The sequence below is a fragment of the Serinus canaria genome, chromosome 3 (assembly GCF_022539315.1).
Source record: "Serinus canaria isolate serCan28SL12 chromosome 3, serCan2020, whole genome shotgun sequence".
Lineage (NCBI taxonomy): Eukaryota > Metazoa > Chordata > Aves > Passeriformes > Fringillidae > Serinus > Serinus canaria.
In genome coordinates this window covers 105,165,884-106,307,698 of record NC_066316.1, presented here as the reverse complement: position 1 = coordinate 106,307,698, position 1,141,815 = coordinate 105,165,884, and the positions used below count along the sequence as shown (strand labels likewise).

At 40.5% G+C, this 1,141,815-nt stretch overlaps 13 protein-coding genes across 31 annotated transcripts; 7 read left to right on the top strand and 6 right to left on the bottom strand.

Annotated features, from left to right (window-relative positions):
• The first annotated feature begins 12,166 nt into the window (after positions 1-12,166).
• On the top strand, positions 12,167-17,031 carry MRPL19 (mitochondrial ribosomal protein L19). Its single transcript, XM_030236037.2, has 6 exons — positions 12,167-12,272; positions 12,486-12,597; positions 14,199-14,317; positions 14,852-14,986; positions 15,749-15,930; positions 16,685-17,031. Exons 1-6 carry the CDS (start codon positions 12,215-12,217, stop codon positions 16,898-16,900), a joined length of 822 nt encoding a protein of 273 aa, XP_030091897.1. The 5' UTR covers positions 12,167-12,214; the 3' UTR covers positions 16,901-17,031.
• A 390-nt stretch (positions 17,032-17,421) lies between these two features.
• Positions 17,422-34,863, bottom strand: GCFC2 (GC-rich sequence DNA-binding factor 2). Of its 2 annotated transcripts, none has more exons than XM_050972522.1 (18): positions 34,448-34,863; positions 33,212-33,319; positions 31,611-31,775; positions 30,877-31,095; positions 29,837-29,916; positions 28,796-28,911; positions 26,855-27,041; positions 26,253-26,376; positions 24,865-24,943; positions 23,506-23,618; positions 22,564-22,763; positions 21,997-22,147; positions 21,599-21,720; positions 20,379-20,455; positions 20,135-20,201; positions 19,265-19,411; positions 18,803-18,927; positions 17,422-18,483 (listed from the first exon to the last, which is right to left on the bottom strand). In XM_050972522.1, exons 1-18 carry the CDS (start codon positions 34,779-34,781, stop codon positions 18,369-18,371), a joined length of 2,529 nt encoding a protein of 842 aa, XP_050828479.1. In that variant the 5' UTR covers positions 34,782-34,863; the 3' UTR covers positions 17,422-18,368. The 2 variants fall into 2 exon arrangements, with proteins under 2 accessions (XP_050828479.1, XP_030091896.1); XM_030236036.2 differs by having other exon boundaries at positions 31,611-31,772.
• Positions 34,864-43,181: 8,318 nt separating this feature from the next.
• Positions 43,182-123,377, top strand: ITSN2 (intersectin 2). 3 transcript variants are annotated; one of them, XM_018921390.3, is made up of 39 exons: positions 43,182-43,321; positions 56,183-56,246; positions 74,265-74,357; positions 75,978-76,041; positions 77,494-77,657; positions 78,930-79,127; positions 79,441-79,537; positions 81,277-81,401; positions 82,629-82,692; positions 84,837-84,974; positions 85,065-85,150; positions 86,144-86,406; positions 87,067-87,216; positions 87,443-87,583; positions 88,386-88,473; positions 89,110-89,249; positions 91,906-92,042; positions 93,187-93,632; positions 94,825-94,946; positions 96,674-96,849; positions 97,122-97,266; positions 97,680-97,885; positions 98,727-98,791; positions 99,481-99,647; positions 99,929-99,974; positions 100,161-100,282; positions 101,078-101,174; positions 101,990-102,181; positions 114,783-114,904; positions 115,756-115,862; positions 116,470-116,653; positions 117,240-117,338; positions 117,491-117,658; positions 118,493-118,705; positions 119,431-119,552; positions 120,086-120,168; positions 120,314-120,397; positions 120,694-120,867; positions 121,897-123,377. In XM_018921390.3, the coding sequence occupies exons 2-39, from the start codon at positions 56,216-56,218 to the stop codon at positions 122,052-122,054; spliced, it is 5,277 nt and encodes a 1,758-aa protein (XP_018776935.2). In that variant the 5' UTR covers positions 43,182-43,321; positions 56,183-56,215; the 3' UTR covers positions 122,055-123,377. The 3 variants fall into 3 exon arrangements, with proteins under 3 accessions (XP_018776935.2, XP_050829070.1, XP_050829069.1); XM_050973112.1 differs by lacking the exon at positions 43,182-43,321 and adding an exon at positions 43,516-43,640; XM_050973113.1 differs by lacking the exons at positions 114,783-114,904; positions 115,756-115,862; positions 116,470-116,653; ... (6 more) ...; positions 120,694-120,867; positions 121,897-123,377 and adding an exon at positions 106,859-110,488.
• Positions 123,378-123,523: 146 nt separating this feature from the next.
• On the bottom strand, positions 123,524-132,978 carry FAM228B (family with sequence similarity 228 member B). 5 transcript variants are annotated; one of them, XM_050973114.1, is made up of 6 exons: positions 132,299-132,978; positions 129,418-129,522; positions 127,355-127,426; positions 126,500-126,697; positions 124,375-124,452; positions 123,524-123,989 (listed from the first exon to the last, which is right to left on the bottom strand). In XM_050973114.1, exons 2-6 carry the CDS (start codon positions 129,508-129,510, stop codon positions 123,963-123,965), a joined length of 468 nt encoding a protein of 155 aa, XP_050829071.1. In that variant the 5' UTR covers positions 129,511-129,522; positions 132,299-132,978; the 3' UTR covers positions 123,524-123,962. The 5 variants fall into 5 exon arrangements, with proteins under 5 accessions (XP_050829071.1, XP_018776953.1, XP_018776951.1 ...); XM_018921408.3 differs by having other exon boundaries at positions 124,365-124,452; positions 132,825-132,978; XM_018921406.3 differs by having other exon boundaries at positions 132,825-132,978.
• Positions 132,979-141,726: 8,748 nt separating this feature from the next.
• TP53I3 (tumor protein p53 inducible protein 3) lies at positions 141,727-148,125 on the top strand. Of its 2 annotated transcripts, XM_018921349.3 has the most exons (7): positions 141,730-141,870; positions 143,300-143,415; positions 143,577-143,719; positions 144,402-144,669; positions 145,899-146,111; positions 146,864-147,060; positions 147,786-148,125. In XM_018921349.3, exons 3-7 carry the CDS (start codon positions 143,582-143,584, stop codon positions 147,990-147,992), a joined length of 1,023 nt encoding a protein of 340 aa, XP_018776894.1. In that variant the 5' UTR covers positions 141,730-141,870; positions 143,300-143,415; positions 143,577-143,581; the 3' UTR covers positions 147,993-148,125. The 2 variants fall into 2 exon arrangements, with proteins under 2 accessions (XP_009093982.1, XP_018776894.1); XM_009095734.4 differs by lacking the exon at positions 143,300-143,415 and having other exon boundaries at positions 141,727-141,870.
• Positions 148,126-148,327: 202 nt separating this feature from the next.
• On the top strand, positions 148,328-152,603 carry SF3B6 (splicing factor 3b subunit 6). The gene is made up of 4 exons (XM_009095724.4): positions 148,328-148,589; positions 148,825-148,943; positions 150,795-150,933; positions 151,436-152,603. Exons 1-4 carry the CDS (start codon positions 148,560-148,562, stop codon positions 151,523-151,525), a joined length of 378 nt encoding a protein of 125 aa, XP_009093972.1. The 5' UTR covers positions 148,328-148,559; the 3' UTR covers positions 151,526-152,603.
• A 4,357-nt stretch (positions 152,604-156,960) lies between these two features.
• FKBP1B (FKBP prolyl isomerase 1B) lies at positions 156,961-200,150 on the bottom strand. Its single transcript, XM_030236561.2, has 4 exons — positions 200,042-200,150; positions 196,690-196,737; positions 160,259-160,371; positions 156,961-157,663 (listed from the first exon to the last, which is right to left on the bottom strand). The coding sequence occupies exons 1-4, from the start codon at positions 200,076-200,078 to the stop codon at positions 157,535-157,537; spliced, it is 327 nt and encodes a 108-aa protein (XP_030092421.1). The 5' UTR covers positions 200,079-200,150; the 3' UTR covers positions 156,961-157,534.
• A 13,425-nt stretch (positions 200,151-213,575) lies between these two features.
• Positions 213,576-227,438, top strand: LOC103820935 (WD repeat and coiled-coil-containing protein-like). Its single transcript, XM_009095714.3, has 3 exons — positions 213,576-215,492; positions 224,194-224,314; positions 227,272-227,438. Exons 1-3 carry the CDS (start codon positions 213,576-213,578, stop codon positions 227,436-227,438), a joined length of 2,205 nt encoding a protein of 734 aa, XP_009093962.2.
• Positions 227,439-238,151: 10,713 nt separating this feature from the next.
• On the top strand, positions 238,152-246,257 carry LOC103820924 (WD repeat and coiled-coil-containing protein). The gene is made up of 5 exons (XM_030236488.2): positions 238,152-238,260; positions 238,600-238,717; positions 240,460-242,329; positions 243,757-243,874; positions 245,658-246,257. Exons 3-5 carry the CDS (start codon positions 240,479-240,481, stop codon positions 245,927-245,929), a joined length of 2,241 nt encoding a protein of 746 aa, XP_030092348.2. The 5' UTR covers positions 238,152-238,260; positions 238,600-238,717; positions 240,460-240,478; the 3' UTR covers positions 245,930-246,257.
• Positions 246,258-251,868: 5,611 nt separating this feature from the next.
• MFSD2B (MFSD2 lysolipid transporter B, sphingolipid) lies at positions 251,869-297,893 on the bottom strand. Of its 2 annotated transcripts, XM_009095693.4 has the most exons (14): positions 297,060-297,888; positions 291,660-291,776; positions 287,469-287,593; positions 284,244-284,367; positions 283,028-283,106; positions 272,440-272,609; positions 268,149-268,239; positions 267,933-268,054; positions 265,518-265,601; positions 264,124-264,204; positions 258,406-258,515; positions 256,727-256,870; positions 254,745-254,921; positions 251,869-253,749 (listed from the first exon to the last, which is right to left on the bottom strand). In XM_009095693.4, exons 1-14 carry the CDS (start codon positions 297,099-297,101, stop codon positions 253,692-253,694), a joined length of 1,524 nt encoding a protein of 507 aa, XP_009093941.2. In that variant the 5' UTR covers positions 297,102-297,888; the 3' UTR covers positions 251,869-253,691. The 2 variants fall into 2 exon arrangements, with proteins under 2 accessions (XP_009093941.2, XP_050828449.1); XM_050972492.1 differs by lacking the exon at positions 264,124-264,204 and having other exon boundaries at positions 297,060-297,893.
• Positions 297,894-298,239: 346 nt separating this feature from the next.
• Positions 298,240-319,587, bottom strand: UBXN2A (UBX domain protein 2A). 5 transcript variants are annotated; one of them, XM_050972494.1, is made up of 7 exons: positions 319,445-319,587; positions 313,924-313,977; positions 312,376-312,511; positions 310,446-310,555; positions 308,737-308,877; positions 303,858-304,022; positions 298,240-301,065 (listed from the first exon to the last, which is right to left on the bottom strand). In XM_050972494.1, exons 2-7 carry the CDS (start codon positions 313,962-313,964, stop codon positions 300,777-300,779), a joined length of 882 nt encoding a protein of 293 aa, XP_050828451.1. In that variant the 5' UTR covers positions 313,965-313,977; positions 319,445-319,587; the 3' UTR covers positions 298,240-300,776. The 5 variants fall into 5 exon arrangements, with proteins under 5 accessions (XP_050828451.1, XP_050828450.1, XP_018776834.2 ...); XM_050972493.1 differs by lacking the exon at positions 319,445-319,587 and adding an exon at positions 317,682-317,826 and having other exon boundaries at positions 312,418-312,511; XM_018921289.3 differs by lacking the exon at positions 319,445-319,587 and adding an exon at positions 317,682-317,825.
• A 5,315-nt stretch (positions 319,588-324,902) lies between these two features.
• Positions 324,903-399,796, top strand: ATAD2B (ATPase family AAA domain containing 2B). 6 transcript variants are annotated; one of them, XM_030235836.2, is made up of 29 exons: positions 325,273-325,955; positions 341,052-341,206; positions 342,657-342,703; positions 343,717-343,870; positions 345,949-346,051; positions 346,574-346,682; positions 347,837-347,953; positions 348,985-349,060; positions 350,832-350,930; positions 351,845-351,956; positions 352,386-352,501; positions 353,288-353,462; positions 354,221-354,309; positions 355,078-355,237; positions 356,073-356,163; positions 361,948-362,259; positions 365,937-366,069; positions 367,970-368,156; positions 368,826-369,011; positions 369,667-369,802; positions 370,114-370,310; positions 372,869-373,028; positions 376,210-376,332; positions 380,403-380,540; positions 391,403-391,873; positions 391,955-392,098; positions 393,675-393,802; positions 394,978-395,106; positions 396,472-399,796. In XM_030235836.2, the coding sequence occupies exons 1-29, from the start codon at positions 325,800-325,802 to the stop codon at positions 396,511-396,513; spliced, it is 4,245 nt and encodes a 1,414-aa protein (XP_030091696.1). In that variant the 5' UTR covers positions 325,273-325,799; the 3' UTR covers positions 396,514-399,796. The 6 variants fall into 6 exon arrangements, with proteins under 6 accessions (XP_050828448.1, XP_030091695.1, XP_030091696.1 ...); XM_050972491.1 differs by lacking the exon at positions 325,273-325,955 and adding an exon at positions 324,903-324,956 and having other exon boundaries at positions 391,403-392,098; XM_030235835.2 differs by having other exon boundaries at positions 325,271-325,955; positions 370,114-370,295; positions 391,403-392,098.
• Positions 399,797-407,618: 7,822 nt separating this feature from the next.
• On the bottom strand, positions 407,619-795,358 carry KLHL29 (kelch like family member 29). Its single transcript, XM_018921262.3, has 14 exons — positions 795,236-795,358; positions 728,976-729,082; positions 647,544-647,849; positions 545,138-545,279; positions 543,853-544,401; positions 478,929-479,067; positions 463,845-464,044; positions 456,928-457,187; positions 444,164-444,362; positions 441,242-441,424; positions 438,304-438,484; positions 429,621-429,814; positions 421,420-421,564; positions 407,619-409,947 (listed from the first exon to the last, which is right to left on the bottom strand). Exons 3-14 carry the CDS (start codon positions 647,802-647,804, stop codon positions 409,764-409,766), a joined length of 2,637 nt encoding a protein of 878 aa, XP_018776807.2. The 5' UTR covers positions 647,805-647,849; positions 728,976-729,082; positions 795,236-795,358; the 3' UTR covers positions 407,619-409,763.
• Between the last annotated feature and the right edge of the window lie 346,457 nt (positions 795,359-1,141,815).

Here is a 1,141,815-nt window from a genome sequence, read left to right as displayed (position 1 = left end):
TGGGGCTGCCAAGGGTGGCAGCCATGGGGCCAGGCTCAAATACAGCTGCTGAACAAAGCTGCAGCACCCATCCAGCCAAAATAACCTCAGTGGAAACATCCACGGAAAACCACAAGTAGTTTTTACTCCTCTGTCCTGTTCACCAACAAGAAATTAAGTGGAGCTCTCCAAAAACATTGATTTGAGAGCTAAAAACAAGAGTAAGAAACTTCATCGCAAAGCGCTCCAGGGTTTTTTCAGAGTTGAGTGAACTTGTTTCTTATTCTGAAATTTCTAAGAATGTTTCAGCTGTTCTCAGATGAATATCAGACTGGCTTCCTGATTACATGTGAAAGACATTTTCAAGAGTGCTGCCATGAATACCAGAGTAATTTTTTCCGCCAGAAGTCTGTCCTGGATGGTCTGTATACTAGAAGCATACCCCAAGAGGAGCAGTAAGTCCCGTGGCCCTGTTTGCCTTGTGCCCATACAGCCACTTGCTCAAGTTCCAAACAGCCACACAGAAGAGGAGAGCAGAGTGGTAAATCTGGAGTTTGAGCTCAAATCCTGCCCATGACCACGGGAACAAGAGGCTGTTCTGGCCTGATCTGCACCTAAGCACCTCCTTCCCACAACATCTCTGCACACCCTGAGGGTCTCCCGTGAAGCTGCAGATGAGTCTCGAGGACAGTGGTGACTCTGGGCTGCCCTAACAGCTCAGACACAGCCTGAGATCCAACAGGCTCTGTAAAATTCAGCCCCAGTCCCTTCTCTCTGCAGACAATTTTGCCCCCTTACTTTTTTTGCAGAGGGCTGCTTAAGCAAGATAAAAAACCAGGAACTTCTACAAGCTGCCTTGCTCTTTATTTCACCTGATACTTTTAATCCCACCTGCCAAACCTCTCTGACGCATGCTTTTCCAGGGTTGACCTAAGTTTTAAAGAGAAAATACCAGGAGATTTGACTCCTGGCATCTATGTATAATTCTTGTCTCACCTATTCTGCTACCCTTGCCAAGAGGAAGATTCACTACTGCTGTTTTACATGCATGAGATAACCATACCCATTACCAGATTATCAGTCAAAGCTCCTTATGAGCAAGACAAAGAAACAATAGGACCCCTGGAAATTTATCAGCCTCAGGAAAACCGAAACACTATTTGCTGAAAAGAGCCCACCCTGTTAGCAGGTGTTGATTTTACTGATTAAAGGGTAATTAGGTTTGGCTGACTCAGTACATGGGGAGGAAAAAAGAAAACTTCTTGTGACAAAGGGTTTAAGGCTAAACATGGGCAGTGTGCTTGAGCAGCCCTTAAGGTTAATGTGAATAAAGTCAAACCAAAGGGGAGGGTGTTGTCATCTGAAGGCATTTTTTTAAAGTAAGTCTGTACAGATGCCTTCCAAAAGGAAAGAAGAAAGCAACTCTTGCCAAAAAGAACAAGAGAAAAAAAGAAAAGGAAAAATTTGCCTTTGAGAAACAGACAGTTCAGTTAAAGCCCATCTCCATAATGCCCTTATTCCCTGGGGCATGTGGAAACATCAGCTGTGTTTGCAAGGCAAAGAGACCACCTGTGCCAGCACAGCACAGATAAAGGATGTCTGTCATGGACAGTCTCATGGGGTAAACATGAATCATGGCAACACCAAAATGGAACTTTACTTTTAGGAGTAACAGCCCTTGAAATACATCCATGCCTTCAAATACGTCTCTGGGGATAGGTAATAACACATCTAATGATATACATTCTCTTGGATCCCTTGCCCCCAAAGCCACCCAGAAGTGGGAAGAGGCCAGTACCGATGCAGTCCAGCATTACATCTTAACTTGGAGGAATGGTATTTGCTCTCTTTTCCTCCACAGATTAACTGTGGAGAAGTCTCACTAAGTCTAAGATGCTTAACAACTGTACCTCAGTCCTCCTTTTATACTATGTTACTTAAGTGCTTTTTTCTCTCCTCCCATGCTCCTCTCTTATAGATCCTCTCCTTCTCCTGCTGCACATAAAACTGTAATATCTGAAACATGCATGTAAATTCCCAAAATACAGTTAAGTACAACTGCAACTGGGTAAACTGAGGCAGTGAGAAAGGAAGTAATTTGTCATTCAGTTTTTTGACCCCAGCATTATCCAGTTCATAAATGGTAATCAGGAATGGACCCTGTTAGGATGATTCCCAATTTAATGCTGTTTGTGCTGATCTTGCTTCCTTCCAGGGCTGATTTTTGGTAATGCTTTCCTACTTTTACTGACCCAGCACCATTAACCTCTTCCTTGCTGATTAAACCATCAACAGCCAAAGGCTGGTCAGTAGAAGAGCTGGACCAGGAATAGATCTCAGCTAGAGAGCCAGATGTAGGATTTAAGTCCTGTTTGTTTACACAGATGTATGCAGATTTATTAGTACAAATTTTCTGAAACTACTTTTTCTTTCTAACCCTAATAACATTACTCACTTACTGTTTTTTCCCATAAGGTCTCATAGCACTCTCCAAAAGGCCCTGCTGCATTCTGCCATTTCACACATGGACAAAGAACAGTCATATGTTTAAGGTCAATACTTTTTCAATGTCAGCCAGGGGAAATTGACAGAGATAAGAAAATATTAAATACTTTTTAAGTCCAGCCAGAGCTCTTTCCACTTGGCCACATTCCTTCTAAATGAATGTAAATTAATAATAAAGTATATGTGCATTTATACCTACAGAAAGAAATGTAAACTGGGTGGTCAGAGCTTCAACATAAAATAGCAAAGTTTTCCCAGCAGAGTACAGTTCTTTGTTCCCTCTTTTTTTCTTACTCTTTCTCCTAAGAGTGTATTATGGAAACAGATGGGGTTACTCATGGAAGTAACTGTTTGCTTTCATCAATTTGAAGGCAGAGGACTTCACATAATGCAGTTTTGCAATACAACACCAAGTATCTCACAAGTAAAATCCATATTCAATGCTAAACAACAGCTGTGCAGAATATTCAAAGTGAAAAGCCTTTGAAGTTTTCACATTTTGTGTCACTCAATCACTTCAGTTTACAAAACGAACATAAAACCTGGAGGACTTTGCTCCATACTGGGAAAGATTTCAAGTGGGGGTAGTGCTTCAACCAAATTCTGTGTAGTGTAAAAGGCCCAAGTGATGCACTTACCCCACTGAAACATTGGGAAACACTGAACAAAGTGGTGCAAAATCCTCCAATGCATGAAAATGTCAAAAGTAAAATATTTGAAGACTACAAAGTGATCCACAACAAAGCTGAAAACTTTCTCCTCATGCCTCACCAAGTAACTGGTGTTGAAACCTCTCTCAGCTGGCATTCTCTTTATTCTAATGATTCCATATTCTGTGTCAGAGGGTACTGTGTAATCTGGTAATTTTTCTGGGATCAGCATATCCAGTTGGGTTTAGTTGGTACCTTGTGCACAGGACGTTAATCCTTGTATTAGAACTACAGGAATTTGGAGTCATCTTGATCTTTGTACAACAGTGCAAGTAACAAAAATGTTTAGAGACAAGTTTCACTGAGACCTTCAGGACCTTCACTGTCTTCTCATACCTGTAAAGTGAAACAGTTCTCCACTTGACCTGACTCATAAAAACTAACAGTTTTTCTGGGTAGATTTCTCCATTAATTGGATGATGCTAGGTTTTGGCTTTACTGTTTTCCACCACTATCTTTCCATTAGTATATTCAATAGCTCTCTGGGAGTGCTTCTTAGATGAGAGGCTGAATTTGACACTTGAGGATACCTATCTCTGACCTCGTTGGTCTTGGCCTTGAACAGCAGAAACATACCAGCTGGTTCAATGTGAGCAGCAGTTTTTCCTATTATCTCACCTATGATAATCAAGGGAGAATTGTCTCAATCTTACTGCTATGTAGGCATGAGTCACTTCAGGTTACAGACCCCTTTTAATCTGGATCTCCACTAGGTTCTTCCCTTTCGGTTTTCCTGTTTTACTACCAACCTTCACAAATAATTTACATTGTCCTTAATTTCCACAGGAACCAGAATTGTTTCTCAGATTAACTTGCCTAGAAGTTCTCTGCCAGTCCTGTGGGAGTAATATCCTATAATGTTATTTGACTTTAAAAAAGGAATAATCTCAACTTTCATCCTTAAAATGATACAATGAGAATTTATCACAAGCCTCTGTACTCCACTCTGAGGGCAGGCAAAGGCAGTAGATTGTAGGATAACAAAAGAATCCTTCAGCATTCCCCAGGTTCTTCTGTCCCTCATGGACACATATCCTCTACACACAGCCCATCCTCATGGAAACTACTGTTATAACTTACACTGGAAAAGCCATTTTTGTTGCCAGAGACCTTTCCCACAAAAAGCATTGTTTCCAAACATTGTTATGAAGTCATTTCATAAAATCCACCTTTATATTAATAGTCTGAACCACATAAGGGTCGGAACACAAGCACTGCCGCTCACATTTGGGACTAGTCCTTGGTTCACTTTTGATCCAGGCCACCTGGCATCCAGAATATTTCTGAGCATGGTTGGGAGTTGGCAAGAACTTTGGCCATTCCCAATAGGCAGGAGGGAATCGTGGTTTGGAGTATGATAGCATGACCACAAACAGATGAAGTGTCCTAAGAGACCCAACAGTGTTCAAGAGTTTGTAATATCCTTGATAAAGACACAGTGGCATGGGCTGAGAACTGAAAAAACAACCCCAGAGCAGACTGTCTGCCAGTGCTGCAGCATCTTCTCCCTCTGCTACTCTGGCAAGCCTGATTAGAGCTGCCCGGGAATGACAGGGCATCCTGCAGTCTCCTGACTCCAGCACAGCTACAGCCCAGGTTGCTATGAGTTTGTGCTCCCACCTGTTTACAGTGATCAGCAGGACAGATCATTCCCTCAGGAGCATTTAGCACAGAGAGAAGTCAATGAAAAAACCTTATTGGCTTCCCTGGTTCCAACATAACTCGGACAGATCAGCTTTCACCTCAGATTATCATTGCCTTGGAGCAGAGGGTATTTCCCTTGGTTTTGAACAGACAGCAAATTACACAAAAAACCTCTGGCTCACAGATCACAAACTGGTAAAAAATCAAAGGGAATCAGAGGAAATAACTTTTCTGCCGAATGGGGATAATTAATCCCAAGTGTAATTTCACTGGCATCAGTGCAAATTCAACAATGGACTACATCTACCATTTGCAAGAAGAACAGGTTTGTGTTCTCCTTTCACATGTACTTAAACATACATTTTCCTTTCCTCTTTTAAATCTTTTCCATTCGAGAGGGCTGTTCAAGTGTAACCATATGCTTTCACATGCATTTTAGTACTCAAGCCAAAAATATCACCAGGTATTTTTTTTCACAGTGGTCCGAAGTGACTATCCAGTGACAAAGTCCAGGTGTGCTGGGCAGTGCAGACAGCACTGGACTATGTCAACTAAAACAACCCAAGGAATTTACAAGGGCATTGAAGTCCAAGACAGTCAAATCTCCACACTCTGTAGCCACAACACCATCATTAGTGAACTCCAGTTAACTTGATCCTAGGGCAAGAGATGTTTCGCACTGCAGAAAGCTCATACTGAAATTTGGCTGCAGTCATTGTCTCTGGCCACCTGGCTCACACATCGCTGATACCTAATGTGGTAACGCTGCTCACCAGACCAGCCAGAAAGGATGCAGAGGAAGGAAGGAAACTTTACAGGTTTTTACAACTTTTTTACAAGAGATTTGAAAATGTCAGAGTTCACCAGGCTGGGCATTGCCTGGACTGACAGCAGTGTTGTATGCAGAGCTGTGTGTGTATGGGCGTAGCTTAGTGGTTGCGTGCATCCAGAGACTACATAAAATAAGTATAAAAAATGGCTTTTCTAACAAAAGTAACTTGCCTCAGAAACACCTCAGCAGAGGAAAAAAGAGACCAGAGCCCACTTAGATTGCAAAACATTTTCAGTTTTTGCTGGACTATCCCCTTGTGAAGACCAACCAAGCCAGCATCACCCTCCCAGCCTTACCCTGCCCAACACTGGTGCTGTGCTCTGCCCTGTCCTGCCCTTATCCCCTGGGTGCTGTTTCATGCAGAGCCCTTCCCTGGTCATTCTCAATCTCAGGTATTGTTGTCCATGGAGAATCTCTTACATTTATTACTACACAGCAGGCAATTTCTTGCTTCACTTGCTAACCCTGTCTTGGACATGCATAACTAATCAAATTCCCTTTTCCTTTTCCACAGTGAATGATAAAACAAGTTTTTTTCAGTTCACTGAATCTATCCCAACACAGCACCCCAGCTCATCTCCACCTAATGCTCCTTCTGTAAAATGAACCTCCTGACAGTAGAGGAAGAGCAGCTTTGTTCATTAAAAGGAGTCTGATTTGAGGCAGTTTGGTTTTTACCCAAAGAAGATTGCCACAAATGGTGCTGTGAATAACCAGGAGAGCTGTGAGTTTCTTCAGCTGGTTTAGGAAGCCAGTGTCCAGAGCTGCTGCTTCTTCTGTGGTGAAAGAGGCAGAGACTCAAAGCTTGTAAAGCCCAGTTCTCAGGTGAAAGCCCTCCTGTGAGTCCAGAGGGAAGCAAAGTGAGACAGAAAACAAAGCAGCAGTTTCTCTCTCCCACCTATCTCCACACAATAGTACTGAACACAGCTGAGCCAGTGCAATGGAAAACAATGTTATGATTTCTAAAGGGCTTTTGCAACAAAGGATATAAGAGACATTTTCTCTTCAGGTTAGTCACTAGTCACTCAAAAACGAAGAGCAGAAGTTGTCTTTGTTAAAAATAATGAGAAGCCATGACTTTGAGCAATTTGATCATAAATTTTTCACTTGCTTTTCCTCCAGCACACAGAGGTTGAGACAGTAGACATAATTTATTATGACAAACCACCAGCATTAATGCATTAATCAAGAAAAACAAATGGTCCCTCTTGAAATCTCCTGCCCACCTAGAGAGAATAATACGGTTATAAATAGAGAAAGAACAAATATTGACTCTATGAAATGTAAAGGTACCTGGGAGTTCACCCATCAGTCTTTTGATTATACTTGCCTTTCAAGATAAATGGGATTTCTTTTATAATTCATTTCAATTGGGTTTTTTAGCATCTCAGGAATATAGGAGGTCTCTTAAGGTTCCCAACTGTTTCTGAAGGACAGGACCTCAAATTTCTGGAATGAGATACTCCCAACCCAAGACATATCTTCCAGTTTGAGATAAGTACTAAAGGAACTGCCTGGACTTGTCAATGAGTTATTTATTTAATGGTGTTTCTGGGGCAGCTTTCTATAAAATGGCTCCCTCTACCATTCAGACTATCATTCAGCCTCCATCATTCAGACTACAGAAGCTTGGAGGCAAGGACACCCCTTGGCGTCTGGACACATACAGGACTCAAGAAGACCCAAGAATTTAGTGCCTAAGGGAAAGACCTCTGGCATAATTTCCTGAACTTAACCTTACTTTGTCACACTCTTCATAACTCTCCAAACTCATAACATCTCACTCTTTTAACCTCTAAGCAATTATATATCTGTCTTCTACACAGTTTATTGGATTACTGGAGTAATTTCAACATTGTCTTCCATATTAGACACAATTCCTCTTTAAAATTTCTTACTAAATCAGAAAATTAGTAGAATCATGTGTTTTATAAATGCTGAGGTCAGTCAGTGTTTATGACCCTTCTGTAACCTGTAAGGGTACCATGCATCCCAGAGGAAACTGAATTCTGAGCAGAGGGATAATCAAGAGGAGTGGGGACATAATCAAGAGCAAAAGACAAGAAAAATAACAAAGCCACACAGCTCAAATTCTCAATGATCTGAAAACATCACAGATTCCAAGAGGAATTTAAAGACACTTCTGACTCTGAACATAGAGCCAGTGTCTATTGGGGCACTGGCAAAGCTACCAACAAACCAGATCACATTTCATATATCCCCTGCACCCTGAGAGAAATCACTGGCACACAGTTTTTTTCTTCTCCCATACAGGTTATACAATAACAATTTACCCTCCAGGGCTGGAATGTAACAAAGGGAAAAGGGAATGGAAGAGCATAGGTGTGCATGAACATAGTAGTGATGTGCCATGGAAGCCATGCCTGCTGCCAGAGGCCCTCTGGAAGCCTCAGGCTCAGAGGAGCAGATGTGAGCACTTTCCCAGCACTGCACAGAGGGAAGAACATGCACTGGCCTGGCAGGGTTAACTGCATGTGGCTCCAGCAGGATGTATGCTCCAAAACAACCAAGGCTCCAAAACAACCGAGGCCCAGGGCTGTTTTGACAGAAGGAGCGCAAGATTTTCCAGTCCATCGCTTTCCTGAGCTCAGTGCTGGAATGCTGTGTCTGAAGAACAGCTCTCCCTCTCCTCTTTGCTTGCTCTACAGTAAGGAAAAAATGAAATTGTGGATGCTTGATGGCCACCTTAATGAGCAGCTGCTCTATCCAGAAGGGTCTGGCACCTGAGGTCATTTTAAGCGACATTTTGGGATTTCTTTGATTATTTTCAGCTAGGTCAACTCACTTTAAGTTAACCAATAACTCATGTCTCATTAAAGAGAAGCTTCCAGAAAGACTAGAACTTAAATCAGATTGTTTCAAGGTTCTAATAAAATCCACTATATTCAAACCTTTCCAGAGTAGTTTATAGGGCTGCTTCAAGATAATCAGGACACAGAGGAATCCAGGCAGAGTCTTGTGTCTCTGCTGACACAGTTTGCAAGAGAGTCTGAAGGATTCAGATACCTCTGGACAGTCTGAAAGGAGATATGTCTGCTCCACCAGCCACTGCTAGGGCTACAGCAGCTATGAATAGCTTGACAGGTTTAAAAGGGTACAATTTATCTAGAAGATGAGGTGGAGATGCCCTCCATGAGCCAGCCCCATTTCTTTTGTAATTTGGGGACATCCAGCTGCCTCTTCTCAACGCCTAAGGGACAACAGACCAGATCTCCAGAGCAGCTTAGCCCCTCACAGATATCTCTTTTTCTTTAGAAACACAGTAATAATAACAGCAGGTGTTACCACTTTTGGCTGTGTTTCCTATAAAAAGACATCCATGTTCCCTTGAGCAACATGAAAATTCACTCCCTTCTTCTCACCCTCAGACAGGCCACAGACAGCTGTGCTGGGGCTGCTGCAAAGTGGCTTCAGGTGTTCAGAAGAAATCTCTAGGATCTCAGCCTGCAATGCAGACTGTTTTGGAAGGTGATACTGACAGCCCTGACCCTGGTGGTGCTGGGACTGAAGCACTGCATTCCTGGGGACACGAGCAGGTTAAATCCAGGTAAGCAGGTCAGCTCAGGCCAGTACAATCTGTACACCAGAAATGTGCACCCCTCCTTTACCTTGCAAATGCAGCATATGGTCTGAGAAGGTCTATTCTTCAGTCTTTGTTACAACAAAGCTGAGTTAAAGCAAAGAAATCAGAAATTAATGGCTCAGAGTGACAAAGAATATAGGGAGCAAAACACAAGGTTTCCTTCCTTAAATGTTGGCCTTTTTTCCTCTAATGAGAAGGACCATGTTCAGTGAAATCTTTAGCAAGGAAGTGCAAAGAGGGATCAGTTGTACTGCTGACCTGGGAGAGAATCTCTTGACTTGATTGATAAATCTGCAAAGACACATCAAGGAAGGAAGGCACTGAAATGCTGATGTCAAAAAGAGATTTGGGTTTGAAATAGGCTGGAGGTGGCAGTTTGTCCAGCTGGATAACTGAGGGTGTTTGGGGTGACTGTGAGTGCTGCTAAACTGCCATGTTCAGTTTTGAAACAAATACCTCAATAAGGGTGTTGAAATAAGGGAGGAGACTTCAAAGACACTAACATGAAGGATGGCATTCAGTGGAAGATCTTGGCCATGTTCTAATTCCACAGACGAGAGAGGGTCAGGCTAAGCACTATTTACTACCTGTCCTGCTTTTCTTCCCAAAGAAAGTCAGATTTGAGTAGTAAGGAACTATAAGTGAGCAACCCCAGGATTGGACAGATGGGACTAGAAATATGTTCAACTCAGTCAGAATTAATTCAGAGAAGTACCAAAGTCTGTTTCATCACAGAATAAGCTGAGTTGGAAGGGACCCTCAAGGATCATCAAGCCTACCATGTGCCTAAGAGCATTGTCCAAACACTTCTTGAACTCTGTCAGGCTGGTGTTGTGACCACTTCCCTGGGGACAATCTTGTTTCAGTGTCCAAGCACCCTCTGGGTGAAAAACCTTTTTTTAATATCCAACCTAAACCTTCCCTGGCACAGCTTCAGGCCATTCCCGCAGGTCTTGTCACTGGTTGGCACAGAGAAGTGATCATTCTCTGCCTCTCCTGTCTCCACCAGAAGTTGTAACTGCAGTGAGGTCTCCCCTCAGTCTCTTTCCCAGGCTGTACAAGCTAAGTGCCCTCGGCCACTCCTCATGGGGCTTCCCCCCAAGGCCCTTCACCATCTTCATTGCCCTCCTTTGTTATATCCCCTGAGAATATTGATGTCTTTCATTTATGAACTTCACCTTATCCCAGTGATAGTAAAGTGATCCATATTCTCACAGATTTTGTTATGTAGGCAAGAAGAGTAGCAAGGCAGCCCTTCTCCTCCTCTGTCTGATGTGACAGAATGAAGAAACTCAAGAGGAGTGTCTTGCCCCTGTATTTTAAACTCAAGAAAGCTGTTCCTGAAAAAAGAGACCCAACAATACATGCATGCCAGGGTGCTTCCACAACTCACACAGGAATTGGGAAATACAAAGGGGCAAGTTTCTGGGCCCTGTAGGGCACCTCAAGGGAAGTGAAGTTCCCTGAGCATCAAAGTGTTTTTGTTAGCCTGCAATCCACAGTGGTCAGTCAGGGAGTTAAAAGTGGCTCCCTGACACTGAAACATCCAATTCTCTTCTTTAAAGACAGTTGTGAGCTACAAATCTGCAGTTTCCCAAGTCACAGCCCACACATCTCCTTACAGCTATTTTGTTATCTCCTTGATTACCATTATGTTATTGGAATTACCCCGACATGATAATTCCTCACCCCCTGAAAAATATTATTCTAGGTTTTTAATAGTGCTCACATCAGGGATAAGAAAATAAAAGATTAAACTTGAGGAGTGGTGTGCTTAGTACTGGTGGAGATTATTTTGTATTTTAAGGGTCAGAGTGCCCTCTTCTGTCCCATCCATGTCCTGCTGATTAACTCGCTGTTAACCAGCAGATTACAGAAACCTGTGACTTGTCTTCTGCACACCTTATCGTCTGATGAAGCACAGTTAAGGAGCCAAGCACCAAGTATCACAAAGTAGGAAATTACTCGTGTTAATGTGGAGGCTTGGGCAGTCATCTGCAACCAATAAAAGGGGTTGGGGGAACGTCACAGGCAACGTGATGGATCTAATTAGTTCATGAGGTCAGAGATATTTTGATGTGAATCTCTGCAAAGTTTAAAGTGTGAGGTGTTATTTATAGATCTGCATTTAGAATTCACCTTCCTCCTGCCTCTGTAGGCACTAATTGAATCCAGACTGATGGCCAAGAAAACATGACATAAACATATTAAAGATACCTCAACAATAGTTTTGCATATAATAATTTCTAAACTACTTGGTGAAAATCACTGGAACTGGGAGATATCTGAATTATGGACCGAGATAACAATGGCCTCGAAAAAAATTTTTAGTTGAGTATTTTTATCGTGAAGACACACAGAAGTGTGTTTCTGGAAAACATACCACCACTTTCATGTGGCAAAGCCAGAATTCATAACCTCTGGTGAATTCATGACCTCTGTGATGTCCAAGGAGGGACTACGAGTGTGTCTGTGCTGAGTAGCGATGATGCCGGGGATGCACTGGGAGCTCCAGCTCCTCATCCCAGGGACAGCCCTGCCCCTCTCCCCTGCTTTGGGGCCTCCTGCCACACCCGAATCGCCCTGAGGGATGGAGGTGAAAGGGACCGCTTTGTTTCTCTTCATCTTTAAATCACAGAACGGGTTGGCTTGGGACCGTCTTTAACATCCCTTCCAGCCCCTGCCCTGGGGCAGGGACGCCTCCCCTAAACCAGCCCCATCCAACCCGGCCTGGAACACTTCCAGAGATGAGAAGCCCACGGCGTCTCCGGCCAGCCCATCCCAACTCCTCCCCACCCTCACAGCGAGGAGCTCCTTCCCGGGATCCCGCCCAAGCCTGCTCCAGTTTGGCACCGCCCTGTGAGGCGGCGCCGCCTCCGCGCTCCGTCCCAACGAGCTCTGTCCCCCCGCGCTCGCCGTAGCGGCCGCGTCGCAGCTGCCATGGCGGCCGCCTGTGGGAGGCTGGTGCCGAGGGGCGCCGCCATCGCCCTGCCCGCCCGTGAGCACCGCCTGGGCCCTCACCCTCACCCCCGAGCCTCCCCCGATCCTCCCCGCTGCCCCGAGCTCTCCTTCTGCCCTCCCTGGCACACAGAGCGGGGGGGAGGAGGCTCCTGGCCTGGCGGGCGGGTTGTGGTGCCATGCCCTGCTTTAGTGGGGGGAGAGGTTAAACTTGAAATCACGGGTGTTTTAAACACTGTGTTGTATTTTACAGGGTGTTTTTCTTTATCGGGGTATCGAGTGAGCAGCGATGGAAAGCCACCGAAATTCCAGCCGCCTCCGAAGCCCGTCATTATCGACAGGAAGACGCAGAAGGAGGAGAGCAGGTGAGAGTGTCCCACTGCTCACCTGAGCTGGCAGAGCCTCACCGGGCTGTGCTCAGGCTGCTCACTGTATGAGCACTTACTTAAAGCGTCAAGGCGTTACTACAACAACAAAAACCCAAATAATAGCAAAGACCATTTGTGTTGGAATATGTTCAAAACACCATAAAATACTGATTGTAGATTTTCTGAAAGCAATGAAGCATGAAAAAAAAATTGTAGAGCAGTAAATGCTTCTGCAAATTTGGGGATAATGTGGGAGATTATGTCTGTTAAAGGCATCTCTTTAACGTGACAGGGACACAGGTCCTGTGTCTGCTTTTGCCTTGGACCTCAAGGCTGGTTGTGCATCACTGTTTGTGACATGGGCCTGATGGCCCTGGTAACGTTCATGAGATGTCTTCATTCTGGGTATTTTTGATGTCACCTCAACCCATTTCATGGAATCACAGAATGGTTTGGGTTGGAAGGGACCTAAAGATCATCTTACTCCAAACCCCTCTGCCATGGGCAGGGACACCTCCCACTAGAGCAGCTTGCTCCAAGTCCCATCCAGCCTGTTCATGAATCCCCAGGATTGGAGCATCCACAATCTCCCTGGGTTTCAAACCCAATTTGCACTGCTTTAAATGACCCAGAGGTTCAAAGTGCAGTGCTGTGTCTAGGGGAAGAGTGGTGACACTATACTGTTCATCTTCCCCCTCCAAAAACCTCACTTTGAAGATCATGAGTAGGTTTGCTGTTGTTTGCTGCCTGTGGGCAGCAGCACCAGCCAGAACTTCTGCTGCTCCCACAGCCCTATAAGGTTTGTAGGGCAAATTTGCATTTGTCCTCCTCTATGTGGGGCACTTCTCTCCTGAACAGATCCAGGACTTTTAAGATGCATCTGTACAACTGAACTGAGTCCACCTTCATCCATCTGCTCTGAGGGCAAGGTGGTCTTGCCATCCAAACCTGAGGGAGCACATCGAAATATCTCTTGGAAATGGTTCTCAGCTCAAGCCAGTCCATTTCAGGCACTCAGCTCAGCAGTCAATAACTGAGGTCCAGGCCATGGGGAAATTCTTTGGCATGGTTTAATTTTTTAGTAGCAAAAAAAAAATAGTTTTACTAGTCTGTTTTAGCTTCTGTAAGACAAAAAGACAAAAGGACATTTATGTGGTGTGTCCTGTAGAATCAGTTTGTGAAAACTGTAATAGATTCTTCCATATCTGTTATTAAAGTCAACAAAGTGTTTTGTCATGGGGATTACAATTAGACCATGAAATAACCTGTTTCTAAGCTTTGACAGCACTAATTGAACTGGCCTCTTTCAGTCAGCTCCTCTGAGACCAACATGTATTACTGGTTTGGGAAAAAAGCTGTTTAAAAGAACAACAACAAGAAAAGACATAAAAACCCAAAATCAAAATCAAAACCCCACAAAAATTCCTTTTTGATATAAAAAAACAATAATTAAGTAAAATTGGTGACTTCAGAGACTACATTTCATATCTCTGAAAAGGCAACAGCTGGTAATTCTTCGGCCAAATACTTGGAATTGTCTTATGGTTTTTATGCAAATACTTTCTTTCATACTTCTAAAAGTTTGGCTTTTCTTTCAGGTTCCTGAGCCCTGAATTTATACCTCCCAGAGGGAGAAAAGATCCTCTTAAATACTACATAGAAAGAAAGGATATGATACAGAGAAGAAAAGTGTTCAACATCCCAGAATTCTATGTTGGTCAGTGTCAGCACTAAAACTTTGGTAATTCTGGCAGTATTTTATATTGTGTGGGGTGTTAGAAAGTGTGGTCATATGTAAAATGGCATAAAACATTTTAGGTGTGTTAGATCAACTGGATGTGTTTCTATACATAACACTTAGTATTTTAATCTCATATTTAAACCTGATTCATTGAAAGAGTTATCCTAATGTGTTCCTTATGTGGGAATTTTTCAATCTTGGCACTTGAGCATATGGTTTACCAGTAGAGGTAAAGAAAAAAAAATACATTTGATTAATTATATTCAATTTGGATAGGGAAGAGCAGAAAAATAAAGGTGAAGATTAACAGTTGTAGTTAACCTGAACTCTGTTAATTCAGGTCACGTTAGCAGCTTTTTCTGGTTCTGGCAGTTTTGATGGGAAGCAAAAGTATTTTCAAAATACACCTGAATAGATGCACTTTGCCTGATTCTTCCCACATTTTGGCACATATTAACTGTTTATTAACATCTTATATTAACATATTAATTTGAATCCATTTTTTGGCAGGCAGTATACTCGCCGTGACGACTGCGAATCCCCTCGCCAGTGACAAATCCAGCCGCTTTGTGGGGATCTGCATCCAGAGGGGAGGGACAGGGCTCGGTGCCACCTTTGTCCTCCGCAATGTCATTGAAGACCAAGGTGGGGTTTCAGCGGTGGTAATTATGCTGCAAGTGTTCAGCAAAAAATGTGTTATGTTGTAGAAGTTTAGTTTATGGGGAGGAAAACAGCAGATTAAAGTGAAAGTATGAGTCTGCCTGTTACAGTACTGTGCAAGTTTAAAACTGTACACAGAAATACTGATGTCCTCTGTACTTGAAAGGCATGGAACTGCACAGTAATTTTTAGATGTTCTGTGATGGTTGTGCTTGTATCTGAGCCTGGGTTGTGTGTTGCCATGTAAACACCAGCCCAGTTTGAGCACTGTGTGTTTTCATGAACAAGGGATGTAGGTGGGAACTGTTTTAATAAGCAACAGATTAGAAGAGTTTTATCACAGGTTCGTATTCTGGATTAGGACAAAATCAGGGGCAGTGCAAATATGGAGATCTGAGGGCAAATATGAAAGGGGTGGGTGTCTCTTCATACGCACTACACCTACACTGAGATGCATAATTAACAGCCATTGTAACCAAAAGGAAATAAAGTTGAAAACCCAAGCTCATCTTCCTTAAATTTGAGCCATTCAAGTCTCTTATACAGAATGGCTTCAAAGATGTGATTTACTAAGAAATGTGCAGACACAGTGCACAAGTACAGTCACAAGTGCACACAGCACTGCAGTGCTCTGAGTTCTAAAAAGCAGTTTGCAATGATACAGAAATGTGTAACTGAAGCAATACTGCTTGGGTGTTAGTATTTCTCCTGAACTTGGTGCATTAAACCAGGCTTTCTGTCTCTAAGGGGTTGAAATCTGTTACGAACTGTACAGCCCTCGCATCCAGGCCATCGAGGTGCTGAAGCTGGAGAAGAGGCTGGATGAGAACCTGATGTACCTGCGGGACGCCCTCCCCGAGTACAGCACTGTCGATGTCAATATGAAACCTGTGCCTCGCATGGACCATGAGGAAATTCCTGTGAACAAGGTAGGAGCCAGGGGGAAAGCACAGGATTATTTACAGCCTCCATTTATGACTTATCCTGGCAGGCTGGAGCAGCTCTTTGCTGTATCAGTTACCAGGATAACAAAAGCAGATAAAAATCAGGTAAGTCTTTGTGACACTTCTCTAATGAAAGAATGGTGAGAATGTAAACATCTACCATCCTCTGGAGTTCATTTTGAAGACATGCAAAGAGAAGTAGCCTCCACATTTCTCTGCAGAACTGTGCAGAAGGGAAGGCTTTTCTTACAGGAATGTTTTTGTTAATGTAGTTACTGATTCAGGAGTGGTTAGTGTCAGGAAACAAGGTAAGAAAGATGGATAAGTCACCTAAAATCTGCATCTCAGGGAAGATCCAGAAACCATCAGACCCTGCCAGAGTGTTGTGTAGAAACTCAGTATGGCAATTCCTCCCTTTCCCTCTTGTGCTACTTTTATTTTTTTCTTCAAAAGGAGCAAAACTAGAAAAGATGAGTTAGCTTCAGTTTGTGTTTCAATTAAGGACTCTGTGATAAATCAAGACAGTGTTAATTTAAATTTTTTACAAGATAGTATGATAACAATCATAATATCATAGTAGTTACTAAACAACACACTGACAGATTGGTCAGTTTTCTCTTACTTTTGTCCTGTTAGAGCAGCAATTGTGACCTTTTGCTAAAGATCACAATCAAAAATCTAATTTCTTAGTACCTTTTTATTGTTTTGGGTTTTTAAAATTTTTAATCTTTCATTCTAGGTGCAGGTACGAATGAAACCAAAACCATGGTCAAAACGGTGGGAAAGACCCAAATACAATATAAAGGGAATCAAGTTTGAGCTACCAGAACATAAAATGCAAGCAGCACAGAAATGGAGCCAGCCATGGCTGGAGTTTGACATGCTGAGGGAATATGATACTTCAAAAATAGAGGAAAAGATTCGGAAAGAACTGAGTAAAGAACTTGGAAAATAATGGTTTTTGCAGTCTAGAATTCCTGAGAAAATTAACATTTTTAGTTTACTGTATGGATGATCAGTTGTCAAGTTTTGTATATACATGGGCAAAGCAACAATAAAGTTAACCTTTCCAGATTTCAGCATGAACAGATTTCTGTGGCTCAAGTGTCCACTGCCCTCTCAACGCCTACAAATCATTACAAGGAATCTTTCTTCCAGAAACAAACATCTACAGAGCTAAATTGTGACAGAACATCAAGAACATTTTTGTTATAGGCTGGTGCTAGAGACGAGCTGGGATGAGGCAAAGCAGAACAAGAGAAAAGCAATGAGATCATGAGCTTGTGGTGATTGCTGATCAGCAGTTGCATTTTTGTTGGCATTCTGAGAGGGAAAACAGCAGAAATTGATTATTAGAAAGTGGCATTTGCAACATATATCCTGAAGCTCCTGTAGGTTAGTGGAGCTGGAAGCGCTTTTTTTTCATACAACTTAATAACATTTTGTCAAACATTAACTGAGCTGTAAGAGTCATCACCACAGTGAAATATTTTATTTTCAAAAAAAAACCCAAATTATTTTTAATCTTTTGTCTGTAATATTGATCAAACCTATTTACAATTAAAATATTTTACAAAAATATATTTTTAACTTAAAAAATAAAAAAAGATGGCATAAGGATTAAGTCTACAAGAGTTAAATTCTATTCCCAGAAGATTTTGGAGAAATAGTCACAAACATATAGATTCTGTGATGCATTACAGTTTTTACAATGAAACATCCCTGTTATTCTGTAAAAATATTTATTACAAATATACAAAATTACAAAACATTAGAAATAATATCCTAATAAGGATGTGAAGAAGTGAAGTTCTGTAGAGCTTACTGGGAAGGAAAGGGAGATTTCTAAAACTCCAGTTACTAGAAAGTAACTTGTTCTGTTCTCATCATCACAGAGTCTGTGATGAAAATCCTGATTCCTTACCTGCACACTGACCCCCCCCTTGTTTCTGTATCAGGGGCATCATGAATCCTTTTCACTAGGAATGGCTGAACAATAACACCACCACAAATCACTGTGGACCACAAGTCAGAAGAGCTCAGTGACTGCTGAGTCAGAATGGCATTTGGTAATTAATACTGAAAATAACCTCTCCAGTTGTCTACTGGCTAGCAGTGATGAAGTTCACAGATACTTTCTGTCTGCAAGATTCCTTCCAAGAAGGATACAGCACTAATGCACTGTCACACATTTTAGAATGCCTGAACCATTGCTTTGCAACTGCAACTTCTAAATATTCCCTAAGCTAGGAGTAGATGGCAGTAAAAGACATTTTGAAAAAACACCTCATGTATTTAACACCAAGATAGTGATTACCACTACCTCTGAGTAGGCAGGATCCACTAATTAAATTTCATATTAGAACTGGTTCACTGTGAATATCAGGCTTGTTTCAGTAATGTAAGCATTCCTTCAAAGGTTTCTATTTCCCAATCATTGCTTTAAGGTGTTCAAGTTTATGCTCTTCAATGAAGTCTTCTACAATATGCAAAGCTCCAATTCTCACCAGCAGGAGAAGAACTTCTTTTGTTTTATCACTATTTAAGAATAAGAAAAAGAATTTAAAAAAATATAGCAGCACTTTTATTAACCCATCTAAAGTATAATTTTTGTTTCCTGACCTTGGCTACACTGATCATTAAAGCACCCAATGCCAACCACCTCAAACTCTCACAGTAAACAAGGACTGCTCAAGTGCTCCTTCACATTAGACTCCATATTTTCTTTTAGATATATATATATATATATACATGACATGAGCATACTTTAAAGTGTCAAATATATGGTATTTAAGGAATTTTAACACAAAGTATTTGGGGAACCATTTGAATCTCAAGGACAGCCTCATCACATTACCTGTGGTTGTCCTTGTGTAGCTCACGGGCACATTGCAGCAAGTGCTGGCTGAAGTTCAGTAATTCAGGGAGAGTTGATCCACCCTTGAGATCCTGGAACCATCTTTCTGGGAGGCATGCAACCACCTGTTAACATAGCATTTGGAAAAAGTTTAACAAGCATTTCAATATAAACAAGTCACATCACTTCTGACAGGATCCTTCTGGCAGGTTCAGGTGGGTTTTTTTCCTTCAAACCAACATTGATTATCTCTCTAAGTGGTTATGCTTAAGAACCCACAGACCAGAATTTGCTCTAAAATGCTCTTATGCAGCAAGGTTGTTAAAAGAAAAAAAACAAAATAAAATTTTAAATGTTTACATTTTCTTTTTTTTAAATATTCCATCTTCAGTTTTGTCCCCTCTTCATGAAAAACAAAAGGCTTTGAGCATACACCCTCTTCCACTGAATGTTATCTTTTACCTTATTACACTTTTCAATACTGTCCAGCCCTAGTGGTGTGTTCAGGATGTTCAGCAGAAGGTAACGATTCAGCAGCTTGCTCAGGCCCAAATCACGGACCTTGTCTTCCTGGACAATCCCATCCCAAAGCACAACATTGGAGAGCAGCTGCAGTAATGAGGAAACAAAGAATCTGTAGAGCTGCTGGCTGTAAATGTACTAAAACTCTTACAAATTTCATAAAAGAAAAACATAGAAAGGTAATATGTGCATCCAATGCAAGTCCTCAAACTCTAGGATTTACAGTCTTCAAACTCCTGGTCAGTTAGCCACTAATAAACTGCACAGAGTAAATAACCTAATTAACTTTACAAGGGCATCTCTCTGTATGCATAGATATACCTGTATATGCATATACATGACCTCGCAAGGGGGGGAAGACTATTTTAGCCTTCCAGGGGGTTTAACAAATTGCTAAGTCAACTAAGCAAACTGTCAGAGAAGCAAAGACAGAAGTGAAAAACTTACATCAACTGCTCAGGACAAGACTACACAGAGCCCCTCATGACATGATGATGTTACAGTTTGTGGCATCACAAAGATTTTTTTGTAGTTCATGTCACTATTATAAGGCACTGAGGGTTTTTTCTGTTGCCTCTATCACTATAAATCCTTACAACTGTCATTTTTGAGCATGGTGTAAAGCTGTGTTTGTGAAGATAAAATACCTTGTGGTTAAGCTACCTGAAAATTAACCTGCCCTGAGCCAAGGAGCAGGACAAGCAACACGAATAGCAGGAAAACTGAAATATGGTCTGGGATGTTAATGTTTCCAGTGAAATGAATTTCAGAGAGGATAAACAGAACAAAATCCAGCACTATTTTCTCTACCTTAAGAGCTGACCAAAACCGTCTTTCTTGAAATTTTGAACGTAGTGATGATTTGTCCTCCACAGTGCTGGTCATGGGTAGAAAAAGTTAAAATAAAGATTATTTTTTGTTGGATTTAAAAGAAGATAAACAGACAGCTGATCTCTCAGACATGCATGTCTACAGTATTTCATCTACATCTGTAAGGGAGAAAGGCAGAGGAACTAAAAAAAATACAAACTGAAGAGTCAGAGGGTTAGCTTACCTTTTAGGATACAGAGGAATAAAGACATCTTCCTCAACAGATTTCTTTATTCTTAGGACAACCGTGTTCATCAAATCCTATTAAAAAAAATTATTAATGTGTCCTCAGAAGAAAGACTTCATATTCAATTTGTATTTAGTTCATCCAGAGGTCTCATATCTTAGAGATAAGTGCAGCTTCCATTTGTATAAAATGCACATTGAGACCCCGAATAGAAAATAGAAACAGCAGACAAATCACAGCTGTAATTATCTACAGGCTTAGCCTAGAGGGTTTTGCTATATCCCTAAGCTATATGCCTAGGTGAGGCCTGGTTTTGCACATTAATCTGCAAGGCAGCAAGAAAACTGTACAGATTAAGACCAAAGAAAGTTATACACATGGGTTGTCCACTAAAAGATGTTAAATTCTATGTTAAAAAAAAAAAAAAATCACCATAGCTAGGATAGTCTGTATTTTTGAGCAATGTTTTCAGGTGCCATAGATTGCCACCTACCTTTCTTTTAAGCCTATTTATTTATTTTAAATTCTTGCTAAGATCAGTTGTATCACTTGACTTTAAGCCATGGTTTCAAAACAGCAAACTTTGGAAAGCATAAACATTTTCTTTAAAATATTTATTTTCATACTCAGGGGCCAAACATCCATTTCACCACTTAATCCATCCCATTTTCACTAGATAAACTTTCTGATTTACATCAGAATAAAGCCAGAATCAGGCTAAGAATGGCTTCCTAGAGTGACTGTGTATGTAGAAGTAATTATTAAAGGATTGCTAGATTACATAGTAGTTTTCCTCCTCACCAATTAACCAACCTTTGGGGATTCTCAAATTTTAAAATTCTAGGCCTAATTTATAAATAAAAGCTTAAGGGATGCACCACTGAAGCATTACTAGCATATAAAGCTCAAATTTGCAAAGATAATTAAATGCAAATCATTGTTATTGCAGTGAAGGAAGATTAAATCTACAAACAGATTCTGGATAGATACAGGCAGGATTTTTCTATGAACAGTAGCTGATTTCTGCCTCATTATCTTCAACAAGGAGAGAATCATAGAGCTGGAAGTTTAATTGTTAAATCATCTTAATATAAAGTGGCAAAACAAAAAAGTAATCAGAACCAAACAGCTTCAGGAGAAGGTTCTCAGTGCCCACAGGAACACACACAAAATACACAGTGGGTGAAGCTCCCCTTTCTCAGTACCACAGCTTTTACCTCTCTTGCTCTGCTGGACTCATTTTTGGAAAGGATTTGTTTTCCAAAGATGTTATTGCAAAGCTGTACAAGGTTCTTTGTTTGTGAAGTAGATAAAGGATCCCACACACTCTTCACAAATGCTGAAAAAAAAAAATAGGAACTTATTTAATTCATAATATGCAAGTTATTTATCCACCCTAGTTTCAAGCCATTACAATGTAACAGAAGTAAACAAATAAAAAGCTCAGCCTCTCACAATAATTTTGAAGAGGACACCTCAGCCCCACTCTGTGGAACTACACAATCATTACATCTTGGAGCACTGTGATATCACCAACATTATTTGATATTATTATTTTTATTTAAGGTTTGATGGCGTAACTGCAGTGAAGGTTTTCAATACAATCTCAGCATACCTGTAATTTTGGGAAGAACAGTTTTTTCAATCACTCTAGGCAAAACTTCTTTATCATGATCATCATCTCTTTTTGATTCAGATACATTTTCTGCACCACTGAATTCTTCTATAGCTCTGAACCAGGGCATCTGTTCCAACTCTGTAAAATTCTGCAGAAAGATGAATCCTATTAGTTGTTCAGCTGGTCAACATTAAGAGAAAAGCTCTATCCAGTAACACCCAAAGTCACACTTAATTTCAGCTCTACCCTCATCACTGAATGGGCCAAAACAACAAAATTAGATTTAAAGCCATAATTTAATGGGTGGGATTCTTCAAGTGTCTTCAAAGAACCCAGGAGAATTGTTTTTACAGGAGGTGTGGCAAAAGGGGCTGGAGGTGTGGTAAAAGGGGCAGGAAGTAAAACTGAAGCATTCCACAACATGCTTCAGTTTTTGAGATAACACAGCAGCTTTCTTAATTACTAATTCACTGTGCTAGGTATAGGAAAAAATTATTTTTTATATAAATACATCATACACACAAACATACAATTTTGAACAAAAATGTCAGCTGATGCACCCACCTCAAGAGGATTCCAACTTATTAACTGAACTCTGATCAATGGGTTTAATAGCTTAGGCAGGCAGAAACTGATGTAAGCATCACAGTAAGAGTCAGGAAACTTCTCTTTCCATTCCTGGAATTTCAACAGGATTTTTCTGATGTCACAAAAATCTGCATGTACATCTTCAAAGATTTTCCTACTATCCTCTAAAACGTTATCTATGGATAATATTTATTGGGAATAAAAAGAAATAATCACAGAACTTATTGAGGCATGAGCTGAAGGGTTTATGCATCTATAGGACATAAAAGATATTTTTATGAGAAATGCATTTGTTATTTATCTTTGACACACTTGACATTGAAATGGTTTAAAAGCAGCTCCCACAAAAACCCAGTTTTAGAGGAAAATAGTGTCAGAAGACCAAGGAAAGGCAAGTTTCTTCAAGATCTATTTCACAGATTTATATAACCACTGTAATTCAAACTTTGTTCTCAAATGATAAAAATTCAGGCATGAAAACCCTTCTGCTGTTATGTTAAGTAAAGTTATTATACCTTTCCCTCCTCCTCTTCATCCATTCACTTAAGATAATTAAAACACCACCTTTAATTCACACCCCAGCTTCAGGAAATAAATTGACTGTACAAAACATGTTGCAGCACTGCACTGAGTACTGCCAGATCAGCTTTGGCATAATCTGACAGAGCTAACCTCTAGTTTAAAAAGCCATGTAGAATGCTGCCACCACATAACTGACACCACAAGAAATCTACAACCATTCATCCATTCCTCCCAAATCATTAGTCAGAACTGCCTGGGTGCATTTTTTTCTACAGTGTGCAAATAAAAAGATGGAACTCAAATGAAGTATTCCTCTACTTTTCCTTAAAAAAAAAAATCATTAAAGAAATATCAACAATATCTTGTTCTAGAACACATTAGGACTGTCTCACCAACCTTTGCTCTTCTGGAACTCGTCCACCTCTGTGGGAGTCAGCTCCTCATCACTGGACAAGCCCTCGTGGTGATCTCCTTCTCCTGAGTGCTCCCTCGCCTGCCGCCTGCAGGCCCTGCATTTGGGAATGAACTCAGATGAGTTATCCTCTCCTGTGTGTGCAGGAGACAGCTTAAAAAATAATCCAACTTCAAAAAATGTACTTAAAACAAGTCGTGAGAACAACAGCCCGAGGAGAGGAACAATGGGGGAGCAACAGTGAGTACAGAACCAAAAGGACTCAAACTGTGGAAAAAGGAGAGCATTTGAGAACTGTCATCCAAGAGCTTAGAGCAACATCTCTGACCTCCCCTTTGAGCCATGCAATAACCTTCCCTTCACCTCATCACCACTGATGAGGCTAACAACTAATCCCACCTGGAACACTAAGCATCTGCTGTTGAACTGGATCCTGTCTGACAGTTTAGTGTGTATTTACTGAGCTCTCACTGTCCTGCCAGTCCTGGATCTTGTTCAACAACCCACAGGAAAAAGGTGATAGCACCCATGTGCCAGTGGGGTTCCAAAAACTATTGCCATGGCATCAAGAGAAACAGGCTGCAAAATCAATGGCTTGAATTTCTACCAGAGGAAAATGATAAATAATATGGAAGTGATATTGCATAAATACTTTTAAACAGTTATTCATATCCATTAGCATTATAAGTTAACTGCTTTGAGAGGAAGTTTTTATTATTATACCACTTTTCCTCCAGTAAAATTTCAAGATACTTGCTGCTTCAAAGTATAGTTATAACTTGAGGTACCACTTCAACTATAAAACTTTCAAAGCTTTCAAATAATATGAAAAAAAATTGGTACCAATCTGTGAACAGTGTAGCATCAAAAATGTAGCATCTGTCTCACCTACATGGATAGCAGACCTGGGGCTACAGGTTGATTTGCTTCACTCACCATCGCCTCTCCAGCAGAAACAATTCTGCCCAATTTTGCTATTTATAAATATAAATAGCAAATATATAAATATTTATACATAATATAAAATATATTTCTGTAAAGGTTAATAATATTATTAATTAAAATAGGAAGAAAACAGCTCCCCTCATAATTTTGTGTCACTTAAGACTTTTTAATTTAAAACATCCAGCTCTATTAGCATTCAGGTTCAAATCAATATGAAGAGAATGACATTAAAGCATAGATGGCTTCCATGTACTTCAAGTTTTGGAGAGCAAATACTGAAATATTTTTAATGTAATCTCATTTCATAATCCTACAGGTTTACATATTCTGCAGGAATGACAGGAAGTCAGTGCACAGCACATTTATAAGAGTTAAGTGCACCTCTGTGTAAGAGTTACCTTCGATGCTCACACATTTCCAGAACCTGTGTCTTCTCACCACCTTCCAATGTGCTTTTCACTGGTTTGTCATTCCCACCTAAAAGACAGAAACAGTCAAAAATAAAGTGGTACATTTTTAAAGTTCCTGTTTTATTTTCAAACAGGAAACAAACAATCTCCTTCTATTGTTTTGAAGGTTTTTTTAAATTTGGAAAATAGCCAACAAAAGAACAAACCTAATCAAAACTCCAATAGTGTCCAGAGTAAGTCAGAGTGAATTTCTTGTAACACTAATAACTGGCTGATGTGCAAAACATGCCAAAGAGAAAGGGTGTACTACTACTGTACTATAGTATACTACTGAAGTACTATACTGTAAGAAAAAACAGTCTTTACACTATATTAAATACAATTAGGAACATAAAAAAACAATGCTATGTGCTGCTAAACATGCAAGTGCAGTCTCATTTCTAATGAGCTGGATGTAAAATAATTTTAATAGCAATTCTTACTATGGCATTACCCTTTTCTCCTTAAACCAGTTGTCAGTTTGCCACCCCATTTTACAAAACCATCCAGACTGCTACTTTCTCTCATCAGCAGTTTATCCCCTCCAGTGAGAAGACTGAACCCATATGATTAAGTATTTACCAGGATACAGTGCATCTGCCCTCCATCTGTTCCCAGCAGCTCCAAGCAGATTGCTCTCAGCTTTGCCTGAACAGTTTTAAAGGGTTTTGGAGGTCTAGTTTGTTTGGGTTTTTTAAATGGCAGCAGCTAGAGATTCACACAGCATATAAACAATACCTTAGTGAGGATAGAAAGCATGAGCTGAGAAAACTATACTAATTTTTCCTACAGTGACTGAAACACAGTTTTCTTTTAGATAAAACCCTTACACAGAGTAGCTTCTCTCTTCATGCTCTGCCACATGGGTGAGCAGAGCATGAAGAGGGTGAGGGTGTCACCTCCTGGTTTGAAATCTCCAGTCTGGGCACACACATAGCCTAACAGGCACGCTCAGGTAAAAGTGATATTGCCAATTACACACTCAGCTTTTTCAGATATTCATAGAATTCAATAATAAGCAAGCTTTCTCCAACTTGAAACCTACTGGAAAACTGACTCTATTTTTCTTTTTAAATATTGATGGGAGATTGAACAATTTAAAATTGACAAGGTACTTGGCCACCTCATATTCAGAGAAATTAAGCCAGAGAAAAACAGTGTCATGGGCATTACTGAGATAAGAATTTCAAAAGAGGTACAGTGGAACACACCTACTGACAATGGGAAGGGGAAAGGGGATCAAAGGTGAAAATTAAAATCTTAACCCAAAAATGAACTGTATTTCTGCTCAAAGACAGAAGTTATTTTCTCACTGAAAATTTGAACTTGGTACTAACTTGTCAGATGCTGAATATAAGCAGATTCATTTTTCAGCTCCTCCTGTCTTCGCTTCGATACTCTCACAGCTCGTTGCTGAAGAAGAGCATGCACAGCCCATTCCAGCTGATTAATGTCCTTCAGCTGCAATACAGCAAACACCAAACAGGCTTTGATTTACATCTCACAAGAATGAACAAAAACCAGTTTCCATGGGTTTTTTGTATGGCTATGAAATCAGAACAGAAGTATCATAGATTGACAAGTTCCTAGTCATGGAGTTTTCAGGCTGAAAACACAAACTATATGCCAGTTACACATCAATGACTAAGACTTCATAGACTTCATACAAAAGGGTTCACCAGGACACCACTGGTGTCCCTTGTTTTATTGCAGTTTGCTTTTGAGGCACTAGCTACTGAAGAAAATGTATTCACTAACTAACATTTATTCTCTTTAAAACTACCTGAAGAAGTTCACAACTGCAAAGTAACACAAAATTAAAATTAAATTAAATTGGATTCTGATAGAACTGATTTTTAACTGGGTGGTATCCCTCATTTTTCACTGACAGAATACACATCTTAAAAAAAAAAAAAACAAACAACACAATAATACATACTTTTTCATTCAAACAGTTTATCAAGTTTTCTACATATGTTTTCATGGTCCTGTAGAATTTGTAATTCAGAGGTGCATCTGAAGACTTCTCCAACTCCTGGACAGACATCTTTGAGCTCTCAATATCCTCCATATATTTTTCATACTCTCTCTGGTGGGCACGGTGCACATCCTGTAAGGATGTTATCCTAAAAGAGAGAAACCCAGACAATCAGAATTATTGCCAGCTTAACAGCTGATGCACTCCAAAACATTTCTCCCATTATAATCACATCCAACATCTTTGCCTGTGCTAATAATAGCACTTGAATTTGACCTGAGCAGCACTGAAAGATTTACCCATGCCAACATTTACAAGGTAGGAACAAACATCATGCTTTGGCAACCCAAATGTCATTTATATGGTGCTAGTTTTGAAAGCACCACAGGTATTTTACCTGGACTCCTCAATACACCACACTTCCCAAAAACATAAAATTCAAAATTACATGGTATCACATTATTAAATAGATTCTACCCAATGTAATCTGGTAAAAACTACAGCTCACATCAGCATGTCCATACCAGTTAATAAAAGCTGCATGGACAGAAGTACCTGTAGCATTTACAATGTGCTCACTATTAAATACAAACCAACTGACAACTCTTACCATTGTGTGATAAAACACCAAAAACTTCTACAGCTGTCTCTAGTAGACAGGGAGCACACAAACATTTACATATACTACAACTCTGCTTCCTCTCTTTTTTACCCTTCCCTCCTTACATATCCCAAGTGTTTGCTCAGTTTGAGCAGGTCTGTAACAAAACAAAAGCACAGACCACAATTTATTTCACTTCCCTGAACTAAACACTTCCCAAAAAAAAAAATGAACTAAGCTATTGTGTTCTACTGTGCTACAAATTAAAAAGAAAAAAATATTAATTTATTTCAGCACTTAATATGTTAAAAACATCTACAAACAAAACAGGTTTGTATCTACAACAAACAGGTTCCCCCACCCCTTCTTGCATTTCCCAGACAAGTTTCCCACTCTTGACAGCTATATTCTTATGTTCTCTTATTGATTCTGTACATAAATTCCTGCTTCAGTTAACTCAATTCCTTCAGGTGATTAAAGCTACGAAAGCATACAATTCCACAAAAATATTTAGTCCAACTTAGTTTCACTTCTCTAAACAAATGTGGCAGTGATGGTCTGTACAAACCAAAGATTACACAGAGAGAGCTTGGTGCAAGTTCACAGCACAATTTATGTCTCACTTGTATTAAGTTACTTGTCTAAACTTATCTGAACAGCTGCTTCCCAGTGCTGGGAGGGATGACAGGGGATGGCTTACCTTGGGATGCCTGACCCCAGCTGTCCTTCCCACACACCCTCTAGGAGGTTCCCATGTCCAACCCAGGACACCTCAGCTGCCCACACAGCAGCTGAGCTGCTCAAGAGAAGTCACAGCCTGGCACAGAACTAAAGAAAAAGATCCAGGTATGTTCTGAATAGGCTGTAGAGAACTTGGGCTGCTTTAGGAAATACTGGGCTATTTTTGCAGCTGTATAAGAACTATCAGAAGAACTACTAAAAGAAGGAGGATTGGGAGTGCCAGCTCCACCTGCCCCCAGTGAAGTTCTGTTTGCTGGACAAATGTAACATCGAGCCAAGGCTCCTGTCAAGAACCACCAGTAACCATAAAAAGCTGCTGCCAAATAAATGAATTTACTTTCTAAAGTTCAAGATGATAGAAACACTCTTGAAAGTCCAAATGCTCCCATGAAACAAAGTATTGTCACACAAAGTAAAAAATTTGTAGTACTCCATTAGACATCATTACTCTGGTTAACAACCCAAATACAGCTCAACGCTCTAGAAAACAGAGTAAGACTTCAAAGCTGTTGCCTCATTCTGTGACAAAAACTCAGAAAACTCATAAGTTAAGGAGTTACCTTTCAGTCAGTCTCTTCTTCACAATTTCCAAATTCACAGGTGGTAGCGAAACAGAGGTATCAAACTTGGCTTTGGTTGGTTGATATTTATGCACAGAACCATCATCACCAATGTCCTACAAAAATTAAGTGTCAATTTTTAATATAACATTTACACAATTTCTCCCCTTGCAACTCTACAGATCAACAAAACATATCATTTGAATACTAGACATCTGATACAAAGACATATATTTCAATCACAAAAAAATCTAGACAAAACCCAATCAATTCAAGCATTAAATCCATAACTAACAAGGTCTACAGCTATAAATTGCTGCTGTTCCCTGAAGAGTAGAATTAACTTTTCCATAAGCAAGTGGAGTATGAGGACTAAGATCATACTGGATTTGAACTTATTCTCAATAAGATGCAACTTTCTCTCATTCCTCTACTCCCCAAATTGGAAAAACTTCTACAGCTGTCAATTCTGACTTTAATAAAGAGCTGGATATTCAGATACTCCTAAGCTGGATCCAGAGTCAGTGATCCAAGCCAGAACTAAAACTTCCAGCACATCAGAATATAGTTTGCTTTTGCCAATTACTTACTGGGGAAAAGACAGCATTTTGCTGAACTGTGAAGAGAGCTCCCAGATTGTTACTCAACAGAAATTTAGCAGAATAAAATAATAATTTTTGCTTTGCAACTTTGCAACATTTGTATCATTTGCATTTTCTTCCTTTCAAGATCCCTTGCACAGCAGCAAAAAGAATCAGAGTTCAGAATTTTCTTCTCTGCTTCCTGTGATCTCTTATTAAAACAGGCATCTGCCTCTGGGGTTGACACCACCACACTGCTTCTCAACAGCCAGACAGAGATTACAGATTTTCATTATCATCTTCCCGTATTTCTAATCATCTTTCCCTGAAGAATCAGGGAATAACTTCCTAAAATCCTCCTTAATGAGAGGGCAAAACAGAGATAACAAGAGTACTCCAGACAAGCTGTCTTGACTGTAAGCAAAAAGTAACTTCCAATGGTTAGGAAAGCATCTGTCACCTGAGAGAGTTTAACAGCTTTCTTTATTTGCTGCTCTTCCCACTTGGCTTCATCATCACTTGATGCATCACCCAGAGACTCTGGAAGGTAAAACAACTGTTATTAGATGTAACTATACCCTTAATTTTTTCCCCTCCATCTAAAGCAAAAATGGGTCTCCCAGCCAACACTGAGAAGTGATACACACAAAAAACATATGAAAAACCTGCAGATGGAGGACTGCAAAACTGAAAGGCAAGGAAGGCTTGGAAAAGGCTACTGGGATTTGGAGGATTCACAGTAACATTCATTCAATCAACTGTTTCTCAGAAAACTACTACTGCAGTAGGAAGCACAAAAACATCTTGTTTTTATTTCTCAAAACAAAGTTTACATGCATAATACATGTAAACAAGAGTGTAAGTATAGACCAAGACATGACACCCAACAAACCCTTGAGCATTCCAGAACATACACTTAACTACAGATACAAAAACATCTCATTAACATTAATTTGAATTAATCTATGGGCAGATTCTGCTCATAGATATGCATTTCTTATAGCCCTTATTCAAATACATAAGTAAACCTGTGTTTCATAAACAACATTATAAGCATAGTGTTATAAACAGCACTATAAGCAGCTCTAAGGAATAAAAACAATGGAAAAGCCAATTATGTTTTGCATGCAGTAGGTCTGTTTGCTTCTGAAGAGCTGGAATGCTGGTTTGTTTGTTTGTTTTTCATTTTTCAAATTTATAATGTCAGTGCAGGAAGAGCACTTAGAAGACCAGACCAGAAGCAGGAGGCAGGACTTAGAGTAACTTCATAGTAAATGTGCCTCTTACAAGGCCAAAAATAATTTTGCACGTTTCTCAAAGTATCCTGCACCACCACCAGTGAGAGCTAAACCAGGTTTATGACCCATATAAACCTCAAGTACCAACTGCACAGCCTTTTTCCAAGAGCCCTGAAGAGCAAAGCCTCACTCCTTACTGGACAAGTCCCACGTGGCTCCAGAGACTAAAAGAAAGCCTCTGGGAGAAACACCACAAACTCACCCATGTCTTCAGTCATCCTCTGCCTAAGAGTTTTCATTTTAGGAGCAAAATCAAGATTCTTTGTTTCAGACTCATCTTCACTCTCCAAATCACTGCTTCCTCTTCTCTGAGGGACCTGAGGACTGTTTGAAACATCCAGGGCAAGATAATCAGCCTCTGTCCTGGCTAAGTGACACTTCCTCCGAGCAGCCTCAATGTGAGCTGCACTGGGGATATTGCCTGCATCAAAGAGAGAGAAAATCTAAGGAAAAGAGCAAAAGAAACACTCTGTATCTAATGCCAATCATCACAACTGTTCAGCACTACTGAACAACTCTGGATACAGAACACAAGATGGTTTTCTACAATGGTTGCCATGTAGAATATAAGGAGATGAAAAAAAGTGGCTCTCACCCTCTAAGTGAGGTTTTATTTTCACCTCATGAAGGGAATTGTGCATCACTTAAGAGGAATTTTCTTCTGCCTTTTGTCTATAACCAGGGCTCATAATTTCTGCTCCATTCCCAAAATTAGCACAGAAAGACAGCAAATATTTGCAACTAAAAACGTGGGGGAACCAACCACTACTCTTCCAGAAGGGTAGCCCTGACTCAGGATAAATACATGCCCATACCTTAGGTGGTTTAAGCTCAGCGGGACTCATCTCACCTAACCTGTCATGTACTTCAAACACAAAATGTTCTAAAATAACTTTCTTGGAAAAAAATAAAACCAAAAAAACACAGGGAACTAACCTGGTGATAAATCCTTCCTCCTCTGTGGAGAGCTGGATTCATTTTCAGAATCTGAGCTGTTGTAATCCTCATTCAGTGAAGAATAAGTTTCATCCTCATTGTCCTCATCCTCTTCATGAGTCTCTTTGGTGTTACCAACTCCAGGCTCCAACTGATAGATTTCTTCTTTATAAGGGAAAAAAGTATGATCCATTATTTCAGTTTCAGCTGCTGGAATATGATGTGCCATAACTGGTTACCAGAAATTATTTACACCTTGCTGCAGCAAAGACTGGTCACTTGTCTATCTCCACCTGCTCTCATCAAAACATGTCAAATTGTAACATTCCAAGAGAGTCATTTACAAGCCAATTCTTGTATTGAATAAAAGCATCTTTGATGCTTCCCGTAGAAAGACTGTGAGTCCTTCTGAGACACAGAGTGTATTTACATGCACAAAAGCAATGAGATCAGCTCTCAGATAACAACTAATTAATATTCTGATTGCTCACAGCATATTTGGATTCTTGACTTGAAAAACTGCCTTTAGAAAGAACTTTTAAGCATTAACAATGAGGGAGCTCTTAGTTAAACTATAAACATTTATATCTATCTTGTTTCCAGTTATTATCAAATTCTTTAAAAATATTGATTTCTCTTCATCTGCCACTGCACTTTCAGTAAATCATCAGATTACTGAACAACAAAATGTACCACTTTTTAAAAGACTACAATATGCTTTTTCAAGAAGTTATTAAGAAGATTTACTATCTCAGCTGAATCACAACCTCAAAGGGAATTATTGCCCAGTCTCAATCTAATTTACTTTTATCTAACATTAGCAAATATGGCATATCTGTGAATTGACAGAGGTGTCAAAAGGGGAATACATAAAGAGAACTTTTAGATGCATTTGTTTCTAAAACACACAAACTCCAAATAATCCAATGGGAGAGTTACCACAGAATGGTTTGGGTTGGAAGGCACCTTAAAGATCATCTAGTTCCAATTCCCCTGCCATGGGCAGGGACATCTTCCACCAGACCAGGTGCTCAGAGCCCCATCCAACCTGGCCTGAAACACTTCCAGGGATGGGGAGCCCAGCCTCTCTGGGCAACTGACTGTATTTCAATGAAACCAGGGATACTAGCAGAATAATCAAGGCTGTTGACTGAATTCAATTAAAATACTTAAATGCTGTAAGAGCAAACAATTTATTAAAGTTCACATTAAGTTTCATCAGACAAAATGCTACTAAGGTCAATGCCAATACTCAGATCAAACAGCAATCTGACAGCAATAAGCAGTGGATACCTGGCCAAAGTTTGAAAGACATGATGCTGAGGTATAAACTTATCAAAACTTTGTTAACTTTGGTGTAGTAAATGGTTCTGCATAATCAGGTTTTCTCAAGAACAGCCTCCAAGTTCTAATAAACTTTTACCAAGGTCAAATTGAAAATAATTTCAGCACAAATACATTACAATTATAAACCTGTAAACTAACATTGTAAGTTCTGGGTAATTCTGGGTTCAATTAACAAGCAAAAAACATCTAAGAGCAGTATTTTTATATCACTCTTCATGTACTTCATAAAATATTTAACTAAGAAAGGTACTTACTTTTGCTTTCTTCAGCTTCTGTCTGTGCAGGCAGTAAGCTTTCCTTCTTTTTAATTCTAAAGGTTACTTCGTTGAAGGATGGCTTTTTAATTTTAAAAAGCTCTTCATCTAACAAATAAAACAAAGTGATTCTGAGTAACATCCATAAAGCCAACAATATACACACACATAAATGTATGTACTGCACACAAAAGTGTATGTAAACTCCATGTGTGCACAGCATAACTTCTCAATCACAGAATCAATTAGGTTGGAAAGGATCTCTGAGATCAAGTCCAAGCTATGACCAAACACCAACATGCCAACAAGACCATGGCACTAAGGGCTATCTATGTCCAGTCTTTCAGTTCTGGCTGGATCAATCCTAAATATTACTGTGGCTTTATCACTCATGATCTATCACCTCTTAGGTAAAAACTGCAGCTCAGCCTCCTTTACAGAGCAACACTGCACTGCTGAAATGCAGGGTCTCTCTGAAGCTTGTCCCCACCAAAGTGGCTATGTCTTCTCATCAACCACAACAAAAAAAGTTTCATTTATTCAAGCTTGTTCATCATAAGCTTGTTTAGTCATGGAACCATACAGTACTTGTTTCTCTGCTTTTCTCCAGTTCTAAGAAGATTTCAAATGCTTTCCAGCTGAAAGAATGTGGATATAAGTAATTGTCAAAGTACTTTTCACAGAATCACAGAATTGTCAGGGTTGAAAGGGAACTCTTGAGATCCCCTTGGCCAATCCCCCTGCCAGGGCAGGATCACCTGGAACAGGTAAGACAGGAATGTATCCAGGTGGGTTTGGAATTCCTCCAGAGAGGCAGACTGCACGCCCTCCCTCGGCAGCTGTTCCAGTACTCTGCCACCTTTGATGTAAAAAAGTCCTTCCTCGTGTTGAGGTGGAACTTACTATGTTTTAGTTTATGGCCACTGTTCCTCATCCTATTGCTGGCCATCACCGAACAGAGGCCGGCACCCTTCTCTCGCACCCGCGTTCGAGATATTTAGACGGACTGATGAGACCAGCTCTCTGTCTTCTCCAGACTAACAAGGCCCAGCCCAGGTTTTAGTACGGGTTTACCACGCAAACCCTCCCGAGCCTTCCCCTGACACAGAACGGCTGGGTGTGTTTACAGCGAGAGGCAGGAGGGGCTCGCTGAGGCGGCAGCGCAGGGCAGAGCCCCTCCGCTCCCGGAGCCCCGGGCCGTGCTCTGCGGGATACGCACACTCGATCCATCCTCACCTTCCCGCTCCTCCTCGCCGCCGAAACTCAGCAGCTCCTTCCCGGCCCGGCCCGGCCCCGCTGCGGCCTCGGCTCGGCGCTGCCCCGGGCCCGGGCCCGCCCCGGCTCTGCGCGCCCGCCTGCGGGGGCTGCGGGCCGGCTCCTCCGCGGGCAGCGGCCCCTCCGCGCCGGGACCGCCCTCGGCCTCCGCTTCCCGCTCCGAGGGCGAGCTGGCACCGGAGTCCGGGGAGGGGGCTGCGGCCGGGGACGGCTGTGCCTCCGGCTCGCCCTCGCTGCTGCCGCTGGAGGCTGCGCGCCGCCGGCCGCGGAAGTTGCGCGGGGGACGGCGGAACATCGCTGCCGGGAGCCGCTGCCGCGAGCGCCGCGACCCCAACGTGGGGCCCGGCGCGCACGCGCGGCGACCCCGGCGCGCCCCGCCCGCGGCTGGGCGGGAGCTTGGGAGGGACGGAGGGGCAGAAATGGAAGGTGTAAAAAAAACCGCAAAAGGCGTTTTTTTGGTGATTCATTGATGCCTAAAAATGCAACTTGTTTGACAAATCGTGAGCCCCTCAGTGCAGGGGCTGCCGTGCTGGGTGAGCGCTCCCCCTCTTCTGCAGTACCATCGAAAGCTTGTGGAGTTCTGGTATTATAAAATATAATTTATAAATAATATATGATAATACATTATTTCAACATGCAAAAGTTATATGGCGATAATTACTAATGAATATTTATAAACTTTTGTGATTACTATGTATTACGATAATGAATAGTAAATTGAAACGTAATTGCTAATGCCTTACTACACATAAATAAAATAGCTGTTTTAGAATTAGTAGTAACACACCCTAAAAACAAATAAATACACTTTTTAAGGCCAGGTTGGAGGGAGCTCTGAGCAACTGTCTAGTGGAAGGTGTCCCTGCCCATGGAAGGGGTGTTGGAATTAGATGATCTTTAAGGTCCCTTCCAACACAAGCCATTCTATGATTATTATAAATGTAAAACTGACTCTGTAGCTTGTTGTCAAAAAGTAATCACACTTTTTTTTTCTTTTCCTCAGGCTGAGCTCACAGAAGGAGCCAGGCAGGTGTCAGTGGGAGGGGAGGGGAACATATGGCTGGGAACAGAAGGAAGGTGGGAATGTGACAAGTTATGACAAATTGGTTTGCTTGGAGAGGAGTTGCACTGTAGCTTGTACCAGCCTTTGATTTCTGCCGTGCTGACTTGAGCTGTGTGTTATTTACTCTGTGGAAAGAAAGTGCATCCCACTCCAAATGAAACCATGAAACCAGGCAGAGCAAGTCCTTCAAGTAAGGCTTTGTGTCCCAAGAGAAGAATCCAAGAATAGCAAATGTTTGAAATGTTCTTGCTCAAATTGCTCCACCTTTCTGTTCTTCATCTGTAAGATGAGGATACTAATATTAACTTGCCTCAGGAATCTTGTGAAGAAAAAGCTGCATTTGTGAAGCACCAGTTACAGTAAGAATAACATAAAAACCCAAGAGAAAATCAACTAAAACATTTTTTTATTCAGCACTGCTTCTGAATGATTATTAACTAAAACCCAAGGCTACTTAGTGAATAAGGAAGATTATGAAAATTTTAACAATTCAAGAAGCACAATTCACCTTGCAGCATTATTAATTTTCTGCACTGAAAAAGGGTGGGGGACTGGTGGAAAAATAAAGTACTTATGCAAATGCTGAAATTAAACCTGTGCATGGATTTTGTTTAAATTCACTTATTGCAGGCTCTGATTCAGAACTGCCTTATTGCTGTGGAATTGGTATGGACTTCCATGGATAGTTTCTCTGACTGAAAGGTCAAGTTAAGAATAGTCTGGAGATGCACAGGTGTATTGAGTTGTTCCATTGCAACCTGGGCAAAGCAAAGTTTGCAGATGTAGATTTACCTGAAATAATGCCCATAAGTTTCCTGTTTCTCATTTACCACTCCAGGACTGATGAAGGCTTCATCACGCCAAGCAAAGATGGGAGTTTTACCAGGAACCTTTAACATCTCTATAATAATGACAGAGCTTCTTTGCCTGGCTGTGTCTCTGTATTTAAGTGTTTCTTTTTAATCTGATTTTAAATCTCGTCAGTCTAGTGAGCACTACTCAGGCAGAACTGAGCTGGCTCCTTGTAAGACAAAATGGGCCAGGACCTCAGCATGGCAGAAACAGGGGAACAGCTCTTGTGCTCTTTGTCTTTCCAGCAGGCTGAAACTGCAAACTGAATGTTTGCAATTGTCCCTCCAGTTAATTTGCTCACTAAGTGCCAAGATACTGATCAATCCATGATGATCCCAGTTCAGAAGAGGAAAAGCAAATTCAGCCTCAGCCACACAGCACAGTATTTCTTGGAAGCACTGCCAATGCCAAGTGCTGATGGATTTATCTTGTTAGGCATTAAAAGCCCTTTTCCTGACACTGCTGACACAGAACAGAAGGATAATTTTGCCTTAAACTATTTAGCCATGAAGGTTAAACTTAATAGACAGGTGAGGATTTATTTGTCACAAATATTAGAATCATTTGTTCTTAAGTGTTTTAGTGACTGCAGCCAAAATTCCTCTGGGAAATGAATTTTCAGAAAGACTTGGAGTAGATCAGTGAAGTAGATCAGCAAATTGTTATAGATTTCCCTTTCCAAAGCAAGAAGCAGGATAAAAGCAAAACAAACCTTGCATGAAAATTCAAGTGAAGCATTAATGGCTGATAGCATGATCTCTTTTCACACTCCATTGATTTCAGCTCTGGCTTGAACTCTGTTAAACTTTAATGTTAACGTAAGTTACAAAGTGACTTGCTCTGACAGACTTACCTCTGGTCAAAAACAACTTTCGACTGAAAAAAAAGCCCCTAAACCTAAGAGATCAACTCTATTTTGGGGAAACACTGCAAAATTAGATCTAACCCCCTGAATGCAACAAGTTTGCCACTGATTCGAGGTGCAGCACAACCTTATTACTTGCAGCTGGTGGAAGAATTTGCCTTTGCTTCCGTTTTTAATGGAAAAGTCCAGCAGAATGTCAGGCAGATGGGGGCAGCAGCACCTCAAACTCTCAGAATTACACCAGGCAAGCAAGAGCTGCAGTCGGGGAAATTTCTGTGTCCCATCAACACAGAGCTTTTGTGTAGACTTCCATAAGCCATCTTAAAATCACAGTGATCTCTTTGCCCTTTCAATGAATCCCTGTTTTTATTAATTATGTTATTAATCATAAACTCACTTTACTGTTTTACACTCTTTTGTCTATCTTTATCATAGCAGGTACTTGTTTTATAGCATGCCTGCACCTTTCCAGAAATCCATGAATCTGAAAAAATTTCCTTTTCACAGACAACTCATTAAACATTCTGAAATCTGAGAAGATTTATTTCAAAATTTCCACAATATTTATGTTATTCATCCCTTAAAAGCAACGTGTAATTCCAGAGAACCTCACAAAATTCAGTACACGAGAGGTACACTACTCAAAAGCAGTACTGGTCCTCAGAACCCAACAGTATGTATGAAATAACAGGTTTTTAGAACCTAAAAGTGAAAGATGTGGGGGAAAACCCCATATTTGTAGCAAATGCAGTAGGGATCCCAGACAATTTGGATCAGAGTGGCTTCTTGGCTTGCATCAAAACCTGAGTGCAGAGAAACAAATATGTCAGAAATGAACCTGCAACTCTGTCTTACCAAGGTGTTATTTACTAATTGTGGCATCAGGATTGTAAAATTGCAACAAATAACCTTGCTTAACCCCATTACTCTGCTATTGTCAGCACTTGGCACTTGTGAAATTCCTGTGTGCTTGAGCGTTTCTGCCCGCCTGCACTGCAGCTAGGGATAGCAAGTAAAACCCTTGTGTCTGCTCAGCAGTTGGCAAAGTTTTATTTGCAATAATTCAGTCTGCATGAGTCAGCACTGCCTCCCTTCACAACATGGTCTGGCCTGTCTGGAAAGCTGCTTTCTCTATGGTTACATAGATGTTCTGTAAATCTCAAAATAATTTCAGTGCAGTAGGCAAAGAAGCCTTTGCCACACTGAACAATTACAGTCCAGCTCCCCATCCACTACTAAATAATATCAGTGCTTGGCAGGGAACAAAGTTGGGACATTAGTATTTTATTTCATACAGCTATGAAGTAATAGAAAATCCTGCAAAATGAACACAGTAGCCATTTGTTATTTTAAAACCTGTGTGGGCTTCTGGTTCAGAAACCAAACCAACACCTCTAGAAGTTCTATTTTTGATGCAGTGTGTGCTTTGTGTCTTCTACGCCTTTCTGATAAATTGTTACTCAGAATCTATATCAGAAATGCACTACTTTTGTTCTGTTAGGTGTGGAAAGCAAATATTAACCTGTCTTTTTGTTTATCCTATTCTGATTTTTTGCCTCCATTTTTAAATAAAGATGCGGGTTAAAAGACAGTATCTAGCATTTACTCAAAAGGAGGAAAGCAATTGGCACTGCTGTAAATATGGAACCACCAGCAGCACTGAGTGAGGGCTCCTTGCTTCTGTGTTTGCTGGAGAGAAAAAAGAGGAGGTGGAAAAGAAAATGTAGCATGAATAAGAGAGTTGAATCTAATAAAGGGGTCAGAGGTGTCACTCATCAGGTAGGTGTGGTTGTTCCTAAGTAGTTCTTTATAGCTGGGACAACAAGCTGTACTGTCCAAATGAGGAAATGCCACTCACTAGGAAGCAAAATTAAACAGGTCACTACAGGAGGAATGTGTGCAGGTTGCTATTGAGCAATTACTGCTTTTTGACCACTCAGAAATAGTTGTTGCTTTATATCCCTTGATTTCTGACCAGTGTACAAAGCATGGCTTATTCTTGCAGTAACTGATTTCTGGTGTACATTTGGTCCTGGTTTAACTTTATGTATTTTAAACATACATTTACAGGAAAATGCCTGTCATCAAGCTTAGACACCCCCTGGTCAGAGGGCTTGGACAGGGAGAATAAAGCATTCACTTCTGGTGTGTTTTCCTACTGCAGAGCAAAGAAAAAAAAGCAATATTCTGGGGTAAACTAAGAGCAGAGAAGAAGTCATGTTACCTTTTGCCACTCACTTCAGGCTAAGCAATTTTATTCTTTTTTTTTTTTTTTTCCTGTCAGTGGAGATATTTCCTTATTACTCTAAAAATAGGAAATTTGCTTGTAACAGGAAACTGAGACAGAGTACAGATGATCAAAAAGTAAAGCCTTAATGTGAAAATTGAGTTGCTAGTAATAGGAATAGTTTCTCCATCTTCATTATATCTTGTTAGGCTTTACTTTTTGTGTGTTGCTTTTGGCTCAGACATGACAAGGACCTCATAGAACCATAGGATGGGTTGAGTATGACCTCAAAGATCATCTAGCTCCAATCTCCCTGCCACAGGCAGGGACACCTCCCACTAGGAGCCCAGGATAATAAATGATACCATAACAATCCTAGAGGATGAAACATTGCTTATAGTAAATCCTACTTATTTTCTGCTCTTCCCAAACTTTTCATCTTAATTGGTCTCCTCTGAGTAGCTTTGTGCTGCAACCCTGCCCCTATATCTGGAACAAGCCTCTATCTTATCATACCTTTGGTTTCTCCTCCTTTCATCTCCCTTTTCTATTATCAGTTATTATTAAACAATTTCTCTTACTTTAATGGCTTTTTGAAACAAAGTCATTCCTGCAGTTTTAAGTTTCTTTGCCACTGTCTACTCATTGCTGGAAGGGTACTGACACCAGAAGGGACTTTTATTTCACCTGGTATTTTACATCAGACCCCCAAAAAAGCACTTGTAAAAAGCACTTTTTCCAAGCCCTGAGATGCCCAAAGGCAGTATCTGCAACAGTGCCTGTAGAAACTCCACCTTCAAAAAAGTAGTGTTTTTCTTTTGAACCTGCTTCAAGCAGGTTTGTTTCTGAGTGGAAACAAAATTCATTCTCCATTTTAAAGATGTAATACTAGTTTGTGCCTTGTAAATTACTAATAAAACATCTCTGTAAGAGCCTTGGGTTGAGTCTGAGTTCAGCTTTACTTCAAGGATGCATTTTTTATAGCTGACACTAAACATTGTATGTTTACATACTCTGCTTCCAAGGAACAGTGATTTGAGGGGCTGCTGCATTCAAATGTGTCTGCACTACAGATTGTGAGTCCTTCTCCTCTTCCTGATAATTAATTGATCTTACAGATATTTATTCTTCTAGTATTTCTGATCAGCCCCAGTTCATTGTGATAAGGTAGATGCATTGAATTTGTGTAGAATCTGAACACATAAAGTTTAAATGTACTGATTTTTTATACCAGATTATCTTGCTAGGGAGTCAGCTGAATTTTTAATTCCCTACAACTCCTCCCTCCCCAGGCAACAGGTCAAAAGAGGTGATTCTAAGACCCCACTGGGTGTCCAGCTCTGGGGTTTTTAGCACAAGAAAGATGTGGTCCTGTTCAAGTGGGTCTAGTTTGGGCCATGAAGATGCTCAGAAGGCTGGAGCACCTCTGGTAAGAAGCAAGGCTGAGCCAGTTGGGATTGTTCAGCCCAAAGAAGAAAAGCTCCAGGGAGACCTTATTGTGGCCTTTCTGTACTTAAAGGGGCCTGAGAGAGAGATGGGAAGAGGTATTTTCAGTGGGCCTGTTTCAGTGGGAGAAGGGGTAATGTTTTTAAAATGAAAGAGGGTCGATTTAGATTAGATATAATGAAGAATTTTTTTTTTTTTTTTTTTTTTTTTTTTTTTTTTTACAATGAAGGGAGTTAAACAGTATCAGGGAAGTTGTTAAAGCTTTGTCTCTGCAAACATTCAAGACCAGGTTGGTCAGGGCTCAGAGAAACCTGATCTAGTTGAATATATATCTGCTTTATTGCAAGGGGTTTGGATTAGATGACCCTTAAAGGTCCTTTCCAACTCAAACTATGCTACCATTCTGTGATTTTCCTGGCTTCTGTTTTGTCTCAAAGGAGGTATTAGGCAAGGTGTGTAGTTACCCCAACTGAGGTACACTGCTGCTCCCTATAGGGATCTCACATCTAATAAAGCAGAGGGGTCATTCCCCATCTGTCATATTTACAGAATCAAATATCCCAACATCCTTTATGCAATTCCTGCTTTATGTACTTTGTCACCTCTAAGCCAGTGGTTAAGCACAGACATGGCCCAAGTTTATTGCGTGTGGAATGTGGCAGTAACATCAATTAGAGAAGAAAGGAACCATGAGGTTCTTTGAAAAGTCACCTAGTTCAATGTTCAGGGCACCATCAACTGTATTTACCAAACTCCTCCAACATCTGTCTAACCTGTTCTTAGAGGCTTTCCTTCACAGATTTTAACATCCTTATCCTTATTCCCAATCCTTAACTACTGTAATGAGTAACGTGATTGATTTTGTCTTACAAGAAGAAACATGCTTATCTGGTTTATTGTTATCTTAATCCTCTCTAAAATGGTGTTTCTGTAAACTGTTATGTCTGGTGCAAGCACTCGTCTTCAGTCCAGAGCAGGCTGGAGGTGTTGCCAACACAACAAAGTCACATTTAGAACTGTATCACTATAATGTGTACTAAACAGATTAAAGGCTGTGCATTAAGAGGTGTTATAAAGTAATTCAAGTGAAAAATGTCAGATGAGAGACTTTTTAATTGGGCTTCAGAGAAGCCTGTTCTTGACCAAGGGCTGCTTTGTTATCCCAAATAATTATTTGGAATTATATGAAGCACTGCTTATGAAATCTGCAGATGACTTCAAAACAGCCCAGGGCCACCTGGGCCCCTTGAATGACACATGTATTAATCCACCTACACAGCAAATATCTGTGCATCAAAGCTGAGATTGCTGTCTGTTCACGGGATAAAAATACAAAGCATGTTTTTGGGCTGGGTGTGAGGGAGAATGCCGTATCTTCAAAAGCAGTGAATCAGATGAGGGCTGAGGAGGTCACAAGGGGTAAATGCATGAATGCTGCCAGCGCAATGTGGCAGCTGCAGCAGCAAATGCCGACATCAGGTGTGTAAGCACAAATCCTGCCAGTGCTAAGTGCTAGGATGTGGCCACAGCCATTGCCATGGCACGGGAACGTGACTCTTCTGGAATCACCGTGAATGATAAAAGGTGTAACCAACTGGAAAGGCTCATTAGGAACCCAGAAGAATGAGTCAGTGGAAAAATCTGGGCTGTACGAAGGTGACAGGTAATTATCTAGCCAGCAAAGGCATAGCAGGAAGGCCCTGTAATCGTCTGCACGGCGAGATCCCCTCCCTGGAGAAGGAAAACGGTTGATGGTTAAAAATTATGGCATTTTCGACGTGTTGCCTTCCTGCAGGATTCTTTAATTTTTGGAAAGATAAACCCCTGAAACCCTAGGCGTTTCAGTCCCCGAGCAGTGCCTGCCCTGAGCCCAGTTTAGCAGCTGGTGCAGCCCCTCCGTGCCGGTGTGGGGTTCCTTCCCATGGCCAACCACCAAGGGTGCTCTTACCTGCTCCCAGGTGAAAAAATTATCTTAATCTGGGAGCTTTACCCGTGCAGAAGAGAGGCCACGGCTTTCCAGCTTCTAGTAGAGACAGGACTGGGATACAGCCAGAAAGCTAAAGCAAAGGTAACCTATAGAGCAGATGAGGAGGCAGCGGGAGTGAGAGCTGTTACCGTATAGCAAAGGCACCGACAGGCTCCGTGCCGACATCCCCGGACCGCGGCACTGTTTGGTGGGCCCGGCCCAGACCCAGGGGTGCGCTCCCGGGCACATCGCCCCCTCCATGGGGCTCCGACAGCCCCGTCCCGTCAGCGGCGGAGCCTGGCCTCGGGCAGCGCCCGCCCCCGCTTCCGCCCCCGCCGCCATGTTGTGGGGCCGAGCGCCGCGGGAGGCGCAGGGGCCGCGGCCCGGCGGAGTCGCCGCTCGGGGCAGCGCAACAGGTACTGGGGGGCGCGGGCGGGAGCGTTGCGGGCTTCACTGCCTTGAGCCACTTTACTAGTCTTTTATTCTTTAGCTGAGTCTGGGCTCTTCCCCCCCCCCCTTTTTTTTTTTTTTTTTTTTTGGTGTTTTTTTTTTTTTTTTTTTTTTTTTTTTTTTTTTTTTTTGCGGGGGTGGGGGTTGGGGTGCTGTCTGGGGCTTTGGTTCCATTGCCGGCGCTGCCGCTGCTCGCCCGCGCTCCCTCAGCGCGCTGCGAGCGGAGCGATCGCGGTGCCCGTGCCCAGAGAGCTCCCGGAGCGCCCGGGGGAGCGCCCTGCTGAGGTGAGGTGACTCGGACGCGTTTGTAGAGCCCCGTTCCTTGTGGTGATGGTGATTTTGTTCCGTCAGGTTAGCTGTGAAAACGGGGGGTTTGGAGAAACCGAGCTGGTTTCTGCAGTTAAAGTTTGCAAACTGCTCTATCTGTAAATAGACTGGCTTTTCTCGGTCTCGACTTCTCACCGCGGCATGTCGTAATTCAGAGAATAAAATGAGGCTGAGGTACGTGATTCGGTTTCCTAAACGTTAAGGTACCATTTTGAATACAGTAAATGGTTTTCGGGCCAGCTGGAGCTTTGACATCTGTCATATCGCAGAACTCGAAAGCGATCTACTTTAAGATAGTGCTTTAAGATAGTGCCTGCGTTCTCTGAAGTTATTCTTGCAGCGGTTCTCTTAAACATCAGTCGGAAATTCCCCATCTAAAACACGGGAATGAGAAGTCTCAAGCTTCTTTGCCCTTGTGTCCAGGCTGTCCTACCTTGTACGTCCCTCTTTTGGGAAAATGATGGATTTTGGACTCGTTTGCTGTTGCTGCTGGCCTGTGGTGGCCGGACTGCGCACAGGAAGGCTCGGGGCTGTGTGAAGCAGAATGGGCTGTGGGTATCATCGGCGCTGCATAAATTGCTGCTTGCTCTCAAGAACTTTTAATAATTCATCTGAAATTCGCTTGTAACAAACATCTATATCCGCTGATGTGAAAGTGACATGTAGAAGTAATAAGCCCTAGGAACTAGTTGGATGAATAGCTGCCTGGGCTTCGTTTTGCTCCCAAACCTTGTTCATTTTTGTTACCTTGTTTCCATTCTACCTCCCCTGTTTTGTTTGTGTGTATTTTTTTAGTCTGACTCATCTGGGAGGGGCATTCACACCACCATACCTCTGAGTATTTAGAGAAACCCTAATTCAGACTCTGGGCTCCTTGTGATGTGAAGAGAGCTGTGTGATGCCTGCAGACATGGATTTAGGCTGCTCCGTGCTCTCTGTTGAACAGAATTTTTTGTTAGATTAACCTCCTAACTCAGGTGCCTAAATTAGATCAAGTGAATATGCTTATCCTTTTAATTACCATCCTGAGGGAATTGCATTTACTTTTTTTCTCCTCCATCTGTATGAGATCTGGGGTACAGGATGAATCCCTGGTGGAGTTGTAGCTGTCGCTGTAATAGAAACCAAGAGGATGATGCTCTCATAGCAGTAATAATAACAAAATGGGGTAGCTATCATTAAAATAATCATAAAAATAATGGGGTTATCTACCATAGGTGCTAGTCAAAGCACCAAAGCTTTATGGGTGCTTATTTTTTTAACCATTCTTGTAGACAGTATGAGATAGATCAAGGTAAAAGTGAGGGTGGATGATTTTGAACTGTGTTTTTGAGAAGGCTTTATTTATTGAGACTCAGGTATAACAGTGATTTGTACCACAGTGGTACTTACAGTAAAGCTTTTTACAGATATTTCTGTTGTAGTCTTTAATGTTGAAAAGTGAATTAATTTCATGGCATAGGAAAGTAGCAGCTATGAAAAATGAAGCTAAGTCTGTAGGTGATAGAATTTCTTCAATGAGCTGCTTGTCAGGAGCTGGTGAGGAAAATGAGGCAGCATTTGGAAAGTGAAAGGTGATGTGCATGCTTTGCTTGGGGTGTTATCAGAAAACCTTCACAGCCTTTGAGAATAGGCATCTCTCAGGAAAATACTGTGGATTTAGTTCCTGAAAGGCAGTGTAGTCCAGATTAGTTCTGTCACAAATTGAGACAGATGTCTCTGGTCTGAGAGATAACCTGTTAGTTAAAAGTCTGCAAGTAAATTATCTGCTGTTGCCTCAAAAGATTTAATATGATCAGCATGCAAAATATGTGAAAAAAGCATTTAATGGGATTTTTCTTCTAAAGGCCAGAGCTGTTCTCTGTGCCTTTTTAAAAGCTGGTTCAAAAATCGGACATCTTTATTTGTAATGTTAATTTCTGGCCTATTTTCACTTGAAAGGAAATACCTCCACTATGTCAGTTTTTAAAAGGCTTTTAACTGCTTCCATTTGTTTTTATTTACCTCAAATGTAGTTACAGAACAATATTGTTTTGAAGGGACTTCTGGAGATCTTCTGGTCCAATCCTATGACAAGCATGGCCAGGTCAGGTCGCTCAGAGCCATGTCTCGTTGTGTTGGGATTATCTCTGAGGGTGGAGATCCCAAAAACCCACTAGACAGCCCTCTACAGTTTGGTACCTACCCTGACTCAAACTACATCCCATCCCCTTGCCCAGGCTGCCGGTGAAGACATTAAATACTGGTCATGGTGTCATCTCCTGGGGAGCATCCCTAGTTCCAACCAGATGGATTTGGGACTACTGACCACAGCCCTTGGAGTCTGCTGGTCAGGCAGGTTTTCCATCCACTTTACAGTCACCTTTTTCAAATAGTTTGGCTGTAAGGACACTGTGGGAGACGTTGTTAAAAGCCTTTGTAGTGTCAAAACAAGCTACTGTGCCCTTGTTCAAAAGGCAAATAATCTGAAAGATGAGATTTGTCAGGTGTGGTTGGTCCTTAATAGCCACATGCCATTTCCCTCACCTTTTTCTTCTTCAAGCATCTGTAGGTAGGTTGTACAATGATTTGCTCCATAATCTTTCTAGGGACTGAAGTGAGACTTAGCTGCCTTCTGTTTGCCTTTTTCCAGTCACCAGGATCCTTGACCAGTCACCAAGACCCTCCAAAAATAACAGCTTGGTCTTACTGTGACATTAGCCAGTGTTCCTGGCAGCACTGGGGCTGTGATTTGTTCCATGTGTACATGTATGCAAATGCTCTATTTACATGTTGTCAAGTTATTTTGACTTTCAAAAGCTGCTTTCAGTCCAGTGCAATGTTAAATCTCTTGGTAAAGGATATTGGATGATGTATCCTGCCATGTTTTTAAGTTTTGGGGTGAACCTTGATGTAGTTGTTCTGTGAAAGTCATGAGAGCAGTAGTTGGCTGACAGAGTTTGGGATGTTGCTTGGATTGGAAGGTTCATGATTGGGAAAGTCAGTAACCCTTCTTAGGCTTTTTTGTCTTAAGTGATGATTGGTGATTATAAAGATAACAAAGACAGAGTTGTGCTAATTGTAGAGTCCTCTTCATTTTATGAGGGACTGACCTATTTCAAGCACTATCACTTGTCAGGAAAACAATACAAAGTATACTTTGAGGTTCAGAGGTTGAGCCTAGATATGGGGTGAAGAAGGGTAGTTACTGTATTATTCTTACCTTTAAAAACATACTATCACTCTTGAACTTCACCTTTTAAAATTGCATTTTTCTTGTGTGCCCTGGTTGGTGATAGATGACACATCAGACTATTTTGAAGGGAAATGCTCATGTTAGAGTTCCTGGTTGGATTTCTGGAAGGGCCAGGCAGCTGTTTTAAGTGATCCTGAAATTTTCAAATGCTTAGTTGCAAATATTGCTGGTAGCTGAATTCCCTCTGGTATTCTGTGTATGACTCCTGATCAATACACAACTGGAAGATTTATGTCTATGTGTAAGTTCAAGTTCCTTCCAGTGACAGACCAATGTAAGCCAAAATTTTAAGCCAGCTGTGAGCAGTGAAGCCTTGTTTTCTGTGGCATTAGCTGTCTGAGTTTGATCAGATGTGAGCCTGTGTTGAATTTTTTCTTGTGGTCAGTATATTTAGAGCAGCTTTCAGCCATGTGGATCCTCTGGTGTCTAATATAGGCACTCAAACATACAGCAGTCTTTCTGTCCCTTGAGGGTACTAAATTTGGTTGTACCTTCTCAGTCTGGTTGCCTGCTTTTTATGAATATTATATTCAGTTAAGATCATTGCAAAGGACCCTTCTGTTAAGCTTGGTTCATGTTGGGTGATGGGGTTCATCAAAGTAGTTTACTCATGTCTCATACTCTGAGAAAGGCAAGCTAAGAATTCAGGCATCCTGGTTGCTTGGTTACTATAATGCTACTGCTTTCATTAATTCACTTGTCTGTCAGGATGGTGGTTTTTGGTTTTTTGTTTTTTGGGTTTTTTTTTTTTTAATTCTCAGATTTATTTAAGGATAAGTCTTTAGAAAACAAAAAGGAGACTATTTCATGAGGAGTTCTTTATTCTTCTTACTTCCATCTATACACTGTTTTATTGCCCTTTGCAAGATGATACAGGGACTGTAGTAACTAACTTGTTTTTCTGGTATTGTTATGCCATCAGCACCAAATGTTGTAAAGGTGAGGATTAGGTCACATAAAAATTATACAGTAAAAATGGATCTGGTGAAATGTCATTTTTCTTCAAATTAAGAGTATTTAGAACTTTGTCATTATAGGGACAGAGCCTGCCCATGTTGGTTACTTGGATTCTAGAGTTAAAAAAATGGATTGAACATTAATATATAGGTGAGCACAGTGTTGTGTAACTCTTCAGAACAACACATGAAATTCAAATGATGTAACATGATGACAGTAACAGCACAAAGCATTGGAATTACCTAATAGAGGACAAGTACCTGAGAACTATTTTTAAACATTTTGGCAGTTACAGATAGTTGAAAAGGCATGGTTGATCCAGAAAAGTCACAGCTTCCGTGGAACAGTGATTCTGAGAGCAGCCAGTTTGACTTTGAGACACTTTGATACAGGATGTTGCTGCTTCAGAAGTAGCAGATGATAATTCTGAGCTGGCTCTACTAGTGAAAATGTTCAAGGCTGATGCAAGTGGAGCTTGTGAAATGCTGTGGCATCAGTCATGAGCAGTATCTGCAGTTAGTGATTCAACAGCATACACATGAAGTAAGGGAAGAATAGGAAATGGGAGTTAACTTGTCTTTGTTTCTAAAAATATTACAATCTGAATGTGAAAAAAAATTACCTATTATGGCTATACTAATAAATGTATCCAAAAATCAGAGCACATTCAAGTAATACTTTGGTCTTATCTTTCAAGGGTCAAGAATTTTACTAATCAAAAGCTAAAACTTTCTAGCTTTTTCCACTACATTTTTATGACTTTAAGGTAGGACAAGTGTCTTTCTAACTGAGATATATTTGCTCCTTTTACATGATATTGAGAAGTTTGTTTAACATGGGTGATTAGATAATTGATTCCCTAAGATCATGAAATCCAATTTGATGGTCAAAACATTATTACTGTGTGCTCTAGAGCTCTGTGCTAAAGGTTTAAGAGACCACATTTCAGCTGGATGATTTGAAATGCTGTTCTTGATAATATGAGCCTGGATGTGACTTGTGCATGGGAGTGGGGTCAGGCAGGAGTCTTCAGCTGGGGCAGGTGGAAGATGCTGTGCCACACTGCCTGTGTCCTGGGTCCAGCTCAGAACCAGTGTGCTGGTCCCAGAGTCCCTGTGCTGGGGGGGAATCTCCATTACACCCACGCTTTTCAGTGTCACTTTGGGGAATGCATTTTTACCCATCCATTATCCAACTAAAATACTCCTACCTAGTTATTTTTTCCTGTTTTGACTGCCATATGCTAATCTTTGTTACTTCTCCCACGAGGTTTCCCTGTTTTTTGATTCATCAGAGATAAACACCATTTCTGTGCTTTAAAGGCTTCTTGTGGCCTTTCTCCTCTCTGCTTGTCATCTCATTCAATTTTGAGAAGTTAAACCTGATGGTTTTGTGCACCTATCCAGCTTGAAAGCAGATACCTAAACTGTCAATCCAGTCTCACTGAATGTTTTACTTTCATTAGTCTTACAGATACTCAAAGATTGTTCTCTGCTTAGCACAGAAGAGTGTTCACGTATCTTTTGTTTCATGCTTTGCTATAGCAGCCCATTAGATGTTCTGTATATTTTGCACTGTTATCTGTGTCTGAAAGCTGAGCACCAAGTTAAACAGCATCTCTTCTATCATAAGAAGAAAATAATGTTAGGAATTCTTCTGTTAGTTTTTTTTCTCTGTTAGCATTTTGCTTGTGCTTCTGATGGAAGGACAGGAGTGGGCTCAAAATACTCTTCTAGGGTGGCAAGAGTTTAAATTAATAAGCTTAAAACTAGGCTTATGCTCTCATGTTTCCATTCATGGTTGAAGTAAGAAAACAAGGAAAAGAAGACAACTCATCAAATACTTTCATCTTGCCCAAGTCCACATTGACATAAATTAGGAGTTACAGTGTGAAATGGAGAACTGCAAGTTTCAAGGTGTGTGGACCTCATCAAACAGCAATTAAGGGTGCTTGCACAAAGCTCACAAAATATTACATGTGAGAATTGATGTGTTTTAAAACAGAATCTAAAAAAAAGGCATATGGAGTGTGGAGTCATGTGAATTGGAAAGTAGGAAGCATAAAAAAACCCAAAAAACCACAAGAGTATTTTAAGTTACCACCCCTTGAGGAGCAAGCATATCTCACTCAGCTCTCAGGAAAGGTTACATTATGCAGCCTAGAGTTGCTTCATGGAGGTAGAAGCTCAGAGCCTTAAAAAAAAAAAAATCATATAAATGGTCTACCCTCTACTTCTTGGTTTTTTTTTTTTTTCATTTCCTTTCTAAACAAAGCGAGCAGAGGTGGTGATGTCTGTCTGGGATCAGGTGAGTGAATGTGTTCTCCTAGGGTGTGACAGAGCTGGGTTCAACTCCCATCTTTTTCTGAGGAAGTTTGTCTCCTGGCAGAAGGGCCAGGGAATTAAATAGTGAGCTTCCTGAAGAAGAATTCTCATTCTCTCCCTCAGAACAATTTCTTCCTTGCAAAGAGGGTTTGAAGCTGGAGGGTCAGACAGAGAGGGACCTGCAGGTCTCTGCCTTAATGTAGAGAATTAAAAATAAAATGGGAGAAATCTTCTCCTAGAAAGGAGGAAGGAAAGATCAGTTTTAATCTCCAGAAACAGAGGAGAGAGCTGAACTGTGTCTTGATACTTTGAATGGGTGCTTTCACAGCTGAGCAGCTGTGTAAGAAAAAGAGTAAGCCCAGCAATACTGACCACACAATTCTTTTTTTTGAACAGAAAGAGAGATCTTTGTATTTTAGATGGTCAGTAAGTTCAGAAAGCATGTTAGTCAAGCAAGGTGGGCAGAAAGGTATTTGTCAGAAAAATACTTTTTGTGTTCTGTCTGGATCATGGAATCACTGGGTTGGAAGAGACCTTCAAGATCATAGAGTCCAACTCAGCCCTAAGACTTCAACTGAACCATGTCACCCAGTGCCACATCCAGTCTTTTTTAAAATATTTCCAGGGATGGTGACTCCACCGCCTCCCTAGGCAGACCATTCCAGAACTTTATCACTCTTTCCATAAAAAACTTTTCTCTAATATCCAACTTATATTTCCCTTGGTGCAGCTTGGGACTGTGTTCTCTGGTTCTGTCAATTGCTGCCTGGAGAAAGAGACCAACCCCCACCTGACCACAGCCACCCTTCAGGAAGTTGTAGAGAGTGATAAGGTCACCCCTGAGTCTCCTTTTCTCCAGGCTGAACACCCCCAGCTCCCTCAGTTGTCTCTCACAGGGTTTGTGTTCCCAGCCCCTCACCAGCCTCGTATCCCCCTCTGGACGCGCTCACTGTTGGGTAGGAAGTTTCTCTTTCACAATGAACAAGGAAGGGATTTCATACCATAGGGTTAAGAAGCAAAATGTTTAATGCCTCTTTTTTTTTTTAATATCAAAATATTAACTGAGGCTCTCAGTACTGTTATCTCCAGTAGCAGGGGGAGCAGGAAGAGCCAGCAATGTGCTACCCACAGTCAACTCCTCCGTTTTGTCACTGATGTCATTCATCTGTTATCAGAGTGGGTGGACTTTGTAAGCTGGCCACAGTGCATTTTGAAAAGGCCATGTGGCTGTGTATAACTGTACTGTATAAAGGAGATAAATGATTGGCCTGCCACAATGTTGAGATGTTTTTCTTTTCTTTTTTTTTTTTATCAGTAAACTCTCATACCAGTAGGTCTTGAACAAAAAGACAAAGAGAAGTTACAGTCTGTGCTGCTTCATAATGCCTTTCTAATGCTTCTTATTCTCCATTTTCAAGAGAGTAGTCCAAAAAAAGTAGCAAACAACTACATGGGCTATTACAGTGTCACTGCTTTGCGAATATAATGAGTTGTCTTTGTGTTGTCCAGATCTACAGGTGTTGCAAAGAGTAAATCAGGTAACTAGTGCTGCAGTCTCTGTCCTTGCTAATTGGCTCTTGCAGCAAAATTCTGCAATATATCTTCTCCTGCCACAGAGAGAAGGAAGAGTAATAGTGTGACCACACATGCTGCTTCCATGGGATTTGCTTTCTTCCAGACAGAGCCTGGTGCACCAGACCTTCATTCCTACTAAAGCTATGTGGCTGTGGTTCTTCTGAGAAATGTTCTGGAAAAAAAAAATTGATTCAAGTATAAATATTAACAAAGATTGTGGTAAAGCTACCCCTTCATAAAATGGCAATGTGCCTATGATAGGGAAAACAAAAAGCTTTTTTCCTTTCTCCTGCAGTCTGCCCAGCTCTAATGTTTTCTAATGCTTTCAGCATGGTCCTGACATGCCCCCTGCTTCTTGCAATCTCCTCATTTCTTTCCTCCACTTGTATCAACTATAATGAACACTGAGAGAGAGAACAGAAATTGCAGTCTGGCAGGTCAGTTTGTGAAAGCAATTAGTGCTTTAAAGATTTGGGCTAGTCAGATGGCTTGTTTACAAGAACTTGCTGTTCAAATGTGAGATCCAAGTTTTCCTGTTTTCACCCTACATGGCAGCAGAACTTAATGTCATCTACAGTGTTTGTAAGGATGTTTGATTCTTTTGTTACACCATGGATTTCATACTGTCTGCCATGGTTTCTTACAACTGATGACTGAGTTCATCAGGCACAACTTGTAGAGTATTTTGCAGAAAAAACTTTCTGTGAAATGCTCTGGTGGCAGTGTCTATAATTTCATCCATATAATCTGTTTGGGACATTGGTTATAGTATTTTCTTGATTCTTATTTTCTTTCTTCAGTGAACATTTCTGTATGACGTGTAAAAAGGGTCCTTGGATGTGTACAGCTTTCACCCCCACTAATGAGTAAAAGTTACCAGAATCTACCTAAAAAAAAATCTGTCTAAAAGTGAGAATATTTTGCTGTGATTTCCCTTGGAAAATAAATGGTTCACACTTGTGTCCTAAAGGCTTAAGGTGCTTTTACACCTTTGTAATCTTTATAGATGGTGACTGCAGCAACTTTATTTACAATTTGCAAAAACAAGCTGCTTTTAGCTTTGATATATGCATAATCTCCAAGCCTTTGGAATGTGCTGGAAAAATGCAGAAGACAGAATACTTGTTGAGGGCAAGCTCCATTCATTGGGAAGGATTGTTTTCCGAGACTTTAGAAAAATGTGCATAGATTTCAAGTTTACTGGACTGTTTCCTCCTTCTTTAAAAAAATAGAGGGGAAGTTATACTGCAGCAATACTTTTAGTCTTCCTTTTTTCACTTCTTGGTACAATTGAGAAGCTGTCACTGTAGAAGTATCTGTTCTTGGTGTAGTCCTGGTGTCTGAATGATGTGGATCTGTGCAAAGGAATAAGACTGTGTTCCCAGTGCTGGTGAGATACAAAATCCTGCAAAAGTCCCATTTATGATTTTTGGTTGCTTTTGTAAGGTCATGGTTTTCTCTGTTTGTAAGGGTTACTATAGGAGGGTTTGGTTCCCTTCAAGTTTAGTGTTTATTTAAAATACAGCAAGGTCTACATATAGACATAATAGTGCGGCAACAGAGCTAAATCATGATTTAATCATATCACACTGCTGTAATGTACTCTCAGTACAGACCCATTGGGCAGTTCCCTGGTTTTGCACCTTGGGGGTTGGTTCATCCATAATGCAATGCCCAGCACAGATTTAGCAGGCTGGTTCAGCCCAGAGTTGGGGAATTTTCAGGTACACTGAAAAATCCCATGTTGATAATTTGGGTAGGAATGCTTATTATTTTTGCTGATGAAGATGAACCAGCAGCATGTGTCCTCCACAGATGCCGGGCCTTCATAAATAGGAATGACCTTCACCAAGCAAAAGTGATGTCAAAGTCCTCAGAAGTTTTCAGTTGAAATTTATTTTAAAATGTGGTATAGCTGTGACTCTAGGGACATTAAAATGAGGAGAAGGGGTTTCCCCATTTACTGTGCATGAAGCTGCCTGGGTTGCTTCTCCCACTCATGTGCTCAGCAGTGGAGGATTTTGAAAGCTCAGTCTACACAAGCCATTTCAGCAAAACCAAGGCTAAATGCTACTGTATAACTGTGAGTTGTATGAAATATTTTAAAAGTAAATCCTAAGATTTGGGGCTGTAAGAGTTAATCAGTTTACTATCAAGACCTGTATTGTCTGATTGATTATTATCTGACTTGTGTTGTGAGGCCTCTCCTCAAGTACTGTGTCCAGATTTTGTCCCACAGTGTAAGTATATAAAAGTACCAGAATATGTCCAAAGGACGGAAACAAGGATGGTGAAAGGACTAGAGGGCAAGACTTTTGAGGAACAGCTGAGGATGTGAGGTTTGTCCAGCTTGGAGAAGAGACTGAGGTGGTGACCACATTGCTGACTACCCCTTCCTCATGATGGGAGCAGCAAGGGAACTGCTGGTCTCTTCTGGTGGCAGGACACAAGGGAATGGTTTAAAGCCATATCAGAGCACATTGAGATGGGATATAAGGAAAAGTTCTCCACAGAGGGGGCAAACATGCACAGGAAGCTCCCCTGGGAAGGGGTCATGGGCCCAGCTGGTGTTCATGAAGTGTTTGGCCAGTGGTCTTTAGATAGGCAGCTTAACTTTTATGGTGTCCTGCATGGAGTCTGAAGTTGGACTCAATGATCCTCTTGTGTCCCTTCCAACTTGGATAGTCTATGTTTTTGTGATTACTCATTAAAAAAAAAAAAAAAAAAGCTGCCTGAAATTTATAGAATAAGGTGAGTTGGAGGAAAGATCAAATATGTAGCCCTTAACCAGCAAGATTAAATCTGGAACAAGTCACATGGAGATAGTCAGTCTGCTGATTCTGGGGGTGTTCTCCAGCATCCTGCTTTGTGTCATGGTTTCAGGTTCTGTTTTAGATCTCCTTGACAGAACAGCTTTTGCAGAGAAATGTGCTGTAGAAATGTTTTACAACATTGGCAGCACTTTTCAGGAAGGCTCTTTATAGATCTCAAGTGTCTCTTGGTAGGCTGCTTGGTAGGTCCATGTCTTGGAACAGGTCCATGCTTCCTTTTTCGTCTTTCTGTGGTTGATACCTTGTGTCATTGTGAGAGATCATTTGGACTCACCAACCACACCATTTACTTTCTTTAAGTACATATGTATACGTGTGTGTATAGCCAAAAAAATGTGTATATATATAGTTCACATCACCATTATTATACAGAGGAAGAATTGTTAACAACTGATCCCAGACCTTTTTAATTTTATTGAAGAAATGTGCAGTAGATACAAAAAAATGCTTTCCTGTCCTCAGGTGGAACTGGAGTGCTTTCCAGTTGTGTGATTTTTGTGCTGAGATGTGCAGGAGTTTCTTTGCAGGAAGGGAGTATGGGGGATGTGATATTTCTGTACTTAGTATTAAAATATGTGCCTGTATTAAGGTGAAGGGTTTTTTTGTGTATGTGTGTGGGTAGGAGGTTTGGTGTCTGAAAAGGGGGTGATCAAGATGTGATTCATGTTTCTTTTAATTAAAATAAATATTTCATTTTTCTAGCTTCGCCCTGTTCAATAGTTCTTCCACACAGAACGCAGTGATAATGATGTATAAATTTCAGTATTTAAGTAAAATTATGTCTTCCAAAGCACAGGCTCACTTCGTTTTCTTAGTTCTATATTTGTAAAGCAGTGAATTGTTCATGCTTTTCCCTTGGATAATTATTTGTGACTATTTTGCAGTTCTAAAGAATTCTTTATACAGGTACTCTTGAAAGAATCCACACTAGAAAAAAAAATCTTAGTACTCTGAGATTTATCATGAAAGTAAATTCTGTTCAGACCCCATTTAAATGCTGCTTTTGAGTGTTTATGCAGTAGCTCAGGAGAAGGAATAACTTCATTGTGTTGTTTCTGCAAAACTGGCTGATGACAGATTTTTATTGGGACAAGCCCTTTCTTCAGAATACATCACGTAAGAGTGTTTTCTTTGTTAATAGTGCGTGGAGTGTTGGAGTGGATAAATTTGAATAACAATTGGTTTTCCGCTTCGCTCAGCAGCAGCTTTCGCTTACGGAGCTGAGACCTGAAGTTTTTTTAAAATGAAACCCACAATATTTCCCGGGGAGCGCTGGCAGGGATGTGCTGGGGCTCTCCATGCGTCCCAGCCAGCCGGGAACTGTTTGTGCGCATCGCTCCCAACAGTTGGTACTGTTTTCCTTTAAGAACTGCCACGAGGTTCAGGACCGCACTGCATACCCTAGACAGAAAAAAAAAAAAAAAAAAAAAAGAGCAAGAAAAGATCCTGCCCCCCCCCCCCGGGTGTGATGCCGCTGGTTGAGCAGCCCCGGCCGGGCATTGTTCGCCGTCGGAAGCGGGGCCGGGGCCCGGCTCTGCCCTTGCTGCATTATTAATGCGCGATGTTTTCATGTTGCAGATGGCTGAGGGCTAGCGGGGCTCAGTCGGGACCATGATGGCTCAGTTTCCCGCAGCCGTGAATGGTGAGTAGCTCCGCCGTGCTCAGGCAGGGCTGGAGGTTTGGGGTTTGTTGTTTGTTTGTGGTTTTTGGTCGCTTTGCTGCAGATGCGATCTCTATCCGTAGGCTGGGAGGGGACAGCATCGCTGCAGTGTCATTTGGGCTGTGATGGCAATCCCGGGGCATTTCCAGAGCTGAGGAATGTGCGAGTTGTGGTGGAGCCTGCCTGGCTTCAGGCAGGGAATATGCTAAGTAATAGTTGATTAAACTTGCATACCTTTTCTGTTATGTAATTCAGCACAAAGTGTGCTCCATTATGGTCCATTACCCTGTGTATTTTAAACAAAATATTTGAACGTGTCACGCAGTTTGTGACATTGATGAAAACAATCAGCCCTTTTCCAAAAAAGAAAAAAAAAAAAAAGAGCATTTTCCTCTTGACTGTGCTCTTTCTCTTTGCACTGCAGAAACTTTTAAATTTGTTTCTTGGTGATTTCCTTTCAAAGACATGAGAGTTGGAACCTTAAAATTGTTCCTCTGTATGTGTATGGGATGGAACTTTTATTTTTAGAGGAGGCTTATTTGTGAAGGCACCATTTGCAAAGACCTGAAAGATATTTGGCATTTGCATGTTGTTATTTACAGAGCTAGCTAAAGTGAAAATGCAAGTGTAGAAACAATGTTTTGTACTTCAGATACTCCCGATAAGGAGTTTTTCTCCTGATACAAATAGAAACATAGATACACGAATGAGTATTTTGTTTGTGAAGGTTACTGCAGGACTGGGAGATCTTTAACTAATTTAGAAAATTGTCACTGAGATAAATTGGGAAAGGGTTTTTGGGTTGTTTTTATTCCCCCCAGAACAGCATTCAGATTTCAAATTAAACTTCTTATTAAACCTACAAACCTGTTTCATGTAAGTGTAATGCAAAAAAAATCTGTGTAATCAATGTTTTTGGGTTTTTTTATACAGTCAGCTGCTTTTACACCTTTGACACAAAGTCAAAAAGACACAAAGTCTTTTTCCAGACTTTGTTTCACAGACCTTACAATAAAAGCCAAGTAAAAGGAGTCAATAAATACTAAGAGAAACCCCAAATAATTTTTTTCACTTGATTTGACATAATGGATTTTTTTTTTTAATTTTTGCCATATGGTTTTTGCTTCTTAATTTAAAATAAACAGTCAGAAGCTCTCTTTGGAGAAGATACAGCTTTATGTTCTTGGCTATCTCTGTGGCTGATGTATGCATAAGTTATTTGATGTCTTTTAGTTTTGGCTTTTTATTCCTTGGTTCTCTTGGAGGATTGCAAGTGTGCTGTCAGTGCTGACCACATACACTGCTCTCAGAAGCCTTAGTTTGGGAGAATATCCTTGATATGAAATCCCTTGGGCAATACTGTCTGCCACTCTCAAAAGAAATGGTGTCAGGGGATGCTGCCTTTCCCCTCTCAGAATTTTACTGTGTTGGAAGGCACAGTAGGAGGGTGAGCATGGGGAAGAGAGATACAAGGCAATAATTAAACTGTTGCTCCTCACAGAGTAGTTTGGATGATTGTGTCAGCTGTGTGTAGTCTTGCACTCATATTTCTTATCAGAACTGGTGAAATTTCAAACAAGTCAGGTGTTTTAAACAATAGTTTTAATGTGATTTATAGGTAAATACGGAGCAACCTTTGCTGTTGAAGTTGTTCTCTAATCTTTGTTCCTCTTCCCTGCTACTTACACTTACAAGCACTGCTGTAGTGGTTGCATTCAAAGTAGTTCACCTGCATTTGCCACTCATTGAAGGAAACCTCTAATTATGTAGTTAGACCTTGGTAGTGACATGAAGAATGAGGTGATGTGTGAGGCAACCAAGCCATTAGGCACTGCTGCAGCCTGGGAGCACTGGCTGCCTGCCTCACCTTTGTGCTAGCACTGCCCTTTTTCTATGCTGCTGGGGGAAATAGTGGGCTCCTTCTGTGGGGAAAAAACCTCTTATTCTTACCAAGGTACAATATACTTAACTTTTAGTTCATGAGTAGTGTAATGCATGAAGTAGTTTCCATTTCTGGGTTGGTTTTGGTGCTCAGTGTCACAGAAAAGTGAGGGGATGGTATGGAGCAGATGTGTGTACAAGTGTGTGATTGTGTGACACAGCCTAGAGCTGCAGGGTTCACAGCACAATACTCAGCCTCAAACAAATACAAGTGGGAGATGCTGCAACACTTTATTTACCAGCCAAAGCAGAGAAAGCAGCTCTGCACAGGATCCTGAGAAGGAAGGGGAATGAGCTGTGTGTGTAGCTCCTGTGGAGAGACTCAGCTTCATTGAGGCACCTTCAGAATTTACCTTGGCCAAGCAGGGTCCTGAGCCTATCCAGCCTCAGTGTGTCCTGGTGGCCACTGTGCTGTGCTGGGAGCTGGCCACGTGTAAACCTTGTGTGCTCTGGGGGCACCTGCTATTGATAAACCTCTCTTTAAAGTCATGAAAGGACACAGTGCCCAGAAAGGAGCTCCCTTTGCTCTCCATTGCTGTCCAAGGTGACCTTTGTGGGTGCCTTAGCAACAAGCTGAAATTCAAAGAGGAAAACCAGGACTAAAGAGTGGGTGTTGATTTTTCTGGAACTCAGCACAGACCCTCTGGTTTTTACAAATCTATATTCCATGCAAAATGTGAAGGTTATGGTGACATTTTATATGAACAGGCAAGGCTGAGCAATGTGTTTCTTAAACAGCAGCAGATGGATAAGAGACATTTATCTATGTGGAGTCCAGTTCTATCAAAGAGCCACTCCAGGCATTTCCTTCTCCCCAGTCAGCAAACAAGCTTGAGGATACCCTACTGAGAGCTTAGTTCTATCCTGTAACTGCTTGAATACTGGTCATTATTCTTGTGAAAATGATAATACAAACCCAGTTTATAGGAGTTGATTCTTCTTACAAACAGTTCTCCATCTGAACAAAGCTTGCTTAGGAATCCATCCCAAGTCTTGCGAAAGCTTTTGGAAATGGCATTTTCTTACACTAAATAACAACTTCAGCAATTGTGTTTCTAAAGAAAGAGTTAATATACTAACTCCAAAAGACACTTAAAAGGATAAAGGCTTTAATAGGTTAAAATGTACTTCCATCTAATTTGTCTCAGTGATTGCTGCCTTTGTCACTGCAAGAAGTAACCTTCACTGCCATGGGATGCGTTCTTTCCAGCTGGAGAGGAGTTGCAAGATGTTTCTTTTCCAACTCTCCTTCCTTCTTCTGTAGGCTAGATTTGTTCAGGGTTTGATATCCATGCTGATGGATCTTGGTTTTGGAGCGATTTAATCTTAAGAGACCACCTAAACAAGGAAAACAGTATTTGCTGATCTGTATCTTTCACATTGTTTACTTAAGTACCATTGGAATTTTTGGGCTGTGCTTTTTTTTTTTTTTTGTTTATGTTTTTATTTGCCATTTCTGTTCCCTTCTACCACCTGTTTCCTTTCGATATAAATTTTCTGTGGTCCAGCAGGAAGATCTCTGATAAACTGAGGGGTAGAAAGTACACGCTTCCAAACCTTCATAAGTAAAACTGGATTTTGTGCTGCTGTGAATTTTGTGTCTTCACACTTAGGTTGGAGACTTAGTGTTGGAGACTAAAGCAGACATGGAGGGGGTCTGTGAGGTCCTGGTTCCCTGATGTCAAGGGCAAAACACTCACCAACAGGTTCTGCTGCACCTTTTCTTTAGAAAAGTCAGTCTCAAGCTTTGCAGTCTGAATGTTTTTGTATTAGGATCAACCCTGGTCATCAGAGTTCAATTAAAAGCTGCTTGAGTGCAACCTGACTCTTCACCTTGTGTGCACTGTAGATATGGAAACTGTAGACTTGAATGTCAACAAGTGTAGATAAAGACACAAAGCTGAATTAGACCTTGCAAAACAAGTATCAGAACTTGTTCTCCCATCTAAAAGTAGGAAAGGGAAAGAAATTGTAAGGCAAGACCAAATATTTTCTCTGTCTTTATTTATGAATTAAAGCTTCCTCTCGGTGAGGGCAGTGGTATCAGTCGATATGGAGAAAAATTCATATGCTCAAGTCAGAGGGGTGTTTATCTTCCACTGCCACACCCTGCAAAAAATTGGATTTCCAGTGTGTCTGCCATATTATATGTTTTCTTTAATCTTGTAAGTCAGAAATAGTGCTGTAGAGTTTCACAATACAAGGTGTCTTATTTATAGTTAATAGTGAGCATAATATGAACATGTGAACATGGAGGATGTTAGAGGAGATCTTAGAAGGAAAAAATAGTTAGACATGGAGGTATATGTTAAATAGAGTAAATGGAAATAGGTTTTAACAAGGGAGGATTGCACTTTGTGCCTTCTTCAGTACCTGAGTTTTGTAGAAAACATGTAACAGATCCCCTGGTTGGATTTGATTAGAGAAATAAATGGCTAAAAAGGAAAGAAAATGCAAGCTTTAGACCAGAATATTGTAAGCATGTTATTTTTTTTGGATTTTATCATGATGGCAATTTTAATGGTTATTTATGGCAATATCAACAATAAAAAGAAAATTTATGCTGGTTAAATTAGAAGATTACAAACTCTGGAGTAATTTTCTAGCCAGAATTACGCAGTATGGGCTGCATATCGTTGATTAAATTTCATCACATTTCTGCTGTGCTGACTTCAAATAACTTTTTAGCCAAACCATTATGGGCTAGAAGAATTTCTGCTGTGTGCTGGCTGTGACTAACGAGGAAGACAACCGGATGTGTTGGAGGATCACTTAGTAATTATGTGATTTGGGGAAAGGAAATGCATCCTAAAATGTGGTGGTTGAAATAAGGAGTGCTGTGTGCTATTGCTTCAGGCCCTGGTGAGACATGCTGTGGGTTAGAGGGTAGAATTTGGGTTATCTGCTTAAGAGGGGGAAAAAGAACCAAGGGAATGAAATAGATACAGAGCTGGGCTTCAGTGTAATTAATTAAGTGGTGAGAAAGAATAAAGAGATTGCCTTCTTTAACCTGCCCAAATAAAAGCTTACTGTTTTGTTTGGGGTTTTAATTTTAATTTCATCGCATTTCCTACTCAGTAAATAAATGTACTCTTTATTTTTTCATACAAGGAAGAACAACATTAAGGAAGGAAACCAACTTGTCTTTGAGTACAGTGTTAGCACAGGGGTAAATAGAGATGAAGCAGCTGTTGATGTAGTTGGTCTGGAAATGGGAATGGTTCTGTCAGCAGTGACATTCTGGACCATGATCAAGGAGGAAATCTGATTGCCTTAAGGCAGAACTTGCATTTTAGGAAGGAATTAATGTATTAGAGTTTCTTGGAGAAGCAGCAGACTGCACATGGTAACCTTGGAAGTCCCTTCCAATCTGGTACTCTTAAAATGTAATGAAGAATTAGATAATAATGAAGATTAGTGTTAGATCTTGAGCTGTTAACTTACTTTAGGCCTATAGTTTTGTTTTGCTAAGATTTCATTTTGTTAGTATCATGTGTTAGCTTTTATAAGGTAAGTTTTCACTGAGTGGGAAACCCAGGATGGTTTTTATCTGGAATACTAATACTATAATGTAAGCTGCTTTATTCATTTTGGATGTCAGAGAGACTTCCTGGTGTTTTTTCTTCAAAGCACATAAAACTCTAAACAAAAAACACAAGAAGATCTACAAATACTTTCCTAAAATGGAGCCGAAGGCTGAAGGCTTAGCTGAGAAGACTCAAAAACATAAATCTAAAACATAGCCAAGTTTCAAATTGCTTTGACTGTTAAAAGGTTCATTTCCTTGAAGGTTTAACTCCCAAGTTTGTGAAATACATTACTCTGATAAGCCACTTCATGTGGTTGTTGCAATTTAGGGCTGATGAGCATTGTGTGAAGTGGCACCATCTTAACAGCTACTAAATTCCAGATCATTTGTGATCATCATTTTGAGCAGGCCACAGACAATACTAATCAGTATTGGCAGAATGAGTTCAGGTTTAGCCCACTAATTATAATGGCAAGAACAAACACATTTTTCAGGCATTGTGGTCTGTCAGATATATTTATATAATGCCTATTACTTTAATTAGGAATCTTGTGTGTTCAGGCTTTCCTGTGAACTGCATCAGTTCTTTGGGACATCTGTTGTTTTTCTGACAATGGGACAGTAGCTTTAAATCATCTCTGAGAGAGCTGCAAGGGGTGAAACCCTGGAAAGCTGAAAGTAAGTCAGTGTCCATGGGACTAGCATTCATCCTGGCTATCTTCAGAGAAGATGTTTTAATAAGCTAAAAACATTTGTGTTTTAGTTGGATGTGAAGTTCTCTGTATGCAAGTCTCAAGAACAGGTAGGATGAAATGAATATCAAGAACTTTTGCTGCTCTTTTACTTCGTCTTACTGAGTAATTTGCTTAAAAGTTTATCTATGTACATATAAATAAGAGGTGGTATATTCTAAATTATGCACTGACATTTTCCCCATAAATTCTTCTCATAACCATGATTTTGCATTGAACCATGATCTCTGCAGAACAGCTGTTTCTGTAGGAAACAGATCTTTCCTGAAAAGTCCTGGTTTCACTGCTGTGAAGCTCTGCACCTGTCACAGTGTGTGTTGATACTTGTATAATTGTACTGAAAAGGGTACATTTATTTTTTCTTACCAGCTACAAGTGAAATTTGTTGTGAAACAAATGATAGTGCTTTCATAGGTCTGTGTCTCATAGGAAATCTTCAGGATTGGGAAAATAAAATTTACAGGTGTGAGTTAGTGTAGAAACTGTTTCTGATGGAGATGATGTGGGTTGGAAGGCCAGCAGAGTCTCTCCTCCTATTTCTCATGTTCTCTGTATTCAGATTGGATTAAGAAATACACAGACAGTCCTTTTTAACCTTGCCTGAAGATAACATTCACTAAGCTCCCTTTTCTGGAAGCGATCCACTCTGTAGCTGCCAGAATCTGTTACACAGAAGGAATTAAACACAAAGTAAGGATATCTATGAAAAAGGTGGCCACAGAGAGATTGAGTGCTCTCTCCTGTGCTAAGTGAGACTAAATGGATGAGAGTTGTGTAGTTTAATTTAGACACAGCTACAGGTAGTTTAGGTGTTTTTTCAGAGACAGCTAAAAACCTGTAAAGCCATAACAATATAGAAAATGCTAACAAGGGAAGGAATATTCATTGTATTTTTTCATAGCTGCAAAGCAACATGATACCTAGTGAAATGATTGAATTTAAGGCTAACAGAAGAAAATGGGTTTGTTTGTTGAATTGGTAGTTTGTTTAACACAGTGAACACCTCACAACTCATTTTTAGGACTCACTGTCTTTAAGATCTTTTGAAAAAACGTGGAATTAAAACTTGAGGAGAAAAGATCTGTGCCATGGCTATTAAATGGTTGCTGCCTTTTTTTTTCTTTTCCTTTCCCTTTGGGGGCTTTTATGGCTCAAGAAGCTTGCTAAATCCGTGGTTTCTGGCAACTGAGAAACTGTAACAACTGTAATACCCAGGGAAGAATTCTGTTCCAAATTCTGGCCCATAAATGTCCCTATGAGCCTGCTGGCAATGCCAGGATTAGGGACTGTGATATAAACTGATATATATAACTGATATGATATAAACTGATACCAATGGTTGTATGAACATAAATTAAACAGTTTTAAATTTATTACATTTCAAATCAAGCCCCCATTTGTGCTAGCACAGTAATATTGTATATGTGCTGGATGTAGTTGGCAGGTTCTGCTAATTAGTAATTTATCCTTCTAAGGAGAACTGTTTGAGCAAACTCGCTTATTCTTGCTTCTGTTTCCTTTGTGTTTCTTCCAGTCTTTTTTCTTTCTGCCAGGACTAGAAGTTACAAAGAGGAGGGTAACAAGAGTGATTAAAGATACAGAACAGCTTCCATGTGTGAATTAATTGAATTGATTAGGACATTTCAGCTTGGAAATGGTAGAAAATACAGATGTCACCTTCCCAAGGTCATCCATTATTTTTCAGGCAAGGGAATGGTATTTATTCTCTGATAACACAAGGATTATCCAGTATCAGATAAGTACCATAGATCTCAGTCGTACAGAGCACTTTGCACTGTGTCAAATAAACAATGAAAGCTGTAGGAAGCTGTGGATGACAAAAGGTCTTGGATTCCTTAAATTATTAGAGATGGGTGGATTTTCCTTCTAGTAATGAGGCAGTTCTCTGGTTCAGGAGCTGCACTGGGGCTGAGGAGACATCCTGGAGCAGCACCACCACATGCTTGGCTCACACTGTCACTCTGTGCTGGGATATCAGCTGGGGGAATATTCAGTCTCTGCTGGAAGGACTGTTACTGTGTTTTGTTTCCTGAATTATCTCCTGTTTTTATTTTATTCCAAGATCATTCAGGAAATGCCTCTTCATTTTTTTTCTTTTCTCCCACCCTTCCTGTGTAATTTTTGGGGGTTATTTTTTTTTGTCTGTTTTCCTCTTCTCTTTCAAGTCTGTCCCAGTTCTCCACTGCAAATATGACCCATCAGCCTTCCTCCTGGTCCCAGACTTCCTCCTCAAGTCTGAGAACCCAGAAATGTGGTTTTTACTCTGATGAAGGTAGTGATGAGAACTACAAAAATTACTGGAAAGGGCCTAATATTCCTGAAATAGAATTCTGTTCTGATTTTTTCAGTGTATGTCTTTGTGGGAGAATAATTTCCTTTACCACACCTAATTTCAAGGTTCACTTTGCATCCTCTTCCCTGGTATTTTTACTGCCTGCATTTCTCCTGGTGCAGAAAGATTTATTGGCTGCCACAAATGGAAACTCACCTGAATCTTATTAGTTTTGCTGCACTCCACAGAGATTTGCTAGACAATAATTAAACAAATTGTTCTTTTGTAAATTTTTAATTAAGTCATAGGGTTGATTTGTGAATGCTGGTGAGCAGCAGCAGCATAAAACATCAGTTTCCAGGATTAGAAATGTTTGGATTAAGCTCTGGTGATCTTTTTCCACAAACATGGTAACTAAAAATTTTTGTTTTTTTCCTGGAAGGCTTTGATACAATACAGGTTGATGAGTTTACTTGAAAAAGCTTCTGACTTGTCCTTACCTGAAGGGTAAGCATGGCTTCAATCTTCTCTGTCAGGCTGGGAAGGAAGGCCATGGATTTTGTCAGCTGGAAGTTTGCTCTCCTTAAAAACAAATAGAGGCAGGGCTTTAAGCTGGAGAATTTAGCAAAGTATGATTATATTATGCCATGATAATATTGCTTACTTGACCTTTTCATACCTTCCATTGGTCACTCTTGTTGGCGTGACTTTTCTCTTCTTTCCATTTCTAAAATCCATCCAAAAGTATGAATTGCAGGTTTAGGAAAATGACCATTCCCATGTGCTGGGCACTGGAGAGGATGTGCCTCAAATCCTGTGTGCAGTTCTGGCCCCTCAGCTCAGGAAGGACATTGAGAGGCTGGAGTGTGTCCAGGGAAGGGAATGGAGCTGGGGAAGGGTCTGGAGCACAGGTCTGAGGAGGAGCAGCTGAGGGAGCTGGGAAAGAGGCTCAGCCTGGAGAAAAGGATGCTCAGGAGGGACCTTCTGGCTCTGCACAGCTCCCTGACAGGAGGGGACAGCCAGGTGGGGTCAGGCTCTGTTCACAAGTAACAAATGACAGGACAAGGCAAAGTGGCTTCAAGTTGTACCAGGGGAGATTTAGATTGAATACTGGAAAAAATTTCTTTCCTGAAAGGGTTGTCAAGCATTAGACAGGCTGCCCAGGGCAGTGCTATAGTCATCATCCATGTGGGCATTTAAAAGACATATAAATGTGGCACTGAGGGACTTGGTTTAGTGCTGGGCTTGGCAGTGCTGGGTTGATGGCTGGGCTCCATGATCTTAAAGGTGTTTTCCAACCTAAATGATTCTGTGGTTCTGTGATTCTGGGCACAGACAGAGCTGTCATTGGCTAGAAGAATGGGCTTGGTTCATGTGCTGCATCAGTGTAACTCAGCAACTACAACTGGTTTCGCTGCCATTGTTTCTCCAGAATTAGGCAGAAAATAATTTTATAGTAATTGCTGGTATTGATTCTAAATCTGGCAAAGGCTTAGATTAAGCCCAGCTCTGTGTGCCAACATCTTCATGTAAGGAAAGGCAAAGTTAATTAGCTTTTAAGAACAAAACGTGAGTTTACCAGCATTGCATATTGGAGTGATTGCAGTTTTTTGATGAGATGTAGGAAGCTTGCTTCATTAAAACTTTAAAAACCCACTATGGAATGAATTGTTAAAAACTTTACAGAAAACTAGTGTAAAGGGTAGCATATTAATTTGCAGCTCAGAATACTGTCAAGTTTATACACATTTCTAGCACACATTTCCTGATGTACTTTTACATTAGTGGACCATTAACAAAACTTTACTTTTTTTTTTGTTTGTTTGTTTGTTTTTCAGTATTATTCTTCCTTGGTGTGGGTTTTCTTTGTTGCTGTGGTTTTCTGTTTGGGTTTTTTTTGTTTTGCTTTGTTTTTTGGGTTTTTTTTTGGTTTTTTATTGCTTCAGTGGAATTGGCAGTAATTTAATTAAAAATGATCTTCTGAAAATGGATAGCCTTAATGAGCTGAAAGATTCTACGATATTTATAAAGTATAGAAATACAATCCTGCTATTATAAACTGATAGTTTAAGTGCTTTGGAATAGCCAAGTGTGCTGTAGAGTTCAGAAAAGAATTGGATCTATACTGTTAGCATGGATTACACTATTATGTATCTCTAAATTGTTTTAGGGATTATACTCCTCCTGAAAGCATGGATTATGTTTCTGCATTGGGATCACTGCATGGCACAGAGTGTTCTGTTTTCTGATGTTCCTCCTTTATGGATGGATTTTGTGTATCAGTGTGGGGGCTGCCAGTGACAAGATCTCCAGGCAGAATTCTGCACCGTATCTCACAGGAGCAAGTGGATAGTTTAAACAAGCTCAATATTTGATTTCAGTGAACTGCCCAACCTTAGAGTTCCCAGTATAGCAAATATCTGGAAATTCTGTACATAATGTAAAGAATAATAATTGTACTCTAAAATGCAACGTGGCTGCTGTTGCTTTGTCCACATTTCTGTAAGTTTGCTCTACAATTAAACAGCCTTTTCTTGGTCAAATCTTGTAGCCTTGCACGTGCCTGACACTATTTAACAACCTGTCTGCAGGTACCAGCTGTGCAAAAGGTGCTTGAAAAAATCTTTAAAAATTCTCTTGGCTTCAATGGGCACAATTCTTGTAAATTTAGTGAAATTACAAAATTGAAGGAGAATCATGTTTAACATGTTTTAGCTACAAGTTTTTCCTTTTAACTATGTGCACACAAAAAGAAGTTGCTGAAGTTACAGTTAAGCACAGAAATAGATACCCTTTTCCTCTGGCTGCTGCCTTGGTGTTGCTTAATAAAAATGAGAGCCTCCATGGAGCATTTCTGGTAGGATGAGTAATTGGGGATTAATGTATGTATTGTGAAAGAAGATTGCATGTGGCTCCTGTGATGGCCTGAGATTGTGGAACCTGGGAAGAGCAGGTGCAAACCTCAAGGAAGAGCAGATGATGCTTTGGGATGGACCCAAATCCTCCACAGCAGCAGTTCATACCCATTAGCACACCTAAATAAGGGTAGATGCTGATTATTAGTCATTTTTCTCCTATTAGAGATATAGAATCAACAGTGAAGGAGGGAAGCAAATATTGGAAATAGCAATAATACTGATAAAGAATCTCAAATTCAGACTAATGGTAAAATGTTCTGTGTATTTTCAGACTCCTGGAGTGTTTACTCACCACTGAGGAAAAATTAGAAGCCTGATTCAACATCTCAATTGGGAGTGTTAAATCAAATCTATGACAAATGCCTCTGTGGTAAATTTATCTGCGAACACAGAAAGACTGGAATTACTAGATTAATCCCAATATGTCCTAGACCAGACAACTCTCTGGAGGCTCCTAATAGGAGACTGTAATGTAATTGCTGGTTGCATTAAGGAAAACCCCTTCTTATACAGCTTGAGGCACGTTGCTGCTTGTCTGTGCTGAAATTTCCCAGTCTTTAAACACAGGGATAAATATTTATTTAAGGTCATTATGAAGCTTCATGCTAGTTTTTTTGATGGTTACAGAGGTGGTGATATAATCCTCATGACTTACATGTACAAGGAATGCTCTTTCAATTTAGGTTTATCATCTCTGGAGTTAATTAACTTGGTAAGTCATAGGAGCATAGTTTTTATTAGAGAAAAATGAGCAATCCCTGTGAGTGAGAAACAAAGATATTCTGGAGAATGTGAGAAATGTCTTATGGTTTTTCCTTATCAGTAATCCTGCTGTTCTCACTATAGCTACCTCTTGCCTATGGGCAGGACTAACCAGTAGCAGAGGTCTTAACAGAGCATTTTCAAATCTATCTACTTTTCTTCTAGGGCTGAACTTTCTTTTCTCCCCTTTCTTTCAGTGGTGATTTACTGTTTTAAGCAAAGAACAGTGCTTGTTTCCCTTTTGATGTTGGCAGCCCATCAAAGCAAGTCCTTTATTTTATTCAGAAGGTTATCTGTCTGATGCAGTGCTGTAAAGACATTTCTAGAGCTTTCCTGAAATGCTGCGATCCTGGCATAAGTCGACCTCCCTACTATCACCTCAAGAGGTGTCTTGTATTTAAAACAAACTTAACGAAACTGAAGATATCAAATCAACAGCATAGCCACTGGTTTCCAGCAATAGAAAACTGTGAGGGCTGCCATATGGAATTACAGAAATACCTGTTACATGAAAGTGAGGGCAGTCTGTATTTTGTCATCTTCAGAGAAGTCTTGAGAGTGAAGTTCGAAGTGTGTTTAGCTTTGGGTATTTGGGTCTTTGTCATCCCACATGGGCAGAGTGCACATGTGACATTGAACTCTTGAATGTGTTGTGGAGTTTTGGAGTGGGCAAATAAAGAACCTTTCACTGTTGGCTTTCTGTTTTGGAATAGGGAATCTGTGGAGACATATCTGGATGTGAAGTCTGGGTTTCCAATCTTGGATATTGAGAACAATTGCCAGTGCTAACATTTATTCAGTCTTCTCTGAAAGTACCAGCCTTCACTAGGAAAGAAAGAAAATTTGGCCTCAGTCTTTTAGAAGTCGTAGTAAGATAGACTTGTAGTTTTTCATAAGCAGAAAGAGTAGGTGAAGACAGTAGTTACTCTGTTCTAGGCAAAGTCTTTGTGGGGAAAATCTCTCAAGTTGAGCATTTCTTGAGTTTTGATTCCAGGGTAGTCGAATACAGTGTTGGCTTCATGTATGAAGTTGTAAGATTCTAAAGTAACCTGTTTTGAAGAATAATGAATTAATGAGATATCTTCTTGTCAGAGAGATTGTACTGTTCTCCCCCTCCAAAATTTCATCAGCTAGAGTTCAGAAAAATTATTTAAATGTCAAAAATGTCCAGGAAATTTAAGTTGAGTCAGAAAAGTAATGTACTATTCATTGTCAGCAGCAAAGCCTCTCATGAGAGCATGCAGTAGCAACCGTATTTTGATTTCTGTTGGGGAACTGATCTGTAAAATCTGATTTTACACATTGTAGCTCACTGCTGCTTGGGCAGCCAGAGGTTCAGCACTGCTCCATCAAGGAGATTCCTGCCTCTTGCTCATCCTGTGGTCAGAGAAGGCTGTGAGGAGTAGACCCTGCAGTTTGGTTTGTGATTCATGCAGGACTTGCCATGAGTGAGGACTGGGGCCATATGGATGGAAGAACAGCAGTTTCTCAATGCAGAATTCATTGGGTCTGGTTTACAGGCAAGACGTTTCTCAACCCTAGAACTGAAGGTGTGTTAGTGCAAAAAATGGCTGAGTTAAGCCAGATCAGTTTAGATGATACATCTTGGGTGGCAGATGTGACTCCTCCTGCAGTTCTGCCTTTCCCAGGAAAGGAGTATCTTCCCTTGATCACAGCTCAGCATGCCCAGGACGTGGTTGTGTGTAAATCAGGCAGTGTAACTTTTCTCAGCAGTTACTGAGTGTCCATTTTTACCACTTGTGAAGAAGTTTTGGGAAGCAAACACAGTATTTGTGAGGATTGTAGCATGATTTGATGGTGATGGCGCAGGAGAACCGAGTTTCAGACTGGTTTTGGCTGAGTTTTTGTGATGGTCTTGGTTGTACTATATAGGTAAACACAATTACTTTGGAGAATGGTGCTGTGATGTGCTTTGTGGAATTGCCAAGACCTTGTGAGTCCCATTGTTGAAAGTGTTTATTTCAGATAGACTGGTATGGTATTTTCACATAGTATTTTAAGAAATCCTCATATGAGCTTTTCTGTACACAAATTTTACTTTTCTTAATTGTGTCACCAAGGGCACCATCAAAAGAGCTGTGAACACCTGGTTAAGTTAAATACAATCATTCACAGTGCTTTAGCCTTCCCTCTTTTGCTGTGCTCTTTATCTTGTTTCTGTGGCATATGGGGTGGGAGTTGAAAAAAACCATGAATCCTTTAAATAATTAAAGGGGGGTTTGACTGCATTCGCTGTGGATCCTTACTAGAAGCAATGGTTGTTTTTTTTTTTTTGGTTTTTTTTTTTTTTTTTTACACAAATACGTTAATTGTCCAACAATTATTAACCTCTATTCAGAAAACAATGACCTGTTCTAGTTCAGGCTGCAGATGGCAGACACTCTCTCAAGTGAACTTGGATAAAACTTAATTTTCTGGTCCTTCGTTCAGTTATAGCCAAGCACTAAAATTTCACTGGGAGGGGTGTGCTGTCTTAAAAGTGTGCTGTTCTCTAGATCCTAATTCCTGCTGTGAATATTTATATTTTTAAAAATCTATGTTTTTATACATTGTAATTTAAGACTTACTATGTTTTCTTCCATGCCTATAAAGAAACCATCAGAGAGCATGTCTTTATGGAATTAATCACCAAAAAAGTAAAGCTCTCAGTCTTTGTCCCTAGGGAAAGGGAGAATCTGAAATTTTTCTTACTGTTGAAAATAAATTATCAGCAGGTTGATGTTTTCAGTTCCCTGAAACATTCCCACAATATGCTTTTGATGGTGTTTGTAGTTATCACTATTCCATGACAGCTGCTTGCACTGACTCACTAGGATTGTGGAAGGCTGTAGAAGCACTGGTTAATAGAATAATGTGGTTTTAGTCAAAGATTTCTTTTTTAGAATGAAATTTATACTTGATAGAAACTTGGGGTTGTTCAACCTGAAAAAGGCTCCAGAGAGATCTTTCTGTGGCTGTTTAGCACTTAAAGGAGGCCTGTAAAAAAGGTGGGGACAAACACAGTAGCAGGACCTGTTGAGATAGGAGAAGGGGTGATGGTTTTAAATAAAAAAATTGCAGATTTCAAGTAGATGTAATGTAGAATTTTCCTACAAGAGTGGTGGGGCCCTGGCATGGGCTGCCCCATCCCTGGGAGTGTTCCCAGGCCAGGCTGGATGAGGCTCTGAGCAACCTGGGCTGGTGAAAGATGTTCCTGCTACGTGCAGGGCAGTTGGACTGAATCATAGAGTCACAGGCATGGAACAGAAAGGACCTTAAAGATGTAGATCCAGAGGTAAAAGTGTGCAAAATATCAAGTGTGCAAAAAATAGCAATGTTCTTGCATGTCTTAAGGAAGGCAAAAATGAGAATGAAGGGTAAATGTGGATCCTGAATCACTTGTTGAATGGGATTTTAATCATCATCCAGCTACAGGTATGAATTTGGGGATTTGCTGACATGCAAGGTTTTAGCATTTGAGACAGTGCTGTGTCATATGCTGGATTTCATAGTTGGAGAGGAAATATAATTTACCAGATAGTAAAACAACTCTTGAATACAGAAATAGGTGAGATTTTCAAGATCAATTGCCATTTTCTTGCTTAATCTGTGACAAATAATTAAGAAACTCTGCATATATGAACAAAAGTTGCCTTACAATGTAAATTGTATTCTCTGGAGGGGCCGTGGTGATGGTCATAACTCCAGTCAAGAAATTGTTACTCTGTTTTTTTCACTTGGTAGCCACTGACCATGTGAATATATTGTGGTGGTCCTAATCATTCTGTCATTGGTGTTAAAAAGCTGAGGAGTGTTGCAGCTACCTTCTTCAAAAGATGTTCGAAGAGGGGTATGTAATAGAAGGAAAATGTAATGTTGATAAAATTTTGTTTTCCAAAAATGAAAAAGTAGTCAATTTCTCTGAAGTTACTGCTGGCAGCTTTAGGAGCATTTTTTCATCTGGTTGAGATAATTTCTATAATCACAACCACATCTTAGGAATTTCCCATTTCTAGCTTAAAATTAGCACTTTAAAGAAATCTAAGTGCTGCTCTAATTTTTGCCTTAGGGGTGTAAGTTGTCCTCGTTAGTGTCTTGCAGTAATGCTTACAGTGCCCATTGACTTCTAGGCACCTGATTCAGATTTACTTCACTTTATTATCAGAATCTAATCTAGATTTATTAATGCTCATTTAATTAGAAGAAAAAAAAGGTGTGTTCTTGAAGTGCAATTTCACATGTAACTAGTAAAAAGACTCTTTCATTAAGGCCACACTAAAAGAAAAAATTGGCATATCCTCAAAAGAGAGAAGCAAAACTCCAAATTCAAGTGTGTAGAGATTGTACCCTAATGCCCACCTATCTTTTCTGTCATACATCTCCCCAGTGAATTTCTGTTTTGTTTTGGTCTTTTTAACTATTTTATTTCTCTACTAAGGGAGCAAGGATAAAGAATTAAATCAGTACACATACAAGGAGAAATACATTTTTAACAGGACCTTTTTAAGAGAAAAAATTAATACTGTTTTTGAAAATGTATTTTTTTATGTAGCTAAACAAAGGTGAGAGATGATTAACACTGTTACTGTGTCTGTATTGGCAAGTATATCAGCTCACAGTCCCTTCACTTTGCTGTTACACATTGAAAAACAGTGCAAAAACCTCTTTAAATTTTGGAGACTCAGAGCTTTTTGAAATAAGGTTTATGTAGGAAGAGGAAGTCTTTTATGCTAACTTTTTTTTTTCCCAAGTACTGTGGCTTTTAAAGCAAGTTGTTAATATCATATTAGAAGAATTATTTATTCCCTTGACTGTCTTTCAGGGAGCAATACAAACACTTGAGCAGATTAACAGTTCTTTGGAAGTAGTAATACTCAGCAGAATGTAATTTTAGAAGTTTTTTAAATATAATAACCTTTTAATGCTGTTTTGAGTGGTTCCATTCAGAATTTTGGCTAATTCTTGCATTCATTGATTCAAAAAATTAAATATTTGTCAAGAACTTTCCGACTAAAACTTCCTTTTACTTAAAAAACAAACCAAATTATTTCTGGCAAGCTGCTTTTCCTGCAAAGGATGCACACCCTGACCTTTATGCAGCAGGTTGCAGCATTTCTTAAAGTCTCTCTGGTTCTGCCTGGTATTACCAGCACTGTAAACACACTTGTTCCCTGTAACTTCTCATTCCTACTCTTAGGCTGTAATATTTTATTCTTCATGAAGTATTGAAAAATGTGAAGTGGACATTGCATGCTGTTTAAAACAAAAAACCAAACAGCCTAAAATGTCACTTCTTTGTCAGACAAAACCAAATTATTTTTGTTAGTAGTCCCTATTTGCTTTTTAGAGTGCTGGCAAGACAAGTGTAAGCCTTGAGGGTGTTAACCCCGTGCATGGGAACCTGGGTGACACTGAATGCCATTTGTTCATCAGAGAGCCAGGGGAGGGTTTGGCTCACACAAGGAATGGTGAGGCACATCCTGCCTGGGCTGCAAACAATCAGCAGCCACAGGAAACTGCTCTGCACCAGCTCTGAAGGACGACAGAGTTTGTTTGAAAGCCAGGGTGAAGCAGTCTGGCTGGGGCATTGTCTCAGCTGGGCTTGCACATCTGGGAAGCAGGTTTGTGTTGCATAAGGTCCTTGCCAAGCTGGTAGGAGCTGGGTGTGTCCACATCTAATTTGTCTCTTGAGAAATCCAAGCTTTTTTTTTTTTTTTGCAAGTGACGTGCTTTATTTTTGTAAGTTTTCAGTCTATTTGGTTGTTCATTGGTTTTATGTTGATTTGTTTTGGTTTTTTTTTCCAGGAGGGCCAAACATATGGGCCATCACCTCCGAAGAGCGGGCCAAGCACGACAAGCAGTTCGATAGCCTTAAACCCACGGGGGGTTTCATTACAGGTTGGTCTGCATTACACATTAACTTCTGTGTACACATACCTATCTCTGCAGAACAGTTTGAGACCTGCATCCTATTTCTAGCCTTTTGTTGTATGACTAATAACCATGTTCTTCAGGCAAACAGCCACAGGTTATTAGTAAACTTAACAAGCTTTACTCTCAAGTCTGGCACGGGAATGCTGTTCTGTTTAACCCTCTCACTTCTGCAGCCACCAGCTGTGCGCTGCCATTCTGTCTAGTTTCAGAAACCAGAGAATATCAGGTGAAATCTGTGCTCACATGGGAGGCTGCCAGGGAGCACCTCCAGTAGCTGTTCTGGCAGATGACATCAGACACAGCAGAAGTGTCTCTCATGTGAGGAGAGAATGCTGTGCTGTTTGTTAGACATCTTTGTTTGGCAGGAGCAGGCAGGGAGAGGGATGCTGACAGCTTGTCCTTGTTAGCAACTGCTTGAAATTTGGGCCATTGGGCCTTCAGCAGGGACTGGGTGAACTAATGGCATTTTGCAGGGACCTGCTGTCAGTTCCAGTTGCATTCAGCTGTGTCTCCTCTGAAACAACTGGGTCATGTTGCTATGCACTTTAGAATTTGGAGGTTTTAAATCTAAAATCTGCTTTTGATATCAAGAAAGACCTAATTTCATTGGCAAAGATGTCTTAATTTAAGAATACCCAATTCTTGGTGGGTGGCTGGGCACTAAAGACCAGCCCTGGCAGCTCCTACCTGCCCAGCTATCCAGTAATGCCCTGTCTGGTTCCTCCACTGGCCCTGCTTTTCCTCTTTTGGAGCTGGAAAGGACTGAGGAGAGAGTGGAAATTGTTTGGAACATGCTAAGTGGCACCTAAGTCCTGCTTTGGCCAAACAGCACTGGGAGGTTGGTGTTTGCCTCCACCTGGAAACTGTGCAGTGCCAGGAGCTACCCTCAGGCCACATCTGGGCTCTTACCTGCATCTGCAGGCTTTGTTATTTATTTGGCAAATGCTTGAAATAAAACTTGTGTATGAATATAAGAGAGAGCTGAAAGAGTAACTTGAAGTCTTAGTTTTAAGCATCTGTAATTCACCCAGATGTAGGCATAAACACCACTGTCCCTGTTCTGTATGTGTACCAGCTGATGTGGAACTTGCTAAGGGGTTGCACATAAGTTCCCATTCCCTTCCTGAAATACTGAAATCGTGGGTGTTCTCTGACAGAAAAGAATATTATTTAGAACATGGTGTTTTCCTAGTTTTTCTAGAGACACAGTACTGGGTAAAGTTAGATGGGATAGAGAAGAAAAGAAACAGCATTCTCATCCTTTCCTGCATAAGTAATTGGGGCAGGACTAAATTTTCATTCATTTTTTAATCCATGCATCTTTTAAGATGTTGGCAGCCATTGATTTGTGGCCTGCTAAAGTTTTTATAGTATCTGAAATCACTTCTCAGAGCAAAGACTGGGAATTATGTAATACATGGGTGTCTGACAATCACTGTCACCTGTGTGAAAAAAGTCCCTCGAAAGCTTGGCATCCAGCATGGAGGTTTCTTTCAAAAACCTAATCCCCCCAAGAGCATGCTGACCTCTTCAAAAATCTGTCTCTGGTATAAAAGTCTGTGTTTTTTTCTTTGTTTATCACAGGTGATCAAGCACGTACCTTTTTCTTGCAATCAGGTCTGCCATCTTCAATCCTTGCTCAAATATGGTAAGGTATTCTTTATTGTTTGTTTTTTCTGAGACAGCAGATTCATAGTATTCAAATGCTGCCTTTGCTGTGTTGTGTTTCTCAGAGGCTTTTAGGTAGAAAGTGTTGTCTGAGTTATTGTTTTAATTTTATTAAATATAGAGGAAGGTTTCAGCCCATATGTGTACCAAAAATTAATTAAAACTCAGTAATTTTTACATCTTTCTTATGGTATTATTTCAAACTGGATCATGCTGAATGTAGCGTTTTTAAACTTTATTAAGGGCTTGACATACACATAAAGTAGAAGACAAGAAAAAATCTAAAGACACAAAAAAAGTAGAAGGACATTTGTGATATGTGGGATACCAAGCAATGCTGTAATACAGGAACTGGAAAAAGTGCTGTTCCTTGCAGCACATATGTGGTGAATGCAACACTTGAAATGTTTTCTTCCCTGTAACCCCTCAGTCCTCACTAGAATCCTGTGCTTAGTTTGGGGTGTGTGTGCTAAAAGACATGTACTTTGGCTCATAATAATTAAGAACAACTTTAAGAAAAAGTGTTAAAGAAAATAACTAAATGCAAGTTAGTTTTTCCTTCAGCCACATAGTATCATAGAGTTGTTAAGGTTAGAAAAGTGTTATAGGCTCATCAAGTCCAACCAGCATCACCACTGTGTTCACCATTAAACCTCAGTCTAGAAAAGAGGGGCAAGGAAATTTTTCTGTGGAGTTTTGTACTGAGCAGTAACAGAATCAAAGGAAAAATGAAGCTTAACATTAGTCTGATTTTTTTCCTCCTCATTTTATTTACGGTCTTGTGCTTGGTCCTTGCATGTTCAAGTGTTAATAAAATTTCATATTATCTGTCTGACCAGAAATGCTGAGGTTATGTATGTGCTGTTGCCTATATTTCCTGTTGTATTTATTTATAGAACTGTCAGAAGGAAGACAGTGTGAATATCAGGCTCAGAAAACCTCACCGCTGGGAGGTTAATTCACCACTGTGAATTAATTAAGTTCTCAGAGCAGTGTATGGTACCTTTAGGAGGTTTCTGCATCCTCCTGTATCTTGTTCCAGATTCTTGCATTAATTCCTTACCTTCCTAAGGATTAATTTAAAATAATTATTCTGGCTGGGAGCATAAAGAAAAGCATAGCAAGAGGCTTGCAGCGGAGGCAACAAGTGTATCCGCTGGGCAGGAGACTTCTGCTTTCCCAAAAGCTTTCCTGCTTTCTTGGGAATTGGATGTTTAATATATAGCAACCTCAGAACTGAACTCTGCAGAAGTGGGTACTCAAACTTCTCAAAGGTAAGAAAGTTATCCAAAGTTGAAAATTTACTTTGCAGTAAGTTTCTTGTTTTCCTGTGCAAAAACAGTAAATAAATCTAGTGGAAAGCCTCTCACAGGTCAAAAATGTTATATTTCTGTTTCTTTTCTAATTCTATTTTATTTTGGTTTTTTTTAAGGACACTTTCAGACCTGAACAAGGATGGAAAAATGGATCAACTGGAGTTCTCTATAGCTATGAAACTCATCAAGCTGAAATTGCAAGGGCAGCACTTGCCTTCAGTTCTCCCTCCTGTCATGAAACAAACTCCAGTGTTTTCACCACTAATGTCAGCTCGCTTTGGTACTTATGAATATATAATTACTTAGTGTTCAGAGGTAAAAAACCCCCACAGTTAATTGCAGTCAGATAAAAGCATTAATCTGACCATGAAAGTTTAGTGAATCAGTGTGAAAGAAGAAAATAGGATATTCTGATTTAGGAAATTCAACAGGTCACTTTCTTGATATTTTTGAAAATTTCATTCTTTGAAGACTTTTAATAAAGAAAAACATTTATTCAATTTTGACAAGAAGGCCACTCACATCTGCCATCTGCCTTGCAAGCTCTTATTTTGTACTGGTGGTCTTTTTTTCCTTCCTCCTACTCAGTCACCTATTTGTATGTGGGGGTTTAAAGTTAAATTTAGTCAAAGGTCAGAGTTTTGGTAGAACAGCTGTTTTACATATTTTTTCAAAGTGAATCAGACTGTTTTGGTTATATGATTAACTGAATAGATTTACTTTGACTCTTTTTTTGGTTTTTTTATAGTTTTTGGGTGCTCAGTGCATGCTTGTTATTGTGTTATTTTATAGCACAAAATATCCACAATGACTTGAGCTGGATTACAAAATATGTGCACACTTCTACATTGAAATTGAATGTGTGCACATATTAATTACATCCATGATTTAAAATGTCTGTCCATCACCAAATCTCGTGTGTTTGGGTACAAGGGCATGCATTTATAGAGAGCTGTGGTTGGCGTACAGTTACCTCTATAACTTTCCATCATCTCACCAGCACTGTTTTCTTCCTCAAGGTGCAGCCAGTAATTCAAGTGCCCTAATTTGCCTCAGGCAGCTGCCTCTAGAAACCCTTTGCTAAGCATGGGTCCCTAATAAGGACTTTTTACCCCTGTGGATTCTTCCAAGGCTGATACTTGGAAGAGACTTAGTTCAGAAACAGCAGCAGCTTTTCCCTGTGGAGGATTGTCACAGCTTTTGAGGTTGTAATTCTCTCTCAGGAGCCAGGCTTGCTGAAGAAATAGGTATAGCTGCAATTATAGAAAACCAGATCGTACTCTGTTGTGAAAATAGTAGCTAAGACTACCTTGAGAATGAATTTGCTTGTCAAAATTTTTCTTTTTAAATTCCTGTTCTTCAGTGTATTTTCTCCTGTGAGCTGTCTTGCCTAAATTTAGAGAAAAAGTAAATATTGTACATGAGCATCTAATTTAACTCATTGTAATCCAGACACCAGTTGCTTTGTGTAGTTTCTGCCCCACATAAGGGACCCAGTTTCTTGCTGAAGCCTCTGCAACGTTAAAGCCTGAATTGTTGGATTTTGCTCTAGGAATGGGTAGTATGCCAAATCTGTCCATGCCCACGTCTGTGTCTGCGATCGCACCGTTGGCTCCCATGGCTCTGACCTCCATGACTTCCATTCCTCCTCTGGTTATCTCTGCTCCCCTGGTGCCTTCTGTCAGTACCTCCTCATTGCCAAATGGAACATCCAGCCTTCTGCAGCCTTTGTCTGTTCCTTTCTCCTCAAGTAAGTATAGTACAGTCCAGTGCTTGCTCTCAGAATTGTGAATCTTATTTTCACAATGGCTAATTTCAGACAGAAATGCTAACACATGCATGAGAGTTTAAAAAAAAAATAACCAAAATACTCCAGAAAACCCTCCAAATTATTTTTCTTCCAAGTTCACATTTGTTAATTCTGTTCTAACTAGTTAATCATAACAACAAGACGCTGATTAGCTTTTCTTACTTCTATCAAAGTGAATGTTGATTGTGAAGCATTATCTTACACGCAGTTGCTTTACAGTTCTGGGTTAATTTTTTGTTTCTTCTTGTTCCAGCACTGCCTCATACTGGTTCTTTAGGCCCCATGGCAGGAGGATTTGGTGGATCCAATATGCAGAAGGCACAGTCACTAATTGATTTAGGATCTAGCAGGTATGGAAGTTAAGTTTAAAATTGTTGTATCTTACACTAAAGTAGTATACCTTCCAAAACTTACAGAGCATTTCTGTTCCCCAAGTACATTTGTTAAAAATTAGTCAATCTAATATGACCTGTCAATTATAAAAACAGATTTTGTTTTTATATGCACAGGAAGTAATTTTCAGTAATTTGACAAAATATCCAAAGTAGGTGAGGAGGTCAGATGAGCAGTGCCAAAAAGAAGGGAATGTACCTCATTAGTAAATAGAAACAAACCTTGCTAAGTGGTTATAAAAGTAATGTTTGTGCATTATGTGCTCATTCATTATAGAGGGCACCCTGTCATCAGCAGGCATGTAAGAATAGGATTTGTTATTGTCATGGTTTGACAATATTCATACAATATTTATGTATGAATTTGCTTTATGAATAATAGAAGATCATGGATCTTTATAATCAGCTGCTCTGGTTCACTGATTTTAGAGCTTTGCCATAGAGGGACTTACACATAGTAAGGACTTATCTGATTGGGCATCAGACACCCCAGTCATCTGATTGGGGTGTCTCCTAGGATGGTCCTGAGGGCACCACCACCCCAGGTCAGTTCCATGAGTAACTCAGAGGCTCTTGCACCTCCTTGCTGCCTGTTCAGGGCATGTGGGGTGCATGATCTCTGCTCCTCACACACCTGATGTCAGCAGATGTCCTGTAAGGTGACTATAGGCATGGCATGTGCCTGGAACCATCTTTTTTTTTTTGGTTGGCTGTCTTTTTTGGATTTGAAAGCTTTCTGTTGCTGGTGCTGTACAAAGGAGCCCTTCTCCAGTGTTATTGTTGGCAGCATTGTCACCATCATGTTGTCTCATTCCATGCAGGACATGTCAATCCAGCATTGTGCTGGAGAGGCTTTGTTTCTGTCAGCATTCTCAATTGCCTTGGACAGCACTTCAGAGTGTTTAGTTGTTTTTACTTGACAGAGCAGGAGATGACCTTAAACAAGGCAGGCTGGATTCAGCTCTCCTGAGTTTGTCTGATTTTCTGAGATGGGACTCTGAAAATGCTGGGAGTTTAGATGGAAGTTTGATGTATATATCTGCACCCTCCATCAGCACTATTCTGTAGAAACTGACTGAGTTGGAAAAGCTCCACTCAGCATGTCATTGTCACAGAAAGAAGAGGTAGAGCTGGAATAGGTGATTAAAGCAGCTTTAGAAGCTGCTTTTGGTTATGAGTTCATCAGATCCATTTTTATTCTCGTGTTTATTCATTTACATGCCTCTTAAAGTTGCTTAAACAATGACCCAACACTCTAGTGGGGGTCATTGTTTAAGCAACTTTAAGAGGCATAGTGGAGGTGTTTTCTTGTGGTTTCCTCTACTATTATTCTGCAGTGGTAGAAGGATCAATTATGTGCATTAGTGCCTGTGATACCAAAGGAAAATTATTTTCTGATCCACATGTTGTTTCCTTACAAATATATCCCTACTTTGGCTGTAAAATTACATATTTGTAATGAAATTATTTATAGCAAGTTAGCAGAGGTAAAACTTTATGGAAGTTGTTTCATGTTACTGGAAGATTCTGTGTATCTTCTGTTCCAATGCCTCTTTTTTAAACCAAGTGATTTAGAGTTATTTCTTTATCTCTTTTTCTCTTTTGGTTTTCTTTTAATATTTGGTTGGTTGGTTTGGTTTGTTTTTTTTGCTTTGTTTTGTTTTGAAATTATATTGCAGTTCAAATTCTTCCTCTAGTGCATCACTAGCTGGGAATTCACCAAAGATTACATCCTCAGACTGGGCAGTTCCTCAGGCCTCCAGATTAAAATACAGACAGAAGTTTAACAGTCTTGATAAAAGCATGAGTGGATATTTATCAGGTGAGTATGACTTTTGGTATGGACTGGGAAAACCAGAGTGTTTCCTGCCTCTGAACATCACAGGCTGAGGGATGGAATCCCAGCTTGGGATTTGACTTGCATGTGAAATAAAAGCTGAAATGTTGGTGTTCAGACCTGTGCAGGTGAGAGTGGATTTCAGCCACCCAAGGAATGGAAATAACTGTCAATTCATTGACTTGGGCTTTGTGTTAGACCTGGAGGAGCCAAACACACTGGGGAAAGTACAGCAGCTGTGGCAGGGAAGAGGAGAAGCCTGGAGTGGTGGGATCTGACTAGAGGAGCCTGAGAACCACAAGGCTGTGGAGTTCAGCTCTGTAAAGTCAGCAGGGATTTTTCAAATATCATTTTTTGGACTGAGACTCTTTCTTGTGACAATGGGGGACATTCACCATCATTTTTATGCCATATGCTCCTGTATCAGTCAATGCTGAGATACTTGGGCTTTATCTTTTGAAAGAAAGCAGCTTGGGAAAGAAACTGCAGAACTTCAGCCATTGCTTGGAATTTTTCCAAAGTAATTTAGGAGAGTCCTTATTGATTTCCAGTGACATCTGTGCTGAGCCACAGCATTATGGTGGCTTCAAAAGACTTCATACCAAGTTAATACAAGAGGAGAGTTTTGCAAAAGTTGTTAGAAAATGGGATTCCTCAGTGCAGTGCAGTGAGTAGAGAGTGCTCAGAGAGCAGTCAGGAGGTGCAAAGTCACTATGTGTGTTTTGTGTGTCTGCATTAGATTTCCCATTTTGAATGAGCCCTCTGCCTCAGTTCTTGCCTACAAAAGAGCAGGACAATTCTTCTCTAAGGAAAAGGTCAGTCAGTTTTGGACTGAAGGTTTCCTCCACCCGCCTAGAAATGTATCAGATTCTTTGCTAGCAAGGAAAGCTCTCCAGGTGATAGATCAAGGTTTAGGCAAACAGTCAGCTGTGCTTTTGTGACAGATGTGGGGATTACCATAAATATCCATTTTTCATGTCATCTTTTCTGTTAGGTGCTCTGGGTGGAAAAAGGTACAGGAGAATTCTTACATCTTCATTGTGTTCAGGTTATAATGCCTGTTGTTAAGCTTGGAAGTAAAACCAACTGATGAAAATGGATTAGATTAATATTAAAAATAAACATGCCCCAGTTCATGACCCACTTTTTGCCTCATGTGAACCTTTGAATGAAGTGTTTATTTTAATAAAAATCTTTAACACTTTCACTAAGGATTTCAAGCAAGGAATGCCCTTCTGCAATCAAATCTTTCGCAGACTCAGCTGGCTACTATTTGGTGAGTTTAGTTACTGATGCAATGTCTTCATGGTGTTAAGAGAAGAAATGTACTTTATTAAATAAATGATAAAGAGAGATACCACAGTCCTAAAATCATAAACACAAACTCAGCTGCTAGTTAAACTAAGTATGTTCACTAGTTACATTTCTAAAAGACACCTTGAGATAATTCAGTTTTTCATTCTTTGTGTGTGTTTGTTAAACTCTGTGTAATAGAAGAGATGCTAACTTCAATTAGCATCTGATCCGGGGATGCTCTTGTTGAGCTGAGCTGAGGGCTTGTTCCTTTCAAAAGTAGGGTTCTGAAATCTAGGTTGTTAGTTTTAAAGTATGGAGGAAGATTAAAAATTAAGTAACCCTTCAGCTTTTTTGAGTTTTACTGCAGTTTCCATAAAGATAGTTGCATATTACATGTTTATTAAGACTTGTCTTTATTGTGCTGATGAAAGTGGTGAGAGTTGTCTGAAGGCTTGAATGATCTTTTCTGTTAGACATGGCAGTTTAGGTTACACCTTCAGACATAACTCAGATGTTATACATGAAATTTAGTGGCCCAGCAGAATTCACAACAGCTTTACATCTCCTCTTGAGTTCCCTTTCTTCTTCCTCTGTCCCAGGACAGTCATTTGCAAAGATCAGTGTGTTTGGTTTCATGCTGTGAAGATAAACGTGGGCTGTGGGGTTGTGTTGCTCCTCTCTGGAGTCTGGGGGGATATATCAGGTGTGCAGTGGCTCTTTTCCTTCTGGGTGAGTATCCTGAAGGTATCAGTAGCCAATGCAAGGAGCTCTGTCTTCCCCTGCAGAAAGAAATAACAGCCCAAATTTCAGTTTTATCTCAAGACATTACCAATATTTCTGCTGGGTGCTTGTTAATGGTAATTACTGAAATAGTGGTGCTGTTACATGTGACTAGTGCTGTTGTGTGAACATAACAAAATATCATCATCTCCTGCTTTTGTTTTTCACTGTGGTGTGTGTGTGATAGGGAGGGGTTTTTTTGGTGTTTGGTTTGTTTCTTTTTGTTTTTCATAGTTTTTTTTTTTAATTGCTTTTTTAATGAACTGTGTTTTTACTAAGCATTTTGCTTTTTTGCAGTCTAAGGACACATTTCAGCAATTCTTTCTCCATAGACAGTTCTTTGAGAGAGACTCCTGCTTTCTTGCCTTTCAATGGTTTCACACAAACACACAAACCCCACCAGCCCCCCAGTTTGTGGGAAACATTTTGTAGTCTCATGTGGTTTCCTGCTCCTTAGAGGGGGTAGGTTATCCTTTTCCTGCCCACTGCAAGTTACTCTGCACCAGCTCATGCCTTCCCTGCACTGTCAAGGAGACACAACGGGAAAAAAGAATTCTATGCAGAGCTTCCTCTGTAGAGTTTGATGTAATTTTATGTAATGTTTTCTTTAGCTTTAAAAAAATAATTGAAAAAGTGGTTTCTAGCATTTTGAGCTAGTTAAGAACAGTCCTGGTTTCACTTTCCAGCTCTTCTATTTGTGATGCAATAAAGCAAGAGATACTTGTTAGTTTCAGTGTTTTATGGAAAAACTTAGGAGAATTGGATTTGTTCAGGCTGGAGAAGAGAACGTTTCAGTGAAGCTGAAAATAAAGTTTCACCTGAAAATAGCCTACAAGAAAGATGGAGAGAGTTTATTTACAAGGGCTTGTAGAGACAGGACAAGGGGGAATGGCTTAAAACTGAAAGAGAGCAGGTTCAGATTGGATATTAGGAAGAAATTCTGTACTGTAAGGATGGTGAGGCTCTGGAACAGGCTGCCCAGAGAAGCTGTGGATTCCCCGTCTCTGGAAGTGTTCATAACCAAGTTGGATAGAGCTTTGAGCAACCTGGGCTGGTGGAAGGTGTCCCTGCCCATGGCAGGGGGGTGGAACTGGATGATCTTTAAGGTCCCTTCCAACCCAAACCACTCCATGATTCCATGATCTGAATAACAGTACATGATTAAACCAAATAATATCTCCCTTCATCAATTATTTATGTTATTAATTTTAAGCATTTTACCAAAACATTCCACAGGAATTGTCAGTTTTAAAAATTGTTTTTCCACAGTGTCTTGTTTCAGCTGTAATTTGTGAGTGGTTGTGGTGTTTGGTTCTAATTGGTGCTGCTGCTGAACCCCTGCAGGTCCCTGGCTGACATAGATGGAGATGGGCAGCTGAAGGCTGATGAGTTTGTGTTGGCCATGCACCTCACAGACATGGCCAAAGCTGGGCAGCCACTGCCCCTGACTCTGCCCCTTGAGCTGGTGCCACCTTCTTTCAGGTAATCACTGAGGGCAGTGAAATATAATGTATTTAACACAGCTGTGCTGTTTCTCTAACAATGGTGGGGTGGGATTGTTTTCTCCTCCAGGAGTGGAAAATATACTGAAAATATAAATGGAACTCTGCCATCTTACCAGCCTGTGCAAGAGGAGGAGCCACAGAAAAAACAGCCAGGTAATAAATAGGGTTCATGTTCTTAATGTATGGGGCTGGTTTTGAAGGGCACTGAAACCTTTAGAAAGTGGAAGGAAGAATCCAGTCCATGGAGAGCTTCATTTCAGGAGCTAGATCCCTTTTAACTGGGATGGTAGGAAGGTTGTTAAGTGGATGTAGCCAGCAGCAAGGCAGTGACAGGGGCTATTTTTAGCTGTAGGAAAGGAAAAGTGTGCTGATTAATAATGTATTCTGGAAAAGAAACCCTTCATGGCCAGACACTGCTGTGCTACTGCAAAATTACTTTCATTTGAAAGTTCCTGGCATTACTGGCCATTCTGAAAGCAGGGGGGGTCCAGTGTAGTTCAGTTCTGTGCAAACTGGAAGCAGTTTGGACATAACATAAATTCTGTTACTGACAATGTTACAGGGACACTGCAAGACAGGACTTGCCTCTGTTTTTGGAAGGGTGGTTGCTGGGGCCTAAACCATTCCTTTGTGTCTCTTTTTATCTTTGTGTGCAGTAATTGAGCTTGATCCTGTTTTGGTTATTCATAGTTTTAGCTCCAGGAACTCTTACAGGGAGCACCCTTAAAAACTAAGCTCTTTATCCATGTGTTAATGTTTCCTGCACATTGGAAAACCTTTCTAACAGCAGACAGTTTTCTCCCAGCTTATAAAAGCTGTTCTTTTGTGTTTTCCTCTAGCATTCTTTCGTCTTTCATTCTTTAGAGTGAGAGGCTTTCCTGTAACATTCAAGTCATTTTTGTGGTCATTTTTGAACTGGAACTTCTTTCTTTCCCCCTCCCCGCTCCATTGGAATATACTTAGGAAAATTTAGAGGTATTTTTGAAGAGAAAAATAATACTTTAACAAATGGAAGATGCTTACATCATCCGTGACTGAACAACCTGAGCCTGCCAAGGAGTTTCTATCTTTAGTGGCATAACTGAGGTCCTTGTTTGAGAGCAGTGTTTTGCACAGGGCAGAAATAACGACCTTTCCTTCTTTTAGTGACATTTGAGGACAAAAGGAAAGCCAACTATGAGAGGGGAAATATGGAGCTGGAAAAACGCCGCCAGGTCCTGCTGGAGCAGCAGCAGAGAGAGGCTGAAAGGAAGGCTCAGAAGGAACGGGAAGAGCAGGAGCGAAGAGAGAGGGAGCGCCAGGAGCAGGAACGGAAGAGGCAGCTGGAAATGGAAAGGCAGCTGGAGAGACAACGAGAGCTGGAGAGACAAAGGGAAGAAGAAAGGAGGAAAGAAATAGAAAGGCGGGAGGTTGTTTTCTTCACATTGCTCTTTCATGCTCCAAGGAATGTGTGTGTGCATACAGCATCCAGGGCTTGAGTGCTGCCTTTGGCTCTGTCTCCTGGCCTGGCTGATGCCAGGTCGTCTTGGAGAGAGAATACCACATGTTATAAATATTGGTAGAGGTTAAAGGTTTTCAGATACTTCATAGGACAGATGAGATTTTCTTGGGCATATTTCTTGCATTTTTGCAAAAATTTGTATTCCGAACAAGACTCTACTGAATTCATAATTGATAACATTTTGACAGCCGAGCTTGAGACAAATTTGCTTCTACTTGGTGTCTCAGTGCATGCATCACACTTCCATATTTTATGTAGTTCTGTGAAATACTCAAAGGAGGTTACAAGCAGTATCTGTCAATGTGCTGGTTTGTGGGCAATATTCCAAGCTGCAAAGGCTTTCTGAATTATGAAGCTTTTTGTTCATCCAGAGTCAGGAGTGTGGCACGAAGAATCTTGTAGGATCACTTCCTGCATTCTTTGATGCTGAAGTGTATAAGAGCACTTTAGAGAAGACATTATGTGGTGCTGCTGCTGTGCTGTTTAGAAATAGAGCACATTATATTAAATCATGCTCTCTGAGTTCTGCATCTCCACTGTAATTTAAGGTAATGCAACTTTTCCTCAGGCAGCAAAGCAGGAGCTCGAGCGCCAGCGACGGCTGGAATGGGAGAGAATCCGTCGCCAAGAGCTTCTCAATCAGCGTAACAGGGAGCAAGAAGAAATTGTCAAGTTGACCTCTAAAAAGAAGAGCCTTAATCTTGAATTAGAAGCCCTGGTAAGACAGGAATTTCACCACATATGCTGAAATACAGTATTTTAAATTATACAAATATTATACCTGCATTAATGGCCCACTCGGAGTTCCATTCTGTTTTGGGTGAGGAATCTAAAGCAGATATTTTAGGTTTTTTTAGAGAACTGGTTGTGAACTAACCTGCCCACAGGCTTAGCACAGGGATTTTTGTCATGTGTGGTATAATCTGTGTCTGCATTCTTTCCAGACTGACAAACATCAGCAGATCTCAGGCAGGTTGCAGGATATTCGTAGCAAAAAGCAAATGCGAAAAACTGAGCTGGAGGCTTTGGATAGGAAATATGACCAAGGGATCATGGAAGTCAAGCAACTACAGCAACAGCTGGAGGTGTGTACCTTTGTTAAACTTATGGTTTTCTTTTACCATATTCTGTGTTTCCCTAATGCTGTTGATAATGTATCTCCATAGGGAAGAATATGCAGTCAGTTAGATTGCAATGGAGAGAGGAAATAGGCAAGACTGTCAGCATTGCAGAGGCTTTTTGTTTTGTCTGTGGTGTTAAACAAATGATTATATGTATTAAAATGAGCTGAGAGTTCAGTAGCAGTTGTAAAAACCTCAGCTATTCTTTTGTGGACTGATAGTAGAGACTTCTCTTTAATTTTGAATTCTTCTATGGCTCCAGACTCAGATTTTTTTGAGAAATGTTGTTCTATGTTCAGACCAAGTTGGTGTTTAGGTTGAATTACCCTGCTGCTCCTTTATCTTTTTTTTCTCTATTTGAGTAACAAGACATTAATATTTCTAATCACTTGACTACCATAAATTATCTTCTGCTGTATTTTCATGTGATGTTTCTGCTCGTCAGGGAAGCTTCTGTTCATGTTGTTACTGTTTTATGCTAGGCTTGGTGCAGTCACCTTAACTGGTCTTGTGATAATATTTACACTTCTAGCATGTTTGTTAAATATTTTTCCATCTGTGTTAATGGTTTGGGGTCAAAAGCTTTCAATTGTAATATTATTTCTATTAAGAGTATGGAAACAATTTTTTTCTTTATCCAGTAATAATAAGTTGCATCCCTGTTTCAGTAACATGAGTTGAAGCTATGTTTGAAAAGTCTCTCAGTTTTACTTAATGATTGATAAACAATATTAAAATTTTGTTATGTTCTCTTCAACATCTACAGGATTATCAGAATAAACTAATCTATTTGGTTCCTGAAAAGCAGTTGTTAAATGAAAGGATAAAAAATGCTCAACTTGAAAACACTCCGAGTAAGTGCCTGCCCATGAGTTCTATTCTTGATTGCCTTGCTGAGTTCTCATCCTTTGTAATCAAGGCTGAAGGGTACAGAGGTGTTAATAACACCTTCAGTTCTACATCTTCCCAGTTTAGTGCCATTGTCTCATCTGCATTCCATTATCTCCTTCATGTTCCAAATAAGGGACAAACAAACACATTTTGGCAAGAAAGCACAGATTTTGCTTAAAACTTTGTTTATACAGGCTATGTAGCTCACAGATACTGTCACAATTTGTCCTTTTTTTGGTAGTCTAAACTCAGGGGAGTTAATTTTTGTAAAGTTTACATTGGTCTTTATTTCAAATTACACTGGAAGTCTCTGTTTAGAGAAACTTGGTATGAATTGGTCTGATATTAAAAAAAACCCCAACAACTTGCAAATTATTCTGTCTGTATTGCATGTAATGCCTGTGTGCCTTAGTTCAGTGTTGGGGATATTTCTTCCTTGTGCTGTATATCAATAGAAAGGTAAATCAAGGAATTTTTGTGAGGAAAGAGGTTTGGATTGTGTATACAATAGGAAAATAACAAACAGTTATTATAATCTGGGGGGAAAATTGAAAAAACCCCAGAAACATGTGTAAAATTGCATGTCTTTCCTTATGCAGGTACAGGAGTCGATTCAGTGCACAAGAAGTCCCAAGAAAAAGAAGAATTATGCCAAAGACTTAAGGAACAACTAGATGCCCTTGAGAAGGAAACTGCTTCTAAACTTGCTGAAATGGATGAGTTTAACAGTCAGCTTAAGGTACTTGCATTATCTAAATATCCTACACTTGTGAGCACTGTATTTTATTTCTCCATCCAGTCATAAATATTGGTGCCACTTTCACCTGGCTTCCACCAACTTCAGTGTCAAATAAGAATTATCAAAAGTCTTGGAGTAAATAACACAATACAAATGCAAGCATATTGCTAATGTACTAAAATATGAGTCTCTTGCTAACTACTGCTTTGCATGACTCAGCTATTTCTCCCTCTCACCTTTTGCCTTCTAGAAGTCATTTTGATTTAGAATTAAAATTTCTCAGGCCCTTGCACATTCTGTTCTTACAGTATGAGGTCATATTTGCTGCTATTTTTGAATTGTGTACTGAACACTTGACTTTTGTTGATAGACCTGTGTTGTTTCACAGCACACTGTGCAAGGTCTGGTGGCAGATTTGGGTACAAGCCTAAAAGTAACTGTAGGCCACTTATTTGTTAATATTTGTTAATTTCTTGTAAGCTAAGAACTGTTGATCACTGGCTCTGAATTTTTGTTTCTGAGGCAACTCTTGGCCTGCCTAAAAGCTCAGGCAGCTCTCACAGGGTAGCACACATCCGTGTAACCTTATTTGCCAGCTTGCTCCGAGTGGCACTTGGGAAAACTTTTTCCTTATGTAATGGATTGATGCTGGGCCAGCACAATTGCTCAGCACTCTCCAATAAAAAAAAGGCCACAAAAATTTATAAATGTGTAAGGAGTTAATTTTCTTTTTAAAAGTGGCTTCATGCAATGGCCATTTTCAGTTACTTGTTTATTGCATGGCTTGCTGTGTTCAGTGGCTGCATCCACAGTTCAGTCTTCCCTAAAATATGTTTTTCAAAATACAGTGCAAAGATTAATTGGCTTTTTATCTGCCTTATCTTACAGTGTGAGAATATGGATGATTCTGTTCTTCAGTGCCTTTTGTCTCTGCTAAGCTGTCTCAACAACCTCTTCCTCTTACTTAAGGTTATTTTCTAATCTTTGGCTTTTTTGTTTTTTAATTATTTCGCAATTTCTCTCTGCTTACCCTTTCTGTTTGGATGTACAACTTCTATTAAATACATTTTCCCAAAAGAAAATCTGTAGGCTGCTTTTCTTTCTGCTAGCTTTTACATCTTCTTTAAGACTTAACATCCTTACCTGCTTAGAAATCCAAACTGTGGAATACTGAGAGCAAAATTCTGACTTCTAATTTTTTTCATTTCTTAATGGTCTGTTCTCTAAGTTGTTTCACCCAAACATTTTTCTTGTTAGTTAAGGTAACATGAACCAAAAAAGCAGTCTGAGATGGAAACAGTGTCTTCTCCCATTTTTCCATCTCTTGCTCCAAACCTGTAACCGTCCATCCTAAGCTGTGAGTCAGGTGTGCAAGTTCTTGTCCAGGGTGCAGAATATGGTCTGGCAAACCTCCAGATTAACCCAGTACTAAAACCTACTTGCTATCTTTCAAGACTACTTTTGTCTGCTGAGGTCAGAAATAATTTTAGAATAATGTATGAAGAAAAAAACCCAACAGAATTACCTAACAGAGCTTTTCATTTTGCTTTGCATGAGGGTTTTTCTGTCCTTAAAGGCAGAGAATTTTTCCATTGTAAGTTCATTTCCATAGTGTTCCCGAAATTCTGGGCAAATTAAGAAGTTCCCAGCTGAATATATTTGAGAAAAAAATTGTAGTCAATTGCTTGATTTAGTTTGTTGCTACAGAGACTTCCAATGACACAGCAATCTAGATTGCACCATATGTCTTAGGCAACATGATTCTTGGTAGAGGTGCATATTGTAGAGGGAATGCTTCATTCTTAATTGCTTTATTTGTATTTATGAGATCAGATGCAAAAAGTCAGGGTTTACCCTTGAATTGCTGTTGTACCTGTTGTATATCAGCAGGATTTTCCTAAGCAAAAAGACTGAACTTAGAGGTGTTTTGCAACAAGGTGAAGTACAGGATGAAGTAAATTCTATTACTGATTTTTTTTTTTTTTTGTCTGTAAATTTAATTATCAAAAAGATTCATGCTGATTTTTTGCTTGGAAGAAAAGACTGTTACCAGAGGGAAGTGGGGTAGGAATTGAAGGATTCAGAAAGAAAAAGACTAAAACTGAAAAGGTTACAAGGAAAAGCCCAGTCAGAGTTAATGTCTTTTAGCACTGTGTGAAACCACAGCTTAGACTACTGGGTACATTTCTGAAGTTTTTCTGGTTTAAACATGGGACTGATCACTCAGGAAACATCAAGGGTGAGCACGCTACTGCAGGATACTTTCTCAGGTTGTGGTACAGTGTTGGATTTCAGCTGAAATCTGCCTCCTTGTAGTTACCCAGAATACAATTCACTGCCCTCAGTAATGTTGTGTTTCAACACTCAGTTCTGTATCTTCCCCTCTCCTCTGCTGTATTTGGCATTTCCAGCAGGTGTAGGACTGGAAGGGCTCTTTGAAAGCCCAAATTATATCACTGACTTTGCAAACCTGCCATCTCCTTTTATACTTTCAATTATTTGACTTTCTTTGCAGTGACCTCCAAGGACTATTAATAACTTAATACTATTTTGGCCATTTGTATTAAAACTTGGTTGAAAAAGCATTAAATGCCTGGATGCTTTTCTCAAAGATTGGCTTTATTCCCTTTTAAGTATTCCATTGTTCCCTCCCTAGGACCTGAGGGAAAGTTACAGCACACAGCAATTAGCCTTGGAGCAGCTCCACAGGATCAAACAGGACAAAATAAGAGAGGTACAAAAAAGAAGAGCTGAGCTGGCACAGAAGAAGCGACTGGAAGATGAGGCTGCAAGGTAGTTATGGCTGAGGGTGTCAGTGCTACAGTTCTTAGAACAAAACAAGGCTGTTAGGACTTTTAAGATAAGATCTATGTTTTTAATGTAAAAATACATCCTATTAGTTGCCTTAGAGGAAGCATTTTATGTGGAGTACCACTTGTGTAAGAGGGTTTGGATTTGAGATTTTCAATTATTTATATTTTATTTGACTAAAGAAGCAGAGCTGTAACCTTGTATTGTGGGTGATTCATGAGCTTTGCTCATCACAGTGTTTTTCTGCCTGTGATGAAATTTCATAACATTGTGACAGTCTAAGAGAGCCATGTGCCACATGTGTGGTGATGGCCTGTTAATTTTTTGGTTGGATGCAACTGAATGATGGAGTAACAGCATCACTGCACAGCTCCTACTGCATCCTGTCACATGCTTGGAAACACTAAAATGCCCGTCAGAGGAGTGGATGTCCCACAGGAAATGGATGAAAAGGTCTCATCTAGACATTTTTAAGAAGATGGCCCAAAGGGTTAGGTCCTTTCTCTTCAGAAGAAAGGTCTTGACAGCTAAAATATTGTGTTGAATTGGATATTAACTTCTTCAGGCAGCTGAGGCACAGGATAACATCTGAACAGTTACAGAGAACACAGTCAGGTTTCCAGATCCTGTCTGCTGCAGTGTGGTCCTGGCAGGGATAAGCACATTGGATAGATTACAACTGCTGAAGGCAAAAATACCAAGCTGCCAAGATCAGTATGCAAAGGCTATTTTTATCTATGTACCTGAGTGGAATTAATCTCTTTGGAAATCATTGTTTCCAGTCAGGAGATTTGGGTACTGCCTTGCTGGAGAGCTTAAATCCAGCTTGGTTCAATTATCAGATCAGTTCTTGTTCATCAGAATGCAGGTGGGTCGAAGTGCTTGTGAAGGCACTGCACAGGTGATGGACTAAAATTACTGAATTTAATAAATTTGTTATTTTTTTGTGGAACACTCTGGCACTCATGTTAAGCCATGGTCTGTGGTATAGCTGATGACCCTGAGAGCAGAGTGATCAATGTCAAAAACTCAGTTTTGCTGACAAGTGTCACTGATTACTGTAGGAACACAGTCTCATTCATTTTTATGTGGATGTTCTCTTACCTCTCTCATCCCTTACTTCCAGGAAGGCAAAACGGGAGAAGGAGAACCGATGGCAGGAAAATATCCGAAGGGAAGAGGAAGAGAAAAAGAAGCGACTGGAGGAAGAACGAATGCAGGAAAAAGTCCAAGAAAAGCTGAAAGCTGAAGAAGCAGCTGCCATGATGAGGGAAAGGGAAAACAAACAACAGCTTCTTGCAGAGGAGGAGAAAAATAGACAAGCCACGATCTCGAGGGAGGTGGAACAACAAAGGCAGAGGCAACTGGAAGAAGATAAAAGAAAGCAAGAACAAATAGCAAAAGAAGCTGAGGAGAGGCACAAGCAGAATGGGGAGATAAAAAAGATAAAAGAAGCAACTAACTCTCAAGAGGTGGAGAAACACACTTCTAAAATAAACATAAATGAAAAGTTTGCAGATCTGTTGAAGCCAACAGAGGGGAAAAGTCTTAAGCCACCCTGGAAAAATGAAGGTAATCTCAAAATGGTTAGCCTTTTGTAAGGCTAACCTACTTTCCTGAGTGTTGTTTCACTCTTCAGGTGTACTATTAATGATGTGACCCAATGGCAGACTTCTTGCCTAAGTTACAATTAAAAAGAACCCAAATCAGCAATGTTTCCTGTCTTTGTCAGTTATAAATGATCCTCTAAACTAAAGTTATTTCTGTCAGTTTCAGCACCTATGACTCTCATGACAAATCTTCCAGTGATCATGGTCAACAAATAGCAGTTGCTGGGAACAGTCATATTTTAGGTTTTCCCTAGGGCTTGCACTTTCTTTCATTAAAATAGAATGCTAATATGGAGGGGGTTTGTTCATTGATGAAAGATGGGCAGGTAATGTTCAAAGTGTTCTTAACAGTGAAATGTAGTTTATTTTTGCATTACCCAATGACTCAAATGAAAAAAAACCAAAAACCTGAATGACTGGACCTAACTAGTTGTGTGACTTGGAAAAATAGTGCTTTAACAATATTTTCACTAAAGGCACATTTGATTTCATCCTTCATTAGTTCTTGTCAGTTTTTATTAGCCACTTTTCTCACTGAGTTCAGCAAGGATCAAATTAGAACAAGGCTGAAAGATATTTGCACACCTCAGCTAAACCTTGTAAAACATTCCCTGTTTGCAACACCAGTCACTGACTTGAAGAACAAAGATGTAAAGAAAATAGAAATAGTGATATTTTGCTATTAGAGGTTTCTAAATAAGATCTTCTCAACATGCTGCTGAACACTTATTGTTGCAACAGTGGGATCTTTTCAACTTGAAACATTACAGTGGTGTTAAATGGGGCTTTGTTAAAGCACTGGCTTAGCCAGAGCAGTGTGGCAAGGAAAGAGGAGAAGATTAAAATGTCATTTTGAATGATGTCTAGCAGAAGATGTCCCTGCCCATGGCAGGGGTCTGGAACTAAATGACCTTTAAGGTCCCTTCCAGCCCAACCCATTCTGTGTTTTTGTGATTTCTTGCACTGCAGAAGTCAATGTGTTTTGTTGTCTCAGTTACATTTCCATGATGGGTGTGTAAAACTGATGCCCTGGTGATCTCCTCTGATACCTGCACTGTGTCAGGGGCAAGAACCTGTTGCTTAGAGTGATGGGGCTCCAGCTGAGGGCTTGTCTCAGCTGTGTCAGAGTGGTAACTGGTTCTCTTACCTTCCAGGCAAGGCAACTGGTGCTGCAGAGTCAAGGAATTCCATTGCCTTGGTACATTACAGAGCTTTGTATCCATTTGAGGCAAGGAACCATGATGAGATGAGCTTTAATACTGGAGATGTAATTCAGGTAAGATTGGCTATTCACATTTAACTTGCAAAAATTAGCCTTTTTCTCTAGCCTTGAGATGCACAAAGTCTTAAGGGTCAAAAGAATTGTGTTGATGTATTGTAAGGTTTACTCAAAATTTAAACTGGATTGCTGCTTTATGTTTTTCTAAACAGGTGAAATTAGGATTAGTTCAACCAAAATATTTATCTGAGTTTTACACATCCTAGATATGTATGATCTCTTTAAATATAAGAACAGTGAATGCTAAGCACAAACTTTCTAAAATTAGGAGATCAGATACAATGTAGTTGTTGCAGCTCATTGCACGTGTACAAATTGGCTTCTGAGTGTTTGCTTGAAATATGAGCATACTTAATAGACACATGAATTATTCATTGATGGCATTTGAATTAAAATCAAATTAGTTATATAACAAGTAGATGTGAGAGGTTCTTTTGAATCTTAATGCTATTTCCAGTGTATTCTTAACAGACATTTCTGCCTGAGCAACCTGGTCTAGTGGAAGGTGTCCCTGCCTTTGGCGGGCGGAGCCAGGTGATCTTTAAGATGCCTTTCACCCCAAACCATCCTGTGAATCTGTGATTCTTTGAGTGTTCCCTTTATCAGTCCTCCCTCAGGCAGACACTTAGAGTAATTTGTTCTGTGTCCATTTATTGTAGCACTTTTTGGAATTTGCTGTCTATAATTTTACAGCAGGACCATAAGATTGGAAATGCCTTGTGGCTTCTCAGTTGAAGTCTGTGTTATTTCATGTGTATTAGTTATTAGCACTTGTTTGAAAATCTTTGCCTGCAGGTGGATGTGTGAAAGCTGATTTACCACCGTGGTAATACAGTTTCTAATGTATAAGTATGTGTGGTTGCTCCTCATTCAGACTGTAAGTAATACAAGTAGGCGATAAGGAAGAATTTGTAAAGCAATGTGGTACAAAATATTAAAACACTTGACTAAATTAGCTTTCAGTTTGACAGTGTTAAAGCATTTATTTGCATTTTCATATCAGTGAGCCATGGAAGAGGGAACAAGAGAAGTAGGTTTTGCTTTGACTTCCTTCTCAGCAGTAATTGTATCATTCAGCTGCTGATAACTGATTTCAGAAATAGGCTAACAGCTGCCACCTCCTCCTCCTCTGGCATCCCAAACCCCAGCTAAACTAACCAGCTGATAGTGTTTGATTGGCTGCTAATTTTTAGCCAATTTTCACTAACTGGCTAATTTGCAGCATAATGGAAGCTTCAGGATTGCTGTGAATGTTTAAGGATGCTCTATACTTAATCGCACAGTAAATAACAGAATTTTTGAATGTGTTTTGGAAGCAGTCAGCTGACAGAGTTAATTATATCTGTGAGCAGAACAGCAGCAGTTGTTTCCTGCTCTGCTGGGCTCACCAGCCCCTTCCTCTTGGCTGCACATTCAGCAGAATCTAGCACAATGCACTGGCATTTTTGGCAGGACCGGGTGGCTCAGAGGCACTGCATGACCCCCATGTGCATGTCTGTGGCCTGTCTGAAGCAGTGTAGGGTCCCTGTGTCTGAAACCAGTGCAGCTGCATCATCACAGGGCAAAATCAGCTCAGTTCTGCCAGGGCAGAGTGAAAATGCTGATCCTGGTGTAGGCACTGCCCCTGTTCAGGTCAGAGAACCAGCAGGTGCTGACACACCAGGTACCCTGTTTGTTCCATGCTGCTAATTCTCTTTCCTTTGTATTTCTCCTCCTGTCCATAGGTTGATGAAAAGACTGTGGGAGAGCCTGGTTGGCTTTATGGGAGTTTTCAAGGACATTTTGGTTGGTTTCCGTGCAATTATGTAGAAAAAATACCAGAAGGAGAAAAAGCTTTATCTCCTAAGAAAGCCTTACTTCCTCCTACAGTATCTTTATCTACTACCTCAGCTGCTTCAGAGTGAGTTGTTGTTATGTTTGTGTTTAAATTGCTTTTTCTAAATTTAGCTGGCACATAATGTGCTGTATAGTTTTGCTTGGTTTTAAAATATAAAGGCAGAAAACTTACTGAAGAACTTTCTTAAATGTCTTGGCTTGGAAAGTGTAAGTATTTGATAGTTTGCATTGTATAGAGTATCAGTTTTATAGATGCTGGAAAAAAAGTTCTCTGCTTGAGGTACTTTGTAAATAAAAGTTCTAATTTGATAAATATGCCTTGTGTTCAATTTGCAGACCACTTTCACCAAGTAAATCTGCAGAAGAATCTGATTACCAAAACATCCCCTTTTCCAGCCTGAATGTTAACACAGCCTGGCAGCAGAAATCAGCTTTTACTCGTACTGTGTCCCCTGGATCTGTTTCACCTGTTCATGGACAGGTACCTTGTGCAGAACTTGATCTATTTCAGATTGATCTTAATGAAAATTATTTAAGGGAAAACCAGAACACCATACAACTTTGCTAGTGCTGGGTGCACTGAACAGGCTGGAGGCTCAAGAAGCTCATCTAAATATTCTACTAATGTTCATTGATATAATTCCAAATATTTCCAGGGACTACTGAGCAAGAACACTCATCTTTCATAATTCTAAAATCATTTTCACCTATAATTAGACACAAAAGATATTTCTAACAAATAAGAAACTGAGTTGCATGCATGCATTGATGTAAACAAAGTTATTCAGCCATCACTTAGGAATGAATTTGCTTAACCTTCAATAAAATATACAGCAGTGTTTGTTTTTAACAGCTGAGGCAGTGTGGTCAACCAACATCACTTCTGTCTTACAGGGGCAGCCTGTAGAGAACCTAAAAGCACAAGCACTTTGTTCTTGGACTGCAAAAAAAGATAACCACTTGAATTTTTCAAAGAATGACATCATCACTGTCCTGGAGCAGCAGGAGAACTGGTGGTTTGGAGAGGTACATGGAGGAAGGGGTTGGTTTCCAAAGTCCTATGTCAAGCTCTTACCTGGGAGTGAAACCAAGAAAGAGGAGTAAGTGTGACTTCTGTTGTTGTTTTATTCATCAATTAGCAAAAAGAGGTGGTTTAGAGTGCAAAATTCTTGCAGTCCTTTAGTGTGCAGAACATAAATGCCATTTAGAATTTACACTGTGTCCTTTTGGGCTTTTATTATTTCATTCTAGCAAGCCAAGTAATGTTGAGCTCACTGCTGTGTAACTACTGACAGTCTTGCTAGGCTGAGTGCTGTGAAACATCAGTGGTGTTTGATTATTCATCAAGTGCCAGACTTTCTGTTCATTACTAAGTCTCCTCTCTTGCAGTGCAGTTGCATTCTTCCTCTAAAGGTGCCAATTTTTAAGTGATCCAATACTAATTGTAAGGTCTGCACAGAGCAGTAGTGTGTTTTTCTTCATTTGAAAGGGTTATTATGCCTGTTCTAGTGCTCCAGGGTACCTGTTCAGGTAAAGTCTGGTTACTGCTGGGATGGCTGCACCACTGAGTGTAAATTTTGCTAAAAATTTACATGCTCATGTATTTTGCTAAAATTTCATAGAATTTTGCTAGAATTTCATAGAAATTCTTTAGAATAAGAGAATTTATTAAAAATCTTTAATTTACTTCTTTTGAATAACATAATTTGTGAATGTATCTCTTCCCTTTTATCACATTGTATTTTTAAGTGGTGTGCTCTTGGGTACTATAAATATATTAAGTATCAGTAGTACTTGGCACTGTTTGATAGTCAGGGAAGTCTTTGTAGTTAATTCAGCTCTGGCATAACCAAAGTGATCTTGGTCTCATGTGAATTGAGAGATTTGCTCTTGATCAGCCTCTTGGTAACACAAAGCTTTTTTTTTTCCTTCTTTCTGCAGACCAGAAGCTATTTATGCAGCTGTAAACAAAAGGCCTTATACCCAGAGTTACACAGCAGGAGAGGGTAAGAGAGCATGAAAAATGCCAACTAATGCTACAGTCTGGTTCTGCTTAATGACTTGTAAATATAGTTCAGTTTGTGAGGAGTTTCTGAGCAGCACTTTGAGTGCTTGTCCAAAACACACAGTGCAAGTATTCAGCTGTTGATACAAAAGTTTTAAAACAGGAACTAAAATAGATTCTAAAATAAGAAGGTTGTAAGTAATTAATGTTGAGCATAGGCCTAGGTTCTCTTATTAAGATTTCTGCTCGAGCATGAATATATTTTTGAAAACCCATAAGCAGAGTTCTCTTCCTGCTGTTCTCTACTGTGTTATGCTGTTCTGTAAAGACATGGGAAAAAAATTTTCATCTCCTGAATGTGAATCATTCTCTTACAGTCAGTAAGGAGCAGAGAAAACAAGTATTACACTGGAAATTCTTCTCCAGTATCTCCACGCTTCCCTGATTATATTTTAATTGCAGCTGTGTTTTTTCATTACAAAGTTGTGTACCTGTAAGAGTAAATGTGAGTTCAGCCAAGCAGGTGGACAGGTCAGTTCACAGACTTGTGAAGGTTTGATCCCTGTTATGAACACACTGTTATGATCCCTGTTGTGCACACACTGGAGACTACTGATACCCTTTATCTGCACTTGGGGTTGCTCTGTGCCCCTCTGAAGCTGTGCTCTCCCCTGTGTGCTCCCTGCACAGAGTACATTGCCCTGTATCCCTACTCGAGCTCCGAGCCCGGTGACCTGACGTTCATGGAAGGTGAGGAGATCCTGGTGACCCAGAAGGAAGGAGAGTGGTGGACCGGGAGCATCGATACCAGAACTGGAATCTTCCCTTCCAATTACGTCAGACCAAAAGATCCAGACGTGAGTTCAGAGTCTGAGAATTAACAATTCTCAATGTATCTTCTCTCCATTTTATTCTTACACAGGGATTTTGAGCAGAGGTTAATATGCTTGACAGAAAATAAAATCCTTAGTAGTTTGAGTGCTAAATCAGAGCTGTAGCCAGTGTCACACTGCCTCTCTCTCTGTACAGGATGGTGTTCTGTTAAATATGGGTTTAAAGTCAAATCTCCATGTGCTTTTAGTGTAAACTGTACTGGTTTTATTGCACATTAAAGGTGGTTGTTGTTTTGTCTTTGTAGGCTTCTAGCTATGCTGGCAAAACTGGAACAATAAATAAGAAACCCGGTAAGTGTATGATAACTGTGTAACACTTAAGGCTGTTTCTTAAGTAGCTCTGAGCATTTAGGTTCATAACAGTGTTTTAATGGTGGCTGATGTTCTTAGCTGCAAGTTGTGTACCAGGATATTTCTGTAGATCCAGCTCTTACTGCAGTGAGAAAATAACAAATGCAATTACTGCTTTCTTTCCAGAAATTGCTCAGGTTACTACTGCCTATGCAGCATCAGGAACTGAACAGCTCAGTCTTGCTCCAGGACAGCTGATACTTATTCTGAAGAAAAATGCCAGTGGATGGTGGCAAGGAGAGTTGCAGGTAGTGATTCAAGGAGGAATAATTGTGACCTCATGAATGGCTAGGAGTTGTTCTCAGGTTTAAATCAAAAAAAACAACTAAGCATGGAGTTATATAAAAGCTGGGCAGAAAGTTAGCCTGTATAAACCAAAGGGGAAGAAAAGCTGTGTGGTGGATTTTTTTTTGTTTGTTAGATTGGTTGGTTGGCTTTTTTAAACCTTGGGTTGCTGGGGGTTTTATGTTGTTTTTAGAGTCGATTTTCTTGGTCACATAAAATAGTAAAACTGTCGATTAACAGGCGGGAGGAGGAAGAGATGAGTTGACAGTTACTTAATTGGTTAGGATTTAATTGGTGAAACATTAAACTGTGAAGTTATTCTAATGAAAGAACAGGTGGGTTTGGAAGCTAGAGTTGGAGTTTCTCTAATGCAAAAGTGCTGTTCCCACTTCTCTCCTTTCCCCACCTAGATTTAAGAAGAATGTCCTGTTAAAGTGCCCTTGACCTCATTAGAAACTCTGGATATGATGCATAGGTGGAATATTCATAGAACAAATTTTCAGCCCTACATTTGAGTTGTACTCTGAAAGCTCACTTAAAAATTTTGGATGAACATATTAGGGTGCAGCTTTATGTGAATTGCATTGTTTTATGCTTTAGCCAGCTTTTTGTCTTTTGAGATTCATTCAGTAGCTGTTTAAAAGCCTGACTTCTTGTCTTTTGTTGGGAAAAATCTGTGACATATCTGTTGCAATTTTTTCCAGTCTATGGACTATTCAGTTTTTCAGTTGTGTAATAACCATTATAAACATTTACAGGCAAGAGGGAAAAAGAGACAGAAGGGATGGTTCCCTGCCAGCCATGTGAAGCTGCTGGGTCCAAGCAGTGAAAGAACCACATCAGCTGCTCCTGCAGGTGAAAAAAAGAGACTTTGTATTTCATTTAGAACTTTATTTCAAATGTTCGTGTATCTGTGAAGGTCAGGCATCCATCTTCTGGGCTTTTTAATTTTGATGATTGCTCTGAAGAGCCATACTCTTCTCTTTTGGAAACCCCATGTTTCCAAGTGCTAGCAAAAATCTTAGAGCTAGCAAACATTGGCAAACCACATGGAATTACATACACTGCTCCTTACAAAGAGAGAGACTAAGCAAATTTTCAGGTTATTTCTAGGTTATTCCATTTGAATGGTTGGGTATAAATAAGGTTATTTCACAGAAAATGAGCTTTTTTGCTTCTGTGTGCTTAAATTATGCTGTTCTCTACAGCTATGAGTTGCTTATACAACAATTTCCTGGGTTTTACTGGGCAAAACTTCCCTGTGACTAAAGCAGCAACTCATGATTAGCTAATGCATGTTTCCTCTTCCTCTGGCACATTTTCCCCACAAGTGTCTGCAATAAGATAATCAAACTCATTGTCTTTTCAGCCAGTAGAAGAGAGAAGGATACTTGATTGCATTTTAAAGTGTTTGGAAGGCCAGTAGATGCAGTCCATTCATTATAAAAGTTCACAGATATATAAAGTGGAAGTAAGAATTACTGGCTGGTTCAGTTTTAAAGAAGTAAAAGAAAAGGGAAGGCAATTCTGTATCAAGATAAAATCATGTGGCATTTTTCTCATGCAACAGTGCATGTGAGATGGTTGCTTCTTTCCTGTGGTTTTGTAAAACACTGAGAAAACAGTTTTAACACTGGTATAACTCCATTCTGCTCTTCTTGCCTTCCCAGTGTGCCAGGTGATAGCCATGTATGATTACACAGCCAACAACGAGGACGAGCTCACTTTCTCCAAGGGGCAGCTGATTAATGTGCTGAACAAGGATGATGCTGACTGGTGGCAAGGAGAAATCAATGGTGTGACAGGTCTCTTCCCCTCAAACTATGTGAAGATGACCACAGATTCCGATCCAAGTCAGCAGTGTAAGCAACCTCTATTTTGATTAATTTTGTTACTTCATTTCAAAGGTGTATTGCTGTTCTTCTTTGTGTTTGGAATTTGGAGTTCCAGGTATCAGCTGAATTGATTAGTACTTCAAGTACTCTTTCTTTAAATACTTTATTATAGTACAAGGTGCTTTAAATCCTTTTTCAGTTAACCTACAAACAACCAGCACATTACCAACCAGCCAGTGTAGCATAGCAAGAGTGCTGTAGGGTGTGCTAAAAATACTGGATTGGGTAGGAGTTCTCCTTCCAACAAGATGCTGATAATTAACATGGACTGGGAAGCAGTGCAGGCACACTGCAGTTTCAAGAACTTGCTCAAGTTTTGTGAAATAAGGAAAAGTGCTGTGGTAATTTTAACACATATATCAGTTAAGTAAAAATAGGAATAAAAGGATAGGAAGAAGATTTTGGCTTTAGCACGTGGTCTGCCCATATATGTCAGGACATAGGCTGAGGTGAAAATTACCAGCAGCAGGCTGAGAACTGGATCCTAAACTGTACACCTGACAGTCAACATCTTCTCTGCCTTTTTAGCACATAAACACAGTAAAGGTTTCTGGTGTCCCCTACACACACCCTGGTTTTTTTCCCCTGTCCCCAGAGAAAATCCTCCTCCCAGAGAAATTTAGCACAATTTTTACTCTCTCAGCTTTTCATCCTGTGATTAAACCAACTTTTACATCAGCCCAGTGGGTTTGGGAGCACACCATGATGCCAGAGTTGCTCCTTTGACACAACAGGCCTTGTCCCTTCACTTGCTGTTTTCCTCTAGACAATGTTTGCAGTTCTCTTGGAGTTCCCAGCTGAAAATCTGGCTGATCCTCACTCTTGTTAGTCTATAGATACTGTAGGATCAGTCTGCACTTCATTAATCACATAGTTGTGTTCTTACAGAAAAATTCACAAACTCATAATGAAGGTACAGCATGGGCTGGAAAGTTAAAATATTTTCCCTGGGTAACTTGTTATAGTTCCTGGGCAAAAGAGAGTGTGCACCATTCTTCAGGTTTTCTTTTTAGCTAAATTACTTCTGAGCTCATATTTTTGCTAACACATTGTTCTGGTTTTGGTTTTTTTGGTTTTTTTTAATGCCTCTGGCCAATGTGGTTGGGCTGTCAGAAACTTCTGGATTTAGATTGAACTTAACATTCTTTGATTAGACATAGCTAAATCATTAAAATGGTCCTTTGAAAACTTTAAAACTTAGGAATTTTCAAAAATTATAGAGGTAACAGCTTGTCACACCAGGTGTGTTGTTTCAAGTTACATTGTTGAATGTGACAAATGCAAGGTCATCACATAAACCACTGATTTTCAGCAAAAGTCATGCTAAGACCATGCTGTAATTGGAAACTTTCTGGATGATGAGTAAGTTTTTCTCATTGTTTGCTGGTACATCATTAAGTTTTCCCTCAGATTTCAGTGATGAGAAATAAGAGTATTTCCATCCACATCAAACTGGCTTTTGACAAAGGTTAATGATGTGCAAATGTGCACCAGGTCATCTGTACCTGGCCATTAAACTTTTCTCTAATCACTACTCTATGAAGCAGTTCTACAAAATCCACCTACTGGTGAACAAAGAGTACGTTGAATTTATTCTCATTTTTTTAAATTCTCTCAGGATTTCAAATAAGCTAAGTTGCACACTAATTTTGTGCTGGGCTTTGCCACTCTTTTATGATATAGGCATTTGGAAACTTAAGGAAAAATCCTACCTCAAGCCCAGAGCCTGCACAAACCGAGCATGGCTCAGTAGCTCAGTAGTTCAAACACCATTTCCCAGATTTCAGCTGGGCTGCTGCTGCTGCTGGTCAGTTGTGTGAGCAGTAAGCCACTGCTCTGTACCTCTTCTGTAACCAGAAGAATGTTTAAATGTGTCCTGAATGAACTTCCAAACTTCCTTGGGTTTCCTTACAATATTTTTGGCTCTTGTTTAAATACAGTAGAGAAACTGTCACGAGTATTCTTGTGAAATCACCAAGGAATTGTCCCTCAGAAATGTTGATGTGGCCCTCTACAGAACAGCTTTGTGATATGAGAGAATATATTTTTAAAAATGCATTGTTGCATTTCAAGGAACTGCTCATCTGAGCATTATAATGCCTCTGTTTAATAATAGCAGTTTCCCCTGCTGTTTTTTTAGAACAAATGTGATGGTGTTGTAAAGGGAGCAGGCAAATTTGGTTTACTCAGATAGGTTTGTGGCTTAGGAAAATTGTAGTTTTTTGCCAGATTTAAAGACCTTTGTATCTGGAGTCTTTTCTGGGAGTCATTAGTTGTAGCTGTAATGGCAAATTTCCCAAGCAAAGAAAGCTCAGAGAGATGTCCCTTCCCTTAAATTGCTGACATAGCTCTGTGAACAAAACAAGATCACTCTTCCTCTTGGTGTAGCTGCACATCCTGGCATAGGACGTGCAAGGAAAGAAAAAGAAAAACAGAATTACTTCAGGGTGTTGTAGGTTTGTTTGTCTCTTAAACACGTGGTGATTGCAGAACACAGGACAGCTGGGTCATGCTCCTGGCGACTCTGGTCATGGTTAGACTTGCTCCTGTTTTAATGACAGTTTTAATAGGCTTTTTTATAATGTTTGCACAAAAGCCATCATAAATAATAAATATACTCAGCAGGTTTCAAAATAGGTTTAAAATAAATCTTTGAGTGTTTGCATAACTGTGCAGGGTCAGATCTTGTGTGTTGCCAGTACCTGTCTAGTGCCAGGTTCTCTTCCCATCCTTTCCAAAGTGTGTGTAAGGGGGGTAGGCATGGTGCTCTTACCACTTCACAGTTCTTCCCAGTGGCCTGGTCTGCAGATAATTTTATTTTGGCCAGTCTTCATCTGCTTTGCACTTGGAAACTTGTTCTCTAATTATTTGTTGGCTTTTTCAATGAGGTACCTTTCCAAGTTCGTCATCCATGGAACCAGTGTGAACTGAGTGATTTTGTTTTCTTTAGTTGAGATTTTCTTCCCTCAGGTAAATCTCAAACATTAAATGTCAAGAATCAGGTCTTTCCTGTGTTACCAGGATCTGGCAAGGACACATCTACCAGGTTCTCTTCCCATTCCTCCCAAGGGATGTTTAAGGTGGGGTAGGCAGGAGAGAAGTGTACAGAGGGAAGACAGCTGCTCCAGCTGTGTCTGCATACTTGGTTGCTAGATGTCTTCTGGTGTTAGAGATCAGTCCATCCCTCAGAGATGTTCTTGCTCAGGGCTGGGCAGCTCAGCCAGGTGGACACACCTGTGCTCCATGTGCAGAAGGGCTTCTGGTTCATCCAGAGGTGTCTCATCCCATGAGACTCTCAGAGCTGAATGTTGTGCCAGTTCTTTCTGCTCTAATCTACGTGTAGTGCCTGTTTGCTGTTCACTCTTTCTGCTTTCCCTTTCCATAGCCCACACTGCTGCAGTTCCTCACACATCAGACTTACTCCTTCAGGTGCTCAGCCTGAGCTCCAGGTTGTTGTTTGTAGCAACATCTCTAGAGCTACCTCATTTTTGTCTTCCCCAAACCTTACTTGTAGATGAGACATGTTGGAGACATGAGGCAAGTCCTGCAACAAGGATCTGTATTTCCAGAAGTTGATTTCCATGCACAAAAGATCTTCAGTAATTCCTGTCCTCACTGTCAGGTGGATGAAGCTGACTCACTTTCAGGGATGTTCATAGTGAAAAAAAGAACTTCTGAACTGAGGTGCTCATGGCTGGTGCGTTTCTGTGTCTGTATGGACAGCACATTTGGAAGTTCTCCAGTTCTTGCCAAGTAACTTCTCTTTGTGTGGAGTAACAGTTCATGGTAGCAGTGGCTTTGAGGTGTTGCCTGTTGCAGTTCCTCATTGATATTTTAACACATGAGGATTAATGATTTATTCTGATTTTACTCAACAGCTCCAGAATTTTACCTCTTTTAGCAAAGATCAAATATGAAATCAGTCCCTTACTTCATAGTGGCACAGTGACTTTGTATTTCTAAAACGATTTGGTGAATGTCAGTCAGGCTTGATAACACCTCCAGGTGTAATCCTGGGGTCTGGAATAGTCTCTGGATTGCCCGCAAGGTGTGTCCCTCTTCAGACCATGTAGTCCTTGGATTCTGAGGGATGTGGTACCTCCTGTTCCATGGACACATAAGACTAGAGGCAAGGTTTTAATTTCTTCCAGGCTCAAACAGAATTGAACAGGTTAATATGTGTGTGCTGATATGAACAAATTCCAACGAGATTTTTCTTTACAAGTTTACTTTTTATCTGATTTTCTAATGTCCCAGTAGAAGTTTCTCAAGAGAGATTGTGGTTTTGTTGAAATGTCAGGAAATTTTGCCATTGCCTTTAAAAAAACCCTTAGGGCTTGACCTTGTGTTGAAGTCTACATGACAGAAGTTTTCCTTAGGAAGAAACTTTTTGTTCAAATGAATGAGCTGCAAGGGTTTTCAGAGTCAGCCATGGCTGGTCATAAGTCCTTAAATTTGTGTGTTTATAAATAAGAAGCTGCAAGGGTGGAAGCTTGTGATGTCTGTTTTCAGAAAGTGGAATGTTCATCATTCCTTTCTGACCTTTTTGGTGTTGTTCTGTCTTTGTCCGTAGAATTCATATGTTTCACTCTTCAAATTTATGTTCATTTTATCCTTCTTTTTTTTTTGTTTGTTTTTTTTTAGGACCCAATGTTGTCTTCCAGTGTGAAAGCACCTCAGAGACCCACTATCCAAGTTTGACTAGCGTGGAGGCAGGGTGGCCAGCCCTACTCACGTGTCTGACACAATCCTTTTGCTTCGTTTGAATGTTAGATCCAACCAAGAAATTAGGTTTTCGTGGGTTTTCTTCTAATCTGCAGTTTCAGTGGATTTGTAAAAGCAGAAAGGATAGTGGGTCTTTGTGTGGCTTTCACTGCTGTTCATTCTTGTTTCCTTTAGTATTTCCTTTGGGATTGATAATCGTAGTCATTAGCATGCATTTCAAGTATTGTTTGCATGGTGGGATTGCAGACACACAAAGACCCACTATTTGCACAGTTTATCTGAGATGTTTGGAATGGGCACTTGTGTTCTTTTAATGTTATGTACATATTTTGCAGAATTAAAATGTTCATTGATTGTTGTTCTAATGGACTTGATTTAATGTCTTACATACTGAGCTTTTAAAATTGGGGGCCTTCAATGGCTCATCCAGATACAAACCCTACCTGTCTGCTGCTGATAGTCACTGTGATTACAATCATGCTACAGGATCTAAGGGTTAGGTCTGGTGCACTCCATCCAGCCTTTTCACACTTTTTAACAGGGAAAAGAACTATTAGGTGTAGAGTGGAGGATATTTTAATGTTTTTTCTTCCTTCACAGTAGTACTATGGCAGGAATTCAGGTTGTTTTGGCTCAACCCATTTTATCCCTAAACAGCCTCCTTCCTCTAAATTCTGATCATTCATATTTGCTTTCAGTTTTGGCAAATGTGCTTAGTTGCTGCAGTAAGTACTTGCACAGCTCCTGTGTGACCAGGCCCTTCCCCTGCCCCTTCTTTTCATTAAATAGTTCATGGTACTGAATTGTTTGTCTCTGGCTGTGGTCTGCAGTGACATTTAAAGTACTGTCTGAAAGCTGCTGCTCTTCCTCCTGGCAAACAGAGCAGCAGCCTAATGCAGAGATAACCTCACGGAAGAGGTGTTGCCAGGAGAGAGACACTAAGAGAACCTGGAGTGAGGGTAGAGCATTTGCATTTGGGTTTAGGATGGAACTGTGCTCCTCAGCCCACAGTCCTGGCCTGGTGGAAATGCAGTGCAGTATGAGCTGCCCTTGGCTTACTATAATGTTTGGAGGGAAGGAGGAACTTGTAACCTTGATTTCCCTTTTAAATAAAAGGATTAATTTGATTCTAGACTACTTCTCTGATTAAATAGTTCTCTGCTCTTGTAACAACAAGAGAGATCTCTAGATACAGTATTTAATTTAGTTGGTTTCCTGAACTTGGTTATGAAACAGCAAAGGTCACTTATGCAATCAGAAATGTTTACAAAACAAGCTGTTTGTTTACTATATAGACACATATATATATATATAGATGAATGTTGTGAAGGTACTATCAGGAAAAGGTTAATCCAGTTGCAGAGATTTAAAAGCCTTTCTCCAAAATCCAATGTTATGTATTTAAATCCTTGATCAAATAATGTATATGGTGCCCTTTAGTTCAGAGATGTATCTTCTGTGCAATATAGTCTATTCCATGTGCCTACAGAAAACTACAAATGGGCTTTTAATATGGATGTATTTTGTCTGAACCAGTATTTTGTTATAGAATGAAATCATGTTGTTGTAGGCAAATAACGTGCTAGATGATCCTTTGAGTATTTCAGATTACTTGATTTCCTTTTGAAACCATGTTTTAAGTGTTTCTACTAAAATACACTGCTCACCTAGAATTGCCTTCTCTGAATTCTCTCTTGGAAATTCTATTTAATACAGGCTGAAATGTATTGTGCTGCACCAGTGGCATTGAGCAGTCAGGTACTGTAGGCTAAGATTTAGGTGATCTTCTAAATTATGTAATTTCTAAAAGGCAAAAAGTCACTGTTCATCTGTGTGAATTAAGCCACACTGACAATCAATGTTCAGTCAGTTTTCCTTGTATACCGGATTACTGCTAATTGTGTTTGAAATATTAAAAACAACTTCCCATCCTCATGAGGTATTTGAGGAATTTTCCAAAACAAAGTGGCATTCTACTAATTTTTAATTTTTTTTTTTTAACTGATACAGTTGAAGATTACAGTACTGTTGGCAAAGTTTTACACAGGTAGCCCTGTGTTGTTGTGTAGGTGTGAGCACTGATAATTATGGAAACCTCTGCCTCAAAGTCTGAACTGAAAAGTATTGAAGTGAAGCAATTGTGCTTTCACAGCTATCTTTTCATGTTTCAATATTACCTGAGTATACTCTAAATTCTCTTAAGTGTAATAATAAATATAATAATAAAAATACACCTTAATAATGCTGATTGAGAGGGACATAGTCCCTGCCTTCAGTATTCATCTGTATTGCAAAAGTCTGCCCAGCACAGCTTCAGCACAGTTGCCTGAGAGCTCTGCTGTCCTGCACAGTGGTGCAGAAAGAGCTGGATACACACATCAGATCATCCAAAGGAAAGACTATGCCAAGGATGTATTTACAGCAGGATTCTTTAAAAATAATATTCTGTATCAATGAAGCAGTGTGGCTATTGGAAGTTGCATTTAAATCAGACTTTACATTTAAAAATGCTACTTTTTCTCTAGTTGAGTGCAATCCACCCCTCTGTTGATAAAAGACCATAGAGTTGAGTTCAGCTGGCCATCCCAGCCATCAAGTAAAATCGCCCTTATCTGGGTGAAAAAGGAGGTTGGCTGTGGAGCTAAGGGCAAGGTGGAAAACTGAGTCCTTTGTTGAACTCATGGTTCCCAGGCAAGAGCTGAGAGTCTAATTGTTGCTGAGAGCTACACCAGGTTAAAAAGTAAAACTGAAGCCAACATGGAAAGTAAAATATGCTGTTTGCTGTTGCCTGCAGTGTGGTACTTGCTAAATGTTGTTTCCTGTGGGCCAGCAGAGAATAGGGGCCCTGGTGTCACAGGGGGTGAGAACCAAACAGTGCTGTAAATGCACAAGAACGGGTACCAAAATGCTATTTCTGTAACTGTCTGGTTTGCATAATGGACTAACAAACTACAGAAGCCTGGTTTGACACAGGCTTAGTTCCTGATCCAGAGCTGGATCCATGCAGGAAGGCCTTGTGCCACCACTGGGACCAGAGGCAGGGCTGGGTGTGTGAGGAGCCCGTGGTGGTGAGTGCTGGGAGCACCCAAAGCTCTGTCTCCACGCGGTTGATGGTGCAGTCAGGAGCAGAAGACACAAAGCTCCATCAGAGAGTTGCACACTAATAACTGAAACTTCTCCCTCTGGTCACTGAACATTTCTGCCATCTCAGAGCTTTGTCAGATTGTATCCCTGTGTGATTCTCCTGGGCAGGGTTGGAACACCTGTAAATCTGCTGGTAGGAATGCCAACACTCCTTGGCCTGCAGCAGGAGCTGCTGCAGGATTGTGCTACTTCAGTGTAATGAACCCATAAAACTGCTGTGTTCTGGTGTGTGCTGCCTTAAAGTCCCTCCTTGTCCTTCCCAAGCTTGAGTGTCACATGTGGGATGGTTGTTGAGACATGCAAATGCAGGCTGTGCTTAGCATGAGGCAATTGTTCACCTTGGATTTGAACAAAGTTGTAAGATAACTATGCAAATGTATTTTATTAAAGGGACACATAAAAGGATCCAGCTTGTCTGTTGTGGTTTTTTGTCCATCTGGGGAGGATTTTTTTTCCCAGCTGAATAGCTTGGAATGAGAATTGTGTCAACTGTGATGGAGTGACTTGATTTTGCTTTTTACCACTTGAAAATTGATTCATACATTTCCTCTGTTGTAGCACAGTATCCTGTGTTTACTGATTAGGAGAGATTGGATAAAAGTTTTTATTATTTCTCCCAGGGCCTGATGGAAACTGCCTTTTCCACAGTAGCAGATTTCTTGTGTTCATTTCTTTCATTGGTTTCAGAGGCTGCTGGTGGCTCCAGGAGTGACAGGAGTGTGTTGGCCTTGTGTGTGGCTGTGCTGGTGTCCCCTGATGCCATCAGCTGCCCTCTGGCTGTACTGAGGGGACTGTGCTAATGCACCATGGTCCTTAAGGGGACTCTTGGCCTTTTATAGCAGGCTGGGAAAATGGAGGCAGGAGAAAGACTCCCAACCTTTACCTGCTTTTCCCAGCCATGTCAGCTGGCTTCAGAGTCAATCAATCAATCAAAACAAATAAACAACCCCTTCAAAAAAAATAAAAAATCCAACCCTAAACAAACCAAGGTATTTCCTTTAAAAAAGCAGTTTATATAGAATCATAAAGGTTGGAAAAGACCTTTAAAATCATCAAATCCAGTCATTAACACAGCACCAATAAACCACATCCTAAAGTGCCATATCAATATGTTTTGTAATACTTCCAGAGATGATGGCTCCACCACTTCCCTGGGCAGCTTTATAACCCCTTCCATGAAGAAATTTTTCCTAATATCAAATCTAAACCTCTTCTCTATCCCTAAATAGAGTTCACTGGTCACCCAAAGCAGTTAGTGCCTCTGGTGTAGCTACATCCTTCCAGATGAGTGCCTGAGCTCCTCTTGGAGGGTTGAGATGTCTTTTCAGAGCTGTAACTTTTAATGGCTTTTTCCCCCTGTCCATTGAGTGGGAAAGTCTGTTGGGAAAATAGTGATATATGTTATTTATCTGTCTTTCACTGGAGGATTTCCTTTCTTAAAAACGTTCCCTCTCCCAAAAAGTCAGTAATTGGGAAGGTTTTCCCCCCCAGCCCCCCATGTTTTTCAGGGCTTTGAATCCCCTACAGAAGAGAGCATCTTTTCACTGTGAAACTCAGTAGTTTTTCATGCAGGGGTAGTTATGTTAGTAGGAAAAAATGCTCCTTGTTCAGGTATATTTGGAAAGTATAATTTTAAACACAACTTCAGAGACTGGGATTTCCTGTTTATAAATTGTCCAGGTTGTTTTACCCTGGCAGCTGCTTCCTCAGCTCAGAGAGTAGGATTTAGCCCAGAGGGCACCACAGTCAGTGTAGGCATCTCTCTATTGCTGTGCCCTGAGTTTTCAAGGTTCCAGGCACCCCCTGGTCACTCTGGTGAGTGTTCTGGAGAGGGAGCTGGGCAGGCTGTGCCCTAGGCTGGCTGAAAGCCTGGCACTGCCTGCTCTTGGTGGGAGAGGCAGGCTGGCTTCCCCTCCAGGGAACAGGTATCCTTCTTGGTAAGCAGAGCAGGTGAGGAGCTGCAATTCCTTGCTGTAGACACTCCTGGAAATCCCACTGCTCTTCCTGTGCTGCCTTGGGAGCTTGGGATGAAGCTTCACCAGAGGGAAGCCAAGCCAAGAGATTTCTGCTGCCAAACAAGGCAGTTTTACTGCGTCTGTGCACATTCCTGGCTGTTAAACCAGCAGAAAACTGCTTTCTTTTACTCCCCTTGGGATTTGTTTGCTGCCAGCATGTGAGCAGGGAGTCAGATAAGTGCCAGAAATGATGCAAGGAAAGGAGGGAACAGCAATGTGGGAGGAGAAGGGGTAGAGATGTAGCTCCACCCTTTCATCATCATTGGTTGCTGTGGCCATGTAGGAGAAACATTGGCAAATGCACGTGTTAGGCTGGTTTATTCTCCTTTTATTTTTTTGTTTTTCCCTTCAGATTCAAGTGCCTGAATTCACTGTCTAAAATAAAATGTGGGGCTTGCATAATGTGTTTTTATGCCAGTATCATCAGAACTATCAAAATTAGAAATGTTTTCACTAGTAAACACTAGTGTTTAAATAAAATTATATAAAATTCTAAATATAAAGTTGCATTCATCCCAGAAGCTGACAGTCCAAACACAAGGTTAGCACGGGAGCCAGTTAATGTAACCGAATTTTTGCATCTGATAACAAATTTATAAACCAAATCTATTTTAAAGCATAAAAAGGACCCATTTCTCCCAAGCTTGGCCCCAACTTTCAGTGGTCAGCATGAGACAGACCCAAATCCCAGCATGTGGGTTGTTCCAGCAGCTGGGACAAGCCAACAGGATTCAATCCACCCCTTCTTCTGTCACAGGAGTGCACCTTGCAGTAGGAAAGGGAGCCACTGGCCAAAGCTGATACTTCCAAATATGGACAGTTAATGTCTGGTTACTGTGCAAGCCCTTGGATGGTCCTGAAATTTCATGTCTTAGTAACCAGGTGGGTTTCACCTCAGTCCTGTACAGACTGAAGAGTGACACAAGAATCCAGAAGTAGCACATTGGCCACAGACTGTCTCAATGGACGAAGACATCAAAATTTGCAGGAATCACTTTTATCTGTAACTTCATTCCTTTTTCTCATCTAATTTTGGCCTGGTTGTAGCTTTGGGGATAACTAAGGCCAGAAGGAGTATTCTTTGTGATCAAAAGAGCCGCAATCCCTCATCTCTTCTTAAAAAGTAGTGTTCTTTCAAACCTTGTCAGAAAGCTTAAGATCTGTGATCCTCCTTAGGGTGCAAAACAGAACTGAAAAGTCCTGATTTTCAATCTAGCTCTTGTCTTTGCTGCTGTTTTACTTCTTTGTGTTGTTCAAAGGGTTTCCCTGTTATGGTGTCCTAAAATTTCATTTTTCAAGAGTTTCTCTTCTGCTGACAGTTGCTCTTTCAGAGCACCTTGATGCTGGTGTAGCTGGAACCTCAGGAACCTGTGAGGTTCCCATTAGGCCACTGTCACATCAAGTCCAGCCTAATGTTTAGTGTTTCTTTGTTTCTTTCCCTCAAGTTTATTACTAACTCAACTTCCCATGAGCAGATTTATACCTTGGCAGTGAAGAGTCACATCCTTGTGTGCCAGGAGTGTCAGGGTGACAAGGGAGACACAGCCCGTCCTGCTGTAGGTCATTGTGCCTTTCACAACTCCTGTGAACCTTCATGAAGTATTGTTCCTCTAGAACTGCTGGATCAAAGTGAGTCCCTGCGATGTCCTTTCTGCTGTCCTGCCAAACCCAGAGTTCACCTGGTACTGCAGTCTGATGCCATCACACCCAGGGATAGATGGATGTTCTCAAACACTCTGTAATTGTTCCTTCTTTTTCCGTTTTCCCCACCCTGCTGCTTTGCAATATTCTGCTGTGATGGCTGACAGAGGGATCAGATTGACTTTCTGTGCTCTCCTTTACCCAGCTAAACACATTCACCACTCTGATTTTACCAGTTTTTGGTTTGGTTTTGGTTCAAAGTTTGAACACTGTTGTCTTGTTTACTAACATCCAGTAGAGATAGAGTCGTGTGAAGCTGCAGGGTTTGCATGTTTTGACAGAAACTTGGGGTTTGTGACATTGACTGTCAGAGTGTTCCTGTGCATGATTTTGATTCTTCATCCTTGATGCATGAAAATAATTCAATATATTTCCAGCTCATTTTGGGGAAAAAAAAAAAAGGTGTGCAGTTACACAACTACAATGTTGTGTTACAGCTTTACAAATTTGTAGTGGAGGTTTGTATCATCAGTTAATAACTAAGGCAGAGAACTTCAGCAATGGGATGGGGATTAAAAGTGCAATGTCCTAAGTCAGGATCAGCCACATTTTCTATAACTTCATCTCACAAAAGACAATGTAGAATCATAGCATCATTAAGGTTGGAAAAGACCTTTAAGATCATAAAGTCCAAAAAGACATTGCTCAAGGTAAGAGAAAAGCACAGTTTCAAATCAGTGTGGCAGAAGAGATGAGAAAAGTCATGAGACAAACAGAGTGGCAAGAAGTCAGGAACTCTTATTCTGTATCACAGTACAAGGGTGTTCAAATAAATAAAAAGGTGATAGAGTGAAAAGTGACACAAAGAAGGGAGGGGGTCGATTGCTACATCGCTTGATTTTGAAACCCACTGCTGCTGCAGAGAGGGTTTACCAATGCCTGTATAGTCTGAGCCATAGACTGCTGAATACTGGTGCAGTTTTGTTAATTTATCAGATTTAATGCCTTGAGTGGGATCTGAACTCCTGACTTACTTCCTGCAGGGTGTGCTGATCTCCAGAGCCTTGACACCATGCAGCCCATGGAAAGGAAAAGGCAGGGCTACATTCATGAGCTCATTCAGACAGAAGAAAGGTACATGGACGACCTGCAGCTCGTCATAGAGGTGAGATGTCTTGGATGTGAAAGTGCATTTGGAAAAAGAGCACCTCTATACTGAGTAATAACAATAAAGGGATTCTTGTGAATTGTGAGATGATGGAGGAAGAAAGGTGTGTGGGCACCTCCCTTTCCAGTGTATGATATGTGGTTGCTCACCAGGCAAAGGCACCACTTTGTGAAACCCATCAGCTTACAAAGACCTTCCTGTTTTCCAAATCCTGTTCTTAGGTGTTCTGGCTCAGTAAAAAGATGATGGGCTGGGGCCAGAGCTGCACAGAGCTGTAGAACACCATAAAAGCTTTTCATGTGCCTTCTCCACAGTCTTATTTTTGGAAGCAAGACCACCTCCCTCAGCAGGACAGGGACAGGCCAGCATTAAGTGCTCTTGGGAGTCCAACTTGACCTCTCAGTACAGAACAATGGTGTGGTGAAGTGTGGCAGATGTTAAATAGTTGAGTCACAAGGGTGCTCTGCTCCCCAGAGATGAGGTGTTGAGGGCCCCTGAGAGCAGCTGTGGTTCTGCACACAGGGTGACCCTGAGTGCTCTGGGTCAGGGGAGAGGAGCAGTGCCTGAGTGTAATTTGTGCAGTGACTGACCCTGAAATCACAGGAATGCTCTTCTGCTGAGCTGCCAGCCTGCAGGTCCCAGTGCTTGTCCTCACTTTGCAAGTGCTGGTGCCAGTGTCAGAATGGGGTCACACACTCAGGGGAAACAGCTGTCACAAGTGCTAGTAAGAAATTGCTGTTAACTGCTGAGAAATTAGACACTGAGCATTCAAAAAAAGTCACAGCTGGCCTATGCAAGAGGCTGAGCTGTTTCTATTTTCTGAAGAATTGCTCATTTTTTGGCTGCAGGTTTTCCAGAAACCAATGGCTGATTCAGGCTGTCTCACAGAAGGAGAAATGGGGCTGATCTTTGTTAACTGGAAGGAACTCATCATGTCAAATACAAAGTTACTGAAGTGAGTACTTACCTGCAGGCTTATATTTTCCTTTTCATTATTCTGTCATTCTTTCCTCAGGAAGTTTGCTGGGTTTACAGTCAATATTCTGTCCTTGCTGATTATTTCCTGTGGATGCTTGCATTCAGAACAGCTGAAAGCAGTCAGACTGCTTCAAAAGGAGTATAATAAGAGGGAGAAATCAAAAGCAAGAACAGATGTACATTTGCTGTAATATCTTAGAAACAAGCTCTACACAAAAGTAGGTAGCTTTTCTTCCCAGTTTTCTGCAAAGCAACCTTTTATTCTCTAAAAATAATCTTTAGAAAGATACAGTGGCTAGTAATTCACTGAATAGGATGCTGGCTGAATGTAGAGATTGATGCTGATTGTCCCAAAAACCGCAAAGGAGAGTCCCAGTCCCCCAGACCCCATCAGGGAGATTGTTCGGCTCAGGGTGTTGTGTCAGGATGACTTCCTGGGGTTTCAGGCAGGACCGTGTCACCTCCTGGAAATGCCTGTGCTGTGTAAGGAAATTCACCTGCCAGGTTTGTGTCCTTTCAGAGGTGGATCTGTAAGGTTGTGACTTGGCAGCAAAGTTGGATGTTGATCTCTTTCCTGTCCGCAGAGCCTTGCGGGTGCGTAAGAAGACGGGAGGCGAGAAGATGCCGGTGCAGATGATCGGGGACATCCTGGCAGCAGAGCTGTCCCACATGCAGGCCTACATCCGCTTCTGCAGCTGCCAGCTCAACGGAGCGGCCCTGCTGCAGCAGAAAACTGACGAAGATGCTGATTTCAAAGACTACTTAAAGGTATCTGATTCAGTGGCTTTTGTGCCCTCTCCTTTCCTCAGTGACAGGAGCCCGTCTAACCAGATTCAACCACATCAAAATAGTAAGAGTAAAATCCTGCAAAAATAGCGAAGAGGCTTCCAAGGTGTATTTACATGGTGACCATTGGTGACCATGGCTAACACTGTGTGTGCTCTTTATTTATAACTCTGTTTTTCTCTCTAGCTAATCTACTTAGGCCATAAAAGGAAAATTGCCAGAACAGTTGACATCAGGCATTTGTTTCTTTCATTGCTTTTTTTTTTTTCAACCTGAGTGGAGCCTGTGGTGTCAAAATAAAAGCTGGTACAGTTTTGAATGTAAGGATTCTGCATGAACAATGACCCTGTGATTTATGCTGGCAAAGCCTCTGGGAGCAATGATACTGCCAGCTTTCCTGTTTGTTCTAGATACAAATAGTGTCTGCTTACTGAAAAAATCTAAGATCTCTTGGAATTCCTGGAAAAATGAATCTGCTCAGAGAATTTCCAGTATTCAGTGCCAGTGATGCAACTGTTTTCTGATGACTGATGCAATGTCTCTGCTAAATCTCTGGGTTGTACCACAGAAACTTGCCCTGGACCCTCGCTGCAAAGGAATGCCCCTCTCCAGCTTCCTCCTGAAACCTATGCAAAGGATAACGCGCTACCCCCTGCTCATAAAGAGTGTGAGTACCCCAAGTACAGTTTTGTAGGTGAAGGCTTTGAGTTTGATCTCCATAGCAAAAGCCAAGATAAAGGCTTGTCCCTTTATGGGGATTTCTCTGACAGGCTTACCTCTGTTTTTACCTTGCTTTCTCCCCTCTTTGATCCACACCAGATTCTAGAGAACACTGCAGAGAACCACCCAGATCACAGTAACCTCCGGCTCGCCCTGGAGCGTGCAGAGGAGTTGTGCTCCCAGGTGAATGAGGGTGTGCGTGAGAAGGAGAACTCGGACAGGCTGGAATGGATCCAGGCCCATGTCCAGTGTGAAGGCCTTGCTGAGGTACCTACACTGATGCTCTGCAGGGCTGGGGCTTTTCAGGGTCATTTCAGCAAGGCTGGGGAGGGAATGGGAGTCCTTGCTGACATCCCTTATTGGAATATGATCCACTGCTGAGGCAGGGAAGCTTTTATTGAAATCTACTCACAGCCATAACATGATGAACCATTGTTTTTGCATGGCTGTAGTGGCAGAGAAATATTCATTTATCAGCTTAAAACCTGGTGCCATTTAGACTATTAAACAGACAGAAATAACTCTTCTCTCTGAACTCATGATCATGCTGCCACTGGGCTAAGTCTTGTTATTATGGAGGATTTCACTTAGTGTGTTTCCCAGGGTTTTCCTTCAAGCAGGCAGGGAACAGCAGCCCTCAGTGCCAGATCCTCAAGGATATGTGGTGTTCAGGCTCAGCCTTCAGGACAGCCTTCACACTGAGGTGTGTGTGACAGTTCTCCACTGCACAAGGAACCAGGACTTGACAGACCCAGAAGGTCTGTCCTGCTCCATCACCTAATCACCTGTAAGAGGTGACCTGACTGCAGCTTGTGCAGCCTCTTCTTAAACACAGCTTCTGGACAACACAGAAGGGGCCATGCAGTAAATGCCTCCATCTGGTCATCTCTTTGTGTGTTTTTGGTAAAGCTTAAATCTCCTCTGATGTGGGAGTTGTGCTGTGGCCATGGCTGATCACAGAACAGGTCCCTTTATTTAGAATGAAATTCAAAGAAAAGAGAAGAGCATTTTCAGCCGCTTGGTCAATCTCCACAGTGAAGAGGAGCAGGAACTGATGTCTGTACAGATTTGCTGCTGCTAATGGGTTTTGTCTCTTCCCAGCAACCTGTGTTCAACTCCCTCACAAACTGCTTGGGACCACGGAAGCTCCTGCACAGTGGGAAGCTGTACAAGGCTAAAAGCAGCAAGGAGCTGTATGGATTCCTTTTCAATGACTTCCTGCTGCTCACCTACATGGTTAAACAGTTTGTGTCTTCTGGATCCGATAAACTGTTCAGCCCTAAATCCACCTCCCAGTTCAAAATGTACAAAATGGTGAGTGAGTCAAGGTGCTCCAAGTGTTGGTACAGTGGGTCCTGGCTTCTGATGAGGAATGCTGCTCTCCCACTGGGATTAGCTGTGTGGCCTCTTTTGCTGTCACAAGTGCACATTCTGGCAAACAACTTGCACAACTGATGTTGGCTTAGTACTTGGAAAAGGACAGAATTCTGCATCTTGGTTTAACTAACACTTCCATCCACGCTGGGGAGAAGGGGCAGAAGTGGCATCATGCCTGAACAACTGAGTGGGATGTTCAGAAGCAGGAGCCTTGACTTCAGTTTGCACAGGTTCCTGCATCCACAAGAAAATTCCTGTCCTTCAGGAAACAGTAGAAGATGCAAAATTTTAGTCTCTGTGCCCACACAGTGTGTGTTCTCAAGATTCTGAAACTGAAGACATAAGCTTAAGTATCAGGGCTGCTTTCCCACAGAGAACTTGAGAGATTCCTGGATTTCCAAGCTCCACACTGCAGCTCTGCTTGCAAACTCCTTCCCCTTTCACAAAGCTCTTTGCCTAGGAAAGCAGAATGGGGTGAATTGCCAGAGAAATTTTTCTCTCAGCCCTTTCTTGCATCCTTTACATAGTGATCTCATTGTTTTTCCTGTGTCCTAAGACTTCCATTTTCCCCACAGTAAAACAGTGTATTTAAACATGCATATAGAGTTTCTGCCTATTGTCACAGGGTGATGCTGCCACAGTGACATTTGCTTTTCTTTCAGCCGGTTTTCCTTAATGAAGTCCTTGTGAAGCTGCCCACAGACCCTTCAAGTGATGAGCCAGTTTTTCACATATCACACATTGACAGAGTTTACACACTTAAAACTGACAACATTAATGAGCGGTGAGTAGTGAAAATGCAAATCTGAGTTTAAACTTGTTCATTGATCTGCAGGATCTGTTTTCAGTGAGCTGACACAGGGACTCTGAGCTCAGGAGCAGAGCTGTCTCTTGGTCAGGAAATAATCTCACTTGACTCTCATCTGAAAGAGAAGTTTTCTCTGATTTTGTTCTGCTTCTGCAGCAGCTCTTGCAGTGGCATCCAGCCACATCTGCTGCTCCTTGATATTTCAGTTGTACCAAAGAACAGTTAGGGTTCCAAAATCCAGCATCCCATAGGGCTCTTCCCTAGTCCTGAGCAGTCTTTAATGCAACCCAGCAGTCTTTAATAAAAGACAGCTCCATGTCCATTTATTGAGGCTGATTTGGAATGTGGCATAAGATTAAGTCAAAAAACTCCCACCTTAGTCCATGAACTACTTGATTTGTGATGGCTCTAAAATTTAGGGAGGAGAGAATGGGGAAAGAGTGGGGCAGAGTCACTGAAGATTTTGCTGCCTGTGGGATGACCCTGACTGTAGGGATTGCTCTCTGCAGGACTGCCTGGGTCCAGAAAATCAAAGCGGCGTCAGAGCAATATATTGAAACGGAGAAGAGGAAGCGTGAAAAGGCTTATCAAGGTACCTGCAGATTTCTGCATTTCCCTCTATCCACCTGGATACAGGGGCAGGCCTTTTCCTGGAGGATGCCAGTGTCTCCTTCAGATCTATTGCCGGTCCTTACAGTTCGAACCAATCTGTTTATTTCTGATCTCTTTGTTCCCAGCTCGTTCACAGAAAACCTCAGGAATAGGACGCTTGATGGTGCAAGTGATTGAAGCAACAGAACTAAAGGCCTGTAAGCCCAATGGTAAGTGAGGGAAACAGTCTCAGAGCACTTTTATTCCTGTAACATTTGGAAAGGCTTGCTGAGAGAGAGGAGTTGGTCATTTGGGAATCCCTGTGGTTTGTCTATAGTTTCTATATGAAATAGTCATTCTTTAGTTTCAGAGGACAGAGTGAAGAACCAGCTCTGTGCTGCTCTGGGACATAGGTTTGCCTGATCCACATCATCTGGCAGCAGCATTGATGTGTGTCCAGGCAGGCTGCAGATGGAGGGGCAGGTTCTGCACTGCAGAGGGGTTTCACTCCCTGTTCTGTGCTTAGGGAAGAGCAACCCGTACTGTGAGATCAGCATGGGCTCACAGAGCTACACTACCAGGACCCTGCAGGACACCCTGAACCCCAAGTGGAACTTCAACTGCCAGTTCTTCATCAAGGATCTGTATCAGGATGTCCTGTGTATCACCATGTTTGACAGGGATCAGTTCTCACCTGATGGTAAGTGTGAGTATTTAGGCCTGTAGGTCTGACTGCTGCCTGAGAAGTGTTGGGTAAAAACAATGCCTCAGTACTCAGGAGGTTCAACAGCATTCCAGAGCCAGTAACTCCAGGCAGTCAGACCTGATCCCAGTCTGCCTTCTGTATCAGACACAGAATCATTTTCTTGTCAGACTGAGGAGACAGATAAGTTGAAAGCAGAAGTTCTACTCATAATAGGTGCTCAAAAATAAGGTCCTGGGTTATATTTTCACAGCAACAGCTTGATCAGCTTTCTTGTTGCTTGGAAACTGAGCACGTTTTTGGCAGTCAGTTGCTTCTCATATTCTCTGAAAGGTTAAGTGCTTTTTCAGGGCTCTGACACACAGTCAATTATTGCACATTTGCAGGGAACTGCCTTGACCTGAGATGCCTTGTGTGTAACTATAGCTCAGTCTTTTCTCCTGTGAGTTAATGTGAGTTTGGCTGGACAGCTGAGTCTTGTTTTTCAGTCCATGGTGAACCTTTTAACGCGCACACACACACACACAAAGATGTCATGTAAGAGATAGTCACACAGAAAGTTTATGATTTCTGAACAGGACTGTAAACCTACTAGTAGAGGTAATTGTTGAAGATCATTCTAGTAAAAAGTATGCTATATAGGCATAATTATAAGTTGGCTGAGCCTAAATAGTTGATTTTTTTACTGTCTTTGAGCACCTCAGCTGATTTGTAAACAAGTTCCATCACCTAACTCTGACCAGCCAGCTCTGAAACTGAAGAACACTTGAAATTGTGCTTCTGAAAGGGTATTTTCTAAGAGTATTTTTAAAGCCCTTAGCTCAAACTGTGACATCTTCTAAAAAGACCCCTTTTTGTCACTGCTGGCTGGTTTACACAGGGCTGGGGTCCAATCCAACTGGAAGCCTGGGAGCAGTGCTCTGGAACTGAGCACATACCCCACAGCATTGCATTAACCTGCCTCACTCAGATTTTCTATGGTCAATATCTTTGCCTAATGAAATTTCTAATTCATTTGCCCAACAGATTTTTTGGGTCGTACTGAAGTCCCAGTAGCAAAAATCAGAACAGAACAAGAGAGCAAAGGCCCCACAACTAAACACTTACTGCTGCATGAGGTTCCGACAGGAGAAGTGTGGGTGCGCTTTGACCTGCAGCTCTTTGATCAGAAAACACTCCTCTAAGAACTCTTTCTTTTTAATTTATGAAGGACAACTGAAGCTAACAGCCTGAACATCTTTTGGTAAAAGATTCCTTGTCCCATGCTGGTTATTAAGCAAGAATTCCAGCTGCTTCTGTATTTCCTCTTAGTTTCTGGTTGCGCTTAATTCCTTGCAGTGTTCCCAGTTGTTGTTGATCTATGCAAACACAAATGTTACTGTAAATACAGTACTATAGCTCAGTGCCTTTTTATTATTTTGGAATATCTTGGGTTTGGATGCCAATGTTTCCATTTTCAGGGCCATAAAAAGTATTATGTAGAAATGTGGCACCAAGCTGTTTGTATATTTTACCACTGAGTCTGACGTACAGACTGAGGAATGGTTTAAGCTCAGCACTAGAATCATTCCATTTGAAATCTTAAAAGTGATATCCACTGGAATTTTCCCATCTCAGGATGATCGTTTTAACGGTTAAATGCTGAAGAAGCCTTAGCACTGGAGAAGTCTCCAATATATTGTATATTCTTTTAAGAATTGAGCATAGTTCTTTACTTGACTTTAGTTCTGCACTGGAATCAGTAACTGCTACTTGATTTTTCTTTCTGCTTCAGTTTGATTTTATCGTTCTCTGCTGAGACAATGTGGTTGTGAAGAATAACTAGAAAAAAGTATTTTAAATACTGTGACCCACAACAATGTGGCAAAATACTCTTCAGCTCTTTAGGGTTTTTCCTAAGCATAAGTTATTTGTGTACATTTCCTTGGTCTTGCAGACCTCCATGTGAATCTTGAAGCTTTGACATTGCCAACATGTATATAGAGAGTAAAATATAAGTTTATTAATTTGTCTACAGATGTTTATTGATGCATAGTGATTTTAAAAAAGTATATTTTATTGTACAGGGGAATGTGAAATAATGAGAAAAACTTATAGGATTTGTTCAAGGAAAGTTTATCACAAGTTTAAAAGGTTTGTTCTGGGGAGCTGTCATCCCAATATAAACTGTAAAATGAACTGGCTGAAATGAAAGATTAACTTTCTCTTGGCACCAAATCAGGGATGGTTTTAAAAAAAAGAAAGTTTGTTTATAAATATTTGTTACATTGTAACCATTCTATTTCCTCCTTTAAACTGCTTTGTTGCAGAAGCACGGCATGCAGTTCTGAGTAGCCTGTGCCCTTGTTTTCCATGGGTGCAGAAATTCCTCCTGAAGTCTGGCAGTTTCCCACCCAGTTGCCATCTGTGCACCCTCCTATTACTGAGTCAACCTCTGTTACATTTAACAGTTTTCTGTGGTTCAGTATTTCTAATCCTAAATAAAACTCAACCTTGGCAACTCTTGAGAGATTGTGTCTGTACAACAGCAGTTTGGAGGACAGAGAAAATTCTGTTTCTAGGCTCTGAGCCCAGAGCTACTGGTCAGCCACAGCAGCAGGGAGATGGGACTGCACTGGCACAAGAGAAGGTCAGGTTTGAGGGCACTGGTAGCAGCTGCTGCTCAGCACCAGATGTTTTGTACACCACTTCCCATCTCCTCTCCCCTACTTATTTCCAGCCTTCTCAAAACACCTACGATGTACGTTACAAGTTTGATTTACTGCTTGGACACTGTCTCCAGGAGAGAGCACCAGCACTGTCTTTACTGAGCTCAGCCCAAGTTAAACCTCCCAAAATAGCAGGTTTTGGCTTACAGAGCATTGAACTGGATCTGGCAAGAAGAGGCCAGAGCATCTCAGACATTTCTTTGGCTGCTGGGTAACAACATTTCAGAACTATATGTTTAAGACAGTAAGTTTATTGCAGTTTGCCCACAGACCTGCCTGGCCTGTTCTCACTTGCTTTGGCAGTGCATGCCTGTAACCTATTCTGTAAAGGGTACCTTTTGATGGCTGTGCTTGCTGCTGTGGTCAGCTGGAGCACAGGTGACATCATTGTGCTGGTTGATGAATTCCATCCTTTAAAGAGAAGGAAAAAAAAACTGTTGCCATGCTTCTGTAAAGATCAGCTGAGCTGTCAGATTATTTCCTTCTACACAGCACACACTAAGTGTGCCTGGGAACTCTCCAACCTTCCTTAGACAGGACATCGCCCCATGCTGCCATGACGGATTTGAAATGAGGAAAACAAACTTCCCCCTGCCATTGCTACTGTGCCTCAAAAACTGGGCTTAGTGTAGATCCAGACTGTGTTCCTGGTGAAAACCATTTTCAAACACTCTTGGGCTTAAATGCAGTAGGAGTGAGTTAGTAAAACTAGAACATGCTCCCCTGGAGCAGCACATCAGTAACATGCTCTGTTAACGTCCTGCTGATCAAAGTGGGACTCCAAACCTGCTCACACCTTCCAGCAGTCTGTGCGTGTCTTCTGGAAGAATGGATCATACTCTGATGGGTCATAATCATCCAAAAACACATAGCCCTGTGGGAGAAGCAGGTACTGGGTCAGGTCTCAGAAGCTATTGGTGGTTACAATAGCCTGGGTGGGACAGAGCCAGGCACAGCATAACACAGCACCAGAGGTGGTTGAAATCTGAATTCTGTGAAAAAAGAATTCCCAATTTTCATACACTGCACCTCAGAAAGAAAGTGACTGAACTGTAACAGGAAAATTCCTCCATCCATTTTAATTTATTACAGGCATTAATACATAACAAATTATTTCATGAAGCATCCAGAAATAATGACAGGCTAAAATGCTAACCTTAACTAGGACAGACAAGACAATGGAATTTTTATTTTTTTGGAAAATGTTTTTCCAGAGAAGGAAGCCCTGAGATTGGCTCTGTTTCTCAGAGCATGGTGCTAATGACACCAAGGTCATAGGTTTGGTCCCAGAATGGGCCACTCACTTAAGAGCTGGACATGATGATCCTTCTGGGTCCCTTCTAACTCAAAATATTCTGTGATGTCAGCAGGACAGATATTAAAAGGAAAAACAGGAGTGAGTGAGTCCTCACTAGCCACAACCTTAGGCAGGTCACTGGTCTGGCAGATACCAGAATTCCATGTCTGGGTTCATGAGCTGGCTTTTCCATCTATACATTGGAATAAAGACTTGAACCCACACCTCATGGTCCAGGCCACAGCTCCATCTCATCAACAACACTGCCACAAGTGAAGGAGAAGGCTGATAACAGGGAAGAGGGCAAAAGAAAATGGGCAAAAAGAAGGGAGGGAAGGGAAAACACATCCAGAATTACCCACATTAACTAACCCACACAAGTGTCTCAAGTTCTGCAAAATCTATCATATGCTGCCACAGTTAATGCAAACTTATGCAAAAAGCCTACTTTTCAGACATGCTTGTGACAGACCTGACACCACAGAGAAAGGAGAAGAGGTAGAAGCTGATCACTGATGCTGCTGCTCCCCTTCAGGCAGAAGCACACATCCCAGTACATCAGCCATTACTTCTGGAGGGCACCCATCAAATTCCTGACCTGGCACAGCAGCTTGCAAGATGGACTGATGCAGACCCAGACATGTGCAGTACACCCAACATAGCCTAAATCCCAGGACTCCAGCAGTAGGACTGGTTCAGTTCTTTGTAATTTCATGCAGTTTACATGCATGGGTCTGTCACTTCAGGCCTGTGAAAAAGGTAGTTCTAGTCTCTTTAAAACAACACAGCTCCCATGGCATTTTCATTTCTGGATAACTAGGTTGTTTACAGTCTCACAACTCCACTGTGCAGTGGTTTCCACTGACAACAACTACCTGTTCTCATAAAGTATTATTTTTGTGGCAGATTACATAACTGCTTTTATTTTTCTCTTTTTTTTCATTCCTGAGATGCAGAAAGTTTACTTGTGGGATCTGATATTCAAGAGTGGTGTGAAATGAGGAGCAAAATGAAGAAAACTAACAAGTATTTTCTACAGTGACTGCAATTTGCTATTTTTGTGAACACTGAAACACATGGAACTACAAAATCCATGAGTTGGGTCCCTTACCTGCATGCAGACTTAACAAAATTTTTTGTATCTCCCTGTTCCCATATTTTTTCTTTTATGAAGCTTGATCAGTAGCATCCAAGGCCACAAAATCATTTCACTCATGCTCTGCCAACAGAGCTGCAGTACTGCTGTAGCTGAACTCCTGAGACTTGAGAGTGCAGCCCACACCCTGCTCACTCAGCCTTTGGTTTGAGCAGACAGAGCTCAAGGTTTTCCTCCTAAATGGTCCAGCCCACAGAGGCAAGCACACCTCAGCAGCGTGTCTCACCATATTCAGACTCCAATACGTGTTCACTGCATCAAGTAATGCTGCTGTTCATAGCTGCTGGTGAATGTAGGCAGCTGTAACATCACCATTACAGAAGTCCTTGGGAAAAGTAAGTTACAGGCAAGGTATATCTGAACTCCACGTTACTTCAGAAGCAGGAAATAGCAGCTAAACCCCTGAACTTGTCCACAACCCTCTGTATACAACCCCCTCCATAACAGAAATGTATTTCTCATTGATACCTTCTTTGCACAGTAGTTTAAATATTGAGACAATTGTTCTTGTCTCCTTTTCCACGCTTCTTTCTCTGACTGGCTGTTCATTTTGTCCTTCAATTTCTGCATAAGTGGCTCTGAAACATTCTCAAGATATTTTTTGTACAGAAGCTCTGTCTTTCTCAGTTCTAGGAAATCCCTGTGCTTCAAATGTCTGTCCAGCTCCTTAAGTAAGAAATGGAAAATAAAAACCATATAAACTATTGATCAGTGACAGTAGCGATTCCACATGTAAAAGTTTGCAGCTTGGCTGACCTGACTGCTCACTGCTCAAAGTCATCTATTTTCCAGCCCTTCCTTCTGCTCCTCCCTCTCCACTTCCCACCACTTATTTCCAAGCTTGCCCTTTCAAGAGCTCTGGCATTTAGACCCTTAATTTTTGAAGATGTGGTGCAAAATTGGCAGAAAATGACTCACTTTTTCCCATCAGGTCACTGAGCAGAAATCACTGCAGAGCAGGGGGCTGCAACCACCAGACTGTGCAAGACAGGCAGCAGAAGGACATTCCCTTCAGGATTGGCAATCTGCTGGAGCAGATCAGAGCAGCCCTCCTGCCCTTTGCTCACAGCACCACTGTCACAAATTACCACACCCACAGAACAAATATTAGTGCAAACAGGCAGTTTAAGTCACCTGGGATTCACATTCAGGGTTACTACTTCAGTCTTATCCAGAGTGGACTGAAAAGATCAGAAGCTCAAAACTCGAAATTAGTTTTTTAAGAATACAGGCAATTAACATTTTCTCATGAATCACTGTTTAAGAACTAAAAACACCTACATGCATGAAAGCACACAGCAAATGAGAAAAGAGCACACTTACCCTCACAAAATTTTCTCTGTCCAAGATGCACTGAGCAGAAGCAATGATATCTCGGCTTAGATCAGGTGCTGCCTAAGAAAACATGAAAAAAACCCACATGAGATGAAAGCAGGATTTAGAGCAGGAGTTAGATTTACTTTTGAATCAAAATATTCAAAATAATTACCAGTGTCATTAATAAAGGCACATTATACCACAACCCAGGTGGCAAATCCTTGCAAGATTTGCTCTGAACAGTTGGGTTAAGTAGCAACAGAAGAGCACTGGAAGAGCTGGAAAGAGAACTGGAATGTTCATGCTCAGACCTCCTCGGCTGCTCCTCACCACGACCAAACACCACCTCCTCCTTGCCACTGTTTCTCACCTGTGCCAAACATGTGGCTCTTCAAACTCCTGCACTCCAGACAAGGAGTTCAGGCAATGCAGACCAAATCTATCAATTGGGGATAGAATGCATTTTATGCACAGAATGGAATATTAGCCTGCTACTCCCTGTGCTTAATATTGATTTTTAATTCCAATTGATGGTGTAGTTTTCAGTCATGTCTGCCTTGGCCCTGCTGACCAGCTCCACACTCCTAAAGGTTTATTGCACTAAGATGAGCAGGACATTACACATCCGAGTAAGCAAGGAAGAGACAAGAAGTATTAAAAATTTCACCAAAAACAAATCAGAAAGAGGAAATCTAAATTTCTGGCATGTTTCAAGACCCTTACATACTACTATTTGAAGCAACTGGTATGTTGTATTGTGCCTGATGAATTTACTTCACCTAGTCACAGATCCTTTCTAAAGTCAGCACCATAACAGCTGCACAAAGACAAAGACATGGCCATCACTCCAGCTAAGAACCATCACTGGTGAACAGAAGAGCTTTCCTTCAGGATGAGACACATGTGAAGAAGTTGGGTGTCCTTTCACTGAAGGAATGAAGCCCCTTCTCCCTGGAAAAGGGCAGGCCCAGGGGCAACCTCATCACAGTACTACTTACAGGGCAACTGCAAAGAGGATAGAGGCTCTCACTTCACCAGAAGCCACAGCAAGAATACAAGAGATAATAGGTACAAGTTGAATTGGCAGAGTTTTCATCTCGATGTAAGAAATAAGTTTTTACAGTGAGATCAGTCATTCACTGAACAACCTCCCCAGGGATGTGGTGGAGTCCCCATCACTGAAGGTTTTCAAGGTGCAATTGCACAGGGAGCTGGATACCCTCATCTGGTGTCTCTTTCCATGAAAGGCTGGGCCAGATGCTCTTCCAAGGTCCTTTCCAGCCTGGGCTGTTCCATGAATCTGTGATTCTAATTAGTCACAAGCTTATTTCAGGTTTTATGGGAAACTTTTCCACACACCAAACTAATTTAATAAGTAATTTAATAAAGCTGCCTCAAAAGGATGCAAGAGCTCAAAAAAACCCATTGAATCTGTTGCTAATTTTAGAATTCTTTGTTCTCCTTCTCCATGACAAACATCTCTCAGATTTTACTGAACTTTGAAAATAACAATCTTTCATTCTTCCCTTCATAATTTCTATTTAATTCCTCCACTCACACCTTCACACAACAGAAGCCCTACCTTCTGTTAGCTAATCCTTGGCAATATTTTCCTTCCCAAAATGCCTGCTGCAATCAAAATTACTGGCTGTGCCATTCTGCTGGTGCTGAGGAGAACCTCTGGATAAATGCAAAGAAAGGAAAAGCTCTGCATAAAAGGAGAACCTGCTTTACAAAGATCAGGTTCTCATCCAGGTTCTACAACCAAGGCACAAACTAGGATGGAATGGTAAGAATTAATACAACTGCAACACCCATTTCTGAGTGTGCTGTGGAGGACTGAAGCACACAGCTCCAGCTCAGGGCTCAGAGATGAGTTCAGGCACATACCAGGCATGGAAGTCTGGAAGCACAGCCAGACCAGAAAACACTTGTCAGGATTTCAGTGGGATTGTGTGGCCAGTTCCAACACAGGACCCAATGACACACCTGGGCTCTCAGTTACAGATACTGCTCTCTGTGTTGCTCACAGTAGAACCTACAGCTGAAGGAATGCTGGGGTCACTCACCTTCCAAGGCTCTTGCTGCTTGGGTTTTCTCACAGGTTTCCCATTTGCAAATCTTTGTAGCCAGGGACCTTTTGAGTAATTCGCACTACCCATGGCTGGATTAGTCTGGGAAAAACAATAAAACTGTCAAAACTCATAAAAACTATTGTATTAACAGCAAAATCTAAATTTTCTTACAATTCCTACTGATCAGTGAAATAGCTCTCTAAAGGACTTCTAACTGCTGATACCTGCAGGATTTTCCTGTCACAGTAAGTAAAAAACAGAGATGAAGTATCAGGTTTACAATCAGACACTGCCTCTGGTGGAACTGTCTGTCCTCATCTCCACACACCATGGATAGTACATTTTGTTTCAGAGAACAGTGATTAACAAATTATTTGAAAATGCCTGTCAGCTTTGGAAACATTTCAGAGTTATCAAATTTCACGTCCAGACCATTACTTCTTTCCTTTATGCCTTTTTCAGTCAGATAAAATTCCTTTCAAGTAACTGCTACATCCCACTATGGCTACACTTTATTGGTTTTTAAAGTTAGTTCTACCAGATGAAGCTTATGCTGAAGTGCTAACTCAGCTCCAGTCAGAAAATTCCATCTTCTCTCTTGTATGTCCATCAGGATATCTGGATTGATTTTTAACAGAGACAGTGCAACCACAGAGACAAACTGCCCTTTACAGGAACCTCCATTTAAACCCCTATTTATCTCAGATTTACTGGAGACACACTGCTTCCAGGAAACAATGGATCCACAACATTACTTGGGTAAAGAATGGAACAAAATAAAAGCTTGCTTTTCCAGAGATACTGACCCCATGTCTTCAGACAGATCTCTCAGTTAATAAAAAAAAAAAAATCTGATATTCAATTATTTTTTGCAGTATCTAGTTATAGAATCTGCAAAGACTCTTGGGTATTCATAGAACCTTTTTTTTTTAGATTCATAGAATCTTTTTTCTAAGACAACACTTAAGAGTTTATTCTGTCCAATCCGCCACTTTAGTGACAATATCTGACTCCCAGCTTTCCTCTCTGGAGTGCAGATTCCAATTTCTTACCATCAATTCAAGGTAAAGTCTGTAATCTATCTTTGTTTCATTTTATATTCCCTGCTCTTGTACACTGACAAAAACATCTGCTGGGATATTTCTGCATCCTCACAGCAATGTTTTCCTGTCTTTTCTGACTGAAAGAGTCAGAAACCACAGGAGAGCATATGTTGGAAGGGACTTCAGGAATTCACCTACTCCTTTTGCCATTTTCCCAACCTGGCAATGAATCTTGAGATAATTTTAGTAGGAGATAATATAAAAGGGGATCTTTATTTGAAGGCCTTCAGAGGCAGTTATGGAAAGATGTCCACACAAACCCCTCCCAGGGTGAGCACATTTTTAAAGGTTTTAGGAAATTAGCATAATTGATAAAAAGCACCAATTAGGAGGACAAGTGGTGATGCAATTCCTCCCGTGGTGAAGCCCCTTCTCTGGAGCCCCCAAAGATGTACTTTGTCCATGAGAATGTATCCCAAAGAGTTGTTCTCAGCCTTGCTTCCCAGGAAGAACCAAGATAGGACAGGGGCCGTGTACCTCTCAGGGCTTGGAGCTCTGGAATTTGATTCTCTTTCTGCTTAGGGAAAGGCCATGGAAAAGTACTGGGAAAACTAGTTACTAATACAACAGGTGATAGAGTTACAAATATATGTGTGAAGAAAAGAAAGAAAAGGCAAAACCCAAATGACGTCAGTCACAGTGCCAGCTTGAAGAAAAGCAATTTCAGAACCAATTTCTGATACGAAAATAACAGGCAAACAGCAAGGGCTGAAGAGATTTGGGTATGGATGTGCTATAGATTTGGCATTAGAAAAACCCAACACACCTTCCTATGAGCAATATAGCCTCCCTACAAGCACAGGTGCCACAGGCTCCTGTGTCATGCCACCATTTACAGATTTCCTCCAATGCCAAGCAGTTCGTCCACCTCACACAGACAGACTGAGCACAAAGCAGAGGAGGTGCTTGACCTCCTCAGAGAATTGGGATCCCAGGGGAGATAAAACAGAGTGAACTCAGAGAATCTGCCTCTGCAGCAATCTGCCTTCAGGAACCCACAAGTGGTAAAGACTCTAGCTGCAGATTTCCCCCCACCAGCAATCTTCATAATTCAAGCTTCTACTGAATCTTAATCCTTTCTTTTTCTGCTTTTTTTGACTCTTGCTGGGAGATGCCAAGCCTCCTCTCTGCAAAGGCAGGGCTCACTGATATGAGACAGCAGCTGTTTTGCAGGACTTGAAACTACAGATTTAATCACAGGCTTAGACAGAAATAGAGTAAAGGATTTCCAGAATCTGAGTGGATAAAACAAGCATTTCGTCAATCTAGCAGTTGCAGTATGCAGATGTCAAATCCCATGAGCAGGTTGGCTGTCCTGTATCAGGACATTTGTTTGACTGTGCCAGCTCCCAGGAAGCATCCAAGGCCAGGTCAGATGGGGCTTGGAGCAACCTGGTCTAGGGGAAGATGTCCCTGCCCATGGCAGGGAGTTTGAACTAGATGATCTTTAAGGTCCTTTCCAATCCAAATCATTCTGTGATGATTAAACCTGAGAACAACCTAAAAATCCTTGCTAGATAAACATGCATCCTTCCTGCTGACAGCAGTGCAGCTCTGTACCAGTAAGTTTTAAAGACAGGTTTCTCTTCTTTCTTCAGTAAAACAAGGTTCTTCCCCAAACACCCATCTGCTAAAATTCACACCCTCTGTGCCCAAACACGAGGCTTTGCAGCAGCTTTGAGGAAACACATTTTAATCACTCTGTCTCAAACACAAGCACCCTCCCATATGCCTCAGTCCTTTCAAAATCCAGTCCAACCACTCAGGCTCACGTGTCACTGCGTGGATGCCACCCTGCATAAGCGCAGCCGGCTGCCTTCACTGGTCCCCCGCATTGCCTCAGGGGCAGGGGTAGAGTACGGTGAGAGAACGAGTCTCTAGTGCGAGCAGGGCAGCTCCGCGAACAGAACTTTTCGCACTGAGACTGCTGAGCCAACCCGTAACGCGTGCGAGCCCGGAGGGGCCTGGCCTGGCCCTGCACTTCAGAGCAGCGATGAGATAAAGGCCGGCGGAAGGGGAGGGCTGAGACCCTCCGGGCACGGCTCGCCCCGCACCCTAACCGGTCCTGAGGGCGGCCAGCAAGGATCCACACCTACTACCTCCGTGCCGGGGTCCCTCACTGGGGCGGTGAACAGCCCCATGAGCCCCCAGGCGCGGCGGCACAAGGCTACAGTCGAAACCAAAGCCGCCCGCCACAACCCCGCCTCGCTGAGGGGAAAATGGCGGCGCGGCGAGCCTTGGTCGCGCCTCACATCAGTCGCACCGCCCCTCCGTGATCTTAAAAAAATAATCCCTCACCCATCACCCACAGCCTCTCGGGAAGACGAGATGCCGCCCGTGGGGAGAGGGGCCCGGCTACCCGTGGGAACAGGGCACAGAAACCTGTGGGGACAACGTAGCAGCAGCCCTGAACTGGTCCCGAAGACAGACGGGGCGGAGGCACGGCCGGAGCCCTCCGCGCCCGGCCGCGCAGCGTCCCACGCTCCCATGGCAACCCCAATGCGCGCCCTCCCGTCGGCAAGGCTTCCCACCAATCAGAGAGGGGAGCGCGTGGTGAGCGAGCCAATCAGGGGCGACGACGGCTCCACCGAGCCGAGCCGAACGCGGCCGAACGGGGCCGACCCGAACCGAGCCGGCGAAGTCGGGCTCCCTGGTTTATTATCCGAAGTTCATTAAATCGTATTATGAGATTTCACACATTCGCCCGCAGTGCTGACCATGACACCAAACTTGAAACTACCATCAGCCAGAGATACCAACAGATGAGAGAAATGTCAGGGCTTTTTCCCCCAGCAGTGCTGCACTGACACACAGATCTCACAATAACTGTGTGCCACGTAAACGGGGTGTTTCCAGGAGCCCTTTATACTTTATTTTTTAAAATGTATTATTACGATTGATTTGTCAGCGCCCCAGGCATGACGAGACCCTTGTGCCCAGCTGCCTGCCATTGCCCTGGAATGGGATCCCCTACACAGCCCGCTGTGCCCAGGGTGTGTTCATTAACCCGGCCAGAGACTTGTGACAGCAGCGTGTCACTGATATCAGTCTGGAAAGACCCCCATCCTCCTGGATCCCCCACACTCTTAGTCTCTATGTTATTAATTTTTTCATTTTTACCCACTGTCATTGTCTGCCAGCATCTTTGAAGGACTCAGGCCGAGCAATTTAAGGAATAACACACTTTATTAACAAATACACTGACAACAGAAGATTGTCACAGAGTCGGTGCAGAGATTGTCACTGACTGTGCACTGACTGCAAGAACAAGTTTGAAGGGATACACAGGCTCTGATCACCAGTGAAAGTTTGAGGTAATCAGTGTGTATAGAGTAGGGACCCTACCCAACAGGTGTGCCCATGGGAAAAGACAAGATCAGCCCATCAACCCACCCCAGAAGTTATGTGGAGCCTGTCCTAACTTGTCACCCTCTTAACTCACTGTTAGACTATTTCTTTACACTTAGGTGAAGCTTGAGTGACTCTAGTCAAACATAATTTTATTCTCGATTGGTGAAAAATTCCCTCCCATTGCTCTCAAAGACATAGTTAACAAAATAGAGAGTGTGTGCTCAGGGAGGGGTGGTCACACTTTGGGTGGGTAACTTTGGGATGGAGGTGTGTCACATCTTTACAATGAGAGTACAAAGAGTGGGGTTCATCTGAGGAGAGCCATTTCCCCACAGCTGCTGATTGAGGAACAAGACATCTCCTCCATCCTGTGCTTGGCAGCTGCTGTGTGGTTTGTCAGGTTACAACGTACCACCGAGTTCCATTCCTGCAGGGATCACAACAGAGCCTGGCCATGGGGTCTCCATCCTGCTCCACCCTCCTTTCATCCCTCCTTAGCATCTGCTTCGGGCTGCAGGGGGTGTTGCACGAGGAACTACCATCGAATGAATTCTGTGCTTGCCAACTGCATTCCCTCCTGGAAATAGCAACTGCATTTTACCCTAAAATTTCCTAAAGTTACAGCTTCTGTTGGAATGTGATTATAAGTTTAGCCTCAAGATTTTCCCCCAGATATCTCAAATTTTCCCTCATTTTCCCACTTAATCAACCCTATGACTGTAGTCACTCAAGCTTCCCAATATCCAAATGGAATTTAAGAGTGTTTCAAGCACTTGTATTGTATGGATTATCTGATGTTTCCAGGGGTGGCCAATAGGCTAATTGCCTCATAATAATACAAACTTTAACATATAATACCTTTATCAAGACAGAAAGAAAAAGGGTTAATATCAATACAACAAATTCCTGTAGCAGTTGGTGATCATTTGAAGAGAGTATCCCACCACAACTGTTCTGCATCTTTCTTGACTGGTTCCAAAACATGATCTATTTTCTCCACTTCATGATGGTCAAGGACCAGAGTCCTTTGTCCATTTTCTTGAGCTTGTCTCAGCAATTGTTTTAAGTCTTCATGTTGTAGCAGTTTCCTGCTCGAGGTGAGATTCATTCCAATAGGGGTGGGCAGCAGGTCTTGAATCAGCATTTAGTTAAACTGGTAAGATGATGTGACAGGAACTGAGTAAATAAAACCACATCCCATAACTCAGTGAACTTACAAACACAAACATTTGAGTGATTACTTGTACCTACACTAACATCTACGAGTTACCATGGAACACAAAGATTTCTCATGCTTCTGTCACCAATATTCGCAATTGAAAACACTTTCAGGGATTTCCCTGGGATGTGTCTCAAAATGACACGACACAAATGTCTTAAGCTTTGAGAGTGTTACTTTCACAACAGACTCCTTGTTGTTCTTGCACAATGACATCAATGCCTTGCCATTTTTTCCATCCTTTTGTGCCCATACTCTCTGCTCCAGGGGATAGAGTACAGTCCCTGTGACTGATCCCTCACAAAATGACTGGGTAAATAACACACACCCAAGCATTGTGGACAGTCAACACAAAAGCTGTGGTTGTGCTGTCAATGGCATCATAGGTAAAACTGACTAAATACCACCAGAATTGGAATTTCTCTCCAAACTCAATCACATTATCCTCCAAAATCACTTTTGTAAGAGCCAGAATGAGGCATGAGGGACTCCAGGGGCTCTCCAAAATGCAGTTTGTTCCATTCAAGAGGTTACAGCAGTCCAGGGTCGTGGGTGTCACAGCTGTGCCTACAGCTGTCAGCTCCAGCTGCAGGCAGGCCTGGAGACCCTTTGGTTTTGGTTACAATGCAATATATACTTTTCTTTGCTGAGCATCTTAATATAGTAGAACCAATCTATACCTTAACTATTATCTACAGCCTATCCTAACTACTGTAATTACCATATTCATGTTACTATTCTCCAATCACTAAAAGTTAGTACATTACAGTTTAAGCTGTTGTTGTTATTCAGTTTTCTTGCAGTGGAAAATTCTGAGACCTTTTTTCTACTTGCCACATCGGCAGGCTTGTTTGCCTGTGCTATCTTTCTGCTTGGTAAAAACATCTTCTTGTTTGAGGTGGGTTTATCCTTTGTTCTAAGTCATAAAAACCTCTTCTAACTAACATACCTTTTGCCTTCTTGGTTATCCAGTAAAACTGGCTCAGCAATTATTTTCTTCTATATCAAAACTTGTTTCCATCCTTATTCCTTCATCAGACTCTACATTCAAAAATCTTTCTGCTAAACATACATATCTGTGAGACTTTCTTGTCAAACTTTCATTCTTCCCAACACACTTTTAGAATTTTAGTGGGTAAGGTACCTTTCTCACTTCCTCTTATAATTGCAGCTGTCATCAATTGCATCCACAGTTGGGCTTGAATACAAGAAAGACCAAAGAAACATTGTTTTAGAGTACACCAAATGCACTTATGATCATCTGGTGTTCTTTAACCCTCCTGCTGAATTGACATTTCTAATAGAAGCCACTGCTAAGTTGCCAGAACCAAGAGGGAAGATTGTGGAGGGTGTTTCAATTTGTTCAGGACACCAATTATCATGAGTAGTTTGTTCTTTAATCCCTCAGAGTCTCAGCTATTTTGAACTCCCAGTTTTCTTCCCAAAATGCCCAGCACGTGAATTTTTTGCCCACTTTTGGGAAAAGGGGGTTCATTTATGTAACCATGCTGTCCATTCTGCAAGAATGGGGAATAACTGGTTGGACTGTAGAAACATTACTTTGCTTCATCAATTCAACTTGTTTGGAGACTGGCAGGTCAAACAACAGCTGTTGTTGACCTGTATTTTTTACAATATCAGAGACTTCTCCAACTTCTCCCCTTTCTTGATATTTGGGTGGAACTTGAGTGGTTCCAGTCATACAGCAAGGGGTGGTTGTACCTTGGGGGGGCAAGTAACTTTGGGATGGAAATGTGTCACAGCATTTAATCTCAGCTAACCTTGGGATGGGGTGTGCTCAGTGTAACACCTGAGGAGAGTAATTACACAGCAGCAAGATGTCTTCTCCTATGACCCTTTGCTGGAAATGATGCAACTTTTCTTTCTTTTTTTTTTTAATGCAACTTTAGTAACTTTTTTTTTAATGTAACTTTGCTTTGCTCACCTTTACCCAGGGGGAGGGGAATTGGAAGTTTTTCTTCAAAAGACTCTGCTCACCAGGTAAAGCCTGATGAAGCCTTAACATCTGCAGATTGAGAGTAGCCAGAAGATACAGAGAAGATAAATGAGCATTAAATAACATCACCCCCTGGGGTAGTTGGAGACACCTGATTTGGAAAAAGATTGATAAGAGAACCAAAGAATGAGGTCCTAATTAACATCAAAGGTGAAGGAATCAATAACCAATAGGATATCAAACACTAAGAATTGTGTAATTTAAGACCAAAGAACAATAATTTCTTTGGGGTTTGTATGTATAAATATGTGAAAAGTCTAATAAGGAACCATGTGCGATGGAATGATTTTAAATATACAACCCAGGCATGTGTGAATGAAATAATTTCTGCTGCATCCTGGCCAAAACAACATCCTGGCCAGAAAAAAGTAATGCCTCAATTCTCCAACACTGAAAAGATATTGTTGGAGAGTTTCTGTTTTCCCCATAGTTTCAGTGATACTGTGACTATAACTTTAGCCTCAAGATACTTCTCAGTTTTCTTTAATTTCCCTCCAGTAATTTTCCCACACTGTGCTAGAACTGATTATTTATTTAAAAAGAAAATAATTTTTGGTTTGGGTAAAGCTCAGCCCAGAAAAAAACTCTCAGCTCCCTCTTTCTGCTCTGATCTAATGGTTGTATCAAGTTTTATCTCATTTCTTAGTGTTTTAACTGTGGACTGTTTCCTCATCAAGATGAAAATTTAATGCAAGGAGAAAAAAGTCAGAAATACTTACACTGTAAAAATATAACTGGACTTTTATGGCCTTTCTGGGAAGAGGACCAGTTTCCTGCTGGTCAATTCTCATGCCTTTGTTGTTGTTGTTACTGTGCACTTATTGTGCTTATCTGTGCACTTATTGTGCTTATCTGAGGCCTTACATTTCTTCTGCTGAAACTCCTGAATTTCACATGGAGGAAAATATGTTTTCCAATATGAAGGGGAGGGAGAATGAACATTTATACAGCTATCTTTTTACAGAACAGAATGAAAATGAACCAACTTCAGGCTTTGCTGAGTAACAGCCTTGTCAGCACAAAAAGCACGTGGAAAATGCAGTTATCACTGATATAAAGACAAGTCTCTGCATCGACCTTTGGCTTTAATGTGAGAGATCAAGAGCTTCCTGGGAAGTGACAGCAGACGTGGAAACTCTGTGAAATCAGAGCACAAGGCAGAAATAATGGCAGGGAGCACAGCACTCTACTAAATCCACTTGTTCTCTCAGCCTCAGAGCTCAGTGCCGGGGTACAGCTCAGCTCACTTGCAGGGTGATTGCTAATTTCACGTCTTTGATTTTTTGGAACAAAGATGCCATTTAAGTGGCATTTTGAATGAGTTCTTTTTAACCACTTTGTGCTCAGTGATCCTGACTGTAAAGCAGATGGGTGTAGGTCCATTCTCTGGCCCTGAGACCTGCTGGAATGGAATGTGCTGTGCCCATGCCATAATCCCAAAGCTGTGGCTGAACTGGGATGCCGGTTGGGAACACAGATCTAGATTCAATACCAGGAGTTGATATAGAAATATTTTCTGCCTAATTCTGGAGAAACAATGCAATGAAACCACCTATAGCTGCCAAGTTACTATCACTGATACAGCACATGAAACAAGCCCATTCTTCTATCCAATGACAGCTCTGTCTGTGCCCAGAATCACAGAACTACAGAATCATGGCTGGAAAATATCTTTAAGATCATGGACTCCAGCCATTAACCCAGCACTGCCAAGCCCAGCACTAAACCACATCCATCAGTGCCACATTTATGTGTCTTTTAAGTACCTCCAGGGATGGTGACCTTGAGCAGTCTTTTCCAGTGTTTCACAGCCCTTTTGGTGAAGAAATTGTTCCAATCTGAACCTCCACTTATGCAGCTTGAGGTCATCTCATCTTGTTCTATCACTTGTAACTTGAGAGAAGAGCCCAAGCCCCACCAGGCTTCACCCTCCTGTCAGCTTTACAGAGAGAAAAGAGTCTCCCCCTGAGTCTCCTGAGCTGAGCCCCCCCCAAGCTGTTCCTCATCAGACCTGTGCTCCAGACCCTTCCCCAGCTCTGTTCCCTTCCCTGGACACGCTCCAGCCCCTCAATGTCCTTCCTGAGCTGAGGGGCCCAGAACTGGGCCCAGCCCTTGAGGTCACCTCAGCAGTGCCCAGCACAGGGCACAGTCACTGCCCTGCTCCTGCTGCCACACCATGGCTGCTACAGCCCAGGTGCCTTTGGCCTTCTTGCCCACCTGGGCACACTCCAGTTCATGTTCAGCTGCTGACCCCAGCACCCCCAGGTCCTTCTTCACTGGACAGCTTTCCAGCCATTCTGCCCCCAGCCTGTGGCACTGCAGGGGTTGTTGTGACCCAAGTGCAGGACTCAGCACTTGGCTTTGAACCTCAAACAACTGACCTCAGCCCATGGATCCAGCCTGGCCAGATCCCTCTGCAGAGCCTTCCCACTCTCCAGCAGATCAACACTCAAATTGTTGCTGTCTGGGAACCTACTGAGGGTGGACTCAGTCTCCTCCTTCAAACCATCAATAAAGACATTAAACAGAGCTGGCCCCAGTCTGGAGCCTTGGGGAATGAGATTTATTAAATCTAACAGCAAGGCTTTCCCCTATAAGCTAACTTAAGACTAGCTCAATGTTATTATTTTCAGCAGGACTACACACAGAGCTGGAGCAGGTCCAAAAGGCACCATTGTCTGCCTGGCTGGCTCAGTAATAAATTCAGGAGCCATATCATATTGGATGTGAGCTTTTTTTTTCTGCCATAGGACGAAGGCAGAAAGTGTAAAGCTGAAAGATTGCAAAAAATACCAGCACTTTCAAAATCCTGTAACAATATTCACTCATAATTTGTTCTTGCAAATAGTCACATTGTTCAAAACTGGCCATTGTTCCTAGCAAAGACTAATGCTTAGTTTTTCCAGGGCCAGATTTGCAGTAGTTATTCTTTGGAGTTTACTCTTGCTGTCCTGGATGATTTCTTTGTGGAAAAAAAAAAAAAGGAAAAGTAACTTTTCTTTGCATGTTACAAGATATTTCTGAAAATTATTTAGAGTGCTGCTCTGTGTTTATTCTTTAAAGCAGATAATACCTCACAGATATATGTATTTTTAATTTTCAGATAGAAACAGCACTGTCGTCATTTGAGTGCCGTACAGTGCAAGGGGGATTTGTACTTGAAAAAGAGCATCTCCATTACAGCAAATCTGTATATGACTTTTATAATCATTGATTAGAATTTTTATTTATTTATGTCCTTGTGTTATTATAGCAGACCACTTTAGAGAGAAAGGTAGCTGAATCAACAGAAAACTTGGGACTTCATCAACCTCAACAGTGTTCATTAGGAAATAAAATATAGAAGTTCAGAACTTTAAACAAGAAACTGCTTCTTTACAACATTCCAGCTGCTGAGCTCCCTTCTTTTTTTCATGAACAATTGTGGGCTTGCTGCTCATAAAAGGACTACTCTATACATCTGCCCTCTAAGTTTCTTAACTGAATTGAAAGTGATGTCTTCAACATTTGGTTTAAGATGCTGTGCTTTATCTTTCTAATGCTTTATTTTAGCCTGCTTCCAGATAACATAGTTACTAATCTCACTACACAAAGTAAGTTCTCTAATGGCATTACAGCTACACAGGGGCCACAGACCCAAGGGACAAAGGAAATTGCTACATTAACATATTTTCAGACTGTCCTGTACATCCTTGAATAATAAAACATATTTTTGTCATGTGAATTTGCATTGTCAATGACTGCAATAGAAAGTTATTTTAAACTGCAGTGGATTGCAAAGTTCTCTGGGGACAGTGGAGGAGGGACAATGCCAGTACTGGCACTTAATCAGGCTGTGTGTACCACAGACCAGGCTTCATGATCTTTTCATCTTCAGAAACACATTGATTATTAGCTCTTCAAGTCACATGAGAACAAAAGAATTTTTAGCTATACTTGATTCTAAATTTGTTCCATTTCAAAGAGGAGTTTAAAAGCCCAAATCCCAAAATCTCATTATTACAGGAAAAAAAAATCCATAGAAAAATCCCACACATAGGAGTTACTATTTTTAAATAGTCTGAAGTGTCAGTTTTATTCCCTGACAGCTCAAACACTCAAGAGCTGGTGATTAGGACACCGAGAAAGGCGTGACCTGATCCTTCTGCAAAGCTCAAGGAGATACCATCAGACTTTTAGAACAGTACAGATTCTGATTCCAAACCACCAGGTAGAAACACACGGGGTGTAAGGATGTGAACCAGTGAGCTCTGAACACCGCTGTTCCCCAGGAGCAGAGTCCAGGGCAGCCTCCCCAGCGCATTCACAGCATTTGGGCTGGCCCAGCTCCCACACCTTCAGCGCCAGTGGTGCAAATCGAGTCTGAGACACTGAGAATTCTGAAGTGACAGGACTTCCACAGCTGGAGCACACCCTATCACACACACTGGCACAGCCACGGGCAGCAGGCCAAGCTCCCTCATGTGCTGGGGCTGTGGCTGATCTCTGCTGCAAGTCCAAGCGGGAAAACAGATTTCTGTGCCAAGCCATGGAACAACCCAGGTTGTTCGCAGAAACAATGGGGAGCTGTGCTTATATTTCTGACTCCTCATATCTGTCACTCCAAAGCAGAACAGCCTCGCCCTGTTCATCGCCTTGGCCTGCAGGGGAGTAGCTGAATGCCAGCAGGAAATGGGGCTGGACTCTCCTCCCTAGGAGGAGGGCTGGGTTTATTCCGGGGCACAGACTGTCTGTCCGTCCTTCCTTACAGGAAAAAGGTGAGATCGGGAGTGAGGTCGGGAGCCACAGAGCTTCTTAAAATTGTTGTTTTCAGACACTGCTGGCTGGTAGATCTGAGAGCTTGAAATGGCTGGAAACTTGTATCTCAGTTTCTGTGGTTTTCTGTGTCTTTGAGAGAAATGTAAATATTCAGATCCTCTTGGTTTTTCGTGTCGGAACTCAGGACATCCCTCTGGGTGTCCAGAGTGGCCAGGACCCCTGCCAGGGGCTCAGAAACCCTGGCACAGAGCCCAGAACACCTGTGGTTTTGATTATGACCTGTGGAGCAAATTACCAGCCTTGTATGAAGACCAGCAAGCCACAGCAGTCTAAGTAGCATAATAGTGAAATTATCACGGGGTGAAAAAATAGATTTTTGGGTTTTCTAGAATGGGGGTTTTGGGGGCAAGATGGAGGGATTTGGGCATGTCCAGCCTTTCTCCTTTTTCTCTGCCTCCATCCTTTGCTCTGATGCTGGCACTTTTAGATTGGTTTACAGTAGAAGCTCACTGTCTAACATAGGCAATAGGTATTGGAAAGTAATTGTAAACATTGTACACACAGTTTTTAGTATAAAGAGATAACACCGCCCCAGGGGCAGGGAGTGAGCCTGGAACTGTCCTGCTGGATGACCTCAGCAGGGCAGGAGAAAAATTTTTATAGATAAGATGCAATTAACAACCTTGAGACTGAGAACTGAAGAACTCTGACTCATTCTTCAAGCACGCGGGCTGAAAAAGACTTTTCATGTATCTCGGGATCACAGCGACTTGGACCCTCAAGACTTTTGGTTTTGTTTTGGTTTTTGGGGGTCTTTAAACATTTCTGTGGGCCTGCTTCTAACAAAAAAGATAATAATTTATAAAAAAGCAGGTTAATGAACTCTGATGAAAGAGGGACAAAAGATTTCTTCACATCTTATTTTAACTGACTAAATTTGGACCCAATTAAGGCAGCAGAACAATTGTTATGGGGTGGCATCAGGTGGGCTTTCCATTGAATTTTTTTGCTCATACAGGCAAATTTTGAGGGACTGGATTAAATGGTTAATAACAATGACTAGAGAGCCAGCCTCAGAAACAAAAGCCTTTAAATTGCATTTTATATGAATAATTGGAAGTGCTTATTCACCATAAAATGGCCATAGAGCACCATCCTGTGGGGACTGACATCCCTGGCGTTTCAAGCTGTTTATCATTCTGCATTTGCAGTCTTACCACAAGTAATTAGGTATGCACTTTGCTTTTCCTGTGCAGAAATCAGTGATTTTTACAGAGGGCAGGGTGGTCTGTCCCACAGTGCTGGTTACTTGAAGAGGCTCTGGCTTGCAGCCCATCCTGTGCTGCACTTAGTTCAGTACCAGCTCTCAGGAAGTAACACAGATGTTCCCGCTGTGATTGCCTCTCCTTCTCGTCTCCTTCCACCCAGGACTCAGGGAGCAGAGAGAAGACTGTTCCTCACTTGGCTTTACCAAGCAGGAGAAGGCTTGACAGATCAGCCCATCTGCTGGTGCCAAAAGGATCCCAGGAACACCATCTGAGGAGGTACCTTAAAGCACACAGCAATCACCTCCTTAGGCAAGAGGAAGAAATAGGAATTTTTAAAGCCATTTGTTACCTTTCATTACTGAGATTTCTCCACTGCACATGCCTGCATTCATGCAATGTTTTTTTCAGTTTGGTTTTGTTTGGTTTTTTTTTTTTAGAGAAAATGTTGGCTGCCTATTTTGATTGCCCAGGAGGCCCAGAAAATCTTTATATGAAAGAAGTGATGAAACCAAATCCAGGAGAAGGAGAAGTTCTTGTGAAGGTCTTTGCCAGTGCTCTAAACAGGGGTGATTTACTCCAGGTATGTGTAAGTTAAGCAGATTTATGCACCTAAAAACAACACATTTTTCATGCCCCTCTGTGAAGTCCTGACAGATCTGATGAGCTAAAAGAGTTTGAACCTGGTGAGCATTTGGATTGAAGAGTTCATAGGGCTGAAAGAAGAGATGTTTGTTGATTCAGCAGATAAATGTTTTTATCTGAGATAGTGCAGTGCTGGGTTGGCGTGGAAAGGCAGCTGCCTTTCAACAAAAACTTGTAAAACCAAAGCTCTGGTCTTTCCAGATCTCAGACCCTTTTCTGGCATTTGAGATGAAAAGGAAATGTTCCAACAGCACAGTCCCAGTAGGAGAAAATTTATTCAAATTCACATTCAAATTATTAGTTTGAGCTGCAAGCCATGCTCTGCAAATGGAGACCATAGTATCTCCACAGCAGAAATTAGCCTGGACAAAGGGAACTCAAAAATATTTCAATTTATACTTATTTTAAGAATAAGACTTAGGAAGAATAATACTTAGGAAGCAAAAGTGTTTCCAGAGGCTAGAAGATCCTCAAATTACTGCAACATATGCACAGGACAAATTCAGGATCAAACAAATTTAGGCTGGAGATGTGTGAATGAAATATTGCAGGTTATTACACTCATTGATGGTTTTTCCTTCCTTGCCTTCTCTTTTTTTTTTTTAATATTTTTATTTTAGAGGACAGGGAATTACCCTCCCCCCAAAGGAGCAAGTGACATTTTAGGCCTGGAGGCAGCTGGGAGCGTGGCTGAGCTGGGTCCCGGCTGCTCGGGCCGCTGGAGGATCGGCGATGCTGTGATGGCTCTGCTCCCCGGGGGAGGCCAGGCCCAATACGTGACAGTGCCTGAAGGCCTCCTGATGCCAATTCCCAAAGATATGACTTTTATCCAGGCTGCAGCCATTCCTGAAGCCTGGCTAACAGCATTTCAGCTGCTCCATTTTGTAGGTGAGAGGTGCATTTGCCCATTTATCCCACTGAAACAGCTCATCTTCCTTTCTGTTATAAAATCCTCTCCTTGTTGCCTCCATTTGAATGTTGTTTGCCTTCTAAGAACCTTTTCTCTGTCACTGTATTCTTGTGTGTCAGAATCTAGTATGCCAGACACAAATCCTTGAATCTTGACCACCTCTCCCCAGTGCCAACCTATCCTGCTGGTTGCATATTTACAAGGAAGGATATGAAAAGACGGCCAATTTCTTTTCATCTGTATTTCTCAGTCTGAATCACTGAATTGTTTGGGTTGAAAAGGAGCTAGGTGATCTAGTTCCTCCCCCTTGCCATGGAAAGGGACATCTTCCATCAAGCCTAAACCCTGAAATCATTCCCACCTTTTCCAGATACCTGAAAACACATCTTACTTCTAAGGATTTGGCTTCACTGCATGTATGACCATACCAAAAACTTTATCACTAATTGCTTGTGAATTCACAGTAGGCAACATCTTGTACCTTTGTTTAACAGAGGGTAATTTGTAGGTAAAATCCACTCTGAGCTCATTTAAAATAGACAGAAGCCTACATTATTCATTTAAAAAATACTCTCCCAAGGCAATAAACTTGCCAAGGTTTTCCTCCAGTGAGAAATATCTTTCTTCTACACTCTTCAGCAGTAGCATCTGAAAGATCCAATAAGGAACAAAAAGTTCCAAACATAACTTCCCTGCAGACTTGCTTCAAGCAGTGTTGTTTTCTGGGCATCAGTGAGAGGCTACTTGGTGCCTCATTTTCAGGAGCAATTGGTGAAACACAAATTAATGCAACCAATAGAGGGTAAAATGATTGGTAGGACTGGTCTTTAATGGTTACTCAGCATTTCTGGTATTTCTCCACTGCTGAGGGCCTGATTTCTCAGTATGAACATCCTCCAGGTGTGTTTTCTGCTGATGGTATAAAAGGCTGTGACTGCTCTCACTTAAGCATCTTGGTCACAGATGCCCAGAACTGCACACAGGCAAGACAAAGTCCTTCCACTGAGGCTGGGAAAATGACATCCTGTCAGCACACTGCAACCTCTGCTGCTACTGGATTTTTCTCTTTTATGAAGGCTATGAAGATGTTCAATGTCCAGTCAAGGACAACTATTTCAACATCCTCTTCACTATCTTCCAGATTGTTCATATTTGAATTCAAAGGTGATGCCCAAAGGGTGACCAAATTCCTTCTGTCTTCCTCCAGGTAAAGTACAGGAGGGTGAGAGAGTGTTGATCCACGCTGGAGCCAGCGGGGTTGGCATGGCAGCCATTCAGCTGGTGAGACTGGCAAAGGCCATTCCCATTGTAACAGCAGGAACTCAAGAGAAACTGGAGGCAACAGCAAAAGCTGGAGCAGCTGCAGGGTTCAACTACAAGAATGAAGATTTCAGTGAAAAGGTCTTGGAGTTCACCCAAGGTAAAAACCTCTCTGTAAAAGTGTGAATGAACCTCCCAACATGTGGACACACACTCAGTTTCCGCTGTCACTTGGTGAGGGAGCAGACAGCAGTGACACTGGAAGCACACCCTGATATCCTGCTCAGCCCAGAACAGGCCTTTCCTTAGTTTAGCTGTGCTGTTTCCTGCATGGGCTCTCTTTGCCTATGTTCATTTGGGGCATAAATAGTGTGCCATGCTATTGCTGCCTCCTCAAGGAACTGTGGGACCAAATCCTCACATTCTGGTGTTTGGGTCATCACAGAAGCACAGCATGGCCTGGGTTGGAAAGGGTTTAAAGATCATCCTGGGTTTAAAGATCATCCTGTTCCAACCCCCTGCCATGGGCAGGGACACCCCAGCTTGCTCTGTGCCCCATCCAACCTGCCTTGAGCATTTCCAGGGCTGGGGCACCCACAGTTTCTCTGGGCAACCTGTGCCAGTGCCACTTAATTCTTAAACTGTTAGAAAAATGTAGCTTTCCTAAGCATTTGGGGTGATTTATGCCTGAGTTTGCTTATGGGTAACTGATGATTTTTTTTTGTGCCTGATTCTGTAATTCCTTACAAATCACTGTGCCAATTCCTAATTTCAGTAGAAAGATTTAAATAAGAATTGTAGGGCCAATTCTGTACCTATAAATAACATGCTTGAAATTTTAGTCATGCTTGAAATTATCCTACCCTTAATGTAGCTTGACTTCATTGCTGAAATCTCTTGTTTCTACCTGAGGTTCTGGAGTAGATATTATTTTAGATTGTGTTGGGGCCTCACACTGGGAGAAGAATCTCAACTGTCTAAGTACTGATGGCCGGTGGATTATTTATGGACTGCTGAGTGGAGGTGAAGTCCATGGGGATTTGCTGGCAAGGCTGGTTTCCAAAAGAGCCAGCATCCACACGAGCCTGTTACGGACCCGAGACAAGGAGGCAAGTAGTGGCAATGAGCAGTGTATGCAGTTTGATCTTAAAATTTATGATAGTTTTGAGAGTTTCTTTTAAAACCAGTGTTAAACACATTCTTGTCAAAAAAGCCCCACCTTGAACTGTTACTACATTCTTTGGAAAATGTCACAAAATTAAGTTGTATTTTTTTTTTTTCTATTTTTATCAAATTCCTCCCTGAATGAGAGGAATGACACCCAGGACTTCTTAATGTGCTTCATGAATACCACAATTTAGGTATTTGGCCCTAGAAGAAATAAAACTCCAGGCAACTTGATCAAGTCTGAGGAGGGAAAAATAAAAATCTCTATTAGGTCACTTCAAAATAGAAACCAAGGCCATTTGGATGCCCAGTTACCAAAGAAAACTCATTTTATGTGGAATATTCTCAGATGTCACAGTAAAAGACCCACAGTGCAGAGCTCAAAGATGGATTCTGTGCATGGTTTCAGACAGAATATTTACAAGACCTTTATCGGTTCTGCACAGAGCTCACACCACTTGCTTTGGGGAATTTCATTCGATTAAGACGTAATAAATCTAAAAGCTTTCTTCTTGTTTGTAATTTAGACCTGTCAGGTGTTTTTATCTCCGTTTCACTGTGAGAATGTCAGAGGGTGTCTCCTTGAGGGCCCTGTACATTTTATATGCTCTGAGACGCCTCGGGGAGGGAAGCGACTGGAAATAACCTTGCAGGTGTTTTTTTGCAGTACAAGGAGCGGCTGGTGAGAGCCTTCACAGAGGAGGTGCTGCCCCATTTTTCCGGAGGAGCTTCCCCGCGGCTGCAGCCCCTCGTGGACAGCGTTCACCCCCTGCACGCCATCGCTGAGGCACACAGGGCTATGGAGGAGAACAAGAACATCGGCAAAATTGTCATCGAAATTCCCGTTTGCGGCAAGAAAGGGCCGCCGCAGTAGCTGCTCTGGGACAGTCACTGTGGGGGCCGCACTGCGGCCATCCCGCCGCGTCTGCTCCACACGGCAACCGACTCATGTGGGTGGCGAGGAGGGGGAAAGAATAAGGAGGAAGCGTTTATTAAAGAGGTTCATGTCGCAATTCTGGCACCGCAGATCTAACAGGGGGGTCCGGGGCGGGGCCGGGCCTGAGGGGCGGGTGGGGCGGGGGCCACGCCAGAGCGGCGGGGCTTAAACGCGGGGCGGGGCCGGGCCGGGCCTGAGGGGCGGGGGGCCGCGCCAGAGGGGCGGGGCTTAAGCACCTGGCGGGCCCGGGATCGGGGTCACTTGAGGAGGGCTGGCCCCGCTCTCGCGCTGCCGCTTCCCGCGCGGTGCACGCCGGGATAGATCCGGTTCCGTGAGGGCAGCGCGCGGTGCCTGCTGGGATACACCCGGGTGTGCCGCCCCTCGCTCCCGGTGCCCGTCGGTGTCTCCGCTCCGGGCTCGGTCCTCGCCAGTGTCTCCGCCCCAGCCTCCTTCCCCGCCGGTGTTTCTGTCCCAGGCCGCGGCCCCCACTCACCGCCCGCCGGCATGGCGATGCAAGCAGCCAAACGAGCCAACGTGAGTGCGCTGCCCCGTCCCGTCCCGGCTGGGCTCCGGCTTCGTCCCGCTCCGGGCACCCCGCTGCTCTGACGGGAACGCGGCAGGGGGGTGAAACTGGGTGATATTTAGGGCCCCTTCCGGCCTCAGCCGTTCCGTTGCTCAGTGATTCCATTATTTTGTCCCTAGATTGCTGGCTTTAAGATTTGCAGTGCGTGCCGTGGGACTAACACACCACTTGTCTTTTCCCCATCAGATCCGGCTCCCTCCGGAGGTCAACCGGATCCTGTACATCAGGAACCTGCCCTACAAAATCACGGCCGAGGAGATGTACGACATTTTTGGGAAGTACGGGCCCATCCGGCAGATCAGAGTGTGAGTATTTCCAGTTTATTTTGACCGTGAAGGGTTTCACAGCTGGAAAGGTTCAATGCGCTGGAGTACACCCCTAGCGCCAGAGGGGATGTGATGATGCTCTTAACACGTGAATTTGTTAGAAAATGATTATGCTAGGAGGTGCAGAGAATGAGCTTAAATTTGAAATGAACTTGGGGAAATTGATAAAATATGACAGACTTGTTTGCTTAAGTAAGTTTCAAATACAACTGAAGTTTTACCTTCACCTTCACTTGGGGTAAAAATAGGAAAGGCAGAAGCTGAGCACAAACAGTTTTCCTGTTTTATGAGTATCTGCTAACCAGTGGGAAAACAGGCATGTTACTATTGCATCTGTTCGCTAGAAACAAATACCAGCAGCAAGCCCTGCGTAGCAGAGACAGGATGTTCTCAGGCCATACCCTGTCTGGGTAGGGGAGGTATGGCTGTGCCTTTGGATCTAAAATGTTTGGAGGTTGTACAAATCTGCAGCAACTCTGACATTCTTCTCCTGGTTAGTTCAAATGCTGAGGACCTGAGTTTTGATCATCATAGGAGGGTTTGTGTTGGAAGGGACCTTAAAGACCATTTTATTCCAGAGGGCAGGAACACCTTCCACCTGCCCAGGTGCTCTGAGCCCCATCCAACCTGGCCTTGAGCACTTCTAGGGATGGAGCATCCATAGCTTCCCTGGGTGACTTGTTTGAATGATTGTTGTGTACAGTAAAGTGAGCTTTACAGAGTTGCTGTCAGTAAGCAAAGGACACAAGGGGACAAGTGCTGCTGGTGCCATGCTGAGATTTGACGCCAGACAGACCCTTCTTGAGCAAGGAGGGGCAGTGGATGTGACTGGAGAAGTGGCTGAAGGAACAAGGGGCAGTGTAAAGACTGCCTGGCTAAATAGGTGGAACTCTTTGTTAATGAGCATAAAGGAGAGCCAGTACATAAGTTTTCTGTAAACATGTGGGCTGGAACAGCATGATAGTGGGACACAATTAGGACATATCAGGGGCTTTCCATTGGAGTGATGCACTGGTGCATCACTTGGTGTGCACCCAGCAGTTTGTTCAGAACTACTAATTCATGGAATTTCCCGCAGAAATCCCAACATCCTCAGTGCCAGGGCATAACGTGTAATCCCCTCTGTAAAGGCTTTTGTGCAGAGTTTATCCCATTCTCCTCCTCACCCTTGCGGAGATACCAGTGTGATATGTGTGATACCATTTGTCCTCAGGAGTTCTCAGAAGCACCTGAGGGAAGCTGTTCTGGCTGTGAAGTCTCTGTTACCTGAGACCTTTGGGATTTCTGCAGCCCCTCTGGGCTCGTTGCTGTTACGTGCCCAGATGTGTCCCATCCCTCAGGAAAAGGACATGGAATTGCTGCTCCCGTGGGTGATGGCTGTGCCTCAGCAGTGGGCTTGCACCAGCAGGGCTGTTCTGCCTCTTACATTGACTTTGTGATATGCCAGGAGCCCTTTCCATCCTAGGGACACATCTGATCTAGACAGCCACTGACAGCCAAATCTTTTAATATTAAATAAAAGCTAATTGCTGTAATAAAGATTTAAATTATTTCCAGACACAACATGGCAGCCCTGACAAAAGCTGCAACAACCCAGTTGTTCTGGAGAGGTGCATTTTCCTTATGGAGCAAAATACAGCACATTTTCCTGTTGTCTCTGGCTCCGAACTGTTAGGTGTGGAAAGCAGGGATGTAATTTAATACCTAGAAAAAATAACATTGCTTTTTAGTGACATTGCATTAGTTCATCTAATCTCAGTCACTGTGAAATAAATAAACAAACTATTTCTTGTTCATTTTATTTGACCTTGATTCTGCCCTGCTGAGCAGTGGGAATACCCCAGAGACCAGAGGAACAGCCTACGTGGTCTACGAGGACATCTTCGATGCCAAGAACGCCTGTGACCACCTGTCGGGGTTCAACGTCTGCAACAGATACCTCGTGGTGCTGTACTACAATGCCAACAGGGTATGTGCACCTGGGCTGGGGAGTTCACCTCTGAGCAGAGCTGTCACAGAGAAACAAACCCAGCATCACTCTGTAAAGACAGTTGCTTGGGTGTTTTTAAGAAACAGAATCCAAACTGTTAGAGGGAGTGAATGGGATACATGGTCAGAGTTTCTGGTGGTTTGTGTGCAAAAAAAAAACCTTTGGACAAAGGGTTGGAGAAAGATGTTTGTGGGGAGTGTACTCTGGAGAAGAGGGTGCAGAGGCCCCACAATTACACAGCTGCAGCAGGAGGTGAGATCTTGTTTATGGCTAGAAAGGTCTCCAGTTCTCTATGTCCTCCCTGTCAGTGATGACATCCAGGGCTCTGTGACATTCTCCAAGGACAAGAATCAAACAATGCTCTGTGTGTGTGATGGTGGTGGAGTTCACAGTGATGCTTGTTGCAGATACTGGGAAATAACTTGTCATGAGATGAGAGATTTTTTTTGTCTTCTTACATCTTCTATTTTCCTTATTACAGGCATTCCAAAAGATGGACACAAAGAAGAAAGAAGAACAGCTTAAGCTTCTCAAGGAAAAATATGGGATTAACACAGACCCACCAAAATAAACTGATCCCTTTTGGAAAACTGTTTTCAAGCCCTGTCATCGAGTTCTTGGCCTAAACATAGGAGTTCTTAACAAAGTGTAATTTTTTTCTCTAATGAATTTGCTAGGCTGCAATATGAGTTTTTATATCTTCAGATTAGGATTAAATAAATGTAGAACACTGCTTTAAGATTACATCCCCCAAGGCAACATGGCTTCCCTGTGCTGAGCGTGACCTGGTAAAGGCTGCAATGTCCTGTTTCTAGCAGGAGCTTTCAAGAAGGGACTGAGCCAGTTCTGTGACTGAACAAAGCAAGTCCAAGCCGTGTTTGTAACCAAGTTTCTTTCACAAACTGTAGAAGATGAAGACTTGCAAAAGGATCCAGCTGATAAGGGGACTCCAGTCCAAGTACCTTGTTCCCAGTGATGGTACCAGTTCTGATCAGCTGCAGTGAAACAACCCAGCTCTCACACTCCAAAGAAAAGAAAGTGTATGGCACTTTTTTTGTGTCCCAGGTTTGGACTGAGGATTTGGTATCAGTTGAAGATCACATGACCAAAATGAGACAGTAGATGAAGGTTTTCATTTTGATACCTGTAGTGTGATTGTTTTCTACTTGGCATGGTTGAACTGTAACACATTTTCTGTACATACATTTTTATGTGTTGCATGTGGTGGAGGAAAAACAAATTTACATTTTTTTGGCTCTTTTATCAGTACTCATGTCCTGTGTGTTAAAATGAGTGTGATCCAGGCTGTGCATAGCCAGTATCTCTTGGGAGTGGGAAAGAACCGGCTGTGTTCTGAACCAGCTGGAAGTTGTATGATTGTGGGTAGTATCCTACCTTGGAAAGATTTATTTGCTTGGATGTGATGTTCCACTCCCTGACCAGACAGCTTCCAGCCAGTGCAGAACCTGGGCAGATAACAATGTTCTTTGCCTGGAATTTGTAATCCAGTTTTGTTTTTCAGTGCATTGTACTGTCATAGAGGAATGCTTCCATTTTCTGAAATTACTTTTTTGTTGAAATCTGTCACTTCGGGAACAGTGCTGTGTCCATTTGGTGAAAAAAATAAATGCATATTTTGCTTTTTTTCATCAAGGCTGTGCTCCTCCTCCCTGTAACCTGTGCTGTTAGATGGGAGTCATTCATCACCTGAGTGTTTGATGCAGGCAGGAGCTGCAGCACATCTGTCTGTGGGTACAGGGATGTCCTTGTATGACACAGGAGGGGGCCCAGCTGTGGGAAAAATGCCCACATCTCACCTGGAGGAGATCCCTGGCACTGCCCTGTGCTGAGCACCTCCTTTGGCAGCTGAGAGGGGCTCACAGCAATACTCACATTTACTAGCTGGAGCCAATGAGAAACTAGACAATCATAATTTTGCACTAAATGGTCCTATTTTCTTCATTCTTCAAATCAACTATTACAAATTAATAAATCAGATGCTACAAAGAAAAGGTCAGTAATGGCTCATGAAGAGTGAGCTCCAAGCAAGCACTGGGGAAAAGCAGAGGTGATTTCACCCACTTTGGGTGTGGCTTGAAGTCCTGTCCTGTACCTTACCCTGGAGCACACTGGAACAGATCTGCCTTGCCTTCCCCTGCACACAGGCACTGGGGATGTGAGCCAGAGCCATGCTTAGTGCACAATTCCCCCAGATCTGCATCTGTCCCTTGAAACTGATGCTGTTTTTGCAACAAGAAGCCTTGCAGGCTGCAGTAACCCTGGCTGAGGTCCGGCACTGGGAGACTTGGAGCCCAGAAACTGCGTTAGGTGAGCAGTCCCTCCTTGGCCAGCCTGGCTTCCAGATCCTGCCCATCACATTAACACAAACCAGGAGTTCTCAGATAAGAATATTTGCATTAAAAATCTTTAAATGAATTAAATCCTCCTGGGGGATTTGCTTCTATTGAGCATCCCTAGCTTTTCAAGTGTTACAAACTACTCTGCCCCCAAATATGTATCTTTTATATATATAAAAATACATATATGTGCCATGTATATGTGTACACATCCATGTACCAAACACTTGGATAACTGAAATAATTTACACCAAAAAAGGCTCCTTGCTGAAATGGGAACTGGAGGTGCTTGTTGCCATGCTGGATTTATGGTTCTAATAGATAATGAACACTGATAATAAATACCAGAGTGCCAATAATGGTGCTGCGTGCTGCCAGCCTTGTTTTAAATCATATGCAAATACCACATTGCTTCTGTCAATAGCAGAGAGCATGGTGCTTGCACTGCAGTGTCTGTTTTGATGAGGATTTGATGCTGTTTGAAAAACATATATAAAAAGCAATTCTTTAGGGTAATAAGATTAATAAAAATTCCTTCAATGAATCCTCAAGATCAGCAGCTTTTGATTTCTCTGAGAGCTCAGCTGCCGCCTTTCATTAAATATTCCATTTCATAGTTTTTCTTCCAGTGCCTGTTCAGGGCTTTCAATGTCCCTGCACATGTAAAATGAAATAATAATTTGTACCTGCAAGACAGAGGGAATGGAAATGGAATGCCCAGAGGGCTGTTTTGATGAGATCTACTCAAGATTTTGTTTGAAATGTAATATCAAAGAACAGGGAAATGAGTTCAGCTCATGAATGGCAGAGGGGCAGCAAATAAAGCAGATGTTACCAGGCTCGCACTCTGCATCTGTGCTGGTTTTGTGTGTGCTCACTTCCCATTTAATTTTTCAGGAAGTAGGGCATGAAATTAAGACTTGAAGGTCATTTTTTCCCATTGAATCTGTTTAGAAATTAGTAACAAGAGTATATCTGATTACACAGGCAATGACAGTAAATTTTTTCCAATGTATTATATAGAGGTAATAATTATATGTGCTGTGTTGATCGATGATACAATTAAATAAATTAACGCATTTGCAGTCGAATAAAGAGCTGAAGATTACATTTCCTTGAAGACTTAATTTCCCTAAATATCACGAAGCACAATTACTTTTCCTTTCAGATTTTTTCTTTTTAATGAAATTGGCATGAAAAATGTAATAGTCCCTGTTTCCAACCAAGGTCTCTGCAGAGAGGAGGCAACGAGGGAGAGCTTCATCAGCCAGCTGTAATAAGGATTTTACAGAGTGAGTAATGGCTGGTTTGTGCTGGGAGGGCAGGAGGGAAGGGCACAGTGGCAGCTCTGCAGACAGAAGTGATAAGATCAAGTATGATCAGCTCTCAGAGCCCGTCAGGAACGTGCTGGCTTTCCTGGCGAGAAACCCGCAGGAGCAGAAGACAGAGCCATGCCCTGCCATGCCTCAGATGCAGCAGAAGCTCGCAAACAGCAAGGCCAAGAGGGGATGGAGGGAGCACGGGGCCATTCCAGGGTCACTCACACAGACCTTGTCATTGCCTTTCACTGTTGGGACATTCAGAAAGGGGCCCAAAGCAGGTGCTGGTCTCTGGTGAGACCCCACCTGCATCCAGCTCTGAGGTCCCAGCCCAGGGATGATGTGGACCAGTTGGAGCAAGTCCAGAGGAGGGACACCAGGATGATCAGAGGGATGGAGCACCTCTCTCATGAGAAAAGGCTGGGAGAATTGGGATTGTTCAGCCTGGGAAAGAGGAGCTTTGGGGTGACTTAACTGTGGCCTTCCAGTACCTGAAGAGAGCTGACAAGAAAGATGCAGAGACTGTTTACAAGGACAAGAGTGACAGGACAAGGGGGAATTGCTTCGAACTAGCAGAAGGAAGGGTTAGATCATAGATTAGGAAAAACATTCTTTACTGTGAGGGGTGGTGAGACACTGGCAAAGGTTCCCCACAGAGGCTGTGGATGCTCCATCCCTGTGAGTGTTCAAGGCCAGGCTGGATGGGGCTTTGAATGACCTGGTTTAATGTTCCAGCCCATGGCAGGAGGCTGGAACAAATTATCTTTAAGGTTCCTTCCAACCCAAACCATTCTGTGAGTTTATCACACTTTAGGTTTTTTCCATTTTTTAAAATAAGCAATTAACTTAAACTGAGCCATTGATAGGAACAGCTTAGACCAATGTGCTGAATGAAACTGTGTTTGACAGGCACAGCAGAGCCACACCTTTAACCAAGACTTTGGGAAGTTTAATCTGTGACCCAGTGATGAAAGGAAGGCCAGTGAAAGAGGCCAGGGCAGTGGCAAAGCAGAGTAGAACCTTTTCAAATTATTTGGGAAAGCTGGTGGACATCAGATCTTGACAGATCCAATTAACAATTTTTAACAGGAAATTAGCATGCCCTAAATAAAAGAATTATTAGTGGAGGTGTAACCCAGCTGCTGCAGTGACCTGAGATTTCCAGAAGAGGGGTTCTGAAAATCCTTTCATTTCTTTATGGAAAGCAGAGTGAGAAAAAAAAATTAATCCACTCAGTGTATAAAAATCTGTAAGATATGGATTTATGGGTTTATTAATTAAGAAGCTGAAATAAATGCAGCTCTGTGGGTAAAATTAACATCTGGAGAGAGAAAACCACAAGCCATGGTCCCTGGCCAGATCACCAGTCTTGCTTCTCTGTGCTTATTCCCTCTCCCAACTCCAGGAGGTGCCACCTGGGGTCATCTCTGTAGCTTTGCTGTCTGACTGCTCATGCTGGGAGTGTTTTCCTTACACAGATATAGAAACAGCACAACTGTTTGAAATATGACCAACAAGACATCTGCTAGAAAACCATGCAAATAGTTTATAGTCAAGTTAAATAAAAGTAACATCATGACCCAGTGATGCTCTGGTCTTCTACAGCAAAGAGGAAAAATGAACCTAATGGAAAGAAATCAGACAAGGCAAAATTACAGCCCAGAGAAAGCCTTGCTGATCAGGTCCTGCTCTCAAATCCAGGTCAGTAACAGCCAACATATCTTCCTGCCTCCAGAGGAGAAACCAGCATTTCATGAATTCATAGAAGCAGCAAATGGAATAAGTATTGCTGAGTCTCAAGTGCCAGAGGCCCAGTGCACACAGACAGTTTGCAGGCTTTGTAAACAGCAGCAGCTGCTACAAGCCTAAAACCCCCAGTATGTCCAGTGGCCACATCATCCCACAGCTCAGTTTTCTTTTGAAAGGTGGATGCACATAATCCTACTTTTTCCTAGCCTTGCTCAGCTCCAGCAGAAAATATTACACTAGTTTTGCTATTGTAAAGGCACAGAATTAGACCAGCACTGCATGTCTTTGACAAGCAGCACTTCCCATCTCTTCAGCAGCCAAATTTTGGCCAGAATTGAGGGGCCATAGAGGCAGGGGAAATGGAGAGTCAGGAAAATTGTCCCAGCACCCCTTACTTCCATGTCCCTGGTACCTCTGCTCCCACAGAGATCTTCCACTGGGCCATCTCTAATAGAAGCAGTGCATGGAGCTACATGTATTTCATATAAGAGAAATAATTAACAAAAAATGGATTGATGATTGAAGAACTTCTTGTACAGTAAAGAGCATCCCGGTAGACAGAAGAGAAAAACAGGATGAGAAACAGTAAAGTATCAAGATTTTATTGTTTTATATATATACTTATAATTCTTAAATGAGACAGTATTTTTTTAAAACAGCAGCAAGCAGAACGTACAAGTTGAGAAAAGTGGCAGCGCAGGTAACTCTGTTTGGCTAATGCCCGTTCATGTACAAGGTGTACATTGGATTTTTTTCTTTTGAGCACCTTTTGTGGTTATTTCTTCTTGGTTTTAGTGTACAGTAAGGCAGTGGTTTTTTCAATAAGGAATATATATATATATTTATATTTATATATATTTTCAGTCATCACCGTGAATTCTTCGTACATGCAAATTCAATAAAATGTACAACTCGGAAATGTTACACTGGGAGACATTTTTCCTCAGAGCAAAGCTTCTAATAAAAGGCAAATACAGACACCACAAAGTTATAAAAGAGAAGGAAGGCATAGGAAACCAAGAGTCAGGCGCTACTGACAGGACAGCTTGAGCAGGGAAGGTTGGGATTCCAGTGAAGATGCTTCCCACCGCTGGCAAGGCGGGAAGGAACGGATGGTTATTAACAGATGTCTCCAGCCAACTCCCTCGGGAAGGTTCACTCTAACCTGAGAAGCTCCACATCAAAGAGGAGTGTGGCATTGGGAGGTATGACCCCAGGGTGGCCTGTGGCTCCATAGGCCATCTCAGGTGTGCAGGTCAACTTTGCTCTTTGTCCTAAGCTCATCTGCGTTTTGGATGTCGGAGAAAAGAAAAGAGAACACACACACACACACGAAAACAGGATTAGGAGGAAAACAAAAAAAAATAATTACCTAGCAGATTTACAGAATCAAGCAGTGTTGGGATCACCAGATTCATTGGATTGTTTAGTTTGGAAAAGACCTTTAAGATTATTAAGTCTGGAAGGGGAAGGTCTTTGAGGTCCCTTCCAACCCAAGCCACTCTGCGATTCTGAGTCCAAGTGGTTTCAGTTCAAGCTGCAGCTGCCACAAAGAGCTCAGACATGGGCATGGGCCTCCTCAATGATCTGCACTCTCACAGCAGTTATTTAAACTGCCAGAACCAGCCTGGAAGTGACACAAAGTCTTCTTAACACAATGCTTGGTCCATCCTGCCTATACTGGGGCAGGCTGCAGGAGGTCTGAGTATCTCCTGTGGAGCACAGGGTACAAGGGACACCATCAGCAGGCTCAGGGAAAAGGCCCTCAGAGATCTCTATTCATGAGAGATCAGTGCCCAACACAGCCAGGCTCAGCACTTATTTCCCTAAACTCAGTCCAAGCCTCAGGGCAGACATCTCACTTATGCTACTTATCCAGGCAGAGAGCCCTTGCCCCTGGATGGGCAGGAATGCTGACTTCCCTCCCTCCAGGCTGGCTCTGAAGGGAACTGCTCACTGAGATCTGGAGTATCTTCTGAGTATTTTGAACATTTTCAAACTGCTGTTCATGCACCATACTCTGGTGATGGAATATTCACTGGCCAAGAAACATCCCCTGATTTGAAGCAGTAATTTTAACTCAGACCTCTTTCCCAAGGTTGGGCACATCACTAGACAATGTGATACCTCCTGGTTGAGAATATTTTCAGGTTCTATAAAATATACAGAGCTAGACAGTCAATTACTTTGGGTAGAAGAAAAATGGTGATCTGAACTTTCCCACATTGGAGGAGTACTCATGGCACAGGGCTGAGGATGTCCAAGCTGATGGCCTTCCCTGGTCCCCATAGAGATTTTTCATGGGGCTGGCTGTCCAGTGCTTGGATGTATCCCTGCAAAGCAGGCAGCTGGTAGATCATGTCTGGGGTTTTAGGGATGAGGCAAACTTGAACTTTGAGAAGCTGAGCAGAGAAATGCAGACAGACCCTGCTGACATCTGACAGTCATTACACAAAGGTTTGTGAAATCTGTGAGCTGGACATAGAGAACTGCCTTGCTCCAAGAGGCTCTGTCCAGCACACTCCCCAAATCCCTCAAACTCTGGGCTGGAAGGAGACAGCCACGAGCTCGATTTGTGTCTGTGATCCACTAGGAGGAGCAGGAGGGCAGCGTGTGGCTGCACGGGCTCCTGGCATGGCTCTCGGCCACTTATTTTCTAAGGGACAAGAGCTGGAGAGTGAGACCAGTCCAGGAGGGGCTGAATTTGTTCACCCAGCACTTGTTGCTGCTGCTTTATCTGCACTGGTTTTTGCTTCCTACAGCTCTGCAGTCCTGAGCTCTCTCAGGCCTTTCTGCAAAGCAAATAATAAACAGTCCAACTCAAATCCTTCAGAAGAAGATGGTATTTTTCACAGTCTAGGATTCCTCAAATGGACTTCTCTGTCTAGAGAGGAGGGAATGCTTACACTGCTTTCTCCATAGGCCTGGAAACTCTTGTGTCTTTCACCCATCTCTGGAAAAGCACACTTGCATCATTCCTCATTGGATTGTTTCTCTTTTTGCATTCTTCCCTTCTCTCTATTTAAGCATAAGAACTTGTTCCTGGTAAAGTTGTTCCTGTAAGAGTATTTGAACAATTGCTTCCTACACTGAGCTCTTGGATCTTGAAATGGGAAGTCAGGAGAAATTTGCACTCTGATCTCATTCACTCGTGCTCTTGAGCAGCCTGATCACACTCCTCATGTGTGGGGGGCCTTCACAGCACTGCACAAAAAAGCAAGACCTGGCAATAATTTGTGTTGTGGGGCTTTTACTGTGCTGGTACTCAAACTGCAGTCAATGGAGGGCAGTTTTCTTTCTCTCAGTGAAGGGCTGGTCAGTGAATGTTTTGTAGCTGGGAGTCTGAAGTAGTAAAAATGTAACAGTGCAGTTTGGTACTTTATTCAGTCAGGGCCACAACCTGTAGCTGGGTCATAGATGCCATCAGAAAGGGCAGCTTGGGCTTCTGTGGAGCAGCTGATTAGAGGTCACTCCATAAAAAGCTGCCACTTCAACATTTTAGAGGCCACTGCTGTCTGTTTGTGGAGCTGTCCGTGGGAGAGGGACTGGGGGGGGGGACACTTCACCTCTCCTCTCCCAAATGCATCCCATGGGGAAAGGCTCGTGAGCAGGGGATAGCCATGGATGGATGGATGGATGGATGGATGGATGGATGCATGCATGCATGCATGCATGCATGCTTGCATGGATGCATGCATGGATGCATGGATGGATGCATAGATGGATGCATGGAAACTAGAGGATATACTGTGCTCAAATGCACCATGCTTTTGCAAAACACTCCATATCCTTCACCATAATTTCCACTTGGTCTTGGTCACCACTGCCCTGGACACTCCTGAGCTCATACAATTAATTAGTAGAACAATTTATTAGTACCTGTGTGACACCTTCTTCAAATCCTTTAATGACTTCTTGCCTGCCAATCTTGAACCTGAAAGGTTTGTTTCTGTCTCTGGAGGAATCAAACTTCTTTCCATTCTGTAGCATTCCTGCCAAAACAAGACACATGGTTTCAGTCTGAGATACATCTAAATTTAAGTGCTGGAGGAGAGGGAAGGAGTGAAAAATTAAGGTCTTGCTCACATCAGCTGCTCATTTCCATTTTTACTTTAAAGCCTCATTCAAAAGGCAGGAGAGGCAACTGCAGTGGTACCATATTGTTACCTTTGCCTTCCTGTAATGTAGGCTCAAAAATGGAAATTATTTTTACTGTTATCAGTGCAATAGGTTATGACCCATATTGCACCAAACATTGCACAGACATACAGAAGAGCTGTTGTTTGCACAGTGGAGCTCCTTGCCTAAGTGGATAAAAGCAGGCAAGGAACAAGTGGGAGGCAGCAGGAGAGAGAATCCCAGGACAGGTGCCTGATCCAGGGCTGCCCCTAATAACGTGTTACACAAACAGAGCCATCCCACACCATGTGTGTGAGACCTCTACGCAACGTGACAACTGCATAAGAGACTCTGCAGTCACAAATATGACAGCAGCAGAGACGTTTATATAAATGTTCTACTACCCTCATTTTTCATGTTTTCATTCAGAGACAGTCACAGAAGACATGACTTGTTCCTTTCCATGGGCACCGTTTCAATCCATGGGTTTTGAACGCATGCCCAGATTCCTCAGCAAATTGGCAAACCTTCACAGAGCACTACATGAGCACTCCTTCTCTTTTCAAATTGTGGCTGATTACAGTAGCTTTCAATTTAGAAGTACCTGGTACTTAAAATGCCTTGCTCTGGATATTGCAAGGCTTGGCAGATATTTGTATATTAGAATCACTCCTTTCTTTGCAGTGCTGTAGAGCCAGTGCTGTGGGCATAGACCATGACTCTTCTATGCAAGAGGTTGCACAAAGAGAGCTTAATTATTCTGAGAAAGACTTTGGTTGCAAAGAACATTAACAAGTCCAGCTTTGAAAGAAAATGTTAAAAAAAAAGTGTCTTTAAGATTCAGTATCAAAGATACAGTCTTACTAGCTTCTTTCCATTAAAGCAGTTATATTAACAGATCAGCTTGATGCACAAATTTTCTTTTTCAGCAAAAACCATCAGTTATTGTCCAATAACAAAGAGGCATATTTTGCTTGGTTAAAAAGTCTGTACTATGAATCAAAGGTAAATATGAAGAGATGTGCCAGAATGAAAAACAGAGACTGAAAAGGTAGGATTCATTTTGCCAACTCTTAGGCTTCTAATATGTAGCCAGCTACTTCTGAGCTAATTACTCAGAGAAAATAGATAATCAAGTCAGAGAAAAAAGCACTTTCAGGGAGCAATTCATCTAACCAAATCTAGGGATGTACATTAGGACATAATGAATCACATCCCAGCAGTCCCTATTTCTGTGCAATGAATAAAGGGCAGTCCAAACAACAGCTCAGACACAGATGTCTCCAAATTCATTAGTAGTTAAATCAGTGGCAATGGAATTCTTGATTTGCAGTTATGAGCACACAGTGTTTGATTATTCCAGTGGGGTTCTTTGTCCAGATATTTTACATCAATACTAAAATCAAATGCCATATTAAGGCAAATTATCCATTTGCCAAGTCCCACATTTGTCCAAGTTGGTCTTTCAGACACACCTATGCATGTGCTCAAGGCCTTATAAAGAAAACTATGGAGTAACCTGCCCATAAGGAATGTTTCATAACCATTACCATTAGTGCTTGACATAATCCTTTAGTTTTTCACAGTAAAATAGTGAAGTGCTGTATGTGTGCTCTGATGCAAGTACATAGAATCACAGAACCCCAGACTCAATGAGGCTGGACAAGACCTCTGAGATCACTGAGTCCAACCTTTGACTCAATGCCACCTTGTCACACAGAACATGGCACTGAGTACATCCAGGTGACTCCACCACCTCCCTGGGCAGCTCATTCCAATATCTAACTACCCTTTCTGTGAAGCAATTTCTCCTAATGTCCAACCTAAACCTGCCCTGGCATATTTGAGGCCATTTTTTCTTGTTCGGTGCCTTGTTCCCTGGGAGCAGAGCCTGACCCCCACTGGCTGCACCCTCCTGTCAGGGAGTTGTAGAGAGTGATGAGGTCCTGCTGAGCCTCATTTCTCCAGACTAAGACTCCCAGCTCCCTCAGCTACTCCTCAAAGGATTTACCCTCAAGACCCCTCCCCAGCTCCACTGCCCTTCTCTGGACTCACTCCAGCCCCTCAATCTCCTTCCTGAACTGGGGGGCCAGGATTGGACACAGAACTCAAGGAGTGGCCTCACCAATACAGGAGGAAATCCCATATACTGTGCAATGTATCAGCTCAGTGATACCCACAAACCCCTCCAGGCAGGCTGGGGAGCCACAGCAGCTCCTGAACAAGGTTTGCCAGCTACAGACTAAGACGGATTCATTTTTAATATAGAAATGCAGCCTGTATTGGGGGAGGGCAGGCAGGGAGAAGCAGCTCAGGGGGAACTCTCAGGCATATAATATAATCCTTTTTGAAGTATTTGATCTTAAATTTAAGTGACAGTCCTTCCTCAGAGCACTTTTATTTTTAAACACATCATAAAACCTTATGAATCTATGAAATGGAAGGAGACTACTACAGAATCCCAATATTTAATAGTTTTAATATTAAAACTTAGTATTGTCATTACAGTTTGCATATTCAAAGCAGTATGCAAACATTAATTACTCCACATTAGCCCAAGGAGGTAAAGAAGATATTTATTATAAAATAGCCTCAATCTGAAAGTTCAGATTCAGATTCAAAGTTCCACAACACTTTATTATGCATTCATTTCACTTTTTAGCTAAATCCTATTAAAACTCTTAGCTTGAAGCTCTGATGGTTTACAAAACACCCCACATCAAACCAGTGACAGAATCAGAATTAACTCTTCAGAGATTCTGACAACAGGTCTTGGACAATGTTTCCCATTTAAAGCAACATTTCCATCTTCCCATGAGCTTGCTAGTTTGATACACCATTTAAAAACTAATTCATTTCACTAGAAAATGCCCACAGAAAATGTGTTAGGCCTTGTAGAAGAAATCAGGCTTTTCTATACTTACAGCAACATCCTATTTTCAGCAACAACTGAAAATTCATGAGGTTATGGATTCACAAATGTAACTTCCTCTGCCATCACCTTACTGCTTTTGGAAGACAAACTGGAACAGAGAGTCAAATGTGTCTGTATTCACTGGAGCTCTGGCAGGAGGGTCAGTTTCTATGTGAGTGCCCTTTAAATGCAATCCAGTCTGGAAATGAGTCAGAGACTCCAGGTGCCCTGAAGAAGTTCTGATGTGGATTTAGATGTGAACTTTAGATCTTTTTTATCTCTGATTCTGAGAGTTAAAACTTGGCTCTGCAGGCTCCTGGGAGCTAAAGCAGCACAATGCTTTATTTTCTCTCTTGCTAATGCACCAATTGATTTTTTTTGGTGAAAAAATTGATTTAGTTAATATTCTTCAACAAGGATGGATGCCCATCTTCAGCCTACATCTTTATTTATCTAGCTAACAGCAAGGAGAAAAAACCCCCACAATCTGGAACTCAGCAACAACATTGTTTTGCAAGTCAGAACAATCAATAAGAGTTTTGACTGAGCAAGAACATCTAGATGCCTCTAAGGCTACTTGTAAAAAAACCCCTTATGTTTCTGATAGGGAACAATCATTGTATTAAAATAATTACTTGCACAAACTTGGTTATCAGAATATGGCACGGATTTGAAAACATTCTGATCTACAAGACATCCTAATTGGAAACCAGGTTTTAAAAATTAAAAGGGTGTAGAAAAGGAGACATTTCAGATCATGGGTCCTGCTGAATCACTGATGTTCAGCTCATTGAGGCTGCAGATTAAAGAGTAGCTGGATCATTTTATTAAGGAACATGACCACAGATCCATCCAAACTGCCTGGACTACAATGCCATTTGGGCTAAACTGGCAGTGAAAACACAACTTCAGGAGAGGTTCAACACAAGTTATTACTTCTTATTAAAACACAGGTGTGCCTGCAGCTGTGTCTGCACTGCTTTTTAACACTGCACTACTTCAGCTAAGATCCCATCACTGGAGTCTGTTTCCTAAGGGAAGAGGGCTAATGAAATGAGACTGTCTGCACTTGCCTAATAGTGTGAGACTCTTTGAGCCAATTTCAACCCCATTTGGCAGAGGAATGGGGATCATACCAACATTAAGATCCAATGCATGCAATGAAAAAAAATCTGTGTAGAAAGAAGAGCCTGAAGGAGCTTCTATCAAGAGAAAGGCTCAGTCTTTGTTATCAGAGTAACTCTATTATTGAGAAGAGGTCAGGAATGGAAAGGCTGGACCACAGACTAAGTTTCTTTTTCTTTCATCTGAGAACAATTCAGCTGGGAATATAAGCAATCACACAGCACAAATCCACGGAGCCATCCCAGCTGTTAGACACCTATTGTCCCAACAAAACCCTGCCCCAAACCATGGCCAAATTGTAATCCACACAAAGGATGGATAGAGAGAGAACACTGGAGGCCATCCACAGATAGTCTGTCAAGCTTCTGGGCCTGAACCTGGAAAACTCATGTATAAATTCTATTGCTAATGTTATCCACTTCAAAGGCACAAACTGTGTCTCAACCTGGCATCTAGGCTACTCCTATGGTTAATGGAGAAAGAGGGGTATCTCCAAGAATGATTAATCCCACCTAGATCTAGATGTTAGGGCTGAAATAACCTTTTGGAACTGTTTATCATTCTCAGTCAACTATCTTAAAAAAGGTAAGGTACCTTAAAACAAGTGCTAGACTGCCAGGTTTTTATAGGACCCTAGAGAGGCAGTACAAACTCAACCATCCATCCCTAAATGAAGTAGGGAAAATTGCATCCCAGGCTTCACTGACTCCAATGTTTACTGAATTATTTGTCTCTGCAGTGTTGACAAATTCTGGGAATCAGAAGATGAAGATCCTAATCCAGAACAAATCTCTTGATTTCACTGGTTGCTCTCTTCTTATCCTGGACAATGGGATTCACTTACCTCACAAGTATTGAGGGGATAAACAGAATTAAATAGGTGACTTTCAAAAAACAGCATCATCCATCAAGGAAGTGTTCCATTCCTATATTTTTTCAAACAGTGATTACCTACAGAATGTAAAGGCAATGCATATGCCTGAAGACAGCTACTTCCTGAGCACTTTTTGGCAGCAGAAAGAGAGGCAGATATTCAGCAGTTTCTAGGACACAATCCTATTTCATTTTATGTAGACCAGAGGCTCTTCAGGACAGGGATTATATTCTGATGCCACTCAATGCCATCACCTTTCCAATTATGCCCCGTAATCAATTTGTGCTGTTAGGAACATATCTTTGGGTTGGTTCCTAGGACTTTCTGAGGAGTTATTGTTGCTGTGGGTTAAGAATTTTTTATCTCAAGTGTTTCTTTTTTTCCTCATAAAATATATTGTTTCTATGTCAAAATATATCTATATTCTGTCAGGAGACTATCACAAAGGCTGGAAATTCTGATATTTTCCTCATTTACAACATGCAACTATTACTAATATCCACTTTTAGCCTGGATAATATATTATCAGAAGGGTCCTAGTAACTGCACAAGAGTCCTTGTGTAAATACTGATGCCTTCCCAATGTGCAGAGGAAGGCACAGTTCAACACAATCCCTGAAGTGGTGGTGAGAGAAACACACCCATAAAGTCACAAATCACATCCCAGGTTGATTCACACCAGCAGAACTCCACTGTAATGTTACTTGTATTTTACATTAAAATTGATTAGTTGTCTTCAGGGTTCAGTTCTGAAATCCTGTGGCAAAGCATTCCCTGCATTCAGTGGTGTTCCCACCTTAGCTTGTGGCTGAGTCTCAAGCTAACACACCTGAAAAAAGTGTGGTTCCCTCAGGAACAAAAACAATTCCCTATGTCTTGGTGTTAAGCACACATCTGGGCAACAGTTTTCTAGGCAAATACTGTCAGTGCCTTGTGTTTATTCTTCCCAGGACCTAACTCAGCTCTGCAACACATTCCATCAGAATCCAGATGTGCATCAGTCAGACATCTAACACTTCTTCCACCTTAATGTCATTATTATCTCAAACTTCAATTCACTGTTTTACACATTTCTGTCGTAACAGCAGCTCCCACTGACCTGGCCCTGAGCCTGCTCCTGCCACAACACAGTGAGCAGCACCCACCCCTGATTCCCTTGCTTTGACTTCCAAAGCAAACTCTTCTGGACAAATTTGTTGTCTCTTTAATTTTAGTCGTGGCAATTGTAATGGAAACAAAGAATGTTGAATGTGAGCTGGAAGATGCTCCTGTTCTCTTCACTGTGTTGGAATAGGGGCCACCTTACTGTGTCCTGTCTGGGGACTTTGGCAACTGAACTGCAAAGGAAGCCTCACTTTTCCAGGGAAAGGCTCAACAATAGATGTTGAGCCTTTAAAACTACAAACACTCAGTTTTATCCTGCTAACATTTTCTCTGCTTAATATAAACAAAGTCTTATGTGGAAAAAGGATTTACTGTCTTAGACTGCATTTTCCTGACAGTTTGCAGCCACTTAAGAAAAAAAATAATTAATACTTTCAGGGAATTTTCAGTCTAGAGGGATAATAGTTGAAGAAAAGGGGGAAGGGGATAAGCATATCAGCCCTTTACCACAATTATTTCATTGTGTCTAGAAAGGCAACAGCAAGGACTCGAATGTGCCATTTGTTGCCATGACAAACCGACTCAAAGTGGAGAAGTGGGAAATGGATAGCAGTGGTGGGCACTTCCCAGTTCCTGCTGCTGCAGCACACTTCAGTAATGCTTCATCTTTTGAACACAGGCAGCCTTGCTACTTCATTTTCTTCCTGTATTAGATACTCATATATCTTTAATGTGGAGTAAGAGCAGCACAATCAATTATTTATTATGCAGCTGACAGCGTGCAATGAAGACACAACAGACAACTCTTCAATAATGCATCACCGTGGGCTATGAATCACTGCTGCCTACAACCACAAGACAAAATGAAAGAACCTTGCACTTAGCTCGACTTCACAGCCAGGAAAATTACCTGCAATTGTCTAGTTCACTCTGCTGAAAGGCATTATTCTGTCCTAGTGGCTTTGGGGATTTGCATACTTTTAAAAGAAGGAAAAGTAGATTTACCTTCAAGGCAGATATGGGGCTCGCTAAGCATATTCTACATAAGTTGTAAAGAGAAAACTATTCCTCTGGTATCCCATCACCTTAAAAAAGTAATTTTATTTTAGAGTTTGATTCTGTTACTGTTACAAAGTTCAGCTGTAAAATATACATGTACTGCAGCATAAGGCAAATTTCATTTGAATAAGCATGGCAGAATCAGGTCAGTGTGGGAATGCTACTCAGGGGGATGATAAATGTCTAAAGCAGCATTTTAGAGAGAATCTATTAATACAGAAATATACTTTGGATTTCTTGTTTCTCTATCCCCAAACACCATGTCCTGTGACACAAGGTCTGCAGGGAGAGGGAATGTTCCTCACTGGTCTGGGTCTTTCTGTTCCTACCCTCTGGTAGCAGCCCAGAAGCACAAAGAACAGTTCAAGCATGGCTGTAATACAAAGAGAGTCTGCAAGATTTCCCACACAAACACAAGCAGCAGAGCTTGCCCAAAGAATTCTGAGCACCTAGTGCACCATGAAAACAGTGCAATAAAATAATCTCTTTTTTTAAATCTTGGTTTCATTCTCATTCTCATCCTATGGTACATGTATTTTCTTCCCTCCTCCCTTTTTGTTTAATGGGTGCCTGTGTTGTGGGGGTGTGGATTTGACATTTTAGCCTGTGGCACATACACAACCGTGCAGGTGACCTCCCACTGGGAAGTTGCACACTTGTGTAGCAGCTAAACCACACTGAAATAGGTGTGAGTGTGCCAGCCACTGTCTCTCAAGGTACCACAGCAGAAGGGCCTGAGGTGGAACTCCAGAGTTCTCAACACAGATCTGGGGGCAGGGAGCATGGAAAAACACCAGGAAAACATCTTCAGAGGTTTCATGTGAAAGCTCTGAGCATGGCTCTGAGATCACATGAGAGGGGACTTGGGGTAAATGCACCAGGTTCTTAATTCCTCCTCTGCTCCTGGGAAGAAACTGCCAGAAGAAACACCTTCCAGCCCAACATACAATCTTACCAGCAGCTAGGTGTGCTTTAATGATAAGCTATTCTCAGACTGGGCATTTTTTGGTTTTCAGCTGTCCAGCCTTGTAGTATGTTCCATTCTGAATAAAATTTGTGCTAAAAATCTTCATTTAACTGCAACATTTCTGATTCCCTTGGCTTAAGCTAGCAACAGCCTAGTGACAGTTTCACCCATCTCTACCAGGGCACTGAATTAAGGGGGTATGGAGAGAATCACAGAATGGTCAGGGTTGCAAGGAATGCTAAAGATCACCTCATTCCAACCCCCTGCCGTGGGCAGGGACACCTTGCACTAGATCCAGCTGCTAAGGGCCCCATCCAGCCTGGTCTTAAACACTTCCACAGACAGGGAATCCACAGCTTCTCTGGGCATGCCCAAAGACAATAAATTTGAACATTTAAAAGTATATATTTATGTGTCACCACTTAATACCAAGATGGCATGTTGGCTTTTAGAGCATTTGGAACTGAAAAATAACACTTCTCCCCACATCCCTGGTGAATGAATGCTCTTTCTCTCACACAGGTCCTTGCTTACTTGGTTCTTTACCACATCCCACTTTCTTAATGCTCAGCATGGCTACAGCCCCTTGACAGGGGAGTGTTTTACTGAGACTCATCTTGACAAACACAGCCATCGTCTTACATCATGCAAAGGACTCAGCAGCTACTCTGTCCTTAAATAAGATGGAGAAAAGGAAAAACATTCTTGGAAAAAGAGAGAAACACACCGGACACAACCAGAGAAGTAAATGGTTTATAAAAATGGGTGTTTACTGAGCCAGTATGTCAGCCAGCCACAGTCTATATGCCAAGATTACATATACTCTAAGTAAGTCAGAGGCAGACACTGCTGTTCCACCATGATCTCATATGTACATAAAACATACATAATGCAGAAGTCCAATGCTTTTTATTCAGGGTGTCCAACTTTTTGATCTAGACTGGTCAGACATCCCTGTAATATCTTATTTTAGAGATGTGGTATAACCTTCCTGGCTGGCATTATGCAATAGCCCCTCCCTTCACAAGTGTTTGGAGAATTCCTGGGGAGTCATCTCCTCCTGCCTGTGATTCCATGCAGAAAAATGAGACATGACTTCACTGACACCAATTTGAGGCCACTATGAGGCCTCACTCCAGCATAACACACAGAGTTTCCAGGGTGATCAGGTGGAACACACTGCTGGTTCACTCAAGGGATGAGTCCCTTGCTGGGATGGAAAAGGCATCTTGATGCTGCACTCTCCTCACTGACATGGAGAGATTGTAGACTTCCAGGTAGCTAAAGACAGTTAAGCTTAATTCCACCCAAAATTACTTTATGACAGTCAAGATTAGTGAAAAAATGCAGCTTAAAACCAAGCTGGTTCTTCTGATTTGTGCACCAAATGCCTTCCAGTGGATTATGTTGCCTGAGGTTGTTTAGACTTGGTGACCACAGTTCTACCCACTCATTTACAGTGCACAATGCACTCAGCAACCCTGCTGCAGGAATAACAGAAGAGCCCCTTCCAGTCTCTGAATGAACTCTGAGAAGGGATCATTAACAAGTTATGTGTTGGGAAGCCCTTACTGTGTTGTCAGAAGTTCAGCCTGCCATTAACATCAGATAAACCCAACATTTACTGAGCAGAAGCTTTGTTGTTTGCTGCAGGACTCCACTAGAGAAATGTCTTATTTTACTTTTCTAGACCTTCATTTTAAAAGGTAGATGAGATGCACTCATCAAAGGGACAAATCTTTCCATGGATGTACAGTTTGCTCTTCCCACCTACTAGGAATGCACCCGCTTTCACAAAAAAAAAAAAAAAAAAAAAAAAAAAAAAAAAAAAAAACAAAAACAAAAAAAAAAAAAAAAAAAAAAAAAAAAAGAGTATTTTTGCACTATTGTTTTCAATGTAAACAGTGTTTTATCTTGTGCTCCAAGGCAGACGCTGTCAGTGTCATAAATATCACTCATTTATTCTGAAATCATATTACTGTGAGATTATTTTTTTGCCACATTTGTTTCCTATTTTTGCTCATCATTCCTGATGTTGCAGATTCTCTTTGGTGTGAACTGGCACAGTTCCCCTGATATTAATGAAAGTACAAAAATATATGTAACAGCTTGAGACCTGGATCTCAGTAATTTAAATCTACATTGAATCATGCACTTGGGACTATTCTCCAGAGCAGAATCCTGCAAGAATATGGAATAGTGTACATTTGTGATCACAGCAAAAAGCTGGATGTCAAAAAGAACAGGTTGTGTCACCAGACAGCTGTGTCAGTATAACTCACCTTCATTTTATACCCTGTGAAACAAGCATTGCTGTTCCACCAAGGTCAGCCAGTCAATAGCATATCCAGCAATAATATTATTAACTAATGCACTTTGCCTTGGATACCCTGAAAGGCTTCATTCAGTAAGCCTTTAAAGCATCTTCCAAGCCACAGTGGAAAGGAGCTATTAACAGCACAGTTTGTTCTTAAAAATAGGTCTTTTCCATCTCTAAGTTTTGATCTCAGTGATCTTATAAATGAACTATGGAAAAAGTAGCAGCTGTTATCTTGACAGATGGGTCCCAGGCATTGCTCTGCTGGACATTAGAGTTGTCTCTCTGAAGAACAATAGGAATTTCCAAGAGCCTCTATCTATTTTCATCTCCTTAATAAGCCACTCGTGTCTTGGGCAATGGAGAAGCAAGAACACAAAATAAATATTTTAGGGGACACATCTCAGAGAAAGGGATAAGAAGAGGGATTTCACCCATTAGGGACTTTCCCCTTGCATTTTACTGAAGTGAGAGACAGAAAAAGAATCAGAAGTTTCTTACAGAGGGACAAGAAAGAGGAACAAGAAAGAGGGACAAGCAGGCATTTCCAGAAGGTGAGATACAGAAAGCCTGTGTGCCAAGTGAAGTGCAGCCAATAGTCAAGTAGCAGGACACAGAAAATACAAGGATGAACCTCAATTTTAATCTCTTTCTAAAATTTAGCATCATCATTATTTTGGATGCAGAGCTTTGAACCTGGTTTAAAGACAGACAGAAGGCTGAGAAAGTTCATCCTTTTTCAAGGGTGATAGGGAGAGATGGTTCTGCTGCCCACCTTTCCTATTACAAACACTTGTCAAGGCACTGTGAGTTCAACTGCACCTTAACCCTGAATTTAAACTCGTTTTCTTCACCTTTTCTGATGGCATTCTCATCATCAGACAGCCAAACATTCCGTGGGATCACCCTCTATGCTCCCCCTTTGAATCACTATGGGAGCTGGAAATAGAGAACAATGGAGTCAGGAGAAAAGGAAACAAGCAGTGATTAGAGAAGTCAGTGGCATGGGCAAAGATCTGGATCCCAGTTCACAGACTCATGGAATCATGGAATGCTTTGTATTGGAAGGGGCCTTGGATAGACCATCTTGTTCCAATCCCTCTGGCACCTCTTGCGAGCCCAGGCTGCTCCAAGCCCCATCCTGCCTGGCCTGGAACACTTCCAGGGATGGGGACACCACAGCCCTTCTGGGCAACCAATCCTTGCTCCCAAAGCTGGTTAGATCAGCAGTGCCTGATGTGTAGGGTTTGTCCCTGCACTGCCCTCACTGCCTGCAGTGGGGGTTTGAGGATGGACTGCACAGACCATAACCTTCTCCCAAAAGCAAAAGTGTTTTCACACTCAGGACTGCAGCAAAAAAAAGACATTGTAAATTAAGCCAGTTTAGATACTACAAATAGAAATAGTATCCAGTCCATAGACACAAACAACAGAGATAAACATTGCCAAAAATACCTCAATAGCCCAAGAATGGAGAACAGCACACGCTGAGTATAGGCAGATGAAACACCAAAGCACTACATGAAAAAGTGTATTATTACACCAGCAATGAAAAGCCTGAAGATTTCAGACTCTCCAGTGAAATGTGTAATATTATAATCTGTAAAAACAAAGACTGAGATGGTGCATACACTGAATAACTCACAGGGACTGCTGTAGACCAGACTCTGCTCTATCCCAGGTCACACTCTCTTTTATAACCCCAGCATGTGTAACTGGAAAAGTAGCATCCATATGAGCAATTTACTATGTGAAGTCAATAAAAATCTGTTCCTAGCAATCAAATGGCAAAAACATTCAAATCACAGTATCAAACATTGTTTTTCTGTGGAAAAAAATAATCAATGTCCTGTTCAATCTCAAAGATTCAGAGAAAATACAGTTCAGGGTTGAATGGAATGAAATATTTAGCTTAAAAAAATAAAAGAAAAAGAAAAGGGTTATGTTCATCTGAAATGTTACATTCTAGGAAGACTTCATTACTTGGCTTTCCTATTACCAGCATTTAAATCTATTTAAAATTCAGCTTGGATGAGGTCTAAGGGGCTCTTGAGCACCACCACCTTTCCAATTACATAACACTAAATATTGTTTAGCTACATCCAAGGTAAAAGACACCAGAGTTATTAAGAAGCAAACATAAAGGGAAAACAGAGAAGTTTAAATTCATAAAAAGCTTGCTGAAGGGGAGGCATATTAGATAAAATCCAAGTATCCACACACCCCAATCAGACAAGGGAAAGGCAGAACTGAGTTAAAATTTGGATCAAAGAAGCTGAGAATTATGTGAGGGATACAGTTATCTAGCCTAAAATAATCATTCACCCAGACACTTGGGTATTCTACATTACTTTTAAAAATAATTGAACTGATCTTCCCTGACCAGTAACATGGCTCACTCTGTAATCCACAAGATCTAATGTTATGGAATGTGTAAACATCCAATTCATTTGAGTTGCTGCTTTGATTTTCCCATTTTGCACAGGAAAAAAAAAAAAAGAAGAAAAAGGCTTGTGGCAGGTAATTTCTCTCTGTTTTGGGAAGCATTTTAATGCTTACACACGGACCTGCTGATTTACTGGCTGCCTGCACAGGGGGTTTCAGTGATCCTGCTCACAAGGGCAGCAATCATCCAGGACACTGGGTCTTTGGAAATCATTCATCAGACTTGTAAGTATTCTGGCTGTTTGTGTCATAAAACACTTGCCAAGAAAAAAGGGAATCAAATGGGAAATTACAGCTATTACAATACTTACTGTATCAAAAGTCTGAGACAGCCATAACAATTCTGGTAATTCAATCTATACATATTTCTGTAATTTTTGTGTGGTTTGCCCTCCTCAATCACAACATCATCTGCCTTGCCTGTGCACTGTGTGCCCTGGTGTTTGCCTTCTAGCAGGAGGATTAAATACTGCCTTCTGTCCCTATGGATCCTCACTTTCTTACTTGATGTTCACAGCCTTCTTGGAGAGGTGATCACACATTTCAAAGCTCAGTAGGGTTGCTATTCAGCAGCCAACTCTCCAAGGAAAAAAAACAACCCACATATAAATTTTTGCACAGCTTTCAAATGACCTAGTGAGCCCTTCTGTGATCTGCCCTTAGTACTGAGGTGCCTTCCACGACACAAACAGCCTTTCCTGCAAAAATCTGAGCATCTGAGCCTGGAGATCATGACACCAGACTCCTCCTAGAGAGCAAATCTCAAATTAACATTTTGCTAAACAGTTTCACAAATACATCTTCCATCAGTGTTTCCCAAGGGTCTAAAAGAAAGTAGCATGATTCAAAAAGAAAGAAAAGGTTATTTATAAACCACATGCATTTGGGCTGCAACACTGCATTAAGCAGAGAAGTAATTTTGGAGCAAATATAACAGTCTGCTTCTGTTCAGGTGTAATATTTTTTCACCTCTCTTACACCAAATTATGTGTTTAATACAGGCACAGTGCACCTTGCAAGCAGCCAGAACTCCAGCAGTGTTTAGTTGCATCTCTTTTCCCAAACTCTTTTGTAGGACCATGAAACCTAAATAGTGGTGCATTGCAGATTGTCATTTTTAGCTGCTGCAATACCCTGTCTTGTTTTGGTCCCTACTGCCAGATGACATCATCTTGTAGCAACTTTTTCAGTGGAACAGCCAATGCTGCTTTTCCCAGGATATTGTTGACTAGAAATCCAGCAATAGCGTATTTTCTTTTTATCTTCTTTTTCTTTTTTAAGTCTTCCAGCTGCAAGTAAGAGACTGAAGGATGCAAAGGAAGAGGAAATTACAGAATCATATCAGCAAGGAAGATCTCAGGGGGCCCTGTGATCCTGTGCAGTGATGCACTTACTGTTGTAGTGCAGCCTGAAGGTTGATCATATCTACACCCAATAAACACATGAACAGTATCAATTCTTCAGAGCTGGTACATGTTTGGGTACATAAAATTCTATTTTCTCACAGCAGCTTGAGCTTTGTGTCATGTTCTCTGCCTAGTAATCTAATAATGGCTGGAGGTGAAGCCCTAGCAGTGAAAAAAAACAAAACAAACTACAAAATGCAGAAAGGTCATTTGCCATGCTGCAAAGACAATTTCTGCTGCAAATGTTTCACAGGCTGAGAGCATGACATCTGGCTGCCATGTAACACAGAGTTATAAGGCAAGATAAATTTGTCTTGGCTTCCATAAGTCTGAATTTTAGGGATGCACTGTGCATGTTCAAATCAAATACCAAACTTCCTCTGGGTGAGCTCCAAGATCTATATTGACTCTTGGTATTGCTTAATAAAAAAGAAGAGGAAGATTAAAACTACAGATTTTTGCTGGAGTTTTCTGTTGTTGTTGTTGGGGGTTTTTTTAAGTCTAATGCTTTGCAGAGCCATTAAAAGGAGATGGAGCTTCACACATGACATGAAGCTGACAGTGAGCATTTCTAGTAATGGCACAATTAGGTTTTTACTCTAAGGCAGACAGACTCCATCCCAGTGACTGGGAGAACCTGTTATCTGATCCCTAATTGGTTTAACAGTCCATAGAACCTTTTTAGACTGGTGCCCAGATATGATCTCTATTTCTGTCTTTGTGGGGACAGTGCCACTCGACTGAGTGCCTTGGGCCACGTCTCTGCTTGCTTACATCTCAAACATTTCTGCTCAAAAGAGAGCACAAATCAGTGTCACCTGTATTTTTAAGGTTGCAGAAACATGGAACCCTTGTTCTGATCTTGTTCAGAGCAGCTTCACATCCTGTTGGGTCTGCTAAAGTGTTACAGAATGCAAAGCAGGGGCTCTGGTTTTTATCTCATTCAGAAGCCTTTGTGGAGATTAGGAAGTGTTGCTCTGCTCTCTCCCACCTTGCTATCTGGACACAGAAGTTCTGTGCCACCTTGCTATCTGCACACAAAAGGTCAGGTTTCAAGCTGGGGTAAATCAATTGAACCTCAAAAAGGTCAATAGAGCAATGTGAGCTCGCACTAGCTGAGGAGAAATTCTTACTGACCCATTCCAGAGATAGGAGACTTGGGATACAGGGTTTTCCCACCATCCAGTCTGCTATAGAGATTTTCTACTCTCCTACACAGCTTCCCTAGCTCCCTGGATAGTCTATACAATTTCTTGCCTTTTTTTTTTTCTTTTCTTTTTTCCTCACTCACTGTATTTAGAGACATTTTGCCTTTCTGGAAGCCAGAAAATAAATACATTCTAAACCTTGAACCACAAACATTTTCTAAATTGGAATTACTCTGCAAGATACAGGACTAATAAACTTTGGTATTATAAAAGATACAGTGAGAATATCTCCCCACAAATTATTAAAATAAGAAACATTTTCTTCACTTGTCTTTGTACCAACAGTCTACTGAGAGGGTAGGAAGGAGAAATGATAGAGCTTCTCCCAGTGTCCTTGCACATACACTTTGAAAGGACCAGAATACAAGAGAGATATTTGTGGTTTCATTTGTGTGAAGAAGAAAAGAGATATGTATGAGACACAAAAATAGTTCAGTTTCAACACTTTTTACTGCAACAGCAGAACATGACATAAAAATTAGTGTGTTGGCTGAGCACAGAATAAAATGAACATGTTTCATTACCTTTAGATAATGACTGTATTTTATTTTGTTTTATCACAAATTCAAAGAAATTTGAGCCAGGTTTATTTTGGCTGGTTTGCTGCATTGGTGTGACTGCTAAATATAGGTAAATCAAACCAGAGCTCCCTGCTCAAGTTTGACCCTATTAATAGAAATATGCATGACCCCGAGACACTCCTACATTAGTTAGTCTGAGTCAGGGCAGACTCCCTGACTCATCCAAATTGCATTTCTCAATTTGGGTAACAGTGGCATGGATGGTACAGGAGGGCGGTAAGCGATACTTGCATTAACACCTTCATTTTTGGAAATTCGGTGTGCCTGCTACAGGCAGCTTGAGGAAGGAAGGCAATAAATAAATAAATCAAACCTTGGCTTGTTTAGAGAGACAGCCAGCCTTCCCCTGTGGGTAGGGAAAGTGGCAAGGAACAAATTAGATAGTGGGTAGGAAAGGAACAAAACCCCTCTATCCTGCTGTTTGCTTGCACCAGCACATGCCATTAAATGTGTATGTCTTGGGGAAATGCCAACCTGCCCCAGGAAAATCTGGCTCATCTTGAGGAGAGTCATCATTTACTACTGAAAAAAAAAAAAAGAAGGAGCAGGGGTAGTGAGAGGCTAAGACGATCAGGTTTAACTTTCACTGGCCTGAATCCAAATATGCAAGCACAGGCTTAAGAGAACTTTCTACTGATGTCTCTGTGCCAACAATAGATGTGGACAGGACAAATATTTACAGAGCAAAAGTGGAGGGAGACTAACTGGGGGGAGGCAGACCCTGCCTGAAGTGGTTATTGTAGTGCTCAGGCCGGGGTGAGTGCATGCTGCAGACGGGACGGGAGGGGCTGACTCAACGCCACAAGATGTCTGTGCACACATCCATGGCCAGCTCCCTCCCCGGGGTATTAACAGCAGCACAGCCACTCTACTCATTCCACAACCACCACCTCCCTCTGGAGTGAGCCCAGGCAAGGCTGCCTGTGGGCTAAAACATGTTCAAAACAAATAAAATGGTCCTGGAGACCTGCTGGAGGAGTTGACTCTTGTGCTCCATGCCCTGAGTGCTCTCTTCATGCATCTCTCTGAGGCCACCTCACTCTATAAGGCTCTCTCCTCAACACCCAAACGTGTTATAACAATACAGGAAAATGAGTTATTAAATGGATAATTTGGCCTCTCAATTTGCCTTTGAACACATAAAGTAAATATTGTAATACATATGTGTATCTGACTGTGTCCCTTCCTCTGTGTTGTTCATCTTCCTCAGCTGCCTGAGAATGAGAGTTTCTCCTATCCATTTTTTGCACAGTTAAGCACAATGGGCTCTTGAATGATTCTACAATACAAACATAATCAAATTCTCCTTTTGCTGTTCCAGGAAACAACGACAATGTTATTAAAAAAAAACCCAAAAAAACTCTACAGTAGTGGGGAGGACATTTGAGAGCAAAACTTTGTCCAAAAGCATCTGCATTGAAAGCAACCAAAGAACCATTAAAATGGTTGCTTGGTTGTGATGACTGGTTAGCTCATTCCTTATTTTTCCAGAGCTAAATGTGTCACTCACCCTGAAGAGCAGTTTATCACTGCGAATAAATTCAATCTGTAGATCTTCCCAAATTTCCCTTCCTGAATATTTGTCTGAACCCCAAGCAGGACCACTGGCTGATCACTACAGGATGGATCTTTAGCAAGCAGAACTGTGAAATAAATAGCCATATCCTGAAGCATCTGATTACAGGGCTATAACTGCATTATTTTCAAACATTTCAAAAGCAATTACTCCCCTTCTTCCTACACACCCATGTTTACTGGAATAACTGGAAGCACTCTCAGAGATGCATGGAAAAATACAGAAATTGTCTGAAAAAGCAGTTATGTAATACAGGAGTAAACACAGTTCTCCAGCTGGATGCTAAATAGTGAACTATCTTCTGCTTCTCAGTCACTTTGAGCTTTAATGCCTTAATGTCCAGATGTCCAAGGCATGCCCAGGTGTACAAATGAATAATTTTCTATTTATGTTTTCTCCTAAGAAAATAAAATCAACAGTGTAACTCCACAAATGTCACAAACTGCAGTAACATGTGGCTTTCAAGAAGTAGATGAACATCCTTCCTATGCAGCCCGAAGGAGACCCACGAAGCAAACACCACCTTGTGTCCTCACAGATAAAACACTGCTTACCTGCTGTGACTCTCACATTGCATTGCAGAGTAGCAGGAGGGTGTTCCTTGCAACTACTCTACTGTGCCCATCAAATTCCTTGCCTTTTCTCCCTCTGGCTTGCACATGCCAGAAATTAAAACAGGCATGTCCTGACCATCTGCAGAAGCTAAATCATGCATGGGACATTCTTGTCATCGGGTTCTCAGTCTGCCCAAAGTAAGATTAAATAGAAGATGCGATAAATTGCCCCGTGAGGCCAGCAGCAAGCTCTGGGATTGGCTCCAGAGCCAGGCTGAGACTTGTGAGTCGAGTGAATGCTGCAGTGCACAGCCTGGATGCTGCTCCATGAGCACTTGGTGTGGAGCTGCCAGGAAGCAGCTCCCCAACACCGCGTGTGTGCGTGGTATCGCTACTGCCAAGACAAATGTAATCTTTCTCATTCTAATCCTAAACCCCTTCATTCTTTTCCTTCTGTTTTGAGCTCTGCTTCGTTTCTCCAGTCAGAAATCTCTAAGCAGGCTCTGACCTGTCTGATCCCAACTGGGGTCTGAGCCAACATGGATTAGCACCAGTGGAGAGCTACAAAATCATGGCTGGGGCATGTCAAGGTCATGGATGTTTCCTCAGCTGAAATTGCTCTCTCTCTCTTTCACAGCCATGTATCTTCAATCTAACTTTGCAGCTTAGAGAGCTGTCTGTGCTCTGAGACTTGGGGTATTTCCACATTGCATGCCGGGGTCATCCCAAGGCTGTCCTCGGGATCAGACCTACTCTATATTCAGACAGTGAAATGCAAGTGCAACCCCGGGCACAGCCCAAGGGACTCTGTCTAAGCCTGTCTGGCAGTTCAGTGCTCTGCCAGGCCGTGGGCACACGGCAGGGGCAGTCTGCAGCCTGCCTTGGGGCAAGCCTGTGATCACACACCTTCCTGCTCCCAGCCCATGTCAGCTGCAATGTAGACACAGCCTGGGGTGCTGGAGAACGAGAATGTGCTTGTCCCCAGCCCAGCAGAGTCGAGAGAGAGAGAGGCGGAACGTGCCACATCTCCTACACCTGTGTCACACACACACGGACAAAACAGAAGGCAGTCAACATCTTTTCAACATCTTTATTAAATAAACTAGTAAGTACTTAAAACTGCAAGCCAAATGGGACCAATGTTTATTTAATGTGGCCAGACCTGTCTCTGTGATTCATAACATCAAAAAGTCCAGCAAAAGCTGAGAAACACACAGTGCCTGCTGCAGAGCCACTCACACAATCTCCTTTAAACTGAAAATGTACACAAAATGCAGTAGGTAGTAACCAGATTAAAAATATCACCCCAACCAGAATAGCAGAATGTAATATCTGGTCTCATACACACTTTCTATGATATAAAAATGTTGGTTGAAAATACAAATTTCTCCCAACATCTCTGCAATGCTCACATCAACACACCCATGTCAAAAACACAACACTAGTGACAAGTGGCACCATTTTTATAATCACAGAATCATTTAAGATGGAAAAGACTTCTAAGATCATCAAGTCCAATAATTAACTTAACACTGCCAAGCATTTTTGGCATGTAAACATGACATAAAGGGCAGACATTTGAAGATAATTAGGTGCCCAAAGATGTAGTAGTCATACTGCAGGCATTTCAAATGCACCTGGGCACCAAACTCCTTTGATTTCAACGAAGTTATTTTAGAAACTTTTCAACTATGAATATTTTCTTATGTTTTCCCCAGACATGAAATGTATCACAAAGAAACAGTAATTACCATCACTTCAAAGCCCAGACATCTCTTTTAAAAGTTTAACTTCCTAAATTGCGCAAATACATCTCTGACATTTAACACTTACAAAAACCCGAACCCTTAAAAATGAGGAAATGGACAAGTCAGAACACTGCAAAGTTCATCATGTCCACACAGCAAAAACCATGTATAGCATGAAGAACCTGCACTGAACCACAGCAGGCAGCCATAATTCTAATACTGAAATTTCATATCGCTCTTCTCAGCTTTGGTGTGTATTGGGTAGTGGAATATGGAATATGGAATAGTTGATGTGTGTGTTAATCAGACATTTATCATTATTCATGCTTGTATTTTGATGGAGTATTCATAAATACTAATTCTGAGTCAGCTTTGACCCGGCAATCCCCATGGAACAGCCTGACATCCTACTTGGCTGAACTTGTTCTCAAGGCACATCCATCGTTTTAAACCTGAATGTATTTCTGCCCCTGTCAACCTGCTATCTCATCATCTCACTATTCACTCACAAAAGAAATGATGAATCATGAACACTGGGGTACAGGGAACCAAATACACTCAATAAAATTAACCTCATTATGTCAGTTGTGAGTAGCACCATGAAAATCTCTGAGGGTTACTCCAACACAAGAAAAGAAGAATTGTGTTCTATTGAAAATAATGATGAACAGATAGTTCGAGAAAAATCAGCAAAATTTGAATTGCAGGTGAATTTGCATTTGAGAGGTTTTGCTGTGTGACATTAACAGATGAGAATTGTGACATCTTTCACAAAGGATTTTTTGTGATTTGGTTTGATCACTAGGTCTGGAAAAATACATAAAGTAGGTAGCATTTTATACTTAAACAGAACAAAACTGTTACAAAATCAAGTGAAAAATCTTACACCCAAACTATCCATGGGAAGAGGCTGTATTTTACCAATAACAAGAGATCATCCATGTTATTCCTCGTAATGTCTATGATGCAGACCCACATTGGGAAAGGCATCAAGGTGCTCAGTATCACCATGTACAGACTGCACCACTGCCACCAGCAATGCCCAGGAATGTGCAGGCAATCCCAGGATCCTGCTGTGTCCACACAGCCCCACCCATGTACCAGTACTCTCTATGTAGTCAGATTGCTACAGATCATCCAGTGACCCCAGAATTTGCTCCCAAACCACCTCCAGTGTTAGCATGACTTAAAAATCAAGGTGAACTTCGTTGAAGGTATACAGGTATTTCTAGGTGGGATAATTTTATTTTATACACAGGGTATTTCTAGGTGGGATAATTTTATTTTACAATCACTCTGTAGGGAATTTTTCCATGTTCTTTCTAGTGTGGCTATTTTTCTTTTTCCCATACACAGATGTACTTGAGGTATGCTTAAAGCCCAGAGAGTGACCACTGCTTGCCACTGTTGGGTTTTCCTGTAACATGATACAGTTCTGATGTGTTGTGACACAGAGAACCCCAAAACCACGTGCCCTGCAGGCAGGAACACACGGCAGAATAAAGTCAAAAAGTCTTGCTGCAAAACAGGGCAGAGCTGACAGGGGGCCAGGGCTTCAGATGGCCAATGGCCACTCCTGAGGACAGCTGCTGTAGAAGTTTGCTTTGCCTGTACTGTGTTGATAAGGCAGTGTTTTCCAGAAGAGTCAATCAAATGTTCTTAAAGAAGAACAAAGTAGTGGGATGTCAATTAAACGAGACATGATGATTGCAAGGGGATTTATGCAAACAGTGTTTGTTACCCTGAGCAGCACAATGCCTTGTCAATCTTCCTGAGCTGCATGTTCTGTGTGTTGCAGATTCCCTTGGAAAGGCTCCCTTCTTGTAGGTGTTGCTGTTTTCTGCTGGGCATGTCTGTCTAGTACTTACCATTTTTAATAGAAAGAAACATTACAGTGGTCTGTTCCCAGCTCCAATCCCAGGTTTCTGCCCAGTAATCCCCACATCAAAGACATACCTTGAAGTCAGACACCCATCTGTTTCAATGCAGCTATTTTGGTTTTCATATACAGTAAGCACTATCTAATAAAAATTGTATCAACCAAAGTGGTCTAAAAACATAATTAAGTCCTCTGGCTAAGCATGGAAAATCACTTTGAAACATGATCTTACATTCTATAATTGACCAAGCATTTTTTGAATATCCCTTTAATACATTTCAATTACTTTTCTGAGAAGTGACCAGTTCTAAGGATGTCCATGCTGGTGATCAGCATGCAAGTGGTTGTAAATGGTTCCAGAGCTGCACCAGCTCATTCTTCACAGCAGGGTGTATCTTGTGCAAAATGCTGACTGTCCTCTGGTGTCAGTGAATTCCACCCATGGGAGGGCACCATTTTGGTGGTGCCAAGCATTAGGACAAGGGGCAACAGGCAGAATCTGATGCACAGGAAGTTCCACCTGCACATGGGGAAGAACTTCTTTCCTGTGCTGTGACTGAGCACTGGAACAGACTGCCCAGAGGGTCTGTGGAGTCCCCCTCACTGGGGATATTCCTGAAATGTCTGAATGCAATCCTGTGCCCTGTGCTCTGGGATGACCCTGCCTGAGCAGGAAGTTGAACCAGATGAGCCACTGTGATCCCTTCCAGCCTGACCCATCCTGAGCTTTCCCTGACCAACATCCCAAAGCTGGAAAAGCAGGTACCATTTTCTCTTCCAACTGAAATAGTATATTCTATTTCTATGACATCCTAAATCAGAATTTTGTCACTATTACTCACCAAAAACACAGATGAGAAAGACCAGCTGAACAAGGTACATCACAACATAACACATTTTCAGAACTGTAATACTGACACTAAACAAGAGTCAGAATTTATTTTAAAATGTTTTGAACATCAAAAACCCACCCTCATTTTGACCTGAAATTTTTTAACATTTCAATCTAAGGTCTTTTTACTTATACTGTCTTTATACTATGGCACACATTAGAGATGTCCTCCTCGAACACATCTAAAAGCAGGAAAACAAATTGTAAAAATTGACCCTAATCCATCTTAAATGTATAAGTGTTGATCCCATATTTAAGTTAATACCATAATCTGTTGTATAAGATATGGATCACAGTTTAAAAAATATATGGTATGCTGATTTTTTTTCCTAAGTTGTTTCCCCAGCTCTCTGGCAAACAGCAGGCGAAAAGCATCCATGGGTTGTGGCTTCTCCCCACAAAAAGTCCTAAATACCTTCCTCGTGTGAGGGGCCTGTCATCAAACCCATCCTCACTCAGCTAGGCCAAAAGAAGCATTTCTAAATTACCAAATGTTGCTCCACAAGGAGCAGTAGAAGGAAGGTTCAGCAAAACCATTTTTTCACTTTTAAATCTAAGAGCCATGAATCTTTTGCAGGGTTAAAAGTATCCCCATCACCTTGTGCAGTATTGTCACTACATCAGTGTAAGGTGGGTTCTTTAAATACTTCACCCTGGTAGTGCCTGTGACATTCAAGTTAATACCTTCATCAGGATCTAATGTGGTTCTGATGAATCCTGCTCAGTGACAGGTTTATCAGGTTATGCTCAGAAGTTACCTTGGCTGGTGATAGTGATTCATTTTCTGATAAGAAGCTAATTATAAAGGTTTGAAATTTGCAAATGCTCAGCAGAAGGGCAAAGTACTTCCTTTAAAAGTCATGCACGCTGTATTAGTAAATATATTTATAACAATAATTCTTTCCCCACGTATAGACCCTTGTCTTCCTATTCAAAGTCAAATGCTCTCATTGTGCACCACAGTCTCAGCCCTGGAATGATTGTCCACCCACCACTAAATAACTGTGCACCAAGAATGTTCTTTAGGACCAAGTTTCAAGAAAGAAATTTTGTCTTTCTTGGGGGAAAAAAAAAAGTCAAGCAAATTTATTCTGAGATCATTTGTGTAAACAAATAACAGCAGCACTAGAGAGTCCTCATCACATCAGTGTTATACATATGAACCATGCCAACCAGACAAATTTGTCCCAGAACATTATGGCAATGGAGAGCTTGAGAGTTTGCTATGGGAGGGTCCCCAAACTGTGCACTACTGGGAAGCTGGACAGGGCAGAAAGGTGAGAAGGAAGCAGAAATAAATAAATACTTCATCTTGTTCCCACAGGTAAGTCTTCCCTACAACCACCCTGGTGCTTTGGCTCCCTACACTACTGCAAAACTCCAGGCCTGCTGCAGTGCCAGATCACAAGTGGCTGTTGTTCTTTCCATCTCCCTGCACTTCCATCCTGTTGTCCTGATGTCCTTCACAACCACTTCTTCCCTCCTTCCCCAACTTTTCTTTCACATGAGATTTTCAGCCCAGTTTATAGTGCAGCCCCTGCAACATTTTTACACACAAGACAGAGTGATGCAAAGGCAGGAGGAAAGAGCTGGGATGTCCCTGCAGTCCCTTTTTCAGCCCTATCTAATCACACTGCGGCATCTTCAGTGACTGTGACAAGCAATTATGCTGCAGCAAAAGAAACATTTTCAAATCAGGGCTCCACTTGTGTTCTTTTGGATGTGCTGAAAATCTCCACTGCTTCATCATGTGAGGAAGCAATCTGAAAACAAGTCTCAGCTTAACATACTGCTAGAATGTGCTTAAGAAGCTGCAAAACAAATAACACTGAAAACTCTAACAATAACTTGCATGTGACTAAACAAACATAGAAAATTCTTCTAGAAGTCTACTATAACTTGTTGAAGTACTGGAAAAAAAAAAAACCTAGAAGAAGAAGGGTGGTCCTGTGCATAGTAAGAGACCAACAGGAGGATGCAGTGGAAGGGCACACTGGGGACATTAATTTATCCAGGGTGTGCCAGACAGTGTCCGGCTCCTCTGGGATGCCAGGCTCCTCAACGTCAAAGCCAGAGAACACTTTGCCTTTGTCTGACTTTTATCAGCTGACACCCTCTTGGCCTGTATTGTACAGCAGTTTCTCAAGGGAAAAAGAAGAGCTAAGATAAGTATTGCCCTAGTGGCCCCTGCTTTTTCAACACAGCTACTTGTCCACAAGATGTACAGAGGTGTCCAAAACCTCAAGTGAATGTGGCAGGCACTGAAGACTGGGAGCTATTCTTATCTCACTGCCCTCTATAAACACAATGGCCAACCATGTCCCCTACAGCCTCATACAGCTGTCAGCATCTAAATGCTTTGTAGCCTCCAAATGGGCCAGTCCTACAGTGACAGACTGAATAATAGAAAGATTACAGGTTGTGTAACTCCATTACAGTGTGGAGGTGCTTTGCAACCAGTCAATGTTTCTTTTCACACTCCTGCAGGGAGAAATCCCAGCCCAAGATTTTATTGCTCTTTTGCTGTAAGGCAAATAATTTCTCAGCTCTCCATCACCTCCGGCCCAGTGTTTAGAGCCCCACACTCTCTCAGGTCCAGGCTACTTTGTTTCCTATTGTTTTCCCAAATGCTTTAGAAACTTTTGTATGTGAAGAGGAGCTTGGGATTTGCTACAATAGCAAGTCTTAGGAAAGCACTTCAGAAATGGTTCTGCAGTTTTAAGAAATCAATGCACTGCAAGCTTTAGTTACTTTATTGAAATACAGTAAGTCATTACAATCAAGTCCCCTGTTGTTTACAGCAGGGAAGGACTGAGCCCTTATTCTGTTTACAATGCTTATATAACCAATCAAATCAAGACTGGTTAGAGAAAGAGAAAACTTAATAAAAACTAAAGTATATAGTGGTTTTCCACCATTTATCTTAATTTAAATAGTTTGTTCTCAAAAGATAAACATTTTTCTGAGGTCTGTAAAAAAAAAAAAAATAAACAGCTCTTCTACAGAGTTGGTATACCCTATATATAATATGTATAGGTGGGTAATGCAATAGATAAGTGGGAGAGTAAATATAGTAGATAAGGAATTTAAAAGCCCGTGAATTTTTAGCCTCAACTTTTCTAGAGGCTCACTTTGTGCCCTAGACACAGCATTTCCCTTCTGAATGTCCCTGTCTTTTAAAGGGGAGTAAACAAAAAAAGTTCTTCCTTTTCCAGAGCAATTTATGAATGAAGTGAGTAGCTCTTTGATCAGATTGAGCTTTCTAAGTTGTCCACAGGGGACATATGATGGCAGCACTTCATGATTGTACCAACTCCGAATTTGCATTTGACTCACATGCATTTAAAACTCCCACACTCTCAGCCAGGGATTGCAAAAATATTGAAAATGAGATGAGCTTTATAGCTGGTTTCACAAGAACAAGTCTTAAGGGCACAGGTAAGGATCATTTTGTAATGAGGCATTTCCACCCTGTCCCAATAACTTTTGGACATCTCTTCTTACAGTTACAGGCCCTGGAAGTCCTCAGTGTTAAGACATAAAAGGTCAGGACTCTTGAGTTCCAGGCAGGAAAAGGTAGGACATGACAAAACTGGCACAGTCAGATGATAGCCCTCAGCTGTGCTCTGCAGGAGCACTGCCCACTGACCTAAGCAAGCATCTGAACCTGTCCCTGCTATTTATTGGACTGAAGATGAGGTGCAAATGATGGCAGAAGAAATTCAAAGCACAGAATAAACTGAAAGCTATCAGTGGGGCTGTCTGTGTTCTCCAAAATCTCCCCTGACAGAGGGGGACAGACATAGCCATAGTTTTCCAGAGCTGTTGCCAGCTGATCACTGAGAGGCACAAGGGTGTGGGGAGCTAGTCACCCAGGCAGAGTGACAGAGGAGCAGCTCCTGCTCTCATCAGTGGAGAGACACTGCCAGAGAGTGACCTCAAGCACAAGCCAAGTCAGGTGTTCCAGCATGACACTGCAGAAAAGCGTTCATCTCTGGGAATGGCTTATGGAGCCCTGCAGAGAAGGATTTGGAGGCATTGGTGGATGAACAGCTGGACATGACCTGTTATTGTGTGCTTTTAGCCCAGAAACCAAACATGCCCTGAGCTGCATCAGAAGCTTTTTGGCTTTTTCACCAAAATTGCAGCTTTTAAAAATTATCTTTTGCAAGATAATTTATTTCAGTTCTTCAGGCTGAAAATTGTATGTTCCAGTCTGAAAATGGCAACACTTGATGATGATGCCTCAGGAATTTGTCCACTGTGGAACACGCCTTCTATTTTCTTTTATGGATCCCAGATATGGCTACATTACACTTCCAAAAGTATGAGGTGCTCCTGCCTTCTTGAAAATCCCTGCTTGTAGTAAAACCAGAAATTTATCCACAGAAGAGAACAAAAATGTAAGTTCCCATAACTGCAATCCCTATATAGTATTTTAGTGTAATTTCCAAACAACTACATTTTTGGTTTGTGTTTGGGGTGTTTATTTTCTAACAGTGTAAAAAATTTCAAAGCTGCTACTTTCAAAGTTGCAACAGCAGCAACTTCAACAGGTTAGGAAGTAACAAAATATATTTTCACTTTGGTCATTAAAAACTAGATAAAGCCAATGTCTAAGAGAGTCTCTTTTTGAAGCAATCACCGATTGGAAAATTAACTACTCAGGTATTAGGTCTTTTCTGCTGTCCAGCAGGAAACCACCGTCAAAAAACAAGTTTTCCATTTATACCTGAGAAAAAAAGTAAGGGAAGACAATCTTGCTAAATAAGGTTGTTACTTCATTAAATGTGCAAAGGGAAGAGACAACTAAGAACCCAATAACTATGCAGGATTAAATGGAAAAGATCTGGAAGGAGTAACCACACTTGGGATATCATAAGAAGAGACAGAGGGAGATTGACAAATCAAATGTACCTCACAGCTACTGCTGTAACCCTGAGTTTCAGAAGTCCCAGGGTGTTGGATGGGAGAGATAGGACTACACTGCCTAAGTATGTGGACCTGCTGCCTTGGCTACAAAGATGCTCTGGCTCTGCCTGATGACACCACAGCTACATTTAAGATCCATCACACTTGGTGATGTGCAAGGGAGTACAAACTCCTGCAGCCAGCAGTCTTGTGGGAAAAAAAAATGAAGGAAGATTTACAATGCCCTTGAGTAAGTAAAGCTAAATAATACGCCTCAACTGAGAGATGTTGCTTTCAATATAAAGCCCCCCCAGCCCCTGGCCCTGGTTCAGCAAGACTCAGCAGAACTCCTGCCAACACCAAGCTGCTGCTGCTCTTCCCGCGGCACAGCGCGCGTCCTCCGAGCCGCCTGCTCAGCTCTTCCCAGAGCCAAAACCAGGGACCATGTGAGCTCCTTGGCAATGCCCTCCCCAGGGATCTCCCACACACATCCCTGCAGCACTTGGACCAATCCAGAGTGCTGGAGATCACAAGGCTGCAGAGATCTCTGGCTGCACAGCATCTGCTCAGGTAATGCCCTGGGATGTGGGGTGTTACATCCCTGCCGTGGATCCGCTGCGGAGGGAGGACACCACGTGCTGAGCAATTGAGAAAATCTCCCCCTTCCACACTCCCTGCCTAGCTGAGCTGCCTGACCTAGGAACAGTATTAAGCTCTTTATCTAATCAATAGAAAGAGAGGCATGTCCACAATCTAACTATTTAGGTAACCCAAGGTAACTAAGTTCTCAATTTAGACTTCTTAATTAGGTAAATACGGTGATGTCAGTTCTATTTTGTCAATAAAGGGAGACAAGCCTATCACGGGTGCCAGCTGATAAGAGCTTCTCTTTGGCTGATGTAGGATTATTTGTACATTTTACACTAACAAATACTACTCATTGCACAGTTTTTTTCAACAATTCTTTGATTTTTGGCTGCATAAATTACTAGAAAATTATGTCATTCTTGTAAGGACCTGGAATTCTAATGATCAAGAATTGATGCAAATCTTTCAGGTCTAAGTCCTCAAATACAGGTATGAGCTGTAAGCAGGGCACACTGGAATCACTGAAAATAAGTGGAAAGAGGTTCCAGAAAAAAAAAACTTGTTTGAAAGAGCAATGCAATTTTCTAAAAGATGGCACTTTTTGGATCAGCTCTGAGCTTTTAGAAACTTAGTGAACAGAGGCTATTAGTTCTCTGGTACTTTAGATAATCTGCTTTTGTGAGCTTTTTTTTTTCCTTAATATCTTGAAATCTACTTCCTCAAGGCTTTTGTGAGGTAGGGGTAGGAAGTTTAATTATTCACTAGCAGTTTCATTTCTGTGCACAATGGGAAGAGGGCATGAGGCTACAATCCCACCATGAAAGGATATCCTGTACAGGTTAGGAAGTGCTCCAAAATCAAAGCTAGCAGTCACCAAATCACTCAGCACATCTCATGCTGACAGAGAAGTCTCTGTCAGGGGAGAAAGTGCCAGTGTATGCTACCTTAAAGAAATCTATTTATAATCCTCTTTACTCTGCAAGAATGAAACTCATCCTGTCTTCTTCCCAAATGAATATAAGACAATGTTCATGGGCAATCCTGGACCCGTCCCTTTCTCTGCCCAAAGCCTATCAGCAGCAGTCCAAACAACACCTCAGTGCCATGGGGAGCACCCTCAAGGGGAGAAACTTCCCAACTTCTTAGTCAAACCAAGGCTTCACAGCTGAGGTTGCCAGTAATAACACGGTTGAAATAGTTCAAGGTCCTTTTCTGTGTCACTTACCCACATTAAATAACACCTAGCACCACAAGTGGTTTCAGGGAAACCAATGGGCACCATACACAGCAACACAGCAAAGGAGGAGCTTGTTGCCTGTTGGAAAAGCTGATCCTTTTCCATCAGGCAACAATCTGGTGTGTTCAGTTTAAACTCACTCACTCTGCCACTGAACCTGCTACTTTTTCTCTTATAAATCTCTGAACCTTTTTATTCATCAAATCACTTTCTCACATCAATAGCCTCTTACAGTGAGTCCCACTGTACTTTCAAACATTAATTGCATGACCATTTTGAGAGGCACAGTCCCTTTTTCCATCAAATTTACAAAATGAAAGAGCAAGTAATATACCTGACATCAGTCACTAAGCTGGCAGCAAAATGTGTAGGAGAAATCTCTTCTGCTCAGACTTTTTCTTCTGGACTCTGACCACTATTGTCCCTATCAGGCCAAAGTCACTGCTAAAATACTTCCAGGGATAACTAATCTATAATTAAATAAGCAAAGGTGAGAATTTTTATCTCTTTACTGACAGAGTTTAATACTTGCAAATTGTTTCTAAGGGGCAGCAAAAGACCACATTGCTCAGAGAGGACTAAAACTACATTTTGCAGTTATGATCCACCAAAGAAAAAAGATGTTACTAAGTGCTTAGTTGCCACAAAGATCTTCACAGAAGCAAAAGGCTTTCATACTTTCAAACCAGGGCATTAAATAAAAAACCCAAAAAATTTGGCAGTCCCCAAAGGATGGACAGATGTCACACTCCTCTGGTACATCTTATCTTGGGAACATGCTTGATTAAAGAATTAAATTTCCTCTAGGTAAGCAAGATTTAGCTGGCTTTAAATCAAGGTTCAATTATAATGTGTGTTACAATACAATTCTTATTAATGATAGTTCTAATTGCAGTGTTCACTATCCTCTTCCAAATCCAGCTAGACACCCTCCTGGAGACAAAGAATTTTGATTAAATGCCTTACTTAGTTCAATTTTCCTCTCACTTACACATGCAGAGCTCCAACCTGAAGCAGTACAGATGTTTCTGAAAGTGGGACCCAAGAAATAACATCCTCCTGTACTCACCTGGCACAAATGCTTGTACAAGGCTGATGCTCATCCAGTCATGCTCACAGACAAACAGATGACACTGTAAAGTTACTCTGAATTTCCATTAGTCTTTTTGAGAGTATGTCACTATAGACAAACCTCTGGCTATTTCTATGTACATTTTAGGCTGAGTTGATTTTGATCCAAGAAAAATCGGCAGATCTTTTTGGCAAGGATTATTTCAAGGGAATTGTATTACATTTCTGTTGTGTTAAATGGAAAATAGTGTTTTTAATAATGATAAATCAAGCATATTCTATGAATTACTGTTCATTTATATCTATGCAGTATGCTTTTGTTATATAAAGAGCTTTCAGCTTCACAGACATAACCATAATTCTCAACACTACACCACTGCCAAAGCTAAAGAAACAATATAAAGCAATTCTGGCAATAAATAGGAAAAGAAGACGATACAAATTTGTCCTTAGACCACTAGGAAAAGAACAATGAATCATTTGTTCTGCTTTAAATAAAAGCCTGCTTCCTAAACCAGAATGAATTTGTACAGCTCAGCTGCAGTAAATGGAGTAGTATTAATTTATTTCAATGGGGAATTTCACTTCATGCATTAAAAAAATAATAAAAAAGCAATTTCTCCGTATATAAATATTGAAGTGGAGAGGGAGGTGCTGGGCTCTTCTCCCTGTGATCCAAGACATGTGGGAATGGTTCCAAGCTGCTCCAGGGGAGGTTTAGACTGGACATTAGGCAGCATTTCTTCACTGAGTGGGGGGCCCACCACCAGAGAATGGTCAATTCCCCAAATCAGTCAGTGTATAAGAGGATTAGGACAACATACTTCATACAACAACCTTCACAACATACTTCAACTTTTGGTCCCCTCTGATGTTGCCAGGCAGTTGGAAGAGATGACCATTTTAGGTAATTTTCAACTGAAATATTCTACTCTCTTGGAAATCTATTTAGCGTAATTTTGGGGCAACAGTCCTAGCCTAAAAAGTCTATGAAAAATCTTCTGAGAGAAGTCCAGTTTAATAAATAATTAGTGATTTACTGTGGCTTTGTAGTGTCACTCAAATAAGTCAGTTCCAGCACACTAGAAACACTGATTATCATCAGTTCCTTAACAAGAGTAATTGTATTATAATCAGAGCTTTACAGGTGGCCAAGGAAAAAAATAAAGAATCTAAGAATTCAGCTCTGCCACAAGTTACATGGGACAACACAAGAGAATGTCAACTATGAATAACTTGAGGAAAAAAGATGCCCTCTCATTATCATGAGCAGATTTAGATTCAGTACACACAAAGCTGGTGTGAAGGCACATCATCATCCAGCAGGAGGGCAGAGAATGGGATTCAGCTTCCTGGAGTGCAGGTTTTACCTCACAGTCTCCAGACAGAGCATATCCCTCTTCAGTGAAGGTTTTGTTGAGGGACATTTCTAACTGGAAGTCACATTTTGTATCATGCTCATAAATCTTTGAAAATTCTACACTGCTAATTCCCATTGCCAGAGACAACAAATTTAAATCATAAGAATCAAAACTGTAGAAAATGCCTTAATTCCTTTTATGCACTCCAGGATTAATTAGTTTGCTTGTAGTACTGTCAGTGGTCCAATGTAACCTGAAGACCCAATCAGGATTAGGTCACCATCACAACAGGCACGAAGAAGGAGGCAGTTCATATCTCAAACTGCCTGCAATCTCTCTACAGGAGGCAGACAAAGTACAGCTATCATTTTACAGATGGAAAACAGAAGGAGTAAGCAGATTGCCAAAGGCTTTGAGAAGCTTGCTCCAGGAAATCTGTGACAAAAAACATGACATAAACCAGTGCTGCTGCAAATGTATTTCAGTGCCAGTGCTCTGCCTTATCTATGAATCCCATTACAGTAATATTGTGCAGGTAACATTTGAGACTCAACATGGATGCTGGATGCTAAGAAGAAATTATTATATTTGTTATATTTGTAAACAAAAATAAGAATTCAGGAACCTGACCACATTTTTCTATCGTATGCTAAGACTGGGACTTGGTTTCATGTTCTATCACAGTCCCCCTATGTAATCTTCTACAATTATCTGGACATCTATTTGTGTACTTAAATCAGGCTGTGCAAAGCTGAAAAATTAGCAGGTGATTTGCAGGACCAAAGTTAGGCACTAAGGCATCTTGTGAAAGGGCAATTAGGTACTTCTGAAGGGTAATCCAAAAATCCTGCTCTAATTGTAAAGCAGCAGAGAATTACTCCTAAGGGGGAAAAAAATAATTAAAAATAATCTCCTTAAATGAAGAGCTCCTTTCTAAGTTGCTCCCTAGTGAGGTTGCACCTTAACTTCTGCTGCCACTAGAACTTAGGTCAGTTCCTTCAGGCACCACAATGCTCCTGGGAATCACACCATGCGGTACCCTGAGATTCTGTATCCAGTTGATCAAGGAGAGAAAGAGGAAAAGCTGCCACATGTAACAGCCTAATAGCTGGAATGCTGACAGCAGAAGTGTAAAACTCAATCACAGTTCTTCATCTTGAGGAGATTCCAGTTCTCACTTCCCACTCCTCCAGAACATGTAGGGTTGTCAGACTAGAAATTACCCTGCTGAATCTCTGCCTTGGTGATGAAGCATAAAACCCTGGAGGACAAGCAGACAGAGCTTGAAAGCTCTGCCAAACATCTGGAGTCCCAGCCTTTGGTCCTCTCTGGACTTTTCCTGCATGGACCACCAGGACAAGTCATACAGACAGCTTACTCCTAAAAAATGAAGGTTGCTGTGGGTCTTTTACTCCTGCAGTGCCAGCAGTCCCTTCCTGTCCATGCTGTCTGCCATCACTCCCCATCACATGGTGAATGCATGCAAAGGCAAGAGGGGAAATAAGACACTACAGAGTCCACACTGGAGGAGTGGAGTCCCCCACTCCTCACTGGAGTCTCCCTAAAGATTTATAACTTGCTCTGGCAGAAGAGAATCCCTTTTAGCCTTACCTCTCCTTTGAGACAGGAATAATTAGTGGGTAGGCAAGGTTTTTTCTATACATACACAAAAAACCAGGACCATCCATGCTTGTGCTGGGGAGCTGTATCACCATAGTGTGTGTTGGTGTGAGAGCAGATGGGCCACTGCAAGGAGTTACATGGCCTGCCCAGCTGGCACCACCACATGGGAAAATCTTAGGATTGAAAAAAAGGTATTGAATTAATCCCCAAAGACAGGGACAACTCCTTCCATATTTCTGCAAGAGTGCCTGCAACAAATACTCACCCTCTTGCCTGCTCCTTTCCTGGCTCTTGCACTCTTCACTACTCAGTGTCCCAAGTTAGACTGGAGGGAGTGGGAAATTTCAGCTTTCTTCTCCCCAGGAATGTGATGGTTGCAGTTCAAGATGTGGCAGGCAGAGTTATGACCCTCTTCTATAGCAAGAGCCAGCTGGGGACAGGTTTGCCATGTCTGAAACAACTGTTCAGTTCTTACACACCAAATGGGCTCCCACAGGCTCTGGTTTTGGCTCTCTGCTCTGCTTGATCCTGGATTCAGAGCTGTGCTCCAAGCACTCCAGTGAGGTCAGGCTTTTCTGGGGATCCAATCTCTGGATCCTGATGGAGTCAGTCAGTGCATGGTTCATCCCCCTCCCATAACACAACAGCTCCTCACAGGTATCTGTGCCCAGCTCCAGAGTGTCACATCAATTGGACATGGAGATCACTTGAGAGTTATACATGCTACACAATATTAAGCAGCCCTGAAAAGCAGCATTTCTGGATCATTTCCTTGCACCTAAGTGTCTTAGTTTTTCCTAGCTCCCATTCTAGGTGGCAAGGCAGAGGCTCTGCATTTCTCTGCAGGCTTCCCTCAAACTTAGCTATACAATTCCTAAAGCAGGACTCAGAGAATTGTGGTGAGGATAAGTATTAAGCATACTGAATAAATAAGACAGAGATGACATGTAGGTGTTGAGTTTTAGTTTAAAACAGTTTAGTTTTAGTTTAAGATCTGGATCCAGTACAGTTTCTTTTTGTACTGGAGATAAGACAATTATTAACAGGCACATCCAGAATCTCCTCAGTACAAAAAGAAACTGTACTGGATCCAGATAAAACTGTTTTAAACTAAAACTCAACACCTACATGTCGTCTTATCCACATGCTTTATAGATCACTGGAAGGAAACACTTTATCCACTAACCATGGGCTCAACTTAAAATCATCACCAAAGACTGCTGGCAGCAGCAGTGGAACTGAGGTGATGAGCTTCCCCTGATATCTGTTCTAATCTGGGAGGCAAGAGAGGTTGCATAGCACCAGCAGGAAGGTATATGGAGAAAGCACAGTTTACACTAGAGATTGATTTAATGAGTTTTTATAAGTCTTTTATGTCAAAGCCAGCTTACAAGAGCCTCATCTAAGACACTATCTAATATCAACAGCAGTATGCAGCATCTTGTTATCTTTTCACATTTCACCATTCACACTCTCTGAAGTTAGCCTGAAAAAATGTGCTTTGTGGGAGCCACCAGGCTCAATTTTTTTTTTGCCTATTTCAGTTCTGACATTTAAATTTATCTTGAACTAACTAGGGGTGGGAGGTGACAATTTTATTTCATAAAACCTTTTGAAGTTTGGACAGGAAGAAAAACATCTTTAAGCATCTTCACAAAAATAATTTCAAAACATCTATTTTCATATCTAAGTTACAGAGAAATGCCTGTAAGAGCTGAGACTGGAATGGGAGATCCATGTGTTTAACATCTTCTGATTCAAATTAGAAATCTTCATTAGACCAAAATACTTTGAATGTATAAATGTATATACGGGAGCTTAAACCCAGACAACCTCCACCCCAAGCCAGTGCACTAACTCCCTCATAACCCTCTGAATGGTGGTATTATTGAAATGATATAAAAGGTTTATTGAAAATACAAACAGGCTTACTTCATTAGTCATATTTATTGGAAAATGTTCCCATCTTGCTCCAATTGTAAGGATCAAATGCAAAGCTGAGGGAAAGCAACAGTTACAAGAGAGAACTTTCCTATCATCCTGAACACTAGAGGAAAACATTACCTCACTATCTAGGCCTAGATCAGAAGCTTCAATCCCTACATAACCTGCAAGTTAGCTTCTTAAGGAAAACATCTCATAAAATGGCAGTTGCTGAAGTGAACTTCCCAGTTGGAGACTCGGACTGCAGAGATTTTTGCATCCCTTTGACAACTTACATAACCACCCATAAAGCATAACACCATAAACTGATTTAAAAAACATTCTCTTCTTCAGCACAAGCAGCTCCATTAACCAGCTCAACATTTAAGATTAACACAAGTCCATAAAGCAGGTGTTTAAGCAGACCTGGTATTGATCTCTTCAATCTGGAATGAATTTTACTGCCAATACATGGAGACATGCTTTTAAGATATATACAATCATTAATTGTCTGTGTCAAGACAAGAGGCTGTAAAAATATGAATCCAGCATTTTGACTGTTTCATGCACAATTTCATTAGCTAATAAAATGGCTTAATGAATCAGGTCTGCAACTTCTTCTGCAAAGCTCCCATGGCAAATGTGCCAGCAGGCACATCTAGCTACTGTAGCCTGAACAGCTCAGCTAGAAGTGAAATAGGCAGGGAACCCACCCAAACATTATCCAATGGATTACAGGTGACAGAACACAACAAAAAATACAACAGACAGCTGAAATGGGAAATCACTCTTGATGTGAAGCAGAAGGACATCCAGAACATGCCTTACCTGTGTAGTGCACCACACACGTCTGACCCTTCTTTGGAAATGTCCGTCCTGTTAAAATTATAAAAGGTTAATCTTTGATTTTCTCTGATTGACCTGGCTAGGCATTTTCCTGTTCAGCATTTTCCTTTTAAGAGGAAAATGCTGAACAGAGATCTGGTATTTGGTAATGGTTAACCATTTGGTAAATGGTTTTGTAACCATTTGGTTACATTAGGATACCTGAGACATCCACATGACAGCTCTAGGTATAAGTGGCTCCTCATACACCTTGGAGCACAAATCTTATGAGGAGTGGCTGAGGGAGCTGGGGGTGTTTGGCCTGGAGAAAAGGAGGTTCAGGGGGAACCTTATTCTCTCTACACCTCCCTGACAGGAGTTTGTAGTGAAGCAGGGATCAGTCTCTTCTCCCAGACAACAAGTGGAGGGTAAAAGTGAGGAGAAATGGCCTCAAGTTGCACTGGGTTAGGTTTAGATTGGATATTAGGAAATGTTTCTTCACAGAAAAGGTTGTAAAGCATTGGGTTGTAAAACACTGACTGTACAGGCAATTGGTGGAGTCACAATCCTTTCAAGTGTTGAGAAAACACATGCAAATGGCATCTGAAGACATGGTTTAGTGGTGAACATGGTGGTGGTGCTGGGTTGATGGTTGGACTAGATGATCTCTGAAGTCTCTTCCAACCTTAACAACTCCATGATTCTGTGACCATGCGTTACAAATCACTAATTTGCAAGACAGGAATGGGATGGTTTAGGGTAACAGGTCCCAGTTTGGCTGCTGTTTATCTCTTAGACCAAGCAGTATTTTTCTTAGATAACTCTCCCTATATATGTGTGCATTATAAATGCATTTACATTCTGTAAGTGCAAAAAAGACAGTCAAAACTTCGTGGATTATAACTTTAAATATTCTCAGAATGTTTTTGCTATAATTTTTCAAATAAAGTCTCAGCCTGACATTGTGAGAAAATCCATTTGTATTCACATGTCTCATGCCTTCCACTCAAGAAAGACAGCTCTGTGAGGGCATCTTTAATTAGCAGGGATGGGTTTTACAGAAATTTTCACAGACAAAAGCAGCTTAATTTTGTAGCATCAGGCAACAGTAAAGCAGTAGTATGCTGAGTTATTTTAAGAGCCTGGTAGCTCCTCCTAAAATGTTCATACTGAAAAGAAAAAAAGCTTAAATTATTTGCTTGACACAAAAACAAAGTACCATTTCCATTTTACCTGTTCTAGGTACTGCTAAAGGTACTAAAAGCTAAGGGATTACTCTCAAGGCTCAGTTAGGTGATAATGGTGTATTAAAGATGCTAACCATGATCTCTCAAGGTTGTCCAGGGGAGTGCCCAGGTTCAGAAGAAATTAAAAGTATCAATGAGGTTAATTATTAAAGAACATCCTTGACAGAAAGCTAAATACTGGGGATTGAGTTAGGTTGCCCACAAAAGCTGTGGATGCTCTGTCCCTGGAAATACTCAGCATTGGGCTTGATGGGGATGGAGTAACCTGTCTAGTGGAAGGTGTCCCTGCCCATGGCAGGGAGGCTGGAACAAGATGATCTCTAAGGTCCCTTCCAAGCAAACCATTCTATGATTCTATCAAACTGAAGCTCATCTCTTAGCTGGCTTTCTGGCTCTTTGGTCAGAATTAACAAGTTCTGCATTATAGAGCACTTCACATGGTATAAACCAGCAGGTCACATACAAGCTATGGCCTTGGGGCTCACATGCCAGAACCTCATGAGCACTAAGTGGCGGAGGGCAGGCTAATATGATGAACCAAGATTTACAACACAAAAATTGAGAAAGTGGTGCTTCCAAGTGCCACCTGAACAGCCTTGTTCATTGGCTTGGCTGGCTGGATTTTCCCTAGCTGCACCTTGCACAAAATGCAGTACAGCAGGTATCTGGTAAGGTCACCATGGTATGCTAAAGTGGGATTAATCTCTTTTAAATTCACGGCCATCTAAACCACAGGCAACTCTTGTATGCCAGTCTCCTGGGCTTCCTCTACTGACAGCAAAGAATTAGCAGTGCTTTGAGAGAAAGCCAGCCTACCCAGAGAAAGGCAAGACAAATTATTCTTTGGAGATGGCCACAGAGAAAACCCAGAAGACTGCTTTGGAGTAGCTAGCTAACCTGAGAAAGTTATGTGAGATGAATCCTACCTCCAGTAAAACAGGTATTATTAAAATGATCCACTATTATACAGAGATCTGAGAAAAGCAGTTTCAGACCTTATGGACACACACTCTGCTGTGTGAGTTCATCACCAGCAAAGCCAATGAAGATACATAACTTCACATCAAAACCAAATTAAAAGCAGAGATGCGCAAGACCACTGACTCACTGTGGCTTAAGACAGTGTTTAAAGTCAGCTGATTTTGATTAAGACTTGCAACCAAGAGATCTAATCCATATAGCCTTATTTGGAATCAGATATTACTTACAATGACAGCTTTGATGTATTTAATAGATAGAAAGTACTACTGTGAGGTAGTTCTACCCTCCTTCCTACTCCCAACTCAGCACCATTACTTATGTGGATATAAGTAATCTTTTTTTACATCTGTGCAACCAAGAGAGGAATTCAATCTCTAGAGCTAAACAGCACAGAGGGAGAAGCCAATTTAAAAGCATATACAATGAAAGAAAAGATAGTGGGCCAAGAAACTTAATCTGCAATCAACTTGAAGGAATTATTTACGTTTGTATATCAGCCAATGATGAATCTGGCCTATTATATAGCTACATATGTATGCTAGAAATTACATCCTCTTCAAAAAAACCCCAAAACATAAACACCTTACGGAATTATATTATAATGCCAAGGAAGAGCAAAACACTGCGATTGGCTCTCGAAAGCCAAGCGTGCGCCAAGGAGAGGAGACTGCCACCCGGGCTGCACATCTGCCCTCGCCAGCATCCCACGCTGGACCGGGAGGCGACGGTGCCTTGCCGGGGGATGCTGGCACGAACGGTCGGCAGCCCCGGCGAGGCCGGGCTCGCCGCCGGGGAAAGTTTGGGCTCCCCGCCGGGCGCCGGCGCTGACCCCGGGCTCCGCGCTCGGGCCGCGCAGCTGTCAGCGGATGCCACAGAAACCCCGGCCCCTCGCCGCCCCCGCCGCCGCCGCGACCCCGGGCGGCCGCCCGGCCGCGCTCCGCCTCTCCCGCACGGGGGTTCGTGCCCGCGGGGCTGCGGGGGAGGCCGTGCCTCCCTCCGCCTCGCCGCCTCCCCGCTCTGCCGCCGGCGGGGACGCGGCTCCCTCGCTCCCGGAGCCCCCGGCTGCCCGGCCGGACCGGGCGCCCCCGTCCCCGCGCCGCAGGGCTGCTCCCCGCATGGCCTCGTACCGTCTCCCGGAGAGATGGTCTCGATCTCCACCCCCATGGCGGCACCGGCTCGACTCAGCCCCGCTCCGCGGCGCGGCCGGACCCCCAGTGCGGGCAGTGCCCCTGGGCGGCCGCGGGCAGGGGCCGCCCCGGCTGCCCGTCAGCGCCCGCAGCCAATGCGGAACAGGGGCGGGGAAGACGGGGAGGGGTCCGCCCGCCCCCGCTCCGAGCGCCCGGGGGCCGCGGGGACAAGGGGAGCCTTGCGCCGGCGGTATCCCCCGCCGGCATCGCTCCCGCAGCCACGGCCGTGCGGGAGATGCTGCTGCCATCCCCCGGGCAGGGCTCGCTTTAGCGATGGTGCCCGGCGGAGCGCTCCTCCGGGGGTCTCTCCGGCGTTTGCCCGCCGTGTGCCCGTGGCCGTGCGGAGCCCTAGCGGCGGAGGGCTCCGGGCGTGTGCGGGAGCGGAGGGTCCGGGGGGGTAATGCTGCAGGCGCGCCGGGCACACAGGGAAGCCAAGCGCCGCGCTTCAGACTATCCAGACCCCAGGACGCGGCTGAGTGCGAGCGGAGGGTCGGCATTTCTCGTCACAAAGAGCCATGGAGGAAAGCATCTGTGCTAGCACATTACGTGTACGCGCTGAAGGGAATGTCCCCCCGATTGTGCTGGTGAACGGCAGCATCGGAGCAGTGGTACCCACCGCTGGGCAGTGGTACCCACCTCTAGGCAGTGGTACCCACCGCTGGTGACCCCACACAGCAGCGGCAAGTCTCCATCAGGCTGGCAGTGACCTTGAGTTTCAGTGCAAAACAGTTTCTAAGTTCTTTTCGTATCCATGTTTTAAATTGGAAAATCTATTTATGTATGGTGTTCCCGTGATGTGAGATTACATATTCAACCTTGCTACAACTACTTCTAGGGAATGCACCTGAAATAGACTATTTCCTCATGCACTTACAGCGTAATTGATTCCCAGGACTCTAAAGGAATAGTTCTGTTTGCAGTTTTGTGTTTTCTGAGTTAAAAATAAAAATGGAACCACAACATCATCAGTTTTTCAACTGAAAGAGCTGTCTGTAACCATCTAATTCCAACCTGCACTTCTCTGACATTACTTCTTCAATATGTTTATCTGTTACAAACTGGGCTCTCTTCAGGAAAAAGATCTTCCTCTATATGGGCAGCTGTCAGGATGACTGAATTGAGGAATTACTGCACTGGTTGGTAACTGTGATCATGTGGCCCTTGCATGCATGCTCTGAGCTACACTGACCATCTCCATGCAGCTTTTCACATTGCTCTCATCAGACTGTTCCTTCACCTCGGGCCTCGCTTGTATCTACCTTTCCTTGCAGGTCAGATACTCTGAAATACCAGGGCTGGCTGCCTGCCTGAAGTTCCCCAAAAATGGGCAAGTGAGGAAAATCATGAGCTCACATGAGTTCAGAAGCAGTAATGAGGGCTGAACATGAATTCCTTTCACCTGCCTCCCCTTCCAGTGAATTCTGCATCTGCAGGTAGCATGTACAGAATAACCAGGCACTTACTGCAGTTTATCAGAAGAGGTCTGTAACAGTGGAAATTCTGAAAAGGGATTCTTTTCCATTGCCAGTCTCAGATTTGATTTGGTTTCTGATCAGTAGAAAGATGCTAAAAATGCATTTGAGAAATAGGAAAATGCCAGGTAGGAGGCAAGTGGCACAGAAGCATTAAGAACACAGGAACATTGCTAATTCCAGAGGTGCCTCTGAGTCATTACAGAGCAAAAAGGACAGCACAAGAAAAGCTGAGTGCATAGGGGGAGTTATAAAGGGAAATTCTAGGTACATAGTGTCCTATTTGCCCTCTTGACTTTATAAGAAAGGACTGCTTTCATCCAGGCTTCAGGTAGATATCTGTGTCCTCTCAGGTGATCAGAGCATCAGAAGACATAAATCCAATGAGCAAAAGCAAATGATTCTTTGCTGGGCTCACTTAAGCTTTTATATTTACATGTTTCCTTTGATCAGGCCACACATCTCTCCACGACAGGAGAGTAGCTGTTCTCGAGTTGTGTCTTATGACAGGAGATTGGACCGAATCACATAATAGACATAGTTCAGACAGGATCACAGAATATCTGCTGCAAGTGTCATCCCAAGTAACAGGCCTTAAAGGCAGACCACAGAATCCTTAGGCAGACTGACAATCATAATAAAAAAGCGAAGACCACCAACAGCAAAATTCAGAAGGCACAAAATGGGATTAGGAGGGACCAAGTTGTGACCTAAGTTGAACATGCTGTATCTACAATCATCCTATCCCATGGCCTCTTGCCCCATGGTGAGACTCTAAATGCTTCTTTTGGGCATGAGCTAATTAGATCCCCCACACTCATATTCCCAAGATTATGGAAAGAAAGGGAAGGCCAATTTCCAAGACAGAAAAGAAGGATCTGTAGAGAGCATATCAAAGTTGTTGGATGAATATGTTAAAAAACCTTTGCCACCACAAATATGGAACCAAAAATAATGTTATTTTCCCCCTCACAGTATTCACTGGAGACATCGAGATCCTACAGCACATGAAGATCTTGGAAGAGTAGAAAACAAGGAATGCCCACATCTTCAGGAAAGGCTCTGAAATACAAGAAAAAATGGTTTAAAACTGGCAAGGAATTGGAGGGAAACAGAAAGGACAAAGGGACTAAGAGGGAAAGTTCATGACCAAGGAAATGGCTAAAACCAGATTATCAAAGCAGACCAGATTAGTGTATTAAGAATGGTCTTTGAAAGTCATTGCATGTCATCCACCTCCACCACCTTTGGGATCCAGTGTATCTATATCAAAACATATATCAAGGGCAAAGTCTAGTAGTCTTTCTCCCCAACGCTCTGTAGAGATCACATTCCTAAACAGTTCTTTACCACAAAACCTTCCCACAGCATGTTTTTCTATTCTGGCACCAGAAAGACTGGGCTGGAAAAGTGGGGGGTTCTCTCAACACTCATTCCCAAATGTTTTGATGGAACAACATGACTCCAACATCTAAGATTACTCAGTGGTCACAAAGAGGACAATTTGCCACAGCCATTATGAGAAAAACCCAAAACCTCAAAGTTTAGCAGATAAATATCCATCCTATTTTCTTTAGTTCAAACCCCTACAGCCAGCACTTTTAATAAAATATTTATACGTTTCCACTTTTAGGAAGACAAAGAGTTTTCAAATTTTTTAGGGTGTTTTAACTTAGTTCATAGTTCATATATTGTGAAATCCCATTCTTCGTTGTTTTTAAAATCTACAAAGGAACTACAAATCATGTGTAATAGATTCCATATGCACTCAAAGAACACCCCTGGAAGGCAAAGCACTAAATTGCCCATAAATGGAAAGCACAAATTCTGGAAATGTAAAAATTCATGGAGGCCACAAAACACCCCCAACAATACACATTTCCCTCACCAGCATCCATGGATAAATAACCAGCGTTACTTTGAAATTCAACCAGTCTAATATGAACAGTGAAAAAAAACTAAAAATGTGTTACCAAAAATGACCTTTCCATTCAGTGAACCAACATGTGCAACCAAGTAATTTTAATCCCAAAGTGTACAGATCATGCAAAGCCAGCACCTCGCTGGAAGAAATCCTGACCAAAACAAACAGCAGCCTGCAGAGCTCAGCAGGTCATGTCACTGCAAATGGTCTTGTGCACATGAACATTGACAAAAGAGAGTCAGCAAGAATCCCTGATTCCTTCAAAGCACATGCTTAGGGCAAGTCTGACAGAACACCTACAGTGACAGCCATGTGATTTACAGATTAAACCTAAAAATCTCCATGTGCCTATCTCACTTCTCACCACTGCTGGTTACCACAGGTCTGCAGCACAGTCACCTCCTCCCAACTGATACTTGTTCCAAATACCCTGAAACAGAATAAAATTTCCTCCTGAAGCAATTATTCCAAATCCTCATCTTCCTCTTGGAACTCCTTATCCACATCTGTATCCATTGATTCCTCTTGCAGCTGTAGCTCTGAGTGCAAAACTGCAGCTGGATTTTTTTCAGTAGCACTAAAACTGCATTGAAAGCCACCACCTCTCTCACCAAGCTCTTCCCAACTCAGCTATCCACATATTCTCTCTCACAACACTTTTATGTGAGTCATTACAAGGATCTTAGGCCTGATCTTCAAAGCCTTTTACAAGAATAGATGAGGTAACCTCAGGTATGCAGAAGGAAGACTCCAGCTCATCAGGATATATGCCACCAGCTACTAGAGTCAAGAAATTGGTAGCTTGTGTTCTGAAATGGAGCCAAAAAATCCACCAGACCAGGATCTTAATAACGGAGCTTGCTTCCAGAAGAGATTAATACAATTTAACACTTCCAAACCCACATGAGTTTAGACAGACTCATGGTCTCTCAGACTTGTCTCCCTTGTACAAGGACATACTGGAGCAAGCCCAACCATTCCAATGTTGTTAGTGGTTGGAGAATGTGGAGAGAAGGAGGGAGCTGGATTTGTTCAGCCTGCAGAAGACAGAGAGAAGCAGGATCTCAGTTACTGTCTACAACTACACAGGGTGGAGAGGATGGTGTCACACTCTGCTCAGAGATGCCCAACAAGAGGACAAGAACCAATGGACACAGGTCATAGCAAGGGAAATTTTGACTATATGTAGATAAAAACATCTTCACAAGATGGGTTATCGAACAAAACCTTAAGGAACAGGAACAAACCGATCCTGTTCCATGCAAGAAATTGGACTATATGGCCTCCAAAGATCCCTTCCCCTAAACCAGGGTATGAGTCTGTAATATTTTTCTTGCAACATGGAGAAGGAAATTAAAAAATGGTAGTGAGGTTAACCACAATTCCAACATTGACTGCAAGATCCTAAATCACCTTGCAATGCATAATGCTCCTGGGTGATTAATACAATAGCTAGCACCTCAGATCCTCAGATGCAATATAAATATGAAATTGCAGCATCCATCCAGACTAATTAGCACATGTGCAGATTGCTGCAGTGGTATTGCTTCACTGCCTACTCTTTTGAAGGCAGCTTGCTGAATTGAAGATATGCTCTGAATTGCTCTGTGTCTCAGTATTTAATTTATATAAGAAGAATGATCATTCTACCTCATTTAGATTCCAAATACTTCAGGGGAAGAGATCATAAATAAAAGAGGGCAAGTAACACCTTAGGGCAAATAACACCTTAGGGCAAGTAACAGAGCCTAAACTCAGGGTCATGCAGTGTGGTCTCACAAATAAAATTTCCAATAATAACAATATCTTAGTCCAGGAGGATTTGATTTTCTCTTCCACCCAATATTTCATAGCAAAAAATTGATTAAAAATGTAAGTAAATCTATCTTTCAAACTGTGGAAGAGTACTGGAATTACATATATTGCATCTATTCTGTAAACTAATTATCCTGTCTCTGTCATTTCCTTGCTGTGGAAGTTACAGAAGGACGTCAGTGGCTTTGAGAAACTTTACAGGGCAACACATTTGCTGCTTTCTTCAGTAAAACTATTTCTCTATAATTTTGGTATTTATTCTGCTCAGTGGAGAAATGTCACTGGCAAAACATATTGGAAGCAGTTCAAACAACAGGAGAAATCCAAACAAGCCGCAAATATTAGCTACAAGCTTTTGATTAGTCTTTCTAAGACTTTGGAAAATGTAACTGTGGAAATGAAATTAACTGGCATTCTCAATCCTCCAGATAAATTAATCAAGGGAGCAGGCTAATGGACTCAGAAAATTAAGGTTGTATTTGTTTTCCTTCATTCTGTATGTGCAATTATAACACTATTTAATGAGTTTCTAGAACCTCCTGACCAAAATGATCTGAAGTTATAACTAAAAGTTCAGCAGCCAGAGAGGCAGATTGTAACATACTAACATTCCTGAGAAGCTACTAGTAGGAGAGCACAGAAAGATTGTAAAAAGTAGGGGTTTTTTTCTGTGTGATACTCCAGGGACAGCTTTAATTTCAGGTAAGTGTCAACAGATCAGTGACAGCCACTAAAAATCTCAGAGTTTTTACATTCATCTCTAAGAACAACAGAAACACTAATCTCTCTGGTATTCAGGTTCTCACCAAGGTTGACCCAGCATTTGGCCTTTAGCTCTCTTAGAGAAAGACAAGGCTGAATCAGCTGTTTCAGGTTGTGCACCTATGGTGGCTGAATCCTGGAGAACAAGCATTTAGTCTTAAACTGACCAAGTGGAAATATTTCTAATCCTTCCTACTAGGAAAACAGAAAAAAGTATTTTTAATTTTATTTTCCATTACATTTGAAGGCCTTATCTAAGATAAAAAAGAGGGCCAAAACAGAGCCGCCACAGCCTTTCAGTAAAAATGTAGACCCTACTGGACCTTCAGTACAATTCCAGCTAATGCTTCTGCTATCTTAAGGGCTGGGAATTAAAAACATCTTCCAGTATAGCTCAGTGTCAGTCTACACAGACAGTTACAGGTGGACTACTTAAACAAGCAGGTGGATAGCAGCACAATGTTACCATTGTTTCATTTTAATTAGCAGGTTTGTGTTAGAACACATTCACCAATATTTTTGTCTATATCAGGGAAGTAGGGAGATCCTATTCAGTCTAACTAGCAAGAATATTTCAATAGGAGACCAAGTGGAAGGTGTATTACTACAAGGATTTAAAAAAACAGCTGGGATTCAGTTTTCTTCAGACGCTTCTGAAATTGTCCCAACTAGAACAAGTAACTATGCCCAAGATAGCTGAATAGTGCAAACTATTCCACTCTCTTGGGCATCAGAAGTGTTATCACCAAACACATCTCATACATCAAGAAAAATAAGAGAGACCCCACAATCTTTCTCAATCAACATTCTCAAACACAGTTTAACGGCCTGACTCGATAGTAGAACCCATGTTATTCAGAAGTAACCAATTTTGATGTGCTTTATAAAATTTGTTCTCTTGTGCACTTTCCAAAACAGGTTTTGCTAAGAGTTTGACTGTCATTGTCAACCAACCAGCTTGGATACAGGATTATATCCAGCTCATGCTGTCCTGAGTTCCTTTGCAATAATAAATTATTTTCCCTGAGCTGACAAAGTTTAGTGACCTTTTCAACTTACCAAGCTGGGACGAATGTGAATCTGCTAAAAATATTGCTATCCTTTGTTCTTCTTCAAGTCTCAGTGGGTTTCCAATTGAGAGTGATCTAACTGAGTATGCACACTGTGGCAAAGAGCATTTAGCCATGCAAGAGGTTCCTGAGTTATCTGATGTGTCTGGTGGGAATTATAAAAATGTCACTTGAAGGGTATAAATTTACATCATCGTGTAAAAAACAAGGTACTAATAAGGGACCTCTTCAAAAACAGATACATTTAATGTCTATGAAGAAAAAGACTGTCATAGTTTGGAAGCTGAATGTTGACTTACAGATGGAAAGACCCATTAGATCATTCATTCCCTCTCTTTGCCAAGACAGAAATACATCCCAAAGAACATTTCATACTCTTCTGCCCAGTATAATTTTTGTAACATAAGTGCTAGAGTTTCTATTGAAAACCTGATTGCTTTAAAAAGCGTGCACAAGAGACTGGCATGTGCATATGGGAGCATCAAGTCAAAAACCAGTGGTTTGAGACAGAGAGGGCATTGAGACAGAGAGGGTGTGGGTAGGAATCATGCAGCTCTAGAAAGAGCTATTGGTGGGCTGATCACTGATAAATGTTCTAGTTAGAACAGACATGCACGTAATGACTACACAACCGTTCCTTGGCATTCATCTGTCCATACCCACTTCCTATCCAAGCACTTCAACTAGGCTCATGAAGCAAGAGTTATTCATCTATTTTTGGTACTTCAGGATGGAATGAATCATGCCCTAAAAGTATCTGTTTTTCACCACTGACTTTTAAGTGAATCAGGAAGGGTCTGACTTAGACAACTGCAGTGTGCATGTGCAGAGATATGTTAGAGAGTTGAGGCTCCACGCTGTTGCTTAATGGGAGCTTGGGTACTACCTTAATGTAGGTGGCTATACCAATTTACTTTAATGCAAAAATGCTAATTTGTGGGATGAATCCCACACTACAATTAAATGAGGTATGAGTCTCATTCTCTGTGACCATGTTTGCATAATCATCCTGCTTTCCTTCCTAATTGCTCACCAGTTTTGCTTTAACATTGTGAAGGCCCAAAAAACATTAAGCCCTTGATGAGAGTGAGAATTAAATGGCCTTCTGAAAAGTCTTGGTTCTCATCTCTCCACTCCAGTGAACTAGAGTCTCACTCCAAACCACAAAAGGGAAAGTTTGGGTGATTAACAACCGCTTCACCAGCTTTACTCCCGGAGATGTGCTGGATCTCTATGTTAGAATTGCATATTTGCCTTTCTGTTGCAGAGGAAAGGGAGTTCCAAGAGCCACAAACTTCAAGAAAGCTGCTGAAAACACACCTGCAAGAATGATGGACAGCTCCAGTTCAAATGATGGAGCATCTCTGGTGCCTTCCCTGAGACCCAGAGGGATTTCAGAGAACCCAAGGTCCAGTGTCAGAGAGGTCACTGCAGTCAGTTGTACACATATGACATTTGGAGAGTTGCCATCTAGCCACATATCCCTGAGGATAGAAATGAGCTCACAGAATTTATAAGCTTCTACAAGAAGAGGCAAAACTTCTGTCTTGCTGTAGCAGTGTCTTGTCCGTCATATGTGCTAGGTGCCTCTATTTACAGATGACAGATCAAGCCAGCTTGGTACCCTTGGCCCAGGCAGATGCTCCAGAAAGGTAACACCAAGGGTCTGCACATATGAAAAAAAACACTCTTAGAAAGAAGTGGTGACTTTCCTGGCTGAAGTCTCCTCCTGAATGTAGCCCACGTTTGTAGCCCAAAAGATGAGGGGCTTGCCTTTACTCAATAATTTTCATTTGTGGTTTTTTTATTAATTAACCAAATTTCTTAGCAATTTCTTAAATATATATTTGTAAAAATTACAGTATTTCATTAGGTGTCTGCCACTTTACATGGCATATGTACAAAAACATGTAGTTGGTGAGTAAAATCCTATTCTGAGAGCAGGAAGAGCACACAGACATATCCCTGTCAGAAGAGCACTGATTTACAAGGCGTGGATCAGTGGATCTGCTCTGACAGATTACGTATTTTGTTTCTTTATTAACTGTGCATAATTTTTACATTCTGTTCAAATTAGCTTATGACAGATAAGTACTTTTTAAAACCAGATCTCGAGGCAAAGAAATGTCAGTGTGAAAGAATAGAGACATTTGGTATGCATTTATTACATAAATAAATACTCAAGCTTCTCAAAAGTGTTGAAGTAAATGACACACCTCCTTAAATTGGTGAATTCATGGTGAGTAGCTTTTGAAGTAAAAATACCACCAAGTACTAGACATTTCATGAAGCTGAGCTAAATTAATATTAGAAAAAATATTACTCTTACATTTTTATTACATATTGAGCTGGATCTCTCTTCCTCTGAAGTCACCAGGAATATTAACATCTATTTAATTAACTTGAAGCAACATTTAGCCTGGAAGAGTTATTTTACCATGACTAAAGGAGAAAATGAAGTCTGAAATTCAGCTTTTCCAGCAAGGCACTGAACTCGGATCCACAGAAATATTTAGATACCAATCTCCCACTGGACAAGAGATTGACAGGTAAATATATTCTAGAACCTGGAACTCATTAGCTCTGATCCATCTGGACACAAGAAGTATTCCCTCTTTCCCTGAATAGCAAGTAGAGCAATGTGGAAAAACATCAATATAAATCAGTATTATAAGAAAAGGCAGCTCACCCTCTGCAATGATGAAGGCTGGATTAATTTTCCAACACTCATTATGAACCATGGGAACTCATCTCTACCAACTGGCAGCCATGTGCAACTCAGTGTCCAATTCTGGACTTTATGTATGACTTCTCAAAACCATCTCCTCCAAAGCCCCAAGGACTGGCTGGCTGGAATGGCTCTGCAGGAGAGAGCCAGCCAAGGTGCCACCAGTGAAACACCTTGTTTAAGCCAAAGGTGACATTCTGATCTCAGTTACACCAGAAGATGCTAATAGATCAGAATCTAGCTTATTGTAGGTGAAAAGACTGTGGTTGCTCACTGAAGTGTCTCAGATTTCTAACTGTGGTGTTTCCAGGACAGTTTTCAATTACCAGCCTTTATTTTGAGTGTGTTCTATAGAGATCTGTGCGTGCCAAGGTGAGGGAATTTTTTTGTTTTTTTCAGAAAAATATGCTAACTGAATGAAGGCAACTTGTTTTTTCCACTCTTTTTTAATACTGTTTTTTTTTTTTTAATGAGGTTGTGCCAAACAAAAGTTCAATGTCTCTTTTATTCGCTTTGTGCCTTCTTTGATCCCCAGTACAACTTGCTCAAATCTATAATCATGGCATAACTTAGGTGTATTTTACGTTTACAAGTCTTCCATTATTTACAGTTTTTTAAAGACACAATCTGAAAGATAACCTTGTCTCAAATTCATTTTCTCATACATGGTGTTTATAGGGGTACCAGAAGATTCTGTTCTCACGGAAGTTCCTTGCCCACATCATTGCCACCAGAAGTAGGAGAGGAAATTTTCCTTGAGATTCTCAAATGTTATCCCAAATGGAGTCTGAAGTTCCAACTCAATTGCTACAGAATAGAGCTTGCAGTGTGTCTAAACCCTGCAGATTTCAAGGAACACTGAGCCTTAGAGAGTTTTGAAAAGGCCACAGCAAATTCATGCTTACTTGACTCCCCTCACTACCATGCCAGCAGAACTTTGTGGTTGTTGCCATCTTGTATCTGTGTATCTCAGATAATTAATTAGAAATAAGTATGTTTCAGATGAAGTATGTCTTCATATGTGTGTCATAAGTATGACTTCAGATGAAGTCCTATTTCCTAAAGCCTTCAGAGATAGATGAAAATCTTACTGTAGCTCTGCTGCAAATATTTTTCAAGACTTCAGTGTTTATGAGATGACCTGAATTCCAAAATTGAGGTTGATTCTGACAAACTTACTGGCAAACCTCACATTTTCAGCCTTGTATTAACCTCTGATAATGTCACAGACACTGCTGAAGAGCAAATGCTTTATGAGAGGATGAAATTAAAAAAAACTCCAACAGCAAATAAAGTCTGGTCTTCCACATGAGTAATCAGTCCATGCTCTCAAGATGCCAGCATAGCTGGCAGAATACACATTATCCCTAGCATAACATCTGAGCATTTCAGTCACATTGAGGCAGAAGTTTCTGCATCCAAACCACATTTTAGGTTGCTAGAATCCAGCTGCAACACAGTTTTGTTAGGATATTAAATGCACAGTGGTGCAGAATATAGATGAGATACTGTGCCAAAGAAGAGCTTTATCAGTTTCAGCAAAATACACCCAGAAGACAACATAGCAGTGAAACATCAATATTTTAAAGTAAAATAAATATACATTATACAGACTCTGTCAATTTATGGAGCTGCTGGGATTGTATTTTAATGCAATCTATTCATTATAACTACTATGAGTAAGAAACTTTAACTAATATAGAAAAACAATAATCCTGCTACAACTTGGAGGCAATTGTCAGAACTCCTAGTGAAACAGGTATGGCAGAGTGGCATCTGTGTCACAAAGGGTAAGGTAAAATCATTAAAAATCTGGTTTCACCACAAGCACAGACAGAGACCAAAGAATTTATGAGTCTTGCATAAAAAAGGAACTTCTAACCTGTATATTTAGCTTTTTAACTTTTACCTATTCCAGTCATCCTTGCTGACTTGCTCTTGAGGAATATAAAAAAGTTTTTATTTTGAATTTAACCTTCATTAAATAATTCACAAAAAAAAAAAAAAAAGGTGGCTGTGAATGAGCATGTGGTATAATTACACCAGTTTGGGAGTTCTTTAGTAGTAATAACCATCCTCAGTAAATACACCTGGAAAAAGGGTATTAAAAACTTCTTAGAACAGAGATCCAACTGCCTTCAACAAGACATTTGTTTTTCCTCAGGTGGTAATATGCAAATATATGGTGTATAAATGAGTTAAGGATGCAGAACGTGTATTGTTAAGTCTTACATCTTTAACCACAGTGATTATATTGATAGCTTGTAAACCTTTGTCCAGGTTGTTAATTTATAAAGCAAGAGACACAAGTTACAGGGAAGCTGAAAGGAAATGCATTGGCAAAACAAGAATTACAGAAAGATGCTGAGGATGGGATTCACTTACCTGTTTATAAGCTTCTAATGTCATCTTAGGCAGCCCAGAGACTTTCTGGGGATCATCTCTTTGTTGCCAGCTGCCACCCTAGAATGGCACTACTCTTCTCTAAGTCCTGTGCTGTACCTGCCAGCTCAATGTGGCTGTCTGAGATATCCTGGGGCGCTGAAAATAGTAATGGTTGCTTATATTTAAGTAATTAATCCCACCCTGACTATTTATGCTCAGCCATACACACACTCTGTCCAAGCTAACCCCAGAGAAGGCTGTGCTGAGGAGGGAAGGATGGAGACACCCAAGGCAGTCCATCTGGCCCAGCTCTGGGCCTGAAAAAACACAGCCCACCCAAACTGCTGTATCCTCCCACGGCCCTACTGTGCTACAGCAATTTATTGGTTGGGTCTTTTGGTCTTTGACAACTCAAGGATCTTGCATGATATTATGTTACATATTGTGGAAAATGCAGGGTTAGGAGAAACAGGGAATTTTTGGATTCCTCTCTGCATTCTGTCTGTATAATGAGGGAACAGCCCTCAGATACAGGTTGGCTGGGAAGACCAAGAAAGAAATTAATATATATTTGTGGCTAGGAAGTATGTCCCAGTAAAATAAACACTAATCACTAATCAGCTCTCTTTGCTTCTAGACTATGTATTTGGGGCTTTTTAATTTGGGTGTTTGTTTTTTTTTCATGTCACCTTTCTCTGTTCTCTTGTAACTACTAATAGAACAGAGCATGATTTCCCTTTTCTACTTTCCTTTCATAGTCATTTCAGATCTTGTCTCTTTGAAAGATGCTGCCCATCACAGATTGCAATCTGCCTTGTACAGTTCTCAGTTATGTTTAAATCTTTTCATCCTTCAAAGGCTGGCTGAAAGAAGTGCCAGGTCATTATTTCAGGCTGTAGCTTAATACTTAGGCTTATGATCTCTCTCTTTGGTAAAGACCTTCATTCACTGAAGGTCAAGGTATTAGTGTTATTTTTAAATATATTCCCAGCACTGAAGAGTTAAAAATAGCCCTCTACGAAAACGCACAGTAATTGGTTAAACCTTGTTAGCAATCACATGAAGATGATAACTCCTCCCAGGAAAAGACATAGCCAAAGCAGCTTTGACATGGATTTATACTTAGAAGAGCAGCTGCAGGCCTCCTGAGAAGGAGTTCACACTATAGTCTCTTGGATTATTAGCAGAAAATTAGCAGCTTGATGCTGGAAAGGAAGGGAAGGAGACATGAGAAAAAAACTTTTTCACGGTGATCTGCAAGTGAATTCCATGGATTCTCTATTTTGGAACTATCCTCATTAGAAAGAAAGGCTAAAAGATGGATCTGGGAAAGGCAAAGCTGCTGAGAACCGGCCTCAATGCTTTATATCAAGCTATCCACCCTGTGCATGGGATTGCCTGGACAGATGGGAAGCAAGTGATACTGACTACTTTATACTATCAAAATGGAGAGCTGAGGTTTGGAGATTCAAGCATTCTTGGTCAATTTGAACATGTGCATGGGCTTTACTGGGGCCCATATTGCTCTACAGACACCCCGGCTCTGCTTGCTGTTCAGCACAAAAAGCACGTAAGCATTTGGCAGCTGGTCTACAGCAGCGCAAAGAAAAAGCCCTTGATTTCTCAGACTTGTGAAGTTGGTGAGCCATTTCCACTGCTTTCACAGGGCTGTGTCTGGCATCCAAAGAAGGAGGTCTTGGCTGTGCTTACAAAACGAGATGCTTCAGTCTTGCACGCCGTTCGTACTGACAACACGCGGGTTAAAGCAGAGATCAAAAGCAGTGGACTCATCCACTGTGCTTGCTGGACTAAGGATGGTAATCGTTTAGTAGTTGCTATAGGCACTACCCTGCACTCCTACATATGGGATAATGCTCAGAAAACTCTAAATATCTGCTCCTTTTGCCCAGTTTTTGATGTGGGAGGTTATATCTGCGCTATAGAAGCCACTCTGGATTTCCAAATTGCTGTAGCTACTGAGCTTCCTTTAGATAACATCTGTGGTATCAATGCGGGCATTGCATTTGATGTTCCCTCTGGTACAGAAGCTCTTTCTTTAATCTCACAGTCTGCTTTGGTGCTTGGTGACGAGGAATACTCCATGGACACACGAAGAAAGTCCATAGATTCAGATAGATCAGGTGTTGATTCAGTTGCTTCTTCTTCATCAGGTCCTGTGGATTTGACCCATATCCTTGCAAACCACCGTCGGTCTGATCCCAGTCCTCTCATTACTCTGAAACGCAAAGACTCTGCAGCAACAAATGGTCAAGATTCTTCTCATTTGATCTTGGTGACTTTTGAGAGGAAGGTAACAACCACCAGAAAAGTCACCATTCCAGGTATTTTGGTTCCTGATATAATGGCTTTTGATCTTAGAGCTCAGATTGTGGCAGTAGCCTCTAATACTTCTAATATTGTTCTGGTGTATTCAGTAACCTCTTCCTCCATGCCTCACATTCAACAAATCCAGCTGGAAAAAAATGAAAGACCAAAGGGCCTATGCTTTTTAACGGATAAACTCTTATTGATTCTGATTGGCAAGCAGAGGTTCCCTGATCCTAATCTCATTCCATCTTCAAGTTCAGACAGGTATGTAATGCGTCTTATGGTCAAAGAATTGATGCTGGAAGAAAATTCTTCTGCATTGCCTGAGACTAAGCAGAATATGGTTTATAACTTTGAATCCTCTGTTAATATACCCAGCAAAAGAAAATTCTTTGAGAACCTTGCCACAGAAGACCAATCTCAAAGCAGGGAGTTGTTAATACCAAGAAGCACAGTTATTCAGTCTCCAAGTGGCAGGAGAAGACTCATTGAAGAAGTAAAGAGCCCTAGTTATGAGCAGAGCTCTTCATCAAGTGTGAGTGACCTGGATGAAAAAAGGCTCCCAGGTGACTCCTCGGTGGCCTTGGACACATTGGATGCTGAACCTATGAATCGCTCAGTGTCTCTTCGTGGTTTTGGATCACCCAGCAGGATTTCCAGCAGACCAACATCCCCTAAAGTGCAGTTCAATGTGATCCAAGAAGCATCTAATTCTCCTAAAAACAACAATTTGCCAAGTGAAAGGGGAATGAGTCACATATCTAGAAATTTAGAGAGACTTTGTGGCAGTTTCAATGAGTTACAGCTGAGTCTTTCTGAAATAACAGACTTGGCTAGGAACGGCAGGAGGATTTCTTTAGCCTACCCGTGCTCCCAGGAACCACCTGTTGTGCATGTCACCTACCAGGTAACTTTTTGTCAGCTTAGAAATACTGTGATAGGAACCAAATTTTTAAACAATCTTGCATTTATTTAGCTTTAAAGCAAGAGGATGCAGTTTATTCTTATCAACCCATAAGAAATATAACCTTGGTTTGGAATCAAGCTTAATTTAAAATGGAATTATAATTTGTCATTGGAACAACAACTCAGGATGATATAGATAATTTAGAGGATACACAACATGGGAGATTTGTCTGTTTATTCTTTGATTATGCACAATTGTCTTGGATGCTGGCTGATTTTGTGTGCATCTGTCGGAGAGAACAGAGCCAGAGTTTGTAATCTACAAAAGACTTGTATTTTAGTTTAGTGCAGAGATAAGCTGATGAATGGGGGGCTACAGTAACTCACCAGAAATGTAATAAATTTAAACCTGAGCTCAAATCCAGAGTCTGAAGATAGCCAGACTCACAGGAAGACTGAAACAAAGTACGGAATCTAAATTTATAGAAAAAATTAAATGGATATGACATGAATTTGGCTTATTTCTGCTTTAATTTCTCAACACTATTCTTTGCAAAATAAGATGTACTCTATTTGTAAAACACAACCACTTAAAATTTTCAGAAAAAAAACAACCCTCAAACAAACAAAAACCTTCTAATCTATCAATATGTAATTATGATTTCATTAGATAAATATAAGAATTTCAAACCATCATGTTCCTATCTACCCTTGTTTTGGAAAATTTCCTCCTGGCTTCGATAAGAATTTCAACCAAGGAATGTAGGTTGAGTAATTATTTCTATCTACGGTTTTTAATATTATTCACAGGAATACTAACATTATACTGATCAGATTTTTGAACATGCTGATGGTAGTGATAAAACTGGTATCCCTTTCAGGATGTAGATGCCAATTATAAATGCATTATTATCCACTGCAACATAAGCAGCATTAAATTGCATCACACCACATTGTGATGATGTCAAAGCAAATTTTACTTCCTTTGACTTTAAAGGAATTTATATAGACATCTAAGTACCCCTGCTTAAACAGTCATTAAGGGAATGGTGACTCAATTCAATCAGGGTCATTACTTTCCAGCAAGCGTTTACTTGACATTTAAACAGATTCTGGTGTGTTGGGTTGTCTGGATAAAAGCAAAGCTTTCGATCTGAATTAGTCAATAATTTAACTTGAACACATTATACAAATTCTGGTGGAAAAGCAGCACGTCTATTTTAAATAATTTAGGATTTTATTGGCCAAGAAGCAAGCCCTTCTGTTCTCCAGTATGTTCAAATTAATTTTGATTTCTTAGCATAAATCAACTTATTTATTTAGCAAGCAGCCCTGCTTCTAGGAGTCAATTGGATTAACCTTTCCCAAGAGAAGTTTTATTTGTGATACATAACATTAATCTAAGATCTGAAGTCACTGTGCACGTGCTTGCACTAGAAGTAAGAATTAGTTAACCTGCTATTTTTCTTTGGAAAGATCAACAAAAAAATTAAGTGCTTCTAAAATACTGCTAGAAAAACCATGTTTAGAAAGGAATACTTATTTATCTGAACAGGTTAGTTTCACATTAAGCCAGCAGCAAGCACTGCTAGCACCGCATTACAGTGACTCGAAAGAGTGCCACTAATGCCTTCCCACACACAGCTTTCCTGGGGAAGTCTCGACTAATGCCTTGAATAGTTCAGCCCCGCTTCTGAAATCTAACAGGATCACTGTGTGATGCCAAAAAATAATGAAAAATAAACTTGGCAGAAAGTTCTACAGACAGGGAAATATTTGCTTCATAGGCAGCTAATAATTTTCAGAGAAATAGTTGTTTTGATTAGTTTATATTCAGACATCTGAACCTTGCTCCTCCTTCAGGAATTGTTTAGTGCACTGTGAGCTCAGAGACCAGCTGGGCTGTGAGTTCCAGCCAGACTCTGTGTTCACAGAGCAAAAAGTCAGGAAGTAGCTTTATTGCTTTATGATATAAATATCAGCCAGTGGAAAACTTTCTAAGCTTTAGGAGAACTGCAGGCCAGTCAATAATATGGCCATTATCTTCCAGCTCTTTGTGCCAAGTGCATGTCTTCTTAAGTGTCTCTATAATCCCCAGCACAGCAGAGGCACAGTCTTGATTGAGAAGTCTATTGCACTAAAGAATATAATTACCAGAACTGCATAACCATATTTATACATTCAAAAAATAAAATGAAAGTTTAAAATATAATGGTTAAAAATGGAGCAATAATTAATGAGCAGTTATGAACACTGTTGTGCAGAAGCATTATTGACATATTTATGTGTACTTCCTGTTCTGCTTAGGGAACTAAAAAACCAGAAACATTTATTACTAAATAATTCATAATGTTTGCTCATTTAACATCTTCAAAACCTTTGTTTATCCTGTTAGTGCAAGTCTGCCTGCAACTCCTCTGATGTCACATCTATGCAGTGCTACCAGAATTTGTATTCTTTGTAGCCCATAGCCATAGAAGAAAACCACAATCATTCACACTTTGGAAATGTCACTGCACTATCACTTTTGTAATAGCATTCAGCCACCAGAGGTAACTTGATCATTCAACCCTGAAAAGCAAATATTATTGCTCTTTCATCACATGCAGTTTTGTGATTCAGGGGAGGGCAGACAGACAAATGCAATAAGAAGACATTATTTAAAAGAAAAAAAAAAAAAAAGAGGATCTGTCACAGATTTTTTTCTCTTTCATTTTGCAAAAAGATACTTTTATCATCCCTTTCCCCCAGAAAAGAAACAGCTGCAGAATATTTAAACTAGTCTCATTCAAGAGCTAATTACAGTGGAAATAAAGCCAATCTGGATCTCAAATTAAAGGCATTTAGGCAAACCTCTCCAGGAGGAATAACATTCATCTTAATCTGAAGAACATCTTTAAACTCCTACATTTTGTTCACAAGCAGTATGATGTCAAAAGTTTATATCACTGATAGCATATATTGCATAATTAAACAGGAAATAATACATTTTCAGCAATTAGTCACAATTACTTTCTTTTCTTAGCACAGATCAATAATTGTACATAAGTCAATTTGTACTTTTATAGTATCTTCATACAATTACTATGGGAAGCTTTATTGACAGCTACAAAGGTCAGCTACAAAATAAACATGGGTTTGGTTTTTTTTACACATATCTGGGAGATGAACAGAAAGGATCCAAACATATGGCAGCAAAGCTCTGATAGAAATACATGATGTAAAGAAGGGGAATATATGGGGGACACCGTAAAATGAGCAAAAACCAGGCTAAAATGATGAGCTGTAATAAGACCATGAACCCTTCTGAAATCCAAAGGGCAATTTTGACTCGGGTTGAGCAATAGAAAGTAAGTCATGAAAATGATGGAAGAGGAAGCTGATATGACTGCTCCCTGGAGTAAGAAACTAGTCAGCTATCCTGAAATTTAGAAACAAGAGATTCAGGATGATTGTAAAAGAAAGACCTGCAGTAGGCAAGAGAAAGTGTGATTAATGCATGGATAACATTTTGAGCAAAGGTTGAGGAATTTGTGTGATTAATGCACGGATAACATTTTGAGCAAAGGTTGAGGAATTTGTTATGAACAAATTCTGTCAACAGCATTCTGAAACTGATCAATAGCAGACAAGCAGGGTCTGTAGAGGAGACACAATTCCTTTTGTTAGAGCAGATGATTTGTTTGTTGGACGTGCAGGTGCAAAAGGAAAGGAACACTCAATGTCAAAAATAGAGTCAAGTTATACTGCACAAAGAAAGTAGAAATCACACATAAAGATCATGGAAGCACAAAAGGCATATCTTAGATGACAATACACATGAAACAGTAGTGCAGAGAGACAAGAGGAGAGAAATCCCAGCATGGTGTCACCAGGAATGTTGATGTACCCTATAAATGCAAACTGCCCTGGGATTTAAGCACCTCTGAGCACCTCAGATCTCTTCCAGCATAAACATTTTACAGGCTTATGCTTCTCTGCCAGGTTAATTAAGGTTGCAATTGGAATGTCCCACATAAGGGTAAGGAAAGAAAAGATATCAATATCTCCACCACAATAAAAACAGAATCTACCAAAAAGCAGGCAGGAATCACAGCAACAGTAGAAATAATGACAGGGAAGGGGAGCAGTGTAAGCTGTCAAACCTAATGAACACCACCTATGGCAATGCTGCACAAGGCACAGTGAGACTGTAAATCATAATTCTCCTTCCTCTCCAGTGCTCTCTTCCTTAGCTGTTTAAAGTGTCTTTTCATTGTCTTCTGGGACAGAACTCCCACATCTAGCTGATCTACTAGCTTTTTCTCATCCTGCACAATGAATATGGGGGTAAGGTAAAAGCAAGCTGACTAATGGGTACTAAGGTATCAAACCTGAAATCACCAGTGGAGCACAACACAGTTGAAATCAGGAGTGTAAAAAAATGAAAACAGAATCCTAGACAACTACAGCACTATTCACTGTACAATGCATGTGCTAACCCGATACCTTTCCCTAATAAAAGAACAGATTATTAACACAAAGAAGATGAAGAATATTTAAAAAACCTGTAATTCAGTACAGTACTTGAAATATGCCACAGGGGAAATTATTTGTTCAACAGCAGAGAATTACGATTAATAGAAGAAAAACAAGATGGTTAAGGAATTAGCTGCAATGGAGATAGTAATAGTTATAGCAATATAGAAGAAAAGGGAAAAAATTACTAGTTGATTTTCTCATGCTGGATTTTCAGTGTCATATAAAAGTTTCATTAATGATCTGCTGAGTTATGCTTATAAAATCCATATATGACATAAAGTCTAATATTTTCAGTAAAGGATCTGGATTTCACACTTGTAAATTGATGACTATTATTTAACATCCAAAATAAATTTTAAAAAAGGATTAAAATTAATGAAATGAACTAATAGAAAGTGCATAGTAATATATTCCAGGATTAAGAGATGAAATTCCTGCTTTGTACATGTTATGTGATTACAAGATGACTGTGAATTTAAAATACAATACTGTTATGAAAAGAACAAAGGCAGTGTGTGGGCACGTGAGTGAGGCATATCCTTCAGCAGGTAATGAGCACTGGGCACACAGTTGGCAGTTCTCATCTGAAAAACATTTTACATTCCTACACATCCATGGGCAAGAAGAACACATTGAGACTTCAACTGATTGCCAACCCAGCATCAATAAAAAAAATTCTGAGTGGTAGCACATTCTCATTTACCTCACTGGTTCATCAGTTGGTGAATTTAAGTTCATTAAGATTATCTCAGCATGCAGGAGAGTACAAGCAGTGCATTAGGAAATACAAGACAAATGAAGAAAAGGTCAAGAGTCAGAACCAGCTCCAGCTGACTGCTCAGTGGGGTTCAGAAAAGGGAGAGAAGGCACGTTCATTTATTGTGCAGTATGAAATATGTGAATATATAACATTCAGGAATTCTTTTGCCTTAGAAAATGATGCTTTTCTCCTACATCCTACTTGCAATCTGAAATGTGAGTTTTGAAAGACAGTTTGGCACTGCTGTGACAGGCTGGCTGCTGCCCAGAACACCTTTATAGGCTGTAAAATCTGATCTAGGCAGGCTGACATGGGTGAGGGAAAACAACTATTGAATTGACCATTTCTTTTTGCTGTGTTTTTGTTGAAGGAGAGCTGGACTTGACATACTACAGGAAGTTGGCTAAAGAAACTTATTCTGAAAATATACAACTAATATAGATGGAAATATCTTTGTTTCCTCTGTGATTAACATGCTCTTTGTCTGCCTATAAACTTTGTTCTAGGATAAAGCAACTAACACAAGGGATTTTAATCTGGGAATTTCAAGTCCTCTGATTCCTATTGAGTTAATATTAACATAGCAAAAACAGACATGGATTTTGGGAAGAGGTGGATTAAATCTAGATTTGACTAAAAAATTGTCTTTGGGTTATGGCATAAAAGTGGGAAATACCAAGGCAAGCTTTTAGTTGTACTTCTAACTCTGTCACAAATTACTTCCATGACCTTGACTAAATCTCTTAAGCTCCCTGTGTAATGGTATGATCATCTATAAAAAGGGGATACTAAGGGTTACCTGCCTCACAAGAAGGTACACGTTTAAATCAGTTAATCTGTGATGTGACATCTGTGAACATATTCCTCCAAGAGAAGGCACATTATCATCACTTAAACTAAGCATTAAACAAAAAAAAAAAAAAAAAGGCTAAATACTTAGAAGATTATAACAGAGAAAGATTCTTGACCGTACAGAATTTGTAAAAAGTCAAAAATAAATGTATGATTACATTTATTGTTATAAACAGTAGCGTGTGACAGAGAAAACAGCTCATATGAACACTGAAAGTGATGAAAGACAGAAAAATGAGGCTTGATCTTTCAGGTCTGTGCTTGAAAAACTGTTTAGGATAAAAAGTAGGTGTTGTGCAGTTTTGTGTATGCAAAAATGGCTGTTCCGATAATAATGTGCAATGCTATATAGGAACCAAACTAGAACAAAATCATCTTGAGTATATGTTTCCATTCAACTGATTTCAAGTCAAGACAGACAAAGCTAGATTATATTCTGATAATTATTGAGTTGAAGGATATCTATGTGAAAAATGGACCACTTGGGTCAAGGCAATGAGCTTGTCTCATGTAAAGTCCATTTTTTTTTCTATAATTCATGAACTGAAGTTCCAGTTTGAATAAACTCTGTTATTCCAACCTGAACTCAGGAAAATGAAATAGTTGTTAGATGTGCTAGTCCACAGACAAAGCTTTGCACAAATACCTGCACAGGCAAAGAGCACCTCTGCAATGCCTATGCAAAGCACACACTCACTGCTGAACACTCATCCCATTGAGTTTCAGGTGTGTTTAGGTTCAATAGAACATAGTACTACATAACTTAGAAATACCTAAAAATTACAAAGAACTTTTCTGATACTTTTCTTATATGTAACAAAAAGCTGCTATAGGTTTATGACTAAGACATTGATACTTCCTTGATGTATTCCTTAGGTATGTCCATCATTAATTATGCACCAACAAATTTCTGGTTGTTTTAAATGTGGAAAAAAGATGAGAAGATATTTGAAAGTTGGAAAGTTAACATATTTATTGGAAAAACATTTTTTATGGTTCTTATGAATAAAACAAACAAACAAACAAATAACAATCAGCCATAGACTATCTGTATGAGTAAATAATAGCAGAATGGGGGAAAGGACATTTGCAACAGTCAGCAGACATTCTGATTTACAGAATTCAATGCAGTTGCATGACAGCACAGATACTGTGTACAGATAAGTGAAAGGGATTGATTTAGAAAGGTTGTTACACAGCAAAAAAGCACACATTCACAGAGAGTAACTGTCAAAAGACAGCACAATTAGAAATGAAGACGAGCATTACAAGAGACATTTGTTTAGTCAGAGGTTAGATTTCTGTGCACACAAATTGAAGACGCAGTTGTGAATTCATTCAACCGTAAGTTTTACATTAGCAAGAAAAATTCAAGGGTGTGAAGTAGACACAGACAGAGTAGGACTAGAACAGGAGTTAGAATAGATGAGATCCTGTCAAACCATTCTGCAATATCACCTTGGATCCCTTTCGAATGTATGAAACAGAAGGGTCTATAAAATTGGGTAAATAGACTGTCCATTCTGTCCAAATATGTAAAATCCGGGGGTATTGGAAACATAAAGATGCCAAAGAAAAAGCAACAAAGCAAAACACAACACATGGAACTACACAGGGAGAAAGCATGGAAAGAAAAAAACACAGTTCACAGGACAAAGTATTGAAATATTATTTAGCAATATTATTTAGAAGAAAATGTCCAATCCACATCTATTTCATAATAACATTGGAAAATTTTCAGTGTTAAAAGCACTTTTAAATGATAGCAGATAGGAAAATATAAGTTCAAATATATGTCCACTCCATGACCATAGTAGCTCAACAATTTTTGTCCTTGTACCTTGCAGTAACCAGAAAGATGAAACACAAAGATGTACTCAGGGCCACCTAAATTTCATGAAGCACAAACAAGCCACCTTTATATTTAAGTGTGTTCTTTCAGTAAATATCAGAGCAAATTCCAAGGCTGTAAATCCATACATTCTCACTCTCTCAAAGCAAGTCACAGGGTTCCCAAGCTACCTTGATGTGACAGCTTTTCAGAGACTGTTGCTAGGTCCAGTGTCTCTGCAATACTCCCTGTGCCAAAATAACCCTGAGGTTATTTTGCCAGGGTGGAATAGCTGCCCAATGGCTCTCAAACCCACCCACACATACAGCTGAAACGGAGCAGAGTACTCATTTACTCTGGCAGCATCTGGAACAACATTATTCCAGGCATGATACATTCCCTTCCACTGAACTGGCTTCAGGCAGGGAGGCCCAACAGACACAGAGATGCCCAGCCCAGGACAATACACCTACAGGGCTGAGGCAGCTTTGAGCTGCAGAAGCTCACAAAGCAAAAAACAAAGAGGCATTTTTATCCTCCTCACGTGGGACTATGAGACTGTGCTTAGAATGGTCCTGCATGATGATGTCATCTACAAACTGTAGGAAAGACAGACAAAGAAAAGGCAAAATGGCTAAAGTACCGAAAGGAGTAAGAGCAGAAGAATGGTTATAAGTACTCAGGCTCGATGTCTAAGCCATTAACTAGATCTTTTCTTTTACATACATGGATATGAAGAAAAGCTTTTCAAATGGATCAGTTACCGAAGAAACAAAAGATGTTCTCCTCTGTGATGGCAAGATCCATTTGAGTTTAGTCCAGCAGCTGTTTGATCTGCCTGTTATTGAAATGAAACACGGTATGTTCTTTTTATTTCTGCTATCTGGTTTCACCTGAGATTTTTAGCATATAAAAGAGGCATTTGTGACAGAATAATTACCCCAGACTTTAGTAAACTGAGCTAACTAACTTCTTTTAGCAAATGTGTGTTTTCCCTTGTCTGAAATACATCAGTCTCTTGAAAAAATTTAAATGCTAAGTAATTGCAAAACTACCTATTAGAGTACTATGTTAGGTGCCTCTGCAAAGGAAGGCTGAGAAAATAATCAGTACACCATGTTACCTGGAAGTAGAATTGCTTTCCTGAAACCTTTTGGCATTTTGCTTCACCCATCCTTACTAGCATATCTCAGCCCTGACAACAGCATATAGGTTGGAGCAAAATTCACTCTCACAATATGATGTACATATATATCAAGTAGCATTTGGGAATATTATAATGTAAGATGAAAAATGAAGCTCAATATTTCCATTTGCCAATCTCCCATTTTTACCACCCACCATGCATATTCCATATTTTTTTCCAGAATCTTCCTTGACTGTGCAGTGCAGTGGAAGCACTCTACTATACAAAAAAACTCTACTGCTGTTGAGACCTGAGCTATTTCCCAGCAGGCTTCTGCAGGAACATGATTCAGAGCTGCAGGGCAAGGAGGAGCCCATTTTGGCCTGTACTTCGAGCTCTTGATTTTGGAAAGAAATTTCCATAATAAACAAGGGAACTGAGAAAATATATTTTCAGCTCTATAGAGCAGTTGAATATTTAATTAGAAGAACACCTCTCCTGAATTTCATGTATTAGAATACAGAGATATCAAAAAGATAATCTCTCAGACTCATCCTAATATCCCTCTTTCTGCTCGAGTTTTCTGATATTGAGTCTGTATGCTTTCAGCAAAAACAAAAATTGAAAGAAAAATATTTCTAAAACTCACCAAAATCCTGCAAAATTATAAGGTTTGGAGCAGAAGTGGTTGTGTAGCTCTTTATTCAGTTATAGATGGTACTTGCCAATATTCCTAAAAGTTTCTTTTGACACAAGACATAAATATTAAATGTGAAGTTTAAAAATATCACTCCCATCCTTTAATACTGTATAATTAAAGGGTATGTCATGGAGAGCATGCTTGTGTTATGATAGCCTGGCATTTTTACTATGAGTAAACACTTAAGCATTAATAGATTGGAGGGAAAAGCTTCACAACTGTAAGTCAAATTCATGCCCTCAGCAATGCTGCTGAGATCATCAGAGTTACAGGAGCAATGAGCTCGGACTCATTGTTTGCAATTTAAGCCCAGGACTGTAATACCATTCCTTGTGCTAAACAGAGTCTGTTGTGTAGTGCCCTGGTAGCAGCACACAGGAGTCTCTCTTTTTGGCATATCATCATAATAATTGTTCACAGTAAAAGGGTACTACACTCTGCACACGGTTCTTCCATCGAAATATTCTGTGGGATATGCTTCCAAGCAAGTGTTATCAATGACACTGAGAATTTCCAGCATTTCAATGGATGAAAATAATTCCAAAAGTCTGACACAAAAGTATGCTTCATCAATTTGATCAACAATGGATCCATTTGGACCATAGAACTTCCACTTTCAGGGCCACTGCTCACAGAATCTGAAGTCTGTTCAGATTTAGAAAGAAAGTATTAAGAGCAGAAGATTAAAGATCCATGGTTTGGAAAGACAATCTTCTTATGATGTAACAGGTGACATGACAACCCACAACCAGCCTGCAAAAGTGCTTTGTTAGTGGTTAAAGAAGGGGAGATTTACCTTTTCCAGGAGCATGCTTTGTTATGAATAACAAAAATAAGGATGGTTCATTTGGATTTTTTCAGTTCCTTTTTTCACATTCCATTTAAAAAACAGTTTTATATCCCAAAATTTAAAATCCCAAACAGAACCTGTCAGGGCTTTCTTTCCCTCATGTCCCAGCTAATGCCCCTGCTCAATAATGACAGAATCACATGCTTTAAGGAAAGTGTGTAATATAAGGGCTCCCCTAATGGTTTTAAATTGCCACAGATTTTTTTTTTCCATACAGGGTCAAACTGGAAGAAAAAAAAGATAATTCACTTTTCTTCTATGATAAGTGCAATATCCACTTATTAGAGAGAAAGAAAGCCAGATGAATCACAAAAGAAAATAATATATCTTCATTTTTAAGCCAATTTGCTAAGAAAAGTTAGAAAAAAAAAAGGGGGGGATGGTTTATTTTCTTCTATGCAATACAGAAAGAGAACTTAAAAGGTTTTGAAGTATTTTGGTTTTTAAATCTTGTCCCTTTTTTTCCAAAAATAAGGATTAAAAATGCCATCCATATTTTGTTCCTTCCCTTTAGAAGACTCTATAAATAATCAAAATATATGAAATTTTACTGTAGCAGCTTTTGTAAATCATATTTTGTAAATCATCTTAAATGTGTAACTTTCTTCTATTTCCTACATGAATTTGAAAACATATGGAACAATCTTGGTTTGACAGTAATGAGATGGAGACCCCTACCATGTTCTAGAACAAGTACAACACAATCATTTTTGTTGGCAACTTTTCCATTTTTTATATTTTCTTCATCATTTGGGTAGAGCAGATGAGAGAAAAGGCTAAGCAGAAGTAGATGTCATTAGAACAAAAGCCAGCTGAAAGGCTGGCTGAGTTTTCAGAAGATGAAGATACTTTTAGTTTATTAGAACTAGCAAAGATGCATCTTGTGTTTGAACTTAATTTAAATAAGGGACAAAATGCCTCAAACCTTGCAAGACCTTTCATTTAGCCCCTCACTGCATCTGCACGAAGGTGTGTTGAGCATGGATTGACAGACCTTAATCTCATCAATGTATTAAGGCTTTAGTGCACAAAAAGAAACCCTGCTCTGCCTGCGTGCTCACTGACTTTTAGAAACGTGCTTCTACATTTACATAACCACAGCAGCACACTCATTTTCTTTTTCTTGCTTAATTTTTGTAGGCTCTTCTTGGATTGTGCTCACTGCAGACAAGGACGGCTTTGTGCCATTAATATTCAAAGCCACACAAGAGATAATCATAAGGGATGGAAGTGACAGTTCAGAAGTCTGTGGAGGTCACTCCCACAAAAAAAGCATCCCAATGCGACCACCAAGCAGAGTGACATAATTTCTGAACAAAGAACCCCAATGACCTTCTCTTCTCCTCCAATACAGAGACATTCTGTGCTCTCAGACACTGAGAGACTAGAAAGCAGTCTTCACTACTTTCTGTGTATTGTAACTGCAAAATCTGTGGCTTGGTTACACTACAGCTACATCCTCGGGTTGGCTGGACCCTCACTATTCCTTTGGAAGGACTGGACCTACAGTGAAGTTCACCACAGTTGCTGTTATTAATGGCTGGAGCCAAGAGACTATTGTCTACTTTGACTGAGGTCAGGATGTTCTTGGAGGAGCAGTATTATGCTAAAAATCAAGCAGTAACAACAAATCTAGCTGGTGCAGCTGTACAGTTTAACATAAAACCTGAAGAAAATACAACAAATACAACTAAAGAGCTTTTATATTAATTAAGGAAAAGCAGGATAGGAAAAAAAAAAATTGTCTCAGCCTCTGTTCTGTTCCAGCTGGATCCCATGGAAACCTGCAACATTTTCAGAAATGCCTAATTTTTTAATGAAAATTTTCAATTACTAAAAAGGCTGCATCACTGTCTCCTGTCAGTGTCTTACACAGCATGTAGATTTACACATGCACACAGAAGAGAAAGAAAAAAATCTTGCAAGATAAATTGAGGATCAAGGATATTGAATGTAAATTTCATTTGGCTAAATGCAGGTGAATAAACTGAACATTTCATCTATGATCCTGCATGATCAGTCAGAAAAAGAAAAGCACTTCCACAGCAAATTATTCATGCCCTAACAGAGACTTCTAAAATTGATTGTGGTGAACTGTCCCTGTTAAATAAGTAAATAAGTGCCTGTTCCTTTCCACTGACTGCAAACACAGTCTGGGGGACTGGTTTGAACACAAACATTTGCTTTTAGCCAGGTGAACCTCACCCTGAGAGACAAGAGACAATACAGACACAGGTGAGAGTCAGGCAGGCAGGTCCATGGGAATGAAACTATTGTGATTATGGTGATAGAAATAGGCATAAGGAAAGAATTTAATGCCCTCCCTAACTCTTCCTCATTGAAATGCAAAGAGAAGGATAAAGTAGAGTGAGCAGCCATGTGTGCAAGGGCATTTTGTACTGCTGGAACCATGGAAAGTCGTTCCTGCTTCACCCTGTACAGCCAGGGAAACAGACAAGGAAGGACACTCAAGCTACTATTAGGAGTTATTTTTCATACTGTGAATTTTGGGTCTTGTTTATACTCCTGGGGAGTCTCTTCTCCCTTCCTGGGAACTATGGCAAGCCTATTCATAGGGCACAGATACTAAAATCCAGTTACAATACTTCACCCCAGACAAAGGCTGGATCAAGACAGTAGAGCTATGCTTTGAAGGACCTTAATGGGTTTGGAGGCTTGGCATTAGTACCATTGCAGTGATGCAGCCAGGAATCTCATAAGAAACTATTTCAATTCTTGAAATAAGTAAACAGCCTTCATTTAATTGAATTAAATGTCTTTTTCATGCAAGTATCTTCCCAGGGACAAAGGAATCATCATTCTAAATCACCAATAACCACAGGCACGCAATACCACGGAATATATTTGTACTACCTTGTTTGTAAAGATATCTTTAAGCAGCCTCAAGAAGCATTCCTGATTGTAAAAAAAAAATCCTAAACAACAAATAAATATGACTTTTTAAGTATTAAACACATCAGTTACTTTATAGCTATTGAGTTAATTGGATTTCCTGCTTCTTTGCATTAGAATTGTGTTCAAATGGGTATTTGTATTACTACTGCTTTAAGAATTTGATGTAAGTCATGCTTTCCTTCACTGAAAGCAGCACAAATCACTGAAATCAAATAAGTAACATGAAGGTTCACAGACACAGCATGGTGAGGGAAGACATGATCAGATTTCTAAAGGACATAGCACATTTCAAGGCAGCAGATGTATCTAATCCTGCAAATACCCTTGAATAACATCCTTGTGTCTCATAAATCTCGGGTATTTACAATGCTTATGTAATGTTCAAGCAAAATAAAACTTAATTATAACTCACTAGAGTGATGGGAGGATCTAGTTTAGAGGACTACTTAGGGACAAATAAAGGAAAAAACTACAATGAAATTTTTTCCAAAATATTCTCTTCTATGGGTGCTAATCTCATAGTTTAGTCAGCTCGAATTGAAGCTAATGAAACACAGAAAGTGTTACAGGGGAACTCTAGGAAGGTGAAAAACTGAACTAGCAGAGATCAGCAACAATCCAGGCATTAAAGATCCCTCAGAACTTATAACCAGATATTTATTTGTCATTCTGTCATATTACCATTTTAGTTTTTCATGCATTACTCTTCTATAAAATAATCTGAGTGTTGAGATCAGAAATCAAAGGAGATTCTTTGAACAGCTATCAAAGTTTGGTTTGGTTCTGTTTGGTGGAGCTAAAAAAGGACAAATATTCAGATGACATAACAGTTTCAGGGAGTAACTAGCAGTAAAATTACAAACTTAGTTGTGTGATGTTTAATGAATTTCTGGATTTGTTATGTATTGGTGACATGGTTTTTCCTGCTCTATGATTCAAAGATTAGGTAGGAGCCATTCTACCTGAAAGTGACATCAAATAGTCTGGTAACGAACAAGGATTCCAGTTTATCTTGTTGGACATTTAAAATTTTATAGAAAGGCTTAGGAAAAATACTGTACATCAATTAAAACTGTATAATGTTAAAGAATAGAACTGCTCCTACATTTATGAATATGCTGTTATGTAAATATGCTTGAAAACAAGGGTTTAAATCATAGAGATACACTCAAAAATGGACAGCAATTGAACAAAGAAATATTTGTTTGCAGATAATGATTAAGGAGAGCAGCACAGTGCAGAGTTATCTAGTATCTATCACAGGGCTGTAAAGTTAAAATTGAAAGCAATAAAAGCACTGGAAGAAGTGCTGAAGAGATTTATGCAAAGCAGAGGATAAATTTTCAGGTTTGGTTTGGATGGAGAACAGATGGAGAATCAGTGAAGAAGAGAGATAAAAGACGACTGTTCTATTAAGCACAAGCTGTACAGAAGATATTTGCAAAAACAGTGATAAAGGTATGTGGAGAGAGAGAGAGAGAGAGTTTGTACTGAACAAGCTGAGCAGAGAGGAGACTGTGAAAAGGACAAAAGCATAGACTGAGAAGCATTCACCATCCTCCCCAAATGCTATTTTACAGGGCCAAAATCGATCAGTGTAGGAAAGGGGAGGTGTTCAGATCATCAAATGTCACGAAGCACCAAGCCCCCTTTTTAGCTCCTTTTTTCACAAGCAGAAAGGACAGTCACCAGACTAGACAGCCACCAGAAAGGACAGTGCCCTCTGGAAGAATAAGGAAACTACTGGTGTTAAGCTCGTGTCCAGAGCCACCCAGCAGGGAAGTCTGCAGTCTGTAATTAAACCAGAGGAAAGCCAGGAAGACTAGGAGCTTAAATTAGAAGTGGAAGCAGAATGACACTCAGTACACCAAACCAGTGGCACTGAAAAGTCTAAATGGGGTACCAGCTCCTCCAAAACATTTCCCCTGTGGGGAATAAACAACATACCACAAAGTCTAAATTTCCATTTTAATTACTCTGCATCTTTAGCCAGCACATTTATATGCATCCCAGTATATTTTTAGGAGTTGCTACAGCTTTACTTAAAAGTATAATCAGCTTCAAAGTTAAAACTCACCTTACACTTTCCATAAGTTGCCTGCTAAGCATGAAACAGCCTGCTTTCTTTTCATGGATTTGTTTTGTTCTGGCCCAATTCTTGAGAAAATGCTAACTACAGAAGTTATGTATTCCACATCGGCTTTTTCTTTTTTAGTTTTTAAAATGGCTTCATGAGAGCAATAATAAAATAATATACAAACAAAATCAGGCAAAATCAAAATAATCTGAAATTCTGCTGGCCAATTTATGATGCTGACTTTGAACAATGAAATATTATTTTGTTATTCTTTATAATAGCTAAAAAGTGAGATATCACAGCAGGAAGTGTATAAAGGAGGCCCTGCATTACCCTCAACTAGCTCTTCCATTTTTCCCTCTATTACTCTAGAATAGCATTTTCTATACCCATGTGAATTTCTTTAATATCTTTTCAATCACTGAAATAGTATCAACAGTATCATCAAGCCTAACTTCCCTCCCCCTGATTCTCATTTTCCTCTGTATTTCCAAGCTTGGATAATAAACTTATTTTTAGCTATTTTTACTTTCAGGTTTTCCTGCCTTAACAGAAAACCACAAGGCCTGGACCATTTTCCCACCCAAAATGTTGCTGAAAAGTCCATCTCTCTAACACAAAACAGAGCAAATTATTCGGAAGTAACTCCTGTCAGATGCTTATCTAACTTGTTCTTTAAAAACCCAACATACAGTACCTGGTAGCACTAACCCATCCTTTAGAGCTGGACTCATCTGGCCTCACTCTAAACACGTGAAGTTAGGCAAGGTAAATCCCAGGAGTTCTGAAATTTCACACATGCAAGTGTTACTTTATTTTCCATAGTCACACACAACTGAAATCAACTTATGTATTAGTGGTTTAATGTTAATAGTAATGTCATATGTTTATATTTATGTTAGTTAATGTTATGGTTTCATTTTTCTCAACAGACTGAGGCAATTTCACAATCTTGATGTTAAATGCAAACTCACTTTGCTGAGGTTCAGTAGTTCCTGACAATGTTAGTAAGAAATGGATAGGGAGAGAGCTGCCATTACCCCCCAGCTAATGACACAGATGTACCCCTCATTCGAGTCTCCAAAGTGGGAAGGATCCACCCCTCTTGTGCAGGTACCATGGCATCTTACCAGCCAAGGCAGCACACTGCCAGGAGAGCACCCAAACTCCACAGGATGACACTACAGACAAAACCAAACAAACTCTGGGCAAATGCAAACCTTTAGGTCACTTCAGAGGCAACAATCACTTCCTTACAATCAAGCACACTTAATAAATTTTAAAGATATAAAAGACAGTATAGAAAGACACAGTTCTCAAACATTATTTTATAAAAATAGTACCAAATTCACAGTGATTGACTAATTTTAGCCACCAAAAAATAAACTTTTGCTGTGTAAGAAAAGATCTGATGCCCTTATGGAAATTTAGCTGGAGGTGAGGTTTTCCAAAGCAATACCAGTGAAAGGACTTCTTATTGTCCATTGGACCCCTCTTCATTCATCCTGCAGTCACTGGATGGAAATACACAGACCCAAACATTTATGGGGCTAAAAATACCAATCAAAACACTTTTAAAGTGGATCCATTTCTCAATCCAACCCACAGCTCAGCTGCACAGCTGTGCCAGCATAGAAGGCAGACCAACAAATACTAACATGCCTCCTGCTATCATAGCTCATTCCTATTATCTGTCAGTGAATTCCATGTCTCTCTTAATATCACTAATTTTTTTTTTTTTAATTGTAACACTTCAGAGCCTTTTCAGTCTGGCTCATTGTATTTATTACATGTTTCCTACCTTAGACAGCATAACACCATCTAATTTGTGTAATGCTAATTGCTTCCCTTGCTATGTTTCCCTCAGAAATTTAGTTCACCTAAGTCAAATGAAGAAAAGTCAGAATACAGATTCCACTGCAAAGTACTGTCAAAGTTTCTCTTTAACTTCAAACAAGTCACGATTTCATTCAGTTTGTAAATATTCTTATGCTCATGTAACTCGTACACAGCTGTCATCTCCATTTCCATGTCTACCTTTCCTCATTAACATTTTATTTAGATATCAATTATATTGTTATCAGCACAAAATGTAGTGACACTGATCTTCATTGATACACTGTTATCTCAAAACACTTGAACCTCTTAATAGCATAAAAGAAAACTGTGCATGACAACAGTGTGCCAGAAAAGCAGGATTAACCTAAGCAGCAGCAAAGATCAAAGACGTACTTTTGCAGATTAGTTACATAAAAGGAAAATAGAAAATTTATCTGTAGGAGACAGAAGTATCTAGGACTGAATTGTTTACAGACACAAGGAAGGGTTCTCACAGCAACATTTACAGAGAAGGAGAAAAAATGTGCATATATGGTGGCACAAGGAAAAGGGAATCCAGATGCCTACCAGAAAGATTAAGATTTGAACAATTTCTTTCACAAGATATTGTTAAATATCTGTAATTCTGTGATTTGTGTATCAGCTTGGTTTTGGATTAAACACAGTTACAAGGATGTGTAATTTAAAAGAAGATACTGTTTGCTCTGAAGACTATGCCTGGAAATGCCTTTGCAAAGATAATTCCAAAGGAACACCATCATATCAAAAATCCTTCTTTACAACATGGCTGATTTACATAGCTCAATTTTAAAATGGAAAGAGTATATCTTATATAAGAGTATATCTTATTTTCAACATACATTATGGTGTTCTGGTTTTGTGTGTTATTTATGGTATACAACAAACTGAGAAGTCATGAGACTGATTTTTACTTTGTAGCACTTCCACAGCAGCACAAGAGTATTAGCTTGGCATAGAGCTTTATTCCAGGGTCTTTACTCCAGGTCTGGAAGGTCTGTTTTGACTATTCACAGTTTAGATCCCTGTTTGGTGCAGCTGTCAGTTAAATACTTGAAAACTTTTCTGTCCTTTAGGTCTTCCTTGAGTTTCCTTTTCTCTATGCAACACCACTCTTCAGCTCCTCTCACAGACATCCACCCTGGATCTCGTTTCTCTGCCCTATGCCAGCATGCATTGTCTTTCCTGAACTGCAACAGAGTGGGCAGAACTCAGCTGAAGGCCGTTTCAGACACTGAAAAGCGCTGGTGCAGGTTTTTACACACAGAAAAAATAGGCTGTCACAGCATGAACCGCTGCAAGGGGTGAAAATCATTCCTGCCTGAGTTTTGTACATTTCCAATGCCTTCTTCCCGGTGTAGGAAACAACCAACTGTTTGAAAACTAATACATACAACATTCTGAGTCTCCTTTGTCTCTACGCCAACCAGCAAAGCGGTGTACCTGTGCAGTATAACCTGCCAGGGCAGGCTTCAGGAGACCTGGATGGTAGCTGCTTTAGGAGAGGTGTGGTAGCTACAGCTGCAGAGAAAAGCAGCAATTTCCACCTTGTTGCTGTTCTAATCCCCAAAATTTGCACTGATCCTCTCCAATCCTCAAAGCCTGGAGCCACAAGGAATCCCCTGCAAGACTTTGTGCTACAGAGCACAAAATTCATTTGTGCCTGTGCTGTGGAAATACTGTGACCCCGTCTGGCTGTACTCAGCCAAGCCGAGCAGACACAATACAATGATCCTGTTCACACACCCTCCAGCACTGTCTGACTTCTTCTGACAACATGATGTTGACTCAGGATGAGGCAATTTTCAGCAAAATTGCTCATCTTCTGTTATTTTCATTACTAATCAGCTCCTAGAATGAAAAAGAAACATTTTTAATCTGATAATCAAAAACACATAAAACATCTGTATCTTTAGCTGCTGATCCTAAGCTTTACCATATCATATTTTAGAGGTCTAAATTACATGGTAGTGCCTCATTAACTTTTCCCATTAAGAAATACAATTATGAGATCAATTTGCTCATTCAGTAGTGTCCATAGACAGGATTAAATATATATATGTTTTAAAATTATGCTTATGAAGCTGAGAGAAACTCTCTTTAAATTATTCTTTTTCCTTGTAGCATCATGTTCTTTAAATGTGTACAAGTTCAGTAAGAGCAAAGAAAAAATCTATAGTGCAAAACCATCAACTCTACATATCTAATCCCAACCATTTCACCTTCACTCCCTCCCTCTAGAAAGTATCCATAACTCTTCTGTCTCTGACTCTCCTATATTCTTATTAACGTTGTGTTTCAACTAATTAGAAAAGCAGACACCCAAATGATACAACAAATTAAGTTATGAGAAGGCAATTCGGCTCTCCATGCAGGGCCTGAGAACAGATCTGTGAGTCTGCTCAGTGTTTAAGGATAAGCCTGACTCAATGCAATCACATGTTTTTAAAAACCAAGATGTGTGCTTTAAATGAGCATGACCACAGGAAACGATTTCTCTAATTTCAGCCTTTAAAACACTTTTCCTTGCATGATTTCATTGAGCCATTTTTTACCTTACAGACTTCCCCCAGGGGGTTCTGGGTCATTAAAACCCCCAAAGTCACAGCCACATTGTATGTATCATCAGTGAACAGCTTGGAAAGCCTGGAAAAGAAAGAAAACCAGAGATGTTTATTTGCAGTACAGCTGCTGAGGAATAACCACTATGCCCATGCATATTGTGGCTGTGTGACCAGCCATGGCTGATGGCTGCTGGCCAAGCAGCCTCCAGCCTTTTTCATGCTGTTCTACATGTCAAAATAACCAGGCTGTGGTTACACAAATAAGACACACACTGTTGGGCATGGAAATAAACAACTGGTTTAATAATAACTACCTGCACACCATTCTGGCACTCTGGTAGGTTGAGTCAATTTCATTTCAATGGAAATATTATTTTGCAGATTTTCAACTAACTCTTGAGTTCTTGTGAAATTTTCAGTTCATTTGTTGAATTCTATTAGCAGTTTACATATAACACAAGTTGCATGATGAAAATAAGTCTTTAAAAGTACTTAATTGTATAATTATATGCATAGGAAACAAAAACAGACATTTACCATGAAAATGTCTTTGAGGCATTCTTAAACTGTGGTCTCTGTGGTTTAAATGTTTATTTCTGTCTATTAATATGGATGGTCAATTTAAGTTTTATATTTAAAAAATAGTGAAAACATTGCTGTTCAACAGAATTCTTTGTGAGACTAAAATTATAGTCAGAAAACTGTTTTTGTCTAATAAAGCCAGCTGGTGACTCAGGGTCCCCGACACCAAGTGACAATCCTGCTTGGCCAGACTCACCACTGAGGAAAATGGATATTATGAAGGTAAGAACAGATTAAACATTTGTGTAACAGAACTTCTTTGGAAATTGGCTTGAGTGAGCTGTTCAGGTAAGCCAGTGGTGGGGAGGAGGGAGGAGGGAATGTCTTTTGCCGAAGAGTTTCAAGGCCAGACTGCATGGGGCTCTGAGAAACCTGGTCCAGTGGAAGGTCTCCCTACCTGCTGTAGGGGGTTGGAACGAGATGATCTTTAAGGTCCCTTCCAAACCAAGCTATTCTATGACTTACTATTTAAAATGGTATGTCTCTGAAAATCAGCAAGTTTTAATGTGAAGATGCTCTGATGGTAGTTTGGTCAGTCAGACTCACAGATGTGTCTTACATATTTGAATTTGTCCACAGCTCTTGTTAAACCCTCCTTCATTAACTTCAGAGCTTTTTTGTGCTTTTGTTTCCCCTCTGTACAGGCACTCATGCAATATGGCCAAGTCACCACCTAGTGTTCTTCTTTTGCTAAGTTGGAGCTACTTACATATTTGACCTTGCAACTATTTTACGCATTTTGTTCTTCCCAGACCTTTGGCAGCTCTTTTTTTATGGCATCTTTTCCAGTGTTTCAGCATCCTATAAGGAGTGTGGGTTTCAAAACTGGTACAATGATCTGGTACACTGCTCCGCGGTGCGGAGGAGTGGAAAAGTGGCACAGTCACGCAATATAATTAACTTTTAAAAGGCCTCAAAGACTTAAGGAGCTATGCTCAATACAATAAATCAGGACCAGGTGGGTTGTATTAGAGTAGTTCTGCAATAAATTTAGATGCTTTCCTCACTTCAGTGTGACCACCTCATGGGTTGGGACACACCACACCAGGGACCTGATGTCCTCATGCTGGAGACATCTTTGCTCTTCTGTGCTACTTCCTCGGCCTCTCCAGGAACCACACGGGTGTGAGCAGGCTGGGGGTCCTGTGTGGAAGTGTCACACCGTGGATGACCCCTGAGGGCAATGGAAACGACAAGAGCAGGACAATCACCTCCTTAGCCTGGCTGGTCATGCTTTGCTTGATGCTAACCATGCCCTGGGGTGCATCAGGCACAGCACTGACCGCTGGTCAAGGAAGGGGACTGTCCCTCTCGGTTCCGCACTGGTGTAGCCGCACCTCGAGTCTCATGTGGAGTTTTGAGCGCCAAAATACAAAAAGGACATCTGAAGCAGGGCCATAAGAATGGCAAGGTTATGGAAGGAAAGCCTTATGAGGAGAAGTTGAGGTCACTTGGTTTATCCAGCCTGGAGGAGACTGAGGGGACATCTCATTGTGGTCTTACACATCCTCATGAGGGGCAGCAGAGGGGCAGACACTGATCCCCCTGGCAACCACTGACAGGAGCCGGGGGAATGGCAGGGAGTGGTGTCCGGGGAGGTTTACGCTGGTTATCGGGAAAGGGCTCTTCAACCAGAGGGCGGCTAGCCACTGGAACAGGCTCCGCAGGGCGGTGGTCCCAGCACCAAGCCGGAGTTGAGGAAGCGTTCTCAGGCACACGGTGTGAGTCTTGGGCTGCGCTGCGCACAAGAGCTGGGCTCCATGGTCCTCGTGGGTGCCTCCCAGCTGCGGATATGCTCTGATTTGTGAGTCCCCATCACCTCCCTCCGCCCGCTCAGCGCCGCAGCCTCTCAGCGGCGCGGTCGGGAACTGAGGCGACAGCGGCGCGAGGAGCCCGCCCCGTGCCGGCCCCGCCCGCGGGCCATAGAGCGCCGCCGCCGCAGAGCGGCCGGGCGGGAGGAGCGGCGCCGGCGCCCCCCGCGGCCGGGCGGAGCTGGGCCCTGCTGGCCGGGCGGCGCGGGGAGGGGCGGGCCAGGCCCTGCGGGAAGGCGGTTCCCACCCCCGCCCAGCGCCGCCGGGGCTGGAGGGCCCGGGACCGCTTCAGCGGAGCCGGGCCGAGCCACCGGCAGGGCAGGTGAGCGAGGCCGCGGCCGCGGCGGGGCGGAGAGGCGGCGGGCGGGCCGTCGGAGGCGGGAAGGAGCGGGGCGGGCGGGCCCGCGCAGGCAGTGGCGGCGCGGGCGGGAGGTTTGTGCGGGCTCCCTGGCCCGCTGCTGCCGTGGCCGCTCGGTGCAGGGGGTCCCTGCAGCGGCTCCTCTCTCCCTGGGGGTGGGACGGGCACCACGTTTCGCCGAACACCCGGCCTGCGGTGTGACACCTGTCCGGGGAGCTGCGGCTGGGCCGGGGCACTGCAGGAGGCGGTGTGGCTTTGGGCACAGGAATGCACTGGCCACTCTTGCTCTTTTTGCTTTTCCAGGGCAGCTGGGCTAGTGAAAACGCCCGCTGTGACACAGGAACCTCTCCAGACGGCCCAGGAGGCTTTAGCATCTTTCAGTGCCTTGTGAGGCACATTATCTCGCATACCCCTGCCATCAGTAAGTATTGCCCAGCAGTGTGGGTTCTGAGCACAGCGAACATCCAGTGTTAATTTTCCTGAAACTGGTGGCTGCTTAACAGGACTGAGGCTGGTTATAGAGGAGAGGCAGATGGTGGAGAAGTTGCATTGGAAGTATTTTGAGTGCTCTCCTGTGAGGCAGGATTCAGTGTACTTAAACTTATCCCTGACAGACATTTCCTTAATTGGCTCATACAGATTATGAAATTCATGGAGTGCCTTCCCCTCCTCTCCAAGGTAACCTGCTTCAATGCTTAACTATCACATGTAGTCAGAATTTTTCTTTAATAGCTGACCTAGATCTTTGTTGAAACTAAGCTGATTATTATCATGCACTGTCCAGAGTACACCTGGAGACTAGTGGATGGATGTTCTGTCACTGGGTTGGTGAATGTTCTCTAGTTCCCACTCACAGTCTTCTCCAGACAGAGAACCCACTCTCTGTGTTTCTCTGATCCCTTAGCTTTGTTGAGCATTTCTATCATCTTGAACTCAGAAGTAGGTTCAGTGGAGGTGCGGTTAGCAAAGAGGAAGTAGGGCAGTTATCTCCCTTGTGTATCTCCATCCCTCTTAAAACATTCCAGATTGAATTATTCTTACTTGGTTGCATATCTCACATTACTGATATTCAGTTTGCAATTCATTGTAAGCCACATCCTTTTTTGCTATACCTCTACCTAGGGAATTATTCCTGGAGAGGTATCCAAGTTGATGGTTTTTTATTTTTTTTACTAAGTATATTATTCCGCACTTGTTATTAGGTTGAGAAGTTACTTTGGTCATAATAACATAAATTTCTATACAATTTTTATATTTGAAATCCATTCTTGCGATCCTCTTCCTTCAAGTTTAGAGTCATCCACAAATAATTGAAATACTGAATGGTGCCAGGCCTTGCACATTATGATAAACTCTTCCAGTTTGACAGTTTTTAGTCTCAAACAACTTTCTTCTTGTTCTTTATGTTTCCTACTAAAACTGCAACTCATTCTGTGCCATGGCTTTACATCTGAGCTAAATTTTATGGAGATCTGAAATGAAGAAACCATCAATTCCTTTGAACTGGCTTTTGTGCACAGATCACACCTCAAAAACTAGAAGTTAGTGTAAAATCCTGAAGTTTTCCAAAGTGTTGATGCCTTGTGTATGCCTTCTTTTAAGTTATTTTTTCTTTAATTTTCTTAGAAAAATCTGCTTTTCTCTGAACTCTCTTCAAAATTGCATTTGCTTTCTTATACAGCTTTCTGGGATAACCATGCAAATGCCTCATTCTTACATGCTTAATACAGGATCAGATTTGTAGATAATACATGGTGATTATATGCGTGGTTATCCTTGTAAAGGATGACTTCATCTGAACACAAGTGCTCCAGGAAGATGAGAGTCAATATTTTGAGAATTGTTGATATTGAAGTAAATAGAAAATATTCTGAGAACAGTGAATTACTGATTAGAATGAAAGGACTGGTCTTGTGGTGAAAACGGAGCAGAAATCTGACGGTAAGCCTATAGAAATAGCAAAGTTTCTTTCTCTTAAAATTGCATTTCATGATGGAAATATCATAAACCAAAAAAATTACTGGGCTGAGAATTAAGTGTAGGTGAACATTATGTTTATATTCACTGGAAGGAAGAGTCTAGCACTGGCAGGGTCATCAGCTAAATAATCATCCAGGTACTGTCCTGTACAATAATTTATTTTTCCTTCTCATTCACGTGTAGATGTTCCACTCTAAAAGCCATGGAGCTGGGAAAGGCGAAGCTCCTGCGCACTGGCCTCAACGCCTTGCACCAGGCCATTCACCCCGTGCACGGGCTGGCCTGGACGGACGGCAAGCAGGTGATCCTGACCGCGCTGCACCTGCACAACGGGGAGCCCACCTTCGGTGACTCCAGCGTGGTCGGTCAGTTTGAGCATGTGCACGGGCTCTACTGGGGCCCCTGTCCCGCCGAGGCCCCGGCCCTGCTGGCCGTGCAGCACAAGAAGCACATCACCATCTGGCAGCTCTGCTTCAACGGCGCCGACAGGAACAAGCTCCTGGTTTCCCAGGTCTGCGACATCAGCGAGCCGTATCCCGTGCTCCCCCAGGGCTGCGTGTGGCATCCCAGCAAGGAGGTCTTGGCCGTGCTGACCACCCGGGACGCCTCCGTCCTGCCCTCTGTCCACCTCAACAACTCCAGAATTAACGCTGACATCAAGGGCAGTGGGCTCATCCACTGTGCCTGTTGGACCAAGGAAGGCAGCCGCTTGGTTGTGGGGGTGGGCAGTGCCCTCCATTCTTACATTTGGGATGATGCTCAGAAAACACTCAGCGCTTGCTCTTTTTGCCCAATCTTTGATGTGGGAGGCTACATCTGTGCCGTGGAAGCTACGCAGAATTTACAAGTCGCTGTTGCCACTGAGCTCCCTCTGGACAAGATCTGTGGCTTAAATGCTGGTGTTGCCTTTGAAGTTCCATCGAGCGTTGAAACCGAGTCCTTCCCCTCACAGTCCAGCTTGTGTGGGGAGGAAGAGTATTCCTTGGATGGAGGGAAGAAGTCACTGGACTCTGAGAAGCCCTTGTCTGTAGTTACATCTCCTGTGGATCTTACTCACATACTTTCTAGCAAGCAGAGTGCTGATTCTAGCCCTCTTCTTCACCTGAGGCCCAAGGATTACCTGACGGGAAGTGGCCAGGATTCCTCACACCTCATCTTGGTGACTTTTGAAAGAAAGGTTACCTCTACTAAAAAAGTGAGCATACCAGGCATTCTTGTTCCTGATATAATGGCTTTTGACTCCAAAACTCAAACTGTATCTGTTGCCTCCAATACTTGTAATGTTATTTTAGTCTATTCACTGACTTCATCCAATTTACCCAATATTCAACAAATTCAGCTAGAGAAAAGCGAGAAGCCGAAGGGGTTGTGCTTCTTGACCAATAAATTGTTACTGATACTGGTTGGAAAACAAAAATTCTCTGACCCTGCTTTTCTTCCGTCTTCAAGATCAGACAAATACATGATCCGATTGATGATTAAAGAACTGATACTTGAAATGTGTCCTTCAAAGTCTGTGTCAGCTGATGGCAGCTCCAGTTTGAACCTTTCCAGTGTTACTCATGATCCTTCTAGGGATGCCCACCCTCTCAGCCGTGGGCTCCTGATACCAGATCACTCTGCCCTTCAGTCCCCCGCAAGCCGGAGGAAACTCATTGAAGAAATCAAGAGTCCTGCTTATGAGCAAAATTTGGTGTTGAACATCAGCGACTTCAAAGAGAAAAAGATTTCCATGAATTTTCCTCCAGTTGTCGAGACTCTGGATGCTGAGCCAGTTAATCGGAGCGTGGCACTGTCTAATGCTTCAAACAGGCCAACATCCCCAAAAAGGCAGCATGACTCAGCTTCCAAAATACCCAATTCTTACAAGAATAACCTGTTCAGTGAGAAGGAGGCAAGTTACTTTTTGAAAAATGTGGAAAAATTGTCTGGCAACTTCACAGAATTGCAGCACCATCTTTCTGAATTAACTGAGCTGCTAAAATCTGGGAAGAGAAATCTTTCAGTGTACCCATCTTCTCAGGAACCATCATTTATTAAAATCACCTGCCAGGTAATTTTAATATTGGAAGCCTTAATGGTGAAACCTGTTTATGGCTGTGTGTTCTTTGTAATGCTCAAGTAACAGTCAGTAGGATTAGGTTTCCATCCTGTTCCTGCAGGTAGTTATATATGGTTATAAATCCCATTGCTCTGCAGGCTTCCAGTGTTTTTAAAGCAATGGGATATCCTGGAATGTGCAGCTCCCTGCCACACCTCACACTGGGCCAAACCCCTCAGCCCTGCAGTGAGGCTCCTGGGACTCTAGAGGACCCATATATTGCAGCCCAGCTGCAGAATTAAAGCCCTTTATAGTGATCTAGGAAGGAAATGCTTTTCCTGGGTGACATCTAAAGCTTTCTGTATAGAAATTTAGACCAGTAAAGTTTTCCGTGTGTGGGAATTGGTTCAGTCTCCTGCTCTCCTGTGAGGAAAACTGAAATAATGGAGACTGAAACAAAAGTAAATTGCCTTGGCTTTGAAACAGAAATGTTGCTAATTAGTGTTGAGAGCATCATCCAAGGAGGAAAGAGACCTTTAGGGACACAATAGATAATTCCATTTACATGGCTTAAAAATGGATTTAAAGTGAAATTTCATATGAAAAACGCATTGTTTGGCTGAAAGATTTGCATTTGCAAATCTCATGCTAGAAACGGTAAATTACCTGATTATCAAAACCTGGCAGAGACCTACTACATCATTTCTAGAATTCAGATTAATTAACCTTAATCAATATTCAAAGTAATTTAAGCTGCCTTTTTCTTTCCAATTACCTCTTTCTTTTAAGCTTTATTATTGCAAAAAATTCCCAACTTTTGTAGTATTGAATTCAAGTTCTAGATCATATTCCTTCACTCTCTTCACTGTTTTCCATTTTAAACATTTAATAATTGTAATAAGAGATCTAAAAAATGCCCAACTGGGCATATTCTTTGAAGATGCTTTTTGGTTTTAAGGCTTGGGGCAGTGATGGTCAGGGGTGGGACAAATAAGCCCTTCTGCCTTGTGAGTCTTCCTCACCCCAGCATTCATGACCAGGAGTTCTCACTCCTGAAGTTTTGGATCAGGGATGGGTGGGGAAAGATGGGGATAGAAAACCTGAAGCTTTACAAGCTCCCTGGGGAAATGTCCCTCACAGATGAAAGGATGGGGATGAGGACTGTGTTGTGAATGAGGCTCTTGGTTTCTCCAGCAGCAGTGCATGATTTTCTCCCCTGTTCTGACATGCTGGATAAGCACTGTTCCTTGCTGCTGTCACTCACTCATGAGCACTTTGACAGCTGAGACCAAACGATAAATCTTGCAAACAGACCTGGATGTGTGAAGCATTTGACTTTCTGTAAATAATGCCACTGAAGACATATCTGTGATCCTGTTGTGAATAATGCCATTTTAACTATACATCAAGTAGCTAATGACTGTTGCTTGCATTTTCAGAAGCAGCTTTCCCAAAGTGATGCAGATGAAAGTCGGGCTGTTCTTCTCTGTGGTGGTAAACTCCGCCTAAACATCGTCCAGCAGATATTCAACCTCTCCCTTGTAGAAATGCAGCACGGTATGTTGGGATTATCCAAGAGTACAAACACTTCAAACACCTTGCCAGAGAAGCTGTGGCTGCCCCATTCTTGGAAGTGTCCCACAGCCAGGTTGGATGGAGCTTGGAGCAGCCTGGTCTAGTGGAAGGTGTCTCTGCACATGGCAGGGGAGTGGAACTGGATGAGCTTTAAGGTCCCTTCCTACCCAAACAGTTCTGTGATTCTGTGAGCAATAGTAATATGCATATTCCATCCAGGGAAAAACCCAAGGAGTAAATAATGAAAGATGAATAAAATTTTGCCTTTTTTTTATAATGTAAAAATTCTTCTCTGAATCTTCTTTTACTGAGAAAAATCTTTGCATTATAAAAAAAAAAAATAAGAGCAAACTTACCTTATCAAGTAACCTTATCAAGTAACCTTATCAAGTAACTAGTTATACAGGAACATTGCTTTCAGCCAGTGTTTTACTTCTTTTCAGCTGCTCTATAGAGAGAAGTCTGAATAACAAGGAGAGTAGGGTTGACTGGTTTTGGGAGTACAGTGTTCCATATTTGAATCTGTGACTCCAGCATCTAGACTTGCTGTAGGAAATCCTGTGGCACAGAAGCAGCTCTGTACGCTTCAGCAGCGCATTTCACATCAGGTTTTGCTGAGAGGAAAACTGCCTCTCTTCCTGCTGTGTTCTCCTCTGCTATTATCAGTTCAGTTCATGCTGTGCCCATTCCACGTGTCTGTGTACATGTCAGTTCTGAGTACATGTCAGTTCTGAGTGTCTCACTCTGGGCAGAGGTAGAAACCACACTTTGGGGTATTATTTCTCACTACTATAGGTATTTCCTATGCTCTGTTCCATCTACTTGCCCCCTGTATCTGCTCTCCTCCTGCTTGCAGATCACTGAGCAACCATCCCCAAGCCTAAGGGTGCTTTTCTTGCCATTGTCCAAGTTTTATTTCTCCTAAGGAATTGTTGACTGAGTATGTTTGAAATATACAGATGCAAAGTAGGAATGGTATTTTCAAATCCTGAGTTGTATTGATTTTTAAGTTTGGTCCAAATTAAGCCAAAAGATTAGAGGGTTGTGTGCTTTTCAGCTACAATCTTCTCGTGACCTTACTTGTGACGTAAAGTTACATAATACAAATCTACAAACAGCTGGAAATGCTCCTCTGAATTCCCTTACCCCTCATGAGCTCTATTTTCTTGCTTCATCAGCTTAATGGATAAAAATATAAAAATCTTCTGGTTTATCTATATTGGTAGAAGTCAGGGTTTCAGATTCAAATTGTAAAGAAAAAAGCTGGTGATGAAGTCATATAGCAAATGGACCAGAGATTTTGGGTTTGTACAGTGTTGTAAAGTGTTCCTTCCTTGTATTTCTTGGAATTAAGTATAGTGAAATTATGTAATAAAAGCATTGTCTAAATTGTCTTTATTATATTAATTTGTCATTTAATTTACTAAATCTCTGCTTTTTACAGTATCTTCACAGCTTTAGCACTGTGAAGTAGCTTATCAATACCTAATTAAAACCAAGTGTGAAATTCTGCTCAGAATTTCAATCCTCCTCCTCATTTGAAGCATGCATTTATTATTGTCTCCTCTCCTACTGAAAAAACCATCATAGTTTCCAAGTGTCCTTTATTTTTGAGATTGTACAACCTGTATATTTTCATACTTTTTCTTTTCTAGAAAGCTGTGAATATACAGAAGCATTTAATTCTAGAAGAAATTTGGCTTTCATCTTAAATGTACCCTAATTACACAAAGATTTATCAACAGCCATGTGCTTGTCTTCCCAGGTTCCTCTTGGATCATCCTCACAGCAGACAGCGAGGGTTTCATCCCGTTAATGTTTACATCCACACAGGAGATCCTCATCAGAGATGCCACTGCAAAAGGCTACAGTGCCCGCTCCTCCAAAACTCTGGACATCATAAGTTCCACAGAGGGGTGTAGATCCACTTCTTCTGAAAGCCTGGACATCACCAGTTCTCTGGAAGTCCTGAGGGACTGCTCCTCCAAGACCTTGGACAGCATCAGCCCTTCAGAACAGCCCAGCAATAAAATGTAGTTTTTGACAGTGGTTTTGCAATGCCTCTCTGATGATAGGAGGCTTTTATGTTTACTGTATGGGACTGCAAATTATTAACAACAGTCTCAAATGTCTGTACAATTTCTATAATTTTTGTTGCATTGTAAATTATTTATTCGGTCCTTGGAAATGTTAACTTTTTTTTTATACTGAGCAGTGTTTTTTAACTATGCCTCTTGCAGTACAGATGAAGTTGAAACTGTGCATTCTTACAAGTTTCTGAGCTCAAGTTTCCATCTTGGTCTTTAATACATTGGTGGTTTTAGATAATAGTAAACTTGGATAATAAAGAAGTCTTTGAAAATGCTGCATTGTCCCCCATTTCCTCTCTTCTGCCAAAGCCTGAAATATTCCACTGGTGTTGTTTAGGAGCAGTGCCTGCAGAAGTGCACCTGGGTTTGCACTGGTGTAAGCACCAGTGTAAGGTTTGGGACAAAATAGGATTATGTGAAATATCCATATTATGTGGAAGCAACATCCTCTTCCCCTCCTGTACCTGCCCATAACACCTCTCTGCTTCCATCTCTGAATTTGAGAAAGTGGTTGCCACGTCTCTCATCCAGCTAAAGTCTGACAGAAGAAAATGTCTGTGGGCTTTTGTAGTGAGAGAGAGAGAGAAAATGCAAAGGGGAAATGTAGAAAAAGTTTATGTAAGCACAAGTTTATGTAACATGATTGCAGCACTGAAGAAAAGACTAATCCAAGATTGCTCCCCATAAAATCACAGCATGATAACTTTAAGCAGTTTATCAGGCTTTCACAGAGGCACTTACTGTGTGAGAAGGCATCAAGCAGCTAGATTATAGAATTGGAGCTGCTGTCTCAGGACAAAGATAATCTCTTTTTTTTTTTTTATTGCCTATTTGGAAATTTAGCCACTGTCAAAAAAAATATATCCACAAAAACACAGTATTAAAGATACAACACTAGCAAAAGCTGCAGAGAGCACTCAGCGTTGGGTGGTGAAACTACAAGTTACAGTTTTTGATGAACAGGGAAGAAGGAAAACAGGTGAAATAATTTGGCAGTTGTGGGCTCAATCTTTACATAACATATCTTCTCGATTATGGTCACTCTTTCATCAGAAGGTGGACCGTGATTACACCTGTCCCTACCAGAAAGTCACTGACACCTCAGCACTGGGCAGGGGTTCAAAGCAGGTCAGGTGCTGGGGATGGTCCATGTTTCTTCACAGCTGCCTGACAGTCCTTTTTCATGCCTGTTCCTCATTCCAACATCCCACTAACCTATGGGAGGAGAGGGTCAGGGCTGAGCACTCTTGGCTCTGCAGAGCACCTTGACTTTGAATTTCTCATGCCTCAAATGCTTCTGTAATTTTGTTATGCAGCCAAAGAGTGTATAAAAATAAGCTGCTTATTTTGGAATTGTTCCTATTTTTGTTAGATTAACAAGAGAAAGTGTCTCCCACCAGAAGTGTGCTCAGTCCCAGGTTGCACCAAACAGACCTGTGGAGTTCTTCCAGCTCCCCAGGTGAGCACCAAGGACTAACCTGTGCACAGGGCAGTGCCGTGTGGGGTAAGTGGCAGAGACACAGCGAGGGCAAGACACCTGCTGAAACTGTTAATAGCTTGGTCAACAGATTACCCTGGCTCTTCATGGTGTGCTCTGTGCATGTGGACAAATACTGGATTTAAGATATAATCCTAGGAATCTTGGAAGAATGAAATTCTTATGTTGAGACTTACTTATTTCATGGAATCACAGAATCATGTGGGTTGGAAAGATCATCTAGTTTCACTCCCTGCTGTGGGCAAGGACACCTAGACCAGATTGCTCCAAGCACATCCAACCTGGCCTTGGGCACTTCCAGGGATGAAGCATCCAAAGTTTCTATGAGCAATTTGTGCCAATGCCTCATCACCTTCACAGAAAATCATTCCTTCCCAATGTGTAGACTAAACCTGCTCTCTTTCAGTTTAAAGCCATTTCTCCCTTCTCTTTTACCACATGCTCTTTCAAAAATTCCCTCTCCAGCTCCCTTGTAGGTACTGGAAGGGGCTCTAAGGGCTCTCCTGATTCTTCTCCAGACTGAACAACCCCAGGTCTCAGCCTGTTTCCACAGCAGAGCTGCTCCAGCCCTCAGAGCATCTTGATGGCCTCCCCTGGACTCACTGCAACAGGTCTGTGTCCTTCATATATTGGGGGCCCCAGAGCTGGACACAGGACTCCTCCCTCCTTCTGTCCATGCTGGTTTTGATGCAGCCCAGGACACATTTGGCATACTGATGCACAACAAAAGCACATTGATGCACATTTGGCTTTCTGGGCTCTGCACACACATTGCCAACTTATGTTGAGCTTCTTGTCAACCAACACACCCAAGTACTTCCTTTCAGGGCTGCTTGATTTCAAATCAGAACACCATTTCTAAATTTATGGGATGATCTTCACCAAAGCTGAATGTTAAAAGAAAGCTCAAATAGTTGGGAAAAGTACCCAACCTAACCCAGGAATCCTTAAGAGAAGACCAGAGGGTTTTAACAAACTTTCTTCTCTTATGGCTTTTCTTTCATGCCTACAAGTCCCTTTGGGAATTCTGGAGTTGTCCATTCTCACTGATAGTTGAGCTCAGCACAGCTGAGACATTGCCAGGAGTCTGGGGTGGCTGCAGTTCCGCTTCATCCCACACTGGTTCTGTGCACTGAGACTCAGGATACAACACGTCCAGCAACTCTGGGAATTGACGAACCTGCTGGATGTGGAAATGTGCAGATTCTATTCCATGACTTTGAAGGTGACCAGAGAGGGAGTTTATTTTGGAAACACAAGGAAATTTAAGTCCTCATGAACTTCAGCCAGTTTGAACAGAAACTTCTCAGCCAATGTAAACCTGTTACATCATCACAGTGACAAGCCCTAGGCAGGCAAAAACATCCTCTGGGTAATACAGATGAAATTCCATAGTGGAGGAAGGTGAGAGAGAAATTTTTTTGATCCTTTTCTGAATGGAGATGATGCCACGTACATCAGCAAAAACAGGCTGGCAGGGGATGGGTTCTGGGCCTCCAAAGTGGAGCTTTATCAGTGAAGCTGAGCAAATGACCATCATCAGTTCCATGAGACCTGAGCAACTCTTCCTCACCATACACAGCAGAGCGCAGCAAAAGTGAGGAGAGACATCTGGATGGTGTAGCTGAAATTCATAATCTCATCCAACATCATTTGGAGTAAGAAATAGACCAGGAAATAAGGTTTATTTCTGCTTCCACACTTCCAGAGCAAACACACGTTTCCCTACCATCCAGCAGTTCTGCTGTTCTCCAGCTGGCCTTGGAGGCTGCCTCTCTGTAAAGCCTCTAAAAGTGGTACTGAGGACCCAACCCCTCTGAAAAGTGCCACAGCTTAAAAGTGTCCTCTCTTTGTTCAGCTCTATCATGCCAGTTTGTGTCTCCAGAGACTAAATTCTCAGGTGCTACATAGCAAAAATTTTCCTCCTCTGCCTTGGGTACAGACAAATGCTGCTGCTTCATCTTCTGAATGAAGCTTCTCAGTGAGTTGGCATCTGGTCTGTGCAGCAGGTTTGCTGTTTGTGAAGTGAAAGCCATCTGATTTCATACTTTAAGCCTACAGCATATACACATTCTTGTAACCATAACACTCAGCACTCTTGCTGAGTAGCTGAACTGTGGAATTGCATAAAGTAAAAAAAAAACAAACCATTCCGTGAAACCGCATGAAAACAAAATTCCCTCCTTCACCCACCCATCATATGAGTTCAACAAAGCTTCCTATCAGTCCAGAAGATTTCTTAAGGAAAAGGCTATTGTAACACTTTGAAACTGTTTTTACACAACTATGTTATAAAATTCATATGATGTATATGATTGACCACCAAACTGCTGTAATTTATTGAATGGGACTTTGAGCTGAGAGGCTTTGACTTACCTTATCTTCTTCATCTTACAGCTGGACAACAGATACTAGGTCTGAAAGGACCCGAGTTTCCTTGGTGGAAACTCCTCTCAAGAAGATTGATTTAAGTCAGTGTTTTCTGTCTACAGCCCAGAACAGCAAGTAGAGAAGTAAATGAACAAATGATATTTGGAAACAAACTCTGAACTAAAAAGCATTTTGCTTTAAAACATTTTCCTCTTCAACTACGTTGCTTAGTATGCTGAAGGTGACTAAAGATGAGAAGATGCAGCAGGGATTGAATCAAGCAGCAATTCTTAGGTTCAGGAGTGACTTAAGGAATTACTATTCAAATCTTCAGAGCCCTTCCTGAAAAGCCAGTGACCTGACACAGAAGGTCCCAGCCTTCAGGAACTCCCCAGGGACAGATGTCCAAAGTGGTGTCCACCTGTTAACGTGGGAGACTTGGCAGAAGGGGATCCAGCTAAGCCAAGGTCGGTCAGTGAGCTCAGGGGCAGGCAGGGGACAGCAAGGCAGGAGAGGAACACAGAGGCAGGAGAGGAACACAGAGGCAGGAGAGGAACACAGAGGCACAGCTGGTGGCCAACAGCAACCCCCTCCATCAGTGCCTGGTGGGAACAGCAGCTAAGACATGGAGTTACCTGATCACCAGCAGGAGCCTTTAGGGAGGTGGGGTAACCTTGGAAGGTGTCAGTGTTGTTGCTAGGCAGGAAAAGCAATGAAACTGGAAGAGAAGACTGAGTTGATGGTTAGACTTGATGATCTTCAAGGTCTTTTCCAGCTGTAGTGATTCCATGATTCTATGACTGGTGACCAGCTCAGCTACTGACTGCCAGTAACCAGCCCAGCCTGGAAGATTTGGGCTGCCCTCACTGGACTTCAGCAAGGACAAGGAATTAGACATGGTTTGGCTTACAGAGCAATACCCAGTGACACACAACTCTGTTATCCTTCTCTTTTCTTCCCATATTTGTTGGAATTGCCTGTGTGCAGGTGGGGAAGTGCTGTCCCTTATGCATCCAGCTGGTTTAATCCAGTCTTCCATATTCTTATTAATGTGTTTGGATATTACCTGAAGGAGAACCCCTGGGAATTAAACCTGGCCCCTGTTACTGCCAGTCAGCGGGAAGGCAAGAGGTTTACATTAGATTAGCATTTGATCTGAATGCTTGTCAACATAAAATTTGCTTCTTTCAGTCACTTGTTCTGAACATACATATGGCATACACATCATTTAAAACTGACAAGAGACGTATAAATCTCTTTCATTTTACTGCACCAACATTGAGTCTAAGAAAAGAAAGTTACAAAAATAATCTTATCCTGCACTTAATCCTCCATTCTTCTGACTTGCAAAAATAAACCCCTTTTCTCAACAAAATTACATCAACATTATATTTCTGATAATGAAATAAAATAATGAGATTTTCAAAACATAAAAATAGTCAGCTTCACTTAATCTAAAGAAGCTTTATCTTTTCTTTTGGCAGTTCCCTTTGCTGGTACCATACGCAAAGTGAGGACTGAGTATACTTCAGTGAGATAAAGATCACACTGTCTGTCTGGAGAAGAAGAAAACAGTTTACAATCAACCAAGTTTACCTTCCAAGAGTCTGATTTCAGACTGGGTGTTATGCAATTTTAGAGGCAATTGCACAATTGATCTAGAAATAGTATTGTAAGCCACATTCAAATGGCTCCACTCAACCCCAGCCAGCATTTTCTGCAGCCCTTTTATCACTAGGCTGAGTGTTCAGTTAATACAAACTGACACGGACCCACTGCCTTGTAGCTACAGATTTATAGTAGCTGAAAACATAACCCATTAAAAAACATTAACAGCCTTTACTGGGCCTTCTGGTTATTTTTAAACATGGCTATTCAGAAATACACAAATATTACAGAATAAATCGAATGCCCCAAACGGTTCTCTGTGATGTTTTGGAGCTATGTGATATTGCTACATAACTTACCTACTTCAAAGTGCAGTAAATCTGCTATTTCAAATTCCATCAGACTCAAAATTGTAAACAGGCTTATGGTTTTTATTGTTGTAAACACATATGCCCCAGGCATACATATCTTGGTTTGTCCAAAAACTGAAACAAGGAAGAAAACAAAAAACCCCAGCCTTAGATGGCAAGTCAACAGAAATCTTAAACAAAGTTAGCTCTTACCCACACACACTCAAAATATACCCTTAGAATCTCCCTCATAATTAAGCATTTTGAGGACAGTTCATAAGGTCTTTGACTCCAAACTTGCCTGACAAGGTTTCAGTATCAAACTTAATGAGACTTTCTGTGGTTGCACTGATTTTACATCCCAGTGTCCTTCAGCAAAATCTTTCCCAATTTTCCAGCCCAGCACTGTGAGCCACTTCCCAGACGACCCTGAGCAAATATCAGGTGGCCCCTTCCTCCAGGTGCTCCCAAACAGCAGCAAGCCTGTCCTCCAAAGGCACTTCTGGTGCAGCAAAAAGGCACTCACAGAGTCACACAGGGAAGGCAGTGGGATGAAATTCATGTCTTGTCTTGCATTGCTAAATTCTTCAAGGTGATCAAACCTCTTGAATTCCTCACTCTCCCTTCCAGATTTAGATATGTCTTCAGAGTCCCATCATTTTAGCTTAGGCTTGGAGCCAGTCTCTGGAACCACCACAGAAGCCAAGAATGAACAGGTTGGAACTTCAGTGCTGCAGAAGGTGCCTGAGATTAGGTGTGTCTTTCATTTAAAAAGTGTGCTCAACAGTATAAATCTATAGTAGAAATGAGTTGATGTATCTAAAGCATGATAGCATCCCTGATTGAAAAAAAATCACCATTTAAAAGACTGCTGTAGCCTCATTATTACAAAATAGGTGCAAGCTGAGATTAATACCCATGCCATGGTTTTTTGTGAGGCAGAGAGCCTACACCATGTGAGAAATGGGTATGGCTGTTAGTTAAAGGCCAAAATGTAAAGAAAATTGAATTGCATAATTTTTGGAAGGGACTACTGATTTTTCATATCCTCAGGGGAGATGTGGATTTTGAAAACAAGTTCTCATTCTCTGACAGAGATCAGTTTACAGGTTTCAGAAGCAAGAAACATCAGTAACAGGAAATGCAGGGTTCTATTTCTTATAGAATCTATAAACTTAGATTACCTCAAAATCTCTTTCAAGAAAATTTTTTAAAATCCTCAAAATATGTCTGCATGAGTGATTGGCTTAATTTAAAAACAAAATTAATCCTAACTTCATATATATATATATATATATGAATCTATATATATAGTATACATATACTTCTATATATACTATATATATAGTATACTTCAGGTTCCCAAGTGCTTTCCAAACACAATAGTGTGCAAGTTATAGGTGGAGATTGTGCTCAAAATCCACCCCAGCCCCCAAGGGTGAAGTATATTGTGAGTTAATATTTGGATGGTTCATTATGAATTGGACTCAATGATCCTTGGGAATATTTTCCAGTTCTGAACCTTCTGAAAGATTCTCTGGTCACATTTACTCTTTTTTCTTCCTCTTAAGTTACAAATGCATAAATTCTCCCATGAACAAGATCCCAGCTTCCCATTAATCATTGGAAAAAAACCAAACAAAATCCCCCAGCCTTCAATAGCTTGCATTTCTGAACATGTGTAATGTCATTTCCTAGCACAGTGCATGGGGTTAGGTGTATATTTGCACTATGGTGTCCTCTCTTGATTTCATTACTGGCTATGTCAGAATCATCTTTGTCCTTTTTGATAAAATGTGAGCAGAGAAATGACCTAGAAAACTCTCATAGAAGTGTTGGTGGGATGTGAGTCTGTATTTGGGAAGCCGCTGCATTCAGAGCTTTCAGACAGAGGTGTCCTTTTCATGGCTGTCCAAGTTCTCGGTGCTTTGGTGGCTCCTCCTGGTAAAAGCAGAAAAATGATACATGAACACACTTCTGGCTTTCACTGCTGACTCATGGAGCTGAGTTTGACAGTCTCAAACAGCTGAGAACCCCCAGCAAGGTGTGGTTGTTCTGGTCAATGACTGAAGCTCCTGAACAGAGGAACCAGTCCCGTTTTAGATTGTTTACCCTGTCCCCTCCAGTCTGCACAGAGGCCTTTGTCATATCTGCCAAACCCATGCACATATCTTGGATATTTTAGGGCATGAATTGGTCCCAGGCACCCTTGCTTAGGTCCTGTAATGGACCTCTTAGCATGGTAATCAGTTTCCAATTCCAGTAAATCAGGATAATAAAACCAAGATTAAGAAACAACCTATTTTTTTTGGTATTTCATCCATCAGTCTGCTAGAACTGTCCTTATGTATGTCCTCAAGAGTTGACAGAGGTGGATGAATTTGAGCTACACAAGATTTTCCTTGGAGAAGGAGAAAAAAGGAGGAAGGGAGAGTGACAGTTAAAAGGGAAAGAATAGCTCAAAGCTCACCTCTTTTTTTCTCCCACAATCTTTTCTGCCTACACTTCTAAATGGTTTGGATGTTTCTTGCATCCCATACACACCAAGAATGCAGTCAACAACATAACATTTTCTTCTATATAAAAGTAAATTGTAGCTATTCACATTACCCCCACACATTTAATCTATGTAGAATATTCCTTATTTCTGGCCTGAAACAATGTACCACAATAGTGCTTTGTGAGCCACTCCAGAGAAAATGTAAATAGAGCAGCTGAAATTTCTGATAAATGGTCCTCTAGGCAGGTTGTATTGCACTACAAAAAAGAAATACTGGAACATGTCATGGTACTACTCTGTTAATAATTTGACTAAGAGCACATTGTTTTACTTTGTTGTAAGGAATATAGGGATTCCTTACAATAATAATTATCCCAGTATGATTAAGAGCTGCTGTGGGGGTGTTGCTGCTGTTTTACTGCCAGTCCAAACTTACCTTAACTCTTCAAGGGCAAGCTTTGTTTCTTTCCGACTTTCTTCAGTGATGGGGTAGAAAAGGAGTATAAACAAACCCAAAAGGATGAGGATGGCAGGGACTGCTCCAATGAGGAGTTTCAGTGTGAGGATCACATCATCTGACTGTCTGCATATCCCTGGCTTGTACCCAGTAAACCTAAACAAATGGAAACAAGTGGTGTGTGTATATCCAAAGTCAAAAGGCTGTTGCTCACCTGAAGGCTTCCTTCTCCCCACCCCCCCACTCTTCAAGACTTTTCTCCCATTTTCCCTATGCCTCTCTTTTTTCCTTCTCCCCACTACATTTCAACTTGTGTTCTTCAAACCTCATTTTTGTGCTCAATTTCAGATAACTGCATTATCTCTGTATTTTCTTGTTATTATATATAACATTTAAGCTAATTATTGCTGTTGAAATTTATCAAATTGCTTGCATACTTTTAAAGAAAGGATTGTGGAATTCCATGTAAGGAAATAAACTGATGCCCAGGAAGTTCCACCTGAACATGAGGCAGAACTTCTTTCCTGTGCAGTGACTGAGACTGAACAGATTGTCCAGAGAGCTGTGGAGTCTCCCTCACTGGAGGTATTCCAGAACCATCTGGACACAATCCTGTGCCTGTGCTCTGGGATGACCCTTGCTTGAGCAAGGAAGGTTGGAAGCTGATGAGCTACTGCGGTCCCTTCCAGCCCAAGCCATTCTGTGACTCTGTGGTTATGTGAAATTAATCTGTTATGTGTTTCCTATTAATATTCAGCAAAGTATTCAAGCTCTGCTTTAAAAGCATGGAAGTAATTTCACCAATTTCAACAGCAATAATTAACTTTAATTTAAACACACACTTAAGCACTCGTCTCAAGATAGACAAATTTACTCAAGTGCTCCGAGTTAGGTACACTCCACTGATTCAGGGCTTCCATGCAGTCCCACAACTGCTGATATACTCAAATTCCTACTCCCAATTTGTGGAATGAGTTTTTCTTCTGAACATCCTCCTAATGAAAGCTTATTTGGCATCACTCTGTTATCTGTGTTCTCCCACAAACATCTGCCTTGGCAAATTGCTGGGACACAACTGGAATGCAATTGAAAAGGGGTTAATTGGGGAACAGCAAATAGTTTGAGGGTTTCACCAACAAGCAGTTAAAATTCCTAAGCCCAAAATGTTCAGCCAACATTGCCTGTTATTTTGCAATTTCAGCTCAAGGCCCCAAAGTAAAACATTCTGGTTACCAGAACCTAATATGGAGCTGAGGGATAGATGTCCCTTCTAAGTATTTATTGTGTGCTGTAGCAGGGACAAGGCAGAGGCCCTTTCTGCCAGGTCTTGCACAAAGGCAGGGCAGGAGATGCCTGGCAACTTACTCAGCCTGGCTGGTCAGAACAGACAAGATAAAGTGGAGAGAGACCATAAACCCTCTCCTAAAGTGACATGGTCTAGGTGACAGGCAGAGCTGGGAGAAAGGCAGTTCCTGATTCTGATCAGTATCCAGTTCCCTAAAACCATGCAGGAATTGTGATTCTTTCATACTGGACAGGTCTCTGGCACCCCTGAAAGTGCTTCAATCCATGTAAAGTCTTACAAGCTCATAGAGATAGTCCAGTTCAGGTGCAACAGGGAGTGCACAAAGCACCTGTATCACCTGTGGGGGACCTTCATCTGCTGCACTTTTGGGTTTAGTTCTTTATTCATATAAGCCACTAAAAGTTACATGAGTAATTGAAAAGAGGAAAATCTGAAGGGAAGTCAGGTTTTTCTGAATAGAATCATGTCAGGGCAAGTAACTTAATGCTCAGTTGTCTGGCCTAGATGGCACCAATCCTGTTTTTAGTGGTCAGCCATCTGGAGCTGCTGGCGCTTTCAGGCTCAGCGCATGCAATTAACTCCACAGGGTAAAAGTGTTGTAACCTCAGAATGCTTTCAGAGTAGATCCACTAAGTGGAAACACAGTGTTACTTACTCCAGTCCTGCTGCAGAAATTCCTAAGCCAATTCCTGCTGACATCTTGGTGAAAAAAACATAAGAAGAATAGAAAATGGTTTCATGTCCTTTCCCATGGGGATTCTGCAGGCGGAAGTTATCAACAACATCAGGCAGCATTGACCTAGACGTGAGCAAGATAAAAGAAAAACTCAAGCCAAAATTTCTTTTTAAAGTCCAAACTTAATGAAATAGAGCACAGCCCTCCTTAATTTTTAAGCTGACTGATGTAGCCATGTACATGAAATAATCCAATTCAAAAGGTTCTACTCCTGGAAAGGAGGGCAAAAATGTGTAAGAAAAGCATGGCCATATATTACAATGTGGAAAATCACTGAAAAGCCATCAAACACTTGAGAGGTGACAGAATTTCCTAGTCTGCCTGTCATTCCAATCAGATACTAAAAAAGAACAACAACCCCTCCCCCCCAACATTTCTTAAGATTTTCTTAAGATTTCCAGGGACTCTGAATGTCTGAATAGTTGCACTCTGAAATAACTCTTTTGACAAGGTGACAACATTTTCAGAAACCAATGAAACCTATTCTCTCTCTATTTCAAAGAGACTGAATTAGGTAATGGGGAATTATAATGGAAGCTGCTTGAATGTTAATTGTGAATTGACATTTCATTTCCAATATATGTAGTTATTTACTGTTGGAAAAAGAAAAGTCTTCTCACCCTCTGTGCAGAAAAGCTTACATAGTCTGACAACTTATTTCAAACTATGTATTCCATCATCTCTTGGAGTATTCAGGGCATTGTACAAACAAGTTATGAAAAAAAGTGCTCTCAGCAATGGTCTTGCTTTCTGGTTAATGTGATCTCAATAACAATTATTCAGTCTGAAGAGGAAATGTCTGGCCATGCTCATCCTTGAGTTATTTTTCTTCAGTTATTTTCAGTTCTCAAGTGCAAAAGACCTTGAATCCTTGGTTTCTTGTAATCATAACCTTGTGCATTTGACCCATAACCAAGGACTACTCAAGCAGGGGCACAAAGAATCATGGAATGGTTTGGGTTGGAAGGGACTTTAAAGTTCATCTCATTCTGGACCCCTGCCATGGGCAGGGAAATTTTCCACTAGCCCAAGTTGCTCCAAACCTCATCCAGCCTGACCTTGAACACTTCCAGGGATGGGGCATCCACAGCTTCTCTGGGCAACCTGTGCCAGGGCCTCACCACCCCCACAGAAAAGAAAGTCTTTCTAAAAACTAATTTAAATCTATCACCTTTCAGTTTAAAGCCATTACCCCTGGTTCTATAACTACATGTCCATATAAAATGTAAGGTTAAACATAGTTTGCCTTATGTGTCCTCTGCTACATTCTTAATTGCTCAGCATTAATTGATTTGCCTAACTTCATAATTCCTGAAGCAATGCTATCACATGTTGTATAGCTACTTAGATTATTGATTAATTTACATACTCTTGTATACAAAAAGCAGCTACAGTTACAGTGGATGTAGACTGTTGACAACAGGGCAACCAAGCTCATATCACTGCATAATGCATCCACTGCAAAACCAAAAAATGATTCTTAGAAGAAGTGACTCTTGCCATATTCTGCCTTTTTCAGAGGCAAATTCCATGCAGTAGTACATACATGTAATGCAGAAATACATCCATTCTCCACCTCAAATGTAAAATTCTCCTACCATGGCAATAGAAGAGATGCTGCAATGCTCAGACCAGAGACGAAGGCCACGAAGTAAGCCAGGATCAGGTTTGGAATGGTCACTAGCATGACTGCAAAAGGAATCATCCACTGAAGAAGAAAAGCATTATAATCTAAATTACAGCATGCACTGCTCAATGCTATACAGATTGTTCCCTTCAAAATACAAAACTATGTTACAGAACAGTACATACGCAGCAATGTCTCACACTACAGTATTTTGGTCAAATTGCATTTCCAAAAAGCCCTGAGCCAATCTGTACTTAACTACCCAGAATAATTAGAGAAAAGTAGGACAAGTGATAGTAGAGTTGTCTCTGTTTAGCAGTATTAGGGCTACAACTGAACTAGTAAATTAAACAGACCCAAGAGTCCATTTACCAGTCTTGAGGCCAACTCACAGACCTTGGCCACATTCACAGTCCTAAACATTCATGGTCTCCAAAAAACCTATGGCCATATAAATACTTTGTGTGAAGAGCCCTAAAGTGGTTGATTCCCAAACTGTGCTAGATAGAATAATAGAATGGTTTGGTTTGGATGAAACCTTTAAAGATTATCTCATTCCAGGGCCCCTGCCATGGGCCAGGTTGCTTCCACTAGACCAGGTTGCTCCAAGCTCCATCCAAATGTTAATGTGGCCTTGAACACTTCCAGGGATGGGGCACCCACATCTTCTCTGGGCAACATGTGCCAGGGCCTCTCCACCCTCAAAGTAAAGAATTTCTTCCTAGTGTCCAACCTAAATCTACCTATCTGTCAGGTAAAAGCCATTCCCCTTGGTCCCATCACTCCATGCCCCTAAAGGAAGTCCCTCTCCAGCTCTCTTGAAGCTGCTTTAGGCACTGGAAGGGGCTCTAAGGTCTTCTCAGAGCCTTCTCTTCTACAGCCTAAACAACCCTAGCTCTCTCAGCCTATCGTCATAGGAGAGGTGCTCTAACTCTCTGATCATTTTTGTGGTCCCCCTTGTGGACTCACTACACCAGGTCCACAACCTTCTGAGGTTGTAGGTCCCAGAGCTGGATGCAGCATGCCAGGAGGGGTCTTGTGAGGGCAGAGCTGAGGGGCAGAATCCTCTCCCCAGCTGCTGCCCATGCTGGTTTTGAAGCATTTGGTTTTGTAGGCTGCAAGTTCACATTGCTGGGTCATCTTGAGCATCTTGCTAACCAACACCCCCATTTCTTTCTCCTCAGGGCTGCTCTCAATCCATTCACTGCCCAGACTAGTTTTGTGCCTGGGATCGCCCTGACCCAGATGCAGGATTTTTGCTTGGCCTTGCTGAACTTCATGAGGTTCCCACAGTCCCACCTCTCAAGCCTGTCCAGGCCCCTCAGGATGGCATCCCTTCCCTCCAGCATGTCACCTGCACCACACAGCTCAGTGTCACCAGCAAACCTGCTGAGGGTGCCTCGGTCGCTCTCTCCATGTCCCTGACAAGGACATTGGACAGCACCAGTCCCAGCACAGACCCCTGGGGATGACACTCCTCACTGGCCCCAGCACAGATCCTGGGGATGACACTCCTCACTGGCCCCAGCACAGACCCTGGGGATGACACTCCTCACTAGCCCCAATACAGATCCCTGGGGATGACACTCCTCACTGACCCCAGCACAGACCCTGGGGATGACACTCCTCACTGGCCCCAGTACAGACCCTGGGGATGACACTCCTCACTGGCCCCAGTACAGACCCTGGGAATGACACTCCTCACTGACCCCAGCACAGACCCTGGGGATGACCCTCACTGCCCCACAGACCCTGGGGATGACACTCCTCACTGGCCCCAGTACAGACCCTGGGGATGACACTCCTCACTGGCCCCAGCACAGACCCTGGGGATGACACTCCTCACTGGCCCCCACCTGGACATTGAGCCATTGACCACAGCTCTTTAGGTGCCACCATCCAGCTAATTCCTTATCCACTGAGTGGTCCATCCACTGAATTCATGCCCCTCCAGTTTACAGACAAGGATGACATGCAGGACAGTGTAAAATGCTTTGCACAAGTCCAGCTAGGCACTTTCCATTGCTCTTCTCTTATCCATGAACACTGATAATTCTCAGGAGATTGCTAATCAGCTTGGGTGAAGATTTTTCTCTCAGTTAAATAACAGAGTTGACCAAATGTCCATTTCTATTCTAGGCCAGTGGAACTATTTAATTTGCTATTGGAGACAGTGCCTTAAAACATCCTCACACTGCATTCCAAGGGGAGTGGCAGGGCTTCAGTGGTCGTTTTAAACTGTAAATATACCATTTCACAGATCACCTTCAGTCTTCATGAGGAAGAATTTGCTTTCATTTCCAATCACCTCTTAAAAGCCATATACGTCCTCAGCCCTAAATAAACCCAAAAGTCAGAGTGGCTCACTCCACTCCCCACAGCTGGATCCACTCATGACATTGCACGACAAGCCACAGAGGTTACCCTCAAAACCAAATTAATTTGGGATGCTTGGGATTTATTTTCTGGCAGTAGTCATAGTCACTAGATTTCTTCAACTTCAACTTGAAGCAATGGGTTTACAGGACTGAAAATCCACTTTTTAAAATGCTGATTGAATGCCACTGCCCAGCTGTCCTTTACCCATCACATGCTCCATCTCTCACGCCTGTGAACAACAGGCACAGCAGCACATGTAGAATCCAGAGCCAGAGGCTTATCTACAGGGCTTTTTAATGATGGGGATTAGTTTAACATTAAGTGTTTCAATCCTCTATACGTGCAGCTTGGGAGCTGAGGGCATGAGAAGAGCTTTCACAGAGAGTGATTCCCCAAAGCACTGCTATTTACAGTTCTGTATGATAAGTGATTCTGGGAGTCCTGCAGTCTAATCCATTACGTTTATGTTTTAAATGCATTTCCCATCTAAAGCATTTGCTCCCAAGCTAAGGAGGCAGAAAATAACCTTTTCTGACTGCAAGTTCCCAGCACAGGCAGATAATCCTTGCATTAGCCCAGTGTTGTGGCAAAATCGTTATTTCACCACAAGAGAGCACTCCAGCAATATCAGATTTTATGTTGTCTATAAGCAATTTTATGACTGCCTTATGCTCCACATGGGGCACCCACTCAGAAACCAAAGCACTTAAACAAAATTCTAGATCGATAATAATAATCATTGTAACTGTAATTTCCTAGAGAAAGAGAAGCAGGGCCAGCAGGACTGAGGTTACAATGCCCCAAAGCCTCGCTCATGCAGTGGCAGTGCAGTCATGGGGGCAGTGCTCCCACTGCAATAAACAGCTAATGCAGCTCCTTCTTTCTTACCAGAAAAACAAATACTCTGTTATTGGCATCTGCTGCCTTGTCACAGGGCTGCTGCCCTCTGAGTTATAAACAACATCCCACAGTTATCCTGTGCCTTCCATCCGTGCCCTGACAGCGCCGTGCAAGGTGACCCAGCTGGGATGCTGAGGCTGGCACTGCTCTCTGCAGCAGCACATTATGAAGGGCTAATCAGGAGAAGGTGCAGGGAGGATGCAAGTGGAAACAGGATGGGAGAGTGGAAATGGGGCTGCAGAGCCAGGACTCATCAAAGGCATCTCTCCCTGCTGCACAGTGCTCATAGATGGCAAATAAACAATCGCTTATCTGTGAGGAGGTGCTCTTATTTTTCTAAATCCTGCCAAACCCATGGCCAAAAGACATTATTGGCTAGGATGGAAGCTAGAGTTGTGGGAGAGAGCCATTTTTGCTTTTAGACACCTTGCCAAAACTATGAACCAAGAAGATGCCACTCTTGCTAAAAGTTCTCATGACAACTTCACCTCCCGTCAGCAGCTGAGACTCACTGAGTGTAAGTTCAGTGTCTGCCCCGTGAGGGCAGAGCAGACCCCTAAATGAACACAGCACGGGGAAGCTGAAGGAAATAAACAGAAGAGAATAATTTCCAGCTTGTGCACCAACCTGGTTGTGGGAAGAATGCTATCAAGGATCCTGCCTGGGAGCAGGTTTATTCCTGATAATTCCAGAAATTATAGGCTTAAACTTCTAGAAACTTGAGATACTTAATCAGTAGTAGTTAGACTCGTAGGTCATCTCTTTTGGGAGAATGGGTAAAAAGGGAGAAATATCAGTGGAAGAAACCCAAGATTCTTGCTGCTTATCCACCAGCTTCTAAACTTTTTGAGGGCTCTCTTCAACATAGACTCACCTTAACAGGAAAAATTAGTCTGGAGCACTGTGACCTTTTTTTTTTCAGGAAATTAATTTCTAATCACATGTTCACCCTGAAAGTTGAGTGAGGTTTTAGAGAAATTTTTTTTTCTTCCCTGTCTCCTTCCCTTCCAGTAGAACAATGACAAACTTAGGAGCCTTAAATGATGTGCTTTTATTTCATAGTGGGAGAGTGCAGATCAGTTGTACAGATCACACAAGTGGTAGGGTAGGAAGCTCCTGTGATGCATTGTCAGACACAAGATTCATCACTGAGCACACACTGAGTCCCCTGAGAAATGTCTCCAAGGTGAAACAGAAAGGTGTCTTTTTTTCAATCCATCCCCCACTTAGACCATAACAGTCAAGCAACTCAACTGTAAAATTAAGTTAAACCATGTTTACAGAGGTGCTGACAGGCTTTCCAGTCATGTAAAACTAAATTTATAGAGCCAAGTTGGTTGAAGAAAGCATTTTTTGTGGCCAAGTAGAAGAGGAGGAGATTTCCCAAGGAGGAAATCTGCATTCCCAGGTCTAGTCAATGGGCCAATACTGCTTTTGGCATTTCTCTTTGCTCAAGTGGTAAAAAGAAATAAGGATGGGGCTCGAATTCCAGATGCCTACTTCAAAACACATAACAATTCAGCATATTTGGAACTTGGGTTTTAGCGTTACTTCTGTTTCTCTAGAAGTCATTACAACACAGCTTTTAATTCCAAAAATTATAACTGTTCAACTCTGTCACCAGACCTAAATTTTTCAGCTTTGTTCAAATTTTGACATATGGCTTTGGGCTGGATTTTTCAAGTCCTCCTGCTTTGTTGTGCACAAGGCAATTTTTCTTTCCTCTTTCATAAGTAATTGAAGGTAAGCAGGGGGAAAATGGGGAGGAACAGGCCTATACAATAACTCACCAAGGATGATGACAGAAAATTGCTGCTGTCTGCACTAAGTAAGGGACTTAAAATAATCCATCAGTGACAAGGGCAGGCTCACTGAGCTGGCTTTGCAGAGCTGTGTCAGAGTTAAACTAGGCTTCTTTTCTCAGGTAGGTCACCTTTTTCTTTACTTCACTAATAACTGTCCCTCCCTGTTCAGAGGGATGTGGATGCTCCTAGAGGAAATCTAACAGACTTTTGTTTCCTTCTGTGAGACTGAATTACAGACAGCTCAGCACTATATAACAAAGACAAAACAAGCCTTGCCCAACAGGTAACTTGTCAACACAAGGCAACTCAGATTTGTATTTATAAAACCTCATTGAAGCTCAGTCCTGAGAGCTTCAAATGAGGAGAACTGGTGCAGATTCTTAAATAAACTGGGACCCCCCTCCGGCATCAATCCATTTCTCAAAAGTTTCCTTTGGAAACTTGGAATCTGTCTGAAATTTGGTAGAGTGATTTAAAACAAACTCTGGAATGGAGCAAATTTCACATGGATTGATGTTATAAGCACTTGAAAGAGCTCCTGAAGTGGCTCGTTGTCAAACGAAATGAGCAAAAGCGGAATTTTTTTTCTCAGAGGATTTGCTTACCGAAATCCCACATGCTGCACACTTCTTGCCAAATCTCTGCAGAAACTTCTGCCAGAAGGGAACACTCACGACTGCTGATACCTACAAGGGACAAAAAGCCTGTATCTGTACTGTGCTTACTTCCACTGTCTTCTTCAGCTCTAGACCTCACAGGCATCTCTTTGTCTAGTACATAAAAGCCTGAAAGGATGGTGAACATGCAGATTCTTCTTTCTCCTCATCCTTTGAGTGACTTTTTAAAATTCATTGTTAAGCTATCCATCAGAGGGTTTTCCACAGTCAAATCTCAGAAGATAGTGTCTTAAAATTTCCTTTTCTAATGCAAGCCACAGCAGTCAAAGCTGTGCTCATTCATTAAAGTTCAAACATACTGCAAACAGCCACACTTTGTGCTAATGCCTTTTGCCATACTGCCTGAACCTGACAAATGATGAGTGAATTCAGCTCTACCCCATGGCACAGGAAGAAAGCTGAAGTGCAAGATAAACCTATCCAAAGATATACGTAAGAGTACATTCCATACTGTGTGTCCCTTCTTAGGAACAATCTGTAAGAGAAATAGTTGCTTGCAGTTGACATTATTGTTTCAGACTCTGAAATACTCACCCCTAGCAGCAGCAACCACAAGCAATGTAGTACCTATGTACTGAAGTACTGCTACTAATGGCAGCCTTACACTTGACCTTTATTTAAATGTCATCTAAATAATGACATAAATACTTAGCTATATTGAAGTCTTTACTTCCTTTAACTCTACTGTCTCTTGTGTCTCTTCTTGGTGACCATCACTTGCAGAGGCTAAAGATTCCCAGCACTCCTCTTTTGCTCTCCAACATCTTGGTTTTAATGGTTTTGGAAAAAGATATGTCTTATAATGTGGGAAAGGATAAGTATCACCTAAGCAAGCAGAATTCTACCCCTGCATGTTAAGAAAAAAGATTCTGCAAAAGGATCTTTTTGTCACACTGCCAATTGCTCTAGAGAGGAATTTTCGTATTTCTGGGTATTTTAAATATTTATCCTTGCAAGCTGCCTAGCCCAGAGGAGTCGAGTGTATGAATATGCAAATTGAAGTTGTTTAATTTTCAGCACATAGGACTGGGGAAAGGGACAAAGGAGGTAAAATTCCAAACCTCCTTTCTAGAAGCAGCTTCTACCTTTTATAGAAGCTGTGGCTTACAGGTAAAAACAACAAGGAATTAATTAAAAGCCCCAAACCACTATTTTTTTAGAAGTGCAGTAGGGAACATCAGCTTTATTTCAAACAGACAATGCAAAAGATAGTATAGCTTCCTAGCAGCTCTGCTGAGACACAAAACTCTTCTTGTCTTCAGTAATTTTGTGCCAAAGCCCAGCGAAAACCAGGTAATGTTTGGGAGAGAAGTGCAACTCACCAAGATGGTCACCACCAAATACTGGAAGTGATTGCGGAGGCCGGCAGCGTGAGTGCAGAACAGGACAAAGTTCCCCTGCTCCAGCTGTTGAATTTAAGACATTTGGTGACCACCAAAAGACAAAGGAAAATTTTAAAAAGACAAAAATTGCATCACACTCCATGTCAGTTAACTATAGTTGGTGACTGATTTTTTAATGTAGGGTTTGGGAGTCTCATTCTTCCCTTGTTTGCAACGATTTAAAGAAGCAGTAACCATCCCCTTATCACTGGAATAACATGCCAGTAATATTGGGGCAAGCAAGAGGTGGGCCACACCTAACAGAGCATAAAATTGACCACAACAGGAATGGCCCTATGAAAGGATTCTGTCTCGAGGCTTTATTCCCTATGTCCCAGCTGCCTTGTGTTGTCTCAGCTGCAGGCTACTGCAAGAAACCGCCCCTTCTATTCCCCAGCAAGGCCATAAATCTTTCTCCAGAAGCTCTGACTCCAAAACAAGTAACATTGCAGCTGTAATAACACTCCTGCCAACTTCCTGTAGTAAAGCAGCCGGTTTTGTATGCACCCTCAGCTATGGAGTGTAGCTTTGGGTCAGATATCTCCCTACATCTGAATCCTCATCAGATGGGAGGATCTAACTGCACTGTATTATATGACAGGTGAAGCCACTGCCACCACCATGCTTCTGCAGAACTCAGGGGGATTCTGAACACCAGAATATGATAGAGGGCCAGCTCCAGCAATTCTGCAGAAGCAGAGTGACAGAGGAGGATTTAATACTCCTGCCGCTGCAGCATGATCAATTCTTGCTCCCTTTGTGTGCTTGTAGATTACAGTGGCAAATCACCTGTATACAAATTAGGATATCCAAAAGGTTGTATCCTGTCTCTATTGCTACAAAACCCTTCCCTAGTTTGTGTCCCTGTTTATGCTGCCCTAATTTTAGACATAGGATATCACACTCTGGAATTACAGCCAATGCATCTTTACCTGCCTATTCTTTTTGCTGGGCAGTAATCCACTCTCTAAATTCCACAAAATCAGTGTCCCTCCCTCAAACAGCAGCAAGGGTTGCTCATGCTGGCTCAGCTGGAGTAACAGAGCTTCCAGCTCCTGCCTCCCCTCACACCTTCCCTTCAGTCTGCACAAACAGCAAAACAGAGAGATATGGACTGACAGATGATCTTTTCCTCTCTGGGTGCTGTCAGCAAGTAGTTGGCTGCCAGCAACCAGATGTGCTCTATATCCCTGCTGGCTGAGGGGATGCTGGAAGGATGTGGACAATAAGGGACCTTTCATCTGTCATCTTCTCCCTGTCTCTTCAGTTGCTCACAGTACCTGCAGATCTCAGACATGAGCAGAAATAACTTCTGTTATTGTTTCTCACCCTTGGGTATTCCAGCAAGGACTAGCAGATGCTGCGCCCAAATCCAGGCCAATGAAAAAGTTCAGTGCTTCTTTGCAAACAAACTTTTAAGCAGTCCTTCCAAGGAACTTAATAATTCACCAGGACTGCTGGTGAGCACAGGACTGCTCTCTTACATGTCATATTCTTGCCTTCTGTCCTGCTACTCCCTTGATCAATGGTTCACATGACTAAGAGTCTCTTGGCAAAAATGTGATAGTCATTTGCTTTTCAAAATAAAGTAAACTTCAACTGATATGTAAAAGTTCAGAGTAAAATAATATATTTACTGAATTGAACATGTCCTAAAAGTCAGGCTTAAAAAGCCTGCTGTACTTATGGGGAGTGAGGGTTTCTTACTGAGTGGATTTTCTACAGCTCCTCTCTATGAGGGGATGCACTGCATCTTTTCATGAGAGCCACATCCAATTGCAGGTCCTCATTTCAAAATGAGCTCTACCTAGCTCTGACACAGGTGAAACCTCCTGCCTCTGAATGTCTTCTTACACTGACCTAATGCCTTCCATCACAAAAGACTCCACAAGACCCAGTGCAGCCACTACCTGAGAGCAGTCATCTCCACAAAGGAGAGGGGCAACAGTTTAAACAGGGCACACAGAGAGAGGAACAGACAGAAGAGAAAAAGCATTCTCTCAACAACTGAAACCACAGGAGACTGTGGGTGGATAACACAGAATGACCCAGACTGGGTCACTAGGACTAGTTCTTCACCTTTTATGAAAAAGAAAAAAAAAAAAAGAACAGAAAAGAAAAAGAAGTCTTTAAATGGTCATGACTTTGGCTTTGCTTCTCCTTTGTAAGAACAATCTCCAGCCACACAGGACCCCGGGCACCAGAAGAGGAGTCTGGTTCCCTACTGATTTACAGGGGAAGGCAACACCCCCCAGATCACCCCTCCAGTCACCAGCCAAAGGTTATTTGCATTTCAGACTCTCCCATGCTGGGAGTGGAATGAGGCCAACAGACAGACTGAGGGTCTGAAGTTACCTGAACTGCTGTCGAGATGAGAAGGAATGAAGCTGTAAGCTTCACATATGGACCATGCTTCATGGTGAGTGCAAGCCCCTTACAAAAAGGAATTGCTCTGTCTGAATTTAAGGCATAAGGATCTAAGAAAAGCAGAATACATAAAATAAAAATATTTTCAATAAAGGAAGATGAAATAACAATTATTAAATTGAGGCACATTTAAATATAACTTACCATCCCTTTCCTTTACTCCAAGAAAAAGAACGACAATTCCAAGGAGGTACACACCTGCTATGACCCCTGCTGCAATCATGTAAACTTTTGCCTTTCAAAAGGAAAAAAGACATTTGAAATTTTTACAGAAGAATGACAAGTCATTATGAAAATTTCAGTCCCTTTTTGGTAAGCCACCTGCAAATGAAGAAATGCCCATCTGCATACAGCCAGATGCATCTGCTGCCTCTCTGAAAAATGTTCACTTCTGCAGTTCATTTATAAACCACACCTGCCTTAGCATAAATTCAGACCATATAAGTATATATTTCTTGAAAGAAAAAAAAAAAAAAAAAAGAAGCAGTGAATAAAAGGGTTACTGTGTTGGCAACCTGAATGTTTTAAAAATTTGCTTATGTTGAGACTAACTACAGACATACACAGTCACCTAATCAAAACCATGCATCATCCACAGAGACATTCTAATTTTCAGAAAGTCCAGATGATCTGGCTACACAGACTGCAATCTGGAATTTCATGGTGTATGGGAGAGTTCCCAGTACTGATGCAAACATAGTTACTACAGTTTCTGCATTTACACATAATGATAATAATGTCACATGATTATAGTAATGAATTTTAGAAATCATACTTACATGCCAATGTTTTGAGAATATGGTACCTTGCATGCTGGTTTTCCCAGGTATTTAGTGACATATTCAAGCAAATTCAGAAATCTTTGCTTCCTTTTAGCCAGGGGAGCAAAGCCTCCAAGGATACCTCCCACATCACCAGATCACATTTACTGTTTCTAACTCTGATTACACTGACTTTGAATTAAAGCTTTAAAAAGTATTTTCCTTTAGTATGATGTAATAATTTACCTCATACTGTGTTATGAAAGATAGCTTATATAGCTTTATGAAACAAGTATTACTTGATAGGAAAACTGAATTCCAAATTATTGGTTATATATTGTAGATTAAATTATTATAATTTAAAAAGAAGTTATTAAAAAATGCAATTACAAGAATGTACATCAAAATATAAAGACATTTAGTATAGGTGCAAATGCATTCAGACGAACCACATAAGAATAGAAAATTTTCAAGAAAACAGCTTTTGTTAAGATGTTTTACACAGAAAATAACATGGTCAGATAAAGGAATGCAGGGCTATTCTTTATATGGAATAAAGTTTTGGGATTTTTTTATATCAGAACTATAAATTAAGTTACAGAGTACTCTCCCACTGTTGGTTATGGCTTGCACAGAATACAGAGTGCAGTAGTGGAGATACCTGAATTCACATAAACAAAGCAATTTCATCCTGAAATGTAGCTGAGACAGGAGAGAAGGGGATTAAAAAAAAGAATAGTAACAGGACTCTTTTATGGTTTTCATATTTTGTTTTTATGGATTTGTTTATTTGCTTGAAGCATTTGAATTAAATGTTGTGTTTCATAGGCCATCATTAAATGTCATTTGAGCTTAAACCATCAAGGATGCTCATGGCAGGTCAGATAAGATTCTCTAACCCTGAACAAAACTTGTCAGCCCATCTACAACTCCATCAATACCCATGTTTGGTTTCCAGTAGTAAAGATCCATTCATAAGCTTACAGTAACAACTTCAGGAGAGCTTAAAAATTACCATTTCTTCCACTTCCTTTTTTCAGTAAGGAGCAAAATAATGCCAGTTGTTCACTAAGTGCTTTTTAAGACCAGGTGTGTTCTTGAGCAGCTAAGAATTAGTCCTTGTGACTAAAAGAGTCAGGGTCATACTCCTGAAGGGCACTAAAAAAAAGTCAAGATTTTCCCTCTTCTAAATATTTCCTGATGGAGATACTTCAATTAATCCAGTCTTGCCTCAACTTGTAACTTAATGCCCATCAGCCATACAACCAAAATTCAAGACTCATTAAGGTCTCCTCTTTATTGTGCAATTAATTAGGTGCATATTTTGCCGTGTGGTGTGAGCAAGGGGCAGCTTTCCAGTCACACTGCAGCTTCTTCAGATCTGAAAAATGCTTGTGTCTAAAAGCTTTTCCATAATTTCCCAGTTTTAGTATCTAGTTTAATGAAAGATATTGCCTCTGCCTATAAACTCTGGCTACTTTAGACTATGGATTTTTGCTAGTTTTTCAAAATAAAAAACTACTTGACATTCAACCCATTGTGAAGTTTCTTTCTCCATCTCCCTCCTACCTCAAAAAGGGCAGGAAAGCACAGATGGTTAAACAGAAAGGAAATAAATCAAGACTGATTATTTTTTTTTTCTCCTTGAAAACCATTTCAGAGGTTTCAAAATAGAAATTGGGGATTTTAGTCTGAAGTAAATTCAGACAGGGAACCAGCTGTGCAATGAAACTCAGCTTGCTCCATGACTTTTCAAGCTGCTTGTCTTGACAACTCACAGAGGTGCAATAAACACAGTAGTGCTCTACATCAAACCATTGTCCCAGAAACTAAAAAGCAAGGCAGGATGAAATTCTGTGTCTCATTAAAACACACACTACAAGTTACCAAACAAGCATCTTCAAAAACACATTATTCAGCCATAAAATGGCATGGCCACTTGGAGAAGCAGCCCAGCTGTCCTCAGACTGTTGCCCAGATCAGCTCTATGAGAAGCCTGTGCCAGAAAAACAAGGATCAGGTGGCACAGAGGCAAAGAATAGTGTCTGGGAATGGGGGGAGCCAAGGCTTTGACACCTTCCTGGACCACCAGTGCTGATGCCTGAGTATGCAAATCCAAAACATAGATAAAAACATAGCTTAGCTTGTGATTTTACTGAAGCATGATAATAGGAGCTACTCCACTGCATTAGGAAGAGCACAAATATGTACTTCCTCATTTGCACCAAGCATTTGAGATTAGATTCAGGTCAAGGAATCCTCTTCATAGGGTATTTTATATACTGGCTGGTACTTGCACTGACAGAGCGACAGATGAAAGTATAAAAAATAAGGATGAATCCAGCAGTTGGTAAATTGGAACCAACAGTTTGCTGATTTCACAAGTGACATAGGAAAAAAAAAATCCCTGCACAATGTAATTGTTTAATTCAGGGCCTGTTTCAAGACCACTGCAAACAATGGAAGACTATCAAATTGTGTTAACTGAGGTTTGGATCAGGTTTTAGGTTTTCTTCCCAGATACAAAACCTTCTTTGTTTCTCAAAAAATATAAAACTCTAGTATGAGGAGATTAAATTATTTTTGCAAAATTACAGGAAAAGCCTGTCATGGAAAATTAAATAAATAAGCATGGATCCCTAGGTTCATTCCTCATGTTAATCACTGAGATCTGCCCCCACTAATGGGGTGTTACCAATCATTTGCTTTCAACAGTGCTTTGTACCTTCACAAAAGTACAGATTGCAAATAAGACTCACAAAATTGCCACTAATCTGTACAGGAGATCTCCAGTCTGACTCCTCTGGAAATCAGTGTTGCTGAACTGAAAGATCCTGCTGTATCCACCCTTTTTTCATGGAATCATAGAATGCTTTGGGTTGTGTGGGACATTCAAAGGTCATCTCATTCCAGCCCTCTGCCATGGGCAGGGACATCTTCCACTGGACCAGGTTGCTCTGAGCCCCATCCAGCCTGGCATTGAGCACTTCCAGGAGTGGAACATCCACAGCTTCTCTGGGCAACCTGTGCCAGTACCTTGTCACTCTCACTGTAAAAAAACCCAAAAAAGTCTTCCTAATATCTAATCTAAATGTACCCTCTTTAGTTTAAAACCATGCCTTCCTGTCCTGTCATTACAAACTCTGCTTAAAAGTTTCTTCCATCTTTAAAATCCCCTTTTTGTACTGAAAGGTTGCAATAAGTTCTCCCTGGAATTTTCTGTCCTCCAGGCTGAGTCCTCCAACCTTCTGACCATTTTTGTGACCCTCCTCTGGCTCTGCTCTAATAGGTCCAGGTTTTTCTTGTGGTGAGGACCCCAAAACTGGATGGGGTATTTCTGGTGGGGTAAAAGGTGCTTTTCTTACTAAGCTTCTATAAACTGTAAATCAGCCCCTAGTGAAAAGGAAGGGTGGCCATGTCCCTCCCAGCTGCTTTTTGGGTTTGGCACCTCCTGCAAAGCTCCTCAGAGAAATTCTGGTGACACACTGAGAAGGGGTTGCAAGGACAGCAAAGATGGAAAGAATTGTCTGCAGCAAGGTCATTGCCTCAGCTCCAGCACCACTGATCTCAAGGAGGTCATGTTCATGCTCATCCTGCTGGACATGATCTGGTATTAGAGAAACATCCCCACCCCTCTCCATAGGATATTTTAGTGCGTTCCCATAGACACTTACTTGATGAGACAGGGGATCTGAGGGGTCTGGAATGCTGGGAACGTCATGCCAGGAGTCAGTGGTGTTTACTGAGGGAGTCACAGTGCAGTGGGGAGAGACATGAGCACTGGCCACAATCTGCCCCTGAAGTGCAGCTCCAATCAAGGTCCCAAGCACTTCCATGGTCATTCCTAAAGAATGGAAGCACAAATGTGCACTGAGGATGAGAATCTTGCTCATCTGCCTCACTGAAGGAAAAGGTTATCAAACTATTTCCTCTTACAGGAATGAGCAATGCCAAGAACATAAGAACTGAAAGGCCAACAAGGAAGAGAGTTGCAGTTGCAAGGAAAGAGAGTTTTGTCATTTATTTTCTCATCAGTTTTGAGAAGAAGCATCCATGAAAGAGCCTTTTCTATACCAGGTGCATGAGAGATGTAAATGCTGAGATTAGGAGCCACAAGGAGATAACATGGAGATCTTTCATCCTGAGGACCAGAGTAGAACTAATTTTTAAATGCCATGTTTTCCAAAGTAGGACTTGGAGTCATGACATCAGACTGTTCATCTCAAACTTGACAGCAACTTGTGAAACACTTATCTAATCAGACCTCTGAGTCCTCCAACTGTAAAATAAAGTGATACTTGCCTCAGGTTTATGGAAATAGTACAGCTACAAAGCTCTTGGAAACAGCAGGTGCTGTTCTTAATTGCCTAAGGCCAGAGTCAGGCAGAACTATCTACCTCAACATCAGAGAACGATTCAGATCACTAATTCTCACCAGAAAAAGGGATCATCTAAAAAAAAACAACCAAAGCCCCCACTTAGGAAAACAAAACTCTAACCCTGGCATCATCTCGTGAAATTGATCAACAACCTGATCAGGTCTTTCAGCTGTGTTAAGGCAAATGGTGAGAAATTTGGGTTCTAGACCCTCCTCACCCTGAGGGATTTCAAGCCTGCTGTGCTTGTTTCCCTGCAATATGGCCATATCCAGCATCCCCATGGCCAGGAGATAAACTGAATTCCTGTCCTAGCTCCAGAGAATTTTTCTCATTTTGCATAAAGATACATTAGGGCTGAACGCATGAACAGATTAAAATAGGGGGGAAAGTGTTCCCATTTGTGAGGAAATGGACTTCTCATTGACCCAAACTTCAGGCTTTTTTTTCTGTTTTTTCTCTTTCAGTGGGGTCGTTTGTGCCAGGGTCATAAGTTCCTTTCTGAGAAGCACCATGGAGGATTCTGAAGGGATGCTTCCAGAGCAGGTTGTGTCCTGGTGGTTATGCTCCCTCTGGGACGTGACAGCTGTCTCAAAAGCTCCTAGAATCATGTTTATTCGAGCCCCCTGATCTATAACAGCTTTCAGTGACCTCAGACATGTGACTTTTTGCATGTCCCTGTAAAGGAATAAAAATACTTCACCATCTAAAGGGAGGGCAATGCACACAGGTCGTGAGGGGTTCAGACCATCAGTAGCTGTGCAAGATCCAATGAGGAAAAGGGAAGAGAGGCTCCCTAGGAGACATGGACCTTTTAAACCATTGCTACTTTGTTCCCAAACTGAGAATGCTTTTGAGTGGAAAATTTGAGGCGCCGTGCAACATTAATTTAACCAAAGGGAAGTAAAAAAAGCCCCTTCCCCAAAGTTCACATCCAATTTTACCAGCAATGTTGCAATTCAGTCCATGCACACAGAAATCCTGGCAGATGGTGGAAATCTAACTCCAAGCTGGTCTCAAGTGTTTGGACACAAACTGGTCTCAGTTGGGTGTTGCAGAGCTTCCAAGCTCAGTGCAAAGGCAATGCACTCAAACCACACCTTTCATTCAAACACCACCTACACATTCATAACCTTTGTCTAGGGCTCTACATCTGCATTTTATCAAGAACTTGTATGGAATAAAACCCAGAAGCATCATTAGAGGCACCAGAAGTATAACCACTGTGAAACTATTTTCTAAGTAGCAGCAAGAGTTGAGGAACAGGTATCCTTCAAAGTTCTTGTGAGCCCAGAATTTATGATGTATTGCTTCCCACATCAGCCAAGAAAGCTGATCTGCCGGCAGACTGTACCTTGAAGTAGGTTATATTTTTGGCCAGAATGAAAGTAGGAGTTATGTTAAAGCAACTTTGGAATCCAGTATTTCTACCTTGTATTGATAGCAACAACAGAATAAAATTTATAATAAGCAGTTCTGCTTGTCTCCAGCAGAGGGTAATGGATCCTCTGATCCCAACCTTATTTTTAAGAGCACACTTCATATTACACAGCTGTTTTTCTTTTACAGTTGAAGAAATGCCTGAAGAACTGACTGCATCCATGACAGTCTATCAACAGGAAGAATTCTCTGTGAAGCCCAAAGAGAGAGAAAAGTGTCTAAGTAAAACACTTACCAAAAAAGGTAAAGAAAAAGGTTCTCACATAAGCATAACCATTACAAGACTTTGCTTCAAACAAATATTATATCAACATGCACAAAAATACAAACATTTGAAAAGCCAAAACTATGGCTCATTCCACCACCTTAATTTGGTTTAGCAGAACAGCTGTGCACTCAAAAGTTAAACCCATGACACCATAAATGTGTGACACCTCTCAGCCACAGAGTTCAGCAGCTTTTATGAGTACAAGTTTCACATGCCTGTGAACCCTGCACGGGACTAGCAGATCAGAAAGCACATTTCTTTGGACCACAGCCTCTGAAGACATAAAACCAGACAATAGAAAATACTAGGTACATAGATTTAGTTAGAATTTAGGCCAGATGACTCAGAATACCGTCAGTGCCAAAGAATATAACACAACTGGAATCTTCTGCTGTTTAGTCCTGTCCTGTGACTGCCAGTCCAGACGTTTTCTTAAAGATAGTTGATGGTAATGCAAATTACAACAGTTCCTGTCTCTGGAGAGGGATTGGGTTGCTCAGGGGATATTGTATCTAGAATTTTTGACATTACATTTTCAGTTCTTCTCGCTATTTCACTGTGCCTCTGTGGGTCTCAACATAATCAAGGATGTCAAGGGTTAGAAGGACTAATGGAAAAGAAAAGGGATCTTGCCAGGAAGAGAAAACAGATGCAACAAAAAACCTACAAGTTATTCTAAAGGAATAGAATACTTTAAGGACAGGTTAAGACACAGAGAAGTCTTACATGCAATATTTGACTTTTTTCTCTTTACTTTGCTTAATGCAGTTAGTAAAGAAGGCCTGAGAGCCGAGCTGAAGAGAGTAGGAGGGAAGGCAACTGTTCTTGCATTCAATTTATGATCTTTACAGGAAATCTTGAAAGTATTTTCACTGCACTTTTTTGGGTCTGATTGATTTGCTTCAAAGCTAAAAGTTTGTCTGGTTTTGGTTGTTGAAGAGCCAGAGATATGGTCTGGAAAGCCTCCTTCTTTTAACTAACTGTCGTGGGGTGACAGCCTTTATCCCAATCCCAATATCGTGTGTTGTGTCTGGCCTTTCTTCCCCCCCCCCGGCCGTCTTGCTGCGGCGGGGTGGGGAGGGTGAGGGTGACCGGGCACCTCGGCTTTTGCTTTTGGCTGGCTGCTGCTGCTGCTTAGCTGGCTGGCTGCTTTTGCTTTTGCTTGCTGCTGCTGCTTAGCTTGGCTGGCTTGCTTTCTTTTGCGCTCTTCTTTTTTTTTTTTTTTTTTTTCCTTTCCCTCTTTCTTACCCTCCCCTGAAGATACCGTACCGGCTCCGGACCTGACCTGGGACGTCCAGGACCCCCCGGAGTCTGCGAGAAGAAGATCAGCACCCTCCACAACACTGCCTGGTTTCTTTTTCTTTTCTTGTGTTGGGGAGTGTTCCTTTGTTACTTGTTATTAAATAGGTTTTATTTTCCACTTTGCTCCTCCGAGGAATTCCTTCCCGAACCCGGTATTGGGGGAGGGGTGGTTGGAGGTTTGTTTTAGGGGACTCCCTTTCGGAGATTTCCCCTAATTTGTCCTAAACCAGGACAGTTAACTTTTTGGTGCGTTGGCCGGGAAACGGAGGCCAAAGACAGTGGAAAAAAAACCCTATAACAATAATATTTTTGGTTCTGGTTGTTTCGTGGGCATATTGGTTATTCATAATGTCATTTGGGGTGAAAGCCTGCCGGTATTTCTGGTCCCTAGGGGTGTTTGAAGTTTTATTACCTTTGTGGTCCCTAGGGTTATTTCCTTACCCAAAAATAGCTCTGGTGTTATCCCTAATAAGTTATTTTTGTAGGCGGGGAGCATTAACCAGAATAGTCATTGGGCTGGCCTTATGTGTGATGATTTGTCGGGGGTTTAAAATGCTGGACTTTGTTTCAGGAATGTATAAATTGTTGACCTGGCTGTGTACTCAGTTTGTTTGGGGAGAAGAAGAGGAAGGGGCTTTTCAGCTTTCGTCTTCCTTCTTCTCCCCTGAATTGTTGACATCTCTATTAGGAAATATTGAATTTCCCCTGAGTTTAAAAGAAACCATCTTTCTGGCATTTAATTTACTAAGCCTTTTCTATACTGTCTGGAGTGTATATAAAATGAAAGCTGAGATTTCGAGAGGGGTTAGAGAGACTCCTGATTTGGGAGTAAAACAAAGCAGGAAAAATCTTGACTGGAGTGGGAAATGGGAGGATATGGGCCAGGCTTTAAAGGAATTTTCTCATCCTATAGACTGGGACTTCCCATCTGATCAAATTCAGAACCCAGTCGAGGTGGCAAAGTATTTGAGGGAGAAGTGCCATGGTAATACTAAGGAGGAAAGGATCACTGCAGTGAGCTGGGCCTTGGCGTTTGTTTACCGTACTCTGTTAGATACTGTGGAGCAGCAGATAGCAGAAAGGGAACAGGGAGATAAGTTGGTTACTATCCCAGTGACCCAGGCTGCAGCTAACATCCCAGGCTCCAGGCTAGCAGCTGAATCAGACAATAGGCCTCAACCCATGGCTGTTGCAGCTAATACAAGAGGTGGGAAGTGTAAAAGCAAGACCGATCGAAAGGTGGAGGATGATGATGATGATGCCGGAGAAGGACCCTCACCAAAATCAGAGGCCACATCAAGGGGCACAGGTTCTGGAGCCAATACTGACTCCTTTTCTCTGAAGGACCTCAGAGGCTTAAGAAAGGATTACAGACGGCAACCTGACGAATCTATAATTAGTTGGTTAGTCCGCCTTTGGGATGCTGCAGGGGAGGTTACGATGTTGGATGGTACTGAAGCGAGGCATTTGGGATCCCTGTCACATGATCCTGTCATCGATCAAGGTATGATGAGCAGGGCTAGCCCTCACAGCCTCTGGGAACGGGTCCTGGATAGTGTAGCACAAAGATACTTATGTGCAGATGATCTCTATATACAGCAGACACGTTGGAAGACCATAGAACAGGGAATCCAACGCCTGAGAGAGATGGCGGTGGCAGAGCTCATTTTCTCAGATGATATAACAACTAGGGATCCGGACCTGGTACCATGCACACCTGTAATGTGGAGGAAACTTGTGCGACTTGGGCCACCTGAATACGCTTCTGCCCTAGCAATAATGAAGCGGGATGATACATATGAGACTGTGCTCGATATGTCAAAGAAGCTTCGAGCGTATGCAGATTCTGTGCACGGCCCAACTCATGCCAGAATTGCAGCAGTGGAAACCCGACTGCAGAAACTAGAGGACAAAATAGAGGAGAATCATAAGAAACTCCGGGAAGAGATTAAGGAGGACCTTATTCAAATCTCGGCTGTACAAATTAGAAGCCCTGGTATCCAACGTTGGCGCTCCTTTGATGGGCAGAGAAGGTACGCCCCACGGGCTGAGTTATGGGCCTTTCTGCGCGAGTCTGGAGAAGACATGAGGAGATGGGACAGAAAACCCACCGCTGCTTTGGCACAACGGGTGCGTGATTTGAAGGAAAGAGGAAGTATCAGCAAAAAGAGAGCAGCTCCGGTTGCTCGTAGCCGAGATGTTAAGTATGATGATGACAATGACATGTCCGATCCCCTTGAAGGAACTTCTAAGGCACACGCCCAAGGAAAGAAGGACAATCTGGCTTAGAGGGGCCCTGCCTCTAGCCAGGAAGAGGCACGGGAAAATCGGGTCTTTTGGAAGGTGTGGATCAGATGGCCTGGCACATCAGAGCCACAAGATTATGAAGCGTTGGTTGACACTGGATCACAGTGTACCTTGATGCCATCGGAACACGTGGGGACAGAACCTGTTTCCATTGCTGGAGTGACGGGGGGATCACAACAGTTGACTTTGTTAGAAGCTGAGGTGAGCTTGACTGGGAAGGAGTGGCAGGAACATCCGATTGTGACTGGTCCAGAGGCTCCGTGCATTTTGGGCATAGACTTCCTCCGGAATGGCTATTACAAAGATCCTAAGGGATTCAGGTGGGCTTTTGGAATAGCTGCAGTGGAGATGGAGGGTATTAAACAATTGAATACCTTGTCTGGACTATCAGAGAACCCATCTGCCGTAGGACTCTTGAAGGTAGAGGAGCAACGAGTGCCAATTGCCACCTCAACAGTGCACCGCAGGCAGTACCGGACGAATCGAGATGCCGTGATTCCTATCCACAAAATGATCCGAGAGCTGGAGAGCCAAGGGGTGGTCAGTAAAACCCACTCACCCTTTAACAGCCCTATCTGGCCTGTGCGAAAATCTGATGGAGAATGGAGATTGACTGTGGACTATCGTGCCTTGAATGAAGTGACTCCACCACTGAGTGCGGCTGTACCGGACATACTGGAACTGCAGTACGAGCTGGAGTCCAAGGCAGCAAAGTGGTACGCGACCATCGATATTGCTAACGCGTTTTTCTCCATTCCTCTGGCAGTAGAATGCAGGCCTCAGTTTGCTTTTACATGGAGGGGAGTGCAGTACACCTGGAACCGATTGCCCCAGGGGTGGAAGCACAGTCCTACCATCTGTCATGGACTGATCCAGGCTGCACTAGAAGAGGGTGAGGCTCCAGAACATTTACAATATATTGATGATATCATTGTTTGGGGGAACACGGCAATAGAAGTGTTCAAGAAAGGAGAGAAGATCATTCACATTCTCCTGAAAGCCGGATTTGCCATTAAGAAGAGCAAAGTCAAGGGACCTGCCCGAGAAATCCAGTTCTTGGGGGTGAAGTGGCAAGACGGACGGCGTCAGATTCCTACGGATGTTATTAACAAAATCACTGCTATGTCCCCACCAACTGATAAGAAGGAAACGCAAGCTTTCTTAGGCGCTATAGGTTTCTGGAGGATGCACATCCCTGAGTATAGTCAGATTGTGAGACCCCTTTATCTGGTTACCCGGAAGAAGAACGACTTCCATTGGGGCCCTGAGCAACAGCAAGCCTTCGTCCAGATCAAGCAGGAGATCGCTCATGCTGTAGCCCTTGGCCCAGTCAGGACGGGACCAGATGTGAAGAACGTACTCTACTCTGCAGCCGGGAGCCATGGCCTGTCCTGGAGCCTTTGGCAAAAGCTGCCTGGCGAGACCCGAGGCCGACCATTGGGATTTTGGAGTCGGAGCTACAGGGGGTCTGAAGATAACTATACTCCGACAGAAAAGGAAATCTTGGCTGCCTATGAAGGAGTCCAAGCCGCTTCGGAGGTGGTTGGTACAGAGGCACAACTCCTTCTGGCACCCCGACTACCGGTGCTGGGATGGATGTTCAGAGGAAAGGTTCCCTCTACCCACCATGCCACCAATGCTACTTGGAGTAAGTGGATTGCCCTCATTACGCAGCGCGCTCGAATTGGGAAGTTAAATCGCCCTGGGATCCTGGAAATAATTACAAATTGGCCCGAAGGTGAAAGCTTTAGTGTCGCAGATGAGGAGCAAGAGCCAGTGACCCGGGTTGAGGAAGCCCCGCCATACAATCAGTTGCCAGCAGAAGAAACACGTTACGCTCTATTCACCGATGGTTCTTGTCGCGTCATAGGGATGAAACGGAGGTGGAAGGCAGCTGTATGGAGTCCCACTCGACGGGTCGCAGAGGCTACTGAAGGAGAGGGTGAATCTAGTCAATTCGCCGAAATCAAAGCTATTCAACTGGCCCTAGGTATTGCAGAGAGAGAGAGGTGGCCAAGGCTCTATTTGTATACCGATTCTTGGATGGTAGCCAACGCTCTATGGGGATGGCTGAAGAGATGGAAAGAGGCGAACTGGCAGCGCCGAGGAAAACCAATTTGGGCTGCGGAAGAGTGGAAAGATATCGCTACTCGGTTAGAGAAGTTACCTGTGAAGGTTCGCCATGTAGACGCCCATGTCCCCAGGAGTAGGGCTAATGAAGAGCAGCAAAACAACCAGCAAGTACATCAGGCTGCAAAGATAGGGGAGTTGAAGATAGACCTTGACTGGGAGCATAAGGGAGAGTTATTCTTAGCACGATGGGCCCATGATGCCTCAGGTCACCAGGGTAGAGATGCCACCTATAAGTGGGCACGAGACCGAGGGGTGGATCTAACCATGGACAGTATCTCTCAGGTTATTCGTGACTGTGAGACGTGTGCTGCCATTAAGCAGGCCAAGCGGATGAAGCCCCTCTGGTATGGGGGGCGGTGGTCTAAGTACAAGTACGGGGAGGCCTGGCAGATTGATTACATCACACTGCCTCAAACCCGCCAAGGCAAGCGCTATGTACTAACCATGGTAGAAGCCACCACGGGATGGTTGGAAACCTACCCTGTGTCCCATGCTACAGCCCGTAACACTATCTTGGGCCTTGAAAAGCAGGTCCTTTGGAGGCACGGTACTCCCGAGAGAATTGAGTCGGATAATGGAACTCATTTTAAAAACAATCTTATTAATACTTGGGCTAGGGAACATGGCATCGAGTGGGTGTACCATATCCCCTATCATGCACCAGCTGCAGGGAAAGTGGAAAGGTACAATGGATTGTTAAAAACCACCTTAAAAGCATTGGGTGGGGGGTCTTTAAAAAACTGGGAGCAGCATTTGGCAAAGGCTACCTGGTTAGTTAACACTAGAGGTTCCACCAACCGAGCGGGTCCTGCGCAGTCTGAGCTCCTTAATATAGTAGATGGAGATAAAGCCCCAGTGGCCCATGTCAGAGGTTTGTTGGGAAAGACAGTATGGATCAACCCTGCCTCGAGTACAGACAAACCCATCCGTGGGATTGTCTTTGCTCAAGGACCAGGTTATACATGGTGGATAATGCAGAAAGATGGAACAACACGGTGTGTACCTCAGGGAGACCTGATTGTGGGATGAGACTCGTATATGAATGTCATTGTTTGTTGAATGTGAGACAGAAGGAAACTGTAAGTGTCAAAGGTGTGAGCAAGTAAGATGAGAGGAATGCGTAAGTGTTAAAGGTGTGAGTAAGTGAAATGAAAGTTTTCATTGTATGTTCACGATATGGGATAAGGGGTGGAGTGTCGTGGGGTGACAGCCTTTATCCCAATATCGTGTGTTGTGTCTGGCCTTTCTTCCCCCCCCCCGGCCGTCTTGCTGCAGCGGGGCGGGGAGGGTGAGGGTGACCGGGCACCTCGGCTTTTGCTTTTGGCTGGCTGCTGCTGCTGCTTAGCTTGCTGGCTGCTTTTGCTTTTGCTTGCTGCTGCTGCTTAGCTTGGCTGGCTTGCTTTCTTTTGCGCTCTTCTTTTTTTTTTTTTTTTTCCTTTCCCTCTTTCTTACCCTCCCCTGAAGATACCGTACCGGCTCCGGACCTGACCTGGGACGTCCAGGACCCCCCGGAGTCTGCGAGAAGAAGATCAGCACCCTCCACAACACTGCCTGGTTTCTTTTTCTTTTCTTGTGTTGGGGAGTGTTCCTTTGTTACTTGTTATTAAATAGGTTTTATTTTCCACTTTGCTCCTCCGAGGAATTCCTTCCCGAACCCGGTATTGGGGGAGGGGTGGTTGGAGGTTTGTTTTAGGGGACTCCCTTTCGGAGATTTCCCCTAATTTGTCCTAAACCAGGACACTAACACACTCAGAGTGTTAGCTGTATTACAACAAGATCTGCCTTTAAACTGCCTGGTGTATGTTAGAACTAATTTTAAAAACACAGATGAAATGAAAAAAGATATTTCAGTTGGTGTGAACATGCACACAAAATTACTTTCCTTTTTGGTGAGATTAACTGTCTTGGTTCTATGAGTTCTCAATTTTTTTTCTGAGAAAACAGGTTTGGCATTTGAATTTATAACATCAACACATAAATCTAAGGAAATATGAACTAAAAAAAAAGAAGGCAACTAAACAAAACAACAAATCCCAAATAAAACCAAAACAACAAACTCCTCAAAATTACTTTCATACTTTCTTTAATTTAATGTTTCTTGGTTTTTCCCCTACAAATCACCTTGAAATGAAATCATTATTCCTTACCCTGACTTGGTTAAGAGTGATTTTTATTGTTTCCTCTGGCTAGCAATAAACCAAAAAGAGTTTATAGCTGATCAGACAATTAAATTTGAGACAATTAAATATTAACATCTCCAATTTAACTAGAAAATTGCAATTCCTTAGAAGACAAATTTGTTTTCATCACATATTAAAACATTCTTATAGAAGTCCAGTTTAGGGACACAAATCACTAGGAACTTCCTATAGATTAAGAAGGATTTTCAATAAAACTCAGCCCCAGTCCTCAAGAGAGAGCCCAGGTCACACTCACTATATGCTGTTGCAGAATCTCTGTCCTTCTGGTCTGTGCTGAGAAACATGGTGAGGGCAGAGTATGGTACTTGGAATAACTATGGAAAGAAAGAACATAGGAAATGTCAGGATAAAACTGCTGTATTCCTTTGATATAAAAAAAAATGGTTTAATGGGACCTTGGAATTAATTTAGAACATTCATTCAGAACATTAAGAATCCTCAACCAATTTTTTATCACAAAGACCTGCCTTTTCTTTCTGATTTGAAAAGCATATAAAAGGAAAACAGTATCTTCCAGAATACAAATAATAAATAATAAAATACCCAGAGGGTTTACCTTGATGTTGTGCTCCTTCAGTTTCCTTGGGAAAACATCTTTCACCAAGAGACTCAAAAGGACTTTGCTTTCTTTGCACTAGGACACTATTGTGGTCCTAGCTTGAGCTAACCAACAGGAAGCAAAGCCATAAAGAAGAAATACAGTTTTCCACTTTATTAAAGCCAGAAGACTACACAAATACCCAAAATATTTCAAATATCTGTTTAATTGTGTAAATCCAGGAGGTAATGGTGAAAACTACTCTGTCTTCCAGCACCACTGTGCCACACACTCCTTAATTTAAGCATTAGTTAAGACCATTGCAAAGTGGAACTGGGACATGAACCTGCTTGAATAACCAAGTTCTCTGTGGTGTTCCCACCACCCCAGGGATCTGTAGCCAAATTAAGTCTTGCACTCTGCATCCCACAATGTTTGTAAAAAATGCTTTTCTGTTCACCTCCATCAAAAATGGCACATGTGTACATTTCCAAAACTGCCATGGAAACCCTGTGTTTCTCTTTCAAAAGAAAGAGGAAAGAAATTATTTAAAACAAAAATGGATGTCTTCTGGACCATCTTTCTACTGGGGAAATAAAGGACTTAGGGAAATACTCAAGCTTAACATGGGAATACAGAATTCCTAATCTGCTCCTGAGAAGTTATGAGAAGTTGGATGTCCAAGTGGAATTAGGAATCTGAACATCTATACAAGAATGTGCTGAGGGCACTGGAGGTAGCCTGGATGAATTAGCAGTTCATTTACCTGAAAGAGCATTGGCAGAAACCATCAACCAACTCACTAGAAGTTGAAGTAAAATGTGAAAACAACTTTACCAAATATGAAAGCTCTAATATAGACAGACAACAAGCAAGTTCCTGCTGAGAACATCATGACCTGTAATCTACTTACTGTGGTCAGTGCTTGGAAAAGGCAATGGAAAGTCAGATACCAAGCAACTCTTCCTGAGACAAACGGAGGCAGGTACCACATTAAAAAATAGGAGATTATTGTGAAGGGTGTACATGCCAGCACCCTGAGAAGAAAATTAACACACATCAATAATCTTAAAATAATGATAGCAAAGCACATTAAATTTTCCTGCTAGTAATCAATATAACACAATTTATGGGCAGTTTTTCTAACTGCAGTAATGTATGCTTTTAAATATCAAAATTTAGTGTGCATTAAATACACAGATTAATATAAAATATATTAATATTAATTTAAAATATATAAGTAACAGATTAATACTTTCATAAAGAGGAAAAACCCCAGTGAGTCTGAAAGAGAAGAGCTACATTTAAATTAATATCCCACTCAGAAGAGACATAATTTCTTTTCACATGCACTGTAACAGCACACCTATATTACCATTCCTTGGCACACGTCTCAGATTACACATTTATTAGAAAGACTCACTAAAAACTATAATCTGTCATCATGTCTTTGCATTCTCCAGAAATTTTTACATGAGTTTACTTATTATTAATATTCCCTCTTCTAATTTTAGTGCCTTTGGTTTTCCCCTGAACTTAGTGTCTTCACTGCTACTTCAAGCAAGTGTAAATATATTGGTACACTTAAAAACACTCAAAAAAGCAAAAGAGACAATGGACAGCCCGTTGTGAAAGCTCCTACACTGTGTCTAGTTGGGTAGATGATCATTTCCTCCATTTAACTCTTTATCACTTCAAACACAAAAAGATCATCTTCAGAGAGGAAGGTGGCTTAAAAAAAAAAGAACCACAGAAACTTATACTCCAGACATTGCCATTAACCAGCAATTAATGACATAGGTCTAAAACCTATTTCAGGCAAATAGCATTTGTCAAACTCCATGATACAAAACTGGTCAGATGCTATTATTTCCTAAAAGTCTGAGCTGCAGCATCAGGCCTGTCCTGCATTCTTGTAAATCAGGCACTGAACAATGTATTTAGATGACCAAGATCCTGACAAAAAATTTCCAAACACATAAAAGAGAAAACAGATTAATCCCTTCACAACAGCACTACTGACATTGGGGGTCAGCTGATTATTTTGCAATCATGAACTGAAAACCTGGAACACAAAAGAGCAAGTGGGTAAATAGTTTAGTAAAACAATGGCTTTCCCACACTGCTCTTTGGGATGGACAGCATCACTGGGAGCTGAACATTTACCAGGAAAGTGCCAGGTTCTGGTATTCTCTGCCCCTCTGGTCCCCAGCCCACAGTTCACCCAGAGCAATGGAAAACATAAACAAGGGTAAAATCCTAGCACATCTCAGGGAATCTACCTTCCTCTCCAAAAGCATGAGCTCTTCCAGATGGTGTCCAGGCAGAGGCATCACACTAAATATCTTCACAGCCACTTTTTCATGCAACTGTTTGGCAACAACCCTCTTGGTATTGTTCTCTCCTTTCCCACATTTTCCTTTCCTCTCTAATGCCAGGGAGTTTTCAAAGCCTTGCTGGAGTGGCTGAATATCTGATTGTCAGCTATTATTTCTTTTGACAAAATGTTTGACCAGTATTTCAAGTCAATGTCTGCTTCTGCCTTTTAAAGCCATTAAAGAAGTGATTGATGACTTTGTGTTATATTGATATTGAGGACAGTATTAAGGGATAGTTAAAAATTCACCTCCCTTACTAAGGTTCTTGCTTTGCTGGCAAGCTTTTTTGACTGAAAAAATCCATTGCTTCATTCTAGATTGTTAAGAAGTCAGAAAAAAATCAAAATGCTAAAGTATTTTTAAGCTAAGGGAAGAGACTTTTTTTGCTTTAAAAAAAAAAAGAAAAAGAAAAAGGAAGGAAAAAAAAAAAAAGGACTGACTCTCAAAGTCTGGGAACAGAATTTCCATGAAAATATTAGTGTTACCAAAAACACCCAGACAAAATCCTCCTGTAAAGAAAGCAGCTGTTTGATGAAAGGTGGTGTTAGATAAGCATTTTTCCTGTAAGAGGTCCAGGATGTGCTGGAGCTGGTTTACAGTGAAAAGGGCTGATAAGTTCATGCTGGTGCTAGGACAGCATGAACTTATGCACTTCTTACACACTTCTCTTGTAAGTGTGTAAGAGAGAGAGCTAAAGAGCAAGAGAACCAGCTAAAAAACTGTGCTCATTTTCCCTGAAATTTCAACTTCCTTGCTCTTTACTCTTTACACATTTACTCTTAGATTTTTGTTGTAAATCAAGTTTGTGTGTTATAGCAATTAAAAATTTGCAATTAATTTAAAATATCTTACAATACATCCATATAATGTATGAGATAAAATGGTGAATGACTCCCTATTTCACAAAGTAGTCAATCTCCTCTTGGCTTCCAGAATACTAAAAACCAACAAACACATGCCCTGTGGCATAGATGAGTTCCTCTAGCATGGCCCAATCTTTTCCAATTTTTTTTGCTTCACACCTGTCAATCTCATTCCCATATGGGCAACATCCATTGTTCTAACCTCTCCTCAGAGCACATGGACAGCATGTGCACATGGGTAAGGTGTCACAGCGAAACATCACACACTTCCTTCACAAAAAAATCAAAACATTGCAGCATCTCACTCATTGTAAGAGTCATGGTGATTTTTAATGAACTTTTCTGACTATGGGATGTAAGAGAAGCAGGACTCTGATGAGTGGTAAGAACCTCACCCAGCGCCATGGCAGTGCTGGCTGCTGAGCCCTTTGGTGCCATGGTGTCACATCTATTCCACATCCATGCACACATCTGTTCAACAGCTGTGCATGCATCCTTCCCTGAACTGAAAGCTCCTGGAAGGTTGATTGTGATATATGAAGGCACTCTAGGACATGAGTAGAAATATGTTCCAACTTTGTGAAAGAGTGAAGTCAAACTAAACAAATCTAGACAAAGATGAAAATTCAACCACAGATTTAAGAAAGTTTTAGAACTCCGCTTCCAGTTTTGTTAAAAATAGTCTCTTGGCTTTATTTGTTTGTGTCTCCAGTGGTAGACAATCTCTTCTGTGTTTTCATGGGTGAACAAGTTTAAGATGACATGGCAATTTTTAGTTTTTATTTTATATATGTGGAATGAATACAATCCCTGAGACTAACTCAGTGAGGTGGCTATATGATCACAACACTCAATATTCACATAAATATGTAAATATATGTATACATTTATACTTACCAGGGCATGAGCCGACCAATTTTTGTCCATCTACTTTTGCTAATAAAAAAGCCAGCAACAGGATCAGTAACTGCACCTGAGGCTTTGCCAATGAACAGCACCAAAGAGGCATGAAATGGTGTAATCTGAAAGAAGACAGAATACAGTAAACAAGAGCCATTGTTTCACAATACAATGAAACAGCATAAAGCAACTTTCCAGCAAAAAACACCTCAGTGTTTTAAAGAATAATGATAGCTCATTTACAAAACACGAATGCTGCTGTCATAGAAATTCCTATTGGTTACCCATAGCAAACAAATGAGACATTGAGAGTGGTGCTGTGAATTAAGGGATCAAAGGGGAAAAATGCAAGGAAGGGAACATTTAGACTGTGTATGGGATGAGGAAAATTAATCAAATAGCAAAGTCCTTATTTTAGTCATACAATCTGACAGAGTCCCTCTGTAATTATCCTCTTGCTTTCCCCCCACACATCTCCATCTCCCCATATCTTTATCTTGACCTGATGTAAAAAACGGTAGAGGGGATGTTTACATGCAGCAATGTTTTTTCCTCTCCTGAGGTTAGCAACAAGGCTGCCAACTGATGGCATGTGGCTGAGGAAGAGGTTGTTGCACAACAGATTTTATTCACCTGGGACCGAGCAGTGACAAGTGAATTGCGTAAGGCACATCTGTTCAAATCAAAGTTGCCAGCACATGTCCATCACCTCTCACTTTAAAAATGTTCATGGATTACATAAGGATAAAATGGCCAAGTAGAAAAACCTTTGAAATTAACCCAGGTGGACCATACTTTAGTGCCTGTATAGAAATGCAGTTTATCCCAGGCAAGGCAGTTATTTTTTTATGTGTATCTGTACAGAGCTTAGGAATTCCCATCACACAATGGTTAAAAAAGGTGGGTTCTCTTCCAAGTGCTCTGTTCATGTCACTGCAACTATAGTCCTGAAAAAAAAGTCATTGAAACCTTTATAAATGTGAATGCTCCTCACATCAGTTATTGAGAGAAGCTGCTGAAAGAGCCTCTGTGGTTTAAACAGCAAGAGCAGACACAAGGTCCCTTCATCTCTGTACTTCAACATAGCAGTGCTCCAAAGGCCTGGAAAGTGAAGCTGATGCAACACCAAGCTTGAGCAGGTACCCCCTGCTTTCCTGCAAAGGCTGCTGTCTCCCAGGCAGCAGCACCAGGAATGCAGCTGGTGCAGGTGCCCTGCCTGCAGAATTTGCTGTAGGTGTTTTTCAGAGGTGAAAGAAAGAAGCAGTGATCTCTGAATGTCCTGGATGACCAGCAGAAAAGGCAGGTGCTACTGACTTCCAACATCACACCCATCACATTTTAATCCAAATTAGGTGAAATTGCAGTGGCAGCCAATGTTCCTGTCACCACCAGCTCCAAGACACACACTCCACCCCAGAGAGTTTGTGAACAGGGAAGGATTGGGAATGGCAGTGTCATTCCAATAACAACAGTGGCTCTCCATTCCACTGCTGTGTGGTGAGATGAAGCTGGGATGAGCACTGGACTGTGTCCCATCTTCTTGCTGATCCACCTGAGCTGGCTTGTGCCCTCCTATAGCCACCAAAGAGTGGCAAGCAGCCCACCAGCCCTGAGACTCCTCGTGGGGGCTGCACCAGGACTGCCCACTAGGGTCACTACTGCTCCTCAAGAGACAGGGCAGCCAAAATAAGCACAAAATAGCAGTCAGAAAGATACAGGGGTTGAAATACTGCAGTTATGAGGGGGACAAGAACAAAAAACTACAAATTAGGTGAGTTCCAGATTTGTACTTTGTTCAAACATTTTGTGGAAGAAAGCTTTGAGGAAAAAGCAAAATCTCTTTCGTGTTAGGAGTGGATTCTGTATGGTTACCCTGTCTTCATCATTGGTATGGGCTTATACATCCCTTGGCTGCATTTTCTTATCTCCTAAATCTAGACAGTGTCTGTCAGCACCAATGCCAGAAACTTCTCAGTGTTCATAAAATCCAAGATAAAATATGCTAAATTCACCCATCTCGAAAGGAATAAGACCAGGATCCTTTTATCAGAGAATCTTGGTGTCCTCTAGCAATTTGACTCAAGGATCCCATAAAATCTGGAGTTCCATTTACATCTGTAGTCTATACAGGTAACTTAGATGGAACAAGGAATTCAAATTGAAAAGCTGGAAGTTACAGAAAATTAATAGAAAATACAATTTTCTTAGAAAAAGGCCAGATTATGCATGAAAGATCACACTTGGTGACTTTCACATTCTCTCAAGAAGCTAAAACAATTCTGCTCTCTAAGTGGGCAAGAAATAAATCCAGGTAGTGACTATATAATTACATTCTCTCCCCTGAAAATATGTGGGAAAGAACACAGGATTTCAGGGCTATTTATCAGGCCTTGAAATAAATCCTGTCCCTGCAGGACTACTTCAGAGAACAAATTAAACCATCAGGGAACAAATAATTAAGCCCCTTAATGAAAGAGTAAGTATCTCACTACCAGTATTAAGCAAAATTATTTGGTTTCAGTAGAAGCTTGTTAATAAAATAAGTATTTTGATGTCACTTTTTTAGGTAGTGCCCAAAGATTCATGGATGGGATCCCAGCTTTCTGGATACTGCACACAAACACAGGAAGGAACAGTCCCTTGCTTTGAGAATTTTCAGTCTCTGTGACAAGCAAAGGATGGGGAAATTGCCATACTTCTAAGCACCCTGGGAGAGTCTTTCTCATTTAGTTCCTGCTTCATCATCTCCAATGGTTTGTACTGCCCTCCCTGATGTCAGTGGGCAACACCTTTAGTCAGAGCTGCTCCACCTCCCTGCTGCAGCCCCAAGCTCCTTTTTCCACCTCCAGCTCCTCAGATTCCACACCATCCACTCGACATCTTGGACACTGCTGTCCAAAACTGGCTCCTTTTCTACATCTTGTGACTTTGGTCTCAACAAGACACTCAAGATGATGTCAGCTGTACAACACACCTTACTGTGTTGAAAATTTTATCAAGTTACAAGTCAGCTTTTAATACCAGACTTTTACAGGAAAAACATAAAACCAAACTTCTGGACACCTCCAATCATAATATCCTGTCTTTAGGGAGAAAATGGTAATGATAGCTGACCCAGAACATCCTGGTTTTTCCAGAAAATAGGAGCAGTCATCAGTGCTGAAATCCCACCTATAATTTCAGAGCTGTTCACACAGTCCTTGCAATTTGGCCTCAATTCCCCAAAATCCTTTTTTTCTATCCTAGTACCTTGTTCTAGTTACCATGCATGCATACAAGAAAATCCAAAACATTAAAAATTGCTTATGGATTGATTTTCTTTGTGTCTCTGCTGTTCTGAAATCTAGCTGGAGCAGCTGAAAGTCAGATGAATGGGATGACTCCTAGCGCTTTGTTTCACCAGGTCTGCTTCTGCACCAGAGAGCCACAGACTGGAAGCAAAGAACTTTCAGGAAGGATAATTTGGCTTTATTTGCCACAAAATTACCTTAGACAAACAGAATAGAATTTGTGTGAAGTTATCACGGAATCACTGGGTTGGAAGAGACCTTTAGGATCATTGAGTCCAACCCAGCCCTAAGACTTCAACTAAACCATGGCTCTGAGTGCCATATCCAGTCCTTTTTTTAAATATATCCAGGGCTGGTGACTCCACCACCTCCCTAGGCAGGCCATTCCAGAACTTTATCACTGTTTCCATAAAAATCTTTTTCCTAATATCCAACCTATATTTCCCTTGGTGGAGCTTAAGACTGTGATGGCTACTGGTTACAATAGGAGTGGTTTTTAACCTAATGAGATTTCAAACCAAATGAACAAAACTTCACAAGCTCAGCATGGTGCTGTGAATGTTTTCAGATGTCTCCTATCTTACACTCTTTGACTCCTGACACTGAGAACTGATTTTCCTTGTGTCTGCAAGTGTGCGAGCTCTACAGCACCCAAAGTTCTAACAATGATCCCAAACTAAAAGTGAACAACAGACACCTCAAGACAGAAAGAAAACTAGGGGGAAAAAATTAATTCTGGGCAAGTTTATGCAGTTTCCAGGATGCTGAACAGCTAGAGGCAATGACAACCAGACAATTTAAAGTATTTATGGACTAATTTCCCTTTTATAATTCCAGGACGTGGCTGACAATATCAGAGTTGATTCTACAGTCTGCAAATGTTTCTTGTGCTACTTACATGGGCTATGTCTAGCAGGTAGATCTGCAGGAAGAAAGAAGCAGCACTCCCTGCCACTTGGTTTGGGGCTCCTCCTATGGCATAGCAGAGCTTGCTGCACATGGAGAGCCTGTAGCCCTGTGTGAGAGGAAGCAGAACAACCATGAGTAAACCAAGGTGAACAAGTTAAAAGCTACACAAGTGATAAGGTTAAAGTCTATAGTTAACACCACTTTAAGGTATTTGCTTCACAGCTATTCCACTAATAAATCCACATGCTCTCAACCCCTATCATCAACAGGCATTTGGATGCTCGTTACTTTGATTTTTAAAGGGTTTGTTCTCTAATTCAGCCCCTGAAAGCAGATTACAGTGTTCCCAAAAGTGAGCTGTGATGACCCTCACTTTTGGTTTACCTACCTTCCTCTCACAAGCCATTAAAAGGAAACAAGTCTACAAACAAGCAAGAAACAGCAGAGAAGTGCTACACTATTATTTGAGCTTAGTTTTGTCTTTGAATGCTTAATTCATACTTTTAAAGGTTGAAAACTTTTAGAAATATTTTTAGCTTAAAAAAATATTTCTTTTATTAACCTTTTAGATAATAATAATTGATAAATACACTCATACCACAGTAATTAGACAACATTCACAGAAAGTTCCACAGATCAAACAGATCCTAAAAATTTGTGCTTTGTTTCTTCCTTTGTCACAAAATACTGGTGTGACACTGGCAAAATCACTTGACTTTGCATATTTTTCTTTTGACTTGACTTTTCTATATCTTTGTGAAAAATGCCCACAATTGCCCACAATTGCCCACAATCATATGGTAAGTAATTTTGGGCCCAAGATTTATTTAGAAAATCACTCCAAGTGTATTTAAAACATCCTGCAAAACTGTGCTCTCTCATTTGTCATTCGATGTTGGAAAAGTACCATAAACATGCAAGAGTATTCTCAAATAAAACAGGTAAATAAGATAAGTGTTGAAAATAAGGGTATACACCAGTAATTAAAATACAAAAATTGCACACTTTCTAATAGAGATTCTAATGAAGAACACAGGGGTTTTTCCCAACAGTAGAAGTCCAGGATACTGGAAAGCTTTTTTAAAAAATGTAAGATTTAATTTTATGCCATAAAATTCAAAATGAAGAAAGAAAGGGACTCTTTGTTATCTGTATTCCTTTCAGAGAGACACCACATCAAATAAAATTTTTAACTTTCAGGCTTTCAGTCCCTCTTTAAAATTTGCTGTCAACAGAAGCCAAGAAATAATGAAGAGGAGCAGCAATATTAATCCTGGGTCTGTCTTCTCTCTGAACTGACTACACAAGTCCTTAATTCTTATGTTAGATTGGGATAAAAATAGAGATATGGAAATGAAATCCACCACAATGATATTCTGACTCATTACCTAATTTCTGAACATTTTTCAATTTAATAACCCATCATCTTTACTCTGTAACATTTTTGAGAGGTTTTAGATTTCTAGTCAATGTCTTTCATCATCTAAACATTTTCCTTTGAACTGTTTTATCAAAGTGGGTGTGAACAAACAAGCACAAGTATCAGGACTCCTTCCTTTTTGTGTTTTCCCAGAAAAAGACAGGGTGGGATCTCATTACTACACCCAAGGAAAGTGGACACTGTCAGGGCATGAACTGCAAAATGTTATCACCATAGCAGGCCTCATTTTTCACTGCATTGGCAATTTTCTTCGCAGGGAAAAAAAAAAGATGAACAGTCACAAGACAGACTTCATAGCAACAATTATATAATTTAATTTGATAAGAGATTGCAAACAAAACAAACAGACTATGTATTTGCTGTCCAAAGTAACTCTTCATTTTCCATACATAAGTACTAATAAATATGAGCTTTACTAGACTTGTGGGCCCACAGAACTTGCTTGACTCATTGCCATCCCCTTCAGCTTTGCTCCAGGGGCTGTGTACTTTAAAACTTTGTCTCACTTTTTAATTTTTTAGTCAATCCATTTTTTAAGTATTATTTTTTAATCATTAAATTACTTTAAAAGTTTGCTTTCCCATGATACTTTCCCTCCTGATCTCCAAGCATTGGTAAGATGACTTTCAGCAGAAATCAAGAGATATAAACCACTACTATGCACATCCTCTATCTATTGCAACCTCAAAAATGGAAAAAACCTTCTGGGTCTGTAATGCTGCCTTCACACTCACTTTCATAGACTCACAGAATGGTTTGGGTTGGAGAGGATTTCTGAGGATTTTTCAATCCAACCCCTCTGCTATAGGCAGGGACACCTTCCTTGCTCTGAGCCCCATCCAGCCTGGCTGTGAACACTTCTAGGGATGGGGCAGCCACAGCTTCTCTGGTCAAGCTGTGCCAGGTCCACAACACCTTCACAGTGAAGAATTTCATCCTTATGTGCTCTTTTCCTTTGAAACCATTGCCCCTTGTCCTTTCAATAGCTAAGGCTGTGGTAAAACAGAAAAAACACATGCCTCTGTATAACATACGTGATTTCAAAATGTTTTTAGAAGATGAAGAATGTGAAGTTCTCAATAAATAATCTAATTAAAGCTGTTGTACACGAAATGTTCAATCAAAATCTAAACTTACAGGCTGCAGGTGGTACTCCTGTCTTTACAGCAGTTTCATGGTTAGAAAACTGACAATCTTAGTACATATTTTTTGAAGTCTCACTGCAATTCCACACACACCCAAAATGCTGCTCAGCTACTCTCTGAACCGTGCTCCCAGATCCCCTTGAAGCAAAGTTAATACTTTGGTCACAGCAGTAGTTAAGTTTTAATTAAATTTTGGTTATGAATGTTATTTTCAGAATAAAACAAGCTGTCAGATAGAAATGGCATACAGAGGTGTCCTGTCTGGTCACCCACAGAAACACAGGGAATCTGCAGTTCATGAGCCCCCTGGAAGGTAAGTTACATCCTGATCACTGTTCCATAGCTGTTCTCCTTTTATTTTGCCTAATTACTTTTGAAACTTGTTTGTACATTAAGCCATAAACACCACAGCAGTTCTGCATGGCAATGACACGTACTGTGAAAGGAAATGCCACTGTCACTGCAGATCTGCTGCCTGCTAATTTCATTGAGTGTCCCTGAGTTCTAGCTGCTGAGAAGCAATCCCTCAGACTCTACATTCTGGAGTGTCTTTCAAAAAGAAACAGCCCACAGCAGATTTCTGACTCTCCATGTTGATTTCATATGGTGATGACCACATTCTCTGCCCCAGTACCCAGTGGGGAGTGGCAAAATGAAGGTAGGACCCTGCACCAGTAAAGCTGAAACATTTCCTTCTCCCTAACTTCCTACAATTAAGGGCACAGAAGATGCACATGGCAGCTGTCTGCTGCAGGATCTACAGCAGCAAGTCCCCCAGCCTTGGCTGGGTTTGCACGATACCGCTGAGAGACGCTGACAGCAGCAGGATAACGCTGAGCAGGGCTGCGTGGCAGCAGCAGAGCTCTGGCTATCAGCAGCTCGCAGGGCTTCCCTCCAAGAGCTGGGTGTCCCTGCTGCATTGCTTCCTCAAAAAAACACAAAATGCTTGATTCCTGTGAAATCCAGTGAAAGCTTCTTCACCTGTGCAGGTTCATCAGCAAGCTGAAAGTGCTCCACAAATCATTAGAGACAGAAATGCATAGGTCAAATAAGGAATGAAACATAGAAGTGCTGTCAAAATTTTGTTTCAAGACCCCTGTGGCGTAATTGAACATCAACATCAAATTGCTTCTACAAGCTTTAGGAGAAATGTGAGATGATGGCATGAGAGGTAAGAGGACAGAAGGTCAAAGAAAGTTACAGTTATTTTGTTCTCAGATTAACTTGATAATTTCTCACTTATACACGCTCCCATCATATCAAATTTAATTGTGTTTCAAGGCAAACCAAGAAAGCATAATAGCTGAGAGATTGGATTTTGCTCCTTAAATAGAAAGCTTAAACGTTGTTGTGGAAAATTAATGCTTCTCCTACACTGTAGTTCCTTTATTTTTAATTCTCTTGAAAGTTAAAACCATACTTGTAAATTTTTCCTTCCCCAACAGAACAGAAATTGAATACAATATTTATAGCAGAACATCTTATTTGTACAGAAAGTGTTTCAGCTCAGTTAAAACAACTCAGCAACTGTGTTACAGGCATAGGGAGCAGCCGCAGAGTTTTGTCCTAAGCTATTCGTTATCAGTGGAGTCCAGAACTGAACCAACAAGTAATTTAAAAGCAGTAAGAACAGAGAGCAAAACCTGTGACTCAAAGATAAATGCTAGTCTAGGTTTATCTGAGAAACAATTAAATGTAGCTAGTGAGGAGCAGCTTTTGGGTCAGCTTTTCCTCCAACGTGGAATTAACACTGGTAATGTTTCTGTTTTGTGAGTGACCAAACAACTGCTTCTTGGAAGAACGAGTGTGGCAGCCACGGGTGGCATCTCAGGTCCCTCAAAGGGAGCATCTTGAGGACTGGTTTCAGGTTAGTGACATCAGCCCACCCTTGAATGGAAGAGAACAGGAGCAGGGCTTGTGTGCAGACACCTAGGAAAGGGAGTATGAGTAAGGTGGGATACAGTGGTGCTTTCTCAGGATACTCTTCCAGCTGCTGGCAACGCAGCTCTGAGGAACTCCGTGAGACAAGTGCATCTGTGCAACATCTGCAGACTTATGCCATGAATTCACCCAGATGCTTTCCAAACACAAAAATTCAAGCCCGAACAGGACGTGACAGGTGTCTGAGGAGCTCCATGGGCTGAATGCCCCCCAACATGCTGTGAAAGGCTTCCTCATCCGCTCTGTTTGGAAGCTGTCCCTTCCTAGTTTCACCTGGTGTTCCCTCAAGAGCCTTGGAATGGGGCAGTCCTCGCTCACCCTCACCTGCCTGCCGCTCCTCCCGCGGCGAGGGGCGAGTCTGAGCAGGCAGCGTGGGATACCCTCGCTCACACCGCAACACACCCCTGGAAACTGAGAGTTTCTGAGGCTCCGGGGGAAGCGAACCCCACCTGCCTCCCGCATCCCACCTGCCTCGGTCCGGGAGGCAGCCCTGGAGGGGACAGAGGTGGGAAGGGAAGGCCCTTTTCCCTGGCACCGCAGGGAAAACCGAGGGAATCCCGTGCGGCGCATTCCGGGGAAAGCGCCGGGGTTGCGGCGCTGCCTGGTGGGCGCAGGGGCGGCGGGAAGGGTCCAGGAGCTATTCCAGGAGCTATTCCAGGGACTCGCTGGGGCCCCGCACGAAGCCTCGCACAAACCTGGCCGGTCTCAGCGCGTCCGGGCTGCCCCGGCCCCGCCGAGTGCCCGCGACCCGCCCGCGGTGGAAGCGGAACGCCGGAGTGGCGGGACCCCGCTCTCGCCCAGGGCTATGTCCGAGGGGCTCCCCAAGCCCCCCGACCGCCGCCCTGCCCCTCGCAGCCCCTACCTCCTGCTCGCCCGCCGGGGAGTCCCTCGCAGCCCCCGCCATGGCACCGCGGACATCCCACCCCGAGCGACACCTGCGCGCCCGGGGCGGGGCGGCGGAGCCCAGGGACAGCGGGCGGTGTCCTCGCCGCCCTCTCCCAGCGCCCTGGAGGGGCGAAGGCGTCGGTGCTGCCCTCACGGCCAGGGACAGGGATCCCTCGCCCCACCGAGCCCCCACAGCCCGCGCCCTCGGACCCTCCGCGGGGAGAGGAGCGGGGCAGCTCCCGGTGGTCCCAGCTCCACAGCGTGCGGGGCTCAAAGACGAGGAACGGGGGTGGAGGGAGCCGGGGTTGTTTTCATCCAGCCCCAAAACGCCTCCTCTGTTCCTTGACGAGATGCGCGGTTTCCCGATGTGCAGGGATGTAGAACCACACCGGACAGAACGCAGTCAGCGGGACGGACCTCACACAACAGCTGCCCTTGAGCCGGGAGACGCTGCCGGGACAGCGGCTCCTAATTCTGCCTTTAGGGTGGATAGAGATGGTCAGGGGCTGCCCAGGGAGGCGGTGGAGGCAGCGGCCCTGGAGCTGCTGAAGAAAAGACTGAATGTGGCACTCGGTGCCATGGTCCGGTTCACAAGGTGGTGATCGGCCCTAAGTCGGACGCGATGATCTCAGAGATCTTTTGCAACTTCATTGATTCTGTGATTCTGCTGCCCCGAGCCAACACTTATCTAGGATACACGAGTTCACCACCACCCTGCCCCTGGGAAAGTGCTCTTGCACGCATGCCCTGCATCAGAGAAAATACAAATTGCATTTTGACGTATGAATCCCTTCAACAGTGAGGTAGCCTGAGAGAAGAGGGTTTAACCAAGCCAACAGGACTTGTGACCTGCTTCTCTTGGGGAGATGATGACTAATCAATCTCTACACCCAGGGCTTTTTGGTGTGACTGATTTGAAGGGCTCTGCTCCTGACAGGGGTCACCTGGTGGCTACTGGGCAGGCATTGCAAACCACGCCATGACTGCAAACCAAACTGACTTTAAAATCGTGTGCAGCCTTGTTTGGTAATAGTAATTTCAGCATATTTGCAAAATTCTGAACAAGGTATTAAAGAATTTTCTAAAAACCAGACCTTTAACAAAAAAAGGCCAAGTGAGGTTTAAAACAAAGACAGACTGGCCAGTACCAAGCTAAATACAAGGTATGCATCAAATTCAACATTTAGGTTGTTTTGCCTTTACACAGTGTCTTCATACACATTGAACACTTTCTTCCTGCATTTGCATGTTTCTTCATAAAGGGAAAACTACAGAAAACATTTCCTTTTGCTGTTCTTCTCTTGACTGTTTCAGTTTTGCTGTAAAGTAACTTCAGGCACAGGCTTTACTCAAAATAGCAAAGGCTTGTGAAGAAACAATGAATAACTAATGCTATTGGTGTGTTTCACAAATTTTAGCACTGATCAAGCCAGTTATGCTGTTGTTTGACCAATGCACAATTGCTATCTACCGACACCACAGGAAGCTAAACCAAAACCAATTAGATTTAGGAAAGTCTTCTACTAATTCCAAATATTTTTGCCAAATTAGGAAACAAGTTATTCAATCACAGTTTGTTGCCTTTATTTAAAAACATTTTCTAATCTGAAATTAATGCAGCCAGCATCACTTCAGACTTTTCAAAGATTTTCTCTCATTTTGTAATCAAGATCATGACACTTTCAAACTGCAAATGCACACTCAAGAACACCAAAGCTGCAGTCAGACAGCTGGTTTTAGTCAAGAACCTAACTGCCCAACCTCTTAAAATGCTGGTAGCAGACATGAATCAATGCGAAATACCAAACTTACTGCCCCTTCCAATGGATAGCAAGCAGAATTTACCCACTTCAGAATTTTACACTCCCCCCTTCCAATTTCAAACTTACACTATTTATTTTTTCAAAATTTTGTGCTTCAAATGCATGAATAGTAGTACACTGCTAGTTTCAACATTTAATGCACATTTTAGACAGAACAACTGAACTTACAATGAACCACATGTGCTTTTCTAATACTAGGTTTTATATTAAGACAAATTTGAAAGCACTGATTAATAACATTCCCTGTTCAAGAAGCTCTGGGTACTGAGGATTAGAGCTGTGACTGTAGGTGGTTTGTCTTTTCAATTTTACTAATGTATTTGTCTGCACATATATTTTTTGTTTTTCATATAGGAGTCAGTGCAAGAGCAAAGAAAATTTAATTGTACCACTTGCTACATAAACCTGAATGGCACAGTAGCACAGGAAGTTTATAGCACTGGAAAGTGTTTAAAGGCATAGTTTTCAGAGATTTGTTTTCTGAGGACACTAAATAGATATTTGCCCAGTTGACTTTCATTTCAAGCACACCATGAGAGATGCTGAAGCAAATCAGTTTTATATCCCTGGGAACGAAGGAGAGTACATCCCTAGGCTGAAGTCTCACTACTTTTAGAATAGTTGGTCCAACGAAGTTGCTCCAACAAAGTAATTTTCCATTTAGAACAAAACCAGGAAAACCCAAACCCAACTTTCACTTAACCACACAAAAGAACTACAACCCCAACAACCATCCTTTGGCAGAGGTAGCACAGAGGAGTCAGGACTTGCTGAAGATCCTGGGATATGTCTTACCTGGAGATTTTAGTTCTATTCACAAACTACAGGCTTAGTAAACACAGTACAAAATATTAAGTCTTTCTGTTGTTTTCTCTTTTAGCAAAACACAGAATAGTTGGCTACAAACTTTATGCCCCAAGTACATGAACAGCAAAATAAAAGATTTGGATGGAAATGGGGCAAAGTGGAGAGAAAAATGTCAGTTTTCAAGTAAGGATTTTCAACAGCTTTGAAACTTGACCACATGCAACTAGTGTCTCCATCATCTGGGCAGTTCAGGACAGAGGCAGATAAACAGTACAAAAACAACTGTGTCCCTCTCAACTACTACTCCTGGTTGGTAATAGCCAAAAAAGCTGAAGTTTCTGTGTGATAAAGCTACAAGTGGGTCCTTATGCTAATGAGCTAGGTAGTTAAACATCACCTGATCTGGTATCAGCCCAAAAGCAGCAGAAACCACTTCAACCATTGATAAGAACAATTCCTTCAGAGCTTTCTTTGAGGCACTTCATATGCAGTATACACCAAACTACCTTGTTTGTATCTTACACATGCACCTACCACCATGTGAAGACTTGACAGAATATTACACTGCAGACCTTGTGACAAAAGTTACATCCTGAAGATTTTCAAAGTAGAGTTCGAATGTGAGTTTGCTTGCAGTATTGGATGTCAAAGAGTTACTGTGAGAAGAATGCAAACTGCAGCAGTTTACACTACAATGTAAGTGAAATGTTTCACTTTAGTCCAAAGTGCAAAAATAAATACTATTTTTCCTTAAAAGGTGCTATCAGTAGTTAAGTCTCAGAGAACTGTTCCACCTAGACCCACTTATTAAATACTAAGAAGCTTTTTACCTAAGGAAATTCTAAGGATGATCTGCTGTACAGTTAGCTCTGCTACATTATACAGCCAGGCTCTGACTACCCAATTTAGCTGAAAATACCTCTATTATAGCAGACGACAGCACAGCACCCATTCTGCTCCCTAAGAGCACAGTGCATGAGGATGTGAGGGCATCCACATATTGCTGGTTACATTTTTGGTTTTGCCTAGCTCACCCTGCAGATAATTTTTGGTCAGTTATAAAGCTAATTTGATCTTGTACTATTGATAGCATTTTTTTGCTCATTCTTGAGTTGTCCATTAGGTGTAGCAGCACTTTTGTAGTCATTGTCAGGTGCTTTTATCACTAAGAGTCTGAAGGGTTCAGTTGTTTTCCGAAGTCTCTGAACAACAACGGCGTTTTGCAACTTTGCTTCCTCAAGCGTGAGTGTCTCGTCCTGCAGCTCTCGAAAAGGCAGGGAGGTGGTCAGTGTGAAGGGAACACTTCCCTCAGATCCTTGATACTTTGTTATGAAGTCTCTGACATGGCTGATTCTGAGAAGAGAGAAATAAAAACCCAGTGTTGAGAGTTTTGGCCCTGCAATCCCCACACATGTGCGTAACACACAGCCACCATGGGACAGGAATGAAACACCACGGCATGGAATGCCTGACAGCACAGAACTGGAGCAAGACAGATGAGGCGGTATCCTGAAATGCCTGATCCACTTGGGAGGCAAGGACCAAGGTCTGCATGCTCTCAGCAGTCCCAAGGGGACAAGCATGAGTATCTACTCAAATGCACCATTGTGGCTCAGATGTAGTTACACAAACCTACCATTTCCTAACCAGCTGGTGGAGCTCTGACCTGAGGGTTCTGTAGCCAAGAGCTAGAATAAAGAAGCCTTCAGTGTGTGGTTCATGTAGCAGAACCATAATAAAAATTAAGAAGAAGGCTTTGCAAAACCTATTTGGACAGCTGATACATTGACTAGGTTGAAGTATGGTCCATCCTCCCAAAGCAGGGGCATGGTAAATTCACTACAGACTCAATCTGTCTGTGAAGAGCCTTGCAACAACTGAGCAAGACAGAAGCTTTGCTGTGAAAGAATCAGGATCGACTAATTAAAAAATGAAGATGAAAACATACATCTACACGAATAAAATTAACATAGTGTCAATGTCCATTCTCTGGTCCTGAGGCCAACTAGCAGACTGGCTGCTGGCAAATTCCTAAATTCATCCTTCCTCTCCCCCACACACAGAGTCTCCCATGAGGTTCACTGTCTCCTGGGAATGGTCCAGGACCTGAGCTAACAGCTGAACCATGGATGGTTAGGTATTGACTGAGGAAGTGCTGGCTGGCCTGGGGCAATGCCATCCTAACAGTTCAGCAGATGCCCAAGAGTTTCCATGCCTTAGCCACACTCACTCACTGGACAGACACAGCCAGCAAAGCAAAAACTGATTCCTGTGCACGCAGACCTCAACACAGAGACACTGCTTGGTCTTGTAAGTCAAGAGCCTGAAAAACCTCAATCAGGACTAAATTTTTTGTTTGGACATTTACAGGTGTCTACATGCATTACACCAAATTTCATTGGGTTCCAAGAGCAACTCAGGCAATTAGTCACCAGCTCTCTGCTTCTGGGTGAATAAGTTCCTTTCCAGGCTCCATACCTGATGCTCCAGGGTCACACTAACATAGTAAGTGCTGAAGAGGGGACACAACTCAACCCAGGACACAGCTTTCTGTGCTGTTCCTACAGCTCTGCTCTCCCAGTTGCTGCACTCTCATGTCTCAATTTCCCACACTGCAACACTACAATGCTTCTGCTCCCATCTTTCACCAGCAACCAACCCACATCTAAGCCAGTAGTTACTGTGGCACCTACACAATCTAACTGCAAAAAGCTAAAAGTCATCCATTTACCCAGACACTGGGTAATATGCTACATATGTGTTACATGCTATTAATCTATAGTTTAGTTATCAAGTAGCTGTCTTGTGCACTGAAAGGAGTGCTGTGTATGCAATCACCACTCTCAAGGATATTGCTCTAAAAGGATTTCCCTCTGGTTCTTATCAGGTTATACACAAGTACAGTGTACAGCACAAACGTGCTGCTCTTGTGGTGAGAGGCTATGTTATGATAGAATATTTATTGCACAGTGCTTCAAAAAGAGCATTACGCCAGTAAAGCTGTTTTTCTGCTTATCTCAGATGTTTTTTTCCTCTCAAAAGCACTTACCAGCTGTTCAAATGCTTATTTACTATGAAGACAAAAAGCTTCTAAATATACTTAAGTGTGTGGCACCTGGAATAATTGAGATATGAAGCCCTTCAATGAAGTATTGATAATTAAAATAGCGATGGACCCTTCAGCACTGCATCACAACAGTGTTTCAGTTCATATATCAGGCCACTAACAGTAATAAATTAGTACAAGTCATAGACAACACTACAGTCATTAACCTTCAACAGCTGAGCTTTCCTTCTGACCGGACACAGACACACAAGAGTTTATCTTGACAGCAGCCTGGGTTGTATTAAATCTGTGATACCTTCAAAGAAGCACAGGCAACACATCCTTTCCACATGACATGACTGCACAGTACTTCAGTAATTTCTTAAATTCAGATTTGAGAAAGGTCTCTTAAGACAGTAGCTCTACAATTTAATGGTAAGGTGTTAATCCCACTTTCTCAAAGCTCCTGCATACATGTGCTGTGCTGACACCTTCTGACATTATCCTTATTTCTAAGCCTCTTTGGGAACCAGAAATTTTATTAATTAAGAATCAAACACACTGTGTGCATTCTATTCTGTCCATGCTGACATGCAGGGGATGAACCTCCCTGCCCAGGGCACCAACTCCAGGCCTCCCCAGAGGTCTCTCTGGCTTAACTCTAAGTGCCTTTCTCCAGCTCTCACAAGCGGTGATGCCTATGCCCAATGACCAGCAGGCTTTTTACTAAGCCATTTGCCCCAGATGTAGTTGTTTTGTGGGAGATCTATCATGTTAAAAGCTGTTTCTTCTAGCAATGAACAATATGTACACATTAACTTTCACTAATCTACAAAGAACTCCTACAGTTTTCTCAGATTTTCCATTACACTAAGTTATGAACTGACTTTTAACAGTTCACATTTCTCTTACGCTCTCTTGTCAGCTGAAAGGTTTCTCAAATTTTCAAAGGTTTTCCAAATCCAGTCCAATGAAGAGCAGTCCAATGCTAAGTGAACTGAGGAGGTAGATTAGTCATAAAAATTAAAGACTTAAATGTACAGGCATTAAGACAAAGTTTAGATGCAAACATATATGACAGTGGTTAAATAAATCCTACCTGTGAGAAACATTGAATTTCTGAATTATCCTTTCCCCATCAGCTAACCAGATCTGGACACTGGTGATAGGCTCCAAATCATTCAAGGGTACTAAAGGCAGGTGTCTTTTGTGATCAGGCCCTGGATGATCATCTCTCACTTTAGAAATTATCTTTGGAGTAGCACTGAAAAGAAAAGTCACATGGAGTTATGGCTTCTGTGTTCACATGAAAGCTCAGACTTCCCCCCAGACCTCTGCTCCTGGAACCTTCTGCCCCATAGCAGAGTGTGCTGATGACATTTTATTTTAACAAATATAGGAATATTAACATAAATATCAGTTTTCTTTCTTCCTTATTTTTTTCTACACGTATGCCATTATTTTCACTTACAGACTAAAACATGCTAAAGAATTTCAGTTTGCTTGTGTTTAACATTTTTATAAGATGGAAAGGAGCTTTAAATATCAGAGGATTAAATATGAATATATAAGAGACAAAACTGTCTGGAGATTCTTCATGCATTTTTGTACTCTAATCACACAGGTGAAACTTTAAGGGGGTTGAGTATTGAATTTGCATACTCAAAGTTAGTTTTCAGTGTAATGTGATTACAGTAATTCAATTTAACTGAATGCTGTTAGCCTTGATTTAGACTCCAGCATCATCTATCTCAGCTTAGAAGAATTACTCATCTATCAGAAAAACTGACTTAATGTGAAAAATCCAGACTGATGCACACAGCAGTCGGATTTTTTTCCTAAGGCATTTTCCACAGCTGACCAAACCACAGGGGCAAAGATTCATAAAATGACTTAATAGAATACATCAACCTCAGTCCAAGTGCATAGTCTTAAAATACAAACAAAAAAACTGCTGGCAAGAAATGTTATGCTGAAGAAATGCCTAGAGCTTAGTGCTTCTTTCATGACTAAGCTTGTTCAGCATGTACAGTTTAAATCCTCACTGGGCCTGATCCAATGGGCACAGTCTCAGCTCCCGTGAGTATAACCAGATGTTTATTGCAGAACAATAGCAGTGATTTAAGGAGTTACCACTTCTCCTCTGAGCTCAGCTGTGGTCACAGACTACATGAACACTACATGGAAGTTTGCAGAAAAGCTCTCTTTGCACAGAAAACTGGTGAGTTATAGCTTCTTGAGAGAAAAGTGGGTAACTGAAGTCCAGAGTAACCGTCACAACTATGCTGCACACCTGCTTTGCAGACAAACACCGTTCTTATGTTCTTGTACCTGTATTAGTTTATTCATAAAGCAGAAAAGTCAAAGCTAATTTATTATTAGCTAAAGACTTAGTATGTTCAGGCTAATAAATCTGAAGTCTTAAGTGCAAGTTCAGTCAGAGCTATTTCAAAAACTTTTATTGCCCATTTAAGTGCTGCCCTAACTTCTAGGTTATGAGCCAGCAGAGGCACTTTTTTGTATCTTCCATAGAAACTCAGCAAAAAGAATGAGAATCAAGAAATCCCATTTCCAAGTGAGCAATAAGAGATGTTCACTGTAAATGGAGACAGGTAAAAGGTACAGAACTGCTCTGCATTACACAGAAATCAGCTGGGGCACAAGGACTTGGCAGCAACAAATTACAAGAGGCATATCTGTAAAATATTCTAGCATTACTAGTACAGGTGATGTACTAGCACCCACCTGCCTCACAAACAGCTTCTGTTCATGCTTGATCTCAATACAAAATAAAACTTAATCACCCTCCAGATCAGGAATAAAAGCTTGAGTATAAGCAAGATAAGATTAAACAGTTTTGCAAGCAGAGAAAAACAAATTAAATTTCAAGTCATACTTCAGTCCAGCAATGCCCAGCTCTTGCTGCCTCCTGTTTCTGGTTCAGACACTGCAGAACTCCTGTGAGTGAGCTGCCTCCAGGAGAGCAGAGGTGTCCAGCCGTGGTGTCTGACTCAGGCTGGGCTGGGCTACACCAGACACAGCTGTAACTCAGACAACTGCCTTGAAGGACACAGATTTTGGTGTCATTCCCAAACCAACCTCCTTCCCCGTCACATCTCCACATGCAGCAGGCACTGGAGGTGATTCTTTTGATAGCAAGTGTGTGTGAGACTGAAGCCAGCACATTAAGTGAAGCTTTAAGAGAAAGTTAGAGGATCTGTATTCACCAAGATTTAAAGCACTTCTATATGTAAAAAACTTTTCTCTTGCAGAACTGACAGATAAAGCCATCTAGTGGTAGGAGCTTTGACTAAAGCTAAAACCCAAGAATCTAAGTCTTATTAGCCTAAGATTGAAGCATTATAACACCTTTTAAGGCTTATTCCTTTTATAAGATTCTCAACAGAAGATGTAAACTAGAGATCGAAGAGACCTAAGAGCATCCTGTCAACTTTCTGACAAGGAAAAGCCCAGCAGTGAGGTACCATGCCTTACCCTGACTGATGGTTAGGCAGCTTGACACACAATGCTTTAGCCTAATGAGGTTACAGAGCAAGCTTGCTTTCCTACAAGGGATTTCAGTCAATAGTTTAATTAACATGTTTCTGAGGCTGTCTCAAAGATGCATAGATTAGCTCAATAGAAAAGTGGGGTTGCAAATCTAGTCATAATCCCAAACTATGAAATTCAGCTGGACAGTGACAGATAAAACACAGTATACCCATTAATAACACAGGTTCATAAGGCACACTGAAAATTTTTGATATGTTTTACTTATTTCTTCTGTAGAACAAAAGGCAGAGGATCAAGCTTGTCTGAGCTATATCAACATATATGTTATTTCCAGATCCTCCAACAAAGGTTTTGAGAACTAGTCAACAGACCAATTCAAAATGGTTCATCCATTACAAAATCCCTCCACCTGGAAACACTTGACAAAATATACAAGATTAATTTTATAAGTTTATTTGCTAAGCAAAGGTTTAGCTAGGCTATAAGCTAAAGTAAACTCTTCAGTCATCTGTCTCTCTCATTTCTAACTAATCACACAAATGCAACTGTAGAAAAGGAGTTCTATAGCTTAGAACTTGTTCCAGGTCTCAGCCAGCTCTGTTGCTGCCCCACAAAGCTTTTCTGCTGCAAGTGTGGTGTATTCATGCAATGTACATTTATTAACAGCAGAAAGTGAGCACTACTTTATGGAGCAGAAGCACTTATGGCTCATGGTTCCAACATCAGCACTAATATTTACTTGTCTTTAAGGAAAAGGCTTTGATAGCACAGCACACAATAGACAAGGAGAAGTAAGAAAAAAATAAAAAATGCTGAGCAAGTTGTAGAATGTCTCAGTGTACAAGACCAGTGAACCGAAATTCACAGATCAGCATGTTTCTGAAACCTAACTTGCCTACTGGGAAACAAGATCATTACTTGCTGTAGGCATGGCAGAGCACAAGAAGTGACTGAACAACCTAGCATTTAGCACTGGTTAGCAGCAGAAACCCAGCACACTGAAGATCTTTTTGATTTTTTTTTATGAACAGCTCTAATTGTAGATATAACAAGGTTAAGTTCTAGACTCCTGTTTGCTCAGGATTTCCATGCCACCAAAAAAAAAACTCTTGCAGCATCTCACCTATCTCTCAAGAGAAGGTTTTCCCCATTGTATCTACTCAATGGTCTGTAGTACAGAAACAGATGAAACCCATAAAACAGATTGTTGCATCTCTGAGTCAGCCTGGAACCACTCACCCTTTACCTTTATCAGTCTTTTGCTCTGCACATTATCATCTTCCCCTGCCTCAGCTGTTCCTGCCCAGGTCAGGCTTTCCCTCAGCACAAGCTCTGGGCCTTAGCAGCCAAACCCTTCCCACTTAATTGAAACAAGCTGTTCACCTAAGGCTGCACCACAGCTTAGGAACTCCAGCCTGTAGGTCACTCAGCAGTGCCACCTGGTCACTGAACATGTCCTGGTCCCTAGGCCAAAGCCTGCTTCTATAGGCACACAAGTCCTGCATGACAGGGATATGTCAAGCAGATAATATGGCTGGAGTAAGCACAAGTCACAGGGATCAAATAAATGAACTCCTGGCATGTTGCCCTACAACAGCCTTCCAAAATACAATAGTTGTTTGGTTGTAAATCAAGTCCAGTTTCAGCACTGGCATGAGGGGCTGACACGCTCCAACTACAAAAAAGACACTGATCACTGAAGAATGCTAAAATGCCTTACTGCAATACATGCATGAATAATTACTGAACAATTTTAAGAGAATGCAAAATAACCTCTTACTTCTTCAGTTCTCTTTATGGGATTGTCACACTGCCCCCTCTTCTCAAATTATTGCTAATACAACTTAAAAAGAGATTCTTTTCTCTAAAATTACGGAATAGAAGAGTGACAGCATTTCAGCTGGAAACAATTCTGCCAATATTGAGACCTTGAACAAAGAAAGCCAAGAGGTTCCTGGCTGTATCAACACAGCAACACGTCCAGTGGATGGTGGGAGCCAGTTATCCCCCAAGCTTCACGGAGAGACACCAAGATGCCCGCAGGATGGAGCACTCACACTGTCAGCAGATGCTGGAAGAGAGCAGCTTGCTCACCCTGTGGAAGAGATGGTGATGGTTGTGTTGCACATAAAAGCAGCATGCCAGGGTCTGCAGGAGGAGGTGATGCTCATTATGGTGGACAGAAATTCCAATGAGAGGCATTCAGATGGGATATAAGGAAAAAATCTTTCCCATGAGGACAGTCCAGCACTCAAGGCTGCACAGCCTCTGCTCTTATGGGATTTCAAGATCTAACTGGATAAAAGCCTAGGTAACCTCATCTGTCTCCACAGATGACCCCGCTTTGAGCAGGAGATTAGACCAGGAAATTCCAGAAATTGCTTGCAACCTGAATTTTGATCCTTCACCATAATCACCATAGTTCCCTTCAGCTACTCAATCACAGATCACATCAGCCTACTCACCTTCCTAATCTGTAACCATGTCCAGAAAAGGGATGAAACATTGGCTTTTTCGACGACAAATACACCTTATCCTTTTTATCTTCCACTTTCACTTCTACCTCCTCCTTATCAAAAACTTTTTGCAGCTCAAAAGGCAGTTCCCTTAAGAAAAAAAAACAAAAGGTCAAAAAAAAAAAGTACTATATACTGTTTTCAGTACACAAAATAGACCAATGATTAATACCTGTTCAACATTTGGCCCTTCAAGGATGATGCTTTTAAAAAACATCTTCACAAGTATTTACTAAGAGTTAGGTTAAGTGCATAGCATACAAATAACTTCAAGTTCCTGAACAGCAAATTAACTAGAAAGTATATAATAAAAAAAACCACCCTATCATGCAAGTTGTTGAATGATGCTCAAATTTACTCAGCAATTACCACTCTAAACACATAATGTGTAGGAAGTCCAGTGTTGCCATACACTGCTGCAAAGGGTTCAATTATTTTATCTCCATAGGAAAAAAAAAAAGAAAAAGGATTTTAAAGAGGAAGAACTGAGTTTGGACACAATGTATTTAATGACAAACACAGATCTCAGCTTCTAAAAATTATATCATCACTAACAGCTCCACTCTTTAGTGCAGTAACATCACACTGCTAATGCTTTAATTGCATGAACCAGAATACAATAATGCCTTTGTCTCCAAGCTCTGAGGCAGACAGTACAATTTTGGGTGGGGGGGCTCAGCTGGCCCAGGGGCTGTACTAAATGCTTCTCCACCATCAATGATTATTCAGAAACCATCTCATAATTAGCATCTTCAAAGGCAAACAGTGGAACAAAAAGTGGCAAACTTTTGATGAACGCACACAAAGGGCTTTAAACAGTGCAGTTAATTGCTATTACAACTAACACAGGTGACAGACACACAGGAGAAATAGAGTAAAAATAGTATTTTTGTTGGCCTAGCAAAATATGGAAAAGAAAAATATAATGACTTAGTAATTTCACATGCTTGATAAAGCGGTATTAAATTACATTATCCATAAAATTATATTCTCTTCTCCATTTGTACAGGGTGAGGAACAGACTACAAATTAAAGGCTCAAAATAACACTGGTTAGTATGGTCAAACTCCTTTTTTAAAGCAACAACTGCAAGCAGTAGCAGAAATCAGCATGCAAACTTTTAATACAAGGAAAAATGTAAGATGGCTATTAACACAGGAATTTATGTAAGATTGTTATATATACACAACAGCAAGTTTGTGCTTGGAAAAATGTCAGAAATTTAAGACTGATCAGAGTTGCTTGATGCTACATAGAACATCTGTGTCCATTTAAGGCTTTTCATCAAGAAAAAGAAAACAAAGACTATAAAACCAGAAATGCTCAACCCCTTGTGCACTGAGTTCATTAGTCAAAATACCATTTGATCTGTAGCTCTTATTGGGCACTGATTTATTCTTTATTTCATTGTGCACCTGCTGTGCCCCCTGCCAACACTGGCTTTTATATATTCATCAGCAACTGTACAACTACAGCCACTGAGAGCTGTGTTAAACCTGTTGATGTTCCAACAGCCATTAGCACTGCAGGAAAGAGACTGGCAGGGCCTGTGCTCCAGGGACACTGCAGTGCAGCAAAGCCACGTAAAAAATTTAGAGCATAAGCTAAGTGCTGCCCAAAGCACATCAACTCAGGCTGGTTAAGAACACAAAACTCACCCCTTTTTAATGGAGTCCAAGAACTGCTGGTTTGCAACATCAGTGTAGCTCCGAAGTTCACCGTCATTTACCGTAAACCCATTTTTCCAAAGTTTAATGATTACATCAACCTACAGAGTAAGAACAATTCTCATTATAACACTGATGAAAAAGAAGCTTGGTATACACACATACCCTGTGATTATAAATCATCCACTTCATGGACTAAAAATACTGAGAGCAGGCTCACTGTAATCTGCCTTGGCCCCATGCCAACAGACACAGCAACTGCAAGGGGTAAGTGACGTTTCTAAGTATCTTGTGTCAATCGGGGTTATAAACAAACCTTCCCCCAATCATTTTGGCTTCCTAGATCAAGAACACTCCTTCAGTTCAGCAGAGAGGAAAAAAAAACAAAAAAACCCCTGGACTATCCCAGCCAGCTGCAACTCTTCAAGAGCTAATTTGAGAGCATACATGCCCGGTGTTGGAACACCAAGTGCCAAAACAGTCCAGCTGGGGATTTATTAGGGTAAAGCCTTGTTCCAATCATTCAGGAGGATTTTCTCAAAGTAAAGGCATTGAGATGATGCATGCAGAAGCCCTTCAGTCAGGAAATGAAGCACGTATCAGAAAATTTACAAATTTACTTTCAGGCAATCATATACTTAGGTTACCCTGCAATTCCTGGGTATTCAAAACCTTGGTGGTTAGGGGAATGAAAAAATAAATTCTCAGTAATTCCTTAACTTTGCCAGAAATCATCCACTACTCCAACTTGTAGCCATTGCAATGTTTACTGAAATCTCTCCAACTGTAAGATGGATATTTGAGATTGTATTTTCATATTAATGCACCATGCAATTTAAAGAAACATTTGGTTATCGAGGTCTGATCCCTGCAATAACATTGTCTTGGCAGATACTTGGCCACAGATGAGGCCACAAGCGCAGAATTCACCACAGCTGAAAATTACTTTGAATAAGTAATTTTGATAGCACCTGACAAGTTTGCTGGTTTGGGGTTTTTTTCCCCAGTTTGACTTGTTAGGTGATTGCTACATAAATAAACAGCATGTGCAAACTGCTGAATAGAATTCCTTGTCTTTCCATTGAGTGATCTGTCAAAAGAAGTAGACAGCACCCAGCAAGATTAGATTCCATCAAAAACTCTTGTGACTCATGGCACCAATGCATATGGAAAGAGTTCTAATTTTGGGAAGGCTCCTCTACAGTGAGCCAGAATGCAAATTTAACATGGACTAATTATTCCACACCAACTTCCCATTTAAGTACTGACACAACTAATGCCATGGAACACTATTTCAGGACTGCAATTTAAGATATTGCTCCTGACATTTCATTTCTTCCAGGGTCAATTAAGGATCTATGAACATAATTTCTAGCAATGCCCACTCCAAATTTCTTCTTGTCATCTTTGTTCCACATGGCCTTTTCTCCCTCCTCTTACCAGTCACCGATGAGTAAGAGAAAAACACGAAAAGGACAGAATCACTGAGATACAAACCCACACTGAACATCCCACTACAACCATAATTATATGAATAAGACCAAATGAAAAATATTTGGGCTATGCCTCTGCATAAAAGGCTGCAGCTCCTTAAATAACTTCTTATGTAACAGTACTTGTCATTCCTCGAACTCCTGCTCACCTCACTCTTCTTCTTAATAAAGAAGAAGTGTATTAGCCAATGCCAGCATCAGTTCTAGAATGACTCTAAACCAACTATCAAGCAGTGAGAGCCAAAAGCCCAGCAGCAAAGGCCTGGCTGACTGGGAGATGGGAGGCTGTTCCTACAGCTTTCTGAATTCTGTGTGCATTTTTTTACTGATGGACTGGAAAAGACTGCTGGACTTCCGGTATATGTTCTCCAGAATACTCCTAGAGTGATGTTATAACAAAAATGACTGTTTTTTTCTTCACTGCCTACCTGGTTCTTGACTGTAGTTGGGGGCATACACATAGCACCAACCTTCTGAGCTTCTTCAAAAAGGTTATCTACAAAGTAGTCACAGTTTTGTTCTGTACCATTCAAAATCTGATCATCAGTTCCTGATTTACACACCCTGCAGAACAGACAGAAGCAAAAATGACTCCTCAGAGGACGTATTAGAAGACACATAGGTACCTCAGAATCTCAGTACCAAGAAGTACAGAAGGCACAATCCCCAGCACCCACCTTCCTCAGTTTACTCAGTATAAAACATTAGGTCAACTTTGCATTGTGCCTTTTCTATAAACTTCTTACCAATCTCTAACTGCTGCAATTTGCACTTCAAAAGCACAAGCTAAAGAACATCATCAAAAAAGATTAACTAATCTATGCAAAGCTTCTAAACTTGGTATCAGAGCCAGGAATGCAAGTTAAATTATTCATACTTCTAACCATCATACACCTAGCTGCACACCAATGAAAGGCTTTCCTTAAAGCAATTCTGTTATATGGTTCCTTTGTCATAAGTTTTAAAAAAGGCAAGAAAACTCCCCTAGGATTTACTCATCAACACCAACTTGAAATTCCCCATTCCTAGCACCATCCCAGAACCACCATCACTGTTTTGGAATGTGTATTAGGGAAACTCAAGTAATTCAACACCACTGAAGTATACAAGAAATACAATGGAAGCCTTCAACACTGTGGAGACTGCCAGGATATTAAAAAAGATGCATCAACCACATCTTTTTATAGAACACTGTATATGTGACAGCTGTTTGTTAGACTTTCACCAATCAAAATGCAGAAACATGCAACTGAATGATTATCTCAGTATAGGTTCTTTGCATAGTAAGAAGATTATACAGCTTTTCGTAAACATTGCAGGAGTTACTCCTAAAGGAGATTCAGAAAACTCTATTTTAAGCAATTCAGAAAATAAAAATCCCAGCTCTTGAAAAATTATCCAATTTTACATAAACCTCTGCATTGAATTCAAGAGCAGCAATACTTACTGGAATGCTAATTAGATATATTTGCATAACATTGAATTGTTTGCAATGCACCTATGCAACACTAAGAATCCCTGGAGATTAACATCTTAAACAAAAGAAAACCTCAATAACTTTAAAGAAGAAATTTCAAAAGTATGCTGCCCATATTTTAGTTTTCTAATAGAACAAAAGAAACTTGCAGCATTAAAGTAGGTATTCACTATGCTTTACATCAGAAATAGAACTGGAAAAGCAAACACCTCCACATCAGATGTAGAGCTGCACAGTGAGTTAGCAATTTGAAAGGCTGCCTTGCTATTTTAAATTAAAATATTTACACAGCTTCTTGCATCTAGGAAACATTTCAGGTATATGAAAAATCTTTCAGCAAAACAACAGGATTTTTTTGAAACTTGCAGTTTATGTGGAACAGATAAATACAGTAAAAATACTGTATTTTAGAATTTAACATAAAGTTTGAAAAGTAATGACAGGACACACAAACAGCAGTGGGAAAGGAAGACAAAAAATGGGGAGAACTGGCACCTACCATTCTTTCTTTACAGTTTTGATATTGTCCATGTCTTTCATTCTGGTGCTTCCCCTAATTACAAAAAGAAAATGGTTTAAAACCAAAACAAAACAAAATGACTATCACACTTTGTCTCCTTTTGTAGCTGAAGCACTCTTTATATTTTTTCCTGTGTTGATAATACATATAACCAGAAACCTCAACCTTGCCCCCCACCAAGTCTCCAGATGGTTCTTTGTTTTCCTGCAGTTTCTAATTTAATGACACATGAACCACACATCTGTTCCAGACGTTCAGGAGCAAGGTTACTTTTTCATAAATGTACAAAATACATTTCACAATAACAGTGTGATGTGAAAATACCTGCCCATACTTCTGTAAAGGGAGAGAAAAAAAAATCACAATCCTTTCCTGAGTGACATGGTTTAAACTCCCCTGATTTTACACAGCATTATGAGATGGTTGCAGAAAAACTGCACTGCCACTGCAGGCATTTGAGTGACCTTCACCTTAACTGTGCATTACTTAAAGGGGCAAGATTTGTCAGGTTACCCTTCCTACTTTACCTCAAGACATGGCTGCAGCAACTCAGAAACTGTGAATTATCATTTCTGGCCTACTGTCAGCTGGCATGAAAATCCTGGATTTGTAAGTACTAAATATGATACAGGATTAGAGTGCTGAGTCAAAAGAAATGAAGAATCCCACATTGATCTCATTACAGTCATTTTTGAATGCTCTGAAGAAAGCCACATTAAATCACTAAAAGCCAGAAACGCCCAAAAACACCCTTAAAAAATATAATCACTCTAAAACTGGAAAAACCCACAGGAAACCAGAAATTTTCAGTTGCAACTGTGTTCAGAGAGTTAACCCTGACAACCACTGGTTACAAAGATGATGGTCTACTCCTGGCAGGTTCAGGACTAAGTTATGACATTATGTGTGGCTTTCCTAGAGCATCAAACTAAGCAGTGACAGCCATCACACTCCTGAACAAAGCAGTATGCACAACACCACTAATATGAATTTTAGGTGATTTTCAGATCTAATTTAATAAGATATGGAGTTTAGGGGAAAACAACATCCACTGCAGCACAAATAAAAAAAAAACAAAAACAAAAGACAAAAAAAAACACCACATGCAGTACTAATTCATGCTCCTTGGTACTTGAATACTGGTATTCCTTCAACTTGAAAGTTAAAATCCATGTGAGATACATTCTGTAGAAAAATATGAAAACCTCCAAAAACACCCTACTACAGTCAACCTTAACTTTAACTGGTGCTGTTACTCATTAAGTCAAAATGTATTTTGCACACCTCTGACATGTCACACAAGATGAGATAGTCTTTTTTTTCCCCCACAAATGTTCTGCCAGAGCCATCTATCAGGCAAGCCTGTGCTGGTACAAGCTATGTTATATGCATATCTGTTTGTTGCTCTTGGAACCCTGCACTGCACTTGGGAAAAAAACAACTCTCAGTATCAAGTGAGCAGAGTGAAACCGGAAAGCTTAAAAAGTGTAATTTTTTCAAACTTCTCTCAAATTCAGTTTTAACACTCTGGCATGTGGGGGTTTTTTGTGTTTAGCCAAAAGTAATTCTTTGTGGTTTGTGTTAATGTGCTTATCTTCTAATCTTTCACTCCAGTAGGCTACTCCCCAAAGCAACAAGAGCCACCTCCTGCCATCTGCTTTTGTTGATCCTCTGTGACTTGTCATCAGAGCTGTTAAAAAGAAACAGACACAATGAAGCAGCTCTTCAAATTAGCTCTTTGGCTACATTAGGCTGGCCTCAAATGTGCATGAATAGTATTCAAAACTGGTCAGCTGTGAAAGCTGCTGTTCCTTCTAAAGTACAACAGCAATTACACTTAGAAGAAATGTTTGTGCTAATCTCTCTAGGTGAAGAATCATCCTATACAGCATATTGATGTTTATTATAGCCAAAAGCTGTTAGAACACAGCCATCAGAACTCACTGCAAGCACTTTAGCTCAGCACGTCAACCCAGCCAGCACAAACCACCTCCTCCCACCAACTTCTGACAGACATCCCTAGCTGCTGCTGGAAATGTTAAGAATTTTGGTACGTAATTTTTGCGTCAGTGGCAAAAAGTACCTCAGAACTGAACTACCACCTCCAGAAACTAAATTTAAGCCATGGGAAGAAGCGGGAAATGCCATCAACCCACCACAGCTACATCTATTAATTGGGGTTAGGATACTCCCGGCCATTCCCACACAGCCCCAGGGGTTTCCAGCCCCACCAAGATGAGCCACTGACCCAGCAGCGGCCTTTCACAGCCAGGCTTTCTAAACAGGCAGCTCTCAATAGGCATATTTTTTCTGGCAAATAATTGTATGGTCAATACTTCTGAGCCCACACTTCCAGTTATTTTAACACAAGAGAAACAAACCAGAAACTATCTGTGAGGCTGTCCTTGCTTTGAAGGGCAGAAATATCCACAGAAGCACATGCAGCCCCCTCCCCTGAAAGCCTGCTAGCCCCCTACTAACTTTGGCAGAACAAACTCTCCAGTTGAGAGCTGCTCACAGCACAGCACAGTCTGTCCCTGCACAGCACAGAAATTACAGCTGAAAATTGCACTGTACCGTGCCACAGAGAGATGGGAGGCTACAGAGAAATGGCAAGCACAAATTATTAGTGAGATGAGCATCAAACCTAATGGCCTGAACGTGACTGATGTGCTCAGGTACAAACCACAGCATTCATGCTTCCTCTCCAGATGGGTAAAGGAGCTGTGCACTCAGAAAGAAAGCTGTCCCCAACCTTGATGTCCAGGTGTTAGAAAGATAAATTACTTGTCTGTAGAATTGCCTTGTTAAGGTTTAGCACTTGACATGCTTCAACGATCTCAGACCTAAAGGGGAGGAGGCTAAACAAAGCTTGGGAAGAAGGATATACCACTGATGGTGGACACAAAGAATGCAGGATTTACAGACCACAAGGACATTGGGCAGAGCTTCCACGATAAAAAACTAATAAAGCCAGCTCAGCAACTGTGCTGAAATCACTTCCAAGTGGATAAAAGGTAATTCTGGCAGGGCAAAATCATGACAAGCAACTTACAGATCACCAACTCAAGAAAATCACCTATCTAAAAGAGAAAGACCGAGCACGCAGGCTATTTAGAATGAGAAGGAAGGGAATAATTATACCAATAAAGACAGAACACTAATAAGGGAACTATGCAAACTTGTAGCCAGTGAAGATTAAAGTCTATGTTTGCTGACACGCATAAAGAATAAGACGTTTTGATAGTCGTGCTGGCTTTGTGGATTTTCCACCCAGTTCTTTCTGCTCAGAACCGCAAATAAATCAAGTACCTCGGCTCTGTGTGCGGATTAGCCTTATGCACAGCAGGTCAATTAACCTATTTTGGGACAACCCCGCGGCTGCGACACCTGAACTCACCCGCACCCCGAGAGCCAGGCCGGGCACACGCTCCGCGCCAAACCAGCCCGCCAGAAGGTATTTTTAGGCGATGAGGCAATCCTACGGTACGGACGCGGAGGCGGAACGCCCAGGGAGCCCCGGAAGGGGCCAGGCCGGGCCCCCGGAGGGTCGCTCCTGCTGCGGGACGCGGCCGGTTCGGAGCAGGGCGAAGCCGAAGGGCGGAGGCAGCGGGGAGGCTCAGCCCGCCCGCCCAGGGACGGCCGCGGGCAAAGTCCGAACGCCGGCAGGAGCCGAGGGAGCGCCGGCTCTACGGAACGCGCTGCCCCTGCCCAGCCTTTCCCCGCAGAGAACTCACCCGCCCGTCCCGCAGCGACCAGCCCGGGACCGACCGCCCGCCGCGGAACTCCTCGCTGTCCCGCCTTGAGCGGCGCAGGCGCGGCGGCGCCAGGCGGGGCGGGCAGAGCTCCGCCCCGGTACCGCGGGGGGAGCGAAGGGGTCCATAAGGACCCGCACCCGCTGTGCCGGGAGAAACTCGGCTTCCTTGGGATTTGCCCTGTACTGTCCTGTCCTCCGGGAAGAGGCGAGGGCTGGGGTACTTGCGGCTCGGCGCGGCTCGCCTTTACGAGCCGGAACCCCCGCGCTGCTGCGGCGATGCCCGGGCAGCACCTGGCACAGCACAGCAGAGATAAACATCTCTGCCCAGCCTGAGACTGCGAAAGCAGCCCTGTCCCGACTGCGGAACAAAGGACACGGTCTGCGTGTCCGTCTGCCAAGCCGCGGCATATACAAGAGTGGGGAATGGTGCCTGTGTTTGGGCACCTGCCCGGCCCCGCGCCCCCGGCGGGAGCAGCCGCACGCCGAGCCCTTTGCAGAGCGGCAATGGCTCATTGTGCGGCGTGCGCTAATTACGGGCCAGTGTTGACATATGTGAAAAGGAGCCCAGCCGAGGCCTCGCACCGAGGACAAAAGAGCGGCGCGCTGTCTGGGAAGCAGAGCTCCCGAGGGTGAATTGGCCGGGAAAATGGGATGGGATCCTCGGGGAGGGAGGAAGGATTGAGCCGAGTTCCCTGCGCTGTGTTGGGCCTCGGAGAAGCCGCTCTCTGCGGGACGAGGAGGTCCCGTGGTGGTGCCCGGAGCTATGCAAGTATCTAGGGCCAACACCTAGGAGAAGCTGCCAGCCCTTAGAAACGCACACGGAGCAGAGTGAACGCGTCCTTTGCACCTGCGGGCTGTTTAATAAGGGTTAGGTTCCCCCCCCCCCGCAATAATTAGCGATGCACTGTAAAACATTTAGAATTAACCTAAACCGAACAGCCACAACTATCCAATTCACACTAATTAATGGGAAATCCATTGCGAATTTACAAGTGCGATCAAAGGTAATTCTAAAAGTAGAGGTAATACTTCATTTAGTGTCGTCTTCACGTGGGACACGTTTCTGCAATCCCTTAATCACAACAATTAAAATGACATTGTTCAGAAATATTAAAATAGGATGCTTAGTCTCAAAGTTCAGTGATGGGTGAGTAACAGAAGTAAAATCTGATACTTGACAGCTATAATTTCTTTCTCTTTATAATGCACGTCACAATGCACTGATCCTTTTGAAGGCAGTTTGGATTAATTGCTAAGTTTTAACTGGATGAGATCTAATTAGAGCTCCTGCTTATGACTCTTCCGGGAAGATAGTAAGAAATTTGCCTTTTGTTTCGGTTAAAATACATGGAGTCTTGTATTTCAAAACACGGACTGCAGAGATTCTATTCTCCCTGGTTTTGTTTAATGTTTAAAATACTTTGACATTTTAGAATAAAAGGTACTTCTTTGTTACAAGTGTTACTGATTCTATTAACCAGGTTTTATATATTTAGAACTTAAACCACAGATGTCATGACTGTAGAAAAATCATGAAATTTACAAAACCCTAAGCTAAAACATCAGAAAGTTGTTTTGCAGTGCTGGACTGTTTTAAATTTTCTTTCAATATTTTAAGTACACTATCTCCATTTCATTAAACACACCAGTTCATTAATATGCTTAACCCTTTCCTGGGGGCCCTTTCAGCAACAATTTGACAGACCCAAAGGCAAGCAGAGAAGGAGGTGAGGTTGGACTTACCTGGTGTAATGGTGCAGGTGTCCTGGCTGCAATCACTTATTGATTTAGAAGATTAGGTCTATTACTGGAAATCAGAGTATAGCTGGAGACACGCTGACCTACTACAATAGGAATCAGCGTCCTAGTGAATTCGGTTTCTTAAAAGCTCTTCTAAGTAGTGCTGTCCTCCCTTAGGAGTCAAACTGTTGACAAAGCATAGAAGTAACAAAAATCTTAAGAAATATCTGCAACCCTTGTATAATGTAAAAAATATTTTCTTTAAAGCTGGAAATTTTCAAGTTAGAGTGTTGTTACAATCAAGACATCACTAAAATCCTTTTAGACTCTGTGCATTTATTACAGCTTATTCTCTGGCAGTACACTAGATGAACAGAAGCAAATGGTCTTTTTCTTACCGTGTGGTGAATAGGAGCAAACAGCCCAGACTGTGTCTGCTGAAAAACCTCTAACAGGGTATTCATGAGATGAATACAACCATCTCATGCCCCTTTGTCAGACGAGATCAGAAGCAGTGGCGTGGAAGATAGTGTCAACCCCCAGACTTGTTTTATAATGTAGGAGTGAATCTCAGTGTTGACAAAGTAAAGCAGGGTTTTAGCTGTCACTGCCAGACCTGTCAAGGTCACAGAAGAACCACCACACACAGGGCATCTAAAAACAAGCAGAAAATTAATTTTGAAAGGATATTTTTAAACCTTATATTTAACAAGGTTAGCCTATGCCAGAGGACACTGTCAGCTACCTTTAATTAAACATCAGCTGTATTGATTGACCTTAACTTGAGAGAGGAGCTGTTGCCTGAAGCCTTTTGTAAGTATGTGCTCACAGAGTAGAAGCACACTGTGAGGGAACTGGGACTGCAAAATAAATAGGAGAACAGGATCTGGATATCCTGTAAATGGCAATTCCAATGACTAAAAGAGCACATTCCTCTGCATAGGATGAGTGGTCCTTGAAGGAATGTTAAACCTTCTAGGCTGCCACACAGAGGGCAGTAGCTTAAGGAACCGATGTTTCTAGGAAGTCAGCTATGCACTGGAAAAGCAAGTCATTGTTTCATGGGTGAATCAGCATTCATGACAAGGGTATTATCCCCATGCATTGAAAGAAGTATCCACACATCGCTGGACTCTTGGACTGTAAATATACAAGAAAATTGAATATAACTTCTATTTTAAAGTTAGTGTGAAATTCATAAGCCCATGAAAAATTCAAGGCAGCCTGAGCAACTGTTTGTACTAGATAACACACATTTGGAAATAATGTATTGTGAATTCTCAAAGACACTTTTAAGTGAAACTACAATGATGACATGGTGGTGTATTTTATGAGCTTGTTCTTGGACCAGTCACAAAAAAACACACTTCGAAACCTAAGATTGTGTGTGAGGACTAGAGAGATTTATGAACCAATAATGTTTTTGATAGACTTGCCATGTGATCCTAATCAAGCCATTATGTATTTGTATGGTGCTGAAGCTTATCTACACATGTGTTCATAAATGACTATTTTTATTGTGAGCATTTTAGGACAGAGTCTGGTTTTTACTACAAAGCTATACATCACCCAGCATAGTAACAGGCTGGCGGTGCTACTTTCATATGATTAATGATCATAAGCACCAAAGTGAGATGATTTGCCACTTTTGTCCAAGATGGAAGTAATTTAGAGCCTGAATGATAGTGAAAAACAGACCCTGCAGATGCCTGGCTGCAATATCATCAGCCTGTGAGTTTCACACAATTATTATTATTAGAAAAACTATCTACTGTGACCTTAGCTCAACAGGAAAAATTTTATGGAAGCTAATGGCCAGATGTGATGGCAAGATAATTTTGAAATATTAGGAGGAAAGTTTTACCTCTCCCTTTTAATGTCATCTAAGAAACCTACTCTCTGATCTCTCTTCAGATTGCACTGATGTTATCTAGTGTGGAAAACAATCTTCAGATAGGTATGCTGATAATGGCACTGGACATTAAGTGTTTAATTTGAAATCATAACTATTATCCATTTTTAAATGAGAGTGGTGGTCTTCAAATAATGAGTGTTCTGTAATAACATAGCAAAATGCCTGCAATGTGGAGTGATTGCATCATGTTCTCTGTTCCAGCTCAAGGTAGTACCAATCCTGATTCCCGGACACTGCTTGTTTGAAGTTTCCAAACTTATATCCCATGGGTCTATCTTCATAATGGACAATTCTCAAAGAAGTAACCACACAATCCTAATTTCCTAATACGCCCCTCAGGAAAAGGCTTAGGGTGCATTTACAAAAGCAAGATCTCTTGTGAATCTTTTTTTATTTCAAGATTCAACTGAAACCAGGAGGAGTTGACAGCATGATGGAGAGGCACACATATGAGCTTATAAATAGAGGCCTGAAAAGATGATTTGATTTCCATTCTTTGGAATGTTACTGCTATTCAGAGATATTGCAAAGTAATCTCTGGTAAATTGCCTATGATTGAAGCAAATGGTAATTCACTGAATAGAGCCCTCCGGTCCTTACTAGAAAGAAACTCTGCAAAAGTTCTGAATAAGGCAGGAAGGACTTTTTCTTTTGTTGTAATTCCTGATTTCCTGGTAAAATAGGGACATGTGACAACAAAATCGTCCATCTCCAAATATTTCTTGTGTCATTAAATATTATTCACGTAGCGAACAAGGTTTTCCATCCTGGGTGATTTTTTAACATCTTTTTACATCATGATGTCCCAATATGACTTCCTTCCCCAGCTCTTTTTTAATGGAAAGGGACTCTTTTGCTCAAGTAATTTTTCATATTTTTCTAATTTCCCAGTGGTGTACCTGCCTTGGCAGATGGTGTGGCTTCTTCTTAATACATTTTTCAGATACCTTAATCTCTTTTCTGAACAACTGGAGGTAAAAGGACATGAATACTGCTGTAAGCTTCAGCATTCATTATAAACTAGTTCCATTTGAAATATGGTCCTTCCCAATGGCATTTATTTGTAGAGGCATTTAGACATCGGTCTGTAAGACCAAACTACAAATCTGAATGAGCTCTACAATTTTTTTTAATGTAACATATAGTGGAATGTGGCTTCAGTCCTTCTCTCCCTAATTTTTTCACTGTCTCTCACTACTCAGAGTTCTTACTTTTTCTCCCCCCATGAGCATTTCCTGCCCACAGAGTGCTGAAGGGAGTCTAAATAGATTTCTAATGCTGTTCTGTCTTCATATGACACTTGAACCAACAACAGATAGAAAAGTCGGGAACAAGTAAATTATTGGATTAGTGAAATTATTCTAAATCCCTTTCTAGAGTAATTCATATTTCATTGTAAAACCACATTTAAATCTCTAAGTATGTGTGATATAAAATATTAATCCTATGTTAACATGTTCTCTGCATTAAAAAAAAAAAAAATCCAATCAAAGCTACCCAAGCAAACCTTGTAACTTATGATTGATTTATTTATATTGTCAGTACTAAAAATGGTGATGAGGCTGACATGGAAGCTATAAAGCCATAAGCTATTTCAGTCAAAATAACCAGCCACACCTTCTAAGAGGAACAAGACAACTAAGAAACCTGTAAATAAAACCATCTGTGAAAAACAACACAGGGAGTAAACATCCAAAATGCAGCATGTCTTTCCATGTTTCCTACCATGCTAACATAATGAGAATGAAGTACTACAAATGTTCAAAGCAGAGATCAGGGATTTTTAACTACATCAATCTCTCCACAGTAGTCCCTCCGGCATCATAAAGAGTGCTCACTGGGTATGGCTCACAGGAATGAGATCAGAACACACAGACAGAAAAAAAAAAAAAAAAAAAAAAAGAAACGGACACAACTGTGGTATAAATATCTAGCAAATCTGAATTGGGGAATTTCTGTTATTTCAAGCAGATCTGGACAGGCACCCAGGAAAATCAGTTTGCTTGCATATTGACTAAATTTATTTTACTTTTTAAAAGTCTTCAGTGTTCATGAGAGGAAGAGTGCTGGTTTGAATCAGGCATGTTGCAAGCAGATGTTATGCAAGCTTCCCCAAACAGCCCTGCCAATGACTGCAATCCTGAGTTATGACATTCACTGTAACTGCTGCAGCCTGGGCCCTTTTTTGGGCCACTCATCTGTTGGTTTTCCCAAAATGGGGATATTTTTGTGACAAGTATGAAAACTTGGAGATCAACATTTGTTTCTAGACCAACAGAATTTGAAAACCATATCTGAGTTTCATGGCCTGTCAGTACTACAGGACAGAAATGTTAAAGTACATTATTTATCATTATATATATGATGTGATACTGTTACTGAACATATCTCCTGGTGTTTGGTAAGAAGCAGTCTCTTGCAGTTTCCTTCTTTTGAAGGCTAAAAGGATGTGATTTCCAAATCTCATTCACAAAACCCCTTGTAGGTTTTTAATTAAAATACTCATTTAGCCTACAAGTGTTTGAAATTACTACATCCCTTCATAACCTTTGAACAAATAAATTTAGAAACAAAGGATATAAAACCTACCAAAACCAATCTCATGGAGCAGAACTACTCTACTTTTGAAAGACACTGGAGACATTCTGGGACAGGAGATGAAGCACTGTTGCTAATATAGATTACAAGCTCTAAATAGAGAATGTCAGATGAGACATTACAGTTCCCATTCTGAAATGCACTGTATTTTGGGGTATTTCATAAAACTAAAAATTTGCGCTATTCATAGCTATTTTTTTTTTATATTTAAAAAACTGTTTTTCTTATTATAAAGCCTAATGTCGTTCTTGCATATTTTCTATTTTTAATACTCATTCTACCATACTTTTACAGACTGTAATCTTGAAGAGAAAGATATGGGAGTATGCAGGTAAAACAGAATGATAGTTTTTAAAATTATTCTTTACAAAAAGATTTTATCGCACTTTCAATCTTTAAACAGTAAAAATAGTTGGAGAAAGCTTGCTTGAGCCTAACAGTCAGAATCACGTGCTCATTAATTTCCTGATACTGTTCTTTTCGGTTAAAGAAGTAAGAAGCACTGAAATGGCCCAGCAGTGCCAAACCAGTCAGTGTGAAAATTAAAAGGTTGAGACTTTGTCACCTACAGCTGTATGCTTGTGTTCCTCAGCTACGTTTCTTTCACAAAGCTTTTGGTTTCTGGGCTTATGTGCAGGTACTGTTGTAAGTTCTGTTTGGTTTCTGGGCTTATATGCAGGTACTGTTATAATTCTGTATAGGGCAACAAGTGGTGAGAGAATGATTATACATCGGTGAGAAGGGATTGGGTTCGTGAAGAGGCTGAAGGGTTATAGTTTGTGAGTAATTTGAAAAGCATTTAGGCATCCGGTGTACAGTAATGCGTTGTATTCTTCGCCCCTCTGACATGCATCTGTGATAAGGAGGGATCGCAGAGGAGAAATGAGCTTTCCAAAAACCGAGCAAGGAACGTGAAGCGCAGGATGAGGCAAAACACAGGGGACGGTGCCGGTGGTTGGCGCGATGGGAGAAGGGCGCACTCCCGATAGCCTGGATAGCAAGGTGATTTCTTAAAAATGAGGCTCACCAGACTGTGAAAAGACTTTTCCATAGGGAATTATAGAGATCTCATCCTCGGGAGATGTGTTCGCGCAAGCTGTCCGGTCAGCTCCTGGCAAGAGCCTCCCCGGACGAGCAGAGCCGATGGCTCCAGCCCCCCAGGACAGGTGGCTGAGCCCCTTCCCGGGCGCCAGCGCTGCCTTCGCGCCCCGCGGCACGGGCAGGCGCTCCCCCTGCCCTTGAACTCCCCAGCCCTCGGCTCAACCCTCAGGGAGTGGCGGCGGCGGCGGCGGCTCCCCCGCCCCACGGGGTCACGCCGGGCCAGGCCCGGCGGGCGGCTCTCCAGGCCGCGGCGGGGCCGTGAGGCTGTGTGAGCGCTCGGTGCCCGCCGCGGAGCCGGGGCCGGAGCAGCTCCCCAGAGACCCGCGGCTGCCGCCGCCGCCCCCGGGCCGAGCCGGGCCGGGCCGGGCCCATAGAGCACGCAGCGCCGGGATAGAACGGCCGCGCCGGGGCCGCAGCGCCCCCCGGCGGCGACTGGCGGGGGCGGCGCGGAGCGAGCAGAGAAAGGGAGCAGGGACAGTAATGGCGGCCAGTTAGAGCCGGGCTGAGCCCGAGAGGCGGCAGCGACAGCGGCGGGAGGAGCCGGCGCGGCTCCGGTTGCGTCTCTGCCCGGCAGAGCGGCTTCCCCGGAGGGCTCTTCTTCCTTCCTCCCTCCTCCCCCCTTTCCCCCCTCTCCCTCCCCTTCCCCTCCCTGCCTGAGCCCCCGCCTGTCCGCCCTCCCTCCCTCCTCCCTCCGCGCCGGCGGCGGCGGCGGCGGCGCCCCCCGTGTCCCCCCTCGCCGGGGCCATGGTGAACACCAGGAAGAGCTCTCTGCGCCCCCTGGGCAAAGCGGCGGCCGCGGCGGCCGGGGCCGGCAGCCATTTCATCTCGTCCCGCACCCGCTCTTCTAAGAGGGGCACCAAGGCAGATGCGGCCGGGCTGGAGGAGACGGCGGCAGCGCGGGTGAGGACCAGGGGGTCCACGGGGGACCGGAGGGAGGGAGGCGGCGAGGCCGGGGAATCGCTGGGGACAGCGCCGCTGGTGCCGCGGCGGGGGGGGCTGCGGGCACGGGAGCCGGCGGGGGGCGGGTGCCGAGACGGCTGTCGGCTGTCGGAGGGGCGGTGGGGCCGGCGGGCAGCCCGCGGAGAGGAGGCACCGCGGAGCCGGCAGGGACGCAGGGGGCAGCTGCGGAGAGCCGCAGTCACTGTGGGGCCAGCGCCGGCGCGGCGGGGGCCGCTGACAGGGGCGGGGGCGGCGGGGACACGGGCGGCGCAGCGGTCGCGGTGCCGGTGCCCGGCGGGGCCGGCGGCGGGCGGGGGTCCGGCGGGGTCCGGCGGCGCGGGGCTCCCCCTGCGGCCGCGCCCGGCGCTGCCGCCGCCAGACAAAAGTTGGGAGCTGCGCCCGCAGCAACTTCCCAATAAACCTCGGCCCGGTTTGTTTTGTGTGTGTGTGTGTGTGTTTGTTTTTTTTTTTTTTTTTTTTTTTTTTTTTTTTTCGTTTTTTTTTTGTTTTCCCCTTTTCCCTAAATGACCTCGATTCGGCTGGCAGCTGCGACGGGAGGAAGCTGGTGTTCGGGAAAGCCCCCTGCCCCGTTTTTTGTGGCACGGAGGGTGTGATTTTTGCCATCGAGTTTAAGTTGAATGCTTTCCCAGCCGAACTCGCTGTGGTTGCTTGGGTTAGACGGGCTAACTGCAAGTTAAATTCTACAGCCCGATTTGGAGAATTAACATTTAGTAAATTGTAACTGGAAGAAAGAATTCGGGAGTCTCCGTTCTTCCTTGTCTCTAAACAGCTCTGTTGACAAAACCTGTGATTTTTGTTTTTAATTGTCGAAGAATCACAGAATGAGGTTTGCAATGAGGTTGCAAAAGACCTCTGAGATCATCGAGTCCGACCTATGGCCGATCACCACCTTGTGAACCGGACCATGGCACCGAGTAGCCAGATCCAGTCTTTCCTTCAACAGCTCCAGGGCCGGTGCCTCCACCGCCTCCCTGGGCAGCCCGTTCCCAATGTTTAATGATCCTGTCTGTGAAGAAATTCCTCCCACAGGAGGAATTGTAGGCAGGACTTTTTCTTTGGGTGATGAGACTTCACGTATTGCTTTAAAGGTCTTTCAATAAAAACAACGCAAATATTGAAGTGAAAATTGAGGGTCCGAGTGTTTGACAGTCATGCACCAACTGACCATGTCCCTGCCGTGCAAAGGAGGAAGTCAATCAGCCCAGTAGAAAAACAGCACCAGCAGCCAGAGGCATGTCAGAAGGATGTCACCTGGAATTCTCACAAAACCTTTTACCCCATCCATTTGGACTAAAATACTAAAATAAATACAAATCACTGATGAGATATCCTATACCTTCTGTGCTTCTCTTTCAGGTCTTTTATACTTCACAGTTCTTCCCTTCCCCCATCTTACTTTTCCTTGTTCCCTATTTCTTCCTTGTTTAATTTCAGTGGACTCCTGGGGATGCAGCACCATAGCTGTAAAAAGCTGTTCTGCTTGTTCTAGTGTGCAGTTTCTGTTTATTCATATCGTGGGTCTTGTGGTTTGTGAAGCAAAGTTTGAAGTAACCCTTACTGGCTTACTTCTCGGGGAGTTTACTGCTGCTAAGAAAACTAGCTTGGGCTTCTTTCCAAGTATTTTTAATTCATAACAGTGGTTTTTTACTACAGATCATTAAAACATTGAAATTATGTTAGTGTCACAGTGTAAGGAAAGGAGATTGTGCAAAATAGTGTAAAATACTGTAAATACATCTTAAGAAATGTCCCACATTTCTAAAAGAGCATTTCTTCTGAAGTTAAATGTAAATTTTGGTGTATGGGAATGAACTTGTTTCACTTCACAATATATCTCATGTGTGTGAGGTGGATTTTTTCTTTCCTTTTAAGATGTAATTGCCAAATATGAGCAGAAGTTATCCAAGAAGGTTTTTTTTCTTATTTCTTTCATCCAGTGTGTTTTATAAAATATGTATATCTCACTGTATTTTAAAGTTGTTTTTGAACAACTCTTTTTATTCTTCAGATGTAAGTACTGTCAGCAATACAGTGTCTTTCTGAGGTTCTGAATCTTCTTGAAGTAGTGCCAGAGAAGGATCTTAGTGATTAGGACCTGAATAAGTATAGCAGTAGGGAGACAAAGCCTTTGCTTTTGGAAGTGATGTTGGGAGACAGATAGTGAGGCTGTGTTCAGACAGCGTGCTGGGATCGTCTTCATGCAGTTGTTTGTATGTTTTTTGGGGTTTTTTTTTTCTTTTTTTTTTTTTTTTCTTTTTGGTTGACTGGAACAGTCTGTCCTTTCTAAATCTTTTGGGTGTCACATCAGGAAACGAGCCTTGCTACCAGCAGTTAATCGGGTTAATGGGCAGCTAGAGTTTGGAGCTCTGGCAGAGATGGGACACTTCTTGTTTGCAGTGTGTGACTTAATTTTCTTACATGGAGCTTTTGACTGGGACTCCCTGAGAAATGCTCTTCAGTGGGAATGTTTGCAGCCACCTTTCAGGATGTATTTTAAAAGATCATCTGTCTGTTCCTTATTAGCAACAAAAACTGAGTTAGTGACCTAATGGCATCCTGTAAGATGCTGAGTAGACCAAAAGAGGGGATAGGACTTGCCTTCTACCTCTTCTGTATCTATTTCCTTCTTATTTTTTTCCACTGTCTTTTTCTGATATACTTTTTTGTGCTTTTTTTTTTCCATTAGTTTGGGTTTTTTGCATACATTTATAAGGATAGTCTTGACTCTCTCCTTTCCCAAGAATTTGACTTAAGTTTCTAGTCTTCTGCTTCAATATTCTGCTGAGTTGTATGTGAATAGTGTCCTTTTTTGTTTGATCTGAATCTGAGGCAACATTTGTGGAAATGGACTGTAATAGTCTAAATGCCTTTATCATGTTCAGTGTATTCCCTCAGTAGTACTGGCTCAGCTTGGAGAAAGCAATGACGTCAGGCTTTGAAAAGTAAACTGGTTTGAATTATTGATTGGCGACCACGCAGTCAGTGATGGAGATGAATACGTGTGTGTCTGTCTGCTTACCAGAAGCCAGATTAAAATGAACAAAATCCCTCACTAAATGGATCAAGGAGCCAAGAAGTTTATTGTCTGAGATGATGTCATAGCAGAGTGCATAGGGAGGGAACAGAAGGGAAAAACTGGGTTTTGTTTTCTTCCTGTTTCCAGGACTGATGTGCACACTATTTAGTAGATTTTGAAGCCATGCTTACAAAAATATATATTCTGTTGTTAGACAAATTGTGCATATGTGTATAAAAATACAGATTTTTTTATTTTGGGCATTAAAATTTGGGAAGTGTTCTAGCTTTATATTAAAGCATTCTGACAAGAAAAGCTCATCAAAATCTTCTACAGAGACACAGAATTTTAATACAAGGCTTATAGGTTCAGTGGACTTTGTTCACACTACGAAAAAATTGAGGATTCTGTGACCATGAATGGTTAAATTTGCATTTTGTATCTACTGATGTCTGATGTTTTCAGACTCTGAGTTTTGATTGCTGGTAACACTTCTTTGGCAATTGAAATAATTTTTCTTAGTCATGTCAAAGCACAAATGAAAAGTGTTGATCAAGAATTTATCATGTAATAAACACTCTTAAATCATGTCAGCGTACTAGTTGGACATTTTAGAAATGTATACAAGGTTAGCTTAATTTAATTAGCCAAGAAAGCATTAGCAGTGCCTTAAGAGCTACTTGAGGGCATGGTGATAATTGTAACGCATGATCCTCGCTAAAAGTAGTGCTGCCAACATTGTTCAACTTGTGCGGTGCAGCCCAGAGCTCTCCATTGTACTTAATTGCTAATGGGAGCGATCAGGGGCTGCTGCACTGAGGAAAGGTGCAGAGCTAAGCAGCATTTCTGTGCCCTGTGATCCAGTGTCTCTCTTCAGAGTCTCTCACTAGTTTCTCAGTCTGTAGCATTAGAAGTGTTTTCTGGTTTCTGGGTGATCATTTCAGGTTTGTGGCGTAAACTTGTTGCTACATTTTACTCTTCAAAAAGCTCTTAATGGTCAGCTGTTAAAAACATAGAAAATGTAAAACTTACTATGATTTCTCTTAAATTACAAGTATTACACATAACTCGATTTTTAAAAAGCTCTATTGGTTTTCTTTTATGAAAGACCCTGACTGGCATATTTTCTTTATTGTCTATGTAGTGTCTCATGGTGTTCTGGGTGTTCTGGTGTTTAGAATAAAGCTACAGAAAAAGTTAGATTTTCCTCCTTTTGCTGGATAAATGGCACTTGCTGGCCACCTGTGTGTAAAGCTCTTCAAGAAAAAAGCTCCTGTCCAATATCTGTGTTTTAAAGAACTGCATTGCCTTTGTGCTCGAGTTTGCAGTAGTATCAGTAAAGGTGCTGAGGCTAATGCTTTTAAAGTTCTTTGAAATACATCCTGAAATATGGAGCCTTGTGAAGTTATTCCAAACAATTTAATTTAAAGGAAGATTCCCAGGAAAGCTCATCTTTTTGGTGTGTAATAAAATCTCGGGTTCTTTCTGTTTTAGTGGTCTGCTGCTCTTTTGGGATTTAGCAGGGAAAAATCAGTGTTCTAAAATGAGTCGTGCAGGCCATTCCTTGGCTGTGTGGTGTTAATACAGCTGTGAGCAGTGGGAAATGGAGCAATTGTTGGAGGCAGTCTTTGTTCAGGGTTCTGTCAAAATACCATACAGTTGGCATTTGTGATCCTTTTGTGGTTCTGAAGGGCTCTCCTGAGTTTGAATTCTTCTTATGTATCGTACCAGATCAGTCTGGGACACTTTTAGCAGTCAGGATGCGTGAAGTGTCCATGGTTTGTTTTGGGAGGCAGTGGTGCATCCTGTTCAAAGCTGGCTATCCTTGCTGTCACACTGTTCCACGGCCTTCAAAGGAAGCAATCCAAGGGCTAATCCAGTGGTGGATAAGACCTCCAAAGAGTACTCAGGAAATGGTGTTGATGTTTTGTGTGCTGCATTGCTTCCTCTGAACATTAGTCTTGTCCCAAAGTAATATTAATAAAAGCTGCTTCTCCAACTACTGTCTTTGTCTGAACTTCAAACAGAAGGTTTGACCCATGGCTGTGAGACAGCCCATGACAATTTTGCAAGAGTTGCATACAGCTTGGGGTTATGCAAGATAATTAGCTCAGGTAATTATATTCTGATCACCTCTATCCCCCTGCAGTTTCACTTGCATGTGGTATGGTTTTGCACATCCTGCCCTAAATTGTTGAATATTTTCTATGCTGTTGGAAAAGTTTTAATTCCAATCTAATGATGCCTTGAATGATTTCTTTGTAAAACTTTATAGAACCCATCTTGGAACAAAGCATGCGGCAAGTACGCATCAATGAGCTGAAGCTTTCATTTCTGTGAATTTTGTGTGCTGTTTTGTAGCTGTGAGCCTTTGAAAGATTGCTGATTGTTTATTAGATATTTTAGCTCTAATGGATTACTTTTTCTGTGGGTAATATCACTCATGAACCCATTTATTGCAAAGGGAACTGACGATATGTTTTTATCCTTTTTTTATGTACACTTCATGCTTTGCTGGTTTTTCAAAACAATTTTTCAGTCTGACTTCACTCTTGAAATATTGTCTTCATTACCTTTGATGGGATTTTCATGGTTTATTTTAACCATTAATTCTGGTTTAAATTGTTCAAGTGTTGGTTTGCATTTATACGTGCTTGGATTCTTTTTCTGAATAAATTTAGTTTCTTTTTGCTTGGTAGTTACTAAAACAGGCAACTTTTCAACCAGTTGTAAGACTAATGTGTAATCTTCTGTAAGCCTTTTCATTTTGCACTGAATATGTGTATGCTGTAATAGTTTCAGCTCCAGTTGGGCTAGTTATGAAGGAGCCAGCTTTAGTTCTCGTATTAGAAATACAGAACTTAGAAGTGTCTCCAGGTTCCATAATTCTTGTAGAGTGTACTGAACTTTGTGGTTTTACCTTTATGCTTCTAGTAGTGTCTGTTGACGGCCTAACTAATTAAGCTTTGTTAGAAAGTTTGTGTCCAGTTGCACTTGGAGCAGATGCTTTGGTTTGGTTGTTTTCATAATGTGGGAAGGGGGCATTTTGCTTTTCTCCAGCCTCCAGTCAGTTCCTTCATTTTAAATGGATAAATAGTTGAGCCAAGCTATTTAAATAACCTGAAATGAAGAAGCTCTACATGTGGAAGAGATTACTTGCAGTGAAATTTGTTGCTGTGCTTCAGCAATCCCTCATTTCAAATACTTAATAACTACCCTCTACTATTTCTCTGATGTATCATTCAGGCTTAGAATTTTGTTTTTATGATGATTTAAACTTCAATACATTAATCTTAAGATTTCTATCATAATTGTACACAATTTTAATTTCTTTTTTCTCTTTTGAAAATACTGTCTTTAAGTGCATTGCAGCTAGGGGTGCAGAAGTGTTTTTTAATTCTATTTTTTATCCACACAGAAGGCCACCTTCCTAGTTTCCCTTGCTACAGACACTTCTTTGCTTAGTTTACTGAGTCTGTTTCCTGGTCATGTCCAGACCTTGGGGAGCAGTCTGGTTCAGGGCTTTTCAATCTGTCCTCTTTGCTATCCTCATTTAGGTAATTCTATGTCTTTATTTAGGTTTATAGTAGTATTGAAGGAGGCCATGCCCTATAAGCTTGGTTTAGGATGTGACTGTTAAGCAGAAACAAGATGGATTTTCAGGGACTGAGGGTAGGAAAACAACATTTGAATGTTTACATTTTTTCCACATCAGATTTGTAATCATTCTTGATTCTCAATTAATCACATAAATATAATTTCTGCTTTAAAAGTCTTTGTTAACAGAGTCTAGAAACTCACAGAAATGGTTAATGTAGTTCTGACTAAAAATGTGTTGCTTTTATTATTCCTTCAGTGTTGAATAAGGGGCATCAGTGGTTTAAAAAATTTCCCTTAAGTGGATTTACTAGAAATACTTTTAAGTGAGGTGTGGACCCCATACAGCAGGTAGAGAACTCTTCTCAGTGGACCTGCTCTTCTGCAGGTGTGTGATTTCACATATGCTGCGAGCTGTGAGCTCTGGCTGTGAACCCTGCAGTTGTGAAAACAACAGACTCGCCAATATTAATGCTTGCCAGGCCATTTGATCAGCGGGATCAGGATCACGTTACTGGTCCAGCTGAAACTAATCCTGTTCTCCACATCCCCTGGCTTCCCCTTGCCTCCCCTCCATCCTTCTGATTGGATTATCAGGTGAAATTTCACAGTATCATCCTAATTTTGGTGAAGGCACAAAGAGAGGAGCGCTCCTGGTGAGATGCTTGGACAGGCTGCTGACGATGGGAGGATAAACCTCAGCTCACTATTTATGGCCTCTGTCAGTTTGGCAGAGGCTGCTCCGTAGGTTACTCTCCCTTTCAGTCATGAGCCAAGTCACCTTTAGGTTGCAAGAGTTTTTTGTGTGTCACACTGAAGCTGTTGACAGGCACTCACTCAGTGTGGATACAAACAGGTGTCTTTTTTCTGTAACAGACAGAGGGAGTGGTTGCAGGTGTGAAAATCCCTAATTAACAGTGCTTATATTTTTAACTTGTAAACTTTTAGCTTTTCTCAAAAGCTTTCACATTTATTAAATAACCTGAATTCTAGGGTTGAAGAGTTTCAGGAAATAAAATGGAAATCTGTTGAAATAATAAAGCAGATTTTCCTGTGGAAGATAATATGTTTGGGGTTTTTAAAATCTGAAAAAATGGTGAAGAATTTATTCTTCTGAAAAGGTCTAGATGATAGTATTCTTTATGTTCTTATTAGCTAATATTGACGTAAGCATTGTTCACTGAAAAAAAACCAAACCCCAGAACCTGAATGTTAAAAGGATTCAGATCATCCTGCAATTGAGGCATTCTTTACTGTCATTACCACTAATGAAATACATCGTTAATAGTTGTTTATTCCAAGATCATCAAGCACTTAAGCATGAACATTATTTTTCCTTAACACCTGTGGAGAACCAATGTCTGATAAATGACTGTGTGCAAACAAGTGGAAATTAGAGAACTGCAACCAGGAGATGTGTTCTTTTAAGTTGATGTTTTTTTTCAAGCTGTCAGCAAGGTTAACGCATCAGGGCCTTCATGCAACTTGGAGTTCTCACTAAGGGAGTTAATGTGCTCTAATCCCAATACATTTATTTCTCAGCTTCTTGTCATTTGAAGGCTGAGGCAGAATGGATTGGTTTAGAAGGGATGTTGAAGATCAGCTCTTCCCAACCCCCTACCATGGGCAGGGACACCTTTGACTAGCTAGACAAGGTTGCTCAGAGCCCCATCCAGTCTGGCCTTGAAGTAAAAGTGCTTTCAGACTGGATTTTTAGGACACAAAGGTAGGTGTTCAGCCTGCAGCAGTATGTTGTGTACCATCACAAATACAGGGTGCTGCATTATGCTCGACCTCAAGTTCAGTCTTGTTACATCCTTTCCCCAGACAAGTGTATCAGGTCTTACCTCTTCCCACTAAGCAGTCAGCCACTTCTCCCCTACACGAGGGGCTGGAGGCATTTGCCAGGAAAATGTGCATTGGGGTGGGGAAGAGGAGCTTGTGAGGATGTGTTGGTGCTGGAGAGAGTGGGTAGTGTGGTGTGTCATCTTGAAATTAGAGCATATTGTGGATGTGTAAGGCAAGGTGTGGTACCTGGTTTGAGCATGATCATGAGAGTTTCAGTTACTTGAAATGTTTGTACCAAGCATAAGGAGAGTTTTACTCCTTCCCCCCTTCCTCCCCCCTTTAGTTTTTTTGGTTAAAAAGCTACAAAGCAAAGTGGTGAACTTAAAAAAAAAAAAAGAAATAGGATTTGAAAGGATTTATTAGATTCTGGTCAGATGACATGACCACATAAGAAATTTTTTTTGTTCTAGTATGTAGAATTTGGAATGAAACAAAACTTGAAATCTCAAAGAGATTGTGAAACCTTCTGATTTTTTAAATCTGCTTAGTATGCCTAGCCTAAAAATGCATTAGCTTAATGCTAGCAAAACCTAGTTCTTACTCTCATCAATAGATCTTGATGCAGATCTTTAATGCAATTAAATTTTTAGGAGTTAATGTTTTAATTTATATTTTTTACCTTTGCAGAAACTGATACACAAGGAACAAGTGGATTTTCCAGAATCACCAGACAGACAGCTAGACAATGTTTTTGGTGTATTTTACTGGTGTTTGAAATGCATTATAGTTTCAGTGAAAGCAAGTTATTTGTTAACTGAATAGTTATATGAGGGCAGGGATGAGACATGAGCTTAACTAATTGGGGTACTGGGGGCACAGTCACATTTTTTAATAAATAATTGTTGCAGTTTAGAAAGACAATTTTATCTTTTTATACTGTAGAATATAAAAGTTTAGTGAATGCACTAAAGAGCCCTGAGTATTTCAGATCTTTTGATGGACAGCTCATTTCAAGAACTTTGCAGGATCTGGTAGGAGAAAAGGCACACCAGTTTTTTTTCACATGTATTTTTAAGATAAGAATCCAGACTAATAATCTGGGACATCCAAGAAGATGTGTTGTTAATCAAAAGATGTATTTTAAATTAGAAAATAGAAAGCTAGAAATAACCGGGGGACCTGGATTTAGTTTCTCCAGTGTCACTAAAAATAAGATTGAGACATGTCTGTAATTGTTGTTTTTTCAGAGAGTCAAATGAAGTGGAAGAAGTTATATTTCAATATCAGAAGCTAGGATTTAACTAAAGTCAGAAGCAGAGGTTTTTGAAAACCTGTGGCTGAAACAGATTTTTTGAAAATGTTTGTTTCATTGTTATTATTAAGAGAAAGTAACTTTCAGGGTCTTTTGTGCTTATTTAGTGGTTTAAAAAGAAAAGCTATTTGTGCATTTAACAAAATGCAGAGAAATAGGATTGGTCAGCTGAAGATTGAATGTCAGTGCATTAATTTTGTGTCTTAGACATGGGAAGAGGCCATAGAAAAAACAGTTGCTGCAGTGCTTAAGAGAATGGGTTGAAAAGTTGCCTGAGTGAGGAGCTGTGTGAGCAGTGGTGTGAGTGTTCAGGGCGTGGCAGACACTCAGCAGGGTGTGCCCCACAGAATGTACAGCGAGGACAGCAAGTTTGACCATGGTGGAAAACTCAGATATTCATGTCTGCATGCCTGTGTCTGAGTACAGACGAACCTGTGGCAAACCAGACAGAGTCTTTTTCAGAAATTGCAAGGTGTGGTTGTGGTTTGAATGTTATATCATCTCTTACTTGAGAACTCTGTGAACTTGTGTTCACATGCTTGGAGATGCCAGTGGTAGAGATGGTTTGTACTCATTCTCTGTCTCCAAGACTTCTGGATTAGGATTATTTTGGGCTGTTCAGACCAGCAGTTTAAGAAGATTTCTTTGGTTATTCTCTTAGCCAGGAGATTCAACTTAAACAGAAGAAACAACCCCCCCCTTCCGTTGCCTTTCAAAGATGCTATAAGTAATCTTTGTATTTTAACTTTGGAATTAATCAAATGTCATGCTTTAGCCAACTGGTTCCTGTGATACACCTGAAGGCACTGTCAGTGAGTACTGCCCTGCTATGTGTGTTCTTCAGTCTTGCTAAAAGACTGTACTGTTATACTCATTGTTCTAAGAGGATAAATTGAGAAGGAAATGGCCAGTTTTATTAATGGATTTCTAGTTTGTGTTTTCCAAAATAAGGACTCTAGATGTTTTAAATAAAACTCTGTTATCAAAAACTCTGTTATCAAATTAGTGTTTTGAAATTTAGCAATGGATGGAGAAGAGACTACAGGTAATAATGTATACCAGTGTATTTGTAGCTTGCTCATAGATGGGTATTAAACAGTGTTTCTGTCTTTCTCCTTTTCATATAAAGCATAGAGATAATATGCAGCTATATATGTTTTCTTGCTTTATTTTAACTTTTGTTTCTAGGTATATCAGTACCATTGTTCAAGTGCCTTCAGTGAAAATGTGTTACCAGTTTGCCCCCACTGCCTCTCCCTAAATTGAATCTTAGCTCAACAGCTGATTTGTGGTACTCATTCAGCTGTCACATTCTATTTTACTTTTGAATCCAAAGATAAGACTGTGTTTTGCCAGTCTAGAGCATGGATGGTATCCTGTTAATGCCAGTTATTTCCTTACTCATTTGTAGCAAGAGTGCTTTCTGTAAGAGGTTTTTCTGGTTTTTCTGGATCACAGCTGGAGTTTGCTGGGTCTCTTCTGTTGGATCAATGCAGTTGCACCAAATTTTGTTTCTCTCTTTGTACCTCTGACACTGTGTAAAGTCATTTTTTTATTTTTCTCTGCTTGCTTTTTCTTTGTTGCTTTGGTATGCTTGAAGGCAATTTCTGACATGATTAAGATTTTATTAATTCATATTCTCTGCATTCTCTCAGCATGTGAGTGTGTTTGCTTCAGTGCCAGTGTTTCATTAGGAGTGCAGTGCCTTGGTTCCTACTTCTGCAATTGCATTATTAATTTCTTATTTTTTAAGTTTGATGCTTGTATCATATTTTTCTAGTCCCAGAACATTTTCATGATATCTACTCTGAAGTAATAAGTTTCTGGGTTGAAACTGAAGTGCTATTTTTAATCATTAAAGGTATAAATGGTTTGAGACCCAGTTCCTTGAGGGAGCAAGCTGGCTGCTGTGGAATCATTAGACCTGTTTTGCTATAAATGGGAGGAAGCAGTGGATAGACTGCTCTCTGTAAATGCTTCCCAAACTGAAATTAATTTTCTTCCTTGTTCTAGCATATCCCAGTTTGGATAATCTCTTGAGTGTTAGAAAAACTATATCTGCATTTTACTGTGGGTAGTGAAGGTTCTGGATAGTAGTCTGATTTCATTCCCCAGAGCTTGAATTTTTAAAATTGTCTTTTAACTGGAAAATTGAGCTTGGATTCTTGGTAATGTATTTAAAATTTCAGTGATTTCAACTTTGTAGTAGCTTTGTCACTACTTCATGATAAAACATTTTCTGTGTTAGTGCATCTTACACAGCATGTACTCTAATGTAGGTTAGTATTTGGACTTGAGTATCTTAGGATTTAACTTGGTTTGTACTTGCTGAGTTTGTGCATAGAGTTAATATGCAGACAAGCGAGGCTCAGCTGAAAATAATAGCCTAAACAAAGAATAACCTAATTAAATCAACCCCTTAATTGCTAGTCTGGTTCCTCAGGCAGCTGCAAGGAACTGATCGCTCACGTGATCACACTGACAGCCTGCTTTTCCAGTTTCTGAAGCTATTTGCCAGTATATGTTCATTTGACAGCATTAGAGTTCTCAAAGATACTCAACTTTTATGAATTTTGTGAATTTTGTAGCAGAGAGAGACCTGAAGTAGCAGAATTTGTCTCCATTGCCAGTATTTTGTTTTAACTGCCAGCTGACAGGACAAGATCCTAGCTGAACTTGAGACTTGGGACCAGAGGCAAGGAGGAAATGCAGAGAAAGGTGATGGTAGAGGACTCGGAGGAGTTTGGCTTTTTGCATGAAAAAGGGTGGAGATGGAATACAGGAACCTGTGCATTACTAATTTCACTGCTGGCAAATACTTGTAATGTTACCGCTTGTAAAGCTTTGTTACATGCTGCTTCATCTTTCCTAGTTTCATTTTCTCTGTCTTGCTTAGCCGGTTATAAACTGGTTCTGTGGCTTACCTTGAAACTCTGCTTCTATCCTTCACAGGGGAGCTTTTGTAGTTTCAGAAAGTAGTTACTAAAATTGACCTAAGCAGGGTTGTATTTCTCTAAGTCCACAAGTAAACTGAAAATTAAGCAGAAAGTATATGCACAAATACTTACAGTGTTCAGAAGTGAATATGAAGGCTACTAAAATTTTGTAAAAAGTTGGTATTTTTGTAGTTTCAGAGTGTTATGGAAAACAGCCAGCTGCTGCCCATGTATTTTATAGGGCTATGCAGGGTGCAGGTGTTTTGTATTTAGGAATTATCTTTTGTATTAGTTATTATCTTTTGTATTTGTCTGATCCCTCAGTGAAATGAAGAAGATCACTGACAAGGTAGGAATTTCATCTAAAAGAAGGAAAGTGAGGTTTTGAAGTTTTAGTGAGCTGGTCTGGTTTTTAGATGGATCAGAGAAACATCAGAAGAAGATCTGAGGAGATTGGAGTGGTGCTGTGTAGGCAGGCAAGGGAGTGCATGGGCTCTTCTTGTGTCACAGTGGTGCTGAGCTGTCTTGTCAAACTGCACCCATACATTTGTATTTCACTTTCTAAATACTGTGCTCTGATATTCTGTCTTCCTCTCTTAAAAGATAAGCCTTTTGTTTTTTTTTAATTTTCTGAGTATGTGACATGTAATGTTGAAGTATCTGGAGTACAAATCAGTTTGCTGTTGTTACTAAAACTGATGAACAAATGGGACTTCTGTGGTTATCTCCTTGTGTTTAAGTAAAACTATCTCTTTGTCATAGTTCAGGTTCTTACTGACAATTCCTGGACCTTAATATTTGAAAATTGGTTCTCTGTTGTTGCAATGAAGGATGTTTAGTATTTTAATCATAGAATCATGGAATGGTTTGGGTTGGAAGAAACCTTAAAGATCATTTCATTCGAAAACCTTTGCCATGGGCAGGGGCACCTATCCAAGGTTGCTCAAAACCCCACCCAACCTGGCCTTGAACACTTCCAGGGGTTGGGCAGCCACAGGTTCTTTGGGCAGCCTGTGCCAGTGTCTCACGACCTTCACATGGAAGAATTTTTTCCTAATATCTAACCTAAACTTGCCATCTGTCAGTTTAAAACCATTCCTTGTCCTGTCAATGCAGTCCCTTTCCAGCTCTCTTAGAGTCCCTTTAGTTACTGACAGGTTCTATAACATCTCCCTGGAGCCTTGTCCAAGCTGAGCAACCCCAATTCTCTCAGCCTGTCTCCACAGCAGAGCTGCTCCAGTCCTTGGATTATCTTTGTGACTTTCTCTGGACTCGCTCCAACAGGCCCATGTCCTTCATATGTTGTGGGCCCCAGGGCTGGACACAGGACTCCAGGTGGGATCTCAGGAGTGGGGGTGTAGGCAGGGGGAATCCCCTCCCTTGACCTGCTGCTCAGTTTGCTGCTGATGCAGCCCGGGATGCTTTTGGCTTTCTGGCCTGTAGGAACACAATGTGGAGACCTTCTTGTCAAGCAACACCCTCAAGTCTTTCTTCCCGGGGTGCTCTCCATCCATTTTCCACCCAGCCTGTACTTGTGCTTGGGATTGCCCTGACCCAGATGCAAGACCTTGCACTTGGACTTTTTAAACTTCATGAGGTTTGCCCAGGGCCCCACTGAATGGCATCAAGACTGTTTTGATGAGCTAAAATTTGTAGTTAATAGAATCCTGATTTTATGTTTTGTTGTGGTATTTCACCTAAATAGAAGCAGATCCTCTGAAGTTTGCTGTCTAATTTTTGTGTACAACTTTGAAGTAATGCCTTACTACTGTCTTTGAGTTTCTGTCTCTGTTGCCTTTGATAATTGCAATGGAAAAAAAGCCCCTTTTGGTACTGTTTAGGTGCTTTTTGAAAGATGTTTAGAGTAGTGTGGTTAGTGTGCTTAATGCTGTTAATGAACATGCTGGACATCTCCTGGCTATGCGCTGGACAGTTTGATGGGTTGAACAAGGTACTGGAAAACTCTTACAGGAAGGAAAAGTGTTTGTTTAAGTATTTTAAAGACAAAAGCAACATCAGCAGAGTAAATAATTGCTGTGGTTTTAAGTGTCTTAATTTTTCACAGTCCTTTTCTCTCTTTACTAGCTCTTTTGCAAGTAAGGTGAGAATAGCAGTATCATGTGTGATACATAAAGAAATACAATGAATTATATAAACAATACTTGTTCAAAAATACAGGAAAACTATAATAGGAGTTTAGTATTTGAAATATTTTCATAGTTTCTGGTAATGTTTTCAGAATAAATACTTTTAATATTGTGCACAAATTGGTCACTGAGAGTTTGACAGAGACTTTCCTTTTACTGAGCTGAAGTTTACCCTTTTTCTGTAAGGATTTCTGCAAATGAGCCAAGTAAGTATGATCTGGTGCTTTTTTTCCTTTTCAGAAAGATGAAGGTAGTGATGCTAGTTTGAGTGATAGCCACATATCTCCTCCTGCCAAACGTACCTCAAAACATGCTGATCCTGTGGGCAAAGACAAATCGAAATCGCGCGGTACTGGGCAACGAGAGGAATGGAGCATCTCAACTGGACAGTCCAGGTAATTGGTGCCAACAGAAAAAGGAACTCATACCAGTTTTTTTCTGTGTTGTTATCCCACTTATGCTACTTCTGCAGTCAGCTGCAGCTCAGGAGTGTACTTTTGAAACATCTTAGTTTTACACAATTTTCTTCATTTTAAGACTCCAGGAATGTGGATTGCATCAATTGCCTCATCTCTATTTCCTTTCTATGCATATTTGTACAAAAAATATAAAGTAATTTTGTTTGAGATGCAGTCTGAATTTTAGATTCTTGATGCATCCAAATTTAGTAATGTAATTGCTATTTTTATGTACTCAAGCTATAAGAAGACATGATATTTTAATTAGGGAATCAGTGTTACAGTCTTTAGGGAATGGGTTACAGTCAAGTTTATTTCTATTGTTGTTCAGCCTAGTCAGTAAATTTTACTGAATATAGCCTCAGTCTTGCCACATTTTTGTAACTTGAAGCAGAAGTAATTAATTTTATTTTATAAACTATTTCATAGTATTTTTCAAAGCATCCTTGTATTCATAAGTTTCCTCACATGATTACAAGTAACTGTGAGACAGTGTACACGGTATGTTCCTGATCCATGAACTTTCAGTTAATACTGATTATTTTGTAGATATGTATTTCATTTTTATGTGCATGTCAAAATCATTCTTGAAATTATTTGTACGTAAGAGTGACTGCAAGTCACTACTGGACTGTTGACTGCTAGGATGAAGTTTGCTTACAAGCTTTGTAAATCTCAAGAAAGACCTCTTCTTATCTTTTTCTCTTTTAAAACAGAATTAATGAAATCTAGCATATTAATGTGCCATGGTAATTGGGAATGTATTGAAACTTGTGCACCTTCTGTTTATTTTGTTTGTCAGAGTAGACTTGTACTGGAGCTCCTAGAAATGTCAATATACAAAAAGAAATATTTAATGCAACTGGGAGAATTTAGATCATTGTGTCAAATGAAATTTGGCCAGGGTACTGAGTATTGTTGCTCATTTAGAACCCACTGTGACATGTCTTTGCATCTGAAGTTTTATGTTGGTTCTGCCAAAACCCAAAGCACTGTGCTTAACAGTGGTCTTCAGTCACTAAGACTTTTCCCAAAAGTTCTGTTATTCTACTGGTTTATCCAAGGTGTTGGAATGATGGTTGCCTTTGGAGAGCTATACCAAGGTTCAGTTCTGAAATTTAAGGAGTTGATAGCATAAGGGCATGAAGAAAGATTAGGGAGATTAGAGATGCTTTGACAGCTGGGGGAATTCATACAATTGGTATTGAGCAGTTTTGTCCTTACTAAGATGTTGGGCATGAAGTAGACTCTTCCAAGGCTATGTCTTGGGAAGGTTTTGAAATCAGAGTATCACTGAGCATTTTACAGTCAAAGTTCTATTTTCACTGTGTGCCTTTTGCTTGGCTAAGGAACGTTAATGTTATTTGTATGTATCATTGTCTCATAGGTTAACTTCTCAGCCTGGTGCTACACTACCAAATGGACGTAGCTTATGTAAGTGAATTATAGCAAAACTTTTTGTATCATTTTCTGCATTAAATGGTTTTATGTCAATGATTTTCAGTGGCATATGTTTTTGATAACTTTACTGATTCCTTTGACCGTTTTGACGAGAAAAGTTGCTGCTCAATTTTCTCCTGTCACCATCTTGGATACTCTCTGTGGATATGGGGAACATTTTTAGATGGAAATCCATTTCTCTTCTCAATTCAGACCTCTTGGCCATGATCTCGATGTTTTCCTTAATTCCCAAATTACTGTTATGAGCTAATTTTGACCTTCTTCTCTCAGTTGGTCTCTTTAATTTACTTAGTCTCTTTGCTCATCTGAAATTTGGCCTTTTGTGGTTCTTAACATTACTTAACTCTATTGCTTTAGAGAGACCTGCCTTGTCTGCAGCTCCTGCTACCTTGAACAGTCTTCTAAAAAGCTTGTACCTTACAAACTTGCCATTTCATTGCTTATCTCAGCTAAAACCACTTTGTCTTTTGTGTCCCTTTTTCATCAGTTCTGTCTTGTTTATTTTGTGTTTACTCTATGTAAAGTGTTATTTCATTAGACATATTTGGTATTTTATTATTTTTTGTGGTGCCTAAGGAACAATTAGCAGTAGGATCTCTTTGTTTGTTTGGCACTGTACAGAGTAGCTGGTATAGATTTGCTTGTGAAGTCAGTATGTTGTATCTGGTCTTTTGATACTATATTTGAAAGACTAAGAATTGCAACTGTGGGCCAAGTGTGCATTTTAGTACTGATGTTAACTTAAAAACATTGAATGCTTAATTGAATGCCAAATTTTCATCATAAAATAAGATTATCATCTAAGGAAACAAGCTTGAATATGCAGAAGTAACTTTTAAAATAACTTTGATAGGAATTAAATACATAGTTCATACTGTCCTTAATAACTTTTGGTTTATTGTCCTTGCTAAGTATTCTGTTATTAATTCTTGTTTGTGAAAATGTTGTTTCCTGCATTTTGAAGTAGTAATACAAATTTCTCTTAGCTCTCAAAAGCCACCCCCTTCGAGGGGAAAAAAAGGGAGATGGGGACCATGCTTGCATAAACGGAGATATAGAAGTCAGAAAAAGTTGTCGGTCCAGGAAAAACAGATTTGAAACTTTGAATCAGAGTTTATTGTTTGATCAGCTAGTAAACAGGTATGTGGGGATACTACAGTTGTATTCACAAAGCACCTTAATGATTTTTTTAAAATTAGAAACCCCTGTGTTCCAGTGCCATGTCTGTGTTTTACTGTGGGGATGCATTGAGACGAGCTAGACTGTGGTTTGAGTTACAGCTGGGTCTGTGCTGTGACTGCCGTGGTGTCCATGCTCTAAATGCAGAGCAGCTTCCCAGGCTTTCATTGAGGAGTAAGTTACTCTGTCCTTACACCTGGATAAAGCTGTGTGTTGGCAGTTACTGCAGAGTGCCTGACCTGCTGTAAATCCACACCCTAGTTTGTTTCTTGGTAACCTGTTTATGTAGTGATACCTTAAATGTCATGTAAATTGGTGATTAGCAGCAGTGCTTGGAAGCATTCTAGATTTTGCTTGTATGATTTTGATCATAAAATATCAAAAGTTTGTAGCTTTCTTTTGTTTTTGTTTTTTTTCCCATTTGTTAATAATTCACATAGGGTGGGTGTCACTTTTTGACATTTACTGTGCAGACAAAGTAGGTCAGGGAGGCACGGTCTGGTCTGAGCATAGGAATGGGAGCCAGAAATGCTTTTTTTGAAATATTATTTCTCTATAGCCCTGGGCAGGTCACTTTATATGTCCTGATCTTGCCACCTGTAAAACAGGTTTTAGCACTCACATCTATGAGAGACTGCTTTCTCCAGAGCTGGAAAATTATTTAAGCATTAACATTTAATTGTCAAGCATGATCTTTATTTTTAAATGTATTCTGTTGAATCTTTTATTAATTTAATTTCCTTTTTCAACTTACTCAGTAACTACTTGGTATCAGTGTGCAAACTTATATTAAGTTACATTTATTTTTTAGTTGCAATTGACTCTTCCTCTCCTCATCAACAGTAGGGAAAAGTCTACCATGAAGGTTGTAATTTGATAAGATCGTGGTACTGAAGTCTCTATATGAGCTTATACTGGTAACAGTGTGTCCCATAATCATTGGAAGTTTTTAAGAACACGTTTGACAAAAGTCTGTCAGGAATGATTTAGGCATTCTGTAGTGTGTTCTTGCCTGGCAGAGCACGTTGACTTTTCCAGATCCCTTCCAACCCTATTTTCTTTGGTAGCAAACTGCAGCATGATTTTACTTGAAATGGTTCCGTCACTCATCACAGATATTTTGGAAGAATTGTTTAAAATGGAGAGGAGCTCTCATAGTGAAAGTGTGGCCTTACTGACTTACATCACCAGAACTTCCACTGTCTTCATTCTAGGCAGTCTTTCACCCTTTAGATTTACTTTTAAACAGCTTGAAAAAAAGGAAATGAAGGTTTCTGTCTTCTTACAAATATTATACAAATATAGTAGAATTCCAGTTGAAAGCTACTCTAATCACCATGGAGAGCAGTAACATGTTCTTCAGGACAGGTGGCCAAATAATTGACTTGGCCTGGCTAATACTGTGCTGGTCTCTTCTTTAGCAGAGAAGCATCTTGGCCGGGTTTATCACTTACATACCACTGCTGTTTTAACAACTGTTTACAAATACTCCAGATAATGAAAATGCTGACTAAATAGTAGATGAGAAATGATTCAAATACTGAGAAATGAGGTCAAATACTGAATGATGAGATTCTAGATGTTACTGATTTAATAAAAATCCCAAATGTTCTAGTGTCTTTTTGAGGCCAGGGTAAGAAACTGTAAAGCTTATGGGGTGGGGGCATTAATTGCATTCCCAGTATTATAATTATATAGGTGAAAGGCTTTGCTTTCATATTTTGCAAATTTAATCTTACCTGACACCTAATCTAATGTCTCAGCAGTTGCAAATTTATATGCTACAATTTATACTGAGCCAAATTATTTAAAAAAGTTTGTTAAAATACTGCTATCTAATTTGAACCCCAAACTTAAGTAGCATCAGCATTTCTTCTTTTACATACTTCTTAGTTTATATTCTTTCCATTTTATTATGGTTAGGTTTGTAGCTAATTGATAGACAACGTAAGATGTTGAATGCTATGTCCAAAGTTTTGCATGGCATTGTTTGCATGGCATTGATTTTTTGTGTGTGTTAACTGTTGCATATATTTTAGTACTGCTGAAGCTGTCCTGCAGGAAATGGATAATATTAACATCAGGAGGAACAGGCGATCTGGGGAAGTAGAACGTCTGCGGATGTGGACAGACACAGAATTCGTAAGTGCGGAGTTTCTGAGATCTTGGATAAAAGTCATATCAAGGCAGAGCATGTTTGTTTTTGCAAACACCATACATTTGTAGCTCTGTGTAAAGGTTTATGATTTTCTTCAGTGGATAACATTAAAAAACCATGATAAACTAAAATCCAGAACTAAATTAGTGGATATGCTCTACATTGCTTCCTTTATTGATAAATTCACTGTCATGCTCTCCTGATTTGCTGTGGTGGTTTGAAGCATACTCTGGTAGCCTGGAAGCAGCAGGACCAGGGACTGTCATCTGCTTTTTTCATGGAAACTTGATACTGATGTTACTCTGTATTAGGTGGACTAGGTACTGTCTGACAGATTGACTTTAGCATCTATTAAATGAGACTGCCTTTGTAGTCTACCTGTGGAAAGCTCTGCTGGAAAAACACTTGAGGACTAGAGGTTGTGTGGAGTGTTATTTGCTGCACTGGGACTAATACTGAGTGACATGGGACAGTACTGATGGAATTGCATGTGCATTTCATTCCAGGAAAACATGGATATGTATTCTCGAGTGAAAAGAAGGAGGAAGTCACTGAGGAGAAATAGCTATGGGATTCAGAACCACCATGAAGTGTCCACAGAAGGGGAAGAAGAAGGTATGGGTTGTAAAAAATAGTGGGGGCTTGTCTGAAATACTTATAAAAGAAAGTTCTCCTTCCCATAAGATGGCAATATATTGCTATATTCAGAAAGGAGAACAAAGCCTGGATTCTAAATGTTTGTATAGTAAATTTCCTTCCTTCTGTTTTTCTAAATACTAAGTAATTGGAGCTTTCCTTCCATTCCCTGTAACAAACCTCTGGTGGAAATCAGGGTATGATGAATGTGTGTTCTAACTGATTTGATGTTTCTCATGTGCTGAGTGGCAATTACCAGAAAGAATTTGTAATAGTTAGGCCTGCATCCTTCCTTGGGGGTACGGTATTAATTAAAGTCTCCTTTCTGTCCACTGACATTTTAGAAAGCTTGTAGGTGCACAGCTGTGAAATTCTACTTTCCTTTAAAAATTTAAATGGAACTGGTCAATGGGTTCAAAAATTACCAGGAATGCAGGGATTGTGCCTAACTTTGATTGCCTGATCAGCATCATGCTTGGGCTCCTTAAAAAATCCTACTTAAACTTCAGGCACCCATATAGGTTTCAGCATACTGCATCTCAGTTTTTAATTAAAACTGCTGTGGAAGGTATGGTTTGTCCCAATGAATAAGAATACAGTCCTAGTTCTGATATCCATGGATGGAAATTCTGATCCTGTTAACTGATGAGCTTATGTTGTGCCTTTATACACAAAATATGTAGAGTGTATTTCTATGTTCTTTGCTTTGTGTAAAAATGATACTGTGAATCATAAAGTTGTACTTATTTTCATGCTGTGTCAAATATTTGATTTATTGAGGCTCCTGTGGGAAAAGAGAAGAAAAGAATTGTCCTTAATTTGAAGAATAGGTATTGAAGGAAAAATACAGTGGATCAAAGTGATATTTGGAGTATTTTACAACTAAAGCTGTTTTGAATGCATTTATTTTTCTTTCTTTTGCCTTTCCAGAATCTTGAGTAAAAATCTAGAAGGAAGTTTGACAATGTGCTGTAGATTTATCATGACCTTCAAATTTCCACTGATTTGACAAGTAGTGTTAATTAATAAATGGGCAGTAATTCTCTGTAACTATTAAAAAATTAATTTTCTAGGATGAAAGTGGCTGTGACATGAAGTGGAAGTGTTCTGAAAATATTTTTATCCCCCAACAGAGTCTCAGGAAGAAGATGGAGATATAGAAGTAGAAGAAGCTGAGGGGGAAGAAAATGATCGGCCATATAATCTCAGACAGAGAAAAACTGTTGAGAGATACCAGGCCCCTCCAATAGGTGAGGAACCTGACAGTGCTTGACCTGCAGGAGTACCATGGATGTGGGGAGGGAATAGTTGGATGGCTGTTTCTCACCCCTGACAGAGTAGCAGGGATGCAGCAATGTGTGATTTCCACCCTGACCTGTTGTGGTTCACCATGTGGATGGGACTGCTGAGACACAGTGTCACACTGAGACACTGACACACTGTCAGTTTGTCAGTGGTGGTGGCATTGCTGCCTCATTGAACTTTGCAAATACCACCCTGTGCTGGGCTCAGGGCAGGGGATGAACAGGGTTTAGGTCAAGAAATACTTGGCAGAAAGCAATCTAATACATACATAGGAAAAATAGTTACTGTTATGCCCATTTCTCTTCTTGAGTGGTAAGCCTAATTCATAACTGTGCATAAATGGCATAGCAGCAGTTATCACAAAATGAGAAATCTCAGGTATTTCAGTGATCATATAGTCCAACTGCCTGGCAGCTTCAGGGCTGACAAAAAGCATGTTTTTCAGATTATTGCCCAAATGCCTCTTATCACAGGCTTGGGGCATCAACCACTTCTTTGGAAGCCTTTTGCAGTGTTGGACCACACTCTCAGTAAATAAATGCTTCTTCTTGTCAAGTTTGAGTTTTCCCTGATGCAGCTTTGAGCCATTTCTGCAAGTCAGAGGATCACAGAGTACGAGTTCTTTGATGGAGAACTGCTGCAGTTTATTTTTCAGAGAAATTTCAAGACATCCCATATTATCAGTTATGAAGAGGTTTCTGTATGGACTTTAATGTCCTGAAAATGAACTCAAAATGCTAGTGCCCTGGTTGAGTTACGTTCTGTGCCATGACAGCAGTTTGGGGAGGCTGAGAATGGAATTCCTGTGCCTGCATCAAGCCAAGTACAGTGATAGTGACAAAGCCCCCTGCCCAGTTCTTTCTTTAATTTAAGCTTTTAGAGAAACAGTGATAACCTTATTGAGGAAAATTGATAATCCAGAACTTCTGTGCTGTATTAAGATTACTTTTTTATTCTTTTGTAATTGATGTTGTAGTGCCAGCTCATCAAAAAAAGAGAGAAAACACGCTGTTTGATATTCACAGATCTCCTGCAAGAAGAAGCCATATCAGGTAAATGTCAGTCTCTTGGTCTGTAATTGTTTGCTTTCCTTTAGTACATTTTGGTAGCTTTTGATTTTCAAACCATTCTTGAGAGAGTTGCACAGTTCATTCATGCATGTGAGTGGGTCTTGAATTGTATCCTAAATTCAGACTCTGATCAGCATCTAGAGAGGATTGTCATGGCACTGTCTAAACCTACTCAAAGCTTTGTGCTACACAGAATGGAAACAGGTGTGCTACAAGTACTGGAAAGAATTCTGCATGGCACACTGTAGCTTTCTCTATAAGGCCGTATATTTAATATTTAAATCCAATGCATCAGTTTAAGAAATATTCCTTTTCTGTTCTATAAAAATGATCAAAGCAGGTTAATGTTTTTTGTTTTCTTTCTGTTCAAATTTAATGCAAGAGTTTTCAACAATTTAATAAAATATTTAGCAAGCATAATTTTTGACTCTTATGTTTTGTGTCAAAGAAGTCTGGAATGTATCAAGTTGTCTTGGAAACTGTTGGTAGACTTTATGTAACAAAACAGATGAGATTACAGCTTAAAACATTTTTTAAAAAATAAACTTACTCAAAGCTTCAAAAAGACAAATCTGTCCACGAACAGAATCCAAGTAAATGAATACTAGTCATAGCTGAAACTCTTGTCTTATTGCTCAATTTAATGGCATAGTGAAAATATATAAAGTAAATAAAGTAATAGCTGAATCTTAGGATTCTAAGGTTTCTTTGTAATACAGTTAAGAGTTGTGGTTTGTTTTTTCTCCTTGAAGAGCATATGACATTTTTTGGGGTAATCTCTGGATTTGTACTTGTGCCTACTATTCATACATGAAGAGTGTGAAAGTTGTTATCCCTTTGGTTTTAGCCTGCTCATTACTTGGCCCTCATTTTATCCCCTCTTGTAATAAGAAGTCTTCCCAATTGCTTGATATTCTCTTTGATATATTTTGAAATGTATCTCATTTTTGGTCATTGAACAGTAAAATTGATAGACTGTGTTATCCATTGGCAAAAACCAGTTCATTCAGTGCATTATCATGTTCATACAAATAATGCAGCTTGCTATATTAACTTAAAATCCAAAAGTTTTTACTAGTAACCAACTTCTTAATGCAAAAAGTTCTGAACATTTCACCTGATAGCAAACTCAACGCTTTTTTGTACAGAAGATTTAATGTACATTCTCTAATATTTCCGGAAATACTCATTTTTGTGAAATACTGTGATACTAATATAAGAAATGTTTAATTCAGACTTTGGATAGTAATTTTACTTGGATTCAGATCAGAAGTACAGGTGTTTTGAGAGCCTGTTCAGCTATTCAGAATTAATAGCCTTGTAAAAAGAGATTATATACTTTGTGAAGTATGGATTTTTTTCAAAGAATATGGAAAGGAAACATTACACTGAATAAAGAGACTTTGGTATGTCTGTTATGTTAGAGGTGGCTAAAGTAGTTGGAAATTTTCTTAAGTATAATTGCAGCTTATTGACTGAATATTCAAATCACTTTGCAGAGGTGGCATGGACTGGACCACACATGTTATGAGGCTCTGCTGTTCTAGTAATGTTCATGTTGAATGCAGATAATCCCTGTGGCAGTAAGAGCTGTTGTTTCCCTCTCATATTATTTTGATACTTGATGAAGCCAGAATTTGTATGCATCTCAAACTCTACTTGTCATTTCAGTTTTATTTTTAGAGAAGGACCAAAACATGCCATTCCACTGCAAAAAAGACTGAGTTTTCTATTTGTTTTGCCACTTCAATAGGAGAAAGAAGCACGCCATTCACAGCAGCGATACAACCTCTTCAGATGAAGAACGTTTTGAAAGAAGAAAATCTAAAAGCATAGCCAGAGCAAGAAATAGGTATCAAAACATCCTTGGTCTTTAGAATGGTTTGATTTTATTATTTATGAGAAAACAAGCAGAACTAGTCTGTAATGTTTTATGAGTTCTGCAGACTTTTGATTCTGCTGGTAATTACCTGCAGATGTGGTTTAGGAGGAGTGCTGGTTATATATTAATACAGGTTTTGGAGTCTTATGAGTAGATAATTAATAATAATGCTAAAAAGATGGAAATATAAGAGTAGCTGTTTGATTCAGTTGGGTTATAAAAATCAACTCTTCTTTTTTAAAATATCATTGGTGTAGCTTGGTCCTACTTAATTCAGTTGTACTCCCAGCTTTTCCCTTGTCCTCTTGTGTAAGAGTTCATGCGTTCTAAACAGCCGGTGCACATTTTTTTGACCTTACATGTGTTATCAGTAATCTAGAAGTGGAAGATCTATAAGTAAATTTGTTCACTCACACTAGCTAGGAAAATTCTGCAGGAAAAAATTTCCCTCATCTTTTTTCCATCTCTTCTGTCTGCCACATTGTTCCCTTTCCATCGCAAGGAATTCAAGCAGCATTCAACGACCAGAACCTGAGTGTAACCTGTCTCTTACTAGTACCTTTCTTCCTCCCTTTAACTATGCGTTGGCCTGATGTAGTGTCTGTGTAGGGGCTTAAAGGAAGGAAATACTGTTTCTTCTTGTTCAATCAAAATAATCTATTCAGCCTAGTTCTTCAGATAGAAATATGTGTATGGATGCATAAATGTTAAGGAACTTCCAGATATATAACCATAGTTACCACAAAAAAAGAAGTTTAGTTTTGTTAACCAGTCTGAGAAGGTCATCTCTTTATGTAGTAAAAGGCATTGAATCTCTTGTTTCTTCACTTCCAAGCAATGAGAGCAGAACAGTGTTTATTTGGTGGTTGTTTATTGTTGAACAGGTGCCTGCCTCTAAACTTCAGAGCAGAAGACTTAGCTAGTGGAATCCTTCGGGAGCGTGTGAAAGTTGGGGCAAGTTTGGCTGATGTTGACCCAATGATTGTTGATAAATCGGTAAGTTTTGTTAGAGCTTTTTATCTTCCTTTCCTGAATTATGCCTAAGGAGAATTCTCCACAGCCTCTTATTGATGTTGAAGTAAATTAATAAAAAAGCTCACTGATTTTTTTGTTTTATTTTATTGTTTCCAAAGCTTTTGTCTACTTACTACTTTGGACTACAAAGCATTTGCTCTGGGACTTAGGCTGGATCTCTGTAGATGTCCAGGCAGCCCTGGCACGGTTAACTTGCAAACCAGATAAGCCCCATGTAGTCAGCCAAGAGTTGACTTTCTCAACTGGTTTTTTCACACTTTAAAAATTCAGGAAAATCCTGTTGATCAATGCAATGTTTTTTCTAATTTGTTTCCAAATGTCTTATAACTAAAAGTGCTTTTGAGGAAAACTGTTACAATACAAACTTAATATGGTTTCTTTTTTCCTAAGGTGTGTTTTGATAGTATAGGGGGATTGAGCCATCATATCCTTGCACTTAAGGAAATGGTAGTGTTTCCTCTTCTCTATCCAGAAATATTTGAAAAATTCAAAATTCAACCACCAAGGTAGGTGGATTTACTCTCACTGTTGTATTTTTTTAATTAGGCTCTGAGGAATTGAAAACACGTAGGAGGTTGATTCTTTCCCTGAAGTGTTTTACAGTTCAGATAGATTTACATGTTTGCTACCCAACTTGATGATCAGAATATGTGATAAGCAGGATGACGAATTAAAAAAAAAAATAGTATATTTTTCTTGTTAGAGGAAGGTAAAATTTGTGATTTGGTTAAAGAAAGAATTCTCATGTCTTTTATGTAGTAGTACCTTGCCTTTTTTTCCCGATGTGTTATTAAATATTTTACTAAATCGAGCAAAATGCTGATGTTTCTCTCAATAATACTATACTGGGATTATAATATTTAATAATGAGGCATCTTGGTATGTGATTTAGATGGTGTTTAAGTCAATTGAAAAATTGGGGGTATTTTTGTCATTTAATTACTTCATTCCAAAGAAGTAACGAGTATTGATGAAGGTATTACTTAAAATCTAATACTTGAAGAGGTGGTATTTAACGAATGTGGAAGAATCCTTTGGAAACTTAATATGCCTTTAATTAATGTTCTTTACAAATCTAAGTTTTACTGATTTGAAAGCATAAAGCAAACTTAGATTTTATGAAGTCATGTTAATACTACAACATTTTAATAATACAATACTACTACAAAATAATACTACAAGATCTTAAGTCATTCTTCTCCAGGCTCCCTGTCTTCATTATAAAATTTGACTTGGAGTTTTTCAGGAGACGTAAAATAAGTTTGTGACTGTGTTGATCCATTTATCTTCAGGGGCTGTTTATTCTATGGTCCTCCTGGAACAGGTAAAACCTTGGTAGCTAGAGCTCTAGCTAATGAATGCAGTCAAGGAGACAAAAAGGTGGCTTTCTTTATGAGGAAAGGAGCAGACTGTCTCAGTAAGTGGGTTGGTGAATCTGAACGTCAGCTTCGACTCCTTTTTGATCAGGTTAGAAGAAAATACATTTTTCTTGATATAATTTCTCTGTATGTTGTGTTTTGTGGTTTAGGTAGCCAAAGTTATTTCCAATTCAAACTAAATAACTGTACATTTTTGTAAATTAAGTAGGATTTTACCAAATGGCATATTTAGATGAAAAGAGTAGGGGAATGCTGACAGTAGCTTTTCCTGCTCTGGAAACTCAGAGGAAGAAGTCTTTTGATTTGTTCATTACTGAAGCAAAGTAGTTTGGATAAAACTTGGGGAAAAAAAATCAGTGAGTTTGAGTTTGACTGACATGTTCAAGATAAATGCTACAGAGGGGAGTGCATGATTGCCATGGTTATGTGTCTGTTTTAGTGTTCTTTTTTGGCTTAGAAGAGATTGGACAAACAGAGAGTCACACAAAGCAGTAAAGCAGTAGCTCAAAGAAAAGTACTTGTCAGAGATGTCTAAACAAACAGATTATGGGCAGATAAGATCGTGTTTTCTGAGTGTCAGGTGTGTGTGTGTCTTTACACAGTAAAGCTGGTACACTGGTGCCATCTTGCTTACTCGAAGTAGACTGCACTCTGCTTTGTCTTGAAACACAGCTGGAGTTAGAAATTCAGTTTTCATTTCAGACTTTACACTTTCTAACAAAGATATCTCAATATATATGTTAGTTTAGCATGCTAATGCTTTGTAGTGAAACCAATGTTCGATTTTGACGGATAAATTAGGAATTAACAGTGAATTCAATTTTTCTTTTGTTTATTGCATACCAGGCATACTTGATGAGACCCTCTATAATCTTTTTTGATGAAATAGATGGTTTGGCTCCAGTTCGTTCTAGCAGACAAGATCAGATTCACAGGTAATATTTCTTCTATGCTGCCATTATCTTGGTATAGGGTACATTATCTTGGTAAACTCTTAAATGTAATTTTTTCTCATTTCACAGGAAAGCTTTTTACTTTTTCTGAAGCCCACTTACACTAGAAAGGACAGATTGGTTTTTTGGTGTTGAAAGTCATCTTTTCAGGCCTTCAGGCAAACTGTAATTTGCTGGGAATTAAATTGCAGTGACAATTACCTTTCAGCCACATTATTAACTACAAGATTTCCACAGCCATTCCTTGATTTGCTGTTTTGTGCTGTAAACAGATTGTCTGTTACCAGCCCAATAGAATAACCAGTTGAAAAACTGTTATTCTAGCATGAATTGTAATGTTCTGTCAATGAACTGAGCTCACCTGTGATTTTTATTCTTAATGGTGTGATGTACAAACATATCTTGTGTTGCTATCTTGTAATTTTTTAGATCATTTCTTGAAACAGTTTGCTGTTGGCTGAAATTTTTTGTGGCTGCTTTTGATCTCAGTTTTGCTGTGCTCTGTGTGGCAACACACTTGTACCTGTCATTTTATAGGTGGTGGTATTTATGTGTCCGTGTCCCTCCACGCTTCTGGGAGAAATTTGGGGCCAGCAGACCAGGAGGCCAGTGGAACTTAGGAGACTTGAAACTGTTATGCAGCTGTTTGTAGCTTAGCTTTTTTCTTTTGAATGTAATAATGTTGCATTTGTAAATGCAGAAGTTCTTGCGGTGTTCCTAAAATTTCTTATTCTGAAAACTCTCTTGTAGCTCTATAGTATCTACTCTTCTTGCCCTCATGGATGGACTGGATAACAGAGGTGAAATAGTTGTAATTGGTGCTACAAACAGACTGGATTCTATAGATCCTGCACTCAGGAGACCTGGTCGCTTTGACAGGGAATTTCTTTTCAACTTGCCTGACAAGAAGGTAAAACCTGGAAAAGAAATTTATTATTAAACATCTGTAGTAGACTAAACATTTGAACGCCTACCAACCAAGCTTATGAAATAAAACTATTCATTCTTGCTTGTAAGAATGTTTCATTTAGGAAGACATTTTTAGTACAAACAGATTGTATACATGAAGTTGCATTGAGCTTCAGATCTTCAGGATATAGCTAAAACATAACAGAGGTAAATTATTCACAATAAACTGAATTGCTTATCTCAAAACTATGGATTTGTATAATGAACCGTAACTATATGGGGGCTTGAAACTTATGGTAAGACAAAATAACTTTAAATCTTGTAGACTTAATGTAAAAGCATGTAAAAAATGTAGATGCACAGCCAGGCATTACACTGTTGGCAACAGGAACATTTCAGTTCCTTTTTCTAAATTTAAATAAACTCAGCCATAATGCTTCATGAATTTATGCCTAAAATTAAATGTGCTTTGTATATCAATAGATTTATTTAGATTCTATAGAACTTTTAGCTGGAATTGTTTTGGGATTCGTGTGTATGTGCTGTGCTGTTCCACTCAACCAATTAATTGGTGAGGCCTTTGACAGTAGAACCTGTTACTCATAGGTGCAGTAATTAAAAATGAAATCATAAAACTATGATAATTCCTAACAGAACAGGAGTTTTGATCAGTTCATGTATAACTGGTGAAAAAAGTACTGCTTCTCAGTTACATGCCAAAAGCAGGTAAAATAAGTATAGAAGCACACAAATAAAGAATATTTTTTCTATGATATGGATTTGACTTGCTAGTTTTTTAATCTCATTTTCTTTTCTTATTTTTTTTTTTTAATCAGGCACGAAAGCACATTTTGCAAATTCATACCAGGGATTGGAACCCCAAATTGTCAGATCCTTTCTTAGGAGAACTGGCTGAAAAATGTGTTGGTGAGTGTTATGTTGTTAGTACTTTTACTGTAGAGCCTTTCTCTTCAGTGTAAAACTTGGAAGGTATGTTACATGTATCAAGATTTTCTTATCTCTGCCTTTCTAAACTTCTGAACTTTGAACAACACTCTTTGTAGTAACAAATATGTTTCTCTCTTACTAAAACACAAAATGAGTAGGTAGTAGTCACTTGAAAGTACAACCACGTTTCCTTTCTGTGATATCACTGTCCTTATATAAGATGCACACCCTTAAAGAGAAGCAAAGCAAAGTTGTAATTGAAATCTTTAGGTGGACTTCCCATTGAATTGGTAAATTACAAAAGAGATAGGCAGACTTGGGTTTTTTTCTGTACTTACTGAGAAAAAAACCCCAGTACTTGTGTGTGGGGTTTTTGATTTTTGTTTGTTTGTTTTGTCATGCTCTCCTCTGACATAAATCCAGCAAACTAACCAGCCTTTCTAAAGATGATTTTTTTTTCCAGATTGCTAGCACAGAACAACCTCATAGTGTAGACATAGGTAGGGGAGAAAAAAAGCACCGCAACACGAATACATTAAATACACTTTTGGAGCTCACAAAGACCTGCTGTACTGAATGGAGGTTGGCTGTTCAAGATAAGCCTGCTGTTTAAATCTAATCAGAAACAAACCCAAATATTTGTATAGTGAATTTAACAGAGGAAATGACCCTAAAGCACACACCACAGTACCTTCTCAACAGCTTGCATGCAAAGACACGTCTTCTGTAAGTCATCTGCTTGGACGAGCACCGAAGTTCTCAGACAAAGAGCAGTCTCAAATATCTGTGCTTTGGAATCCATCATCAGGGAATGTAAGAACTTTAAATTGAACATCAGTCCATTCAGTCAGCTGCAGTACATCCGAATTATCCTCTTCATCCGCAGGGACACCTCTCATGGAAGCAGCATCCCTCCGCTTTTGATGCACAAAGACCTCAGCATCTTCTGGTGAGGAGAAAACAGAACTATCCAGCAAACTCCAGTTTTAGCTTTGCCTGGTATAACAGTACACAACAAACCCATTTAATGTAAATTCTGCTTGAATTGTGCAAACATGTGGTGCTGCTCAGTGGGAGAGAGGGGAATAGGTGGGGAAAAAAACCCACAGATGTTTATTTAAAAATTCACCATATTTTTTCATTGAGAACACAGTATTTTAAAATTTCAGACAATAGGGAAAGCCATTTGTACATTTGACTGGAAGACATTCTTTGTGCTCCATAAAGCCTGTCAGTTCTGTGGAAGTCAGCTAACAAAAAGAAACATCCTTTTCTGTTTTCCTTGGCTTTCCTGCTCTCCAGCTACTGTACACTTAACAGTCTCCACTCTGTATCTTGGAATTTAAGTGTTTCTGTACATTCAAGATGAAAATCTTTGAAGTATTACAAAGTCTTTTCAAAACAGCTGAAGTAAGACTGGTGTATCTTCTTCACCTTGAGAGTGCCTCATCATTTCTGTATGTGAAATCTGCAACAAAGATTTAAACAGACTTTTCCAGATTCTTTGTGGCCATTACTGATGGACTCATTGGCACCCATGTATGTCTGTGATGTAGTTTATACCAGTCTGATATTTCTCTTGTGCACAGGTTTTCTTTAAAAACAAACAAACAACCTTCCCCCCAAAAAGCAACACCTCCTCTTCCCCAGGTGAAAGCTACCTAGACTTGGCAGGCTTTTGGCACAGCATGGTCGATACTTCTCTCCAGCTCAGCAGACTTGGCAACACTTAACTCCAAGTTTTTGGATCCTAATGAAGAAAACTGCTGAAATACTCCCAAAGCAAATGCCTTTGGGGAAGCAGGTGTACGTGCAACTCAGAACTTCTTATGATCCAGGGGTGTAATTAGAAGGAAATTGGAAGGGAAAAGCCCCAGGACTTGCAAAAAGTAGGTTATTTCCTGAGGATTGATTTTTGTCCCAGGTGTTACGGATTACAATCTTTTAGTGCATTTCTGTGTACGTGAGAATTAAAGACTCCACTTCCCTGAATGGCCTCGTGACTGCAGTGTGTGTGAGATGAAGTGAAGCACCTTGGGGACAGCCCAGCATTGCTCAGAAGACCACACACTTCTGTCCTGTTAGTACTTTCAGTAAACACACACAATTACTGTGTTTTTTCTCTTTACTGGAGATGGGTCCCAGATACTCTTAACTTTATAAATCCCATCTTATCTCTGGTGCTTATTCCCTTGTTTGGAATGGTAACTTTCTGTAGCTAGAGAAACTTACCTATAAACTCAGTCTTGCAGGAAACAAAACATACTAGCAACTGAAAATGTGTGAATTCCTCCATCTGGCATTTTGCAGATGACTCTTTTTACAATGTAGAAAGAGTTATTTAAATAATGTTATTAAATAGAATTAAAAAGAAGCAAATTATTATGCTGAAGATGCTTGTTAAAAATATTCTATGCTTATTATTGCAGGAGTGTTTTGTGGCAAAATGATGCCATTTAAATTTTTCTTTCCAATACTCAGGTAATGATGGTGGGAGAGATTTTGGCATTAGCATTCCTGTTCTTTACAATTCTTTAAAATAAACCTTGTAGTTATTTTTCATCTCTGTCGTCATGCTGGGTTGTTTGCTAACTCTCTTTCCCTGCAGTCGTTTTGAGAGTTTTGTAGAGAGTTGCACAACATAAAGTGGAAGAAGTGGTCAAAGTTGTTCACCTAAATGCTTCACCCTGTTTAGTAGCACTTTATTGTGGGTTTTAGGTAGAAGAAATTTTAAAGAGGGCACAATTTCTGCACAGTAGAGGTGGCTGGAAATTTTGGTGATCAAAAAGTGCATTCTTTGGAAACCTGCATGGGAATACACTTTTTTGCTGTCCTGCTCTTTAAAAGTTGTTCTTCAGAAATGTTCAGCAGAGTTTGATGGTGCTGGGTAGAAGAAAATGGGCTACTTGACAGGAATCCTCATTTTGTTCCAAGTTGAGGTGTGCCAGTGCCTTTTGCTTGGCAAATTGAACATTTTTCCTGAGATGCTTCAAAAATGGAAGCAAATGCACTGAACCCTGAGTTTATATTACCGCGTCAGTTTGGGTAAAATCTGCATCAGGTTATTTACTGTTGGCATGATACATTTTATTTTGTTTTGACAATACTTCACTTCTGTTTTTCTTCTGCTTAATCAGTGTGCATTTGCTTCTTAGCAATAAAAAGCTCTTTAGTATTTCTCAAGGTACAGGATTTTTGCAGTTTTCTTGTCACTGAAATGGATGTACAGTATGCACAAGAGAGTCCCTCAAAAAGAGACACCAATTATTAGTCTTCAAATGTAATTGCTCCTGAGAAATGGAGACTAATTGTGTATCTGATCACCTGAGAATTTAATTTTAAAAATAGGCTACAGGCTATTATTTCCTAATTTTGCAATTCTTTGGAGATGTACAAGCGGTGATTAAAATGACTATTAGAAAGTGATGTTACAGCATTTGTTAATAGAAAAGTTGGGAAGGATCTGGCTCCTGAGCTGCTGAATCTTTTCACAAAGATACTAAACTAGCTTCTACGGTGACAGGCATTCAGGGTGCTGCCTATCTTCAGCACATCTTTGATTTAAACTTTGTTTTAGTGCTCCCCTCACTCATATTTTGTTTAGTGTGGTTTTTGGATGAGAAGTGGACCAATTTAAATGGGAACTTGGTTCCTGATACCTAAAGAGCAATGCAGAATTTAGAACCCTGGTTTGGTTTCTCTCATGCACCAGTAGCTACTGTCTAATAGTTTCATGTGGTTGGAATGTGCCTGTATAGTTTTGATTTCATGTTAAATGAAAGTCAGAAAATCCTAAATATCATAACTTCAGTGCTGAAAACAATTAGTTGTCTATTGATTAATATAATGGATATATCTGAACATATTTCAAATGTATTGTGTATTTATTTCAAGGTAACTTGGGAATGTGACTTGCTACATATGTTTTAGGTAACAGTCATGGTGTGGACTCACCAAATTTATACAATAGCAGCTACTGACCTTTTTATAAAATTGTAAAGCTTGGTTTAAAAATTGCAGGAATTATCCAATATTTATGGTGGTTGTCCATCTGGGTTTTTTTTATTTGTTTTTTAAATTATTTTCAAATCTATATAAGAAAGGTGCATTTTGAAGTCTCATCCAGTTAAAATCACCTTTATAGTGGAAAAGTATGTATCTTTTATTGTTATCCCCCAGATTAATATATCTGAAAGATGGGGATTGGAAAGTGTCTACAGTCCTCCATAATAATTGCTTCCTTTTTCATTTTTAAACACTGTGTATGGAATCACCTTTGTTTCTTATTGCTCTATGGATCTTGTAAAAATAGATGTGTCAGGACATCAGAGGCTAAAGAGAGGGAAGCAAGGCAGGCCTCAGTTTGGCAACCTGGTGCTGCCAAAAGACCAATCACAGAATCACATAATGTTTTGGCTTGGGAGGGACCTTAAAGCTCATCTCATTCCAGTCCCCTGCCATGGACAGTGACACCTTCCACTATTCCAGGTCACTCAGAGCTGCATCCAGCCTGGACTTACACTTCCAAGGATGGGACACCCCCAGCCTCTTTGGACAGCCAGTTCAAGTGCCTTGTAGTAAAGAATTTCTTCCTAATGTCCCATCTAAACCTGCCCTCCTTGGTTTTAATGCAAAAATAGAGTAGAAAAAATGCAAGTAATGTAAGACTTCATGAGGAGGAGGAAGTCTGGTAAAACAGTTGAATGAGAATAGTTTTAACTAAAGAATTGATTAATTACTTTCTATAAACACTTCATTACAAACCCATGAACTTATATGGCAGTACCGCAGTGCAACACACTTTCCTATAGTGACTCTAATTCTCTAAATGACTTTTCTCATTGGAATACTATTCTACAGTTTTTGAAAGATGGAGCTATGGTGCCTCAAAATACAGAAGCATATTAATGTGTCTTGCTGAGAGAGATGAAAAAACTTGAAATCTAATTTCTAGCTCTGGGGAAAATCCCCAAACCATTAGTGCTGCAAAAGACTCAGAGCTATTAAGTCTCTCTGTATTTCATAATTATCAGATCTATGTTTTTCACTAATGATGATTAAGCAATTATAGGTAGACACCTGTAGATACTTATGAAGATAGGCTAAATTAAAATTTTAATGCATTTTAATTTCTACCTTTGGTTATATTAGTAAAGTTATGAAACTCTTAAAAGTCTGAAACATTTCTCTTCATAGCAGAAGTTAACATTTTTCCAAGAATTCAGAGTAATGCTTTTTTAAACAAGAGATTCTATCTCTTCCCTATTCTACTCATGAAACATTTTTCTTTATACTGCTCATTTTCTCAGACTGTAAAAGTTTAAAGTTGGTGGTGTTCAATGTAACAAAATTACTTTGCTATTAAAGATTATATTCATGTGGAGGTATTAAAGGAAAAAAGGAGGAGAGGAACTAACCTGTTAAAATTGCACACATATGTTGGACAATATTAAGGGAAAAGAAAGAGCAATAACAAACCTATAACCCAGGACTGGAAATACACTGTATACCAAATGATATAGTGAAAATGGAGGTAATTTCAACTTCCATGTGGAATTAATTTCTTAGTTTATCTATAAACATGTCTAATTTCTTGATACACAACACTGTCATGAGATTATGACCTGGTACCTTTTGGCAGATGCTTTGTGGACCTTGACAATTAAATATTCCTGATTTGTTTTTAGCTAGATGCATGTTTGATGCAGGTGTGGCACAGCAGTGCAGTTTCATGGAAGGTGTTTGTGTTTCTGTGTGCACCAGGGTACTGTGGAGCTGACATAAAAGCACTTTGCACTGAGGCTGCCTTGATTGCCCTGAGACGCCGCTACCCCCAGATCTACATGAGCAGCCAGAAGCTGCAGCTGGACGTGTCCTCGGTGGTTCTGAGCGCGCAGGATTTCTACCACGCCATGCAGAACATCGTGCCGGCCTCCCAGCGCGCCGTCACCTCCTCGGGCCACGCGCTGTCCCCCGTCATCCGGCCGCTCCTGGAGCGCACCTTCAGCAAGCTCCTCGAGGTCTTGCACAAAGTGTTCCCCCACGCTGAATTCAGCCAGGGTGACAAAAGTGAAGGTATGTGGGTTGGGTTCTTTTGCAAATGCTGTTTCAATTTGCAAGGATTTCAGCTTCTCCACCCAGCCTTAAGTCTGGTGTCTATTTCCTTCAGTGTTGTTGGGATGTAAGTTTATTTGCTTGGATGTTGCATAATTATTTTTGCTGATTCCAAGTTGTTGTAGAATCTAATGACCTGACCAGAGCAAGGTCCTGTAGGTGTGAGGGCCATCCATAAAAAGAACTCAGAAGTAATTTGCAATTTAAATATAAGAAATGATAGGCATAATTAAAGGTCAGAACAAAGAAAAAAAGTGAGACAATGTGGCTGAGTGTAACAGGACCTGAACTTGGCACTCCTGTCCTCAAGAATGGTTAGCTATCCCAAGTCCTTTGCTTGCTGGTGGTGCAGAAGCTTTGGGGGGCTCACAGCTCAGCAGGTGTTTAGTACATGAGCCTATGTAATGGTCATGTGCTGATTCTAGAAGAAAGTCCTGAGTCTTCCATGTCCTTGAACTGGCCTGGACCGCTCCTGATCCTCCAAGCTGATTCTGTCAGCTTAGCAAGTAGAGAACTATTTGCTGTTTTGTCAAGTTGGCTTTTTTTGCTGAATTAGTGAGTAAAATCAACTCCCTAAGGGGTCAGTGAAAGCCAGAAACTGCTGCAGTGGGAGCAGTGTAGGTTCACCAAGGAGGCAGGGAATAAGAAGGACTGTGACTGACTGACTAACTGACTGGCAATGAGTCAATAGGTTCTGGGGTTTTTCTACCCAGGTCTTCTCTTGAGACATACTTTAATAGTTACCATGGTCATTTCTTGGAAGTTAAATGTTGAACAAGATACCTTGGGTTTGCGATCTGTTTATTCTCATGTAGTCTACTGTTCTTATTTGGGATCATTCTCACCCCCCAGCTCTGTAAACAGTACTTGGGGTTGTGTGTGATTGACTTGAAAACAGCCCAGTCATAAAGCGCATCTGTGACAGCCATGACTTTCCTCTTGTTCCTGTTCCAGGGCATGCTTTCAGCCTGCAGCCCAGGCAGCTTAAGCTGATCCTTGTGCCGGCTGCTGCAGTTCTGCAGTCCAGCTGTGTATTTTTGCTCCACATTTCCACTTGCTTGAGTACCTCAGGTCCTTTGTTAAACCATTTTAGCCAGAAAACTCATCCAAAAATGATGTATTTATGTGTTTTCTGCTGACTGTGGGTTATCTGGAGGTTTTAACAAGTGTTGGAGTTGGCCAGAGATGGGCCCTGGGACCACGTGGTGGTGGGTAGAAGGAAATGAGCTGGCTTGCAGCTGCAGTTAGATCCTATTGGGCTTCCTCAGCTGAAAGTTATTTATGATGCTTAAGTCTCTGTATACTGCTAACCTGTTAGTAGCATCCAATTTAGAGGTTGTCATTCTTGTTGAAGAATTGGTTTAAGTTCAGAATATTTTCTTAGGTTATAATTTTTACATTCCTATTTATTATTGCTCATTACTGCTAACAAATTGAGTTTGGAAGCTTAAGTTGATTTAAATAGTAGTTTTACTAGATAATTTGCTGCTATGGGTACTTTTAAATATTTGTAGATAATTGATTTTGAAGATGCATGAACTGAGTTTTCTTTTAACATTTCTTTTCATTTTTTCTTACCCCCTTAAATCCAAGAAAATATGGAATAACAAGCTTTAATCTTTGTTAAAACCAGAAAAATCCACTTTCAGGTACAATGATTATACATCAATGTAGATTATACAATAGAGCTTCAAATGTTCTTGAATTCCAAGTCAAGTATATAGAACATGCTTACAGCTATGCTTACAATCTGCACATCAGGTTTTCTGCATTTCACTAAAAATTCCTCTTTCTTGTAATTCAGTGAGTCAGATGCTCGAGCAAAGAATGTCACAGAAAATTGATGCTTGGGATTAAAAGATAGGCTGCCTTTTAAAATAATGATGTATTTTAGGGAGAGAAAGCTGTGTCCAGCATGAGCATAGGACTGTGCCTGCATCTGGTATTCTGGAAATTCTGTGTGTTTTAGGGACTGTTTTAGTGAGCCCAGAGATAGAAGGCCTATGTCCAGTTGATTTGGACGTCTCCATCCTTAGCTTTAGCTAAATATCCAGCAGCTTCTGTGCCATGTTTTCTTGCTCTGGATTAGCTTTTGGCCTCTACTTGGGGTCTGCAAGCCTTTTTCATCTTTTCTCCCGAGGCGTGATTGTCAGGTGTGTGACTGCATCACAGTTTGACAAGGATGTGGCACATCCTCATCCCATGCCAGCAGAATACTGTTCCTGCCCAGCCTACTCTGAATTTGGTTTCTTACATCACACAGCCAGCTAAGGGAACCTTTGTTGTCTCTTAACAATTTTTCCTGGAACCCTGGGACAGTTTTTCCTGTGGCTTAGATGGCACCTCCATTTGACACTTAACACTGCCTTGAAGGCGACTCCTTTGTCCCATGGTTGTTGTCTGATCAGTGTGGCAGGACCTGTGCCATTGCCTCATGTAAATCCAACGAGTCATGCAGTGGTTTGGTATTTGAGAATAATACTTGGATCTCTCTGTATTTCACACTTTTCGTTTCACAGCAGTCCCTTTTCTTAAGTGGCTGTGGCCAACTTGAGCTGCGGTTGGGATGTCCCATGCTTGTCCTGGGCAGCAATGTGCTACAGTGACTCTGGGCTGCTCTCAGGAATGCTGCCCATCCATTGTAGAGCATTTTCTTGCTCAGCAGAGCTGGCCTCTGCAGTGCTCCTGCTGTACAGCTGAGTGGCTGAGTGGCCATTTTCATCCCATCACTGCAGACTTCCTTCCCTGTGGAGATGAGAACTAGTGCCATGGCATAGGGCAAAAGCAGCTCAGCTCCTTTCCTGGGGCAAATAAGGTCTTGCAGCAGTTCTTGCCTATTACCAAATCCCACCAAGTAATTTTTAATCCCATTGCAGCTCTGGGGACTAATGTACCTGATTTTCAGCTGTTACCTGGTTGTTTTGTTTTAGTGCAATATTGGTATTTTTGAGGTTTCTTGTCTCTGCAGTGTGTCTTGTGAATATGAGTCTTTGCAGTTTTTGTTTTTCAAGGTCTGAATAGAAAGTGCTTCAATTCATTGTGCTAATATATTAGCAAAGGAATTAAAATAGGTAAAGGTAAAGTATATGAACATGGAATGCATTGAACTGATTTTGATAAAATGTAATTTGATACTCTTCAGCAGAATATCAGAAGGTGGAAAGCAATTCTTCATAAACATACATTGTCTAGGTAGTCATGCTGAGAATAATTTTAGAAGAAGTGTACCTATGAGAATTTAGACACTTGGAACAAGTAAATAATTACAAAATTCTGTGTAGTTTGAGGAATTACCAGTTTTATAGCTTCATCCTTGAAAAAACCTCTAGCTGTGAAATAAACCCTAAGGAAGCATTTTATAACAAGTTCAACTTTTTTGTATTTGAGAAGTTGTTTAGCTTGATTGTTTAAAAAAATTGTAATTATGATTAGACTTCTACAGTATTTAATTTGTTTTGGTTTTTGAAGTAATAAGTACTTATTATTCTGAAGGCTGATACTTAGACAGTTTTAACTAATTTCTTCTACATTTGAGGATTTATTATAATTGACACAAAGAAAATTGTAATATCTTGTCTTGTTTGTTGTACTTGTACTTAGAAGTGATAAAGTTCTAATTAATACATCTCTTGGAACAGATGTACCAAGTCTAATATTAGATGATAGTGAAGATGAGAATGCTTCATCAATTTTTGAGACGAGCTGTCACTCAGGATCACCAAAGAAACAGTCATCAGCTGCTATACATAAACCCTACCTTCATTTTACAATGTGAGTGTTTCTCTAAATGCATATAATTAGATAGATAAACCCAGGAGATTCTTACATCAGGAGAGCTAAAAAAGTTGTTCTTTTGCTTTGGGGTGGCAGTGGTGTTTTGTAATGGAAACATGTATGTGCACAGCCAGGAGTTTTAGATGTGGGGGTGTTCTTGGGAAAGGCCACATCCTACATACTGGAATCAGAAATCTTTTTCAATATGTAGATTAGGAATAAAGATGCTAACAGCAATTTTCAATTTTAACAGACTACTTGGATTTGAAAGATTAAGAACTGAGAAGTGATGTATGTAGGAATATTTTGGAGGGGTTGTGGGCTTTTTCTTGGTTCAAAGTATGGTTGAGCTTCTGTGTGTGCAGCTATTTGGAAGCATCATGTATAATGATTGTATTGAGCATTTCTAATGTGCTTTTTTCATTCTTTTTCATGGAAAGTTTCAGGAAAACAGGAATTTAGAAAAAATGTGTGAAATTTGGATGAGTGTTTCCTGTATAAATTTGACTTACTACAGTAATTAGCAATAATTAACATTTCTTGGTTTTGCATTTAGAATAGTTTTAGACTACTTTGTGTGGTAGTTTCTGCAGGGAGTTTGCTGAATAAAGAAAATGAACTTAGAAAAACTCTTCATTAGTGGCACTGTTTAGTAGAGCCATCTTGTGGAAAACTGCTAAAATTTTTGTACTAAATGGCAAAGGCAGAACAGAATTTGTGAAGCATTAAAGTTCAAAAAGTTGGAGGGACATAGTTAAGTATTCTAATGTCAACCTTTTGTTATAAGGTTCAGAAGGGGGAAGCCAAACCCAAAACAACAGTATATATTTTTGAGGATGTGTGTGTCTTTAAATAAAAGAATTTCAAGACTGTGTTTATTTTTGCAAAGTATGTAAGCCTCTCTCAATCTGTTTTCTGAGCATTTCTGATTGTTAGCTGCATGTGTAACCACCACCACCAGAACTGAAAGCCAAAGGTCAGCAGTGTTCATTGCTGTCTCAAAATGTTTAACATGAAGTAATACCAGCAGGTCTTGTTCCACTGCCCGAGTTCACTGATGGGCAGATAGAAATTCCTTAATGAGAGAAAATGCAAATTAATTAAAAACTTCCTGGTTTTATAATCAGTTTTCTATAAATAGAAAAGACTTCTAATGGAAAAACTTCATGCATTTTTCTTCATGTATCATTTGTTCATAAAATTGGGCAAAAACACCCAAGAGAAAGAAACAAACACAAAATCCCAAAACCCCTTATATGGGCTTAGAGTTTCTTCTCAACCACAAAAAAACCCAAAATAAGTTTACCTTTGCAGTTTTTCTTTGAAGTCTTCCTTCTGTCCAGAAGTCTACTGACTAGAAGTGTATGAATAGGCTAAAATACATTAGTGATGTTATTCAACCCTACTTCAGGTCCTTTTTCTTAAATAAGGAAACTATTGAAATGTTCATTGGTTCTTGAAAACCTTGGCCAGCACTTAAGGGATAAAAGAATTGACCTGGGATTCCTGAAGTTACTGAAGAGATATGTTAGTAGTTAGGACTGAACTGGAATGATTAAATTGCTGTCTTTACTGGATGTTCAATAAGTCTTTTTATATGACCAAGGAATTAGTTTTAAATAAACTGATTATAATGAAAATTGTAATGAATTTAATATATGCATAGTTTCCCACAGATGAGTTTGAATTAAATGGTTTTGAAACCAAAGATAAGAGAAATCTTGAGTTACTGGCACCTGAAGCAGTATTCAGGAGTAGTTGGGTTAGTTGATCTTTTTAGGCTGTTGTAGGAAGCTGTTACCCTTTACTGAAAGTCTTATGGATTCTAAAATATCTCCTGTATATCCATTTATTGATAACATTGCTATGTTAATTGGCTGTTACTGTTCTGTGGCAGGTCAGCTTATCACCAGCCAACCTCTTACAGACCCAGATTACTGCTCTCCGGGGAAAGAGGTTCAGGTCAGACTTCGCACCTTGCTCCAGCACTATTGCACACCCTGGAAAAATTCTCCGTACACAGGCTGGACCTGCCAGCCCTTTATTCAGTCAGTGCCAAAACACCTGAAGAGTCATGTGCACAGGTGAGCTTTTGGATTCCCTTGTAATGAGCCAATTATGTAGTTCTGGTTGTATCAATATAAAGGCAGCCAGCTGGAATGTAACTTAAAGTCCAGGTTTTCATATGCTTCTTCTATTTTCCTGTTTAAAGTAAAGAGGTCTCTAGAGGGTGATGGAAATCTCTTTAGTGACTAGTGAATGTAATTACATTTGTAATCTGCCCCCTCATCACATACCTAGTGCTAAGTAAGTTTAAACTGGGTATTCAGTGCCTGATACTCATTTTATTCACTTGTGTATGGATTGGTGTGCTGTGGTTCTAGGTTCATTTGCTTAGTTTCAAGTGTTTAACATTTCCAGTTAGCTTTTGGTGAATATTGCATGAATTGCAAAACAGTTTAATTTTTATCTTTATTGTTCAGTCATAGCAAGTTTTTAAAACATATATATTTTTAAATTCAAGTAGTTGCTATGTAGTCTCCCTGGCACATTGACATAAAATAATTGAATGCTGTAGCTAAGAGTCACAAACACTTGTTTAGAAAGTCTTTGGATAATTCTATTCTGCTTGAACATCTGTCTATAAAATACCACAAACATGAATCATTCTCTAATGTGCAAGAACTTTGTTACTCACAACTGATGGTAACAATTAGTTCCTTAGTTGAAATACAACTGTTTCTTTTAATTAGATCTTTCGTGAAGCTCGAAGAACAGTACCAAGTATAGTTTACATGCCTCATATTGGTGATTGGTGGGAAGCTGTCAGTGAAACTGTGAGAGCTACTTTCCTAACTTTGCTGCAAGATATACCATCTTTCTCACCTATATTTCTACTGTCTACCTCTGAGTCCATGTTTAGTGATTTGCCTGAAGAGGTAAGTTTATCATGGAAGGAGCCATTGTTAGGGGGTTCTGTGCTCTTCTGAATGTTTTAATAATGTAAAATAATTTTGTTTTGTAGTGGCTTTCTAACTTAATTTAAAATATGCCAAACAGAAAATGTTACAATTATTGAATGTTAGTAATTTTCCTTATTGAGGGATGTATGTCTGTATTACTGATTTTCATAAGCTCCATGGCACTCTGCTGAGAAGACAAAATTGTTCGTTATGCCAATTGTTCTTTTTGACAAATGACTCCATTATAATTAAATGCAGATTTATTCTAAAGGCCTGACCTTGAGCTTTACATTTTCTGAGGCTCAGGATAGGGGGAGGATTCCTGGTTTTTCTCCTTAACATTTTCTGTGATTTTTTTTTTCTCTTCCCTTTTTACTCTCCTATTACTGCAGTGTTGGCCATTGTTAGGATCATGGGATACTGCAAGTTTCATTACTATAGAAAATTCAGTGAGAATTACAAGTGTTTATTTTGCCTTTGCTTTGAGCACAGCTTTAGGTAGAGTTTACCATCTCCTGTCCTGTGGCTGATTTTGAAAAGTTTGTTACTAGTATTATAATATGGTCATTGTTCATGTCTTTTTTCAGTGGGGGCTCATTTTTCTTATGGCCTTTTTTTTTTCTTTTTTTAGCTGAAGTGTATTTTCAGAATCCAGTATGAAGAGGTTTTTTATATTCAAAGACCAAGTGAAGAAGACAGATTGCAATTTTTCAAAGGCTTAATCCTTGATGAGGCAGCAATGCCCCCACCAAGAAGGAAACAGGCTGGTAAACTAAGTTACAGTAAAACCAATAATAATATGATCCTAATGTTTTATTTTGTGTTACTTTCCTTTTTAAAAAGGTATGGGTAATTAACAGTTAGTTTAATTTCCATGTGACAGCATTAATCAGTGCCCAGAATAAATTTCATAGCTCCAGTTAACAGTTGTTGAAGAAGGAGAGCTGTGGGGTCAAGGATGCAGTGACAGATCCACGATGCATGTTGAATACACATACTGAAATTTGGAGTGGCATCATGCAAAGAGCCACTGTACTGTTAATGTTTCCATGGTCTGATTTCTTGTTCTTTTCCCCAGCTCTTCGTGCCCTGGAAGTTCTTCCTCTTGCCCTGCCGTGTCCTGCCCGGGAGCTGTCGGAGGCGGAGAAGCAGCGGATGGAGGACCAGGAGGAGAACACCCTGCGGGAGCTGCGCCTGTTTCTCAGGGATGTCACCAAGAGGCTGGCCACAGACAAACGCTTTAACATCTTCAGCAAACCGGTGGATATTGAAGAGGTCTTGTTTCAGTAATGTGCAAACAATGAAGTTGAAAATACTAGAAAAAGAATGCAAATTTTAAAAACCTAATGGTTAAATTAATTAGAAAAATAGATGTTTGCTCTGTGATCTGTCCAATCTAAGATTTTTAGCTGGTGGTACAGTCACAGCCTCATTAGTCACAGCCTCATCAGTCCACAATGGTAGAATTTGGAACATGTTCTATTGCCAATGGCCTTTGGAAAAACCTTGTGCCTTCCTGTCCATTTTATAAATGAAATGAGCATTTTAAAATGCCAACACTCCTGTCCTTGCCAGTGCTTCTGAAATACTTGAAACCATAAATATAATTCTTTAATGAAAGCTTTTACAGCATTGTAATCATAGACATGATAATATTGGGAAAGTGATCTGTGTTCTGTAATGCATTCAGCATTAATAGTGTTGTTGCATAATTTCAGCAGCAATGCTTGTGGATGCCATTAATCACAGATGGTAGCACATTATGAGGCATTAACTGGTCGATTATGGACTGTACACACCTAACTGATGAGACAGTTCGATCTGCAAATCTGTTTTCAGGGGCTGCTGTATTAATAGGATTGTGTTTGGTCTGACTTTGAGATCAGATGCTGGCCCCCTGCAAGCTTTGCAGGCTTACTAACTGAAAAGAAATCCCTAATTGCTTCTGAAGAGAGAAGCATCTCTTTTGGAAGACATTAAAAGATGAATATGGGACGTCAGGAGACCAGCATTGTAAAAAGCAGATTTGGAATGTAAATTCCTTGCAGGATGGAACACGCATCTTTTATGGGCTCATGCAGTCCTCTCTTAATTTGAGTTTTCCATAGTGTTCCATAGCTGACTGGTTTTGAAAGCCTGGTGAGCTCTTTAATGTGGCAACCTACAATATGAGCATGGTCTCAGCAGTACCTTGGTTTAACTTCTCTTGTGAAACTGGGAGGTCCATTATTGTAGAAACTCTTCATACTTGTAGTGAAGGTAGTTCCTTTCTGTCAAGAATTTGTGGTCTAAACTTACATGAGTAAGGGCACATAGAGAAAGAACAAGTAACTGTCCATGTTTTGTAGATGAAGAGAATAAAAATGTGAATTTGTTATTTGAAGACTTGCCAGAACCCTGCTAATATATCGCAGCACCAGAAATCAAATGTAGTCCTTTTTGTCCCACCTGCTGCATTTAAGCACAGGACTAGCCTTTCTTTTTCTACAACAGCTTGTCTGCTTGACTTCCTTAAAAAATGTGTTAGGTTTATTTCACTCCTACTTGCATTGCAGAGAATGCTGCTGTGTGATAAGTCAAGAATTTCCCTGACTGAAGCAGTAGCAATATTTACAGCTTCAAGTGAAGATTTTTTGATGCTGTGCTGACAAGAAAAGGAAGCCTGTGGCTTAGCTTTCCAATCCCTGAACCAGATACCATCAAGTTTCCATAAAGGGAGACAAAAAGAGAATTTTTGCCATTTTCATTTGTCAATATGAATTTCAATATCTGTATTTAAGGAATTAGTTGATACATTGCTGTTCACTGAAGTAATACGTTAGTGTTATTTATATATATATATATAGAGAGAGAGAGAGAGAGAGAGATAGAGAGATGTAATATATTTCTTCAGGCACTATATTAAAAAAATATCTTAAAAAGCCATTATGTCTTGACTTGAATCTCTGTTTAACTCCTAAGTGCTTTGACAGTGACCATCATGTGTGAACAATTTCAAAAGAAAAAAATGCAGTACTGTTTTAGAGGCTGCCAGTGTGTTTAATTAAATGTAATCTAAATCACACTGAAGCATTGATACATACTTTTTTTCTGTGAAGTTAATAAAAAATCCATTGATTTTTTTGGGTGAACTTTATTACAGCAGCTGTGCTGATGCATTTGGCTATTAAGTCTGAGACCCTTATGGTTACATGAATTATGTTAAACGCTTTTTAGTGTGCCCCACTGGTTGCTGAATCTCCATTTATGATCTAAGCTCATAGTAAACCATGACACACAGCTTTTTCTTCAGATTGTCCTTCTGTACAGCCAATCTAACATCTGCAATCAATAAAACCTGACTTTTCTTTGTTTAACAAGTGATTGAAGAAACTATTTAATAGAAGGTATTTAAAAGCTGATAATTTGGCTGTTAAGTTTAATGAGAACTTTACCTATGAAGTGAAAAAAATAGAGCTTTCCTAATATTTCCTAGGGCTTCAAGTTAGACTGATGGGTTTTGCCTTTTTAGTTCCATGACAGTGTTATAGCACCATACAAATCCATAACTAAATTAGTCTAAAATGAAAAATGCATTTACATTAAGTTGTACTGCTTCAAAAATACTGTTTAATTAATTTGGAAGATAAATTGGTGAGCTCCTGGAGGAAAAGATTTGGAAGTCCTATGTTTTTAGCCTGATAAGACTTGAATTTTTAACATAAATTTGCTTAGAAATCAAGATGTTTAGTTAATGTCTTGGAGCTAAGCATGTGGAATGAATCCAAGTATAAAGATGGGATTGTCAGTATTCAATAGGTCCTGTGTCATTTCTGTGTGCTGTTTGTTTATAGGTTTCAGATTACCTTGAGGTTATCAAAGAGCCAATGGACCTATCAACAGTAATAACCAAAATTGATAAACACAACTACTTAACAGCCAAGGATTTTCTAACAGACATTGACCTGATCTGCAGCAATGCATTGGAGTACAATCCAGACAAAGATCCTGGAGGTAAGAACCTACTTCTTTTTGGCCTACCTAGCCCTGAAAGCCTGGTACAGAATTCCATATTCTGTTGCTATTCAGGCATTTAGATAAGCTGCATGCTTTGTGATAATTAGGATAAGCAAGTCCTAAGGGTCTGTCCTTTTAGTATTCTAAGGCTTGGAGTGCACTGGGGACATCAGAAGAGCAGGAAAACTGCAGCATTCAGAGCTGTTCTCTAATAAATTATGTTTCATAGTTTCCTTTCAAATTTGATAGCTCCTTTTGGGTATCTAGATTTTTATAGGCAACAAAACCCCACTGTAATTTGGAGAGCTCTGTGGAGAATCCACACACAATCTGGCAGTGGTCTGCTGTATTTCCATGTCAGCTTAGAACATGAAATTAATACACAGAAATCAAAATCTATGTATTTGGGGATAGAAATAAAACAGGACAAATCACCAGGTAAGGAAGTTGTCAGTTACAGCTGATTAGGAGAGAATAGACAGAATTGTCTTGACAAAGTGTGGTGGGATGCTTTCAATTAAAAAGGAATTTGTAGACTGAAATGCATGTAAAAGCTGTTCACACTCCAAACTAAGGATAGAAGATCTTGTGTGCTCTTTCTTAGGGCTGCCTTACAGTGCACATTGCCAAAAGAAGGCCTTTCAGTTGGCAGCTTTAAGAGTCATCTACAAAGCATCAACACAAAGCACCCTTTTAATGTAGAGTTCTGCTTAATACATTTGCTACTTGGAGATCAGGATCCATCTACAAATGTAGTCCAATATGTTATAAAGTTTTTCATGACATCTTGTGAAATTGCTTTAGCAGGTTAAAGCCTGATTTTTCTGTATTTTTCTTCTCAAATATTGGGTTTTCTGAGGCATTTTGCAAGTGTTTCATGTGTGGACTAGCTACAGCATAGTCTGCTGTACTGTACAGTCTGCTATAATTTCACATTGCCTTTTGAACACAGTTCATATTTATAGAAGATTAACTTTATTTCTTTAGTTTGTGATGCACTATTTTCTTTCAACTAGAAAAGTCCATTTATTTTGTGTTCTTGATAACACACTTTTGAGGACTTCTAATGTGCAGTTGATGTGAACTAATTAAAGCCCTTAATGGGCACTTGGCATTCAGAGTTTATCTGCAGATCACCTGTTTAGGGGTATTTTGATTGTCTTTGCTGTCAGAACTGAACTGGGAGAAATTGATCTGGCTCTTTCTAGGCTCAGTTTTGGATAGGAGGTAATGAAAAATCGTTCTGTCCTCTGCTGTTAACCACAGAGCATGTATTGCTCTTCTGGCATGCAGGATTTCTTGGGCTGTTGTGTGAACACACCTGAAACAGCACATTATGGCTGTTCAGAGGAAGCATTCCATGCATTCAGATCCATTAATGAAATGAGTATTAACCTATAAATGTTCACATTGTTTAAAGCTGGACATACATGCTTGCTTGTGCTTGCGTAAGACTCATACTGTACATGCTTTTGTCCTGTTAATTTTTGTTAAGTTGGAAAAGCAGAGGGATGACCACACTGATTTTATCTGCAGTCTGGCTATCAAAAACTGGCTGCTTGGGGATTTTTTTTTCCTGGTACTTTGCTATAAAATTTCAGACAGGTTCTGTAATAAGACAGGTTGGGGTTTTCTCACTCCATTGTTTGACTGGGAAATGTTCTTGAAGGCCTGGAACATAACATAAATGAGCACTCATTTATGCTTGAGTGTTTGCCTCACTGAAGCACTGTCTGGGGGAAAGTCTTGCCCAGCACAGGGTTAGAAGAAGGCAGTGGTTCAGTCAAACACCCCAATATGATTCCTTTTTATTTCTCTCCCTTCCCGTCCCTTTCTCCTTTGCAAGGGCTTCTTAAACTTCATTATCTGACCAAAACTTTGAAGTTTAATATTTCAGAATTACATTTGTTACTAAGGGAGTGGGGGTTTTTCTGTGATCATAAAACATAATGCTGCACAAATATGTGGGCAAAACCTTCCAACATTCAGTAGATTTAATGGGCAGTAGTTTTCCCCAGAAAATGTTGGACTCTTTTGAGCTAGATACTGGATAGTCTCTTTCACTCAGGAGTTTTTCCAGCTGTAAAACCTGCTTTTTCTAGAATTACAAATATTGTGAATTAAGTATTTAGTGATATTCTTAATTCTTGTCTTTAAAGATTATTAAAACATTAAATCTGCTGGTTATAGAATATGTTCTAGACATTAATGCTCGTGGTTACTGCTGAAGTACCTGCAACAGCTGGAAAAAGTAATTCACTATGGATGGATTGACAAATTAAATATGTTTGTACTGAAGTCAAACAATGACTTGTAGATTTCATTGAAAAGCTACATTCTAGATGTCTATTTTCTCTGCATATGGGCTTAGTTATTAAGTTATGATTACTTTTCAAATTTCAGTGGTGGAATAATTTGTTTTGTGTGTTTCAAAGGTAAGGGAACTGGTCTGTTTTTTTCCTGAGTTTCATTTAGGCTTCCAGCATGGGCAATTTGTACTGTTTCCCAAATAGGCCTGAAAATGTAGCACACTCAAGGCTTGTTTCTTGCCCTTCTTTTAAAAAATGAATTTAAATGAGAAACAGCTATTCAATGTAAGGAATAAAATAATGTGGTTTAGCACAATTATTTAGCACAGTTGCTAAATAATAATTAAGCAGTAATTTCAGGTTAACCAAAAAGCAACAGGGAAAGAAACATAAGTGAGCCAGGTCTACCTTACAGATGCAGATGATGTCCAGTGTGATTTTCCAGGCAGTATAACTGTGACTATTCCTAGACCCCAGTGGGTAAATTAATTCCTGGACAAGTCTCCTGTTACTTTGGAACTCTGCACTCCACTTCATTATGCTGTGTAGTTCTGCTTGTGGAAACTGGCTACTCCTTATGGCGAGTTGATTTAGGTGTGCTCATCATTCACTGTTTACATTTGTTTATAGTTGCCCCTGTGGATTCAAGTACCAGTTTATACTTCTGAAAACACCTATATCTCTTCAATAGCTGGGTTGTGATTTTTTGAGTGTGCTGTAATATTGATTCATTTGCATTTTCAGACATCTATAATTTTCCTCAGTTACTTTTGTTTGTACCAGTGTTGTAATATGCGATACAAACCAACATAGAAATGCTAAGGAATTTTTGTAATTGTGATAAAAAAGTGTGCTGTCCTGTTTTCTAGATAAAATAATTAGACATAGAGCATGTACTTTGAAGGACACTGCTCATGCTATCATTGCTGCTGAACTGGATCCAGAATTTAATAAGATGTGTGAGGAAATCAAGGAAGCAAGAAGGAAAAGAGGTATGTTAAACTTCAGTTATCATAACACAACACACTCAGAGGCCCTCTACAGACGGTAGGAATGGGCTCATGTTCTCAAGTCCTGGACCTTGTGGGGGACTTCAGCCACACCAGTATGTGTTGAAGGGACAGCACAGAGGGCAGAAGCAATTCAGGTTTCTAGAATGAGTAGAGGACAACTTCCTTCTCCAAGTCATAATGGAGCCACCAAGAAGAGATGCTGTGCTGGACTTTGTTCTCACCAACAAGGAGGGGAATGTGAACCTGAAGAGCAGCTGGGCTGCACTGACCATGAAGTGGAGGGGTTTGAGATCCTAAGGGCAGCAAGAGGGATGCACAGCAAAGTTCAGTACCTTGGACTTCAGGAGAGCAGGCTTCAGCCTGTTCAGGGATCTGCTTAGTAGAGTCCTATGGGATAAAGCCCTGGAGGGAAGAAGGGCTCAGGACAGCTGGGTAATACTGAAAGACTGCCTCTTCCAAACTCAGGAGGGATGTTTCCCAACAAAGAGGAGGTTAGGTGAACATATTAGGAGGCCTGTGTGGATGAACAAGTTGATGGTGGATGAACATAAACACAAAAGGGAGGTCTGCAGAGAGTGGAAACAGAAAAAGGTAGCCAGGGATCTAGTTAACAGAAAAAGGAATTGAGCAGCCAGGGATCAAGTTAGGAAAGCTAAAGCCCTCAGAGAATTCAACCTGGCCAGGGACAAGGGCAACAAGAAAAGCTTCTCTACATATATGGGATAGAATTTACACATTTCCATACAAAAATTTAAATTTAATATGAAATAAAGAATGCATGTCAGATTCAGACAGTGCAGGTTAAAGGGTGACTGACCTTGAAACTCCTCTACTTTTTTCCTATTTTGTGAGCTGGTCTGATAGGACACCATCATCCTTTCCACAAGAAGGATGCATTGCCTACTATTACACAGTACTGCAGAATCTGGTGAATAAGTAAATGTTAGGGTTGCTGTTCTAACTTCTGATGTGGATGTGGTAGAACCAGAGCTGTGATCTGGAAGTGTCTGTAGTACAGTATAATAAGAATTATGCTAAGGGAGAGCAGCCTTTAAACCACTGGAATTTTAGTTCACCCGGGCATGTGTACAAGTGTAGTTTTGGAGGTAATGTATTGATTTTTTTGATTAAGAAACAACCCTTGCAAGTCTGTGTACAGCTTCTAAAGTGACCAGGGAAAGTTACCAAAAGTCCAAACACATTCCTGGTGTGGCAGCAGTGATCAGTTTACATAAAAAAGAGTATACCTCCATGGAAAAGTTTTAAACTTTTGAAAGTTGAAAAAGGTTGAAAATCACTGAACTATAACATTAGAACAAAATTTCATGCTGATTTAGGGATCACTGATTTCAATAATTCCAGCTTTACCTTGGCAAGTTGTTTCCTGCTTTGGTATAAAGCTCCATTATTTGATTTCTAGGTTGAATTGGCTGGTCTTACCTTTCAGCTGCTGATTCTTGAAATACTTCTGTTGGTAGATTGAAGACCCTTTATTAATAATCTTCTTTGAACTATGCAAGTATCTATAGGCTTTCTCTCCTTCAGATTAAAACAGATAGAATTCTTTGTGTTTTCCTATTCAGTCATGTGTGTTTTTGTCTAATTTTGTGCAAGCTTCCAATGTGTGTCTTGAATTGTGGATAAATGAACCAATTGTAATTCGCTGTGGCTGTAAAACAGAGCTAATATAATGCCTGCATTTCTCCTCTGTACTTTTCTATTAGAACTACAAGAATATTCACAATTCTGGCCACAGCGTCATGCTGTGAGCTGTGCTCAGTTAATTATCCAAGTCCCCATGACTGTAAAAGGTTATTGCTTCCGAGGTTAAAGTAAACGTTTGTAAGAGCTCTTTGTTACAGAGAATGACTCTATGGCTTGTCGTCCTTTCTTGCAAGTTTGCAAGAACTGGAATGCTGCCCTCCTTTTGTGGCAGTGGCCCAGTAATAGATATTTCTGGAGACAATGCCTGCAGACTCTGTTGAAAGAAGGGCAGTGTCTTAAGTCATATTTAAGGCTGATGGTATCATGCAGTGAACTTGTTAAATCAGAAGAAGCAGGTACCATTGATGTGAGAGGGCCTTGAGGTACAGGTACAGGATGAGCAGCACCAGTTTGTGGGACAAAACAACTTGCAGACAGGAATGGGCAGGATTCAAGTGCATTCAGTACATTGGCATGGAAACTGTTACAGTGTCACAGGTACCTGCAGGTGACACTTGAAGATGCTTGTGTGTGGACCACACTTGGTGGTTTCAATGACAACTGAGCTCTGCAGTTGGTCCGGCTGTAGAATGGGCAAGGCTAACATCACTGACTGGGTTAGCAAGGAGTGCTAACCTAAGCAAGTCCAAAAGACTTGGAATGCATGGAAGAAGCTGTGTTAGATTAACTGTTTATGAACAGAGGAAAATATATCAAGCTCCTGAGGTCTGAGGAAGCCTCGTGCTGGAAGGCAGTCACAAGGGATCAGGAGTTGTGTCAAAGATTATGGTGGTGCAGAACACCTGGATGATGACACTTCAGGAGTATAGTCTTGGCACTGGTCATTGTAGTAGATGGAAAGGATGTGAATGCTGATCAATTCTGCCATTATTCTAATTTTTCTCTAAAGAACAGCCTCATCAAGACAGCGGATCAGGACAATCCCAGTGCATCTGCTTGTCTAGACTTTGACATGTACCCTGTTTCAGAGCAGTTTGAGCAAGGGATAAAAAAAGTTTAAAAGTTTCATATCCATTTTCTTCACAATTTTGTTAGCAATTTACTTAGCAATCTTAAAATGTAGTTGTAAAATATTTTCTACATGGCTTTTTGTGGGGGGGGGATGTGGTTGTGGTGGGTGTTTTGGTTTTGGGTTTTTTTTCTTTTGTTTTTTTGTTTTTTGTTTGTTTTGTTTTGTTCTCCACACATCTGCCATTTTTACTTGGTACTCTGGTGACCAGTCTCAAAAGTACTGCCCATAAACTGTGCAATAAAATCAGGATGTAGAAGTCAAACTAGAATTTCTTGTTCCTCTGTTACTGAAATGCTGTTGTTGAATGATGCTAAGCTTAAGGACAGCAAGTTTTAAGTAAATCAGAACCAACTATCTATATCCTAGACTACTGAAATTTGCAACTAGTGGAAACCAGCTAGTAAAAAGGTAGAAGTGATAGTTGTTTTGAGTAATGACATATGTTTGATATACAGTTTAAAATTTTTATAATAGCACCTAGAAACCTATGCTGTAGTTATTAATTGTGATATGAGAGATTCTGTGTGAATCTTTTAATTTCTGCATCCATCAGTTTTGGAGCTTATTTTCAGCTCTTGATCACTTGGTTCTGGTTTCTATTAGAGATGTAGTATAACTTTTTGAAGACCATTTTAGTGGATAGATAGGAAATTCTAGTTCACAAATACAGAACTTCAGATATTCATTTATGTCTTTAAAATGTGCTTAACCAATATGAAAGTTTGCTTTTTTAGAATTTAATTAAAAAACCTATGAAGCAGTAGAAGCTATGAGATGAAGTTATATTACAGGAAGCAAACCACACTTTTGTTAAAAGCAGAATTGCATTTTCTTAATTTAGGAGCTCATATTGACTCTGAAATGGATCCATTTTACATAACATAGATCACAGTGACAATACAAGGTTCTTATTCAGATACTCTTTTTGATATGGCATACAATGCCGTTATGAATTGCCACTTATTTTAAAACTGTTTAAAATAAGAAAAAGATTGAAATGGTCAGTAAGAATTTGCTAGTAGAGGAAATAAGAATAGAAAGGTCAATCTTTGGGGACCAAAAGAGTGTGAGAGGCAGTCACATTTTTCTAATGCATCAGAGCTGACAGTTTAAGACCATGAAACCAGTAAGTTGTTTTGCCAGCAGAAACCAAATATTCTGAGTCAGATCTTTTTTTTTGAATGTCCAGCTAAATATTAATGGGTGTGTTCCTATTATGGTATGCAGTATGGTGTTCCAAGTTTCTTCTTTGATTCAGTAGATTCCTGCAGCTTGGTTTATTTAAATAGGTATGGTTGTCTTTTGCATGCAGGCTTCTCAGTGCCAGCAGAACAGGTAAATCCTCACGGTTCCACTGTACGGAAAACAGAAGCCAGAGTTGAAGAGGCATTTCGGAGCAAGCAAAAACCCACCATGGCTGTGTGGCCCAACTCTACAAATAAATGTGCTTGTAAGTACCTTGGGTGATAACTGTGCAAAATTAGAGGTCCTTTCAATGGCAGACATTGGAAATGTGTCTCTACTGCTGCTTACTGATTGTTTCCAGAAGTAAATTTAGGCATGAAACACATGGAACTAAGAAATACTCCTTCCAGGAGTACATAAAATCACTGCCCAAGAAATTGTAACGAAGCAGGATTTCTGGTTTTGTGATAAAGAAGAATTATTTTTCTAATGCAGCGTGAGTATTCTGCGTTTTTCGTTGTAAAACACTGTTTTCAGTATAAGACAACTCAGATCCAAGAACACTTTTCAATGGTTTGATGCATTTTCAGATTTGTTTACTCTGTGTATTAGCAGGTAAATACCTTTACACTGCTTAATAGTCTCTCACCTGCACTACATTGAATTCCTGCCTTCAGTACATTCAGCGTCATGCTGAAAGCTAGAGAGGAGATTGGAAATTTAACTGTATTTTCCTTTATGGCAATGGTTTTCAACAGTCAGTAACCATTACTGGAGGATGTTAAGATACACTGGAGCCTACTGAATTAATCCAGTTAAGTGATCAAAATCTCTAGGATTGTGAGGTTTGACTGGGTAATCAGAGGCACTGCTAATTATTTCCAAAAGGTAAGTTGATTAGAACAGGTGAATATATAGCAGATATTTTCATTATAAAGAAAATAAAGACTATGGGAGACTGTGTGTATGGGGGTATACTGATAGTTGCACCTGGCTTTCCTGCTGAAGATGTGGAGTCCATTATTAATAAATTATTAGTAGCATTATCAATTCTTGCTGATTGATGGCAAACTGATGGAAGCAGACAAATTTTCATTTTGGTTTTTGTGCTCTCCTTCACAGTGCTTTTCCTTGATGAGAAATCCTTTTCTAGGCACAGTGATAACTGCCCAGAGATGAACATTGTTTATATATGAATGATAGTGTTGATGTCAAATGGTTTAATTAATTAGAGGTGTATGATTTTATTTCCCGAAGCTGTAATTTCTTCCGTTAAAGGAATTAAAGTCAATGGTACAGAATTATGGTTAGAACAAATTGTTATATAATAAATTGATGATGTGGATCCAAGCTGTTCTTTATTCATTTGGCAGCTCTTGCAAAACAGAGAGTGTAGGGAAGGGATTCCCAATTAATTTTTTTAAATTTCCTGTGAAGTCCAGGATGGAGATTTTCCCTCTGGCTTCCCTACAGAGCATTTTGCTGGCTGTGCATGCTGAGCAGCAGACGGTGGGGTTTATAGACCTCCAAGCTGGACATCCCTTGGGAAGGGGGAGAGCAGCCCTTGCTGGTGACTCGCATCCAAAGCAGCTCCGGTAGCTCTCTCGCTGCCCCTCTGTTGTGCAGGCAGCAGCAGTTGTTTGAAAACTTGAGCCATCGGCTGCAGGAAATTGCCAGTGTCTGTGCAAACAACAAAGTTACTGTTAAGACACTGATCCTGTTGGTATTTTCATGATCTAGCTTGGAAGGCAAGAAAAATTGAGGCTTAGTGGTGTTTGGGTCTACGATCAAATGAAAATCTGCCTTTTAAGGCTGAGTCCAGGAAAGGTAACTAGCCCAGGAGGGATGTGATGCATCTAGTAATCAAGAGAGAGAACTAGGAATTGATGAGCAATCAGAAATCTGCAGGAAGGATTCAAGTAGTACATGGGCACTCTTGAAGACTGATGTGGTCAGTTCAGCAGAGACTAAAAATGAGGAAGAGAAATGTTCTTAAACGGGTATTTGGAGGAAAAGCTAGAGAAGGGTGAGAGCAGAACTGAGAAGATTGTGGGGAGCTCAAATAGCAGAAAATGAAACTCTGGATTGTGATTGTTTAAATGAAAGAAGTTTGGAGAAGGGATTTCTAAAGAGGGATTATTTTAGGGGGAGAGTGAAATTTTTTTATGGTCGTGAAATAGTGTTTTTTTAAAGACTATAATGTATTGCACAATCAGAGTAACAAGAAAAAATATTAAAGTATTTTACTTAAACATGATAAAACCATACTTTTCAATAATTCTGAAAATAATTGCATATTTTCTGCTGTTTGAACTTGAATTAATGTTTTCCCTTAGAGGAATCTAAGGAAAGAATCACCAATGATAACTTTCTTTTCCTGATCAGTTGTTACTATTTTTAGGGGCTTTGTTTGACAGTATTTTAGAAAAGACCTGCAAAAAGGTTAATTCAGATGACAAACCTGAGAACTCCAAGAGAAATTATTGTCAAGTATCGTCTCTAAAAACAGAGAGAACTGCAGACAGTGCAGCAGCCTTGCCAAATTTAGGGTCCTGCTCAGGGCTAGTAGAGAGGAGAGTTGGATTAATTGGTTTGTTTTCTGAGGTTTTATATTTTGTATAAAAATTTATTTAGTTTTTTAATTACCTGTTACTTTGTGTGTTATTTAATTTTTCTGATGTATTTTAGATATTTTGTTAATATCATTGGACCAGATGGGCTGTTGGTAATATGGTGAATAAGTAATTTTTCTGTTTGAAGGCGTGGTGATACACATTCCTGAGTTACATTTAATCTGCAACTCCCATTTTCCCTGTTGAGGGTACAGCTGTGGGGATTGTGTCTCACAGTATAGATGAGTTTTAAAAGTATTGAATTACTAGAAGTTGCTGAAAATCTATTTGGGGAAGTTCTGCCACAATTGAAAATATTTCCATTATCGCGTGTGTATTTTGAGAAAAGTGCAAGTATTCAGGTGGGAACTTGGAATGGGACAGATGTCAGAAGTCTGATATAAATAGTTTTATGATTATAGAATCACAAAATTACAGTGGTGGAGGGAACCTCTGGAGATGTTCTAGTCTAGGTCCCCTCAGAACTGGTTGCTCAAAGCTTTGTCCAGTTGTGTTTTGAAAATCTCCAAGAATGAGGGCTCTGTGTCACGCCTGGGGAGCCTCTTGTAGTGCTTAGGTACAAACAATTTTGAGTGTCTTTTATTTCAGTCTGTGCCCATTGCCTCTTGTCACTGGGCATTGCTGAGAAGTCTTATTTTGCCTTTGTATGGAGCTGTGTGGAAAAGGAAACTACCAGCAGTGTGCAGTTTGGTGTGTTTGCTAAATTAAGTGGTTTAGATACATGTTAACTCAGAAAGCATTAGCATCTCTGTAATCATTGGGATCCTGTATAATAAAACTGTATCCAGCTGTTCCATCTTGCCAGTAGATGGGGCATGGTACATACTATTTTACTGTCTTGCACTTGCTTCCTTTAGTGTTACATATAAATAAACTCTGTGGGGAAGATTTGGCTTTGCATTCTTATCTTTTTTTTGCAGCATTTAATGATAATATATTGTAGTGATAGACTGCAGATTTTATGTTTTCTTCATAGAGAAGATGTTTTTTATGCCATGTGATAAATAGCATAGCTGTGAAAATGGCATTTGGAGCAAATAAAGAAAATTTAAATCCTTTGTGTTATGCAAACTATTAAAAATATAAGTTTTATATGAAAGTCATTTTATGAAATATGAAGTAAACATCCTGCTAACTTTTCCCAGTAATTTAAGTGATTAGTGGGCTCTCTCGAAAGGACTGCAGGGATACCAAGCAAGGATCTAAGAAACTATGGCAGAAAACATTTCTAAATAAGTACTATTTTCTTTGCCTTTTTGTGTTGGATTTTTTTGGTTCATCAGTTTTTGGTTTGCTCTTATTCACCCCCAAATGGGTGATCTTTGCTGTCCTGTGGAACACTTTGTTTCTGCTTTATATTGGAGTACTTTTTAAAAAAGATTTTTAGAAAGAAAAGGTTCTTCATTTACAGTCTTTTTCAGAAACTGTTTTGTTCTCAGTCTTTGTCTGATTTTCATCTGTTTAGTGGCTCTTCTTTGACCTTTCTGTGACAGTGGTGTCAGTGATTGCTGTACTTTAGACTGCAGCAGTGCCTTATCAAAGGACATGGCAGACCAGATGCCATATGGTTTTGATCCTTTGAACTATTTTCTCCTTTTGGTGTGGTTCTGAGTTTGGATTCAAGAATTGGATATTGGCAAATTAACAGCCATTCAGATGCTAACATGAAAATCCTAGTAGCTGCTGTTTTGTCACTTACCCTTACAGTATTTGCTACTGTTTAGTTTTCTCCTCCTGCTTTCCAGATTTGACTTGAATTATTCTCACTTGAGACAGAGGCAAGTACTGTTATTGATAAGCACCATCAAAAAAGATTTTCTGGAATGTGAGGATATCTTTACTCAGAGCTGGGACAACTGTCTCTTTTTGTCTCTGTCATTTTGTTCTGGGTAGTGTAGGAGTTGGCATTCTGGTTGGGAGTGGTTTGATCACTTGTGCTGCCTTCAGCCAGATGCTTTAAAAGAAAGTTTCAAACATTTGAGAAATAATTTTTTTCATGCCTGATTTTGAAGGAAATACCAATGTAGCTGATGATTCCAGGTTGGTTAACAGTTCTTTTAAACCCCATAGGCTTTTAAATTCTTCTAATTTAAAATGCAATTTAGTGAATTTGTGGGAGTTCTAATAAATCTTGACTGCCTGTTCTTTTTTGGGATCCCATCAAACTTCTGAACTCAGTGATATCTAGTGACAAAGAAATTTTCTTTCATCACTATTAAAAACCTGCCTATTGAATTAATCAAGTGTCTTTTTTCTCTGACAGAGGGCTAAGTGGGTTCTACAATTTACCTGATCAGTGACTTTTTTATATTCTCTTGTTCTCATCTTTATAACTGAGTAATGCAAGGTGGCTCAGCCTCTTTTAAGGTTTCCTTGAAAGCATTATCATCACCTTTCTTGTAAACATGGTAAAGCCATCTTCTGAAGTAGTTTGGGGTTTTTTTTCCCTCTAAGTGGTATGCACAAGTGATGTAATAAAAACAGTTTTCAGACCAGATAGATCCCTTTCTTCCTCCCTTCTGAAACTGTGACAATGTTTGCTTTAAATTGTTTTAAGACTTAGTGTTTCTATCTGAAGAAGTAGTGGATTTTCTTGGGATCATTACCCATTTATTAACTTCAGATTTTGTCTCCTTGACAGAGAAACCACCCAGTAGCCATGATTCTTTCTTGTGTTTGTTCATGGCTCTCTTGCAGCAGGAAGGTGTCATTCAGTAGTCCTTAAGAGCCAGCTGAAGGTACCAAGGATGTGTATAGCTGCAGTAGTTGCTATTGTACAGAGCAGAGGGGAAATAAGCACATCTACAAAGGTGAAAATCTGAAGATTATCTCCACAGATGACATTAATCTAATTGTCTTTTCTCTTTTGACTTCATTTGCCTCTTTAATTTTCCAACATGATGGTCTTGCCATATATTTTACTAATGTAATTACTCTGGTTTCCTGTAAATTATATTTTTATCTTGGTTTCCCAAGAAAATCATACATGTGCTCTCTGTCCATCTCTGCTCCCCTAATAACTTCTAAATCATTTAGTAGAGTTCAGACAGATTTGACAGGAGTGAGAGCTGAAAGATTAGATTCCTGCGGGTTTTGTGAAAATTGGTAGCTGGACAAATGCACGTGTCTGCTGCAGGAAAAGGAGCTAGATTGAAAATGGTATTTGAGCAGGTAAAACCTGGTATTGACCAGGCATGGCATGCACACCTCAGACATGGAGTGTGTCCTGTTCAGCTGGGGTGGGGAGGAACAGGAGACACTGGGATAGTTCCATGAGAAACAGTGGGAAGAGCTTCAGTGGAGAACATAATTGGGAATGGTAGGGGAAAGCAGTTGACTGGGGAAGAAAATACTGGGAATGCTGCAGTCAGGTTTGGTTTTTACCTATTTCAACTCCTCCTTATGAAACTTGACTTGTCTGTGTTGAGTCAAAATTTGCTTTCAAAACGCAAGCTGTTATATAAGGTAATAAAAATCATAAATATGTGAATTTGTTGCTTGCAGTTCTTTTCATGTGTTGGTCAGTTCTATGCCTTGAGTGCCCTCCATCTAGGTGAAGAAGATGACACCTTTTAGGGATTGGTTCCACTGTCACTTTAAGCTGGTCAAACTGCAGGTCACTGCTAAAGAGGCTGTTTTGACTTGTTGCTGGTGGCATATTCCCACTGTGTTCCCTGTGCCAGCATTGTCATTCATGAGTTGGAAAGCTCAACTAAAGATGTTGAAAACTAATCCAGAAAAAACCCCAACAACCTAATGTTTCAGATGGATTTAGTTTCCTTATCTGTTTTACTGCAGGAACAGTAGTGCCGTCACAAATGAGACAGTGGAAATGCTGTAGCTGGCTTTAGAGGGAGAAATGGCTTTGTTAGTGGAAGCTGGCACCTCACTTTACTGTTTAAGCCATTGTGGAACTGTGATCTGTTCTTTCTTGCTGCTTATCTCTGACTGCAGTTTGGGACTTTGTGAGTAGAAACTCCAGAGACTTTCAAGTGGACTATATAGTGCCTCTTGGTAAGGAATGTGGAACTACTGGAAGCAGCTAAATTACTGTGTCAGGTACATAGATATCCTGGATGCTGTATAAGAGAGTGTAAGTTGCTGGTTATAAGTGATTTCTCAAGGCTTTGAGTTACTTTGCACACAAGACATCAGAAAGGTGTTGAGGGTTTTGATCATGGAAGAAAAACTTAAAACACGTGAATTGCTTTAAGTGGTTCTTGATAGTGCAGACTGAAAATCTAGATCCATGGTGATCTTCCTTGCCGTGAGAATCTTCTTTGGGTTTTAATCCCCAGGAATTCTTCATGAAATACAGTAACAACAGAGAATTTACTGTTTGATGGATGTCAGTTTTATCATTTACTGACAGAGGATTCACATTCTCTGATGGGTTTTAAGCAGTGTGGAAGCATGGAAGGGTCTTCTCTGCAGCATAAAGTGAACTTGTTAGCCTTGAATACTGTGCTGCACTCATGGTACTGTTGTAGTCAAAGTACAGAAATTTCAAGAGAAAGATCTCTGCTGCATCTTATTAGAGCTCTTCCACATTAAGGGAAGCAGACTTGCTTGTTAATAATTGACAGTCTTTGAATAATCTAATTATGTCTGCTTTCTTTTCCACTGTTGATTTTATTTCTCTGTAGTCTACAGTTCTGTCACTGTACTGCTGGACTCAGGGGACAGCAACAGTGCATACCTCAGCTCTGAAACTTCTGTGCCATTCACCCATTTTTTTGAGATCTCTTTTCCTGAGACCGTAAACAGAAAGGTCATGGTTACCTCTGGGTCTTCAGGAATGCTTTGAAAAAATGGGAAGGAATTTAATTTTTTGGTTCATATATTTTAGGATGTTTCTAGTTTTGGGTTTTTTTTTTCCCTACTATTTCTGTTCTTTAATAGCCAAGAACAGTGCTCTGCTCTGGACAGGGCTGGCACTTACATCACCAGATAATGTTGTTATTACTTAGTGTATCTGACTGGAGAATCTGCAAGTAGCACCTGTCAGTGGGCAAGAATTCAGAATTTCTGAAAGTCTGCTACAGGTTTCATTTTACTTAACTTCATCTAGAGGACTAGTCCTTCTGAAGTAAGGACAGTGCAGAATTTATTTTTAATCATACCTAGGGGAAATGCTGTCTGCCTTGTTCATGGGTTTTTCAGATGACTCTGAGATTGTCTTAACATAGGAATGGAAGAATTGAGGAACTTCACTTTCTGCTTAACAAAATGTACAGTAAATTTCTATTCAGTGATTAATTGCATTGTATTACATAGTATTTAAAAAAATGCTGTCTGCGTAGATTGTGCATCTTAGGAAAAAAGAGCAGGCAAAGTTTAGTTTTGATACCAACTTCATGTGAGCCTGAGTGAAATGTTAGGTTTGACTTGTGGTCAGACAGATATTTATTGTTATTAAAAATGCTTAGTACTGATTTACAAAAAAGAAAACCAGACAGAAGCTAGAACTAAAATTAAGATCCCTTTGGCAAATCTGTAGAGGTTATGTGAAGATTATAGAGTGAATAGTTGGCCAATTTAGAAGGCAAGTGAATGTATTCATGTGTGAATAATTGCTATTATAATAGTTTGAGTTAGAGAAACTCAGTTCTATGAAGCGGGATTCTTCTGACAATAGTATTTCCACTGCCTCTGGCACAAATACTGCCAAAAGACTGGGTATCAATGAGGAGATTTCTGATGAGTAGTTTTAAAAGGAGTAATTGAAAAGGTGTTAAAGCATTAAGTTGCAATTGTATGTACTATGTTCGTTTTTTAAACAAAGTTCACTCCAAGCGTTTCTTCTGCAAATGACTGTCCCATTCTGTTGCCTGCCAGAAGCTGATAGTCATGAATCATACTGACTAGAAAATAAAAAGTTTGGCATTCTGCTCTTGATAATTTACAGTTTTCTAAAATACAAACTTTAAGGTAGTGAAGATGGTATTCCAGGCTAAGTTTATTTTTTAGCAGCAATCTGTTAACCCATTAGATCCTCCCCAGTGGCCCTTTGCGTCAGTTTTGCCCTATGTTAGCTCCTTCGTCCTTTTAAAGTCATAATCAACTGTCTTGTAGGATTCAGTTTCCTGCCTCTTATGGCAGCTTCTCAGATCCATGATACTCTTGTAGTAGAGCCTTATTTATTTCCAGTAACTATAAAGAGGACCAGTATAGGTGGTGAAATCTGGTGTTAGTGTCTCCAGTTTGTCACATGGTTCTCTGGTCCATTAAACACTTGTACCACTCTCTTAATTTAACTGGGGAATAAAGCAGGACAGAAAGACTGGTGCAGGGTTTTGTTTTTAGATGTTGTATTCCTTGCTCAATTTTCTACTAATTTAGAGGCTTGACTCTATGTAAAAGAAAAATCTGTGTAACAATGTTTTGGTTGCTAAGGATCTGGAACCAGAATTTCCTCTCTCATCCTAAAAGACATTGCTGCCTCACTTTTTGTTGTTGCTTTGTCCTCATTAAAAACAGCAGTAAGAAACAACACACATAATGTTTGTTCAAAAATCCTGGATGAGACACTTAGTGAGCTGGACTTTCTGACTCTCAGTTGGGAAAGACTTGAAATTTAATGAGATGGGTAATACAAGGATTAATTCCATTTTGCTTTAAAGTGATTTCTCTCACACCTAAGAATTTTAGGAATGTACTTGTGTGTTTGGGGAAATTATGGATTCTCATCCCAGGTGGAACTCACAGTTTGGACAGAAGGGATGCACCAGTAAATATTTAAAGTGCAATTCAGTGATATAAAAGATGTCAAATATACTTCACAGTATATCTCATATATCTATCTGAATTACAGCAAAGTATGCCTAAACAGCCAGAAATCAGTGTATCTTTAAAATTTTCAACTTATTTATACATTCAGGATGTACCAGATTTCCTTCAAAAGACTTCTGCTCTCCTTCTGTGTTTTATTTACCCATCCTTGGAGTTGTGCTGAGGTTCAATTCATTGGCTAGTAAAGTATTATCTTTATTTTTGTCTGTAAGTTTACATTTTCCTGTTTAGTTTCAGATTTGCTGCTTCAGTGATTAATGAAAATCTAGGGAAAAAATACATGGAACTCCTGAAAAGTTATGTGAGTAGGTTGTAGTTTGTCATCAACAAAAGAGTGACACTGACTGTAGAAGTCAGGATCAGATCTTGAATATGGCTGGAGAAAGTCTTGCAGTTCTCCATAAAGATTGTTTATAACAAGAAATACACATTCCAAGTGAGACTGTTTTTATTGCAGCATGATTGTAACTTTAGATAGCTTTAAAGCTAAAAGGTGAGGATTTACTCCTAATGTAGTTGTTAAACTACCTGCTTACATACAGCACTCATGGGGAGAAGTTCTGAAGTACAACTGTGCTTCTGAGTGGCTGTGAATTAATTCTCAACACTTGTACCTGCATAGTGCTTGTATCTTCAAAGCAAGATCTTTGTAACTCAGTGTGTGCTTGGCAGACACAGGTGTAGGACTTAATACCCCATAAATCAAAGCAACTTACAAATGTAAAGAACATTATGGAGGTGCTCAGCATAAGAGTTCACTTTGAAAGCAAAGGAAACTTGTCAGGCTCTGGTTACTATTGGCTGCAATTTTCATTTGTTGTAGTTGGCCACAACTTAAGCAATTTTGCCAAAATAGAACAGTCTTTATCATTGCTTGGATTCAAACATAGAAACTTCACTTTGTCCCAATGTCTTCCTGGTCTTCTGGGTCTTCTGAGCTGTATCTAGCTAGTACTTTTGAAAAGGATATTGACAATAGCATTAGGTTGGATTGGTCTTCCTTCTGCATTTGCTCATCAGATTACAAATGTGCCCCAAAGCCTTCAGATCAGTACCTCAGTTGTATCTCACTGCAGATAGGTTAATAAAATAAAGTGGCCTTTCTGAAAAACAGTTTGTTTTGTAATTTTTCAAAGGCACAGAAAATAAAACTAAGAAATAAGAAAAAGTAAAATTAATTGAGAAATAATGAAAAAAGGGAGTCGCTTGCCTATATTGCCTGAAGTTGAGTAACACAATATGGCCTCACAGCTGACAGTGGTTGGAGTAATAGCTTGTATCAGAAGCTTCCTCATGTCCCTTCCAACCTGAATTATTCTATGAATCCATGGATTGCACTTTCATTTGTTTTATTGTATAATCACTTCAAATCACTGAGGAGCTAAAAAGGGAAAATGAGAATAACTGTCTTTGAGTGCTCATTACCCAAATGAGCTACCCAAATTACTACACCACTGCTTAGCTGTTTTAAGTAGGAATTTCTTGCTTCCATAGTTTAGGAATTGAGTGGATGACTGACTGTCCACTCCTTATACTTCTAAAATTCCTTGTTTCCTCTACTTTGCTCACATTCAAATCAAGAGACACCTTATTTTTTCCTTGAAAAGTGAAGATACTTGATTGCCTCATTCAACACCATATTCTTATATGCTTGAGGGGTACCTGTGCATCTCAAAGTGTTTGTTGGTGTGTTTGTTTTCAGTTCGAATAAGGAGAAAATCGAGACGGCGCTCCCAGTGGGGAAAAGGCATTATTAAAAAGAGGAAAGTCAATAATTTAAAGAAAGATGAAGATGATGCAAAGTTTGCTGATGATGAAAATCATGGTGAGGACAATAAATTACTGGAAAATGGAGAGCTAGAGATCAGCACTGACTGCATTGAGGAGAATGGAGAGGAAACAGGAGACCTCTCTATGACAAATGATGAATCCTCTTGTGATATTATGGATATAGATGCAGAGCAGAGGCTTAACAATGGGACATCAGGAAAGGAAAACAATTTTGCATCCACAGAAGAGGAGAGCTCAAATGAATCACTGTTAATAACTGACAGTATTACCCTGGGTGCTGAAAAGGAATTGAAGAAGGACTCTACCTTGAAAGGAGACTGTGTGAATGGAGAGACATCTGTACTTGGCTCCGAAGGTGTACCTGTTCCAGCCTGTCATAATGGTAAAGTAGAATCACTTGATGCTGTTTCACCCTGTGACAACAGTGATTGGTCTAGTAACAAGCAAAAATCTTTATCTGAAGATCAACCAAAGGAGAAAATGGAAGCTTCCAGTGAAAATCAAGGAACTGATCTGGTGAAAGCCGAGTTACCACACTGCAGCAATAATGAGAAAACACTACAGAGCACAGACATTGAAACTAAAGATGCTGAAGTAGATAAAGAAGGTATAGCTTGTTTTCCATGTTTCTGTCTTTATCTCAGTGTCCAAGTTAATGTGTGTATTTTTCACTCTAATATCTTATGTTACAATTATTATATAATAATATTTTATTAATTGCTGATTATTTGAAACTCTTGGTGTGCTTCTAGCATTTAATTGCACATAGAAAAATTTGAAGTGCAATCTTGACTTGCTATATTTTTATCCTAGGCAAGAAAGTGTATCTCCACACTAACACTACTCTGTTCATATTTGTAAGCTTTGTGGGAAATACTGAGATAACATCAATACAATAATTAAGTATTTAAAAATAGTATAAATAGTGATAAATACAGTACATCTTATGGTCTGTATATTCTGTCTGATTTATATTTTGATCTACATGATATTGACTTGTTTTGTTAGAGAATGTGATAACAGTATCATTGACATTGGGTAAAAATACATAGAAATAAAGAATGCATTCCTTTAAAAAACTGCATAGCAAAAGTGGAAGCAGTTTAACTCATCTCAAAAGCCAGATTGTTGTTCATGAGAAGGTATCTGGCTTTGGAGTCACAGTGAACACAATAACAGTGCAGGAAAAAGATAAGAGAAGGAGAAGGAAAATCCTGGTGGTGTATAGAAGAAGGGGCCATGTCCTTTGAAGACAAGAGAGAGAGTTTCCTCAGGGAACAGAAATACAAGCCTTATGCATGATTGCCTTTTTAATGAGCTTTCAGAATTATCTAAAAGAATGGAATCTTTACTTCAAAAGTTAGTGCTGAGATTTACAAAGTAAATGAGCTTTAATGAGAGATCTGAATTATGAGAAGATTACTGTGTACATGTTGGCTGTGTTTGTACATACACATTTTCTCTAAGGGCAAGGAGAATAATAAAAGAAAGGTCCTAGGAATATCACAAGAAGAGCATGATGCGTTAAGAGCCTTTACATTTCTGAACTTGGTGGGTGAATTTTGTATGTTTTAGGATGGTTATGATAGCAGGGGTCCTCAGAAGAAAAGGTGTTTTAAATAGTTGAGGAGAAAAATAGTGAATGCATGTAGGGAGAATATAAGGAGATAAGAAAATATTTTGGTCAATAGGTTGAATACAAAGGTGGAAGAAAACAGAAATGTGTAACAAACACATGAGGATTGGAGTATAGCAGGTGTTGGAATAATGTGGTGATGAAGGCACGGGATGCTTTAGAGAGAAAAATGAAGATTTGTTTCACTTGAGGAGAAAGAATCTCAACATTTGCTTAGTGTGTGAACTTGTCTTTGAAGCTGTTTAATTATTTGTTGTTAAGTAGAAAGATATGATGAGAAAACTCGTAGTGGGATTCAGTTTTCATTCAAAGTTGGCACTTTGGAGTTGGGTTTTAAGGATTGCCATTTTGTGTGTGTCTTCTGAGCTGTGGCTTGGTGCACCTGTAAGCATTAGAATTGGCAAAGCTGATGAACAATGTGCAGTGCTGCAATTTTGCTTGATTCCAAACAACCCAACAAACTAAACAAGCAAAATAAAACTGAAGTGAAGAAATAGGCTGTATTTTGTGGGACTGACAGTGCTGATAGTTGTTTTTCAAATTACAGGTTTGTTCAAAAGCAAGAAAACACGAAAAGTCACTGTGGAGCAGTCAAAGCCCACAAGTTTGGAGCATGTTCCAGAGGAACCTTCAGATCCTGTACCCTCTGTGGTTGTTGACCATGACAGACTAAAGGTAATAGAACTGAAAAATAAATAGAACTATTAACAGACTCCACTGAAGAAGCTTCCTTTCTGTGTTCTGAAGCAACGTTTCCTTTAGTTTTGACTGCAAGCAAGTATTATGATCAGAGTGACTTCTGGAAATGATTTGTTGATCAGGGTTTTTGGGATGAAAGGTTAATAAAACTACTGAATCCTTACTGTCCCATCATTACTACCCTTATAATCCAGTAATGACACTGGATTCCTAGCAGTCCACTCATTTAATTGCCCATTTTTGCAGGTACTCACATGTGTTAATTGGCCGTGGAAGGTACCAAGAAACTGCTGGGTGCCTGGTAATTGGGAGTTAATATCATCTTTTCCTGTGTATACCAAGGTATACTTGGTGGAGAAAATTTAGTGGATTGGAAAGCAAATGGAAATTTGTGTGGATGTTTTGGCATTATAAACTGCTAGTTAATTTTCTTCCAGGTTTTTTAAGCTTCAAGTTTTTTTTTTTTCAGTTAAAGTTACAACAAAGTTTACTGTCTTCTATTGTAAAAAGTAGCTTGACCTCCTGTGACCTATGAAATTAAGATTCCATTTTCTGTGGCATTCAGATGATGATCTCTTCAGAAACCATAGAATTGTTATGACATGTGAAAAAAATATCTTAAATGTCACTCTTTGCTACTATGTAAAATACTTCCACCTTTGTTATGAGAAATTTTGCATATGTTGTGTCCTCCTTCTGTTTTTTTGTTCTGTTTAACAACATTTGTGGAAGACCAAATGTTTTTCTGTGGTGGCACTTTTTTTCCCTTCCAGTATAAGTGCTTAAAAATGTCTGCTTTGGCCATCAAAGCAGTTTTTAGGGTTTGCTTTGTTGTGATGACCAACCAAGATGAAATAAGATGCAATAGCATTCCAAAAGACCAAACACTGTCCCAGCTATACTGAGTAAAAGAATTTTAAGACAAGAAGAAAAGTGAGGGTATAAGCAGAGAAGTGAAAGGAGACATCAAGTCCTTTTTGGATAAACATTGAAGCAGTGGCCTTGCTGATACCCAGGTGTGGTGAATTTAATTTGTTGTATCCCTTCAAATGAGGGCTACAGAAACACATTGCATTTCTGATTTGTCTTTAAAAAAAGTTAAAAAATTATTCTAGAATCCCTCTTAACTTTGCCTTTTGTTGTTCCAACAGAAACTGCTTGATTTGGTGGTTAAGAAAAGTGACAACCTGACTGTTGACCAACTTGAGAGATTGTATTCACTCCTCAGTCAGTGCATCTACAGACATCGTAGAGACTATGACAAGTCACAACTTATAGAGGTGATGTTGTACAGCTTCTTTTATTCTTTATCTGAATATTGTGAGATAGGCTTTTCAGAAGCTGTTAATCTGTCAATTTATTGTTCTACTAGCAGGCAAAAGCCTTTAATAGACTTTGAAGAAGGTATCTATAAAAAGAAAAAAGCTTAGTGTGGTACCTTAGAAACTGGCGGTTGTTTCGAAGAACATCTTCTGCAGAAGAGGATTAAGAATTTAACCTAGAAGAAGGGAGGAGAAAGAGGAGAGAATACAGTAGCATGGATAGCACATGCTAGCAGAGTAAAATGAAGTAGAAGCAGTTTCCATGTGTTTGGCATGACTAGCAATGGATGTAAAGTGGTGATTTCCTGGTCAGGTACCCTGACCAGGCATTGCTGCTGTTGGTGTAACTAGGCCAAAACCAATTACCCCTCTCTGCTCCATGCAGTTGCAGATTCCAACTTTCATAGGAGACCTAGAAGTGTGAACACTCTCTCTTGATCAGTAAGTGCAGTCTTGGGAAAGTCAGTGTAGCATGGTAGAAGGCAGGTGTCTGCCTTGCCATCATCCTTTGTCACTGAAGTGTTTGCCCTCCAAGGCCTCCTGTACATCAGCAGCAAATTGGTCATTTCACCACTGGCACAGGCTGATGCCAGCTCTGGGTGTGCATTCCCTCCATCACCACTGTTCAACTGCAGAGAGGTTTGGATCAGCTTGCTGATTCAACTGATCACCAGCCCTGCTGAGAAAAGGACAACAATTGCTACTTTCCAGTTGGATCACTGAGCACGAAATATTTTTCTCCATGAATAATTTACAACAAAACCTGGAAAAGCCATAGTGGGGGGTTTTATAGAGCTCCTGCAGAATACTTTTCAAACTCTTTTCATCCTATTCCCTGCCATCTTGCCTAAAAATGTGTTGAAAGTCTGAACAAGATGTTAGGTAGATTAAAAAGGCATTTGTCCAGCAGGAGTGTCTAGAGACCAATCTTTACTTTGTTTATCCAAACTATGCAGACTTGTGATTACAGCTGGGTCACCAACTGCAGAAGTGTGCAGTAAGACTTGAACTCATGCAGCGTGCCATTGCAATGCTTTCCTAATATATATTGAGCACATTAATTATGTAAGTGACCCTAATAAGCCTTGATTTTTCTCATGGACTGTCATAGTAGAGGGCTTTTCTGCATTAATGCTTCTTTAATGAGTTCTCTCTTCTATCGTATTTTGCTAGCAGATAGCAGCTAATAAACAGAAGCGTCTGTTTTCATATATTTGTTTGTTCAGATTAAAAAAAAGTATCACAGTAAGTACTACTACATAAAGTAACTCTATTCCTGTCTCTCTATATTTATGAATAGTTAATGGTCTGTGTCTCTTGCAGGAGATGGAAAGAACAGTTCATGTGTTTGAAACATTCCTGTGAACTCGTCAAGATGGGTGGGTTTATCCTCTCAAACTGCTCATCGGAGAGCAGTCCTCTGAGCCATTCAGTTTCCATTTGCACCAAGTATGTGCAGAGCCTTGGTCTTAAGTGCTCTCTCTTTTTGTTTCTGTTGAATTTGGTGCTATTGTCTCAGGTACCTGAAACCAACCAGCCTACAAGAACCAAACGGAACTTCATATAGTTGTATCTGATATAAATAAAGAATACAATGCCACAGCTTGGAGATTTTTGGTGCTACAGAAACTGTTCTCATTCCTGCTCTTGTTCACTCTACATGCATTATCTATGGGGAAACTTCAGGCAAAGTGAAGACCAACACATGCGAGAGGACTGGAAAGAGCAGATCTAAGTTGAATATTTTTAAACAGGCAACTTTTTTTTATTTTCTTTTTCCAATTTTTCTCTTCTCTGGGGTTATGGACAAAAAAAATCTGTCCTAAAGAAGGCAGTGATGCATTGTGGTAGGAATCTTGAGTAACTGGATGTACAGTAATTTGAAGATGAGGCTCTCTAGAACTGCCTTTAATGTGCCTTTTAGTCAATTGAGAAAGATAAGGCTAAGCAATTTGTTTGGATTATAGCAAATGGCAATGTTAGAAAGCTGTCTGCAGAATGAAGATCTCCAAAAGGATGAATTGTATTCTCTTCATTGGATGGCAGCCAGTATTATGGTTCTATAATGCCTGTCTTACTCTACAGAACTAAACTAAGACACACTGAAAAAGCCACATACTTTACCAAAATGGTGAAATTCCTTTTTCATTGGTATATATTTTGTTTTAGAAACAAGTTACACAGTGAAACTCTTCTGTGTTGCTTAAAATGAAGCATTTTCCCACCGTGTCCTTGTTTTCCAGTGCGAGTTCTCTAAGGGAAGCAAGGTTAATGCTGGCAGGTTTCGTTGGGAAGGTCTGTGTTTGTGATGTAGCTTGGACTGTGCAGTGCAGGCAAGAAGACACTATAGTTGGTCAAAGTCCTGGAGCCCAACCTCAGCTGAAAATAAAAACTTCTCTTAGGTTTCACAAGTCGTTCCGTGCAAAGCATTGTTACTGTGGGGAGGATTGGAAGAGAGCCTTTTGAATCCATCTTTGCTATGAGTTCTCTGGGTCTGAATTGTGTGGTTCAACACCTTTCTGGCAGCTGGAGAGAACAGTCTAGGCAGTTTTTATGTTTTATCACATTTTGACCATTACCTGGGCTGGTTTATTTCACGCCCAGGTGGGAAGTTTTCTAGAGCAGTTGCTGGTGTTCCCATCCTGAACCGTTCATCGTGGCTGTCCCTATGTAGCTGCAGAAGTGTCTGTCCAGAAATATGCAACGCAGTGTGATTCGTTTTTAATAGACAAAACAGACTACTGCAGAGATCCTGAGCTACCTCAGCTTTTTGTATTTTAGTTACCAACAGTGTTTATGGAGGACTGGAATCACGCTGCTCCCCAGGCTTAGGGACTCGTCTCCACCTCTCCGGCTCATCCCAGGGTAGTGCTGCAGAGAGAGAAAACGTGGGCCTTGGGCTACTGCAGTAATCCAAAGTGCTTTGTCCATTATGGTTACATTCAGCCTATCTTAGATCTTTTTTCACCCCGAATGCCACTGTTTTTCTTCATAGGTAATAGCAGGAAAAGGTTTTAAGCATTCATGTACATCTAGTTACACCGAAATGCAACCCATGCAGAAACACTGTATTTTTTAGGTGGGAAAGTGCGATTAAAAACAACAAAAACAAGCAGAAAACACATTTTAAATGAGATGCTTTGATCTCAGATTTGATTATGGGATTTTTTTCCATGTTTCATTTAGTATTTATTAGCATCATACCTGTTTGAGATATTTATGTGTCTGGTACATTAACAGCATTTTGTATTTTGATGGAAATTGTTACAAACTTTAAGATTTGATTAAATGAAATGTAGCAGATTTTTTGTAGCAAGTTTCTGAAAAAAGGGTTTTTTGCAAGTCTCAGGTTCTTGCTGCAGAATTTTTTAAAAATATTTATTCCAGTTTCACTTACTCAAAGAAGTTTTTGTTCAAGTAACAGCAGCACTTGTGGAAGATAAAACTGCATTCATTTTTAAGAAGATAATAAATTTATATAAACTAAAACAGTTGAGAATTTTAGTCACCAGTGAGTGTAAAAAGCAAGTTTAAGCTAATGCCTAGCATTAAAAAAGGTTCTAAAAGGTCAGGTTTCTAAAGGAAAATTTTTACTGTCAGTTGTTGATTGGGAAAAATCATTAAGAGGCAACTTTACTGATTGAGGAGCTGCCATGTTGTTTTAGAGAAACGTAGCTAATACCAGATGTTCTAGTGGACAGCTTACCTAAAATGATATACTCGCCTTCTTAGCCCAAATAACCACACTTCAGTTTTTGTTTTCCTTTACAGATGTCTGGTGGTTATAGAGTTAAAACAGCTGTTAATCTATCCACGTGGTCTAAACTTGTTTACTCCTTCTATGTTTTAATTTTTTTGCTACATAGCACGGGCAAGAGTTTGTACAAATTGACCTCTCTTCCTTGTTTCTTGTTGTGAAAATTGCAAATAAACTCCTGTGTGAGTCCTTGTCCTGGACTCTATGGAATGTGGCCAGCCAGGAGGAGGAGGAGGTTCCCCTGGGGGCTGGGGGGGCTGTTTTGGAGTGATAGAGTTGCTCTTGGGTGATGACTCTGGAGTTAATTGTATTTGCAAGCTTGAATCTCACCTGTGATTATTTTGTTTTGTTTTGTTTTGTGTCCTCTGTATTGTTACTTGATTTCCTCATATGCCAATGTATTTATAGGATTACTGGGTTTTGTAATATCTTGTCTTCCTTTCTTTTTTTTTTTTTTTTTAATTCAGTTGGTGAGTCAGCGCTGGTTTTACCTTCAGTCTCGTGAATGGCAGGTCCTGCAGCTGATAGTCTTTTATTTTGTTTTTGTTTTATTTTGTAATCACACCATAAGCTTGAATTTGGGCTTGTACTTGCATCTTTTGTATCTTGTACATTGGGTTAATTAGACATTGGGATGTCCTGTTTGGTTTCATTAACGTGTGTCTACTTTGTGGATTAAGTAGACTTCCTTCATCAGCTATGGTATATTTTGGATTCTACAGTTTTATTCAGAATTGTGTTTAAATTGATGTTTTGCATTTTGACTTCATTTTACGTTAGTTTGAAGTAAGTTATTTAATTTTTTTGAACTTCTGGAAATTTTGAACATTTTACTGTAATTTGTAATATAACTGCTGTGAAATACTTGAATAAAGATGACAAGAAAACACAGCTTTAGCTCCTTCAAAAATGTATTTAAAAGAAATGGCTGAAAACAGTTTTTTCCTTACTAGACCTCTCCTTGGTTTTGCAGTTTAGATGTGACACTTTGGGATCTTGCTGTTTAATTATTTTGAGCAGTTTGGTCTAACTTCTGCTTTCACTGTTTGTCCATTAGAGAAATGGCTTATAATTAGAGGTTTTTTTTAAAGGAAAGACCCTTTCCTTTCTATTTATTATATTTAGCAAAGTTGTTCTTACAACTTTGGCTTGTTTGCTTTTTGTTTCTTTATAGATGAACTCTTGAGGTGTAGGACATGGAACACCCCTGGGCATTTCCCTCTTTTCCTTTCTGTGTACCTTAAACTGTAGGGCTCCTGGGCAGAAGAGTGGATGAGGAAGTGGGTGGTAGTAACTTCATGTCTGACTCCAATTCCACTTTTGTATGTAGCTTTGAAAGCACAATTAGATATGAAATTTAATACCTGTTGTGTAATAATGAAGTTGGTTGGTGAGAGCCTGGGCTCAGCATGGGCTGGTGTGTTTTCACCTTGCAGGTACCAGCACCAGCTTGGGTTTGCAGTCTGAATAAAGGACGTGGAGTGTGAGGTCTTTTGTCTCTCTTTGTCTTTCAGGGGTGGGAATGGCCATGTTAACAGGGAATAGATTCAGGTCTGATTTCTGACAGTGGCTGTAAAAATAACCAGCCAAAAGAGACAAAATATTTGGGAACTGACAAAAGGATTCTTGTAAAGATACTTAGTGAATTTGGAGTGGTACTTCAAAAGCATGATTTAGTAAGAAATAGTTGGGGTGGGTGTTCCTAAAGCCTCAGTAGATACTTGTGCAACACTCATATTTGTCAAGTGTTCACTGCTTAATGCTGCTTCCTTCTGCTGTTGGTTTCTGACTTGAATGTAGTTTTGAAATCAAATTTTCCATATTTCCTTAAATTTGCAATGCTGCATATTCTGTTTCCTCCTTAAGCTCTTCAGGTAATTTATTTAAATAAATTTAAAATGAGATCCTTTTCTTCTGTATCTTGGATAGGATTTGGACTTGTAATATATGGGGTTTTAAGCCAGCACTGCACGTGAATAAATTCTGCAAGCTAAATCAGTAAACTTATGAACTGATTAATGAAGCCAAACACTTCATTTTTTTCCCCTCCTCTTTTTATGCTTCACTTGTGGTCATGTAACTATTATGTAAAAATGAGGGATTATAAACTTTAATTAATTCAGCCTCATTCCATTTCTAGGTGAGTAATTTTTTTCCAGTGTGATCATTTGCATAGGAAGTATATTTTGGTTGACCCCACTGCCAGTAGATGGTTGTGACTACTGTGAAATTCCATTTATTTTAGAATTGCATTTGAGTTATGCTATACTAAGCCTTACTTTTATATCAGGAAAAATCCTTTTCCTTTAAAAGAATGATAAGCAGCTAAAATTTGAAGTGGGTTCATCACTTCTGGTGGAATGTTGGTGTGAACCTGGCCATTTGCATTGTGATTGCCTGGTCTGGAATGCTGATGTGGAATAATGCTGCTTTCAAGACTGAGGTGCAAAAGGTGATGTGGAGTCGTGTTCAGAGCTGCTCACATCCAGCTGCAGGGGTGGGGCAGGGGCTGCTCAAGCTCCATGTCTGGGCTCTCAGTCATGCAGCCCCCAGGATGTGTTGGCCAGCAGATGAAGTGGGCTTGGTTCTGCTGTGCTGGACTCCTCTGGTCTGGTTTGCTGGGTTTGCTTCTGTCCTCCAGCAGTCTGGATTTTGGCAGAGTATGTGTGAGAAATGTGCAGGTCCCTCAGACTGGGTGGCTCTGGGAGTGCTCACACCATTTTGTCATCCTGGTTTTGTTGAGGGCATGAGAAAACTCTTTTGCATCAGTGTAAAATCTGATTTGTGCCATAATCCAGAGATGCTCGACTGTGTCTACAGGAAAGTAGGAGTTTGTGGGAGAGGACCTGTCCACTTCGGGACTCTGCACTGGAAGGAAGGAAAGACTTAAGGTCAAGTTTCAAAAGGACTCCCTTTGAAGTATTTATTAATCAAAGGTAGTGAAAGAGACTATAGAGGATTGATTCATCCTAGCAAATACATTAAATTTGGACTCAATTAGTTTTCCAAGAAGGAATCTTTTTGCTGTAGAAAGAAAAGAAAATGACGTTTTAGCTAAGAACCTATTTGTGAAAGCCCTAGCTACAGATTTGTTGTAAAGATCTGGCATTCTCCTGCTGGCTTTGTTACACCTTGTAAAATCCCTTCTGTGTGGAGGCTGCCTGGAAGAACAGTGATACCTGATTTTGGTGATAGGAAAGGAAAATTGCTAATACATTTTAGATTTCTAATGAACATAATTCCAACATAAGTTTTGAAGTGATGCCCACTGCATTCTCTGTGACATTACAAAAGGTCTAGTGTGATAAAGGAAATGCAACATGGATAGTGACATGTTGAATGTGGCTAGCATCAGATTAGTGATAAATTACTGTTTCCTATAGACATTTGAAGTATCATAAATAAAAGCATGTAAGACTATATTTTCATGAAGACTATATTTTCATGAAGCATTGGAGATTTAAAATAAAATTAATGTCTCACCTTTATAATGGGGCTAGGCTGCTTCAGAGTTTTGCTGTAAAATCTAAAGCTTGTCCAGCAGGAAAAAAGCTTTTTTTAAAAAGCTTCCTTTTCACAAGATTCAGAGGACAGCCATGAAAGCACAAGCTGAGCATAAATTTTGCACTGTTAATCTTGTCAATGCATGAGAATAAATTGTGGAAATGGAAATGAGCTGACATCTAATGATGATTTAAATGTTCAGCAATTTGTTAACAAAAATTTGGGTTTATTCACAGGGAATAATGCCAGTAGAAAACACTGGTTTGTTGAATTGGATGCTGTGGCACGTATGATTTAATCCTCTGCATGCCCAGGGCCTGCTGACATCTGAATGGCTTAACAGTGTTTTTGGGGAAGGCATTTAGTCTGCAGAGTACATCTGCCCTGCTCTCTGAACTTTTCATGGAGTAGTTAAAACTCATGGGTAGAAACACGTGCCTCATTCCTCATTTGTTTTGGCCCAGCTTCACCTTCCTGGCTCTGCTTCTTGTCATCTCTTGGTGTTTTAGACTATTCATACCTGTTTCTCCCCCCCATGAAGACACTAATGCACTGGGATCAAGTAGCCTCTCCATCTTCTTTTTGCTGAAGAACAAGGTTTTTATGGCTTTCACTGCATTTTCTCCAGCCTTTAAGTCAATTTTGTGGCTTTATTCTGCAGTAGGTCAATTTTTCAACATCTTCTAAAACATTTGTTCACAGAGGAAATTGATGTGGTATTCCAGCATAGGTCCCACCAGTGCCATTTATAGAGGGAAAATCACTGATTCCTATTCCCTGTCCCCCTTTTTGCACATCTAAAGATCAATTTAGGCCTTTTATACCATGAAATTGGGCTGGGTACACTTGTTGTTTTGCTCTTCTCAGACTTGCAGCTTTTCATGATGCAGTTCTCCATCCTGAATGTCAGGGTTCCCCATTCCCACCTCTCTGAGGTCCTGCTTTGCTTTATGAAGAGAAGTTTAATGGGTCCCAGGCAGCCAGAGGAGCCAGCACCATATGCATGACTTGTTCAGGCCTTCTCATTATCTTTCCCTTGGCTAATCTCCTTTTCCACAGGTCTGTGACTTGTAATTTATGTCAACATTTTCCTTCAAGAACTTGGGGAGAAGAGGATTCCCCCATTAGAAACACTGATAGTACCAAATTGAGAATCACTCCAGCAGATTGGATATTCCTCAATTAATCTGCCTTTTCTTAGCCCATTTAATATTTGCTGTCTGAATACTGTACCATGAGGAAGTTGAAGTGTTTTGTCACATGCTGTTGAAAATCTATTACCTTATCAATCAAATGTGTAATCCTGTCAGAGAATGAGATCAGCTTTGTGTGATACAGCCAATTTTCTAGAAAATCATTGTAGTTCTTCTTATCCATTTGATTCATGATCAGTTTAGTTAGATATCATCTTTCCATTTTTACTTGGGCTTGATGTCAGGTGAATGCCCTGTAATTACCCAGTCATTTCACTTGCCCTTTGATAACTGTCACATTATTGGCACTCTCTGAAATGCCTCCATGTTATTAAAAATGAATGTCAGCAGGGCAGAGACTTCTGGGCTTTCTGGAGATGGTTGAGTGTTAGGTTACCTCTGGAATTAAAAACCCCTTTTCCAGTTGGGAAAGTCTCATATTCTTTCCAGGTAGGTAGTGAGCAGTCTGGACATACTGATCTCCACAGGGGATACCTCTTGCCAAGCAGTAAACAGAAATATGGGCCATTCCCAAGCTGCCACATTTCCACTCCCAATTTTCCCCAGAAAGGCTATGTGTGGCTTTTTTATGATAGAATCAGAGAATGTTAGGGATTGGAAGGGACCTTAAAGATCATCTAGCCCCAATCCCCTGCCATGGGCAGGGACACCTCCCACTAGACCAGGTTGCTCAAGACCTTATTAAACCTGCCTTTGAATGCTGCCAGAGTTGGGACATCCTGAGCCAGTGTCTCACCACCCTCCCAGAAATAATTTCTTCCCGATATCTAATCTAAATCTCCCTTCTTTCAACAGTTCCTGTCAAAGAGTGCCTCTCTGGATTCCCTCTAAGCCCCCTTCAGTTACTGGAATGTTGCTATAAGGTGTCCTTGTAACCTTCTCCAGGCTCAACAGCCTCAGCTTTCTCAGCCTGAAATGTTCCAATACGTACACAGGGAACTTGTAGAAAAGCTGAGCCTAAATTGAAATGGGTAAAATTGAAATTGATGTAACAAGTAATGGAGCACTGCATTCACTGGACATGAAAATATATAACTTACTTTTAATCTTTTAATGGAAACAGCTACCAAACTTCCAGTAGGTTTGGCAGTTTAGGCTTGCTTTGTGAGAGCTGATTATTGTTTCTGTGATAGAAGGACAGTGATTCTGGTGGAGCATCAGGCTTAGGATACTCTTAGAGCATTTGTTGTGTCCCTTTCCCTGTTCAATTCCCTGATCCTTATTTGGATGCTGCCAGCAGCACAGGGACATTGCACTAGAAATTAGGGACTGCTGAAGTTCCTAAGATGTGGAGAGGGATTGGCTCATTTTTATCTGTAAGACCTATTTTTTATTAACATGAGGTGAGAAGCTGATGCTTCTGTAAAAAGCATCACAGGTGACCTTAGGTAGGTGTCTGCTCTTTAGCCACAAAAACATAGGAAAAGGTCTCTGATGCTGGACAACAGCAAAGCTTTGATATTGTATTTTGCCAGTATGAATCTTGCTGTGTAAGATCTGGGGTATGCATGAACTCTGAAGGAAGAAAGAACACTGCTCAAAACCAACAGATTTTGAAATTAAAAGCAGGAAGCCTTTCAAACCTTCATTGTACAGCTCACAACTAATGAAAAATGCAGGAGCAGATATGGCTTGGTGGCACCACTGGAGCTTCCTCCTCCCAGGTAGTAACTGAGCCAAAACACTTAATTCTGTGTGTAAAGCTGCTGCCGACTGAAGTAGAATTTGTTTAAAGGAAATTGGAATTTATTACTCAGTAAGAAATCTGCTGGCTAAACAGGACTTCCTGAAAGTAGTGTATGTTATCAAAAGAAAAAACACTGGTGACCAGCAAAGGGAGAGTGTTTTTCACGGTAGTCTGCCACTCTGGTTTTTGTTTTTAGGCTTCCAGAGCTCGGCTGAGGAGCCCACAATGTCAGCTCTTGCTCTCATGAATCCTAACCTCAGCGAGTGTTTAATCATGCCTCAAACAGCTTGGCTTTTTGGAGGAAAAATGGTGTTTCTGTTCTGCTATTGCTGTCCAGCTCAATGTAATGAGTGATGGGAACACCGTGCCCGGGATGCATCCATCTGCTTCCCTCCAGACCATTTTCTTTCTGGCCTTTTCTGCAGTCTAAAGTTATCAACCCAGAACACTCGCTGATGATGGGAACTTAGTGCTGCCTTCCTGTACGTGCAGGCATCTCTACCTCAGCTGAAAGCATGCTGTTTTTGAGCTGACTTAAAATGGGAAAGAAGGCATTAAGGTGTGAGCTTAAGGGTCTCATCCAATTTTGTATTATCATGACAAGTTAAAAATGTCCAAGTAGATACAGAGTCAGTGTCTTCTTACAGACCTGGCACAGGTTGCAGCCTGCCAAGTCCTGACTGCATGTGCTGTGTGTAGTTTTATTTAAAATTACATTACACTAGGTTGCCTTTTTTCAGTGGGGACAGGGCAGCAGTGTGGTTCTGAGACCATGCCCTTGCATTGGAAACCGCAGAGAAAAGCTCTGGGATCCCTTCCCTTTTTCCAGACAAATTCTTCATGAGAAGCTGGGAGGGCAGTCGAGTACCTGAAGCCACTTGTGCCACTTGTTCCATCTCTGCTGATTAAACAGATTTGTGCTGGTGGAGCAGCTGCCCTCCTGGCTAATCCCTGCAGGTGCGGAGCGCAGGGCTCGGGCTGGCTCGGTTTGTCTGCACCCCTCCAAGGGCAAGCTGGAGTGTACCCAGTGCTCTTAATTAGCTGCTGCAGTTACACTGTGCTAAGCTCAGCCTTAACACCTACCTGCAGTTAATTAAAAGATGGGGTTGCTGAGGTTTTATTAGTACAGTGTGTTTGCAGCTAGATGAAACAACGGAGAAAGGGGGATGACTTGTGTAAATTGTCAGGGGTGGGCCAGGGGAGAGTCACACCAGTGAGCCAAAGAAGCTGTTGAGCAAGCCTGTCCCCCTGAATTTCTTAAAGCTTTTAAGAAGAAAAATCTCTGAGCAGATATGTGCATATGATTCATTTGGCATAAGCACTCAGCCAACTTCCCAGAAGGGTACTAAAATAATTTCCACATACAAGTAAAGTAAATAGTCTGTGTCTTGTTCATCCTACCAAGTATTATTGACTAGTGCTGAGTAAGAGATCCATGCAGAGCCTTGATGAAAGGTTGGCAACTCACCCCACTTGGTCTGGATTATTGCAGCATAGTTTTGTAATATTGAATTGCAAGGCTTTTAGTAATCTTCACAGGCTGTTCAACCTCAGCCACTAAGCCTAAACTAAAATGCTTAAAACTGCAGTTCATGTTATTAAATACTCTGTAAGAACTGGAGACAATTTCAATAAATGTTAGGCTCTTTCTGTTAATGTGCAGAACAGAAATTACCTCCTCAGATCCAGCTGAAATGTTCCACTGTGGTGGTATTTGAGACTAGTTATATTTGGCTCATCTTTGTTCCAGATCCAGTTTTACAACTACCAGATGACACCCTAATGAAACATCAAAGAAGCCATGAACAGTTGCATGGAATTGTTCTCGGAACGATGTATCCAGTGAGGTACAGAGCTCCCACACTGCATATGAAGCAATTTTGACCATAGGGCAAATGCAGCTTTCATCTTTCAGACATTGCAGCAGCAGTGCAGCACAAATTTTTGCTTTCATTTAAAAAAATAAAGAATCTGTTTATCAGGGGTTTTCTTCAAGATCGTTTCCTAAACTGTCTTGAACCCTTCTGTTCTTTACTTAATAGTACATTTGGGAAAATAGATGAACAAAAAACAGTCCTGAATAAAATCTAAAATTACTTCTAACAGGTTTTTTCTGAAATGAGAATGGATGCACTTTGGAAGCCTCTGAGTGTTTAAGTATTAGCAATAAATTTTTGGATTTGCAAGAGAAACTAGATGAAATGAAAACATTTTCATCCCTGGCTGGGTTGAAACATGAAGTCCCCATTTGTGCAGTGTTTTTCCTTGATCAATCATGACAAAATTAATCCAATCTGGATGCTGAATCTAGATCTATAAATATATTTATTATAATATAACAAGAACTTAACAGTAAACATAAACTATATACAATACCATTACAGATAACCCTGTTTTTAATATTATTCACAGAAATAGCCAGTTTTGTTCCAGTGTGAGAAATGAAGAAGTAAGCTAAATTGAAAATGTCGAATGTGTTTCAGTCTTGTTGACAGGTAGCACCTCCTTTGGAGGTAGACACACACCAACACTAAAATTTGTCCTGCCCCAGGCAGTTAGAAACTTGTGCTCCAATCTTTAGGTTCACACTTGCACCCTGTTTGACATAAATACTTTAAATGACAAACTAGTATATAATTTTGTTGTGCTTATTATTTTTCCTTTCTTTAAAGAATAAATAAACAACTGCATAACAAAGGCTGGAACCTCACTGTCAAAATGAGAGGCTTGAGTCACCCTATAGCTTGACTCAGCTGACTCGAGCACATTTTCTTTAAATACTGCAAGATACAAATGTCTTTTTTTTTAAATTTTATTTTATAAATGGTTATTAATAAAATAAGATGATTAGCTAAACATCTGCATTGATTTCCCCAAAGCTGTAGGCAGACATCCCTTCATATAAAAAGGCTATTGTATTTGGTATGAAATTCAACTAGATATTGAATGCAAGATCTCACCCACACCCTGTACAGGACTCTCCTTCTTGAATTACTGGTATGGCATTTGGGATTTGAGTCTGCAAAGGCAAGTATGGCAACTTTTTTCCCTCTACTTGGAAGGAAACCAGACAATCCGTAGCTTGGGGTTACTTTCTACTGCTGAATTTTAAGATTCTTTCCCCTGCCCCCTCTATGTTACCCAGTCCATCTCCCATTTGTTCTTTTTATGTATAAATTTATAAAGAATTTCCACGTCACAATGCTCTCTGGATAGACAATATTTTAATATATATAAAAATATAACCCCTGTGCTGTGCATATACGTACAACTCTACATAGTAATAATTTGAAGTCTCTTACACTGGGCTTAAGTCTATGCATTTTTCTACCATGGGCTTTAAACTCAAGTGTTTAAAATCTGTAAATAAGAAGTATAAGGCTTCCACACCTAGGGAAGGAACTTGAAAAATAAAGTAAAATAAAAGACTTCTCAGCCTTTACATAAAAGATAGTGGCGTGTATCCCGTCGTAAGGAATTTTGGTTGAGAGCCAAAACCGAGTGCGCAGCCACAGGAGGCATCTTCTGTGTTTGATGAACACGTGGCAAACCCACACTATGCTGTGCATTCTATTGTGATTCCAGCCAGAAGTGAAGAGTGGGTTTATCAGGAGAATGCCTCTGGAATCCAAACTGTTTCATTTTGCACTGAGGGAATTCAGCACTGCCAAGTGCATCAGCAGAAACCCAGAGGAAAAGGTTTAGAAGCCTCCCACCCCCCACCGTGGGCACAGCCACATGCGCCCACACGAGAATCACCAGGAGCAGAAACTCATCCAGCCCAACAGACCTTTTGTTTTTATCATTTTACATGGAATTTATCAATGGCTATTCTTCTTCTCCTCCCTAGTCCCCACCTCACCCTGCTTTTGGGCTCTTCTCTAGAGAACTGAAATATTTGTTTGATCTGATGGAAGACTGACATCAACATAAGCCATCTGCCACACAAAATTTCTCTCAGTCATTGGTATTGAAAAGCATGTGTTAGAAACAAATGTAGGAATCAAAGTGGTAAGGACACTTTGACCTTTCAAATAGACTGATGCCTAAAGTGTAACAGTAAAACTAATCTGCATGGTTATTTCAAGAATCAAGCTTGAGCTCTAAAGTAAAATGCAGATTTTTTTTTCCTCTCTTCCCCAGCTTAAAAAATATGAGAAATTCTATTGCACCTGGGTTGACCGAAAGCCGATGTCCAGAACAAGTGCCACTATAACATCTAGTGACACCCTTGCATTATTAAGTTACAATATCTTACATAGCACGGAGCTCTCTGCTCCTTGTTCACCAAAAGGTGAGGATGATTTTTCTACATTCAATGTAGACACTACTCAAGACTTTAGAGCAATATGTTCACTGGCTGGCTTTGCTGCTTTTGTTCCTTAAGTAACAGTATTATTCTTGCCTGCTTTCAGCAGGTACAAACAGTTCTCCATCCAACTCCTGGGGAACATCAGCCGCTCTGAATGTACTTCTTGATTGCTACGCAGCCGTGTCGAAAAACAGGGCAGGGCATATTTGGTAGAAGTGTCCACGTGTTTGTTTTAGGGTCATAGGCTTCCATGTTTCCCAAGGCAGGTCCTTCACTGCTGACAATGCCACCAGTAGCATAGATTTTTCCATCCAGAACCACAGCACTGTGTTTTTCAAAAAAAGAAAAAGTTAGAGTTAGTTGTCTTACTGAGCAATTTTCTTTTTAGGCTTAAAACAAACCCAGTCTTTTATAACAAAGGGTAAACAATGAATACACCTTTTGTTCTTATCTGTATAAAGCTGTGTGGGCATTTCTCTTCTTTCTCCCTTTCTCTCCCCCAAATTAATCTTTTTTGTGTTCCTGCCAGGTAGGTAACTTATCTCTAATGTAAACAACAGACAGAAGTCCAAGTTAGATCTTTCTCCAGCCCACACATGGGATCTGCAGCAAAAGCAGCAGGGTGCTGTGTCTTTGTAATACTTTGCACATGCAAAACCAATCCAATTTGGGGTTCCCACCACCTCAGCTAGAATAAGGTCTTTCTTCAAGTTACTTCTTTAATTGTTAATGGATGCTACAAAATGGAGGGTAAAAATCTTCAAGTGTGTTCTGTTTCTTCAGCCCCTTCCATGGTGGTGTCCTGGCATGGGGTCCTGGAGATCCAGCTGACTTTGTCCTTGGGCACCCCAGAGCTGTCCATGGGAAAGTGGATCTGGGGCACACAGATCTGATGGCTGGGGCTGTGTGGCTGAGGGAATGACAGGGCAGCTCTTTGTGAGCATCTAAAGAAAAAAGACCTTACTGCTTTCCTAAAGTGAAAGTGTGGGACTTCAGATACCTCTTGTAAATCAGGAATAATGGGGCTGGGCTAGTCCCATGGTCCATAGGCTCCTGGTAAGAGGGAAGGTGCACAGATGTGGAAGGTATTTGAAAGGAAAGTTGTCCCTTGGTCTCATCTCTTCCTTTTCCTTCCACTTTATGCCTTGGCCTCTTGAGCAGTGGTGCACACAGCAGGACAGTGCTTTGGGCTGATGAAGATGGGACTGGGCTCCCATGTGTGCATTTGGGAATGGCAGAGGCATCTGGGGGGGAAAAGCCAATGCAGGGCCTGCCGTGTGCTCCATGCCGCCTTTGCACTGTGTGGGGGGGAACCCAAAATTGGGGCTGTCTGCTTTTCATCTGCCAGGAAGCCCAAATTTGCCTTCCAGATTTAAAGATGTTAATTTGGATGGGATTGGCAGTGGTTTTTCTGGCGGCTGGGTCCATTTGGAGAACAGCTGGTGAATGATTGCATTGGGAAAGAAAAGGGAGACTTGGAGTATGTACCTGGCAAAGGATAGCAGGGAGAACAAGAGGGGAAGATGAGAAACTAATTGCAACCAAGAAGGTGGCCTAGATCTAACAAGGTGGAAAAGTTTAGTGAACTTCTAGTCTTGGTAAAAACAAAGTAATTTTGTCTGGCTTATTTTGAAGTACTGGGAAGAGGAAAGATAAAAAGTGATAAAGGCAAAAGCCAGAGAGCGCTGGAAGACGCAGGATGAACTGAGACTAAAATGGCACCGACAATGCCACGTGCTTCTGAAGAACACAAGACTCTGATGTCCTTGTGGAGAAGCAGAGCCCGAGGTTAAAAATAAACTCACAATGACAACAGTGAGGACTCAAATAAGCCTAGTCCCTGGGTACCACCAGGAAATAGGAAATAATGAGAATCTTGTCAAAATAACTGTTAATCTGAAAGGAGGAGGAAGGAGAGGGAGACTTGAAACATTTGATTAGAGCCTATCCACAAATCAGCAGGGCTGGATGATGCATAGCCCAGGCTCCTGAGGGAGTTTGCTAATGAACTTACTGAACCACGGGTAATTATTTTTCAAACGTCAGGGAGAAACAGGGAAGAATAAGGACTTGAGTAAAGCAAGTGACATCCTGAAAGATGGCTTTGAAAGAGAAGGAGCTCACCTCCAAAGGAGCCAGAGCTGGTGGCAGAGAGGCACTGCCTGGCAGGAACTCCTGCCAAGGCTCAGTCCCTATGCCCAGGAGGAGGCAGAGGTGGCAGGATCAGCCAACCCAGTAAATCAGAGAAACGTGCTAACTAAACAACAGTTTTGGACTTAGGATATTTGCTGAGGGGTGGAAAGCCCACCTCTGGACAGGAAAAAGTTATTCTTTAGGCAGGCTGGGAATTTCAGCTTGTAAAATATGGCCTGAAGAGGAGGAAGGATTCCCCCACAACTCCTGATGTGGTGGAGGGGCTGTTGAAACAAGCAGAATGAGAGTTGAGAGATGAGGCTCTTGGGACGTGGTTGCTGGTTTCTTTAACTTTTTTTTTTTTTTCTGGATTGTGAAGCTGAGGAAGATGAAAGCTTATTTCTTTGGAATATGCTTTAGAATGTGGAAGAAGGTCTAATGTCAGAGATGGACTGTGGTACAAAGCCAACTCTCCTGCCTTGGTTCTTTAAGGAAATGCTGATTACTAATTAAAACAGTCCTCCTACACAATGCTTGATGAAAAAAGGGAATTAAAATTAAATGGGTCATCAGTTTTGTTGGGTTAAGTTGGAAAAATGAAACACACTCCAAAAGACCCCCAAAAAAGATCTGAAGAACCTATCAAAAATGGGCAATTGAAACAAGTATTAGTGTGGACCATGGAGACTGGGACTGCTTCCATCAGTGCTGATGATCAAGGTCTGCTGTCCATGAATGGCCTTAGTTTTGATTTCCTGGTGTGGACATGCTGGTGTGTAGATAGCAGCACCTCACACCAATACAGAGAGGATCTCAGTCCTCAGTCACACTGATGTACAAGGCTGGTCCACCACTCCCTGCTCATTAACTGATGAAATTCCTCTGCATGGAGTCATTACCAGAGGGAAGACCCTACAGATGACCATAGGAATGGGAGCCAAGCAGGCACCAGCCCTTCCTTGCTGGCTCTGTGCTGCTCAGCTGAAATCTGGCCCCACATGCTGGTGTTCCCTCAGGCATCTCATGTTAGGTCTCCAAACAGGGATGTGGGTGCTTTACAAATTCTTGTGTCACATCTTTGCCACCCACATCCCTTCTAGTGAAATCTTCTCTGTGGCATGTTTAGTAGGAGCTACTCTGAGCCAGAGCTGCTGACACCACAGAGCGGAGCAGCCAAGGAAACCACCTCAAAATGATCTGGGTCTGAGCTCCTCCCCAGCCCATGCTCTGGATTTGGGGTTACAGTGAGTGGGCAAGTGCTGCCCTTGTTCTCTGGAACCTGGGCTACAGCCCTGGAAAGAATTCCAGTCCAGCTCAATCCTGTACCTTCCCATCATGGTGCTAATACAGTGGGGAAGAAATGGATGCTAAATTCCACCCTCTGCAAGACTGTATGAATTTGAAATGGGGATTAGAGCAATTTCTGCTTCCTCCATATGCAATTCCCATAGATAAGACTGGCATAATGCTTGTGAGTCATGCCTAAGGTTAAGCAAAGCAGTGAGCTGCTCCTGCCATGAAGAAATAGTTCTGAGCACACAGTGGGTCCTCATGAACAGGGAACTTTGGAGACATTCAGCCATCTCTGGGGCTAAAGTGGCAAGTAGGTGCTTAATAATTAAGAATTTAATCCTAAATTGCTGCTACTTTGTAGTATTCGGACAATCACTGCTAATTTCTGGAACCTGAGAGAACAGAAAACTCAACTGAGTTCTAAAACCTTAAGAAAAGTGAGTGGAAAGGAGTATACTCATTGCTCTTTCTTCTTTACTGTGACAATATTTCGTTTCTCCCCTCCCCTCCATCCCATCAGCTGTAAAAACATCGTTACCAAGGCTGACATACAAAGAAAGAAATAATTACAATAATTAGGATGCGAGTTTATTGCTTGGTGCCATTAATCCAGAGAGATAAAATGATTACAGGCTGTCAGAGCCTGGGAAGGAAGGAAGGAAGGAAGCTCTGTGCCAGAGAGCCTTGCTGCAGGGACACAAACCCTGATGGCTTTGGGGCAGTGACTTCCCTGGCTGGGGAGCAGCCAGACCTCCACTCTCCAGCAGAATGACTGGGGAGAAGGTAGTGGGCATCTAAATCCAGATCACTTCAGCCACTCCTTCCAAAAAGATGAGTTAGAGCAAATTATTACCATGCAGGCTAATGAATGACCCAGCTTTCTACTCTGCAGGTTAATTACTGCTGTTCACTAGAGAAGCTTCTCCTGCCCTGTGATTCTCCTGAGGTGCTTGGGCATCCCTCATTTCCCAAGCAATGCTCAGTGTCAGAGGATCCTGCTGTGACTGTCCCCTGACACTGCCATGGCTCCTCTGATCCATCTGCTGACCTCCATGAAGCTCTGGATCACACTCCCAGGAAAATCATAATGAAGCTGAGGTGTGCCAAGGGCTGGTGGGGACCTGACTGGTGTGCTTGTGTAATCTAAACACCCTTTACATCTTTTCTCTGCCTACCCACCTTTCAGTCCTTGCCCAGGCTGATCAAGTGGCAGAGAAGGTCCCCCTCTGACAGCTCTCTTGATGGACAAAATGAATCACTGAACCAAAAAATCCAAGAACAGCCCAAGCAGGAAGGCACCTTGGAAGATCATCTCCTCCAGCCTTTGTGGGAAAGGGGCACCAGATGAGATTATCCTGCATCCTGTCCAATCACATCCTGAAAACCTTTGGTGATGGGGACTCCCCCACATCCCTGGGGAGGTTGTTCCAGTGAATGATTGATCTCACTATAAGAAATTCTTGCATCATGATGAAGGCTCTCTTTGTGCAGCTTTTAACTCTTGCCCCATTGTCTTCTCCCCGCGGCTCCTTGTCAATAGAGAGCTTCCAACCTCCTTGTGGCTGCTCTTTTAGTGCTGGAATACTCTGTGAGGGTCTCCTGAGCCATCTCTTTCCAGGGAGAAAAGACTTTCCGTCTTCCCTCATCGGGCAGGTTCTCTAGCCCTTTGAACATCTTCACAACCCTCCTCTGGACCCTTTCCAGTCTATCTGTGTCTTTTTTGAACTGTGGGAACTGGAAGTGCTGCCGGACAAGAGCTGAGTAGAGTGAGAAGATGGAAGTCCCCTGATGGGCACTAAGATTTGGAAGGAGAGGATCATTGTCTTTTTTTCTGTATGTTTGAGAGGTGAATGCCTGGGTGCTCTTGCTCCAGGACTTATCTCTCCCAATGACATGCTGGACATATCATCAAGCAGTGGGATTACAAGAAATGCTACTTTTATTACTTCTTCAAAATTTCCTGCTCAGTCCTAAATATCACATCAGCCTCATCAGAAACTGTTAACACATAGTTGTTAAAAATTCTGTTTTTTAACTCTTAGGGTTGCAAAAAATTTGAAATGGCTAAATGAGTGTAGTTTTGACTGCTTGCAGCTTACTGAGGCCTCAAACAATATTCTTCTCCCTGTGCAGAAGCACACATTTATTTCAAGCAGTTCCATGAACATTATTGAGTATTATCAGTTAGTTTGACACAGGATCTGCTTAAAAGAAGGGGGAAAAAAAAAAGATCCCTGGATTTATTAGTGGGTGAATTTCCTTCCTGACCTAAGATTTCAGGAGGGCTGTACTGGAGGTGGAACTGAACAATGCTGATGGGATTTTTGGTGTTGTCCTGTGCAGGGACAGGAGCTGGACTTGATGAGCCTTGTGCATCCCTTCCAACTGAGGATATTCTGTAATTCCAGGATGCTCATCAACTGGATGGAGCTGGTGTTAGGACCGGGGAAGCCTCCAGGGTGGCAGCCCCTGCAGGGTGTGGCTCTGGGCAGTGCCAGGCAGAGCTGCAAGTGCCCTTGAGCTTTCTGTTAAACCTGGGACCTTTCTGAGACATCTGCAGGTGGTTTGAGGCACTGGAGCAAAAGGCATTGCTGGCCCTGTGTCTGTGGGTAGTGGCAGTCAGGGAGCCAAGGCACTGTCCCCTGCTTGGTGGCAGTGCTGACAGCCCCCAGTGCTGGCAGCCAGGTTGTTGTGTCGCAGAAGGCTCGAGCTCGGGTGGCCGTGTCATGCTGCCAGAAGTGTCATCTTTACAATGAGATGGATAAATGAGGGTCCAGATTAGTCATGGTCAATTAGGAAGATATCATGCCCCTTCCTGGAGCAGGATTATTAGTGTGGGTGTTCTGGCCAAGTTCCAGTTATATTCTCCCCTACTCCATGAGCACTTTCCCTTGCTAATGATGCAAAACCATCACGTGGCACCATTACTTGTTGCTGAAAACCAGCAGTGTTTTACTCCACAGTCCACAGCACATCAGTAATGGCCTGAGTGCTCTGTCTATATCAGCTATGCTTTAATGCCCACCACAATCCTTCATGTCATCACCTCCTACAGAGATTACTGCCTGGTAAGTTAGTCTGGTGCAGCAGCTCTCACTGCTGTCTGTGGAGCAGAGCCGCACACCTATGTCTCCTTCCAGAGAGGCTGGAAGGTTTTGGTTTTCCTTTCTGGACTACAAACAGCTGCAAATGCTGCTGGCTGAACATACCAGTCTTCCTGACTGTAGGTTCGGGAAGCCCATGGCCATTGAGTAAACCTGGTCCCTAATAGCTGCACCTTGGAACATCCATCCAAACAAGCTGTGCTCCAATCCCTTCCAGTGCCTGGAATTACCATGAGCTTTGCAAGGCAAAAAGGAGCCAGCCTGGGGGGTCTGTAGCTGCTGCTGTAGGTCAGCAATGGCTGGCAGGTCATTACAGGAAGCACCATGCTTTGCTGTTGAAAAACAAGGCCTTACTGAAAAGAAGAGGTGGAGGTGGGAGGTGTGTATATGTGTAAAATAATCCCCACACTGACCCTGGTTTTGTGCTGTTCAGCCTGAGTCAAAGTTTTATTAAAGATTTCCATTCAGCAGAACCATCTAATAAATCTTACTGGTTAGCAGTCAGAGGAGGAGGAAGAAAATGCTTTTCTGGTGTCTGTTGGGAATTGCTGGTACTAAATTAGCTTCTCTGGAATTATTGCTGGCACCACCATGCTGCCGCTGTTGCCCCGTGGAGGCTCTCTGTAGCACAAGCCTGTTTGCACGCTGCCTGCATTCTAAGCAAGCAGAATATGGAATTTTTAATCATGCACAGAATGCATTTGGTATTCTTTTCACTTGTGGAAAAATAAACCCTTGAAGGGCACTGCAGGAAGGGAGAACTCCCACCTGCAAAGCCACGCTGAAGGGGAGGGATATCTGCAAGTCTTTTTGGAGGGAGGTGTCTGGCAGAGCGAGGTGTCATCATCTCATCCTGGCTTTTCATTCCTGTTGGCTGCTGTCCACCATCTCAAGATCCTGCAAATAAACAGGGGCTGCCAAACTGAGAAAGGGTGTGTGGCAAAAAGCTCACACTTGCCTGATGTTTGGGAAATGTCAAATATTTCCCTCACCTGTTGTGTGGAAGGTGTTCAACCTCTCAGTGAATTTTAAAGTGCTTCAGGCCTATTATAGGTCTTTTCCCGTTTAGCACCATCTTTCAAAGGGTTAATTCTACATCAGCATGAATTTCTTATTGACTTCCATCAGACTGGGCTTAATCTGAAAATGATCCTCAATTTGCTCTTCTGTTGATTGTGAGCTGGAGACCCGAACCATTTATTTTTCATTTTTCATTAAAAGTAATTTAACTTGATATTAAAACCATTTGAATGGACCTTTAATTTTTCACAGGCAGGGAATGTCACACACATTTCTTTTCCCTCTGCTTGAGGCTATCATGCTCCCTCATCACTAACATGTAGGAACAAAGCAGATAAAAATAAAAGTGATGCGGTCAAGATTTTTCCCAGCAAATTCAGTATTGAGTGATTCCTGGTGAGAGGAGATCAATAGCATGCAGTTAATTTTAAGTTGTTTATGTTGCTGCTTTTAAACCATGCTTTTTGTGATCCATGCTAATGAGTGGAATGAGGAATTTATAGATTCACAGACTAAGGTCAGAAGGGACCTCTGTGCTTAGTTAATCTGAGCTTGTGTATACGGAGGCCATGGACATTTCCCCAGGCAGCATCTCTCCTGGAAACGTATCTAATCTCCTCTTAAAAACAGCCAGTGTTGGTGAGCTCACCCCCTCCCTTGCTGCTTCTCTGTTTAATTATCCTTGCTGTTGGAAAAGTGCTTCACTTACGAGATGTGTAACTTGACTTTCCAGCCCTTGTGACCTGCTACGCCTTTGTCTGCGAGACTGAAAGCTTCTCCATTTGCTCCCAGTGATCAAATCACCTCTCAGCCTTTCTTTGATAAACTCCTTGAGTTTCATGTCAAAGGTTTTATTTGCAATCTGGGGTCATTTTGGCAGCTTCCCTTTGAACTTCTGCTGATATTTCCACATGTTGATGCAGGACCCAGGACCCGCACTCGTCTCCCAGCGCCGTATGCGGCAGCACTCATTCTACCCAGCTTCAGCTTGTTTTCATTTTGGTGTTGGGGCATGTTTTATATCCCCAATATTGCACTGACCTTTTATCCAGAGCATTGTGATACCAGCTCATGTTGTGCTGCTCTGAGTGATCTCGCTTATGGCCTCCTCTGAGAGCCTGGCTTTCTAAGGGAGCAGGGCTGCTATGAGTGTGTTTGCTCTGTGTCTTACTTTGTATTTAAAATACCACTGCTGGCTTGAGACAGTTCAACAGAGATATTCAGGGAACTGATAAAATAGCTCCTTCTGTAATATTTTGTACCCAGTAAGTGTTAAGCCCCCTGCAGCCTTATCAGGAGAGATTTTCTATTACCTGAATTGTTGATAGATGTATTAAATAGCATTGGAGAGGAAGAAATGCTTGCTGCCAGTGGCCTTGCTGAATGATACCTTCTCATTAACAACTACATTTTGAGATCTGTCAGTGAAGCAGATTTAATCTCTCTACCATGTGCCTTGTTAATTCCATATAATGCCAGCCAAATACCTTGGAGAAATTGCAGTATATTACAGCATCACAGTTGTCTTTAGCAGCCAGAAGTGTTGTATTACAAACCAAAACAAAGAACCAGGCTTCCCAACACCTCTGGTGGACTTGGCAGTGTCAGGTTCACGGCTGGATTCGAGGACCTTAGAGGTCTTTTCAAACCTAAATGAGTCTGTGATAACAGGGTGGTTTAACAAGCTTCATTTTCCAGAAAAGTGCATTGATTGATCTTCATTACTTTATTAGCATCTAGTTATTTGTTGATGAAATCCCAAATTAACCACTCTGGTATTTTGCAGAGGACCAACATGAGGCTAAGTGAGACCACTTACCTTGATGCTGGTACTTTGCAAAATTAATTGCTGCGCTGAAATTCTCCTTTTCACCTTTTCAAAGTACAGAAACACTCTGGCAGTGCCCTGATCCATCCTCAACTTGAAAAGTTATTAAAAATCAACATTAGTGGTTCAATCAGCTTCTCAATGAAGTCTCTAAAGACACCTGTGTCTAAGACAGCTGCATTGCTGGATCTGAGAATATAATTTCAGAGTTCCCATCTTTCCTTGCTGCCAGCAGTAACTGCTTTTGGTCCCTCACAGCAGAACACAGAACCAAACCTTCTTGTTCCCTTCCAAATACAGATGAGAAACACCTACCCAGCTGGTCTGTATTTTACTTTGCTACCTCATCAGTCTCATCAGCAGTGGTTTTATAACTGATTCAAATTAGAAATTTCATCCCCTAAGTTTTTAAGTGTCTTTCTTTTTACTCCCATCAGCCCTCAGCACTGGTTCTCAGCCTCCTGTAGCAGCAGCAGGTTTTAAACTTGTTACTGCTGATCACCCATCCTCCCTATTTCCACACACACAGGTTTATTTAGGTTTTCTCAGAAGCTTTACATGTCTTTAGGCTGAAATATTTTTCCTTGACTGTTTCCCAGTGCATTCCATTATCTTTGAAATGGTGTCTTTTTTGCTTCCAATTATATGTAATTTTTTTGGTGACCATTCCACTATAAATGTAGGTTTCTGACCACTGTTGCTTTAGGCATTAGAGAAAAAAAAAAAGTCATTTAAAAGTTTGAAGTTATTTTTTATGGATGGGTGGCAAATTCTACTTAAACAAAGCCCAGTATTATGGTGCCTAAGCACTAGGGAATATTTAGGCCACTGGTTCACTTTCCTTGGTCATTCTGTTCTGCAGGGGCAGAGCAAAAGCATCTCTTCATGTTAGAAACCCTGGCAAGTTTTCAGGTGAGGTGCTCAGCCAACAGATGCAATCAGCCATGCAATTCCTCTTGTATATTTAACAGATTCTTGTTACTTTTTACAAACCCAAGGTGTTCAAAGAGCAGCTCATCCCTCTCTATGATGGATGGGAAGATGCAGGGACATATCAAAAGTCCAAATCCCTCATGTTTCATTTTACAGCTTAGGGCTCTAATACTGCATAGTATTGGGCCTGTTATTTCTGGTTTTCAGGAGAAAAATATCATTCTGTTTTGCCTGAGCCCTGCACTCCTTGTCCTGCTTTGCCTCCTGCTGGATAGGAGGGACTGGTAGGATGTGTCCTTAGCAGGGGAACAGGGCAGCAGCCACTGGGATGGCTTGGGACCCAGCTGGTGCTCTGACCCCTCTGCTTACAGCAATATCTGCTCTAACAGCCAAGAGAGGGTAGACCTTAAATTAATAAAAGGAAGGGAAAAAGGTGAAAATGAGAAAAAAAAAACAGCAAAAAGAGAAAAAACTGAGCATGATTTCTTAAAAGGCATTTTCTCATGTATTGAAGTGAAAGGCTAAATCCAAGTTAAAACATGGAGGTGTTTTCCAACAGTAGGATGGGGGCCAAGGACACCCCTGGAGCAAGTTGCAGTTGGCTGAATATTTGGAAGAAGTGGGTCTGCTGTGGGCCCTGCTGCTGCCCGTTGCTGCTCTTCCTCCCACCCCAGCCAGTGCTTTGTCAGGAGAGTGCCTGGCACAGCCCCCCCACCCTGGCTTGGCTCAGTGCCTCAGGGTGCTGCTGCAGCAGACGTGGATAACAAACCCTCACCTGGTGCCTGTGGCAGTGTCTAGAGAGCAGCTGTGGCTTTTCCAGGGAAACCAGCAGCTCAGCCCCTCCCCAGGCTGGGAATCTGCTCGGGGAAGGGCTGGCTGTGCACAGTGCAGAACAAGCCTGCCTTTCAGTAGCAGCCATGTAAAACTATTTAAAGGGCCTTTAAGTGCTGCCAGTACCTGCCATGGCTGCCAAGTTTTATTTTTGTCACACAATTGGTGAAATTGGTTCAACTTGTGACCACGATCAGGGAAGGGAGCCCGAAAAGCAATCACAAGCACCTAATAAATAATAGTAATTAATATCTATGTGTAGTGCTTACTCAGGATTATTTTTCTTTCAATGATCTTTTAGCTGGTTAGCAAAAACATTCCATATTATGGTAGTCTCTCCTACAGAGGGTATTTATCATCCTCTAGTTGCACATGGCAAACTGAGAACAGCATTCCTGTAACCACTGGAGGAGCCCAACTCACAACCCACCCCATGATCCATCGTGCCTGGATGTGAGGAGACACGTGACCCATAACAGACTGCTGAATGTACACTTTGGGAAATGCTGTGTGCCTGAGCACGTACAGAAAAGAGATGAGGAAAAACCCCAAATGGTTCACACCTCCCTTCCCCTCTCCCCTTCACTTGTAGTAGCTTATTTATCAACAGAAAATGTTAAGGCACCGGTAATTCCATTTTAATGTTTTTTCTCACCTGCAGAACTGCCTGGAGTGGTTCATGTTGGGACCTGCTTTAATATTGCCTTTCTCTGGGTCATAGATGGTGGTTGCTCGTGCATAAGCTCCTCCAAGAATAAAGATGAACCCATTGAGAGTGACTGCAGGAGCATATTTGTTATCTGTCAATGGAAAGCAACACTGAGATCAGTTTTAGGCTCAGGTTTGGAGACTGTTTTTTTATTTATACATTCCCTTATTTATAGATAAGTCACGTTTCTCTAAACCTCCAAGGCTAGGGAAAGAAAAATGAGGAAACCTTTCCTGGTTTTGTACTCCTCTCTCCAAGTTCTCAAAGGCACTTTTAAAGTTCATCACTTCTTCATCCCCCAGTATGTGCCTCCCTCTAAACTGGTTATGAACAATTATCTTCTCCTGAAGCCTAAAGGAGTCACCAAGAAAGTTCCACAGTTATCTATGAAATTAAGATGGTAGATTGTTTCAGAATTTTGAATTGTTGCAAATTTTAGCTCAGGTGCTTCCCGTGCCTGTGCAGCAGCTAAGTATAGCAGAAACCCATAGCAAGAGACCCCCCTATGATATCCAATAGTTGATAGTCTTTTATATTGTGCTTTTGCTTGTGGGAATGTCACTCATGCATTTCCAGAAGATTTTCTGTAACCTGATTTCTTTTTCACCCTTATCTGTCTCATAAATTCACCTGCATTTTTGTTTTCAGATGTGTGTGTATCTCCAAGCAGTCCTGTAATTTAGCAACAAACTGTGTGAGGTTGGGAGTTTGAAATTAAGGAAATCTCTCATCCTGCATTAAGTTCAATCAGATTTTCTAAGGACACTTTAAAATTCTTGTTAGCTGTGGCATTATTAGAAATATTAGTAAAACTAATCATAAATTATTGAATAAAATAGTTCTAATCTAATTAGTTGGCTTGTCCCTTATGCTGCTAGCATGCCATATGCACATTATTAAATATGAGCCAGTTGGGCTGAAATTTCTCATGATGATGTCTGTCTTGATGAGATACAGTTTTTTAATCAACATTTCTGCGGAACCAGTCAGTAGTGCCTGGAAACAAAAGATGGGGAAATACATTCTTTGAGTTAAAATAAACTTCACAACCAGTTCTTTAAAAGGTAAGTGGCTTAGCCCTTTGGGGTGTGAAAGGCATATTTCCTGGGAGGCCATAATGGGGTCGGGGGGCACATGAAAATTCTCCATTTGTAGTTATATATAAGTTAAAGCCTTTCCAAAATCTGTATTTTCATGTGCTCAGGGAATGTTGATCCCCTGCATCTCCAGCAAAGAATCAGACTGCACACAGTCCTGCTGGTTTCAGCCCCTGCAACCTCCTCCCAAGGGGACTTGCAGGCAGAAGCTGGAGAAGAGGTGAGATGCCACCTTCACTGTGCTCTTACATCTCTGATACCAGCCTCTACATAACACCAAAGGGGTTTATATGTTTCTCCCAAAGCTACAGCATTATGAGTGTGTCCTTTTAGGAACACAGAAAAGGATGGGCTTAAACCAGATCCAGCAGCTTTATTTCGGGATTTGCTTACCTCTTGCATGGTGTGTTGTAACCCTGAGGTTCTTGTGAAACTACCTTATTCAATTAAATATTTAACAGAGATTTAATTTGACAGGGGTTAAGCAAAAGCTGATGATCATCTCCAGAAGAGAGGTATCTCCTTAATTGCAGTTTCAGCTAGTAAAACTAGAATGAAAAGAATGGTTTTGTGCTGTCTGCTTCTGTCCCAGCATGGCCATGGGGTGGTCTGGGTCATTTCATCCCACCCCACACTAGCACATGCCCAGGGGGACCTACAGGGGTGAAGCACCCAGCAGGGAAACAGACAGAACCCATGATGGGGTTAAAGTTGAGTTCCTACTACGCCGAGTATCTACAGGCATATGTCAAAAAACCATGGCTGTATTAGGAAAATGTCACTGATCCTTGGGAACAGATGGCAAGAAACTAATTCATCCAGAAAATAGAACAAGGAGTATTCAGTTTCTTCACTGTGCCACTAAGCCACTGTAATTCATCAGAAAGGCTTATCTATCCCAACAACCCGGCTCGCATCCCTTTCCAAATCAGACTTGCATATGTGACATTTTTTCCACTTAAGACACTCACCAGAAATTTTCCATATTTAATTATCACATCTTTCTGGGTGTTTTTTTTTTTTCTCTGACTAGCACTTGAAGGAGAATGAAGCTATTGCATTAAAAAAATCCCCTCAGCTCCCAAATCTCACAGGCAAATTATTTGGGGCTCCCTCATGGCAGAAACAGTGACTTCTCAGGGGACTGAATCACTGACTTCACATTTCTTTTTGTTAAAGATGGAGAGGGAAACCTCTTGGGTATTTTTATAGTGACTTTTTTTTTTTCCTTTTTGAATAGGCAGACAGTCTGATATTCTTTTTCTTTCTTTTTAAGAGGCAATTGTGTTTGATTCTCATCAATTTTTCAATACATCTCCTATCTGTTGTCTTTTTACTGCTTTTGTCTTTTGCTCTAATTTCATAAATTGGTTATCAAGTAAGTCTGAGACACAGAAAAATCTTTGCTGTTTCTTTCAAGAAGGGAGCTGTTCACAGAAAAGTCTCTTGTTACTGATGAAGATACAGCAAAAAGACACGAGGGTCACCCCTCCAGAAACAGGTATAGAGAAAGCAGGGGTTTTGGTGGTTTTTTCTTTTGTTAACCTGGGGACAGAAATTGGTCATGGATACTAGGATTTTGGAAACCTCAAGTTTTCCTGATCCTTGGGTGTGGATGACCACCTTCAGTCTTTAACCTTACTTCATCCCAGCTGCAACCCACACTCTTCCTGTGGTGGTGTCTTTTTCAGGGCTTGGCATGCTCAGGCAAACTCTCAGCAGACTCCAACTTCTGTCACTGTTTGAAGTCCTTAACATGGTCTCAGTGCAAGGTAGCTGTTGGGGAGCCTAGTTTTGCAAAAGCATGTTCTGGTTGGGCTTTTTGGTCAAATGCAGCAAGCTGGAGAGAAAGTAGACAGAGCTACTGGGTGTGAACATGAGCTTCTATGTGTCAGAGTCTTCTGTGGGATACAGTGGGGCCACTGGGCATTTCAAGAGGCTGCTGGAGAAAAGGAAGACAGGGGAGAGGAAGCATGGAAACAGAGAAGCAGCCTCCTTTCCTATCCAAAGTCTAAGTGTGGAGGCTGTTTGATATAGTAATCCATTTCAGGCTGGAAAATCTTAAATGGGATTTGTCCAGGTCAGCAAACACACTTGAGATTAGAAGGCAGAATAAATGTAAATGAAATAATGGGTAAAATGTAATCTTCTCTCCAAGTGGATAACATGGTAACATCTTTCTCCTCTTCTGTTGCTACAGGAAGATAAGCCAGTAGCTCTATTCTGTGGCAGGCCATTTGAGGAAGGAGTGCACTCCATGACAATCCTTGAGCCAGAGGTGTCCTTCACATGGGGCTGATGATTTATTCTGCTGCTGCTCTTGGGATGTGTCTGTGGCTCTCACATCTCACCCTACTCTACATGGGCAAGTAGCACAGTCCTGTTTTCCCTTCTGTGATTGCTCAAAGATCTTACACTGCCTTCCAGTAATGCACTTGGTCAGAGATTGAAGGGGCACTGCAGTGAATGGCAGCAGCACTTCATACAGAAAAAGGTTATTATAACCAAGCTAGTTAAACATTTTTATTGGGAGGAAGAATGTGGGAGTGCCACCAGTCCAGAACTCCAACCAAATTGTCTCCTGGGGAGGTTGATGCACTTGATAGAGCAGATTAGAGAAAGGAGTCTGGTTAATACAAACTAAGCCTACTTTTTAGAGTAAGTGCCTCTTCCCCTCCTTGAACACCCTGCAGACAAACTCAAGAATGGCATGGCCGCAGGATAACCAGGAGACTGTGATCTGATGCTGAACACAGCTCGTGAGGCCCAGGTGAAGCTGCTGCATGAGCAGTGAGGGACTGGATGTCACCCTGCAGGCTCAGAGCTCTCCTGGGAGCTGATCTCTTCCAGAGACACAACTGGCTGCCAGCCCTAGGGCTTCCCCACTGACCCTTGAGCAAACCCTCCCTGGAGACCCCACAGTCGAGGGTCTTCACTTGCAGACACCACATTTTGTGTATGTGTGGTGGGCATGGCCCATGCCAAAGCAGGAGGCTCCACCTGCCACCACAGGGAAGCTTTAGCATCAAATTTATGGGCACCATGTTGGTGAACTTCAGTTTCAGAGTGTTGGAAAAAGAACAGCCATGGAAATGAAGGAGAGGTAGGAGTGAAGAGGACATTAAATAAACATCAACACAAAACCACAGGTTTTGCAGGGCAGAGAATAGGTAGAGAAACAGTGAGGGGTGGAAAAAGTTATTCTGAAGGGAGCACATGGCATTTAAAGAGGAGAAATAGTTGAGACAGAAATTCAAGCTTAGTAGGTTGAAAAACACTAAGAACTGGCCATGGAAAGAAAAATACACTGAAGAATGAGATGAAACACTCATTGCTGTGGGACTTTCAGGTGAAAGCCAGCCATACTCCCCTACAAAAATACCAAACTATTGTCCTTGGGAGAGTGCCAAGACATATATCTGATTTTTCTTGTAAATTCAAAAAATAAATAATTATTATTATTCATTTTATCCAAAATTAGCCATGGGACAGTGCAGTAAAAATGCACAGATGCTTCTAGTGCTGCCTTCTAGATAGGTCTTGCATTCTTAGGTCTGTGATTGTCCCATTTTGGTCTGACATATCACTGCAGGAGAAAATGGCATGGTGAGGAACTAGATACTTGGATTAGAAACCAGAAATACAGATTTTAGATCTCTATCTCTGGCTCTCACCAGATTGAAAAATATATTAGTCATGGTAATTAAATACTGGTTTTCTTACAATCCAAAAACATTAATAAAAACTTTTAATTCCACACCGACTCTTCAGAGTATCAAAAAAAGGTATAATTTAGTGCCTTGTCATGAAGGCACAATGTGAACTAAAAGGCAGTGACCAAGTAATTAGGCTTACTTAGAATCCCTGACTTCAGCATGTCTATGACCATCTTGTTAAATAAGACAAAGCTCAGGAAGCTGGGCATGGAATACATTTTTAGCACAGCTATATAGGACATCTTGTCCAGAAATGGAAAGGCAGATGCTGCAAGTACATAGCCCTGGTTCATTTATTCATGTAGGACTTTTGTTTTTACATCTAAAAACAGGAGAAGGGGATGTACAATGTGGTTTACTATAAACATACAATGTGAAAGCTCTGTGAGGCTCCCAGTGACATCCAGATGTGGGGTGCACTGCTGCAGGAACATCTGGCCACTCCAAGGTGGGAAGGACTGACATGGGGCAGAAGATGGGACATTGAGGAAGGCCTTCTCCTCCTCAAATGTGGATGTGTGTGACCAACATTTGTCCAAAGGCTCCCACAGCATCTGCATGCAGCGTGTCAGTGAGCCTGGGTTCATACCTACTGCTCACAGTCATCCATGTCCCAACACTTCCTGACAGCTGAAGCAGAAAGAATAAATGGGAACTGGGAATGAATTCACTGCATATTCCTAGAATTCGAGGCAGAAGAGCAAGGGCTGAGCTGCATGGACTTGCTGTCAGTCCCCAGCCTGCATCCCTGCACAGGCAGGATGTCAGTGTCCAGCCTGCTTCACCTCCACTCAGACTGGACAAAACATGAGCCGTGATTGATACCAATGCTGCCTTGGGTGAGGCTGACATGTGATGCTTTGACAAAGATGGACCTTTTGGGTTCAAATGTGGGCCACACTGCATTCAATTCACTATCATAAAACAACACACTGAACTGAGACAGGTGCTACTGGTCTAAAAATCTCCACAGAGCTTGGCTGCTTTCAATGCCTGCAGCTACTGTTGCATATCTGAGCATGCTTGAAGCATTTTTAAACTGTTGTCCTATCTGAGGCCAAAGAGGTTTCACTGATCCTTGGGGTGACTTTGGACCAACTCACCATCAGACATCTCAGCTGCCTTAGCTCAGAGGTACACCTTAGCAACTCACAAATCAGCACAAAAAGGCTGTCAGAGGCTGTCAGAGGCATCATGGCAGTGATCATGTCAGGATTGATCCCAGCTCCATTTTGCAAAAGGCTCCTTCTACTTCCTCTTTCCTTTAGTCTGTACTGTACCTGGCACCGCATCTAGTTCTTAGGTGGATACTTTAAAAATATTGGTGACACTATAGTTTCTGTAGAGCTGGAGAAATTAAAATATGTTTCCAAAATTCCCACTGCCTTGTAGTGAAGATCAGGCATTACACCAGTTCACATTCCCAGTCATTCACCATGGTGGTGCCATTTTTCAGACTTTCTGTTATTTTAAGTTATTTGCGAGTAAATTGATGTTATACATTACCCAACAAAGAACTCCTCGTTTTATCATTTATTTTATGCCTTCAGCTTCACTAATGAACTTAGCTTACCCCAAGAAAACATAAATACCATCTTTTAACTTCACGAGTATCTTTAATGTATTTTTGTACTATTAAGAAATAATAGTACAACTCTATTAGAACAATGGGTGATGAACCCAACTCTGGATGGTTAAGATTGTTTTTTTAAGTACACATAGTGTTGACTCTTAATAAGCCCAGGGGATGATTCCTTAGCTCCTGTGCCACTTGTACTATTATGGTAAGGAAAAAGAATACGACTTGACATAAAGCACTCATTTTTGCAGGATTTTTTTTTTTTTTTTGATTAAAGGAGCAGCAATAGCTGTAGCCACGTGATGGAAAAAGCTGGGAAGTGGGGTTGTTTGTGCTGCTGTCTTACACAAACGGGCCTTTGGCTGGCTAAACTCTCCTGTTGGGTTCCTTACACCGTGTCCTGCACGTGTCATGCTGTCTCCGGCCACACACGGGACCGGCAGCGGCTGCGCTGTCTGCAAGGGGAGGCTGTGGCCACAGAGCACCAGCCCCTCACGTCCTGATCTACCAGGGCCCCCAGCAAAAGGGTTGGAATCACTCTAACAAGCTGCAATGGAAAAAGCATCTTATTCTAAGTTTCTGATTATGCTTAGGCCTTACCTGAATACCTTACAGCTGTCCTTCTATGATTACTTACTTGCTACTCCTATCGCTCTAAGGCTCAGTAATGAGAATAAGGTTTTTTCAAAAATGAAATCACTGTTTCAACACCAATGGTGAAACACTGGAACAGGTTGCCCAGACAGGCAGTAGATTGCCCATCCCTGGAAACTTCAAGGTCAAGTTGGACAGGTCTCTGAGCAAACTGAATTAGTGAAAGATGGTCCTTGGTTATTGCTTGGGTTACGTGACCTTTAAAGGTCCCAAACCACTGTATGATTTTCTGAACTAGGAGGCGAAGGCAAACCACTCTGAAAGCAGCTTCTCTGCAATAACTGTGTGTGAGCTGTTTCTTTGGCCACTTGGGTGCAGCCAGACCAAAGGCTGGCAGAGCCCAGTGCAGAGCAGATGACCCAGGTCAGCTGTCACCTGCAGGAGCATCCTCGCCCGGCTGAGTGCTAAACCTCATTGCAAAAAGCAGCCTAAACACTCAAGGGTGCAAATCACCACAGAAAGCAAGTAAGTTGCAAACTTCTGAGTGCTGTTCTAATTTTGGAAGGAAGTCACCACCTCTGACGTTGGCTGGTACACTGGTAAACCTGGTTTCTCATCTTGCTCTTAATATTTGGTGAGCTCAAGGGCTTCATAAACTAATAAACATAGTTTTAATAAATTACATCTTGAAGCTGTCAGCCTCTGAAGCACATATGCCTGTGGACACCACTGATAAATCCCAGTTCAGAATGCCTGTCACTCCCCACAGGACAGGCAGCATTTTAACAAACCCATGTGTGATAATCCACTACTTGAGCAGTGCTGTGAGCCCACATGGGACAGCACAGGATGAGAGCATGAAGTTTCACTGCACTTGGAGATTTTTTAAATCTAAAATGGCTAATTGTTCATGCCTAGTTTACTGATTTCTTTTCTCTTCTGCTTTGAACTCATCACTTCCAGCTTGTAACTAGTGTGCATTAAAGACTGACAATTGCCTTCAGTGAAAATCCACATAACTGCTTCTCTGATATAGTATCCACGCATTCCTGCCAATATGTGCCAGGGATATCCCCTCCCACCCCACAACTCCTTTGCCTTCTGCAAAGGCATTCAGGCACCTGTAGCACAGAGATTTGCTGTGACACCGCACACCCTTACCAATCATCGGGGACTCTATGAAACTCCACGAGTTGGTCTGAGGGATGTAGGACTGCAGGACCCCCGCGGCTCGGCCGGCCTCGTTGACCCCTCCGAAGACGTAGATCTTGCCCCCGCACACGGTGGCCGCGGCCGAGTGCACGGCCTTGGGCAGGGGGGCGATGGTCTCCCACTGGTTGGTGATGGTGTCGTACCTGGGGACGACAGCAGGAGCAGTGAGCTGAGCTCAGCAGCACTGGGCAGCGCAGACAGGCACAGAGAGGCGGCTTGGCAAGCAGAAGGAAAGCAGAGGTGGAAATGTATTTTTTTTAACACCTTGCAAATTCAGCCACTTGGTAAACGGTGTAATGAATGCTTTTCTCTAAGGTTTTAAAACATGGATAGAAGCCCAGAGAAAGCTGGTTCTGTTTTCTGTATATGCCTCTCAAATCTCATTATAGTTCAAGGTGCAGAAACTCAGGACATCTTTGTTGAGATATCTTCCACTGATTAATTTCTTTTAATGAGTATACAATGAGATTATTCTTGCTAATCAGTGCAGAGATATCTAATAGTGACTGTGGGCAGGCAACTGTTAATATACTTCAGTTGTTCAGCTTGTGGAACACATCTCACCTGCAACATAATGCAACATGATGGCTCCTTTTACTCCAGTTAACTGACCAGCAACTCTCATTTTGTGCCACAATAAGTTGCTTCCATTTAATTTTCAGTGTGCAAACCAAGCTACTGTGCTTCATTTCAGGATGCTGCAGTTGCTAATGCTGGAGTAAGATTTTACAATTGCATTCGTATTTGACATGAATCAAACAGAAAAGAGTATGCATGAAAGTGCTAAATTAGTTTTAAGGTCATCAGTATCTGATTTAATTAAGCCATTGACCATAAGGGATGTACAGTTAACAATCCATGGTTGAAGATTCATTTTAGACAACATCACAAATACAGGCATCCCTTTTTTTAAAGATAATGTGGCAGGGATCCAAATAGCTGTGCTAAAATGAGTCTTGGAGACAGTGGAGAATAATGTGATTTTTAGGTTTCTGTATTTCCATGTAATGACAGATGCAGTCAAACAGGAGTTTCCTAAATGGTGATTTTCCAGAGTTGTTGACTGCCAAAACAGAAGCCCTCACCCCCCATTCAGGGCTTTTGCTCTTAAAGACAGTGATATGAAATAGGTGATCATGAAATGAATTGATGAACATGAACCCATCTGCAAAATATGATTTGGCAACAAGGGAATTCTCCCTCTGTAACATGTCCCTCAAATTTTCACTGCTCAAACTTAAGGAAAATAAAAGGGAGGAATGATAAAAATGACATAAACAGCAGAAAATAATGTGCTTAATAAAAATGCACTAATGAGTTCCAAGTAATATAACTGAAAGTAATTAACACACTCATATAACTGAAGCAAAAGCAAGAGGGAGGCAAACTTTAACTAAAAAAAAAATTAGGAAAGTCCTTTATAATAAGCATGGAGTACTGCCTTGTATGATGCTCTAAATTAGTTACAGAGAAATTAAATTCATCTACAACAAGTGATCAAAGGAAAGAAATATAACAAGATTAAACAACATGGTGCTGGGAGCATTCACACTGACACACCTTTACTGGGCTGATTCTTGTACCAAACCTGAGCCTGCAGATGCATTTTGACTGCACAAGCAGCTCCTCCAGGTAAGAACCACATGCTGCATTTCCTGCATTCACTCACAGCACTCAGAGGGAACAACACTCACACCCACCCGAGCAGATATGCAAAAGAGTCTCACATAATATAAAGTTTCACACATTGCTTTTGGGACATACTTTGCTAACTCAGCTACTGCAGTAATTGGTAATTTAATTCTTGATGTCTTGTTAAAAAAATTGGCTATAATTGGGTATAGAATGGGAAAAACAACAGAACTGAGAACTGACCTAGTGTTCTTTCTCTTGCTCCTCCTTTAGGACCATTCCACCTGTCAACTGATACATTTTGTCTCACACCATCTACTCTGATTTAGCACCAGGAACATTTGTGGGCAGTCAAATTGGTCTGAGATGGGGGTGGTGAGCAGCCAAGTCCCTTCCCTGCTGCTGGCACAAGTACCTGGCACACTTCAGCACCCAGAACAAGGAGATTCTTGGCAATGACTTTCTGCGTGCCCCAATATGTTTTTGGGAAGAAGGGGTTATATCCTTCACATATATTGGGGGCTGGGTGTGGCTGAGGCCTGCATCCATAGGAATACTAGAGAAAGGTTCAAATTACAAAAACAATCACTTTTTTTTTCTGGATGAATGTCCCTGCCTCAGGTCTCACAGACCCCATTTTTAACCCACTTCCAGTGCTCTCTGTTTATGCTCTGCGATGATAGAGTTGATCTTTCTTTCCCCTACTGTCCTTCATCTGCCACTGAAAAACCAAAAATGATGAGTTCCACTTTATCAGCTGAAAGCCAAAGGCTGAAAATCTACTGGATACAGGTGCATGTGGTGAAACTTAAACCTCCACTCTTTTCTTGAAGGTCATTTAGTTTAAAAAATCAGTGAACCATAAAGCAGGTGGAAACAAGTCCTTGTTTACCTAACATGGCCAGCTAATGTGGGTTTTACATGGGCTGCTCAGTGAAGCAACTTTCTTGAGTGTCTACCCTAGTCCTGAGGCTGAAGAGGAGAAATTGATGCCTTCAAGGTTTCTCAACAGCTGTTCACCAAGTCCCTCCATCCCCTGGGAATTTACTCCTCCAGTTCACTCCATCCTTGCAAAATGGGTAGATTTGATTTCTAGTCTGTTTTGCTTCAGTTTCCACCCACCAGAAAGTTTGTTTCTTTTTCCCTGTTGGATTATAAAGCTGTCTGCTTATCAAATCTCTCTCTTTCACATATGTACGTGCAGAAAATAATAAAGTCAACTCTTTACCTTCTATGGGATAAACTAAGTAGTCTAAGCTCCTTAAGTCTCTGCAAGGCAGGTTTCCATCATTTTGGTCAATCTCAAGGCAGCTCTTAATGTGCTCACACAAGGATTTGCACCAGATTAACTAAATTGGTTTAAAAATGAATGAAGGTGAACCTTTGTAACCTCCCAGGACAGAAAATACTGACACCTGCTTTACCTCCCTGCCCTAGGGCTTTTCCATCTGTTGTGTCATCTCTGGCACTATGATCACACCACGGCCACTGGAGCTCGTGGGGCTCCTGGCTGCCTGTCACACCAGCCCTGCTCAAGGGCCAGCAGGGAGGAAACTGATTTAAAGAATAATCACTTTGATCTCTTTCCATTAGTCAAACTTTGCATTCGAATCCCCTGTTTGAAGCCATAGATGGAGACATAATGTGAGCTGGCTTCAAGCCAAGCAAAGGTTTTTCTTCCCTCTCCTCCACTGCTCCCTCCTGGTGTGTCCATGCTTCTCCTTGGCTGTGGGCCTACCGAGCCCATCCAATTTGCTCAACTTGAATCTTCAAAGACATCTCCTCTCATATTGCTGACTCCTGGTCTGCAGTTCTTGCAAGCTGTAGACTCATGTGTGGTTTTACACACTTGCCCTCACACTCCTTCCTCTGCCCCAGTAACCTGCCAGTCCCCAGCCCTGCAGGACATGTGTCCCCACATTCACGTCACTTGCACTGAGCACAGGGATCTCATCTGACCCCTGTGCACTCACTACCTGCTGATTAATGTATTATTCACGCACACCTTTTATGTTTTTAGATCTCTTATAGATGTGTATATGCACATTATCTGTATATATAATGTATATCTGTATGTATACGTATCATTTGTATACCCACAATACAACAAATTATCTGAACCCAGCAGAAAATACAGCTCAGGCTTGAAGAGAGCACATGCAGAAATAAAACCTTGCTGGTTTCCACAACTCTTCACTCTTAGGATTTTTTAATCTGTGGGACTGATCTTCCCCATCCTTCATTCATTTCATTCACCTCCTCCTTCCTTGCTCTTTCCCTACCACCTCAGTATTACCAGCAGAAAACCCTTCATTTCAAGCTGTGCCACTCGCTTCACTGCCTTCTTGACTTTTGATCTCTTCAGCACCTGAAAACAGTATTTTTTTTCCTCCTCAGTCTCTTAATTTCTCTCCTCCTAGGTTAAACAGCCGTATGTGTATCTTCATTTATTCACATTATAAGATCCTTACATCATGGTCAGCTGCCTACACACTGACCATTTCTGTCAGTCTGCAAGAAATCCTTCAGTTATTTAAACATTATTTAATTATGTCTGCAGGAAAGCTTCTATTTAAACTAAAGCAGTACAGTGTCTTATTGAACTGCTCTTCAGATAATCCACATATTTAAAATCACAATAATAGATTACCATTTTTTGCCTTTTTCCTTTTCTTCTGACAGGCATAAGAAACTATCCTAACAAAAGGCAATTTATTTAATTTTCTTTCATCTAGATAAGATCATTTAAAATCATTGAGTCCCACCACTAACCCTGCACTGCCAAGCCCACCACTAAACCATGTCCCTCAGCATCACATCTATGTGACTTCTAAACACCTCCTGGGACAGTAACTCCAATGCTCCCCTATGCAGCCTGTTCTAGTGCATGGCAATCCTGGTGAAGAAGTCCACCTTCCTTGGGGGAGAACCCCTAATTCCCACGTGATCATATCTCAGTAAAACAGTAGGTTCTGAAGCAGCTTCTAAAATGTATAAAGCTTATTCTTTACATGGATTTTTTTTAGACTGTCTTCAACATATGCACTGCCAAGAAAAGTAATCTCCCAATTTTAGACAACCTTATTGCAAAAGTGCTGTCAGGTCAAGGGGATTAATCTTCTTCTGTCCTTCAAACATATAATAACCACAAAGCACCCACATTTCCACACTTCCAGTCACATACATTGTCTTGTCAGCACACGCAGCCTCCTCGGCTCTCAAATTGCATATATTACAGGGCCCATCCATTATCCAAAGACCTAGTTCGTGGATCCACTTCATTTCACCAGCTCCCAACTCAACTCATATCTCAGAAGAAGACAGAAAGTGTAATACCTTCTCGCCTAACACCTAATGACTTGCTTCCTGTCACACAGAACCTTGCCAGAGGGGCTTGATGGAGAACTGCAGCCATGCTGTTATTTCCCTAAACACTCATTGCAAAAACATAACTTTCCCTGAACATATACCCATGCACAGCCACAAAAATGGACTTATAACTCAGCCCCTCTGGCACATGCATATTATTTTAAGATGAGTAACGAATGACTCCTATTCATCTGTTTGTGATTGATAGTCCCATATTATCCATCGAGGTGGAATTTTTGCTGCCTCCTTATAGACAAATGGCAGATAAAGGGTAAAGAATCAGCCCTGTTGAATTTGATGGGAAAACACCCGCTGTTTGAAGTGGCACCAGAATTTCTGGGTGAAGCTGCACCCTTCAGCATCAATGACACAACTGAAAGCATGGAGAGAGGGATACAGGAGCTGATGCCATAAATCATTTTGAGTCCAGTGGTCCCTACTTGCTTTAATGCTTTGTAATGGTGCAGCAGATGTATCAAGTGTGGGCCTGTGGTATCATGCATAGCTAAGGTGGCCTGACATTTGCTTTTAAAAAGATGCTGTAAAAAACATATTTGTAAGATTTTAACCATTTAGGATCCAATATTAGAAGAATTCCATGACAGACAGGTGGAGAACAAGAAAGAAACTGGGAGAAAATGCTATGTTCTCTGTCTTCAAAGACCCACTGTGGTGAGACACCCTTTAGACATCATCATCTGGGTCTGCTCACTGGTGAGGTCAGGGTAAGTCACTTTGGAGTGGAGACATGACCTTCACCATGCCAGCAGACACACGTCAGAACCTGGCCAAAGCTGGGCATGGTCACGCTTGGGCTGACTGAGCAAGCAGAAAGCAAAATGTGGTTGGGAAAGATAAGCTGCATGTGCACCAGGGGAGGTGGAAAATGGTCCAGCAAGGGAGGATGTTCAGTGCCTTGCCCTTCACACTGGTGGCACAGCCCAGGACTGCATTGTGGGTCAGGCCTGGATAAGCCCCTACACCTCCATCTGGGGGGATAACAGGGCTATAATCTCAGAGGCCTGCTAGGAGGTGAAAAACTACCTCAAACCCAGCAGTGTGTGTCTGCAATTCCACACTGAGGGGAGGAGTGGTAACTTTAGAGCTAAATGTAACTTTCAGCATCACTTGACATAGAGCATATGACCATGCCACACTATTTTAATTTAGTGCTTTTATATGACCTGCTGGAATGACAGAGAGGTTTACCCTTTACTGAGAGATTGTATCACACTGTCCCATCCAAACCAACACAGTATGAAAGAGGAATGTGCAATCCACATAGAAATATGGTGGGAGAAAGTTGGCTTCTTGTAGCTCTAGAGGAGGGGAGGGAAGAAAAGCAGACGCAAGAAGTGGGCATTCACTGCTCATAACACGGCAGCCAAATCAGCAATTAAAATAATTTTAGTTTGTATTTTAGTGTGTTTTTTTTTCCAAAACTGCAATCCAAATTCAGAAATCCTCACTGCTTGCAAAGATAGGTACAGCAGTTTAAATTCCTGAACCCTGCCTTGTCCAAATGGGAAGTGCTTTTGTGTGAAAAGGCCTGACTTTGCTCAGCACTGCTAGGAGAGTCAGCCTTCCCTCACCTTCATTTCTGACAGCAGACCCTGGCACATCCTTTCCAAAACACAGCTCCAGCCATGCTGTGCTTCACTTCTGTCACCCCCTACTGTCATTTAAATATGAAGAATAAAACAGGAAACATCCCCAAACTTCTCTCATTTCCCAGCATAGCCCAAAGGAGGCCATGCTGCATTTTTTTCATGGCTCTGTCTCACAAGCCACTCTATAGACAACAGCAGATTAATTATAACCACGGGTTTAGCAAATCCCCATGACAAGACATCCTTATTGTGGCCGAGACAGTGTGCACTGAAATGATAGGGAGGAAATCTGCTCCTTTCCCACATCCAGGTCTCCTGGTGGGCTTGGTACAATGGAAAACCAGCACTGCTGCTCTCACTGAGACAAGCAGGGGCCACCAAGGGCCTGAGTGTGACTTTGCAGGCTGCAATGTCATCCATGGTGAGGACTGGGTGACTGACATGAGAGGGAAGGAGTGGGGGGACTCTGCTTGATTTAGGGTTCATTAGCTGACCAACATTTTGGATGCTTTAACAGAGACCAGGAGAATCAGAGCAGAGACAGAAGTCAGGCCCAAGGAAAACTGAGAAGAGATAATTTAATCAGTGACAACTATCAAGACTCAATAGCATTCTTTTGCTGTTCATCTTTATCAAGAGATGGAATGAAATGGCATCTCTTTCCTGGGTTCTCTTCTTCCTGTGTTCACAAAAACAGTTCTGTTAGTTAAAAATTTACTGACTTAAACTATGGGATGAATACCTTCAGATACCAGACACAAATCTGCTGTAAAGGATGGGATTTGTTTCAAAGCAAGTCCCATAGGCAGTGCCCACCTTAAGTTCTGGGTGAAGGAGGGGAGCAGTGTTCACATGTCACTTTCACTGTTATGACCAATCATTCATTCTTTGCTGTCTGCATTTCCCTGATGGCTGAGAGCAACATCACCAACACCAGTTCCCAACCTTTTGAAAAATGTGCTGTTTTTTCTTCCCCCAAAATCCTTCCAAATGGCCTATCCCTATTTGTCTTGCCTGTTAAGGCAACTTTTACTGGAAAATGTCTGCTTCAACATGCTACAGAAGAAATATTCAAATTCAGCATTTAAAACTGACAAAAATATTTTTGGTTGCCACATTAACTTAGAAAAAATATTTCCCAAATATATTTCCCAATTAAGTGTTTGGGGAAGGCTAAGACTGTATTGATATTTTTGGAATAGAATATTCTCATAAACTGCATTTCAAAGTGAATTCTATTTTTTTAATGAAAAAATTGATATAGATATAAAATCTATGGCTTTATTGAATGCCACGGGTGACAAGAAATCAGTTGGTTTTGGAATTTTACTTAGTGAAATATTTTTGTTGCACTTCTGTTCCTTCCTGGTTTTTTTTAAGTTCCATGGGAAAAAAAAATACATCTGGAGTCTACTTGAAAAATTTCCATTCTCTCCCATCTTTGTTCAGCCAGGAATTCAAAACTTTCCATTTATTATTGGTTGTTTAACTGTCAACTTGGCAGGTCCCAGCCCCAGGCCAAGACCACCAAAGGGAGGATCTTCCAGCCAGGTCAAGACTGAGGTGCTACACCAGGAAAACACATACAAGAAACTTACTTTGCTGTTGGTTTTTTTTGGATTTAAAAGGAAAGAAAAAAAAAAAGTACTAATGTGGTCTGTAAAGACTTTCATCAATACTAAATTCAAAGGGAGTTTATTAGTTCATTGTATAACCTGGAAAAATATCCAAAGAAGCTTAATTCCTCTCTTCCCTCCCCTGAGCAAAGCGAGAAGCTGGCAACTTTCCTCTTTGGTTTTGAAACAAAGCTTTCCACTTAAGCTTTTAAATGAAATCTAATCCTGCCCACTTTCCTACTTTCTTAGCTGTTATAAAAGCTTATTTTAACACATACAGTCCATTCGATGTGTCCTTTAAAAGGCAAACAGTCCTTCAGCACTGCTCCAGCAAACAACACATGGTTTGGTTTTTTGAGTTTTTTTGGTTTTTTTTCAGTTGTGGGTTTTGGGGTTTTTTTTTACCTTTCCACATGATCAACGTTGCCTGCCACACCGACCCCTCCAATGGTATAGATTTTCCCATCGTACACCAGGCTGTTATGTCGACACCTCGGGACGGTCATGCGGGACACGAGGTTCCAGTTGTCGAGCAGGGACATGTAACACCAGACATCGGCCAGCGTGACACCCGCCTCCATTCCGCCTGGCACCCAGGGAAAAAGGGAGAGTTATGGGAGATCCTGCAACGTCAGCAGCTCTGCACACAGCAATCAAAGCCTGTTACAAAGTAAAAACTCTTCAAATGACATTTGACTAATTAAAATAAATCACCCTCAATGCTGAGCATCTGTTCCGATGATGCATATCTGTGTCATTTATTCATGTGCCCCAAAGGCTGAGGTTTTTTTAATAAGATGACATAAAGAAATCAAGATGTCAGACTACGAGGGACACATACATAAGGGGATAGACCCTTCTCAGTGTTCATAAATAACTTCCAGTCTATTAAATTACTGCAACACTTGCAAGAAGGTGTCAGGAGGCTGAGTGTATCTTGGCTTGCGAGACAGAGGCCAGCCTGAAACCTAAAATGCTTAATACAGTGATGGATTGAAGCAGCACATATATGGACACAATAAAGTCAGTACTTGGACTGCAGGCTTAATTTCTAATTTTCGGGGCATATTTCTTATTTATTTTAATTTGCAGATAAAAGAACCAGCTGTACCACTCCTGTAAAACAGCTCAGGATGATCTCATGAAACATTTATATTGGTCACTTTTTAACTTCTGCTTGAAGCTTCCAAGGTAGCCACTTAGTGGGTGTCTTATTATCCTGTTTTGAAGCACAAAGAGGTGAAATTATTTATCTGGGACCACACTCGGAGTCAGTGGTCAAGCCAGGAAAATGAACTAGACACAGTTCCATGGTTTAATGAGAAAACCAGACTTCCTCCTTGGTATTTTGCTCTCCAAACCTATGCTATGCAGTGCAAGGTCCAGTACTTGGAGCTTGCAGCAGGCCATTCTCACTTCTGTTGGTTCCCCTTCACTTTTTTCCTGTGTCTTCTACGTTTCAGCAAAGCAAAATATCAAGTGACTCTTGGCTGCATTTCCAGCTCTCCTTATTGCAGCCACCAAATACCATCCAGTCACTCATCCAGATTCAAGGGAAAGAGCTGAAATGAGCTTTGAAATTAGGATTCTAAGCTTTTGTTACTAGGTATGGCACAGCCTAAAATGGCTGTACATATTGGAAAGCACCTCAGCTAAGAATAACTAAAAGCCAACATCTGACAAAAGCCTCCCCAGAAGACTTTTGCTCCAGCTGCTCTCAAGCATGGGCAAACAAGCATGGGGAAAAAAACATCAAGAAATAATTTCCAATCAATTCTTAGGGTCTCTATGCAGTATTAATGGAATTTAACACCACAGGCAGCAATTTACTGCAGAAAATGCACTGAGAGAGCTCGGCAAGGGAAAGGCAACAGCTGTAACCCCTTACTGGTACAGATGCCAGGTGCATCTGTGCTCCCAACGACATCCTCGGATCACACACATCCGCACCTCCCTGCCCAGTCTCCTCTTTTAATCATCCAGCCCCCACTCAGCTGCCATCAGAGCATTTTTGCATTGTCTGGTGGAATTGTTTTTCTCCCTCTAGCCAAGCAGAGGTACCAACAGACTGCAAAAATCCAGATACTGTGATGCTCAGGGCATGGTGTTGTCAGATACTTTGGGAGTTAAAGCCTTTTAAGGAGCGTGGTCTCAGTTTCACCAAAACTAAGAAGATTATAGGGCTAGTGACTACTGTCAGAAGAGAGGTTTCAACAAGTACAAAACATGAATGCTCCTGTAAGCAAATACTTTAAGTGTAGGTCACATATTCAGCAGTTCAGTCTGTCTGTCTCAAATTCCATAACCTACCATTTAGATTCAACTACAGAGAGTATTTTAAATTGTGTTTCTATGGCAGTGAAACCTCTTTGCATGCTTGATGGTTGTCAGACCTATTTTCTTCATGTTGCGACTGCAAAATATTGTTGTTGACTGCTCTGAGAGTACGTTAACACTGCAGAGACATGGCGAAAGATAAAAGCAGGGAAATCCCTCTCTCCCAACATTATTCCTACCTTTTTAATTTTTTTTCTCCCCAGGAGCAACTGGATAAAACTCTGGCAGGTCCTGCTTTGACTGGGCTGCCTGTATTGTAACTTTTCTCCCAGCCCAGTAAATCTGGGGAGTGAGTGGATTGAGAACAGCCCTCTAGAAGAGGACTGGGAAGTACTGGTGGACAAAAAAAGAGAAAATGACCCAGCAAAGTGCACTTACAACCCAGAGAATCAGCATTTCCTGGGCTGCAGCAAAAGCAGCATGACCAGCTGGTGGAGGAGGTGATTCTCCCCCTCTACTCTGCTCTTGTGAGACCCCACCTTGAGTACAGCGTTCAGCTCTGGGGTCCCCAGCACAAGAAGGACGTGGGCCTGTTAAATTGAGTCCAAGGACAGGGTGTGAAAATAGTCAGAGGGCTGGAGCACCTCTTCTATGCCGACAGGCTGAGGTTGTTCATCCTGGAGAAGAGAAAGTTCTGGGGAGATCTTATCGTGACCTTTCAATACTTAAAGGAAGCTTATAAGAAAGATGGAAAGAGGCTTTTTATCATGGCCTGTAGTGACAGGATTGGATGGAAGAGTTTTAAACTTGAAAGAAGGGAGATTTAGATTGGACATAAGAAAGAAATTTCTTACATCGAGGGTGGTGAGGCCATGGCACAGGTTGCCCAGAGAAGCTGTGGCTGTCCCATCCCTCTTCAAGGCAAAATTGGATGGGGCTTGGAGCAACCTGGGATAGTGGAAGATGCCCCTGCCCATGGCAGGGAGGGCTGGATAAGGTGACCTTTAAAGGACCCTTTGAGTCCAAACCCTTCTGTGGTTCTGTTTCTATGGAATCTGCTGCTTACCTGAGAGATAGATGTTGTCTCCAGCGCTGACCACGCTGAAAAACTCTCTGTCATAGAAGGGCAGGCTGGCCAATGGGTACCACTTGTTGTTTTGAGGATTTAAGCAGGTGACTGCTGTTAGAGCACGTTGGTTCATGCCAATCATCTGGCGACCCCCAACTAAGACTATTACCTCGGCTACTCCTAGAATTCAAGTAAGAAAAATAGTATTATAAAAAAGTGGCATCTCTCAACCAGGCAGGAACACATCCAAAAATACTCATCAGTCAGGGAAACTTTAATGTATCATATATAAATCTCTTTTAGAGTCTGCAATCAAACCACGAAGGGTGAGAAAAAACAGGAATGTGTGTGTAGGGGGAGCAGTGGGTGAGGAATGACACTATGAACACTCTCGGGAGAACTAGGGAGGGAGAATGCCATCTGGGCAAAACTTGGGGGGAAAGAAATAAAAAGGCAGTTCCATGTAAAGATGTCCATTCATTTCAACAGTCTGTGAGTGAGACTTGCAGGTAGCAAATTTCTCTTCCATTGAAGAAAATGGGCATTTTGTCAAGGATTGTGATAGCTTTGGAGCTTGGTCATTATCCAGCAAAAGCATATTTGGACTTTAACCTATAAAGTCTTCTCACATTAAAAGCTAATGTATGGGGAAAGTGAAGCTATGGTTATGGATCTTCATCCTAATAGTTCTTCTGCATGCACTCTATTAATACATAATTTTTGGGTGGGTTATTTCTTTATTTGTTGGGGGTTTTTTGGATTTTTTTTTGGTTGGTTGGTTTTTTGGTTTTTTTTTTTTTTTTTTTTTTTTTTTTGCTATTCCCAGGGAAAGCAGATTTTCCAGACCCAGATAACATATGCTCAAGTCATGGATCATGGTCCTGGCCTACCAGGTGCTAGGAAACATGACAAAGATGGCCCCTGCCTTAATATGGTTATTTACTGAGCTTTATCTGTGCTGGAACAGCTTCCCCAAGCCCATAACATGGTAGGTGTCCAGCAAGCCAAACTGTCTGTTCATGCAAAACTTTCAAGTCCATATCTCTGAGGTTTTATTCACACTTCACAGCCAGAGCTGAGTCACATCTGATCTCTGTGTTACTCCAAACTCCTCTCCAGACTCATTCCCACAGAGATGGGTCACAGTATAACCCTGGGATGTTTCCTGACTTCATCCAAGAGTCAGGTGCGGGGAATGGTTTGGACTTGGTATTTAGCTGAAGTATTAAAAAGCCTTTTGCAGCAATTGGAAGCCCCTGTGCAATGTGCTGCCAGGAGAGGTAGGCTCAGAAGGACCAGGAGGCCACAAGCTGGAAGGCATCACCGTTTCAGGAGCTGTCTCCTGACTAGACCCATTGCTGAGATGTGTTACAGTTCCCAGCCCACAGACAAATGTGCACAGGTGCAGGGCAGGAGTGAGACTGCCAGCGAGAAGGATTAGGAGCAGCAGCGGAGAGAAATGCGTCTGCAGAGTAATGGATTATTGTCACTCTTCATTAGCATTTCCAAAAAATATATTTGTGTCATTCAAGCAAGGTTACTCTCTTAAAAGTTATTAAGATAAAGTGCTGTACAGTTTAAAATAAATGTTTCTCAGTAACAAGAGATCATTATTTTTGCGCCGTACCAGAAAATCTAATCACCTGTGCAAGACATAACTTGATTACAATCAATGACCTCGAGAGAGCATGTGACATGCAGCAGCGAGTCCACAAAGGGTGTTTAGAGATCCTTTGTGCCTCCATGAATGCTGTTGATATGCAAAATAACATGATTCTATATAATTAGACTCTGACCTAAAAAACTATAATCACCCTCCTTTACCCTGAGAGAATCACTTTTCCCTCATCAACAAGCTTCTGGAAATGGATCACATTACACCTACAATTTTATATACATAAAATAAGCACTTTTCAAAAATCCCTTCAAACATCACACCATTAGTCATCTTCAATGAAAGACTTTTTAGGGTAGATTGTTATTGAAAGTCCTCTACACTTCGTCCTTCTGAAAGGTGCCTTGATGAGGCAGTCTCCTGAAGCTGCAAATGCTGTGGTTTGATATGCCATCTCCGTGCCACATTAGCATCTGTGGCAGTGACAGAAAGTTTTGTCTGGCTTTCTGTTGTACTTATGGGAGGCAGAAGTACAGGCAGCATGTTAAAACAATTCACCTGCTTCATCAGACTCCTTCTTGGATGCAGTTTTCCTATGTGGTACCTGCATTATCTGTTCAGCAATATTTAGGACATTTCTCACATCACCTTGATATGGGCTCAGCTGGCAAGGTGGGCACTTAGGGTTTTTCTATGCATTCTTCCAAAAAGGAAAAATAGGTGTGAAACTTTTTAAGAAGACTCAGTTTTTCACAGCTGCTGTGTTTTTAAAAGGGAATATGTTATGTATGATCCATTTGTTCTGGAGGCATTAAACAGTCTGATCTAGTACTCATCAGTATAAAAATAACATATTTACACCAGCCTCACCATATAAAAATATTATACTTACAAAAGACTGTGAAACTGAAGGTGTTTGTTGAATATTAGACAGATGCTCCCCACAAGAGGCTCCATGGCAAAAAAATCAAATTATTCACCTATTTCTGCAGCTAGAGAAACTAAGGCAAAGAGGGCAACGGGCTTATTTTCAGAACAACAGAGTACTGTTACAGTCTCTGTCAAAGACAATAATTCCTCCAATTTAGGCTCCTTTTAAATCCCAATTCAGAAGCATATATCTGAACACCCATGTCCACCCACTGGGAGAGGCTCCTAAATTCTGAAGGAAATTAACAATGGAAAATTGAGATCGAAGTATCAGCAGGTTCTGGGAAGGAGCCAAGGTCTGTGCCCTGTCCCAGGGCACGTCCAGGAAATGTGGAACCAGTGGGTTGGTGTTGTTGAAGGCAGTTTTGCTTTACCTGCAGAGAGCCTGGGCCGGGTCCTCGGTGTCTGCATCTCCTGGCGGGCGTGCGGCAGCATGTGATAGCGCTTGGCCTCGTTCACCAGATCCCGGCAAGCCTCCGAGGACTTTATCAACTCCTCATTGTCAACAACATTCAGCAGATAGCTGGGATGGATGAAGGGGAGCCTCACCACTGCCAGCAGCTCTGCAGCATACTGTGAGGGGGGGAAATAATAACACATGCAGCCTTCAGGTCAGAGTTCAGCCACTTGGCATCTCCACTTCCTTGCCTGTAAACCATCCCCTGTCATCCAGCCTGGAAACACACTTGTCATGGATGCTGCGTACAAGCCCTGCCTAGTGAATGAGTGGGACAGAGACAATGCAGCACTCAGAGCTCCCTGGCCCACACTGGGTTTGGTCCCAGTAACTAAAAATAATCTTCAAAAGGTGGCAACTCCTTTTATACAGCACTGTATGGAGGAATTTTTTGAAATAAAAGCTCATTCTGAACTCAGGCTGAATGGAACACCTTATGCAGTGGAGACATGGAGTGAGCATTTGAGTTATCTGAATTAACCTTAAAATGTGAGTGTGGTTGTTGCACTGTAATAAAACCCCCAAACAAGTCTTTTCTGGCACTATAAATGTGAAACAGAAGTCAGTTAATAGGGTAGATTTCAACAACTATGATAGAGCCTGAATGATGTCAACCAATTGCTAAAAATCCTTCAATTAGTAGAGTTTATTTGTTGGTGAAACAAATTATGTAGCTCTAGCTTTTAGGGAAGTCTGACTCCAGAGGGTGCTATAGAAATACTGACAGTAAGTTTCCTCTCCTAAACAAATACATTAAACCTCAGAGGGTAAAGTACATCTGAGCAAATGAAGCTGTCTCTCACCAAACACAGCTTAAAGGAGAACAAAACCCCAAGAGAGAAAACTGCAATCGAAGAAGCAGGAGTCCATCCCCAGATTATTCTTTTTATATATAGTTGGGTATATCACAACACTGCATGAGAATACAGTGAAAAGCAGAGCAACAGGAAAACACACAACTCCAGAAGCAAGGCAGACAAACAGGATGCAAACTAAGGGTGAGCAGCAAGAAAAGATAATCATCTGTTGCAATAAATATTCATACAGCAGCAGCATCCAAAGATCCCAACTGGGATTGAGGCCAGGATGCAAATACATATTCCTGAGGTCCGTGCTGGTCCCAAGAAACTCGGGGCGCCAGCAGCATCTGCTGGCCTGCAGATGCCTCTGGTCTTCCAGAAGCCACTTGGCTCTAACTTTCTTTTTCAGCAGCATGCCTGTCCCTGCAGTGTGTGAGAGCCAAGTCACAGCAGGAACAGGAGCAGGAGCAGGGATAAAAATGGAGCAGGGGCATAGTGAGAAGGGAGGGTAGGGATATGGCCTGAACTGGGTAACGGGCTGGCCAAGCAGGTGGAGGATGCAGTGACACCTGTGAGAGCTTCCAGGGCCTTTCCCTTCCCCACTCAAACTGAAGAAGCAGTCTTAAATTTAGAAGGAAAGCAAAGGATGTCTCCTCCAAATACACACTGCTCTCCTAGTGGAGAGCCACATCACCATGGTGCAAGTTCTGCCAAAGCAGAAATGTAACAACTTGTGGGGTTGCAACAGCTGAGCTCCACATGTGCCTGCAGATCTGTGGCCCTGAGGAGATGAAGGGTGTCAGGCTGACTCCCAGTCCCCAGCTTATCAGCTCTCCTCAACACTAGAGCTGACAATTTTAGGTACAGCTTAAAGACTTGAAGCCTGGCCACTCTGCAATTGTTTGGGGATAAAAGAGTTGTTTGGTGATCCAAAAGGGATGGAAAAGTGACAGTGCTTTTTTTCTGGGAAAAAAAAAAAACCCAGTGAGCAGTAGTTCATTCCTGACTCCTTGCTACTACCTCTAGTGTGGCACAGAGCCAAGTAGGGCTTGAGATCACTTCATCAACCTCAAAAGATAAAAGAAGACACTCCTCCCTTGCCGAAATCCATTTCTGAGGTGCTTTCTAGGAGGTACAACGGCTGCTCCTTCCCTGGAGCCACAAATGTCAGGCACTTGGCTGCAGATATCTTAATGCCATTACCTTGTAAGAGAGGAAGCCGTGGACATATGGCAGTGGGTGGCAAATCTCTGACTTCAGGAAGTGCTTTTTTTAAGAAGGTTGGAGGCGTTTAACCTTACATGGGAGCCAAAACGAAACGTGGCATCGGGACAGGGGAATAATGCGGAGAGAGGGTACACTGCCAGTGGGCGAGACAATCCCACGGGGGAGGCTAGTTCCCACTACAGGCTGCTCAGGAAGCAGTACAAGTTGCTAAAGGCAGTTTAAATAAAGTTGTAAAATGTATGGAGTGTACACAGGAGCCAGCACCCTCCCTTGGTGCACTGGGACATGCCAGAGCCACTCCTGGCAGCCCCGAGGCCGGTCTGCACTGGAAGCAGCCACAACACAAAGTGGTGCCAAACACCAGCACGGACGGGTGTGCCACTGCATGGGGGCACCATGTTCCACTTACCACCATGTCCAAAAGCTGACTGCCAATTAGCATTGGGAGAACAGCTCCTTTCTGTCAGGGATGGGACAATTCCCATGGGCCCAGTGGAGTTACTGCCTCCCTTTCCCACCTTTCCCTGAATAAATGGGGCAGCACTGCTCCCCGAGCACAGCGAGCTCTCCCTCTTGCTCGCCCACCTTGCTTTAATTAGATAAGTGAGAAAATGTGATTCTGCTTCTCTCCTGGATTTCCCCCCTCCTTTCTCTCCTCTTTTGTCTGAGCTCATGGCTTATTTTGAAGGGGAATAATAATTAGAACATGCTGCTCCCTTTCATCAGCTAGAAAGCTGATGTCACATATCAAAACCCATGTCACTTTTCACTCTTATTCTTCCCTTTGCTCAAACAGCTACAGAAAGCTGGATCTGTGTGTGTGTCTGTGTGTGCACGACCACACACAGCCACGACTCAGGCTTGGTGCTGAGAGCAGTGAGGGTACATAGAATTGCAGAGTTTTTCACCAAGAGATTTAAGGAGTATGAACCATGGCAGCATCTTCACAAGACAGGAGAAGCTTTTATAAAGCAACCTCTTTTCGCACCAGTTCTTTTAAGCACTATAGTCAAGGGTGAATTTCATTTAGCCTCACTGATTTAAGAATATTCAAGTGATTTAGGCAATCAGCAGCCTTTTTCTTTTGGATTCTCCCTTGTGAAGACTTCCCAGCTCTGTTAGCTATGATTGTACTAAATATCCTGTTACTATTATCCATTTCATTTAAGACTGGAATAAGCACCATAAAGCATTTCAACCTCCTTACCATCTGTTATTTGCTCTCCATTCTCTCTTGTCTTTCCGTTGTGCCTTATACAGCTATGAAACATCTACTGCACCTACTGACGTTACCAGTTATCACTAAAGCAGCAGAATACATGCACAGGGCACAATGACAAATTCATCCACCTCGGGTCCCTGGAGTCATGCTTTGTGCCTGTAACCCTGGGAATGTTTTCTTCTCCCTGCTTGGCTGCAGGTGCTGACTGGACAAGTATAAATACTTCTCAGGTCTTTGTTGGGAATCACTTATGACTATTCTACAGCCTGCATCATATGCCAGGGTGAAGGAGAGAATATTAATACCCCTTCTGGGCCTAAAATTAGGAGTTACCAACTCATAAACATGTATGACCACACCTTAGGCTCTTTGAGAATGGACACTATCATGCAAAAATTTAAATATTTACTGTTTAAAATGCTAGGAAAGTTTTTTAACACCATCAGGACTGGTTTTTTTAAGTGATGTGAACCTCACTGTAGCTCTTGTTGGGCGAAGGGAACTGCTCAGGTTTTGCACCAGCAGAAGATCTCATCCATAAAGTCCTTGCTGAGTGATGCTGCCAGATACTCTTTGCATGGCCAGGGTGATTCTGCAGGAGCCAGAGCCCCGTTGCCACATCAGCAAAGTCTTTGTGGACAGTCACTGGGGACACAGGAGAGCAGAGGCTTCTAAGAGATGCTATCTGTCCTGCTTCAAGGCACATATTTCAGTGATTTTGCACTGATTTCAGTGGCTGAACAGAAAGCAGGATCTTCAACCAGTCTGCAATCACAAGTGTGTTTCATATGAAACAGGGAGAGAAAAATCTTAAGAGATCTTATCTTTCCCTAATTAACATTTCCGGGGAGAGGTTCAGCTCTAGATTCAGACACCTGTATGGGTTCATACAAGCCAAGTATTTACTTGTCAGGCAGACATGTGTAAACTCATGTTATAATTAAGAGAGATTTAGTCAACACACTTAACAGTCCCCAGGGCAATGTAAACTGAGAGGATGCACTGAGCACCAGGGGAAGCCGAGATTATCAATGTCCCCTTCTGGGCCAGAACTGTGAGCCATCAGCTCCTAGGAAATGGATTGTGTTCTTCAGACATACCTCATACCACAGCACACTAAGATGTCTACAAACATGTGTCAATCCAAATTGGAGGGTTAATAATTCCACCGTCTGGCGAGAATTCTTGTGTCCATTTGTCCTGGGTGTGTTTAGAAGGTTGTGATCAGGCTGTGAGGAAGCCTAAGTGTTACCACTGGGTCAGTGTTGACTCTGAGGAATATGTGATCAACATGACCAGCTATACCTTGAGGCTGACCCTTTCAAGCCTTTCCGTAATAATCTGTTCACATACAAATTACTCCCATCTCATTAGGCAGGCCAGTGCTTCTGCAAATGAGACAACAAAAGCCTGTAATGATTTTTTTAATTCCTGACTGGTAGTTTGAGTGAGAAAATTTACTTTGCTAAACTTTTTATGACATTTCTTGTCTGCTGATTACATCAGTATTATGAATGCTTGCTTGCAAGTGGGCTTTGTTCTGGCATCTTCACAGTCTCAATTACAAAACCCACTTCACTATCACATTAAAAATAATCTTTTTATTCTCAAATCTCTAATCCAGTAAAATCCTCACAAGTATTTTCCAAAAGGACTCTCATTGTACTGCACAGACTTGGGCCACAACAGTACACAGTTAGATTTTAAAGGAAGTATGTCTACTGCTACAGTCATATTTCCTGCTCCTTAAATGCTCCATTGGAAAGCCCTCAAGATTTTTAACATTTTTGAAATAATGCCTAAAGAGGTCAAAATAATGTTTCCCTTATGCCTTATAATTTATCTGTCTCTCTAGTTTACTGTTCTCCCTACAAAGGCCCCTTTGTACTTTCTGCCTAGAGAAACAGTCTTCGGCTAGAAATACAAATACAGAACGTAGATAACCCACATTACGATAGGGTTTTGCTCCAATAAAAGAGCTGCTGTTTCAGCCCTTTATGCATAATTGCAATAGTTTTCAAAACATTATGAAATAGAAATAGATATGATTCTCACTGAAGGAGATTTATGTTGTCTCATAGGAATCCTCTGTCCAGACTTCCTCATGCTGTGCACTGTCCCAATGTGAGAGCAAGAAACTCCCTGGATGGAGGAAGCCATTGGAGGCAGATCTGAAGTAGAACCAAGTCCCCACTGCATTAGACTCCTTCAAATGAGAACTGGACATGCTAATTAAAAAACACCTGGCTGTGGTCAGGTAACGAACTGCCCAATGGGCCTTGCCAATGGTGACAGCTGGGGATGTGGCACAGTGACCTTTCAAGCTGGCATGCTGGAAAAGCAACATGAGTGGTCCCTCCCTATCACCATCTCCAGCCCAAACCAGGCTTACCCCACAGCTTACCAAACCTGATATTCAAAATATTGCCATCTCTGAGTTGCCAAATGCAAGCCCAACAGGGAACTGGCTGATCCGGGAAGCCAAAGCTGTTGGTGCACTGCTTTGCCATTCTCAGAAATAAGTATTTTTTGGCTAGATTTTTCCAGTGCTGCCCTGCTACTTGGTAATGAAGGGACTTGCTTTGATATATTTAACCCCTGAGTATTACAAAGACACACTGTGTTTCCAGTAAACTCCTGCACATTCCAACACTCAAGGTCATATCCAAGCCAAACTAAGCTTTCTGCTGCGCTTGGAGTACTTACTAATCACCCAGACTGACTTCTTGGAATTGCAATGCTGCCTTCAGATTCAACCCAAAGGCTTGGTAGCACGTCAGCCAACAGCCTCCTAATATCATGAGATAAACATGCGGCAGAAAATCTGGTTTGCAGGCACTGGGTTCAGCTGGTGGCTCGGTGGCAGGATGCCATGTGCATAAATCTCATGCCCAGCAAGAAGGAAAGAGCAGCCCCTCTGTCTTCCTGCAATCAGGTTTCAACGTGACATCTTTATGGCAGCACAGCTGACTAAACACTGTAATGTCACCAGCGAGTGGCTGTCCTGTTCTCCTGTTTGCAAAGCAGCTCTCAGGTTGGTAATGCCAGCAGTAATATGATGAGAGGCTTTTAAATGCACAGGAAGATAAATCACTGATCCATCATATTTGGAATGTGCCTGATAAGGACTAAAAAAGCCTCACTCTTACCATGCATTCTCTAGCTTGCTGACTAAACTCTATGAAATAATCCCTTGGAGTTCCCCCAGATGATACGAGGGGTAAGTGGTGTTTCTTTTGCTTATGGGCAGTCACCTATTCAAACACAGCAAACAATGCCCCTCAAAAGCACACTGCCAACAACAAACCAGCTGCAGCTTCTCAGGAGCTTCACAGAACCAAGTAAACTTCTCTGTCCCTACAATACACTGGTGTGTGACTCCATGCGCCATAACTCTCTAAAATGCTTCTTTACTAGAATATAAAATGATTTTGTTTCTGGAGGTTGGTCCTGAATGCTGGGGCCACATGCAGCACAAGGCAAGGGAGCACTTGTGAGGAGCTGCTTGTGGATGTGGGTCTTTGTAAGGCCGTTGCTTCAGCAACAGCGAAGAAAAGATTTGTAAAAAACAGGAAAATGTGTTGGAAAAGCTACAAATCAAGAGACTGATCAGACTAAGAGACAAGGGAGCTCCTAAAACCAATTAAAACTTCAGAGAAATAATTCTGTAGATTTTCTGTCAAGGGTATCCCTTTAAAAAAAAACTTAAAAGTTCAGTAGAGAGGGAATTTCAGGAGCTGCTAATGTCACCTGCATCCTCTTTGTTATTTAATGCAGTTTCTTCCTCCAATATATAGCTAAGGGCATGTTCCTGGACTGATTCCATTCGTGCTGCTGCCTTTTCTTCTCCCTCTGCAAGCTTGTATGGGAGCTGAGTGTCTGCAAAAGCTTCATTCAAATTGGAGCTCTCTGAGCAGCCCATCCCCGGGAAATCACAGCGGTTACTTCTCATCCCTTGCATTTTTCACTTTCAGAGAAATTGAAGCTTCTTGTACTTTCATTATGGCATCTTTCTGTATTTGTCTGCTCTTCCCACAAATGCATTTCAAAGTACCAGGATAGTGTGGGCTTTTCAAAGAAGCCTAATTGAAGTGTTACTGAGTGTTAGTGCCTAATTCACTTAGGTTCCCTTGGAAGCATCCTTTTTCATATTTATTACAACACTCTTTCCTGAAACTTTATGCCCTTGAGTACATTGATTGATCAATTAATTTCTTATTATGATGAATTTAATTTCTTATTATGATGAATAAGTAATTTGTACATGCTGGTATTGGCTATCAGCTTCTATCATTACCTCCTTGTCATCACAGAGCAGAGTTGGAATTGTCATTGTTACCTGTCAGATTCTCCATTTTCCTGAAGCAAACTGCTCTTCTGCATGGAGGCTCTTTAAAATGTGCCTGGGAAATAAGGGATCTTCCATGTGCTCTCTCACAGTCACCAACCCTTTCTCCTCTGTAGTGTCTTGCCTTCAAACTGCCACTCTCCGTCACTGCCAAAATATAGCTCATGGGCATTTGTAGCTTTTTTGACATAAATCCTCTTCTCCTTCTCTCCATCGCTTTTCCTTACCCTCACTGACAGATACAGAGCTTACAGGTGGGCTTTGTGTTAGACTAATTTGGCAAGTCTCAAATTCGACCCAGTGGTCCTCACTGTTGTTATTCCCATGCATCTTTCCAGGCAACCCCTCTCCTTGGGGCTTCAAACACTTGCAGACATTTATCCCTCTTTAGCTGTCATTAGGCCAAGTCATGCATATTCACATCTTTTAATCTTTTTTTTTCTCACATCAGTTCCTTCAGTCATTTAATCATTTGTGTTGCTCTTCTCTAAATTACCTCAAATTTGTCTATGCATCTCTGGTTCTCAGACACCATGAAGATGCTGTTTAGATAAATCTGCCTCTGAGGACTCAAGTTCATAAAAAGCTTGTTAATGCCGTTATGGAGGAGACATTTTGTATTGCTGCTGGTCACCAAGATTTTAAAGGTTTGGGAAAAAAGCACATGATGGTACCCTTGCAGAGTGCAATGAAAGGTGGCTGTCATTCAGCTGAGCCTCTTGTCCGTCATTCATCACTGCAGTATCTGCCTCTCTTCTAGTACTTCTCTGAGCAACTTATTGAAATGTTTGCCCTCTCCTCACATCTTGTCCCTCCTCAGGGTGAGAGGGAAGCTTCATCCCTCTCAGGGGTCCCCCCCTACAAGAGGACTCTGCCAGGCTTTCTGTCATTAATAAATATGGTAGTGTGTTTTTTTATCTCAGAGTAAACATACAACTTTGGACTTGGAAGAGAAAGAGGGAACATTTCCAGTGAGCTTTGAGATGTCTGTGGTTTGGACAGGCAGCAAATTGCTATGCATCCAGCAACTTCCCATCCTTCCCATCCCATGTGGACACTGGGCATGACTCTGAGCAGCTTTGGCAGTCATCAGTACCTGTGGACAGTGTGGCTCATTATCCACTGAATCCTCCCAACAGCCCTCATGGGAGACATCCCTTCCCTCCAGCTTGCAGGGTAAGAAATGGGAGCAGAAAGGTGAAACAACCTGCCCAAGGCCATGCAGAGAGATGGGGGATGTGCTCAGGTGATGACTGTGTTGGGCCTGGCAGAAATCTTTTCTTGTTTGGGCAGCTCAGACCGTGCTGGTTTCAGACAGAAAAGCCTCCATTATGCAATATATTTTTTGCATGAGTTTGCTGGAGTTGTAATAAGCTTATCAAGGGGATAACTGTTAGGATAAACCCTACAATCTCATCCATCAGTCAGGAAGAGAAATAAATAGGAAAAAAGAGTAGATTCAGCTTTCCCAGATGTGTCAGTCAGTCAGATGCAGGCTCTGCACTCAGTGACAGCAATCAGAAGGACTCCTGCAACCAGGGCTCTGTGTCCACCTACTAGTCCTGACCTCACCTCACAGCTGCTTTTTCTGGCCAGACCAATTTTAAAATGCACTACCAGCAGCACTAAGCCAGCTTTATAAATGTTACCATGTGAGCTGGGGCACTGCTCCAACACTCTAGGGGGATACAATTATTTACCAAATCCTGGTATAACATGTCACTCTCTGAACTGCCTCTTTGTCTTATGCAGATGATCAGCAACCCTTAAAGCACTGATGTTCTCTCTTTGTAACAAGGCTCAGGTGCTGTTTTTTGTAATGCCACAGAGCACTTTTATGAGCACTGTTCATATGAGCACAATGTGCACAATTAAACATCAGCCAGAGCACAGCTTTTTAACTTGCCTTCCAAGAAAATCCTGCTGCCTTCCCTGTCACTGCCCTCCAGCCTGGTAGGAAAGAATTAACAAAAGCAAAAACAGTCAGACATCTAAAGAAAAGCTTTTAGAATGGCAGAGAAGAGCAGGTAGACAGCAAACAACACCTTTCCAGGAGAACAGGAGGCTCTGTTGAAAATCTCCTTCCCAGAGGCTTTCAGCAGGGGACTGGGCAGGAGGGGAGGCAGTGATGGATAAGTTGTTGTAAGAGCACGGCATGAGGCTGCAGTGGGGGAGCACAAGTGGTGAGATTTACTGTCCCCAGGCACTGCAGTGTGACACAAAGCCATTACAGCACAAGGACTTCTGGAGGGCTGCAGCTGCCCTGGGGGCAGGGGGTGCTGATTCAGAGAGAAGCTCCTCTGTGGGGATGTCTCTGCTGAGAGAACCCCTGCCAGGCTTGCCATGGAAGATGGACATGCAGGTGAGATGAAGAGCACAGCCTTTTCCCTGTTTGTGCCAGACCTCCACCTTTGGGAGAATCACCAATGCAGGACTTGGAAGAAGCTGCCAGAGAGGCATTTTAGTTACCTGCCATTGGAGCTACTGAGAATAAAAATGTGACAATAGAGCCTGAACTGTAAAGGTAAAGGGAGATGAGGAGACAGTGAAGAAAGCGGCTCTGGAAATCCATGCCTGGAAGGATTTAACTGTCAGCACAACTTCTGGGAGTGGGAAATAAAACCAGACCAGGTCACCTGCGGAGTGCAGTGGAGCTGGAGTGATGTCTTGGGACTGCTGCAATTCAGGGCATCCATCAACCCTCCCAGGATACCCCAACAGTCCTGGTGTCCTCCACCCCAAAGAGTCTAAAGGCAGTTCATAGAATCTATCTCCAAAATGTGAATAAAATAAAAATATCCATGCACAGGTCCTGCAGAAAGGTTCATCCTGTGTTCAATATTGCCACAGCTGACCAGTTCTCCAAAGCTCTAAACAGCCCATGCATCTCACAGGAGCTTGGGCAGTTCTTGGCATGGTGGGCCATGCTGCACACCATGCACAAATTTTTATTCATCATCATCTTCATTAGAGATAAGATCTTTTAGGTCTGTCTTCCCTCCTATGCACCATGGAAGCTATTTGTTCCCAGGCTCTGAAAATGCAATAGTCATTACTGTAAAGATGGTACTTTTCATGGTAAGTGTGAACTCCAACTTTTAAAAAATAAGCACCTATTTAACTAAGAGCTTTATAATAGATCAAGCAGTGCAGAGTACTAAGAAAAGTGAGAGCTACTATTTAAGTAAACTAGCTTAGTGGTAGGATTGGGCAGGAAAATAGTTTCTTCTTGGTATCTTTAATAGTAATTTATTCAAAACCCTTATCTCTGGATAAATACAAATTAAAAATTAAAAGCTCCTGTAAAGTAATGCATGAAACTAAAGCACCACAGAGAAATTTGGAGAAGCAAATAGAACTGCTATCATAAACTACAAAAGCACTTCAGAACCAGGAAAGAGAGCAAGGAAACTTGGGAATAAAACGAAAACCCAGAAAAGCAACTCAACTGCAACACGAAAGGAAGAGAGGAGGCGATGGTGGTGGTGGCAGCAAGGAAAACCACTACTTAAAAAAACAAATTCCCAACATTGCCTCAGCAGGATGCAGAAGGAAATATTTAAAACCACAATTTTGAGAACATAACCCAGACTGTCTGGTGAGTGACACCTTCTGTTGGCACCAGGCAAACAGGCTCCTGCCTCAGGGCTCCAGAACTCCCCGGCAACAGTCCCTGAGGTCATGTTAAGCTCAGAGTGGCACAGAGCCATCAAACTTCAAGCACTCGGGGAAACACTCCAAAACAGTGTATTTTTCAAGGCCAGCAAGTGCCAAAGAGGCATGGATTTCAGTGAATCCACGGTACTGTGTGAATGTTTTAGGCAATAATAACCTTGGGCAATGCAAAATGGCACTGCTGGCACATGGAGAAGGTGGTCAGAGCATGGATGGGGCCCCAGCACAGGACTGTCCTGCTGAGCCACAGCTCCTGGGCACACAGGGCAGCAGGGAGGCCCTGGGGGCTGCAGGCTCTGGCAGGACCAGGAGCTCAGCTGGTGAAGCAGCACAGGCAGCAAGGCTTGGCCTGGCATGCAGTACCCCACTGTCCTTAATACCCTTATCCAGCAGCTGGGGGAGAGCAGGAATTACTATTTCTCCCACTTTAGAGGTGAGGTGTGGATGTGCAGCTGCTCTGGATCACATCCAATGACACGTTTAACATCCAAGTGCATGTTTAGGTGCTTGAATTCACATTATGTCAAGAAGCTACAGATTATCATGATGTGGGATGGCATCAGCAATGTGGCCAAGCACCTCCCTGAGATACAGTGGGGTCCATGAACAACTGTCCACCTTAAGACAGCCAAAACTGTGACTGGAGGTCAACAGAAATAACTCTGGCCTCCAAAGAAGGGGAAAACAATCTTCCCCTTATGGAGTCTGTGCAGAGAACTGGCCTCCAAATTGAGAGGTTTGGGCTTCAGATCACAGAGCTGATTCAAGGCAAGTGGCAGGTTTTTAGATATCACCAGGGATGACTTCTGGTCCCAAGGACACTCACCAGCCTCCAGTCACTGTTTCTAGCACTACGTCAAGACAGTGCCAGGAAAGTTACAGTCTCAGTTTCTTTAGACAAGAGCAGATTGCATAACTCATATGGTTGAGGAAAGGCTAACTCTAATAAATACATAAAACCCAAGGGATTATCTAAGCAGCCAATAAAGATACAGAATCTTTATTTTATGAACTGGAGTTATACTTATTCAGTATGTGGCATCAAAAGAAATACAGATTTTCTGACAGATTTTTTATTTCCTGCTGTTACTAAAATGCATCCCCTTAAAGCAGCATCTCACAAAACTGTAATTCTTCTCAATTTATCTCTGACTGAGCCTACAGTCAACAACTTTGTACCATGCATGTCACAAATGAGATTTTCATTCTAAATGATCAGATGCACGGATCAATTTGGAAATTACATACATTTTGTGCATAGCCTGCATTCCCCTTGTCTTTTTTCAATCTGAACTGCCCATCCCATCTCCCATACACTTGTATGGTTAAAATTGCATGAAGGTGGTTTCTATTCTAAAAGAGACATTAATGGAAATGGAACAGAGTGAGGCTGCTGAGATTATTTTTACCTGAGCTCTGATGGCGGCGTCCTTCTTAATCCACTTTATCACTGTTTCATACACCAGCTCCTCTGCTTTGGTGTTTAGGCTGTCATTGGACATGTAGGAAATGAAGTCATCTTTGGAGATATTAAGGATCTCTTCTTGGTTTGCCACCTCTGGGAAAATTTGCAGGGCATAAGCTTTGGCCATGTTGTATAGTTCAGTACACTGCATGGCTTCAGCCATGGCTAATATTCCTAAGCAGTTGCTAGCAGTCAGCTGTTTTTCTAAAAAGGGCAAAAAAACAAACAAAAAAGGCAATTGAGAATTATTAAAAGCAAGATTTGCATTTGTTCCAAGATCATGAGAAAAATCAGTGTCGTGGACAAACCTCCAACCTTAATTAATTTCAGGGAGTTAACGAGAAGCAGCACCCTGGGTTAATTTGGAATTGGGGTTTAAAGTACAAAAAGTGAGCTGGAGATGGGGAGACAAATGCACTTTCTGAGTTTGCTTTTTGTGTAAGCCTCCACAAAGCACTGGGGAAACCTACTGACATAACAGCATTTGGGGCTTCCCAAGGGATGGGAACCCAGCCAAGAGACTGCTGCTGTTCCCACCGCCTACAATGTTGCTTTAAGGAACAGCAAAGATGTAAACGCCAGTGCAGACACTTAAGAATAAATGCAAACAGCACTAAGGACATTTATGAGAATGCTGCAGTCACTTTATGATAATTTCTGCCCTGTTCAGCTACTAAGCTACTTCAAATAAAAAAAAAAAATTCCTCCCCCCCTTCTTTTTTTTTCAAAGGAACTTTGCTGCTGCTGAATGTGATGACATCCCTTATGCAAAACACAGATTATACTAACGCCTTCTGTTAAACGTTGTGTAGTGGGTTTCAAAGAAAATCATGCACAGAGGAGACAGCATTATCTCCTTCCCAGCAAACAGAAGCAGCAGCACAGTGTGTAGCTTTGCCTTAGAAGTGTGCTACACCATGCATTTGACTGTACTTTTTTTCCTTTCCAGCTATTTTGAAGAAAAACTCACCAATTTTAGACATTTATAAGAGGAACTCTCAGATTCTTTGCAGCTTTTGTTAACTAAGCCACTACTAATAAGAAGAATATATTATTTTAAGATATAGAACTGAAAAAGAAAAAAGCAGTAAGAGTGAGACTGCAATAGATCACAAAGGAATTGGTACCAGTGGCAGGCTCTGGTGCTGTCAGAAAAGTCTATCACATTTGGCAGTGTCATATCCTAGAGCACTGTGACAGAGCATTGGATAGGAATGTGCAATAGCCCCATATCTCTTCAAACAAAACTCTCATCAGATTGCTTCTGCTGCAAATGCTCAGGGATCTTCCCTACACCCAGCCTCTGCCTTCATCAGATTGAAAACCTGCACACTATCTATATGTGGCTTTTAATAAAATGGGATTATGAACCACCTTTACCTATTTTTTTTAAACGTGACATGAGATTAGGAGTTTTGTGGGGTTGTTTTGCTTTCTTCCCCTCCCAACTCTTCTTATTTTCTTTTACAGATCCAGCAGTCTCAAAACTAGGTTATCTCATTTTGCATCAGTTGATTGTACTGACTCCAAGGAGCCCATTTTCTCAAGCTGACTGCAGTAGCAGCACTGTTTGCTGTCAGTAGATTTTGTCACTCAAAGACTGCCCAGAGATGGGGTGTAAACTGATAGCTACAAAGCCCAAAGCTAGTGATTTTTTTTTCTTGAAAAAAAAGGAAAAAGGAAAGGAGAGGAATTAAAAAAAACCAAAAACAAAACAAAAAATGAACAAACAAACAAAAAAACCCCAACAAAACAAAACAAAACGAAAAAAAAAACCCCACCCCCAAAAACCAACCCCTAAAAAACCCCCAAAAAACCAAAACCAAAACCAAACCACAAAAACCCCCCAAAGATCAAAAGCATCTTCCAGATTCCTTGCTTCTGTCTGCTGGCACAGTTTCAGGGTGTACATATGGCTTGGGGTAAAGTAATCATCTAACAGAGCCCAAAACTCTTATAATTTCTTGGCAAACTCTCAAGTCAAAGGCCAATCTGCCACTGTTCCACCTTATCCTCAGAGGGTTAATAATGAAGGGAATAATCAATTTGGACTCATTAAGAAGCAGATCATGGTAAAGACTTTCAAGTCTTTTTCTTCAGAGGACTGGTTTTACCTCTATCAGGAGACATCCCCACACCATTTCCAGCTGAGCCTGTGGTGTGCAGCAGAAAAAAACTGCTCACAACTGATTTCTTCTGATCTGGACAAGCTTCTCTAGCTCTAACAACACTGGGTGACTGGTGCAGACTGGTACACTGCTCCAAGCAGCTCCATCTTGGCCCTTGGAGCTTTACTCCCTCCTCTTCCCTGAGAAACCCCTTGGTGGCAGATCCAAAGATGTCCCTGTCTGGTTCAGGAATTGTTGTGAGGCCCTGTGGAGAGGGGTCCCAGGGAGATGTGGGGTTAGGGGATGTGCAGGAGGCTGGTGACATACTTCTCTGCACTTCACCTCTGTGTGATGAGAACCACAGCAAGGTGGGCACAGCAACATCTGTTTAAGATGAGAACTGGCATGTGAACTAGAGGGATTCACTGCTGGTGAGGAAGACAGACCTTGGGACAATAGCTGTAGGTGATATGGAAAATCTCTATCCTATGAACATACAGACACCACCTCATCCCCCCATTTTTCAGTTCTGACTAAAAATTTGGCAGCAAGACTGGTTGTCTCTTGACTTCAGTATGGTGCAATTCTGCATTCACATTAATATCCCTGCACACCCATAAACAAGCAATTCCAAGTAGTAATTTGGTAATATTCTGGATTAATCTGGTAATATTTTGGATGATGATTCCAGAATGAGCAGAACCCTGCCTTACCAATGTCTGTTACTCTTCACTGGCTGTAAAGGGACCCTGCATGACTACTCAGACTTCTGCTATACAATACAGCTCATCCCAAATGACTGCAGTCCAGGGGTACTTGTCAATGCTGGCATGACAAAGACAGCTAATGACCAGTTCTGCTCTGTCTGCTCTTGTGTTCCTTTGGACACTGGCATGTTTACAATAATTGTTGTTTTGCCACAGTGACACTGGGCTTGTAACAGCAGATTTTTTTGAAGTTTCACCTTGTCCCTGTTCAGAACAAAAATGCTGACTACTAAGCTATTCCCAGTGCTCAAGGACAGTTTATAACAGAGTCATGAGTGGACTGCAGGGATATCAGATGCAATCTAGTAGCTTCTCTCTGGTTTGAGACAGTGCTGGATAGCATATTTGTTGGTACGTGAGCCACAATAATGCAGATCAGCAGCTGGTATTTTCCACTGTGTTAGATGTGACTTTGGAGCAGGATCCTGTGCAGCATCATCAGGAGACAGTCAGCCAGGCAGACTGCTCCAACTGCACTTCTGGGAGTGGGGAGACTTGAGGTAACACCAAAGATAAACAGTATGCAGGAAGGGTTACCCAGTGAGATTGTGGTAACGGTATGATGGAAGCTCAGTGGTGGTTGTAAACCCCCTCTTGTGTGCATTAAGCACTGTATTTTCACTCAGAGATGCTTTCTAGATGATGATTTGGACATCAATAAAAACAGCACCAAATGTGTACTTTCTTGTGATACTCTGTGTACATTCTGATGGGAAACTTACTCCTCAGGTATTCCTACTAGTGTCAAAAAGCATGTGAAGATGGGGGATAGGTGGAAGACTATCAGATGCATTCATTGTCTAATGAATTGTCCAAAAGATTTCCCTTCCCTGTGAGAGTCTTCTTCCTGCCTCCCATCTCCAGATATAGTTGAAGTTGATATATAGTTTATATGAAGTGCATACATTAGGGTTTCTCCAGGGGTGGGCAGTGCAGTTCTCCAGCTGGATCAAAATTCTCCACCTTGGATGAATAAAAAAATTGTCCATAATACTTTCTCTTGAATTCCTAAAGACTATAAAGGCCTCTTTTTTCCTCAGGTCCCTGAGGAATGCAGGTCTCATCACTGGTCCATTGTTCAGTTTTTTCTCTTTGCTTCCTCTAATACTCTTTCCAAACATTGATTTTGTGCTCTTTTCTCAGGAGACTAACAAAATTCAGAGCTCCTTCTCTCTCCTAATCTGGCCCATTAAATTACCAGGTTCCACCAGCTTCTTTAGGCTTAAGGATGAATACTTTTACTTTATCAGCAGCAGGATGAAGTACGTCCTCAGAATGTGCTCCCTCCTGTGATGTGTGTCAATGCACCATGGACTGAAACTGTGATACTGGTGAATCACCTGAAACCCAATTCAAGCCATGACTGTGATGACAGAAAAAAAACAAACCAAATATTAAAAAAAAAAAGAAGGCTCAAGTCTTCAGCCCTATGAGTGGAGGAAATACCTATGATATCCTGACCAGTTTGCAGGCACCATAGGATAACATTTGCCCAGTTATCCTATGGTGCCTGCATGAACCTGTCACCATTGCTGCATCAGCCAGCACAGAACTGTTCTCATTTCTCATGGTCTAGACAAAAGCTGAGGAGACAGCATGTGAGGAAGAGAGAGAACATGGCTATAATTATCCCAGGGAAGCCAGTTAAGAAACTTCCCATTGAAATGAAACTACTTCCCTGACATATTTTGCCACATCTCTTCACCAAAAAGTGCAAGAAAATTTGGCGTGGCGTGCCACTGCCCAAAGCTGCTGAGAGTCCCAGGATAGAGACACAAAAGCTGCTTGGACATCACCATGACAGGATCCTCCTGGATCTTCATGGATGAAAAAGGATGACCTGAATTTCCTTTGAGATTGTGCTGAACAGACTTAATATTTTGGGGCTTTCACTTCTTTGAACTTCCTTCCTCTCCCCATTTAGACATGGACTGATGGGAAAAATTCACTGTTTATACTGGTCAACCCTCCAGAAGCCCTGCAGGAAAACCCCCCCTGATTTTTACCATAGTTTTGCTTTGAATAGTGCAGAGGTGGCTGAGTGAAAAATAAAAACACAGAAGACAAAATGCTTTTCCCTAAACTTTTCAGATGGCAAATGCTCTGCTGTCTCCGTAGTGCAATCAAGTCACAGCTATAAATAAAAATAAGCAATTACACTCTGTGAATTCTCCAAATGAGAATACAAAGTTCCAGTGACTCTCCATATATCACTGAACTTATAACCAACTCTACTATTTCACACATAACATGGTTCACTGAATTAAAATATTAACTATCAGAAAAGAGAACTCTCCCAGTGATTCAGGGAAATGAATGTATTTTGGTTTTGTGGCTGAATCTTCAGTGATATCAAAACTTAAACACATCCTGTATTTCTGGAAAGGCTGTAAGATCTAATCACTGTAAAAAGCTGGTGAAGGGAAGCTGGGAGCAAGCAATGCCAGAGCCAGAGCCTTATTCAAATTGCACAGTCTACATGGTGGGATTGCAAAGCATAAATTTCACATCACCAGTATACTCCCCATTTGAGAACAGACTTTGAAATAAGGGGCATATAAAGAGTTGGGAAGGAGATCACAATGCCAGAGATTCTTTACTGATGCCTGCATTGTACCAGTTTAGTCACACCACTCATCTTGCCAGCAGGCTGGCTTAGCAGTGAAAATTAACACAACAGTAAACTGGACTCTTTTGAGGGGTTTTTGTTGCTCTTGTTTTTTTTGAGCATCCCATTTTCTAAAGTCTCATCTTCCACATTCTGCAATAGTAGATGTCAATTTCAAATGAGAACTGCCCAGGGAAAACCTACAATTTATTTGGGCTTCAGAGACAACAATGCCTCCCACACCAAGATGGAAGTTGAGGAAGCCCAAGCAGAAATGAGATGTCAAAAAAGGTTATCTGGTACTTACGCTTGGAAGTACATCATTTAACACCAAGATCAATTTTTTGGTATTAATAAATTTATGCTAATTTAAAAATTATTACTGATAATAATATAAAAATTATTACATTAACTGATGTTACAGCTATGACAGTGAAGGAGTGGCTTGTGGTACAGGCAGGAATTTGAACCACTGTGTTTCAGCTGTTGTGTCTCCTCTTCTGCCCTACCAGGTCTGTCTGGTTCCTGTTCTGGCCAGTAAAGCTTAGCTGAGCTGGGAATCTTGGACTGTTTTGAAATAACCTCTGCTGGAAAGCAGAGGGAAAGTGGAAGGAGCAGAATGACATGATGTGCCTGGCAAGAAGAATGTATTTCTTGGCCATGAGAGGATGGACTGAGGCACTGGCAAAGATGTAGCTCTGTAGACCCGCACAGAGACAAATGCTCCCTGTGCACACAGGGCACACCAGTTACCACGAGTGGGCAGAGCAACCTTTCCCTCCACCCACCTTTGTGATGATATTAGGCCATAGCTCTGTATGCAGCAACAAACCCCAGGAACATTCAGTCTGGAACACTGGACATGTAAAGAAGGACTTTCTCACAAATGCAAGAAAATTGCAGCTATTGCAATGCAGTCCTTCATTTTTTGACAGATTTGTAGGAGCTCTTCCTCCATTGGAGCCCACCTCCAAACTCTTTCGGTGTTTGACCAAGCTGGCCTAGTGTAGAACCCAAAATATGCTGTCACAGTTATAAGTAACCTGTGTGTTACAGCCTGGTATCTACGTACAGATCATCCTCTGGGAAACAAAATGTCATCAAGATTCCAAGAGTGGAACAAGATTCAACAAAATAGGTTATACAAGATGTGAAAGCTGTTGCCACTCAAGCAACAAGCTATGCTTCTCTAGACCATTTTCCATTGGCCATCACATCAGCATTGGAAATTCAAATCACAAACCAAATAATGTTGCCTTCCTTTATTTTACTCTATTTCATCTCGGGTTTCTTCATTATCCTTCAAGAGTTGTTCAAAGACAGGTTTATAAACTTTAACACAAGATTTTAAAAGCTCACTAGATGCAATGATTCTTACCTAGAAATGAAACGCAGACTTTACAGAAAGTATGGAACTGGAACTTGCTGGCAGCTTCCAGTAGTGTTTTTGCATTGGCTGAATCTATGATCAAAGAACCTGTATAAACAAACTCCAGGAGTAACTCCAGGACATCTGCAGTGAGGTTGGACATGGCCAGTTCCAGCTTCTCCCCGCTTCTGCTGCTGTCTCGTGGTGACCTGGTAACAGCAGACAATTAAATTATGGACATTACACCATCCCCAATTTATTGGCATTTATTGATTAGTGAGGGCTAGAAAATCGCTTTGCACCTCATTATATTTCTCCATTATTTTTGTTTACGGAACTGAAGAATATGAATTTTAAAATAACTGAACTTAAAAACTTTAACTGGATCTGAAAGAGAAGAGTCTTAAAGCAAGTCTTACGAAAAATCTTTATTGCTACTTTGCATTTTCATGCAAAAACAGTTGCAAAAGAAAAGGAAAGGAAAAGAAAGGAAAAAAAAAAGAAAAAGGAAAATGAATGATTCAACATTAATGAAAATGAGGAACAGGATTAGCTTTCAAAGGGAAACAATACATTTTAACATCTTGGTTAACATCTCATCTTCTGTGTGTAATATAACTGTTAAAGAAAAACCACTCTCCAATTTCAAGAGAAAAGGTCATCTACTTTTTCAAGAATCCAGCACTACAATAATTTTAGATGTCATGTACACTTAAGCATACATTTAAAGACCTTTTCATAAAAAATAATAATAAAAATTACTAATTTCTATTTAGCTTGAACTTCTCAGTATGTTATAATAAATTACAGATATTATCAATATGCTATCTATGGTACACAGATGGCCATATAAAATATAATATATGCTTATTCTAAAAAATCTATTGTTCCCTTTTAGGCACTAAAAAAAGGAAGCCCTTCATGGCAATTGCTTTGAAAACTGAATACAAGACAAGCTAGACAGACAAAATGGTTAGAGCAAAGAAGGGAGAGGGGGGAAAACAACAACCAGCTCTGCCACAGGAAGCCAGCAGCCATCCTCTAGGAGTTTCATGACTGTGGCCTATGGTTTTTCCTGCATGAAGTGCTGAACAATTTGGGGATCAAAGTATCTCCTGCATTTGAAGTGTGCATTAGTGCTTGTGAAATTATTGGACAAAAAGAAAGTCATACTGAATTATAAAGTAAGGGCCCAGTTCTTAATGCATGGCTGATGTGTCTGCAACACTAAAGACAGGTTACACCTGAAAGACAAAAGTGATGATAAATTTGGTAACATCAAGGAGGGGAGGGGAAATCTGTTGGAGTAAGAAAATAAACTCTTTTAATGGTTAGGACCATCCAGCACCTTCTCAAAGAAACATGAGCTTTTTGTTTGTCACTGGACAGTCAACGTCTGCTCGCTCCAGTTCTGCTCGAGTACTTGCAAAAGCCACGGCACGAGTGACACAAAACCGGCACACGATGCAGCGCGACAGATACGGACTGGCCACAGCATCACTACTCACAGGCAACGCCAGCTTGAAGTGTGAGCAGAGACTACCACGAGCACTACCAACCTCTTGGGTTCACACAGATGCCTAGAAAGGTGATGGTCAGACCTCTACTGCCATCATGGAGGAAAAATAAACAACACACGAGGTTCAGGTTTTTTCCCGCATGACACCCCAACCACCTGTCCCAAGAACACCTAAATCATTTGGGGAAGTGCTTAAAATTTGCAGTGGATGCTTTGTCACTGGTCCTTCATTGACCAGCCCTGGTCAAGTCAAGGGCACATCTTTAATCCATATGAATCTCTGACAGATCACAACTTTAAAGAGGTTTCATTTTCAATGGAGGAGCGGCTAGCAGTCCCTAATTTCTTAGTTTTCTCTAAGGTAGTGAACAATGGTTACTCCCATTCACAGGAGGAAACTGAGGCACAAGGAGATAAAATAATTTGGCTATGATCACAGAGAGTCAGGAGTAAACCAAGGAATTAAACACCATTTTTAAAATTCTAAATACTGAATTGTCCCTTTTCATGGCAACACAGATGGGTTAGACCCTATTCCACAAGTAGATGCTAAGAAAACATACTGATCATGACACTTGTTGTACCCCTACAATCAGAGGTCTCTGCCACCCTAAATCCTTTAGCACATCACAGTATTCTTTCTGAACTCTTGCATATGGATTCAATCCTGCATCTGAGGCAGAAATCCTCTGGTGGCAAACAGAAGAGTTGCCATTTCCTAGATCCTCAAGAGGATGATGCAAAATGTCGGGTTTTTCCTTTCACACACTCACACCCCAATGATATGCCCCATATCTGATTTATCTCTAATTTACATACATCTGGTGCTGCACTCTGGGCTGTCAAATACCTCTTGGTACAGAAGTAATTCTTGCTGAACTGCTCCCAGAAGTGGTTTGTACCTGACAGTGAGCTTGTTTTTACGTGGGCTGGTTAATAAACACACCACTTAAAATTTCAGTGAGGTTTGGAGGTACCCAGCAAGCAAGAGTCGGGCTCTTTGCACTGTGGGATACCATAAGCAATTATTTATTTAATGTCACTACTTGCACTGTGCTGGTGACAGCCATGGGAAGGACTGCGCGTGATCCGCTGGGAATCGCACAGTCGCCCCCAGTGCGGAGACCAGGAGCACTGAGGAAAGGATGATGTGACACAATGTCAGTGCAGACACATACCCATGCTAGCAACAACTGCAAGCTGCTATTTTTCACAATAATTAAGTAATAATCTCTTTTACTTTGTAATACACCAAGCAATAAACTGCTGCTGCAATTGATTAAATGCCAAAGAAAAGCTAAGGTGTTTAATCAATCACTAGAGCCACTTACGGCAAGTATAATACAAAACTACAGAGATTATTGATATTACACAATGAGCCAGAAATGGGAAAGAAAATTATCCCTATTCCTGCCTCTGCAATGCCTTGAATGTGTTGTGCTGTTTTCCTTGTGCTTTCTAAGCATGGAGCTCTTCGGCTTCATGTTTGGCTGAATCAAATATTGAGTACAGGCTAGATTCAGCCTGCACAAGGAAATCACAGCTACCCTGGCTTCCATGCCAGGGATCTGATTTGGTAGAGGCTGAAGAATGTGCAGGGAATTGGCTGAAGCAGGTCCTAATGGATTAAACATTAAATGTCTGAAGGATAAGAAGAATAAGTCAGGAAACAGACTGATGTCACTGAAGTAGGAAATTCCATAGACTTCTTTATGAAATGATTTCAGTGAATCAGGTTGTAATATCCCCCTCAAAGCCTGAATAAAAATTTCTGTGTTCTTTGTTTTCACAAATCTTAGAATATCATATGCCCTGTGCAGTTAGAATTCATCTATTTGGGACAGAGTCTTCTCTTAGCTCCTCTAGAGGAACTGCAATGAAGTGGCTAATTCCATATTACAAGAATAGAATTTAGTCCCGTAACTGCAAATGCAGTGGATTTGGGAAAATCTGTAGCCAAATATAGAGCTGTTCCCCAAATAGCTCATCCTGTGTCACAACAGGAGGAGTTTTGTTGGTGACATCAGTAAATGCAAATATATAGAGAAGTCTGTTACCAGAAAAACCCTGACTTCCTGCCTTAAGACCTGGGAAAAGTCATAGTTCTACCTGGTACATACACTCCTGTTCCCCATCACCTGGCACAAACAAACATGAGGTGTTTTGGGGATTGAGAGCCTGCCTCCTTCATGTTTCAGTCTCACTTGAAGCCAGTGAACGCACCCTTATCGTCCATGGACATCATTAAATGTGGCACATTCTGCTATTTGCCCGGCGAACTCTAAAGTTTAAACAGAATGATGTCATTTTATTGGCCTTGTAATCATTGCTCATATTATAAAGGTCACACATTTCACATTGTGGCAGAAAATCAATAGCTCTCCCAACAGCCTCTGGGGGAAAAAGTTTTGCTTCTGAAGAATAATATATAATAAACAATTTTAGTCCTTACTTTATCATGGCTATAATCTTGGAGAAAAGCTACAGTAAAAATCTGGCAAAGGCTGATATATAAACTCATTAAAATTGGGAAGTGATTTAGAACAGGACTTTTAAAAAGATTTATCTTGAGCTAAACAGCAAAGAGATTTGTTTAGGTCTACATTTAAACAAGCTCCAAGAGCTCTTTAACAGCTTAATTTTATGGTAGCTGTTGGGGAATTCTTTCAGATTTACAAATCATGTATTTCTCCAGCAAGGTGATAGACCTGAGCAATGTGCAAGCAGCACTGAACCTGCAGATAAGCAGGAAGCACAGATATACTCTGAATGGGTAAGGGGGGAGTTACTGAAAAATATTCTGCATTGTCTGGAATAATTAAATCCAACAAAATCAAGTGAATGCCTCTGAACATTCAGAGAGTTTGAACTATCTCTGAACAAACAGATAGTTTGGCTGCTTATCCTTCAACTAAATTTCTTCAACTAGAGAAGACAAAGGCACAGGGAACCCTTTAAAGCAAAAGATGGTTTGATTACACTCTCAAATAACAAATCAGAATCAGTGTCCCTTTCTGTTAACTAATATATAGGAAAGAGCAAAAATGTTTCAATACCTGATAGCAAGAAAAAGAACCCTAATATTTCATCTGCAAGATCTAGTAGTGGAACTGACAAAAGAAAAAGTAGAGAAATCTACATTTTTTGCTATTTATTTGTCCTTGAAAATAATTTCCAAACATGTAATACACACACAAGGATCAGCCATACTGCTTTCATGTTTAATAGTGATGCAACTGAAGTTTTCTGCATATTGAGTTATAAATAGATGTGTATCTATGCATTTTTCCTGCATTATTTGTACGTTCCCATAACAGAACGTCTGTGTGACTCTGTTCAAACCATTTAATAGTGAGATGCCTTGAATTGCAAAGCCACATTGAGAGGCTGGATAAAGTAGCTGTGTAAGTGAAACACCGCGAGCGCATCAATTTGTCAATTTATGGACAGCGCTACCGCCTCTCATTCAGCCTTCCCTCATGGTTTGGATATGCTGCCTTTAACTGGCTTCAACATTATTTTGACTGACTAATGGTTTGGCTACAGCTTCACTCAATTTTAGATCAAATACGAAAAGCTACCTATACCCAGTGCAGATGCCAGCCAACGCTCTGTTTACAAGCTACAGTCACAAAGTCAAAACAAATTCTGGATGTTCAAAATGGAGCCATCTGCACAGAATAAACATGAAAAATGTGAAACATTTTATGTAAATGTACATTACTGCCTAGGAACAGTTGGTTCAGCTTCCACCCAGGCTGCCTGGTTGAGAACAGGAGGACTGACAGAGTTTGTGACACCTATTTACATTCGATGCCATATGACTCACCATGCCGTAGACTCAGAGGTATGACGTATATTTAAGCTTTGTGCTCCAAAAGGGCACTGAAATAAATGATTAACATTTAAAATAAAGACACACTGAAGGCTGTTATTTGTGATCTTTCCCTGAGTGGGACAAGTGGGACTTGGTATGTAATTTTTCCCTTTTTCCTCTCCAAGTCTCACCTGTGAGTCTACTGCCACTACCTGCTTCTCCCAGTAGGAGACAGCAGGAAGGAGCTGGCTTCATAATATAACCTCAATTTTGTTCATATTTCACTCAGAATCAATCTTTAAGAAATAGGAGAACACACTCATTCTGGCAGTGTAAGAAAAAAAATTGTTGTCTTTGACTATCTATGGCTCAAGGTTTCATACAACTCAGAGATCTAATTCTCATCCACTAAAAGCAAGTGTTTGAGCTGACAGGAGCCTGAAGGATTGCTGGCAGCAGGGAGGAGCTCTAGCTCCACCCTGGACTGAGGAAACTGAAGCCCATGTTTTGGGGCTGGTCCCTCCCTGCACGTACCAAAGCAATGGCCTGTCCCATCACCCAGCTGCCTCTTGGCCTCTCCACCCCAACACCTTCCCAGGACTTGCCCTATCAGCTCAACATGCTGATCTTGCTGGCTTGTTTTCATAATTAGGAATATAAATGCTTACCCTAAAGTAATTGTGTTCCCATTATAAATGAGCTACATATTTTCTACTAAGATAGACAGGACAATAAAATAATCAAATTAAATTGCTTTGTTCCCTGGACAGTATTTAGGACTCCAGAAAATAGGAAATCCAAGATTTTTATGTAAGATGAAGCACTTAACCAAAGAAAAGCTACTTCTTTTTATCTCTGTCAAATTATTTTGATTACCAAAGAAAGGACTCCAGACTGGGGTAGACAGCTTCTCATGAGGCTTAAGAGTCTGTTAGCTGTGTGCTCATTAGAAACTGCTGCTCAAGTCGACACAATTTAGACTGAACATCTTGTTTATTGTGGAACTTTAACTTTTTACTTTAATCCTTACAGCACTGAAAATTCAGGCAAAGAAGAGAGTGCAATGACGCTGCATTTTAACTGTCCACTATTTGATTTTTTTATCATCTTCAGAGTGATTAATGGTTCAAAGCCAATATGTCTACGTATCTTGGGAGAAGCAGAAAAGAAACATTAAATTACAGCCAACCTTCAGCTAAGTACAAATCAGACTCAGCACTCTACATGAAAAGTTGTATTTTGTACTGAATATCTTGATTTATTGCAATTATGGGTTCATGAGATATAGAAGTTTAGATGCCCAAACATGCAACATATATTTCACAACATGCACTAAAAAACATGTGCATACTGAGGTAATAGGTTATTTACAGAGTTATACAAGTTTATGCAGCTGCAAGGTAATCAATCATGTAAATGATGACAGGAAGGGGCATTTATAGAGCAACATCATTGCAATACATATGTCATAAGTCACTGAATGTTTTATTAAACAGGATTTAAAAAAAAAATACACCCCAGCATTGCTTCTCTTTTGGAATTGTTTTATCAGCTCAAAATGTATTAACTTGCAAATCTCCGCCTTCGTTACTCTATCTTGTAGATAAACATTATCTTTGAGCCTCAGTCACTATCCATCTGTCTCATGGGAGAAGAAAACATGTACTGTAATGGTTCTATTGTACGGTTACAATAAAGAACTAGTAAAATCACAAGATTAAATAAATTACATTGTTTAAACACAGGCTTGCAAATACGTCAGGAAAATTTACCTGCCCAACAAATCCATTTGCTCACTTTTTATCGGGATGTTGATACAAATAATGTTCCTTGTTCCAAGCAAACAAAATCTGGCAAGACTAGTGTAACTTATTAGGGTCAAATGCTGCCAGTTTGCACCTGCTCTATCAGAAGAAAATCAGGAAAATTAATGGCTGTGAGCTCGGGCACGCACCAGCAGCTCCTGCTAATTCACCATCACAGAAATGATCATTACAAACCACGACGAGCAACGGGATTAAGAGGAAACGCTTTTGTTCTCAGACAACATGGCCAGAATAAAATAAAGCAAACAAAAGAGCCACGTTTCCTATATAACCTTAATGCCATTCACTGATGGAACACAATCTTAATGCTTGGCCAGGACCATTTCTAAAGGCTGGATCAGCAGCAGCCTGTAATGCTATGGCATCGGGGATCACAGTCAGAGGCACGAATCTGGCTCCCTGCTGAGATTTAAGAAAGAAGATGATGAGTTTGAAGATGCTGGCTTAAACGACTGGCAAGTGAATGAAGAAGTGAATAGCAAGTGCCCTTGGAAGAACAGTGTTTCATGACCTGGACTCTTCCTAGGGACTGAGAATAGACTGCATCTCACAAGGTACTAGTGGAGAAGCAAAAAAACTGGGACAACTTATTAATAGTGCGGGATCTACCTTGTTTGCAGGTATCTCTGGCAGCCTAATTCAGTGGCAAAACAACCTGGGTGAGAGCTACTATTTGTTAAAGGTAAATAAAAGATGCAAGCAGGTTCTGGGGGATTATATAGGAAGGAAGATTAAAAGTAAGTTGACAGAATAAAAAATTTATTCTCATCAACCTTAAAGCTCAAACCCTTACCCAACTCCTATCTGATTTCTTTTAATGATATTTATTACACCATCAAAAACCAGCTTAGCACAGAGCTGGCATGCAGCTAATAAATCTATTTCTTAGGAATGTGGTGAAATTTATACAAGTAATTATCTAGGTAGTCTATCCAAGACTCTTTCTCATCATTGCAATGTCTAGAGGGAAAACAATAATAAAATAATGATAACCACCATTATTATTTATTACTACTACTATGATTATGGCAGTGCCCAAGGATCCCAATCAGCATTACAGTAATTAGAATTAATTCTGTCAGGCACTGGTTCTTTCTCCTTCAGCTACAGGGTGTTGCTAGTGCTTTTCTACAGTATTTATAGATCCAGAGACCTCCATGAATGAAAGGCATGAAGCACCTCACCTATGGCCACAGTATAGGCAGGAAAGGGCATGTGACTCTTCTCACCCCATCAGTCCCTGCCCATCCACCCTGCAGAACTGCTCTGAGTATTTCAGACACTGAAGCTCAGCACTGTGCAAGCAAAAAGAGGGAACCACAATCAGATATGATCATAAGCTAGTCATAATAATTCAAATTCATTATCCCAATCCAGCAGTGGCTCATCCTTGATGATATAAATGAAAGGAGTGAACTACTGATCCCTGGAGCTACCTACAAGCAAGCTGGAGTTGGAGATTTGATTACCCTCATTTTAGGGAAAAACTGGCTTTTGGAATTGCCCCAAAAATGACAGTTTTTAAGAATATGGCTCCTCTTTCTATGCCGTGGAAGATTTTTTTTTCTGTTGTCTTTGATTAATTTTTTTTGAACTGCACCTTTTTAGATAACTGTTCTCTTTCACCCCTGAATTTTAACAAGATTTAAGCCTACGCAGGGCTGTGAGATGTAAGTAAACACAGGTAGGTCACTCGCACTGGCATCTTGAGACGTTGCATGACAGCTGGGTGGCTTGTGGATGGGTAGAGCTGGAGCAACAGAGGTGATTAGTCTGTCATTCCTTGGGTAAGATTTGCAGAATTTGTGGTTGAGTCTAGAAATTATGGGAACAAGAAGACCCAGCTACAGTAAACAGAGATGCTGTCAGCAAGGGAGAGGAGTGAGAGGTTCTGGGATCTGCTCGGTGCCTCAACAGCTGCCATCACAGGGCAGAATTTTACAAGCAGAAGATTAATTTCTGTGCTGCATCTCAAGGCTTGAAAACGAGCCCTTCTGTCCTCCTTGCCAGCTTTTCTTTTCAGAGTAGGGCACATTGTTTTGCCCCTCCTTGCAGAGTGGCATCCAGCCCAAGCCCCTCACCCTCTGAATCCACAGCCATGCGTGCGGGGCTGGAAAGAGCCAGGCTGTGACACCTGCGATGGGTTTTGTGGCAGCGCAGAACACCACTGAATATTTGTAAAGTGCCAGTCATTTATGTAGAACACCATACATTTTTGCCTGATGAAAACACGTTTTCCAAGGTCTGGCAGCTGAGAAATCTGAAGCCCAGCAGGGAGCTCTGAGGGGCAGGCAGGCGGCTGCCTGGGCAGGCAGAGCAGGCGCAGCGCTCATGGAAATAGGCCACCGAGAGCAGGGGGCTGTGTCCCATGCCAAGATCTTGTGCCCAACACACAGCAATTATCACTGCCTCGTTTGAGAGAAAAACCTTGTCCACAGCACAATTTACACCTGTCTCCTTGCAGTAAAGGGTGAAGGATATTTTACACTCCCATGCAACCTCCCATTCTCATGGTTTAAATGGTTTAATAGAAACCCCCAGAGGTCTGTCTCTAGGCACAAGGTACCTTCCCTGGCATCAGAAACAAACATTTTATCTTTAACTCCCTATTTCTCTGTTTTCAACTACGTGCTATAGTTCTCTTCCAGATTCATTCTGTTCTACAATGGAGCTGAAGTATGCAGATGTGGAAGGCTGCTTGCTTCTCTCCCAGAGTTAAAAGCAAGACTCTTAATAAGCAGGAAAACATGAAGGGGTCACTAAGAGTAGATTTTTCTTTCATCCTGCTGTTTCTCATTTTGGGCTTTTTAGAATGTAAACATAAACCAGACAGTCTGTTTTCCAGACACCTAAACGCTTTTGCAGTTTTGTCAGGCTGTTTCAGATGGATAGTGGCAGGTTTCTCTGTTGTGCATCCAAAAGCTCCCTTTCCACACAATGGTCTAAAATGCAGAATGACATCTTCGTCTTCTGTGTAGGTGTATAGCAAGAGGAATTTGGTCTTCTCACCCTAAATGCTTTACTTCTCCTGCCCTGCCTTCAAGCCCTCAGAGAGTACTTTAGGAAAAAAAAATCAAAAATCTGAAGACTTGAGAAAAAGGCAGGGTATTGTGGAAAAGCAATTTGGCCATGAAGTCACTGGGTCTTCTTTACAGGAAAAGAAGGATGAACACAGCCGGGCCAGATTACAATGCATCCAAAATACTGCTTCTTGTGATAGAATTTCTTTGTACATAAGACTTACCACTCTATGCCAGTGGAATCAGACACCCAAGATGACTTAAAGATTACAATGCATCATTAAAATCTAATCTTGAAAAGATAAAGCTTGTAGGACAAGATCTGTGTATCTTTAGCAACTGACCAGAGAGAAATCTACTTGTAAAAGCTTCCTTATAAAAGCATGCATTTTGGCCAAGAAAAAAACTTTTATGTCAAGTGCTTCCTTTTAATAATGTCATATTTGGTAAAGATTCCAGCACTCTGGGTTAAGAAGAAGAAAGCAGCAAATTAAAATGTTCCGGTGAAACATTTTTTTGTTACGGAAATATCAGAAATTCCATTTATTCAGCAGCTGCATTTGTCTATCCCAAATACAGCTGGAAATTAAAAAGATGGCTCTTCACGGGATTTTCCATTCTTTCCTCCTGCTACACACCCCCACACCCACCTTCCACTGTTTCTTCTAGGGCAGATACAAAGCAAGAGCTGACTTCCTTCCTCCCCAAAGAATGTTTTAAATAAGAAAATCTGTGCTCTGCAAGAGGCACATTTTTGGAGATGTGTTTTTTGATGGATCTGGATCTCTTTTTTTTTTTTCTGTGTACAGATATAAGCATAAATATGTGCCATTAAGAAAACCACTAGTTTCCAGGAGAAATCATTCATGTCCTTTTAGTCAACTATGATTCAGGCTGGGTGACTGGTCTTTCTCTCTGGGTCATGAAAAATAAGCACTTCAGAAGGCAAATCGTGCTATTTATCGTGAGATGGGATGTATCATCCTACATACATTCCTATCTTTCCTCCCAGCTGCAGAGAAGTTTAGACAGCCTAGGCTGGACCTCCGAGGGAAGCAAGGGTACACCCATCATAAGTTCATTGTCTATGCAAATCACCCTCTTTTTTATAGGAAAGGGGGATGGCCTCCTCCTTCACCTCTTCTCTCAGACACCTATTTTGCAGGGAGGGGCCTTGCCTCTTGGACAGGTCTGTGTCCCTCTCTGCAGACTGCAGTAACAGTCAAGAAGGTGAGGTTAGACTCAACCTGCCTTAGATGCCAGCCTTGCACCTAAATATTGGTTAGCTAACACAAGACATACAAGACATAAGCACCTTTCATTGGTCCTGCATTTGGTGCCTGCACACAGGAACCAAAATTAGGAGAAAAAGATCCTTCAGGAAGCCTTCAAAGTTTTCCTTTTTATTGTCTGTATCATAAATTAAGCCCTTGTTTTGAGATGGTTGATTCCATGAGTAGCAAAGTCAAACAGGCTGGAGTCAATGTGGTTGGCAGTGCACTCAAATATATGTAAGATGGCCTTTAGGGGACAGTGCCCCAACCCAGGTGCTGTTTATCATCCATGTTCTCCTGAAGCCCTATACTGCTGTAGTCCTGTCTGGATCCTCACCTTTCCCCTGAATCTCACCTTTTGCCCTTTGTGGGCACAGTAATATGGAACGGGTATCAGGAATATTTCACACCTGCTGTTCCTAATACACATGATCCTTTGCTGCACTAAAAAGGGCTGAGATTGTTTTCCATGGTCAGTTGCTGTGAGGAGGGAGATGAACATCAAGTCCTGCAATAGGCTTGAGTGCTGTGCAGCTTCTGACAGGGCTGACCTGTTTCCAAAACAAGAGCCTGGTATGGTGCTGAGCTCAGGCTCAGGACTGGACTAAACCAAGCTCAAAAGGGCTCATATATTTAAAAGATAAATCACATGGAATGGGGAATTTTCTGGATGAGGAGCAGAATGCTCAGCACAGGATTAGCCATTTTCTGAGAAACTGAAGAGGGTTTCAAAATGCACTCTCATTACCAAATTTGTTTCGTAAATAACTTTGCAATTGTTTTGGACAATCAAACCTGGCTATCATCTTTTTATCAGTGCAATAAAAACAACATATTTTCTTCCCTGCTATGACTAATTCTCATCAAATAGCCTTCCTGAAGATGAGCAATAACTCTAGTTCTATTATGTTTTTTTTATCTGTATTTTGGTTTTATTTTGAGAAGGAAATAATTGATCTTATTTGATTTTGAACATTTCTCTTTTATTCTTTTGAGACACTACTTTCTATTCTACCATCAGATACCAACTTGAACACACAGTGAATCAATGGCAGAATATGAGGTTAATAATAACCAGCCTGTGGCAAATAATAAGCCTAGGTAAATACTCTGAAAGATTCTATTTCTGCATGTTTCTATAGAGGTACATAGCACCTTCATGAATAGATCATATTCTCATTGATGTTTCAGGTGACACATCAGTGCCTGTGGATGGAATGACACTAGGGTTTAACCCTGGCTTGCACTGATTGAAATGGCCTTTCTATTATGTTTAATATAAAGAGATTTCTTTTATTCTTTAAGAAAAACTGCCATTTCTTGTTTTGATTTCTACAGCAACACAAGGAGTGCAATATAAATCACATAAAGCTTTAAGTGCTGCCTCAAAGGAGCTGCTAACAAATATCACAGAGGATTCTAGATGTATTGTATCTGTAAACATTCTAACTCTATGAACTATAATGATTGTGTATTATTAAGGGCATGATCCCACAAAAAATTGAATGCCTTTTGCAATCTGAGCCCTTGACTTCCATGGGGTTTCATAAAGGACAAGGCTTTACACTGCAAACATCCTACAAAAAGCAAATCTTTAGAAATTCCACCCCATGGCCCTGAGTTTATTGTCTCGCAAAGACACACTTGCTCAGTTTACAGGTGAATATTTATTTTTCTCACCTGACAGTTTTGCAAACTCAACTTGACATCAAGCTGAATTTTTTCTTATTCAAGCATCATCATCAGTAATAAAGGCATTTTTGCCTTGGATACACCTGTGCAACTCCATTAGCCTCCATCAAGGTTACATGTGTGCAACTGAGGTTATATATGGAAAGCAACTGGGATGAAGAGACCTGATGGTGGACACAAATCGACCTCTGGAATATTTATTGCTGCTGATGATGTGAAAGAAGGCAAAAAAGTGGTGAGTTTAGCAAACAGTCTAAACCTTCCACTATTTTTTTCTTGTAATGCATGCAAGCCTTATGTGGGCAGCTGAAAGACAATACGTGCTGAAAACTAGCTTTTGAAAGCAAATTGGCTTTTGCTTTCACAAAATCTAGGAATTCAATTTTTTATATTGTTTTCACTAAGTTCATTACAGAGCAGTGCTCAATCTAACGTAGACCTCCATTTAATAACTAAATAATAAAGCAGTAAGGTTTGTCAGTATGCTTATAGAAATAGATACTGCCTGGTGACTTCTGCACACAAGCAGATGTCTTCACAACAAAATCCAAATGACAGTCATTGGGCAGTCAGTGATTTGGTTTCTGTAAGTTGGTTCTATAATTTTTCTTTTCCTGTAGACTCTACTCCTTATCACCCTGAAAAGCATATACTGTAGCCTTAACGATTAAATAATAATGAGCAGACAGAAGAGAAAGGACAGGAGAGATCTGGCAGAGCTACTGCTAGCAATCATCAGATTTACAGAAGGGAAAAGACATGCTTCCTAGGCCAACATATTTTTTATGAATAATTGATAAGGCAGTCAGTACAGTTATATCATAGAAATGTAATATATATCCATAATTATAGAACCAGCTTTGTGCAAAAGGACACAATACACTGAAAGGAGATACCAGCCAATATGCCATCCTGAAATAAAATACAGTCACTATTGTGTTAGTTGGCAAAATTTAAATACAGGATTTGAAGCAAGCAAAATGTTCTTTAATCCCATTTTTTAGCACAGTCCAGGCTCAGTCTGCTCAGGAAAATACTGCAAGGCAAAATCAGCAGCTGCATTAATTTGCTGATGATTGAGAGAAAAATGAAAGTTATCCTTGTGTTTTTTTTCTCCCTACTTGCTACTCTAACTTACTAATAATACGAGAGTACCAAATTATTCCTATGCAAGTATATGAAGCATACAAATTGAAAAATCAATGTAATGGAAAAAAAAGATTATCATGCACTGTTTAGAATCAATCAGCTAGAAACAGAGGGGGGAAAATGCGAAGGTGGAGACATGATGTTTAGAAAATGTACATACTGTACCTACCCTAAGCTTAAGTGTTTGTGTGAAAAAGCTACTGTTAGTCCAACATGCAGACCGAGCTACATTTTTTTTTCCTAGAGAAATTATTCACTTGTCTTTTAAAAGTCCCCAAATAATAAAAATATCAATCCCTTTGCCCATAAAAGCCACAAAAAAGCATGTAACAAAGATTTCAGGGGGAAGGGATTACAGTACTCCAAATGCTTTATTTGCACGATGTCTCAGCACCGTTCACCTGAATGCTGATGGCTTTCTGCAGCCTGAAGCACAGACTTTTGTCGTGTGTGACAGAGTCCCTTGCAAACATTGACAGCAGCAGTTTTTAGTTGTGGACTGAATCACCATTAGCAGTGGAGTTTAAATCTTAGATCTCTCAGTGGTGGAACACTTTCTTCGGCCAAAACCAGCCTCTACTCATCAGAAATAATTACACTGTACGAGTCAGATGTGTAACAAATGGATCTGAGCCTCAGTTTGGAAATACATTCAGAGGAGGTGGAAAGAATGGCTACTGGCTCTGTGACAGGAGATTCAATCTTCATAAACCTGCAAGAGAGGGGAGGAAAAAAAAGCGACACAAATGCGCCCTACAAAAGAACAGAGCAGATCACAGCTGGAAGGAAGGCAAACCTTTTAATCAGGTCCTTGAAATACAAGCTGCAGGAAGCTAGAACATTTTGGTGGACTTCAAACTCTTTGCCTTCAACAATAATTTTCAGGTCTGTAAACTCTTTCGCTCTGCGTTGCTGGTTCAACTCCTTCAACATTTCTGCAGAACAGAGAAGACAGACAGTGCCAGGGTTCCCATTAAGAGTTTTTTTTATTTTTAATTTTTAATTTTCATTTTTTTTTGTAAAGAAGTAGAGAAACAGGAAACAATTGATATTTTTGTTGGTAAGACTGGCTCAACACAGACAGTCAGAAGTTACGAACATAACATATTAAAAAAAAAGAAAAAGAAAAAAGCAGGAACCAGTAGGTCTAAACAACTGAAATATATATACACAGAAAAAAAAAAGCAAAAACAATTCCTAAATTTGGAAGGGTTAAAAATGAAAATAAAATATTTCAGCATTAGCAAATCAGAAACACAGAGAATGCATTATCACAGAAAAGATAAAATAATTTGTTATAATCAAAATCAAGAGCTAATGAATTTCTATCCAAATGGAAATAAGTTTTGAACATACTAGAATAATATTAGAAAAAATGGTATTATGATGCAGTATGAACTGGATATGGGTCAAAATAATAAAACCACAAGACCTGCAAAAATAACTTATCCTTAACATAGTGAAAATGTGTTAAGCCTCTCAGTTAACATAAAAATTGCACTTCTAAATAATATATAAATTACAGTGCATATAAAATTAGTTAAATTATCAATGCACCTTGCAATATACCTCAGCTATATAGACTACAATTGTATATGTTTCAGAATTAGCTTTAAAGCATCCTTATGATAAAAAGAAATCTCATGCAGAGAATAAATTACTGCCTTTTATAGCAATTCCTATTTTTTGCACTCCAAGGATTTTTACCATCACAGCATTTTTATTTTTTAGCCTTCAATGGCTTCATTTACAGCAACAATCAACTTTCACACATCATGAAAGAATCATAATGATTAAAATAACCTATGAAAGTGTTTCCATGCTGCAATAAAGCACCTACCTTGTGTGATGTCTCCTTTTATAGAGCCTATTGGTGCTAATGGAATGAAAAGGTAGCATGCCACATCTCCATGCGGGGATGTGAACTACTAGGCAACCTACATGTTTTATACGCTGCCTGGACTTTTAAGGCTAAGACTTCCCTCCAAGTTTGCAGACTAAAGTGGCTATCAAGATGAATAATATACTTTTCACCTGGGCAATAGCCTGGTGGTTCAGAAGCCAGTGATCAAGATGACAGAAGAGCTGATTTTAAATACTAAAGGACTTTGGGTTTATTTTATGTTTGCAATAGGTCAAGGTTCTCATTTCCTCAGTGTAACACCCTGAACACATTCCTCTTCAGACAGATCTGTAAATCAACAACAGTTCCTTACATGGAGTCCTTACATGAAGTAAAAGGGACCTCAAGGGTCTGTAACTCTAACTGTACTCAAAGCTACTGACAGGCTTGAGCAAGAGCTGCCAAAGCATGCCAAAGGGTCTCATGGTGAAACCCAGACCCAAATAATCCCTGTGCTCCCCTGCTTCCCCAAGGAAACTCAACAGGAATCATTTCAGTCAAGCACCAGTGTTTAATGACACAAAAGCATGCAAATATACAACTGTTTCATGAAAAGAAATTGAAGCTCTCCCAAGCCCCAACATCTGTGGTGCATATTTTTCAGGCCTAAGTAAATAAATGTCACCTTGCACATTTATGTCTATTTAATGGAAACACAGTAGTGTCTGAAGGGCTAATTATTCTATGCTGAAATGGGTCAGTGCTCTCCAGAGAGCAAGCAGATCATTAGAGAGGGCACAGAAATAACAGCAGGCTTTTGTCAGATCTATAACAGGGGAAAATAAACCACTTTGTCCTGTGGGTGCTGTAGCAGGGACTATTTTTAACAAATTCAGTTGAGGTAAAGCACAATGATACATTTTGAGCAAAACCAAAAACGGGATCTGAATGTTCACTCCAGTTCAGGGGAGTCTCAGGCTTTTGCTGGAGGTGTGATGCCTGAAGTCTCACTGCACAAGGAACACTTAGGGCCTCAGCTAAAGATCAAGAATGGTTTGGGCACAAGGGGTGTTGTACTTGATTGAGGGCCAAAGTGACTGAGGTCTCTGGTTTCACAGAACAGCACCAGGTGCTTTATCAGTTGCATATACTTAGGGAGTATATATACATTTTTCTGTCCCTTTTCTCATATGAACATTTTTTTCCCCCATTCTCTGTCGTGGTCCATTTTCCCACTTTCTTTTACAGCAACGACATTTTCCTCACATCAATTTTCTATCATTTCATGTCTTAAAGACTGTTACTTTTCCCTCTAAACTTTCTGATACTCTCTCCCCTTTTCAAATTTACCCGATCACTGTCTTTGACCCCCATTTGCACTTTTCCTAAGTTCCTATTCAAGTTCCATTTCTCTTGTATTTGTGACTTTAGAACCTTCCTTGCAGAGGCCTTTCAGGACAAGGGCTCCATCCATGAAGATTACCCTTACAAAGGGTCAATCTCCACATCACCTCATTCCATCTCCCTCTTTTAAAGCTCATGATCAATTATTACAGTGTTCAAAGGGCACAACTGTATGAATAGCACCTGCACAGATGGATCCTGTGGGAGAGGAGAGGAGAGGAGAGCGATAGGAGAGGAGAGGACGTAGGAGAGAGGATGGAGAGGAGAGGAGATGAGAGGAGCTTAGCGCGAGAGCACGAGAGAGCTCGAGCGTGCTCTGCTCTGCGCTAGCGATCGGCATCTTCCTTGCGAGGCCTGGAGCGGGACGCGGAGATGCGCGGATCGCGGCGTCTGCTCTGCTGCGTGCGTCTTCTCGCTCTAGCGCTCTGCGTGGCGCGTAGATCTTCGCTTCGATCGATGCTCTGTCTGAGTGATCTTCGCTCTTCGTGGCGTGGCGTCTTACTGCTCTTCTATTCCTGTCTGAGTCGTGAGGAGGCGACGCGTGGAGTTTGTATTGTACTCTTTAATGGGCTGGGGGTTTTAGGAAGTGAGCTCAGGGTAAGCAGATCAGTACAGACCATCCTTAAACTCCTCACTGTGGCCAAGATTACTGAAAAACCAGACACAAAGCTCAGCCACAATACCTATTGATGCTGTGCCTCTCTGTGCTGTCTCCAGTATTGTGAGAGTTGGTTTGAGCATCTAATTCCCCAAGCAGCTCCCATAGGTAATGGGCTCATTATTTGGACTTGCTGAACACCCTTTAATTACACTCAGTCGTGGGCACAGCTTCTATCTGTGCTCTTTACACACTTGAATGTGCTTTATGCTGCATGGATTCATTAAGGGACGCAAACCAGAAAACAGGTCTGGAGTAGAGATGCAATTTGGCTCATAAAAACCCAGAAACCAGAATAAGTTCTACTCAGAAACCAAAGCTCCTTTTTTTCCTACAGACATTTGCAGGCTGTGATTCCCTCCTTGTTCCCCTAAATTGTTATAGTGCTGCCCACAGAGAGATGCCTATGAACTGTCCTAAATTTTTGCACCTCAGTATCTGAACTGGAAAGAGGAGAGGCAGGCGGAGAGGAGAAGGAAGTCGGGAGACCGCATTGATTCATCGATCTTCCTCGCTCAGGCTCCTTTGTATTACTAAATAACTAGCAGGCATTAGTATTGGACACAAGGTTATATCAGAATGGGCCCTCATTCTCAGAGAATTTGTAATGCTCACACTGTGCTTAGCCAGGCATTAATGATTTATGAGGACTCAGGATGAGTTGCAAAACAAATTTTTTCACCAGGTAATAATGCCTGCCGATGAGTTGTAAAAGAAGAGACAACACTGTGCAGTCCTGGCAGTGAAAAATGACCTCAGCTGTCTCCTGCTAGGCCCTCTTCTGGGCTCCTCCTAATTTTCAGCATTTCCTCAAAGAAATGGAATTTCCTGAAACCTTCCAAGAGGGATGTGCTGGGAATTTCCTACTGGATTATTTATTCCTCTAAATTCTTTGTTTGGTGGGTTTTTTTCCTCATTTGACTATTTGTTTTATTAAGAGATCCAGGCAAAAATGAAGTGCAAGGACAGTTAAGGTGCAGTTTCAGCAGGATGAGCACTGATGTTTCTTCTCCTCAATGAATCACAGCCACTGCTCTACCCTAGTACAAGGGATTTTTCCTTCCTGACAGGTGCACACACACACACACACACACACACACACACACACACACACACACACACACACACACACAGAGTTTTGAGATTTTGAGATTTCAAAACCAAGCCAGTCCTTTCTGTCCCCTTCTTCACTAGTGATGCTTAATCATTCTCAGTGAAAGACTGGTTGAATACTTTCTTCATAAAGAACTGCACAAGAGACACCCCAAAATTACATGAGCTACTTACTGGCTCAACCTAAAGAGGACTTGACCTGAAACCTGCAACTGAATATCTCTGTGGAGCAATTTCTGTCTTGCCATTATCATTGCTTGGGGGCATTTAATATAATTATATTGAGAGTTGCAGAGACATTATAGGTCAGAAGGTATAAGTGACTTTCCTCAGGTCAGAAACAGAGCCAGGAAGAACTCAGAAGTTTTGATTCTTGGTCCCCAGCTTCAGCCATCATACCACATTTTCTCCCTCTAATTAATAGACAAATTACAAATTAAACTGAAGAGCCCACAAGCTTTGGATCAAATACAGGACCAAGCACAACTGTGTAACAGTGTAGATCAGATAAAGGGAAAAGAAATTATAAAGTATTTTTTTTTAATTATAATCAGAAATAAAAAATGAAAAAGGAACTTATTCCCAAAGTTTCTTTATTCAGTATTTTAAGCACAGAGTGAAGACTGGATTCTTAAAGACCCTCTCTAATGCACATTCCCATGGCACAATGGAAGCTCTCAGGTTTCTTTCCATTTCTAATAAAGTACTTTTTACTTAAATTCTAGTAGATAAAGCTTTAAAAGAGTGCAGAAAGATCTAAAATATAATGAGCTACAAAATATGGAAGAATCATTTTTACAAACAGCTTTTAAAACAATTTATTTGGGGAAACTAACCTTCTATAAAACTGCAAAGGGCAACTGATGAAACATCACTAATTATTCTAGTGAGGAACGTGCACGAGACCAGTGCTTGCTCACACAAGCAAGCACTGGTCTCGTGTTTTGAGACTGGGACAGAAAACGTGGGAAAGCCAAGAAAAGTTACCAGGAGGAAAATCCAATTACCTTCTTCCCTTAATAAGTATGGAGATTAATTCCCAAGGTTATGCTCTAGTTATGCAAAACAAAAATTTTAACCATTAAGTGCCAGCACTGTCCACACTTGCTTATTTTTATATTGGTAGAGTAGGGGTAGATACAAGAAACATCATGAAGCAGAAGATCTAGAAGTCAAACAGGAGCTGTGAGTGACAGGAAGGAGTTTACCATGGTGAACCCTTCCCATATGAACCACACAAGGACTTGGGATTTTTTGCCACTTTGATAAGTCCTGCTCCTCACCACAACATCCACAGACATACAGAGAACCCCAAACCCTGCAGAGTACCCCAAAACTTGCTGAATATACCCTTGTGCCATTGATACATGGCTTAGAGCAGCTGCAGAGGTAACAGCTCCATGCCCAGCAGCCTCATAAGGCCAGGCTGATGAAGTTAAGCAGACACACTCGGCACTGCCGTGGCTGATGTTGCTCTCCACTCCTCCAGACACCCTGACCTGGCAGACCAGGATCAACATCGTCCACCCCTCAAGGTCTCCCATGATGTTCAGGATGAGGGTTAGTTATTTCCCAGCTGACAAATACAAAAATCAGCTACATCATATTCCTTGTGAAGACAAGCACATACCTCTGGAGAACAGCTTTTTACTTGTGACTGAGGGTAAGAAATAGGTCCTCTAATCTCTTTTGGCCTGAAAGGAGAAGTGAAAGGGAAATGAGTGAAGCCTGGTGAGAATCAATATCAGATGAGGTTGTTTCAGGTCATACAATAGCCTGAGTTGGAAGGGACCCACAATGACCATTGAATCTAATTCCTGGCCCTGCACAGGGCAGCCCCAAGATTCACACCATGTGCCTGAGACTGTGGTCTGAACATTTCTTGAGCTCTGTCAGGCTTGCTGCTGTGACCAGTGCCCTGGAGAGCCTGTTCCAGTGCCCAACCACCCACTGGGGAGGAACCCCTGTGATCTTCAGTTTCCTGAAGATTACACATCCAGTTACCTGGACTGTCTCTGCAGTTGAACAGAGACAGTGCCTGTCTCAGGCACAACCCAACCAGTTCTGTGTGCTTGGACATGTAGGATGTATTGTCTCTCCCCAGGGATTACCAAGGCAGATTAAATAATTGGGATGAGACAGTAATTTCTTTTTCTTTTGCAGGTCAGAACTAATCAGTTGCAGATAAATACTTCCACCTTTTTTTTTTCTTATTGGATCTCAATTTTAGTTGAACTTCTTTTCCAAGAGCAGAAGGAGAGGGGGGCGTAAGAAAGCTGGGACTGCCTGTGCAAGGATCCTTTAACGGAGAGATGGGGAGGCAGACAAACAGTGAAGCACTCTCACTCTGTACTGTACTGCAAACAGTCAAGGCTGCTAAAGGCTTGGGATGGAGGGGCAAAATACTGTCTGCACGATACTGGTGTGCCCAGTCCTCCTCTCACAGTCTCTATTCATTATGGAGTTTCCACAGGACACCATCCTGCACCCAAGGCACGCGAAAATGCTCGACTGGTTCTGGCTATCTCCTGCACATTTTGCTTTCCTAAGCCCTTAAGCCAGATAAAATGAACTGAGAAAAGCTCAATACTAAACATGAGTGTGGCAAGGCCATGCCCTGACGAGCCTGTGCTACCCAGCTACACAGCCTGGTGAAGATGGAGCATATGCTGATGGAGAGGTATCACTGCTGGCACAGCTACACCAGCCCCTGAACAAAGGCAACAAGAGTCATCTTCTGCTGGGTTTTGTCAGCACAGCAATGTGAAATGCAAGGTGTGAAGTTGTCATACTCCAAGCTGGTACAGCCATGGCAGTAGGACTTTGTAGTGTAGACCAACCTGTCTAGATCTTGGCTGTGTTGACACTGTTAGACACCTGTGCTGCTAAAGAAAACAGTAACAGATGCTGGAGAGTTGGGAAATATTTTTAAATTCTGCTGAACAACACGTATGTGGTTGTATATGATAATTCTACTCAAATGATTGTTGGCAATGAGGTGCCCTGTTGTGCTAAATAAATTTTTGTTATTCACATAGGCAAATTCTTCTCACCTTATGATGAGAAAGGGTCAATAAAGTCAGCTGTGGTGATTATTCACTTGAGGAAGACAACTGCAGCCCTATGTGTAAATGGAACCTTTTTAAACATACTGAAAATTCAGGGAAGTCACCATATCATGTTTTGAAACTAATTTTCAGGCTATTATCATCACCGGAACTGACATTAGCAGGTACCTCAAGGCTGCCTTCACATATTACACAGTTGGTATTTCCCTCTATTAGGCCATAGAACTATCTCAACATACTTTCTGATAATATTCAGAGATGAACTACACCCTAAATCTCTAGGGAAAAAAAAAAGCTTTAGATGCAACTTTAGAGAGATTTTGGTACCACAGTTATGCATTAAAATAATAAAAAAAAAGGAGTCTAGGGGCTAGAATACCTTTGCTGCTTTGATTTATGAGGTAAAGTCTTCTATGGTATCCATGCCTGCTAATTTATAATCAAACAGGGTTACAAATGCACAGTGAGCATATGTGAGCGGGTTTGAAATGAACTGCTTTTATATTACAAATAAGGATGCAAAGAATGAGAAAAGAATATGGTGACAATTTGATCTCTCTCATTTTCCAACACACACTGTGATCCATGTAAGGAAAGGCAGTAAGACCAAAGGACCAAGCATAAAAATACCCACTGAGATGCTGAGATAAAAATGTAGCTTCCTATATCAGGATCTGCTGGGGTTTATTTTTCAAGATTCACCCCTGAATAAATACAAAGTTGGCTGCAGCCTGTTCTATATTGGCCAAGGCAAACAAAGCCCAGGAGATACCAGAAAACTGCCAGTCTGGTCCCTGCTCCACATATAACATGCCACTATGTCAGTTAGCACTGTAACTTGATTTCCAGGCAGACAATAATTTTCTCTGGAGACAAAATGAGAGAGACAGGCAGAAAGAGAAGGAAAAGAAAAAAACCTGTAAGCACTGGAAATGCAGAATAGTCCAGATTCAAAGGGAAATTTAGTTCTGATTGTTTTATTTACCAGGAGGCAGACCTGAATATCAATCCACACTTAAGGGAAGGCTAAAATATTTATTACTGTGTGGCCTGGGACGGATTTGGTATTATCCTAATTGCTTGTAGCAGAAGACTAAGGGATACCTTTGGACCTTTTTGATCTCTGTATGTAGTGCAAGGCATTAGCTAAACGTTTCCCAGTTTTGAAGGCTTTGAACAAGCAGCACCCATCTGTGAAACTGATGGTGTGATCACCAACAGTCTCCTGACACAGCAGCACCAGAAACACTGACCAGTTTTGGTGCCAGTTGTGTGTTAAGAGCAGCCACAGGCACATCTGCACCACCAGCCAGCAAAATAACCGTGCGTGTTCCAAACGGAAAAAAAAAAAAAAAAAAAAAAAAAGAGACAGGCTTCTGAAAATAAATCAGTGATGTATCCAGAGCAAATTGCATCTATTAGAGCAGAAAACCCCAACCCCAAGATACCACAGCTCTAAGGTATAACACCTGACAATCAAAGACTTCAAAGCACTTAGCATACATTAATTAGCAAGGACGAGGCTGTTCCTCTGCCCATTTAAACAAAGCAGACCTGCCCAGCTTCAACAGGGGTAGGGCTTAGGCTTTTCATGGAATGTGTGTAAGTGTAATCAACATTAATCTTTGAAATACCTTTTTACTAGACAGTGGTAATGCACATATTTTCTAACATTCACATACTGCTGTACAGGATGCCTAATGAAAGCAAATAAAAGCATTCAGATCTTGGGCACTGAAATTTCACCCTTTCAGAAGACATTATACATCACCTATAAATAACAAAAGTATTAAATCTCAGTATTTAGGCCTATATACTCTGTGAATGGTTTACTACCAGCCATGTGTTATGCACTGGGTTAAATGCATGTATTATACTGTATCCTGTCCAGAAATACTGGACAGTATTTCTTGGTCCAGTGGACATCTCATATCATAGAGATCTGTTTTTCTAGTGTGTCCTCACAATAACTCTTAGCAATTCATTACACTATCAGAACAGATAAGTGTAATCAAATATTGCAAAATAATTAAAAAAAAAAAAAAAAAAAAAAAAAGAGAGACTTATGCTCTCTGTCAAACTTAGGGCCTCCCTGGGGTATTCTGCAATCCAACAACTCCACTTCAGCAACTGGATCCCTGCTGTGTAGCTTCAGCAGGTGTAGGGTCTGCAATCATGACTATTCATAACTACAGAAGTTATTGTAGTAGTTAAATACAGGGCTGTTAACTTACCTAAGAATCATAAATGACTACAGGCTTGGAAAAAAAAAAGATAAATAAGCTAGTTTTTGGGCTCCCTTGAGCTTTAAGAACATGGTATTTTATGTAAAAAAAGCCATAATTTGTGTCAAGATTTCGTCTGAACATCATCCTACTTACAAGAACTTCAAATCTCTACATCCTATCTGTCCTGAAGATGTGAAAAACTTTATAATTGTTTTTTCTCGCCTACATTTGAAAACACTGTAAAGTTTTCAAAGTCTAACACTATTGTAGCTGTTTATGCAACATTTTGCAAAATGTCCTTCTCACTTCTGCCTAACGAATATTTTCCTGTAACAGGGTAAAATCTTGATTTTTAAGCCTTTATTTTTAAGCAAACTTCTTGGTAGGTATTTCTACTATTATTAAGTATTTTTGTATAAATCCTAGTAAAGTCACTTCCTAGTATCCATGCCTGAGCAGGGGGTTTGTACAGTATGGCAAGAGAATATGAGCCATAACTAGCTGATAATGTAAGAAACCATTTAACTGCAAATGTTGTTTCTATTCATAGAGAATTAAATTATCAGGATGTGCTTAAGTAGCTGCCTTACCAAACTCAGAATAAAAAAAATAAAAAAAAAAAAGAAATACTTTTAAGAAGTCGGTTGAGATTAAAGGACACAGATTTATTTAATGAGTATTAAAATTTATGGGCTCTCTAAGAATTAAGCAAGCTTATACAGACTATTTTGAGAGCTGAATGGCTTTCACATAATGAAGATGGTTGATAAGACTTGGCTAAAACATTTCAGAAACAAACGAAAACAAAGGAACACCTCAGAAAACATGGTGATTAAGTCAAAATTTCAACTGCGAAGGCAATATACAAATTTTACAATCATTTCATAATCCGAAAATGCTACTCAAACCAACCCACAAAGGTGCTGAACCTATGAAAGGATGACAACAGGCAATTTTGAATCTAGACAAGCATGAAAGAAGCATGTTTTTCTCCTTCTGTGTAGTTATGGCAACAGAGAGATATAAAACCCCTCCTAACTGAACAAGGGCTTTTTTCCTCTCTCTGCTCCCATCCTCAACTTTACAGCTGTCACCACAAGTCATCCCGCTCGCTCCGGCACGCCAGCAGGCAGCGAGCCGGCATCTGAGCGAGCAGAGAACAAAAGAGGCTGCAACACAGCTCCAGTTCAAATGACAGCCTCACCAGGGCTCCAGCCCGCACTGGGAAGACAAAGTTATAAAGTTTCACAAAAGAATTGAAGTGAATTTCTTCTCTGGATGTCCTAGTGGGAAATCAAAGATCTATTTTAATTTAAGGTAGTTGCAGCTTTTCTCGCTAATGACCGAAATATCTAGAACAAGAGCTGCCCAACAGCAGTTTGCAGGTTTACAGGGGTCCATAAAGCCACTTGCACTGATCTGAAAAGCCACATACACAGGAAAGCATTTACTGCTTCCACTTTCGAATGTGGGCATTAAAGATAGTGAAATGTAAGAAATGTGGAGGGTTGGGAGGTATCTTTGAAAACTATTGTTGAAACCATGAGGATTCTGGATAGGGATATGTTACAGCTTTAGGCAAATAGAAAATAAAAGGATTTAATTTAGACAGAAGATTCTTTATGGGAATTTACAGATGTTCAGCGATGGGCTACTTCACTGATCTGTGACACACAAAACCAGGACCTACAACCAAGTTAGAGGAGGGCTTTGTCTGAGGTCCTCAGAAAGGGCAGCCTTAAACTCAATGATGAAAGCTACAAAAAGTAAAATACAGGATTGGAAATGAAATAACAACCACTTATTGTCTGCGGCCTTTTGAATTTTTATTTTGCATTCCTCAGGAACAGAACAGTTTGTGATCATTTACTTTGTCTTCAGTGATGCGTTGCCCTATGACACAGTAGAACCTGGTGTCTCTAATCAGTGTGTGCTGTGTGTCAGAACCAGTTTCAGGGGAGGTAATTATAGATTCATTCCTTTTTTCTCATGTCTCCAAACCATATATTTATACACAGACACACAGACACACACATAATGAAAATTGTGGTACTTTTACTTAAGTATGTGGCAATAGCAGTTTATGTGTACAAATTAACAACCTCATTAAAAATCTACGGCCAAACTTCAAGGGCTTTGTGATTCCACCTCTCGTGAAATTGCCCTCCCTGCTCCGACAGCAGAAGGCCAACATGTATTGAAGAAGAACAAACATCTACATGTGCAAAAGCTGCCCTTTATGTTTCACATGAAATGTCAATATTTCAAAAGCTGGTTTTGTCTTTCCAAGTACCTGTGACCCTTTCAATGGACTGCAGATTTTATGGACAGAGTTTTAAAAATGAAAAGAGTTCTTAATTTATTTTTTTTCCCCCTTTGTATGCACATTTTTACATTGCTGTAGAAAATGTCATTAATAGTGACAATATGGCACAACTGTCAAGTCTCACAGCGCTGACGTCTTTAGGTTAGTTTGGAAATGGCTTTCCTAGGTCATTATTTTTAATTAATACAACGAATTAGTATATTTTTTATTCAAAATGTCAAACTGTTTTAATCATAACACAAATATGAAACATTGACCTAGAAAATAGGAGGTTTTTATAATACTAAATAGCAACAACATAATTAAAAGCATGACATTCTAAAATGAAAATAGTGTATTTGACCATTTTACATCTTAATGAACTATCATATCAACTTGCTATTTAAATTTCATTAAACTGGATAACAAATATAAAATACATTTTGAAACAACATCATTTCTCATAACAAATTCTGGAAATATGTACCTTGTTAATGATGGTTAAATGACTTTTCTAATTAGCGTGGTTTGGGAAAAACTGATTAAAATGGCATTTTACAGGAAAAAATAGTTTCAAGGACAATTTATTTCACTGAAGACACTGTCAATACTTCATCAAGCAGTACATACTTTGCCATAATCAGAGCTTGCTTCAGCCATGCGGCTGTGCAGTGTCTTGTGGAGTTAAACTGACACAAAGCCTTTTAAAGTGACACTGAGTGTTTCCCAGTTCCAAACCAACACACCCCTCCAACCCAGAGCAGATTTTGGTCCCCATGGCTGTACTGTATAATAATTACAGTTATAGAGACACACTTTTGCAATACCACTAAAGAAAACACTGTTTCTTGATTTCATGATTTTTAATATTAATTTTCTAGTCAACTTCTGTCTTGGCTTTTGTTTAGTCTTCCTTTTCTTCTTTAACTGTTACACTTTTATTCTTCAGCTCCTTCTTATACACCTGTGATTTTCTCCTAGCAATAATTTTAAAGGTAGTAATATATCATTGAGAATGTGATTAAGATAATTCAGTGCATTCCTAAGGACACCAAATTGTTCAGCTGAAGTGTAATTTGGGTAGGCTGCAACTTATTTTTAAAGATTCATAATGCTGTAAATGTAAAATAAAACTGAAGGTGAAGCAGCACATCTGGGGTCCTTGTCTGCAAGAACTCTGAGAAATTAAAAAAAAAACCAACAAAACCACAGAAAATGTAGATTAAAATTTTCAAAATGCCTAAATAATGTCTGAATCTGGAACTTACCAGCTCTTGAAAATTTAACCTATCTGTAATTTGTCACAGAGACAAATAATGATTTCTCTTTAAATAATAGGATCAAACTGCTTTTGACTAACTGAAGTAATGTCAAATGTTAAAAAGATAGAGCAGGAAGGCAAGAACCTACTCTGTAAAACAGCCATTCATCAGAGCTTCAAATCTCTGCTTGTTCTCCAGGGAACAACAGCCTGCAATGCCAACTTCACATAAAAGCAAGATCCAAGTCCCCTTTTGTAGGGGACTATATCATTCTTGTCTTAATCATACAAATTTTACATCATTTTCACAACAATCTTTAATACTGATTCAAGTAAAAGAAGTCAAAGTTCAGAACTCTGGAAGTTTGGAAGTGCAAACTCTAGCTATTATGCTTTTGTTCCTCTGTGGTTGATGGACTCAAGAAATAGTTCAAACCATTATTTTGTGGTTCTTAGTATTCATTGTATAAATGAGAAAAATTAATATAACTTCTTAAAAACAACTGCACAGTACTGAATGGAGCTTCAGGAAGGAAAAAAAAAGACATTCAATGAAGGACTCAATTTGAATCTACTTGAGGAGCAATCTTTTCAAGTTCTTTTTAAAAGCAAAAAGATAAAATGGTTGCTGTGCACCCACTTATTTGGTGGTGCACTGAAACAATGCCTTCCTTTTACCCAAAAGTTAGGAAGCAACAAAGATTTCCAGTGGAATGAACTTTTAAAAAAAGTTGTTTTTTTTTAACTAGCAAGCTAGCTGATATAGATTTGTTTGGAATCTACTGACAAAGAAAGCTGCTGATTGTATTTTTGGGCTACTTTCTTTTATTTTTCTTGGAAGAAGGCAGCCAAGTAGACTTAGAGGCAAAATTCAGCTGAACAAAGCTAGGAGTAAACCTAGTGAAAAGACATCTTGGAGCAGAATAACCATAAATGAAGTAAAACTGTTAAGCAAGGGAAAAAAAAAAAAAGGAAAAAGAGAGGACATGGAGTTTTGAAGGCTCGTGCCAAGCCATAGAAAAGGGAAGGCATGCTTTTTAAGCACCAAAGGTAGAGGTCAACACTATAAGGAAAATCTGACTCTATTAACTGTGCAAAGCATAGCTGTTTCAGGACTGTGCCAGTGGCAGAAATCAGGCTGCAAATGATCAAAGAGGCTGTTTTATGCTGTAAAAAAAAATACTACCTCATATACACATAGTAAAAATGACCCATGAACCTTAACAGTTATTCTGGAGCTAAATCCTTCTGAACCAGGCTAACTCTAAAATAATGCAACTGCAAGAGATCTTTAAAAGTAACAGAACTTGCTAAGTGACAGGTATGACAAGAGAAACCCTCTGCTACTTTGGACCTTCCCCAAAGAGATGCTTTTCCTCCCATGAAAACAGAGTTATAACTATGCAGATGTGGCAGATGTTAGTATATGAATATTTATAAATCCAGAGGATATTTTGTTCTACCTCACCAGGCATGTTAATATTTGAATAGATTAATCAAAGCACTGAGTTCACAAAACAAACTGCCCCCTCACCTCCTCCGAGATGGAAGTGGTTCGTACTCTGGATGTGATGCTCGAGGTATCCAGCCCCAGAGCTCGTGCCTGTATCACCTCACAGGGCACTTGCAGACCTTGGAAGGGAGTGTAGGGCAGCAACACTGGATTTCCAAAGGAGCCAGGGCATGACAGAACCACAGCCCAACAGAATGTGGTGGTGTGTGGGCATCGCTAGCTCAAGGCTGAACTCAGGCTGCTCTGGTGGGGCTGTGCCTGAGCTTACAGCTCATCCCTCTGGGAATGACTTCCAGCATCCCAAAGAGATCACAGGGGTAACTAGCCTGCTCTAGGACCTGTAATAAAAAAGGCCTCATGGCACAGTGTAGCACAGTTTGACCCAGTGTCTTCAGTCTCCTTGAACTCAATTGCACTGAGTCATCCCCCCCGCCACCTAAACCCAAGCACTACACATGGCCCCAAGCATTAGCCATGATGGGTTGGGTGGAAACTTCACCATTAAACCTGAAATGCATTTTTTCATGGAACTATAAAATAATTAGGGTTTGCATGAATGGTAGCAACACAACAAAACATTTTTAACCAGAACTGAACTAAGTTTCTTTTATAGAAACATTATGTATGTGTCCACACACACATGGAAGGCACTGATGTTACTGTGTGAGGAATCAAAATGGCACTAAAGCAAGATTACAATTCAAATTGCTTTTTGTGCCTTAAAAGCCAGCAGAGGAGAACAATGTTCTGTACATGCCTATTCATTTCTACTAGATTGGAAAGTAACACACCTTTTGCCCTTTTATCAATTTTGTGTATTTTGTACACCCATTTTCAAGTTTATAATTTCACATATACACTATACATGCACTGGCAATGTATACTGTTAACTCTGTCATATTTTCTAGTATTAATGGTATCCCATGTAGATAAATGTTTTTAATATGAATCACAGTGGTCCTTGAGTGACAGAAAAATAATGGCATTATCTTTATTAAAATATTTTTTCTTTTTTTTTTTTTTTTAATGAGAAGGGGGCTATTCTTGGAAAATCTGGAAAAAATAAGGAAAACATCTGAGTAGGTTGTCTTTTCTCAAGGTTGTGAAAAGCTAGAAAGATCTTTGATGTGTCAGCTTTGACAGTTGTTTCAGTCCACCTCTGTTCGCACTGCAGCAGACGGCTGAGGATTGCTCTCCTCACCAGTCCCTCACGTAGAGGACAGGAGAGCACTCCTCAAAATACTGCTTATTAAAATTAAATATAGATTAACACACTTGCATATTTTTACAGAGGGTACATATTTTGGGCTGAAATTTATCAAATCTACATTTAGATGTGTAAAAGGCATTTGGCCTTAATTTTGCTCTCTAGGCTCTTTCTGCAGACATAAACAGGCTGCTCCAGTGGGGGAGTCTTCTCGCTTCCTTGGACATCTGTTCTAGCACATCTGGGTTTCCCTCAGGATTGTCCATCTATCCCTGCTAAGTACAAAGGAAGGTGAGCTGATGAGATTTGACTACCTGTCCACATTTTTCAATTCCTTTGATCCAGCTGGGTTGATGCTCATCTACCAAAAAGCAGAGATAGCTGAGGACTGCCCCCATTGCTCCCAGTGGCCAGGGACCACCCAGGACAGGAGCTACTGGCATGAAAGACACCATGCACATGCTGGCAGCTGATTAGAACAAAGAAGAGGTCTCCTGGTCTCAGGAAAATCAGCAGGTGACTTTTCACAATTTGGAAAGTCACCCTGAGAAATTGAAGAGGCTTCTGAAGCCATAAATGCTCTGAAAGCTCTGAAAGAAAAAGAATGTGAGCTGAATGCAAAGAGAGAAATGGCAATCAAATAGAAAGAGGAAGAAATTTAGGGTTTATTTTAGACAACCAAGCTGTTGAACTGGGTATAACTGAGGTGGAAAACTGTTATCACCCAAAGGCTGGATGACTGTTTTTGAATGGTGATTACATAAAAGCAAACCTTAATGGGTACTGTTTGGTTCCTGGCCTATTCTACTGTAACTTTCATTACAAAATTGCCATTCAGGGCCTAGGAATATTTCTCATCCAAGATCACACTGGAGAAATAGACTAGTAATTCATATATCCATAGAGACCAAAGAACTGCAGTAGCATTTCAAGGAGAGGTGAGAGCTAGGTATGGATAGAAAGCCATTTATTTTTTTGAAAGTATTCAGGAATGGTTGTCTTTAATCTGAGCTACTTCTGCCAAAAAATAGTAATCTGAATGAGCAGCGAAGGAAAGGCAACTTAAGACTTTGATCTCCTTACATGTTTGTGCCACCCCATTCCTTGATGGCTTTCCCATCCCCTCACACATGCTACTGGATGATTTTCTTAGGAGCTGCTACTCATCTCTGTCTCAGTTGGGCTGTGATCCTCAGTGTGCAGCTATCCCAGAGCTGCAGACTATGCTGGCACCCCAGCCCTTCCAGAGACATTTAGGACAAGTAGAATTACTTTAAGATGAAAGAAGGTAGATTTAGATTGAATATCAGGAAGAAATTATTTACTGTGAAGGTTGGTAAGATTGGTAAAATTATTTACTGGCACAGGTTGCCCAGAGAGGTTGTTGATACCCCACTCCTGGAAGTGTTCAAGGCCAGGTTGGATGGGGCTTTGAGCAACCTGGTCTAGTGGAAGATTCCCTGCCCACAGGAGGGTGTTGGAAGGAGACAATTTTTAATGTCCTTTCCAACCCAAACCATTCTATGATTTTTTGATTTCCAGGACAGGCACAGGGCAACTTCTGCTGCCTCATTTGATGGTGAAGTTGACAAATGACCTGTTCACTCTGGCTCTGAAAGTCCAAATGCGTCCTACACGTTTTTGCTCAGCAAAGCAAGGTGTCTCTGTGCCTCAGAAACCACCATACATCATTTGGAACACTAAGAGCCCCAGCCAGTCTGGGACTTAGCACTGGAGCTTTACCCTGCAGCCCGAATCTCCCAGCTGACAATGAAATGCTTCACTGCTGCTCTGCCAGGACGGAATTTTCCCTTCCACCCAGCAAGCGGCATGAAAACATTTGAAATCCCACTGTAAGCCTGACTGGTGCCCAAAGCCTTTCAAGGCTGGCAGAAAGAAAAGACATAGAGGGACTGAAGGCAAGACAGAAAGAGTATGCAAGGATGGGGAAACTACACTGAATTAGAGTTAATTAAATCCAAGCTTTGACAATGTTTAAATAACAGGATTCTACACCTAGCCCTGGAATGCCTCTATGAGCTGTCATTTAATTTAAAAGAGCACAATAGCTAAATGTCAGTCTCCAGGCAGATCTTTTGCATCTTTCTGATACTGTATTAAAGTTATTATAAAGCAGAAGTTCAGGATCTTTTTTTTCAGAGTTTGATAATAGCCTTCTCAAACTTCCCATGGCAAAAACTCAATACAGCATTTGTTCCTGTGAAACCAGAAGGACAGTTATCCTGGATAGCTCTAGGAAACCAAAAACCAAAATCTCAAAATCTCCTCAGCTAAGTCTTACTCTAATCTCAATGTAATAAGAGGAGAGTATTTTCCTAGCAAGACAAATCATCTAATAGTAAAATGCTCCTACAATAAAATCAGTTTATGAAAAGATCTGAATCATTCTCCATTTGTAAAACATTTGATCAAAACTTAATGAATATTTTATTGCATGTTTTTAAAGAATAGTGCTAATACTCATTCAGGCTTTCATTTTCGACCTGCTTTAAGAAGGATGGCATTAATTTTCCCATACCCTATTCAGTGATGGTTCCGGATACCTTTTTAACTGCTAGTTTTCAAAACTGTTTTCTCAGCTCAAATTTATTTGAATTAGCATTTCTAATCGAAATTGAAACAAACAGAAATTAAGCACCATATTTTAATATAAATGTCGATAAAGAAATATTTCATATCTTAAGCTACTTTCTTGAAAATTGTGTATCTTCAATGAAATCGGGCTATTATTTCTCCAGCTATTCAACATCTGAAAATACTCTATATTCACATTTTGTTTTAATAATTAATCTCATATAACTCACAAGAACTCAAAAGCAGAAACATGTACAGTTATCAAAACTCTCAAATCAGTGCACAGGAGCTATATGGAAGAAAAATATTTACTCTCTCAATAATGATCTTACTATATTAAGAACAGCACTATGCAGTCCTGATGACAAACTTGACACAGCTATTTGAATATTTTTGATGCAATAATTAAAATAAAGTCATAGAAGTAATCCATGGCAAAGGCAGCAGTTTAAAAGAGATGGTACTTTAGAAGCTCCTGACTCTCGAGAAACAGAAAAGAACCTTATTTTGCACTAGTCAGCTAGAAATATCACATTGGTGGGTGCCCTCCAGATATGAAATAGAGAATGGCAGCTGAGCTTCAAGTATAGATAAAAGAAACGGGATATCTGAGTTCAGTCAGGACAAGCAGAAATGTCATTGCCAAGGAGAAGATTCAAGTTGCCTGAGGACTCAGGTGGACACAAGCTCTACTGTAACACATAAAGTGTGTGCATCAGCACTACTTGAGAATGGAGCACCCAAAAACTCACTGGAGATTTTGCTTTTGAGGCTGCAGCTCCCTGACACCAACCCTTCTGCTCTCAGTCCCAAGTCCCTGCCCAAACCAAAACAATATGGTGGGACCCTGTCCCAGGGCCAGAGGAGCAAAGTCGGGGGAAACTTCTCTAAACACAATGAACGATCAGTTTCTGGCTGAATACTGGAGCCTGCATCCAAAGACAGGACAGGCTGAAAAAGCAAGACTTCTGCAGGGGTTGTTATAGAAATTATTAAAATACTAGCAGAAATTAGTCAAATTAGGTGAATCTGCAGATTGTTTGATGGTAATACAGGCTGAATTCCACCCTTCCAGGATCCATTTAAGTGCATGGATAAGCCTCCCTTCCTTTTGGAGGCTGTCAAATGTTAAATAAATGATGGGTTGAAATTGAGAGTGCTCTTTGTGGGAGAGTGCAGCATCGAACGCTTAGCAGTTCTCCCTCTCCTGCATACCTGAAAGAATTTCAGTGTTGTACTATAATATGATGGGGTCACTGACACACAACATTATTCCCACTGTGAACCACGGAGCTGAGCAAAAGGTGCCAGGAAATCAAATACTGTGATACAGGACAAATGACATTTCTAAAGACAACAAATAACTCTTTTTTTCAATCTGGTGGGAGGAGAAGCAGAAAGGGACAACACACTGGGAAAAATACAGGAAATGAGAAAAGCCTGGGCTATTAATAGTTTCAGTACAAATTAAAACAGCACAGAGAGAAATATTTTTTTCCCCTCTGTTGGGCTCTACTGCCCTACTAAAAATCTTATCCCTTTAAGCAGTAACCTTCACGGATTCTAACACGGGTCTAGATTTGCTTGTGTGCCTTTCCCTTGCTGAGAAATCTGTCCTTCCTAATTACTTCTAGAGCAGTGACAAAAACCTTGTTGATCCGACCAGACAAATTCTGGCAAGTAAAACATTCAGAAGTGTAACTATGAACATGCCGACTGCTGAGAGACGGAGATGATAATAGCATTGTTGATAACAATAAAAGGGACATAGGGAAGGATGAGAACTTAATTTTTGGCCATGTTCCATTTAAAGCAACTACAAAAGACATCGAAAAGAGATGTAAGAGGCAGACACTCTGACAAGACATCTAAGAGGAGATGTCAAAGAGGTAAGGGGCTGCTTACAGAGATTTCAGTACCCAGCTGAAGCAATACAATCTTCCTTCTGGACTGTCTCCCCAGAGACTGAATATAGGTATAATGATAAGGAGGTTTTCTTTATTTTAATTGAGGAGGCAGGACTGCTCAAAAGTATCTTGACATGATATATTTTTCTTGCAAAATGTCATGCTAGGAAGCGTGTTGCCATCAGGAGCAAGTACTCTTCCCTTTTCTCGAGGGAAAATATGCAGTGGTTCTGTGGTTTATTTTGGGCAGACACACTACTGGAAATGCTTCAGTGATTTACTATTTATGCTTTAAATAAAACAAACCAAAAGCATCTCTTTACATCTTTGAATGCTGGATCAGTTGCGCTTGGTCTGTTCTCTGCAATCTGTTACAGCATTCTAAGATTCTTGCTCAAATACAGGTCCCTAGAATCATAGCCTAGATCTCCTTCCTCCCTGCTTCTTCCCCATCCAGAGGCACTGTGGCTGTTGTAACTTGAATACTGTCCACATTTCAGATGACTCTTCATTTTAATTTATTGACATCATGTCTCTTCTGTTTAAAAACAAATGCATGAATTCCACCACACCCTATTTGAAGGGACTTGCTGCTCTTCCAGGTCACCATATGGCTATCAATTTTTTAATTTCTCCCCTGCTCCCTATCAGTCTTCACCCATCTGAGATGATTTTAATAGTGATTGATGAGGAGAGTGAGACTAGGGGATGGATATGAGGGAAGAGCATTGAAGAGGCTGTTTATGAATCTCTCTGTACTGCAAGAAGCTTTCATCTGCAAGAGACTCAGGAAGGGCTTGACTGTAAGACAGACTGAGTTCCAGGACTACCAGTGATTTTGGGGTTTGCTTCTCAGAGTTACATAATTTGTAGTGACTGGTGCCTTTCTGCATCTTTTGGGAAGATTTAGAATATTTCTTGCCTTTATTTGTTCTGGAATGAAGATTAGTCTGTTCCCAGGATGAAGCCAATGCCTTCAAAAAGTGCAGGTTAAGCTCTTCCTGCACAGGAGGCACTGATGTAACTGCATGCCAGGGCCTGGGTGCAGACCAAACTGATAAGTAACAGTATCAGGAACAGTGCCAGTGACAAGAAAAGCAAATGTATGTCCCAGAAGATGAGCAGTCAGTGATACAGAGCTTCCTCTCACACATGGCTACATTCTGGGGAATCTCCCTTGCATTACAGAGACTTTGTGTGTCCTTCATACACCTCAGGAAGGAACAACTTTTTTCTACCTCTAGAAGAGTCTTTACATATACTTTCAGTTTAAGTTTGTCCTATCATTCCTCTACTGTCTTGGTCTTTCCAAGCAAAATCTTGATGCCTTCTGGACTCTTCTACAATGACAGTTTAAACAGGAAGAACAAGTTTCTTAGAAAATCCAAGGAAAGTACTGCTACTCTCTGTTCTCCACTTGGTACAGTGAGAAAACCCTGTGATGCCCACTCAGCTGCTCAGAGTTTTTCATATAGTATGAATGTACAATGTACAGCACATAATTTTGACAAGAAAATGGTCTTTATTTTCAAATACCATTTAAAAATTAAACATATGCACCCATTTAGCACAGATTCTGTTACTAACCATAGGAATATGCAGCACATTGGGGAGCACCACACCACAAAGAACCCTTTTTGTGTTTTTTCCTTTTCAGTAACTCTCCAGTTGCAACATAGAATTCAGTATTTCAGAAAATGCAAATGCTGCTGAATTAGCGGTTCGGTGGCACTGAAACACCCCCTGAGCAGTATAACAGAGACAGCCCCCCACAAAGACATTTTCAGTAACTATGTTTTACTGTAAAGGAGTTATAAAAGATGCATTGCTTGGATTCTAGTCTTTGCTAATAATATCCAATATATATGAAGAGAATGAAACGTTTAAACTCAGGGATGGGGGATTAAAGGATATCCATGATGAATGAGCTGTAGAGCTGAAGAGAATTTGTTGTACATCCTGACCAATATAGCAGTGAAAGTAATCAATCCATTACCTCTCTACTGAGAGAAATGGAGGAGAGATAAGAGGATAATGAATGCCAGGCACAATACTGATAAGAAAGACACTTTAAATGACCAGTGAGAATATATTCCATAGTTAATAGTGCTGACAAAAACAGTGACAAAGTAATAATTTATTCATGGAATAAGAGCCATTCCTGTGAAAATCAAGGTAGCATTTTAAATTAAGGCAACTATTGTAATCAGACTAGCCTTATTAACCAGTAGCCATAAATGAAGTATTGTAGGAAAGAATACTTTTAAGGACTTATTTTGCCATTAACACATGGGCTAAATTGCAAAATCCTGTTACTTACAAATGCAGATTTATTTTTTTTCTCCACAAACCCTTCTGGCTTTTTCCTTAACCCTTTTCTTTAATGTAATAAAAATTCATATGAAGCTCTGCATATTCACATGCAGCTTGAATGGCTAATGCTTTTGCCCATGCTGACATGCCCTCATCTCAGAATCTTCTGAGAGGCTGACCTAGATTTTGAGTCCTAATAATAACACTGAGTATTTCCAGGACTAAATTTAAATATATTTGATGATTTAATATGCAACGCTTAATTAAGAAACCACACCTATCCAGAACCTATTAGTTTTTCTCTCTCTGTGCCTGAAGATTGTGCAGTAGGAACATACTGTGCAATATGAAGTGTGGGAGATATATAAGGAACAGCAGTGACTGTGTTGAATGACATAAAATCTGCGTCTGCTTCAAATGGCTGAGGTTATGACTAAGAACCAGGCTGTTCCATCCTGAATTTCTTTTCAGATTTCATTTTACCATTTCCTAAATGGCTATACTATTCCTAAGAATATCTGTGGTAATTATCTACTTGGAAACTGAACCTGTGGCCAAGTATCGTGGTTTTCTTGGTACACAAACCAGGTTTGTGTGTTGTACACAAATCACATAACCTTCTGACCTAAAGACTGTTAGTAGAGCTTGAAAATTTGATTTTCATAAAAATATCTTCAAATTATTTCAAGAACCTCTCATATTTCAGTCGTGGTGCCAGACAGAGATGGGTTTAGAGGGTTAATCACTTCCCACAGACAGTAATTTTCTCCTTCTATGTCCATAATAGATACACAGCTGTACTGTCAGATTTTTTTGTCTCATCTTAGATAAAACTAAAACATAACTTAAAGGGATTTAACAACACTTTTAGAATTCTATTTTTATATAAAAGCAATTTTATGTATCCATTATAGATACAAAATAATCTATGCTAATAAATGTGCCCATCACAAATCCTGTCCAAGCAATTACATTTTCCTACTTCTTTCTAATAACAGTGGTGGAAAGATATTGTAAGCCTGAAGTATTACTTAATCAGGTCCTTGACTGGAAAGTGTTTCAGGGAGAAAACAGTCACTAAATTAGGTAAAGGCTTCTTTGGTGGACAGCACTGAAATGCTTGGAGGACAGGGAAAATAGTCTTTAATGTACATATACAGTATCTCCTGTTGCAGTAGAGCACACAGAGCAGGCGGCTGCAGGACAGAGCAAACAGGCTTTAGATCCCCCAGCTGACTGTATTAACCCCCAGCTACTGAAAGCAAAAAGAGGGCTCACTGGCTACTCTGACCACAAAACAGACTTTTATTCAATTCCATCTGAGCTCACGCAGAGATAGTGACAGTTTTCTCAAAAGGGAACACAGCTTCCCTCCTCAGCTCCTCAGTGTCAGAAACGAGCCGCTCTAATCGCCTTAGAGTGGCTCAAAATAACTGGGCAAAGGAAGTGCTGCTAAAAACCTGCTAAGTAACCCCTGCTTTATGCTGAAGCTGTGCTACTTTGTCGTGCTCTGTTCAGGGTTTTCCACACAGATTTCTGCCATGTTCCCATGGGTAGATGGGGAATTTTGAGAGACTTAGGCTCCCAATACCCTGACTGATCACTGGCCCCTGTGGCTACAGAGCCTTCAAAAACCTGAATATTTCATCCATTTGTACTCTCAGCTGGGGGTTCAGAAAGAGACCCGTCCCACCTTCCTTCCCACACCCCTCTTCTCTCCCTCCTACCAACCTTGTTTCCTGCCTTTTCCTATTCTTTAAAAGAATCTTGTATAACTTTTGCAGTTCTTATGCTTTCTTGTAGTGGCAGAAGTTGGAAATAGGGGATTTTGTGAATTCCAAGGGGAATTCCATCAGTTTTCCCTGTGTTGTGGGAATACTCCCCACAGTTTCTAAAGAAGATGCAACCTTTCACCACAATGACTGCTGTAAGGAAATTCTGTCAGAAGTACATGGCAACCACCCTCCCAATAAGACACTTGGAGTAAATCATCTCGATGAGGATTATTTCAATTTATGAGGAATGAAATCAGGTCTCAAAATGAATGTGGCCTTTTCTGATTTACTTTTAAGTTTTGATATGATTAGGAAGAATGTTTAAAACACTCAGTGCTCATCAACACCATTTCACTGACAATGGTTTCCAGCTTACAAAGCAAGACACAGAATCTGAGGAAGAAATTAAATGAATAAAATTAAAATGTCAGCAGAGAAAGTAACTAATCTCCATCAATTCTCTTATGTAATCCAGACCATTTTGCTGCTGTTATTATTCAAAACCCTTAGGGAACCAAGGATCTAGGTCATCTACAGGATAAAGAATGTACTATCCAGGAATCAATATTCACAGTAGTAAATTAAATTATAGTCCTCTCCACGCAAAGAGTTTTATTATTACAAGGAGTGTTGACAATTTAAACTCAACAGGGAAAAAAAACAATCTAAGCCATCAGACAACGTTTTCACTATGGCATCTCCCTATATACCATGTTGTCATTCAACTGTCAATAATTTTTTAACTTTCTGTGAAATAGGATACTGCACTTTCCCAGTGAGCATATGGCTACTATAATGATAGGCTAAGATAAGCTACTGCATCTCTTAATACTGACAAGTTATATTGCCATTAGCACTAAAGCAACATCAGCACCATGGATGGGGCATCTGAGACATCCTACAACATGCAATTGCCCTTTGCAATGGGAATTTTATCCACAGTGGTGTGATTACAGAATTTCCAATGCCTGAAATCCAATAGAGAAGTTGATTTACAGCAATGCTGGCAAACCAGGCCTTGCAGCTTTAGGAGCTGTCATTAGCTGCAATGTCTCAGTGTAGTCTCCTACTGTTTCTTCCACGTTTCGGTGGTCAGATTGTATTTACCTATGACCAACACTCCAATTTCAGACCCTGCCCAGATGCAAAAATTAAATCTTATAATAGTTTTCAACCTAACTGAAGTTGATAGCATATGATTTGGAACTGAAGGCAATTGTACATCGTGTATCTAAGCAGTCACATTTCTGTTTTTAAACCTCCATAGAAAAGCTTCTCATTTCATGGTACATTATGGATCTCATTCATTGCATTAACTGATGAGGAAGGCAGAGTGGTTTGATTGATTGCTTAAACTGGCAGAGTTCAGATCATCTTAACTGCACACTTCAGGGCACTCATGTGCTGCTCTGCACTGCACCCGGGGCTGGCACAAGCCCTGCAGCTTCCTTTGGGCCAAACCAAAACACAAGATACAGAGTTTCCACCTTCCCTCCCTAACAACATGCTGTTTCCTTGTCTAGCAATGGCCACAACTTTTTTTTTGACTCAATTTCTCTTTGTAATCTGGTGAGAAAAAAATGAAACGTAGATAAAGGAGAAATATTGCTAAAGAAATGCAGCACTATTAATTTTTAAGAATCTGCTGATTCCCTTTCTCAAATGTGTATAATCCCACACAAAAGCCTCTATTAAGCCACATAACAATGCCACTTTAGGGAAACTTCAGAAACCTGAAATTCAGAAAACTGCAAATACAGTGTTAAGATCAGACTTGAGGAAGGATAGAAAGAATCGCTTCATTTTTAGCTCAGCAGTCATGCAAGGTTCCAATACATCCAAGAGCCAAAGTCACAGTTTGCTGGTTTATTACTCAACACCCGAGGCTCAGCTTGCACTGAAAATTACGAAGGTTTTCCCTAATTGTTTCCCGAGTGCACAGATGACAACACATAACTACAATTAATATATTCTTCTGCTTAACTTGGGAGGTGAACCACTGCTATGGTGGTTACTATGAACCACTGCTTCTCTTGCCAAATGAACCAGCAGATGCAGCAGGCCCAAGAGATGCTGAACTTTCTGATCCCAAAGACAGCCAAGTTGTCAGGATGCTTCAGCAACATCAGATGCCTTTGAGGAACACGACAGCACCAGGCACTGCATATCAACACATGAAGTGGACTTTCACATGCTACTCTAGCCAAAAGCATTTGGGAAATAAACACATGCCTGTCCTTCCAAGTGTGTGTTATCATCTTGCTCTTGTTTCTGTAGTGCTTCTCCACCATTCCCTGAAACTGCAGGACCCACCACACCTGTCAGAACAAAGAGCTTCTATCAAGTGCCTCTGCTGATCATAATTAAAGTGGCACAAAAGAAATATTTAGAAAAATGGAGAAAGGAGGGAGCAGATGGATGGAAGTAGGAGCGGGCAGCTCACTTCTGGCTGCTTCTCCTCAGCAGTCAGATTGCAGCCATAACGATGGCCTTTCCTTCCAGGACTGATCCTAGCCAGATGATTAAATACCTCTTTTGGCCACTGCAATCTCCGAGTGACTGAGATCTCCTCTGGTTATAGATGAACTATTCTTTAATCATGGTGAAAAAAAATCCCCAAAGCTGCTGCATTCTGTAGCACTCTGCATTCACCTATTTGCTGAGAGCAATGCAAAAAAAAAAAAAAAAAAAAAAAAAAGAAAGAAAGAAAAAAAAAGTAAAAAAAGTAAAAAAAAAAAAAAGCTCCTGCACATTAACCTACCTGGCCCATGAAACACATGTTTAAAAGACCATTATAAAGGACCATTATAATATTTGAGCAAGCAGCATAATGTATTGCCAGAAGACAACTGATACAAAAAGCTGAAGAGCAGCCAGAGCTGTCCAGAATCCAAATCCTACTCCTGTTTTATTCTCTCTTTATCAAACCCAAATCGCCATCCCTCCAGCTCTCTCCCTCCTGTCTCTACACACATTGAGTTAACAAAAAATTTCTTGTAACTGTTAATGAAAGCTTATAGCTTGCAATATACTGTTGAGCTGCCCTGATTCTATCTAATACACATTTTATTATTTCAGGATTAATAACACGAACAACCGACAACACTACAATATACTTACATGGAACCTTAATTTGAAGATTGCAAAGGATATTACAAAAGACTGAATAAGTATTAATATGTCTTTGTCCCTGGCCAGCAGAGAACACTGATACACACACAAACAAAATTCATTTGGGATCTGAACAAAGAATCCTCAGCTCTGAGTGAGCAGGGTGTCCGTAAGTCTACTCACATGCATAACTTTAATTATGTATTAAATATGCTTCTGCCCCATGTCTGAGGTTAGCATGCCAGGCAGGAGCTAAGCAGGATTTAAGTCACTCTGGGGTGGCTGCAGTGGGTCGTGCCCCTCCGCAGCAATCCTGTGCTCTACAGCACCATCAGCTCCTGCCAGGCTCACCTTTACTGCAGTAACCCTGGTTTGCATGTTTCCTGTACATTTTATGGATTATACAGTTGAAACCAAGGTTAGACTATGGCTTTACAGTCAGGACTTAAATGTATGGCATTCATTTACTCTTCTGTGCTTTAGGTTTTATCAGAGAGGTCTGATTACTTATCAGAGCTGATGCCATGTGAATTACATCAAGATGAAGAATTTACATGAAAATAAGTCATCAGCACTTTGTGCTGAGTTCCATATGACTTCACAGAAAATTACAACCTTTTTATATCATTTAAAATTTCTTCTTTAAAATTTCTTTACAGTATTCTATAGGACAGATGAAAACGTTTCCTTTTCCTCTTCTCACTCCCCCACCACCAGAACACAGAAAAGGATGTTATTCTCTGTTAAACTAGGTAACCAGGTAAGTTTACAAAAGCACATACACATTTAAAAGAAAATAGTAACTCTTGTAATCCAATTGGACTGCAACAATGTATAATTTTATAGACCTTATCTATATGATTTTATACATTACCTTAAATGTGGAAATACTTGCAAGCTAAAATGACTGTTTTGAGCACACAAATTACGATATATTAGTATAAACTTAGATCATAATATGGCTGAATTGCAGTTTCCTTTTTTATGTGTAAAAGAGAAATGTAACTTATGTTCAGAATTTGAGTGAAATTATCCAATACTGATTTGTACCTGTGCATACAAATATATAGTTTCATTATTTTTACACTGAATTTCTTCATCTTTAACAGCATTTATATGAGAATTAAACCCGGGTAATTTCTGAATATTTGGAAACAGTCTCCTAGGACAATGAGACTCGAATGTGTTTAATTGTGTGCTTTGCAGCCCACTTTAAGTGAGCTTTTTAAGTTATTGTCATCAGCAGATCTCCCATTTCCAAAGGAAGGCAGCCCCATAAAGCACAGACTCCATGCTCACTGGCTGCTCTATGGAGACATTAAATATCTGCATAAATCACTGCAGGATTAAGGTCCAAGTCAGTTTGGAGTTCAATTACTGACTGAAAGCTTTCCTTTCTGCAATAAACTAACGCTCAGCTCACTGAAAATGACCCCCAAACCAGACAAACAACATTTGGAAAAAAATTCAGCTGCTATAAACCTGTTGTACCACAGGTTTAATGGCCATAGGGAACATGGAGCTTTTGAAAATGCATCACCATAAAGCAAACAAGAACCCACTCTACAGGCCAAAGCCCTGAAGGGAGGTAATTTTTTGCTGAAACAATTATAAATAACTTAAGAAAAAAACAGGTTTCGTATGAAAATGCCTCCTACACAGCCATCCCCACAGCACTGCTAATGTGCTGCTGTAATGCTTTCTGTGACTGCTTATAATTTCATCTCGGCATACCCGCCAAGTTCAGCCATTTACTTCAATTAATTGAAATGTGGTTACAAATAAACATTTGAAAAATATAGGTAAAATGCTGCTTTATTTTATTTTTCAGTTTTGTACTTTAATTTTGCCTTTATGCACGTCTTCCTGTTCTTCCCCCAGAGAGACACAGCTTCCTCTCCTCAATTTTCTATAAGACTTGTCACTCTATTACTCTTAGTCTGGACTTGGGAGATAGATAATAGGGCAAATTTGACAAAACCTGCACAGGAAATGAACACTCATTCATTTATTAGTGAGTCTCACTGGGTGCTATTAAACTTGTAATAAAAAAGTTATCGAAAAGAAGAGAACAAACCTACTGAATTAGAAACACAGATGCTGGTGATGTCTTCAGCTTTTTCATTAATTCCCCACAGGTTGTTAATGGACAGCATTGTTCTGAGCCACAGGGAATCAAGGAGTTAACACTTAAGGCTGACAGGGAGAAATTATGATCCCACTGTACAACATTACTTGCTCAGTATTGCTGCCAAAGGGCAGCAAAGGTTTGGGACCAGTGCACTAGTCCTACTGAATAATTATAATATTACTTTTCAAACTATTTCTGGGAAATCCTGAGGCTCCACACAAGGTGTAGGTGACTGTACTAATCTGGAGATAAGACTCCCAAAGTCAGGGGTGCTTATTTCCCTAGCCTAGGAGTGATTACACAGTGTAATTGGAGATGGTTAGTGGAGGTGTGTGAACCTCTGGTAAATTCCTGCTGTAGTACTGCATTTTCAATTTACAGGATGAGTGCGTGAAATACTGAGGCTGGGTATCTTGGGAGATTTTATCAATAGAAATAAAAAAAATATAGTTTGGAAAGCAAGTTTGAAAATAGTTTTCATATTCAATAATAAATTACTTTTTAAATATTCATGCATTTTATGATTAATACTATTAGCTGTTAATTAGCTAAATAAATATGATTAACTGTGTGAATTTCTCAACCTTCCTATCGGTTGCTTAGATAAACAGTTACATAGTGAGTGCTTTATTACGTACATAAAAACGCCTCATAATGCATAAGTACATATTGATGTTACATTTCTTTGCTGTGATATATGCATTAAGTCCCAGGCCACTTTGAAAAGAAACTACAGATCTTAATAATTTATGTTCCAAGTTTTAGCCAGGATTATCAATGGTAGATTTTGAGCTTTTTCTTTTAGTAACATAATATATCATAGTAAAAATGCACAGACAAGCGATGTGTCAGTTTGATTTTTTCCACCTGATTCAGCAACCCAAAATTCAGACACAGCAGTTTAAGCGGAGTTGCACACTGAAGAATTTAAGTCTAAGCATTTAATCTGTTCTTTCCATAAATTTCTGCTGCTTGTGCTATTATAATGATGTTACCAGAGGAAGTTTATTTATATCACAGATTTTCAGCATCAGCACATTCAGAATACAACAGCAATCTTTCATTCAATAGCTAACAGCAATGTAATAATATCATCACTAACACTCTAAATATCAAAAGAACATTTAGAGAAAAGACAATGGAAAATAAAGTCACTTTGAACAATCAGTAATGTATGTTTTAAATACATGTACAGAGAAGCCAGCACAGAAATAAAGAACAATTATGTGCAGCTATTTTGGAGCAACAGGTTGCATATAATTAAACAATAATAAATAAGGAGATCTTTATGGGCCCATTAATAGCAACATACACTCTAGAAAGCAGCATTTAAAGATCTTAAGCCTTGTGCATCCCAAAACACCTGAAGAGATTTTGTTCACGAGCAAACTATAGCCAGCATGTCTGTAAAGCAGCAGGGGCAAACCTGACACTGATCTGTCTAGACTGTGCACAACAGGATCACCCTATGCAAACATGAAATGCCGAGCCCAATGGTGACAGATAGGAGCCAACCCCTCCTTTTTTTTTTGAGCCTATGCACCATAGCTTCTTTTTTTAACAGCCTCTGATCTATCATGAAAGCTCTTCTCCCTGCTGTTCCTAATGTATATTGTAAAGAGCTACCAAGAACAGCACTTTAAGAAGTCACTTGTCATTCTCTCTTCCCTCCCCTGCCTGCTTCCCCAAGTATTTAGATAATAATGGACCTGGTTAAAACCATAAAGTCCACGAGAATACTGCTGAGGGTTCAAAAGGCTAGACCTGTAAAAGCACAGAAAAAAACTTCTATTGAAAATGATGTTAACAAAGCGATACTCTCAAGAGGTGAAGAAGTGGTCAATCCTGCATGTTGCCGTGTTTTAAAAGAAAAAGCAAATTATTTCTCCCTATTTTTTGCAGCGTGTGCGGGTACAGAGTGTGTGGTGGAGGGAAATACTGCTTTAGAAAATGAATGAGTGAGCACTGAGAAGGGCAATGCAAGTCAGAACAGTTCGTTCAAGCAATGGGAAACATGAACGCCAACCTCGTAATGGAGTCCTACAGAGCTTCAGTTAAAACTAAGCACAGATAAGGACCCCTGCATGGCTGAAAGGCTGACTGGCTCCAGGGGAGAAATGCCTATGACGGGACTTTTCCAAGGCGATAGGCAGCCCAAAGGATGTGTGCACTTGGGCTGGGACATGTCACTCTGGAATGCAGCTTGTGTCTAAGTACCAACCTAGAGCTGCCTGTGAGCCTCTGCTAAACATGAAGGAGGAGAGTTTTCCAGATGAACTGGCAGGACAACTATGTGGTACTCCTAGGGGTGTTTAGTTTCCTGGTGCAAGAAGCAGCATGGGAAAAGACAGCGGTGGGTTGAAAGCAAAAGAGATGGTGTCTCACGTATGTCTGAGCAAAGTAGCTTCTTCATTGACCAAAAATTGGTAGACAGGAAAGACAGAGACTTCTAAGGACCTTTATTGTAAATGGAGGTGACATATTTGATACGACAGAATAAAGTGAAGGCAATAAAAGATTCATCAAGTTGGGCAACCTGATGACAAGTCCACTCTTTCCAGTTAGCTTTGTGAAAGCTCTAAAAGGAACAAGGCTGGCAATGTCCAAGTCAAAGAATATGAAACTTTGGTGGCTGAGGTATGAGATGAAGAGAGACAAGAGAAGAGCTCAGGCTGTGGAGAATGACCTGGACAGCCTGTATCATGGAAGGGCAGAAAAAGCAGCAAGACTGTAATTCAACCAGACTGCAAAGAAGAAGGCACACATGTTCAACATGATACTGGGAAAGGGCAGGTGAGATGATGGTGCTCACAGCAACAACTGATGGTAAGACATCTGCTGAGTTAAAGGCCAAGATTTGAGTAGGACATACAGACTGTGACCCCTCTAACTTGGTGCAGATATCTCAAGCTGGGCTCTCAAGAGAGGAGACCTAGTCAAGAGAGCCAAAGGAGCCATGCACAGTTCACATTTAGCGGATCAGAAGAACGGCCACAAACTCCCTTGATGCTCTTGTGTAGATCTACACTGATGAAAAAAAGAGCCCTGATAAAATACCTCAAATATTAACATCCACCTGAAGTGAGGTGTGATGAATCTTACCCCAGGAAAAATGTCTGGAACCAGGGGAGATCCAAAAATCATTAGATTAGATACACCTCTCAACAGTTTTTCAATCTTGCTGCAATGTCTTCTTGGGAATCTGGGGATCAGCTGGATAGCTACATGGGGATCCATTATTGTACATGGCAAGGATGATAGTATATCATTACAGAACATGAGATTCAATATATGACATGTTATGTCTTTATGTCTACTTAAATGATATGAATAAATCAACCTGGCCTAGCCTAGGTACTTAAAACTATAGAACAAAATAAATATAATTGTGTCCAGAGAAAGCAAACTGCCTGGAAGGTGCAGGCACAGTCAAATTGAAAAATGCCATCTCATAAAGGCCGTAATCTCTCTCAGACAGATCTTCATTATAGCTAATCACTATTTTGCCAAAGGCACTCATGGCAACATATTTCTAGGGGAAGGAACAGGAAGGCAGCAGGGAAAAGGAAAAAAATTCTCAAGCCCCTGCCCTCTCACCTCAAAACTGGAGCCCAATGAGGAAGTCAAATATTTCACTTCAGCTGGAAAATTTTAAGAAAGAGTTCAAATGGAATATTGTAGCAGGTGAAATTGAAAACAGGGCAGATAAGTGGTTGCAAGGCATATACTCCCCTCTGGCAATTTTTAATCAGGAATACAGGACTCTTAGGTGGAGGCAATATCATAGACTTACACAGGGTTATATGGTCCAAGTAATAACCTTGCATTAGTAATAAATTAATTTTTTTCCAATAAAAGTTGGTTTCACTTTAACACAGATATCTCCACTGAGGGGTATGGATGGATGTTTCCACATCAGCACACATGCTCAATGCAAAATGAACAACTGTGCTCTCCCACTCCCTCCTGATGAAGCACAGATAGTCCAAGACAAAGCCTGGTTAATAAACCAGTTGTAAACAATCAGGGGAGACAGGCAGTGCACTGAGCTGTGAATTGCCTTCATACAAACTAGGGGATTGTAAGGTAGATACCGTGTGAGAGCCATCTTAGAACCAAGATAAAAGAGACAATAAAAGAGAAAAAGATAGAAGGCAGCAGACAGACAGAAAGCAGCAGGAATATAATTTCCTTTAAAAATGATTGCATTCAATTTATTCTCTTACCTTACACTCCCAGTACTACGTAATCTAATCAGATGCATATGGTTTTATTCCACAAGGTACACATGAAGCATGCAATAAAATCCCCATAAAACATGACCTGTGGTGACTCACTGAAGATTTCAGAGGATATATCTAATTTTTTCTTCTCTTAACAAAGATCTTTTGCAGCCTTGTTTTCTCCTTCCACACCCCATCTCCCATGTAAATCTCTTCCCTTGGTTTTAAATATAGTTTTGCTTGTTTGCTCTTTTAGTTTTTCTTTTTTTTGTGTCTGTGGTTTTTTTGTGGGTTTTTTTTTTGTGGTTTTTTTGGTTGCTTTTTTAAAATTTTATTTAGAGGCACTGGAGTTGAGTCTATTTTCTTTAGGCTAGAAGGTCTAGCTGAAGGACCTTTGCTCATGGCTGAAGTAGCCATCCTTTCTGAATCTTAATTTTGCACAGTTTCCTAAGACCAGCCTTATACAACACTGACAATTCCATCTGATTCTCCCCTAATTCAGTCTTACTGTGTGAGAACACACAGGCTTTCATAGGGGTCTAGCAGCACCTGTGAAACTTTTTTCCCTCTGCTTTGCCAGTATGAACAGGACAGTTTTTTCAGTAGCAACAGTAAAATCTGGAGTGAATGTTTTCCTGTAGGAAAGCTGGACAGCTATTTCATGCATTTGTGATTTAGAAACAGAACTTAGGAGCAGCCAGGATAAGACTGACACTCTGTGAAATAAAGGCAACAATATTGTGAATTCACTTATTTATCTATCTCACTTGTGTATGATATATTAACAGATTTTAAACCTTAATATGTTTAAATTACTAAAAGTCTTTAGCAGAAAATATGCAGGTCAGGCTGTATTTCCCAAGTTAATTTATAGCTGTTCTCAGATTGCCTGCAGTTGTTCAATGAGCTTTGTACCAGACCCATATTAGGAGGCAGGACCTGAAAGCAGCCCAAGTACAACCCCATCACACAGAGATGTGACATTTTGATCTCATTTCCAGCCAATATGTTCCAGAAGGCAATGCTTGAGGCAAGCTCCAGTGTGCCAGGTTTCTGCCTCTGAAATCTTCACCAGAGGTGCTTCCCCTAATTTCAGCTGTGATGCCCACACATAAAAGAAGGGTCTCCTTTACACCTGTAGACCACAAACCACGTAGGGCATCACAGATCACTATGAATGCTTTAACTCACTCCTATGACCAAACATTTTTCAGGAAATTCACAAAATCTGATTCTTCCAGCTGTGCTTTCTGAAAGCTGCAGCCCTGTCCTTGTGCTGCTTAGCAGTTCTCTTTATGAATAGCCCCATGTGTTTGTTTTGTTTATTACTTTGGGTTACCTATTAACTTATACAAGACCCCAGACACTCTAACACTATTAAATGTATGCATGTATCTCATGTTACAATAATTATACAATACATATAAATTAAGTAAATCTTGGCAGCCTTAAAATTGTCAGTTTGACAGGATCTCAGTCACCTAGGAGTCTGTTTCATCTTCAAGGAATGACAGCCTTAGCCTTTCCATCAAATCTTTCTTGCACAGATATTGAGAACATCACCAAGTTCAGATAAAAGAGCAGGAGACCCAGACTCCTCACAGACCATGCTGCCAGCCTGATTTATGACAGGAGGACTAAACTGGGCACACACCCAGCACAGAGCACAGCGCAGCACACCCCGAGGGGTCGGAGCCTTAGCCAGGGTAAAATAGGGAAATGGCACCACAGTCACAACCATTAATGGGAACCAGCAGGAGGAGGATGCCTAGATCTACCCTAAAGCATGGTTCCTGGATGGCCAGTGGGAAGGGCCCCTGGCTGAAGGGCTTGCTGCTTCCCCATAACAGTACACATTCCCCTATTTCCTGCCTTCTTGTCCCACTGCTCCAGGACACTCCTTGTGATCTGCACTTAAACTCAGGCCTGAGCTTTTCTCCTCTGCTGTCAGCTGCACAGCTTTCCTGTTTGCTCCTGCCACAAGGGAAGTCCTAGGGGGGCAGCTTCCTTGTAACATCTGTTTTCTACAAATCAAGTCCAACAGCTCCAAAAAGGGCTCTCTCCTACCTTCATAGACGGTTTAGTGTGCCACAATGGATTTTCCTACTTGATCTTCTAGCTCTGTGACTGTCACACAACAATCTAGCATCCACAGAGTGCCCACCCTGAGACTAGGCTGGCTGCTCCCCCGAGAGGTGGGAGACATGAGCGTCTAAAACAGAGGAGGGGACTGTGTCTGTCTATTTTTCAGGCAGAGTGTCTACCCAATAACTGTTCTTCCTTGCCACCTCCTCTCTACTTGGTCATTCATGAATTAAAGGTCCAAATGTGGAGCTTGAGGGTGTGAATCCAAGTTTCCAAAAGGAATCCATGTCTTCAAAAGAGGTGAGATTTTAGAGGTACCAATTCTTTTGTTCTTTCCTATTACCTGTCCTACGTGTGACACCCTGCCGTGCCAGCTGCCCCTTGTGATCTCTGTCCTTTAAGCTCAGCTCAGAACTGCTCACTGCAGCCCAGAGCCTGACTCCTGTGCATTGGTGTGCTAATGCCTAAGCCTCTCTGGGGACAGGGGTACAGAGAATGGCCAGGGTAAAAGAAAATGAACACAAGCAGAGAGAATTGCTGTGCCAGGGCTGGAGGGCAGCAATGACACACACTGAGGCTGGGAGGAAGCCACAGCAGCTCAAAGGGATTGAAGAAGTGTGACAGTGAAAAGAGGAGGCAAGGCTCTATAGGGACTCAGGGAACAAAGGAATGCTCTATAGGGATTCAGGGAACAAAGGAATGGGTAGAAGGGTCTGCTTCAATATCTAGACCATGAAGCAGTACTATAATCTCTTTTTTTTTTTTTTTGCTGCTGCATACTCAGTGGCTCTCTCAAGTAATGCATTTTCTTTCTAGGCTGCCTGATACAGCCCATTTCAGAGGTAAACATTTTTTCTCTTTAAGTAAAAACTCATTTTATAGAAAGCAACCCAATTCACATATCTTTGCAGGGATTTTGATCCCTTTTTGAAATAAGAAAATGTGATGGAGATGTAATGCAATATAATTCTTATTTTGAATTTAATAAATGACTTTTTAAAAATATCCAGAATTTCCAAATTTTTCCTTCTATGCCACTTTACCCACACAGATGATTAAATCCACTGCACTCTTGGTAACAGCAAAAGTTAGAGGAACCAGAGGAAAGGAAGTGTTTGCATAATGGAAGTATGGACAGAACTCCACAGATTTGTGAGTGTGGCTATTACAATACCCAACTGCTGGAAAATACAGAACGGCACATGTTTCATTTCTAGCTCCACTCTGGGATGGAAGAGAAAGCAATCACTGAACACCTTATAGAGAGCTCTCTGCAAAGCAGACTGTGGTAATGGGTCTGGAATTCCTGAGCAGTTCATAATTCAGTGCTTACGTTAAACAAAAGGAGACAGCAAGACATAATGAAAGGGAAAGCCCATGGGGAGAGCTGACATGCCATGGACATGACTGGCCACTTTTTACTCCTGCTGCCCTCCAGTAAGAGAAGGCTGAATGCACTGTTTTAAATTTCTGAGTAAATATTGGTATTTGTAGAGGTTAAACAAGATGCTGTACTAGAACCTGCCAAGCCTTTATTTATACCTAGCCAGGGGACAGGATGAGCATACACTGACAACCTCTTTTAATCCAATCACAGAGAAACCACCACAGGAATGGAAAGTAATTTAGCAGGCAGGCTTGTCTGACTTGTCCTCATTCTCTACACTGAAGATTTTTTATTTGTTGTCATTTTAGAATAAGAATATAAGCACATGGTAACAACAGAATACACCAGCATCACAGAACAGCAGAAGCTGTGGTATCAAACCTCAGAGAAAACATTTTCAGAGACAGAATAATGAGAACTCATTCCACATTCAGGATTACTCAAACTAATGCAGCCTTCAGAAAAATTCAGCAGGATCCTGAGGTAGTTTGCAAAGGCAGCTTGAATCATTTGGTCAGTAAAATCATGACGTGTCACCTACTTCAAGTCCCTAATCCTCCACAAATATCCATTCCCTGCAGAACTCTCAGGTGCCAAGCTGAGTGCCTGCAGAGCTATTAGAGGGTGATGCAGGACTGTGATGGTACTTACTGTGTCCTAACTGGGGGAAAAATGGAGCATGTGTGGCAATAATGTGAGGAGAAGTTGAAATCCTGCTGGTAAATCAACATTAGGGACTGTGATCTAAATGAGTGTGTGTGAGCATGGGCTACTCTCATTTCAGAAAAGAGGAGCAGACTGCAGAGACCAAGGGCTGTGATTCAAAGCTGTGTGACACATCAGCTCTGTGAACCTTAGCAAACCACCACAACTTTGGGCCTTGGCCTCCCTGTCTAAGAAGTGGTGGACTGAGTGGGAAGGGTCATGCTCCAGCCAGCAAAAGTGCAGGGGCCATGCACAGTGCCAGCCCTCTCAAACTGTTTGCCAGCTAAAAAAAATGATGGTCCATACAATGGTAAAGTATTTCCTCAGCAGATACTTAACTTTAAGAAGCTGCATTGCTCTTCCTTAAGTAAGATTTCTTGGAACCCTTGCAATTAATTGTATTTTATGCTTATTAGTCAACAAGCCAAATGCTTCACTCAGTATATCAGTGTAATGAAGGGGGGAGCAACATTTGATCACTAGACATTCAGCCAAAAAAAACATGATGGTCTGGGAGCATGCAAGGATGGCTTTCTAGGGACAGAGGCCTGTGGTTGCAGTTTTCAGTTTTCAAGAAGACTCTGCTAGAAGTGAGGCTTTACTAATGCTACTGAGATCTTCCATATTTCCAGTGGAACATATGAAGCAGTATAGAATCCTCTCTTCTCTATTCATTAGGTATTTAATAATATTGGGGGAAAAATTACAGTCTATGAGAACAGGAACTCTTGGCAAACTATGGCTTATTTGGGCTAATCAAATTAAAACCAGTGGAACAATAGTGAAACACACTGATGGTACAAGTTCCAGACCTTACAGAAGCCTTAGAAATCTCTTTCAGTTGTCATAACCTCATGAACTGATTTTGGATGAAAGTGAACATGATGAAATGACAATAACAAAGAAAACCTTTATAAAAAAATCAGGCAAATCCTCCCTACTCCCAGAGAAACCTTACTTACTTTTCAAGCTACCTTGCATAAAAAGTAAACAAAGAGAAAATCCCACTATTCTCATCCTTCTGCCATAAGGATTTCTTTCTACTCTGAAATTATGAAATATTAATAGAAGGAGATTTCAAATGAAAGCAATAAGCTATATAAGCCTAGGAAAGGTCCTACAAGTCTCCTGCAGATTTTCTTCTTTTTTTCTAAAAATCAGATCTAACTACTGTACAAGACATGATGCCAAGGCAGACAGATCAGAGCACTGCTTCAATTTAGCTATTTTTACTCTCCTTTAACTTTTTATGTGTAACACAGGTTGATGAAATAGAATGTTTGTTTAAAGAGATGAGAGAATCACAGAATCACAGCAGAGTAAAACCCTACAGTTGCCTCTAAGGATATCAATTCCACAGGGGTGGCAGTTAATCTGGTCACATCATAGTGTGAAAACTGGGTCTAAAGAATCAGTAAGTAATTTTGCATAAGCAAGCTACCCCTTAGGTCTTTAGTCTTCTGCCACATGCATTACTATCCAGTTTACATAAATAATTCCTGTAAATCATGCATACATTTTTGTGTACATCTGCTTCTGAGACTTATACCCATATATGTCTTGCTTCCTTCATCTAAACAAAAATAAAATCTTTGTGTCAGTAGTCTTTCTCTACACCTTTCATAATTGTAAGTGAGATCACCTGCCCAATTAGGTAGGACTATAATAGCTCTATGCCTTATAACATCACTTTTCCAGTAAAACGCTCCCTTAGTTTCAATAACCTTAAAAAATGTGGCAGAAAGACAGTATTTTTATTCACTCAGCTGAATTTCCAGTGCTATATGCTGAATTCCTGTCACTTCTTTGTGATCTGCTTATATCCCACTGGCATTCCTGAGCCTCTGGTATCCCGACAGACTGGGGCCTTCCAGAATTCTGCCCCCATTAGTCTATTTCTGGAGACTTTTATTGCAACCTTTGATGAACAAGGACATGGAAACTGTAATCTGAGAGCTATCCAAATATGTTTGTAGCTGGTGGTGTGATGGGTTCTAACAAAGTAAAAATGATGGTAGGGAGAAAGGAGGAGGAGGAGGAGGAGGAGAAGGAGAAGGAGAAGGAGAAGGAGAAGGAGAAGGAGAAGGAGAAGGAGAAGGACAAGGAGGATGACGATGAGGAATCCACAGTCAAAACTCTCCAAATTAAGTCAGGAAATATTCTAGCACCCCCTGCTTCTTCAGGAATGTTTGAATTATTATCCCAGACCCTACAACAGGCATTCAGGGCTGGTAACATCAGCCAGATCTGCCTGTAGAGCTTTTCATCCTAAGTAATGGCAAACTAAAGCAGCAGCAGCAGAAATGTCTCTCCATGACAGTATAATCAGATTTCTAGGAAGGGGATGGGCTAAACCAGGTGGCAGATGTACGACATCCCACATTTACCTGCACTTTTCCTGTCACTGCATTCTGACAATAAACTCTCATACCGATGCTGATACACATTCATTTCTCTCCAGTCCTCTGCATGTCGGCCCTCAAGAGAAAAGCTCTTTGCTTTTTAAATGCTTTCACGTTTGCCTTCTCATACTGGGGGATCCTCAGATGGCCCAGTCTTCTCTGAAGTTCTTTGTAATTTTCCCAGTTGGAAATGGCTGTTTATTTTAGACTAATGGCAGTCTTGAAAGCTTAGTGGATGGGGAGAGAAAGCTATCTGGGCACATGCACAGGTTACAATTAGTTTTTCACAGAGTATATTTTAATTGCAAACCATATTATATTTATCTCCATTAAAAAAGAAGCTTTGTTTATGTTTTTCCCATGTACCCGTAGACCAATCTGTGAAAAACTGAGTGATTTTTCTAATAACAGCTAATTGCTACAGAAGTAAAAAAGGATTTACTTCTAAAACCATAGTCTTAATTCACAGACATAGAATGTTCTTAATTTTAACAAGGAAAAAAATGTTCTTATTAAACCTTCCATTTGTCTTCCATATGAGGTGGAAGACTGTCATACTGACACTAAAGAAAACTGAAGATGTTCTTCAGGGAAATTTTTAGAATCAAGATAAAGCAATGATAAGAATTATTTTTTTGGTTCAAGTGAAAAGTCAAGTTAACCATAGGAAGGGAAATAGCAGGAGCTGTCAGAAATTGCTCACATTTTGAAGTTTAGGGATAATCCTCTAATGACCTTTGTAAGTACAAAGGTAATAAAAGAAGAAACTTTAATAGAAAACAAAAATGAGAGTTAACCCAGAGATTCAAAGGAATAGTCACTAAAGGGATTCTGAATCTATACTGAGAAATTCCAAGATATGTTGGCTCTTCCTTTCAGATGTAGAAAGATCTAAAGGTCTTTAAGGCTGTATGATAAAACCTCTTTGTGAAGATGAAAGAAGTGTACTTTATATTACATTTTGGTTTGCACATGCATCATCATGGGCCATGCTGTGAAGCTGAGAGCCCTCAGAAACCCCACCACACTTTCAAATGACTGCTTCAAGTTTTAATGAACTGGGTGGACTTTTCAAATTTGTTTATTATCCATTTGCCTCAAATAACTTGGGACTAACAAATCACAACCCAAGCTTGCAGACTTTTTATCTATCACTAGCACTAGCCCAGGGGAAGCAGGAGAATGTCTTTGAACAAGGATTGATAAGATGTCTATTGACTGAGGATAAAGCTGAGCCACGCTGAGAAAGCAAAGTAGTTCATGGTGATTTTGTACAGCTAATGTCTGATTGGTGAAAAGGCACTTCTGAAACATTCTAAAATTAAAATCTGTCTCAGTGGCATAGATGGATGCAAAGTACCATTAAACACAAGATCCAGGCAAAGCAATGTACCCCTGCAATGGAGTCTATAAAAAAAAATCACGGAGTAAATACACAAATGCTTTGTCTTAGGTCAAAATTATTTTGCCTCCAAGACCTGGATTTTGATGATAAGTAACGTAATGACATTGGACTGGGACCACCAAATTGTTTTCACTCAACATTTTTTGCTCTTGAGCACTCATGTACTCTACTGCTACAAAGCTCTGGCAACTTGAGTATTTGCTTTATTGAATAAATAAATTTCCAAACCCATAGTGTTGCCATCTACATATTTAAATTTTATTTTCACTAGTGATAGCAAACAGAAAGAGGCCAAGTGTTATTTTTGCTTTTAATATATGACAGGCAGTAGGAAACAAAAGATAAATTGAAAAAACAAGGCATTCAGGACATGCTCTGCAGCTAGAATGCATATAAATTCCTGACTTCAAGCTGTCAGCAACCCATTAGCTAAGAGAAAACTGAGTTTGACACAGATGTGAGACAGACTTAACTTGAGGGACTTTTACATTTAAAACTGTAACTTATTTAATTTCTGGAACAAAAGAAGCCCAAAGGAACAAAGCCCTGAGAGTGGTCACCAGTGTTCTCATGCTGAAAACAGGTGTTGAGGACTGAAAGAGGCATTTTAACATATTTTCAAAGATATAATAATGCACTAAAGACTTTTTGAGAAGTCTAATAATGCATTCTGGAAAAATCAAATGAGATATTAAAACACAAGTGTATTTTTTTGGGAAAATCCCCTCAATCTATTTTCTCTAATGACTTTGTCCCACATCCTCAGGGTTGGTGCTACACTACTGTCAGCAACTCTAGAGCTGGAGAAGGAGGGGAGGACTAAGAACAGACTGTGCCTGCTGTTTTCCCGGAGGTAGGCACTGAAGAACATGCTGCACCAGACAAAGCTACCTGGAACTCCGGGTCTCTCAACCCCAGAGGCAAATCTGGCTGTGCACTTGATACCAACTCCGATGTCCAGATTGGGTTTCACTCAAGGAGTGGTGAAAAGGCTGATGAAACACAGCTTCAGCCATTTGTCAGTTTTAAAAACAAAATAACAACCCCAATGAGACCAGCAGGAGTAAGTGAGCCAAGTCAGTCCTCATTCTGGCCTTTTATTGTGAGGTTTATTGCCCTGGTAGCTCAGGAAACACTTTTAAAAGTGGTGTGCTTTAACATACAGCAAAATAAAAATGCTAATCGATAGCCTCTCTATAGGAGCAACTACCTTATGCCAATTAAAGTGCCTTAGAGAAAAAGAGACTTCTAAAAACCAGTTTTATATCTTACAGTGGGGTTTGAGGTTGGGAGAGGGGCTGAAATCCAATTTCCCCTAAGGCAAGATTAGCTAAACACGATTTAACAGCAAGGTCTGCATGGAAAAGGATGCAGCTAATATGCCTGTCTAGCTGCCATGTTGTAAGCCAGGCTAACAGCATTATAGCATCTATTAGGGTGTTGCACACAAATGTTACAGTTTGATCAATTCCCACCGCTGGCAGTGGTTTTTTTAGCTTCGAAAGCAGGAAAAAAAAAAAGCCCTTACATGAAATAACATGCCATTGCAATGTTTGACTGCCTGTTTCTGCTGGGCTTAAAGCAATGAAGGAGGAATGGTTGGAGAATTCTAGCTGAAACGAACCCCAAAATCCACTATTTCATACCACTCTCAGATGCAATATATTCTGCAAAAACAGTGACAGTTTATTATATGCCCCATAAAAATATGAGACAGTGCCTGTGATGAACAGCCCATAACCAATGCCCCAGTAAGGATGCAACAAGCGAGGGCTGTATAAAACTGGCTTTATTTTATGGAAAAGGACTACAAAAACTGGATGTTAAAGTATATAAAATTTTGTACAGTACAAAATCTGAAAAATAAAATAAGCTAAGTCTCTCCTGCCTCCCTCTAGCGGTTGATTCACAGAAACCATGGTGGTCAGTCTACACTTGATTATTTAATTTGGGCAAAGAGCCAGGATTGGAAGTTAAAGGTTCAGCTTTCTACTGGCAGATGGTACTACAGAGGATGTTGTCCATCTGATGCTCTCCATATGTGGGCTGAGGGAACAGCATGCTGTCACTCCTAGTCCTAATGAATTAGGAAGATTTGATGGAAAGCATCATAGAGACCTTATGAAATAAGGGGCCAGAATTTCCAACAAAACAAAAACCAAACCATTTTAAGAGTGAATATGGGAGAAAAACAAAACAAAAAAAACATAAATGGAGGAAACAACCCACAAAAGCATTCACAGGGAAGAGGGAGGACTGTGCCATTACTTGGAACTCATGAATAGGTGTTTGTAAGCTTGGGCTCCCTGAAGATCATCTGTACTAGTAATTTCACCTTTGCCAGGGAACACTCTTCTGCACTAGAACTCAGTTGTCTCTGCCACTCATGTGGTTTTGGTCTGGGCCAAATAACATTCTCCTAACAGGACAGGGATCATTCCCAAGAGACCATTTACACTCAGGCACCCTCTCTCGATGAGTGCATGATTTTAAGAAGAAGGATGAAACCTGTTCAGCGCCAGCTGGATGTCTGTACCAGGGACGCATCACATACATCCTTAATTTATTAGTGTAGGTGTGGTCTGAGGGGCTTAATTAACCCAAAAGATCCAGGTAGTACTGACTTCAGCATCAAACCAGCTCCCTGCAGGAACATTTTCCCACAGGAAAGCAGTGTATATTAGATTCCGGGTGTCTATTAGATTCTGGGCAGCATGCTCCCCCTCTTCCTCCCCAAATATTCCCACCATTTTTTTCATCTCTAAGAACCTGATTTGCCAAGACAGAGCAAATGGGTCCTAGAGGGCAAACTGCACAATTCAGAGAGCAGCTGGGGAAACTTTCAAAGAAGAGATTTAAACTAGCTCTGTGACTAGTTGAAAGTTATGCTTTTCCCCACCTAATTTTATTTTTAAGGAACTCTTCAAAAATTTAGACTCCTAGAACTGCAGAATAATTTAGGTTTGAAGGGACCTCTGAACTGTTCAAATAACTTCTAATAGAAATATGAAAGTCCTTGCATTTCGAAAGAAGAACTTGAAATCTAAAATAACCATAAAGCACCTCTTCCCCTTAACTATGGATAAGGTGAGGAAACTGAGATCTGCAAGACAGTCTGCAAGAAGTATCAGGCTTGTAGCTCAGCATCCCAAATGAAACACCTCTATCTCAGGCCAGGTGCTAAAATCTGCTGTCCAATCAACAGAGAAGATGGCCAGTCCTGTAGCAGTGCTTTTGTCCACTGATGATAGATGGAGACCAGTCATTGAGCCACTCAGGCACTAGCAGTGTATCTGCAAAAGCTAGGACCAGCACTTAGAAACAGATTCAAGGACCTAATCATAATTTTGCTTGCTCTATTTGAAGTAGTTGAAGTCTTGTGTAACAGTGTGGGTCCTGGCTCTGAAAATGCTTTTGATCAGGTGCAGCAATTTAGGAAGGATATAGCCCACCAACTTTAGTGAAAAGCACTATTTTTGGCTGCAGGACCAGAGAGGCACTCATAATTCACAGACTGTTTGATGCAGCCACCTTTTTTTTCTTTTTCTTTTTGTGTTATAAATGCTATCTGTAAATTATTTGTATGTAAGCAAAAATAATGCAACAACAGTAAAAAAGAGCAGCTGTACAAAATAAACAAGGTAACTTGCAGGAAAGGTGCAAAAGTAGGTAGAGCCTGCAAATCTGATGTAGCTGCTAGGGATTATTATATAGAAGTTTGTCTGAGTGGCTTTATATAAAAGCTGCTAAAATACTACGGTTTACTGAAGTTCTCCTTCCTTTCCTTATACCTGGCTCAACATATAAAGTTCACAGAATCACAGAATATGCTGTGCTGGAAGGGACCCAGAAGGATCATTGAGTCCAACTCCCTGTTTTGCACAGGACCATCCCTAAGAGTTACATCGTGTGCCATAAAATTGTAATATAACTCTTTTTTTCCATTGTTCATGGGGTCTCTAAGATTGTTATGCTGGAAATGATGAAAAAAACCCTCAATTTGTCTTCTCTAAGGCAAATTTAGGAGAAAGACAGCAAAAAGCTATTTCTGAGGGAGTATTACACATTCTGAAAATCAAGCTGATGAATATCAAGCTTGCAAAAGCAAACAAACCTCAACTGGGTTTATTTAAGCTTCCAAGCAGACAGACACATGCAGGTGCATCCGCCTTTGGAGGAACAACAAACCAGAGATTACTACTATTTGCATATGGCAGAGCCTTGAGGTTCAGTCAAGGATCAGATGCCCACTGTGGGAACTGCTGTCTGGACATGCAGCAGGAGGTGGCCCATTCCTCCCAACATTTGTGATTTATTGGCCCAAACTTGCAGCAGATGCTGAGGCAGTGAATGGTGAACATGATGCTTGCTCAGCACTGCTCATTCCTGGGCATGGGTTATGCTCCACAGCAAGGTCAAGTCAGGGAATGAGGTAAAGTGAGATGGTTGTATATAAGACAGAGATGGAGTATATTAAAATGAGGAATCTTTATGCCCTTCTAAGTGTTGTCCTTGGAATGGAAAGGAACACTTATTTTGAGCTCTGGAGGGCTGAATGGCCAAGAGGTACTTAGTGAAATCCTGTATGGGGATAAGGGATCAGTGGAGGCTTGCTGAGCTCCTGTCACCTCAGACCCTCTGTGCTAAACTGAACCCTAAGGCACCTTTAGGACCACACCCACTACTTCCTCTCCTTGCATGGTGTTTCACACCTAGTCCATTTTTCCCTCTTTCTCAGCTTCCTTTTTTTGTCTCTTGTCTAACTAATTCCAAGCATGACCAGCTTTGGAATTAATTTAGCTGCATGATATCATCACCACGACAGGCTCAGCCAGCTTGAGCTGCTGAAGCCCAGTGTGAAGGAGAAGGGGTGGGAGGAGAGGAGTGTGTGCTGACCAGATGTCCTCCTGGAATGGAGAGGGACACCAGGGCCAGGGGCTTTGGATACTCCTGTGTCCTGAGTCTCTCTCTTGCATACATGTGCAGCAGGTAAATAAAGAAAAACAGGAGTGTTTCTCCCTGTTCTTCTTACTTTCTTTTGTTTTGTTCATCCAAAGAACAAAACAAAAGAAAGTAAGATAATCTTCCAATCTGCAGCTAAGCCTCCTCGACTTCACACTGTTGTCTTTCTCTGTGAGGATATCTGGCATCACCTTGAAGGTTGGCTAAGAAAAGAGGTTTGCTTTTCTGCTTCTTCTTAACAGTCCTTCAGCTAAAGCAAAAGGAGCACTCAGACTTTTCAATAAGGGGCCATGTAAATGCCTCAGTGAAATTAAAGTACTCCAGATTATCACAATGAAAAATATTATCTTTCAGGTTGTCCTTCCTTATGCTTTACTTGCTGATCTGAGTTGAAGATTAGAGAAGGTTGAATGTCCTTTTCAAACTCCATCTGTGCTAAATCTGTATAGCTTCATATTTAAGCTCTTCACAGCATTTTTGCTATTAAAAGTGCTACAAAGAATCAAGTCAAATTAAGGACAACATATCTCAGCAACTCTGTGTGACTCGCAGCGAGAGACAGGGCTCTCACATGCTCCTCCAAAACATTTCAGAAATGACACTCATTAATACAGTCAGCACTAAACTATGTTGGGCATTATCTGAGGCTGATGTAGTGTGTGAGTGTAGGTGCAGTCACAGACAAGACAGAAAATAGAGGGTGTAAATTCCTTAAATTCCTGATCACTGCAGGGGCCTTCTCACCAATAAGAATTTTCAGTGCTGCTAGATTCCTGTCTCCCTCTTTTCCTTTCCAGTTGGGTGTGGCATTCTTCATTTCCTATATTTAACCACTTCTGCCCAACAGCTGCTGCCTTTTCGCCAGGAGCTGGTCAGCTGCATGGATTCTAAGAAAAGTGTTTAGTGACCAACAGGTGCTGGATGTGGACTTGCATCATTCAGTGCCAAATGGCTGCGGGCTGCTACCCAGTTCTCTAGGTCAGGCACTTGCAAAGCCACTTTGATTTACAACTCTCTGGTTTGGGTGGGCAAGTCAACAAAACTGAACAAGTTCCCAAACAGAAAACTCTTAAGGATCAAAGCTGCTGGTGATGATCTGGAGTTTTCTCCTGTCTTCCTTTGGCACAGTACAGCTGTGCATTTCCATCTTTCATTACCGGTGGCAGATTTCAGAGAGGAAGGATACTGTGGCCCCTTGTATGCGCTGGAATGTAAGGCACGTGATCCTTGGACTCTCCTAAGAGATGTTTTGCACAAGGTTACCCGTGACTGAAGAAGATGGGGCACAAAAACCCAGGAGGTCCCTTCTAGCCTTGCATTTCTACAACCCACTGCCATCCTAACAGATGAGTAAGAATATTAACTCATCAGCTTTGCAGCTTTCTCCAAAAGAAAACTATACCTGGGTTTGTATCCTTCTCTCCTATTCTTCCTGGTTTGACTGGATCCTTATTTATATACTCATATATTTTAACATATATACAGTCTTTTAATGAAAACTCTGTCCTTCAGCCTATTTCTGGCATCTGCATGATGCTTCCCACAGTGCTACCAGCTGCTTCCCCAGCTGCTTCAAACCATACATACTTGGGGCCACCAGAGCTATGGTCCTCCCAGCTATTCCCAGATCCACTACAGGAAGGCAGTGGCTTTGAGTGTCTGCTGGTTTCTGAGATGCTACCTAAAGATGAAAAGAAACCCTGTTTGTATATAAGGGTCATTTTTATGACGATAAGTGAATGAGCACATGTTGCTCAGAAGGAACTGAGGCCAGATAGAGGCAGTTTCACCAGGGATTCCTGGAAGGCAAATTGGGGAAAAGGAATTCCGAGTAAGATGAACTATTTTTTCATTATAAAGCAAGTTAACAATAAAGCACAGCCATAGGAAGGCATATGTTTGAACAATTTGGAGCAGGCAAGATTCTCAGTGCAAATCAGTGAAGGTTCATTGCTTTCATTACATCACTGATGGTTTACACCAACTGAAGAGCTGCCCACTGTGCATACTTTCTCTGGACCAGGGTAGAAAAACCATTAGGTTACATGCTCTTTTAATTGCTAATGAAACTGCAATCAAAACTACTTCCAAAGGGATTTCAAAATTATCTGGTTCCTTTTTCAACACAGAAAAGGAGAAAGGAGCTGGACTCTTCTACCACCACCACCACCACCAAGGAAAGTTTTAATAGCACTAGGAGGTAGGTTGCAACAGATACTACACTGCCAAACACAGCAATGATTTAACAGGAGAAATGTTAAAAATCTATAATTCTTTTAAGTAGAAGTCTACCATCATTTAATAAGGAGGTTATGTTATTGTGCCTACTGACTGCAGCTCCTTCTGCATTGCTATAGATAGCTACTGTACTTAAAGTGGACATTAATGCAAATTTACAGTGAAACGCTGGCTGAATTATATATCACATCCCCATGAGACTATAATGAACTCCCCATAATTAATATTATTAATCATGGGCCTAGCACAGAGGGCACATATCATGCATTTCATGTCAAAGGTTCTTATTAATAAACATTCCCATTTTCCCAGATGGTGAGAGCTAGCAGCCTGCCAGAACTCCTTCTATCATTCAAACCTCTCCCAGCTTTATAACCCATAATAGAGCTCAGCTCTGTACAGGAATCTCTTCCCTCAGACTTGGGGTGGTCATCACTTTGTGGGAGTCACCAGGCAACCTGCATGATGCTTCAAAGCTCTGTTTTCACTGAAACAATTCCACAATAAATCTGCATGGGGTCAATGGGGCTCGAGAAGTGACCTCTACAACCCCACACGGCGAGACATGAAAGCTGAGGATCTGCTCAAATGCTGCAGAAAAAGGAAGTTCAAAACAGAGGTTTCACTTTGATTTTAACTCTCACTGATATGCAGGGGTCTGTGCAGTAAGTCAGAAGCCCAAAGCTATCATGTCATCACAGCCATACTCATTTCTGAGATGCAGTTTTGCTGCAACACATAACTTTTAAACTGCTCCTATCAAAATCTTTCAATGCCAAGAACTGAAAAAGCTCCAGATTCTTTTTTCCTAGATGCCTGTAGTTTCCATCAGAGGTGAGCAATATTTTTCATGTAAAGCTTTTTGTACTTTATCTTTCTTCTGGCTTCCTCTTTACTTTTCAACGGTGATGTGATGTCAAATAATAAAAATGTCACTAAATTCCATGTTCTCTTATGAAAAATCAGAGTAACTTCTGCTAAAGATAGCTCTGCACTCTGAATCATTGACAAGATAATAGTTTCATTAATGTGTACTTTGGGACCCTATAGTTATGTATCTATCTGCATGCATCCCTGAAGTTACTGTGGCCTATGTCAATGCCTCCTTGAGGAGCTTGGCATCTATGGAATCCAGAATAGCTCTGTGCATCAAGGTTTACTTATACAAATTCTATTTCACAATTCTATTTTTTTTACTAGATATTTTTTTACCCTGAAGTTATTATTCCAGTGTGCTCATACTATCATTCTCAATTCTTCTTTATTCCTATGACAGTGTGCTTCCCCCCTTCCCCCAACTTGACCTTTATTTTCTCCAATTCTCTTCGAGTGAAAACCACCAGTGGGGTCATCACGGATGTGTCTGGTCATGGTGGCTGTATCCAACTCAAAGTGGACTTAGATAACACAACAGCCAAGGGCTGATCTGAGTAGTGCACCCACCTAACCACAGTGTTGAACAAGGTCTGACTAAAGGAAAATTTGGGAGAAGTTAACATGTGTGGCTGGTATGCAAATATGACTATGAGACAATTATCATGCTCCATAAATAGTGGAAAGCCCTGGGCCTGCTGAGCTCCCCTGCTTGGCAGCAGGCTGCACACCAGGATCTCCCCTTGGGTAGGGACACGTCTCAAGGTTTCTCCTCAAAATGGAAAGATTTCTTGTCACAAGAGGTTCCTGGTAAGTGATTAATAGCATGCTAAACTTTGAAATCTTAGCTACATGATAAAAAGGATTGGTGGCACACAGATAATTCTTTAAAACATAAACTGCTGGGACTAAGTCTGGATCCAGCAGCACCTAAATTCCTCTCTGAAAAGTTTAGAATGTAAGCGAGTCCTTTCTGGTCCTCATGACTGAAGGACAGGGTCTCCCTGACAATTTTGTCTGACCCTGTCCTCTCTAAAGTAAATAATCAAGTGTATCTTGTCACCAGATTTTGTTTACCACTGCTGTGTTTACTGTCAAACTTTCTAAAATCACTGTTTTATATCAACAAACATATTGGTGCTCACTCTTATGAGTGAAGCTTGTCACTCATCTACAAGAAGTCACTCTAAGTATCTTTGTAACAGTACAATTGCATCAATGCTGAGGAGCTGTGCTCTTCTCACTACACAAATGCAATTAATCGAAAATTTCTAGAAGACAGATTCTAACAGCCCTTCTCAGTACTTGAATACCAGAGATGGAAGAAGTATCTTTTGTTCAGTGCAGTCAAGGAAAGATCAGCCTGGCTCTTAACTAAGCTGCAATAAACAAACCAACAGTTTCACTTCTGAGCCTGTTTTGTGTCTGCTATCCATATTTAAGATGCTACTTTTTCACAAGCTGAGAAAGGAAGGCTGGCCTTGCTTCTCAATCCCAGTTTTAAGTGAATAGGAGCCTGCTGCTGAGAAACAGGAGAGCTCTGATCTCACACTAGCTCTATCTGAGGAATCTGTGACGGTTGTTAACTGCTGGGACTCCTGCATCAGTGCTGAAAATGATCTGGCAGGATAAAAAAGCAGTCAGGACTAAGGAAGTACAGTCAGCCAGGCCCAGACTTCATCTCAGGCATGCATTTGCTCACGGTGTTAAAAATGGCAGCAACCCAACACGTGGCAAGCTGAACTGCCTCCATAAGGGGCATTGCTGACAGCTGCTGTCACCCTCCTCAAGCACAAACCTTCTGGCCAGCACCTGCCTGCCTCTTCCTGCTGACCAATGCAGTTTGCTTGAGAGTTTTTGAGAGTATTTGCAGAGTTTCAAGAGTTCAAACTGACCATTTGCTCTACTCTCTGAAATCCTTCCAAGAAGCCAAGTGGGAGAATAACCTAAAATCTGCCAAAATATACTGAGAGTTATCTAATCTGTCCTGCATCTCCCAAAATGCCTCTCTGAAATAAAAACCTGTTTATAGGAAAAAAAAAAAAAAAAAAAAAAAAAAAAGAAATCCAATGTTGGCAAAGGGAAGTGTGAAAAAAGGGAGGGAGAGAGGAAAGTGGATGAAGACAAGCTGTCTTTTAGAAAGTACAACTGTTATTCCCTTTTTCTGTCTTCCATTATCCTGTCCTGTGGGCATGTGGGCTAATTACCATGACTTGTTCATACCTGCTGCTGTATTACATGGGATTTAGTACACAGAAGTCTTTGCTGGGAATTCTGCCTGTGTGGGAAGCAGTTGGATAAAAAAAGAGCAAACAAAAGTCAGAACTTTCAAAATCTAACTTTTCCTACTTTACTAGCATCTAGTGCCAGCTGCACAAGTCAATGAAAATTAACCTTCCCTCTACCCCTTGGATATCCAGTAAACTCAGATTTGATCCGGATGTTCTGATTTCCACGCAGCTAAAATGCAATCAAATGCTTGATTTTGGGGGAGAGATTTGCTTAAATTGTATTAATTCACAAGGATAAACACAATTAGTAGAGCTCATTAGCTTGCAAAATGTAATTTATTTTCTTGAATATACCCATTTCCTTGGATGAAGAGCTCCATTAGGTTTATTATATTTGCAAAGCTTATATAAAAATCCAAACCATGGCAACAAAGAGAAAATTGTTACTACACAGTCACAGCAGTCACTTTTCCATGTTAAATAAGTTTGGCATTTATTTATATTTAAATGAGAATATCTACCACTATCAAGACCAGGATATGGGGCAAGTTCTTATACAGAATATAATTAAAACTAATTCAAGCAACAAATGTGGCCTGAAATTAAAATAGCCCCCAACTTCTTTAACTGAAAAATGATTCAGTGTTCTCCCTCAAAACCCCTGTTTGCAATTGCTTAATTATCATAAGCAGCAATAGTAAAGGGACACTGGCCATTTACAGGCTCATCAGATGGGTCTGCATTTAGGCACGTCTGGTCGGCTTAGTGCTGTGCTTTAATTTTGCTGTGAAATAAAGGCTAGAGAGTGGAGAAAATGAATACATGGCAAAGTACCTGTCATTACTTGTATCATATTACTGAGGTATTCTACGTGCACAAAACGAAGGCGGCTGGTCCAATTTTCACACTGTTATCATTTTTGATATTATACTGTCTAAAAGCAGTGACACACAAAAGAAATGCTTTTATCATTCTCAGTGCAAGGATGATACTAATTACATCATCTGTCATCATTATACAGCTAAACAAAACTTTTCTTTCATAGGAAACTGCCATTTAGCAAATTAACGGGTAATGACCCATAATATACAGAAGATTGAAATTTGGGAATTACACTCACATTAGTTTGTTTTCTGCTTTCCCCTCAATTTTAGTCCCTGATATATCATGAAAAGAAAGAGAGATGGAGAATTTCTTCAACTATTTAATTTGCCAATAGCCCTACCGTCCTTTTGGAAACTGATGCAGGATCATCTCTGTCCATATCAGTGAATAGTTTCGTTCTACTTAATGATACAGACAGTCTGCCAAGCCAGTAAAAGCCAGATGTTAGTACAGTGATGCACAGAAACCTGCTGCTGGGGCCAGATTTTCAAAATCAGACATGAAACAATAAGCCTACATTTCCTGCCAGATAATGGATGGATGCCTGGAAATCAGGTACTGGGATGTGAATTGCCTCCTGAAGCCTGACCAGGTCACGTAAGATGATGGCATGGAGGAGGTACCTGAGGTGTCCCAGCAAGGAGCCCCACAATAAGGCCAGGTAGGGTGAACATCCCTCCAAGAGCCCTCCTGCTGCCCGGACTCTGCTTTGAGCCTGGTCTAACACTGCAGTGAGCTGTGTTTGGGCTACTGAAACAGACATCTGTAGGGATTACAAGAGGTACAAACCATGGTGGATGAGTCCTTCGTGCAAACTCCCACGCTTCTGGGAAAGAAAAAGAATAAAGACCTTTTATTTTTGATTGTGTCTGATCATGCTGTGTTCCTTCACATAGAAGCAAACATAGGGTAGCAGGTGGATAACAAGACAGATTTTAGAAGTCAGTACTTACTACCAAGACAATGCAGCAAATCCATCTAAATCCAGAGAAGTACATTTTAGACAGATCTTTGCTCAGTCTGAACTTCTGTGGCCCAGATCAGTTATTTTCTTTCGTCATGTACCAGCTACAAGGTGGGGAAAATAAAAAGGGAAATTCCACAGAGAATTAAAAATAAAAATAATGGCAAAGACTAGTGAATTTTTTATGAACCAGCCATGTCAATGGAAGCTTCAGTCATCAGTAGGTGCTTCAGATACAGTAAGAGCAATTAAGCACCTGGCCTTTCATTCCCATCGTCCACATCAGGGTGTTTAGGACTTTTCTCTTGCCCATAAAATGATTTCCTGACTTAAGTGAAATTCTGAACTGAATGTATCTGTAAAGTAAGAGGAGTTCTCAGTTCCAATTTATCATTGTTAAAGTGGATTAAAGGATTTTTTGTTAGTAACACTTAGAGCTCACTTGTTCATGCACTTGGAGACTTCTACCAGCAGACCTTCCCCAGCAGACAGCCAGGCCAAATCAAAAGCTGAAAATGAGCGTGTGATGAGCACATTACACAGGCTGATGAGGACCCTGATTAGCTGGGAATTAGTGTGGAAGCCTTTGAGGAAAGACTGAGCACTGGTGGAAACCCGAACACGGCTCTTGTCCTTTTCTGAGTCACTGCTGAAAGAAAAGCTTAAGCCTCCTGCGGGACACCACACTGCTGCAATGATGGCTCCTCAATGAGGTTTATAAGCCTCTCTCTCAGCATTAACCCTCTTAGCAGGCCTTAGTATTTTAAACAGTGTAAGACAGCACTGGAAATTGTGTGAGATAATAGTGCAAGCAGAAGTTCAACAAGTTCTGAATCAAAACTGTTGACAATATATGCCCAAATTGGTTTTACTGGTGCTAATGAAATGATGCTCGGTAAATGACTGCATGTATCACATACAGAAGTAGCTCTCCACAAGTAGAAGAGAAAAGCCATATTGATCAAAAAGAGGGGCTTGATGTGCTTGTTTACTCCACTCAATAGGCAAATACTGTATTAATTTTAAGTAATTTGAACCAACATTATCAAATGCTCTCTTAATACAAAGACAGTAAAATAATTTAATAATAATTGTACTTTGTTATATGCCAGCTCCTCTGACAGAGGAGCTATGTTCATGTTGAGCTGGCAATCTGCTGAGACTCTTGACCCTATCCATGAAATTTGTCTTCTAAATATGTTATCACATAATTTCTAGACAGTTATATAGATCTTCAGTACATAAACAGCCCTTCTCTACTTTCTTTACAACACAAAAAGAGGACTCCAGTCTCAGGAGATACCAAAACTTACTGAAATACTGAATCTTCCACCTCAACATCCACAAATTTGGACAAAAATACATGATAAAATAATTTCCTGGCTTTAGTAAAATTCTTGGTTGAGTTTATCTTTAAAACCAAGAGGTGTTCTCAGCACCACTTTATCTCCCCAAAAGTGAGTGAATTAAGGCAGCTCTGACTGATAACATTGAGACTCACTGCACAAGGTTTACCCATATGGCAGTTTTGAGAGAAAGAAAAAAATAAAAGAATAAAGTAATGATGGCTTATCCAAAGACACGAGACTCTAGCAAAGAGTTGTCAAATTAATTTAATTTCTCAAGGAAGAAATTATTATTGGTGCGGCCTTTTCACAGATAGGCTCTTCTTGAAATGTGAATTTCTGCTCTTGAGAAGATTTGACTGTCGTTATACAGCTGATCCTTGAACAAGACATCAAATTTGCTTGTACTGTTCCAGCAAGTAACACGCAATGAAGAGTTTGTTATTCTGGAGCTGAAGGAATATGAGCCAATGTTCTTGATACATTTCTACAAATGAAAGAGAGACTCTTGTATTTCTATGGAGTGTGATGGTTCTTTACATACAGATGATTAAATATCTGCATCTGTCTAAACCTGAAATCACTTGAGTGATTCCTGCTGCATGTACCTGCTATCCATCTAGAAAAAATTCTTCTAAAATGCTCCTAAAGAGTGCTTCTCTACTTGGATGTTCAACAGGGGTTCCAAATCAGAGCTCTAACCATCCTACAAAAGAACAAACAAAATGCTCAAAGAAAAGGGTTGTCCTTAAAATGGCACAGTATGGCCATGATAAGAGAATATCATGAAGATAGAAGAAAAACATCTTAACACAGCAAATTCAGCCTCTAGAGAATCCACATTTTAACAAAGTTCACACAGCATGCTGGAAAAGGCAAAGAGCAGAATCTTTTATTTCCTAGGTTACAGGCAATGGGAATCTACTACCACTGCTCCTTCTTCTGTATTCCACAGGATGGTAGTGTTTTGTGCAAAATGATCCTTGGTTTAAAGGAACCACAGCTTGGGGATGCAAGGAATATTTCCCTCTTCCTTCACAAAGAAAAGGTCACACTGAGGAGTTTTATACTGGATTTGGATACTCTATAAATCAGTCAAACTGAACAGGAGTGTCAGCCCACATCTGCTCTTAAGACTTCTTTTATTTTACCTGAATTTGTCTTTATTTTGTACCATCTTCCTCATCCTCACCAAAATACTTCCATGTGCAGGTTGATGAGCAAAACACATTTTTTCTCCCTCTGAAACATCAGAGGAATCATGAATAAAAACCATAATGTTCTCTTTAATCCTACATTCTTTTTATTTATTTTGAGTAATGCCAATGGGCAAAACTGTGCAAAATACAATGCACAAAGTCTTGAGGCAAACCCTCCATTCTGTTCTAAGTATTGCATAGTCATATGGTGCCAACTTGAGTAAGCATCTTGGCACTTTCTCTAGGATAATGCTTCTGACTTTAACAGTCCTGGTCAAGTATTTCTCTTGAACTTACAGTTTTTTTTGCAGCCCAGAGATTTTTCCAGTACAGCAGTACATACATAAAACAGTTAATACTGTAATTTTCTGAATTTAATAGGACAAAACTTCAGGCTGCTTTTATTTGCATATCTAGAGGGTGGAAGTTTTGTTTATGAGTAATCATTTCCGCAAGCTTATCTACCCTCTTCCTCCTGATGATTTCATCCCCAATGATATTTTTCAGAAGATTCGAGGTGTTAGGTAATCCCATATTATTATTATTATTACAGTTGTTATCATTGACCATGACTTAAAGCCTGCCTTGCTATGGGAGAGTGGAGCTTATCATTAGCAATCTCAAGGCACAGTAGTGTAAGAAAAGTCACTATTTGGAAATGTTTGCATTTCACAAATTTGTTCAGATTTTTTTAAATTTAACATGGGACAGAATAATTCTCATTCTAAATGCAGTGAGACAGAAATTATTCTTTTTCATTCAGAATTTAGACACTGATCCATGGAGGTCTGCTGATTTGAAAAAAAAAAAAAAAAGCATTTCCACTTTCTTGTAAGGAAACCAAAACTCATTTGCAATTTAATAAATCTGCTTCTCTGGAGATCTCCAGAGGTCACAGAATAGCCCATTTTGGGAACATTTATGTACATACATAAATGCACACTCTGGCACTGGATGGACCTAGCTTTTTGAGTTTGGACTGAGTGTGAAGTTCCCATTCTCTGCTGACACTGTAGCAGCTACAACTTGACGGTCCACGTTTTAAGTCATGATATCAAAAGAAGTGGAATTATGCTGCTGTGAAGAAGAAGAAATCTTAGTGGGAAATTTTGGGAAAATCCAAACTTGTGGAGCAAAAAAAATGCTCAGTAAAGGTAGCTTTAAAGTGGATCCAGGCACAGGAGGACGGAGTGAAAAGGAACTGGTATGTTTCCTGTTTCACCCAAATGGATGGATGCAAACAAAGTTGCACCTACATATCTGTCAAGAGCTGAACAAGACAGATGACCGAGGGAAGACAAGGTCAGAGAAACGAGATATTAAACATGAGTTCTGAAAGGAGAATGGCAACTCTGCAAGTATGCTGGACAATTAATAACTTTTAGAACATCCAAATGCAGTTCCAGCTAACTGCAATGGATTGCTGGAACAGTATTTGGAAGGATGGATACATGGAGGAATACATGGATGGATACATGGATGGATAGGCAGCCTGCCTGAAAATTTGGTCTGTATTTATAAAAAGTTGCCACTTACGTATTCTGTGCCAAAAGAGATCCTAGATTTTGGTTATCATCCAGCCCCTGAGAAATTTTGCACCTTGTGAATACAGTGTTGTGTGGACGGGAGAGAAAATAGTAATTCAACAGAACTCTGCCGCCTCTCAGGCTTATGTTGAATGCATTTGATGGCCACTGTCATGGACAAAACTATATTTGGTACAAAACCACATTCTAAGTAAACTTAAAACTAGAGAGTGGGAAGGAATTCAAGACAACTTCAAATGTATCACTGTCTAATTAACTAGGTGGATCTGCAAATGATGACGTAATATAATGCAACAGTAAAATGAAAGTTCTTCAGCTCTGTATTTTCAACACATAAACTACAGTTGCACATCTGACATTTATTTAAAAAACAGATGTACAGAAAATAGCAGCAGGAACCAGATGAATTGTAAAAGCAGGTTCAGTTTTGACTCACTTCGTCAATGCCCCAATTTATTTTTTTTTTAATGATAACCCACGTAAAATATTGGTGGTGCTGAGGAGATCCTCCTCCAGTTGAAATATGACATCTCAAGTCACTGACATACTGAGAGATGTCAATCAAAAGATAATTCAATCACCTTTTTTATGCTGTATGTTTAGCAAGGCAATGTTCTAGGACGATTACAAGTCCTCTTTGACTCCAGTGCAGTTAATCTCTGTCTTTCATGACCTGACCGACAGTGACATTAAAAGGAAAGGAATTACGAAAAATACCCTGCTTGGACCACAGAAAGGGGAAATGTATTTCATTTTCATTCAAGTGATGGCTCAGATACTCTCATCAACTTCTCAGTCCTGTTAAGATTATTTTAATCAAAGAAGATGGTAACTAATAGTGATAAAAATTTGATTTTAGAGGACCTGTTTACTTTAAGTCTATTACTGTGCATGAGCAAGCTATAACATGAGCCAGCAGCGTGCTCTTGCAGCTAAGAAGGCCAGTGGTATTTGGGCTGGCTGCATTAGGCCAAATATTGCTATGAGATCATAGGAGGTGGCCCTGCTTCTCTATTCAGCACTGCTGAGGACTCACTTCAAGTGACAAGTCCAGTTCTGGGCTCCTCAATACAAGAGAGACATACTTGGAGAATTCAGCAAAGAACCGTGAAGATGAAGAAGGAAGAACCTCTCCTAGGAGTATAGGTTGAGACAGCTCGGGCTGTTCAGTGTGGAAAAGAGAAGGAGGCTCAGTGGAATCCCATCAATGTATATAAATTGAAATTACATGAATGTATATAAATTGCACCTGAAGGGAGGGTGCAAAAAGGCTGGAGCCAGGCTTCTTTCATGATCCTCACCTGTCAGAACCAGAGGCACTGGGCACAGACTGAAACACAGAAAGCTCCTTCTGAACATGGGGAAACATGTTTCTTGAGTGGGGGTCACTGACACTTGCTGACACTTGTGCAGTCTCCATCCTTGCAGATATTCAGAAGTCATCTGGGTGCTGTCCTGGGCAAACAGCTCTAAATAGCCATGCTTGGCAAGGGGGCTGGACCAAAAAACCTCCAGAGGCCCCTTCCAACTCAACCATTCTGTGATTCTGTGAACTCTTATGCATCATTACCAAGTTCAGCTTACAAATGACCATCTCATCTGTGCCTTGGTACCATTCAGGCCATTCCAGGAAACCACCACTGTTCTAAGGAAAACACAGTAAAAGACATGTACAGTGCTAAGACTCGCATGCTAACCTAACTCTGCTACAAACAATTGGAGAGAATGCAGTTATTGCTACTGTAGATTTCCTTCCCTACAACTATGTGGATACATACCCATACATATGTATATACATGTTCACAGACACACCATACAATTTTACATGTCATTTTGTATCTATAATTTTAATAATCTGTTTATCTCTCTACCTTAGGAGATTTTCCTAAGGTTACACAGGCCATGTATTCCAGTGGGGGGCAGAGAATAGAAAAGAAGCTTTCTAGAGTCTTCATCACACAATATCCTCTAACTAATGTTACTAAAATAACATGAAGAATGTTATTTTAGTTACATGAAGAATGTAACTAAACATGAAGAATGTAAAATAACATGAAGAATTTAAACACTCTTCATCCCCCAGCATTCATGTCTGAAAGTAGGTGCACTCACAGAAAGGCAGGTCAAGCTGAAATCCCTTTGAAAATTCAGCCTTTTCTGAAGAAAAAGTTGATAGTTATTGACAAAATGTTGTACTCTGCCTTGTTACTATTCATGATTAAGGAAAGTAAATATTGTCTGAGGCCTAATGAGAATTCCAATGCAATAAAGTCAAGTGTGAAAGGTGCAATCAATAAGTGATGATGCAACAGTATTCCTTTGTAGTTTTGTTATTGTTTAGTTCATGCTATTTGCTGATGCTTGAAAACGAAGTGCTAAGAAATTAGTGTTACAAGGATTAACATTCAGATTTTATTTCTGATATTGTTATGTTTCTACAGTCATTACACTCTGAACACTAATTAGCATCTGCTTTCTTTTCCCACTAGTTAAGGACTGCAAACCAAAGAATTATAGAACACAAATACTATGGAAACGAACATCAGTATTTTCTATTAACATCCACAAATTAAACCCCATGATGTCCATAGTTAATTTTACACTGCAGAAATAAGTACAGCAATAAAGTACTATATTTTCCTCATTTTTTGTGTTCGAAACTATGCTTCAAAGTATATAAAATTTATGAAGGGAGTGTATTTCCAAATGCGTAATAGATCTCAGAGTCCAAGCTGGAATGTTTATGTCCTACATGACATCATAGGTGTCCACCAAGGGCTCAGTTTTGGATTAACAAGTCTTGAATATCAGGAAGCATATTGCTCCAGGAGACAGACAAGGACTACATCTCAGTTACTCAGTTTCTGCAAGGAAACCAATCTCTTCCAGTCTTCGTCAGACTGATTAATTCTGCTATGTATGGCTCAGTTAGATTGGCAGGCACATAGACATTGGTCTCTGCCACTGTGCCATAGCACAGGACACTGGTACCTTGTGTCAGAAATTGAAGAGATGATTTTCTCTCTTCCCTGCAGGCACATTGCACAAGTGACAATTTGTGCTGGCCACATCATGTAGCCTGAAGATCCTGAAAATCAGTTTGAATATTCTTTGCAACTCTGTGTTTTCTGAACAAGCCATGTAAAAATTTTGATACAAGAACTTCAGTGGATTTTCACAGAATACATTTACAATCAACATCTTTATGTTTCTGAATATTCTGCTCTATCAATTGCTCTGGCACTTCAGCTTATAGAGCAAGATTTAGGACATGGATGGAAAACAAGGGCGGCTTCTGTCCTAAAATAGTTGGTTACATATCTGTGTTAAGGTGTCATGGGTTTAGAAATTAGCTACGAGTATTTGGCATTAATCCTATTCAAAGGGAAACTACAGGTCAAAGCAGATGCCTCCCAAAACTCCTGTTCATTGTGTATGGTAAAAGACCCATGCATTTCACAAGGCAGCTCTACATTGCTAAAAGCAGTTAATTCCTTTGAAACTATTTCTGTCTAATGTAACAACTTTACAAATTCACTAAATAAATAGATAATGTAGCTAAAGTTAACTTCTATTTAAAGAACATAACATTCTGACCAAGAAGATCCTCTAATCCATGCACAATTTTTCTTACAAAGAGTTTCAATGGAATTAGGTAAAAATTAGCTGTCACACTGGAGAATGATATATCTGTTTTATATCATGGTTCTTGTTATCAAAATGCATTTTTTGCAGAGCCATGGAAATAACTCTTTCAGTCATGTGAGATCTCTTGACCTATTGCAAATAAGACAGCAGTGCCTTTAACTTTTGGCAACTTATTTGTTTATGTGTATTTAGAAACAGCTGAGGAAGAAACCTAGCTCTGCATGAACACAGTATAAAATGGCCCATACACATACACAGCCAAAGGAAAGGTAATTATGGGAAATAAAACATAATGTTTCAAATCAGCTCCCTAAGAAAATCTAAAAATATGAGAAACCTATCACATTAACCAGAAAGAACTGTTCTTTTACTTAAGGGATAGTTGGGCAATTATTCAAACCTGGACAAGACTGGATTGTCAAGTGAAATAATAATTCAGAGCTCCACAGGATAATGAGATAGATCTCAAGGCCATTAGCAGTGGCCCTTATTATAATACTGGCCAAGGCTCCCCAGGAAAGAGAAAGAATACTTAAATGAAACTTGTAGGGAACTAGTTTGAACTTGTATATTTGAACAGCTTAATACTGTCTCCTAGTTTCCATTCATTATTGGAGAGAAAGGTATCAACCATGTAAGACTGTGAAATCAGTCAGGCTTTCGAGACTGAAATCCCTGAGGGCAGAAACTAAAACATAAAATAATTGGATAATCAAGCCACATTGAAACTCACGGAGTTTGTATTAAGAATCTTACTCTAGTGAGATTTTAAGGTCTGGTTCAGCACCCAGTTGTCTCCTCTTTCCTGATTGTTTCTCTCTCATTCAAAACAAGCAAACCCAACATGTATTTCTCTGACTTCAGGTGTGTCATGAAGAATTACAGCTTTAGATGTAAGGGCTTTTTAGGTTGGAAACAGAAGGGATTACTTTATCTCTATAAAATAGGTCCTGCTTATGAGACATTTGTATATACATGTTTCATTCTGTTCTGTTTGCTTTTAACCACTACGGGAATAATGCAATAGCTGGTGGTCACAGAGAAGCTCCCTAATCCCTGGAAAAACAGTTGTCTAGCCTGCAGTTTGTGAGGTACAGTATGGCTAATGTGTCAGCAATTGCCATGGATTAGAAATACTGCTTGTTTTAGTATTCTTCTTATGATCCTTCTCCTAGGTACAGGAATTTCCAAATACAGGAGCAGATCTAGGTCTGGCATGCCTGGCATCCTCCAGTGAGGAACTCTGCTGTGCAGCTTAATGAACATCTCCTAGGCTGACTGGTCTCTGGGGTGCTCGGACTATTAGGCTAGACCGGGGTTTACAGCAGGTTAAGCAAGAAGGCTGACTAAGAATTTGTAAATCAAATATTAAAGACTGATTAAATATTTTACGATCTTTTTACTTAGGCTTTGATTTGAAGTTTACTTCATCTGCTAGCCAGAGATCTGCTGAAGGTTAATTGATGGAGGAAGAGTAAATAACAGCTCATGCTGCTGGCCCCAAGTATGCGAGGCATTTAGGAGTATTCCTAACCTCAAGTGTGCAGTCACTGACATGCTCATTTGTCTCACTAGGTTAGTGTCACTAGGGCTCAGATATGTGATCAAATTACTGCCGAGAAAGTGTTTAAGCTTATGTGTTTTCCCTTGTATTGTATATTTGCACATGTCACCAGTGACACCAAGTAATCCTTTAAATTGCGTTAATTTCATCATGCATCTGAGTACCCAGTGCAGAAAATTGGGATAGGTGGCTATGGAAAGTGGAGATGATGTCTCTTAGAAGACAAATAGCTCCTATGGAGGAGAGAGACATCCAGCAGAACTCAGTCTACCAGGATAGAGTATAAATCTCTCCCCTTTCTCCTTCTACAAAATCAGTGGTTTGTAACTTATAAATGTGACTTGACAAATTGCTTTTGTGGACTTTGGGCTTTTTTCTTCTTTTTTAAAGGGAAAGAATTAACAATACTCTTATAATTGTTGGTTATTTTTTGGCTATCCAACTGGGCCAGTGTCATTTAAGGCCCATCTAGAGAGAGCTCAAAGAAAAATTCAGAAGCTCATTATCCAGCAAGAGCCCTCACCATAGAGGTTTGGGGTTGGAAACTTAAAAGCAATCCGAATATCTAGTTTTAAAAAAGTTCTGCTGAGATTGTATCTGAGCTCCTTTTCAAGGGAACTTTGGTAAGGGTTTACACATACCAAAGTACAATTTATGTAAAGAGCAGGAAGAGTTATTGGACTAATCATTTTTAATAGAGATTCCTTGTCTTTAATTCAGAGCTACACAACAGAACTTAATAGCTTGTGGCAAATAAATAATTTACACATGGATTGTATCTGAATAGAAATGCATACATAATATATCACAGACTTAATGAAGGTGCTGTTTTTTTTACAAAATCAATTTAATTGATTTTGCTGATAGGTCTGCATTAATATTTTTGGAAGCTCCATTTTGCTTTACCTGTACATGTGGCCCAGTTGTGATTCATAAGGGAGGAAGGGAAAACTCTCCAAATGCAATTAGTACCTTTGAACACAGAGCGCTGGTAGTTTTGAAGTGTCTGGGGTAAGACTCTAGGAAATAACACTCCACTGTGACCTGGTAGATGGGCTCATTTACAAAGTGCTCCTCAGAAAATGTCACCTCTCAGAATGCTCATGCCTATTCAGTTATGTGTTTTGCAGCATTTGAGCCCAATGAAGCTGGTAATGAAGAGTTTTCCCCTTAACGCTGAACATGTTGGGCTGTTCAGCTGCAGTCAGCTTTGACTTGTGTTTGGCCTGAGCTCCTACCAGAGTGGGGAGAAGACAAGGGCTGAAGAAGGAGGTCACTGTTGTGGCAGATGCACAACTGCAGCCAGGAGAACAGTGGGTGGATGGAAACATGGAGCTTATTTCACAGGGAGAGGCATGGGATGATGGCTGCTTTACCCTTGGGAACACCAGCTTATCTGATGGGCCTGAAAGCTGTTTTTCACTACTTTTCGCCCACAGCCTGTCGTACCTCCTGTTAACACGCTGCTCTTTGTCGTCAGTAACTCACAAAAGCGTTGCATTTTAGAAAAGCACGTAGGCAGCCGCCGTAGCCGGCGGGCCCACAGAGAACGGCAGGGACGCCGAGGGTCAGCCGCCGCCCGCCCCCGCTGCGCGCCCCAGGGGGCCGAGCTGTCCCGCCTTACCTTTGGGGTGCCAGGGGTCCGTGAACTCGTACTTCCCCACGCCGATCGTCCGCAGCATCTGCACCCCATTAGTGTTGTCCGGGCCGCCCACTGCGGCCGCGCTGGGGGGCAGCGGGGCGGCCGCCTGCCCGTTGGTGGTGGGCGCGCTGCTGGGCAGGGCGGCCGAGGGCAGGGCCGGCGGCGGCGGCGGCAGCATGGGGCAGGCCAAGTGGCCGTTGCCCACCGCCCCGGGGCCCGGGTGGGCCACTGGGCCCACGCCGCTCATGGAGGACATGCTGAGGGGCTGGCTGTTGGTATACAAGGGCTGGCTCTGGAGGTTGACCACCATGTTGCTGAGGGGCTGGGAGGGCTGCGGCTGGAGCTGGTAGTGGCCCGGCATCAGCGGGAGCTGGGGGGTGACGTGAGGCGGGAGGGAGGGCGTGACGCCGATGACAGGGGCCTGGACGTTGGCGGCCGGGCTGAAGGTGGGCGGCTGTGTCATCCCGTAGGAGTGCGTGATGAGGGCGGGCTGGCTGCCCGCTGCCACCGTGGTGACCCAGGGCGCTGCACCTGTGGCACGAAGGAAGGCCGGCAATGGTGGTGGGCTCGGCATGCGGGAGAACAGACATCAACACCCGCATCCTTCCCCTCCCGCACCCATGGACGGCACCGACACACCCCGCTGCACTACACCTAATGCAGTTTGGGATCTGGAGCCCTTCCCAAGCAGTAAGTGCATAAAATTGCTGCAGCGATGTGAGCACAATTGTTAAAATACTCATCAGGTGACATGCGGCATGTTTGCGGTTTTATGTATTTTGCACTTTATGCAGCTTAAGCACACGCTTCCAAGAAAATTAACCTCTTTCCCTGCTGTGCTTTCACGGCTCCCTGACAAACACTCTGTGTGTATAATAATGGTGCTCCAGCCACTACAAAGACATTGTAATTAGGCGTCTGGCATAGTAGCACAATGTATGATATGTGTCTGGAAGCTGGAAATCATTTCAGGTAGTTCTGGACATAAAAGAAGTCTTAAAGTATTACAGAGTGCCTTTCCCTCCAGTGAAGGCAGAGAAGGATAAAAAAAACCCACTCTAATGAACTTGCAGCATCTTAATACATTTGTATCAGCCCCGGCAGAGAAGAAACTTGAGGGGTCTTTACAATGAGGGAAAACCCCTGCTAAAGAATAAAGAAAGGGCTCACAATGAAGTCTAATTTACAGAGGTAAATGGAGATAGTGCATTGAATTTGCTTTGAACGATTTTCCCTGGTAGAATTACAAATAAGATTAGAGACATACCTGGGTTTTCATTCTCCCTCATCTGTTTAGATGGAGGCTCATCAGTGTCCCAGGGCGTGGACTGATTGATGGGTGTCTGTCCCCACCTGACGCTTGTTGCAAGTCCTTGAGGCTGATTTTCAGTCTTGGAAATGCACGGTGTCTACCAGAGAGCAGGAAAAATACAGAATAAAAATGTTTTGACTATTGGGACTAATTATGGTTCCTCATAACTAGTAGCTTGCTTGTTTGTTACAGTCCAAGAGGATATCCTAAGATCTTTAAATATCATTAATTTGGGGGTTGGACTACATGATCTCCAGAGGTCCCTTCCAGCCCTAACAGTTCTGTGATTCTGTGACTGTCCTCCTGGCTTGCATGAAAATACAATACATTTGAAAAAAGATGCTTCTGGAAATTTAATAGATCTACCTCAAAAAATCCATAGCAAACTAGTATTTTCAGAAATAAGTCACTTCCTTTGCCATAAAAATAATAAAAAAAAAAAACCCCAACAAACAACAACCCAGATATGGTAATATCTACTCAGTGGCAGCTACATAAAATGGAACAATCTTCTGTTTGCTCAATTTCTTCCAAAAATAGCGAGTTTTGTTTAGCAGGAGGTAGAACAAGAAAGACTTATTTACAGCTGTAGGACAAATTACGGTAGAACAGTAAAGAGAAGTCTTCGTATTTACTGTCTGTCAACCCTTGAAATTGAATGCCAATAAACAACACTGGCTGCTAAAGTGGGTATGTTGGCAGGTCTTCAGAGAGGTTAAAATAACTGTAAAGGAAGGGAAGGATTTGGGCTGAACAATCATCAAAGCAGACATGATCTGAAAGAGATCTCTTGATGAAGAAACTATCACATGGATTTAAATGCTACACCAGACCCCTGCTGCAATTTTAGGGGACCTTCTGAAACAATCACGCCTTTGCTGAGTAAAGGCTTGTAGGAAAACAAGGGTGCTCCAACAGGTCTCATTTATTTAAGTCTGCTGTGTATTTCATTGCTGGAAGATTAAAAGTTTTTTGTTTTCTTTTGTTTTTATTGGTGTCAGAACCTCTAAACCAAGCAAACGGAACCAGCTGCCTATTGCTGAATGAGTACTGAAGAGTGAAGCCATAAAGAACAGGAGACCAGTCTGAGTGATTGCTTGTTTGCCTCGCATCTGGGAAGTAATTTAGCTCAGAGATGGGGGTACAGCAGCTCCATAAATGCCCTGGGTCACACTGTACCAATGAAATCTCTGTCAACACCAGCAGCCTGTTCACCCATCACCAGTACCTCAATCAACCCATGAAAGGAAGTTATTAGCAAACCCATTTATGCCTTCTGCAAATACATGCACACCTTCCTCAAGCCAATCTGTCATTCCTCTTATCTTCAAATCCACCAGAGGCACCTGCTTCCTCCTGCCTGCCCTTCTTCCCCATCAGCACCCCCACAAGCACCTGCCCTGCTCCAGGGTTCCCCCCTTCACCCAAGAGCCTCTGATCTCTCCTGACACCCACTCCCTTTTCTACCTGAGCTTTATCCTCTGTGGGCTCCTGGAGTCAGGATTTGTGTGTGCAAACCTTGATAGAGGGCACAGGTTTTGCTGTGCTGCCCTCTTTGCTCCCAGAAGCCACAATGGGAATATTGCCTCCAATAGAAATGCTATACTTTGTTACATGCAGAGGTTCACAGGGAAATGTGATTCTTAATATTTTTTTCCTGAAATTGCTTTTTTCAAAACTCATAAATTTATTCTTTTCCATAGTTAAGGGGTTACGGGTTTTTTTTTTGTTTTTTTATTGTAATTTCTTTGGATTATTTTTCTATTTTATTTGCACCAAGGACAATGATATTCTGATTTTAGATTCCCATTTACTTCTGTCCCCACAATTCTGGCTACCGCTATGACTTTTGCAATTGAAATAAAAATGAGTCAGAAAAGACATAAAGAGAGGACATGCAGACAGTCAAGAGCTTTAAGAGCTCTGGTCTATTCATGGTGAAGAAAGGGCAGGAGGGGAAGAAATAAGTCTTGGTTTAGAAATGCTCTCTATTTATAAATTGTCCTGAGAGAATGATTTATCTGAATACCTTTAGCTTTTACATTGTACAAGGTCTTTGACACAAGAGGATATAACACTGCTGGTGGTTTACCAGTTCATGTTAGCAGTACTCCTTTGGGTCTAGCTAAACTGTTTAACAGCAGCCAAAGCACTCTGCCGTAGAAAAATAAATAAATAAATAAATAAAAGACCCACCACCATTCTCTGCCTATATATCAGCTAAAATACTTTCCCCAGAAATACCAATTTATTCCAAAGAAAAGCCTTAAAAAATGTAAATGCAATATAGAGAAACAGACATTTTTAGGAACCAAAGGGAGGACTCATGACTCAAATCACACCCTGTGTGCTCCACATTTGGCATCTGTGTGTTGCATTTCTTTGTTATATGAACTGAGTCTTACCAATGGGTTTGAAATATACACTTATCATTACTGTGAGGCATTGTCAAAACATAAAATAAGAAAAAATAAATATTCCTTTACCTTAAATAATACAGAATGACACACATGCTACAATTTTAAAGGAATCTGTATGTTTTGTCCAGAATGGGTAAAAAAGGAAGTACAGCTCTGCTAAATTCTACAAGATCCAGTTGCTTATTTTGGAACTTGTTTTCCAAAAACCCTAGAACACCATACCAGACACATGTGAAAGTGGTAGAGTCTGAAGCTAAATCTAGATCTAAATCCATACTTCGAGCATTAAAAAAGAGGAAGAAGTTATCAAGTTTGCTATCAATAAATGCTTCTCCTTCACTTTCACTAAATGCCTGATTTTATTTCATTAACGTGCTCACAAACCCTGCTTCTTAAGAGTCTCAGTGGATTTAAACACACAAATCCAGTAGGTTTCTTTCAAACTGTACTCCTGAACTTGTGTTCGTTTGATCAGAAAGTGCCAGAGATCAGTTGGTACAAAATCACAACACACAGCCATGAAACACAGACAGTAATGGTGGTGGAACGAGAGAAACAGCTCACTGAACTTCCTTTTAAAATGTATACATAACTTTGGTCTCTGATCTAATTTCTGCTTTATTTTTCTTTATACATGAAGGGTTACATTACAAGTGCTATATGTCTCTGATCTGATTGCAGCAATTACCCATTTGCGTCTCTGGAAAGTGAAATTATTTCCAGCGTTATCAAACAAAGGAACTTTCTGTCCATTCGCTCAGGCCCACGACAGTGCTCTATTTGATGCTTTTAATGTACAACACAAATGACCAAAAAATGGCCTGTATTATGCTAGTTGTGCAGGGGGAAGAGCTGTGTTCCATTAGTGATCCACGGACTTCACAGAAACTAATTGTACTATGTTACACTTTTATCTTTAGCTTTCATGTCAGATGCTTGTTTGAATTAAACATGGAACACACGAAAAAAGGAAATGCATTACAAAATCTACTGGGTATACATCTCTGCCAAAAGTCTATTAACATGAAAAGACCAAAAGGTTTCTAAAAGGTCTGTTAAAACCTGGCTAGTCAACAGCAGCATTGGCTAGTTAATTGCCTGAAATTCCTGGCAGACTACAAAGACTACTTAAGGAATCATCAGCATCTTTCTACCACCTGTAAAATGTTCAATGTGTCCTCTTTGTCATGGATAGAGTACCCCAAAATAAAATCTCAGGATTTTTTTCCCTCTTTAGTTTGAAGCCACCATTAAGAACCAATAAAAATGTTCAGCTGAAGTCTGCATTTCACCACCTGCCACTTTGAACTCCAGTAGAGAGCAGTCTCCCAGTTTTAAGGAAATTAACTACAATACAGATGTACAGGCAGAAGAGAGCAAGACAGAACAATTCTGGAATTACATGAGACTAACACAGACAAGTTGCCAGACTGTCAATTTTTTGCAGCTCAAGCAGTCATAAACCATGGCCCACAGGCAGCAGTAATTGTTGTACAGCTGGTCCACTGAACCTTATTATATTAAAACATTAAAACCTTCAAATTCATGGGGCTTTTCAGAATATCCACAAGAAAGTTCATGAGTTCACAGCCATCAGCTGATGCTAAAGATTGGGAATTAGTGATTTGGTCTATACAGCATCATGGCTGTATACAGCTACTCTTAGGTGTTTAGGAGGCATAGCTACAACTAAGTCTGACTTAAAGTCCTAAGCTTTACAAATCTGTAATGAAATAAGATCTAAACTTCTAGTCAGACCTTTCTACATCAATAGGAACATAAAATCTGTTGTAGTACTAACAGCATCAAAGAGTTTGCTAGTGGACTTAAAAAACCTAACATAACAAACACAAAAATCCAACAACAAAAACTCCAATAGAATCTTCCCCGAGTTCAACACCACCGAGCACCTCCTGCAAAGGCCTTAAAAACACATTTCAGCTAATTCCCCAGAGCTTGTGGAAACACTGACATACATCCTACTACAGCTCAGAGTGTTAAGACCTATTCTAACAGTTTCATGAGCAAAAATGAATAATCTGGAAAGAGAGATACTGTTTGTGATTCCCAGCAATCAAAATTGTTTTAATAAGGCCTTCATTTAAAGTGATGGATGAGAAGCAGCGAATCTCTGTTCCAATTTTCCAAAAGAGATTGGGAATGGCAGCTTAATACCAAGATAATGTATCCAATATGTAACCCAGTCTATTCCTCCTCCCATTGAAAATAAAAAGGTCGAGGTGCATGCATGCACAGAGGCAAACATTCCCTCCCACAGATTCAGGTTTTATGGCCTGTCACAGGTAAAAGCAACTTCAGTTTAATGAGGGAATTCCTTTTAAAGCTGTTCTCTATGCCTCTAACTGGTAATGACTGGTGGCCCTGGTTGGGTTTGAAGTCTGAATGTGTCTGATGCTCTAAAAAGTTTAGTGGTCTCTGCACCAAAGAGTTTATGGTCTAATTTGCAGTTCACACTGTTAAATATTGCATGAAACAAGTATTATTTGTAGGCGTGCATGTAAAATCTGACCATACAGGGATAATTCTTTATATGGAGCAAATTCCTACTTGGCTGGACAGGACCCAAATATATTTCTGAGTTTAGTCCATGGCCAAAGTAGCTCTTAAGGATAGAAGCAGAGCTTTTAAAGATGCACTGATGACAGCAATATCTCCCTAGCACTGGCTGTGTGGCTGGGCTACAGAAATTAAACTGTTGTTTTAAGAGACGAGTGTACTGTAACATATTAAAAACCTAACAGATATTGACAGGCCAGCATATAAGAGGAACAGAAAGAACAGTCCTGCAGTAAAACCTCATTCAAGGACTTGCTCATGGGTGGAGAGAAGAACTCATCTACCTTACAGTTCCCATAACCAGGCAATTCTGCATGACACAGAGTTGTTTTTCTCTTCCCAAAACTAATGTGGGAGCCGCAAGAAAGAGAGTAATACAGTTAACTCATAGGAAAAATGTTACTACCCTGCATAAAAGACAAAAGAAGTCCAAGGTGCCTCTTGAGCAGAGAGAATAATTCAATACTTAAGACTCCTTAAACTGCCACCAGCCAGGGTGAGCTCTGGAGCACCATGGCACAGACTTCAGAGACACATGGCTCAGCAATGGGGTAAAGTCCTTGCTTTGCAGCAGATTTAAAAACACTCCCCACCTCGAGGTTAATGACACAGGCTTGGAGAAACCCATGAGCGCAGTGGGCCCACATCCCTGTGATGGATGCACTCCACCCCTTGAACAAACTGGGGTAGTTTGGTAGAGGCTGCAAAGGTGGTAAAGGTCCGATCCGTGTCCAGGCCAAGAACTCTAGTTTCAACTTGTTCTCTGAAAAACCATGAAGGAAACAGTGACAGAGTGAGCATCAGTGTACATGAGCTTGGAATGCTGATCATGCGATTAACACATGAATAGCTGGTGGCTTTTCCAAGACTCATTAATCAAGGAGCAAAGAAATTTGTCGGTACAAGGAGAGTCATGCATACCTTTTCCATCATGAGCAACTGAACTATAACCCAACCACTTTATTCCAGAAATCTGACAGCCTAAGTGAGCCTTCTTGAGCTCTTCTGGCCAGGCAGCCTGGTTGCACCGCGGTGATCCTTCCTTAAGCTGGGACAACTCTCAAGAAGGCTCCTTGAGACAGCGAGATCTTTACCAATGGCTGATCTGTCAGGAACCTAAATTAATACTAATGAAACATTACTAATTCATGTAGCTACTCAATATTAATTATTATCAACTTATTATAGATCATTCCATTAGATAGATCCCTTGTCCAAGTCTGAAACTTGTATTTCTTTGTATTTGTATTTCTTTCATTAGATTGGGCCTTTGTCTGAGACTCAGACTGGACCTGGCTGCACCTAAGTTCCACCACTCTGTATCTCATGATTCATTGGGAGAGTCTTCCTTACCATTTTGAATCTCCAGTCTCTGTACAAAACATTCTAACTTGATTGTAACTCAGTTTGCATTTGTGCCCTTCTTCCATGCAGTAATTAAAAAGGGGAACCTCACCATCAAACTTACTTAACCTTTGTTAAGTTAAACCACTGTTAAACTTTGTTAAATTCCACTGAACTTATTGAACTACTGAAACATATTGCTGCTTCTGCTTCTCTCTTGAGTGAGGTGCATTTCACATATTCACACAAGTTCCAGACCAGCACAGCATCAGTACCTTTTACCCAGCCCTGATCCTGGCTCCATACAGAGCAAAACTTCTCACCACTCAGTTTGTGAGCTGATAAGAAGGAACACCTATGAGCATGTCCAGGTTCTTCCACCACCAAAATCAACCCCCACTTTCCTGGACTTAGCCTTGGCTACTCTGATAAATAAGAAAGCCCAAATTCCCTAGCTTTGACAATGCAATGGAAGATAACTCCATTCTGGGAAAGGGTCAGCTGCTTCTGTCTCATCAACCTTTTCTAAGGCTCACCATCCACATTACCTGCAGGTTTGTGAAGGAAAGAGAAGGAATGAGATTATGGAAAAGAACAGAGAAGGATGGGATAGAAAAAGGTTGTGAACTGACCACAGGTGGTGTCTACTTCTTTCTGGGGGCCGACTGCCCAGTACAACCACTGCTCTCACACCAGTGCTCCAGTCATCAGCTAGGAATGAATGCAGGACCATGAAATGACAAGAAGTGCTTCATAAATGCTACTTCGTATTCTGTCTTGGCAAATTGCACCAGCAGAGGCTCAGGTACTCACCCAGCTGCCTTCATTTCTCAGCGAGAACATCAGGGAACGGAGCTGAGGTATCGAACCAAGGTCCCGGCTGCGACACTTGCTGCTCCAGGACACCAGGGACATCAGCGCACGACACTGGGTTCGAGCACAGAAGCCCCACTTTAGCCTGAGCAGAACCTCCTCTACTAACACGGTCTGCATGCAGATCAACCCCAAATCAGAGCAAAGCTACGAATGCAAAACCATCTCACGACGGAGGAGAAAACGCGCGGCACCGGGAACAACGCGGCAGCTACAGAGAACATGCACTGCACAACGCGAGAGGGCTCTCAGAGATCCTGCAGGCATCCCATGGCATGGGCACATAAATCCAGTTCATCATAAGTGCTTTTTGTCAGAGGGCTTAAGGAAATATGGGCAGTAATGGAGTAAGTGCTTGTCAGACCAGAATCCCAAGGGTGCTCAAAGGATGTTGCCCTTATGTACTGGCAAAGCTACTGGAGAAGAACCTAAAGGCAGACTTCTTGAAAACTGAACATTTATCCTGAATGCAAATGCTGGCCATTGCTAGGTTCAGAAGTCACTCCATGTGGCATTTTCATGCCAAATTTCCCATGGAATATTTTTAATTATTCAAACAGGAGCCCAAATTTCATTCTGGAAGAGGGCCTGAAGCATTAGAAAGAAAGAGAGGAATACTTAAGAAGCAAAATGCCCCAATCCCAGCAGTAAGTTACTGCTATAAAAGTTCCTTTTTCTTGTATTGGATGCCGACATTTTACATTCAAGCCCTCTGAACTCAGTATTTCAATTGTAGTACACAGTCCGTGGCAAGAAAGTGCATGTTCTCTGCCTACACAGCAGGCACATGAAAAGAAAGGGGGAAAAAAAAGAAAAACAATATAAGCCTGTGAGTGTTGAACAGTGCTGCGTGATATTAGTGATTTATTAACTTGGCTTAATCAATAAGGCTATCATCAAGGGCACATTTAGTTTGCACATATATTTCACTTTCTAACAAGCACTTTTGTGTGCTCACTTTAGTTTCCATAATCTGATCCAGGTCTCAGGAAGCTTTCTTTAAGAGAGAACAGAGAATTCTTTTTCTAAAAAAAGGATCAAAGTATACTCAGTCAACTCTCAAACAAAAGGACAGACAGTACTGTAGAAACAGCATGCTTACCTTTCACAGCAAAAAGAAAAATAAGCCTATAGGTTGGGGTTTATTGCTGCCTTAAGTTCATGAACACCAATTAAGCTATTAAATTGTGGCTGAATTTGGATCACAGCAATTAAAAATTTGAACTTTCTTTGAGTGTCTTCCATCAGTAACATGCTAATTTAATGCATAATTTAAACTCTACTGTCCTTTAATTCAGCATTTGTAAATAATTAAAAAAAGAACTAAAAATCCTTTTGCACTTACAAAGCTGACCCCCTCCCCCTTTTGCTACTGCAAAACAAAAAAGACTTTTCAATCAAGAATTTATTTAATTTTTTATATCTGAAAGTAAAAGCCATAAAAAAGAGGAGAAACTGATTTACAAGATAAAACAATTAGCTCTGGGATATGTACATTAAGACTAATAAATTTCACATCTTATTTTAAGAAGTGGAGGAGGAATCCCAGATATATTAGACTTTATTCAAATTCTATTGAAATGTTCAATTAAGAGTATCTTATGAAGGTAGGTTATGCAGGCACTAAAATTAAGATGTGAAAAACAGCATTAGAGCGCTATTTCTCTCAGAATAGAGAGAAATACACTTTAATAATCTGTCCCTTTTTCTACATCCAAGATAACATCTAAAATCTGGGTATTCTTGTAATTCCTCTGGTCTTGTTAATTTTTTTTTTTTTGTGTAGAGGAAACACAAATGTATTTCACAGTGAAAAATACTACAATAATATACTGCATTTCTTTTTAATCCAAAATCACAGATCTCAATGATTCTTATTAAAACCTTTTTTCCTCTGCTATAAAACCATTTTCCTCTGTGCAGACAGATGAAAATGCCCTTTAAGATTCAAACAAGTTTGTGCAAAACCAGCTCAAAACCATCAATGTCCATTGGTTCCTAAAAGAAGGTAAACATTCCCCAAGCTGTTTTGACCAGACATGACTGGCAGATGCTTTTTGGGAATGAGGTCTCAAGATACAACCCTGTTTCCATTCAGATTCAGAGCTTTAATAACACAAGAACTTCAGTGCAGGATCAGGGAGTGAGGCAGACATTTACTCTGATTTACAACAGACTGCTAATATATGGTTTTGCTGGAAACACAGTCACTGTTTTCTTCAGTTCTTCTGTTCTGCAGGTTTTATATCAAAGCATTCCTGCTTGTTTTGTGTTTGTATCTCCATGTTACCAATAGGAAGCTGCCCAGCTCTCCTGTTTTCTTTCAGCAGAGTGCATTCATGGACTAGCATGACTGCCTCAGGTGCCTCAACCACCATCCTTCTAAAAGATTTATGGCAAACACATTGCATCCCAAGATATAAATCTACCAAATGGCTATTAGACATACTTTGCTGTCCACAGCCACATGATTTAAAGCAAAACTGATAATGGTATAGCTTGGTCTAGCATTACTGGTACACCTGTCAGAACTGAGCTACATCGCTGCACATTTTTTCCAGACTCCTCATTCTCATTTTGGGCGTGAATCGTATGATCCTTTAGTATTACTCTGTTCACAGCAACTTGTGATGCTAAACACTCCTTTGTCATCCATGGATAAATGGGTACCATCAAGATTAAGTCCTACTTACATTTCTTTCATTGACTTACATTCCTTTACTTTTTATTCTTTTAAAATTAAATTATTGTAAGCATCCAGTTTGAGCCATTGGACTAACTAAGAAGAGGAAATCCAGCAAGGTTGCGAGTTTGGCCAAAGACTTTCTGTTTTTAAAAATCCCCTGTTATGTATCTTTAAAAAAAATTCATGTGACAAAAAGCATCAAACCTCACACTCTCTTTGCTCCCAGGAAGTTAACACAAAGTAAACCACCTCTGAAAATAATCTCCCACTCAAGAAATGTCAAGGTGACAGGGAGAGAGAGAAGAGTTATTATGTGCACTAAATAACACAGGTTAGTTCTGTAAGCCATGAAGGGAAGGACAAACTAAAATTAAATGACCTTTGGTAGGGATACCTCACCTACAACAGCAAGTCGTTATCTGATCTTCCTAATTCTCCTCCTCCACTGTGGCAGGTCATGGTCCACCAGAAGCTGCTATTCCTGCTAGGATGGGTGCAGGGCAGACAGTGCCCTGGTATTCCCCCTAGCTGGACTGCCAGGGAGGCCAGCTTTGGGTCACTGCAGGTAATACCCCTTAAGAGGCAGCCTGTCCCCTGCTGAACTTGCCATGGCTTTCAGAAGAGCAAGGGGAGTTCTGGCTGTTCTTGTACAACCTCTGCCTCCAGAATACAAACTGAGCCTTGGTTTGTTGTAATAGAGGTACAGTTAGAACACAAATCTATAAATATTTTACAGTGCAGATCAAAATGGCCAACTTTGATCACAGCTATTGATCAGAGTGAGAGAAGAAGCAAAATGGGACCACACACCTACTCTGAAAAAACCCAATAGGTATGCTTTCCACACAACAGGTGGAAATCAAAATTATCTTTGTTAAGAATCCAAAATCTCCTTTCCCATACCACAGTTTTTGGAGTGACTGTCAGCTTCAGACAATAACACTGACTGTACCAGATTTTCCAGATGTTATTAGAATAAAGCACAGAGCCATATCTTGTTTTTTATGTTTAGTGATGATTCATAAATCACACGTCAAGTTTCTTAAAATCACTGAGTTAGCAAGAAAGTTGAGCCGTTAAGCAAGATCTTCCACCAAATATGCCTGTCTCAGAAAGGGTCACAGATTTTGTGACATTCAGATGCTTTGAGAGGAGATATGAAGTTGGACTGAATGATAACTGTAGGTCCCTTCGGACTTAACTAATTCTATTCTATTCACAATTAAATAAGCATATGTACATAGATATATCTGTATCTCTTTCCCTTTCTACTACTGAGCTGTGGAGGCTATAAAAAAGTTCATCATCTTTTTCTAAAAGTAGTCCAAGCTTCATATACTGGGGAAGAAAAACAAGAGGTAAAAGCTAACAGACTCACTGAGGGCCTGCTTTTCTAATGCTGCATTTGATTAATTATATGATTTACTTTCAATGACTGCTTCAATCAATCCTGATCAAATTAACAAAGACAATGATCAGAAATACCAGACTAAAACACAATACAAATTATTTGGTTCCAGGGGATCCAATCAAAGGAAACAGGATTAAATTAACCAGTGATCGGATTAAGGAAAAGTTGCTGCATAAAGTCAGAAATGTATTAGTACTTTGGGCCATTTGCTGTGTCTCTAGGTTGCCATTTCCCTCTCTTTACCTAGAGTTCTCAATATACTTTAAACGAAATTGAATTTTCTACGTATTACAAAGGTAATATGGAAGAAATAAAATATAATAATAATAATAATAATAATAATAATAATAATAATAATAATAATAATAATAATAATAATAATAATAATAATAATAATAATAATAATAATAATAATAATGCTATTATTTCACAGTACCATAGTACCATAGTATGTGGGGCTCTGCCACAGTAAAGGACTGTGGGGCTCTGCCCTCTAAAGAAAAAATACACCCCATACACCCTCCTTCCCCAGGAGTCTGTACCTCAAGGAGTTTCCAGTCTATGTGCACTACACAGAGATCAAAACATGACAGAATATCAGGATACAATCAAAAAGACAGAAAAACCCATTTAATTCTACAACGTTAGTAAAGCACAAAGATGAAAAAGCTACTGTTCAACAAGGAGAGTTAATGAAAGTTGCCAATGATACACCTGAAAATACAGTTCTTACCTAAAAATGAAAGTACATACAAGTATCACAGGAGAAATACTTCCATTTGCTGTGTACTAAGCTGAACCTCGAGCAGCTGACAAGGTCCTACAGCACTCAAGAGAGATTTACCTTCAAATGCCTTGGGCTCAGGCTGGTTCAACTGGACCAGCCAGTGCCCAGCTGCAAAGGGACTTTGTGTCCAATGCGAGGCAAAAGAAAGGCTGGGGACACCAGAAGCCAGCTCACTTGGAAGTAATTCGGAAAATATAAATGCTGAGTTAGACTGAAACCAGACTTAATTCCTGCCCTCTTTTTCTGCTAAGAGATTCACTTAATAGATAAATTAGGGATGTAGAGAGGTATTCACTAAGGACTGTTAATAAAGCCACTTTAGAACGCTGGCATGCTGTGCTGCTTGTGAATCCTGGCCCCACATGCTGCATGGGATGAGGAAGGACACTGGACAGAATGTGCTGCTCACATGGCAGCAGTCCTCAGCAGCACAGAGACAGAAGACACCTACACTGCCACTGATCCCACTATGCACATTAGGGGCCAAAGCAGAGGGTTCACCCATCTTTCAAAAACAGTAAGAAAAAGAGCTGCTGTGGTCTGAAGAAAAACAAAAGGCAAAGAAGGTAAGCAGGTCAGATTCAAATCAACAAATCCGAATATGGACTTTCCTTGCATGCAGGGAACAGACCAAGCTGAGTGTTGAGGTAGCTGACCTGAGTGTGAGATGGTCTTCATCCCAAATAAAACCACAGGAGACATGAGACAACAACTGCTGTCAGCAAGGCAGATGTTCACCCATGGGATTTGGTTTGTATGGCCATGTGTCCTTTCCTTGCAGCTCACTATTTGCTCCAGGTATTTGTGTTGAAGGACTCTCCTAGCAAGACTAAACATTTGATGAGCTGCTTTACTTACTGACTCCAGAAAGTATTTAGAGCAACATCCATCTCTCCTTTCCCACAACTTAAGGGGTTTAATATTTTGTCTTTGTTCTCAGCTATGACAGTGAGTGAATTTTCAAGCATCAGCTCTTCTCAGCCAAAAGACATTTGGCACTATGATTAAGAATGCATTATCTTGTCTCTTCTGTCCCCTTAAAGAGTAACTTATTTTTATGTACGGGCTTTTTCTCACGCTGTGCATTCCTACATTCTTTTTTCAATCTCATTGCAATTTTTTTCAAGAGTATTCTCAGTTTCATTTTCTTACTTTATTTTCCTCGTGTCTCTGTCTCTCTCTTCACCCTTTCTATCATGTTCTCTTCTAAGTGAAATGAGAACCCAATTATACTCCTGTTAGAACTGAACTTTCAAATCCATCATGTGCTAGTGGGCTCAAAATTAGGCAAATAAATTCCCTCAACCCTACAAATTAAATTGAGTCTTTGCATATGTTCTTTTAAGAGCACAAAGATGTCAAGTATTCACCCAGCTGTCACAAAATATGATAAGCAGGCTCTTTGAATTCATATAGATTTTCTAAATCGTTTGTCAGATTTAACCAAAATGCTAATGGATCCACAAGTAAATTCTAATCTATCCTAAATATCTGGTTATTATTTGTATTACAGTAGGACTTGGAATTATCAGTTGAGGATTAGGGCACAATCTCTATGCATTTCACACAAAAAGACAAACAGCATCATAAAACTTTCTCAAGTTTTACCTCATTATTTTACAACACCCTCCTCATAGCTATACTCAATTTCATTTAAGAACAAAAGTACCAGCAGCTTGTAAGCATCACTACCTAACATGCTGGCTGTTGAAACATGGGTCTTACATTTGGTAAAGCCAGCAACTCTCCGAAATGCAGAGTTTGAAGGAAAAAAGCTGTCATGCAGGTCAGGCTTTGCTCACGCTTCATTCTGGTCAAAGCTCATGATGGAAAGGGAGCAGAGCCAGATCAGCCTCAGCAGAAGGATGGGCACTTGCACAGAGCTGCTGATGCCAGTGGGTTGGACATCCCACAGTGCACCTGCACCTGCTCTGTGTGGGGCCAGCACTTCCTAAATGTGTAGGACTCGCTGTCCTGGCACCAAACACCTGTACAGGACTTCTCCAGGGGCCAACCCAACACACTCAGGGAAGCTGTGATGGGGTGAATGTATCCTGGGAGTTGTTCTCTCTATACACCCTGGCTGCTCGTCCAAAAACCTATTAGGGCACTGCTTTAAGCAGGAGGGCAGCAGATCCTGGCTGTCAGTGATAATCCACTGCCAAAATCAATATGGTTGGCAAGCTTGCTTCACAGATATTTACGATCAAAGAGCACATTTCCCAGGAATGTGTGGTCAGTCCCACTGTCTTGGCCCAATTTCAACTCCAGTGATTACACTCCTGCCCACCTAAAATTCCCCTCTTGCTTTGAGGAGATGCAGGAGCCCTCTCATCCAGTCCCACACTGTTTCACTGCATCATGGCCACGTTCAGCACCAAGATGGACACATGGAAACAGCTTTTCCTGTTCACATTTTATACAGCAGTTGCTGCCTAAAAAGCTTTGTGATTCTTAAAGAGGTGAAAAGTGTAAGATACTCTTGTTGCTGTAATTTAAAAATTATTTATTTGCCTCTGGAACTAGTCATCTAGAGACATATTTTAATTTCCTTCTCTTTCATGAGTAAATTTTTACACTGAAATTATTTACCAAAGGTTAAACTAGGTAGGTCTCAAATTTGTGTTCTTTTTTTTTTATTTCACTAATAAAAGTAAAATAGCTATAAAATGTGATTGTCTAAAGCTTTTCAATACCAAGCTTGAGGGAGTTCAAGCCCTTTCAGAACTAGCCAGGAGAGGTGACTCCACTGGCAGACTAAAAACCTGCCTTTCTCAGTGGAATAAAATTCCTCTTTACAGCTGTACAAGATCTAAAATGGGAGGTTTAAACTTGTGACATTTCCATGTCTGGAAAAGCTGTCACACACCCAGCACAGCATCTTACCTTGAGCTGTAAGCCCAGGGACATGAGTAGCATTATCTGAACTGGAAGAGTACCTGAGGGGAAGAATGGTGTATCTAAAAACTTCCCCAAATCTTTTCTATATTCAGAAAACAGGTGTTTCCCTGATGGGAAGAGAGCTCTATTTCCAGCTCTATGCCCTTCCAACATTGCTTCTCAAAAACATCTTGGTAGGGCTCAAATGACCAACTCCTTCCCATTAGGATTTTTCTTGGGGAAGATCTCTGCACAACGTGAAAGAAGGCACTGGGGTTTTATGTTTTTAAAAAACATTTTAAAGACTAAGCAACTGTTGGAAGCTGCTCTGAGCCAGAAATTGGTCAGATCAATGCTGTAAACAGTTTTGTGGACAAAGGAAGGTGTGCTACATACAAGCCATCATCAGCCGCCTTTGTCTGCATTCCCTGCACTCCTCTGCCTTCCCAAAGGGACCATTTGGAGTGTTTAAACAACTGCAGTTTTAAATAGACACCCTTAAGCATATTTTGCATTAAAATGTGAAAAGAGTGCCAAACAAGCCCAGCAAAAAATAAAAACCAGAAAAGTATGCATCTGAGAAAGACTAATAAAGTACGAGCACATTAATGTATTCTGGAACATTTGCATGTGTCACAGGGAGTGGAAAGGAGGTGAGCATGATGAGAAGACAAGAGATGAAACACAAAGTGACAGAAAAAAAGCACTGGTTTGGGGAAAAAAGAAGCAGGGAGGGAAAAGATTGGCTTGCAGATAGGCAAAACATCTGTATACAACATGGAGGGAATTTTTGAAGACTGAGCTTTCATCCACTAACATCAATAGGGTTATTATAACTAACTTGGTAAGATCTAGGGGCAGCAGCTAAACAGTGTAATACAGGTACCTAATTTTGGTGTCATGTCTACTTTTATCTGCCGGCTCTTTTAGAAGCTGGAGTCTGGCAGCCCTGGGTAACAAGTGGTCTAAATTACTCATCACTCTCCAGATGGTAGGAGCCATTGTAAACTCTCTGACTGTGCCCCTGTGTGCACTGCAGCAGAACCAGAGGGAAAAAGGGAAAAAAAATGACAAAGAACACCACCCAGCTATATTACAAGCAGAAGAAAGAAATTCAGGAACTCCATGAAGTGAATGATGACCTAAACCAAGGAAGATGAGACATTGGAAGTTAAATTATCTGTGCAGAAAAACTGAATGTAAAAAGATTCAAAGGAAAATACAGTTTATGTAGCTGCAGCCCAGAGCATCTACAGGGAAAAAAGCCAACTTTGTCCCTGTGCAAAAACCCTAGACTAAACTAAAGGGAGTACATAGGAAGGAGGGATATTTTTTGTTTTGAAGTATCTAATTCCTAATTTAATCTTAATCCACTCTGACATTTATCCTCATGGATAATTCAGTATACAAATTTAAGGCAGAAAAAGAATCTATAAAAATAATAAAATAAGAGCCACTTGCAAGGGCAGTATCAGCAAAAATTGCCCTTGGGTAAAAATAGTTCCTACTGCTTTGTGTCCCTTTCAGCTTCAGGCAATGTACCAAGATCCCAGGAACTACTTCTTTTCCCCTTGTGCAATCATTTGTGGCTCTCATCCAGCCTCTGATTATGCTAATTGTATTTGATGGAATTTGTATGTACTCTCCTTCGCTCTCGTCTCAGCTGAACATACACAAGATGCATTTTTAATTTTTAACTCTTCAAAAATAAATATATAACGCAACTTTCTCCCCAAGGTTGTGTAAAAGTCAACGTTATTACTACTTCTAAACAGCAAATATACAGCCTTTATTACTAGCAAAACAAATAACCCCTTCTATATTAATATGTTGCAACAAAGCTTTTAGTTAGTGTGAGAGGAATGTCATAATGTAAGAGTTTGCATAACACAGTCTGATCATGTCACCTAGACACAATTCCGTTTGCATTATATTAAATCCACAATCATAAGAAGTGCAACTTTAATATAAAGATACAGGCAAGTTGGCTAGATCAAGAGCCTACATCATTCTGAGAGACACTCAAAACTAGAGAGACGGTGAGCATTTGTAAAACCATTCCCAAGGGTCAGCGATAAAGCCCAGGACTTAAATTCCTGAATAAATTACTCCTTTTTTCCCTTTAAAAAGTATTCTTTACCAAGCTACTAAACATCAAAACCCACTGGATTTTGCTGAGACAAAACCAGATGACCTTAATGGCCTCAATCGCAGTTCCTTGACTGTCTTCAAGACCCCAAATGCAGCAGTGACTGGGTTATTTCATACTTCATGGAAATCCTCTGAACCTCTAAATTATTCTTTCATTTTATAAACTGGAAACTAAAGAAAAATGTAAATGCAAGAGTAAAGGACTTCCTTCCTCTTCTAAATCAAAACAGGACTGGCTTTCCATTCTTTATTTAAGTGAATTTTAGTGTAAAATGCCCAGTGGGTCACCCTGTGCACCACAGCTCCACTTTTCCACAGCTAAAGCCTCCCACTGCCTGAGTCTCTCCTCAGGGACAGGACACTGACCTCCCAAAGCACCTCAGTAGGGGACCATCCAGGCTGACTACCACAGCTGGCCATGCCTCCTAGGGCCACACTTCTGGGGTAATCAGGTTGTCTTCAATAACACAGGGAAGCATTGATTTCCATAATTGCTGAGGCACAGAGGGCTATTAACTTCTGCCCAAGTCCGGAGAGATGGAGTTAGGGTGGCCTAACCTGAAGCCTGACAATCCAGAGGTACCTAAAGGACCTTGAAAGCCAGGCTTGGAGAGCCTGTCACCTCCAAAAATGGGACATGGGGGCATTGGAATGTCAGCAGAAATGAGGCAGAGGATGCAAGCTAGACAAGGGGTTTGGGCACATTTTCTTCTGCCTCCCAGCCCAAATATCTGCACATTCCTACAAGATTTGGTGGTGAAGTCTGAAGGAAGCAGTGGCCAGCCATCACCTTGCTTGTACTAGAGCTCTGACCAATCCTTTTGTTATTGTCCAGGTATCTGATGTGCCTGTGCACACTACTGGTATAAATATTAGTTCTGGAGGCTGGGTCCCCGGCCACCCACAGTTATGGACCCTCGCTGGAGTAGTCAGCCCTTCTGAGATGGGCTCCTTGAGCTGTTTGATAGGAGTGAGAGCTCTCTGCATGTCAGAATCTGCCATGTGAATCTATCCATGGTGGAATTGGCTCTTTTCCTCAGTCTCTGTTTCTTCATTCTCCACCCTTGTACAATGAACTGACTGCCAACGACTTCTCTTGCAAGGGTGGCTGCATTTCACTGGTAAAACGTTTATCATTTATTTGGAATTCAGAATAAAAGTAACTTTATTAAACAAAAAAAAAACCCAACCAAACAAACAAACAAAAAAAACCCCCAAAAAACAACCCTAAAAAAACAAGACAAAAAGAGAGAGAATCTTCAGAACTCTTGCTATCCCTGACATACTCTTAGAACACAATACCACAGCAGCTAAAACACATAAATCATCCAAAATAACAGAAACACTTCTCTCCACCTCAGGTCTGCTATTACCTAAAGTTTTTGTGATTCTTTAGGCACAGTTGTTATATACATGCAAATTTTAATTAAGGGAAAACTTGGCTGAATACTAGATAAAATTATTCGTTGTATCATATATTTGAAAAGCAATGCATCATTCTAATAGATTATTCAATGGATATTTCCGAACTTCTATAGAAGTGTTTAGCTAATGCAAAAAAGAAAGATTAATTGAATAATTTATTTGATGGACAACAGCATTATTCATTAAATACATTATTCAACCAGTAGTATTCAAGCAGTACTGATTAATTAAAATGAGAGAGACAATTGCTTTTAAGTACAACTCATTCAGATCCCAGTTTTGGCTCCATTAAAAAAGGGCTTTGCAGAGCAATGTCTCAGTGAGAGTGTAGATGGTGCAGATATTCTTTGTGCTGCAGGAGCCATGTCCTGAATCACAGTGTCCTTGGCCAAATATATCTGCATGACTGTGGTAGGATTTGCACCTCTTAATGAATTGCCTGCCTATACTGGGGCTGGGTTTGACCATCCTCAGCTGCAGAGGTATTTCAGCACATGGAATAGATTAAATGAGATTATTTAATTTGCAACCTGCAGAGCAGGTGCAGCTTGCTAACTGCTCCTGCTATGCTCTTCTTGGGAGCTTTCAGATATCAGAAAGAAGTAATCTGGCATACCCTTTGCTACTTGGTTTCCCAAAGGTTTTGCAAACACTCTTCCATCCCACAACTAAGACCTCCAATTACCTGATAAAGGCCCAACAGTGTCCTTACCCACCCTGGTGACATGCCATGCCTATGTCCCATCGTGCTGCAGGATCCCAGAGCACTCCAAGCATCACCTACCCAAGCTGCTGTGTCACCAGGCATGTCCCCAGCAGAGACCATGCTTCTTTGCCCTGCCAATGGGCACCACTGGCACAAGCCAGCGAAACCACCCGTGCTTCTGACACATCAGCTGCTTCTGCTACATCAGCACAAGCATTTTAGCAAGTTCTATTCAGCAAGGAACAATGAAGAAAATCAGGCCTTAAGTGCAAAAGGCTGACAACAGAGGAGTCCACCATATAGTGGGAAAAGACAAACACCACATCTTTAGTCCCAAGTAATTACCTCCTAGCAGCACACAAAAATGGAAAAATTCTCATTCCCCACAGATGGGAAAACCACCATCTGAGTAAAACCAGCCTCATGATCGTGACAGAAGGCACATTTAACATAGCCTGCACATGACAAGGAATATATATCGTGCTAGGACTTTATAGACATAATAAACCCTTGTTAAGTGCCCACCAAACACACCATGGAGAAGGCAGCCATAAAATTGGCAAATAAAGACCCTCTTAAAGTTTAGCAAGCATCTAAAAATATTTTACTATTTAACCAAGTATCTCCCCTATTACAAGGGGGTTCTGGGTCAATTTTTAGGGAACAAGGTTCAAAACAGTACAAGAAAAGTTAGGATCACACTGACAAAGTATTAACTGAAACAAGTTTGCTAGCTTAATTAACCCTACTATTTTAAGTAGAGTTTCTTTTAATGATTCAAGACACATTTCCACTCTAATCCCCATCTCCCGTTTGGAAGGAAACAGATGAATGCGATGCAATGCAATGAAGATGATAAATTCCTGCCACTTGAAAAGTGGCAAATGACATTTACTGGTCTCTCAGTTCCCATTTCATGATTGATATGGAACTATAAACAAGAAAATAAGTACTGTTAAAAATCTTTCTATACAGTGGCAAGTGGGGTTTTAATGGTGGCTTGCCTGTGCTTATTAACAAGCCATGGCAGTTGCTGCACACTGATCAGTAACTGCGTGAGAGCTCAGCCTACTGTGGAAGTCCTGAGTCTATGTACTTTCAATTTTAGAGCATAACCATCATACGCTCCACAAACCAATGAAATTTCTAATAATACAAACCAATGATGTGTTAAATTGAGACACTTCTAGCTTGAATGCCAAAAACTTCACTATGATTTAAAGGATCTGCGCTTACCTTTCTCTATCAATTTACTGTTAATTTGCTACCACTGGAGCAATTTACAAAAAGGAAAAAAAAAAAGGTAATATTTTATTTAATTTCTAATACCAATCCTGGTCATTTCCAATACACACTCAAATGCCATTTATTGTACAAAATGCAATATAGTCATTCAAGAGGAATAAGAGATGCAATGAGAAGTGCTGGGGGGAGAAGGCAAAAAGAAATCACTCTGCAAAATATTTGCATTTAGAAATAGGTGGCAATCCTCACTGTTCCTCTTAGAAGAGGCTGAGGCATTAACAAAAGTTTAGGTCATAAATGTTTGGCCGTTTCAATTATTCCAGGCATTCTATATTTTGTTTATTATTTATTACACACTTTTATTGCTGTGCTGGTTATCATCAAATTGCAGCTTCACAGATAATCTGTATCAAACAATATGTCAATGGCCAATGAAAATGTGGGGTTTTCTAAAGATGCCTTCCACCTTATTTCATCCCAACTTCTCAAGACAGAACATAACTATTTATTTATGATTCTGTTTGTACTTAATACCAAAATCAGACATACAACAGGTTTTTCCTCCCTCCAGGATCTTGTTCCCACTTCCTACTCAGATACTAAGATATATTGTAATGACCTTGCATGAATCACATTGACGTCATGCAGACTAGTCTGTGGAATAATTATGAAAATGCTGTTCAATTTCTGTCTTCAGGGGCTCTCTAAAAGTCCCTTAAAATCTTTGCCACATCTTTACACAGGATGATAGTGGTGGGACAAGGGGGAATGGCTTTAAAGTAAAAGCAGACAGATTCAGATGAGATGGTAGGAGGAGACTTTTCCCTGTGAGGATGGTGAGACATTGGAGCAGGCTGACCAGAGAAGCTGTGGCTGCCCTATCCCTGGAAATGTTCAAGGCCAGGTTGGATGGGGCTTTGAACAACCTGATCTAGTAGAAGGTACCCTTGCCCACAGCTGGGGGCTTGAAACTAGATGTTCTTTAAGGTCCTTTCCACTCCAACCCATTCTATGATTCTATGATCTTTCCCCTCTCCAATTGGCTTCTGGAATAAATAAAAGGTCATAGCCTCAAAAAGAATGGAAACTGGTCAGGGTGAATCCAGGCACCTTTAACACAGAACATTTAAAATTGGCTTTGCCATTAAACTATTGTTTGGCCAGGTGACACGTGGCCTTCAGCAAAGCAGGATACACTGAAACAACTGTAATCCTCTGTGCAGCAGCAACAGCAAAGCATAGCCCAAGTCAAACCAATCCCTAGCAGAAACCTGGTGAACGCAGCAGCTCTACCAAGTATAGCTTTGACCCTTGGGGTTCAGGTACAAGTTAGAAATTGATAAGGTAATTGTCCAGCATCAGAGCCTGCAATAAAAGCAGTTGCAACAATTAAATGTTAACTTTTTATATTGAAGGACAGCAGGATAAATACCTCAGCATCTCCTCCTGCCCTCCAGCTGGCTCGGTACCATCACGCCCAGACTACCTTGTTATGTGCCAAATTCAGTGCACAGTGGGGAGAAAGGGCAACCAAAGATCTCAGACCTCATTTGTGAGTAGAAGGCTCTAAGCACTCAGGTTGCCTTATGGACATGGTACTTAATAAGCTACCCTGGAATGCTGCTCCATTTGTCCTTGGTTCACCACCCACTCCCTGCACTGCTGGGAAGTCCATTAGAGCAGCACTATTTACTGCAAGAAGGAATCTGCAGGCTCTGTGGCCCTGGACACAGAAGAGCAGAAGAGACTTTAAAATAGATCCTGCTCTGCCCCAAAGTCAATATTAAGCGTTTTACATGGAAATGAGGAGTCAGGCTACTGGAGGTGCTCTTAAATATAATTTTTGTCCTGTGGTTTATAAAATCATAGCGCAAGTTAAGATGGAAGGGTCACTTTAAGGCTGATTGGTCCAATCTCCTGCTCAAAGCAGGGCCAATCTCAAAGACAGATCAGGTTGCTCAGGGCATGGCCCAGTGGAGTCTGGAATATCTCCAAGGATGGAGATGCTACACCTTCTTTAGCCAGCCTGCTCCAGTATTAGACCACCTAATTTTGTTTTAAGCAACTGGTTGAAATTTCCCTTGCTGCAGCTTGTGACTGTTGCCTCTTCTCCTGCTGTGCTCCTCTGAGAAGAGTCTGCTCTTGCCAGACCCCTCAAGAACTCCCAGGAGCCAGTCACCAACTTCATGCCATGATCACCATGATCACAACCATTCAAGACTGGTACTCCAGTTAATTTTTCATCCACCTTACAATATACCAACCCAAAATCTAGAAATAACAGCCCCAATTTGCATACAAGGGTATTATGGGAGACCAGTCAAAAGCCTTGCTTAGGTCACAGTGACTGTCACTGCTCTCTCCTTGTCTGGCCTAGTGTTCTACCATGGATACTAATTTAATTCTCCAAACTCTGGCATTAGGAATGGAGCCAGGGAGTCCTGAGAGCAGAGCTTTCTCAGATGTAGTGCCAGATAGTCATGCACTGAGAGTATGTCCTAGTGTGAGAGCATCTTGGGCAAAATCTGAGATTAGTCTGGGCTTGATGAGCTCCCTGATTTCTAAGAACACAAGACCATCTACAGAGACAAAACTACTGGTGTTTATATCTAAGGAGAGGCACTATTTACCTGCTGCCTTCTGAGCAGAAACAGCTCTAAGGCACACAAATCTTTCAGGAAATCACTTGAGTGTGAGGTAATTTGGTGAAAGCCCTGTATCACTTGATCACATCTATGCCATGGGAAATGTGGGCAAAAAAGCATAAACATCCTTTATGTCTTTTAACCCTACTGTGCCGTTTCTTTGGCACTGCCAAGGTGCAACCCCTGTGGGACTCTTGGGGAAAGCAGGGCCAGGACAGAGTGGGGGAAATCAAGACCGAAAAAAATGCATAAGAGGCTCTTCAAAACAAGGTAATTTATGGCTGTGAGTGACAGGGATGAGTTTAAGTGGCCTTACCTGATCTTTCATGAGTTTTGGATGCTCCACAGTCTACTTGAAGGCTGCTCTACTCCTTTCAAGAGGAGACACCTTTTGGTTTCCAATGCTGCTTGCCACGGGGCTTCTGCACACACTTCTGCATTTATGCATGCAAAAGTAGCCTAATAAGCCACCCTTTTCTACAGCAGATATTCCTTCTTTGTCACTTACAAACTTGTAACTACCTAAGCATTAAGTCCTGATCAACTTCTCAGTATTATACACAACAGCTGTGCTGCCTGTATTGCTTTTGAAACAAAAGGATTTAAAGACACAAATAATAGTCACTGGCTGCAAAGTTTTAACTGTACCTAATATTTTCTTACTTGTATTTTTTTTTTTAATTGAACACCAAACAATGACTTCTTACGGGCAGGGAGGTGATGCTGACTGCCTACTGTAAACTTTGATTCAACAAGTTTAACTGCATGCTCTGCCTCCAGCTAAATGGTGAGATTTTTTTTCACAAGCTTCAGCATTCCAGATGTCAATGCTTGTGTTTCGACACACATTCTGACAGATGAAAGTTTAGTCACAGAAGAATAAACTTCTTAAATGGCTTTAGTTATGTCATAGGCCACAAAATTTGCCACTAAAAAAGTTTCTCTACTATAAAAATAATACCAATAAAAATGGTGAGAAACAAACTGCTGGTTGCAATACAGTACAACATTTCTTTTTTTTTTTTTAAACTTTAAAGTGCTTTTCATTTGCAATGAAATTTTCATCCATTATACATCCCCCTGAAGTCATACAATCATTAGGGTTGGAAAAGACCTTCAAGATGGAGTCCAGCAGTTAATCCAGCTGTGTATACCCTAAACCACATCCAAGTGCCACATCCAAGCACTTTTTGAACATTCCCAGGGATGGTGATTTCACCACTTCTGTGGGCGGCCTACCCCAATCCCTGACCATGCTTGAAGAGAAGAAATTTTTTCTTAATACTCGATCTTAACCTTCTCTGGTGCAACCTGAGGCCATTTCCTCTCATCCTGTCACTTACTGGGGAGAAGAGAGCAACACACACCTGGCTATGACCTGCTTCTAGGGAGCTGTGGATTAAGTCCCCCTGAGCCTCCTTTTCTCCAAAATTTCAAAGCAGCTTTGAAATAAGATCAGGCACACACATCACTGGAAAAAAAATCTTAACATTTTTTAAAAGAGAAAAGTCCTTATTTCCAATGTCTTTTTGTGTTAACTGTTTTTGTTGCCCCCTCTAAAGAAAGCTATGGAGGAACATGGGTGTCTTGCTCTGCAGTGATGACTGTGATGCAGAAACAGAAAGTATCCAGCATTTCAGCAGAAATACCCTGGGATGTTTCTTTGAATGCCTTTCACACCTGTTCCATCAAATACTTTTCATCCCATTTAAAACAGTAAGCTGCCTTATAGCAGGTCTTGCTCCCTGCAGACAACCAACCAGTTGCTCTGCCATCCCTCCACTCTTCCAGAAAATGACCTGGAGCTAAAAATTCTCTTGTCTTCTCATGGAGGTGAGAAAACTTCAAATACATGACAAGTTCATAAATAGCTTTAAGCTAGCTTTGAAGTAACCAGTCCTTACTAAACTTGTCTGTTCTAAAAGGTAAAAGCAAACAAACACTAACACCAGCTCTGCACCTACTGAACTACAAAAATTCTTTTAATCTTAATGACTGTAAATACAGACTATACACTGCCATACCATCCTCCTCTCCATCATCACTTACACCTCTCTAGATGCTCTTCTTACCTTGATATACATCTCTTGAGCTCCTTTCTCCTTCCCTGTCTTTAATATCAGAGTCCATTGATTGCCCCATTGTGCCAAAATATTCATAGAAAGTTAGACATAATGCTATTGCTTGGACACTTTGCTTGAGTAGTTTCTCGCCACTCACCATCTCTTGCTTTTTTTTTTGTGCACAAATCACATTTTCAGTTGGGTCAAGGCAAAACTGCCCCAAGAACCACTGAGACAACTGAGCATTCATGCCATGAACCCAGGTTGTGTCTGCTCACTGACACTGCTTAATGGCAAACATGCCACCTGCTCTCACCAAAGAAATCCACTTACAAGCTTTAGTCTCTACCCACAGTTTTTGCCATGAGACTGGCTTTTTCTACCACAGATATTCAATTGCAGCATCACTGTCGTTTTCCAAAACGTAAGCCCTCAAAATGCTAGCTGCTGTTAAATTCTAAAAATGTAATAGCTGTGTTTGTAGAAGTTCATCTTCATTTATGAATTCTGAAAAAGGATGTGTAGGCTTACAGCTGTCTGAAGTGACAAAAACCAAAACCCTGAAACAAACAGATCTGTGAATTCTCATTAGAGCCCTAAGAAGTGAAAGGACTGAGGTGTTGGCATATTTGAGGTCAGGGAAGGCACAGAGGGAACACCCCATGAGCACAAGGACTGTTGAGACTCTGCAGAAGAACCTTAGGACTGAAAAAGCTGAGATTTAATATGAGCAGCTAAAGACTTCCTGCACTGAGCCTGGCTATGTCTTCCTAAGCTGGAAAGACAGAAGGGCAGGCTGTTTATGCACTGTGCAACCAAAGACCAATTCAACGCCCCAAATGCTTCCCCACAGCCATTTCAATGACTCCAAGGGAGCTATTTTGCCAAAAGGATTATGAGAATATTTTTATTTCGATAAAATGGCTACCTTGCCAGAATTCATTCCAACAGATGTTTCAGCAATTATAAAATCACTTAACTAATTATCTCAAATACCTTTTTGGCTATCTCTATTATGATAAACACCTCAAACTAAATTATGCTGAATAAGCTGCAGTGGGATTGTACAAAGCCTTGGCTTTGGGAGAAACAGGATGGAAGTTAGTGCTTGGCACTTAATGTCATCAGCATTATAACAACTCAGCTAAAGTATATATAATTTTGTTGCTGACCTTACATTATTATATAATTAAGGTAATTTTAGTAATTACTTGCTAAAAAGACTAATTTTGTTCATCAATGTAAAGACTCTCAAAGCACAGCAATATGAGGGAATTAGATTCCAATACAGCAATTTGGGAAGAATTAGAACCTCCAGTGAATAAAGTGAAATGGGAGTAGGAAGTGAAAGGAAAGAAAGGACAGTAAAAGTTCAGGAAACTTTGTTACTACTCTGTATTTTGACACAGACATCCCCTGAAACTCCCTAGTACTCTAAACATAGTAAAGATTTTCTTGTCACATATAAAATATCCACCATGAGACTTGAAACTGTAAAGTTAAATTTAATAAGGTGCTAAAACTCTCCCAAACCAGACAAGCAGAAATATTTCCTTAGGGATGTCTATAATCAGAGCGATTCTGTGACTCTACTGAAGACAATTTTGTCTCTTCCCTTCAAAATATGATTATCCTAGAAGATGCCAACAAATTAACTCTTTAATCGAGTACACTGACAATGCAGCAACCTTAGTTATTTCAAGCCATAAGCTCATCCATAAAAATATCCCACCTAATTCCTGCACAACAATGTAATTATAAACCACAGAGTTTTTCCTCTGAAGAAATGTCTTATTCTAAAGGATGATATAAACGACACAGGTGTCTTTTGCAAACTTAACAAGAATTAAGAGGATGTCAAAAGAATGCTACATTTGAGAAACTTCAAATGTAGTTTTTTGGATTACTGTCAATTCATTACCTCTTTTAGAGGTGACAACCTCCTTGTTTACCTGTGTTCAGACTCTTTTCAACTTTTTTCTGTCTCTCAACTTTGTAAAAAAAATCCTGTAGCAGAAAATAATTTATCCAGGTTTAAACTTTGCTTGTAGTTTAACCTTGATGCTATTTTGAACTGGATGATGGCAGGTACCTGCTTTTATGACAGGAAGAAGATTCTGTTACAAGTAATCAATATTTTGTTTGTTTAATAACTAAGCGATTGCTTGAGTATATAACTGAGGAGTTAAATATTTAGCAGGGCTATGAAACGTGTTAATTAAAATTTTAAGTTACATGAATCCTACAGAAGGATTTAATAGAAGAAGCTACACTTGAAGAGACTATTTTAGTACTTCAAGCAAGTGTGTCATATTAATAATATAAAGTTTCAAAGTACTTTTTTCTATAAAGCCAGAAGACTTTGATATACACAATCTATATTTTCTAATGCAAGTGAGAAAACTTTCAAGCACTCTTAAGAATGCCAAGCTTAAGAATTTATTGGACTGCAATGATATTGCAAAGGATACAGTTTTTCAAAACAAAATTTCAAAGGCATTTAAGAACCTGGTGAATTAGGAATGGAAACTATTGTCCAGTTCAAATGCATTACTGCAAGCAGAGAAACTCACCAATGATCATATATTTAATATAGAAGAGGAAAAAGGAGGATCCCCAACAGTTCCCAAAGTATCCAACTGCTTTTTTGAAAACAAGCTGCCACCTGCACTTAGACCTAAAGAAATGATGGCACTTGTAAAGTTTTACCTGTAATTGATACCGGTTTTGGTTGAGGATTTAAATGTTGTTGCAACTTGAGTTTTTTAAAGGCTTCTTGCATTAACCCATAAACAGACAATGTGAGCCAACAAGGGTAAGACAGAGTTCATGTGGGATCTAACTTGAATTTAAGATGCTTAATTTTCATTAAACTTTCTGTCTCAAGTAATTACTTAAACAAACTGATATTGAGGTTTTAAGTGAAAACTTTCAGAGTTGCTTCATCAAGTCACAGAATTAAAGCTTTCCTCTCATTACAAAGCTTTTTGTTTCTCACAAACATTTTCAGTTTTGCTAGGTCAGAAAAAAGACCTTTTTAAATAGACTTGTCATTAGAACTAGCTGGGTTATCTAAGATAATTATCTGTGCTCCATTTTAGGATTTAATACCACTTTCCTCCACAATAAACACAGGTATGATTTACGTGGGTGATGCAGTTTGCATCTTTCTGGGGGAATAACGGAACAAATGACAAGTTTTATTGCCTTTTTTTTTTTTTGACACTTTTTTATATAAAGAAAGGCAAAAAAACCACAGATTTGTGATTAATAGCTTTGTTTGCTTACTTCTGTCAGGTTTTCCTCCAGGGCATAGTAAGAATCTTTACAGTATGACACTAAAAGGACTGTCATGTCCCCAAAATTGCATTGCATAAACAATTACATGTAATTCAGCTCATGGCTTCCTCAGAGGCTTCCTCAAAGGCTACATTATTTGGTTTCTGACTCTTAGATATCTTCTCTGTCATGTCTTCCAACACGAAAAATGATAAGAGGAGACTATGAAAGCACAGGGCTACCTTACAATGGGAAAAGCCTTTTAATTCTTTAACATAGGGGCCAAAGACTGAAGGGATCCAGTTGTTGGCAGCTGCAGAATGGTACATTCAGAGAGGAAATAAGACGAAGGCTTTGCAATTAGCAAACCCCTGGAACATATACTGTCAAGGAAAAAAGAGAATTGTCCATCATGAATTAGACTAAGAATGAAGGATATTTTCAGGCCATGATCTTTGTCCATCATTAAGTATGGGATCTGTTCCAAGACCACTGGATCAAACTATTGCCTTTCAGAAAGTAATCACAGGCATCATCTGTGGCCCCAAACTCTACAAGTATATGGATGAACTAAATGGCACATTTTATTTCCTCATAACTGAATTGGTTATGAGGAAATAAAATGTGCCATAGACTGCAGAAACAGTCAATGGTAAAAGGAAAACAACAGACTACTAACAAACACCATTGCCTAACATGGAAAGAGATCATCTCCAAGTGCTTTTTATTGGAAAAAATGGTGGACAAGTTTGGCTTTGGGCTAATAAAATACAGTGGAAAGTTATAGGTGTGAGGAGTAAAAAGTCTGGAGAGCTGTCTTAAAAGGAATAATGAGAATTAACTTCTGATGTGGAAATAGTACCTTTTCCTTTGACCCCCATGTAATTTTTGGCAATTTTAACATTTATGTGAAACAGAACTTCGGTTATTTGTCTTAACTGTCTTCTTGTGAAGCACTGTTGCTCAAATATTTCCTTGTGTATCAGTGTCATCACCAAAAGAACATGCAGAGATCCTGTCTGAAAAATTCAGTCCCCTCATACACAACTGAAGAATTGAAGTGGTTTGAGAAGTACAACCTGGTCTTATGGCTCTGAGTTCCATGTCAGCCATCTGCAAACACTTGTGTCTGAGTAAATGATAGGCAGCATTAAAGGGAAAACGAGAAAAATTGTGTAAAACTCATGCAGTCCAGGTTTTCAATGTGAGCATTAATGTGCTCATCATTCTTCAGAATTGAGCCACTTCTCAAGGAAGTTCAAAAATAAAATATAGTAAGCAGGATGAAATATTTTCAGTCATGAAGTATTTCTACTGCATCTTACAACCAGAGAATTCACTGGCTGAAAAATGTATTTCCAGGAGTAAAATAAAATAATATGACAATGTGAGAAAATGGTTGTTGTAAAGTGTTTACTCCCATCCCTGAGCATGCAGGCTCCTGCTGTCCTTGGTGGGGATAAATTTGACAACCACTCTAACAAGTAATGTGAACAAAAGGTGTATCATATCCACTGGTGTGAAGAAACTGTCTCCACGACCCACAGCCAGAATGTCTGATGCTGATGATTTTTTCAGCTAATTCTGTTCTCCAACTGATGCTCAACTTCTTTTTTTCTGGAACTATTAGCATCCTCTCTACAGCTTCAAGGCTATTTCCTGAAATTGTCCGTTTTACAATATTAGTCTAGGAAGACTGGCATGAAATAAAACCCTGACAAGAAATCAAAGAGTAAGTTATTTTCTAAAGGAGTTTCCCTGGAGAATCAGGTCAAAAGCTTACTTCCAGCCTTGAACACTTGGAAGACATGAAAGCAAGCTTTGTTTTAGAAGCTCAGATGTCTACACACAAAGATGATAATTGTTTTCTCTTTTTTTCTGTTTATTGCTTTTGAAGAAATTCAGTTCGAGACCTGGGATGCATCAAAGGAAAATGTGTATTTGGATGAGCTTTGTTTGATGGCAGAAGCTTTCCTTCTTAAGTCATCAAAACAACCTGGAGTGAGAAGGTAGCAGAAGCTCTTCTGGAAAAAGAGTACCAAGCATCACTGAGGACAATCACGGGCACAGAAACTCGACTGCTTTTATGTTCTCTCCTTTTATGTGCACACAGTTAGGGAGCTGGATGTCACATGTGTGAGGAGCCAAGGCTTCTGATCCAAAACTCATCAAGTCAATATAAACAAGCCCTTCGACTTCAGATGATCTTGGGACGAGCCCTCAAGGATTTTACCAATCAGAGCTTTTCCGACATCATTTGGATAATCTTCCAGGTGGGGGTGGTGGAGGGTGGTTTCAAAAGCAGATCTGAGCTCTGTGTAGTGGTTGTGACTTGATCAGTCAGGGATGGCTTGTCTCATATTCTTTACTGCAGTGCAAAGTCACTTATGGGAACACCAGCATGTATTCACTAAGGAAATTCTTATTGCAGCAGTCTAGAACACTGAAAATGTGTTTCTGTGTCACAACAGACTCTTATGGCTTTTAATCCATTACAGCCTATGGATATTGCCTATGGATTGAACAGAGACATGTTGTCTATGACCTCACTGTCAGTATTCAGAAGGATTGGGCTGTTCAGCTGATCCTCTTCAGTCTTATGTGCCTTGTGCATTAAAACAAACAAAAAATCCAACCAAACAAAAACACAACCCCCCCAACTGAATAATCCAAACCACTGACTCACAGCTGCACCAGAACATTTCCCTCTGTTACAATCAAACCTAAGCCAGTTCAGCTTGCACCAGTCCATTTCAGGGACACATACTGAAAATGCAATGGTGTCCTTGCAGGCAGAAGGCCCAGGCTGGAGTTTTGCCTTTCCCATGAAGGCATGGTGTCACAGAGCTTTGTGTTTCACCCAACATTCTTATTTTTATTTTATGATTTTGTTTTTGCTTTTGAGACATAATCTCCATTATCACATTAATTCCTGTTCAACACTTTTTAATGCATGTATTATTTATCTTCAGAAGATCCTTTATGCTCTTGTGTGAATTCCAATTGTTATGGCTGGTTTTAATTTCCTTTAAGGCCCCTGGCCACTTTTTCTGTCGCAGTATGGCTGGTTCCACTTAACAGAATCTTTGTTATGCAGATACATGAAGCTTCTGTGCCCCACCTTTGAACTTCTGAATAAACTGCACCACTCCATCTGACATTTTTATACAATCAAATCCAAAGGAGATGAGAGAGCCTAAAGCATAGGCAAAGTCATGCTTAACTCTAGCATGTACAAAAAAGAGAATTTAATTTGGGATAGGTGTCAAGCAATTTAATTTTTAATTTATTTTTCCTTTTGTCCAATTTGGATGCTGATCTATATTGGTGGTGACATATATACATCTATCATGTGGCCCTGTATTTGGCCCAGAAAAATCGTGTTATATCCAAAAATCTTCATCAGAGGCACACTGCAAATAACAAAATTCTACAGCAAAGGAAGATGCTTCTCAAACTCAAGTCAGTCTCAGAGGATTTGGTCTCAAGACTGCTTCTGACTAATACTGATGTCTGAACATTAGATATTCAAGCAAATGGTACTGTTTGACAATACCAGTAGTAATTTCAAGTGTTTTCTCCTGTGTAATTTCTTTTTTCACAGTTTATCACATCAAAACAGTTTGAAGAGAGAAAATAGCCATGACTTTTCCATTTAACCAAACCCTTGTTTTCTCTCATTTATTTGTTGCCTCTAATCATGACACAATGAAGTCAAGTATTTGGGTAAAGGCCCTTCCTTTCATTGTGTGCAACATCATTAGGGACTGTGTGATTTGGATTTCCATATCTGAATAGAAATAATTAGAAAATGTGATTTACAGTTTTTATTTTGTCTGGGAAAGCTGTTGAGATAAATTCTCCTTTGCTCTGTGTGTGGTGAGAAAAATTAAACTGGGTAAAGGGCTCAAAGGCAGTCTAGAAAGCTTGGTATCTAAACTTCCATTTAGCCCTAAACCCTCTGCCATAGGCAGGGACAGTTTCCACTAGACCAGGTTGCTCAAAGCTCCATCCAACCTGGCCTCAAATGCTCCCAGGGATGGGGCCCCCACAGCTCCTCTGGGCACTAAGGACAGGGGTGCACCAGAATAAAGATGGTTCTATTTGCTCAGGTTTTAAAAGTTACAGGATTTGAAACACAAAGCTTTTACAGCCACATGCCTGCCTATGCATGAGGAACCAGTCAGAAGGCAGATGTAGTGCTGTGAAGCATCTACTCCTTAGCTAAACAAGTGCAAGTTTGGAGCCTACATTAACGTTCTCCAAATTACATCTAAAATATTTTCAGAGGTGCCCCAAAGCAGACAACTGAATATACACACTTTGTTCCCCAGAAGAGGCCAAATTTAATTCAGTGTGTTCTTTGTGATCTTTGACCACCACAGTCACCTTGCACCAGAGCAGAACAAGAAAAAAAAAAAAAATCATGCCTCAAATCCCTGAGATTTCATCAGAAGGAAAAAGATCACAGCACTACTGAGAGCAACTTAAGTGTTGAAGTCAGGTAGAAAAGATCACTCTTTGGGAGCCTTCAAAGCAACTGTTTCTCCCCAGTGGCTTTATAAGGAATTTATGCACTTTACAGGGACATCTTCACCAGAACATAAAGTTTAGGTGCAAATTAGGCATCTACATTCCTTCATATGATGTGTCGTTACTGGCTTGGCATAGAGATTTGCAAGAGATTGAATAAAAGAGCCTGAAGGATGTACAAAATACATGCATATAAAACCACACAGATAATGAATGTTACAGCTATAAGCACAGACTCCTAAGACAGAACTGACTGCAGCACAAATGCTCACAGCAGCCAGGAATAGGAACACTCAGATTTGGAGTCAGGCTGGACATCTCTCTGCATCCTGCACATGGGGGTGGGGGACACCAAAACCCTTCACAATATTATCTGATGTTTGTTAAGTCCAGATAAAAGAAAGGGTTTGAAGTTTGGGATTCTGCCCTTCTCCCTCGTGCTCAACCCCACTGCTGTTGATTTTACGAGACATCCAAAGACAGATAATGGAGTATGGAGGGAGGAACTTGCCTCAAGGCTACTGAAATGTTCTTGGTAATAGGTTAAAAATGTGAAGCATTGAAAGTGTCTGATGTTCCTTTTGATATTCTCCAGGCAATTTCCTAAATCAGCTTCAAATTTTAGTCATTTTCGGCTTTAGAACAAGCAGCGACACAAATGATAAAAAGAAACAACAACAAAAAATTAACACACACCCAGATGGTAACTATTATCTGAGCCAGAAAATAGAGACAAATACATCCACTTAGGGCAAACTAACATATTGTATTATATCACTATGATGTACTGTAATGGGATATGATTTACATTAAAACTTGTGAATTAGAGATTTAACTTATGGCCTTTCTCCACAAATTACAACAACAAACAAGAGCAGGAAAATCAGCTCTAATAACAGCATGCATCCCATCACAATTTGATGGATTATTTCGAGACCAAAGCCATAGATAAAATATTCAGAAGTGCAATTTTGTAACAGTATTCCAGAAATATGATTTTAGTGAAAATCCTGATTCCCTGCAGTCAGTAAAGGTTTTATGGCAATCTTCCCAAGAATTGGGGTGTTTTACGTGAGAATTTGACAACAAAACACTCCAGAAGAGTTAGGCAGATGGTGTGACCATGGCTTATTATGTTAAATGTAAAGGTCTCAGTTGTGCTCCCTCCATCTGTTTGCTCACCCACCTCTTGCCTTGTATCATAACATCCTAAGATCCCGATTTTAGGGACTGTCTTCTAGCTCAGTGTGCTGAAACCCCCAGCACAAAAGGAGACAGTGCTTTGGGCTTCTCTTTGTTAATGCAACTGAGCTAAGCAGATAAACAACTTGACAGGGATGAGTTTGCCAGATTTATTCTCTGTAGCAAATTGTAGTTCTAATTGCATAAGGTTCTCTTCCCTGCATGCTGTCATCTGGTTTGTGATGTGGTGCACCTCTTAAGCACTGCAAAATCCCCCTCTGAGACAGCTGCATTTTGTGATGGATACTACACAAACATAAACATAAACACAACATGTTTCGGTTCCCTAATTTATATAACTGCTTCTTAAAAAGAACCTAGGACTGAAAGTTACTCTGAGAGGGAGAATGACATGGTAAGTGGATTCCAATGATTTGAAGTTTTTTTTCTCCCTAAATGACTTGCCAGAGCCAAGCTCATCTGTATGCACCAATATTCTCTAAATAATAAAGAAAGGGGATAACGTTTCCTCTTCTGACGGATGTGCACTCAACTTTATCCACACTGTGCTTTAGCAGCTCTGAGAGAATGTAAAATAGCAATCTAATATCCTGCTTAAATTTGCTAGAAACAGTCACTGAGATCACAGAAGGCAACTTCTCCCTGCTGAATGTGTGCCTGCCTGAAAGCTTGAGACTGGGAGGGGAATGATGAGTACCCACCTCAGTTAAAACAGCTCTATTCCTTCCTGATCTATTGCAAAGAGGGGGAAAAATCAAGGAAGATACTTAGGTGACAACTGGGAAGCAATTACAACTGCAGCACCTCCAGCAGTACTTGAACCAGTGTTGCTCCAGCTCCTTGGGTACCAGGGTGATGCTGGATCCTCAGCCACACAAGTGGCATTTATCCTGCTGCACCTCCCTGTTTTTGTTACAAGCTGCTGTGATTAAGGCTTGGATGGTGTCCTGACTTGTACCACAATCACAGCTCTGTTTACAGCACAGACTGACCTTTGCTTACTGACTGTAGAAACATCAATGATGTATCTCTAAATGTTAGCCCTTCAAAATAAGAAAAAAAAAAAGAAAAAAGAAAAGAAAAAGGAAAAAAGGAATTATATAGCTGCTTTTGTCTCCTTGGCTTTGGGAGAGATTCTCCCATCAGTTAGTCATTCCTGAAATGAAGATGGTAAGAAAAAAGAGATGTGCAGAGAAGGGTGAACAAAATCCCATTTGGGATGGGTGTATCAGATAGCCAGGCTGGTGAGACTGCTCTGCTTGGGGAAACAGCTGAGATAGCTTTCATTTCTTTGAAATTTGTGCTCACTGCCAAAGGAAAATAAGGGCAACAACAATGAAACAGAGATAACAGTATTATAAGAACTATGCCAGCAATGAAATGACAGAGGAAACTGTAACTGGAAGCAGAACACCTCAAGGAGAGGTGGCAGATCATGTCACTGTGGTTTATTCTGTGGCAAAAGAGAGATCAAGTTTTGCAATGCTCAGGGTCAGGCAGTAATGAGGTAGGAAGCAAAGCCACAGAAGTGACTCACAAGCAGGAGGTTACACTCTTCTGTGAAAACTGGAACTTCTCACAAATTTCATAGCGCCAAATCCATTTTTAGCAATTAGCCTGCAGACTAATTTCTCCCTCATTTGCAACTGCCTAATATGCTTTTAGTAACTGCAGCTATCCACAAGTTAAAATAGAGAAGGCAGAGATTTTTCTTGCTACCATTTTTAGCATTCTGTCTTTTTTGGATGAGATGAATCATAATGTTTACTATGGTCTTTCATTTTAGTCCCCTGTCTTGTACTCCAGCTGGAAGTGGGCAGGATAGCACTCTTGCCCAGTTAACTCACAGTTGGTGTTAAGAGAGGACATAACACCTGAAACAGGATGGAAAACATACGTAGGAAGGCAGAGAGACATGCCATGGGGATTGCTCCTTTGCCGTTATGCTCAGAGGGACAAATGACTGCTCAGCAGGGTGATGGAGACCCACCAGCTCTGCTGCTGTGGCTCCTGCCTACCCCACTCTGAGTGTGGACACTGCCAATCTCTCCACAGCACCAACCTTGTTCCTGCTACAAGAAATTAAAAGGACAAAACTCATGTAACATTTGGCTCTTACCCAGTCTCAGTGGCAAGCTTGTGCCTTCCCCCCACAAACTAAGCAAGATCTGTCAGGAGAGTAAGGAGTGGTGTGTCATGACAAAGCTTTGTCACAGAGCTGATCTGCCAGCTACACATGTGGAGGAAGTACAAGTGCCAAAGTGCTAAAGAAAAGCAAACAAATAGCAAAAGGATATGAAAAAGAAAGAGTAATGCTAACAAGAGTTAAAAATATCTCATGTAACTGAGAATAGCAAGCAGGATTTATGCACGCTACCCTTGTTGGTGCTGTATAAATGTCTTGTTCTGTTCCATTCTGGTGCTATCCCAGGGTCAAGTATATTCAGTGTCCTTTATAATCAAGCTGTCAGTATACAGTCTTGACGCTATACATTGATTTTGTGCCACAAGAAAGAGGAAGTTATCCCTTTGTGTTCAGCACTGTCACAGTGACTTAATATTTCTTAGCCCACAGTATTCAGTATCACCACCAAGACCAGGGTATCTGCCTGTTCCCACACATTTTACCTGCAGTTTAAACACATGTATGTTCTTCACAAACATATTGATGATGTAGCAATTTATTTAGAAGCAATGGAAAATCTGTGAGGTACCAATTTGTACCAATAAACTAGTTATACAAACTTTTGTGAACTATAGGGAAAGGGGAAAGAAAATGCTCCTGTAATCCTCTTAAGGAAGATACAAAAATTTAGCACTTAAATAAAAAACTGTGCACAGAATAAATGAGAGTAACAATAATATTTAGCACTTACATGGTTCTGTCTCTCTTCATTACTCCAAAATTCCCCAAGAGAGATCAGACTGAGTCTCAGAGAGGCTACGTAAAGTGAAGAGTTGTATGACTTGCCAAACCCAGCTTATAACACAGCCAAGAAAATCTGCACTTTGAGTCCCATTTCTTAATATTAAGCAGGTTGTTTTCTTGCCAATTTCCCCATGTCTTTTTAATAATGAGCAGGGATGATGCAAAGGCTCTTCCACCTGAACTTTCAGCTACCTAAACTGCAAATGAAAGCTTGTAATGCTTTTTCTATTTAAATGTTACAAAAACAGATGCTGCCAAAGCAATTCTACAAGCACAAAAATTCCATCATAATTGTCAGGTATATTTCTTTACTTTATATTCAGACAAGAAATAGGTTACAAGTTAAGGAAGATGAATTCAGCAGGAATGGAGGTGCAAGGCTGAGCTTGCACAGTGCCAACACTCTCCCATTACAGGCTGATATTGATATGAGCCCAGCCTGCAAGGTGTTATCTGAAAATGGAACAAGTAAAAAGCCAGAAGAAGCTCAACTGGACACCTCAAAGGTGGCACCCACAAACACAGCCTGACCCTGGTGTACACATCTCATTATCACTGAATCATACAATGGTCTGGGTTGGAAGGAACCCTACAGATCATCTAGTCCAACACTCCTGCCATGGGCAGGGACACCTTCCACTAGACCAGGTTGTTCAAAGCCTCATCCATTCCAGCCTTAAACATCAACAGGGAGGGGAAATCCACAACCTCCCTGGGAATCCTGCTGCATTCACTCACCCTTAAAGCGTTTCTTCCTTCATCTAATCTAAACTTGCCTTCCTACAGCTGAAAGCTGTTTGCCAGTGCCCTATCACTGGAAGGTTTTAAAGGTCTCCTGAGAAGACAATTCAAAACCTTGCCAAGGAGCCCAGCTCAGTGCTTAGCTGTATTTGTCACCAGACTTTCCTACCAGCTGAATTAAAGCGCCTATTTCAGGTATCACTTCCCAGCCCACGAATTCCCCTTTTATGCTTGTGCATTTTGTTTGTTTTTTTTTCCCTCCTACTTCCACATCTACAGACAGAATGGCCTTGCACTGATAAACCAAACAGTCAACAGAAAGTCACCTCTGTACTCTCCAAGCCTTCCTCTCCTCCCCATGAGGTGATCATCCACGTGAATGCCCCTGAGACAAGCAGGGGACAGCCTTGCATGGGTCAGCCCAAGCCTTGGGGTTGTCTTGGGCTGCCCTCTCAGCTCGACCACTCCTCCTTGCTTTACTTGAGAAGATGTTACATGTGACCGTATCACAGACCTTATTCCCAACAAACCACCCTCATCCTTTCCTTCTCACCTCTGTCAGAGGGTGCCCAGCATCCTGCTACATGCAAGCAATTAGCTGGTCTTTTACTTTGTCAATAAATCCCAATGAATTATCTTTAAGTTACTCTCAGTGAAAGGTTTCTTACTAAACAATGTATTTGCTTCACTCTCTTTTTTTTTTTCCTAACCTGAAAGTCTTTAAGTTGCCAGTCCCAAATCCTAAGGGAGCTGGCTGGCTCACAGTCTCCTTCCAACAGGATCCTGTAGGTCTCTGATATTTGTCATAGGTGGTTTCCATTCCCAAGTCCGACAGGGAAACTCTTTGAACAAGATCCACAGAAGAGTAAGATCCATCTGCCTGAATAAGGTGCAGCTGAACTGTTTCCAGTGATTAGAAGGTATGTCAGAGACATTTAGTGGCCAGTCTCACTTGGCTTGCAGATAAATTTTGAGGTCTACTTTTGAAACAGGAGTAGCTCAGATGATGGATTTTTAGCACTTTCATGAATTATGAGAACTACCACAAAAAAGAAAAGTTGGGAATACATGGGTATATATGTCATAAAACACACTGGTAGCCTGGTATATGTGACTTCTTGAACTACCAACTACTGACATGCAAGATGAGCTGCTTCTCACTGGGGCTGTTCTATTCAGAGCAGAAAGATGTTGGTCTCCAGGTGCCAAGTTATCTGTCTCATCCTCCCTCAGCACATTTCTCCAGCACCTTTTTGACCCAAGATGAAGTTTTCATCACCTTTAGATTAGGCATCATGGATTGCAAGTGATCACCATGCATGCTGAGTGGCACATTAAAACTACTTTTTAATGTCTCACTATTAAACTTGCTTTCAATATCAAACAAAACATTAAAGATCCATTATTTCTCCATACCAGCTAAAGACTTTTTAATGAGATTAATTACAAGAGAAAAAGAATGTATTTTTCAGAAGATCAGTTTAATAACACATCTAATGTTTAGTAACTTTAAATATCATCTATTAGATCTGATGTTATTTGAAAAATGCCTGTGAATATTTATAGTATTTCAAGGGTGTGAGACTAAACACATGCTAAACCTGCCCAAAATAAACCTTCTGATTTTTTTTATGAGCCTAATAGAGCTGTACAGCTGGGAAATTATTTGATTTTCCAGAAACACATAAATAAAATGTCCACCACGGTCTGTATGTAAAATCTGAGCTAAAGGAGAAGTCATCAGCATTAACCCCTTTTGTTCTGCTAACAGTTTTAAAATGGCTTTGTAGAAAGATGGCTCTGTCCCAATGGTGACAGACTTCCTGCATAAATGACCAAATAGCAGTTGAAGGGCTGTGAAGAAAGAAATATATGTGAAGAGTGAAATTTAGAAACACTATATGCAGGCAGCAAAGAAAGAGTATTTATGAGTTTCTTTCTTAATCTCATATTAGGCAGGGAGAAAAGAGATCAAGGAGAGGAAATGATGTTTGTCTTGCTCACTGGATTTCCTTGAGGATACCATAGACTTGTCAAAAAAAGATCAGCAGAGATCACCTATTTGGATTTCTAACTTCCCCTCATCTTTCTTTCTTGCTAAAGGTCAATGACTATGTGAAAAGGAAAACTGACATCTTTGTATAAAAACCCAAGGCCAAACATAAAGGGCAGTCTCAGTGAACCACTGGATCACAGAATGGTCTGGCCTGGAAGGAAGAGACCTTCAAGATAATCTTGTTCCAATCTCTCTGCCCTGAGCAGGGACACCTTCCACTATCCCAGGTTGCTCAAAGCCACATCCAAACTGGCCTTGGACACTTCCAGAGATGGGGCATCCACAGCTTCTCTGGGCAACCTGTTCAGGTGTCTAATAATGAAGAATTTCTTCCCAATAGCCAATCTAAACCTACTCTCTTTAGCTTAAGGCCATTCCACCTCGTCCTATCACTTCATCCCTGTAATAGTCCTTCTCCAGCTTTCCTTTAGGTACCTTCAGGTACTGGAAGATGCTCTAAGGCTCCCTTGAGCCTTTTCCTCTCCAGGCTGAACAAACCTAGCTCTCTCAGCCTGTCTCCACAGCAGAGGTACTCCAGCCCTTGGACAATCTTTGTGACCTCCTCTGGACTCACCCCAACATGTTTCATGTCCATTCTTCATTCAGCCTAAATCTGTGCTTAGGACTTCCCTGATGTATGTGAAAGATACTTTTCCAGCCAGAAAAAGCTGTTGCAGAACAAGCAGAAGCACCAAGACTTATTTTTACTGCTATTTTTATTATTAGAACAATCTGTATCTGCATGAAGAGTTCTAACGTCGCCAGAGATGATAAATGAGAGAAAAGGAAATTATTAATGCATAAGGACTAGGATAAATCAAACATCTGAGCATAGGGAACTTTATGCAAAGCAGCAAAGGACTCTGCTACAGTTCCTGGGGAAAAAAGGAAAGTAGCCTACTTCCTACCTGCCCAACCAACAGAAAATGTGGCTAATCTGTTCTCATCAAGATTCAGAGCTGAAATGCAAGCTGGAGATGGATGGCAATGGTTAAATGCAGTAAGAACACAGAAAGCCCCAGTTTGGATGCATCTATACAATTAATTGGCCACCCATCCTTGAACATGAAAGAACTGCACAGCTCTTTGTGGAGAGCTTGGCTTCAGACCTTGTGACACAGACGGATGTGATGGGTCCACCAGGCTCCCTGGTACCAAACCTGAGGCATAGAAATGTATTTCTTTGCACATGCAACTGCCTCTCCTACTTATTTCAGAAAAAACCATCATATTCAGGACACTTCTAACAGATCTTTGGTATTAGCCAGCAGGGGAAAAAAAAAAAAAGCAGCAACCAAACATGTCTCCTCACAGCCTCAGTTTCACAGCTGAGGTTTTCCCCTTTCCAAATCACACAGTACTGCAAAACTTGCAATCAAATCACAAGAACTGGCAAGCTTGAAGATATTTACAACATTACAAATTAAACTGCATCTCAGAGACTTGAGTATCTGGGAGAGACGTATTCTACAGCCTAAGGACATGAAGGTGACCTTACTTTAAGAGAAAGGACAATGCCACAGTTGATCGGTCCCTAAATTAAAATCTAGTCCAGAAAATATATTTTTCTAATGTCCATCTGATTCTGAAAAAATCTATCTGTCTGCCAAAGCAAGGGCTTCAAGATTATTGAAGTGCCAACTACAATTTATGCCCAAGATACTTTGCTGGCCTTCTCTCATGTCACCTACTGCCAAGGCTCTCTGTCATCCATCCTTTGGGGCCTCCCAGTTTATTCTGATTGAGGTCAGGTTTTCTCACTCAAAGGACTCTGATGGCAGGGCTTCATGCCTGTCCATGCTTCTCAGCTTCTTGCTGCTTTCTTCTCCAAAAATTCAGCACAACATCAAGCCAGGTGGGCTATTCCTGCCTATTTTAATCTCCTTTCTTCCTTAATGGCCGACTGCTCTGTTCTGGGGAGTTGCAAGAACATCTGCTACAAGAGTAGACTTGTATTAATTTCTGCTTACTGCTGTATAATGCCATGGATATGTACAGGATGTTTTATGTGTTTGGTGCACAGCAGACGTGAAATGGGAGAGATTAAAGGAAAACAACTTCAATATAGCCCTCTTGAGAGGTGGGAAACAGTGGGAGCCTTGCTGTAGCCCAGCTCTGAGGCAGATGCAAATCAAGACCTCCACTTTCCAAGAAGAAGTCCGAACTCCCACGTGGCTGCAATTCACTTTTTGGAGTCTGTTGGATGGAAATATCTGCACTATTCATCAAGAGAGAGAATATGAAGATGTGAGTAATGTCATGGTGGGGATGTCCCCCTTGCTGTCTGAGCACCCAGACCCGTGGCAGGGGCAGGAGGAGATGCAGAGTGGGTGCACAAGGCTGGCTGCTCACAGGGGGATGGATCCAGGCTCTACCAGGCAGGAAAGGGATGGCAATCCTGGTCAGTGCCACCCTCAGAGCAGAACTGAGTTACCAGGTGAAAGGGCAGCCATGCACTTCTCCCCCTCTGTGAAGTCTGCCTTTCTCTCCCCCACTTTTCTTCAAAGGACTAAGCCTTTACTTGAGTGCACTGGACTCCTTTGTTTGACAGTAAAACCTCATTCTCCTTGTACTTTCTTTTTCCTCTTCATTTTGCAGCTCTTGTGCTGATCAGAAGAAAGAGACCCAGTGCTGTTTAGTCATCTAGGATCATTTATCTGGTGTTGGTGATGATATTTTTCAATTTGGCAGTCTACCAGATGGATCAGTTATTCGCCAAGCCCTAATTTTAAAGCCATTCACTGTACAAATTGCAGGTCAGGACAGTAAGGGTTTGTTTTGCAATCAGCTTCTGGGCAAGAGCAGGATTCCTCAATATTACAATACTCTAGTGGCTCTTGAGCAGAGAAGCAGCTGTGATGTGCAGACACACTCTTGAGCACAAACAAACCCAAAAATCTCAGGTGGTGGTGTTGGTTGGTCACCTCACAGATTAGTTGCTGTTATAAGTAGGCAATGTCCCTTGGAGACAGCAATTTTTCATGTATTTAAATATCCTGCTTGTTCAAGAACAGCAGGGACAACAGGCAGAAAAGCAGGATGGTGAAATAGGCCTGTGGGCACCTCTAGTAACGCAGTGCTGCTACTGTAAATTTACAACATCACTTCTTTCAAGCCCCCTCAGAGCCCTCTTTGTTTCCACACACACCTGCCCTGAAAATGCCAACAGTGTTGTATCAAAAGCAGCAGACTCAAGGACAGAGCAGGGCTGTCTGGTTCCACTGCAGCTCACACTCTTCTGGTACTGCCTGGATGGTATTTCCACAATACCACTCACTTAATTGCAACAGCTACCTAAAGTGCCCCATTTTGCTTCATTTTACTCCCAATGGGCAAAAACCCCAGGATGCTTCATGCAAGTCAGCCAGTGGAAAAGAAACAGCAGGGATCCAGGTGGGAGGGAAAGAGGAGGCAAACAGCACCTGACCAAAGTTCCATCTCGCTGCTCAGTGCCCTGCTCAGGGGTTTGGACATGTCAGAGGTGAGCATGGCAAGAAGGCTAGGGGCAAACAGCCACATGGAGCTTACTCAGTTTAGCACTGCTTGGCCCAGCTGTGTGTCAGAGAATGACAAGTCCTTTCTTTCCTTGTGGGGATGGTGTAAGATTCCCCACATCCCTGGTGGGTTCAGCTCACATGAAATGCATCAGCTTTCCGCTCCTCACTTCACCCTGCATCTCACCCCATCTCCAGGCTTAGAAAAAGAAAGTGGTATTAGAGACCATGGTGTCTTCTTCATCAAAAGAAATTCCAGCCTTTCCAGGAAGATTCTCCACAGGGAATCTGTGGTTGATTTTTATCCTGATTTTGTGCAAGGTGAGCTCTCACACACTGAAGAATGCAATTGCAAAAGCTTAATGGAAGCACAGCAAAAACATAATTTAAAATGCAGGGAAGAAAGCAAGGAGAGACAGTCCTCAACTGTGAAAAGTTTGGGGTTATTTTGAAATTTTACTATAGGATGCAGCAGACAAATCTGGTGCTATTATTTATTGAGAAGTATCCCATGTGCACAGTAGGGCTTTGCAAACAAATGAGACAGTGTCTGCTCCAAGCCGAGACACAAACAGTTTGACATCTGAATACACCAGAGACAAGCTCTCTGTGAAGTGGTGTGGATATTTTCAGAGATCATTGCTGGAAGTCTTAAGGGAAACAGGGTGTTTGCAGGCAGAAGGCATTTCGTAGAGCAAGGCATTTCTTACTGAATACATAATGCAAAGGAGTTTCAACTGTAAACAGGACACAAAATGGGCAGGTAGCAGACATTTGGGGAAAAATGAAAAATATTAGCACGAAATTGTTAACAGAAGGAAGTTAGGAAAGAAACTACTTAAAGGACATACAAACAGAGGGCATGATTGAAAGAGACATTGGACAAGTCAGTGTGACATGACTAAAGTGGTGGCCAACAGTGACCATGGAGTTCAATTCAGGTCTGATGTCACCCATGAGCCAAGTGTGCCGTGGGTGACACCACCCCAAGACCTTTGTGGAGATGGGCTGGCAGGCTTTCCTATTAGTGAAGCTGTGAGTGCTATGGACCAGGTACCACACAGGAACATGGAGCCCTGTCCCGTTTAGAAACCCTCTGGAGACCAGGATTTCATCAACATCATCTTTATTTAGAAAAGGCACATGTGGAGGATCACTTGTGTGCCCTCCATCACCCCTTGGCTCACAGTGGAGATGCCCAATCATGAAGCAATTTGATCATTTAGGGGTTAAAAACTCTACAGTGCAACGGCCTCTCTTGAGTCTGAGTTTGGCTTTTCAAATTCCAGCTGAGGAAGGTGAGAGCAAAGACATCACATGGCAATGCCACAGGGAGACTGAGACCCGAGTCCTGATCCATGCAAGGATCTGTTTGTTCATGGAAGCCCTTTCCATTTTGGAGCTGCCAGGTACTTGCAGTAGAAGGAAATGCTATGTGAAGTCAGGCTGTTGTTTAAAGGTGCAGAGGCAAGTGGTGTGATGAGCTGACAAATGCTAGAAATTGCTTATCAACTGCTTGGTGCCCAAGTCAGACCACCCATTTTGTTCTGAAAGAAGCTATTTGTACAATTACTTCTTTCCAGCAAACTCTTTGCCAACCCACTGAAAAGTAACTCCCAGAGCTAGCTGGATTTTCCAGGCCCTGACGTGTGGGGAAATGGGAACAGCCCCCTGCCACCTACCACCACCTGCAGAGGACCCACAATTCACAGGATGCACTATCCACAACCCAACTTCTTCAACCCCATAAAATGAAAACTAAAGCACAGGAAAAGAGCACAGGAAATTTTCCTCTCCACAATAAACTCCCCTGGAACTGGACATTTTAGCTCCCATTTCAATTTGTCCAGTGTATTTATTAGCCATAAAGCATACAAATGCATTTTGCTGGAGAAATGCAGCACAATTGGCTCATCAGGCTTTAGTGGAAAGGCTGATGCTATTGAGTTGACTCAATCTGCTCTGCCTGAGAGGTGTGCTCAGGTTCTCCCAGCTTGCCTCATCATCTCCAGGGCTCTGAAGGTTGCAGCCATGGGTATGGAGCCTCAGCTTGAAGTGCTGCCTCCTTCCTATTCTTAAGCCATCCATGAAACTACCAGTGGAAACACACAAAAACACACACCTCCAGCCATCAACCCAGCTCAGTGAGTTCTGTACTACAGGCTTTGCACAAAAATGTTCTTTAGGTTAAAAAATCTCTTTCAAAATTTCAGCAGCAAAGACTGCACATCTCAGAAGGACTTTTTGTTGATATGGCTGGGCTCTTCCCTTCTTTGGGAGAAAAATCTTTGATTGATACAGGCAATTCTTAAATGCCAATATACAGTTTCAAATGCATGGTCCACTTCTGTGTCACTTCAGGGAATTGACAGGACATCCAGTATAAATGAGTATTGATGTGTGGACACGTGCACACACACAGAGTGATGCTGCAAACCTGATAGCATGAAGCTTTAAATAAATGTGCCATGAAAAATAATAAATCAATATTTAAGGTGGCAATAAATGATTACATGTCTTCCATCTTGCTACATCAGGAAGACCTAAAAGGCAGCACAAGAGTGACTTTTCTCTTCCACTCCTAGCACAAGAGTGACTTTCCTCCTTCACTCCTAAATAAACCTCAGGGGCTAAGCACCCCCCCAAACCTAGAGTTAGAATACAGCCTCAATAAACATAATGAAATGCAAAGTAGAATAGTTAGGTACAATAGAGTTGAAGCTGCCCATAGGAATCATGAACTAAAAGTCATGTGTGTGCTCAGCTCCAACCATCCTGATTGAAGCCAATGCCAAAGCTTCCTCATTTCAGCTGGGCAAATCCTGTCCTTAGTTTTTACTGAAACAGCAAGATTTCTGTACTTGCTGGGGTCAGAAAGAAATAAAACAGAGAAGAGGAGCTCTCCTGATACCTGCACAGCACACTTGTCCCTCTTTTAATGGCTGCAGAACTGGAAGTGGAGAAAGTTCTTCTGAAACCAAGCAGAAGTCTTTCATTCCCTCTCATTTTGGAGCTTATTTTGGGCTGTGGAAAACACGGCCAGCAATCCTGGCTGAACTAAAACCTTCAAGTATTTTTTGACGCTGCCCTGGTGCTGCCTTTGCAGACCTCAGAAGCCCTCTGTGTATCATTTATAAATAACCCTGTCCATTACAAAAGGCAGGCACATCACCCCGGCTGCACTGGGAGCACACTGACCAGCTCCTGGCCTTCCCTGTTGACCTGACAGTTAACTTGGAGCTGCTGCCTGCCTGGAGATCCCCTCCATGCTCTGTTTCATGCTGAGAGCAGAGAAAGCTGAGAGCTTTCAGTTTTCCACTTCTACTGCCTGGGTGGGAAAAAGGATGATTTGGAAAGGCATTCACGAGCCAGGCTGTAAGCAAGGTATTCCCACAATGCTGCAGGAGCATATGCAAGTTAAAAAGAGATGGTGAGGGATGTGACAAGGCATTTTTACCCAGAGCAGCTCTTTCTGAGTACACAGAAATCATCCTATAAAGGCGTGATTTGGAAGGCACTTTAAAAATCACCTCATTCCAAACTTCCCCCTGTAGACAGCGACACCTCACACTAGACCAAGTTGCTCCACGCCCCATCCAACCTGGCCTTGAAAACTTCCAAGGATGAGGCACCCACAACTCCCTCCATGTGCCTGCTGCATGGTTTTGCTTCTGCTTCTTTGAGTGAGCCACCCCACAGCTGTGCTCACAGGCGTGCCCCTGTATTTACAGGGCAAACTCTGCAGGACGTTAAAAGCCAGGGCTGGAATAGACAAAGGAGGAGAGGACATGCTGCCTGCTTCTCAGCCTGCTCTTGGGTAATTTTAGTCCTTTCCTTGAGCACCTAGGGGTCATGACAACCTCAGACTGTGGCCACCACTGTTAGCACAAAGAATTAAGTGCATAAACTACATTAGCTATAATAGTGTTATAATGTACGTAACCTCCTACTTGGGAATTGGAAATTTAAGCTGATGTTTTCTTTTGCAGTAGAGGTAGAAAGCCAAGACAGCACGTTAGGTGGTGAAAGTTAGAAGGGAAAAAGAACAGTTTTTTTCTTACACTTACTGCAGAGTGCCTACAATATTGTACAATAATAAGCTGAAAATACAGACTTTATTTCCCTTTGGAATTCAAACGCTTGTACATCAACAGGGCATCTCTAATATCTAAGTAATAAGCATAGCTGCTCCGTAAGGACACTATTGAAACCCAAATTCCCTCAATACAATTTCAGATTGAGAGTGTGAGCTCTGGGAAAGAGAACTTTATTACATTTCATAAGGTTCTCTTAAGCATTTTCTGAATTTAAAGCTAAAACCACAACCTCCAGTGGGAGAAAGCACTGCATTCTCCTCAATCTGCATTCCTTTATCTGATATGCTGGACAAAGTAAAAATGCTTTTATTGTATCTGCAGACCTTGAACATTGCATTGAAGAGTTCTGAGCACAATGACTGAGCAATGTTTATGAATAACACTACTATTAAGATGTTTAGATTTGTTTGCTTTGCTCTGGTACATATAATGCACCACCAAAGCTGATGAGAATTTGTATATTTTTCCTTTCTTCCTGGTAGCTGATTACACCAGGCATGTATGGGCAGAAAGCATTTGCTACAGTGCTTGAAAAACCCAGGTTCAAACAATTTGTGGGCCATTTGGCGATGAGATTTGTTAGTGAGTGGCACCAGTGAAATGAATGTCAACACAGCAGTAACTGAGGAGTTAATGTTTTTCAGTTGTCCTCAGATGAGTGTAACATTTCTGTATCTTCTCAAAGTTTAAGATTAAACAAGTTAGTTCAAACTAAACAAACTACTTAACCAAACAGCAGATGCCACTTATTCTCTAAATAAATACTATAGCATTTCATACCACTACCTCCAATAGCACTGAAACTCTTTTATTTGTTTATGGTATCCCTGGTTCAAATGGCAGAACCTCCAGATCCCATTTAAAATGCTGAAGAGGTCACTTAGAATTGTTGACTGCACACGGATCAAACCATAAAAGGGACTTTGTAATGAAATAAATATTTACTAATCAGATTATCTACCCAGAGCAACAATCTTTCTTGGTAGGCTGCCATTTATTATGCTTTCAATCAACCCTGTGGCTTCTAATAAGCTGTGTTTTCATGTTTCCCTTAATATAGAACTGCTTGTCATTCAGGGCTGGACAAGGCTCTGTTGTGCTCTGGGAGAGCTGCAGTGCCTGGGGCCAGGCAAAGGCCAACAGAACCACTCAGCTCCTTCTTCCCCCAGACTCTCTTCCAGCAGCTCCACAACGAGCTTTGGCAGGACCTCCAGCGTGCCTTGGCAGAGCTCAGGGTTGGTACAAAAACCCATTCCCAAAGTAATGTTAGGCCATTTTAGAGATGCAAAAGGAGAAAAAAAAATGGCTGCTGTGGAGAGCATCCTTTCACCTGTGCAAGGATGAAAGTGTTATTATCCATGGATGAAAGCATTATTATCCACATGAGGCAGGGATGGGCTGCTAATTAGGAAAATGAGTTAGAAAAAGGCTTCATGAGGTGCATGGGTAACGATCCAGGTGCTCCTAAGTATAGAATATGCTGAGAAAAATGAGTCCTCACAGAGTTTGAGGAGATGGAGTATCAAAAACACACAGTTGTGCAGACAAAACATTCACATCTGCTTTGCCAGTACTATCAAGATTTCTGCACTCACGAAACAGGGAGTGGGATAAATAATTACACACTCTTACGATTATTGCTGAAAGAAAATACCTAATACTTTGCATTGATTCCACTTATACAGTAAAGGCATCCATTCATGACATGGCTGCTGGCTGGAGCTGGAAGATGCAAATCAGGCAACCTGAAAATTTCTAAAGTCACAGACCTGCTAGAAAATTACTCCCTACCAAAATAAAGCACCCCCTACCCAGAGAACTTAGCAATTTTATACATCCACAATTAGTAGCTTCACAGAAATTTCCTGCATTTCCAAATCCTCAGTCTGTGTATTTGAATCCTGCCTTGTAAGCCAGGCACAGACAGATAGAGCAAGGCAGGCAGAAGGCTACAGCCATGTCCTTAACTCACCGCCACGTGTGTCAAAAACCCTACAAAGCTCATCCGCGGTTAATCCGTCCTATCGAAAGTGCCCCGGCACGCTGACAAAATTAGAAATACAAGTTTGTTATTTTAATGAGTCACTGACATCTGCTGCTTATTCTTAGTTTTCAGTCGCACTCCCCTGCTCTGACATCATGGCACATGTGATTTTATTCAGACACTGCTCACAGACTGGCTCAGTCCTTTGGATTACTTTGACAGCATTTCTCCTCATTCATTATTTAACAATAACTTTTGCTTACCGAGCACATTTCAAGACAACTAACTAAACTAATAGCATGTCCTAATCCTTAATGAAGGCCAAATGCTTCTCCTGGGGGCAGGTAAGTATCATCATCATTTTCTGGATGGGAAAGCAGATATTAAGTAATTTGCCAAGGTCATGCGGCCTGTCTGTGCCACAGGTTGGGAATTAAGTGCTCTCAGGAGCTCTGACTACCTGTCCCCAGGTGTAAGTAACAAGTAACCAGCTCAGGCTACTCCAGACCCAGAGCAAGTGCACAAAAGAACAGGTTCTGCAGTAGGGTCACCTCATCACCCTGTGAGCCTCCACAGTTGGCCAGTGACAACTTTCATTATCAGATCATTCTGAAACAAAGCAGTCAGTGCCCTACTCAGGAGCCTAGAGGTTGAGATATTACCAGTTTTGGGTTTTTTTTAATTCCTTCATTTCTCAGTCTCTTTTCAACCCCATGTTTTTAACAATGATGTTATTTAACACATGCCAGTATGAATAAGTTTATTCTTTATTCTGAGCTGCTCATATAAAAAGAGCTTGTGTTACACAGACTGCCTATAATTCATTAAGCCAAATTCCCTTCCATCTGGAGGCTTATACAGTTGTTGAAAAGCTGTCACTATAACCTATTGTCACTGCAACTTTTTATGAACCAACCTACATTTTTATGTCAAAATTTATCTCAACAACTTTGCTGTACTTACTTTCAATTACTTCTGTATCATCAGCCTTTAGGTAATGCTGCATTCAAGATGCTGGGATTAACTTCTCTAGCTGTGTTCACATTGAAAATAAATACAGTTTTGGATTTCAACATGAGCTACACAGAAGCAGACAGAGCTTCATGTGAATACCCCAGTGGATGCACAAACCAGTGGCACATACAGATTTCACCCAGACTCAAATGAAACAATCACAAATAAATGCAAACATCTATGACAGAAAGAAAGAATTTCTATAAAAACGGATTTTTTCCTAATGAGAAGAAAATAAAATTAGGATGTCCTCATTTTATTTTCCAGAAAAAAATCACATGAGCATGAAAATTCCACATGTTGACTTCTTGAAGAACTCTCTCTGTATATTTGTTCTTCAGTACATTTTTAAGATGATTGGTGAAGATACATCCAGACAGATGAGGGGTTATATTAAGTTCTATGTGATGGACAACTCTAGGATGTGGCTGCCCCATCTCTGGAAGTGTTCATGGCCAGGGTGGATGGGGCTTGGAGCAACCTGGTCCAGTGGAAGCTGTCCCTGCCCATGGCAGGGGAGTTGGAACTGTGTGATCCCTTAATGATCCAACCCAAACCATTCCAGGGTTCTAAAGTTATGTGATATTCCAGAGGGCAAATACAATGCACAGAGGTAACAAGGCCAAAGACCAACAGCAGCTGTTTCATTTATCTCAAGCTACAGTTTATAGAAAGACCTATCTTCCTCCTCACACGCTCTGCCAGACCCACCTGAGACCTAAGAGGAGATTAATAACTCAGCATGCAAGGAACCAAAACAGCCTCAAGTTCTGGCCAACTTGGGAAAGATTACTGACTGAAATTCCAGCAGCCAGGTCATGTCCCTAATCCTAAAACTCTGTAATAAAGTCCTTCATACCACTTTTTCTGACCTTTCATAATGGATTTAAAACAGACTAGGGCACTGACTGTACTAGAGGCTTGTACTGGCACATGCTGCACTGATATGACTAGGACTAATTTTGTAGCAAAGAGAAAGCCAGAATGTTCACATAAAAATTAGAAACAACACAGAAACAAGAGCTGATGGGTAGCAAAACAGGTTTTGGCACGTCTCTCCATCACTGGATCAGCCAAGGGTGTATCTGTGTTTGTAATATGGCTTTATCCCAACATCACTATGTTTACTAATAAAATAAAAATCACAACCTGAACTGGCATTTAAGTCTTAACTAAACCCTTGAATTAAAATACAGTATCAAAATGGGGTGAAGCATCAGCCTTTTTCAAAAGCTCCGTGTTGTCCAACTGAAATAGTTTAACAGGCAGGACTGGAAAAGGACGTGTCAGTTTTGGAAACGACAAAGATCAACACATCTCCAATATGGTATATCTGGCAAACTGCTGTGCAGTAAAATTAAGCATGACACATAACTGCTGAAGCAGTCTCGGGCCAAAACTCACGATTCTTACTCATCTCGCACTAAAACAAAACTCTGTAATTGAAATGACGGCAAGAAGCTGAGCTGCCTGGGAACAGTAGGGCTTGGCTCATGCCATATATATATATATGTATGTTCTGTTGGTAGCTCAGCTGCAGACCACACAAGTAATTTGAGGTTTTATTTCTCTGGTAGAAGTATGCATGTTTGGGTGGAGAACAGAAGCAGATGGAACCAACGCGATCGCTGTCAGGTCGTATGTTCCTAAGAGTATCTGTCTGCATACAGACACAGACACCCTCCCCATGTACTGCACTTTCTTCTGCTAGCACCTACTACCCTATGAGCTCAGGATCAAGGCAGTATTACATGAAATCCTACACCAGCCAACAGCAGCAGGATGGCCTCGTGTCCCTGTATCTCTAAGGGAAGAACAGGACAGTTCAAATTCTCTTGCCAGCTTTGGAACAGTCTACAAGGAACAAGCAAAAACCCAGTAGCTCAAACCCTCTTCAATTAAGTAAAACTAAAACTGCGGGGAATCATTTTATCAGAAATGGAGACAGAAATTCCTTAAATCTATGGATCAGGGATATCAGCCACTCATGCTTGCCATGGTATTGGTTATGTGTTCAAAGGCCTTTCACCTGGTGCTGGCTTGGGCTTAATTGCTGTGGTTTTAGATCCACTTTAAATGCTGCACCTACAGTGGTTATTTCAAGGACTGACTGAGCTACAGAACAGAAAAGTAAAAGGACTGTAATTGTACCCCTGGGGGTACCAGGAGTGTGCACACACACCTGCCTTGACCTCACAATACTTCCCCCACCGGACAAGCTCTCCTGGCTGTATTCTGGATCTTGGCAGCAGACATGCCATGAGTCTGCTTGGTTGCTGCACTGAAAGGAGTATGAATAGGGAAGAGAAAAATACCTCAATGATCTCAAAAGTGCCTCTCCTGTTTCTGTTTTTGGGACAGTGCTGCTCTCAGTTACAGTTCTAAAGGAGTTACACTTTACCTTTTGGCTGTGTAGTACTCTAAAAGAGAGCACATTCAAAGTGGTACAAGTGGATTTTCCTCCTTCTGTCTTCATCCAGAGAAATCTCTACACAGGACACCCTGGGCAATTTTCTTACCTTCTTAACATGCTGTAGCTCTCATGCTGTGGGCTCCTTTCAGGTCCATTTTTCATAACTCTGACTAACAACAAAACTGACAGGATGTCAACAGGAGGAAGAGAAACAAACAGATTAGATAATCTATTTAATATCCTCCTGGTGAGCTCACCAGGTCTAAATAGCAGTGTTTTTTAGCAGGTATAACCTCGATCTAAAAGCTGCAAACTGTTTTCCATTGGAAATAAGTTCATGGTCCAATCTGTCACCATGGAAGTTGGATCTTGCAGGGAGCACATGGCAAGAAAGCTGACAGGAGAGAGATAACAGCGTGAGGTTGAATAATTGCTCCCTGCTAATAGGGGGGTAAACAAAAAATGAGGTTTTTCTTTATAGGGAAAGGTCATGACATGTCATTGAACACAGCAGCAGAAAAGTGGAGCTCTGAAAGGGCTTCCTTAGACAGTGATGGAGTCTGAAACTCCTGGTCACAGTGCTTCCAGTAACATGATTCCATGCAATGCCAAGAGTTTAGATTCAAGGAACAAAGATCCTATTCAGGTTATCTTATGGGGGTAAAAATCCTATCTTTTAGAACACTTTAGACCACTTTATTTCCACGTAAATAAATGGAGGTCCATGACCATGGGAGTAACTCCCTTTAGATGGTTTAATTTCCTCTTAAATGCCAGAGGAAGCCCAGCTTGAATGTAATGTGGCTGCAGGCTGGCACAATAAGCATATTTAACTTTTTCCTGCTAGCTCATCTCACTACAGAATTTTTGCATAGTTTAAAATAAAAAGACATTACAAAAATCTTCTTTTAATTAGGGTAACTGATGTTCTGTGACCACAAAACCCACAGGTTTCAAAAGAACATGCAGACCTCTTTGGACGTATAAGGGAAAAAAATCCAGCATGTGCTCTCCAGGGAAGGTCCTTTCTGGCAATTTAACTTCAAAAACCAAGATCAAGACCTTAAAGGAGCACAGGGAAGCCATCACCCACAGCCTTCTCAATGGAACTGCCTTATCTACAAAAAGATAAGATTATTCTGCAATATCTGAAGGGGATTTTCAAAGGAAATAGGACAGAAAGATTTGAAAAATTATTTTCTTTTGCTTTAATAATGAAAAGATCAGAAACAATGAGGAACTCTGAGGTGACCCTTGATGGCCAGGAGCTGTAGTGGGAGCTTCTGCTGCTACCACAAGAGAATCCTGCTCAACTGATAGTTCAGACAATCTGTAGGAAATGGAAGGTCCATTATGAAATAGATGTCTGCCTTTGGCACCCTCTATGTGTCCTCTACTACTGCAAACAGAGCTGCACCCCTTACAGGGACAATGGATCTTAGGAGGAGAAACAACTGGTGGAACAGAGGAGATGATTTAAAGTAACACTGGTTTCTTGTAATATGTGATGGCAACACATCAGTTTCTGGATGTTCTAAGGAAATGACAATCAGAGATTTTCTTATCCCTTGTAGCCTGTCCTCAGTGTCTGCTGAAGGGTGAAGAAACTCAGGGTCCTCTGGGGGTGTGCTTATATTTTTGACCTTTGGTGAGACCAAGGTCTCTAGGAGGGTGCAGTTCAGCCTCTGCCCAAAACCCCAAATCTAATCTTGTCTTTTGGCTAAGACTGTGGGATAGGCTACAATGAAACTCTGTTGTCTTCACCAGCATCCCCTGTCCTTTGCTGCCCTGAGTTTATTCTTAGGCAGCTGCCATCAACCAAAGAGATCAAGAGGTACTGACAGTAGAAGAGCCCAGAAGGCAAAATCTTTTGCTTGAAACTCTCTCATAAGGAGGCATAACCCCACTTTATTCCCATGCAAGGGAAAATGCTATGGGATTGAATTAGGAGAGAAGATGAAGTGAATTCAGGAGGCTGGCAACAGCCAGCTTTGTGTTCCCCACAGCTCAGAGGTGGCTCCCTGTGATGTGCCTCCAGTGACAGCCTGCTGCAGGAAGGCAGAGCACGGGGAACTTGTGCTTTCCTGTAAATCCAAAGAGCCCACATGAATGAACTTGAAAAATGGAACGATATTTCTCCAACCGGTTTCAAGAGGAAAAGCTGCCCAGCAGAAACCTGCCTGAAATGGAGACATATCCAGCATTTTCAGAGGACACTGTTTGATAAACATTCATGGTTAACATTCATTTTTATTGCTAATGAGGAGTTTATAAAAAGAAATGTCTTTCACTTAGGTTTAGGAGCTAACCACTCTCCTCAGCCACAAGGGAAACAGCTCAGACCTTTCCATCTTCAGGGCATACCCCAAACCCCTTCAATTTGTCAGGTGGTTTCTAAAGGCATCTGAAGCATGGAGAAACTTGGTTAATTATTGTTGCTCAACACCTCTCCTCCCTTCTCCTCTTTATTTTTGCTACACTGTTGTTTTCTTTGTTACAGATTTTGCTTGTGATGCCTACCGGCACGATTCAAACATTGAAGACATTTTTTAAAATGCTGAAAGGAAACTAATAATCATAAATAAATAATTCTTTAATTTCTCTGAGGAGTTGTCCAGCAAAAGGAGAGAAATTGCTGAAGTAGTTCAAATGTACAAAATAAGACAGGAGGAAGAAAAATGCATTCCAGAATGTCCCTCCAGGCTTCCTTTCAATGACCCATTGCAATAAAACCAGAGAAAATAAAAGAGGAAAGAATCTGGTTTTTCATTTACACTGTGAAGGTGATCTACCCAAGTCCAAATTTAGACTTGTTGTGTATGATAGAAAGCAAACAGAACCCCAAGATCCCTTTTGGCTTCTGCCTTTACAGACTGTGTTTGCAGCCAAGGCACCAAGAGGACAAAGCCACTGTGGATTTGAGGGGAAAATAAAGCAACTCAAATACAGAGATGCTGCTTTGAAAGCCCTCTGATGTAAAGGTGATAAGGAACATGTATTACTTTTACTTCACTTGATATAGTTAGTCAATACAGGCTTCTTGTTTCTTACAGTCTGTAACTATCACTCTAAACTAAGCAAAACAAACAAAAAAAAATTAGGCAGAAGTCAGAAATAAAAATAGTCTTGCTAGAAGACTTCTACTATTGCCCATCATTCAGAGGGACATCTGTTTACCTCCCTGCTTCAGGATGAGCAGGGATGGGACATGGGTTAAGCTGAAAAGACATGAAGGAGTCAGCAACATGAAACAAAAACATACTTGACTGACAGCTGGAAGCTATTATTTATTTTTTTAAATTGTGCATTAAGATTTTGGTTATCAAATCTTAAATTCTATATAATGTAGATTTTATGGCACTCAACTTTCAGTAATAAGGATTTTTTTTACCTGTAAAACAATTTGTGTTATCCTTGCTCTACACTAACCAATATTTCTCATTCCAGTTTAATTCTTCCATGTCGATCCCTTGGTTTTTTACCCAACTGACAGCACAGACAAACACATGAAGTTGAAGGGTTAAGACCTTAGAGCTGACACACAATACCAGCAAAACAGCACCATAACAGATGTACAAAGGCTGAAATAAATGAGAATTTAATGGAATTTTTTTGAATTACAACAAATTCTTCTACACAGAACTAAGGTTATACACAGATGACCACAAGAAATCAAGTTACTGTAAAACAAACAACAAGTAACAACCAAGCTGCAGTAACATTTCATTGTTTTCTCTTAGCATGCCCCTCTGGAGAAGCAAAGGGAGTCTGAGCCACATGTGTACATTTAAAATTTAAGCTAACTTGTTTGCCTTTAGAAGTGAGGCAGGTTAAAAAGTGGCTTTAAATTCCCAAGGGAATTGAACCAGCCTCAACAGAAAGCCAGTGAAGCACTGAATTAGGAGGTTCTCTTATTGCCTCATTATTTAAAAAACCCCTTAGTTTAAAAAGGTTTGCTTATCTGCAGTCTTTATATGTGTGAGCTCTTAGAGAGCTCTTCATTTTTTATTTATACATGTGCCCATGGCTTCAAAAACTGTGAAGAATTACTGCAGTAACAAAGGATCTTCTTGTCACCTGAAGGGAATGGACTATTGTCTTTCCCTTTGGATAACGATGGCTTACAAAAATCAGCCCAAAGTGAACAAAGCAAATAAGCCAAAATAATTAATATGTGCCTTCCCTGATTCACGAGCTGCTTTCTCATTTTGTTCAAGTTCTCCCAGCAACACGTTGTTCTGATGACTTTTTCCATCTACTCAGGGCTCAGATCTCCCTACTGAATTTCAAAAAGGATAGCAAAGACACTTTGGAGAGCACATTTAATTCTGCATGTCTCTCACTGAGATGGCTGTTATGGTTTGTGTTGAACAATATTTCATTCCTTTACTGGACAGCACAGACTGAAGAAATTCCAAATTGGTAAGAAGAACAGGGCCATCCGAAAACATATTTTGTACCCTACTTAATAAACCTGAAGTAGTTTCTCAATATAATTAATGAAGACACTCAATCTCTTGTTCTAAATGTGCACTCCTTAAAATACATACAGCTCTCTCTCTTCTTACTGGCATGAACAACTTCTATAAAAATGTAAATTAATATTTCAAGCTTCCAGAAGGTTTGTCAAAATAAACAATGAAGTTGTTTACTATAAATTTGCAGGAGTTATCTGCAGCTTACATTATGTTCATTCAATGTTTATAAAATCATACTATTTAAAAATTATTGCACTTAATTGCTACATCTTATAACCACTGTAATCAAATTAACTCCAGATTTATTCTTCAAGTGCCACTGAGCTATTTTAAGTATTCTAAGTAGGTGTAATAAAACAAACCATGTATGAGGACACTGATCAAGCAGGAGGATATTCTGGGTAAGAACAATAACAATCAAGAAAGAAAATAAGACAGGTGAAGCAGACAATAGCAGCCAACTTACTTTTTGCATTGCCTAAAAAGGGAATCCTCCAAATCTGATAGTATAAAAAAAAGAACATTTCTGCCATTGTTGAATTCTAAAGCTTACAGAATTCATGTAAAAGAATTCTTTGTACCCTGAAGTTGGAAGGAAAATGTTCCCATTCACAGAATTAAGTGATTTCCTGAATTACAGAGTTTTGCCCAGCATAATCTCAGTTTTCATTCACTACACTGCATGATAGTGTTTCTACTGTGAAAAATATTCTTCAGAACCCTTCTGAAGATCATGCAAACTTTCCATAAATGCACCTCTATTAAGGCTATGAACAGGTGGAGTCAAGGTAGAGAGTAATTTTTCCTACCCTGCCACATCAACTCAGACTTTCAGGGGTCTCTCTGTGCTTACTCAAACACATGGGATGAAATTCTGACTTCTACCAAGTCACTGAGTCCAGCTGGGTTGGGACTGCACTTCTGCAGGTAAGGGCTGGATTTTGTCTTAGCCTGAACAAACTGCATGAAAACAACAATGTATATATAGATCCTCACAGAGTCTTCAAGCCATCCTAACCCATCCCAGAAGTTCAGCAGTCCTACACACTGCACCTCTCTGCACAGCTCCCACAGAGCATTCAGCAGTGCCTCATATCTGGTACAGGCAGGTGGCACAGCTCAGGTACAAGATGTGTGTGCACTGGTACATCTTTGTTTACTCTGATTGTGGGGGCTGGCTTGGGGAGTTTATTTGGTTTGCTACGCATCTTTCCCTTGCTCTTGGATTTCTCCAAGATTATATTTGTTGCTATGTTTGTTTACACCAGAAAATGCAAGCAGAAGAAATGCACCTTGCACTGCAGGCAGGATACAAATGACCTGATGTGTATTGCTAAGGGGTATCACCTCCCAGCTCTGCCAGCAAATCCAGCCTTACTGATGAAATAGAAGTAATACCCTTCAGAGCTACCTCCAGCTTTTAACTCTTCCCTCACAGAGGTCTGAATCCACTCATGATGACCTTTAACTTTCTGGGCAGTGCTGAAGTGAAGGTGTATTATTGCTAAATAAATATGCAAGGCAAAAGTTCTCTGTGCATTTGCAGTAAACACCCTCTGCCCAATGCTGCTCCTGCAAACACAGGATATCTTCTCCATCTCCTTGTTTGCTTTGCATTATACAAACAAGCATATACCCTTCCCAGAGGTTCACTAGATGCTATCTTACCTATGCAAGTGCTTTTGCAAAAAGGACAGGCAAATTCCAGCAGAGCCATGCTTATCAGGGGGAGTCTGGCAGAAACCTAAAGCTTGAGGGGTGTTTTTTTCCAAACATTTCTGTGTACACTGCATTTTCCCAAAACAAAACACGTTAGAGGGTGTAAGGACAGAAAGGTGTTTGTTTAAGTACTGCTCCTTCTGCAAGCAAAACCATAAATATTCACAGAAAAAGGAAAACATCTGGAGTGAACTTGTATCCGATGTCTCCATCTTGCAACTGATGGAAATGTGCGAGCACATGGATTTTTGCACACAACTATTTTGAATTATTATTATCTGCTAGGGAATTATCACTGTGTCAGCACCTCTCATGCAGTACTGGGGTCACCCACTTTGGGTTTGTGGAGTCATAGAAAATCTTTAAGCTTTAAGTGGGGATCTCTTTCCACCAACCCAAGACAGATCACAAGTACCAAAGACCACACATTCTCCTTAGCAAGGTTTCTAGCTACAGCATGAGATTACAGAGGATCCCAAATGCAGAGGATCCCAAATGAGATTACAGAGGATCCCACATGCAATTTTGGGATGAACAGTTTGTAGCATGTATTTTTTTACACCTGACCTTAAAATACTTGTTTGTCCCTTGGTTACCATGGTGCTTTCTGTAGATTACTTCATACGAGGCATCCTTAATTACAAATCACACTCTGCAGCAGGCAGGGAATCCAGAAATCATGTTGACAATAAGCAAATAAATCAACAAGGGCATCTTATCAGAAAAGAACCACACAGCCCCCATGTACAACACAGTGGTTTTGTGTAGATTATCACAAGAACTTTATTTTAAAGATGGGTGTACCTTTGGAAAGTATCTGGTGATGAGAAAGAACTTTAGGATCCTGGAAACACTGAATTATTGAGAAGGGGGTGATGAACTAGATATATTATTAAAATTATAAACTGTCTTTTCTTCCAGCAAGGAAAAATAAGCCTCCAATTTAAATCTCAAAAAACCCAACCCCAAACCCAAGAAAAAAAGCCCAAGAAACAAAGACCAAATCTCCCCTAAATTATCCATATATAAGCACTTTGTGTTTCTACAACAATTAGAAAAACATTAATAGGTGTAAAACTGTACTTCTTAGGGGGTATCAACCACCAGTGTTTGCAGTGCTAGGGATTATGCAAGTTCCTCCTCAGATGCATATTTGCAAACACTTTTATTTGGATACAGGCTTTCCATATTATAACTGCTTGATTACATTTACACAAATGCTAAATGTTTTATGCATGTTTTTATTTGATGCTATAAACAATTTTTAATATGAGGCATCTGAGCATAAAACATTGTGTTAAGTGGGAAACTAAGACAAGAGACTAAGAAGACAAGGAACTGAGACTGCAAGGGGACGTAAGGAAAAATTGTATTAAAATACTGAGTAATTAGTTGAGTTGAAATTTGGAGAATTTAGACATCTTACTTTCAGAGATGCATATGCTTAACTCTTGGGAACAGGAGTGGGGTTTGACTGAGTTACCCCTGACAGAACCACAAAGATAACTCTGAAAACGTCCTGATTAAACAGAAGGTGGAAAATTTTCCACTGAAGGAACAAAAAGCAAACCCAACCCTGCTGATGTCTCAGCCTCCCAAACCATACCCAGGAGTGGAAGAAGCTTGTGAACCAAACCTGAGGGAGAGGAAGGGCATGGCTAGGTCTGAATTCAACCAACACCCTGACAAGTGACTGCAGCAGAAGTTCTCTCTGAACTGGGGCAGGGAACAAGAGCTGCCTCATCAGAGCTTTCCTTGCCTGGCTCCTTCCAAGCAAATCTTCTGCAGCAAGAAACTCTCAGAACAGAAGACCCAGCGGAGCTACCAGGAATCAGCAAGTCCAGCACTTCTGCCCCTCCTTAGGAACCCTTAGGCTTCAGCATCACTGGTGAGAAGGCATTTACCAAAGTACTTCTGCTTAGTTTGGGTTTTCTTTGCTTCCTCTTTCCCCCCTGCCCCCCTTTTTAACAGCTTTGTAAGCTCCAATAAACCATCTACTTTTAATTTCTTTTTCACTGCTTTTATAATGGCATACTGAAATATCTTTGCAATTTAACAGAGTAGCAGCTTTTGTTATTCTCTGTCAAATCCCAGGTTGCACAGACTATTACTTCTCAGAGAGGGAGGAAGAGCAGGACCTATTGAAAAATAAGATTATTAGTATTAGCACATTGACTATCTCAAAGGCTTCTTCTTTTGGTGCTTTCCTAGAAAAAGTTCCTTCAGTAAGTCAGCTTACCTCTACATGTTTATAAACAGATTAAAAAAGAGAAGTTCTGCAATGAAATTTAATCTGGGCTAAACTAAAGTTGATTAAGAAAATATTGACCCAAAGGAAAAAAACAAAGTGAAATTCCATTGTCATTCTTAACTAAATTAATAACCGTGAGTTATTCTGAGGTGGCATTAACTGCTGATTTTGGAAATAAGATACTTTGATCTAATAAAAGTTAATTTGGACTCTGCTTAAGGTATAATCTCTACTGGAGAATTTTTAATAAAGAGATATGAAGTGTCTCCAATGAAGAAATGGGAATGCAACAAACTTCTGATCTTCCAACTGAAAATCCGTTTCCTTCCTTTTTTAATAATAAAAAGCCAGGCTCCAACCTGTGATGAATCTGCTGTGCTTCAGCCAGTGAGTCATCAGAAGGAAAAACAGAAGTGTGAGTGATAAATAATATGAATTACAATTTTTAATTATAGCCAGTAGGGATAATTACTGACATTTAGCCAACCACATCTCCTACCTCTGGACCATGGATATTCAGAGCAGTGTTCTAAGGGGCTTGATCATGGGGAGCTCATGTGAGATAATGTCTCACACCACCTTCCTTGCAGAGGGGACATTAACTGGAACAGCAGATCAACAGTAAAAACACAGTTTCCCAGAGAAAATTTAGTTTAGACATTGGTTCTTCCACTGTCACTCACGACAAGGAGTAACTCACTCCCTTGAGCACTCTGGATTTTCAGAGTGATAAATTCCACTAATTCAAGATGCAAGGTAGCTGTGAGGGCCACCCCTTGGTGCAAGCAGTGGAGTTGATACAGCCTGATAAAATGCATCTTTTTAGAGATGTGGGGCCCTGTGTTGTCTCCTGGGGCTGTGGAGACACAGAAGGACTGAATATTAAATCAAAAGGCAGCAATGTTTATGTTAAGGGATGTAGAGTCTGCTGGCAAGCTGAATTAAAAGAAAAGTGGAGGCTATCAAGATTATTAATATTCAGGGTAGGGAAATGTTTTTGTAATCCAGCCTCCTGACACACCTGCAAGGATAGCTTTGATCTGATAGAAGTGGGTGGTTAAAGTGCAGAACAAGCACATGACCTGGAATAAATGTGAAATGGACTCTCCTGAAGTATGACCAAAGCTGAAAATTATTGTTTTAATTTACATGGATGAGCAGCAGCAAACCTTCACAAATTTAAAAACAATACTTTATTAACAACATGAACAAAAATTTAAAAGTTCAGTTGCTAGCAGCTATCCAGAATTACATGAGTAGCAGCAAAATAATTAAAACTACTTGTGTTTCAAAAATAATAAATATATGTCATGACCTAAGCAGCAAAACAACATGAAAATCCATTTGGCATGTAATTTCACTCAAATGATAACAAGTCACATACCTCAAAAAAAGAAAAGGAAAGAAAAAAAGAAGAAGAAAGAAAAAAATATTTACTACATAAATTACGAAAAGAAAATCAAAGAATGTAAAAGACTCAGTTGTGTCTCTACTCATTATTTTGCTTTAATTTCATCTAACTTTGTGAAAAGCCCCATGGGCTAGGGACATTAATTTCTTGCTTTTGCTGTTTTACTAATTCCTAATGGAGAATTACAAAAGTATTTCAATCATGGGAAGAACTGGAATCATGGGAGGGAATGGGAGAGAAAATTGAAGAAAACTGCAGGATATCCAGAAAGCTAAAAATAAATTAGTATATTCTAAATGCCTTTCCAAAAAAAAAAAAGAGGAAAAATGCCCATGTCACATACACAATCTGAGCTGATTTCAGCACCAGTGAGACAGAAAGAAAGTAATCTAGAGGAATTTAAAAGCAACAAATCTCTAGGACCAGATGGAAGTTATCCCTGGGTATTAGAGAAGATCAAGGAAGGAACTTTTGGGCTACTGGCAGACATCATGGAAAGGCTGATAAGTTCCAGATGGAATAAAAAATCAGTAAATATGGCACCAGATTACAAAGTGATATGGAATAACATTTTAGTGTGAAATTAGCAGTAAATATGGTTTGTAACACGGCAGCATATCACAATTTTGACATAATTTGACGAGTCGCAATATAAGACACAGTGTCAGAAGCTATCAAAGCAAAACAAAACACATCTCCCAGGTGGTTTGCTGGGAGAAAAGCAGTTATTTCACTCCAAGTTTTCACACAGCACTTCCCAGTTTCCTCCTGCCTAGGCTGGCAGTGTATTAAAGTATTACTGCTTTCAACATGGCTTGGAGTCCAAATGGGATCCCAGCTGTGCTGGGCACTGACACAGCACTGCAGGAGGCCACCCAAATCCAGTGACCTTCTGTCCTAAATGGGTGAGATGGACAACTCCCAGGAGGAGGTGGAAATGCCAGAAGTCCAGCAAATTTTTCAAGGTTACAGAGCTGGTGTGAGGAACAGAACTCTTATTTTCTCAGTCTGGATGACTGTATCCAAGTATCACTGCCTATGTGAGCATTCAATGACAGCCCTTCACTTCCTCCTTTTGCAGAACCATAATCGTATCTCACTCCTGGCACTCTTTCCACCTTAGCAACTTCTACTTCTGAATCAGAACACTCAGAAGAAAGATGATATATGGAATTATACTCCCATCTTTTTAGTTTTTCCCTTGCAAAATAACACCCAGAAATCTGCCTTTTTCTTCTGCTGACTTCTCCATCTCTCCCTCTGCTTACCACCTGCCATGGTCCCTGGTAGCATGACAATATCACTGCTTCCACACCTCCTCCCATCAAGGACAAACTCTCAAACAACACAGAGTGTCCACCATTCTCACGGGCACATTTGATTAATTCACTGAAGTCAGTAACAGAATTTATGCGATGCTCAGCTGAGGGACATGTATGTAAAAGGACTGCAAGCACATGGGTAAATAAATTATCAAGAAACACAGCAATTTCATCTACTCCAGTATTTGAAAATAGGAAACTTTGACTTGGATTTCATTCCATAGCATGTGAATGAAGTGTCCCAGGAATGTTGCTCCCAACGCTCCCTCTCTGATCAGTGATGAGATGGGTCAGTCCTTTGCTGGGCACCCTCCTCTGATTATACGGGGATCATCCTAACTTCAGCACCTTAAGTGTCTAATTAAAAGTCTCTAAAAGCATACTGTGAAATTCACACCACAGTATGATAGGAATCATAGAGAAAAACATAAAAAGCAGTCTTGAAGCAATTATTTACTGCCATGATAACCATGGGGTGTAAATGTTTCATCCTAACCCTCTAGCCTAGGTTGTGATCAATGCCATGTCTATTAAAAAAAAGTAAAAAATTAAGGACTTCAGTGCTTGGCAGCAGAAAGAGGGACAATGAAGAAGAATCATAAAGTTTTTATGAAACAAAGTTTGACAGAAATATAAAGCAATGCACTGTGGTCTCTGAAGTAGGAAACACATGTCAAAAATAAATGGAATTGAACTTGACCACTTGAAAGCACCCTGGAGTAATAGCAGAATTCACTCTTGCAAACACCAGGGCAGTGTTAGGAAGAATCACACAGCAGAGAGACTGGGAGGCAGAGGGCTGAGGCACCAATGTCAGATGGAAAATAAAAGCCAAAAAAAGCAGTCCATCACAAAAAAAAGCACACTCAGAATAATATTATGGACAGCATTTAATATGCAAGAAGGAATCCAGAGTTATAGTCCTGCTCTCAAATTAACTGGAAGTCACATTTTTCAAGTTACTAATTTTGGGACAGAAGAAGGTAAGACATGAACCCTGATGAAGTAACACTGATGGACACCTTATCTCTATGGCCTAGCAGGTTCCTTCTAACTCTTCTAATGGAAGAAGCTGTATCATGAAACTCCACACTATCAAGACAAGACCTTCTGATCAATCATCATCCTTTCCTGGATCTGCCAAGCCCTAGCCTTGTTTTCAATCTGAAACCTTTCTCTTTCCCCTCCCAAAAATGTTTTAACTGATGTTAAGATACAAGAGAGAACAAAGCTGCTTTCAGGATTAAACAACAGAATCTATGAAAATCACTCCAATAAGCTTAATTCTTGCAGCTGAGGAAATAAATGGAAGATATAATAAATCTACTTAATTAAAAAAGTCTTAAGACCCAATCCAGAACCATTAGAAGACACTAGAAAACATAAAGGAATATATAGGGATCAATCAACCTGATAATAAACAGAACTGTGATCTGCATAAAAATATCTTTTTTAGAGATAACAAAGTAAAGAAATTGTGACTGCTTGAAAGGAAAATGCAGAGGTTAGGTTGTACCAACCCCCTCTCCTCTCTTTCCACAGGAAATGTAGGGAACTTGGTCAACTGCAACAAGAAATGTTTGATGGAAAGTAAAAACAACAACAACAAACCCTCCACAGTTATCAGAGGGTTCTGAAAAAAGTGAAATGTCCATGTGGAAAGAACAGTTACAGCTTCAAGATCTACCACAACTACTTTCAAGCCTTTTCAGCTGCATTGGTCTAAATAAAATCTCAAGCAGCCATCCCCAAAATGTTTTAAGTTTGTGACTCCATTAGAAACAGTGAAGTACTGCATCAGGACTAAAGTATTACATACTGGTAAAGTGTTCTGAGTCTCATGTCAGTGTATCATAAATTTTACTTAGTTACAGGAGTCATTCTCAGCTTGGTTATGCTATGCAATATAAACTTTGCCTTTTCACAATGTGATGTTTATTTTCTGGGTATATTTTCCATGCATTAAGCTTTAAGATATTCCTCACACTTCTCAATTAATGCATTTTATTAATTGCAGCTTTCTTGGGAGCCTGTAAATCTGGCAGCTGAGCACGCTTATTTATTTTCCTTCAATGACCTCTGTGTAAGATTTGCTTAGTTTTCTCTCTGTCAAGCACCTTGGGATCCATATTTCAAGCTGGATACTTTTTCTTCTTATCTCTAGTTATTATTATTTGTTTGTTTGTATTACAGCAGCCTCTTACAATCCCAGCTGGGGCTAGACACACTAGGAATACATAAGAAAGAGCACCTGCCTCGGGAGGAAGTCTCTAGCTCAAAAAAAATTACAGAAAAATGAAGAGATGGGGAGAGGATGGCACAACAGGAGATGCACAGAGGTGCTGTGACTTGCCTCATGTGACACATCCATAAAGCTGCATGGGCCCCATCCTATCCCATGCCCACTGCATGATGAACCCTCAACAGCATTAATAAAAGTAATTAATTTTAGACTTTTTCTGAAGTACATGTGAGGACAAAGCTCAGCTTGGCTGTTCTATAGCAGTGTGTCCTGCAAATCAACAGAAGAGGTACTATTAACCTGTACCCATGCAGGAGAGAAATAATCTCAGTGTCTTCACTTAACTGGTGATAAAAGTCCTTAATATTACCTATCCCAGTTACTATGGTTTTTGTCTCTAAGAAAAATGGCTTAGCCCACATTTCTCTCAGGTCTGAGATGGGGTTTCTGCACTGTCTTCTTCAGCCTCCACAAAACTGTCTTGAGAAAATATGTGTTTAAGTGAGCAGAAGAGCAAAAGAACTGAAGAGAAAACAAAGAATAATAATAATAAAAAAATTAAAAAAAAAAAAGCTGCATTGCCTAAGCTTTTAGGTGACTACAGATCCTAAAAGCAACATTCAAGAGATGCTAGGCTGCACCACACATCCTGCTCTGCTCCATGCAGTACTTTTCTGGAGGTGCCAGAGCTTTCCAGGGCACAGTGACAGTAAAACCACAGGGAATTCTCCTGGTCTCCATCCTCCACTCACCTTCAGGGCACAGAGCAGCAAGGACAGGCCAGCCACTACACACACTTGGGGTGACCTGCAGCAACACAAACTGCTCCCTGCTGGGCAGCAGCTGGCTCAGAGCCCTGGGGACACTGCACAGCAGCTGTGGCTGCAGCTCAGGTGCTTGTGCACACCACCAGCAACACCCACCAAGTGTCACAGGGATGGTCCAACACATCCTATCCTCTCTGTGGCTCCTGCTTCTCCTTTCCAGCCAACTGGACTGTTAATACGAGGTCTTGGCCTCTGTCTGAGCTGTTCCAGAGCCTTGTTCTTGAAAACGTGAAAGGCTGAGCCAAGATTTTGACTGAGGATGGCAGTCAGCCACCCACCTCATCAGGTGAAGGCAATGGCCAGGCAGATGCAAAAGGGAATCCTGCCCCTCTCCAGGGCAGTAAAAAACATCACTACTCACCCCACAGCTCCTGGTGGAGGCTAAATTTCTTTGACCTTGTCATCACCAACAGAGATGACAGCAAGGTAAACCAAACAAAGTAAACAAACAAACCCTACAGCACTGCAGAGTACATGATCCCCAACACTGCAGTGTCAGCTGTAAAGGAGATAAAAGAGCAATTCACAGGTGAACTAAGTGACATAGGACTTTGGATCTCTATTTTAAAACTATGTCCTCAAAGACATCAACAGTGAGATAAATTGCAACCATGTGGGTTATGAATACATATTTAGCCTAATTGAAACAAATTTTATTTGCTTAACCTTACAAAATACAGTGTGTCTCAGACTCCAGCACAGCTGCAGTTTCTTAATAGTGTTTTGAACAATCTGCTGGATTCCTTCAAACATGCTTTTTCAATTCATTTAGCATCAGGCAAGAGGAGAATTGTATTTTATATAAACTGTGATTTTTTTAATGGTATTTTTTTTTCACAGAGAAGGCCAGAAGGGACCTTTTGAAATTACCCAACATGACCTCTTGCATAATAGAAGACACAGAACTTCCCTGAACTGATTATTGTTTGATCTATAGTGTATCTTATAAAGAAGCATCTAATCTTCATATAAAAATCAACAGTGATGGAGATTCAGTGCAAAAATCTCTTCATATGTTGACCTCTTGGTCAATTTTCTTCACTGCAGAAAACTGAGACTTAATTTTTGAATTTATCTGCATTTGTCGAGGTTCAGTCTCTCAACACTTTGTTTGGCAGACATATTACTTTTGTTTCACAAGGATAACACGTGCATTGTTTATAACAAACAAGGCAGGCAGAAAAATGCATCTTCTCTCCAACAGCTATGACTAAATATGCATAAATTCCCAAGAGCTGACTCATTCCCACACTTCAGTCAGGGCTGGTGCTAACAACTGCCTCCCTGGTATTGCATGTCAAATGATCTGCTGTATCAAAGTGAAGACATGGCTCCACTGTGGTTGTAGTGCCCCTAAATCTGCTAACTTGGTTGTGGCTGCAGCCTGGCCCTCACATGTCAGGCTGGTGGAGAAGGGAGGGAGGGATCTGCTGTCTCAGACCAAGTGTGGACTCTGTGCCCTGTGTGGGTGCATAGCACAGCACCCAGGAATAACCCAGGATGCTTTCTGCAACTCAGCTCAAGGACCCTGGCAGCAGCCACAGTTCAGCCAGACCCACAGACAGAGAGGAAACCTCTCTCCCTGCTCTTGCACCTTCTGACTTCCCACTCCAGCTGCAGAAGCCCAAGGTCCTTCAGTCACGGGATGCAAGACCTGACTCTCCTGGCCATGGAGAGAATTTCTGTAGGTGTGAATACACCAATACTGAGTGGAACTGGTCTGGCAAAGCTTGTTGGGAACACTTCCATCGTCTTTGGAAAAATTCTTAACAGTCACCAAATTGGTACCTAAATAGCAATATCCAGTACAACAATTAACAAGCTACAGTCAAGAACAGACCTTTGATCTTGGCAAAGTAACTCTTTTGTTCACTGCTCTAAAAAGACTCAAAATTAAGCCTGCCTTTACCCACTGCTTATCTTCAAGTGATAACTGCTCTCCTCTGCTGAGTTCAGAGTAATCTTCCCTCTACTGCTTTTATGCAATACTTTTCTGCTGTTTCTTTTTTTTTTTCTCCCTTCATTGGAAATCTATTTTATTTTCCAGGATTAAAAGATGAACGAAGGCTCTTATGCCTGACCTGAGCAGAGGTCCAGTTTATTTCCCCAGAACCCATTGATGAATCACTAATACCGAAAAAAAAGCCCGACCTGGATCCTCTGTGCAGCCTTGGGCATTGGTGATTCATCAAGCCCTGCACAAGATGCAGCATCACTTTCAAGTCAGGACTTTACAAAGGCAGAAAATGCTGTTTAAATAGTTTGCTTTAAAACACACTTGAGAAGTTCAAGGCTACACAAATATGCTGCTACCAATCTAAAGCATTAAAGTATTATTTAAAAAAAGAAGTTATTTATTGAAGTGATTTCACTACACTGCTAAGGCACTGGCTGGCTAGTTTCAGCGAGGCTATTTCTCTTTGTGGATGTGCTGCTTTATAAACCACTCACTCATTGTGAATCCTGCTGGATACCAGAGGAATCCTATTTAAGCTTCTGGTAAGCAATTTGCTTGGTTTACTAAATTTTCCAGTCACGCGTCTATGCAAAAGCCGCTTTCGCTTCCCACTGGAACTCTCCTCTCCGCCCGCTATTTGTCTTTGCCACATCTGTGTTTGCTGTGTGGCACAGGTGATGCCATGCCCAGGATCTGCCTGATAACCACTACACATCCTGGCTGCCTCTCAAGGCTGACCTGCCAATCGGGTTGCCAAATTTTTTCATTCATTTCAGACCACGTGAGCCAAACCCCAGCAGAAAGGCACACGGGAGGGAGAAAGTGCCTTGCTGCAGCTTCTCCTCTGCGTGGGTGGCAGCTTCACCCAGCCATGGCTGGCTGGCCCCACATCCCAGAACATGCCAGGTGAAGCCTTGGAAGTGCACTGCAGCCAAACTTTCAGTTTCCTGCTTTAGTTTTCTCCTCATGCCGTGTGCTTCAGTGTTGACAGTTAACTCGCATTTAAAACAACCCTGTGCAACAGAGCTGTCAGCTGGAAATGTATCTGAGCCACACAGACCCTTTAAAATTCTTCCCTGGCTGAAGGGACATCAGTCAGCCAGGAGAGACCCTTGCCTCTAGGTTAGGAGTCCAAGGGAGACACACAGCATAACTTTTTTTTCTTTTTCTTTTTATTCCAGTGTGACTATGCAGAAAAGCTTGAAAGCAAAGAAAATCAGGCAAAAAGAAGGGAGAACATGGACTGTGTTCCTGGGAGAAGGCTCTGCCCTGAGCCCACCACCTTCACCCAAATGCTGCTGACCAGCTCCAAGCCTGCTGATGGGGTTTGAGGAAGCTGGGCCTTCTTCAAGGGTCATTATTTTACTGAATGGGGACATTTTCAACCCTCTTAACATAGTCTATCCCTGCAGTCAGCCTTCAGCCAGGGTTCACACACTTAACCCCAAAGTAAGAAACTTGCAAAAGGCATCTCAGCAGCCCAGAAATTGAGAAAAAAACTGTTCAAGCAAGCTTTTGTCCACGTACTAGAAGATACATGGACAACATCTACTACGAACCAGACTGGCCATATCAATAATTAAATATAGGTTTTTCCCCCTCCAATCTTATCTAGCTGAAAAGAGTTTGATAAAGCTCTTTATCAATAATCAACAGCAACAACATTAACCCTGCAAGCTATAAATAAAATAAGTGAAGACAATAGAGATTCCTCTGACACGCACGCACGCAGGCACACGAGCCACTTGGGAAAGACAAACTAAGGCAAAACCAGAATGTAGGTATTTCTCTGTAAGAACATAACTGCATTAAAAAAAAAGAAAAAAAAATAAAACAGAGAGAATGTAATACAGGGAAACAACAGGAACACCTCCAGCTATCTTTCACATCAGATCTTGTCTACAACAGGTGGCCTCACACTTATCATGGAGCATCCTGTAACCTTCCCTGACGTCCCATCCCAGCCCCGTCAGGCAGCACTTTAATACAAACCAGCACTGACAGACACTGTGGGCATTTGCTGAGTGCAACGGGAGGCTCTCTGGAGTGTCTGATCTACTTAGATCAGGGTTCTGTGCTCTGATTATTGCTTCTCGTTGCCTCATCTACACTTTCTGAAGATTAAGGAATAGAACTAAACACCCCTGAACCTTCAGAAAACAGACTCTTGTTAAGCTATAAAAAGAGAAAACTCCCACAGCAAATTGTTGATGGTGCTTTTTGCCTGTTTGCTTTTGAACATTCTTTTCTTCATAAAAACACAGGGTGAGATAATAACTGGGTCTGATTTTTAATATTTTCAACTATTTGGTTTATTTTAGATGTGTATTTGATAGGTCAGTGTAGGGTTGACCTATTCCAATATCAAACCCCTCTTGATGCCCCATGAATCTGACCTGATGGAAATCAATCCCCCATAGTTTTCCTGTCAACATTATGTTAATTTACCAAGCTTATCTCAAAGAATCACTGAAAATTTCCAAATGCGAAACACTCTTTTATTCCCTGTTCAACAATTATATTCCAGACCACTGCAGCTCCACACAGCATGGACTATGCAGCACAACAGGAGCTCTGCCAGTAAACTAAAATATTCATGAGATGTAGGGTTGTGCAGGACTATTAACATGACTTGCCTCTCATTTAGCACACCACTGGGCTGTACTGATGGCAATGTCACAGCTTCCAGATGACTCTTCCAGGAGCCAGCAAACAAGGCAAGGAGGGAAGAAACACTCCATGCGCAAGCACAGGGCTCAGGGAGAAGAGTGAATGGAGATGGGTGTGTGGGAATATTTAATGGATGTCTCCTCCTCTTGGTACTTGCAGACCTACAGACATGGATCACTTTAAACCCAGAAGAAAAATCAATTCCCTACCTAAAACCCAACAAAGACAATTAGAGGTGCTGAACACACAGCAGTGAGATGGTATCAGCGTTTTGAAGACTGCAGTGGCACAAAGAAACGCATCAGCAGGAAACATTGGGGGAAAAGCAAATGTCTATAAAAGTCACATTCTGCTGCAGATGTAATGGAGGAAAAATAAAACAACTGAACTGCTGGTTTCCCAGTTGGCAGGTATTTTAGAATCTAAATGGCCCTGAAAACTTACTAGAGTATAAAATTGCTGTAATTTAAAAGACTTCTAATTAAAAAGCTATAACATTAACTTTTGGTCCTCTCCCAACCCCCTACTTCTTTTCTTTAAATATTTGCCTCACCAGTACAATAAAAATGAAATAAAAAAATGTATGTAAGGAACTACATCTGGCTGAAGGCTTAGAGCAAAGTAAAACATGCCAGAAAATACACTCAGGTTTACATTTACTCAAGACTACTAAAAGGTACAGCAACCCAAAGCCTTAATTTTCCACGAAATCCACTATGTAATTTCTTTGTTCATTCCAGCTAGAACATCATTAGCCTACCCAGTTCCCACTGATAGTGTAGGATTGTCTCCTAATATGGGTTCTTCAGCAATAACCCACCCAATTCTGCAGTCATGAGTAATAGGGCTGCCTCCACACTGCAGTAAAGCACACTATTAGCAGCCTTCCCCTTGGCTTGGACTGAAGTTGCCCTCTTTCCAATTTTTCTGCCAGTCCTCAAAATCCCACCCCTCCCTGGGGGAATCTCTGCTGCCCCCAGTGAAGGACAGCGATGGCCACGGCCGATGGCTGGTGCAGGGGACACGCGGGTGCCTCAGTGCCCTGTGACTCACCCATCCCCACAACCTGCTGACTGGCTGCATTTCTGCTGCCTTTGCAAAAGCCTCCACAATTTAGTACTAAATAAATTACCAGTGGTGGAGGCTCAGCTGCCTATACTTTAGTGTCTAATGCTGATTTAAGTGCCTGAGGTAACTCGCACATCTGCAGCAGTCTGGATGACACAGCACAGGTCCTACAGGAGATCTATACCCTTGTGAAGCTGAAGACATGGTGGGTTTGCCTGCTGCATCTCTAATATCTGAAGAAATTTGTTTTTAAGGAAACTGAGTCTCATCCTTTCTTCTGAGGCAAAAGAAAAGTTTATTTCCAGTGAAAACCTCAACAGATTATCTATTGAGTACATGCTACACTAACCCAGAACTCCTGTACATGATGATACAGCCCACAACTGAGATCAGCTACATTTATAGACTGAAGAGTCATCACAGCTGTACACTGCATCCCTTCTATTGATTCATGGGGTTATTCCTCTGTTCACACTTATCCAACTCGTGTTGCATTGCCCTTTCTGACCTGTCCAGGCACATTGCAATTTATTAACACAACTGCATTACCAGCTCTTTAGTCTCACCTTCTAATGTCAGTCCTGCTGCTTGGGAAAATATGGGACTGGCTACTGTAAAAACAGTGCAGCAAGATGTCAATTTACTGTCTTTACTGCTTGGTCCACCTCAGTCCTGCACCAAACTTCTTCCTAGTCCCCTGTCTCTTCTGTATGAAAAACCACTGGATTTTCCAGAGTTACCAGGATTACGTACAAACTGCCTAATATTTTCATTTAATGTTGCATTTTGATGGAAGGCTCTGAAGGTTAGATACTAAAGTCTGGATCCAGAATAACCAGATGCCATATTCAGGTACCTAAATAAATAGTATTCTCACCATCTCAACCTCATAACATCAAAGGCTTCTAGAGTGGGATGCAACAAATAGTGCATTTCTACAAAGCATAGATTTCTCTGCACCTCAGCAGATGGGCTTCCTCTGAGCTTCCTCCAACCCCTGTCTATTACTTTAGTAGCTTTCAGCTGTAATAAAATCTTTTGGTGAACTCCAGAGTGTAGGAGTTGCTTGAATAATTTTCCATTTAAGAAATATTGACTATGTCCCTCAACTGGTTCAGCTGCCATATGTAACCTGGACAGGTACACTGAGATGTTTGTATTAAGTGATTCTCCTAAAAGTTTAGGATTTTCCCCACTGCACCAGATTTTTATTACCTGACAGTGTGCTGTACATCGTCCCCTGACATCACAGAATGATTTTGGTTAGAAGGGACCTTTAAGATCATTTAGTTTCAATCTCCCTGTCATGGACAGCGTCACCTTCCAGTAGACAAGGTTGCTCTGCCAGTTGCCTCCATTGATAGACATGGAATTACTAAGAATTTTAAAGACAGTAAAAAATCCCAACAGTCAGGACTCAACTTTTACACTGTTCTTTAAAAGACAGATAGAAAGCGAATGAGAAATTACAGCTCAGGTAATTTCCTACAATCAAAAAGTAAAAAAAATTGACACTGAATAATCTGTTCACATTGTGGAAGTGGTGACAGCAGCACGACAGAGGGCTAAATAATTCAGCTTAACTTGCAAGGTAACTTTCAAAACACCACATTGAAGAGTTTTTAGTAAGACTCAAAGACTTACTTCCTGTGGCCAGAAATAGAGACCAAGAAACAGATCTTCTTAACATCCAATCAAAAATATTCTCCAAAATCCCTCTAAATAAATCCAAGAAAGATCTGAATGGAAACAATGTAAAAAAAAAAATGAGGCAAAAAAGTCAAGCATACAGACCTTCACCTCAAGCAAAAGAAATTCAAAAGCAAAAGTATTCTTAACCTTTACCATCACCATTAATCCTTATCCATTCTCCCCTCCTGCATCCAATGCCCAGTGGCTCATGCTGCCCTGTCCCAGCATCATGTACTGCATCTATCAGCAGAGTTGAACTGGGAGCCACAGACCACCCTACAAATATTCTGATGCTTGTTTCCAGTCCCTTCTAGGCATTAATGATAGTACTGAAGATTTTAGCCAGAAATGCTCTGAAATCAGAGCTTAGAATTTCACTGCTGACGTTGCAGGACTGAGAATTGGAGATTATTTCTGTGGTTTCATCTTATATGGAAGGACACAGGATTTTTGGACCATGTTTGCTTTATCCATGTTTTCCTTATCCAAGAAGAGCCCAGAACTCCATGTCAGGCATTTAGGCTTCATGTACCATCTGTATGCATATTTATACGTGCATATCTGTCTCACAAAACCCAGGAAACTGAGATGAAAACTCCCAAAAGGCAAGAACCTCATTAAGTATCTGGAGCCCAGCAGGAAAGCTGGGGGAAGGAGTGAGTCTCAAATGCTCCTGCACTTCATTTAGGGTTGTGTGGCTCTGCAGCCCCACTGTGGGATGGGAGCTCAGAGGCCCAGGTTTGTATCCTTGCTCTAGGAATACTGAATGTTGTTCAGAAACAGTGCTGTGTTAGAAAACAGCCCTGGAGAATCAGAAGTGTAAGTCTGAATCTCCTCAAACTGAGGAGGCAACTGAAGTAGGTCTTCTATTTCATAAGCTAGTGGTCTGATACTGTGGTTATTTTATAAAATTAAAGGATTTTTTTGGTACTGCTTCAGTACTTGTAACAATCTGGGGCTTGACTGGTGCACTGAGAACTTCTCTGCCTCTAACAAGAGCAGCCTGGCTGCTATCTACAGGGAAATGCTTCTCTCCAGGGCCCAGCAACTTGTGCTGCCAGCTCTCTTACAAACCCTCGTTATTCAGATGGAGATAAACCCACCTCCCAGGCTTGCAGGTTCCCCGACGCATGCTGCTGTAATTGGATTTTTCACCTCCAAAGGACACATGCATCCTGGATTTGCAAGCTTCAGTCTGACTTTTAATAACTGAGACTGACTCTCACTGACTTGAGAGTGAAAACATCACAAGGATATTCTCGAAAGACCGAAAGTGTTATTCCATTATTTGCAAAGTCAAAACCGTATCTATAAAAAAAATCAATATAGCCCCCTAAAATTAAATGTACAATTAAAGCAAAATCCTTTCTTAATGTTATATTACAAAGTTATGTGCCATATCAGTTTGACTGACTAAGGAACTTTTACCTTTATTTTACTGTCCATAGGATCTGAACTCCAAAACTGCCCTGTGGGTCTGAAGTCTTACTCCCAGACCATGTGTTTTGGCAGACTACCTTTTTCCTTCTTTTGTTTTAATAAAAGATAATGTGCTCTTGTTTTTGTTGTTGCTTGGTTGTCTTTTTGTTTGTTTTTCTTTTGTTTTGTTTTGCTTGTAGCTGGGATTGCCTTCCTTTTCTCAAATGCAGGACATATCCTGTCAGAACCCAGGACATCCCTCTGGCTGTCCTGAGCAGCCAAGACCCCTGCCAGGGGTCTCAGAGACCCTGGCACACAGCCCAAGACGTCTGTGGTTTTGATTATGACCCGTGGAGCAAGTTAACAACCTTAGATGAAGATCTGCAAGCCATGACAAATTAAGTAGAATGACAGAGAATTTATCATGGGGTGAAAAAGTAGATTTTGGGGGTTTTAGAATTGGGGTTCAGGGGGCAAGATGGAGGAATCTGTGCGTGTCCAGCATTTCTTCTTCTTCTCCGCCTTCATCTTCTGCTCTGATGTTGGCACTTTATGATTTAGAGTAGAAGCTCACTGTCTAACATAGGTGATAGGTATTGGAAAGTAATTGTAAATATTGTACAAGTAGTTTTTAGTATAAAAAGATAACACCACCCTGGGGGCAGGCAGAGTGCCTTGGGCTGTCTTGCTGAATGGACCTCAGCTGGACAGGAAAAAAATATTTTATAGATAAGGAACAATATACAACCTTGAGACCGAGAAGTGAAGAGCTCTGACTCCTTCTTCAAGCACCGGGCTGGGAAAAGAGACTTTATTTTTTCTCGGGGTCACTCTGACCAGCGAGAGACCCCGAGACAATATCCCTCCATTCTTTTTCAGACCTTGGCTTTTTTCTTTTCCCTCTTACAAATAAGCAGAGCATCCACTGCCAGTAATCTTTAAGGAAAAAGCTTCTCCAGAGAGCACACACTTGACCGCAGAGCAGAGATGATGAACCTGCCATTGGAATCTCTACCCAAAATCCTCCTTCCCCACCATTTTTTGACAGTTTTAAGATCTCCTGGTGCTATGCTGTTTGCAAAAAAAGACAGCTGCTGCTGACCTGAAGTCTTGTTCTCAGATTTCCTTAAATTCCTTTTTTTTTTTTTTGAAAGGCATACTCTGAGAAATGCCACTTCGTTGATTTTGGTAAAGGACCACTTGGTTTCCACATCCCAGACAAGTCTAGCTCTAAGGAAGGGACAGGTCTTGCACATACAGATTTTTAGCTGAAGATGTCAGGAGTATTCCAAATTTTGAAAAAGTAAGACATCTGCAGAGCTTGTAGTTATCCCTTGGGTTAGGCAGTAGAAAGATTTAGGGTTAAAATTTTGGATTTTGTTCTTTGAACTTTACTTCCCTCCCCCCATCCCCTTGGGAGCACCTTCTTTTCTGGCTGAGTAGAAGTGACATGGCTACAAATGAGTCCCAAAAGCCACCTCTGTTTTCATTCAAAAAAGGCAAATGTTTTCCAGCCTTGATTGTTACAAGGAATAACATGAAATGCAACCTGACCATATTCCAAAGCCTCAGAAGCCATAAAGGAAACAAGAGCAACTCTAAATTTATTATGTTGTAAAAATCTTAAGACTTTGACGACTTTGTCACAACATTGGAACATCTGGAGCTGGCAACACTAGAATTCACGAATGCTAACAGGATGAAAAATGTTATAAAATAGATAAGCAAGATGTACCTCAACAGGGCAGATGTTTGAGTGTTTTATAACTATGTAAACATTTCACTGTTATGAGACTAGATGAGATTTGTCATGACTCTAAAGTCCATATTTTTAGTGCTGTCACAATACACCTACCTATAAGGCTCTCAGAAGTTTGAATCTGAGAAATGCCAAGTACAGAGTAATAACAAGACAAAATCCAAAAGCTGAATGAAGCATTTTGAGCTCCAAACTACACTACGTTGTATGGACGCTATACCCTACTCACCATCAGCTCAGCAACGTCACCAAATGCCTTCACTGCCGCCTTCAGTGATGTGACAGTGCCTAACGTGTCATGCAGTGTGTTTTCACATCCCTCTCCATTTGCAGCCAGGTCTTACAGAAATATCTAGATGGGTTAACATACTGTCAGACACAAGGAGTGGTCTCCCTGGTGCCCTGCTGTGGCATTCAGTGCAATCTCAGTTATCGTGCATTATGTTAACAGTTTACTGAGTATAGTCTTAGTTGTGCTACTGACAGTTAGATAAAATGAGTGCTATGATTAAAAGAAATATTTAAGAACCATGGAGGCATAGAAAAAAAAACCCGGCAAGAAAACAGTATTATACAAATAAAAATGGTGGAACAAAAGGAAGAAATCAAATGTGGACATTTAGCAACTGAGGACCTTGACATTTACAGCAGACCTTACAAAAAAATTGTGGTAAAGTGCTAAGTAGGATTAACACAGCAGTAAGATTAACACATCTTTCTCTAAGCATAATTTTAGATCCCAATGAGTGCTGCAGCTGCAGGAGTTTAATTTTCAACTATTTTCCCTGCAAAGACTTTCACCCACTGACACTGGCTCATCTGGTCAGAGCAAGGTGCTAACAATCCCAAGGTCACAGGAGTGATGCCCCTATGGGCCTGTGTTCACTGAAGAGTTGGATCCTTGTGGGTTCCTTCCACTCAGAACAGTCTGTGATTCTGTGAGGTCACATCATCCAATTATCTAGCATTACAAGAACATAGCACTAATGCCCATACTGCAATCTCCAGAAGCAACAGCAAGAGGTTTAAAATCAAGAGTTTTCATGGCAAAAAGTTTAAAATTTAAAAAAAAAGGCTATATATATATATAAACATATATAACTTACTTCCCCCTCATTTCTGCAATCGACTGTATTCCAAATGAATCCGCTAAATATTTACTACTACTGCAAAATAAAGCTTCCAAGCAAAGACCTAATCAACTGAAAACCTTTGAAGTGGAATCAGAAGACACCACAGCACCTCGGTGGAAGACTGTGGTCCTTTAGTCATTTAAAAGTCAAGTTTTGATCAAGTGTTCTAGTCCTTCTAGATTCACAACCTAAGGCTGGAAGAAGGGATCATTTGGGACTACTTGATTTCCCAATATCATCTCACTGCTCCTCAGAGTCACTCAGTATTGTTTGCAAGGTTTACATGTTCTCCACTTCAGCTATTTTTCCATTTGTCAGCTCCTAAATAATCATCTTTCAACCTCCTTTAAGAAACTGAACAGACTGAAACACATTTTATGGCTTATTCTCCAGGCCTGGAAAGTTTTTATGGTCCTCCTTAAGAACTGATTTAGTATTTTTCCATCTTCTTCAGTCATGAATGTCAGAATTGGGCAGAGTATTTAAGCATCAGCTGTACTAATAGAATAGACTTTATCAAAGAATTTTCACTATTTTTACTGATATTTCTCCTTTTATACAACCAAGATCTTTGCTGGCTCTTGTTAATTACACTGTTACACTGACAGCTAATTTGGAGGTGATTATCTAGCAAGTTCTGATGCCCTTTCCCAAGGGCTTTAAGAACAAAGCCCTGATGGTTTGAGCCATGAGATCGTAGGCACTGCTGGCTCCAAAGTCCATCCCATGAGTTAACAAATAGAAGGTGCACCCAAGCTTCAACTGCAGCAGCTGAGCAGACTGGCTCTATGCAGAAAGGTGGGTTTCTACTCATAAACCAAAGCCCAGCATGGGCAACCAAGCTGGACTTACATATCCTCACCCAGCAGTCCTTGCTCCAACAGAATCCATGGCAAATGGGCACGGCTGAGGTAGTTCTGTTTAAAAATGGTGCCACTGTACCTCCAAGAGTTTAGAAACTCTTCCCAATGTCTCCAAAGCCTAGAACCATATTTTTGCAAACAGAATCATCCCAAAGACATCACAGTGTCTTGCTGTCTTATTTTGTGTTCTTCTGGACCATGTGGTATTCCAGATTACATCCCTTTATTTTCCCAACTCCCTTTAGTGAGCTGTAATTTTTTTCTAGCAATGGTGATATATTACCGATCAATAACATCGGGTAGAATTTAAATCAATTCACCTTCACACTGCTTAGCACAATTTGTTTTTGCACTGTTCAAAAACTGGAAAACACTGGGACCATGTCTTGTCTGACTGTTCAGGGTACAAGTATGGATGAAGCCTTGGAGTCCCTCATCACCTTTAATGTGTATATCCTTGAAATGGCTTCATTCCTCTCTCTTAGGGACACCAGCACAAAACACTGAAGTTCAGCTCCACAGCTGTCCACACCTAAATTTTAGGGAAATGAGGAGGCAATAGGTTTCCACACATTATGGACGATTTGCCCAAGTCTGAGACCTCTGTGAAGGACATATTCAAGAGGTAAACACAAACCCCTCAAATCTCCCACTGGTTCTCTCGCCACTACATGACTGCATCGGTCACAATCCTTCACTACCAGGTAACAGAGATGGAAAATGTTTACCTGCCTTTATAGTGATGGAGGTTAGACATTTAAAACAAACAACTGCACCTCCTGCATTATTCAGCACGGTGGCCTGTGAGATAACACACAATGGAAAAAAATACAAGCTGTGATTGTTGCAGCTGAGTTCCTTCCTTAATGCTTCAAAGCCAACCCAATGGTCTGGCTTATTTTTTGTCCCTTCTCAGTTTGAAATCAGTGTCCTGTCTCCTCAATAGCCTCACAACACCATTCTTCTTTTTTATTCATTTCCAGCTCCCCATGGCATCTACAGATTCTCCTATTCCTTTAATATATTCCTTTATAGTCTTTCCACAAAACCGAAAATGAGCAATTTGATCAGAAATGGTGAACTGCTTTATTTGTGTGGTTTTACCTCAAAAATCTTGAGGTTGAGTGCTGTATCTGCAGAGAAAATAGTTTTCTAACAACAAACTCCAATGTGATAATGTCACCAACAACCCAGAATGAAATTTTCTGACACTTTTCTGTTCATAAGAAAGAGCAAATACCTTGTTTATGACCAAGCCATGTGTAATGGGCCAAGCACTTCCTACCAGCATCACAAATGAGAAAAATTTGCATTAACGAAGAACAGCAAAAGGAAAAGCATAACAAACAGGGGAAACAAATGTATGCAGTGAAACACTAGGCAAAGTTTCTGGCACTCAAATGATTCAGTATAGGCAAGATGTTATTTTTTGTTTCCCTTAGCAGGTGGACAATACTAATATTAATACTTACAGTATCAATAATCATTCACAGAAGGTGCATTCATTTCACATTTAGATCTTTAAGTACTTATATAGCCTTTGCTGCCACAGATGGATAACATGATAAAGAATGTGGAAAGTGGTTTCATTTCAATATCAGATCTCCAAAAGTGATCTACAGGGTCCCTCTGTATCCAAAAGAAAAGGATACCAAAGTGGACCTTCAAACCACTTACTGCAGGGTGAGAAAAATCATCTTTTGTAGAGCACTAGTCCTCCCTGCAGAATAAAAAGAGGGGCTACAAGCCAACTGTAAACAGATGCCTAACATTTGGATGGATAAAGATATATGAGGTGAATCAAAGCTTCAAGGATTCAACAGAAGCTGTCAAGTGAAACAGGATCACGCTCTGTGTTTCCCTAAACTTCTCCTTATGCCTCATCTGCTTAGCCCGTTCCCAGGAATGCAACAGAGAGCTTTCAGGTACCCCACACTGTTGGAGGTAAAAAATGGAAATGGATAGAGAAATAAATGGAAAGGCATGGAAACAGATGAGAAGCAAAAAAAAAAAAAAGTGCATTACATATGACAAATCTGTATAGTAGGCACAAAAAATTAAGCCTTACAAGAGCAGGGAAGAAGCAACAGATGAGCCAGTTCATTTATGTCTTATCTATTTCATTTTTAGCGCTTAAGCAATAAAACAAAGCAAAAAAGATCAATGAAACAATTTGAGATTTTCTGATCTCATACAAGAAATTTCATTAAAAAGAAACAGTTTTTTAATTTTCTTTTTTTTCTTCCATTAGGAAGAGCGCAAATACGGCTGAAAGACTTGCTGAGTCAGGAGAACAGTCAGCAGAGAGAAGGGAGGTTTGTCAGGATCAGGAGAGAACGCCGACGTGCTGAATGGCCCAACGAGCAGCTGTCTGCGGGAACGGCGCTTTTCCAGGGAAATACTGCCAATTCCTGCCAAGAGACACAGCCCAGGAGCTCAGCCTTTCAGCTGACAGACACAGCCTCTTGGTCAGGCCTCAGGACTTGGTCTTGATGACACTGACAACTCAGTTGGCTTCTCAACTTCCCAAGGACTGACAAGCTCAACTTGGGCAGCGGAGCACGGCACGGAGCGCTGCTGCTCTGCTGCTGACCTGACCTCGTTATATTTCCCCATCTGAAGACAAATGTACTTGCTGCAAACTTGTACTTTCACAGACACTTCTCTCAAAGTACCTCCATTTAGTTTTAGACAAGCCTTTTCCAAAGCAAGGCTGCAAAGTCTATACCAGTACCCAAACATAGAGAGATCAGCATCCAAAGTTATGTGACTGGGGCCCTGCCCTATGTCAAGGAGAAGTTTGCTTCATCAAGTCAATTTTTCAAAACACTCATGCTTGTGCCAACTCACTTTTCAGGCTCTTCAAAAGACCTTCCAGGATGGAAACACCTTAAAATGGTCTGAATATCAGCAAGAAATGAATCTCTGGCTATGCATGAATTTCAAAGGTGTCCCTATTCAAATAGCTCATAAGAGCTGCTCAAGCAATCCAACAGAGCCAGAATAAAGAAAAGTAAATAATATCAGTCCTGTATCTGCAGGAGGTGGAAGCTAAAAAATATAATTAGTGGGAGTCCTCAAGGACAGTCACTAGCTACTTTTCCTGAATCCTGCTGCTCCAATATTGTGTTGTGTTGCAAATGTCATTGATTTTCATTTTCTCCCTCTGAAACCCCAAACCTGTAATATTAAATAAGACTGAGGGAATTTCATTTTGTATCCAGAATACACTAAGCAGACAGCAACCCACTACTGTCTGTCCTAGCCCATTAACTTTATTAAAAAATTCAAGAGAGCCATTTTCTGAAAAAGCAATTTATCAGACTGCAGTACAAATACGGTACCAGTTGAAAGTTATTTTATTTGGATTTAGGTGTTCTTTGCCCAACATGTACCATCAGACTTTCTAAGCTTGTCAAGATTGATATAAAAAAAGGTCACAAGTGTATGATAGGTATAATTGCCTTACTCTTCCTTAAGCCCCCATTAAACAAAATGCATAAGCTTGTATTGCATTTCTTTACAGAAGAAGATAATTATTGCTGTCATTGTCACACTCACTTCTCAGTCTTGATAACAAATGAATTAAACCTGGCACATGACCAAAGCTCCTTCAGTTACCCTGTCAATGCTAATTCAGGATATCATACATTTTGCATAGACTGGAGAAGGAAAGGAAGGATGGATCAAGACATTATGAAGTTCAGAATTTGTTTAACAAGGAAGACTTTGGTTCCCAGTTACACTCTGTGCTCCAACAAGGTAGGTGAGTCTCCAGACGAAGGGAGAAAGAATTCAGATGACAAGATCCCCTGGACATTAATGGGTATCCCATCACCAAATCCTGAAAGTCAGTTGATGTACACTGCCATCACATTGTTTGACCTTTTTACACCTAGAAGTCCAACAGGTAGGTTTTAGATTCACAAAAGGAGACAGATTGCAAGAGCAGCTTGAACTGATTTATGACTTACTGTGGTTACAACAGCTAAAATAGACTAGAGACAAAAATAATCACAGCTCATGCTTGAGAGTACTCATTAAATTGACAAGGAAATCTCCCTTTACTCAGTTTGCTGCAAATTTATTGAAAACACTGCAAGTTTTTTCCCAAAACTTGCAGCTTTACATACAAACTACTTAGACGAGATATCACATACAGTCTATCAATATTCTGTCCAATACACAGCAAGTTCTAGTTTTCTGAACACATATTTATCTAAGCTTTTGGCAGTGGCAAACTTTTTAAGCAGCTGCAGGCTTTACTGACAATGTAGAACCAAATAAAGGTTTGCCTAAGAACTCCGATTCATAACTCGATGCCAAATTAGCATAAGTGAAATATGAGTATTTAATATAATAAAACATGAGCTGCAAGCACTGAGCCCATCCCAGGAAAAATGTGAAACCAGAAGGTATTTTAATGAAAATCTGGAAGCAAATATCACAGTCTAATATTTAAAAGCCATAAGAGTTAATTTTAGTTTGAAAGGAAATCATTTTTCAAAGTTCTTTGTTCTGTTTAAAAACAGATTGAGCACGTTTATTAAATTAGCAGACCACTGCACTTATGAAATCCATAAGTCAGATCAATGGTGCACAGTCAGCTCTACAAAGTAATTGCTGGCTTCTCTCAAAATGGACAATTCAAAAACTTCCAAGGACTAGTTTTTCCCTTCATTATTTATAACAAGCAAAACATGGTGCAATAGATCGTAATTCATAATGCTTTTTTAATGTTTTTATAGCACAACACTTGGACTCATTTCTAATCTTTTTGAATGACAGGTTGCCATTATTGAATTTCCATTAATATGAATTATGAGTACAATATATTTTACCTAATATTTTCTATCCCAGGACTAAAGTGATTCTACAATAAAAAAAAATCCCATAGTCAGCATTTTTTTCAGAAATAGAAATCACAGCCATCAGAGATCAGTCTTCCTGCATCACCATGTACCTGACCTCAATCTTGCATCCATTTGACTCCACAGAATCATCAGACATAATTTACATGCACATTTATGGTCACAGAACCATAGAATACCTGGATTTGGAAGGGACCCACAAGGATGATTGAGTCTAACTCCTAGCCCTGCACAGGACACCCCAAGAATCCCACCCTGTGCCTGAGAGCTTTGTCCAAACACTTCCTGAGCTCTGTCAGGCTGGAGCTGTGAGCACTGCCCTGGGGAGCTGCTCCAGTGCCCAACCACCCTCTGGGCAAAGAAAGCTTTCCTAATATCCGACCGACCTCCTCCTCCCTGACACAGCCCGGTTGTTGAAATACCAGCACTTAGAAAAGTGTCCAGCTATGGTTCCCAAGCAGAAAGTCAAGGCTTGCTCAGCAGGCTCTCCCTCCTGTGCCCAGGAAATTACTTGGTAATTTGGCCCAGGGGGTACAAGATGGACAGACACGACCAAGTCCTGTCCCTGTGCACGCCTCCAGGCACTGATGTGAGCCTGACGAACTCCTTCTCCCTTAGGGAAGCAGATTTTAAGGATCAGGCAGATTCAAGCACACTTCAGATCTTTTTTTTTTGCTCACAGCAGCCACTGCCATGGATATCTCTCCCTAAGAAACAGCAATCCATCTAAATAACAAAACCCATACTGAACAGTAGGGATGAGGATAGCTATCCCTGAGCTCAAGAGGGCTACTTGCTACTTGCAGGCAAGCCAATGCCTCATGTTTTATCACGTGGCAGAAGGACAAAGAACACGTGGTAAATGAAATCCCCAGGGTGCAGCTGTGCAGTACATTCTGGGGAAGGATGCATCCAGTGTACCTGCAATATCAATCCTACTGGAGGTAGAGTATTGAGATGTATGAATGCACAGTCTCACCTACCATGATTGTTCTTAACCTTTTATGAACTGATTTAGCATTAGCACCACAAAACATGCTTTAACATTATCACAATACTAGTGAAATATGGCAGCTTCTTTGGAAAAAACCTTTTTTTTAATGGTCACCAATGAACTTTGCACAGACTTTGTGGTACCAGAGCAGAAAGGCAACAAAGCATTTTTCTTGGATTTTCAAAAGACATGTAGCAATAAAAAATCTATTAAATGAAACAAAGAACTTCCCAAGTGCCAGGAATGGTCTAGTCCCTGCCCTGCAGAGCTCACATCCAAAAATGACAAAAGAACGATACATGATAAAAATAACACAAGAAGCAAACAAGTACATGGCAGGTAACAACGTTGAGTAGTACCATATGTGTTTCTGCACACACACTCCCAAACAAGTATTTGGCAAAGTCTGCTCCTAAATACAGATGCATTCAGAAATACTCACAATCCAGCCATAATCAGAGGATTAGTCTTTGCCAGCATCATGGGGGTAAACAGTTCTTTAGGAGAAATCCTCGTACAAAGAGGGCGAGGGGCTTGCAAACAATCTCTGGAAGCACATGCCAGGCATAGAGGATAAACGCAGCATTTATCAGAAACACAAACAAAAAGGTAATCAAAACCAGAGTCCTTGGAAAATAGATGGCAGGACTAAGGACACAAAAAGATACATGGGTGGAAGCTGAATAGGGGGTTGCTTGAATGCTTCTGACATTTCTTTAAATGCCAGCTCATAATTATGACATCTTCACTACCACCCTGTAGGTAATACAGCCCCTCCCAGCAGAGGCCTCACATTTTGTGGAGAGCTGCACTTTAGCATTCTGAGCTTCCGTCGTGTTCCTGTCTTTTATTCTGGTGAGAATGAATAAGCAAACAGCAAACTCCCACTGAACACCTACTACTTCTGCTTCCATTCCGAGGTTTCCTCGTTGTTCGGTTCAATCTTTGGGTTTATTATACAGATTCAGATGAAGAGTTACACACTGAGAAGCACTGGTAGGTAAGTGAGAGAAAGAGCAATATATAAAGAAGTTTGAAGCACACAGCGTACTCTATAAACACTCCACCAGAGAAGGGGAAATGAGTGGGGTGTAATCTTTTGCATAAGTTTACATGTGTAAAACCTATGCTAATAAAAATCAATCCTCATTCACTATTTGAACACAAATCCCATTAATAATTCCATTAAGCTATCACTTCAGCTCATTATTTTACCCGTTTGCAGTTCACTGTGTTCACTGCCAGCATCTGCTGCTTTCCCTGAGAAAGAGGGGGAAAAAGGCCACACAACTGCATTCCTCTTCAACACTCTCCCTCTGGCTGGCTGCTGAGAGGCACTCAGAGAAAGGGCATTTCCACTCTGCCCTACCCAGAAACAGGGCACACGGCCTTCCAAGACACCCAGCCTCCATCCCACCACTCACCATCCAACATCCATGCCTGAATTCAGATTGCCCAATTATCAGAGCTACTCAGCATGCTTGCTCTATACTGTACTAAGCAGATACCTTAAAAAGGAGAAGGAAGGGAGGGAGGGAGGGAGGGAGGGAGGGAGGGAGGGAGGGAGGGAGGGAGGGAGGGAGGGAGGGAAGAAAATCAGGACTGACATACAGACTGTAATACATAAAAACCAACATAACACTGTATTTTGCAAGTAAAAGCTTGCAAAATACAAGGGTACAAAGAGGGTACAGGGGATGCAGGACAGACCTAGACAAAAAGAAAAACTTCCCCCAAAACCAAGCCCCGCAACACAACACTTAAAACATGCTAAACATTCAGGGAGGCAGCAGATAACATAATCACAATGCACAGCAGGGTCCTCAGTGAAAAATGCATACACGACTCTCGAAAGGTTATTACAGCAAATTTAAGCAAACCAATTGCACAAAGACCAGAGAGCAGCCAAACAGAGGTTTTCAGGTCTTGTGTTCTGATCACCGAAGCTCATTCCACACGGCTCCATTTGATCTAACAATCAAAAAGTCAAATGATATGAAGAAAGGTATTTCCTCCAGTAAATTGAAAACGGTGGAGTGGGAGCTTATTTAGATTTGCTTCTTGCAACAGCATTTCTTCCTTTCTGTCTCCCTCCAAGCAGCGCAGCCCTGGTAAAAAGATTTCAGCAGTGGAATGAATGCACATTTGCACATCGGGCATCTCTGTACTTTCATTCTGTCCAGGAACACTCACCTCCAAAGGAAAAGCAAACAGCCAGGGTACTGAACACAGTGAAGCAGAAACACAAAGGGAAAAGAGCTGGGAAAAAGAAGCTCATTTCCAACAGTACTGAACAACTACCCCAGGCTAATATTGTTACATTTGACTGAACCTGACTGGCAAAACACCCCACTATTAACCCCTAAGCTCTTCATCAAATAGACTCATGAACTGTTCTTCTACAAAGGTATGATAGATTCAGCAGATTTTATGGTTGATTGGATGAAGAAAGTGAGTCCCCCAGAGGTCTTCAAAATCTAACACCAAAGGTGAGATGCTCCAAGCTTTGTTTCTATAGCCTCTTCTGAGGGGAACTATCTCAAATATAACTTATGGTCATGGATTTCTATCCAGATGCCATCATAAATGGACCAGTCGACATTTCCTATGAGAAATACTTCAGATAAAATATCTGGCACTGAGAAGTCTCCAAATTTGCCAGCACTGGTAGAAAATCAAGGCAAAATCCACCCCACAAAAGGACACACTTACTAACAGCGCTGCTCTAATTTTGTTTGCCCACGCTGTGGCTCTGCTAGAAGGAGTGTGTGGTCTGAAAGAGCCACATGTGGGAACACTAATTTTGGTTCATATGATGACTAAAATACTGAAGCTGAACCAAAACCTCAGGTCTCTCTTGTTGCAGCACTAATAAGATGTGCCAGGAAAGCGGTCTGAAGCTCTCTGCTCATGGAATCAGGCAACTTCCAGTAATAAAAAGCATTCATAATTCATCTTGAAAAAAAATCAAGATGCATACATAACTGTACCTCAGGCAGCTGGAAATGGAAGCATGAGGATGAAAACAGGGCAGCACAAAGGATACAACCACACTTCTGGAATTTCCCCAGTCTTGGCAGCTAGCATAGGTTTATTGGGATTTCTCTGGTAGAAAGCAGTATTATTTTATATTCATGGCCGTGGTGAGAAAGGAAGAAAAGAGACAGGCTACTAAACAAAAACCAGGTAGTGAGAGGTGTTTCTAATTCAATGCTTAATGGCTGCCATGATCTTTCATACCAGATGTATGTTAACAACTGTCCAATATCTAACACAATCTCTTATTTCCAGATGCAACTGAAAATACAAAAATCATTTCCTGGCACAAGGCAAATCTACAGAACATACTCATTTTGATACAGAAACTCAATTTGCCAGAAATTGGTAGCCCATGAGTAAAACCTTAAAAAAATTTCTGAAAACCAGCTGACACAACTCCATAGAAGATACATTTCTAGACTCCCTTAGATTATGCATTTCTATTTTTAATTGAAAACTGAGTTCCAAACTATTGAAGTTGCTGTGACAATTTTCAATAGGGTCAGACTACACCATTTTAGTAAAGAGGTACACTGGCCTAAAGCAGAGACAAAGTGGAGATGTGCTTGTGCTCCTTATTGTTCAGATACAACTCAGTCAAGTATGAAACTGTGGAGTCAAGTAAAACCAATTACACTTGCCTCAAACACAAAATTGTCCCAATAACTAGAAAACAAAACAGAGCCAGGACCTGTTATACGGCTTTAAGGCCAAATTATATGGCCTGGCCACCTTCACAGGATTATACACTTTTACCCTCCAAAACAAGGTGGCTATATCCAAACTGCCAGATGGGAATGGCTGCTGGCTCTTGCTAATCCCTAGGCCATGCCTGGGAATTGTTTATGACAGCACTAGCTGGTCCAGGCTGAGCCCAAGGCAGAGCCTGTGCTAACAATTTAATGGTATAGATGGTCAAGTTCCAGCTCTTGGGCTTGTGCCCTGGCACTGCTTGATCTGCTCAGGGAGACCTCGCCAAACACAGTTGTACTGTGAGCAGAGCTGGCTGGAACACAGACAAAAAAAAAGCCTCCAACCAAATTTAAATCTTGAAGTGTTGTCAAGATTCCCTTCGTTATTCTTCGGGTTTTGTTTTGTTTTTGCTTTTTTTCCTTTGTTTTCCAGATAGCCTTATTTACACTGAGGTGTTCCATTTGCCAAAACAACAGAAAGCCAAAATAGTTGTGATAGGTGCCCAGCACGTTTCATTTCTTATCACGATTCAGTGGCAGTAGCCAACAAGTGATGGTGCTTCCAGTACAGTCAGGAATGCTGTGGGAAGTGTCAGAAGAGTTTAAATCAAGTGTCTGATGGCAAATGGTACAGGAGGAGAAAGACGTTGAGACTGAAGTAGAAAGGTGCAAAGATAAATGAATTAAATTAATTGGTCTACAAACTTTTCAGCACTGCCTAAGCTTTGCTTTGTGTCCTGGTTCAAAGAGTTGGATGCAAAAAGACACTGCTCAACAACTGCTGTGACTGCCTTATCTCTCTCTGGTTTTGAACCACTTTCTTTGATCCATACCAAAAGAATGATACAAAAGGTCTTTGCTGCAGAGCAAATTCACTCCCTTACCAACAGCTCAGAAGGTGAGGTGAGCAAGACTGCCTTTGCAGGCTTATAGCCAAGGTCAAGGTGACTTCCACAACCACCTTTGTGTGGCAGGTGCCACCTCTCTCTTCTCTGAAGGAAACCTTTTAGGAGAGTCTAGACTGAGCTCTTTGCCAGCTTTCACCACCAGAAAATAATCAACCTGGTTTCATGGGAAAGGGCTCTGGAAAGTGACCGTGTACAATTCCTCCTCAGAGCAGGCAAAGACAACACTGGATTGCACGGGGCTTTGACCACTTGAATTTTAGGTAGCTCCAGGGTATGCAGCAACATCTCAGTGCATCTGTGCCAGTATCTGGCTACCATCAGTGTGAGTCCCTTCCCTTCCCTTCCCTTCCCTTCCCTTCCCTTCCCTTCCCTTCCCTTCCCTTCCCTTCCCTTCCCTTCCCTTCCCTTCCCTTCCCTTCCCTTCCCTTCCCTTCCCTTCCCTTCCCTTCCCTTCCCTTCCCTTCCCTTCCCTTCCCTTCCCTTCCCTTCCCTTCCCTTCCCTTCCCTTCCCTTCCCTTCCCTTCCCTTCCCTTCCCTTCCCTTCCCTTCCCCTCCATTTCCTGAAATCCCTTCCCTGAAATCCCTTCCCTGAAAGACTTTTGTGTGCATTGTCTTTTCTCTTTTCATTTCCACTCCTGAGAAGACTCCACTGCCCTATTTTACAGGACAGCCACCTAACAAAACTTGAGGAATAACACAGTCCATAGGGAACTGAAGAGAAACACAAAGTAAAGTTGGGGTCTGTCTGGCTGAATTTAGAGGTACCTTGCTCTCCTCTTTGACTTTGGTTATTTTAGAAGGGTCCTCTGTCACCCCATTTAGTGCACTGCATCCAAGAGTATCCTCCAGCCTCTAAAGAGCACTGACTGCCTGCCTGTCCCTTTGCAAAGCAACCACTGGCAACTTACTGGAAAACTTGGGAATTATCCACCTAACACGAAAATGGAAATGAGCACTAAGAGAATTGGGATTGTTCAGCCTGGGGAAGAAAAGGCTGTGGTGTTACTTAATTGCAGCCTTCTGGTACCTGAAGAGAGCTGACAAGAAAGCTGGAGGGAGACTATTTTACACGAGCATGGAGTGACAGGACAAGGGGTAATGGCTTCAAACGTAAAGAGAGTAGGTTTAGATTAGGGATTAGGAAGAAATTCTTTACTGCAAGGGTGGTGAGGCACTGGGTGGTGAGGGTGGTGAGTTGTGGCTGCCCCATCCCTGGAAATGTTCAAGATCAGGTTGGATGGAGCTCAGAGCAGCCTCTTCTCTTGCAAGGTAATCCTGCCCATGGCAGGAGGTTGGAACTAAAGGTCCCTTCCCATCCAAACTGTTCTATGATTCTAGGAAATGGATTTATGATAAAATTTGTAACAGCTGTACAAATCATAGCTGAGATGACAATTTGAAATATCATTATCCTGCAGTGCTCCTGAGCTAAACTTTATTGCACAGCAGTACAATATTTCTAAGCAGGCTGAGAAGGTGAATGGCAACTTTGTAGGTTGCAAACAATGCATGTGTGAGCCATTTCTTCAAAAACCTCTACACATGTGTGTCTTAATCAAAGTAGTGCATCTGAGATAATTATTCATGTGTATGACGACTCTAAAAGTCATCAATTCTACACATCAGACACTTTGGTCACAGAAAAAGTACCAGTAGGATTATTGTGAGCAGTAGAAAAAATGTTTATGAAATGGAGTTTAGAACTTCATAAGCCAAGAATGGAATTAATACACTCAAATTTTCCTCTATAATCCAGCTAGAAGAACCTTGCAAAGATAAATGCTAGACCTTTAAAAGCAGGGATGATAAAGATAATTAATGGAAGCTTAGAAAGATAATAATGTCTCAAATCCATGTGGGGTATATAACTATTGCTCAGCTTTTGAGGAAAAGAAAGATAAATTATTCAGTCTTACTCCATCCCAGCATGAAGCAAAAATTCTAAAGGAAACAAGCAGTTCAAAAGCAAAACTGTGATGACTATGCCAAGATAGGAGTTAGGCTCAGAAGTCATAAAATAAATCCAAAGTTCTGGTATTTGTTGGCCGATGAGGTTTCTGGGTATTGTTTTAAAGCAAACCATCAAAACCTCTGCATTGGGAAATATACTGAAGAGTTGATTCAATTCTAGGATTTTGTCAGGATATTATAGAATGCTTCTGGCTGGAAGGGATCTCTGCAGATCATCTGGCTGTCTCCTGCTCAAAACAACATTTTGATGTTAGATCAGAGTATTCCTGGTCATGTACAGCTGAGTTTGCAGTGTTTCCTATGGAGATTCTTCAGCTCTATGGGGACTTTCCTCAGTTTTGGACCCTGCACCTGCAGTAATGTGCAACAAACAGAAGGAGCTTGTAGTTTGTAGCAAAGTGGAGATCAGTCTCTTCTCCCACATAACAAGCAATAGGACAAGAAGAAAGTTGCAGCAGTGGAGTTTTAGACTGGATACTGGGAAACATTTCTTCACTGGAAAGATTTATCAAGCATTGAGAACATGCTGCCCAGGGAAGTGGTTGAGTCATCACCCCCAAAGGTAATAAAAGACGTGTACATGTGGCACCTGGGGACACTGTTTAGTGGTGGTTGGCCAGTGCTGGGCTAATGGTTGATTCAATGATCTTAAAGATCTTTCCCAACCCAAATATTCCTGTGATTTTTATAAACAGCAAAAAGCACTGTTTCACTGAGAGGATGACAGAGCACTGGCACAGGTGGCCCACAGAGAACTAGAGTATCCTTCCTTGGAGATACTCAAGGTCCTCTGAAAATAGTCCTGGGCAGCTGGGTCAAGGTGAACCAGTCTGAGCAAGGGGGCTGGACCAGACAATCTGCAGAGGCTCCTTCCAACCTCAATGATTCTTATGTTTCACTTGCCAGCTGACAAATGTTTCACTTGATGCATTACTTCAGTGGTTTTGAAAGCATGGGCTTTGTATAACCCTTTGGAATTAAAGGATAACATTAATTATATATAATATTATAATATAAGCAGTATATAATCTTAAACATTCAGAAGACACAGCCAAGAAAGCTGCTTCTTCTGGGCGTGTTTGTGCAAAAACTTAGTCATAGTAAATATTATTCACATACTTCCCAGTGCTTTGTTTCAGGATCACCATAGAAGACCTGGGATCATAAACAGTAAAAAATAATGCTATGATATGAAGAATTTATTACTAGTTATTATTCATTATTTATACAGTGGGTGCGTATCGTTTTACACACAAACACCAGTTCACAGACAGCATTTAGCTCTCTGCAGAACTTCTACAAGCTTTGTTTTCCAAAGTGAACCCATTTGGTCATGCTAAATTGTAGTGGGTAACAACCACATATGTTTCATCATGACAGGAGCAGAGAACAACCAAAACCAGCAGAGGCAGACCAACCTTCGGGAGAATTTGGAATAGTCGGCTCTTCCAAACCAAAGCAAACGTGCATTTTGCTTCCTGGAAAGTGCCCACTTCATCCAAGAACAGAGTGTTACAGCAGCTAACCATCACTTGAACATTCAGCAATGCCTCAAATTCCAAGAGAATCCCCAACAAAATAACTTGGTTATCCTTTTACACACACTTCTTTTAAAAGAAATGTGAGATTATAAATCTTCATCAGAGCTGCTTCTACAGAGTGAAAATAGAGTCAGGAAAAAGTGTAGAGGAATTCCTTCCGTGGTCTCCCTTACAGCACCCTCACAGACATTGACAATGAACCTATTTTGCCCACTCCCAAGGAAGTGAGCCTGTGTATTTCCATTTCTGCAGGAGATGTCTGCACCCTGTGGCACTGTGGGGACCGAGGGACATCGCTGCTGTAACAGGACTCCTGGCACTGCTGCCCTCCCTCGCAGCACCCAGCCTGCCCACACCTCATGTCAGAGTCACAAGATCCCCACGCTTCTCTTCAAGGTCTGGGCATTTTTTCAAGAGGATTTTCAGGATTGTAGACAGGGCAGCGGTGATGTTTTAATGTCAGTCTGGAGTGTCAGCCCTGGCTGATCAGAGCTCCCCGGTATGCCTGGAGCACTCCAGCCTGTGTCCAGGGTCTGAAGGTGCAGCACCCCCCATTCAAAGAGCCAGAGTGCAGAGTTTTATGTCCTGTTTACCAAATTTATTTTTCTTTCTGTCAGCTTTGCAGCCAAGTGCTGCATCAAAGAGGAATTCAAGGCCAATGGAAATCATAGGGAGAAGTGAAGCTTTTCTCCTTTCTATTTCTTTCTTTCTTTTTATTCATTTGGTTCATTTGTTTTGCAAGCTGAGGAAACCGATGTCATCAAGAAAGTATTACATTTGTCATACATATAATGCACTTTCCTTCTGCTGTGCCTTAAAACTGCATTTTATAAAAATTACCATTGTTTTCCTGTTATAATAAAAAATATGGTATGCAGACAACCCACCCAAACAGTAGAACAGCCCTCAAACTGTTTACATCAGGCTCCTTCATACCTCAATCAAGCCATGCCTTCCCTCAATGATTTCTCTGACATTACCCTCTTCATGCAACGCCAAAATCAGAAATTACCTTGCTGAGAAAGTATCAGTTTTCTTGAAAATAATTTCCAGGCCCTACCTATTAAGCACTGACAGCAAAATAATAGGAAACCACCAAGTGATTCCCTGTGAAATTCTTTTTGTGGCCGTGTTTGATGCTGACAATAGCATTACATTCCTAAATTACAGCAACCAACCTCAGGATTATATGCACCTATGACTCAGAGAACCTGCCCTCCTTTAGAAGTGCTGCTCCTTGGAAATAAACCCTCTAGTAACCCACATCAAATCACAGGCAAGGCAATTCCCAGGCCTTTTTATCTTGACAGGAGGCTGGGACAAATTTTATAATGAAACACCCATGACTCCTGAATGACAGAAGTATATATTTTGCTTTATTTTGAATGGATAATCTGCAACTAATACATGTGAAAATGAGGTAATGCCAAGAAAGAAATAAGAAAATAAAAATAACTCTCAATAATTTAAAAGAATCAGGCACTTAAATCCTGGCCAACACAAATTTTATTTAGGCTTTATGACTGATATTTATTCCTTTTGGAAGTCAAGAGATTTTTTTCTTTAAAGTGCCAAAGCCCAGAAGTACTCCTTTTTCTTTATCCAAAGCTGTCATGTTTATGACCTTGTAAGTATTTGGCGATGTCAATTAGTGCTTCAAAAATGCTGCCTTTCATCTTCAAATGGAACTGGGCCTAGAAACTGGCCAGACCTCTTAGCTCTTTCAACAGATGATAAACTCATTGCAAGTAAAAAAATCCAAGCAGCTTTTTACTTTACAGATTAATGAGCATGCCAAGGCTTTCCAACCTATTTTGGTCCAATAAAGTATCTGCACAAGTTGACAAATTAAACCCACATTTTGTATGTTCCAATTTCTACACTACTAAAAAATATGTACAGATGCATCTGAGAAAAAATACTGAAATGAGATGGTAGGAGGAAGTGGCAGATCATCAGCACAGTCTAAGCCCTAGGGCCACAGATCATTAGGAAAAGCCTTTTTGAGAGGAGACTGAAAAACACCTAAGACATCTCCACTTCCTTCAAAGGGAAGAATCTGTTCCTCTGCTTCAATACCTTCATCACATCAGTTCTGGAACCCGTCATCAATCTCCCTTTGCTCTCTTCTGCCCTGGTGGTATGAACACAGCCCAGGAGTTGTGACTTTTTTGTAGTAGTGTAATGCAATTGCTTCAGCAGAAGTCATTGCTCAGATCAATTCACAGACATTTTTTGTCAATTAGTATTTAGAGGAAAGAAAAATGTGTCCTAAGAGTCAATGACCAAATCTCCTCTCATTCCTTGTTCAAGCTGTTGATTCCCCAAATGCAACTCTTAAAGTACCTCTCTAGTTTGAGATACAAATACGATACCATAATAGTATTTTTTTGGTGCACCCTCCTGGTTTCAGCCTAGCTAGGCTGATGTGATGGCACATCATGGCCAACATAATTCACTCTGTCTCTCTCTCCTTGCTTGCAGACTACTCACAAAAGCCTCAGTCTGGCAGCTGCAATTCAGTTAAACTGTGTCAGCCCAAAATGTAAATTTCACAAGCTTAGTGAATTTTCAAGCCTAAAGAACCAGGAGAATGTGATTTGGGTGCCAGGGAAAACCTGTCCTTTTGTTCTGTTACAAACCATCAATGTTATATACTCTGGGCATTGCTCTGATTTCCTAAGCATTCATGTCATAGTCTGCCATAATCAGAGCTTCCTGTGCATCAGAAGTCTCTGCTTAGGTGGGAGCAGACTTGCATCTCATTTACCAATGAAACGTTGCTCTATATTAGAAATGTGTCTAGAGGTAAAAGTGTTTTTCTGGAAAACAAAAAAATCTCTGCTACAACTTGACTTCCAGCAACTGAAGCCTTGTGTACCATCACAGTAACTTGCCAGAAGAATCTGAGGATCTTTAAAACAGCTTTTGCCACTGCAGTGCACTTGGACTGGACTGCTATGTCATGTCCACATTGAAGAATCACCACGCTGCTGAAATGGTGACAAAAATACACCAGCTCTCAGTACAAACCCTAGGGGAGGGGAAGAACAGCTTTCACAGAGAAACTGGAAGAGCAAATCCCATATATTTCATCACTGCATATTTTGACTGTTTTCTAGCAACTGTTGTATTCCAATATTTATAATCTCTCTCTTTATGCAAGCATCTTATGTTTTATAATAAAAAGAGTACATAAATTTCAGTTACCGTAGCAGAGCAAATTGTTGTATGTAATTAGTCATGTACAACATAAGGCGTAACTTGAAAAACAATTCGTGTTTATTCTTCCTCTGCTTAATCAATATTTTAAATATTTGTGGAAGCCGTACACCAACTTTGCAAATCACCACCTCCTAAGCGAGAGAAACACAACAGACAACACAAATCCTGCAGCCTCCTGCAAATCATCAGCATCTGACAGGCTGCTGTTCAGGGAGCTACATTTTCTTGGCCCGTGAAGGAAAGAAGAATATAACACTTTACTTCTGTGCTGTTTCCCTTTATTCCTTCTTCCAGTGCATTCCTCAGCCACTGACTTGTTTTTCGTTTACCATAAGAATTTTCTTCCCTCCCCACTTGTTTTTAATGCTATTTAGTTGCACTGATGCACAAAGTCAGCGGTGGCTACTTCTTTGCCTGACTTTCCAGAGAGGTTAACAAATGTTTGATCATCACTGTCTTCCCTCCCACAGCATAACCTGTGGCTAACCACAGTGGGATAAACTCTAGTAGCAAAAACACACAAGTCTTAAATGCTAAAGGAGTACTGTGAGAACAGGAGGCCACAATCACGCCTCAGTTACACTATTTAAAGACTTAAAACTGCACAGCTATCCCTGAGCTCAGTCTTCAAAACTGAAGACTGGTGTTTTTGTAAAATTTGCCATAGGTTTAACCTTGAGAATAACAAATCATTAAATGTTGGGGGGCTGAAGAATCAATATATGTTCCAAGCAAAGGGTTTTTAAAATTAAGGTTGAAAAAAAATAGATCTCGCCTGGTGGTGCACAGATTCTGTTGATGTATCAATCTTTTCAGGCATTTAAAAATAATATAGAGATGATAAAAGTAAATGTTCTATAACCAAAAAATCTCTTGGTAATAAAATTTCAAATTACAGCCCATGACAACACTTCTAAATTGAAGCTGTGATACAGGAGCTTTGATGGAGAAAATTGTACAAGTAACTCGAAAAGTAATTCGGAAAAGCAACAAAGAATGAAGGTGCTGCTGAGATGAACAGAAAACATAGCTGGAATGGTGTGCAGCATCCTTAAATGAATTTCAGACTGTTTTGTTGCCAATATATTAAGCAGTGCTGTACTCTTATAAGGATTTCTTGGAGAGTTTCCATCGACCAATAAATAACCTCACTACAGAAGAAAACCCAAAACCCCACCATGTACAGAACCAGCCCTGAACTCAATCATCATACATGGCTGAGCTCAGAATCTGACAGATTGATCCAAACACAGAGTTTATTGGCAAGATTTCCACTTTCCTATGGACTACTGGTAGAGGGGTTGAGGAAACATCTCTGACTCATCCCTCCAAACTGTGCTGCCTCTGGGTGCCAGTCTGTGGCCCAACCCTTGGTGTACAGAATCAGGGTAGAAAAAACAAATTGAGTAAAAGAGTTGAAACTTTACTCATAGTGAAACAGAATGAGCAGAAAACCCAAAAATCACTACCTCTGAGTGCCTCACTTTCCCTGTCAATATACTGGGTGTGCAGCATCAGACTATTTCTTAGAGGTTGATGAGGTTTAAATAGTTTTTCTGATATTTTCTGGCAGCCTCCAATGAAATGGGTTGTAGCAGTGCAAAGTCTCATTTTGTTCAGCAAAAAAGCTTGGGAAAAGACAGCTTTTCTGTTTAAATAACTCAGACCAAACACCCATAACCACTTAAAGGTGGCAGATGCACTAAGTGTGATTTGTACCAAAGCATCTGTGGTAAGAAGGTTACAGGTATGCTTTGAGAATAAATTTCAAAGGTCTGCAAAGTATAATTAGTTCTGAAGTTCTCCTATACATTAATAATTAGTAATAAAAACCTTCTAAAGTCCTCCACAGAAAGCAAAAAGCTCTTCCAGAAGCATGAAAACATAGACCAAACCCAACCCCCTCACAGCTGGTCTTACATATCCTAAGCTTCCCCTGATGATGGTTTAATTTTTTTTCTCTCCTTTCCAATGCTTTTTCTATTCACATCACGTACGTCTGGCAAAGTCTTTAATCTTACATACATTTACATAATTTTAAAGACCATGGTTCAGCCAGATTAGGTAGACTAGTGGTCCTTAAAACAATTCATCTATAAATTCCCTGAACAATTCCATCAGGCAGCAAGTCATACAGTCCAGTTCATGTCAGAGAGAAAAGAAGTTTTTTCCCCCATTTTGAATTTGTGACTTTAGGATTCAGTTAACCTTGAGCTGCAAGATGGGAATATGACCAATGTCTGCCAATACAGGTACCCAAAAGACAGATCCTGTCAAACAGACTTCACTCCAGTCTTTGACAATACTATGGCTGTTTGATAATTTATAACTGAGGACAATGCCATGTACCTGTATTTTTAATAACTACTGATTTAGCACTTTGGCAATAAAGTCTGAAGCAATTATTGGCTATACAGACATGGAAACAGAGGGAAGGAGCAGTTTTATCCCCAGGCAAGGGAATGGGGAATCTGATGCTGAAAAAATGCATAAGGTTTGGGTATCTAAGTTTTGGCACCCATATTTTCAAAGGCAAATGAGAATGGAGGGGATACAAAAGATGCAGATTTATTTGGAGGCTACCAAAACTGGTCAATAGCAGGATACTAGAGGAAGGAACCAATGACCAAAGGACTGAGGACAGACCAGATGATTTACAAAAAAAAGCAAAGCTTTTTGTAAATCAAACTGGGAGGATATCAAGTAAGAAGGAGCTCAATTTGAAGGGCTATAGACAGTAGCTCTCTATGGTTCAACACTGCAAAACCAGCTCTGGAAGATATGCTGAAGTCAAAACTGGTACCTGGATAGGAGAAAGAGTCCCTTCTGACCTCAGCTTGGGGCAGCACTGGTGGCTGTGCTTATCTCCTTGGACAATCAGACAAGGAGGACCAGGTTATCAATCTTCTTGCTTCATGCCACCTTACTACTGCTCACCTCTTGTGTGGGGCACACCCTTGCCACTGAGTTGAATGACCTGCCACAATGTTGGGGGAGGTTCAGCCTGCAGAAGGGCAGCTCAGCAATCAAAAATCTCACTCCCAAAACAGAACTAACAAATCCAGCTGTTAGATGTCACCTATCCCCCATGACCTGGTATCCAATAAACATGTTGACACACACAAATGGCTGCAAAAGGTAGGCAGGCTGTGCATAGCTCAAGGCAACTTAGCACATGCTTGGTTTATTTTTAAAGTATTGTTATATTTTTAATTCTTATGTTTTTATTTTTAAAAGAAAGCAAGTAACCACATTGTTTTTCTAACTTGCATCAATCTCTTCAATATATGAATGCAATTTTTTGTGCTGAGCCATTAGCTGGATTCTACCAGGGAAAATCCTTGGCTGGTTTCACTGCTGACCACAAGAGTAAGTCTGCTGTGTGTGAGGGAGAGAGACACAGGCAGGCAGGGTGAACAGGAGTGTGCATGAGCACCTGATTTTTTTGTGACACCATTTCACATTATTAGTTAGAAGCTTGCTAGGCACCATACCCATTACATCTCTTTTACCCTACCTAACCTACCTACCTACCTACCTACCTACCTACCTACCTACCTACCTACCTACCTACTTCTCTCACCTCTTCTTCACAGTTTTTTCCTCTTTAATACATGCAAGTTTGAATTTTTAGTTAGAGCTTGATTCACAGCAGAAGAAGCTGGGGCAAAAACTCTATGCATTTTTACACACTTATTTTATGGGAGATTACACAACTGATTAACAGTTTTCAGAATAAAAAGTGTCTCCTGTTACCTCCATTCTTGTCTATTTATTGCTTTTGATCTATTCATGCCAAAACATTCTTACTAATGAAAGTCATCAGAAAATTGTCTAATAAGGTAATTTAGGAGACAGTTCACATCTAGCATATGATCAAAAGGCACTTAACTTGCTGTTCCTGCCTCCTCTCCCCCAATAAACACATGGTTTACTAGCACTGATAAGCTTCAAAATGGTTCTGAACATCTGGGAAAAGGATTGATCAGCTCCAGACAATTGTTGGACTCTAAGCAGACCCAGGAACAAAGGTCATGATAAATGAAACCACAGCTTTAGCTCCAGAATTGCTTCAATCATCTCCAGACAAAGCATGATTGAAATGCATCTATCACTGGATAGCATCTGGAGAACACTAAAAATGTTTTGATCAGAATCTGAGTAGCTTCTTCCAAATGATAATAATTTTAAGATGCCATGGCAAATTTTTACAACTACACTTAAGGCTAATATTTCCTTCTGTAGCATTGACCTTGTTTTTCTACCGTGTGAAAAAAATCAATATAATAATGGTACTGCAGCAGAATTTCAGCTTGCTCTTGGCTTACTTTAAATAACTTCATTGTCTCCTTTCCCTCTGTCTACATCTGCTGCATTTGGCATTTTCAGTTATTCAAATGAAACCAAGTTGAAAGAAAATGTTAAATATCCTAAAAACGAAACCCAGCAATGCTTCTGTCTCACTTTGCCACCACTGTGGTCACCTTCACCATTTGCCAGGTTGTTCTGTTTCCAGCTGTTCTACCTGAATCTGCATGTAAAAAGAAACCCCAACTTTCTCCAAAAATACCAAATGTACTTTGCAGTTCTACAAGAGTTTGTTTTTTTCAAAGGAAAACTCACCCTCTTCCCTCCAATAGTATATTGAAACAAAAAAGCCCAATAGTTTGGGCTTTTTTGTTCCAATATATTATTGGAGGGAAGAGGGTGAGTGACTTCGGTTCTTTGGTGCTTAACATTTTCTCACTCCTTAGTGTGCATTTTCACACAAATGAGTGAGCCTGGTTATAGCAGTTCCACAGATTCACTCCAACCTGCATTAAGAACGAGGCTTTGAGAACCTTTCAGGAAACTATCAGCTAAAGAGAAAACACCATTCAGCCGAAATTATGACCTTTAGTCACTTTCCACTCCCTCTGGATGAGAACCACATCCAGGTGCTGTCAACCACAGCTCTGCCTTGGTCAACAGACAAGAAGAGCATTCCCAAATGAAAAATGGGAGCAGTAAGTTCCAGGGAAAGCCACAGAGAGTCCAAACGTAGGCAGTGGTGAAAGGAAGGAAACATTTGCTCTGCCTGGGCCTCTCAGAAGCATGGAGACACTCAGTCTTGGAGCAAGAAAGACCGACTCTGGTGTATGTACAACACAGAAAAGAATTAAAAGGACACAGACTGCCCATATAAATTCATTTTCCTACTCTTGGCTATCCCATGAACGCAAGCCTTACAAAGGGACAGATGACGCTCCATCTCTAACATCCCTTCAACTTATCAACCCCGTTAAAAAAAATATAAAAACAAACAAAAAAAAATTTTAAAAAGGCAAAAAAAAAAAAAAAAGTGAATTCTTACTTTGGTACTGGAAGCTGGGGAGGAGTTGGCCACCAGGCTGGTGATGACCTCGCTGTTGCCGGTGGTGCAGGCGGCGGTGGCCGGCGTGGGGAGGCGCGAGGGGACGATGGGCAGGGGCAGCAGCCCGGGCCGGGAGCTGCTGGTGGTGCTGGCGGCGCTGCTGCAGCTGGTGCTGCCCACATGGTTCCCGTTGGAGCTCCAGTCCCGGCGCTCCCAGCCCGCACGGTAATCTCGTTCAAAGCGGCTGTGGTGCCGTGACATCGCGCTGGAGGGCAGCTCCCTCGCAGGGGGAACTCGAGAGCCTGCCTGGAAGATTAAAGACAAGGAGGAGTTAGGGATGAGGGCCCAGCACAGGGACCGTGCTCTGTAACCACCAGACAAGACCCTGTTGTGCTTTCTCTGCCTTAGGAGAGCATTGTTTCTCCTCTTTTCCCAGCTGAACATCAAGAGGAAGAGAGCAGTGTAATAGTGAATATTGACCTAGAACACAAATGAGAGAGTTTAGCCAAGTACAAGGACACAGTGGAGAGCCCAGTCCCATAGACCTGAAGAAACACCACCTGCCCAAACTCTTCATCAAAATAACAAGCAAAAGCACACAAACTGTGAAAAGCCAAGTAAGAAGAAAGTCATAATTCAATGTTCTGACAACAAGAAAACATTCCCAACAGCTCCATCTTTCTGTTTTCTCAGTAGCCTTCATATCTTTTCTGTAGCCTCTTTTCTGTACCTCATACATGACCAAATATAGATGCTAAAGATCAAAGACAAAAAAATCTACCTGATAAATCTACCCATTACTTCTCTATTTTCAAAGCCAAATACTGCTCCACACAGCCCCCTGTTTGCTAGACTCCTCATTGGAAGCTCCTCCAGGAATATTTCACTCTGTGACCCCTCCCCACAGCGAGGATGCTCTACAGGGGGCAGGCCAACGTGTTCTGTCTCCCCCTGTGCTTCTGGCTATACTTTAAACACTTAATACACACAGGTGATCTATGATCAAGTTGTTCTATGATCACTCTGTCCTTATCACCCCTCAGTCTCTGTTATCTACAGATTATATCTGCCAGGTGAGGGATGTCTAAACACTAAGTTGTGGGTCAAGACTCCCAACATCTAATCTTAGTTCTGATAATTATATGTTACATAGCCTAGAGCAGCTACTAAAGTCTTCCTGGCAAGGTCTCCTAATGTGCAGAATGGTGGCAATAATGCTATTTTCCCAGAAGAGCTCTGAGTAAGTGAAAGTTTACAGCATTTTCAATAGAAGAAACAATAAGAATAAATTCTAAATGTATTTATTTCCATAAATAAATAATGAGTATCTAGGTCACTGAAGAACCAGATTTGTTTTATTTGCATCACACGATCCACTAAGTTCTTTGTAATAATGACATCAGGTCAGTGGAAGCAATGTTGTTTCACAAATTCTTAGATACAAAAATGGATGGTAAGAATATCTTTTATAAGGATTGTGGAGAGAGCCAGAACTAAACTAACCCAGAGACTTGAAGGTAAGAAACTTCTTTAGAGAGATAAAAAACTTAGAAGGGTTATAAAACAGCGTGCCTATTGCCAATATTAATTATTCACCTGGTAGAAATTAAAAAGGCAAACAAAACCAGTCATTATGCCTGAAGGATGAAAGATTCACCTGGTTCAGTAGAGAGCTGAGAGTAGCTGAGAACTGGTTCACTAGGTGAGACAAAGAATACTCTTCCTCAGTTAAAAATTCAATAATAGAAATGTATATTACCAAACCAAATCTCCCAATAAGCTGCATATCTGATGGGTACATTGTCCCTCTCCAAGAATGAGCACCTCCAGCAAGAACCGACACTGGAGACCACACCATAGTGTAGCTGGTATTGACCAAAAAATTAACATTCCTCTTAACCCAGCTATTTTCTTCTCTAACAGAATGTGATGCAACGTTTGACTTGATGATTTGAGGGCTAATGGTTCTGGTATTTACTTAGATTCCTCTGTCTTTCATTTTTTTGGCCATCTGAAACTTTCATTCAGAAAGCTAATTCTGTATTTTCCAGAGGACCATGTGAGCTCAGCTGTACAATGACCACAGGAAAACCCAGAGACACCGATGCTGTGAAAGCTGCTGTAGTGAAAACAAAACCTTTTCTTTCAGTAGAGGTGAAGAAAGCAAACTTTTTCTCTAGTGAAAACTATCTCAGAATAAATTCAGTACCTAAACACAGTGTCTTTAAAGGTTAGAAATTCCACAGGTATAACCTTGCTTTCATTTGTTTTACAACCATTTTGCTAAGTCAGGCAAAAAAAGGAGCCTGCAAACTGCGATTTTAAAATAACCTTTATTACTCCTTGCCTTCGAAAGAGCTTCTTTTTAATCCCAGCAGCCTCCACTGCTGTATGAAGCTATCTTTTGTGACTGTTTGGATGGTGGCTGTCAACTGAATGCCCTTCTCCTCTCTAGCCCGAGGATCTCCATTAGCTGCATTAGGGTACTCCAGGGAGAACCAAATCACATCTCCCCCACCCACCCACCCACCCACCCACACTCTTGAGCACATCTGACATTTCATTCAGCGGAGAGCAGCAGCACACATGCACACAAGTCAATAGCAAGCAGTTTTTGTCACACGATCCCAGGCACCCTGCCCCCAGCAATTCTTCTATCAGATGAGACAGACAGGCAGGTACGTCAATAACAAGCAGGAAAAAAAGCCTGTGACTAAGCCACGCATTAAGAAGTTTATTAAAACCCAACACCCTCTCCATGAGCACATTCACTTCTCAGTCCAGCTACTGTACTTCATATTTCCAATGAAAAAAATAAAAGCCAGGGCTAAACATAATTCTTTTTTTTTTTTTTCCTTCCCCGATACATTGCATTAAATATATACTACTTGTTTCAATGTGGCATTTTTGGCTGGGTACGAAGTTACTTGACAGTGACAGTATGTGCAGAAAAACCAGAGGGGATAACTATCTAATAAATGAGTATTCAACTGCTAGTGCTTGCTATTTAAAATTAGAAAGAAGAGAAAATGTTTTCATAAATAGCTGCTGGGTGAGGTAAGAAATGGGTTGTGAACAGACTAGCTAATTTTTAGATCCAGAGTTTATGCTTTGTCTAGACTATTGATGTGGAGGATCACAATCAAAATAATAATGCTTTAAACATATTCTGTACTCATAAGAAAAACTTCTCCAGCAGTGTGTCCTGAGTCAAGTGTAATCATCACATTCCTCGGCACAGAACTTGACATAGAGCAGCATAAACCATCTTGAGAAACAGCAGAGAGGGAGGCCAGTGGAAACCTCACTCAAACAGCAGGGAGGGCAGCAGTGATCACAGAATCCTAAAGGTTGACAAAGATCTCTAACATCACCAAGTCCAGCCACAACCCTAACCCTGTCACTACCAGTTCCACAATATCTGATTTTAGGCTACAATTTTCCAGACATGTTCTTTGAGATTTTTTTCCCTTAAAAATAAACAAAACAAAAAAACCCCTTTCTGTTGCAGAGACAGAGAGAAGGAGAAACATCAATGCCTAATACTTATGAACATCAACATTAACAGCTACAATTAATTCATGTGTTTTAACCTTTTTAAGGGAAGTTTTCTCAGCATTCATGTGTAGACATTTTCTCTTACCTAGTTTTAGATCCCTCTAAACAGCACAGAGTAAGAGAAAGAAGATTTGTACCTGGTTTTTTAGACACTGTGCCAGCTAAGCCCTGGCTAATTGCAGATCTATCAACCTCAGTTGTGGGGTTGATTTTTCAGCTAGCATGATGCTCCACACTGTCACATGTAGGAGCCAGTACTAGAGCAGATAAGCTTTGAGCTATCTCAGATATGTCTACCCTACATCAGAGCCATAAACTCACGCTGAAGACACAGCCAGCAGGAGAAAGAATGTATGATTTGTGCATCTCAGAGTCGTAGTCCATGAGGAGGCATACTGCACCCTGCTATTGCTGAAAATCCCTCTGTACACCCAAATCAGCTGACACACTGTCTGAAGAAGGTGGTGAAGTCAGTGAGACAGGCTTTCCCTCAGCCTCTACTCAAGATGTAATCACTGGAGTAGCCGGGTGCCTTTAATCTCTACTAGAAAGGAAACGCATTCCCGTTTGTCACATAGAATCAAAGGATTTTATTGTGCAGCCAAAAGGAACAAAAACTCTCTTAGAGGGGAAAAAATCCCCCACCCTACTAAAGACAGAGGAAAAAAAAAGCAGTTACTGGATGAACTGATAAATTCAAAGCAAAAAAAAGGAGATCAAATTGGTATTAAGGGGGGGCTGTGGAAAGGGCTATAAGCTAAAGAAGAGAGATCGAGCAACCAGAGGTAAATACAAATCCCGTGACAAATGTAAAATGAGATTTTGTGATATGGCAAGGCAAGAGAGTCCCCAAGACTGCATCACTGTACATGTGCTGCAAAAAGAATGCCACAACACAGCCCCCTTTGTTTCAGACAGGGGTTATGCAGGAGCCAGGCATGAGGATTATACATGCACCTGACCCCTTCCCCCATCATTCACTTTCAGAGAAAGATGGGTTTGGGAGGGTACACCAGGAGAGGGTAACAGCCTGATGAAACAACACCAAACACCTTTTAAGGAATGGGACAAGACCAAAACATGCAAGGCAACAGGTGAGAGAGACCATAGAAAGAAGTTGCTTTAAATCTATCCCTCTCAAGGCAAAGGAAAATGTCAGTGTACCCCTGCTACACAACAAACTTTTGCTACAACCAGGAATTTTAGACATATCTCATACTAATGGCTTTCTCAACAATAGTATTTGAGACAGTTTTCTGGCAAAATGTGAGCATCTTCGGGACTCAAATGCAGGGCACTTAAAGAGATGACAACATCCAGCCTCCAAATTTACCCTGAACACTATGGCCATTTGGAAATCATCTGACCTTCTTAGCATAAAACCACCCTCCTCCTGGTACTCATTTTTCACCACATCTCTTATCCAAGCTCATTTGTTCCTCGTTTCCACGGCTTACACACACACACACAGAGGAAAGGAAAAGGCCAGCGGCATGTGAGATAGCAGCATGCTGTCCTCAGGGCTCTTACCAGGTTCAAACAGATCATTGCTGCAGATTTATTAAACTCTAGTGGTTAACATTTCATTTTATGCTCGATACATTTAAACACAACCCTTCTTCCCCCAAGCCCAAAACACTCACTGTTCTGAAGAAAAAATGCTTCCTATTCATGTTTCTCTAAATGACAGTCCAGATTCGAGCCTTGGAGCAGCTCTTTCCCTGCTTTCCACGCTTATCTAGTCAAGGTCTCCTTAAAGTGCCTGTCCCCACAGATATAAATATAAGGAAAAACAGGCTTTCAGCCAGTCTGAAGCAAGAGAATCAGATTTCTTAGACTATTAGTCAACTTCATTAAGTGACTTCAAAAATAAAGGTCAAGCTTTTAATTTAAATTTTTCCTGGGTAAGCATTTGTTTCTAAATTTACCTTTTAAATAATAACATTACAGAAACATGATAGGCGAGAGACGCTGGGAGACAGGGACGGAAGTAGATCCATGGCCATTAGGGAAATGGCAGAAAAGGAAAAAGAAAGAACCTGAAGCTTTAAAATACGCAGCTAAATAATCTTACATGTTTTCAGACAGGATAAATGGAAGTACAGGTAAAATAGCCCATCAGAGAGCTTTAAAAGCAGTTAAGTGCATGTAATGCCTAAGTATTTTATGAGATCCACACACCAAAAATGAAAAGAAAAAAAAAAGAGGGAGAGAGAGATTTGCTGGAATCAGATCTAGCATGAAGAACTGTAACTGATAAAAAGGAAGATGTCTAAGTACCTAAGCTTGAATGATTTCATATATATGCTGCAGGGGAAATGTTACGACATGCAGTTTTATCAGAGCCTACCAACACAACAACCTCTCCCCAGGCACGGGTCTGCAGATGTAATTCATGCACAAGGCACCAAACTCACATCGAAGCATATCAGTATGACCATAAATTCTGGATATAACTCAATCATCAGGTCATATATGTACACATCTTCAAGAAAATCAAAATAAAACAAGGTACTAGTAGTCCTGGCAGCTTCAGGAGCAACTCTTCAGCAATGTGCCAAGAAAAATGTTTGATTCGAGCCCAACATTTTTTATAACCTACAAAGACTTTCTTAGACATATATAGAATCATTGTTACAAGCCCACATGGATCTGACTAATCCATTTTCACAATTTTTATTGAACTATTTTTTTTTTCTGTTTGGGTGACTTCAGTGAAAGAATTCTCTGTTAGACAAGTGCAGAAAGAATGCAATCAAGAGGTTCTGTAAAGCTGAACTACAAGCAGCTGTGTAGAAAGATAAGATCCAGAAATATTTGAGAGGCAAGGAAACAACTTTATTATCAAGCAAGGTCTACTTTTGTAAACCCCTGATTTAGTCTTGTAAACAGTTGTAAAGCTCTTGTAAAATCCAAGACAAGGCAGAGAGACTTGAGCTGCTTTGCTACAATCAGATCTTAAAGGAAAAAACAGGAAGAAAAAAAAAAGCCCAAATCCTAACCCTGTAAGTGATAAAGGAGCAGTAGATTAAAGAGATTATATAGGATTTAATTTTCCAAATATATACTGGAAGAAGTGATGCTTTGGGACATATTTTAAAAAAATCTGAGCATGAACACAACGGTGTCTTCTCAGCAGAAAGCTCACTATGAAAGAAACAAAAATGAGATTTTTGCTTTGCTATCTCAATATATTGTAGAAAAGTTTGTGCATTTTTATTTCTGAGTACTTCAGATGCATATGGAAATCTTCCCCCTAGGTAAGTAAAAAGATAAACTAGACTATCCAAAAAAAAGAAAAACCCTGTCATGATGCAAGTGCAACCATACCTTGCAGTTTGTTTTCTTCACAGCTGACATAATATGACCTTCCTAAATGAGGGGTTACTAAAAAATCTCTAAGTGTCTGGTTTATTACTAAGCTTCTACGAAATTTATCTTCACTGTGATCATTTCCTATCTATAGTAATTTGCTTTTCAGATACTAATTTTTTTTACAGTCTGGGCAGGGTAACACATCCTTCAATGGGTAATGAGCACTGGCAGGGTGAGAAAGTTCCCAAAGATTCAGGGTGGTCCTGATGCTCACACTGCTGGCACAGAAGGTGAAGACAAGTCCTGTCTTGAATCCTGTTGCTTGCCAAACCTGGACACACACAAACTCACGAAGTTTACACCCGGTGCAAGGGTCTCTTTCTACAAATGTTCTTGGCCATACAAGTTTCTTGGACCATTCTAAAAGGCCTCCATCCACATCCTCAGATGTACTTATCATCAGTTTCAAACTGATAGAAAATATGTCAAAATATACTGGTTTGGGATATGTATTTGGATAAAATTCCTAACTCCAGGAGAAAACTACTAAATTTATTTCTCTCTCTTCAAGACATCCTAGTTGATATGGTTCTCCCCCACAGCTTTGTTGCAAACCATCCCCACAACCTTACAAAAAAACTCAGCACAAAATTCAACCCTGACCACCCTCCAGCCCCCTAAATCAATTCTAGATGCCATTTGCTGCAGATTCTTGGTCTCTCCAAGAACCTTCTACAGCAACAAGACAGGAATTTTACACAGAAGTTTCATAAATTAAAATCCACCAGAACTTTACACAACAGCAAAATAACTTCCTCAGACGTCTCTGCAGGGTCCAGGGTAGCTGGCAGTGTCTGGAACCCAGACTTGTTAAAAACAGAGAGAGAGAAAAATGATGTCCCTTTGTAACACTCCTGCTTGCAAAACACTGCCCAAAACATTGTCTTCCCTAATTAAATTATCTCATTAGCATGAAAAGCAAACGAAAGGAAACCAAATGCCAAGAGCTGCCGTGTTAAAGGCCAGTTCATGCAGGGTTTGTGCAGCACGACTTGCACGGCAGAGCCGGGGGCCAGCACCTTGGCACGGGGGCTGGCAGGATGACAACTGGTGGCCAGGGTCCAGGGGTGCCTGCTGGGGACAGGTGGGGAGGGGAGACAGGGACATGACTGGATTTCTTCTGGGGAAATGGGCCACCTTTTCAAAATGTGTGAAGTGGCTGCCAGGACCTGACATACCTAATCTTGCCTAAGACTTCATAGTTAATAAAGCAGAAATGTAGAATAAGCCACTGTCAGTGTTGCCAAATGTCACAAAATAAATCTCACAAAATTTAATTAGCAGGATTTTGGCTCTTTTGGGGATGGTTTCTTAGGTGGGTGAGGCGGGGGTGGGAGGAGAAGGGGACTAGGTCTTCTTCAAGGCAGAAGAAATTTCCTTTTGTTTACTGCTGTTCTCAGTTTTCCAGACCCTAAAGGAAGACTGATCATACAGTCAGAATTACTACAGGAGAAAGCTCTCTGCCAAGGTAAGGGTTAAATGCAGTGCTTTTTACAGCATAAGATATCTGGATCACTTGCAGTGCTGCAAAATGCTGTAATAAGGAAAATGCACTTAAAATTTCCCTCTTAGAGGATATTTTTTGGTCATCCCACCCCATCACTGTTCACATTTAAAAAGCTTCAGCCAGCACCAGGTAAAGTAATAAATTTTCTCTTTCATGACTGATGTCCTCTGACCACACAGAATCTTCTGACACACATTTTGTTAAAAGGAGACTTGTATCACTCCCCCAAATCAAGAGCACATGTACACTTACAGCACAAAACAGTCCCTAACCATCTGGTATATAAAAAGAGTTTATTCCATGAAAATTGCCTCAGGAAAAAAAAATAAAAAAAACAAAACAAAAAAATTTAAATCATAGAATCAGAGTCATTTAAGTTGCAAAAGACAAAGTCCAACCATTAAACAGTGCCAAGTCTACCACTAAACCCTAAGTGCCACATCCACATGTTTTTTACATTTACTGAACATGAGACTGGCACAGTCCATAGTGACAGGCATCCAAAGACCTTCAAGGCTTTAACATGATTTGTGGCACCTGAGGTATGAAGGTGGAGTTATCCCAGTCCTCCAGGAAATAAGTGAATTCCCAAAGAATACACATCTCTGACCCACAGGGAATACCTACAGTTTTTCCAGTTTCTGGTGCCCTCAATATGTGACTGCCATTAGCCTCCCTTCACAAAGCCTCACAAGCTTCTCTTTACTTAAGGAGACACCTGTATTCTTGCTCTTCTTTCAGAGATCATGGAGAGTCTGGAGAGGAGTTTCTCTGCGTATTTCTGTACTTCCATCTTTTTGCTTCAGGGCACTGGTACCATTAGTACCACTCCATCAGCACCCAGCACCCCTTTATCTGGCTGGAAATACTGGGCAGACACCTGGTTCTTTTGGATCAAAACATTCTCTTCTCAGTGCATGTTACTGGAGTTGGCCAGAGCCCATGTTATCTGTCCATCTGCAGTCACAGCTCATCACCTCTCGTGGCCTAACCATGTTTCATAAAATGGATTGACTTTATTTTCAGCTGGTTCAACAGAGTAAGTATCACTTACATCCACTTGCTATTTATGTTTTGTTTTGAAAGGCGATGCGTCAAGAACCAGAGGGACAGTGCCACCATGCTAATGAATTAATACCTCAGCCAGTATCAAAGTTAACTGCCTCTCTGCTTGCTCCTCTGCCTCTTAAAAGCTATTCCTGTTACCATTTCTTCCACCACCCTTTCTTGCATCTCATTTAAGTTTGGCCCAAGTGACTCATGTTTTATCTTTTCAGCTGCTGGATGAAGGCTGTTTGCTGAATGCAGGAAATCAGCAGCCCACCTTTTCCAGGCCAGAGGTCTGCAGCTTTTAATTAGCTGCTTTAGAAGTAACAGAATCAAATAATAAACAGATCAAGAACCACTCACCATATCCCCCTCAAGATATGTTAGGTGATGTAGAACCTTTCAATACTACAGAGAAATCAAATCATGTTTGCCAAGCACCTATTTAAATATGCATTTAAGAATACCAAGAATCTAGTTTAAAATATAAGTTGAAAACTACTAGATTTGCAAGCACTGGCCAAAATGTTTTGCATTTTATTCTGAATAGCAATAATTCATTTTCATTCCCCCAAAGCTGTCAAAAACTCTATATGCAGTCTTGTAGCAAGGCTGTTATATACATGCCAAATGCCTGTATAGCAAACATCTGGACTTGCTTCTGTTCCAGGATTTGCCAAACATAAGTCTATCTATTGTTTTTTCTTGTGACTTTTATTTTTTTTTCTCTTGCTGCTGTGCCTCAGGTCGTTTTTCTTAAAATGAAATCATTAAAACAGGCAGAAAGAGTGGAGGAAGGAGGAGTAAGAAGAGCTCTAGCATCTGAGTAATCTTCCAGTGGGACTAATTTTACTAAGTATTTGTGCTACTGCTACCAGTCAATCACTGCAAGTATTATTGAGAAGCTAAAAAAAAATAAAAATTAAACCACATTTAGGAAAGTATATTGGCAGAGAGAAAAGGAAAAACACATATGCTGTTCTATAAACTAGAAGCTCCGTTTACTGAAATGTCCTCAATATCAATACAAAATGTATTAACATAAAAACCCAACTTGCTGTTCCCTGATTTTGCATTCATTTTACATCCGTACTTCTCTGAGGCAACAGATCAGAATGGTGCATTGCCTTCCCCTCAGGCCAAGTGTAATAAACAGGCAGGTGTAATATAAGGCTGCAGTGTCTCAGCTCTCCTCCCCAACAATTGATCTTCCAGCCCAACGGTGTAATTCTGTCTTGGTAGCTCCCTTCACATGCCTCACTCCTGATCGGTCAATTATTTCAAATCAAGCAGAATTAAAGTGTTATTTTTGTGAGGGAGGATGATATCCACCAGTGACCAACGTGAAACTAATAAACTAATTTCCCTTTACTGCCTTGGGCAAAACAGAGAAATACAGGTCTATGGGAGAAAGACAGCAGCTGTTTCATCAGTCTGTTGCCCAAATGTGTTTGCCATTTACTATCTTTAAATTGAATTTTTGCTCACAGGACAATTTTGGGAACAGAAGACAACAAAAAGAAAACAACAAAAAAGGCAGTGGTGAGGATGTATGACTGTTCAAGACAGAGCTGTGCAATGCAAGCTTCCTGAGAGGAGGGGACAGCACTCTCCTGTTCTCTGAAACAGAGCATATTCCTCCTGTCAGTAGCAAATTTATCCAGTAGATGTCAACACCAGCAAAAAATATGTGTAAAGCCAACCTTAACAGCAACAGTACTCACTTCAATTTACAGTAGCACATCAGGGGACAGTTTAATATTTGGCAGCACTGCATATTTATTTGCTACCATCCCATCCTTGCATCTTCCTGAACGGATCTGGCCTGGCTCATCTGTCCATAAACATATGTAGAGCAAAATAATTTGGTTTTTGCTTTTAGAATAATTTTGTCTGGTCTGCTGAAAAATTGCTGATGGGTATGTGATTACTTTCGGATTGGATCGGATGAAATTTTTTCTGAGGAGGTGCAGGGAGTAGGGGAGAAAAATACTGTGCAGTGCAAAGCAACTACTAGAAGCAAAATCTTCACAGTTACTAAATACAATCTGAAGAGGTCTGTTCCCTTCTGACCTTCCACTTGCGTGGTTAAGCAATGCAATGATTTCATGGATTCTGCTCTTTCCTCAAGAAGCTTCTCAGCCTACAAGAGTGACCTGCGATTCCCATGCTGACCCCAGGTCAACAGATACTTGTTGTTCCTGTGAGGTTTTTTTGTTTTGCAGTACACCAAGGACAGTCTGTTGTAAGCCTTTTAGTGTTATTATCACTCAAAAGACTGCATTTGCTGACAAGTTTTAACCATGCAAAAGCACAAGGCCATTGCTGTTGACACTTTTAAATCTACTATTAAGATCTTACTGTTTGAACAGCTTGTGTGTAGAATCTGAAGTACAGATTTCTGTTTCCTTTTTGTTTATTTTTAGATAAACCTTGTGTTTCTACTCTGCAATGTTTGCATTTGGCTGCTGAGCATGCAGTAACTGCATACATTATATGCATTGCTTAGAGACACTGCCTCGCAGCCCATCAGGTTTTTGGAATAGATGAAAAGAGAAGGGAAATAACAGATCATTTTCCTGATTGATTAATCTTTCTTCACGTTGCCGTTTCCCCATACACATAAGAAGGATAACCAAAAGTATGTTGTGACATCTAATAGTGAGCTGTTGAAGCAAATTATTTTACTACTGCTACAAAACTTACTATGGAGTTTGTTTTCAGGGATCTCAAACATAACAAGGAGATATAAATGAAAATATTACATCACTATGAGCATCTATCCTTCACATGGAAAACCTTACAGCTTTTACAAGAAGCATCCATCCAATGATGCTGTTGCAGCTGAACTGATCAGTCTGGCTTAAAATTCGGGCTGTCTGTGAAGGTATGAACAGTGGTCAGAGGCTGAGACTGAGAATTACCATCATCTAAGCAATTCTTAGGCATCAACAGAAGCAGGCACGGGAAGATCAGACACAGGTACTGTGCTCCCAGGAAATAATCCCAACAGATGATGGCACTTGAGAGGACAAAGTCAGAGCTCTGGACACGAGAGGAAAACATCAAATGCCAAATCCAGCCACATGAGGCATGAGGTGCCAGCAGCACACCCCACTTTGGGAAGCCACGTCCTGCTCCACAGCCCTGGGTGTCAGCATGCACTACCCAAGACAGAGCCGTAAATAGTTTGAGATAAGACGCATATCTTATGAGGCACACCGCAGCTTCACAGCCAGGGATGAGCAATTCTTTTAATTACCGTCAGCATTTTCTTCGAATCCCCATCTCAAAGAAGAGATGGAAACTTTTGATTTGCTGTGACACCTTGATTGCTGCACAGATGAGTCACCACACCACTCCTGTAAGTCTTATAAATTTATAGATTTTTAGGCCAAAAAGCACAGGAGGCTGTTATAGTCGCTCTGCTCTGACTCTGAAGAGCACAGCTCTCCCGGCTCATCCAGCAGCCTGCCTGCCGGGCACAAACAGGGACCAGCAATGTCGTACATAAAATTATAACACATGCCTAAGCTCGCCTGCGAGCACCACAACAGTTCCCTCTCAAAAAAAAAAAAAAGGAAATAAAAATGTAAAATTATTGATCACTGAATGTACACTCATGTACCTCCCAACACCTTTCTTCCTAGCAGCTTCTCTGACCTGGGGAGGCTGCAGGGATGTGACAAAAGGAGAGGCTGGGGTGGCCCTGTGCTGCCCTCAGCCAGTTCCCTGTCTTCACTGCAGGGAACCACAGAGCCCTGAAGCCAGACTGGTGGGGCCTCTGTGAAACACTTATAGGAAAGGGCAAGAACATTGTACAGGCAATGAGGATTAAGGGAAAAAAGAATAAGAAACAACCCTGCTGATATCAAGATCCAAGAGGGAGGAGGAGGAGAAGGTGATCCCAGTACTGGAGGAGGGGTGACCCTGCTGCCCATGGAGAGGACCATGATGGAAGCTGATCATGGGATCATCACAGAATGGTTTAGGTTGGAAGTGACCTCAAAGATCCTCTACTCCCAACACCTCTTGCCACAGATAGGGACACCTTTCACTAGACCAGGTTGCTCCAATCCCCATCCAACCCAACCTTGAACCATTGCAGGATGGAGCATCCACAGCTTCTCCGGGCAAACTGTGCCACTGTCTCTCCATCTTCACAATAAAGAATCTCTTCCTAATATCCAATCTAAACCTCTTTTATTTTAAAGTCATCACTCCTTTTGTCTTATTACTATGCCCCTGCAAGAAGTCCATCTCCAGCATTGTTTTTTTTCCCTCAAATATCCACACTGCAGCCCATGGAAGACCTCTCCTTGGAGAGGTATCCATTCTGAAGCAGGATTCAGGCAGAAGCTGCAGCCTGTGGAGGAGAATCCATCCTGGAGGAACTGCAGCCCTGCTGATGTTTAAATTTTTTTCCCAGAATCTCCCAGGGAAATTCCCGCATTCATCCTATGTAGTGGTAGAGAGGAGGGACAGAAAGGACTGAGTATTTCTGTATCTGCAATATATTAATGTATTTATGAAAGACACCATGGGGAAGACCTTCTACATCATTTCAAAAGCTGAGTTTGGCTTAATTTCATGCTTTGAAGATATGTGCATTCCCAGTTTCTTTCACTTTTCCCCCCATGCATTCTATTATTATTTTTTTGCCTATCCACTTGTAAACAATTTCTAAGCTGATGTAAGTGAACGAGTTGCTTGGAATGATCTTCACAGATGGAGTGCTCTACCAATTGCTTTCCTGAATAAAGTACATATCCATACCATTTCCTTGATCTTCTAGGTAAGTAATCACATCCACTGAGGATGGATTAGACATACACTTCGAAATAATGCCTGTCTATAACTAGATGTCTTACTTTCCAGCATTCCCATAATGGCCTCATTACATGCTTGATTACTGTGGCCAGGCTAAACAGAGCCATTTGTTGAGAACTTTCTTTTCTTCTTTATTAGCAGGAAAGTCCAACTTTGCTTACTGAATCCTATGATGTTCTGAATGTATTTTCAATGTTCCTGAAGACTGTCTCTGCTATTTCTTTAGAGACAAACTCTCCAGTGCATTTTGTAAAAAATTCTTAATACTCAATTCTGCAAGATGTCCTTTCTTCTCCTGCTTTGGTCCTCATTTGTAAAGTTAGTTTCTAGCAAATTCTTCCCACACAAGGTTACCCAGTTCATTGTATTTTAAGACAATGATAAGCATTTATGTGGCACTCTTTGTCTTCAAAGCACTTTACAAACATTAAATATTTAATGCTTATGGTATCCCTCTAACTCTCAACCCCATTTTACAGGTAGGGAAAGAGACTCACAGGTTAAGTGATTTTGTTTCAAGTCACATCACAAGTTACTGACAGATGTGAGACCAGAATATATGAGCTCAGATTTTCAGTTCCGTACTCAAAACTAGACCAGCCTTGTTCTTTCACTTAAAATAATGGAAATAATAATGAGGATCCTTGCTCTTGTTCGGAGAGAACTTAGCTCTTTGGAAGTTCTAAATACTACAGCAACAACCAAAAAAACCACAGGAAAAGCACCCCAAAATTAGCCAGGAGGGCAGCTACCAGCTTTTTAACCCTACCCAGAAGCTTTGTCTTCCCTTTCCAGTGTTTTAGAGGGAAACCCATAATTGGACATTAACAGGAAAGGGGTCAGCAATTTTCAGGCATTTATATACAGCCAATTACACACACACACACACACACACACACACACACACACACACACACACACACACACATTCTCAAACACTGTCTACACCAAGAACAGAGACCTTCCAGCCAAAGAAGAATTTGCAATTTAAAAACCAAAGTACATTTCAAAATGGCATCACTAAAGAGCTTCGGTATTTGATAAGAAGATTACAGTACATTCAATTGCACACAGCAAAAGCCTTTTAAAATAAAGTACAGGAATAGTGAAGCCAGGCATTTGCAACTAGATAACACGGAGCTAATCGGGCAGTGCGAAAGGTGTGCCCTGCTGCAGGGAGCATGCAGGAGCCAGGCAGCTTTTGGAACTCAAATAATGAGGGTTTTTTTTTAGCTTTAACATTTTTCATAATCTAAGCAGGAGGTCTAAACACAGGCTGTATGCAACACTAACTGTATTTCCCTTTAACAGGCTCCTATGGGAACAAATGTTCAGTGTCAGGCTGGTACTATACGTCCATTTAATTGAGCTGAGAGAACTCGACTGCCCTCGAAGAAAGCTCATCTCTTCTCTCCGTGGATGTGACTATAGAGCTAGCAGATAATATCTCACTCATTATTTATACAACCACGTAATTATCTCCCAGAGACTCCCCATTTTGTAGAAGTTTCTTTTTTGGAAACATCATCTGTTGGCTGAATGGAAAGCCAAATCCAGCCTCAGATACTGTGACACAGTGAGTGCCAGAGCATCCTTTCCTAACACACGTGGGAAACGGCACGGAGTCTGCAGTACCACTCACATGGGGGATGTGCTCCTGGCATTACACTGGATCTCTTTAATTCTTTTGTGAAAGGCAGACACATGTGCAAGATCAACAGTACACAAAACACACTCAGAATTTTAGAGAAACATTGTAATGGTAGGAGCCTGACATAAACAAAAAATAAATCTGCATATTGCACAGTTGCCTCCTCTGTGCCGTTGGGTTCTGTCCCACTGTTTACACTTCTCCAGTGCCACCAGATCCAAACACCCTTGATACCTGTTTAAAAGTGACAAAATCTTCTGAGGTCAAGAATGTTATTATCCCTCCTCTTCAGCTGGTGAGATGAGGATGGAATAAAATATGGACCAAAACTAGAAGATGCCCTCAGGTAGAGAGAGCAGAGGTCAGACATTATATCCAATTTAAACATGTGCAAAATCCCTCTAGGCTTATGTACCTCAGAGTCTGCAGGAAGCCACATTATTGCTAACAAAGCTATTTAGGTACCCAGTGTCCTGCTGTTGCATAAACCAAAGGGAACATCATTTGCCCATTTATCACTGCAAGATTGCTGGAAATTCCCAAATGAGGTACCACTGCCCAAATCCTCTGGTGTCATGTCACTCCAAAACATAGGGATACTTTGGGTTGACACCAAGGGGAGGTAACACATCCTGCTGAGGGATCTGGTTTCCAGCTTTGGCTCCCTATACAACTGAAGCACAAGGCATTCCAGAAATCTGCTTGGGCTCAGAGTTTTCATGCCAGAAACCGGATGCCAACGAGCCCAGCATGGCCAGGCTCTGCACTGGGGCTAAAGCTCTCTTTCAGGTGGTGCTGCTGGCTTTTAACTCCAGCTTTAGACCCAAGACATGGAGTGGGTACAATTCTCTACTCTTTCAGATGTCCTACGTCACTCCAGTTTCAGCTCAATGTCACTCCAGGCTCAGCTCAACTGAGCACTGGAGTTTGCTAGAGAGACATGAGAAAAACAACCAAGGACATGGCAGATGAACACCATGTCCCCATCATGCTCTAACAGAGCTTTTGAGCAGGCTGAGCCAACACCCACATCTCAGCCAAAGCTCCTGAGAGAGGGCACTGGAGTTTCTGCAATTCAGCAAGCTTGCCATTACCTTCCTCAGGCAACCCCATGCTCAGCTACTGCACGAGGTACAGGCTTCTGCCTTCCGGCTTTGGTGGAGGCTGGTTTGGTTTTTTTTTCCCCCATTTAATTTTGAAGATTATAGGATTTACACTTGTTCTGGTAAAATATTTTGTAGCACTGCCATGAAAGAGCAGAGTGAAGGCAACACACACATATTATGAAAGCTCTGGCATTATAATATGTAGCTTTTCTATTATAAATTACATTGACCAGCTAAAGTACAGGTTACAGTAAAGTCTGCACAAAGTCATATTGTGGCAGTAATGAACATATGGAAGAAAAAAGGAATAACAATTTTCTTGAGCATTTTAATACACTTAGCGAAATGTCCAAGACTGAATTCCTTGTGGAGGGAAAGCCAAACCTTACTCATGAAGTCACTGTGGTTTTGGTTTTTTTCTAATGAGAAAAACAACTACACAGTTGTCACAACTAGGGAAATATCACACACCACTGGATTGAAGTCCTTTTCAGGAATGTACAAAACTGTTTGCTGTTATTGCCTTTTTTTAATCTTGAACTGTTATTGCCTTTTTTTAATCTTGAACCACTGTCTTTCTGAAGCAGCCAAGAAAACTTGACCATCATACTCGCTGGCCCTACAAGCCCTCTAAAAGGTATTGTGCCCATCCTTTCACCCCTCCAATGCCATGACCTGGGCATAGCTCAGGGCTCTGCACCCTGGCAGCACTGGGTCCCCAGAGTGACAGGAAAGGCTTGAGAAAAACTCAGAAAAGAAGATCCCAAGTTAGACTGGAGGAAGGTTGGGAGGGTGAAGGAGACACAACCCACCTTCAGATGCAGCTTAAACCCAGGACTCTGCAGCCCCCTGATGCCCTTCCCAGTTTGCTCCCCCAGTGTTAATTAATCTTTCAATCTTTTTTCCTCTTTATTCTCACCACATCTCACATTTCTACTCATCACCTTCCCTTCTACCACATTCAGGTTCCTTTCTCTCTTTGCTTCATGTCCAAGAAAGAATTCCTCCAAGACCCTCCCCAGTCCTCAGATAAGACTGACTCAAATAGGTGGTTTGCAAAACTTTCTTTACTTATGTACTCATACCTTTTTGACCTTGTTTTATCCAACTTAAAATCCCTAAGTGTAATCATTAGGTGAGCAAGAATGCCCCGATGTACCAAGATTTTGGCAAGCTCACACCATTAAAAAGAAACAAAGGACTCATATCCTATTCTCAGATGTAGAGAGGAGCAAACTGAAGTGAAGAAGCAGGTGGGAATGTAGCAGTGATGAAATGGAAGTGACAAGCTTATAATTTATTAAGTTTCTAAGCATAGTTTCATCCAAAAACAGGGGCAAAAAAAGTTCCTTCCTAAATAAGGTATTGAGCAGAAAACTTTAAGAGAACCAGCAACCCCATTCTGTTCCAATTCAGCTGACTACAGCTAACCCCTCATAGGGGACTTTAGTTTTGGACAATTAATTTTATTAGCTTAGAAGGGAAAATGTAAGCAACCAGCAGGAAAACCTGCCAATCGACCAACCATTTCTATTTGTGATGGAATTCATGGAGTTAATCCCACAGTGCAGTCTGTTCCAGGAGCATTCCTGCCACATCTCAGTGCTTGGGTGCAAGAGAAGGGCCAAAACAGGGGATTATGAATTTGTAAGTAAAAACAAAGCATTGGCTCTCAATAGAATTGTTTTAAGGATGGCATACATTAATTTATTCTCTTCTGCACTGCCTCTGCATACTCGCTGCTGGCAATGTGACAACATATAAGCACTGAATGTTGTGCTTAGTAGCTTAAGAGCTCCAAGACAGATTGTCATTTTGCTCATTCTTCCTGGGCCAAAATGTGTTTTCCCAGAAAAAAAATAAATAAATCCCCTCTTCCCAAAACAAATACACCCCCCCCTCCTCCCCCGCAGTCATCTTCAAATTTCGAGAAGAATTGGAGTGGCACCACCCTTGGAGGAGGCAAAGTAGGGAACGCATCCTCAGGAGGTTTTTATTCTAGACAGAGAGCCTCTCCCCAAGACAGCGTTTTGCCAACACATGGAGAGTTTTGAAAATGAAGGCAAAAGCCTTCCATTTGAGTGAATTCAATGGGAAGGCAGCACGGCGCACAGAGCACTGGGGCAATTTGCTCTTGGCAGCCTCTCTTGCTAAGTAGGTGGGCTGCGCTCCGCGCCAATTAGGGCTGATGCTTTTCCTCAGGTACAATGCGCTGCGACACCGCTCGGACTGCTCCTCCCTCCCTGCATCTGTGTTTACTGTGGCTGCTCATTTTCCCCCTTGGCAAGGGGGATGTTTATTAAAGCAGGCCATTCCCCAGCTACAAAGGTGCTATATCATCCTTGCGTGTATGTACACATATGGTATGAAATTGAATGCAACTAAAAGTCAAAGCAACTCCTGCCACAAATTTCTGATGGCAGCGCTGTAAAAGCGGCGCTGGGGAACGATGCAGTTCTCTGTTTTCTGGTACTGGGTGAAAAGGGGAGAGATGGCACGGTGGGTTTAGCTCCAAAGTTAAAAGGGAATCATATGAGTGAAGAAAAAAAAGCAATATTCAGATTTCTAAATTCCCTGTTCCCAGTTCAAGGTCTAAGTTTTCTTTTGGCTTGCGCTGCTCTGCAAATGAAGCCAAAGAGGTTCTCGATCCAGCTTTTGATTTCCTGCTGTGCTAAGCTACAGGAATGTTCACATCTAGGTTCGGCTTTGGTCCTGTCTCTAATTAAGGCAGCTTATTTTTTCAAACATGCTACCTGAGACCTCCTGATGCTGCTCCAGGTCATGCAGCCATGCTTCAAACTGCTTTCTAATATACCTAATAGTGCCACAGTGATAGGTTCAGCTTATTACTGTTACAGAAGCAGTTGGGTCATGGTATTCTCTGCAAAATACTTCTGTAATGGAGTGGATTAATTTAATGAATGCCATTTACTGCAGCAGAAGTGACAATGATTTGATGTTTTGTTACAATTAAGACTCATTAGCCAGTGACTTTTTTCTTAGTTGTCTGACAACCATATTAGATGTAGCACATCTCAGATACAAAAGTTCTGAACTTCCTTCTAGTCATTTTTAATAAATATGAAGGAAGTGAGAATGAAAGTCTTGGCACTGGGCTGCTTGAAGTGACCTGTTTGAGCAATGCCACGTACACCTCCCTGACCAAACTACTGAAAGGAAACTGCACCAGCTTCCAAGAAATCACTGGATCATACCTGGCACTGAAACTTTCAACCAAACAGCTGGAAGTTTAATCCAAAACATCTTACCACCTGGCTAAGACACAAAAAGGCTTTTGAGAAAGTGGACAGAGCCAGGTCTTGATGCTTTTAACAAGAAATCCAGAGCTCTGCCAAGACAGGAATCCCTGCACTGGAAAACCTGCTTGTGGAGGGCCCAGTGTGCTCTGCTGTGGGACTGATGGTAAACTCAAACTCAATTTTAGTAACAAACTCTCCTTTCTCAGTCAGCAGCATCTGAATGCTGAAGAATGATCTCCATGCTCTTCTACCAATGCAAAGTCTTTTTTTCCTTGGGAGCAGAATTCCTTTGCTTTTGTAAATCCTGAACAGCAGTATGCAGAACACAAAGAAACAAACAAAATCTCCTGAAAAAGAAAAAATGTATTGCCAAGCAAAACCAATATTGGTGAAACCAATGTCACCATACTCCAAGTTAAGTTTTCAGGCTACAAGAAGCCAAAAGCCAAAATAATATTTTTGCAGATGCAGCATTGCTGGGGACAGAAGATCATGCTTAGCTATACAACCTGCAAATATATCTTACTCAGCACAGAAGGAAAGCTACAAAACTAATTTAATTAGTTGTCTAAGTCAACAGCATTTAAAATCTGGATAGCACAAATATTAGACATTTTTTAAAAACCCTCAGCACTTTACAAATATTCCCGAAATCCTCAGAAAGGCCCATAAATGTAAAAAGTTTAATTTTTTTTTTAAAAAATAGGTATTATTTGAAGAAAAAAATTCCTAAAATTACAAATGATATATTATTCCTTTCATATTCAGCAAGGGTATTTTCTGAATGTTTTCTGAGTCACTCACACTGATACTTTTTCCTTCATCAATAAAAGGAAACCTAAAAATTTAAGTTTTTAGTTAAACCTGAGTAATACTTTGGTTTCACTAGATGCTGTAGAGGAGATCACTTCAGAATACAAGGCTGTGAGTGAGTACTCCAGCAACAGCAAAATGCACACACCCCAAAAACAAGCCCAAAGGAATGAAAAGTGGCTTATTTGCACTTTCATTATAGGCTTTGAAACCTAGATTAAGAAGCATGAAAACAAATAAAAGTTGGGAAGTTAAGGAAAGAATCAATAGCATGTCTTATTATTCTTGTGCAAATTCAGTATCTTTCCCTCCCATTCTACGTGGGATGGACACATACAGAGACATAAAAACACACTGTGTGGCCAAAATCCCCAGCTGATGCTGCTGAGGACTCCTCAAGACTGACAGATCAAGCCCTGGCAGTGTTTACATGTAAGAGGATAGCAACAAGTAGGAGAGAGGGATGAGGTGACTCAGCAGGCAGGACTGGAAGCCTGAAACCCAGATGTTTGACAGGAAAAAGCATCATGTGGGGTGTGTTTTAAAGCTTCTCCCACTCACAGCTTCTCCAGCTCTTCTGAGCATGACTTTGGCAGGACAGATTCTCCCTAAAACTGCTCACAGAACCTGGCATTCAGACACTGCTGTCTGCAACCTGAAAACGAGCCATTCATGCAAATTCCCAACTCACTCCCACCTACCTGCAATCTCTGTTAACTCTCCCTTGCAGAACCGAACCTGAGGAGTAATGAGCAGTAATGTGCTAATGAAAGGAATACAAAATCTGGTTTTCCCTTCTATTGTAGAGTGAGGATAAAAATCACACTCCTGCTCCTTCATCCCATGCCAGAAGAGTTATAACCCCATGAAAATCACTTGAGTTGAAGATAAGCTGGGAGCTTCAACTTTATATTCATTTTTATCAAATCCTTGAAACTGCTTCATGGGGTTTATTTTAATAGGTATTTCTACTAACAATAATAACCCCCCTTATCTGTACTAAGGAAGAGAAAAAAGCAGATTGCATCATAAATCTTAGTCATGCCAGCTAATAATCTCCAAAATCATCCTTTTAACACGGATGGCACCTATTAAGTCAAAGTACTTTTATCCTGCCGGTTTAGGAATAGAGTCTCATCCCAGCTCCCGTTATGAAAATGAAAGATTTTCAACAAACTGCACTGGCAGCTGCAGAATCATAAAATCCTTCAAGGACCTGTGAAGCTGAGCTGTAAGCATGGCACCCCTTATCTGTAATTAGGGAAAGGAGAATAAAATCTCTAGAATGCTCTGTAAAACCCCCCAGCCCCTCACTGCAGGGCTTTGTACCTGGGTTTTTCTAATAAAAGAGTTTTAAGTATCAGCTGCAATGTGATCTTGTTTATTAAAAGCAAAAGACTTATGGCAATGACTCTGTCAAACCTGAACTACAGAAAGGAACATGTATTTGCAGTCTTTTTACATAAGGCACACTGATAAACATCATTTATTTCACAACTGCCTGTGATATGCCATACAATGTACATTTATATATGTTTAAAGCAATTTTATTCCAAGAGATGTATATCTGATTTCAGTGGAGGGTATGTTTTCCAAGATGCATTAAGGTCTAACTAAATTTATTTTTTAAAAGAAGAAGAAGTGGAACTTATTACAACAGTGCAAACTATTATTGTCATAACAATGTAAAGTACCCATAGATTTAATACTACAAGGCTCTATTCATCACAATCTCATTTGGCAATAGTGTCATTTCACAGTATTTTATTATCCATACATTTCTCCAAGAGTGATGCCATCTCATAGCAGAGGTGCAAAAACCAGGGCACGTTCACTCCAAAGTATTTGAATTGTAGTTCTTTATCAAATTCTTTGAAAATAAATACAATCACTCCACTAGCATTTCCATTCTTCTTCCAAATATAGTAAGGATGCAAAGTTTTCAGCTCTAGAGCACAGAATATTTCATAAAAGCAGGGTAGATTATGATCTTGGCAAGATGGAGAAATTGAGGCAGGGAGTGAGTGACCTACTCAAGTCCCAAACTATGTCACGAACAGAGTGCCACAAGAGGTTTGAGATCCAAGTCCAGCCACTGGGCCATGCTGCTCCTCCAGCTCTCAGATGGTACCAGCTGCATTTCCATTAACTATTTCCAATTAATTCACTGGCAGAATGGACTAACATCAAAATCTTTGCTGTAACATGGTGATTTGTTAGGTCATATTAGCATGTAATAGAGTGATTTATGAAGGTTAACAGGTGGTATGTGACACTACTATCAAAACTTTCATCATTTCCCTGGCTCTCTGTGAGCAGACTTTCTTGCACGCTACAGCACAAGATACTCAGTATCCCTACGAGGAGCACAGGGTAGGGATTGCACTCATGTATAAACTTGGGAATTACCTCTGATACTCAATGCCTGCTACACCCCAAACTACAAGTCCCCCCAACCAATAAAGGACCCTAAAAACAAGGGAGCAGTCTGGGAGCTACTCTTCAGAATAACCAGGTAAGCAGTATCTTTCAATCACTCATGTAACTGCCCAAGGTAACCCAGATGTCCAGGTCTAAACAGGATCTTATGTCACAAGACTTAGATCGTTCAAAAGAAATTTCCACATCAGGGAGAAAAGCTGCATCATGACATACCAATAGAAATGTGAATGCCAATATCTGAGTGTGAAAGTATGAACTCCAAGATATCCTTTAAATGCCCCTTTTAAAAATCCTGGGGGTGTTCATAGTTCAGGTGCTAAAATAGTTAATTTTATGGAACTTAAATTATTAAACTGGATGTTCTCACCACCTTTCTTCCAGCCTTAAGCCCCCCTGACATATATGCCAGGCATCTCAGAGCTCAGACCATGCCACCCTCTCCTGCAAAACCCTCCACGAGGGTGCAGCTCCCCCGTCTCACCTTTGGGGACCTGCACTCTTCACCCCCACCCAAGTCTCCCCCTCCTTCCCTGCTCCCTGGCTGCTGTGAGATTCGCAGCTCTCCTGCAGCGTCCTTCCCACGTCTCCGTCTCTCAGATCTCGCTGCGATCACGGAGCCTAGCAACGTTCATCTGCCACTCATTTATCATATTTCAAGCTCAGATATACAAATCCGCTTTCCTTTGTCCGTTCGGATCATTGTGATTCCGCTTTATGGTCTCGATTCCTCTTTTCTAGTCCTTTGCTTATGGGCTGTTGTTTATTATTATTTTCCTATCTGGAAGTTAATCTCTCTGAAGCCAGAGTCCTTGCCGCTGCCTTGCTCCGTTCAGCATGAAGCGGGTGCTCTGTCAGGGCTTGATAAACCATTTGTCATTCAGGCGGCGGATAATGCGGCTGCACACATGCCCATTCTAAGCAGCATATACTAAAAGCACTAAGAATAAAAGTGTTAAAATACCACTGAAAGATTTATAAATATATGTGGATTTTTTTTTTCTCCAAGAGAAAGACTGAAGGCAGGAGACGCTTTGTTGGGCCAGGCTTGAAGAGGTATTTTAAACTTGCAGCTCCTTGTTGTTCCAACAAGGGCTTCAGTGACCCTGGACTTCTGTAGAAATCTCCCTTTTGACTCCTTCAGCTGGACAACAACAATTAGAAAGACACATTGAAAGCCAGGAAGTTCAATTCTTTCTCAGTTTCTTTCTCCATACTGTAGAATTAATACTTCTCTTTGTTGTCCACCCATGACTGGAGGTCGAGTTAGTGAAAGGCTGGGAGGAGACAAGCATTAAGGACCAACCTTAACTACAACAATTTCTCCCTCTACATCCTGGCAGCACCAAGGGTGGCACTGGCAGCTCCCTGCAGCTTAAACAGAAACTTCCCCTTGACACAAGTAATTTGGTTGTTCTCTGTATTTTTTGGACATCACACTGTGTGTCATGTCACTGTCTGAGGAATTTTTTTTACTTTCACACCATCATATCTGCCATCAGATGTGGTCAGTACTTATATGTTAAATATCTCACAACCCAAGGGAGATTTAAGAGACAGGAAGAGCTAATTGCTTTAACTCCTGCTGTGCAGGAGAATTACAGTTCCATTCTGAGATTTTTGAGGTGCCAAAAGAGGGAACTTTCCAAAACATTTGTTGAATACTTTCCTAGCAGCTTGGCCCAAGAGCAGCTGGAGAGAAACCATCCTCCCTTCCCACCTCAGTTGTCCACAGCTGTCAGACCAGCAAATGGGCTTTTAAGATCATTTTAAGAAAATAAAAACCAAAGAAAACCACCTAACCCAAAGCAGAAGCAGTGTTTTAAACCAGAGTTTTGATGTGCTTTAAACCAGAGTTTTAACTTGAGTTCCCTGTTTGTCACAGGCATGTTGGGATGGCTGTGGGCAAACACAGCCAGAAACTAGGATACAGAAGTACAAAACTTCATTTTCAGAGATTTCAGGAGATTTGTAGTAAGCAGAGGCTGCTCAAGACCCTCAGGGAGGAAAAAAAATTAAAAAATCAAAACAACTGTATTCAGGTGTTATGAAGTTCTCCTTGATATTATCACCAACAGGCAGAAAGAAACCTTCCAAAAGCAGAGGCTGTGAGGAAAGTGCCTGTGGGGTCTGGAAAACACAGAGAGACCAGGGCAAGCGTAGAGTTACCAGGCATTTTATAACATCCACTTTAATTTCACCAGGAAAGAGTCTGGGACTTCATCAAAGCAAGATATGCAATATATTTGAGTCTTTTCTGGTTTGGGTTTTTTTTTTAATTTTTAATAAAGCCTAGCCTTTGCTTTTCCTTTTTTTACTTGTGACAATCCGAGAAAAAAAATGACAAGGAGGTCCAAGAGTTTTTCTCTGTGCTCGTAACATTTTACCTAAGGGAGTAAAACTGCAAATGCCTGAAATGGGTTTTTCAGGTAATATATTAGAACCAGTATTAAAAAAAAAATTATTTGAAAATAAACAACCTCCCACCCGTATTATTGCCATACAAATGTATGTGCACATTCAGATTCCAAAACCAATTTGCCACATTTTTTTTTTTTTTTTTTTGTTTGGAAAGTGGCTTTTTACTATCTCAATACAGGCTATATTTATTCTGAAATTAGGGCCATCCGTACAGAAACTTGCACAACTATAATTAAACTAATTTTTTTGAAGTCCAGTTTAATTACTTTGGTGACAATACTTGCATATCAGCTTTTAGTTTTAACTAATTAAAAATGTAAAATTTACCTTTTAAAAAGGTCTTTCCTTGAAGTAATTCCAATTTACAACAGGCATCCATTTAGAGTTTCTAGTATGGGTTAGCTATCTGCTTCTGTCATGGAGAGAGACTAAAAATATCTGCTTTAAATGAAAACTAAACCATGGCTCAAACTATTCTTACATGCCTTTTCATAGGCATTTTACTTTGTATCTGGAACATTCCCATATATTACAACATACATCGGGGGTACCCAGAGGTTTGAATGGCCACTCTGGTTGATATTTACATGAGACTGAAAGCTAAACAATAAAGCAAATGAAGAAGTAAAATTCAGTGTATACCCCACTTTACACTCCTTGCAGGTTTTACCAGACAAGTGGACAATAAAACTCAACCTGGTCAATTTTCTTTGAAATCTGAAGACAAATACTAGTAATTTTTGGCAGTGTTTAAAGTACTATTTTTTTTTTCCCTAGTAAAAGCTGTGTAACATTGTGGAAGAACAGGGTCAGAGTTGGTTTCTGAAATCTGGATGCAGCTTTGGCTTTAACAAGCCTACTCTCTCTGTATCACACCAGTGTATCTCAAGGTTCCTTCCCCAAATGCATTAAAAATGAGGCTCATGCTACCACTACGCTGTGTCAATTATGTGTATTTTGTCCAAATTATGTGAAAGTGATACTGCTATTTCTGATCTGCTGAAGTGGTTTTTAGTTCCTTCTCTTCAATGTAATCCTATACTGATTTCTCAGTACTTGTGAAACCCAAGGTAGGGGAGAAAGGCTGGGGAACAGGTCTAATGTATGCACATCAATTATTAAATAGTTTTTTATGTTCTCTGGGATGAAAGCGCATGCGGCTCGGCTCATTTACTAAAGTCACAACATCCCCCCCAAGTCTCCTTCCCCATCTACAGCTGTGTCACTGGGGCAGCCTCACTGGAAATCTCAAGCCTTATCAAGGTCAAGGGCTGCAAGGCAGCAGCCTGATGATCTCTTCAAATGCCTGCCACAGGGATTATATTCCCAGACTGCTTGCCCTCCCCACTCCCCACTGTATCAGCATGTGCATTTTGGCTCTCCATGCCCTTTCGGGCTGTTATCCCCTCCGTGCCCCTGGCATGCTGACTCCCACCTTTGACCAGCCATGTCAGCCCTCACCACCTCACCACAGCACTCTAATGCCACTCATCTTACCCACACTCCTGCAACATTCACAGAACAGCTTGTGCCAGGGCACAACAAACCAAAACCTCTCCCTCCTTTCAAAATACTTGGTGCCACGCTCAGAAGATGTGACCATTTGACACAGGGTGTGCTCTAGCTCCTGCTTATCCCACATGCCATCCTTGGCTGTGCCCAGCCCCCCTTTCCTGCATTACACTTTGCACATGGGACACTTGGAGGGAGCGTGAATGCTGGTTTTACTCCACATGCACACACCATCTAATATAATGAACCCATGACCTGGCTTGGGGGGATTTTCTGTGGGATTAAGTAAAGAAAATACATAATCAACTACATTTACTACTAATAAAAACCATGTTGAACCAGAGCAGCTGACGCCTTCCTCTGACCTTTTTGCACAATGTTGCAACCTTCTTCTCCGGACACAGCCTCCAACCTGGCAGTTGGGAACTTCGGCTGCTCCAATCCCATCAGCAGCTGACTGACTACAGTGATCTCTGCTGCTCAGCTAAATGTTACTTTGTGCTGCTCCCCAGCATTAAACACCTTTTATCATAGAATCATAGAACAGACCATTGAGCTCAACTCCTGGCCCTGCACAAGATACCTCGAGTCACACCACATGCCTGAGAGTATTTTGCAAATGCTTCTGGAGCTCTCTCAGGCTTGGTGCTGTGAGCACTGCCCTGGGGAGCTGTTCCAGTGCCCAGCCACCCTCTGGGTGAAAGGCTTTTTCCTGATATCCAACCTAAACCTCCCCTGACTCTGTGTCATGGCATTTCCTCGAGTCCTGTCTTTTCCTGCCTCAGGAGTCACTGTTTGTCTGTTGTGAGATTCATCTACGAAGTTTCCAGGCTCTGCTGGGATCTCCTGCCAAAGAAAGGAAACCAAGAGATGCTGGAGAGCTTGGGGGATTGGGGACCACAGTGGCTCCCCAGTATCTAACTATAGCACAACACTCATCTAAGTAGACTGTTCCTGTCTTCAAAATAAAGTCAAAAATGAAAAAAAAAAAAAGTGGAGCAGAAATTCATGAGTGAATGGAAGCTTGTCTGTCTCAGTACTACACAGTGGCAATCAAAAACTCAGATTTACTAAATAAATATAATATTGAGTTCTTATCTTTAAAATACTCTGGGGTGTGTACACACATTAAAAGTAAGTATGATTCTAGGGTAAGTACTGATTATATGTTTCATTTCTGCATTTCACTCTGCTTGGAAAGTACACTGCTCTGCTCCAATTCTATTCATAAGTGGTTTCAGTTTCTGTCTTTCATCCAATGGCACGGCTCTAAAGTCATTATTTTTTTAAATATTTAATGTAACTGAAGTGCTATAATATGGAAGAGATTTCCAAACTGAAACAACAATTGTAAATATTTTCCTAAAGGAAACTGAAGAAGAGCTCTCACTTGATCAGAGAAGGCATTTCTTTAGTATGTGGAAAAAAAGCTAAGTCCAAACAAAATATCTTCCATTGATTCAATTTTTCCATCTGGCTAAAAAAAAATTGTTTTTAAACGGTGAGTTGGAAGAGGGACTTTCAGTGATTAAAACCAAACTTGCAGGCCAAAATACTGAACATGGCTGTTTCAGTACTCCAGCACAGACATCTGTTGGTCTGCCTCCCCTGCTAAAGGAAGGAAGGCTCTGCTGGATTACTACAAAAGCATTGCTATGGAGTGAGAAAGGTGAGGTTTCTCCATCCACAGCTTAAAGCTGTTTGTGAAAAAGAGATGGATTACTGCAATTCCTGATGCATTCAGCAGATGCTGTAAGAGAACTGTACCAAAGATCACAGCATCTTTTGCAGAAACTGAATTGCCTAGTCTGGACACAGAAAAGCTTGAAATGCTGCCACATCACTGGAACGACCTTTGACACATGGCAATAGCTGTTAAATTCCAAATCCTTTATTTGACTAAGCCTTAAGGGTCACAGAGTCACATACAACACAGAACTGCAGAGGCTGGGAGGCACCTCTGGAGATAGTTCAGCCCTCCTTTGCCACACAAGCCAGGTCATGTACAGCAGGTGTCCAAGGGCCACGTCCAGTCAGGCTCTGACCATCTCCAAGGACAGAGACTCAGGAATCACTCTGGGTAACCTGTTCCAGCATTTGACTCTCCTCATAGTAAAAGGCTTCTTCTAGGTTCAAATGGAATTTCTCAGATTAATCTGGACCTGAAATTTGAAGATTTCCTTTATGTTTAGAATGTAAGAACAGCTCAGATCAGCTGCACAGCTCTCCAACAGGAAGGGCTGATTCCATTGCCTAAACACAGGCATTTAGCACCAGTTGTGACCCTCCAGGGTATATGAGACATCTTCACAGAGCCAGCAAGGCAAACATGACAACAGACCTGCAGGAAAACCATACCCATCTGGCATGACAAGCTGGAGGCACCACAGTAGACCCTGAGGTATCTTAAATGGCACTGGATGCCTATGTTGGGCCAGCTGAATTGGGACACTAGCATTCCAACTCAGAAACTACTCATTTATTTATTCAAATGCTCTTATGCTTATACTATTTACAGGGTGACATTTTCAAGTTCCACTCCATGACCAAATGACTACAAACAAAAATTCCTAACTTCCACCAATGCATTTTTAGCACAAAGTCACAGGAATCCAGAAAAGTGAACAACAGCAACAAATATACAAAATATCGAGACTCAGTTTAGGCATCCTGAGCTGGGTCCTGCAACACATTCTGCCTGAAAACAGTTATCACCACTATACTTGGGTTTAATCAGCTTTCTACAGATTGCCTTTTGAGCAAGCACCATGGGCTACCAGCAGGCCCTGCAGCCCACACTGCCAGAATCTGTGCCTTGTGACTTTTTCACTCATTCCCTTCAGGACCAAACATCATGGGAACCTGTAACACGATTAGAGAGCTACACGCTGGGGAAGTATTAGTTATAAGATTCACAACCTTGCTTCAAGTTTGTACCTATCTCCACATTTAGATACCACAGGTCCACATTTCTTTTTTTTTTTCCCTGCATTTTAAGTCAAATGAATCTCTGTGATGGAGTAGATAATAAGGCTGTGTAAAAAAGCAAAGGTTGCACAGGAGGGGTGAGAGGGCAGAAGAGGAAGGTGGACAGGCTGCAAACTGAAACACAGGAGCTGCAGGAACCTCTGAACCTGCCCTTGAGGAAATGCAATGCAGAATTACATGTTAAATAACACTGCAGAGCTTTGAGACATTTGAGTCTGATTCACAATGCTGGCTTCTTATGGAAGGGCTATGCCTTCCTCTGTAAAACATACACTCAATGTATTGCTCCCAAATTATAATATTTACTTCTCAGTTGGATGAAGAGGCTTTTTTTTACTGTGCTCCTGCCTGGAGATATTTTTCCCTACTCCATCCTGTACTTTCTTTTTAATGTAAATATTACTTGAAATTATTGCAGTACAGATGAACAACTATTAATTAAAAGTGAGGAAGATTTATTGCATTAAGCAGTGCTGCTGTAACAGATCAAACAGCAGAAGGATATGAGGCACAATGCACAGCAGTTGGAGGCTTAATGCCTTTTAGATCACAGCCCCATGTGTTTCATGGGTTTCAGGGTGGGCTTGCACCCCACCATGTCTGGGCTCCTTGCCTGCTTGCAGACAAACCTATAACACAAAACCACAGCTTGTGAAGAAGGGTCAGATAAAAACACAGTCTTACAAGACAGCTGCAAGAAAAAAATATCTGAGCTGATTCTGGAGCAATTTCCTGGCCTTGTGCTCACTCTTACACTCGGCGTTAGGAGGCTTTAGCAGATGATGGTTTCATTACTGGGGGTTTCTCAGCAGTGTGATCCACCCTGTGCTGTGGAGAGCTAAGGAAGATTTGCTTTGAGCTCAAGTGACAGATGCTCCAAGACCAAAAGCACAGGGCTTCAGAGCTGCAGCCCCCGTGCTGCGGTGGTGCATTTGCAAATAGCTCTGGGCGCATGGGATGAGAACCTGGCTGGCACTGCTTCGTGAGGCTTTTTACTGTGCTGTCGTTGCAAAACTACTGCAAGAGCTATCAAGAGGTTTTAAGCAGCCCTGATGCCTGCAAACATACAGAGTGCTGGCACTTACGACCAGTCACTTCTTTGCAAAATGCAGAGGGTACCTCACTGTGAGGAGTACTGTATCACCCCCATGAGACCTGGGCATGAAACCTCAGGAACAATCATCAACCTCCACCTACAGCTACATCACAGAGGAGAAAACAAAAATCCCCAGATTAGGCATTTATTAATCAAACAGGAATTCAGATGATATAAGATTCCTGATTATATGTCATGTACAGAAGCAGTAAGCCACAAGGAAAAAAATCAATTTCCAAGATTAATAAAATGATCAATCCTGGTCATTAGCAGCTGTTAGGTCTCTAAGACAGATACTGAACTGAGACCAAAGACATTACACAAACGTTACCTATCAACCATAAAATGGGAACAACCTATTGTTGATTCAGCTCAGATCTAGGGTTAATGATTTGGGGGTTAAAGAGCCATCAGACTCACAATGAGTTCATTAAGCCAGCCTCTGACAGTTATGGAGGGGGGGGGAACCACTACTTCTGTTCCTAACGAAAAGAAGTGGAAGATCTTTTCTACAGCTGATTTGTTATCTGCCCTTTTTTCCCTGACTAACACCAAGTGCTGGGAAGCCAAGACCTGTTCCCAACTTGTGTGCTCACATACTTACTGCGGTGACAACTCTGAGCCTCCTCTTCTGAGTGTAAGAAAATGTCTGCACATATGTGAGGAAAAGAGTTATTAATTCTTCACAGCTTCAGCTTCGCTATTTTAAAGCTCACACCAGCTTCAAGCTTGGGCATGCTGATGGCAAATGAGAGTTACATTTCTAATTATCTGCTTCCTTACCAAAATAAATAAAATTTACAGATTCAGGGCTATGTATGCACAAAAAAGATACTGCTATTAGAGACAGGAAGGCTGTGCTAGAACACCCCTAGGCAATCAAAACAATTCCTTTCTCAACCCTCTCTCCTCCTTCCAAAGACCTTCCCATTTATAGCCTGTCACTTACAGACACACTTCCAGCATTTAAAAATACTCCTGGTGTTTGTGGAGCCATTTTCCAGAACAAAACGTTATCATTCATCAGGAGCAGAGCTGTTTGCAGTGTGAACAATTCGCTTTCGTTAAGTACCATATGGCTGCCCGTAGGAAAATGCCAACATGTTTCAACTCTACAGCTGGGCCACGGTTCCTTTATTCATCGTGCAGATGGTTGTAATTGACACCACTACTAAAACAGGTCTCGAGCACTTCTGTAGGATCATTAGAGTAATTAGTTATTAAATACAGTTACCATTTTTAGAAGGAAGGTTTTAAGACTTGGCATGTAAAATGCAATATTTTGTTATAATGAAAGAGACAGGCTAAATGTTACAGGGAGGGGTAAAGCTTATGTGATCCTTTTTAGTATTTTATCCGAGAGGCTATGGAAATTGCTAGAGCAAAGTGGAGCACACAAAATTATTTGCTAAGGAAATCAGCTGAAACCAGGAGTATTCTTAAATAACCTCCTTGTGCCAATGCATACTAAACTTCTGCAGAAAACAAACCCAAAATTCCAGGGGGGTGAAGTGGAACACAAAATTTCACCTCTGAACCCAACCTTTAATGACGGATGTTAAGTACAGAAAAGATGACTACTGATTCTGTATTCTTGATATTCTGATGCACATATTTTCAGGATTAAAATGAATTTTTTTAATGGAGTTGCAGGGTCAAATGAATACGTGTTATTGTATATAATAGGTCTGCAGAGTAGCAAGATGAGATTGGCTAAAAAGCTCCTTTCACTTGTAGACCAGCAAAAATTCCTTGTAATAGAAAACTGGGTTTGTTTTTGAGTAAGATGTTTGCGTAAAGCCTCACAATAAATCTCAGTGGGAAATGCTATCATTGGAGTCACAGAGTCACATCTCAAAACTCAAAACTTCAGCCAGGAAACATGCAGCCTTAAAGAGCAGAATTATACATGGCTTTTGAGTGCTGCCAGTCTTCAGAGACAAGAAGAGTCAGAACAAGCAGGCTAGGATAGCAAAACTGTTACTGGTAATTGCAGTAGCTTCTACTCCAATAAAAACTCAAGTTTTTCATTACAAACTGAGTACTGGGTGTTCCAGACTCTATTTTAAACATTCATTGCAGGCATAAACCTGGTAAGGACTCTCAGACATAACTCAGTATCTTCTTTCATGGTTGATGAAAATAATCTAGAATTGAGGGCCCTGACTGTACACTACAAAAGATGCCGAAAAAATAACATTGAGAGATCATGTTATAAACTTCCTCTAAATAGAATTAGGTTAGAAACCAAAAAACTACTAACCACAAGACAGGAGAAGAGGGAAATAGCTTCCAAAAGCAGTTTTAAGCTGAAGAGTTTCACAAGAGAGCACAGTAATTTCAGGATGTGGATCTTTCTCTTAGCCAGGACTTGGAGGCTCAGGAACTCTTCTCAGGCTGCCTGTTTCCATGCATTCCACTTTTCAAATTAGACTGAGTTAAAGCACATTACATACAACTTTCATAATGAATATCAGAAAACCTCTATATAGCACAGCAGAGAGTAAAGCCATTTGCTAAGGAAAAACAAATGCTCCTAAACTGAGGTTATTTATCTCAGGTGGTTTCTCTTGAGTGCTTGCTGCTGGATGGGGTTTTGCAAACTCTTCTTCAGACAAGCTGTTGAGCAGAGACTGTGAGCCCCACAGTGAGGCTGATGATAATTATCCTGGGAGCAGCAGCACTCACCCCTGCCATCCCAGCCAAATTTGTCTTCTGATCATAACCTTCTGCCCACCTGCATTCCTCACAGAGGTTCAACTAAAGGTGGGGACCCTGCACAGTCCCCCAGGATGGCTGGATGCTACTCCAGGGAATGCTGTGCTGCTCCTCTGTGGGATCTCAGAGTCTGCCATGCCATGCTCCTGAGCCAAATGAATGCCACCTATACAATTGATACTGTTGGTGCACATTTTTCTTTAAGCTATACGTTTGCTTATTAAAAATTGCTAATTTTTTTGTGTCTTTGCATAAAAAGGACTTTAAAATGTAGATTTTCAGCTTTGCATATTAAACTTTTTTAGCAAGTCTCAATTCCCCAAGCAGAAAATTATGGCAGGATTTTTAGCATAAACACATATTTTCTCGCATGCAGGAACTGAATTGCCGGATGTCAGAAATATCAGTTCTGGGTATTCTACTATTTACTTGGAAGCTATTATGTGTTTTTCAAAGTTTCTAGTAACTTTCTATCAACTAGATCTCTAGAGTGTATATGGTTATGATAATCAATATTAAACAGAGCTATCATGGTAGGAGAATTCTAATATTCAAGCCACCCCTTCTTCCTTTAGAAGAGGCTGGGGAAATCAATACTCCATTGCTAAGAAGGGGTTATCATAAATTACCAACAGAGCATTAGATTTCTATGCAGTGTCGCAGTTATGCAGCTGAATAAATCCTTCAGTATATAGGAAAAATATAAAGGATAAGTAAAACCAGTACTGCTGTCTCTACCATAAAACACAGAAATTCAATCAAAAAGTATTCACTAAATAAGATCTGAAAATGCACAGAAAACTTGGCTTAGAAAGAACAGGCTGAAGAAGCACGATGTTATCAAGAAGAAGGTTAACAAGGTTTTTGATCAACATCTCTAAACACAGGTCTTTAATCCATTGGAAGATTCAGTGGGAAGACAAAACCAAAATTAAAGGCAAGACAGAAATAGTTAATACATATTAAATACCAGTTGGCTTCATGTAGTAATTAATCACTAGAAAAAAAACCCCATAAGGATGGTGTGGACTTTTAATCGCTCAGAATTTGTAAACCAGACAAGTTAATGTCCTAAAAGATCTACTATAGCTCAGACAGAAATTAAGGGTCTGAGGCAGAGATTACCAGGAAAGTACATTAGACTTTCTAATCATTAGGATGTTGATTAGGTTTGTGCTTTGGGATTTGGATCAGGCCCTCAAAAATAGATTGAGAGGCATTTTGTTGTTATTGGGGTTTTGGGGTTGTTTTTTCCTTTTAGTCTTTATTATTCCTATTGGGAAGTCAATGTAGAAACTTGGTAAAATGGTGCTTTCAAATCTGATTTTCCATTTCCAGTTTGAACTTTATTCAGGATACATTTATACACATTTGTGCGCTGATAACATTCACAAGGTGCAAAAATAGCTGAGATAAAGACATCACACATGCCAGGGTGTAAGCTGAAATTTCAATGATTTATTCCAGGATGGAGATCCACCAGCAGTGACTGGACATAGTGAGCTGAGAGCCCTTCCAAGCCTGGAATTCCCAAGCCTGAAAACTTCATGGAGAACTTCCAATATCTCTCTGCTTTCTTAAAATTATGTTTAATCTGAGATACAAAGCAGTGAAGCATATTCACCTCTGCATCTTCAGGTTTTTGAGGTATAACTGACTGTTTGACTACCTGCAAAATGCTTCCTAGGCCACAGAGAGGAAATTAAAAGGGGAAAGAAAAAGATCATGTCTCATCTGAGCAAATTACTACAGGAAATAACAGAGAAAGAGCCCAGATTTAGACCCTTGTTACCTGAACATTCAAGGCTTACTACTCTGCCATTAATTCCAAATTCGAGGTCTAACTGACCCCAAAACAATGTAACTTTTTAACTGATTATAGTGTGAACACAGCTTGAAATCAGCATGGAACTAGAAGTGCTAACACAAAAGAAAGCCAACTTTAAAAAAAATAAATAGTACTATTATGGCCCCTTTATAATGTCAGAAGGAAGTTGTTAAGCTGTCATTCCACAGATGTTCATCCACACATATACAAGAACACAAACAATTCTCATGGGATCCCTAACTTCATGTGTGGCATACATAAACGTTAAAACTCTTCCATCATCACACATTTCCCCTTCTTCCTGCTGTGATAACAACATGGGGAATAAAAGCACACCACTTCCAAAAAAAGGATTAATCGAGCTCAGAATACCCGGACCAGCCCAAGAAAGAGCTAATGAAAAAGCAAGGCCAACCTGGAAATGCACAAGAAAAACTACACTGAAATTACAGAGGGAAAGAAATACTGGCTTATATGGGTACAGCAATTATTCTAAACTACTACAGGTCTACATATTCACATCTGTTCTGATGGATGTTTCTTTGTCTTTAAAAAAGAGAATAGCAACAATTTTACTATATAATTATCTTTTTTCCCTTCAATAAAAGTTGATTTTTTTTTTTTTTAAATTGCAGGTAAAATGACAAAACTCAGCCATTCAGGCAAAACAGCTTAGAATTAATTTCCTGGTTTAAAACACTAGCAAACAGTAATAGGCTTCTCAACAAAACCTTCTGAACATCAACATCTTTTTATCCCTGTTGCCGATACCACAGAGATCATGAGAGAAACAGAATGCTTCTCATTGTACTCAGGACACAAGTGGTAGAATTTGGGAGAATTTCTCATCAGGAGAGTTTGGAAGCAGTTTGTCAGTTTGTTGTTGTGGGGTTTTTTTTGGTTTTTTTTTTTTTGGTTTTTTTTTTTTTTTTACTTTTTAATGTAGGAAATTAATGAGGAAAGTTGGAAATTGTGTCTTCAAATTTGACCATTTCATCAAGTTGTGTGGCTGCTCAATAAGAACAGACTGCAAGGCTAAGTCCTCAAATGACTTCAGCTACCCTGTCATAAAAATTATTATTTCTAGATAACAAAAGATGCTCTGATCAGTGAAAGAGAAAAGCTGTAGCTGGAAACATATCCCTGTAGGAAGATTTCAGTTGACCAGAAAACAAGATGAGTATTTTGCTGAAGAAAAATCCCCATTGCCTATGATCGAAAAGCAGCTGAAGCCCAAACCTGATGGCTTCTTTGGTTTACATATTCCCAGTGTTCTGCTGCCTGTCATTTTGATCCAGTACAAATTTTGCCTCTCCTTAGGTGTTTCTTAACTTCATATCCTGTAGCAGTTGGGACTGTATGAATAACAGGTTTGGACACAAAATTGGTGGATAATCAAAATAAAACATAAAGCACAAAGCAAAAGAATGTTTTGTGGTTTTGTTTTTAATAAGAAAATGTTTGGTTTGGATCAGTTTTATTAAAAATGGAGACACTCCTGTAAAAGCCCCCCCTTTCTTGGGTGGGTCCTTCCCAGATTTCTGCTTCAGAAGCATCTCTGCTCTTAAAGGTGGGGGGAACAGCCAGCAGCAACATCAGGGGCCCTAATCCTGGGGCTGACAAATCTCTCATTCACTCCAACTCTATAAATGCAGAAACACTGTATGGGAACCAGAACAGCTTTACTGGCAAAGACTGACAGAGGCTGTCTGGTGCTCTGTGAGAGGTGTGAGATCTCCCTTCACATCCCGTCACGGACCCACAGAGAGCAACCACCACCGTCTGGCTCTTCGGGGTTTTTTATGAATGGCACTAAACTGTCCTTTTATCAGAGAGTTTAGTCAGCCCAGTGCTGTCAGCAGTATCAACACTGCCTGCCAGAGGTGTGAGGGCAGCAGCCTGGTTAACCCCAGCAGGCAACTCAGCCCTACATAGCCACTGCCCCCTGTGGGGTGGGGGAGATCAGAGGGGTAAAAGTGAGAAAACTCTGGGGTTGAGATAAAGACAGTGTGACAGGTAAAGCAAAACCCATGCCCACAAGCAAAGCAAAACAAGGAATTCATTCACCTCTTGCCATAGGCAGGGAGGTGTTCAGCCATCCCCAGGACAGCAGGGCCCCTTCACATGTAACAGTGACTTTGCGAGACAAATCCCATCCCTCTGGACATCCCCTGTTCCTCCTTCCTGCCCTCAGCTTTATATGCTGAGCATGACTCTACATGGTCTGGGATACTCCTGGGGTCAGCTGGGGTCAGCTGTCCCAGCTGTGTCCTGTCCCAGCTCCCTGTCCACCCCCAGCCTCCTCGCTGCTGGGGTGAGGCACAGAAATGGCTCTGAGCCTGTGGAAGCCCTGCCCAGCAATAATGAAAACATCCCTGTGTTATCAGCACTGTTTTCAGCACAAACATAACACAGCCCCATACCAGCTATTCTGAAGAATATTAACTCTATCCCAGCCCAAACCAGCACAGCCAGCTAAGGAGTATTGCCCTGCTCTGCAGCATCAAAGTCAAATTTATAGCCTCCTTCCTCTCAGCGAGAGCACAGAGCTGTGAGCTCAGCATACCCTCACAGCAGGTGGGAAAGCTGAACATCCAACCAGACCAAAATCTCTAACAACAGCTAATAAGGCCTTGAGAAACTCTGATGTGAGGATGGTGATGTTGTCCAAGCTTTTATCAAAGGGCAAGTAATAGTCTTGTTGACTGAGATGCTCACGACACAGAGGGAGCAGGTGAATTTTACTTGTTGAGACTGCAGAGGAGAAAAATCTTTCCTAGTGGCTCATAAGGCTGAGCTGGGCTTCATCAAAAACAGTGTCTTTAATGTCTTGTGATAAAATAAAAAACCTGTTGTTCCATGTCAAACTTGCAAAAGTAGGGGGGAAAAAAATCACCATGCTGAAAAAGGAGATTAGAAACTGCAGTCCTCATGTAACATTGCCTAAAGCTATTTGGAAGTTACAATTGTAACTAATCAATGAATGCAAACAACTTTCTCCTTAATAAGAATTACGAGCTCAGGAGAGCCAAAAATAATGCTCAGATATTTTATATCTGAGTTTTCACTTTAAAATGCCATTACCAAAAGTCAGCACCATCCAGACCAGAGAAAAATCTTCACTCAGTCTAACAACTTGATGAGCCTTTTAACAAATGACCAAGTCTACTGTTCACTAGAAATTAAATTTTCCTTTTAATGTTTGGCTTTTCTTGAAGTGGTAGAGATAAGACTGAAAATAACAATTGGGAGGGAGGGGAAGTAAAGCAAGATAGCATCTGGGAAAGATGAGGAAGAGAAAAACTACTGGATAGTCCCCTGCTTTTAATTCATATTATTTATAGAAAGCGAGGGGCACTAGTAGTCTCACTAGTAAACAACAGCAGGTGGTTGAAACTGTACATCTACAATTTCATTCATTTTATTGATGATGAATAAATTCAGTGAATCAATGCCAATGTAATATAGTGTCTGCACAGAAATATGAAAAAAGAATTTTACAAAAAACAACTCTGAGGAATTGCAAAGAGAAAATGCCATTATGACCATATCTGAGTCCATCTATACCACCTGGATTTAACTCCCTCTATATTTAAAGCTTTTCTGATGGAGTTTTCTGCCTTGCAGCTGGTTTGGTTTTTTTAAAGCAATCACAAAATATATGTATTTCTGCCTGTATTTTTTGGTACAAGAATTAAAGCCCCAGTGTTGCTGACTGTTGCCTCCCTGCTTACTCACTGCCATGTCCTCATGACCTCCCCGTCTCCCTCACACTCGAATTAGCAGCACCACGTTATCTGATAGGGAATCTCATGTTTCACTATTTAATAGGTTTGTGCTCATTATCCACTACAGCCACTTGCAGGCACAGTGCAAGTCCCTTCTGGAAGCACTCAGCCTCTCAACAGTGAATAAAAACCCTGCACATCTGAAGCACAAATATGCGAGTAAGCAAGTAGTGCAAGTGGCCGCTGCCATCACAGCCATCATAGCTAAAGCATGTGAAGATGGTGGTTTAACAAATATAGGATGCCTTACTCTGCAAATATAGGATGACGATGCTCTGGAGGTTTCTAAAAATGATCTGAAGCTTAGAGCACTTGTTTTGAGCAGCAGGAGAAAAATAACCACTGAAGAGCCCCACTCCAGTGTAATTTTCTTGGTAGAGCTGGGATTTTTTAATATGTATGTCTGTGTGTGTGACACAAGTAAAACTAGAAGTAAATAGAAGTAGCTATTTACAGAGCCTAAACTGGCTATTAAAAAGCAAGGCTCCTTTGTGTGACTGTATCCCTACATGAGTGAGTAGCAGACTCTGGAGTGGGTCTGACCACCATTCAGATCCTTCCTCAGCTCAGGGAAACCTGATTCAGAAACTCAGGCAGGATTATGGATCTCGCCAGTCCATAACAGAAAACTTGGCTCTGGAAGTAGCACTTCATGGCAGGACACAATCTATCTGGAAGATGCTGAGCAAATGGATACTTCTCTTCCACATGAAAGAAAAAAGTGCTTCTGTATATGTGAATAAACAGTATGAAAATCAAGGTCAGGTTTGGAGTTTAAATTTGTGAAGTCTTCCAGAGCACTGAAAAGGTTTCCTGGGACACCCAAAACAAACCATCTCATTCCCATCCCACTGGCTGCCAGCTGGGGTTAACCATGTGTGGTTTGGCAGAAGGCAGAGCCAGAAAGCCTGGCACCAGGAGAACTTCACAAGGAAGTGGCACAGCAGCATAGCGCTGCACATCCCCAGCAGCTCCCACCACTCTGCACTGCTGCGCAACAGCAACAATGCCCTATCTTACTTCTGTACACACCAGCTTCTGGAAGAGTCTGGCATCATCCTCTCATGAAAGCCACCATTGGAATGTGGCTCTTTTTCTTTTTGTTTTTATCCTGCCCTTCCCAGAGCTAATACCTAGATACAGGAAAGCAAGGTTTGCATGCCCACAAACCTGACACTGCTCTGCCCAGCAAGTGGGCAAGATACATAGGCTTTGCACAGCCAGGGCAGGGCAGGGGCTACATCTGTTGGCTCTGCACAGTTCAGGCCATGCCTTTACTTGTCTCTTGTGTAAATCTGGCAGTGAGAGCTGGTAGGGAAAACCAGCAGCTCTGCTGAGCTCCCTGTGGCTGCAGCCCAGCAATCCTGCCTTGCACCACAAGGCACAGTGACAGTGGGAGCACTTTGACAAGGATGGAAATTAGTCTGGCTTGCACCAAGCAGACACTGGGCTTTCCCCTCATTCCTGTGCAGCAAGAGCCCTGTAAAAGCAGGCTCTGGGCACAGGCAAGCAGCAGGAAGCTTCAAGGCTGCACAGCCGTGCTGCAGCCATGTGGCCGCGGGTCCCCAGCGCAGAGCAGGCGGCAGGACCTGAGGGCACAGGGAGAATCAGCCTCTCGCTGCACGTCAGTCCCTGGCTCCCAGGTTTTCAGGCCACTGGAACTCTCTGTGTCTCGTATTTCTGAGCTGCTCCTGAGCTGGCCTGAAGTCAGAAACCACACCAGCTTCTTGGCTTGCAGCAACCAGCGCAGACCAAGCACCAGCTCTGCACCACACCCATATCAGCGACTTCCCAAAGCATCACTTAAATTGAGAGACCAAGGGGAAAAAAAAAACAAAAATCCACTCTTGGGTAGCCAGGTATGAATACTGAAACATAGCCAGTACTGAGAAATCATTACCTGGCTCAAATATTGCAGCAGATACTTTTTGAAAGCATAAATTAAAAGAAATGAACAGGATTCTCAGTTCTTTCTTCCTCCCTTTTCCCTGTTCAAAAAGAAGCCCTGGGTCAGTGACACCAGCACTGGCCACACAAAAATTCTAAATGCAGGGCATTAGGCTGCTCACAGAAAATGTACAGACGTATTTTTAAGAGAACAGCACCATTTTTTTTTCATCAGACAGACCTGCTGAAGACCCAGATTTGCTGCACACTTTCCACTAAATCAGGATGCTCAAAGCTCCATCCAGCCTGTCCATGCACACTTTCCTTACAGCACTGGTACTGCCCTGGATCTGACACAGCCTCATGGGTCAGACATGCACAATGATAGGACTGCAAGTATGATCTACACAATCTCTGATAAGGGTTAATCAATGTAAAAAGGTCACAACTGCAAGACTTTTTCTATCTTTTACTCAATGAAGCAAAATTCCAATGCAAATCCCCATTTTTGTGCTTTTCACACACATCATTGGTTACACCCATGAGCTATAGCTGCTTCTGGAGTGAGGGAAAATAGCTGGTGTCACCCTGGGTCCCCAGTGGACACCCATCATCAGGGTCCTTGTTCTTCTGCATGGAAAACATGGCACATGAGGGATGGTGAACACAGTGTTAAGCCACTTCCACAACAGGCACTGTATGCAAGAGCTAGGAAATGCTACTAAATGCAAGAAAACAGTGCCCAGGACAGCTCACTGTCCATTTCAGTCACATGTCTGTTGGCAGCAGACCAGGGACTGTCAGTCAGACCAACCCTGACAGTGGAACTGTTTGCCTAGAATCCACAGCTTCTGGTGAAAAGCAGTATCCTGTAACTTGAACAACAACCCTTCCACTTGGAAAAAAAGTCAGGCATTTTCTATTTTATTCAAAATTCTGCCATATGCACATTACTTATTTATTGGTTTATTTATTTAGAAGGTATAGTATGTAGCTGGAAACTCTGTGACCTGTGTTCCCCTGCTAGAGAAACACCTATAACAGTCTCCCTTGTGCTGTTCCTGGCTAAGCTGAAAGGCTGTAATTCATCCCTACTTTTGTTGACCTTTCTGCCACTTTCCTGGCTCTGATATTTTCCTCTCCCTCATCTCGCTTCCCTTTCCAGGGCTGCTTTTTAAGCATCATTCTCAAAGAGAGAAGATAAACAGGGGAGGCTCTTCAGAGCCAGAATCTAGGGTGACTAGAGGGGACCAAGAGCAGATCACAAGCAGCCAGCACAGCTCATGCGTGGACTCAGGGTTTCCAAATGATTAGAGAGGGGATGTCTGCAGCCACAGCAATGGGGTATGGGATGGCTCATGCATATGCAGCTCCCAGTCTGTGTGCACAGGAGCCAGGTGTGTGTTTCAAATCACACTAAGAAGGACTTCAGCTCAAGGACTCTCATTTTTTATTTCCCACTGTGCCTAACCCCAGCAGGGTGAGTGCTGACTTCTCATGTTTACAAGGAAAAAGAGACAACAGAAATACAAATGGCCACTTGTGGGATGCTTCAAAGCTACCAGACTCTGCTTTTATATGGAAAACACAAAAAAAGGATGACAGGTTGTAAGAGGACAGTAAGTGGAAGGTAGCAAAATCAGGAAAACGGAAAGAAAAGGTATAAAACCAAAGTCAGGAAAATGTGGTAGAGAGCAAAACATGAACTGCAGCTAGGTAAAATACCCCATGAATCTGTCAGACCAAGAATCCGAGAGAAGTTATTGGAAATTACTGAAAGTGCAGGGCTGCACATGATGAGAAAGTAAAAAGTTGTTGTTAAAAGTGGCTACTAAGAGCGTGAAAAGCAGGAAATCAGTGGGGGACCTGTGGTTTGTGCCTCAAGGCTTCACAGCAGCAGGGTAGCGGGGAGGAAAAACAGGAAAATCCCACTTAAGAATGACTGTGAAGGGAAGTTATAATAAGCAAAAATGAGAAAAAGAGCCTTGGATGGTTCAAGTCACAGAATATGCAGGAGGGAAACCTACATCATGGATCAGAGAAGGAGATCAGAAAAGAAAGTGTGCTAAAGCACCAAGGTGCAAGAAGATGCCACTTTCAAAGAAGAAGAGAAAATTCATTACAGTTTGAAGGTCAGGTCAAGGTCAAAGCACAAAAACAGGTAAGAAATGGCATACAAAAATCAGCAGAAGCCATGAGAGCAAGTGCTGCCAATGGACAAAGGAAAGAAGAAGCAAGAGGAACCAAGCATGGTGATGAGGAGAAGGAGAATTAGGATGCTGAAGCAAGCAGCAGTAGGAGCTGCTGAACAGACCAAGAGCAGAGAGACAGATGCTCACCAGCATCTGCAGGCAGCACAAACCTCAGCTTAGGCTGGAGAAACATTTCACTGTTCCAGAAGAGAGAATTTCTTCTGGTACCTGATATCATTTCTTCCCTTTCTGAATACAGAATAGATACACTTTTAAATAGGATTTAAACCTAGCAGCAGTAAGTCTTAATATTTATATAACTAAATGGCCTTAAGCCAATGGAAAAACTATACACCGAAAAATGTGTGATTATCTGATATTTGATAAAGGTATTAGAGGTTACCAAGTTTTTAAAATGACTTTATGTCATTAAGTAATGATTCTTTCAAAACCAATGAGGACCAGGCACTAGCTGAGGGCAGTAATTAGAAAAGCCTTCTTCAAAGTGTGAAAAAATCCCAAGGTCCACCTGGCAGGACTGGCCGTGGTACTCACAGACCAACCAGCCCCAGGGGCAGTTGGCAAGTACCCAGAAAAATCCAGCCAGGCTCCTTGGAAGCTGGACAAGCAGCAAGCCTGCTGTTAGTCCTCCTACAACACTGCATAGCCCCAAATGCCTGCTGTACTGTCCAATCTTGGGGATCTTGATCTAGAGCAAATTGCTACTGCAGCAATATCCTCTTGTTCCCACAGCTTGCAAGTCTGTGGGAACAAGAGGAAAAATATCAGTCTTCCTTAGCTTCTAGGAAAACAAAAAAGCTAAATCCAGCAAAGGAAAAGGAAGAATGAGGATGTAGATAGAACAGTGAAAAAAATCTTGCCATAAAAGCTTTTCTGTTTCACTATTAAGGATTTTTTTTAAAATTTCTTAATAATAGATAAGATTTAGATGAAAAAGCTCTCAACTTGCCTTTGGATATCCCTCTTCATCTTCTGCATAAACTCAAGCCCATCCATGCATACGCTCACCAAGATGTTTTGCAGGAGGAGATGTGTGAAGAGCTTTGCCTGGAGGGACCAGGTCTTCAGCTCCAAGCCAGATCCCCTGGCTCTGGCGTTGTGTTTCCCTGTCACAGCGCTCTGCTCTGCTAGCAGCTGAGTATAATGCACTAAAATCCTAATCTCTAAAGCTCTGTGTGCCAGGGCTTCAGAGATCAGCATTTCAGTCAGTTTTACTTTGCTGCTGCCATTGCACACAAGAGAGTGACACAGCGGGGGAAAGGCAACACAATGTGCAGTGATGGAGAGGCACGCTCGGCTGGGAGGGGTGGGGGGCAAGAGCATGGTAATGCAATATAAAGGCATAGGGAAAATAAAAGAAAGAAATGGGGGGAATAGGACTATTGTGCATGAATAGGAACCTTAGGCCCTCTCCTTCCCAGCAGCCCTAACAGCAGGATGTCTCCAGCCTCAATAAATCCAGCGTTTTCTGAGCAAAGCCTTGAATGACCTGAAGGGTTTTTTCCTATCTCTTTCCTTGAAAATGGAAAGATTAGGAAATCTCTGCTACAACCCGTCTGTGCATGTGAGTGTCTGTGAATATTTTAAGATTACTCCCTCCTGCCTCTACTATGCGCTTTAAAATTAAAAACAAAACGATATTGCAGAAGCTGGAAGAGCTGAAATCTGATCCAGGTACTATCAGGGCGCAGGCTATTCCGTCACCCAGATCTAGTCTGGCACAGTGCACATAGGGACACAAATACTCAACTGACCAAGCAGAACACTTCCAACTTCAAGGCACAATGGCCACAGCTAAGGGAAGAAAGCAACACCTCAAAGCAATAAATTCTATAACCAAACACTAAAATAGTCAGGAGAATCAAAAATAATGGGGCAATAATTTTAATATCACAGAGTTCATGGCATGTTAACTACTGGAACCTGCTTGGGGCAAAGCCTCATTTCCATCAATCAGAAGAGCAGAGTAATTTAGGAAAGTCTTTCATGCTATCAACTTTGACAGCATCTTAATGTCTTTGCTAAACCAGCATGGCCAATTCATGCCACCAAAATCTACTTCACGGTACCTATGTCAGGCTGGAGTACTGTTACATGGGATTAGTGCAACACACTGATAATGCTCTTTGGAATAAAAGCTGATTGAACTTTGTCCTTTAAGAGTGTTTAGACAGTCTAGTGGTCTGCTAACCCACATGGGCTTGTCCATGGTTCCTCCACTACAAACAGGCAGAGAGCATCTCTGAGCCTCTTCTGCAAACCCCTCCTCATCCTCTCTTGTCTTTCATGCACGTAAGAAAATGCTCATTGTCCTCAGCCCAGAAGCTGTTTTAGTCACTGATTTGGAAGTTGCAGTGTAAATTCTGTATCAGTTGATATCCCTTTTGTAATCCTGCAGAAGGATATTACCTTTTAAATCAGAGCATTCTGACAGATAGGCTCTTGCAGATTAAGTGTCTGTAGTTCAAAACATTATTGCTCTGGCCTTCTGCAAAGGTTACTGTTCTCAGATCAACAGTGGCCAAACAGGATGTGTGTCCCTCCCCCAGCACTCACAGCAACTGCTGGTAAAGGAGGATTTGAAATAACCTATCAACTACAGAACAACAGCACTGAGATACCAGAAAGCAGCTGCTGCAAGCTCAGGAGTTGTCATAGACAGGCATGGTGAGAACATCTGAAAACTTCTACAGCAAGGTGCATCAAAAAACAGCTGCCAAGGGGGAAGTCAAAATTCCTAGGGGAAAGCTATTTTACGGAGTTCCTACATCTCCCCAACTCTCTACTGTCTTGTTCCTACCCATTGTGTCATCCCTTGGTTTGAGCTGCAGCAGCTACCTGTGGGTCATCCTGCAAAGTGGTGAACTGATGCAAGCAGGAAAAAAACCCCAGCACCCCCCCCCCCATGCTGAAGGATTATTTTTAGCCCAGACCAGTTGATAATCTGTTTCACGGCATGTCTTAAACTACAGCATCAGCACCATTGAACAGGCAGCCTGAAAAGGCTGCAGGGAAGATAAATACACAGAAAAAGGGTGAAGTCTTTAAACCACTGCTGCTCCTGAGGCTTTCAGACTGCAAAATCAGGGTACTTGACTGGTACCTCTAAACTGACAAATAATCCATTATCCAATAATAATCTAAGCAATCCAATCCAGAATTCCTAAATTTCCTCCGCCCCTGGTGCTCTTCATTCCATGTAAATGTTTTTGAGATCAAGACTACAACCAGTGGTGGAGACAGTAAGCCCAGACTGGGATGACTTTATAGGGAAAGAATCAGCCAGCAATCTAACGCTGCCGGAGATGGATTTACATCTGAAAGTGTCTCACACATGGTATAAATGTCACTCCTTCTTGCTGCCCCCATTCCACCCAAAGTCACTGGAAAACAAAAAACCCACAAAAAAATTTGGAGAGAGGAAGCTAAAAGTGGAATCATACCAAACCAAAAGTAAATAAAAATGTTTTACCTGGCTCCCCTGGGCACGCAACAGCAGGCCTGGCAATAATGAGAGTGAGGAATGAAATTTTAAAATGAATGCAAGAGGGAGAAACTGCAGAGAAAATTGAGACAGAGTTTCAGTGTTATTTATCCCAGACAAAGCATACATGCTCAGCTCTGAGCAATCCATGGCACAGGAACAGCTCCAGGATGGAACTCCAACACAACTAATCTTCCTTTTCTATTCCCTTCTGTGCTTTTGAGAAGGAAAGAGGAGAGAAAGCAATTTAGTGTAGTGATGCAACTTGTTTACTTCTCTGTACCTGCTCAGCTGTGTTGGCTGAAACATACTCTGGGAGGTGCAAAGGGAAGAAAAGAGAAAGGGAAGGAAGGAGAGAGGGAATTACAGGAGTAGAAAGAAGAGCAAACTGTAGGACAGGCCTCCAATTTTGCCACTGCCCAGCGGTCCATGCAAGCAGCATCCATATGGCCACCAGCATGCCAGCAGAATTACATGGCTTAGTTATCCAAGCCTTGCTGTGCTTGAACCGTTTAAGCTCTGGCTCATTTGAACGTGATGGAAATGCCCAGGAGAGCAGCTCAGACAGCAGCTCCGATGGGGCAGCGTGTGCCTGGCCTGATCTGCCACCCCTCCACCCTGGGGCTCCTCCTGCTGGGACATGCTCAGGCCTTGGGAATTCAGCTCAGGGTGCACAGAAGCATCCTCAGCCTTTGCCATGGGGAACACTGAGGAGGCTGTAGGTCACTTCTGCTCCCTGTTCAGGTCCCAGTGACTGCAGAGGCAATAACGATATGCAGAATATGGAAACGGGGGAGGTTTATTAGCAAACGCCCTGTCATTTCTCCCATCATTCTCTAAGGCTTTTAGCTTGTCCCTAATAAAAACTAGATGTTATTACAAAGGCAGAGATGGTCTCTTAGATGAAGAAAACAATAAAACCTACCAAATCACCAACTTCTGATTGCTTTGGAAGCCCCTCCTTAGACCTGACATACCAACATTGACAGGACAGAACCCTTTTTTTCAGAAGCAAACTATTCTTAAAATGTATTTACAATATACACACTCAATGGGTCTTTGTAGTTTGCCTAACACTTCAGAATGTGTTAAAATCACACATAAAAGTTAAAGAAGCCTAACACTCAGGAATAAGAGTCCTTTAAAGGTTTAATTCAACCATTAATGGATTTTTTCCCAAGTTAGAAAACATTTATATATTATTGATTTACTGCAGGTGTGGTAACTGAATTTGGCTTTACACATACCAGCTGCAAGCAAATAAAAAAAAAGGCTTCATAAATCAGTTTAAGGCACTGTAGGCTTCATGGTGCTTGGACTGGGACAGAATTTCCCCACACAAGCGCACAAAACAAATGGGAGTTTATAATTTTCTCTGTCATAGCTCATAACTTCTAAAGGTTAAAAATCAAAGCACCACACAGTGGAATTTTATACAACTGAATGGGATGGACATAAGGCATCCCAGAATAAGATTTATGTCATCCCCTCTTCACACAACAAAAGAATGAAAAACGCAATGGTGACAAAGGCATTGCCTAATTGTGTTACTTGGTAAATACCTTCTCTTAAGATTTCTCTGGACACATCAAGATTTTTTACTTTCTCTTTGTTTTAGAGACTGTTCTCCAGCAACTACTCCACCTTTATAAATCCATCTTCCAATGCACACTACATTTTGCAGGGTTTTTTTTTCAACAAGTTACACTGACTCAGAGTCAGATACTGTAAGACAAAAAGCCACAATGACTTTATCCAAGAAATACGAGGTGGCAGAGATCCAGTACGCCCAGCACTCAAGGTGAAAGAACAGCATGGAAAAAGATTCACAAATTAATTGTCAATTACGGAAGACTGCCGGAGTGAACACTAGATACATGCATGGGATAATTTAGTCAGGCACCTGCAGAACTGAGCTGTGGATAGTGCTGAAGCAATTACTCAATTTTTTAAAAGAATGAGATATCATCATCACAAAATTACATAAAGGAAAAGGAGCAAGTTCAATTTTTTTCCAAACACATAAAATCAGTGGAGTTAAGCACCAAGAACCCAAGTGGATGATGGTCCTCTGGAAGAAGGGGAGGTTGGAATACCTGACTGAAGAAAGCTCCCTGTAAGGAAGTGACATGAATTGCTCATACAGTTTTTCCACAGTATGCAGGCAAGCCAGAAGATGTTGTTGTACCCACAGCTCCAATATGAGCATCCTGTGGCAGCAGTTGGAAAGCAGTGAAGTCTCATTTCCCATACTGTGTCACAGGGAAGTCACCAGAGGAGACTCACCTGCAGCAGAGGAGGGCTTCCACCTCCTCTGCTGCAGGTGGCTCTGACAAAGAGCCTGAGTGTGTTCCACAACCAGCCAGCTCCACAGCCATGTCCTTCCTGGACATGGTGCACAAACTTTGGATCCTTCATGAATAAACACCAGTGAACCATTTCTTGGCCTCAGGGACGACACAGCAGATTCACTTCTGGATCTGTGTTCCCCACACAGCTCCTTGGTCCTAGCTCCCACTGGCATGGCACAGGAGTGGGGAAAGACCTAGAGATTAGAGGCAGGAGAGCAGCTGCTCCTCCTGGCTCTTCCAATACAGGGAAAACAGTTTTTGCTCAATGCATAGGGAGTGGTATCAAGTTAGCAGGCCAAGAACAGAAGGACTACATCAAAAAGGAAACAGAAACAAGAACTTCCCCTTTCAAAGCAAAACAGTCTTGCTTTTTAAGAGCAAAATCTTTGCTTAAAAAGTTCTCACAAAACACCTCATGGGAGGTCTAGACCATTTTCAAGGGCTGAAAGAAAAACAGTCCTGGTGTTAGAGTGGTAACCTGGATCTGAGGAGACCCACTTCAGTTCTTTGCTCTGCCAAGCGTTCTCGCATGACCTTAGGCGAAAACACTGAGCTGTAGTTAGCGGATACCTTGGCTTCAAAGGCAAAGTCAGCCTAAGAAGTTCTTGCCCGCCCCCGCCTGTCATTTGCTGCCTCCACACCTGTGCTGCCCCAAGAGCCCACAGGCACAATCCTGTACACCAAATTACCGAACGGGATGATGTTAAAAGCAAGTTTTGGTTGTCATTTACAGGCAGAAGGGTAATTTTGCATTGGACTGATTAAAGGATCCACAATCAATAAGATACAGCAGCAGAAAAAGTGAAGCTGGGGAAGCCCATCCATAATGGCACAAGAGCTGGAATAAGCAGGAGGAAGGCTGCAAGGACAAGGTGCTGTCCAAGACTGGTGAAAGAACCTCCTCAGGTTCTTTCAGGCACTGCCAGATGTGTTTGGACAGCGTCAGCTGCTGGTGTTTGTGATCAGTGTGGCTCCCTCTCTCCAGCTGCCTCTCCAGCCCTCTTGGCAGGGATGGCTGTCCTCCTAGCAAGGGCAGCAGAAGGAAAGATATGTCAACACTTCACCTGCTGCTGTCTGGAGGAAGAAACAGCCAGGAATTTCCTGAAACCAGCACCAGCACTGGATACAATGCACTGTTTAACCTCCTCCCTAGGCGCTGGATTCCCAGGCATCACCTAGCTGGGGATGGCAACACCCTTCAGGTTCCCAGGCTGTTAGGGGGATAAATAGAGTCAAGGTGCTGAGACACCCCAGGTAAATGAGGGTCATGGGGATACCAACAACAGAAAGCAGCAGCCAGGCTCATTTTGATAAGCTCCCATTTTAAAAGCTGACATGCAAATCTCTACTTACCCTACATAATATGAACATTTTCCTACAAACCCAGCTCCTGATTAACTCAGTACATCACTTGCCAGCGCTCTCTGAATGAGCCTGTGAGCCCAATTAGCAGCAGATGCAGCACTAACACTCCTCACCTGCTGTGCTTACCAGTCTTCAGATCAGGAAGGGAAGGGAATATATCAAAGACTTGCAAAGGGAAGGAAGCTTAGAAAAGGCTCAGAAAGGATGAGGGAAATAGATGTCTGCAACAGTTCCTCAGGCAAGGAAGCAGAGCCCTATACAAAAGGGAAAACATATGGGCCAAGGGAAAACACTGCTGCAGATCATGAAAAATATCCAAAGGGCTGCTGGAGCATCCCAGGAGCGTGGTGCAGAGTGTAGCCAGGAGTGCTGCTGGGGCTCGGGGGACCTTTGCCTTGCCTGAACCCCAGGGAGCTCTGCCACATGCAGAGCTTCTCTCCACAGGCTCTGGTACATAAGCACAGGAACCTGTCATCCTACATTTTCCAGGAGTTTTCCTTCACCTGTCAGTTATTTTAGTGCCCCAAAGAATAAGGAAGGAGCCTCTCAAGCCTACAGCTGCAATACTATTACAACCCAGACAGGAGCCACTTAACTGAAGTTTTGTGAACTCCCGAACTCCACAGCTGCATCTGAGTTTCATTTCTGAGCATCTCTACCAGTGAACTGACTGCTCTTACCCACCAAAGCATCTGTCAGCTTTTGTACCTCAACTGCTGGCACTGGTTTTGTAACAATAGGAAAAAAGAACATCACATGCCAGTTTGGATTTTTGGTCAGAGGAGTAGAGAGCCTGCCTTTGGGAAAGGTCCAAAAAATAAAGGTTGAGTAGATGGATGTGAATGCCTGAAGCTTTGACATGTTGGGGGAAATGGATTTAGTACTATATTTAATGCTATGGTTTTCTAGCAACCAGCAGAAGGCAGCCACATACTCAAGGCAAGAAACCTAAATCTCTCCAATGTGTTGAGCAAGGAGAGCCCGGGCATGACACATAAACCATCCGCCCCAATTTATCAGCAGCTTCTACGTGTCCATCTTTTCTATACCTCAGCTGTCCCAGCAGTAAAAGGATAATAGATTTCTTTTTTTTTTTTTTTAATAGTAAACATATCTTTTGCACATATAGCTCATATTTGGTGAACCTTTCCTGTTATCCTCAAGACAGTTGTGGCTGTAGGATATAGCTGTAACAGAAATACTTTGAAAGAACAGTCCTATTCCGTTTTAGTCAAACAGCCCATCTAAGGATCCTACACTTGTACAATTTTACTGCTATCTAGATATTTAACTAGTGGCCTCCAGTGACTGCTGACCAGCTCCCAAGTGCTGCCCACATGTCACCCACTGGTTTGACAGCAGTCTCAGCAGAGAGGCATCACACAGTCTATGCAACACAGAAAAACTTCCTGCAGTTACTGACAACAATTTCCATAGAAAGTCTTCTGGTTTCCAAAATATACCACAAATGGCCAATGTTTCCAAGGAGTGCTCCTAACAGAAACACAGTGAAGGAGATGGTTTTGTTTTCTATGGATGCATTCTATTATCTTTGAAATGGGAATGATGGTGCATTTTCAGAGAGAGAAATTATTATCTCTGTCACTGGGCTTTACAACTGTATTTGCTTTTCAGACACTTAATACCCATCTTCAGCATGTGAAACTACTGCTACAGGTTGATAAAGAAAGCTGTCAGAGATGACCATGCCACCAGGGTGAGACACTCTAAACCACATCTGAATTTCACCCTGGCAGGTCTGATACACAGATCAGAGGTAGGAACACAGATGTAAAAGAGCATAAAGAAACAAACAGTGAAAGAGATTTTTTTGGACAATACAACAAAGACATTTTAAAATTACTTTTTTAATCTAGCCTTTCAAAGCAGAAAGAAGAATGAAATAATGCAAGAATTCTAATTTAAATGGAAAGGTGAAAAGAAAAACCTTAATACGGAAAATAAAGGAGAAGAGCTGATGCAGCACCTGCTCTTTAGTTCTCTAGAGTACAAGTAACAGTGTACAGCAAGTCCAGCTCAAGGTCTACCATGGGATCTCCTGGCAGTTCCAGGAGCCTCAAGATCTGGCATGCCCATGAGGGCTCCTCCTCTTGGCAAAGGGCAATGGTGAACTTTGGTTCTAAGTCTTTATATTCTTCTAAATTATTGGGATAAATTTAGCAGCTAGTAGCATGGAAGATATGATAGAGAGTGGACACCTGCAGGCATGTCTGGACTGCATGTGTAAGACAGCCGCTGCCTGTTCTTGTACAGTACTCATGTGATCTTACATTTCTTGGCATACCTGTCATGATCTGAAGAGTCTGACATTTTTAAAATCCTCTTTAAAATCCTCTTGACCAATTACCATTTCATTTTTATGGCACCAGAACATGCACAAGCATCTGAGAAATGAATTCCACCCAGCTGAGCAGATAATATCACTGTTCCATGCCTCCAACCTAGACCATTAGCTTTAGCTGCAATTTTGAAAGACTTAAGTAGGCTAGTGAAGCTTGATGAGAGTCCAAACCAACCTGCTCCTCTTGCTCTTGGACATGCTGGTACATTTTTCTTGACCCAGCATCATGATCACATGATTCAATCTAATTCGTGTTACTACCAGGCAAGTGTAAGTATAAGGGACAAATACTGGAAGAATGGATTTCAAAGATCTGACATTCAGATTGTGCCATTCCTACAGGCACATTCTGCAGGACAGTGAGCACTTTACATGAAGTTCCAGACTTAAGCGTAATTTAGATTAGTCTTCTCATTTTAAGACAAGCTATAAAACAGTCCAGACTTGTAATATACAAAGCATTCTGAGTTCAAAGGAATTAGGGTCATGAAATTCTGACGAGCAATATTTTCTTTCACAAGGCCTACCCTTCATTGCTTTTGGTTTAAAAGCAGAGAAATGCTTTCAGTGTGTGTTCCTAAAATGGTCCTTTTAGATGTGATCCTCCTTTTCCTTCCCCTGCTTTTGCAGAGGGTAAAGGTGTAGCCATTGTGGGTACTCCCACCACCAAGGCTACCTTCTACCTAGCCAAATGCCTGTATCCTGACCTTCCCAGTACAGATGGAGCCTTATCAGACAAAAACCACAGATCAACCTCCTCTTTTGGTGAGTAACCTCATTCCTCATCTCGCAGGGATTGCAACATGCAGTTTTACCCCTAACTAAAACCATCTCTCCTGGACAACAGTGGGCAGCTCCCACTGAGTCAGCATCTCAAATTCTTAAGGATTCACTTCATTGTGTCTGGATGGTATGAACATGGCTGACTCCCAGCAGAATATGTCCCTGGCATGGCATGGGAGGGCTGGAACTAGAGGATCTTTAAGGCTTCTTTCAATCAGAGCCATTCCATGACTTTATGACTAAGGCAGCTGGCAGCAATGTCACAACCACGAGCCTTGGCCAGCACCACCAGTACAAAAAACAGGGCAGCAGTAAGGCTCATCTAATATCAAATTAAACCCTAGTCATGGTGGATCACACTTCTCTGTTCTGGACTGTTGTGACTGCCAGGAGGACTGAGTTGTTGACTGCTCTGTTAGCATGAAATGCGACACCACTGGAGAAAATCAAAATAGGAAAATATTATATTCATATTTTTCTGTCCCTACAAAAAAGTTAATATATTATAAACTCTAAATAAAAAATAAATACACGAAGCCAAGCACACCCAAAAAATACAGCTGAATGTATCTAAGCTGAGACTTTACAGCTGCACCTTGGGATTTTATACATAATTTGGGCTTTTCTGTTCTTCATTCCTCATGTGGGAAATAAATAAAAATAAAAAAAAAAGAGCTCTAAAGTGGACTGCTAGAACATGGAAAAAATGAACTGTATGATCCATTTCCACCTGGCTTGTTCATTGTTGTTTTTTTAATCACAGAGGGAAAAAGACACAATTACTGTTCTGAAATGAAAGATTCACTCTGGATAGTCAATGACACTTGTCAGACTGCACTTTATAGCTTTTCTTCATGACCACCAGCACAATAAGCACCCAGTGTTTGACTTTCAGTGAAAACATTTTGAAACATAAAGTACATGGAAACATTCTACACGGAATATGTTCCTGGTAGTTCCTAAATGTCCTCCAATGTTCTTCAAACCAAAATATTTGTTCCAAGATATGTAAAAAAGGGGAAAATTTGATGTGACGCTACTTCAGATTAAAACCAAGCAATTTCATTTTATGTTTTATATGCTCTCCAGTCCCACTAAGTATAATTACAGACTTCTGTCTCCTTACAAATCTCTTTGTACAATGGAAAAAGCAATAAACACAGGTTCTGCCAGCAATCAGATAACACTTATCGTAAACAATAGCTTTTACGATCTATCTGAAATGGGTTCAGCTGCTACAACTTAAGATTTGGTTATTTTTGTTTTCTTGTTGGATTTGCAGCAGGTGGTAAGGACATGATAGAAGTGTTTAGCCACAAGAGATTTTAAAAAGGGACTAGTGGTGCATTGCATATGAAATATGACAGAGAGTTATTTTACAAAATCAGGTTTCTGTCTCCCAGGGGCCTCTAACCAGTTTGTCAAGGCTACTTCTGAAACTTTGTTCTTCTTTGCTCTCAGCTCTGCCAGCACCACATACAGCCTGATGCCACACAAAGGGTGACCCACATTCAGGAGTGACTCCTTATCAGTTCTGTGTGCCAGTTTCTTATGCAAGTGGGAAATTGTACAATGCCCTGAAGTAAACATTTGCTGATAGGGGCCCAGCAAAGACGGATCAAATTTTCTGCAATTTGGAGAACTGTGATTTATTGTAGCTCTGGAAATCTGGGAAAGAGCCCTCAGAAGTCTGCATGTTCTGCTCTGAGTGGATACTGCCCCATGAAAATGCTACACAACTGTGTGAGTGTAATAACACAACAGTGATCCCAGCAGGAGATCAGTCAATAAGACGGGACCTATCTGCAAAGAGCACACAGACCTAAAAAGACCCTCAAAGGCTGGGTGGGACAGGATAGTCCCCTACATGGCTCATAACTCTTCAGATGTGCAATGGTTCCAACTTTGCACCCCACAGATGTGTTCGCCTACTCATCTCCCCATTTCCAGCAGCCCCAAAACTGTCCCACATGGGACACAAACATGCTTTACACACTCTCCAAATGGAAAACTGCTTTCTATCCTATTTTCTCAGTCTCAAGGAGAGCAGATCCAATAGGTCCATTGGCAACTTACATGAAGACAAGGGATGTTAGCACCAATATCAGTGGTCAAGGATTCAACACTGATGAAGCCACAAAAACTATTGCAATCTCTCTCTCCCTCCAAATACTTTGAGTTGCAAGATACTTGCGGTTTGTACATTGTTTATTTTTCTAAAGCAGATTAGCAAGAAATGGAAGGCTAACAGAACATTAAGGTCAAGAATTTAAATGAAGTAGTTAGGAAAAACAAGGCTGTAATTCTCCTAACCACTCTACGTCAACCATCGTGCACATATTCAGAAATTAGTGTTGTTGTAGAGGCTGGGGAATTTATGTTGCAGCATACCTGTAAAAGGAGAGTCACATTTATTGCAGGAACTTTTAATTTCCTAACTTGTATATTAAATTCCCAATAAAGCTTCATACTAACTGTCTTTTGGTTGTGGTGTTTTGTTGTTTGTTGTTTTTTTTTAACTGCTATTTCCCATGCTTTTAAAACAAATTAATGAAACAGTGTTTGAATACCGAAACAAATGCAGATAACTTTTTCCAATTTTTACATACAATTTACAGACTAAATGTATCAATCCTCCTCACATCTATACCTTTCAAATTAATTACTGAAATAACCACAGTTAGCGTGCAGAATCCAACAGCTCATGTAACTGGAGCCTTGCATATTAACATTTAGAGAAGCCTTATAGATGTGTGACTAGAACCTCAACAACTTCCAGAATTACTTCAGACAGCTCAAAAAGACACAACACAGTTAAGGTTCAGGGTGGGAGAAGGGGACTTGGAAATCCAAAAAGCCCCACCCAGAGAGAACTGGTTAATGTTGTGTTAGCCTTCCTCCCCACCCTTCCCAAAACCCCTCCTCAGAATCATGACTAATAAAGTTTCATTTGACAATTTTTTTCTGTAACTGAGTTAATAAAATCTGTGGGCCAAGAACACAGCAGCAGCTGCCCCAGCCAAGATGCCACCTACGCTTGCTTGAGAAGCACTTGCTGCCTTTAGCGACCACAGCTTTGACTTGAGTTTTTCCACCCAATTTGAACATTTATGCTTTTTTCATTATATACTTACCAAGGCAATTCTACCCTGATTGGAAGTTTTTGAGCCTCCTGCAAATGGCCAGCAAAATTCAGTTAAAAATGCTCTTTTTCTAACAACTCAGTGAACAGGCTTTCTTCAGTAAGACATCAAATGCAAATATCTAGCACAAACTGTTTCACCCTAATTCATATGGGTAAAGGGAGAGAAAGCCCTACAGTTCCCCCCATCCACATCTGCCTTCGGGTCAGCATCCTTGCCAATACAGAATCCTCACTCCCACACACTCCTTTCTTAAGTTCACATTTGCTTCAGGGAGGAAAAGATGCATTAAAAGAGGGATCCAGGACAAACAAAAGACCTCAGAGCTGACATAACCCAGCAAGCATCTTCAAAGCGTTGTCCTTCCAAAACTAGGACTAAGGTACAAAACTATTTAAAAGCTATTCTTCTTCAGCCCAAATCTGCAAGCTAGTCCAAACAGCAAGAGAACAATGATACTCTCATGTCCTGCAAGAACATATTTCAGAAATGGAGGTTAGCAAGTGACAAACATTTCTATTTTGCAGCCTCGAGATGCAGAGCAGATCCCAAATACCATTTAACATTGCCACACTTGTTCATAGTTTAGCCCAGTTTCAAGAGAGGCTCTACCTTTGAAATGACTGCTACGACTCATCCTACTTTCCCAGACCAAGGTTTAAAAATCCGAAATTAGCTGTAGCGAATGTGCTTTGGTACAGACATGGGGAAGGGCAATCTGGGTCGTCTTCTCCTCACAGAACAATGCTGAAGTCTGGCCAGACTCCAGGAATGCACATTTCCCTGCAGATGGCTACAGCAACATTTAACAGTAGGAACTGTTAAAAGACTTCCACTTCTAATTATGTATATTATAATTTTAATTTTTTTAAGAGGTAGGGCTTCTCCCCTCTAGCCTTTTTTTTTTTTAATCATATTTAATGGTAGTCACCACATGCTCAAATTTCCCCTTTTAGAATTTATTTAGCTTTAAGACACCTCAGGCCAAACAAACTTTATCTGTTCACTATATTAGAGTCCAGTAGACTTCAGGGCAGACAGAATACTGCCACAGTACTATGTAAATCAAACCCTCATGCCAAGGAAAACAGCAATGCAATGCAATGAGTGCCAGTCCACAGTCATTCAGCTTTAAGTGTCACTCCCACATTTATCATATGAATAGATGAAGATTCCCTCAAAGCAACAGAATCTTAATTTTCTCCCCAGATTCAAATGTATGCATTCAGGAAACACTTCAAACATCAATATCTTTTCCTCCTAGGCACACTTCTTGTCTGTAATTACTTTCCATTGGTCAAGTGGGTTTCCTTCTATAAACTGGGCTATAGGAATGTTTTAAGTGATGCTTTATGATTCATTCTACACTAATATGATTTTTTTTCCCTGCTAACCCAGAATAAGAGGAAATGGAGAGAAGGAGAGAAGTGAAAAAAACAGATCGCCTGCAATCATATTGTTACACTGTGCACAGTTTATGGCTGGCTCACATCCAGTTTGTGGTTGTGATAAGAAATGTGTAATCCTATTATACGGAGAGGAGTCAGAATGTACAAATAGGTCCTGGAAATAGGAACTTCTCCTGTAAGATTATTCTTCTCTCCATTATAGTTCTGCAAGTAGGTCTAGACGGGAGCAGTTCGCTCTTCTCCTCACTGCTTAATGGAAAGCCAACTGTCAAAACAATTCTCAGCACGGGAGCTTGGATTTTTGCAGAAGACAAAAAGAAGTGGTTCTGTGCATCTGTGTCCAACAGCAGCGTTAATTAGAAGAAGGGCTCTGAGCCCTCACAGGCTGGCACGTCAGGAGTGTCTCCCATCACATCAAGGGAGCCCAGCTTGCTCCGATGCTGCCATGTTCTCTGAAGTTGCCAAATCCTGCACATTCTGCAGTTTTTAAGAAACATTAACTGCTTATCAGTGACAAAAGCTGGTTCTCATGGCATTTTGCATTGCAGCTCCCTTAAAAAGACACATAGAAACCATTCCCCAGGCACAGGGCTATTGGGCTGCTAGAAGCATGCCCTTTCACTGGAAGCAGGAAACCAAGTACCTCCTGCACAAGTCAGGATCCCCCTGGAGTTAAATTCCTGAATAATTCCAGCACAATTATCTATTTTTCTAATTTCCTTTGTATGACAATATTGCATTACTGTGGTTATGATTCAAAAAGAGGGTTATGCATTCCCAGAGTGCCCCACAGACGTAAGTGCTTTTGACGTAGGTCAGATAAGTTAAAATACAGGACAGTGCTCTCCTAAAAAACTCTCTTCACAAGGACCCTTGCAGCAGGGAGGTGATGATATCCATGCCAGAAATAGCTGTGACCCCTAGGGAACCAGGTCAGTGATTAACCTCACTCCTGTCTGACCAAAAAACATATTCACAGAAATAAGGGCTTTTGAAATGCAAAACGTTAAGAAAGAAGGGCTTTTTCCTAGGAAAAGGAATAAATAAAACAACCCACCTCCAAGTACATCATGCAGGAGTAAAGGACAAGTGACAGAACAAGAGGTTTCAAGTTGCACTAGGAGAGGTTTAGATTGGATATTAAGAGAAAACTCTTCACTGAAAGGGTGGTCAAGCATTGGAACAGGCTGTCCAGGGAAGTGATAGAATCACAATCCCTGGAAGCATTCAATAACTTCTAGATGTGGCACGTCGGGACGCAGGTCAGTGATGAACATGGCTGTGCTGGATTAATGGCTGGACTAAGTGATCTCAGAGGTCTTTTCCAACCTCAGCAATTTTATGACATGGTCATAGGGTTGCAAGGTAAATACAAGCACCATAAATCAGCTGAAGCAGCAGCAGGGTACACCAGCTTATTATGAACCCCATCAGACTGTGGGTAGAGTAGTACAAGCATCTGAACAAGCTGGTTTGGAGCATTTGAAGATACCAAGCTAGACTGGGTGTATTTGCGTGACACTGCAATTCCCTCTGTGACTGCAACATCAACCTACTCAATAAGTACCAACAAAATGCCTTTAGCATCCTGTTTTTCCAACGTGCTGCAGCAGTAGTGCTCACAGGTAGAAAATGTAATTCTCTTCTGGGTAAAAAAGGGAATCTGAGATGAGAAAAAAAAATACACAGTAGTATGAAAATCAAGATATTCTAGAGTTACAGGCATAAAGGACCGTAACTAAATGGTGTCCTAGGTCAGGGGAGCACACATCCATTTCCATGAAGGATGAAGGAGCATATATGTGTAAACCAGAATTTAAGCATTTTAAATAAGCAAGGTATGTTGATTTTTTAACCTTAAATAGTACTCTCCCAATAAGATCACCTTATTCTGGACCTTCTCAGCCACTCCATGAACAAAGCATCAGGCATGCAGACACAAGACAGCCTCAGGTTGGACTGGATAAGAGAGGCCTGCCAACCTCAGTGGTTCTGTCAATCTCTGATAATTTAATAATTTTTATTCCTGGGGAAAAAAAGGTTAAATGTCACAAATTCTAAGTGTAAAAGAACAGTGAAGGAATCAGATTTAAATGATTCTGTTGAGTTAAAGTGGGCAATAATGCATATGTTGAAACCCAATTAGCAAAGAAGCTCACCCAGATGTCATTAAAGTGCCTTTTGCACCAAACTACCTTCACCTGATCTGACAAATGGCAAATTACCTGATATAGCTGGACTCTGTTGCACATTAATTAGAAGAAAACAGCAGAAGAAAGAGATGGAGGGGAACTGTACAAAAGCTGCATAATTTTCCTATTAATATGAAGCTAGTGTATTAATATGAACCTAGCAGTTTGCAAAATCCTTCAGGAAGAGGAAAGCGATGAGTAGTTCAAAGTACTGAAAGACAACAAAAAAAAAAAAAATCAGAAGTCAGCCTGTTAAAAAAAATCATGAGACTTATTAAAAGTGAAATATGGATTCTTCATTTCTTCTGTGATTTTTAGGGTGTTATTTCATTTTTTTTCTAGCTGCTTCTCACCACAGTTAGTGCTGGCACTGCAGAAAGCAGCAGCAGGCACTGATGCATGCTCACAAAGACACAAATCCTCAGCCATTATTCAGGAAACAAAAGCAATGTCTTAGCTGCCCTGTGTGGTAGGGCCGGGCACTTAGTCAAAACAGCCCTCAAGAAAAAAAGAGCAAATCATAATAATCTCCTGAGGGTCACTCAGGGTTTCCTGAAGGCACACATGGCTCTTTGTTAATGCATGTGCCACTGTGGAGACAGCTCAGGAAGCCCAGGAGGGTGACTGGCAGGTCCAGAGGGAGGGACCAGCTGATTTAAGGATTTAAGTGGTCGAGGTCCAGTGAGAGGGCAGCAGGGTGACACTGCCCTCCTTGACACAGCACTGGGCACCTGCTGCGGGAATCACACACAGCCTTGGGGAGAACAATGTCACTGCAGCCTCAAAAAGTCCTGACCACCACCCCCTAATGTTTCAGACTCAAGCCATCCTCTCCATATCCATGCAACACCATCTCCAGTGCACATCCCTGGTACTGCCATGCATGTGGCATCAAATAAAGGTGTGCTGTTTGCAGCTAGCTGGGTCCCCTATCTCCCTTGTACACTCTCCTTCCAATGGATGACCTCCTGGAGACCATCATGTCAAGAGGCACTGTCATGATGACAGAGAACAAGCTGTCACCTGGGAGGTACCTACAGTAGTATTTTTGGATGGAAACCACTGCACTTTGCAGATGTACTTTTTTTTTAAACACTTCTATCCTTGCTTTGGATGTGTAAGGATGATTAAGAGTCATCCTCTGACTTCTGTTTTCTGTGCTGAAATTACACTGCTGTTTTTTGGTATCTGGCTGAAGTGTAACTGACGTCGTTATCAAAACAGAGCTATAGAGAAAATGGAATCCACCCTTTTGCAAAATCCTTCAGTGAGGATAAATCACATTGCCTCCATGTTTTTTACACATCAAAATGTACACAAGGCAGAAACAAACCAGCAGCGGGGGCTCCAGCATAATGTACTGACAAAGAAAGATCCTTCTGTGTCTTCTCAATCATTTCCTGACAAACAGGCAGGCAGGTAACTGGGAAATTTTGTCTGAAAATTTCTTGATGATTTGGAAGGGGTTCTGACACCTTAAATGCTGCTTAGGCTGTACAAGAACAAACACTCTCCTTGTACAAGCATACAAGACCACATGACCCCTTTTCCATGTATGTTGGAATGGAAAAGACCATTTACTTATTAGTCCATACAGAAGACTAGAAAAAATAAAGATGTTTGCATAATTACAGGTCATTCAACAAGTCATGTTATGTCAGGAATGCCCAAGGAAAGGCAAAAGGAATTGCGTGCTTTAAAGACAGTATACATTATTTTTTCCCTCCTTTTCCATTTGTTCCCTATTTCACTGTATATCACTGTGCATTCTATAAGCATGTATTTTGGAATCTGTTTTAACTGTTCAAAAAGGAAAAACGAAGGGAGGACAACAATGCAGGAAATAAGTAAAGGGTGCCATAAGAAGTATGAAGTTAGAAGTTAGTAGTGGAGGGAAAAGGAAAAGATTGTACACTGATCTACAAAAACCAAGCAACAAAAACATCCATGAGCTAAGAAAAAGCAGAGATTAATAAGAAGAAGTCAGTAACTGACAGCAGATTTCCCACTGACCAGTTATGATCTGGACAATTATGGTAGAAACAAACTTCATTTCTTCATTTATTCATTTAACAACTTGAAATACAGGAAAAATCTTCAAATGGAAGCAGTTTTTTACAAGATCTCTTTCCTCTGAGAAACACTTAAAGCAGAGGTTGCCTGTTAAAAAGCCTACTCTTGTTCAAATTGCCAATTTGAAGACTTCAGCCCAAGAAAATTCAAGTATGAAGAAATGCCTCTCCACCTCTGCAAGCCCAGCCAAGTCCCCTCATCAGTCTCCAAACCAAACAATGCCGTGCGAGTCTACCCAGAAGAACGCAGCTGAAGTCCCAGCGCAGTTTTCATACGGCTCATTGTTTGAGCTAATTTAATTAAAAGAGGGTCCAGATGATGATTATCCTGGCAAAAGGAAACTGCACAGACAATACAATGGCTGACTGCCACAATCACTGTATCTTAGCTCTGAACAGAAAACAGAACTAAAGGAAGAGGACAAAACAAGCCCACCTTCCTAACCTTTAAAGCTGACATATTCCTACCAACCCCACAGGCTGGAACAAGACTCAGCTGTTGCCCAGTGTGCTAATTTTTGGCACTCCATTAGATGCTGTGAACATGACCAGGATTAGCTTAAGCAGGAAAATCTACCATCACAGTGTGCTGCAATGACAGCTTGGTCACACACACCCTCCATGCCAGGCACTGAAGGTGGCATTATTCATGGTCCAAGCCCTGGTGGGAGGTTCAGGTGGTTTGGGCTCCACTCCCAACACTAACATGCAATTTCCCAGGGAAATGCTGTGCTCGCCTCCACCTACAAGAGCAAAGTCATATCAAGTTTATACGGTCTGTACCAATATTTAAATATAATAAAATGGTAAATTTTAAGGAATATATAAAGAGCTCAGGGATTGAACTTCAGCTGTCTACAGAGCTCCACTCAAATCAGAAGCAGCAAGCCTTCTACGGAAACCTTTCCAAAAACCATTCTTGGATTAGGAATATTTCTTAAAACTCTGTAGGGACATAAATCATTGCTGCTGATCTGCATACTCTCATAGCTCAAAGTCTAGTAGTACTAAACTGAATTTCACTGGCTGAGAATAACTATTTCCATAAGCAGACATTTCTAAATTAGGTACGCTTTTAAGTTTTTTTATAATGACTGGAAGATATTTTTGCATGCAATTTCAATTCTCAGCTACACACTCCAAACAAAAAATTTTTCCTGTTAATGTTGTACAAGTATATAAAAAGAAAAGGATTAAACAAACAAATTCAGACTCTGCCCAGCAGAAGTATGTTTTTTAATAGAAAAGCAAAAATATAAGGAAAAAAGGTCAAATTATTTGATCAATGCCAAAAAGCAACCTAGTGGGGAACTGGGAGTGAGCACATGATTTCAGCTGTAGATTTGAGAGGTTGAGGCCAGCAGCTTATCTGATAGACCTCCTCTTGGCTCTTGGGTGTTTAAATGCATATTTCAGCTTTATAAATAAATAAACCTCCCTAAACCAGAATGAAGACACTTTGGTTCAATGCCTGAGAGGAAACTAGCTGTTACATTGAGGAGAGGTTCCAACCTATTCTTCTCCAACAGCCTATGGGATACCTCACAAACGATGAGAAAGCCAGAGATTTCAGCAAAGCAACAGCTGATCTCTGACTCAGGTACATCTCTGAAACAGAGAAAACAGATCACTGATCCCAGATTAGGCTTTACAGGAGGTACACTGAGCAACTCCAACATGATTATTTTAGAGGAGAGCTACTCTAACCACTGACAGAGCCTAAAACACACTGCATGATGAGGCAGAAGGAATGTGCTTTAAAGCTGTAACAGAAATACAGTCCTTTCAGATTGGTGTAGTCATCCTGTCTGCTGCTCTCAGGTTAGAGGAACACAACACGTGGAAGAGAGACCAAAAGGCAACAGCAGCAGCCATCAGTCATCTTCACCTCCAGCCATTCCCCACTCCCAGTTTCAAGTGCTTTCTGCACTAACTCACACACCACAGGCAGCTGCTGAAGCTGCTACACCCCCAAGCGATTGCGAGTGCTGGGAAGAGAGCCTCCTGCAGATACACCCTTTCCCCAACACACCTTTCAAACAGCAAGAAGTTAGAGACTTTTCTAGCTCAGACAATTCTTTGACACAGAGTGATAAAACCCATCCAAACGGCTGAGGATCTGCCCTCAGCCAGCAGTAATTAAAACTAATCATTCACAATTATTTTCATGGGTATGTTCAGAAAGAGACACCGCCAGCTCGCTGACTCCTCAAAGCTGACAGACCTTGAAATAGGCTGTGGTCAGGTACAGCATGTCCCTGGGTTTCAAGCAGTTAAAAACATGCTTTGCATATTGATTCATCCCTCCACCCTCAGTGCTGACAGCCAGAGCCACCCCTGTCCTCCAGCCCAACAGCTGAGCTGGCATCAGTGAGAGGGATTGGTAAGAAAAGTGACTTTTCAAATAAGTACTGCTGTGCCTATCATTACTGCTGCCCTGCTGGAACTCAGTGCCCTGCGAGTGCTAAAGTTTCTTATTCTTGAATCTCAGTGTCTTCTGAACTCAAGATTTTTCCACACATTTGTATTATGTTTTTAATCACTATCTTCTTTCCTTTCAGCTTCACTGGTCACTGTTTATGCTATTCTAAGGTAGAGAGGTTTCTAAGGTACAGAGTAGCCTGAAGGTTATCAGTTTTCATGCCTCAAAAGCTACTGAAGAAATTAAAGAGGTAAAAGAATTAATGAAATTCAACATAAGGCATTAGGACTGTCACTTTCTGGAACACTGTTTACTTATACAAGCAATTTTTATGGGACTGAACATTTACTGTTCATGATAGCAGCCTTGATCAATTCTGCTCCTTTGAAACTTACTGCAGAAACATAAAAGCATCTGTCTTATGTATATAAACCCAAAACGTGTAAGCAGCAAGACCAGGACTGTAACCCATGCAAGGAGGAAGCAATCTCCCACCTAACAGACTGCAGATCCCTCTGTATCAACCTGCATAGCGCTCCTTCCTTCCCAGCAACTGGAATATTGATTTTTACAATATCTACCAGAAAAAAAAGGTTTTCAGCAGATATAGAGAAGGAGGAGCAGGGTAATGGGATTGTCTGCTTCCCACCACATGTGTTCTGTAGTTGGAGCTCAAAGCTGAATTAAAAAAAGAGATGGTGGAAGATCCAACTTCTTACATAAATCAGCTCAGCATGGCTTTCAGTCAGAAGACTTGAAAGGAACAGATATTCTGCCTTTGCTAAAATAGCAAAATTGTCAGATAAATATGCTTGCCTTTTTAACTAGAGTGGTTTTTGTAAGTAGGTATAATGTTGTGCAGGAAACAGGAGCACTGACTGGAGAGTGAAGAGTTATGCAGGCAGGGCTCAGGAAATGTCTCTCTTTGGGAAATTATAAAAGCAAGTAAACAGAGTAGAACAACAGCAGCACTCAAGCTCAAGAGTCTCCCTGGCCATGAGCAACACTACAGCAAGTCTGCAAACATCACCCCTGACTTCATGTTTTATGCAGGGTATTGACTTAATTTTTCCTATATTGTTTATTTACCCCATGCTTCTCTTGTATTGTTCACACCAATCTTTAATCATCACAGTTTCCTAATTTACACTAGATCCTCTTTAAGCCACTTTCCCACTGAAGATGGCATTCAAGGCATAAGGACCCTAACATTTGGGACTACCCTCTCAACCTCCCCTTTCTGCATGAAGAGCCCTGCACTTTCACTTGTAACATAAGACACAATATGAATATTGCCAACTCCCAGACTGGCTCTCACTTCATCCCCTCCTTCCCCAGCCATCAGTATTCTCAGCTCACAAGAGCAGTAGGGATCAGCGTCTCCTCCCAGGCTGCCAGGGAAAGCCCCACCAGCATCCCAGTTTCTCCCCTGCCAGGGCATTTGACTAAAAAGCCTAATTTTGACTTGTGCAAATTTTATATATGTTTATGTATTTTTGCCCCACCTCACAAAATTTTGACATTATCTGGGAGAAAGAAGTCAAAGGTGTGAAGCAGAAAAATAATTAAAAAGGGCGGGAGCCTGATTTCATTATATATTACAAGCACTTATCCCTTTGGAAAGTCAAGACTAAATTAATCACAGCTACAATATTTTACAAGCTTGTACAAACTCAACAGGGACCTTGACTGAACTCAAGAATATCGGGGAAAAGAAAAACAGAGAAAGTGGAGAGGGAACTGTTCAAAGAAGCATGAAGAGCCCCAAAACCCTGGGAAATCAGAAATAGCAGCAGAGAATGGTTTGGGTTGGAAGGGACCTTAAAAGACCACCTAGTTCCAGCCCCTCTCCCCTGGGGGATACCTTCCACTAGACTAGGTTGCTCATAGCCCCAACCAGCCTGCCCTTGAACCCTTCCAGGGAAGGGGCAGCCAGAACCTCTCTTCAGAAAACAGCCAGAGCAGGGAGAGCAGTTGGGTGAGCACACATGCACATGAGGAAGATGCAGCTCCTTGAAATTTCCTGGCTGTTCAACAGAAGAAGACATCCCAGATGAGCAGGCACGGACTCACTCTCCCCACAAGAGAGGTGGAGCAGCTCTGTCTGAGCAGAGATGAAAGCCCTGTATCCTCTTCCAGCAGCCAGACAATCCTGCTAGTAATGGATTAAAGTGATTTAAGTAACTATACATTTAATAGGGTGAAAAGGGCAATGAGTTACATTTTGATTGTTTTAAACTACATATTGCTTTGCAATTCTGCTCCTGTTTTAAATAAAAAAGTAGCACTTTTTGCCAGAGCTGACATGGCATATGAGCAAGGCAAAGAACACAAGAGACAAGTACCATCTTCTATTAGTCAATTGACAGAGAATACAGATGACCTTTCAGACACCAGGACCAGGAGACAGGAGATCTTCACAGAGCAAGGACCACTGTTCTTTAAATACATAAACACAAATGGACATGTTTATACATATAGATATATAAAAACTTCCTACCTTGCTTTAAAATCCAAAATGTTTTCTCAGTACTGCCAATAACAAATAAAGCTCAAATTTCCTTTGGTTGGAGAAAGAAAATCACAACTAAGAAAAACAGACCATGGAAGACCCCAGCAGCAGCAGAGGACACCATTAACTGTTACCTATTGTGATTAGGGAAAAATGCTGGTTTTTATTTTGCAGCCTCTCTTTGCCATTCTTTTCATCCACCTTGAAAAATTATTCCAGGATTTATGTAAATAGGGTCATCTGGGGGTTGCATACTCCTGGCTAAACCTCCCTGGCCCCTCCCATGAGGAAAAAAAAAATCCAAGCAGCAACAAAGAAAAGTTTTCAGTTTTCTGACATTCTCTTCCCCCTTTCCTAACGTAAATTCTGAGCAGTTCCTGTAGAGACTGTTAACACCCACACAACTTTCCAGGTGGGTAAAAGGTAAAAAAACCTCACACCAGTAAATCTACATCAGCAATTTCTTTACCCCTTCTTTGAGAACTAACTCACTGGATATAAGATTTGTTGCTGCCTCATGGACAAACACACACAGAGCCTTTGGCACAAGGCAGAGATGTTTCAGGGCAGTGTGAGGATTTGATGGCTGTCTTAGCTTTCCTTGCACACTGAGCAGTCTGCATAGCCTAACAGCATTAGCTTACTAACAGATATATTAATAGGTGTGGGGGGATGGAAAGGAAGAAAGCCACTAAAACACATTCCACCTACACACCTCACTACTAATCCTAAACTCAGGTAGAAAGCAAATTGCTTCTCCAGGACCAGGAGAAGAAGAAAAGAACAATAAGACTGAAGGGGGGAAAAGCACTTATTTTCATGTCTTTTCTGGAAATATACCAATTGCTGTATTTATCAATTCATGATAAGGAATGAGAAAGCAAAAAAAAAAAAAAAACCAACAAAAAAAAAAACCACAACCACCACACAAAAAACCCAAAAAACAAAAACCAAAAAACAACAGAACGTCTTGCAGTTAGTAATTTCAGAGTGATAAATATAATGTTGGCCTCAGACTACTAGAAGGATTCGATTTAGCTGTAAAACAAGTAGTGCAGTTAACAGTTGCTGTTGTGCTGTTGGGTCTGGTGTTAGGATTAGAAAGCACTGCTAATCACAAGAAATGTAAAAAGATTAAGAGGTGATGGTTGCCAGTAAGGTTTTAAAAGCATGTAAGTGCTGGAATTCATTTTGAGATTAAAATTCCTCAAGTGAAAAAAAAGAAGAAAAGTAAAGGACAGATCATAAACAGCGTAAAAGTAAAGGACAGTTCCACCTGCACTGCCCACAACCCTTTCCCAAGCATTAGGAGAATTAATTGTGGAAAAGTGAAATGCATGCCATGGCTTGTACTGAATGATCCTTGGGCAGCTTTCCTGAGGAGAAGCAAGTATTTCTATTCTGGTATCTATGAATGAACTATGGCAATCTAAAACCTGTTTGAGTTAAGAGATTTTTGCTTACCAAAATCTTGCCTTAACAGCGGAGTCACAATTTTTAAGGGCACGGTAACAGAAATGATGATAGCATTTTGTATCTGCATCCTTTCAGTAGGAAGGATAAGACAACATGCTGATCCCCTAGTTTGCTTCCAGCTTCCATAGATTCACCTCTAAGATCAGTTTATGTTCTTAGTTACCAAGGATAAGCAAAGCTCCCCATATAAAATAATCTTGAGTGTGCAAAAGAAAACTCCCGAGGGGAAAAAAAACCCCAAAAACAAAAAAACCAACCAATCAAAAACAGAAAGGAGAAAAAAAATAGTTTGCAAAGACCTCTAAGTAAACACACACTTTTAATAAAGAAATTTGAATTTTGGATGAAAAGTTTTCCTAAAAAGGCATTTTAAACAGTGCAGACCACAATCTTAGTCAGATTCCCTTATGACAGAGTGGTCTACATCAGCATCAAGTGCAAAGAACATTGCTGGCAGCCTCAGCCACCACCACCTCAAACTGTACAGTCAGAGCACAACACCTCAGAGGAGAACACAGACTTCTGCCAAGCCCACCAGGTTCCCAACAGGCTTGATGGACAGCCAAAAGCTGGCTGGTGGCGAGGCCACCTAAAACTTGCCTCTCTCCCAGAGTGTCCCACATTTATCCAGTGATTCAGAGTAAAATTCAAGTTCTACCAGGACATTCTGTGAGCATTGCCTCTGCATGGATGTGTTTCTCCCTGTGCCTCCAAGGGGCTCAGTTGCTGACTCAGACCAGCCTCTCTCCAGTCATTACTTTACCCTCTGTAAATCTGAACCTTGCTACTCCAAGGGTTGGGGAGCAATACGAAGTAAGATCACTTCATCATTTTCTACACACCTTTCAGTTAAGTGCTCCTGGTGTACCTTCCTGGATTTTCAGACTAAGTCTGCTTTTCCCTTCTGTTGCCCGAAAATGAACATTTTTTCCAGATGCCTGTAGCAGCAGCAGAAATAACCATCTTCCAAGAGTTATAAAACAGCTGTATTTAATAATAGAGGTGAAAGCATTGTGCATGATTTCTGCAGAAGTCTTTTCAGTAGAACAGATAAATTTATTCACTGCATTATGGAACAGTTTGAGAAAACAAGATCATACAATGTACACTGCCTCTATTTAAATTGTTTCATTTCTATTCATGAGTGCTCTGATTAGATACACTGAAAATATCATCAGTAAGAAATAAATAATTCTGCCAAATTAATAGTTGTTGATTTCTTTTACCTGAAAATGTAAGTAGCATCTCATTCACACTAGACAAAGCTACTACAATTTGGATATATCGATCTTGTTGGTTCAAGTCCACACAGCACACAGAGACAGGTGTGCATCTACATTTTCTTAATATCAAGCAACTTCTATAAAATTGTGAGTTCTTTCATGAGTGGAGAAAGGCTAATATGCACATTGCATGGAGAAGCTTAGTAGACAACTGGGTTATTTTTTTTTCCTCTAGCTGTTTTCCCCAAATGGAGGGTTGAGAGAAATAAATTGCTTTAAATGCAGAAAATTGTTTAGAAATGGTTTTTCAAGGAATACAGGTGAATTTTCTGTATCACACAAAATTAATCCAAGCTCAGCAAATGCTCTTTAATTAGAAACACCTTTCTAAAGGAAGCAGCCAGAAGTAACCCTTACAAACATCTTTCCATTAAGGGAGCTACTAACCAACACCAAACCAGCTTCTCCAGGACCGCCCTCCCTCTAACGTATTTTCCTGGAGAAGCACAGAAAGGGGTGGATTTGTGCAAATGGAGCAAAATGTATTATTTAGCAGAAAGATCTGACTAATATTTTCTTAAGGAAAAAAACACAATAAAAACACAGAGTTAATATTTTTCGTTTTAGACTTCGCAGAATGATGAATGCCAAATGTCCTCTCAGCTTATGAACATCTGAGAAAAACCCCTCCACATTTTGAAAAATTTATCCAGTTTGAGTCAACAATGAATTCTTCTTCTAAGAATCAAATATAATTGCTGTAACATTTCAAAAAAATTTAAATGCACAGCTCAGTACCTTAAGAACAGCCTGTTTGCATAGCAGCCAAGTGATACACCTCAGAGAGCTACTGTTAGCTGCTGCAGGGAAGATAAATCAAGAAAATGCTGAGTTGAGGTGCAATTTGACAGTTATTAGCAGAACAGGAGTAATTTGATGAAGGAAAAAAAATCTGACAAAATCTCAGTTCACAGTAACAGATTTTGGAAGCCTATTTGCACATAAATTGGAAAAAATAATTCTTGCATTAGAAACTGATGAAGATGAAACAATACACCCTAAATCCTAACATATTTGAAATTATTTTCTTTGATTCAAAGCCGATAATCCTGTAACAGGCAGTAACTAAACAGGGGCTTTAACAGACTTGCTCTGCATGTTGAAGAGACTGCACAGCCTGATCTTGATCTGGGGCCATTCAGCTATCAGAATAACTGGATTTACTGCCATTCGCACCTTTGTTTTTGCCATTTGAAAGCATCTCCAGCGCGCAGAACACTGAGCTGTGTTTTAAGCATTAGCGGCATAAATATCCCCCAGTGTACCGTATGCTTCACCACTCCTGCCTTCCCGTAAATCAAGCACACAGCCAATCATCTTTTTTATGCTGGACTCTAATGGCAACTCTATTATTCAAAGTCAGGCTGTACAGAGCCATGTCCCACGGGGACATGAAGCAGCTCAGGAGCAGGTTTATGACTGAGCAAGGGAAGATTCAAATCTGCCCATGATCTTCCTACTACAATCCCACCACCTCTTCCCATCTATCTGCATCTTTCAATTTATCTCTTCTGTGTACAAGACTTTTTTTAAAAAAAACTCCTGTAAGCACGAAAAACAAATTAGGAAGCCTTTTCTGCTCTTTAAGAACCACCTCTTTGTGTCCCCATAAATGCTCAGCCTAAATGTTTTTGCTCAAATACTTGTAAGCAGATAAGCTGTTCTTTACTGCATTACAATTAGATGCACAGATTAAGAGATACCTTTCATGTCATTATATCAAACTCTTCTACAAACACAAAGGGATTTTATAGACTGTTGTCTTTTCTGCTTACTACTGAATTCTCACACTCAGCACAAGATGCAGTAAAAGTGAACAATACCTTCCCTGTGTTTACTGTGCCCACCAAGAACCATTAAAAAAACCAAATAAAACAACTTAACTATGATTTCAATAGCACAAACTGTTCTCCCATGAGGTTCTTCTTTTTCCTCTCTCCCTCCACTCGTCTTTCAGTTCATGAAGATAGGGAACATGAAAACTAAATGGATTTATGTGTAAATAATTCATTTTTTCAGGCACATCAAACTAATACCTGAGTTCATCCAAAGGGTTTGCCAGATGTAGCCGATTCTAGTGGTATTTTAAACAGCATTCTGGAGAGCTAGTCACAAAAGGCTGCAAGGAAATGCTGAACAGCTGTGTTGATAGAGTTGTTTTTAAACAACACGTGTTGGAACTCTACCTATCCTTACTGAACACAGCTGACGGGGACACATTCCCAGCCGCCCTGAACTGCCACTGCATTTTGGAGACTCATGTCTGCACAAGACAGGCTTTGTGAGTGGGGTGAGCTCTGGCACATCTTGGGAAGATGAAGAGAATTACAAAGGCTGAGCATCGTTTTCCTGCCAAGTAGCAGGAAAACATGTGGCAATATAAAGCATCTTCAGGAGCATGAGTCCCACAGGGCAGACATTCACACAAGCTGAGCTGATCCTGTGAGCCAAGCTGCCTTAAACCAAGGTCCCACAGGGACTGGGAAGTGAAGTGATGGTGGTAACTCTTCTTCTCTTTAAGCCATGAAGGAAAGTAGAAAGTATTTTGCATATTTTTAAACATCCTAAGTACAAACAATGGATTAATTCTTGCAGGAAGTCCAACAATTAACCTTACTATACTTGCATGTCAAGTCACGTTTCTTGTGCTAAATAAACCATAGCGAACTCCTGCAGCTAAAAAGGGCAAAAAAAAAATCCAGGGACTTGTGTTTTTGTTTTTCTCTTTTAAAAGCCAAAATCTAAACCTTTCCATTCTGCTGGCTTTAATAACACAGATGGTCTCTCCCTGCACATGTTAGAAGAGGAGCCTGCAAAGAGGACCAGGGAAATAGGTCTGGCGCACAACTAAGGTCAGTTCCTCCGATTTACAACAACTTCTCATTGTACAAAGTGAATCAGAAAAACCTGCCAAGAAATACAATTAAATTTCAAACTGTAACAACCATTTTAGTAACAGTGCTTTGCCTGTGCAGGAAATGGTTTCTTAAAGTGAAGAAATCATTTTGCCACGTGGAAACCTTGACCAGGTTAGCAACCCGCTACTGTACCAGAGATTAATTTCTGCAGACAGCTTTGTATCTTCAAATTCACTGAAGGGGAGATTTATTGCAACAAAAACAGAGAAAACAACTGGAGGGATATGTTGCAAGTGGAGCAGGGCAGAAGGAAAACTAACACAGAAAATACAATATTCTTGGATTTGCAGTACAACCATCCCTGATTTCTTCCAACAGAGTTTGTGTTTCCAGTCTAAATTAACATGGCAACTACTTAGGGTTATATCCCACAGAGGTAAGATTTGGTGAAGAGTAAAGTTTTGCAGAATGTTATTTAGATGAGTTTCCTTACAATAGCTCAAAATAACTTTAAGAATTATGATCTTAATGACATGCTTACCCTTGAGGGGAAATTTTGAGCCCTTCAGCAGAAAGCAAACTCACTGCAAGCAAGATTTTAATAGCTCTGAGTTACTGTTTATGCAGTAGAAGCCCTCTTTAAATCAAGTATGTTTAAAATTGTCCTTGTTCTGAAGTTGCCTGTTCTGGGCACCCCATCACAAATTTATGTCTTCATGCTTTGGAGGGCAGTTATGCCCAGAGACCCACACAAGATGTCTGTGAGCATTACAGACTCTTCCACCCAGCTAATCTTCCCGCATCACATAGAAAAATTAAATGTTTCATAGTCCCTGCATATGGAAGCCACTCTAAACCCAAATATGCAACATTTTCTGTCTGTAAGGTACATATAAAACACATGTGTGATGAGGAAACGTACACTGATTGATTATGACAAAGAACCACCACAAAGCAGTCCATCATCATAATGAAACGCTTACAGTAATCCCTCTCCAATTATAGTCGTGATCTTTGGTGACGTGAAAAACAGTATTTATTCCCTATTTCAAAACTAAGAACACTTGCTGCAATCTCTTGTTTGGAAGTTCAGAACTGAAATTGTTCTCACTCTAGCCCAGCTGACAGCATTAGCTGCGGAGAAGCTTGCTTCCAGTAGAAGTGGAATGTAAAAACAAAGTTGCTGTGACCTTAACAATAATCCTGTTTGCATATTACAATACATTTTCCTACAATAACAAGGCAAAGTCCCTGGTGTTCCGGTCAGAAAAAGTCATCTTCCAGTAAAAGCACACTGTGATCAATAACATTTTCTTAATATATTATATTATCTCCCACTGAAACACTTTTTCACTTGGCATTTCAGGCTGCCGAGTAGGGGAAATTCATGACAAAACTAAGATTGTAAATGAGATACTGCAAATTAATTCCATCCAAGAGCAATCTTTTAATTCGTGAGCAATTTGACAAGCCAGTGTTGTCTGACTTCAGCAGAAGCTTTCTCAGCTTTCAAATACACATGAAACAGAAGAATCTGCTGCACTACCATACCCAACTTCACTTCAGCCTGCATAATTTTGTCTTAAAATACACTAGACTTTCAACAGCCAACTCTGAGACCAGAATTAGTGGGGCACACTTCAAATATTAGTTTAGAAAATACACTGAGAAGTCTGCCACATCAATCCTGTGCAATTCTGTTTTTAAATTACAGCCCATGGCACGGCACAGGAATTCTGCACTTCCTTAGAGGATTTGCCACAAACTCTACTGCAACGCAGTCCAGAAAAGGCCCAAGTGATCACAATGCCAGGTGAAGGATCTCAATATGGCAAAGTTCAAAGACAGCTTTGTCACATGGGCATTATAGTAAAGTGCTCCTCCATCTGCACATCTGAACTCCCTCTTGCTGTGATGAATAGCAGCTTTATTGCCCCCTTGGAGTTACTGTCCTCCTGCAGGCAGAAAAGGGTGACCTGGTGGCACACAGCCAGGAGCAGAGCCCATCATGATTTTAGCAATAGCAGTTGTGGATTTACTGAGAGCAACTGGTGTTTGGCGTGGTCCAGGAAGGTGTGATCCCACAAGAAGGCTGGGCTGTGTGCAGGATACTGGGATATTGTCAGTAGGATTACTTACAGGCACCTGATCTCGGCACGATTAGGTGAAGAATCACTGCTCTATTAATATTTCAGCATAAGGAATAAGGGGCAGGCAGCTGTTGAATATTGATGCCGTAGCAATGCTTTCTGTATGAATTCTCTAGCAGGCACATGTAAAGGCTGCACCATTACCCCAAAGAGTTTACCATCCAAAACCCCAATTAAAGAGATACTTTAGCATGTACCCTGTTTTAAGCTCACAGGGCAGGCTCACTGATTAATTGTATTCTTACAGTGAAGGATGTGCTCCATTTTTTTATTAACTCAAGACTCATGTTGAAAACAACATAAAAGGAGTAGGAGAAAACAGATGAAAATTTAATTTACATCTGCAAATCCCAACACATCATGAGATCAGAAACATGTAAAGGGCCAAACAACTCATCTACCCAAGAAGTCATTCATAAAAGATAAACATCCTTTTTAAAAGTGGAGGGAATTCATGCAGGGAAGATGCACAGTACTCAAGTATAAAATAATTCCAAAAAGCTTCACGTACATTACTGAGGAAGAGGAAGCAAAATTGGTGCCACTGATAAGAAGTAGCACAGACGACATTTTAAGCAAACTAGACAGGAAGGACAAAATAATCAGGATTTTGAAGGACAGGACTACGTTTATGCAGGTTCCTGGTTGTGGAGTTTTGTGGGGGTTTTTAATTTTTTTTTTAAAACAAAATAAATTAGGCAGAAAATCTTCATATAAATGAGTACTTATAAAAGAGCCTTTCTAGGTGAATCATTTCTTTTACGATTAATAAAATCTGCAATCAGAGCAACAACATTCTGATGACTTTTTGCCATTTGCAATTATCGCTCATCCCAGCACCAAAAAGCTCATTATTATTGAAGCTGACAGAAAGAATACTTAACTGCTTTTATAAAAGAACTTACTTTTTAAAAGAATCAAGTTTCTAAGCTTTCTACTTCCAAATCTTCTGTGTGAAAAAAGGCTATCCTAACAACCCCCGTGTGCGTCACCTTTGATTTCCAACACCTCATTTGGATAAAAGCATCCAATTTGTACAGTAACACAATGCATTACAGAATAACACTTCTTAGGTTTAAAAGCAGCCTACAAAGAGTATAGAGTTAACATAAATCTGTACAAGTACAAACATATAGTTTATACCATAAAAATACATATTTTAACCTTCTTTATAGCAGTTTTCTTCTAAGTAACTAAAACCATTTAAGATACTGTAGGACTTGTAGCATTCCTACAATTCCTGTGAATAAGAGTGCATAATCTCTATTTTAAAGGCATGGAAGTTGAGGCACAGCTATTACTAAGACAGCTGTGGAAGAGACAGCAATGGGAACCATCTCCAACTCCAAGCTCTGTGATGAAATACATGTCTATTTGACATGTATTATCTATAGGCAGAAATAAACACAGATATTTTTGTTTTGGCATCTAAAGAAATGTTAAGAATGGGTCTTGTCTGTGCCTGCCTCACTCCATCCTTGCTCCCTGACATAAAGCACAGTAAAATCAGAGTCCTCTTAAAAAAAAGGAAAACAAAAAACCCACCAAAACCACAAAAAACCCACAACAAAAAAAAACCCAAATAACACCCCAAACCCCAACACACATGCTGTTAAATGGATGCAAAGTCAGAAAATACTGCCTGATTCATAGGTGCTTGGGAAGCACTGATTTGAGCTTTTTACAATCATACATCTCCAGTTTGTCATGATTTAGTGGATGGTTAGAGGTGCGGAGCGTGTGGTGAGCCAGAATCTTCCTGGGATGTGCAGTAAGACAGGACACAGGTGCAAGCTGCATCAAGGGAAAATCTGGTAAGGGATAAGGAAGAAGAACTGAGAGCAGGTGCTTAAGCAGCAGAATGGCTGTGTGGGGAGGCTGCAGAGCCCTCATCCTCAAGGGTAATAAAGGACTTGCTTGGACATGGACTCAGCCCTCCACGACCTCCCTGCCTCTGCAGTTTGCCTGATTTGAGCAGGAGCTTGGACAAGATAATCCCTCCAAGGTCATTCCCAAACTGAATTGTTCTTTGAACACCATCCCTAAGACAAGTGAGGTTTCTGTTTGGTTTCTCTGCTGCATCCCAAATTCACCCAAGAAGTGTGACCCTGGATTTCTGCAACTAACTTTTTTTACTTTATTTGGCTTGTTCCTTCTTCTGAAAGGGATAAAATGGAACAAATCCAAATCTTTGCTTTCACCCACTTGAAAGCTGTGAAAAATGAAAAGCAAAACACAATCACTGTGCTCAAGCTCCTAAATACACATGGTCATCTGAGGTCTCACTTAGAGTTTACTCACCTTCCTGACCTCTCCTCCTAAGAAATACTCCAAAAAATAATCAGTCTGCTGTGCAGGGAGACAGTTATTAAAATAACTTCATCACCAAAACAGCTTTCAACATAATTTCAAATTCCTCCCCACCACCCGCGCTATTGTAAGAGAAGCTGCATATGGTGAAAATTAATTCAGTTTGAACCAGAAAACACTGGGGTTAAGTACTTCTTCAACTGGAATACAAAAACTGCAACCACACATGACTGTCAGGATATACAGGGCTACAGTCAACTTGCAGAAATACTATTTATATCCTTCAGAAAAATTGAGTTAAAAGGCTTTTTAAGGGGAACAGCTGAGCTAGGACTATCCAAAAATGGGTGAGACAGACAAGTGTGCAACTCCTACGTGCAGCTCACTACCAGAAAGAGAAAGTGGGAGTCCATCCTGTAGCTCGCAGCCTTTTCAAACAATTTCTCTCATGCAACGGAAGCCTTCAAGAGGAAGCCTGGACACAGCTGGTTTCTCATTTCCAAATTACTAGTTTTTAATTCTTTTGTTGCATATATGTTATATAACCAGATCACAGCCACCGTGGCAGAAACGCCCATGGGCATCCCACAGCCCAACAGAATCACTTTGCAGTAACTGGATATTCAGCCTAAGATTATCCCAGACATTTCATACTGATGTGACTAGGCAATGTGGCAACTTATCACAAGCCAGATTTACTAGACATTCCCCACCACAGAAAGTGAATTAAACTGTCACTCACCACCGTATGAGCTGCACTAGTGTAACTACTTCTTCATGAGCTGAACAACACTTCTCTGAATTAAAACCAACACACTTTCTTGCAAGTCTTTATCCTCCTTTCTGCACATTTTCTTTTCCTTTCCACTTCTCTTATTTTCTGCTCAATTTTTTTCCCCATGACTTAGTATGTTTAACCCTCTTTGCTCCACTTGCACTCCAGTGCAGTCTTTTGTTCTCCTTGGCAGATATAAACAGAGGGATTTGCACAGGAGCTCCAGCCATCCTGGCCAAATTAATAATGATGAACTCAGCACTGGACTACTGCTGTAGTGGTCCCTTGGTCCTTCCCCTAGGGACACCAAAGCTTCCAGGAGCAGGGGATTACATCTCCTTTCCCCAAGAATCATCTGATCATCATGTCAAGCTAAGGCTGAGACTGCATTCCTGAGTGTTGAATACCTCCCAACATACATGCTCTACTAAAATACAGAAAAAGCAGATGCATTACTCATCAAAAGGGCTACCAAATAAAGAAAAAGAGCAAAACATCTGATTTAACCACCACTACAATTACAGTTGTTGGCATCTGCAATTTGTAGCATTACATACATGCACGCAGGGACTAACATAAAGAAGGAATCTAAAGTAAGTCTTGTTCATAACTCAGACTTGATTTTCTGCAAGTTTCATACACATTATTATTATATACACTATTTATGGTTGTGTACAGCAAAAAGGATTAAATACACTCTCTCAGTACAGAAAAAAGGATTAAATACACTCTCTCATGCACACTTATACACACCCAAGCACACACACAATTTCTGATCTATTGTGAATATACTAATGACAAGCATTGAAAAAGAATTTTAAATTATCAAAGCTACATGGAGAGCTTTAAGCTAGCTGCTCATGGAAATAAACTAATTTCCAAGAGTGTTTCACTATTTCCAAAGTGTACCTCATGCACATTTATGGGAAGAGGTTGCCAGAAACATTGTGATGAAGGTGCACTGGGGATACTGAGGTGTTCAATAAGGAATCTTGTGAAGAAAGAGCAAATGCTGGAAGTAAGGAATGCATGACAGGGTATGAGAAAGATTAAACAAACTGCAAATATGAAAAATAATATGGGACTTAGTGGTCTTGACAGAGAGCAGGTACAATATGAGCCAGCAACACGCCCTTGGAACACACCCATGTGTGTCCATTCTGAGCTGTGCCAGTGAGAGCACAGCCAGCAGGCCCAGGGAAGCAATCCTTCTCCTTCCTGTAGGATTTGTGAGCCCTCCAGAGCAAGAAGGCTTTGACATTCTGGAGAAAATCCAGTGGAGCATGGTGGTGTCTACAACAGAGATCTCAGATCTCACTGTGTTTTCTGATTCCCCAAAGGGAAGGTACAAAGAGAACAGAGTGAGCCAATTCTAAAAAGGGCAGTGATGTGACAAGAACAAAGAAACAGCAACAGTGAAAATTCAGGTTACAAATGAAGAAAATATCCTTCATGAGGTGGTGAAATATAGTAACAGGGGTCTAACAAGGTTTTGTAGTCTGCATCATTAGAGAATGCAAAACCCAATTGTATATGGTCCCCAGCAACCTGCTTTAAAAGTGACGTTGCTCTGAGCAGGAGGCTGGACTAGACAACTGCACAGGTGTTTCCCAGCCTGAATTATCCCAAAAAATTACATATCTGGATGGAAGAAAGCAGAAAGCTGGTCAAAGCAGGCTAAGAGGACAGGAAACAGCATAAAGGCACAGGATTATCTCCATAATAAAAAAACAGAGAAGTGCAAAAGGAAGCTAGAAAAAGGAATAAGCAAGAAAAATAATAGCAGAAAGGATCAAGACTGAGGAAGAAGCAAAAAAAAGAAGAAAAATCAAATCTCTGTTCACAAAATTGAACTTTCCTCTCATAGGCAGGAGGTGAAAAATTCCACAAGAGTCATTCAACAATGAAGTCAAGTATTTAAGTTTCTACGGTAATGTGCATAGTAGAGTTGGGTAAGAGAAGGAATCAGTTTTCTTTTCCCTTCCCATGCCCCTAAGAAACCAACTAACCTTTAATCTCCCTTTTCCAAATATTTGAACTCAAATCTTGCAAATTTCAGAGATATTTTAACTATGTACATTATGAAGAATTTTTCATTTGTAATATAAAAATACATGCACTTTTATCAGCTTAAAACTCAAAGTTCACTACACCCAAATAAGCCTCTTAAAGCTTTTAACAGTTTTGTAAGACAAAGCCCCATGAGTCTAGGCCTATACACACAAAAAACTTCGCTCTCTCTTGGAGCTACACCACCAAATTAAAATACTCTTGATCAGGTTTACAGCCTTAGCACTTATCATAGTACAATAATTTTTTGCATGTGCCGCAATAGGGACTTGCTGCAGCCACTGAAAGGGAGAGCAATGCCCAAATTGTGTTTGTGTAACAAAGGAAGAGACCAGGAAAGAAAAGCCACCAAAAAAAAAGAGACATCTGCACACTTACCCTGTGATATCCACAATCTGTATCAAAATCAGCCTCAGGTGTAACAGTCAGTAAACAGGACAGCAAACCCTTGCATTTAGCAGAAGATTTCTGGGAAGCCAGATTACCTAGAAAGAGTTGAAAAGAGTTACTTTAACACACAAAGATGAAATCACCTGTGTGTAATGAGAATAGGATTCAAATAAATCACAGCATCAGACTAAAAAAAAAAAGAAAAAAGCTGCTCAATGGGAGACCACCATGATCAGAATAGAGAACTTAAAACCCAGAAGGCGACAGAAATTTGTTCCAAAGCACAGAGAGTCAGATGCTGGTAGGCACTCAGGGTTTAGCAAAGAACATCTAATACCCAAGATAACATGGTGTTAACCCTCTAATCAAGGATGTGGAGGAGACCAGAAAGATCATGATATTTTGCTTAATTAGTTGCTATCAAAGAGAGGATGAGTTCAAGCACTTGCAAAAACAAGGCAATCTAAGACTATTTAAAAGTTTAATAGTATTCTAGAGTCTTTGGTAACACAGAGTTTGCCCATGAAATCAAAATAATCCCTGGAGATAAATTTAAAGGAATATATCTCATTTTAATGCACAGAGTAAAATGACTATTCATTAAAGCAAAGCAGTTTTATCCCTACAGTCTCCATCTCAGATGCAATACATATTGAAGTAATCTTTATGACAGGAAGTGGCATGTAATCCTGCAAGAATGAACTGCTGTTGTTATCTGCAAATCAATACAATTTTTTTTTAAGTGGATATAACTGTGCCTATTGATTTCACGTTTTTGCCCTAGAGTTTTAGTTTCTACCAAGAACATTCTTACAATGACAAGATTGCTGCATACATGTAATTGAGTTGATACAATCTGAATGTGAAGTTTACAGTGCACTTCCCTCCACAATGCAACTGGGGCTTCCGTCCCATTGTCTCAGCTTAAGTCTTTTTCCTTTTATATAAAACTTTATTTATTCATCATAATTTTGAAGTGGTAGAGTAACACTTTACTAATCCAACCTGCTAGCTCTGGAAACTTTAGCACACAAAACATACCCTTGGAAGTTATCTCCCTACCCTGCTAGGATATTATTTCAGAATATATGCATGACTTTTGCTATGTTTAAATAGCCTGACCAAATAATTTCCCTTGTGAAAGCCTAAAACTGGTTCAGTGCTGAATATTTACAGCTCAAAGAGGTATGTGAAGGTGAGGATGGTAAGGGTACAAGCACACAGAAAAACTGAATGACTTATCCAAGGTCACTTTGTAGATCAGTCAGGCAATGAGCTCCATTAAGAGTTTAATAAAACTGCTAAATTCCTACTATATTTCTGCAAATGAAGCATACAGCAACTTTGGCTTGACTAGCTGACCAAATGGCTCATGCTGCAAATGAATGATCTGTAATAAGAGCTGGCTGAGAGGCACAACGCACCATCAGCCTGAGAAACGAGGGAAAAAAGATCAAACCACTAAAAAAAACTTTAAAAGCATGGGCCAAAGGAATGACATCCCAAATCAGGTTAGGAAAGCTGAAGTGCTGATAGAACCAAACCTGGCCAAGGATGTCAAGGGCAACACCAAGTGCTTCTATAGGTACTTTGTGACAACAGGGAAGACTGGTGAAAATGCTGGCCCTCTCCAGAAGGAAATGGGAAACCCAGTTACTTGGGATGTGGAGAACATTAAGATACTCAATGACTTTTTGGTCCCAGTCTTCAGTCACAGGTGCTCCACCCACACTGCCCGAGCTGCAGGCAGGGACTGGGGAAACGAAGAACCGCCCACTAGGAGAGAAGACCAGAGCCAAGATCATCTATGGACCTGAAGGTGTTCAAGGCCACCTTTGAGTGGAAGGAACTTTTAAAGTCAAATAGCACCAAGCAGAAAAAACTCTGTGCTGTCTAACCACTAGCCAGCTGCAGGTTAGTTTCCTAAAAACATAAGAAGATGGAAGAGGAAGCACATGAAAGGCTGGTGAGAGTGTGGAAATGTAAATAACATTATCCCTCATCATTACCATTCAGTCCATCAAACAGAGCTCCATGCTTTTCCTGAGCCTGTCTTCTTTACAGATCTAGGCTCATTTTGGAGCTAAGGCTTTTCTAATAGCTGGTCTACTTATTTATTTAACACTACCTGAATACATTGTTGTGACTTTGTAATTTAGTATTTCTGATTTTCATAAGATAATGAAGGAATATACCATGGACTACCTAAAAATGCTGAAACAAAAAGGGAATATTTTCTTTGTTTTGCTTTTAATTTGCTGAAAAAATGCACTGTTTTCATGAGGCAGTTTATGGAAAGAAGAAAGGGGAAATTACTCAAGGGAGTAATTTCTGTTTTGCATAGTGACTCATCATATCATAGTTACCCCATCATCTCCAAGGGCAACACTAGGCCAGAGCAACTCTGAAAGATCTCCTTAGGGAACCACACAGTTCTCAAAGCCATCTCAGAACTCTTGTTCCAGAACTTCACAGAATGGGAAAAAAACATTTGAGACTAATAAAACTAAAATTGGTTTCAGATAGGGAAGAAGCCTGAGTAACCAATGACAGTTTTACATGAAGGAAACCTTTTTCTCTCTGACCTCAATAATGAAAGACATGAAGAATATTTACAAAGCACATGGCAGGCTCTAGATAGCAGTGTGATATAGAAAGGCAAAAGACAACTCACAGCTGGATATGGGACATCTGAAGAAAGAAGAATCAGAAGAAAATGAAGGAACAAGAAAAGCAATTACCTGTCACCATGAAAATGGTACACAAAGTTGGGCCAAAGTTCAAAATCTGTTTGCTTACTCTTGGACATACAATTCCAGAGAAGTGTAAAAAACCACTTGGGGAAATACAAAGACACACTTAATGGTCTTTAACATACTGCAACTTACATGATTTACTAGCATTTGGGTGAGTTTTCTTTCCCCTGCTTTAGAAAATCTTGGCTGCTTATAGGAAAGGATTTTAAGCTTACCAGAATTTTACTGCAGTTACCATTGTGGGAGAGCAACACCTGCCAGGCAGTTCTGAACCACTAAAATAAAATATTGAAACTGGAAAAGGTAGAAACACAGCAAGGAGTTTTAACAGCAAACCCAGGTTGTCTCTCATCATAGTGTACTGCCCTGCACAGAGGTAAAACCTGCACTCCCTGAATTAATTCTCATGAAGCTGAAGGTGCCTTACAGGCAGGCTTATCTCTCCTTTGGGAGCCTAACTACTGCAAAATAGACAGGTTAAGGATTCTGTCCTGTGCCTATGCTTCTAAATTAAGTGACTTTAAGCAACTAGAGCTAAAACTATCTACTTTAGATACTACATCTCCTCCTTCCTGAAGGAGAGAGCTCTTTATTCAGGTTTAATCAGCTGCAGGCCATGGTATGAAAAGTTGGTATCAGCTCACCTCTCATCAACACAAGTATCTTCACAAAGAAATGGAATAATCAGAAGTGCCTTTGGCATGAAAGACCAGGTCAGTGAGAAGTAGGATCTTTCAGAGAGAGGAGCTGTATCAGACGGACTCCCCTCTACAGTTCTGGGTTGGCCAAAGAAGAGTTTAGCTACACCAGCAAACAATGAGATATGGTAGCAGCACAAGCAGCAAGCAGAAAGCTCAGCTTTAAATAGTAAATTAGAAAAGAAGCATCCAAAAGAGAAAAGAGGATGAGGGAGATGATGATTTCATACAGTGTCAAGCCAAAACCACAATTTTCTTATGCAGCAATGCACTGTTTCAGAGCTTCTATGTAACAGACCAAGTATCCAAAAGCCATACAGCAGATCTGAAAAACGGCAAGGAGCAGGCAGCAACATTTGGCAACTCAGTACTGCAAGGAGGGACTCATTGTTCCAGAGCCTCCCTGAATAAGAAATCACTTTCCCTGAATCAGAGATCACTTAACAGCAGAGCTGCACAACATGGACCTCAGTGAGGACGCAACGCTCCATGCAGTGCCTTCCCACGTCTCACCTGTGGCTGAAAAAAGCATTTGGACATGGATGAAGCCAAAGATGTGGACATAGTTATTGTAGGGTAATTAGCCAGAAAAAGTTTAACACAAAAATATTCTTTGAAAGCCTGCCTGTGCAGACAAGCTATAAATCAACTCTGAAGCACAAAGTGCTTTTAAAATGCCCTTTACAAGATGCTCTGACCTGCAAACAACCTCTCTTAAGTCAGGTACCACAGCCTGGGGCAGGGGCTGAAGAAAAGGAATGAAATAGCAGACACAGACACTCTGTGCAAATAAACAAGGCAAAGGAAAGCAAATCAGAGGGAGGGGGGAAAACCAACTCCAACATAAAGTATGAGCACTTGCTAGGCAGGTTAAGTGGCAGCTTTACAGGCAGCAGAAGGGTGCTATAGGCAGTGTTATCTGCCAAATCACACCAGTCACTGCAAAGAGCTGAGCTCAGCACAGCTGGGAAGTTGCATGGACAGAGGAGGTAAGGACAGACCGACACACCCAAAGGTGTCAGTGCTGCCAGGCTGGGGACAACTTTGTACTGCTATCTTTATCTGTTATCTTTAGCATGTTTACCATGAAAAGCTCTATAATGCCTGGCAACCTGTTGTCCTACTGCTGTCAGAAGCCAAGCAAGTGGTCTGAGAAGGGAGTAATTACAGATGCCACAAGAGGCTCTGAAGTTCGCCAGAGCTGCACTCAAGAGTTGCAGGCTGGGATAAAAAAAATAAAACACAGGGCTGGAAATGAAGGATGCATCCATTTTCACAGTCCCACCTGACTTTATGGAAAGGAGTGACTGCTCTGCACCATGATGTCTGCAGAATACTATTGTTATGTTTACCCTAATATATTATTTATTACAGAATTTACAGCTCTCTCTTTTCCCCAACTGACAACCAGCCAACTACTAATTTTCAAGCTAAAATGCTGTGAGGTCTGCAGATCCCAGGGCATTTGCAAGCCATAAGGATTCTGAAATGTTTGGGAAAAGCCTGGCAATGCTGCCAGTCCTCACTAAAGTCCAAAGAATTTAAGCCACAGCCACCTAAACTAAGGAACTACCTGAGAAAAAATGACTAGAGAAGGATGCTTGCACACAAATAATGTTCAAATATTTATAGAAAACTTTTTAGCAGCAACAAATGAGAGCATCACTGTACCATCAGCTCTGGGTTTGAAATGATAATTGCTAGACACCTAAGGCTACTTGGTATGTTTTACTGAGTTTCTTGCAATCCCACTGATCTCTCTGAAAACAGGCTGGGAACTATGAACATCTCTTCATCCAAGATTGAGACACACAGCAACCCCTGAGGTCACTCTGTGCAATAGTTGAAGCCCCCCAAACTCAAATGCTAGCCTGTGTTTTAAAGGGTTAATAAGTGGAAAAGAAAGGGAGAATAATATTCACTCAGTATTCCCCTGTTCCATAACATTGACAAATTAACTCCTCCTGTGACATCACATAACTTTTGAGAAAACATTTGTGGTTTAAAACTGGCTGTTGAGTTTGTATTCCTGCCTGGATAATCACTTCTTTAAGAGGAAGTATACATCAGTAATATTCACGGGGAGCTTCATAAGAGCTTGGCAAACAGTTCTGACAAAAAAACCTCAAACATAAGAATTACTCATAAAATGCTACATCAACAACTCTTCTGGATTATGCTCCTTTTTAAAGGGGAAAAACAAAGATGTCACTTCGAAGTTTAAATGGAAACAGTGAAATATGCCATTAAAAATACCACATCATAAAGAAAGCTATTTTTGCAAACTCAAATGCAATGAGCAATTATGACAAAGTTTGCCAAGATTATTTACAGACACCTTTTCATTTGAAAAATGCTTTCAAAACACTAAAATATGTACAGATATTACAGGTTCGTAATGAGTTTCCAGACCTAGAAGATCAGCTAGCTAGCATTAATAGTCTGTCAAGCCCCATCTTTTTTGTTTTTTAAATGGCCTTTAGTTGATACTGCAAATGAAGTTAAAGCATACACACCAAACCAACTGAACAAAATTCCAGAAAGAAATGCAGACAGGCACTTTAGGAGCCCATTCCTAGAGCATGTAATTCACTATTCCTCCCCAAAACTACGTTAAACATAGACTTGCTTTATCCAGATGACATTAAGTTCTGTGGTATGCTGTAGTTAAGACTCAAAATTAGATCACTCATAGGATGCAAGTAAAAACTTCTCATTCCCAGTTTATTTACTTTTTAACTCCCATTAAAACCTCAAAAAATCTGCTGATATGTATGGGCTTCAAAAAAGGATATGTAATATATTCCCATGCAAAAATAAAGCACTAAAAAGATTGTTTATTCAAAAATTATGGAGTTCTAACAGATTATAAATGTTCAGTTAAAAATTCTTAACCCTAATAGTGAGGGTTCCTGAACAACAAATACATACAATCTAGTGAAAAAGTAGACTGCCCTGAAGTAGAGTCAACTTCACAATTCATTGTAGTCCACAGGATTTGCTGGAGATTGGATGATGAAGGTCAAAGAATCACAGAATTGTTTGGGTAGATGAAACCTTAAAAATCACCTTGCCACACCCCTGCCATGGGCAGGGACACCTTCCAGTAGACCAGACTGCTCAGAGCCCCATCCAGCCTGGCCTTGAACACTCCCAGGGATGGGGCAGCCACAGCTTCTCTGGGCAGCCTCTGCCAGTGTCCCACCATCCTCACAGCAAAAAATTTCTTTCTAACACTTAATCCCAATCTGCTCTTGCAGTTTAAAACCCTTGTCCTATCACTGCATGTCCTTGTAGGAAGTCTCTCTCCAGCTTTTTTCTGCTGCCTTCAGTACGTAAAAGGGGGCCTACAAGGTCTCGCTGGAACTTTCTCTTCTCCAGGCTAAACAACCCCAACTCTCTTAGTCTTTCTTCACAGAAGAGATTTTCTAGCCCTCTGATCATCTTCATGGCCCATGAAGATGATCCTTGGTGACTTTGCAAGTGCACATTGTTGGGTCCTGTCCAGCCTCTCATCCACAAGCATTCCCAACTCCTTCTCCTCAGGGCTGCTCTCAAATCCATTCACTGCCCAGACTGTTTTTGTGCTTGGGATGACCCTGATATCCAGGGTCATCCCAAGGACCTTGCACATGGCCTTGCTGAACTTCATGAGGTTCCCACAGTCCCACCTCTCAAGCCTGTCCAGGGCCCTCAGGATAGCATCCCTTCCCTCCAGCATGTCACCTGCACCACACAGCTCAGTGTCACCAGCAAACCTGCTGAGGGTACCTCAGTCCCACTGTCCATGTTGCCAACAAAGATGCAAAACAGTGCCAGTCCCAAAACTGACCCCTGAGGAATTCAGCTCATCACCGCTCTCCATGCAGACGCTAACGCGCTGACCCCAGCTCTGAGTGCAACCAACCAGCCAACTTTTAATCCATCAAGTGGTCCAGCCATCAAATCCATGTCTCCACAGTTTAGAGGCAGAAAATTTACATGGAACAGCATCAAATGCTTTGCACAAGTCCAGGTAGATTACATCAGTTGTGCTTCCCTTGTCCACCAACATTCTTAACCCCATCACAGAAGGTCACCAGATTTGTCAGGCATGACTTGCCCTCAGTGAAGTCATGCTGTCACCAGTCATCTCGTGATTTTCCACATGCCTTAGCATAGTTTCCAGGAGAATCTGCTCCATGACCTTGCCAGGCACTGAGATAAGACTGACTGGTTAATAGTTCCCCATGTCCTCCTTTTCAATGAGAGGTATTTTCCAGTCAGTGGGAGCTTCATGATACTGACACAACTTATCAAACATGACGGATAATAGTTTAGTAATGTCATCCACCAGTTCCCTAAGAACCCATAGACACATTTCATCAGGTCTCATGGACTTGTGCCCCTGCAGCTTCCTTAGATGTTCTCAAACTCATTATCTCCTATAGCAGGTGGTTCTTAATTTTCCCAATCACTGCCTTTTCCTTCTGCAACTCAGGCAGTTGGGTTGGAACACCTGTCAGCGAAGACCAAGGCAGAAAAATTACCTGTCCCTGCCCTCCCTTTAATCCTGTCCCATAAGCTCTCAGTCAGCTTCTCATCAACCCCCAGGCAGAACTCCATGCACTCCAGCTGGCCACTAACACTTCCTCCTCATTTCCACCTCCTGCACTTTATGAAGAACCTACATCCTTCTATTCCAACATTTCAGTCACAGGAACCATCCTGGCATGTCTCCACCAGGCCAGTAAGATCACAGCCTCTGACTCTTCTTGTTGATTCCCAGCTTCTGCACAGTGGCATTAAGCTGAGCACCTGAGGAAGTTGGCTTGGATTCAGGTACTCTCCTGAAGATCTGCAATTCCCTCTCCAGGCTCTGGGCATCTCCTGCTGGCACTGCCATCAAACTGATAGGAGTGGGATGGACTGAGGTTCCCCTCCACTGGCAACTTTAGTTTAAAACCCTCTAAACTTTTAGTTTAAAGGTAGCAGGCAAGGAAGTACATTTGTTGAAGTATCTTTTATTTCTTTGTTGAAGTAAAGACCAGCAAAGATACCTTCTTCTGAAATAGCTTGAAGGCATTGAGATTAAAAGACTCAAAGTTTTAGGACAGCTTGACTAACATATTTTCTCAATGTCAATGCTTCACTGAAGCAGCTGGAGAGACTCACATTAAAAGCACTGAAACATCTGAGACTGAGAAGACCTCAACTTATTTGACACCATGAACTGACTTTCTGCAGTTCAATGTCTTTTCCAGATATTTGTCAAAAGCCAACAGAAGCAGAACAAAACCTGTTGGTTTGCTATTTCCTGATGGGTTTTTTTTCAAAGCCCTACTGTTCTAGTAACACTCTCAGAGACTGCTGGGGAGTCAGGTAACATAACCAACTGCAGGTGATGTAAGAGCAGCCAGATCCTGCCTTTTGTAGTGTTGGAGAAATGCTATGAGGCAGCTGGAGAGCAGCAGGATAGGATCAGGCTACTGCAAAAAAAGTCAGGATGGTGGCAAAGTAAGGACTTGGCTCTTCAGAGTCTTTGTGTCCCTCCTTGAAGCTGAAGCCTTGCACAATGCCAAGAAACCAAGCAGGAACTGCACTTGGTTCATGATGTACTAGAGACATGAGGGATGATGACAGCTCATTCTGTTGGGTCTGATGCTACAAAAAGGGAAGGGAGAGCACAGCACCATAGCTTGGAAACAACAGCCTGCGCTCAAAAGGGCAAAAGCAACCATTTCTCTTACAATGTGAATTAACACTGCCATACAGCAGGAGAATGCAGCATAATACGCAAATAAGACTCTGAGAACCGGACCAGAACAGGGAAAACCATATCCTCTTCACAAGGGCCAGCATACTTTTAACAGACTGCATAATCACAGCAGTCCTTTTTTGACTTCAGGCTGATTCTCTTGCGCATTATAAGGCACATGACTTAATTTGTTGCTTTTTTAAGGAAGAAAAAAACCCCAAACTGTAATAGTTAGCAAAGTTCTAGTGAGGCCTTCTGGAGATGGCAAAAGATTTTAGTGATTATTTATTCTGGCTGTCAAAACCTAGTTTGGTTTGGGTTTTTTTCATTATTTATTTTGAATTTTCTTGGCTTTCATTTCTAGACAAGGAATCTTGCTATATTTTTGTTAAAGAAACTGAAGACTCTTCCTTTCTTAAATTTCCCCAAATAGAAAAGCTAATAAATTCTTTCTTTCTTTCTCTTGGATTAGGGTAATGAATGTCTGCAAGAAATCCCAGTGGCTGTAAGGTGTGTTTTTCCACCCTCAGCCACCATCATCACTCTTCTACTCTTCATCTAATCTGCTCACTATCTTATCCACCTCCTAGAGGTGCAGACAGATCTGAACACAAGATTCTGGGAGTGTATGCAATATGGACAGACCCAGATTTAGCACAGCCTCCCTGAAGTTCTCCTGTGGACCTACACAGAGATTGCTGACACAGGCAACAAAAGCCTTTTTTCCAAGCTCATGTTCCCCTGCTGTCAACTCAGGGGGGAGCAATGGCACTCCCTGCTCTCCAGTGACTTCAGAAGGAGTACAGAACAACTGGCTTCAGAGAGGGTACAAACCTGAAAAGTAAAATTGGGCAATCTCAGTTCCCATCCCTCACACCTGCAAAATCAAATTAAATCTATGCTTCTATACTGTTAAAGTTTCTTAATCAAAATGGTTTCACCAAGTCAAGTTTCACCAAGTCTTTATGGCTTCACCTTGCAGAAGCCATAAATATCAAACTTGCAATGACATTAAAAACACCTAATAGGTACCAGCTTAGCTTGACAGGATCTGTTTTCCAGCTCTTATTGACTGGCATTAATTATAATTCTTACTCAACCCTTTACAAACTGTCCCATTTATTACATCCTAATTCACTATTAAAATGACAAGAGTCAAACCCTCACACCACTGAGGCATAGATCTTAGCTGCTCTTCCAAAGGAATGAGCCAAACTTCCAAAGCTGACTGCCAGCAGCACACCAGAGTAGTGGAGCCCTGAATCCCCTCTCTCCACCTCCCAATGGCAACACTATAAAAAGACCTGTGGCTTAATTTGTCATCCCCAAAGAAACAGCAGAACAAGTAGATCAGTTACAAAAAAAAACCCTTTAGAGAAAACAAAAGAAAGCAAGCAAAGACAGAAGAGGAAGGGTGGGAGGTGTGCATGTTACAGTCAATCAAACTTTGGATTCCATGAGAATAATTTGAAAAAGAAGTAATTCCTTCACAGTGAGAATTTGTTCTCCAGATGCAAATTGTTGAATTTAGCACATATGACCATCACAGAATTCATTCAATTGTGTGAGGAGATCATGCTGTTAAAATTGAGCTGGTAGATTTAATTTAAGAATTAGGTTATATAAAAACATAGGGTTTAGGGTTTTTACATATGGTGCCAAGAAACTTTCAGCAGTGGGTAGCCTGAGCACTAACCTTCCCTAAGGAGAGTCAGCACTGCTTGCAGTCATCCAGATGCCTACATTCAAGATAAGTGGAGAAAAATAATTTTCCTAGAGGATTTATTATCCTGGCCATCACATATTCTCAGTTGCACACTAGGTGGGTGACACAACACTTCTACATCCAGCACCTCCCAACTAGCAAGGTTCCTCAAGAAGCCAGGACAATACACAACTACTTTGAATTGAGGCATTACAACAAGTAATTTTCCATCATTAAATTACTGCCATCTTCCTCATGCTTTGCCATATCTGTGGAGACAAAGAGTACTGCTTCTCTTGACACTCCTGTTTACAGCTCTGACTAAAACACGTGCCAGTTCAGCAGCTTGAACGAGTTCAGCACAGAGAGCAGAGAGCCTGCCTGTGTCTAACAACCCAGCTCTGGCACAGGCAGAAAAGTACTCATTTTTACAAGTCAGATAGCACCCATGGAGAAGACCACTGTTATTTGTCTTACAGCCTCAGGCAGTGTCCTGCAGCCTGTCATCAAAGGCTTTGAATAGGACTACCACACTCCCATTTATTGACATAGAGAATATGCTGATGACAGAGAGAATGTACAATGATCATGCTCCAGCACCAGGGATGCTGCTGTTTACATCCTCATTTTTTAACTCATGGCCTAACAGCAAAGTCAGGATTAGGAAAAAGGCCTTCTCTCCCCAGCTCCAGCTCTCTGGCGATGCACTTTTCAGGTACAAGCTCTCCATCCCATCTACTGCCTTCATCCAAATGCTCCCCACTCAGTGTCCTCTCTTACAATCCACGTTTGTCATATGTGTAATTCAGAGACTCTCAAAACACTCCCTGCCTTCACATGACTAGTCCAGACAATTCTCTGGTCCAAGATCACTTCCACAAATGCTATGCTAGAGGTACACACCATTGAGAAGAAAGTCTATCAAAAGTGTTTTGCTGAGCTGCAGGGCTTCTGCAATAACTAGGATTCAGAGATGTGCAAAATAATTACTTTCCTAACAGTCCATGGATGTTGTCTATTCTCCAAAGAACTTCAAATATGCTGGTCTCTCATGACCCATCAAACATGAAAATCCAGTTACCAGTATAAGAGAAAATGCTTCTTGTCACACTTTTAACCAATTCTTCCCTCTTTCACATCAAATCCCACTTTGTCCACCAATCCATCAGTTACTAACTCCTGAACGACGCTACTGCAATTTTTATGAAAACATGGGCATGACCTCAAGCTTCATGGAAAGAAGTCAATTTATCTCTGATATCTCAAGCACAGAAGTTACAGTTTGACACCAGGCCTTCAAGTGAGATGCAGTGTGAGCAAGCACCAATCACCTTCAGAGAAAAACACTATGGTTCCAAATTCCAGAAGGGTGACTAAAAAAATGGTCATTTTAATCAAAATATCAAGTACAGCGCAGGCACACGATCTTAATCTATAGTTCAGTTTACACAGCTCTCTGTATGATTCACCCATTTCTTTGGACTCATTCTCCCAAACTGCAGTAGACAGCCCCAGAATTAATCTTTGTGATTGCAAGGCTAAGTTCTTACCAGGAGAACAGCATGGCCATGGGTTATTAATGAGAGTCCTGATCAAGTACATATTCAGTTCAAATCACTTGCTAAAAAGTTATCCTCCTATAGGCTATATAAATACATAATATATCTGCATTAACCTGGGTGACACTGGAGCAGCCTTTCCAGCAATCTGGACTACTTTATCTCCAAAGTAGACTCTTATACCTCATTTGAGTGAGTGAGCACACATTTTAAATAATGACGAGAGACTCCAATTTTCACATTTTCATGGATGCAGTGTCAAATCTATTTGTAATAGGATCATCTATTATCTGTCAGTACTGAGCAAACTAGGTGAGAAAATAATGGTTAGTAGTATATTGTCTGGAATCTTGATGAAAATTAGCAGGAGGTAAATGAAGTTGTTGAAAAACAAAAGTGTTACTTGTTGATTGCTTAATGCAGCCTGACTTGACTGACCAGCTATTTCTAATAGAAGATCAGAGGTCATTGTTGGTTTTTTTCTCTTTGTTCAGCAGAAGTTAATTTTCTCCACCCATTCAATTTTAAACATGGAATATTTCATCCACTGAAGCACTCTTGTTCTTCACATAGTAGATCTATTTCAAGCAAAACTTAGACCACTGCTAGAGAGGAAGAAATGCTGCTACCAGTTCATCAGAGAAGTAATGAAGTTGTGAATTCCACCCATTTCATCCTGCATTTGTGGCCTCCATGTGGACAGATACACTACTCTTTATCCAGACTACCTATAGGTTAACAGAAAGAGCTGGAAGGCTGGAGTATTTATCTCCTTGTTCATTTTCTCATCTCCAGCCTACAAAACCAAGGTGAACACAACCCAGTTAGACTTACTGCCTCGAGCTTTTCCTTCTTGGAGGGAAAAAAAAAAATTAAAAAAAAAAATATATATATAATATATATTTTTTTTAATTTTTATTATATATATAATAAAAATTAAAATATATATATATATCTATATCACCACCTATTTGTTTGTCTACATAGGATTAGCAATATAGCAGATTACAGACCACTGTAGTCCCCAATGCAGCATCAAACTCTTTGAAACCAGGTGAAAGACATACTTGGTGGTAAGGACACCCAGAGCTGGCTTGGTCTCTTATCCCTTCTTCGCTTCCATAAACTGTTCAGGTGTGAGCTTCAAATCAGTTCTGTGGCAAGAGGAACCAACAATAACCTCTGTCACCTCCTACCACAGCTCAAGTCTTCAGTTGCTGTCAGGCCTGCTGCTAAAAGCAGCACTGAAAAAGCTGCTGGGGGCCAAGACGGACTGAGGAATTGGGATTTGCTTCCCTTGATCCACTCAAAGTCTGTGCTGGCCAATGGAAAGAGGGTGAGGAATCCACACTGAGGGAAAGGACAAGTCTCCTGCTGAAGTTACACACTGGAACAGTGGAAACAGGACCTGAATACACCCCCATGGTGTATTTTCTTCGGTTTGCTCACAACATAGTCAAGAGTGGGGGGAAAAAAAAGTAACCAAAAGAAAAACTGTACAGTAAATGGAAACATCCTGCTTTGGAGCTGATATGAAATTTTAATGGATATTTTTTTTTGTCAGGGCCATTAAAACAATCCTTTGAGTTACGCAAAAATTTTCATTTTTAGTGGCTATAAATTAAACAACCCACTAAATGGAAATACTGTTACAAGACAGTGAAATGATCTTTTTTCTCTTAAGAAAGCATAATGAAATTCATACTATGTTGTATTAAAACAAATATTTCTCAGTTACATGAGATTAAAATGTAATAATTTCAGATTTAATTTAAAAAACAAAGTATTAAAACTTTGGTTTAATATAAGGGTTTAAACAGATTAAGGTTTAAAGAAAATTTTATTGGATGTGTTAGATGATCTTTAAAGTCTCTACCAACCCAAACCATTCTGTTATTCTAGATCAGTGAATTCTCTTCGGATTATGAGCAAAAAGATAACAACTTGAAAATATACCTCTAAAGTCAACTCAACCATGTTTGTGTATTAAAAAGTAAAGTAAGTTAGTTTCATAACTGCTAATATATTTGTCTTTCTCCTTGGTAATCTTTCTCAGGAAGTCTGCTTTTTTCAGCCTCGGCTATCCAGAAGTACATTTTTATTTTGTTTGCTTCAACACAAAACAGCTGTTACCCAGAAAGTGTATTCTTTACTGGGAGAATTCACTGAACATAAGACCAAGGAAAGTTAATTTCTCAGTCACGGGCTGAAAAAAGGGAACCAACTGGGAAAGGTAACATAGCCCAATATCAAAGCCTTGCAGGCATGAATCCCTATAATAACCAGTTTAGGTCCCTAGAACTACATTAAAGCCTTTTTTAAAAATCTGACTACAGCATCTCAGTGCACAGACATCAGAAGTTTACATAAACGTAGTTCTCTGAAATAAATGAAACTTAACTCTAAAGGCTAGAAACAGATACATTATGGGCTACGTTTTGACCCAAGGAGAACACTGGTATACAACAATTTTGTCAAGTTTTACAAGTTTCTATCCATGGTGACTACAGTTCTCATCCCTCTGGAGTATTCCAGAAGCAGGGATGAGACCCTGGCCTGTGATCTGGTGCCATAACCATCCAGTCCTGTGAGTCATAACCAGCAGTTCTACTTTATTCTGCATCTCTCTCATCTCTACTCAAAACAAAGAGTTTCACTGATTGTAGTTGCATTAAAAAAATTTTTTTAAAAAAGACTTGCCATGGATTATCTGGTAAAAATTTAATAAAGGTACATTATTTGTTACTTTGAGAATATAAAGCTTTAAAACCTAATAGTATGCAGAGATAAAAGCATATTACTACAATTAGCAAAGAGTGGTATAAATTTAAGATATTTAGCTGCAATTCATAACATTTCAATTATTACTAACTAGAGTATATTATGAAAATAAGTTATATGCAATACAGAACAAAAAGAAATCAATTACTTCTATGACTATTTCTTTGTTTTAACACTAAATAATTTAAATCCTAAAGACTGCAGTCATTTTGATTCAGAGCATTTCACCCTGACATACATTTGGCATAAAAAACAGAGGTGTAGTAAATTGTCTCTAAAGTAACTGGGTAAATCAGGACAGATAGCGAGAAAGGAACTATGTTAGAGATCAAAAACACTTCAAGAAATTATCAAGGCAAAGAAGAAAAAGCTGGACAGGATATCAATAAGAAGCAGCTTCATGCCAAGAAGTACAGGAGCACCTTAATCAGTGAAGCAAGAGCAGGAAGGCAAGATGATTCTGGGTGAGCTGCACTGGAGCACATGTGGCCTGTGTCAAATTCCTGGGGTCCATCACCCTCTTAATGATCCACCAGAGAGGAACAAAATGTGCTTTTGCTGAGTGCACACCACAACTGACAGGTGAATGGAGGTCTGCAGCTTTATTCTGAATGTTCACCTGAACGCTTAATGGGTCGAAAAAAAAAGCCATTTGCAGAGTTCTGCATTATTCAGTAATTTCTCTAATTATAAAGTGATTTCAAGCACTTCTATTGTTGCAACCAGTCTTTTCCTATTAGGGCCCATTGTTTAAGAAGCTGCGTGTGAGCACCGAGAACCCCCACACACCAGAGTGAGCGTCTCCTACGTGTCACTTCCACCCAGCCATCACTCCTCCAGCAGGTAATGCACGCATTATCTACGCTGACCTCTGCTTAATTTATAGCACCTCCGTGTCATAAAACAATTATCCGCATTTGACACGAGCAGCACTTGGTAGCTTGAAAAGCAATTAAAATTTAGGAGCTGTCTCTTGCAACAAAAAGGCACTCAGAGAAGCAGCGCTTTGGAGAAGTTGCGGCACGCCAGCCATCAGTCTGATTCTGCCTCTATCAATCACACGAGGCCTCGCTAAACAGCGGAGCGCCGGCAAGCAAACAGCAAATGTTTACGAGGTGCAGCTGGTGGTACTTACGTTAACAGCAAAAGCAGCATCGGTTAAATTAACATTCTTCATTCTTTCATTGCTCATTATGGTTTGACAGACATACCCGCAGTCCACATAAATGACTTAGAGCAAGAGAGCTGTCTAGCATCCTGCCATGAAACAAGACCACCTAATGGGAGCAGCCACTGTAATTAAAACTCTGAAAACCAAGATTTATACCACTTTAAGGATGCAGTGGTGGGTATTATGACCTACTTTAAATTTATTAAAGGAATTGTGAAAGCCTGAGCCATTACTCAAGTGAAAAGTTAAGAGCCTTCCATTTACGATATTTGTCCGATAAAAGGGACTCAAGCGGTCTTTTGATCTAGGAATCGTTTCTGTTGTTTCAGGTCTGGAGATGCAGGGGGAGAGGAAAGAAAAATGTATTACTCAAGTATTAACTAATCAGCTTCCCCAGGAGAATGCTCTCTCTAAGTCTTACTCGTTCAAGTCCACAAGATTTTCTTTGATGGAGAATTGCAGCAACTGGTTCTGCTTAAAAATTTACAGCCACATTTAATCTCTTGGATCAAGAAAAGTTTATTTCATTAACTTAAGGCTGTATTTCATGGAACTCTGTCAAAAATTAACACCATACTAGAAAAAGGGGGTGAAAACCCACCAGTATTTTTTACAAGTATCTCCGAAGTACCAGAATGGGATTTGACCAAGTAACAGAATCAGCTCAGAGTACTGGAACTCAAGAGGATTAAGGAAAAATTATTATATATATCAGGAAAAGCATGTTTAAAAAAAAACAAAACAAAACACATTGATCTGTAGTTATACACCACCTTTAAAACAGTATGAGAATGAAACTTAATACTCCTAGCTCTTAAAACAGATTAGATCACAAAAGATGATTCAGTGTTTGCAGAAAGTGAGCAGCAGTGTGGCAGGGCTTGCCTTGTGGAAGGGCAGCACTCCACTCCCTGCCAGGCACCATGTGAGGCACACCAGGGCACGGCTTGCACAACATGGGATACTGGGTGGCCAGGAGACTAGCATAAGCCCAGGAAAACACTATGGAGAGGAATAAATCATGAAATCTGGCCTTCTGCAGGTAGGTAAAACCTCAGTTCTGTTTTTTAGGAGTGATCTCCCTGCTGGAATTTGCTCCATTTCATCTCGCTTCCCCTCTGCCGAGAGCAATAAAAAGTGAAGCTTTTTTGCCTTTTCCCCTTAAGCAGTGAGAAAGCATTGTTCTCTTTCCCTTCAATGCCTCAGTGGCTAAAACACTTGCCTTAAACACAGACATCTGTGCTTCAAAACCTCTCCACTGCCTGAGACCTGAAATCCCACCTGAAATCAGCCGCAGGAGCCAGCTGCAACCACCAGGCTATCAAAGCATGGTATGGGATGTGAGCATGCATGTAGAACTCTTCCCACTTCTCCCAGCAGGGAGGAAAGCAAGCCTGCTCCCCACCACAGCACTCCCACACGGGGCAGAAATAGCTCTGCCATCTCATGTCACACACCTTGTGAGCTCCAGGCATCAAAAAAACCCCCCTAAACAGAACATCTAAAAGGCTCTTGCCTTAATAAATATATGACACCATAAGATGCATTTAGCAGGTTAAGTGCCAATTCTCTGGTACATGGTAGGTGCCACTCCAGTTGCCCAAACTCCCCTCCAGGATGGATTTCTGTCCAGCCTGTTTATGTGACCACATAACAGATGTAGTCACACTTGGGCATGATTTAGGGAAAGCCCTCATCCAAAACCCAGCCCAAGAGCATGTGGACATCACCCAAATGCACAAGTGCACTTGAGCCTCTGCCTTAGCCCTGTTTAGTTTAGTAATATAGAGACAGCTATACAGAATCAAACTAAAATAAAATTACAGCATATAAAGCAACTGCAGGAATACACAGCCTAAAGAGGACGGTGACAGCAAACATCTGGATGACATTAGTCACAAGTGAGGGCTTCAGCCCATGCTGCTCTAACTGCAGCTCACAACCATTAAGGCTGGAAAAGACCTCAGGTTGTGGAGTCCAGCCATTAACCCACCACTGCCAGGACCACCCACTAAACCTAAACACATCTACACTTTTTTTTTTTTTTTTTTTTTAACACTTCCGGGGATGGTAATCCCACCACTTCCCTGGGCAGCCTGTTCTAATGCCTGCCCACCCTGTCAGTGAAGAAATTCTCCAAGTTATCAGTCTAAACTTCCCCTGGCACAGTTTGAGGCCATTTCTTCCTGTCCTACTGCCTGCTAATCAGAAGACAAACCCCCACCCGGCTCCAGACTCCTTTCAGGACCTTGTAGAGAACAATAGGATCCCTCATGAGCCTCCTCTTCTCCAGGCTAGATACCCCCAGCTCCTCCTCAAAAAATTTGTGCTCCAATTTAAAGATACCAGTACTGGGTGAGGAACAAAATCCCTCAAACCCCTCATTTGTTGTGATAGCTGCTCTATTTCCTGTAAAACATTCCCACTTCTTGCAAGACACAGTAGGCAGGGAAGGCAGTTAATTACAAATGGGCATATCTGTGTTTAAGAGCTCTTCTGCAAGGACCCCATTGCTTTCTCCTCTGGCTCAGCTGCTTCTCACCCAGATGATTGGTTTATAACAATGCAAGAGGGCTGAGCAAAAGCCCCCTTGGGAACTTGTTAGCACCAATCTTGTTTTCGTCCTTGGTTTCTCCAAACTGTTGGGCAAAGGCTCTGGTTGCCCCAAGGGAGAACACAGAGCATCTCCCCAGCAGCTAGGGTGACAGTCTCTCATGCCTAGATGGAATTCCCAGCTAACCTTCACATAAAATATATGCAACTTAATTCACCAAGAAAAGCTTTCTTTTTTTTTTTTTTTTATTTCCCCTGGGAAGTTCAGCAAGTTCCAGGAAGTTTCTTGCAATATTTACCTGAGGGCTGCAGAGAATGGATCTAGAGTGACTTGCTCCCACTCATTTCACTGAGATCCCTTCATCAGGGACTTCACTGCATGGGAGTATAGTTTTGCTTTACCACAAGGAAATGACATGAGTATCTGTAGATGAATGTCATTTGGGACAAACATGGGGAGAATGGCCTGGAAAATACAGAAGTTTGTGTTAGTTTTGCAATATAGCTCATCCATAATTTAATATAGGTAATTCTGTTAGAAGAATGTTGCCTGTCACAGAAAGATATGAAGAAACAGTGCTCTCCATCTGTTTTATTACATTGTTGTGGTTTGCTTTTTTCCCCCAAGAGATGGTTAAGAACTTAACCTGAACAACTGACATAGTACAACTCCTCTTGTATATTCCTGAGCCAGAACAGATATACCCTGCTTCCTAAAAACATGTTTACTCAGTGCTGGAACATGGAAATGCTACTTATTGTCAATCAGAAGACTAAGCACAGACTCAGATATGTAAACTCTGGAGATTTATGTTTTCTCCAGATGACATGTTCAAATTTCAGGGGTCATGTGCTAGAAAACCATTCAAATTTTTTCTCCCCTCTCCACATCAGTTTGTATTACTAGTTTCCCCAGATTCTGCTTTGCTGGCATCTTAGAAGCTCATGGAGATACTATCAAGAATCCTATATAAAGTCAATATATTTTCTATTAGTAAAATTAATAACCTAAACTAAGTGGTGGGGTGGGTGGCAGGGAACAAGCAGGACAAGTTTTTAAATCACTTCATTGTGCATCATAGGACCAAATCCAAATTTCCCAAACATAAAACATCTTTCTCACTAATTCTAAGGAATGTTTGATTCAGCTTTATCAGTCCTTTTTTGCCTATAGATGAGCTGCTACAAAGGACCTCAATAACTGCTTCATGGATATTCAAGGTTGATATAATAACCCAATCTCTAATCAAACAATCAACTGATCACAGCTACCAGGATCTTCCAGCCAGCAAGATCTTCTTACCAACAATCCTCACACCTACAGTGGGCACCTCATCTACTGCCTTCCATTTGTGATAACTGTCCATCATTACTGTTTAAAGGACAGAAGATACCTGCATTTTAAACTTCTCCAAATTACTTAATTTAGTAACCAACAAGCACAACAAAACACATTTCAGCTTCTTTCAAAGCAAAGTACTGAGTACCTCACACAGAGCAGGAATCCGCTATTCAAACTCAACCTCATAACCCAAGAAACAAAGCAGCACACATGCTGGGTTTTTGGTTTTTTTTAACCAGGTGCAAGCTTGTGGAAATGTGTTAACGTGTTGCTAATAGCAATCACCAACTGGGATTTCATAAAAGGAAAACTAGGCTTCACCTACCCCAGAAAGGACTCATGAAAAAGCAGGCTAAGGAAAGAAAAAGCACTCAATGTAACAAACAAGAGATTATCCTCTGCAGCAGAATCTCAACCTGTGATTACATGTGTTATCACTAATCTGTAACTGTCCAACATCCCAAGGAAAGCTGGAGATGCATGCCTGTACATTTCTTCCACTGCAATTCCCTGTCACATAAATGAAAAAGACATTCAAATAATACTCCTGCTACATTCAGGAGACACTCCCTGTTTTTTAAATATATGATATATATATAGCTTTATATTTACAGATTTAGAATGACAGCCAAAAAACCTACATGTGGTACTGGACTGAAGATCAGCATCCTATACAACATGACAGCAAGTCAAGTATCATTTTTGACTTCCTTAATAGACAAACTTCACAACTGCAATATGAATGGGTATTTTCATGCCACGCACACAAAGCTGGATCAAAAAATAGTAACAATAATAATACAAGTATAAAAATTATGCAATCATGGCCACTCTCAAAAGCACCTACTTTTTGTATAAAAGGACTGAGCACAACCAGGAATAGGAAAGCAACCATCTCTAAGTAGAGAAAGATACAATTTAGGATCTAACATCACCTGAGCCAGTGGTATCTTCCTAAGGGATCTACACATGGACACACCAGAGGAGACCCCAGAACACCTTGGGAACGTCCCAAACTACACCAAGAGCTGCAACTTTCTCCAGTATAGGCCATGCCAAGCCAGGCATGTCAAGAAAAGCAAAGATCACACAAAAAAGCAAGACATTTTCTGTGTTTCAGATGTACCAGCTTCCAATCACCCTCAGGAATGAGCCAACCTGATAAGCCAACAGAGGTACCCGAGCAGGGCAGGTTAACTCAGAAAGCCAAACAAGGCTGGCACTGCAACAAACCATGCTACAGGAGTATCTCAAGGATTGAGCCTTTAGAGAAATTATCCACATAAGGAGGCTCTGACAAGTCCGTTGTGCCTGTGGACATTCACAAGCAGCTGAAGACAGCTACTGTGCTCTTCCACTCATAATAGCTACCTGTCGAGTAATGTTTGCATCTCTACTGCACTTTGCAAGCCTCTCCTTGCCTGGGTTAGTCAAATCCCTTTCAATGACTTCTCAGGCCATGGTGGCTGACACAACTGGATGCTGGAGTGCTCCCATCTCCCCTTTCACTTGCAGCACAGCACCACACAGCTGGGGAAGGCACAGAGGAGCGGCAGTTACACATTCCAAATGCAACAGCAATTTCCAAAATGAGTGGTTCTCTACCAGCTACAATTATAGTTCTCTGGGATACTACAAATCAGCAAGGTCAAAAGCTACACAAGTAACAGAAAACAGAGGAGTGTGTTCTCAAAATCCACAGCTTATGTTGATGTTGAGGAGTAGGTTAAAAGATATAGCTAAATATAAGAATTCATTATAGACATGATGAAACAAAATGGGAAAATGGTCCTCCCTCACTGCAGAAAGAACATTTAACTAGGACTTCTAATGATGAAATGCTGCTGGTGGACTGGGAGCCAATTAGCAGCCAACTTCTGCATTTCACATGTTTTCACAAGAAAACAACAATTACAGGATTCCACACACTGAAAAATGACTGTGCTGCTGAATCTTACAGCAAACTGTGACAGGGTCCTCAGCCATGACACCTGCTTACACTGGAGAGGCCAGACAACAACCAGCATGACATTCATAAGCACACTTGGAAATAAATAGGTAAATAAATAAAAATAATTTTTAAAAGTTATGATGGCAAAAGACTGACAGAATTGCTCTGGGGTTTCCTGTTGGTGGAATATTCATTCCTCTAGTAAAATATCTACCCATAGATCAGATTAAAAACCCGTCTACTGGAATGAAAACGTAGCTCAACTTATCCAGGATATTAAAGTGTGTAGTGCAGCTGACATCTGATCTGATTACTTTTCATGCAAAGCAAGAACAAAACCCAAAGTTTAAAAAGGCAAAATAAAAAGTACTGAGAGAAATCCACGTTCGAGGACTAAATACGATTACAGCAGCAATTTCAGATCAATATCAATAAAAGATTTTATGGACTGCAAGATGCATATCCAACACAATTCAGAATTGACATGTTTTAGGCTGTACACCAATCACTTCCCACAATGGAAATGAATTCTGGAGACACAGAAATCAGAGGCAAGAGATATCTCTGGAGAAAAGATGATATAACACATTCAAATTCTCACACATAGGTTCAGAGAAATCGGCAGCTGACATGAAGAATAAATTGAAAAGAAAAAAATACAGCCTGAAAATAAAAATTATATAGTAAACTACACTAAACTGCTAGTTTTTGAAAGAAGCTAAAAGAAAATGCCTTCTAAATTCAGGGGCTTGACCCAGAAATCTGCTGTCACCTAGAAAGTGAACGCCTGAGCTAAAAGAGTAAAGGGAGGATGCCCATCAACTTTGGATAGGTGCTAAGCAAGCCAAGTCTATTCAAAAACATCAGCTTTAACAGAGAAATTAAACAGTCGAGGCTAAGCTGCTTAACATTTCACAACACAGACAATGGCATGAAAGATACAATAACAGCAGCTTAAGGGAAAGCTGCCAGTGGAAACCAACTGGAGAAAATGTTGAAACTCTGGGATAAAGAGATGACTGATTAAAAAAAAAAAAAAACCCAAATTCTTCCAAATCTGGAAAAGCACACAGAGAAAAAACAGGAAAATTAAATTATACTCAAAATATCAACCCAAGATGACTTAAAGAGATATTAGGCTCCTTCCATCAGTAAACAAGAAGTTTCTTCCAGCATCATCTTAACCACTGAAAAAGGAAGCAGAAACCCAGAGTTAACCTAGTCTTCCAGCTCCAAAAATCTAACAAGTGCCTATCAAACTGAAAACACTCTCTCTTTTCTGCAACCACAGAGGCAAGATAACCCCCCATGATGCTCTCACATTGTAACTTGGAACAAAAGTAGATCACAGTCTGCATTTATCCTGTACAGTTAAACTAAAGTCAAATAAATGGTGTTAAAACAGTTACTAGAGCCAAAGCCCCACATCCAACCAATCCCAACATGCCTTTCTCACACCAGAAAGGCACTATTACCCCAGACCTCACTCCAAAATGTATGAAAAATTACCCACTCCTGCACCTCAATAACACCTCTAGTGAGGCCCTGGCACAGGCTGCCCAGCAAAGCTGTGGCTGCCCCATCCCTGGAAGTGTTCAAGGCCAGGCTGGATGGGGCTCTGAGCAACCTGGGATAGTGGAAGGTGCTCAAGGCAGAATGGTTGGACTAGATGATCTTTAAAGGTCTCTCCAAACCCACACCAATCTGTGATTCTGATTAGAAGAATGCAATTTACTCTTAAGCATATCTTCCCTGAACAATGACTCAGCCAATGCAGAGTAAAGACTGAAGTATGCAGGGAAGGGGAACCCATCCAGCATTAAGTATTAACTGAATTTATTTTTGCACTTGAATTTTGAATATTTTTTTAACATTAATTGTCTGGAAAACACAATGATCAGTCTCAAGTCAAACATTTTGAAAGAAGGGAGAAGAATACAAATGCACAAACAGTTCATCACCCAGAAGAAACAAACCCTTGCAGCACAGACAGAACACATGCTAGCATGATTTGATCACTGGAGGAGGGGTAAGGGTGATGACTTTAAAGTTATTTCCAGCTTACTGCCTGGCAATGAAAGGAAAATCTGAAACTACAGCTGGACATTTGAATACCTTCAAAATAAATCCCCTGGAAAGGATCAAGTATTAAAATAAGTGAAGTCAATGGATAAACAAGAGTCACCATAACTGGTATTTCCCAGGAAAAGAAGAAAATATTTCAAATCTGTCATATTGATAAGGCCACAACATCTGCCAATATCTAGATGGGTAGCTAAGCCACTGTGGAAAAATGCAGAAATGGCTGGTAAAAATTCTGTTCTACCTGAAAAAATTCTGTTCTACTCAGCAAATTGAGACCAGATCACATCCAAAGACTGCTGGCCTTGGTGGCATAAGAAAGAAGCAAGCTTAGATATCCCAGAATGTAAGGCAATAAATAGATTCACATCAGAAATATGTATAGAGACGGGCTTTAGGTATGTGGTATATTTTTCTGGTTCCCTTCTCCATGCTTTTAATTTGCCCATATGGGGAAGGATGGCCTTCAAGAACTTGAGCTGGAATGGACAGCTGGACTTCGTGCTGACTGCAGTTCCTAACTGCTTTTCTGATACACACCAAAACTCTCTGAAGAAAAAGCAGTAGACTCCAGTATCTACAGCTCACGTTAACACCAAAAAAGAAACTAAGAATACATCTATTTTAGCAGAACTTATTTCTAGCTGTCAACAACAGAGAGAATAAAAAGGGCATTCCTTGGCTTCCAGGAATTTTGGTTTATAATTAGTGAGCAGATACCAGATCAAATTTAATAACTTTCTCCTAAGATTGATGCAACCCTCAGCATTTCCATGGGTTTTCATTTCTATCAGGATATCTTTGGCAAAACATATTTTGTTTTCATGTTAATGTAGGAATGTATTTCTTTTGGAAAACATCCTGGGCTGTTTCCTAACTAAATGGAAGACAATGAGGCCAGATATCATCTCTCATCACTGAGCTATACCAAGCAGTAAATGAGAATGGCAGACTGCTCAGTGAAAGCTGTTGCATCAGAACAAAGTCAGTTGAGAGGAAGTGTGAGCTCTGCAACCTCTCAGATATAGGGTACACATTTTTTTTAGGATAAGAAACCAACAGAAAATTTTCTGCTTTAACCCACACCCTTCCCCTTTTCCCCCTCCATTCTTCCTGCACCACAGTCAATAAACTGGAAGACTGGGGCTGAGCTGCAGGCAGGTGCATCCTGCACCATGCAGAGCCCAGCAGCTCACGCTCCACATTCGCCGATTGTTATTCGGTGGCATCAGTGACAGGACTCCATTTCCAGCCTGTGATTATTTGTTACTGTTGAAAATTATTTTCAAAAAAGGACAGGTAAAGCACAGACCCAAGTGTTGTCTGATAAAGTGATTGCTTATAAAAATGGATCAAAAGTTAAAAAAAAGTAGTTATCTGTGACAACATAGTGGCCCATTTCTACAATTTATATAAGCCCTTCCAAAGATTTTCCTCTGAGCATCTCATTAAATCTAGGTTCCAAAGCTAGAATTGAGTGCATTTATATATTTCAGCAGTTGAATGCTGTCAGAATTCAAAGATAAGCTACTTTTTCCAGACAATTTAGATTTTATAATATTTGTTGTCTTCACCAAAGATGAAAGACAGTTGTTGTTTTAAATCATTGCTTTGTACAATCTGGTTTGCATACATTTAACAGAGAGCCATTTACAGTCCCATCAATGTCTGGAGTGTGGCAAGAGAAACGTAAGCTCCAACTAGGTACTTTATGATAGAAGAGCTTGATTTTCAGATAATGTTGGGTTTTCCTGGCTTTTTCCCCCAATTTGATTATTTGGAAGAAGAGAGAATTTTGCTTTAGAGGGCCTCAAGCATCTGCTTTACTGAAGGAATGCTTCAACCATTTTTCAGTGCCATAAACTTTTACTTTACAGCACTCTTCGCAGGTACCAAAAAAACTCCACCACATAAAACCAGAGCTCTGCATCTTCCTCTACAAAACAGCTTTTCAGGCCAAAACCAACCCATCAATATACCACTTGCACTCATTTAAACAGCAAGAGACAGGCAAATTTGACTGCTTTTCAAAGAACTTCCAGTCTGCTCTATCTACTCCATTCACCCAATCCACTTCCCAACTGTGGATTTTTTTGAGGCAGCTCCGTGCTGAACCACTCACACCTCAAGTCAGGCAAAATTAAAACAAGCCACAGGCTACCAAAAGTTTTCCTTCTGCCATTCCAGAGGAAAAAGCAGCGAGAGTGCAGACTTGATACTGTCTCTACAACCCCTCTTAATGACACTAATGTGAAATGATGATTACATGAAAACAAAGGTGAGGAAAACCCCTCTGCTTCCCACCTCTCACATTAAATTTTTCCAAACAGCAACTTCCCAAGCACTCTGCCCTTGCTTGTACCTGCTCCCTACAGCTGCCAGAGACAAACCACAGAGTCCAACTGCGGGACACAGAAGACATCTTCCCTCCCTGTAAGACAGGCCAGAAAGCTGGGCTGGTGGCCAAATTCCTACCAACTGTCTGCTTTTCCTCAGCAGCACACCTAGGGCTGGGCTGAGGCAGAACTCAAGGAAAGCCTCCTGTGTGCCCATCCCTCCAGGACAGCCAGGCCAAGGCTGCAGCATTCCGCCTGGTCACGCCAACACCAGCAGCCTCCGAGACGTTCAGCAGCTCAAGCGACCCCCTTGTTTGGGAAAGATGAGGAAACACAGCCATGCCAGTGCCTCTTCTGGCCTGACTGAGCATTCCCTGAGCTGACAGAGCCACAAAACCCCAGAGAATGTCTCCCCAGGCCCTTGAAAACCAACACCAGCAGCTCCCAGTCACTAACGAGCACTTACCCACGAGCCAAAGTGTAACGTTTGATAGCCTGCGAGAGCAGAGAGATTAACTTCTTCATTTGACCAGCTGCCACTGAGGGACTTTCTGTACTCAGCTGAATGCTTATCTAGGCCAGTTTCTAACACTCTTTTTTGATACTGCACAACTTTGGTATAAACAATTAAAAAAACCCCTAACATTAATTTTTAACAATTTCTGTTAAGCCATTCCCAGGCTTTAAAAAAAAAAACCTATTTTCAACTATAGGGAAAAAAAACAACGTTCATTTTTACATGCACAAGTCTTCAATTTTTATTTATCCTTGCAAATCTGTCAGCATTGTGATATGGGTATGCCTGGATGGCATCTGCAGCTTTTCAGTCCCAAAGATTTGGGTGTCCACTGAAAAGCTGCAGGGCCTTTTCTGGTGGACAACGGAGCTACTATTTTTCCTTTTTAGTTTATTCTACTTAAATTAAAAAACAGTCCAGCCTTAACCTTCCCACTTTTACTTTTCTTAGATTGTTACTTCTCCTCTTTCATAGAAAATCCTATTGGTTCGTTCACAGAGTCTAATGTGGCACTACACTGCATTTCATATAGTTTTAATTAATAGCTTAACGGAGCTAATTGATTTTTTTACACTGTGAGAAGCTACAATTTTCCTTCTTTCATAACTGTTGCTGTGATATTTACAGTACATTTGAAGGCAACTTTCAACAGCCTTCTTCCTATGACCTAAATATTATCCTTTCTCTATAAAATTCTAGGAACTGGCTCACTGAAAATAGCTGGAGGAAAGAACAATTTTCACATTTCTAAAAGGAAGAAAAGTCCAGACATTAAATTACAAAGAGTCTGTCTTTGAAAGAATGATGTCAAAATCTCTTAAAAAAAAAAAAAAAAAAACAACAAAAACAACAAACCTAAAAACTAAACAAATGAAACCCATGTTTCTCTTCAGTGCAATGCATTCATTTCAGCTTGCACTTCTGGTGAGAAGTTACTCTCTCCCCATCACAAATATCAATAGAAATATACATTACATTAGCATTATCTGAATCAGGAAGATCAGTAAAAGGTTCCCACTCTTAAAAAATTGTTCATCTAAAACACTGAAGTCAAATACCAGTAGCCCTTAAGATTTTGGTGATTTTGATGCAATATCCATATGCATAAAATGCAGTCCTAGAGAAAAGAAACATACCCAGCAACCAGCCAGCCTTACTGTACATTTACTACCAACGTTTCCACTCAGACTCCATGTCAGACAGATGGGGTGTTCACAGACCCAGCAGGATCACTCTCAACAGCCTCAGCAACAAGAAACCTAAACAACAAGCATCTGGACAAAGTTAAATTATCAAATTAAACACAGGATTTGCAGGACCTCCCCAGTGACCTTGCAGATGAGTAGGAGAAGTTGAATTGAGAAGAGGCAAACATCACCTGAGAGGAACTGCCTCTTGTTCTTTTATGGGTGATTTTAGTTAGCATGCTGCACTTACTATTTTCATGTTAAAATAATTTGGGACAAACCACTGTCATAGCTTTCTCTGCAATGCACAAATGGCACTGCCTGCTCTGTAAAGCCCATCAAAATAGCAGAGACGGCAGCAGGTGCAGAAAAAGAGGCAGACCCTACAACAAAAAAAAAAAGGCAACAAGCTTTATGTGAGTGATGTCATTTTTCAAATCCTGTTTCATTTTCTCTTTACGTTTCTGAGGCAAAGAAAAAAAAATGGGAGGAAAACCTGACACAGCAGGGAGGATGAGGAAAGGTCTAAAACCCATGTTAATAAAAGAGCCAGCAAAGGACACTGCGTGGAAAGACTGGAGAAAAGGGCTCCAGAGAAACATCCTCTTCCCAACCCACAGCTTCCAGGCAGGATCCCTTTAGCCCTTGCTGGGAAAGCCCACTCTATTTCTCTATCCACAACCTCCAGACTTTTCTGTGGGACAGTGAACATCATGTAGCTCTTGGTCCTTTTCTCTCTTTTTCCAAGGACCTTGCTGCAGCATCCTTGGAATCAGCGCTTCCCCTGGGCTGCTCTGCCATGGAACCCTTCCCAGAGTTTCCTCTGGAAAGGATTATGAATTTACCCATTTCACAGCTTCAGAGGCAGACAGACAGAAAAGTTAATGAATTATCACAGGCAGTGGTGGATTAAGACTCATGAGCTAATGTCTCAGCTCTATGCTCATCCCATTAAAATGCAGAGCCCTCTTTAATATTAGAACCAGCCATATCCAGAGATTTATGGTCACCACCACATCTGGAGGTAGGTTATGGAGGAAGATCATGCACTCACTCCCATTTAGCACCATTATTCCCTCCCACAGGCAGTATGCTTAGGGCTTCCATGTGTTGAAATAACACCACACAACTCTGGGAAGAACAGTATATATTACTTTAGTTCTCTAAGAAGAGTCCAGTATCAACTCATCTCACTCTGGCTCCATGTTCCACCCCAACTCCCAAAAATAAGATCTGGTTGCTTAACAAATCACAGCCTAAGGCAGAAATACAAGCAGGTGGCACCTGCACAGAGCAAGTCTTGAGGAATCCTGCCTGATCACTCATTATGGACAGAGGCAGCACTGACTTCATAAGCTTTACCACACCTCCAATAATGTTCTACACAGAATGACAAAAGAGACCACTTCTCACACTCCTGAAAATTATTATGAGTCCCCAGATGGTGGACTCATCAATAGTTTTTAAAAAAAAAACCTTTAACAGAAGAGGAAAATCCCATGTTCACAAAAGCACTGTTCAGACTTATATCTTTGGGTACTCTTCTGCAACCTGATGATACCATTATGGTAGGTTAAAAATAAAAAACAAACCTACATGTAATTGCTACAATGAACACTGGTAATTTAAGGAAACAATTAAGTGAGATGAAATTTAGCAAAAGTGTCTTTAAAAAATACTAGTTATTTAAAAACTCCAATGTTTTACTTTATTTTTTAATACAGTTTAGGCATTTATTGTCAAAATACCGCAAACATCTATCAACCATCACAGCTTGAGAACATGCTCTTTTTTCCATTTGAAATGTGGGCTTTCAAAGCCTCTGTTTATGCTTCCATTTTGGCAGGTTCTGCAGGATTATTTTATTTCCCCAGTTAGCACAGCAGTAAAATTATTCCAACTTAAGAAAAAATTTCCTATGCTTTGGCTGAAGAGAAAGTCCTTCAACCTTCCAGTGACATTTTAAATGAACAACCACAAAATTTCCAAGTAATGACTTTAAAATAGGATGCTACAAACTAAACTTCACGTATAAAGGGGGAGATGGGACACGAAAGGGCATTGAAGACAGAGGTAAATGCAGCAATAAATACATATTCAAGGCTGTGGTCCCTCTGCTAGCTGTCTGCAGACCCTTAAAATTACAACCTAAGGGCTCAACTTCTTTGTTACCTTGAGAATCTCAGCTCGGCTCGATGACATTCTTTTCTTGTCCTAAAGTTGTGTCCTACTTAAAAACTACTTGGTTTTGCACCAGAGACATCTGTATTTCAGTCTTCTGGCTAATGACCACAGGGACTAAGTTGTTGTATGACCTCCATTTGTAGCTTGCAAAGTGCTTTGGGCTTGTTTAGACTAAGTGGAAAAAATAAAAGGAGGAAGGGGCCTGTATTTAATTGCTATGTTTAGGTTTTCAAAATTCCAATATTTAATTGGATGCGTGGATTTGTTTTTATTCCTTTTTTTTTTTTTGCTTCTTGAGGGAGAAGCCTTTAAGGCACAAAATGGCCTGAATTCACAGAGAACTTCTTTTGCAGCCTTATCAACTGGAGACAATTTTCACAAAATGGAACATTCCACATAGAAGAAACTAGAGTTTCAGCTTTTTTTCTTGTATTCTTCCCACAGTCCAAGTAACCAGCTCTCTTCCAAGTGGACTGAAAACAATATTTCATTTGAGTGTACATGGACAAGAAGAGAAGGCAAAAAAAAAGACTTTAAGAGGCTATGTGTTATTCCAGATTGACTGTGCTTCCAGGCTTCTATCTCAAGTCTCAGTTTACAAGAAAAAGATGCTCCCAATACTCCCACAGCACACTCCTGAGTCATGCTGGACTCTTTTCTCATTGCCCATCACTCCCAGAAGTGCTGGGACCACTGGCCAAGCCCGTGCCTGGGGACAACCCCCGCACACCCCCTGTCCCCGTGGGGCTCCCGCAGTGGCTGCCAGGCACAGCTTGGCAAAGCCGTCGGTAATTCCAGTTCCTGCACCTGCCAGCCCCCCTGGATCAGTGCTCTGCTAGCTCTGTGAAACCAAAGGGAGCACGACCATGCATCAGGAGGAAGGGGGAGAAGGAAGCAAGAAAAATAAACTCTGAAATACAGGCTAGAAATTTAGCAGGTCTGCTAAGATCTGCTGAGCAAGACTTCACCTTTTTACAGTCCCTTTCCTGACAACAGTTATGTTAATAATTATTTTCCACTTTCTAGAAACTAAAACTACTTTTTTGTTGTTGTTGTTGTTTTAGGGTTTTTTTATGGGCTTTTTTGTGTGGTTTTTTTTGTTTGTTTCTGAACAACTTAAGCCTCAGGCTTCTGAGTTATCAGCTAAGCAATTTTACCAAGGGCTTCTATTTTTTTTTTTATTTTGCAGCTTTAAAATATACTTATGCTACATTTTCTGCACATTACTGGGACTTCACAACATACATATTCACTCTGCTTAGACTCAAAGTTGAACAGCATTTCATGTACAGCAAAGCTAACTTTAAGAGTCCTTCGTAGGTCAGCAGGTAAAATCCTGCTTTGATGGAAGTAAACAACAGTACACTTCAAGCTAGTTCTGCCTTTAAGGCAGTAACTGAATTATGTATCAGGAAAGAGATCAAAATTACAGAACAGGAATATATTTTGGTATCAACCAAATAAATATAATTTCTTTTGCACAACTGCTCAAACTGAAATACCCATAAAGGAATAAAACCCAACAACTACCTCCAGTTTCACAACACTTACAAAAATATTATTAGCATTGCAGTATAAATGACTTTATTTCTCCAATCATACAGATTCTTGATCAAGTCATTGCAAGTCACCACATGGTAGCAAGACAGGTTCCCAGCTGTATCCTCTTAGCTTGCAGGGAATAAGGTAAGTCTTTAACTACTGTCTTCTGAGTTTAATTCCCTTGATTGTGTGGCAAGTTGCTCATGGAACTGTCACAAGCAAAATGTTACTGCTGCCAGGCCTGGGTAACAGCCAGGACCCCCTGAACTGTGTCTGGACCAAAGGATATCCATGGTGTCTCAAAACCAAGCTCCTTTACACACTGGAGATGTACATCCTCTTTCCAACCAGCTTGGGAGGAAAGAGAACTCACAGGACTGGGCTCTCGCTGCCTCTTTTACCTGGGTCTCTGGGATTTTAGGCCAGGCCACCATCTCCCTGCTGGCCTCAAACTCAACTAGTAACAGAAATACCTCCTTAACACCTCAAAGGATGAGCTGATGTGCTCATACACTTAGCACTGCCAACCTATAAATAAAAGCACTCAGAAAGTTCCTATCATCCAAACATCCCCTGGTATTTCCTTCCCCACAAATACGCATTTTTAAGGCAAATCAGATCAAGTACTTCTCCAGACATTACGTTCTGTGTTGCATTTAAAGATATGCTGCTCTTTAGACTCTGTGGTAAGGATAGGAAATGGAAATAGCTAGTGTATCATATTCTGGTACCAAAGGACTAGGAGAGACAGGCCCATATATTGCAGAGACACCAGCCTGCCAAAATACAAATATTTGCAAGTTGCTGTATTTGGGTTCCTCATTAGCGAAATTGATATCATTTCCTGCAATAAGGAGAGGGGAAAGTTGGAAGCAGTGATCCTATTAGGTTGTCATACTGGCACGTAACAACATAGTGTGGTAACATTTTTGTGAAGACAAAACACTGATGTTAATTCACACTGCAGACAGAGGCATGAGCCAGAGGAAGTATTTATATACACACTCTCTCATATTGCATTCAAAACAGAAGCTCTGAAAACTGATATTTTTGTTTAAAATGAACTGCCAAGCTTTCACCCTGTCGAGAACACCAAGAAGGCTCACTGGAAGCAAGCAGCACCACAGAGGCAGACAGAGAAAGTTTCAAGCTGAATTTGTACCAAATGCAGCAGCAGCATTCCTACATCCAGTGCAACCACAGACTGACACCAGAGTGGTTTTCTCTAAACCACCTTTTTTTTTTCCCCTGTCTGAATCTTTTATTTTTTTCCTTACATGCAATCTAAATCTGCCCTCCTTCAGTTTGAAGTTGCTACGCCTTGTACTGCCACTACAGAACTTGGTAAAAAGCCTCACTCCAGCTTTCTTATACATCCTTAAAACATTGAAACACCACAAGATCTCCCCAGAACAACCCCAAGTGTCTCAGCCTGCCCTCAAAGGAAAACCCTTCCAGCCCTCTGACCATTTTCATGGCCCTCCTCTGGAGCTACTCCAAGGGGTCCATATCTGATTTGTACCCAGGATCCCAGAGACACACCTGCAGAGAGCAGAGGGGCAAAATCTCCTCCCTGGACCAGCTGGCCCTGCTGCTTTTGATGCATCCCAGAGGGGTTTCTGGCCTGCAAGCACAGGTTGCTGGGTCACGTCCAGTTTTTCATTGACCAACACCCCCACCCCCAGGTAGCACCACCCAGTCTGCACTGACACTGGCGATGGCCCTGACCCATGTGCTGGACCTCCAAGTTGCCCTTGATGAATTGCATGAGGTGAACAATAGGGAACAGTTACATCAGCACAAACTGGCCACAAGAGAGAGACACTAAGCCCATCTTAAGCTCAGCACCAACAGTTTCACAACAGGCACGTGGTCAGGGCAATCTATTTCTTTCTCCTGTTCATGCAGGCACCCTGGGGCAAGGAGCTTAAACTTAGATGTCTGAGGTAAGGGGAGATAAATCCCCCCCTCACTGCCTCAAATGCAAACAGCTTTTATTTTAAGAAAGGTGATCAGTGCTAGAATGTGCTTGAGTCATTCTCGCAATCCAAGGCCACCTCTCAAATTCTCCTCCGTCCCCCAGCCTGTCTGTGCTTCCTACCACCAGACATTATCACTGCCCTGTGCATCCCTGTGACCACCACCTGCTTTACCAGGACAAACCTCCTGCAGCTGGTGCAGAATGCCAGAAAACCTCTTTTTTTTTTTTTTTTTTTTTTATGTTTTTTTTTTTTCTGATCTGTCAGCTACAAACCTGTAAGCATCATTTATGCAGAGTGTTTACCAGAGGCAGGAGAGCAAAGGAGCAGGCCCTCACTGATACACAATTTTGAAGCACATTATTTTGAAGCACATTATTTACCACTAATGATAGCTTTGTTTCTTGCAGAAGTTTAATTTCTTTTCCCATTACAGAGAAATACACACTTTCCCCAGGCATGTCCCTATAATCTGTGCTTGTGATGCATGTGAAAGATTCTGCTCCATAATAACATGAGTGAGATCAGTCAGGATGACTAGGTGTACCTGCAAGACTTCATTCATGCAGAAATCATTCACTACTGAGCAATGTACTTCAGGTACCTCCATTTCTCCAGGTATAGCAGCAAACTGAATTGCCCTCAAAAGCCAAGTAGGGCAGATACAGGTTTGCTCCTACTGCTATGAAGGCTCTGGTCAGCAGAAGCTGAACATGAGCTTAACTGGGAGAGGTGCTCTGTTGCAGATGTTCCTAAAAAAAAAAAAATGTAGCAAGAATTCTTATTGAGATTTAGTACAGAATTAGCCTGAAAAATTACTAAAATCAGTCAGAGCAGGCTGGATAGCCAGTGGTCCACCCTGCCTGGGCAAGGTGAGTGCACCTGAACTGGCTCTGTGCAGCCTCTTGCACCAGCTGTACCTCCATCAGGAGCAGCAGAGCACACCCACATTTACACATTCTACTGACCCTCAACCAAAAGCACCACCACACCTGCCCTGCTATCTGTGCCACTACTTGCCCTCACCAGCCAGCTGTTTCCTGTTGTAATCCTGAATCTTTGCAGGTATTTCTGATCATTTCTTTCAGCTTCACACTATTCGGGGGGGCCCACGGGGAGGAGATGAGAGAATAAATCTGCAACCTAAATTGCAACTGAGTGAAGAGGACACTCCAGTTTGGATTGCTTTTACCACTTAGAAAGCTCCATGGCAGGTGGAGCTGTCATTAATCACACACAATGACAAGCTGCTACTCTCAATCATGCTTTGTGATCAAATTCTGCACTAATCAGGAGCTTCAGAGAAGGCTGGCTGTTCAGCAAGGTTATAAATTCAGATGATATTTTCCTTAAGATTCCTCTAACGTTTAGTAACAGAATCACAAAGACAAAAACAAAAAAAACAAAAAACAAAAACAAAAACAAAAAAAAAAACCAAAAAAAAACAAAAAAAAAAACCAAACAATCCCCCACTGGCAAACATCCTACATGTGAAAAGGAGCAGCTACATCACATGCTTTCAGCTGGACTGTTTTCTATCATGCACACAAAGTTCTTAAATAGACCAAAATTTGTCTTGTAATTTTAAGGGTAATCAACAATCCTCTGTCAAAGCAGTTTCACAGCTGCACTTAGAGAATAAACACGTTACTTAAAAATATCTTTGGAAAAAATGCCATATTCTTATAAATAAAAATTACAACCAAAACATTTTTTGTCAAGTCAGTATAAAGGGACCTTTATCTGTAATTTCAAGGTAATTAGGTGTGTCAGGAATCATGTGTAACACAAAGCACAAATACACAGTTAGCAAGTTACCTGTCAAAAGTTATTTATTTGTCTCGAGAGGGAGAACATGCTGTTCTCAACGTAGGGCCCCATTTTAGTGGATGAGCTGCCAGCAGGAGCAGCCCTGTTCAGATTTCCCATCATAGGCAGTTTACAAAAACTTACACTATACAGGTTTTTGAAAGATCAATAGCTAAGTTTCAGAAACAACTAAAGTAAAAAGCAAAAAAATTATCTAAGTATCTTCACTTGGGGGAAACATTCTCTGACAAAGTCCCTCTGAAGGCACTACTTTGTTGGCTGTGCCAACCCAGAGCCTCCATGTGCCAAAAAACCATTGTAAGCTGAGCCTTCAGAGAAAACAAAACTTTACTTTACTAAATAAACACAAAGAACAAGGACTCAGAATGGCAACATGGACACACATGCCATGACACCACTGCTGCCAAAGTCATGTTGCAGACAGGGACGACACTTAACTCTTCCTCTTTCAATTCTGTCTGCCACTGAATTTGGGTCCATCAGTGATGCAAAACAGGAAGAGACTAATGTCTCATAAATGCTGTTTTCTCTACCCATCCATGTAAAGGGCATCCTGCCACTGTTGAGCCTCTGTTACCCACACTACTCAAACATGAATGACAGAAAACATGTAGCTTAAAGAATTTTTCTTTTAATTTTCTGAGAAAGCACAGCTGAGTCAGAAAAAGTTTTAGAACAAACACTACCAAGGTTTCAACAATTCATTATCTCAAATTTAACTGAAAACTCAGAAATTGAGTGACTTACTATTCATTAACAGCTTACAAAACAATTTAAATTTGGCCACTTACTTCTATATAGGGAACATAGTAACATAATTAAAGAAGATGACCACAGTGATTGCAAAAAGCTGCCTGCCCATTGGGGTTTTTACCAAGTCACACTTAATGAGTTGTAGGTTAAAACCCTCTGCAAGATCTCGAGTGACCACTCACCAACTCTTCTTACCAAGTAATTAAATTAAAGCTCTCCTCTCACAGAGGGGGAAAAAGCAAAACAAAAACATCACAGACAGTAATGTCATGAGATCATTTACCTCACCAGCCAGATACTGTCAGCTAAGACAGCATACAGAGGACTAAAGGGGAAATAAAACCCTGCAGCAATGAAACTGCCAGCATTTCAAAATAAAAAATATTAGAGAAAGGACTGTGACTTCATCTAACTCAACACTCAGCCCTTTGGTTTGCAAAGCCATTGCTGGTCACATCCTGCTAGTTTTGCTCTTTATTTCCAGCTACCAAATTGCATTAGAGACTTACTTAGCATGTTTTCTGTTTGTGCCTCCTCAGGAATTACTGACACACATTCACAGATGGAAGGGGAACAGAACAGGACTTCAAAGATAAAGACCTTATACTACAAGCATGGAGACAAAAAAAAAAAAAAAAAAAAGAAAAAAAAGAAAAATCACAGAAACGCAAAGTAGGGAGGAACACACCAAAGACAAGACCAGGCTGGATGAAGCTCTGATTTTGAAGCATCTCTTCCAACCCAAACCATTCTATGACTCTGTGAAATGAGCAAGCACACAGCAATACAGAGAAACAAGGCAGAAATGTGAGGATATAAACACCTTCAGAAATTTGATTGCACTAAAATGAGTTGATTTTATTTAATTATATTCTTTTTGCCCCAGGAACAGTGACAACTGAATTCCTAAGACCCAGACAGCTTTTTATTCATGCAGGTCCTACTGCAGTAATGAATAAGCCTGAGTTTTCCAAACTGCAGTAGCTTCAAAGTCCTGCTGAGCAGAGAATTCCAGGAAAACAGGGCAGAAGGCAGGAGCCAGCCTGGATGGGTCCTCTTGGAGAAATAAACAGACTAATTTGCACATGCTGCATACACAGCTCTTCCACAAGGGATTTACATCTTATGAGCAGGTACTGCTAACTTGCATTTTCGGAAAACCTTAATTCTACTTCAGACACTTAGGTTTTCCTTCTATTTTGGGGGAAACAGGTTTTTTTTAAGACATGAAAAAGGGATGAAAAACAAAAAAATACATGGTACTACACACAGTAACAATGACATTGCTGAAATGCCCAAGGGAGTTCTAAGCCAACCAGATACCAAGAAATGCCAAAAAAGATAGAGGAGTAAAATGTCTTAAAACTCATCTTTATGACAAAGTTTCCTTAGGCCTCCTGTAAATTGTTCTTGGGATCATCAACAATGCAACACCAAATGCAAGGTTCTACATGAAGTCTCTGAAATATATGCAGGCTCCCTTCTGCTCTGCAGAACTCCAATTAGTGTCTAATCAATAAGTTTATTTGTCTGCCTAAAAGTAAGATCCAACTTCTGGTTTATGCAGGAAGCATTTTTAATGAGGCTGATGCAGGTACTCTTTCTGGAAGGTAAATTGTTCTTGGAAGCTTTCCATTAAGAGACAGCGCAAACTCCACCACTAACTCTTAATTAAGTACTCTATTGCTTTGGGTTTGTTTTTAATTATTTTTCTTTGTAGATAAGTCATTAATAATTGAGTATCTGCTTGCCTGAGTCATGACACTGTGAATGTAGTAAGAAGAAAACCAGTGGCAATTGTCCATCCGAGCAGCAGTCAGTAGAGCTTTAAAGTGGTGTAGAAGGCTTCTGCTCCTCCAAACTAACTTTAATCAGTTTACCCCACCCTCTAAAAATAAGTAGAATGGAGAGGCTTCTGCTTTGGAAACAAACTCACCTTGTCAAGCAATGCACACTGCCCCAACTGTGCACTTATTTTTGCCTCTATACAACAACAGGCATCCACAAACTGCCAAGACACTTTGAAGATAGATGTGCACACAGTGACACCCCCACATCAGCCACCCAAGAGAGTTGTACCCACAGGATATAGCATGTGCTACTGCTGCATGAACAAAAGTGCACCTTGTTCATATGGCACCACTTCCCTTGCTACCCAGATTTTTTAAAAATAAAAATATCTACTTAGGACCTGAGCATCCAGGCAAGAAAAACATTTGATCTCTTTAATAACCTACTTCTAGATATTAGTCTATGCAGGATTGTACATCCATGATTTGATCACAAAATTGCTGTCCAGCAGAAATGGTGATGCTCTCCCTTTGTAAGGGACAAAGTGGATCTTAGGAACCAATGCTTTTCAAAATGAATATTCTCCTACAAGTAAAACAGTCTCAATCTCCAACAGACAGGGAAAAAAAATCTTTTCAGATCTCCTCTTCTGGTCAGCCCTACTAAGCTGTTGATGCTAATGATTTTAAATGGCCTCATGGAGACAAACCTGCAGGTTTGGGTAGGGCAGGGGGAAGATGCTGCTTCAGTCACTTCATAGTGGCTGTATCATTTGACACACAGTTAGTCAAAATGCTATCTATTCAACACAGTGTGCAGCTAATCTAATCTAAAGCAGCATGCAGGCACTGCTGTGCTATGGAAACATTCAACAATGTAAACATGATTAGCCACATAGGTGGAGCTTTACATGCTATTGTTTTGGGAGAGAGATTTAACACTGCCACAGTGACAACATGGCCTCCCTCTTCACATCTGTCTTATCAACACTCACTTCAGACTAGACTTTAACCTTGCCAGCTGCAATTTTCCCCTACTTCTTCATAAGGTCCTCATCTTGCATCAATTATGGCAATTCAATAAAGAGGAAAAAATATTAATAAAAGCATTTACTGCTTGTTATGTTTTTGGCCAGTCAAGTTGCACTTAAGAGTGCTTAGATTGTATTATGAAGCTATAAAATACACATACTAACAACAAAAATTCTTTTGTCCTATAACAGCAAACATGAATCAAAAAAACAACAGTAACCCACAACTCAAAAACCTCAATCAGACCTGTAAGTTAAACAAGTATATTAAATAAAACACTCAAAAGCTCTGAGTCAGGAATGCCCCAGAGGTATGGGAGAATTGAAAGATTTACTTCCAAAAATTTTGACTGTGGTCAAGGATTCCCAAACTCAGAATTCCAAAGAACTAGTATTCCTTCTTTAAGTGTTTATCTGCCACCATTCTGAGATGTGCCCATCTCTTCTATCAGCTCTGAGGTTTTCTCACATTACTTTTGTAAATAGCATCCAAAGGGCAGGGGGGCTTTAAGCTTAGTCCGCTTCAGCCCAGCTAAGGCCATGATGTTAGTCAACCCCAAAGTGCCAGCAATAAGCCTTTTGGCACACCCAAAATACCCTTCTGGGTATTTCCGGAAGTATGAGCAGCTTTATACAAGGTGAATGTGTGTGTATTTCCAGGCTGCTCCTAAGGGCCAGCCAACCTTTACCCCAAGGGCTGGCTAATCATGCCACAGTCCAGATCTCAATCATCACAGAACAGGTTGTGCTCGCCCTCCCAAAATGCAAGTCTCCCTGCAGTTGTGAGCAGTCTTGTGCTGCAAACTGACTTGAAAATATTAAATAAAAAAGATTAAAAGTTCTCAAAGAGGATTTAAATACAGGCAGCAAGTCAGCACTTCACTTCCTACAATCCCTTCCGAGAGAGATTAGGGCACAAGGGCTCAATACCTTGAAAGTACAAAAACTACAAAGAATGTTGATTTTCTTTCCTAGAACAGTGGCCACAGAAGATAAGAGGCACAAGTACTTATGTTTTAAAACTGAATATGGAAGTATTTAAGAGATACTGCCAGTGAAAGCATTAAAGTGACACCATCAACTTCACACCTAGATTCTTAAAAAAAAAAAATAAAAACTCCAACCAGAATTTGGGCCTTCTGTAATTTATTATTAATTCTGTGTGTCTTCAGTGTATATATTTACACACCCATAAATATATGCAAGCAGATATATAAGCAAGCAAATATATGCACACACACAAGTTGGTATCAATGAATGGCATCTCCAGAATGTAAAATAGTGTCTCTGAATTTTCACAGAAACAAATTTCAAAGATATCAATATCTACTACTTTATTGTTGTTTTTATTTTTAAAAAAGGGCAGAAATAAAAGGCAGCCTATCCTTTTACATGTCAAATGGGACAATTGTCTAATATAGGAGACTACTGTAGTACCTGAATGTCACATGAAAATAACTGAAAATATTTGCAGAGTTCTACCAACCCAGCATTAATATTGAAGCAGAGCACTTTTTTCTAACTCCCAATCCTCCCTTGAAACCTCTGCCATTTGGACAGTCCCATTCACTATCCTTTTATGTCAACAGAAAGCAGCTTTAGAAAAAAGATGACCTAAAACATCTTTCTCATTTTATCCCTCTGCACTTGCATGATGCCCCAGCAGCGGCTCCACTGGCCCCATCCCTCAAAATGTGTCATCAGGACTGCAACCCCCTTCCTCACTTGTGCCACAAATAAAATAAAGCAGGAATTACATGTTCCCTCTGCCATCAGACTAAGCCTGCGGCAAAGAAGTTCTAAGATACCTTAATCCTTTTGGCTGCCTTCCGTCACGCTGTGCCTCCTCCATGCTCACAGCTCTCCCCAATCACTCTATAATAGTGCCAGCTGGCCTCTCTTAGCCAGCCTTTTTTTTTTAATAAAAAAACTCACAAATTTTTTAAAAAGGGCCGAAAACAAACCCTTGAATATAGTATTTCATTCATGGGTTGGTTCTTACCAAGTTGTGACTTGTATAATTAATTATAATTCACCGCAGCATAGCACAGGAACAATTATTTAAACATTTAAAAACAAAGTGGGTTGCTGGCTCTTTACAATGCTGACATATTTAACACCTAAAACAAATCCTTTTACTGCTGTCTTTAAAACAAAAGGACACATTTTTCTGCAAGTAAGATCTCGTTTTGCAGCACTTTCCATCCTCCTACAGGAAGGCAGCTATTTTCAGTATTTCCCAATTATAAAAGTGGTTTTACTGGGTGAAAAAAAAATACTTAAGAGTTGTGCACTCAGTTGATGACAATCCCCTTATGCTTTTGAATGAGGATTTTCAAATAAAGGAAGGGGGGGGAGGAAGGGGAGTTATAGAAAATTGATAAATATTTCCCTTTTACCCACCATGCAACATTAGGAAGGGGCATACTTATTTTTAGCTTATTTTCTTCTACTACCAGTTGTTCTTTGAATACATTTCCTAGTGGTTAAACTACCATTACTCCAGCTTCTATGCTCATACTGGCAACTATTTATTTAGGCATTCTGTCACCATGGGAAGAGCAGATCTCTATTCTTCCTTGCATTACAGAGCCTTCTGTAGCAAGCATGTTTATTTTATATCCCATAGGGCCAATCATGTAGAAATAAAAAGTTGTGGGAGGGGGTAGAGGGTAGGAAGGGAAGAACACATCATGTACTCCTGCTGATAAACTCAAAGCACTCAGCAAGATTTAAATGACTGCGAGAAAGTCTCAACTTGATACTCCTGGAGCAGAAGTTGAAAGCATGATTTTAGAAGACTAGAAGCACTATGCTTAATTCCATAGAGTTTAGTAACTTCCTCAGAATGAGTTTGGTCTCAGTTTTGGTTTTAATTTACACAGAATAAAGTCAGCTTAAAAAAATCCCAGAGACTAGATCAGACAGGAGCTGATGTGCCCCTAGTGAATGGGTTTTAAGAATCCCAACTCCAATGGCTTTTATTAGAATAATCCTAATATAATATTTTTGCAATTATGTCCTTCTTCTACATTTAAGTTTTTAATGACAGGTACAAAAATCAAAGCCCAGCTGAGTCCAAGTGGTGCCAAAAGGCTGATGCTACCCTAGTGCACACCCTAGGAGAGCCTCACTTCTACTTCTCCACTTATCCACTGGACCAAGACAGGCACTTTCAGTGTTTTCACAGCACAACAAGAGAACTTATTTAACTGTTCCTACATCCACTTATCTCAAGGATACGAGCTCAGGAATTCTTATGAACTGAGAGGGAGGCGATTCTGCCTCTCTATTTCACCTTCTTGAAGCCAAGTCTGCAATGCTGCATCCAGCTCTGGGGCTCTCAGCACAGAAAATACATGATTTGACCTGCTAGAGCAGGTCCAGAGAAGGCCACAAAAATTACTGGAGGGATGGAACACCTCTTCTGTTAGGAAAAGCAGAGTTGGGTTGCTCAGCCTGAAGAAGATAAGGCCTCAGGAAGACCTTATTACGGCCATTCAGTATGTGGCCTGTAAGAAAGATAGGTATGAACTTTTCAGCAGGGCCTGTTGCAATAGGACAAGAAGCAATAATTTTTAAATAAAAGAGTTTATTTAGATGCAATATAAATAAGTTTTTTATAATTATGGTGGTGAAACACTGGCACATCTTTCTCTGTGGAGAGGTGGCAGGTGCCCCCATACTTGGAAATGATCAAGGTCAGATTGCATGGGGCTCCATGTAGTTGGAGACATACTTGACCATGGCAGGTGGATTGAACTAGACTTTAAAGATCCCTTCCAGCCCAAACTATTCTGTGATTCCTTGAACTGCATTCAGTATGAAGGTATCTAATTTGAATATTTGTATTTCAGTCATTGGCCATACACCTGACAGCTCAGCATTCAAACATTCAGCTCTGCGCAACCCAAGATGCTCTGGTTAACCACTGGCCATCAATCACAGCAAAATAACAATACTCATATGGAAATAATGCAAGAAACCTCCTCTAAGGCAGGATTATTAACCTTAACAGAGCTCTTGGCTTTGCTGATAACCCTTGCTAAATGAACCATGTTTCCAGCATGCCTGAAAAAAAATTCTCAGCCAGAGACCAGAAGGTCCAAGCAAGTTGCAGCCTGGAGTTGATCCAGATGATTCCCCCATGACAACAAAGGGGAAAATCTATCTCTGTAGACTTCAGTGATCACAGAACGACTTAGGATATGACATCATCCTGAGTTCAGTTAGACACAGATGACTCTTCCAGAGAGTTATGACATCCCATTGCTCTTCATGCTCTAACTACCCCAAGTTACTAATCAACCTGCTTTACCACAGGTTCTGAAATTAACTTGCACCTCTTTAAAGCCACTGGAAGTACTTCAGCATTTTAGAAAGAGGTTGTAATACCCTGAAAATAAGGGGTTTAGCATCAAAGATAGCTATTTGTAATCTTCCAAACTTGTCAGCAGTATGCAGCCAATGCTGCACTGGAGACCAAGTATAACCAACTCCTTCAACCTGGTTTTGCTCATCATATTTCTCTACATAAAGAAACTTTTTCTTCAAAAAAAAAAATCACTAAGTATATATTCCAGTCATATTTCTAATAGAAGTAAGAGTTTGGTGACAAAACTTAGAATATTAGAAGCACACTTCAGGTGACATTTAATTAAGAGTTATACAAGAAAGCACCAATACTATGCCAAGTTGACCAGGACAATATAAAGGAATACATCCCTGGCCACAGATGGTAAAGACACTTATGCCCAGCAGGAGACACTGATCAATAAGTGCTTCAAAAAGAGCAGCAAACTCTTTACCTGCTACCTAGGACAAAGAAACAACATTCAGGTATGAGTAAAAATGGCTTCTTCCTTGACATTCTGAATGTTAAAAATATTAAGAAGCTTCTGCTATGTCACCTCATCAGTGTCTTTGCCACTGCAGTCTTTGCTAAAAACCTGCGAGGATCTTGGCTCGGGACCACTGTACTGATCTCCACATCTGAGTCCTGCTTGGTGAAGCAAGAAGAGATAAGAGTGGCTTGATTCGTGTTTTACTGTTACCCAAAAAAACTGCTGAGATACCTAGTAAGACATATGGAACAGCAAAGTGCTAACATCTGATTAAAACACAGCTCATGAATTACGCAGTTTCTCTCCTGCACCTTACTCATAAAAAATTAAACAATCGGGAGAGAAACCTCCTTGATACAGAGGGGGAAGAGCTCCATCCCACCTAATCATTCTCCAAGCATTAATTCACTTGCCAAAACAGCTCCTCTGCCACCTTCAAACACATGTAGAAGCCTGCTCTGTTGCAGGGATTTGGCTTGTGACTGTGACACAAAGCAGTGCCTCGTTCCTCACGTCGGTAGCATGGAAATCCTTCAGACACATCCATTACCTCTCCCAACAGCAACATGAGAATTTCTTCTTCAGTCAGTCTTCACTAATGGTATTCACAGCCTCAGAGTCAGCAAAGGATTTGGCAAGACTCGCCCCAATTTCGCTTTGTACCTTCTGGAAAAGCTGTGCTTAACAGGAGAAGCAGCTGCAGCTCCAAAGGGTGGAACACGAGAGCAGCTGAGCTGCACTTCTCACCCTCCAGCATGACAGGGGAGAGGTGAAAGCCGGACCCTGGCCCAGGCCTGACAGCAAAGGAGGGTCAGCAACACCTCTGACATCTTCCAAAAAATCAAATCTGAATGACAGAGCAGCTGGACTGTGACAGACAATGCAAGTTTGCTGCCATCCTGGTGGGCTGCAGGTAGCTGGTTCTCCCATTTTGAAGGGAAGTTTAAATAATACCTATAAATTCAGATCAAACCAAAGAGTGCTTAGCAGTTTACTTGTCCCAGTAACTTGTTTCCTTTTCTTTCTCTGTTCTCAAATGTGCCAATAAGTATCACAATAGAACCTAATTAACATTCACTAATGAGTGGGACACCAATTGCTAATCCAAAAGAATTTGGTTACGTACAAGTAAGCAAACAAGTTAATGTACCATAAACTCTGTTGCGTTCATTTATTTTGACAAATGTAGTTTGCTTTTAATGATGATACTTCCTAGCAGACTACTCTGCCTGTCTCTTTTGCTGAAGTTTGCTGAACTCGCAATTGCTATTATGCTTCTCCTCAAAGCTACCATTAAAAAAACCCCCAAAAAAACCCAAAACAAAACAAACACAACAACAACAAAAAAAAACCCATCCCAAAACAAACTGATACAGCAAACATTGGCTGCCCCTTCTCATGAGCAATGAAGTAGCAAAGAACTTCAAGAAAACTGCTTGACTGATGCTCCACATTTTGTGTTTCTGAACTTCCACTGTGGGGAAGGATATACTACTGATACTTCATTGTGCTGGAGAAGTTTTCATTTCAGGAATCTTTCCAGTGGGACTAACAGCTCATTGCAGAACAGATTTGGTATCTACCTGTGCTGCTGATTTTCTTTTCAGGCTAAAAATGTCCAGCTGGGTTCAAAAGGAAATCCCTTTCTGTAACAGAACACATTTCAACATTTTCCTCTGACTTAAGTAAAGATTTGACCATTTTAAGTTTTTAAATATAAAAATTAATAAAAATTCCATCAGTGGGAATTTCCCTACTGCTGCCCTGCTTAGAATATTGCTTAACTACTGAACTACAGAAGGGCCCTAAGCCAGTAACACACAGCATTTCTGGAAACATTCAGCACTTTCTTTCCTAAGTGTCTAAGAGGTTTTTTTGGACTGCCCAATATGTTTCTAAGGGATACCTGCTTAAGAGTGTTGAACTACTGATTTTAGTTTGTTGATTTTTTTGGGTTTTTTTTACATCAAAAGCAAGGAGTTCAGTCCAAAACCACAAGCTTTTATAGGACAGTGTAAACCCTGACCTTTCTCGTGTTGAAAGCACACACCTTTGTCTCTTAGTTAAGATGTAGGTGAAAGCTTGCACAGACAAATAATTAACATTAGATGTAGGCGCACTACTTCAAGATTATAAGCCAGGCAACTGGTAACTATAGGTGACCAGCCCAGCTCCAGGGTTTGGCTTCTATTCTACAAAAAAATTGTGGTCTGGACTCTGGAGCTACCAAGCACGCCCAAAGTTTGGCACATACAGCCTTGCTGGTTTGGTGAGGTGTCACTGCCAGATGAAAGAAGCAGGTCATTTCAAGAAATGCTGCCCTATGACAGCCTCTCAGTCTAGTTCTCAAGTGGCAGTCAAACACCAAGAGCCAAAGAGGGAAATGGGACCTCATGACCTCTCTATCCTCAGGTCAGAGCAAGTCCTGCCAGATCACAGCAGCGCTGGCTTGGTTACATTGACTAAAAGAACATGGCCCATCCAGAATTTTAGGAAGAACATGTTCCCCCAAAAGGGTGAAATACTTTAAAAAGTTTTCTCCCACAACCACAATTCAAAGCTTTAAGACTTGTCCTAACACTCGTATAAGTATGTTCATGATTGATAGGGAAAAACCTCATCAAGTCAAGAACTAGGAGATAAAGGCATTTAAATAAAGTAACTAAAGAAAGGGAGGTAATTGGCACCATATTCTCAAGCTAGAAGCGGGGTCAACTTTATGAAAACACAGCTAGAAGACAGCTGGACAGTAATTGCCTTCTCAGAGGGTTTTAAAATATGGAAATAAAACAATTCAAGTAACACAAAGACTTGACAGGTCTTAGCATAAGATAAGTTATGAACAATGTCTTCAATTGCTACTTCTTCCTTTCTTGAAACTTTTCAGGATTGCATAAGCAATACTACAACCTGTCTTTAGGTGGAACTCACCAATTCTATGCAGAAAGGAAGCAATTTTGCTATCTGTGATTGTTCTCCTATTCTCCACTAGCCGAGTTCTTCCTTCTTCCAACAGGAGTGGTGTTTCCACTTGGGCCAGCCACTGGCTGCATCCTATCAGCAGCTAGCAGCCACAGGTGCTGGGAAAGGACTGGGGCATCACTAAGGCAGCACTGCAGTAGGTACCTGGCAGCTGTCACAGCAGATTATCCTCTTAATTCTCCTTTAAGTGCAAACAGGAAAAGCTCTATCATCTCCTTCCTGCACAGCCGACTTTCCTCTAGAGGATGTATTTCCCTTCTGGACAGTGCTTCAGATTTCCAACACTCTATTTGCTCTGATGCTCCACTTTCAGCCCTTGTCTCTGCAGCAGTGTTACCTTCTGCTGCTCTGAGGTCTGAGCCCCAGCTCAGTGCCCTAAGGATACCCTCATGCTGAAGCTTCAGTGCTGTCCCAGCTTTTCTGTGCTACTGAGAAAGAGATGCCTGACAGCTGGTGCTGCTGTCTGGGCATCAGACACCCAGAATGGTGCAAAGAGCTTTTCCTACCTTAATGACTCAGTTTTTACAAGGAAAAACCCCACCGTTGGGAAATACAGAATAATCCCCACAGCCATCCAGCAGCTATAGAATACAGACTACTCATCAAGACAGGTTTTGACAGACCATGGCCCTGCACACAGTTCCATCAGCTCCATTCACTGCTGTGCCAATGCACAGGCTCCTGCACAGCACTGGTGCCAGAGGTGGGACTTTGCACTGTACTGCAGATTAGTCACCCACGTTCTTCCAGGTTACCAGAACACTGCTTTCTCTTTGCAAGAGGTGCCTCAGTTTAAGGAACTGAGCAGTTTGGAATAGTTGCCTCAATTCAACTATTCACACTAGCAAAAATTAGATATCTAAGACAGCCAAACCCTTTAGGACCCTATGGCTCTAACCTCTGCTAACATCCAAGCCAAAGACCATGAGCTCCCTTTCAGCACGACGACAGTTCCAAGGCAACCTTCATCACAGCCTCCTTTGCCAAGCTCAGAAAAACTTGCCTAAGTCACAGCTTCGGAATAATTTTTTTGCCTGCTAGGGCTCAATTCCATAGGTTTTTTTGCTACTTCTTTGCAGACTGTGTTCATCAGCTCCCTGGCAAGGTCTCTGGGACTGTCAGCCATCACAGAGGCACACTGGGGCAGAAAGAGGGCATTGCTACAGGAGCCTACGACATTCTACAGCCCAGTGTACAACTGAAATAAAGAACAAGTATTCCACAAAATAAAGTGGCAAAATTCAAGTGCTGAAAGCACAGGCATTGCGGCAGCACATGACAAAAAAGATTTCTTGATCTTTTCGAGGGGAAGGACCATTTTGCTTTTGGAGAATTAAAAAAAAAAAATTATAAAATACCATTGTCTTGTCTCTGTCTATTCTATGAGGACTAGGATGGAAAGGCACACTAGAAGTAAATTTCATTTTTACACGGCCATCCAAGTCCTTGGCAGTGGGGCAGATGTGATTGTATTATCACCACAACAACCTGCTCAAATCGCAGGCAAAACTTCACCTCCCCACCGCAGCCAAGAGCCACCAACCCAGCCCTGAGGGCAGGTCACCTTCGAGACTGCCCAGGCACAAACAAACAGTGCTGCCCTCCAGGACAACAGATTACTGGAGCCTAGAGAGAAATGTGCAATTTCTGCCACCAGAACTGGGAGTACATTTGATCTGAGCGCCTGAGGCAAATCCCTTCTCTTCTCTGCATCTCAGCTTCCCGGTTCCTAGAGCTTTGCAAAGCCTGACATGAGACAATGGAGAAATGCAGAAATGCAGAAAGTCACAGAGCAGAAATGCAGAAAGTCACAGAGCAGAAATGCAGAAAGTCACAGAGCAGACAGCATGACAAAGGCCAAACAGATGCAATCACCTCAGATTTTTTGAAGACGGTTATTTATTCATTCTCACAGTGTTTCAGGAGTGCTGGAAGTCTGATGCTGAGAAGCCTTGACTGTGATAAAGGTCCAATGGTTGCCAACTGAGTATTTGCTTTAATCACATTTGATGTTGTTCTTAAAGCTGCCTGCCAGCTCCTGGAGTAATTTGATTATATACAAGTATTACTTCAAAGCAAACAAGCAATGGATACATTTTTATTTGTTTGTTTCACTGTTTATAAGTGGTATTTTCTTAGAATTTGCAGCGTGAAGAAAATGCACAGTACTTACGTTTGGATCTAATTTTCATGAAAATTGAATAAAAACAGAAAAATACCAGCCACCAGAATAATTTCTACCCCTCAGTAATTAAGTTCCCATGAAGGGAGGGGGAAAAACAGAAAAAGAGAGGAAAAAAACCTTGCTATTCAGCCAACTTTGTTTAAGATATATTTCATAAATCAGCCGTGTTCAGCTTAAATCAGCACAAATGAACAGAGAAGCAGAAGCCTTGAGGCAACTGTTCAGACACCTGAGAAATGACAGCCAGAAGTCAAAGCCAGAGAGGGAAGTTGGGTATCAAGTTTTTTTAAAGAAATTCAACTTGACTCATTATAAAGGCAACAGAGGAAAATAGGTGGGATGGGGATGAGGCATACAAGCAGAGATGAGCATTGCTCAGCTGGGGGAATCCATCACAGACGGATGTGTAGACCTGGAGGACTCCAACACAAGCCTGGCTGCACTAAAGATACCACTGCTCTGGCCTGAGCTGACAGAAACCTCAGGGACTGCACAGTTTATCAGACAGAGAGGGCATGCTGTACACTGAGTCACACTGCTCATCCTTCCCCTCCTCTCCATGATCTGCTCCTGAGAGTAAAACCAGAAAGAGACAAAATTTAGTGTCTAATCCTGAGCATAGCAAGGAAACAGCCAGACTTCAGCAAATCACCATCTCCTACTGATGCAAGCTTGTTAAGAAAGGAAACCTGTGGAACTGCAGGACCCTTGATATACACACAAAAAATGAGAATTTCTTGACACTGGCCCAGTTCCAAAGATAGAATAAGGTTCAATTCAGATTCCCCAAAATCTGTAAAACCATTCAGAAGAGCCACTGATCTTAGCAAAAGGGAAACCCTTAACCTTAAAAATATCAATGATAAACTGTACTAAAATAAACGACTATATCAACTAATTTCATCTCAAGGAAAGCAATCCAGACTTTCAGTCCTTCAGCTAAATTCCTACAGGCACCAGTCTGGAGAGGTCACAGAAAACTCTGCAACAACTGCTCAGTGAGGCACGGGAAATGATACCAAGAAACCTTCAGTGTGTTAGCTTGAGGAATAATGCAGTTTTGAAGCACCACTATCAAATCATCAGTATTGCTTCCTTACTCTGCGCTAGGCACCCAAATCCATGGGAAATACTGGAGACTCAGAGAACACTCAGAGGACCATAACAGCAGTATTTTGGATGTGGAGAGGCTTATTTGAAGGCAGACTGAAGACTGGATAGCAGACTTCAGGGATGAAATAAAAATGTAAAATCATGACTAGCAGAGAGAAATCCTAACTTCAGTTTCTCTCTTCTTGGTTGCATAACAAAGGGAAATTCAATAAAAGCTACAAGTTACAGAAGAGATAAAAATAAGATAGTCTCAAAAATGTCTAACCAGACTGCAGAGCTGGAAGCCAGAAATTGTCAAGGCCAAAAAAAGCAAGAATTGCCCCAAAGCAGACACATATGACTAAGAACATCAATAGATTAAAGAGTGCAGGATAAAACAAATCTTGATACAAGGTATTAAACTTCTGGGATAACCCCTGAAAGGTATTGTGAGACAAAGGTAATTACAACAGCCCAAATCAAAATATTATTTCTCCTTTTATAAATGGTTCCCTTTGGGAACTGCTGGAAGGAGGTATTTGATTAAATGGACCTAAAGTCTGGCAACTTCATGGTCAGTCTGTTTTTAAGCTTCATCTGGACACAACACATTAAGCCCTTTAAAAGCACTGAATATTTTTTTCCAAAAAAACATGAAATTAATTTTTTTTTAAAGGAGTATCACAGACTTAGATTCAGACAAAAAAACCCTATCATATTTCCCATCTTTCTAAGGTCACAACTGGACCAATAAAATCCATGTGATAAACAAGTTCACTCCTAGTGTACATCAATTAACCACCTTAGCTGCTCAAGAAGGTACAAAAACTGTAATATTAAAAATTATGTATTCAAAACATATCCAGTTCTCCAGAAGCAGAACTTACTTGCTGTTTCCTAAAATAACAGTTTATTTTAGCAGTCTTAAACCCTGCCAAATTCCTATAATACTTATAATAACAAACAATACATGCAATCACCACCATATAAAGTTAGTTACTTTCAGTGCAGAAGCTACAAATCAACGTATGTATAAAATTCTTGAGGTTTTTTTGTTGGGTTTGGTTTTTTCTTCCTTTCTTTTTGTTCATCTATTGGTTCTTACATTATTTTGAAGGTTTTCTGATTTTTTTTTCCTGATTTTTCTGACACCAAATATCCAGCCACACAACTAATTTTCCACTTGCAAAAGAAGATCAAAAAAAGTTCAGATTAGACACTAGGAAGAGGTTCTTCACTCAGAGGGTAGCTGAGCACTAAAACAGGCTTCCCCAGGGAAGCTGTAACAGCACCAAGCCTGACTAGAGTCCAAGCAGCTCACCTTCTGCACATCAGCAGGCTCTCCTGCTCCCTAAAGAGAGTGCTGGTCAGACAAAACGTTGGAAACAGCTAGTTCGGTAATTAAAAACACATGGATTTCCTCCCATTCTGTTCAAAGCTGAATGTCCTGAAAGTATTCAAGTTTTTTGCCCATACAATGCTGCCAACTCCTTAGTTATTTGCTGCCTCAAAGCGTAAGTACAATAACAAAAACGGTGAATTTGGGGTTTTGCTTGCTTTATTTTTGGAGTTCACAAAATGCAAAGACAATCTTTTGCTGCTCAGAAACAGATTTCAAGCAAGGCAGTCGCCTGGCTCCAAGGCAAGCATCTCCTCCCTCTCCAGAGGTGCCTTAAATCAGTGTCTGACATCTGAGAAAAGCAGCGAAGTAAGCAAAAGGTGAGAAGTAGTTATTTTTAATATGAAAGTCTTCTGCTGAGGCACATTAAAATACTAATTCAAATGCAGAATAATCAGCATCTTTAAAGGATTTTAGTCTGGTATTGGCTAATTCTGTCAAAAAACACTATTGGCTATAACTCAGAACTTTGCCACAGACCTACATGCCTCAATGAAAATATTGAGGTTACATATGTCTTTGAACATACTTTGGAAGCAAAGGAATTGTTTCTGATACAATAACAATAGTGCTAACAAGTCAGCACCAAGATACAATAGCCAACAGGTCAAATCCTTAAGTCACTCTGTAGGAAACCTAGATATGAGCTTGTTTTAGCTCAGAGTTACACTGAGACCTCACATGGTCCTTCCTAATGAAATGAGAAGAAGCAGTAACATCTACTCCCAACATAACAGCAGGGAAACCAGATTGCAAGGTTCTTCTGCTACTATGAGTTGCTATCATGTTGTGGAAGCTCTGCACTGTTGCAATAATTGCAGATTTAACAGGCTTTTTCATCTTTCCCACCTTCAAATTCTCTCTCTTTCAGAATAGCTTAGTGCTGCCATCTACTTTTTTTTTTTTTTACCCTAACAGATTTGGGGTTTTTTTATGCTAGCAAAGTTCTTAGCAGACTAACTCACCCACTATGACAACACTCCCTCACCTAAGTCTTTACAGTTGGGTCCCCACATTTATACGTGGTCCAGCTCATCACCGCAGGCAAAATTAAAACCCAAGGAAACAAAATACAGATTCACATCCAAAGTCCTTTTAACACTAATTTACACTCAAGCCCTCAAATAGCAATAAAACACCACAACTCTCTCAATCTTAACCACAAGATATCTTTTACAACGCTTGGAGATATTAAGCTACTAAATTCAGTGATGACAAGGTGGCAAAGACATAGGTCTTTATCAAATCATCTGGACAGTTCCAGAAAGCAAATTTATCTAGCTAAAAATGTTATTCAAAGTTTTAGTCCTAGAGAATTAATAAAATTCTTTTATAGGTCATTTATTTGCACAGACACTAACACTGCTGGAAAAAAATATTTCCTGGCTGAAGGATATATCATCTGAAAAAAGAGGCTGAAAAACATTGAGGTAGTTTAGCAGGAAACTGCCTGCTGCTGATGAGGCAGAGCTAGTCTTGATTAATCCTTCACCTCACTTTTTCATTGCAATCATTTTAAAGTCTGAGCAATTGTTTCCACACAGCCCTGCAGCCACCATTCGTTGAGGGTCTTCACCCTATTTTGCATAGGAGAGTGTTCACACCAGAGCACCATGAAACCCTCGGGATCAGGGGAAGCCGGAGCACCTTCTGCCTCCCCACTAGCAGCACACACAACAGAGACTGCATCCATCCCTACAAAGAACTACGCTCTTGCCTTGCATCTTGGCCTCCCTTTATCTCAAAAAAGATCACTATCCTCTGCGGATAAGGGCCAGATTCTCAAAGATCACAGTCTCCAAATCTCCAATTAAATCATTCAGAGCACATCCACACAGGCAAAGAATGTCCCGCAAAAGAGAAAAGCTTTTACCACTGCTCTGCCTGCATGTCCCAGCACAGGCTGTTCAGAGCCCTGCCTGGGTTTGCAGCTTGGTCTCAGATGACCCCAGGCCTCTGCTGAGACTGCAAACAAGTCACAGGGGCTCTGCTGGAGAGAATCTATTTATCCATAGGGAATCGAAGGGAATTAATCACATTTTATGTGCTGTATCAGGCCGACGAAGGTCGCACATCTGAACTAGGGCAGCCCAACCTTCAGCACAGATGTCAGCTTCATGAGGAAACACCCTGAAAACTGGCCAGAAAAGGTATTTTCAGGAGCAGATTTCTTTCTTCCCTTCCTGCAGAGCTTTATTTCATAATGGAAAACAGATGAGTAAAAAAGCAAAAACCAAAATCAAAACAGTTTTTAGAATAAAAATTCATTTCCTAGCTGTCATCCTTGTATTTTGCATATCATGCCTTAGCATTAACTGCTGCCAAACACAAGATGTCAGGTCCATCTGGCAGATGTACACTTCCCCAGCTGCCAAGTGCTTCCTTTAGATCCAGGGGCTTCGCTATGAACTATATTCACAAATTCCTGCCTCCTAAATGAGTAGGGCTTCTGAACAGCAGCCTCTGCTTCCGAGTGCCCTGGAGAGGGGGAGCAAGGCTACACTGCAATCATCCAGAGCATCTGCTGTACTTGTGTGGAAGGGAGGGCAGTGTCCTGGTAACCAATGGCTACACCAGCTGTGGGAGAGCTTTAAGGAATTCCTTTCTCCTCAGATTATCCCTAAGTAAAATTAGAAGGTATTTAGAAAGCAGAGGGGAAACCCAACCCTTCAAGCCTACATCATTACTTATTTACATATAAATACAGCCAGGAAATAAGCATATGTATTTATATATAAACAAAAAAGCTATCTGTACAATGTTTCATACATTGCTTTCCCGTCCAATATTTACTACTTTATTCATGACTTCAGGAAAAAAACTTTTTCCCCAAGAAACTGGTGATAAAATGCCCTCTGGTGGGCGTGACTGTGGACCTCTATATCAACAACCACCTCCGAACTAGTTCAGAGCCCTCAATATATTCCTGGGATTACTATTTTTAATGGAGTGAGACAAAGCACATACTTGCCTTCCAGAAGAAACAGATACAGCCCTGACTAACAAGCCTGTTTTACTGCTCGCTATCTCTGGATTAGAATAATCTCAAATTTTTTTTAAATCCTGTTAAAATAGTTTTAGAAATCATAACATTATGTAACATTCATTTTTCTTCTCTAGGATATATTTTCATCTTAAAAAATAAGTAATTAAGAGAAACAGAAAAGTTCTGCTTTGCCTCAGCATAACAGAATCTTTGTTGACTGAACTGGAGAAAGAAGGGGTGGAAAAGAATAGCATTTTCAGAGCTTATGAATCATTTTTGTGCTGCTAAAGCACCAGGCACAACTAGGGAGGCAGCTCTAACTGTACAGGCAAAAAAAAATAACAGCCCTTGTTCCAGAAGAGTTTATTGCCTCAACAGAAAAATCAAAGATTGAAAAAAAACCCCTCAAATATAAAGTGAAGTTAACATGATATGTTTTATCCTTTAGATGCTCAATAATTGTGGGCGTTGCCTTCAATAATCTGAAACAAGATAAATCTAAAAAAAGAGAGCTGAAGGTTTAAGATGCAGTGACAGAAAAGATAATGCAGCAACTTGGGAGCAGAGTGCATGTACAGCTACTCTGAGAATATATATAATATATATATATATAGATATATATATAAAGCAGACTGCTTTGGCAAACCAGCCACACTGGAAGAGGAGAGCTACCAGGCAGATGGGACTCCACAAGCCTAACCCTAAAGCAGCCAAAAAAAGCTGCAGATACACAAGAGATCTCAAGATGACCCCCACATAGTTTCTAGGGATTTTTTTTGTTTGTTTGTTTGTTTGTGTGTGTGTGTATGCAACAGCAAAGCTTCACCGTGGCAGCTAAATAAAAAGGCACACTAGAACACTGAGGTCACATGAAGGAAAATGGAGGAACTCCACTGCTTTCCAGAGTTCTCTGGAAGGTCTCTGTGCTTCCATTTCAAACAGAATGTGGCATGTTCTTGGTTCCTCAGGATGGTTAGGTATTTGCTTCCAGCTGCCACAGTACAATTTGTAGTTAACTGTTGCTTTATGGCAAAAATACTTCCAACTTTCCTCCACACATAGAAAGTGAAGCATTTCTGTCTCGGAATAGATGTTTCTGGGCAACTTTGCTTACAAAGTTATTCTGGGGTATAAAGAAATTATATGATTTAAAATTCATGCCCTCCTTTTGCCCTCAGAAAGAGAAATAAAAAACTGTCAAAACCCACTCATTTATTTGACACGTGCCTTTATCCAAGTCCTGCATCTCTGCTCTGTATAGAGCTCCTTCCCTCTCTAGTGGCAGACACATACACCAATGCTTAGAACCTGCCTGGCGAAGATCAGAAACTTTTTGTGTAAAATTATTTTTGGCCAACAGCTCACACAGAGATTCAGAGTTACACTTACCTTTTTTTTCTGAAGACAGAGGCCATGAGTTTCACAGAGCAATGCTGTCACTTGGTGGTCCCCTGCATGAGCTGTCTGATAATCATTCTTGTAAGCATCTCAAAACATTAGGTTGACTGCAGTTACAGTGAAATATATTTATTTTATTAGACAGAGCGAGCCAAGATTAAATGGTCTATTTGTGCATGTAATAGTTATACACATGATGCCCAGGCATTAATCCTAAATTTTTGCCTAAAATGAAAAGAAATATTATCTAGGTAAAATGAGCACTGACATTTCTTGGATCTTATCCTGGTGGTTAATCTTGAGGTTTTATAATCTTTCAATTTTCTAATCAAGATGGCTCAAGGCTGAACAGTTCTGACTGTTGTTAAATTTGCAATCTTTTACATAAAAATAAGGGTTTCACACTTTGTTTCTAGAGTAAAACTATCCACTTCAGCCAACCCTGAAGTGGCTATAGTCAAATTCAAGAGATGACTGGTCTACTGAAAGCCATGAACTGATAGATTCTAATTTCACAAGATAGTATTTAGGCAGGAAAAGACTTGTACTAAGTCATCTGTGATGCCATTTTAGTAAATATCTTGAGGAAATCTGAGCCTATTCAAGCTTTCCTAAAGTGAATAACTGCCTGATAATCAGTGAAGCCTTAAAAAGGGAAGGCAATGGTTAATGAGGACTTCCAGCAGGAGTCTAACCAGCCCCTGGCTTCCCCAGATGAGTGCCTGATGATGCCCTGGTTAACCATCACCTCCAGCAGGAGATGCCTGGGCTCAAGCTGCACCTGCACTTCCACCACAAATTAGTGTTTAAGCCTCTCAACCTGACCCCACTGGGCGTCATTCTTGATCTCCAGCCCACGCTCCCTCAGCTCTGCCATCGGAGCACTGAAGCTGTATGCAGTTCTTTGAATAAAGATGCCAGCATGGCACAAAGGTTGGGTTTCTTGTTTTACTTGTATTATTCTTGAAATACAATACTTCAGTAACTTAGCTGCTGCAACAACAATATTTGTCTAAGAATAGTTTTTAGAAGGCTTGAAGGATGCTGCTGTGAACTGTTCAAGTGTGATATTGAAACAGTGAATTTAAGGAAAACTTGCTTCAATTTCTTTTTTAGCAAGAACATACCCTATACAACACACAAATGGGCTTTCAAAATTTCTCTCTGAAACAGAGGAAAAACAAATAAACCAAAATAAAGAGTATTAGGGCAATCATAATTCTCCTCTTCATCTCTGGCTGCAGTTCTGTATCCAAGTACTACTTTTAAAGTCAATCTCACATTTCAGGGACTTCAGGTAAGCCTTATTATTTCCTTAATTCCTGTACCATTTCTAGGCTCTTTTTTTACCTCCTCCAAGCAACTCAAATATTGGCCACAACTGCTCATTGCCTTTTAGTTCCCAGAGAGATGAGGCTGTGATGTTGCAAAACTCAAACTGCCCAGAAGTTTAATCATAAAACTATACACTTTTATTCCAAAAAGGAAAAACCATACTAGGAAGGAGGCTTTATTTCAAAGACTCAATAAACTTAAAGAATGGGTAGAATGTTTATCTAATGCTTTCAGGGTACTAAATGTAACTTCATTTGACTGCAAGGATCTAGGCTTAGGACAAATTTGGCCCATTTTATATAATACAGAACTGAGGGGGAAGAAGGGAAGGTACTGAAGCAGCTGGACCATATGCACCAAAAACTAACAAATATTTCCTTCCCTCTTTCTTGCATTTGCTGTCATCTACTGAGATTTGCAGACTTTTTTGTCGACCTCAAGACCTTCACAGTTGAATTTCACAAGTGATTTGTTCCTCAGGGTAGAGAAGCACGGTGCAACATCAGATACATATTGGAATATGTCAGCTCCACAGGTGTTAACTAGATCGGGATTTGGTCCACAGTTCAGCAGCTCTTGTGACAATTCACACATCAAGATCAACTGAGAGGTTCCCCAGGAGGTCCCACGCAGCCACAGCCCACGCTCTTATGTGCTACAGGCAGCTTTTAATCACATCTCATTACATTTGTTTGCAGTCTTAAGGCTCAGACCTCAGAAAGCAAGCGGGAGGTTTTTACTTTCAGTCTCATACAAAGACCACAAGGAATAAAATGTTGGCACAGGCAGCCAAAGCCTCACAAATTCTGAATTTGAGAATGGGCATTCAATTCAGCCTGCAGAAAATCTAGACCAGCATCAATGTAGAAGAGATAAGAGTTAACTCACCAAAGATCAAACCCAACTTTCATTTACGCCTATGCAACATTGATTTCTGTTAACTACATGTGTGTAACCGGGGGCAACATTTGATCTGAAGCCTTGTACCTTGATGCCCAGCTATTGTAAAACAGAAGCAAAAAGGTAACTACAAACATTTGACTGATGTTGCCTGCAAGCAGGGCATTGCAGACAGCTCTACCAGCAATTCATATTGACAAAATTAAGATGGAGCATGGCAAACCTCACTAGCAGAAGTAATTGCACAAATATTTGGAGTGTTCTTAAAAAAATTAAAAAAAAAGAATATGACACTGGGGAAAAGCAACACAAAGCCACAGACCAAGAAATAAGCTACTACATGCAAATACATGCAAGCTTCTCCCAAGTTAATTCTCCTCTTAATGGAATATTGATTGGTATGCTCAATGTTTAGAAATGTGAAACATTGTGGGGGTGAGAAAGAAGGGAAGACAGAGCAGTGACTTTTGTTTAAATGATACATACTTTCCACATATGATCAGCTAAAAATAGCATAATAAAGAGGGCAGTGCAGTACATTTAACATTTTGCCTTGCATTTTATTAGCAAGTCTGTCAGAGATGACCTGGGAGTGTTAGCCACACACTTTTTGTGCCCTTCTACAGGAAGAAGGCACAACATTTTTCATAACCTCTTATCACACAATATCCTCAGTGTTTCTGGTATTTCTCTACTCTGAGTAGGATGGATTGCAAAGTGTCTGTGGCAGTAGAGAGGCTTTTCAGATGTAATCTATTGAGCTGTTTGCACAACTGGGGAGAAACCCACTGTCTGGGGGGAAAGCAGGGCAGTCCACTGCCATGAGGAACATCTGGCAGCTTTGCTGCACCTACTCCTACCCCAACTGAGAAGAGAGGATGAGAAAGAAACAAGATGCATCTTTGAAGTAGATACTTATATGAACCAGTTTTTAAATAAAACCCTTAAAATATAACCAAAATATAACCAGTAAATATAACCAAATATAACCAAAATATAACCAAAAATATAACCAGTATCTCATAACCAAGCAGCCACTTACTCCAGCCTTACAGAAATTTCTCCCTATTCCAGTGGCTACCAGCAAAATTTTAGGAAAAGTGTTTCTTCTATTATTTTCCTTCTTTAATTCATGGAGTCTTCAGAGATATCCCTTATAGCCTCAAACCAGCTCTTTAAAAAAGTCACCCAAGAAGAGGGCAAAAGTAAAAAAGCCTCAACCAGAAGAACCAACTTCCACTGCCATCAGTTCCTGGCCCTCATAATCCAAGTAAAAACTTCATGCCAGATAGCTCTACCGAGCCACCCCATAATAAGGATGCACTTAGAATATAGGCACTGCCAAGGAGCCATTTCATTGTGTACAGGTCAATAGAGCTGAAATAGTTTATATATTTCACATTCACATATATTTTTGTGCTCTACTGCTTGTATTAGAACATAAGAAACTTCATACAGAATTAGCAGCTTCTCTGCCACTGCTCTTTCAAACTTTAGGAAGAGTTAATGAATAAGCTTAAAAAGATATTGCTTAACTTCATTCTACAGCATTTCATATAGTTTCAAAAGTATTTTCCAGACATTTATATACCCAACAACATTTTGTAATATGAAGTGTTCCAGTTTGGCATTGTTCCACCCTTGGCAGGCTAGAGACAATAAAAAAATCAAGAGAAAGTAAAAAATGAAGTTTCTGAAGTATACAATATGTTAGGAATCATTTAATGAATTCAGGTGCTCAACAAGCTACAAATCAACCAAACTTTGCAATACATATAGATTTCAAAGCACAGGTAAACACAGCTGCATCCACTTTAAAGTTACTCCATGTTGTGTGATTATTGCAATGAACTTCCTGAACACTTTCACCTCTCCTTTTGATCTGGGGTTTACCTGTGGCTGAAAAAACTCACTGCATTTAAATTTTTCTCCCTCTAATTAAGGGAGAAAGCAGGTTTAAGCCTCAGACTGAAAAAATAAACCTTTCTCTGAGTAGCTGTAGAATGCTGCCATCTGCAAATCCACCAGCATCGCTTTTGCAGACCAAAACCAAAATCCTACAACAAGGTCTGACAAAACAGATCTTAGAGCAGAATTATCCGATTTAAATATTAATTACTCATCAGCGTGGACTTTAGGAAGTGTCTGAAGCAAAAGGCCTTAAATCACACTTTAAACCCAGGATTTGTGAAGTCTGCACTGTCATGAAGATCTTGGTTTTGGGATGGAGGTTTTTGGGTTTGTCTGGGGGGCTTTAAAATAAACAACAGGAGTTGAGATTGATAATGAGTTTCTCTCCAAGATTTAAAGATATGAAGAGACAGTCCAGCTCAACAAATTAGCCTCTTCTGAATTTGAGTCCTACTACCAAACATGGTTATTGCCACAGATACTGTGAAGAATCCTTCAAGTTGATAGGGAGTTATCTCTCAACTATGCTGACAGTCCAAGAAACACTCTTGCCACAGCATACTTAACAGCTTTTAGTTAACAGCAATGTTGCAGAGGAATTTTATCAGTGGCAGATTTTCTTGCAAACTGCTGCACTGTACGAGTTCCATTGCACACCTTGAGATAGAATCTGCTTCCCAATCAAACTGTGTACAACCTGTACTTATGGAGAGCTCTGAAATTGGAGACCAACCCAAGGAAAAACAAACCTGAACAGAAATCCCAGCACTTAACATCAGACATCACGTAGCATATTGTAATGGATGGGAGGGAATTAAACAAAAACACAAATCACAGAATACTACAAAAGGAACATTGAGTTCATTTTAAAATAAGTCTCTGTCTATATTTCAGCAGACTGTTTCACAGAATCAGTATTATTATTGCAAGCCAGTACTATACTTTACCTGAAATTTAAGGCCACCAAAAAACCTGTGTTTTTCTGATGTTAATACCAATTATGGCCAAAATCCAAGTTGTGAATATCTGAAAACCCAAACCTAAGCATCATAGATTAAAAAGAAAAAAAAAAGGAAACCAGCACATAAAAATTAGACAAAACGGTCCCATGTTCCACATATCCTAATCCACAACATAAAATTATTTATGGAAGAGTGTGACTAGGAATTCAGTTACTGTCATTTATCAGATGGTCAAGACAGCACAGAGGTAACTGGCTGCATAACAACAGCACTGGGAAGGCTTCTGGGCACCGCTGGCACCAGGTCTAGTTTCACTGTACCAGGTACACGATGCATATTCACACCCTGGGACACACTGGTGATTTGCAAAAACCTGACAGAAAGGCGTTCCCATAAGAGACTTCTAATCTATTTCCTTTTAATGTCTTTATAGCTGAGGAGGAGTTCTTTGTACTTCTGGTAACAAAGGAAACACAGAAGTGACAGAAGCATGTCAAAGCTGTTTATGTTTCATACAGCCTCACACTTGGATTTGCTGTTGGCAGTTTACTTCTTGGGAAGAGCATCTTAAGCCTCCATGTAGGAGCTCCACCTTCCTACAAGTAACTTTATGGAAGAGTTAACTGCACAGAGGGATGCTGAAATCATTCTCCACACTGGGTAAGCCAACATAAAACAAGAGAAATTATTTTTAAAATATGACAAAGGGTTAATACAGTAATTCATTTACCTGCAGGTATATTAAACATTACCTGATTTGTATGTTTATGGGCTTTAGGATATAGGTTTCACACCATCTTCCGCCGAGAGGTGAGTACATTAAGAAAGTGATTAGATACACAAATGACAGAACCTAATGATACTATGTCATATTTAAGATTACTGAATTGGCAAACTGTGCAAAATGGAAGATTTGGAAGGAAAAACAAAAAAGCAGAAGGACCAAGTAAGTCACCAACCCACACTGAGATTTTTAGGTAGCTAGAAGTCTCAACTGCACCACAAAGAATTAGTGATCTGAAGATGATGCAGACTTCAGTATTGCACTATAAAGTTGAGGCTCTGCAAACAGAGCAGCTTTGGGATCAGGCCCTCACCTGTGTGGGCTCCCTGGGTCCATAGCCTGCAGCAGCAAATCCAACTGATCCATGGACTTTACTGGACAAGTCATTACAAGAACTCAAGTTCAAGAACTCAGTGCTCAACCTAAAGAAGGGATGATGAAAACCTCAAGAAAAATACTGAAGAGAGACCAAAACTTCAAAGCGCAACAGAAAACTCTAAATGAGTTTTAAGACAAAAAATACATAGCACAATAAGGATATGATGCAAGTTACAAGGGTTAAAACAGGTGGGACAGTTGGGAATTCCTCTCTCCATTTACAAATCATGGGGTACTTTTCCCACCCTAATGCTGTGAGTTTCCACCACAGCACACAATGGCAAGAAGGGAAGGAAAAAATTAATTCTTTTGGCCTTTTTTTTTTTTTTTCCTGCGCTTCAGAAGAACTGGGTCCATCAGGTATCGGAACTAAATTAAAAGGTCAGGAAAACAAGTAGGCATGGACAAGACTGAATTGCAGATGAGCACGGAGAAGGAGAGACACAGCACTGGGATAAGCGCCAACAACTGCAAACACTCACGGTCCCGATCCTGGTGGCTGCCAGCGCAACCCAAAGCTGAGCGACTCCCAGGGACACCATGGATCGCTACCTGGCAGAGGAGGACTCGTGGGAGCAGAGCAACATCGCCGGAGAGACTCACAGCAAACCTGGGCATAATGAATTCTGCTCGCAAACAGGCACTAAAAGTGATAGCACCAGACACAGCGCTCAGTAAACCCAAAAATCACATCTAATTCCTAGATCCGTGCCTTCCTCTCCTTTCATTGAGAAGATTTCCAGTCAACATACACACTATATACTTTTTATTATTGTTTGAAGAAGAGCAGCGACACCGGCAGCATGCTAATCTAGAAACCAAGACAAAACAGAGCTGGTTACTTTCTTCCCTCAAGATTTCTGCTTCAAAAAAAAAAAAAAAAACAAATGAACAAGGGTTTGTTCCTGCACACCACCACTTTTTGTTTCATTTCAGCAAGACTTTGACAAAATCTAATTCACTGTGCCATGTATTTAATATATTGGGTATCTGAAGTATGACCATCACTCAATAGAAACGTAATTAAAAAGTGACAAAACTAGATCCCCCCCTCCCCAGCATGCAGATGAAAACCAGTAACCCTGCCTCTATTTGTAACCATGACAACTATAGAATATTTTATTTCCGTAATATAATTCACACCGAACATTTGCTCATAGGTTTTGTTGTTAAGGGAAAGGTTGACACACTGTGCACACATTTCATAAGCTACTGGAGACAACAAATGCAGGAAAGTAGGCAGTTTGAGACCAAGAGCCCAGCTCATATTTCAGAGTTCATTTAACACCCTTCATTGTATGCAAAATGAACATGAACAGAAATTCATCCAAATTAAGTGTTACAGGCCATTATTTGCAAGACAAGTACTTGGTATGACAGGATGTTTTTCCACTTTTAAATAAATCACAGTGATACCTTAATTTTTTCAAAGAGTTAGTTATTCAAACACCAAATGTAAATTTTCAATTAAAATACCTTAGGCATTATTAGGAAATATCAACATGGATGTTATAGGGAAAAAAATAGCTATGCAAAACAAGGCAATGAAAAGCACAGTTTACATATGCAGGTTAAGTCTCATTCTGCTTGGGTCACTAAATTATTTGCATAGCTCCAATATTTCATCCTAAACTGAAGACAACTTCTAGAAATACACACAATAAGAACAGGTTATAAGAATAAACAAAAAAAGACACAATCCTGAACATTACTCAGAGAAAATTAAACAACCTTCCAAGCATAACTAAAGTTTGACACAGATAAATGTCAGAGTAAAATATTGCTGTACTTGATTTTTCTCCACATGGGAAAAAAAAAATAAAGCTATTAGCAGTTTAAGCCAGAAAACAACAATAATAGACACTCTGTTGCTTTGGTTTGGAGGCAAACAATAATAAAAAAAGAATAAAGCTTATGGAACACTACCCTTTTCTCTCACACAGATCCTGTCTCTCAAGGAGGAATTAAAGTTTCAGCAGATTGCTTATTATAAGAAACAATAATACTGTTATCTGCAGTCACCTTAAAGCTACAGTAGTTTGGGTTTTTGAAAGTACCTCAAAAGAAGAACCTGATAAACGTGTTTAAATCGGTGCAAGAGATTCACACGTGCCTACACACACACATTGCTCAGTTGTCTTTAAGACTACCAGGAAAAAGAAAGTTTCTTAATTTATCGGAAATATGCTCTATATAATCTTCCATTTAAACAAGTAATAAGCCTGCAGCAAACATGCATGGCTTTTTCCTCCATTGTTGGAAAAGTGATTAAATCCCCCTTAATCTAGTTACCAGAACGCTGCATTTTTTTCTATGCAGTTTTCATATACAGTAACAAAAGATAAGCAGCCAACTACATGACCAGGGCTCCATCATTTTTGGTTGTGGTGGGGAGATAAATCTGTCTCCAGCGTTCAAGGGATATTTTCAGTTTAATAAATGAGACCAGAGGAGGAAAAATAAAATAATCTTGGAGACGATGAGCACACACTGTTTATGAAGTGCAGGACAAACACCACCATCCATCTCCAGAAGTCCCTTCCTCCAGACCTTCCTCCACCCTCCGGGGAGGCACAGAGATATGAACCCAAAATCCCGGGGATCACAGACCTGCATCCTCACACGACAAGGACAGCTCGCCACGTTCACTCAATGTCAAAACAGAAAGTAGCTTTCCCCTCCCAGCCTAAGCCAGACCTTCCGAAAACCGGCACCCAAGGGATGCACCTCTGTGCTCCGAACGGCACTAGGCAGCACTCGGGTTCGGAGATAAGTTACAGGAAAACAACCATCCGAGAAAAAAAAAAAAAAAAAAAAAAAACAAAAAAAAAAAAAAAAGAAAAAAAGAAAAAAAAATAGCATCAATGGAAAAGCACAGCAGCAGCCAAACAAACCTCACACCGGCGAGGACATGTCATCGGCATGGGAATCGTAGGAAATGTTTTAATATGTACATACACACAAATATATATATATACATTTAGGCAATATTGTGCTGAAAAGTTCCTCGTATACATCACGCATGGGGATGTGGAGAAGCAAGAAAGGGGAACGGGAATGCACGCCAGGCGCAGGGAGAGGACGGGGCTGGCCGAGGCGTTTGAGAAGCAGGCAGGGAGGGAAGCAGGCTGCCTGCGGGGTGCGCGCCGATCCGCGCCAAGCAGTTCCGCGGCGGCTCCGGGAGCGGGCCCGGGGATGGGATGGAGGATCCACCGGGACAGCCGCCCCGGGGACTGGGTGTCCCGAAGGGACGGGGGTCTGCGGGGACACCGCCGCCTCCGGGACTGGGGGTGGGCTGAGGGGGGGAGGAATTGCGCGGCCGCCGCCGCTCCCCGAGCGAGCGCCTGAAGTTGTGGGCGCGTGGCGGGGGTGGAGACCCCCACGCCAAGATGAAAAAACCCTGGGAAAAAACCCGAAACCATCACAGCAACATTCTGAGGGCCCGCTGGCCCCCGCACGGCACCCCCTAGGCAGCGGGAGGCACGCAGGAAGTTTTTAATGCGGGCAGCGAGCGCAGGCGCAGGGCAGCCCCAGCCCCGCGATGCCCGGCGCAGCGGGCGGGCGGCGGCGGGGGCTCGGCGGGCGCAGGGCACCGCCGCGCCGCTTACCTCCCTCCGCGGGGGCGCAGGCGGCCGCGTCCTCAGGCGGCGGGAGGATGCGCGGCGGCGGGAGGCGGCAGCGGCGGCTTGTGCATCGCAGCCTCCGCCGCTAACGCAGAGCCCCACGCGGCTGCGGGCGCCGGGAGCCGCGCTTGAGGCCGGGCAGGGAGGCGCGGGGAGGCGGCGGAGGCTGCTGCGGAGCCGCGACCATGCTCCCGTCTGGCCGCCTTCCCCTCACCTACTGCCCGCTTTAGCCAGGGAGGGAGGTGGCCTGGGCGCCGGGGCGAGGGGCGGGCCGGGCCAATCACCGCGGCGGCGGGAGGCGGTGGAGCCCGGCCCGGCCCGCCCCGTCCGCCGCACCGCCCCCGCGGGAGGGAGCGAGGCAGGGAGGGAGGACGGAGGCAGCCTCGGCCTCGCCGCCGGCCTCGCCGTCGCCCCGTGGGGCCGCCCCGCCGCGCTCCCCGGCCCGGGTGCAGCTGCGGGCGGCGCCGGATCCCCGAGCGCTGCCCTCGGCCCGCGGCGGGGACGTGAGGAGGACGGCGCGTTCCTAAAGGTCACCGCGCTCCCGCTGCCTGCGGGAAAGTAGCGGGTACTTGGAAAGAAATAGTGCCCCGCTTTATGAAATCACCGCTGCCCGAGGTCCTGGTCCCGGGCCTCTCCAAGTCCACAGGAGTGTGGACGTTGATACCGTTCTTACCCAACAACGCGATTTTTTATCTTTTTTTTTTTTTTTTTTTTTTAATATCCATCGCGTTTGGAGTCACCAGAGATTTTCCGCGTGGAAATCTGCATCTGTCTGTCTCTTCTGTATAATCTTGTATCTGCGTGTGCTGCTTTGTAGGGATCTCTCTGATGTGCACACAAGCTGCATATGCTGTAGTTTTATACATAGAACACTTTGTCTTTTATATTTCCTGTAAGCATAAAAATAAGCTTAATCAAATTCTTTTCTCCTTACTTTGCTTGTTAAAAAAATTCATCTATGCTCTAACGTGTTAGAAGTAAGGCAGTTGTACCAAATGCCAGCGAAGGGAAGGGGGGGGAAGCACACAACACAGAGAAATAGGCAATCTATGTTTTTATTGGAAAAGGGACACATGCTGCCCAATGCCTGGAGGAAGCAGGGTGCAGCACTAAGAGGGCAATTTCATTTTCTCTCTTCCCAACCTCGTAAACAAATGAAAATTATTGCAGTGGACTAAAACAGTTCTAAACCCAGCCATCATCATTAATATTAGAATGCTTTTAGCTGAATATGGCCTCACAGTGGAACAGGCAGGCTTCATACATTTTTGTCTTTCACATATCATGAACTAACATTGAAACCTCCAGTCCTGTACATCACAGTGGAGTGTGAGGGTCGGAAGTTCAGAACAGTTTAAAGCTGAATTATTTAGCACGTGCACACACGACACACTCTTCTGTTTCCACACTGTTTCCCCCCCGCCTCGGTTTTCTCCCTTTCGAACAGGAGAGCCCTGCCCAGTGCTATTTGCCCTGGTGGAGCATTATTTGCCCAGCATATATGGTTGGCCCAAAATCTGACAAAGCCGATGAGAAGAAGTCTCAATGGGACTGTTGACCTCACAAGTAGCGTGTCAGTCTCCTGGTGGCATTTGAATGTTCTCGCAGCGAATGCTTTGAGACAGGAGAGAGCATAAAGCAGAGATTCTTTGGAATCCTTAATTAGACACAGTGATTTTGGAGTACTGGCTTCTGCTGCTATCCTCCAGTGCTTAGTACTTTGTTTTGTGACCTTGAGGTTAAGGATACCAACCAGCCCTGTTTATTTTTAATAAAATCTTACAGTTTTATGAGACAGTTCTAGGTTTTATTTATTTTTAGCATAAGTGCTTCCATCTTATCTGCCTCACAGTTTTATAGGAAGGATTTAGCTAATATTTGGACAGTACTTTTAAGCTATGAAGCTCTATATGTCTATTATACTGACCATTTTCTGCATTTTCATTTTAGGAAGGTACTTCCATACTCTCACTTCTGGAAGATAGAGTTCAAATCTTGACTTCAGTTTTCCCAGCAAATTTTGTCAAATACCTGATTTACAAATGCTGACACAGGGTCAGATTCTGCATTCAGTTACAGGTAATGAATTTCAGAGAATTTCTTGATCCTCGGTGACTTTGCTCTAAATCTAAACCAGTTCAACTCAGAATTAGCATCACAATTTCATATTCATGAAGAATAAGCATTTGATTACACTGAATATACCATTATACTTTAATTTTCTTGCTCCAATTTTATTTTAGTGACTTCAGTAATTTAAGAAGAAACTGCTTTTTTTTTTTTTTTTCAGTTCCTTTTTTTCTCTGCTCTGATTCTGAGAAAAAAGCTGGCAGGTTTTGTAGAGAAGGTCAGGGGGCTGAAAAGTTATTTGGGGGCATCCTCCTCCTGATGAAGTGAAGCAGTCTGCAAGATTTTTTAAAAATTAAGATGAATACCTGGATCTGCAGAAATTCCCCATGCTTTGCATGCTATTCCTGGCACTGAAAAAGACCCACTGCTGCTCCTATCCTTTCTCAGCACTCAGGAAATCCTGTCCCTACTCTTATGTAGTAGTTTGAGTTTTAAGGGAAGCAAACCTTTGTCCACATAATAACGCTGAAAATAAGGATCTTTTCAATGTTAATGAAACAAAATACCTATTTCCAGAAACACAGATATTCTGGGGTGAGGGGTTTATTTGGATGGGGCTGTGGTTTTTTTTAAATAGAATCTGTTACAGGGTTGTGCTTGACAGGCTGAGGATTATTTGAAAGAATCCCAATTTTGGATTAGGGAGCTGATAGCCTGCAAGACTTTGGTGGCTGGTAAAGCTTGCTCTTCTGAAAGGAGAGATTTCCTCTTTTAGCAATAGATCATTATGTTACAAGGCGTGTATTAGAATGAGAATAATACAACTTCCCCTGTCTTTGCTGATCATATCAAAGCTAATGGCATCTTGAATTGTCAGAGCATCAAGTCCATCTTCTGATAAAATATTGGAAGACACACAGATCTATTCATCTTATTGGAGATTTCATTTTAGTCTGAAAAATATTTGATGGCAATGCCATTAGATTAGCTGTGGGCATGTATCACAGGGACCAGCATAATAGTTGAGTACTAGGATTTTGCAAAGGGGTTCCTATAAATATTTTCTACATTGTGGTAAAACTTATCCCCTAGGTTTGTACATGCTTAAGGGAAAGAAATTATTATTTATTTTAAGGGATTCAAAATATAATTCTTAGATTGCTACCAATTTATTTTTTTTGTGCGGGTTAAGCCATTCCAAAGGTAATGAAATTTCATCTCCAGAAGTGTTGCCTGAGAGTTTTTTTAAGGCATAGCCAAAGAGGAGTATCTGCTACCCAGACCTTAACTGGAAGGTTGCACTTATGCTTTCAGCTAAGGAAGATCTCCTCAATTACAGATTTACAACATAGATTCTAATGTCAATGCATCAATTTTCTACTGTCTGAAAATGTTAAAAGATCTGTAGAATATCTAGAAAATACAGCAGTAGATATTTTGTATATTCACAGGGTTTAGGGGTTCTGGAAAAGTCTGTGGAGATTGGAAAGATATCTTAATGGTTTTTTCAATCATCTATTTTTATTTATTTGAAGTATAAAGACTGTTTGCTTCTGCTTTAGCATTCATATGTACATATCTTTTACAATTATCCTTAGCATTTAACAGAAAGATAATGCCCAAAGGAAGCAGGAAACGACATTTAAAGTAATTTTTATCTGTTCAGCTTGAGTTAATTGCAGAAATATGAATTTAAGATGGATCAAAACTACTAACCTGTGGCATTTATTGAAAAACAGAGTTGACTTCAATGGGCACACCATGTTAAATGAAATACCGCCTTCTCTGAGCAAATCTTTTATCTTTGGCTGAGCAATCAAAGCTGCTCTCAGGGGTAGGAAGGCAGAGGTGGCAGGTACAATGTCCTGTCACCACAAGCTGCTTAGAAAAGAATTCTGTCCTTCATACATCCCAAACCATGCCCACCTCCATGTCATTTACAGGGTAGTCATCAAGGCATGCAACTATTGTGAAAAGAATCAACCTTCAGACAAGAAGAGGGGTGTCAGATCATCACTGTTTGGTAACCTACTGAGGGAAATTATTGTACCAAGAGATGAGGAAGATATATGATCATCCCCTAAGAGCTGACCGTATTCCTGTATTTTTTTTGACAAGGGGATTATATTCTAACTCCTCAACTTTACATATCCCTGATTTCCTCAGGCATTTAGCTCTTTAACCTGACCACAAACTGTTTGCAGACACACACACGTCTCTGCAGGCAGAGGTTATGAAGTAATTTGCTTGGAATTGGTGAAATAAAGATTTGTGTGATTTTAGGTGTATGAGCCAAAACGTCCTTGTCCCTGACTTGTCAAGGGAATGAGAAGAGTCTGATCCTCTAAGAGCAAGCAGTATATTGAGTTGATTTCTCTTAGCCATGACAGAACCATTTGCTAAAACTTCCCCCAGAAGACAGAAGTGGGTTCTGCTGGAGTTGTGATTGTGATTTCTGATGGGCAGTAATAAAAAAGTAAGATCTATTTCACTATACTGGCAGAGTCTAGAGCACTGTCTTGAATTATTTGAAAATCTCTAATCGTTAGGGACAGCAGAGAAGTCAGGTTTTTGTTGGACTTCTTGAAAGTTTATGAAGGTTCTGTTTAACAACTTTATTTCCAGTCACCTCTAGTCCCACTCAGTCACATGGAAAGGCATTTTCATTGCCATTGAAGTCATTGCATCAGCTGCTTGAGTTGTATCAGAGTAACTCCACTACACTAGTTTATGAAGGAGGATGTGGGAGGAATTGGACTTTCAAGGTGATTTTAGAGGGAGTTGTGTTGTTTGATTTGTTTGTCTAAAACGGTAACAATATGTTTCCACCTATTCCTCATAATTATACAGGGAGAACTAAAATATGTGCCATTTTGAACTGAATGTCTGTATTAAATTGGTTTGACTTCTATTTTTCTACCATCTGTGGCATAACTAGAACAGAGAGTGAGAACAAAAAAATATAAATGACTCAGTCACATTTCCTTTAGGAGAGGCATCATGCCCCCCATTCTTGTCAATTCCAACTCAGAATATTCTGTGATTCTGGTAATTTTAATTGTAAATAATTCATTGCAGCTCTGAATGAAGCAGTGGTATGACACCCTGGGCGCAGAGAAGAGATATTGCTGTTCTGTCATTTAATAGGGGGACCAAAATATATGCTATAATATTTTGGTTCAGTATATACACATAATTTTTCTGTATATTTAGATGGCTTCCCAAACAATCTCACCAAAATGCTGAGATGTAATTCAGCTTAATTAAATACTGAATTTTCCCTGTAAATGTTAAGCACCTCATAAACCTGACTGTGGAAAGAACCAGAAGCAGGTTCACAGAGAGGAAAATGAGACAAGTAGGTGCTGCTGAAGCCTATCAGAAGACTTGGTGGCCACCTGCATTAGTTGCCACTGATAATATAGGGAATCATATCCAGGCTCTGGAGTGAGATGGAGACAGTGCTACTCTCCACAGCCTTTGTTTTCCTTCTATGCAGAATGACCAGAGAAGGCCCCTTCAGACCCATAAAAAAATTGATAGGGGAAGGTTGAGGATACGTTGGCCTTTCCTGGGGATAGAGCTGAGGTACAGCCAGGCATGCCAGCATACGTTGGAGCCTGGAGGCACTAAAGGTCTCACTTACCTATAGATACCTATTTTAGAAGGCCTGATTTACTCCAAATATATACATATGAGTTAGGTGTTTGAGGAAGATTGTCCCTTCAGTACCTTACAGACGTTAGGGGAGTTCATCCCCACCCTGGAAGGGGGTGGCATCAATGCTCTGACTATAAAAAAAAAGTTCCTTCTTCAATGTCTTGTAAATTCAGTTTAAAATTACAATGATGCTTCTGGTTTTTATTTGGTTAATGCTTTTCACAGATTCTGAACATTATAGAAAACTCTTTTTTAATGGATTCCTTTAGGAATCAAGTTTTGAACAAAGTCCAGGTGTTTCTATGACTTATCAAAGAAATTATACAGAATCACATTTACACATAGCACAGGTTAATGGTGAACAAATGGAAGAATAAGTAATAAAGGGGCAAATTATTATTGCTGAGTGACCTGAAGTGCTTAATCATAGAATCATAAAATGGTTTGTATTGGAAGGGGTCTTAAAGATGATCTAGTTCCAGTTCCCCTGCCATGGGCAGGGGGGAACTGGATCAGGCTGTGCAAAGCCCCATCCCTGGCCTTGAATAGTTCCAGAGATGGGAAAGCCACAGCTTCTTTGGGCAGCCTGTGCCAGTGCATCACCACCCTCACAGTAAAGAGGGTTACCCTTCTAATTACCCTTCTAATATCTAATTTAAACTTACCCTGTTTCAGTTTATGAAGAGGTCAAAATGAAATGAAAAAATTCTGAACATTGGGTTAGTGCAAGGCAGTATAGTAAAGCATAACGTCAAGAGGCTGTGCAGGGTAGGAGCTCTTTTTGAAAAACAAGAACTATGAAAAAGATTTTGGATTCTTTTTGAATAAGCACCTCAAAATGAAATCTCTCTGTAATTCTGTTGCTAAAAGGGCAATGCAATCCTGAGATGTGAAAAAGAGTAATATCAAGCAGATAAGAGGATTTGCTGTTGCTCACATGCACAACATGGTAAGGCTACTGTTAGGAACCGTGTCCAGTTTTGGTGTTTGCAGTTCAAAAGCAATGTGGAAATAGTAGGGGAAGTTCAAAGGAAAGGTATGAAAAAGGATTCCGAAAAGAAGCATGACAACACGAGGCATAAGCAGCTCAACTTAGCTCATCAGGGAAGCAGCTGAGAAGTGACTTGGTCACTGCAGGTAGGTACTGACCCATGGAAAAGATACCCAAGAGTGAGGAGCTGCTTTATCTACCTGACAAAAGCAGTACAGGACCCAGTGTTTGCCGACTTAAGTCAGACAAATCCACTCTTAAAAGAAGAAATGTTTTCCTAGCCTGCAGAGCCCTAAATAATAACACTGTTTGCCCTGTAAAAGCTGTCACAGGATGTTTAAGAGGATGTAAATAAGTATTTTTAAATCCTTCCTTTCATATGCCTTGTGGAAAAATCTGTACATCTTTCTGTGCATGTGTGAGTGGGAGCCCTGTCAGGATGTTGGTGGCAGTTCCTTGTCTCTCACTCTGAGAACCTGTTATTCCTCCTATTCCTCAGTCCCTTGTGAGGGCCTGGGCACCAGCACTGCCAGGGTTGCTCTCAGCATCCTTGTAACACCTACAGTTTCAAAATAGAATAATTATTGGCAAATAATCACTGTCTCATTTTTTTGCTTTAGTGAGGTCTTGCAGACTGTCAGGAAGGATTTATTTTTTTCTCTTGGATGAAACTGGCCACATATTATCTTGGTTATTTGGGAATTGTTTCATTTTTCTGCATTCAACTGGAGCATCAAGGATGCCTTGGATAGCTTTTTACCACTGTTCTGCACTAGTGCAGACCCACCCTTCTCTCATCATAGGCACCTCAGTGCTTTAAATTTTAATTTTATATTAAAATTAATCCAGTAGTTAAACTGATTAGGTCTTTTGCCTCATGTCAGATATGCAGGGATCCTGAAGGTGACATGGTGTCTCCAGCGTGTAGGGCACACTCTTCATACTGGGATCACCTAGATGTTTCTCATTTTGTCCATTTGTGCTTTTGCAGAGATCTTGACATTGTTGACAAGTTGTTTTTGTTTCATACATAGATGTACTCTCCCAAGGACTAAACTGCTGTGTTTTAATTTAGGGGTTTAAAATAGGGAAAAACATTTTGCTTGAAGATATATAGGAAATCAGGCTCTCAGCTCTGTTTTTAAGTGCTGTGAAACTTTCTATAAATGGTTTGTATAGTCAATAAGGATATGATTAACAATGTTGTGATGAACATTCTGCACAAAATTTTTGCATTCAGAGGCTTTTGTATCCAAAAAGAGTGATGTGATCATCTTTCTGCCTTCTTTCTTTGAACAGTCTATAGAATTTCCCCTGGTAATTCTTCCATGGAGCATAAATCTTACAGATGAGCTAATGAGAACATTTACAAACAAACAAATGCAAACACTCAAAATCTTGCTTCTCTTATAGTATTTCCTGGAGACTCTATTGCATTCCTGTCTCAGTTATTTGGAGTAATAATTAGCCAGGTTGATTTTCATAATGTTCTCTAGGACTAATCACAGCCTCGTGAGCATAGACTAAAATCCTGGCACCGAGTGAGCTCTATGAGGGTTTGGTTATGAATAACCCTATTCAGTTATATCCCTTGTGCAGAGCATGGGTTAGCAAGCTGGGGTATGTACACAGCTACATGCACGTAAATAGTGAGAACTGTGCCAGGGAAGTAGAATTCCTTAGTATTTAGGAGAGAAAAACATGAGCAAGAGGATTTTTTTCCCTGCCTACCCCTTTTGAAGCTTTGTTTCATGGTAGCCAGAGGGAGAAAAAAACACATTATATGAGTAAATTGTCTGGAGAATGTAACCAGAGCCCCAGTAAACACTGAGAATGAAAACCCGTGCGAGTGCGTATTCAAGCAAGTATGTGCAAAGATAGTGTTTTCTATGAGTGCTCTCTTGGACAAAAATTTTGTTTTGTAACTAAATAACTGGGGAGAAGCCAGGGTTTGGCTGAACTGCCCAACTGTGTTGGGATTTTCACCAAGGTCCCCTGACTTGCCCCTATCATTTTTCTTCCCCTCTGCCCCAGCATAATGTGTGTGGTTGTGCCCAATACCCTGAAAAACTTCAGATGAAATCTGAGATCCCTGATGACCATCACCGATTTTCAAATGATCAGACTCAGGCTGTGCAATTTTGGAGTGGTAGAGTTGGGATATTTTAAATTCTATTCTGACAAAGGATGATTAGTACATTAATTTGGGCCATATTAGTACATCTCCCCTGTGTTGATGGGAGGATAGACCCCCTTTCATGTTTAATCTAAAGAGGGATTGATGACTGGCGAGGTTGTCTCACATAGGGACATCTGCCACTGAAATAAATGATGAGCTCAGAGAGTGAAAATGTTTAGGCTGCACTCTCTAAATGTGGATTCCTTCTGTGCCGAAGGCAATGAAAGCCCTTAGGTAGCAGCTCTGTAGATTTTTCTCATTGTGGGCAAAAATAAGGGTTTTTTTATTATTTGTTAGCCCAGGGCTTCTTTCTTGAAGTTGCTACGGGTTGTTGATGCTGATTTCACGTTTCATAAACAGCCAAGTCATGTTCAAGAAGCAGAAAACTGACCTCAGAGATGACATAACCACTGGAGGCAGAGGAAAACGGCAGCATTGCCGCTGAACGACGGTGAAAGAAAAGGGCACCTTTCCTGAGAGTTTGCCAGCAACTTTTACTTGATGTGTGAGTTTAGTACTTCTGTGTTAGAAGAACAGTAAAGTACCTTTGAATTAGAACAGACTAGAAAAGTTGCTTAATGTGCTTTTTTCACTCTCTTACTTTTAACCCACCACTGCAAAATTCCTTCTACCTGTAACGAATAATTTAATTTGGAAAGGCAAATAAGAGCTCATTAGCTGATGCACTGCTACAAAGTAAGTGAGCAGGTTTTATGCCTAGGGACAAACTTTTACAACCATTTTGAAATGGCACAATACAATGCAATAAATTCCATAGCATGTTCAGTGAAGAAGAGGGGAACACCCTCCTTCCTGTTTTACTTGAATGCAAGTTTTCTGCATCTTGAAACCCTTTGTATTTGAATATTAGGGAAAGGGATAGATTCCAGGGGATCACATTCAGATAAATTAAGCATGAATGCAGCCAACAAGTAGTCATGCCTGTTATGTTTTCCATTAAATTCTCTGTGTATTGTGGCTGGACAGACTCACCCTATCTGAGTATTCTCCATCATAGTCCTCAAAAAATAGGCAGTAACATTCCTGAAAAGTATTTTTCTTTACACCTCATTCTATGTCTGGATATTTTGGGAGATGTTTCCTGCTGTCTCAAAAAGATGGTTTATTACAGGTGTTATAGAGTGAGTGTTTAATATAAATCTGTCTTTTTACTTCTGTAATAGACATTAGAAGAAGCAGACAGTAATAACATATCTAATAGTCATTAGAAAGAAAGAACTTCTTTACTGTGAGGGTGGTGAGGCCCTGGTACATGTTGCCCAGAGAAACTGTGGGTGTCCCATCCCTGAAAGTGTTAAGGCTAGGAAGAATGGGAATTTGAGCAACCTGGTCTAGTGCAGGGTGTCCCTGCCCATGGCACAGGGAGGTTGGAATGAGATGATCTTTAAGGTCCCTTCCAACCCAAACTATTTTATGATTGTATGGTTATTTTCCACAAGGAATCTGTCTTTTGTCCCACATATCTTAGTGATTTTCAGAAGTAATCTAAGTGATTTTTGTGAACACCCATCTTAGTTTCTGGCTAGGATTGCATGTAGATGTAAAGCCCAAGCAGAAAACTCTCAATAGTGACTGGAAATCACAGGTCAGGACTCAGTATTTTACAGCATCAGGTCTGTACATATTACAGCTAAAAACTTCAGTGCTCAAAGAATAGATCTAGAAGGTATCCAGACGCTCAGAAATCATATTAGCGTCTTCTAAAAGTTGCCTTTAAGTTTTGATTCAGTAATGCATAAAGTATTTAAACTACAGTAACTTACTACTCATTGGCAGTGTCTGAAATTGTGTCAGTTTCCACCTTCAGTGGTTGTTTTACTGTTACTCCAGACCCACTTGAGCAGTGCAGATTTATGACTTGTGAATCAAATATTAGCATGGAGCACATCAGGCAAATGGTGCAGCTTGGAGCAGGTTTTCTTCCACTTGGGAAGCCAAACAGATATCATGGCAGGCATGACTGTGCTGACAGGTGTCGTCCCTTTGGCTTGAATGGAGAGTTTTGTGTGTGAGCAGGTGTTTGCTGGCTGGAGCCCAAGGAAGAATCTCTGTGAACCCTTTATTTCACATAATACTGGGGCTGTAGGCTTGCAGACCCTCACTCAGCATTAAGAAATAACAGCAAAAAACCTCTCATATTCCTGAAAATGGAGCATGTTTGGCTGCTCTGGCAGGCGTCATGATTGGCAGCATTTCCAGGCAGGTGACACCATCACCTCTACACTTGAGGCCAGCACAGGAAAATCACAGGCACTGGCTTCAAAACAGCCCGAGGGGGCTCTGCTCATGATTTGTACTGGGCAGCCTCTGGATGCAGGACAGGCACAGCACTGAGTATGCTGAATTTGTACTGGGCAGGACATGCACAGCACCGAGTGTGCTGAATGCCAGGAGTTTGTGTGGTTCAGAAAGGGCTGGGATGAATTCCTGAAGGCAAAACATCAGTGGAGAGATGCTGAACACAGAGGCAGTGTTGCTGGCCCAAGAAATCCAACAGGTGCAGTTAGCTGGAGTGAGGGAAGACATGCCAGTGAGCTATTCCTGCGTAAGCTCCCTGCGTTACATTCTTCTCAAGGCATCCTCCCTTGGCTCCTGCCATGCCGGATACAGACAGACTTCTGATTTTAGATGCTAACCTAAACCTTAGGAAAGTTTTTTGGTGGTTGGACTCTTCTGGGGAAAAAGTAACTTTTCAACCCAGTTGTGGATGCCCCATCCTTAGAAATGTTCAAGACCAGATTGGAAGGAGCAACTCAGTCTAGAGGAAGGTGCTCGTTTCCCATGATGACCTTTAAGATCCCTTCCAATCCAAACCATTCTGTGATTTTATGACTCTCTAGTCTTTTGACCAGCATTCCTCAAGGACAGTACAGGCTGTCTGGAGGTGCAGGTGAGGTAGTAGGCCTGCACTGCAGGGACATGGGATGCAGACATTTCTGCAAGAGACATCAGGGAGTGAGGGTTTTTCCTAGCTGAGATGCTTGCCATCTCTAGAAAAATGCTAATTCATGGAGCCAACTTGTACTTCTGGGAAAGGACTATCACCACCTCTAAAGACATCTCATTAATTCTTAGTGGCAGAGATGGCCCCTTCAGAGACACTGACATTTTCTTGCAGACCCCTCTAGCACAAATTGTGACTTTTCTAGAGATACTGAAGCATAAGAAACTGAGGCTTAATTCCACCTATATTAGGCTATCAACATTTATTCCAGAAAAAAACTAATGAGGAATATCTTAAGGTTTATCCTTACTTTAAGGTCATACCTTCAATGTACTTTTAACTGTGGGGAAAAAAACCACCTTCAGTTTATTTCCCTTTCTCTGAAAAACTCAGCATATGAATAACGTACTTAAATTACTGCGGAAATGCAGCTAGGGACATACTGGAATAACTGCTTTGAATGTGATTTGATTGGAGTTACACAGTGATTCTAGTTTAAAAAGACAACTTTAGCACAGTTGGCGAAGGAAAAAAGATCACCTACTTTGATATTTGTCCTATGTCAAAATCTTATTTCTTTTCTCTTCTGTTCCTCTGTGACTTCTTCCCTTGTACCTTGGCATTGCACGATTTCCAAGTAATCCCCACCATTTTCAAAAACTGTTTTAAAATGGGAATGTTCAACTCACTATTGAATTGTGAACTCACAATTTGAGGCTGAATCTGCAGGCCTTAACAGAGATAAAATCCATATTGACTCCGGGTCCTTTGATGGCATATGGCAAATGTCACTTGAGTTATTAACAGCCAAACAATAATGGGCTCTGTTCCGTATTTGAGGAAGCCTTTACCAATGAATTGGAGGAGATTTCTTCCTAATCCCAGATGCCAATTAGTTTATATTCTGATCCACACAGTTTGCTAACCTTTATGATTTTTATTCTCGCTAAAATGAGTGCAGAAGGTATTATTCAGCATATAAAAGGCTAATAATTTTTGAAATTTAAGATTAGAAATGTACATTAATATGTTGAATTTAAATCTAATCCTCTGTTCACTCATCAGCACAGACTATTTCAAGGTATTTGTTACTACACAGAAAAAAAATCTTTGTCTCTCTCAGAACTGGCATTTATATTTCCTATTCCTGTGCACCAATGACTGCTTTAAAGAGCAATACCTTGTTAGGCACTAGGGATGAAACCTAATCCTTTTGTCCTGTGAAGCTGGGATTCCTTTGTGTCAGAAACCCTCAGCCAGAAAAGCACACGTTTGTCACTTGACTTTCAGGAGTAATCCCTTGGTCTTTGGCTACTCATGAGGAGTAAGGCACATGAGTTAGCCTGTCCAGGGCTGGAGTTCCAAAATTAATTGATTCCAGCTTCTGCTATTCACAGGACAGTGGTGTTGGTAAGAGGTGCTAACGCCATGCTTTCTCCAACATGAAGCAAAGGGAAAAGGAAACATTTTGACATTAGGGTCAGTGAAAATACTGTTATCTCTTCCTTGTGACATTAATTGTTTATCAAGACTCCAAATCAGGCTCATCAAGGATTTTACCTTTAACACAGCCAATCCCTTTCTTCCTGGTGTGAGGGCTGCTGTTCTGGGAACTGCATTAGCCGTGGCCTTGAGCTGTTCAATCATTCACCCAAACCTTTGGGTTTTCTGCCAGCTCCAAGTAGTATTTTGGTAGTCACTAATAAAAATGTTTTACAAACCAGAGTGTTTCAGTGCAGTGTGTTCCAATGGTGCCCATGTGAGGACGACAGGGCACCCCATGCTCAGCTGTGAAATGTGAGACTGATTTGGGCACAGAAGTGGATCCTGTAGACATGTATCCGGCCCCTGAGCTCTAAGTGGTCTTCTGAGCAGAGATGGGGGGACAGTGGTTGCAGGGGAGGAACTTCATGTGTGTCCTAAGTGCATGTGTTGCCCTCCCAGCAGCATCCCACACTCCAGCAGGTCAGATTTTTAGCAGAAATTCCCAGCACCTCTTTTGGGGTACCTTGGAAGGATGCTGTGTTTGCTGGGGTTTGCAAGGGGTTAACCCCAGAGGAAAGACTTTATCTGCAGAACCTTTTAGTGGATGGGAATCCCTGAGGTGAAGCCATTCTGTGAGAGGGTCAGCAGGAATCCCTTAGGGAAGTTACGTTTGTGCAGTCGATTATAAGTCTCTTATAATTGTATCTGATATACAGAGTATTTTTCCATCATTCTTCTTTGAACCCACCATGTGCACAACCCTGCCATGTGAGGTAGAAATAGACTTGTTCTTTCTCTGAACAGCAGGATGTGAAATGCTTTTGTGATCTCCCTTCCATAATGGACAAATGCCCTGTGTAGAGTTTCAGCAGCTTGTTGTTCCTTCAAAGTAGTCTACTGGGGGTGGGAAAAAAGAAAAACCTGCTGGAGATACCGAGTTATAAAATATTTTAAAACCAGGGAATTAATTGAATTAAAAAAAAAATAGAAACATATGCATGTTTTCAAGATGTTTTCTGTCAGATTCTAGTGAATCCAGAGGGAATAATTTGGTAGTAAATCATATTCACAAAACAATAACCAAATGTTGGGTCGTTACATTCAAGGAAAGCCAGATGTCATCTGAACCAAAGTATGGCCTGATCCAAATCCCTGAATAATCTAGGCTACCACAGTTGTACTATTGCTTTCTATAGAAGTTTTGACTGCTGAGAAATTCTCTAAGGTGCATATATATATTTTTTTCTTTTTTTGGTGAAAGAATAATAGTGGAAGGTTTTCGTAGTTACTCAGGTCTTGAAGTTTCTAATTAAATAATTCATATCTAAGTCAAAGATGAAAAATCCAATAACTGTAATGGTATAAAAAGCTGCTGAAAGGTGTTTTAAATGTGTGCATCTATAAAGCTTCATAGGTCTGGCCCAGCTTTCTGCATTCAAATAAATCTCTCTCTTTCCTCTATGTGTTATCCCATCTTATGTCTGTCACAGAGCGCTGGGCTGAGTCAGGCACTGGGATCCTCCCTATAGACACAAGCAATAAAAGCACTAATATTCGACCTTTTTTCTTTTTATTAAGCCTTCAAAGTCACAGAAATTCTGGTGACTGATGAGTAAGTGTATGGTTCCAAAGATGGTCTGTTGTAAAATACTTCCCCGGCTTTATTGTCAGTTTAGAATTTAATAATGTTTGCTAATGAAAACAATTTTTGACAGAAAAATGCAGTTTGAAGTGAATGGGGAAGTATCTTCTTTTGTCAAAACTCTCCTCCCCCCCTCTCCCCCCCCCCCAACAGCTTTCAGCATTGACAGACATGGAAAATTTTCCAGTCCCTTTCTTCAGAACATTGTTATGGTGAAGACTATATAAAAATCGAAAGTATATACTAAAAGACAGGTTTTCTTTTCCTTTGGTATTTTTCATCTGCTGCAATATACTGTATATCTCAACTCCTTTGAAGTCAATGGGAGCCTTTTCATTGATTTTAATGGCAGCTGGATCAGACCTTTAGTGAAAAGCAATGTACAAAGGCGCTGTGCTAACATCAGACTAGAGACAAATCCTTTCAGGTGAGTAGCACCTAATGGCAGCCTGGGCTTTGCCAGGGGAGGATGATGCCTGCTAGGGCATGATTTGTTTCCACTTTCAGTGCTGGGCTATATGCCACCAACCTTTTGCTGCCCAGACCCTGCTTATTTAGGATGGGAGATAGAAAAGACTATTTTTTTACAGCAAGTGGAGAGTGAGTCTTGAAATAAAATAGATGCAGGAGACTAGTAAGGTTATGGTAAGGCTGGCTGTATGGGGAGAGGCTGTCTATAATTGAGAAAGCTTTGCCACATTTGATTCTGGGGAGGGTGTTCTTTCAATGTGGTGTGTTTTGATAAGCAGTATGAGAATTTTTAAAGTCAATAACTTGGTTTATAAACTTCAGCTCAGCTGGACTTAATCCTGCAGCTAGCAAATCCACAGACCAAGTAGCCCAGCTGTGTCCTCATTTGTTAAGATCTTAAACCCAAGAAGATGTCTGGGATGCTGAATATTTTTTTTTTTCTTACACACTTATAAAAAGCTTAATAAAGGCAGATAGGAATAAGATGTGCAGCAAACCCAGCTCTTTCAGCAAAAAGAGGGAAAGAGAAAGAGATGCATTTAAATAATATTTAGATTGGCCCAAATTTGGGACCTGTGTCTGTAAACCTTATCTCTGCCTCAGGAAAAATACAGCAATCAGGCTGATTCGTGGAAGCACATAAGCACATGCCTACGGCTTCTTGTCTTAGGTGTATTTTCCTAAACAGGGGTACTTTACTGATTTAAAGCCTGTGCCACATCATCGTACTTTACAGAATGAGACTCTCACCCTGTCACTCCTGAGCAAAATCTTTGGGGATAAATCCCAGGGCTTGTGTGGTTCTCTGTTAAATGAAACTGTGCAAATTTGAGCACGCACACAGCCCATGACAGAGCTGAGGCTGTAATGAAATCTTTCTCCTTGCAAGGCTGAAAAATTGTCAATAATTTAAACTATTTTATAGTGCTGTCTATATTGTTAATATTACATATTGTTTGCTACAATATATTAAGAAAGGCAATAATCATTAAAAAAAGAGTCCCAACATGGACCTGTTTAAGAGAGTCACATATAGTGCAGCTGTAATTCTTTTTTTAAAGCCATCCATTATTTGTAGCACCTTTTAAAACTGTTTATTGTTTTATATTTAGCAAATGCTAGTATATCCTTCTCTCCTTCTGTTTCCAGCTATGAAAGTATGGCATTTTTTGTTTACTTTGGTGCAGATGGTGAGATGTAGAAGGACAGCTTATACACAGACCTTATTCTGATTCCCTGTGAGATCCATATGAATTTTGACCACTGACTACAAAGACAGCAGAAGTGGGCCTGGCATGAGAGATTGCAGTATTGCTTTGCATGTAAAAGAGAGACTGAATGCTGATATTTATGACTACAGAGAACATAAATAAAATTGGAGCAGCTATTTTATTTTTTACCCCCCCTCTTTTTCTAAGGGGAAGAGAAAAATAAGTGCATTTCATTGAAGTAGGTTGCATATAAATTTTAAGCCAATGGAAGGAAATACTTCCTCATGCTGTACTGTAGACAGGCTGTTAAGATAATGGCTGCTGTGGGTCAGAGACCCAAAGTAATTTTCAAAAGCATTCGGTAATTTTGGGGCCCATGGTCCCAAAATAGTCAGGTCTCAGACTGAAGAGCCCTGAAAAATTCCTCTGGCAGTAGTACAGTCTTTCTTTACTTTTAGAAGGGACATCACACACTTCTTCATCAACCTAGGATGAGACCTGTCTCCCATACAGGTGAAAAATTCCTTTATTCTCCATGGGATAACAATTTCATGCCCAGAAGTTGCTGTTGCAGGTTAGAGTGATACCAGTATAATTTGTTGGAAAAAAGCAGCAAACCATGAACTAGGCAGGTATGGATAATTTAGGATTTCTGTCTGAAGCTGTAGGGATGACCCCATGAACCTACTGAGTAGATAGGCAATTAGCTCTCTGCTGACTGAGTGTGCTTCCTTAAGACTAGGGACTACAATTCAGCGTTAATGATTGCTAGCCAGGTGCAGGCACCTGTTTGGTGAGCTGAGACTCTCCCAAGGTAGGATGAAAGCTACAATTCTGGCTGAGCTCTTGGAGTATGCTGCTGGAATGAGTCAACAAAGCTGTGCAGAGCCTTGGTTGAAAGGTGTTTTAGTCAACTTGGCTGATAATCTCATCAGGACAACTTGGTCAATAATCTCTTTTGGCCAACTTGGCCAAAACCACTGATGAGCAACAACAACTTAAGTAAGTGGTTGTTGCTCATCTCCTCCAGCTCATTGAAGTGCCATGGTCTAGGGTGTATTTATATGAGGAATGAGGCAGGCAGAACTGTCCAGACAAGGCCAGTGGAAAATGATAGAGCAAAGTGGCCTTCAGCAAGGACCAGTGGGTTGAAAAAGAATGTTTGGATTTAGCTGGAGAATCCTGTACTCATTATGTGCTGCCCCACTGCCTTCAAACACCAGGCTTTGAACCCTGAGAGCATTAACATCACTGGCATTTGTTAGAAATTGTACCTTTCATTGCCTACATTTGGAAAATTGTTTGAGTCAAAATAATTTGGGGTAAAGGTTGGAATCAACATTTTTGCCAACTTCTGACACAGGGAGAAAGGGAGGTGAGCAAGGTGGAGGTGAATGCAGTTACTCTATGTAACTGCATTCATTGTCTGTGCATTTGGTCATTTTAGATTGCCAGCAAAAAAAGCCAGTGGGTTTATAACGAAGGGAGAGGGAAACTGCAGCATACTGTTTGTCAGATTATAGATATTTATTCAAGTAGGTCAAATTTTGCGACTTTTCTGCTTATCAGTGCCTCTCAAAAAATTAAGCATAGCTTTAAAAGTTACAGTATTTACACTAAAGTAAAAGTGACTGGAAGATCACTGGCTTTTATTTCACCACCTCACAGAAATGATAATTGCCACAAAACCCTGCTGTCTCAACAAGTCCTTCCAGTGTCTTGTTACCCTGTTCTCAGTATGGCCACAAGAGATGCTCAGGCAGCTCTCCTGGGAAGCCTTGCTGAAATCCATGTTTGTGCAGGAGTCCACACACAGGGAGCTCATTGTAGGTCTGGGGTCTGAAGACTCATTATATTTTTAAAAAGCCGAGGTGTAAGGCTATTAAATATCAACAGAATGAGACTCAGCTATATTTCCCAGGATAAATGAGCACATTTGCTTTAATATTGCCATGTTCACATTTAGATTTTCTTTCTGCAGTTTTATTCACTTATTTTCTAATTCAGAAAATGCACTAATTTGCGGGTTTGCCAATTCCTGGTATGAATTAGGGTGCTTTTACTGTGTAGTAAAATTAAAACCCACAGACTAGCAATAATATCTGTCCTGCAAAACACCCTCCTTAATTAAGCAATAGGACATGAAAGGCTGTATATTTCTGAGTCATTATGGCACACCTCATGTTGTTTTATAAGGCATGAAATCTAATGCAGAGTGACCACCCAAGAATTGTAGTAATTGCCCTAAAAACACTGCCTGGAGTGCCTAGTTGCTATTGTGAAATGCAATCAAGATGTAAAAATAAGGATTAAAGAGAGACCTGTGCATGAAAAGAACCCTCTCCACTATGGCTGTTGCCCTCCACAACAGCCTCTCACTGTCTTGTGGAAAGTTTTAAAGAATGTAACTGAATAGGGAAAGTGCAATTAAAGATTTGTAAATTCCTTGTAAACAGCAAGGTGTTCTTGACGTCAAATTGTTTTAGGGAATTAAACGCCCTTATAGACAGGATCTCACATGCTTGCCTGAATTCTTTAGGTTTTTGTATAACTTTTTACAGACCCTCCTTGTTTTTAAGTTTTATCTAGGATTGCTTTTTTTTTTTTTTGGCATTTAGCTAATCACTTCTACATAAACAATAATTAAATGGCCATCACCTTAGAAACTGGCTAATGTTAATCTTGAACTCAAATACAGGGTCTGGTACAGCCAATAAAGCAATTAACCCAATTTGTTCAGACCATAAATGCAGAAGATAAAACATTAAAAGTATCAAATCCTAGTAGAAGGAAACTTAAGCCATATTTTTTCAAGCAGCTATGTTCTCTGACAGTCCAGGGAGTGCTCTGGTTTTGTAGGTTGATGTGTATAAAGTAATCAGTAAACACCCATTCTTCTGGGCTGTTCAGTTTAGAAAAGGATATATGGAGTCCTGTGTAGTTGGGGTGGGTACCACAGGGTGTTTGAACCAGACTAGGAGCTAGGAAAAATAGTGATTACAGCCTGCTATGGATGGAATAACTACTTTTGATATGTCCTAGTAGCATCCTGCAGTGACGCTGCCAAGGGGGAATACAGGTAAATGTAGCTTACCCCCTTCTAACTTGGGCAGTGCTGAGTTTATACCAAATGGGTAAGGATATCTATTTTTTTATTTATTACTACACCACTGGAATGATGCATTAGGGTTCCTCCCAAAAATTCTGCAAAACACATCAGTTTAAATGCATGCTTTTAGACTTCCCTTCAGGATCCAGGAAGAAAAAAGAAAAGGTGACAGACAGCCATAAATACCTTTGCTGGAAACTTTCAACCCAGCCTTTTTTCTTCTTTTTTCCTTCTCCATTTTCGTTTTGAATTTTCTTTAATTGAAACCTCTGTGGCAATTCTAGCTTTCATTGAGCATTGAAATGCCAATAGAGCTGCTCTATAATGGAGGGCTCTGTAGCAAGACTGTACAATAATATCCTGGTGCAATATAACAGTAGGTAGCTGGGGAATGTAATCGATTTCCAAAAGAACTGGAATGACCCTCCTCACAGACAGGCAGTTCTCCCAAACTCCACTGACTCCAGCTCTGATCAGTTCTGGTTCACTTCCCTCCTTAAGAGAAGGATGTTTAATCTTACTGAGAGCCAGCATGCAGCATCTTTTCCTCTCTTTTTGCTTTAAATAGTGCATGCACCATTATGTCATCATCTTTATTTATCTGCCACACTTCACCCAAATGCCTTTATTGGGGTATATTTATATAGAGTTGTAAATGTCAATACTGGAATTATATTTTGGGGACAGTGATTGTGGTCTGACACGAGATGCTTTCCATTGAAAGAGGAGGGAATGAAGCAGGTACTGAAAAGGGAAATAACTGAATTTAAGAGAATTCAGGATTTCTGCCACACACATCCTGCATTTCTGTATGAAGGAGTTCCAATTAGGAGAGTTGTGCTTGCACTAGGAAAGGCCCTTGGTTGTGCATTAGCTTTTAACCTCACTCTGTATAAGCAACAGCTACGAAATGATTCTGCTTGGGCTTTAAATGTGTCTTTCAACTTTTAAGAACTTTCCTTATGAGATGCACTTGCTGTTGTGCAAGTTTACAGTTTGTTGTGCATATTTACAGTTCTGGAATGAAATTTTTCATCTTTGTATGTGTCCATATATAGAGTCAGGATCTAAGTAAAGTTAAGGGACTTTACTTTAGTTGTTTTTTGGTTTCTGGATCTCTACACAACTATAAAGGTCTTTGAATGGGCAGCACAAAACAGGGCTTGATGTTCAGAAAAACTTGACAGACCTTAAGATGTATTTTAAAATATTTCTTAGTTGCATTATAGGTAGCAAGGCAGAGGTCAGAGTGATCAACATCATAGGTCAGAGTGATCAACATTCTCACCTTGTAAATACCTCTTGTTTTGTAGCAATGTAGCAGTGTCTATCTTTAAATTAGAGACTTTATGGAACAGGGCTCCTGATTTAGCAAAGATTTTGCCCTCACTTTCTGTTTCATAAACCTGATCTTCAGGTTTCTGAAATCTCCCCTTACAGGCAGAATCTCTGTCAGTTCCCTTATATAAACAGTTAAATATATTTTCATTTCAGATAAAACTGTGAGACAAACTGAACTCTTCTCTTTAGATCCCTCTTATGCTGCTGCCTGTGATAAATACAGGGTTTATTATTTCCTCTTTTTTTTTGTTTTCTCATTTCATGCCACGCTCACCACTGCCTGTGTCTTCACTCTGCTTGCTTAACCTCTCCAACATTCAGCGACATTTAAATGACGTCAGAAGTGTCCACTTTTTATAAAGCCCATTTCAGTGGCAGACTTGAAATTCAGAAGCACAAACTTTAAGTGATCGAGGAGCACTGTTCGCCTTAATTTGGCTTCCTCGATATCTCTTACAGTTCTACTGAAGTATGAAATGAAAGGATTCGTGTTTTTTGCAATTTGGAGCCATTTCAGGGTGTGAAAAGCTCGAGAAAAGCACGAAAAAAAGGGTGCAATAGTAAGAAAGGAAGGGCAGAGCAGCCCTTGGCGCGGCTGCTCGGCTCCGCTCTCCTCTGCCCGTGCGCACTGCGGGCTGCGGCCGCCAGAGGGCGCGCGCCGCGCTGCTGCTGCCGGCCCGCCGCGGGGCTGCGGCCGCTGTCCGTCCCTGCCGGCTGTCTGTCCGTCCCTGCCGGCTGTCTGTCCGTCCCTGCCGGCTGTCTGTCTGTCCCTGTCCGCTGTCTGTCCCTGTCCGGTGTCTGTCCGTCCCTGCCCGCTGTCTGTCCGTCCCAGCCCACTGTCCGTCCGTCCCTACCCGCTGTCCGTCCCTGTCCGCTGCCTGTCCGTCCCTGCCCTCTGTCCGTTCCTGCCCGCTGTCCATCCCTGCCCGCTGTCCGTCCCTGCCCTCTGTCCGTCCCTGCCCGCTGTCTGTCCGTCCCTGTCCACTCTCAGTCCCTGCCCTCTGTCCATCCCGTCCTGTCTGCTCTCCATCTGATCGTCCCTACCTGCTGTCCATCCCTGCCCTCTCTCCATCCTTGTCTACTGCTTTGCTGCCATCCACTATCTGTCCCTGTCCTTTGTCCATCCCTTCCTGCCTGCTGTCCAGCCCAGCCTGCCTGCTCTCTGTCCCTGCCTGCTGTCTGTCCCAGCCTGCTGTCCATCCCAACCTGCTGTCCATCCCATCCTGCTGTCCATCCCTGCCTGCTGTCTGTCCCTGCCTGCTGTCCATCCCTGCCTGCTGTCTGTCCCAGTCTGCTGTCCATCCCAGCTTGCTGTCCATCCCAGCCTGCTGTCCATCCCAACCTGCTGTCCATCCCATCCTGCTGTCCATCCCTGCCTGCTGTCTGTCCCTGCCTGCTGTCCATCCCTGCCTGCTGTCTGTCCCAGTCTGCTGTCCATCCCATCCTGCTGCCCATCCCTGCCTGCTGTCTGTCCCTGCCTGCTGTCCATCCCAGCCTGCCCTTTGCCTGCTGCTCACTGCCCATTTCCCACTGCCCATTTCCCACACTGATCTCAGTGTGTCCCTTGCCAGGTTCAGCCTCAGGGACATGAACTTACCCCTCAGATCATTCAGGTGACACCTCGAGCCTCCCTCCCCCTGCCCCACTGTCCATCAGGCACTGATGGGTTCATGGTGTGTTTTTTCTGTACTAAATAAAGTGTTCAGGGACTGAGGATCTTTGCAAACCTCATCACCTCCCATTTTCCTGGGTACCTGCTTCTTTCGCCTGCCTTCTCCAAAATAAGAATGGACAATTGTATCAATCTTCTCCTTTCTCCTGTGAAAATCCCAAGTCCTTTTAAAACAAAATGTTATGCTGCACACACAGTTCACCTTAATAACAAGAAGGAGAAGATGAATGATACCTGAGAAATATTTATCATGTCACTGGTAGTGCTCTTGGTGAGCAAGGGGCACTACAAAACTACCTTGACTAGAACAGAATTAAAATGTGCCAATTTCCCTTTGTTTAGGGAGATGGGGGAGCATGAGGGAGCTTCTGGACAGTGTTTTAAGAATCTGTTTGCAAACAACTGTTAGAATTGCAGGTACATATTTAGTAGCTTTAATTCAGTCTTTGAATCTCCCAGGGTTCATGGGTCAGTTAATAAAGTATTCTGTGTTTATCTTCAGAATTAAACCTGCATACTGAGGTTTGGGCACTTTTGTGTGGAATGGTCCCAGTCTGGCACCCAGCTCATATGAACTGGAAGTACAGAGCTTGATGAATGTTGCTGTGTAGCTCTTTACTGATGATCTTTGTGCTACAAACCCAGGGTTTCAGTCCCAAATGTCAGTATTGTCCAAATCTTCCTTTCTTTCTTCAGGTGGCCAACACTGTTTTCTGTTTTTCTGTCTTCTCCTTTGTGGGTATAAAGCCTGCAAAGCTTTTTTTTTTTTGGAAATGAACACCATTATGCAAATTGTTGCTTGAAAGAGAGCACAGACCTACACAGTGCAGGTTCAGACTGAGCTCTCCCTGAGATCAGCTGTAATGCTTTTCTAAATACCAGGAGGGTTTGCAGAACTGGACAGGTATGCTGCATTTATTGATATAAGCTTTTGGAGACCAAAAGATGAATTTTGGCACGTCAAATAGCAACGGAACCATTTCTGTCTGTCACAAATTCTTGTTTGGATTTAAATTATTTCTGTTTAGCTTGCCCAAGTCTCTTCTCAACCTGCTGGAGCCCCCAGGTTAGGTGACCACTAGGATGTGGCCACTATGATGTGACCACTAGAAAGGACAGCTTGTTGGGCTGGATCCAGAGGAGCCATGAAAATGAGAGGGCTGGAGCACCTCCCCCATGAGGGAAGGCTGAGAGAGCTGGGATTGTTCAGCCTGGAGAAGAGAGGCTCCAGGGAGACTTTATAGAACCTTCCAGTACCTAAAAGGAGCTGACAAGAAATCTGCAGAGGGACTTTTTACCAGGGCATGGAGTGGTAGGACTGAGGGGGGTGTCTTGAAACTGGCAGAGGGCAGGTTTAGATTAGGTGTTAGGAAGAAATTCTTTACTGTGAGGATGTGAGGCATTGGAACAGGCTGCTGCCAGCAGCTGTGGTTGCCTGCCCCATGCCTGGAAGTGTTCAAGTCCAGGTTCAATGGGGCTTTTGACAACCTGTTCTAGTGGAGGTGTCCCTGCCCATGGCAGGGAGTTGGGATGAGATAATTTTTAACATTCCTTACAACCCAAACTATTCTATGATTCTATGTGAAAAATTACATCTCCAGGTAAGAGGAATTTTAGCCTCATGGGACAAAAAGGACATAAAAATTTCTGATGTTATTAAACTAAGCAGCCTTAGTCATCATGTGGCAGGAAAGCACCTGCAGGAATTGAGTTTTGAAAGAAAACAAGGTTAATAAAAAACATTTGAGGTAGGACATACAAAAGGGTAGAGGTTATACGAATTAGAGGTGCCTGTAATCTTGTATCAGTGCACTCAGAGGAAAGGACTGGATTTCATATTTCTTCAGCTGAAGTAATCAAAAATAGAGCATCAGTCAGTGGTAAAGGTGCAGTGGGCTGAAAATCATGTTTGTATCCTAAAGGTGCTGCCCAGTGACTTCTTGTGAAACCATGTCTCCTTAAAATGATGAAGAAAACAATGTTATTTGGGGAAATGTAAAACTTTGGTGAAACAAAACCTTAAAATATTGCTTCTGGCCTCATTAATTTACTCTCTTCTCTGAGTCATAATCTTTATTAACAGTCCAGGTGCTAATTTTATCTGGATAGAAAGAGTTGTTATGGAACAGGCAGTCCTGGTTAGGGTACAGGGTCTGACGTAGTAAAGGCCAGGACTATATTGGCCAGAGAATGTCTAAAGCATGGATAGGCACTGGGCTTTGCCTTAGCAGTCTAACTAAAATGATTGGTTACTCATCTCTAAAACAAGCTTACAAAGGGCAGTTCCTGAATATTGCAACAGGTTGCTCAGCAAAAATATTAAAGTAGTTTTTAGGTCATTGGGTCACTGCGTGTAGGAAACCTTCTGTGAGGGTGGAGTAGGTCTGCTTTTTGTGGACTTGCTGGATATATTGCCATTTACAGTAGTTGATATAGCTGATTTCCATGGTTACCACACAGAAGGATTATTCACCTTGTTTATAATTTTGGTTGCATGTTTAGAGAAAGAGAAAGGGAGGGATAAAACACATATTTGAGAAGTGTAGCCTGTACTTAACTCATAGGGGTCTTGTAAGGTTGAATTAGCTAATATTTTCTGCTTTGCTTTGGTGATGTAAAAACTACTCATGCTTTATTACTGTTATTTTATATTTTTTTTATGTGGACAAATCTTGCCAGGTTTAAGAAATCACATTTCTTAAATAGCTTAACCTTTCAGACCTGCAGGGAGAATTTGTATTATGGGAAAACCTTTGCTTCTAAGGAGAATACAAGACAGATGATTCAGTAATTAAGGTGCTGAGCAGTACCTTAAAAGATTTCATTAAATTTTCTGGCTGTGAGGAATCCTTCTTCACAGTAAATCACTTTATATTGGACTCAGTTTACCCTCAGTGGAGGGCAACACTTTCTTTTCTCACCTGGTCTACTTAGATGGTAAACTCAGAGCCCAGAGACCACCCTCAACTACCTGTTCACATCTATTGTGGCTGTACTAAGAACCTGGTCTTGCCTGTGAAGAATGATCAATTTAAGGATGAGATAACTATTTTGCTTGAGGTGTTTAGCTTCCTTCTCTGGACAGTGAATAAGGCAAAGGAGATGTCATTGTAAATTAGCTACTTTTTCTGACTTAAGCTGTACAAACATTCATAGCCAACAGACTGCAGTTTTATTACAGAGCCATGGGAGCTATTTTACTCTGGAATCTTTAAGTTAACCAAGGTGTTAACTAGGGTAGCACAGATAATGACTCTTTTAGGCTTACTGGAGCTCCATCACCAGTAAGCCAGACCCTCTGCTTGCAAATGCTAGCAAAGCAAATGTCATCACTTTCAACCACCTGGACAACTGGCTCAACATCCTGATATTAAAGGATAGATTCCCACTTTCAAACCTTGAGCAAAATGAAGAAGGGATGTCTCAAATACTCTGATTTGTCTTGAAGTTGGGAAGCAGAAGATTAATGAAAGCTTTTGTGGATGTGAATGGGAAGGTGTGCAGTGAAGTTTCTTCCAATCCATTTTGTGATAGAGTTATGTTAGAGGGCCACAAACTATTATCCTATCTTGGAGATGCTGGGCTGGATTGATATGAAACATCAGGAATACAGTGTGATCCAATTCCACAGGGCTTGCTTATGATGAGCTCTAAAAGGTAAAATACAGTCAGAATACAAGCCAGCAGCTCAGGGTATAAATTTTAGGCACATGGGATAAACTGGAAAGCACGTGAACTCTCTCTGCCATGCAGAAGGGTTAAAAGTATCACACAAATCCAAGACGAATGCTGGAGGCCTTTTCTTCCTTTTTCCCCTAAGCAGATCTCTGGTAAAAATAATTTCTGTGTCACCAGAGATGTCCAGCAAGAAAGTACTGTAAAGGCTGGTCTGGTTGAATACATTATTTCTTGGAAATGTTTAAAAAATATGTTTTTATTGAGTCTTACTAAAGTAATGTGAAAGTATTAAAGTGTTTTTTGTCTCTGGTATCTAGCCTTGCCTCTAGACTGTGCCGATCAGGTCTACAAAGCAAAGAGAAATACACACATGTGATCCCTCTAAAAAGCAGGAATGCATTATCCCTGATGCAAGGTATTCCAAAAAATAAAATCTTTTTTTTCTCATGTTGGTAGGTATAACATTGTATATGGCAGTTCTAGTAAGAGTTTCTGAAATAGCTATATTGCATAAAAAGGTGAGAAGGATGAATAATGAAGAAGAAGTCTTTAAAAACATTAATCTTAGAGCTGCTTCACAAAAGAAATGACATCCCAGTTTTAATTTGTCAGCAAACTGGACAACTGGATGCCAAGGGATCACTCTCACAGAATATGGGTAGTCCAGCTACCTTTCCCTGCACACACTGCAGTGAAATTTATGTTTTCTCCCTGCTAAAAATGAATTTGAGTCTTTGTTTCAATTACATTTTTTAAAATTAATCATGCTTTTGAAGTTCTGTAGACAAGAAACAGAGGATAATCTGCAAGCCCTATGAATGAAGATATTAATATTCTGCATAAATATTCCCAGCCTTGTGCTGAGGAGAAGCTGCCTGATCAGAGTGTTTGCTTGGACTGGAAAAAGAATTCCAGGCCCTTTGTCAGTGGAATGTTGCAGATCACTTGGCTTTGATGTCTTTAGTTGTATCTCAGGAAAGAGGTGCAGAAGGTGAGGTAGGGTTGAGAGCAGAGAGAGGCTGTTTGGGGTCCTCTTGTTCTAACTGGAGACCCATTTGCCATACAAAGCCAAGGTTTTATGGTAATTTCCAGGACCTTTGGGGCAGCAGAGCAGTGGAAAGGATGACTGTCCCTGGTTGGTATGGCTGCAGTGATGTCACTGGTGCTCCCCTCTGCAGCCCAGCTCCCCTTGTCCATCAGCTCAGCCAGCTGTGCCACCTTGGGCACAGAGGTGTAGAAGCAATTCCAGCTTGTGCTGGATGCCTGTGGTGTGTTACCTGTGTTTTAGTCCAAGCTATTTCGCACTGAGGGCCGCCTTCTAAACACTGAATTAGGTGGACTCTTTCAGAACTTCATGGGTGATAGCTCTGAAAGTAGAAAGTCTTCATGACTCACTGAGTATTGTCCGTGAGGAATGATTGAAGCCATCTACTTGCAATCCCACTAATCCCTGCCATGTCCCTGAGACAGGACATCAGAATTCCTCTGACGACTGTATCAAATGCCATGCTCAAGTCCTGCACAAGGAGTTATTTTTCAGAGTTCTGATAAAGGAAAATGTAAGTTATTATGAGAAATGGATATAAATTTAATAACAAGGTCTGATATAAGCAGGAAGGTTTTTTTACATTGTCTGTTCTCCTAAGATTACGGGCAGCCTCTATAATGTGATGTGCCAGCAAAGCAGGAAAATGCTCTTTGCTATTACAGCCTGGTGTTAGGAATGTGGATCTTCCCTTTTAAATATTCAAGTGTAGTGGGGAGATATTTGTGTGCAAATAGCAGAAACAAGCAAACAAACACAAATTCAATAGCTGGGAAAAACCTTTGGATACTGTGTTTTCCCAGAGAAGCGGGTAAAGTGTGTCAAAGAAAATGCTCCAAAAATCGAACTGTCCTTTTTGAGTTAATTCAGGAATTTCACCGATTCACATAGAAAGCTCTATAGGTAGGACATGGCCTCTTAATATAGGCCTTGAGAAGTTTGCTATCTGTGAATGTTTACAGGTGTGATGAAGTTATTGACAGCAAGAGAAACAGATCCTGTTGAAGTGTTTGTACAATTGGCTGTTTTTGAGGAAGAAATAGTGTTGAAGTAAGAGGGAATAGCACTCCTTTTGTGAAAAGGGTGATTTACATTTAAATCAGTAGCCTTTGCGCTGATGATTGCTACAGAACATAAATGTAGCGGTTCTGCTGAGTGCAGAATTATTGAGCAAAATCTTACAAGGTTTTGTGGTACCAGACCAGTGTTTCTGATTTGAATTCAATGGATTTTGCAACAGAACACAGCTGGGTTCAATACAGGAATGAATCAGCCTCAAGAACACCAATATAAATGATGACCAGACTTCCTGCAAAGAGATTAGATGGGAGACCTTTTATAAACACGTGGAGAGACTTTGCTGTTGTACAGTGAGTTGGGTTTTGTGACCACCTGAAAGAGACAATAACAGAACATTATGCAGTTTCATAGCAGAGGAACATTCCAGGGTATCTCAAAAGAATGTGAAGACAACAAGCTGAGGTACCCACCATTTAGAGCTTGTAGAACTGTTCCTTCAGCTCCTTGTTTTTATTATGTCATCCTCTCTTCCAGCAGGACCCATTTTTCAGAGTGTGTGAAGAAGCGCTCAAGTCACTAAATTGAGGAGTCTGGTCCATAAGGATATCCCCAGTGTGCAGGCTAAGGTCCCCATCTCATGTACTGAACACTAGTCAAATATTGTTTCAGAGTGTTTTCCCTGCCTTACAGAGGGATGTTTGTCACCATCGTGTCTGCGTGCCTGATGTATGTTAACAATTTTACCCTTTCCACATCCCAGCGAGCACAGGATGTGGTATTAAGAGCATTTTGTATATGAAGGACACAAACAGTGAGAAGGGAAGTGATTGATGTGAGTCCATCCAGGAAGTCTTCAGCAAAGTTAGAAAGAAAATACCACTGTGGCTGTGTTTACATTAGCAAGTAGGGCACTGTGGGAATGGGCTGCAACACTTGACAGCAGCAGTGCTCAGGACCTGTCATCCACACTAAAATTGGTTTGGAGGATTTAGTTTGGACTGGACCGACTCTCACCCAGGGAAATGAACTCTTGTTGGCAGCTGGAATGCACCTAGTGCACATCCTTTGGTTTAATCCAACCACCCAGGAGTCCAGTTTGCCTCTTCTGAGACTACTCGTGATATGAGCCCACAGGTTTACTTCTTTACTTATCAGATTTACTCCTAGCACGCAGTCCTGAATGGAGCTAAAGTACTTCTGCAGAAACACCCTCTGTCTCCTTCCATGCTCAGTTCCTCCACAGTATTTAAGGTGAGTCCCAGGAGGCACCTCCCACAGTGTCTCTGACATGACGTGCAAAACCAGGGAATTACTTGCAGATTATTGATATTGTCCTTGGCTCATTTTCTCATTTAAAACCCTTTTCTCAGTGAGCTTGCTGCCTCACATGCCTTCAGCTATCTGCTTTGCATCAATGACTTACAAATCTACCTGTTCTCTCCTGACCTCCCTGCCTCCATCAAGCCCAGCACCTTGTCACGTTTCTCTCTGAAATTTCCCTCTGAATGTCTTGCCCTCCATTTAAACTTCATGTGGCAAAAACATCATAGCTCAGTGAGCTGCTTGAAGTCATTACAGCAGGAGCCCAGACAGCCATTAAACATAATAAAATTTTACATATGTCTTAGGCTAGTGGTAGAAAGAATAATGTTTCAGCTAATTGAGCTAATTTTTTATTAGGTATTTTATTACAGTATTGTATTATATAAGTGTACTTCATAAACTATTCTTTCTTTAAGTGTTTCATAAATGACAGAACCAAGTTTATCTGATATAATGTTTCAGGTTTTGAAATGGATTTCTCGGGCATCACAAAAGGCAAACATCCATTCTCATACCTGTGGATCCCTCTGTCATGTTTGACATTGTTAGCCATAAGCTACATTTTCTTGTCTCAGGGAGGCTGTGAGCCCCAGGGTAATGAGCTTAAATGGTGTGAGACCTACTGCAAGGCTCAGTTACAGCAGGCATTGACAGGAAACAGCACTGCTGTCAGGAGACCTCTGATGTGATCCCACACAGATTCCTCTCTCTCTCAATAGTATTATTAGTGATTTAGGTAGCTCTGAATCTGGGATCTGGGGTGACTAAACCCTCATTCCTGCAATGCTGACCAAGGTCATTTTGCCATAAAAAGTCTGTGGATAGCTTTTCACCAGAGAGCAGGGCCATTAAATGACTAAAATGAAGTTATGTATCTCGATGCTGTCAGTGGTAAAAGGCATGTCTGGGCAATGGCAGCAGTTCTGTGACTCACTGTGAGCCTGGAATGGAGATCAGGAGGGAGCATACAATGCAGAAGAGGTAGTGTTATGTCCTGGGGCAGCAGCTATACCCAGCCACCCAACTGTCCTGTCTCTATGGGGAGCCCTGCCACAACCTCCCAAACCCACCTCCCTTCCTGCCAGTACTGGGAGCTGTGCAGAAGGTGTATTTCAGGCATTAATGATCCTGCACAGGCCCTGTCTGCACCACTGGCTATGGTATTTAGGGCCTGAGAAATCCATACGTTACTGATATATTCTGTAAGTTATATTTGGGACAGGAAACTCTGTATGGATCAAGGGGTGGATGGAATATATCGATCTTGACTGGGAGACAGTTGTATGTTGTGATTGTTGGTGACCCACAGAGCAATTGCCTGAACAGCCTGTGCCATGCTGCCTGTGCTGCACGTCCAGGGTGGCCTCCAGGCTGTGTTGTGCTGCACAAACCCCCTGGTCACAGGACAACCTCAGCCAGATCACTGTGAGTGATGCCACAGGCAGCTCTCCCAGGTACCAGCAATTATACTGCTTGCTCAGCCTTGCCTTTATTGAAAAGTACAGTGAGAAGCTGTCAAGCAAAAGTTCTTTGTGAATAGTGTGGTTTTCTATTAAGAAAATTACATATTAGCTGAAATGACCAAAATGGTGATGTTTATTTCCCTGGATGGAATCCAGGGTGTGTGCGATGCTGCACAAACACAGAGTGCTGGGACAAAAGGGATGTAAGATTTGTTATCTGTATTCCTCTTCTTATTCTGTCTTATTAAAGCAGTTATTGATCTGCCTTACCCAGCAGCCTGATGATCACTGAAGAGCTGGCCACGGGAACGTGAGCTGTCACCCACATCGTGAAGTGTCAGGATTGTCAGTTTTGGACGACTTCTGTACTGAAAGATTTCTGTCAATTTTTTCCTGTTCCTGAATAAAATGTCCCTGGACCCTCACAATGTGGCCAGTTAAAGCAGTTTCACTTCACCACAGGGTGCTGTTCCCCACCAGTCCCCAGGAGATATAACTTGTCCAAGTATCCCAGGCAAGGCGTGTCTCTGGGTCCTTCTGTTTTTCAGTCCTCAACTTGCTGGTCTTTGCCTCAGTTAGAGAATGTCTGCTGCGATTAGTACAGAGAGGAGTGTAAAAATCTCTGATTTGGCAGAAGTCCTCCTTGATTGATTTCCAGATCACAAAAGACAACCAGCTGCCAAGCCTCTGGAGCACTCCAAGTAAGTATTCAGACAAGCAGACACCACACGTTTGACAGATGTTAGTCACATTGCTTAATGCTCCACTAGATGCTACAGATGTGAGCGTGGTATAAGAACCTACAGATGAAAAAAGAGGATAGAAAAAAACACCAAATGACAATTTCCCTTAAGAGATCGTTTCCACACTTCCTCATCTAGATTCTCAATGCAGGTTCTGTTGTATAATTAATAGCATATCACCTTTATTCCCATACCAGTCTTCCACCTTACAGGCTGTCATCTGAAAACATAGGCAGAGATTTTGTGCTGTGCTAGGAAAAGGTTATGGGAGAAAGTTAGAGTCTGGTAGAGAATTTCAATTCTAAATTACTTATGCATATATTCATTTATTTATATATATATGCATGCATAGGGCTCAGCTGACCCATGGTCCTCTCTAAACATTTGCCTGCTAGAAGCATCCATAAAAATTTCCCTTGGCTACAGCAGGGAGGTGAAGGAAGGCAGGAGCAAAATGTGTCTACTTTGGTTAGCAGAGTTATATGGCAAGAAGGCTCAGCCACAGGAAATGGGTCTTTACCTGGGTGGTGAGCTGGCCCTGGATGGACACCAGGTGCCCACCAAAGTCACTCCATCACTGCCCTCCTCAGCAGGGCAAGGCTGAGAAAAATGTAACAAAAGGCTTGGGAATTATGGGCAGGGAGTGTTGTGGGCAAAACAGACTTGGGGAAATTGCTTTAATTTATTGCAAATCAAACCAGAGTAAGATAATGAGAAATGAAGCCAAATCTTAAAGCACTTTCCCACTCCTCCCCTTCTTTTGAGGCTTCACTCCTGATTTTCTCTACCTCCTTCCCTCCAGCTCAAGGGGACTGAGAATGGGGGCTGGGGTGAGTTCATCACAGGTTGTCTCTATGGCTCATTTTCCTCAGGGGGAGAACTCCTCACAATCTTTCCCTGCTCCATTGTGGGGTCCATCCCACAGGAAACGTCCTCTACAAACTTCTTGAGTCCTTTCCAAAGGCTGCTTTTCTTGATGTGCTGCTCCATGGGGTGCAATTCTTCAGGAATAGGTTGCTCCAGCAACACAGGTCCTGCCAGAAGCCTGCTCCAGCATGGGCTTCCCATGGGGTCACAGCCTCCTTTGGGCACGCCCCTGCTCTTTTGTGGTATTTCCCAGGGGCTGCAGGTGGATCTCTGCTCTTCCATGGGCCTCCATGGGCTGCAGGAGCACAGCTGCCTCACCACGGGCAGCACCAGGGACTGCAGGGGAATCTCTGCTCTGGCACCTGGAGCATCTCCTGCCCTTCCATCTGCACTAATGTGGGTGTCTGCAGGACTGTTGCTCACACATTCTCACTTCCCTCTCTGGCTGTAAATGACCAGTTGTTTTTTGACCCCTTTCTTAACTCTGTTATCCCAGAGGCGCTTCCATCATCTTGGATGGGTGCAGCCTTGGACAGCAGCGGGTCTGTCCTGGAGCTGACCTGCACTGGCTCTGCTGGGCAAGGAGGAATCCTCCACAGCTTTCCTATAGAAGCAACCCCTGTAAAACTCCCACTAGCAAAAGCTTTGCCCTGTTAACCCAATACAACTGGTATGCTCTCCTGGGATTCTTTGAAGGTCTACACCACAATTTATATTCCTAAGACCATGGGAAAACACTGTTTCCTGAAGACAGCTCTTGGCATTCTCCAGTTGCACTTGCCACGCCTCTAGACAAGCACAAGCTGTGAACCCTTTCATGCAGGACAGACATTTCAGGTGTTGGTATCCAGCTGTCAATTGCATCCTTTTCTTTATGAGCTCGGAACAAGGGCTCTAACAACATAGCCCAGGATGTCTGGAAGGAAGGATGACTGATACTGCATGTTCAAAAGATTAACAGTTTTGGGAACATAAGTTCTGTTTTACAAGTATTCCTGGGGGCTGAACACATCCCTAAATTTTTTACCTTGTACCACCATTACAAAACACAGTGAAATCTCAGTGTTAAATATTTTGCTCTGTTATCAGCATTACATAAGGCTCTGGAATAAAGTCCCAAACAATTTCACTCGCTTGTGTTTACACAGCAGTAAATGCATACAAATTCAAAAGGAAAAGGAGAAAAAAATGCCCTCAAGAAAAGTATGAATGAGCTTGAAAAGGGCAAATAAATAGCAGAGACATTTATATTGGTCTTTCCTACTGCTCTGAACAAAACAATTATGAGATAAGAGAAGCAAGAATGGGAGGAAATTCTTTCATTTTTCACGTTGGAAGTCCGAAGGATCCAATAGCCTGTTTATGAAGAGCAATAAAGAAGATACATGAACTCAGTAAAGATGTTGTTACAAATATATTGGCCTGTTTGGAAAGGCCAGGAGTTTGGGTTTTTGGGGACTTTTTTGTTGGGGTTTTTTTTGGTAGTGTTGCTTTTTATAAATAGCTATCAGCTAAGGTTTTAAGGGTGTAGGTTTTTTGTGGATAGAGAATAACTGAAAAGAATTGTTAGTTATAAGTAGCAGAGAGTACTAATACTTTTATTTAGGATTTAGAAATAGTATAAAAAAAAAGGAGAATGGAATCTGGAATTCAATGAAGCTTACATAAGCAAATATAACCTTGGCCAGCTTTTAAACAAAGTTTAAACCAGCTATTCCTTATTTCTAATGTGAAGGTTTAAAAACCAGAATGCATTTGCCTGGTACAATAAAAAATGATGACTGGTGCTCAGAAAGGAGATTTATCACTCTCCCTGCTTTCTAGTCTGAAATGTGTGTTCTTTTGTAATGGTGTGGGGAAACCCATCTCTCCACCAGTTAAGAGATGATGTTCACAGCATTATGGCACTTTAAAAGCAGTAAAATTAGTGTATATATTTTTTCCTGATTTTTTTCCCTCTCCTGTTTAAAAATAATGAAATAATGTATTCCAGTGCAGAAATGTGAATTTGTTACCAGCCTACCAGTGACTGCATTATCCTCTGGAAGAAAATCCAGGTTTAGGAACAATAGTAAGGTTTCTGTTACTCTGCCACTGTTCCCTCTTCCAAGAAGCTTTTTTACTTAGCAAAATCTAGCAGTCTAAATAATGTGAGTGCTGCTATAAGTTTTACTAGTGCTGTATTTCTCTATCATAATTAGACATAGAAAAATGTTTAGACCAGAAATCTCTCCAAGTCAAGAAATAAAAAATTAAATAATTCCATAATCTTTAAAAATTATTATTGGTGTAATAACTCCCTCTGGGGATTAAACCACCATTGCAAAGCCTGTGATTAAAGTTTCTTAGTCCTTATCATTTTTGAGTTCTGTTTTCAGTGGTTTATAAGTTTGCCAGACTGTAATAACTTGGATTAAAACTTTCCAAAAATATGAAAAGCGCCTGTGTTTAGCCGAATATTTTAGGAAGCTTTGAAAAAGTGAATCAGCACTTTTTAAAACTGGGTCAGGGAAAATATGTTTTTCTGCCAATATTAAAACAAAAATCTCTCAGTTGTTTTATTAGCAAGTTTTTGCCGGTTCTGCTTTTAGCTGTTAATTCAGGCAAGGACTTGAAGTCTAGCAGATAGATTGCCTGTGTGTCAGGGAAGTGCTGCCCTTGCACACAGCTAACTCCATTTGGCCAAACTGTTTGTTAGTTTCTGAAAAATATTTTTTTGTTTGTTTGGTTTTTTAGGTCACTGGAGAGTGGTTCTGGGTCCTAAAGATTTCAATCCCAGTGAGCAGGCTGGGTGAGAATAGGGGGCAAGCTGGGATCTGCTGCAGGCTGAATGGCTGGGACATGAAGAGCAGCAGGAGGGGGAGAACAGACATAGCCATAATGGTTGGATTGAGAGCTCAGAGGTGGGTCTGTGCTTTGGAAGTGGAGAAAAGTAGAAAAATCCTGGTTAAAAAAAAAGGGAAATATATGTGAACAATACCTGGAATCAGCAGAGGAGCACTGGGGGAGGTATTTCATAGAATTGTGGAATCACAGAATCATAGAACGGTTTGGGATGGAGGGGAGCTTAAAAATCTTTTTATTCCAACCCCCCCACCACAGGCAAGGACACTTTCCATGAGGCCAGGTTGCTCCAAGCCCCTTTGTACAAGGACAGACTGTTATGCCTGCAGGTCAGGGCCAGGGCACATGGATCACTGCAGTTTATTTCGTTATATTTTTTTATCATAGGCCCTGGTACAGTTTTGGCCTGCAGAAATCATGACACTCCCAAATTCTGCTCAGGTCCACTGCTAGCCGGTGTCAGGGACTGTTTGCAAGACATATTTTTGTGTAGGTCCCCTGGTTTGGAGTTGTGGGGAAGGTGTGCTGTTTTGAAATGAACCATCCCATTCCACCTGTCTTTAGTTATAAACCATACTGGCAAACAAACAAGCAAACAAACTTCATTTATTGCCCTTCATCTGCACCTAGAGGATGAAAACCAGGGACCACTGTCAGCTGCTCTCTTGCCTCTGCTGGCAGGCTCTATGGAGCAGATCTCAAGGTTTCTGCCAGGCTGGAGCAGAGTACAGGAGGCAATGTGCTGCTGTGCTGTTTTACAGTTCTTTTAAAGACTCGAGTTCACAAATGCTTCAGAAGTTACATACAAAAAGAGCAACCCACAGGAAAAGAATATTTGGCTGCAAAAAAGGAGATGATGTGGCAGGAGAGAGCAAAGGAGGCCATGCCAAGGCAGGGATGGCTCTGACTCTCTCCCCTCTGCCATTTAGTCAGAGTTGCCTTAATACAGCAGAGGTAGGCAAATGCTTGTGCTTTTGTGAGCTGCAGCCCTCAGGAGACACCCTGAGAAGTCTGATGGGTGTGTTGGCCACCAGCTCTTTACTCCTGGAGCAGGCCTGGGCCCAGGGAGCTCCCTGGGCTCTTTGCTTTTTGTTGGGATTGCTGGCATAGGCTCACAACCTCCTGGCAGGGCTTACTTCAGGCACTGAGTGAATGGACCACAAAATGAGTGGCCAATAAATAAGAGAGTGGGTTGGTTCTTGGTCACTTGGCTTGGCATCTTCTGCAAAGCCCTTCCCCAGGCTGCACACAGATCAACAATTGACTCTGTATGCACATGTAAATAACATGGCTGGGAACTGACCCAAGGAGGTGCTACCCTAGGAGTCTTTTGGCTCATTATATTATTGAAATTCTCCAGAGGAGAGATGTTATATTTCAAAATTTCTGAGCAGTCTAAATGGGTGTTTATTTAATTTAAGGAGAACTAGCTTTGAGTGCTAAAGCAGTGGTGGCCCAGGATGGATTGCATGATGTGAATCAGTATTTTGTAAACTTTATTAACTGTAAGGTGTTTCCACATAAAAGTTTGTGAATCCACAGATGGATTTCAGCTTTGCTTAAGGACAAGTTGTTTGTTGTTTTTTTTTTTTTTTTTCCTTTATAAAAATCCAGATATTCCAATCGAGCTGTAGGTTAATCTATTCCATGTATGCCCAAAGACAGAACCTTTTCCACTTTGGTGCATGTGTTTTTTTTGTGGATAGTTTGTGACAATATTTGCTGTAGTCTCCAAGAGCAGTAGAATTGGATAAATGGCAGAGGAGATGAAGCAAGGAGATAGGAAAAGAGAGACCTTATTGCTTTCAGTGATGGGTGGAAATGAAAGGGTTTGGACAGCAGGTCTCTGCTTCAAGAGGAAAGATCTTACCTTTCCTTCCCTTTCCTTAGATATTTGTGAGCAAGATAACATTGTGGACGAGGCTGGAGTATAAGCAAAGCAAAGGAAATACTTTTTTTTTCTGATGATGATTGAATAAGTCTTATTTCCAGCAAAGTGGGAGGACACCAACACAGATGGTGTTTTGGTTTTGTGTATTGATAATACATGTGTGCTAGTAGTGCCAGTATTGCTTTGGGTTAATTTTACCTGTTGGTGGGGTTGACGTCTCCTCTGACAAATTGGGGACAGCAGTGTCATTCCCATCTGTTTTATCTATTTGGATTTTTAATTATGAATTATTAACTCAGATCTTGGGTGCCTGTTGTGTGTGTGTGTGTGTGCATGCCAGTCCAAAAACATCTGACCATCTTTCGCATCAAATCAGAAATCAGAAAACTTCTGAATTATTTAAGATTAAAGTACAGTAGCAATATTTTTTGAAATGTAGTTGTGCATAGAAAGGACTATAGTGCCAGAAGTGACAGCAGAAGAATTAATGCTTTCTCCAGGCCCTTTTTATCTTAGAAATGATTGACAAAGTAATTTTCTTCTTGTACTTTAATAGAAGTGTATACATTATACACACCAACAAATCCTCACTGGGGCAATTACACATCATATGACTTATCTTGTCACGGCACCTAATATCCAAACAATAAATTAAAAGGTATGCTTTATATGCAAATTTGCATATGAGGATGTTTTCTAGTCCCCAGACTCAATTGTCTTATGAACACTACAACATACAGGAAAAAGAAACAAGTTGGCTAGGATTTGTGACTAATAAAACCTGCCTGGTGGAACAAACTGCATCTGTATGACTTACAAGGGTGTGCTGTATAAGTAACATTTGTTTTACATATTGAAATTATATTGGGAGATGAAATACTGAGCAAATATTGAAGCGCTTCCATTCACACAAGATATTCTGCACACATGCAAAGCTATATATATGCAACACAATATTTTTGATACCTATTCATACCACTGTGCAATGTAAAGGAACCTTTCCATAAATGAGAATCTCACTTGTTTTTCATTTTCAAGGGAGGATTTTAATGGAAGGTGGAACTGCCAAAATTTGCTTGCATCCTAATGGTGCCTGCTGGACTTCTAGAAAGCTTTGACTAGATCTGAATGTATGGTTTAATCTTAGAATTATTCTGGTCTAAAGACACAGACACAGTGCTGGGTTTTCCTCAATGAGGGCTATCAGCCTGATTTGTCCTAAACTAAACTGTTTAATAACATGGAGGCAAAAAGGAGGAATTCATCTTTGTTTCCACTGTCCTAAAAAAATTCATTCACAGCATCTGATGCAACAGGTGCAGTATTCCTCCCTTCTTCTGTTGTGGAATGACCCATACATTGCAGAGAGCAACTTCATTGAAGGAATGACCTCCCTGTGGACACGGGGAGGTGATGGATTATTGTCATGGTTCTGCACTTCTGCAGGCTTGGGCATTGCAAGAGCCTGAGGGGAAAAAAGCTGTTCAAAATAATGGAGCTGAGATGGTTGTGCTGGAGGGAAATGGGGAAAAGATTGTGGCCTCTGAAAAACAGTCCATTTCCCTTTCCCCTCTTTGGCAGTGAATTATCCCACTGATCCTCCCAAGAGCTGCTGGTGACATTACAGTTTAGTCCTTTGTGAGTCTGTGAGTAGAATTAACCATTTATGTGCAGTCCTGGTGGTCAGATAGCTTGCATAAAAGTCAATAACTTGTTGACCAAGTTTTTGGGGTATGGATGAGAGAATTTTGAATGTATGCAGCCACTTGGTATTGGAGTTTAGACTTTGCTGAGGGAACATAGGAGCCCAGCAATCATATCCCCCTTCTTATCAATAAGCACTCTAGAGGGCCAGCCACAGCAGATTAATCTTCTTATTCTTGCCCCTTTAGTTGATCCAATCTGCTAGCTCAGACTCAAAATGGGTTTAGAGCCTTGCAGTTGTTTTAGATTGGTCAGATGAATTCTTCTGGGTCTAAATATTTTATTTAAACTACTGCTTTCACAGCTTCAGGACCTAATCATTTTAGTGCAGAAGGAAATACTTAATGGGAATGAGTTGGCCTGGACACTTAGTTCCCAACATTTTGTTGTTTCCTCCAAACTGCAACAGATACAGGCTGAGCATGAGTGATGCAAATGAGACCTCACTTTTCATTAATAATAGATCAGCATAGCTTGAGCTCCATTTTAACAGAGCCAGTGAAGGAAAATGTGGCCAACTAATAGACCTCCTTCAAGGTGCAAAGGAATATGTGATGCTGGTATTAAAGAAGAAATAAACGAGGAGGTTTTGCTTTATGTGCCATCAGAGAGAAGAAAAAATGGAAAGGAAAAGTGTCAATAAACCCCTTGTCTTTTGGCAAGCATTTTAAAGTTTGATGGTGTTTCTATCAAGCTTTAGACACCAACGTTTGGAGCTTAGGTTGTGAGATGAGTAACAAGCCTCTTCTGCTGATCAGTAGAGAGTTAAAAATTCCTTCAAAGGATAAATCTACACAGCAGCTGATTTGAGGTGCTCTTCAGAAAAACCAGTCTTTCTCCAGTATCAATAGTGAGAGGCTTGGATGGCAAGCCCTGTAGCTTGGGCACCTCCAGCAAGGTGTCTGACTTCACCACAGGTGAATATCACCAACGACTTCAAGTGTTTAAGGCCAGACTTAAAGAGGAGCTCTGGACCTGCATTTCCCATTTGTAATGCCAACCACTGGATCAGAACAACAATTCATGTCAGGTCCTACAGACACTAATTTATGATAGCTTCCAACACCTAATTGAGGGCAGTAAATAGAGTTATGTTGCTAACTCTGCAGTGTGTCACTTTCTTATTGCACCATTGACTTTGACCATCAGTCTGGTATGAGATTGTGAAATCTCATTCCATTTGGCTTGGCAAGGATAACATATTTTTGTTTATTGTGAGACCACTGTAGAGTTTATGATGTCTTTTGCACTTCATTTTCTTGCTTTTAAGGTTTGATATTTTTAGCCTACTTTCCTAAGGAAATGAGATTAATGCCACCATGCTGTCTGTCAGCTCCCTCATAACTTCTGAACCTGGGGGCCAATTTCAGCTCTATTTGACAGAGGAGTAAAGGTTTCAAAGATACTACATTCCTACAAATTTTGTGAAAATCAACAGCTTTGTAGATGTTTATATATCTTTGCTCCAGCTGAAGTCATATCAAGGAGCATTCAACACATGGTTTATTTGTTCCATCTGGCAATGGCCAATTGGACATTCCCTGTGCAGAAATGTTGAACTAATCACAGCCCAGGCCAACTTTCACCTCCCTATTAGGCAAGCAAAGTTGAGAAAGAGGGTTTGAAGGTGGCTCTAGGAAATTGAGAGGGATATTTTGCTATAAGAAATGGTGGGAATTGCAGTAGTGGTATGTTTCAGGAGATAAGGAGGAGCAGCAAATAGTCTGATGGGAGAGATTTTGGAACCACGTCACTGTGAAATTCACTATTCAACAAACTTCTCATTCTCCTATGTTTTATATTGTGTAATTAACTGAAGTTATAATACACTGATGGCTTAAAAATGGGGTAGGAAGGACAATCACTGGAATAGAATGAGATGCAAAATTCTAACACTTGCATGTTTGTAATAAAAAATAAATCTTTAGGAATGCACTGCAAGCAAATTTTTACAATGATCCAATGATCTACTGGTCTATCATCTTTTCATTAGCCATAGATGAAATTAATTAGCAAATGATCCATATGGAAAATAATTCCTATTAGGTTTTGCTTATTCTTTTGCCTCCGGTAATGATCTCCCATAAGTTTTCTAACAGTGGCATGTTAGGATCAGAGGAACAGCAGCACAGAACCTGATAAATTATTAGTCTGTTCCAGTATCCACACTCCAAAAGCCATCATAATGAGATACGTCAAGGGAGGATGCAGCTAATCTCCTAATGAATAACTGTAACAAGCAGACCTTTGGGGAGATTTCTGCTTAACCCCAAACAGTCAGCAGTGTGCTTGTGCCCTGCAGCAAGAGGGCTTATGTCCACAATGAATCTAAATTTCATTTATTTGTCTGTGGACAGTCTCATTAATAATATAATTGCAATAACTCAATGTTGGGGTTAAAAAAAGGAGAAGAAAATATAGGAAAGAAATTTTTAGTGCTCATTGAGCACAAGGGTGAAAACATTGGAATTTGCAGATGTGACAAAAACACCAGCATCTAACAAAATTGCTTTTATTAGCTTAATTTGCCACATATGGTGCAAATATTTAACTTGAATGAGGCATGAATTAGTAGAGAAATATGTGCAGTGCCATTTGAAGTGCTATACTTGAATAAAATAATGTATATCTTTTCATATGCAGTCCTTGAAGTCATACTACATACATCTTTAATTTCTTCAATTAAGAAAAAAATGAACAAATGGAGTTAGATTTTAATTATTCATAGTTCATTTGAGAAAAATCTTTGTAAATGAGAGGAAGGAGAGTTGTGCTATCTATCACGTTGAGAAGAAGAAGAGAGAAAATTCACTCTATGAACTGTTAGATGATACAAAAGCTTTTGCCTTCTCTAGGTGCTGCACTCTGACATGTAAAGGAAGAAGCATCCCAGGAAGGACTATTTAGGAGCCATATCATGGAGACTGCACCCAAAAATACAAAACTGCTCCTTGGCAAGTAACCACACTGCACATTTGCTAGACTCCTACTAAGTGGATTACTGCAGGCATGTCCTTTAATCCTAGTTTTGAGAAGATGGGAATATATGGAGCTGCCCTATTAGATCAGAGTTAGGATCCATTCAGACCATCTTTGGCAAATGGCCAAAGCCAGCTGAGTCAATGTTCCCCCATGTGGGAATGCTGCAGGAGAGGTGTTCAAGGGTGTCCATAATCACCAGAGTTTGATTTAAACCTTGGAATATTCAATCCTTCTAGCATACTTTGCCAAGCTCTTGAAAGCAGGGACATTTTTGTTGTCAGGAAGAAAGCTGGTTCCTCTTTGGGTTTTACTGGGCTATTGATCTCATGACTGCTTCGCTGCAGGGAGCAGCACAGTCTTATCATGTACTGGATGAAAAATTATTACTTTCTATCAGCTTTGAATTGATTATCTTTCATTTTCATTGAATGTCTCCTTGGCTAAGGAGAACAGAGCTAGCAATCTGCCTTTTTGAGCAAGTCATCATACTCATTATATTTTATATACTTTTGTGTAGGTTTTCTTGGTTTTCTAATTTGCAGAGTCAACAATCCCAGGCTTTTCATTCTGATTTTATGTAAGTGACCTCTGTGCTCTAAATGATTTTCAACCTGTCTCTGATCATGTAATTTTTAATAACTTTTTTGAGATAACAGGGTCTGTTTGGATACAAGATTATAATGGCACATCATTATTTCATATACTGGTATTAGGAATTTTCTTGTTATTAAATTGCATTTGCTTGTTTAATTGCAAGTGCAGTCTTTTTTACATGATCACAATTGCAACTGATCTCTTTCCTAACATAGTTTAAAGCAGTGTATGCTGTATAAGTCATTTTCTTTCAGTTTGATATGTATCACTTTCCATTTTTTAATGGTGAACTCCTTGGTGTTCATTAAGCTAAAACCTGTATATGTTCAAATTCTTTGAGAATCCCTAAAATGGTAGCCAGATCTAAGTTATGTAAATAATATATTGTCATTTGCAAATTGATATACTTCACTGCTCATCTCCTGTTCCAGGTACTAACAGGTATGTTAAATAATGCCAGAGCAAACGTAAAATCTAAAGGCATCTGCTCTTCAATTTTTAACTTGGCCATTAATTCTAACTTTGTCTTCTGTCTCTTAGCCATTTCTTAATTCACAGTGGTACTTTACCTCTGTATGACTTTCTACGTTCAGGAGTATGTTGTTGGCAATCCTGTCAAAAACTTTGTGAAATCAAAGGAATATTTTCTTCTTTACCTGCTAATTTATCAACACATTCAAAGAATACCAATAGAGTAGTGAGGCATAGTTTCTCTCTGCAGAATTTGTGCTAATTAGATTTTTTTTCTTGATTTATAAGGAAACATTATTCTATATACAATGATTATTTTAAAAATATCAAGGTATACCACTGTATAAGTCCAGCCTTTTCTAAAGTATAGGTGCATTGTCTGCAATCCCACAAAACTGTAACAGAGTAGCTATCTTCAAAGAGAGGTTGTGTATTTTGCTATCAGCTCGGCGACTTTATTCCTAAAATCCTTGGAGGATTTGAACTATAACCTCCTTTGCCCAGGAAGTCAATCAGTACAAAGAGAGAATCAGAAACGAAAAGGGGTTTACAACGGTGGTTCCCAAAAAGCAAAATGCACCTAAAATACACCTGAGGCCTTGAGTAAAGCCCAAAACAACAAAATTATTTCCCGATGAGATGAGTGCGATCATTTCTCTGACGCATCCAGTGCATCGGCCGCCTTAAGGAAAGGTGACTGTGGCATCTCCTGTGGGAGCAGCTGGGAACAAGAGCTGGTGGAAAATGCACGAGCCCACTTAGGAGCCAACAGAGCTGGAGCAGGTGCACTGCTGCCCTGGAGGCTGCCAGGCTTCTGCCCTCTGCCAAGGAGAACTGGGAGCTGGTGCCAGCAGCACAGCGCTAGCCGGTTTCCTTGGGAGGATGTTTCCTCCTCACCCTCCCTGAACCAGGCAGCTGGGGGTAGCAATGAAGTCCCATCTGGATGGAGCACACCCTGTTTGCTGTTTTTCACTCTGATCTCCTCTTCAGCTCCGATTTTCTAATGTGCTTGACCTCCTGCACTGGTGTTTGTCCTGGAGAGGCCCAAGAGCAAAAGCTGTAGTTGTTGTGAATGGTATTTTTGAGAAATGCTTTAGGATGACCTACTGGACCCCGATATTTGGTCTAATCAAAAGAATGTTGTTGAATTACTTCTTAATCTTTCTTTTTAAAATTTTAATTAGTGTATGTGGTGCCTAGAGCAAAGGAGGCCAGGCCCTTCCAATTAAATTAAAATTAATAGTAATAAAAGATACAGAAGAAGACTGGAATTAAATCAGAAGCATAAGGATTGAAATATATCACTTTCTTCTCGGCTTTTTCTTACCATATGTAGGAGTGCAAAATCCATGTCCAGCTTGAAATATATTCTGGAACTCTGTCAATTTTCTGCTAATGGAAAATTGCAGGACTCCCAAACTCTGTGGTGGTCCCATAGCCACATTAAACTAGATAATTATGGCTTTCTCCAGCTGAGCTAGCCACTAGAAGGAAGGTGCAGCTGTGTTTTAAATTTCCTATATTGTGTGTATTTTCTTTGAATTTTGTTTTTTTTGTCCCTGATGACTTCATTTTTGACAGAAATGATGATGTTTTCAATCCAAAGGCCACCCTCATGTGCCTGAGAAGAGCCTCTCTGCCATGAGTGGATTGTCTTGTATGAATAAGAACATCTATTACAAACATTTATTTGTCATATTGCATCTTAAATGCATTGAAGCAACCATTGTTCATATTTTCAAAAGACTTGAAGTAAAGTAGTGGGACAAAAGAGTATATAAAAATAGAAAGCCTTCCATGTGAAGTGTGTGTGCCAGGGGATTATTGCTCCCTTTTACACAGGCCTTGACTTGCACAGACATGCAAACACACAAATGATCACTCCCATTGTCATAAACCAGTGGCAATGGTGGGGATGCTGAAAAAGACGTAAAGAAAAATTAGCAACAGTACAAAAAAAACCAACAAAAGGTTTTCAGAACAACATACTCGGAATATTGTTTCTCAATAATGTAAATTATGAGTCTTCATGCCCCAAAGTAAAAGGAAATGTTAATTTTTAAGTCAGTGCAATAGAAGTTTTGCACATCTTAAGTAAAAGACAGTGGTGACAGGTATTACAGAACAGTAACCTATTTTAAAAATGTTCATATCTCACTGCCTGAAATGATAATATACATCTGTTTTTAGGAATATGGATGTAACTGGTTTTTTAAAACTTGCTGAAAGTATCACATGAAGTGAAATGTGTCTGTATGTGTGTGCAAGTGTTTTCCAGAAAAAAGCACAGCAGCTCTATGTCCTGAAAGACCATATTCCTTCATGAGGAACATAAATCTCAAATCACTGCATCTCAAAGTAATGTCCCTCTAGAGTATGACACTGAGTCCTGCACATACTGGAGCCTGAAAAGCTGAAGCTGGGGAATGCCTGGAGCAGGGGCAGATGCAGTTGGAGTTGTTTGTAGGTTCTCCATACCCTAACTGATATTGCAGCTATTGCAATATATGTAACTCCATCAGAGACTGAGAAAACAAAAAACAAAAACAATAACATACTTTTGGCCTCCTTTATATGTTTTCTATGTGCATACCTCTGAATTTTTTCTGCCTTACTTACATTCTCTTTCTTTCTTCAAAGCCTTCTTAAAGTCCTTTCATGCTGTCTTAGCAACACAAACATGGGATTTTCTGTCTCTGTAGCTCTTGCCATTTAAAACATCCTTCCTTATATCTCTTTGTCTTCTTGTTGCTTCACCTAATTTAAAAATATGTGTTTCTCCAAGCTCAGAAAAGCCCATTGTTCAGCCACCCAGGACAACTTAACAACCAGCCTGGACAAATGTAATTTAATTACTTCTTGCTCACTGGCTAAGGTGCTGAACTGCATTTAAAGATCCTGTGTGTTCTCCAACCTCATGCTGAAAAGAAAACTAGCTTCCACCTCAGTTTCTTTAAAGTGTTACCTAACAGCAGGAAAAGAAAGGATGGCTTTGTTCAACCAACCGTTTTCTCAGCTTCTACCTCTGCCTTGTTCACCCCGTGTGTCTGCTTAGCAAAATAATGACAGTGCTGACTTATGTCACAGAGGAACCAGGAAAGCTCCAGTTCTTTGCCAGAAAGCAAATTTACAGATATTTTCTTTGGGAAAATCACCTGAAAAGAACACACCTGGCTCTTAACTGTTCTTTCATTCTCTTTCAAAATGCAGATTACTTTCACAGTTTCATTTAACTCTACAACAGGTTTAAAATCTGCAGCTCCTTCTGGCCCTCTCCATCTCTTGTGATGGGTCAGGGATCTTGCCTAAGGTTTCAAGGTCTAGTGGGAAGAAACTGGGACCACCTCTCCTTTCTCTGTCAAATCCACTAAGGACCCAAAGTTTTCTGCTTCCTGTTCCTGGTCTCTCTGAAAGGAAGGCAGCAGTTCCAGGGTACTTATTCCTAAAATTTGTACTCAAGATTGTTTGACAATCAGTTTGACAGTCTCTTGAATAAAACATATTCCTGAAATGAAACTTAATTGTGGTAACCACTTTATTTCCAGAAGCTGCAAGACAACTTCTTTGGTCAATTATCATCAAGATGGGAAAAGGGTATTTACAAAATTCTGATTCCATGATTCTGCTACCCAGGAGGGAAATTATGTCTAGAATGAAAAAACAGCTTAGAGGTTGCAGGGTCTGCCTTGGAGTTTCTGGAGGAAAAATGGCTTTCCCTGGCAGTAATGTCCTGTGTAGCCTTGGTCAGCCCCTTGGGCTTTGTCAATCCCAGAGCTCACACTGACAATTGCACTCAATCTGGCACAATTTGCAGCTACAGTGGGTAAGCTATCTCATGTTGTGATCAGATCCAGCTGTAATTTAAAAACAGATCTGTACCTCAGCCTGGGTTTGTAGGTGTGTTTAAAATCAACCTTTCTGAAATCAGTGGCATTTAGTTTTCCCAATGACTTGGGCTTGCTGACTAGCTCCAGGCAGACGGACAAATGTGCTCTGCAGTGATCCTGGTCCCTCAGCCCCCACATCTGGGATCTGGATAGGAAATGCCATAGCCCCTTCCAGCCTGCAGGCCGGGATGTCCTCTACAGTGAGGGTACAGGGGGCAAGGGGCAATGGGACCATGCAGGGCTCTTCCCAAGCTGCCAGGCTGCCCTGCTCAGACACAGGTCTCAGTGACTGCTGTAAAAGGGACATGCTAACACTGCCTTCTCAGCCTCACAGCTGGATGGGGAGGAGAAATCCATTAAAGTTTGTGATATACTGGCATACTATGGTTCTGGGAGACACAGAAGTACCTAAGATAGACAGCTAATTGTTACAATTTTGGCAGTGCATCCCATGATGAGGCACACTGCGAGCTCTGCAAAAGCTCTTTTTTTAATAGATGATTTACAAAAAGCTATTCAAAATATACAACTTTATTGTTTGGTGCATTCCAGAAGCCTAGAGGCCCAAATTGAGAGCGAGAGCCCATTGAGCTTCATGCTGTCCAAAATGATATTAAGAGATGTTCACACACTGCCCTGATGAGCGAGTGTAATAGCTGAGAACTGAGGGTGGTTTGTCATTGCAGTTTTATTGATGAGCTGAGATGCAGGAATATGAAGTCCAAGTCCCAAGGTCACAGAGCAGGACTCAGCACAGGTAAGACCTGGATCCACTGCTGTGCCAGTTGTGAGATCAGGCTCAAGACTATCTTTCCAGTACTCTTTCATATTTTGGGAGGTTTTTTTGGTTTTCCTTTTATTTTTAAATGCAAATAAATAAGTTCTGAATTGCAGAGCTCCCAACTGTTGCCAAAAGTATACATAATTAATCACTGTTTTTCACTGCATTTTACTGGTTCTTTTGCCTGGAGCATAGTGTGTGATGTGTCAAAAGCATTAGAGGGGCCTGTGGTCATGCCATGATGACCTCATGATGGGGCTCCATCTATTTGGCTGTGGATAGGACATGATAGTGCTGGTCCTTTAACAAGGGGAGCTGCATCTGATGTGCCTACTGGGAATGGGCCATAGCCAATGCCAAGTCCTAAACTATGTCTGCAAGTTGTTTTTGGAAAAAGCATGCCATGTATTGTTCAAACCATTTAACAGAACAGCCAGTTGGGCTCCCTGGACTGTTTAATTTAGAAGTACAGATGGAGGCAGTAGACTGAGTTTGGGTCTCGTTAATACAAATTCTTTTTGTCCTATGCATATGCCATCCTCAGACAGCTCCTGTTGTGTTTGTGTACTTTACAGCAAGATAATGGCTGATGGGGTGAATACTGAGATTCATCCATATTCTCCAGGTAGCTTTGAAAATCCAGCCCCATTCTTGGGACAGAAAAAACAATCTAAAGAGAAAGAATATGAGATAATTTTAGACCTTCAGCACTGTGATTGCTTCAAGCAGTGCAAAGCTGTAATGAAAACCTACATTTTCTTGTGCTCACACACAGGCATAGGAACATGCAGAGAAGTATGTAACAGATATATCAAGAAGCCTAGTGCTAGTTGGTAAAAAATGTCACATTTCATAGCTTTCACATAATAGCCATCTTTTTTGAAACTGAAATACAACATCCAAATGTCAGCCTACTCTGAGTGTCTTCTGATGTTTTTTATGTGATATTGTTCACTATATTGCATTTTTTAGTTTCCACTTGCTGTGATACCATGGCATTTGATTTTGTTCTGGCCAAGAGGCCAAAAACTCAATTCAGTGTCAGATGTCTCATTGGTCCGTGGATTTGCCACTGAGACACCATGGATGATTGATACAGCCACTGTCCCATCTTGCATGCAACAGGAACCTGTAACCCCCACTAGGAACTCATTCTCCATCTGGGTTGGGGCCAGAAGTACAAATCTGTTGTCATGATCACGTCTTCTGACTCTTTGACCCAATGTGTATTTTTCTTTGGCTTTTTGGAGGGTTAGTTTGAGGGGGTTTTCCCCTTAAAATTTTAAAGAATGGGGCCTTTTTTAGTATATTTCCTTTATAGGTGAAAGACATGAGGTTATTTATTTCTATGAGGTTTTTCATTTTCAGTTTTAAGCAGTGTCTAGTACCTTTATATAGAAAGCAGTACATGACTCCCCTTCTTCTACCCTTCTTAATGGAAAAGTAAATGGTTATTCTTTCCTTCTAGCTGATGTATGCCTTCAAAATACTATAAAGATATGAAACTGATGGAGTTTCTAAATTATAAAGCAGGAGTTCTTTTATATTACCGTGAATAACAACTGGAAATCCAGTTCTTTATAATAAGTTATTTATTCTCCATTTTGAGGTTTTATCCACACCCCAGGAGGTGGCCATGTATTTTTCAACAGGTGCTGCATCAAGATTGCTATGATACTCTCAAACCATATTAGATTGTATCCAGTGGAAAGAAATAAATTTGAAAGCAAGACTTACAGACTGATGAAAACCGAAAATCTTTTCTCTTGTTGAATGCAAAATCTTCTATTAGGTTCATAGCTGTTATCAGCATCGGCCTCATGTAAATACATATTTATGATCTAATACAGAGCACTGACACTGTGTCTGGGAGAACAAGAAGCTATGTAGTGTACTCTGGCCAGAAAACTTACAGAAGCTTCCCAAATCTTCTGAAAACTGTAACAATGGAGTTCTAAAGGGACAAAGGTGGTGGGCAGGAGGAGACATTGCAGTAGGATCACAACATGCTGTGGTTATTTACTTGTTTTTAAGGAAAAGTGAGCTCATCTGTTTCTGATTCATGACAAGAAGTCAGGAAGGAGAGAGGCGTGAAAAGAAATGCTGATCTTTAGAGGAGAGATGGGATGTCATACCAGAGGAAACTTTTTGCTAGACTGACTGGTTCCCAATTTCCTGCAAATGCAATGCCCTGAAACCATGATATTGTAAAAAGAAAGAGGATGTATGTGATTTTCCAACAATTTCTAATGAGATGTGTGTTAAAGTTTCTATCTGTAGCTCATGCAACATGACTTACCAAAGTATAGAAACACTTCATAATCTTCAAGGCTCTTTTCCTTTCAAACCTAGGAAAAGCTTTTATCCTCATCCCTGCAGATGAAGCACACAGACAGAAGGGGCTATTTCCATTCAGTGACTTCAGGTGGGTATCTGATGCCTCTCACCCTGTCTCCCTCATCCATGAGTTCTCTTGGGGTCCCAGATATCTTCTTCTTGTGAAGTATCTCTTTTTCATGTAATCAGAACACAATCTACAGAAGACACTAACTTCCTAAAGTGTCTTTTTTCATATAAATTTTTATCCCATAACATTTATATTTCTATCCAGAAAAGACAAAGCAATATCTACTTCTGAGCCTGCTAGGGCTGAACATACCCACAAAGAAATTTGTTGCAGCAGACACACAGAAAGGACCCTTGCAAAATGAAATACTTGGGACATTTAAGTCCTTCACCCAATAGAGTAAGAGTTCCTTCTCTTTGTTCTTTTATAATTCACTGCTTTTTATACAAACATATATCCACACATATATAAAATATTAAATATATAGTCTAGTTTAGATTTTATTTTTGTAAGTGCAGATGGCTCTGTTTCACAACAGCTAGGATCACAAGAATGGTAATAGTAAAAGCCTTATGTCTCTCTCTGTTTGACAGTGAACAGGAACCAGTGTTCCTATTGACCATTTTTTCCAACTCTTTCCCAAAAAACTGTATTAAACAGCTGGGGCAGATTTGGAGATTAGGAATCTGAATTTATTCATCTGTAGGCAGACCCCTATAGCTACTAGGATACCTGTAGATACTTGCTACCTATAGATACAGACTTGATATTCAGATGAGAGGTTAAAATGGGGTCAGTGCAGCCTGTGGAGACACTGAGATGGCCACTGGAAGTGTGTCACTTGTCTGTGCAGTCACTCAGAGACATCTGAAATGCCTGCAGTATTCTATCTGCATGGGAAGGCTGTGAGACTGCTTTGGGTCTTGTGCCACCCAGTGAGGCTCTCTTACATGACACTAGATGCCCATATATGCCTGTTCAGCTACCTAGGTGTGAGTGTCTGGTGTCTTCTCAGGTGTCATGGGCTATCCTGAACTCCTCTTCCTGTCATCCATCTTATGGTGTGAGGGTCCTGACCAGCTTAGGTGGTTGCAAGGAGCTGTCTGAGAAATCAGGAACACAGCACCTCCCACCCTTCTTTTAGCAGCTGCATTCTGGTCTCTTTTTGACCTTTGCTGACCTGAGTGATGATGAGCAGCCATGCCTGTGACTGGCAAGTTGCCCCTCTTGCCCTGCTGTCATCCCTGCTCCCAGCTCCCCTTTCCTTGCAGGAACAGCCTCAGCCCTTGCTGTTCCCAGGTGCAGGTGCTGTATTGATTCCCTGGGATGTTTTAGTTGACTTCTTGTTTAGTCAACTGAGTTGAACCTCCCTGCCTGCTTTGGGGTCTGCTAAAGCAGTCTCTAGGTGCCTTTGTCTGTACTGACTTAGGGGAATTTCTGGGCCCTTCTGAAGCAGCAGCTGGAGATTTAAGTCCTCAGGCATTTTAAATGAGAGTTAAGATTTGTTATGGGCTACTGAAAGAGCCTACAGTGCTGGCTGACCAGGAAGTTATTCCATGTTGTCCATAAAAGTAGGCAGGCAAGATCAAATGTAGGAAATGACTGAAAGGTGGCAAACAGCAGAAGCTTAGAAGTGACTCCCTTAGAGTAAATTGGACATTTTAGAGATGACTTTAAAATTAATTACAATCTTTTGTTCTCTTGCAACACATCTAGGAGATGTGATGTAACTTTACATAAATGATAGGCAAAATCAACTTTTTCTTTGGGTCAAGGAATCTTTTTCCCTACTTATCTGAAATGTGCACAGTAATAAAATGTGGGATTAATGTGTGTTAATGAAACTTCAGGCATACATATTTATGCATAGATTTTAGCATAATGATATACAAAAGAAATCTTTCAGTGAAATGATAATAATAATAAAAAAATCAGCTAATCTTTGCATTTCTTTCCTTTTTGCTTCTCTTTTTTCTTACTTTATTTTCTGTAACTCAGGGCACTTCTCTAGCTATTCTTTAAGCCCCATGCCTATTAATGTCATTGAGGCTACTCATATGAATAAAATGAAGTGAATACCTAAGTGCTCTTCAAGACTGACTTTTCAGTAGTCAGACCTCAAGACACATGCATATGTTTTCTGACTCTGAGCATCTACTCTGCTTGGCCACAGCATCACCCAAAACATTTATAGGAAAAGTTTGCTAGAACACTTGAGAAGAGGTAATACTTTTAGAAAGGCTGAGAATCTGTTTTGGTTTTGACAGCTGAACAGGTATCCAAATATCTCTTTAATGGCCATGCATGTGTAGCTGGTCTGGTTAAGAGCAGTGGGCTTAGAAAATCTTAAAACATGGGGCAGGCATAATTGAGGCAGTAAAGCACATCTGCTTTACCATGAATCACAGCCTTCCCAAGCATCCAAAAGGTTGAGATTATGGGACAAAAATACCTGGGGCTTCCTTAATACTAATCTTATAGGAAAGTGGCAGGGTGATAATGTCAAAATCCCACCATCCTGTTTAGGGTCTGAAACCAAACACTGCCTTCTTCTCTTTCCACACTGGAAATTGTGGACACTTCCAAAATGCTGTTCTGTTACGGGTCCTAAAGATTCTGTTCTGCTTTGTACCCCTTTACATACCCCATGTCCTGTGGGGCATATTTTGAATGCTCTTGTGCCTTTTTGGATACTAGAAAGGTGTGAAGAAAAAGCCCAGAAGGAGTGTGCAATGTGAAAAATATTGTGCAATGTTGAAACACCCAATAAAAACAAATAGAACCACCAAACAGCAGATTTCTAGATAGGTCTGCCCTGTAAAGCAGAAAAGGGAGATGGAAGAAAGCTGAGGATAGGAACTGGAGGTGGGCACTTGTGAATGGTGCAATGGACAGGTAAAAATCAAAGTAAAATTTGTTTAGGGCCTGGCAATTCCTTTTTTATGTAAATACCCAGATCTACATGGAAAGAAATATAAAGATAGCTGTTTTTTACCAGTGATTATTTTTTGTTGGCCTAATTAAATTTTTTTAAAAGTTAAAGCTATCCACTCCTGAAACAGTGTTAAGTGAAGTGAGTGTCCTTCAAATTCTGTGAGAAAAGAAATGCAAGTAATGAAGAAGCTACATCAGCTTTCTTCATCTTGGGGATCTTTTTTCACTGAGGTGACTTAGAGAATATTTGCCATTAATATATGCAGGAATCAGGACTCTTTTGCCTGCTGTTAGGAATGATGCTCATGAAACACAAGGGTGACTAACTCACAAGAATCCTGTTTTCAGTTTGTGGTTTAAGTTGTCTCCCAGGTGCTCTGCAAGTGAAGATGATTTACCAGATGAGTCCAAAAATAATTCTGAAAACCACTGGAAGGTTTTTTAAGAGTGTTACTTTGCATTTTATCTGAAGCTCTTTTCAGAAGGCAGGAAAGAGCTGTGATAGACTTAGCTGTGCTGTTACACTGGGGCTGTCAGGGTTTAAGCATTGCTGTAATGTATCATGAGGAACACTGTACCACTTGGATTGGATATGTGTCAAAGCTCTTTCTTTCTCTCTCTCTCTCCTTTTTTTTATTTCTCTTCAGCTGCAGAAGACAGGAGCATTTGTAAGCCATGAAGCACAAAAGACAAAACAAAAGCATTTTTATTACTATAATTGAGAATTTGGAAGAGGGGAGTTAAGTGCTTGTACCTAATTGTACTGCAATTACCCTGTTTAATCCAGCAACAGGCTTCTTTCAAGCCTCATCACTATACCTGTGTAGAAGAATCTCATTTCACCACTTACAAAGGCTTGTCACTTTGGATATTAAGCACAATGAAGCTTCTCATTTTCTCTGCCTCAATTTTCCATAGGGATCATTAGAAAGATAAAGACAGACAATGCAGAATGTGACCTCATTAATGACATTGTACCAGGAATGAATGGGATTCAATGTCTGTAATATTTACAAACTAGTAAGACAGAAGTTATTAGTGTCTGATTGTTTACCTTGCCTTCATTGCTCATATGTTCATTGCTCCTGGTGTAAGCAAACACTTCATGGGTTACTCTTCTTAAAATCTCAGCAGAGTGCTGCTATCCCTGATTTATAGATGGAGAAATGACATTGAGAAAGATTATTTATGACTGGTCTTTTGAAGATATTGCCTTCTCTTTAAGTCAACAGAAACAAGGTGCCCATGTTGTCCTGTGGATCTGAGCCCAAAGTCATGTACAAACTGAGTTCCAAGGAAGTCCTGTAATGATGAGTTTGACCTTCCTAGGTATTATTTATACAAAATCCTGTTTTGTTTTCACTCTCTGCCTGAACAACACAGTCCTCCTACTCTCCCTTATCTTACATCTGTTTAGGAGTACTTGATATGATCCATGCTTTTCTCCCTCCCTTCGGCATGTGAAGAATCTAACCATCCATGGTTCCATTGATGCTGTGTGCTATCACCCTCCTCCCCTGGGCTGTGCAATGTCCTCACTCGTGCTCCAGAGGCTGCTCCAATGGACTCTGAAATACTTTGCTCTCTGTATCACGACACACACTGCTGTCTGTTTCCTCTTTCTAACAGTTCAAATTATTGTGGCCTCTCAAGACCACAGTGAAACTTGAGGTATAAACAGGGTTTTCTGCTACTCAACTTGAATGCTTTAAGCCCTTTCTCTTTGTGCTTAGTCTTCTTGTTAGATAGCGTTTCAGCCTGATGGGATAAACTGTGATGTTCCTCAGCCCTCTACTCTGGCTCCTCAGCTATTTAGCATTCATGTGCTGGGATCCTGCTTCCCTGTCTTATAAAAGTTTGATATCACCTAAGTGCTGCTCCCAGCTCAGAAGGCAGTTGGTCCTTTGTGGTTTTGCTGCGCTGGTATATCCAAGCAGTGTCATCTTTAGAGCTCATCGATGAACTCTGTGCATTTGAGGCTGCACATTTGAAAACTGGCTCAAGATCAACTTCCAAAAATGTGGATTTTGCTAATAGAAAAAACTCTGGTTGTCCATTGGCAATTTCTACATTTTAATAATAATTTGGTTAATCACTTTAATGATAATACAAAACCCTGCCTTTTTATAATGTCTTTTTTCCCAAAGGATAAAAAAGCAGTTCATAAACTCAGTCTAATCTAATCCATCTCTTCCTGCAAGAATGGAGTGCAGACTCCTTTGTAGTGGAAAGAAGTGGATATCTAAGAATGTGGAAAAGTGCTACTGAGGAATTTGGGATGGTGTCGTGGTTTGAAAGGAAATGAAGTTTTTGTGATGGTGTGGGCAAGCCAATCAGTGTTCAGATTTAATATTGGCACCTGGTTTGTCCACTGAGGGCAGGATACGCCTCTGAGAACACAGGGGTTAAAAGCTGTGATCTCCCACGGGAACTTCCTCTTGGGAGTTCTGGTGAGACTGAGCAGACTCCCCCCTCTGCCCGGCCGAGCTGGGCAGGGTGGGGGGAAGGGGAGCCATGCGGCCGGAGGGAGGTAGGCCAGGCCTGGGCCCAAGGGTGGAGGAGAACATTGCAAGGGCTTCGGGCAGCCATCCTCCATTCCCCTCCCCTGGAGAGAGGGAGAGAGCCAGAGCCGGTGCCTGTGATAGCGCGGCCGGCGTGAAGGAGAAGGGGGGGGTGCCCAGCAGGGCAGCCAGGCGTGGGAGTTCATAGAGCAAACCGGCAGAGCCTGGGACTTTTAACCCTTCTGGGGAGGATGGAAACCTTGCAAATGCTGATTCCTCCTGAAGTTGATGAGATTGAGAGGATGTTGAGAAGAATTCTAGGTGGGAGGAGATGATGGAGTGTCCTTTGGCTGGACTTTTCTTGTATAGCCACAGCAGAACCCCTTGTGTTCCCGTGACCCAGAGACTGCATTCTAGGGGGAGGCGATGGCTCAGAGCCAGGAGAGGGCGGTGATGTGGAGGAGTGAACAGAGACGACGGGTGAGGAGGGTGGTGGTGGTGCCCTCCGCTTCGAAGAAGAGGAAGAGGAAGATGATCTCTGTTCAAGAGACCCCTCGGCCCCAGGGGGTGAAATTTGGGGGGGACAGGTGTCCCAAAAGGAGAGGGACTGTGCTCTTTTTGGAACTGGACAAAGTATCCTCAAAGGGAAAAACCCTAGAAGCAGCTCTGATCCATGTGCAGTGGTGAGAGCACTGGACATGGAAGGAAGAGGTCACGATGGCAAAATGTTCTCCAGGCGATGCCACATGTGACATGGAAACACGAGAAGTTTCGACTGTTTCCTGGGGAAGTCTGTGGTGCAAGAGGGACTCCTCTCTTCTCGAGGAATTGAGAACTGATTATCTAAAGGGTGGATTTGGTGGTAATGGAATTGGAAATCTAGGTGGGGGGAGGAGGAAGAAATTTGGAAGGTTTTCATCTTGGGTTTTATGTGTTTTGTGTGTTTTCCTTAGTGTTTTCATTTGTAGTTTTAGGTTAATAAAGTTTTTTTCCCTTTAAACCTCAAGTTGGAGCCTGCTCTGCTCTGTCTCTGATCACATCTCACAGTGGGTGCCAGGGAAGGAGGTGATCTCGTGGGGGCACTGGCACTGCGCGAGGCTCAAACGATGACAGATGGGAAGTCTTTCTAGGCACATAAAGAATTACCACATGCTCAATGCTGTCTTTTGATGGGACGTGGGAGACAAAGTTGCTTGGAGAAGCAGCTGAGGTTTGGTCACTGTTGGTGATGACAGCACAGGTACTGTGCTGCAGGAGCAGGGAGAGGACAGATTACAGAGAGTGTAATCTGGGAGGAGGAGAGGGGACTGGAGCTAAAGCTGACATCCTGAAGCAGGGGCTAATCATGTGAAATGCCAAATATTGCCAGTTTCTGAAGTGAATCATGGATAGGGCAAAATATGCTGGACTGGAGTAATTTGGAATAATTAATTGGAACATCCATTCTCTCTTGAAAATAAAGTCTCTTTTTGTTCAAGTTAACTCCAATCCAGTAATTTTCCTCCTACCTTCTTTTCTGGGGGAAAGGTAAACTGCTGTCATTTCATTTTATTTTCTCTATCTTTTGCACTGCCAGATACTAACCATACTCAGCCTGGCTGTGTCTGACTCACTTCTATCAATATGCTGTATTTTACAAAGAAGACCCATAGTTCAGAATTTGGGTAAACATTGATTTTACACTCATGGTAGAGTGATAAAGCCACAACATGGTTGGACTGAATTTCACTCTGTAGTTTGCAGACAGTTTATTTCCCATCACTGTTCCTTGAAGCTCAAATTGAATATTGCACATTAGAACTTAATATGCTTTTTCTTGCCATATAAAGGAGGTTAATGTATCAGTGAATGATGCTCCAAACATATGTTTAGAATATCTTTTAGTGTAGCCATAGTTATCTGCCCAAGAAAATATCAACAAGCAAGACAGGTAATCACTATTCACCTTAATTACTGTAATAACACATCCAATATTCAGGAACAGCCAGGCTGTGCTGTCCGTATTTATTTTATTACTGACGCAGATTTTGAAGTTGTGTGATTAATCAATGCCTTTAATAATAACTTCAGTGTGTCTATTGGTGGGAAGAGAAGTTATGACACTGTTTTCGATAACTTTTAGGTTCTGTGATATTTTTTTTCTTTTCTTCTTTTCTTTTAGCCACAGAAAAGCTTTCTAACTTTTCTAAGAATTTCCTTCTCCATTTTGGCATTAGGGAAAAGCCTGTGGTGTGAGACCCAGAATCCACTTGGCATCTTTTACACAAAATGGGCAATGAGGAATTCTGGTGTAGGAACAGGAGGTGCTGATGCTTCTGTCTGTCTCAAGGCTGGCTCTCAGGGACAGAGTCCATGAAGGTTTGGGACTTCTGACCAGCTTACAAGGAGCCCTGGCTAGTCCAGGCAGTCCTAAGTCTATTTTAGATTGCACGTGAGATAGCTTGTATCCCCATCCATCTCCCAGGTGATATACAATCATTTTTACTCTGTCATCAGCTATCAGAGCATCTAGTCTGCAGGTCTGTAGCCCATCTACAGTGTGTTTTAGAGGCAATTAGATAATTTTGCCTTTTCAGATGCACTTTTAGTTCCTCCCTTGATGCTTTCAGGTGGTTATGTATGCTGCTAAATGCACCCAGCACTATTCTGTGACTGGCAGTCAAGTAGAAGAGAACAGACCATGGTTGCACTATCAGACTTGTAACCACCCAAAATAAGATCACCCTGTCCAAACAGCTTTCCAGGAGTGGATCCTGATTTTTGTTAATGTCTTCACTATGCTCATGAGTTAATGATTTTGTGAGCCCAAGTCAAAACCATGCAAGCAACTAGTGTAGCAATTTAAAAGTATAGATTTAATATCACAGGTAATTATTCTAGACAGTCATTAAGTGCATAGAGATAATGGTCAAGATTTATTGGTATACATCACTCCACTGCCTCAAACATAATTTATAACAAAGAACTTGGAGCAAAATAATCTTCTCTGTATTGCCAAGGAAGCAAAATATACAGGAAACCAGACTTACTCTAGGATAGTTTGGGTGAAAAGATGGTATTAAATGTACAGGGGGCTGTGGTAAATGTCATCTAAGTAAGAGTACAGGTAAAATTAATTTCTACTACAGGTTGCACCTAACTGAAGGGATTATCAGTGAAATTGGTTTTTGGAAAGAAGGGTTATTTTGTAATAAAGTCTTGTTTTATCTGAAAAGCTGAGCTTTGTGAGATGGCATAGATAAATGCTGTCAGTCTGCACACGTCTTTCAGTGCTGCTTCATGGCCCCACAGGAGGAGAAAGTAAAGTATCAATGCAGAACAGAAAATGGCATTCATTAGTTTGTAATTAATGACAAGTGAGATAGGATAGCAAATGGAAGTGTGGGAGTGCTCAAGGGATTTCTTCTACAGCTCCTCCAAAAATATCATTTAGGTATTTATGTTTCTGTATTATAGTGGAGATATTTCATTGGTTAAATCACCAAATTTACCATGATGTTGATAATTCATGATAGGCTGTACTGAAAGAATAATTACCAACCTTGACGAAAATTTGTTCCCATTGAGGTTGGCCTTTTATGTAGGAAAAGGCAAGGTCAGCAGAAGGGCAAGAAAAAGCCTTTATTTCCTTATTTTATAGATCCATGAGGAGAGTAATGCAGTTTTCCCAAGGTCAGGCTGGAAATCTCTGGAAGTGTTTGAGAGTCTTTGGGGGACTCATTCAGTTGCTTTCCTGTAAGAACATTCTTCTCTCCTACACTAAGGGTTGAACACCACAGCCTGTATTTTCATTGTGACACCAAGAAACACTAACCCAGAAAAGTGAAAAAAACCAGAAAGGTGCCTTAGAATGATTGAAGCTGAACATTATCTTTGTCTTGATCAAGGACAAAATGTAAATCTTCAGTGAAGGTGTGAATTCTTAGCAACAAACACAGTGAGAAAAGCATTCAAGAGATAAATGGAATTTATCTGACAGTGTAAGTTCAAATTAAAACCTAAAGTAATGCAGTGAACAATGTTTAACAAGATTTCAGTGACTCCTGGTGCCTTTATAATCTGCCTAGCCTTTTGAAAATGTTTCCTTTATAAATGTTTATCCCAGCTGTCTAGTGAGATTAAGAGCTTTTCTCCTTGAGTTCCATGTTCGCCAACAGTTCGGGATTTATTTGCATTGGCAGTTCCTCTGGCATCAAAGGTGTGGTCACTGCCCCAGGCTGTCATCTTCAAGGGGTCATACAGTTAATTCCCACAGGATCTGCTGAGCCTTATCTCTCCATTTTGGGAGAGCTAAATCTCAATGAGGAAGAAAGTGCATTTGGTCAGTGGTGGGTCAGATCTGTGCCTTTACGGTTTGTTCACACATGGTGTTTGAATCCTGACACACAGAGCTGGTGGCCTTGCATGACGCTTTCTGAGACCTCTCACAGCACCCACAGCTCCTGCACAGGCTGGCAGACGAGCTGAAATCCACAGGGAACCAGTGTCCTTCTGGACTGGCAGCTGGACCCCCGACACCCCACTGTAGTAGCACAAGATGTTTATGCCTGCGTGGCCCAGGGGCTGGGCATTCCAAGGTCTGCTTGGACTTCCCTGACTGCAGTAAGTAGCAGCATGGTCCAGTTATGTAACCAGGACACACTGAGACTCCATAGTATGTCCTGACTGTTTTCCAGCTGCTTCTCCTGACAAAGGGAACTATTGTAGATCATGTGTGAAAAAAGCCTCAGGATTTTATCCCAACATTGGATACTTTCAATATTTGGTTGGATATGGTGCTGGGCCGTCTTGTCTAGACCATGATTTTCCCAAGAAATGTTGAATCAGATGTTTGTTAAAGTGCCTTTCAATCTGGCATTCTGCGATTCAGAATCAATTCTGAAATGTCCTTTTTACAAACTGCTGTGGAGAAACTTCAAAGTTGGACCTAAGCATTAAATTTCATCACTTGCACAGGACACTGGAATTGAGTAAGAAAATTTAAGCTCATCTTATTGCAAGTTGTCCTCCCCTACTGTGGCTGGACAGCTAGTATTCAAGAATAAAATACTGTACAGCAGAGTTTCACATAATGAATGGAATATCAAATCATAATCAGAAATATAATCATAAAATTTTTGGGGTTGAAAGCAATCTTTCTGAAAAAATGTAGTTAAATCCTCCTGCTATGGACAGGGACATGTTCTACTAGACCAGGTTGCTCAGAGCCCCATCCAACCTGGCTTTAAACACTTCCAGGAAGTGTTTCAGTTTCTCTGGGCAGCCTGTGCCAGTGCCTCACCACCCTCAGCACAGAAGATTTCTTCCTTGTGTCCAATCTAAACCTACTGTATTTTTAATGTTGGGGATAAGAAGCTTTTATGTCCATGACTGGATGGAAGCAAATCCTTGGCTCAGGTATGAGATATTGAATCAGATGCTCAACTGGTGAGTTAAACTGATATACAGTGTCTTAAGTGGGATGTTGAACTAGACTGTTGCAATCATTGCTCTGCTCCAGCTTGGATAGAGGGTAAAATCAATGCCAATGGAGATACTTTTAGCATTGCAGGTGGAAATTTGCCATGCAAATGCAAAATAAAATCGGTTTTTATCATGTGCTTATGTGAAGGCAGACACTTAAATGTCAGGGTTTGATGTTAGCAAGGTGGACAGGAAGACTACCCATGAGTATCATAGCAAAAATTGAATTTTAGCTCCCAACCACAGGATTAAAAAAAGACTTTGACAATGCCAACAACTTGGTAACTTAGGGCATAAATTGATTTATGACCTATATAAGAAAGGGATTCACTGGGGCAGGTTATAAAAGCAAAACTATTAAAAGATTTATTTTTCTTCTTCCAAAATTGGTGATGCTGTTTACTGCTGTTGGGGAGCCAGGATTAGATGGACTTCTGACTAGATCAGGACAGTAATTCTTCTATCAGATATTCAAGATAGAGAAATTTTCCTTAGTCTTTGGACAGAACTTGGCTCCTTTAGTTGAAAACATACTTTTTCTGTGTTATGAGTTAGAAATTGACTTTTGCCTTCAGAAATATGACACTGGTGCATTAATAAATTCTGCTTTGCCAATGGCATTTACAGGGTTAATGTTTTCTGACTACTCCACCTGGTAAATTACTGCTCCTACACTCAGCTCAAACTCAATTTCCTTCCTTCAAGGTTTCAGTAATCGTATCACCAGGCAATAGCTGAGTTGAAGTTTCCTTTGAATCTGAAATTGTATAATTGAACTTTTGAACTGAAGTCCACCCATCACTTTGTAGCCAGACTCCTTGGTGAGAGAGATATTTTTCTTTAGTTTGATGATAGCTGATTACTAAATCCTTGGCTTTTTCTTTACTTTTAATGCACCACACATTATATTTGTTTGTGATTTTACCTCAATCACAGTAATCTATTATCCATGGTACCACTTCTTACATTTACAACCCACCTTTCACTGCAGGCTTTCTAAGCACTTGAGAAGCATTAGGCTCAATGAGAGGTCTATAATGAAGATAAACAATTACATTGTTATATGTCTGGTGCAGAGACTGTAATTTTCCATATCTTACCAAGGCACCATGGAATGCTGAGCTGGTTGGCCTCTAGGCACTATTTCTCTAGACACTATTGCTGTATAAGGAACAATAATGTGCTAACATAAAATAGATGAGGAAACTGAGGCACTAAGAGCCACTACAGAAATTTTCAGAATCTGGACCTTCACAGATTTCTGAGGATTAAAGTCAACACATGCAAAGAGAGCAGTGTTTGACATCCTGTATAGATGCATCCCAGAGTAATGTTAAATAAGAAGGACCTGTCTTAGCCTAGAACTATATATTACTTTTAAGCTAAGCAACAGTTTTGTATCTCTTATCCCACTTTTATTTTAGTTCATCAGTTTCCCTTGCCTGTTGTTGGGAAGATCAGACTCCCCTAGGAACTGAATAAACTATTTCTCACAGGTACATTATATTAAACCCTGTTTTTGGTTTCCAGTCCTGTTAGACATTGTGTTTAAGAAGAGATGTTTTTCTGTCTAGATGGACCATAAATATGACTAAGTAGGGAGCAGGGGGAAGGTTGCCTGACTCACACCCTAGAGCCCAGCCTGGTCCATGTACAGATCAACATCAGAAAATCTTCCTCATGCTGCTTTGCAAATGTGTTTCATGCTCAAGGAAGAATAAACTCAGAGATCATAGGGAATTGGGGGTTAGGATCCAGGTGTAATCTCTGGCTGAGGGAATCAGTTCTAATAAATAATGCACTTTTTGTGCGTCCTAAAAATATTCTGGGCTTATCTGTTTCAAAGCATTTTCAAAAGACATCTTCAGCTATCACATGGTTTGCTTGGTCATTCTCCTGGGTTATACCTGGTATAGCACACTGAGCACAGGTGAGACCTGAAAAATGCTGATGATGTCAGCTACTGCTTGGGGTGTTTTTTAACACTGTCTGAGTACTATTTATCCAAAAATGGTTCTTTACAACATAGAAATTATTACAAAGATTCATCCACAAAGGTTTTGCATATACATAAGGGAGCATGATCAGTGACCAGGTCACCTGTGAGGGAAGCTATTGATTACAGGATGGAGAGATGATTGTGGAAGAAGTGCCCTTGTAGTCACAGAGCCCAGCTACAAATAGGCAGTAAAGCAATGCCAGGGTACAAGCAGCTACAGGACTCTTTGGAGGGAAAAACATTCAAAACCAGCAGCAAAAGGGTTGGCTTATCAACATGATGCTGCAAATTATGTTAGCAATGCTTGTCCTATTTTCTTATTTGCATCTACAGCTCTTTTTTCTCAACATCTTTAAGAAAATACATTTCTTTTATGGGACTCAATGGGATTGGTGAGCTCCAACCAGCCTCCTCTGACTTAGTTACTGGTTTGGTGATGATGGTGGCTAATAGATGAACATTTTCTTTTACTTCTTTAAATTTATTGGAGACAGATGGAAACCATGAAATCGTCTAAATGAAGAGGAACTCTGCTGATTTCCCAGTGATGATTGCTTTGAATTTATACAGGTGCACTTAAATCTGTTACCTGCCTTTGTGCTGACTTTGGGGACACAGGTGATAAGAAATAAAAAAACCAAACAAGCGAATCAACCAAAACCAAAACAACCCCCCTCCCCCCCACTACCTAAGGAATGCAGCAGGTCATATTTTACTATCCTTTTTAGGCCTATAATATTTTTTGAGTTGTATATGCAAACATAATCTCTTAAGAAGGGACCTAATTTGGCTACTCAAATCTTTCAACAAATCTCTCAGAACTTTTCTTAGGGTCAGTGGAGAGAATGAGACTGCAGAGCACAAATGAACACATTCTTAGTCTCTCTTGGGAAAAGCACATTCTAAGCTTTTGGTCTTTTTGCCATTTGTTTGTGTGTAGCACACCATAAAAAATGCCTTGTTCCACTTGTAGTCCTTAGGTCTGTAGAAGGAGTAGCTAATCCCAATGATTCACTGCAAACCATGTGTGCACCCATTTAAATATTTGGGTGTGCAAATGAACTGTGGTGCCCTACTAACATGTCAGAAGTGGACTTGATTGTCCTTAAAGAATGCAGCTTTTGGGAAATATTGCTCTATTAGAGCATCATCCCGACACTCCAACAGCTTTAAAAAATCTTCTTCCCTTTATCATTATTATTAAATAGCACACTTTCCTCCCTTGATCAGGGAATAGCCCTCTACATTTGACTCCTTCACCTTTCTGACTTGTGCACTACTGAAGGGCAGAACAGTGAGTTCACCATCTGTATTGGGAATTTTTCTTGCAATTCATGGTGTCCATATTCTGTTCTTTTATGAATATAAATGCCATAGACTATCTGGGTCAATGATGTCTAAAGTTCTTTTGCTCACATCTTTAATTGACTAAACTTAAAACAGGCCCTTTTATGAACTTCTTTGGGCTGTATTGACAGCACTTTCTTTTAAAGAAAATGTCAGGGAATCTTGCTTTCAGGATTGAAAACAGGTTATGTCTTATATGTGTCTTCAACATTTTTACTGGAATTGGGCTTGAAATGGAGACACTGTTCCAGATTTGAATGTTTGGCTCTGTTCTCTACTTTGCTCCTCCTTGTCTGTGTTTTTAAACTTTTGAAAGAAGAAAAATTTTATGCTCTCTCCCTGGTACCATCTGAATTCATTTATAGACTGCTAGGATCTCACAGAGATTTACAATACTAATTAATTAACTTTCACATTTCCCTTGGGTGGTTGCTAAAGATTATTATCCCCATCTTACAGGGGTCACCAGTGCTCTCCTCTTATTCAACCTTGTGTAAATCAGCAATACCACCACTAAAATCAATAGCCTTATACTGCAGCAGAATTGATATGAGTCAGGGAGGAATCTGGTCCAGAAAATGCCTGGAGCTTAAATGTGTTTAGTTGTGTGTTTCCTTCATGGGACTTCAGTACTTGATGGGAGCCTTCAAGAAGAATGGAGAGAAACTATTTGCAAGAGCATGAGAGGACAAGGGGAATGGATTCAGACTGAAAGAGGGTAGGTTTAGATTGTATTTAGACAGAAATTCTAAAGTGATGGCACACAGGTTTCCAAGAGAACTTGTGGATGCTCCATCACTGGAAATATTCAAGGCCAGGTTGGTTGGAGCTTTGAGCAACCTGGTCTAGTGGCAGGTGTCCTGCCCATGGCAGGGAGGTTGGAAATAGATGAGCTTTAAGGTGCTTTCCACCCAGACTATTCTATGACTCTTTGATTCTATGAATCTATGATTCTATGACTTTGAGAGATGAATAGGAGGCAGGTCTTTGTGGAGGTTGTGATGGATGGGGTCTATCAAACTCTGGAAGAACCCTGAGGGACACCCAGGGTTCCCAACATTCCTTGGGAACAGAGGCACACTTCACAGTCACACTTAGCAAAGATGCTCCAGCCAGCTGTCTGCACACAGCCTGGGTACCTGCAAGCCCTCTAAAGGGTCCATGAGCTGGGATATGGGATCCACAAGCTGAGTGCAGAGAGATAGAAGCCTGGCAGAGGGATTTTGTAGAAGCCTGATCCCCTTCCAGGATTTCAGTGCTGTTCCTGCAGATGAGATCTGAGTGTGATCAGCCTGTGCCTTCCCACAGTGATGGTGTGATTCACAAGCAGTGCAAACACAGCTTTGAGAACAGATGCCACCCTTTCCATTCGTAACAGAGTACTTTGGCAGGGTCTGCCCTGGGATGAGAAGCACCTTCTCTGTGCCTGCAAGAAACAACAGCGTTGGCAAGGCATGTTCCTAATGGCATTGTTAGTTTGGGAACAGTCTGGTCATTACTTTTCAGATCTAAGTCCAAAATAACTTGTCCAAGGTCAGATAGCAGAACAAGAAATAAATATCAGCCCCCATATGTTGGCTCTTGCTTTTGGATTCTTTCCCTAAGTCTTTCACTAAATGTGCTTGGTCTTGAACTGTGCCTGGTGGTGGTTTGTTTCTGGACTCTCCCATAGCAGCTGTATTTATGGTGGCTCCACAGGCACCTCTTGATCTGTCTCTCCCAGAGGAATTGTCTATTTTTATGTGCATCTTGATTTAGAATATGTATTACGAACTTTGTGAGCCCTCTCTGGACAAAGACTTGTTTATGGTGCTCACGTCATTCTTAGTTCAGAGAGTTTATGAGCCCAAGTCTCCCTGTCACTATATTACTTTGGAATAATATCAATCTTTTTCTCCTGTGTTCTAGCATTTTCTTAGCCATGCAGGAAAACTATCCAAGTCTTAACAATTTTCTCATTGAGGTATTTTGCACCTTTCTTCACTAAATCTGGCAAGTGCAATAAGGCAATTCCTTCGATTTACATGCTGGACATGCATCTGGCCATTTTATCTACTCTTTCCATTAAATTACTGTTGTTTTTGCCAGATTATATTGGTGCTATCTCTGACTGCTTGAAAGATAAGGCTGGCAAATAAGATTAAAAATAAACACAATTATTTTTAAAAGCCCTTTGTGCATACATAGGTTTTGAAATCTCGGTACAATTAAGCTCTCTTTTTTCTTCAAAGAATTCCATCTAAGGCACATTATCATTATTACCTGAACTTTACTGAGGGCCATTCTTTCAGCTGGCAGTCCCACAAAGGGAGGTGCTGTATGAAGAAAGGAGAAAAGACATCTTGAATAGAGATAGGCTATTTTGATCCTTGTTTTACTGGTGGGGATGTTTCCCAGATTGCCAGGAGACCTGAAGTAAGATAGTGAGAGTCTTCTTGAGTCCCAGTCTAATACCTTAACCATTTGAGCAGGCTCCCAGGTGGGAACGGGAGACAGTGGCTTTGGTGGGCCTTGTGCAGGCCACATCCTTGCAGTGTAGCAGATGCTGCCACTTGTTTTCTTGATGTACATGACTTGAAGGAATGAGGTGTAGTGATATTTTCTACCTCCTGGTCTCTACAGCTGCAGTTTCTCCACTGTCTTGCCTTTGGCTCTGTCAGCTGTCCTGCCTTTCTTATTGCCTCTCCACACAGTACATGGCTCTCCTTCTAATCTTGTAATCTTCCTTTTTGCTTCCTTGTAGAGGAATATATGTTGCAGTCCTTACCCCACTGTTGCTTTGTGACCCTTTGCTTCTGTACTGCAATAAATATCTAGGCCAAAAAAACCCAAAGACTTCTCTCTGATTATTTCATAATTAACATTGCTACTCTCTTTGCTCATCACTGACATTTTGATCCCTTTTCAGACAGCTCCTCTATCAGTTGCCTTCATCTCTCATTGTTTGATTCTTCTACTTTCTTCTGCTCTTAAAATTTCTACTCACAGTTCCCTCTGTCTGAGGGGAAACTGAGTTAAGGATGTCTCAGTCACTGTTGCAAAGCCTGAAGGAGGAACAGCAGCAGGAGGGATTGTACTGGTATGCACCACTCAGTGGGAAAAGGCAGTTCCCAATGTAGCAGGAGCAATACAGGGACCTGCTTTAAAGGGCAGTGGCTCTAGGACATAGTGAGTATCCTACAATTTTTGAGGTTGCTTGAAATTTGGCTTCCTATTGTATTTTACTCACCGACAGTCTCTTAATTCATTTCCCAATTTTCCAACCTCCCTTACTGTTCCCACTGAAGCATGCCAACAAAGCTACTTTCCTGCACAGTGAAAACTTTAGGCAAACCAAATCTCTGAAGTTCAGAGGATAAAATGATGACTCTTCTAGGCTAGCCAAAATAATTTTGGACAGTACCCAGCACCATGGTGTCATAATCTGTCATTCTGGCTCCTGTGCAGTAGGTCTGTGGCTCATTTTATCTAACTTTAAAGTATCTAAAAACTGGCCAGTGAATTATGACCTAGTCATCCTATGCTTCCTCTTAGAGACAAGGCAAGTCCTCCTATCTGCTTTGGAAACCTGTCTGCTCTTGGGATAAATCATTATCTGGGACTTCCCCTTTTTATTTTTTTTTTTATATTGATGGATACAGTTTTTGTGACTTCTTGGGTGATTATGCCAGACATTGACTTTCTGAAGTCTGTGATGTGCAAGGTATCAAGGTAGAGCAGGATCTAGGTCAGTAACAATTACAGCAACAATGGTGATACTGTCTTAGGGATTGGAATAGCTTGAAATTAGAAAGACCTGAAAGCAGACAGACCTCAATAAAAATAATAGGGGGAAAAAAGAAAGGAAAACAAAACAAAGGAAAAGAAATGCAAAGTGTGGCTCAGAGCCTGGGTAGGGGGGACACTAACGAGGTTTCACTGCACAGTGAAACCATTTATTGCAAATGGTCAGGGTTTGAGGTTTGATGGTGCTCTGCTCACCAAATCCCCTCTATGTGTTAAAAGGTGCTGTTTTGGGTAAATCATTCTGCTTGTGAGGCTTCTGGGTGCATCACTAATGCTCTGTCCCATGTGGTTCATGAAAGGTAAGCCCATACTGAGGCCTGGGAGAGGACTGAACTGTTGTGTGATTGAGAATTTTTATGATGTTTACGAAATATGGCAAAATCGAGAGAAGGTTTTACAGTGCATATTAAGCTGTCTGGTGAAAAGAATGGCACTGCTAAAGCTGTGGTTAAAATGGCTGCTCCTCTGGAAAAAAACAAGGAAGGATGAGAAGGCTGGAGCAAGTCAGGATTCTAACAGTGCTGCTAGCAGCCCCCTGCCCCAGCACACTCTGTAAGCTGGGGAAGCTCTTTTGCTGCTAGAGAGCAGCCAAGGACCCTGCCTGGAAATAAGAGAAGGAAGAGAGTGCAGCAACAAATCTTGCAGCAAGGTGGAAATTTGAGGGGAGATGTGAGGAGAGACACTGGGACAGCCAAGAAAGGAACCTTCATTTCTTTGCATAACCTTGCTTCCAAATTTGCTGAGAGCTTTATATTCTGCTTTCTGAGAATAAATAACAAACTATACCTATACTAGTTATCCTAAAAGCTCCAGATCCTCAAGGCTAACTTTTCTTCAGACCTAAGGTTGGTTGGGACACATCCATACCATTCCTGGGCTCTGGAAGTTCAGAATAGGAAGGCTGCACAGAGCCTGAGCTTCTTAGGGAGCAATATCTGAGCATGCCAGGGATCTCACAAATGATTTAATGTCACAGAAAGCCTGTCTCTGTCTCCCATGCACAGCTGAGTTGCAAGGTGTAGCAAGTCTTCCCACTGTACTTACTGCAAAAGCAAATCCCAGTGGACAAGTGGCATCTTCCTTGAAGTATTAAATTGAAATATATTGTGGTATTTGAGCAACTGTTGGGACATCCGAAGCCCACAATGACTTTAAGAGATGCAAGAATTCCTCCTATAAAGAAGGATCAATGCTGCCCAGTACTGGAATGTATTTCTCACTGCTAAAATGGGAACCACCTTGGAAGAAACAGGCTGATGTTTCAGATAACCACAATCATCTGGTTCTAGGCAAATCCCAGATTTATTTGTGTAATGGGGCAAAGAGGAACACAGAAAGGACAATAGGGAAGATACAAAGCCACACTGGAAAATATTAGCACCAAGGACCTGAAAAAAACAGAAGGAAACAGAAAAGGAAAAAGTAGTATAGTGGGCAGAAAAGTGTTTAGAGCTGTGAGCACCAGAGCTGTTCAGGGAAATGGTATGTTGTATGCTAGCTCTGGGGAAAAACCCAGGCCAAAATAGAATTGTATAAATGGTATGTGATTCACCATTATTTTTGGTCTTAAGGGTTCAGCCCCTGTGCCCTGAAATGTGAACTGCTTGAATACAAAATAATCTTCTCCATTCTCTTGACGCAAGGCCTTGACAGAATGCAGTTCCTTCTGTTCCTGGCATGATTGAAAGGCGAATGGAATGAAATGATGTGGCAACTGATAATTATAATTAATGATATATCAGGTCTTGGCAATCTTTTTTTTTTTTTTTGGTCAGGCTTAGGGAATGTATTTCCTAAAACTCATGTCTTGCATCGCCTTCACAGAAATGATGCACTCCCTAAACACTCCCCAAAATTTTTTGTGATGTGTTAACATCCTGTTCTCAGCAAAAACATCTGAGCTTTATCAAGTAGTGGATTCTGGATATGCAATATGCAAGGAGAAGCAAAAATTTCTGTCTTTACAGCAAATATCTCCAATGATCCCAGAGCTGAGGGTTTTGCAGACTTGATCAGTGGTGAGGTTGACCAGAGAAGAGAGGAGCTGACACATGGCATAGGAGCACATACATGGCAAGTCAGGGCTGCTTAAAGTTAAATCCATGTCTATTTAATTTTGTATGGTGCAATAAATCTGCATTTTTTGGCAAATGGAAGGTGGGAAATTGAGACTCAGTGCTGCCTGTTGTAAAGCAGATTTAGTAATAGTAATGAAAGAAAAATTGATCCACTTGTGTTGCAAGATTTTGTAGTTTGTGTAGGTGCAGAGATTTAAGGATATAAATGTTGAACATTGTTATTTAACAATGAATTCTAACAGGTTTAATAAAACATTTGCTTGTCAGTTTATGACAAAATTTCTTTTAGCTATGTGCGGTGAAAAGTCTTGCATTTCAGGGATATATAATATATGAGTGTTGTTACATTTGAAAAACTCAGCATAAACTTGGCTTTAACATAACTGCATTTCCAGCCTGGCCTCAGTTCTCAGTGAGGACAAATGTCTCTGTCAATTTTGAGGAGATTATGAGAAATTGAGAAAGCTCCTAAAAAGCAGCATAGGATGAACTGGCTGGATACATTACTTAGCCTTTGCTTTCTCTGAGCACAGGTGTATAAGAAAATATCCTCACTTTTAGCTACATTCAATATGTAACAAAAAAGACTTAGTTTTTGAGTTGCCTGAATGAAAAATGCATCTTTCACTGTTAAAGGACAAACATATTTTCCTAGTGTAGTCTAACTCAAATACAATTCATCTACCTGCCTACCCCGCAGCGGTTCACCCTTGTGCTCAGTCAAAGCAGTGAGAAAGTGAAGCCTGATAGGAATGGGATTTTTTAAAAGTTATGAAGGATAAAATAGAGATCAGCAGAGCATTAACTTTGTGGTTAAGGCAATGGTGTGAGAGTTGGGAAATTTCTCTTCAGTTCTAAGCCTGATTACCTCAGGCAAGTGAATTAGTCTTTCTTTATCTCAGTTTCCCATCCCCAGCATCCCTTTTTGCTCACTCCTTGGATATTTTCTATATTTAGGCTGAGGTCAGGTTACTTCTTTTTGTTAAATATTGGTACACTGAGGAGTTATGTCTGTCTTCTCAGTGTTGTTTTAACATATCTCAAATAATTGTGGTAAGCGTAAGAAAAGTGTAATTCTACTGCAAGCATTATTCAGAGCTGCCATTCATGCTGTTGTTTCCTTGGGAGAGGAACCCTCTCCTGAAGGTACCTGGGATTTCAGTTTTGTTGGCTCGTCAGGGAAGTTTATTGCAATCTTCTGAAAAACAGGGCTTAAAACTTTTTAAACCAGGTGCTTTCCATTTCTGCAGACTTGCACTTCTGCAGGTGTCACAAGCCTTGCAGCTCTTTTCAGACTGCGGTGGGATTGGATGTGCTCTGCATTATTGGATGTGCTCTGCACTGAGCTCCACACCTGCTTAAAAGCACTGAGAAACAGCAAGATCCTTCTGACAGTTTTATTCTGGGAAGAACTCCAAGAATGGATAGCATGACTTTTGGGATATATTTTTCCTCTGTCTCCCCAAGTGTTTGAAGGAACAAAGATGACCAAGGAGAAGAGCTACATTCTATGTTCACTACCTTCAATAAGTGCCACAGGTTTTACCCCCAGAGTTCAGTGCTGCAAAATGATTTGACATTTCAATGAAAAAAGCACCTTTGGGAAAAAATCACCAAATTCTGTTTTGATCCTATGGTAAACCCCAGAGGTTTGGGGGCAAAACCCCAACTACTTAACGTTTCCATGGCTCATCATCCTTTGTAAAATCAAATCAATAAAAGTCTGACTCATTTATTGAATAAAAAGAAATTCTTTTTATTGAATAAAAAGAAATGCAGGTGTTCTTTAATAGAGCACAAGTCTAGTTCTGAAATGAATAAAGACAATTTTCTTTACTTTAGTGATATTAAACTTAATTATAAGATAATTTTTTATGTGTCTAAAAGGTATATTAATTTCATTGTTAAAAATGAAGTTGTAAGAAGTGATCCTTTATGAGGCCTAACTTTATTTACTGTAAAAGTTGCATGTTCACTTCTCAATTAACAAATAAAATGTGTGTTGTATTTTAAAGTCTCTCCACTAGAACCCCTTTGTCAAAGCTGCTAGAAACTGGCTGCCTGTGTTGTTCACTTTCATCTTTATCCCACCTCTGGTCGTTTTACTACCACTGGTATTTCTGAAATAATTTTGTATTGGACCTTAATATCATTCCTCATCTTCTAAATGGTAAATTCTGAAGTATACTTAAGGTTTTTCCAATTCATGGTAACATAACAGAAATATACCCTAAATTATCACATCACCTGCTTTAAAATGCTCTTTAAACAAAAGTATTTTCTGTGGTGCCATCAAAAAAGGGATGAAGGTTTGACTTTATTTTCACTAACTCCATCTTCATTCATAATTAACAACTTTTGCCTTATCATTTCCCTATGTCCTTCCATCAGAGAACACCCATCTGCTGTCTCCTGTTTCATATTCTGATTGTAACCTCTTTAACACGGAACTATTGCTTTCTCACTTCTTTTAAATTATCTGGTACAATTTTCTTCTTGTCTGCAACTAAGACTCAAGTGTTATGGAACGAAAATATAGTTATTAAGGTGGTTTAAACTTAAAAATAAAATCATAGTTAGGTAGGTGTCTATTTTGAGTGTATTTCAAATTTAACTTTGGATCAAACAGGTTATTATTATGTCTGGGCTTACTGAGAGGATATTGAAAAAAGTCTCTAAACCCCTTTTATTTAGGAAACATGCAGTCTGATAGAAATTTCCAGGTAATTAAGGTGGCTTTGCAAGTACTGGGCTGAGTCATCAACATTCCTAAAATAGTTGACCTTACTTCTGTCTTTTCAGGATTTCTTTAATTCTACTCTTTGAGTGGCTCTTCAGAGAGCTTTGATTATAGTTGTTTTCCCCCTCACCCAAGGGTGTTTTGTTCACAAGGAAGAAACTGCATCAATAGAAGTACCTGGTGCCATATGAGATGCCCAGGATATCAGTGTTCATCTCCAGCTGATGGTCTGGAAGGGGGCACGTCTCCCACAGGTAGTTGTCTTACCTGAAGTGCCCCATCCTGCTGTGGGTGTCTCAGCAGCTGAGCCTTGCTTTCAGTGCCCAGTGGCTCTGTTCATGACCTCTGGTTACATTTGTGTTCATGATCTGTGGTTGCATTCATGGAGGCTTACAAAACATCAACCTTTGTGTCTTTCTCACAGAGTCTGCACTTCACGTTACAAAGTGAAACCATGAAAATCTCTCTTTCATAATTCATAGAATCACAGAAATGTTAGGGCTGGAAAAGATCTCTAAGATCACCAAGACCAACTGTCAGCCACCTTGAATGGTGGTTCACCTCTAAATGTTCACCACTAAACCATGTCCTCAAGTGCTATAGCCACACATTTTTGAACACTTCCATGGATGGTGATTCCACTACTCCCATTGGCAGCTTGTTCCACTGCCTGACAACCCTTTCCATGAAGAAATTTTTGGTGTTCAAGAAGTGTTTCAGCAACACCTCCTGGCTTTTGGATACATGGTTTGACTTTCACACTGCCCTCAAGGAGCCAGGAGTTGGACTCAATGATCCATATGGGTCCCTTCCAACTCAGAATGTTCCACGACTCTGGTTCTTGTTTACTAGCTGAAATATCTGTTCCCACCATTTCTGTTCTGCCAGGACAAAACCTAATGGCCGGGCAGGTCCCACCTGGTCACACCTTTACACCTTGTTTGTGTGCTCTTGGTACCAGCAATAAACATCCATCCACTGATGATGCACACTGGAGTTTCTACAAATGCTTTCTATCTCCTGTGCTCCTCTATGATTTCAATTTTCAAAAAATTGGACCTTCCTAGCCAAGCTCTGAGAGAAGTTTCATTCTGAGCAGCTGTGATGGGGCTCTCAGTTGGCTGTCCCAAGCCAGTTATTTCCTGTCACTTAGGGGAAATGCCATCAGACTTCTAAGGCAATTTTGCTCATTTTCCATGTAAGAATTTTGCCTCTCATCTTGAAAATGTGTATCTGTTTTTTTCCTCGTATCTTCAAAAACAGGTGGTTTATTTCCTTTGAAATGTTTAGTCAGCTGGTTTATTTACTTTGAAATGTTTAGTCAGGGGACATTGTTTCCTAAACATAAGACTTTCAGTGCCTTTCTACTCCCTTCTTTTCTGTGTCAGCCTGGCAGCATCTGCTCCTTCAAGCAGACCTCGGGGTACAGTGAGCTGCTTCCTCACCAGCCTGTCTCGTTTCTTACAGAGCATAAGTGTCCTTGGCATGAGAAATGGAAACCAGGATGAGGGTAGTATTTTTATTAACTCATCTGGAGGGGTTATTTACGTAACATTGGAATTTAGCAAATAGAGAAGGCAAAATAAACTCCAAACTTCTTTAAAAGTTGATTTCCTGCTCATTTTTTGTGTTACTCTCAGTAATGTCTGGTATTCCTGCAACATCAGTGATTGATTAGGCTACTATTTTATGAACACTAAACGTCTCAGAAACCAGATGGGATTATGTTTTGGTTTATTTATTGGAAATTTGTGGTAAAAATATAGGCAATAAACCAAGACCACATGGGAAATAAGCGGCAGAATAAAAACATTTTTTGAAGTTCCCTGTTATCTTTTCTGATTTAAGGTGTTTTTTCCCCCCTTTCCTGTCTTAATAGATATTTCTTGTTCTGCAGCACTTCAGGATGTGGCTCTGATAGGTGGAATTTGAGAGAGTATTTAAAATTTAACCTTCAGTGAAATTTGTTCATTTTCAAATATATTTGATTCATGATTCTTATTGGATGAACATGCAATCAGACACACTATATTTAGAAAAATAAGAAGAGGAGTACATGGTCTGTATGTAGCCTGAGTACCCAATACCTTTAAAAAAAAACAAAAAAAGAAAGTTTTTTTTATCTGGAGGGCTTGGGATTTTATGCTCCTTAACATCAAGTGTGTGATCTAAGCAACTGTCTCATGGTGTCCCTCTGAGAGAACTAGCAAAGTTCAGCTATTTATAGGCTGAAATAAAACACACCTTTACTAACTGTCCTTTACAGTAAATGGACTTTTGTAAGCACAGGGATATGAAAGAAGAACCATTTTGAAACTTTTACTTATTATTTCCAACACAATAAATATCCTTTTAGAGATCTATGTGAATTTCATTTGCATACTTAACAGGAATAAACCTCAGGGCTAAACTCTGTTCTTTTCTTTGCTTGCTTTTAATGTAATTTTTAAAATAATGGCCATGAGCCACTAAAGCAACATAAAACATCCCATGAATAGCTCTCAAAACACTTTGTGTTTAGTGAATTTCTCTAATTTTCTTTTGCCAAGTCAGGATTTGATAAAACACCTGAAAAACTTGAATGGTAAATCTTTATTTGTCCAGACTCCATTCTCCCCTGTGGAGTCCTCTGATAATTTACTGCTTTTGAAGAGATGTCAAGGTGGGTGTGAAACAGTGACATTTGGTTTAATCATCTTTTTGATCTAATTTGATTTCCTTTTATCTGGCTGCAGATGCACAGGCAGGGTGCATAACAAAAGAGAATGATTATCACATTGGGGAGAAAAAAAAAGGGATTTGAATACTCCAGATTTGGCAACACCAGGGTGGAAAAAAAAAATGGTGAGTGACTGACCTGAGCATTATCTTGGAAGAAGACCTCAGAATCAGGCTGCATTAGAGCAATATAACTGAGAACTTTTCAGAGGGGATCTATGGCTGGGAGCTGCTCAGGTCCGGCTTGGTCCAGATGGCAAACACTTGACAGTGTGACCTTTTGTAACGGGTCTACCTGACAATTTACAGCACTGAAATCAATATGAGGAGCAGAAAGATACAGTGGACCAGATTTTAAAATGACTAGTCTAAAAAAAAATGCTTGGATTGAAGAGAGAATAGTACCTTGGCACAAAATTCTCTGGTTTTGAACAGGAGGAGGTGACAGGTACAGGAGTCTGTGCAGCATGTGTCTGTGTGCGTGCTCAGGGCTGAGGTATTATCATTTTGAGAAAAGGGACAATATTTTTGTAGACCTTAGTCCTTCTGGCATTTAGATCAATCTGAAATTGCCTCTTATACACTTTTTGCCTGAGAGCTGAAATTTCCAATTTACCTTATTTAGTTTATGTAAATTACGAACATTACTTTTAAGACACATACATGGATGTTTATGAGAATGCCAAGATTTTTCTCTCATAAACCAGGCAAAAATGTCTGATATAAATTCTGTGCTGTAGATTGGCTATTACAATTGCAAGATCAAAATTATTCTTGGAGGTGATAGCTAACACGGCATCCAAAGACCTTTTGTTCTGTTCTGTTTCATTTTCTTACCAATTATAATACTTAATAGAGGAAGTCAACATGTTCCTACCACTGCAGAAAATGGATTACTGAAAAAATTCACAGCTTTGGTGTATTTAGGGGCTTAAACTTAAAAGTATGAGTTCTTATGGCTTTTCTTTGATTCCTTTTCTTCTTCTTCTTTTTTTTTTTTTAATTTAGATAAAACACTTCAAACTCCTACAATACCATGTAATTGTAAAATAGAGTCTGATCCTGCAGAACATTTCAGATGGAATTCATTTCAGCTGAGTTTAGCTGTCCAGTGAGTCATCTACAGTCTACTGAAATATAGGTGGGTGGTTCAGTTTGTAAGATAGGTGTCTAGGATAAACAAGATAGATTAGACTCTGAAGGTGGTCTGGAGTGTGTTAAACCTGCAGGGATTTCTCTCCAGGGGAATCAGAGGGTGGAGGGGAAATTCCCAAATTTTAGGGAGGATATGACTGTGCCCAGTGCCCAGCCTTGAGACTGGGCAGAACCTGCTGGTCCTAGGATTTAAGTATAGATGCTGTCTCTTTGTTAGCCATAGACAGAGCATAAATATAGTCCACCAAGAGACTGAATGCTGAACTTGGCTGTGATGGCCACATTTTGCTGCTGAACAAACTGATGATTCATTCTAATCACTTCCCTCCTCCTGTGGTTCTTGTTGTGTAGCCCATCCATGTCCTATTCCAATGCAGAGAAACTGCACATGAAATAGTCTGGGGTCTTCTCACTGAATGGCCAAGCTTGCTTGGCCTCATCATAGATGGGATAAGGAGCATTCTCCCTCATGTGGGAGCACGTTTACATTGTTGTCTGCACATTTTGTATGCTGCATGTGCTGGATTTATGTGTGTGTGTGGGGGAAGTAGATGTACCCTTGGCTGAGGACTGGCGTATTGGGCAATGATTTGACTGATTCCAAACATAAATTTAGGGAAAGAGTATCACAAAGACTTTACAAGTCTGCATATGGATCTGAGTAATTTTTAGTTTTAAGTATGGGAAAGGCAAAAAACATCCACTTAGAGGGGCTCAAATATTTACAGCTTTGACAGCATTGCTCAGAAATCTCTAAATAATGTAAGTTCAATGGCCAAGAGCTTTGGGTATTTCTGTAAGGAAGTAGAAGTTCCGTGGCAGGAATCTAGACTTCTTTATATTATTCCCCCTTTCATGAAGAGGATTTTCCCTTATAGTTGCTTTCCAGTACCTGAAGGAAACCTACAAGAAAGATGGAAAGAGACTATTTAAAAGGACCTTCCATGATAGTGGTATAAAATGGCTTGAGTCCCTTAAGATATAAATAAAAATTTGCAATTGTTTTCAGGTGTTAATCAATAGCTATAGGTGGGCAGTTATGATTAAGCAATTGTATTGTAAATGTTGTTTTAAGGAATAAAAAGGCAATCCCAGGATAAATGGGCTGTCTAGACAGCAGCCACCAAGACTGAAGGCAGCAGAACTGAACCATAACTGAGTGAAAGGTAATTCTGGCTGTGGGAGATTGCAACCACCAACTCACTGATCACCTACTCAGAATGGCCTCCCAACTCAAGGGGAGAGAAGAACTGGACCTGTGGGCTAATTAACACGAGGAACAAGAGACAGAACCAGAAAATAGGTGTTTGGGGTACTAATTAATAGAAAAGTTATATAATTTGTAACCAATGAATGATTATGCCTTTATTAAAATGTATAAATTATGTAAACTTTTGATAATCAGGGAGCCAGCTGAGTTACCACCAAGCTCCCTACTCTGCACAAACTGGAACAAAACTAGAAATACCTTGCCTTGGTGTATGAACTGGTGCTTCACAGCAGGTAACTGGTTTAAACTGAAAGAGAGTAGGTTTAGATTGGATATTAGGACTAAATCATTTACTCTGAGGGTGGTGATGTGCTGGAACAGATTGCCTGGAAAAGTTTTGCCTGCCCCATACCTGGAAGTGTTCAAGACCAGGTTGGATGGGGCTTGGCATAACATGGCCTAATGGAAGGTGTCCTTGCCCATGGCAGGGGGTAGGAAAGAGGTGATCTTTAGGGTCCTTTCCAACACAAATAATTCAGTTATTCTATGATGAGTTTGACAGCCACAGAGCAGCTGGAAATTGGACTGGCTGTTGGAGAGAGGTGTAGATGCCAGAGCTCTGGTAATAAAACTGTATTAACCTCCCACATGTGTGTTGTGCCAGGATTTCCTACTACAAGAAAATACACCTATTATACTGTTCAGGTCTTTGGTTCTACCTTCATGGCAGCCCAGACAAGAAAAGGTTTATCTTTACTTCAGCCTGCTCCATGCTCATTGTTTCTACTGATGAAAGCAAAAAGGCTTCAGCTTTTTCTTTGCAGAAGAGAAGGTCTCAGCATGACTCTAGCTGTAGCTCTGAGAGTTTGTTCAAACTGCTGTGAGGCTTTCCACAACATATGTTTGGAAAAAATTAAATAACCCCAGGAGTTGTTTTTTTCTTTATCCTTCAAATAGGAAGAGGGCTAAGCTTGCTTTGTGTCAATGACATTGTGAAGCAGTTAGTACTTCATAAAACTGATAGTTAATGCAGAGGCTGGTGGTTGAGGCTGCTTTTACAAACACAGCTTTCAAACAAAGCATCCTGCCAAACAGTCTTTAATAATGGAGTGCTTGGATGGCCAGCTGTCTGTCAGACCCCTCTCCCTCTGCCTGCTGTAATAAACTCATTCTCTTTGGTGGCAGGCCATGGAAGTTAGGCTGTGCTCTGCCCCTGTATCTGGCCTGAGTTCCAGTGGGACAGTTTCTTAAAAGCAATACTTTTCCTAAGTCTCAAGCTGTGTTAGAAGGAGAGAAGGGTTCTTAAAATTCTTCTGAAATTGAAAAAGGTGACCTACCTTTTTCTTTAGGGATTAGAGCTGTAGCTTTACAGAGTCTTCTTGCAATTTTATTTTTAGCTTTGGTCATGGCCCACTGGTCTAATTTCACTTGACTGTCCCAGTCTGTAAACAGGATGATTGCAAAATTATGGCATCAGAGTGCAAGCAGGAAATTTTTTTCCAGGAGTTCTTACTTTTAACAGCTCGCCTGGACCAGTCATTTGAACTCTCCCTGGTTTTCAGATCTGGGGAAAAAAAACAAACCTAGAAATATCTGCTTTTATTTGACAATGCAGGATTGTATAATATGAAATTAACAGCAGTCCGAAGAAGCAGCTTTACATAGTACACAAATAAAACCTAGCTGCCTTTTGTTTCCAGCTTTGTTACAGGCCACTTTAGAAAAAAAATTAAAAGGGATTTTTAAATTCACATCTATAATTATCAAAATTCACATGTAATTGTTAACCAAAATCACTGGTGAGTATGGAGAGATAGAGGACTAAGGAAACCCAGAACAAACTCAGTAGGATACAGAAAATGTTTTCAGGCTCCCAGTTGTTCCCTCTTTCTAAAGGGGCAAAAGGGGAGCAGAAGCAAATAGTATCCCTGGTCTGAGCATCTCTCAAACTGATGCTTTGCCCCTGTGCTAATACAAAAGGTGCTGTGACTCCCACCTGGGATATGGCCCCATCAGTGGGCTTGCCAATAAGCTGGTATTAAATCTGTTTTGCTCTGCTGGAGTTGCACAATGCAGGTTTAAGAGACTGAACACTCAAAACCTTCCACCTATAATACTGTGGGGTGGCACCTGGTGACTTTAGCATGGGCAGGACGCTGCTCTAATAACCTCTGCTCAGGGGAGGTACAGCAGAAGAGGCTGCAGCACTGATCATCACTGCCTGATCATCAGCCCCAGCCCTGTCTGGGAGAGGCTGATGCATCTGTCAAGGTGCCCTGTTGGTGTATTGTATGTTCAGCACTGTAATGATACATAGTCATTGCATCAGTCATATATTTTATACCAATGACCTTAATAAACAACTGCTGTACATATTGAGTCCCCCATAAATACATTTCTATAATTTTAGTGGAGACCTTCACACTTAAATGGTATAACATTTTTTACAGTTAATCAGAGAGCATAAACAACCAATGCAGTGGTGTGTACGTGTGGTGAATGCATAGCTCAGTCTCATTTGTGGAAAGAAAAATCCTTCCCCCCCAAATCCAGTAATTCAAAACTCTCCAGAAATAATAATCAAAATGCCAGTTCTGCTCCTACCTGCCACATCCTCAAGTGCTTCCCTTGCTACATTTCCTCAGTATGTTGCATAGACATGACAGAAAATTGATCTAGGCAAGCATTTATCGATTTACCTTCTGGTATGAAAAATTGTGTATTAACCTGAACTGAACTGGTTCATCGTTCCTTTCCTTCTCTTGCTGACTTTCCAGAAAGAGGACAGACCTTGCCTGGAGAAAGAAATCCCTAAATTTTCATGATATGTCATCTATTTGTCATTCTTTTTCCTGATTTTCTGTTGTTTGCATGAAAATGCTGACCAGTGTCAAGCCTGGTTACAGACTGGTGGGAATTTCAAAACAGGTAAGACTCAATTGCAGTCTGAATTAGGGAAAGGCTTTGGAGTGGCTGCAGTCCAGACACAGGAGAAGCCACATGGAAGATTGCCTTCTATGCTCCAAAACAGAACCAAGATCTTAGCTGGAACATGCCATTTGTTACACATCAGGAGGTACACCCACAAGACATGATTCCTTAAGGAATCCTTTATTAGTTTTAGTGTTCATAATACTAATAACTAACATTAAAGACAATTGTTTATTAAATTAGATTAATAAATAATATCATGGAATGGTGCTTTTTGGAAGTTGTAGGTACTGTAGCCTGAGGGAGTTATTTGTCACAGTGACACGTGGATAAAAAAGGGGAAAAGTGGAATTAAATTGGATTTTCACCATTTTTTCGGATGACCCTTTAATTGAAACATATGAGCAATAAATCTTAGGAGCCTGGAAGATTTAATTGATGTGGAACTCACATAATATCAAAATTTTTGATACATTTTTGGCTGCTCTTTATGTTCTGACTACAATCAACCTATATTAAAGATGTCCATGACAGATTTTAAAAGTTCTGAGAATAGCTCAGACCTTGGCCATTTTAAGGAGACTCAAAGCAGCCAGGAAGGTTTGTTGAGAAAATCTTGGAAGGTTCTCCTTGATCCAGCATACTCCTTGGGTGGTGCAGATGGGATCACTCACCCTAGGCCACCCCACAATCTCAATGGAGAGATGTGTTTCAAGACAAGGTGAGCACATAACTTTGCTGCTCTGAGAGCTTTCAGGTTGTTTTAATTGTACACCTGGTGCCCTTTCAGTAAAATTGTGCTTGGGAGAGGAGGAAAATATATGAGTTGCTGCTCATATTCCTCCTTAGCTGTGTGGAGTGTAGACAACAGCATCATGCTCAAACCCACCACCTCAGTGTTCATTATTGTGTTGGTAGGAGTCCAGAGCAGAACTTGCTCTCCAAAGTTCTCCCTGAAGAATAATGATTTTCACAGATATGAAACCACAGTGGATGAGTCTTTCTGTTTTATCACTATGGGTGCTTAAAATAAATCAGTATCTAAAAGGTAGAGGAAAACAAAAGCTTGATTCTCATCTGATGTAAATTGACTCAACCCCATGGAAATAAGTGGAGCTCTGCCAAGCTGCACAAAAGGACAGTATTGTCTGAGCCCTGTGCACATTCCAATCTCTTGTGAATGTACAAAGGAAAAGAACACTTCCGTGTCCTTTAAAAGAAAACACTATTTAAAATTAGTAAAGGAACCTCATGAAACCTGGGGAATTGTAAATCTAGGTTAGTTTATAACCACAAAATGTTAATTTCCTCAAAGTATTGAGGTTTTCTTACTATAACTACTATTCTCTACATGGCACATAATATAATTATGTATATTACAGTAATTATTATTAGCTATTATGCTGTACATAGAATTATAATAACTTCCAAATTGAAAAGACTTGCAAGCAATGGATCTGGAAACAGAGGCACTGAGCTGGCACAACCAGCCCAAGAACACAGAGCAGATCGTTGACAGAGTTGGGACTAGAAAAATGTCCCCTGGCTGCTGGGCTAGTGATCTTCATACAGAAGTGTTCCTGTAATAATAATAAACAGGAGTGGGATATATGCCTCTGGCTCTGGGAGGCGATTATTTTCCTTGGAAAGGTGAACATCACCTTTAGTACAGCAACTTTTCAGGAGGCAAATATATCTAATTAGGTAAAGTGATTGTCAAGTGTATTTTAAGTTTAACAAAGCTCACATCATACTTTATTTCCCTTTTATATTTTGTACAGTAATTGTGTAAAGTGCATGATTTACTGTGGCAGCATTATTCAAACTTAATTACAGTGTTAAGAAGCAACCATATCTTGAAAGAAAATAGCTCCACTGCTGTGGGGATCCACATGGCAGCTCGATTTTTGAAGAATTTTTTTTATTTTGTAAAGAAAATAAATCACTGACAAAAATTTTTGGCTCCTAAAATCGCATTTAAGATCAACTTTCAATAGCTTTCTTAAAGGATTGAAACAGCTACTTTGTCAAGAGATTTCAGATCTTTCTTTGTTTATATCCACCTTGTGATTGATCCCTATATATACACCAGGTGCTGTCCAGTCCTTAGGGGTATATTCTCTTATATGTGGGGCTGAATCCTAAGAAGGAAATAAAAGGATTTAAAATATTATTATTTAGCAATAGCAAGATGTCTTTGTTTGATCAATATGTCTGCTCCCTAGAACACATAGCAGACACCATTCATTCAAAGTATCACTTTTATACTAACTAGGGAGAGAACTAAAGAGATTTTACCCATTTTTTTTTATTTTAATAAATGAAATTTTTATTTATGAAATTTAAGGCCTCCTTTATTTAGCTTTTTAAGGTTTGCACTCTAGACTCTTATTTGTATTTAGGCTCTTAGATCCTAGGCTCTTCTTTGTATTTTGCAGGGTAGGGAGACCAGGACATCATCCTTGCCCCAGCCCCAGAACTGAATTTTCATTCTTTAACATTTTTGTGTTTGAAATAAATTGATTTTTTGTGAAACTGAGACATTTCCTGTCATTTCAAAAGACCATTTGTTCTCCAAGTACCCCGAGTAGTGCAATGAGGTGCTTATGGCTGAGGTAAAGTGTAGGCTGCAGAGCCATCTGCAGTTTACAGGCACTGTCCTGAAATTCAGGACTTGCGTTGCACCTTTCAGGTTGCCATCTTCTGGGGTCATATTTATTAAATCTTTAATGACACAGAGGTGTAGATGACTTCCTTAATGAGGCTTGTGTTGATAATTAGTGGCAATGGGATCTTGGTGGTAGTATACAGTTACTAATGCTTTCTCCATTTGATTTCTGTTGTGATTATGCTGGAAAACTGTTCTGGGGTGAATTTCCTTTTTGTCACTTATAATGTCATATGAAGGGAGGGGATGGGTTCAGCAAAACTGAAATTCAAGGAAGTGTGCTTTAATTTGGGCTATTGCATTTAAGAAAATGTGAAGTGCTACATCTTAAATAAATATATCTAATATTAAGGCATAAAGCCTTAATATGATGTCTCACTCCGTGATCAGGTTTCACTTTTGTGCTGTCTGTGTTCCATCTGATAAGGGATCACTTTCTGCTTTGGGTTCTGCTTATAAGTTATAGCTACTCTCATCTTCTTTGGAGAATGATGACAATGTGGAAATTGATCAAACCCCAGTTTAGGTCAAAGTCATATATCTGCAAAAGGCCATAAAACTTGCTTTTTGAGTTGGGCTGTGCTCGTCTCCCAGAGTTTTCTACCTGCATGTTTCTGTGAACAGAATCTATACTAGTGCATATACAGTGCATTATGTGCACTTTCTTGATATAATTAGTTGAATCTTTCTTGGCTTGAGAGAATTTTTTCCCTTGAAGAAAATTGATTTTTTAAAGTTATCTGATTTGTATTTAATAGTGTATTCAAATCTCTTCCTCTAGAATCTATAGACCATCTTGCCTAACCTACATCGACAATGAACTTCTCAGAATACATTAATCAAATACAGTCTCTTTGAATTAAGTGCATTTTTCCTATTTCTTTCTAAACCGAGTGACATTTGGTCTGTTTTTCCATTCAGCTCTCAATTTCTCTGTTAGTTAAGAAGCTAAAAGTGCAGCATAATAACATTATATAGGGAGCAGTCCAATATATACATACTGATATATATCTTTTATGTGCATGTTATCCCTCCTGCGGTATAAGTATGGTGGCCAGACAAACATTTGCGTGAAATGCACAGGTTTTTTCTTGCAGAACCAAAGGTCATTTGTACACTTGGCAAAGGCACTTATATTCCCAAATTCACAAGGGAATCTCCACTGCCAGGATTCAGGAACCATAGGTTCCTGCTGCCACTTAAAAATATTTCATTTAAAATAAAGTTTGGTACTTTTTTTATCCTTCAAGTAATACCTTTTCCCCCCATCAGTGCTCATGTGAAATGCATAGGATACTGCTCCTGGAAAAGTATGATGCTGCCTGGAAAAGTGGCAGAGGGACATGTCTGCACCATGTGGAAATCAGTTTTCACAGTGCAGACAGTGGTGTCTCAGTGCCACGTGCCACTGCCACACAAACATCACAGAAAGGCTTCTGTTCCAGACCATTCCAACCTCTATGACTCTTTCCCATGGTGTTCCTTAGGTGTGGTTGGCATTTCTGTTACTTATGTTTATCTGTCTAAAGCCTAGGAATTAAGCCCAAGTTGATTTTCTAGCCTACTCTTGCAGTCACTAAGGAGAAGCAGGGACATTCAGAGAGTGGAGAACAAGTAGTCTTTTGACAAAGGTGAAGTGACTTCTGTCCTTGTCAGTTCCTCTCCTTTGACTATTAAGGAATGAGATAAGTAGTCTGAACAGGATCTCCAAATCTTTAGGTAACTTAGATAAATTCCATTACTGGTTTTACCATCATTTATCTCCTAGCATTTACAGATAAAATGTTGCATGTAAAAAGCATTTTCATGTGAAGAGGAGTCAATTTGAATTAAAATCCATTTGTCCTCACAGAATTAAGCTCTTTACCCTCTTAGTTTTTCCCTATATGCTTAAGTTCCAGTTCCTCTGGTCCCTGCAGGATATTTGGTCCAGCAATGAACTGGTTTTAGCTGGGATACAGTTGAAGTTCTTCACTGTAGTTTTTAAGGTGTGCTGTGGTTTTTGCTGTGCTTTGGTTTTGTGATAAAGATGACATTGACAAATAGGAAATGTTTTTTTTACAAGGAGTTGGGAAAGGACATAGGCAGGACTGCTGACCCTAACTGACCCAAGGGGCTCAGTTCACCTATTCCTAACCATATAATGATGTGGCCAGCAATAAAACTTTTTTGGGGGGGAGGGTGGGAGGTGTTTGAAGGTTGTTAAGACTGACATTTTTGGGGGACTGGATGGGCCTTGGTTGGTTGCTGGTAAGCACTTTGCAGTGTTTTGCATCACTTGGTTTTGTTCTTTTCTTCTCTATTTGTTAATTGGTTTTTATTTATTAAATTGATTTTATCTCAAATTATGAGGTTTCTCACTTTTACCTTTCTGATTCTCTCCCCCATCCTACTATGGGGGAACTGAGCCTACCAATGTTAAACCATGACAAGCAACAACTCATCTCCTTCTTCCTGGTATTTCTTCAGTGGAACAAAAGATTCCCGGATGTCCCTGTCCATGGCAGGGAGATTGGAACTAGATGATCTTTAAGGTCACTTCCAACCCAAACATTCTTTGACTCTATGATTCTGTGGTTCCAGAGCTAGAGTCACTAAAGTATTTTGAAAATCAGCCTCTGAAAGTATGAAAAACCACTAGACACTGTACATATATAAGCCTTCACACAAGTATTCTGAATTTCAGGAGCACTGAAATTGGTATTGCCATGTTGTGTGGTTAACCAAGCTGTATTGGCTGCACTGTCTCCTAGGAGGACACGTGGACCTCTGTGGAAGAAACAGAGGAGAGGCAAGCCCAAAAAGCTAAAGATTGCTTCCCATTAACTACTGACATGTTTTTTGAAGAGGCTTAGAGAAAAGTAACTGTCTGAGAGGTGCAGAGAGGGAACATTGTTTAACCCTCTTCTAGCATAGAGATTGCAGTTACTCCTCTATCCTTGAAGTCAGGAGAAGGCACCAAACCCCCTATATCCACATTGTGCTCCTGTAAAAGGGGACAGAGAAAATGCCCTAGATCATCTGCAGGGGGAAAGCTAAAGGCAAATGAAAATGACAACCTTGTTCACTTAATATGCAAAGTAATTCAGTGGGTGTTGAATTCATTTGAATAGAGATGATGCAGTGTAGACACCTGCTGCAACCGCACCTTGCATCCTTGTTACATGAGTGATTTCTCCTAGTGAGAGCCAAGAACATGCTTCAAAACCCTCTGCTTTGAAGTAGTGGAGATATGAGGCTCCAATATGCACGAGTTCCTTGTTGAGGAAATATCTTAACATATTTAAAATGCTTTCATGAGGAAAAGAGAAGCTTAGAGTGTTGTCACTGTCATCTGCAGGGCTGACATTTACATCCAAGGTAATGGGTTTCCATTTCGTCATGAGGTGCATGTGCAGGATTCATGATTAAACTGGTTTATGCTTGACTTTCTTTGTGCCAGACCACGTTATCAAGCTGGCTTCTCTTCCTTTTTGATTGTTGTCTATGTTCATCATCAGATGGCACTGGAGAGAGCAGATAAGTTTTAGGCGCCATTTGTGTAATTTCTTTGTCATTCATTCTTTTTGAGGGGGAGTTATGGGTGCTGCTGGTTTTGCAGTGGTTCAGAGGAATCAATCTGACCACCTGAGCACATCCATCACCTGTTCGATTAGACAATGCACTCAGTGAGCAGGGAAAAGCATTATGTGGCACACATCTCCTTTTCATGAATCTCCAAGAAAAGAAGAGCAAGCTGGAAAGCAGAATGTGTCAAATATAATTGGTTCACTTTTCTTGGAAATGATACAGCATGAAACACTTCCATTTTTAGAGCAGAAGTCAGAGAATCTGAAAAATTTGGTTATCAGTGTAGCCCTTCTCCCAAAAAGGAAAATTTCACCTGCATTGTAGTATCTATCAAATTTTGCTGCCAGAATGAAGTCTATCTATATTTAGATTCATGAAGAAATAATTTTTAAAAAGATTTGGATGAATTTTTTCAAGAACTCAGTACTTGCTGTGTTTAGAACTCTGATATTTAAATCAATTAAAAATAATTTTGACATAGTTGTCTGAGAAGGTGACACTAAAGACACCTGTCTCATTAACTATATAGAAAGGGTGGAAAATTAGCTATTCAGCTATTTAAATGGTGATTCTGACATTTGAGTTCAGAAGTTTTAATTCCATTGAAAGCCAAATTCAAATGTGCACACAGTAAACCATAGAAGTCTCTTTTGTGTGTATATGACATTTTCAGCAATATGAGAATGAAAGGGTGGTGCAGATATATTTTATTGTTGGTTGTTGCTGGTAATTTCACTTAGCAGTAGATAAAATACTTTTCTTGCTAGAGTTTATGGAAGAGACTGTGGCTTTATATCTATTCCAGACATACAGTGCATGGAGGCATTCCACAATTATCAAAGATTTACTGGCTATTGTTTCTCCTACAGCTCACATGGAGCATATTTCAAGATGCTCTGGAGGAGGTGAGAAACACTTATCCACACAGTTCGTGGCTGTGAAGTTTATGTTTTTGTAGTCCCTGTTAGAAATAGGTAATAACAGGGAAATTTAGGGAGAGATTCAGTTTTGATTCTTTACCCTTACACAGGCAACTTTTCTGCCAAAACAGGAGTGTCAGCTGGCAGAGGACTGGGAGGATGAGAAACAAAATAGTAAAGGGCAGTTGAGGATAATGAGGAGAACGCAACTCTCCAGCTGACTTTTGCTTTTTGTTCCTCTCTTTCTCAGGCTGGGATAAGATAATGAGAATCCCTTCCTTTGAAATCTGGACCCTTCACTGAATTAAAAAAGGTGCAATGGGAGGAAATATGACTAATAAAACCACTGAAAGATGTGCTTTTCTTTGAGTCACTTGGTTCTTTGCACTTTGAAATACTTCAGGATTTTTCCTTAGCGGATGGTGGCTTGTGAGATTTACTGTGTTCAGCAAAGTATGGCTGAGCCAGCCAATGGAGCTGCAGAAAGATGAAATGGTTTTGTATATTCATCCAACTTTTCATACATAGCCTTGTTGTAATTGAAGTGAGAGGAAGTGCAGTCTGACAGACATGGCGTGCCCTGGGGTCTGATTAGAGCTTTGGACATTTAGCATCTGGAAAACTATTGTCCCCTGGGGGTTTTTTTCCTGTCCTTGGATTTTCCATTATTTTTGTTTTTCATAATTTATAATATGGGTGAATCAAAGGTCTTGGTGAGAACTGGAATCCCACTGTGCCTAACAGTAATTAGATGTGCCTGCTTGTGTGTTTGTGTTTGTGTGTGTGGGCACCTGCACATATGGAAGCACCCCTGAGCGGAGAAATCTGGGTCTAAAAGACACAGGAATAACTGAACAGTAGGGAAGCAGGGAAATGATGTGGAAATTAATCATCTGGCACTGATTAATACACTTACTTAGTTGCATCATGTTTGGTTGTTTGTATTGATAAATCTACAACAAGATGGTGATGTTTAAACATTTGTTTGGTATTTAAAAATGTACCACAATGTTTTGCACAGACAAATGCTGATACCACTCATTCAGGGCAAATTCAGTAAACAGGGAGACTATGGTGAATGACTGAGATGTAAAAGACAATTTTTCAGTACCTAATTCCAGTGAAATGGATTTTGACCTGAACATAAAGCTGTGCTGGTTGTGACTGAGACAGAGCTAATTTTCTTCACAGTAGCCGGTATGGGGCTGTGTTTTGGAATTTTGCTGAAAACAGGGATGTTTTCTTTACTGCTGATCAGTGCTTATGCAGCATCGAGGCCTTTTCTGCTCTCATCCCACCAGTGAGGAGATTGGGGGTGCACAAGGATTTGGGAGGGGACACAGCTGCAGTAGCAGCCCCCAAGTGACTCAAGGGTTGTCTCACACCATGTGGCATCATGCTCAGCAGATAAAGCTGAAGGGCAGAAGAAGGAAGGGGGATGTTCAGAGTGATGGCATTTGTCTTGCCAAGTCACTGTTACACACATAAGGGACCCTGCTCTCCTGAGGGTGACTGAACACCTGCTTGCCCATGGGAAGTGGTGAATGAATTCCTTGTTTTGCTTGTTTATGTGTGTGGCTTCTGCTTACCTATTAATCTGTCTTTATCTCAACCTGTGAGTTTTCTCACTTTCACCATTCCTGTTCTTTCCCCCCATCTCACTGGTGAGGGGTGAGCAGCTGGGAGGGCTGAGTTACCAGCTGAGTTGAACTGTGGCAAGAGTCCTGTTCCAGTTCCTGGGTTGCCTAGAATTTGCACTGCTGGGGTCACACTCCCACTTCAAGCCCCTTTACTGCTGCAAACAGCTGATGTTTTGAAGAGCTGCATTAGAGTAGATGTCTGATCTAGGCTGGAGCTTATCCTAAGAGACTTACCAAGCTTTCCACAGCAATTTTATGGAATATCAAAGATTTAAGTACAACCAATTCAAAAGCATTTAAGTCTCTAACTAGTGCTCTAAGAACTAGAACTGGCTCCTTTGTGCATTCAGTAGATATGGTCCTGTTACCCGTTACACAGACTGAATCAGACTTCTTTCCTGCACTGAATGGTGTCATCCTGGCACCATCTATACTTTGAAGGGCATTGCTAACTCCTGCTTGCCTCAGGGAAGAAGCAGTTGAGAAATGGAAAGGGTTTTTTTTTCTTAGTCTGCCTTTGGATATTGCACTGAGCAAGTTAAAGGTTGATACAGGTTGTTCTTACAGCTCTAGAAGGGATATAATCTGCTGAGACATGTCTTCAGTACAAAAGTGCACTGTCCCTTGTACAAACAACAAAGCAAGATAAGTCACAGAGGATGGGCCTAGACTGTCCTAAAGGGTTGAAGTGCCAGCAAGAGTGTCTGCAGACTTGAAACTGGGGGCTAAAAATAGAATTAATATGCTAAATGCTTTATTGCAACATACGGTGCAATAAAAACACAAAAAATTGCTTCAGAAATACATGGAGACCAATCATATATGTGAGGAGAAGCACTTCAGAAAGGCTAACATATTATTGAGAAATTACTTGTGAAATAACAACATTCTGCCCCCCTCTTTGGAGTTTCAAAACCAATTTCTGTTTCCCTGGGCAGAAGACCACTGGGTCAGCCTGGGATGCCCCAGTGAAATGTTTTTCACCATCACATTAAATCATGTCTCATTGTCATTCATCTATGAATTGTCACATGGAGAGTTGAATCTGAGTTCATTTGTCTTAGGTTAAGGACAGTTCCAACTTTGGAGATTTATAGGGCTTTCTCCAAATTTATTGCAACTTTTTTTTTCTGCAATGCCACTGCACTGAGATTGCATAACATGGACACAGTAATCATTCATAGGCCCAAACAGTTTCAAAGCTGAATATTCAATTTCCTTCTACTTTTCAGCTTTGATTACTATACCTGGATAACACAGGTTCTCCACAGACAATACGTCAAGTCATTTTCAAAAGCTGCTGTGCTCCACACTGACTGCAGTGTGGCATTATGACATAAATCCTCATCCCTCCGTGATATTAAGATCATGCTCAAACTGTGTGCAAAACTCAGGCTACTTAAAGCAGTACTTCTGCAGTAAACCTTTTCTGTGGATGCTCACTGATGTTGTAGCACTGAGGGTTTTTTAATGCACGATGGCTGTGTAAGTCTCTGGTGGCATGGTGTCTTTACAGAAGGTGAAAACTTGGGGATTGTAATCATGACAATGCAGAGAAACCACCATGTGGGGCAGTGTCAGGTCAGATGCTGTGCACATGGAATAAACCTGTGGTTGCTACTCTGAAACAGAGCTAAAACAAGCTGGATAAAATAATCTTGTCTCAAATGGCTTGGAAACATGTTAGGAACAAATGCCAGGAAGTGGATCTGGGTTAACATTTGGAAACTGCATACATGTCTGGAGGGTGGTTTAAGCAGTTCTATTTTTGCTTTGAAGGGGAACAGAAGCACTTTCTCTGTCCATTCTCAGCTGACAGGATCACAACTCTTGGAGGGGAGGGGGACGGGAAATGGATGGTAAGGCTTAGTCTCTTGTTAAATTGTTATATCCAGTTATGTCACCATTTGGATATGGCAGAAAGCTGAACTGAAGTAATTAAGATGCCTTTGAAAACTTTTTTTTTTTCTCCTGGTGTCAAGTTTTAGGACAGATTTCTGGGCTGATTTACCTTTCAAAGGGGACAGACATTTCAGATAGAACCTGATATATAGTTTCCCATAAGTAGGCTTTTCCTGCCTCATGTGATCTTTCCCAATGGCAGTGTTTGGTATAAATTGGGATGGTTGCTGGCAGTTGCCTACTAGCTGTGGATTACAGTAGGATTGGATCCCAACTAACAATTTTGCACCTAAATTCTGCAGAATTTACAAAGATGGTGCTGTTAGATGAGGGCATAGGCAGGTCTGTGTCTTATATTTATGCGTGTTGTGTTCTACTTTGCTATCTTTGAAAAAAATTCAGGCATGAAAAGTGTGTTGAGATTACAGAGAAAACTGGGTGTTTCACGTGGGCAGAAGACAGAGCTGCTCTATTCCATTTGGGTGAATGTCAAAGCTCATGGGGCAGCAGTGGGTGTGAGCAGGGACAAGCAAATGCAACATCTCACTAAGTCAGAGACATCCACTCCTTGCTTAACTGAACAAAGTGATTTTTCTACCCTCAAGCTGATGACTTTGAAACCATGTACTTTTCTTTGAAAACAATAATTGTGGTGCAAATACAGCTGGTGGACTTTTATCACAGCTATATCATAGGTGTATCACTTGTCTAATCTTGGTTCATGGGCGATATCTTTCATGTGGTTGGACTTCACGATATGATAAATTCTGTCTCTAACTCTGCTTATCTCTGTCTCATGTGTAGTGACTGAGGTATTACAAAGCAAGGAGTTGACAAACTTTTTTTTGGTGAGAAGTGATCCAACATGGGGTGAAGAGTGTCCTTCTAATTAATTCTTCTGCATTCCTATTAGGCACAAGCTGTTGACTTTACTCCTTCTTGGCTGTAAAGGTAACTTGAATGGGTCTGTGAAATCTATTTTTAATCGTATGAGCACAAAGCACCTGATTTAGCTCTTGCTGACATTGGTTTAAATTGGAAGGATATCTGGTAAAGTCATTAAAACCTACAACGATTTGGGTTAAAACCTAAAATATAATGAAACTAGGCTGAAGTCAAAATAGCACGGACTTATGTAATTGCAGACAAAATTGTTCCACTGAATTTCCTAAGTCATGAAATGTGCTACTGCTGAAGTTTTTCTATAGAAAGGTATCAACACCATATATTATCTGCAACATATTTATTTTTAGAAGGTCATAGCCTTTTTCATTTCTTTGACACAGTGAAGATCTGGAAGTCTGGGTCAATTTGTCTTAAAATCAGGGCACTGAGCCCAGTCCTAAATTCTGTCTCTCTTTTATTAGGCTAAATAATCCTCCTTCTTCTAGAAGTATAAATTTACTTACCTGATTCTCATCCATGCATCCATCCATATGCTAATAAACCTCTCATCAGTGCAGGATTTCAGGGCTCCAGTGAATATTTCTACTAGTCTTCAAAACTAAGGAGCTTTAGTAACCCCATGTACTGTAATTTCAATGCTTAACTGAACAAGATTCAGCTCTGTGTTTTCCAAAGAAATTTGATCACATCTGGATAAGGGTGAGATACTTTCCCTCCCTTGCTTCTCCTACTTATCTGATGTTGATAAACACAGATTTGTTCTCTCTTACTAGTCTGTGACTTTGTGGCTGTAGTGACAAATCAGATTATATTTCACCTTCTCCTTTGGTGTGGCTTTCTGAAGATTTGCATTCTTAAGAGCTCCTTGTTTTGATCTTTCATAATGCCATGTGATTGAAGGGGGAAATGATAAGCAAGAGACTCTCTTTATACTGTTAAACTGGTGAATTTTTGCCCATCTGTTTTGAAATATATGGTAGTGATGAATGCCTCTTTGCCTAGAACTTCTGTACCTGGACACTTTGTATCACTTTATGTTTGTCTATAGCAAGATAACCTTGGATAACATAAAGTAAGACAGTAAGATAATATTAAGATGAAACTATAGATGTAGAGATAATACTAATTATTATTTATTTTTAATGATATGTAAAACCACAGAAAGGAGATGCAGGGCTTCCTCACCATAAAAAAATGTTACTTTTTTTGGTTACTTTGTAAGAAGTTTCAGACTGACCAATATTTTTGGAGCTGTATGGACATCTAATGGTGCAGCAAAGGATTGATGTGTATTTCAGCAATATTCCCCTGTTTTTTAGAAAACACCCATAAGTTCTTAAATCTATTTTTAGACTACCTCCCACTCCAAATAAAACCATGGGCGCCTAATTCAGAAGTCAGTGCAAAGATTTACCACCCCAGATGGGATTCAGGTGTGTTTTTACATGAAAGCGTATCTGACCTGTAGTCCAGCTGTTTCTCCACTGGGTTGTCTTGTTGGTCATAAAAGTTTTTTGGTCTAAAAGCCTTTGGTCCTGTGTCATTTCTGTCACACTGCCAGAGTCGCCCAGACTCCCTGGGGCACCTGTGATTAGGCAACTGAATTGCTTACAGAATTGGCTCTGAATTGCCCTGTGGCAATTTCTCAAAGCCAGGAGCACATGTGAGGGAGCTTGGGGAATATTTAACATCAGCTTTCATGGAGGAAGACATCCACAGTCAGGATGAAAAGCACAGTTCTTGAGCTTTCAGTGACATTGGAGGTGGAGTGGATGTGGATGCCTTTGCTGTCACAGTGACTATACACTGGGTGCAAATATCATGCAAAGAGTTGCTGACATTTTAATTGTAAATATGAGATGATCTAAAGGAGAACCAAATTCTGCCCTTTGGACTGAAGAAAGTACTGGTCTATATGTACATAGACCTGAGGAGAGAAATTGGCTCTGATGTGCCATCCTGCCTGGCTGAGCAGAAAGAGAAAGCAGCCATATGACTCATTATTTCACTCATCTGCCACTAACCAGATCTCCCTCTAACATCACAGTGCAGAACAGCCTCTTAAATAGAAGGGAAATCCCTCCTCTGGCATGAATGGCCTCTGCCATTTAAGTCCTTTATTTCATTACCTTTCTCTGTAGGTTACTCTTTATGTAGGGCACAAAGGAATGTTTTAAAGCTATCTGCAAACTGAGGAGCCATATAGGTTTGGTTCCAGGTGCCAGGAGACTTTTCCAGCCTCAAATCTCTCCTGGCACTGCAGCCTGTTCTATGAGAGCAGGTAAAGCAGCACTAGCTCACTGCCATGGTGGGACACAGCAAATGCCAGCCGTGGGCATCTGCCCCTCTCTGTTAGACAACCCAGCCGTGGATTGCCTGAAATGCTCCCCTGTGAGGGCTACCCCGTGCTGTGGGGCTGTTTTTTTCACATGCACAGTGACACCATTCTTAGGTGCTTATGATGCTCAAGAAATGTAATTAAGTCCTTCAAAAGCAACTGTTCCAGGTAAACAACTCTTTAGATTTATCACAGAGCTCAGAGTTTATCTTGCTTCCCTTGTTTCTGCTAAGCACAAACATTCTGTTTGAGTTTTCAGAACAAAGCTGATTTCTTTGTTTCTTGAGCATCATCAAAAGCAATAACAGCTCTGGTGGACACATTATATAATAGCAACACAATGTGCTCAGCACAGCCTTAATGCTATGCAGTCGTCTATACCTGTGTGAAAAGTGGCTGCAAACTGACTGTATAATTCTCCGCTGACCTTATGCATACCTGTGGGGAATTCTGCCTTGGGAGCTTTTTATATAGTTTTCATGGAGTGGAGGAAAAGTTCAAGGCAGTTGCGTGTCTGGCTTCTCTTTCTCCACAGTGTTATTTTGCATTTAATCATGCAACTCTGTTGTCTTGAAAGCACAAGGGACATTGTAAACAAATGTATTTATGATGCACAAGTACTAATAGATTCATTCTCATTCTTCTTACTGTGCTGCCTGTGCAAAGCTGAAGGGAGTGAAAACCAGCAACTTATTCTTGCCGACAAGTAGATGCATAATCCCTGAATGCACTAGGAAAGCTATCCATTGAGGAAGAAAGCAACATGTTTGCAGACTCCACACCCCATTATCGGGTGATTTGTTAAAGCTGTCACTGCATACAAATCTGTTTCCATCCTCCTCCACGAAGGGGAGTTTTCAAATAGTTGACTGTAGACTTTATTCTGTCTGAATGGAGAATTTTTTCCCCCTTAAAAGATGCTAAAAGCCAAAATACAGGGAAGTAAAATTGTGGTAGCAAAGAGCCCTAAGACTCCATTTATTTGCTTCCCTAAATAATTACCTATCTCATTTTTAGTAGCATGACTCTATTATTGATTAGACTGTAATATACAACCCTTACCTTAATGAAGAAAATGCAGATCATTTGTCATTGCTTCAGTTAATGCTTGCAGCTGCTGGAATTTGGATTTTGTAATGCTATACACAGAAAAATATCTATACTCATCTGTCTATGCTGCATTCTGTTTTTTAGCGACAGTAGCCTAAACAAGATGGGAAATAATTTACATATACATTCCTTTTCAGCTAATCACCTTAAAACAACTCACTAATCATAAGTTAATCTTCTCAAGTTTCTGGTCAGTGGGGAAAGACTTATCCTGACTTCACCCGTGGTATAATTGAGGAATATTGAAGATGTGATGCTTGCTAAATCCACAAAGAAAGTCTTGTGTAAATGGGGATAGAATGCAAATATTTGGGCTTTCTGTCCACTTTGTTAAACATAAAACATTGCTTCTTCCTAGAGGCATGACTATTAATAAATACTCCGAGGTTAATGGACAAGTGAGTGTGAATCATAATTATATTGTGAAAAAGATGGATACCACTAAAATATTTGTCAACAGTTGTTTCACCTCTTTAAAGGAATAAAATAAAACCAACCAAAAACCTCAGCAATTCATCAAGGACTTGTGGCTCCTCTATGCAGTTATGTGACATTAATTTTTTTGTTATTGTCTTTAGGGTGTTTCTAAGTGCTTCTGACAGCACAGGTTGTGCTCCCTTCTGATCTGTGTTGACATGACAAATCTAGGGAGGATTTCCTGTTGGTGTAAGTCAGAATAGCTCCAGTTGGAATAGTTTGAATACACAGATGTCAATGTGCATGATATTTGGATATTTTCAACATATTTCCTCATCCCACATTTTGCTTCCAGTTGCCAACAAATAATGTTAGATTTCTAAACAATCTTTTAGAAAGCAGTTTCATTGCTGTATTTTCCTTGAGACTATTTTAAAAGAAGGTTGGCAGTCTGAAAATTCATTAAAATAGGAGAAAAGAAAAGGGAATGTGTTCTTTTAACAAGTTAGGGAGCAAAGAATCTCCAGATTGATACAGAACTTATTGGTTTCTCTGGTATAATTGATTGGACCACCTGGTGCCCAAGGGCATCTGCTGAACTACAGAGTTGAACAAACTTTGATCATGCAAAAGCGAGATTGGACTGTGCACTTTCCTCCAGTGACTGGAAAATGGTTACCAAGAAGGGAGGAACTGGCATATGTGATCTGTTTCTACTGTGCTGCTTGACTAGTTACTGATAATTCAGCAATCTGACAGGCTATGGCTTGGGAGAATCTAAGTCATGTTAGATTACCTCTTTTAGCCTAAATGTAACAAGATGAAATGTAAGAAGTTGTGACTGAAGTGAAAATAAAATAAAACAATAATAAAAGTATAAATGATATCACCCTCCTGAAATGAAAAGCTCTTCTCTTTTCATTGTATTTAATTTGTGAAGCATGAGATAAGAAACCTGGGACTGCCAAGTTAGTTCAGGAAAGAAGTGGGAAAATGGATTGAAAATTTCAAAAACTTTTTTTTCCATGCTGTAGAAAATGACATTTTTAAGAACGACAACAACAACAACCAAAAAGTCATTTTATGTGATATGCAGCCATGGCAGTGACTGGAACTGGGGCCTGAATGGTTTTGATTCATTGCTCTCCAGGTGTTGGGGAGCCCTACAGGAACACTTTGGAGGACAGTGGAAAAGCTAAGGTGGTATTATCCTTGCTGACAAATCAAACTTCAAAAAGACAAACTGTTCCCTAGAGCACAAGGGTCACTGGTTTGTACTGAGTCATCATTGCAGAGGCAGGAGACAGCTGGTGGCACTGGGAAATAACCAATTCCTTTAACAACTGGCTGCTGTGTGCTTACTTTGGCGTGCATCTATGTACACATAAGTATACATTGCAGCATTTTAAAATCTGTGTATGTCTCTGTTGTCTGTGCTTATTACTGTCAGCTTGTGAAATCAGTCCTTTCATGAAATAATTAAAGGTTTCAGGCATTTTTGCCAACTGACTGGCATTACAGGTGTTCTGGATCATATGCCTGTTTCACTTGGTTTCATAAACTGACAGAAGGTGAATCCTGGCATTATCCATGTGCTTTCACATTGTGGTTATGTTTCACATTGTGGGAAATAATGTCTCCAGCCACTTCTTACTATTCAGGGAATTAATAAACAACAGCAGTGATACAGAGCAAAAGAGCAGTCACGCATTTTTCAGTCCTTTGGAAATTCCCTAGCCATGGGACCACGTGCCCTTTTGTTGACTCTCCTTCTGGGAACTTTTTTATACTGAAAGTATCTCCAAGTAGGTTGTCTCCTTTTAATATCTGTATTCCTCATGGGCTATTTTTCTCAATTTGTTCACTGGAGTGTGAAGGAGAAACTGTTCTTCAGGTGGAAGTCTCTTCTATTTGACTCCCACACGGCACCAAAATCCTGCTTATATCCAGGAGTGCTTCAGGGCAGTAGTGGGTTCCTTTTCAGTTTCAGATCAGGACATATTAAGATTCAAAAATTCAATGGAAGGCTGGAACACAAGTAACTCTGAGTTACTGAGGTACTGGAGAGAAGAGCAGGGAAGCTGATGAAGGGTCTGGATCACAAATCTGATGAGGAACAGCTGAGGGATCTGAGGGGGCTCAACATGGAAGAAATCAGGATTAGGGGGAATCTTCTTGCTCTCTACAACTCCCTGAAATGAGGTTGCAGCCAGGTCTGATCAATCTCTTTTCCCAGGGAACAAGGGACAGCATGAGAGGACATGGCCTCAAATAGCACCAGGGGAGGTTAAATTTAATATTAAGGAAAAGTTCTTTGCTGAATGACTTGTCAAGCACTGGAACAGTCTGCCCATGGAAGTGGTGGAATCATTGTCCCCATGGGTGTTTAAAGGACCTTTAAGTGTGGCACCCTGGGACATGTTTAGTGGTGGACTTGGCAGTGCTGGGTTAATGGTTGGACTTGATGACCTCAGACATCTTCCCCAACCTTAAAGATTCTATGATTCTGTGAATTTGTGAGATGATGAGATTGACCTGATTAAAGCCAACTCACTCTCTCTTTTCCAGGTGTGCAGCAGGGCTCGGGTAGGCCCATTTCTTGTCCATAGTAAATCAGTAATAATAATAAGAAAGGAATCATAAGGGCTGAAGTCTCATCAAATCTGCACTGCTGTCACTGAGTCCACACCAGTTTTCCTTCCTCTTCTATTGCAAATAGATCTTCCCTCATTTTGACAGGCAGTGAGTATTCTGCCATAACAGAAGCACTCGTCAAAGGTTTTGCAGCTGGGATGGATCGTGGTCCCCACCTGATTCAGGTGCTCACTGATGGAGCCCAGCACACCATCACCTCCTCTCCTGGGTTGCTGATTCATGTGCTGACAGGAAGGGTTTCCTTAGCAGGTAAATGTGGGCTGCAAGTCCCAGCTCTAGCAAGGATTGAAGTGTCAGGTTATCACTGAAGGTGGAATGCCTGCAGTAAACCTCCTTCCCCTTTAATCTGTTTTGAGTTGGTTTTTAAAAAGCATTTATTTTTTAAAATGGACTGAAAGAAATCACTTTATAAAATAGTCCCAGTTTTGAAAATAAATGTTAGCTCTGTGATGTGTATTGCTATGTAGCTTCACACACAAATATGAGTATATAGTTTTAAAAAGAAACATAATAAAAGTATTGTTTCACTTGTCACATGATCCAAGAGAAACTAGCTTTTGGCATGTCCCAGTGTCTAGCTATGATATTTGGTAATTTTCTGATATAATTTAATATTTTAGTTGTATCTGGGATTGAGACAGGCGTTTCATGAAATGACTGAACATTTTAGACATTTTTAAAAATTACTATTTTACTGTATGGCTACAAAATACATACATGCAGGTTTACTGAAGAAGAGGGATCAGTGGCTTCAGTCCTCTGATTACTCCAATTTCTTTTCTCCATCTGCCCCAGCCAGGCCTCATCTTCAATGCTGTGCTTCACAGGAGTTTTCTTTGGCTTGAGGACAACAAAATGCTGCCACTCTTTGTGGATCTTGGGATCAGTTCTGCCTCCACTCATACAGAGACTGTGGCCCACATGCTTTTTGCAGCTTGTTTCTGTGGAGCATGAGCCTGTACCTCACTCTTACTTATTTATCTCAGACCAGCCTCTGTGCCTCCTCACTGCAGCTGTTTCAGCAGAATGTGCGACCCTGGTTTTTGTTGAGTGAAAGTATAGAGATTAGTATATTGAAACAAACAAAATTTGTGGGATTTGGATCTGGCCCGTAAGAATTAATTCAAAATACTCTGTTCCAAGAGGTAGTGTGCCCATGGACAAAGGGCTTGACAACTTGGGTGTGTTTCACTGTAAGGATGATCCATTATAGCCCAAGGAGAGATATGATCATGGCCACATCTTTATTTGACAGACTTTAATTCTGTAGGTTAGGGAAATAAATATTTTTACCAAATCCTTGTATCTTTTTGAATTCTAGTTTACTTCAAACATTTTCTCATGGATCCTGAAATCCATGAGAAAATGTTTGAAGTAAACTAGAATTCAAATGTAGGGAGAATTCAGTTAATTGATCAAGAATTATTTTCCAGACTGAAGTTCTTTTGCCTTAGTCTTGTTCTAATTCTGGATATCCCTGTATTTCAAGCTACAGTCAGATTATATAAGTTTGAGATACAGATTTCGTAAGTCTCTTGGTTGTATTGATTTTTTGCATGAATTTGAAATGCAAATTCAATGTCTTTCTGGTCCAAACACAAGAAGTCATGATTCTACTTAACTGAAGAAGGAACCATATTTGGCAGCATCTAGGATAGATAATGTATTCCAGGTAATCAATTCATGCTTCATTGGCTCTTTCCAGTAAGATAATGAATAAAGGTGCAAGCTTTCTTTTTCCTGAACCTGATTAATTATCTCCACAAAATTTACTTCATTCATGTAGTGATCATCTGAGGTTAAACAAATCCCTGAGTATTCAATGTACTTGTAGTCCATTAAGAACAGATCTATTATGCATCCATCCGCCCTTTTATAAAAAAATTATGGTATGGTTGTTGGCAACATTTGGGCTAGAAGCAATTAATCTTCTATTACAAGGCAAGATGAAACTGAGGAAAACAAAAAAAATATTCACTAACATAGGGTATACAAGATCAGTTAGATAGGAACTAATAATATCTGCACACTTTTACATTAGTGTCTGACTTCTGATACAATACTGTGAATACCTGAGACCAGATCTACAAGGTCATGTAAGTTTGTAATTGGTATTGATTTTAATGGAAGCAGGAAAATCTAAATAAATTTCTGGATGGGCACTTTGGACCTTCAATTATTTTGAGTAGGGACAATCCTTCCTGTGACTGATATAAAAATGGGGTCCAGGTCCAGCACTCATTGCAAGTTGTTGATGTTACCTGGCCTGATGATCACCCTTGTCTTTTTTTTTTCAGGATGAGCACTTTAATGTCTGAATGTCTTGGAGAGTCAATTAGCAAAAAGATTAGCATCAGATTAAAACAATCTTCTCAAATACAAAATATTTTAAAAGCTGCTCCATTTAATACAAACAAATGTCTATATGATATGCACTCATAAAAAGAGAATACTGTTCATTGTGGCCAAAAGAGTGTATTGGTATTATGACTAGCTAAATCTTATATAAAATACATTCTTTTTATTCATAATGCAGTAGATAATTTAAAGGACAAACTGTGGAAAAGGACTTGCAGTGCTTAAATCCTTAGGCATTTCTGAAGAGTTATACCAGTTATTAATTTGGCTGCCAAAATTTTTGCTGTGGTTTTTTTATCTGGATTGTCCGTACTACATGCAGCTCTTACAAACCTTTCTTGTGTAAATTATCAGTTAAAATTTCACCATCTTTTGAAGTCTGAAAGCATCTTGCAGATGGGGTGTGTGAGCTTAAATGGACATAGTAGAGTGAAAATCCAGAGAAGGAACCCATGAGTCTTAGGGGTTTTGTTAATTCAGTTGATACAGACATTAAAAGAATACACCCTTTGGCTAGATGTGCAAAGATGCTCAGGCTGAACTTATAAATCTCACAGCAATTCCAGGAATACAAATCTAAAATCCTGTATTAGTTCCTTCATCTGAGGAAATGGCCCTGTAGTTGCACCTGGGGAGGTTAAGATGGGATATTAGGGAAATTTTCTTCACAGAAAGGGTTGAAAACCATAGGAATGGGCTGCTCAGAGAAATGTGCAGTCACCTAACCTGGAAGTGTTCAAAATGGTGCGCATATGGCACTTGAGGATGATGATTGAACTTCTTGCTCTTAAAGGTCTTTTCCAATGTTAATTATTCTATGATTCTGTGAAGGATGAGCAGAAGGCTGTTTGTATTAGTGTCTCTGTGTCTCCACAGAGAGAGTCAGAGAATACACCTGGGTCAGTAAAAATTGCCTGGTGGAAACATTTATGTTCCTCTGTTGGCTGTGATGCTGCTGTGTTAGCACTGATACCTAATGTTAAATTAGGCAAGATGCATCTGTGCTTCTTTCAGAGACATCTGGTATACAGAGATCTGTAGCCTCTCTCCCGCGGCCGCGGGGCTGTGCGGGAGCCTGGCTGGGTGCCCCCGGCCCGGCCGAAGCTGCCACACGAAGTGTCACTCCCGGATCTCATCCGGAACCCTGGGCAGTGGTTACCGTCTGCGGCGTGGGTGGCGGGATCTCGGCTACGAGGTACCAAAGCAAAGGAAGGAAGAGGGACGCCTGTATAAGTACCAAGGATCTTTCAATCTTGTTCTTCTTCCCCGGTGGGTTCAGGGACAGGCGCAAAGACAGGGTCCCAGAGGGACGCTGATAAAGGGAGTGGGTGTGATAGGAGCAGACACAAAGCTTACCAATAGCAAGGACCCAGGGAGGAGCGTGGGTTACAGCTAAGCTACTGAGGATCACACAAGGGAGGGCAAAAACCACAGGGGCAAATCATACATCAAATTAAATAATGACTGGCACAGAGAATTCTCGAGATAAGGGGGGTGGTGACCATGACAGAAAGGGGAGGGGGCAGCAGCTCTAACAGGGAGAAACCATTGTGAGGGAAGTACATGGGGGGAACCGAGAACCGAACCATTATTGAGTTACAAAAGGAATAACTGATTCTAAAAACACACAATGCCACAGAGATCCAGATTCCTCCAATCCAAACTTGATGACTCTTTACAAACTCTACTGGTTTGTTAAACCATAAACTAAAACTATCCTAGGTTTGGGTTCTGGAAATGATGACAGGCTGACCCCACCCAGCAGAGGTTCAAACTACACTTTTAAGCTGCTGTGGACCAAAGAGGGATATCCTGAGAGACATGCCTCATCTGAGTGTCAGAAATTTGGAAGGATGAATCTGGCCTAAATTATGATGTTTGTAATCAGCTAATGGCTAACAACAGTTCCACCTAGAGAGGTAGTTAAATCCCCTTGAAAACTAACAACAGTGTAAAATTATGACCAGCTTCTCACAATAAGGTGGTCCTTATTATAAACTTATTAAATTGTTTTTTTGATACCTTACTTCTATGCTGACATGTCTTACATGGATGTTCTGTATGTGTGTGGTAGAAAGAGAGTGTATGAGGACGTGACTCTCTGTGGGACTCAGCATCCACCTATATATTTCTGTTGAAAGTCACAATCTGTACTGTGGAAATGATGAATTTCTGGCAGGTGAGGAAATGTGGGTGGGTGGAACACACACCCTGAACCTCATACAACAGTACAAAAAGACTACGACATAAACATAATTATAAGTATTTTAAGTTTTGGAGTATGTTACCTAGATATTATTATATCAGTGCAAACCACCACTGAGTTCTTTAATACCCAGATAAAATTCAAAGATTACATTTAGACCTAATTGAAATTATCAATAATATTCTCAGAGATCTAAGATTTTGTTGGTGGTCTTTCCAAATGCTCAGCACCACTCAGATTATGGCCTGTGTATCAAGTTGTCATCAGACTAAGGCATTCTCTCCCAAATGTATTCATGATGTCTTTTAAGTGCAATGAGTTTTTAATTTAAAGTATTTTCCTTTGAATTTGAAATAACGGCCATTGATTTTTATTCTTTTAGGCTTTGATAGAGAAAAATCAGTAGACAAAGGCTGTGTACCATTAACTACAAGTGAAGGGCTAGTTGACCTCAGCTGAGCCATTGATGAGGGTGAGGCTAATGGGAAAAAAATTGATCTCTTCATAATTTGTCAAGTGAAGTGTGGTTAGCTAAAAAATCTCATTATCAACACTGTTCTTGGGAATAATAAAAAATATCTGTTAAGTCAATTTTATTAAGCTCTTCCTAGGTAGAAGCTAGTTGTCAGTCACTATATAACCCAATGTTGCTGACATGTAGGTGTCACACAAATTGGTTGGTGATGTCATTCTCAAGTTTCTAGCAAAGGAATAAATAAATCCATTTTCTCAAAAAAAAGAAATGCAATTTAATAGAGGGCAATAAGGATTGCTCTTCAAGGGAGACTTATGAATTAATTTGGGAACTCACATGTTCTTTGGCCTCTCACAAAGTACAGTGGACTTTTACTTTCCTTTTGGCCATAAAACATCTATCATAGGACTCATTTAAAAATCCTATTAAATTATGTTTCTGTTAGTTGTGTCCCTCATGCACTTGGGAAAAGTGTGAAATGTCTTTTCAACTGAAGGCACTCTTCGTTTATGTGTGTAATGCTTTCTTGCCTGGGGAAACAAATGATGTCTCCGTGGGGTGCCTAGCCCAGCATGGAAGCACGATCTCTATGTAAACCTGATATGTAGGACACCACTGGAGAGTGTGCCTTGGATATCAAATGCAAAAACCTTTGTTGATTGAGCAAAAGGACTTACCCTCCTGGAGGCAGCTACAGCAAAAAATATTCTCTGTAGATCAAATGAAAGCAAACAGCAAGTCTTGGATGGAGGTAACACTTCTGTATGGCAGAACACGATGGCTGGGGCTGAGCTGGAGGCTGTCCATGCTGTTCAATGGTCCCTGGCCACCACTTTTGTCCTGAGCAACTATTGTTATTACTAACAATTATATGGTCAGAGCTTTTAGAACATTCTCCTCGTGGTATGGGTTTTGCTGTCATGTTTTAGAAAGTAAAAGAGTTTAATGACATGGGGATGGCCCGCCCTGATTAGATGCCCTGCAGGAACAGTTTTATGCTAGCAATAGGAGTAACACACACAGTCTTTTCAACAGAAAAAATATATTGTTGTCCATACTGTTCTGGGTTAGGACTTCACTTATTACATCTGAATTCCCATCCTAACTCAGCTGCTGCTTTTTGGCTTTGGTCAGATCCCTTCAACACCCTTCATCAGTCGACTTCCCCTGCATATTTTTGATAACCTAAACAAATGTATTTCACAGGTATATGAGAAATATATATTTATATCTATATCTATATATTTGTATATACACACACATATGCATGAAGAAATATGTAAGGTATGATTAGGTATGATAATTGGAATAGTCTGTAATTTTCAGTGTAATTATTATTTTCTCCAATTATTTATTACAAGCAATAACTCTTTTCTTTATTATGTATAGGTGTGCCCATGAATCAGATGCAAACACCATTCATGCTTAACAGTCTTGTTCTTAGGAAGCAATGTATAAGTTAAGGCTTTTAATACCTTTGTAGAGGCAAAAATAACTTATTTTTTAAATAATTAAAAATATTTAGTGAAGATTTCATGTAAACATATGTGAGCCTATGGGTATACCTCTGAGCTGTTCGAATCACAGGTAGCTTTAGATATTTGACTTCTTTAACCTGGATAAACCTGATCACTTATGTTACATGGCTTTCTTTCTAAGCTGTATTGGTAAAATTAACTAAAAAGGGAGGGACAGGTGTCATCTGTGACACAGGGTGGTTTGCAATAAATTGTGTTCTATATATGTTTTATAACTATTCATGTTAGTCTCACTCTGCCAATATTATTTTAAATAACATCTGTTAAGCTAAGTCAGTGATTATCTAAAAGAACTTTCACAGATGCCCTTTTTTCACTGCTCTAATGAGTGGGGTGAAGTGATGAGAATTCCTGCAGAAAGGATGGCATAGCTTCTTGTTCTGTTCACAAAGTGTCCACCAATACTCCCTAAGGGGACTGGTAAAGTTGCTTAAACTCTCTCAAAAGGCAGTAAAGGGGATCTCACTTTTAAAACATAGCCTAGGGAAATACAGCAGTGCAGCACATAAATTCCTTTGGAAATTGCTTGTCAGGTTCATTTGGAATGGTAAGAGCCAGAATGAGCTTCCAGCTTATAATTATTTCTAAGTGGGAGGGTTGTCTGAGCTCTGGGGAAAAACAAAAGATTTGAGTGCTAGTAGTGAATTTGTTTCTGGAATGCTTTGCAAAACATTTGTGATTTTTTTTTTTTTTACCCCCACCCACACTTTTAAAGTCTGCTGCAGCACTGGCTTGGAGCCACAGGGGACATTACCATTGAGTTGCCAGGGTCCTGGATCAAGCCTGTAGACTCCTTGCAGTCAACAAGGTAAAAAAGATCTGATTTTTCAGTTGAGAAGGTGTGTGACCTCTTACAACTGGTCTGTAAACTCAAACTGGCTGTTTGAGTATTACATCTATGCAAATGCCATTAAGAAGCAATGCTATGTAATTATCGATATGCAAGAATTAGTGACCTGGTATTAAAAAAAACCAAAATAAATGCACTTATGATTTGGGAGTAATAAATGCAGCTAAATGCTTTTTTAAGGGGCACTGATTCCCTTTTGGTGCCCAGTGAACTCAGTGGACAGTCACAGTGATTTCACTGGGCTTTGATGGGGGGGATTCATCAGCCCAAATGTAGACATGTGCATCTGACCTATAGCTTACCCTCACTTTGTAATCAGGGATGGTAAAGAAGCTATTTGTTTATGGTTGGGGTAGAAAGCAGCTTGGTTTAAGATGCATTTCATCTCATCCTAATTTAGATGTTTGAAAGAGATTTTGTGAATTCTGTCCTAAAACTACTCATTTGTCTCTAAATGGAGCCAGAGTGACCAGTTGAGATGGAGATGAATCCCCCTCTCACTAAGTGAAAAGGTCAGCATCTGCTGTTTATATAAGCTGCTTTTTGCTTGAGTTGTGCTATAAACCTACCAGCATGAGATTCTTCTCCTTGCACAAAGTGCCTCTTAGTGCCCCAACAGCATATATAAGGCAAACTAATGCAAATGAACATTTTTCTCCTGTCAAAGTTGTGCCATTCCGTGGTAAATGATTCTTGGAACACACAGAGATATTTGAAAGTTTAAGCTCCGCTGAAAAATTAAAGCAATTTTTGAAAGTGTAAAAATAATTGAACACTGAAAAAAAAATGTGATTTTCCATTTCAAAGTGACATTTCAGTTGGAAAAGTAGCAAACTTTGGTCATTTGAATTTACTTCAAATTGATGAGTAAAGAACCTACATAAAGTCTATTCCTTATTTGAAATATCTTTTAAATTTTTGTAACACCTATTTTATGACCTTACATTTTGTATTTTTTTTACTCCACAAACAAACAAAAAAGGCCCCCCAAAATCAGATCTTCTATTTCCTCAGTGCACAGTGATGTGTGTTACACCCCAACAGGATGCTTTGTCCAAAGTTCATGTATTTGTAAAACCTGTGATGTGTTTGCTTTATCTCTCTATTTCAGAACTTGTGTAGTCTTTGCCTAGGGGCAGGTTTTCATCAAAATTTCTTGAAGTGCTGTAGCAAGGGACTACAGACACAAATGGCTTTAATGTTACTGTCCTCGGCAGGCTGCTATAGAGCTGGAGCAAACCCACACATGTCAATGAGTTACCTGAAGTCAAAACTTGTGCAGCAGTTTGGGACATTAAGCATGGAGATTTGCAGATACCCACTTGGTTCAAGTGGGGACACCAAATTGCAGCACATCCACTGCAGTTCACAGAGCCATACTCTGGTAACACTTTCTGCTTCTCACTCAGTGGCAGCACAGTTCAGCCTTTTCTACTCCTTATGGCAGGGCCTTCCCCTGATCACACTGCTGGCAGGCAGGGGAAGCTCCTTATTCTGGAGGGAGGATGAGGTCTCCCCTGCTTGCCTTCTGTTCAGCATTGCTCTGTGGTGCGTGCAATGACTCTAATGTATTCACGCAAGCAAACTCCCCAGGGAAGCCCATATATCCTTGAAGTCAGGGATTCTTGGTTTATTTTGGGTTTTTTTTCTTTCTTATTTTTCCTCTCTTTTCCCTTCTAGAAATAGATTCATTCTCTGGTAGGCTGAGAACAGCCACTGACTGTGTTCTTGTGCTGTTGAAAAATTACTGTCAGAAGTGTTTGCTGACATCTAATCAAGGCAGAGATGAGAGATTTCTTAAAAACAGTACTTCTGATGCATGTCAGCTTGCTTTGCTTGGTCAGTTGTTGTCACCTCAGCTTTAAAGAATTTTAATTACAGTAGCTGTTATGAACACATTCCCTTAGGGAAATATCATTTTCTTATATTTGAATTAACTTGTGTGAGCACACTTTACTTTCTCCTTAGAGCAACTTGTCTCATGGTTTGAAAGCTGAGCTATCCAAACTTTCCAAATTTGTGAGCAGATGCTACTGGTGGGACTCCCCTGTGTGCCAGTCATTTTTTTCCCCAAAAGGGTATGTGCACACAGGCAGGCTGTGGGCATGCAGCTGTGCATGAGGAGGCTGAATCCAGCCTCAGGAGCAGGCAGCTGGGCGGCTCCAATGCAGCCAGAAGGGAAAAGTCTCTTACTGAGTTGTCATCATTGCTTTTAGACAATCCCCAGTGACCTCAGGGCGTCTGCTTCATGCTAGAAATCTTGGAGTGGAAGTTTTTATGTAAAAGTGCAAAAAACGAAATCTCCTGTTTGCCTGAATTCCTACTGAAAACAGGAATTTTATCTCCAAGCTCTCTTTGGCACTTCTGAACTGTTTTTGAAAGTTACTACAATCACAGATATATTTGCAGTACATCAGAGCTGTGTCCCTGTGGAAGTTGCATCATGTTGTATTGGTAGAAAGTTAATGTAAGGGTGCCTTGATTTAAGCATTTGGATATTTTCCATATACTTCAAGCCATTTGGCAATAGTGTTTACTTGGAACCGGAAAGAATGGAAACTTGCTTGATATGGGAATGTGATTTTTCATTTTAAATGCCTTTCTTCACATCTCTCTTGGATCTCAGTCGCAGATAACTGCCCTCAAAGGATGCTTTTCCAACAGCTTCATATTCTTTATCTGTAGAAGTAGCAGTAGCTCTTTGGTTCTTACACCAATGACAATAATAGACTGATTATGTCTCTTCTGCCATCCTGTACTTTGCACCTTCTATAATGCTCCTATTACCATGATCAGCACTTTTATCAGGGGACAGATGAATTTCTTGTATTTATGACTGTTTACTCTGCATGGCTTTTTTTTTTTTTCAGAGAGCAGAGACTTGCATTTCCAGTTTATTCACCTTCTCATACCTTCAAAGCTGTAAGCCATGTTCTATCAACCATAAATGCACTTGATTCCTTGGAGTACATGCTCTGAATTTACAACGGTGTGGTACAGAAAAGTCTTTCGAGACATTAATTTCGTTATTCAGTTTATTCTACTTGAATTATGAACCAAGTAATAAATCTACATTATTTATCTGCACTGGTGATTCCCAGCCAATTGTGTAGGCTACACTTTGAGGCAGCTGTCTTCGATGCTGTGTCTATTAAAAGATATTACAAAGTTTTTCTTTTCCCTGACTGAAGAGTTTATATTGCTTGAGAGATCTTGTTCAGACTTTCAATTGCATGTATTCCTATAGTGTCTTTAAAGTTGTGTAAGCAACTTCTCCATATCCAAGCAGTGTGTAGCTTCTCATGACAGATTGAAATCTCATTAGAAGTTTGGCTTTTCGAGACCTGAATCTTCTTCAGAGGCAAGAAACACCATAAACCTGGGATTATGAGTGGCTAGGCAGTGATTATTACAGAGCTTACTATAAAAATTTAGGATTTTGGGCAGTTTTTCCATCAGTCTCCATCAAGAAGATTAGACATGAAGAAATGGCTGGCAAATTAACAGTAGCTAGGGGGAAGAACTCATGTGGAAAGGGAAAAGGACAGTTTAGAGGCTGTTCAAGTTAGATCCTTGATTAAATCTCCCACATAAGACCTAATAAGTAGCTGTAGTTCTCTGACCTCTGAGGATAGCCATTGGAGGATGGGTAAATTATAGGCCAGTTAGGTGATCATCCATTACCAGGAAGATATTGGTGAAACTAATAGAGCCAGAAACCTAACAGTACGATAAGCACAGCATCAGCATAACTTGAGATCAAATTATATCCAACAAAAATAATTTGCATGTATAATTAGGAAAAAAACCAGTGACCAGGAGAGGAGATATTATGTAACTTGACTCTAATGAAAATTGATCTGTCTAACAGGACACTCTTAGTAGCAAATGGGGTTTATAAATCTGCCATAAAGTGAGAGCAAAACTTCTGGGGATAAAAAATAGATTAAGGGATTAAGGGCCCATTCTCAAAGTGAAAGAAAGACTGCTTGCTCTAGGGATTGTCCTGTCTTGGAGTGTACAAAATGGTTTCATTATTCACCTTGCAAGGTGGAAGGGGGAGGAGAGCTGTAATATCTGCAGACTCTACCAACAAGTAAGGGGATTGTGAGGGGGTGAAATCTGAGAGACTGAAAGCAAGATTCAAAAAGATTCATGTGTGTCTTGACATGCTGAAGAAAAAGTCTCAGGGAAAAATACGACACAACTCCTCTGTGAGGAGAGGTGCAGAACACTATCCTGAGGAATAATTAATTGCATACATATAAGAAAGAGAGCGCTCTTGGCAAAGCAGAAGTTAAACAGACGCCACTGAATCTTTAACTGAATGTGAGTGAAGAAACTCATGCTGTGAAAAGTAAGCCACATACTAGAGTATATGGCAGACGTACTCTAAGTTTTACTCCTTCTGCTTTACTCAGCATTCATAAGACCTTGTTCTGTTCCCAGTTTTGAGCAGTGCACAGTAACAGATGGGCCAACTGGAGGGAGTCCAGCAGAGCGAGTGCTGGTAATCCACAGATGTAGAAAACATGACCTTTAAGGTGAGATTGGAGGAATTTGTTTTGCTTAGCCTAAAGATGAAAATACTGAGTAGGACATGGTAACAGTGCTTTCTTGTACTGCCAGCAAAAGGAAAGAAATAATCACTTCCCTGTGTCCACAGACATGACAGGAAATAATAGCTGAAAATGTAGCATGGGTTATTGAGGTAAGACATTAGATAAAAGCATGACACTCTAATGAAAGAACAAGTCTCTGTCTGGAATGATTTAGATATAGCAGATCCTGACTTTGGACCAGGGCTGGATAAGACAAAATTCTCAGCCAGAGATATGTTCCTTTGTGGTGAAAGCATTACTGCAGCAAATGAGGCATGAAGCACCTTGCTGTCCCAGAAGTCACACACTTGAAATGAGGCACAAAATAAAATGTGAGCTAAAAAGTTGAAAGGCACTGGAATACTTGATGGCAAGGGTCCTTTCAAAGCCCTCTTTCACTGACTTTAGAGTAGGTCTTTACATAACTTGATTTGGAGTGCTTATCAAACCAGATTTTCTTTTATGACAAAGTAACCCACCTGGTTGATCAAGAGAAGCCAGTTGATGGAATCTCTCTGGATTTCAGTAAATCTTTCTATATGTCTCTCACAGGATCCTTCTGGATAACACGACCAGCACTCAGCTGGATAAACTCATCATGCCATGGGTGAGCAACTGGCTCATGGGTCGGGCATGAAGGGTAACATCAGACTGGTGACCTGTCAGTAGTGGGGCTCCACAGGGCTCCATCCTCAGCCCTGTGCTCTGCAGCAGCTTCATTAATGACCTGGATGCAGGACTGGAAGGGACACTGAGCAAGTTTGCAGACAAAACAAATTTGGGAGGAGCTGTTGACTCCCTTGAGGGCAGAGAGGCCTTGCATAGACACCTTGACAAATTAGAGGGCTGGGCAATCACCAATGATATGAAGCTCAATAAGACAAAGTGGTGGATTCTGCACCTGAGATGGGGCAACCCTGGATGTACAGACAGTCTGGGGAATGTGATGTTGGAAAGCAGTGCCACAGAAAGGGACCTGAGAGTCTTGGCTGTAGCAAGTTGAGCATGAGCCAGCAGTGCCCTGGCAGCCAGGAGGGCTGGTCCCTGTCCTGGGGGCCATCAGCCAGCCAGGCAAGGCAGGGGATTGTCCTGCTCTGCTCTGCACTGGGGCTGCCTAACCTCGAGTGCTGGGGGTAGTTTTGGGTGCCACAAGATAAGAAAGGTATTAAGCTGTAAGAGGGCATCCAAAGGAGGGCTATAAAGATGGTGAAGGTCCCTGAGGGGGAAGCCATATGAGGAGTGGCTCAGGACACTTGGTTTGTTCAGCCTGGAGGAGATTGAGGGGGGACCTCCCTGCAGTTACAACTTCCCTGTGAGGGGAAGAGGAGGGGCAGACATGGATCTCTCCTCTGTGGTGACAGTGACAGGACTTGAGGCAATGGCCTGAAGTTGTGTCAGGGGAAGTTTAGGCTGATGTTAGGAGAAGATTCTTCCCCTAGAGAGTGGCTGGGCACTGGAGCAGGATCCCCAGGACAGTGGTCACAGCACCAAACCTGACAGAACAGAAGTAGTGTTTGGACAAGGCTCTCAGGCACGTGGTAGGATGCTTGGGATGTCCTGTGCCGGGCCAGAAGCTGGACTGGATGATCCTTGTGGATATCTTCCAACAGCATCTTTTGTCTTTCTGTGATTCTGTGAAAAGTGCCACATAAAATAAATAAAATAAATAAAACCATTGTGAGACACAGTTCGTTTTCTGGCTGCACATTCCCTTTTACTGAGGAAAAAGGAGGACTGGACTGGAATACTTCTTGCTTCTCTCACCTTTAAGTTGTGCTAATTAGGCTCTTTTATGGATTCCAGAAATTTTAATTTTGCTAACCAGCTTCAAACCCCAATGATTAGATTCTGACACTTTTGATATTTTTCTTTTCAGAATATGTGTGCAGATGCAGTCTCAGCCCAAGGATGAGAAATGTAATCCCTAGAAAGAATATTTTAGAGAGAATATTTAAGAGAGAATATCAAATAATATAATGCTATTGTTATGCTATGGCTATTATGATGATATAAATATTCTGTTCTTAATGCAAATTTATTAATTTTCTCAGCTTTTGTTTAAAGAAAGTTTTTTACTTAGACTTCTAAATACACTGTTTTCTGTAGGGTTGTGCTGAACAACTACCTAAATTACAACAAATACTTTAAAGCTGCATATAGTGAAGAAAAAGTAAGCCATTGTATCCTGTTTGCCAAAATATTGGTTTATGCTAGGCAGCAAAGATGAGCACAGTGACTGATAAATGATTCTTCCGTATAAAATTAGGATGTATTTTAATAGATTAATTTTTTGTAAATACTTTTGCATAAGGGGAATGGTACATGCACAAACAGAATGTAATAAAGCTGCTCTTGGAAATGCTTGGAAATACAAAGATAGTTCTGTTAATGAGCAGGAATCCAGCATAAGAAGAAATCAGGTAACAGTGACTCATTAGCAATATTTTCTTTAAGTTTATGACTTTTTCTGTTGCATATGTCTTTCCATATGCCCATTTCTCTGTTCCCCAGACATGGCCTAGGTTATATAGGGTTCATATGAAAAACCCATTCAGTCCTATATTCATATAAATCAAACTAAATAGCTTTTCTAATGCTTTAAATGAAGTGCTGGTAATCTGTTTGTAGTCACTCATATGGGTTTAACATGGATCTGTAACTGTTCAGCTTGTTCTTACATCTGTTTCTGCAATTTAGGGAGAACATCTTCTTGTGCTGTATGTGAAAATCATTTCCTATAAACAGAATGAGCCATGAGCTCTCTATTATGGGGCAATCATTTGCAGAAGGAAGAAGAAAAGACATGATGGCTTTTAGGTAGTTTCATGGTGAATTCATGAGGAGTCAGTCTTTTATTTCCAAGGTTGTAACTCAGAACAGCATTAACACACCTAAAACAACTCAGATTTTACTCACTAGATTGCTCATTTCCTCACAGTTCAAATCAAGTTGTTTTGTCCCACAACCTTCAAGGGCAGTATGTATACAATTAAGGGTTGGTTTATGAGAAAATATCACTGCTCCTAGACTATTTTACTTTCCCAATGGGTTCTTCAAAATGTGATGTTCCATGCTGTCTCTGAAATCTATAAGCTGTAACTCCACTATATACTCACTTGCTACTTAGAAATTGAATTTTTCAGACCATTCCTAGTGTGGTGTAGATGTTACTTTTATTCAGCCAGCAGGCTGAATGAACAAGTGAAATGGACTTCTACTAATATGAAAATCTTTAATTGAAAAAGCTGTCACTATTAGAGCAGATTATATTTCTTTGTGCAGAAAGAAGTCTTTTTCATTTTCTCTTTCTCTAGAAGCACAGAAAAACATCTGTCCAGCAGGCAAGTGATTATGAATCACTTTTAAAAAATTCTCCTAATAAATAATGTATTTACACTTGGCATATATAAAGTCTTGAATTTTTTTTTATTCTATACAATTTTTGAATGCTGCACAAAGAAGTGGTAGCACAAGTAATGATCCAGAGTCCAACTTCTGACTGCTTCTGTGTGCTCTTTTGCCATTGATGCCAACACACTGCATCAATTTTCAAATAGCAGAATTAATTCTCCCCAAAATTAGATGATGGTGCAAATCCTGGGGATGCAATCTGAGAAAGGAGTGGTAGCTGTTATCAGTGCTGGTGTGAGATCATCTTGCTGTGTGCTCCTTGATCAACTATACCCAGAGACTGTGGTCTAGAGACCTGAGTTTTGTTATGCTGGTAAAAAATCTGAGCTGATTTAACAGAAACTGAATTTAAGTTCCAGTTGCAGTAATTCACATAAGAAGAATAATACTTGGAGGCACAAGTCTATAATATCATCTGTTTTCTTGAAGAATTCTATTTATTTTGTGCTCAGCCCATTTCCCTTTTTTTTTTTTTTTTTTTTTCATAGCAAGGATATAATGCAGACTCCCATAGCTTAATAGTTTTCCCTTAACAGCCATCTCAGGACACAGATGATTTTGAACACCTCTGGAATTTTAGCACGCAAGTTAGATGGATTTGTTACAATGTTCAGCAGTAAAATAGCTAACAATGCCCCATTGAAATGGAGGTAGTTAGTTTTCAGGCTTAACATTTTTTTGGAAAGTAAGGGAAAAGTCATATCCTCAGAGCTGTAATTTCAGGTGTTTATCTTTGCAATGTCCCATATTTCGCTCTCATGTTTTCACAGTCATGGAGATTACTGGTTTCATAATAATACAAAGTAAGCTGGAACTCCTCTATAGGAATGTATAGCAGAGCATGGCTAATTTTGTGGATGGGGCTCTGCAGAGCATAGCTCAGGCTGGGAATAGATGTACTTTTTTCAGCCCAGCTTTGCTTGTGAGGAGATTACTGTACATCAGTGCTGACTTGCTCTTATTTTCTAGCAGAACTGATTGTGTGGGTGCTTCTTCACCCATTTCAGTTACACAAAGTCATAGTAGCTTAAGTAATGGGAATAGGTTATGGTTAACCCAGTTTATTTTGTTGTTGGTGGGTTTTTTGTTTGTTTGTTTGGTTTTTTTTTTTTAATTTTTAAAATCAGAATGGGTCAAGGAGTGACAAGAACTGACTTGTGGAAGCTGTGACTTTTGCTATGGCAGAGACACAGAAGACAGGCAGTGGACCAACCTGATTTCCAGAGTGTGCATTGATATAACACTTTTGAACAATTTTGCATGTGACGATGGGAGAGCTCCCTGTCTGCTTCTCTAGATGCTCTGTCTGCAGCAGGAACAAGAAGTGAAATTTCACTAAAATGTAGCCTCTGCTTGAAACCTCAGGACAGACACAGATCATTCACCTTTTTCATCACAGAAGACATGCTGAGCACAGTGCTGAGGAGAAGTGAATGATTTCATTCATTTACATGCTCCAGGACAAGTGTTGAGATTACAATTATAAAATTAGGGTAGTGAAAGACTTTAAATGAAAAGAACAGAAAAATGTTAACAAATGAAGTGATGAAAAAAATGATATGGCAAGTGAAAATATGCTCTAACAATAAACAAAATATACAGTTACTCAGACCAAAAAACATGAATGGTATTTGTACAGATCTTTACTGGAGTCAGAACCCTAGTAGCAATTGTAGAGTATCCTCGATATCCTTAAGTATAAATACACAGGAAAGTTTGGTCATATTCTTTAGATATTCCTTTGGTAGGTGCAGTGAAATGATATGGTTAGGAAAATGGTCTACATCAAAAATTCTTGAAATAGAGAATGACAGCTGAATATTTAAAGTACTGTACTTCTTGACACTTGAGAAACAGACCAACACAGCACATGATCTACTTCACAAGCAGTTTTGGATAGTAAAACAAAGCAAAGTAATTCCAGACTAGATTTTTTCAATGACTAGTAAGTCTGCTGAAAAAATGGTATTTGTGAGAGACTGAAAAATCATCTAACCAGACAGAAGTCCCTTTCAGCCTTTAGCTGAAAAGAATGGAGAAAATTAAACCTGGGGAAATGCTTTGCCCTGATATTTTGAAATAGAATAGCTCCGTGTGGAAAGGATGACTTTTTTCCCCCTACATTTTTAAAAGAATTATGTGACAGTTATAAATATGAAGCTCAAATTCATTCTGCAACCATGGTGCAGCTCAGGCCTGTTGCTGTGCAAACCCAGTGCACTTTAGACATGAGTTCCCTGGGTGTCCCAGGAACTCCTCATCCAGCTGCACAGATTAGATAAATAGGCTGATCTGAATCAGTGGAGAGACTCAAGACGAGGTGAACCTAACCCCTAGCCTGGTTCACCACAAAGCATCTGATTATCTGGCTCAGGAAGTCTCCAGGTGGGAATTTCAGCCTGTCTTTTCCCAGCAGCTCCAAGTATGCTTGGACCAATCTCTATGCTCAAATGTGCTGATTAACACTGAAAGTGGAGAATCTGACCATTCCTGAAGCTTCTTGAGGCGATTCCTGGTGCAGAATTGATCAAATTGAACATCAATAAGAGATTTCAAACCACCAGTGAAAACTCCTTCAGTGGGTGCAGAAATGGTCATGTCGTCTCTTGCATATGGGAAAGATAGGCAGGTAAGAGATTTTTTATGTAGTAAGACCACAGGTTAAGTGGGTGAAAGAACTGAGTATCAGAAAAGAGGTTTGGAGACTTTCACTCTGAATAGCTGAAGGTGACATTGCAAGGACCCTCAAAATTATATCACCATCCAGGCATTGACTAACCATCCTAAGATGTTTGGTTCCCCTTGTGAACATTGCCTTGTTCCAATAGATACAATAGTTTCAGATTCTTTTAAAGGTTCTGTCTGTGAATGTTCAATAATTCCTCATTTATAACTCCGCTAAATAGCAGGGGGGAAAAGAAATAAAAAAGCTAGGCAACAGTAGACAAAGTGTCTTGGCCTTATTCCAATCCATTTTCTTAGTTTTCTCCCCTTTCCCAAAACCAAACAATTGTAGAAACTCAAATAAAATGAAATCCCAATCTTATGGGAATTTTTAAAATTAGGTTCTAATTCTCCATCTATCTCCTGTTTCTGTTTCCACAGTTTGTGCTCTCAGTTGATTAACACAACTCCCCCCAAACTTTCAAATCTTTCTGTTAAATAGCTGGGCTTAAATAGAGTAAATTCTACATGCAAAGCTGGGCATTTGATCATAGGTTTTGTGGTTTTATGTCCAGTGTCATTCTGTTCACTAAAGGGTGAATAACTGTATCCATATGTCACTTTTAGAAGGTCAAGAGGAAGGTCAAGGGCTTCCTCCAGGAAGCCATATATTCACAAACCAGGTATTCATAAACATTGCTGTCTCCTGGCACTTTTGCCTCACCATAACCCATCCTAATCATGGTAATTGCAGCACTTGAGAAAATATCCCACAGATGTGACCTATTCCATTGTGAGTTTGTTCTACACATCCAGCATATTACATTTAATAAAGTTGGATAATATAATTTAACCAGCTGTTGGTTATATTTGGTTATATTGAGCACTGGAGAAAAAGAATCTGTTTCATAGGATGCAGCAGAGGAAATGAGAGAAGGAAGTGGCTAAAATTTGTAGATGCTTTCCAAAAACTGGACAGGCTCAATCCACCTTCTCTGGGGTCCAACACCTTGGCTTCCCAAGGGTGCAAATGCCAGGCAAGGTAACTGCTTGGGATGTGCTGACTGATGCTTTTTACTGACTACAAATACAGCTCTGTCTTCCTGCAGGATCTCTTTCGTGAGCTCTTGCTGCCAACATCTTCTATTTAGGGAGACTGGGAACTGACAGCAGGATACTGGGCAAATGTTTGACCTAGTTGAATTACTCCTAGGGGTCCAAGAATTGTTAAGAGAAAAAGCACATTATCAAGTACAGCAAACCTTTTCAGTCCTACAGAGTCAGCACACAGAAAAAAGCCATATGGACTTTTCAGCTCATGGTGATCAGGAAGGACCTTAGGTACTTATGTCTATAAAATATTCCAGGGTTTTTCTCAGCCTAAATTGCTTAAAAACTGTTTGGGCATAGGTAACTAAGACTTCAGTAAGACAGGAAATATAAACAAAAGCCTCTTCAGCCCTTAAAATATGCCTCCAAAATAACAAAAAACTGAGGCAGCAAATGAACCCCAGCTTTTAGGCTATAATTCACTCTGCTCTTACCCAAAAGTAACTAAAGCAAAAATCAAAGTCAGATCACATGTAACTACTTTTTTCTTCCCATGTGCTTTGGTTTTATTTAATTCTTACTCAGAAAGCTGCTGTGAAGAAAGTGAGAGAACAACTTGTGATTTACACCAGGTAATTGTAGCTGCTGCCCCACTGCTCTCTGCACAGTATTCCTCAGGCCCTGTGTGGATGAGGAGGAATTCCTTTCTTCCTTGCATTCCTATCCCAGACCTGGCTGTATATCAATGACTGATATTATCTGTGCATAGCTTTCTATTTACATTTATATCCTCTAAAGCCAATGAAAAGCTTGAACAATACCAAGTGCACACTGTAATCAGCATGTAAAGCTTGTTGTGTGTCCCAGGATCTTTGGATGAAAAGCTTTCTATATGCATCATTGCTATTAGTTTTTCCTGCATCATTTGCCAAGATAAATACATAGTGTTGTTTAGCACAATGTGCTGGAAACTTCTGACTTGCAAATTAATCTGAAATGTAGAACCACATAAAAACATTTTATGCATCTAGCACTGATGATTTAATTTTTGCTCTTGAGAAACAGTCGAAAAGGAAAGTTAGCAATACATATACACAAGTTAAAAGAACACATGTAATGAATTAGAAATCATTGCCTTCAGTTAGACATTGATTGTCACTATGGAGCAGTGACTATGATGGGAATTAAATTAGATTAACACTGCCAACACAAAAAGCTTCTATTGCTGATAAAAAGAAAATATCAGGACCTTTCAGAAAGCAAAGGCAGGTTCAGCCATAAAAAAATATTGTAGAAATCTAATTCTAGTACTTTTCATGGAGCTGAGCATGTAATGTCTGCTCACATGTAAAGATACCCTCGAGGAGAAAAAGCAGGAGGAGGTACTTTATGTTTATGCTTTAGGTTGTCTCTGTGGAAGGAAACTGAAGAAGTTATGAAGTTGATTAAACTTAAGTTGTGGTTGGCAGTTATGCACAGAGCAGGAATGAAGGTTGATGCTTCAAGGTCTTTCTGGTAGAAGAGATGATATTTTAAATAATTTTTATATATTCCACTTTACTCAGAGGTGTCACGCTGTAATATGTTACACTCTCTCATGCCGTGTTAAGAAATTTCAGGAGATCCACATGAGATAATATGGAAAGAAATCTGAGACACATTATTGTGAGGAATGGCCCTTTAGGCTCTGTGAGACAAAGTGGGTTTACATTCTGGGAATTTCTGCAAACTGTTTGCTGTGTTCTGTATTCTACCCCTGTGAACTAATAAGATGGGAAACAGCTCTTTTTCCCTTAAGTCCTGTTGCTTTCAACTGTCACAGAGATTCTCCACCCTTTTTCCAGCCTTGGCTCCTCACCATGAACAATGAGCCCCTTGGGCAGCACCAGTCCAATGCAAACTGATTGTGGACCCTAACTATGGGTAGGGAAAACAAAGGGCAAAAGCCCTTGTGCACTGCCAGTCACTGCCCCTGACTCTGGCCAGGTGGCCTCTTTGTGGCCTGCTCTCTGCACTGGATGAGAAGCACCTGCTGTCCCTGGAAGGGGGTATTTGTTCTGAATGCAGACCATAACATACAGCAGGAGCAATGCCCCAGGGGGACCCCCAGAGCTACATCCCGTGAAACCTAGCTGAAGAGCTGCTGTTTGTGCTTGCTTTTCCTTTTTGGGTCAAGCTCTTTGGGGAGATGCACAGGACATCTGCTGAGTCTGTGCTGGGTGGTGTAAGTGTGGGAACACTTTCCCTCAGTCCCCACAGCTGAACATGCCCATTAGCACAGCAAGCCCACACAAAGACTGGACCTGACCTCAGGGGTCCCTGTTTAATTTCCTTGTTTTTCCTTCCTCTCTCTCAGTGGTTTATTTTCTCATAAATGCTCTGACTGCTGGGGTCAGTAGATAGAGTCTTGCAATTACACAGACTTTGTTCCTCATTTTAAACAATTGCCAGCCCTTTAGGAGCCAGATTTGTCAATATAAATCATTGGAGTTAAAAGTTCATGAAATGGTGGGGAGATCTTTTGTGTGTGTGTTTCTAAGAGAAGGATTTTCCCTCTAAAGTGGAACAAGTAGGAGGATGTGAAAACTGGAGAGGAGACACCTGGCAAGTCTCCTGCCAAGCTTGCAGCAAACCTGCCAAGTCCTGTTCCCCAAGACAGAGACTCAATAGTTAACCTCAGCAAGGTACCCCAGATGCAAATATCCATTTCACTGTTTCTATTCTTGTGCTCCCATAACTTTGCTATTATCAGGATGTAATTGTTGTTTGGATCTCAATAAATCCATAGAATGAGTAGTAAATTTTGCAGGGGACTACTTTGAATTAACTTTAATTATTTGAAACCAGTTTATATTGTAACATAGAGGTCTAAGCCACTCCCTGCAAAGGTTAATAGGTGCCTCAAGCCAGGAAAATGGTCATTGAGTCGGCCTTCAGTGACCATACAGCTTGGATAGACAGTTTTGAGCAGATCCCTTATTATTAGATTACTAAAGGTAAGATATATTTCACACAGCAGTAATTTCCTATAATTATCCATTCAACCTCCTTCATTGCTGACATGGAAAGAGCATAAAATGATGGTAGGATGTTTATTCCTTTATTCTCTTTTTTTTGTTTCCTTTTTTTTTTTTTTCCCATGGAGTGCTAATGAGGAATATGTTCCAGTGGTGGTGGTAACTTTTGAATACAATGGTTGCTGGAGTAAGATAAGCAAACCCACTTTTCATAGCCAGCCAGATACATCAGCTGGGAGGAATAGAAGCAATTTATATTCCTTAGATAAAAAATATTCTGTTAAAAACACTTCTGAAAGATATTTATATGAAACTTCTCACTGACAGAATCCTAGTCAAAAGTCTATTCATCTTTCCCTAAGAGAGGTATCTAAGATAGGGCAGATGAATCACCTTCTGGAGGTGCCTGTCTCTGAAGACTTCTATTCAGACATTTTTCTTTGTCTGTGTTGGGTGAGGTAAAGCTCTGGCAACTGCTGATTTTAACCCCAGTAATGAAAGTGGCTGGTGACAAACTAGAAAGAAGAGAGAAAGTAAAAGATGCTTTGTTGCAGGTGACATGAAAATGCCAGAATAAACTTAGAAATAATTAAAAATTAAATCCTACCACCTGGGAAATTATTCAAGAAGAGGTCATAGGTTTTCAGCTTCCTGAAGAGATAAAGCTAACTATTCTGGGAAATCTAACATTAGTAAGAGTTTTAAATGCCAGAAAAAAGATGTCCTTGAAGAACTCTATAAAAATTTTTTAAAAAAAGTAAAAAGAAAAAAAAAAAGAAAAAGAAACACTTCAGATTAGATTCTCATTTACACTAATTTTTTTTCTAGCATATTTGCAGAATGGACTAACTTTGCAGTAGGTGCAATTCCACCTTCTTTCCACTAATTACTAAAATGATGTCAATTATGTTTTTTGAGACTGGGCTTTCCTACTTCCCAAATAAGAAGCTGAAAATATGAATTGAATCTATGAATGAGCAAGTATTTATGAAGATTCACAAGAACTCAAATATATTCAGAAATTATAGCTGTCTTTTGTTACTAAATACAAACAAAACATTTTGTTTGTATTTAGTACAATGTAGTATAGTCTGTTCAACCTAAGCTGTCATCATGTAAGTGTTCCTCAGATGGAAACAAATGATTGTAGGTTCCAAATATTTTCATAATTATCCTCAAATAATATAACATTCAACAACATCCAGGATAATGTTTCAGTTCTGTGAATTTCTAGCCCAAGCAGCCTCAGAGACCACAAAGAAATAATGGGACACAGGATAAGAAATGAACACAGTTCAGCACTGATTTATTGCCTCCTATTTTTAACCTGGCTTCCTAAGAAATCAATGCCTATGCCTTCATGCTGTGTATGTGTGCAGGTATTAAATTGGGCTTACTGGACAATTTCAACTACACCTGTGTGGAAAGGAATCTCAACTACTGTAAGGCTGAGAGTAATCTCATGTAACTTTGGAGGGCTGAAAGTGTGGGTATGTCCCTTTCCAGGCTCCCTTCACAGGCAGTGAATCATCACTGTATATGGTGATCTATGTTATCTATTTTAGGCATTTACTGTAGGAAGGGACAAATTTTGCTGTTGAAAGAGGGATGCTCTAAACATGGCAAAAAACAAGCACTGAGGCTTCCTCCTAACATCTGTTTTCTGTGAGGGTTCTCCAATGTTTAATAAGAGCTGAGCTCATACTACATCACTTCAACTGGTGGAATTTTGTCGTTAAATTTGGATAGAAAACCAATTTAATCATAGAGATGAGCAATTTCAATAATTGTGGAAGAGGTTGTGTGGTCCAGGTGAAATGCCAGAGGGGTTAATGTTGTGGATCCAACTCTGCTATGCAACATCCTGGAGCAGGGTTGCAAGTCCTTTATGGTCTCTTCAGATCCCTGTCTCCTCCTGGAACTGCAAAAATAGTCCCAAATCCCCACTCCAGGGACACAGAGCCACTCATAGTCTCTCTGGTTCTTAAGTCCTCCTCCAATGTTCTTTATGAGGGTGGAGAATATCTTTCTGTTCATGTACACTGAGGTTTTCCAGTTTGCTGTCAGAAAATGGCTGTTTCACTATTGTTAGTGCTCATAACCTGCTTATTCTGAACATGGTTGCCCTTCTTGACTATCATCAGGTGGTTGCAAGGTTTGGCTGTTTCCTTGAATGCACTAAAGTTATTGAAATTCCCTTCTGTTCTGAGGTACAGGAGGTTGTTCAGCCCATTATATTATTTCATACACTTCTGCCTAAACAAAAGTTTGGTTAAAGTTTGTCCATTCCTACCAAAACATAAATTTGATTAAAGTTCTATTTTCACAGTTCTGCTAACTAGGCTTTACTCTTGCTATCTGCTATATGATGTCATGCTGATTTTTTCTCCCACTCCTGTACTCACCTGACCACCTTGGTCTCTTGCAGCCCTGCTTGATTCTCACCAAGCTTCATTACCCCAGGTGGTCAGGGAACTATTTGCCCAAGTAGGACAGCTTTAAAAGCAAGGCTTAACAGTTTCCTCAGAGGAAAGAGAAAGAGCTATCCCCTTTATAAACATTTCTTGCAGCCATTTATACAAAAAAGCTGCCAACGTGACTGTATAGGAAGATACAGAGGTACTCTTGTTAATGCTTTTAAGTGGTCTTCAATCATACCTGAAATATCTTTTCTCAAAGGCACTTGAATAAAGCTCATGACATTTTGACTCAAAAGCCTACATTATGAGGTAGTAATAAGGGTGCACAAGAGCTCAGTTAAAATCTGTCTCACTGAAATCTGTCAATGCAGTAGCTCTTAGGAAGATATGAGAGGAGTTGTTTTTATTGGAACTGCCCCAGTATACAACCTCTTCCTAAAGAGCCATTTAACATAATTTATTAATTATCTAGACTATGATGTGAGATGTCCCATAGACTGGTAGAATGGAAGAAACCTTAGGTGTTTCTCTGGCAAAACTAACTGGCATTCTGAAAAATATGTTTTGCTCAGGCTGTTTGAAGAAGTTCTTTGGCCTGGGTGAATGACAGCTGGGAGAAGGATTTGCATTCCCTGATCATGCTTCAATTCTAGGCCTGTGCAGAATTGTATTAAGCCAATGATTACAATCAAAGCTAATGGCTTTTGGACTTTACATGATTATCTGTAAGAGTCAAGGAGGAATTTTTCCCCTGCTGCCAAGTTTTTAGTCTTTTTTCATTTCGGTTTTTTTCCCCCCTCATAAGTAACAGAAATAAGCAGCAGCTGGGTATTGGATAGGTCACTGATTTGGTACAGAGAATTCTCACAGGTGTCTGAGTGGTTTATTTTCTCACACACTCAGAGTCTTATTTGTTTTGAGATGTGTAGTTGAGAAGGAAATTTGTCCTAGATTATTCTGAAAGGGCCTTTTTGCTTTACACTTTCTTCTTCACCTGCAGATATATCTTTTTAGTTGACACACAATAAGTTTTCTTCTTTCATGTGGACCTTGTCCACCTTGATCCCTACACTGTAATACCTCTCAGGTTTTTGAGGACTGAAACATTCATTATAATTAAATATGCAGATTATTGAGATAAAATATAAATTTCTCAGAGAGACCTGAAATCGGGTTAGGTGGCCTAATTGTTTCCCTTTGGCTTTGTTTTCTGTGGAACTGTAGACTCTACAGAATTTCTGCATGTTGAGAGTGAAGAAATTCAATCCATGCTCAAATTTAGTGGGGAACAATAGTTAATCAGATCTACTGATTTTCAGGAAAGCAATCCAAGTACTTCAGAATCTTGCCATTAAATCAGGCAGGGACTAAATTATACCAAATGTTGTAAATGAAGACATTTCTTTTGACTTAGTGAATTTTGGACGAGCTCCCAGGTCTTAAAACCCTATAGTTTTTGCATTATCCTGATCTTTGAAATAGGTAAAGTTTTTTAATGATGCCATTTTTGTTCCACATTGCAATTTCTGCTAGAGAACTAGTCTGGAAGAGAAAAATGATTAGAAAAGCTTCTTATTGATTGTTACCTCTAGACCTTGTTTATTTCTACCAAGTCAAAAATCCAACAATAGCGTACTCTCAATAGTGCAGCAGGTTCTTGTATTTGGTGTTCCATTTCATTGAAGATATGCTGAAATCACCCTTTTTTTTCCTAATGAAAATATTTTAACTACACATACTCAAAACATTACTGGAATAATTTTCCAAATGAATAAATTGTATCTTCTTCCTCATTGAACTTCAAATTTGAATTTGTATGTTTCTGCAATTTCCTGCCCTTTGTTTCAGTGACCCTCTTTCAACCTATCTTACTCACCGTAATTATTTGCCTTATCTGCCAGTGAGAACTCATCTTATTCTCAACTGTAATTACTTCATTGAGCATTAAAGTGAAAAGGCCATTTTCCTCTTGTTGTTCATCTTTTTCAGATGTCAAGTTATTTACAAAGCCTTTGAATTAGTGATGTTGTGATGAGAATTTTGGTAAATTATATGTGAGAGAATTAGGCCCATTATAATCTTGAATTCTCATTTGTCCTGAAACATTTTTTCTCTTCTCAGTTTTCTAGGCTTTGCAGGAAAGGTTTATTGCTGTTTCAAAGTGTTCTGCCTATGACATTCTGCTTAATGATACCAGGAGATGTGACCCAGCCAATGGTACATTTTTCTGACAAGCTACTAGGATTTCAAGTGTTTTGATCTCTTTCTTTTTTAAATACATGAAACTAAATTAATATGAATGTGGCTGTAAATTCTCTCACTCTTAACAGGACTTAAATCTTTGATTCCCCTCAATAATAAACAAAAAAATGTTTCTTTGAAGATACTCTTCTGAGAAGTATCTGAAATTTGCTCAGTTGTATCAATTTTATAAATTTATAGTATCAATTCTATAAATTTACATATACTCGGTGAAAAAAGAGTATACTTGAATTTTGGTCTCATATCTGTTATTTTGGATGCCTATTTCTGTCAGTTGGAAAGCTAAAAGGTTATGGAAAAATCTGTTTTCTGTTATTTAAGACACTGTGATTTTAGTCACTAGATTTATACCACTTAATTTTAAGCATGTTGTAGACATGTCTGTCTTATCTCTCTGACTGCTAAGAAGGAGCAGTTGACACCTCAGGGGTGAATCTGATCTCAGGTGAGAGAAATTGCTCTCTGGAGAAATTGCTTTATGCTGACCATAAAGAGAGCCTACAGCAGAAAGTATCCCTCCTTCCCAACTCTGCTGTGTGCTTGCATCTAGGTGGGATGAGTTTGTGTACAATGTAGGGAAAAATCCTTACCTACCCTTTATCTAGGACTATGAGAAAAGAATTTTCTCTGGAAAACCTAATTGACTTCTAGGAATAGTTATGTCCAGAGCACTGAAGAAGGTCCAAAAAGGCAAGTTACATTGAAAAAAAGAAAAACTTTTACTTTCTTTTAGCATATATATATGAAACTCATCTACAGGCAACTAAATGAAAATTACATGGTTCTGGTAATTTCAGTTATTGTCCAGTGCCACAAGAGATTTTTAACAGTCTTTACACGCAGGTTGAACCTTAAATTATGGACCATAGAGTTAAAAGACACTTGGTATAGAATAAAAGACACCTGCAAGAATTAGGTAAACTCACTAAATTTTGTTAAATCAAATGTGGTAATATTGTGTTTTGGTGCTTCAGACATGTCCTATCTGTTACTGACATTTCTTTGATGACCAAAGAAATTCTTGCCATCATCAGATTTTCTAACCTGGCAGTGGAAGGCTCCCAGCTACACCTCAAGAAAAAAGTAATTATTTGGCATAAGGGCTATTGTTTTCCTCTAAAATAAAACTGAAAAGTCACAGAATACTTTTGACAGTAAAAGATTTAAATATTTTTTTCCAAAGATCTTGGTGGTCCAGAAGCAGAGCTGTAGCTCTGCTTTGGAGTGAGCTTTGGAAGTGTCCTGCAGCAGTCCCTATATCCATTCTTCATTTCTACAGGCTGGGAAAGCCCAGTCTCTTAAAAATGCCCAGTCCCTCAGAAAAGGGGTATTTTCTTTCTCTAATCACAGTATAGTGTTCATTTAATATGGTACATAATTGCTGAACTGCATTTTACAGCTTTAGTCAACAGCATAGAATCACTTAGATTAAGTAAAGAGAATGATTTTGAAAGCTTTTTGAAATTCCCTAAAGACAAAAGAGCATGGACATTAAGGATGAGACCTATCCAGAGGAAAGTCTTTACCAAACTTCAGCAGATTTACCAATACTCCATGGTCTGAGTTTTCATATTGCATCAAGGTCAGACTAAATGTGTAGCTCGACAAACACACACACGTGAATTATAACGTAGCACCTGCCCTATGGTGGGCTGATCTTCAGAGGAATGTGCTAATCTGCTGCCACTTTTTAGCATTTTCACAATTTTCATTCCATCTGTCCCCCTGCTGTTTTTTTCACTGCAGTATCCACTCAGCAGCATTTCCTGGAGCAATGTTTTTCTGACGTTCCAATGTTCCATCACAGTCACGAGCACACATTGGGATGTGTTGAGCTAGCAAAAAATCATCAGGAAGCACAGCTGCTGGATTTTCCTGATACGCCTGGAATGTTGCAGAGTAACAAGAGACTTGGAAAGTTGCTTCCATAAATCAGCTTTTGTAACTAAGGCACATGGTTTTGGTATTCTTTTTTTCTTGATTCTTTACTTTGCAGCTCGCTGTGCTATGCAATCACTTGCTCCAAGGAAATCAATTAGTGCAATCAGCTTGGACTTTCTTTGTTCTGATGATGGATTTTTTTTTTTTTGAAACAGAGAATTAAACAAATGGAAAGAGTGGCCTGTTTTATATGAGAACTATGGCAAATCAAATCTCGGAATGTTTTTCCATTGTAATTTAAACTTAAATTTTGAAACAAACTGTAATCATAATTCTTTTATCTTTTGAACCAAAAAATATCCAAACATGGTGATTTGGACAAGTGACTAATAAAACAGATACTTTTTTTTTTGGCAAAAGTTCATAGTATTTTCAAATTCATAAAGGAAGATTATACAATGTTTCCTGATTGAAACAATAGAGGCTCCTAAGAATGTCCTTACAATTGCATCAATACATAGCCATGCTGAACGAAGTTCCATACTTAATAATACACTTCAAATACAGAGTTGAAAATCCAATTCTAAACTTAAAAAATTATTAGAATATATAATTTTTTTCAATTGCTAACTTTTTTTTCCTCTTTTTCAATTGCTAACTTTTTTTGTGTTAAATTAACGTAATTTGGTCTTGAAGGCAATTTGTTCAAGTGAGAAGGTTTAACCTCTACATAGTACTGATTTCAAACCATGTAATAAATGTTTAAGAGGAAATAGTAAGCTTTTATGCCAGAAATAGAATATTGGCTGGTCCGTGGTATTGGCTTGGAATTGACACTTGAGATTTTTAATCTACAGCTCACAGATTGTTTAATTTATACATTAGTGTAATGTTTGAGTGCCTTGCCACCACTAAGGGTTGGTAACTTTATACCTATATTCAGAAAGGGGAAAAAAATAACATTCTCACAGTTACAAACTGATTGCTTTCATCACATTTAATTACTTGCCTTAGCACTTGCATAAAGAATTGTATCTGGTGTTTAACTGGTTGGGTAGCTTACACCAACAGTGAGAAAGGACTGCAAAGAGAGAAGGTGCAGCAGCTGCTTGAAATGGAAATATTTAATTCTCTCCTGATAGTAAAATAAAGCTCAGCATGTTATTAATTTTTTGAAAAAAAGCAGAGTATCCTCTTCTGGAATACTTGTGCCATCTGTCTGGGAGTCCCAGTGCTGCTTTCAGGCTGTATTCTGAAGAAGAGACTGAAAAGTTTAAGTGGTCAGATGTTTGAAGGGAGAGTTATTGTACAAGAATAATTTGTACCTTTTGAACATACAAGCTTTTATTACATACATCCCTGTTTGTTTATGTTGTGGAGTAATGTGACATTTCCTCAATATCCTGAAATACCTGTGGCTGAAGTCCATTTTATATATGTGGATTGTATGTACTTGGACATCTATACACAGACATAGTCAAAATCTTACTGCTATTGCAAATAATAAAATCAATTTAAATGTTAAAATGGTATAATATCCTAATAAAAATTAATATTTTCTAGTTTTCTTTAAATAGTTCAAAAGAGTGAAGAATTCTCTTCCTCATTTTCCCCATGGAGACAAGAGTGAAAATCCTCTTGAGCCATCAGTGAGAGAAGTGAGCTTTCCCAAGAATCTGAAATCCTTTTCTGGCCTCTCTCGGGCTGAATCTGGGCTACAAAACATTAAGACATGAGAACTGCCAGTCAGGATGTCCTTGCCATGTATTCCCTGGAGTGCAAAGGAATACTGGGTGAAATGTTTTATTTTAAATCAAGTTATCTAGACTGGCACTGAAATTTTTGAGTACAGAAGTATTAACCTCACCTAGATGTGGCCTCAGCTGCATCTATTAATTCTGTTAAGTCAGAAGTAACTTAAGCTTGTTACAATCTGATATTTTCAGAAATGTTGAAATTAGCTTGATGATTGGCAGAAAGGCTTCATAACAGAAAACAAAAATGTAAGTGCAGCTGGTCTGGAGAACATATTATGCCTCTATCCATGTAAATTGTTCATTTATGTCAATATTATAGCATAATATTGGTGGAGACCTCTGTGGAATCTTCCACTGCTGCTGTGTATGATTTACTTTTTTTTTACATGCATGAAAATATTGTTGCTCAAGGGCAGAAAATTTGGCATCATTTTATAAACAAGCATTATAAACACCAAGAAAAGAGGTCATTTTATACCAAATTTAGCTGCTCATTTAGGGAGATAAAAAAAAAGAGTAAGTTCTTATCCATTAAAATCCTCCTCTGTTGTCTCAATCATTTGGGAGAAAGAAGTACAAGAAAACCATTGACTTTGCTGTTTCCTTTGGGAGAAGCACAGATGTGGAAGAACAATTTTTAACACCTAAGTGAGGCAGCTTATGAGCTGTGTCTAAGTTCTTTCAAAGCCTTCCAAAATACGGAGTACATTTCAACCCAATTCACATAATAACTCAGGCTATGATTCAACATAGCTTCTAAAAATGTAAGTAGTTCCTCATCTGTTTAAATTATATTTGTGCTATTCACTGTATTACTCTGGGGTCTTATTTCAGGTTTCACTTGTCTCATAATTCTTATATATAGATATTTATAAAAACTATGAGTTTTATTTCAGCACATTACAACTTGCTGTGTGGAAGCTTTATTTTTGAAAGATGTGATGGCAAAAGGCAATGACAGCGTAAGATTTTTCTCACCTTTCTCTACCATCTGGATTTGTCTGTGGTTTGGAAGGGCTGCCATTCCTTCAGGAGACTGATGTGGTCTGATACAGTCTCAGGGCTTGCTGGATTTTGCCCTGTTTACTGAGGTTGTGGCATGATAGCAAACAATGCCATTTTTTCCATGGTGCTTTTGAGAGCTACGTGTTCCCACTAGGGAAAGAAAGCTCTGAAATGCATCAGAGTGTCAAAAAAGCCAACTTTGTTCTTGTTCTTGCATGTGGTCTTAACTTCAGAGTCTCTAGTAGTCTCAAAGATGTTAAATTTTTATGTACATCTACATTTTTATGTAGATTTTTTGCCTGCTTTCTACTCTGCTGTAGGAATTGTGGGAGATGTAAATGATTGTAGAGAGAGATTGAAAATCTGAAATATTCCCAAACTGTTGATACCATTCCCCTCTGCCCTTCAACCAGGGTTGACTGCAACAAAGTGTAGCAAAAAGTGATTCTGCATGAAAAATAGAATCTCTTCATACTTTAGGATAAAAAGAAAAAGGTAGGTAGACCCAGTCTTTTCCAGGCACACACTGGGCACTCATTGCCTTGTTTTAAACCTGTGCCCTTCCCAAATGTCTGAGAGTCAATGCAAAGAGCACAATCAAACCCATGGCCACCATCCCCATTTCAATACAAAAGCAGACAAGGATTCAGATTTCAAACTCTTCCCTCCATAAAGCCAAGCTATTGACACCTCCTCCAGCATGGTAAGAAAACCCCCAAGAAGCTGGTAGGTCACTGCAGTATACATTTGCTGCAGAGAGGGTTGAGGATGAACATTTCACAGGTCTGGCATTATGGAAACCATCAGAGGCTGCTGGAATGTGTGTAGAGGCAAAACCATCTGACTTTCATATAAACCCAAGCAATCAGGCAGCACTGAACTATTTTTGTGGAAATAAAATATTATCCATTTATGAATTCCAGATGGGAAGGGACAGCTGTCGAGCTTATGACATCATTCCCCTTGACACTGGAGGACGGAAAGGAAAAACTGGGAGTCACATGTGAACTATGTCAGCAGTGATGACAGAACTGGGCAAAAGAATGTGGGGATGTTGGGAAAAGCTATTGGCATAATGGCTAAGACAAATAAGGTCAAGTGCACAGTAAAATGAAGGGGAAGCCACAGGACAGAGTCTAAGAAGTTACTGTGCAGAATATTATCTGTCATATTTTGTGTTCTAAACACAGAAGCCAAATATCAAGGTTATTAGAACATTTTATATGACAACAAAATGATTTATGATTTTTGTTATTTTCAAAAATACAAAAATCACTATTCTTGTTTCTATAAGTTTTGAGAACCTCATCAAGCCTTTTTAGATTACTTTCTAATTCCTCAATATCTAGTTAATTTCTTGATTTTTTTTGTTGTTCATTTGTGTTTGCAGGAGGGTTTTTTTTGTGTATGTGTGGTTTCTTTTCTTTTTTTAAACCTGTTAAAGAAAAGAAAGTCTTAGGACTGAAGAAAGCGATACATTTTTGAAGGCACGAGGGGATTCTGGAAATTTGTTTGCTCTTAATAGTAAGAGGTAAAAGACAGTCAAAGAATTTGGACCTGACATTAAAAATGAAGTAGAATTTTATGTGTCATCCTTAACCAATGGAAAATATTCTGAAGATCCTGGACAGAGTGGAATGTAGGAAAGATTAATATTTCTTGTAATTAAATTATGAGAAACTTAATAATGTTCTAATTGCAAAGGATTTTCTCAGAATAGCAAGAACTCTTGGATAACTTGTCATTTTGTAGTTGTATTTCAATGTCTAGTTCCCAAAGACAAGACTGGTGCAAGCGATGATTCAACGAAAACTGCATTTCTATGGAATAAGAAATGAAAGGAAGATAGGGAGAAGAGAAAACTTGGAGAAGATTGCTCTGCTGAATGCATTTTGACTTTGTCACTAAACTTCTGTGAGTGGCAGACCTTTAGAGATAAAACAGTGTATGAAGGTACCATCTGCAGGAACCGGGAGGTTGGCGGGTGTCTCTTATTGAGCTACAGGCATCAAAAGTGAGGCTGACAGCCCTAGATGCTGAATTTTAAGGAATACTTTTCTCCTGCAGGCACAGACAAATGGTCTCTTGCAATTGCTGTGTTGCAGGAAGGCACCTCAGAATGTCAGGCAAATCCTTGAGATTTTTTCTTTTCTCCTGTCTCACATCTTCCTATCAGCCTTTGTTTAACCCTCTCCACAGCTCACACGCTACAGTTTTTTAGCCTGGAATTGGCTGGGATTTCTTATGCTATTATAATACTATTTGAGAAGGTGTCAGAAAGGTGCTGTGACAGTTCTGTGTTTCATTTTCAGTTTAGGGCCACTCCAAAGCACAAACAAGAATTTTTGTCTTTTTAACAAATATTTTGAGGAATAAACACTGTGTCTATTACATACAAAACCTGAATATAGGGCACACATTTTTAAGTGATTTCAGATAGATTAGTAAATAATTTCTTGCTAAACACAGATAGGTTTTGTAAACAGCCAACAATACTATTTAAAAACACAAAGTAGTGCTTGCTTATGCCCACACTAATTTGTAAGGTTTACCAGAACTCTTCTGTCAAACACATAAGATTTCCTTCAGCTGCGGTACTTGCAGGTTTCAGGCCATATAATTTCTTACAGAGGCACCAGTTTTATCCAGTCATCAACCCCATCTCACAAACTCTGTAAATCTGCTGGTAAACTCCTTGGTCAACTTGCCATAGACCTCTCTGTTCTGTCCATGACACTGAACCACAGTGTAGCTCTGCAGAAATTCTCACCCACTTTTTTCTGCCTTAAGCCTGCCTGCCACATGCCACCATGTGCTGGGTCTCGTCTCAGGGTGATGATGGATGGTTCCAGGCGCAACTATGCTGAACTGTTTGTAATACACTGTCAAGATGGTTGTACTGTTGGTATTGTTGGTGCCCCAGCTTAGCTCATCATATAGATGCTGCCTTCTGGAAGTAAATTGTGCCAAGCTCTCATCAAGCCATAGCACAAGCGATATGCTGACAAGCCATGGTGGTGTCAAAAGTTGCTGATGACAAGTCATTTTAAGTAGTAGCATGATATGTAAATATATTGGCTGGTAAATCCGTGTTGTTGCCACACGGGACATCTAGAACGGTACCAGAACATTCAGGAGGGAAGATAATTACCATAATCAGAAGACGACTGATTTCTTCCTCCTTTTGGAATGATTTAATATTGGTGGTGCTCTGTCTCCATGATGCTGTGGTCCTGCTGTAATAACCATGTTTCTTCTACATGTGCCCCCAGCTGTTTCAAGGTCCTCTGACCCTTCCTGTTGATCTGTTTGACCATGGTATGGAGAGCACTGCTGAGAGTTACCTATTTTGCATTTCACAATTTGTTTGCAGGACAATGAGGGATTCAGAGATCTCTTGTTAAAACCCCCTTCACAAACTACCCAAGAATGCACACCAATTTCTTTGTCATATCCTGCCCCTGTGCTGGTAAGGAGATATCATATGTAAATATAAAACATTGTATGTAAATACAAAACAACAAATGTAAATACAAAACATCATATGTAAATGTGAAACATCATATATAAATGCTAAACATCACACTTTTCCCTACATTTGTAGATTCATGCTTCAGCTACTACTTCTGCCCAAGGATAGGAGAACAGATTTTGGCACCCCTGAATTCAGATTAAAGGTGGAGCTCGCCTCTTCACCTGCTTCCACAGTCAACTCACAATCTACTGCACTACTTGTCATATCCCAGAGGCAAATCTCCTCTCCAGCCTCTATTCTCCTTATAATATCTCCCACATATATGACACTTTCCTATAAGAATTTGTTTTTCCTGGGATGTAAATGCTATGACAGTTTGATATTTTTACCTGCCAGGACTACTGCAAAGGATAAGAAGGACTGATATAGTTCTTCCTATCAGACACTGAACCCCTAAAACAAACTACTAGGCACAAGAATACCTCTATGTTGCTGTTTATGAGAACTGTTTAGTAACAGCACCTGCAAGCAAAATATGTTGAGTATCGAGGCAGGTTACCCAGGTTATGGGTAAGCCCTGAAATCTAGGGGTGTATGTAAGAGCACCCCAGGGACTACTTGCTGCATGAGGAGACCAATAACCAAGAGAGAGTCTGAACAGGAAGGGCAGCTACTCTTAGAGGACCCAGACCTCATTATTTGTGAATCACAGTTAAGAAAACAGCTTCATAGAGTACCTGCTTGTTTCCTGGGACCATCTGGAATCCCTCAGAACCTGCTGAGATGAAACATATCCCCTTTAGACAGTAATGTGTGTCAGGTTTCCTGCAGTAATTGATAGAGAACACAAATACAGTTCTGGTTTGGCTGTTAAAAGCATCCTGGCTAAAACATTCCTGTGAGGGTGGGACTGGGGATCTGCCTGTTCAGCCATTTGGGCACAGTGGGAAAAATGCATTAGGTGTGTTCTTGTCCGTCTGGTACCATGGCCATGGTGACCTCTTTAGTGTTATTTATCCTGCCATTGTCCCCTGACATGATATGCCTAGATGCAGGTGTTAAAACAGTTTTCCTTCCTTTTTCTTTCCTTCTCCCCCATCTTTTGAGGGAGAAGGTGTTACCACTCCTGAGACACCTAATTTCTGAAGCAGGAGTTTTACTTCCTCTTCGCCTTCCTGAGACTGCTCCTGATGACTTTTTATAGGCCTCCTTTGGATTTTTAAACCTCAGTCTTGCACAGTTTTCTAGTCTTCCTAAAATTTGCCAGGCAGCAATATACATCTCTGGGTGTAGATTTTAGAAATATTGCAAACATGCTAGTTGCAGAGATAAATACAGAGGCATCCTCTGGGAACCAGGTCTTTGGTAGGGTGGTGCCATTGTGTTGCAAATATGAAATGCCCTCAAAGTGCAAATGTGGAAGATCTTTGTTCTGTTTGACTGTTGGAAATTCTGAGGGTCTCTGTGAATAAGGGGAAATTTGGCTTGTGCTGCAGGGGTGATTCACAGCTTTTGAGATAGGAAGCTTCTGGTTGACAACTTGGCTGAATGAGGGAGCACTCTGGAGGGCACTGAGAGGTCTGGGTGCCTTGGAGGTATTGTTCCCTGGCTGGAGAGAGCACTCCCTGTCAAGCCACATTGACAGGCATTCCAAGGAAAACACAGCATGGGCAACAGAAAATAAAACAAAGAAATGTAGATTATTTCAACTCGTATCCTCATAGAAAGCTTTTTATCTGTGGCTGCTTTGTGGCTACCATGAAGGTTGGCAGTAAGTGTTCCCTTGACAGCTACAGACCTGGAAAGCAATATCAGCTCTGGGTTTGCAGAAGCCTGCCAAGGAGCCACATGATATGAAAATAAAAACTGTCAACAGCTGTTTAAAGTGAATGTATATATCCATGTTTTGCCTCTTGATTTTCCTGCTCTTGATTGCAGATTGCTGTTTAATCCTAGAAGACTTTTCATCTTGTTCCTGGACTGATGCAGACATTGGTTTCTTTGTTCCTGACATTATATCTGACTCACACCAGGTCCCTTGCTTTTTCTACCCTCAGGACCATAACACTTGCTGTGAGTGAGCAAACAGTATATATTGAGAACAAAGGCCTTCTGATAGTTTAGAAAACATTTTTCTTTTGCAAAAGTCAGGGCCCAGTGACCCTACAGAGGCAGCCAAGCCTTGCAGCTACCCCTGCCCCCACCCTAGTCTGCTTAAAATGTGTCTATCAATTAAAACTTCCTATATAACTTCAATAAAAAAATTCCTAACAACCTGCTGAGTACATCTAATAACTGCTGTACTTTATATCTAGTTCTTTATAATTGAGTTGCACTGCACTCTGTAGATATATATTGGTAGGGTATTATTTGCAAAATACATGATTTCCTGCCAGTGCATAGTTTCCTCTTTTAGACTAATCAAAGTCAAATATATCAGAACAGATACTGGGGCTTTCACAAAAGAAGACCTGGTGAGATATGTCCTGGCAGTTAAATACAAAGGGACCAAAAAATTACAAATGTTCTGATATTAATTTTTTGAAAAACTTAATAATTTGAAATAGCTTTTTTTTCTGCTATAGATTTACTAAAGTTAGATTATGGGAAGCAATGAAAATAAAGTCATAGCTCCCTAAGCATTCTTAGTTTGCTTTGGGCTCATATCTCACACTAATATAACTTTCAACAGAATCTGTGTCTCTTTGTGTACAATTTGCTCACTAAAACAATGAATTCTCCTTGAGTACAAGATTTGCATAGCATTTTCATGGTCAATTGCTTTTGGTATTATTAGAACAAAGATGTCTTAGCAGTGCAGGGTACTAGTAGTCACTGAAAAATGCTCTGCTTTTCCTTGTCATCATGCTTTTCCTACCCATTTTGTCTAGAGCTAAAGAGGAAAGAAGAAACTGAGTTATGTTCTATATCATTCTCTCAGTTCCTCCTCTTTTGAGAAAGATGGGGAATAAATACATAAGGAAAGGGAGTGGTGAAAGGTGGTGGGAAACTGGTGACAGGAAGCATTTGTAACACAAGGCCTACAGTACAATAGAAAATTCATCCTTAGCAGTACTGGGTGGACTCAGCTGGGAATAAAGGTTGGGAGAAGGTGAAGGAAGGTCAGCCCAGGAAAATAGTTTATTTTTGTGGTTACAGACTTTCTGGTAATGTGCTCCAAAGTGCTCTGATCTCGATCAAACCGCCATAGAAAGGCTCTAGGATCACCACCCCGTCTGCATCATCACACATTACTTTTATGATGAATACCATATGGCATATTAGAAAAACAGAACAGCTTTTTAAAATGTGTATTAAGTAGCATGGGCTGAGATGAGTTGGCTGGAGATAGAATAAAAGCATTTATTGCCAGAAATATGTGATATAAAAGGGAGGAGTGGAAAACCCAGGGAGGCTTAATAACAAAGGGGGCAGTCACTCTAGACAAGCCATTGATTCTTCATTTGTTTTGCACTACATCAAGACACTTATACTAGTGTATTAAAAGAAGAGACAGAAGTTTTTCTACAATCTGAGTCAGAGTTGCTATAAATGTGGGGCTCTGGAATTCTGTCTTTCAGCTGAAATACTCCAGCACTGGCAGACAACATACTGTTAATAGGGTAACTGTATATTTTATATTTATATACATGTTTTAGCACTTGCAGTCTCTTGTATCTCACAATTTCTATTACTACCCACAGTTATTTACCTTAAACCTGAACTCTTACATCTTTCATTTGTTTCCCTGTGAAATGTGTCAGCCAGGGTCAAGGTGCCTTGTCCTCACAAAGGCTTTGGATCAGTGTGGAATTCATGTTTGCCAAAGGGCGTGCTTAAGGAGGCAGGCAGCAGCATGAGGCTGCCTTCTGAACCCCAAATACAGACTGAGATTGTCACCCCAGGACAATGAAGTATCAGAGTGCACCTGAGGCTGGAGGCAGCGAGCACAGGTCTGTGAACTAGAGGTGAGCTGTTTCCTGTGGGAGGTCCAGATGCCCAGGAAGCCAAGTCAGCTGACTGCAAGCTGCTGTTCTTAGAGCTTCCACTGGTTTCATGTAATTGACCACATGGTAGTCCTTTGGCTATCATCCTTTTATCATGGGACTGCTCTGGATACTGTGATTGGTTAATGACTTCATTTAAAATCTAAAGCATTCATCACTCAAAGTGAATAATTATTGACTTTCCCAATTCTGGCCACACACTAGGCCACATAACTTTGAATTTTGCATTTTTATGTTTCTAAACTAATACTTTCTTCTCTGTGAGACACATTTTCTCTGGCTAAGACAGATCCCAGTATCCCTTGCTGAATAGCTGCTTAGTCATATTTGCAACTAAGCAGTTTTCCAGATTGTGTGAATTCCTTTCACCTAGTTATTAGTTATAGCACATTTATATCACATTGAAGGCAACTGGACTTCTTGCTTTTCCGACCTTCATAGTATTACCTTGCCTGCACATGAGGATATAGGCTGCCCAATACATTAAAATGTGATGGGATTAAGAGGCATGACTTTTTTAGAGTCTTTTGAAAATTCGGGCTATAACTGAGTCATAAGCTGTGTATAACTGGGAGCACTGCTTTCAGATGTAGCAACCTGAATTTTTTTGTCTGCACTGTTATAAAAGTGAACTTATCTTTTAAAGGCATTGAGCCCTACCTAGCCCCACACAGAAGTTAATTAAAATCTTGACCTATAACAACAAAAACAATGACAACAGTAACCATCATCATTGTCATCATCATGATTTTTTTGCTTTTATTTCATACTGGATTGTTCTAACAATCATATAAACACACAAAAAAGATAGATCTCTCCCCAAACATAACGTCAGTAGCCTCTACAGATGTCAGTTTGCCTGTGTAAATCTGAAAACGTCACTTATGTATAAAGTTTAAAAATGTAATTTTGAGCATTGAAATCATTAACAATTTGTGTAGCGCTACTGAGAAAAGGTGCTAAAGCAATACCCAGGTCTCCTCAAGAAAGAAACCTGAGCCAAAACGGATTTGTATGCAGAGTATTGATAGGCCCCTTGTTATTAATAATGTAAACTTCTTCAATATGAATATACTGCACATAGCTCATTTTCCTTGTCCATTACTCAGGCCAGTTATCACAAATGCATAAAATGTAAACATGATGTATTATATTTTGGTTTGGATGAACAGTGAGGGTTTTTTGTCCTATTCAATTTCTCTAATGCAATACCTCTATTGAGGTTGATTTGGCCAGCCTCCTCAGATCCTGAAAGATTGAAAATGAGTGGATGGACTAACAGCACACATATTTATAACTGTATCACTTTGATTTTTAAACATTTTTAAAGCCTTCTGATGTTTACATTCTTGTAACGAACTTTCTCATACACTTTCTGTAAATAACTGATTGTTTTGAATTCTTTTGTAGAAGAAGAGAAATTTGATAGACTGTTGGTTTGTCCAGTGTCATTGGAGAGGCGGCACTGTCACCCTCCAATCCACTATCACTTTTGGAAAACTATAAATGTTGGAGTTACAAAGTAAACGTTCCCTTTTTTTCTTCACCTTGAGAGCAGCGGTGTGCACTTGTGTTCTTTCGTGTCCTATAGTGACAATAACTGTGCTGTATTTGAGCCACAGATAGAACCTAATTATTCATTACATCCCAAAACATTCCTAAGAGACCAAATTATTGGGCTGGATTGGCGTGATCCATAGAAGTTAGACCTGGTACTAGGTTTCAAGAAACCTCAGTGTATAAAGTAGTTTCAGTGCTGGTTTCAACTTCATATCAGTTTCTTAAATCTCAGCTTTTGGTATAAGCCAGGATATGCACCCAAAGCCCTGGTTGTGGGCAGGACCCTCTCCACACTACAAGGATATATGTACATGGACGCATGTTTTTCCACCTGCCAAAATAATACCCTTACTCCTTGGATTTTAGGTCTGCCAAGGGGAGTCATCAGGGCTATATGGCTGCACCAAGTGCACTAATGCTCAGTTAGGATTAGGCAAGACAAAGTTTCACCTACTTTCTTCTCAGATTCCTGCTTTCTTGAGCACCCCTAAACATTGTGCAGCTTTGCACTATCCTAAAAGTTTATGCTTGCTTTGCGGACTCACTTAAGCCCTCTACCAACTTCAGGAATGGTTTTTTCATCCTATAATTAAAATACCAGATTTTGCCTTTTGCTTGCATCTCATCTCCAACTGAATGAGAGGCAGATTTTTGGATTTAGAAAGCCAAATCTTCCAGGTGATGGCTTTTCCTGAAGATATGGAGAATTGCAGATGCATACCAGTGACTGTACTTAAAGCATGCGAGTCAGATAAGGAGAGCACTGGTGTAGGAGGCTTTCTATGGCATATATTTAATGTTATGCTCCAAAGGGCAGTGGAATACTTTGGGTTTGGACACCAAGTAAATGTCTTAAATTTGGTTCTCAATATTCATCTGTGACATCTTCCTGCCCAGAAAAGCTACAAAGACTTTACAGACTACGATATTGTGAAGAGATGTTGTGTGCAATGTCCCTTTATACATTTCCCTTTATATGGAAAACTGAGGGATGAAGCTCAGATATTCTCTCAGACATTGCTACTAATGCTAAATGTCCTACCAAATTTGCCTTATGCCACCACAGGTTCTATTTAAATCATTATTGGGGTTTGTCTTAAAATGCTGTGTTGTGTTTGAGTGTCAAGGGTTTGGTTGGGGTGGGGACAAAATTGTTTATGTTTAGAGAAAAAGATATTGATATGAGATAGCCAATAGGAACTTATCTGTTGGGAAAAAGGTAAAGCTATTAAGGCCTGTATAATTATTAAAATAATCACAAACTGCATGTTAATGAATCAGCGTCGTATGTACATATTTTTCTGTATCTCTACCTCTGTGTATTCATTAGAGGATTAACTGCTGTAAGCGGAAGAGTAGATTTATTTGGTTTAATTGTTTAACACAGAATATCAAATCCTCTGTGTGCACTCTGCTGGAATTGAGACTATGGAGTCCATTGACTCGAACTGGGACAGAAATTCAACTATTATTCTTATTTCTCTCTCACTCTTTTTTTTTTTAATGGATATAAATTGGTCACTTCTGATACAAGTTGGCGCAGAGGGTCTTTCTTGGTTAAAATGTAAATTTTAGTGGGTGGAATAATAATAGAAATGAGACCTTTGTCTCTTGAAATTAAAGTGCTGGTAAAGCTGAAGCTGCCAGCTTTGTATATTACAGCCTGAGGAGATAATATATTGAATCATTCATTTCCTTTTCCTATTCTTTTTGCTCTCTTCAAAAGCATATTCTGTTTCAAGTAATTTCAGTCCAATAATGAATATAACACTGGCTGACTCACCGTAATACAAGATCTGCTTTGGGATATACTTTATCGTGTTTTGTTTCTAAGCTGTCAGAATACTTAGAAAAATGGAAAAAGTAACTTACCACGTGGTGAGCTTATGCTGCTTCTTGATGATTTTAAGCCACTGGGCCTTTGTGTGATGAGAAGCCCACCTGTGTGTGACTAAATGACTCTAATTTTGGCTTCTATCCCTTATTACCTGAAGAAAGTAGCTTTCTAATGCTAAGCCGGCACAAGAAGAATTAGTTAGATTTATTGTTCAAATTATTTTTGCTGTGATAGAGGGCTGTCTTGGCTCCAATACTCTATTTTCATTACTAAGTAGTGAATAAGTAGTGAAGTAGAAAGCATCTTTGTTAAGTTTTTCAGGTGGCATTTTTCTACTGTTGTTATTCTACAGGACTGGCTTGAAAATGAAAATGGTACTGCCAAACCTGGACACAGCACAGAAAAAATGGATCTTGTTGAAGAAATGCAAACTGGTGCACGCAGGAAGAAATTATCTGCACAAAAGCAAATGTGTTCTGACTGGAAAGAAGTGCTGTTTAAGGAGCAGGTCTGCATAAATTGGAAAGGGATGGAGGGCTTAAGTGCATGTTAATATTACTTTAATATTATTGCATATTCTGAAAATATGTGCAAGATGAAATACAGCTCAGAAACCTGATTCTTTGACTCTACTGGAGCCCATTAAACTTTAGACAAGAGACTTTGTCCAGTTTGAACACTGCAGTTCAAAACAAGAGTTGAGTCAACTGAGCACCTTACAGGAGAGATTGGAAGCCTGTAGACATGACCCAGGAAGAATCAGGGGATGAATATATTGGGGTTTGTCTTAAAATGCTGTGTTGTGTTTGAGTTTCAAGGGTTTGGTTGGGGTGGGGACAAAAGGGGTGGCTTCTGTCCGCTGCCGAGGCACTCCCACAGGAGTGTTCCAAAGCAAGGGAAGGGATTGTGGCATGCAGGGGGATTTCCTGAGCTCCAGAAACTCCAGGTGAACCTCCAAGAAACCCCAGGAGCTGGCAGCTCTTAAGAGGGCAGCAGTCAAGATGTGTGCAGGGCTGGGTGTGAGGGTGGTCACCCCCCACTGCCATGAAGGACAGCCCTGGGGAACATGTGGCAAGATCCCAGGGCAGAGGGAGGAACCAGGAGATCTGTAAAGTCTCTTACAGCTGAAACTGTTCTGTGATTCTCTGATCTTAAAAGAAAAAGTGTGAGCTAATGGGCCCTGTGAAGAAAAATTCATTGGTGAAGTCAGTGTAATTGGGAGTTTTCTTAAGATATGTGGATAAGAACCAGTTTATTGTATATTCTACAGCTGTACAAGATGTAATCCACTTTAGTGGATTGTGCTTGGCCAAGCAAAAGAAAGAACAATACTGGAAGCTGTCATTAATTTGCACATGTGTTAGAGATTTCCAGTGCTATCTCTCTGTATTGAGAAAAACAGATGTGCTGTACTGACTTGATTGCTAAATGGACTTAATGTTGCTCTTAGAAGCTGAGTGTCACTGGTGAGGAGAACAGAGAAAACAATGACTTTTAAATTAAATTATTATATAATCATCCACATATCTTAACTTTAATGAATGTATAATAGATGCTGAACTCCAGGAGATGTTGAGAAGGGTGTGAGGGTCTGCATGTGTTTTGCAGTATTAGATCTATACAGAGTAGATGACTATGGTTTTTAGAGTGAGGAAAATGTACCAGGGAACATAGTTCACTTATCACATGTAAGAACATGAATTTGGAATGATACCTTCACTGATTTGGAAGAAAGCTTGACAGGGTCTGGATTAAAATTTTCCTTCGATTTAGAAAAGGTGAATGCTATTGTTTGACTTGTGAGCATTTTGTTCATTTCAGAGCATGATTGCATGCAAAAATGGGTCCCATTTTGATTCATACTTGTCACATGATCTGTTCCTATAAAAACTTTTCCAATTTACATACCCAGCTGATGTGAAATAGCAGCCATGAGCAGATTTAGAAAGCAATCTCTGAAAATTCAGCCAACTAGGTTTGCCCTAGGGTGTTATTGAGAGTAATATGAGAACACCATGAAAAGTTACAGCTTTATAAAATGTAGTGGACTTTACCTTATTCCATATTTATGAGCTGCAGTGTTGATACAGCACCCTTATGAAGCTGAAATGGTACAAACATTCTTAGGGTTTGACCCTGTCTACAGTGGCTTAATATTCTGCTAGTGATTTTAATCATGTGCCTGTGTATGTCCAAGACTGGATCTTTAATCTGTGTTTTATGTTAGCCACTGGTTAAAAGGAAAGATGCATGTGAAAGGGAGAAATTTAGCAGGTATAATGTTAGTCCAAAGGTGTACTGCACTGGAAAGTTTGGGGAAAATTGTTTCAGCTATTTTTGAGTTAGCCAAGTGTTTTTCAGCTGTTAAGAAAATTGTTTCAGCTATTTCATGCTTGGGTAACTCAGTCTTGTTTAAAAACATCAGACCTGGTGCTCATGTAGCCTTGAAGTAGAAATGGGTATTCTGCATTGTGAGAAGGAATATTAGAAATATTTGAAAGAATAATCACAAAACATTCAGGGAGAAGATATTTTTCCCTCCTATCTTCCTCTAGAAGAGGAGTGCAGCAACATCTGCTCCCTCCAAGCTTTCCCTATCTGATGGCTGCCTATAGCTCCTGAGGAAACTACCAATAGTTCTTGCTAGTAAATGCAGACCTGAGGCAGATGGATTTCAAAGGTCTGGATGAATTTGTTTTATTAGACCTGATTTAATATCCTGTGAAGGTTAAATATTGCTGGGCCTGGCCTATTCATGATATTGAGAGCTGCACCAGATAGCACAATGTGTGTGTGACTATCTTTTGGACATTAAGCCAGTTTTTAAAAGTCTCAAACAGGTCTCAAATATTCAATACAGCCTGAAGAACCAGAGTTCCTTGTAGTTCAGGAAAGAAAGCTATCTTTTATTGATATTGTATTTAAAACTATATTTTTTAGATGATACATTTTTATAGACAGCTACTATCTTGTAAAAAAAAATTATGTTGTGGGTTAAAAGTGTGCATGCTGTGCTGAGCCAGAGGTTGCTCTGCTCAGAATGTATGCAGGAGGTTTGATAGCATTCTTCTCCTTTCCTGGGCTATGCATGCCAATGAATCTTAGGTATTCTAGTGGAGGAATTATTTACTGAAATCCTCTTCTTAGAAGGGAAGTTTGAGAGAAACAATACATTGGTGCAAGAAGAAGGTCAGTTTTAATCCTCACTATTCAAGAAATAGGTTTAGGTTTATCACAGGAGTGTTTTCACACAGTAAAGAAAGGTACAGAAGAGGCCAAAGCGATTCATTATTTTTCCCTATTATTCCACCAGCCTCTAGGTATTTTAAGTTCATGGAATTACTTGGGCCTGATATCATTTGTCTACTTAGAATTCATTAGTGGAACCTTCACTAGAACCCATATATGTACAACTATTAAATTTTTGGGAATTTCAGAAGAATCACCTTCTGTGGAAATAACCATGACTATTTGCTGGCTTTAAACATATTTCCATCTGACTTCTTTGGATGACTTCCAGATCCTCAAGTGGCAGTTTTATATTGGTACATAGGCTGTTCCAATCTACCCTTCCAAGACCAGTCATGATATTGTGAACATATAAGAAAAAAAAGCCTATTCTTCAAAACTATATTGTGAATTAAAAAAAATTGGTAAATAGATTGTCTTCAAAAAATTTAGGTTTTTATACCTGTAGATACACAAAAATAATAGTTTGTATTTTGTGCATGTGGTAACTGAGGTTGAAATGCTATATACTTCTAAACATGTCCAGGCAAAGAAATGCTGTAGTAATTGTAGGAGGTGAAACTTTAATCTTTCATATTTGTGCACATAAACCCTTATTTAGGGCCATTTTCTTCTATTCATACTGAAATTAATAAGGGAATTATTTGTACCATGTATAACTTCAGGGGAAATTTGTCTATGAGTAAGTGTCTTTGGCCTTGAGTTTTTGTCTTTCTGTATTGCACAGCCCACACTGTGGATCCTGTAAGTTTTTTTCCAGCATCCCACATTTCCCAAAAGGATATGGAAAAATCCCAAGGTTTTTGAAAATTTTTGTAAGTGTTTGTACCATCTTTGTTGGCACCACATATCATCTGTCTCAGGCATCTAAGTGACCAGTGTCAGTGTTTTTTCTCAAGGGAGAGGGATTTGCTCCGTTTCAAGTGGGTTTGTTGCATGGGCAGCCTAAGTACCTGTTCTTATGTTAAATTTCAGTTGACTATTTTGGGGGACAAGAGGGAATGTCCATAAATAAAATAAGTGGTGTGAAACCCTTCTGTATTTAAGGAAAATCTTGAGGACCATGGCTTGGGTTTAGAGGGCCTGTAGACTCCTGTCTGTGAGCACCTCGAGGAGGATGTGCCCATAGTTTCATGGATTAGAAGAAACTCTTGAATCCTCACACTTGAGTCAAGGAAATGACCCTTCACTTGCTCAGAAGAGATGAAACATTTCATGTGGGTGCCCAAGGGAGGACAGATCTGACTCCCTTTTACAGAGACCAGATCAAGAGTGACATAGTTATTTGAACTGATCAGAACGGGTTGTTCCCATTCTGCTGCACAGGAAGATATCTGCATTTTGCTTCTGAATGCCTCAGAGACAAACTGAGCTTCTTTACTCATTCTGGAGAATATGAGTGTCCTTGAGCATCCTTGTAATTTAAATGGGAGTAATCATGAAAGGAGGTACTAATCAGTGGGAATATAAGGTATCAGACTGGCCTTAATCAGTATGGTGAGAGTGGGAAAAGAAAAATAAAAACAAAAGCATTCAGCCTGAGATTTAACAATGTATAGCCTGTTACAGCAAATCAGCCATGTGCACTCTTTAGTCAAAAACATATAAAAAAATCACTCTCCGTGTTTTTTTTTTTTCTCTGCCTACAGTGTAGTCCATATACAGCCAATCTGTGTGGTTACAGACAGCTGAGAAAATTTAGTGTAATTTCAGCTTCAATGCTCAAATTGTTTTTCTATAGGCCAAGTAGTTTAAAACAGCTTTACCTCTGGTTCCAGGTGTTGCTGAGGCAGCAAAGTCTCAGTGAACCCTCACAAATCAGCAGGGAAAACTGCCGAAGCAAGAAAAATCTTTAATTGTGCAACAAAAAATACTAACAAAAAATCAAACAAGCTGATTTTTTTCCCCAATTAAATGTTTCTATATTCCCATCGATAAATACATGTGAGAGTTTTTGATATTTTTTCCATGGTACCTGGCTTTTAGAGTTATTATCTTGGATCTGTGTTGCAATGAATCTTTACCTGCTTAATAGAACAACATTGTGGGAAATCTTGGATGGAGTGTAAAATTCCATTTTTTATGTCAATTAAATACTTCAATTTTGTGTGACCACTCAATGGGACAGTAAACCAAGACTCTTTTCTGCCACAAGAGTGTCCAGACAATAATCTGTCATCAGCTGTAATTAGCATCAGTGAAGAGGCCTGAGATAGGTAAGAAACCTGAATGATGGTGGCAATTCACTAAAGGGTCCATACAGGGTGGAAACTGGGAACAAAGGTGAGATAGAGAGCAGGAGGTGTCACAAGTGTTGTCCCTTCATTGCTCAGTTCAGAAAGAATGAATAAAATCCAGTTTCTTTGGCTTTTGTTTAGCAGTTTATGTGAACAATGAATTCACTTCTCTCATCTCCAAGAATATATTACAGAGAAAGCTATGCAATGTTGCCTTTGTTTATCATGTCCCATAGTCCTTCCACCAAATGCTTCATACTGTCACAAGGCAAAAGGAATGTCATGTCTGCTGTCTTTTTTTTTTTTTTTCCAGGGCAATAAGGATCCAGCAAAGCTGGCAACAGGAATGATGAAAAATTCCATGTGGGCCAGCACTGCTGGTCCAGTTCTACAAGATAGCACTTCATTTTGTGATAAATATCAGCAGAGTGTCATTCTGCGGGTGGTCACCTACACCAGGGACTCCAAGTCAGGGCTGGAGACAAGGAACTGGCTAAAAATCCATTTATTGGACCTAAAAAACTTGCCTCTAACCATTCATCAGGAAAAGAAACAAAGACCCTCCCTCTTCCTCCTTCTCCTCCAGTCCTCAATCCTTCTGCCCAAGCAGAACCACAGGACAAAAACACTTCAACTAACTTCAGCTTCCCTGGTTTTCTTGGATCATTCCTAATTTCCATATGTATGTATGTAGTAATGTATAGGTTTGAAGGATTCTGCCAGCAGAACAGACCTTCAAGAAGATGTAGCCCTGGTGTGAAAATATTACCCACTAAACCTGTGTCAGACAAAACATAGCAATATATTAAAAATCAGGGTGAATAAAAATAATTGTAGTAAGGTCATATAGATGAATTAGTGTACTTTCTGATGGCGTAGAATCTCTTGAAAGCCTACTAAAATAAAATTAATTTGCAGTGTAATTTATTGAATGTATTTTTTGAATAAGAGTATGTTTCTGAAGGTGGTGAAAGTGCTTTAAAAGTGCTTTGATATATTGATTGGTAATTTGTCACCTGCATATTGTTATTTAATGTTGCTGGCTCAGTTAATGTTTTTCCTGAATATGAATACTTAATGGTCTTGTATAGGGATCATTATATTATTTTAAGCTTAACAAATTGTACAGACCCCTCAAGCCTTTCACAGAGGTGTTTTTGCATGCAGTCATAACAAAAATAAAGTACTGTCTAGCTGCTACTCAATCTTGGTGTCACTGTAAGTGGGTTTCTGATAGGCATTTCATAACAAATGGATAACTTTTCAAAGAGGAAGAAAGCTTCTGGGCAGCCATCAGCACTAAAAGGTGTGGAATGGGAGAAAGGTGATAGGGTGACACCAACTCTCAGCTGTTCCAAGAGGATTTTGTCATTAAATCAGCTGATACACTTTCTGCATATGAGAATGAAGCAGGTTTTAAAGGTAAAGTGAACTGTTGGCATAATGTCCAATTATTATAAATGGGTCATCGATAACTTTGTGTTGGAAATTAGAGAACATATTTTTGCCATATGACTCATGGCTTAAGAGTTTTGATGGGTTTCAAGCTAGATCTTGCTCATTTTGTTACTTTGGACAGTAAGACACCACACTTGGTGTTCCTGGTTGTCCTCTCATTTCCATCTTATGATTGAAAGATTTGCATCTGAAGTACTTAGATATAATGTCATATACATGGCAAAAAGTTAAGAGAAACATGAGGTCTATAAAGAGATTAATTTTTGAACTCATTTACCAAAATAAAACACAGAAAGTGGGATTAAACTCTCACAGTTTCAGATGTCATGATATATATCTATCACATATGTGATAGATATCCACATATAGACATATATCCACATAGCTACTCTCCCAGTGATCCCTGAAGAGTCAGTGGTGAAATATAAAAAATTGCAGGGTCTCATGTTTCTAACTGATTTTAGTTTTCCCCTATAGAAAGACAGAAATCATATCCTAAAAATAAAAAATTTGCTCCATTTTCCATAACTCTCCATTTGGATAACTCTGCAACTTTGTTTTTGTAGAAATCTAAACTATGGTCAGACAGAATTTACTCATAATAATTTTGTCAATATTATCTGGTTTTATATTTTAGTGTTATGGTCTATGGTCCTGAAGGTATTTTCCAATCTTAATGATTGGAAAACATTAATTTTTAAATGATTAATTGATTGATAATTAATTGGGAGATAATAAATTATCCAAAAGAAAATAGTAAATTTTAAATGCTTAATTGATAATAATTAATTGGGAGACCAATTCTATGTCCTCCCTTCCCTCCTACAGGAATATTTACTCCACAGCAGCTACAATCACAACCTGTCACAACCGTGCCATGGTTTCCCCTCTCTGATCTTTGGACCTCACAGAGATCTGGATTCCTTCAAACAACACTTCTAAACCTGCTCTTCTGAAGCTCATTTCCTTTTCTCAGGGTTGCTGTCCTGACATGTTCTATAAGAGTTTGGGATTTCCAGGAAGACAGAACTGGAAGTGATTTCTTAGCACGGTAGGGTCTGTACCTTGCCATCATGGGGACTCATAGAAAATGGTCATTTTTCAAATTATTCAATTAAAAGCAGTAAATATCAATGGAAATGACTTGGAGGGGAGAACAGTAAGGCTGTGCCTGCAGAACTGTGTAGTCTCAGGTTTTCAAGTCTGGTATTTACACTTAGCATGACTATTTGAAATGTTCTCTAATAAATTAGATTTTTCATAATAAATACACTAGAATTATTTGTAAGGATCAGAGACCTTGTAAACAAGTAGATTTCCTTAACTGAAATCAGAATCTTCTTTTTCCTTATGCTTCAGAAACATTGAAAGAAACTATGAAAATCTGAGAGCTGCATGAAGGGAGCACATTCTTTTTCTGGTTTTACAGGACTTTGTGCATTGATGTCTTGGTGTGTGACAGCAACACTCATAATAAGCAGTAATAGTAATTAGTTTCCATTTTTATGGACAATGAATCTTTTTGTGATCACTTTTTGTGATCTCTTTTTAATGATGACTGAAAAATTGTAGCACTTGACACTTGGCATCTCTGAGAAAAAAAATACTATTTAACTAACATTAAGAAATCAGTTGATTAAATTTTTTTGAAAAGTGCTGTCAAATATGTTCTAGGCACAGACCCTTTGAAAGGCAAGTGGCTTCTTAAGAGGATATTCTGTTGCTAGGAGACCATAACCAAAAAGTTTCAGGATAAAGTATTTTCTTATTTTAAATAAGAAATGTTGATTAATGAACATGCTTAACAGGCAAAGAACAAAGTTATCACAGCTATCTCTATTATAATAAAGACTAGTAGAAGCATTCTATGGATATTTTAAGAAGTATAAAGAGAAGGTCTTCAAGGGAATTCTTGCCAAAGTTAGAGAACCAAGGAGTCCAGAGCACATTGGTGTAACAAAAGTGCCCAAGTATCTATAGGGAATATTAAATCTCACATTTAATGTGTTTAAATTTATCTCTGCCAGCAACGAAAATTAGATTTACTTTGTGAAAGACAGATTCTTTCATCTGTATTTTCTGAACAGAAAGGTTTGAATGAATGAAATGGTCTCTTGAGATTTCTTCTGGGCCTGCCCATCTGGATTTTGCAGATTTCTGAAACTTCTCATGCTACTCATGAGTGAAGAGCAAAGATTGGCCTGGAGGCTCTTTGGCTTCGATCCACTCTGGAAATTCCTAAACGTGTCAGCAACAGCTACTTATGTACAAATTTAGAAATATTTAGAATACACATGAATAATTCCAGTCTCATAAAGTATTAGTGACTGAGAGACCAGTATTGATCATTTTGGTTTCACTGAGTCGCACCTTAACCCACAAAAAGACTACTGAAGTCTCAGAAGGTTTCTTTTGGAAAAAAAGTCCAAGTACAGGCAGCAAAATCCTGGCCCCCTGGCTCAATATTTATCTGGTTGTTTAATCCCACAGGTCTTGATCTAATTTACAACTGCTGAAAATTAACTCAATAGTGGACTAATTAATAAGTTCATAATAGTATCAAAGAGCAAGAAATCTTTTAAATGGCTATTTCTGCAAGGAAATCAAATTGCTTGCTGGGAACTAGCAACATGAAACAAAATGCAGATCTCTTCAAAGAGAATTACATCACTTTCAGCTGTAAAACTTTGTGACTGTGTTTTCTGTAGATGTCCACAAAGGAAATTTTAGAAAAGAATCTTCTCAGCAGGTAAGCTTTGGTTTCTGGAACTACTGAAATATCCTGGTTAAGCAGAGCAGAACAGAGGCAGAGAAGAGAAGATAGGTATTATTAGGAATACTATGTATACTATAATACCATATATATTTGGCCACCTTTACAAAAAGCAGCAACTCATCCAGGAATGTTCTGAAACACCAGAAAGAAAATGTTTCAACTGTCATGCATTCTTAGTAGCTTTTATAGGCAAGGTTTCATTGGGAGACATCTCCCTGGCAGTTCACACCTGGTCATCCTCTGTCCTCTGAATCAGTCAAGGTACAAATGTACAAATTAAGATTTAAAAGGCAACTGTGGGACCTGAATGTCTCCATGGCCCAGGCTGAAATGGGCCTGTGAAGAGAGGCAGTGCTTGGAAACATTTTGCTGGAAGCTGAGGACTGATCCCCTGTAAATCATAGACCTGTGCCTTATTGCTTATTTGCAGTTAGAGTAGGAAATCCAAGGAATGCTGCAATTCTCCTTGGACTTTCAGGGGAGCCAGGGACACAAGCTGCATTTTTCTGCCACCTCTGTATCAGAAGGGAATATGTGTTTATTTCTGCTAAACTATGGGTACGACTTGTTTGGAGGGCTTGCGTTTGAATATATATGATAACAATGAAATGTAGAAGTTGGTCATGGATAGAAGATTTATGTTCAATAGTGTTTAATGAACAGATACTGTTTACTCTGTTTCAGACTGGTTACAAGATTCTAAGGATGCCTTAAAGTTTTGTTTTACTGAACATGTTCTTTTCTGAGAATTATTAGCATATTATCAGAAATTTGCATGAATTAATCCTTTATAATGCTTTGAAAATTTCTGACTACATGAAAGTCTGGTTTGTGATACTACAAAGAGTTAATCTCAAATGCCAGACTGTAGGGAGTAAAGCAGAATTAATGTATCTCTGAGTATATATAATGCCTACATAGTGTTATATTTTTTATTTCAAAAATTTTGGGCATTTTTTTGTTTGGAAACCAATGATAAAGTTATACTCTTCATCAAGCAAAAACTGAAAGAAAGTGCAGGATTTTCTCTCTCTTCTGTGGAAAAAAAAAGGGTTCAAGAAGTATAATTCTTGCTCTGACAGAGAGGCCTTGGTGCTTTACACGAGAACCGGATCATGTTGATCCACAGCCGATTTTTCAAAGAGAATGACAGACATCCAAATGCTTATTAGCCTCGCATAAAAGAAGCTTAACAACTTCAACCAATTGTTTCCCACAAGGTGTAAAACACCCAAGCAAGTTGGGAATGAGAGCTAAATCAGATTGCTGACTGATAAGGATCCTTCCCAAGGCTAATTACAAAGGCTTACAGCAGGCAAGACACGGATTAAGGATTTTAAACCTCTCTATGACTACCACTAAGGAATCTGGCGTGCTAATTCTGCAATCTGTGGCTCTTTGGGTTGCTATCAAAAATTGTGATGAAGAAAGCACTTAGACATGAAAGGTAAATGAGGGTTTGGTTCCTCCGGAAGCGGTGGCTGAGGCTGGAGAAGAAAAACCCATTGGTTAAGGGGTAGTGAAGAATACAATGAACATGAGAGGAGGAGGAGAGACAGCCCGAGAGGAAGGAAAGAACTGTTTCCCTTCATGAATGCTTTGCTGTGCAACATGTTCAGCTCCTGTGTGGGGGATTAATGGGTCCTTACATAAACTACCTTTAAAAATGATACGAGCTGAGTGTTTGAAATCTAATAATTTACTTTATAGCCGTGTGTTGCCTGATGCACAGTGGCTGCACGGGTCTGAGCACTGCAAGGCAGCTGTTTCTGTAGTGAAGCCAAATGCATGCTATAAAACTTGCTTTTCACAAAGCATTCGAAGGAAATGGAGTTTTCAATGGACTTATGTGATACATCTTCATTTGGGCTTCATTATTTAAGAGATATTTTGCATGACTTGTAGCTTCTGTGTGATAGCGTTTTTCAAATCCAGTTACACTGATTAGACATAATCTACAACGGAAGGGATATAAAAATGACTGATTGTGGCTGGCTTCTCTTTTAAAAGAATGAAGTATTTTGATAGCTAATGAAAGAGAAAAAAAAGGCAGTTACTGGCCCTGTACTTTTCTACATGACCTCTGTCTGAAGACCATCACCTTCCTTCTAATAGTTTGATTTGTGTTTCAAATAAATTATTCAATAATTTCAAGCAGAGAAAGCTCTCTGTCTCTTTTGGAGTGTGACTTCTTTTTTTTCTACACCCAACTGAGTTGCAGCTAAATGCTTCACTGTACTCTGAACCAACTTTGCAATTTATTTCTGAATTTCTATTGCTTTCACCACACGTAATGGCTTTCAGAGGCAACAGAGGTGGTCCTGCAACTCACACAGTCTTCGGCTTCATCTTTTAAGGTAGCAACAGATAAAAAGGAAGAGAGTAAAAAGTTATTCAGAGGTTAGAGAAGGGCAGCGTAGATTAAAAAATAAAATGCTCACAAAGCAAATCCTACAGCCCCAGTTAATTGAATAGTTAAAATATCTCAGCTTCCATTTGTAAGTCCCAAAATACAGTCTTTTGTGATGGCTTTATTTTTTGCTTCTACAGACTTCTGCTAAGCTTGCAAGTCTGGCAAGCTGCTAGAAAGCTCTGGAAATAAGTGATTTCTGTTTGCCCTATGGATTTTTCCAAGATACTCCAAACTTGCCGTTTTATTCTGCATATAAACCTTAAATGCAATGGGGCTGAAAATAGTGTCTTAGGCCTTTCAGATTTTCCTGTGTCAAGAAACACAATAAAGAAGATAGTTGTCTGTGCCCATACCCCGATTTGTCTCCTGCCTGTCACTTTTAAAGTAGCAATGGCGGAATAGTGCCTTCCTCCTGAGAAATTCTCTGGGCTCCTTCCCTGTGGGAAATAGCACAGTATTGTGATGCAGATTTCCTGCCAAATCTCACAAATCCCTCACTGTGGGGATTTCTCTTTTCAGTCGTCTATCCTCCTGCCTGTAGAGCCCTCACATTCAATACAGAAGGCTTATCACTTCCTTTTTAGAACTATAAGAACCAACATCACAGCCTGCAAAAACCCACCTGATGAGCTAGATCTCATTTACTCAATTTTTGAATCTCACTGAGGACTGCTTTAGAGAGGAAGAGCCTCTGATAAGTTATTTGCAATTTCCTTTAAAATATGCCTGCCTCCACTGAGTTTCAAGAGACTCCTGCTTTCATGCCCCACCAGATAGAGCATAATTATATTTGTTGCTAAATGGATAGCTGTGATGGCCGATATTTAATTAGTACCACCTGTCTAACAGGGTACGTGCAAGACTGCGGCTGTAAATTCTGTCAGTGCCTCTCAGACATAAAGAAGGGAAATCCAGGCAGAGCTGTTAGGGAAACAGATTCTTGGGCTGACTCTGGAGTGAAAGGCAGATTCTCACTGATCGTTCAAATTAACACCCAACCAAAGCACGTGGATGTTGACATCCACTGAATACACTCAGGCTTCCCATCTGTGACTTGTGCTTTGTGCAGGGATGGTGTGAGGGTACCTGCACAGATTTGGGGGTTCAGAAATGCTCCTGAATCCACATTTCAGACAGAAGCAAAGCTGTAATTGCAATACATTGGTCTTGCATCACTCTGCAGCTGTTAATAGGATCACATGTGTGCCAGATATCTCATCATTCATCAAAATGTTCTTGTGGAGACTCTGCCACATACAGCAGACCAGAATTGAGAATTAGACCACTGAGTTTGCCACTCTTGGGTCATTTCATTTTTTCTTTGTAGTATTTGCATTTTTCCCCCCAGAATAGCAGGAAGGAAGTTGCATAGTTGTGAAAACAGAATGCAAGAGGGTGAGTGTTGTGAGGCATTGCAATAATACGGCAATGAACAATGTATGCAGTTAAATCTAGCTAAAAATACACTAATACACAAATTCATTTATGTCTTTTCATACCCAGGGAATAAATTAATACTTTTTGTTAGGATAAGCCCTAATTTTGACTGAGAGAAAAACAGACTAAAACGAACTGAACATAAAATGGCTGATTGTTAATGAACATAGAAAATTTTACTAATAGGCAACAACAGGATGTACTTCATAATGTAATTATCCCAGTTACAGTTTGACCTAGTTGCTAAAGATAGACATAAGAGTGTCAATGACTTCTTTGCAGACCCCAAACAACCAGGATCTAGACCTTATAATTCAGCATGTGAGCAACAGGGATATGGAGGTCCCCAGTATGACAGAGAGAGCTCTGATTCAGCAGAGACCTGGGATGTTTCCTGATAAATTACTGTCATTTGCTAATACCTGTGCAACACCCAGGCAGAGTCTACTGTTGTAGATGATTCAGTTCCACCTGGTACATGCTGCAGTTTAAGAAGAAAAGTGATCTGCCAGCAGTAGTAATAACACTGTCATAAATCTGGCAGTCCTAGAGCCTGGTGTTCCATCTTCTGCCTTCTTAAGTTTGCCAAATCATTACTTTTATACCGGAGGTATATTAATATAGAAGGTTTTTATAGGTGGGTCTCTGTATAAGTGGTCTTAGATAATATGAGAGCAGTGTTTAATTCTGATTAGGGTCTGAATACATTTTAGAGGCATTTCAGGCAATTATGCAGGGATCCCTATTTCAGAATCTATGTAGTTTTTGCTCAACATCCTTTCCTCTCCTCTTTGTAATCAGGCATTTTAAGTTTGGGTTTTTGTTTCATTGGGGTTTTTTGTTTTGTTCTGTTTGTTTGTTTGTGGTTTTGTGTATGTGGTGGGAGATGCATTGTTTTTATTATTACTTTCCTTTTTTCCCCATGGTTCCTACAACTGGCTTAAAAACATTTTCAGAGAAGTTGTGTCTGAATTTTGAATATGAGAGCTGAGAGTGGGGTGCTGAGGGAGACACTACTGTTTTATTTGTAATGTCTTCAATGCACCATTAAAATCTTTGTTTTTACATGGAAGACTGCATAGAAACCTCCCTTTGATAGTTTGTACTATCTGTGGTGGTCCAGCCTTTTCTAACAGTGAGGGGAGATAACTGTTTAACTACTTGACCTTTCTGGCAATGGTCTGGTAGAAGATTATAATAATCTTTCAGCCTCCAGCAGTGATAAGCTAGTATCCAGACAGTGTTTTGCACTGTAATATTTATGAATGATCTGTGGCTAAAATTTCTCTAGGAGAGAAACCAACATATTTCCCATCTAAAGGATGTACTCAGATGACATGAATATGTAATAATAACTATTTTTCAAACCAAAGAAGCTCATTTTTACTGTGCTTCTGCCATGAAAGAATGGATTAGATGATCCTTGAGACACTCTTCCCACCTGATATTCTATGATTCTGTTATTCTGTTAGCTGGTTTCGTTTGGACCAATAGTGAATAAAGTATAATGTCACCAAAGGTAATTGTTCTGTCAGGCTCCCTTGCCATTTCTTAAACTCAATATTTTCTTGTGTGAAATTATTTTCTTATTGGAAAATATCCAGAAAGGTGATATTATAAAGGAAAGCAAGTGAACTTCAGCATGATAAAAATAGGGAATAATTTACACAAAATGAGTCCACGGGAGGCAAGGTGCTGAGGCAGGTTGATGTCCTCTGCCCATGCTTTCAGCTCCAATCTTTAGAGATTACTTCTATTTACCAAACTTTTTTCTACCTATTTCTTCATTTGCTACTTCACAAGTGCTTCTAACAGCCAAAAGTCTATGTCTATTTAGTCTATGTCTATTTTCCTTTTTTTTTTTAATGTGTTTACATGTGTGTATGTTGTGAGATTACGTGTGTTTATGCACTGAAACTTTCTGATAGAGTGAATAGAATTTTGGAGGGAATAAAGAGCTACTTCCACATAAAAATATCTTCATTATTCCTAAATCCTTCTTAGCAGCAATACTTTTCTAGTGTGTCAACAGGTGCCCCTCTGCTGAAATGTTAATTACAAATTTATTCCATGAAAAGAAGAACCTCAGACTAAGAAAATTATGATGAATTTGAATATGTTCAAGACTCCATCATGAATTAAGCAGCTTTGTGAATAAGATTTTATCCATGAATGACATGCTGGAATACTTCATTTTAATTCACTTGAGTTAAAATACAATTAAGGCAGTGCACACTGTTATGATCTCTCTCTCTTTTATGAACTTAAACTTTGACTGAATTAATTTTTCTGATTTTTAAATAAACACATTATAGAGAGATATATCTACAGCCTGATTCAAAAATTTCTGCAATCCAAAAGATTTCAGTGTATTGCAGTGAGGTCTGAATGAGTGTACTTGCTATAATCCTGCAAGATCCTGCAGGGGAGGGAACCTCCTGAAGACTGCCATATAATTTCAGAGGCCATCATCCTTGCTGACAGTTCAGCTTAGACAATTTGAACAATTAGGCATTATCTAGAAAGTGGGCTGCACTTTTCATACTGAATGTCTCTCTCCTTCTTACATTTGTAAGTTAAAAAGTCATATGCAACACTTTATTCTTGATATTCTCATGCCTTCATAGGGAGTATTGAAATCCTTAGAAAGGACTAAATCTGGGAATCCTGGAAATACAGACTAGAAATTATTTCCTGTTCTTCAAATGCAAGCTCATGACATTATGTACACAGTATCATATATTTACTTTTATAAGTCTTTCAAATAGTGTATTAATAGCAGCTATATGTTTATCCCTGACACTTCACCTGGAAGATGGTTTCAGAATATCCTCCGTTTTCTCTCTTACTGCACTGCAATTTGGGTTATGGCCATTTATTACTGTATAAAACACTCTCCAGGGGTATAAATAGCTCCTTTATCTCCCATATTTGCACAGTGGTTTGCATACAGGCACCCATCACATCCCTTTGTCTTGCAAGGTGAATTCTTCTCTTGCCTGATTAGCTGCTGGTGCCACTCATGGATAATAAGTGATCCTTCCCTATGCCCATTCCATTTCATATCTTCCTTGAAAATAAATGACCAGAACTGTACATACTACTACAAATTAAGTCTATTTGAGGCTTAGTATAGTAGAATTTATTCTTTTCTATCCAAGCTGGAAACACCTCACTGATGTATTGTAGGATGGCATTGAGTTTTTCCATGCCTGCCATCCCTCAATAACTTGCAGCCATCCTGTGATCAGCTTGTACACCTGTGTCTCTCTCTTTCCAGTCACTTCTAAGTAGCAAGTTCCTAGTGAATAGCAGAAATTCCTATTCATAGTCCCCGATGACCTTACCCTTTTTATTTTAAATTTAATTTAACTTAATTATGCTCATGCTTATCCTCAGGGCCATGCAGTTCTTTCTGTGAAATACCCTAATCCTCCTCAGTATTGACAGTGCCTTTTAGCTTTTCATCTGAAGGATACTTTTTGGTTTTAATCCACGGTTTTTTACACGAAGAATCAACAAAATTGATCCAAGGCCAACCATTTGTTAACGCCTTTTTATTTTTTTCCACTTTCAATACTTTAGATACTTCTCTAGCAGCCAATTCTTTGCTCACCTCACAGTTAGAGTATTAAGTCACATCTTCCTAACCATAGAATCATAGAATATCCTGAGTTGAAAGGGCTCCACAGAATCATCAGAGTTCAATTCTTGGACATTAATGACTCCATCATTAATGCTTCTTCATATGTCATTTTATTTACTACATTTATCACATTTACATATGACATCAGTATTTTACTGAACTCTTAATGGATTAGAGCTAATGTCTCCTCCTTGTTTGGGTGACTTAGCCAAAGCAGCATGGGTGACCTAGCCTAGCTGGATCTTTGCTGAACATAGGTTGCACATGATATTATTTTTTTACAGCTTTAATTATAGTAGCCTTGAAAATGAGTATTGCACGATTTCATGGCTTTGAGATAGTTGGATGCCTTTTTCTCTAAACTTTGTCATCCTAAATGCCATGTTGCATATTCAATAAATGTTTTTATTACACTACTTAAGCATCATCTGTCAGTGTTCTCAGACCTTTTGTAGACCTTCAGGGTAATTCAGCACACAAAGCCCTGGTTTCTTCAGCACCTCTTTTGAGATACAAAAGTAAAAACAAGGCCTTGAAAAGAAATATTTAGACTGAAATAATTCTTGAAGTAAAGGACAAACTTAAATCTTTGAAAAATATTTTTTATACTACAACAGCAGCAGGCAATTTCTCAGAGCATGGTAATGAGGATTTTACCTAAATGTTTATTCTTGGGAAGCAATCTGTGTATGCTTTATGAGATGAGATGAGCATCATTCATTACCAAACATTGAACAAGATTGGACCAACGGTGAAAGAAGTATAATTTCACCAAAGGTAATTGTTCTGTCAGGCTCCTAAACCATTTATTAAACTCAATATTTTTCTTGCATGGAAATTGTTTTCGTAGTGGAAAATGTCCAGAAAGATGATATTATAAAGGAAAGCAGTGAACTTCAGCATGACAAAACTAGCTTGAAATTCTGGCTTTAATATCTTTAATTTCAGACAGCTTTCCAAATTAAAGGAGTGTTATTATTCCCTCCTGTCCTGGAATATACAGTGTCTCTTTGACAGTGGTACAGCTGAAATTCATTGTTATTGTCTCTCCTATTTAATTTGCAAATGCAATTTTAAAACCTCTGAAAAATGATACAGCAAATTTCAATACCTGAAAAAACAATAGGATTTTCAATGGCAAATACTTTGCAATAAATCAGACTGAATAGACAGAGTAAAACAATACTCTCATCAGGATTAATTCATCTTTCTCTTTTCCCTTTCTTTTATTTAATTTTTTTACTTTTTAAAAATGTCCTCAATTACAATATAAACTGAATAAGTATGTAAAAGGTTGGTTCAGAAGCTGGGTTATCAATTTATTACAGAAAGCAATAGTAAAAGCTAATAGATGAAGTGTATATGACCTTCACATTGGATTAGTGACCAGTGCAGTATATTAGCAAAATATTGTCCATTTTACTCAGCAACACAATAAGATATTTTTTCTCATTATAATAAAAGAAAAAAAAAAGTAATAAAAATATTCATTCTAGCCTGCCTTATCAGGGGTTTCCATGTTGTATTTCTATCTTGGTCTCCTGCTTAGTGGTCTGGTTTACATAATGGTATATGTGTAAAATGGACTGACTTTTGAAAGGAGAAGGACTAAGGTAATGAAGGAGAAATAGGGAAGGTAAACAAAACAGACAAAAGGGAAATGGAGAAAGTTATAGAAGGGGAGAAGAAAGTGAGACAGGCTATGTCCAAGAAGGAAAGTAAATGGGAACACATTAAAAAGTAAGAAACATAGAAGAAGAATTATTAATGGCAAGAGGTAGGCTTATCAGTTCTTATGCCCAAGTTTGAAGTTTAGATCCAATATTCAGTTCTGGCTGAACTGATTTCAGCTCAGGGATTGGTGTATGGGATTAAGATGGCCTTTCCTCATAGTTTCAGCAACTTGCTTCTTGGAAAAGTCTTTACAGATAGAAATTGAAGCTGGTGCATCATTTAATGTTGGAATTCAGATTCAAGTCCTGACAAGTCAGATTTGCAAACATAAAGTTTAGGACTTAGGGAAACCATGGCAAGTTTTGCTTATGCTTTTAGCTGTTCGAATAAGACAGCATTTATACATTGATGACACATTTATATTAATGCAGGATGACTATTTGGAATTACTCTGTTCTCACTGGTTTCAACAATTTCGTGGCCATCTAAACTAACCAAATACTTATAGGAGTTGGCACTTATTTTTCTGAGAGTGCAATTGGATTGATTGCTCGTAGTCTATGTCTGCTAACTAAAATAAAGAAACAAAATCCCTGTATATATTTTATTTATGTTTAGATGGAATTAAAACTGCTGCTGATTATTTAATCTTCAGTGTTAAGTCCTCATCCCTCTGGTGCTCATGGATGTGGAGTCAATAGATTTTAGCTCTTCCTTTTCCTGAGGATCAGATCTTTGAGTCACAGCACTATGGATGTACATAGTACATGGATGTGTATAAATCATGGCCAAATGGATTAGTAAATGGGCCACCATCAGTATACTAATCTGTCAATCTACACAAAATCAAAAGCCTTCTTATGCACATGCATGAGTTCAGCAAGAGAAATGTAGACATCATATTTGGAGCCTTTGGCAAGTGTGTTGTTCCAGAATTTCTGCAATATGCAAGACAGAGATTGGTTTATAAATGTACTTATGATATGGAGGAAAATTATTGCTAACTAATGAAAAAGGAAAAAAACATTTGTTGAAATGTTAAAACTCAGCTGTTTGCTTATTTTTGCTTATTTTCACAAATTTTCCTCCCTATCTTGCTTACAAGTTGTCTCCCTTTTACAAATGCCAAACACAAGTCCTCAGTGGTGGGTCCAAGACCTGTGTTACCATCATCTCATCTAAACTCACTGAGGTTTTCTAACTGTTTCACAGAAAAAATTCCTTACATAAGTGCTGGAAAAGAAGCTTCATTAATAAGGCACAATGGCATTTTGCTGTCTGTGACAATGACAGAAGAACCCACTGCACAGAATCTTTTAGGCAATTATTTGTGTTAAGCTGTTCAGGACTTGGAGCCAGCAATTCTTCTGTTGATTCAGGGAAGTCAGTACTTCATTCCTCCTGTTCAAAAGCATTCAGTTCAATATCAGATAGTATGTGTATAGCCTTGTTAGACTATTCCAGCCCAGTACCAAGACATCTGCTCTTTAATCGGCCCTGATGGATGTTTATTTATTTTGTTCCAGTGATGGTGAGTTGAGAGCTGCCTTCTGTAATCTGTTAAAGCATGTAACTGTTCTTTCACTTTGAGAGTTCTTCCTAATAGCTTATGAACTTGCAGCTATTCAAGTCAATTAATTCTTGTCCTGTTTTTAGTGGACATAGAAATCATCTGAATAATTTCTTTTTTGAACCATCTGTTTACACAGTTTAAAGCTTCACATGTCTACCTTCAGTAGTCTCTACTTTGTATTAATTAAGTAAAATAATTTATGACTGGCTTCAATAATTTTGCTTTCCAGATTTTTCTTTTTCTTCTTCTTCTTCTCTCCCTTAGACCTTGTGAAACTGATCACGGGATCGAAGCCTTTGTCTGTGGCAATTGAATATAATGAAAGCAGCACATAATACATCTTATGTATGACACATCAGTTTATCTACCTCAATCTGACTGCTTTCCTTCAGCAGGAAATGTTTAGAACCCAAGTGAGGTTGGAATGTCTTATTTCCAAAAGCAAAGCTGTGCAAAGGCATTAATGGCATTACCACAGTGCTCTGCATGCACTAATTAACCCTGCACTAGCACAGTAAAACTGCTGCTCTTTATTTCACAGTTCACATGCGTATCTCCACATGACACTGCTTGAAATGGTATAGAAGCAGTCCTTTGGAAGGCACTGTGCACACTTCAGGAGGGATGGGCAAGTAAGAAGTATCCCAAAAAGTGTAGCTATTTATTTTTATAACTTGATGTATAAATAAAACTTTATGTATTTAGGATAATGAATAGTCACTTATTACTCATTAAGCACACTGTCCTCCCCTACCACTTTCTTAATGAATGTGTTGCCAGAGGGTAGATTACATAGCAGTTTGAAAAATCCCTATTTGCCTAATGAGCTTCACTTATTTCACAGTAGTCCTAAAATTGGGCATATACTGGTTTTAGTCATGGTATTTGTTGATTATCCTGGCTAAAATTTCAAAAGAATTTACATGCTTTCCAGGAGTCAATAAAAAATAGATACCTAAATCTTATAAGAATACTTGAGAATTTTTCTCAGATTATAATTTATTCAGGAGCCAGTTACACCAAGATCATAGTTTTCATTTCTGTAAATGAAGTAGTTTCAATTAAAAAAAAAATCATCCCTGAACTTTATTCTATTGCTCATAGACCCAGTTTTAGACATAACTTTTTCTCTTGAATAATGAACTCTGAAGTAGGGTTCACAAACTTGCTGATACTCCTCCACAAAAGTCCATTTGCATATTGAATATTTCTTTTGTTTCTATTTTTAAATACTGGGTTTCTGCAGAATATTTTCCTTTAATTTTGGCCAATTACCAGTTACTTATGTAGCAAAGGATGTCAATCTTCTGGATGTCCCTATTCTGCAGGAAAGCATCTCTGAGTGTAGGCAGAACTTGGTGTTTCCTAATGAGGGAAAAGTTATCCATTTGTGTATTCACACTTCTGCATTTCATCCTGCAATATGAACAAACCTCATAGCAGCAAACTAAACCAGGAACCCCCTGAAGTGTCTATGAGTTTCAATTTTAGAAATTAAAAACAAATAAGAAAGAGAGGGAAATGGATATTTTAAAGGAAATTGTTGAATGCATGTTCTTTACAGTAACAGTATTTTTTTCATGTGGTGTTTGACAAAGGATCTGCCAATGCTTTGCAAGGGCTGCAAAAGTCATTTCAAGCTGCCTGAAGCAGCCTATGCTTCTGGTGAGGTGAGAGCAGAGTTCAGAGTCATCTGTAACATGAATGAGAAGATGCACATGGTTCAGGGGGAAAGCAGATGAAGAGGGTTTTCTTTCCACTCCAGGAACTCACAGTAGGTAGTATAGATTTATTTCCCCTTCTCATGTTACTTTCATTTTACTGGACTGTTTCAAGGCATTGCAGATAATACAAATAGGGATGTACTATCTGACTCTGGGAGTAGGAAAAAGACCAATGGTTACTTCATTCACACCAGTAATTTCCATTGCACTATTCACTTCCAGTTAGAGGAAAGTGTAGAGGCACTGCATCACTGCATAGCAAGTAATTTGAAAGCAGCCTCTGGTGATTGTAAAGTTTGCTGGTAGATCTCAAGAAAACCTAAAAGGCTCCCTATTAATCCTTCTGGTTGAATATATAAAACTTCTGCCAGGGGTCTAACACTTACCCATTACAATTTTTTCTTCCATTCTTTCAATTCCATCCCTCTTTCCCTTGTCCCAGCATATAGGGTCAAGAGTACCTGGTCACACCTGTAAAATCCCTTCACTGCTCACTTTTGGGCCCCCCCTTAAAACTCAGACTGGTCAAAAGTTAGGGTTTCCCTTTCTGCTTCCACTTCCAGTCCCCCCTCTTTCATCTCTTATTCTGCCTCCCTCCATACTCTACTATTGTCTGTTCCATCCTCTAGAAAGAGGGTTGGAGTGAGCTGAGAAAACAGAATGAGAGTCTAGAGGCAGAAAATTATTTTGAAGTTAGGAAAGGAGATAAAACAGGGAAGAAACTTGAAAGTAGAGGAGCAAGAGGCACAGGAAATTTGTGGTAAATGTTTGCTGATTCAGTTAGACAAAAATTTCTCAGGTAATGTACTATTGACAAACTCATCAACTTTTCATTGGTTTTTATTCGCTATTTTTGTGCTATGATGATGAATATTTTCCTGCTCTTTGGCTAGAAGCCTCATAGTTTTTTAAGCATGATTATAAAAAAGAATAGAGTTCAAACATCATCCTGTGCACTGGCAGGTTTTGAGTTGCCTCCTGCTTTAGCAGCTACAAGAGTAAGAAAATCTATCTGGAGCTACTTCTGTTCCAGCAGGTGTGTGGGGGGCTGTTCCCTCACTGTCTTGCTTTGCCAGCTGTCTTGCTTTGGTAGAGTTTGTGTCATTACATTCTCTTAGCCTCCAAAAAGAGGTGGTGATATCCACCTTATCTGTTAGAAATGTTTCCTGATCTCAGCATGCTGCCAGTTTACATCTCAGAGTTTGTTAGAGCTTGGCTGGTTGTGCAGGAGCCACAACATCCCAGGGATTGTTCTAGCAACTGAACAGTCTGAGAAACTCCAGGAGTGCTCCATGCCACTCTGATCAATTTACTAGTATAGCTTTAGGTCAAAACTATTTTTCCTCTAGAGCAAATGAGAAATTCTTTGCTGTGAGAGGTCTGGAATTTAAAACTCTACAGATGTCACATCGCACCATAATTCTGTGTTAATTTTTTCAAAAGTGAATGCTTTATGACTCTTCATCTAGAACTTGGCTTTTTCCAGTTTTCACAAGTAATCATGAAACTTGGACATACCTGGAATTCTCAGCAGGGCTATATTGGCTCCTGTTTTGTTTCTCAGATGCTGGGACTCCCTGAAAAATTAAAAAAAATTGAGAAATTGTTGAACATTTGTATGAACTACCTGTAACTGGAGCATTTACAATTATTGATTCTATAGAGCTGGAACAATGATTTTGAGAAACAAGCTGCTTAGAAGAGGTCTGGGTATGTGAATGTGGGTTCTGGATGTGATCAGGCTAAGTTAGCCAGCTCCAGTGTTTTAGTTTATGCATGCTAACATTTCCAAATCCCATTCAATTTTACTGCAAAAGTCTCTACAAGGCACTTGCATTCTTTCTGGAGCAGTTACATCTCAAATAAAACATTCTTATCTCTACACCTGTTAGCTAGAATTTTTGGTGATCCTAATAGCAACAAAGGGAAAGAAAACCATCAGTTTGTAGAACTTCTTGGTGGTCATATTCAGAAAAACCCACCCAGATTTACAACTTGGTTAAGAATGAGCCTAGTAAGTAGTAGAGAAAGAAAACGACCTTTGGGAGTATGGTGGATTTTGCTTCATCATTTGCAAAAATGGACACCTGGGAATTATCTGTCTCCTACATAGAGCTTATTTTGGGACAGAAAAATTCAAGCTTCAAAATAACAGGCAGCTCTAGAATTTTTTGTGGTGGGACGGATGGGGATTGAAATATATATTTCTGTTCTATGTCAGTCTGTTCTACAGGTAATAACAGATTGGCTGTCCTAATTTCTTGAACTTCAGGCTTCTAAATTGTCTTAACTTGAAGATTTAGCTGGGAGCTGCGACACCTTTCCATATGCAGATACAATTTCATGATAAGTCATCTACCTATGGCTGGGTCAGCATTACAGTAGCCTCAGCTCTCATTACTGTGTGACAGCAGATGTGAGATGCTGACATTAGAAAGACAGAACTATTTTAACAAAAAAAATGTTTTTCCCTTTGTTACCCCCCTTTCTCACTGCCAACTCTATTATTTCTACTCTGTTTTTCTGTGCTTAAATTTTCCCTTCTATGAATTTTTAATCTTTCCTGCATTACCTTGTTTTCCATTTGGCATAGGTATCCTCTGCCTATTTCTTTCACATTGTTTATATACATCTGGAGAAATTACAATACTGTAATTAATTAAAATAATTACATTTTAAGTACATGAGAAACAAACCATATGATCCTTCTCCTTCTTGCCAGAAGTATTGGAACAACTTGCAGTCACATGTTAGCAACCAGCCTCCTGTAAAAATTCTGCACAGAAATATGTACAGTGGCCTTTTAGACATTATTTCCTGTGTGTCTGTATAGTTTTGAGCAAATTTATGTAAGGCTTTGCAGATAATTTGGTATGTATGACCTGCTTGCTGGCTTGTTTCTTCAACTCCTCACACAATGCATTTCTCTGCTACAAAATTATTTTTATATTTGTTTTAGCCTCTTTTTGTTGAGGACTCCTGTCCAGCCATATGTCACTGTATTGAGACTGCAGCAAGCTGGCGAGAGAGGATTCAGACTCAGATGTTTGTGGATGCCAAAGCATTTAAAAATATTAACAGATGCATAGCCTAATTTGTATGAGGGCTGTAGAAAAAGAATGAAGGAGAAAAATTACTTATTTCTAGGACTCTTAGAAGAAAATTGGTACAAACAGTGTGAAAGCTGTTGGGTATCAGGAAAGCTCAGTGGGACTGAGATTTCAGTGGTGTGCCCACACAAAAACAACAGAAACTGGAGGGAAAAACTTACTCTTTTTTTTTTTTTTTTTTTTACTTTCATCCCTTTTCAGTTTTCTGTTTCTCCTTCCATTACCTGTTTCTCTCCCTTTACACCTTTTACTCCTTTGTACTCTCCTCAGCCCGAAACAGCCCAGTAAGAATCCAGCTGATGTCAGCACATCATACTCTGCTCCCAGTTCTGCCTTTACCTGCTTCAAACAAATGGAGAAGAATGTCTGATGCCTCAAAGTCTTGGAAGTTCACCTTTACATAGAGAAAACAAAGAAGAGGGTACTCAGTGACTCTCTTTTGGGATGACTAGCAGTATCCAGCTGCTGTTGGGCTCTGATGCTTCTGGAAGCAAGCTGTGTGCCAGGATGAAACCTGAGACTTGAGCTTGTAGCTCATAGAACTGTCTTATGCACAGTAATTAGTATTGATGGGGTACTTAAACAACCCATGTCAATATGGGAACGGAAAAAGACAAAGGCTTATTCTAATTTATTGGTGACAACAGTTTATACTAATAGCAAGAAAACAGAGGGAGGAAGACTCTTAGAGATTGCATCAAGACTGATGAAAAAGAACTACCTGGGGAAAGGAGAGTGAAAGGCAACTTGGGTGACCAAAAGCATTAAACACTAAATCCTTGATTCACAGGAGTACAAGGAGGGAGAGTGATAAAGTTTCCAAGGAAGAAGTCTTCATATGACTGTTCAGAATGGTCTGCTGGAAAACAAGTGTAATAAAAAGTCATCTGGAAATATTTTAATGAAATAATAATCCCATCACAGCATCACTGGAGGGTAGGGATAGTGACTTAGCAAAACTATGAAATCTTCCAAAACATGAACATTTAGCAGTCATCACACAAAAGAAGAATCTACTTAGTTATTGAGAGCAAATGGAAGAGCAATGTAAGTAGGGACAAAATCAGAAAGGTTACTACACAGGCAGGAAAAAAGAACCAACGAAGAAAATACCCAAGAAAAAAAATCATTTGTTGTAGATAAAATGATCATGTAAAATAATTCAGTGGGGAAAGTTTAACTTTCTACAGTAAAGCAACTATTACTTTGAGCACTGTAAATGGGAATATTGTGTCCAAGCTGTAATCATCTCCTCAGGGCTGATAAGCTTCTGATAGGACACCACTCTTCTGGCAAGATGTGGATCTATTAAAGAATACCCAGAAGAAAGAAATGAAAATTTTAAAATAAGCCTGCAAGCTTGGAAAAATGGGTTTGCCTTATCTTGAGAAGATTGATGTGGGCTAAAAAGATGATCTGAAAACAGCCTTCCCCCACATAGGTGGTAGCTGCCAAGATGAAATTAAATAAAATTTTCTCTGTGTCCAAAGTTGTTAGAATGAGAACTAATGATTGTAAATTGCAGCAACAGTCCTTAGGAAGACATGTCTTATCTGCAAAGGAGAATATTATCCAGAAAGTTGGACTCCATACCACTGGAAGATTTAGTATGATACATTCCTATTTTCAGACTCATGGTAAGCAGGTTTTTCTTGAGAACTGAAGGAATGAGGAGTAAAGAAGCAGAAAATTGCAAGTGTTTAGGCAAAGCTTCTCTCTAGTGTGACTTTCATATTCATAAAAGTTCATTCATAAAAATGTTTGAATACATTGGAAACAGATTAATTTTGTACTAACTGCTGTAAAGATGTCAAAATAAAGAATCTTTTTTTGGTGTTTAAAGGTATTGTTTAGTGTTCTGGCATTCTGGAACATAGTGATATCAATACCTACAGTGTCTGTGCTTCTTCCCTTAGAATGAGACTGTTCCACTGGATACATTGGAACAGTTTATCTGTCTCAATAACCAAAATGACAATGCTGAAGAAAACACAATGGAAACTGTGACTTGCAGACCTGTTGGCTTAGTCTGGCTCATGTCCACACTGGGAAAAATCTCATCAGAAAAACAAGTGTGGCTATACCTTATCTGTGTGTTAGGAACCATTCCTGGTCTGTGCTATTCCCCAGACCATGTCCAGGAACTCTCTGTGAGAGTCTTCAGTTGTCATGGGCAAAACCATGGCCAAGTGTGAGATACCTGTTAAGTGTCACAGAAGGAGAGGTTTAGAACCACACGTGGACTCAAATTCTGAATGTCCCTTGATTACTTGTATCAAAGTAGCCTAAATAATTACTAGAGAAAGCAGTTTAAAGTGGTATAATTATCAGGAGTTGGGGGCTATCTGCTTCATTCAAATACTAAATTTTGAAGCAGCGAGTGCTTCTTGAAATATATTCTCTCAAAAATGCATGGGAACAATCTGGGACATTGCACAGAGCAGGGCTAATCCTGACAGGCAGTAGAACATGATGACTCTGCTTTTTTTGGGAATAAAATGAGATTTTGCTGATTACTAAAATGCTTTTTCTTATAGACCGAGGAACCAGAAGGTATGACACATTCAGATGCAGTTTTAAAATACAGTATATTTATAATGCTTCTCCTTTTAAAGGAACTGGTGAGGGAGGGAAGAGAACTATGTTAACCAAGTTACAAAAGCTATAGAACTTAATTTTAAAGCCAGTCTTATATTTTCATTGCTTGACTCATGATTTTAGAGAGCTTATGGTTGGAAATGTTTCAAGATTTGTGAAACCTTTTCGGCTAAATATTATTGCATCTTTAATTTATAAAGCCAAATCCTTACCCAACAAACACACTTCCTGCTGAATCTAACAGAAGCTCCTGGCTGCAATCCCCTTGGGAATTTGGCTCTGCCTTCTGATAGAAAATATGGACTTTGTCATGATTCAGGAATTTAAAAAAGCTATTACTTAGTAGGATGCCTGGCTGGGACTGAACGACCTTACTTTTCTGTGATGACTCTGATTTCATGTAAAACACCTCACTGCATATTTTGCTCTTACTGCCACATCTAGGGAAATTAGGCAGAAATCTCTTTCCAGAAGTACCGAGGGCTGTATGAAACGCCTAGACTGACTGAGCTCCTCCAGACCCTGGATTGCAGAATTGTGATAATATGCAGCTGTTCAGTGGAATTGGACCCTATTGCAGGGGCTGAATTATACATCTGTGTATATATATATAGCTATATTTACATATGCATGCTTTCTTACTATATATGAGTAATTTTGTATATATAAACTATCTTAGCATTCACCTCAAAAGGTCTTCACCCATTACACAGTGCACAGCAGACTGCAGACCACTTGCCACTGGCATTTGGATGCTACTATGATGGTACTGATGCTGATTTTCATGGTTATTAATATTAGTAGAGTTAGTGGTCATATGAATTAATAGTTTCAGTAATCATGACACTCCAATATCATCTATGCCAATGACTGAGTCAGGACTCTTCAAGTAGTACTGAAATGCTAAAATAAATGTAACTTTTGGAAAAATGAAGGCCAACAGAAATCAAACTTGTGTTTGATAGGTATAGCAAAGTCATATCCTGAATTGAAATTCCCATTTTTACTGATATAATATATTGCTCCAGAGATATGATTCATGTAGAGCCTCAAAAGTTTAATAGTGTCACTTCTGTAACTATAACCAGAGTTCATGTTTGAAAAGCAGAGTTGGCACTTTTACCACATTCCTACAAACATCATTAAACTTAATACAACCTCCACTAGATTTTTGTCCCCTACTAGATTGTGTTCCTATCTTCTGCCTTCTAAAGGTGCAGTATATAATCAGGTAGCTTGTTAAGGGGCTTAACAAGGTGAAAAATAACACTCCCCTTGTTTACAATGCCTTCACCATCCTGTAAAATAACAACACAATGCCTATCCTCATCTGCTGCACTGATTAGATCTATTAGAACTTAGTTGAGGAAAATTCTGCTAAAAAAATGCTGCTCTGAATTCATTTTTCAGCCTACAATTATTTTTTTTTAATCAGAAGAGTTTGTGTTTCCACTGCGGGTCTTTCCAGCCTGTGTTTTCTAGTTAGCTGAGTATGATATATAATCACCTTCTCCAACTGGATTATGAGCTGCCTTGCTCATGATAATTTAATTAATTTATTCATCCTCCTTGCTCATTCTAATGATTTTTCACATGCTTCCTCTTCCGCACTGACAAACGATACAATGATAAAAGAGCGTGGTGAGCCCTATTTAAACACATCTCCAGAAGCCTGTGTCCTTTTTATCTTCAGATGCCCGATACAGTTCTTGTGGTTGTGCAGCCCTGACACTAAGTAATGTTTCTGAAGCAAATTGAGGCAAGTCTGACAACCACCATCTTATCTGACAAGAGTGGAGCAGACAGTGCTCAGCATGGTGTATACAGATAAATTAAACATGCCTGGGATTCTTCTCGGGTGCAGAGGCCAAATGGGCAGAAATGCTGTTGAACTTGGTCTCCCTCTGAAACAGGGTTTGCATCTGGCCTGCACATCAGGAGTGGTTCCTCTTGTTTCTACCAGGCTCTGTTCTGGAGGATGTTTGCTGTCCTTAGCCAAAACCACCACCACTGACCTGCTGATTTCACTGCCCAGTCAGTTGAGCTTCAGTGTCTAGGGAGACTCCCTGCCACTTTCAGAGTACCAGGTCAGACAGAGCCCGAGGACACTTCTCTCTGAGAGCTACTCCAAACATAGCCACAAACATTTCTTGTGACTCAAAACAATCCAGTACGATGTTTTTGGCTAAAAACTCCATAAATATTCACAGATATTTGCCAACCGGGCCTCCATAACCACAAGTTTTAATTAGGTTGTGGCACCCTTGGTTGGGCATTATTGAATGATTCTGTCAGCAGTGCTGAACCATGAAGTTGACTTGAAAATACCAGGAAGGCTTTTGTTTATGCTGAAACATGAACATCACTTTCCTGAGAATATTGTGCCTGAACCCTTTTGTGTTTGCTTATTTGTGTTAAAATCACCAAAATTGAGGCAGTGTGTTATTAGATCAGCAGATGAGAGAGGAGCCCTGATAAGAAGACATTTCTGTGACGTGTATTAGAGAACAGCAATAGCGACACAGGTTTAATGACAGTGCGATAAATAAGATGGAGAGGAAAGTTGAGCACATACCGGGTGTTCATGCATAATAGAGTAGGAATGCATTGTCTGCTGTACTTTTTCTATGCCAGTAAATTGCCTTTGGATAAAAATACCATGCTTATCTACTCTAGAGAAATACTGATGGAAAAGTAATGCTAGTGGAAGGATGTGTGCATGCAAAGAGCACCAGCTAGGCTTTTCCAAGTCTTTGCTGATCTTTCTGCTCATTACTATTAAAAGTAGCTGAGAAGCAAATGGTTGGGTAATGAAGGAAAAGGGAAACCAGATTTCTTCTTCACAATTCCCATTGGCCTATGAGTGAGGCTGCAACATTTCAATGCTGGGACAAGTCGGGAAACACACTGATTCTTTTTCCATAATTTAAAGCTACTCCCTAATGAGGAAAAACTGGGGGAGGAATGAAGCATTTATCTTTGCTGCATATCCATTTCTCCAGCACAAAGCTGCAGGCTGGAGCAGTGAATCTGGTTCCATGTTTGACACAAAAGTGGATTCAATCTCTCCAGTGTTCAGCGCTGGTAGATGTTAATGTGAAACACAGGTAGCAGGTGATTAGGATTTATGGACAGTGTGTTTCATATACCCATTGCTGTGGAGCTGAGGGTGGTTGTGAAATAATTTTCTTTTCAATCAGCATTTATTAAAGAAATAAAGACAGTTTCATTTGGATGAAGACCTTTACTTTTCTCTTCTATTCATTGCCAAATTGTGTTGCAGGAAGGAGTTTGCTGGGAATAAAATACAGAAGAACCTGAAAATTTAAATGGAAGTAAAATGTATTGGATAATGTCCATCCACATTTCATACATTATATGGCATCTTATTTCTTCATAAACCCCGTCTGGTTTTAGTGTGGCATGGAAATTACACAAATTGCTCCTTGAATAAGTGTAAAAAATGACATAGGGTTAGTAATCATGAAATGGTAAGAGTCCAGACAGTGTCCCAGCAGGACTGCTGGGTTCAAGAGCTGCCACATAAAGCTTACTGAAAGGAATTCATTGGTACAGTTAGCTCACATTCCTAGGCTTTGATTTAACATACACATATTTTTATTGGACTTTCATAGGTGCTTTTTCTTCTCTTCCATTTATTTATCACCACAACTTTTATTTGTGTAACTTCCCAAGCACATTTCCTTCAAAAAAAAAAAAGAATTTTCAGGAGTAGGTACGTTCTTCTGGGTGCAGTACTGTCTATTGATCCTGATGGAGCTGTGAAGAAAAGAAAAACTGTTCTCTTAGGATGCTGGAGAGCTAGGGGAAAATACATCTTGCCTGACCATTGTTTGCTTGGAAAATCATAAATAATGCTGCAGAATGGAAATAGCACTTTCTTATCCCCATGGGCCACTCAGAGAGATAAATGCACTGATGTCTTCAAATCAGTCAGGTGAAGTATTAAGGGTGCACAAGTAGTTTGTGTCTGAATGTTTGTCTACAAGTGGGGGAAGACCAGCAGAGAAAGAGATGTTCTCAGGGAATGTCAGGGGCTCAGTTGGTGCTTAACAGTTTTGTTGTCGCTGTTGGACATTTTCTGTGGGACAACGCTTCAGCAAGTTGTCACTTTTTATTTCTTACTGTCCCCAGAGCCTTTCATGTACAAGGCAGCCTACCTTTCCCTGCCTCTCTGACTACCTCTGGTGCTTGTTCCACAGCATCTGAGTATCATCTGTATGCACTTAATGACCAGATGTTCTCTGTTGCACTTCTTCCAAAAGTAGGCTGGAGAGTGCAAAAAAATAAAGGACTCAAACTAAATCATCCAGGGATTACACTAACAGAAAATGATGCTCTTGGTATGGAAACTATTAAAGAAAACTTGATTTTGTCTTTATATACTAGGGTTCATTAACTTTCTCTCTGGTAGGGCTAATGACCTGAACAGAAGCTGTGGTTCATTAGTGATCTTTCTCTCTCTGCCTGGCAGTTGAACAGAAAAAAGAAGGAGCTGGAAGGAGACATAGAGACTAAGTGAGGCAGAACAGCATCACGTGCTTTCAGGTCAGGAAGCAAATTATTTTTTTCTTCCTGTCCTTGTAATAGGAATTATTTGATACTAAAAGATTAAAATATCCTTTATGATAGAGTTGGTTTAGTCACCTAAAGAGGAGTTAATTTACCCTCTCTTTAGCAATTTCTTCTTCTGGACCTTCTGGGATCAGTTTCCCTCTCTGGAGCCTGTAGCATCTTAAGGTCTGTCCTACCTTATGTGTGACAGCTCCAGGGATCATTGGCAGCAGGGAGGAGCTGCAGGGAGGTTCAGAAATACCCTGGTCTGATCTGCTCTGCTGCCATCCAGCTCCTGCAGGACATACCTTGGCACTTTGCATTGGTGCAGGATAAGGAAAGGCTGGGCAGTACTGCTGCCTGTGTATCCAGCTCAGGTGTGGTGCTGATGCAAACCAAAGTTCAAGAAGCCATTAAGTGTGTTTCTGTTTCCCTGTATGGAAAATTTTCCATTTTTTTCTGTTCTGCTTGTGAAAACCTCCTTTGTGGAGCTGTGATTGTCAAGGAAATCTGTTCCTCTTAAGCATGCTGTTCTTATAGGATGAGAAAAGGCCTTTAAATTCTATTGAATTGCTATTTCATTTGAAGGGGGGAGAGAGGAGTGGGATGAAGAAAAGAAACACTGCAGCCACATTGCAATGTTACATGACTTACAAAATAATATACTAAAATATTCAGCCTCTCATATTTTCAAGGCTTTTATTTTTTCCTAAACACCATTGTTGTTATTTTTTAATGTCACAATACAATTGATTACCTCTCATCACCTCTCATGTTTGAATTCAACTTTCAGAGGAAAAGATGTGCAGTTTACTGTGACTTTAAAATGAGCATTATGAAATGTAGCATGTGAATTCCAGGCAAGAAGCCAGTGAATTACCTGTCACTGAAGGTAATTTTCTCTGTCCCTATTTTTTTATATAGTGCTACACTAAAATATAGATATTAAATGTTTTTAGGGAATTGTTCTTATAATCAAATGAAGAGAAGTAGTATGTGAAATTACTAATATTTGCAGATAGTTAGTGAAACAGCAGATCTGCAAATGCAAACTGTGTGCTTTGATTTGGGTAGTTAATGCTTTCAGAAGGCTTGAGGTTAACAAAAGGATGAGTACAGGGACAGAGTGTCACTGACAGACATTTTTTTTACTTTAAAAGAGATCCTGAGTCATACAGAATGCCATCATATACCCACCAAAATTAGACATGGAAAAGACATATCAGACAAAGCAGTCTGTTCCTTTTTTAGTGCAGGACTGTTCCCTGAGTGATATTGCTTTGTCCAATCTAGTTTTAAGTATTGGAAGCAGTAGATCATCCCCATGGGAGACTGTGCCACACTCTAGTAGTTCTCACTATTGAATTTTCTGTGATGCTCATCCTTATTTTCCCTTTGTTTAATTTCTTGCTGTTGTTTCTACTTATATCTATATTCTCAAGTCTTTATTTATTTTTTAAAACTAATTTTAACCCCACTCTGCCCATGCTCTTTCCCAAACATGCCAAGGAAAAGCTCTGGCATCATTTGTCTTACAAGCCCTTTTGGGATTCAGAATGCCTGTGAGGTTGCTCAGAAAGGAAGACTTGTGGTACCTAAGGATGAGGTGATTTGCTCCAGATGTCTAGATGAGTTAGGTCCCTGGCATCCATCTGCACCTGAGGAGAGATCAGCCTTTGAAGGGCCAAGCTGAAGTATTGAGGGATGAGTTATCCCTTAGAGCTAAGCAAAAGGAGAAACTGTCTCCTAGGAGAGGCTTGAGCTTATCCACCCATTTTGTCTCTGTTCACACCAAAGGTGACAACGCTGTTACTGCTGCTTATAATTTAGAGGCTATGCAGACCAGATGGAAAATAGAATTACCAATCCTGTCAAAAGTCCTTGAATTATTTGTCAGTTTCTATTTCCCATCTAGAACATCAATCCCTGTTGTGGGCTGCTCCTTCTTGAGGTCACAGACTGCAGGAATGGCTCAAAAACCTGCAAAAACTGATGTTCAATGCACTGGACTTTTAAAAGGCAGTGTTAGTCTGGAGGGCTGGACAAGGACTTTCCTGGAAAGCAAAGACATGAGACACTGACCTTTCTGTAAGTGTCTTGTGGTGGTGGATCAGAGATATGAAGGAAAATGTTTCCATTATAAACTTTTACAGCTGGTCTTTAGTACTGCAGTATGCTTTATGTTGGAAAGGATCACTATAAACCCTGTGTTCTCACCTACATGCTCAAATCAGGGCCAGCTTAGAGCACTTTCCTCAAGGCTCTGTCCTTCTCAGTTTTGACTGCCTACAAAGATGAGGCTCTTGCAGCCTCTCTGGGGAACCAGTTACAGTGTTTGACCATCTCACAGTAAAAGAATTAATGTATAATCAGAATTTCCTTTGCTGCAACTTGTGCCTTTGCATATCTTTGTTGTTCATGTTCTTCTGTTTATCCAGATCTCATAAAAATAAAGCCCTTTTATGGTATGACTTAAGGGGATTTTTATGCTCACTACATTGCTTTGTTAGGAGAGTGTTGTCTTAGTGCCATGGTTTAGCCCCAGCCAGCAAACAAATACCATGCAGTCACTCCCACACCAGTGGGATCAGGGTGAGAACTGAAAGGGCAAAAGCTAAAAAACTCATGGGTTGAGACAAAGACAGTTTAATAGGAAAAGCAAAGGCTGTGCAAGAAAACAAAATTAAAAAAGGAATTAATTCCCCACTTCCAATGGGCAAGCAGGTGTTCATCCATCCCCACAAGAGCAGGGCTCCATCCCATTTATGTAATGGTGATGTGGGAAGACAAACATCATGACTACAAGTGTTCCTCCATTCCTCCTTCTGCGCCCCACTTTGAACACTGAGCAAGATGTCGTGGTATGGAATGTCCCCTTGGCCAGCTGGGTACAGCTGTCCTGGCTGTGTCTCACCCACAGTGTGGCATTGCAAAAAGCAGAAGGGGCCTTGGCTCTGTGTATTCCCTGCTCAGCAATGAGAAAGGAACATCTCTGTATTAACAACCCTGTGTTCAGTGCAAATCCAAAACACAGCCCCATAACAGCCACTGTGAAGAAATTTAACTCAATGCCAACCAAAACCAAGACACTTAGGTCAGTGGCAATAGTGTCATTTTCTTTTATGCTAGTGGAAATTTGGGAACCCTGGTGTTGAAGTTCTGAAGACCTTATCACCCTGTTTCCCCTCTGTAAAGCTGTCAGTGTGCTCTTCAAGTGCTGACTTAGCACACCCACAATACACCCTCCCACCCTCAATTTTGATTGCATTATTATAGAAATGCTTCAGGCACTGGGGCTTCTCCTTTGTGTACTGAAAATTGCAGTACTGGTCTTGTTTGTCACTGACCAAGGACCCATGAAAGTACAAGGAGAAAAAAAATCAGCAAGGAGAAGGTGCAGAAATGCCTCTAGTTTGAAGGTGAATCTCCATGTGCAGCTTACTGGCAGTGCAGCAATCTTTGCCATTGTCCACAGCTCCTGGAAGGCCCATCAATCTGAGAACAGGGTGTCCTACTTTCACTGACCTTTCTCATGTCTCGTGTGACCTGCACATACTGCCTGTGTCTGGGTTGATTCAAAGAGCTGTTGGACTGCAGCTCTCCTTCTGCTGCCTCAGAGCACCAAGTTCATTATAAGCCTGAGCAGCAATTCCTGGTTCCAGGAGCTAGTTACACAAATGCCTTTCTTATTGGCTAAAGTGACACATATTCATAATTGAATAGCAGAAACAGTTAGAATATTGTCTTGTGTCCCTGCTACTCCAGTATTATTCATAAATAACAATAATAGGGACTGGGCTGGAGGATGGAAGGTGAGCAGGAGTCTTTTGGAGCAAGCTCTAATAAGGATTAAAATGAAATGTGGTGTTGTATGATGTTATAATTGGCCAGTGCAATTACATTTTGTTTACCTTATGGTAATGGAATTTATTTTCACAGGTACACTTTGAGCATCATAAATGTTAAATGTACTGCAGAAGAGACCCTGACTGCACAGATGTATTTCCCTTGGACCTCTGTGGGCTTGGGAAGAACAGGGATACATGCAAACGACTCTTGACAGGTTATGTGGCATTGATTTGTGAAAGGGGCTGCTCTTTCATTTTCTGAGTATAATTACAGAATCTCACTGTTTTCTTTTTCTGTTATTGATGGCTGAAGGGCTTTCATAGCTGTGAATTTCATCTCAGGAGAACTATGATCTCTACCTTTCTAAATTGTGGTGACATGTTGCCATTGTCATTCGTACTAATGGCTTATACAGGTGGCAAGGAATCACTGCATGAATAAGAAAAGAAATGCATCTTCATTTTATTAATGAAAGCAGAAAAGGAGCTCATCTGGCTCCAGATTTATAGCTCTGAAGACTGAGGAACTTCAGGGTTGTTTAATTCAAATGGTGGGAATTAAATTTATTTTATACTGTCCTAGCAAACTTATTCCCTACAGGAAGGCTCATGTTAGTCTGTTGGTCATTAGCACCAACTAATACTAGTACCAGTACTAGTAATGGGGACAATTATCTCTAGCACTTGGAGGTGTCTTTGATCTAGAAAGACTGAGTCCAAATTTGGAGGAGGTTAAGAGCTGAGATATGAATGTAAATTTTCTATTAGGTGCTCTCTGCAGTTTGAAAAGAATGCGGGTTTTTGTGGAGGAAAGAGAACAAATTTTTAGTTTGGTATTTAAAAAAAATTTCAGGTAAATCCTTTGTTTTCTTTCTAGCAGCATCTGAGCATGAATAACTCAGGTACTTCTGTTTTCCTTGGGCTGCTTCAGCCAAAAGTCTACCAGACTTTGGGGAGGCTGAGTGACTTGACACCTGAACTCCTTTTCCCACCAGGCACTGAGAGGAGCTGACAAGGAAAAGGTGGCATGGCTACTTCGGGTTCTTGTTGCCACATCCTTCTGCAAGGTGAGAGGAATGGCTCTTTGACTGATAAAATCTGCATCCTCTTTGGTAGCTGAGCGCAGTAAATGTGGTAAGATAAATACAAATAAATCAATGTATGTCAAGTCAGCACCTTGCCACTGCTGGCCAAGCCCTCCTGCAGAGCTGCAGGAGCCCTTCTCCCGCTGGTTTGTCGGGTTTGCACACAGGTCACCCCACACTGTGATGTGGTACAAAGTCATCTGTGTGTCTGCGGCTGCAGGCGGCCAATCCAGCCCGGAGCTGGCTGAAGGCCAGTGCAGGACTGGGCTGAAGTCACACCTCTGCTTGGTGACAGTTCAGGAGATGCTCATGCTGATTCTGGGCTGACAAAAATTGCACAATCCCCTGTGCATCTTTTCCCTTCTGATCCCTTGTGAGCTGAGCAAGTGGTTCCCAGAGTGAGAAAAAAATAGCAATATGTTTTGAAGAGCTCTTAAAGAGTTTTATTTTTTACATTGCTTGCAAGTTACTGCTGTGCTTATTTGCCTATCAATTCATTTTCTCTTTGCTGGTACATTTACTCTATATTTAGCACGTTTTAAGAGGACAACTAGATTGTACAGACAGAAAATCACACAGCAGGGTCTTATTTACTATACTCTAATAACTGTGTTCATAAATCCAGCCTCTCTCTGGAAAACTCATATACCTGTCTTTTCTTTCTCCCCTTTGATTCCTGTCCTTGCCTGTCTCTCCTTTGACAGCAGGCAGTAGGAGTTGCACTCAGTACCTCTGAATATTATGGTCCATTTACTTAAATGTGGATGCTGATATTAAATTTAAGGCATCCAAGTTTGACTCTTTTGTCTTACTTACATTTTTGTGGTGGTCTGCTGTTTATACATTTACAGTGAAAGACATTTCTGTGATATTAAGATTTATGCCAGGCAGGAAAGCTGAGAGTGGATGTTTATCTGAAATGCAGTTTCCTCGGTTATCTGGGTTTTGAAGGGGTCTTTATATGTTAAAATGCACTTAGACAAGCAGGTGATGATATATTGAAAGCCTTTGCTGAAAAAATATTTTGTAGGGTGTTTTTAAGGACATACATCTAATTTTAACTTTTATAATTTACGGCACTGCAGTTTTATAAAAATTGTAATAAAATCTACATTGTATAATTAAAAGTAAATGCTACAATAAAACAATATGCAATTTATTAAAATATTTATTAATTATATTTTCAGAAAACATCACTGCATGGATCACCTGACAAAAAAATCAAATTAAGAATTATGAAAATCAAACATTTTTGTTGGACTCAAACTTCTTGTAACTAGAGTAAATGGTGAGGCAGAGGGAACTCATAGAATGGTTTGAGTTTGATTGCACAGACTGGATTGAGTTAAAGTTCATCCAGTTCCAACCTGCCTGCCATGGGCATGGGTACCTTCCCCCAGACCAGGTTGCTCAGAGGCCCATCCAACCTGTCCTTGAACACTTCCAGGGAAGGGGCAGCCACAACTTCTCTGAGCATTGTCTTCCAGTGTCTCACCCCCCTCACTATAAAGAATTTCTTCCTAACATGAATAAACCTACCCCTATTCAGTTTAAAGGCATTTCTGCCTTGTCCTGTCACTAGAGACCCTTGCAAAAAGTCCCTCTCCTGCTCCCTTTAGGTAGTAAAAGTTGTTATAAGGTCTCTTGGAGCCTTCTCTGCTCCAGGCTAATCAACCTAACTCTCTCAGCCTTTTCTCACAGAAGAGGTTCTACAGCCCTGTTGAGTGTCTTAGTTGCCTCTTGTAGACTTGTTCAGTTCCAGATGGGCTAGACTGAAGGAACCTGAAACCTGGATTTCATCATAAAGTTCTGTAACTGGTCCTGAATGAGAAGTCCTACAATATTTTGTAGGCTGTGAAGCAGTTGGCCCACAGCTGCTCCAGGATCCTTCTATAATTTCTCTTGTATATGCAGGAAAAAGCTTGGACATGGAGTGGTACAGTTATTCATGGTAAATGTTGAATATTGCCTTATTTATCAAGATTTTTTGTGATAATGTTTCTATGTATTGAAGATCAAACAGCCATGGCTCTACTTTCTACTTGAGTAGCTCTATCTTTGTTATCCTGTTCATAAAAAAAAATGGAAAACCCAGAGTATATCAGCCTGATAGTGGAGAGAAACTGGTGAAGGAGCTGGGAACTGCTCTGTACCATCCTTTGAGAAAGCCAAAGCCAAAGCATTGTCTTTGCCATGGAGTACTACATGTGTAGCTGCTTTGGGGTAACTGTCACATGTGAGATGCAGCTATTCCTGAGACTCAAGAGGGATAAGGTACCTAAAGCCATTAAACTAGTTTGAAAACACCAATCTAAAAAATTGCATTGTGTTTTACTATTAGCACTAGTGTAGAGAAGTATTTCTCCGAGGTTTTTTCCTGGAATAGCAATGGTTGTTAAGCAGATGATTTTTGGGTGCTGCAGGGAGGGAAAACCATACTCTTTTATTAATATTCTGTGTATGCAAATGTGCTCACTGCCATGAGAATGTTTTGATCATTCTATTAACCAAGCAATAAACACACAAAAAAGAGGTGGTGAACTGAGGTTGTATTTTTTTTCTTACCAACCTCTAAGATAATCTGTTTCATAGGGATGTATGTAAAATATAGGTACAACTTTCAGGGTATTTCAGGTCCATCACCTGCTGTTTTCCTTTGGTGGTCTCACCACACTCAGGGAGATAGATGGGCATATCAGAAAATTATCCACACATAATTTGTCATATTTGGGCTCCAGTGACAACAGACTCTATGCTTTGGAAGAGCCGGGGGTTAGCATGGTAAGGAAAAGAAATAACTCCTTACCCTGAGGGCTTTCTTCTTCCCATGCAGCACAGAGGGCAGCTGAAAGCTGTGTGGGGAAACTAAACTGCTGGAGCATTTTGTGTTTAACGTGGCATGAGAATACGGATGAGATGAGTTGCTCTTCCTCACTGCCAACCTTTGAACTTAAGATTGAAAGAAATCCTGATGGGATTATTTCAAAAAGTTCCCCTGAAGAAAGTGAAGAGGTTACAGAAACAAAATCTATTATCCATCATCCCGTCATTAGCAAAGTGGAAGGACTGGCAGAAGAATTGTTGGCCTAGACTTGAGACATCAGAAAATAGGTAAGAAAAATAGACTGGGGAAATATTCTCTGGGAAGGGGAAGGGATTGGATGGTACTGCTAGCCCTCTTCATCTCTCATTTTTAGGAGTCTATTATGTTATTCTGTAGAGTGAAGAGTGGTTGAAATGATTAATGGACTGCAGGGCTTGACGTGTGAGCAGGCGGCCAAACGAGTGAATGTGTGCAGTAAGCTCAGCTGCAGGGAGGGATTCCTGACTGCTGCTGGCTGGGCAGGCAGGGGTGCTGCACCCTGCAATTTAAGGAGGTGTAATTAGCTGAAACAATACTACAGTTAGCCAAGAAAATCTTTCAACACAGCGTTTTATTGTGACTACCTGTGATCTCTGCCAGGAGTGACAGCTCGCTCTGTGCCACTCAGCTGCTGTGCTGGCATCCATGGCTCACTCACTCTCTCCCAGTCCATGCCATCCCTCAGCACAGGTCAGGGCATGTGCTCTGCTCCCCTGTCTGGCTTTGTGGCCCCCTTTACCACATCATGGGCTGTCACCCACTAACCCCCAGAAAAGCCAGAAAGTCTGTTGCATCCCATACTGTGTTTAAATGACAAGGGACCATAGATCAGAGGGAAAAATATCACAGATGAAAAGAATAGGCTGGATTAGACAGAGAAGATGCATAATACTAATTTCAGAAAGGTCTCTGCAGGTGTGAGGGCTCTGCTGACACCACCCCTGGAGAAACCAGCTGGGGTAGAAGGACTCCTCCTTCATGACCATGCCCTTCTACCTGCAGAGCCAGACCAGCTGCCAGTTCAGCTGCAGACTTGGAGCAGGAATTGAGAGCAGCAGATGTTGCAGCCTGCTGAAAGCTTGCTGGTGGCTGAGTGTTTGAACTCCTAGAGAGGAGCTCTTGCAGAGACGGCCACTGGCTGACTGCAGGATTGCAGCATGCCATAATTTTGGATGATTTCAGTGTTTTACTGTGAAACTTTCTCATGGAGGAAAATGTGTCAGGATCTCCCTAGCAGTCTGTAAAACCACACAATCAAAGTTGGTCCTGCCTGTCCACTACCTTACTGGAGTCTTGCTGAAGTGCTGTGTTGTTGTTGGCAGTGGCTTTGTCCATTTTGGAAAAGTGATGGGACTCTTTATATGTGCAGTTAGATTTGAGTCTATTTGATCCCTAAGCAAAAGAGAGAGGAAATTATATTGTGTGAGCATGTTCTGTCCAGGGAGAAGGGAGGGAATATATTTTTTAAAAAAGGAAAGAGAACATTATCTGGCTTTTTTTCTTTTATCCTGACACAATCATGTCCCATAAGCCCTTAGATATGAAATAAAACACGCTCAGTTTACTCTTGCTTTAGGCCCACATTCTGTCCAAATAAATCTCACAGAATGTGAAACCACAAAAACTCCACTGTGTCACACCAGAGGCTCAGCTGCTCCAGCACTACCCTTTAACATTGCCCCATTATAGCTTAGAGAAAGGTTTCTTATCCACACAGTGGGTTTCAACAATGGGATAAGGCTGTTTTCCATTTTACCCTCTGCCTTATGCTGCTAATTTTTAATAGTCTCTTTGTCATTCTGGCCACTGCTGAAGATTGAGGTGAAGTTTTCAGAAAACAATCTAGTGTGAGGCACTGCTGGTTATGTAAAGTTGTTCCTCACTGTGTTCATTGCTTGGCACTTGTTAACTCTTAATTTTGTCTGTGCTCCCTCTGGCTGGCTTTGGTTGATTGCAGGTTCTGTGAGATTGGCACCAAGCAGGGTGCTGGACCTGCCTGTGATGCTGCATGATGGCAACTAAATTATTTGGTTTTTTCTTTTTCTCTATTTGCTGATGAGACTAATTAACTTGATAGAAACATGATAAAATAATATACTAATGTCATTGTAAATCTGTTTTATTCTTCTTTCTAAAAGCTGTGATGCTCATCTCCAAGGTAAATGAGTATGGTATTTTATTCTCCATAGCAAAAGACGTGATGGAGATTGTGAATGTTTTGTAATATTAATATAAATAGGGTCAGCTGTACATGGTTTGTCTGATGCTCCTGTTTTACTTTTCTATCTTTTTTATTTTACCTCCTTAGACCTCGTAGTTATTCAGTGATTTTTTTTTTATTAAATTATTTATTGTAGCCAGATGATTGATGTTGTTTCACTTTGGTTCTTTGCAGCTTCCCAATTCTTTAGTTGTCAAAATGACAAGCACTCAGTGATTAATTAAAACCTTGATTTTGCTCTGTTATTGTTCATCTTCAGTCAAATACAAATTCTTATGTATTCCAGAAAAAAATATATATTCCCCAAATGCAGGTTTCTAAACTTTAGATCAAGGAAAACCTTCATTTATTTTTCATTATTAATTTTTTATTATATTTAATTTTTTATATATGCACACATGTATATATGAAAAAATTTCCTTGTGAAAAAATTGAAATCTTTATATAAGAAAACTGCCAGCATGGCCTGATGTTGGATGGTAACCTCCATAAACTTCCTCATAGAGCTCTCTTTTTTCTGAGAAAGGTGAGACAAATTAAGAGTGGGTCCTTGTTGGGACTGACAAACCCCCTTGCTCTAACTGGAATTAATTGTAGTGCCCTTTTCTGGTGCTGTGGACATACAGCATGCATTTCTCTCAGCTGTATTGAAGTGCTTGGTGTTGGAAGATACATCTGAATTATTTACCTTAAGATCTCTTTATAGTTGATTGACAGAAATAAGCACTCTCAAAGGTTCAATTTGCCTCATATTGAAGGAGACATCTTGGATGACTTGGATTGACGTTTGGATGGATAGGCAGAGATCACTGAGATGGAGTTTAATAAATCCAAGTGCCAAGTCCTGAGTTTTGGCCACAATAACCCCTGCAATGTTATAGGCTGGGGATGGTGTGGCTGGACAGTGCCCAGGCAGAAAGGGACCTGGGGGTGCTGGTCTACATCTGGCTGAACTTGAGCCAGCAGAGTGCCCTGGTGGCCAAGAACATCCAGGCCTGGATCAGGAATAGTGTGGCCAGCAGGATCAGGGAGGTCATTCTGCCCCTGTGCTTGGCACTGGTGAGGCCACACCTTGAGTGCTGTGTCCAGTTCTGGCCCCTCAGTTTGGGAAGGACCTTGAGACTCTTGAGCGCGTCCAGAGAAGGCAACGAGGCTGGTGAGGGGCTGGGAACACAAACCCTGTGAGGAATGGCTGAGGGAGCTGGGGGTGTTTAGCCTGGACAAAAGGAGACTCAGAGGTGACCTTATCACTCTCTACAACTTCCTGAAAGGTGCCTGTAGTCAGGGGGGGGCGTTGGTCTCTTTCTTCAGGCAGCAACTGACAGAAGGAGAGGACACAGTCTCAAGCTGCGTCAGGTAAAATATAGGTTGGATATTAGGAAGAAGTTTTTCACAGAAAGAGTGATAAAATATTGGAATGGCCTGCCTGGGGAGGTGGCAGAATCACCATTCCTGGATGTGTTTAAAAAAAGACTGGATATGGCACTTGGTGCCATGGTTTAGTTATGGTGTTTAGGGCATGGGTTGGACTTGATGACCTTGAAGGTCTCTTCCAAACTCGTCATTCTGTGATTCTCTGTGATCTAGCATGGGGTGCTGAAGTGCATCCTGTTGCCTGGTAAGAATGAGACAAGCCTTGACACTGGGTCAGACTGTTCCCACTCTGAGATACTGGCACCTGGGCTAAGGTGACTGATCTCTTTTTTGAAGCTGGACACAGAGCAAGCAGCGTCTCCCAATTCCTTTACTGAGCCTGGGAAAGGCTTCTCCTGTCCTATCCTGTGTAAAAGCTTAGTGGCAGCGAGAGCTGCTGGGGATGACAGAACAGATTCCTTTGAATGAAGTCAAACCATTCAATGTGCAGAAACACACCAGCCCAAGCTGGTCCAGCCTTTGCATTTTTGGGGTGGCACCCTGCACAGAGCTTTCTGAGGTGTTGGAGGGAAGATATTGCAATGGAAAAACACTGAGTGTTCTCCATGGGTGGGCTACTTGACCAGCATGCCAATCAGCCTTACCCGGGGAACAGCCACTCCTAATTCCTCTCGGGAAGAGCTGATGGGTTGGCTGGAAATGCTTTAAGGTATGTTTGGCTTTCTGGAATTGCTTTCACAGACCAATTTCTTTTTCATGGGGTCTCATGTGAGAATAAACTCATTAGCTTTCTGGTATGATTCCCTGAATGGCTGACTCATGAATTTTTCTAAAGTTTCAAATTTTCCTGTACATAGCACATCAGATTTTGCTGGTAAACTGAATTTAGCCTTCTTTTCAGTCTTTGTTTAGGTTTTTTATCTAATTTATGCTGGTGCTTCTCATTTCTTGCTTCCTCTGCTTAATGTTCCCAAAGATGAGATTGACTGCACCTGAAGTTACAGCTTCTTGGCCAGTTAGAAAAAGAAATGAATTTGCCCCAGTAAATTACTAAGCTAAAATTCATATGATAATACTTTTGCTGATTGGTTATAGTCTTCCATTATGAAAAACTCAATAAAATCTTAATTAGGAAAAAAAAAAACAGATAAGGAGAAAACAAGTAAAAAAAATTTAAAATGTCCTGAAGTTCCCTACTCTTTATCAATTCCTTTGATGGTATTGAATAGATACTTACCCTGCTTTGGAACTCTATAAATGTCATTTCTGAGGTACTGATTCTGCTGAAAGGACGAGGATCAGATGAGGAAAATTCAAGGCATGAAAGAGTGTGTCCACTGACAAAGTGAATACCTGTGCATATTCCATGAAAGATTTCTGCATATGTGATTTTTAAATTTTTGCCAACCACTCTGATGTCTTCCTGATGTATTGCTATACATGGAATGACCTTTACATGTAGTTTCAGTTGTAGAGTGTAAAGAAACCTCCCCACCATTCTGCATCGTGAATGTGCACAACAGAAAGGGATGAAGAGATTTCTTCCTGCCATAAAACCTGTTTGACTGTTTGAACCCAAAAGAATGAGAGACAGCAAGAAAGCAAATTCGACAAGTTCCTCCCACCCCTTTTATTGCCAGAAAAATTAATTGCATGTTTCCTATGAAGCAGAGCACAATAGGGTTTTATGGTACATTTCTTGTGGTTTTGTTACACTGCCACTGAAAATACAGAATTTTCTGCAGGTGTATTTACGTAGTGTTAAGCATTTCTTCACAGAAATTTGAACAAATGCTCAAGGCTCAGATGAAGAAGTGGTTTAGACGTCACAAGACTCAGAGTGGCAATTCACTAGGGGCAAGGCTTTACTAGGGACTGGCTTAGGGGCCATTCTCTGTCCATGATGCCATGGAACAGATTATTTTGCTTAGATAAACCCAGTTCAACCCTCATGTCACTTTCCAGTCCATATAACAATATTTCTACTTTCAAACTACTTTTTGGGACCATCTTTGGGGCTGGGAGAGCTCCTGGGTGATGGTCAGGCATTGGCAGGGGGACAGTGAGCTGGCAAAGACCATATCAAGGACAGTACTGATGCTTGACATGTCTGGATGATCTCATGATGGTGCTTGAACCTGTTCACTCAGTTTTCTTTCTTTTTTCTTTTATTTTTATCTTTTCTCCTGTAAGGCAGACACTGTGTCATATGGATGAAATGGGAAAAAGCTAGAAAAGCAAGGTAGGGATGACCTGCAGTGGGGAACACTGGGACAACCTAAGCCAATTAACAAAATCCAGCAAAGGGGTGATATCCCCCAAGGGTCCTGTATTGTTTAACTAATTCCTCAATGACTTGGATGAGGGGGTAGAGACTCTTCACAGGAAGTTTGCTCATTGTATAAACCTGGGAGGAGTGGCTGCTGTGCTGCCATTCAGTAGGATCTCTGAACTCCTTCTTTAATTGGCAAAACATCTGCCCAGCCATGGAACTTAAAGTTAGAAAGAAATGCTTTTTGTAAATACTCTAGGCAACTCAAGAAGTTATGAAACAATAAAGTGTTTTAATTGTTTTCTGAATTTAGGAACCTGAGTTCTATAATTAATATACTTTGCTTTAAAACATTTCAGTATAATGATGCATCCATGTACATTAATCCCTTAAACTTCTTTGTTCAGTTATAGTTTTACTTTTCCCCCCCAGTTTGTGTCAGGCCATTCTTTATGAAATCTGCAGTTTATTTGTCTGCTTTCCACAGGACTTCATTCATAGTCATAGAATTTGAATTTATCTTTAGGCTGGCCTTGACAGTGATGTTAGTGAGTCCTTTTCTCAGTGAGTAGTGATGTAAAGGATTTAAACTCACTTCATTTGCTGTCTTTATGAAAATTTGAAGCTGGATGTAGCTAAAAAACACTTTTGTGCCTTCCCACCTGCTGCTGTGCCTTTTTGCAACAAATGAGGTTGCCTTGTCTTTTAAAACATTTCTGCTTTACCTTTATTAAAGATAATGGGAATTTTCCCCATATGCCAATGGGGTATATCTGTCAAACTTGAATACAAAGAACATGTAATTCTTCCCTGTAGGTGGGATCAGAATATTTTCACAGTACTTTCAATGAAATGTTACAAAATATTTAGATCAAAATAGTTAAATTCTATCTGATTTAGCATGATGTTTGGGGGTATTGTTTGTCTCTTCTGCAATCAATAAGGCTGAGGTCTTTGAAAAAATTGTTACATTCAAAGAATTATCATCCTTATGCACAAATAAAAATTGCATGAAATTTCCTAAGTCTAAGAGTCCCAATGTTTGGGCCATTTGATTTTTTAAAATATATTTTGGCTTTAGATGGATCATTTTGTATGTAATGTTTGGATATTTTCAAAGATTGAAAAACGTTGCATGGAAACTGAACAAACTTTTTATGTATTTTTTATGCAAAAGAGTTTGAGTTACAAGCCTTCAACACTGCTTAATTTTTCCCTCTGAACTAAAAGGGTAGCCAAGCTTGTTTGTTACTTCACATTCTGTGGTGGATATCCCATCCTTGGAAGTGTTCAAGGCCTGGTTGGAGAGGGCTCTGAGCAACCTGAGCTGGTGGAAGGTGTCCCTGCCCATGGCAGGGGAGCTGGAACTGGATGAACTTTCGGGTCCTTTGGAACCCAAACCATTCTGTAATTCTATGGTTCTGAGTGCAAGCAAAAATACAGGGATAATATGATTCCCACATCTTGAATTATCTTCTCTGAGTTGAAGATTATTGCTGGAGTCTGGTTTGGATGAATCTTGGTTCCTTGGAAACTGAAAGAGCTGAGGCAGATTTCCTGTGTGCTGACTTGAGGAGTTTTGTGGGGAGCTTAGTTTGGCCATCCCTTGCCTCTCCCAGGAGGAGGCTGCAAGGACTGAATCAGGACTCTTCTGGGCTGCATGTTATGATGGCAATGGTGCTCAAACTATCACAATTAACATCAATGACAAAGAGGAAGAAGAAAGAAAGGCTTGTTTTGAGTATACTTAGAATTTTCTGATTCTCTGACCTTGATGAAATCCTGCTCAGGTTTGTGAAAACCCTAGCTGAAGCAATCTCAGCAGTCTCTCAGTACATTTTGAGAATGTGTGGAGTTGGATTAAGTTTTGGAAGACTGGAAAAGGGCAAACATAAGATAAATTAAAAAAAAAAGTCAAAAGGGATGTGTAGAGAATGATGGGCCAGATCTTTTTGTTGGAACATGACAGATAGAGAAATCCAACAGTACTTTTGTAGGGCACCTAAAAGAACACCAGATGAGTAAGTAGCAAATTTGTTGGCACTATGCAGTGAGTGTTAAATCATTTGTCAGGATTTAATCATATCAGATCTATCCAAAACCTTTTTATGTGAAGTAACATGCCTTAAGGGTATAGACATGGTATAGCTAGGCTTTGCTCAGGGTCTCACATAACACAGGCAAGTTGGGGTTACTGTAGAGTGGGGACAAAGGTGTCTGGGGATGCTGCATTCAGAGCAGCTGCCAGTGCTTCACTGTCAAACTGCTATGATGAATTGAGGATCTGGCCTAGGCTTAGTAAATTCAGTGTTTTCATTATAATCCAATACCAGGTCTCTAGGATATGCTTATTAAACCTGCAAGTGAAAGGTATCTGAAAGAGCATACAGATTGAAAGATGAGAATTAATTCAGAATTATCACAACAATTGAAAGAAATAGTGTTGAAAACAACACAGAATTTAATTAAAACAAAAGTATGGTTCTGCACTCGGGTCAGGATAAACAGCTGAGAAAATACAATAAGATAAACAGAGATAAGACAGGTAACAGTCTTGCAAAGAAGTATTTGGACATTACAGTGGGTCACAAAATGAATGTAGGTTAGGAGGTCTGTGCTGTGCCCTGCAAGGTTTGGGTAGCTGACAGCAGGGAGGTTACAGGGGTGACTTTTGTCAGAAGCTGTCAGAAGGTAGCACCTCTGGGATAATGTTTTTTGGAAGAGTGAAAAAACATGTGCAACTACAGCTGGAGAGAGGATTCTCAATACGTGAGATCAGCAGCCCTGCAGGTGCCCAGGTCAGGAAAGGAGAGGCAGGGATGCTCCAGGTGCAGCTCCTGGTGCAGCCCACGATGGGGCAGCTGTGCCCCTGCAGCCCATGGAGGCCCACAGGGGAGCAGAGATCCACCTGCAGCCCAGAGGGGGCTGTGACCCTCTGGGAAGCCCATGCTGGAAGAGGCTCCTGGCAGGACTTGCTGCTCCATGGAGAAAGGAGCTCATGCTGCAGCTGATCTGCTGGCAGGACTTGGGATCCTCTGGGGTACCCACACTGGAGCAGCCTGTTCCTGGAGGAACTGCAGCCTCTGGAGGGAGCCATGCCAGAGCAGTTTGTGCAGAGCTGTAGCCATGGAGAGGACTCAGCTGGAGGAGTTCATAGAGGACTGACATCCTTGGAAGGGACCCCACAGTGGAGCAGGGGAAGACTGTGAGGAGTTCTCCCCCAGAGGAGGAGGGAGCAGCAGAGACAATGTGTGATGAACTGACCACAGCCCTCATTCCCCATCCCCCTGAGATGGGAGGGAGAGGTGGAGGAATGCAGAGTGAAGCTGAGCCTGAGAAGAAGGGAGTGGTGGTGGGAATGTGTTTTAAGATTTAGTTTTATTTCTCATTACCCTATTCTGGTTTCATTGGTAATAAATTAACCTGATTTCCCCAAGCGGGTTCTGTTTTGCCCATGACAGTCACTGATGAGTGATTTCTCTCTGCCCTTATCTAAGCCTATGAGACTTTTATTATATTTTCTCTCCTCTGCCCAGCTGAGAAGGGCAATGACAGAGTGGCCTTGGTGGGCACCTGGCATGCAGCCAGGGTCAGCCCACCACACTGCTGCATAGAGGTCAAACATCACACTGGGATTTATAAACAGCAGCATATTCCATAAAATTTGCAACATAAGCCTTCTTCAGAACATTGTTATGGTTTCGTAGAAGTGAACCAGATGGGGGGAGTACAGCAGGAGGCTCTGAGGAAAGCCTGGGAACCTACAAAGGATGGGGTGTTTGGTGTCCATAGAACACACAAAACAGAAAGAAGACATTATATCAGTGTATAAATACATTAAAAAAGATACAAAGAGAATGGTGAAGAGTAAGGCAAAAATTAAATCTCAAGCTGCAGACAGAGAATTTTACTTAGAATTTTAGGACTGATAAAAGCATTCCTTTTCTTATAGTAGGAATTGGTAGGCATTTTGCTTGCTTAAGAACGTTTCACAATGCTCATCACTTAGAGGTATTAAAGAATAGGCTCAGCAAGCAGGAATAACGTAGTTTGTGAATATGATGGGTGGAGTAGTTCCTTGTTATAGAAAGAAAAATGAACTAGATAATCAGTTTGAGTGCCTTCTAGCCAGTCTATGTTTGTGCAGTTTTGTTGTCTGTCTAGATCTGGTACAGGGGAAAAAAGTATAACAGCAAATTTTCTCCCTTTTTTCTTATCTGCACCATTCCCTCTTCCCTGCAGGTCTCTGGCAGGTCCAGAGAGCACGAGCACAGTTGCAGTGACTCCTCTATCATAGTGATGAGTAATATTTCTAAGTGATAACAGTAATTATAAATATAAGTAGAACATACATATAGAAAGCACCAATCTGTGCTTGAGTGTTGAGCTGCTGGAGGGTCTGAAGGCTAAACAGAGGGATCTGGACAGGCTGCATTGATGGGTTGAGGCTGATGTTGTGAGGTTCAAACAGGCTAATCGCTGGGTCCTGTGCTTGGGTCACAACAACCCCTGCAGTGCCACAGGCTGGGGGCAGACTGGCTGGAAAGCTGCTCAGTGGTAAAGGACCTGGGGGTGCTGGTGACAAGAGCTGAACAAGAGCCAGAGTGTGTCCAGGGGGCCAAGAAGACCAATGGCACCTGGGTTGTGTCAGCAATAGTGTGGTCAGTGGGACCAGGGCAGTGACCATCCCCCTGTGCTGGGCACTGCTGAAGTTGCAGCTCAAATCCTGCAGCCAGTTTTGGACCCATCTCTGCAATAAAGATGCTGAGATGCTGGAGCATATCCAGAGAAGAGCAGCAGAGCTGGTGAAGGGTCTGGAGCACAAGTCTGATGAAGAGCAGCTGAGGAAATCGGGGGTGTTTAGCCTGGAGAAAAGGAGGCTCCATTATCATTCTCCAAAACTCTGAGAAAGGAGATTGTAACCAGGTCAGTGCTGGTCTCTTCTCCCAGGTAACAAGCTATAGGATGAGAGGAAATAGCCTCAAGTCCTGTCAAGGGAGGTTTAGATTGGATATGAAGAAACATTTCTTTACTGAAAATGTTGTCAAGTGCTGGAGCAGGCGGCCCAGGGAAGTGTTGGAGTCACCATTCCTGAAGGTGTTTAAGGATGTGTTGGTGTGGCTCTTACAGACGTGGTTCAGTGATGGGTTTGTCAGTGCTGGGCTAATTGTTGAACCTGATGATCTTCTAACTTAAGCAATTCAAAGATTCTGTGTTTTTTGTTGGTCAATGGTCAATGAAGAAAACAGTTTATTCAGACACTATACAAATGTTCAGAGTCCCACAGGCTGAACAGCTATGGCTTCTACTGAAATTATTGTGAACTTCAAACTCCTGAGATTTCTGCAGTTTAGATTCTTCTGCAGAAACCTTTTATGGTCTTTAAAAGGATAAATTATTTTTATTTAAGCATTGCTTATGTTCAAATCACAGCTGACATTTTGAAAAGTCAATGTACAATGAAATGCCAGAAAAATATTTGTTAGACTTCTTGTCATTTGTGGTCATGCTACCCCTCCTTTTTTTTTGTAAAAACAAGAAGATATTAACCTCTTGTATGTCTGCAGTCAATGTAAGAAATCCTATTCCCTAGTGATCTTCAAAGCAAAAATACCTGGAATAAACATGAGGGCTGTGCTATGTCATAAAGAGTCATGATTCTTCCTTTAGCACAGACTTTAAGACAAACAAGCAAACTGCAAACAAAGACCATGACAGCCTTTCTTCCTGATGTCTGTACAGTGTATAGGTGGATCTTTCTTTTGATGCTGCAATAGTAAATAACAGACTTTGCTGTATGCTTGGAAGACTTCAAAGCTCCCTGATGCTTTCAATTTTATTAAAATGTTCCACAGCCAGGTTTGTTCAATATGTTTTTTGAATTTCATTGGCAATATCACTCACTATCTGTGCTTTGAAATGTTAGTGGGTTTTTTGTTTGTTTGTTTGCTTGTTTGTTTGTTTTTGCTGTTGGTTCCTTGTTTTCCTTTGGTTATTTGACCATACTACTACCATTAACAGCCAAAAAAAACTATGAGAGAGAAAACACTAAACCCTGCAAGGTGTTGCTATTGCTCTGAAATAATTACTGAAGGGGCACTGGTGGCCACAAGGATCTTTCAAAGGTGAGTATTTGGCAGCTGGATAATAAACTCTGTTCTGAATCAGTCTCTGTTTAGATTTCTGATGGAAAGGGTGAAATGGGCTTGTTATTTCCCTTTAATGGTGTGTATGAGGGCCAGATACAGCTGAATTCTTTGCACATAGCAGATTGCAGAGACTGCTGCCTAGCTATGGGTGGGATCTGCAGTTATGATTTGGCATTTCTTTTCCCCAGTGGATGGTGGAGTACAGTGAATATAAATGTCTGTTTTACCATGTGGAGCTACAAAGTGCTCCCAGCACTGGCTGGGGAATGAGTGCAGAGATGAGAGGCTCTGTGGTGGGACTGTGGCTGAAGAAGGGCTATAAGATTCCTCAGGAATCTGCTGCTGCTGTCTGCCCTTTCCTTCACTGTGGATGCCACAGTTCTCTGGGTAATTGAAGACACCATCTGACATAATTCTGAAGTATTTTCATAGTAATTGCTCCAAATGTTGGTAAGCAAGAGTGAATTCTCCTAACTGTTTTAGATACTACACCTTTGTTTTGCCTTTGCTGCTTACTAAATCAAGCAGCCTGAGGGCTCAGAGACAGTTGTAAAAATCCTCATGTTTTACATGGAATGCCTTTCCTTTTCCAGCTTTTCCTGAAATCTTAAAATTATGGGAATATTTGTTTAGGGCAGGCCTGAGCCACAAAGATTTTTGTGGGCTTGGACAAGCAGTTTGTCATTTTGGAAATTCTTTTAAGGATGAGCCTGAATTCCCAAGCTTATAATTTTTTTTTTTTTAATTTGGACTCATGCCTAAATTTTATTCCCACTTCTATTTTGATTCTCTCATGAAAAGACAGAAGATCTTAAAAAACTAAAAAAGGCAGGTTCAGACAAGAATAATTAAAAAAAATAGCCACTCTTCCCTTCTTCCAAACTTCTTTTTATGAGGGGGGTATGTCTCTGAAAGTCTGCAAAGGATTTTGTAAACTAAAAACCTATTGGAACTCAAGTTTGGCTCCAGTGTTCCACTCTTTCTACAAACCTCTTGCTATGATGATGTCCAGGGTGTCCTTCTTCTGTGTATATCATACATAAGTTCTTCAAACAGAAGCATCTCATCCAGTCCACAGATGTGTTACTGGTACATGCTTTGATGTGATTCTTCAATCTGCTCGTTGTTCCCCATATCTCAGGAATAAAGACATTTGTTGAAATGTGAAGGTGATTATTTCAAAATGGGTAAAAAAAGGGAATGGACAAGCAACCCAGCATTTGAGGGTAGAACTCATGGATTCTGAGGATTATGAGATAGATTCTCAGGATTATGAGATAGATAACAAGGACATCTAGAATACAAGCTCTTACTACCAACATTTCTGGAAGGAAAAAAATAAGATCATGCTTTAACATTTAAGGCTGACTCTAACTCCAAGGGATTAGGCTGATATCTTTATGGGAGCAGAATATCTTCATCTTTTCTTAAAGCCTTTTCTGAAGCATCTTGTGATCATCATGAATAGGGTTAAGATATTCTAATAGATCAACATGAGCTGAGGTGACTTTTACTGGGCTATGCAGTCCCTCCTATCACTATGGCTGATCAGAGAAAAAGAAAACTGAAAGGAGCCCTCTGGTACCTCCACTATCCCTTGTACAGTTTTGCTACAAAATGTCTTCCCAGTAAAGAACAAAATGTTCCATTTTTCTCTCTCTTTTTCAGACAATTGCATCTTCTATCTAGAAATTTTCTCTAAAATATCCCAAAGTGATGGTATTCAACATGGTGGTGACCAGTAGGCACTGTTTTACAAGCGCAGAAGAAAACTGATTTGGAGTGAAATGGACTTTTCCAGACACTACCTTTTATACTTAACAGGTGATGTGAGCACTGATGTGAGCTGCTGACAGTGATGTGAAAGCATGGAAAATGTAGAGCTGTCCGCCTGTCTGCTGCTGGGAAAGTACTGGGAGCAGAACTTGGTCCTTGGAGAGCTCCAAGGGCAAGGGAAAAGGAAGCTCTGATCACCATTGTACATTTTTAAAATGTTCACAGAGAGAAGTCTAAGGGAGAGGAACCTATGGACTCGCAGGGTCAAAAGCACCAACCAGAGTGGGCACAGAAAACCAGCAGGGCAAGTCCCTGTTTTGTGCAAGCCCTGGCCCCACCTCCTCAGAGGGTTTTCTCTCTACTACCATCAGTATTTGGTTATCAGCAAAAGTATTGCTCTGCTCTCCTCACGAGGAGGTGGGAGCTGCACATACATATTCTGGCCCTTCCCCCACAAATACTTCTCATTAAGTGTGACAGGCTTCTGAAGAAGTATTGTTACTTGTAAATAAAATATGGTTGCTAAGAGACACTATGATTAACGTGCTGACAATACAACCTTCTTTGATTGTTTGGGCACCAATTGTCTGCTTCTGTAATCAGTGAGGAAATAATTTTTTGGAGGAGATTTGTCAGGCTGAGAAAACTAGTTTTTTTTTAGTTTCTTTTAAAATTAAATTAGAGTCTAGTGTTTCCATACAAAGAAAGGGTCTCCAAGCCATAACTCTTCTTTTTTTTCTTTTTTTCTTTTTTTTTTCTTGGCACATCATGAGTTTTGTGTTTCTGTTTATGTTAATTTTTCAGCTAGGAAAATAAGGTTAGCGTTAATAATGTATCTGTCAAAATATTCAAATGAAGAAAACTGGAAGCTTGGGCTCGTTAAATTTTCATGTATAAATTCTATATATTAATTTTCTTTTTGCTGGTTCTGGTCTCATTTTGAATTTCTCCTACTCTCAAATTCTTCCAGCTATTTGGGACTTTTGAAATTAACTTTTTTGATCTACTTCTAGAAACCACTCACACCATTATTCCTGTACAGAGCAAGGGATTTGAGTCTTCTTTTCCATTAGGGGGAGACAGAAAATGGTGGTGATCCTTCTTTTGTCAGGAGATTGCCTCTGGTGCTAATGGGTGAGGCATGGTGAAAGGAGATGAGCGTGCAGAGCTCATCCTCTCAGGCTGAAAATTACCCTTCTCACCTCCTGTAACTGGATGTGTAACTGCACTTGCATATGTTGTAACAGATGGTGTTTCACTGAAGAATGGCTGAAAACGGCACCTTCCTACCAATGTTTCTGCCTGCTGTGTGTATTTAGAGTCATGTCTTCTTACTACAGTGTTTAAAAAGAAGTTGGATTGCCTATTAGCCTTGCAGAGCCAACTGAGAGATGATGGGTGGCATCTCTTTTCTGCTAATGTTAATGGCACTCCAAGCACAAAGCACCTGTGCTAGCACATGGAAAACAGTGGTTCTGCACAGGTACCTGTGTAGGCACAGCCTGCAGGCAGTGAAGATGCCTGCTGGAGCCCAGTTCAGCCTGGATGGCCTCTGTGGTGGTGACAGATCCAAAGATAAAAATCCCTCTTCTGAGACCTTGCAGTAAATGTTCACTTCCAGAACTTCAGAAAAATACACTTACTGTTCTTTTATTTCTATTTGGGGATGGACTAAACCATAAGTTTTGCAACAAAACACCTGTGTGTTCACTGTTCTATGTGTAATAATCATGGATGATTATGCCACAAGTGAGAGAAGGATGCCTTGGGGTAACTATACCTGTTAAAAATAAACTTAAGTGCATTGATGTTAACCTACTGGTTGGAAAGCACTATGACTTTCAGAAGGAGCTGAATGCCCTGTAAGATAAGCAGAAGAGTAAAGAAAATAGGTGATTTGTAGTCTGTCGAGCCATACAAAGAAAGGTAATGGTTTTGCTGTTAAACACACAGACACAAAATCAAATTTCCCCTTCCACCAAGTGCAAACAGATTACATCTAACCAGTGTAGCATTTCTTAAATAAATGTTCCTGGGTTCTGTTGGACAGTTGGCTGAAACCCTGAGGTATGATATTTGAGCACAGTCATTGGAAACGCGCATATCTGCCCCCGTAGTGATTGTGCTGAGTAACACAGGTAATCCTGGTTATCCTATGGCACATATGTATTGGGGGAAGAGAAGATGGTTTCTTGGTTTGACAGATTTCAAGGCTAGAAGGGTGTCCTATGACTGTCTAATCTAAACCTGTCCTCATGCTGGAGATGTAATTTCTCAGAAAAGCTGAATTGTACCACTTCAGAAAGCGGTTTAAACCCATCTTAACAGCTCAGATTAACTGTGAGCTAGTACCTCATAAAATTTCATTTTCTGTGTCGTGTCTTATTTCATTTTCTATGCTGTGTCTTATTTCAAGGTTAAATTTTCTAACTCCAGCTTCCAGTCATTATGTCTAATTATGATTTTGTCAGCAGGTTTGAGAACCATGCTACTGGATGGTGTTTTCATGTGTGAGGATCTGTACAAATACCTCAAGTCAACTTTCAGCCTTCTCTGTTAATTTAAGTTGAACTCTTTAAGACTTGCAACTTAATATTTGTTTTCCAGTCTCTGGTTTAACTTGTGTGGTTATTCAAGTTCTAGAACAGCAGTAACACTTCCCTACTTCTATTTGACAATCACATTATATATAACCAAGGATCCTATTAACCATTTTGTCAAAGCATTACTTTGAGAGCCTATTTTGATATGATTATCTACAATGACTCACAAGCCTGTTCCTGAGATACTGCTTTCCAAAAGAGAGTCTCACTGTACCTATAATTTGTATTCCTGGTCCCCAGATGCAATGTTCTGCATTTGAGTGTCCTTACATTAATTTGGTTGTAAATTAACTGTTTCAGCAGAGATTTCTAGTAGTTCTGCACCAGACCCTCATCTTTGTTACTTACTACCCTGCTCTGTTTTGTTCATATGCTCTTTCTAGTCCATTGCTCCTTCTATAAGTGGAGCAATTTGGGGAAAGCTTGTAGAAACACTTGTGCTCACTGATTTCTTTATTGCCATTTTCTGGACACTGTGAGATATTTCAATTTTATTTAATGTACAGACTGTAAATTCTGTACAATTCAAGGGTTTTTTTAAACCAAACTGTTTTGTGTTACTAAGTCAAATGGCTTAAAAATGAAGAATCCTGTGCCAACACATTCACCTTTACCAACAGGGTCTATAAGCCTATCATAAAAACAGTGTTTGTTTGACAAGATTTACTGTCTATGAAACCATGCTGAGTGGCACGACTTATATATTTAGACTCTGTTTGTTGATAGAATCCTCATTTAACTCTTCCATGCACATCAGAGAAAATTTTCAATGGCCCCTAGGTTATTTCTTTTACCCCTTATTAAACACTGGAATGACTTTGTTTTCTAGAAAATTTCAGTATCCCAACTTTAAAATTAAACTAAAAATATTATTCAGCCCTTAAAAAAAATGTTTCTAAGGTATAAATATGTGTTGAAATTTTTTATTTGTATGTTATCTTATGCTAGTATTTTGATAGAGATGAAGTTTAGTTAGAAAAGGTATAGAGCACTTTAGATATCAAGGTGTATTTATCAGAAATGTTTCACTTTCCTACTTTGCTGTTGAGAATTCTTTCATCCACATCTGAAACACAACTTACAGCTGACCTAATATCACCTTTCCTCCTAATACCTCTAATATATTAATCCTCATTTCCTGAAGCCCTAGCTATGCCTAACATTATTCAACTAATTTTCTGTGAAGTCACCTATATTTTAGTTTGTTCACCATTCATATATTTCCTATTTACTCATTTTAGATATAATTTATTGATATTTCAAATCTCATTTTAAAACACTGGCTTTCTTGTTTTAAGAAAGAAACTTGTGAAATTGCCTTAAAGAACTGGGAATGGGTTCCTCTCCCCTTTTAGATTTATCAGGTTTAAACTCCTATATTTCAGCAAGCCACTCTGAAATTTTTTACTGAGAGAAATAAGAACTACTAGGGGGCAGTTTAATTGATTTATCCTAGAGATCTCTTTTAGGTTGGGATGAACTGCCTAATGGAACTGCTGATTTCTCCCCCGAGGTACCCAAGTTAGACTTAATGCTTCTCAGTTTAAGATATCTGTGTTATGGTGTACAAATTCCACCTGTCTTTTTAGTAACAAACTGAACCAGCTGTCCAGAAAACATCCCTGAAGTTAAGATCACCCAGAATAAATCAGGCTTTCTTTCTACATCCTCAAGAGAGGATTTTAGGGAGGCTGAGTGAAAATGCATGCCCGTCAGTAATTTTTCTCTGCTAATCCATAATCATTCAATGTTCTGTGACTCTGAATCATAACAATGAATGACAGCCACCTCCACCTTTTCCCTAGCTGTTACTGAGCCTTTCAAAACTGGCATAGCAACATTGATCCTTTATAAGTGCAGCTCCATGACTCTGGCTGGAATATGTCAGTGTTTTTACCACGTTTGCAGATGCAACCTGTCTGGGCTGTCCATCTGGTTTAGGCAGAGCAGCAAATGATGCTGGGATGTATCACTGGACCTACAGATCCTTTCAGCCTGTAGGTACTGCTTCTTATCATGTGGCACAAAGGTCTCAGTACATGCATCCATGAGAATTTTACAGGAGGACATGGATGGTTTCCACATGTGCTTGGATGCAGTGGTGCAGCCGTGGTAGAGGCTGGGGGGAGCTCCAGCTGATAAGGCCTGCAGGGAGGCAGGACTCATTCTCTCAGGCTCACCTGGGGGTAAATAAAACTTCTGGCTCCCAGAGCAGAGCTGGACCAGGGGGTGACTACACTGAGATGGCTTCTGCAGGGAAACACTATGTAGACACAGCCCATGTCTGACTAATGAAGGAAGTGATGAACCTTTGGTATTTGATTCCCTCATAGATTCTGGTAATTTGCCTTTATTCCTGCTCAATCCAACAAACAAGCAGTAAATGCAGCAATAGTCTTGACCATGGGAGAGGATGCAAACACCTCCTTCTAACAAGAGCTTCTTTTTAAAGTTGTTCAATTTTGATTTCTTTTGATCAGCTAACCCAGGATCCTGCCAGCTCTACACTAGTTACACAGTTTTGGTGCTGATATTTCAACAGGCTGCTGTGTTTATTTCCCAGTGCAATTCTGACTAAGATTTTCCTTGCCTGCTGTCTCTGTAGCCAGCCCTTCTGGGAAACTTTGTTCTTCTACATATTTTATCAGTTCTACTTCGCAAGGCCTCTGGTATGACTTTTGAATCCCTGAATGCAGAAGTCATTCAAGCACAACCATTTTCAGATCCTTGATTCTCAGAAACCTTGATCAATTTAGGGGCAGATGGTCTTGAAAGAAAACAGACACATGGATTTAATAATGTTTAGTAATGAAGTGCAATTTTTGAAATCACTGTTTATTTTGAATAATGTCCATTAATTTGTTGAAGTTGTTTTCTTCACACTACTTCTCAGTCATGTGGTGTGATTCTGGGAACTGTCCTGTGCAGGGCCAGGAGCTGGACTTTCATGACTCTCATGGTCCCTTCCAGCCTAGAATAGTCTATGATACTATAGACTATCCTAAGCTGGATATATAAGTTCTCTTATTAGAGAACTCTTTTGAAGGTGTACCCAGGCATTGCTCAGCATCTATCTGACTGGTGTGGATTTGTTCCAGTAGAAAAGGTTTTTATATTCTGTTGCATTTTTCTATGTCCTGATGACTCCTTAAACTCTGTTTTCTTTATTCTTGTCTTGTTTTTTATATGACTTTTCTGTGGCTAAACTCTGGAAAGAATGTCAGTGCTCTGGTTCATTAGTGCATCTAATTATAATTTCTAGCAATGGAGATGTTCTTTCTCAAATAAGCTGGTATTTAATAGTCAGGTAATAATCAGTACCCAGATCTGATGGCAAAACAGACATAACTGGTCTATGTGTTGTCTTTCCTGGAAAAATAAGAGGATAATGCTGTTCTCTGCTTCTGCATTTCATTGATGCTGGCCTGTTGCACATCTTAAAAACACATCCATCACATGTCAGGTCTGCTTTTTCATTCTTTTCTTGACCATCCAAGGACACTGCCTAGGCATTTCACATTCCAACCTGGAACTCCACTGCCTCCCCAAGTATAGTTCCCTAAGTGTAGGATAGAAACAAAAGTATCCTGCCTTCTGTGTGCAGGAAAGTAAGATTTAACACTGAAAAATATTTACAGAAGTCCAGTGTGTTTCATTCCAATTCTTACCCATCTGATTCTTCACAGTGACTTTAATATAATCTCCAATACATTCTATAGTTACATTTTGACACAGAAGTCCTGTCTTATGCATTCAACAGCACCCTCTAATTTTTAGTAGCCTAGAAGATTTTCCTTTTCTTTAGTCAGAACATTGAAAGCAGTAATTCTTCCAAATCCAGTGAGTAATCCCACAAATCATGTTCTCATAATCAAAAGTAGATGCTAGGCAATATGCAGAATAAACACAGTAGAATTCCTTTCCCCTGAATCTGGAGAGATTTTTTTTCTGTGAATCCTGAGCTAACAAATATCAAATAATTATTTGCTAAATAATGAAAGGGAAGATTAAGATATCTCTTAAGCTCTGATGAGTCTTAGAGCACAGTGCCTGACTATTAAATACCACAGTGCTGGTGTGATGATGCTTAAGTCACTTTGTGAATCTGTCCCAGTGATGGTGCTGTTTCTGATGTCCCTCTAAATACTTATTTGTCCTGTGTCCCACCCATTAATAGAGAAATAGAAGCTTCATAAAGGTGGAATTGTGTAGACTTCTAGCAGAAGACAGGAGGGTCCACAGAAAAGAGTGAACAGGAGTTTGTGACTCAGCAAATTTGAGATGCTCTCATCAGGCAAGGTGAAGGTGAGGCTCAGAAAGGAGATGTTGGAGGCCTGGTATAGACTGTGACTAAGTGGCATGATTGACTCTCAGGACAGAGAAAATGCTAATGTGAGCCCTCTGAGGGAAAAAGGAGTTCTTACATCATTGTAGTATGCCACTAAAAAGAAAGTTTTACTGCTTTCCCCTGTCTCTGTCATTGGGGCTGGATCGAAGGATGTTGTCACACTTGCGATCCCCTGGGACCCAGCCCACTTACAGACACATTGGAAAACTATTACTGTGTGGTATGAGCTTTCCTACTCTGACTGAAGACTCTGTAGGGATAAGAACTTGAGTCCTGTGGGGAATAATCATGTCTCATTCTTTTTTCTTGCCACATTATCTGGAAGGCCATGAAATTTCTCCCTTCTTACACAGGAGACTTCCTCCCACAATTGCTATATTTGTCCCCACAGGCAAACATTTACACAGCAATTTTTAAGCTATTCTCCTGTCACCCTTTGATCCTGTGGCTCTGGAATAGTCTGTCCCATCCCTTAGTCCACACTCCCATGAGACAGGGATCTTGGGTCAGATAAGGACTGAGAAATTTGCACAGTGAAAATTAACCCTTCCAGTTGAAGCTAAGGTTAATGTCTTTGATGTTGGATTTCCTTGTTCTACCTGTTGTTTCCTCTGGAAGGAAGGTCAATGCCATGCACTGCTTTGGATAGCTTACTGCCTAATAGGGTTTGTGCTCACCTACACAGAGCCATCTCTTCTTTTACTGCAACTGTGCCTACAGTGTGATTGGCACCATGTTGTAAATAATTAGTGAAAGTAATGATATAACTCCCTGTGGTAATCTCATCCTATTTAGGATACAACTACAATCTGAACTTCAATAACACCTTTGACATAATCAAACATCCCAGAGCCCTTTACAAAGCCATAAATTACTCACCTGTAAAGTAATGACTGCAGGGAATTACAGCAGGCAATGAGTCCATTGATCGGTGCTGGTACAAAATGAAGGAGAGGACGCACAACAGAGGCCGCTCCACAACTCTCTTCCTTTGGAAATTTCCATAGTGCCTTTAATTTCTGCATGTATCTCTTTTCTTCCCCACAGAGACACAAGAGGAGGAAGACCACCTTGCTCTGACAGTCAAGGACACCTTCATCCATGCTGAGCTGTAAATCCCATCTGAAAGTGATGGGATTTTAGGCAGGATACAAATGTATGAGCTCATAGCCTGCAGGGAAAACTGCTCTTTAGCCAGTGATGCAAATAAACAAGTAAGTCACTTCCTTAAATTTGCATGGGCCCTACTGCTGCTTTTAAACAAAAAATAGCAGTGATTGCTTTGGACACCTCAGATGATATGCTGCACGCAAAATCAGGGCTGCATCACCTCCCACCTCCTCCTAAGATACCCTCTCTATGGTTCAGAGTTGTCCTCACATTATTAGGTCAGTAGGAATTTTCTCTTTTATCAATTTCATTTAAAATGAACTCCAGTTCTAGAAACCTTAGTGCAAGAAGTCCATATGTCCATAAACACTCTGACTGAAAAAAATGGAATTATTTTAGAAGGCAACTCAGTGTCAGAAAGAATTGTTAAATCAAGAATTCAATTATTTATATGACGATAATGAAAAATAAGGATTAAATTTTTTCTGCAGTTAAGAATACCACTGTGATTAGAAAACATTTTGTATTATATGAAAAATCTCAGAGTTTTTTTAAATCTGAAGGAAGACAATGGGATAAAACTTTATATTTGTAACATAAATACATATTTCTTAGTACCACCTGGAGCTCTTCTTGGTTTTGTTGTGTTCTGGGGCTACGTGTTTATTATAGTCTTATTCTGGATTCCCAGAGTATTACTGCACTTGTTATTGTGGTGCCAGCTTGACACCAGGGGGACTACCTTATGGATGCCATTGAGTGTGGATTTGAAAAGTGCTGCCTCTGAGATAACAAATATTTTGGCAAGATGGGAAAGTTACAATAGCAAATATTTTGCCTGGTTCTCAAAGGTATACTGCAGTTTTATAACTTGTGCCTTAGTTTTAAACTGTTTCGAGTTTTTAATTGCTTGTCTTGGGTATTGGACATGTTGATGGACTGAAAGCCATGGGGACTTCTCATGGAGAAAGACAGCAATGTTTGGTCCCAAAGGCTTAATTTTGAAATCCAGCAGAGCTGTTGTCCTTGCTCTTTGGATATGACAAGTTAAAAAGGGATTCATGCTGAATTTAGAAGGCATGTTTTGATGGAATAGAGTTGCTTTGGAATAACACACAAATAGAATAGTTTAAACTATCATAATTTTAAAAAATAGGTTTAATTGGATTATTTCTTTTGGTCTGTTCCAAGGAATATTAAAGCCTGCAAGACCATTTCTACTGGATTCTGTGGGCTGTGTGATGGATCCTTAAATGTTTGTGGAGGAGAGGGAATGTTTCAGGAGCTCCCTGCTGAGCTGTGTACAGTGTCTCAAAGCAGGTGCAGAAGGGGCAATTAAACTTCCACAGGACAGAATGTCACCACTGTCCTCCTTGGGCTGTCCTCAACATTGCAGCTTGTTTGAAGCAGAGCTGATTTTGGCAAAAACCAAGTGAAAAAAATGAAACTGCCTACTCTTCCATCAACTGATGTGTGTTTTTCTTTCTCATTTCCAGATTTTTAGTAGTTTATCTTATACTCTGTGTCAGATACATTACAAACATTGACAGGAGCAGGATATTGCAATTCTGTGGCATTTTGAGGATTTTTGTTCTGTTTTGCTAGCTATGAATTAGTCACAGCACTTACAAATTTCCTCATTCAGCAGCTTTGCCTTTATTTTTTTTTAATATTGTTATATTTCCTTTTCTCTGTAGTCTAACGTCAACAGAACAGATGAAAATGTAACCCTTTGAATACTGAATTATGAGTATTATGAACCCTTGTCTCCTGAAACCATTCCAACAAGAGCTTTAAGTTCTAGTTCCTGAAATGTGGTAATGCTCTTCAAACTGCTTGGTTTGAAGCATGTTGGTGCTGGTTTGCATTCTGCAAGGAACCACGATGCTGCATTTATTAGCATCTTCCTAATTGTCCTGAGTTAGTGTTCATTTGGTATCTTCCGTGGGGAGATCTAGCTAATTAGAATAGCACCAAAGTGATTATTGCTGTGTTTCATATTTAAACAAAGAAGCTCAACACCCTTTTATATTTCAGTGAAAGTGACTTAGAAATATTTAAATCCAATGAAATAAGATAGATACTAAAATTTTTATTTAAAAGGAAAAGAGATAGTTATCGAAACTAGAAAAAGGATTGCTTTTGGTACATGGGAAACAGCTTTAAATTGCTGTGTAGTATAACAGTTCCAATTTTGCAAGATGAAAAATGATTGTTTCACTATTGCCTTGTCTACTTTTGTTTTTTTCCACCTGGTCTATCCAGCTCTATGTTTAGAAAGTAGTCTCTCTGGGGCAAGGAATTACATTTTTTTATTAAAGATGTGTCAGGCATGCAGGACAGAAGGGCCTCCATTCTAGACCCTGCAGCTTTTCATGTGCAACACAAGTGATAAATATAGGCCTATATCGTATCAATCAGCAATACTGTAGAAATGTGATTTACTATCAAGTCCTATGTTTATTTTGCATTTTAGGTGGGGGATAATCAAATGCAAAATTATGGTATGGAGAACAGCTGTTTAGGCAAAATGATGTATTAAAAAAGCAAGTCATTGCACATTGTTGTGAAAATGCCATATTGGAGCAATGAATGCTTACATCTGTTTCTAAACTCAAGACAACTCTTTCACCACTTATCTAAATTAGTTGTGAGACAGGTGTGTACCATGTTCATCTCCAAATGAACAAGCATTTCTGACCATGGGTGGGTGAACAAAGTTCACTATCCAGGGCCTTCCAAGCAAGTCAGGGAGATCTCTGGTGATTTCATTTGCCCATGGATTGAAGCTGAGGAAATGAGTTGTATTTCATAGCTATCATGTTCTTGGATGACTTTTAGATAACTTAGACCTCATTCTTAGGGGATTGAGCAGGAATAACTCATGTCAGGAAAAAAAGTGATCCTGTAAAGAGAACAGGGAAGAAAAGTAGTCAACACAGGCACTGAAGAGCATTGTGTTGTCAAAAAGAGTGGTATGACTGACCCTTTGAGCATAAATAGTGATACACTTACTGGGACAGGTTAGATAGACTTGAATTGGAAAGAGCACCACATGCAGCAGACATGTACCTGTTTTTAAGAGAATGTTGAAAAACTAAGGTAACATAGAACAGACCCAGAAAAATGAGATGAAAAAGCAGCTGGCCTAGTTCATGAAGTAGACTGTACAGCACAAGTCCAGCAATGTAAAGAGAATGCCTGATATTATGGGTCCAATGGCTCTTAAAAAAGGAAAAAATATAAAAGGTTGTAGATGTTCTTGACTGAAATAAATTTTTTTCATGGATGGGTTATGTGATCCATTAAATGTTTTTATGCATTTTTGAGCCAAATAATTGGACCAAACAAACGTATTCATAGTGAAGGGATAAAGAGGTATTTTTATGTAAGTCAGGATATTTAATCAAAAGGTATTTTTTTGGTCTGAAAGCTGTGGTTCTGATAAACCTTTCAGAAACCACAAACTGTGTTTGAATCCACAAACTGTGGATACAGGGTTCTGTATCCTACTAAATATTGCCTTAGCTAATCAGTTCTTCCCACCCCTATTTTTAATCTTTAAAAATGTTAATTGATCACCATTCTAATAATTTCCAGGCTAAAGAATTTTTTCTTTCCAGTGGACACATAGTGATTAAATGCTCAGGAGGAACAAAATGCAATTATGCAGGTTTTCATTCCTCCATACATGCTAATTAGAACAGATAAAACTTTTGCTACAGCATTTATAGTATTTGTGGGGATAATGTATCTGAGTGATAAGAAGGGACAATATTTCACAATAATTTAAACATGAAGTATTTTCCATAATGCATCCATGGGGAATGGTTCAGTTATCAGATGCTGAGGCAGCAGTGTATTTATGAAGCATTGTAAAAACACATTCAGCAATGGCAGACTGCAAATCACAGCAAGTCACCCAAGTAATGTCATAGCTCTTGGTGGAAAGCTATCAGGACTTGGTGGGTCTGAATTGTGACACTACCTGGAGATGCACAACCAGCACCTGCTAGGTCATTACAAAACTTGTCTGGAAATTTTATGCTACGTCTAAGAGGAAGAAATGGGAGAGAATTGTCAGAAATTATGATCAACTTTCAGAGTTTTGTCATCTGTGATAAATCTCTTTCTATAGTTAGAGGATCTCCTTTATTGTAAGGATTAAAAAAGGGGAGGAAGGAGAAAGAAAAAACCCTGAGGGCTGATGAAGCCTTATGAAACTTAACTTATGCTGTATTTTCTTTTCACTTCAAATCTACTTAAATTCCTGGGATTGCTGTAGTATCTTTTAATTCAGTCTGACTGCAGAGAGATTGTATTTTAGACTGACAGTTTAACTCTTGAATAAAATGAGAGATGTTTCTTTTGGACATTTATCTCTAAATCAATGAGGTTAATTGAGCACTTCTTAGAAAAACATAAGGGAAATCACTTTGCAGTATTTTACTTTAATCCATGAAAACACTAAATGAATACGTGGTCTTGTTACTCATAAATCCTGAACTGGAGACATTTCATTGAACTGTTAATTTCTATTTTGAAGTAAAACTCCTCCCCCTTTTGTAATCCAAGACTGTTCTACTGGTGAAGTGAGAGAGAAAAATACAATGAATAAAGACAAAGGAACAGCAGAAATGTGAATTGGGAATGCAGTGGGAAAAATGACAATTAAGGACAACATCGGAGATTCTTCTTAATAGTCTTGAATTAAATTCATGTGGTAATGACATGAAGGAAAAAAATCCCACCATATTCCCCTTCAACACGTGTGAAAAAAAGAAAAAAACCAAAACCAAAGTAAAAGTAGATATTGAGTTTACTCTTAGGCTGCCCTTGTTTGCCAGATCTTGGTACACTGGGACCCTTAACAAAAAACGATTTATTGCAATGTTTTGAACATCCAGTTTTGGCACTCTACACCATACAGAGCCTTTCAACCCTGTCCCCACAGCCCTTGCATGTGGAAACAACCCAAACTGGAAGCCTAATAGAACCTAATTATTAGAACAGTACCTAAAGGGGTCCTGCAAGTAAGCCAAAGAGGAACTTGTGGTAAAGGTATGTCGTGGCAGGATAAGGGAGAACTGACAGAGTTTGGACTTAGATTAGATATTAGAAGAAATTCTTTGCTGTCAGGGTGAGGCCCAGAGAAGCTGTGGCTGCCCCATCCCAGGAAGTGTTCAAGGCCAGGTTGGATGGGGCTCTGAGTGACCTGGTCTAGTGGAAGGTATCCCTGCCCATGGCAGGGGGCTGGAATGAGACAATCTTTAAGGTCCCTGCCAATCCCAAAAATTCTGTGAGTCCATGACTCTATGCAAATACTTCTGTGCTGCATCACAGGCCACACAAACACTGCTCTGGTCAGCTGCAGAGACTGCATGTCATTCCATGCACTCTGAACTGAAAAAACCCCAACAAATCCACAAAATATTTGTTATACTTTTGAACTGCAGTGTCCTAATGCTTGGCACCACTGAGAAGAGCCTGCCTCTGCTCTCTGGACACCCCCGCTTGATGAATGGCCCTATCAGTTGTCTCTTACTGAGGCGGAACAGGTCCAGCTCTCTCAGCTTTTCCTTTTAAGGGAGATTTTCCAGTCCCTCAGTCATCTTTGTGGCCCTTTTCTGGATTTGCTCCTCCTACTGAGGAGCCCAGAACAGGACACAGAACTCCAGATGTGTGATGGTGGGCACACAACTGATGCCAAAAATGGTGGAAAGCATCAGCCCTTTATTATTCCCCATTACAACTTTTTTACCTTTTTTCTCTCATGCATAACACCTGCATGCCCTTCTACTCTTTTGTGATTGGTCAATACACATCAGCATTCCATGCTTCTTCTTCAGTGCTGTTCACCTGTCTTATGCAGCTGCACCCCATGAGGGATGAGGCTCAGCCACAGCCCCATTCCTGTTCCCTCACAATCTGTTCTTCCACAGATGTGGCCTCACAAGGGCTGAGGGGCAGGATCACCTCCCTCGAGCTGCTGGCACTGCAGTTCCAGTGTTATTTTCAAATACCCAAGAGGAATGGATCTGCATCCCTGCTTCCTTTCCTCCTCCTCAACCTGCACTCCACTATTGCAAATTAATGTGCTTAGCGGTGGTAGTGATGTCAAGAATTAATTACATTTCTTTCAGACTGTCTTTCTCACTAAGCATGATGGAAAAATATGTTTCCTAAAATAACTTTTGGAGTCAATAAGAGGAACTGGTAGCAGTGGTTAAAGTTCTGGAAAGGTACTGGATGGTGACAAGATATCAAGACTGGATGACATGCTCACGGAATTTAAAGAAAATGCTGTCAAAATAGACACAATCCCTCATTAAATTAATCAACCCCAGCTGAGGAGTTTGATGGAGAAAGTTTAAACACCTTTTAAAAAAGTGTCAGAAATGGTAGATAGCAGTTTTTCTCCAGTATTAGAAGAACATTTGAATTATAAATGAAGATTTATTTTGTTTACAAAATCCCTTGATTGGTATAAAAAGGTAAAGCTAAAGAAATATGGCTGCCATAAAATAAAATCACACATCTCTGACAAGTAATTGAACAGAATTGTAGGCAGAAGAATGCAGTTATTATAACTAATTTGGAATTTCAACAAGCCATTTATGAAACCCCTTGAAGAAGGCTTTCAAGGAAATGAAGTAGCCCTAATACATTAGAGGTGAATGGCACTTAGGTGCCAGAAACTGCTTAAGTGACAGAAAACAAGGGGCAAATCATCTTATCCTAGATGAGATGACTCACCTTGTGGAAGTGCTTCTTTGAGATCCACTCTTTCAAGGGAGCCTCTGTGACTAGTCTGGACTGCATATTCCACTTTTAGGCAGGCAAAACATATGATGAGTTAAACTTCACCTATACCTTTGAATATAGAAACCCACCATGTTCTGCATAGTTTGATATATCAGTTATTAATGAGCTAGTGAAGAGATGAACTGTGTAAAATGATAACACTTGAATGTGATGCAAATATTTCACTGGAGAGAAATGAAGAATTCAATGTTCAGGACTGTTTGTTTAGGTATTACAAATGTAAATTAAATTTCAAATCCAATTGAAAAAAATTGAATAATTTGAAGTAATTATGAGTTAAAAATTAATTCCCCAAACAAATAAACCTGCTGTTGTTTCTGTAGCTCTGTGATTCACATCCAGTCCTGGAACAAGAGTTAGTGTGCTTTCCCCAAGTACTCATCAGCTTTCCATCACAAAACCCCCACTGTGCTCTCCTGACACTTCTCACTGCTTCTTATTTCAAAGCCAGATGCTTTTTTCCTGCTCTCCCTGCTCAATGTGGTTTTTTGCACTTCCTCTGGTCACTGGAGCTGAGTTGCCGTGGGGAGTTCTGGGACAAACCCAGGATGAGGTGAGTGGGTTGGCCAAGCACCATGTAGGGGTGGGACAGCTGTGTCTGAACACTGCAGCTGTTTTTTTTCCTCCATCCTTGTTCTTCTCTCACTGTTCACTGAAGCTAAGCATAAGAGCAGGAAATAGATGAAATAGTTGAAATGAGAGCAGGAGGAGAAATCTCTGATAGCAATCTCCTGCAGACAATGTGGAGAGATCTCCTGTTGAGAGGAGGGGTAGCCAAAGCCAAATATCACATCTTGTGCTATGTTGAGGACTAGGATATACAACAGTTCTGACTGGAATTTCATGGCATAGTATAAATCATGATTTCCCTCATCTTGGGTACTGCAATCTCCTGGTCATTTTAGTGAAAAGTCAAATAGATCAGTCAGAAAACAGGACTGAGAAAAGTCATGATAGAAGTATATAAATCAATGTATGTGTTAAGAAAAATTAGTCTCTCTGTTTTGGCCTTTCTGATTAACAGAACTAGAATGATCACTTTTCATATGATGGACATTTCTAAAGGCTCATGGATTTCTGTGTATATGACAATCCTTGTGATATCCTTCAGGAGTATTCAATATTTATTAATTTTATTAACAGTATTGCTATATTGTAAAACTTTGCATTGTAAATCAAGAGAAAAACACAGCAAATGTAAACTACCATATCTCAGGTTAATTGTAGGGAATAGGCAGTACTGGGGTTAACATACTCATATAATAACTTGAAACACTTTGTGCTGATCTTCTCTGTTTATTGGTTCTCCAATCAAACATGAAGAGAATTAGACATGTCATTTATGCCAGTTTGTATATTTTCAAAGGGAAGATTTTTCATGTTCTCTAACAAACGTTTCATATTTGTTAATTTGGTTTTCTGCCTTTCATTCAATTCTGCATTTCATTCAGGAAAGAGGTCATTTTATGACATTTTATCCTCAGACATGACCCTGGAAATGGAGACATGGGCCAATCACTGGTGAGTACTTACAATGCTTTCATTATGTGTCGCTAGAATATTTAAATCAAATTATATTGCCTTTGAAGGCTGAAATCCTTTAATGCTAGTATTTTAATCTGAAGTCAGGCATGAGTAGCTATTTTAAAAACATAAAAAATTAAGCTTAGTGATTGTGATGTAAGCTTCTACACACATGACATTTCTCTACCAATTAATGTTGAAGGTGCTTGTATTTCAGTGAAGACACAGTAAGAAGTAAGACACAGAGCAGCTCATTAGGTAAAGCTGGGATGGAAAGCCTTTAGCTATCGATGTTAAAAGAAATATAAACAGCTAGAATTTTCCCAGGTCTAGTAAAGCACTGGCATATTAATATGAATAAAGGCATCTTTGCTAACAACATACCTGAGCTATAAGCTATATCTGAATGAACTCCTTGAAAAACAGAGACTCCTAAAAGGAAGTTTAAGTGATTTAAGTTTTCTACAGTCTATATGAAAGCATTAGAAAAAAAGGAAAGTAAAAGAAGAAGAACTTTCAACCTTCCTGCAATATGCCAAACTAGCACAAAGAAAGATTTTTGCATAGCTTGCTTAAAATATTCCTGAAATAGATGAAAAGTCAAACCCCAGACATTTGAACAGACATAGGCAAATACTGAAAAAAATGATTGGCAAACATATTGGTGAATCTCAAACATTGGTGGATTTCCTTTTGTTGGTAACTTTTGTAGCTGAACTTTTTATTCTTTAACAACAGTAGGAATTGAAGCTCACAGATGTTTATGAAAAGCAAATTTTAGATCAAGAATCAAGATTTACTTAGGCTCTGAGACAGCAGACCACTTAAATATATGCTTAACTTGAAGTCTGTGGAAACATTTGCATACTTACAATAAAATCTGTTCTTATGTATTTCACTGTGTTGGGTTTAGAATCGGAAAATCAAACTAGGTTTATGATTAAATGTGTCACATGGTGGGAAAAAGCAGGTTGTGAAGTTTAACTCAGCAATCCTTCTCATAGCTAACCAGTTACAGTCCAAGTACTGTATAACACTATTAATTATTTCCATCTTAAGTGATTCAGAGAATTAAAATCATTGACACATGCCACTTGTTTGGTGAGTGAGGTTCTTGAATATAAAATTGCTGCAAATGCTGCAGTTCCCATTTCCAGGTGTTTACCCAGGCTTACATACTGTTAGGTAGAAAATTCTGGGACAGATATAAGACATTGCACCCAAATATAGACACACAATAGAGCAAAAATGAGCAAGAATTAAGTTTATTTTTATCAAGTCTGATGAAACACACATAAGCCATAAATTATTTAATAAAACCTTTAGATTGTCAGTGACTGCAGTGAAGAAGCCAAAATTTTCCTAAGGGTTGAATGAGCAATGACAAGTTTCCTCATCAAATCAAACTGTGTTTTCCACAATGTACCTCATAGGCACAGAAAGAAATGCTTTCTGCATTCAGAACTAATAATCTTGGATATGACATTTGTCTATTTTTTTAATGAACCTAAAGTCTAATCTGCCTAAAGACAAACAAAATATTCAGATTTATTTTTTGAAAAATATTTTATGTATACAGAAAATATCCATTGTTGTCATAATATTCAAATGCCTTGTGCTAAAACTTTCTAAACTATTTTAATACAAAGGTTTTGGTAGATTTTTGCTTTGTTGTTTTTGTTTTTTTTTCATGTAGTTCTCAATAAAACAGTGAGAAAGAGTCCCAAGCATATAGCTTTATTTTTCCTAAAGCCCAGTGTAATATGTTCATAGGCAGTGCAGAGTAAAGAAAAATAAGTCAGTGTTTTTCTCACCAACTTGTCAATGAAAAATGTTCCAGTGCTAGTGAAATGACACCTCTTGAAACTTTAATATAAAATCTTGAGTAACTTCTTATCCCTTGGTGCTTTCTGTTGGAAGTATGTTTGGCATCTTTCAGAGCTTAATATCAAGGACTCAAATTTCTGTATTTCACTCTTATCTTGGGAACTCACCTTGATAGCTGGCTTCTCTGTGTTTATCATATTCTTTCCCTGAACACTTTCAATTAGATCATGAAGTACTGCTAGACAAGTTCTGTTTTTCTCATTTTGCTGCTTATTTTGGGATATTACTGAGCAAACAAGAACAACAAAACATAATCAGGGAATGGTTCCCTTTTCTTAGAATAAATCAACTTTAGGATCTTGTATCTGCATAAACCCTTAAGAGGGTGAACTCATATTTTCCAGAGACTTTTGGTAATACTTTTACCACCCTAACTTTACACATGGATAAGGAATTGTTCCCCTAGACTCCCTCTATAGTCAATTGTTGACTCTGCAATAGTTGCTTTCAGTAGGAACCATGAGCCCCATTAAATGTACATTTAGGAAGTCTGAAAGGAATCTCTTAGGATTATGTGTACCTGCCCCTCTTTGATAATGCAGGCAGTGATGGCCCAATGTCGAACTCTGTACTGCAGCCACCTGCCTTGGGTCACACAGATTGCACTCAGCGGTTAAACTTGTAGGTGAACACTCAACCCCCCCCAGTATTATGCAGTTACACAAAGCAAGACATAGCATGTGTCTTGGGAACTATGGTATTATTGCATCATTGAAATTTGTTTCCAATGTTCTCTTCTACTTTCAGCAGTGAACTTGCATTATTTCAAGAGCTGTCCTAAAAAGGACACTCAAAGCTTAGCTTGGTTCCCAAATATGTGTGTCTAGTGCCATTTGCAAAGTCCAAAATTTAATGAGGTGTCTGCACATCATCAAGTACATCCAAGACTTACAGAAACATGACTAGCAGCTAGAGGCCAGTCAGAACACCCTAGAAAACCTCAAATTATCTTAAATTTCCATGTATGGGCAATTGAAGTTAACAAAAGTCAGGCTCAGAACATGAGTATGTCAGGAGGTACTACCACTGAGGGCTAAAACCAAATGAATATAATAGGTGAATTTCAATTATTTAAAGTAAAAACCAGAGGTGTCAATTTAAAAGTGTGCTCTTCTGTTTGCCTTATGAGATCTGTCCAGTATACCCACAGAAGGGATTCTCTTTTCAGTGAATGAACTTTGACTTCATCAGGATGTGCAAATGCAGCCATGAGTTGTTCACATTGTTGAGTGATGATAAAACCTCAGGCATTAAGATGAATCTGCCAACACCAAGCACCCCAAAAAAGGCTATGACAGGGTTAAGTGATGCTATCTCCTCCGAAATTTTACAGATCTGATGGGCAGGACTTGGCTTGCAGCCCAGCATCACTACCTCTCTGGGCAACCTGTTCCAGGTTCTACAACCTTCATTGTAAAAAACTCCTTCCTTGTATCTAATATAAATCTACCCTCTGCTGGTTTTAAACCCCTTTTCCTATCACAGCAGGTCCTGCTAAAAAGCTTATCTAATATGCCTTATACTCCCCCTTTAAGTACTGCAAAGCCACAATAAAATCTTCCTTGGTGAGATCTTGATGTGTCTATGTTACTTTTGTTGTCCCTCTGCTCCCTCAAATGTTCTCTCAGCTTTCAGACACTTAGAGTTGAATTTCTCTCCTTTTGGAAGGCTGGGCTCTGTGAGAAGAGACCAGGGGCTGCCCCATATTGGACAGAGCCAGTTCCAGACAGCTCCAGAGCAAACCCACTGCAGGCCAAAGCAGAGTTTCCTAAAATGTCACCATATATTTTTTAATTCCTTTTCCTAGCCATAATATATCGATAAAATAGGTGAAGCTTCAGTAGTGTCAAAGAAGAATCAAACATGGTTTTTCTGGTTAAAATTGTATTTCAAAATGAATAAGATCAGCAAGTACACAGCTATAAAAAGTTAATTTAAACTGCTTTCCTTAGAAAATTGCCATATCAGCTTAAAACTGGCAGAAGGCCCATTAAACAAGATAAATATAGATGGAATCATATATTCAGCTGGAAAGTGGAAGGTATTGGGATGCTCCAAAGCCATGAGTTTTAGGATGATAGCTCAGGGAAAGCTGATACTGCCAGTGTCATGGAGGATACAGAACAAGCTTTATAGAAATACAGAAAAAAAGAGAAATGTGGTAAGGAATTTTGTAAGAAGATTCAGAGACACAGCTGTGGATCCTGTTGGGGAGAACAATGCAAAATACAAACTCAAGGAAAAAGAAATGAGGCTGGGTTGCAGGAAATCTATGTGACAATGAAAAGTATGAAAAAAAGGAATAGTTCCCTACAGGGAGACATGGGAGCTCCTATGCAAGAAAGTAGAACAAACTGGTAATTAATTTGAATTTGGCAGATGACGAGGCTGGATTAATTGATTTCGTTGCAATAGGCATGTTCAAGCCTACATACCCCCTGCTAGGTACAGGAACCTCCAAGTTAAAAGGTTTTGGTCCCAAGAAAATGCTAGCTGGACTAGAATTAAAAAAGAAATAACATTATTAAACCCTTAATGGTAAAGAAATCTGGGGAAAATTGCAAACACAGATTTACACCATTTTTTTAGTCTTCTGGTTTTGGAATACTTTTTGTATAAAACAAGATTAAAAATCAAAGAATTTGCTGATATATTAAGTCAGAGAAATACAAGTGTTTCTGAAATCTGTTACAGTTAAACCGAGGACACCCATATCCTCACCCAAGTAATAATATAAAGCCCATCTGAGTCCCTTTTGGGATTTCAGCCTTAGAAAATCAAATGTGCAGTTTATTCCTGATGAAGACTGTTTCTCTTATTATGAGCTATCAGAATGCTGTGTTAATCAAAACACTAGGCTGAAGTCTGAAGCTGAATTACACATTTCATTTATTCTTTAAAATTTATTCATTCCACATGTGACCAGAGCATAGGAATCCCAGGCTCTCTTCATCAAATCCCCATCTAAGGTTTTCTTTGCAGCCTCATACTGTCACAAAAATTTGTCTCCCACTGGGGCTGGTGTTGACTGTCTTTTTGACAGTTTTGCTATCTCATAATATTGCAAGATAATACAGCAATACTATTTGTTTACCTTGCATCAGCTCTGAAGTTATTTCAGTGTTTCAATACAGGAGCCTCTATGCCAGAGATCTTCTTCCAATACAGTGCCTTTTCTGCAAAACTGCCAGAACCACACAACTCTGTCTTGCACAGGAGTAGCAGGAGAACTACTGATTGAGAAATCTGAAGCATCCCCTCTAGGTTTTTGGGAATGCTCTTTGCATTTTGTTTTCCATGTTAAGGAGACTAGGAATTCCTTTCAAATGCCCATATAAAGTAAAATTTACAAATCCAAACTGGGATTGAAATAATGTACTTGCACTCATCCTCCAGAGAACACGAGGTTATTGCAACTATGATCCCTGAAACGCCTTCCTACCACCCATGTACACACTGCCTCCATCCAGCTGCCTGCATACACCATCAGTGCATGGTATAACTGTGCTCCATTTGCAGCACAGTATTTGAAATTTTGGCCTGCTTAACATTTGCAATCAATATGCATTGCCACAGCTGTCAGATTAGTCAGGGCTGGGGTTTTTTTTTTCTGTTTTATCTGAGTTGGCTTTATTCCCAGATTCCAGATAAAAGTGATCGTATTTTGCTTGACCATCCCATTCCAAGCGTTAAACACTGTGACTTCAGGCTTGGATGCTCTAATGGTGTGTTAAAACTGTCCAATTTTGAGTGCCTGCCCTCCCCTCTGCCCACACATGCACACACATAGGAAGCCACAGGAATACATTGCTGAGATAAAAAAATGTGTGGAGCCTCAGACTGGGAGTGTGTTTAGCTGCAAGTCGTTGGAAGCTACAAAGTAATCACTAGGGTTAAAATAACCAAAATGAAGAGTTCACAGAATATGGCAACCGATAGAAATTGAAACCAAGTGTTTTTCAGGATTTTCCCTTAAGAGATGGTGGGGCACTGACCTCACACATTTTTGCAATGAGAAATTACTGAACAAACTACTGACTCAGATGAAAAAGAAACTCCATCTGCTGGGAAGTTTATCAGCCGAATGATTTTTGATAGACTGCTTGCATCATTTGGGGTTTTATTTACCCCATTTAGGTCTCTGTTTGTTTAGTGCAGCAAACCTGGTGTGCAAGACTCTGTTAGAAACAAGAGATATCTATAGGTGACTTCACAATGCAGTGGAATTCTGTACCTCACACGCTGAACTGCAAAACTGCATCTCTCTGTGTCTGGATTGTTTTAACTTTCATTCTGTTGATGCCACCTATGGTCAGATATATAAATGGCCCAGTTCAGGCAATATTTAATTCCTTTACATATAAATAGTCCAGTTTAGGCATTAACTCCTTTACTCAATTCAGCTGTTAAAACATAAATTACAGTGCTGTTCTACTCTTCTGGCTTAAAAATCACAGAATTTTTCACATGCATGTCTTTGATATCAGCAGCTAAAACTGTGATTTTGGATGGCTGCTTCCTCTCACCTCAGTAACAAGAACATATTTGAATGCAATTTTAGCCTTAGCTTTTTCCTAAATCAGGAGCTCTACATTTCTATACATCTGTTCCTGAGGCAGAAGTCAAGGTACCCAGTACAGGCACCATTATTGGGAAGATTTTCTTACATTTCTGTCACCTTGTCACATGAAACATGGAGAGAAGATTACGATAATTTTGGAGCTCCACTCAAAAAGATAATGACAAATGGGAAAGTATTTGGTGATTAGGATGGTTAGGAAACTGTGGACTATGACAGGTGAACTGAGGCTGGTTAAAGTGACATGCTTAACCTGGGGAAGAGAAATCTAAAAGGGATCTAATTGCTGTCTTCCACAACCTGCAGAGAAAATGGAGTCAGGCTTCTTTCAGGGGAGTGCAGTAACAGGACAAGTAGCACAGAATGGAAGATGCAACCATAGATAATTTTATTTAGAGAGAAAAATATTCACATAAGTGCAAGCAAATATTGGAGTAGGATATCCAGAGATGCTGTGAAATCTCTGCCCTCAAAGATGTTCAATACTCAGCTGGTAGAAGTCCTCTTCTAACTATTTTAATTTCTCCCTGCTTTATACTGGAGGTTGGATCATAAGATTGCCAGACATCCTCTCTCCAACTCAAATTATTCTTTAAGTGTATAATTCTATCAAAATTATCTACAGTGCAATAGCAGTCAAAATATCTGTGGCAGATCCTCTAATCTGGAAAGGCAATGTAGAAGCACATTAGCATTTCTAGCTTGTTCTCCTTTTCTTTGGAATTCCCCAGAGCACTGTCATTTGCTGCTTGTCGCATTAGAACAAAACAGTGCATCTTTTGGCACATGTAACATTTTATAAACAAAGCAACTAAGTTGTTTGGATTCAGAAGAAAGCCAGAGGGACACTAACACAACCATGCAAAACAGTTACAGGAGTCAAAATTCTGAAAGAGCATCTTAATCTCAGCTTAATCATGTATTTCAGTGACTATTATGAAAATAAATGTTGATTATAGAAAATGAAAAATGTAACTGGAAGACTTTTTTTGGCTGTTTGCTTGCAAATTCTGGCCACTGCTAATGTGAAAATGTTCATCTCTGAAGATTCTGGCCTCCATGACAGTCTATATCTGTCATTTTGGTTCCTTTTCACTTCAGATATCATCTGAAAATACTTTTTTCACTCCCTCAAGCCAGTATCTCATTCTTTACCCCCATGCAGTTACTAGGAATGAAAGATATGCATGAAAAGTGAAAAAGGATCACATGATGAAAGCAAATTAAAATCCTCTTAGAACATACCATACTCAAATGCATAAATCTAGGGCTTCTTCAGGGCTGGATTCTGGGCTGCAAGGCTTCACTACAAGGTTAGGTTCTTGTATCAGTATTTTATTTGACTTTAAAAGAAGAATGATTTACAGAAAATAATGAAAGACAAATAAAGAGACCACATGCTAGAATATAAAAAGGCAGAGACAGAAAATTGTTTTTTTATGAACTAGGAACAGCCTGTTACTTTACATTTGAACCATGCCACTCTTAATAGATCATAAACTGTAACATCTCAGCTCTTTTTTTCCTTACCGTTCAAAATTGATGACCAAGGTTGCAGCTTGGCTCTCCAGTCTCAATCCTCCAGTAAGGGCCACGTGAATTCTGGTTTTTGTGCATGCATCTCTATCCTCACAGAAAAGATGCAGCAAAGCTGTGTTGGAGTTGACATGGCACAAGGTCAGCTGGCAGGAGCAGACCACAAAAACTGCCCTCCTAAACATCCTGCTGACTGACTTTTTCCTTCTCTCTGGACCTTAGGTTGTATTCTTCATTGTTTTAGGGTGAAGGTTTTCACCTCATCTGCAGGCTTAGCCTCAGCCCCTCTCGCTGGAAGGCCATTCTTTTCTATTTCACTTGTCTTCTGGCTATGAGGGCCACCATTGTGCTCTCCCTTTTGCAATGTTTAAAACACCAATATTTCTTCTTTCTGACACTACCTGTGCCTGCATTTCTCAGTTTTGTCAGGCCTGTTAAGTGGGAGAGATGGGATGGGATATGGGGCATGAAACAATTTATGCCTTTTCTTTGAGGACTGGCTTAAATTAACAGGGTTGGAATTTGAGGTCTTATAAATATGAAGTTATAAAAATTCCCTTGGGAAGTTTAAGAAGACCTACAGAGGTTTAGCTGAATCTGAAGAATAATGGCCTACATATTTTTTTAACTAAGTTGTTTATTGTCTGGAAGTTGACTTATTTTACTGAAAATACAGAGAGAAAAAGACAGGGGAAGAAAGAGTTTTTGGTAGGTGAAAGTACTTTATAAGTTTGTATGATTCTAAGCAGACAAACATACTAGACCTCTGCCTTTCCAAAATAAAGTTGGTCTTCATTTTAATATTTTAACACAGTTTGTAATGCTTATGCCACTATATGGCTACCATAGCAGGAAAGACACTTTTACAGTTAAGTGCATTAAAATGTTCTTCTCTGGAAGTTAATATTTTGTAATACTAGACTTCACATGTGGAATGTTCAGTACAAACCCCTATTTTTTTGTGTGTTGGGTAAAAATCAATTTTAATGCTAAATTTGCTTTTGATATGGTCCAATAACAATGCAAAATGAATGAAGACTAATAAAATAACACAAAGTTAAGTGCAAGTCTGAATTCTTGCCTTTACTATCATTTTACCTGGATTTGATAAATGACATTGCCTGCATTCTAGACAGTATGAGTTGTCATATTTTTCTAAGATCTTGTCTAGTGGAAAAGTTAATGCATTTTCTCTCTCTCCCTGAATTTCTCAGTGTGGTAATTGCTATGTATTTTTAAATTTAATTTAATTTTATTCTTTGAGATGAGAACTTTAAGTTGTTCTGTCAGGATGTCCTTTGATGCCAGGTGCATGTCAAATTTGTGGACACACACATGGTTTAGAGACTCTATTCATACTTTGTACATTAACAAATGAATCATCTAGAAACCATATTATCAAATTTTCTTTGACAGCCCCAAATTCATTTACTTGACATTAGCTGTTTTTTTTTTTTCTAAAAGGCTTGCATGAAATTTTCCATTAATCTACCCATTTACTATGAAAGAAGAATGTGAAGAATGTAAAGAATTCAAACTTGCTGACTTTTCATTACTTCTTCTTTCCTGCCTCTCCCTTCTTTGTTCCAATTATGCAAAAGTTGTTTTAGCTCTATATTAACATTCAGATTCTAAGATTTTTTTTTACTCCTAAAGATTAAATATACAAATTAAAATATATTAATAGAATAATCCTGTGTTATTAGATTTTTCCCTTTTTCTACCATTTTGTATTTTTTTCTAAATAAAATTTCATTGAGGAAATAAATTTATTTATGTTTTCATTTTGAGGAAAAAATGTTGACTGAACTTGTAAAGAAAATGAGGAAGGGGAGCTATGAGAAGTGTGGGTCACAGAAAGTGAAGGTATGAACAGGTTTTGAATGGGATATTAATTCTTTTCATAGCAGCTTTTATGATGTTATGTTTTGGATTTTTAACTAAAACTGTATTAATAATGCACCAGTGTTTTAGCTATTGCTGAATTGTGCTTACACAGCATCAGGGTCTTCTCTGTTTCTAGTGCTGCCCTGCTAAGAAGTAGCCTGGGGGTGGACAAGAAGCTGGGAGGGGTCACAGCAGGACAGCTGACCCCAGCTGACCCAAGGGACATCCCAGGCCGTGTGGCCGTGCCCAGCAGATAAAGCTGAGGGTCAGAAGAAGGACATTCAGAGCAGCCTTTGTCTTCCCAAGTCACCCTTACGTGTGATGGAGCCCTGCTCTCCTGGGGATAGCCGAACACCTGCCTGCCCATGGGAACTGGTGAACTAATTCTCTGTTTTGCTTTGCTTGCAGCTTTTGCTTTTCCTATCAAACTGTGTTTATCTCAGGCCACAAATTGGGTTGCATTGCCTTCTCAGTGGAGGATCATGTTCTCAGAGCCAAATTGATTACTAGACTTCTTTTAAGAATTTTACATGGGAATTTTATGTCATGTAAGACTGAAATCAATAATTTCAATGGTTTTTTGCCTTCTTCTGTAATGATTCATGCCATACTTCTTCAAACTTTCTGGAAGCACTTCATCTTGAGGACTTGGACACTGACCTCATCTCTCCTGTTCCCTGCCTGCAGGCACAGCAGTTCTTCAGTCTGTTCTCAAGGTTCTGTATATGACTTGGGGGGCTTGGAACCATTTACTGCCCTGATACATTACGATTCCATTTCCAGCAATGCCCTGCAGAAGTACAAATAGCTAGGGTAAGAGTAATTGTAAACTGCTGAGGGAAAACTGAGTTTGAGACATATGACTCTCCCTTGGTAGCTGCAATTATATCTACACAATGCTTCTGCTGTGGGCAGAGCCACCTGACACCACCATTTCTCCAGGGTATAAGTTCTTTAATTGCATACATGACTAGAAGTGGGAATTAACCTACATAAGTGTGAGACTGTTGGAGAATGTAAGAGGAAAACTACTGCACATCATATATTTTTTTCTCAAAAACTGGGTCCTTTTTCTTCATTAAACCAAGCCGCCACACTCCTTATTTCAGTGGGGACTTCTGAGTATGCTTGGGTTTTATTGCTGTTCTTTCTATGTGTTTCCATGTTTGGGTGTTGGGTTTAACTGCTGTTTTTTCTAAGAGTTTCTTTTACACCAACACCTCTGCAGAGAAGTATTGCCTGCTTTTGTGAAAGCCACTTCTCTTGCACATGTTTAACAAAAACTTTACTATTATAAAGAAATTAACTACTATTCTAATCAGTTTGCTGGTGCCTATCTGATCCCTTCAGAGTCACATATACTTCTAAGATGAGCTCTTTTACTCTACTATGAGCCAATCTTCTTTCATAACTTATGCACTCAGACCCTTAATCATTTTGCATGGCCTTTGCTGCGCGTTTTCATTATCAGCAATGTCCTTCCTCTAATAAGTAGAGTTGATTCAGCTGATACTCATTAGATATGCTGTCTCCTCCAAATACCAAATGTTCCTGCAATATTCGGAGGGATTTCAGTGAAGGTGGTGCAGAAAGATGAAAGTGAGGGAGACAGCCATCTAATCTTCCAAACTTAAGTGTCATTTGGTTTGCAATGACTTTGAGTATCAATTTAAGTAGCTGTGAATCAGCTGTCACGTTTGGTTGTATACTCTGCTAACTCCACATATGATCATGTATCATGTCCCTTTCTAACACCTTCCCCTCAACATAATCATACAGAGGGAAGAAAATTCTGCATTTGCTTGATACAGTGATATGAGCTGATGAAGCCCCTTTAGTCCCTGGAAATGGATCCCAGTTCACTGTGTTAGGAGATAAATGGGGCACTCATATCAGCTTCTGCAGATGCTGACTTGTTTCCCTGTACATGGGCTTGATCCATAACTAAATGACATCTCGATTTGGCCTGAATTTCTTTAGCAGTGAGATCAACACTGACAATATGAGGCCAAAATATGGCCTCCGTAAATCTGGTGGCTTCAAAAGAGCTGTGTTGAAAGGTAAATTAATAGGAAATTTGGCTTAAGGAGACCAGAAATGCACATTATTCCTAATGTAGTCTTATTACTGACCTATTTAACAGAAAAAGACGCTGATTATATATACAATGTAAATCCCAAGGCCTTTTCTGCTTCTGCCAAACACTGTAGAGAGGGATTTACTGCATTATCCATTATCATGTCCAAGTCTATTCTTGGTTTGTATTGTGCTTCATTTTAGGCTATAGTCTCTGTGGATAGTTTTGATCCTCCCTTCTCTCATTACTTTATGCTTCTCTATGCTGAACTGCATAAGCCAATTATCAGACCATAAACCTCATCTATCCAAAACATTTTGAATGCGTATGCTCTGTGCCTTTGTGGCTGCTGCCCTCCTACTATTTTGTGCCATTATCAAACAAAGGCGTATTTTAAATATTGTCATACACGCCCCCTGGCCCCTTTCAAAGTAATTCTTAATTAGATAATGATTAATTAGATGTTTGTAAAGTACTCTGAAAAAACAAAGTGGTATAGAAGTGCAAAGTATTAATATTAATATGCATCATCAGTGTTATTAATACAGAGCTTTGCTGCGGCAGCCCTGTCACTGCATTCGTCCTCCTGAATTGTCCACTCTTTCGCAGAACAAACGATTTCCTCTTTACAAGGCAGCTTTTAATCCAATTCAGAGCATTTACCCTTTGTAATGTGCTCTCTGACTTACTAAAGAAATCACTCTGTAGTGTCATGTGGCAACAGGAGCAGTTGTAAAATTCAGATGGATTCTGTGACCATCCTTTTCCCATGCATTAACAATCCAGCAACGTGTTCAAAGAATTCAAGCCAAATTGGCACACATGCTTTTCTTTTCAAGAATCCATGTCATATCACCCTTACTGGGGGTGTTGGACTGTATTGTGAGTACCCCTGTTGTGCAAAAAAATAAAAAGCAGAGAACAAGACTGCTGACCTCGTCAGATGAAGCTCGGCAGGAATGCAGAAGATTGGCTTGGTTAGTTTCAAATACTGAATTAAAAGAGAGAAAAGAGGGAAGACACATTGAAAAGGGACAAGGCATTTTTTCCATGATAATGCCCTATTCCACGCCAAGACTTCTACCTGAAAGTTTACAGAGGTGCTTGCTCGAATTTTCAAAAAAATTTTTTAAAAGTCAATAAAATAGTTTGAAGCCCAAAGCAATCTAAACTGTAAATAGCCTTTTCTGCTGAAAATTATGCTTTCAGTTAACACAATAGATGCAAATACACTCACTTGGCAGTCTCTGCTCATCTACATCTGTTGGAACAGTGTGAGATCTGCTTGCCTGTTGGTCAGAGTCTTTCTCCAATGTACAGGTTCCAGGCAATTAAAAGTTTACACAGGCAGACTTGAAAACACTATGGAAAAATTCGCTTTTCTTCAGGAAGCCCCTTCACTGTGCCAACCCAACAACATTGGAAACATATGCCAGCTAGAGTTAATTACTCTAGATTATACTAATATGACATGCAGAAGGAAAGGGAGGCAGAGAGTCCATAGTTCTTACTAGCTGCCAACAAGAAAATCTGTATTGCCCTAGGTGCTGCAAAGCCTATATGGAACACACTGGGGTATAAGCATTAGAGCCAAGATGAAAGAAGAAATATTGAAATAGCTAATAAAAGAAATTGAAATTTGGAACTTGTACCAAGAATTGCCAACAGTCCACCAGTGGTAGACAGCAGCAGCCTCACAGAACAGGGGAGTAGAAAACAAGATCTGTAGTCAATAACCTTTACCTCTAGGAAAAGGTGCTGAATGGGACTGTGCATAGTGCAGTTATAGCTTTGCCTAGCAGGTTAGCCATCTGACTCCTAGTCCACAGCCTCAACTGAGACAAAAATCAATAGCAAAAAACCCTATAGCTACATGATCCAAAGCCAATAAAGCTGGAAACATTTTCTGGAATGAAAGTAGTTTTGCTTTTATGTTGCTGCCCTTCCCAAGGCTAAATAGGTAATCAGTGATTCTATTGTTTTCTGTTCCTTTTGTTTGTTCGAGTACATGTCAGGCTCTGCAGAACTGCGTCTTTGTTCCCTGTATTTAATAGTCATAATAAATATGACTAGATGGCCTTTAAAAAGACATTTTAAAAGACACCCATAGGTTTGCAAAAATAGCCTAAAACCTCCTAGAGATCTTATATATATATATCAACGTGTGATGACAAATAAAAGCTTCTAATACAGATGTTCCAAGAGAATGAAAATCTGTGTTAGGTAAAATCAGCACATAAGCTGCAGCTCCAAATCATGTGGTCATAGTTTCAAGAACTTGATATCATAACCTAATCAGGGAGTCTGGGCTAGGTTGCTGATTTTCTTTTGTGTTTTGTACTCATTACAAATTCAAAAGAAATTGACAATCCTGGACTTTCCCAATGAAGAAAATATGTTTATTACAGACTAACTGGTTGTGCAGTGTTTCCAAAGGATGCACATCTTATACTTTAGGACTGATGAATGGTGATGACAAAGTTAGCTGTGCCTTCAACTGGTGAAAGCTTTCTAGTCTCTGGTCTGCAAACATATCTTCCACACTTGTTTAAAAAAGGGCCACAGAAATGTAACACCTCTCTGCTGCTGACTGAAGTTGATATAACTTTCTTGCGAGAGCTCTACAGGAGCCAATATCACAGAAAGAGATGTGGTGAAGTCAGCTGTTGTGTCCAGGACAGTCACAGGGACAGAATTTGACTCTTTGCAAGACAATGGATGAAAATTGTGCCAGTCCAGGTGTGTGCATCAGCTTGAGTGATATAGCCTAGTCGACTTACATATATGTATATTGGAAGCCTAGTTAAAAAAATACTCAACTGCTAGGAATATCTAACTGTTTATAAAGAACACTGGTCTTGTAAAATGAAGAGTGAGGATGAAGGTCTTGCACTGCATTGCCAAGACAGGTGTGGGTGAGCTGTGCCTGGAGCAGCGGGATCGCACACATGTAAATTTGCTGTGGGGTCTTTAAAAATCAGATTTCTTATATCTCCAGCTTTATTTCTTTCACTTTATAGGTTCTGCTGTTCTTTGTCTGCACATGTAAAGTCTCCTACCACTTCTTTCTGGCATTTTTTTTGTGCTCTGTCCATCCTTTGCTTAACCTGTAATTCTGAAGTTTACTTGAACATGTCCAAATTAAAAATCCACATTAATATGCTTACATAATCAAAGCTTATATGCCTGGATATGTACCTCTTTTTCTGGGTAAATCTTAAGGTCAGTGTAAATTAATTTAATTCAGTTATTTTTTAAAAACAAAGTTTTTCCTTTATTTGAATAAAGGGAATTTAAGGTCACGAATAATTTTATTTTGTGTGGATCATATTCAACAGCTGCTATTCAATTATTTCTTTCAGACATTAAAAAAAAATCCTTCAAAAAACAAGAATACATGAAAAAATTAAACTCCGGGATCATAGCTGGTGGTTTTGACTTAGGTAATATAACTGGGTTCATTAGATATGAAGTGCGTGGTATAGATACAATGCAATGTCTCTTGAAGGAAAAATGTTTCCTGCTGCTTTCTTGCACTTTTGGGCTAAGGAAAGTGAAAAAATTTCCTTTAACAGTGACTAAGTTCATGCATATGGATAGATCTTGCGGCATAGGCAATGCACATCTTGGTTCTCACAGTAAATTGATTGTCAAAACTTTTAAATGGCCATAATATGTAAAATATTTCTACTCAGATGTAATTTTAGTGTCTTTAATTTTCTAATTTCCAGTGTTTCTTTGAGTCTACAGTGCATAGTTTCCTCTAGGCTCTCTTTTGAAAAGTATGAGGCCCCTTTCTCCACATTAAATAATAGTGATGTTTGTAAAGATACAGATTTAATGAAAAAAAATCTCAAATGTTAAACATTTGGCTTAAAAAATTGTATAAAGACCCAGTTAGTCTGACACTTGTGAACCATTCTGATTGTTACCCAAATAATTAAAAAAGAAATACACAATAATACATGAAATTTGTGCGTAAAATAATAATTTTGGTAATGGTTTCAGGAAAAACAAGCATTTCCCAATATTTTTCCACGAGACAATTTTGTAATAGATATAATAGAAAAAATATGAGTACATTTAAAATATGTTTAATAAAACACATTATAATTTCCTAAACTTTACTTACCTGTCCTAATATTAAGAATATTCCCTTTGTTGAGCTACCAATGCCTAGGGTTTTCCATGGTAATGGTTAAGAAGGTTTATTACTTGTCATTCTATGTCAAAATAATTTTCATAAAGAGGTCTTATTGTATTGATAAGAAGAACATATACTTTTATAGACTACAAGGATACAATCTGACTGCTCTGTCTGAACAGGATAAAAGAATTTCACATAATAGGATTATCTCCATCTCACTTAACTTCATCCATCCAGAAATTAGATGTCTATCAGTGGGTAATTGTGTAGCCTCTCTCTGTTGCCATTGTAGCCAGGGAGGAAGCAGAAGGAACCTGCAGGCAGTTAAAATTTGTTTCGATAAAAGCACTACTTTAAAATTATTAGTCAAACAGAATAATAGAGATCAGAGTAATTTCTGAGGCATTCAAATAAAATGGCATTAGGCTGTGTTGAAGGAGAACACAGTGGTGTCAAGACAAACTGCTGTAGGCATTTATTGGGGACTGGTTTTTAGATTAATTTTATTTAATATTTTACTACTCTTGACTGTGAGAAGATGCAGAGATTGTTAAAAATGGGCTGATGACCAAAGAGAGATGTTGCTATACTGAGTAAGATAAAAATCTCTCAGAAAGAACTGTCTGATCTTGAGACAATTTGGCCTGATGATAAATGTACAATGCAAATTAAAGTTATAAGTCTACTGGAAATTCTATCAAGATTTTTTTTTTTTTTGAAAATGTGAGGCCCATCAGCAAGAACTAGGGAAGGAAAGGCAGATCCTGAGAACAGAAAATTATTATAGAATAACTGAATGATCATGAATGTGTGATAAATACATTAAAACATTAAATTTCCTCCATGGAATAGAATAACATCAAATTCTATTGAAAAGAAAAAACATTTCAAAATATTTCAGAGAAATATATTGATATCAGGAATTATAACAAGGACTCTCCATCTGGAATTTTACTCAGTTCTATAGTTGATCAAAATAAAGCTTACATCCACACTTAAAAGAAAATTAAACTGAAGCCCAAAGATGCTTAAAAGACAAATAAGTTCTCATGGGGCCTAGATAAATTTAATCTGGATATTAACAGATAGATTTTTAACCACCAGAGATGTGAAGTTCTGAAGTAGCCTTCCCATAGGAGCAATGAGAAGAAAAATGCAAAATAATTTCATAATGGAATTTATTATGCTTTTAATGAGATTCTATGACATGGTCACCTGAACAAGAAGACGCTTCAGAACTTAAGAGATCTCTTCCACTCCTGTATTTTTATTTCCCTAGACACTTGTTGTAGGCTGAATTATGTTTTATTAGAAGAAGTGGCAATATTTTAAATGTTGTAGTCTACTTTTCCCATGCAGGAAGAATACATTGGAGATTTCTCTCCTGGGTCTGTTTGACAAACAGACTGAGCTCACTTAAAATGGTTAAAAATAGGTGTTTGTCAGATAGCTCACCTGCAACTTCTGTAGAAAGAAGCACTCTTAGGAAAAAAAGTAATTGGGAAGAAACATTTTGGTTTAGAAAAATGACCACAGAGGTGTGAGTTACATAGTAGATTAAGTTGAATTTCTCATTTTTTTCCCAGTCAAGTTATATTCAATTTTTTGCATACTTCATATGATTTTTTTTTGGAACTAAATTCTAAAAACTTGGAGCTTGAAAGAAATTTTCATCTACCTACAGTCTCCTCTAGGAAGGTGTGGCAGAAAAGTCAAAGGGAGTTAATCCAGCTGCTGAAAATTGGGAATTTATTCTCATACAAATCTTGGATAAATTTTGTCTAAAATACAGATAAAAATTAATGGCTTGTAATCATACACAAGAGAGCAAGCTCTTATCCTTAGGTAACTTAATTGTTGGGGGTTTTCTACATGGGAAAAGGAAGAGGAAGAAAACAGCATTTCTTGAAAATATTTTAATCTATGACAGTTTCAACTAGCCAGAAGTTCCACAAGGCAATTGCATAAATAAACAATTGCCTTTTAAAATAAGGCTTAAGTAATTCAATTGAGCCATGGGAAATCCAGTCCAAGTTTTTTGCTAATGAGGAAGTGTCATAAATATTCAGATTTTCTTGCCATTAGCTTTATAATTTACTACCTACAGGTATAGAGATAGAAGAGGAATCTTACACTTAAACCTTCACTGCAGAATAATGAAGAAGGAAAGAAAGAAAATTAGCTTATCCAGCTACCTTTTTAGTGAGCAGCCACTAACAGCAATTGTGCAGGAATGTCATTGATCTTGGGCAGAAAGACCAAGAAACTCAGAAACAGAGTGATGTAAAAAGTGGAGCAGTGGAAATACAGAGCAAATGGCTCTGCTGGCAGGAAATGCTGTTACTGTGAGAGAACTCTGGGGGTGTCTATTTATTATTTGTATACGATATCATGGGCTCAGAGTTCACAGAAATTAAATTTACCAAGACCAGAAAAATATTCTATTTCTGTGTCGGCACTGCTGAGGCCAGCAACTGAAATAATAATTTTGTCTTGACCCTGTGCAGTCTGCAAATGGTTTATGAATGGGAATTATACAGACTCACTGTTTTGCATGATCATTCACTCCCTTTGTTTGCACACACAAAAAATAGTGATGGACTATCATTATCCAAATTGATAGCAGCTGTGCTTCCTTAAAAAAAATGTTTTCCTCAAATCTGTTGACATGTCAGCGGTAATAAAAAAAAATAAAATATGTAATATGGTACACTGAAACTCCTGAATTACTTGTCACAGACCATTTAAATGGGTGCTGCATTCAATCCAAGAAATCTTCTGTTAAATTAATATATTTACTAGGCCCTGTAGTATAGATTCTACCATCCTCTGGAGAAGTATTTTGAAGTATATTCCTTAAAAATCTAAATATTTAACTTCCTTTCACATTTGCATAATTTAATTGGAAGTTTTCTTTTAGCTTGTTTTTTTCTCTCTCCCAAATTTCAAGTTGTCCACCATTTTGTTTCTTGAAACTAATGTACTGTCATATAAACTCACCAGGGACCAGCCCATGAACTCCCTCTGTAGTATCAGGGGACTGGAATTTTTTTAGCAGTGTGCTTTGCAGGAGGAAGCAAACGTGCTTTCCTTGCAGCCAGAACTGACCAGAACCCACATGAATGAAGGTCCCAGCTGACAACCTTTGCTGAGTAGCTGGGTGTATAAGTGCTGCAGACTCCTGTGTCCTGCCAGGCTAATCACAGTTGTGGCTTCAATAGCTGCTATTAGCTCTCTCTCAGAGGCCACCTGCAAAATATCACACCCCCCAAAAAGCACTCAGCATTGCTTGTAGGCATTTGCAATGGTTTGGGGTTGTTTTTTTTTTTTTCTTATTTCAGGTTAATACAAATTATTTTAGCTTATACTTCTGTAGGTTGCATTCATGATCTATTGGATCAGATGCCTATCTTACTTTCTCCATAGACAGAACCCTGGGTTTCTGGTGAGATGAAGACATGGCCAAAGGCAAAAAAGCTAATAGGGGAGAAGATTTTTAGGGGTCATGTTGCAACCTTACAGAAAGGATAATATTCCTTGAAGATCAAAAAATGTGCTTTTTCTGAAGTAATAATTAGCCCTACATAGGAAAAGCCCTGCCTTGTTTGGGTGTCATTTGATGGCATGTCTGATTTGATTGCATGGTGCCTATAGACAGCAAGTGCAATTGAGACCTTTTTCCTAATGATGCTACAGACACAGGCAGCAGATGTGTGTCCCTGCTCTGTGCAGCTGACAGTCCCAGCTGAGCAGACAAGGAAACCTCAGGGAGATGAAATAACTTAGAACCTGAGCCAGAGTTAATGCTTGCCTTTCAAACCTCAGTGCAGTGATTTGTCTAGTACATCGCCTTACCTCCTGTTCTCACCAAAAAGCAAAATAAAACGTACAAAACCAAGTGTTGTAGAAAAGATAGACTTAAACGAAGAGATCAGAGAGAGGCAAAAAGCCATTGGAAACCTAAGTTCAAAACAGGGAGCACGGTGGAAATACAGAAGGTCAGAAGCAGCAACAGAAGGAAAGAGAAAGATATTGTAGGACAGAAAATAGCGTGCTTATTTCCTATCCTGAGAACAAAATACCTGTCTGCTCACTCTGCCCTCTCAGAGGTTTAAAACTTCAAGTAACAGAAGGCACCAATAAGCCAATTTCACTGGCTACATCATGATGGACTGGCCAAGTCCTCCCTTCACAGGCCTGGAAACTGTGGCTCCCTGCTCTGGGAGCAAAATCAGGAGATGAGGTCACTTGTTACCTGATCTCTATGGCAACAGGAGGCACTTCATTGTCTCATCTGCTCCTTCTGCTTCTCCCATTTTTTTCTGGGAACTGAAACTTCTGGCTGTGGATTTATGCTGCACCTGATGCTGACATTGCTTCCAATGTGTTCTGGCATTGGCTGGGAGAGAGTTAATTTTCTTCATAGTAGCTCATATGGAGCTGTATTTTGGATTTGCATGAAAAAATCAGAAGTGACTCCCTTAGAAAGAGTGATATGAAAAATTCAGGAGAATGACATTTTCTTTCACTAAATAATTGACAAAAGAAAGGAGATGGTTTAGAAGGAAGGGGGCTGAAGACAGAAGCTACCTATTTTTGTCAAGACAACGTACAGTGCAAAGATATATGGAGAAAGTATAATTGTCAGTCACTTTCCCATGAAGGATATTTTATGCGGTAATAAATGAGACAAACAGGCACTGAATAGGGCTTTATGGGAAGCAGTTTTGGCTCAGTTGTACCTCTGCCTCTCAGGATGTCTCCCATTAGTCACTCAGCTGATGAATTTGCTCAGCAGTGGTGGCAGTTTCAGGAAAAGAAGAAACAGCTCTCAGAAGATTCAGCAGTTTAGTTTAAATACATTTCCTCTCCCACGCCTGCTCCATGCTGAGCTCGTGTCTCTCTCCCTGCAGCTGTTCCCTGTTTCATGGGTACCTCTCCTTCATGTTAAACACCCCCATCCATCCCTGGAGGCTCGGGAGCCAACCAGCACCACCATTTCACAGCCATGTCATGGGAAGATACCAAGGTTTTAGAGCCCTCAGAGTTTAATCTGAACCCAGAAGATGCCCAGATTTTTGTTCAGGATTCAGAAGTGTTCAGTAATTTCTTAGGATTCAAAAGTGTTGAGTTCAGGTATGATATTCTCCCTTGAAGTTGTGGTTTCACTCTGGTGTACCTGGCATGGTTACCTGGTAGGTGGAGCCACACCTGTGAGCTGGTTGTGCATGAGCCAGCCAGAGACTGCTCATGCTATGGAAAATAGTGCTGAAAAGCTCAAGCTGGCTTTGCCCAGAGCTTGCACCTGAAATCTGTGTAGCTGCAGTGCATGGTGCTTCCCATTAGACAATCCCAGCATGAGTACTTTGGCTTGAGCTGAAAGCACTTTGGGAAGCTCTGCTCTGCTTTCTGCAATTTGGAATAGATACTGTTTCCCCCTATTTAAAGTAGAGATGTTACTTGCAAAACGTGCTGAGATATGTGCTGGGATGTAAATTTAAGGGAATATTCCAATTCTTCTAATGGCTTCCTTTCAAACTCTGAAGCAGGGCCATGTGGATTGTTTTGTCAGCTGAATTGCAGGATTTGTCTGGTTTTGTGACTGACAAACCTTAATCCCTCACAATACAATAAATTTTCCCGTTTACCCTTGGCACGGCATTTGATAAAGTAAGCTATTAAATAATAATTGTTGTAGTGAAGGGCAGTGTATTTGCCCACTCAGAGATTTCTGAAATATTAATACATGGAGCTATTGCTGCAGCTGTCTCAAATGTGTCTGCCCTGCTTATGGAATGTACTGGATGCTTTAATTAAACCCATTTTCATTTAGTCAGTGGAAAAAAACCCAACAAAATTGCTTTTTACACCAGGTTGGTTACTTAATTGGGATGAGGAAAATAAGGAAGCAGAGGAAGAACAAGTGAGTTATCCCCTGCAGGATACTGAGAATAAGCACTTTTTGCTTTGAAAAATCATTGATATCTGTCATTGTCTCGGAATTACTGTTACTTGCTAAATTTTAGTCACTAGCTAGTGGTGGGATCTGAAGATGTTGCAGGAGTTACAAAGCTGAGGTAAGATGAAGTAATTTCTGGAAAGATAGTGGCTTCCACTGGGACTTGGACAGCTAATGGGATTGAAGAGCTTGCCCTCAGGGCCATCAGTTGCAACTGAGCACATTAAAATGAGGGAACAGCTCAGCGGCTTATGTAAAATGAGATGGTGGCATGAGTCCAACTATTGAGTTCACAGGTATCTCCATCTACATGCTAATATTGAGATCTGGGCTTAGTGTGCTGTGAAAGAGCAGAGAGACCACCTCTGATAATGGACTGCAAGACTTCAGCTTTCTAATTCCAGTGGCAGGGAGGACCTTATCTTTATACAATTGTCTCTATACACATAAAAATATATAAATGTTAATAAAGAAGAGACAGGAATCTAAGCATATCTCCAAGAGAATGATTTCCATCTTTGGATGTAGAGTCACCTTTCCATTATGGTGGTCCAGGGGATCCGAAGTCTTATCATTCCAAGTGAAAGGTTTTCAAAAGCTGGACTGACACAATAGCCTCTATCCTGGCCCCATATGTGATAGGAGATGACCACAGAAGCTCCTGAAAACCAGAATCACAAGCACCATCAAAACCACTTTAAATACCTAAGCAGCAACACTCTAGTGTCTAAGTGAGAAAATCAGACCTCTATGGGCTGGAGTGAAAAAAAGATATTATTTCAGTTCTGTCTAGAATTCTGTAGGAAGGATAAAATACATACCAATATCAATATATACTTTACAAAGCACCTAATGATAAGGCTGTTAATTAAATTTCTAGAGTTTTCTAGAAGGGCTAGGAAAGTCCTTCTAGAACTCTTTTAATAGGAAGTTTAGAAATGTTAAATCACCTCACTTGTGAAATGCCTTCTTCACTGCACAGATGGATGCTTGGGGAAATATTTTCGGCTGAATCTGCATGCAGAACCATGGACCTCATTCATTTGCTTGGTTAAAATAATGTTGTTGTAGACATGATGATTTAAGGTTATAACTAAATAAAGTTTTGTAAGAAAAGTAATACTGCTTGTTAGGAGAAAACCTTCAAGTATAGTACAAGTTCAGGAACCATTGTTCTGAATACATAATATTTAGTAGCTATTATGTCTCCTTTTCCTGCTCCAATGGATTTAACTGTTTAATAAAATCAAGTAAAACTCAAAACAGTTCTTCTCTGCCTGTATTTAGCTGTCAGACCAGTGTCTCTTGTTCGAAACAGGAAAAGCATACTTAAAACTATGATTTTTTCCCTTTCAAGCTACTGCAGTTAGTTGATAAATTTAACACACCAGTGGAAAAAACCTCCTCTTGCAAGCAAGACCTAAATTCTTTTTTTTTTTTTTTTTTTTAACTGTTCACATGTGCCACTTTAAAAAAGAAGACAAAAAATGCATTTTAATGCCCTCAGATTCAGGTCAAAAGCAGCTTCACACTTGCTCCATTGACAGAATCATCTTTCTGACTCTGACCCTCCAGAGGCAAACCATTTCTGAAATGTATTGTGTTTACAGGGCTTTTGGAGAAGAGATGAGGCCTGCAATTTTGCTGGAACATGCAACTGTCATGTAATGCTGCAAACAAATTATGAAGCATATTACTGGAAAGGATTGGAGGTTTTTTTGAAGTCAAACTACAACTTTTTTTCCCCCCCTTTGCTTTTTAAGTGGTTGTCAGTGGAGTAAAAGGGCTTAGAAAACAGTAGAAACACTAAATTTGATACGGCCTCAACAGAGAGTCAGTCCCCTTATTATTAATGCTCTGTCTCCTTTCAAAATATTGATTAAAAACTCATCCATTTCATTTGACCTATCAGCTATAATATCACAATCTCACAGCTGTTCTGAATCTGTATAGGCATGAACATACATATATATGTAAAACCTGTGGAGTAATGACTTTTTGGGATGTGGTTCTAATTTTGAGGGGGGTATATATTACTCCTTTAGAACACAGCTAGTGTTCCACAATGAAGCAAGAGCTGCATCTTAGTTCAGTGCTTAAACCAAACCAAAAGAATACATTTGCATTGACCTGAATTATGTGGGAAAAGGAACAGTGAAAGAGAGAAAGGGAGAATTGTTCCATTCATTGCTTTGTTAAAGAAAAACTTTACAGTAAATAGAATTGGAGAGATAGGAGAAATCTGTACCTCAGTTTTGGCTTGCATTTAATCATGAAGGTGGTAAACGGCAAAGCTCATTGATTCAGCTTGGGTGGCAGCTTAAATAGTATAGGAAAGACTTAAAATGATAGGGGAGCATATAAAAACTTATTTATCCAATTCTTACTGGCCTTGTGAAAACCATAAAGCCTATGGCTAGTCTGGTTTGAGAAAGCAAAACATTTAGAGCACATTAAAATGAATATTGACATTTTCAGAAGACAATGCCTGTTCTCAGCTGAGTCGGAACCATTTGCTAAATAATTCATTAGTTTCAGTATAGTACAGAACTGCATTTTTTTTTTTTAAATTAATCCATCCAAACTACTGCCCAGACACTTTTCTGGTGTAAGGGAGAAACGTTTTCCCTTAACTCTATCTAGCTCTGATGATTGCTCACATCATTCACACACTCTTATTGACCAATGATCCCAATCAAGGATTTGGAGATGTGTAATTCTAGGCAGAGTGACATCTTCCCTAAAAGAACTTCTGATTTTATCTGTGAATGGAGGAACAAGATGGATAGAGCAGAGAGATAAGGGAGAAGAAGGCAACAAAATGTTATTAACATTAGTGTAGCAAGCAGTGATTAAAGCACAGGAGAATTTTTCTCATGTCAGAACATATCCCAGCAGAGGTGACTTGTAAAGACCTCAGCACAATTAGGCTGTAGATGTCCCACAGCTCTGCTCAAAGACAAGGCTGTGACTCTAATGTCCACATTCCCTGATTTGCCATCTCTCCAGCTGCAGGGATGGAGGAAGAGAGGGTGGTGGATTGTGGCAGAGCCTTGGCTGCTGAAGGAGTGCGGCTGCACTGGGGCTCCCACAGTGCTTGGGACTGCCAGGAGTAAAGGCAGAAGATGGAGAAGGAGATCAATGTGCTGCTCCCTGCTCCTGAGACCACTATTAAAAGTGTGATATCTCATCAAACATTGGCCTTGACAGAATAGAAAATAAGCCATTATGCACTTTTTATAGTCTTTTATTAGCTCCAAAACACCACATAGGTGTAGGACGTGATTATAAAATCACAATATAAATGTACTTTCCTAGATGTTAGACTTTTTATTCTTTGAATAACTGTGCAAAACTATATTTCCCAACATAGAGGTTTTATTTGCTTTTAAATTACATCCATAGGAAACAGGCTGGTTTCCAGCTTCATGAAGAGAGAGGAATAGTATAGGAAAAAAGAAAATACTAGAGTGGAATATGATTCTTGTTGTGCCTGTTACTGAACTATTACTTTGTGGGCTTGGTCACTGTAGTACAAGAATTTTGTAATACTTCCAAACAAAGCTAAAGAAACCAATTCTAATATGGCTAACAAATGAACTAAGATATAAATGCAGGACAAAAGCACCCATACACCTACAGCAGCCTAGAATTAGGGAGAGTAAGAAGGAATTAAAAGTCTAACTAGAATAGACTATGTCAAGCCAAATTAATATTTTCAGTCATGCACAGATAACAAAGCAAAAGAAGTCAAAATGGAAATTAAAAAGAGAAAACAAAACCCCAACATCTGGAGATGTAAGGAAACACTTTTTTATTCAAAAGAACATAAACTTGTGAAGTGGCCTGCCAGGCAACATTCTTGAACTTAAACACTGGGACTACTGAAGAAATTACAAGGTAGTGTCTCAAAGGGATCAGGGTATTGGAAATGTAGTGAGACGTTTCTTATCCCCAGTGATCTCTGATCTTACATTGCATATGAAAGCTATTCTTGCAAAGCAGTAGCTGAGCCTGCATGCAGCCTTGCAGGAGCATGCAAAGGCAAATCCACACTCTCTTTGTTTGTGTTGGATCTTTAAACGCTGCTTATTTGTATCCTGAGACCTTTCCTGCCAGCTGTGCAGGGAAATTGTATGCAGATTTTGTCTCTGGTTCAGCTTCATGTACAGATTTGGCAGGAGGTTCAACAGGTTAAGAAGAATAGAAGAAATCTTAAAAGGGAGGGTTCAGGCAATGCACATCTACATCTTTCTGATCATGCTGCTGCTGGGGTTAGAGACATGATTTTGTGCAAAGAAAAATTCTGATATGTTTAAGTGTAAAGAGTCAGAGATATGATGATAAAACTCTGTTCTTGTTAATGTGGCCTCCTGTGATTTTGATGCTGATTCTTCTCATGTTCTGACATTGTGAAAAAGGGGTAGCCTGTTTAGGTTTCTCTCTCTTTTTATGGTGGTAATGATGATGATGATGATGATGATGATGATGATGATGATGATGATGATGATGATGATGATGATGATGATTTGTTTTTGTTTTGTTTTGTTTTCTTCAAGTTGGCTTTTCTTCCCCTCTTAAGATCTGGATGGTGAAGAGTCAGCTGAAGGCTGGCAATTTTCCCTACCCTGAGGAAGGTTAACTTGGAGGCAGGGCATGGAATGGGGCAGAGGTAGGGCAGGGAGTCAAAGTGAGAAGGGGTCTGGAAACACAACATAATTGTATTCAGATACAGGAAAAACAGTGCCTCCTCACACTCCTCTGCTCTGCTGTAAAAGAACAGGACAGGGAAATAAATGCATGTTCTTTCTGTTAGCTGAGTTACCTGTAGGACAGCAGCCCACTTCTGCTCTGGTCTGTTTCATTTATCCATTTATTGCACTGTCCCCAAAAATGAAAGGTAAAATCCAGATTGCCTGCTGGTAGAGGCATAGTAACCAAACCCTAGGTAGCAATGTGGGATTTCTTTTCTTTCATTACTCTTCTAAGACTCAGTGGGTTCCTTGTAAACATCCTTTATGGACAGTGGAGGAAAGACACCACTTTACTACCTGTGTTTAGCTGTAGCCCAGATTTAGGAGTGTCATTAATCTCCACTTCTCCACAAGGGAGGCCACACAATGTTCAGTCCTTTTGATGTCCCTGCTGGCACAGAGGGATATGTTCAGTCCTGCTCCTGAGGACCTGCAGTCTGGACCTTTCTCTCCTTGATGGGCTTTCAACCCACAATTTCTAATTTCCAGCACAGTGTTTTAACCACTACATTGCAGACCAGCCTTGGGGGAAGTAATTTCTGTCTCCTGTAATGTAAGAGTGACTCAGACACAGATCAATGGTCCATTAAGCTGTTTTTCTTATTTGCAACATTACTCTGTAGTGACTGCTCAGGGATGACCATAGGAACTCAACACCACTGTGAAGCAGTTCATTCTCTAATATATCATCCAGCTGAACAGCAAATGAGCGAGGGGGTTTCTAAAGCAGAGTTTTCTTTCAGACCATGGAACTTAATTTTTCAAATCTATATTACAAAAAAAAAGATATATCAATTCCTTCTTAACCTTATCTCATTAAAAAGGGGCCAATATTTATTCACATGCCATGTAGAAAAAAGTGGGTTTTTTTCCTTATATGTGTTTAATTGTTTCACTTGTACCTCTGTAATTTGTATGTAACCCTATTCACTCACTCGATAACTGTCTCATCTTTTACCCACATCTAAGTCAGCTCAGTCTGTTGCATGGAAGAGATAGACCATACTTGCAATTGCCTTATTTTGCCTTTTTCTCTATCTTTTCAAGCCCAGATGTAATCTTTTTCAGTTGGGTGGCTGAAACTGTGCACAGCACTCTAGATGCAAGCACAGCATGCATTTACATAAAAACATAAAAATGATTTCTGTTTTGTTCTCTTTTCTTTTCCCAGTAATTCCTCCCATTCTATTGCATTTTTGACTGCTGCTGAGCACTGAGTTGCTGTTTTCAGAGAACTATCCACAGTAACTCTAAGATCTCTTTCCTGTGTGGTAATGGCTTATTTACAGCCCATGATAGTGTATATATAGTTAGGGCTATTTTTTCCTATGTGCCCTTATCAACATTGAATTTCATCTACCATTTTATTGCCTATTCACTCAGTGCCATGAGCTCCTTCTGCAAGTCCTCACAGTCAGCTTTATATTTAAGTATTTTGCATAATTTTGTACATCCCCAGTCTTTTTTACCTCTTTATTTAACTCTTTTTCCAGATCATTTTTTTTGACAGGCACAGGTTCTCTAATAATATTTCTCCATTTTGAGGACTAACCATTATTTATATATTTTTGTTTCCTGTCTTATGCTTGATATTAATTCATAAGAGGACATGCCCTCTTACCAAGACAGCTCAGTGTCTCTAAGAGGCTTCTGTGAAGGATCATGACAGTGGTTTTTGGAAATCAAGGAGTGCTGGGTCGTTGTTTTCCAGGTTCTTTCAGGCACCCACAAACAACTACTTCTGAAACACAGCTTCTCTACACAGAAATTATGTTGACATTTTTCAAGCATGACATATTTATCGCTGTCGTGATTTTTTTTTCTTTTTTAGTTTTGACAAAACTCCAGAATATTTGTAACTAGTCAATTGTTCATTTGATCTCTCTAAAACCTTTGGTAAAGACTTCTAGTGGAATTGCCACCTCCTGTTTTTCTGCTGTGGGAAAAATTTAGGGATAAGATGGAACTGCTGTTAGTTGAGAAAACTCACATTGAAGACCTAAGCAAACAGAATTTTCAATTTTTTTTTTCCTGAAACATCTGTTATTGTCTGGTCAGGAACAGTGCTTTAGGCTTATTTCCCATATATTTCTTCTGATGTTGTGCTTCCTAAGTGGTATTTGATACACATTGCTCACCCACTGGTGATCATTGGTAAACTTTCCACTTCTGACATGTCCTGTGGTTAGCGTCTCTGACTTCAACAAGTTCTTCAAAACCTTTTCTCTCTGTCTTATTGCACTTCTATATCCAGCTTCCCAAGTCTTATAAACTTTTCTGTTTTCCTTAAGTAGAAGAAAATCCAATTTTGCTGAAGCATGTTTATTTCTAATAATCTCATCTACTGTTTTCCTTGCAGAGTTTTTTCCTGGTCCTTTTACAGTTGTTTTTTTTTGTTTGTTTGTTTATCTTGAGTTTCTAGTATATTCATTTTAAATACTCCATGGTGCAACTTTCAAACAATTTATGTTGTAACATGCTCTTGATGTTTTCAGAATGATCTCCCCTTTTTTGTAATTTCTCTTTATAAGTAAATATGACTGTTGCAGATTTTTCTCTCTTTTTTTTGGTTCCCTTTCCTTTGATTTATTATTATTACAGATTGATTTTTTTTATACAGTCTTATTTTGAAGCAGATCCTGAAAGCACATGGGAATGGTTACTGTCATCTGGGTTTCTGACTCCAGAAAGCTGTTTATGATTATTGCAAATGTAGTCTTCCAGTAACATGGGAGTTTTGGATTGTTGTTTTGTGATGTTTTGTTTGTTAATTTGTTTGGAGTTGGGTATATTTTTTTGGTTTGGTTTGTGTTCATTTGGGGGTTTTGTTTGTTTTATTTATTTTTTTAAATCTCCACAGTGTCTTTTGGAATCTCATGGCCTTTGCTATCAAACCAATGCAGTCAGTAGCACAGCTCTGTGATAACCAATCTGCTTATCTGAGCAGGGAAATCCTGTCCTGTGATTCCTGGCTAATTTATTTGGCTTTGGATCTTGTTAACTTATTTACTTTTTGACTCTATACCTTCATTTGTCATTCCTGTCCTGCAAGCTATGAACTGCCTTTACCATTCACACACAAAACTGGTTTTCTGACACCCATGCAAAATACCTTCAGTGTGACCACTGGGGCATCCACCACTGCCTTTTGGCTTTAGGAAGTGTTTAGCTTTACTTGCAGGGTTTTCTTCTCTGTCCTTTGCTTTCTACGTATCAATTTGTTTTACTTTCATCATTAATATGCAAGGAGTTTCTTTAGTTGACCTCTCCCAGTATGTCCAAAACCTTCCTGTTCTTGATGACTGTCATTCCTTGAGCAGTCAAGAATGCAAGAGTGAGGCTAAAGGACATAAACTGAAGGAAAAATATGGAGCTTTGTTCTGGGTTTTAGGATGCTTATTTCACATTAGACCATTCCCAGGAAAACTGAACCCAAAACTGAACCCTTTCTTCTGAGGTTCCTAACTCTCTTCTCAGAGAAAAAAATAAGAAAATAATAAAAAAAGAGGTCAAGGTTAGCTGATGACAACAGAAAAACAGATTTAAGGATTGCATTGTCCATTCCTGGGATTTTGCTCTTGCTTTAAAAATTATACAGATACCCTCACTGCCAGCAACAGTTCCCTGAAATTTATTTTAAGTTTCCCATTTTTAACTTCGACCCACTATTTCTTGGAAATTTTTTCTGGCAACAGAAGTAATTTCTTTCATGCTTAAAGGGAACTCAAACGTCTTTCAAACATTTGCAGATGGTTTCATGCCCCCTAGTCATCCCTCTGCATGCTGCATATTATATCTTTTTAATCCTAAGGCACAGTTTGCTCTATAAAGCTGTAAACTCACAAGAGAACTAGGATACTGTCTCTGTCTCTCTGGCTTTTTATGGTTTTTTTTTTGGTTTTTTTTTTTTTTTTTTTTTTTTTTTTTTTTTTTTTTGGGGGGGGGGTTGTGTGTAGTATTTTCTTTTTTTTTTTTCCTTACACAATTTCATTTATTTTCATTGACAATGGCACATATGCATCTACAGGCAGAACTTGTCTCTGTGAATATGAAAGAATCTTGGGCCAAATAAAGCTTTTAGTCACACCAGTGGGACGCTGTTGACTTCAGTTTTACCTTCAGGTGGTGGTCTTTTTTGTGTGCTGGATGAAAGAATATAGCTCAGACAGCTCTTAGAAATATTCTGCTATGTTCAGGGCAAAGTGCCACAAAAGCTAAATCCCAAAAAATCGTGTAACTTTTCCATCTGGAACAGGTGTTCACAGTCATATAAATAAAATAAAGTTGTTTTTTTGCAGACCTAGGGTCAGCCCTCTACTAAAATGTCTGGCATTTACTTGAAAACCAAGTAAAGAGCAAACAACAATGGGAACAAATGTGGGAGTTGGAGGTAAGGGAAGAAGGGTGGTATTGCAATGAACTGAAATGTACTAAAAAGTCCTTAAAGATTCAAAGAGGGAAAAATATCCTGAACAATCAAACACAAAAGTTCCTGTTAATAGCACTGCATTTTCTAACTTGCAGATTTTTACCTTATGGCAGTATGTACAATTTGTAAAGTGAAAGTGAAGTCAGCTCACACAAAAAATCTTGGCTTTTAAAGCTATCAAAGCAGGATATCCCATTTGGTGGAGGCAAAGAAGGTTAGAATAAGGAGTGATGTCAGAAGAAATTATTTTTGCCCACTTTTACCCAACCAGGCATCCTCTCTTTGGAAAGGCACAGGTCCTCTTGCCTTCAGTGGATCAAGCTCTTTAAGTTGATCTCTTTAAGCTAAGTTAAGCACTATTTTCTTTACCATCCCTCTTGCCAATTTTTAAAATACTACATGCTACTTGATGCCACAAACCATAAAAGCCTAGCAAGAGAAAAAACTAAATTATGTTCTATATGTTTTAACACCCTGTAACAAAGGAATAATAAATCTGAATGTTCAGAATTCTGAGTTTTTATGACTTGTCCATGGTTACAGACTTGGTCTGGCATTAAATGCAGGTTTTCAAGGGATTATTGAAGGGAAAATTGGGAGTGGGAACGGAAAAGAGATGAGAGACAAATAATTGCGCTAAAGGCTGAAGACAAAGAGAAGACAGTTTCCTGAAGAAGTGTGGACACCGTCACAATCTATAGATAATGACAGACTTGAGCAGGTAGACTCAGGATTCAGGGCATCTCAATGCCTTATTTAAGTTTTGGGAATACAGTTCACATGATTTTTGTTTTACAAGTTTACATCTGTATACATAAAAGGATTTAAGTAGACTTGGAAGTTTTTTAAGCTTCAAAGGATTCACCAAATTGAAAAGATTGGGGACTGGTAGTTTAGGAACATGTCTACAGATACCACTGCTATTACAGCCTCACCTCAGCTAGCTTTAAACTGGTTAATCCTGGCAGTGTAATGCAGTTGCGATATCAGTTGATTGTAGAAGGATCGTCCTGAGGTATTTACCTGGATGTCAGTCAGGCTTTGCAGCCTGAGTCCAGCTTGGTGCTGCCTGGCTGCAGCAGGTACTTAGCTTAGCCAGTTTAGAGCTATTATGGTTTAATCCATCTGCACCAGTCTGCAATGTGGTTGTAACTACAGTAGCCAAGCTCTCCAAATGTCTTTAACCACTAGGATGCATTACCGTGTCTCTTCCTTTTAGCTTTTATATGTTTTTCTGTAATGATGCACTTTTAAAGTAGATCTACTTTGGCAACTTTTAAGTTAGTGTCCAGCTGAATTCAAAATGTTTAATCCCAGCTCTTCGTACTATAGTTTATATAGGGTTTCTCTTCCCTTTTTTTCCACCTTGACAGCTGTATGAGTGAGATCAGTCTATTCACTGTGGTCTACAACTCCCATATCATGCTAAAATGTCATGCAAATTTCTCATGGTTTCCCGTTACCTGTATTAAATTATACATTAAAATTACTTCAACACGGTCCCTTAGAAATATTTCCAATATCTTTCTCTCAACTGAAATGAGACTTAGAGGACTTGTCCCCTGAATCTTCCCTTGATTCTTTCTTGAATCTGGGGATTGCTTTAGTAACCCTTAAGTCCTTGGGTATGACTGCACTCCTTAGTGGCCTGTCAAAAACCTTTGCTGAAGGCTTTCTTATTTCCTTTGTTACTTCCTTCAGGATTCTGGGACACAATTCATCTGAGCCTGGTGCTTTGTCAAATGTAACAGTCCTAATTGCCTTATTATCTTCTCCAGTGCAATAGCAAAGCCTTTTAACATTTCACTTTCCCCTCCAGGAGAATGTCTCTCAGTCACAGAGATGCTACATACATATTTTTTAAAATTTTTCTCCCCACTTTCCCCCAGTGAATAATGAGGTGAGGAATTCATTTAGGCCTGCAGCAGAATCAGACTCATCTGTCACTAACTTTCCACTTATGTTCTTCAATGTCTCTACTGTCTCTCTGCCTCTTGTAGAATTCTGAATATATATTTAGAATCACAGAATCATAGATGTAAGGAATGGAAAAGAACTATTAGGTCATCCAGTTCATTGCCCTGCAACTGGAGGATTGTTCTATCAAATATATTTCTCACTTTTTTCTTCAATCATTTTTTAACATCCTAGATGTTTCCTTTGGAGTCACTTTATTGTCTCTCACAAGCAGGAAGGTTTCCCTGATGGTTAGCTGTTTCCTTTTTCTAAATGTTAAGAATATTGTCTAAATTAAATGTTTCACTTCCATTTTTTTTCTCTGTTCATCTTTTCAGATAGATGTAGAACACCCTCCTCTTTTTGGGAGACATTTTGACCTTATCTTCACACTAGCTTTGGGGAGTCTGAATTTCTCATAGACTCATAATGGCAAAAAGATGATAATGGTTTAAAAGATCTTAGAATAGGTGGAAGTGACATGCCATTTCCAGCCTGGGTGAAAGCACCACGACTGCATTTAGAATATCCTGCTCTGTAGGTGTCTTCTGGTTCCCATGAACATGGGAATATGGTCTGCTACAGCAGTCCTGGGCCAGGCAAAGTGCTTTAGGGCTCATTCCAAACAATCTTCCAAAGCCCTGAGCTACAAAATTGTGTGGATGCCAATTATCACAGATTTTGTATTTATCTGTTCCAGTATCAGGGCTCCTGGTGTCCAGCCAAGGGCAGCTACCCAAGGCAGTGCAATACAGAGCTCACCTGTGACCCAGAAGTAAATTGATTTCTTTCTGCAAAAGGTCTGAACAGGAACTGTCTATCTTAGATAATCACAGCTGGAATTCTGCCTGTGTTACAGCACCTTCTGTACAAATCAGGTGTCTGGCTCAGACTTCCCAGTTCCTAAGGCTGCAAGGCACAGGCTCCTTGCACAGAGACCACCAAGTAATACTTGACATAAAAACCCATAGTTTGATATGCCGTAGTTTGACACTGGGCAAATGCCCGGCACCCATAAAAGTTGCTTACTCACCCTCCCATGCCACAGGTAGACAGAGGAGAGAAAAAAATTAATGAAGGGCTCATGAGTTGAGATGAAGACTAGGAGAAAACAGTCCAAGGGAAAAACAGATTCAACTTAGAAATACAAAGTGAGTTTATTACTACTGGAATCAGAGGAGGATAAGGAAAAGTAAAATAAGCTCTTCAAAACATCTTTTTTTTTTCAACCTCTCCCTCATTCTTCCTGACAGTGCAGGGAGACAGGGCATTGGGTTTTTGGGTGAGTTTGTCCCCTGAGATTTTCTTCAACTTCTCTGGGAGAGGCGTCCTTCCCCTGTGAGGCCATGGGTCCCTCCCACAGGAGACAGCTCTCTGAGAACTTCTCCAGCATGGATCCATTCTCACAAGCAGCAGCCCTTCCACCCCTGCTGCAGTGTGAGTCCCTCCTGCAGGCAGACACTCCTCCCAAAGCTGCTATGCCTTGGGTTTCTCCTTCCACAGGTGCAGTGCTCCAAGGACAGCTTGCTCCAGCCTGGAATCAGGGCTCTCTCTCCACTGGATCTCCCACTGGATCACAACCTCCTCCAGGCATCCACCAGCTCTGGCGTGGGCAACTCCCCCACGGGCTGAGGGTGGATCTCTGTATCCCCTGTGGATCCCTACGAGCTGTGGGTGGATCTCTGCATTCCTCATGGACCCATGGGCTGCAGGGGCACAGCTGCTTCACCATGGGCATCACCACAGCCTGCAGAGGAATCTTGGCTCCAGCACCTGGAGCACCTCCTGCCCCTATTTCTGCACTGACCTTGGTGTCTCCATGTTGTTTCCTTCACATATTCTCACCTCCTCCTCTTCTCTGACTAGCAAGACAAACTGAGAACCAGCTTTGTTTTGATTTTCTTCTTAAATATGCCATCACAGAGGCATTAGCAACCTCTCTCAAGGGCCCAGTTTTGGCCAGCAGGAGGTCCATCTTCAAAGCCATCAAGAATTGGCTCTGCTGGACATGGTGGAAGCTTCCAGCAGCTTCTCACAACAGCCCGGCTACTAAAAAACAGGTCATGCAAAACCAACTGCTACATACAAGCCCTTTGCTGAAACTGGAATAATGGCCTGTCTAAACCACTCTCTGGAATCTGTATAATGTACCAGAGAAATCTATTGTAGGGGTGAGACTGCAACCCCAAATCCCTCTGGCCTTTCTTGGTCTAGCTCAAACTCAAGTTATTTGAAAGGGAACACAATATCCGAGGTTCCAGTCATTAGAGCCCTATTGGCAGCTTCCTGCAGGCCATGAGATTCTGATAGTTATAAAATGTTTATTTTAACTTTCTTTGCTATTACATATAATTTATTATTCTACTGAACTTTATTCCTTTTTACATTTCTCATAACTTTTTCAGGCTTTTCCCCATTTATCTTTTGTTATTTGGTATTTTCAGGTGTTCAGTGTGGTTCAGCAGGGTTTTAATTTTCCTCATCAAGCTGTGAACTTCTTCCTTTTTCTTTCCAGCCAGCTTAATATGGTTTGACATTTCCTCACATTTCCAACAGTCTGTAGCTGCTTCTACGTGTAGCCACTGTGATTGGAAATGACTGCATATGATTATTGTTAGACACAATAATATTGTGATTGTACTGCTGTTGGGCATTGCTTTGAATGAATGGGAACCCAAAAGAAAACATATTCTGCTCCCAAACATTTTAGTCTTAAAAACAAGGCCAAAGCATGAGCCAAGTAAGCTTACCATGGTTCAGCAATGACAAAATATTTAGCTGTTAAAAGCCAGGCACCCAAGATTACACATATTTTTAAAAGCATTACAGAGTCAACCTAGTACACTTTTAAAGTAGGAAACTATGAAAAGCATATACTCTGCATTAAATTTTTGACCTTTTCCAATGTTCCCATACCAAATTTATAATCATTCTATTTAGGGCATGTCCCAGCCTGCACTGTATGTAAGAGAATTAATTATTCCAAACCTTATAGTGTTTGAATTGCCCCTTACATGGAAACCAAGTGTTACCTGCACCACACATTCTCATTTCTTCTTGTATTTCTCATTTTTATATGGTAGAAGATAAATTTGCATAAAGTATAACCCAGCACAAAATGTGCTTGTAATTTCCAAAATTATTTGCATATTTCCTATAGTCAGATCCAGTAATTTTTGTGTTTTTCTGAAAACATTGTGAGAAAGTACTGCCTTGCTATGACAAAGAGTTTTACAACTATGTACTTAATGTAGAAAAAAATGATTTGTTTTAAACAAAAAGCCTCTGACTCTCAGCATTCCTTGGCTCATGTCAAGAACACATAGTAAAATACCTTTTCTTGCTCCCCTTTTCTATATTTTCCATATATTTTTTTCACCTCTGAAATGTGTCTTCACTATCCTGTGCTAGTTTTACTGTAAACAAATAATTTAAAGCATTTTATCTTGAGTCAGGGATTTTTCAGGCAGGAATGGGTTTAAGTATAACTGGAACAGAGAGAGGGACCTGGGTCTCCTGGTTGTTGGCCAGTTGAACACAAGCCAGCAGTGCCCTGGCAGCCAGGAGGGCCATCTCTGTCCAGGGGGGCATCAGAGACAGCATCATCAGCCGGGCAAGGCAGGGGATTGTCCTGCTCTGCTCTGCACTGGGGCAGCCTCACCTTGTGTGCTGGGGGCAGTTCTGGGCACCATGATGTAATAGAGGGCAACCAAGGGAGGGCAAAAAGATGGTGAAGGGTCTTGCACAGAAGCCTTATGAGGAGCAGCTGAGGTCACTTGGTCTTTTCAGCCTAGAGAAAAGGAGACTGAGGTGAGACCTCACTGCAGTTGCAACTTCCTTGTGAGGGAACAGGAGGGGCAGGCACCGATTTCCTCTGTGACAGTGACCAGTGACAGGACCCAAGGGAATGGTCTGAAGTTGTGTCAGGGGAGGTTTAGGTTAGATGTTAGAAAAAGGTTCTAGACCCAAAGGGTAGTTGGACACTGGAACAGGATCCCCAGGGCAGTGGTAACACCACCAAGCCTGACAGTTCAGGAAGTGTTTGGACAATGCCGTCAGGCATGTGGTGGGACGCTTTGGGATAGTGCTATGCAGGGTCAGGAGTTGGACAGGATGATCCTGGTAGTCCCTTCCAATTCAGCATTTTCTGTGTTTCTGTGATGTGCTTCATGACCAGACTCCTTTCCTGCATAACTGTAGCCTTTCTCTGCGGCCGCGGGAGCTTAACAGGTGCCTGGCTAGGAGCTCCCGGAATACGGCTGAAGCTGGCCACACGATGTGCCGCTCCCGGGTCCACTCCGGAACCTGGGGAGTGGTTACCGTCTGCGGTGTGGGTGGCACAGGCGGGATCGTGGCTACGAAGTCCCGAGATAAAGGAAGGAGAAGTGGACAACCCGTATAGGTACCAAGGATCTTTAATTTTCCCGCTGGGGCCTGGGACGGGTGTCAGGGAGGAGGTCTCGGGAGCGCCCTGATAAAGGCAGTGGATGTGATAGGAGGAGACACAAAGCTAACCAATAACAAGGACCCAGGGAGGAGCGTGGGTTACAGCTGAGCCACTGAGGATCACACAGAGGAGGGGAGAAACCCCGGGGGCAAATCATCCATCGAATAAGGGATGGTTGGCACAGAGAATTCTCCAGATAAGGGGGGTGGTTACCGTGACAGACGGGGGGCAGCTCCAAAAGGGAGGAAATTGGAGGGAGAAACCATTGTGGGGGAAGTACATGGGGGGAACCAAGGACCAAACCATTTTGTTAACTTACAAAAGGAACAACCAATTCTAAAAAGACACAATGCCTCACATAACAACTGGGCTGATCTGTGTGGGGATAGGCTTCTACACAACCTGGGCAGTGGTGATGGAGTGCAGCTGGTGCTGTGAAGTCAGAGATTACAGTTATTTTGTGCCAATTGAATAGCAAAATGAAGCTGAGGTAACCAACTTCTGACTGGCATCAGAGAAAATTTCCAAAACCTGTAAAAGTCAGTTTACTCCTTGAATCTGTGAGTTTAATTTACACTGGTGTGATATATAAGGGAATTGATAGGAACACACAGGTGCGGATGCCCGGTGCGAGAAAAGGTTTTATCCTTGAAAGCCATTGGCAGGCAGTTGGGGGCAGAGAGAGTGTGCCTGGTGTATGAGGAGTGCAAACACAGCATGAGGCTTATCAGGAGGATGAGTTATCAAAAGGGGGTTTCCAACTATAAAAAGCTTTTAAAGAAGAATCTCCCAAGAAGAAAAGACAAAAAAAAAAAAAAAAAATGAAGACAGACTGATGGGATAAACCCAAACCATTCTTTTAGAAATTTAATATCTGTTTTTCTTGGTGAGTTCTGTTAAGAATGGAGATAAGCACACACAGCTGCAGATCAAAAAAAGACTTTGAGCTAGGCATGCTTACTCTGTGCTGTGCCAGACTCTCTACCAGAGAAGCTGCCAGTGCTGTGAGTAAAATACATCCACTTGGTACACACTAGTCAATTTAGGATCGAACCCATTTAACATCCTCTGCCACAGGGACTCAATGCACCTGCACAACATTTGGTTTTATCAGAACCATTTAGCCCATTTAAGCTAAGAAGACGGAAAAACTCAGAGTCCTTGTGTTCAGACCCATTCGTTTTTATTATGGATAGGCTGTCAATTAGCCTTGCCTGCATCAGCATCAAAATTAACCTGGTAGTGCTAAAATGATGGAGTTAAAAAAATAATTAGCTTTTACCTGCTATTTTCATGTAAGTGAAGCCAAAGGCAAAAAAATCATCAAAATCTTTCAGCGTAACTTGGCAAAGATTTACCTACATGAGTTTTCAAAAAGCTCTTCCTCTGTTAAAAAACCCCCCAAAACAACAAGACACAGCAAAACAAACAAAAATCCCCAAACAAACAAAACCCCAAACCCAAATACCTCCCTGCAAACACAAGCAGAAAAGTAGTCCAAATGCAGCTATTTAGCTCCATATTCCTGCTAGTGAATCCAAAGCAATTCAAATTTAATCTGAGAGTGCATTTATGCCAAATTCAAATCCTTTCCTCCCGTCTATATTTGATATTTTCTGTTCTAAATGTCTCTAAGTGTTCTCTCACCGCAAATTCTTGCCACAATGGCAGCTGTTTAGCAAATAAACTAAAAAATAAAAATGTTGTCATTGTGAAATAAGATATATTTAATTAAGTAAGATAGAGAAGTGCTATTACAAGAACATAAAACTGTAAGGCACAAGATAAAACTAAATTACTACATGGCTGCTCAATTCAATCTAATCCTTGAAGATAAAGATGGAGCCAGAAAATTGCATGTATTGTGAAATCAACATAAGCCCTAAGCAAATATTAACTAGGGATATATAAACTGATTTATTATAAATACAAGTGTGAATGCTAGGATTAGTTAAGGAAATGCAAACTGAGACACAATAAGGCATAAAATACTCCAGTATTTCTCTAAAATACTGGAAAGTGTACACAAAAAAATGTGCAATGCCCAGGACATTTTTTTTTTACCTGATTTGACACACTGTGGAGGGAAAATTATGGAATAGAGAGGAAAATGGTACATATTTTTTAGCAATTTTTGGTAATATTCAATTCATAGAGTTTCTTTATGTATTAAATAATAGGTTGGTTTTTTTAAAAAAAGTATTCTGCTTTGGTTTTAACTGTTTGTTTTGTTTCAAAGTTCTACTTACTAAATTATTAGAAGTGCATATTACACATTGAAGACTGTGCATGAGATGCTTCTCAGTATCAGAGGACTCATATTTTTGTATGGTATGAACAGAGGACTTTCTCAAGCAGTTTTACTTACTTCCACATCTTTCCTGAGAAGTCTGCAGAATATGCATGAACAAGAGAGAAAAAAGGGTAATTTGTGTCCATGATAATAGTGGTTGCATATTGCAAACATCTATATGTGCTCACTTTAAGCTTTGGTTTTATCTTTTGGAGAGGTAAAGATGGAAAATCCTTCAGGCCAGACACATCTCAGTCCCAAAATGCTGTCAGTGGACTTTATTGCTTGCATTTTACTGACCCCCAAGGGAGATTAAGGCCTGTTTAACTGACCTTTTTGTGCCTACAGTGAGTGAGAATTGTATGTAGTTTGCAGCAGATCTTTCCTGCCCTTATTTGTTTATTTTTTGTGGCAATATTCTTGTGGAAGTATAAAAATTATAAACTGGGAGCTTTAATGGTGTATCTTGGTATCTCGTATTACCAAAGAATATCCTGACCTCTTTAGAAAGGCCACTGCTTTGTTTGTGAAGCCAAGCTTCCAGAAGGCATTGCCACAGGCCATACAGGGCAATGACCAGAAATCAAACAGGCATGGTATGAGCTCTGTCCATTCTTAGTCTTGAGCAAGGCAAAGGTTCCATGAGAGGTGGTACCTGAGAGCAGAAGGGAATGAGGCAAGCAGGCATCATGGTGGGACATACCTGCTTTATAGCAGGGCTGGATCCTGCAGACTTTCTCTTCTTTCTAAGTGGAACCATTAACAAGACCAGCTTTTCATAGTTTGTCCTCCCAAGCTCCATCTGTCCCTGTTTAACCCTGCTGTCCTGGACCCTGAGTTGTGTACAAGACTGATCTGTTAACTTACATTCAGGCTCTGAACTACAGTAAGAAGCTATTTTTGCCCCTTTGGCAGTGGATGTTGGCAGCGGGCAGTGGGTTCACTGACAGCTGACCTGAGCCCATATTCAAGCCTTGTTTCTGATGTGGACAACCAGAATTGTGTTCTTCAGGTGCACAGCAGCAGCTACATGCCTGGCTATGTCTGCTACCTGTATGCTACCTATATAACTCTTCCAAAGCTGTCCTTAGAAAGTTGTGTTCCTCTTTCAGTTTTCCATTTATCCTTCTTGTTGTTCCAATTATGCACCTTTTAACACTGTTTTCTAGGGAAAGATTCTTTTTTTTGGAGTCTTAGGCTTCAGCCTCTTGGCTTTATGCACTAACCACAGGAATCTAATCCTTCCAGCCAAATTGATCCCTTGCTCATTTTTCCTTCACCAGATTCTGGCTTGTCTGTCTTTTCTGCCTTCAGTGTTATTCAATGCTGGTCGCCTCACATGATCACTCTTGGCCAGTAGTTTTCTTCTCTTCTTCTTATTCCAGCTTCCTTGTCTGGCTGGTCCATCCTGTCCCCAAATCCCGGTATTCTCTTCCTCTCCCTCTGCTGTCCATTCTCTTCTTCCTGGTCTGAAAACAGTTCTCTCAGCACTCACAGGGGCACTTGGGTGCCAGTTGAGAAGGAGCTAAGGCAGTCACATTTTCTGTTGTTAGTTTCACTTTTCAATCCTATTCAGTTTTATACAGCCTTCAGAGGGAAAACCACAACTTCCTGGAGACTTGATCATATTTAGCCACTTCAGGACATCAAGACTTCTTTGATGTGGAAAACTGGAAAAGAGCAAAAGCAGTCACCAAAAAGGGAATACAGTCCGTTACTGTAATGATTGCAGAAATTCTTTATGATTATATGAAAAATAAGTTATTTATTTAAAAAAAAATTAGTTTTGACATCTTCTCTGGTAAAATTCAGACACGTTTTCCACAGAAGCGTCAAGAAGCACATCAGACACAGGATATAGTCCTTCCCAGTTTAAATTAGTTTTCTTCATCCCAAAGGATGATGAGCATTTCAAAGAAGGGTCACCATGAGGATTTATATTTTGATGAATGATATATGCACTTGTGCTAGTCTCATTCTCACTATTAATTTAATTTTGAATGAAAATTAATATGCATATAGAATAGCACAGATGATGCCAGCATGATAGCTGATATTTATATAGCTTTGAAAACAGAATTTTAATGTGAAATTTTGGACAACTTTATTTTAGTGGTGATGTGGTATGGATTTTATGTACTTATTTTTCTGATTTTATTTATGACAGGTGAATTCCACTTTCTACTCACAATACTGCTGTGATTCTCAGGACATGCTTAACATGTCCTGAACATTATCCATGGGCTTATTCTGGAAGTTCTTTCTGTAGCACAAAAACAGATGAAGCAATTCAACCTTTCCTCTAGAGATTTTGATTCACCCTGGTTTAACCTATGTACAATTCACTGCTGCAGGGCAATAAAAAAGTGATAAAAAAAAGGAAAAAAAATGGAAGCAATGCCAGATGGAAAATGACAACACTTAGTGAACATGAACAGATGCAGATCTCTTGTCTTACAAAATTTTCATGTCTTTTTACTGCTACTCCCCAATCCTGATATCCCCATGCAGTAAAGTCTTAATCTTTTCTGGATTCTCAAGTCCAAACATACTGACACATCTTTCTTCTCTTTCTCTCTTTTTGTCTTTCCAGCTGTTTGTCTGAAGATAACTTATACTTTCAGGATTTCCTACAAGGCCCCTAAATCTTTTTGCCAGTCAGTTCACAGTGTGCTTTTTTTCATTTAGCCTTGCTTTGGAAGACATCCCTTTGCCATTACTATGCTTGGTATGATGAAGATAAGGCAAAATATTCTACTGCAAGAAGTTAGAAATAATAGGAGATTTTTAGCTCTACTTTTTTAAACAAAAGCGAAAATAACTGGAGAACAACAAACAATCAGAAAACTTTACAATTGGGAGAAACAAAATGAAGCTTCTATTGTTTCATTCACCTAGGATCTGCAGCTTTGATGTTACATGAGGATTACCTGCATTCTTTTGTCCCAATTACTAAGAGCAAAGTTGAAGAACTTCAGTATGCATTAAGTCTACCAACTTTGATGTTATGTTGAACATCCTGACTCAAATTTGTGTTGTCAGAATTGGCCTAGAATAACTGGATGCACATCAAAATACTCAGAATACAAACAGTGCAACATCAAAGTATGTATTTTGATGTTATTTTCAAGACCAAATAATACAACAGTAAGAAATGTTGATCAACTGGTTATCACTGGATTTTGTGACAAAATTGTAGAAGCCATCCTTTTGCTTCTGTCTCAGCTGGATTGGTACTGCCATCACCCCTTTCAAAATACTATCATGTAACAGGAATATTTTGCAAGCAGGATACAGGAAGGGACTTGGGACACAGATACTGAGATATGTAAATTTAGATTTTGAGTTGTGGGAATGGAGTAGAGAAGCAAGTCCTCCAATTTGCATTCACAGCAAGTGGCACAGCAAGAGGTGGGATTTAAATTCTTAATTTCTTCCTCCATTTACTAGGGTATGAAACCTGGATCCAGAACCTGAAAAGTGTTCCTGTGGTGTCATCACATTGGATAAAATCAAGACTTTTCATGCCTGGTAATGCCTGTAAGGTTGCATGTTATTTCTGTTAAATTATTGTATGCTGTGAAGTATCCAATAACTTCAGATTTACCTACTGATTTCAATTAACTTTAGAGTTCAAAACTATGACTGAGTAAAAAAGAATTTTCTCCTTGTTTTTTGGGGTTTTTTTGAGCAACCTGTTATGTCAGAACAAATGTTCCAGCTTTAATACACACATGCTGCTTGATTTCAACCTTCTGTGTGAATTTATTTTCTTTTTAACTTTAGATATTTACTGTGAATTGGTTCAGTACATCTTGCACCGAGCAATATAAATCTTGAAAAATCTTTTGAAAACTCAAACTTTAACTGGACAGAGCCTGGTGTGTTTTGAAGTACAGTTTTGAAGATGTACTTATGGACATGATTTAGCAGTGGTTAATGGTTGTACATACAGAATTCAAAGATCTTTTTCAGTGTAAATGATTCTGTGATTCTATGATTATCTTCTTTAGCAAGCTAAGTTGTCCCATTTTAATCAAAAGCTGGAAAACTGTAGATTTAATGAAAAAAATAATAAAAAATGTCTTGTGCTCATTAAATTGTATTTTGCATCAAAAATAGTTTCACTTTTTGGAATCTAGTAATATGTACTTAAAAAAGGCTGAGTACAGCTAAGGAGAACTTGCATTGCTTGGTGGACTCCTGATTTCTGACAGTAAATGAGAAAACATTATTAAGACCCTAAAATTACATTACAATATGTCTTATGTAGCCATTTACATTTTCATTCAAATTCTGTCTAATAAATAGCAATTTCTGAGACTGGCTAAGAATTGCAAAGACTGGCATATAACTTTCCACTTCTGAAAGTGTACTATATCAGATTCTTGACAGAAGTACAGGAGGAATATTATACAAAATTCTGGAAATTTTCTCTATATGCTTTCTTATTTTATTTAGCCTGCTCAATTGGAATTTAGGTTTTGAGCTAAAACATAAGGATTTTGAAAATGTGGCAAATATTTTGAAAATGAGTAATTCTTACAAACGGGTCTAGCTGCTTAACTTCCAAAGCTAACCGCAGTGCAGCTGAAGATTTTTTCCTCTTCTTATCTGGATTTTTCCGTGCTTACTGCATCCAAAGTAGTTAACACAGACTTGATGAGTTTGTTGCTTCAAACCAATTCTGTTACTGGCACTTTTCGCTGAGTTTCTTTAGAAAAGAGTAAAAATCAGTGAAAAAATTAGTTACATCTGCCCTTATAATTCTGTGTCTTAGTTTTAAGAACCTTGCTCTATCTTACTGTAGTTTTACTCAAACTTTTTGCACTATGCTCCATTTATAATGCAGCCTCTAAAATAAGTTCTGAAGAGGGATTTAGTTTTTTTAATCACAGAATCATAGAACGTCTTGGGTTGGAAGAGACCTTGACCTTAGTTCTAGTTCCCTGCCATGGACACGGATGCTTCCCACTAGACCAGCTTGCTCACAGCCCCATCCAACCTGGCTTTGAACACTTCCAGTGGGTGATGTGGGGCATCCAGAGCTTCTCTGGGAACTGATGCAAGTACCTCACCACCCTCACAGTAAAGAATATATTATTAACAGCCAATCTAAAGCTACTCTTCTCAAAGTCATTACCCCTTATCCTATCTCTATATGCCCTTATAAATAGTCCCTCTCCAGCTCTTTTGTAGCCCCCTTCAGGTACTGAAAAACTTCATAAGGTCTCTCTGGAGCCTTCTCTTCTCCAGGCTGAACAATCCCAATTTTCTCAGCTTTTTCTGACGTGTTTTCAAGGAGCTGTCTAAGCCAAACTCCTGCTCAAATCATGGCTCATTGCAATGTTGCATCTGGTTTTGCAGGACTTTTTCCAGCTGAAGATTGAACATTTGCAAGAATGGAGGTTCCACAATCAGTAACTAACCACTGTCTTTGGAATTTTAAAAATAAAAATTTATTATATTCACTCTTTAGCCTAACTCCCTCTTTCTTATACACACATCAGCTCTTTGATAGGAATTAATGTGGCCTAAATTCTATCTCTGTCCTCATTCATGGTATTTCCTATTGTCTGGCTGCAGACCTTCAGAGGCACAGTGTCAATAGGGAACAGCAGGGGCTGGTCCTTGGTTGAAATGTAGGGCACCTGAATCTAGACTTTTGACTCTGTCATACACAGCTGCAACTTTCTACCTTCCTGCTAAATACCAAGAACTTTGTCTCCTGTCGCATAAATCAGACAGAGCCAGACTTTTCTATTCTAGCTGGGTTTGTGTGCCTTCCTCCTCACTGGGTGCCTTCCAGGAGTGCATTAATCAATGTGACTCAGGGCTGTCTCTGGTGTTTTTGCTGTTTTCAGTCAGCTTCTCCTCAGAGGCTATGGCCTGGCCACCTTACGAGGAGTACAGCTTTCCTCAGCCTTTCTCAGTTGTAGGAAGAAGGAAGCATTGAGAGGGAGGATGAAGTTCTTTCAGGAGAGATGAGGCTTTTTTATTTGAGTGAGAGATGAGACTTTTTTATTTGAGACAACTCTTTCATTTGATCTACTCCTGTCATTTTCAATGTGAATTTCTGGGTTTGCATTATCTGCTAGAATGTCAGATCATTGTGATGGAAGCCAGATATTGAGAGAGCTAGATACATATATGCAGGAGTAAGGGCATTTAATTGAGACCAGCCTAAAACTAATATTGTGGTAATATTAAAAAATGGTAAATGGGACAACCCAAATAATTATAGTCCTGTCAGGCTGACATCGATCCTTGGTGAAATAAGGGAACATCTGATATAGGGCTCACTTAGGAAAGAGCTGAAGGATGGAATTAATGCCAATCAGCATAAGTTTATGGAAAATAGATCCTGTCAAACTAAGTTGATTTTTTTTTAGATTACAAGCTATTTTTTAAAGTAATTGTATTGATGTACCATACTCTGCAAGCTATTTGACTTGATTGTGCATAATGCTTTCATTAAGAAACTAGAAAGATATAAAATGCACATGACACACATTAAATGGATTTTAACCTTTCCTTACTGATGGATGATATGATCTAATTGTAAATGCACTATCATCCTATGGTAGATTTTTTTCAGAATTTGGTCCTCAACCTCATGCAATTCAACACTTCCAGCATCTATGAAGAAGTACGAGATTATCACTGATGAAGTTTACAAATGATCAAAGCAAATTTTACAAGTGAGGAGCATAGTTCACTTTCCCAGTGAATCTGTGAATGTTTGATGAGCTGAACACAAATCCTGCCTGAGACCAGCTGTGAAGTCCAACAGCTAAGAAGAAAGGGTTTACAGTAATACTGTTTTTGTATGTTTAACGGTCAAAAGCTTTAGAGAAAGAAGAAGGTAGAAGCAATAACCATTAGTAGGTCAAAAAATGCAGTGAAAAATGTGGCCTATCTCCCTAGCTATGTGTGCATCTTCCCTTCATCTAGACCGTCCAGTTTAATAAAGAAATTTGCCATTACTCTTGATCTTTTCCTGAAAAGAATGCTGGCTGCAGGAAGTTAAAGGTTATCTCAGAGCACATCATCTTTGAAAAGGCCAGAAGATTAATCAGTAGTTAATCTGTGGTTAATTAATCTATCACAGTCTGGTTAAGTGAGTTAATCCAGTTCTCAAGTATGTAAGCAAGAGACTCCCGTGTTGCCATTCCAGCAGTTAATTGTTATTGGTTTCAAAAAATACATTGAAAATTTAGGGTGAAATAAGGTAAAGGAACATTTCTGTGTTGAAAAACCCAGCTGGGGCATGGATGACAGTTTCTTATACAGACTGGATGACTTTCTAAAGCAGGTCTCACAGACAGAAACAGAAACTCACTCAGGACAGTTATATACTTTTTTCTTACTACACACCTGCTTAAAAACCTTTCTCAGTCTTCACGAAGCCCCAATATCTCAAACTGTTTTCCATCCTTTCCCATGAGGGAATGTTACAGACTGGTGTAAGTTTTTCTTCCTTTTATTTTACTGACTCCCAAATCTTCATACTGTGATTTCCATCAAAACCATCTCTGAGTAGCCCTTTTTCCTCTTTTGCCCCCAAAAGTACATGTTCTTTTGTAGCCTCCATCAGCATTTGGTAGTCACCACTGGTACTGTGGCTTCCCCTCAGTACATCCCTTCTTACTAACCAAGGTTTTACCTGTAGCAACTGAAACCCTTCCCAGGCATTTTGTAACCTGCCATGCCACGACCCTTGAAGCACAAGCTAGTGTTTGTGCAGCATGGCAGTGAAGTAAATCAGAATACATTGCAATATCTGATCTTAACAGATGCTACCACATGCGTGCCCCAAACCAAAACTTTAAAGAAGCCTTTAAAAAATTTTTAGGCCTGCATGAATCAACTGACTACAGGATATTTCTATTACTTTGGCATTTCATCAATGTTTCTCTTAGAACTTGTCTGCAGTTGCAAGTTAATTCAAGCCAAGGTAGGTTGTGAATTTAAAATGAAACAACTACTCCTGAGTAAATGCACATACTCTTCTGCTGGAAAAACAGTGATATACTCTCATTTAGTAAATCCATCCAGAAAGTTTCCTCTTTTCCATCTGAAAAAATTCGAGAAGCCATTTCAACAGCTATAGTTTTAGGCAGCAAGAGAATAATTTTGGTCTAATTTCATGAGCAAAAAAGCACTTTTTTTACTTTGAAGTTCAAATCTATCTACTGGACCTACTGTGGGTCTACCTCTTCTCAGTTCCACTTTGTCTTCCAGTCCTACTGGAGGTTACTCCAGAGCCACTGTTCAACTGATTTTCTCTTACAGTAAACAGCAAGAGTTCTAGGAGATACCTTTTGACACTACTCTAACAAGTCCCTTTTTAGCTTCTCTAGCAGCATTTGCTACTAAGATCCAGGAAGCTTCTACTTTTCCATCATGCTTTATGCCATCTATTGTAAGAATATTTTCCCCTAGGATAATTTCCCAGACTTCTGTTACACTGAGTTTTCACATTTCAAAGACATTCTTTTGGGGTGGCTTTCCACAGGTTAGTGCATACTATTTTGTTTTCCCTCATTTGCATAACTGAATTTCCTCTGACTAAGTTTATTCTCATGCTCATCATCTCCTACCCTTCCCTGGGGCTAATTTTCTTTCAAAGTTTATGGACTGGAGTTAACTCTCTTTTTCTGTATATGGACTAGTTTTGAACTTATGATATTTCTTGTTATAATTGCCCCATGGAGCAATTTTTCAACATGAAGTACAGATCATCAGTGTGTGTCAGACATTAAGCTTTCATAACTCAGAGTAAAATTGTATAAATTGTGTCTAAGTATTATAATTGTGCCCAAAGGCCAAAGAGATAAAAAACCAGACTGGTGTTGTGTAAATGGATGGATAATAATTGCTTGTGTCCCAGAGGTCTTACAATCCAAATTTTTTTTTTTGTCTTTTAACTTAATTGGAAATAATTAATATTTATCACTTTTAACAACAAAATCCCAGACTGGGATCTGTTTTCTCCACCCCACTTCCCATTCTGTATTCCTGTCTGCTTATTCATTCCACTTGAGAAATAGTAGGTAGAAATAGTGCTTTAATCAGCCATTTTAGGGCACACTAAAGAGTACTTCTGACTGGGAATGGTAATGACTATCAGATTCAAATATCTATTACCTGCTACAGAGCAATGAGGCTGATGAAGTTTATGCAGGTACTGCAGATGTATCTGAGATTATCCAAGTTCAATTGAGTGAAAGGAGCTACGGGTGATTTGCCCACTTAAGCAAAGAAGCAATTTTTGCTCTTCCTGTGTCTAAGGACTCCTTAGAACTAAATTAGCACCAGTATTTTGGGTTGAATTAAAAGTAATGTTTTTAGTAAAATTATTTCCTCAGTATCCATCCAGTATTATAGCTATTATAATGATGGTAAGAACTTACCCAGTGAGATGAACTTCCACAGATCTGTAGTTGTCTTTTGTGTGTGTGTGTGTCCTTGCAATGTGCTCTCCATCTAGAGAGAAACCATTGTAAAATATCCCATCCTGCAAGGCATCAGCCTTGGGGTTGACTGGATTAGGCCAGAGCAAGGTTTTTTAGAAGCTAAAAAAGAGCTATGGTAATACAAGACAAAAATGAAGGGAGTGCTTGTCTGACAGTGCTACAATTCCATGTTCCCTGTCTGCTGGGATTGTTCTGATAGAGCAGGTCACAGGCCTACATTTCACTAATGAGATTAATCAAGACCCTGGGAAATGGGTACAGACACTGCTTTCAGGGCTGGGCTATACACATGGGGTCTGGTAACAAACCTCTGCAATGACACTTGCAAAACTCCTCTGGCAAATCATAGATCACAGACCTTTTATTTCTATCTTTTTTTATGAATTTATGAAGGACTCAGATTCTTTAAGAATTATTTTAGTGAAGAAAAAGTTGTATTTCTACTTCTACAACAAAAGGTTGTGGTTCCCAAACATGCTATTTGACTTTCTTGTCCTTGCTAACTCATCGTCAAGTTATTTTAATAATGATAAAATTATTCAGCCTTTAAAGAAAGAGGAAAACAATCAATGCTGGACTGTGTTGGTTGATTGTGTTCCTTTCTTCAGTAATAAATTGCTTAAAATGAAAGACATATCCTCTTATTTTATCTTCATTTTAACAAATTTAACTTTCTTATTTTTTAGGAATCCCATACTTTTCTGTCATTTCTCCCCACTTTTCTACCACAGAAATTAAAGAATTAAAGGAATTAAAGAAAGAGGTGCATTTTTAAGGTGTTGCCAGTGTTCTGAGTTTTCAGTGAAGGCTAATGTAACTGTTCTTTGTTAGATTACCCTGATGTGTATCAATCCAGATCCTTCAGTCTTCTAGAGGAACAAAATACTAAAAATCCCATAGATGCAGGTTTGTGGTGGAAATTCTGTATAATTTATATATTTTTTTTATGCTTCTATGGAAAGTTCCGATGCGATCAATAATTTTGAACTAAAGGTGGAAATTGTGAAATATATTTCTCCTTATGCTGGAGCAAGAATATTGCTAGAAAAATATTTCACCTCATGGCTTGGAAAATGTGATTAATTGTCAAATGAGGATCATCAAGAACTTGTACTGTGTATGAGAAAATCCACCCTAAATATAAATGCAAGTGTATAAAAATCTTGCTATGCAAACCCAATAGAGGAAGATAGAAGAAATGGCCTGGTAGGGGGTTTTAAGAGGTAAAGATGTGGAAGGGTGGATGAGAGATCTAGTGACATTTATGCAGCCTCTTGCTCTTGATAAGGAACAGCCTGAATGGTCCTGTCCTCTGATGGCAAACATTTGTGTTGCTTGCTGTTGCAGATGATGTCAGTTCACCTGCATACAGCCTGGTTCTGGAACCACTGGCTGCCTCCACTCTGTGAGTAAAACAGGCTAAAGATCACCAACTGCCAGCACAGCTTGCACAAGCACAGATAAATTCCCTCAACCCTTAAACAAAGTGGCTGTGGCCAAGCTTCAGTTCGGGGATGTTCCCTGGGCTGCACTGGCCTAGGCATTGTCCTGAGAAGGTCTGACAAGCTCTTGGGGTTTGTGGTAGTGAATATTTCAGTGAGGCATCCATGGAGTGAAGCTGATTTTGCGTTAAGCATTTCCCAGCTCACTTTCAATGGCAGGCAAATTAAGAATAAGCAGAGTTTGTCAGTAGGTGAATTATAAACAGAGAGAAGGACTACATTTGTCAAATTTGTGATTTTCTACCAATTCCTCATTTGTCTCCAATGCTCTGCTATATCCCAGCTGTCCTGAGGATTAATTAGTTAATATTTATGAAGCACTGTGAAAATGAGGCCTGCTAGAATGGTGCTAAATGTTTTATTTACATGGTTTATAAACAGCAGCCAGTCGGTCCCACATGGGGTTCAGCCCATCATGGTGTTCACAAATTTCCACTGCAGGTTGAATCAGGATGGCTTTTATCATGATGTAATGTGTTTTTATTGCTGTAGTAGAGCAAATGTATCCTTTAAATTATGTGATTAGTTTCAGTACAGCTCACTCTCCAGAACAGCTATCATAAAGAGTGAGACTTTGAAAGCATTGCCAAATTTATATTTAGACTTCAGTGTATGATTTCATGTCAAAAATTTATGCACAACCTCATTTGTCGGGCAGCATTATTGATTTTATAATGTGTAATGTTTTTCTTATTGAAAAAGTGTTCCCAGGCCTGAGCTTATTAACACGGTGTTGATTACTCTTTGGGGGCAAGCAAGTGGTTTTTTCCATTTATTAAAGATGATAAGAAATGGGAAATCATGGTTTTTATATACACATTATTCAAATGAAAATTATGGTTACTGATTAAATAATATGAGGCTTGAAAATTAAAGTATAACACAATGCTTTCCCTTTATAAAGTTGTGCAAGTTACTAGAAAGCCTGTATTTAAGAGACATATTAGGAGTGTTACCTTTCCCTCTTTTTTGATCGGGAACAAAGTTTGCACCAAAGCACAATGTTGTATATTTTTTTATCAATGCCTGCATCAACTAAAGTAACAAGACTCTGCTTGAGACATAATCATGCCCATAGTGTGCATATTCAAACATGCCAGAGGATTACAGGTCTTGTAAGGAATAAACATCAAGAGTGCAGATGACTGCTAAGAAACCTGAAACTGAAGGGTTTTGGGGGAGGTGAGGAATGTTGCATTCAGTTTGGGCTTGTTTTATTTTTCCTTTTCTCAAAGATAGTCATGGGATTTAGATACCCAATTTATATTTTTTTTTTCATTTGAATGAAAATCTCAGTTAAAGCACTCAGTAACTAAATAAAGAAACAATGAAACTTCTCTCTTTACCAGCACTTCCTGTAGGATTATAATGATAAAATCTGTATAATGCTGTAGTAGTGTAACATGGCATATTTAATCAATGAGGTAAAGATGAAGCTTCTGGCCTTATTGAAATATTTCTAAACTCCACTGACTTCAGTATGGCCAAGACTTCATTAGGTATTTCCCATGACACTGCTCAGCAGGTACTCAGTCCTTGTACCCTGATGCGTGCTCAGTTCTCAGTTCCTCAAATGAAGATTTAGATAGAAGAGATGCTCAGTTCATATTTTTCCCTAAAAGCTGTCTTATTTGCACATTCTGGTTTTCACTAGGGATATTGCTGGCAGGAGCTCCCCTTATGTTGTGTAAACACATAAATAAGCTTTGCAGCAATTAATATTGGTCCACTTTCAAGACTATCCCCACATCTCCACTCCTTTGGAATCCATTATCAACTTTTTCATTATTAACATACCACTCAATTTGGCTTTATAGATTGCCTATAAACTCCTTCTATTATGCCATGTTCGTGTTTATATCCCAAGTCTTTCTCTGCCTCCCAGAGGAGCCTGGGGAAATACGTGTTACTTTCAAAACATGCAGCACTGGGCTGTTATGTTGCAGGGTTGATAGTGGCTGAATAGGCAACTTAGAAGTAATTCTTCATGTCCTCTCCTCCTTGATAGCTCAGAGTCTTGCTCTACTCTGGAGATTCAGTGGCAGATGGTGGTAAAGCTGAAATTAGCTGAAATCTTGCGCTCTTCCAATTATAAAGTTCCTCCCCGGAATGCAAAGCAAGAGTAGATATATTCTTTAAAGGAAACTGATATGGGTCTTGGGCAGGCACAGCAGGGAATTCATTGCAGTATCTTGTGAGTTTTCAGCCTCCTCTTCTCCTTGAGTCCACTTGGATTTTTAATTATCTTTCAGATCCCCCTTTCATTTTGCTTGCTCAGAAATGCAGAATAAAGCCTACCCCCTGTTTTCCATCCAATTCACTCACACTCTTCTGTTGCAATTATTGTACTATAATCCTCTCTCTCTATTTTAATCCTTTTCCATAGTCAGTTTATTTCAGAATTAGGGTTCTTATCCTTTGATCTATTAATTTAGAGTTTAACCTCATGCTCTCTTTCTGCTTTTTATTTGGGGCATTGCTGAGGGTTGTTTAAGCAGGAAGCAAGCAGAACAGGGCCTTCTTATTACACACCAAGGATCTATTAAGGAAGGCATTAGGGGAGTCCTCCTAAGGGATGGCTACTGGGAGAAAAATGCAACTTGGGTTTGGATCTGAAAGCTAAGCAGGGTAGGGAAGCTAGAAATGAAAGATCTGGGCACCATTACTCTGATGTTCATTCACTGATTGAAACATCTTATGGTTTAATTTGCTGGCTAACTTCAAATAAAGTACAGCTGATGTATTTTTGAAGAGCAAAAATAAATCCCCGCTCCTCAATACACATATGCACACATACACACACGCACAGACACACACACACACACCACGTTCTGTAAATGGTTTTGATTTTTTTTCAAAAGTGAGTAGCCTGCCTTTGGTATGAAATTCTTGAGAAGGAAAAAAAAATAAAGAAAAAAAAAGACAAAAACTCCTCTTTTTTTTTCTCCAAAAAGTCAAGAAATACTTGGGAATGAAGTGAAACTTTAAATTGAATGAAACTTTTTCTTTCAAGTTGAAAAATCTATTCGTTGCAGGAGCCTGTTTGTGTATTGGAGGTAGCAACCTTAATGGCAATATTGTTTAATAGAAAATGGGAGAACACACAAAAAGGGAAAGACAGAATGCTTGCCTGAGTGGACAAGACAGAGGGAGCACTGCACAGTTAAATAGGTGGGCCCAGCACAAGTACCTAGCCATTCCAGAAATTTGTAGCTATTTTTCCTCATATTCTTTTAGGTACTGCTGTATGTCTCATCTTTTGTGGGAAAAGGGGAAAGGAGAGAGGTTGGAATCAAGGAACTCATTCACATTTGGATTGGCAGAGATGTCCATGGGGAAAGAGCTTCAGGAGCCTTGAGGTGAAATAGTTCTTTAGCTTCATACTTCCTACATAACTGCAAGGAGGCATGCCCATGATTCAATTCTTCTTCTCAAAATGGGAATAATATATCTCTTGCTCAGAGGTGCTACAAAAAGGTAAACCCAACAGTAGCAATAAGCCTTTGCTATGAGGGAGGCCACTGAAACAGTCTGCTCAGATTCTTAACCCCACTTGGACTCAACCACGAGCTCTGCAGGGTGTGGGGTCTTCTCACAGCAGTGTACAGGTACAGTGTTGAAGACTCAGTTATGTTAATGAATGGTTTTAAAAATAAATAGTAAAATAGAAAAGAAAAAAAAAGAAAGACTGCAAAGATTGCATGAAAATGAGAGCAACAGCTTCTTTGGAGTCTCTACAATCTGTCATGTAAATAGAAAAGATTCAGACATCTGCAGAGTACTTCTCATACATATGGGGACACATTTCAGATTGTCTATCCTGCACCCAAAACATTGCACTGTGTTCTTTTGCATATTTGTGGGTTTGCAGCAAGGGAAAGTGAGAAAAGCTGCCGTCACCACCCCCAATTTGTCTGCACAAATTAAGTGTATTTCAAGGTCTGACCTTAGTGTCTCAATTTTTTGTCCACCTGACACACAGCATTCTAAAAGTGTGTGCCTAGAGGACAGAAACATTTACACCCCTCTAAAGGAAAAAAACAGTTTGAAAAAATTTCAGAGAAAAAAAAATCTGCTTCAAAATCAGGTCTTTGCAGGCTGTGACTTTTGCCAAGGGGAAAAATAAAAAATCATGCATTTGCTTATCCAGATAAAAATAGTGCCATTTCCAAAAATGTAAAATCCATAAAAAATGAAAGTGTAAGAAGAGGATCAACTCCTTTTAAGTCACATCTTCAAATCTGAAAAATGTTCTGGCTTAATTTTAAAAAGCCTTTTCTGTAGTGAATTTTAACTATTTTAAATAACAACAGACTATTCAAGTAGCATCTCCTAATTAGCTGGTGCATTCTTACAAATCACAAATGTCTGTAAATTCTGCTGCTATGATGAATGATGATACTACAGTATATGTATGTGTGAAAATTTATTGTCAGATTGGAGCCTCATGCTCTCTGGTGTGATATTTTGCTGTAGTGATGCCGGTGGCCAGCACACAGTAAAAGTGACCTCTATTTATCTGGACACAAACTGCATATGGTTTTACATATTTTTCTCTAAGTTTTTTTAAAAATTAAAGCAAGTCTCCAGTCTGCAGGTGCTTGAAAACTGGCAGCAAAGACAGAGGATTCTGCTAAGTCCAAAGCCAGCTGTGGCTTTTAGTTCTGGGCCAGGTTGTCTTCATGGGCACAAGGAGGTATTGCTCTGAGTAGCACTTTCTTTTTCTACTCTGAAAATGTTGGTGGTCTGCAGAGTTTCTGCATATTGTTCTGTGAGTAGGGAGATGTTACTGGTGCATATACCTCTGCTTTATAGCATATAGGCACTCAAGGAGACAGGAAAATATGTCCTGTAGTCTAGTCCATTATTAATATGTCTGCTTCTTTAAAAGGTCAACCTATTTTAACAAAAACTTCTGTGCAAGAGATGTTTTTGAAATCTTCTAATTTTGATTCTCTTAACCCCCCTGAAAAGTAATAGAGGTATAAATATTAAACATCCCATTTCCTTTACAGCTTGGATTGATTGGGAGTGGAATTCTGAGGGCCAGAGTGATTCATTCCACAAAACCAAAGAAAATCCCTCTGTAATAGAATAATAGAGTACAACAGGACAGATTAGAACACATTTTATCACAGATACCAGCCCAAAACCTAAATTGCTATGGTGTTAGGATTCAGACACTTGTTCTGCCCAGGGAAGAGCTGTGGATTTGTCCTCAGAGATAATGATTTCTTCTCCTTACTTTAACCTTTCATTGTTATACTTTCCATCGGTGCATTATACTTAGACCTTGGTTTTGCATCTGAGCTCCACATAAACAAAATTCCTCAGTGGAGATCCTTTAGGCTCAAAAATGCATTGTGGGTTTGATTGTGAACTAGGAGCTAATACTGAAAAGAGTGCTTCCTAGAGTGATTGTAAACCTGAATGCTGAGTTGATTCATTCTTTGATAAAGGATGTATTTGGTCAAAAAAGGAAACGATGCATTTTTCAGCAAGTACTAATACTTTTTGATCTTTTTTTGTGCTTGTTTGTTGCAAAAAAAGAGAAGGCTTTGATGGCTTAGAGGCTTTGAGTGGAGAGTAATTTAACAGTATTTGTCCTATCAAGTTATGAGAGTCTCAGGATCAGGTTGCATGCCAGGGCAGCAGTGAAATTGCTCTAATGAATACACTTATTCATCTGTGGGCTTTATTGTACAACCAAATGGTAATTGTCTGACTTCCAGAGATTGCCTGACAGACTGAGTTGTTGGAAAATGTGCTTTTCCCTCTTTTATTCCCAAATTTCTTGTCGTGAACATTTTTTTTATTTTTAACTGCTTGTATGGCAAAGGCTGGGAGAAAGGCTGAGGTACTTAATTCCTTCTTTGCTTCAATCTTTAACAGTAGGACCAGATGTTCTTCAGGTACCCAGCCCCTGAGCTGGAAGGTGGGGACAGGGAGCAGAATGCAGCTCCATACTCCAAGGGGGAAATGGTCAGTGGCCACCACCTAGACACAAACAAGTCTATGGTCCCAGATGGGACTCACCCGATGGCACTGACAGAGCTGCTGGAAGAACTCGCCAGGCCGATGTCCTTCATTTGTCGTCAGTGCTGGTTAACTGGGGAGGGCACACTTGACTGTGTTGTTGTGCGCATCCAATTTCCAGTTGTGTTATCCTCCCTGTTTGTATTGTTCTCCCCATTTTGTAATGTTCCCCCCAGTTGTAATCCTAAACCTATTTTGATGGTTCAGTCCTGGTTTCCCCCTCTCCCTGAAACGGTTCCCTCCTAGTCTGGGCATACTGCGAAGCCCTTGTCTCCACCCCCATTTCCATGGTTACCATCCCTCTTGTTGCTTTTCCCCTCCTCCAGAGCCCTGTCCATCTCCCGGGGCCCTGCCCATTTCTCCAGAAACTTCTCCCTTCCTCACAGAGTGATTGGGCAAGTGCTCCGAGGCCCCTCCCTAGCTCATGTATCATTAGTTCTTGTCTGTGTCAGTTATGTTCGATTCCCCTCCTCAGTTTCCCCCATTGGTTCTTGTACCTATGTTCCACCCCCTTTCTATACTGCTGTTGCTCTTTGTTCTCTGCCTTTTCCCACCTGATTCCCTGGAGACAATAAAACTCTGGATTGCACCAGGCGAGTTAAGACCCTCTTTTCTCTCAAGCTTCTCCGCTTTTGCCGCTCCTCTCGATATTGCTGTCCTGTTGAAGGCGCTGCCCAGACGCCCCGGTGCATCAGGGTAGTGCCCCCAGCTGCTAGCTGCTGCTGTGCTCCCAGCTAGCCTGCGCCACCTCCTCCCCGCTCTCAGGGGAGTAAAGTGCACTCGACGCAGCAGCGCGGCATGACTGGAGTTTAGCCAGTGTGTTGCCCATTTATACAAAGGGACACAGGCCTGTCAGCCTGACCTTGGGGCTGGGGAAGGTCAGGGAGCAGATCACCTTGAGTGTCATCATGCAACATCTACGAGGCTACCAGGGAAACCGGGCCCAGACAGCCTGGGTTTCTGAAAGACGGGTCCTGCTTGGTCAACCTGATTTCTATGACAAGGTCACTGTTTTAGTGGGTGAGAGAAAGACTGCAGATCTGGTCTACCTGAATATTACTGAAGGCTTTTACACCATTTCCCACAGCATTTTCCTGGAGAAACTGGTTGTTCATGCACTATTCACTGGGTGAAAAGCTGTCTGAGTGGCTGGGCCCAGGGTGGTGAGGAATGGAGTCACATCCAGCTGGGGGATGGTGGATGGTCAGTAGTGGGATTCTCCAGGACTCAGTGTTGGGGCCAGTCCTGTTTTATGTCTTGAGGAGATCAAGGGCATCCTTAATCAGATTTTCAACAACACCAAACTGGATGGGAATGGTGGTCGCTGGAGATCCCTGGTGATCCCTAGAGGGATCTGGACAGGCTGGATTGATGGGCTAAGGCCAGCTCTATGAGGTTTAACAGGTCAAGTGCCAGGTCCTGCACTGGAGTCACAGCAAGCTCGGGCAATGCTACAGGCTGAGGAAGAGTGGTTGGAAAATGCCTGGCAGGAACTGACCTAGGGATGCTGGTCAACAGCAACTGGACACAAGCCAGCATGTGCCCAGGTGGCCAAGAAATCCAATGGCATCATGGCTTGTATTAGACATAGTATAACCTCTGGGGTTAGGGCAGTGATTGTCCTCTGTCTGTCAGGGCAGATGTTTTCACTCTCTACAACTACCTGAAAAGAGATTGCAGCAAGGTGGGGATGTTCTCTTTTTCCAAATAACAAGCTATAGGGTGAGAGGAAATAGCCTCAAGTGGTGCCAGGGGAGGTTTAAATTGGATATTAGAAAAAATTTCTCAATGGAAAAGTTGTCAGGCATTGGAAGACTCTGCCCAGGGAAGTGGTTGTCACCATCCCTGGAGTATTTAAAAGATGTGTCAATGTGTGGCATGGCTTAGTGGTAGACTTGGTAGTGTTGTGTTAATTGTTGAGCTCAGTGGTCTTCAAAGTGTTTTCCAAATGAAAAAATTCTAGGATATATGTTTCTAAATCACTGTGGCCTAGAAATCTTACTTTAAATGAGTACATTTTGAGTATTTATTTACTTGAGACATCTATTGTACAAAGATAAAGAGGTATTTTTCATACTGCAAATTATTTGTTATATCCAAGGGAAAAACAACCTTTGTAAATCTTGAATGGTTTTACAATGGTTTTACATAATACAGCTTATCTGCTAAAAAAAAAAAAAAAGAGAGAGAGAGAGAGAGATCTGACTAATAGTAGGCAGGGAAGAATTAAAAAAACAATTACACACATAGCATTTTTCACTATTGCTCAATATGTGTTTATGTGACAAGGACATGTTTAAAACAAACAAAAGATGCTTCAAGGTGTTATTCTGCCAAGTTGTATTCCTGTTAAAATGCATGAATGGTCACCTTCATCTAAACTAATGGGGAAGCACATATGAAATCACTCCAAATTTAGAGTATCTCTAAGGTTTATGTATGTCTATGTATATGAAAGAAACAAAAGATGTAGTATCTCTGTCTCACATGCCCATAAAACACTCACAAATACCATACTTATGCAGATATGCATGCATACACAGCTTCATACAGAAGGAAATTTATCTTCATGAAAATCTTTTCAGTGTAGCCAAATCACTTTTTCTACTAAGGAATATGGTAAAACATGGTATAAATGGTATGATATAACATTACAAAGTTGGTGGGCCTTAATAGTTTTAATCTCCAATTATTATGTCTGCAGAATAGTTTGTTCTTCTTAAAGACTTAGTGTCCCTGGCCAGCCTGTGAGGAAGGGAATTGCATACTGATAATGTGGTTTGGGGGCTGTGATGACTTGCTTAAAATTTGGATTAAAGTCACCTTTTTTTTTTCATGTTATTGCCCATCAGAAAGGTGTTACAATAATACCTTTAAATCACATGAAAAGAAATGCTAAGATGAAAATGAAAGATTTCATATGTGTCTCTACCATTTTTTACCCTTCATTGCACCTACACAGTACTTAGAAGTATTTAAAACTAATTAAAATGAGGATTGAACACAGTGATCTGAGAAAGAAAAAAAGAGCTTCAGTCATATTCTTTTTTATGATTTCTCAGTGAATCTCTGTAAGATCTGTCTTTCCTAGAAATATAATGGAGGGGTAGCTGGATTGCTCTGGGATTGGTAATATGATGTAGAGTCTTTTATTTCTGCATTGTCAGTACAATGCCAGTCTAAGTCTGTGACTAAAAGTTGTTACCATCTGATGGCTCTTCAATGGGCTATTGGAAATGAGTTTCATGGTTCCAGTTTCCAGCAGTGAGGCATCCACATCAGAAAAGCCATCATTGCACTTGGCAGTACTAATTGGCACCCTTGTCACCAGCCAAGGACTATAATGGGCTGATGGTAGTCCCTTCAGATCAGAGCTTAGGAACATTGCTGTTGAAGCTTTTATTCCTGCTCCCTGTGCACTACATTTTTTGTGGACAGACAGAGACATTTCCAGAACTGTCACTCTGACACTTTTTTCCACAAGTTACTATACTCTGATAAAAAACATTTTGTCAGAATTTTTTTGCTGAGATTTACAGAGTTCCTGTGTTTTATTTTGAAATAATTATTTTCAGCAAAGATATTTAGAGCATATTAGGACTCCCTACGTTGTTTACTTACATGTTAATATTTTTGGAGAATATAATTAAAATCATCCACTATCTTGGATACCCATGTTGCTTCCACAGTGTCACAGAATTTTTTCTTCTTAATGTATTCTTGCTGCAGCCTTTTAAGGTGACAACACCTAGTCTTGTCATTTCAGAAAAGTGAATTAAGGGATGTGGACAGATATCTTCTTCCAATACCAAATGTGCTGGTTTGTAGAAATCTCTGTCCTCAGCTGCCCTCCTCCTAGAAGTTACTGACTCCTTCACCGCTCTGGCAGAGCAGTTTATATGAATGTCCCCCATGTTGCTCCAGGGAAAATCAGACTAAATCTTTCAGACCACACAATTATTCTACTAGAAGTAGCCTTGCAAATTTTGCCCGAAGGCACTTGGAGAAATTTCATACAAGGTTCCACTAGTGTTTATATGAGTTCAGTAAATTCTCGTCGGGTATAACAATGAGGCCTTAATTTCCAATTCTGACAAAGATGTGACCAAAAGAGAAAGTTTTTTCCAGACTGGAGGCACAAGAAACCTTACTAGATCTTTAAGGCAAAAAATGTAACTTAAGGTAAGTGCTAGGCTAGCCAAATGACACCAGCACTCAGCTAGGATACCTGCTGCCAGACCAATAGTTAAGAAGAATTAATCTTGTTAACAGAATTAATTGCAGAACCAAAATAAGGCCCAGTTCAGAGGAGCACATGCTCTCTTTAAGGATATTAATATTTCTTTAAAGGCAGTGAAATAATTTACATATTCACTCTCAGGTTCTTGCTTCCACCCCTTGATGAACTGAGCTTTATGGTAATAGCATATGGTAATTAAAAAAAAAGGGTTGAATGAACTTGGGACATGGAGAGACAGAGAGCAAGAGAAAAAACAGGAAATGGAAAGAGAAAGATGGAGATAAGAAAGAAAGGAAAAATAAAGACAAAGTCTTAAATTTCTATTCTTTTGCTAGTGCGAAATATAATTTAAGATTCTGCAACTTGTTTCAAAAATTACTTTTACTATTTTGCTTGTGATCAGATCTGGAACTACCAAAATACTATGAGAAAAGCTGTTTTAATGTTAATTTTGTCCATGGACAGAAGCAGAAGTGTGAAAAATCTCACCACAAGCAATCTTTCACAATACATTTCCTTCCAGTTTGAAGTTTCAAGCAGTTAGAATTAACATTTGATTTTGGATCCTAATTGCAATTGAACCCAAACTTTGAACTTTGAACTATCTGAATTGAACTTTTCAGGTACTGTCATCACTAATTAAGAAAGCTGAGTCTGTGTTTACATAATAATAAATAGCTATTGAGAGTTGCCTCTGACAGGATATGAGATCCAATGAACTTCCATTATATCAGTCCTTGAGCAAAGTATGATAAATTAAATGGTGGAAGTCAATACCATGGACTCTGATCAGGGTGAAAATTTTGTGGTTATCATAAGCTCTTTTGAGTCTTGAGAGTTCTACATTCAAACTGCTCAGGTCCTTTTTCAGTGCTCATAACTGTTATAGCAGAACAATACCATCATCTCCGCATATCTTCTTTTCCAGTCAGTGACATTCATGAAGAATGAATCTGACAGTTTTTATTCTAATAATTATTAGAAGTAAAGACTAATTATAGATATTTCTTATTAAGCAGTCTCTGTTATTAATGAGAATAGCAGCTTTGACAAAATTTATGAATTATGCACATTTATTTGAATAAAAGAATGAAAAGATGGCAAGAAACTTCTTGAAAATGGAGGCGCTTTCTGGTACCTATGGTTTTACAAAGTTGAGATGCTAGATATATGCTTGAAAGTATTATTTGTAAAGAAAACGACCTTTAATAACACAAAGTATCTTAGTAAATTGAGAAATCCCCACTTATACTTAACAAGGCTAAAGGAAAAAATTAAAAAGAGTCTCTCTTTTTCCAAAAGAGAATAATTAAGATTGTAAACTCTTTGTAACTAGAGATAGTGTCTGAATTAGAAAATGCTAGAAATTGGTGTTTCCCTTTTAATAAGTAACATACAGTGCACACTGCATGCCAGAATAACTATCTGTGCATCTAGATCTGTTTTTCCTCTAAATTCATCATTTGAAGGACAATCAATCATCTTTTGTCATTTTGAGTCAGGTTCACTGCTGTTGCTGATCTGGGTGGGCAGTTGTGCCTATATGTGTACATGTTTTGAAAAAGTGTGATGTGTGTATGATGTAACTAGTGGGAATACATTTTGAACTGTGGAATCAGATAAACACCATAGAAAAGAAGGGCTATTGTTAGAGAGGACATTAAACACAAGCATAAGGAGAATGTGACTTGGAAATCTGGCTTTAGATTTTGATCATTATTGGTGTTTGTTATTCTGTTATGCTATTCTGACACTGACAGTAATGTATGAGGTTTTTTTTGTGAACTAGGCAGTCTGGTCTTAATTTTTGCTTATGTTCTCTAGCTGAGTAGAGTTACTGCAAGATGATTAAAAAGCCACAGATGTGAATAGATAGACGACAGGAAAATAATAAAGCCAGACATATGGACTTCATGTTCTTTAAGGTATTTATTTTATGAATGCTGTGTGCTTGCTCAGTCTTTATATCTTTATGGAACAAGTATTTTACTGCAGAACGCTTTATAGAATTGTTGTGTATCTCTTCTCACATGAAAATCCCTGAGAACCGCAAGACTTGTGTTTCTGATAGGATTCTGGAGAATATGATAGGTCTGGAGAATCTGGGTGGATGATACTCATTTCAGAGCTGGGGCATTGCCCTATTACAGCCATAGCTACTGCACATTCTCTTACTCTGTGGTTAATGCAGGACAATTCAGGGCAGCTTATCTCTCATGATTATTTTCCTTGAGTTCTTCATTTTCACAATATTGTGAGAACAGCTTTTGTAAGAGGTGGATACTCCTGTGTAAGGGGGGTTTTTCTTGAGTCAAAACTCTCAGCAAATTTCTGGTGAGTACTCATCAGAAAGATTTGACAAGATCTCTAGTAATGCCACCCTTCAAGTCTCTTTCTTGAAATAAAATCAGGTGTTGAAGATCATTATCTAAATGTTTAATATAGATATGTGTCTTAAACAGTGATTCACACAGAATTATGTAAAACCATACATGGTTAAGGGAATCAATGAAATTACATGATTAGCAAGAAATCTTGTAAGCAATGATGTGGAATAGATTTGACTCCAGAAGGTGGAAACTCCAGACATTTTCAGACAAAATTACCCCATTCTTTTGGATACTGCTCTGGTTATGATGGCCAGATGCAGCACATTTTCAGCAAAAATGAGTTATTTTTTCTGCAAAAGAATAAGTGCTATGATGTGATTTCCTTTTGTCCCAGACGAGCTGAAGATACGGAGGCACTAAACAGCTCTTCTGAGTGTTGAGCATCTGAAAATTGTAAAAGGAGAAATTCTGAGCAGTATCTTTTCCCCTTATTTCTGGAACTCATGAAATTTCTCTAAAAAAGAAATATATATTTTTATAGTAGACTAGATAGTGATAAGCAGAAAGTTTTTGTAGAAAATAGCCCATTGGGAAGAAAGACTTAGATAACTCCAAAAGGTTTTTGTGGACCATCTTCTCTTTTCCAGGCAAACAGAATACTGTGTCAGGGATGAAACGTATTTTCCAAATAAAACAACCACTGCTAGAGAATGAACTTCCTATCTCTCCATTTACCAAGGATTGTTTTCTTCCTTTATTTTGCTTATAACTGCCTCACCTCTTTACTCTTTGTATTTGAACAGAAACATAAGCTGATGGATTTCCTAGAGGTATGTTCTGCAAGCACATTCTCTGGGGACACTGCATGGACCTGTCACATGCTGATGAGGTGACCTGGGCAGAAGGTAACTTTTTCTACTTTGTTAGCATATTTCTGGTGGGAGTAGTCACCTGTTCTGTCTTTCTGACACTGCAATGACACTGCAACCCAAGTCAGGCACTGATCGTGCTTGCTATTGAATACTTGCCACCTCTTAGGGAATCTTTCATTATTATAAGATACCAGAAGTTTCCCACCCCATGTTCCAGGCTACATACACATAAAATTATTCCCTAAGTCTTTTCTGAAGATAAGACAATCTCTTGTTCTCAAGCAGCTGTCATTTATCAGTGTTTCTCAATGTGTGCTCTGTACACTGCCATACGTTTGTAATATCTGAGATGGATTCTGAAAAATGGCACTAGAACCTTACATTTTAATGCATTATAAAAGTATTCCTACACAGGTAAGTGAGCAAGCAAACAAAACCACAAAATAAATAATAATATTAAAAGCTCAAAAGAAAATGCAAAAAAGCATTCAGAAACTAGTCAATTAAAAATAAGACTAAGGAAAACTATAAAAGATGATGAATAAGTAATTTTTTAAATAATAAAGAATATTTAGTTTAGAAAAAAAAAAGAGAAGCACAAATCTAGATGATACTGAGCGTAGTAAGCCATGTCATACAAATTCATGCAAGGAGAAAGAATGATTTTCTGCACATGATATGTGGGTTCATGTGTCTGTGGCTTTTTTCAGAGGTCTTAAAAGGTAGCTACTTAAAGGGAATATTCAGTAAGTTAAATTCCGTAACCCAGGGTTTGACTAGGGCTGGAATTTATTTAGAGATCTCTACACTGAGCTATACCTACTCATGTGATGGCTCCAAAGCCAGCAACTGGCCTCTCTTTTTTAATATTTTTTTTTTAAAAATAATCTCTTATTAAGAAAGATAGAAAGGGACTGAGAACCAGGGAAGACAAGGAAGGCAGAAATGCCAAACTATTGACCCTAGCTCATGTGATACTGAAAGATTATGATCAATTGAAAAAAAAAAATCCTGTTCTATTTTGTTTGCAGTTGTCTTTTGTTGCAGTTTTTATTTTAAATTCATAGTGATTGCTGCTACCTCCAAAAGCCTGGCACAGCTTCCTTGCCGTTGGTATGGAATATCTGCCAATGTGCTTTATGACCCACTAGAAATGAGCTTTTCTTGCGAGGATATTGGGAGTTCTGTGTTTATTTCAATATCTCACAAGTTTTCCTTCTACCAAGTAAGAACAGTTCTGCCCCATGGGCTGTTCTCTTCTTTAAGTCAAAAATGCCCCATGTGTGCTCCATCTGCAGTGCTGCTCCCACATGCAACTGGCTTGACTAAGGATAAGGACAGGGGGTCTTCCCAGCAGCAGAATTAAGACACAACGTTTGTTTTTCTCCTCATTGCTATGACTTTTATCTTCTCTTCCTTGGTGAACAGTTTCTTTTCCTTCCTGTTAGCTGAAATTTCCCCCTCCATTTCTCTAGTGATGCTCATCATCCCAGGCTCATGGAGGCCATTCAGTCTGGAGAGTTAATTTTTTTTCCCTTTGGAAGCTTGCTTGTCAAACAAGTTTTCACAATTTCTCAGAGCTCTGCAGGCAACTAAAGTAATTACAGGATTAAACTAATTAATAATATGCATAGAAAAATCACTCTTCTTACAGAGGGAGCTCTGGAAAAGGGAGAGTATTTAAATTTCATTGATGTAATTTTCTGTGTACATCTCTGTGTGTATGCAGACATCACTAAAACAGGTTGCCCAGAGAAGCTGTGGCTGCCCCATTCCTGGAAGTGTTCGAGGCCAGGTTGGATGGGGCTCTGAGCAACTTGGCCCAGTGGAAGGTGTCCCTGCCTATTAGCAGGGTGGCTGGAACAAGATGATCTTTAAGGTTTCTTTCAACTCAAGCAATTCCATGACTCAATGATTCTACAATTTATAATATATTTGTGCACTTTTTTCTGTGTAGGTCTGATGTCTACATACACTGTTGTAGCTGCTATTACAGTGTTGTTTCAGATAGAGCATTACTGATAACCACCCTAAACCTCACTTCATATACAGTAAATTCTTTTAACACCCTGTGCTTACCAGGTGCAGCAGATTGTACATTCGTTACCTGATGACACATGACACAAGACACTGATAACTAGACTCAATTCTCTCTCTATTCATCTTATTTATCTCTCTTTTTTTTAACCTTTTTTTCTGTGGATTTACTGAGTTTGTTGCTCTGTGGTTTGTATGAGATACACAATCCTTACTGTATTCAGGCTAAACAGTGAATAAATTCAAATAATCTCAAAAGCAAGGAGTGGGAAGCAAAAACTAATAGTTACACAGGGCTATGCAGGCAGGGGCAAGCAGCAGGACGCCACAATGTGTGTTGAAAATTGTATATAACTTTGGGCATGCAGGCATGTATACACACAGACAATACTCTTCATTCTTGATGAGGCCATAATAATCATTGCAAAGAATTTTAATAATCAAGTAAAATTAGACGTTTGCAGCCATAATAATAGCCTTAAATGTAACAAAATCAAGCCAGCAAGATTGGATTTTACTTATTCATCTGCTCTGTTGATAATATGCCACTGCATAGAGTGATGCTTCAAAAAGGGTTTTGTATCATATGTCTATTTTGGTCTGTTCTCACCATGGTGTCTCATGGTGCCTTCTTATTAAGTAAATTTTTTTTTTTTAATCTCAGACTAAATGTGATTTAAATATTCCTCACAGGTGTTATCTGAATTAAAAGAGATGACTATTGCTAGTAGCATGCTTTCTTCTTAATAGCACAATGCACACAGCTTCTTCTGCTCTCCATCTTTATGCTGCATGCTGCTTAACTGTGGCTTTTAAGGTTTCATCAATTCCTACTGACACTTTACTGATAAATAGGTCATTCAGAAATTCAACTGCATCCTAGTTTGAAGGGTTATGAGGCTGAGAGGGTACTGAATCATTTTCTTGTTCTTTCTTACACCTCCCACAGCAGGAAAACCCCACCCAGTAAATCTTTGATGAAGGGATTATAAATATTAAGGAATTCACAGAAGTAGCTTAAATTTCCCATGAATAAGGGAAACAGTCACAGCTGGGTGTTCTCCCTGTTTGAACTCAGAATCAACAATGGCCTGGGGTAACTATTGACCATCCCTGAAATGCAAAGCATGAAGAACCTCACCTTCCTTAGCCACATAGGCTATGGCTGAGCCAACACTTTCTGGGACTGCTCTGACAAAGAGTGGAAGCCAAACAAACCCATGGTCAATGCATATCCTGAAGCAGCTGCCTCGAGATGTGAGCTGAGGGAAGGATGATATTTCTCACAGCGTGGTCTGATGTCCAGGTGGGTGGGAAGAGAGGTCACAGGAGGATTGCCACTGCCTTGTGCAATACCAGCCTCACATCTTGCCCCTTTCTCTTATCTTCATTTTTGGAGCAGAGGTAATTATACCCCTCTGGAAGCCTCTCCTATAGCAACAACTGGGGGAGAATGCACAAGTCCATAGTGCTACAGCGCCAGAGTTGTGGACTGTCCTCCTTCTCAGAGAAGGGGACAGTCCTCAACTGGGCAAAAATCCCACCAATTAGTTTACATTTGTGTAGATCACAGAATTGTTAAGGCTTGAAAAGACTTTTGAGATCATCAAGTCCAACTGTTAACCTAGCACTGCCATCTTCATCACTAAACCATGACCCCAGGTGCCCCATCTAGATGTTTTTTGAACACTTGATTCAACCACTTCCCTGGGCAGCGTGTTCCAGTGCCTGAATACTCTTTCAGTAAAGAAATTTTTCCTAGTAACTAATTTAACCCTTCACTGGTGCAACTTGAGGCCATTTCCTCTTGTCCTGTCACTTGTTACCTGGGAGAAGGTATCATCACTGATAAAACTTGGATCGGAGTAGTAACACACAAAATTGAAGCTTACCTCCTGTTGTCTCCCTGGTTGAGAAAGTCCAATTTCTTTTGTTTTCTATTTCTTCCCATGATGTTACAGGATCTTGCCACAGCATAGTTCTTAGGGGATTGTCTAGACTACACTTTGGCAGTGTGCCACATTTTTCTGCCAACTGGGTCATAAATTGTACTGAAACCTTCTAACTTTTGATTTTTAATGACCTTTAAAACTAGTTATTTGACTTCTGCTTTTTGGGGAATCCACAGGTGTCTTTTTAGATGCATACTGTTATGAGCTCATTTGGATAAACATGGATAGTCCAGCATATTGTAACTTTTAATCAGTTACATTGATTTATTGCCCTAATTGATTCACTGATGTACATTGAATGATTTGATTTCTTAGATATTTTGTGGAGTGGGAGAGGAAACAGAGGCTTTTTATTAGTATCAATTTTTCTGTGAAGCTATAAATGGTAAAATGCCAGGATGCAATGGGTTCTGGTGATATATTGGACACAATTAAATTGAACAATGACTTGCTTATAAATCAAAGCAAAGGAGGAATCATAAACCATTCCTAACCAAGTGACCATAGAGATTTTGAGATGAAAGGAGGAGCAGTTGTTTTTCCCACAGTTGATACTCAATTATTTGTGCTCTGTCATGCATGGATAACAAACAAATCTTTAAATCATTTCACTTGAATGTGTTCTTTCTTTAACAATTTTGGAATTGATTTTAAAAATTTTTATTTTATTAAGTAGTGGTGTATATTTAAAAGGTAAATCATACGTTATAAAAACAATAGCAGCCTGAGACAAAAACATAAAAAAGTAAAGCGGATTGTTTTACTTTTTTTTTTTTTACTTTCTTTCAGTTCTCTGTCAAATAACAGGCAGAATAAGAGAAAATCACATTTATAACTTATTCAGCAGATTTGATTCTCAGGGACAATATGTTCTAATGCAGTTGCATAATCAGTTCTTTCCTGCCTCTCCTATAAGTGGAGCATTGTGCTGTGATAAAGCACAATAAACTGGTAAAAGAACTAAAGGACTCTTTGCTAGAAATAGTCTGTTTTAAAGGCAGGATACCACTGAATTGTGTCTTATGTTACTACATAAACTTCATAAACATTGACGTGGATAATGTTCACAAAGTAATGCATCTGCTTGTTTTATCAATTCCCTGCTTTATTAATTCAAGAATTTTTAACATGCTTGAAAAGAAAAAACATAGATTTGTGATAAAATCATCAAAAATAATGTCAGTCTGAGGACCCTGGGCTCTATTCCTGATCCTACTGAAGATTCACTGCAGAAATATCACCTAAGCCACTATCTTCAAAGTTCACAGACATTAAGTTTGGATCACTTTTATGATCATCTCATCCAATCTTCTATATAACATAGGCAAATAACTTTTGCAGTATTTCTACTTCAAGTCTATATTGTACTTGAGCTGGAGAAAATTAGACACTTAAATCTCAGGCAGAAGGGGCCAAGGATTTGAATCTTCTTTGCCGAAGTGATGAACATCTTCCATTTTCTTCTTGAAGTTAAAGACAGCTGTGCATGTTCAATACCTCTAAAAGTAAGGCCATCTTGAACAACCTTTACCATCTTTCAGTAAGGTTATTTATATTTCTCTACCTCTCATCGTTGCTATGAATTCACTGCTATTTGTAAGGCACTTGAAGGGGGTGTTATAGAAATTGAAAATATAGCCATGCATCATTTGCATTGACTTGAATGTGCTCTGAGAGAGAGAGAGAGCGAGGCAGAAAGAGAAAGAGAGAGAGAGAGATATCTTTCTAGATATGGAGACAGTGCAAGTATAAGGCTGTTTTTCCTGTCTCCTGGTCATGTACTTATCGGCAAGCACAAAATATTTAGCAGTATCAATGTCATATACAGAGGAAACTAGGATTTTCTGGGGACCAGAAAGAGAACAGGTTAATAAGAAATTAGAAAAGTAAAATAAACTAAATAGACTTGAAAATGGGAAGGGCACTGCTGAAATGGCTTTACAGAGGGCACTTTTTTCTTTTGAGCAGAGGCAAAGCAAAAGAAAATACTTGGACAGTTTAAAATGCAGCATTGAAACAGCCTTGCTTCTTGCATAGGTCTTCTGAATGGGATTTGGTTCTGTGTGAAATTAAATGCATTGCATTTCTAACACCCGGGACATATTAGAAAGTGATCTGCATTGCCTTGGGATTTTTAGCTCACGGACAATTTGAGTATATTACTGCAACAATTAAAATGCAAACATACTTTCTTAAATAAACACTTTATTTAATCTTCCTTCAGGACAAAAGCATTTTTATATATATAACATATATGTATATAAATATTTGGATTTTTGCTTCTGCTTTGTTTTGAGGAGATCATATGAAAAAATATCTTTCCTTAACGATGCACTACAAGTAAATCCCCACAGAAAACATGCCAGAATTGTCAGGCAATGCTTGGCATATCTTTAGTACAGAGCAGGACACATAACAAGATTTACCCACTGCCTTTGAGACAGAGAAGGGGTTGTCATGAGGACAGTTCTTCAGAGTTTTTACAAAAATGCATGGCTCCATCTGTCTTCCCTCTTTTCCTTGGCTACGAGAACAGCCTAGCAATTTCAATAACCCAACAAGGGACCTCATGCACCAGGAGAAGTGAGGAACAGATTTTTCAATTTGGCACCATTCTGATTTATTTTTTTTTTAAATGGCAGTTGAAATAATTATCTGCAACTACAGGCAGCTGATGGATAGCATGTTTAATCTATGGATCCAGCTCCACGCTCTGCACTGTGTACTGAGGATAAACAGGGATGTTATGAGTGAGAGAGTTGTATGAAATAGTTCAAATACAAATCAAAGCTAGAATGGCTTGTCTTTTTACTGACTTCACAGAAAGGAAACTACTGGACCTGTTTTACAGGCATCACCTGATTTCACAGGGTCTAAAAGAATAACTAATAAGATGCTGATGCCCTGACCCTGAAATGCTCATGTTTATAGCCATACCCACAGTCATATATAAAATATAAACATGTACACACAATCAAAACATATGCATATAATCGAAGGCCAGCTATATTTTAGCATGAATGTATAGAAAAACTCTGCTTACCTACTGGCTAGGACATATCCCACTGTAAATTTCAATACTCACTATATTTTTTTCTGATGGAGAAAAATGGGAAGTTGCAGTACACTGAATTTGCTAAGCCGAATAATAATTTTAACACAGTTTTGTAGCCTAAAAACAGTGGATTGTTTTTAGAAGATTTAACATGTTTCAGGATCCATCACTTTTGATATTCAGATATTGAAGGATTTTATAGGCTGTTTGATTGGGTAGGTGGTATGGGAAGTATACCCAAGCTTCAAATCCCAGGTAATTTGTTTGAGATTCGTTTATTAGACTAATGCAAGAAATCTTCTTTCTCTCTCCAACTGATCCCACTGCTCAGTTTTTTGGGGATTTTTTGTACTTCAGAGATGGTGTTTCGTAGTCATGGGCTTAAAGGACAGACTTCGCCAATGGCTACAATTTTCTGACAGTGAGTTTCCTGGTAGCTTTGCAATTACTTTCCAGAAACTGTAGCTTTTTCAAACAGTTCTTTGAGGTAGATTTCCTTTATATTGTCCTGCTGCTGTTATTATGATTTCAGCTATAGCAATACCTAGAAGATCTAGACTTGGACCAGACAAAAACCAAGCAGTTATTGCACTATGAGTTTTACAAACAAAGAACAAAATTAAGTCTTTGTGTCAAAGCTTATAGAGCATGTATCAGATGAGAAGTGTAAAGGACGAGTGAGCAAAATAGTACAATAAAAAATACTGTTTGTCATCATAGGGTCTATATCAAAATCCTAATTCTTGCAACTCTTTTCATAGGGACCAGGGCAAAGGAGAGTTATAAGCCTAGATTTAAAAGAAGGTAATGAAACAGCTCTGTTAATCAGAAATTCCTCCTATGTGTGAAAATAATAGAAATTATGCTTAAAATCCAGCCCCAGTAGATGATGGAGACTGGTTTTATAAACTGATCAAAATAGACATTTTGTCACTTTAAGATGATGGACAAGTTGGCTTTGAAAATGGAACTAATTAGCTGTTATTGGATGAAATATTGAAGGAGGGTGCAAAAAAAACGTGATGAAGAAGAAGGGAGTGAATAGTGCATGAATAAATCTGAGGTACTGTGAAAATAATCTTTCCCTCAGCCTTAACAACTGTTTGCCGTGGGACAAAGCTGTTTGCAACAAAAGAAAAGAAGGATTTTGCAGGAGTCAAACTTCAGAAGGGGAGTACCTTAGCCCCATGGATGGAGGGGAAACCTGAGGCTTGGCTGTGGTACTGAAGACCCAGAATCCAATGCCTCACTAGGTTCACTGCAGGGCAAACAGTTGTTTATGAGCACTGGGCATGTCCACTGCTGCTGAGGAAAATGAGCTCTGACCCCTCCTTACAAGCACAGCAGGGTTTATATAGGCAGAAAGGTGAGAGCTGCCCCTGGGGATGGTGGGTGCCTGCCAAGGGCTCTGGCAGTCTGGCTGTGTTTGCCTTTTAAAGCCTTCACATCTGTGCCCCTGGCAGCATGGGTTTTAATTATCCTTTTAAGCTCTGTCTCTCCCTACTTTAGTCAGGAGAGCACAAGAAGAGATTTTCTTTCTACCTCTTCTGTGTCAAGAAAGGTTGCTTTGCTTTTGCTTTCCCTTGAATATACTGATCTCTGAGACATTTCATAATTATCCCCTGTTCCAGCATTAGCTGATGTTTTTTCTCCTCTCTCTTTTTGTGACTGATTTTATTTTTTGAATTTCATAAAGAGTACTTTTTAATTATGTTTTTGTTGCATTTTAATTCATGGTTTTATTGCCCCTTGCAGCACCTTGAGCGCAGTATAAATATTATCATAGCCTTTCAATGTTTAAAGGATACCATGTCTGTTACGATAAAATATGCCATTACTAAATGTGTCAGGAGCAGTCCTGTTTTTTTTTTATCACATGGTCTTTGGTTGTTGTTCTGTAGCAAATATGCTTAACAGCCCTCAGCTTAGCTTTTCTGTGTGAAGAACTAGGATATAACCAGTTTCTGTTGTTTTCAAGAAGAAAGAAAAATCACAGCCTCTGGCTCAGTTGCTCAGCTAAAGTAAAATGGCACAGTGTTATTAAAATCAATGAGACCTGGGCCAGGTTGGTCTAGCCAGGCTACTGAGTGATACTAATATATCATACAGTACATTACATTTCTAGAGTAATAATATAGCTAGAAATTTCCAATGGTGTCCCACATTTTAGGCTGATTCACTTACAAATTACAGTGTTGGATGAAGGGCATCAGAAACAACAGTCCTGGTGCTTCTTTTAATGTAAGTACATATTATTTTTCCCCGGGTGAAAATCTGGCAAATTTTAATCTTTATTGGATCCAGCAGGGCTTCAAACCATGTTTTTTAGATATGTGAGGGTTTTTTAGAAAAAATACGTTGATAACCAATTCCAGGTGACTTTTGCACTTTATGATAATATTTTTTGAGTTATTCTTCCAATTCAAACATGGAAGAACCAATGACAGAGCTTTAATTTGATAGCTGAGAGCATCTGGACAGAGTGTGATGTGTACATGTCATCTCATGAAAGGTCACACTAAATAAAGTGTGACCTTTCATGAGATGACATGTACACATAAAGTGTAACATAACTTTATTCAAAAGCTGAAAATTGGTAGGGGGTCTGTGTGGCCTCAACAACTTGAATGTACACTCCTACATCACAGGATCAGGGCCTCACTAAATCCTGTGTGTGAAAAATTCCTTCAAAAAGATAAAATAAGGGCCATCACAATGGAAGCATTTTGATCAACAGCACAAAAAGTAGCTGCCTGCACAGAATCACATGAACACCTGAGAGCACAGCATGGCAATCACAACTCCCTGCTGCACAAAAGACAAATTACAAGCACATTTTCTGGAAAATATATCTCTAATGTTGTGCAGGATTTTTTTTTTTATTTTTGTTCTTCTGAATTTCATTATCATATGGATAATATTGCAGATTTTAAAAGATTGATTTTAACAAAAGATTCTGCTCAGTTACTTCCTAGGTGATGTCTGGAACTTTAAATTTATTGCATGGCTTTATATGTCAAGCAGTTTGGAAGTCCTGAAAACATTGTCCCTTACTGTAAGGCTGTGCAGGATCAGTGTCCAAGAAAGGACTCTCAATGGGGTCAAGCTGAAGAGACTTCAGGGCAAACCCTGTCTCTATGTAAACAGCAGAGACTGGATGGGATCCAAGTATTAAAGGAAGTGTTTAAAGGTTAGTGGTCCTAACAGTAGTAGCAGGGAATCATTAACCAGATTCCAGGGATCCTGGAAATGTGGAATTTCTGAAGTATTGGAAGATTCCTTTTTTTAAGGAAAAGACTTTGAAGCCACCAGTCACAAAGTCTTTCATGAAGTGACATACTGGGGAAAGAAGTAATTTTTCAGGTCAGTCAAGCCATTATTTCTCCATCAGGGAGACTATGTTTTGCTTCTATTTTTTGCAAGAGTTTCTGCATTATTTCAAAATAAATAATAGAATCATAGAAGCATAGAATATGTTGAGTTGGAAGGCACACATCAGGATCATGGAGTCTAACTCCTGGCCCTGCCCAGGTCACCCCAAGAATCCCATCATGTGGCTGAGAGCCTTGCCCAAATCTCTTTCTGAACTCAGACCAGCTTGGTGCTGTGACCATTTCCCTGGGAAGCCTGTTCCACTGCTCAACCACCCTCTGGATGAAAACCCCATAAAATATATATTAAGAACAGAAAAATAATTATATTTAAAACCTGAAAGCCAAAATGTTACATTTCAACACTGTTAAACTATATTCCAAATAATATTATTGAAAAAGATGCTTTTTGTTCTGAAATTAAAAGTAATGAAAATAAGTCAGGGTTCAAAAAATGGACATTTTCTAAGAGTTGCAGCACTGAGATATTTTTAATCTGGCTTTAGTTACTGAAGTTTGACTGCTTTTTGTATTGAAATGAAGAGTTATGAAAAGTTTTGTACCCTGCTTCTTGCCTTTCACTGGTTTTCCAAGAATTCACCATCACCATCATGTACACACTGCATTTTTCTCTGATGAGGTTTGTTTTAGTGAAAGAAAAGAGAAAATAACTAATTGGTTCTTCAGTAATATCTCTTGTAATGATAAATGTCATAATTTGCCAAAGTCCCTGAGTACCATTCTTCCCCTCTCACTGCTAAGAATCTTTTGATCTAAGTAATATCCATGATAATTTAAAAATAAAGTTTTTCAGATGGCATAAAAATCTAAATTTTTTGAAATTAAAATTAAAAGCATTTAGCAAGCAATCCTAAATACATTCCAGTTAACAATTATGTAAGATAATCAAACATCATGCTCTAAAACTCTGGCAATGGGAAGCAGAAGAGGATTTTCTTACTTTTGCATTTTACATAATTATCTATCTTTGTTACAGATGGATTTTTAAAACCTCTTCTCCATTTAAAATATCAAATACTAGTTGCAGGGTAGCAGAGGGGTGGCTAATCCTGTGTGCTTTCATGTGGCTGTAAACCATGGGACACATGGTGAATCAATGGGAGAGATGATTGAAGAGCAATTCACAGACTGGAGATGACAATGGCTCATCATGGATCCTATTTTGGGAATTGGTGGGACTATGTATACAGTCTTTCAAGGTCACCCAGAGATATCAGCTTCATTAGCCCCTTCTGGCTGGGTACTGGCTGTTAGCAGGAGAGGCTGATTACACCCATGGTCCCTGTGCCAGCACGGCCCATTGCTCAGCCCTGGCAAGGAAACCTCACTTCAGCTGCTCAAGAGGTGCATATGGCTCGAGAGCCACATGTTGCTCACTCCTGGCCTAAGCCAATGAGACACAGCACTGGTTTGATTGTCTCAACATCCCCTCATTAACAAGTATCTGCAGATTGATTTTCAGCACACTTTTGATGGAAATTATTTCTCTCAAAAAAATCAACAGTTGTTCAGAGAAAATCCCATATGAGAAGACTTGATTTCTTCTTTATATGCTACAGATCATGGGCTCTTTGGGGCAAGATATGTTCTAACAGCTATTAGTATAAATGAGCCCAGTGCCTGGTGACTTTAGCAAGGAGGGGATGAACACATGCCCAAAACTTTCATGGTTTTTTTCCTTTATTTTTTTTCCTTTTTTTTATTTTTTCTTTCCCCCTTTTTTTCTTTTTTCTTTCCCCCCCCCCCCTTTTTCCTTTTTCTTTCTGCCTTTTTTTTTTTTTTTAATGGGAGTTAAAAATAGAAAGGTTCCCTCATCTATCTAATTCATCAAGGGTACTTTGGAAATCCTGTCACTGGCAGGGGAGGCTTAGATGCTCACACTGAACAGCTTTATCCTTCACTTGAAGCCATTTGTTCATGTAATTGTGTTATCAGCTCATTGACCAGTACACAATGCATATGCAAATGTGTGCTCTTATATTGTAATGACAAAAAGTATAATTCATCTAAAAAATAATTTGAAAATCACATACTCTGAGTATGGTCTGTTGCTGTGGAGACTTGAGGGTGCTTGACTGTCTCTGCTCCACTGTCTGTGTTAAACCAAACCTGTGTACTCCATGACTGAATTACTCTTGTGTCTTTGGTTTCCAGAGGGACAGAGTTAAGAGTTGCCTGCCTAAGAAATGCTTGGCTGAATAATAAATCATGGAAGCTCAAGCTGCAGTGACAGGCACTCATGTCTTTCCTTTTGCACGACAATGACCAGCTGAGTGGAACAGTGATAATCTCTTTTGGTAACGCTGCTACTGCATAAGGAAGGCTGATATGATGGATGTACACTGGAGTCTCTGATCTTCCAGTGGGCCTGTGAATGCACCACAACAGATACAACTCTCTTGGCTATCCAAGGTTAGGAGGCAGAGGGCACAGTGTCACCTGTATGGGCTAGAATGTCCTGTTTCTCACAAAACCCAGTAGCATTGCTTCTTCCAACTCCAGCATTGCTGATAACTCATTGCTGTTCAGAGATTATTCAAGTGTTCAGAGTTAAAGCTGCAGGACACATTTTTGGTTAATGTAAACTGGCCAGGTGCCCATCAAGAGATGCCTACTATTATAAGTTTGTTGGTAGGATGATTCTGTATGGTCTGCTCTGGTCTTCACATTCTATAAATGACACCTTTGACAGAGCAAGTTAGCACATGGCTTTCACTGGTGACATGCACCTGTCCACAGATGTTGAGAAATTTTAGGCCTGTTCTCTTTTTGGATGGGAAAAGAACCTTGACAAAAGCAGGAAACTTAGTTTGGCACCCTTTAGTGACCTGAGAGATAGGAAGTTCCTGATACAAACCACTCAGATCTCACTCTCGGGTTGTCTGCTTTGTTGTATCCAAAGGAAACATATCTATGCTTGAACAGTTTGGGGTAGAACTGTTCAGAAGTCTACTTTTGAAACAATGACTAAAAGGAAAAAATCAAAGATAAAAACAGGTAAACAAGCAAAGAATGAGCTGTAGCAGGCTGCCAGATTTAAGTCACAGCCGTGAAGTCCTGCAAGGGGCAGAAGTGCTTCTTTTCATCTCAGGAGCAACCATATGCCTAATTGTATAGTCAGCACAGCATAGCCCTGGATGTGCTTGCAGCAGATATGCCAGGTTTTGTGCTTTGCCTGGAGTGAACTGTGCTGTTTACCAAGTGAACACATATATTCACACTCACACACACTCTGAGCTGGAAATGCTGGCCATTGCAGCCAGTGGAGGTGAGGAGTACCTGTGGAACAGCACAGAAGGTGGCCAGTGAGTAATGTGGAGACTGTTCTGAGCAGAGGGAAGCATATAGAGAGAGCATGAGGATGCCTGGTGCAGATAAATGGGCAGAAGAACTTCACAGAAAGGGTGATTGAGCATTGGAATGGACTGCCCAGGGAGGTGGTGGAATTACCATCCCTAGAGCTGTTTAAGGAATGACTGAATGTGGCACTCAGTGCCATGGTCCGGTTGACAAGGTGGTGTTGGTTCACAGTTTGGACTTGATCTCAAAGGTCTTTTCCAACCTCTGTGATTACTGGATGAAGTTATTTAAAGCTTGCTGAAAAGAGTCTCAAGGTGCGCAGAACCTGCCGAATGTTCAAGAAACAGCTGGAAAATATCTCTGTCACCTTTCAGCTCTTTCACTTTTTCTGGTACTGACATCTCCTCCTTCGTTACTGTAAAGTACAAAAATACAACTTTTTGGTTTCTTTTTCAATATGTATTGTAAAGGCCCCTGATGGCCAGAAACCTTAATTGCAAGCAATTATTGAAGATAAAATGTATGTAAAAAACAACAAAAAAAGTTATAGAGTGCATAAGATATATGCTTCCTGGCAAGGTTTTAGGGCAAAATTTTACTTTTGACATTTTCTTTAAGTTGTATAACTTTAAATATCTGTCATGCAGTAGGCAGTCTCTTTAAATGACTATTATTTTTAATTAAATGCTGAAATCTTGGCTGGGAATCAAAACATGTTTTTGAATTTTCAGGCTTTTTTTAGGGTTCTTAAGTAAGATCTCAGCATTGTAATTTTTGACAGGTCTTTTTGAAAATCCCAGTGTGGATAGTGTTATCTCAGCCAAATTAATTCCTAGAGTAATTCAGTTTGATTCATTAAGGACTTAGCCCTTGTGAGATTTTTTTGGCACGTCCATTGCCTTAGAGACATAACTGTAGAATTAAGTGTATGTAAACTTTTGATCACCTACAAATTAAATTTTATCCTTACCAGTGTTATTGTTGTTTTCCAAGCATTTGATGATCTGTGTAATAATGCCACTTGAGAGAGATGGGAATTTCATGTATGTGCCTTTAAAAGAAGTTATGTCTTTTTCAGTTTAATCTCTGGAGCAACAATGTTCCATTCCTGAGCAAGGCATACATTCTAACTTTACCTACTGATGTTTTTTGAAACATTAGATGTTAGAATTTTTTTTTAATTTTAATGAGTCCTTATTTGCTTTTCTCTCTCTTCTTCATAGGGCCAGGGGCAAGGAGAAAAGGTGAAAATCAGCTCTGCTGAGGGATGGGTAGGCAAGCTCCCATCCTACTAAACTCAGTGGGAGGGTTGCTACGGATGTGAATAGGTCTCTCTCTGATGCACACAGCTCTCCTGTAACATTCAGCAGGTATCCCAGCAAGTCAGTACAAGCTTTGGGCAGAAATGCATAATAGGGAGAGAATGCATTTTTAAAATGTTCCTTTATTTTTACTCTTTTAAAATTACATTGCTTATAGAAGGCAACAGACAGAATATACAGTCTGTTCTGTGTGTCTGTGAATAACTGCTGTGATTCCTGCTAGAAGCACTCACACAACAGAAAACCAAGAATGCCCTCATAAAAACTCTTTAATTTCCCGTCCCTCTCTTTTTTCCTCAGAGTGCCTTCATGTTCTTTTGATGGAAGCTAACTGGAATGAAATATTGAAAAGAGTTAAAAATGGGTAACTTCTTTTCCCAAACTCAGAAAAAAAGAGATTTTAAATCTGTGAAAGATGATTTTGACCATCTAGCTTGACTCCTACAAAGTACAGAACATGGCGTTGTCAACCCTGTAAAGGTACCTGTAACCTGTGCTGGACTAAGGTAGAGCTTCCAGAAATACATCTTGACTTTATTTGGAGACATCAGACAATGTAGGATCCACAACCTTGTTTGACAGCCTATTTCATTATTCATATTGTTAGAATGTGGTGCTATGTTGTTAATAATACCAGATCCACCCATTGCTTTGGAAGTAGTTACTGTCTGTATACTCTGCTACATGACTGTCTTCCCTTGGAGTCTGAAGCCTTAATTTGAAAATATCTGTGCCACGGATAATCCATTCAGGACAGGATTTATGGAGATCCAGTGGGGTGCCAGTTTCTGCTAATTAGTGTAGGAGTTAGAAGCCAGAGAAAACCACAGGATCTGCCTGTCCGGCTGCTGGAGTAGAGAATATCCTTTTCTTCACACTGATGCTGAGCTTCTCTGCTCCTGGAGACTGTCATTAACAAGTTACAAAAAGTTTCTACCTCCATAGCCTGAAATCTTGTGAAAATGGTTTCTCTGGCATATTTGCAGTCCAGTGAAAGAGCTTTCTTGTTTCACTTCCTGCTTATCTGCACTGCTTGGGGAGAGGGGGTAAAAATGAAGTTATGGTTGGGCAGAAACAATGGAGTTTGGAATAACAGCATCTACCTGATTCCTAGAATCAGTACTTTGGAGCTCCAATGGGGAAAATAAATTTTGGAAATTAAAGGAGAAAAAAATGTTTTATAGGCAGCTGTGCATGTGCTAAGATCCCAAAGGGAACAATTGACTTCTGCAAATCAGAGAAGAAATGTATTTTTCAGGCTATAGTTAAGAAGAAAAGGGGAACAGAAAAAATTTTTCTCCAGCTGAAAAACAGTCCACTTTTCAGGTGGCTGTTTGGAGTACACGGGAAAACAACTATTTTCATTAAAAACCCAACAAAACAGGAAGCAAAGCAGATATACTAGGAAAATGCAGTAGTAATGGAGTGGGAAAAGACTTAATTCTGAACTGAATTACGAGGACTCATCTCACCACTGCAGAGGTGATGGGGATTGCAGGCAGCAATATCAATGAGACCTCTTATCTGATACAATGCAGCACAGAGCAGGAGCTGCTCTGTATGTGCTGTGCTTGAGGTAGCCTTAGACACAAACTGGAGAGGAAGGCTGCCCAGCCTCATTCCCTGTGTTTTCCATGGAAAGGAGATGAGATGATAACATTTAGTCCATTAGTGTGTGTTGTGGAGGAGGATGCTATCCTCCCAAGACAAAGTTGGAAGGTAGTTTTGATCTGTTTGCCTAAAACATTCCAGCTTATGCAGCATCTCAGGTACACCCTCGAAGCTCTGTGCTGCCATACCAGTATTACTTCTAGCCTGTTTTCTAATATGATATGAACTTTTTCCCTGTTAAAACATAAACTAGCTAATGAAATTTTTGGGTGGAAAGTGAGCGATGTGTAGCTTCTCAGTGTTGCTGCCTTTTGAATGGAAAAAAATGTTTTTGGCATCTACTGGTGGTCACGCTTCCTTTGCAGTCATTTTGGTTCTCTTCTGATGCCTTAAGTTTTAGCTTTCATATTTTCCAGATTCTGTACTCCATTTGTGTATAACTCTGGACTTTATATGAAGTGTTAGCAAGTTCTCCTAACAATTTAGTCAGACAAAATAATCCTTTTCCATCCTAAGAACCAAGGACACCATTGCAGCTTCAGGCCCAAAATGTTTCAACAACAGTGAACTGGACAATTAGCCCCAATATGTAAATGGAGCACAAGTTGTAAAAGTGTGAAAATGTGTGACCTCTCATCCATCTTGGGCAGAGCCATAGGCCAGGTTGTTGTACTGCCCAGGGTGTATCCTTTGAAGGCCTTTTAATAAATACCTACTTTATTCCCATAACACTGTCCAGACTCTGTTCTAAGTAGCCTCTCAAGGCATTGGTTTTTGGCAACTCTGCCAGGACTCAAACCTGGAACCTTTGAATTAGAAGTCCAATGAGCCAGCTTGATTGGCAGTCAATTCTTAGAGGTTCAGGTTCAAATATACTCACATTTGTCTCTCCACTGGCATGAGTCAGCTCTTGCTTCCATCCATAGCTAGATGAAGCTCCCCTTTCCTGTCCTGGTTCTTCCCCTCATTTCTTCACAGTTGCTGTTGGCAGGTGACATGGAACCTGCAGGAGCAGCCTGGGAAGTTACTCCTTGCTGATGAGGTGGTAAAATACTATCTAGCAATGGAAACAATTTTTTCCACAGTATGATTTACGCTCTTTGTTTTTGATTGTTTCTCCTGGTGTCACCTTGGCCCGTGAACATGTGGGTGACCTCTTCATCACAGCCTTTGAGATAGTGATGAGACTTACTTAATCATCAGTTCCTTAATAAAACTGTCTTAATAAAGCTTCTTATAATAAACAGTCTTCATAAAACTGCTCTGTAGTGATATACGTATGTCCAAGACATAATCAGAGCTCCTACTATGTGCATTGTCATTGCCAAAGATTTCTTCAGCAGAATACCCTTGTGATGGCTGGGATCATGCTCACCACTCATGGCACCTGCCAGGGATATTTCAGCAGCTCCTGCTGATGAGACAGAATTCAGGTCCAAGGCAGTTAATAACAGGGCCACTGTAGCCACAGGGGAGTGGGCATGGCAGAAGAGGCAGACCTACAAAAAGAAATCAGACTATTCAGTGGGTGAGCAGGAATTGGAGAGCTCAGAGGTTGGTATCAGTCAAGCATCTATCAGTTAATAACAGCTAAAGTAACCTACAATTTATTTTCTGCATTTTTCACTAAACCAGCCTTCACTCTGTTACATCTCTTCATCAGACCCTTTCTGTGTTCTGCAAGGCTTTTCAAATTTGGTCAGTACCTCACTGGTTTTTAAAGGTTATCCTCTGATAACCATCAGTGAGTTATCAAACCACATAGTAATTTAACTGGGAAGAAAAGGCAAGTGAATTGTAGCAGTGAGGCACAGAACAGTATGGAAAGGCAGGAGATGGGGTGAATGAATCATCAATGGCACGCAGCTGCCAAGGCAGTACTTGGACTGTGCACCTCCTAAACTCTGCCACACATAACTTCTTCACACAGTCTGGGATTGCAGGCAATTTGCATCATCCCAAACTGCAGTTTATTGCTGCTTTCCCTTCGAGGGTCTTGGAAGGTAATCCCCCACTTTCTACAGACTGTAGAAGACTTTCTACAGACTGTTCTCTTATTGCAGGTGGGAACATGGATTTGAGCCACTGTTGCATGTGCAGCCTGGGAGGTGGCTGGTACTCCTTCCATGGTCTGGACTGAGTTGCTCCTGGTGCTTGTAAAAGGGAAAATCATCAACCACCTCTTCACACTGGAATTGTCATACCGTTCTTGAAAAAGTGCCTGAAATACAGCTATCCTCTTTGCTTCCTATCACTAGATTTAATGACATTTAATATTTCTGCCACTATCTCTTGCAGAACAGAACAAGAAAGCAGCATAATGCTATCTAAGCATGATGCAAACAGAACACATTTATTTATTTCTGTTCATTAATTAGACTGCTGTAATGCAGCCAGTTTCTCAGCCAGTTTTTCAATAGCAGTAGGTTTTCATTCATCTAATAATGATTTTATGACTTGCAAAATGGCACAGAGTAAAATTTCACATGATGAACGTGTCTGCCTGTCTTCTTTGGTGGCTTGAGTTTCTGGACACACAGGAATAGAGAGAGCTCAGTGGAGAAATAAACTTGAATTATTGGGTCTTGGCTGTAAACTCAGAGCTGGGAGCTTATTCTATCTGACTTTGTGTGCCGGCATCATTCTTTCTGGTGCCCACTGGATAGTGAAATCAAAGCAAAATCTCAGCAAGCCAGAGAAAAGAGAATGAATAGAGAAGGGAGATCAACAGAAGAGCTGTTAACACTTCTTTGCATATTTTAATGGTAAATGGCCATCGTCTGACTTCTTATATATTACAGTTGCATTTTAGCCAAGCATTTTACAATTGAATCCAGGAGCTGCCGGTTTGAGCCACCTTTCAAAGCACATTTTCCACAAAGGAAACAACAGGTGTAAATCTGGTACCCTTCATAGTTTGTTCCAATGGCTAATCACTCTCACTGTGCTTTATTTCTCATTTGAATTCATCTGGCTTTAGCTCCCATCCACTGATTCTTGTTATGACTCTCTGCTAGATTGGTTTAATTTTACTTCCCACACCCTGTTCCTTTCAGATTTATTGGCCAAGTTCTTCTAAAAATAGAATAAAAGCAAAAACAGTTGGCAGAGAGGAAGGAGAGTCGCGCGCTTCCCTGGGCCCGGGTCCGGTCGGGCGTTGCCGGCCGGCTTGGCCGGCCGGCCGGCCGTCCTGGCCGGCCGGCCGGCCGCGGCTGGCCGTCCGGCCGGCAACTTGCCTGCCGGCCGTGCCGGCCGTCCTTCCTTCCGCACTGACCTCCTTCCCGTTCCTTACCGGCCTTACCTCCCGGCAGTCCGTCCGTCACTGCCTGCCTGCCGTCCTCCCGTTCCTCGCCTTCCTTACGTCTCCCGGCCCTGCCGTCCGGACCTTCCTTCCGGCCCTCGTCCGTCTGCCTGATCCGTCACGGCCAGGCGCCTGCCGTCCTGCAGCTGGCCGTCCGGACGTCCGGCCGGCCGTCCTTCTTTCAGCTACGCGCGGCCTGTCGGGGAGGTCTGTTTTTCTGTCTCTTCTTTGGCTGGCGTGCTTGCGTGCGTTATCTTTCTTGTCTTTCTTTTCTTTCCTTTTCGCTGTCTGTCCGGGTCGCTTCCGTTCCGTGCCCTTCCGGTGCGGCTTCCGGTGTGTGCCGCGGCTTTCTTAGCTTGCTCTCCTTCCGCCGGCGGCCTGCAGCTCTGCCTTCCGTCCTTCCCTGGCCCGCCGGCCGGTCCTGTCCGGCCTCCCTGCCTTCCGTCCTTCCGTCCGCTCCGCCGGGCCTGCCGTCGTCCGTGCCTGCCGTCCCCCCGTGTCCCTTCCTTCCTGCCTTCCTTCACTTCCTTCCCTTCCTTCGCTTCCTTTTCCCGTTAGGCCTGCACGTTCCGGCCTCGTCCGTCCTGCGGCGTCCCGGCCGGCCAGGCGCGGGCCCTGTGCCAGGCGTCGTCCTCGCCTTCCTGCCTTCCTTCCCGGCCGGCCCCTGCCCCGTCCGTCCGTGCCTTCATGGCCGGCAGGCGGGCGGCCGGCTGGCCGTGCCGTTGCGGGCGTGTCTCTTGCTCGTCTGTGCGTGCGGGCGGCACGGCCGGGCTTCACCGCGAGGGAGAAGAGAGGAAGGGAGGGACCTCTCTTCCTGTTTTCCTGACGCAGCCATTCCATTGAAAACCATCTTGACATAGCATTCAGGGCAGTCAAAGCCTAGAAGTTCTGACCTGAATCAAGATTAATATTGGCCATCACCCTAGACTCATACCTGTTTTTTTCACCCTTCACATCGCCACATTCTTTCTGTTTTTTGCTGTCCGTTCGCGGTTTTTTCGCCCCATTCTCATAGCACAGGACTTTGTTCGGCTTTCCTAGCCACTCATAACGGGTCAAAGTGTTTTACCCCACCTTCCTATCACTCCCGGCCCCGCTTTTTTGCGCTTGGCTGCCTGCCCCTTCCCTGCCTTCCTGCTATCTTTTTCCCCGCACTTGGGCCTGTTCTTTGCCCCCTTGTGTCTCTTTTTGTTACCGCGGAGGGGCTTTCTTTCCTGGGCAGGTTAAGAAGAGTACTCATCATGGACGTTTTATAAAAACCAGCCTTATCCAACACCATGTCCGCAAGTCCTGTTCAGTGGCCCTTCTTCCCCCTTCTCTGACAGGTGTCTAACATGATGTGTCATCCCCTGTGAAGTCCGAGGGCTCAAGATAGTCGCCCATCGAACAAAGCTTTCCCCCAAGGGAACCTTTTCTCCATCTCTTAGTGAAATTAAGAAGCCAATCTTTCGTCCTCTGCTGATCTCACTCTGGCCTGAGTGCTGTGGTGGAAGGGCACACCTGAGAGAAACCCTTCAGTACCTCTGTTATAATTATAACAATTTTAGTTGTTCCGGACTGCGGAAGAGACTGTGAGATAAGCTGTGGTATTTTTGCTCTACTGGGTCCATGTAACCTAAGCAAAGCCATCTGCACTTGTGAACAAGAGTCCCATGACAAATGGCCTCTGTTTATCTGTGAAAAGCTGTTAATGAGGCTCCATATGTCTCAAATCGGTCAGTCACAAATTCGAGACACACAAACAAATTTTTAAAAAAAAAAAAAAAAAATGGGGGTGGCTTGTTTATGCTCAAGGGACTGCATTGGGCTTATTACTATGGGCCCAGGTTCTGACAACTGGCACTGGGGGTGGAGGTCGCTGGGGTAGGGTGACTGTTTCCTGATCTGAAGCCTAGAGCGAAGCCAAGGTTTGCAGAGAGAGTACACACGCTTTTATTTTAAATAATCAACTGTTGGAACAAGTAGAGGAGGTGTCCGGACACCGACTGTGCTTTTTGCTGCCAAAACTTGAACTATTGTTTTCCCTGTTTGTGTGAGTTTCCTCCCTTAATAAAAGGCCTTCGCTTTCCAAATGTTTCCTAGTCCTAATACCCCCTTCAGTTCCAGTTTTGGCTTCAGTAAGTAGGGGGTTTTCATGAAAAGAGCTAAGAAGGTCACATCTGTCATGTTCTACAATGCTGTAAACATCTAGTCTTTTGTCATAACAATAGTCCACCTGCCAGGGCCAGAGATAACCTTACTACCAATGAACTGTTTTTCCCTTTGTGCATTTTTGCAAGACGACTTTTGGAACCACATTTTGTTTTCCGTTCCTGAGTTCATGTTCCCATTACAACAAGGAGGAATTCTGTTGTTCATAGCTTACGACTTCATACAGCAACTGCCATGAGCAGCCACAAGCTGCACTATGATTTCTAGCTTAGAGTAGGTTATTTTATGAGCAAGCGACCAATTTCAATCAATCTACATGGTATTTTGATGCAACGTTTTACTGGTAAGTCCTACTTATCTGGCAACAGATGCGTCATTGTTTCGTTGGCCCACCTTCACGTCGCAGCATCCCAGTAGCTCAAGCGTTGGGAATATTAAAGGGATTCAGCCTTCTTTGGTGAGGTTTATGTCCTCACAGACACTGCTTAGAGCAAAAAAGGTTTGTGTCATTCCCTGGGGCCGAGCAAAAGCCACAAAGAATGAGAACTTAGCCAAGGCTGTCCATCAGTCTGGATATATCATTTGGTTTTTCTTCTCCAGACACAAAGAAAGCCACAGATATTGAAAAGCCCCTGGCTTCCTTGAAGTGGTTAGTGGGCCTTGTATGATTTTTTTCCATTGTGTTTTTCACAGTAGAGAGATTGGTGAACTCTTGTCTGGCTAGTTTTGCTGGGGCGAAGCAGAATTCATTGAACCATCTTGACAGCATTCAGGGCAGTCAAACCTAGAGTTCTGACATGAATCAAGATTAATATTGCCATCAAAAGACTCATAAATGTTTTTCACATCTGCCACATCTTCTGTTTTTGCCTTAGAGTGCCCATTCTAGCACAGGAAGTTCGGCTTCTAGGCACTCATAAGGTCAAAGTGTTAAAAAATTAATTATAATAACTGAAAAGATTTTTTGAGATTGGCTCATGACATCCCTGCATTCATGATTATTTTTCAAAGCCTTGGAATTTATTTGAACATTGTGTATTTTTTTAAAGAGGGCTTTTTTCAGGGCAGGTTAAGAAGGAATCATGAAGTTTTAAACAGCTATCCAACACCAGTCCCAAATCCTGTTCAGTGCCCTTCTTCCCCCTTCTCTGACAGGTGTCTAACATGATGTGTCATCCCTGTGAAGTCAGGGCTCAATATAGCCCATAGAACAAAGCTGTTCCCCCAGACCTTGTCTCCATCTCTTAGTGAAATTAAGCCATCTTCTCTTGATCTCTGGCCTGAGGGCTGTGGTGGAAGGGCACACCTGAAGAAGAACCCTTCAGTACCTCTGTTATAACAATTTTAGTTGTTCCGGTACTGGAAGAGACTGTGAGATAAGCTGTGTATTTTGCTACTGTCATGTACATAAGCAACCATATGCACTTGAAACAAGAGTCCAATGACAATGGCTCTGTTATCTTTGAAAGCTTTTAATGAGCTCCATATGTCTAGCAATCTGCAGCACAAATTCGAGACACAAATTAAAATGTGGCTTTTTATCTCAAGGACTCATTGGCTTATTACTATGGGCCATGTTCTGACACTGGGAGGTGGATGTCTCTGGGTAGTGTGACTGGTTCCTGATCTGAAGCCTATAGCAAGCCAAGGTTTGCAGAGATAGGTAACAGCTTTTATTAAATCAACTGTTGGAAAAAGTAGAGGAGGTGTCAGGAGCACAGACTTTGCTGCCAAAACTTGACTATTTTTTTCCCTGTTTGTGTTAGTTTCCTTAATAAGGCCTCTCTTTCCAAATTTTTCCTAGTCCTATACCTTCAGATCATTTTGGCTTCAGTAATAAGGGTTTCATGAAAAGAGCTAAGAAGGTCACACTGTCATTTCTATAATGCTGTAAACATCTAGTCTTGCATAAAAATAGACCAACTTCCATTTCCAGAGATAAACTTATACCAATGACTGTTTTCTTTGTGCATTTTTGCAAGACTAGTTTTGGAACCAAATTTTGTTTCCTGAGTTCATGTCCAATTACAACAAGGAGGAATTCTGTTTTGCATATCTTACAGCACTGTCATGAGCAGCCACAAGATGAATATGATTTCTAGCTTAGAGTAGGTTATTTTAGCAATCTACCAATTTCATCAATCTACATGGAATTTGATGCAACGTTTACTGGTAAAGTCTTTACTGGCAACAGATGTTCATTGTTTCTTTGGCCACCTTCAGTCGCAGCATCCCAGTCTCAAGCTTTGGGAATATTAAAGGGATGTCAGCCTTCTTTGTGAGGTTATGTCCTCACAACACTGCTATAGCAAAGGTTTGTCATTCTTGTGGCCTAGGCAAAAGCACAAAGAATGAGAACTTAGCCAAGGATGTCCATCAGTCTGGAATAATCTTTGGTTTCTCCAGACACAAAAGAAGCCACAGATATTTAAGCCACTGGCTTCCTTGAAGTGGTAGTGGCTGTAGATTTTTTCCAGTGTTTTTCACAGTAGAGAGATTGGTGAAATCTGGCTATTTTGCTTGGGCATTTAGCTTCAGCCAAAGGCTAAGTGACCTCTTCTGCTTCTTGTTGATAGGGTGAAATAACCTCAATTTGCTTTATACAAGAAATTGCCTTGAGATTATCTAATGAAGGTATTATTATTATCATTATTATGAAGTGAATGGGAAAAGCATTTGGATAATTGGCAGATGAGAAAATGAGAACAGTGAACAGTTACAACTCTGAGGCCCCTTGGCAACAGATACCTTCTTAAGTGTATGTGAAACAGGCAGCTGCCTTGATCAGCACAGACCTCTCTGCTGGAGAGGCAGCTTCCTCTAGAAGCGTAATTGTGAATTTAAATGCACAGGAATCAAGAAACAGAAATAACAAGGTTCTTGATTTCCACCCCTCCCACTAACTAATATGCATTTACTGCTAATTAACTTAGAGGTATAGACCGCATTCCCTGGCAGGTATTTGTCTCCTACTATTTGTTATGATGAATAGCAAAGGAAACACTTTTTCCATTTGAATTAATGTGTCCCTGTTTTGTTTTTCTGTGTATTTTTTTTTTAACCCACCATTTGTTTTATTGCTAGAAAAATATGTTCAGAATTTCTATGGAGGGATTATCTTTCTGTGGCTCCACTGAAACACAGGAGCAAAAGATGAACCAAATGTTTTAGAATGAATGCTTAAAGCAATCTTAAGCCCTTTCTGTGCAACTGCCACTCCACTCTCAGGAGCTGAGTAATTACATCAGGCAGGTGACAGCCTTTCAGTGCTGCTCTGCCAGGGAGGGTGATGACTGGTGTGAGGTCAGCTAACATCCCAGCGTGCTGAGGTTGGGTCCTTGCTGCCACTAGTGATGCTTTTTTCCATCCTGGGAAGCTACACTTGTCACATGTTCTGAATGCACATCCAGTGCTTTTTGTTTTACTAATTTTTTTAAAATTTCTATTTGTTTATTTAGTCTGACTTTTAAACATGGGGCTCAGGTGCCATTTTTTTATCCATAATGTATTCCACCTGGCCTCTGACTGCTGTGCCAGGAGGTTATAGAGCTCCCCAAGGTGCCATGTCATGTCAGCAGCCTGGTGCAGATCTACCCAGCACCATCCCAAGAGCTAGAAGGAACCAGAGGCACCGATTTAGATAACTGATTTTATTTCTCTGAGTATTTTCTGGCATCACATATTTATCCTCCCCAAAATATTCTTGTTACTTCTCTCATTGGCTTACGGACTAAGTTTTCTGAAGAAAATGGAAAAAACAATCTAATTTTAATATTTTTTCTTATAGGAAAATATATATTTTTATTCTTAGTAGGGACATTGTTTGTAAATAGGGGATGTGGACCAAGTAGGCAAACTCATTATATATTCCTTTCCTCCTCCTTTCATGTTCTTGTGATTTTTGTTTTATTCAGAAAGCCTTTGTTGTCCAAAGTTACACATTATTGTGCTTCCAGTGAAGCCTGGGAATGAAGGACAGTAAATTTTGTGTCTTCTAATGAGATAGGAAGCATGATCGAATGTGTAGGGACTGTGGCACTGCATGGTAGCTGCTGAAATGACTGCTAGGGAAGGCAATTTTCTACTTCATGTCCCTTTTCTCCATTCCTACTCATTTATATAGGCTGTAAGTTCTTACCATGTTCCTATGAATCTACACAATGCCTTATACAACATCACTTTGGTAGGGTCCTGTAGAGCCCCTTGTCAGAAGATATAATATATACCTGCAAAGAAATGGCAATAAATTCTAATAGCAGTTAGTGCTGCATGAGTGTTTCACAGAGGCACTGATTGTTCTTTCATTACACTGAGAAAAAGAAACATCCAGTCAATCAACACCATGAGTTCAAGGCCTGGCTATCAGCACTAATAATGTCACTTGTTGCCAAACAGAAGCAGAAACCTGTCAGAGGAGGTGGATGGCTACAACCCACCTCTGAAGTGACCCGACATGACACAGCCCACATCATTTTCCCATATGAGCTTTTCAGAGTGCTTTTATTAATTTATTTTTTTATTTTTGTCCCTGAGGATAAACCACTGTTAAAATAAACCACAAAAGCCACAACCCTCGTAGCTCTCATTTGCCTCCTGCAGTCTGATCACAGGAATAAAGTATGAGAGCGTGAAGCACCTCTCTAGTCAAGCTGAAAGAGAAGGAGCTGACAAGCCAGGGAAATGTTCTCCTGTAACCTTGAACTTGTATTCACTTCCCTCTGAAAACAAGATGTCTCAAGGCAGACAGAGGTGGAGGTGAAGTACTTCACAACATCAATACCATGTTATAAATACCTCAGAACTGTGGTAGCCTGAAGGTTTTGTGGGCTCCATGGAATTTAAAATCAACCTACCACAGAGGGGTTTTTTTAACAGTAAAAAAAAAAATCCAAGTTCAGCTTGTTGCAATTATAAATTGCTGGAAAAAGAGGGCTGAACAAAGGAATAACTCCTGTTCAGTGATTCAGTACTTCAGCTGACAGAGAGCTGAGCCAATAATCCGGGTGTTACTCTGGAGAACTGGGGTAGAACTGAGGAGCTACACTCAATTCTTGGCACATCCACAAACTGTATAATAGTGGACAAGCCAGTAAGTCTGATTTGTTCCTCAGTATATCCTTTCTGAAATGGACACACTCCTTCTGTACTTTACAACATAGTTTTGGGAATAAAAATCTTTAAACTCTGCTACAAATGATTTACACAGACAGAAGGACTTCTCACTGCTCATGATACTCAGGCATCCTGCCAGTTATTGGATAGAGGGAAAGGAGATTTGAACCCAGAACTTGGTGTCTCCATCCTTTACATGCTCAGCACATTATAAAGTGCCTGGAAAACCAGGGTAATTTCAGAAATCTTGTGAAGGGTTAGTGTGTAAAGATAAATACAATTTCTGTAAGAGGTTGAGTCTCTTGATATTTTTTCTTCAGCTTTTCAGGCTATCCTGAGAGAAAAAGGGTTAAAATAAATATAAATAAATGCATAATTTTTCAGCTTTGCTGTGAGGAAAAAGAACACAGAGAGAGAGAGATAGATAAATAGATTTCATGAGAGCTGAGACTGTGGTGAGAGCCATACAAAGGTAGGGAGGTAGCAAAAAATCTGAAAAACTTCCTTGTCTCTGGTGGTGTGAGGAGCAGATGGGCTCCAGCAGCTTTGCTGCTTGGTTTCATTGCTGCTGGTGTACACAGAGCCATTCCCCCAGTAGGGTTAATTGAAGTCCAAGACAAGAATAAAGCAGGATGGGTTCTAACAGAAAGCATCAGGAAAAAACAGTGAAATAAAAATCTTTTTGCACCTCACACCCCAGTGGAGTTCATTACTGGCTTTTTTTTTTCCAAGCAAGAGAAATGAGGGTTGTAAGACTTGTTGGGAAAGAATGAAAAAAAGACACAAAAAGGGTTTTAGAGACAAGTTTTAGAGACAAATTTTGGAGACAAGTTGTATCTGGAATGACATCATAAATCTTAGGCACAGCATTAAAAAAGAGAGGAATGAGAGGGCAATTCTTTTTTTTAATGTTCAATTTAGTCAAATCTCTGTCAAAAGAACAAGACAGAAACATTGAAGGTTATAGGATCTTATTTTAAGATAAGGAAAATAATGGTCTGTCCTTTCTTAGCTTTTTTTCCAAAACTGCTTCTAGACAGCAAAATTAGGTGAATTGAATCTTACCTATGGGATAAGACAGCAAAGTACAGTACCCATCCAGCCATTTAGCTATAATGTCCTTTTATATATTCATAAAGTCCTCCTGCTTTTATCATCATGACCTCAAAGGATGTTTCTTAAAATGCTATCTGATGGTCTAACTTTAGAAGAAGTGCTTTCTAAACATAGGTCACAACATGCATTTCCACAAGGGAAATGTAGTGAACAAGTCACTTCTCTTGCCTGCTGAGTCTTTGTAGAATCCAGGAATGGGCACCAGAGATTATCAGTGGCTGGTTGCCTCATTGCCATTCTCAATGTATCTGGAACTGATACAAAAGTGAAACTTGGATTTTAGGAAATTCATATACACTTTTTTTTTTTATACAGGGAGAAGAAAGACAAGGGTAAGAATAAAAGCCAATACAGTGCCTTTTGTCTACATTTAGCTTCCTTAATAAAGCCCTCTAAAAAATATGGGTTGGTGTGTCTCTGCTGTTCCTTTGACAGTGCTGCACAGAAGGCATGCGATGGGGAGATTGAGACAGGTGTCTAACACAGACCTGCTGCAGATGAAGAGTGGTTAATGAGCAGGGTGCTGACACGCCTCGTGCAGATCCATGTAATCAGACCAGACACATTATCGAAACCAGGATGAAGCTAAAGGCTTCGCTTTTCTAGGCATCAAAAAAAAAAAAAAAAAAAAAAGATGTGTGAATGAGAATGTATGCACAAAATCAAAATATGTGCACCCCCCTGTTGACATGAAAGAGACTAATTAATTATCTAACTTGTCACATCCCCAGCTTGTCTGCATCCTGTCTTGCATGAACATTCTCACTCCATCAGAGGTTGTTTTTTCTGGGGATGTAAAGCAAAATTTAAATTAAACACCTTTAATGCTATGATATTAGTCTGATATTAGCCATCACATAATTTTAAACACAGTGAGAGAAGGTAAGAAGGGAATATAGATTCAGAGGGAAAAAACCCCCCACAATAGGAACCCAAACCTATAGAAGGAAAAGTCAGGGAGATGACTTTTTTTGTGTATAAAGTCTCACAAAAACACAAAGGTGGAAACAGGGAAACAGGGAAAAATAATAGGTGACATGAATGTGTGCAGACACATGCACATACTCACAAATCTCTTCTTGGGTTAATAGTGCTTTACAGATGCATCCAATATTTCTGGTAAACAGCTACCCTCTACCAATTCTCTTTCTCTAAACTTCCAGACTATTATTTCTGAAATAAATGGGCAGCTGTCCTGCCTGATTATTCATCTTTAATCATAAGCTGAAAATCAGTCACTTCTAAAAATATATAGGTAAACCTTTCAATTTATTGTAGCTCTGGAATTTCATTCTTATATAGTTTTTTCCCCTTATTTCATCAAATTTCTGTATTAATGTCCTTATCCTCTCCTTATTTTGCATCTTGCTCACTGTTTACTATGCTTTGTTGGACTGTGAACAGCACCATCACAGACATACAGCAGAGCCCAACAGCTTATATTTCCTAATGGTTAATGTGCAAGGATATGTTACTTTGAGATCAAATGAAACTGAGACAGATATCAACAGAGGATTTGCTTTGCAAAATCCCAAACTTCCTTCTTCAACCCTTAGATTGCACTCAATTTCACCTGCTTTTGTCTTTTTGGAGAAAAGCATTTGTGCATACCAAAATTAATAAATTTTGTACAATTTTTTAAAATGAAGAAACAGAAATTGCAGAAAGTGCAAAATCCAAGGAAATTAAATTGAAATTTTCAAACTGCAAATAAAAACACAAATGAACACTCTTCCCATATTCTAGTGTAAAACAAGTCCTTTTTAAAGTAATAAAAATGAAAAAGACCACCATGGAAAACTGAGATATGTTAAGAGAAAAAAGGAAAATATTTTCATAATACCCAATTTTTAACTATTTAAAATGAGCTCTGATGTTTCATGTGTCTTAAAAAGCAACTGTGACCAGTCAAACACTGAACAATTAATTTTGCTTCATGATTCCTATCTCAAACCATATAATCTGAAGATGAAGCAAAATATGTATCACAGAAAAAATATTGATATTTTTAATGGTTTCCAGAGGCAGGAGGTCTACAACAGCATATGATTTGACAGTTATTTTCTTGAATCATTAAGAATGAGCACCTTTATTTCCACTTTGAATTTCTTGTTCTCCATCTTCCAGTTGCTGGTTCTGATTATACCTGTCTGTGAGATTAAACATCTCAGCTAGATTTGGAAGCTGTCTTCTCTTGTAAACATTCCCCTATTTTGATATACATGACTATGTCTGAAAATATCCTCTTTATCATTAAAAAAGGATGAAATATGATATAGCTCAAAGGCAAAACCAGATGTCTTGGTGACAATTTTTCATAGTGTCTCCAGCTGAGGAAAATAACACAATTTCAAAAAAACAAAACAAAAAACAAGGAGAGAGAGAAAGTGGAAGTAAAAAGTTAGCCAAGAGTAAAAGGAATTGGAAAGAATCTTGTAAGCGTATCCAAAAAAGAAGGGAAAAAACCCTCAAACACAGGCATTGGTTCTCATTCCAGCATCCCTGCATGCTGCCCTGGCTGTCCCTGGCTGGCTGGCTGCCGTTTCCCTGCAGCATTCCAGGGGATGTTCAGCCCAGATTGGGAAGGGTAGTGATGCCATGAGGCAACTTCTGGCAGCCCCAAAGCCAACTCAAACTGCTGCTTCTCTGGCTCCAAGATTGCTCCCAACTGTTAAAAAAATTTATTCTATGCCAGTGTGCTCCTTCAGGTTGACTTTTGTCTTTCAAACGCAACTTTGAAATTCCCGACTGAATGTCCAGCCAACACTTATTTATTTACTGTGATGGGGTTTGGCAAACACACTGCAGAGATTTCTGTTCATTTTATCCCTGTTCTTTTGCATTTTCATCCTAACAGGGGTTGTTGCTCAGGCCATTTGCCAGGATATTTGGTTGCAGGGAGTGAGCAGGCACCTGCACGTGGCCAGGTGTCCTCTGCAGCCTGGCTGAGCACAGGTGGTCCATGGGCCTTTCTCCATGTTAAAACAGAGTTACAGTAGATATCTCTGTCTAGAGAATACTGATGTGTAGTCAAAGGGTATTAGTGGGGAATAGTTAGGACAGAATTTGGCTTTCCTAATATCAGATGCCAAAAAATTGTTTGGTTATGTTTAGGCAGGACACATTTTATAGATAATGGAGAGGAATCAGCGTTACTGGAAGCTTATCAATCTCAACTCTCCAAGAGAGTAATTTTGAGATGAGAAATATTTCTTTCTGTCAACTCTGAAAGAAACCTATAAATACTTGCTTTGATTTGACCAAAAGCTGTTAAATATCTAAATTACTGTACTACAAGCTTGTGAGCAAAGTTATTTAAATTGTCCCCTGTTAGGTTCTTTTTTCATCACTTGTTTTGTTAACATTCCTTTTAATGAATTCTCAAGTTTCCTAGCTCTATTGAAAGAAACACTCTCAAAGATAGGGAAACAAGAAGGATTAGTAGTTTTGATAATGAGCAGGAATATCCTTGGAGGGAATATTTTTCAAGGGGGAAGAAAATAAAGATGGAACATAGTAGGTAAGTTTTAATCATAAGGGGGTTGGACTGAAAAAGGGAGCCAAGATTTTTCTGGGAACAGCAAGGATTCTCTCATGGTGAGCTTCTGAGCTCACTATGGTGAGCTTCACCATAGATCCAAACCAGGGATGGGGGTCATAGCACTGTCCCATTATCAGTAATAAATTTGCAGGATATGATGACTTTCCCTAATTTTCTGGGGAATTGTTGAATCTCTGAAAAGGTGACTTTTAAATGTATGTAATACCTAAGCATCTACATTGCTTTCCATCAGGTATTTTGCATATAATGAAGGTTCAGAAACATTTTGAAATATGTTCCATATGCCACTTACAGTTTGTTTTGGAATAGCCAAGAAAGAAAAAGGTAGATCCTTGAGCATACGCTGACACAGAGCCCCACATGCACAGAAAAACTGAGACTTGTTACGAGGCAGAGGGCCCATGCTTTTGAAACAATCATCAGCCTGGCTTTACATTTACATCAGAGCAAGAGAACAAAAGACAGGGGGATCATAACAGTACACTAATCTGATCTAATTCTGGTTCTTTCTCTGCAAAAAAGTGACTTTCATAACATCTAAGAGGCATGTTTTTTCATATCTATCTAAGCACTCTTTATCCCAAGCCATGTGGTTCAATTCAGCTCGAGATGAGAAGCCAGCCAAAGAGGGGACAGTAGCATAAAAGGGATTCATGCTTGGGAGGACAGCCTGCTTCATCTTAATTGCAAGACACACACACACAGACAGAGATCTCAATGGCTTGGGTACCACACAGTCATCAAATGTTGTCTGTGCTGCAGGTGGATTTTTGTGTATTTGTTTTTCCTGCCTTTGGATTATGAAAATGTTCTTTACGACTCATCTGATACATAATCCCTGCTTTCCTGTTTATTCAAAGTAAAGGAAAACCTCAAAGCATGGCAAAGCACAGCACCCTGCTTCCACTGATTGTATGAGACATTCAGAGACTTGGAAGAGTGTTGTATTCTACTTTATAGCAAAGCCCTGTAAACCAAAACTGAGCCCACTCTGAACAAACAGAGAAATTTCCAGGCTTTTCTCTTGGATGTAAAGGATCCTACTGGTCCATCCACCTCTGCCAGAAAGGTGAAGAGAAGATGGGCTGTCCAAACAGGCATCCCTCCTCTGGAACAACTGAATGATACAGATGTCTAATCTGAAAGAGGTGTCCTGTTTCAAACTTGCCTGGAGCTGTCCCACCCCTCAAGAATTCCAGAGGCTTCCTTTGAAGTATTGCTTCTTTAGTGCCTAATCTCCAGAGGACATCAACCCTTCTCCAAATCAATAAATGCAAAACCCAGCAGCTGACTGTGTGTGGTGCACTGCAGTTCCAGCTCAGCCTGGCTTTGTGCAGACTGCCATTGCTGCCTTGTGACAGGTGAACATCTAAGGCCACAGGAACTGGCATCTGAGGGTCGGCTTCTCTTTCAGACAATACTTTTCTTTATAGATGGAGATCAGATCTTCGAATTAACCATTCCTACTTTTCTTTTAGCAGTATGTACCACATGGGGTGGTATTGGCGTCCTCAGTAATGAATTTGGGTAGGGAGGAAGGTCCATTTTTCTCCCTCCTACTTATCAGGCAGGCAGCATAGGGGCAAAACCCATCTATTTTGCAAAGCAATCATTATGCAGAAAGAAGTGAGCTTTTGTGTAGAAAGGGGACTGGAAGAGCCAAAAGCCTTGCAATGGCATTTGTATATTCCTCAGGTGTGATTTTATAACAGACTACTAGCAGCTTTGAGAAAAAAAGAGATCATAAACACTACACTTAATTATTATAATGGAGGCTGAGAATTTTTTGCCACCTCTAGGAAAGCATCATTCTCTTCAGAAAGGATGAATTTGTTTCCTCCTAAACTGCCTAATTAGATGAATGAATATCAGACAACAATAATTTCTTCTAATTACAGGAAGTCTAGAATAAATTAAAGCAGGGAAATATCTATTTCTCTCTCTTGTTTTGAATTTTTTTTTCCTTGTACAGCAGCATTTTTAGTGTTTATCAATTTTGCCCCTAAGGCAGAAAGAGAGTCATGCATGATCAATTTGTCTTACAAGTCTTCCAAAACAGTTCCCTCTCTCCATTTAGCACTGTCAAGGTTTGTTCTTTGCCATTTCAGACAAGATTTAGAGCTTCCACACTTTGATTCTTGGGATGAAGGAGGATTAAAGTTTTCATTGCTTGTTTGTAATGAGGCAAATTGTAACTCTAATTATGTAACCAATTTGCTGCAGTTAACTCTTGAAAAGAACAGCCATGGTCCTGGGGAAGGTTTATTTTGCACTGATGAGGTTTGTAGCCCGTGTAGAAAGTACAAGTTGAAAGACAATAGGATCTGGGTGCCTAAAATTGACATGGTTCTGAAAAATCAAATCATAATTATTGGGTGGCTGGAAAAACAGGGCAGATAGCAGTAACTGCTTAAAGCTAATGCAAGGAAATCTCTTCATGTGTTTTTCTTCACATTAATCCTGTTCTGAGATCTGAGGAATTTCATTAAAAGATCCAAGCTAGTTAAGATCTAGCCTCCAAGAAATGCATTAATCAGTTTTAAGGGAAAAGAGACCTTTCTGCTCACCTGCATTACACAGGAGGCAGACATGCACACTTCACTTTTTATTGGAACCAATAACTTAATGCCAAATTCACAATTTCTAAAAAGATAACTTATTTTCTTCAAAGAACTCCTAAATATGGAAAGTTCACTGGTAAGTTGCCCCAGTTTTTAATTTTACTCTTACTAAAATTGAACAAATTACTTTTCATTGCTTGTTGCTTGCTTCAGCCTCCAGACTTGGGGTTTTCTTTTCTTTAATGATAAAACATAAAAAGGACATGCGTGTTACTGGTATCTTCATAGGTCAGTATTTTTACATTGAGGTCCAATTGTTTCTCTACATTCTCTCTCACTAAATAAATATAGGCTGTATTTTCTTTTCATCTTCTCATTATAAGAATATTTTTTTAGGCTATGGGAGAGAATTTTGGAAAGAAGAGAGCAGCTAGCAGGTCTTGGTACTTCTTTGGATCAATATTGTGGCCAGTTTATGTCCATATACCTGTTATGACCTTCTTGGAAATCCTTGTTCTTTCAAGGTGTGGGCCCACAGCTGACAGTGCATATCCTCACTTTTCAATCCAGATGGATGATGCTTTGCTGTGATACAGTACAGGTTCTTTGACCACAACAGACTTATAACATTATTGACTCAGTGCTGATGGCTGAATAAGACCCTTAGTCAATACTCAGCTCTTTAGATTATCAATGAGGCTTCTTGCAATGATATATTTTTTCTGTTCATTGACCAAACCTATCTTTGAAAAATGTCTTATAAGAACTGTAAATTATTTGTTCTACCTCAGTGGGCCATATGTGTGTTTCTGTACCTGTGAGCACTTCCCCAATATATATTATTTTGCTATTGTTGTTTGAGTTTCGATGTGCAGAATCAAGTGTTTTGTTAAAGTACTTTGCAATGTGGAATGAGCTTGTTGACTTGTGGGAAAAAAGACAATGGCAAAGTTAGCTTTGCTACCAGCTAAGAGAAACTCTTCTTTAATTCAAGTGGTTGGATGGTGGTAAATATTCCAGTGCTGCAAGTGAAAGGCTTTTGGAGCATCCTTGGGTCACTCTTGAGAGTACAGAAAAAGAATAAAAGATTTCTGAGACTGGTGCAATTGCTTACATTTCTTCTGTTTGTTGGTAGCTTAAAACTGCAAAAACGAAAGTCACTGTTGCATCTTTACAGAGCTCCAGTGTGCTTTAGAAATTCTTCCCTGAGACAACCAAAGTAATTGCATAAATATATTTCAGCCCAAAATAAAACCCGCAGTCCCACATTGAAGTTATTTCTTCTTGTTGAGGCTTCATAGACAGTAATTTTTACTGACAAAAAGAGTTTAGCTGTTTGAGTTGGGAAAGTTGTGACTCTTATTTTGAGATCCAGAGCCTCAGACATGCTGTGGGGCACAAAAACAGGTAAAAATGAAAAATCTATTCCCTCAAAAAGAAAAAACAAAAAAGAAAGAAACAAAGGGAAGCATGAGAGATTTGCAGTAGTTTATCAAGGAAGAGTTGGGCTGGTTTGCCTGTGGGTTAGTAATTTGAATGAGTATTTCCTGGCAGCAAGCATAAGGGGCAAAAAAAAAAGAAAAAAAGACTAAATATTTTCATATTTGGCTGGAAAAATGCTTAATACCCAGCAAGCTTCACTCATTTAAGAAAACTTGATAGGATCAGAAAAAACAAGCCAAATATTAGGAGCCTAAAGTGCTCTTTGAATTAAATATACACACTGACATTTAGGAAAGCGAGTCAAGTGATTCCTCACTGCAGCTCTTGGGGTCCTGGGAGTTTCTTCCTCAGATTTTTGGGATTCAGAAAAAGAGGCATCCTTAAAATAATTTCTCCTGTGCTTGTTGTACTAAACTGAATTCAGCTAAAATTGTGGAGATGATGTCACAATGTGCCATGTGCTAACAGATTAATTGATCATGAGGTCTTCAGGTAAATGGGAATCTTGAGATTCAAACATTTAGTTCTAGATTACTTCTCACATTGACTGAGGATATGTTTAAATGCCCTTGAGACTATCAAAGCCACCTTCTTGTCAGCCTGCTTTGCAATTCTCTAATTTTAATTTCTTGCTTGCAAAGTGCCCCTTCTCCACCTAGACAGTCAGAGGGGCTCTCTCTTGGCATTTGCCACAATGACACCAGTCTCCTGGACTTTGGAAATGGTGGTTTCAGAACACCTGCAACACCAAGCCTTCTCCTTCCTGCTCACATGTTTCTTACTGAAAAGCCACGATAATGAGCCCAAAAGCTCATCAAGGCTAAATTTCCTTGTGAATATTGTCCCCATCTTCACAGAATCACAGAATCACAGAATTTCTAGGCTGGAAGAGACCTTTAAGATCATCGAGTCCAACCCACGCTCCAACACCTCAACTAGAACATGGCACCAAGCGCCACATCCAGTCTTTTTTTAAACACATCGAGGGATGGTGACTCCACCACCTCCCTGGGCAGATGATTCCAGTATCTGACCACTCTTTCTGTGAAAAACTTCCTCCTTAATTCTAGCCTGTATCTCCCTTGGCGCAGCTTGAGACTGTGTCCTCTTGTTCTGTCTGTTGTTGCCCGGAGAAAGAGACCGACCCCCAGCTCTCCACAAGCACCCTTCAGGAAGTTGAAGAGAGTGATAAGGTCACCTCTGAGTCTCCTTTTCTCCAGGCTGAACAACCCCAGCTCCCTCAGTCATTCTTCATATGGTTTGTGTTCCAAGCCCCTCACCAGCCTTGTTGCTCTCCTTTGGACATGCTCAAGCATCTCAATGTCCCTCCTAAACTGAGGGGCCCAGAACTGGACGCAATACTCAAGGTGTGGCCTCACAGTGCTGAGTACAGGGGAAGAATGACCTCCCTGCTCCTGCTGGCCACCTTCCTTTGAGAAACTAGTAGGCTTGAGCTTTATTTCACAGAGGTGTCTTGTGGTAGGCTCCACTCCTGTGTTCAACTTTGAGAAAAAAAATTACTCAACCTCGTGCTTGATACATCCTAGTGCTGCCAGCTCTGAGCTGCTGTTGGTTTTGCCTGCCTGCTGTAGGTCTGTGAGCAAAGCTCTCCCTCACACACAGGAAAGAGGCTTGCTTCAGCACAGCAGCTCCTGCAATAGGACAGAAAGTTTAACTTTCTGGACCGGGACCATGCCTCTTAAATGTCCAGAAAACAACCTGTGGAGGAATAGGATGAATCTATGAAAATAATTGACAGCTGCAAAAAGTAAGTCTGAAAGCAGGATGGAAGGCATATAGGAAAATCATCCCAAATTCAGTGGTGGTGTATGTAAGCGCAATTCCTCAGTATTGCTGTGCCTGTTTATACCAGCAGTGTATTTGTCCTGCTCTGTGCACAGAATAGGACAACAGGGATTAGCATTTAGAATACAGTGAAGACCTTTCCAGCTCTCCCCAGATGACTGTGTTGATTTGGGAGCTCCTGTAAAGTCTACTGCTCTTTCATGTTCCCAGATACTGTATTTTTTTTACTGGTACCAAATGGTTGTCTATGTCAGCTCAAGTTACAAAAACAAGTGAGGTCTTTTCTGGCAGATTTTTAGGATACAGTCTGTGATTGATGTAAAGTACTAAACCACAAAGAGCATATGAAATGGTGAACGTGAAATGTGAATTCTCACTACTTCTTTACAAGGAATGGTTTTCTCCCCATAGAAGCCTTGCCATGGAAAAGAGTGAATAACAAGATTTGCCTTCCAGAGGGTAAAATAGAACACTGATCACCTCTGGCACTGGCAAGCAGTGCAGCAGGACAATGCTTTCAGAGTTGTTGACAGAAAACAGGAAATAGTGATTATGTATTTGTCATTGGTTCTTTCCTTTATGGATGCTGGTCACTGGGACAATATTTACTAGCTGGCTGTCATCAACCTACAATGTTTCACCTAAAGCTTTTTCAGATGCCATTACAGCCTGTGTTTTCTTAGCTGCTAATATTCCTCTTAGCTGCTAATTCTCCTCTATTCCAGTTTTTATGTTATTTGTCCCACTGTTGAAATTAATTGCTATGGCATTTCTCCTCAAGACTGACAGCATCTTGGTTGTGAATGCCCCAGCCCTGGAGGTGTTCAGGGTCAGGCTGGATGGGGCTTTGAGTAACCTGATCTGGTGAAAGATGTCCTTGCCAGGGGCAGGGGGAATGGACAAAGTATTTAAAAGGTCTCTTCCAACCCAAATGATTCCATTATTCTGTGATTCTTTGATATGTCTGCAAGACAACAAAAGAGAGAACACATGAGTGTGCTGTCTCACATGATTAGTCCACATTGCTGCTTATAGACTGTCTGCAAAACTGGCTGTAGCTAAAGCTCAAATTATTAATGCTGTATGATGGAAGAATGGAGCTCAGTTTCTCCTGGGTGGATGTCATCTTATCAGGGTGCACTTGTCTCACTCTTACTGCTAGTGAAGAATGAGTGCAGTTTTGGCCTGATCTGTGGACCTAGATTTGTTCACTGGATTGGAGACTACGCCTCAATTTTGTCTGTCACCCATGGGAAAGCTCCTAAATTCATGCTGCTTAAGGTTTTTATGAAATTTTGTAGTACCTAGGATGGGTGTGTCTGATCATGCTCTGAGCAGCACTGAGCTGAAAATGCAGATATAACAAAACACTGCTTTTGGGAAGTGGAAGCTGAAAAAGGCTAAATATTTCTTCTGAAAATGCAACTCATTTGTAACAGTTTATCTCTAATGAATTTCAAGAATTACAGTGGAGTTGGAAAGTGATGGCTGTTATCAGTCCACAAACACATCTAAAACCTAGAAATGTTGACAGTGGATACATTTCTTTCAGGCACTGCCTTTTGGCAGCAGATCAGATTATCTGTGTGAGCCACACAAATCACATGCTTTCCCAGGTGGGCATTAGCAGAACCATCTGGCAATTAGAAGTCTCCGGGGCAGTCAATCCAACTTTGAGCTGGATTAACTTGGAAGTTTCAAACACTGTCATTGCTTTTTGATAGTCAGAGAGGTTTTTGGCCCTTGTGAATAAGACAACCATTTGATCAGGGACAGAAAGGATTATTCAGTTATTTATCTTCAGCTCTGTTCGGTTTTCCACGAGGTCAGTCTAAATCATCTCTCTTAGAGCACATATACAGAGGAAATGTATATGCATGGCTCAAATCCAGCCAATTTTGGGGATGAGTAAGTTGGCTGAGCACGCAGAGAAGATCTGCAGCAATCTTGGAGCTTTATGTGGTGTGGCAGACTGTGGGTAATTTTGGACAGAGAGTACCTGGTGCTGTTATTTCACAAAAACTGTTTAGCTTTTGCTGTATTTCAGCAGTGACAAAAACTCCCACAGCCTCACAATAGGCCCTCTTGATAACAACCGAAAAAATCTGTATCTTGCAAATACGTTATATCATTAGATGAAGTGGACAAAAACAAAACAAGTATGTTTATGACTTAGCCTGAGGAGATAATTAACTTCTGAGTGCTGAGATCCTTGATTGCATTCCTAGCATGATCTTAATTGGAAGTCTGAACTTGAAAAAGGTTGTAGTGTTTGGAGGATATCTGAAATGGTTCACTGAGAAATTGTTTGTTCATAAATTTGAAAGGTAATCCAGACAAATACCTTTTACTTTGCCTTTGTTGTAATTGTTGTGGTTGATGATGATGATAAAAATAATCTATTACAGTGGCAGCAAAAGCACCAGACTATTCAAAGAGAACATGTATCAAAATGTATTGAGCCACTTCAGGGAATTTCAAAAGAAAGAAGTTTTACAAAAAGGGCTGAATACATACTAAATGATAATACTTAGCAATCTGTATTACTGCTCCAGAGTGTTGTACAGTACTATTGACCTCTTGTGTGTTCTCAGTGAGAATTGTCATGATGTAAGTTTTTTTGCATGGAACTATTTTATGTTGCACATGCACTACAGTAGGTTGCCAGTATAGATGAAAACTAGAAACTCTTTTGTTATGCTGTCAAAAATCTCTGCCCTTTGCCCATCCCAGTTATAAACCCTTGGCTAACAGGAGTCCCAGTTCTTTGTGATCAGTGAGGGCCACAAATTGCATCCTTCTTTCTAAAAAAGGATAAATAAGTACAGTGTCAGAGAACACCTCCATCTCAATTGAGCTTAGTAATTCAGAGGTTGGGCATAGAAGAACACTGTCCTTGGTGCTCCCTAAAGTCAGTGTTGAAAAATGAACAGCAGGCATTTTAATATGTCTAATTTAAATTTGACAGAGGAGACCTTATTGTGGCCTTTGAATATATAAAGGGGACCTAAAAGTAATGTGGAGACAGACTTTTAAGTAGGGTCTGTAGCAATAAGACAAGGAGTAAGATTTTTAAACCAAAAGAAGGTAGATTCAGTGTGGATGTAAGGAAGAAGCTTTTTAGTGTGAAGGTGCTGAAACACTGGCACAGGCTGCCAGGATAAGTGATAAATGTCTCACTCCAATCAACCTTACCTTGGATACACTCAAGGTAAGGTTGATTGGAGCTTTAAGCAACCTGTTTTAGTTGAAGATGTCCCTGAACATTGCAAGGAAGTTGAACTAGAAGATCTTTAAAGGTCCTTTCAACCCAAAGCATTCTATATTTCTATAAAATGAAGAATGTAAATAAGTATCTAAAAAGGTTGTTGAATATATACAGAGCCCTCCCTCTTGACCAGGCTAGACTAAAAAAAAAAAACAGTTTGAGGTATTCAAAAATTTTGGTGAAATTAGGATAACATAATGTGAAAAAATTATTTGATAATTCCTTTGATCTCTGAGGAAAAATGGCAGCAGACATATGGGCAAGTTTGACATTACCTGTGCCTAGGAACCTGGATCATCAAGCCTACTTCATACAGATGTCTGCAGTAAGATTGTCTGTTCCAGTTATCTTGCAGAAATCACAGAATATGCTAAGTTGGAAGGGACCCACAAGGGTCATCCAATTCAACTTCTGGCCCTGCACAGGAATCTCACCTGAAGAACCACATCACGTGCCTGAGAGCTTTGACCAAACACTTCTTGAACACTGGTCTTGGTGCACTGCTCTGGGGAGCTGTTTCAGTGCCCAGCCACTCCCTGGGTGTAAAACCTTTTCCTAATATCCAACCTTACCCTCCCTTGACTCAGCTTCAGGACATTCTCTTGGGTCCTGTCACTGGTGACCACAGAGAAGAGATCCATGTCTGCACCTTCAGCTGCAGCTGCAACAAGGTCTCCTCTCAGTCTCCTCCAGGGTGAACAGACCAGAAGGATAACACCGAGCTTTCAGATGAAACAAATTAGCACCTCTGTTAGACAACTAACTTGAAGGATGGAAGCTATTGGAGCAGAAAATAAACTGTGGAGCTCTCAAGGGAACAGAGATGCTGTGAAGGTTAGCTCAACAATGTATTGTTTTATAGAAATCTTAAAACAGAAAAATTTGTGTATCTCTCTCTGAATGCAGCAAGTAATGTCACAAGGATGTGCTACAACTCAGGGTCCCCACACAGATAAACGAGATGGGACACAGTAGTAGACCTAATTCAGTTTAATTAACCCAAGAAAAGCTAACTGTAGTATCAATAAAAAGAAAAGATCATCTGTGGTTTTTGATGTGGTTCAGAAAGTCAGAACGATTATTATCCAGAAAACAAAGAGATTAAAGAGACTGGGACATATGCAAAATAGAATAGTGGGCTAAAACAACCAACTTTCAGATAACAGCTGAAGAAATTATTTTATAGGCAACCCCCCCCCCCACCAAAAATAAAATTAAATGACAGGTACAGAAAGTACCCAATCCATTGCAAACGTGGGACATGCAGAGAATAGTAGATGTTTTAAAATGTTACAGAGCTGTGCATTCAGGGGTAAGAAATATCCTTTGAGAAGAGTCTCTAATGAATATACAAGTTTAACCTTCACTTGCTGCTGCTGCCACTGCTGCCATCCAGGCTGATGGGGTGAGGGAAATGCTGTTGGCTGGAAAACACCTTAGGGAAAGCAAAAGGTGGAAAGACATTGTTTTTATATCTATTTACCTTTCCTACCTATTCCTTGATGTCACCTCTCTCTGTTAAATTCAAGGCCACAGCCTAGGCTTTAAATTAAATAGCTTTGTTTCCAGTGATGAAATTGGGGTTTATTAAATTCCTGTTCCGCTGCAGAGGATAGTATTTATGCAATTTTCCTCAAGGAAGTTAAAAATAGCTTTCTGCTCCTTAGGGTTGCAGGGGCTGCTTTTTCCTATGCTGTTAACTTGGCTTGTATTTTTTAAACACAAGTGAAAAAAAAAAAAAAACAAATAGAAAAGGGAAAGTTGTCCTCTCTCTCTCATACTATTTTTTGTAATTGGACATGAAATAAAAGCAAGTCAAATTGGCAGATAACATTGTGTTCTGGGTGGTGAGTAGTGCCAGAAACAGTGTTTTGCCTGCACACAACTTGTTTTTTAATAGTCCTTTTTATTTTTCACTCATAACAACAGAAGTGAACTATTAAAAATCAAATGTTGAGATGAATTGAACTAAACAAAAACATGCCGAAGGCGACAGGCAGGGTTTAACACTCTGTAACTTTTATCTCTCTGGTGTCTCTCTTTGATGGTTGACATGGCAAAAGAATTCTCACAACACTTCTGCATCCTGATGACTTTGCTAATAACAGCAAGACCGCCACTGCATCGTTTCTGCTCTTGAATCCCTCTAGATACAATTCCTTGCTTACCACTCGATATTCACACGACACTGTTCATCAAAGATTTAATGAAGAAAATCAAGAAAATGAAGAAATTCTTATGGAATTAGCAGATGAGGGTGTATTATTATTATTATTATTATTATTATTATTACTCATTTGATCATCAGTGGTGCCAAGAGAATCCAAACAAGGATCAGTGCTTTGACCTAAGATGCGGCAAATAGATCCTCAGTGGGACATAGTACCACGTAAATTAATGGAACTGGGATGGTTTAAATCAATTAGGATTCTATACTTCCAACAAGCCCCCAGCAGTGGCGTGAGGTGCAGACAAGTAAATGAGAAACTGAGCATGTTTCCATAACCATTAATACAGTCTTTGCTCCACAGACTCCCTAGACACTATCAGTCCAAAAGATTGCAGAGACTTATAGAGGAGTAATGAAGTCAGGGCTAAAGAGATTTCAGATGTGCTAGTAATATTCTTAAAGGTTTTGTCGGTTTTCTCTCTATGGGGAAAAAGTCCTTTGTGAAGGCACTGAGCTGAGGCTCAAAAGATTTGCACTTTGCTCCTAGTTTATTGTGGACTCCCTCTTTGATCTTGGAAAATAACTTGTTTTGCTCATGTGATAATAGGAATGCTAATAATAAGTTCTTGCCTGTCCTGCAGGACACAGTAATATGAACAGTGTGGGCTGTGGCATCCTACATCTGTGTACAAACAGAAAGGGATTGCACTTTTCATCAATCTTCATTGACAAATCATCATCAGAAAATTAAAATCACAGAATAGCAGAATATCATTAAAAGGAGTATTTATCTGCTACTTATGTTATATCCTTTCAGTCCAACAAAAGCAAACTTTTGCTCCTGTGTCTGAACTTTTCTAAAAGTAGAAGTGAAATCATGGTCAAAGTGTTTTATGATTCAAGGTGAGCCAATATTTTCAAGCTTCTAAAAAATCAGTTGCTTTCTGGTTTGGTTTTTTTTTTAAGTGCTAATGATCAAAAGGGCAATAATATGCAGTTCTGAAAGCCTGTACTAGAACCCTACAAGTCTTTTACATAAGAAAAATCAGATATTCCTGTTTCACATTGTCACTGTGGTAGTATATAGACATATAGGTAGGGTCCACAGCCTTTACACAGAATCTTTACACAAAATCTTCCCTGCCTTACTCCTGTTGAGCCTTGTGTGTCTATTTGCAATGGAGTAAGGTTGCAAGGTTTTGTACTCCTATCTCTCTGCTGAAGCTCTGCTTCCATTTCTAGGAGGGAAAAGCAAATCTAGGGCTATATCTTTAGTGGCAAGTTAAACAGAACAAAGCACAAACCTGAGAGCTTTTATATGATCACCCACGTGCTAAACTGGGAACAAATTTAAAGCGCTGAGAGTGTGGTCAGGCATTGGAACAGGCTGCCCAGGGAAGTGGCAGAATCACCATCCCTGGAAGTGTTCAAAAAGTGTGTGGATGGAAACCTGAGGACATACTTTAGTGGTGAACGTGGCAGTGCTGGGTTAATGCCTTTCGTGACCTTACTGATTCTATGATTCAAAAATCCATGACACAGAACAAACTGGTGTCTGGTAGCATGCCAGCAAACATTGACTAAGTGCAGTGAGTGGTTAGCACAAGTCAAAAATCATTCCCAGTATCTACTTTGGGGGTAATTCCTTCCTTCCTGGTCAGGGTTGGGAGGTTTAGCTGTTTGAAGGTGAGCTGTGCCAGACTGTATCCCAGAACACTGTTCTTAGTCTGTTTTGTTTACTGATACAGAAACAGTAAGGTGTTCATTAGTGTTTGGGGAGAAGAAACTCCTGAAATGTTTGAGTAGGGAAATTGTCATCTGAGCATCTGTCAACTGGTAATGAAGTCAGATTAAATATTTGTGTAGTAGAGTCATAAAACATAACTGTGGGAGTGACATGGGTCCACTTCTTCATCAAAATCAAGTGGAGTAAAATTGTAGACAGATGTTTCCTTAGGTGCTTCCAGATGGTTTTAAATGTCTTCAATGATGAAGAAAGCACAGACTTCCTGAGTAATCTATTCTAGAGCTGAATTAACCTTTGAGATGGGCATTTTTTCTTGTAATTAGCAGTTAATAATTTTTTTTTATTTTTTCATGGGAAGAAGAATGTTCTTGGAGTTTAAAAGCTTGGCTGTCTACTGCCATTCGTGAGCATTCAGGATCCTTTCCTTATTGCTCCTTCTTCCTAGGATAAGATTTCAGAAGGGAACTGGAAAGTGAAAAAAACTTACAATAAGGAATTGGAAGGATGTCAGCTTGTAATTTGTAGTAGGAACCATGTATTATATAAGATAAAAATAAAACTTGGACAAGGCTATATTTTGGGGTCCTAGTGGCATCATAAAATACTCTTGTTTTTTGCTTTTATGGCTTATTTTGATGTCAGCAGAGTCCTGAGATATTTATGTAGCTTTGAAATTCAAAACCATATTCTCTTTAAAGCATTTGGTTTTAAAAGGGGTACATTTGTAAGTGGTAAAAAAAAATCCCTCCATTGTGAAATATCAATTATTTGTAAGTGCTTGGATTAATTTATTGGATTTTATGGGTAAAAGAAATGGAAATTGTTTTTTACATTAAAAATTAATATTTTACATCCAGCTGTGTCTGGCTGGGCAATAAATCAGCTCCTTACAATTACTTATTTGTCAGTCAGCATGTTAGTTCAAAAAGCAAGGAGTTTGCCTGTGGATCCTGCTCTACTTGAAAGCAGGGAGAGTTCAGGTCAAATCAATTTCAGCCACAGTAATTAAGAACAAGATTGAAGATCCTTCCCTACCTCTGTAGTGTAGCATCTGGAGTTACATTTTATAATGGATCCACTTCTAGGCAGCAGTGGAGAATATTGAAGGTAGAGAAAACTACTTAGGAAGAGCTTTTTTAAGACGCTTAAGAAAGTTATATATGAACCAAATTCTCACATGTTCCTCTGAATAAATCTGAGTACTTCATATTTGCTAAGCAGAGAAACATTTGTCTTTTCAGCTTGTCTATTTACAGCTGCATATCACATAACCTTCAGAGGATGTCTTTACAGAGTCTCTCTCTGCAAATTAAACAAGGGTGGGATGAGGTAGTGCCCCATGATCATCATGATCATATCAATGCCGTATGATCATCATGATCATGTCGATTGCTGGTGGTATCTGCTGATTTTTTGGTCACTGCTCTCCCTGAAAACATCTGATCATGTTTCAGGAGTCGTACCAGGGACCATCCTCAATACAGATTTTGTGGATCCTTATTTTGGCTGGCAAGAAAGTTAATCTGTGTTAAAGGAACATTCTGCACCCTCTAAACCTAGGGTCAGAGAATGGACATGAGCTCTTTTCACTGGTGTTGATACAGCCAGAATATTTGAGTTGATGCCAGCAGAATAAACACCCAATAGAAAACTAGTATCTTTATCAAAAGTGATTAATGAGGCACAAAATTACCTTAAAATTAAAAAAACCAAAACTCATAGCTACTGAAAAAACTTCCCTCAAATATTTCTTTAGGGTCTTTTGATTTGGCAAGGCAACAGAAAGTCTTGCTTAAGTTTGATAGAATGTAAGTTTTTAAACTTTTCCTTGGCCATCAAGAGCTCTAGTTGTACAGTATTCCTACTGAAGAATTCTGTCATGACAGGGAAACTAAGTCAATCATATCCAAGAAAGATAATCAGTTGCACACTTCTGGCACATACAGTATTGTATTCAATTAGAAGTAAATTAAATAGCTGAGGAGATAAGGTCACATGAACTCCTACTCTGCAAAAGAATCTCCGGCCTTTGGAAATTGCAGAAGGTGAAGAGAAAGCTCAGACCTCTTTCTTCTCAGACAACCTCCTGTATTAGCATTGCTCCCTTTCTCCTGTGATGGGATTCTGCTGTAGAAGTGCATGGCGTGCATAGGGTTGGGGACTGAGTGACACATAAAGTCCTGATGCTCAGATCAGGGGCTGCATTAGAAAGCAGGTTTTTCACCAGCAGCACTACAGAAACTCCCATGTCAACTCACCCAGTGTCCTGCGCCTGCACAACTTTTTATTTTATATTTTATTATATTTATTATATTATAATATTATATATTATATTAGTGAAGATGTTGTGTATCTCTGCATCCAACCCTCTCATGCAGCCATTTGTCTCACAAAGTAACATTTCTCTAACTAAAAATACAAGTAATATTTGGTACATTATGAAGTTTTACTGCTTCTATAAAACCTATGTATTTCTGAGTGTTAGTCTCTGGCATCATTTGATCTCATATTTATGTGTACACAGACAGTCATTTACTGAGCCTGGTGTAATGAGAAAAAAGCTGGCTGGTGAAACCAGTCATCCCATCACCCACCTGTAAAATATAGCTAACCTGAATGCATTTGAATGATTATATATAAACTAATTAAGGACTGAGTGAATGATTTGTGAAGGTGTGGATAAAGAGTCCAAAACAAGATGTTTACAATAAATTGGCAGTGATTATCTCAAGGTCATGTTAAAGCTGTGCTGTCCAAATGATAACATTAGCTAGCAATGATCTAATTAAAAACTGTACAGCGAGTTATAAAGAAAGAGTTCAAGAGTAAACAAGTGGCAGGGTCTAGATTTATTTGCCATGCAGTGGAAGCAATCACAGCATAATGTTGAGGTGTCCAGCACAGGGAATCAGGGTTCATAAATGAAAAGCAACTTCTGCAAGGCTGTGGATTTCAGTATAAACAACAAAGCAATAGCAAATGTGTTTTAGGCCATGCAGCTCCAGGCCTAAAGGCGTGATGATGAAGATAATTAAGAGTCACAGTTCTTTTAGAGTTCCTTATCAATTTACAGAGAAATGTTCTTTGGTTTGTGAGACCAAAGACAAACGATTGAATCAAAGTGAATTTCATCAGGGGCAAAAGGCATGTGCAGTGGGATCACAGCAAGTGTAAGCATCAGGAACAAGGCAGCAAAAACCACTGTGCCACCAATGTTGGGAGCAGGAAACAGTCTCCCTTTGGCTGTGTCTCACAAGATTATGGCACATGTACACAGCCACAGTGGTATAGTACAAGCTGGCTTGTACTGGGCAATTAATTTGGCTATAAATAAGAAACCCAGCTGGGTTCCATAAAGAAGTCCCTGGCTGAGCCATGATGGGATGGATTTGGATACATACAGGGACTTCACCCAATCATATTCCACCCTAAGCTGCAGACCTCTCACTGGCACAGGAGCTGGGCTGTGTTTAAGCCAGGACAATGAGATGTCTGTACCCAGAGATTCAAACCCTCACATTTAAGAAGGGTGCAGACAATAAACCAGGCTGCTGTCACATGAGAATCCTGACAATATATAGACAACTGGTTGTGGTAGGTGATGAATATAGGCGAGTAGAATTTCAGACTGCAGGTTCAATATGTCTAATGAAGTGTTACTAAAGCGTTTTAAGAGAAACTGGTCCTTGCATTACAATGTGGTGTAATGATTTACTTAAAAGTCTCCCTTTAGACTCAGTATACAAGTTACAAATGATGCAAAATGTTGCTGATCAGAGATATTGACAATTGCTCATTGGTATTGACATATGGAAGATTCTCTACTGGCTGCCAGTGCAATTATGAACTGACTTTAAAACTTGCTCTTGGTCAAAGGCAAAAAGAAGACCTCATTTCTCATCTCATTTCAAAGTTTCTTCTATCTTATTTTTTAGTTGTGTCCTCCAATGGATCAAAGTAATAATGATAACAATAATAATTAAAAAATTGCCCCAGTAAAAAATCCTTATGTACAATGAGATATTTAGAAATAGACTCAGATTATACATTTGGATATGTTATTCAAAAGAGCCTAAGTGATAGAGGAAAAGAATCTCACCAGCTCTCCCACTGAATCTGTGGTTTCTGACTGAGCCAGCTGGATTTCTACCTAAGTTCCTGTGTCCCATATTTCTTTTGACTAGGAATATCTAAAAATAACACGGAGCCTTGAAAATAAAATTTATTCAGTATGTTGGAGAGGTTTCTAAAGTAAATTAGCAGAAACCGTCTCTCCACTCAACTAAGACAAAAAAAAATTACTTCATGCAAACAATGGGTCAGAGAATTACAGTGAAAGCATCCCTGAAATGTACTGAATTATAAAATCAGTAAGGTTGGAAACATCCTCCTAGATCATTTAGTTCAAGTATTAAGAAGATAAATTAGGGAAAGAAGGACTGGTTAAAAAAAATTTAGTCAAACTGCACCTTTCACCTGCACTCCTGCTTGACAATCAGGGTGCAAACTGATCAAATTTTGCTGCTGAGATCTATTTCCTTTTTGTTTCATAGGAGTATCAAGCAGGAATTCTATCAGTTGAGGTGCATTATTCTTGACACAGTCTGAAAGAAAGCATTTGCTCCTTGAGACTGTGTGACACACAGCATGCAGGCTTCTGCTTCAGAAACTCTGTTGCTCATTATAGAAATGTTAAGTTTACTCTCCACTCTGGCAGCTCTGCTTCGGCAGAAGAAAATAATACATCCAACAAGTTATCCTAATGCCTATGGACTGGCACCAATAAACAAATCTCTGCCTCCTTGTGCTTGAAACAGCTGCTGGTGATTACCCTCCTCCCGTGGAGACAGAAACACATCTGGTGTCTGCAGAGCAGCAAAGAAGTAGAGAGGAGATGAGCCAAAGCAGCCGTCCCTGGTATGCACAGCTGCATCAGCTCAGCACTGCTGCTCCACCTGAGAGCCATGGCTCGTGCAAGCACTGGCTCAGGGTGGTTATTAGGAGGAAGAGGAAAATAGAAAGGGTTCTTTTCCTCCTTCACGTTTCCCCACTGCAGCTGAATCATATGGCTTTGCCTTAGGTATTCTATGTGGTGTTCATTGTTCCCATTCTTCTGCATTCCTCATGATCACATTAAAAAGATGACCAAGATGGCCTAAATTATCATGTTTGCAATCTTCGATGAAAATTTCCCTATGTGAAGAAGAAAAATACAACATCCTACCACTCTTCTGTTTCTCTAATGGCTTATTTGTGACCTGTAGAAATAAAACTGTGGAGTTTTCTTTCTGTCTGAAATGTAAGTGTTTCAATATCGTCCACCAGAAAAAATGCATCAGACCAGAAGCCCAGACTCTGTAGGTATGAGGTGAGTGTTAAACAGGAAAATGTAAAATGTACAAAGCCCATATGTGCATTGCTTCATTTGTTTTTAGCTTTATGTGGCAGGATTAGCCTTAACACATTTGGCAAAATATGAAAGGCGAAATTCTCACATGCTTCCCCATATTGATGCTAAGTCTCATGAGAAAAGTAGAAAAATACTAAATATTGTAGAAGAATTGGCAACATGTTTGTCTACTGCAGTTTATGGTAGAATGTATCTATATATTTGAATTGTTTTTTCTTTTATGCTTATGAGTTGAAAATAAGTTTTAAAATTGCCTCCTCTTTACTACTGACATGAGATGTACCATATTGAAACATATTCTAGCTAGAGCCAAATACATTGATGCAAAATCAATATAGGCTAGATGCTGGCAAAGCTGCTGCAATCTGGTATCAGCTGTCATTGGGGTAAACTCACTTGACTTTACATCTTCATATTTATCTGTTTTCTTCAGTACTTCCTTTCCATTTCTCCTCCCCTGTCAGCAAACCTTGCTTGGCAGTTGTGCAACTTTTATTTTTGTAACTCTCTCTTCAATGCCTCCCTCCTATTCCCATTAGGAAAACCTTTTTCCTTTCCATTTTTTTTTTTCTCACTCAGGTGTGGAAAGACTTGATTTTATTAGATTAACATTTGTTATCATGACAAAAAAAGTGAGTAAGTCAGAGAGAACGGCTCTTCTGCAGTTAATGCCAACTGTGAGAGTGATGAGGGGTATTGAATAACTTCAAATGCAGGAATGAGAGGGATACTGCTATATGTCTAAGAGATTGTGACTACAGACAGTGCTGAACACTACTAAATAAATTCCTGTGTTGTCCTATGCTATTTGAAATCCAAAATGAGACTGGGTGATAATGTACATTGTTATGCCATATCCCATAGAATAATATTTTATTTTCATCATGATTTATTTTTGTTCCAGTAGTTCTCATTTTGGTCTTTCTTCTCCTTTCTCTCTCTTTCTCTCTTTTTCTCTCTTCCTCTTTCTCTCTTGCTCTCTTTCTCTCTCTCTCTCCCCCTCCCTCCTTTTCCATTCTTTTCTTTCTCATATTATTTCTCTATTAATGATGACATAAGGCACAAATATCTGTCAGTGTGGACGAGGAAGAGTTACCTTTCTCTCTGAGTATGGTGTGTTGGTACTGACTTACTTTGCTTTATTTCTTTAAATGACTCTTTTTCTCTCCAAGTGAATTGCCCAAACACTGAGAATGTGATAACTGTTGCGGCTGAATGTTTGTAAAGGAGAGGAATACAGTAGGCTCATACATTTTCTGAAGAATTTTTATGAGAATCACTTTTTACAAAATTTCCCAATTGATTTCTTGCGTTATTACTCCTCTGGCTCCCAATAATGTTATTTAGACAGAGAAATATTCTGACAGCATATCTTCCCATTTATACTTTGCTTACAGCAGTGGCCTATAAATAGGCCATTATAGTCTGGAAAAAAATTACAAAGAGTAAAACTTTCCCTTCATGTGCAAAAATGCACTCTAACTAATAGTTGTCCAACATGCATCTGCTGTTATAATTTAAGATTTTTCAACTATGCTAAGCATGCAGAGGTGGACTAACTTGTTTAATAAATAGGTGAGAATAATAAGCAGGTAATTTTAAATCCACAGTGCAGTCCTGATTACTATGGAATATCTCTGTGTTTTCAAGGAAAGAGCTATGTGAAATAGCAGTAGGAACAAGCCTAGCAGACCCATTACCGTGGCATGAGTGAGTTTTAGGTCAATAAGGTTAAAAAATCTTGCTTCAGACAAACCCAAATCTTGCTAATTGGTTTAGGCAAGGTAGCCAGTTGGTACTAATATGACCCCCAATAGAAATAATGTGTTAGTTCTTGGCCAAGTTCTCCCTGTCATGTCTGTGGAAAGTAGTCCCATTAGCTTCAGTCATAATGCATATGCAGGAGGCAAATGCATTAGTAAATTTAATCAGAAGAGCTCCTTGGAGGAGTCAGCAGGTGGCAGATGCCTTGAGGGCCTGCTCTGGTTAGCAGCTTGCCCCACTTCTATTCAGAGCTTTAGTATCCTACTGCACCAGAAAATATTGGAGTCACGGACACCTGCTGGTGTAAAAAAAGAGCAAGGTTTAGATAATTGCAAGTATTCCATTAATGAAAAGGTCCCCTTCTATTTGTGCAGTTGGGGGAGTCCTGGGTGTTGTCATATTCTGGTTCTGAACCTGTCGTGCCTCAATGTGAATTCTTTGGGCACAGCAAATTTTAGTTCCAGGTTTATCATCAGTGATAACAACTTATCTAGAATGTTACATTTATTTTTGTCATGAATTGGAGCAAATTGTAACAGAAATGCTTAATCTGCTCTAACATTCAAAGATTGTTTTAGCTGTAGCTACATCATTTTTCAGCAACAGCAAGGAAATTAGATTGGCCTGCTGGCTTTTGGGAAATTAGGAGATTTACTTCAGTGTCAGAAAATCTCAGTATGTTCTATGGTGATTGACTAAGAGAATTTTAAATGGAACTCTGGGTATTGGTATTCAACATGTTGCATTCACTGAACAAATGGTAAAATTTCACCAAGATACCCCTCCCTACAGAATTATGCGATAGACTGCCAAAAGGAAGTGACTTCTGTGGGTTCTGCTAAATAAAACCAGTAAGGGCCCAGTCCTAAGGACTCACACTTTTTCCTGAACTTATGCCCTGTTGCATGACTTGGAGGAGAGCAATTAGCTAAGGTCAATCAACAGAAGGCAGTCACTAGTCACTCCTGTTTTGAGAGATGCAGGTACTGGGTGGAAAAATTACACTGAGAAAATTGAGAAGGGCTGTGCCAAAGAACCAAAAAAAAATGTTTCAAGGGCTTAGGCACAAAGGAACTTTTGAAGGAAAGGAAAAATGACTGAGTAACAACTGAGCAATGGCAGTGAACTCTGTTCACTCTCAAGCCATATGAGGCTTGGAAAGAAGACGTGTTCAGATGGAAAACAAAGATAGAAGCATTGACTGTTAAACACAGGGTTATGGTAGACATTAAGAGGTGAAATGTCTGTATAAACTGATATTGTCACAACAACAACATTGTATAAACTTTCCATGAGCAAATTAAGTTGCATGTTAAAGTGCTTGCAACCACCATGGCGATGCCTGAGCAGCCTTCTCATAAAAATAGTTGAAGTGAGAAAACATTTTCTGAGGGAACTTGATAACAGGATTATGTGATGAGGTTACAAGATAAGACTGGCAAGATGCAATTATCTAGATCCCTTCCAGACCTATTCCCTTGGGAAAAAAGAGGAAATCAAAAGCAGTGGCTTACACTGCACTGCAAGTGTACATGTGGTCCAGTTTAAAACCTCAGTTTGCCAAGGCAGGAAATTAATTCAACTAACCTGGAAGTGTTATAATGCTCCATTCTCCCCAACAGCCATTACATAAGCACCTAGATATTCAACAGGCTGTCAAAAGATATGGATTAATATGCAGTGGATGCAACTAGTTCCTCACAGTATCAATGATTCTACCTCCAAAACAGTCATGCCTAAAAGACTTGAGCAATTCATAAATACTAAAAACTCAAGAAAGACAGCACAGTTGCTGCTGGAGAGAAGACAGCATTGAGGAAATTTTTCAGCTCCTTGGCCTCATCCAGGTTTTTGTTTGCGAATACTTTTCAGCAATTCATCAACTTGTCAATTTGCCCCATAATCTCTGAGTGCTCTGGCGAAGCTCTAGCCTAGCACAAGCAAACCCTTCTCTCCAGTTGCTAGGTAACTCCTGTGTCGGTTCATCTGTGGTGCCTGTTATCAGCTGTTCACATCTCTATTTACTTTTCATCTTGACCATAATAATGTGATATAATTGGACACAGAGCCTCCAAGACTCATTTAAAAGACTTCACACAGTTACCAGCGCTGCATCTTGGCAGCCTTCTTCACAAAGGTGTCTGCAGTTCTGCTCAAGTTAAAAGGGGGTTTAAGTTCTCAGCTTTGGTTGGTTCTGTGTATTTTAGGACTGCTTTGAAGTTGTGAATGGAAACCATCCTGTAAGACATCTGATGATCTAGTGCAAGGAATCACCTTGTAAACTGTACATTCAGTCATCTAATTCTGGGGAGGAAAATAAATAAGGAAGCACACAAATGGAAATAAAACCTTCCTTAGAAACTAGGGACCACAAACTCATCATTACCTGCTAAGAGTCAGACAACATCAGTATTTTCAGAACTTTTAGACAACACCTAGCAAATCCAACTACTTTGCACACCTCCTTTGAGAGCTAATGAAAAGAGAGAAAAGAATATGCATAGCCAGGTTGCTTACTGCATTAAGAATTCCACTGAGAAAAAGGACATAAAATTATATGCAAAGCAAAGAAGTAGAAGAACAACTTACTTTATTTTGATGAATTTCAGTAGATTCTAACAGTCTTATTTTGTTCTTCTAACAGAGGAAAGCACCTATCACACACAACAGTGAAACATCTTACTCTTGAAATAATTGCTTTGATTACAAATGCAGCAATAATATGAGGGTGCAACAAACAGGTGGATTAGAAGATCACAGCAATTGTAGACAGCTGTAATAGATGGTCTAGGAAATGATCAGTGTATCAGCTCCCTACCAAGACCCCAAGATTTTGGGGGAAAAATTTTGACACAATTTTGCTCACATTACTGTCTGCCAGAGGAATGTTCAGCTGGTAGTGTCTTTTACATAGAGGGATCTATATATGTCCAGCTGTCTGTATCTCTGTCTCTCTGTAGAGAGAGACATTTCTCAACTAAATACATACAGAATTTATTAAATTATTTATTAAGGAAAGAGTAAGGAAGCAAACTCAGAATGCCTCCGGCTGGAAAGAAAAACAATCCTGCATCTCCCCAGTCAACAACAGATGATCCTTCTTTGCCCTTCTTAGAGAATGAATGTGCAGTATTTAAAAGATTTCCTTTACAGAATTTTTTGGAATCCAAGAACATATAATGTACTTCGGAAGGATTCATCAAAATACTTTTAAAATCAATGAATCCACTGATCTAAATATACAAATAATAGAGAAAAATTTTCAAGTGGTTTCTTACAAGGTGCTCTGAGTTATTATAAGATACCACCCTTCAAGTGCTTTATCCATTACTTACTATAGGCAATTGGCTGAATTTCCGTCATAAACAGAGAGCCTTCTCTATGGAAAATGCACAAGCAAAAAGATCTACATAGATAACACTTCAGGATGCTCTATATAGTTAAATCCTGTTGGCTGGTGCTAGCAAATCCCTATACATTTTGATATTTAAATCTCCTCAACTTGCACTTTTTACACTACTTTTCCTGGAAAGCTAGAATGTTCATAAATCTTGTTTAAGATACTACACATTAGGATACCTGGAACTTGTATTTCTGTCAAGGTCTCAAAGCTATATTCAGAACTCTCAGCAGATTCAAAAATTATTTTCACACAATACTATTTTCTTCATGATGGGAAAAAAATGATATCTTGGAGAATGTTGTCTTTACTTTTAGATCATCCATCCACAAAATCCAGGGTTGCCCTCTGACCAGACACTATATGTAATATGATCTATTTTTATTTATGATATGCCAGGTATACATGGAACATTAGATGTGCAATAGAACTCAAGCTATTTTATAATCTAGAGGCATGATTTTATCAGATGATTGAGACCATCCTGGATGTATCCACTAGATCTACTGGAGTTGTTCTTCAACCAGTAGTTTCTTTCATTGTCCATTCTTTCATCCATTTCCATCTACCTTATACACTGAATAAAATTGAAAACAAGTCTATGACAAATCAACCAATATCAGAGACACAAAAATCAGACTTAATTTGTACAAACAACCTTGAAAATACAGTTTCAGATTGTTGGGCTATTTGGCTTTGTATCTTTGGCAGACTACTAGAGCAGTGTTCTTTTATGCATGCACATGAATGCAAATGTAGAATGTATCCGAGGGCAAATAAGGCACATCTTAGAAAAGGAGACAATTTAGGAGGTTCTGGAGAAATATTTAATTTCTTTGTGCTTTGAATGAATAGCATGTCACCTTTAAGTAGACAATAGGATTGATAAACCATATTCAAACTACCTTCTGTAGTTGCCCAATTTAAACGTTGTTGTACCAGAAATGATGTTTCATGTAAGCTTCCTGTGCACTGCATTGTAGAATCATGATTCCATTGCTGCTCTTCTTTCTTACATTCATTTATCCCAAATGACTCATTTGCAGCAAGAGGACATACCTGTGTTTGAGATTAAGTTATTCTTTTGGGAGATAGGGCCTCCAGATGACGAGAAAGGACAAAGAGTTTAGTTCTTGCGTACTGTTGAATGCTTTAAAAATTAGAAAATTACATGGAAAAGTCTTTGCTTGGCTGATTTTGAGTTGAACTCAGTGCTCTGTAGGAGTAATAAAGATAATTTGTGCAGGATTAGGTGGTGCTTTTGAGTTTCATTACAATACAAGCACTAGTACAGTTCAAACTGGGGAAAAAGGTTGAAGATTAGATGTCCTGTGGAATAGATAATCTAATATAGATGGTAGTCCCACTACAGTCAGGTTGTCTCTGACAACAAGTGAGCAGAACTGTTCTTTAAAACTAATTTGCTTAAAATCCATTTAAGATTATTTTGATAGTGGAGGCTATGAAGAGAGGCACAGGTGATTTGTAGGGTAAAAAACCCAACAAACCATGAGAGAAGTAAAGTGGTCATGCAGACATCAAGCCATCCAGTCCAGAATGATGGGAAAGAATATTCTAATTGAGAAAAATGAGATGGTGTGCAGTTTTGTCTTAAAAAAATGAAAAAGTAAGAATAAATTGCTGCCACCTGTACTTTTATAGTACTGAATGACACACCTTTAGATCTGTGAAAAGGAGTGGGTTGCAGTCAGGCTAAACACAGGCTTCTAAGTAGTTAGTATTAGAGGAAGAAAAGATCTAAACAACAAAAAATCTGGTGGATATCTTTCCTGGAAATACCTAGCAGGAAGAGGTGCTCTCCCTTGCATGAACCCACAGCAGTGTTTTTCATGCCCAGCTTCATTGAAAAGGAATGCATTGTGAACAAAGAAATGCAAAAGTACTGTCTCTGTCTCATGAATTCCCTGGGATACAAATCACTGGAGGCCAGGAGAATTTTGGGTAGGTGTTACTGCTTGTGTTTTGTGGCTGCTCTGCCATCTTCTTGTGTTCTCAAGTTAATATGAACCATCTAAAATGGTGAAGTCTAAACTACTCTCCTGGGCAGTTTGCTTAAAAGGTGAATACATTCTCCAGAAGGAGATTTATCCTACCTTAGCATTTTGTCAAGGATAAAAGAGTAACTGGTACTGCTTGTCCTGCACTATTGACCTGGAAAAGAAGCAAATAGCTACTTTAGGTTGGTCATTCAACTATCAGGTAGATAAATTCAGGCAAAGCAATTCCTGCTCTTAGTAGCTGGTTAATTTTGTTCACTGATCTAGTTTTTATCTTGCCAGAAACAAGAGAAAAACCCTAAGCAAGACTCTTCTTTCTTTGACTTACAATGATCAGATTCTCATGATGATGCCCTGCTACAAATCACTTTGCTTTTCGCACCTGTTGTTCATAGATAGACACTTATCTTCACTTCATCCAATACACATGGGTTGCTTCTGTGGGTTTATCTACCCAGTCTCCTGAGGACCAGCATTGCACCTGCATTTTTTTTTCTCCTCCACTGGCTGCCTTCTCTTAAAGAGCCTTCATGGATCCTTTATTAAAAATCACTCTCCTTTGTTCTGGGGAGTGTGAATTTTTTTTTTTTTTTTTTGGTAATGGCTAAGGGAAGTCTAAATAAAAACATTGTATTCTTTGGGCAGAGGAGTCTTGGCAAACCAATATTCCTTGCTGTTATTCAGTGTAAAACTTGCAAATTTGGGTGGCAAAATTTTTACTGTTATTGGGTGAAAGGTGATGTTTTTCCTTTTCATTGCAAGGAATTTTGGAGTTCAAAAGGAAGTATAGTAATTTTATGAGCCATATCCTTGAAAGAGTGTCTGTATTTTTAACTGGAAATAAACCAGTGAGTAAGTAATGCCATTGATTGACTTTGTCAATTCAGTTAGTTCATAATATACCTAAAGAGAAGATTTCTAATGGAAATGAAGCTTTGACCTTTGTTCACCACAATAAAAGACAACATCTTATGTATATTCTCTAAATGATTAATCAGCCTTACATCAAATTTCTTCTTTTCTCACCAGCCATGTTTCTTCAACTGTGTGTTAAAATTCAGTGAAGATCAGTCAGCTGTTATGCTTGAGTCTTAAACTGGTTGAAGAAATATAGTGGCACATTTTTGTGTTTGTCTTGCAGACAGTATCTGTGCTTTGTTACTGCTGTTAACAGGTAACATCTTCAGTTTTGAGTGTCAGTTTCAAATATTGACTCTTCATTATGTGATAAAATGGAATACTGGGAATACTGTCATACTGCGTTGTTAAAGATACTGGAATCAACATAAGGCTTGAGCAGAATGTCTACTCTGTGCTTATCACACTGCCTTTCCTATGACAAACATCAAAATGCCCTGAAAAAAATAGTGATGATTTTTTAGTTTGTAGCTAGCAAATAGATAAACTGCAAGGAGAATGAGAGGCAGAATACAAAAATGCTTATAGGAGGTACTTAATTTGGAGAGTGACCCTGCCATCTATTTTAGTGAATTTTCTAGGAACTTTGTACATCTTGCTCAAAGCTCAAAGTACATAAATACATTCATAGGGTCCTGGTGCTCAGAAGCAAAAAAACTAGAGGCCATTAACAGAGGAAGATTAAGAAAAATGGCACCCAAAAAAGACCACATTTTTCCTTCTAAAAAGATGACTTTCAGTGATAATCTTAAAAATATTGATTAAAAAATTTAGATCAAAATTTGGCTTAGACCAGTTACCCTGGGCAGTCTGTGAGCCCAGGGCAATAGCTGATTAATGATCCATGAGTGTTCCTTTCTTCTTTAACTTGCTTGAGATCTTCATCAGGAATCAGAAATAGATGCAAAGGACAAGACAATTCCATGCCTTACCCTCCTCCTCACAAGGCTTAACAAGTCCATTTCACCAACTTCTTGTAGGTGACAAAAGGTCCTAACTACTTGTCAGCCCTGCCCAGACTCTCTCCAGCTTGTTCTCATCTTGAGCTGAGAGGGCCCAAGCCAGGACTAACCCTGCCATCTTCCTGCAGCCTTCCTCTTGATCCCCAGCTCAGGCTTCCAAAACTCTACTCCACAATCTTGGGCACAACAACAAGTGGAGCACTTTTGGTAGCACTGTCATACTGTAATTGCCACTGCTGCTCTCCCTTCCTTCCTCCCTAGACATGAGCTTCAGGCATTTGGCAGAGACACCCTGCAGTTTTTGAGGAACTCTTTCTGCCAGTCTTGACTTAAATGTGTTGAGTTTATTATGTCTGATTTATGAAAGGTTTCTGGAAGTCTTCCACTGGAGCTACACTGATGAGCAAGGCTGAGATTCTGTTTTGACACAAAAAATTTTAGTGGTATACAATAATTCTGTCAAAGAAAATTTCCCCTCCTTTTGTGAAGTACAAAAAATCTGTGTCCCATTGCATTTTATTAATTTATTTTTTTGCTACTATGGGGTTTGAACTGGTGCAGGATTTAGCAGTAGCAGTTCATCTTCTGTGTTTCTCTCAGTAAAACTGTGCTAAGAAGGAATGTAATGTGGAATCACATATCCTCTGAACAGAGAGAAACATGATTCTCCCAGGAAAATCCTGGGAAGCTCTGTAGAAGCTATGGGAGACTTAGAGGAAAGAATTCAAACAATTATTACTTCTCTTTCTGTAACCGGTGTTTATTGATATGGTTCTCCAGAGTGTGCTATTCATAGTTCACCAATAGTATGACAGAAGATTCCTAAAGGGCAATTAGGTCTTAGGTCCACCATTGTTTCTATAAGAACTGTAGATTTCTAATAATAAAGCATCTTTTCATGCCTTCTGATGATGGAGTCTCTGTATCACCTTTGGCTGTCCCTGATACCCCTTTGGTGATAACCTAAACTTTTACAGTTTTTCTATTTCCTCAAGGTAAGTACTGATTGTATCATCATTCCTACCAAAACAGCCTTGGTAACTATAATTACACAGTGTTAGACCAGGAAAATACAATATATCACACAACATTTTCCAGGAAATTCATTAGAAAAATCAAGTTATTTTATAGTAACTCTGTGAAGTGGGTGGATTGAGAAGGTGTTAAAAAAGTCATGGATGCAACCTGAATGACTTTACATGACTTTATAGAGATTTAAGACTCTCTGTACCTAACAGCCAAGAAACCTGAGATATTTGGTAAGCATAGGGCATTTTTATAGATTAAAATGCCTTGAAATTTTTACCTTTCTGACATATTTTGTTCATGGCTTAAAAGTGGTAGCAGTGTGCTGGTACACCAAGTCTGCCATCTCTCCAGTTTCAGTCTGAAATGTACCTGAATTGTCCTCATATCTACCAGACTTCTTCAGACCATCTTAGTGGTGTATATGTTAAAATTGTATGTATAAATGTGCTGAAAATTTTCAAAAATTAATTTTCCGAGTATTAAAAATATTCAGTCTGATCCAAAATAAAAGGATATTGGCAAGAATATTTGTTAGCAATCACCTAAAAGGGAGTATTACAGTGCTTTTGGAAATACAGTTGCTAATAGAGAGGTTTCCCATAGGTTGTGCTGTTTTCTACAGAGATGACAATAATCTTTATCTTCATTCCAGAAACATATTTCTGTGATACATAAATAGAGATTTATATTAATGTTAATTTATAATTAGTCAATGATTGCACTGTTTCAATGAAGTTTAAGGCATATTAATCTGGCAATGTATTGGTTTTGCCAAGCAAAATTTTGATAGCATAGGGGTACAGGGATGCCATCTGTGAACTGCTGATGGAAGCTTCCCCATTCCAACAGAGCCTGCCCCAGGTAGCTCCAAGAGGGACCTGCCACTGGCAAAGGACAAGTGCTTCAGCAGTGGTGGTGGTGCCTCTGGCATGACAGATTTAAGAAGGAAAAACAGGTATTGCACAGGACAAATTGCAGCCAGAAGAGAGAGAAATATGAATGAGAGTGAGAAAAAGCCCTGCAGACACCCAGGTCGTGGAAGCTGAGGGCAGAGAGATGCTCCAGTCCCAAGAGCTGAGATTCCCCTGCATCCCCTGGTGCAGCCCGTGGTGCAGCTGTGCCCCTACAGCCCATGGAGGCCCATGGGGGAGCAGAGATCCATCTGCAGCCATGGGGGACCCCAAAAAAAGCAGTAGATGCCTGAAGGAGGCTGTCACCCCATGGGAATACTGTGCTAGAGCTGCGGTGCTGTCAGGACCTGTGACCCTGTGGGGTACTCACATTGGAGCAGCCTGTTCCTGCAGAATTGCACCCTATGGGAGTGTCCCAAGCTGGAGCAGTTTGTGAAGAACTGCATCCTGCGGAAAGGACTGTCTGGACTGACTGGAGGAATCTGTAGAGGACTGTCTTTTACAGAAGGGACCCACACTGGAGCAGGGGAAGAGTGTGAGGAGTTCTCCCCCTGAGGAGGAAGCAAAGTCAAGGTGTGATGAACCAACCACAGCTCCCATTCCCCTCCCTCTGAGCTGGCTGAGGGGGAGGACATAAAGAAAATGGGAAGTGAAGCTGAGCCTTGAAGGAAGGGAGGGGTGTGAAGGTGCTTTAGGATTTGCTTTTATTTCTCACTATCCTACACTAATTTAATTGAATAAGTTAAATGAATGTCCCCAAGTAAAGTCAGTTTTGCCCGTGGCAGTCACTGGTGTGTGATCTCTCCCTGCCCTTGTCTCAACCCATGAGCTATTTTTTGGATTTTCTCTGCCTGCCCAGCTGAAGAGGGCAGTGATGAAGTGGCTTTGGTGGGCCCCTGGTGTCCATCCAGGGTCAGCCTGACACAGGCAGCTAGAGGGAAAAAAATCTTCTGATTCTTAAAAAAAGATTTTTGAGTATGAATGTATTCTGGCTGTCTTTAAATTAGCAATGTCTTTGTCATATGCATGCTGAGTATATCTGTCATTAATTTAAACAAATTTATCTGGAACAGAACCCAATTAAATCAAAATACTCTGGTTTCTCATTTTTCAATATCTATTTGGTTAATAGTTGCTAAGATTAATCATTAGTACATCATTATCATGAATTACATAATCAAATATTCTAACAAGATTGGCAAGGTTTATCAGAGTGTTAATAAGTCACATTGTGTGTCAAGTCTGACCTACCTGGATATACCACTTCTTGTTTAACTTTTTATAAAAGTGTAACATTTTACATTCATATTTACATTTTTATAAAGGTTTTAAATTTTAATGAAATATAACAAGAAGGAATGGGCCAAATATGATCCTTAAGGTGACTCAGTTGTCTTGAGATAAATTTATTTTGGCTTCATTTGTTTGTTCTTATTAATGTACCTTGTATTTACAGTTTAGCTCTCTTGTTTACCAAGGATTTTTTTTCTGTTTCCTGAATTCCTGCTGTTGTCAGGGGATTGATCTCACCAACAGATAAAATTTTCTTTTTTAATGATAAATAGATGTGGCATTTTACTTTGGAAGAGGCCTGAAACATTTTAAAGCTTTTGAACTCATTTAGGTTGCTGAAAGCCCTCAGCTACCAATAAATGGGAGGTGAGAGTGACTAGCTGAAAGCAAAAGGCTCTTGGAAGGGTGTTTGTCCTGCTAGTCTGTATGTGTAGGTGACTTAGTTTATGTCCTGTATCTCAGTCACCTAGTGAACAACTGGAGATTAATTGCAGGCCTCAAGGTCTTCAGTGAAAAATATCTGATACAATCTCATTGTTTTCAGTTAAGTAGAACTGCACCCACTCAGTGATACCTTTCCCTATGCATTCTTTTTTCAGAATACCTTTAGTGTCTTATCACTATCTATCATGTTTTCCAGATCTTATTCTGACCTTTAATTCTAATGCTGGGTGCTATGCAACAGAGCCTTTAGAGGCTGCAGTACTTTCAAAACTTCTCCACTGCCCAAGGACCAGCTGGAAAAAACTCAAGAGAGCCTGTAGCAAAAAGTTTTGCTGGAAGGGAAAATAACCCAGCACCATGAAATATCAGCATGCAAGTAGGCAACTGGAAAAATGAATATGCAGGGTGGAGCAAATGCAGATTTGCATACCTTCCTCAGTGATCCATACTGAGTCATCTGAATGCTACTCCCAATCCTAGAAACAACCTGGACATAAGCAAAGCACATGGTCCTGCCTTTCAAGACCCTTTCCAAAAATAAAGTTCACTACCTATCTGTGTTTGCTGTGTTCTAGCCTGTATGATAATATTTTTGAAAGTACTGCCTTAAGACTTTTAAACTGGGCTCTTTTGACATGTCATCAATGGACATGTTCCCAGAAAATAAAACTTATGGGAGTAATTTAGTGTTAGTGACACTTTACATCATGTATATGTATGGAGAGACTGATATCTTTGAGTGCTCACTACACTTGGAGTCACAGAATCATCTATGTTGAAAAAGAACTTTAAGATCTAGTCCAACATTAAACCTAACACTGCCAATTCCACCCCAAAAACTTACCCCTAAATACTATATCCACACATCTGCTAAACACCATCAGGGCTGGTGACTCCCCTTCCCTGATCAGCCTGCTCCTCATGGTGGCACCTGGTGGCAATTGAAACACTCAGAGATCCTCTGCCTGATTTCCAGTTGCTGTTCCAGGAGTCTCCTTCAAGTCCTGTATCCTGTCTGCCAGCTCCATGCAGATGTCTCAGATACTGCTGAAGGATTCAAATGTCTTTGAATGTCCTTATTTAAACAGGTGGATTGAACTCTTCATGAACACTTGCTCCTCTACCCTGGACTTTATAGTTGTGCTCTTTCAATGAATAATGGACAGGAATCATGTACTTGTGAGGTAATTTTCTCATGTCATCCTGAGAGGAGTCCAAAATAGGGAGAATTAATAACTGAAGGTATTTCTTTTTAGTGGTGGTAAGTGACAGACTTACACTCATAGTCACCTCAGCTCCAGCCATCTCCAGTACCCAACATGTTCATCTGGGCTGCTCACCCCAGGGTTCATAAATCACCACTAAAGAGAAATGGGCACTTTTGAGAAGGAATTTGTTTTACCTACTTTTTATTGCCTAAGATGACATGAAGCAATAAATCCCACCCTAGATCCTTAACTTTTGGAAACCTTGAGACTTATGTGAAATTAATCCTAGATATACTCTTAAGAGAAAGACTTTCCTTCATTTGCACATACAACTCTCACTGGTTGAGCTCAGTGCAGAAAAAATGCAGATACAAGACCTCAGATTACAATGACTACAGAATATTCACAATAATCAAAGGTTAATAATACAATTATTGAATATACATTCTGAAGAAATAAATAGGATGCTTGTGTTGTATGGTCTGTGTTCCAGCTCTGTCTACAGGGGTGAATTTCACCTTGTGGATGAAATCTTGATTATACAGCTCCACACAGCTGGGATGAGAATTATGTAATTAATGGCGAGTGCTCAAATCCCAACATGCAGCCATGGATGCACACCTGCCATGCAGTAATGGGACTGAATTTCCTTTTAACATGCACGTATGGGCTAATGTGGACCACACTGTGATTTTTTCCTCTTTCCATTGGCAATGGGAAAAGAGGAGTGGAAGAAAGTGAAGACTTTATTACTATTTTTGCTAGCACTACACTTCATCTGCCTTCTTAATTAGTCCTGCTGTGTGGCTGAGACTCCACATAGGCTGTCATGCCACAGGGTAGACCTATATATTATAATATAATAATTACATTATTTAACCTCACACTTTCCTGCATGAGTGACTGATTCTATCTCATGCTGCAAGCATTTGTATCTGGCAGATACATGGCTGCTGGTTTTTAGTGACTGAAACTTAGTTGTTTTGGTAGGGTTGGTCCACTGTCTTATACAGTCCCTCCAGCCATGAGTGGAATGAAAAAGGTGAAAGAAGAGCAATCAATTAAATAAATATTTTTATATCTTTTCTTATACCATATACTTTCAGGATTCAAGTTTCTGGTGGGTGAGGAAATTATTACAAAATAGAATTGACCTTTAGAGCTTGAGGCTTTATTTCAAAAATTCAGAAGATCCTGCCAGGAATATTTGGCATGGTTTTTGGGATATGTCCTTTGAGCTCTGTCACTTCCAGTGGTCTCAAATATGCATGAGATAACTAAACATTAATTACTATTATTTCTGATTTGCATATACAGCATTTTTTGCACTGAAATTACTAATACATGGGTCAGCTTTTGCCATAAAGAGCTTTTGCCAAAAATGCTTTGTTTTTTTTTTTTACATAGTTTCAGACTAATAGTGTCTCATACGCATGGTCTGGATGCTGAACAAATCTCTGCCATGAACTTTGCTATTCAGCTTTTGACAGCTTGAGAGGATCTTCATGATTGAGTAGACTGTAAACAGCCACTAAAGAATTATGCACATCAATAATTCATAAAGCCATGCAATAAAGTTTATCAGAAACTCACTGTTAACACTTTTTATCAAAACTGACTATATAAAGGTCTCAATGTGAGCAATATTCTTAGGGGATCAGTGAAGTGTTTAACTGATTTCAGAAAGTCAGGTTCAGTCTGGCTGACTGTCACTCACATGTATCCATGTATGTTAGCACAGGATTTGTGTTTTTATTTTAAATTACTTTTCCCCTCACTAATAGAAAGTAGGATATCACGTTTCATCTTCCTAAAACCCAAAGCGAGGGAAGAGAGCAAACACCAGTTCATATACATAGAAGCCATGCACTGGGAGCATCTGCTTCAGAGTATTATATGTTTCTGTCCTTTTTCATTTCTCTTAAAACTATTCATTAATTTTCTGATTCTCCAGATTCCTTGGGATTACGTGTGAAGCTCTGTTTTATTGCATCTGTACCAGTGTACTGCAAAAGGGTGAAGGTTGTCAATTCAGTGTTAAAAACCATCTTGGGTTACAAATATTCTTTCCTCATTCTGCTCCCAAATCTGAGCTTTCCTCTGTGCCATTCAAGCTATTCAAATTACACTGCTCTTTTATTTGGATGCATGGTCAACATGCCATCCTTCTGCAAGAAACGAGATACTAATGTGACTTAAATAGGAGATATTATCATATTAGAGATATATACACAAGTCTAAACTGCTAAATTGTGTTCTTATCACGTCACTGTATAGGCCTTATGCTTTGTCCATCTTTAGGTATAAGAATGCATTGAATAATTTTTAAAATGAAGAAAGTAAATTTAAATATTATTGAAATAATGATGTCTGCTTATAGAAGCATAATTCAATATCAAACTTCACTGAACTTAGTTTAAATACCATTTTAAGGGAGAGAATTTAACTTTTAGAAGCATTCAAATACTTGCCATTATACCCTCACCTTTCTCAAATATTCTAGATAAGATGTCTAATTTTGTTTGGTTTACTCTCTTTGGCATAGTTTATTTAACCTAATCTTTCAATTTAGAATGTTCTTTAAAAATAACTCTTTCATTTCAATATTATCATAAACTAAATCAGTTTGCTCCAGATTAGCCTCATGTTAATGTTTCAGTTCATGTAAAATTTAAACTTTTGGCTTCATTCTGAATTAAAATGACAGTTTTTCCACTTTGAAAAAGTATATTGATGCCGCAAATTTATTTTTTCATCCCACTCTCTTTTTGTGTGTGTGTTGTGATTAAAGGCTTGCCATGTGCTCTACAGGGTTTCTGCTTCCATACTGTTTCTTACTATCAAGTAGTCCAGGATGACTGGCAGGTAATAAGCATATTACTGGGTATTTGAAATCATGTGAGGTAAAATTCACCCCATCCCTGTAGGAACTGGAAAATGTCAAGTCTCCTACTGCCTGCTATGGAGGAAGAAACCTGTGGTATGACAGAGCTGAATGTGGCCAGGGAATTCGATTTCTGTTCACTCTTAGACAGAATTCATGGTTTTGATGTGGAGTCCACCCAGCTTTTCTAGGCAGAGTCAATATAAGAAGGCAATAGATCTGCAGGATCCTGGGAAGGCAAAAGGAATTGTTGTGGATCCAGGGCAGTCAATGACAGGCAGAAAGGGGCTATGTAAAGTACAGAGCAGTGTGGTATCCATGGCAAGGAATTCTCTGAAATGTTCCCAAAGTACATCTGTTTTTGTTGCCTTGTGCTAAATCACAGGGTCTTGGCACAGACACTGACAGACATTAGTAAGGAATTCAGAGCCATGTGGAGGATTCAACTGCAGCCCTTTACACCAGGTGAGTGTTTTATCCACCAGACATCCATGCAACGTGTTTGGTGAGTCATTCCCTGATTTGACCCACAAAGTAGTCAGACAAATCTCTTCCATTCCTTTAGTGTCTCCACCTGAGCAGCATCTTTCAGGCATCCTCATTTAAAAATGAAAATCACTTGAAAGGAACTGTATTTTTTATCTCTATCATTTCAATGTGCTTTTTCCAAAGAAAGGAATGAACTCCTTTAAATGGATCATAAGGATGAAAAATACACAAAGTGTTTTTGTGTGCATATGTGTGTGTGTGGGTAGCTACAGAGGACTGAATAGTAAATGAATATGTATGCAACACTAGGGTGACATCTGATTGAAATCAATTCCAAGTGAGCAGTGCACTGTTCCATATCACGGGTTACTGATGCACACACTTGTCCATGGGCAGAACATTTTGTTCATACAAGTCCCATTTGCTGTGTGTATCTATCAGCTGATCATCCAGCAGAGACTGCTATATATATAAATTGCTGATTTCTTTTGCTGGCCAGTGGGCCTTAACAACCTCAGGAGAGAGGACCCAGAAAGTGCTCTGTATTTTGTGCTGTAATTTTATATACAGGAGCTGCATGTTAACAAGAGTCAGTTCGCCTCCTCTCTGTAAGATGACGTGCAGTTGTCACTGGCACAAAAAAAAAAGAAAGAAAAAAAAAAGAAAAAAAAAGAAAAAAAATAAGAAAGAAGAAATTGCTAATTGCTTCAGGAGCCTGATCCTGAAAATGTGAACTTTTCCTGGGATGAATTCAGTGCTTGTGATTCCCCTTTAGCTCCAGCATTTCTAAAAATCAGCTGTAATGCTGTGAAGAACATTGAGTTTTGCTTTCCAAACTTGAAAAGGACAGACTTAATTACCAATCCCTAGAAATGGATGATAATACTTAATATGAGACCCATTCCAACTGCTGAGAAAATTTAGGTAGGCAGAATGCATTTTCTCAAATTGGAATTTGGCCAGGAAACTGGGGATATACTGTTACAAGGGCAATGACATTTTTCATCCCATCTGAAGACAACAATCCTTTGTAATAGCTAGCTCACATATATTTTTTTTCAGAACCTGTTTTTGAAAGCACCCCTCAGTAGTGTCGCCGTTAAAAAAAAAATCCAAAAAAACCACAACATCAAAATTAAAAACAAAACCAACCCTCCAAACATTGGATATTTATAATTTGTCATTTTAGTTATGTATGGTCCTTCCATAGTGCTCAGCTGGTGTTGCGTTCCCTACCCTGTTGCAAGAGAGTAGTTATGCACGGGTTTTAAACGTGGAATTTCATTTGTGAGAAATCATGATGCTTCCATGTTCTCTTTTCTGAAATAAGACAACATATATGGTCTTCTAATGGAATGAGAAGCTCAGAGTAAAAGGTTTCCCAGGCATCTGGATGAAGGCAAAAAATATGATCAAGGCTATTGAATCAAAAGTAGCATTTTGGTTTATTGATAAAAATTGAGTATTTTGTTCAGACTGTTCTCTGTGTCTGCCTGAATCTGCTGAGCCACTTGAGATTGCAAAACTGAGTCGCTCGTACTTCCATTTTTTGTCCAGGTTCTTTGTTAGTGCTGAGCAATATTTCTGAGAATAATTTTCCTTTTTGCCTATTGGCACAAAAGATCTCACTTGGGTTGGCTTAGCCACAGCCTATGAGCTTCAGGTCTCTCCTCTCCATCCTGTCATGGCTCCTGTTTTACCTTAGGAGCAGAAAAGAATTCCTGTTTTCACAGTGATTTTTTTATGATGATAACACTTCCATCCTTTCTTTCATGGTATTTTTGGACACTGAGAGCACAATGGAGACTTTTCTGAGTACAAGGAGTTGGTCAGCCACCTATATTGGTAGAACAAAGATAAAAAGGACCGAATGCATCAACATTCTTCAATGTTTCAGTATTCAATATATTGATGTCCCCTTAAAAAGGGATGTGAGCTAAAAAAACCCAAACCCAACCATAATGAATTTCAGTTCTAGCTGAAAACACAATTGGACAGCTATGATGGATCATCTCCTATAAAAGGAGAAAAATGCTGTAACTTTATTGTTTCCAGATCAGACACAGTGTTGCTACTCTGAAAACTCTGTGAGCTGGAGAGGTATTCTGGGGGGGTATTGACATGTAAATTAATCTACTGAATATTTTCCTCTGCTCTGGACTTCCCAACATTGGAATTGCCATTCAAAAGAGCTCTTCAAGAAGGAAAAAGAAATTAAACCCCCCACATTTGTATGTTTTAAGCTGCTGATTT

Coding starts and splice junctions, on each gene's coding strand:
- LOC103820924 (XM_030236488.2), top strand. CDS start 240,479: ATGGAGCTGGGAAAGGCGAAGCTCCTGCGCACTGGCCTCAACGCCTTG. Junction 242,330..243,756: donor TTATTAAAATCACCTGCCAG/GTAATTTTAATA, acceptor TTGCATTTTCAG/AAGCAGCTTTCCCAAAGTGA. Junction 243,875..245,657: donor CCTTGTAGAAATGCAGCACG/GTATGTTGGGAT, acceptor TTGTCTTCCCAG/GTTCCTCTTGGATCATCCTC.
- SF3B6 (XM_009095724.4), top strand. CDS start 148,560: ATGGCGATGCAAGCAGCCAAACGAGCCAAC. Junction 148,590..148,824: donor AAGCAGCCAAACGAGCCAAC/GTGAGTGCGCTG, acceptor TTTCCCCATCAG/ATCCGGCTCCCTCCGGAGGT. Junction 150,934..151,435: donor TGTACTACAATGCCAACAGG/GTATGTGCACCT, acceptor TCCTTATTACAG/GCATTCCAAAAGATGGACAC.
- ITSN2 (XM_018921390.3), top strand. CDS start 56,216: ATGATGGCTCAGTTTCCCGCAGCCGTGAATG. Junction 79,538..81,276: donor ATTGATTTAGGATCTAGCAG/GTATGGAAGTTA, acceptor TTCTTCCTCTAG/TGCATCACTAGCTGGGAATT. Junction 97,886..98,726: donor AGTGAAACCAAGAAAGAGGA/GTAAGTGTGACT, acceptor TTCTTTCTGCAG/ACCAGAAGCTATTTATGCAG.
- TP53I3 (XM_009095734.4), top strand. CDS start 143,582: ATGTTGGCTGCCTATTTTGATTGCCCAGGAGGCCCAGAAAATCTTTAT. Junction 144,670..145,898: donor TCAGCTGCTCCATTTTGTAG/GTGAGAGGTGCA, acceptor GTCTTCCTCCAG/GTAAAGTACAGGAGGGTGAG. Junction 147,061..147,785: donor TACGGACCCGAGACAAGGAG/GCAAGTAGTGGC, acceptor GTTTTTTTGCAG/TACAAGGAGCGGCTGGTGAG.
- LOC103820935 (XM_009095714.3), top strand. CDS start 213,576: ATGGATCTGGGAAAGGCAAAGCTGCTGAGAACCGGCCTCAATGCTTTA. Junction 215,493..224,193: donor TTGTGCATGTCACCTACCAG/GTAACTTTTTGT, acceptor ATGGATATGAAG/AAAAGCTTTTCAAATGGATC. Junction 224,315..227,271: donor TGTTATTGAAATGAAACACG/GTATGTTCTTTT, acceptor TAATTTTTGTAG/GCTCTTCTTGGATTGTGCTC.
- UBXN2A (XM_050972494.1), bottom strand. CDS start 313,964: ATGAAAGACATGGACAATATCAAAACTGTAAAGAAAGAATG. Junction 312,512..313,923: donor AAAACTGTAAAGAAAGAATG/GTAGGTGCCAGT, acceptor TCTGTTCTGCAG/GGTGTGTAAATCAGGAACTG. Junction 310,556..312,375: donor CAACTACAGTCAAGAACCAG/GTAGGCAGTGAA, acceptor CTTACTCTGTAG/GTTGATGTAATCATTAAACT.
- MRPL19 (XM_030236037.2), top strand. CDS start 12,215: ATGGCGGCCGCCTGTGGGAGGCTGGTGCCGAGGGGCGCCGCCATCGCC. Junction 14,987..15,748: donor CAATGTCATTGAAGACCAAG/GTGGGGTTTCAG, acceptor TCTGTCTCTAAG/GGGTTGAAATCTGTTACGAA. Junction 15,931..16,684: donor AGGAAATTCCTGTGAACAAG/GTAGGAGCCAGG, acceptor CTTTCATTCTAG/GTGCAGGTACGAATGAAACC.
- GCFC2 (XM_050972522.1), bottom strand. CDS start 34,781: ATGTTCCGCCGTCCCCCGCGCAACTTCCGCGGCCGGCGGCGCGCAGCC. Junction 28,912..29,836: donor AAGCTGTTAAACTCTCTCAG/GTGACAGATGCT, acceptor TAATTTTTGTAG/GACATTGGTGATGATGGTTC. Junction 18,928..19,264: donor GTATTGAAAAGTGTAATAAG/GTAAAAGATAAC, acceptor CTATGTTAACAG/GTGGTTGCATGCCTCCCAGA.
- FKBP1B (XM_030236561.2), bottom strand. CDS start 200,078: ATGGGGGTGGAGATCGAGACCATCTCTCCGGGAGACG. Junction 196,738..200,041: donor GACCATCTCTCCGGGAGACG/GTACGAGGCCAT, acceptor TAATTTTAACAG/GACGGACATTTCCAAAGAAG. Junction 157,664..160,258: donor TTGAAGAAGGTGTCACACAG/GTACTAATAAAT, acceptor TCCAAAACGCAG/ATGAGCTTAGGACAAAGAGC.
- KLHL29 (XM_018921262.3), bottom strand. CDS start 647,804: ATGTCACGGCACCACAGCCGCTTTGAACGAGATTACCGTGCGGGCTGG. Junction 545,280..647,543: donor CCCCAGCTTCCAGTACCAAA/GTAAGAATTCAC, acceptor GCTCTCTGGTAG/ACACCGTGCATTTCCAAGAC. Junction 441,425..444,163: donor CCGGCCCAGGCTCTCTGCAG/GTAAAGCAAAAC, acceptor CTTGAATTCTAG/GAGTAGCCGAGGTAATAGTC.
- ATAD2B (XM_030235834.2), top strand. CDS start 325,800: ATGGTGAACACCAGGAAGAGCTCTCTGCGCCCCCTGGGCAAAGCGGCG. Junction 354,310..355,077: donor AGACAAGATCAGATTCACAG/GTAATATTTCTT, acceptor ACTCTCTTGTAG/CTCTATAGTATCTACTCTTC. Junction 395,107..396,471: donor ACAAGTCACAACTTATAGAG/GTGATGTTGTAC, acceptor TGTCTCTTGCAG/GAGATGGAAAGAACAGTTCA.
- MFSD2B (XM_009095693.4), bottom strand. CDS start 297,101: ATGGCGGGGGCTGCGAGGGACTCCCCGGCGGGCGAGCAGGAG. Junction 283,107..284,243: donor TTTTCCAAGCACTGACCACA/GTAAGTAGATTA, acceptor TTCTTTCCATAG/TTATTCCAAGTACCATACTC. Junction 265,602..267,932: donor TCATCTCGACAGCAGTTCAG/GTAACTTCAGAC, acceptor TAAATTCAACAG/CTGGAGCAGGGGAACTTTGT.
- FAM228B (XM_050973114.1), bottom strand. CDS start 129,510: ATGGGTAGTGCGAATTACTCAAAAGGTCCCTGGCTACAAAGATTTGCA. Junction 127,427..129,417: donor AGCAGCAAGAGCCTTGGAAG/GTGAGTGACCCC, acceptor ATGTTTTCTTAG/GCAGCACCTGATCTAAGCCG. Junction 124,453..126,499: donor TAAACTACTGTGCAAAGAAG/GTATCAATGAGA, acceptor CTTCTCCCACAG/GGCTATGTGTTTTTGGATGA.